General features: G+C 39.2%; 6 protein-coding genes, 1 long non-coding RNA gene and 4 pseudogenes across 40 annotated transcripts; 7 read left to right on the top strand and 4 right to left on the bottom strand.

Moving 5' to 3' along the window:
- Positions 1 to 12822: 12822 nt before the first annotated feature.
- Positions 12823 to 366907, bottom strand: LIMCH1 (LIM and calponin homology domains 1). Of its 19 annotated transcripts, XM_037829692.1 has the most exons (34): positions 366725 to 366907; positions 223520 to 223590; positions 193100 to 193169; positions 114722 to 114828; positions 109823 to 109853; positions 107695 to 107805; positions 100178 to 100373; positions 94066 to 94318; positions 92737 to 93003; positions 85669 to 85971; positions 80378 to 80620; positions 79494 to 79823; positions 78094 to 78212; positions 77875 to 77986; positions 77149 to 77406; positions 72255 to 72290; positions 67340 to 67466; positions 65658 to 65815; positions 65047 to 65455; positions 60932 to 61150; positions 47751 to 47841; positions 46354 to 46517; positions 42995 to 43100; positions 38740 to 38780; positions 34201 to 34281; positions 31434 to 31526; positions 30438 to 30542; positions 29355 to 29482; positions 27700 to 27821; positions 25613 to 25736; positions 23507 to 23584; positions 21523 to 21631; positions 20418 to 20520; positions 12823 to 15719 (listed from the first exon to the last, which is right to left on the bottom strand). In XM_037829692.1, the coding sequence occupies exons 1-34, from the start codon at positions 366818 to 366820 to the stop codon at positions 15694 to 15696; spliced, it is 4887 nt and encodes a 1628-aa protein (XP_037685620.1). In that variant the 5' UTR covers positions 366821 to 366907; the 3' UTR covers positions 12823 to 15693. The 19 variants fall into 19 exon arrangements, with proteins under 19 accessions (XP_037685620.1, XP_037685602.1, XP_037685603.1 ...); XM_037829674.1 differs by lacking the exons at positions 77149 to 77406; positions 77875 to 77986; positions 78094 to 78212; positions 79494 to 79823; positions 80378 to 80620 and adding an exon at positions 39446 to 39520; XM_037829675.1 differs by lacking the exons at positions 77149 to 77406; positions 77875 to 77986; positions 78094 to 78212; positions 79494 to 79823; positions 80378 to 80620 and adding an exon at positions 39446 to 39520 and having other exon boundaries at positions 38740 to 38777.
- LOC119529353 (40S ribosomal protein S24-like) lies at positions 206595 to 207061 on the top strand. The gene has a single exon (XM_037829693.1). It carries the CDS (start codon positions 206595 to 206597, stop codon positions 206988 to 206990), a length of 396 nt encoding a protein of 131 aa, XP_037685621.1. The 3' UTR covers positions 206991 to 207061.
- Positions 366908 to 433308: 66401 nt separating the features above from the next.
- Positions 433309 to 433669, top strand: LOC119530247 (annotated as a pseudogene).
- Positions 433670 to 435792: 2123 nt separating this feature from the next.
- UCHL1 (ubiquitin C-terminal hydrolase L1) lies at positions 435793 to 446327 on the bottom strand. The gene is made up of 9 exons (XM_037829672.1): positions 446180 to 446327; positions 446057 to 446068; positions 445472 to 445600; positions 442483 to 442633; positions 440279 to 440364; positions 440149 to 440196; positions 439304 to 439370; positions 438341 to 438399; positions 435793 to 436247 (listed from the first exon to the last, which is right to left on the bottom strand). The coding sequence occupies exons 1-9, from the start codon at positions 446210 to 446212 to the stop codon at positions 436161 to 436163; spliced, it is 672 nt and encodes a 223-aa protein (XP_037685600.1). The 5' UTR covers positions 446213 to 446327; the 3' UTR covers positions 435793 to 436160.
- On the top strand, positions 446320 to 528039 carry LOC119529350. The gene is made up of 3 exons (XR_005215847.1): positions 446320 to 446610; positions 527350 to 527440; positions 527720 to 528039. It is a non-coding gene; the product is annotated as an uncharacterized LOC119529350 (long non-coding RNA).
- An 8752-nt stretch (positions 528040 to 536791) lies between these two features.
- On the top strand, positions 536792 to 983865 carry APBB2 (amyloid beta precursor protein binding family B member 2). 14 transcript variants are annotated; one of them, XM_037829654.1, is made up of 21 exons: positions 536792 to 536937; positions 623788 to 623942; positions 660730 to 660836; positions 698845 to 698954; positions 703126 to 703254; positions 735230 to 735297; positions 764558 to 765373; positions 843631 to 843839; positions 852433 to 852495; positions 852907 to 852992; positions 853087 to 853147; positions 886180 to 886326; positions 890906 to 891033; positions 931499 to 931504; positions 959767 to 959881; positions 962509 to 962596; positions 963270 to 963353; positions 964421 to 964536; positions 965057 to 965236; positions 966075 to 966229; positions 979112 to 979281. In XM_037829654.1, the coding sequence occupies exons 6-21, from the start codon at positions 735279 to 735281 to the stop codon at positions 979134 to 979136; spliced, it is 2298 nt and encodes a 765-aa protein (XP_037685582.1). In that variant the 5' UTR covers positions 536792 to 536937; positions 623788 to 623942; positions 660730 to 660836; positions 698845 to 698954; positions 703126 to 703254; positions 735230 to 735278; the 3' UTR covers positions 979137 to 979281. The 14 variants fall into 14 exon arrangements, with proteins under 14 accessions (XP_037685582.1, XP_037685584.1, XP_037685585.1 ...); XM_037829656.1 differs by lacking the exon at positions 703126 to 703254 and having other exon boundaries at positions 843634 to 843839; XM_037829657.1 differs by lacking the exon at positions 703126 to 703254 and having other exon boundaries at positions 963273 to 963353.
- Positions 723850 to 727150, top strand: LOC119529345 (52 kDa repressor of the inhibitor of the protein kinase-like). Its single transcript, XM_037829668.1, has one exon. The coding sequence runs from the start codon at positions 723978 to 723980 to the stop codon at positions 726264 to 726266; it is 2289 nt and encodes a 762-aa protein (XP_037685596.1). The 5' UTR covers positions 723850 to 723977; the 3' UTR covers positions 726267 to 727150.
- Positions 759102 to 759603, top strand: LOC119529034 (annotated as a pseudogene).
- Positions 894152 to 912894, bottom strand: LOC119529033 (annotated as a pseudogene).
- Positions 948556 to 951595, top strand: LOC119529348 (annotated as a pseudogene).
- Positions 983037 to 1134735, bottom strand: NSUN7 (NOP2/Sun RNA methyltransferase family member 7). 3 transcript variants are annotated; one of them, XM_037829669.1, is made up of 12 exons: positions 1134379 to 1134735; positions 1133631 to 1134026; positions 1109563 to 1109621; positions 1109057 to 1109187; positions 1040165 to 1040317; positions 1039629 to 1039812; positions 1038312 to 1038522; positions 1025374 to 1025517; positions 1015906 to 1016007; positions 1007733 to 1007850; positions 986844 to 986967; positions 983037 to 986357 (listed from the first exon to the last, which is right to left on the bottom strand). In XM_037829669.1, exons 2-12 carry the CDS (start codon positions 1133932 to 1133934, stop codon positions 985716 to 985718), a joined length of 2172 nt encoding a protein of 723 aa, XP_037685597.1. In that variant the 5' UTR covers positions 1133935 to 1134026; positions 1134379 to 1134735; the 3' UTR covers positions 983037 to 985715. The 3 variants fall into 3 exon arrangements, with proteins under 3 accessions (XP_037685597.1, XP_037685598.1, XP_037685599.1); XM_037829670.1 differs by lacking the exon at positions 1025374 to 1025517; XM_037829671.1 differs by lacking the exons at positions 1133631 to 1134026; positions 1134379 to 1134735 and adding an exon at positions 1120731 to 1120765.
- Positions 1134736 to 1153433: the final 18698 nt, after the last annotated feature.

Genomic DNA, 1153433 nt, shown 5'->3' with positions numbered 1-1153433 from the left:
AAGATATGCAAATGGTCAATGAGCACATGAAAAGATGCTCAACATCACTAGCCACTAGGGAAATGCAAATCAAAATCCCAAAGCAGTACCACCTCATTCCAATTAGAATGTCTATTTTTAACAAAAAGCAGAAAAATAACAAGCGCTGACAAAGATGTGTATAAATAGGCATCCTGGTACATTGTTAGTGGGAATGTAAAATGGTGTAGTTGTGGAAAACAGTTTGGTGGTTCCTCAAAAAGTTAAACATTGAGCTACATATGACCCAGCAACTCCACTTCTAGGATCTATCCAATAGAATTGAAAGCAGAGACTCAGATATTTATGTTTATGGCCGCATTATTCACAATAGCCAAAGGGTGATGGCAGCCTAACTGTCCATTAACAGATGAATGGATAAAGAAAATGTGGTATATAGTCACATGGAATATTATTCATCAATAAAAAGGAAAGAAGTTCTGATACATGCAACAACATGGATACACCTTGAAGACATCATGTTGAGTGAAATAAGTCAGACACTAAGTTACAGATATTGTATGATTCCACTTATATGACTTATATGAAATAAGTGAGAATATACAAATCCATAGAGACAAAGCAGAGTACAGGTTACCTGGGGTATGGGGAGGGTAATGGGGAGTTAATGCATAAGAGGTGCTGAGTTTCTGTTTGGGGTGATGGAAAAGTTCTGGTAATGGATGGTGATGATGGTAGCACAACATTGTGAATGTGATTAATCCCATTGGATTGTAAGCTTGGGAGTGGTTGAGGTGGGAGGTTTTATATTGTACATATGTTTCTGCAATCAAAAAACGAAATGTTAAGATGGCAGAATGTTATTATAAGGATGTACAATAACTTTTTTAATGGTTTCCCTATTGTTGGACATTTAAGATGGTTTCCAATTTTTTGCCTGTATGAACAACAATGTACAACAAGTGTATCATTATTACCATTTACTGGATGTCTTGAACAATACAACAAGATATTTTTAAAATGAGAACTTACTTGGAAAGAAAGAGACAAAACCTTTTTTTTAATAAATAATGATTGACTATATAGAAAATCCAAGAGAAAGTATAAACAATGTATCAGCACTAATAAGAATAAGTTAAGCAACGTTGCTGGATCCAAGAAAAACATTTTAAAAATCAGTGGTACTCTTCTACATTAGCAATAATCAATTAGAAAATTATAGTCTATAAATTCAATTCAATTTTGATCCAAATTCTAAGAGATGCTTTAGAGAAACTTTACAAGGTTATCCTAAAATTCATATGGAAGAATACAGGGCCAAGAATAACCAGGACTATTTTGATAAAGGAAGGAAATTTGCCCTTCCAGATATCAAGGTTTGATATAAAGATATAGTAATTAAAATGATGTGATATTGGTGCAGGGATAGAAAAACAGACAAATATAATGGAATAAATGCCCAGAACCAGAGTCTCAGATACATGCAAATTGGTCTCTCACAGAAGTGATATTACAAATCAGCAGGGAAAGGATGACTTATTTAATGAGCTATTCTAGGAAAATTGACTATGTAAATGGGAAAAAATTAGATCCTTACTTCACTTGATGAAGGCCAAATGTGAGTCACAAAACTTAAACCCTTGCATGGAAGTATATAGCAGACTACGTTTAAGGCATTGGAGTAGGGAAGGATTTCTTTAGTGAGATACAAGAGGCAGAAAGCATATAAAAACTCATATATTTATTATGTTAAAATTTAAAAATCGATGATGAAAGACATAATAAAATTTAAGAGACTAGCCATAGATTGGGAGAAGACATTTACAATGCATGTATTTATCAATCCCCCACGAAACAATAAGAAAATGAAAAGCAATTCAATAGTAAAATTGGCAAAGGAAATGAACAGGCTATTCACAGAAGAGGAAACTGGATTATCAAATAAAGATATGAAAATATGTGCAGTTCAGCCTCACTATTAGTCAGGGGGCAAATTAAAACAGGGAAATACCACTTCTCTTCCACCAAACAGGCCAAGACTAAGAAACCTGACAAAGTTTGGGACGTGTTGTGGGGAAACAGGAACTTCCATATCTTGTTGATGGACTGCTTGGTACAACCACTTTAGAAAGCAGTTTGGCACTATTTAGTCAGGCTGTAGGTACTCATGACAAACAGAACTTATGAATAAGTGTTAAAAAATCAAAAAGCAGTAATGTTGACATGTCTTGCCTCTCAGATAGCATTCCCCTCCAGCCCAGAGGCAACCACATCCTAAATTTTGTTTGTATTATTTCTTTGCTTTGTTTTACTGTTTTTTTTTTCTCTTCTAAAAGTTCCTTTATTTATGATTGTAGCTATTTGCCAGAGAGGGATGAGTTAATATTAGTAAAATTATAGTACTCTGTCTTAGCTGTAGGATGGTCCTCTGTAAGTGAGGAAAAAGAGAAGGAAGAATTTGTTCAGAATCATTTGCACACCCTACTTGACCTTTTCTCATAGTCAAAGGGTTTGCAAGATAGCTGATGAGTTGGGAGTGTGAGACTTTGGAAAAAAACAGAACAAATGACATACATTGAAATGGAATTAATACATTTTGTTTCCTTAGCATATTACTTTAATCAGCTGTAAATATTCCTTTTCAAAGAGAGCTGCCCAATATTCAGATTAATTAACTTCCACCCCCAAAAATACCTTGGTAGCCAATCTTATAAAATCAACACATCTTGGAATTGGAAGTTACTAAGAGAAATATTTCTAAAACTTGGTTTTACATCAGAATCCCTTAAGGTACAGATTTCCAAGAACTTCTTAGCCTCTTGAATCAGAACTCCAGGTGTAGAGTACAGGCAGCTTTACTGTTTTACCAAAGATTATGTAACCCCAAAGAGTATAATGCTTAGTTTCGATTGTCTTTTTTTTTCTTTAAATGCAATTTTAATGAGATATATTCACGTACCATACAATCATCCAAAGTGTACAATCAGTTGTTCACAGTATCATCATATAGTTGTGCATTCATCACAATTTCTTGAACATTTTCATTACCCCCAAAAATCAGAATAAAAATAAAAATAAAAGTAAGAGAACACCCCAAACATTGCATACTCCTTCTCCCCCATTATTCATTTATTATTTGTCCCCATTTTTTCCTACTCATCTGTCCACACACTGGATTAAGGGAGCGTGAGCCACAAAGTTTTCACAATCACATAGTCACACTGTACAAGCTATGTAGTTCTATGATCGTCTTCAAGAATCAAGGATACCAGATTGCAGTTCAACAGTTTCAGGTATTTCCTTCTAGCTATTCTAGTAGACTAAAAACTAAAAAGGGAAATCTATATAATGCATAAGAGTAACCTCCAGAATGAACTCTCAACTCCATTTGAAATCTCTCAGCCACTGAAATTTTATTTTGTTGCATTTCTCTTCCCCTTTTTGGTCAGGAAAGCTTTCTCAATCCCATGATACCAGATCTAGCCTCATCACTGGGAGTCATGTCCTAATTTGCCAGGTAGATTTACACCCCTGGGAGTCATGTCCCATGTAGGGGGGAGGGCAGTGAGTTTACCTGCCAAGTGGGCTTAGAGAGAGACAGGCCACATCTGAGCCACAAAATAAGTTCCCTGGGGGTGACTCTGAGGCACAATTATAAGTAGGCTTAGCTTCTCCTTTGCAGTAACAAGCTTCATAAGACCAAGTCCCAAGATCGAAGGCATGGCCTACTACAATGGTAGTCCCCAAATGCTTGCGAGAATATCAGGAATTCCCCAGGTGGGGAAGTTTAGTATTTCCACATTTTTCCCCAGGCCCTCAAGGGGGCTTTGCAAATACTTTTTATTCTCTGCCCAAATTAATCTGGGATGTGTCAGGGTTTCATGCCAACCTGTATAAACCAACCAAATCTCACCCCCTATTCAAGGTTCCATGTAATTATGGTGTTTGAATAAACTGACCATCCAAGTTGAATTATATAGCATGCTACAGAAAATATAGATTTTTCACCAAAAAACCATTTTTTCCTTTGGTCTCACACAGAAGTTGAGGTTTTAAAACACTGACAATATCATCCTTTTCCCTTTAGTCTGGTTCACCTTAGTTCTAATCAAGTCCATTAAGTTCGTATCTCTAGTTGAAGTCTGATTTCTTTTTCAGACTCTTTAACATTTGCTGTATGGGGTAATGCTGACATTTATAGCTGCCAGACTCTTGCTCTGAGTCTCAGGTATTACATAGATACCCAAAGTTCCAGGGACTGACCAGACTATACACAAAGAACTCAGCATCTCAGAATTAAGAAACAGCCATTACAAATCAGGAATAGATGTGACTGCTGTAAGAGTTTACAATCTAGGAAACTTTAACATAAGCCTTTCCCTGATAACCTATGCTCTCAGTTCAACTCTCAGTGTTTGCACATTAGTTAGTCCATATTAGTGAGGCGTTATAATGTTTGTCTTTTTGATTCTGGCTTATTTCACCCAACATACTGTCTTCAAGGTCCATTCACATAGTTGCATACCTCACAACTTCATTTCTTCTTGCCACCACTCCATATTCCATTGTATGTTGTTCCGGTTTGCTAATGCTGCCCTTTTGCAAAATACCAGAAATGGATTGGCTTTTATAAAGGCGGTATATTTGGTTACAAAGTTATAGTTTTAAGGCCATAAAGTATCCAAGGTAAGGGGGTACCTTCACTGAAGGATAGCCATTGGTGTCTGGAAAACCTCTGTTAGCTCAGAAGGCACATGGCTGGTGTCTGCTTGCTCCCAGGTTGCGACTCAAAATGGCATTCTCCAAAGTGTTGTTCTTGGGGCGTTCTGTCCTCTCTTAGCTGCAGCTGCTCTTTAAAATGTCACTCTCAGTTGCTCTCTCTTGGCTGAAGCTCTGAGCTCTTTCTGTCTGAGCACTTATATAGGGCTCTAGTAAACTAATCAAGGCCCATGCTGAATGGGTGGGGCCACACTTCCATGGAAATTATCTAATCAGAGTTATCACCCACAGTTGGGTGGGTTACATCTCCATGGAAACAACCTAATCCAAAGGCTCCAACTTAATTAACACTAATATGTCTGCCCCCACAAGATTGCATCAGAGAATATATAGCTTTTTCTGGGGGACATAATATATACAAACTGGCATATATGTATACACCACAGTTCACTATTCCATTTATCAGTGGACGCACCCTTAGACCACCTCCATCCTTTGTATACTGCTGCCATAACTACCACTGTACAATGTCCATTCATATCCCTGCTCTCAGTTCTTCCAAGTATATACCCAATAACAGGGTTGCAGGACCATATGGCAACCCCAGCATTAGCTTTCTGTGGAACCACCACACTACCCTCCAGCTGGGCTGCACCATTCTAGCTCCTTACCAACAGGGAATAGGTGCATACCTCCCTCCTCCTTTTCTCCAGAACCTGTATCCCTCTATTCATTTTATAAACAGTTTTATTCACCCTTCATACAATCCATCCTAAGTCAACAATCAATGATTCCTGAAATAATCACATAATCATACATTCACCAACACAATCTATATGAGGACATTTCCGTTTCTTCTGCAAAGAAAGGGGAAAAGGAGGGAAAAAATAAAGAATAAAAAGATAAAAGATAGAAGAAAAATAAAAATAAAATAAAATGAAAAGGTCAGACAACAACACCGTCAAGAATCCTATATTACTCCCTTATATCCCCTTCTTAAAGACATTTAACTTTGCTATATCGCCTTTGTTAAAATTAATGGAAGCATCTTACAAATGTTACCATTAACTATAATTCTAGTTTGTATTGATTGCATTTTTTCCCTATACCATCCAATTTTCAACACCTTGCAGTATTGACATTCATTTGTTCTCCCTCATTTAGAAACATTCTTATATTTGTACATTTAATCAGCATCATTAATCACTCTAGGTTTTGCTAAGATATACATTCCCAGTATTTATCTTCCATCTGTCCTTCTGGTGTCATACATGCCCCTAGCCTTCCTCATTCAACTGTAGTCACACTCATCTTTGTTCAGAGTACTTACAATATTGTGCTATATTTACAAACTATTATGATAGCCATTCCATTTCTGGATCTATACAATCAATCCTGTTGAACCTTCTGTACTCCTTTAGCATCAAATGCCTAATCTCTAACCTCTTTCTGTCTCCTGATAACCTGTGTTCTCAACTCTCAAATTTCACTCATCCTTGTTAGTTCAAATTAGTGAGACCATACAGTATCCATCCTTTTGTTTCTGGCTAATTTCACTCAATGTAATGTCTACTGTCTACCATTTTGTCTTTTGGATTTTATAGTCATATCTTATTTTATTTTTATTTTGTTTACCTCTCTCTTTTTCTACCCTTACTAATAGTCTTCATTTCTACACTCTTCTCCAAACCTTTCTCTCCTGTCTTTTCCTAACTGCCTGTAGTGCTCCCTTTAGTATTTCTTGTAGAGCAGGTATCTGGTTCACAAAATCTCTCAGTGTCTATTTGTCTGAAAATATTTTAAACTCTCCTCCATTTTTGAAGGACAGTTTTGCCAGATACAGAATTCTTGGTTTGCAGTTTTTTTCTTTCAATATCTTAAATATATCATACCACTGCCTTCTCACCTCCATGGTTTCTACTGAGAAATCTGCATATAATCGAGTTTCCCTTGTATGTGGTGGATCGCTTTTCTCTTGCTGCTTTCAGAATTCTCTCTTTGTCTTTGACATTTGATAATCTGATTATTAAATGTCTTGGAGTTGGTCTACTGAGATCTATTCTATTTGGGGTATGCTGTGCTTCTTGGATCTGTAATTTCATGTCTTTCATAAGAGATGGGAAATTTTCGGTGATTATTTCCTCCATTCCTCATTCTGTCCCCTTTCCCTTTTCTTCTCCTTCTGGGACACTCATGACATATATTCATGTGCTTCATGTTGTCAATCAATTCCCTGAGCTCCTGCTCATATTTTTCCATTCTTTACCTTGTCTGTTCTTTTGTGTGTAGGATTTCAGATGTCTTGTCCTCAAGTTCATGAATCCTTTCTTCTGCCTCTTCAAATCTGCTGTTGTATGTTGCCATTGTGTTTTTCATCTCTTCCATTGTGGTTTTCATTTCCATAAGTTCTGCCAATTGTTTTTTCAAACATTTGAGTTCTTCTTTATGTTCACCCAATGTCTCCTTTATATCCTTTATCTCTTTTGTCATATCTTCCTTTGACTTGTCAATTTGATTTTTGAATTGATTTAGCATATTTGTTTGAAAATTTTTAATTAGTTGTTTCAATGCCTACATCTCACTTGAAGTGTAAGTTTGTTCCTTTGACTGGGCCATATCTTTGTTTTTCCAAGTATGATTTGTAATTTTTTGTGGTCTGAGTATCTGGTTTTCTTGATTACCCCAATCAGATTTTCCCAGACCAGATGGGCCCTGATCTCAGGAGGGTGTAATCAATATCAGGTTTCCCTGAAGATGAGACCCAAAAGGCTGTCAGACTTTCTTGTGAGGCCTCTAGACTCTGTGCTTTTTCTATCCTGCCCAGCAAGTGGTACTTGTCAACCCGCAGCTCCCCACCAGCATAAAGATATGGGGTGCCTTTAATTCTTGGTGGACCCCGTCCCACCCAGGCACCAAGGATGTCAGAAGCCAAGCTTAAGCTGTTTGTCCCTGCCCACACCTCCCCCTCCCCAGGTCCTGGGGTATGAGTTCTCTGAGGGAGGGCAGCTGCTTGAGCAGGTCCCCACCCCCTTTTTCTTAGGGAAGATAAGCCCTTTAGGGAATTATCTCCTACACTTGAGTTTTTCTTTTGACTCTACCTTAACTCCACCCTTGCCTGGGTCAGTGCTGGTAATTGAAAATACCTGAGACTTTCTCTAATGAGCTTCTTAGAATGAGAGGGAAAAAAAAGGAAAAAAAAAAGAAGTCCCCTTTTCAAAGCCAGTCTCCAGGCCCATAGTTTTGCCAGACAAGAGCTTGAGTTGGTAACCAGTTCTATTTGCCCCTTTTCTTGGGACACAGCCATTTCCAGTATTCTGAGCTCAGCCAACTCCAAAAGCCACTGTTTTTATTTATTTATGTATTTTTTCCCATCAGCCTCACCCTCTCTCTGCTGGGAGAAACCTCCAGGTTCCTTTCCTGCTTGCACCAGGTTTATCTGTGCTTGTAGCTTGTATTCAGTAATCCAAATTTGTTAATTAAAATTGCATTTGGAGCTTGGTTGAGCTACATTCCCTTGCTCCCAGCATGGACTGCTTCTTTTTCCCACAAGTAGGGTTCTGATTCACCTGTCATACTGGTGGGGGAGGGGTGCCATCTCCACAGTCTGGGGATCTTTACTTATGGTTCTATGCTGCGATCTCAGCCATTCTGCCCATTCCAGACTGGTGTATGATGTTGTCTGCTCACAGATGTCCCTCTAGCATTTGTTCCAGATTATTTACCAGTTGTTACTGTCTATTTGCTAGTTGTTCTAGGGGACTAACTAAATTCCACACCTCCCTTGCTACCATCTTGCCCCGTATCTGATTCTTTGAACTTCATATAAATGATATCATACTATATGTAATCTTTAGTGTCTTGCTGCTTTAACCTAAAGTTATTTTTTTCATCTAAATATACCCTATAGTTCATGCATTTTTTCACTCAAAAATTGTATGTTAGGATTTATATCCAACAGTGCCCTATGAAAGACATTTGTGGACTTGTCTCTAGAAGCACATGTGAGAGTTTCTCAAGTGTCTCCAGAGTTTATGCTAAGGTATTTATGTTCTAAAAGTTAAATTGATATGTCAAGGGATTTGAGCTTCATGAACTTTATTTGAAAATGCAAAACTCTTAACTAATATACATTCATATCAGCATTGTATGTGTTCACATTGCTCCATATCCTAAGACTAGCTGTCTTCAGTGCTTTAAATTTTTACCAGTGTGGGTGGGGATGTAAAATGCTACCTTATAATAGTTTTAATGTGCATTCACTTCCTAATGAAGTTGAATACATTTTCATGTGGTGTGTTAAGGTTCTCCAGGGAAACAGAATCAATGAGCGATATCTATGAATATGAGATTTATAAAAGTGTCTCACGCAACTGTGCGTATGCATGAGTCCAAATTCCGTAGGGCAGGCAGCAAACTGGCAACTCCAATGAAGATGTTAGATGAACTCCTCAGGAAACAAACCGGCAACTTTGATGAACGTGTTTGATGAACTCCTCAGGAAACGAACTGGCAACTTCAATGAACTCCTCAGGAAATGCTTCGCTGATCAGCTAAAGAAGTGAAGGTCCTTTAACTGTCTCACTTAAAAGTCTTCAACTGATTGACTGGATTAAATCCAGCTAACTGCATTCTCTCATTGTGGAACAATGCCCTTCGTGAACGTTGTCAGTCACAGCTGCAGCCAATTGACTGATGATTTAATAAACCAGCCTGTTGGTTTATTAACCAGCCACAAACATCCTTGCAGCAATGGTTAGGACAGTGCTTGCTTGACCAGACAGCTGGGTACCATCACCTGGCCAAGTTGACACATGAACCTAATCATCACATATGGATTTATTTATTTATTTATTTATTTAATTTATTTCTGTTCTGTGAAATGCCTGTTCATATCTTTTGTTCATTTTTCTATTTAGCTATTTGTATTTTTAAGGATAATTACACTTTGCCATCTTTACTAGAAATATTTTCTCCAGTTTTTTTGTTAGCTTTAAATGTTTATAATTGTCTTTATTGAACATATATTTAAAACATGTTGAACATAGATTTATTGAACATAGATTTAAACATATCATTCTTTTCCTAGATTTTTATTTTTTAAATAAAATGGATTAAAGTGTTAAACACTTAACACTTTAATCCATCTGGAATTAATTTTATTGTGAAGCAGTGACTTTGTCTCTCCTTTATCCACTGATTTGTGATATCATCATTATTATACACTATTATTTTCACGTTTACTTGGGTCTGTTTGTAGGGCATAAGCTTTCTTCTGTTAATAACAATTAATTTATGAGCTAATTATACACTGTGCTCTTTATTATCTTTACAGTACATTTTACTGTTTGGTAAGGCAAATTCCTTTGATTATTCCTTCTTTTCAAACTTTCTTGGATCATCTCAGAGTGGGCGTTTCTCATTTGTCTAATCAAATATTCCACTCTTTCCCAGAGTGTTGTAATTACAAATTTTCATGGATTCAGGAGCAAATGTTGAGTGCTTCAGGATCTGAGTTTGGGATAGTAATTAATATTGTACCATAGAGGTATTAGAGTGTAGGACTTGATAAAATCTTTGATAGGAACTTTCTATAGTCATAATTCAGTCACTTTTAGCCAAGGTGTTTTTAAACTTGTAGAGCCCGTTGAAATTCTCTATCTCCCTGGCAGACAATAAAGAAAGCAGTCTTTCATGGACTATGTCATTATGCCAGCTGAAAAAGTAAACCACCTTGACTACTATATCAGTGGATCTGTTTGAGGCAAAATAATACTGTGATGTATGAATCAATAATGGGTGTCCTCAGTGTCTTCTTCACAGCAGGGCAATTAGAAAAAGGCCATTCTTTTGCTTGGGCCTTGGTTTTCGAGCTTGAAAAAGGTCAAGTATAGTTGTGAAACAAAAGTTGGGCTGGATGAATGTGTTATCCATCAGTCAGGGCTAGTTTTTTCTAACTCTGTCGACCAGACTTGGGTAGGGAGAGAGGGGTTTTGGAGGTGGTTGTGATGGGGGAAAGGTTAGTGAGGCTGTGGAATAACCACCCCGCAGCCTCCATCCCAGCAAATGCCAAAGGCCATGCCACAAGGGAGAGCTCTATTCTTTCTTCCCAGAGTTAAGGAAATCAAATCCCAAAGGGAAAAAATGGAACACTATGTCCATCTGAGTATTTATTTATAATCAAAAATTTACTACGAAACAGAGTGTTCTGGCCTCCATCTGAGTGGATCCAGCTCTGCAAAGGGGTCCTACCAGTTGGCCTACTCTTGGTCCTCTTATCCCCACATAAAACCAGGAGCATCTGAGAAGGAAGTTGTCCTGATCACCCCCAATCAGACACCTTTGGTGAAATACACAATTACGTAAAATTGTAAGCATACTCATCCAGAACAAGTCACTCATACTTCTTATACCTCCATTTCTCATATATAAAATGAGGAGGAATACATCCATCTTCTCACATGCCAGAAATGCTATTTGATAAACAAACAATGCTTGCAAAAGTGCATTTGATAAAATGATGCTAAACGAATTTAAGAAAATCCTACTTTGTATATCTACACTTTTTTTTTTTTGCGTGTCCTTTTAAATCACTGGGAAGCAAGACTGAACAATAAAGGGGAAGGGTAGGGCTCAGCACAACACTGAACATGGGTGACTGTAAAATAGCACTCTGATGATATCACACAAATAATGCTATGCAAAGGGTTGAGTCATAAAATACCATCCACTGACTAATGACCATTAACTTCTTTCTCCACATGACCCAGGACACTCTAGAAAGCAGTTTGCATGGCCATTTCTTGATATATTTGTCAAATGAAATGACCCACAGTAGAGAAACTGTTAGCAGCTGAAAGAAAACAAAGAGGAAACTTAGCTACAGGTTGCAAACTAGTGGCCTCATAACAAAATTGGACTTGCAGACGTATTTTGTTGAACTCTCAAATTCTGGTCTGTACTGTACTGAAAGAAGATTAGAATCGTATCCACTATTTAAAAAACTGTAGATTTCACATGAAAACAAATTGACTGGAGCTAAGTAGCTGTTTCCCCCTTTAGTCAGAAATGTTCATTTTTTCACTTTGCCATAGTCCACAACACTCTCTATTGCCCTCTTCTGTTTCTCATTTAATTGTTTGCATGGTCATTTGCGTTTACAACGCTTGACTTAGATATTGCCAAGGATGGAGGAGCCACTGGTTTCCTGTGTGGCCTAGATTACAAATCCTAAAAGGAATCCTTAGGTCTTGAAGAAAGTCAGTGGTTAAGAAAGCTGGTTCTGAGATAAAATGGTTTTCTTTTAATAAAGACAGTCTCCAGAGTCTTCATGTTAGAACAACAGTCTTTTCTTTGTTTTGAAATGTATTTGAGTTGAATGAACTTTCACAGAAATAACAATTATTTATAAAATTATAATTATTAATTATAAAATTATTAAGTTACTAAAACTCTCTATGGAAAGAAAGAATCCACTTTTTTATGGAAACAGCAGCAATTCCTAACTGCCTAGTGAACTCTGCAAAAGCAGCAGAATACAACTTGTGGTGGCAATTAGAATATCACATCTTAGAATGATGGAAAATTTCAAGGGATTTACTTGATATTACTACCACCTACAAATTTGGGATAGAGTGCAAGGCAAAAATACATGTGCATTTTAAAAAGAGTTAATGGTATCTGCAGGATGCTAGTCTTAAAGCATATTTCCTGGCCCTAAGTAAAACAGACTACACAGTGAATAGGGGACACTGGGTCAAGGCAGGGTAATGTGTCAGGAGACAGGACTTAAAAGTGTTTGCCTTGTTTTTCTCTAGCCACTGCTGGCAGTTAGCCATCGTTTAGGGGCTTCAGACGATTTCCACTGGCATTTGCCTGGTCCTTCCTGATATCGTTGAGTTTTGAATTCTTCAGTAGAAGTCACTTCCTTAGCCCTACAGCCAGCTGGTAAGCTTGATTCATCTTAACTAGTTGACTGCTAATAAGCATCAATCCATTAACATCCTCTGACTTTGTAACCCTGGCCCAAATGCTACAGGACACAAATGTAAATGCTACAATTGTCTCTTCCCCAAGTGCAAAAGCCGACACCTACCCCCTAAAAAAAAAATTCCATGGAAGATCAAGTTGATTTAAGTATTTTATTTATAAATGTACATTGGCTATAAAAGCTGTTGCATTTTAGACAACTTTTTATTTTTGTTTTACTATTTCTCAGAGGCATTTTAGAATAAATATTGTAAATGAAGGTTAGTGTAATTATAGAGAACATTGGCCCACCCAGAACAGTAACATCTTTTGGATGGACTCACATATGAGGTGGATCCTTTCAGTTTGTTAAACCTTAAGCTGCATATAGATAACTATAATATATATTGCATTTAATAACACTACATAGAAAGAATGAGGCAATGGCATGAACGTTTGCTAGTGAAAAACAAGTCACCCATGTTTTCTTAAGAAGGGACTAGGATTTGGAGTATGAGAAAAAAAATCAGATATACTTCCTCAGGAACAATAAATCACTCACTTGCCTCATCTTTTTTTTAAACAAACACATTTACATTATAGCTCAACAGAGCAGAGCATTTTTTTTCCTGGGATCTCAAAGATTATTTGAAAAGAAATAGATCATACTCATTATGCTGCACGGGAAAAAACAAGATGTAGTCTGCCTAAGCTGCCATGTAATAGACTCCAAATGAAATAGAAATCAAATATAAATAGAAACAGTTGGCAATTAGAATTTAGAAAATGTTGGAGATTATTCTGTGCTGGTGACTAGTGTTCATTATGGGAAAGCACATTTTGCAGTTGGAGAATGGGGCTTTATTTTTCTTGACTCAATTCTAGCTTCAATACATGTACAATGAGTCTCACTAAGAAATATGTATAAATGGGTTTGTGAAACTAGAAGAGAATGTGCAATTTTCATATGTTCCTTACATAACGGATGGAGTTCCACATGTAAAAAGTATTCTATAAAAACCAGTTATGAATGATCATATCGTACATGTTTTGTGCATTATTTGTGGTAAAGTACTCTGTTAATATCATGCAAAGTGTAAACATCCACATTATCAAAATGTTTAATAAAACATGCAGATGGCTAATCAAAATATTGGACTTAATCTGTACATTTGCAAAACTTTTTTTTCCTTTTTAAAAATTTTCTTCTTTTTTTCATTTTCTTTTTTGCTTTTTTTTTCCCCTGTAAAACAGCAAACACCTCCACAAGAAGTGTAGGGGATTTGGAAATAACTTCATCTCTCTTCAATGTACTGCATCCATAATTCATCACAGATTATGTGCAACGCATTTTTCTAAGGCACAATTTTTAATGAAATGATGTGTAAATTTCAATCTAACAACAGCTCGCCCAAATGACAATATGGAAAAAAATACCTCCAGTGGCTGAGGAAATGTCTGCTCACATATGGAACCCACATGCAAAGAACTCACTAGCATGTAAATAAATAATTGCTAGCCATACTCAATAAGACACAGAAAAAAAAAATTACTGCTTCCATATTAGAAAACCATCAACTTGACCTCCTTTAATGACTACATTAACCTATTAGGAGTGTCTCCAAAAGCTACATTCACAAAATGTAATTGTCACTTGTTTGCCATCATTTTAAGGCAGAATAAATAGTTCCTCTTTTTCCAGTCTTAAAGAAAACTGCCTGAATCTAGAACATGGTGCTTTTTTAGTAAGGTGACTCCTTACTTGGCCAGCTGCAACTCATCACACACGGCAGAAAACAAATGAGCTCTCGACAAGAGTTCCTCTCTAAACTTCTCTGCGGGCAAGGTCCAGAATTCCTGCTAGTGAAGAGAGGTCGGTGTTGTGGAAGAAGGAAGCAGAGAGTGTATCTACCAGAGCAGGCACAATCTGAGCTGTCGGTTTCTTGCTGATCACACACCAGTGGCTTATGACATCATGATGTCATTTGGGAATCTAAGTGGATGGACTTAAAGCTTTTCCTTAGACACCTGTACTTCAGGCCCTCAAGGAGAACTTGCAGGCAAGGGTGAGGAGTTGTCACTCCTGATGATGGACTTATTTCGATGACATCTTCCTTCTGCCTCATATTAAATCTCTTATTGAGGACTCCTACCCTAGATCCTGAAAAGAAGTAAGAGATGCAGACCTCACGGTGATCCCTGACCCACTATTCTTTTGAAGATTAAACTTCCTCACAGATTTTGGTAATAACTTTGGAAGTGATAATTGAAATATTTCCCTCTGTTTTTTTCCTCCCCTCAGGCGATGTCCTAGAGTGTAAGTCTAGCAGATATTACAAGGGTTCCCTTTATTTGATGAAACAGCCTATGTTAATGACATTACTTCCAAGGTACACAAAATCTACTACTAACGGTGCAATAATTTATTGGTATAACTTCTACCCTCAAAAGGTAAGTAACACAAAAGTTTTGGGATTACAATATATATTATCAGACTAGTGTCTTTGCATTAAAAACAAGTTATAGCTCAGAGACAGAGCTCGGTGGGGGGTTTAGTTTCTGAAATGCATTAATCTTATGCTATCTTAGAAGACCACACGTCTCAAATTGGCATGTCTTGCACTTTCTGCAGCTCAATTCTGTAAACATAAAGTGTTTAATTCCTAAAATATTAAAACAAAACAGGTTTATTGCATCATTCATCGCATTAATTCTCAAAGAAGAGAATAACACATTTTAAACCATAAGCCAGTTTGACCATGCTAAGAAACCTTTTGAACTATCTGGGATCTTAATTCAATTTTCTCCTTTATATACTGTGCAAATGAAAAAAAGAAAGAAAGAAGAAAGAAAAAAAAAAAAAAGAAAGAAAAACACACAGTGCTACAAAAGAACAAATACCACCTTTTAGAACAGCCTTTCTGAAGTTAGATGAATGCTAGAAGCCCCCAACTTGACTTTTGTTAAGTGATTGCTAGGGGACACCCTCAATAAAGAAACGGTGAGTAATCTGGAAGCTTGAAAACCACATCACAATGTTGTAGGCTGGCCAGCACCTGTGATACAAAAAATAGAGCAACATTTGTTTAAACTAGTCAACATGTCTTCCTTCAGATTTTTAAAAACTTAAACCAAACGCTCTTCCCCCCAGGGGGGGAAAACTTGTCCTGCTACTCAAAGTGTGGCCGAAGGACAAGCTGTATTGGCATCACTTGGGAGCTTGGTTGACATGCAGACTCTTAAGCCCCATCCCAGAGTTCCCTGATGTTTTCCATCACAAGGTGATTCCATGCCCCGTACATTGATTAGAAATGCTCTGGGTTTTACCCGAAACCAAATGAACTCCATCAAGTTTTCTACCTTTTCTTCTTGGGCAAATAAGCAAGAAAATAATCTCTTTTTCTCCCAGGTTCTTCAGGCTTTGGTTTCTCTAAGCATAAATGCATTGTTAACTGGAGGAATGTGTCACATGATCTAGAGATAGGGCTGCTAGAGTTAGCAAATAAAAATACAGGACACCCAGTAAAATTTGAATTTCAGTTCAATGAATAATTTTTTAGTGTACGGTATGTTCCATGCAATATTAGGGGCATCCTTGCTTTACTCCGGAGCATGAAATATTGAGAGATACTTATGCTACAATATTACTGATTGCTTACCTGAGATTCAAATTTAATTGGGAAAAAAAATTAACTGGGAGTTCTATATTTTTTTCTGGCAACGCTAGAAAGGATCGTTTGGGTTCCATATTTCCTGCTGAAACCTTCACAGTGTTTGTCTTTCACTTTAGGCATTAGAGTTGTGATGAGGCAATCGCAACATTGGAAAAGACCCCAGGGAGTTTGTGTTAAATGCATTTCATGAGAGTGAGTGATGGAACAGAACACCATGTACAAAGGAAGTCATCCAACACCCAAGCACAAATGGCAGAAGTTAAACATGTGACGGCTTGATTTGTGACAGGTAATTTGTTTTGCACATCCATTCCCATTTACATATGAACTTAAAAACTGTTTACATTGCTTTTAGGAATTGGATTTTAATATGCTGTTATGCTATTTTTCCCTCCCAGAGAAAAATTTCATTTAAATGTGACCAGTTACTTGGAGAACAGGGGATTATATATTCAGGTTTTATTATTCCACAAAATGAAATTTTTTTTTTCACTTAGAAAGGCTATGATGTAAACCGCCCCTTATATTCATCCATTTCCCCTTTTCTCAACTCAAATCAAAATAAATTGGAAAAAAAAAGAAAAAGGAATGAACAATTTTTAGTCATTTTTCCCATTGTGACTCTTATTACATCCAGGGTATATTCAGCCAATTCAAATGTATTTATATTTGTCTAGCCAAATTATAAATTATAACCCCCCTCTACCTATTTACTCCCAAGGTATATTTATCTGTTACAACACTGAGAAAGAAATGACTGGTATTCTCACTCTTCCTCTCATTATATTTAACCTAAAATGATACTAACATTTTTCTGGAAAAATAAACACAGGAGAAGAATTAGAAAAAATTTGGAAAAAATAATTGAAAAAGGGGGAGGGGGCATTATTGCCTAGTATTAAAATATGTTATGAAGCTACAATAATTAAAACAGTTTGATACTGGCAAATAAATAGGTTAATAAAACATAATGAAATATCCATACTAGGCCTAAATTTATATGGGAACTCGTTTATGATAAAGTGGCATTTCAAGATAGTGAGGAAAAGAGGGCTTATTCATTACGTGATATACCATTGGCTAACTGGAAAATAAAATAAAGCTGAATATTTACCTAATTTCTTACCCCAAAATACATTCCTAATGATCCCATATTTACAGGTGAAAAAGAAAACAAAAAAGAATTCTAGAAGAAATCTCAGCTAAATTTATTTGTCTTTGAGTGGCAAAAGTTTTTCTAAATAGGATATAAGACCCAGAATCAAAAAAGGAAAAAAAAAAAATGATGTATCTAACTAACTAAAATGAAAATCTTTTATATGAAATAAAATCACAAAGTGGAAAGAATATGCAGCAAATATGTCAAAAGGTGAATTTCTTTAATTTACAAAGAACTCACACACATCAGGTGCCAATAGAAAAATGGGCAAAGGATAGAGAAGCTCTCTATAGAAAAAAGAAATGCAAATGGTGAACAGACATATGAAAAGATGTTCAAACTCACTTATAATTAAAGAAATACAGATCAAAGCAATGAGATTTTTTCCACCCAGAAGTTTGGAAATTTTTAAAGATCAGTGATATCCAGAGCTGACATAGTTGTGGAGGAAGAAAGCCTTCTCCTATACTTTGGGAGGAGGTATAACTTTTCTGATAGATAAGTAGGCAAGATGTCTGAAAATTTAAAAACCAGATGCCCTTTAACTCAGTGGTCTTACTCCTCAGAATCTACCCTATGGAGATGCTTTCAGATGTTCATCAGGATACATATGCCATGATGTTTGTTGGAGCATTTTCTTATAATATTAAAAAACTGGAAACAGCCAAAGCATTGAACCATAAAGAATTAGTTAAAGTATGGTAAGTACACTCAATAGCATTGTGTGCAGCCATTAAAAAGCCATTGAAAAGAACTGAGAGAAAGAATGGGCTACATGGAAAAATTGCCAAGATATTAAGTTAAAAATAACAACCAAAACTAAGGACGGAACACCATGAATTTAAGATCATCCCTGTGAAATAAAAGCCAACACATATGTATTTAGATGTACCACATACAAATATATGTGTGTATGTGTCTGTGCATTTCTGTGAATACACAAATACATTCTGTCCCTCTCCCCCAAGAAATTATTAGAAAATGATTACAATGATTAACTTTGGAGAGTGTCACTTTTCATTTGGTATCTTTCCAAACTAATTAAATTTTTGTCACCTTATGCCATTTGTAACTTTTATTTACTTATTCTTTTGAATTTCTGTAGAAGTTATCTAGACAGAAATAGTGCGCCTTTTTGCTTTCTTTTTTGTATTTCTTAGTATTCTAAAAAATTCCTAGTAAAATATCACATTAAAAACCTAAAATAAACTAAGAAAAAAATATAAACAGAGTCTATCCCCAAATTAGTTTTAAATTTTTCATCTTATGAGACTGTTAGGAATACCATGGCTCTATTTTAGATTTTGAATTAAAAACTATTAACAGAGATGCCCTTTATATTTGTTGACTTAAAAGAAAAATTCCTGGCCTACATCAGAAAAGCTAATTTCCAGAAGAAATCACAATGAATCATCCAACTTCTCACTTAGAAAAAAATCTGGATGAGAGCAGGTCACTGTCACCCAGAGGCGGGTTGAGTTTTGCACTCTGTTGGCATCCTTGGAGCAAGTACGGAAGACATTCAGATCTACAGCATTTTTTCAATCTGGCTCAATGTCCTGCAACCTAATAGTGCCCTCTTCTGGTTCCACAATTCACATTCAGCTGATTCACTGAAGCTGAAAAAAAGCTTCACTTGGACAAAATGATAGGAAAAAAATCACTTTGAAATCTGAGAGAAAAGGGTTTTAAGTGTTCTTCTCAGTGTATAAAATCAAAACCAACCAAACAAATAAAAGAAACAAACAAACCCCAGTTGTGGTTTAAATAGTCTAGATTTCTGGCAGCAGAAAGTTGGAACTGTTTTGACCTCAAGTCAAATGTTTATCATAAATCAAAACCACCTGAGTCTCATTTAATTTTTAATTCTCCTCATCTTATTAAAATAGGCACACATCTTTCCGAATTTTTAAAAACAATAGCTATAAAATAACAATTTTAACTTTTACTCTTAAAGTCTTCAGTCTTGTAGTATAGAGTCATGTAAAAAGACTGAAAAATGTTATTTCCCTTACTTTGAGAAGTAATAAAATATTTTTAAATTTCAGCTTCCATTTCTTCATTTTATTTTTAAAATATATTTTAAGAAAGGGTTCTGACTGAAGACTTCATATAAAAAGGTCTGCTGTTGTTTCTATGTTATCCACCAGAAGTATTAAAATTATGATGGAGGCAGAAGGTTTTGGAGGCAAGCCACTGGCTATTTTCAGATTTTCTAAAAAGCAGCTGGGCAGCAGCACCCCCTGGTGTACCCAAAACTAAAATGAACCTTCTTTGTTAGGAGAACCAGACATAAGGTGGCAATGCAGGCTGCTCAAGAGACCTCAAAGGCAGACAATATTTGTTTAGCTCTTATTGTGTACTAAGGCATTGGAGTGGTCATAGAGAAGGAGACTTCACCATTTTGTCTCTCAAGGTATTTTCAGTTTAGTTGAGAACAAAACCATATATTATGTAATTAGACCCCCAAAAGTAGGGCTTGTGGATATTGAAGAGTTGGTGCTTGATTTGACAAACAGTGTAGACCACTCTTTACACTTAAAGCATCCCCAAATAACACTTGTCTTCTTCAGATATGCCTCAACAAATGAATAGTGTTATATCTTCCTTCCCCCTCACCAAATCACTGTGGTGAGCTCTGGCAGTGTCTCAAACTTGGTCTACAGCCTTTACCTGCTGGTGTGTTAATGCACTTACAGATGAAAAGAACTTGTGCACACCGTAGCAGTAACTTCCAGTAAAAAAACATGTGCTAAATAAGGGGTCATTGCATTATCATTTCTTTACCTAGATGCTGATAAACATTTCCCACTGGATAGGACTGCCAACTGATGGAGAGAAATATCTGAATTCTCAAGTCGGGTCCTATGAAAGGCATATGATTACATGTACTCATCTCAAGATTTACTCCCCATACTTACTTCTGGATCGCAAATAGCAATCATTACAGTTTAGAAGACCATTTCGAATCCTAACATCCGTCCCACTCACTGAATCACCAAGCTGTCCTTTACAAATGCCACACTAGAGGGGAAAAAGGATGGAAGTTATAAGATGCATGAGGAACTATTTCATTATAATGCTTAGTTAGTGTTTACACGAATATAAAAATAATCACTTCTACCATCTCCACATTTGTTGAGTATCTACTATATGCTAGATGCTGCACCAAGAGTTGACTTACAACAACAATATACTTTCAGCATTGTATCTTAAATCCTTGCATTTTACAGAAGAGGACACTGGTTCAGGGGGGTTAGCTGACTTCTGCAAGATCATGAAGCTGGTAAGTGGTGTGAGGTTGGGCTGACTCTATACTCTTAATTCCTATAATATACTGTTTCTCAATCAAGATGGAAGAATATTTTTAAACAGACTAAACATTTGTGGTTTTAAATAAACACATGGCCGACAGATTATCAATGAAAACTTGTCTATGAATAACCTTTTAGATGCTTTCCAGCATTGTTAAGTTCTATCAGATCAGATATTCCATTTTATATAGGCAGTGATACTCAGAGTAACAAGTCTACTGGAAATGGAACTCCTTTCCACCAAGGCAGCCCAAGTATCGAAAGGCCATGGGTTATACTGTGCCAGTTGTATCAAAGAAGAAGGCAGTGGAGGTTGGTTCTGATGCCAGGCTCTTGCCAGGAGGTCAGGTGCTCAGGAAAAGAGGGTCAGCCCCTAGATTCTTGTCCTGAGGTCACCTGGGGCACGAATAGGCTTCATCCAAATTATAAGTTGCATCTACATCACAAGGATCGGTAATAAATCTAAGATGTGAAGCATTTTAAAGCATCAGGCCAGCACCAACTGTTTTGGTTCTTCTAAATCGACATCTCAGGACAATGCATAATAGGAGAACTTCATCCTTAAAGCTGTCGGCCACCCACACTTCTATATAACCTACAGGGAGCTGTCTAAGAAGCAAAGGCTTTCAGGATATCCAGGCAGTATTTCTAAGCATAGAATACTTATGATATGACAAAATTGTACTTGGTGAGTGAAGTGATGAGTACGTACCCGAAAGCACTGGATATGAAAATAGAGATTAAGGGTCTCGATGATCATAGCGGCTCCTTTACCCAAAGGAAGTCCACAAGAAGAGCAAAGCTTTTTCCCACTTATAGACCTAGATTTAAAATATATATATAAAAAACAATAAAATTTTCAGTTTAGAATAGTTGATCAAACACACAAACAAGTAACCTCATGCAAAACATTGAAAACATGGATGTTTAAAAGACTTACTGCTAGATATTTTCCCTTCCATAGGTCACATTTCAATCATAAGTGAGATGACATTTACTGAACTGACAATAAGCAGGAAATTAAGCATTAGATGAAAATTGTAAACAATCACTAAACTAAATACAATATGGCTCCACTGGGTTTTGGATCTGGTGAGGGTGTGTGGACATGTGTGCTTAAATTACTTGTTCCAGGAAGTTTGTGTTGTAGTCTATTCAACCACAATGATCAGATGCCTTGAAAATGATTCAGTGTAATTTTCATATGATTTCATAGGTCTGAAAAGGTACTCAAGCTTAGCTTTACTAAGGTTTCAATGCTATTTAAAATTTCCAATGATTGGGTATTCCTTTTTTTTTAAATTAAAGAATTTGTAAATTTACAGGAAAATCATGCATAAAATACAAAGTTCCCATACACCACATTAACACCTTGCATTAGTGTTGTACATCTGTTACAATTCATGAAAGAACATTTTAATAATTACACTATTAAATTTAGTCCATCATTTATAATAGGGCTCACTGTTTGTGTTATACAGTTCTATGGTTACTTTTACAAATTTTTATTCTAGGAACAGATCTTACTAAGAAAAAAAAATTTTTGTTTAGAAATAGAGAGTTGATTGTGATACAGGTGAACAGGTATTAGGCAGAGAGAGCCCTGAATGAAGGGGCTTGCTCTGTCACCAAGGTCTATGATCTGGTATAAAGAAGTTGCTTTGAGAGTATCTTTCACCTTTGAAATGAGGGGATTGGACTAGATTAATTCTATGGCCTACCTCTTCCAGTGCAAATACTCTGTGATTCTATGAATTGGCACCTGCCATTTTAAATTATAAGCCCTTTGAGGGCATGGACTGCTTCCACCTCCTCTCTGTACCCCTGCAGCACCTGGTACGGTATCCTGCCAGTGAACTGAACCAAACCCAGCAGATCACTACCAGGTGAGACGATATGGTCAACTGCTTCTATGAAATTAGATGGCTGTCCTCTTAGGGCAGCTTTCACATAGCAAAAATCAGATTGCAATGGTGCCAATCATATGGAAATTTCTTTGAATTACACAGAAAACTTAAAAAATATGCAACATCATTTGAAAGTCCAGGGGGTACAGAGGGACAGAAGAAACTGAAAGGATGACAATAGGAAAGAGGAAAGAAGAGTGGCTCCAAGCAAACCCTATCTATTAGGATTTTCCTCTTAGGCAGTAGTTAAATGAAATTTCTAAATCAAAGAAAACCTGTGAGTACTCAGTAATTTGTCTCTCCAGTAAATGGAAATCCAGTCAGCTTTTAAGAATATCATGGGGCCCAATTAAGTCCAGAAGCAATCATTAGAGAGCTGGAGTAGGTTAAAAGAGAAGGATGAAGTTTCTTTCCTCAGCCCCTGCCTGGTTCTCTGTGAGAGCCACAGGCAAATCCTGCCTAGGAGGACCGAGACGTCTTGGAGGGAAAGGCGTCAGCTCAGGAGCCAAGCAATCGTCTGGTAGATTTTATTATTAGATTGCAGGTTCCACACAAGGTAATTAAAACCCTGTGGCCATGGCCATGTCAACGTCACACACGTCACTTCTTTTGTGGAGGCAGATGGGGAATGTTTTCTTTCCTCTTGTCTATGTGTGTGTGTAGGAAGAGATGCGGATGGACCGACTCTACAAAATCATCTGGCACATACTAACTGGGTTGAAATTAAGCTCAACAGGCTCTAGTCAAATGAAACAAAGCAGCCTCAGAAAAGCCTGCTGACTCTTGTACCTGCTTGGTGACTGGCCAGGAGGGGTGGAGGGACAAGGGGACAAATGCCCAGCCTGGAAGTTTTCTTGAGGGCTTGTCCTGTAATGTTGGAAAGGAACCAAAAATTATGGCAAGTCAAGAGAAGCCCAATTCCACACTCAAAAAATGACATTTTAGATCAGGAAAAAAAAAAAAATTCCTTGGCAACCTAATTAAAGATCACAGAGTCTCCCAATGATAATTTTTTAAAAGGACAAAAACAGTAATCATCTAGCAAGGATTTTATATGTATTGGTTATATAAGATCAAAACCTCAGGCTGGCATTGTTGAACAGCAAGACAGAATATTTTTCTAATTTTTATTTTGCCAGATTCTTTGCTGAGTTAAAATTGTGGAGAAGTTTTATGAGTTGTTTATTAAACTGCTTTTGCATGCTGAGTTAGATATAAGAATGAGAAGGAAAAAATAAGGCAAACATGAATGTTTTAATCTTATATAATAGGTTATCATCATCATCACCACCACTCCCACCACCACCATTGTCATCATCACCATCTTCATCTACACCATATAGCACTTACTATTTGCCAGGCACGACACCCTATGAGATAGGTGCTATTATCATCCCTATTTTATAGATGAGGAAACTGAGGGAGAGAAAGATTAAGTGGGCAAATGGCAGAGTCAAAATTTGGATCTAGGCAATATAACTCCAGGTAGGGAATAATTGGCTAAATTATAATAAATGCTACATTTTAAAAAATGTGATGACAAGGAACTCTTGGCTTAAATATGATCTTACTGTGTAGCCTGTGGGTCAGATAAAACTCATCTTAAATTCTCCTACCATTCAGCTAGCCATACCTTAGGTAAGTGATTTTATTTCCCCAAGCCTCAATTTCCTAATTGTAAAATGGGAACAATACCAGTAACAGAGGGTGGTGAGGGTACTACAATATTGTGAATGCGATTAATCCCATTGAATTGTATGCCTGGAAGTGGTTGAGATGGGGAATTTTATGTTGAACATATGTTGCCACAATCCAAAAAAAAAAAAAAAAAAAGAAACTAAAGAGACAGCAACAATTAAATGCAACATATTATCCTGGACTGGATCTAATAACAGAATAGAATAGGCCCAAAAGGACATTATTGGGATATAAGAAAAAATTGGGATATAGACTGTAAGCTTTAAATCAATGATAAAGTTCTTGAACTTGATTACTGTACTTACAGTGGTTACAGAAGTGAATATCCTCGTTCTTAAGAAATGTACATGGAAGCATTATGTGTTTGAGAAGCATGATGCATACAACCTATTATTAAACGTTTAGAAAATTGATAGACAGATGGATTAATGATAATTGGATGGATAGACTTATGAAAACAAATGTGACAAAAATGTTAAAATTAGTGGATCTGAGTATTTGGGAATGGGGTATGCTGGTGTTCCCTGTATGGGTTTTGTATTATTTTTGCAAATGTCCTGTAAATTTGAAATTATTTCAAAATAAAAAGCTTAAGGAAAAAAATGGAAACAATAACAAAACTGACCTCATTGGCAGAATTCAGTGGGTTAATGTATAAAAGTAAGAGAAGACAAACATGTAACACAGGTAAAAAGTCCATATTTGTAACACATGGAAACTCTTCAACACAGTGCCTGTTACATTGTAAATGCTTAAAAATGATCAAAACTATTATTGTTAAAAGAAATAGCATTTCTACAAAATTAGCAAATAGCCTAAGGTGGGTAGAAGAGCATGATACTATGAGAATAACATTTTTCCTTGTACTAACACTTGTTGATAGGCTTTCAGACAATTTAACTCACTTAAATAAATCACTATTACAAAATATTACCAATGTTTACAGTTGTGGATTAAAAAAATTACTTTTCCTCTTACAAATTGATAAATTCAAATGAATATTTACTTGCCAGGAAGGTTGTTCCAGCATTTCATAAATATTTATTACCTTGTCAATGAGACTGAATACAGAGAATGCATAAAAATGCTGCTGACATTTTGCTATCTCATGCTTTTTCAAAAAATAAAAGTAAATAAAATAGAAGGAATTTTTTTTTTTAAAAAGAAACCCCACATCTATTTTATCTGGTTACTCACTTCCGCCTTTGACTCGGAGACTCAATCTGATGGTTAATGCTTTTATCCAGCAGGAGGGTTTTTGGCTTCACATCTTCCGAAATGTGCGTTGGTGGATTTGATACCTGCTGATTCCAGGATGGATCTGAGACCAAGTAGAGAGCATAAACTTAGTCTGGAAACAAAGGAGGTTTGGAACCAGAACCTTTTGCCCCACTAATTTCTGATGTAATAATAACAACCCTTAAACATACTGACTTCTTATTCAGTAGAGACAGAAATTTTGGGTGGATGCACTTGTAGCTTAGAATGCAGTTTCTAAAACAAGTGGAGAGCAATTGTTTTTCCATGACCCATAGGTTATGTCAGCTATGATGTGGTTTGAATCCATAGGGGATCTGGGTGACATTCAGCCCAAAGGGTAACTCTATATACGCACACACACATCTGGTTACATATTATAATCAACTTACGTAAACACAGAAACAGGCAATAAGCCAAAAAAACCACATGGCCAAATTCATTAACTGCACCATTAAAAAATGTGTATTTGCTCAACCAAAGCTGCATAGCTATAAACACATATATCACTGTCACCCTTTCATCCTCTTAGCTCTACCCTCCTCTTTATATAATCTCTGTCTCTAGACTAAGCCAACAAGTATCTGTCACCAGTAAATGCCCTCAAAGGTTCCTTAATGGTAAAACAACAAACAAAACACCATATAAATATAAAATTAAACAATCAAAGGGTCAGAATACAGAAGCCTCTTGGTATTTGTGAATTTAGACATTTGACATTTCAATTATCCGGGAATGATCCTGAAGATCATGTAGAATTTAATCATTTTGGTGAGGACTGAATTTGGGTTTTGTTGTGCTGAACCTGGAGTGTGGGAAACGGGTAGGAGTGAGGGTGGAATGGGAAGGGGAGCTGAAGGGAACCTCATAACCTCCCAGCAGCCACAATCAACCCAGCTTTGTGGATTTCTACTCCTCCATAAGCATTTATTTAAGGGGGTGGGGGATAGCTTGTGCCCTATGGTGGAATTTGAAAGCTTAAGAAGGTTTCAAAATGTACTGCTTACGGTCAATGTTTTCTGTTAACTCATCTTTTTTTTTTAAATTCAGTTTTATTGAGATATATTCACATATCATACAGTCATCCATGGTGTACAATCGACTGTTCATAGTACCATCATATAGTTGTGCATTCATCACCCCAATCTATTTTTTTGAACATTTTCCTTATACCAGAAAAAGTAAAAATAAGAATAAAAAATAAAAGTAAAAAAGAACACACAAATCATACTCTCCCCACCCCATTTTTCATTTAGTTTGTCCCCATTTTTCTACTCGTCCATCCATACACTGGATAAAGGGAGTGTGATCCACAAGGCTTTCACAATCACACTGTCATCCCTTGTAAGCTACATTGTTATACATTGTCTTTAAGAGTCAAGGTTACTGGTTTGCAGTTTGATAGTTTCAGGTATTTACTTCTAGCTATTTCAGTACATCAAAACCTAAAAAGGGTTATCTGTATAGTGCATAAGAATGTCCGCCAGAGTGACCTCTCGACTCCATCTGGAATCTCTCAGCCAATTAAACTTCATTTTGTTTCATTTTGCATCCCCCTTTTGGTCAAGAAGATGGTCTCAATCCCATGATGTTGGGCCCAGATTCATCCTTGGGAGTCATATCCTGCATTGCCAGGGAGATTTACACCCCTGGGAGTCAGATCCCACATAGGGAGGAGGGCAGTGAGTTCACGTGCTGAGTTGGGTTAGCTAGAGAGAGAGGGCCACATCTGAGCAACAAAGAGATACTCAGGGGGAGATGCTTAGGCACAATTATAAGCAGGTTTAGCCTCTCCTTAACAGAACTCATCTTTTTTTAAATTTTAAGTTCTAATGACTGCTGAAGCCACTTTGAGTCCCCCACAATTTTAGGTAGGCTCTGGGCAATGGTGGTCTGAAACCCTTTATTCACTGCACTGTTTACCACAAGTTACAAATCCAGGATCCTTAGAAAGAAGCTTGCAGCCAGCAGAGGTCATGTTTAACTGGACTAATTTAAACACTGCAATTGGGTTTTTCCATTCTCACCCTGAGATAGCTGTGGGTTCACCCCACAGTGCGGAGCCCCAGCTTCTGTATCCAGCGGATGGTCCTGATGGGTTTCTTTTGGTACAGCGTTCTCTGAATGGGCAAAGGCCTCCTGAGTTAGGCTGTGAAAGGAAATGTATTTCAGAAGAGACAAAGACAACTGTACTGAACCTATTGGCCCTTTCACTTAGGGTATGGAAGTGCCAATTATAAAATGAAAAAGAAATGGGACTAACTGAAAGTGTTACTTATTCTTTATATTTTAAACTAAATTTGAAATGGTTTGTAAATACTGTAAAATGCTACATATTTTCATTATCTATCAATTTAACAAGCTCAAGAAACCATCATTTCTGGTGTCCTCCCCACCTCCCTGTCCACAAAACTCTTCATTTTCATAATTTCAAGGGATGCCAGAACTAACTGGAGTCTCCCAGATTTTCAAGAGAGACTTAGGATTAATTGTAGAGATCATTAGCGCCACACAAGATCTTTGTAGTCCATGTTAATTTACTGGGCTGCAGCAGCTTCTGGGTGTGAGGAAAGGATACGTGGAAGAGATCAAAGGAAAGCCTTCAATGACAACAAGCAAAATTCACATAAAATACTTATCAACATCATTCAAATCTTCCTGCCCAGTGTCTTTCATTTAAAAAAACTGGAAGTGTCTTTACGCAGCGTTCATGGGAGTAGATGGGCTAACTTCAGGGCTCTGAGTTCCTATAGCCTACAAGTCACCCAGCTGCTGTGCATAGAATTCTTCCCACCAGAAGAGCTCAGCTCCCAGCCAACCTTGCAAATTGGCCAGTCTTTGAAAATGACATTGATAGCCTTTTGTGTCTTCAGCTACCTCTGGGGATGCTGTGTGTGTGTGTGTGTGTGTGTGTGTGTGTGCATTCATGTGTGCATGCTCACTTGCCAACACCTCTATGGTATCTCAGAGATCCCAAGTCAGACACCTGTCTCACAAAGAACATGCTGGTAGCAGAGGTCTCCCAGCCTCCAGGACTTTCTGTCGGTCCCTTCTAGGTTAGGCCTGAGGTGGCCAAAAAATCAGTACAACCCATAGCCATGACCAAAGTCTACTTCAGTCTGAGCTAGCTCTGAATGCTCCAGGGGTTTTAGGTATTCTGTTCTGATCTCCCATGGGATATACTGGAACCCATGGTGAGGACGATTACCCACAACCAAATGATTTGTTGGATATCCTTTGTATTATCACTCAGATTAAATGTAGCTTCTTGCAGCTCAGTGGATACTAATCACTGCACTAAAAGTTCAGGTCCACAGTAAAACCACAGTGAGGGCTCAGGGCCTCATTACAGTCTCTCTCCCCTCCAGACACATTCACCATTTCAGGTGGGTGATATTTTGGTTTGGGGTTTTGAAATGACCACGTGCTCCTTTGATAATCTAGACTAGCTCTCCTTATTTTAAAAAGGTTTCTTCTTTTTAAAATAAGCCTAATTATAGTCAATATCAGAGCTACAACTTCAGAGCTATGAGATTGTGTCTAAGAAATATGCACTGTATTACTGGAATGATAATTTCAAAGCTGAATATGATTTGCATTAGCAACAGGTCTCCTTCCTGGGAGTGAACGGCAAAGCCTGGCTGTGCCATGTCTTGACAGACAACCTGATCCGTGTTCATACCTCCTCTTTTCTCCCAATAGATCACTTTCCATATTCTTAAGCAATAAGTCATTGTCATCTCCCTGGAATGATTTCTTCTCTCTTCTCTCTTGCCCTTCTTCTTGATGGTTTTCCAGGTTCATCTTATTCTAAGGAGGAAAAGAAGGATAATCTTGAATATAATTTCTAAACCCACTGGGCAACCCTTATTTCTGGTCATGGGGTACTGGAAGTATTTTTCAGTCATGTTGCCTACAATTTAGAAAGCATTTATTTTAATGTGAATTATATGCCAGTAAAGATGTTTTGAAAAAGAACAGCAAGATTGTCATTTGTCGTTCAAATTTACTGAACAGTAACTGATTTCGAACTATTGGGAACAAATGTATAATCTGATTTCTCTCTCAAACATTATAAAATTGAATTTGTTAGAAAGCCCCTTTCAAAAAAACAAACAAACAAAAGAGAACTACTTATTTCCTGACAAATGGCTTTCTAGTACCCACAGTATTTTTAAAATTCAGATGATGGTTTATCCAGATCTTGGTACGGCTTCTGTCCAGTCCCCCTGTGACCCCATTTGGGGGACGTGGAGGCACACCAGCCTGTCTAGGCTCTCTCTGGCTGTCTAAGACATTTAAATTGCTTGTGGGGCTAAAGCAACTTGCATGGAGGCCGGTGGGGAGCATATTGCTACCATGCCCGCTGTTACCATCCAATGCCCAGCAACACATTGCAGAGGAGTAAACGTCTGCTGAATGAACAAATGTGTTCGTAACCCAGCAGTGAGATGGACACTCCAGCATGTGGCTTTGTTCATTGGGATTTTGCCAGTCAGGTGTGGAGAGACCTTGGTTGCTAGCCTGTCAGGACAGATCCTGCCTGGGTAACAATGTTACTGCTCTTCCAAAAATGACTCTAGGGTTTGGTCAGAGCAGTGACAGTACAATGGGGTGCCATGGCACTAGGAGCCAGTAGCGGTCTAGGGGAATAGCGAGTCTTGGATTTAAACTATTGAGTCTGGTAGGAGAAGTTGGCCTGTGGTTTGGTACTTTTATTTAGGTTTATTTATTTAAGAAACTGCTTTTTAATCTATGGTCTCACCACTGTCCCACTGCCTTCAGTTATGGAGGAGGATGTAGACAGCTGGTCTGCAGAACTTGAAGAAACAGTAAATGGAACCACAGTGTCTTCAATAATCTTGCGCTCCTAAGGGGCAGGACAGGAATTAATGAAAGGGAAAAAAAAAACGTAAACTCACATTTGTCCAGAGAAAAATTTCATTAGGAAACTTGAGAAAATACTTCAGGATATGTATATACAAGGAGGGCATTTAAAAGCAATCTCGTTTTCCTAAAGCATGCAAATCAGAGAACACTCTCTATAGGCGATGATTTAGAAAACAAAGTCTCTGCACATACATTAATTACTTAGTGTGTTGCAAAAAGCCTAATTAGAAATGCAATTAGGGGTCTGATTACCCGCAAAAATTCTTCAACATAAAATTCACAACGTTACTTAAAAAACAAATTTTAGATAATACACATGAAGTGCAGCCCCTTTCAGATTCTCTAATGTGGCCTGGTTTGTTCATCTAAAAAAAGAAAGGAAACAAAACAAAATCCACCCCTTCTTAATCACTTTAGTATTACATGGAGAATGCAGAGGTAAGAAGACTTTCATTTAGCCTTGATATCAAAATGATCCTCATAAAATTCATTCACTACCATCAAACAAGCTTGCCACAAGCAAACACATAAACAAGCAAATAAACAGATTATTTTATGTCATCTCTCAAAGTCATCAAGATTCTGACTCTGTAACTACAGAACGGGTACACCGGGCTATAGTCGGAAGAGCAGTTTTATCGTCTCTCTCAACTGCGGCTCAACACACCCTGATCACAAACCAAATTTGGGGGAACTGTGGTCTGTTAGCTCTTATATGATACGACTTTAAACAAAAAGGTTAATGGGGATCTGCTGTGAATGGGAAGTGAGACATAGTCCCATGCATACACAAGCCACAGACACAGAAAGGGTTGGTAGACTTGGAGAACGTGGGACTACGAGGTCAAATGTCTTCTTGGGAGTTTCCTACCTCCTCATAGTATCTGCGCTCTTCCTCTTCCACCTCCTTTTGGGCCTTTTCCCACTCTTCTTTCAGTTTGTCCTGCTCCTTCTGGTATCTCTCCTGTTATGGAATTTCCATAGATGTTCTCAGCTGACCAATGCATAAATCGTTAGGAACTCCCCCCTCTAACCCAGCGCGTACAATATGTGGTAAGAGCATCTTCTTGTTGCAACATTCTGAATCCAAGAGATGCATTCAGTAAAACAGGGATACTATTTTGTGTCACTCTAGCATTTTAGGAATGTAAGAATCCAACAAGGAGCAATATTTTCTGCTGTTGGTATTTTGTGGAATTGTTCTGCAGATATGTAAGCAGAAATTTGCTTGGATCACAACCTATGAAAGAGAAAGCTGGAAAGATTGAAAGACTCTAAAATCTTCCTTAATCTGAGTTGTGTCTGAGGTGGTAAGCTAAACTAATCATTTGTTTTCACTGGGTCCTTCAGAGATGAGTTTTGGCATTCTGCTAATAGAAATAAATTGCTGTCAAAAGAATTTAATATTAAAGATGGAACATCGTGTAGTTTTATAAAATAGATATTGCAGAAAGATCCAAAGTAGACAAGATGATAATTAGCTGAGTAGCTGAATTATTCTTTGCTTTTAGCCATTCTACCAACATGGAAACTTTTTAGCTCTGAAATAGAAACTTCCGAATTAAGAGCAGCTTTTAAACAGCCCATTAGAATGCTTCAATAGTAAACGGCCATTCTTGTTTCCAGAAACAGTGCAACACTAGTCACCACTTCTGGGGAAAAAATAAAATACTCTGAACAAAATGTGAGTGGAGTCCCTCACAGCTCCCTAAAAGAGACGATTAAATGATGATTAAAATTACTACTTAAAATAGTAAGAACTGACACTCCTGGAAGACTCAGGAATGACAGACAGAAAGGAATCACTGAAATGTGTCACACACAGTCAAATATGTTAGATTGATTATTGTCAATCCTCTCTCTGAGGCTAAAACAAGTCTGTGCTTCTATCTTCATTAGAAAGGCCTGGAGATTTCCTCCAGTTACAACCTATGATGTCATTATCTCAGGAGCAAAAGGACTTCATTGGATTTGTCTGAGGCCCGGCCTTCTTATTAATGCTCTGGCAAAACTGTTGCTGGTCAACAACCCATGGCAGGCTCTTTAACTCCAGGTAAAAATTTGTTATCAAGGCTGGATATTGTAGAGTAAGGTCTGAGAGAGGGATGTGAGGGACATTTCACAATAGCGGAAACAGACCGTGAACTGTGACAAGAGCAGGCAAAACAAGCAAGGCTTCTTAGGCTTATTGGTTCAAGGAGCTCACAAGGATGAACTGATGATACAGGGACGGAAAGATGAAGTGTGTCTGGGATACACACACACACACACACACACACACACACACAACCCCTTCCTTCTTCCACAAACATCATGGACCCAAAGCCCACAGTCCACGATGCTACACCAGGTAACAATTCAGTGGGACAAGAACAATACACAAGCCTAGTGCCAACATCTGTAACATGGTCACCCTTCAGAGAGTAATAGACAGAGCACATGACGGGAAGCACACTTGCCTGTCTTCTTTGTTCTGTGGAATTTCAGACTCTTGACTGTGATTTCCAGGAGAATATCAAATGGCCAGGGCTGGTCTGAGGTCTCCCAGTGGACCCAAAAGTCCTAGCAGCTCTGGGGCTTTGCTGAATCTAGTTCTTACAAACATTTTGGTATTGAAGGCCTAATCTTCTGAATATTCAAAAATATCAAACTCAACTGGCAGAGCTAAAGCCATGCTACAATTGGTTATCTAAACATCTCCTTGCCCCCAGGAAATTAAACCAGAGAGATTAGAACCAAAAAATAAGACAAAAAAGTGAAAAATAAATCTGTCCTAAGCATTGCTTTCTACACAGCAGCAGCAAGTCATCAAAATTAGTGAGATTTAGTGAGCTAGCTGCTGGTAAAATCATTACTATTGGGAGTATAGTAGACTGAGTATGAGTTTTAAAGTCATCCAGACTTGGATTGGAATCTGGGCTTAATACCTGTTAGCTGTGTGATCTTGGACAATTAATTAAACTTCTGTGAGACTTAGTTTCTTTAATTGTGCTCTGGGACAAACAAGACATGCTTTGAAGGGTTGTGTGAGCACCAACCACAGTTCTGGCACATTCTAAGTACTCAATGTAGACTAGTTTCTAAGTTACTGGGTTACTTAGAGAAGCTGTTAATCTGCAAAACTGCCATGAAACAAGTAGGAGCATGATAAATTTACCCCAGAATTTTTCTAGAATTTCATCAGAAAATTAGCAGCTTTTACTGAAAAATGGAGCAGACATTCTACTTGAGAATTAGACCCAGGTCATACTTTATCTCATGTGTATGTCTCCAGCAGCATTTTGATAATCCATCTTCACTGCTACTTAAACTGGAATTTGATTGGTGACTAAGGAGGGAAGGAATGGGTGGACTGGCCTTTAATCCACACTTGGAGTTTTTAAAAAAGTGTTAATATGAATGTTTCCTCCTCACATTCATTAATGTAACCTCTGGCAGCAGGAATCAGACCCAGGACATTCTGTGTCATGGACACAAAATGAACTAACTTTGACTCATCAGCTTCTGAGAAGAATCTGATTCCATCCACTTCCTGTGCTATAAATGTATTTAATGCAACAGAAATTAAGAAAGCATAATCTTAAAAAAAAAAGAAAAGAAAAAAAGGAAAGAAAAAAGAGCAGCAAACCCAGTCCCACCTGGAGCAAACGCTCCTGCTCCTGCTGCCATTTCTCCTGTCGCTTGCGTTCCTCCTCAGGGTCCCATGCCCAGAATTTAAACTGCAAGAAAAACAAAACCATGATCAGAATTGAGCCACGGAATCCAAGGTCAGGCCAGCATAAGTGAACATGGTTAGCCTATGGCCTAGCACCCAGATGGAAATGCTGAAGCACGTGCTTTCGCATATCTAAAGGCCCTCTTTCCCTCTTTGGTTGGCTGAAATCATTTTTTAGTTTTAGGCCCTCTTTGTTGCTTTTCCAAGATGCTTGTATGATTCATGCTTGTATGATTCATGCTTGTATGATTCAGTGAACCTGTTTGGAGCAAATGCCAAATTGCCTTGAGAAGGTTTTTTTTTTTTTAAAGAATCACATAATTTTAATCTATGGTCCATTCAAAATTAATATGTATCTACAAATATACATATTACTTCCATGCATATAAACATACAGCACTGATACTCTACAAAGTTTGGAGTCACATCTAACCAGAACAAAGATAATATTCATGCAGAGCCCCAGTGAATACTTTATAAAGTACTTCCACCCTCCCTTGACCATCATCAATCTTCCATTTTCAGTGCCATGAAAATTCTGTTGTCCTCCTTCAGCCACTATTCCTGGCAGTCACATTTATTAGAAGGAAATTATGACCTTATAGAAACAATGGGAAGTGTCTCCATATAATGATGGTGTAGTGATGAGAGGGTGAGGAAAATCAAGATTATTGAGAAAGTCAAGGATGATGTCGCACTTTGGGTCAGGTATCTTTATGTGCCAGAGGAAAGATAAGAAGAAGTAGAATATGGATTTTCAAAGCTTAACTTTAATGTCATTAATGGAACTTGACCCAGAGGAATCATATCGAATATTTCATAAAAGGAAATACCAAACCTAGTTAATATGAAAGAATTCATTATTCATCATGATATATTATTGCCTGTTTACAGCACTATATAGTATTTTATGTGTTTCAAAGTAGAATTAAAGATTTAAATTATGTCTTTTGTAAGTGTCACTATGCTTTCTTTTCTATGGTGGATTGCAGAGCTACAGGAGAGAAATGGAGCACAGCATGAGAAGGTTTTCGCTTCTTTCTCTTAGAGGTGATTTCTTAAATGCATTCATACTTCTGAGCTTAAGATGCTCATTCTGCATATTTATCCTGGGTCCCATATGCCAAACAAATGGGACTGATTATTTCAGCAGAACTTCAAAGATAACACAGCATTCTGTATGACGTGATGTGGACAGTACCATAAGTGAATCTTTTATATGGATATTGCTTTCCTACACCGGGTTTCCCTAAAGTGTGTTGTTAAACTCACCAACACCCACCAGCTCTGCCTTAGACTCAGGTCCTGCCTATCCCAAACAGTCAAATATAAGGATTTTTTTGAGTCTTTTTTTCAAAGATAAAGGCTTTTGTGAGTTTGGTAACCAATGTAGTGACAAGGAGTAATGGGAGAGGCCTGCCTGCACCAAAGCAGGTACAATGGGGAAACCAGGGACTGCGGTGCTTAAACCTGGCTGCCCTAACCGCCCATGTGGGTGTCTAGGCAGACCAGCTTCCCCAGCAACTGTGCTCCCTCCGTCCCCTCTGTTCTGATGGGGTAGTTTGGGGAGGCACTTAGGACTTCCTGGGAATCCTGAGTGGGATGAAGTGAGTCAGGCAGGGGTGGGCAGGATCTTCCTACCTCAGCTCCCTGGGAAACTGGACAGGGTCAGTTCTCAGCCCAGGTTTAGATGAGTCTAGTTACCACCTAGGAGTCCTGGGCCAGGCCCACCTTCCGCCCTGCCCGCCTCAGTGGATCCCATGGCACACGGCACCTGGACTGGTCCAGAGAAGAGGCTCTGGGCTGAATGGGGGCCCTGGGTGAGAATGTGTGTCAGGCCATGGGCATCGCTTGACTTTAAACTTTAAAATATTTAGACATATAGAACGTGGGCCTCAATTTGTACTACTGCTCTGGTTCTTGCAGATGGTGGGGATGGCCATGATGCCCACAAAATAGTCACTGAAGAAAAATGAGCAAATAAGTTAGGGAGATGCACTTCCTATATGACACTCTTGGGATTCAGGCTGCATATTAAAGGAGTGAACAAGTGGGGGCGGGGGGCTGCTGTGAAATCTTAAATAATCCAAAGTTCTTCAAATTTCTTTCTGATGGCCTAGATATTACTTCTATGGAGCCAAGATGGGAAATTCTATTAGAATTTAATGGCATTGGAAGTTGGCTCCACCAAGCATTTTCCTAGGACTTTGAAGAAGTTTTAAAATCCAGGACCTCTTTCTTATCTCAGGGGCATGGACATTCTCTATCTTTTGAGAGAAAAGAGTGCATATAAATAAAGCGATTCACATAGGGAAATAAGCGGGGAAAGTTCAATAGTAGAAAACTAAGAGAAACAATTAGGAATTATTTAATTTCCAGATTTCACTAGGTAGGAATCCTAAGAATACGTCAAGTAAGGAGTAGGCAGATAGGAGGAGGCATTGTGGTGGGGGGCTGAAAACAGAGAAAAAATACAGAATATTGGTTAAAAAGCAAGAGAGAAAAATAATGGACATTTAAAGAGGAAGATAAAGAGAGATATAGGAGTGATAAACGAGGGAAAAAACAGTAACCTTGCTCCTTCCTTCATGGGATATTTGCTGAACAGTTACTATGGGTCAGGCAGGGAAACCCACAGCTGGCCAAGCTCTGAGAGGGGAAGATCAATAAATAAATTAAGTAAACACCAGAAAGCAGTGTGGTAACTATCACAAAAGGGATTTGATCTAAAAGGTTCTGGAGAAAGTCAGAATGGAGAGCATTTATATCACTTCGTTCTACAGTTTATCTGTTCACAGGTTTGTATCTTACTCTGGCCTGGTGGTTCCTCATGGGAGAGTCCCTTACCTCCTAAATATTCCAAGCACCTGACACATTTAGGCCCCAATAAGTATTTGTTGCTTAAATAATGGAATCACTCCATGCTGGGGTAGTGCATCTCTTGCCTCTCTCCACTTAACAGTCCCTGTAGCCTCAGGCCAGTCCAAGTCTGACCAAAAATGGCAAAGGTCTGTTGAGATCAGCATAATCAAATGATTGTTTCCTCTTCAAGCTTCTATTATATAGAATTTCTATTACTTTTCTATTCCATGAAGAGCCATTTACCATAGGAAGGACATCAAATTTGGGTGGGTATTTTAAGAGAATTCACTTATTAAGCCAGTAATTTATTTCCTGTTCTCTCTTCCACAAAACAGAAATAAGAATATATCTCTTTGGAGCATCCTTCCTCTCCATCTCTGTCCAGGGGGGTACAAGAATAATTTGATGTTGTTGTTCCAAAGCAATTTAAAATGGAAACCAATGGGTTATATGATATTCTTCAAATTGCCATGCATGCCAAGTTTGGGATCCTTCTAGGGGTTTCCATCCACTGCAACCAGACTCAGCTTCCCAGGAAATTCAGGATTCCTAATGTTGGCTTAGGAATGAGCCCCCACAAGTGACCCTTGGAGACATCAAAGGTTACGTGACAAGAGATGTGTCCCTTCTTCATTCTGCAAAGGAACTAAGGAATTCTTGAAGTGAGAAAATTTACCTACAAGTATTAACCAAGGTGAGCCTCTTGGATTAGCCATTGCAGAAGATTAGTTCATATGTCAGGCTTCCAAATAACTATTTCTATTAAGGCTCACAACAACCACAAAAAGAAGGTATTATTATCTCATTGTACAATTAAGGATGATGTGGTTCAGAGAAGTTATATGACGTCTACAGGATCATACAGTCAGTGAACCTGGAATCCTGAATCAAGACCGAATCAGAGATGCGATAGTGATTATGTAGTTGCACCCAGATGGCTTGGGGGGAATGCTGCAGTTGGAAATCTCCAAATCTGAAGGGGATTTCAGAGTGTGAAAAAGGATGACAGGCCCAGCATTGGAGATATTCAGTTCAGACAAGTGACAGATCTATAGAAAGGGGTCAGATATAATCCAGCAGCAAAGAATTTCTGCAGCTCATGTATCTTGACACTTTAGCAAATGCTTTCTTATTTCTTTGAAAGAAAAGATTGAAAACTAAATGTTTCAATTGCTCTAATAGTATTCAAGATATTGATTGTGGAAAGGGGAACCACAAAGAGAGCTTGGGTCTCAAGAGTGTCCAGACTGGTTCATTCTGCCAGCAATATAATCTGTTGAAGTTTTGCCCTTATTTGAAAAAATGATTTTGAATGTCTATGGAAGTTCTATATTTTAATACCAGCATATTAATTTTTAATTAATTCTTTTAGCTTTTTATTTTACTGAATTGCTTATCGTTTCATTTTTGGACACAATAACAGCTCCATTAAATGATAATCTGTGTCTCCTGATAACATTATACATGAGCTTTAGTTATTCTTTTAAAATCAATTGTATGGAGCCCATTTTTGGTTGAATCCTCTTAAAGCAAATCAAATACCTTGTAAATTAAAATCACATTATGCTCATGATCTTATTCCACAAAATGAAGCACTTACAGGTGTAGTTACAGGGGACTTTTCACTGCTTGGAGAATCTACTGCACAGAAAGAAGAAAGAAAGAAATAAACATCACAATACAAGTAGCTTCTAATTGACTTTCTTTCTGATCCTCTCAATGGAGTGTGGGTTCTTATCTCAGTTTCAAACCAATTTTCTTTTTAAGCCAAGACCAGTAGAAAATCATGATAAAGCAGACCCCGAAGCAGTTTGTACCCACCACCAAAAGAAGTTATGACTGCTATAACATGATTGATCCCATTAATTAGCACCAGGTTCTAGACTATAGGAAGCAAAAACTATTCCTATTAGTGCTGTTTTTAATGCACCTTGTATTCTGGCATGGTTGATCACCAGTTCCCTCACTGCCTGACGTAAAGAAGTATCATAAAGAGAAAGGCCAGATGTCATTTAGGGAGTAAAGAGAGTGACACAGTTAACAAAAGAACCCATTATCAGTTCCTGGTAAATGATCTGATCTTTGTTTTTGGTGGTTTTTTTTTTTTTTTTCTGAATGTCCTTCTCCCTGCCCCAACTTTAATATAGTTGGTACAGATATCAAAGAACCAGCTCTTTGCCAACTGTGTGTCGGAAACAAGCATTTTTCTCTGAAAGCAGAAAAGGAAACATATACCAGACATCATTGGTTGCCTCCAACATGGATTTTTGCACAAAAGAAATACAGCCACCCAGTATGCTGTTTACCTGACCAGGAGAGAAACTGGGATCGTCGCCAAGAGTTCTGAACTCTAAGCGGAATGCTGGCAGTGCCAGGCGACTCTGGATCAGATGGCAGAACAGAACAAACAGAAAACCATGAAAATGGGGGTGAGGCTTGAATAAAACCACGCTCCCAAGTACTAAAGGCAGTTTGGGTGCGGTCAATGCAAGAATTGACAGTGACAGAATCTAAAGGACAAATATCTCAATAAAACACATATGAAACCTGAAAACATGGACAAATGTCTATAAAAATGTGACAGTTTATGCTACTGTGTGTCTTCTTTGGGGTTAAGTGAAATTTTACAGGCTCATATTTCATTGCACTATTGTTAAAATATTAAACTTCAAAATGATAGAAATTATATGCTGTGCAAGAACAAAATGCACAGTTTATACTGTTTCTGGAAACTACTAGAAAAGTGTAAAAGACAGCAGAGATAAGTGGTTCAATTACTCATTTATACACATTATACTTTATAGAGGTCAAATATGGAAATCCATGGCAGAAGTTACTTTTAAAAAAAGGATGTGTTCCTCTGTAACTAGTGGCATCAAACGTACTACAGAAGCTCATGGCAAACATTTACATCCTTAAACTATGTTCTGTGATACTCTGTTTTCATTCTCAATGCAAATAAAGGCATTCGTTGTTAAAGTGGGCATTTTACTGAAAACCAATTTGAGATATCTTTCTACTGTTGGAAGACAGTTGAGAAAAGGAAATTTGTCACTTTTTGAATGTATTTTTATGAATATGTTCAGAGTATTTACAAACTATATTTATGCATGTTTTTTATGTATTTACAAATTGTAAATACATATGTATTTTTTATGTATTTACAAACTATTTATGCATGTTTGTGTGTTTAAGAGAAATTGGTAGAACATTACTGACAACCAGTAGTGGCCTGTTTGATCAGTTCATAAACAGATGACTATAGAGATGGGAAGAGGTAACACTTTCTTGGAGAGGGAGCATTAGGTGTGGCTCCAGAATTCCTGATACTAACCATAGCAGTTTTTTTGAACTTGATATGTGACCTCAGACTAGTCATTTACATGTGCATTGATGTTTTATAGCTGAGCAGAGCCCTCTGCTTCCCCCTCTCCCCCAATTAGAGAAAAATCATGCCTTTTAAAGTTACGTTTATTAGAGGCCTTTTGCTTCTTGAAAGACGGCAGCTTTGGAAACCACAGGCAAGTATGACTGCTATTTTTCCATCAGCCGTGTCTTTGGTGCACAATTTAAATAAATATTCCAAGTCTGTGGTTTTCAGAGTGTGGTCCCCAGTTTGCCAGCATCAGCATCACCTGGGAATTGTCAGTAATGCAAATACTGGGACTCAGCCCCGACCTACTGAATCAGACCCTGTGGGGGTCTGTGTTTTAACAAGCCCTGCAGGGGACTCTGGTGCACACTCACGTTTGAGAATTATGACTTTAAGCAGCTTATTCTTGAGCAGTTTAGACTCCTAGAGATACTTCCACCAGTATCTCCACAAGTATAAACACTCTTATTATGAGGAAAGCATTCAAAATAGTTTATCTCTGCCTGGCCTCTTGCTCCACAAGTTGTAATGTACTTTCACTCTGACTGTTACTATTCTGCAACCTCCAGATCACATTTATGAAGGCTTATCTGGGCCAGATATTGAGCTAAACACTTGTTATGGCTAATCTCATTTCATTCTTCCAATCCCCCTTTGAGATTGGAACTATAATTATTTCCAATTTGCAGGTGAAGATTAGAAATTAGGGAGAACTTCGTGACTAAGGCCACACAGCTGAAAACGAGAAGAGCAAGAATTTGAACCCAGGCATTCTGTTTCCAGAGCCTACAGTTGTAATGACAGCTTCCAAGTACACACAGCAAGAACACACCAAATACATTTCTATCTTGAACAATAATTTCCGAAATGCTCCAGTGCTACTAAATTTTATTTTTTAATCATCCAACGTGGGCAAAGCATGAAGTAAGTTCCCTTAATTCAACAGCCTATTAAAAAATTAAAATGCCTTACAACAGGTAAGGAGATATATAACTAAGACAATAAAACTATTTAACAAGGCTTAAAAATATCCATTGTCCTCTCTATATTACTTATGTATGCAGTTACCAAGTTCAAGGAATAGAGCAGAACTAAAATCTGCCTAAATATGCCCAGTTGCTGACCCAGTTGTGAGACTTTTTTTTTTTTTTTTTTTTTTTTTGCCTATTCCTTTTAGGGCAGTGGAATTGACCTATTTGAGACAAATCCTTTAAGACAAGATTAAACTTGTTTCCACATTAAGGAAGTAGCATCCACTAGTAACAGTTAGTTTCCTCCCAAGTGCTCCCTGCTATTTAGATAGAGCCCAGCTTAGCTCCTAACCACCAACAAAGGCTAACGGAAGCCAGCTCAGATTCTGCCAATGGTGGCTTGGTACAGTGTGCATCCTTGCAAAGAGAAGTAAAAATAACTCTCCAGCCACAATGAATCTATGCCATCCTCTCTTTGCCTAGGCTGTTAAATCTACAAAATGTATAAGGGAAGGAATATAAAAACCAAACCAAAACAAAATAAAACCAGAAACCTTATAGTTCTTGTCTCCTGAACTCTGGCTGCTCCTGCATCTACACAGAGGGAACTCACATCAGTAAAGCCCAGGGGTCTATCTGTTTTGCACAACAATCCCATGGACCATGGAATTCTCAGGACCCAACCCTCCCACTACCTGCATCTCTAAGGCCTTCGTGGGGATTGCACCTGGGTTTCCTATCAGGATAAAGGGACGCAAGTTGGAATACTAAAGAGTAAAGGGGTGAAATCATAATCAATATGTGATCCACAATGTACTGCCATTTGAAGACCCTACACACCCATATTTTAATAGACAACCCCTCCTACTTCATATTAAACATATTAAAATATATCATATGAAACATTAAAATGTATCTTCAGCCCATATAAATATACATATGTTATGTTTTTTTATTGCTGTGAAGAATTTGTTGAAAGAGTAAAAATTTTTGGCTCTGAATAAAATGTTTAATCTATGACAGTTTCTGATTTCTGAGTAATCATCATGCTCACCCAGGAATTATTATGGACAAAGAAAACCTGACTTTTTCACAAAATTATTTTCAAATTAAATGGAAATTTTAGGTAACTAAAATGGACAATTAATGAAGTTGATACATAGATTATAACCTTCTTAGTAAAGTTAATGATTTTGATTTTGTAATTGTTGTTTTATATTTTGGTACCAATAAAAATTTGTTTACAGTTGCAAACATTTGTATAGGCCCTATTGTGCCTGTAGTGCCTGACTGATAAATGGCCTGGGCAGCTGGCTTGGCCAAATAGAGAATGCAGCCTCGGCCTTCCATTCTGAACTTACTAATTCAGCATCATGGACTCTGGAAAACACCATGGCTAAAGGAACATCAACATAGAGGAACTAATCTTCTTTTAAAATAAAGACTGGTTCATTATAGATGGGCCCAGACAGGACATGTGGAATTGAAAGAAAACATTTCCTTTTCTTTACCTTGAGAATTGAGATTTGGCAAATGTAGTTGGTTGGTTTCAGGCATTTTGTCCAGAAATGGAAATGTCAGGGTTGCTTCCGGTTCTGGAGATTTTGGCTTTCCCACCTGGAACATGGGTAACAGACATAAACATTGCAAGGATTGTCCATTAAATGCACAGGTGAAATAAAATTTAAGGACCATGGCTATTACAGAAGTCCAAACATTTAACTTTTAAATGGAAAATTCTTACCCCTTCCTCAAACCCCTTCATGTTTTCCTGCATTAATATAGAGGTCAATTTTTCAGAGAAATCAAACAATAGTATAAACATTTGATTACTTTTCTCTAAACCTAGCCAACAGTATTTCATCTCTGGAATAGCACATCATTTTCTTTCATTTTCTTATTGATCAACCACATGTTCTCTTCTTGGTACTACCAAATACTTCATTTGTAAGGGCAGGAAGTAAGATATTTCACATAAGATAATTTAAAACCAAACCTTACTCTGTAAGTGCTAAAGATTAAAGCAATATGATCTTTTAATGGATATTATTCTCAAAATACTATACAACCCCCCACAAATTTAATCAAAGCACATTGAAGACAATATCCTTTGCTTGTTGACATAGAAGCATATTATAAACAATCCTTTGCTTGTTGACATAGAAGCACATTATAAATAATCACTGCTATAGCAATGAAGCCTTCAGGGGTTTGGCAGGTGTTAGACTCTTGTCCTTATGGTAAATAGTTTCAAAATTACAGGCTTTTAAAATTCTTATGTTAGTGTTGTTAAAATAGATTTTATTATTGCTATTTTATTTTATTTTTTTTCTCCCCAAACTGAATGGCCTTTAGTAGAAGCAACCTTCTGCTTTGCTGCTTCTAATTCACCAACTGCTGAAAAACCAGATTACCAAACTTGTTAAAACAATGTCTAAAATAAGAGTCAGTAGCAAAGGTCTGAATGAAAAGCATGGGCTGTATCAGTTCATGTCCTTTCAGCTTCCTGCATGACTTTCTCTGATTCACTCTCAGGCTGGCGGCTGTGTTCCCAATGGATTCATTTGATAGCCAAGGGACTATCAAACGGGGCTGTACAACATCTGTCTCATCACAAGCTTATCTATGATTTGGTCATCAGGATAATTTAATGTCTAGAATTTCTTCTTGATAGGATTTTGTTTTTCTTTAGGAATATGTTTGACCTTAAGTGGATCCTGAAGAAAATGCAGTTAATCTCTGCGTTTTGCATTATAGAGGTCAACCAGATGTCCAAATGAACTTCGGAGTTAAATATACAGCAAAAGCTAAGGCTTAGCAAAGTTGAGAGCCTGAAATCTTAACCTTATACTATTTCCTCAGTAGTGGAGATGGATGAAAACATGTCTCAAATAATGCATGGTTGTAAATGGAACAGTTGAAGGTCTGCAGAAATACTCAAAATGACCACTATGCAAAAGGATCAGCTTGCGTGCATTGATGCTTTGCTTTATAAAGGGAACAATCTCAGGTGAAATAAAAAAATAAAAGCTGTTGCAACCACTGTGATCAACATTCTCTCTTGAAAAGATGGGGCTCTTTTTAAGCTAACCATACAGTAGGGAAGGGAAAAAGGGGGGAAATTTATATTGGGTAAGTGAGTTCAAAGACACACCGAGATCACAGACAATTATCCCATTTGCTAATTAACTATCAGGGGCTCTTAACCTGGAGTCCCTAGAACAAAATCCAGGGGAGTCTCTAAACATGGTACTACTTAAAACCAAGGGTATCTTGGTAATCTGGTATATTTTATTTTTTGCATTTAAAAATGTAACAAAGAGGTCATGGCCCAAAAAGATTAAGAACACCTGAAAATAATTCTTTTCAAAGTAAGGTATATGTGCTCTAAAGATGAATCACACAGATGAGGTTATACAAATGAGGTATGTAGATGAATACTTTGTGGTTGTATTCATTTTGTTTGATTTTTTTAAAAAAATCTAGCATTGACATTAAATTTTCTTTTCAGTTTAAACTTATATGGGAAAAAAGTGAGTTTGGGAGAATAATAAATAAATAATGGTTACAAATGGAGTGTGGATATGGCAAAAACTATAAAGGCAGGAAACCCTGATTGCCCTCAATGTCTGACCTACGGTTCAGGCCCCCCTAGAGTTTTCTGTGTATATATATATAAAAAAGGGATAGCCAGGCACTGAAATACTCTATTAAAGGCAAATCTGAGGCCCTACTAAGGACACGGCACTCTGAGCTCCTTAAATCTAGGGGCCATGTCTTGTTCGCTGTTGAATATCCAGTGCCTAGTGCAGTGACCATCACATAGTAGGTACACAGGCAATGTTGGCTTAGTAAACGAATGGATGGACTGGAACTAGAAGTGGTAAAATTTTCACTTTAAAGTCACACCCCCAATTTAGGGTTCATTTTTAAAGGTGAAGTACCACCACATATAGTATGCCAGTTGTGTTAAATCAGTGGTTTTCCATTGTGGTTGTCCACTAGAATCAGCAAGGGAACTTTTAAAAATACAGATGCCCAGGCCATGCCCACAGAGACTCTGATTTCTCTGATCTGGAGTAGGCTTAGTATTTAAAAAATTTTAAAGGGTAGCCAAGGTTGAGAACAACTGATATATACATAAATGAAGACTTTTAGACTCTGTACTTAAAAACAAATCAATCTACTATGAAGAGGAAGACTCTGAACAAAGAATAAATTTAATTGAAACAAGTCATTAAAAGTCATTATATCAGAACAATAATTTTCTAAATTTCTGGTTATTCAAATCCAGAGGCATCAGAAATACCATTGCTGTAAAACAGGTAATTGTTGGAAAAAGAATATTTAGGAAGCTGACAGGTTAAACAGCAGATAAGCACTAAAACCTAACTGCAAAGCTTTATAACTTATATCCATATTATATTTTTCTTTTAAATGTATCACACTCTTCATAATTAAAAATTAATTACCTAAAATAATTTTTAAAAGCTGTTGAAAGAACGTATACCAACTGTTAACAACAGAGGGGTAGATTTCAGTGACTTCTGCTCTCTTTCTATACATGTTTACTTATATATTATTATATATATTTATATATTACTTGATATATCTGTTACATATTTATATATACCACTTTATGATTTTAATTTACATATATTACTCTTTACATATTTATATATGTTAAACTTTTTACAATGAAAACAAAGTATATTTGTATTTAGAAAAAATACAAATTAATGTCAGGAAAAAAGATTGGGAGAGAAAATAAAGCTTCATTACTAACAAACAGCCCTAACAGCAGCCAGCAGCAATGTGAAGCCACGTTAACTTCTGAATTTTAAGCACTTTTACCCACTATGTACTTCACCTTTTGTGACAGCACCAACTCCACCTTTCCACTCATTTCATTTTCTGGTTTCTTCTGGGCTTTTTCTTCTGGCACAGTGTCCTTCAGCTGGGGGCTGGAGGAAAGCTCCACAAAGGCCACGGTTGGGCTGGACCGAGTCATGGTTGCTGTAAAATGCTGTGGCTCTGAAATGAAGTTTCATTCAGAAAAATAAAGAAGAAAGTGAAAACCATATAAAGGACCATTTATCCTGCAATATCACCAACTGCATTTAGACCTTGCCCTGGCAATAAGTATTACAGTATGATGATGGCTATAAAAGACTCTAAAATGTCTGAATTCTCAAGGCTCTTTCATGGTATTAGAAAACAACATGTCACAAAAACACATCAAATAACCCCAATATGACACTTTCACATCAAAAATTTTATTTCCCAGTAAGAGTCACAGTTTATATCTGAATAACAATGCATGAAACAAAATGCTGGCATGAAATATATAATGATTACGACAGTTAGGGATGGAAGAAAGAATATCTACAAATATTATCTAGCCAAAATGACCGAGAGGCCGCCTGACTCTTTCCTTTTGTATTTTAATGCTCCTTTTAAAATCACATTTTCATAATTGGAATGTGTTAAGGATTTCATGAAATATATCGTACAATGAAAATAAAGTGTCCTCTAATATATGAAGAAGAATTAGTTACACTTAAGAGTGAATAGAAAGTTACCACCTGAGGGGGCATATCAAAACAGGGAGGTCAATCTAGTTTGAAAAAGCTAAATTTTAAGTAATGACATTGAATTTATTTTAAAATGGCATTTGAAAATAATTTGGCATTGGAAGAGGGTGGGAGGTTTCTGTGTTTATGAATGGGAGAAATGGTTTTAAAGTATTGAGAAATGCCACTTTAGGAAAACCAAGGTCCTTTTATCTAAGCAATGGATACCGTACATTCTTGATCACTGTTTGGGCTTGTGACATCACTTTAATCTTTCAAACTATTAATGAGCCTCTCAATGCAGGGTCAATTTTTATTATTTAAAAACTCCATGTCCTATCTATTGCTGCTACTGTGAGTTCGAGTATGACCCTCAATTTTTAGCATTATTTGTAGGGGAAAATACAGTCTGATTTATGATGATAGAGATATATTTTCAAAACACAGAACAACATAGGGCAGTAAAAACACATGGGTTCCTATGTTTATAGCAAGATTAATCATATGATCAGAATTTCCCTAGGAAGTCTCTAGGTGGCAGTACAACCACACCAATTGAAGAGCTACCTTTCAGTGGCTCAGTAGGAAAAATTTTTGACTCTATTTTCATTATATCTTAAATGTTATCATGACGTCCATTATATCTTAAAAGTTATCATAATTTACCCTAAAACTAGTCTATCATGAGACAAACCTGAGGAGGCAAGTTCTGTGTTTCCTTTTTCTGGTTTCCCACCATCATTCTCATCATCTGGACAATACAATTCAGCATCCTCCATGTTTGCCTGAAAAAGAGATTTATTCCTCCTTAAATAGATTGTCCCTTTTAAGGTTCTAAAACAGTTAAGGATGCTTTTGTTTGGTATTAATTTTTAGGCCAATACAAGGGGTTGCTCATGTGAATTCATTCTTTTCTTTTTCTTAGGCAGCTTCATGGTGAGAGTCTGGCTTTGGCGGAAGGAGACACTGACTGAGATAAGAGAGGTGTGGGAGCAGCACCGCTTCAAGAAGGTACACAAGCATCCACTACCTGCCCCCCAACCCATCTAGGATGGCCTCAGATGCACATTTCCACGCTTTCCTTCCTTTCACCCTAAATTTTCAAAATCACATCCATCATCCACTTGTTCCCAAGTGCCTTTCAAGCTGGCTTCTGGTCTCATCACCCACTGAAGTGGCCTTTTCTGAAAGATTACAATTAAACTCTCAATAGACTGTCCCAGGCATGGCTGGCCCTGGCTTCTATCATTTGGACATTTTAAGCTTCTTGAAGCTGTCTCCCTCCTGCATTCCCAGTGACCCTGTCTACTCCATTACTGGGGTTCTGATTGTCTCTCTCAGGCTATTCTTCTCTCACTGGCTCTTATTCCTTTTCTTCTCATCAAAATATGAGTCATTCCTAAAGTTTCAGCTGTGATTCTACTTTCCTCCACCTTACTGAATTGCCCTCAACTATATCAATTACCCTCATCAGTTCACCACTAAGTCCACTCTATTCATTTATGAGCTGTACTTCCATCTCCAGTCCTGAGAGTCCATCAAAGCTTCATTTCTGCTGAACTGACTTTCTGTTTTATAGTAAATGGCTCATGCTCGACATGCCAAAAGTTACCTCCAAACAAGTCCCTCCTTCAAATTTGACTATTTCCATTTATGGCATCAGTTCTTTTCATTAGCAAATTAAACTCTGAGTGGTTCTGTACTCATCCCTCGTGAGCATCCATCATTTGCCAAGTCCTCCAGCCAGGACTCGAGCTTAGCCTTTTCTCCCTCGTTCTTCCACTAAGGAGTCCCTCTGATTAGATCTCACTGTCTAATCCTCTCACCAAGTACTACCTCAAAAGTATCACTTGTATGCTTGATGGAATTTATAATTGTAAAATAAATTAGAACAACCTAATTGTCCAATAATAGGGGAATAGCTGAATGAATTACTTCCTTTATGTCCATAAGGGGAAATATTATGCAGTCATGAAAAAATCAAGGTGTCAAACAATATTTAATAAATATGTGAAAATACTTATCTAATATTAACTAAAAAATGTACACTGAATATGCAGTGTGATGATTACATGTATAAGATTATATATATACACTAATAAATACACATCAATGCATCTGCCTAAAGGTACATAAAACATGTATATAAAAAGACAATAAGGAATAAGGTGGTATATGGGGAAAAATACACCCTAATGTAAATTATGGACTATAGTTAATAGTACAATTCTAATAATTTTTCATCAGTTGTAACAAAGGTACTACACTAATGCAAAGTGTCAATAATGGGGGGACAGTAATATGGGAACACTGTGTTTTTGACATGGTGTTTCTGTAAACCTACAACTTCTCCAATTTAAAAAAAATTAAGAAAACAGTAAGGCAATATACAAAAAACATTAACAGGATTATCTTTGATGTGCTTAAATTTTGGAGGAATTTTTCCCTTCTTTTGTATTATTTTTTCCATATTCCAAAAGTTCTACAATGAGTATGTATTGCTTCTGTAATCTGAAACCAAAATCAATGTAATTTTACATAGGATTTAATTGGGAACAAATTGACTCCAGAATGAAATTTGAAATTCTCCTGCTGATATTATAGTAGTTGCTTGATAAAAGTGAATGATAGGTTGTATTAAATACTGGCTAGATAGTATACCTTGACAACCAAGGAGAACTAATTAATGACTTGTCGTTTTTTACAGAACTTTTTTGTAATGAAAGGGCTAAAGTTGAAAATGTTTTAGTGTGTATAAGATATTTCATAAATTTAAAAAGGTTTTAAGACAAAGGCCAGAACTAGTTTTGAAGCAAAGGCATTATTAAATACTTTGTAAAATATCTTGTGGATTTATTGGTCTTTCATAAGTATGTACTTTTTACCCATAAATCAAAATATGTCTCCCAAACCAGAATGAAAGGCTTTTGAAGTTAATACATTGGTGGAAATTGTCAATGAATTTTTTAAAAACAAAGAGAATTTAAGCAACAAAACTTTCAAGCTTCTGAAAGATTTCACAATAGTATTGTGAAGCAAAAATATGATTTTTCTTTTGGAGGACAGAGTAGTTTTGAGACCGTAATGATTAGATGGGCATTTTCTAATGACATATAACCATGTATCAATTCTGGAAGAACTTAATATTAAATTAAAATGCACTTTTACAACCCTAGGCAGGAAATTTAATGGATTTTTTAAACTTCTTAATATATCAACAAGCCTGGGTTGAATCTTATTAGGAGACTTAACGAGGGAAATAGTTAAATAAACCAAAGTGTCTTTTATTGTATTTAAAGTTTTATATACATTTATACTATTTTAAGAACAACTGCCAAGGTTAGTAGCATTTGTAGATCAACCAGTTTAGCATTACAAAATAATAAATTGTGTTTTATAATTTAAAGTGCTTCCCCTGTTCTCACCTAGAAATGTTATTACATGACAATATTTTGGTTTGCTAACCTCATATGTAAAATACAAGCAGAAATACTGATTTTTAGCTTTTTTTCCCCCAAAATGGATTAGATTATAGAAAACCAAGAAAGCTGAGACTGGGAAGCAAATTTTTAGTTCAATATTGATGACGAAATGCTCTTGAAAACACTAGTGTTTCTATGACTAGAAATAAAATAACTACAAAAACAGAGTGAAAGATCCTCCCCAGCTCTAAACTTAACAAAGAAATGAGCAGATTTTATTGTATCTAAATGCTGTTAATTTTACATTGTATTATTTTAGGTATTGCTAAGAAAGAATAAACACTGTCTGTTAAATACAAAACACCATTGATTGTAAGATGGAGATGTTAAAATGCGAAAAAAAAAATGTGCCGCTGGGAATTATATATTATTCCTTTAGAAATAATATATATGCAAAGGAGACAAAATTCTCAAGCATTCTTGTAGCTACAAGTTCATTAAGGAATATTTTAGGAACTCACCACATTTGGTAGTCTGTTATCCATTCATGACTAATGGAGAACTTCCACTCTAAAGAATTCCCACATTTCTGAATACATTTCTACATGGCTCAACATTCAAATACTGAACACTATGATTTGAGATGGTCAAATGATAATAACGACAGCAACAATAGTAACCACAACTCTATTTATTGCAATTACTATGTGTCAGTGCCTTTGGGGCACGTGACATGGATTACCTCACTTGATTCTTAGAGCAGACTTACAGGTGGGTACCGGTATTATTCCCTTTATTCAGTTGAGGGCTCTGAGGTCCAGGAGGTAAGTGACGTGCCAAGGATCACACAGCTAGTAGGTAGAGGAGGTGGGAACCCTGCCCTGGGTTGGTAACCTCAGTGCTCCATCACCTGGGCTCCACTCACTCTATTTTCAAGCTATCCCCAGGCATTCAAAGGTTTCCATTGGTAAGAATTAGTCTAGGACCTGAGAGGCTCAAGTTTACTTCTGAAATTATTCAGACTGCCTTTTCTATTTTCTTTCCCTCCACTAGCTCTCATCTACTTATTTCTGCAAAAGATTAGAACTCCCTGGAATCTCTCTTTACAGGAGGCTGCCTAGCTAAGACTACATCCCAGGGCTGGCTTGAGAGCAGATGGCTCCCCTCCATCAACCCTTCTTGGGGCTTCAGATCCAGCCCAGGTTCTGAGGAAGGCTCGTGTCTCAGGAGCCCCAGCACAGATCCTGGCGTACAGCAGACATGTAATCCATGCTAGGTGAGCAAATGTCTTATGCATTATTTATGGAATTTATACTCCCAGGCTTAATTTAAATGCATGCTAGTCATCAAAATCAGGCTGAGACTGGAAAAATATTCAGGATAAATTAAGAGAAAAAGCAAATTGCAATACAATATGAATAACATGAGCCCACTTAAAAAAATTTACATGCACTGAGAAAACGAGAGGGATACACACTAAAAAAATCTTAACTATATTAACTTCTGTGTGGCTGGAAGAATAGGTAGTTTATGTTGTTTTTATAATTTTCTGTATTCTGCAATGTATATAGACTACATGTAATCAGAGACAATTCTCAAAGCTAGTTTAATTAACTTAAGTCTGTATACTCCATCCTGGAGGTCTGTTCCTTTTGTACTTGCACCATTATTTCAGAGGAAACGAGTTAAAAGTTGGCAGTTTTAAGACCAGTCCTGATAGAGCTTTGCCTCAAACAAACTCGCCTTACTGGAAAAGGCACTTTCTGACCCATACTTTCCTTTGGCTACAGCTAAACAGAGAAGAGGCCCTCCTTTCTCCAATCAGTAACTCTCTCTTAAGAATGAAAACAAACAAATAAAAACAGATCCCTGGACCTGAATGAATGAGAGTATAGAAAAGATGCACAGGACTCAGCCAGGAGTTGGCAACCCCTTTAGGGGACTGAGGACGCAATCCAAACTGGCGCGGGTGCCCAGCTCAGCCCTCAGACAGAGGAGGTGGCAATTTCCTGGCTCAAAAGGGACATAGGCAGTCACAAAACCTACCTGGCATCTGGCTGCTGGTTTTAATGAGAATCTTGTTGGTGGGCTGGCCCTGAAAGTGACATTGGAAGGTGGATCTGGAATAGGAGGCAGGAGGGCGAGTCCAGGGCCCTAGGGCTTGGGTGGTAGTCCCATTCCTACCACAGAGGAGCTGTGGGGGTTCAGACCCATCATTAAACCTCCAGAGAGGGGAAGAATTGATGTCCAAGGCCCCTCCCCAAAGTACCATGCTGTGACTCTGAGTGATTTCCTGGCTGCAGTCTTGAATAACCTCTGTGGAGAGGAGCCTGGAAAAATCAGTCTATTTATGCCTTGTCCCTATGACCAGTGCCACAGAGGCCAGATGTGTGTTTCTCCTTTCACGTTTATACTTCCAAATATCTGCTGTCACTGGAGGGAAGAGGATGTGCACAGAGGATCAGGTCTCCATGGCTTAAACTTTTCAAACCAACAATAGGAGGCTCTGATCTAGGTAAGATGGGGTAAGTTTGATCTTTTTTTATTTTGCCTGATGTATGCTTTCTTGAGGTCTGTACATTGTTCTGTACCTAAATAACTTTAATGATTTTAAAAGAGCATTATATCTAATGATCTTACAACTACTTCTAGAAAGGGAAAACAAAAAGGGTTTCTAAAGAAATGTTTGTTGACATTTGACATCTAAAAGGAATTTGCAGTTGGTCTCAGTCATAAGGAAAACAGCACCTACTCAAATGCCTTCACCCTGCTCTCACTGCAAAATGAAATGCTTTAAGAAAGATGTGATTTTCCATCTTTCTGGGTCAGAAAACATTAGTAAAATACTGAATTTTCAAGAGGAATGCCCATAGTTTTATCAAGGTAGAAAAACAGACCCACCTCATTAATTACTTTGAGCAAAGCAGATGAAGTCGTTTAGGTACCGAATAACTGAGCTGGCCCAGGCTTGATGAGGGAGAATTGCTACAATCCTGGGGAAGGTGCTGGCCGGCAGGGGGACGAGGGCGGCCTCATTTGGCATGAGCTGACAGTAGGAGTGGGGTGGATGCCAGGGAGGTCAGGGATGGGAGTCTTGGGAGCCAAGGTGGCGGGAAGAAGCGAGAAATGGGAAGAGTGAACAGAAGGAAAAGCAAAAAGAACTGCAGGAAAAATTGTGCAAGTCTGTGGAGTCGTGTGAGTATCATCTTCTGGAAAAAGCCGTTCAAATTTGCAGATTTTTTAGAGAATTACAACTGGAATGCCTGACAAGCTGAGTTGGAAGACTATAAGGAATTCATCTCATTTGTATGAAATAAACATCTGTTCAAGATGGGAATTTTGATGATCTTACTTTAATCTAAAAACCTTTGCTTTTTTTAGTTTCTGAAAAATGTATTATAACTGTCTTATTCCCATTTGTTCTATGACAAAATTAAAAACACGCTAAGTGGTCCATCTACACAAATTCATACAGTAACCAGCCAATGCATAGATATTCCTATACCTCATTTTATTGTGCTTTGCTTTATTGCACTTTGCAGATTTTTTTTTTTTTTTACAATGAGGTGGCATCCCTGCATCAAGCAAGCCTATCAGCACCATTTTTTCCAACAGCATGTGCTCACTTCATGTCTTCGTTACATGTAGGTACTTGCAATATTTCCAACCATAATTATTGCTATGGTTATCTGTGATCTTTGATGTGACTATTGCAATTGTTTTGGGGCACCACGAACCACGCCCATGTAAGGTGGTGAACTTAATCGATAAATGTGTATGTTCTGACTGTTCCACTGACTGGCCATTTCCCCACCTCTTCCCCTCTCCCCAGGCCTCCTTATTCCCCGGGACATAACAATATTGAAATCAAACCAATTTATAAGCCTATAACGTCCTCTAAGTGTTCAAGAGGAAGAGTCGGACATGTCTCACTTTAAATCAAAAGTTAAAAATGATTAATCTTAATGAGGAAGATACGCTGAAAGCTGAGATAGGTCAAAAGTAGGTTTCTTTGGCCAGTTAGCCAAGTTGTGAATATAAAGGAAACATTCTTGAAGGAAATTAAAAGTGCTATTCCAAGGAACAAACAAATGACAAGAAAGTGAAACAGCCTTATTGTTGATATGGAGAAAGTTTTAGTGGTCTGGATAGAAGATCACACCAGTCAAACATTCCCTTAAGCCAAAGCCTAACCCAGAGCAAGGTTCTAATTCTATTCAACCCTATGAAGCCTGAGAGAGGTGAGAAAGCTGCAGAAGAAAAGGCTGAAGCTAGTAGAGGTTGGTTCATGAAGTGTAAGGAAAGAAGCTGTCTCTATTAGATAAAAGTGCAAGGTGAAGCAGCAAGTGGTGATATAGAAGCTGCAGCAAGTTAACCAGAAGATCTAGCTATACAAAATAACAGACTTTCATTGTAGATGAAATAGCCTTCTATTGAAAGAAGATGCCATCTAGGACTTTCATAGTTAGAGAGGAGAAGTCAATGCCTGGCTTCAAATTTTCAAAGGACAGGTTGACTCTCTTATTAGGGGCTAATGCAGCTGGTGACTTTAAGTTGAAGGCAATGCACATTTACCACTCTGAAAATCCTAGAGCCCTTAAGAATTATGCTAGATCTACTTTTTTTTCCCTTCTAACATGAGAGTATTTTCTTATTTTTTATATTTAAAAAGGGATCTGTCTTCCTGAGACAGAACGTCAAAGGAAGCATTCCAGGCCACACTTCCTTTTGGTAAATGTTAACCAGTGTAAATGTTTACTTATGTGTTATAAATCCAGGGATATTGGGGGAGGAGGGATGATTTCAGAAGCAGGTGTCCTGCCAGCAAAAGTTAAAACTTAATCTGCTGTTTTGGGCATCTGGGGGAGGATTGTTTATAATTAATGAGCCATGCTAATGAACCTGGAATCAGTAGACAGAGACTTTTTGCCCCGTTCTGCAAATTCCTGCACCTTGTGCCCACTGCTCACTGGAAGGGTGCAGAGGTTAGGATAGCCTATTCAGGAGGTCAGTGGATGAAATGGATAGGGGCAAAACAACATGTAAAAGAGCAGAAAGATAAAGGGAGGAGTGAAATGACATTGGCGATAAGTTCTAATGATCACAAAAAGTAAAGTCTCCCTTCACCACACCCAAGGATGTGATGCATTGAAAAGGAAGAGCTCGGGGATTGGCCTGGGACACGCACTACTGTGTGCTCTGCCTCTGCTCTCTAAATGGAACAAGGCCTAGATGACAACACATCTGTTTACAACATGATTTACTGAATATTTTAAGCCCACTGTTGAGAACTACTGCTTAGAAAAAAGGATTCCTTTCAAAATATTACTGCTTATTGATAATGTACCTGGTCACTTAACAGCTCTGCTGGAGAAGTACAAAGAGATAAACGTTGTTTTCATACCTGCTATCACAATATCCATTCTACAGCCCATGGATCAAGGAGTCATTTCAACTTTCAAATCTTGTGATTTAAGAAATACATTTCATAAGGCAATAGCTCCCAGAGATAGCGATTCTTCCAATGGATCTGGGCAAAGTCCATTGAAAACTTTTTGGAAAGGATTCGCCATTCTAGATGCCATGAAGAGTACTCATGATTCACGGGAGGAGGTCAAAATATCAACATTAACAGGAGTTTGGAAGAAGTGGATTTGAACAGTCATGGATGACTTCGAGGGGTTCAAGACTTTAGTGGAGGAAGTAACTGCAGATGTGGCAGAAAAAGCAAGAGAATTAGAGTTAGAAGTGGAGCCTGAAGACGTGACTGAATTGCTGTAATCTCATGATAAAACTTCAATGGATAAGGAGTTGCTCCTTATGGATGAGCAAAGAAAGTAGTTTCTTGAGATGGAATCTACTTCTGGTGAAGATGCTGTAAACATGGTTTGATACGACAAGAAAAAAGGAATTAGAGTATTACCTAATCTTGAAAAAGCAGCAGCAGGGTTTGAGAGGATTGACTTCAATTTTGAAAGAAATTCTACTGTGGGTAAAATGCTATCAAACAGCATCATATATGCTACAGAGGAATCTTTCATGAAAGGAAAAGTCAATTGATGAGGCCAACTTCATTGTTGTCTTGTTTTAAGAAATTGTCACAGCCATCCCAAACTTCAGCAGCCACCACCCTGATCAGTCAGCAGCCACCAACATCTAGGCAAGACCCTCCACCAGCAAAAAGATTATAACTTGCTCAATGCTCAGATGATGGTTAGCATTTTTTAGCAATAAAGCAGTTTTTAATTAAGGTATATAAATTTTTTTAAGACATAACATTGCACACTTAATAGGCTACAGTACAGTATAAACGTAACTTTTATATGTACTTATGTTAAATACAAACTGAGGCTGAGGTAGTGTAACTTGCCTGTGGGGCAGGGTGTGGGGGGGGGGTGGGGGGCGAGTGCAATACAGTGCTAGTATTTTAGGAAAGGCTCATTTTTTTGGTAATATTGAGGAAAAAATAAATTCAAATAGAAATAGAACTGATAGTGTGGCAGGAAAACACTGGAATAACTCTGAAGGAGACATAGAAAATCTATCTGTAAGTCACTAAACCCTGATAAATTAGTACTCTGATTAGATAACATTTTAAATCCTTTTCCAATCCTGGATTCTTGGAGTCTGCATTTACACTATGATGTGATTTTCTTAACAGAAGCTGATATTTTAAAATGCAAAAGAAAATATGTTTTCACTGGCCCTTTAACAAAGATACTGGTTATACTGAAAGCAAAAGCTCTAAAATATCTTAGAGATAACAAAAAAGAACAGAAATGGCCAGGTCCGCCTCTGCAGAGGGGGCCCAGAGGGGGCCCAACACTTCTGCCTGGGGTGTACGGCATCTAGTCGTTCTGATCGTCTCTTCCCCCAATAATCTCCACTTGTGGGCTCCTCACCACTGTCCATGCCTTTGCCTCTGCTATTCCCAAAATGTGAAATAGCTTCCTTTCCTCCTCCATTCCAATGCAAATCCCACACTTAAGTCGAGTTTCAAAATCCTTATCCCCTACAAATCCTTCCCCGACTAATCCCAACCTACAACGATCCTATCTTTCTTTGCCATCTTATATCCCTCTAGTCTTCTTATCAAGTAATTTAGCACTTCATTATATATTGCTCTATATAATTTTCTAGCTGCTGTATGAAAATTGCTTTCCCAGCAAGTTTATAAGTTTCTTCTTCTATTTCAAAAATGGGGCACAGAGTAGGTCCCTCATTCATGCCTAGCAGCTAACCGTCAACCATCTACAGGATATTTGCTATATCAATCTCATTACCTTAGAGGTGATTCAACTGGGGATGATCTGGAGTTTGGTAATATCAGCAGATACAGCTGGACTATTAAAAAAACAGAAAACCTTAACTTAATTCAGGACCTATTTCTAAAGTAAGTGAGCCATGGTCCCAAGTGTTTCAACTGAGAAAGACAAGGTAGAAAGAAACCAAGGAGATGGCATGATTCTATGTAAAAGTGCTCGTGCCATCCCAAGAGGTTGGAGCTCCAATCTCGCCGCTTTCTCCCACTGGATTGCACAGCCTTCCTTCCTGGCGGCTCTGCCTCTTGTTCTGAATTAATGTTCCTGCCTACTTCTGCTGCTGTGCCCTTTGAACAGTTCCAGCTCGCCCTAAAGGAATTGTGACATTTCAGTGGTGGGTGAGGCTACTCCTCTGTAGAGAGTGTATCTGTTGGAAATGTGTTTTTTGGGAAGAAAGACACTATTTAAAAAGAAGAACAGTATTCCTTTGACAGCCCCACAGACTTGGGCAAATGATTTAGAAAAAAGGAAAAAAAAAAAAAGTTCAAGCTGGTATCACTCCCTTGGAGGATCTGAAAAACGACTTCCCGTTTTAAGCTGCTCCCTATATTTTGCCATAACCAATTCATTCAGCTTTTCCAATGGCAATACACTGCCTGTAAGAGAGTCATGGAGTGCTTTCCTTGGAACAGTGAAGAAGAAAAGAAAATGAGCTGAAAGTTTACTGGAGAAAGGATTCTGTTTAAACGACTCTTGGGAGGACACATTTTGAGTGGAAACCTTTTGGTATCACAGGTTGCAAGTATGAAGAGTGTTTTAGTAATGAGCCAAAGTTCTGTGTAGTATGGCTAAAAACTTTGCTTATAGTCTAATAAAAATATATACAGGTAGAAACCAACTCAGAAAATAATGTCAGTCCCTGCCATAGTTAATTCAAGAGATGAAAGTACCAGAGACAAGGTAAAGAAATGCTACCACATCTTCAGAATCACTAGGGTTTATTTAGCTAGAAATTATTCCAAACTAAGCAATTTCTCTACATACTGAGACTACTCAGGATCGCCTGTTTTCTGGGAAGAAAATTGACAAAGGCCACCTATTTTTCAGAATTCTCATTATATTAGATAAACTGAAACAAAATGATTTCTTTCAGATCATCTTATTTTGCTTCTCTTAAAATAAGATACTTGTGAGGGTGTGTAATCAATGTGAAATCACAACTGTCTCTGTACTTTCAGGGAGCTTAACAGTTTAACCATTATATGCCTAGCCTTAAAAGAGAATAGGTTATTTTTAAAAATTTTTTTCATCATAAAAATAAGATAAATGTTAATTATTGAGAATGAATGTATTTTTAAGGGAAGTTTTACTTTCCTAAAACAAAACAAAACAAAACAAAACTACTTTTCTTCTGTTCCTACACATAGCATATGTGCTTAATGCTATATGTCTCCATATAGGATGGGTAAAGCTTTTTTTCCAAAGGATTAAAAACTTAGAACAAGAGAGATTAAATAGTTGGTTTAGGAAGTCTAGGTTTCTTCACTTGTTTCTTTAACTTTTGTAAGAGGTGATATCTATTCAGTCAAGGGCAGGATTTTCCCTCAATTCAAACAATACATGGCCAGTGCGTAGAACTGATGGGAGGAAGAGACGTAACTGACAGACTGATAGTGGAACCCTGAAGATTTGTTCTTATAATTAATACGCTGGGCCTGACTACGCCCTGGGTTCCTGTTTTATGTGGTAGGTGTTGTGGGCACTTGCACTGTAACTTTTCCAAAGTACAGTGAGAAAGAGCTATACTTGATAGTATGTGCAAAGGGCCTGTGACGTGATAAATGGATCAACCAAACTGAAGAATGGAAAGTGTTTATGAAGGGAATTTAGAGACTGCTCATCACAAAGTATAGCAAGAGAGAAATAAGAACAGAATTCCTAACCTGTTCCAGAAAATTCCATTACTACAAAGTCTAATCAATTTGGGGGGCTTCCAATTTAAATTTAAGAGCATTAGTTAATGTTTACTCCACCAGTAAAGTTCTCACCATGCTAGCAGAACTCCACATTCTGTTTGATGATGATTTTCTAAGAACTCTTCAGAGGTGCTAACACTTATGCAAATGAAAAGCAAAATTAAATTCCAGGTTGAGAGCCTTAGCATTTACCTGGATCATAACTCTGCTCCCAGAGATTAGAAAACACGTTGCCAGGGTGAGGAAATTATTTTGGTCTATTCCAACCTGAACCTCTTTCACAGAGTTTGAGCACTGCATGGAAGAATTGCATCCTCTCAACTGCTCTGAGAAAACATAATTTTATTCTTCAAAAGACAAATCAAGAGATAAGAAAATTAACACCCAGTCCCACTGGGTGGGTTTTAGCTAGCTGGGTCACTGACTCTTAGTCCTGGAATTGGAAGATGTTTCCTTCTGAACCAAACCCTTCTAGGTGCTGGGGGAAATATCCAGAGAGTTTCCCACATCATCTAATTATATTTCCTACCCAAACTCTTTAAATTAAAACTGCAGAAGCTTAGCCTCTGGTGAGGACAAATTAGACTGAACAGAATCCAGCTTTCACCCTGAAAGCTGGCTGCAACTTTGGAAGTGACGGCTTTGGTCTGATCAGCAAAGCCAGCATGAATTTCTAGTGAGACATCTAAGAAATCAGAATCTTCATGATGACTTTTTATACTCCAAAGCAACAAATATGATGTTAATGTGAGTTCTCTTCTCTGTTGTTCTTCAATGACCTTACATTTTTATCTTGGCCATTCAGTAGTGCTTCTAATTACTCTGTGCTTGAGGGGCTAAGCCAACAAAAATTAATTTTATTTTTATCGAGATTTTGTTTTTCTAACTAATAAGAAAGTGACCCTTTTATACACATCCTGTGGGATGGAAAGCCAGGTTCTGATGGCACAATTATTTTCAAATTCATTTAACTACTCTAGGTAAATCCAGAACAAATAGGAAACAGTAATTAAAGAGTTTTTAAAGACTCTCTTATTTTTCTGTAATGTTGGGCACCGACAATGTAACGATAAGAATACCTCATTTCTTGTTCATAAATTATATTACACCTTCTATTATACCCCATATAAAAAGAAATGACCATTTTTCAAGACCTATTTTTTTTTTTTAAAACAACAGAATTATCCCAAAGAGGAAAAAAAGTTTGTATCTTACTGTCACTTCTTGGGGAACAGAAATTGGCTTCTTTATGTTGATCTCAATGCTACTGTTGTCTTGTTTCAGCTCCACCGGGGACCCATCCACTCTGGCCACCCCTTCAAACATCTGGGATTTGGTTAATGAAGGGGCAAATGGCACTGTGGGACATTTTCTTTCCTTCTCCTCCTCGTCTCCATGAGCCATTTCTCCATTCATGCTGACTTCCCCATCTACCTATAAAAACCAGAATGAACAAAAAACATGCTATTCCCCAACCAAAGACTATAACAAAATAACACGAGACTCATCCTAAGAGATTATCATTTAATAATCATAGTCCAACAACAATAAGATCTCTCATAGGTTTGGATTCACTCTAGAAATTAGGACTTCTTTAAGTATCACCTATTAAGGGCTTATGCAAATAGCAGCCTTCTTTTTGAGCCACTTCACTTCGGAACACATTTCATGTTCACCTTATTTATAGTTGTTCTTTATTTCAAAGTATAGAAAAACCAGAGTCTTAAATTCAAGTACATGCCACCTATTTTGGTTCCAGTAATTTTTAATTTAAGTTCTTTATGCTATCAAAACATTTTCTGAGATTTTTTTTTTCTGGTTAGCATGTAAAGTAGGTGGACTGACATCAGTTTAAGAATACTTTATAGGTCATCCTGTGGTGATAAAGGGGGCAATGGGTAAGTTTGTTTTGAAGCTATGATGCAGAATGGGGAATCTATGCTATATTTATAATAAATACCTATTTCTAGTCAATTTTAAAATCCCATTTTTTTCGAGAAGAAGACCATACATATTAAAATATGGTTGTTTTGCACCCATGTCCGGGGGAAGCAGTAAGAACAAGAAAAGAGGAGCAGAGAGGTGGTTAGCCTGGCTTATTGGAAGGCATCAAGAAATCTCTATCCTGAAGTTTGAGGCAGTATGGAGTGGTTAAGAGAAGGAACTCTGGAGTCTAAGACTGAAATCTGCCTCTCCACTTAGAGACCTTTAATAAGATTCTTAACCTCCATGCTCAGTTTCCTCTTCTGCAAAATGGATAATAGCAATATCTACCTCAATGCTGCAATGAGGATTTTACGGATTAATAAGTGTGCAGAGTTTAGAAGAGAACCTGACACATTTTAAGTAGTTAAATATTAGCTATTATTATTACTAAGCATTGTAAACATTTTTTTCAAAAGAAATAACGGAAGTCAGATATTTGTTTATTTACCTTAAGCCAGTATTTTTTACACTTTATTGTCAGTGACCCATAAAAATAAATTTAAATCATTACTCAGCACACATACCTAAATATATCGCAAACAATATTTACCTTTATTGTGTGTGATGAACTTTTTTTTTATTGTATTCTATTCTACTTTAAAAAAATGTTGATTCCAAACCACTAAAGGGATTTAATGACCTACCAATAAGTGGCAGCTCTTGGTTTGAAAAATACTGCCTAAATCCATTTCCTTCCTTTACTCTTAATCCTGTTTTACTGGGAAATTGACTGTATTCTCTGCTGCATGACTCCTGGCACCACACATGAACACATATATATACACACACACTCTCATACTTCTTAGCTTCTTTCCCGGCTTCATCTGGTAACAACTGCTGTATTCACATATTACCTTTGACCACAACTGCCCATCCACCCACTCAGTTGCGGGATGGAGAATGGGGTTGAGAGCCATCGGCTGTGAGGTCCACCACACGGCAAGAGCGGTCTTGAGCTCTAGGAGGGCCTCTACTCAAGTTCCCCAACACACACCTCCGTGAACACTCTTCCTCAGGTCTCGATACCATCCCGCCACAGTATTAAAGGACAGGGTATTCTCAAAGCCAAATTTGTGCCCTAGACTCTTCTATCCTAATTGTCCTGTTTAAATGATCATCTTGCACTCTTTACATAAAGGAGGAGAAATGAACATCTAGATGATCCGATCAGATGCACTGGGTACAGTTAAATAAACATATTATCTAGGTAGGCTAGGGCCCCAGGGGGAACTGATAGAGAAATTCTGACCACGTGGCCAGTACCTAATGGCAGGTTTCTCTGAGGATCCGGGCTCTAGAGGCTTCCCAAAGCCAGCAAACCAATAGCCCTTGCTGGAGTAGTGCACGTCATCTTGTCCACGTTGTTTGATGAATGTTTATGATTGTAAATAAGGGGAATTGGAGGGCAATGCACACACCAAATGACACGTGTATCAGGAGAGGCTTAAGTTAAACTAACTACAACATGGGCAGCTGGCTTTTAGAGCTTAGGAGGTTGGCCTCAAATGTAGCAGGCAGGTAACACAGATGACATATTAGAAGTGTATGGAAGGAACACTGGGGACGAAGTAAAGACTCATGGCCCAGAAAAAACAAAGCCTAAGGCCCAGACCTCTCACACACACATTCTAATTCTAAATTAAGCCAACTGACTTTTGATTAAGAGCTTTTCCTGCTTGTCCTGCAGTTTGAACACTTCTATGCCTTTCAGAATAGGTGGTTCCTAGGCTGGGATGAATCAAACCCTATTGGTGCTAGGTTAGCCTGAAAAATAAAGATCAAACCACAACAACACTCTCCCAACAGTATTCCACCCCAAAAACGTCCCTGGGAGAAAAGAAAGCAAACTCTTGCCACAAAGTCATCTTTCCTAATTCTTCTGTTTGAATGATCACATTGTACAATTTACACAAAGGAGAGGAAAGTGGAAATACAGATGATCTGATCAGATGCTTTGGGTACAATGGTACATAAACATGTTCCTTACCCCTGTTCGCTTCAACATAAAACCTTCATTAACTATCACAGACATTCATCATAGTAAGCCCTAGGGGAAGGAAAGCTACTTAGAAGGATGCTGAGCATGTGTGGGCATGTGCATATCTGTGTATGAGTGTCTGTCTGCATGCTTGGTAGCTCATCTTCTCAGGGCAAATTCTTTAATTTACTCAATCCACACCTACCAAGTTTCTATTATGTTCTGGACACCTATGCCAAGCTCTGGGGAGGAAGCTGTGAACAACAAAGACAAAGCCCCTGCCCTTTAAAGGGGTGAACATCTCAATTCAATCCAGATGAGAGAGACAGGATATTTTTCTTTTGCTCTATCAAAACATAAAGCTCAGATTTTAAAGATACATTTGAAGTTATTTAAGCACAAGTCAGAAAGTATGGTTTGGTGCCTTCTGAAATTCAATAAAGAAAATAAACAGCATCACATTGCTCAATTAGTTTAGTTCAGCAAACTGTTTTTACAGTCACAATGTGTATGTCTCCTAGTGGTAAATTCCACCTCTGTCTTCTATTATGAACCCATGTGGTGTGCAGGGACAGTGAGAACTGATTTTTCTTTATAGTCAAAAGAGCTTTAGACAAAGGATGACTGCTCCCGGATATGAGGCACAAATCCTGGAGTGTGAGGAAATGGAAAGATGATTGGTTGTGTCATAGGTTCTTTGATTTTGGAACATTATTTTATACATTTGTTGGTTAAAAACAAACAAAACAAAAACAAAAACATAAAAAACAAAAAACAAAACCTAGTTCCCCATCTTTCCCTATAATTAAAAAAAATAATAAAAGAAATCTTGTATTATCTGAGGACCAAGTACATTCCATGTTCCCATGTGTCCCTCGTATTATTATTTTTTTGCAATTGTTGCATCTTTTTGGATATGACATCAACTCCTTCTTAAATGAGAGGTAGTGGAATATACTTCCATTGAAACCAAAGGCAATTAAAATTTTGTATTGAGGACTTGTAATACCTTCATATAGCTGGAGATACCTGAGGTGCTACTAAATTAGGGTTGGTTACCACTAACTATAGAAAGACTATTTCATTATATCAAACTAGAAAACAGACTGTGCTGATGGAGGTGACTCAACTATCCATTTTACTGGCCTCTATTATGCCTAACAAGAGTAACTGAAGGAAACAACCCTTGGGGATGTGTAAACCTAAATCTCCTGAGACACATAAACTTCACAGTTGTAAATGTTAACGCATTTTGCTTCTGTTTGGTAAAAATAATTGCATTTTTTTTTTCTTTAGGTCAGAATGCTTCTTTTCATTCAATAGCTGGAGTTCAATTTTGTTTCTACTCTCAAGGAACTTGCCCTACCTTAAAGGTCTTCAGAACCTCTTGAGAGTTTTTGGGCTGGGCATAAGGCTTGGGTGTCAGCATAGGCACTGCTTTGGGAGTGACAGTTTTGCTTGGAGCCCCACTGCCTGCTGACGTGCTGGCATCCAGAGCACTCGTACGAGCAATGGTGGTTTCAACAGTGGCAGTGAATTTGGGCGGAGGCAGTGACTGTTGCCGCAGGTACTTCATGGGGTTGGGTTCGTTTGCTGAGGAGGATAAGTTTGGCTCTGTTGAATGGCTTCTCTCCAGGATTTTTGGCATCTCCAAGCGTTCAAGAACAGCCTCACTGATGGTGAACCTCTCAATGTATTGCTGAAGGATCCCCTCTGCCTCCTCTTGGGACCGTGCATTCTTATATGCTTCATGCAACTCTCTCTCTCTCCGCTCTCTAAAGGAAGCAATAATAGAGTCAGCAGTCACACAAATTGCAAAGAAGACCTTGGTAAAAACTAAGGCAGAGCTAAAGGGATATAGCCCAGGGGATGTAAAATACTGGTTTAGAGCCTTGGTGAAAGCCAACAGTTTTTAGAAAAAGATAGCATATCTAGATAATATTGTGCATTCAGTAACAAACAACAGGAAGAACCCACTTTTCTTGAACAATTTCTCTGTAGGTTTTGATGCTTTTCCTTCGCTCACTAGTCCCATCCTCTCCAGCCAGTAACTTCTCCATTTTTTTCCTTTCTTCCTCTTTCTTGATTAAGTCCTGAGAAGCACTTCTTCTGCGACTTTTCCAACGAGCCAGGTCCTGAGGGGAGAGAGGTATATAATATTATTTTCCAGGCTTGCACATAATTCCATTTCTACTCTTTGGAGTTTAATGAGCCCTGACTATGGGCACTATGCTAGGGCTTTCCCATAAAACCAAAGTGAGTCTGGTTGAAACCAGAACATCTCAAAGGCAGAAAACATCCATATGGCATCTATGACCCATAGCAGGGCAGAATGTTTATTTAAACATGGCAATGTGAAACATGCAAACATATTCCACATGAGTTGTCAAATTTTAGAGAAGCCCATCACAGTGTAGTTATATGAAACTTCATTTCTTCCTGTTTATACATGACTTCCGCATTGTGAATGGAGATTACTCTGACTTTGCTGACAATAGAATGGTGGGGATTAATCACACATCAATTCAGTTTCCTCAGGGAGGGAAGAAAAAGTGGAAGAAATTGGCTTTTGGGGTTTTACAGATCACCACAAGTCCTATGGGCAGTTACGGCAAAGTGATAAAGAGTTAGGCTTCTGGGTCAGATGGATGGGACTTTGCAGTTCTGGGAAATAATCTCAGCTCTATCTCTTCCATGCTTTGGAATCTCAGGCACGTTTCTTAGCCTCTGTACCTCAGTGTACTCATCTCTAAAATGGGCATGATAAGAGCACCTACCCTCAGTGGCTTGCTGGAGGGTCAAATAAGATGGCACATGTAAAGCGCCAGGCACCAGTAAGTGCCCAATATATTGCAGACAGAATTATTACTAAATTTTATCAACTTTCTTTTTTTTTTGACTAACAGCAGAATGAAGATCGCAATAGCTACCTCAGAGTGCTCTGTGAAGATTAATGAAATAATCAGTTCTCCCTCCTCTTATCTCTGTCTTCAAGCTCTGCCACTGTCCTGGATCTTTGCTCTCAGCACACGAACAATCTCAAGGCCCTCACGGGGCTCTGGAGCCTTCCTTCCCTGGTTCTAGTCCTGGTTCCCCCACTCACTAGCTGTGTGACTGTGGGCAAATTACTTAGCTGTTCTGGGTTTCCTCTGTGAAACCGGAGGTCATAACAGTTCCTAGCTCATTGGGTTACTGGGAATAGTAAATGAATTTTTACACGTAAAGCACTTAGAACAGTGCCTAGCATATGGCATGCTTTCATGGTTGGCAATCATCATCATCATCATCATCATCATCATCATCACTTTTGAATACATAATCTCAACAGACAGTGTTTTCTCAAGGCTATATCCCATCCCAGTTGCCTCCTTCCCGCTCTCCTCTCCTTTAGGCCAAGCTTCCAGCAAAGCTACTTGCGGACTGCATGTCTGTGCTATTCACTCCTCACCCCTCGTCTTGCTAATAACCTTCTTTTAATTCCCACATTTTCTGTTACTGTTTAAATCCTCTAGGGGCTCCCTCTCACCAACCATCCCCAATCTAAGTTCCCCACAGGGCCTTCAAGTCGACCCACCCAGCCTGATTTTCGGCTCCAAGGGGCCTCTAACCCATCAGCTTGAGCAGCTCCCCCGCTGCCCATGGGCTTGGCCTCTACTCACATCTTGCCATTTGTCGTCCTCTTCCCTCAGTTGGTTATTTATCAGCTGCAGCTGCTCCTGGCGGGCCCTGCTGTGCGGCTGGACCGCGGCCTCCTCATCACACCGCATGTCAAACATACTTGTGCTTCTGATGAGGAGAGAGCAAAAACAAAAATTGAATGGGCTCAGCACCCAGCATCTTTCCACAGGTTCTGGGCGTTCTGCCACGTGGGGGCACTACCGTGTTTGGAAAACTGCCCTTTCCCTCAGCACCATCAACAGCAGCACTGTTTGCCCTCTGTTTAGACCTACTCTTTCTGCTGCAAAAGCCAAAATGACACGACTTTTGTCTTCAGTGACGACCCGGAATCAGGTCAACATAATTTTATGTGTAGGTGCCAAAGTATATTTAAAGAAGAACTAGAGAAAGATATCTGAAGTTCTGGACTCCTCTCATTTGAAAATGTATTAAATATAAAATGAAGAGAATTAAAAAGTATGACATGGGGGAGTTTGTAGGCAGTGTGATGTTCCATGCAGTGAAACCTTAACAGTAAACGCTTCTTTGTGTAAAGAGCTGGCTTAAGTGTTCAAGGAGGTAATTTCTCCATTTTCAAAAATATCACATGGCCTCAAAGCTAAGACATCTACTTTTTTCATATTGTATTTTCTGAATTTTGGATGTGTTTAACATCTATCAGTTGATGATTTAAGTGTTTGATTTATTTATTTGTCCCTGTAAAACTGACCATAAATTGACAGTGCAGTTGATGGCATTTTGGAATGAAGAGAACAAGGAATAAAATATTTAAATCAATATATACTTTACATCCCAATATTCTCACAATGCCTCAAATGTCAGGATGGCCCTGAATTTTCTGTTTTTAAAAAAGGATAGGAAAAAAACTGCATTTTTAAAGAAAATGTTAGTCTGTATACATACTTGATATATTCTACAGAGCTTTTTAAATGGTGGGCAATAACACAGGGCCTTTTCCATGGTCTACTTAATAACCCTTTGTTACAGCAAATGTTAAAGTAGCCAGACGAAAATGGGTAAAAACTAAAGCAAAATCCTCCATTTTTCTGCCTCAAAGAAATGACTTGCTCTGTGGCCAAGTAGACTAAATCATTCAAGAATCATCAACACGGAGGGTCTTTTAAAATTCACTGTCAACCTCTAGGAACAGAAGACTGTGATAGTTCATTTTTGAAGCCAGCTTAACACAAAGAAAAAGAAAAGCCATGCACTTGGACACCAACTAATTCCAGGCATCATCAGTGGTGCCTAAAATAGTTATCCCAGGGCCAGTCAATGAGCAGTGCCAGCATCTTTGGATGCAAGGGTTCCTTGGCAGGCTGTGTTCTGAAAGGAGATGGCCACCCCAAAGCAATGGCCGCCCACCACCTTCATTTCAGTCCACTCACAGTGAATCTGCATAAACACATGGGTGCCTCTTCTCTCTTGCTAGGTATGGGGCAATTTAAGTCTGACCTAACAGAACTAAACTGAAGATTATACCTATAATCTGTCTTCCACAAGAGTAGTCTAATAATCCAATTGCATGGAAGGATTTTTATCTGAAGCTTCTACTAGCAGAGAGATGACAAACCATGGTGAAGCTGCCTGCCCGCACTCAAGGGACAGTGGCGATTTCTATACAGAGCTCTGCCTTCCAGAAAGATCAACTGTAGTCCTCAAAGGGTGTGTAACATTCTCTGTGTTGTGTGTGATTTTTCACCTATTTTAAACTCTTTATAAACGTTTAAGATATAGGAATTTGCAGGGTTAGGTAGGGAAGTCTAATCCATGTTTTTTAAACTTCATGGAACAAAACTCACTTAAACAAGCTTTTAAGAAAGAGGCCAAAATTCATCCTCTCCTTCCCCTCTCAGTTAAAAATATATATATATATATACATATACATATATATATATATATATGTATATGTATATATATATATATCTCCAGTCAAGTCAGTTCATCATTTAAGGCAATTTACAATCTTTACTAAGATCCTAGAAGAAATCAACCTCTCTGGGCTAGGACCCTCTTGTAACCCACTAAACAGGTGGCAGATTGTGGGAGAGAGAGGAGGTCCTTTCCCTCTGCTGCACCATCTATAATTTCTAAAGTGCAGAATTTTGGTTTAGGCCACAATCTGTGGTCATAGAGTGAGATCTTCATGGGGAAGCCTTCTCTACGATTTGGGGTTTTGTCATCCCACTTGAAGGACATGGAGAGAATGGAAGCAATGTTTTTTCAGAACCATATTCTTCTGTCCTGGATTCCCATCTCTGCTTCCACTGTGCAGCTCTAACTACCTCAGTCCAAATGTGGCCAAAAGCTGGCTAGTTAAATAAAAATGAAACCTCTTGTTTGTGCTTACATATACTAGGAAGTACTATTAACTTCCCAGAGTTTGTTTTTTTTTTTTTTTTTTTAAAGAAATAACAGCAAACTGGGCACAAGAAAAAAATGACAAAAATATGAGCAATATCTGTATGCCACTTTGAAAAAAGGAAGCGAGAAAGTTGAGGTTTTATAATAGTTGGCAGAAAATGGGCTGAGTCATTTTAGAAATTGTTCCTATTTAGAAAATGTTCCCTAGTTCAGAGCTGAGATTAAGCTTCCAGAATGAAGAGGTACGTGTCTGGGGAGAAGGGTTGTGGAATGGCCCAGGTTCTAGATATTGATGTGACTTGGATAAACCTGTGCCTTTTTGGGGCTGCTGGGATAAGGGCACCTGGTTGCAGAGCCTAGGAGTCTCACTTGGTGATGGGTGCCATTTTTGAGGGCCAGGATTAAATAACCTTCAAGGAAAGCCTGGAAATTGCTTCTCGGTCAGGCCTAAGGTAAGGGAATTAAAAAACAAATGGCCTGTTGCTCTCACAATGTACAGGCCTCGTTGGTGTGGAAAGTGGAGGGAGAGGGGGTGTATAGAAATGAGGAAAAGGGCAAGAAGGTGAAACTAAACCTATGGAAACATTCTTGGCTTGCCAGGAGGTGGAAATTTCTCTGTTTGCCTGTTGTAGGTCTGCTCCTGTCCTGCATTTTCCTTTCAGGGCATATCTGTTTTTGATTGGGCTATATTTTAAGAATGTGTCAATTATTGAAATTTAGCCTGTGCCAATAATTGCCTTTAAAGCTTTTGAAAAAGGGAAACAGTAGAATAGAGAAACTAAAAATAGTATAATTTTCTATTTAAAAAATGAATTCCTGATACCATGTTTTGATTTTGCTCTCACAAGATTACAAGTGAATTGTATCTACTTCAGGTGGGAGTTTTAGCACTTGGGATATTCCTAGATAAGACCTCTGGAAAAGAAATTCCTTTTACTTTCCTCAGTCCATGGGGCTGCTTTTTGTAAATTTCGAGAAGGAGAGAAGGGAGTCCCCATCCTCAGCCCCTTTAAAAAAATCATTAACTTTGCCTCTGGGTAAGGTTTCATACTCAGGTGCAGGTAAATTCAAAAGGTCTTTAGCCGTAGCTTCCTTTCTTTCACTTTTTAGGGTTTTCCAGAGGTCTATTTTAGGCAAATTGCAGCTTTGCATTAACAAAGAATAAATGCATTCTAACAAAGTGTTTTGGCTGACTAAATCAAAGTAGCGTTTTGTCTGTCAATCTTTTATAATCCTCCTTTCAGTGAATGTCAAATATTTCCACAGCAAGTTTTAAAAGAAATAACAGACTCCTTAACTCTATGCAGCCAGTGAAGCTAAGCCTGAACTTGGATTTGAGACATGAATGTTTTGTGTGTCGGGCCACAAACCAATAATAGATACACCCCTGGCAAATGAGAAGATCTCTGAGAGCTAAGAGTGCAAATTATGCTGACATCTTGAACTCAAACATGGAAAATGCATAATTGGAAGACACAATACTTTGCCTAATCTCATTGTCTTCTATGGAAGTAATATTTGTGTCTCCTATACCCTTATTTAGGCCCCTCACCCTGTGACTTGAAACTATGGCTGGTCAATTAAGACAGGCAGAAAAAGTGAAGGGTTTATCCTTCCCAAGGCACAGACAGCAACGAGGCCACAAAATGCCTCTCACCAGGAAGGACAGACGAGAGGCAGCTGCTCAGCCGACTACTGACGTTGGAATCAGATATTCACCACGTTTCTTCAAACACAAATTCCTCAAATCTGAGAAGGCTAGTATTCTGCAAAGAAACCTTTTGCCTTGTAGAGTAGAGTCAGTAGGATTTGCATATGGGAAATCCATTTTTGAAACTGAGTTAATAGGATCACAAATGGGAGGGTGTGGATTCTTCTTAAATTTGGTATGTGAGGTGGGGAATGGGGAATGAATCTCTGAGAGGAGTGAAAATCAAGTAGCAGAGAGAGGAAGTCCAAGTTGTGTTTCACCTCCTTGACTCCTGGCTATGCCACAGACCTCGTGTATGAAACCCCAGCGTTTTGGTCTCAAGCATCCCACATTTTGCATCACTTCAACCTGGGAGGAATTGGGCTTCTGAATCTATAATTAGAGGTTTGGAATTTATTTTCTTAGTTTACAAAAATGTAGCTATAGGAATGACTGTTCCATTGTTAACTCTAAGCTCCAACATATCAAAAACTAAATGCAAAATTCAGAATACTTTTTTAATACTTCCGTGGTTCAGGAAAGATGCCAATGCCCAAAACGTAACTAGAACAACATCTTTAGCATGCTCAGTCTATGAAAAGCAAATGTTAAGTTTTAAGCAGCAGCTGCATATTAGAATCATGCTTAAGTTGCTTTTTCATTCATCTCTCCTGCACATAACATATGTTCTGCATTCCAACATCAAGAGTTCTTCTGAGGCTGCAGTCAGTTAGTTATTCAGTTCACTGTTACATCAATTGCATTTCAATTAGTGGTAAGTACTGGAAGCATGCACTTTAGGCTAGTAATTAACATAATCCTACAAATACAAGACAACTTACTCTGCGTCATCAGACACAGGAGTTCGCGGACCGTATCTATAAGACCAAATACAAAATTAGAGGGCTGGCAAGACAGAACGTTAAAGCTGAAACAAGCTGGAAATAAAAACTGCCGGTGAAATATATGACTGCCAAACCTTTTTGCTGATCCTACAGGAAGAGTAGTGTCATTATGCAATTTGTGATATTCATTACCTGCTTAAAATGAAGGAAAGGCCTTGACATTTTTTAAAGAATGCAAAATTTGTATTAAAACCCAGAGGAGAAATGAAAATAATCCCCATGCTTCCCACAAAGAAAGAATCTGTTCAATATAAACACAAAAAGGCTTAGGTACAACCCACAATGTTTAGAGAAGGGAGCTTTAAAAAAAACCTATGTTATGCTCATTCACAAACAGTTAAATTGTTCATGCCTTTATGTTCGGCAGTAATGGGCTGTAATGGATACCCAACATACAAGCACACACTTACTGACCCTTTCCCTGATGTGTTAATGCATTTGCACAAATGACATCAAAGAGCATTTCTGCAGTTTTCTGAAAGCAAACCAGAACTCCAACCAGAACCCCAATCAGTGCCTTCCTCTTGCATTTGACAAAAACCACAATTCCTAGAAAACTGGCAGCCTTAATAGAAACCAGGCTTGGATGATCTCCTATAACTCGAAAAACCAAAGTTTTTTTTCCGACAATTTATATTCTTCTGATATTTAGATCTATCTGTAAAATAGTACCACTGCAATATAATCAACTTAAGTTACAATGTGTTTGCTAAAACAAAGAAAAATATCAAGCTAGAAAAAAATTAGAACATGACAAGGGCACATTTCAAGCACATTAAAAAAAATAAAAAACAAAAAAACAGCTCCCACAAATGACTGCCTTCTCAGGAAACCAATTTTAAGGAAAGACTCTTACCTATACACTGACAAGCTGCTCGTTTCTGCACTTTGATGGTGGACAAAGAATTATTTGAGCAAAGAAAAAATGTCTTGCTTTCAGTTTCCAAAACAGTAAATTTTGAGGGGTGTCAGCAAAAAGTATGTGGTTCCATGCTCAGTTTCATAACAGTTTATAGGGAAAAGTGATTTCTGAAAACATCTGCCTGTCACCATAGAGAAAACAGCCCAGAACACATGGGTGCACACACATAGACACCCTTCGTGCTTGGGCTTTTATCTTTCTAGAACAGTTTACATTCATCAGTAGTTATTTTCATTTGCACTGAAGACAATGATAGCAATGTAAAAACTTAAAATCTGTTGAAATGGCTAAAAACAAGCTAAGGGAAGGGTTTGTGGATGTTTATCTTCTGGCAGTGAGACTCCTTTTCTCCTTCTCTGGGGGATGATTTCAGAAGGTGCTAAAGTTTAACCTAACAGACTCAATTTTCCCAAATACTATCACACTGAAGCAGATAAAGAGTGGATTCCAGCACATCTAAAGGGATTGTGTGAGTGCTGTTAATTCTGATGATTGGCTTGATGTTACCCAGTTAATAAATAGACTTGCTGGAACAGATGTACTCAAATATAGTGATTTCTAAATTATGTATGGAAGACAAAGAGGGAAGTTATTCCTAACAGATGGTCAGTCTAGAAATAATCTATTAATATTTGGTTTGAGTTTTTGGTCTCTACTTGAACATTTTTCTTAACATCTTTTTGAAGTACAGCATACATGCAGAAAAGTGCACATACCATTCAGATACAGCTCAATGAATTTTCACAAGCTCAACACACCCACAGATATATTTTGCATGTTTTGCATTTTATATAAATGGACCCATACAATATGTACTCTTTTGAGTTTGGCTTCTTTTGCGCAATATTGCATTTGTGAGATTTATCTCTTTTGCTGTTATGTAGAGTGTTTTTGAATTTAAATTATTTCTTATTTCTAATTATTTCTACTGCATTTCATAGGCATCTCTGGCTGTCAACAAATGTAGCTTTCCACTGAAGGGTAAACTTCATCAGGGTGGGGAATTTTCTGTTTAGGTTCCCTATACAGTGAACAGAGCAGACCCTCAAAAAGTATTTCTTGTAATAATGAATATGTTTTTTGGATACTCTGGGGATGGAGAAGCAAAAATAATGCAGTCTCTGAAGATCACCTTCCTGTTTACACTTATGGAGTGAAGGAAGTTTCTCTCAGACTAATTTATTCATTTCAAAAGGGCACCAACTTAAGCAGAACTATCCTTGTTGGTAAGGGGAAGATAATAAAGTCTTGGGTTTCAGTGGCTTTCCCAGTCATCCTATAGGAGACTGAAAAGTAAAGGCAAGTTAAAAAAAATCACTAATAGAGAAATTCTTTAATGCAAAGTAGTTAATAGGCTATGGGGTTTAAGATTGGCCAGAGAGGTTTCAGTGGTTATAAGCATCCCATGCAAAAAAGTCAATTAATGAATTTTAAGTTTGAGGGCAGGGGTATTTAGAAAGAAAAAGGGAATCCATGCATCTATTGAATGCATTTATGTAAACTTCAGCACTCATAAACACTTCAGAATTAATAATTAGCTGGTTATATATTTCCATATTAGCTTCCTTCGATGTGGGAAGGGTAAATGAGTTTACTGCTCATTTAAGATTATCTCCCAGCACCCAGGAGAGTATTTTAGACATAGTAGTTATTCAGTAAATATTTGTTGAAAGGAAACATGAATTCCCAAGGTGCACGCTTGCTCAATCACACAATTATGTCACATTATTAATCTGACAGCACTGACAGTACCTCCTTGTGCTCAAACTATTCATTGCTATTTGAATATAGAGAGGTCTCTTTCTGAATCACAAATAAGAGGGACAGATAAAAGTGACTTAGTGGTATCTCCTAGCTTGTACAGGCAATTCGCTGCAGGAGGAAAGTGGCTTTTCACTCAGGTGAAGCTGGGTTGGAATCTTGGTTCCGTAATTACCAGCTGGGTGGACTCGGGCCTCATTTCCCTTATTGCAAAATGCAGATGCAAATACTTTCTCTCAAAGTTTGTGCGAGGAACGAAAATGTTCTAAAATTGATTGTGGTGATGAATTCACAACTATGTGTTGATACTGCGAACCACTGATTGTACACTTTGGATGGATTGTATGGTATGGGAATATATCTCAATAAAACTGCATTAAAAAAGGTAACCACTAGAATAAAGATGCAAACATTATTAAATATAAAAATAATTCTTAAAAATAAATTAATTTTCAAAAAAGAGAAACTCTTATCACATAATGAACATCACATGGTAAGGATAACATAGTGCATAATAAATATAACCAAAAATAATATGACAGAACTGAGACCAAAGATGTATCACAACAAAAACATGTAAATGGGCTTAACTCAACTATTTAAAAAAATGTTCTCTACACTGGCTAACAAAGCAAGCATCAAGTAGCCAAATGAAAACAAAAAGGAATGTTACATTTGGATTGGAAATATCAATACACATATTAGGTGGTAATATTGTATCAATATTCATTTCCTGATTTTATGGTTGTGTGGTAGTTTCTTAGGCAAATGGCCTTATTAGAAGTGTTAAGGGATAATGGAGCATCATATAAAACTTATTCTCAAATGGTTCAGAAAAATATGTATTAATATATATAGGAAGAATTAGGAAGAAAAAAGTTGTACGAGGAGTAAACAAACAGGAAAGCACCTAGAATGTATCCCGTGGGCAGCCTGCCGACTCTCTCTCTTCTTTCCTTTCATTCTAACTTGCTTTACAGCAACCCACTGATCCGGCCAAGCACCCTTTCGGGGCACCTAGATATCAAGTGATGGCGATGGACCGGGCAGCAGGTCCAATGCTAACCAACCCAGGATCCACATGTGAGACCCTGGCTTAACTGCTTTTAGGCCTGACGACCTGGTTGTGAAATGGAGCTAACATCAATTCAACTGACCTATGCATTTCCAGGAGAAGATGCACTAGAGGAAGCAGGTACACTTTGGAAAGGTTGCAAAGCACTCTAAAGCTATGAAATTCGGTTAAATTAAATCACAAATTCATTGTAAAGCAAGAATATTAACCCTACTCCCTGATACCAGTGTTATAATGAGACGCTACTGTGTGATTATTATTCAGAAGACAAAATAAAGATGGTGAGGATACTAATTTTAAATTTGTGGAATTAACTTAGGGTTCTCTGTGCTCCCTACTTATCCTCCATTCCAGCACTGTCAAGGTCACATCCAGTATTATAGTGGGGCTTATAATGAAGCAAAGCACTCCTCACTCATTTTTCCGTACTTTTTGATCAAGCAGACCACACTTTCAACAAAAATATCACATTCCTATTAAATAGCATTGGGGACTTAAAACATGTGGGACCTTAAATCAAAACATGAAGCCCAGACGAGGAATGTTTCCCTGATTTTCATTTTTTTCTTTCCTCTGCATTTCATTTTAAATCAAGTCAGAGCATGGGGCAGAAGCCCTGCCTCTAGAAGGCACTGTTTGCTAACGTTGAAATTAAATTAAACTGAATCACAAATTTTGTAAGTGATATGCTTCTTCTTTGGACCTGAAAACCCTCCTGAAATCAGAGTGAAATTAGTTAAGTTAGAAGTTAAGTTCAGCCCCTCTATCCAAAGGTTCCTAGGTGAGCTAGGAAGAAATGAGTTTTCCTGCCCACAAGATGAGAGTCAGAAAGAGTACTTTAATGGGTAAATTCGCCACTGAGCTGCTCCTTCCACACCTGCTTACATGCGGAAAAAAAAAAAAGGAAAATTTATTCTTGGCAAACCAGACCAATTTTAGTCATTCTATTACTGCAAGCAGCAGCAGGAAAGAGGCACAGATGCCCTACAACGCATTAATAAACACGTTTGAAGCATGGATCAAGGCTCAGACCGGAGAAACAAAGTCACAAAAGCACAGAACAACCTTCTGACCTCTTATCTTTCATTGGTATACCCTTGGCAGCTTCCTCCATATCCTGTTGTTTTGCAAATGGAACTGGAAGGAACCGATTTGGGTTGGATCTGGTGTGTCGAAGAGACACCCCAGTTCTCCTGGCCATCATGTCATCCTTTCGCGAGTCGAACAACTTTGCTTGGCCTTTCAGTCCACTGCCATTCCAGGCAGGTGCTGTCATCTTCTCGGAGTTCTCTTCTGCCCCGGAAGCCTCCCATTCAGCCCGAGGGCACGGACTAGGGCAACATTCAGTCCAGCCAGTCAAAGGCCATTTATTGCTAAGGATATGTTCAGTAGCGTCACTCACTGGCATTAACTCAAGACAGAAGAAGCCAATATCCATGGAGGCAGCAGCACACACAGCAGCTGAGTGGGAACCCCCTCTTTTTAATACCGTGGAGCATGCAACTGGTACTTAGACAGGAATGGGCTTCCCTTTATGATTTTCATGATTCCTGAGAGAAAAGCCTTTCAAAAATGAGACGTGACCAGCACCCAACCACATGCGAAGGCTAAAATACTCTACCCAGAGGTGGCACAGAAAGCGGAACTCGGGTCCTAGGTTGGGCACATTCTTTTAAGTGATATAACACCACATCACAAAAGTCATCAATTGAAGAGTGGGTCTCTAAGCTGTTTTCTGGGAACACAGCAGCCACACACAGCAGAGGCAGCACAACATGGAATGCAGGCAAGGCGCTCACAGTGGCTGGCTCCTCTCTTCTGATCTTTCTGCCCTTGGGGGCATCTCAGAATTTCTTTGAGCAACTCCTTCACTCTCTTCTTTGCCATCTGGTGGCAGCTGTTTGGATGTAACTAAAGCCAGAGGACAGCTTTACCAGTAGGAAACAACTCACCCCAGAGTCCCCGATCCCACCTGTTATCCTTCACCTCCTGGGGAGGAAGGAAACAATGCTCCTCACCTTTATCTGGGCTCCTTGAGCACTCCCCCAACCTGCAGACGTTCTCCTCCTGCACATGCAACACAGGAGCCAGCCAGGAGACTCTTTTGCAATAGTCATCTACTGCTGAATTCACTATTCTGCTGATAGCCAAGTAGCATTGGTGGCAAGAGACAAGAGGGAGAAGGGTCATGAAAGGAGGCATTGAAAGTATTTGTGACTGAAAAATTAAGAGATGGGTATAAAAGAGGATGGTCCAGTTGCTCTCATTCCAAATGCCGGTCAGTAAGGATGACATAATCCAATTGAAATAATGGAATGTGAACTCTGCCAAGAGCCTGGGAAAGCCAAAAGCCTGGCATGACTCTGTCATCTTGCGACTGAGTGGTGGGCTCCTTAGAATTCAAGGACTCAAGGATGCATTTCTTATTAACCTCTTACCTCTCTCCTCCTCCAGGCTCCCCACCAGCTACCGAAATCCTAACTGTGTGTCTTCTTGTGTACTAAGGTTATTTATGTCTACAGCCCTGCTCTCCTCTAAGGTGTCATCCACAGTTGGAGACCAGCAAAACTCCTCTGTACATCAGGGACCATCAACTGTTTCCTTTGGATTTCAAGGACAAAGCATGGAGGAGAATGTCTTGAGTGGTTTCTCCTGCCAAGGAGAGCCTTCCTTTGCTCCCACCATGCAGGCAGAGTGGAGGTTCTCTGAATAATCCAGAGTCTTATTAATAGCCTATAGCTGCTTAATGGAAGACCAGCCCACACAACTGAATCCCCCCAAAAGCCCTTGGGGATTCCTAGCTGGATGGCCTTAAATGAGGATGAGAACTGGTGATGAGCCTACAAGGTTACATCTAGGTGTTCACTCAAATTTGGATGGTAGAAACCTCTGACTTACAGGAACCCCCAAAAGAGGAATCTTTTTTTCCACTCAAGATTTATTGTATAATTCGGAAAAATAGAAAAGAAGGGAAGAGATCTATACTTTCTTTGTGTGTCTAATTAGATGTCCAAAACTATTTTCGTCCCTCTGTGGGACAGGAAATAGGGAAGTTGTAGATAAAACTGATTTTTATCAATGTATCTTTAGAAGCGACATCATGACAGCATTCCATATAATACATTCACTATTTTCAAATAAATGAATGCTTAATGCAGCCAAGGGAAAAAAGGTCATTTGCTGAGATTATTGGCATTCCCAGGCAGTGATTCTGGCGACAACAGAATCAAACTGGAATCCAGCCATGTAAATTCACATACACAGGCTTCCCCTCAGTGTGACCCACTAACATTACCTCTTTCTACAGAGCAAAAAAGCTTGTTAAAACTCTGTCATCTCCAGAGGGTTATTCCACATGCTTCAAGCAAACTCTTTAAAGAAGCAGGGATTCCCATGCACATGTAGGGTGAAAAAATACCTGCAGTCTTTCTGTGGTTTAAGCATTTGTTCTTCCTCTAAGTTGGAAGTGGCCACTGAGGCAGGGGACCCAGAGTAAGTTTGACTCTTGCTGCCACAACTGATGATCTTGTCTACATCCTCCCTCAAGCCAGCCTTGCCAATGCTGAGCCGCTTCCATTTCTGCTGATCTATCTCTGTCACTGGTCCAAAGTGCACAAACTTCTGCCTAGGGCTGGAAGCTTTCTTATAGGCCCTTGCTTTACGGCTGGCAAAGTCATCATGGAGAGCAGTTTCTGCTTTGATTTCTGGTGAAGGCTCGGGGGCACAGATGTGCTGAACATCTCCATCCCTAGTCAGAATCAGAAATAAGTTCCAAAGATTTCTAAGACCAAGTATCAATTGCTAAGAGGTTTTTTTGGTTTTGTTTTTTTTAATGTTAGGTATTTGAAAAATATTTCTCTGGTTAGAGTGGAATTATTTTTCCATTAATCAGTCAAATGAAGAAATCATCATTGTCTATTAAATAGTGTTTTGTTTCTATAGCTTTCAAAATATCACTAACACAATAAGTGACGGTATGAGAAAGTCTCAGCCATGATGAAATAAAGCTATTTAAAAATCAAGTTTAAATTCCTTAAGGTAAATAAGCCTATAAAAGTAAATAACACTTCATGGCAAGTCAGTTGGATTAAAGAGGATGTTTTCCGTCCACGTGGCCTGTACCTTCTACTGTTAATAATTTCAACCCATGCAGAATATGGTCTTCTCTAGAAGCTCTCGTATTTTGAAAGGCATTTTTTTCAAGCCATCAGAATAAAACTGACACAAGGATAAGCAATTCATTTTTTCAAAAGTAAATAATACCACTGCCAGGAAGCAAGACCACAGGAAAACATGACACACCTTGTCTTTTCTGACACTTTGAGTCTCTCCCAGGTCTCCAAGTCGGCTTCTGTTATCTTGGAGACTGAGACAAAGCTCGGAGCCTCACGGTGAGGAGTAAGTCTTCCCTGAATTCTCCGCTGTGCCAGGTCATCCTTGTAAAGATCAGGCTTCTTCCTAGATCCTTCTTCTGCAGGTTCACACCCGCGACCCCGCGTAACACAGGTCACTGCTGACTTGATTTCTTCTGTTTGGCCCTGGTTTCTGTCCATTGGATCCAGCCCCCACATCATTAGGAAAATCGGGTTCAAGGAAGGGGGAGCAGACAGACAGAATATCAAGCATGGAAATTCAGAACCCGAGGACAGAATGAAATGATGGGAGCATCTTTCCCTTTCTCAAAAATATGGAATCAATCGGAACTGTGATTACTTTCATCTATGCTACCCTTTTAACACTGTAATGAGATGGAGTTTTTCCACCAGATGACAGTCTCTAGTTTAGTTTAGGATAAGAAGCCAGGGCTTACTGAAAGACTATCAAGAACAGTAATGAGATTTTGGTTTGATAGTAGTGATGCCCAAGTCCCACACAATTCAAGTTACTATAATAAATTCAAGTTTTTTGATTGAATCCCTTTAGCCCTCTTGGAATGTCTTACTGCACAGTAAAATGTTTGTAACGAGTGCTGATCCAAATTCCAAGATTTTCTTGGAGATAACTGGAACATTGTTCACATGTTAAACAGCTCAACCATAAACACACAGTTGCCAGAAAGTGTATTTAAATCAGTTCTGAACAGAAACTTTCAACGTTCAAACTCAATCTCTGGTACATGATAATGTCAGTCAGGTTTGGCTAATGTAAATGCGAAGAACAAATAGAGGGGATATCTCCTTTAACTGGATTCACAGAGCTAATACCCATTAGTTTCTTCTGTTAATAACTGTTCACCATTATTGATAATAAAAATGATATTTTCAATTGTTCTCCTAAAAAGTGAACATTAGCCAGTGAATGTTGCCAAAGTCATAATTTAAACAGAAGCTGCAGCATCCATATGTATCAACAGTCTATCACATTAAAAGTCAATTTCTAGGTAAGAATACTTCTTGAAATAGAAAATCTCAACAATATGCATAAATAGGGACTACTTATTTTTTCAAAATGTATAACTTGGCAAAAACTGGAGTGGCCAATGACTGTTACTAATTACACAAATATAAAAATGGTTTTGCATGTGGGAAAGCAAATGAATGTCATGTAGAGAGTTGAAAAAGGGATGGTATTCAGGAAAAAACATAAAGCAAACTGGAGTCTATGGTCAACAGTAACATTGTAATATACCTCCATTAAATGTAACAAAGGCAATATGCCAATGCTAAATGTATATAAGAGGGGGATATAGGGGAGGAATATGGGATTCTTGGTAGTGGTGTTATTTGCTGTCCTTACTATTATATTGTATTGTAAGACATGTTATTTTTCTTTTTATCATTTTTTTATTATTGCTAAAAAAAAAACAATTTTTCTTGTAGTAATCAATATGTTCAAGTGCTGATTGTGGTGATAAATGTACAACTTTATGATGATACCATGAACAACTGATTGTACACTGTGGATAAATGTATGGTATGTGAATATAACTCTATAAAATTGCAGGAAAATATATATATAGGAGTAAAAGTGTTGGAGAAAACATGGTGAGAGGAATGTACCTATCTACTGTTGATGAGCAGGTAGAATGGTGTAGCCTTTCTGAAGGTAAGTGTGGTGGTTCCACAAAAAGTTAAATATATGGGGACCATAAGGTCCTGCATTCTCATTATAGGGTATGTCATTTGAAGATCTGAGAACAGAGACATGAATGAGCATTTGCAAACTGGTCATGGAGGCAGTAATCATGATTTGCAAAGGGTTGAGATGACCTAAGGGTACACTGACTGAAGAACGGAATGGTGTATTCATACAGTGGAACACTGAGCAACTATGAGAAGGAGTGAAGCTGTGAGACACACAATGAGGTGAATGGATCCTGTACACAGTATTTGAGTGAAGTACACCAGAAATAAAGGCAAACACTTTAATGCCTCACCAATATAGACTAACTACAATGTGTAAACTCAGAATTAAATCTTAGAACATAGCCTAATGTGGACATAATTATTGTAATAGTCCCTAGATTGTAAGTTCCTACAGCAGTTAACTCTATTCCTGAATTGTAATGCCTATCTCTAAACTTTGAGATGCTGATCCCTTAGTGTATAACCTGATTGGTCTCTGGAACAATGCGTATCTCTGAGACACCTGAAACTCAGAGCTGGAGCTTGGCAGATATGAATGTCAGTATTAGTACATACAGCCACTGTCAAAAAAAAAATGCTGAAAAAGAGCCCAGACTTCAATTAGTGATATGAATGAAGCAGGTCTGGTTAAGACCTGGGCAAACGGGGCCAAAGGGTAAAGGTCAAAACTGACTGTGTTTTAAAACTTCAACTTCCATATGAGACCAAGGGAAGAGATGTCTATTTGGTACAGGATCTATATTTTCTAAACAGTACAATTCTACAGTCGGTTTATTCAAACACAATTACATGGAACTTTGAATAGGAAGTGAGATACGGTAGGTTAGTATAGGCTAGAGTGAAATAGTGACACATCCCAAAGTAATTTGGGCAGATAATAAAGAATATATTTACAGCCTCCCTCCCCAGCCCCGAGGAGCTGGGGGAAGGTGCATAAGTGTTGGACTTCCTCACCTGGACTGGTGTTGATGTTGTCCCAAACATTGGGACTGGCAGTTTGAAGTGCTGAGCCCTTGATCATGGGACTTGCCCTTATGAAGCTCGTCACTGCAAAGGAGAGGCTAAACTTGCATATAATTGTGCCTAAGAGTCTCCCCGAGTACCTCTTTGTTGCTCAGATGTGGCCCTCTCTCTCTCTAACTGAGCCACCTCGACAGGTGAACTCATTGCCCTCCCCCCTACGTGGGACCCGACTCCTAAGGGTGTAAATCTCCCTGGCAATGCAGGATATGACTCCCGGGGATGAATGTGGACCCGGCATCGTGGGACTAAGAGTATCTTCTTGACCAAAAGGGGGATGAAAAATGAGACGAAATAGTTTCAGTGGCTGAGAGATTTCAAATGGAATCGAGAGGTCACTTTGGTGGACATTCTTATGCACTATATAGATAACACCTCTTAGAGTTTTAATGTATTGGAATAGCTAGAAGTAAATACCTGAAACTACCAAACTCCAACCCAGCAGTCTGGACTCCTGAAGACGATTATATAATAATGTAGATTACAAGTGTTGACAGTGTGATTGTGAAAACCTTGTGGATCACACCCGCTTTATCTAGTGTATGGATGGATGAGTAGAAAAATGGGGATAAAAACTAAATGACAAATAGGTGGGATGGGGGGATGGTTTGGGTGTTCTTTTTTCACTTTTATTTTTTATTCTTGTTCTAATTCTTTCTGATGTAAGAAAAATGTTCAGAAATAGATTGTGGTGATGAACACATAACTATATGATCATACTGTGACCAGTTGATTGTAGACCATGGATGACTGTATGGTATGTGAATATATTTCAATAAAACTGAACTTAAAAAATAAAATAAATAAAATAAAAAACAAGTCAATTTCTAGGTAAGAATACTTCTTGAAATAGAAAATCTCAACAATATGCATAAATAGGGACTACTTATTTTTTCAAAATGTATCAGCCAAGCCAAAAAACCAAGAGGTATTCTTTTGTTACTTGGGTGATTTGGTGTATTTTCACAGCCTATGCAAATAGAAAGTCTACAGACTTTTCCATTTTCTTTCACTTTGGGGAGGGGGATGACTGAAGGGCATAGCAGAGAACCACCAGGGACTCTTCTTTTTTCATGAGTTCTTTGATGCTTTCTAGAGAGGTCACGGGCTGCCCCAGACCCAGAACTATGTCCCCAAACAGAGTCGAGTGATAGCAGATGACAAATGCAGCTGGAAATATCAGGAATTAAAATTGCATGGAGGATAAAGGGAAAAAGGGAGATACAAAAGCTACTCTTTTTCCTAACTCAAATTGCTGATCCCCATCAACATCCCTTGATGCTAGTCGGTTATCCAAAAGTCTTTGTTTCTTTTGCAACAAATGATCTCTCCCACAAGGCCTTCCAAGAATGGCTTGTTAAAAGGCAGGCCAACAAGAATGGTAAAGACTAAGAGCCTCCTGAAGCTATAATGTGTCCTGTAAAAAAAATGATGCCAGGTCTTCTGTGCTCTAATCCCTGTTCTGTATCTGGGGAGCTTTCATATATTTTGTATCTAGCATTTTCTTAAAAACACTAATTACTCCACTGAGCTCAATGATTCTGCCCAAAGAACCATTTTAATTGCGTAAAACACAGATGAGATATTTATATTCATAGTTCAATAGTCTTACAAATCTCTAAAGTGATGGGCAAATAGATGACAATCAAATAATGAAGATGGTAACTCTGATTTTGTATAACGAAATAAGGAACAACACAAGAATGATAAATTCTGCAGAATGAAATTTAGCAAGCTGACACCCAAAATGAAATTGTAACCCTATTTTAGAAAAAAAAATCACCAGCCTAATCCCTTCTCACTACAATTTTCCTTTCCCAAATTCACCCCAATGTATATTAAGAGGATGTGAGAAAGGCCGGGAGAAAGGAAACTCACTTGAAAACAATTTCCATGATAGAACAAATAGAAATGTATTATGTTGTATGCTTGAAAAGTTTCTTTTTTTGGATGGGAAATACACATCATCAAATGTCCAGGTGATCTAGCTGGTGTGTGGGGGGGAAAGAAAGAGAAACTCTCAGATGCTTTCCTTCCAATATCTAAAAGGAGCTAATAAAAAGAGGGATAACTGTTTTCTGTCCCTTATGAACAGGATGGAGCAGTGTTGAGAGGTGGCTGTTCTCTGACAGGCAATGGTACAAGCCTATTTATGCCACTATTGACAATCAATGACGCTAGCTCCCACATGTGACAATGTATCCTGATATACCACATCTATACACTGGAATTCAGTGTTTACTTGGCAAATTCAGCCCCACTTTGGACATGACCACTCTATTGTCTGCTATCTGCCTTTAAAGGGAATTGGATATCTGCAATTCTACTTCAGAATAAACCACCTTTACAAATCATAAGAAAATGGATCGGGTAAGAAAGGAATAGGCAGTTGTAATAGAAATCACCTTGGCTTAATTATGTTCTCTCTCTCTCCACATGCATGCATGTGCACACACACACCTGTAAACACACACACAAGATGCACACCTTTTATTTTCTAGACTCTTCTTTTCTGAGATTCCCTTTGAGAGTTGTTTGTTGCCATCTGATTTCTCTGCCTCTTTTTTTCGATAAGGCCCATAGAGGAGCTGATTCAATGGCACCACTGGCTTGGTCTGATTCATCCTTGCTCTCCTTGCAGCAAAGTCATCTTTCTCAAGATCAGGCAGTCGACCTGCAACTTCATCTTCCGACTCTGAATCTTTGCTAGGCTGGTGGGTCAGGAAAGGGTTTTCTTTGCGAAGGATAATATCACAAACAGCTTCCTTCTCATCACTTAATTGCTTTTGACTGGTAGAGCAAAATGAAATGAAACTCCACATATTATGAGGCCAATAAAAAATAAAAATAAAAAATCCCCATCTCCAGACACACAACAGTGCTGTTAGTGAAAGGTCTTCTCAATATCGTTAGTGCATTGACATCTGCTAATTGTTTCAGTCCTAGTAGGCGCATAGTTAGGGTAGGTTTTAAAGCTTTGAATTTAGACAGGTACTAGCAATACTAAAAAGTCATTTACTTTACAAGGCCTTATCAGCGTCTGAGAGGCAGGACCCTAAATGGCTCTGAAAGGGACAAGCCAAATTTTCTTCATGAAATTGGAAAAAGGAAGAAGTTTTTTGTTACTGTTCTTTTATCTTTAGCACCAAGTAGGTACTCAATTTGTTTTTGACCAACAGGGCAAAAAGCTGAGCCACCAAGAAACTACTCTGGTGGAAAGCGAATGAATGCAGCCATGTGACAGCACACACAGAATGTGCACCAGATTGCAAACAGTCAGGAAGTTCTTCCTGCAGCACTGTGCTAACCTGAAACATCTGGAATAGTTCATGTCCATGTGTGCGATAGACCCAAGGCATAAAAGCTTATCTTGCCCTGCACCCTCCTATCAGCAGCCCTTCCCTCCCTCTTACACCCCTGCAACTCTCCATCTCGCAGTTTCTCTTCTTTGTTATATTCTAGATTTCAAGTAAATTGTGGTAAGACATTTTGCCAAATGGCTCAAAAGTGATTACTATGGGCTATTTCTATTTTCAAAGGGGGATCTTGAAGGCCCCCAATTTTAAATTCCTAGAGGAAAGCCGTTTATTGGTAGAATATCAGTCAGTAAGCATTGGCATTTTTTGTTCTGGTTTTTGTTCTGGATGGGGAGGATGCAATTGATTGTGCCTATCTAGCATTCAAACAAATCCCCCCACCTACTCAGAAGACCAGCCTTGCTTCTAAATAATAGTAAAATGTTAATATCTGCCCCCCCCCATTGCTTATCTTTTCAGTGCATAAGAATGAGAAGTAAATAAAATTCCTTGACTTCCAAAGAAACTTCACCTACTTTGTATCTGCTTTTTGAGACAGCATTAAGAGTAAATTCTTCAGCTTTAAAGGACAACTCATCTCAGAAATGAAGACAGGAGGAAGGAGCCTGACTTAAGACCAAAATGAGCAATGAAGTGCTGCATGCTCTGGTTGACCAGGTGGCCCAAGTGTCTGTTGCCATTCTCATGCTGCTCCCAACAGACCCTTACACCACTTGACCTTTGGAAAACAGAATCATCATTAGCTTTGCCCATAAAACCCCTTCTCACTGCTGACCATTTGTTCCTAATACAATTTTAAAACAGAATTTAGAAGGGAGAGTGCTTTGTTACCTCAATAAATTTATTTCTTAAAATATGGCATTCTGCCCTGCCCTTTGAGTTGCACACCTGACTCAGTCTCCTACCTGGCCACCTCCAGAACTCTACTCACCCTCCTCTATGCTGCTCCTCTGCCTCCCTAGTCAACAGTTTGGCAAAGACCAGCTGGTGCTGGTTGACTGTGGGCATAATATACGGTCTGTGGGAAATGACAGGCCATTGAATTAATCTCTTCAAGGGTGTCATTTAAAAAGCACATTGATGATGGCAATGAAGGTGGTTAATGGCTACTGTGCACTTTCTAATTTCTAGGAGTTCTTCCAAGTGTTAACTGAATTAACTCTAACACTAACCCTGAAACGTTAGTTTTATTATCATCCCTGATTTATAGGGTAGAAACTGAGATTAGGTTAAGAAACTTGCCCAAGTCCAGGTTCAAACCCAGGCATTATGGCTCCAGTGCTCCTGTTCTTAACCATACCTGTCAGGAATAGTTTTGAAAGTAGAGCATCATAAAATAATAATAATAATAATAATAATAATAATAATAATAAAGTATTATCATTACTTTGGATGTTGGAAAAAGAGAAACATTAGGGTCACTAAATAAAGGGAACCTATGAGCTGTCTTAGAAGGAGCTGTGACTTGTGTTGGTGGTTATAGATACCAACATTTGTCTAGGATTGATGACAGCAGAATGCTTATTAATCATTCCTTAACAATACTTGCACAGCACTTCCCAGTTTACAAAGCCCTTTCAAATTCATCTCAGCTCAGCTGATCCTTACAGCCACTCCGTGAGGTAGTGTGGGTACTGTTACAGTGTTCTGTAGCTGAGAAAATTAAGTTCAGAGAAGCAGCCACCCTACCTCTGTCCCAGTGTGGGAGCAGACCCCTATTCAAATATCTTAAATCCAAGAGCAGTGCTCTTTCCTTTTTTTGACCAGGGGTCCTGAGCTTCACCCTTCCCCAATTCAGGTAGAATCCTCTGGAATAAAACATACACATTCATGCAATGGCCATGCCAATTGGCAACGCCAACTTGAGCAGGGAGAATCTGGTGCCTTGTGAAAGCCCAGCCAGGCTACAAATTCCCCTGGGTGTTTCTTTTTAGGCTAAATGGCCAGTGTGGCAGGACTTGCTTCAAGTGATCTCAATTTAGATATGCGGACTTGAAAAGGGGGTGGGGATGAAGAAAGTTTTCTGTATCACTGGCCACTTAAAGATACTTTCCTGCCCACTTGAAAAACTGTCACAATGACTGATTTTCCACTAACTCCATGAATCCTGTAAATTTAGAGTTTCAAGGCAGACTCACAGAGAGAAAAAAAATGGCACAAAATCTGGACTGGCATTGTCGACCATGGAGTAACAAATTATATGTATAAGGTAGAGATGTCAGGATTGCATTCACAGGTGTCTAGTTAGCAAAATACTTCAGTGAATTTTATAATGTGCTTTTATTTTTCCTTTGAAGGACCTTAAGAGTAGCCTATTGTGAAGCTTTGGTATATTTTATTTTTCAATAGCTACAACTCTCTGAGCAGCTACACTGATTTTCACGAGAACCCTAACAATAGGAACTACAATGTCCACGTTGAGGAGGAGACTATTGAGGTTTCTAGTTCACGTCATCTGAACCTAGGTAAATTAATTTAAGTAAACTTAAGTAAGGGGTTTTGGCTTCATATTCATGGGGAGGTCTGGTACTGCTTTTCAAGTCATTCATAGTTGAGTCGCTTTGGGAAGCAGGATTTGCACAGTAGACACAGCTCCAATTTTCACTTAGGAAGAGCACCGTCCAACATGAAACGGAAAATGCCAAGCCCTGCTTCCAACCTGGTGACCCTGTTCAGCCTCATCTAAAACAAGTAAGGCTATCTCTGTAGGAGAGATTATGGGCCTGAAGGAGGAGAGGCCAGGGTAAAACCCTCTTGTCTCAAAGTTTCTAGGGCTTATATATTTCAAAGTGAGTGAGATAAGGATTTAAACTAAGGAAGAACTGGCATTTTCTTTCACCCCTTTTACTTGGCAACATGTACGCAGCCAGCTCAGACTGGCAGTCAGTTGGTTCTACTGAAGGAAACTGGGCTCTCCAGAAAAGCCTGTTGTGCCTCCTTGTAACATCATGGGCCACACCAGAAACCTCCCTGTTCATGCAGACTCCAAACAGGGCAGCTAAATCCAGAGTTGCAAAGGTTCGTGCAAATGATGTGTCAGATTGGTTCCAAATATCCAAGGAGCTGTTCAGTCACAATCAGTGAAACAGGCATCTGGCAAGGAGGGACTTAAAGGAATACATGTCTGGCACTTAGCTGCATCTGCTCTTCCTCTGAAGACTTCTAAAATGTCTATTGTTCCTTGGAGATTCTTTTCCCTCTGTAATTAATTACCATGTGGTTGAGAAGATTCACAGACTAGCAGAAAATACTGAGTGCTGAAACATATGAAAACAATTAGAAAAGAAGCACAATCACGTGAAACCTATAATTCAGTTAAAAAAAAAAAGGAAGTTGACTTCTCCAATGGGAAACACCAAGTAAGAGAGCTCAACTATCCATGGCATTTTAATTCAGGGGAAGTAAATCTTGGTTCTTATTTTATTCTCTTAAAAACAGAAATCTTGGCTTCTTTGGTAGTGTCTTATATTTGGGATAATTAAACTTAGCTCAATCATAAAACAAAAGAGAAGAAAAAGTAGTTTCTATTTATTTTTTACTTCAATGGAAACTAATAAATACTAACCTCCCTAGATTTATTAAGCACATCTACTTTCCCTCCCTTGGTGCTAAAGTATCTACTAATATATTGTTTAACAGGAAGTTTGGTCCTTCTAGACTTCTAAACTCATGTGAAAACATAGTAACATGCATCTTTGCTCCTTTTTGTATATCGTCTGGGAAATAAAAAAAGAAGGTGTGTGACAGTACCTGGGAAACAATCAAAAACACTCTAAAAAAGTAAAGCTTTTGTTCCTTATCTTTTGGCATTCTTCCCTTCTACATGCCTCTATTCTCTGATCTTTGGAAGCACAGACTTTCCCAGCTAAGAAATGGGCACAGGAAGTAATAGGGCCTCGTATTGGGTTCAAAGATGTGGTGGCCAGAATTCATCAGGATATCAAGTGACAGGAGACTGAGCTTAAAATGCTTTGAGACATCAGCACCTTTAACTGCATGATATTTTTATTTTCCAGAAACCAAGAACCCTTTTCTTCTTCATGATATGCCTTGCATTCCAGTTAAGTGATCTGCTGCCACATTGAAAGCAGAATCTCAAATGTGGATAAACTCAGAATGACTCTCGAGTCTATTGTGACCTGCAAAAAGTAAGTGACAAAGAAAGAGACACACAAGGCTGGCGGTGGCAGGTTATGTATAAAACCATGGTGGGAGAGCTAGCAGCTGAAAATCTGTCTAACAAATGTATTCTGGGTGTTTGGAGCAGCAGTGTTACGTTGCTTTAAGGAACATTCTCTGGTAGTGCATCATTGTCCTGAATCCAAATTTAAATGTTAAGTCAGAAGAACTGAGGTGTGATGACTTTAACAAACCTGCAAACTTTAGCCAAACAGAGCTAACAGAGACAAAATAGCTAAAAAATAAGCCTAATAACAGGCAGCATGGACGGGAGCAAAAATTACCAATAAACATAATGTACACCAATCAGAATTATATTTTTAAGCCAACCATGATTCTTTGTAGGCACGAAGAATTGGGAGTTGTAGCAAAAAAGGTTTTTTTTGTAATTGAAAGTTTATTTATTACAAAATAAACCCCTCAGTTACTGAAGTGGCACAGTACGCTCATTGAATTCCCAGTCTTTGCCCAACCTTTCCTCTACATCACCTTTATTCCTGGGTGCAATGAATTAGCTTAATGTAGCTCCCCAGTCCTCTTCTCTTACTTAATTAACTGTTTAAAATACTCATAAAGTTGATGGCAAGCATGCTTGATAAATTTTAGCTTAAAGACTTCACAAATGTGTTAAAGAAGATACATGAATTAAGAATATTCAGCTTAAAACATTTTTTGTAAATTTGCACTCTTATCCATATTGCCCATTACCTACTCCCACTGTGCCCCAGCGTTAGAGATAGAAGCAAAAGTCTGAAAAATGGTACACGGTGAGGAGATATTACTCATTTTTTAATTGTCAGCATTTAGCCCTGTCTCACACGCCAGTAGATGCTCAAGTGATGTTGAAGAAGTATGTATCTGACAAGGTCTCTGAATCAAAATTTAAATACCATCTGGATTTGTTTTTGTTTTTCAGATTCTATGACTTAACTTCCTTTGTTATTTCAGCATCTCACAATTTTAAGTCAGAGTTTTCTAGATGCACATACATATTTAGAATAGGTGTGATTATCAGTGGGATACCACAGACAGGAAAGAAGTATATGCTTGGTTTTTCATAATACAAAAGCTACTCTAGGATAAAATCCATATAAGTCAATTCTGGATCTTGCATTTAAGACCTACATGACAGAAATAACCACATATGGAAAGTATACAGAGGAATGAAAATGTTCTGTTGAATTTGTGGGAGGCAGATGTGGTGCTGTGGTCAGAATATCTGAATCTGGCCCTCAGGCTGGCTGGTGCCTGGCTCTGAGAGCTGCAAGCCACTTACCACCACTAGCCCTCAGTTTCCTCTTCTGGAAAACGGGCTTGTCATTTATTTCTTAGAATTAAATGGAATAGCAAATGGCAAATGGTTTTGTAAATTGCAATTTGTCAAATAAATTTTGGTTGCCCTATTATTTCACTGGGATCTGTGTGGTTATTATACAAGAAAATTTAGCCCCTTACTCAAAACACTACACAAAACTGTTACATCTGTGACTTTGCTGAAGAGTGTCATTTCACATGTAACGTAATCACACTAGTGCCTTTGTTATAATAAGAGACGTAATCAACTATTCCATTCTTTGTTTTTAAATCAACATCTTTAGAAAATAAAGAGTCAAATAAACCAATGTTACTTGTTACTCTCTGGATTTTTGTAAGCCCAACACTTTTTCTATGGGGAGTGCTCCCCATTCCAAAGGAACTGACTATTTTCTAGTTTTATGGAAAGTAAGACAAGAGCCATTTAGGAGTACTGTGACAATTAAGCCAAGCTGCTAGGTAAATACCCCAGCCCAGAAATGACTGACCACAAATACATGACTAGGAAGCCATCTAATCAAGGCAGCAAGAAGCTCATTCTTCACCTCCATTTAAAATAACCAAGAATCAGCAGAGACATGCCCTAAGGCAGACTAAATATCTCTATTTGCTCAGACAGAACAGTGATGCAATGGGAAAAGCAGGAAGTGGGGGTAAAAATGGAAACTCCAACAGGCTAGACAGATTCCAAACCCTCAGGCATGCACAAAGCCAGCCAGGCCAGTCACTGGCTCACAGAGCTAACCTGGCAAAGCGCTGTGCTGCTGGCATGACCTTGATTCCAGCTTGTTCGAGCCTTTTGCGCTTTTGGATTTCAGCAGAATCCCTGTCTCCAGGCTTGGGAGCTGGTGCCACCACGGCCCCGTCTGGAGGAAGCTGCTCCTTACCACCACCACTGGGCACCTCTAAGCCACCATCAGAAGGCTTCCCACCAAGGTCCATTTGGTCAATCGGCTCCTCTTCCCAAGGAGACCCCAATTCACTTCCCTCTTCCTCTATCGTTTCAGGATAGCTAGTGAGTTGGACAATACGGTTTACCAAACTAACAGGTCTGGGGACCAGACCACATGTCATCTCCCAGCCATTCATATATTACTTTTCACTTAAAAAAGGAAAAAGTTATAGCATGCAGTGTGATCCTGGTGAAGTGAAGAAATTAAATGCAGCCATTTGTTAATTAATATAGTGCATCACAATCTCAACATTAAGAGCTCTTCCAAACTTGATTTTGAAAGGCAAAAACTTTCTGCTAGAAAGGTGAAAGTCATTAGTTTCAATAGTTAAATTAAATAATTAGTTTCAATAATTAAAACTTCCAATAAAATGTTTATTCAATGGAAAATTATAGATAATAAAAATGGACTATTAGAAATAAATGCAACAGATTAACTAGAATTAGACTAGTCTGTAAATTTCTTTTATTGGATTAGGGTTCTTGAAGGCTGGGGCTGTGTCTTATTTCCTTTGTGTCCCCAATACCTAAAAAATAGCACTGAGTGCATAGTAGATGCTCAATAAGTACTTGCTGAATAAATGAATGAATAAATCAAAAACATAATTAGAAAGAAGGAAAACACTAGTTGTTTCTGGTTGCTTCTCTAGAGAGGTGAGAAATCAAATTTATCTTCCATTTACTATGACTGTTGCTACTCATGATTTGGAAGCATGTTCAATGTGTCTCTCACATACATACGTTTGCATCTAGATAAGAGCCTTTTTGTGTAAAGGTAAGAGTCTTTCTGTACAATTTAACAGGATTGGGAGTCTGCAGTTTCCCAGCAGGCATGGATGACAGACTTTCAGCTGTGTTCTCCATGTCCTGTCAATATAATTGAGTCTCAAAAGTCTGCTCATTAGGTAAGGATCTGTTGTATATTGCTATGTGCCAGGCATTGTTCTAGATGCCCTCACGAAGCTTATATTCTAGCATGACAAGCCATCTCCAACCTGCCTGACTCCACTTGTAATATTACATCAGAGTTCTAAAATGGTTATTTAACCTCACATGCAGGAGCTGTGCTTCCTATACCACATCCGCTCAAGCCAGAAAGGAAGCAGCAGAGCTCAGGCTCACCTGAAGGGCCTCTCCCCACCCAGGGGGGACGTGGCGGTGCTCCAGCTCTTCCGGTATTCCTCTCGCTCTGCTTTCTTCTTTCTCAGAGAAGCCGGGACATAGGCCGTCTGATTGCTTTTGTTGGGGAGGTATTGGTTAAAAGGCACTGCTGATTTCGGCTCACCATGGGAAGTCCGCCGGGCAGACATGTCATCCTTCTTCACGTCTGGCAGCTTCCGGTGTGGCAAGTCGGATTCAGAGTCACTTCCTCTCCCTAGGGAAGAGAGGAAGGGCACTGAAAAAGCGTGTGGGCCATCAGAGAAGTCCCCAATGGCAAGTGGGCATTAACAGGGACGTGGTTAAATCTGTGGGTTCCGAGGATTCTTTCCTTAAATTATTCACTTAACAAATCTAAAAAATTGGTCTAAATTAGTACACTCTGGGAAAAGCTCTCAATTCTAATCAGGAAAAAAAAATGCAAAATTAAAAAAATAAAATAGAGGTAAATTAACTGTATCTGGGAATTGCAATTAATACACTTGCCATAGAACTATACGTCTGCTAAGCTTCTCCAACTCTCAAAATAAAATACATATATAAACCAATGGAGTTTTTACAGAGCATGTGCCATGTGTCTTGCTTTGTGATAGATATTCTGACAAATAAGAATTATAAAAGATTTTGTTTTGATGTACCTTTAACCAACCCATGAAACATCTGGGGAATGTAAGTTATAATGAAGGAGAACAGACATATAAGAACAATAGGAATTCAGAAAAGTGATCAATAAGGGTTATACCAAGGGTTTGCTTTCCAGGAAGTAGTCTGAGTTACAATAAAGCATACTCCTCTACATGAGCATCTGTCCTTCTTCCCACAGCTGGAGGCAATCTTTCTTTCCTTCAAACCTTCTGATCTATTCTTTTTTTGTAGCACATTAGACTTTATGCCTTGTATTTTGAGAACAAGCGTTTTCTATTATTCACAGTACCAATCTTGGTGCTTTTGCACGTGGTGGGCAACCTCATGAATAAATGACTTGGTTTGGTTTAAAGAGGTCCTTAGGCAATGCAAAGAAATTCAATGCTATCAACATCAGCCTTTTGTGAGCAATTGCCCCAATAATCATATTGAATCCTTGTTTGCTGTGTCGCATCTCCCTAGAGCTCTAAGATCTATTAGAATGGAGCTATCACCCAAAACAAACACTGCTGCTATTGGTAGCTGCCATTTTAATGCTGGTTGAAAACTTTTAATCAATGCAAGAATTACAAGATTATTCAATTTATAGCAAATAGAAACACTTATTTATACTTGTGGAAAGAGTCTAAAACTAGGAGTCAAGAGAGACAGCAGCCTAACAAGGTGGGTAGTGAACAGGGTGATAAGTTTGACACACTTCATTTTGAGTTCTGGCACTCACAATGTGACTTCGCATATGTCACTTTACCACTTAAAGTCTCAGTTTCCCAATTGTAAAATGAGGATAAAGATACCACCTACTTCCTAGGGCTACTGGAAGGATTGAATATAATACATGTAAAACAATTAGTACAGTACTTGGCATAGAAAAAGTGCCCAATCAATGCTAGCTACTCTTCATGTCACAATTGTTCTGGAACTGTCAATAATGAGCTGTGGACTCCTAGGCCTGCCTCTAACAAATTGGACTGTGCTTTTCTGTAAAATAGGAATAAAATGATTTGTCCTCCTTTGAAGGAGAGCTAGAGATTAAATGATATAATGACTTTTTTTTAAATTAAATTCAGTTTTATTGAAATACATTCACACACCATACAATCATCCATGGTATACAATCCACTGTCTACAATATGATAACATAGTTATGCGTTCATCACCACAATCTATCTCTGAACATTTTCCTTACATCAGAAAGAACCAGAACAAGAATAAAAAATAAAAGTGAAAAAAGAACACCCAAATCATCCCCCCATTCCACCCCATTTGTCCTTTAGTTTTTATCCCCATTTTTCTACTCATCCATACACTAGATAAAGGGGGTGTGATCCACAAGGTCTTCACAATCACACTGTTACCCCTTGTAATCTACATTATTATATAATTGTCTTCAGGAGTCCAGACTGCTGGGTTGGAGTTTGGTAGTTTCAGGTATTTACTTCTAGCTATTCCAATACATTAAAACCTAAGAGGTGTTATCTACATAGTGCATAAGAATGTCCACCAGAGTTATAATGACTTTTAAAAGACTGTAAAAGTTAAAAAAAATTGACCATAAACAAGTTGTTCATTGTTGCAGATTAAATATTCAGTTTATGAAATATTCATGCCATTCACTTACAGCCTTCTTTCTGAAGTTTTGACCATTTCATTACTTGTTCATATTTGATCTGTAATGTAACCCAAGTTTTTTAGCACATATATCTATCTCAGTGTTAAGGTAAAATGTTTAGAACCCCTGTGAATTGCTTTTATAAGCAAATATTAAAACTACCTTACCTTTCCATTTGGCAAAGTTCTTAGCCTAGGTTTCCCCATTTGATATTATCCCCATTTTATGAAGGTGGAATCCAAGGCACAGAGAGTTCCAAGGAGCCCTTGCTCCATGGCTGGTGAGTGACAGCTCTGGGACTCCAATTTCTATTCTCCAGACTCCCAGCCCAAGGCTCTTTTCTCCGTGATGCACTTCTCTTGGAAAAAGGATGCTTAAAGCATCCTGACTCACAGAAAGCACTGCACTTTGTAGAATAAATGAATGAACTAAAAAAACAAAGATTCTTCAATCGACTGTGAAGGTTCAGTAATGGATTAGAGTTTTCTTAGGGCTCTCAATTCTAAAGTCCTAAAATCTATGAACCTTATTTCTGTACAATTTCTGAAATACATTATCTATAATTCACTGTGTGAAAGTTTCAAAACATATTGTTTAACACATAAACAGATCACCTTTTTTTTTTCATATTCCTCTTTGATAAAAATGTAACAGACACTTCAAGAAATTTTAATGAACAAATGCCCCAAGGCAGAGTGACTCAGTTGCAAGAACTGTAGCTTTATGATCTTATAGGCCAGGGTGTAATTTCAGCTGCTCCACCACCTACTAGCTGTGTGGTGCTGGGAAACTCAATTAAACCCCTCTGTTCATTAGGCTCCTTAGGAAAAATGGCAATGCTAACACTACTTTTGTAGGTTGTCATGAGGATTCAGTGAGATGGCATAGAGCACTTAGGAAGTGGCTGGCATGGTATACCCTCAGTAAATGTTAGATCCTCCCTCTAAGGTCAGGGACTTCAAAAGCTTTTGACTTGATTTCCTCCTGCAAATGTAGAAAGATGCTAGGGTGGCTTCTCTATTAATGCCCAAAGTTTGGAAAATGCTACACAGCACATGATGATGGTGTTATTTTAAAGCCTGACCCTTCTTTTCCATGGGGCTACATTTTTCTCCCTTCCAGCAACTAGGGATTTTCCTTTTTTAAATGTATTTTTGCCACACATATCCCCAACCCCTTTGTGTCTTTAATCTTCCCCTAACTTTAATTTCTCTCATTCATTTCTCTCCCTTAACTTGTCTTTTATACAAAAGAGAAAAATATTCATCTAATGCAATGCATCATTTTTATAAAATATATTCTTAATTTTAAAAGCATCTGAAAGGAAAATTTTTGTATTGCCTCTGAAAAGAAGCCCATTAAGTCATCTTTAAGAGGCCTCACAAAGGATGCTTGTGAATGTGGGAGAAGAACTGGGCACCTGTCTAGCAAGACGGAATGGCTCAGTCAACCCAGGGAATCCACAGCATCGCAAATGTCCCTGCCAGGTAGCTTTCATGTCTGAGCCATGTAATCAGGGCACCTCTGATGTGTGTGGCCCTTGATTTTCTTTATTACATGGGCCAGTGGACCTCAATAATAATCAAATGAAAGCTCTCCATTTTAACCCAATATGGAGTCTGGAGCATGTCATGGTAAGACTTTCTCTAACTGATTGTGAGTCCCAGGAAATAAATTTCCAAGACATAACAAAATACTCTTCCAATTTGCAAATATTTATTAGGACTAGTGATCTCTTTGATTATCATCACTTTAAAAAAACCTACTGTAGACTCTTGTGAAAGTCAATATCTATCTGGCTAAAATTATGCTACTTTTTTTTCTTTTAGACAGATTAAAAAAGATATTGTTTTTCTTTAAAAACCTCATTAGTTCTTGATTAATGTACAACCACATGAGCCTTAACTTATCAGTTGATTGGTGAAATCTGTGTGTAAGATGCCCTTTCATGGATGCTGTTTTGTGGAACTCAATTTAATGTTATTCTCTAGATGGAGACAGCATTTATAAAAAGACACTATCATATCAATCTTAACTGCTGCAAACTAAGTTGTTCTTCAATATATATTATATATCTATACAATATTAGTAATCACCAATTCAGACCCCTTCAAGATGTGGCTCAGTATGAACTCTGACCCTTCAAAGCTGGTGACACAATAAATTAAGGATCCACATCACCAGTGATAAAAACGTGCGAACAAAATCTAATAATTTTTTTACAAAAGCAATCCAAAATAAGATGGACTAAATACTTCAGCCAAGATATGTTTCATATATGTAAATCTATTTTTTGGTTATGCTAAAACCTAACTAGATCATGGACTGGTATTGTAACTTCCAATACCGTGGTTGGTATTTAAGACGTCATATGAAATTTTAGAAATGTTTTACAAATGGTTCACAATGGGCCGTGGAATTCTTTAGAAGTCAAGTACTATGTGGTTTCCTATGTCGGAAAGTTTAAGTACTAAAGAAAAGCATCAGTTCAGTCATTCTAGAATAAAAATATCTTAGGCATAGAGAGAGAAGTATGGGTAAGTTAAGCTTAAGAGCACAAGTTTTGGTCTCATACTTTTTGATTCTAATGCTATTTTGCTATATAGTGACGGTGACTTTTTGCCACTTAAAAATGTTGGGACGATTACTTACCCCTCTAACGCTCATCTGCAAAATAAGGATAAGAAAGAGTGTTTCATAGCCCTGTGGTAGGACTAAATGAGGTACTGTATGTATGAGCAGCTCTAGGCTCTGGGTGAGGACTAAATGTGATACTCTGTGTAAAGTGATTAATTCAGTAACCAGACACATTAAATACTCAATCCACAGACAAAACTTTATAGCTGAAAGGGATCTTTTTGCTATAAAAGATAATTTGGGTCTCAGGAAGTAGATTTCGATCTCTAGAAATATTAGCATCCATCAGCAATACAAAAATAATAGAAACAAAAAAATTCCCCACCAGCCTTAGTATCTTTCTGCAAGTTTATACATGCAGAGTCAAGCCATCTTTCCTTCATAAAAGCCCAAAAGATTCAAGGTATGTATGGCAAATAGCTTCAGAAAAACATGCAGTAAATTTATATCAGGTTACATGATCATACATTTTTGTAAGGAAAAAAATGATCATTCCTTACAGGTGATATAAAATCAAGTGTTTGCATGGATTGTACAGTATGCAAATATATCTCAATAAAATTGCATTTAAAAAAATCAACTGGATTTAAATCAAGCTCAGCCTCAGAACAAACACAAACTGCCGGGGTGTGTTCTACACCTTAAAGGCCACCTGTGTGGCTCCAGTCAACCTGTCAGGTTATCATAAATATCAGAGACTGCTAAAAACTGAGCCAATTAAAGTTCCACCATCCTAGGCCTCGGATCTTTCCCAATCGTGTGGAGCAAGTTTCTAGTTCGCTGGACGTCCATCTATTTTCACTAATACAGTGTGGTACTCAAGCGTTTCCCCTCCTCATACCTGGAGGATATAAACCTTCAGCACAGTTTATGAGTTAATGGTCTGTACAGCATCTTGCTTCACTGAGCGCAAGGGAGGGATGAGGTAACACATTTTCCAATTAAATATATGCTCGCAGAGTCCATGCTTAACAAGACTGCTGGCAGAGACAACCAGCATGTTTAAGGACCATGAAAAGCAACATTAAGAAACTTCTCTTCTACCAGTTTCTAGAGTTACCAGGTCCCGGGAAGGTGGATACGGAGCCCGACTTCCTAGAGCCCAACCATCCCTCCGCCGGTGACAGGGCAGCCCGTGTCAACGTTTAATTCCAAGAAGTGCAGTTTACGAAGCCCCCAACCTACCATCGCTGCTTCCCCTGAGGACTACATCGGGGGAAGGCGTCTGCCGGGAACGGGAGCCAAAGGAATCCAGGCTGTCGAAGGAATCATCCCTGCCGTGCCGGGGAGGGGAGAGGGAGTCGCTGCGCTCGGAATCCCAGCAGTCGATGTAGCCGCTGTCGCGGATATTTCGCTTAGGACTCTCAATGTCATCAGCCTCCTGCCCAAAAGCAAAACAAAAAGGATTACAGACATTATTGCAACAAAGCGCCAGCCACGTCTAGCAAGGGTTGTGGTCTACAGAAAAATTCCCGCATAATGCATGAGTTTGGAAAGTTTATAGCAATCAGTTATAAGATCAATAATTATATCCAAGTCATCCTTCCATTCTCCCACTCTTCCCTGTAGCAACATTCCCAATATCACATACAACATTAAAAAAAAAAATCCTCAAGTCATTACTGCTGCACAGTGTGTGTGTGTGTGTGTGTGTGTGTGTGTTTTAAAAAAGCAATCAAAAGAATTAAGAATAAGGGATCATAAAGTTTGGATTCACAAAAAGACAATGACAGATAAAAACAAAAATGAAATCCTTAACCTTGACCCTTCTTTCAGAATCCATAACTGCATGTCTATTCTGCGAATGAGCCCCTAGTTTAGCTGTGCAACTGCTCCTGTCTGTGCTCTCTGGCAAATGCACACAGCATTTGTTTTTGCAGCAGAATCAGTTCCCGTAAAATCCTGGAGCAGCATGCTTCCATCTCCTTCTACCTTGAAGGGAAATTCCTGCTCTGAAAGGGAGCTAGCTGTCTTTCTGAGGCAAAAAGTTAAAAAAAAAAAAAAAAAAAAAAAAAAAAAGGCAATGAAAAATATGCAAAATGCTTTTCCTGCTGTCTCAGAAGAATCCAGGCATGCTCTCTGCTCTCGGCCAGCTCTTGGCGCTAAGGGAGCTGGAAGCACTTGTGGCTGACCCACATGTTCAGAGCAGTGAGAACAATGGCTGTCTTTGACAGCCTGTGATTATACATTCTTTCCAGCACAAGCAGCACATACTAAAACACTGAAACTCCAGCAGAAGAAAGGTCAGTCAAAGCCATCCTCACCCTCATATTATAATAAAAGCCTTGTTCCCACCAGAGTCTTAGCATTAATTATAATAACTCCAGGTTGAGGAAAACAAAAATAACTCTGGTCACTCAAAGATAAACCTCAATTTAATCTCTCCCAGACTGTGGCTTAAAAGCAGGGTTGTGGATGACATGGGCAGAGGGGCATGTTCTCGTCTGAATAAACTGGAACATCAAACCGTGTATTTCCTGGCATGTTCAGGAAGGTCTGTTCCCTCCATATTCCCAATAGAAAGGAAAAAGAAATAGATATTGTCCAGGTTAGAAATTTTGAAAATGGATTTAAACTGCTTAATGTGCCCAACTGGAGTCAATGCCTTTGTACAAAGTACCTATGCTGGTTGCTTTTATCAGTTATATTCCGATCCTCTGATTTACTCCCCAGCAGGAGGCATTTTGGGGGAATGAGTGAGTGGCTGTAATTCGGAAGGCACTCACAAGTTTGCATGAAGAGAAAGGAGTGGATGAGAAGAGAAGGGGTAGGCTGAAATCAAGCACCCTGAGGCAGGCACCACACAGAGGATATGATCAGCACCCTTGAAGAATAAATTGTCATATTGCCTGGGTGAGTGCAGCTAACCTGATGCTCCAGAAGAAGGCTGAAATTCCAGTTATGGAAATTAAGGTAGTTTACTTGTAGGTCAAAAGTTAAACAGGACTTGAACATAAAAAGGGAGAACCCATGACTCAACAAAAAGTATACATGTAAGTTGAATATGATTTCTTATTTAGTTTCTTTGGAAATTCAACAAAGTATCTTGGATTATTTATCTAATGAGAATAGGCAAAATGGCTTAAAAATGCAAGTCACTTTAACTGAGCACTTACTATGTGTCTGGGGCTGTTTTTGATGCTGTTTGTACATTATATTACTTAATCCTCACAACTATCTAGTGATGTGGTTATCATTATTCCTATTTTATAGATAAGAAAAATGAGGCTCAGAGAGGTTAAGTGACTTGACTGAGATGACACAGTAAATGGCACAGCTGGGATTCCAACGCAGGACTCTGTCTCCAAATCCCAAATGGTAAAACATGAAAATGTCCAATCATGGTTGGTACAGTTACAGCTGCCACCATCAGCATCACCTCCTCCACTGCTGGACAATTACTGCCTTCTTACTCTGTGGATGATGCTATCCTGGGTACTGTCCCTTAGTGAAATGCTGATTGTGCCTAAGTCACCAAACTAACTGTAAATAATGCAACAGGGTTCATGATACTGTTTAAGAGCCTGGTCTCCAAAGCCAACTGACTGGGGTTAAATCCTGACCACCCCACTTACCACATGTACAGAAATAACCTTAGATGAGTTATTTCACCCTTCCAAACCTCAGTTTTCTCATCTGTAAACAGCGCTAATAATAGTAACTACCTCACAGGGTTGCTGGGAGGATTAAATGTATTAATAGATGGAAAGCATTCAGAAATATGCCTGATGTGAAATAAGTGCTCTGAAAGCATTAGCTATGGTTATAATTACTATTATGTATTCACTCAGGTATGCAAATGTCAATATATAAATCTTACAAAATTTATCAATGCAACTAGAGACATGGAGTTATATACACACTGATGCTCTTCTATCTCCTCCTCCATTTATATCACATATCTAGATGCCTTGAGCCTAATCTGGGAGGGCAGACCCCCAGGGAGCTGGGCCACTGGTCACATCTAGAATGATCACAGTTACAAGCTGCTTGGCACAACATTACAAAACTGGATTTTTAAGGAAATAACATCAGAAAGGCCAAGAGTTTTCCCCACTCCCACCCTACAAACCATAGGAGAATAGAAAGAAGAAAGAGAAAGTCAACGCTTTTCTTGGAGCTTCAGCTGCTTTCTCACAGTTAGTTATAAGGAAGAAAAACAGAAAGTTTGTTATGTTCATGACTGCATAGAAAGCCAAGAACAAATCTGTGGGTCAAGGGCAAGAGCTGGAACCTGAATGGCAGGGCCAGTTTGAAAAGTGAAAGCCAGGCCACCCGCAGCCAAGCTGACTGATCCCCCAGGAACCTTAGGGTGAGAAGAGAGGCTGGTTCTTCAGTCAAAAATAAAAGTGTGGACATCAGCTGCGTGGACAATCTTACTGGCTTCTATAAAATCAACTTACTGTGTTTTTCGGTCATATACCAACACGAAGGCTAGCACAGAATCATTTCCTTTCTTGGGGTCTAATTATCTTGTCTGTGCCTTTTTTTGTTTTCTTCCTAGGAACCCAGTGGCTTTCTGTCTTCAACAGAGAACTCCAGAGAAGGGAAAGAAGGTTTCACCCAGTTCACTGTGCTGTTAGTTGTACTAGTAAATGTGTGTTAATGAAGGGGTGAGAACTACCAGCTTCCAGGAAAGTGCTGGCTTATTTCACTTGCCTGTCCCCTTCCTGTCCCGCTTTGTCAGAGACAATGAGAACTAGCTAGGGTTAGTGGATGACTCGTAGTATCTGAGAAACTCCAGATGCCTCGGTTTTACCACGCCACGTTTTGTTTCCTTTGTGATCTACAGGGTGTCTTAGGGTTGAACACCCATTCTCCACACACTGCACTCTTTTTATGGAAGCTATTCCTTCCATAAATATTTACTGAGCACCTTCTATGTGGCAGGCACTGCTCCAGTGCTGGGGACACATTATACATAACTGAAAAATACCCTGTCCTCACGGACCTCCTGTTCCAGTAGAGGAGATGAAAAACAAACAGGAAAACATATAAATGCATTACAAAGCTGGATAAGTATAAGTATGATGAAAAGATAAGGGAGATGAAGTGAACAGGAGTTGATGAAGGTTGCTACTTTAGGCAGAGATCTTGGGTTTGTTTGCCCATCAGGCTCCAGCTCTTTATCCCTTCTGGTAACACCCCTCACCTCCTGAAACAGGAGTGGGTTGGGCCAATCATGGTACCCCTTGTCCCTGGTCATAGTGATTGGTTAAGGATGAGAAATGTAACCCACACAGGGCTACAGTAAAACTCCAGGATTTGTTTTACAGCTGGGGCCAGGGCCTTTCTGGGCAAGGAACTAGAAGCAGATAAAGCTGGGGATGCTGTTGACGACTTTCCCTGCTATGACTGAATGTTTGTCTGCAGGAAGAGAGAATGAATTCAAGGAAAAATAAGGATAAATGAGAGAAAGAAAGAGGGGGAGAGACTTAAACTGTTGAATTTCCAGTTCTAGACCTTACAGTCCCCAAGGTCACTCTAGTACTCCCTTGAATCTTATTATCCTCTTAATAAATCTCTTTTGTGCTACCTGTATCCTCTTTTTTGGAAGACCTTCCCTGACACATCCAGGCCCAGTGAAATGCCATTGCTACTATGCTTTCTGACTGGGGGTGGGGTTTAAATTTTGCAACAGCAACAATTTACAAGTAGCTACTAGGTACCAAACATGATGCTAAGTGTCATCTGGATTAATAGCACTAAAGTTGCACTATAGTTAATAGTTTCTATGCACATTTCTCCTACTAGAAAAATGAATACAAAAATGTCTGCTATCATCCATCATGGAAGAAATCATTTTAATTTCAAATTTATTTCGGCCTGTATATGTACAGAAGAGATTCTAATTAGCCCTCATTTTCTATTCTTCACTTTTCCTTCAAAAAACCACCCACAAGGTTTCGCTGGGATAAAAATCTACTTTTCCCAAGTCCATCCTTGCAAGCAGGTGTGAATATATGAACAAGTTCAGGTTGATGAGATGTAAGAGGAGGTGTAGAGTAGGACTTCCCAGAAGTATGTTTAAAGGGAGGGCACAGGTCCTTCTTCACCCCATTCTTTCTTTCTCATGGCTCAAATATGGATGTGATACCTAAAGCCTGAGCAGCCATCTTGGACCATAAGATTAGAGCAATGGGTTAAGGATGCTGGAGTGAAAAACAGAAGGATCTTGGGCCTCTGAGGATTATGGAACTCCCAAACCAGCCTGGACTTTTTACCTCCAGATCTCATTTATGTGCATGAGAAATAAAATTCTATCTCATTTAAGCCACTGTTATTTTGAGTTTTCTGTATTTCCCAGCTGAACCCAATCCTAACTGATAAAATGGAGTATCATATACTACAGATAAAACTACTATCTACAGGTGCTTGGACAGACCAGTGAAGTTCGGGTTGTTTACTTTCTACTTTACATAGAGATATGGAAAAACCATCGCTGGCCATTTTAGTTTAAAATCATGCTTTGTCCAGTAATGCTAGCTACTCCATTGTGTATGATGTTGCCTACTTCATCAAAAAGGGTAATGGCAGTTGACAAAAACAAGTCATGGCAGTTGAGGGTAACTCACTGTCTCAGTAGAAAATGAGGCTAAGCAAGTTGAAGGAACCAATAACCTGCTCAGAGTATAGGGGAGCTGGATGAGTAAGTAAGAAATGTCCACAATGAGAGCAGTCAGATTCCAACAGGATCCAATGGGATAACTGTGAGGCGGAACTTTTAAATAGTCCCAAAAGATGGCCCACCAACATCTGCCATTATTCAAGTCCAGATTAAATATAAAAACAATAAACATTTAGACTTCAAAAATTCAGATTGGAAATTTCCTTTGTACATTCTCTAAGAAGAGAGTCAGATGAAAAATTAAATGGCAAATAAGAGTTCAGACTAAGAAACAATGTGTTGTCTTTGAGTGTGTGTATTTATTTTTTAAGGAATTTAGCTTAAAGGACTTTGTTTATATATGTTACAACCAATTTGAAAGCCTTGTCCGTTTATAAATATTTGAGCCCAATAGGCTCTAGGCAATTGTGGAGAACTGGTAGGATTATTAGCTTTAACTCAAGGAAAGAAGAACAAATTATTAGAAAGTTGGAGCAAATTCTTACTTTCAGTATTAAAAGAAGAAAAATGTAAAACATTGACTGTCTCTCAATGAGGTCTCATTAGTTCACTTATTTTGCATAATAGAGAAATGAGAAAGAGAAAGACCTTAAATATTTGAGCTACAATTTGGACCCTATCCAAAACACATGGATGCTACTGCTTACAAATGAGCCTTATCTATTCATTAAACTTAGTCGGTGGGGCTTCTCCCAGGTAATACTATACACCAGTACTCACAGGAGTTTTGGTATATTTTTGAATCATAAAAAGAAATAAACAGAGACACAAAGAATTCCACTGTTTCTTTTACAAATTCCAACCTTAGGTAAGTCTCTCCCAAATAAATATAAACAAACAAAGTCTTTAATATTGCAAAACAAAATGTTTTCCGAATTTCCAGGTCATCCAAATACAATAGCCCTAAAGTACACAGTCTCAGAAGAGAATGCTTCTAATGTATCAGAGCTTGTCCAGGATGGATGCTTAGGAAAGAGCTTGGCTGGCATAACCTCACCCACAGCAAGGCTCTAACGGGTGAGCAAAATGACCTTTAGGATGAAAGTGCAGAGCAAGTCTTCACTTTTGTAGAATACTGCATTGTTTCATTCAAGCATTATTCCCCCAAGAAAACAAGCACTGTGTTCTTTGGCATTCAAAGCCATATACTTATAGAATGAGGCTAAAGAATGGGGAGCAGTTGCTTAATATGTGCAGAATGGTTAATGAGGTTGAACTTAAACATTTGGAAATGGATAGAGGGGATGGTAGCACATTATTGTAAGAATAATTAACAGTGCTGAATGGTGTGTGAATGTGGTAGAAAGGGGGAGTTTAGAGTCACGTATGTCACTAGAAGGAAAGTTGAAGGTTAAAACATGGGAATGTATAACATGATGAATCTTGTGGTAGATAATGTCTGTAATTAACTGTAAAAATATAAAAAAGTTCTTTCGTGAACTAGAGCAGATGTACAACACTATTATAAGAAGTTAATAATAGAGGGGCATATGGGAAAAATAAACCTGTTGCAAACTATGGACTATAGGTAACAGTAATATTTTAATATTCTTTCAACAATAGTAACAAATGCGCCACACCAATACTATGGGTCAATATGGGGAGGGCGGGGGATAGGGGGTATGGAAGAGTCGGGTTTTCTTTCTTATTTTAATTTTTTTTCTGGAGTAATGAAAATGTTCTAAAATTGGTCACGGGGATTTATGCACAACTATGTGATGATACTGTGAGCCAGTGATTGTATACTTGGGATGGTTTGTATGGTGTGTGAATATATCTCAATAAAATTGCATTAAAAAAGCCATACGCTGACAAATTGAATTTGCCCTTTTAGAATTAAAATTGGGTAGAGCTCAGATCTCCCATTCTTCAAAGGGTATAAAAGTTCAGGTAGTAGTGGGATGCATGAGATAAAGAAGTCATTGGTAAGGCAAGTGGTAGTGTCCCTGAGTGCACGGTATCTATGGCTTATGCAATCCCACCAAGGGGAACCAGAGTGATCTTAAAAGTGAACAAATGTGTTGCTTTCCTCCCTTCTCTAAACCTCATGGGATAAAGAAGAAATCCAGGTTACCTTTCTCATCTGAGCCAATAATCCCTCGAACTCCTTCAAGTTCAGCGTAGTTCCACTATAGGACGCACAGCTATTTGCTGCTTTTCCCAGCCAGTAAATGGTAACTAATACCTGTGGAACAAAACAATGCACAAGAGCAGGAGATTTTGCCCTCAAGAATTACTCTTAAACTAAGGAATCAATAATGCTCCACTAACAGGAAAGCAGGAAGGAGAGAATGTCCAATACTGATTTACAAAAACCACCATCCATGAGGTATCCATTAAGTATAAAATCATTTTAATAAGAACCCAATGCTGTATCAGTCAACACAAGCATGATTCAGTAGTTAAAATGACTCCAGTTTTAGGAAAAGTTAGATTGTGAGGAAGTGATCTATAAGACAGTAAGAAGGAAAAACAAATCCTCTAATACTAGTTTCATGTAACAGTTTCACAGTTAAGCAGCACAAATTTCAGAAACTCTTTGGAGGCTTTACTCAGAGAAGCAACGAAAACAGACAGTCAATTCCTTTTGAGAGAGGTGCTTTTGAAAGTCTATAATTTCTACTTGCGGGCACATAGAATTATGCTAAGATCAATGGCAAAAATCCCAAAGGAGTGATAAAGGTTAGTTAGGGATTCCAAGCATAGAATCAACATGATGACATCTAACTAAATCAGTAGAAAGCAATGCACTGAAGAATACCATTCAGAGGAACCTAGCTTTGGGTGATGGACTCTCATTAATCTGAGATGGGAAATTTTTAGCCTTGGCAGGGTTGCACCCACTGAAACAACCTTGGATGTTTAAAAATATCTGTGAGTACTTATGGTCTGAAGCTATAGTCCTCAGTTAATTTTGTTCTGCAAAATTTTGTTCTGCAAAAGCAAACTGTCCACAAAAGCAAATGCTCTTTATTTTGACTTTTCCTTATAACCCAGCAGGGGTCAGCCAACTGACTAAATTATAGGGGTCTGAAGCCTATGTAAAAGTCAAGGCTATTATTTCACTTTCACATTCTTACTGTTTCAGCCAGGCTGGGGAGCACTTACTGTGCCTCCCTCCACTTACTAAGCCAGAAAATGCTGTGGACAACACAATATGTACACATGGTTCCAGATGGCAGTAGGCCCAATATATGTGTATCAAGGCCATGAAGAGATTTGGTTTTTTACCTCTGTGGGAAAACTTCATGAATCCTTCAAAACTATAAGACTTTTTTTTTTAACTGATTGCTTACAAATAAATTTCCAGAGAACAGACTATTCCAAATACCAGAACTTAACTATGACCATAAAATAACAAATGTGTGTTAAGAGACTAAGGCTAACTTGAAAGGTATAATGGGAGAATGAAAGATGGAATTGTGTCATTTTCTTAGATTATGGGTTTTCTGATTTGTTTAAAATTGTATGAAAAATATGGTGTATATCTCTAGTTTTATAGAGGAGGTAAAAGAAAATAAGAAAGAGAATGTGAATCAAATATAATAGCACCCTGGAAATTAAAACAAAATAAAACAAAGAAAAAATAAAAAGAAATCACAGCCAAATTTTCTATTTTATATATGGTCATTTTATACAATGTCATTTCTTATATTCTTCAATTTAAATTTAAAATAAAAGAGCACTAAAATACTTACATTTTGAAAATAGGATCTAACTACAAAATGTTAATTTTGGATAATATTATAAAAACTCAAAGATTAAAAGGAAAACAAAATACAAAAATGACAGGGCCATAACAATTAACACTGTTCATATAATGCCAGTCTTTCACCTAAAACAATTTGCCCAACTGCCTAATTTAATAATCCCATCTGTGCCTACCCACGGAAAGGGACTAATGTTTGTGTTGAGACAGATCATTTTGTGTTTAAGAAACCAAATCTCAAACACAGCACAAGCTTTCATTTGTTTATTTCTGAATTAAGTACTTACCTAATTAAAAAGACCCCCCCATCTACTATTTTTAGTTCCAACACACCATTAGTTATTCCATCAGAGACACAAATACTTGTTTTCTAAGGACTCTCCAGCAAGGCATATGAAACCACACAAGGCATTGAACTTAGGATCTAAAATTTAAACTTGAGCCATCAAAGTCAGAAAGATAAAAGTTTGGAAAGTAAATGTAAAACACTTACATTTTTCAGCTTCCTACTATAATCAAGGCTCCTAGTTACAGGAAAAGGAAAAGAAAACATATCAGAATAGCAGGTTCTTCACTATAGATCTTACCTTAAACCTCTCTAAGATGTACTTGAAGCTAACAAATACAATGAAATCAGGAGAACATATTATTTTTTAAGGTCTGTGGTTGATGATTTCAGGTACTGAATAAAATTATTTAGGAAACAAAATGTACAAGGACAATGTGGGATTGAAGTCCCACACTGCACCATGGAAAGACGAATGCTTTGTAATGTCTGGAAAATGAAGAATTCTGTTTAAAACTGAGACTGTTTATATTTGTACTCTCAAAACTTAACTGTTAAAATGAGATTCTGCCTTGATTATAGACCACTGTCAAACTGAAATCTGACTGCATCTTCTTAATGCAACTACTTTAAACAAAGATTTGAAATCTTACTTAATTAAATGGACCTGAAAATACATGTGCAAGAAGCACTACTATCCAAATATTTGTTCTTTCCTGCTATGGACCTAAGCTAGTACTGGGAATTTCAAGCAGGCAAATATGCATGCATGTCTGTTTGAATATACACATGTGCATTCTCAAATATACAGAAATGTGTATTCCCAAACTATACACCAAAAAAAGCTGTTTTGTGGTACCTTCTAAATAGTCATACACTGAAATATAAGAAATTCTCCAAAAATTTTCCAAGGTTTCCTAGACATGTCAACAGACAACTATGAGGTAAAACAACCGTTGTGTTTCTTTTTCTATAGTAACTTCATTAGGAGAGTTGGGGAAATATAAATCTATTATGTGAACCAGTCAAAAATTCCTTCAAGTATTTAGACCATGATTACTTTGTTGCAACATATCCTGACCCAAAGTACCTGTTTATAAACAGAAGAACAATTTTAAGTCAATTGAGTTTTGAGGGAATAGATAACAACAGTACAATAAGGAAATGGACCAATAAGCAGAGACTTGAACTGCAAGAAGCATTGGCCCAATTTGGATTTGAGTTAGAGAATCTCTTGATGTTTCTCCTTTTTAATGGGAAAAAAGTATGCCATTATCTAATTAGCTATCTGCTAGAATATTTTAATTCAATAAAAAAAGATAAAAACAAAATATCAGATTTTGAAATTTTTATGAAAAACAAGAATAGAGGACATAACATTCTTCTGTATTGATAATAATGTTCCATTGACTAAAATTGTGGCCCAGTTCTACAAATAATACTTGGCACATAGTAGGAGCTCACAAAATCTTTGTCAAGTGATTTCCATGTAACAACCACATTACATGAAGACATTTCCAAATTTTTACAGAGATGTATTCAGGAGCAATCCAAAGCCTTTCCACTTTTTCATCCAATTCCTTTGATTTTCCTGGAATGATATTTTCTGTGTGCCCTTCTGGATTACACTTTCATATCCCATTGAGGTTGTCTGGAATCCATTACAGGTAGAGTTCATTAAATTACACATGCAGTAATTATTTGCACGTTTTCGCCTCTTTGGGGTGGGGGGTTCTCAAGTTACTTCTCAAAAATTAAAAAAAAAAAATACACACACACAAAAAAAACCGTAGGAAAAATTACCTACAATGAAAGTGCTGAACTAAAGAGTATTTTCAAAAGACAATTTCAGAAAAGCACCAACATTTCTCCTGTGAGATCTACCCCTGCACTTTATTGCTTGCACTATGGATTGGTGTCAGTGGAATATTCTCCATCTTTGCTGACATTCTGCTCAACTCTCAGAGGGGAACATGGAAAAATATAGCAGTTTTACTTTAATCTACCAGTGCTTTAAAATCTCCGTGTCACCAATGTCCCCTGTACAGTGCTAGACTATGCTAGCATCACTTACAAAAAAGTTGTGAAGCAGATAGCTTATTCCATGCCCAACTCCTCACTAAAACTAGAAACAACTTTTTAAACACTGAATGAAGATATGGCATAATTTTTATATTAAAGTATAACAGCCTATAATGCTGTGGACCACCCCCCCTTCTCGCATTCCTCCTTGCTCATTATCTTCAACCACTCTGGCTGCTTTTCTTTTTCTTTTAAACATCAAGCTGGTTCCACTCCTCCAGCTGTTCTTGCTCAGCCTGGAACACCCTACAGACCTTTGCATGGCTGGTTCCTGCTTTCTATTCACATCTCAGGCCTCAGATCAAGGGCCACCTTTCCAGAGAAGTCTTCTCTGACCACGCCTGGCCTGGTCAGCATCTTTCACATCACTCTATTTTCTTTTCTTTTCAGTACTTATTATGCCCTGCAATTATCTTCTTTATATATTTTCTTCTCATTTCTTCACAGTGGAGCATACATTCCATGTGAGCAGGGAACCTTGGTTATCTTGTTCATTCTGCTTCTCTAATGACTGGAATGTGTCTAACACATCGTGGTGGTTTGGAGCTGTATGTACCCCAATAAACATGTTCTTAAATCTAATCCATTCCTGGAGTGTGAACCCATTTTGATGAGGTTACTTCAGAAAAGGTATGGACTAGCCCAATAACGATAAGTTTTAATCCTGTTACTGGAGTCCTTTATAAGGGGAATGAAATTCAGACAGAAAAAGAGAAAGCCATGAGAAGCAAGAAGCTGAAAATCACAGAACCTGGAAGAGAATGGAGAGGTCAGGAGAGGCAGCCATGTGCCCTGCCATGTGACAGAGGAGCCAAGGATCACCAGCAGCCAGCCCAGGATGCCAGTCTTCAGGAAGAAAGCATCATCTTAACAACATCTTGATTTGGACTTTCTTTCAGCCTCAAAACCATGAGCAAATAAATTCCCATAGTCTAACTTGAGCCATTTTGTGATGTTAGCTTCAGCAGTACCCCCAAATTAAAACACATACAGTAACTGCTCAGTAAATATTTGTTGAATGAATGAGTGAAAAATGGCAGGGACATGGGGGAAGGTGATGGAAAAGTATTGCCCAAAGAAAATAATAATGCTCAAGTAAAGGAAGAAAGTAAAAGGGAAGAAAATAGGAAAAAGAAAAACAAAAGGGAAGATTGATAGAAAGACAGGATAAAGAGGGGAAAGAAAGCACAGGGAAGTAAAGGGGACAGAGAAAAGAAGAAGAGACAAAAATAGAGAGAAAGGACCAAGAAAAGAAGGACAAAAGGAAGATGCTTCCATAATTAGAAGAAACTATGTCCCTGTTTGACTTTTCCCCTGATGGGTTGCTTTCTTTACCTTTGCACTGAAGTCACCTTCTTAGATGCTCATTGTCACATCTCAGGTATGCATTTAGCAAGCTTTAATGAGAGTAATACCTAAGAGAACATTCTGTCTAATTGCATTTTATAGATGAAGACACAGGAGCCTACTGAGGCAAAGGAATTTGCCTAAGATGACAGATCCTGAAAAGCAGCAGATCCAGGGCTAGAACTCAGATTTCCTGAGAGCCAGTTTGTTGTAGATAAGCAATAAAGTGACATGACTTCTGAATTTCTAAAATTTACTGGTCTCAAAATTCTCCTGGTTTAGTAACATGCTGATTTTAAGGGACTCTTAAAAAAAACAAACAAACAAAAAAAAAAACAGCTGCTGACACCATCAATGTAAACTTTCCTTCACTCTCCAAGAATAATTACCTATGATGTTTCACAATTACTATTGTTTCTGGTTACTTGCCACCCAAGTGAAACTTTGAATGTGAGATGAGGCAGAACCCAAAACAGTTTCCTAAAATGAACAATGATTTATAGAGGCTGGATTTAGGTACAGTAATAAATGGAGCATGTGATGACTAAGATGAGCTTTATGGTGGTTTTCATGTTCAAATACCCTAGTTTTTATTCTGTTATTTTTGCTCTTCACTTAAATTTTTCCATAAGAAATATTAAAAGAATGATACATTGACAGCAGAGAAGTAATTTTAGATAATCAATCTTGACTGACTCTATTATTCCCAGTCATGAAACATAAAGTCCAGTTTAAACCCCAAACTTTATTTCATTCAGTAGTTTCAATTTTTCTCCCAATTATTTCTCCCCATCATTTTTTTAAAACCAAGATTGGCAGATAGCTCTGAATCTTGGCTTCTCTCTCTTTTCTGTTATTCCACATGATAAAACAACCTCAAAAGTAATCAAAAGGAGAAGAGTAGCCAATCCACAGACCCTATCATTATAATTAAGCTCATTATTTAGGCAAATTCATGTCAAATATTGTTTGACTAAAATGGAAAATGTTTTATATAAATTGGTAGGGTCTGAAGAACTTTTCAACTATAGTAAATTTATCTTTGCCATCTTGTAAGGTCATTGCATCTCATTACTCTGGTCATGAGCTATTTCTTCATAGAGAAGTACACTGCCTTTTCTTTCACTATAACATTCTGCCCCAAGAATTCTTTGGCCCCAAACAAATGGCCAAAGATCCATCTTTGAAGAACTTGATCACTGACACATATGAGAAAACAGTTACAAATGTAAATGAAGAAGAGATTTCTCCATAATCTATTGCATTCCTTACATAAGAAACAGAATTTAGATGTGTTTACCTACTTTGCAGTCTTCCAAGAGCCTATTCAAAAGCCCAATTGGAGCCAATAAAAAGTCTTTGTCTATCACACACAGATTCCGTGCATATTTCTCTCGTCTCCCTATTGGGCGTCACTTAACATTTTCCTCCTTCTATTTAAAATCCTAATTCTAATAAACATGATTTTTGCATTTCCAAAAAGTATGTTTGAAGAATGAAAACAACGCATGGAGGGAAGGCCCATGTGTCTTGTTTTGAGAGCTTGATTTCTACCCTCACGTTTTTATTTTATTAGGTATGCCCAATTCTCTGCCTGTTAGACCTTATAAATCATCAGGAAACTGCAAATCAAACCAAAAAGGGGTTTCCCCTAAACATAAATCATACATTACTTACTTGACTGTTACTCTGTTTGATGTATCCTGGAGGTCACTCGGGTCAAAAAGTTGAGATTCTTTAAGGCCAAGCTCTTTACAACCTCTCAAGAATAGGATGATATTGTCCTGGAATGAAGAAATCAATTCCAAGTCTACGTTATCTTAGATTATCTCTATGAACCAGCCCCTCCCCTTTAACAGTCCAAATTGCTGGCGAGATGGCAGTGATGCAAGCAGCTGGACTTAGGTATAAATGATGGCATGGTGTAGAGTAAACGTAGACTTTGTTAGGAAATGTCAGAGTAAACAGATGCTCCAGACTTCTAAATTCACAATCATACCAAATTCATTTGTTTCCCTTTACACTGATACATTTGTATAAAACTGCACATGTAGTGCAACTGAAAAAGTTAATTAAGCATCCTTTGTGGGAACAATGCTTAAAAACCAGGCATTCCTAATTGTTTCTTTGTCCATATATTATTGCCCAGTTTCTGGTTCAAAATTGCTCCCCAGGTCTCATCTTCAACAAGTTTTTCTTTTTACCTGATCTTCTAAAGTACGTCCTTTAGCAGTGGGTTTTGATGAATAACATTAAATGCATTAAATAAAAAAAATCTAGACTAAATTGTGAGGGGCAAGAAGAGTGACATGGAAAGCTTTTGAAAATTATACAAAAGATCTTCCTTAAAGTGAAAATTTCTTTAGTAGGTACAAATTGATTTTGAATTGGCAGAGCGGCAGATACAATTGATAGCTAAGGAGGGTTCTGGTCTTCATCTTGTTTATTCATGAAGAGTAAACAAATGACTCTGGGAGGGATTGCAAATTGTGGGGTCCTCCTTTTGGAGCTCCAGGGTATCAGCCAGCAGGTTTGTTGGTTATATGCCTCTAATTGTCCTGCTAGTTGAAAGACTTCTGTTGGTGTCAGCTGACACCACTAGTCAGTGAAAACCACAGGGCAAGAATGACAAAGGTCAGCTCTAGAACCCAGATCTATCTGAATGCTTTAAGAAAGATGCCACAAAGATCTGAAGTGATGATGATGATGGTAATCGAGTCATATATTCAACAAAGTGAACAGGAAAGATAATACAGTTGATTGTCATCATCTGTGGATTCCGTATTTTTGAATTCACCTACTCGCTAAAATTTATTTGTAACCCCCAAGTCAATTCTTGCACTGCTTTCCTGGTCATTCACAGACACATGCAGAGTGGCAAAAAATTTGTGTTGCCCAACATGCATGTTCCCAGTTGACTTTGAACAAGGCCTTCTTGTTTCAGCTCTCATACTGCAAACAAGTGCCCTTTTGGGGATCTAGTTAATGCCAAGTTTTTCACAATTTTGGACTTTTTGTTGGTGAGTTTGCTGTTTAAAATGGCCCTCAACCATAGTGCTGAAGTGCTGTCTAGTGTTTGTAAATGCAAGAAGGTTCTGCTGTGCCTTATGGAGAAAATACGTGTGTCAGGCATGAGTTACAGTGCTGTGAGCCATGAATTCAGTGTTAATGACTCAACAACATATGTTAAATAAGGTGCTGTTAAACAGAAACACACATAAAACAAGGTTATAGATTGATCAGTAGATAATGTGACCAGAGGCTCGCAGGAAACTCACCCTGTATTTACCCTGGGAGCAATGAATCAATGTTTCCTAATTCAATGTTGGTGGTGACTCTATGGAGCATACCTACCACGAATAACAATAATCAACTGTGCTTCCCAATGACCCAGGAGGATAGGCAGAATTCTAAGATGATCCCCAAGATTCCCACCACCCGGCGTACATACCCAAACAATCCTCTCCCCTTCAGTGAGAGTGGAACCTATGAATATGATGGTATATAACCTGGTGATCATGTTACTAACCAGCTGACTCTGAGTTAATCAGAAGGAGATTATCCAGTTGGGCCTGACCTAATCAGGGGAGCTTTTAAAAGATGAGGAAATCAGAGAGATGCACTACCACTATAGCTTGCGATGAGTTCTAAGGAAATGAATTCTGTCAACAACAATGTGATCTTGGAAGAGACTTAGAAGAGGCTCAGAGGAGACGTCCTCCCAAGCCATCACCTTGATCTCAGTCTTGCAAGACCTGAGCAGAGAAACCAACTATGTCATGCTTGGACTTCTGACCTACAGAAACTGTGAGATCATAAATGGGTGTTGTTTTAACATACCAAGTTTATGGTAAATTGTTATGAAGCAATTGAAAATGAATACACCCAGGCTCAAAACAACAAGAATAGCAAGAATTGCCAACCTTATATATAGCCCTTATTATACGCCAGTATTCTTCTAAGACTTTATACATATTAACTTATTTAATCCCCATAGTACCTTATGAATTAGGTACTAATATTTTCCTCATTTCACAGATGAGGCAGCTGAGGAACAGAACAATTAACAACCTTGTCCAAGGTCACATGGCTAAAAACAGTCCCTGTTCTTAATCACTGTGCAATCCTGCTGTCATCTATGACTCTACCTTCCCTTATTAGATCCAATTGATTGTTCCCTCAATATTCAATAAAAATTTAGCATTTACTATGCACAGGTCCTACTCAAAAATGCATGATTACTCTCACAATTGCCCCTTTTTTCTAGATCCACTGCTGTCACTCAGGTTTTCCCTGGAAACTCCACAGCCAACCTGCTCTTTATGCCCTCCAACTTGCCTTCATAAATATATGTTTCTTCAGTTCTAGTCAAACTAGACACTAATGTGAACCCAGGTATATATATATATATATTTTCCCTATCTCTTTTCATTTCTGAAGGCCCAATTCATGTATGAAATACTCAATTTTCTTCTTTTTTCAAGACTGTCAGTTTGTCCTCATTTAGAAACTTGTCTCATATAGTCCTATTCCATCTATTTTTGTCATTGTATGATTGTTTAATATTTCACATGTGTATGCTTTATATTCTTAAGGCATTATAATGTTCATTAAAGGCAGGAGTTGTGGCTTATACCTTTTTATAGCCCCCAGAAAAATCCAGTAGTTACATAATAAAGGTTTTGTGGCTCAAGTAGTGAGAAGAGATAGAGAGATGTGAATGTCGTTACTATGGTTTTTTCTTGTGTCCCTAGATAGCTGACTAAACCAGGAAAATAACCACCAATGCCAATTACTTATACCTGTATCTTTCAAGATGTTTCATGCCCAACACATTTGCAAAGGTCTGTCCACTGGGCAATATTTCTGCCTGTAACTGGAGTGGCTATTCTACATTGTGTTGGGCTGGGGAGAGTGTTAGGAAGGAAATTTGGCCACAGAGCTTAGCCATGTCTTCCCACCAGCTTTATCCATTATTTAGGTGGTTTTCTGATAGCCATTTCCCTTACTCATGAATCTTATTTCTCAACTGGTTTCAGATTCAAAATGGTAGGAGCCATCTATTATGTATTGGTTCTCTCAGAGCCTAGTATATGTGATTTATTTCCATATAGATGAATCAGGCAAATAGTAGACATTCATTGTTTTGCCAGTCAGCATCAACTGCTTTTCTGATGGCAAGAATACTCCTAGTCCAAGAGTTTTGGGAGATTGTGGACTCCACCTGGCTCAAGGAGATGGAGCATCTGACCAAGGCTAAACCAGTGATTGGTTCATAGATGGACTCATATTCTATTTTAGAAGAGCAAGAGGGAACATATCCCAGGATTTGTATAAGAGCTATCAGAAGCAATACTGCCCCAACTGCCAGACTAGAGTTGGATACGGTGAGACTGAAGTTGCAGCCAGGCTTGAGAAAAGAGCCAATCCCAAACAGCAAAGTCAAGTGATGGACCCTGAGGAAGTCATTAAGTCAAGTCACATCCAAGACCAACCTGTTTGTGGAATTTTCTGTAACATGAGACAATATAGTCAATATTTTGCTTAAGCCAAAAAAATTTTTGTCACTTGTAACTGAAAGATTCCTAATGAATTAAAAAATTAATATCCTTTCCCTCAAATTTGCACTCTACACAATTACCCCCAACAATTCCAACTCAGAACTGGCCTCTAATTTGCACACATGTTAAATCTCAGTCCACACTCAATTGTAATTTGAACACTGACGCACCATGCAGCATCCTTGGTGTATAGCAATAATGAGAAACAGTCCTTACCCATGAAGGTGGTTCAAATCCCTAAGAAAACACAGAGGATCAAGAAAGCTTTCTTTGATAATATCACCACACCTAAGTCTTAACGATGAGATAAGAATCGACCTAAGTGATGTGGAAAAGAGCAGAAGAATCCAGCCAAGCAAAGGATGAAGATGTGAAGCAGCATGGTGCATATGAGGAACTCAAGCAGAAAATCTGAGGCAGGTGCCAATGGAAGATGAGGCTGTGGAGGCAGAGGCTGGTCTCAGAGGGTCTTAATGGCCATGAAGGCAGGTCATGGGAGCCACCGAGGGACTGCCATCTGAGAAGTGACTGTCCAGGTTTGCAGTAGAAGTAGATTGTTAGGGGAGAGGGGAAGGTGGACAAAGTAGAAGAAGGATTTAAGAGGAACAAGACAGGTGACAAGGACACCAATAAAGAGATACTATATCTCTTCCTGTCCCCTGATGGAGAGTGCCTTCAACCCAGAATGTTTCTTCTTCTGTGTAAGGCCCTGGACCTCTTCAGCAGGCAAGATACACCATCATTCACAAGACCTCTGCTGGATGACAGCAAGCTGGTCAGGACCGAGTCTGAAACCCTTGCCAGTCTCTCCTTCGATCACTTTTCCATGTTGCTTTAATTATCAAATTTCTCCTTGGAGTCTTTATATCTTCCCTCCCATTCCCATAGATTTACAGTTTTCTGCTTTCTCAGCCATACATTTTTTTCAATGATTAACTTTTTCCTAAGGAGAAAAGAAAATGAAAGGAAGGAAAATGATGGGTGAAAAATATATGTAATTTTAAAGACTACCCAGCTTTTCTATGTGTTGACTGATTACTATGTTATTAAATGTAAATGTAACATATTTCCTTGTAAAATATATTATTTTGTCCCACTATTTCAGTTGTTGGAAATAAATTGTTTTAGATTCATTTTCAGTTCTTTTAAAAACTAATTTTGTGATCACGTGAACATATCCATTTATCTCTGAACATAACTACACTGATCATTCCAGTGCTACCTTCTTCCGGATCCACCCCAGTCTTACAGAACATGGCTTCTTCCTGGTACCCAGGCCTCAGAAATGGGTCAGAAGTGGGCCTCCCCACTTTCCAGAGACAGCAAAACCAGGAGCTCCTTCTCCCTGGAATTTTGCTTTTCTGTGAGTGAAGAAGCAATACTAATATGAGGAGCACATAGGGATGTTTCTTTGATACATTTACATATAAAACGGTTGGTTAAAAAAGGAGGGCTAAAATCAGTACCTAATCTATCATTACCAGAGTATTTAGAAGCACATGTTGATAAGAAGAATTGCTACACTAAGATCTGACTGAAAAACTGGGAAAATATTTTGCCAATATGAGAATCAACTTAAAGTTCACTACTGATCTTTTTAAAATGGCTTTTCTTTTTACTTTACTATTCTTAAGTAAAAAAAAAAGCAGGTTATAAATCAGGCTTTAGATTTCTGTAGACCATTTGGTGAGTTATGTCAGGCATTTAAAAAAATACACTAAATATTTGTAGCTTACATTTTATTGAGAATTTACCATGTGTCTGGTCTGCTCTAGGAATGTATGTGGATCATCTCTTTTAGTTTCAAAACAGCCATGCAAAGTGACTGCTGTTGTCTCTATTTTACAAATAAGCAGTTAGGGCACAAAGTACCATATGTGGTCACACAGTTACTAAGTCTGCCTCCCAATTAACACATTGAAAGGAAATGAGGTTTCTCCTGACATGAAAAATCTAAGTCTGAAAAGGTATAATTCCTTTTCCCCATCACTCCAAATTTTCAGGTGCCTTATACATTATTCTGCTTTCCTGAAATTTTAATTCTTTTTTTTCCTTGCCTTTTCTTTCTCTATGATTTTCTAACCAGCACCCTCCCCCGCCAACACCTCCCCCCCCACCCCCCGCCCAAAACACACACCTTTGGCTATTTGGCTCTGAGGTTCTAAAAGACACCACTGGCTCTAGCCTTTGAGCAGTCTTTCAGGGCAATACTTTCAAAAATGAGTGCACTCTAGCCTCTTTGTTGCTCAGATGTGGCCCTCTCTCTCTAGCTAAGCCACCTCAGCAGGTTATCTCACTGCCCTCCCCACTAAGTAGGACCTGACTCCCAGGGGTATAAATCTCCCTGGCAACGTGGGATATGATTCCTGGGGATGAATCTGGACCTGGCATCAAGGGATTGAGAACATCTTCTTGACCAAAAAGGGGGTGTGTGAAATGAAACGAAATAAAGCTTCAGTGGCTGAGAGATTTCAGACGTAGTCGAGAGGTCACTCTGGTGGGCATTTTACTGTATTGGAATAGCTAGAAGTAAATACCTGAAATTATCAAACTCCAACCCAGTAGCCTTGACTCTTGAAGACGATTGTTTAACAGTATAGCTTACAAGGGGTGACAGTGTGATTGTGAAAACCCTTGGGTAGAAGAATGGGGACAAAGACTGAATGAAAAATAGGGTGGGATGGGAGGGGTGGGGATGATTTGGGTGTTCTTTTTTACTTTTATTGCTTATTCTTATTCTGTTTCTTTCTGGTGTAAGGAAAGTGGTCAAAAATAGATTGGGGTGATGAAGGTATAACTACAAGATGGTACTAAGAACAGTTGATTGTATACAATAGATGATTGTATGGTATGTGAATATATCTCAATAAAACTGAATGTAATAAAAAAAAATGAATGTACTCTTAACTTCCAATTCCACATTTCAGGGACAATAAGTAAAGCCTCCAAGAATTAATAAGTCACCCCTAAACAAAAGACAGTGACTAGTAGAGATGTTCACATGTATGTTTTCTAGAGAATGTGAGTATTTTTCTGATACTTGGAGAAGACTCTGAGAGGTTTTTGACCAGAGGAAAGTAGAAGATGGGTCAAAGTGCTTTCTAGGAATCATTTTGGACCACAATCAAGGAGCAGATCTGTGACCACCACACAGTCCCATAAGAGGTGCCTGACTGTAGTGCCCCAGATTTCTCAAGAAAGGCAAGGGGGTGCTCTCCCTCTATGTGTTCCTGATGGACACAACCACCATTGAATGCCACACTTTCATTCAGCACATGAACCACAAACACAAAAGCACCATGCTGCCAGGCAGCCTGAACCATTTGGGCTAGAAGATTTAAATGACTGCAAATCTCCTTCCAGCTCCAGGCTGCAACCTAATGATGCTGGAGTGGGGCCAGGCCCCTGTCAGGAGAAAAGCCAGAAGGAAGAGCCACCCAGCCAAGAGCTAACGAGGGCAGCAACCAGAGCAAGCAGGAAGGACTGTGCCTTTAATTACGTAAAACGCATCCTGTAAATTCCCACCAGCCTTGTTCTTCACACTGAGATTTTTCCACGGTTATAATTCCAAGCAAAGCCCACATTTTAGTGATTTATATTTGGAAGCCAAGCAATATAACAGTATCTCAATCTCAAGGGAGAAATAGGGGATGCTGGTGTACGACAATGCCTATTATATTTGGCCCTTACTACCATGGTATTACAAACCCATTAAGACGTGGTAATACTTTTAAAAATGTTTTTAAAGTACTCTTTAAAAGAGTCAATGTCATGAAATAACAAAAAAAGGAGATTAAAGAGACATGACAACCAAATGCAATACATGAACTCTGATTGGATCCTAGCTCTGAAAAGAAAAGAAAAAGGCTATACAAGTCACATTCAAATATGGACTGCATATTGGATGATACTATTGAATGAATGTCAGTTTTTTTAGGTATGATGATAGTATTGAGGTTATGTAAGAGAATGCCTTTATTTTTACAGGGTACATATGAATTATTCAGGAGTCAGTTATCATAAAGTCTGCAGTTTACTTTCAAATGGTTCAGGAGAAAAAAATCTGTGTGTGTGCGTGCGCATGCATGCATGTATGCACGTGTATGCATGTCTGTCAGTGGAGAGAGAAACAGCAATATGACAAAACACTTGTAACTGGTGAATCTAGATTAGGGTTAACAAACTTTTCCTGCAAAGGGCTAGATAGTAAATCTTTTAGGTTTTGTGGGCCATATGTTGGTCTCTCTCGAAATGACTCAACTCTGCTGTTGCAGCCAGTCAATACATAAATGAATGGGAATGCCTGTATTCCAAGAAACTTTATTTACAAAAGTAGGCATTGGGCTGAAATTTGGCCTATACCAACCCTGCTCTAGGTGAAGGATTTTCAGGCATTCATCATGCCATTCTTTTAGCTTTTCTGCACATTTGAAAATTTTCCAAATAAAAAAAAAATGTTGGGGAAAGTATTTAAAATTTATAAAATTGTATTCAATTATGTAGGGTTGTGATTTCACTGGCAAAACCGATTTCACAACCACTGCAAAAAGTCACTAAGATAAATGCTCGAGTGCTATTGATGGAAAGTTACCATTTCTGGCTCACTGGAAAGGACTGTAACATGATTCTCAATTTAACACAGAGCATAACACAAAGTTCCTCAAAGAGTCTATTCTGTGGTAGACTAATATTAATATATGGATTTGTACAGCTGTTTATATAACAATCGTGAATTAAATTCTCCTTGCTCACGGCCCAGTGGTTTCCCATTTTGTAAATCTGTGGGCCTGCCTTGTATATGAACATTCCCCAGGGGTGTAGACTGAAGCTTGATCTGGGCCTCTTACTCTGAAGAAATCCTTGTACCTCCTTCCCTTCCCTTCTCACTCCAAAGGCAAGACAAGGACAAAACCCGGGACAGTCTCTACCCCCGAATGTATCAGAGTCCTGACACATAGTAGGTGTCCCCTAAATATCAAATTAAATTCAATCAAATACTATGTGCTAGGTACTGCTCTTGGAACTTACAGCAATGAAGAAAACAACAAAATTCCTTACCCTCATGGGACTGACATTCTAGAAGGTAAAATAACAAGGCTTTATTACAAAAATCTTATCATCCATCATTAGTCTTCATGATCTGTCAGCTAGCTAGAGTTGTTCAAGATACACATAAACAGAGATCTGACCTCAATTTAAATGATGCAAATGAGAGAAGAACAAACATATCAAGTAGCGTAACATCATAGATTTTGTGTCCAAAGAACTTGAATTAGAATCCCAGCTTTGTCCACTATTAGATACACGGCACTGTGCATAGTTTCTAACCTTTCTCTTCCTGGAATCTCTAGTTTGTAAGGTAAGAGATATGAACAACATTGCAGGGATGTCAAGATTAGAGAAAAATACATTAAGATTATGACCCAGAGTCTGGCACCTTCCGGGCACTCATTATATGGACGTTATTATCATGACATCCTTGTCTACTCAAGTCAAGAACAATGGAGAGGTGAGATGAACCACAGTTTATTCATCCAGGAAAAACAGACACAATGTGTACTTACAGCACCTGCCAGTTACCTGGGAGTAGCTGATGCTTTTATTATTGTGGGTGTCGTTATTCACCACCAACTGGGCAGCCTCAAACTTAGGAGCAGGCTGTGTGCCAAAGTCCTTTTGCAAGCTGGTTGCTTTTAAGTCATTATTTGTAATTATCCCACAGAAATAGTCCTTGCATGGTGGTTCCCAGTTCAGGTCAGAAAAGCCTACTTAATCCAAAATATACCTGAAGGGAAGTACTAACTGCATAATGGAAACTAACCACTATGTAGATTAACATTTCAGTGGGAAAATGTATTGAGGAGTGCCAGGAGCACATCTCCTTTTTGCTCCTGGGGATCGAGGTTTCCAAGGGCTTCAAGCCACAGAAGAGACTGCCTTAGCAGTGCCTAGGAGGGAGGGGGACGGGGGTGGAAGGGTGATGGGTGGGATTAGCAATCAGGCCAAGTTCCTTACTTGATCAGGCCTCTCTCCTTCAGAAAGCAAGCAAGAACCTGTTTGCTATCTTTCCCTCTCTCCAGCTATCATTTCCAATTGGAAAGGAGTCTCTCCTTTTCCCTGATCCATTGCAGAATGGCATGCAGCTTTCTGCAGTTAGTGGTTCTATATAAACCTGGACGGAACGAGAAGTTCACTTCTGTACCCAATCTCCTGGCCTTTATTTTCTTTACTGCCAGTAGGGAAAGATCAACATGATGGTGGATATGAAGTTCACAGAAATGGAAGGTAATGCTCATTTGGGTTTCAAATAAAACCAGGCATCTATGCTGCTAGGTATTTAAAATGCACTGTATATAGAACACCCATATAATTTGCAGTTTCCATATACAAAAAGACTAGGTAGAAATACATGACAATGTTAGCTGGGATTATCTCTGTCGATTTTATTATTTTAATATCCTTTTATAATAAATATTTGCTTTAAAAATCTTAACAAGGATTAAGATATCTCAAAAAGATTTGCAGCTAGTCAGAGAAGACCCAGATCAACTAACACTAACTTCACTTTTCTATTCTACCTAAAAGGCTTTTTATAAGCATGGTTTTTGTTTGGCTTTCTAAATTTGAAGCAAACACACTTTCACAGAAATGCAATTATGAAATTCAGAACTTAAGGACTACATTACCAAAATATCTATAGGAACTTACCCCCAAATTAATAGCATTTGGGGATTTCCTGTACCTGCCGTGTGTTCACAGTTGCTGCTCTAGCCTGTGAGTGTTCCGGCCAAACCCCAGTCATTGGCTAATTTCCAACAACAATCAGTCCTTGCCAGGCCTGCAAAGCATTTTTATTTGCCAGCAGCACTTAATGAGGATCCCAGCCCTTCCATTCAGAGGAAAGAGCGACTCATTCTGCCTGGGGGAGTTCTAAGGAGATTTCACCCAGAAGGTAGCAGTTGGGTGGCTCTTGGAAGATAAGAAAAAAGTTTTATGGATGAGAAAGGAGCAAAAGCATAACTGTTTACCAAAGAGAGAACAGGGAGGGGCTATGGGGAAGGTCGGAAGGGAAGAAATTTAGGAAAGGTAAGATTGGAGAGGATTGTGTATGTCCTGCTAAGGATTGCACTTTGTTCGCAGGCAGTGGGAATCAAGACCAGTTTGTGAGAATGGAGGGAGGACTGGGATGGTTCTTTATTTTAGGAGAGTATGTCCAGTGGCAGCAGGAGAGATCCACTGGTTAGAGGAGAAGGTACATTTAAGAGGCTATTACAAGAGTTCAGGAGAGCCATGCAATGTTGAAAGCCTGAGCTAACCCAGAAATGGTAGAACCGACAGGAGGGGAAGACGTGAGCAACTGAGTGGAGGTGTGGGAGGAGAGGATAAAGGGGAGGAGGGGGTGATGCTGAGGTTCTTAGACATTGAGACAATCTTAGGGGACAGGAGGAAGAGCAGATTTGTAAGAAAGGGAAATTAATTCAGTTTGGAATACTATATTCTAAGAGACACTGCTTATTGGGAACTTACAACTGGGTTTGAAGCTCAGAGGCGAGGCCTTGGCTAAACTTGCAAGTCTGCGGGTCTCAAGCGTGTGCACATAGCACTACAGGGGGAGAACATGATGTTGCCCAGAGGAGTTCAGAGAGAGAACGAGAGGCTATGACAGAACTATCCAGAATGCCAACACTGAAAATACAGTTAGAGGACATGGAGCTCCTTATGCCTGAGGAGAAGCAAATGAGAGCAGGAGAACAAAGGAAGACAGTACTCGAGAAGTTAAATTTAGAGCACTGTTTCAGGAAGCATGGTGCATCCACTGTCAAATGCTGCAACATCATATCTAGGATCCCAGCTCTGCCACTGATTGGCCGAATAACCTTGGGTAAGCTGCTTCATCCTTTTCTGCTTTACTTTCCTCATCTAGAAGTCCTTCCAATGGCCTACAAGGCCCTACAGGGTGTGCTGCCTTTAATCACTTCCCCACTGGTCTCTCCCTCCCTCATGCTGTTCCAGCTATACACAACTCCTCACTGGTCCTCAAATGTGCCAGCCAGGTCCCTCCCCTAGAACAATATCAGGTATATAATAAGTAAACACTCAATAAATATGTGTGCAAAGAAAGAATGAATGAGTATAAAAATGGAGACACAATATCATAGGGGCACTATGTGGAGTTAAGAAAATATATGTTAAGTGCTTAGAATAGAACAGTGTTTGGCACATAGCAATAATTCAATATTCTCTATTGATATTTTATATGAGTAACTATAAATAGTAATAGCAATAAATAAATAGTAACAGTTATTAAACATATAAACAGTAAATATTATATTAATATATAATTAAATAATAAATTATACAATAATATTGATACAGCATCCTCAATGGTATTTTCCATTATTATTCTTATTTCTATTACTAGGATGAACATGGTTATGCCATCAATGAATTGATTTTCTGATTAGAAGGACATTACTGACTTTTGGGAGAATTTCAGTGGAATGAGTGGATAAAAACTAGATTGCAGGAAGTTAAGAAGTCAGTGTAGAATAAAAACAATCGAGAAAACACATAGAGAAACTTTGGGGAAGTTTAGCTGAGAGGAGAATATGAGGTAAGCTATGTTGGATCAAACAAAGGTTGGCTGATTGTTTCTTTTAGGAAGGAGAGCCTGAAGGAAAGGAGAAACATGGCACTCTTCCTTTCCTAGAGCTCCTTGCACCTCCCAGACCACTGATGTTATTGCCCTGGGCACTGTCCCCATTCCCTCTGAGGTTAGAGGCATCATTCACCACAATGACCTTCCAACCAACCCATTATTTCTGCCACCTTCTGGCATCAGGCTCACCACTCACTACAGGCAGCATTATAGGTGACTTCAAGTTCTCCATAGACAACCTGTTCCACAGCTGGCTTTCCAGTTCTTTGGCTTCCTCATTTCTAATAATTTTTGCTTACACAGTCCAATTCAGGATCATGGCTATTACCCAGAACTACCTGCCCTGTGGAATCTTGAACTCCAACATCCTACTCTTGGACCTTGGCCTCCTTTTCTTCCAGCTTTCATTCCTTCTCTTCCACAACACCTGCTCTTTCATCCCCAGGCTCTGCCCTTTTCTCTGCCCATTTCCCTTGCCCCTTGTTGCTTTATTTCCTTCGTGATCCAGTCCAGATCAGTGACTATTCAACTACTCCACAGCCAACATCTTCAACATCCTCATCTATTTGTTTTTACATTAGGTGACAAGGACCAGGAAAAAGAAGTAGCACAGGTTAGTCTTGGAAATGAGACTTGGGAGCAACTCCAGCCACCTCTCATCTCTACTTCATGAGGGAACAGTTATGTCCAATCCTTGCATTTTGGCATGGAGGGACATTAGCTAAGCTAATTGTCCTGGACTCCATTCTTCTTCCTCCGAGTTGGTTTGGGAGAAGGAACTGGGCATGCTCAGCTCAGCTAGTTCTGGATTTCCTCTACTTGGAAGACAACCTGTCTGTAGGACATATGTGTCCTGTCTGGCCTTGTCATGTGGAAGGGGCCTCTTTCCATGCAGGATGCCTGTGGTTGTCCAGCTGTGTCAGGAATGGGTGGATAAATCTGTTTAATTCAGGAGTGAAGATTAGCAAACCTGCTTGGCTGCAACTCCGAACCCATGTTCTCCAAATTGTTTCACCCAAAGTAAAGCTGATAGTTTGATTTCTGTCTGACTCCTGTGATTATATCTCAGCTGAGAGGGGAAGAGAGGAGTGTTATTTATTGACCACCCCAAACCCCCAACACTCTGCTCCCAGGGCTACTGGAAATATCTGTGCTGTCACTGGAGCTGGAATTGCTACAAAATTATGAAGTCCAGCTTCGGTGGGCCCTCTAGGCATCCCCCATCAGTGCCCTCTCCTAATCCTTGCAGAATTTTTTTTTTTTAAAACCTCTACTTTCTTCCATCTCTGTCTTGACTTTATCTTCCTCTCTTTCAGTAGACGTCTTTAGTCCCCAAGGGTTAAATCCCTTTCCTTCATTCATCCAAAAACTGTTTTTTAAAAAGAATATAATGTTGGATGCTTGTAAGGCAGCTTGAACCAATCTAACATCTTTTCAACAAGAGGAGTAAAATTTGAGTCTGGGTCAGAGCAAAGATCAAATAGCCAGAGATTATGCTACTGTATGCTATATTAACTTTAGCTTAATAGTTGTTATTTATTCAAAAACATCCATTTCAAACTTATTTTATGAAAGGCAATGTGCTAAGTATTTGGGCAAGAAGCGGTCATGGTTTGTTTGCAAGTGAGAGAAACCCAGCTGGAAATAGGCACACATTGGATTACAGAATCCAGTACAACCCAGCCACAGGGAGGGTGAGGATGCAGCTGACCCTTTAAAACAACTGGAAACCAGGATCTCACATGTTTGGAACCTGGATTTGCTCCATTTTTTTTCTGCCCTCTCTGCATGCTGGCTTCTTCACTCTCATTCCACACATGGAGTGGAGGTTTTCTCCACACGGATCTCCTAGCTCCCAAGTTTCATACACGAAGGCTGCTCCTCACCCCCGACCCAAGAGTACTGACTCTCTTTCAAACTCATAGTTTGAAAAACCCTAAGACACTTATTGGCCTGCTAAGGCCAGGTTCCCTTCCATGGTGCTAATGGGAGCATAAAAGGGACCATGAATCACTGCAATGAAAGGAGGCAGTGGGATAGGGTGAGAAATAGTTTTTAAAAGAAGGAGGCACTGAGCAGACAAAACTATCCATGCTGACTCTGCTCAAAAAAGTGAATCAGATGGGGATTTTTCTCTCAAAGTTCTGATAGAGTAGAATACAAAATTAGTACTGACATTTTTAGCACACTAAACATAACTGATCAAATTTAGTTTTTCTTTAAAGCTGTTCTATTGAAAGGGCCTTTGCAGTATACTGTGATGCTGCCTCAATTTCCCAAAGCTAACAGCCCTGAGGCCAAAGAGGACAAACCACCCAATGATGCAAGCATGAGTTAGTCAACTGACTGTCCAAGCACAATTCCTCACCAGTACAGCAGTCAAAGCTGAGCTCATCTTCCTTCTAAATGTCTTAGGGAACTCGAGTGGCCAACCCCAAAGACTCTGTGGGCTCTGACTCTTGAATTTTATCTCCCTGAATTCCAGATTGAAGACCATCCCTAGAGCAGCCATGTTTCCTCTCAAGGACTTGACAGTCAAAGCCCGCTTGAGGGTCAGTACCACAGTGCTCTTTCAGGACAACTGGGATTCCATCCTTTCAGGAAAAACTGCCTACAGGCCAAGGCCACAGCCCCTCCAAAAAATTCCCCAAACTATTACCTAAACTATTCAAAGAAACCCTAAAACTCCACATAAGCATTGTTATGGTATATTGCCAGACTGCTTTCCAACATAATTCACTAATTGTGTTTTGGGAATTAAATGAAAAATAGCCTTCACTAACTTTTTAGAATAAAACTGCTTAAACCATCTATTATATCCCATTAAGCAATATCCATACATTTGACATGTAAAATATGACCTTAGTATTTCCCAGAACAATGATACTCAAACTGTGGTCCATGGACTTCTGTGGGTTTCGTACTGGTCCATGCTGTGATAAATGAAGAATTTAAAATAAGCATTTAGAAACTTTTAGAATGATTTAGCACTCTAATAACATCCAGGGGTGTGAACAATAGACTCATCTCTGAACAGGATATATAGCAGTTCAGATGTTGTCCAACTTGCATGAGTCACATATGGTGTGAATTGTGTATTAATGGCAGTAGGATTGGAAATTTTAAAACAATACTCAACAAAATTGGTTCTTCACTGTAATAGCCTGAGAAGCACTGTTTTCCCATATTGGGTTCTAGGTCAAATAAAGTTTGGAAAATGCTGCATAACACACCCCTACTTGGAAATTCATCCAGTTCTGAGAAATTTTTAGACTAATCATGCCACAAAAGTCTCTACTAAGAAACTCTTCTAATTTTAACTCAGCATTTCCTAAGCTTATTGGACTTCAGAATTCTTTTACCATGCACCTTTTAATATTTCACAGAAGACAATTTAAGAAATGCTGAACCAGGTGAACTACTGAAATATGGCTTATATTTTCTTGTTGTACACAGAGTGAAACAGTCATCACACTTTGATTGTGTCCCATAACTTAAAACCATCAGCCTTTGGTTACAGCCTTCCATCAGTTCATACACTGGCAATGCCAACCCACAAGGCATGCCAGGCTGACAGGAGTCAAACAGTAAGGGTGTGGCCATCTTCACATCCTTCAAACTTCACAATAAGGATTCAGTTCACACTTGTCTTTATTGGGCTGCAAGTCAAGACAACAATTTAGGGGTGACCCCAGGAACAAAGTATTTCATGGTCTAGGTCAGGCATGTGGATGACATTAGAAAAAGAAATAGGCTTTTAGAAGCCAACTGTGTGCAAGGCAGGAGTCATATTAATGGCTCTAAATGCCATTACCCCTATCACATTGAGAGGTCACAACCTCTCTCCTAGAAATGCTAAAAAAGCCAGCAAGAAAGGAAATACCAGAAAGTGAAAAAACCAAAATCAACCTTTGTACTCACTGACATGAACCATGGCCTTTATTAACTTTAGTATTTAAAATTTAAGGCTGGAGGAAAAACCACAGAAAGCGTTTCTGATATTAACATGTATATGAAAAGGAAAAAAGAGGTATACAGAATTGGAATTCAAAGCCAGAAAGAAAAACCTGGTGAAAACATTACTGCCTCTTCCCTTATTCTTTCAAGTTGATCGGGTTCTTAATCCAAGTTGGGACCGCCTTTACCACTCCAATTTTTTTCTATGTAATTCAAAAAAGGTGTGGAGAAAAGACTGTCTTCAAATAACTCTAGATTCTTGACTCTGTAACCATGTACAAGTGGAAACCACATTTTATTTCAAGGAACAAAAAAAAAAGAAAGTATATTCAAAATAATAAATTTTCCAGGGATACTGGCTTCCTCTTTCCAAGTTAGTATTTGGTCTAATATACACCATAAATCTAATGGCCAAGTTACCTCTCCCAAATAGCACCTAGCACATTCTTGGCATGAAAAAGGAGTTAACACATTGCATATACTGTTTGAGTTCACAAAACAAGATATCTGGGAGAAAAAACCACTGGGGAGGGGAGGGGATCGAAGATGAGCTTGGGAATGTGGAAGGCCATCAATATGGTGGCAAAGGACTCTCTCCTAACTACTCAGGTTTTTTTAAAGGAAGTACATGGTGCAAGAACCTAAGGACAAAAAGTACTAAGACCCTATAAGTTGTCCGGGGTTTTACAATTGCTACCACATTTAATTCTAGCAGTCTAGCTCTAAGTATGCCTTCCTTACAGATATGGAGAAAGATGATGTTTAAAATAAATTCAGTAACTTCCCAAAGTCACATAGTGTGTCCATGGCAAAGCTAAGAGTCTAACTCAAAGGCTATAATCTTTCCCTTGCATCTATCAAAAATAATGATAAAGAAGATGCTGATACTTATAAATGACATCATCATCACTCCTTTAGTGCTTACCATGTGACAGACACTATTCTAAACAACTGATGTGTATCTACATACTTAATCCTCCCTACAACCTTAAGAGAGAAATACTATTATCATACCCATTATCTGGATGAGAAAGAGAAGCACAGAGAAATAATGTAATTTGCTCAAGGGCAGAAAGTGAATAAATGATCCAACCAGGAATCAAAGCCAGGCAGTCTGATTCCAAAATCCCTGTTCTTTACCATTGGCCTGTATTCCCTTCTGGTATATAAATTTATGGGCACAGCACATAAAGACATAAAGCCTGAAGATGATGCCCAAGCCAAAAACAACACGAGGTGCTAAATAATCTTTAGACAGGTTAATAAATGTTAGGTCATGCTTAGTCATGGAGGAAGATATTCTAAGGACTCTCTTGAAGACCGTCTTCCATAAAGTCTTCCATGGAACTCTGGGCCATGCTCCTTCAGCACTGTCTGAACCACAATGGTAGTTACATACATGCACAATGAGCTTTGTATTATGCTTAAAGTCTCCATTAAGACCATAAGTTCTCATGCCTGAGCTCATATTTATGCACTAAGAAAACATGCATACCACATGTTTTCAGTAAATTATTCTTAATTCCCTTGGAATAATTCGAATGATATTGTTACTATCTGTTCTTTAAAGGTTGGTTCCATATCCATTTGTTTCTGGAGCTCTTTTCGATGGTAACCTTGTAATTGCCTTTCCAGTCTTTTCTAAATTAGTTGGTATAGTCAGGGTTTCCACTTTCCCTGGGGTCAATTTTGATCATTTATATTTTTCTAAGAAATCATCCTTTTACTCTGGTTTTCAAATCTCTTACTAGAGGTTTGTTTATACAAGTCTTAAAATTATTTTCATTTCTCTTGTATTCATTGCTTTGACATTTATTTTCTTTTTCCTTGTTTTGTATTCTTTTACTATCTCATTTTTTTGCTTAGATTTGCAAGGAGTTTTCTATTTTATTGGTCTTTCCAAAGAACCAGCTTTTGGATTTATTTATCCATTCTACTATCCCTTTAATTTCAGCATTTATCTTCATTAATTCTCCCTTCTTGGATTTTTACATTCATTTTATTGCTCTTTATTTCCTAAGATAAGTAATAAGTTGTCCTATATTTTTCTCTATTCTTGAATACAGAATAAAAATTTTCTTCAGAGTACAGTTTTCATTGTGCTTAGAAATTTTGATTATGAAAATTTTTACATCATTTCTTTCCCCTTTTTGATCCCAGGGTTATTGTGGTAGGTTGAATTATGTACCCCAGAAAAAAAAAAAAAAACATGTTCTTAATCCAATTCTGTGGGTGGGAACCCGCTGTTACAAGACCTTTTGAGGACGTTATTTTAGTCAAAGTGTGGCCCAACTGAATGAGGGTGTGCCTTATCTTACTACTGGGGGTTTCATGAAGCAAAAGCCACATGTAGGAGCAAAAACTGGAACTCAAAGGAACACGGAAGAAAGGAGAAGATGCTACCATGTACATTGCCATATAAGGGAAAAGCCAAGGACCCAAGGATCAACTGCAGACAGCCCAGAATACCACTGTCTTTGGAGAGAAAGCTTCATCTTGCAGAAGACTCGATTTTGGACTTCTGGCATCAAAATGATGAGCCAATAAATTCTAGTTACTCAGGCCAACCCATTTTGTGGTATTTGTGATTATACCTGGGAAATTCAGTTATCAAGGAGTTTGTTTTATAAATCGTAAGTGGGTAAGGTTTTATAAATTGCCTTCTTGATTTTTATTTCTAATTTCATTGTATCATGACCAGAGAATGTATGTGACCTGTTAAATCTTTTCCCTTTTTTGAGCTTCTTAAGGGCTTTTTTTATTGTCAAGTACCCGATTTGCATGCGGGAGGATAGAGGATAAAGAGTATTTTATCCTCTATACTTTTAATTACTGACTATGATTTTTGAAAATCAACGTGAAATTCATTCACTTAACAGTTTTTATAGGACACTTTGTATGATATGATGAGAAAAATCCTGAGATTTGAATTTAAAAAAATCCTGTCTCCTCCATTCACAGGTTATGTGATTTCAGACTACCATTTGTTCTTCTGTAAAATGCCCACCTGCCTCACAAGGTTACTAGTGATAACTAAATGAGCCTGGTGTGCTCTCTGTGCCTATGCAATGCCTCCCTGAGAGGCTCAATTAGCTCTTGAAATATTGCCCTCAGGAAGCAGCTTCTCTGCCACCCTCGTAGGCTGCAAAAAAGCCAGCAAATGGAGACTGCATCTTGTCAGACGCCAAGGACCACACAATGTGGGGAAACAGACACACCACTGCCTGCGAGCTCCACACCCAGACACAGTCCCAGCAAAAGGCAGCCAGGCCAGCCCAAGTGTCTTTCAAAGCAGTTAAGTGCTTTGATTTCCTTAAAACACCGTGCGAGTGTGTTTGGAGGAGGCGGGGAGGGAGGATTTAAAGCAATTTTGCTGTTAAGACTCAGCACTGTACAGAATATTTTTGAAACTAAAGACTGATTGAGAAGGACATCAAAAGAGTTGGATTTGTTTGATGTTTGGGCATATATACACGAGGAACTTCATTGTTGGATTAATGATGACCGTCTGTTGGCCAGATGGACTGCACAACTAAGTCAAGAGACATCTGACTCAGTGCATTTGAAAAGCAGATTAAGATAAAACCATCCTACATATGATCCCCCCACTCCATGTTTAAGGGTACAACACCCTATTGTTAGCTAAAACTGAAGTCTTCTTCAAAATTATTGTTTGTTTGTTTAATTCGGCAAACTACAATGAATTTTAAATCCTCTCCTGCCTCAGTCAGTACCACTGTGTAACAAACGGAAGTGGTGATACAATCATGCCTATTCAATTTTTGTGAATTGGGCAAGACTCTCTTTAATTCTCCAGAGCTCTGGACAAGAAACAGCCTAATCTCAGAGGTAGAGGGTAGAGTATGAGATAGTAGCTGGTTTATACACTTGTAGATTCAGCTACTGTTCTTTTTACTTTTTTAACGTAAACTTGTTAAACTGGCACATCTGTTTTATTTTCTTATTGCTTAATTTTCTATTTTTAATTACAAAAGGATTAATCATTTTAAATTTGATGTTTCTAAAAGCAGCTCTTAATCTCATTATCTTGAAAGCAAATAGAAGAAAACCAAAAATAAACACAATCCATCCTCCCAGACCATTCTTTTTAAGGCTTTGGGTCCCACTAAAAAATTGTTTGTTTTTCTTTTTTTTTTTTAGCTCTCATTCATAAGAAATACAAATTGCCTATAAATACATAGGAGGAAATTTAACCTGCTAAATTTTTTTAGCAAAATTAAAACAATGCTGTAAAAACAGTTTTACCCCTCAGATTGGCCAAAATGAACAGGAATGGTAAGACGCAGTGTTGGGGAACATATGAAGACATTGGCAGTTTTGTATTCTGAGAGCGAAAGTGTAAATAGGTCCTATGCTTTCTTTAACAAGGTCAAATCGGAAGTAAGTGCCTTAGGATTTTGCATTTCTTGGACTCAGCAATTTAAAGAATTTATACTAAAAATATAAATGTGGATCATTTACAAAGATTTTTGCAGAAGACCATCCATTGCAATGTTGTTTAAAATGAAAAACTGGAAACACCACAGATGTTCAACAAGGAATTGGTTAAATAGAATTATGGCATATACTTATTTTGGAAAACCATGTAGGCATTAAAATGATTTCAAGAATGTACATAGACAGTTTAATCCTGGCTAAATTATGCCAATATTTAACAAGGTAACTATAAAAAAATCACTTGCAGTTGAACTATACAGGAATAGCATTGTTAGCGTTCGGATGTGTAGTTTTTAAGTTATTTTTCTATGTAGATACATAATTTTTTCTTCCTTTCTAAAATTTTTGAGTGTTTTGAATAGGCAGCTTATTCTCATAGCTAAAAAAAATATGGAATAGTATATACAGTAAAATTTCCCTCTTACTTCTGTCCTCCAGCCACCCAGATTCCCATCCCCAAGGCAACTAATATTTCCAGTTTCTTGTGCATCCCTCCAGAAGTATTTTCTGTGCATACAAATTTATATACATATATTCTGTGCCCTCCACATTTGAAACACAGATGGTAGGATATTATAAACACTGTGCTATTCCTTGCTTTTAAAAAAAAAAAGAAATTAACAGATAAAGAGCATCATCATTTGTATTTTTAAGACCACATGGTATTTCATGGTGTGATTGGACCAAAACTCAAGTAACCATATAATTTATTGTCCAAATTGAGATATTTTTGAAAGGAAAAGGGTGCTATTACTCATTATGCTGGAACAACCGCATAAACCAAGACTGTTCCAAACAAATTTGGATGTGTGGTCAATGAGAGCTGACTACAACTCGTTCAAACAGTCCCCTACTGATGGACAATTAGTTTCTAATCATTTTCCACCAGACCAAAAAAAAAAAAAAATGCTGTGATAAAACTTAATATATGTGTCATTTCACATGAGTGGAGTACATTTGTAGGATAGAATATTTAGAAGTGAAATTGCTTAGTCAAAGGAAATATCTATTGTTTTAATTTGTTAGAAATTTCCAGACTGTCTTCTGAAAAGGTTTACTTATTTTTATTTTCTGGAAATAAGGCAAGCTTTGCTTTTGTAAGGAAGGTAAAACAATAGAAGTTACTTTTTAAATTAAAAACACTTCGAAAAACGTAGGTTGAGCAAGTTTAAAGAATTCTGAATCGTAAACCTATTCAGAAACATGAGACTGGAAATAATTAAAGTTGAGTGTATTTAGACTATATGGAAATTTCAAAAATAAACCTAAATCCCAGAATCAATGTATGCAAATGAAAAGATTAAGCAGTCAGAGGGTGAACTAGCAAGCTCTTATGGATGACACGGTGTGTCTCTCACCACTATATTGTATCTAACTCATTCTTCTTTTGTCCAACTAGGACAAGTTAGTTTTCATTTGAGGTCAGTAAATAACAACAACCAACTGACAGAAGCCTGTCTTTTTTCTTCTCAGAGAACCAACAGTTTGAAAAAGGCTATTTTACTACTAGGAGCAGCTGTTCATAGTACCAACAGCATCAGCTACTCTGCTGGACCTGAAGCCTGAAAATGGTAGGAAAATTGCATGTGAGGGCCAACAGGCTGGGAGTAGTGCAACTGTAAATATCTACTACCTCCTAGACAGACCCTTTCCTGCTTCATGCATATCAGCTCTGGGAGAAAAGTCACAGACTCTTTCACTTATAAAATGAACTCACACTGGCCAAAATATGTTTTAATAATCTCGTATATTCAGGCCTTCACCTTAAACATTCTCCTAATACTCATAAGAGATTTCCAATATAAGCCTTTTATTTATCAGACAAATTTGAATGCCAAGAAGTTATAAGACCAAGTACAGCGTGTTCTCAAAGGCACAAGGGAAGATTTCTATGACTGCTTTTGTAAGAACTCCATATCCATATTATGAAACAGCATTTGAAAATTGTTTCCAAAAGACTACATGCCAAAGTAAAGACAATTTTTAAGTTTTGAACTTGTAATGAGTATGTGAAACTCTAGTACAATGCTGGCACGTTGTAAACATTTCTGAATGATTGAATTTGGGGCCAGACAGACATTTACTATTAAAACCACACCTGATGACATAATACAGAGTTAACAGGCAAAACTGCACTTTCTCCATCACAATACCTTTAAAAATCAGAGATGTCAGAGAAATGCTACCTTGTCAGTGTCTTCATGCTTAGGGCAGTACAATAGCTACTACTTGCAGAACAATCATATCAGTCTCCTATAGATTGACATTTGGGCTGTTTTCAATCTTTTGCTACTTCAGAATTTGCTGCATTACGTAGTTTTGTGCGTGTGTGTGTGATTTTACACAAGAGGGAGTGCATCTATAGGATAAAAGTATTTAGAAGTAAAATTGTGCAATAAGTATCTCACAGACATTATTCTTTTCATTCTGACAACAGCCCTCAGAGGTGAGCTTGGTTGCTCCTAATTTATAGATGAAGAAATTAAAACTAAGTCTCAGAGCAGTGAAATGATTTCCCCAGGGTCATAGGGCCAGCAAGTGGTAGAACTGGGGCTCACATCTAATTTCAAATGCTTTGGCCATTCCACTACCTTGCACAGTCATATAGATGCTTTCCCATGGATCCCAAGTATAGCAGAATATCCAAGGCACACTTTCAGTCTTGATAGCTTAAATTCGACAAATTAAAACAAAGACAGGAATGATGGTTAAGCAGATAGGTTTGTGATCTGTATTGTTTCCCAATGATGGGTCTAGATCCTGTAATATAAAGAGTGGACATCAGTGAAATCCTGGATGGTCCTTTCATACACCCTAAACACATTTTTTTTTTAACTTATAGTTAGAAAAAAAATTTTTTTTAAATTCAGTTTTACTGCAATATATTCACATATCATACAATCATCTGTGGTGTACAATCAACTGTTCATAATACCATCATATAGTTGTGCATTCATCACCTCAATCTATTTTTTGAACATTTTCCTCATACTAGAAAAAGCAAAAATAAGAATAAAAAATAAAAGTGAAAAAGAACACCCAAATTGTCCCCTCCTCCCACCCTATTTTTCATTTAGGTTTTGTCCCCACTTTCTACTCATCCATCCATACACTGAGATAAAGGGGATGTGAACCACAAGTTCTTCACAATCACACTGTCACCCCTTGTAAGCTACATTGTTATACAATCATCTTCAAGAGTCAAGGCTATTGGGTTGCTGTTTGATAATGTGCCAGTTTGAATGTATTATGTCCCCCAAAATGCCATTATCATTGGTGCAATCTTGTGTGGGCAGACATATTAGTGTTTATTAGATTGTAATTCTTTGATTGAGTGTTTCCATGGAGATGCGACACACCCAACTGTAGGTGATAACTCTGATTGGATAATTTCCATGGAGGTGTGGCCCTGCCCATCAAGCGTGGGCCTTGATTAGTTTACTAGAGCACTATTTAAGCTCAGACAGAAGGAGCGAGCTTGCTATAGTCAAGAGGGACACTTTGAAGCTGAGGGACAGAGGAGGGACACAGGAGCTGAGAGAGTAGCTGCTGCTGAGAGACACATTTTGAAGACAGCCATTGGAAGCTGATGCAGACATTTTGGAGAATGCCATTTTGAAATGCAACCTGGGAACAAGCAGACACCAGCCATGTGTCTTCCCAGCTAACAGAGGTTTTCCAGATGCCATTGGCCATCCTCCAGTGAACATACTCGATTGTCGATGTGTTATCTTGGACACTTTATGGCCTTAAAGATTGTAACTGGGTAACCAAATAAACCCCCTTTTACAAAAGCCAAACCATTTCTGGTGTTTTGAATTCTGGCAGCATTAGCAAACCGAAACAGATAGTTTCAGGTACTTCTAGCTATTTCAATACATTAAAACCTAAAAAGTGTTATCAATATAGTACGTAAGAATGCCCATCAGAGTGACCACTCGACTCCATTTGGAATCTCTCAGCCACTGAACTTTATTTTGTTTCATTTTGCATACCCCTTTTGGTTAAGAAGATGTTCTCAATTCCACGATTCTGGGTCCAGATCCATCCTTGGGAATCATATCCTGCATTGCCAGGGAGATTTACACCCCTGCTGGGAGTCAGGTCCCACGTAGGGGGGAGGGCAGTGAGTTCAACTGTTGAGTTGACACCCTAAACACATTTTGCTTTTTTGAAAACTTTACTGGATGACCCCTGCCAGATGTCACTTGATTCTGCACTTATGATCTCCCTGCTATGAAGGTTATTTGATAGGACTCATAGTAATATCTGCCTCCAGGGTTTGCTTTATTTAAAAAGTTCATGGAAGAGAGACTTGTCTTCTTAATCATATTCTAGATACAAACTTACAGTAAAGGTCCAGGTCTAAGAACTTTAAAAATATTCCTTAGAGCTAATGACCTAATAACCATTAGCCTTATAATCAAGTATCCTGCTGTGGATCCCTATTACATTTTACATATGTAAAATATGTATTACAACCTTTTGAGGGAAATTTGACAATATGTTTGAAGAACTTTAAAAATATAGGTTTCCTTTGTTCTAGTGATTTTACTACTAGAATTTGTTCTAAAGAAATATTCAGGAAAAAAAGAGAGTTATGTAACCAATAGCTTAAAAAATGGAAACAACTCAAATGCTTAACAAAAAGAGTTCAGTTGAATGATTTATTGCAGGTCTATATGGGAAAAGAATATACAACTATCAAAACTGTGTTATAAAAGAATACTTCATATCATTAAGTATTAATGGGGGAAATCCTCATGATACAAGGTCAAGGGAAAAGAAGGAAAGAAATCTTATGTACAGAATAACCTCAACTATATCTTGTCTATACATATAGACATAGTGAAAAAACTAGAATTCTATTCACCAGAATGTGAACAGGCCTCTGAGAGGCCTGTTCTGCATGATTTTTATTTCCCCTCCATATATTTTTTGATTTTTAAATTTGTAAAATGATTTCATATTACAGTTATCTCCAGAAAAAAAGATGACAGTATTTTTTTTTTTTTAAAGCTTCCAGTCACTTGTTGATGTTGATGAGTTTCTGAGCCACAGGCCTGCTCCAGTTCCTGTCAAGCCAATTAGATAAAGATTATTTCTCTCTTGCCTTCTGCAGTCAGATTGTTTCACTTCTTAATGGTGTTACCACTAGGTGCAGAAAGACGGAAAGTGACAGTAAAACTCAAAGCTGTCTTTTTTGGTAGGGGAGACTGATTGCTATAGATTTGTTTGGAGAAGATTTGAAAGTGCTATAGTGGCTAAAATTACTTAGAAGATTCCTTCGTTTATATGACCCCTGATATAGAGATGGTTCCGTTGCTGTGGAAAGCCATGTTTTGGTTTGAAGGAATAAGAAGACCCTTTAAATGTCCATGATGTCCCTTTTAAAGTGTTTGCCTCCTACTTGGTGAACACTCTCGTCTGCCTCTTTCATCATTTGATGGCCTATGTCTGGAATGTCCTTAACCAACCTAAGATTCCCTAACTAGGTCCCTTCCCCAATTGTAAGCCAAAGAGTTATCCTAATCATCAAGATACTGAAATCAAAACCTGAAAATTCAAGGTGGCAATATTCTGGTTACATACTTTCACAAGCCCTAATTCCTGTTCATTTCAGCCAGACTTTGAATTATTCCTCTCTGTGTGTTCTCTTCCTTGCTTATGAAAGAATCTGTTTCCCATTATTTTCCTTAACCATACTCATTTAAATTTTGCTACTAAAAGCCCTGTTTTCTTCTGCCAGAAAGTCTTATCTCATAGACCCTTTTTTTATTTTACCTCCTTGTCAAATTCCATATCCAAACTCCATTCAATTTTCCTCTGGGAATTAAGATGTCTCATATTTTCTTTCCTAAGTAAAAAACTAGCATTGTAAAAAGTTGTGAAATGAGCAATCTTGGGTGTTGATATGTAGCATAAAATCAAATCCCACGGAAACCCACTGAAATCCAATATATTGCTAATTGTCATTATATTACTAATCATCAAGTATTTGTTGCTCTGTGATTCTAAACCCCAAAACTGCATATCCCTTCATAATTTATAATAGTTTGGGTGGAATGCTTGCAAGATTAGTATTTACATCTGTAAAGATGTTGCTGATTGTGTTACATTTGCATATGGAGCTGGTGTTTGAGAAAGTTTGACAAACCTAAATGCAGTTCAGCAGCTGAAATCAACATTACTGGGTTTGTCTGTTCATTTGGATCCTGTTTCAAAATACCACCCACATCTCTGATAGTCTTCATGTCCACTTGCTCTTACCCCTATCAATAAACCAACCAAAAAATACTTCTGAGAACTCTCCTTCTCATCTTTCATTCAGGCTTAGGGAGAAATCATTAGAGATAAAAATATTACCAGTTTCAGGTCTATTTCTGGTTTCTATAAATTAAATTCAGGCATAAAGCACTCCTAAAAGAATTTCAGGCTCCTGTAAATATACCTGGTAGGGTAGAAGTAGGAGTGAATTTTTGAGGTGACACATTTTTTTCAACATCCTTGACATCAGACCACACAGGACCATCTACTTCACCCTCCTCTAAGGCCAGCCTCCACTTCAGGCACCCACCCTGAACCTTGTCATTACCTATAATGACACTTTGAAAAATACCAGAACCCTGTTCCCTGTTTAAGCACTTCATCATCCTGCTCTTTCTCACCCTTATGATGCACTGGTTCTTGAACCTTATGACAAAATTCTCATCCTGGATCACTCAATGCAAGGTAGGCTTCATTATAAATTCATGGTCTCCAACCTCAGCTGGTTCCTCACTGAGACCACAGTCTTCTCCCAGTCCCCTTAGCAATCCAAGCTGCTACTTCTCTTTTTATGCTCCCTATGCAAACCCCTCCCACGTATTCTCAGAAGGTATCCCTACTTGTGGCTGCACTGAGCAAGTCAAGGACCCCAGCAATGAGGCTCAACTTTCCACTCCTCATTTACACACTAGTCTACATCTACCCCCTCCTTCCACTGCACTTCCCCAGGGTTCACCTCCTTTCCTTTGGTCTCAGAATATAAGTCTCTCCTTCCTTGTCAAGGTCAGCTCTTCCTAATTTTCAAGACCTCGTTCCACTTATTTTATCCTTTCTCTCCTATCTTCATCTTCTTTTTCTTGCCTGTCTTCTTATCTTATAAAAAGATCAAAACATTCCTACCCTAAAGAAAAGTCCTCCAAGGAATTGTGTGGCTTCTCCATAACACCCATTCTTCCCCCTTCTGTCTCATCTCTCATGCCCAAAAGAGTTGTCCCCAATCATAGTCTTTATTTCTTTTTCTGTTTGATCCCCTTCACAAGCTGTCTTCCACTCTCACCAACTGCTACAAATGCTCTTCTCTTAAAAAAAAAAACAAAAACAAAACAGTTTTATTCACACACCATACAATCCATCCTATGTGTAAAATCAATGGTTCTTGCTATAATCACATAGTTATGTATTCACCACCACAATCAATATAACAATATTCTCACTTCTTCAAAAATAAAACCCATACCCTTATTTCCTCCATTAGACATTTAGCTTTTCTATAGTGCCTTTGTTACAATTAATTAAAGAATATTACAATGTTACTGTTAACTATAGACCTTAGTTTGTATTAATTATATTTTTCCCACACACTACCCTATTATTAACACCTTGTGATAGTGACATACATTTGTTCTAGTTCATGGAAGAACTTTCTGATACTGTACAATTAACCACCATTATCATCCATTCTAGGTTTCGCTCAGTTATACAATTCCAGTTTTTCTCCTCTAGCTTTCCTTCTGGTGATAGTCACGGTCCTAGTCTTCCCTTTCAATCATACTCACACACAGCTTTGTTAATTACACTTACAATATTGTGCTACCATCACACAGTAGTGTGCTATCCATTTCCAAACATTTACAATCAACCTTATTAAACATTCTATACTCCTTAAGCATCAATTGTGCAATCTGTACCTTCTTTCTATCTCCTGATAACTTACGCTCTTGAATTTAACTCTCAGAGTTTGCTTATTATAGATAGTTCACATTAGTGAGACTATACAGTATTTGTCCTTTTGTTTCTGGCTTATTTCACTCAGTATAATGTCCTCAAGGTTCACCCAAGTTGTAGCATGTGTCATGACTTCTTTCCTTCTTACAGCTGCACAATATTCCATCACATGTATATACTGCAGTTTGTTTATCCACAAATCAGTTGATGGACATTTGGGCTGTTTCCATGTATTGGCAATTGTGACTAATGCCACTATAAACATAGGTGTGCAAATGTCTATTCATGTCCCTGCTTTCCATTCTTCTTAGTATATACATAGTAATGGAATTGCCAGATCATGTGGCAATTCTATACTTGGCATCCTGAGGAACTGCCAAACTGCCTTACAGTGGCTGCACCATTCTACATTCTCACCAACAGTGAATAAGTGTACCTATTTCTCCACAACCTCTCCAGCACTTGTAGTTTTCTGTGTTTTTTTGGTTTTGTTTTGTTTTGTTTTGTTTTTTATAATGGCCGTCTAGTAGGTATGAAATGTTATCTCATTGTGGTTTTGATTTGCATTTCTCTAAAAGCTAATGAAGTTAAGCATCTTTTCACATGCTTTTAGTCATTTGTAGTTCCCATCTATGTCTTTTGCCCATTTTTTAATTGGGTTGTTGGTCTTTTTGTTGTTGAGTTGTAGGATTTCTTTACATATTCTCGATATTAAACCCTTATCGCATACATGGTTTCTGAATATTTTCTCCCATTGAGTAGGCTCCTTTCTACTTTCTTGATGAAGTCCTTTGATGCACAAAGGTATTGGCAAGATCCTGTTATTCTATTTCTTCTTTCACTGCTTGAGCTTTGGGTGTAAGGTCTAGGAAACCACCTTCTACCACAAGATCTTTAAAATATTTAGCTACATTTTCTTCCAAAAGTTAAATGTTTTAGCTCTAATGTTTAGATCTTTGATACATTTTGAGTTAATTTTGTATATGGATATCCAGTTCTCCCTGCACCATTTGTTGAAGAGGCTGTTCTGTCTCAGTTGATTGGTCTTGGCTGCCTTGTCAAAAATCAGTTGCTTCTAGATGAAGGGGTCTATTTCTGAACTCTCAATTTGATTCCATTGGTCAGTTATCTTTCCTTATGCCAGTATCATGCTGTTTTGACCACTGTAGTTTTGTACTATGGTTTAAAGTCAGGAAGTGAGAGACCTCCAACTTCATTTTTCTTTATCAAGATGTTTTTAGCTATTCAGGGCACTACAAATTCTCTAAAGTTCAATGATGATCCCCTAATTTTCAATCCAAGGGACACTTTCCAATTCTTATAGTGTGCTAACTCTCTACTTGCAGTTGTCACAGCCAATGATTGTTCTTTTCTTGAGAAATTCTCTCTCCAGTTGATGCTGTAATGCTCCACTTTCCACTGTTTCTCTGCCCCCTTCCTCAGTCTTCTTTCCAAGTCCCTCATTCTCTCCATCCCTTAAGTGACAGTTTTCCAAGTCATACTCCATGTCCAATTACTCTTCTCAGTCTATTCTTCTTGGGAAGTGCCATTCATTCTTGTGGTTTTAACCTTTGCCTAAACATTTATGATTCTCAAATCCTTATTGCATGTCCAGAACTACCTACAGGACATCTTTATACTGAAAAATGTCCACAGGATAACAATTTCCTCCTTTTATTGGTACTTAGGTTCAAAACCATGGTTTATTCTGTCTCCAAAATTAAGGCTTCTGTTAATCATAACCATGCAAACCATAATAACTATGGATTTATATCTGCTCCGCCACAACACTAACACAAAATCTATTGCCTAAGAAAAAGAGGACTGAATGGAACAAAAGCAAGGCTTCAACTTCATATTCAAGGGCAACTGTTGAAACCATGTTGTCCCTAAAGCAATTATGCAGAAGTGAGGCCACAAATTTTAAGTTCATCTACTTAAACCCCTTTGGGAGACCATACTAAGTTAAAGCTATAACCTGAGTAGTTCAGGTAGGAGCTTTGCTTTAGGACTGTTGGTCTAAGTACTAAATGGCTCTAGAATTGTGAGTGCCCGGTAGGCTTACCATCTTCCATGGTTTGAACTGATGGACCAGCTTTAATGTTTCTGGGAGGTTAAGGAGTACGTTGTCAAGGGTACTGCTGCATGTTACCAAGCACACAGCAACCTAATATACCTAACATCCCACCAGGGACCTGATGCCATGCGACCATTTTGCAAAGCTCATCTTGTCCTCATCAATGATGCTATGAAAAATGCCTTCCATGCTTCTCTTTTCCTTCCTGAAGAGAAATTCAGTCAAAAGGGTGAGAGAAATGCTAAATAGATTAAAGAGTGCAGAAACTTTTCCTATGTAAATCTTTCCTTGAAAATGTTGAGGAATAAGACTGCTCTAATCAGCAGGTTCCTTTTCAGTTGTGAAGAAGTTGATGCACAAGCAGAATTTGGGATCTGCTTTTTAGTGGCATTTTTGGAGTCCTTATTATGTACCATTATCTCTGAAATGCTTCCCAGTATTGCATAATTGGGGAGGCATCTCATACTACCTTTACTTGCTGTTTCTAGTGATCTTAGTATATACTATATATTGATTATAGCACTGGGTGAATGCAAGGCACTGGAGCTAATAACTGTAGAGCATAATGTGTCCTGCCAGGGAGAAAAAAAGATGTCCCAGATAACAACTGCATCTTCCTCATTCATTGATTTAAATATTTATTATTGGGGGCAGACCCTTCCCCTTTTTTGCTTTGTCTTTCCAGATACACGGAGCTCTATTCAAGTTGTGCTCCTGGGATATTTTCTGTCACCTTAATTTATGAGTTACCCGAGCAAGGAGTCCAGGGGAAGGGACTGAGCCTGCTCAGTCAAGCTCCTTCCTCCAGCTGCTGAAAAGAAACATGTTTTCTCTTCTAAGCCACATATGTTTCAAAGGTGTAGGCTTTTACAAGGCAACATCTTACCAGGGTAGGATGGGTGTTTCAGTTTGCTAAAGCTGCCAGAATGCAATATACCAGAAAAAGATTGGCTTGTTCAATGGGGATTTATTAGGTTACAAATTTACAGTTGTAAGACCATGAAAATGTCCAAATTAAGGTATTAAGAGGATGATACCTTCTCTGAAGAAAGGCTGCTGGCATCTAGGGTTCCTCTGTCACATGGGAAAGCACATGATGACATCTGTTGGTCCTTCTCTCCTGGGTTCTGATTTCAAAATGGCTCTCACTTGCCAAAATGTCTCCGGGTTTTTCTCTCTTAGCTACTCTGAGCTCTTTCCAAAATGTCTCTGCCTTTTATCCTCTCATAAAGGACTCCAGCAAGGGGATTATGATCCACCTTGAATGGGCAGGGTCACATCTCCATGGAAACAACCTGATCAAAAGGTCCCAACCATTATAGGTCTGCCCCCACAAGATTGGATTAAAAGAACATAGGCTCTTCTGGGGTACATAACAGATTCAAACCAGTACAATGGGAGAACTAGGTTGTATGGTGTTCCCCCAAAATTCATGTCTACCTAGAATCTGTAAAAGTGATCTTATATGGAAATAGGTCTTTGCAGATATAAACAAGTTAAGATGATATCCTACTGCACAAGGGTGGCCCCTAAATCCAACATGACTGGTGTCCTTATGAGAAGAGAAAAATTTGGACACAAAGATACAGACACACAGGGAAGAAGGCCATGTGAAGACAGAGGCAAGACTGGAGTGATGCATCTATAAGCCAAGGAATGCCAATGATTGCTGGCAGCCAATGGAAGCTAGAAGAGGCAAGAAAGGATTTCTCGCCTAGAGCCTTTGGAGGGAGTGTCGTCCTGTCAAAACCAAAACCTTGATTTCAGACTTCTAGCCTCCAGAACTGTCAGAGAATAAATTTTGGTTGTTTCAAGCCACCCAGGTGGTGGTACCTTGTTATAGCAGCCCCAGGAAACTAATCAAGTGGTCAAGCCTAGCAAGTCCACTTGCCACACACCCAACTCACAATCTTCAACCTAGCTTTCATTAGAAAGGAAGTAAGCATGTTGCTCCATCTGCCTAACGCTTGCATCTCTCAAGTGGAGGAAAGGGCATTATTTATCCTGAGAAACAAAACCTATTATTAAACAATATCTCTACACTGATTTGGGTTCAGACATTTAGATAGTCAATTCTATTTTTCCTGGTTGATCATTCTTTTTAAGTAAAATATTAAGCACGGAGTTATTTTTCTAATTACATAGAACATTTCTCCATTACATTCAGTGTTTGTTTTCAATGCAATCATATCCAGTAGGTCAACAGGATGAAAAATTGGAAATATAAGTGTAAATAGAAAAAAATTTAATGAGAATACTAATGAGCAAATACAGGCAGTGTAACCTGAATAGGGAGGTAAACAACATGTCTCATGGACCTAGAATTTGAGAAAATACTTTTAAATGTTTATCCTCACGATCAATCTTAAAGTCAGTCAAGCTCTTTTAACAGTTTCCTGCTATTCATAGTCAATGCAAATACCTAGACTTGTGGCTGGCTTTATGATAAAGACAATTTACATCTGACCATATCCTAGAACATCCTTAGACTTTTCATCAACCATTTAGCCCATTTTTAGCAACATCATATTTTTCTTACTCAGTCTTTCAGAAGGAAAGCCAGAATAAATAATTCATTTTAGAGGCAGTTTTTTTTTTTTTTTTTCATTAGTGTTTAAAAGAAATTTAAGTCTCCAAATAAGTAGAACATTATGTCACCACAGTTTTGAACACACACTCATTGTCTGTCTGGGTCAAATTCCCATTCCAAGGGACTGATATAATTCTTCTTGTACTGTAGTTTTTGTATATCAATAATGTACAACATTAGAAGGCTCAAGGTTGGATCTTTATAAGCTTTTTGCTTTAAAATTATTTTCAGATTATATGACTATAAAGTGATAGGAAAGCTTCCTTTGTGGTGAATCTGGAATTTCACTATTACTTTTGGTAATAATACTGGTTTCCGTTTATTCTAAAATAACATTTTCCTGCCTATGTCAAGTAAATGTCAGATATGTAAATATTAAGGACATTAACTATGAAGTGAAGCAAACCTGTAACCATTTGGGATGCCACTTAATGACAAGATTTTATAAAAGGGCTACTGCTCAGATGCAGAACTACATTCAAAGATAAACACAGAAAGACCTGGGTTTAAATCATGCCTTTCCTACTTACTGGTGTGTGATGGTTAGGTTCATGTGTCAACTTGGCCAGGTGATAGCGCCCAGTTGTCTGGTCAAGCAAGCACTGGCCTAACCATCACTGCAAGGATATTTCATGGCCGGTTAATAAACCAGAAAGCTGGTTTATTAAATCATCAATTGATTGCAAATGTGGCTGATTATATCTACGATCAACAAAGGGAGTGTCTTCCACAATGAGAGAATCCAATCAGTCGAATTTAATCCAATCAGTTGAAGACTTTTAAGGGAGAAGAGAGAACTTTCACCTCTTCTTCAACCAGCCAGCCTCTCCTGGGGAGTTCATTGAAAACCTTCATTGGAGTTGCCGGCTCGTGGCCTGCCCTATGGAATTTGGACCCATGCATCCCCACAGTTGCATGAGATACTTTTATAAAATCTCATATTCACAGATATCTCCTGTTGGTTCTGTTTCTGTAGAGAATCCTGACTAATACACTTAGATACTGGGCAAGCTACACAACCTTTCTCAGCCCCTGGTTCCTCATTTGTAAAATGCAGTAATACTTTCCTACCAGGTTTTCCTGAGGGGTAAATGATATAATGCAGATATAGCACTTAGCCCAATATCCACACTGAGTAGGTAGTTACGAGTGTGGGCTCCAGAATTTAATTCTGGCTCAGCCACTTATTGTTGCAGCTACTACAGAGCTTGTCATGATTGGTACTTTTGATTAAACTTTTTACTTATTTGGCTGAGACCAAGTTAAAAGCACCATCATGTTTACACAGCCAACACTTCCTGAGCACCTGCAATGTGCCAGGCACTGTTATTAGTGCTTTAAATATATTAGCTCATGAATCCTGAAAGCACCTCCATTTTAATATTATACCATTTTCAGCATAATATAGGAGGTTCAGAGAGGTTAAGTAACTGGATATGCACACACAGCAAGGGTCCAAACCAGGGAGGCCCTACTCTTAACCTTGTGTTGTCTAGTCTGCCTCCCTGTACATACTCATCAACTTTGTATTATACCATGAAGGTTTGTTCATTTTGCAGAGCCCTCAGTAATTTCCTGTACTTGGTGAAAAAGAAGAAAAGGTTTGCGAGGGACAGAACATGGCCGCCAGGGCTGATGCAAGGTTTAAGATTAGAGGAGGCTGAGTAGGTAGAAAGTTTTGCAACTATTCTCATGGTCACTTTGGGGTACTTGTAAGAGCAAATTGGTTGGAATCAAAGAATTGTAGGGTTGGCAATGGTTGAGGCCTCACCAGGGAGCTGTCCATCTTGAACTTGAAATGCATCAGTGATGAGAAGAGGGACTGATTTCTGAGGCACTTCAGCCCATCTTTGGATAATTCTGAATGTGACTTAAAAAACAAAAACAAAAACAACTCTCTTTCTTATATTGCACCAACATGGTCCTCCCAATGATTTATCTACATTGGTTCTAATTCTATTTCCATGAAACTGCCTACAACATGCTGAGGCTCTCTTCCACTCAACCTTCAGTATTTGGCAATTTCCACGTCTACTTCTGTCTTCTCTTCCCCACACTCAAAGCCTCATATTGTTTCCAGTCATATGGTAAGACTCTTACTCCTCACAAGTAGGGACCCCCTACTTGGTGGTTAAGAGTTCAGGGATGGTGTGAGACCCTGGCTCTATCTTGTCTACCTTGGACAAGTTTCCTTATCTGTGAAGCAGGAACAAGATTATCTATTTTAAAAGATAACCATGAGGATTAAATAAGAAATTCCCAAGAACTTAGTGGCATGCTTGGAACACAGTTAGGTTTTCCCTAAATCCCCAAGTGTTAGTTGTTGGTAGTTGTCATTATCATCTTATACGTTGACAGAGAGCAGGGTGCTGACTGGAATGCAATAACCTGCTCTGACATGAGGAAAGTGGTCCATAGTTATGGTAGCACAAGTAAAGCCTTAGTAAAAATACTCTCCTTCTTAAGTTCCGAGCACACACTTCCTGACTCCAGTACCAAAAATGAGAGCCAAAATGCCTCCGTCTCCCTTTCTCAGCGTTATTGATCTGGGACTTGGAGATCTAATGGTTTACCATTCTATGTATACTAGTGGTGACAGATACAGGGACCTCAGGAAACATCTTGGAATTCTTCTTAAAGATATAAAAGCTAAGTGAAATTTTTATGATGAGACAGGAAATTCTGAAAACCACAGGACTCTGTTTGAAACAAGGAAAACACCAGATGAACACCAGTTTGAAAAAAAATAACAGCGGTAGCTACATCACTTCTGAAAATTAAATTATTTCTAACCTTCTTCCCTAAGATGCCAACCCATAATCAAGAACAATCAAACCACCAGGCATAAGTCAAAGAAATCTTGACTCACACAGCTGGTCCTTAATTAAAAGTGAATCATGACAGGGGGTGATGTCATCAACATGGAAACGTAAACAGCTACTGAAAAATCCTCTCCAGAGAGTCACTGAAAAAAAAAAAAGACAGTTATGAACTGTTTGAAACTCTGGAGGAGGATATAGACTGGAGAAGGACCATGCAGATGCCGAATTGAAGAAAGAGAAGAAATATCAGGTAGGAATCTTCCATCCCAGACCAGCCGGTTCTCTCCCCTCCCTCTCACTTGGACTCAGTGTGGGAAAGACAGAATCAACAGACAGAAACCCCCCACCCCACCAAGGACACAGATTTTAAAATCTTTCACAGCAGTGAGACATACCCCTGCTGTTTGAAGACCCAGGAGACAGGGGAGGACATTTCAAGGCCCAGGTCAGGGAGGGACAAAGAGACTGAGAAAACATGGACAGTGACTGTTTCCAGCCCTGGGTCTGCAAGCCCTTCCCCCACCCTTGAAGGAAGCAGCAGCCAGCAGCTGTTTCCTTGCATGGGGACTGGCTAGAGTACTGGGTCAGCTGAGGGAGTATGCTGCCACAGGTGGAGCCCCACATAGAGCCAGATTTTAGCCAGCAAAGTGAGGGCATAGGAATCCCACAGTTTCAGCACACCTGTGTAGGGGCAGCCTGGGCTCGGAGGCATAGCAGCCTCTGAAGACAATTAAGTTATCAAACAGCACCATCTGCTGGACAGTCTGGAAAGCGCAAGGGAATAGAAACCCTTTTAAAAAGATGCTTCAGACCCTTTATTAGGATGACAGGAGCTCATCTACATGCCCTGCACAGAAACCCGGCCTGGTTTTGGCTGAGAATTATGGACAATCCAACTGTCAAAGCAGGGCTCTAAAACAAATCCAGGTCTTGCTGACTGGTGGAAAACAGAGCACCACTGGAAGCCATCAGTTGTGTATTATCACACATAGTGAACTTGCTGGGGTGACCAGTGCCTACCTCCCAACCCTGTGGCAGGCCACAGGGGTGCCTGATTTGGGAGGAAGACTGGGAGGCAGAGCCAATCTGACAACTGGCCAGTGACAGAAACAAAGAACTATAGGGACCAAAGAAAACCAAGAAGAAAACCCAAGGCAAAAGAGAGGAAATAACCTCCAGAATAAGCTAATCAAGAAAATCAGATCCCCAGACAGCAAAAAATCATGAGCCACACCAGGAATCACGAAGATATGGCCCAGTCAAAGGAACAAACTAGCATGTCAACTGAAATTCAAGAGTTGAAACAACTAATTAAAGATGTTCAAATAAATCTTCTAAATGAAATCAACAAGTTGAAGGAAAATGTGACAAAAGAGATGAAAGATGTAAAGAAGACACTGGGTGACCATAAGGAAGAATTCATAAGCTTGAAAAAATCAAATGGCAGAACTTACGAGAATGAAAGGTGCAACAGAAGAGATGAAAAACACAGTGGAGACATATAATAGCAGACTTGGAGAGGGAGAAGAAAGGATTACTGAACTAGAGGACAGAACAATTGAAATCCCACACACTAAAGAGCAGATAGGGAAAAGAATGGAAAAATATGAACAGGGGCTCAGGGAATTGAATGACAACATGAAGTGCATGAATATATATGTTATAGGTGTCCAGAAGGAGAAGAGAAGGGAAAAGGGGCAGACAGTATAATAGAGGAAATAATCAATGAAAATTTCCCAACTCTTATGAAAGACATAAGATTACAGATCTAAGAAGCACAGCATACCCCAAACAGAAATGATCCAAATATACCTACTCCAAGACACTTACTACTCAGATTGTCAAATGTCAAAAACAAAGAGAGAATTCTGAAAGTAGCAGAGAAAAGCAATTCAGCACATACAAGAGAAGATCAATAAGACTAAGTGCGGATTTCTCAGTAGAAACCATGAAGGCGAGAAGGCAGTGGTATGATATATTCAAGATAATGAAAGAGGAAAACTGCCAACCAAGAATCCTATATCTGGCAAAACTGTCCTTCAAAAATGAGGGAGAGCTTAAAATATTTACAGATAGACACTGAGAGAGTTCGTGAACAGGAGACCTCCTCTAAAAGAAATACTAAAGGGAGCACTACAGACAGATAGGAAGAGACAGGAGAGAGACATTTGGAGAAGAGTGTAGAAAGGAAGACACCAGGAGACAGAAAGAGGGTAACGATCAGGCATTTGATGCTGAAGGAGTACAGAATGTTCAACAGGATTGATTGTATAGATCCAGAAATGGATAGCACAATATTGGGTGATGGTCACATAATATTGTAAATACACTGAACAAAGATAACTGTAAGTATAGTTGAAAGAGTAAGGTTAGGGACATGTAAGACACCAGAAGGAAAGATAGAAGATAAAGACTGGGACAGTATAACTTAGAGAAACCTAGAGTGTGTCAATGACTGTGATTAAATGTATGAATATAAGAATGTTTTTGCATGAGGGAGAACAAATGAATGTCAACTTTGAAAGGCATTAATAATGGGATGGTATTGGGGAAAAATACAATCAAACTAGAGCCTATAGTTAACAGTAACATTGTAACATGTTTCCATTAATTGTAATATGCTTCCATTAATTGTAACAAAGGCAACATACCAAAGCTAATATACCTCTTTCTTTGTGGAAGAAATGTAAATGGCCTCATATAGACAGCAGTGGTGAATGGCTAACTATGTGATTATACAAGGAACCACTGATTGTTTACTTAGGATGGAATGCATTGTGTGTGAAAAAACTGTCTAAAAAAATAAACAGAGGGATACAGGTGCTGGAGAAAATGTGGAGAAAGGGATGTACTTAATCACCATTGGTGGGGAAATAGGATGGTGCAGCCCGTCTGGAGGGCAGTGTGGTGGTTCCACAGGAAGCTAGGCATGGGGTTACCATATAGTCCTGCAACCCTGTTATTGGGTATATACTTGGATGAACTTAAAAGAAGGACATGAATGGACATTTGCACAGTGGGGTTCATGGTGGTGGCAGTATTCACAATTCACAGTGGATGGTGGTAGCCTAAGGTTACACTGACTGATGAGTGAAATGGTGAACTGTGGTATACACACAAAATGGAATATTGAGCTGCTACAAGAAGGAATGAAGTTGTGAGGTGAATGGACATTGAGGACAGTATGTTGAGTTAAATAAACCAGAAATGAAAAGAAAAACATTATAACGCCTCACTAATATGGACTAACTATAATGTGCAAACTCTGAGAGTTGAATCTGAAAGCATAGGTTATCAGGGGAAGGCTTATTGTAAAGGCTCCTAGATTGTAAACTCTTACAGCAGTCACATCTATTCCTGAGCTGTAATGGTTATTTCTAAATTCTGAGATTCTGAGCTCTTTGTGTATAACCTGGTTGGTCCCTGGAACTTTGGGTACCTGTGTGACACATGAGACTCAGAGCCAGAGTCTGGCAGCTATGAATGTCAGCATTACCCCATACAGCAAATCTTAAAGAGCCTGACAAAAGAGATTAAACTTCAATCAGAGATATGGACTCGGTTAGGACTAAGGGAAATCAGACTAAAGGGTAAAGGACGATATTGATGGTGTTTTAAAACTTCAACTTTTGTTTGAGACCAAATGAAGAGATGTTTATTAGGTACAAAATGTATATATTTTTGTAACACACTATATAAGTTAACTTGTATGGTCAGTTCATTCAAACACCATAATTACATGGAACGCTGAATAGGGAGTGAAATCTGGTTGGCTGGTACAGGTTAGTGTGAAGCCCCGACACATCCCAGAGTAATGTAGACAGAGAATAAAAATGTATTTGCAAAGCCCCCTTGAGGGGCTGGGGGAAAATGTTGAAATATTAACCTTCCCTATCTGGAAAATTAATGATATTCTCACAAGCATTGGAGACTACCAATTTAGAAGGTCGAGCCCTTGTTCTTGGGGCTTGCCCTTACGAAGTTTGTTACTGCAAAGGAGAGACTAAGCCTACTTAAAATTGTGCCTAAGACTCACTCTCAGAGAACGTCTTGTTGCTCAGATGTGGCTTTTCTCTCGAAGCCAACCCTGCAGGTAAACTCACTGCCCTCCCCTCTACGTGGAATCTGACTCCCAGGGGTGTAAATCTCCTCGGCAATGTGGGACAATGACTTGCGGGGATGAGCATGGCCCTGGCATCATGGGATTGAGAAAGCCTTCTTGGACCAAAAAGGGAAAGAGAAATGAAACAAAATAAAGTTTCAGCTGCAGAGAGATTTCAAATAGAATCCAGAGGTCATTCTGGAGGTTATTCTTATGCATTATATAGATATCCCTTTATAATTTTTAGTGTATTGGGATAGCTAGAAGGAAATACCTGAAACTGTTGAACTACAACCCAGTAGCCTTTATTCTTGAAGATGATTGTACAACTATATAGCTTACACTGTGTGACCAGGTGATTATGAAAATATTGTGGCTCCCATTCCCTTTACCCAGTGTATGCACGGATGAGTAGAAAAATGAGGACAAAAAATAAATGAATAATAGGGAGGGACAGGGGGTATGGGATTTTTTGGGTGTTCTTTTTTACTTTAATTTTTATTCTTATTCTTTTTTGTGTGTGGTAATGAAAATGTTCAAAAATTGATTGTGGTGGTGAATGTACAACTACATAATGGTACACTGTGGATGACTGTATGGTTTGTGAACATATCTCAATAAAATTGAATTTTAAAAAAAAAGAACAAAAATTAAAAAGGGAATCATGACAGCTAGAAACACTATCACTGAAAAATCACACAAGCTTTTGGGCGCTGGCAACACAGCACATGAAGTCAATTTTACAAGTTACCAAAGACCTACTTTGGGGAAATACTTCATTCACATTTTTACTTCTTTTTCGTATGTTTTTAAGAAGGAGACTTTACTCTTCAAATAATTCAGGTTTCCAAAAGACTCAATAATGTATAGTGAAGCTAGCTGTGGTCAACTGAAACAAGTCTCTACAAAGCCATCATATTCACATCTTAATCCCTGGTCTTGTGGGTATGAACTCATTTGTAAATGGGATCTTCGAAGATGCTGTTAAGATGAGGACACACTAAAACAGGGTGGGCCTTAATCCAATCTTATTGGAGTCCTTATAAGCAAAGGAAATTTGGACATGAATGTAGAAGCCACAGGAAGAGACCCTAGGAGACAGATCACCACATGACAGGGGCTGAGATTGAGTTCCAGAAGCCACCACCAGAATGCTACAAGACTTCGGAGAAGGCATGGCCTGCCAAGACCTTGACTTTGGACTTCCAGCCTCCAAAACTGCAAATTCCCATTAAGTCAATTAGTCTGTGGTATTTGTCATAGCAGTCCCAGCAAACTAAGATTATAGCTGAAGCTGAACTCAGTCTTGCTAACTCTATTGAAGTCACTGTGAAGTTTTAGAAACAGAGTATGTTAATGTCATTGAGGATATAGCAGGAGACATCTCTCTCTTTGTATTTCCCCATGGAACTTAGAACAGACCCTTAACCATATCATGTACTCAAAACAAATATTTACTGAGTAAATATGCCCAAATTATAGAAAAGCATACTTTATGCTTTTGGTTTTCATTATTATGATCTTCAGCAAGAAGAACAGGAGTCCTCTCTACTGAAAGCTGGAAATAGCCCCAATCTGAGTTCTGTTCCCAGTTCTGCTATCAAAGCCAAATGGGTGAGAGAAGCCACTGGAACCAGCCACCTGACTTCTAATTCCATGTCTAACACCTTGGGAAGTTACCTCACTCTTTTGTGCCTTCTTTCCTTATCTGTAAAACAGGGATGAAAACATCTACACCTCCGGCATGTCGTGAGAACTGAAATAATACATGAAATGCTTGGGGAGAGCATCTGGCATCTAATGAGTATTCAGCAAATGTTGGCCACTGTGTGATTATTTGCTAATGAATGAACCTGGGGTAAGTCTCTAATCACTCTGCTGCACAATTTCCTCTTGTAAAACAAAGAAGAGCTCAGCCCCAAGGTCTTCCTGCTGTAGGATGGAATGAAGGGGACTGCTAGGGTATCCAGCATTCCTGACTAAGAGAGAGTCAACAGGAGGGCTCCGTTGGAAAATTTTCTGATGGTTGGTATAAACAGTGTTAGCACATTTTTGCAAGCTGGGGGACAGGGAGGTGCCATTCTCCATGCTATTCTCCAAAGCATAATTGCTTTTCAAGCCATTGGCATATTGGATTTCTCAGAATTTCTCTAGAATTTTTCAGCAAACTAAACTGATTCAGGACAATGGGGGAAAGAAATTAGCTATCCTTTTGGTATCTATCACTATGAGCAATTTAATTTTGCCCTTTTGTATAGGGAAAAATATTAAAATCCATCTGCAAATATCTGGGTGGGTTACTTGAGTCTGGGAGGTATTTGCTTCACTTTACAATCTATTTGGGGTGATATGCTCATCTCTGCTTTGTGGAAGAGAATAACTTACAAGGAGTGTGGACATCAGGATAATGATGATGATAACAGGTACCATTTACTGAGGACTTACTGTGGGCCCATGCATGCTGGCCACTTCATGTACGTCATCTTTTATCCATACAGTAGTCCGTCAAAGAACGTATTACCATTCAGTTTCACGGATCAAGGAAACTGAGTGTTGGAGAGGTCTGCACACTGTCAGAGAGCTGGTAGATGATGGTACTGAGCTTTGATCCAAGGTCTATGTGGCCCATGGCTCATACTGTGAACCTTCCACTCCCAATGGTAGGTAAAGATGGTAGGAGATGAAACTTCACAACTTAGGGGCATTGTTTAAAGTTTACAAGACAATCCTCCTCCACTGTTCCATTTGGAGGGAAGTAAGATCCATCTTCATTGGTATTGACATTGCTCAACTTAATCAAATTTAGAATGCCATCATCAGAGAATTGAACCTTTTCATAATACTCTGCCCAGAGTAATATCACTGCCCATGTCATTCCCAAAATCTTTTCCGTCAAGTATTTATCAGTTCTGGTAAACGGGAAAGCCAGGAAATTTTCCAATGGCCCATAGACAGCCATGTTTTCCCTGTAGTACAGATTATCAAATGTCTATCTTATGAGAAGGTAAACTGGTTAGATACAGGGATTGACACTTTCTCCCAGTTTTTAGTCTGAACTTCCCCTTTTTAAACATTGCCATACCAATGATTACAGCCAAAGTGAATTTGCAGTAGTCTGAGTACATGGGGTAACAATTTTTAATTTTGCCACAGACTTTGCTATCTGATCAGTATCATTTAAAGTCTAAATTAATTTATTTTTAGGACAGGATGACTGGACTCATGTTAATTTTCATGACTGGTCAAAAAGTATTTCCTTCTTATTTAAGTATTTCACCAAAATTGTTATCCTACTACCATAAGTACTGACATTTTCCTTTTTCTTTTCACTTCTGCATAGAAACTTGACTAATTTCTCTCAGATTTCTTTAAATGCTATGGGAGACCAAGGAAAGTAAAATACAACTCAGAAAGCCTGACACACCCTCACCACATTGAAAAGGGGAAATGAAAGAAAATTTCTCATATAACCCGATCATTCAACTCATAGTCAGAGAAGGGAAATTTTTAGAGGGAAGCAAAAGGGTTTACAGAAAGTTCTCACTGGAAAGTGAAGAAGTGAGATAGTTTACTAACATGCAATGTGGAGGGGAAGCTTTAGGGCCTGTTTTTCAAAAGAGGTAGAACGTCCCAAACCTGACCCCAAATCTAGCCTGGTGCTAGTAACGTCCGGAAAAGGGCACTGTAGAGACTTCTGAATGCTGTAAATTACTCCAAATCTGAGCTCGAGGACTTACAACAGATGCAAAAGCAAAATAAAATCCCAAACCCACACACAATAATGATACTGCCTATAAAAGAGGGATGAGACATGCAAAAAATGTTTGACAATCAGAATTCTCTCCAGACAGAAGGCTTTTCATAGGCCTTTGGGGAGATTTCTGAGGATACTTAAATACCGTTTCCAGAGAATGTTTATTGACATGCATACTCTTGTGACATCCTTCAATTTCTTCACTGTATAATTGGAAGGCATAAAGAATAGAATTGTTGGCTACTCATCCCATTCCAGTATTTCCCCCTGGTCTCTTGTTGATTGAATTCCTGGTAGGATTTTAGTTATTCATGGTAGGATTTCAGTTATTCAAAGTCAGTAGAACTTTCATAGAATATCCATTTCTTTATATTTTTTCATGATACTTTTTCATATTTTAATGCTCAAGAATGCAAACTTCAGATAAAGAGAGACTGAAATAAATTTTATAAACTAGTTTTTCATACAGGATATAACACATAAACTTCCTCTTAAAACTATAAACAAGAATTAAAAGTCCCTTATTTATTTACAGCCTTCTTCTCAAAACCACACATACAAGTACGGTGACTGTACATTCTAATTAGTTTATCTGTATTCTGGTCATGCATTGCCATGCTCAAAGAACTTTAAATTTTTCATCACCATTTACGAACAGGCCCTGACTCACCAAGATTTACAGAGCAATCAGTGGCAATGTTAATTGGAAACTAGATTTTCTAACACCTACAGAAAACCATGCAGTTCTGAAAAAAAAAACAAAAACCAGCCAAGGAAGCAAAAATAAATTTAAGCATGGCATTTCTAAACTGGAGAGATAGACAGGAAAGGAGAATAATTTACAAGGGACTTGAATATGTGCTAACAAGTATTGTTTCTTTTCCTTTGACGTTTAGATTTGCTGAATTTAGCAATGCAGGGTCAAACGGAACCTGGTAATTTCCACAGATCCAAGATACCACTTGGCTTTTCTCAAGGGTTTGAAACATATTAGGATGAAAAAAGAGAATAGTTTTGTACCCAAACCCAGGAAAGAGCAAAGAGAGGGCAGAACATGAGGATGGGTTTAAGGGAGAAGCAACTGAATTTGAGGGAGGGAAGGACCAAGTTTTAGTTCAGGTCTACCTGCCTCGGAAGCCTGGACTTTTACCATTAATTGGCTGTTGCCTTCCACCAAGCCCCTGTAGTTATATAAAGTACGCTACAGACAGATGAGTGTGGCTTTGAAAGCCTTATAAAGGAACTTGAAGTCTTGCAATGTTGTACTGAAGGGGCAGAAGAGTAACATAAGCTCCACTGTGCAGAAACAGCTTTGACCAGGGTCCATAAGAATGGAAAGGAAGAGATAGACGTGAGCGAGAGGCCTTACGGAGAATTCCCAGGACGATGGAATATAAGGGGTGGGGATAGGGGTGGAGAATGATGCAAGCCTGTTTCAAGCACCATGGCTGAAAGGATGTGTTGCCATTAAGAGAAATAAGGTATGCTGATGGAGTAACAGGTTGTGAGATCTGTTCAGTTTGGGACAGAATGACATTGTGGCAATGGGAGGAACACAGGAAAAGAAGCCCAGTTGGCTCTTGGAAATAAGGGACCAAAGCCCTGGAGAAAGGTTGGGGCTGGCAACATAGAGTGGAAGTTCTTGACATATGGTCCTTGGAGGCCTCAGTAGGTAGACAGCATTGTTGAAGTGAAGGGAATCACCAGGATTGCCAAGGGAAAGGAGGAAGAGAGGGTGTAAAATGAACCAAGGATAGAACGCGGAGAAATGCTTGCATTGGGTGGCCAGGGGAGGACAGGAAGGGAGCATATAACAGAAATAAAGGAGAACTAGGGGCTGTAACGTTTCAACAGTCAAGAGGAGAGATCACTTCAGGTAGGGATTGCTCATTAGTTTCAAGAGTGAGGAAGGTAGTTAACTTCTAGTGACCCAGAATTTAACCCATTGGTAGAGGTGGAAGTCAGACTAGAAGGGTTAAGAGGTGAGAAGATGATGAGTTAATAGACGACGTAAATGCAGAATACTTTTGCAACAAATGTACCCCTGAAGGAAAGGATAGAGAAGATGGGAGTGGAGGATGCTGCCAAACTCACAAAAGGAGGAGTTAACAGTGAGAAGGGGCTGAGCATGTTTCAGGCTGAAGGGAAGGAGCTGATGCTGTGGTGAGAAATGGAAAATGTGAGAGAGATTGGATACAAGACAGGGTCCATGTTCGGGAGATTGTGGAAGAGAGTAGCTTGGAGACGGGGAGGAGGGGACGTTTCTCCTCCAGGATTGGGGGGAAGAAGACAGGAAGTGAGTTCCAAGGGATGTACTGAGGTAAAGAGGAAGGAAATTGAAGATGCTTGTGTACGGCAAATTGTAGTTGCACTTTTAATTTTTTTTTTATGATGTTTTAGTGGCAATGACAGTAAGGGCATTTTGTTTAAGAATTTACCATTCTTAGAATACTATATTTTAAAAACAGCAACAACCAAAAATACCTTCCAGCACATACTATTACATCTGTCCCCCAACCAGCAAAACTAAGCTGCCAACTTAGGTACAGGGTAATACAAACAAACAAAAAATCTATTGACAAAGATAAATTTCTTGTTTGTTGAAATGAGCGTTGAAATTCAGAATCCAGTAATTTTAACAAAGCAAGAAGTGCTTCTTGCACTGAAATTATATACAGGAAGCCTCCACTTTAGAACATTAATTTAACCATTCATAGCTAGATACCATGTACACACATGCAAGAGACTGAATGAAAATGGTCCCTAAATTTGATAAAATCCATCCTTTCAAGGAGGACACACACGAACACATCCTTCATAAATACAATATAGTCAATGACATCAGAGAGCTTACAGGGGCCTGGAAACCCACTTAGAAGTGCATAATAGAGAGCTTCACGGAGAGGTGATGTGAGCTGGGTCTTCAAGGATCACTTGAGATTTGCTCCTTCTTTGAAAAGGAAGTGGCAGGAAGTGGCAATGAAGGGGCCAGAAATGAGCCTGGGCAACCTGAGGAAAAGGATATGGATTGTATCCTGACAGGAATGGAACCAATAAAAGATTTCGAACTGGGAAGGAGCATAATCAGATATCACTGCATAATTCATTCAAGACATTTACTTAACCAGTGGCTCAACAGATACCTTCTATTCCCCTTACTCCCCACCCCCCTCCTTTTGTTCAGGGAATTCTCACTAGATCTTAGGAAGGACAATGCTGTCGTGTTCCTGCCTTTACAATTCCGAGAAACAATCTTAAAAGGTTTTTTGTTTTTTTTTTAATGTCGGTATCAATTTTTTATGACTCTTTAGAAAAGAATGAAGTGGTCTAAGAATTGTCACCAAAGTGTCAAAGAGTCACATAAAAACACATACTGTTTACAGTTGACTTTTTTTTTTGGTCTGATGTGTATGTAGCAGCTATACTTAAAGCTTTAAATAAAACCGATGGCCAGGCACCATAAGGAATCCTTACGGAACTCTATTTGGCACTAGGATCAAAGCTAAGAATCTGCAACCCTTAAAACCTATCGGTTTTGCCAAACATTAAACAAAGAATTACCATATGACCCCACAATTCCTATCCCAGGCTTATACCCCAAATAATTGAAAACAGATACTCAAGTACACGCACAGGAATGTTTGTAACAGCACTATTCACAATAGCCAAAAGGTGGAAACAGCCCAAACGTTCATCAGCAGATGCATGGATCAACAAATTGTGCTATTTACATATAATGGAATATAGTTCAGCCATAAAAAGGAACAAAGTATTGATATAGGCTGCCAGGTGGGTGACTCTCCAAAAGTGAAAGAAGCCAGACACCAAATGTAAAATATTGTATGATTCCACTTATACGAGATATCCAGAACAGATAAATCCATAGAGGTAGAACATAGACTGATGGTTGCCACTGGCTAGGAGGAAGGAGTAATGCAGAGGAACTGCTTCAGAGGTAAGGGGTTTTACTTTGGAGCAATGGAAATGTTTTGGAAGTAGATAGAGGTGTAAGTTGCACGTTATAAATGAACTAAATGCCACTGAATTGACCACTTTAAAGTGGCTGATTTTATGCTACATGAATTTCATTGCAACACATTATGTTTTAGAAATACCTATTTTCCTATTTAGCTCTTAACCTCATAATCGAACTCCCCCCAAAAGCCCCACACTGACTGGACTCACTTTTGCCAGAATGTAACTTAGAACCTCCCTTAGGGGTTTCACTTGGCACTCCAGTTTCCCCCAAGTTGGGCAATCTAGGGATCTCTCCATCCATGTGAACTTGCAATGCATTCTGGTAAATCAAGTTTACCTCATCCCTTTAAATTTCTCATGACTTTTTTAGCAGCTCAGTGACTAACATTTTAATGCTTCTGCCCAGCAAGTCACACATTTTAAGGATTCTGACCACTATTTCATCATGCACACACATGGCGGCTACAATTAAAATTTTTTTTTGTTAATGCCTTTGCTTGCTTTAGGGTATTTATTGAAAGAAAAAGCATCAGTTTAAATTTTCTTGGATACCTTTAGAAAAAGAGACTTGGGTTTTCTAAATCATCTCCCCCAAACTCGTTAAAATTCTAAATGTATCAGAGAGTGGAGCTGTATTTTTAAAATGTTTTATAAGGATACTAAATACTACATTGGGCTTCCTTGCTTAAACTTTTCTGCCTATTTCATATGGATTGGAATATAATTTTCATTTATCTTTGCTTTTATGACATTGCTGGTCAGAATGATTTACTTGATGCCCAGTTCTTATAAATGTGGCCCTCTCCTCCTTCCTCATGTTGTTGCTATGGAAAATGGGAACCACTTTACAACAACCCGCTTGATGATACAGTATTCAACATTAGGGCACAAGGAAGGCCTGTTTATTATGTGACAAGATGGTCAAGCAATCACTAATCAGTGGGGTTCAGAACAGAGAACTGATTCTGTATCCCAAAGGAATTAAAGGAACATTCCAAGAATAGTCACTAGTGGGAGTTAAACAAAATTACAAGCAGGAAGGGTGCCTTTAGAGTAGACAGGCTATACAAGGAGCCCTAGTAATCTAGCTGGATGCTCAACTCCAAACACTCCAAACACTTTGCCTTCTTCAGGGGAGATTTCCTGGAAAAAGTAGATCCCAAGGAGGATTCTGAAAAAAGTAAGCAATAACATTTGATCTCTTAGGTACAATGGCACTTCCCCAAATTGCTTGATTCAAAGGGTAATTCTGCAGGTAGTTCCCACCAAGTTCATATATACAAAGGAAATGGCACGGCAAAGGAGAAAATGCTTGGACTTCAGCAGTTAAAGAGTTCAAAGTCAGATGGGTTCAAATCCCATCTCATGTGTTGTTTAAGATATGGAACTTCACTAAATTTATCTGAGTCTCAGTTCTCTCACTTGTAAATGGGATGAATAATTTAAACTGCTGTTGTGGATTGAATTGGGTCCCCCAAAAAGATACGTTGAAATCCCAACCCCCAGTACCTGTGAGTGTGACTTTATTTGGAAATAGAGTCATTGCAAATGGAATCAAGCTAAGAAGAGGCAATACTGGATTAGGGTGGCCCCTAAATCCAATCAGTCTCCTTATAAGAAGAGACACAGAGACACAGGAAGAATATCATGGGAAGAGGGCAGCAGAGATTCGTGTTACACTGCTGCTACCAGAAGCTAGGAAGAGGCAAGGAAAGAGTCTTTCCTAGGGCCATCAGAGAGAGTGTGGCCCTGTCAACACTTTGATACAGGACTTCTAGCCTCCAGAACTATGAGAGAAGAAAGTTCTGTTGGTTTAAGCCACCTTGCTTTTGATCATTTGTTATAGCAGCCCCGGGAAATGAATGCACCTACCTCCTATGTAAGATTACAAACCATATGTGCAAAGTGCTCCGGCATATCATGGGCATTAAAGAAAAAATGATAGCTGATGCTATTGGCTGGCTGATAGCAGAGTTAGTGAAAAAAAAAAAAAAGTGGACCCAGGGAACTTTACACTGGCTGCTGTTTCTGTGTGTTGTGATATTTTCCCAATCGCTGCATGGTTAACTTTCTCAAATATTACTTTCCCAATGATGTATTTGCCAACTACCCTATTTAAAATTGCAATCTATAGTCCCTCATCCTCACATTTCATGCTCTCTCTAAAACAGCACTTATTACCTAACATACTATAGGATTTCCTTACTTACAAGTTTTTAAATTATCTGTTTTCCCATCAGACCATGAGCTCCTTAAGGGCAGGATTTTTTTTTTTTTTTTTTTTTGGTCTGTTTTGCCTATTGATGCATCCCCAGCACCTGGTTGGGGGGGTGGGGGGTTGGTTCTTGATATTTGTTGAATGAATGAAAGAAGTTCACTTAGGTTTGATTTGCAATTTGAACACTGGGTCAGTTGAAGAGGGGGCAATGTTTCCTCACAAGTTCTCACTTAGCCTTAGAGTCATGGAAATCCTAGGTACACTGCTAACTGGGCACCCAGAACCACAGGAGGACATGTGAGTGGAAAGAACATAGCTCTAACCAGTATACCAGGGAGTGTGAGTGGCAGAAAGCTTTTCTGGGATAGGCTTAAGTCTTCAAAACCTACTCCCTTGCCTAAAAACCTTCACACATTATATGCATCAAGAGAGTACAAAGAAAAGATGCTTGAGCTTTCCATGAAAACAGTAGGGAATTCTTGCGAAGTCAACATCACCATGAGTGTGATGTCAATCAAGTCCATAGGCTCAACAGAAACCCACTTCTTGAAATTTGTGAACAGTATCCATATCCGCTAACTATTCATGCCTCGTTCATGCAGATGTGTCAACATCTCCCCCAAACCCCAAATATCAATCAAATGGCAATGACTGGAATTTTAATTGACTGCAGAAGGTCCCAAAGAGAACAGAGGAAGGGGCCTCCACAGCAAAAAAGATGCTACAACATTAATATTGTCTGCTAAATCATTAGCATCTTGCCTACTAGACTGCAATTAGAGCATAAATTCCACAAGGACCAGGACAATGTCCATATCCTGTTCACCGCACAGTGCCTATAGCCTGATAGGCACGCAAAAAATATTTACTGAGAGAATGAATGAACTTGGTTAATTCAATGCATATTTCAAAGACCTTTTACAAAACCCAACTGTTGCAGTTCAAGGCCTAAATTTTGTTCAATAATGTGGATGAGACTTGGCTGCAGTATATATGGAAAATGATCCAGGAGGTTTTGTTTTATCAGGCTTGATTTGAGATGAGGGCCAAATGTGCAATTCATTTGGTGATTAAGTTAATGCTATCTTAACTGAATTAACAATTAACAGAAGATAATAAATAATAAGATAAATAATGATAAATAAGAACAAATAATAATAAATAAGATAAATAATGATAAAGATAAGAAGATAAGAAATATTGGTTCCAGGGAAATTTTAGGTAGTATATATGTTACCAGAATAAAAATTTTACCAAAAAACCTAACAGCATAGGACTGTACAACACAAACAGTGAGCTGTAATATAAACTATGGGCTATAGTTAATAGTACAATTATAATAATATTCTTTCATCAATTTTAATAAAGTTACCACACTAATGCATGGTGTTAATAATTGGAGGAAGGTATACGGAAACTCTATATTTTCTGCATGATTTTTCTGTAACCTACAACTTCTCGTTGGCCATCCCAGGTGCATGAGCAATAAATGCTTGTTTTGCACTTCAGAGGTTTTGTGTTTGTCTATAACACAGCTCAATTGCAACAATAAATAAATTATGTAAAGAGAAATAGTGGAAGGTCTTTCATATATAAGAGGAAGCACATAGTTCTATTCCCTTAGAAGGTGGTATTAGAAAAATTGATTCAAATCCTTAGTAGCTTAAAGGAAGAAAACTTTCATTCTCAGAAAAATTGGAGCTTCTTAAGGACTGGAATCATCCTTCAAATGAATAGCCTTTACAGAATTAGATCTTGGAAACCAATGACTACCCCATTACTGTTGAACTTGTGACTTCACTTAGGTCGGGGACCTTATCTGTTTTGTTTTTTCATTCCAGCGTATTTAGATAATAGCATGTCATCTACCACATAGTAGGTATTCAATAAATATCTGTTAAATCAGAACATGGAGAATGACAAAACTGGCCCCAGTCACTGGATTTAAGAGGTAAAATTGAGGGAATTGGGTCTAGAATCTTCAACAACAGGTCACCAAGAGGTCCGGTACACTGACATCAGCATCCCCTTTGGAACCTTAAGGTCAACATACTCTTTCATTCCTCCATCCCTCTCATCCATGGTTATGGATTCTTTTCTTTTAATTACCATCAGAAGGAATCCCAAGCTCTTTAACAGAGTCATGGGTACTTCAAGACTTGGTCCATATCTATCCACCTACTTCACCCTTGTGTTCTGGTGGTCACGTGCACACATTTTGCATCACGGTTCTGTGCCTTTGCTCGTGCTATTTCATCTGCCTGGAGCACATAAACTAATTATCCTTGAAGAGTCAGCTCATGTGTTATCTTCTCTAGAAAGCTTTCCCCAAATTCTCAAGTGGAATATGACTGTGTCTCACTGGAAGCTAAAATCTTCATAATTAATCATGTTTTACTTTTTCCTCTGGCAGCCAGGAAACTTGGAGTCAAGTTTGTGCCCGATTATAGAAATTATAAGATATTTATTTTTTGGTTCTATTGATATTTCCCATGGTCAAAGCTTTTTGTTCCAACTGTAACTCTGTATTTTTATAAGGTGACTCAAGTCTTTTGTAGCATAAAAAGGCTGACAATTAATTAATTAATTCGCTAATCTTAGTAAGCTTGCATTTTTACCCGGGAACACAATAAACCATGTTAGCAATACACTCATATTAAGATAAGCCAAATGCAAAGCATTCAAAGACTCTCTTTTTCAAGGTCGTCTTCCACTTCTCCATATGGTTTTGTTCTTCATCTGGCTGTTACTTTTTCTGTTGCCATGGCAGTTAATATTTATACAAACAATAAAAAAGCAAAGGAGAAATTCTTGCCCACTTCCTGTCAACATTACTTAGAATTTCAGGCCAAGGAGTGTGTGATTGATTCCATCTCGATGCACCCAGAGAAGGTGAAATGAAATGGACTTGAGCCATTGACTCCAGATAATTTAGAAAGTGGAAGGCTCATTTTTCTTTTAATGCCTAGGAGTAAAATGAGCTAAGGAGATCAGATTATTTTTCCTCATGTCTTAAGTCAGCAAATGTTTATTGAGCATTTACTATGTGCCAGAAATACAAAGTCTAGATGGAATTTGGGGACTCATTTTTCTATAAATAGGAAATAGATTTTTAAGCAGTAGACTGAAGGATAGAGGACATAAGTAAAGAGAGCCACATTGAAGATGGTGGGGAAGCTTGTCGTCTCTTGAAATTTGGGTATATGATGAAGTTTTACTAATTCAGGCAGAATTATTTGGAATCTGACAAAACATAAAGCAACTAGATTTAACTGTAATATCTTACTAAATAAAACGGGCCCCACAAATTATTACAAAATAATCTATTTGCATATAAATAATATGTTAATTACAAAATGATTTGTGCCTGATTCTTCAAGTAAGTGAGAACACCTCTACCTAGCAATTCTTTAGGTGCTTACAATTTTTCTTTTATAGCAAGAACAAATCAGAGACTTGTCTTTCTTTTAAAATGTATCATAACTTAGCATTTCAGTACCTCATAAAGGTATCTCTGAGAGTAGTAAGAAATTCACTCAGGCTATGGGCAAAGTGATAAAGAGCCAGGCTTGGGTTTAATGTCCCTGCACTTAGTTTCTTCATTTATAAAATGAGGGTAAGGAAAGGAGAGGAAAAGGGAAAAAAAGAATTAAAGGGCTTGGAAATGTTGTATGATAAAATGATAAAATGGCAAAGAGCCACAGTATGGCATCAGACTCTGGATTTAAATTCCAGCTCTACCCTCATTCAGTGCATCACCTTGGACACCTCCCTAACATCCCTGGGCTTCAGTTTCCTCATCTATAAAAGAAGGATACTCATTGCATCCACCTTGTTGGGTTGTGAGGATTAAATAATAGATGTAAAGTGCTTAGAATAGTGCTTACCATATCATAAGCACTCAAGAAACATTAATTATTATTATAATATAAAAGGCTTATTGTAGGTGCTCAGCAAATGGCAGTTAATAGAATGGGGCAAAATGGGACGGAATAGGGACCACACATTTTTAGGGGTAAAAAAGTCTTAGGAATAATTCAGTCCTATCTTTCATTTGACAGAATGTAAAGCTGGGGACTGTAGTGACAGGAATGTCCTGCCCAAAGCCTCTGGGCTCCAGGGAAAGAGCCCAGACTGCAGTCCAGGTCTTTAAGCTTCCAGTCCAATGTTCTGTGTCTACAGGTGATGGGATTGTAACAAAGACAGTTTTTCATGACTATTTTCCAAAGAGGAAACACAACATGGGGATTTGGAGGGGGACAGGGCAAGGGGGAAACAGCGATTGGCAAAGAGAAAAATTGAGGGCTGTCCCTCGATATGGGTTGTATCTGGGAGGCATCAGGACTTAATTTTTGGTGAAAGCGGCCAAAGATTTGTAGATTACAAAAATAATCATGGGAAATAAGAATGACTGGGGAATTATAGATCCATCAGTTTTACTTTCGGATAAGGCCAGCTGACAGAGTCATTAATCACATAAACAAAAATAGCCCATTATTTTTTAAATAAGGAGAAATTTACTAAGAGACTAAAGAGACTAATTTACTAAGATTTTGGGGGGTGGGGTGGGGTGGGGAGGAGAAGCAAAGAAGTTCTCTAAGATGAGTTTCTCACTATCAGCTATTTTTTTAAAAATGAGTTGAGTGATGTAGTGATCATTGCCAACTATTCAGAGTACTTAATTCAACACTCTCTATTTCCAAACGAAGAATAGACACAGAGAGAGTGAGTGGCTTGTCCAAGGAGACTTGGCTAGTTTAATTTCACTGCCACTTGGATAGGTTTATGGCTTAAAGTTTAAGCCTTCAATCAAAGGTAGAGATAAACAGAAGTATGATGAAAACTACATCATTGCAGAAATCTCCTCCGCCATTCACTGAGAGCATACCATGTGCCAGATAACACAGGTTGCTTCCTGTACTTTTATTCGGCACAAACCCAGGAGTGAGGAACTATTCTTATGCCATTTTATAGATGAGGAGATAGAGTCTTAGGAAGGCAAGCGAGTGACATTACACCTGCACCAGCAGCATCATTATCAGCACCTTTTTCTTAGCAGGTACCATGTACCAGGTAAATGTACCAGTTGCTTTCCATTCCTCATCTCATTTTACCCTCACAACAATCTTACCAAGGTTGGTACTATAATTAATGCTCATTTTACAGAAGCTTAGAATAAGGTTAACTGGCCCACAGTTACCTAGTTGGGAAGTGGCTAAGCCAGGAGATGAACCCAGGCTTCTGTAGGTAACATATTTAAGAATAATAGGAAGGAGAAAGTGCAAAGAAAAATCTCCATTTGCAAATCATTGACTCTTCCAGTAGTAAAGACCCAAGCTGACTGGGATATAGACTGTGAGTACTTAACGGAATTTGTGTAGACGGGGACAAGAGGGTCTTGGCATTTCTGTTGCCAACAGAACATGGAGCTGAGCTAGTGGAACAAAGGGACTGACCCAGGAGAGCAACTTTTGCTCCACTTGTACCAAAGCTCACTTCTATTTTAGTGCCATAATCTATAACAGGGGAAGCAATATGCTCGTTGCCTGGAATGCCATGCCTGGAATGCCATGCTAAAAGGCGTGGTAAATCAGGCAAGAAAAGAGTGTGTAAAAGCTCCTGAAAGACTCAGGAGCAAAGAAACGGAATTAAGAGGGATAAAGAGGAGTAAGAAAGAAGAAAGTTGGGGGTGGGGGGGACGACAATCAACACATTTCATTCCACAGACAGCACAACATAAACACTGTTTCCCAGGGATTATTTTTATTAAAAAATATATAGATGGGTGAGGGCTTCTTTCTACTTCACAGAGAAGGCAGTGTTCTATACGTTGATAACAATTTATCGCCAAACATCTGCTTAGAAATCTGTTGACAGAGTCTGAGACATCTTGATGAATGGGAAAAAAAACCAGGCAGGGTGGGCAGGAATCATTTCTTATTTTTGTAAAGGATTCAGTACATTGTTTATACTTTGTGTTGGCAAATTTGAACAATATAACAGTTAAGCAATCTAAACTATGGCCAAAAAATTAAAAAAGCCAAACAAGTATGAAATGAAATGGATATTCTTGACTGACTGCATTATTTTGTCTTCTAACTGCTTAAGTACATAAGTTCTGTGTTTATCTGACTCTTTGAAAAGTCAAATCCATGACTTCTTTTAATGAATACTGCTTGATCAACTTTAAGGGACTATGACCCACTAACTCACTGATTAAATAACCATTTATTTAATGTAGCTCCAACACTCTAAAACTCACCTTACAACTCAACTCAGGAATACACATGAGTAAAGGAGCATTTTAAATAAATTGGCAGAGAGAGCCAAAGCCATCAGTCAAGGTCAGCATAAAGTTTAGAGCCAGATGACATGATAGCTGCCCAATCACTATTGCTGTGATTTTCTAGCAAAGCTTTTGGTTTGTCAATCCTGCTGATGACTGTCCTTAACTTTCCACAGTAATTCTCCCCTCATACTGACAAACAGGAAGAAACCACTCAAGTTCTTTCTTACATAATGTTTTTTTGTGGTAGATCCCCAACTCAAAGAACCTTAATGCTCTTTATCATTTCCACTAGATGTCAAGCGCAGGAAATAAAAATATTTTTCTCTTCCAACTCAAATACAATACCCCTTTGTGAAGCTAAGAAGCTAGAAATAGCTAATCTGGGAAATTTTTCAGGTGGAAGATATGCATCAAAATATTTAATTTTGCTAAAAATACCTCTAAGTTGTTCTTAGTATTCCAACTCGTATCACACCAGCATTTGGTATGATGAACAAAATTTGTTTTACCGCTCTAGCTGCAGTTACTCTGAGGTTATACAAGGGAGTCAAAATAACTTCTTCTGTAACACTAAAGTCCCCAAAGGCATTTGCCACTTTAGAGCAATTGTTTTCAGTATAGAACAAGAAAGAAGAGGGAAGAGAGACCAATTCAAATTACTGCATCTTCATCACCTGGCAATAGGAGTGTAGCTACAGGACCCAAGAGGTAACTTAGGCAAGTTGGAGAGTCCCTCAAGACTAAATCCATGACAGGAAAGTTTGTGCAGTCCTAATCAGCTGCCCCTAGCACAGATAAATGAGGCTCCCTAGGAATTATCACCATCTTACTAGCAGTGGGGCTGATCTGGTGTCCAGAGATGAATCTGGCAGTAACAGGAGATGTGTGTGATCCAGTGATCCAGGGATCCAGTGTTCCAGCCCCACCGCAGTGGAGACACATGAGGAAAGATAAAGAAAGAGAAAACAGAAAATAAAAACTCAGCCTTGGGAGCGAGGTGAATGCAGTGGTGGAGCTAGGCAAGCCATGGGTTCTTCTATGTGAGCTTCTCTCTGCCACATCAGAGCCCACCACCCCCCACCCCAGTCTCAGTGGCTCCCCTCTGTGGGGGTACAAACCAGATGACAGCTAAGTTTTCTTCAAATCTTGCCAAGGACAACATTGCAGGGTTAAGAACACAAAAGGCCTCAAATATCTTGCTACCGAGATTCTTTTTTATAAGAATTCTTTTTTATACGTTTCAGTATATATATATGTATCAGTCTTTCAAGGATCACTATGTTCTTAAATTCTTTCAGCAGCTCTATTTGTTCTCAAAAGGGTCATAGATTTATTTAATAGCAGTTTAGCTTTCAGTTGACCCATTATAAGTCAAAGTGTAACACATAAAGCATCCAGCATAATTAGGTTGGGGCAAGTGTAGGGAGTCTGAAATACAAAACTGAGAGTTCCTCATGTTATTTGCTGCTGGCAAGTGCACCCACAGGTGAAAGGGTAGAATTTCAGACAAAAATTTGGAATTAAACATCTGTAAAAGGAATATTTCCATGGCTGTCTTGTTCACATTGCTCCCCAAACCTGTCACCAATGCAGGGAAAACAACACCACCACCACAAAACAACAAAACTTAGCATCCGTGAAAATGATTCGGTGAGTTATTTGCACTTCAAGTACAGTAAGATCTTTCTACCAACTGATATAACTTATCACAAAATAAATACCCACTACATGCCCTCTATAAAAGTATAACCCAGAGACACCTTTGTTTCTTATCAGGAGGGAGCACTGCTGTGGGGCTCCAAGGTTTGACAGGGGAGCTGAGATAAAGAAAGGAGAGCAAAGATGGTGAAAATGTCCTTTCACAGGTCATCCAATTAATCACAATCATAACACAGACAAAGTGATCCCGAGGATACATTTTAGTCTACTGAACAGGATGCTATCCTTAATCGCTGTGCCCGAGAAAAAGACGAAAGCTTCAATTTGGAGAAAAATGTACCTAAAGTTGAGTTGTCGTGTATAGTAAACCTGGTCTGCAGTCTTGCCTAAGTAAATGCCATGAAAAAAATCCAACTTTCTTCAATGCAAATTATGTTGGAGACAAAGCACTAATTATTCAGTAACTCAAAGATGTCCCTAACACCACACTTGAACATATTTACTATAATTTGTTTTTATATTTAAATCTATAAACAAAGGTTACTAACTTTCTATTAAAAATACATGAAATATACGTATACTTTATAGTGAAAACTGTATACTTTTAGTTGAGTTAAACATTCTTGTCTTAAAGGAAACCAGGGAAGGAAATACTGGACCTACATAGAATTAACACTGGCATCTCTTAGACACAGTCCATGTGTAAGTCCTTCCTCTACAAATCACAAATTTTATGCAATTATCTTTCCTTGAGCCAACATGTTTTCCATCAAGAAAACATGGCAGATATAATGACCAAGCTCTCTTGACCATTATATATGGCAATCAGTTTTTCCAACCACCAAAATAGAGAATTCTTTAGAAATAATGTAAGGAACATTTTATAATTTGTTTAGTTCTCATTTTCAAATATACTGGAGTTAATTCATGTAGGCACTATAATGTAAGTTTTTCTCTCTTACTATTATTACTTGTTTTGATGTAATATTGTCCTCTGACTTAAGAAAATACCTAGATTAGATTTACTCATAATATAAGAGAATGTAAGCTACCGTGATGGGGTGTATTTCTGGACCCAACTGAAATATCAACACGGCAATCAACCTTACAAATATTTGTTTTAAGGGAATGCAGGAAATAAAAACAGGGAAAATAAGTCAACTTCAGGGAATAGATAGCATGGGCTATTTTAAAGGCAAAAAAAAAAAAAAAAAAAAAAAAACACCAGAAGTCAAGGAACAGAGATGTTCAGTTACTACTCAATCAGATTTCCCTTTTACAAGTCTACTTCAACTTTTCTCTTGATATTCTTTCTTTCTACAAACTTTTACCATTAAATTCATATGTTTAACATTTTTAGTCCTCAATTACCTTGGCTGAATAGTTGAAGAGCAAAAACCTCCTGCCCTTAGTGCTTTCTCAGAAGAAAGGCTACATGTATCACCAAGAATTTCCTCAGCTTTGCCATATTCCTAAAAGCAAATGTAGCAGTAGTAGCTGTCTGGATACAGTCAACAATTGGTAACTTCTAAGGCTGGTTAGCTATTCTGGGAGTGAAAATTGAAACAGAAATGAGGAAGATGAAAATGAGTGTCTTAATTGCTCTTTTTCACTTTAATTATTATTCTTGTTACTTTTGTGTGTGTGGTAATGAAGCTGTCAGGGATTGATTTTGGTGATGAATGCACAACTATGTAACGGCACTGTGAACAATCGAATGTATGCTCTGTTTTGTATGACTGCAAGGTATGTGAATGTATCTCAATAAAATGAATAAAAAAAAAAAAAGAAAATGAGTGTCTATCAGAAAAGACTCTGGCAGATTCAGGGACAGGCAGAAAAGCCCAGGATGTGTAATAAGGTGAGGAGAGTAAACTCAATGCTGCCAGAACAGCACCCGGCACAGAGCAGTCAAGGAGCAGCCCCAAGTGCAGACCAATTCCCGACTGCGGCTCATGCCCCAAGTACGGCTGAGCTCAGGCTTTCAGATCTCAGCACTGGGGTCAGCTCTAGGAGGGGCTAGGAAAGCACAGTGACCATACTTTATGGTATTTGCAGAGACACGGCCAACAACAGCCAGGGGACTGTTTACCAAAGTTGTTCTCCAGCACCACCCACAGAAACGCTTGTGGGAATCACTGCCAAAGCGTACATGGGAATCAAACAGAAGGAACTGAATTCAGCCATGTAAAACATGCCCCAGTCATTTCGTAAGCCCCATATCTTCACAGACAGATTTTGTGGAAGAAATGACTGCTTACAGAAAACAGAGACCCCAGGAATTAATCCAGCCACCAGGATGAAAGCAGACCGAAAAAAATATTAATTATTCCATTGTATAATTCACACTGGTGACTTACTCAGTCTAGGCTATAAGACATCTAGGGATAAAATTGCTGCTCAAAACTAGATATGGTTAAGGGAATGAAAAGAAAAGCCACAAACTGTGAGGAAATATTTTCAATCTAATAAATACTTACATATCTAATAAAGGAGTTGTATCCAATATATACAAAGAACTTTTAAAATCCAACAATAAGAAAACAAACAACCCAATTTAAAAATGGACAAAAAAAATCTCAAGAAACACCTAATCAAAAAAGTTATACAAATGGCAGATAAGCAAATGACAAGTTGCTCAATAGCTCGTATCCTTAGAGAATTGCAAATTAAAACAACAATGAGATTCCACTGTGTACCTATTAGAATGGCTAAAATCCAAAACACTGACAATACCAAATGTTGACAAGGAAGTGGGGCAACAGGAACTCCCATTCATTGCTGGTGGCAATGCAAAATGGTACAGATACTTTGGAGGACAGTTTGGCAGTTGGTACAAAACTAAACCTAGACTTACCCATGTGATCCAGCAATGACACTCCTAAGTATTTACCAAAATCAGTTGAAAACTTATGTCCACACAAAAACCTGCACACAAACATTTACAGCAGCTTTATTCATAATTGCCCAAAACTGGAAACAAATTGTCTTTCAGTAGGTGGACAGATAAACAAACTGTTCTGCACATCCATACTATGAAATATTATTTGGCCTTACAAAGAAATTAGCTCTCCAGCCACAAAAAGACATGGGGGAACCTTAATTGCATATTGCTAAGTGAAAGAAGTCAATCTGCAAAGGCTATCTACTGTATGGCTCCAACTATATGACATTCTAGAAAAGGAAAAACTATAGAGACAGTAAAAATAAGAGTTTGCAGGGATTCAGGAGAGGTGGGGGAGGATGAATAGGTGGACATAGGACTTTTAGGATAGTGAAACTATTCCAAGTGATGCTATCATGGTGGATACATGACATTGTGCATTTGTTAAAACCCATAGAACTGTGTAACAGAATGAACCCTAAGGTAAACTGCAAAAGTTAGTTGTTAATAATGTCTCAATATTGGTTCATCAATTGTAACACAAGTACCACAATAATGCAAGATGCTAACAATAGGGGAAACTCTGTACTGGGGAGGGAGGATATATGGGAACTCTTTGTACTTTCTATTCACTTTTTCTGTAAACCTAAAACTGCTCTAAAAAATAAAATCTATTAATGCAATTTAAAAACAAACAAACAAAACCACCAGATCTGGTTAAAGCCTGGGTGACTGAAGGCTGTGAAGAGGAAATATGGATCACCATAGAAGAGATCTAGAGTGTAAAAAAGGATTTACCAAATAAAAATATCAGAATGTTCTATACACCTGCACACCCAGACAGAGTTAAATGGTTAACATATGCTTTTGTATTTGCAAGAGATGTGAGACCCCAGGCTCTGCAGGGACTGCACAGAAACCTATACACCAAGGTAGTACCAGAAGCTGAAAACAGAGGAGCTCCAAAGGAGTCCAGTCTTCTTTAATCCACACTCTCAATGTGGAGCTTTGGGACTCAGGGTCTACTCAGCTGTGGCTCTTAATTCATGTCATTATAACAACTGCTTTGGTTTTCTCATCCTTTTACTACTTAACCTGTGATCCTTTACATTTCAGAGATCAATTATACACATCGCTGCTTTAGATTTCCCTCCAATTTCAGGGTTTAATCTGATGACTATGCTTACACATCTTTCACTGCCTTTATATTGCTGTAGAGTTGGGTTTTTCTTGTCACTCCATATAAACACACTCTCTTTCCCTAATTCCTCACTCTTCACCACCTGCTGGGAGCTAAGTTTGAAAACATCATACTCCACATTCTTTTTTAAGGTAGAGAAAGAGGAACACAGCAGCCGTGTTCACTGAACCAATGAGTTCACAGTGCCCAGCGACCATCTAAAATATAGACTGTAGCATCCATGAGGGTAAGGACTGTGATTGCTTTATAAACATTGGATATCCACTGGGTTAGTATCTGGCATGGAGTAGCAGGTCAATAACAATTTGCTGACAGATAGGAAGTAATATTTTTTTCTGAATTCCATTTTATTATCAAATTATTCTCTCTATTGGACAAGAGAAGGTTTGTAAATCATTAGAATCATGGTTTAAGGGGAACACAAAAGACAGGGTCCAAATCTCAAAAGGTCCCAAATTCATCCCAATAAACAATAATCCTCTCCTCTTCCACCACCTCCTCCTTCATTTCTTGAACTACTTGACAGGAATAATTCTAGGCTCTTTACCTACACTAACTAATTTATTCTTCATGTAAACCATATGAGGTAGCTATTATATTATTCTCATTTTACAGATAAGGGAGCAGCAGTTTCAATGACTGATAACCTGCCAATGGCTACAAAATTGCAAACCTAGGACTTGTACCTAGGCTATCTGACTGTAGAGATCAGCTCCTAGCCACCATGCTGCACTATCATCTGAAGCATAGCTGTTAAGAAGTCTAAGCGAAGGCTACGATGAATTCTATCCTGGCTATTCATTCAATAAATACTCATCAAATGTCTACAATATACCAGGTGCTGGAAATTTCCCATTAATAGCCACGAACACCATTCCATATACAGTCAACATCTCTGTTGCTTTCCTAGTGGCCCAAAGAGTAAGCATACTGAAACTGTTAGACAAGGAAACTCAGTGAGGGTGGGTTCTTTTTCCATATCATTATCTTTCAAACTTCCTTACAGAAAACAATCACCACTCCTCTGAGCATTACCTGGGACACTACCAAGAACCATTAAGGACTCTGCAGCTGCCTGGAATGGCACAGGTAGAGATCTGAATGGAAACAGGGAAATGAACAAAATGGTATCTGGAAGTTTCTTTCTGCTCTATTATTATTAGATTTAGGAGATGTATTGGCAAGTTTCCCATGCCCTACTTAACAGTCAAAAACGTGAACCATGCAGAGAGTGGAATATTCTTGGCCCTTCTCCCCCCCCCCCCCTTCCTTTGAGAAGGAAGGTCTTCAAGGGTGGAGAAGGTACGGTCACCCAGTTGTCCTCCACACGCCTTACACAGAGGGCAGGAGTGCAGGGTGGCATGGACCTCCAGGCAGAATTCCTGGTAAAAGGCAAGCTACTGAAGCATGCAGCCTTTGTGTCTTCTTTGACCTTCACCTTGCACAGGACCCACCCGTGCAGCCCAGGACAATCCCCTTCTCCCTGTGCTGCTGAATCAGCCACACTGGGATGGATCTGAAGGGAAATTTCAGCCTCCCCAGACATTTGGCCTATTCAGCAGCACGAAGGAAAAAGCAGTCCATTCAGTGGGGGAATAAAAATGAAGAGTTGGCTGAATAAAGGTGATAAAAATAGATTTTCCGACTCTAGGAAGATGAGGCATTTTGCTGGGGGGAATTCGTTTGGCTCTGTTTCAGCTTGGTTTTCAACCAGCCTCCTGAATTTGACTAAGGAAAATTTCCTTCCCTGAGATAACCAGTGCCATGAAGTGTTTAGCGTTCAGACAGGTCCGACAGGATTTTATTAGAGAATTTCTCAGAAATAACCTCCATTCCATCCCTGGTCAGCTGTAAAGACTGACTCAGAAGGACAAGGGCTAAGTGGTCTCGTCTTGGATAAGGAGCCCTTGAACCCAGACTCTGCCTTCCCTTTTTAAGAAATGGGGATTTTTTTTTTTTTTAGAAAGCAAAGGTAACTGTAGACACAAGAGCAGAATATGAGAGTGGTCTCAGGAAAAACAGCACCTTATATGCATGCAGTCACATTTCCCCTTTACATCATGTGCTGTTTAGTAACAGTGCACTGAGGGAATGAATCTTTAAAACACAGCAGAGTTACTTCAAATTCACAAACTTCTTCAACGCCCTCTTTATTTTGGCTGAACTAATGTGTCTATGTGTCCTCCGCCACACACCCCAAAAGAAAAAAAAATGCTTTCCTTAGAGAAAAAAAAAAAGGGCATAATTAAAAGCAACATGTGGTAAAAATTTCAGGGGATAAGGTAAATTCCACAGGAAAGCAATCTTGATATTATTTTAGCCATCCCATAAGTGCATAGAAAGCAACATTTTTTTTTCCAAGTGTTTCAATCAAAGTAGCTTCCTTCCTTTCCCACAGATACCCATAAACATGTATTTTTTTTTTTAAATTTACTCACCCCCACATGTCCTCATATCCACTTGAAACCATCATATCCACGCTGGAGAAGGGCAGGGCATCTTTCCGCGTGTGCTCCAAGAGGGAGCCCCAACAGAGCAGCCAAAACGCTCTACATTCCCTTTCCCCAAACAGTCCTCAGCACAGCAATCGTGCTGCTCTGACCAAGAGCAGGCTGCAGCAGCCTGAAATGCTGATGCTGGGAAAGAGAACTGACTTGAAGAGAGTGGGATTGCCACACCTATCGGGGAAGGAGGCGGAGAATTTTGTTCCCTTTGAGGAATAGACTCCCGAGAGGTACAACTGGCTGATTTAATGAGTCCAGAAAGCTTTGTGACAGCCCTGGCATGTAGTAGGAGGGTAATCCTATCAGTAAATCTGAATCTGGAACAGCCACCCAAGTGGGACATGAGAGACCAGAGTTCAAGTCCCAACTCTGGAACAAAGCAGCTGCAAGGCTCCAACCTTCCGAGTCTCCATTTCCCCATTTGTAAAATTAAAAAAATGGTGTTTAAAAATAAATTTCTAAACAGTTTCTAGTTCTCAAATTCTAAGGCCACCATAATAATTGTGGCCATAATAAATAATAAACACAATAATAAATAAGTTACAATTTATTGGAAACCTACTATGTACCACATTAAGCATTTTACATACACCATCTCATTTAATTCCACAATACTGAGACGAGATTTATCAACTCCATTTTACAGATGAGGCAACTGGTGGACCCACTCCATGAGTCCCCATGAAAATAAAAGATCATCATATCCCTTCAATGTTTTGAATTTAAATGGAGGCATTTCATCTTTGTGCCTGAAATTGAGATGACATCTGAGAATGGGATTTCTGCACTGTTAGGTGATTGATGTGTTTACAGTCCTGTTGGTATAATTCTGAGTCCTAGTATTTATGGTTATGGCTGTTCATGCTACTGCAAAATCTATTCCCCACCTGTTGTTTTTTATTAAACCTCCCTAAAGGACATGAAATATTTCTTTGTACGGATTCTAAAAACAGGATGCTGAAATATGCTAGCAGAAACGTGTAGATTTACCGTTTGGAATTTTCAAGTGCTATAAAACAGTGTTTACAACCAATTCATCATTTATAAAAGTTATTAAATGATATGCCAACTGTCTTCTTGGTATCCTGCCATTTATTGATACCAATACCTCAAATGGTAGGTGGACATTTAATGATCGTTAATAACTTCTGGTTTCCTTGCCTATTATATAGTTTTCTTGCATTATACTATATTTTATCTTTATCTTCTATCATCCTATATTTAAGTAAACTTTTAACTTCAGAACAGTGTTAGATTTACAGAAAATTGTAGAGTGCAGAGTTCCCATATAACTCACACCCCACGTTTTACTTTACTATGGTACATTTATCACAACTGACGAACAAACGTTGGAAAACTACTATCAATGAACTCCATGCTTTATTCAGATGTCATTAGTTTTTCTCTAATGTCCCTTTTCTGTTCCAGGATCCCATCCAGGTTGCCATATTACATTTAGTCTAAATGTCTACTTTTAGATGTACATTCACGTCTCTTCAGCTTTCTCTGGACTGTAACTGATCCTCAGACTATCCTTGTTTTTGATGACCCTGATAGTTTTGAGAAGTCCTGGTCAGGTGTTTTTGTAGAATGTCCCATAACTTGGATCTGTCTGTTTTTCTCATGGTTAGGCTGGGGTTATGGGTTTTTGAGGGGAAGGAAGACCACAGAAGTGAAGTAAGACTCTCATCATATCATATCAGTCTTCCTGTTTCTTTTTAATTGTAAGGAAAATGTTTAAAATAAGTCATCAATTAAAAGTTTAGGCTCAATAAATTTAAGTTTTAAAAGATAAATTAAATATCAAATTACTCACCCAGGAAGATAGCACTTTATATTGTGGAGAGAATGACAGAGAGGGAAACTAATTTTTGCATCCATTTTGAGATAAGAGTAGACCTAAGATTCTAGAAGAAAGCCAGCTAATTAGAACAAGAGGTGTCTAGCAAGTTCTTTTGAAATGCTTGCCAAGACAAACTTCCTACAAAAACAACCTCAGATGAAGGCACTTTTAGCACTACTGTTTTGCCCTAGCATGGTCTCACTCTTTCATATGATACTTTCCAATAATATTTGGTGGATTTTTTTCCTGCTGTCAAACATTAGGATCCCTACAAATCTGGGTTTGGGGTACATGCTAAAAACTAGTTCCACAAGAATTTCTTCTTTAGGTAAACCATGACTGTGAAAACAAGTAGTAAGCCTTAGGCTGAAATATGTAGTTCCTGCTATTATATATATATTTTCCCCACAGTTCCTAATTGAAGGTCAGTTCCTAAGTGAAAAAAAGTGAGGAACTGATGTAATGTCACAAACACTGCTAAATGCTGTTCAATGAAAGATAAAGAACAAGTGGTTGCTTTCATCCAAGAATGGCATTTTGTTTTTCAGGGACAGGAAGGAGAAGAATCTAGGAGAAAAAAAGTTTTGCAATGCTGCTACCTCCACACAGATGTGAAATAATTATGGAAAGAGGCTTGGAAAAATAATTTGTGGTGCATGAAGAGGATATTAGACTTCAGCTAGCAAGTCTAAGCATTCATAACACATGTGAATGAGAATTCACGTGCCTGGCTGGCTTACCACCCAGTACTGAGAGTAAAGTATCAAGGGGTTGAAGAGAGTAAAGAGGGCACAAGATTGGCTGGATACTGAATCTCCATGATCGTCAATTATATGAAGCTCTTTCTAATTCATGGTTTTCATATCTAAGTGCAACTGCTAATGACTTCTCCTGTGGTCTCAAACTTTTTTTCATCTTTCCCTCTCTCTTTCTCCCTCCCTGCCAATATAGACTAAACAATTCAAAGATGAGACTGCAATTTGAGAAGGAAAAACTTCAAAGATTGTAGTTACAGAAAAAGAAAGTATTTTTTTCATATATAGTTAATCATAAGGATTTAAATTCAAAATTATCCATTCATTAACGTAGTCCAATTCTTTATAACTTTTTTCCTGAGTTCCAAACCATGATTTCTACTTGTCTGCCAGACATCTGCACATCTCTTAGAGATGGGCCAACTCAGTATGTCCAAAAGAGAATTCATCTTTTCTCTTGGAATCTATTTCTCATTCCCCTGTTCCCAGGACTCCCATCAATGGCATCAAAATCCTCCAAGTTGCTCAAGTCCAAAATGTGGATGTCATCTCCTTAAGATTATTTTTCGTATTTCTCCAGTTCTAAGAGGCACACTCTTTTTCACCTCTGAAATAAAGAAGCATCTTTCCATCGCTAGTGTCTTAGCATTGTGTCATAATTTAATTCGCTTTTTTTTTCTGTCTTACTGATACTTAAAAAAAATGGTGTTTCTTATAATTGATGGCATACTGCGTTCAGTGAAAATTAAAAATCCTGTTTCCTCATCTCTACCTTCACTGCCTCCGCCAAGGTTTAGGTGGCCGTCCTCTCTTCCTTGGACTCCTTGCCACCTAACTGACTCCTGCTGCTGGTCTCTTCCCCAAATCTGCTTCTCACACGGCCACCAGAGTTATCTGGAACACAAGTGTCCCTTGTTTTCAGTGGTTCTTACAGCATACAAAGTGAGTATAAACACCTGCAACTATAATTTCTGGTCCCAACTTCTTACTCCTGGTCCATTTGCCACATTATTGATTTCTCTCAGGGATGCAAGGACCCTGGGCTCTAGCTGTTCTGTATGTAAATAATAGCCACTCCCAGCCTACACTCATGTTCTGGCTCACAATCTTTCTCATTCCACTTTCTTGAGGCTAGAATGCTCTTCCCCAAGTGCTAATAGTCTTTGCTATTTGTAGACACACTAATCAAATCCCATCTCTTCCAAAGTCCTTAATCTCAAATAAAAATTTCTTCCTTATTCTTCCTTGCATATTATACTTCCTTCACATTTCATAGTCTAGCTTATATTAGACTTTACTTTTATATTTGTCTTTTAGAAGATGAGTTCCTGAAAGGAAGGAATTATATTTTGAATCATAAGTTGATTCTCACTTGGAAGGCAAGAGAGAACATGCATCTCCTTTTGGTATATATCTGCAGAAGAAAATGGGAAACAAACCATGGATGATATGCAAGAAAGGGGGTCCAAGGAATACAATGCTATCTTTAAAATCTTATAACCATAAAGGACAATATTTTCAGCAGAAGAAGAAATATATATATGCCCTGATTTCTCATAGATTAATATGACAAATCCACTCACTGTGGTAGGTCATTCTGAATCATTCCCAATGATCCCTGCCTCCTGGTGTTCAAGCTCTTGTGTAATCCCCTCCCCTTGATTATAAGTTGGATCTAGTGACTTGCTTTTAATGAATAGACTATGGTCAGAAGTGATGAAGTGTCACTTCTGAGATTAGATTATACAGGACTGTGACTTCCAGTCACTTGTTCATACTTTCTCTCTCTCTCTGGTTCTTCTTGCTTGCTTGCTCTGATGAAACAAGTGGCCACATTGTGGGCTGCTCTGTGGAAAGGCCCACATGGCAGGGAAGTGAGGGAGACTTTGGCCAATAGCCTGCAAGGAACTGAATCCTACCAACATCCACATGTGTGAACTTGGAAGTGTATCTTTCCCCAACAACTCTTAAAATGACACCAGTTGATATCTTGATTGCAACCTTGTAAGAGATTCTGAAACAGAGGAACCAGATTCCTGACCAACAAACAATGAATAAAGTAATGTTTTTAGCCACTAGGTTTTGGGGTAATTTGTTACACAGCAATAGCTAACTAATACATTCACTAAACAAGAAAATCAGACAAGAGATAATAATCACAATCACAAGGTGGATAGGTGGGGGCAAGAGCTCTTATTCAGTTTAACTTGTTGGTCTGCTACAAGCATATGAGTGATGAACACCAAAAGCCAGCCTGCTGCGTGGGCACCAGCATTCCCTTCCACCCTGACCAACTCACTGTGGAGAATGGCTGTCACTGACTAATTTTTTTTAAATTCATTTTTATTGAGATATATTCATATACCATGCAGTCATACAAAACAAAGAGTACATTCAATTGTTTACAGTACCATTATATAGTTGTGCATTCATCACCAAAACTAATTTTTGACATTTTCATTACCATGCACACAAAAATAATAAGAATGAAAATTAAAGTGAAAAAGAACAATTAAAGTAAAAAAGAACACTGGGTGCCTTTTTTTTTCTTCCCCCATTTTTCCACTCATCCATCCATAAACTAGACAGAGGGGAGTGTGGTCCATATGGCTTTCCCAATCACATTGTCACTCCTCATAAGCTACATTTTTATACAATCATCTTCAAGATTCATGGGTTCTGGGTTGTAGTTTGATAGTTTCAGGTATTTACTGGTAGCTATTCCAATTCATTAGAACCTAAAAACCTATATTGTGTGTAAGAGTGCCCACCAGAGTGACCTCTCGGCTCCTTTTGGATTCTCTCTGCCACTGAAGCTTATTTCATTTCCTTTCACATCCCCCTTCTGGTCAAGAAGATGTTCTCCCTCCCATGATGCCGGGTCTACATTCCTCCCCGGGAGTCACATTCCATGTTGCCAGGGAGATTCACTCCCCTGGGTGACTGACTAACTTTTATCTTTGTCCTCATTGTGTGGCCAAGTCTTTTAGTCTAGGTTATTAATAAACTGTATTCTCAGTTCCCAAGAGTGATAGGTTTAGTGGGAAATAAACCTAGATAGTTACCTTAGATCAGGAAGAGTCTTAGATGCCTTTTTGAGGTTCTTGGATTTTATTTCATGTTGGGGATTAAATCATGTACCCCACAAAAAATAGGTTCAAATCTTCATCTGCATTTCTGTGGGTGTAAACCCATTTGTAAACAGGACCTTTGAAGATGCAATTAATTAAGGTGTGGCCAAATTGAATCAGGATGTGTCTTAATCTGTATGACTAGAGACCTTAAAAACGGGAAAGTCAGATGCAGTCAAACAGAAGTCAGAAGAAGCCAGAAGCCAGAATAAGTCAGAGAGGAGAGGGGAATTGCCATATCATGGAGGACGGCCATCGCCAGAACATTACTGACCCCAGGAGAAAGCACGGCCTTGCCAACATTTTTATACTGGACTTCTAGCCTTCAAAACCATGAGACAGTGAATGCTTGTGGTGTAAGCCAACCCATTGCGTAATATTTGTCACAGTCACTCTGGCAAACTAAGATTTCCATACTCAGTGGGAGCCCTGTAAAGTTATTTGGGAAAGTGAGGGACAAGTGACGATCTGTACCTTTAGATGCTGACTCTGGAGGCTGTTACAACTAGCAGCATACAGGCCATATTGACTTGGGCAGCATTAAATAACACTAAGAACCTCTTAAGCTCATATTCCACCATTCAGCTGAATGCAGGGTTGAGTGTTCCAAAGATCCTTGTGTCGTGTTTTTCCCTACAGTCTATGCTCTTTTATGTTTAAACCTACTAATGCTGACCATCATCCCCTACTTTGGCTTGGCTTTGGCACCAAATCTGCGACTGGCAAATTGAGCATTCCTTCTGTGTATGGTGTGGGAACATAACTGAGGCTTCTTTTACTGAGCCATTGATGAAGATAAAGGAAAGTGTGTCATTAAATTCAATTTTGGCTGCTAGACTTCACAAGGTCTATTCATTTCCTTCAGTGTAATCTGCCTCCTTAACACAGAACATCACTTAGCTACCAGTTTTCAGCTGTTTCCCAAAGAAGAGCACGACCACCTCCTGAGATCCCTGGTCATACCAGAAAGCCACCACAAAGAGCAGAGTGTGGCAGGAAAAATATCCTAGGGCAGGAGTATTCAAAGTCTCTCCTCCTCCCCTGCCAGGAAGGAGAATTCTGTCTGCCTGTTCCTTAGTCTTTGTTTTTCACAATCAGGATCGTGGGTAAAAGAAGAATTGGAAGAAGCTACGTCTAGCTGGGTTGATTTGTACTGGAAAAGGCTGAGGGTTAGTAAGAGCAGAGAAAGGGATAAGAGCCAAGAAAGACAAGCACTAGCACACTCTGAGTCTGGAAGGTTTTAGGTAGCTGGGGGGAGCTGGCTAGAGTGTTATGAGTGTATGATTGTGTGTAAATACAGAGAGAGAGAGAAAAGAGAGGATTTTAGGAAGTTTTAGTGCATAGTATAAATGGAATCCCTCTATGAAATTTTTTAAAGGCTTCATTAAAGATTTCAAATGCCTATTATCATGCGTTGACGGACAGGTGTTGCATTGACTGATGAGATGGCAGTTTGATTTTCAGGGGTTATAGTAGAAATATTACATTGAGCAATCCCTTTTAAAACAGATCCCTGTCTCAATTTGCTTAAATTAATATACCTTAAATGAGGGGTGAGAGGTTATCTTCTACAAACATACGACACTTCCTTGATTCAAGGAGAACTAAATTGTATGGTATGAGGCCTAGTGGAGATAGTGTGATACAGTGGGAAAGTCATGGACTCAGGAGTTGGCCAAACCCAGATTCAAACCCCAATTCTGCTTCTTATTAATGGGAAAGGTGGTAACTTACTTCTCTGTGCCTTGTTTTCCCAAAATATAGTGAGCATAGAGCAATACTACATCACAGGCCTATTGTAAAGATCGAGAAGGGTAATCTGGCATTGTGCCTGGTACACGGTAGGTATTTTAAAAAGTGGTGGTGATCGTCTTTGTGCCTCATTCCTCTGACTGCCCTCTTTGCCGGTTCTGCCTCTCTCCCAGCCTAAAATACCAGCTTTAACTTGAAGAGAGACAGGGGCACAAAACAGAACTTTGTTCGGTTTTTCTGAGGTAACGATAAGAAAACCTGTTGAAGGGCAGGTAAATGTTCTAGAAATTCTAAAGGAAGTATAAACCTAAAACATAAGACACTGATACAGATGAGCTGAGGCACAATAGCTAATCTCCACTTAGGATTTGCAGAACACCTCCTCTTGGCAGGCAGATACCCGAAACACCTGGGACCCAAATTTATTGCACTGTCATCTTCTTAAAATATGAAGTTTACATAAGGGCTTTTCACTCCTGCTACTCAGCTTTCAACAGTTTCATATGTCTATCCTTTTGTCCAAAACATTAATAATTTTAATCTTCTCATAATATGGAAATCTCGACAACCCTTTCATCATTTCTCCTACTCCGACCTCCCTCAGATAATGAAATGTCAACTGTTCTGGTATTGGTTACAAAAGACAAAGCAGAAACCTTTTGAAAGCTTCCTAAAGTCCACAGAGTTTATGGAAACTTACATTTTTATCCATTTCAGGAAGCTCAGCTCTAAGCATATTTGAAACCCTATCTTTTGATTATAGAAAAATGCTTCCCTTTTCCAAAGAATAAGTTTTTGAGTGAGTTAGGGTTACTAGGTGGTAGAATAAATCTACCAGTTACATTCCTGCTATATCCCAGCACACTTCAGCTAGAGTCAAATTTCCACCATTCATCAGGCTAAGAGAAGTTCCGTGAAACTCACGGATAGAGCTACAGAAGATATTTTGAAGGCACTGGCCAAAAGGAAGAAAAAAGAGGTGAACTTAAAGTGAGTCTTTGCCTTTTCCTCCTTCTCACGAGAGGTAAAATAATCTGTCATTAACATGTGATCCATCTTCAACTGGGAACACGTTTGATATGTAGCACAGCCAAGGAGAAACATGGCCTGGGCTTGGGATCCACCTTGGGCAAATAAGTTTCCCTTAATGGACCCACATGTCCTCATCTATAAAACAAATATTTCTATAATGTCCTTCCATCTATAAAATGCTCTTTTTTGTAGGATCATTTTCATCCTCATGGATTCCTATGCAAGATCAAGCAAATCTTCCACAGTAGGTCTAGGAAGGTTCAGCATTCAAGGGCAGGATCCCCAGATATCATCCATTTTCAGTTTTCCTTCACATGTGTGCACAAACACACATACACACTCATAGACAGCAGCTGTCCCACTCTAAGTCTGGACAAGAAAAAGCTTAATTCCAAAACTCCTAACATAAGCAAGGATTTTATACATTTACGTCTTTTGCAACAAAGTCTAATGTTCTTGTGATGAAACCAAATGATCTCTAATGACCGCTGACTTGAGTTTCAGGATGTGGCTTGATTGTGCAATACTGACGAACTGGCAGCCTGGAGGGCAGAATTTTAAAAAGTCTTTGGAATGCCAAGACCTAAATTTGAGGTCTTTCTCTCTGGAAACAGCTAACAGTATCACTAACACCTAAAAAAGAATGCAAGCATCTGCAGGCAGTCACCACACTGCTTCATATGTCAGCGATTGTTCCAGAAGAAACACAGACCTTGATCCAGGGTCTTTGCTTTCTTGCCAGGAAATGGTTTTCAACTACTTTGTTTTAACACCTTCACCCCTGAATTCTTTGTAACCACAGCTCAAGACTCAGGGGCTAAATGCACCTATTCATTCCTTTGTAAATCTACATGTGTTTATAATTGGGGACTGCTATGCGAAAACACACTTTTCTGTTTATCTTCAAGTCAAGCAGCTGGGCCATCTTAATGGAGTGGTTTCTCAACACCAGGCCATTTGGACATTACAGGCATGGACTGCAGTCATGGAAAACCCTCTGGCCACGTTTCTCCCATCCCTGTGGCCCCTGCTACTGCTGGCTCCCTGCTCAATAGATAGCCAGGGCCTGTGAACCCCTGCACAAAGTAAAAGTTGGCCTAGAAACCTGTAGCTGACTTGACAGATTTACCATTTGTCCTTTCCTGAGTGTCAGGAACATCAGGAGGAAGAAGTTACCATGGGAAAAATATGCTCACACAAAAAGCCTGCATTATACTGCCCAAAGCCTCGGCCTTCTCCAAATCTCTACTTATTTGATGTGAAAAGAAAAGAAAAGAAAAAGATAAGATAATTAATTTTTTATCCTAAACTTCTTATTTTGAAAAATTTCAAACCTACCAAAAGTTGCAATGTACAATGACACCTACATACTCTTTCCCTAGATCCAACACTATGCCACATTTTCTTTCTCTCTCTCACCATCTGTGTGCATGTAAAATTATACATAATATACAGATAGTTTTTGCTGAACAATTAGAGAATTTGTTGTACCCATCAAGACATGTCTAAATACTCCAGCATGTATCTTCTCCTAAAACAAAGGTATTCTCCTAGATACACAGGACAGTTATTATGCTCAGGAAATTAAATTCTGCAAGTATACTATTATCCAATATTCAGTCTATATTCAAATTTCTCCAATTGTCCCAAAAATATCTACTATAGTTATTTTTTTCTCAATGAAGGATCAAAGCAAGAATCACACATTGAATTTGGCTGCTATATCTCCTTAGTCACCTTTAATCTAAAACAGTTTTTCAGCATTTTGCAGATGGAGAATGTTTAATGCCCTTGACAATATTAAAGAGTGCAGGCCAGTTATTTTGCAGTATGTCCCTCAATTTGGAGTTGTCTGATTGTTTTCTCAGAATTGGGTTTAGGCTAAATATGTTGGCGGGCATTCTATCACACTAATGTGACTTCTCAGTGCACTGTGAAGACACCTGATCTCATTTGGTAAGTCTGACCATGGCCTATTAACTGCTTAAAGCCAGGGTCTCAACCATCTACACTCCTTTAATTTCAAACTAACAACAGTTATTCAAAATTTTACTCCTCAGAGCAAATTTCAACACAGTTGAATTTTATTTCTCTGTTTCTCTTATTTTCTCCTATACCAGGAGATGCTCTGTGTTCTGTAATAAAATATTATAGGCCATCAACACTAAAGGCCTCACAACAGAGGTGGTTTTTGTGTTGGGTCTTGATAAATGAATCAGTTTTGTCAGGAAGAGCAGGATGAGGTTATATATAAATAAGAAGTATCCTGAGAAAAGGCATCAAACCATGAGTGTGAATCGTGTCGGGGAACTGCAAGCTGCTTGCAACAGTCCAGCCAAGGCTGGCCTCCTCCAGGGCAATGGCCAAGGAAATGCAGACAAGTGGAGAGACTGGGAAAAGTTGCCAAAGCTAAACTAGGGCAACTGCATGTCCATGATGCCTTTACTGACATTGGGAAATAGGTGGAGGGGATGTGGTCATTTAAGTCTGACTCGAGACGCAGGTAGGACATCCAGATGGAGAGGTCCAATAGGCAGAGCTATAGGCCTGGAGTTCAGGAGAGAGGAATTGGCTAGAAATGATGATTTGGGGGTTATGAAGAGTTCAAGTCATGAAGGCAGACAGGAAGATGAGTGAAGTAAGGGAACGGACAATAGGCTTGAGGAGCAAAAACTGGCAGAACACCAACACAACTGGGGGCGGGTGGGGGTTTCTGTTTTCTGCCAGGACCCCAACTAGTGCACTGGTTTTTGGAAATGTTGATTTACAGGGAACTGGGGGACAGGAAGATGGTTTGACCAGATTTGTAGATTCAGGAATTGTTAGTGAATAGGCAGTAATCGACTATTTATGAAAGCATTTTTGTGGACTAAAGATAATGAATTGGTAAAGATGATATAAGTGACATAGGATGATGGTAAGTGGAGAAGTGTTAGTTGGAAAGGATCAAGAAAAAGATAAAGAAGAAAAGGATAAAGTGTCATTTGTCATGTACGTTGTTATTTAACGTGAAAAGAAAGGAAATTCAAATGAAAAAGGGAAACAGAGGCATAGATGTCAAGCATGTAAATAGGGGGAGAACAACTGAGTCCTCCTGGCTTTCTTGCATCAAATGACCTGCCCACTCCAAAGTAGAGGCAATATGTAAAGAATATTCGACTTGCAGCAATAAATAATATGAAGATAAATCAAGTGTCCCAAACTCTTAATTTTACTAAGATTATTTATGATTCACATTTTCAAAAAATTATTTATGATTCATATTTTCAAAAAAGAGTTTCAAAACTCTTTTTTCTTCAGCTGCTGGACTTGGAGCCCCTTTCTAAGGCTCACATGAATTTCACCGGGGTCTTCCTTGACTTTCACTGGGGTCTTCCTTGACTTTATCCAGGAAGTCATTAAATCCTGGAGCTCCAAAGTCAAGGGATGCCACAGGTTGGGGAACCGAACAAGTATTTGTCAGGATCATTAAGATCATGGCTTTAACATTTGGAAGAAATGGATATGATTAAGGTTTTAAACAAAGAATCAATTGATATATGCACATATCAACATATAATATATAATGTACATATATTAATTATTTACTTATTTAAACATTATTCAAATCTCTTCCTTCCATCCTTCATTCCTGCATTGTTTGTTTCTTTCTTTGTTTATTTAACTTATATTTTTATATGATTCTGACAAATGAAATCAGAAGGATTTTTAATGACTAATCACTACCTCATAATTAACCAGTATGGGAAATAAAATGCATCCACAGAAATAACAATTAAAATAAAGAAAACACCCATTTCATTTCAACTTACTGAAACCATGCAGCTTGTCACCATGACCCACACAGTTCTCAAACACAAACGATTGTCTGTCACATCTAATTTCATTTAGTCATTGTGATGCAGCTAAGAAACTTTTTAACCACAATCAAGAGCTACGTAGGATCTTGCCTAAATTCTTGACATATTTCTTATTGTTTTCTTCAAGGCCACATGCACAAAAGGCAGTCACAATGGAAGCAGTCAGTGACTCGTTGCCAGGCCACATGCATTCTCAGCTTTGTGTGTGTGTGTGTGTGTGTGTACATATGTGTACATATGTAGGTGTGCCCAGTTCTTTCAAGAACAAAGAGTAGTTAGTTGTCTTCTTGATCTTCAACCTTCTTCCTTCTGTTCCACAAGACGCAACCTCATTTAAAGCAATTAAAATTAGTTGCCAAGAATAACGAAACCTATCAATGCATGGGAAAAAAAAAAAGCAACCCTGCTTCTCATCACATGTGAACAAATGAGTTTTATTTGTTTTACCTGGGTAGGTTCAGCTCCAGAAAGCATTAGGATCACCTTAGAACCTCACGTGTCTTTAAAATAGTTAGTCTACAAAGTAACGTTTAAATACAAAGTAGATTTTTAAGACGGACATCAGCTGCCTGTTAATGTGCTGCCTGTTAATCATGAAATTCTCTTTCTTTCTAACTCCCGTCTTCTCCATTCTAGAGGAATGCAGTGAAGAACTAAAATGAGAAAACTATAATTACAGTCACATTCCTCCCCTGGGGTCAACCTAATTATCAGCCTCTCACCCCAAAACAAATTTGCTTTTTTAAGAAGGAAAGTCCTTATCACTTATGGGAAAAATAAAAACAAAGATTAAGATGCCATTTAGGCATCACTGCAATCTTTCATTTTTAAGTGACCTCTTAGTTTAATGGATTCAATGCATTCTCATTCAAGTGGAATATATATTGAAGGAAAGAACTGTAATAAATGATACTGTCGTGACCCTTAGGTTAGAGCAAAGGAATGTTGGAAAATAAATCTCTATTCTGGATACTCACCAATCCTGCGATGGGGGTAGGCAATCTATTGATCTTTTTAACAAGTCCTGGCTTTATAGCATTCAGCAACCTGTCATGGAAAAGGCAGAATGTCATGTGAGACATAAAGCAAGATGGATCACACAAATCACCTTTATCTAGGGCTTCGGCTAAATTGCTGAAAAGGAAAAGCAGTGAATTTAAAGCATCTAGTAAATCTCAATAATCTATGAGCCTTCATGCAAACAATTGAAAAGTTTTGCCAACATCAAGTTTGTGCAAGGTAGGTGAAGCTTTAGAGTTTGCGAATGTTGGAAGAAGAAACGATGGAGCCTGGGAGATCTTCCAGATAAAGGACAAGGTTGTAAGCTGGAGAGGGACTGGGAGGGAGCTGTCTAGGATTGGGGACAGGTATTATTGTGCAGGTAAGGTGTGTTCACAGTTTTCCTGGCTAAGGTAGGGCTCTCTCTAAGGATTCACTAAGTCCAGAGATCATCTATCCTTCCAAGGGTTTTGCCAAAATTAATTCTACTTCCGCTCTTTGAGGTGAGTGGCTTGTTAAATGTGGTTGACTTTCACTTAAGAAAGGGAAGAATATGTTTAGCAAAAGGTTAACCAGTCATGTCAAGAAGATTTTAAACAAGGTTGACCACAATTCCCTAGGTACAGGAGATATTTGAGGAAACGATTTTCCAGGGTAAAGGTTGAAATCATGTAAAAATGGTAATAGAAGTAAGGGAATGCAAGAGAAACAACTCTAACCATTTGCCTTTAGGAAATAGCACTTCAGAGTAAATTCAGAGGAACAGGGAAGACAACCTGTAAAACTAAAATATGGTTAGCAGCAGGCTAATGCGGTGGAATGGAGAATCTGCAAAACAGATTATTATAAAGGAATGATTGAAGGTAAGGGGGTGTAGACCAGAAGAATTTGCCCCTCTATTTAGGAATCACAGGAGAGGCAATTAGGTAAATTATCTCACGGTATGCAGTGTAAGAAGAAACAAGGCAGGAGTTTATTATAATTTAAGGGTCAACAAACTGCAACCTGTGGGCCAAATCTGATCCAACACCTGATTTGGTAAATAAAGTTTTACTGGAACACAGCCATGCCCATTCATTTATACATTGTTTATGGCTGCTTTGTGATGCAATAGCCGAGCTGAATGGTACAACAGAAACTACATGGCCCACAAAGCATGGAAATTTCACAACCTGGCCCTTTACAGAAAAAGTTTGCCAAACCCTGTTATAATTTATCCAATCCAGGAACATAGTAAATTCTGGAGAAACCTAACCTATGCTTGATAGAGTTCTATAGCTCGGTAACAAAAACCTGATTAAAATAGTTTTAATATGTAATCTTGAATTTAGCCTGTAGTTGACTTTCACACCTCTGTGTATTAACATATTGAGAAATATCCCTGCAGTGGTTACGGCTGTCACTTCAGGGCATGCCATTTTGCACCAAGGCTTCCTTGCCTGTTTTCAGTCACTTTCAGTGCTGTTCCAACATGCTGCCACCAATTGGTGCCACTCTATTGGGCATGTACCTTTTCCCCACTGAGGTGCAAGATAGCTGCTCTTTTCATGAACCCACTTAGCTTCAACCATGAATTTAATAATTTTTAAAAATGCTTCTCTGACCTTATTTTGGAATTATTGGTTTTCCAAGCTGGAAAGCCACATGTTCACTATACCCATCTTACAGCTGAGAAAACTGACTCCTGATAGTGTTGAGTAATTTCCCCAGAGCTGATGAGGGGCCCAGTCAGGCCCAGAATCCGAGTTTCTGGATCAGTGGTCTTTCTCAGGTAGTACTAATATCCTATAACTTGTGGTTTAAAATAAACAGATAGACATGATGCATCCCAAGCAAAGTTTTTAAATTTGCAAACCTCTTAAGATGCATTCCTTTTTTCCCTAGTATTAAATGAGTCATTTTAAACTGAAATTTTTAAAAATAGTATTCATGTACAGTGTTGAAAATTCAAAAGGAACCAAGAGGATACACCATAAAATGTAGTCTCACTCTCACCCCTCTTCCATAGGGCCTCAGGAAAAACTAAGAGTTTTCAGAGCCAATTTATGAAAATATGTATACTAATCATAATTTTTTTAAAGATGAGGCAGCATATTATACACACTCTGCCACACATTGTTTTTTCACTTAACAATATATCTTGGAGGCTGAACATTTTACCCAGGAAATTGTGCATTATCAATTTTTTTTAATAGCTGTGGACTACCATAGCCTGATATGGAGCTGGCAGAAAGAGATGAGACCATTGACTCCAGAGGCCACCTGGATTCAAAATCCAGTTCTGCCATTTACTAAGGTTATAAACTTGGGCAAATCCATTAACCTCAGGATCGCCGACTGTAAAACAGAAATAAATGGTACCAATTGCATAGGCATCATTGAAACAAATGCAGTAAAATATGCAAGAAGTTTAGCACAGAGCATGACATATAATAAGTTCCCTCTAGAAATGTTTCTCTATAGTTGTGGGTAAGTATTTATTTATTTAAAGTTATTTGATTCAAAGCATAATAGATCAACTATTTTGTCTAGTAATTTTGTGATTTTTCTAAGGAAATAAAAGTACTACTAGATCCCCTAGGTTTGTTGCTAATCCAACAAGTGAATTACCAGATGTTCACTTGTTGATATCAAGTGTTCCCAGATTAGAAAAAAATAGCACCTTACCAAAGACTCATAGTTTAAAAATCCTTTTAAAGCGTCACGCTTTTTTCCTCCTATCTCTAAGAAGTGTGCTCATAACATCCTCAACAAGCGTGGCACCACCAACTCCTCTCTTATTCACTCTTAGGTTTTTAAAAACAGTCTTAAATACTGAATTGTATTCATCCTTTGTAGAATTACATTTATATAGCAGAAATTTTTCCTGGCACACAAAGTTGTCCAAAACAAAATAAATAACTATGATGCTAAACTTAATAAGAAGAGTAACAAATTACTATGATCTCTCTCATGTGGTTTTATCATAAATTAAAAATTAACAAGCCAACGTGCTCTTAAGTATTTGGGAATATTTTCAAGAACCAGGCAGCTGTATTTTTCCCTGTAAACTTGGCCTGAATTCTGTACACAGTTTACAGAACACAATGATAAATGATAACATTGAACTCACATTGTAGAAACACACAAAACATGCTTACCTGGTAGTCTGTAATAACCTGAGTATAATTTTTAACATGCATTAGAAAGCAGGTGACAAATTCAACAATACAGCTATGGATAAGGGTCAAGGATATTCACTTGAGGTTTTATTAAAAAGCACTACAGCCCTCCTATGTAAATTAAAATACAAATGTTTTCAATAAATATTATTGGTGATATGCTTTGAAGCAATGAAGATGATGATGATCTATTTCTGAACCTTTTGGGAAGATTATCCCTGAAAAGTCCTGTCCAGTAGAGATAGGTCCTGGATTCTTTCCATCATTTTTGCAGAAAAAAAAATTAAGCCTCAGATAGTTTGCAGCAATGCCAGGAGAGGGAGCCACCTATGGCCAGACTTGGTCCTTTAGAAAGTCCAGCTTCAGTATGTCCTCATCAAAGCACTACTCAAAAAAGCATACAGGAAACAAAAAAAAAAAAAAACCAAATCCCAGATAAACACTATCTTAAAACAATGGGAAAATAACACCAGGTGGGAATAAAAGACAAATGGCAGAGGGTATCTGTTGGGAGATGGTAAGACATGCCAGATCCGAGTTTTGTCTGTGGATGACATACAACATTGGCAGGAATTCCAGAGGAAAGACGCAGTTATTCACTTGCCAGCAATCCCCACTCAGCAGAACACAACACCAATTTCCCGCCAGTGGTCTCTGCTCCTCAAAACCTACAGCCAAAAGTCCGCCCTCTCCATCTGATGGCAGATCAGCCTTGTTCTCTTCTAAAGACATTCCTGGGAAATTGGCATAATTCCACACAACCAAAAAAGTAGGCACTTGTACTATTCCATGTCTTTGGTGCTAAATATAGCACAACTACAAACAAAAATTAAAAAAAAAAAAGCAATATAGAATATCTAAGAGCTAATTAGGATGACCTATCTTCAGATATTTATTTATCCAACAGTTTGCATCGAGTGCCTATTCTGTCCCTGCTCTAGGCACAGGGAAGGGAGCAATGAACAATGAACAATGAACAATGAATAAGTTTCTTGCAGCTTATAATCTTGATACAGACAAGAGGGTGATGCAGTTGGATCACAGAAAATGAACCATAAATAGATTTCAAGAAAAGTTCAGAAAGCATAAGCACCAGGAAGACAAGCATAGTAAAAGGCTATGTGGGTGGTTCTTTAATTTGGTGGTCAGAAGATGGGTGCGAAGGAATTTGAATGATACAAAGGTATAGATCACAGACAGATTTGAGGACAAGAGTTCTGAACACTTAGTGTAAAGGCCATGGGGCAAGAACAGGCTTGGTAGATTCAAGGGACAGCAACAAGGCCAGTGTAGTCAAGAAGAGTGAGTGGAAGGAGGCATAATACATGAGGTCAAGAGGTAAGCAGGAGACAGGCATAGGCAGGGTGCTTGCATTTTATCCTAAGAACAATGTGAAGCATCAGAGGGTTTTAAAATGGAGAATGAGATGAGCTGATCTACATTTTTAAAAGACCACCATATGCAAACAGTTTTAGAAATAAATTTACACCTGTACGAATAAAGAAAAATTTTGCTTGTTAAAGTCATGGGTATCAGAAAGGAGAGATAAAAAATGCTAAATCACAAAACACTTCAAACATTCAACTTGATAAAGTAGAAGGAGCAAGGAATTTGAAGTCAGGAGACTAGGTTTCAAAAGCTTACTCCAACATGCATTAGTTGTGAGCCACTGGAAGTCACTTGATTAGGGTTTCAGTTTTCTCCTCAAAAAAATCAGAATTTTCAAAACTCACCTTCCTATATACCAGCAATGAACAATATGAAAAGGAAACCAAGAAAACAATTCCATTTCCAATAGGAACTAAAAGAATAAAACATCTAGGAATAAATTTAAGGATGTAAAGGACTTGTACAAAGAAAATTACAAATCATTGCTGAAAGAAATTAAGGAAGACCTAAATAAATGGAAAGCTAGCCAATACTCATAGACTGAAATACTTAATATCACTAAGATGTCAATATTACCCAAACAAAATTCCAAAAGCCTTCTTTGCAGAAATGGAAAAGGCAATCATCAAATTCATATGGGAGAGCAAAGGATCCCAAATGGCCAAAAGCATCTTGAAAAAGAAGAACAAAGTTGAAGGAGTCACACGTCCTGATTTCAAAACTTACGACAAAGCCAAAGTAATCAAAACAGTGTGGTACTGGCACAATGATAGACATATAGACCAATGAAAAAGAATTGAGAGTCCAGGAAAAAAACCCCACATCTGTGGCTAACTAATTTCTGGCAAGGGTGTCAAGTCCACTCAATTGGGAAAGAATAGTCTCTTCAAGAAATGGTGCTGGGAAAACTGGATATCCACATGCAAAGTATGAAAATAGACCCCTACCTCACACTGTATGTTAGAGTCAACACAAACTGAATCAATGACCTACATATAAGAGCTGAAACTACAAAACTCTAAGAAGAAAACATGGAGAAACATCTTCAGAACATTGCATTAGGCAACAGATTCTTACACTTTACACCAAAAGCACAGAGAACACAAGAAAAAAAAAATCGGTAAATTGGACTTCATCCAAAAAAAAAAAGATTTTGTGCGTCAAAAGATATTATCAAGAAAGTAAAGAGACAACCTTCAGAATGGATGAAAAATATATGGAAACCTTATACCTGCTAGGGTTTAATATCCAGAATATATAAAGAAATCCTACAACTCAACAGGAAAAAGAAAAACAACCCAATTAAAAAATGGACCAAGGACTTGAATAGACATTTCTCCAAAGAATATATACAAATGGCCAATAAACACATGAAAAGATACTCAATGTCATTAGCCATTAGGGAAATGCAAATCAAAATCACACCTTACGCCACTAGAGTGGCTACTATTTAAAAAAAAAAATGGAATATAACAACTATTGGTGAGGATGCAGAGAAATAGGAACCCTTGCATCTTATTGGTGGGGATGTAATATGATGCAGCTGCTGTGGAAAACAGTTTGGCAGTTCCTCAAAAAGTTAACAGAATTATCATAGGACTCAGCAATCCCACTTCTAGGTATATATGAAAAAGAATTGAAAGCAGGAACTCAAACAGATATTTGTATATCAGTTTTTATAGCAGCATTATTCACAATAGCCAAAAGGTGGAAGCAACCAAATGTCCAACAACAGATGAATGGATAAACAAAATGTACTATAAATATGCAATGGAATATTATTCAGATGTAAAAAAGAACGAAGTTCTGATACATGCCACAACATGGATGAACCTTGAAGACATCACGCTAAGTGAAATAAGACAGACACAAAAAAGACAAATATAATAAGGTTTCACTTATGTGAAATAACTCAAACATGCAAATTTACAGAGAAAGAAAGTAGGTTATAGAATATGGTGGAGGGGAGGAGGATGGAGAGTCAATGCTTTATTTGGTGTAGAGTTTCTTTTTGGGGTGATGGATAAGTTTTGGTAATGGATGGTGGTGATGGTAGCACAACATTGTGAATATAATTAACACTACTGAACTGCATGCTTGAAAGTGGTTAAAATGGGAAATTATATGCTGTACATAAGTTACTGCAATAATAATAATAATAATAATAATAATAATAATAATAAAACATCTTCCTCCCAGGAGTGTGGTGAGGATCCAATGAAACAATTTTCATTTTGTTTGCTAGCATTTTGTAAATGGAAACTTAGACATACTCAAATTCATTTAGTTTACTGAACATGCAACCATCCCCTTTTGCTAGGTTAGTTACAAGTAATTTTAGTTTCGACTTTTCCATTAGCCAGCTGTCAAAGACCAAAAGTTTTGCTTATTTTTTTTCTGGACACCTTTGGATAAAAATCTCACATAAATGAATCAAGTCAATGCATACAGCTTGGCTAATAAATATCTTATGAGAAACAACTAGAAACAGGAAGAAAAGTTATGATCTTGGATGATCCTCAACTATGAAAACAGTTAATGACGTGGAAGGTCAGCAAAATACATGTGTTTCTTATATGATGCAAATTAAATGGTGTCTACTAAACTCTTACATTCTAAATCCAAAACACACTGTGAACTATTTCAAGTAAGGCTATTCCATATGTTCCTTCCTTCTTGTATTCAACAAATATTTATCGAGCTTGTGTGATGTTCTGGCCCTAATATGAGTGCTAAGGATATAAAGGAAGACAAGACAGACCCCAGGTTTCTCCCTCATATGGCAGGCTCACCGGTAGATTAAAAACCCACAGGAAGGCCAGAAGAACTGTGCACATATGTGGCTCATTGTCATACCATCTAGTGCACAGTCATCTTGAGTTTCTAAGAAGGAGAATTAAAGACAGGCTCTGCGCATATTCTTTGGAATACAATTCTTAGAAGATTAAAGATTACATTCCTCAAAGGTATGATTGGTGAGACAATCTGGAATGAGATTGTCATTCAACCACAGATTGCATTTTAAAAGTCTTTTTACCACACTATCCAGCACATGGTAGCTTCTCAACAATTTGTTTAATGGTTATAAAATATCAAGCAAAGACTTTTTCTTCTATCTGCAATTAAAAAAACAAAAAACAAAAAACTCAAATCCCCACTCTTGGACAGAGAGGTTCTGTTTCATACAGATTCTTCCATCATTCCATATAATAGCTCTTCAATGGGCACAGCACTAAAAATACTTCTACAAATTCTTATTACTAGATTATGCAGAAATTAGGAATTATACCAATGGGCAGCTTATTTGTTACTGGACTACACTATGAACATTAAAGGTAAAATTTTTAAAGGATTGCAAAATTCAGTTTACTCTAAGAGTCATTCAATTCAGAAATTCAATTCTAGTACTTATCCTAGAGTTTGGGGGAGAGCAGAGATGCTATCTAGATCTTGAACACAGGGTTGGCAAGTTCATGCTTAATCTCGTGGGGAATCACTTTATTCTTTGCAGCAAGAGATTACATCATCCTCATTAGCTTGCACAGCTGCAATAGGCACTATGATCACAAAATTACCCACTCGTGTCCCTTTTAATTTGGTTTAGTGGTGTTTTCCTATGTGGTTTCCTTGATCACTTTCTGGATTTGACTCCGTTCTCTGGACAAAGGTGTCTACACTTCCATTTAATCTAACATGGCAACTGTTTTTCAACCTAAGCATGAGATCAATTTAACCTTGATCACAAACCTGTTACAGATGTCATTTTTAAGGTTTCCTTTTAGAGTTGCCTTGGTAGAGCCAGGAAGAGTAACAAACCCTCTGAGTTAAAAAAAAAGAAAAAAGAAAAAAAAAATTTCAGGGGAAAGTGAAACCTGAACCAAAGAGGAATTTCATATGAAAAGAAAAGTAACGGAATGCTAATTGCCATTATTAATATCTACCAAGTTTGTGGGGTGCTATGGATTGTCCAGAATTTGTGAAGTGGGGGTTTTATTTAAGCCACTTGCCTTAAACATACCTAAAGGAGAGGTCACATGAGCTTTAGAAGGCCTTTATAGACTTGGGATTCCATGAAGTTGGGCCTGATCCTGTGAATTCTGGATTCAATAATGCAGTTATTATTCCAGTACTACTCGCCAAACACAACTCCTTTCCCTCCTGGGCACACAGAAGGCTACATATCCCAGCCTTCTTTGCAATTTGGTATAGCTACGTGACAGAGCTCTGGCCAGTGGAGTATGGGGAGAAGTAATGAAAATCACACCGAGACCTGCCCCTAACAACCATCCCAAGCAATCTCCAGTCTCTTTCTCCTCCCCACATTTACTAGTTAGATGTTGGCATCCAGGAAGACCTTGGGAGTTCTGTGTTAGGAATGTAGTCTCCAGTAGCTGTGTCCCTGGATAACTGCCTGAAGCAGAGCTGTCCCCCACTCTCCCTGCATTACAAGGGTGAGAACTAAATGTCTATTGAATTAAACCACTGAAACTTAGGGGTTTATTAGTCATCACAGCCAGCATTACCTTAACTATTACAGTTCTCCAGGAGGCCTTTTTCCAGTAAAGAGGTCCTACCTTGCCAAACTGTATTCAAGAAAAATCCTGCCCTAAAATGCAAAATTAACCATCTGGGCACATCCTTTTCCCTGGTTCTCTCTGGGAAGACAGCAGGAAGTAAAAGAGCTTAAATTTGGCTTTGTCAACTAATGGACCTATTACTATTTTCTCACATTTGCTAAAGGGAAAAATTCTTATATGTCACTTCTATTCTTAATACTAAAAAACAAACATTCGTGAAATAATCTATAAGCATGGAAGAGAACCTACAGCAATTATCCGAATATCTTACAGCCCTTTAGATTCATGTTCAAGTTCTCTCCCTCTGTTTCGGTTTGCTAATGCTGCTTTTTGGCAAAATACCAGAAATGGATCAGCTTTTATAAAGGGGGTTTATTTGGTTACAAAATTACAGTCTTAAGGCCATAACATGTCCAAGGTAAGGGGGTACCTTCACTGAAGGATGGCCATTGGTGTCCAGAAAACCTCTGTTAGCTAGGAAGGCTCATGGCTGGTGTCTGCTTGCTCCCAGGTTACGTTTCAAAATGGCATTCTCCAAAATGTTGTTCCTGGGGCATTTTGTTCTTTCTTAGCTGCAGCTCCTCTTCAAAATATCACTCTCAGTTGCTCTCAGCTCTCTGTGTTCTTACAAGTGTCCTTTGTGGCTATAGCAAGCTTGCTCCTTCTGTCTGAGCTTACGCAGTGCTCTAGTAAACTGAACAAGGTCCACGCTGAATGGGCGGGGCCACGCCTCCATGGAAATTATCTAATCAGAGTTATCACCTACAGTTGGGTGGGTCACATCTCCATGGAAACACTCAAAGAATTACAGTCTAATCAACACTAATACATACGTCTGCCCACACAAGATTGCATCAAAGATAATGGTGTTTTGGGGGACATAATACATTCAAACTGGCACACTGTCCATCCTTTATTCTGCATAACCATTCTTCCTGTTAAGAAATTATGGAAGTTGGGGTCTATAAGAGGTCTAGAGATGAAACAAAGTAATTTAAATAAGGAAACTGTCACCCAGAAAGATTAAGGTATATACTTGAGGTCAGAGCTCCTAAGTAGTAGAGTTGGAATTACAACTTGGGTTACTAAATTTGTGTGGTATGATTTCCTATGATGCTCCATTTTTTGCATTTTAATAAACAATTTCGAACCACCAGTCTTTACCACCTAAAATCAACCTGCCCACTGAACCCAAAGTAACCCTTCTCAGACCTGGGTTTGTCCCACTGCTTCCCTCCTCCAATGATTTCCATGCTACTACTGCGCACAGGATACCCCCTTCCCCAAATGCTTAACCTGGTCATCAAACCCCTTCACCCCCAAACTGTCTTTCCCACCCCACCTCCCATTCAAGGTACTCCCTGTTTTTATAAGCTACAAGTTCGAGATGACACATGTGATCAATGACCCATGAAAGCTGGCAACACGTGAATAGACTTTAGTATAACCAAATCAAATGGAGACAAAAGTTACTCTTACTCAGGCAATGAAACATGTAATCATCACTGTGCTATATAGCAATTAAGTGTAAATGATTGTAATTAGTATTTCTTTTATGCAGCCAAAACCCAGTATTGCTGGGTCTACTGTCAGGAAGGTGGAGAGAAAGAACTTGGAGACAGAAACTGCAGTGGTGCAACTCTAAAAGCTTCCATAACCAGACTTGGGAGAGAGAAGCAGTCTGCTCCTCACCCTCAACACCTCTCAGCAAGAAGTACTCAGGACAAAGGGTTCCGGAATTGGGATCCATAAAATTCCAGCAGTAGTAAGAGCTTCCAGAGGCATAAAGATCTCGGTTCAAATCCCAGCTCTGCAAATCACAAGTTGTGGCTAGGGCAAGTTAATTAAGTACTTAGTATCTATGAGCCTTAGTTTCCTCCTCTGTAAATTGGGCATAATATATATACCTAGTGGTCATAGGGTGCGAATGTGGAGTAAAAGTGAAATAATGCCTGTAATGCATGGGGCCTGGGCAGAGTATGGATTTTATCATCCCTTTCCCGGCAAAGCAGGTTTTAACCCCTTCTATGCCTACATGTAAAAATCTGATATGTCAACTATTGGTTCCCTTCTCCTCTGGAGCATCCTTCTGGGGTTAAAACTGGGCTGGAAGTTGGGAAAGATAAAAGAACAAAAAGGAGAGAATGAGATAATGTTGGCACTTTTGGAGGATAGGCCTACATGGGAATAGTTTCTAGATAACCAGAAGGTACCAGAAAAACAAGGGTTGGAGAGGAAGGAAGGGAGGAAGTAGTCACAGGAAAGGCAGTAAGAAACTGCAAAGACAAATTCTTGCTACATTACAGCTGTGCCCACAGTTGGCTCTGATCCTGCTTTCCTCCAAAGTTTTTCTATCTTTTAACTCTAGCCAAAGCTTCTGTCTCCTCCCCCCACCCTCAATCTTCCATCCCAACAGTGATGGAGACAAGCCAAGAGCTGTCCCAGAAAAGGAGAGACCTGCTCCTAATGTGGTCAGAATTCAGAATCTATTTCCCATTCATCCAACATACGGTTATCAAACATTCATCCCATGCCAGGTGTCCGGCTAAGCCCAGATAGCCTCACGGGACTGGGTTTTACAGTGAGTGTCACCATATAGGCTACAAAAGACTTTGTGAGAACAGAGTGACTTGGAAGAGAACTTTGGAAACATGGCCACTGTAAACTGAGGATGGACATAGCAAGATGGGCATAGAAAGGATTTCCACTTTTCCTTGGAGGGGCATTGAATTTTATACAAATATTTGTGTTCAGTGCACAGCAGAAAGTAATCAAAAGTCTCCACTACCACCAATGGTCATTTTGTAAAAAACAAACCTGTTCCTGTTACTTTGCTATGTAAGGACCATGCTGGATGCTATTGAACAAGGTCTTGGGCAAACTGACCTGATCCCTCCCTCTCATCTCCAGCCATTCATCTTTGGCTCTGGCCACAGTTCCTCTCCTGAGCACACAAAGCCCCTTATATTGCTGAGACATCCACATGCTTGCTGCTCCCCAGGTATGACCTTCTCTTCCCAAAGGCCCCACTCCCCCTTTTTGGTCTAGAAAACTCTCCTCATCCTTCAATAGCCAGCTTAAATGTTATCTCCTCTCTGAATAATTTCCCAGGTAGAAATAGAAACTCCCTCCTCTGTGTCCTAACACTCATTGGCTTCCCTATTTCTCACACATCCCATAGGGCAAGGGATTATTCCTCTCTCTGCAAACCTAGCTTTAATGAGTATCTGTACCTCGTGCCCCAAATTTTGTTTGCTGAGTGAATTGACAATTGAATGAGGCAACAATTACAAAAAATAAGGAGAGCCCAAAATATCCGTTTTGAAACTTCAATGGAATTTAAATCCATTAACAATGTTGTCACTGTTGCTGTGGTTGTGGTTATTATTGTTGTTAATCATATATATAATTAGTCTCAGCACCAAGACTAAAGTTGTGTTCAAGCAGCCACATCATACAAGGATCTTCTGACAGGTTTCTAGCTCATTCCCAGCTGTTATTGTTATTTCATTAAGTTCCCATTGGTCTATTGCCGTGGGACCACCCAGCACAATGACACCAGGGAGGGGATTAAGGAGGGGGAGACTTGGGAGCTGGATGACCTGAAAGGAAGCAGTAAAGTCTCTGGGTTCTTCTTCCTTCCTGATGGACCACTGGACACACAAAAGGGGCAGGGGTACAGGCTACTTCTGGAGCAGCATACATCATTCTATTTTACTGGATGCACAGCAGAAACACAAAATAAAGTTTTATACAGAGTAATGCAGAATGTATTCTTGAGGCCTGAGGCTCTGCCAGGGAAGGAACCAAACTACAAGCAAAGTCTTCTTATCTATAGTGGTAATGAGAAAGCCATGCAGTATTTAAGCCATAGGGTCTCCTCACTCCCCCATTCCACAGGACTTTCTTTGTCTTACATCATTATTTATCTTAATGAATGTGCCTTTTATTTTTAGTTTTATTTTTGTAGTTTGCTTCTTTTTGGAGGTAGACAAAATATGAATATGATCAACTTATAGCACATTGTCTTCAATGAAGTTGTACAAATCGAGCAGCACATTACAACAGATACTGGTACATCTAGAAATGCACTCAATAACATTTGGAATGCGTCTTCTAGATGACATTTTAAACATTCTAAAGCAAAAATTTTAAATTCCATATCGTGTTTAATGGCTTTATTGAGATATAATTCACATGCCATACAAATTACACCTTTAGAATGTAGAATTAAGTTTGTTTGGTATATTCACAGGATTATGCAACCATCACTGTAATTTAATTTTAGAACATTTTTGTTTCCCCCAAAAGACACCCATCAGGCTGCTTGAGGATCACCTGCCATCATGAATGACACAGTAACCATCTGTTACTCATGGAAACTCATGACCAACCAACTACTTCAGCGGAAACAAATGGTCATCGATGTTTTTCACCCTGGAAAGGCAACAGTACCTAAGACAGAAATTCGGGAAAAACAAGCCAAAATGTGCAAGACCACACCAGATGTCATCTTTGTATTTGGATTCCGAACCCATTTTGGTGGTGGCAAGACAACTGGCTTTGGCATGATTTATGACTCCTTGGATTATGCAAAGAAAAATGAACCCAAACACAGACTTGCAAGACATGGTCTGCATGAGAAGAAAAAGACCTCCAGAAAACAGCAAAAGGAACACAAGAACAGAATGAAGAAAGTCAGGGGGACTGCAAAGGCCAATGCTGGTGCTGGCAAAAAGTGAGCTGGAGATTGGATAACAGAAGGAGTAAAGATTCTTCAATGACTTGATCTGTGATTGTGCAGATTTTACCAGAGGACTAATTAAAACTATAAAAACTTTGATATGTTTAGTTGTTTGAAATATATTTGAAGTGTACTGGAAGTGTTATAAAATCAGTCTGCTGTTATGGCAGATTTAGACTGATGCTCAGGGTTCACATTGTCCCATTAAACAGTCCATGAAAACTCAAAAAAAAAAAAAAAAAGAAACCCATCATTTCACATAAATGGAATAATAAGATATGTGGTCCTTTGTGACTGGCTTCTTTTGCTTAGCATGATGTTTTCAAAATTCATTCATGCTGTAGCATGTATCAATATTTCATTTCTTTTTATTGAGGAATAATGGTCCATTATGTGAGCATACCACATTTTGTTGATCTGTTTGTCAGTTGATGCACACTTGGGTTGTTTCCACTTTGAGCCATTATGAATAATGCTGCTATGAACATTCGTATACAAGTTTTTATGTGGATCTGTTTTCATCTCTCTTGGGTATATACCCAGGAATGGAATTGTTGTATCATATTGTAACTCTGTGTTTAACTTTTTGAGGAACTGCCAGGCTATTTGCAACAATGGCTGCACCATCTTAGAATACTACCGGAAATTTAAGAAGGCATTGCTGTCTTTTCTATTATAGCTGCCTAATGTGTGAGAAGTGGCAGCTAGCTGTACTTCTGATTTGCATTTCTCTAAAAACTAATGAAATGGGACAACTTTTCATGCGCCTACTGGCCATTGCATATCTTTTTCAGAGAAATGTCTATTTAAGTCCTTGCCCATTAAAAAAATTTTTATTACTGAATTATGAGTTCTTTATGTATTCCAGACAAAAGTTCCTTATCAGATCTATGACTTGCAAATATTTTCTCCCATTCTGTGGATTCTCTTTTCACTTCCTGATGATATCACTTGCAGGACAAAAGTTTTTAATTTTGATGTTGTTCAAGTTGTCTTTTTTTCTTTTTACTTTTTCATTTGCTTGTTGATTTTGGTGTCATACCTAAGAAGTCATCACCCAATCCAAGATCACAAAGACTTACTCCTACGTTTTCTTCTAAGAATTTTATATTTTTAGCTTGGTCATTTAGATCTATGATCCATTTCGAGTTGACATAGTGTGGTTTTAATACAAATATATCAATTCATATTAAACATGTCAATACTTCAAAAATGTTAATTTTGGAATAATCTTCTTTCTTCCCATTCTCCTCTAAAAACCTAGCACTATTAGGCGTACAAAGATAGTAGTGTCACTACTTTAAGGAATTTATAACCTAATAGAAAATTTAAACACACAACTTTATGAACAGTACCACAAGTAGGACAAATTACTTGCTCCAGGCACATGACAATCTTGTTCAAACCAGAAACAAAAGGGCGTGCACTTGAAGTAGGGGCTGCCACTTCCACCCCGGGATGCATGCTTGTCACAGCCATGGCGCTCAGAGGAGGATGGGGACACTGAATTCAGGAGGCAGTGATGGGGAGTGTGGAGGAAAAGGTGCCCAATGTGTGGGTTTGGGATATAGAGATATGGAAATGGACAGAGAAGAGAGTACCCCAGGTGGATGAAATGACACGCAGCAATGGCACAGAGTTGGAGAAGTACAAAGGGAATCCTGGGAGCAATCCATCAGTCCGTGTGGCTAGTGCAAAGGGATGGAACGGATGCACGAGCCAAATGGATTCGCTGTGCCAGACAGTGAGGGATGCCAATTCCAGGCTAAGGAACTTGAGTCATTCATGTCCCATCTTCTGGGAAGGGGGCACCAGACATGATGAAATGGTGTTCGGGGAACACTAGCATTGCAACAGTCTACGGTGGCATAAGGAAAGGCAAGCATTAGAGATAATCACTCAGCCACAAAGTCTTAACTTTTTAGTTTTCTTTTCAGTCACTCTTTCTTCTGCCCCTTAATATAATGAGGGAAGTCTATTTCTGCATAGTTTACTTTAAAAAGAAGTCATTTATAAACGGGATCATTGGTGGGCTATTTAAGAAAAGGTCCTTTCCTATGGGTAACCAAAAGAAACATTTAAAACCGCACGCTCAAGGCAGGAATTTTACACAATTCATTGTGGGAAGCCAGCCCACCCAGACTGACAGGCTAGTAGAGACAATAAAAAAAAATGGATTATTAATGAGATAAAACTAGAGGGCTACTAAATCCTCACAAATCCAAATAAAGCTTAATCTAGCATTTAACCCCAAAAGTAGGCAAAGAGATAGCCCAGTTCCTCCTGTACTGCACAAGCAGCCCACATTTAAACTTTTTTGTCATATATGTAAAGTCAATTGATCATTCTGATAAATGTGCAATAGATTATACCTGTGATTTAAGTGAGCAGATATTTAATATTTATTAAGGTACAGATTGATAGGGTGGAGGAAATCACCACATTTTGCAGGAAGTAGTACCTGAATAATTATGTTAAAAGAATTTTCAAAGACATTTTTGGGAAGCAGCAGAACAAATTCTACAAATGCCCTACTGGATCTGGGTCATGTAAAACTATGTATTAAAAGAAAAAAGTTGTGACAAGAATTGTATAATTTTAAATGGGCAAAATATTTACAAAGATGAGAATTTTTCAAATGCATGATGCTCGTTAACAAGTGCACGCAGGAGCAGCCCCCACCCCCACCCCAAGTAGGCTTTTGTAATTGATGCCTAAAGAACAGTTTGAATGGGAACAGTGTCCCCCACTGTGCTAAGAGTCTCCCTTTAGAGTAGGACTATGGGCTGTTTATTTGATGAGGATTCAAAAGGAAAGAAAAAGGCAACACTGGAGATCCATTCTGTTCATCATGAGTTCTGCAAATTTGCCTTCCATGTTCTCCATCTGTTTCGTCTTTCCTAACACAAGGCTGATGGAAATACTCAGTCCCTACCTCAGCCAGGCCAGTCATCTAACAAAAAGTAGCTTTTCACTGGCGATCTTTTTTAAAAAGAGTGGAATAAAATGTCCTCATTTGAACTTAAGGGCTTAATGAGTCTTGGTGCCAAAAAGCTGGAGACAGGCCAAGTCAATGAGGACAACTGTGATTTGGCCCAAAGACAAGGAAGAACCCTACACAGAAGGCCTATCAAATTCTCTCCAGCCTGCTAAGGCCAAAATCAGTAAGACAAGATGACTCGAATTTGCCAAGATTCGAGTGAGCAATTGGATTAGAGAAAGAGCTCTAGACAGGAGTTCAAAGACGCTGTGCTCTACCACCTGAGCCTCCATCTAACCATCCACAGAAGGGGGGCTGAAGGATCTAGGCTGTTTCTCTGGCAGGGCTGCTGTGAGGATTAAATAGGGATGGGTTTGTGAATACTAAACAAAGCAATGGTAATCAGAAGCACCAGTCTGAAGTCATCAACAACTGAGGTAACCATATATCCCTGTTCGCCAAGGACATTCTTGGATTTCACCTGTTGTTCCAGCATCTCACCTGGCTAACATCCTTTTCAATCTCAACAGTGTCCTGCATTGGATGATGATAAACTACATGGCTATTCAGCTAATAAACCACTGGGTCAGACTAATCTCATTTCTTTTTCAATAGTTCAGGAAAATATTACATGTGTAGTCTATTTTAGATCAGGTCTCTAACAATAGCCTGTTGAAACGACGCAAAAGCATGAGCTAGACCTAGATCAATTAAGTGGAATCATGATCAGTTAACTGACAGTTCCCAGAAGCAGCTGCTAATTGACAAAGGTCTGCAGTGCCTTCCTGTACCAGCGAGGAGGGCCTCTGCTAAGGTCTTGCTCAGCCTGATCTCTGCAGAAGCCATGCAATACACTTTCCTCTTGGCTCCCTTTGTTTCCTTGACATCACTGTCTCCTGAGTTTCCACTCAATTCTCTGATAGCTCTTTTTCTTCCTCCCCTGTCCCATGGTGAAGACTTCCTCTAACTGAGACCTTATTCTGTTGCTCTTTCTTGATGTGGTCTTTCCCTAGAGAGACCAATAATGGCTCTCAAATGCAATTCCAATAAGTTAAATCCAGCGTTTCATCCCTAAGCTCCGGGCCTTCATCCCAACAGCCTACAGGACTCACTCTCTCTAGGTGAGCTGTCTAAATTCCAAATGCAACCTGGCCAAACTGAAGTCATGACCTGCCCCAATAGAATACCCTTTCCAGCTGGCATCAAAGGTCCCACCCTTCTTGTCATTAAAGATTGAAACCTTGAAATTGTTGTTCAGTCTTTTCTTTTATTCCTTGCTGTACCCTACCAAGACCTGTTGACCTCTTCAAAATTCTTCTCATTCCCATGAGTATGGGTATCAAACCCAAAAATCTTTATATGGCTTATAAAGCCCTGCACAATCTAGCCCCTACTTCTCCTCTCTGTCTACCCTCATCTCACACCACCATCTCCCTTGATGTCTACATTTTGACCAAACAAGCCTTCCTGCAATTCCTCCACTACACAGAGCTTCTTCTTGTCTTAGGGATTTCAAACATGTAATCTTTCAGTCTAGAACACATTTCCTCCCTATTTTTATCTCCTTTCCTTCTTTCCTGGATAATTTCTACTCATCATTCACGTCTCTACTTGAATGTCACTTGCTCGAGGAAACCTAAGGTTTTTACCCACAAAGAATCAGGATTTAGATTTCAGAACTGGTCAGGGTTCCCCAGATACATGATTTTACTGCACAGTGAACTAGAAACTCACTATGATTGTAAATAGGTTCTTAAAAAGGTTAGTTGCTGCATAAGCCAAAAAGAGCATACTCGCTTCAGAGTCCAAACCTTTCCTCCTGCTGTTTCCCCTTTGTAGGACACCCTTCTCTTTCACTCAGCTAATTCTTATCAGAAGTAAAATTCACTTGAGGTAACATGCCCCCCAGTAACTGTCTCCTAAATCACAACAATCTTTCCTTGTTTAACCTCTTAGGGGATTAAAGCCTGGTCACTTTTGCATTTACTCATGCACTGCTTTACACTGTAACTCTATTACTTTGTGTATGTTGAATCCCCAAGCATATTACAAAACTCTTGAAGATCAAGCATCATGTCTTATATTAGTGCCTAATTTGGTGCTGTATAATGCATGGTAGATACCCAACAAGTTCTCTGTGTGACAAACTGTCTCCCTGCAAAGCTACCACAACTTGTCCTAGAAGTCTAGTACATATCTGTGGCACAGCACATCTCATGCTGAAATCATGACAAGAATCCAAGACAAGCCCTCCTTCTTAGAATGAACAGCTCATTCATCAGCAATGATATAAACAAGTGTTTGCCAATAGATTTCTTATCATCAGAAAATTATTTTCAGCAACCTAAGAACTGAGACAAAAATCTACTAAGACATTCTTTCCTGGTCACTTATCTGCAGACTAACACACTTAGACTTTGCATTCCATGAAATTAGGTCTTCAAAACAAAATCCATACGTACAGTTCCATGATTCCTAGGAAGAAAGAAGCTTTAATGGAATCTTACACTTAAAGAAAGCAACTACGTCCATCCTTTGGTCTCCTAGTCCACAGTTCTTTACATGGAATTGTGTGTGTGTGTGTGTGTGTGTGTGTGTGTGTGTGTATAATATTGACTATAATAGTCAAGATGGGGAGGAAGTTAAAGGTAATCACTGATGATCAGTAACTTAGGCAAAAATCTTACTACTGGTTCTCAATTTATACAACAAACTTTTATAATGAACCTATTGTGTGCCAGACTAGCGTCCAGTGCAGGAAATACTGTGATAAATGAAAAGTGTCTTCAAGAAGTTTCCAATCTGGTACAGGAAACAGATGTGGGGACAAAGAGTTAGAGCCATGGCAAGTGCTAGAGCAGGGGTGAGCACAAGAATTGAGAAGCAGAGAGGGGGTACCCACTAACTGCCTAGAGGGCTCCGGAACAGCTTCCCAGAGAAAGAAACCACAGCAGACTGGATTTGGATCATGAGGGAGCTGGAGGAAATGACATCACCGCAGAGGTCAAGGTTACTGTTTTCAAAACAATCATTCTAGGCCCCAAGCCCTGCCAGCCAAAGTTCATTATTCACAGATGATCAAGTTTGTGAGGGGCCCAAACTCTTTGTTTCTTTCTTGCCCAGTTGATTATTGGCTAAGCAGGAGAAGTTAGAAAGTAAAATCTAAACTCGTCCACCCTGGGGAAAGAGTTGACGGGTGCTGGTGACAGAGTTGCATTGACTATGTCATATTCATAACCAATTCTTGGCCTATCTCCAACAATAATAATGAGAACAGTAGTGGTGCAGAGTGCCAAGCAAATGCCAGACACCGTGCTGGGCGCTTTACCATATCCTCCCACTGGAATCTCCCAGTAGTAATTTTCCCATGCTTAATCAATGAGGGGAGAAAAATTAACATTTAAGGGCCTGCTATGTTCTAAGCACTGAACAAAGAGTTTTACACTTTTTATCACTTAATTTAATCCTCAGAACAACCCTAGAAATTAGGTACAATTATCTGTTTTTATAGATGTGTAAACTGGGGCTCAGAGAGGTTAGATAACTTGCCTAAGGACTCATAGGAAACAAAACTAGGATCTGATCTGATCTATCTACTAGGTTCAGTCACCCTATTTGACTATTTAGGGTCTACTAATTCAGCAATTTCATAGGATTAAATTCCAAGTCTATGTACTTTCCACTACACTCTCTCATAAAATGATCTGAACTGGCTTTTATATATATATATATATATATATATATACATATATATATATATATATGTGTATATATATATATATATATATATATATGTGTATATATATATATATATGGTAAAAAAGAGAAAAGATGGAGGGAGATTGTGAGAAAAAAAATCAAACCACAGAGAAGAAAGGAGGGCATGTCTGCAAGAACCAGGATAAAATAATAAACATAATCATGCACTGAAATTTGGATTTGCATTTCTGGATGGGCAAGATAGAAAGGGCCACAGAGGTTATCTGTGTTCTGCCTTTGCAGAATGTGAAAGTAAGTGTGGGGTTGTTCCCATGACTGTGAGGCACTCTTAGCTTGCAGTAAGCAGGGGCCAAGGATGTATAACATCTTGCAATGGGCGGGACTATTCAAAAGCATCAAGGAATTGTTCTTAAGAGGCCAATAGCATTCTGAGGAGACACATGAGCCCATTAAATTCAAAACCCACCTGGGGGATGCTAGGAGGCTGGAGCAGCACCATGGGATCTCATTAGTGGGATCCCCTAGACCTCCCGGAAGAAATAGTGAAAGGAACACTAGAAACCCCAGGACAGAGAGATGCCAGGATTGTAGCCAGAGAAATAAACATTGGCCCCAAGCCCTGGAAGGAAACAGTCTCAGGAATGGAGGAGCAGACCCTGAGGTAGGACAGAGTGGGAAGGCAAGGGCTTCAGTCTGGGTGGTGGTAAATGGTCATGAGGAGAATGCCAGCAGGATCAGCCCCAAGTCCCCCAGCCCACTTCCAGGGAATCACACACTAAGTGATTCAGTGTCTGCATGTGGGGTGGGAGGGGACACAGGAGAACTGTCGAAAGGAGGGAGGGGAGACTGCTCAGAGGAATGTCTGTCAAAGGTACACTGGAAGACATATAATTAGGAAAGAGGTCTCTTCCCCAACTTCAAGTGCTCAAAAGTGATTGTGAATGTCCCAGTAATAGCTGAGGTATCAGAAGAAACATGGCAGCTCTGGGGAGCATTGGCCCAAATCCCGGGTGAAGCTGGAGAAGAAAGGTACCGAGTCTGGGAGGGGGCTCAGAGCAAAGGACAGTTATCACCTAAGGGCTGAGGGAACAGGCCTACAAAGGACAAAACCTGTTCCTTATGAGACAGGTTTTTCTCTAGTAGCACCCCAAGGAAGGGGTGATTTTTGACTTCAGTGAATCTCTGATTTACCTCGACCCACCTTGGGAGGTTAATTCACACAGTGGCTTAAAAGAAGAGAGGGCTAAAGGAGTCCATTCCTGGCAGGAAAGGTCTGGAAGCACAAGTCCCTCTAAGGCATCCTTCTTTGAGTGCACCTTATAGAAGTCTAATGCATTCCAGAGACCTAATAAACATGCAGTATACTCTCCTTAAGCTCACTTTTTATTTACTAGAAGTTCTGAAAATCAGATGTTCTGGTGGGATGTGAAGTCCCTCAGTGGCCTCTTTTTGTTTGGTGTTTCAGCAACCATCCCCTCTTCCTTGAAATTGCTTTCTCATTTACAGTTGAGGAATGTCCCCTCCCTGACTCTTAAGACATATAAGGCAGTTATGGGGGGGGGGGCATGGAGAGTGTTGACCCTACTTCCTGGATCCAAGAGAGGACAGACCCAGGCCTAGTCATTCAGGTTGGTTCCAAGATGGACACAAGACCCAATCTGGGTCAGTGAAGAGCAGGCACCAGGACTTTTCCTAAAATTACTCAGAAAGAGTATATATTTTCACTGCTGGGATTGTAAAGCTGGTATATTATAACCTGAGAGTTAATGGCAGCTAACTTTGTCACTATATGGGAAGAACTTACCAAAGGACCAAAGCCAATAGAGAAGAAAGCAGGACCAAGAGATGACAGATAGATAGATAGACAGATAGATAGATAGATAGATAGATAGGGACAGTGCTCAGATGACACAGTTCAAGCATGGGAGCACAGTAATGCCTGCTGCTTGTATGTATGTATATGATTTATCTCTGTGCTTATTTACATCAAGTCCCGGTAGTTTTCACTAGCAAAACTCCCACCCCCAAAGAAAGAAAAAACAACCCAGTCTTTAAATGTAGAAGATCTAATATTATTTTGTCAGGTCTCTGCATATAAGAAAAAGAGGGAAATTAAAAAAGGAACCATATTCTGACTGGGGGGAACAAAAGTGTAAATGAATTCAGACTCTCTCTCTCTCCCTCTAAAATAAGATACTCACCAATGATTTCCCAAAGTGGACAGAGGAACTAACTTGCTTTTTATTGTTTTCTATAATTCAGTCATTGTGACCCATCCCCATAAAAAAGAGACTTTTCCAGTCACTAGAGACAGAAATGAAGGGAAGCCCTTTCTCTTCTCTAGAATGACACCACCAAAAATTCAAAAATATTTTAGAGACTAACCCCCAAAGGGACAACAGGAGAGCAGAAGAAATAAAGATTTTCTCCTTACAATGCATATGGTGTATGTGGTAACTAAATGAATTATCTCTGTGAAGGTTGTCAACTCTTGGTTTTACACCTCAAGAAATACCTAAGAGTGAAGACACCTCTTCAGACTTCTAAACCAATAATGCAACCTTAATTTTATGAGTAGAAATATGATTTTTATACAGCATCATGAAAGACATGAAATTGCAAAGTACTTAGGAGGTCATTTTCTTGAAGTTCTTGCAGTGAATGTTTGAGGCAAGAAGAAAAATGCTAAACCACTAGCATGCTCTTTCTAATTTCTAACTTCCCAAAGGAAAAAAATCTTTAATACAGCTAATTCAAAAATATTGAAAGGTTAGGGTAAACCTAACCCCATTTGTGGTCTGTTCCTTTCTCAGGGATTAAGGAAAAATCACAGTGGGCAGCTAACGGCTCTCTATGTGCAGGGTTCCTATGCCAACTCCCGAGTACATCACCCAGAATCCTCCACTCCCTGAAGGTGTCCTGCCTCTCCACATCTTCCCTTAGAAGCCCTTCCCTCCTTAGAGGCTTGTCAAAAATAGCAAGATAGGTGAATCCATCAGAACTTTGGCTAGGGTAAGGCATCTGTTCTTGCCAGAAGTGAACACTGAGATAAAGCCAGAATTGAAGGATAATATGAAAGCATATTCAAACATGAACCAACTACCTATACAAACACAAAAAAGTTCGAAAATCTAATCTCTGCTTTATTAACTTTAAAATCCATGAAATTCTACATTCTGGTTATATTTATAAAATAGTTCTGCTGTTATTACTTACCTCATTCATTCTTTACAGAGAATTTTAAAATAATTAAGGGGAGCATGAAAAGTAAGGATGTTAATGGATCATTACACATTAATACAAAGGATTCCATGGCTCCACAGTGACACAAAAAAGGAGGACTTGAGGGAGGGAATGCTCTCATGTAGAGAAGACACAAGAGTGCCAACTAATTAAAAAAAAAAAAAAAAAAAGGATAGAATAGAAAAGAATTAGAAAGAACAAAATAGAATAACAGACAAGAAAATCACCATTTTCCAGACACTAAGGTAATGTTTGATTCAGGAAAGTATTATTGATGGATACTAAACCTATTGGGTGAAAAAGTTTTTTGGGGTATCAAGTTATTCCCACAGTCTTAGAGTATATCCCACAGATTATGAAGGGATGTTGCACTAATAATACTTGAATCTTGGGGACACCATGTTTACAAATTGATCAAACACAACATCAGCAATAATGGAGCAAACTACCTTCTGTGGTACACTGAGAAAGTCACACCATCACTCATGTAGTATCCTTGCCAAAACCATCCAACCTGAATCTGATCAGGAGGAAACATTTAGGCAATTCCAAATTGTGGCACATTCTACAACACAACTGGCCTGGATTGTTCAAAAAGGTTAATGTTATGAAAGACACAAAAGTCTGGATTAAAGGTTCTAGCATTAAGGAGATGAAAGAGACATGGTAATCAAATGCAATTTGTGATCTTTGACTGGATTCTAGATTTTTAAAAACCAGCAATAAAGGACATTATTGAGGATGCTGGGAAAATTTCAATACAGACTATACATTAGACATTACTGTATCACTGTTAAATTTCTTGAGGGGTTATACAAGAAAATATCCCTGTTCTTAGGCGATACACTAAAGCATTTAAGAGCTGACGTCATGTCTCTGCTTATTTTCAAATGGTTCAAGAAAAAAGCAGTGTGTGTGTATATACACACAAACACACACACACACACACATATACACAAAAAGATAAAATAAATATGACAACATGATAACTAGCACATCCAGGTGCAGGGTTTATGGGTATGCATTGTATTATCCTTGCAACGTTTCTATACATTTAATTTTTAAAATTTAATTTTTAAATTTAATTTTTTTTAAAAAAATTAAAAAAGATAAAAAGTTAAAGGAAAATCTTGTAAAGAAACTTCTGAGAAAACCTTTTGCAAAAAAGTATTTAACTATCCAAGTACATCAACCAGTTTCATTACTCTACCCTATAATGCTGACACCCATTTTCAGCATGAAGAAGATAGAATGGTCTTTGCCCCAGATATCCCTGAAGATTGAGAGAAGGATAAAATGAGAGGGGGGAGTTTTAATGGAGAAGTTGAGATTTAACAGATTACGGCTACTGACTCATTTTATAGATATTTCTTTTTAGTTTCTAGTGTATTAGAGTAGTCAGAAGGAAATACCTAAAAATGCTGAACTGTAATCCAGTGGCCTTGATTGTTGATGATGATTATATAATTATACAGCTTTTATCTCGTAACCATGTGATTATAAAAACCTTGGGACTGATATTCCCTTTATCCAGTGTATGGGTAGATGAGTAATAAAATAAAGACATGCATGAAAAAAAATAGGTAGGGAATATGGGGAAAAAATATCCCTATGCAGACTCTGGACAATAGTTAATAGTACTGCTTTAATAATCTTCCATCAATTCTAAGAAATGTACTATGGTTAAAAAATGGTAGAATTGCAAAAAAGTGCTATCATAAATTGCAACAAGTTTTCCACACCAATACAACTGTTGGCAGTGGGGTGGTGTCTGGAAATCCTGTATTTTATGCATGATTGTTCTGTAAACCCACAACTTCTCTAATAAAAAAAGTTTTTTAAAAAGGTATTTGATTTACCCAAATAGCTTTTTGCATGACCCAATTACTTAATTTTGCAAGAGTAAACTCAATTACTTAATTTTATAATAGTGAACAATTTTCAACTAAAATTAATTCTATAGTTCCTATGATACAAGAGTTTGGCAAACTTTTTCTATAAAGGGCCAGACGGTAAATATTTTAGGCTTTGTGGGCCACCTATGGACTCTCTCACATATTCTCGTATGCGTGTTTATGTGTGCGTGCATGTGTATGTGTGTTTATAACCTTTAAAAATGTAAAAAATATTCTTAGCTCGTGGACCAGTAAGAAAGCAGTTCGAGGGCCGTAGTTTGTCGAGCCCTGATATAGATAAAATTCCATAGCGGTCTATCTAAAGAACAAAATCAGTCAGGAAAACAAGGCAGAAAATTTCCTTTCTGGAACTATGTCAAAAGGGTTTGGTTGGGGCGAAGTGAACTAGTTGACTAGCATCAGCAGTTCCCTACTGGTACCAGCTTCTTTAGGGAATGGTTCATTGCAGTTTTCCTCTTTTACCTTTAATTCCTCAAAGACAGTGCAGTGTTCAATGAATTGTTCTAACAGTTGGACGCTTGTCACACTTTTGCAGCCATGTCATATTTTAACCCCAGACATTTCCTTTTAAGTCACTCAGCAGAAAGTCCACATCATTTGAACATTTAACCTCAAAAACTTTACCTACACACACTTTGCCAGAACAGCTGAGGAAGAGAGAGACAATTACAGCAAAAACACACGTGCTATAATTCTATTTGGCATATACGCTCTATTTTATACTTGCTATGACTGTAAGTTATGCATTAATGCATAAGTATTACTGTACAGGGTTGCATATGCAAAGCCATGTCTCCTTGTACTTCATGAGTGATTTTCAGGGTGATTTTGATGCCACTCAATTTCCATCTTTTATGCTGGCTTTAGATGCCAGTTGTTTTCTTAATTTTTTTAATCTATCCTGACTTAGTAATCTTTAGTACAGTTTCACCACTCTCATTTGTCTCCATCTGGTTTTGATGGCTCTATCTGAGAAAACTTAAACCCCTATATTCCTTGCTGACACAACCTCCTATCCTTCCAGCTCTCTCAGGCCTCTGCTCTTACCATAACAGCCTTTTGAAGCCAGGAAGGACTGCCAGACCCCTGAAACTTACATTTTTGCAAGACTAGCAGCTCCACGCAGTTCTGTCTTCATCCTCTGCCCAGCTGAGACCCAGTGGTTCGTCCTGTGCACTGCCCTTCTCCCCACATCCTAGACTGTCTAGTGCTCCTTCTCTACCCACCTCCTGCTTTTCCTTCCCATTAAAATTCCAACTCTAGACACAGGCCAGTGGTTAAGAACAAAAGGGAAGAATCAGATGGATTGAATTTAAATCTTTCTTAGCTGTGTGACCCTCGCCAAGTTATTTAATCCTTTGACCCTCGGTTTCCTCCTCTGTAAAATGGGGATAATAATGGTACCTTATAGACCACAGGCAGGTTTGGGACCCAGCTGGTAACAGGAAAACCAGGCCCCATGCTCAGAAGATGCCCTACTCTTTAACAAGAACTATGAGATGTTTTTTCAGAATCTTATAAACAAGCCAGGAAAGTTTTTGTGTATGTGTCTATCCATAGCTGCAGCTAACATTTAGAACCAGAACACTTCAGACAAAAAGATGAGAGTTTGTTGAACAAAAGAAAGAGAACTCACCAATGTTTCTGTATTTATCCACTGGGACCGTAACACTGTTACAAGACAACAACTGGACTTCTACTTTGACTACTACAAAGTTGGAAAGCCCCAAATGATTTTTTAAAAGAGAACTACATATCATGAAATTCCCATTCTAAGCACAGCTGAGCTGCTAGTTTTCAAAATTCAAAGTTGTAGAGAGTTCCTATATTTTTAAATGTTGCTACATGGGGGATAGCAATGAGCTAGAACTCCTTCATCACCAGTACCTACAAAATGGTTCTAGAGAGTGGTACAGTCTTAAGCTTTCTCATCTACATTTCAAAGACAGGTGTTTAAAATCTGTGTGGATCCACTGTTCCTGAGACCTCCAAACTGAGTTTCCTATCCATTGGCCACTGCCATCCATTAACCCCACACCTGAAATGGTGCATGTCCCCCTCCTTGCCAGCATGGCCTTTGAACCCGAGTCTCAGAATATACACCTGCTGCTCCCAGTCTGTGGCAACTCAATATGTTCAGCTCAGGTAAAACTTGGCCATGCCCCTACCCCTCCCCATAAAGATAAGGAAGGGAAGGAGCCCTCTTTCTCCATTGGCGCAGACCTCCATTGCATTCAACCCTTGGGTGACAGTTTTGTTTTTCATGCTCTGCAGGGCCTGTACTTTCAAATTTGTTTGCACTTTGTTTCTCTGGCTGCTGACCCACCTTTCCCTCAAAGGCTCTGGCTGGGACTCATGCTACTGGCTTTCCTTGCCTCAGACTACCTAAGTGGTATATTTTAACTTTAGCAGACTCTTGCCCAGTGTTGCCCATTGGAGTCCCACCAGGGAAGCCAGGGCTTGAATCCCTGCTCCTGAGACTCCAAAACTCATGCTCTTTCAACTATGTCAGTAGGACTGATACTCCATAGATCCTCCATAAAGGACTCAGACAATAACCTATTTGTCTTGGGTTTTGTTCAACCTACCTGCACAGCAACATTTGTCCATGTCCTCTGTGTTGGCCAGTTCCCTCAGCTTTCCCCTTCTGCTATCAGCAGTTTAAGCCCTTTATTTACACAAAGAAGCCCTGCTATGATCTGTGCCTCCATGTTCTAACTATACTATTTTCTGGCCTGGACCTTAAAACCACCTCTTCACCCTTAAACAACCTTAATCTTCTTTAACATGGTTGTAAAAGATCAATGCCCCATTGCACACACAGGGAGACTCCATAATTTAACAAATTCTGTGTGTGTAAATGCCCCAAGATTCAGAGGCTTGTCTTCAGGCAAGCGCAATTTGAATCCAAAGTCATGAATGTGATATTACTCCCTGACAGATTCATTCTTGGGAGTATAATGGAAAGGTGGATGCCTGCAAGAATCTTTGGAGCAAATGTCAGGTAAACAAAAATTGATATCAAAGACTCACTTCAATTAAGCCAAAAGAGCATGACCCACATAAATTAGTTCCTATTCTGGCTAGTGTTAACATCTGTGTAAAACACAGAATCATTGGGAAAGCAAGTGCTAGAACAGAAGGGAAGTTTTTGGAGACTTTCAGATTTGTCTCCAGTGAGATGCTAAACTAACTGGGGTTTGCTTAAGGGATGTGCCCTAATTTCAATTTAACAAAGGGAAAAGAGGTGGTCAGGGAAGAAACGTATGAGAAGAAGGGAGAAACGACACAGGAAGGAGAGCATGGAAACAGCAACTGGTGGATATAAATTTTTCTTTGATGAAAGAAGGGGATGGGGAGGCAGGAAAAAATGTTGACATGGACTATGTTGAAAGGTCCTGTATAATAACCTATATTTTTAAAGGACTGTATAGTTTTGAAAAGCACTTTATCCACATTATCCTTTTTAAATTCACAAAAAGCCTATGAAATAGGCAGGGGTTGTAAAGTTTTTATTACCACTTTGGAGGGGATAAATAAAGAGACCCAAGGAGGTAAAATAAATTCATTAAGGTCATGGCACCAATAAGCAGTGGGGGGTTGAGGGGGGCCCAAGACTTAAATCCCTCACTCTTCAGCTCTAAAACCCATGCTCTTTCAACTACATCAGTGAGTTCCAAACAAGAGAAAGTAGCCAAACATATGAGTCCCTTCTATGTGACTCCATTTACATAAAGCTCAAGAACAGGAAAAAAGACTATGGTGATAGAAATCGGAATAGTGGTTGTTTATAGGGGAGGGAGTTGACTGGATGGGGCATGAGGGAACTTTCTGTCCTGTCTTAATTGGGATGTAGGTTAGATATGTGGACACATTTGTCAAAACCCATTAGACTGTACGATTAGGAGCTGTACATTTCATTATACGTAAATTTCACTTCAATAAAACAAAAATCAGTATCCAATTATAGAATATATTAAATAAATCCAAAATTCAAAATCTTGAGTTGAAGTTTATGTCCAATCATCTCTAAGTATCAAAGCTGTAGCTTATTTTATGATTGCAACAGCTTCACAGAAAGTTCTGAAGCCCATCATCACAGCAGCACTCTATGACAGAACCCAGTTGCAAAACATAAAAATTAAACACTGCAGTTACTGTTCAGATTTGAATTTTGCCAAAAGCACAAATTAAATATATTCAAAATAACTCAGTGAAGTGGGCCCATCAAGACTATTACCTGGCATGCTTTTAGATGTTGTAAGTAAATACAAGCATTGTTCTCATGTGGAACAAGCTGCTTTTGTCTGGATTGAGAACAGGCAGGGGGAGCGGGTGGTAAGCTGCTACTTACATCAAATCATTTCACATCCTGACAATTACCTGGGCCCAAATTCCCACATGGTAAAAGTTGGCTGGAGCTCAGTAACAGCTACCAGAACCTCCTTCTTTATCTAATTTGCGTTTGCCCCAGTCCCTACCACTCCCTACTATTACCCCAACAATCCTTCACCTACTTGTTTCCTACCAAGCCCAGTAATTTTTGTGTGTGGTTTAGATTCAAACTGTGGATAAATCTAAAAGAGAACACTGGAAGTTTTATATACAAACTGAATGGTATTGATGGTTTTCTTGAATAGAAACAACTGAATGTAAGGCTATACTTACTCGCAGAGAAGGATTCCATTTTCTAACCCTGTCCGAAAATCTTTATCACCAAAACTTCTGCCAGTTACTTGCTGGAAAAGAAAAAAGAAAAAGAGAGCATAAATTTTTTTTCTTTTACTCAGGAAGTTCAGTTATTTTTTAAATATTCAAGAGCCTTGAAATGACTAGTGGCAATCCAAGAATAGGAAAAATCTGTTAGGTTTGAATTTCCTTTCCATCATGTAGCTTTGCCTAGATCAGCTAAACTTAAAATTTAGACAATTGCTTTGAAGCTTTTTTTTCCCCTCCTATCTTAAAAAACATCTGTTCTTCCTGATAAGGATTTGCTACTTTTTGGGTTTGGCCATGTTGAGTCAGGCCACAGCTTCTTTTATTCTGACCACAGAGGCTCCAACACAGTCCTGCTTATAGAAAAGCCTGTGGAAAGCACCTCCTGAGGACACTGTTTCTATTTAATAAGGCATGAAGGGGGTGAGGGAAGGGAGAACACAGATTCCTGCTCTCAAGAGACAGATATCAAGACAGGAAGATTAAAACCAATATCCATAAGTAATATGATGAGAAAGAAAAATAAAGTCTGGGAAGGAATGAACCATCCTACAGCACAAGACTGGTGGCCATTTCTGGTGTCTCTGCCTCTCCAAAGCACTTTGGCCTCAGCTAGGCACCAGGGGGACATTCATTCAATAAGCATTTATTGAGCACCTACAAATGCCATGTATGTTAGACACTGGGGGACAGCAGTGAATGCAACAGACAAGAATCTATGCCCAAGGAAATTACATTCTAGAGGACATCAGAGAGATAAGGGACAGAATAAGGAATTGTTAAAAGCTGATAAATGACAAGATGGAGTGAAAAGGGACCAGAATTACCTAATACTCAAACAGATATTTGCACACTGATGTTCATAGCGGCATTATTCACAATTGCCAAAAGGTGGAAGCAACCCAAGTGTCCATCAACTGAAGAATGGATAAACAAAATGTGGTATACACAACAACAGAAAATTACTCAGCCACAAAAAGGAATGAAGTTCTGATACATGGATGAATCTTGACATCATGTTGAGTGAAATAAGCCAGACACAAAAAGACAAATATTGCATGATCTCACTGATATGAAATAATTAGAATAAGCAAATTTGTAGGGTCAGAAACTAGAATACAGGTTACTGGGGTCAGGGTGAGGGTAGGGAATGAGGAGTTAGTGCTTAATTGGTAGAGAGTTTCTATTTGGGATGATGGAAAACTTTAGGTAATAGATGGTGGTGATGGCAGCACAACATTGTGAATGTAATTAACACCAATGAATTACATATTTGAATGTAAATTAGAAGGGGGAAATTTTAGGCTGTCTAAATGTTACTAGAAAAAAAATTTTTTTTTAAACCATAGGACTGTGCAACACAGTGTACCCTAATGTAAACTATGGACTATGGTTAATAGTATAATTATAAAAATATTATTTCATCAGCTGTAACAAAGCTACCCCAAAGCTAATGCAAAGTCTTAATAAGAGGGAACACTATGTGTGTGACAGGCGAGATACGGAAATCTATTTTCTGCACGATTTTTCTGTAAACCTACAACTCTTTAATAAAAAAGGAGGACTCTAATAAAGCAAACCATTTCTCAGTTTTAAAAAAAAAAGCATTATTATATCCTAGTTAGAACCCAAAACTGTCTAGCTACATTTAATACAGAATTTCTAGCTAAGTTTACCCAGGCCCCTCTCCACATTGAGCGATGATGATGAGCAAGGTCTAAAGCTAGAAACACAGATGAGACGTGGCCACTGCTCTCTACAGACTGATGAGGAAAGCAGACATATAAACTTGTGCTATAAGTAGAAGGTAACATAACTATTAAGACGAAAAGAAAATACTGGTGGTTCATGTACCACCTAAAATGTTCATGTTATCATTTGAAATTATCTGGCACATAATGCATAGCCACTGAAGGATGTCAAGCAGAAGTTGATGTAATAGTCCCAAGTCAGCCTTTCAATCAAAGCCCTCCCAGATGTAGTCTGACAAAATTCAGTTTCCTAGAATGGGAATAGGCATCACGTATCTGGAGGAAGGTGCTCATTTCACCTCTGTTCCCCCTCTGCCTGCTTCCCTTTCTCCTGTGGTTGTTAGGTCCAGCATGGCCTTTCCACTGACTCAAATGCCATCCATTCCTCAAAGCCCAGGTCATCTAGGATAGAGGCACACATATCTTGGTTAGGGGGATCAGCCACTGGTATACCCTAAAATTTCCTCTAGGCCCTCACCACTCAGAAGTTTGGTCCTTGATGACTACAATGTGTAAAGTCAGAATTGACTCTTAAAGCACAGCCTAACAAGGAAATGCTTGTAATTGGACCCAGGAGTCTCCCCCTGAGTGCCTCTTTGTTGCTCAGATGTGGCCCTCTCTCTCTAGGTAAGCCACCTCGGTGGGTGAACTCACCGCCCTCCCCCTATGTGGGATCTGACTCCCAGGGGTGTAAATTTCCATGGTAATGCGGGATATGACTCCCGGGGATGAATGTGGACCTGGCATTGTGGGATTGGGACCATCTTCTTGACCAAAAGGGGGATGTGAAATGAAACGAAATAAGGCTTCGGTGGCTGGGGGATTTCAAATGGAGTCTAGAGGTCACTCTGGTGGGCATTCTTACACACCATATTGATAACACTTTTTAGCTTTTAATGGACTGGAATAGCTAGAAGTAAATACCTGAAATTATCAAACTCCAACCCAGTAGCCTTGACTCTTGAAGACGATTGTATAACGGTGTAGCTTACAAGGGGTGACAGTGTGATTGTGAAAACCTTGTGGATCACGCTCCCTTTATCCAGTGTATGGACAGATGAGTAGAAGAATGGGGACAAACACTGAATGAAAAAATAGGATGGGATGGGGGGGATGGTTTAGGTGTTCTTTTTCAGTTTTATTTCTTATTCTTATTCTGATTCTTTCTGGAGTAAGGAAAGTGGTCAAAAATAGATTGGGGTGATGAAGGTATAACTGTGATGGTACTGAGAACAGTTGATTGTACACCATAGATGATTGTATGGTATGTGAATATATCTCATTAAAACTGAATTTAATTTAAAAAAAGTAAATCAACAATGGCGGAGGATGGAAATGGAATGTTTTGGATGTTCTTTTTTATCTTAATTTTTATTTTATCTTTGGAGTAATGAAAATGTTCAAAGATTGATTGTGGTGATGAATGCAAAACTATATGATGATGCTGTGAACAACTGATTGTACACTTTGAAGAATTGTATGTTATGTGAATATATCTCAATTAAATTGCATTTAAAAAAAAAGTTGGGTCCTTGGACAAGAAGCAGCAGCATCTTCATCTGGAATTAATTTAGAAATACAGACTGTCAGTCCTCCCCTTTGCCTCCAAGACTTACTAAATCAGAGCTGTAGTTTACAAAGACCCCCATGTTATTCATAGGGCACTGATTTTTATAAAGCCCTGACCTAGGAAACTAAAACTAAACTAGGAGTTCATAATCATAACGGGAGGACCTTCCATTGGAAACAGGATTTTGGGTCACCTGTCCCAACAATCCCTCTTGGTAACATCTTTATGATGTGTTTACAATGTCACATGTTGTCTCTTCTAACCGTAAAGGCTGCTAATTACTGTTACCTCCACTATAGCATAAGCCACTGCTATAAACAATAAAATAGCTGCCAAGAGTCAGCTGCCAATACCAACCATCCCTTTGCAGGAGAAATGAAAAGTGACCTTCTAATCTCTTTCCAGAACTGTCAACTAGATCCCAACTGACTGAAGACTCGGCAAATTTCCAGAGGCTCTGGGCAAGCATCAGCTCACGATCAGTCTAAAGACAAGATGGGAAGCTTAGGAGAAGCTCTTAAAAAGAAGCTGATGTGGGGGTCTGGGCCATGGGGTGGTTGGGGAGAGAGCCTAGGTTCAGAAGTGTTCAGGAGCCAACAGCATGAAATGTCAACAGCATTCTACCCTGCTCCATTCACCCCACAATGTGATCAAATTCATCCTTGCAACTCCATCCCTTTAGTTTTTCAGCCCCCAAAACTTAGAGTCATGCTTGATCCCTATTTTTCTCTCACACCTCATCTGGCCCATTGACAAATCTGGTTAATCCTGCTTTCAAGCCTTAACTAGAATTCAACCACTCTCACAGCCTCAACTCCACTACCTTAAGCCAAGCAACTGTCATCTTTCACCTAGATATTTCAATAGTCTCCTAACTGGCCTCCCCCTGCCACTCTTGCCTCCTTCCATCTATTCTCAGCATGGCAGCTGGAGTAATCCTGCAAAGTTAAATGATGCCATCACTCCACTCAAAACACCCCAGTAGCAACCCATTTCACTTGTAGTGGAAGCCAAAATTCTTACAGTTCTCTAATGGTTCTCAAAAGAAAGCAAAAACAATCAAACAAAGCTGATAAGAGTTCATGGACAGAAACCATTGGACACCATTATCTCAATGATGGGTATAATGAACTTGCACATATCTCCCCATTCAAGAGGCTCCATTAGATGTACTAATAATGGTGGTGATTATGTGACTAACCATGCTCTGTAGGCCTGTCAGAAAAACCCAACATCAGATTTAGGATTAATTCACCAACTACTAACCAAAATATTTGATGGAAGGAGGGTTCGGAAGGACATGCTTTGTCAGATGAAAGTAGCCAATGAAAGGATAATTTACCAAAACCTTGATGGGGTTTTAAAGGAAAAGAAAAGCTTTGGCCTGCCTTAGCAATTAAACCAAAAGCAGAACCAAGAGGACATCATAGTGTGTCATTCGCACTCTTTTATTGCAAGCAATTGTTGAGGAAGCTCAATTGTATCCAGTTTCCTTCCCATAGAACTAAAAGGTAATTACTTTTCTGAGTTTGTCCATGTCATGGCACTGCTCTAAATGATCCAAATAACTGAAATGTGGAGGCCTAAAAAAATCAGTCTAATAAACAAAACCACAACTTTATGGCAACATTTTTACAATGTGTTTATAATATTACACATTGCATAGCACAATGCTACATGCTGCTAATTACTTTGTTACTGTGATTGCTACATAATTGCCATAAACAGTCAAAAGGCTGCCAAGAATCACTCTTCCAGTCTGAACCTCACCATTTACACAAATTGTACTTCAAAAGAATTTCAATTGAGCTTCAGTTGGTTCTTTAAAGAAATCTGGTGGACAAACTAGTCTACTAAGAAAGTACAGGTCTGAAAAAGATTTAAAATAAATGTTGGCAAGCACTATCAAAATGATATTAAGAGGAGATTCTATCATCTGACAAAATAATGGCCCCTGTATTCAAACAACTGGAAAAAAACATCATTTAACAGAATTTGACAACTTTTGAAAGACATGGCTATTTTCTCTAAACTGTATTAAAACAGGTACACTTTTCAGAAGGGTGTGATTTCTTCCTAGACACTGGAAATAAAAATCACACTCTTTAATTCACTGAAGATTATTCACGGCTCATTAGATTCACTTCTTTTCTGATTATATTTGACGCATTTAACAAGAAGAGCATTTCTGCATATTTTTATACCTAAATTATAAAATAAAGCAAAACAGAATTGCTCTTATTTTTTATATTTTCTGAGAAATAAATCTATTCTGCATCCTTTGTGGGATTGCTAGAAAAATCAAATCAGAATTCTATGGAAGGTTTTTTTTGTAAGCACTGCTAAATCACACTTATCCAAGCCAGTATTACTACCAACCAAGCAATTTATTCCTGGAATAAAAAGGGACACCTTCCAGATGGGGGAGAGAGATCTTTGACAATCCTTCTCCCCACAGACCACTAATTCCCCCCTCCCAAAGTGACTGTTCCAGAATGACATTTTGCTTGTCACTCCCAATTAGTTCCTCATAGATTCTCCCACTCCCATGTAGAGCCAATGGCCCCACTGTTGGAATCGCAGTGAGATCTAGACCATCTGGTCAGATTTTCTTCAGGATGACACCCAGCCACATGCACATCCCTCAAAATACCCTTACGTCTATATTTCACCCTTTTCAGCCAGCTGGAAAGGAAGAAATGTACTTCCTCTTTCATAAATAAAGCTCATTTATCACGGTTCTATCTCTTCACATCCCTAAGCTGCCTTTGTCTCAACCTTACCTCTCTGTCCACAATGTCTTCCACCTGTGCCTCTCCGCTGGTAACATAATGAATTCTCTCTTTTCCTCAAAACACTAGTTCAATCCAGCCCCTTCAACAATCATCCTATTTTCCTCCTTCTTTCAAAAACCTTAACTCCCGATATGAATATCCTGTACCCATTACCCTATCATCATAGCTTAGCTGCCTGCAAGTTGTCCTCATTTAATCCACTGAAAAATCTTAAAGGGTTAAGAGTTAGACCTGGGTTTGAGTCACAGCTCCACCACTTATAAGCGAAACCACCTTGGATAAGTTAATAAACCTGTACCAGCCCTCAGCTTCCCTATTTAAGAAATGATAACAGAATCTACTCCAAAGGTTTACACAAAGAGTAAATGAATTAATGTATGTAAAACCTTTACCCTAATATAAGGGCTCAATAAATTTCATTACTATTATTAGCAACAATAATAATATTGCCATAGATCTTATTCTTGGTTTCTCTTTCTCCATTTTGTCCTCCCTGATCTTAAATGATATCATGCTTTACAGGTTCTCCTTTTCCATTCTAATATCACCACGCTGCCTGATCCAAAAAACACTTTCCTCAGCTGATCTTATCCAAGTCTCAGCAGCACAATGGTCAACCACTCCCTCACTTTTGGAACAAACGCCTCTCCTGGGCTTCCCCACTGCAAGACACTCCCAGTTTTCCTTCTACCTCATTAAATAAACATTCCTTTCTCCATTGCCTTAGCTACTCTATCTCGTTCACTTCCTAACTGTAAAATATGGGCTGTTATCTCCTTTCTCCACTTTTCTTTTCTTCTCTCTCTATGCCCGCACCCCCTTCCCTGGGTAGTCAAATCTCATGGCTTTAAATATCTGACACATGGTGAAAACTCATACATTTTTTACACGTGGCAGTTACCCTTCTGCCCTGAGGTCCAGAATTGAATATCCAATTTCTTACTCAACATCTCCACATGGATACCTAATAAATAATTCACCCTTACCACTATCAAAACAAAAGCTGTGATGTCTGCCCCCTGGATCCAACCTGTTCATCTCCAGATCAATGAAAGGCACTACCATGCTCCTTCCCGCAAAACACAGAAACATGTTCAAACCATCAAGAAGACCAATGCTCCTACCTCCAAAATATATTTTAGGTCTGTCTTTTCTCTCTTCCTCTACACCAGCACTCTGGTCCAAGCCTCCATCATCTTAAAAGAACCAAGAAAATCATAGTAGCCCCCCTCCCTGGGCTCTCTGCTTCTAGTTTTGCCCTTCCACAACCCATCTCCCACCCAGCAGCTGGGGCCTCTCTAAAGATCCATCCCTTGTCCCTTCCCATAACACCAGAATAAAGCCCAGGTTATATACACAACCCTTTCATTGTAAGGAGAAAAATAATATCATATAAATTAAGTGACTTGTCCAGGGTCATACAGCTAATTAGTGGCAAGGGTGAGCCAAGAACCAGGCTTCCTTGTACATAGGCCAGGGTCTCACTGCCCCACCACACTGTCTTCTCAAGTCCAACTCTCCTTGAGGCACTTAAATTACTATACTCTGTTTAATAACAATAGCTACATATACCTATTGCATTTGGGTTGGCAACAGAACAGCACAGAAGTTCAGGCCTGAGGTTATTTAATCAACATTATCAGACCACAATCCTCTCCAGCACCAGGGCTGAGTGCTTAATGTTGAGGATAATAAAATGCAATCTGCAGAATCCATTTATATTTTCATCATGTTATCAGAAAACCAGAAGGTACTGTTTACAGCCACAGATTGACAGACTACAAAAAAAAAAAAAAAAAAAAAAATCTAATTAAGGAGACAGCCGATGCTCAAACATACCCTGGGAATATTAAATCCTCTGATCTAGCCATTGTATGATCTAGACACAGAAAATGGGTCAATCCAGGGAAATGCCTGGATTTAGCAGGAGCTGTTTGTACATCTGAAATCTGTCCTTGCCTTAAAAGGAGACAGAACAGAAGCTGCAAAGACAGACAACACTCAAACTGAGCTTTAACATAGCATAGAGCTTTATTGACTGATTTGAGAGAAAAGAGAAAGAAGAGTCCAGAAAGAAAATGGGCTAGAGAATGCTTCGGGGCTAAGTGTGTTGTCTCCATTTCAAGGAGCAAATATATGCTTCAGCCACAGTGCTATTTTTACCTTGGAATCATGTGGCTCCTTAAATAGTTTACTTCCAGAGTAATTTTGGCAAACCAGTCTTTGTAACTGTCATCTAGTCCTCAGCACAGTGAAGAATGAAACCAGGAAGATCTGGGTTCAAGTTTGGGGTCTGGAACTCAGTAGCTGTGTGACAGTGGACAATGGCTTCATTTTCCTGGGCCTGCTTCCTCATCTTTGAAAAAACTATTAAAGGAATCTGCTTTACACAGTGGTTAAAAGGCGAGAAATCATGGGTGGAAGCCATCTAGGAGGACACTTAATTCTTAGTTCTTGAGTGTACAAAAAATGGTAGTTCTATTACTTTTTCCCCCCAAGCTCCATATCTAAGGAAAAGGTCTTGAAGGAAAAAATCGACAACGGGAATGTCTAAATCATGTGATTGCAATTTTTGTTCAAAAATACTGGTCAGGGCAGAGAGAGCATAGTTGAGGCAAATCTGTTCCTTCAAAGATGGATGTGCCCTCAGGAGAATTGGGTGCAAAATCACACGGGGAAGCTCATGCGATAATCCCTAAACAAGTTGTCTGGGTTAAATGAGACCATGAGGAAAGAATCATGCAAATTCTGAATATGATATATTTTATAAGAACACTGGCCTTCAGAAAGTCAATGTCATGGAAAAAATGAGGGTTATTGCTACTTTAAAATAAGAGCGTTAAGAGAGATAAAACCAGTTGCAATGCACCTTCCTTAATTATATCCTAGTTTAAAAGAAATATTACAAGTGACATATAGGGAACAATTAGGGAAATCTGAATATATACTGCTCATTTAATAATATTAAGGCATCACTGTTTTCTTTTATTAAAAGTGATAATGGCATGGTAGTTACAGAGGAAAATGTCATTTTTTGGAGATGCTTGCTAAAGTATTTAGAGGGAAAGAGGTCTGATGTCTGTAATTTATACTGAAATAGTTTTTTTTTTAAATATTAGGGGTATTTGTGAGTGAGTGAGTATATGAGTATATTTGCATATGCATTTGAAGAAAACAGAAAATGTTAATTGTTGAAACTAGGTGGGGGTATATGGGTTTCTTTATCTTTTTGAACATTTCAAAATATTCATAATAAAATGTTGTTTGGGGGCTAGGTCTGAAAATACTCAGGTCAACAAATCGTCCATTGCCTCCTCATTTATTTCCAGAGTATTTTTTCATATTTGTTTTCACTGATGACCATTATTTACCAACCTTCTATTAGTCACTTCATTTATGTTCAATCCACTCTTTCACCTGCTCACCAGCCATCAAATTGACATGACATTTAGCACTGAGTATGGGAAGGAAGGAGGGGCTGAGCCCCTTGTCTTCCTGATTTGAGGCAAAGAACTAGAAGTAGGGGCTCTGCCAAGTACCCACAGTCCTACAATAGTTGTAGATCTGTCTGAAACAGTGATTAATTTCACAATTTGATATTCTAATAAATGAATAATCTTTAGCTAAGAATCCAAAATAACCACAAAACTGTGTACATTACCATTATTTTAGAATTCAGCATTTAAAAAGGCATCAAACTCAAATTAGAAAACTACTAGAATTCACTCAAACAAGTTATTAGATTACCAAAACAAAATTAAACATGGTTAAATGTTCATTATAAAGAGAGAATGATCAAATTTTTAACAGCCCATCCTTTAAAAAGGACATGTGGCTTGGATGACACACTATGAGACAAGCACGGAAGTAATCAACATAAAAACGAGGAGAGTAGCATTTAGGAAGAAGGGAAGGAACTATAATTGGAAGGGAGCACAGGAAGGGCTTCAGGGTAGCAAAATTCTTCTTCTTGACTTGGGTAGTAATTACAAGAGTGTTTGCCTGAAATAATTCACTGTCATATATTGGTTTTATGTAATTTTCTGTAATTAAATTATATTTTAGAATTTTTTAAAAGGTTTTAAAAGGGGGAGGTAGGAATATATAGGCTACCATCCATATCAGCTCAATCTCATCTTTTTCCTATCTCATCAGTGACTAAATGAATTTTCCATTTGGTTTTACTCAGAAAAAGACTTTGTAGTGGGAAAATACCACATTTAAATATTTTTAGTTCACATATAACAGGACTATACCTCCATTTAATAATATTCTTCAGGTCCACTACTAAAATGGTAGTTGTGATTAATACATGCCTTCTGCACAGTATATTTTTAAACAAACATTTGAATGTTGCACAAAGGAGCCAATGTACTATTTGGCTTCAGAAAATAAAAAACCTATAGTCTTTAGAGAGTTTGTCATCTGAATGGTGTGATGGTATGGAACTATATGCACCGCAAAAATACATGTTCTTAAACTGAATAAATTCCTGTGGGTGTGAACCCATTGAAAGTAGGACCATTTGATGAGGATACTTCAGTTAGGGTATAGTCCACCTCAATCAGGATGGGTCTTAATTCTATTACTGGAGATCTTTTTAAGTGGAATGAAATTCAAAGTGAGAAAAAGCCACAATAAGAGCAGCCAGAAGCTGAAATCAATGGAACCTGGAAGAGAAGGGAGAGACCAGGAGACAGTTCCATGTGCCTTCCCATGTGACAAGCTAAGGACCAAGGATCTCCAGCAGCCAGCCCCAGAATGCCACAGTCTTTGGGGAGAAAGCATCACCATGATGACACCTTCATTTGGACTTTATTCCTATCCTCAAAACTGTGAGCAAATAAATTCCCACTATTTAACCCAATTCATTTCCTGGTATTTGCTTGAGCAGCCAAGGAAGCGAAAACAGATGCCTCTGGTGGGTGCCTGGGTCCGGGAATGGCCATGGTGCTTCCCACCCCCATCTTCTCTCAACGGCTGTTTTGATCAATCACACAGTTTCCTAGAGACACCAAGTCAGAGGTGGTGTGAGACCAAAAGTCAAGACAACTGGATACTACCATCACTCTGCTAATAATGAAGGATTTCCAGCAAATTGCTTTATTTCTATAAGTGTAAGATTACCCTTCACAAATCTACAGGCCTCTTTCATCCTAGATTATTCTCCATGTTCAATGAAAAATAAGTGTCGGCAAGGATATGGAGAATTTGGAACTCTCAGGTATTGCTGGTAGGAAAGTGAAATGGTGCAGACTCTGGAAAGCAGTTTGGTGATTCCTCACAAAGTTAAACATGGAATTGCCTTAAGACCTGGCAATTCCATTTCTAGGTATAGACCCAAAAGAGTTGAAAGCAGGGACTCAACAAATACTTGTACATCAATATTCACAGCAGCATTATTCATAATAGCTAAAAAGTGGAAGCAACCCAAGTATCCACTGAACAGATGAATGGAAAAACAAAATGTGGTATATACAAGGTACATACATACAATGTAAAAAAAGAATGAAATTCTTAAATATGCTACAACATTGATGAACTTTGAAAACATTATGCTTAGTGAAATAATGCAGATGGAAAAGGGCAAATATGGCATGATTCCACTTGTATGAAATTTCTAGAATAAGCAAATTCATAGAAACAGAAAGGAGAGTTGAGGTTACCTAGGGCTGGAGGAAAGGGGAATGAGGAGTTACCATTTAATAGGTACCGAGTGTCTGTTTTGGGCAATGGAATATTTGGTAATGGATGGTGGTGATGATAGCACAACATTGTAAATGTAATTTATGCCACTGACTGTAGTCTTAAAATGGTTAAAATGCAAATACATATGTGGTAACACATATATTACCACATTAAAAAAAAAAAGTCATGTTCATGTCCTGATCCCTGGTCCTGAGAACATGACCTTGTTTGGAAATAGGGTCTTTGAAGAAGTTATTAGTTAAGATGAGGCCAAACCAGACTAGGGCGGGCCCTAATCCAATATGACCGGTGTCCTTGTAAGAAGGGGAGAATTGGACAGACAGACTCAAGGGAGAATGCCATGTGAGGACTAGGCAGCAATCGGGGCCCAAGGATTGCTTCTTTGTAACTGCCAGAAGCTACAAAGAGGCAAGGAAGGATTCTCCCCTACAAAATTTGGACTAGCATCCAGAAATGTGGGACAATAAATTTCTGTTGTATGAAGCTATCCAGTCTGTGGCACTTTATAACAGTAGCCCTAGGAAACAAACACCTCTCCATCTGAAATTATGGTGATAACAGTATCTTTTATTGAACCTTACGGGACCATTTACTCCTCAACCCCATGTTTGGATATGCAGGTTGGGTCCTGGGCAACGGTGCCCAGCGAGGAAACCAGCGGGACCTAACCCCAAGCCCGAGCTCCCTTTGCCAAATCGGGCCTGCAGAAGTGGGTTGTTTGCCTGAAGGAAGTGTCCCATTCTCCTAATTCAAGTACAGTGCTGTCTCTACGCAAGCCCTTGGGCCACCCTCAAAAGATGTTTTCTCCAAATTTACACATAGGGCTCTGTTTGCCTGATAAGGAAACTGAAGCACAGAGTATTCAGTAATTTTCCTGATTTCACCCAGCTAGCAGGCAGCAGAGGCAGGATTCTAACCTGAAACTCTGACTCCTGACCCACCCCACTAACAGTATCCTGTATTGTCCACACAGCTATGTGTCCTTGGTGAGTTTCCAAATTATCAGTTAGGTTGTAAATAAAGACCTGACTTTCCACTACCTAAGCCAACCTCTCTCTTCAATGTGTCTTTTCCTCCTAATTCAGAACAAGAAATAAATCCCCAAATCCTAAAAAGCGGCAAAAGGTCTGTGTATATATTACCAACCTACTCAAGACCATGGAGGTGAAATAATAACCACCTTTGTGTAATCACTGGATTTGTATCCGTTTTTTATAAAAAATATCACACACAAAGAATCCATCTTGAAATAATCCTAGGTACAACTTGATTCCCAATGGATTGAAAAATAAATATCCATTAATGGGGGTGAAATGGGAAGGGAAGGAAGGAAGACAAGATGTCTCATTGAAGACCGTTAGGCATTTCTGCAACAAAATATTTCCCTACTTATCTTCCTCTGGTTCTTTAAACTTACAAATAATTATTATGGCAGGAAATCTGTTCTGTTGGCTGGTTTGTAATGAAGACAGCAGGTGGTAATCCCAGCCCACTACAATGCCATTTATTACTGGGTCTCACTGACACAACAATATGGTGACAAGTTCCAACTGCTGAAGCAGCAGCCATCTTGGCTTTGACAGGAGGGAACATTCTCAGGCTCTGTGTTCAGCTCTCCTCACCTTTGCCTCCTCAAACAAAGCCCCCATCAACAAGGAAGGAGTCCTGTCTCCAGGGTGTTGCAAACAGCTGTAAGAAAACAGTGTAACACTGGACTACACCAGTGTAAATAAAGACAAAACAATAAGGCTCTTCTTTATCAACGTAATAGGTGAGCACCATGTTTGATCAAAGTAACAAACAAACAACAGGACTTCTTGACTGCACATCATCTTAAATATCATTAACCAAAAGACTTGGGATAGTTACACAGAAAAAAAAAAATATTTAAGAGGTAACTGTGTTACTATTATAACACTTGCTATGTTCTAGGAAGTCCTTGATTCTGATTTTGAATATAATCAAGTCATCCTGAGAGATCGCCTGGGACCAATGGTGTTCTTGTAAATGCTTAACAACCAGTTCTTACGAGGTGGAGGGTGGGGGAGGGGTACCTGATATGCAGTATTTGCCAGTCTTCGTGGTGTAATATTCCCACCATGGCCGATTTCAGGCTATCCACCTGATGTCACTGCAGGGTGGGGTAAAAGAGGCTCACGATCTTCTCTCCTGAGCCATAGGAGCTGCTGTGAACCCCCTAACTGTATTTTATTTATATATATATATATATATATATATATATATATATATATATATATGTATGTATATTGGGGTTAACAGTTCATCTAAATGCAGTGTCCCAACTGTGTTACAGTCTCTAAATTTCCCTGATATTGGTGAATTTTATTAAATAATAATTGGACACAGCCTATAAAAACATAAACATATAAATGCTTTTGAACCTGCATATCTTGTTATTCATAAAAAGAAAACATCTTCTAGAAAGGCACAAATACTATGATGTAAACCTATCATCCTTTAAGATAATGGTTTCCAATTTCTGGGCTATAGCTAGAAAGCAGAAGAATAGATACACATTTGCTTTCTGCAGATAGAAAGCAAAAGGTCTCCACTAGATTCCTGAAAATTAGAGCAGTGACAATAATGCAAAGAATAGGACTTTCCCCAAGCGTTTAAAATCAAGTATAAATGCAGTTTCCTTTTGTCCTCCTGCAGCAAATGTTCCTAGCTTTGGAATATGCTCATTTTCTGGGAAGCTTGTACATTTTCCAGTTTTAAATAAACAACATATTTCTTACTCCTCCTTTATAGGAGAGCCTAGAATTATAGCAAAGCTTGTAATTGTCCCCAATCCATTCTAGTGTAGAGTGGTGTGATTTTCACTAAATAAATTAATAGGCAGTTAACCAGATTGCAATAAACTTTTAGAGGACAGTGGGAAAACCATACCCCTCTTCCAACATAGTGATGCATATTATTCAAATGAGATTGTGGACTTCTCTCCTAGGGAGGTAATAAGTAGAACAAGCAAAGCAGTCCAGTTGCTATTTTAAAAGCTGATTGACACAGGGTGCTGTTGTTTGTAAAAGGGAGAAAGGGAGAACTAATGCTGTTTGAAACAATCAACGGCTCTGTTCTCTATTTTTTTTTTTAATTGCTGGAACACCTGCTGCCTCAGTCTCTTCTGCCTCATCCATTATGCAACATGTTGGCAGTGATGGGACCGGGATATGCCACTGAACACAGTGATAAACCTGAGGAAAAACAAAGAAACAGATCCCACATCTCAAAAAACATAGTCAATAGTACACACTTCCTCTTTCCACTCCCAGTGACGGCAGGTCCTTAAGAGATACACACACACATCTAAATGCATTGAGTTGTCACTGCATAGCAATGAGAAGAGTTAAAAATGCAAAGACAGTATTTGCTCTTCACATCCTGTCTTTAGGAGAACTGAATTATTTTTTCATGGGAATTGGCCTTCCCATTTACTCTCTGGCCTACTCGAAGGAGGAAATGCTTACAGTAGCATTTCCCAAAGCGTGATCCACAGATTCTTAGTTCCACAGCCTGTTAAGAGATGTGATGTTGAAAAAGACTCAATGGTCAAATAAGTTGGGGGAATTTTGTATTTAAAAAAATTTGCTTTTAAACTTGGAGCTTCTCAGATCCAACAGTATGCTCGTATGAACTGAGATCATCTAGTGGGGGATAAAATACAGTTCTCCCAGTCTGTTTAACTAAGACCCCTTTTTGAGAGAAGTCTCTGGTGGGTAGGACCAGCGATCTGTAGAACTTGAAATAGGAAACACTGGCTTTCCACAGGGCTACTAATTCATGATCTGGGGAACTAAAAAGACCCACCACACCCAACACACACACACACACGCACACACAGACACATGCACGCATGCATACACACATTTGGTCTTTACTGCATTAGCCCACAGGATGCTTTAAAAATTTTTAATAAGTCACTAAAATTTAACAATCAGGAACTCTAACATTTAAAAGACAATAACAACTAAACAAAATTGTTGTTTTTTTATTTATCTTGGGGGGGGGGATGAACTAATGGGCAACAGTGTGCCCTCAGACTTGCCTACTTGTGCAGAATACTTTAAGCCATAAAAGAAAAAATAAGCCAACCAAATAAGACACCCACTTTACAATCAAGTTAAGGAAAGAAAAATTGCAAGCACACTTGTATACCTGATCAGAGAAGGGAAACAAGGCAAGTGAGTGCGAAGGATTAAAAAGGGAAGTCTTCCTAAAAGCAGGGATGAGCTCAGATTGGCAGGAAGAAAGGAGGAATGTGTGCAGAACTAAAGGAAGCTTCAGGAACAAAAGCACACGGCTGGAATTAATAAATCATAAAAATAGATTGCAGTCTGCTTGAAGACATAGACACAAAGCACATGTTTGCCTGTTTATTTTAAAAATTAACTAAGGAACACAGCAGTCAGGAATATCAATAATTAAGTAGGTTGGAAGAGACAGATAGGGTCAAATCAAGCCATTTGGCCATTAAATCCTATCTCTAAGAGAATAAACTCTAAATACTTCTTAGATATATGACTAACCAATTCCTGAAACAAATCCCATCAAATGCCAGGTGCAAAAGCAATTATAGCAAAATTTCTCATCAGTTCCACAGATCTGGGGAAGCAGGGCTTCCAAAGGCCAGTTAACCAGTTTGAAAATAATTCTGGAGCCTCGGAGATCCTATTACTGAGAAACAGAAATAGATTTTCAAGGGCTCACTTTGAAATATTAAGCATTGTTCCACCAGATCTTTCCACTATCCTAGAATGTTTGTGAAAAACAAGATCTCACTCCAAAATTGGGGGAGCGTAGAGTATCTTCCCTAACCTTACCACCTCCTTTTCTGCCTCTAAAGAACAACTGCCTCTCTTTCTTTCCACACAAGTCCTTCCAGCCCAGGCCCCCGTTCTGGCCCGCTCTCCCTCTGACTGTCCCTCTCTCTTATTAGCACAGCTGACCAAGCTGGGGGATCTTCATGAATCCTCTTTGCAAGGTCAGTCTTGAGTCAAATATTTTCAAATGTTTCCTACTGCCAAGAGCTCAAGTCCTAACTCCCTAAACTGCTGATGAAGGAACCTGCTATATAAGTCTAATCCTTGTGTGAATTCACCATATATATTCATGCCTTTTTGCATTTATGTACACCATTTAACATGTCTGGAAACCTTGGCTCTTTGCTTATTTAAATCTAACCCTGTGTTCAAATTTAAAGATGCAAACACTTTAAGTCTTCCCTGAAGTTCCTCTAGTCCATATATCCCTTGGTAAACCAAATTTCTCCTTGATTCCTGAAGCATTTACTATCTTTTGTAGTTGAAATAAGGTAAGATGGATAATCAGAAAATCTAGACTCAATCCTACCCCCACCACTAACCAGCTATGTGATTTGGAACAGATACATCCATTCTGTAACCCTTTCCTTACCTGTAAAATAGGGGAAATGACAGCAGTGATCCGACTGGTAAGGGGTAAGTGAAATTATGTATATGAAAACACACTGGAAACTGTAAAAGATCAAGCAAATGTAATTTGTGAAATGTAATTGACAATGAATTGTCATTAATATTTGCATGTTTTCTCCCTGTGTTCCTGAGTAGATTCATTCATTCAACTCTTTACTAAGCACCTATTCTGTGCCTGACGTTGGTGTAAGCACTGGGGTTGTGGTCCCTGAACTTGTGGCACCTACTTTCTAGTAGGCAAGACAGACAGCAAACAATATAACATTTACTGCAATGTCAGACAGTGAAATTACCTATAAAGAAAATAGAGCAGGATAAGGGATGGAAAGTGGCAGAGAGGGAACTGCCACTTAAGACATTTTAGATTGAAAAGGCTTTTCTGAGGAAGTGGCATGCAGAGACCTGAAAAAAGAAGGGAGTGAGCAATGTTACAATCTGTGAAAAAAGCATTCCGGGCAGAGGAAATGCAAGTTCAAGTCACAAAGATGGGTGTGAGCACAGAGTTCCTGGGAAAGGAAGAAGCCAGTGTGGCTGGAATGGTGCCCATGAGGGTGGCAGGACAACAAGAGGAGGCAAACAGGCAGCCAATGGCCTTGTGGGTCACTATAAGGACTTGGGGATTTATTCTCAGTGCTGTTCAAAGCCCCTGAAGAGGGCTTCAAGCAGGGAGTGATGTAATTTGGTTAACATTTTTAAATACTACTCTGGTTATCATATGGAGAATTGGCATGGGAGGAGATAGCAGGCAAGAGTAGATGCTGAAAGACCAGTGAGAACACAGCTGATAGGCTAGGTGAGAAAGGTGATAACTTGCACTAGGGTGGTAACTGAGGAAGTGTTGAAAAAATGGTAAGATCCTAAAAAGACAGAGGCTAAAGGACCAACCAAATATGAGATGCAGGAAATAAAAAGAGTCAAGGATGTCTCTAACCTGTGGCCTTAGATGCAAAGTGGTACACTAATAAAATAGGGAGGACTGGGAGAGGAGCAGGTTTGGAAAGAAAAATCAAGAGTTGTATTTTGATCCTATTAAGGTTGAGATGGCCATGTGATATCCAAGTGAAAACACTGAGGAAGCAACAAGATATTCTAGAACTCAAGAGAAAAAGGTCAGGCCTGGAGATATATATTTGGGTGTGGTCCACTGGATGAAATCACCAATGGTGTGCCCAAGAAAAGAGAGCCAAGGACTGAACCTTGGAGCTGGCCAACAATTAAACATCAGGAAATAAAGGAGGGTCCAGCAAAGGAAATCAAGAAGGAATGACTAATGAGAGAGATGGCAAAACATGAATGATGATGTCCTGGAAGCCAAGTGAGAAAAAAAAAAAATGTTTGAAGAGGGAAGAGGTGGTTAATGATGTAGCGAGGTTGTATAAGATGAGAACTGAGAATTGTCTTTTGGATTTGGGCAATAAAGGGCACAGGTAAGCTTGACAGAAGTAATTTCTATCAAATGGTGGGGATGGAGCACACTGAAGTGGATGAAGGAGGGAAAGTATAGTCAACTCTTTGAATGACTAGATGGAGAGAAGATGGAGATGGATGTGTAGTTTAGAGAGGGCACGTGCTAAAAGAATGATCCAGTAGAGAAATAGAAGGTGATGATGTAGGAAAGAGAGAGATGACAATTGCAGGAGCAAATCTGTAAAGAGTTGTGAGGACATAGATCACAAATGCAGGGTCTGCCTTAGACAGACAGAGGGAGAGATCACTCACTGTAAAGGAAGGAAGGAAGGAAGACATATAGGGGGTGATAGTTTGATGGTGGGAAGACAAAGTTCTCTTCAGATTTTTTCTCAATAAAATAAGAAATCTTCAGTTGAGAGTGAAAGAGGCAGAGAGGCAGCCAATGGCCTTGTGGGTCACAATAAGGACTTTGGGATTTATTCTCAGTGCTGTTCAAAGCCACTGAAAAGAGGGCTTCAAGCGGAGAGTGATGTAAGGTTTAGATTGCCATGTGATATCCAAGTAGAAACACTGAGGAAGCAATAAGATATTCTAGAACTCAATGGAAAAAGGTCAGGGCTGGAGGTATATATTTGGATGTTTGAAGGGGAAAAAATATGAAGAGTGAAGACGGGGATAGTGAATTGGTATATGATAGTGGATAGTGTGAGCTGCCCAGTCAGGGTTCCATTCCTTTCTCTCATCCTTGGGCTCTCTTTCAAGGACCCTGACAACCTTGTGGTTGTATCAATGAGCACAAAACCCTAGGACTTGTGCTTCCAGTAGAGCCTATTTGCTTTGAGGAACTCAAAATTGAATGCCAGAATATTTTTGCAAGTGTTGCAAAACCAACAATAGCATTACTCTGTAAAGGATATTAAAACTAAATAGGGGGAGGTGCAAAATGGTGGCATAGAGAGGTGTGGAATTTAGTTAGTCCCCTCGAGCAGCTAAAAAAACAACCAGGAACATCTAGTAAATAATCTGGAACAACTGCTGGGGGACAACCATGACTGTCCACACATCATACATCAACCTGGATTGGGTGGAATGGCTGAGATCATAGCATAAAAACTGTAGGTAAAAACTGTGGAACCGTGCCGGGAGCCCCTTCCCCCCATGGCAGGCTGAGCTGCAAGACCTCGCTGTAGGAAAAAGCAGCATTTCCAGAGCAAGCAAATATAGCTCAGCCTAGCTCCAACTGGGGTTTTAATTAACAAATGTGGACTGCTGAAAACAAGCTACAAGCATAGACAAACCCCTAATAAGCAGCAAAGTACCCTAAGATTGCTTCCAGTGGAGAGGAAGTGGAGCTGAAGGGAAAAAAAAGGTTTAATTTAAAAAGGAAGAAGTATAGAGGCTTTTGGAGATGACAGACCTTAGAAAGACAGAAAATGTCTTTGCCTTGGGAAAGGGAGCCCATAAGACCCAGTTCTCTCTCTAACCAAGGAGCAAAACTGTGTGTCCATGGACTGGCTCTGAAAGGGGGCTTTCTTTACCTTTTTCTCTCTCTCAAGCTGAGTGCTCAGCGGAGAAAGCCTCAGCCATTTTCAGTTTGCAGCACTCTGACCAAGACAGGGGTGGAGTTAACAGAGTCAGAGAGACAAAGGAATAATTCAAATGCAGAAGATAACTCCTTAGAGAGTGTATCTTCCCTAAGAGGAAGGAGGTAGGGCCCAGCTCCAGTGCCAGTGCTCCCTTCAGAACTCAGACCCCAGGGCCTGGGGGAAAACAGTCAAAACAGAAACAACCCAAGCTGAGAACTAAAGGGATCACATCTCTTCACACCAGTCAGGAGTGACAGGCTAACAGGTGCCACCCGCTGGGCAGGTTAGGAAAAGCACAGCAGATAGAGGCCCCACAGGAAAGTCTGTCAATCTTCTAAGACACACCCTAAGGGAAACTTGACACTGAATATAGCCCCATTCTGAGACCTGAACCTGTTTTGGTCTGGGAAAATCTGATTGGGGTAACCAAGGAAACCAGATGCATAGACAACAGAAAACTAAAAATTACATGCAGAAAAATGAAGACATGGCCCAGGCAAAGGAACAAACTTACACCTCAATTGAGATACAGCTGAGATATTGTTTCACTTTAATGAAACAATCAGTTAAAGATTTTCAAATAAATATGATAAATCAATTCAAAAACCTAGTCAATGAGTTTGGGGAAGATATGGCAAAAGAGATGAAGGATATAGAGAAAACACTGGGCAAACATAAGGTAGAAATCAAAAGCTTGAAAAAACAACTGGCAGAATCTATGGAAATGAAAGGCACAACACAAGAGATGAAAAACACAACAGAGACATACAACAGCAGATTTCAAGAGGCAGAAGAAAATATTCAGGAACTGGAGAACAAGACACCCGAAATCCTACACACAAAAGAACAGATAGGGAAAAGAATGGAAAAATATGAACAATGTCTCAGGGAATTGAATGACAACAGGAAGCACATGAATGTACATGTCATGGGTGTCCCAGAAGGAGAGGAGAAGGGAAAAGCGGCAGAAGCAATAATAGAGGAAATAATCAATGAAAATTTCCCATCTCTTATGAAAGACATAAAATTGTGGATCTAAGAAGCGCAATGTACCCCAAACAGAATAGATCTGACAACACCTACGCCAAGACACTTAATAATCAGATTATCAAACATCAGGGACAAAGAGAGAGTCCTGAAAGCAGCAAGAGAAAAGCGAACCATCACATACAAATGAAGCTTGATAAGACTATGTGTGGATTTCTCAGTAGAAACCATGGAGGCAAGAAAGAAGTGGTATGATATATTTAACATAGTGAAAGAGAAAAACCACCAACCAAAAATCCAGCAAAACTGTCCTTCAAATTTGAGGGAGAGTTTAAAATATTCTCTGACAGACAATGAAAGAGATTGTGAACAAGATATCTGCTCTACAGGAGATAGTAAAGGGAGCACTACAGACAGAAAGGAAAAGACAGGAGTGATAGGTTTGGATCACAATTTTGGGTGATGGTGGCACAAAAATGTAAGTACACTGAACAAAGTTGGCTGTCAGTATGGTTGAAAGAGGAAGGTTAGTAGCATGTGGGACACCAGAAGGAAAGAGGAAAGATAAAGACTGGGACTGTATAACTCAGTGAAACCTAGGGTACCCAAAATTGTGATAAAATGTACAAATATGTTTTTACATGAGGGAGAACAAATGAATGTCAACCTTGCAAGGTGTTAAAAATGGGGTGGTGTTGGGGAAAAAAATACAATCAATGCAAACTAGAGACTATAGTTAACAGAAACATTGCATTATGCTTCCTTTAATGTAACAAAGGCAATATACCAAAGCTAAATGCCTGTAAGAGGGGGCTATAAGGGAGGGGTATGGGAGTCTTGGCATTGGTGAAGTTGTTGACTCTTTTATTGTACTTTAGTTTAATTCTATCTTTTCTTTTGTTGCTTTTTAGCTGTCTTTTCTTCTTTCTTTTTCTGTTTCTTTTGTCTACCTTCTTTTACTCTTCCTCCTTCTTTGTGGAAGAAATGGAGATGTCCTTATATAGATAGTGGTGATGGTGGTGAATGTATAAATACATGATTATACAGGGAATCATCAATTGTTTACTTAGAAAGGAATGTATGGTGTGTGACCAAAACAGTCTTAAAAAATAAAAATGAGCTGATGGAGAAATCTTGAAGGCACAATATTGAGTGAAATATGTCAGATACAAAAAAACAAATATTGTATGGTCTCACTGATAGGAACTAATTATGATATGTAAACTCATAGACATGAAATATAGGATACCAGGATATAGAATGAGGCTAAAGAATGGGGAGCAGTTGCTTATTATGAGCAGAATGCTTAACTAGGTTGAACTTAAGTGCCTGGAAATGGACAGAGGTGAGAATAACTAACAATGCTGAATGCTGTGTGAATGTGGTAGAAAAGGGAAGCTCAGAGTCACATATGTCACCAGAAAGAAAGTTGGAGGTTAAAATATGGGAATGTATAAAACAATGAATCTTGTTGTGGACAATGTCAGTGATTAACTGTTGTGATGGTTGGGTTCATGTGTCAACTTGGCTAGGTGGCCTAGCTGTCTGGTCAAGCGGGCACTGGCCTGACAATTGCTGTGAGGCTATTTGAGGCTGGTTAATAAACCAACCGGCTGGTTTGTCGGATCATCAGTCAATTGACTGCAGCTGACTGATGACTCATCAAGGGGCGTGCTTCCACAGTGAGAGAATGCAATTGGCTGGATTTGGTTCGGGTGATCAGTTGGAGGCTTATAAGCCGGACGGTTAGAGAACCTTCACTTCTTCTTCAGCTGCTCAGTGAAGCTTTTCCTGGGGAGCTCGTCGAAGTTGCCAGTTCGTTTCCTGAGGAGTTCGTCAAAGTTGTCGGTTCGTTTCCCGAGGAGTTCGTCGGACATCTTCCTCGGAGTTGACAGCTTGTTGACGGCTCTGCAGAATTTGGACTCGTGCGCTCCCGCAGTTGCGTGAGTCACTTTTACAATTTGATAATAAGAGACATCTCTCATTGATTCTGTTTCCAAGGAGAACCCTAACTAATTCAACTGTACAAATATTAGAAATCTTCTTCATGAACCAGAACAAATGTATGACACTATAACTAGAAGTTAATAATAGAGGGGTATATAAGGAAAATATACCATATCTATTTCAAACTATATATTACAGTTAGTAGTATATTTTAACATTCTTTCATCAACAGTAACAAATGTACTATACCAATACTATGAGTCAATAATGTGGGGGGGGGTGGTGGTTAAGGGTATGGGAGGATTTGAGCTTTTTTGTTTTTATTTCTTTTCTGGAGTAATGAAAATGTTCTAAAAACTGAAAAAAAATTAATTGTGATAATGGATGCATAGCTGTGTGGCAATTCATTGTGCACTTTGGATGATTGTATGATATGTGAACAATCCCAATGAAATTGAATTTAAAAAAAAGAAAAAAAAACTAAATGGAATGCTTTTCTGGAATGTGTGTCGCCGGCCATGCCTTGGATGCTATGAAAAATGTTGATGGCTATAAGCATGGCAGGCAGCCCACATATAGAACCACCATCTCTCACTTGGACAAGTCCATGGGACTCACCAAGGAGTGGGACATTCCATGAAAGAACACTTCAAAGGCTTGGGAAACCTACTACTGACTTAAAGAGGGAGGCAGGAAATAGACCAGCATAGTATGATTTTTGAGTTGCAACCCATGTCTACATTCTGGAGTAATGTAAAGGATCCTGCTTTCCCAGATGAAGGGGCAAAGATCAACAGAGGTGGAGGAGTGGCTGTCACCCAAATGTGCTTGGCTTTATTTCAACTGGTGTGTGGATGGTGGTTAACAAATGTCCATGTCTAGCTATCAAGAGGTACACCTTACCAGCTTTCTACCTCCCAAGAGCATCATGATTTTTAGCCCCAATGGATAACAGGATGACCTGCAGTCATCCTTACTGATATCATGGTGAAAGGGACTATTTGACTATTTTTAAGTGCAGCCATGATGGCAAATTCTCTGCTGAGTCCTTTAGAAAGAAAGGTTTGAAAATCACTAAGATAAACACCTTGACTGTGTTTCCTAGGGTAAGGTGACAGCTTTTCAGCTTCTTAAAAATAAGAGTCTATCCACAAGTGAATTTAATGCATTTTCCCAAAAGACAAAAGTCTCAAGTTAGCTCTATTCCAAGCTGCTGCCACAGCAACACTGACCAAATTAATAGATAGTAGGAGTTTATAAACGTAAACAGGACCCCCAAAACTAGTAAGGGCATGGTCACCAACTTTGATCTTCTATGCATGAAAGAAAATCAGATCTCTGGTAATGCTACCGACTTACCCAAAACTCTTGGAGCTAATTTATGATGTCTTGGATTTTAGAACCATAAAATGATATATATGCTGTTTATTACGTACAACTCCAAGGGGTCTGGAAAAGCACCCTGTAATCAAACATGATAGCAAAATGTTTGAATGATCTTACTAAGTAGGATAAGTAAAGACAATGCATAGCCTCAAGTCATTTCAGATCAAGTCAGGGCTTTGCTACTGTGCTGGTTTGAAACTGTTATGGACCCCAGAAGAGCCATGAACTTTAAATACAATCTTGCTAAGTGGAAACTTTTGATTGAATGCTTCCATGGAGATGTGACTCACTCAACTGTAGGCGAGACCTTTGATTAAATTATTTCCATGGAGATGTGACCCCATCCATTCCAGGTAGACCTTAATTGGATCATTGGAGAGCCCATGTAAACAAGGAGCTCAGAAAATCTGAGAGAGACATTTTGGAGAGAAGCTAAGATACGTAATCCAGAGTTTCCCCCCATGAGAAGCTATGAGCCAATACAGATCAGACGCTTGGAGATGTTGGGACACGCAGACAGCAAGATGTCTGGTGATGCTAAGCTAACAGATGAAGCCCAGAGTTTGCCCCAGAGAAGCCAAGAGAGGACCCCCAGATGCTTAGATGCACAGGAGCTGAGAGAGAGAAGCTAAGAGAGACAAGCCCAAAGACATTTTGGAAAAAGCCTTTTTGAAACCAGGACATGGGAGCAAAGATGTGCCTTCCCAGCTGACAAGAGTTTTTCCAGACACCACTGGCTTCTCTTCAGTGACAGTATTCCCATGTTGATGACTTAGTTTGGACACTTTTACAGCCTGAGAACCGTAAATCTGTAATCTGATAACTCCTCTTTTACAAAAGCCAATTCATTTTTTGGTATTTTGCATAATAGTAGCTTTAGCAAACCAGAACAGCTACTAAATGAATTACCAAAAAAAAGGGAGGAAAAGGAGAAAAAAAATTAAAACTCTAACACTAAAATGGAAAGAAAACTTCTACTTTTCAAAGATTTGGGGGTTTTGTAATTGTGCGCTGATGTTTGTGGACCTGTAAAATGAAATCAAGCTTGCCAGCTTTGCTTATAAATTTGCTATATTGAACTGTCAGGCTCCCAAAGAGTTAACCCTTTTCCCAGGTGAAAAATAAATGGGAAAGAAATGAAGATGGTCAAAACGTTGACAAGCATCAGGCAAGCTCCATCTTTGGGAGTATGATTTGTGGCACTGTATGAATGGGGCCCGCATGTGTCAAGGCTTCTGAATGTACCATGATGAATGTTGCTGAATATCATCTGGCCTCTGAGCTTAGTGGTACAACCAAGCATGGAGTTTAGTTTTCTGTTTTCTGATAGAGCTGTGTTATGGGTTGAATTTTATCCCCCAAATGAGTATGTTCAAGTCTCACCCTCTGGTCCCATGAATATGATCTTATCTGGAAATAGAATCATTGAAGACGTGATTTGTTAAGACAAGGCCAAACTGGATTAGGGTGAATTTTGATCCAACATAACCGGTGTTCTTCTAAGAAGAGGGACATTTGTACACAGGGACAGATGCTGGGGAAAATGCCATGGGAATACAGAGGTAGAGACTGGATTTATGCAGCTATAAGCCATGGAATGCCATGGAAAGTCATGGAAAGCCATGGGCTGCAGGTAAACCACTAGAAGCTAGGAAGAGGCAAGAAAGGATTTTCCCCTACAACTTTCAGAGGAAGTATGGACCTGCCAAACCTTGATTTCATACTTCTAGCCTCCAGAACTGTGAGGTAGTAAATCTCTGTTTTTTAAGATGAGTTTATGGCACTTCTAGGAAACTAAGACAAGCTCTAAGACATGCAATGCTTATAGGCCATTGATCTTCCAAGAATATCATCTCTCGTGTGAGAATAATAAGGACAATGCTCCAGGTCCAAACTCCCCTGAGACAAGATTGGAGATAGATTAAAAATGAACTGAAGAGTAAAAGAAGGCATACCCTGATTAAAAAAATATATACTGAACAACCCTGATAGATGACACAGGAAAACAATAAGGAATAGCCAAAAGAGCCCAAAATACAAGGAAAAGAGTGTAATGATGACCCAGAAAGCTCTATAGATGACTAAAAGGAAAAGAAGACTGAACTATTCACCTCTGAATAAATTATTTCCTTGGCAATCACTAGTGAGCTTCAGTGCATAGGTTGGTGACTTTAAAGTTGGGGTACAGCATGGATCTCTTAGCTGAGGTCAAGGAACTGAATTGTTTCTAAGCCTTGATAATAATCTTAAATTTGGGGTGCTAATTGGCAGAGTTTGTCAAGTAATCAATAAAGAAGGAAGGGAAATCTATTAGCAGGGTTTTTTTCAAGCCAGACTGCACATTACCATCACCTGGAAATATGGCCCCTTCCTGAGATTCTGATTTAATTATTCTAGGATGGGGGTCTGAGCACGGATATGTTTTACAAGCTCCCCAAGTAAATCTAATATGCAGCCAGGGTGGATAACCACTTATCTAAAGCAGAAGTCAACAAACTTTTTCTGTAGCAGACCAAACAGTAAAAATTTTAGATTTTGTGAGCCGTACTGACTCTGTCATAACCACTCAAACCTGCTGTTGTAGTGCAAGGGCAGCCATAGGCAATACATAAATGAATGGGTGTGGCTGTTCCAATAAAGCTTTATTTATAAAGACAGGCAGTGTGGGCTGCACTGGCCCATGGGCCATAGTTTCTAGATCTCTGCTCTATAAGGAAAGAAGGCTTTAGATTTTCTAAGCATACGGAAAACTATTTGTTATTTGGGTTTTGGAAGGAGAATCTCAAAGAGATTAGGCCCAATAGAAAATACTAGTTTGGGTTTTAGATTTTGGAGTTAAAAACAAAAACCTTAGGGAAGAAAATTAAAAGGGAATAAAACAAAACATGCTGATCCAGTTCTGCATGTGACAGAGATGGAAACAGAGAAATCTAAGAAATGGGTTGTAACTTTATGTCCCATATGAACTTCTATAAAGCGGAGAGGGAATCGACGGAGAGAAACAGACAAGAAACACCTGAAGAAATGGAATTATGATCCAAGCTACCAGAGAAGAGGTAGTAGAGAGGTGAGGGCTGCTGCCACTGGGGAGGTGATTCTAACTCAAGGCCTGGTGTCCAACGGCTGATGGAAGGTGACCTTTGAGAGGAGCATTTGGCCAAGGACGTTTTGGTCCTCACTGGGATATGGGCAGGAGAGGCTTCAAACGCACTACCAAAGTCACTACCAGTTCCTGCTGAGTGGATTTCTCAAATGGGAACAAATGTGAGAGCAGGTGGGAGACATCCCCCAGGTGCCTGGCTTACAGACTTCAGCATTTTAGAGAGGAAGCAATGGATGGCAGCAAAGGGCTGAGAAAGTATGAGGACTCTGCCAAGAATGAAAAAATAGGGACAAGTAGGAGACAGACTGTGAGAAATGCAATTTGGAGAATTCCACCTTTTAAATTTGGAGTAGACTGCTCAATTTAGTTCTGGCCTGCCAGGAATGTAGTAGTCCCAAAGAAATGTCTAGGGTTTTGAAAACGCAGAATGTGGACCCAACGTTAGGCAGGCATCCCGGGAAAGACAATGAGATGAGGTAATTCTGTTGAGAATATTCAAATTCTGGGAGCAGATGGGAATGCTTCTGATCCTCCAGAATATTCACCCATTCAACAGATACGTTTGTGGACCTACTAGGGGAAAGACACTGTGATGGACACAAGAAATACAATGGTGTGGCATGTAGAGGGGAGGAGACAGTCATTAAACAATCACACACAAATGGAAATTTGCAAGTGCAGAATATGCCAGAAAGGAAAAGCATATGGTGCTAGGAGAGTTTAGAATGAGAGAGACTTGATCTACCAAAGAAAGTGACTCCTAAGCTGAGAACTGAAACATAAATAGGAGGTGAGGAGGTAAAGAGAGCAAAATATTCCAAGAAGAGGAAACAGTACGCACAAAGTCCAGCAGGGGGAGGGTACATGGCAAATTTAAGGGGTGAAAAGAAGGACACTGTAGTTCAGAGAGCAAAGGTGAGCAGAGTCCAACAGATGGCTAGTGATGTGGTAGGACAGGGACCAATGCAAAGTTTTGCAGGCCTCTTGAAGAAATGTCAACATAACCCCAGGAACAATGGGAACCCATGAAATGATTTTAAGCAGGGTTGGTGAAAGGGGTAAAGGAATCAGATTTGTCTTTCAAGAAGATCCCACTGTGAAGACACGCATTGGGGAAAGCGGCACACAGGGGAGATGCTGAGAAACTCTTGGGTGCTGTTGTGGTAGACCCCTAATTGGAAATGATGCCATAATTAACCATTAAAAGTAGATTTCTATCCATTTAATTTTAAATTTAAATCTCAGATTCTAGACATTTGTCACACAGTTACTGGCAAAAGTAAAACCATGAAACCTCGCCCATTTTCTCCTGCTCTGTCTCATCTAAACACAGCTTTACTGTTTCTGCTTTAGGCTCTGTCTGATAACATAAATACAGGTTTACCAGAGAAAGAACAAAAAGTGTCTTCTAGGAAGCCAATCATTGCTAGATCTTAAACTGTTGACTTCTGGGTCACCCTGCCCAAGAACTCGAATTGGCCTTTGGAGCCCTTCCAAGGAATAAATGGCTGTCGCAGCCCAGAAGACAATGCATTCAATATTCGGGTGGCCCAAGATATCCTGTATCCTATCCAAGAAGCCTCACCTCTAGATAATTAAGAGCTATGCCTTGTTGGCACTTGAAATTGCTCTGGCCTTTCGCATAATACAAACAGCACATGAAAGACCAGTGTGTGCTATTAAACCTATGTTAGATGGGTGCATGTAAAGATGGAATTTCAATATAAACTCAGAAAAAGTAAAAGGTCTTTTCAAAATTTCTGGGCAATTACAAGTGAGGCAAAATGCTGTCTTTTGCCAGCTGGATTAGGTTTTTGGGGATTGTGTGTGTGTGTGTGTGTGTGTGTGTGTGTGTGTGTGTGTGTTGAGGGCGGAGGGAGCCAAATAGACTTTTCCTCTTTTAAGTTTCATATCTCAGCCACAAGCCAGCAAACACTGGTATTTACTCCAGTGTTAATAAAAGTAAATTACTTTGTGGTTTTGGGTCATTGGTGTAAAACTTGTGCTTTTTAGTTTATGTTATGTACAAAAGTTCAAAATTTCAAGATGCATCCAACACCAACTGATGACTTACACGTATACTATTTTATGTGATTCAAAGCATTTTTTCTCAGTTTATGTTTGAATTGCTTCTGCTTTTCTAGGCCAAATGTTCTCATGATTACTGTGGGTTCTTTCTCTGTCTTCCTCTTCTATCTTTTGACTTTCATGATGTTAGAACCTTTTCCTTTGTAGCCATCTCCTAGAATATACTCTACTCAAGGAAGAAGTAAAACCCATGAGAAGTTAGTTATATTACCAATGAAAACACTCATCTCAAACTCTACGTTACAAAAAAGACTTTTTCCAGAAAGACAGAATCTAATTAATCCTTTTTGCAGTTGCTTTTCATTTCCTAAAGGATACAAGTCAATTGGGACCAGCACAAACAACTCAAAAGGACATTCTAGGGCTTAACACACAGATGCCAAATATACTACACTCCCCCCCCCCCCCCCCCCCCCCCCCCCCCGCTTCCCAAATCCATCAAGTCCCCATACCAGATGTTGAGGCTGCAGATACTCAAAGTTCAGCAAGCTTTCAAGTCAGTCTTTCCGTCAGCGAGATGCTCGGGTTGACAGTTCCTTTATAATTATTTATCAGGCAGAAAGAGCTTTGCAGACCTAAAGCAGCAGCCCTTTGGCAATGCTGGCCAAAATGCTAAATAGGTTGGTCTTCTACAAGATGTCCAAAAACACGCTACTGATTTAGACAGTCCTACGGGACAATCCATCATGACCTGGGCCCCGATGAAGGGCCGTGGTCTGCACATGTTCAAACCATTAGCGTCTTACTTAGGTCTGAGGACTTTTCTCCATTACGTTTTTAGCTAAGGTAATCATTTCCATGCAAAGTAAAGGGTCAATATGTGAGGGGGAAATGCCACTTGGGCTAATGTTTTAGAATTCTCAGTCCTCAAAAAAAATCCAGATTATGTTGAGGGCCTCCCAGCCCTTACGAAATTGCCAAGCTTCCAGAACCAAACAGAAAACAGGCACCAGCCATAAAAACCAACCACAGTAAGCTCTGTTTTCAGAGCTCTACTTTCTGTTATTCTTGTGGCAAGTTTGTCGTAGATGTTCTAAGGGAGTAGCAGTAAGATAAGACTGTCCTCTCTTGCTCTTGTGATTTGGGGCAGAAATTAGGTATCAATACATCCAACTGAGACCGTCAACCTTCAGCATCCCCCCAAAAAATCTTTAATTTTCTTTTTTGCTTTTTATTTTTTCCTCTTTTAAGTAAAAGTCATAACAAAAGTTGTGCAACTCACAAAAAATCTATACACCGAATGAGGCAAAATATCCCTGGTCATTTCAAGCAATTGAACAAATATGTCCAAACAAACCACATCCAGCACTGATAGCACTCATGTGAGAAAACAAAATGGACAAAAGCATGGTTTGAAACTCTGTTCATCCTCTTTCTAGATGTGGGCAAGTTATACTTAAACTTCTTTGCCTCGGTGTACTCATTTGTAAGTTGGAGATAACGATAGTGCCTACCTCACAATGTTTTTGCAAAGATTGGACAAATTATCAGGTGCTTAGAATACACCGGTGGTTAAAAGACTTGCCTTGCATATGGGAGCCACAATATAAATATTCCCTATTGCTATTTCCACAAAACTATATACAAAACCAGATTATTGCCCCTTGATCATTAAACAAATGGAAGGAAGTTAGGAACAAGAGAGACACTCAGAGATGATTTATTAAAAAAAATAAAAAATAAAAATAAAGCACTAATTTCCAAATGGCCAATGTGCCATGCCTGCCACACTCAGGTCCTGGGGGAACTGAGGACAGCAGGAAGTTCATCTTAGTAGGCATTTGCTTGCCACCATGCATTTCACTTTGGCACTGAACATCAGTCAACTACACAAACCACTGAAATAAAAAGCTTATCTACAAAAGGAAAAGCCAAAAAGACACATCTCAGGATCTCATAACTGCACACCGATGACCAAAGAGGGCTGATTAGTAGCAAAGGTACTTGTGACCAAAGCAGGTCATTCTTTCCAAAGACTGAGGTTGAACTGTAACATAAGGCGGGGGAGTCTCTGAACAAATCTGGGCTCACATACCATCAAAACTAGCTGCCACTGCACAAGTTACACTGGAGCTTGCTAGCAAGAGTTATGGCTTCACTATAAATCTGAAGTGATAACCATCTTATTTTTTGAATGCCATGATCAAAATTACCTTAATTCTACTCTGTAGATTGAAATATTTAACTTTATTAAATATTAGCTTAAAGGCATGGGTAGAAAAATTATTTCCATAATTTTAGGGCTGGCTAGTTCTGCAAACTCCAGAGAAAAAACCTGCCTCTTCAGCATTCCTTCCGCCTTAACGTAACTCTAGAATCTGCTTCCCTGTCTATTCCTATCTCCTTCCTGAACGCCCTTATGACCTAGGCACAGTCTGTGATAATCCTACCCTCATGACCAGAATCACCTCTGCTCTCTCAATTCCATTGTTTCAGCCTGCCCTCCCCACCCACCCCAATTTCCTATGTCCTCCAACCACCAAATCACTTAGAGTCTGTAGGAGTGGGCCCAGTACCCACATTTTAAAAAGTCACCCAGGAGATTCTTACTCAAGTTTGGCCTATGCATTCCTTGGAGGGGCAGGGCTGTATCTCTAATGTGGAATTTCCATGCCTGTTACAGAGCCTGGCACACAGAAATGCTCAAAAATATTTATTTAACGGACAAATTACTACCAACTTCAGCTTTCAAAGAGACTTAGTTCTTCGAATCTCTTTTTCTTAAGTGAGTCACAATTCTGTTTCAGCCTCACCTTAAAACCTCAGGGGCACCCCGCAGTGTGCAGCCTCTCTTCAAAGATCTTGAATCAGAAGGTTTCCTAATAGCAGCATCCCATTTTCCCATTTCCCTGCCAACCTTTTGCTCTAGATACCATTTCAGATCTACTGGAACTGCCTTTGATCCCCATTAAGACCTCCAATGGCCCTCTTTTACTATAATTTCTCTTTTGTTTTCAGTGACCTACATGTGAAGCTAGATGCATGATTGACAATTTCAGATGGAATCACCATCCCCCAATTTGCCAAGACCTTGGCCACATGGTCTACTTTGTCTGCATCTATACCCTACCCTTAAATAAAGTCACAAATCTTCATTAGGTACTCTCTTCCCCCAACTTCAACCATCACTTCTTTGAAGGCAACATTCACATTTATATTTCTAGCTCAATCTCTAACCAGATCCAAATCTGCAACTGCCTGGATAGCTTCACATATATAGCTGCTTGGATCCTCAAGCCCACCATGGCCCCTCCTAAACCAGACATTTCTCCTGGTTTCTCTATTGCTTCTAAAAAGTACTACCAGTGCATTTGCCAGAGTCCAAATTCTCTCGATTTCCCCCATCATCCCATAATTTTAGAAGGCCTGTTCATTTTACCTCTTCGCTGCCTCTCAACTCTGAATCTGTCTTTCCATTTGCACTACCCTAATATATCATTTGTGACAGCTTATAGACCAGACTTGTCCAATAGAACTTTCTGCAATGATAGAAATGTTCTGTATCTGTACTCTCCAACATGGTAGCCACTAGCCACACACGAACTACTGAGAACTTACAAGGCAGATAGAGCAACTGAGAAACTAAATTTTTAATTTTATTCAATTTAAATTTAAATAGACACATATGGCTAGTAGTTACCATATTGGATAACACAGATATAGACTATTATTCTATCTGTACCAGTAATTTGAGTGTTTGCTTTCAGATCCATTGCCTACTCCTACTCCAGCTGCCCCCACTCCCCAGGTACATGAAGTCAGTGAGAGGCTTTGGTAAAGTCTAGAGCAGGAGAAGTAGAAAAGCGAGGGAACCTATTTCACCCTGGCTTTGCTCCAGGTGACATCCCCAGCAGTTGGCTGCCTCTCCTCCATGGCTCCAGCTCTCATAGCAACTTCCTCCACATTTCTAATCCCACTGGCAGCCTTCACCATGGTTCAACCTATCACTGAGCAGCCCCAGCCTCTGAGCTCAGGTAAAACTATTCAGTATTAGGAGTGGTGGTTGCTTCTGGCTGTTGGTAATCACTGGGTTGCCTCACTGTCCCCTATTTGTCTTCTTAGCCCTACATGTAGCCAATTCCTTCTATTAAATTCCCTCCATTGAAATACCTAATACGGTTTTGTTTTCCTTACTGAACATTAGTTGACACATTATCCTAACCGGTTTTTCCTCTCTAACCTCACTCCAATTCATCTTAATAATTGCTGCCAGAATAAAATTTAATGAAGCACAGTCATAATCATCATCCTCATAATTGTAATAGTATATGATATAAAAGTGCATCATAAATCATTTATCCATTGCTTGCATGCCAAGCATTATATTGGAGGTTTTGCATATGACGGTTCACTGTTCCATATAATAACCTTATGAGGCCAGTATTATCATTCCCATTATATAACTGAAAATACTGAAGCTTAGAGAGCAATTTATGCAGGTAAAACAACAACTAAATGACTCAGGTTCCCCCAAAAATTCAGGTTCCTTGCACTCTAGCAGACTATTCAAACACTGCCAATTACACTGCATTGTCTCAGGAAAAAGTTCAACTTCTTTAGCCTGATATTCAGAAAAGACTCTCAACAATCCAGCTTTCCCAACTTGAGAATAATTCACCTTTCTAATAACTCCCAATTCCCTTTTCCATTCTTGGCTCCTACTTTTTCCTTATCCATATCCGACTGAAACAATGTGCTGTTTCTTTCACATGTGATTTATATTTTCCCAACCATATTCTATCACTCAAGTGCCTCTCAACAGCTGTTCAAACTTCAATTGATTTTCAACACAATACATATTTATTAATTGCCTACTGTTTCCAAAGCAATTAAATTAAAGCCCATTAATTTTCCACTGTTTGCTTTATATTCTAGTTATGTTCTTATTTTAAAATCTTTACTGAATTATAGGGCCCTTGAGGGCAAAGATGGTGCTTTACAGGGTTTTAAAATCTCCCATCATCAACTAAGAGTGACTTTTACAAATAACTCTTAGATGATTTGTAAATATTTGTTGAATTCATGTATATAACTCTTTACAGATGCAGCATAATTGTAGTTTTTTGGAATAAATAGAGGTAAAATACTCTAAACTTTGTCCAATTTCTCTCCCTTCACCATGTTTAGGGGCATGAATTCTAGAGCCACCTGCCTAGATTTTTAAATTAGCTGCAAGACTTAGTAGCTTCATGATTTGGGGCAATTACTTAATTACAGAAAATTGGGCCATAACTTTCTCACCTGTAAAATGAAAACAAGAAAAGTACCTGGCTCAGAGTGCTATTGTGGGAATTAAATGGGGGTATTTATGTAAAATGCTTAAAACTCTGCCTGGAACATACCAAGTGCTCAATAAATGTTAGTTACAAAATGTGAATCAAGAACTGGTACAGATTTCTGAAATCTATAAGAACACAGAATTCAATTGAATCACTCATTTTATTGGTTAATAAAGCCGTATGTTATGAGCGCTAACACAAAACAAATAAGCTGTGTGAAAAACACAAACCTAGCAATGTTTTTTTAAAAAAAAAATCACTGTTAAAGTGCATGCTGCTACTGAGTAATACATTTTGATAAAATCAATGTAATAACTGATACTGATCTATCTGGCTGTTCCACTGCTATTATAAGAACCCATGCAGGCAAACAAACAAACAAAAATATGTGCACCCCAGATCCAGAAGGCAAATAAAATTAGACATAAAGGAATGTTAAAATGCAAACCCACTAACTGGATAAGAAATTATACTACTTTTTTTTCTAAAGGAACAAGGAATTTCTTGTGTTAGCATCAGCTGGAAGGTACTACCTACTATTGGATATCTTATCTGAAGCCAGAGTCCTTGCTAAGCAACAGTTTATTGTAACCAATACAATTAACAAAATCCTGACATTCTAGATTAACCACAACAGTAAATTAATTAACCGCAGGGCATTAAATTAATCGTTGTGCTGAGTCAAGGCAACCAAAATGGCCCTTGTCAGTGTCTTCAGTACAGCTGTTTTTTGGTCATTTGGGAAGGGCATGAAATAAGTCTAGATGAAGGCTAACTGGATGAAGCCAACCACCTGGAAAAGTCGAGAGTTTAAATCACATTCTTAGAAACTGATTTGAAGAAACAAGTCAAGATAGTGTGATCTTGTACACAGCAGGACTAAAGCAGTGTCCTCCCCAAATACTCATTTGCACTTGTAAATACCAATCTAAGCAGTGTTTTCACTCCATTTGAATCCAGTCCCACCCTCTCTGTCTCCTGAGCTGGTTCCAACTTCATCACGCCTGGCTCACCCCTCTCACTTTAGGGTCAAAGGGAACACACCCAGATGTGGTCAGCTAGAATTTGCTCACAATATTGCTTGATACATTAAATAACAAATCATCCTTTTATCTAAAGCCATAGTTTTAAACACTATAATTGACAGCAGCTTCCCTTTCTTCATCCTGCAGAATAGTCAACTATTGTTTTCCTTCTTATCTGAGAAAATTCTAGAGAATAAACTGCACATAAATATTTACAACAGTCAAACCCACAGAGAAACAGTTCATGTAATGGCCATGCCTAAAGTATTCATGGCCATAGCCCAATCTGACCAGTCAAAGAAGCACGTTTTCATTAAATTTGACCACACACACATGCACACACACCCAGACACACACAGACACACACATGCACACAGCTGTGAAACCCTCAGGAATATATTTTCTATGCTCTCAAAGCATCTGATGCAGAATCAGAGAAGGTCAGGATTTCGATCTTCCATCTTTTCACCTTAAACATGGGATTGGCCTTAAAACATACCTACTGTGCGTTGAAAATAGCCTAATAATCAGATCAAATTCACAGTGTTTTCTAGAAAATAGCTTGCTGTGAATGTTGACATGCCTTGCATAGCTTGCATCTCTGCTTTATCTTTTAGAAATAGCTATTGAGTGTGTACTGCCACTAGATACGCTGCCTCGTGACGCATATTCAGATGACTGTTTGAGTGCTCCAGATCTCTCCTGGAGCCTACATGGGGAAACACACCAGGAGGGGTGTGGTGTCCCGCTGCACAGATAGAACAGCTAGCCACACCTACTCCCAAATATGAAGCTGTTTTACTCCCAGATGCACATTTTCTCTCTCTCTCGATTATCCGCCCACTTAAAAAAGCTCCACCTTTATTAATGTCCATTTAGCAAAAACATTAAAACTTTGTTCAGAATGCAAGTGGAAGTCTTTAAATGATTCCTTTACCAAGTGAAGAAATAAAAAGCAAATGTTTAATAAAATAGAAACCAAAGGGAATCGCTTGGCTATTTAATTTACTCACTCTTCTATTTACCAAACATATTCTACCCATACACTTGAGGGTTTACAACATAGTGGTGGATGAAAACATTAAATATGCACTTTAATAGCAGCTGGCGGCGAGGGTCATGGAGGGAGCATGAGGGAGTTAGAGAAGAGTAATGGGGATGGGGGTTGGATAGGACTTTCCAAGGCTGTGATATTTAACCTTAGATATGAAGAATGAGTAGGAGCTGGATAGCTTAAGAGTTTTGGAGGGGCTGAGGCAATAAGAGAAGGGTGGAAAGCAGGGAGAGGGAGGGAAGGGGGCAAGACAGACGGAAAACAGAAGAAGGCACCTTCCAGAGAGACAATGCAAGTGGAGGCCCTCAGGCAGGAAACTGATTCTAAGAAACAAACAAATAAATTGTCAACATGGAGGAGAATGAACATCCTTAATATAGAAAGAGGTCATACAAATAAATAAGAAAAAACATGCCAAAAAGAGAAAACAACAAAGGATATGAACAGAAATTTAACAAAAGGAAATTATTCATAAAATGTCTACCTTCACTAATAGTTAAAAGTAAAGCAAAGAAGTACCCTTTTCTCCCTATCCTCCTGACAAAGATGGAGAAAAAGGGCAAGTGTGGGATGAAAACTCTTGTTTGCTGCAGTGTTTCAAGAGCATCATTTGGCCGCAAATCAACAGCCTTTAATAAGTGCATACCCTTTGTATTGGCAACCTCATTGAGCATCATCAAGCAACACTGATACGAACGATTTCCCAGAACTTACCGGGCACTGAAGTATTTGCACAAATATTTATCAAGCACCTAAAACATATGAAGCACAGGTACTGTGGGTGTTTCAAAGATGGTAAGAACTTCTCTTCCCTCAAGAGCTAGATAATCTACTTGGGACAACAAGGAAAGTACACATGGTATGCATGGCATAGCAGACTGGGGTAAGAAGCATGAAAGGGGCACAAGCAAGGGCTGTTGCAGGAGAAGTTCTCAAAGAAGGAAGAACTAAGAGCTCCCATCTGGAGGGATCCAGAAAGGCTTTGTAGAAGACGTGGCATGTAAAATAGGTTTGCAGTAGAGGAGAATGATGAAGAAGTTGGGTTTATATACTTTCTGGAGATGGAATAATAAATAAACAGTCACTAGCCCTGCCTCTTAGAGTCTATGTTAAACAAGTGAGATGAGAAGACAAAAATTGAGGGAACTATGAGACTATCATAAAGGCAAGTATCAAAAAATATGACAAAACCCAGTACTAGTGACAATGAAGCCAATGGAACGTCAAACATAGCAGTGATAGGAGAGTAAATTGGCACAATCATTTTAAAGAAAAGCTAATACAGATCCTAGGACTCAACAATTAGACAAATATGTCTAGAGAAGTTCTGGCACAAGGACACATGCAAAATTATTCAATCCAGGAAAGTTTGTAACAGCAAAAAATTGAACCACTTTTCAAGCTTATTAACAGGAGATGATGTGAATAAATTACGGTAATTTCATATATTAAAATTCAGCAGCAAAAATTATGAACTAGAACTACACGGATAAATCTCAAAAGCAAAGAAAGTTGTGAACTGATATGTTCAATATGCTACTATTTCTATAAAGTTTAAAAACACACAAAATAACACTGAACATACTTTATGGATATAGACATATATAGTAAAAAATAAAAACATGTATGGGAATGTTAAACACCAAAGTAAGGCTAAAGGTTGCTTCTAAAAATGAAAGGAGAATAGAACTGAGATACAATATAGAGTGGGTTTCAAATGTGTTTCATCATGTCCATTGTGCCAGTTTGTATATATTATGTCCCCCAAAATGCCATGTTCTTTAATGCAATCTTGTGGGGGCAGAGGTATTAGTGTTGATTAGGTTGGACTATTTGGATTAGGTTGTTACCATGGAGATGTGACCCACCCAACTGTGGGTAATACCTTTGATTAGATTATTTCCATGTAGCTGTGGCCCTACCCATTCAGTGTGGGTCTTGATTTAATCACTGGAGTCCTATAAAAGAGCTCACAAACAGAAGGACCTCAGAGCAGCTGAGAGAGACATTTTGGAGATGGCCGCTGAAAGCAGACTTGCTGACACTTTGGAGATGCTAGCCCAGAGTTTGCTCTGGAGAAACTAAGAGAGGACAAATGCCCCAAAAGTAACATTTTGAAAAATGCACAGGAGCTGAGAGAGGAACTGAACACAACCTGGGATCAGCAGACACCAACCACGTGCCTTCCCAGAGAAAAGAGGCCTTACACCATTGGCCTTCCTTCGATGAAGGTATATTTGTGTTGATGCCTTAATTTGGACATTTTCATGGCCTTCAGACTGTAAATTTGTAACTCAATAAACCCACTTTATAAAAGCCAATCCGTTTCTGGTATTTTGCGTAATAGTAGCATTAGCAAACCACAACAGCCATGGTATATTATATTGGTATAATACACTTGCCACACTAGTCACCAATCTTCCCTGGACAGACTGGTAACTCTTGAAGCCAGGACAACACCTATTACCTCTAATTCCCAAACATCCAGAACTGTACCCCACAAGTTGTCAATCCTCAAATGCTTGTTGAGTGAGTCAATGAATCAACATCTTATCTGAGCATTATCTGACACCTGCCATCATGGCTTTACTGGGGCCCATCATTCCTTTCCATTGTCTCTTCTAGCTGCCCAATAGCAGATGTAAATACTGGCTTGTTGCCCAGGGAATTTAAACTGTTGGAAACCCAAGACATAAGCTAACACAATGACAGACCCTAGGAAGAGGTCTTAAGTAGGAGATGGCCAAGGATGGAAAGGGATCCTCCCTAAAAAAGGGTGGTTTCCCAGACCCTGAAGGAATTCAAAGCAATTATGAAAAGTCTACTTGGTGCAAAAGTCATAAAAGGGATGTAGACATCAAACGACTTCAAGGACTTTAGGATTCTTACGTCAATGGCCATCCAAAAGAAGTAGCCACAAAAGCCCTAATCCCATCCTTTGATGCATGTGTGCTCTCCTCCATTCCCTGCACACATTTCTGTGCTTTCCCACAAACTTCTGCACATGCTAATGGTAAGAATCTAAGCAGTCCCTGAAAGCTGTTTGTAGGTCAACTATTGTTAGGAAGAGTAGAAAATTTTCACTTTCAGAACACCCAAAGTGAGTTGTCACATGTTGTTAAGTGCACAATTTTGAAGATACCATCCTATTTTAGATTTATAGCCAATAGATCATCCACCAATCTGCCAAAAGATATTCTCAGACTGAGAGTGCATAACAAGCTGATGTACCAACTCACAAAGAGGAACTTCTACATCTAGTGACAATAAAATACTCTAGATGTTGTTGGCAGGAGAAGTGTTCTAGGTATCTGCAGTGGAGAAATCCATGCATCAAACAGCCATAAGAAAGATTATGGAAGAAAACAAGGCAAAGCCTTCAAATGAGGGTTGGAAGCAGTGCAGAGCTTTTAGCCCAATTACAGGATAACTTTATGCAAATCAGCTTTCACAACCAGGAAGTAACTACAAAAGGAAGCTAAGACATGGCAGGCAGTGGTTGCCACTAGCAAAAGCATGCTTTTGCCTTTTTTCAGTTCTTGGGGTGGTGGGAGGGGATGTGTGCAGCTGTGTGGAAAAGAGTTTGAGCCAAGAGGAAGAGTAGAGCAGGGCCTGGGTTGTTTGCTCCTGAGATGAAAAGAAGAAGGGGTTCATCCAGAAAGCTTGTCCTGGGGCTTACTAGGAGGCAAAGCAGCAAGTGAAGTCTCCCTTGAGAAACATAAGCCTGAGCTGGCAGCACTAAGAAGTCTGGAAAAGGCAAGAGGATGGGTCAGGTGGTAGCTTAGCTAAAGAGATGAATTTTCATTCAGAATTTTAAAAAAGGGGAGTTGGGGGGTGACAATGCACTAATTCATGTGCAGTGCTACCCTGAAGGTAAAAGTTTTAACTGAGAACTGTAATAAGATTGCAAGCATCATGGCAAACATTTGAAGCCAGGAACAGCAGATCTGTGGCTTACAAAGACTTCCCATGCTTTCAGACTTGAAAACATTTCTGCTTTCATGTGTATGATTTGAAATGCATTACGAAATGCTGGGCACTGCCATTATAGGCAAGTCCTCAAATATTCCTGAATGAACACTCAATTGGTGGGGCACACAGGAGAACCCAGGAGAGGGGAAAACTAGTTGGAAATGCAATGCAGGATGGGGACATCTGTGAGTTTTCTTTTTATTTTATTTTTATTGTGGAATATAACATATTGCATAGAAGTGATAACTTTCCAAGTGCAATTTAACAAGTAGTCAGAGAGCAAATTTCAAAGAATGTTATGGGTACAGTCCCACCATTTCAGTAACTTCCTTATTGTGAAATATAGCATATATGCAACAGGGTGATAATTTGCAAATTACAAATTTGCAAATTTCAAAGAATGTTATGGGATACAATCCCACCATTTCAGTTCTTTCCTTCTAGCTATTCTAATACCTTAGCAACTAAGAAAAAGAAAATTGTATAGAGATTTAGTACTCATAATCCTTTGTTAAATTTTATCTTGTCTGTTGCTACCCCTTCCTCTAGTTTAATCATTTTCTGATCTTCAGGGATGTCTAACTTGTTCATGTTGAAAAGGGGTGTCAACATATGGGAAAGGGAACTCAACTGGTTGATGTTCTTGAAGAGGCTATTGCCTCTAGGTTTGGGGATTTAGCTGGCATAGGAGCTCTCTGGAAGATTTAAGTTTCTGAAGAATAAACTTAGTAAGTAAAACTTTTATAGAGTCTCAGATAGGGACCCGGGCATTCTTTAGGGTTTTGGGGACCACTGTTGACAGGCTTATCATACTGTGGCCATTTGGCATATCTAGCTGAAGTTTACATAGAAGTAACCTCCAGGACAGCCTCTCGACTCTATTTGAAATCTCTTAGCCCCTGAAACCTTATTTTGTTGCCTTTCTTTTCCCCCTTTTGGTCAAAAAGGTATTCTCAACCCCTCAATGCCAGGGTCAGGCTCATTTCCAGAATCTGTGTCCCATATCACCAGGGAGACTCACTCACCCAGGGGAGTCCTATCGCACATCAGGGGGAGGGTGATGAATTTACTTGCAGAGTTGGGCTTAGAGACAGAGAGTCCAATTTGAGCAACAAAAGAGGTTCTCTAGAGGTGATTCCTAGGCATAATTATAGGTGGACTTAGGCTACCCTTTATAACCATAAGTTTGTGAATTTTCATTTGACCATAAAAATAAATGTTTCAAAATAATTACCCTTTTTGGGGTGTTTCTTAGTTTTTCCAAATCATGTAAGTGATTTTCACTCATCTGTTATTTCTGAAGAGTAGGTAGGAAGGAAAAGGAGACCTTAGTAATAATAAGTTTATTTGACATGATCTCTTTTCTCATAAACGGAATTTCAGCTCCTATACTTCCTCTATAATATGCTATACATACAAAGTGAATTACCAAGTTTAGAATTCAGTCTATCCTGATAGAGAACTATTTTAGACTAATGTATAAGTATCCCAAGTTGTACAGCAACATCCCCTAACAACTTTTATATGGCAAAGTTAAATTTTCTACTTCACTATTTAACTCACTACATTCATTCAGCAAATTGACTCCACAGATATTTATGAAATGCCAAGGCACCCTACTCCATTCTCTTATTTTCCTAATTTTGCTAACATAGTTTAGCCTATATTCTTATTCTAAACATTCCAAATATCTTTATTTTCTAAGTATCCCAGTTCCAATTTATAAAATTCTATTGATAAAATAAGTATAAATTGTATAGATCAAAAGAGAAACACATCTTGCTCCTGATTAGGAAGATTCAACATTATAAATATATCAAATCCCCTTAAATGAAATATAAATTAAATTTTTATCAATCAATACCCCCCCAAACTGAGGGTATTGTGTGGAATTGCTCCAAACTGAGATTCAAGTCACTCCACCAGCTTGTCCTAACCTATTTTTTCTGGATATTTTTTTAACTTTGACCAAAAAAAATGGCATCGACATTTGTGCTGGTTTGGATCTGTTATGTACCCAGAAAAGACTGTTCTTTTAATTCAATCTTGTGGGAGGCAGACCTATTGTGGTTGGGACCTTTTGATTAGATTGTTTCCATGGAGGTGTGACCCTGCCCATTCAAGGTGGGTCTTACTCCTGTACTGGAGCTCTTTAAGAGAGCTCAGAGAGAGAGAGAGAGCTCAGAGAAGCTAAGCGATGTAATCCAGAGTTTTCCCCCGGGGAGACGCAAGGACCCACAGGAACTGAGGCAGAAGCCCAGAGACATTTTGGAGAAAGTCACTGAAACCAGGAGCTAAACCTGGGAGAGAAGGTTCAGCAGAGCCAGCCAAGTGCCTTCCCATGTGACAGAGGAACCCTGGATGCCATCAGCCTTTCCTCAGAGAAGGTATCTACCTCTTGTTGCCTTAATTTGGACATTTTCATGGCCTTAGAACTGTAAATTTGTGAACTAATAAACCCCCATTGTAAAAGCTAATCCATTTTTGCATTCCAGCAGCTTTAGCAAACCAGAACTACATTCTGGGACTGTATCCTAAGAAGATAAATAGCAAAATGCAAAGATTCATATGCAAAAAAGGGATATTTTCCACAGCACTGTTTGTAATAGTAAACAAAACAAAACAAAAAAAGGGTTGCAAGCAATCTGTAAGGTCAATCCCTATCTAGTATGAGTTACAAATAAATACATTCAGTATTATAATAAATAGGTATGGGCTGTTAAGGGAAAGGAAAGGAAGGAACACCTAACTGACTGGAAGAAAACCTGAGCATATTCTTAATGAATTAGAAAAATTCACCAGAAGGAGACAGAGAGTACTCCAGGCAGAGGGCACAGCCAAGATTCAGTGTCAGCACTGTAAGAGAAAACTCGGGCGTATGGGAAGGCTGCCTGGAGTTCCACAAGGCTAGAGTATGAGAAATAGTGATAGAGGTGCTAGAGGGAAGAAAAAAGAGGGTGAGAGGGTAAAAGGTCAGCTGAGCCCTGACCTAAATGCATATGCTAAACCAGAGTTCTCCAAAACGGGGTGGGGGCACAACAGATGATCAGTAGGGATTTGTTTACCTCATTGGTGTATGTTTGATAATGTAATAATATATTAGTATAGTGGCCTATGTAATTTAAAATGTATTTACATACACATAAATGGTACATGCTTAAAAACTTTTTTATTGAAAAAGTAAGAGATGAAAAATAGCAGAGGCCACTGAGTCTGTCTATAGATAGCTGTGGAAGTTAATGTTTCCCCTCAAGGCTTCTGCTGGGGAGCACCACCAATCCAAGAAAAGTTACCCACAAACTTCCATGGGATCAAATTTTCTTTCTAAATACCCTGTAATTATGTCTGCTTGTTTGCTTTTTACTATACTTGACTAAACTGACCTAAAAATCTGAGTTAATGGTATTTTATTATTATGACCTATTAGTAGTCAGTTGGATGTGGTGATAATAGAGAAGAGATTATTGGATCCATGCAAAGTCCAAATTGGAGAATAAGATGAATATTGTCTTTATTCTGTTCAACTAATAATTGAAATTATTTAAATAAAAAATGTTATAAGTAAAGGTCAGTCCCACTCCAGAGGTAAGTAGTTGGTGCCAGCGACAAGGGAAACTGTGAATAAATAAAATACCTGCGAGATAAGCAGACCCTTGGTTCCAGAGTAAAACTGCCAATGAAAAGACCCCTCCCCTGCACTGTATCATCTACATACCTGCATTACGGCAAAGGTCTAGTTGTCTTTAATCAGTCTTTGAGTTCCATCTGGACAGAGATCAGAGAAAACAGTCCGAGCAGTGTGAAAAAAGGGCTAAGAACACAGACTTGGGCCCAGGGCAGACCTTGATTATGCAACCTACTAGTTGTGTGGTATTGGGCAAGTTACATAAACTGTGTCTTGGTATCCTGAACCATCAGAGGGGGATAGCTGTTGTGTTCACCTCAAAAGACTGCTGTCAGGATTGAGTTAGATAATGCAGTAAAGCACTTAGAAGTACAGCAAGAGGCAATACGGCCGAGTGTGGTACTATGCACAGCTGTTTTAGCAACAACTCCAATCCTGGCCTCATCACCTTCCAGTTGTGAATTTACTTAACTTCTCCATGCATGGGTTGCTCATCTTTAAACGGGGATAATGATAGGACCTAACTCATGGGGTTGCTGTGAAGATTGAATAAGTGTTAATCAAGGTGAACTTCTTAGACTGGTACCTAGTACATATCAAAGGCTCAGTAGATATTAGCTTTTATTAATATTGGCACCATTCCTTAAACATAGGAAGGAAGTTTACTAAACTATTAGCATCAACAGTGCAGTCCCTGGCACATGGCAGGCAATCAAGTGTTTGTTGAGTGAATGAGTGAATGAATGGATAATGAATTAATACTCTGAAGTGCAAACAGTCATTACCACCCTCTCTGACTCCAGAGATAAGTCCAGTTTGAATTTGACCTTCAGGATATGGGTCCTGGTAAAGTTCAAACTATTGATGAGTCATGCTCAGCCTGAAAATCCCTGGAAGGATCCAGACAAACCTGCTTTAGTCCGGAGTCTTAAGCCACACCCAGGGGGAGGGCCATGGTGAGCCAAAGGGATATCCTCAGAGCACTATTGGGCACTGCATCTTAGTGCTTACTCCTAAGTTAGCTTCTGAAGTCAGCACTTAAGACTGAACACTATACCTGAAACTATCAAACTACAACCCAGAACCCATGAATCTTGAAGACGATTGTATAAAAATATAACTTATAAGGGGTGACAGTGTGATTGGGAAAGCCATATGGACCACACTCCCCTTCGTCTAGTTTATGCATGGATGAGTAGAAAAATGGGGGAAGGAAAAAAAAAAGGCACCCAGTGTTCTTTTTTAACTTTAATTGCTCTTTTTCACTTTAATTTTTATTTTTATTATTTTCGTGTGCATGGTAACGAAAATGTCAAAAATTAATTTTGGTGATGAATGCACAACTATATAATGGTACTGTAAACAACTGAATGTACACTTTGTTTTGTATGACTGCATGGTATGTGAATATATCTCAATAAAATGAATAAAAAAAAGTTACTATTAAAAAAAAAGTATATGCAAGACCCCCTTGAGGAACTGGGGGAAAATGAGGAAATATTAAACTTCCCCACATGGGGAATTCCTGATATTCTCACAGCAAGCATTGAGGACCACCAGTTTAGTAGGCTGAGCCCTTCGTCTTGGGGCTTGCCCTTATGAAGCTTGTTACTGAAAAGGAGAGGCTAAGCCTACTTATAATTGTACCTAAGAGTCACCCACAGAGAACCTCTTTTGTTACTCAGATGTGGCCTCTTTCTCTAAGCCAACTTGGCAGGTAAACTCATTGCCCTCCCCACTACATGGGACATGACTCCCAGGGGTATAACTTTCCCTGGAAATGTGGCACATGTCTCCCAGGGATGAGCCTGGACCTGGCATGGTGGGATTGAGAAAGCCTTCTGGACCAAAAGGGGGAAGAAAAATGAAACAAAATGTTTCAGTGGCTGAGAGATTTCAAAAGGGGTCAAGAGGTCACTCTGGAAGTAACTCTTATGCATTATATAGATATCCCTTCTTAGTTTTTACTTTATTAGAATATTTAGAAGGAAATATCTGAAACTCTTGAACAGCAATCCAGTATCCTTGATTCTTGAAGATGATCGTATAACTATATAGCTTATATGGTGTAGCAATATGATTGTGAAAACCTTGAAGCTCACACTCCCTTTACCCAGTGAATAATGAATGGGGGGGGGGGTATGGGATGTTGGGATGTTTTCAGTGTTCTTTTTTATTTTTACGCTTACGTTTATTTTTATTTTTTGGAGTAATGAAGATGTTCAAAAATTGATTGTGGTGATGAATGTACAACTATATGATGATACTGTGAACAACTGTACACTTTGGATGACTGTATGGTATGTGAATATATTTCAATAAAATTGCATTAAAAATGCAAAAAAAAAACAAAAAGACTGAACATTATGTAGAGTCAAAATCGCCCTAGAAAAATCTCTCAAAATAGAAGACCCAGATCTAGGAACGCAGAAATTTTCAAAAGTCAAGAATAAGAATTAATGAGAAAGAAAATGAAATAAAAGGCATCCAGAATGGAAAAGAGGAAGTAAAATTATCTCTATTCACAAATCACATAATCTTGTATACAGAAAATCCTAAGTAATCCAGTAAAAATTATTAGATCTAAAAAACAAGTTCAATATGGTTGCAAGATAGAAAATCTATGTAAGTTGTATTCCTATACACTACCAATGAACAATGCGAAAATGAAATGAAGAAAATTTCATTTACAATAGCATCAAAAAGAATGTAATACTTAAAAATATTATTTAACAAAAGTAGCCCAAAACTTATACTCTAAAAACTACAAAACACTGTTGAAAGAAATTAAAATTCTGTATTAATAGAAAGACATCCCATGTTCATGGATCACAAGCTTTAATATTGTTAAGATGGCAATACTCCTCAAATTGATCCACAGATTCAATGCAATCCCCATAAAAATTCCAGTTGACTACTTTCCAGAAATTGACAAGCTGATCCTAAAATTTGTATGGAAACTCAAGGGACCCTGAATAACCAACACAATCTTGAAAAAGAACAAAATTAGATGACTCACAATTCCCAATTTCAAAACTACAAAGCAACAGTAATCAAGACAGTATGGTATTGGTGTAAGGACAGACATACAAGTCAACGGAATAAAATTGAGAGTCCATAAATAAGCCCACGTATCTATAATCAATTGATTTTTGACCAGAGTGCCAAGATTCGATGGGGAAAGAAAACTCTTTCCAACAAATTGTGCTGGGACAACTAGATATTCACATGCAAAAGAATGAAGTTAGACCCTTAGACCACACATAAGGATTAAATCAAAATTGATAAAAGACCAAAATGTAATACCCAAAACTATAAAGCTCTTATATGGAAACATATACATCACCCTGGATTTGGCAATGGATCTTTAAATATAACACCAAAAGCATAAACAACAAAAGAAAAATTAGGTGAATTGGAGTTTATCAAAATTGAAAACACTTGTGTTACAAAGGACACCATCAAGAAAGTGATAAGACAACCCACAGAATGGGAGAAAATATTAACAAATCATATATCTGATAAGGGATTATATTAAGACTATATAGGGAACACTTACAACTCAAAAATAAAAAGAAAAATAATCCAATTTTTAAAATAGGGAAAGGAAATGAATATACATTTCTCCAAAGAAAATACAGAATGGGCAGATAAGCACAAGAAAAGATGTTCAATGTCATTAGTCATCAGGAATGCAAAGTAAAACCACACTGAGATACCACTTCATACCCACCAGGATGACTATAATAAAAAGACAGACATTAACAACTGTTGCTGAGACTGTGGGACAGTTGGAACCCACCTGCAACTGCTGGTGGGAATATAAAATGGTACAGCCACTTTAGAAAATAGTCTGGCAGTTCCACAAAAGGTTAGGCATAGTGTTACCATTTGATCCAGCAATTCTACTCTTAGATAATCAAGAAATGGAAACATACGCCCACACAAAAACTTGTACACAAATTGTTCATAGCAGCATTATTCATAATAACCAAAAGGTGGGGAAAATTCAAACGTCCATCAACTGATGAATGGATGAATAAAATATGAGATATCCATACAATGGAATATTATTAGGCCATAAAAAGGGGTGAAGTACTGATACATGCTACAACATGAATGAACCTTGAAAATGTTATGCTAAGTGAAAGAATCCAATCACAAAAGACCACATATCATACAATTCCATTTACACGAAATGTGCAGTGTATCAGAGAGAGAGAGAGAGAGAGATATGAAAAGTAGATTAGTGATCACTTAGGAGGAGGGGAGGAGAGCTAAGGGATGATAGCTAAAGAGTACAGCATTTCTTTTTGAGTTGATGAAATTGTTCTAAAATTGATTGTTGCACAATTCTGTGAATATACCAAAAACCATTGAATTTCATACTTTAGATTGGCGAATTGTACGGCATGTGAACTATATCTCAATACAGCTGTAACCAAAAATATCTAAAGAAGAAGAGGAGGAGGAAAAAGAAGAAAGAGAGAGAGGAAAAGAAAGCGGAGGAGGAGGAAAGAAAGAAAAAGGATTAATGAATTGTGTTTCCTTACACATTCCAAATGTTGCTTCTTGTTCCCTGGGTCAGTACAGGACAAGATAGAGTGGGCAACAGCTAGGAGCACTTCACTAAATGAAAGATTTTCTTTATATGGGGGGAAAGGGACAAGCACAGGAAGCCTAAAAGCCTAAAGCAGCCTCTAAAGCTGAGGCTTTAGAAGAAATACTGGAAAAGTACACTTTACATGGTGACCAAGTACATATATATGCACACACACATAGATCACTGAAACCAAAGTTTCGCAAAGCAATACTTACCTTTTATTATATTTAATGTACTCTGATATGTTCTATTCTGTTTCATTTGTTTAAATACTAGTCACAACCCATTAGCTTGAATTCATGACCCTCTTATGGGTTGACAATAAGCAGTTTGAAAAACACTGCTCTATGGGTAAGAAGGTGAGGCATTTGTGTCAATATGTTCTTCTTCATCATTTCACACTTTGAGGATCCAGAATTAATCCACTTGATAAAAATTTTCCCTGAGTTTAATAAAAGATGTAGGGATTAATGTATGTCCCATATTATGAAAAACAGATTTTGAAGAGCAGATGTGCAATTCCCAACTCCATTACTTTATTAAAAAAGAATATTTGGTTTTCCTTGAAGAATCCATGAATCATAGTCATCTAGTTTGGATTTGCATCACTGCAATAATAAAAACAGCATTTTCCTGCCCAAGAATTGTCTTACTCATTTCCAGACATAGACAACAATTGTGATCATGTTAAATAAGCAGAAATCAGTATTTAGCCCCCATTTATCCAAAGTACCTAGAGCTTTCTCTCACTTGCTTCTCTTGAAAGGCAATGGATTAACTTACCCTTCAAATTTGTCTCTGATGTTTCCACTATACTGATCCAGATCAGAATCAAAATCACAATTACATACAGACACACACACACACACACACACACACAAACACACCAAACCACACACCCACACCCTAAAGTCATTCCTTTTCTTCTGTCACTAATTCAATTCCTGAAGCCATTTTCCATTTTTAAGGAACTTTAAAGGATCAAGAAAAAATATTGTGGATTTTATCACTGCCATGATATAAAGTGTTTCCAATTGGATTTATATAGAGGCTTCTTCTAGATTAATCATAACTGCATGGCTTATTCCTTTAAATTTCTGCTAATTGCCTAGGGGGTCATATTGTTGTCTTCCAATACTTACTCAGCACATCTCTACGTTTGTCCACCATTCCAGAAAGGTTAGAGAAACTAAACTCATCAGCCAGTAGGAAACTAAAACAAACAGTATTCAAAACTCACTTCATTCCAGCTATTGCCACGCTTTTCTCTGAATGCTGACTTCTAAAGGTTATGGTTCCATTAATTATTCTTATTTTGTGAATCTTTTAGAATGATCTTCCCTTCCCTGCTGCTCAGATCTAATCTTTCATATATTTTAACACACTGGTATGGGCATCAATAAAGACAGAGGGATTTCAAAAGTGCAGCAGGAACAGGAGAGCAGGTTTAAAGTCTGTGTACCCTGATGCCCTCCTCTCACCATGCCAAGCAAATCCACAGGTCACAGCTGTACTTCACACAAGTACTGAGTGACAGAATGGAGACTTCCACCTCCACTATATCCCAATCAAACCTGTAGTTTAGAATTGTTCCCCTCACCTTCAGTTTTGAAAATGAATTAGAGAAAACTAAGATGGCGGCTAGGTGAGACAGGGCAAAAAAAAACACCTCTGTGAAAAACACTAGATAAAAACCAGAAAGTGACCCAGAATACCGGTTACAGCAATGCACCAGCTGGACAAGGTCTGCTAATTCCACAGGGGCCGTATACTTGGTGAAACTGGGAGTCTGCATTCTGAAACGAGTGAGTAAGCTGGCTGGAAGACCCGCAGCTCTGCGGCGGTCTGGGGAAGACAGGGTTCAGTGTTTTGAGACCGACTGGCTCTTTAAAAAAAAAAAAAAAAAAAAGGGAAAAACCTAGGAGCTGCTGCGGCTGCAATAGTGGGAACCATGCAGTAAAACACAGCAAGAGGGGGCTGGGCCGGCCTCTCGGTGTCTGGCCTGGAAGATAGTCCACTGCAGATACCCTTGGGACTGGGGGAACAGAGGGGAGAGCCGGAAGCAGAAAGAAACCCCGCGGCTAGCAGCTGGCGCCCCGGAGGGCTGGATAAACTCCTGCCTGGGGCCGTGCCCACAGCCCAGAGCTCCACCAGTTGTCCCGGAGCTGGGAAGGGGGAACTGTGCAAGGAGGGGGTTGTTGAGATGCCCCGTTTGGCCATCTTTGTATCAGGCTGAAAGCGCCCTGGCACGGCACAGCAGCCCGGGGCTTCCCTTGAGGGATAGCGCACACTGGTGACGTAGCATGGCATTCCCTCGGCAGAGGTCCTGGAGGATCGCGGCTGGGCGGGGGACCCGCTCAGAGAACCCAGGGACACTACGCCAAGTCCGGTGGTTTGTGGGACAGCGAGAGAGAGGGTCTGGAGCTGAAATGAAATGAAGGCTTAGACTCTTGCAGCGGCCTTGAATCTCCAGGAACCTGGGGGATTTGAATATTAAAGCTGTCCTTCCTCCCTGGCCACCCATACACACACCCCACATTCAGGGCAGACGGCTCCAGCAACACACCCAAACTGAGTTCTCCAACTGAACCCCACAAGAATCATTTCCCCACACACTGCGGGGACAAGGTGGAGAACTGACTTGAGGGGTACAGGTGACTCACAGACGCCATCTGCTGGGTAGTTAGAGAAAGTGTACGTCACCAAACTGTATTTCTGAAAAATTTGATAGGTATTTTTTTTTACAACTTGAAAGAACCCTATCAAGCAAAGCAAATGCCAAGAGGCCAAAAAACAACAGAAAATCTTAATGCATATGATAAAACCAGATGATATGGAGAATCCAACTCCAAACACACAAATCAAGATATCAGAAGAGACACAGTACCTCACACAATTAATCAAAGAACTACAATCGAGGAACAAAAACATGGCAAAGGATTTAAAGGACATCAAGAAGACCATGGCCCAGGATATAAGTGACAGAAAGAAGACCCTAGAAGAGCATAAAGAAGACATTGCAAGAGTAAATAAAAAAATAGAAGATCTTACGGAAATAAAAGAAACTGTTGGCCAAATTAAAAAGACTCTGGATATTCACAATACAAGACTAGAGGAAGCCGAACAACATCTCAGTGTCCTAGAAGTCCACAGAACAGAAAATGAAAGAACAAAAGAAAGAATGGAGAAAAACATCGAAAAAACCGAAATGGATCTCAGGGATATGATAGATAAAATAAAATGTCCAAACTTAAGACTCATTGGTGTCACAGAAGGGGAAGAGAAGGGTAAAGGTCTAGAAAGAGTATTCAAAGAAATTGTTGGGGAAAACTTCCCCAACCTTCTACACAATATAAATACACAAAGCATAAATGCCCAGCGAACTCCAAATAGAATAAATCAAAATAAACCTACTCTGAGACATATTCTGATCAGACTCTCAAATACTGAAGAGAAGGAGCAAGTTCTGAAAGCAGCAAGAGAAAAGCAATTCACCACATACAAAGGAAACAACATAAGACTAAGTTGTGACTACTCAGCGGCGAGAAGGCAGTGGCATGACATATTTAAAATTCTGAGAGAGAAAAATTTCCAACCAAGAATACTTTATCCAGCAAAACTCTCCTTCAAATTTGAGGGAGAGCTTAAATTTTTCACAGACAAACAAATGCTGAGAGACTTTGCCAATAAAAGACCTGCCCTACTCCAAATTCTAAAGGGAGCCCTATCAACAGAGAAGCAAAGAAAGGAGAAAGAGATAGAGAATTTTAACAGACATATATAGTACCTTACATCCCAAATCACCAGGACACCCATTTTTCTCTAGTGATCATGGATCTTTCTCCAGAAGGGACCATAAGCTGGGACATAAAACAAGCCTCAAGAAATTAAAAAAAAAAAAATTGAATATACTCAAAGCACATTCTCCAACCACAATGGAATACAAATAGAGCTCAATAATTTTTGAACTGTAGCTCCACTATTTACTTCCTACATGATATAAAATACGCAAACTCTAATGACAAATCAGTGGTTTTGAACTCAATGTAAAATATGTAATTTTAGACAACTATATAAAGGTGGGGGAATGAAGGAGTATAGGAACATAGTTTATGTGCCCTATTGAAGTGAAGGTGGTATCAAAGAAAAAGAAGATTGATATGGATTTAAGAGGTTAATTTTAAGCCCCACAGTAAACACAAAGAAATTATCAGAGAATATAACCATAGAGATGAAAAGTAGAGTTTGGGTTAAGAGAAATGGGGGAAGGGGCAATGGGGAGTTAAGAAATGAGTGTAGGGTTGCTGTCTGAGGTGAGGGAAATTTCTAGTAATGGATGGTGGGAAAGAGCATTACAACATTCTAAAGGTAATTAATCCTAGTAATGGAAGGCTAGGGAGGGGATGGAATGGGAAGATTTAGGCTGTATATATGTTTCCACAACTGAATAAAAAAAAAGAAAAAAGACAGTCTAAATAGATGACAATTGAATGCCAAGGATGAACTTGGATGGGATTGGAGGATAGGGGACAGGTGGCTCAAAGCGACACAGCTGAGACATAAGGAAAAGGAAATATAGAATGTAAGCTTTGTATCATTGCTGAATCTCTTGTACTTCTTAGCTACGCTTAATGGGATTGCATAAAAGAATGTTCCTGCTCATGAGAAGTGTATACATGAATTATAGAGTATTGTTCAAGGATCTGTGCACCTAGCTCTCATATGTTCAGAAGACAGAGCAATAGATGATGGATGATAGATAGGGAGGGAAAGAAATAGCGATGTGACAGCATGTTAAAGTTGGTGGATTGAGCTATCGGGGGAGGGGGGTCAGGGTATGATGGAATTCTGTGTATGGGGTCAGTATTGTTTTTGCAACTATTCCTATAACTTTGAATTTATTTCAAAATAAAAAAAGAAAAAGAAAATGAATTAGCAGCAATTCTCAAATCCTTTGACAAAAAGGACCTTATTTTAAAACAGTTACTCAAAGTCCTGAGGCTATGAACCATAATCATTTAGGGACATTTTTTTTCTGTTATATGTGAACATTTGAGTCTTTCCACAATTGCAATTCTCTAGAAATTCATTCATAGAGGACAATAAAACCCACTCTTAGTTGATATATATTTATCTCAACCACAGAGAGCCAAATTCCTCCAAAGAGACCATTTGTTTCACCGAACCATTCCGGGAATACGTCCTAGAAGAGAAAGGTATTGCCAAGACCAACAGATAATAAATAAGGCAAGATACAAAGGTCAGTAGCTACCCCCCATCTCCAGAATGCACAGAAACACTAATCTCAGGCCATCGGTACAACATTAATTTCCATTTTTAGGCTAAATAAATTCCATTTGAAAGAATCATGGAAAGAAACTGGTCAGTGGACAAAAAGATAAGAAAACCCACACATACTTTTATGCTTTACTTGAATACCTAATTAGAGGAACTAATTTTAACAACCCACTTTTACTGTTTTATTTGAAAATACTGAGTGCTTCAGTCATGATTATTATTGCCAAAATATTTGAGAGACAAAAATTCCACAGGTGCTTCTGATCCTTCCTGCTTTGTGATCACCTTAAAGGGGATTTCTTTTCAGGAGACTGCCCCCACTTCTACCTAACCAGTGCTTGGAACACAAAATGGTATGAATCCACCTCTCACAGGCAATCCATCAATCATTAATCAGAGGCTTGAGACCAAAATAAGTTTGCTATGACTTAATAAAGAAAAGAAAAATGTTGTAGGAACAGATATTCCTAATCTGTACCTAAAAATGCACATATACGGTTCTTGAGCAAAATATTGTGCCAGAAAAAGTAGCCATACCATCAGGAAATCACGTAGCTCTGTAACCTCAGTCTGGTGGTCATCACATCAGAGAATATGGATGGTCAGATTTGGCAAAACATGGTCCCCAAGAAGATTTCTTTTATGAGAACTATATTCCTAACCACTAGGGAAGGAAAGATTATCCTAAGAGATACCCAAATCCTCAGTGTTGAGCAAGATTGGAAATCCTATTGCTGTGAAGGCCAACCCAGGGGACCCTGAGGTTTCTAGGGGCGCCCCTCCTTAGGGCTGATGGAACCTGGGGTTGTTGTACTTGGCAAGAGGTTGTGACTGTGTTAGCTCCTTCGTTCCCAGGGTTATTTGGGGAGGGAAAGGCTGTTATGATACACTAACTGCCCTAATGAGAGGTGGAGACTGCCAGGCAAAATCACCACTGTGCAGTCAAGAGTAACCATAGGCACAAAGCATGAACCAGCCTGATGACACCAAATATTTCCAGGCCCCTTAAAGTCAAGCTCATGTATTAATATTGATGTTCCCCCAAAACTCTACAGTTGTATGTCATGCTCACCACTTCTCAATGACACTACAATAACAAACTAATGCTATGCAATGCACTGCACAATAAACAGGATAGATATGTCTCTGAAAAGTTGCCAGATGTGCGTAGAAATATCAAAAATAGAGTTTTGTACAAAGATCTGCCAGAAGTTAAACCCAAATCAAACAAGTATCTAAGGTTTCCAAACCATCCCAACTCACATACACTGGAAGAGCTTCAGCTCTTGAGCCATCTCCCGCACATATTTCAACTCACTTCAGTAGCTAACCAGATAGAAATATCTGCATTGTCTATGATTACAGACTTTACTCTGGCAGATATAGGTTTTTCTATCAACCACTGTTTTAGTTAAGTCTAGTCAACTTGCATTTCCTCGAGTCTGTAAGTTTTACGTGGGCACATCCTTCAAGATGCAGCAAGCAATGTAGAAGGAAATTGCTGAGTTGGTTATATTAATAGCTATCTAATAGTTGAGGCCATATTCCCTCACATCCTTCGCAAGCTGGAATGAGAGTCTCACCAGAACCTGCTCCATGCAAGCTGCTCCCTTGGTTAATTGAAAACATTCCACTTTATCTGGCAGGCGATCTTTCCTTCACCAGGTGTATTTCTGATGTTTACAGAAGAGTTTAGCCATTGCTTACAAATACTGTATACCAGCAGATCTTCATTTCTCCTAGGAAATCACAGTTTTGGATCACATGCAAAGGTTAAAAAAAATGCAGCTGCCCTAGCTTCCTGAAATCTGGAAAGCTTTACAACATGAAAGAATGATTTCATTGGATAATAATCCATTTGCAATAAGAGCAAAGTCCATACTTATTAAATGTGTTTATCCACCGAATCATCTGAATATTTCTTGATTTGCTTTAAGTACTATAATCAAATATTGTTATTTAATTCAACAAAGATTCAGGAAAAGCAATTTGGAGTCTCGCAGGTGGTCCAAACCCACCATGTTGGCCATGTTAGATGCATTCCCGAGAGCAGAAAGAAAAAGACATCTGATATGATTTTTTCTCTTTACATTGGAGCATAAGACACAAAACTCTGATGAGGGAATTCATTCCTCAAAAGTGAGACGTCGCTTGCTAGCTTCTAATATTTCCATTTAAACAAATCTCTTAACTAAATACAGATGAAAAATGATATGACCCGTCCTCTGATACAGATCTAACATCAAACATTGGCAGGCATAATTTAAATCACTTCCTGAATTGCTAAACCAACAGTTACACAGAAAGAAACACCAAACACAATATATTTGTATTTTTCCCTTACCATTACTTAGCAATTCCTTCTTCAAATTAAAAGTCTTAGTTTCTCGGCCATTATTGTTCATCCACGTTAAACTACTGATGGATAATAATGCAATTACATATAATAAAATGGAGGGAGGAGAGGAAGGAGATGTGTGCCACTACAATGATTAAATTTGATCTGTTATCATTTCCATTTGGCATCACCATGACACGTGTGCTTGTATTAGAAGGTATATTCGGATTTCTGGATGTTAGAGAGTCTTTTCCTTCATCAGCACACTCAATCAAAATGAGCAGAGAGAACATTTGTTTGGAAAATATCGCTAATTTCCACCCCAATGATGTTCCACACAATGAAGTTCTCAGCCATTGTTGAAATCAGTCACTTCACTATGCGTAATACTGAGGGCCACGTGTGTGCAAGGGAGGATGCTAAGCGTGTGTACAATGGTGAGCAAAAATTAGACACTGACCCTAAATGGGCAAACTCATGTCTTTCCTAAAATGCTATTTTGGGTTTGTTTGTTTGTGTTTTTTAACTGATCCATTTGTCCTCTTTTATTTTAAAATTAATGTCTGAGAGAAAAATCACATTGCCTGTTTCATGTATAGTAACAAATAGATGTTTCCATGTTCCCATTAACCCAAGAATTTAAGACAGACAGAGACAAAGGAACAAAACTATGTCTGATTCCTAAATGCTATTTCCTTAGAGGTGTCCAACAACAAAAATACGTCTGTAAAATTACTATATTATTAGCTTATATTATTAGCTTGTACTAGCAAACTAGCTTATATTAGCAAACATTTGCTAATAGATATTTAATATTGATTGCTATTTTTTTTAAAAAAAAAAGGTCTTTCATTATTTAAGAAGTAAAAATAAAACCCAAGGAAAAGAAAAAAGAAAGATTATTAGATACAACTTTGCAACCTATGCTGCTAAATGAAATAGCACTATTCAGAAATCAGAGCTCTCAACCATTTAGAAAGGCAGTTTTAAAATATCTGTGAAAGATCCTGTTTCTAATTTGTTTTCCAAATCCCCTGCATATTTTAGATGTTGGGGGTGGGGAAGAAGAAAAATTCCAAATATTCAGCACAAATTCCACTCCCACCTTCATTTTCCCTCACGTTAAAACCAAGACACAATGATGCTTTTACCAACTGGGGGAAAATCTCAGATTTGAGAAGGAGAGCACGCACTAAATTTTTTAAGCATTTCTCTACAGGAACTCAAAAACTCAGCGAGCGAGAGAGAGAACAAGGCAGGGAATCGAAAACAAATACCAGCATTTTTTTTTAAATACATTAGCAGTTTTTTACTTTTTACTTAAGAGATGGCTAATGGATTTTAATTATGAAGAAGTTGTTCAGTTTTACAAACAGAAACAAAATTTAATTTTGTATTGATTTCTGTAATAATTGAGAGATGCATTTCTGCATCTTCTCCTAGTAAATTAATTTCAGTTCACGAAATCAGATGAATGAAGAGTCCCTGGCAAACCATGTCCTTCTCGACTTTCTAAAGTAAAGAAGTGGTGGGTATAAGGATCGAAGTCATTCATTACCTGTACATGCAGCATGGAGTGAAACAGACCTCAAACTAGGAGACAGAAATAAAATCTAATAAAAAGGAAAATAATCTGTGGACGATCAGAATCAAAGACTTAAGACCAAATTTATTATTCTACCACTTCATTAAGCTGGTAATTTTTATACTTTTATTAATTTTTTATACTTTATTTTCTACTTAGTCACCACAGAATTACCATACTTAGTCACCATACTAACAAAGACAGACGTGCAACTTTTTTCTTTATTTTGCAGACCCTAAAATTCCAGAAGGTGTTTTATGACATCTTGAGCCAAAGAAACCAAATGGTACCATTTTGCACAATTTAACCAATACTACCTTACATAACAAATTGTTCTAAGTACAGGCAGTTTTCACACTTCTGCCTAACAGGTTTTATTCTTGAGAAAAGTGTTGAAGTAAAAAATATTTCAACAGAATGTGATTTTCCCATAGAAACATCATTCTAATTAGATGCTAGTTTCCTGATTAATGCTCTCAGAAAATTAAATTACTACAGATACCATATTTAATCACCCATAAAGGATCTATCTAAGCATTTTAAAAAGTTTCTTAAGATTGCTATTTATAGAGAACAAACTATTAAATAAATTAACTTGAAAGTTCATTTAATGACATTTTTTAAACATTGTTTTCATACTTCTTCCCCACCTCTAGCAGCAGTAAACTATAAATATAGGAACACTGTCAGCATCTAGCAGGGTACCTAGAATACAATAAATGTATTGAACAAATAAACAAATGAATTAAGAAGGACTTATAGAGATAACTGACGCCAAGGATGAGTGTTTTAATGCCCTCCCCCTTTTTGGCTCCCTTCCCAATGTAAATTCTGTTGTAGGTGTTGGAAATCATTTGCTATTTCTTCTACATTCAAGATTGGAAAGTGTTCCTGTCTGACTTGAGTGCAATCAAAACCTGAATATATCAGACAAGAGCATGACCAGCTGGAATTCAGGCTTGTGCTGAACAGAATAAGGAAAACCACACCATCTGCCAGCTGAAGGGTAGATCTTCCATACATTCAATTCCTGACCTCCCAGCTTCACTCCTGATGCTCCTCTTCAGTCTATAGAGATCTGGCGTTTCCCTGGGATATGCTCTCCTTACCCTTACACTTGAAACAGGGCTACTTAAAGTATGGTCTGTGGATTGTTTGTTACCAGTCCATGACAAAATAAATTACAGGAACTGAGAATACACGTTTAGAAATTTTTACAGCAATTGGCATTGCTGTCACATCCAAGCGCCAGAACTGTGGACTCATCTTTTTGAGCATCTAAATCTGTTTAGGTGCTGGCCAACTTGCCCGGATGAGTTACAGGTGATGTGAGCTACATACTCATCATGTACAGTAGGACTAAAATTACAACAAATTGGAAATTTAAACCAACTAACAAATAAACAAACAAACAAACAAAAATAGTCCTTCACCAGGGAAGTCTGGGAAGCTTCTATATATTTGCAATAAAGAGCATGGTCATTGGAGTCAGGCAGACCCAGGTATCAGTCTGGGCTCTGCCACTCACCTGCTTATGTGATCTGAGCAAGTTACACAGCCTCTCTGAACCCACATCCTCTTACGTGAACAGATCTGGGGGTAGGAGGCTATATCTCTGTTAAATAAGCAGCTTCCTCCTCGTGTCGGGAAATGGGGCAACAATTTCAATATTTTGTCAATACCAGGTCCATCACACAACTTGAAAATGCTTCCAATGCGGTTTGTTCCCCAGTTGTGTGAACAAACCGATAGCTGTTTTCAGCCACAGTTATCCTGCAATCAAGTAGTGAGTGGCACAGCACCTTCTCATATCCCAGGTAGCAAATATCTTGGTGACAAATTCAGCACACAGTGGTCTAGATGTGGATATAATAATCCTTTGGTCACTGCAGGGTCCAGACTTAACCACATGTGACAATTTGCTTTGGGCCATTGTGAAAGTAAAAATTCCTCAACTCCATCCAACAGCAGCTGAAGATCTAAAAACAGCTTTAATGACTTACAGTCATAAACATGGAAGAAGACGCTCAAGAGAACAAGAGGCAATTTTTAAATTTATGTGGAAAACAGAGGCAGACACACAGATGACTTGTATCTAGCCTGCAAGGGCCATTCCAGTCACTCTATAAATGAAAAAAAACAAAACAAAACCAAAGAACCTTTCTTATTATTGTAAAACCCACCTCGAGCACAGTATCAGACAAAAGCAGCTGGTAAATAAAAATTCCCTTTTGATCCTTCCTAAGCATTTTTTTTTTTTGCCTGTAAAATTGTGCTTTTATTTTCTTTTCTCCGTTATTTAAGTTAATTGCATCCCAATGTATGATAAACGTCACTGGGGCAATATGTCAGTGACACAATTCACACCCATTCTGAAATTCTTTCACCCCTCAATCTGTAGAACAATCAGCAACAGTCTTGAGGAGGCAACTGGCTAAAAACAGGAAAGGCCCATAATGGCAAAACTGATTTATAACATCAGTTGACAAGGTCGAGTTCCTCACACTCTTCAAGCTCCAGTTACACTGCTTGAGTGAGAGGTCACTTGGGTCGCATAGGACTTTACAAGGTGTATATGGAGAATAATAGTTTTTCTGTACTTCTTCCTCAGGAAAGGCAACTGAGCAGCCCTACTGTCTAGACATGCAAAAGATATTTTAGTGGATACAAACTAGGTTGTTTGGTTTGTGTGTGTGTGTGTGTGTGTGTGTGTGTGTTTTAAGTGAGAAAGGGAATCACTCTCTTTTAAAGCATACACACACACAGCTCCAGTAGCCCTTCCGGAAATCCTTCTTAAAGTAGATTTTTGTGTCAAGCTCACTTTCAGAAATAACAAATAGCATAACTAAAGGGATTTGGGCTCCGTAACGGAATTTGACCTATTACCTGGGACACTCCGGAGATGTCATTGGTTTTTAGATGAAAGAATTCACCTTACAAAGAAGGAAGTGCAGAAGAACAGCCAGAAACCATGCATTTTGACCCAAATTTTCCACTTTAAAATATATCTCCTTAATGGATTTTTTTCCTACCAGTTCCACACTTTCAACCTAGCACCAAACCCTCACCAATTCCTAGTTTACCACCCCACACGATGTAAGTATTGAAACACATATTAAAGTTCCTTGGGTGTGACCAATGCTTGTGTACAAGGATTAAGAAATTCTTGAATTCCATTTCCAGTTCTGACAGCATCTCTCACACAGATTGCCCTGGCCCCATTATTTTAACTACTTCACATGTTGCCTCTACAATCCCGATGATAAAATGGAAAAGCTGTTTTGTTGGAACCTGTGTTTCAAATAGCACAATGACAATATTAAGAAAACATCTCTCACAGTATTAACTGGCTCACTAAGATCATTCTTAACACAAGCTGTCCCCAACATATGGACATCATTTCTGAATGCCTCAGATCCATGAACAAGCCCTGAGTTGCAATCCCAACCCTCCAATTGGGGTCAACTGTCCATCTTTCTTAAGTCAGAAAAGCAAGAAAAGGAGTGAACCAGATGTGTGCCCACTTCTAAGCAGATATTCAGAGGTGCCCTCTCTACATACATGGAGAAGTGTAAATAATCAAATTCCTGGTGCCCAGGTATCTAAATGTAAAGGAAGAGGCTCAGATCATCACCAAGAATATCATTGGAGATGATATGGTGGGAGTGATATTCTGGAACTTCCAAGCCCAGCCTTAAAAGGATCGGCAGCTTCTGCTATCTCTGTCTTGGAAACCAGCTATCAAGTGAGAAGTTCAAGTACCCTGAGACTACCATACTATTAGGGATTCAGCCAAGCCAGGTAAAGAAGAAGCACTGAGATACCAGGCATACGAGTGAAGACTTAGGCTTTCCAGCACCACATGGAGCAGAATGCTCAGCTGAGCTAGTCAACTCACTGAATGGTGAAAAACAATAAATAGTTGTTATTTTAAGACACTAAGTTTAGATTGGTTTCTTATGCAACAATAGGTAACTAAAGCAATCAGAAAGTTTTTTTTAAATGAGCAAAATATATATACTAATGTGTTTCCCAAAAAATATGATCACAATGACACATACATATAAAAATAAGACATACACAAAATGACAAAAATGTAGTAGGCTGCCATTTCATAAAAATGCCCACTCATTTGTAAGGGTTTTGTTGTGCTTTGTTTTAGTTCATCTATAGGGAAAGAAACTACTTACACTACTTTTTTTCTTCCCCAATTAGCATGCAGGGATTTCCCTCATGATTAAGAGAATGCAATATATGTAAAGTCACTGGACCACTGCCTTACATAACAAACCAAAGTCTTTTGACAACAGTGAGAAAATTCCTCAAGAACACAAAGGACATAATGCCAATTGTTCTGTGTGAAATTCCAGGGTATTAACTCTTTGAGAGATGCTGTCTTGTTCAGTTTTATTGTGGGTTGATCAAAAGGATCATAGAACTAGATTGGAACATTATGCACTAGACTCTGCTGTCTATTTAAAAAAAAAATTTATAATAGGAACTTGATCCTTTTAAGATCTCCCAGATGTCCTGTATTTTAGCAATCAAGTTTTAAGACATAAAAGATCACCTATCACTTAATGGTGTCCAGCCAAGTAAGCTTCATAATCCAAAGTAAAAACCCCAACCTATAGCAATCACCCAGGTCTAACCATTTACCTTAGGAAATGTTTTTAAGTAGAAAACTACAGTGACAAAGCCATGCCTAAATGATACTATTCCAAACAATGACTGAGGGACCCTGGATTTCTTACTAGGCCAATTTGTTTAGAAGGTTGTCAGGAGTGAGAAAAATGAGAGTAATTTAGACAGGATGGTACGGCCTATTTGTTTTTCTAGTTTCCATCTTTACCTTGCTTCTCCCTATTATTAATCCCCCAACTATGGATACAGATGAGTGGGCACAGGTACACGAGATTTGGAAGTTACACATGGAGGGCTACATAGGGTACAGGCTCCTGGGTCTATAAAAATCCCTGCAGGAATCAAAAGCAACAACACAGTTATATTTTAAAGTCACCTAGACAAGCAAGTTTAGACTATACAAAAAGCCAACAATAGATCCTGTTATTTTTAGTTGCCACAATTACTCCACATAGCAACAGTATTCACACAGCACTCATCAGCAAGAAATATAACCTCTCTATCGTGAATTCAACCATGTCTTTACGATATAGCTCGAGGGCGTGGGTTTGGGGGGATTGGGGAGGGCAGGCTATCTTGAAGTTAAACTTTCTGGATTCAAATTCCAGTTCTATTACTTATTAGGTATGTGACTTTGTGCAAATTATTTCATTTCTTAGCCTAAATGTCTTCACTGATAATATACAAATACTAATCACAGCTGCCTCACAGGGTTGAGGGAAGATTAACTATGATTTAGTGCAAAAAATGAAAGAGCCAATTAGCCTGGTACAGATGAATTAGTGTTAGCTATTATTATTAAAGTTATTAAAATTTTCATTTTCTACTCCTGTAGAATTGACACCATTTCCCTCAGCCCTCAATCACTGCTTCCTAAAGCAATCACTCAAAACTCATAATAGCATGAGTAAAAATTTATACATTAAGAAAAGTAGTTAGAGGACTCAGTCTTTTGGAATCTAACAAGATGATGAGTGAGGCGAAATGCAAATGCAGGAGAAAACAGTCAGACGTCATAATTAGATAAGATCTTTGCTAAGTCAACTGTGACTATGACTCCAGAGAATTCAGTCTGTGTTTTTTTTTGTTTTGCTTTTTTTTTTTTTTTTGGCACGTTAATGGAAAACCAATTCAGCTAGATGCTTTTCACCCCCTTGATTTATTCTCAAGAGATAACATGAGCTGAAGTCCTTTGAAAACAAGTAAGCACTGTGGCAAAAGGGAATATTTATTGGGTGCTTATTACATGTCAGACATTGCTGGTATTTTACATAAACCGTAGACTTAACTCTCATAACAACTCTTTGAAATAGTTATTACATTGCTCATTTTACTGAAAAGGAAACTGAGACTTAAAGAGATGGAGCAACTTGCCCAAGGTTCGACAGGTAGTAAAGAGCCTGCCAAGATTCCAACCTACAGTTACAGAGCCCAAACCCCTGTTCTTTCTACCAAATAGGGGGAGATGGTATGCCTCAAAGCATTAAGACCTTCCTCTGAATTTTGCTGTGAAGAACAGGAAATGGATTAAATGAGCATTTTTCATTTCATGTCTAGACTAGGTTGTTCCTAAAACAACCTATAACCCACTAGGAAGCAGACAAGAAGCACAGGGCTATGAACACAACACTGGAAATGCATCTGGGGAGGAAGGAGCAATAACAATCTGAGCATTCAGTTGCAATTTAGAAGGTCAGCACCAACTTCAGACAGATGTCTGATATTTTAAATGACAAACTTGCTTGTGTATTATGTACAATTGCTACACTTTGAGTTATGAAGTCATAATGCTGGTTTATTTCCAATTTCAGCATGGAAGGACATAGGGGAAAAAAAAAAGAAAACCAATTGGCTTTCAATAGAATTTTGTCTGAGTTTTAAGCCAGCATATAATAAAGAAGTTATTCTCTTTAGGCACATTCAATTTTTAGACTGCTAAAGTATGGCAAAAACACAAAAACAGTGTGTTTCATACATAAAGGCTCAAAAAGGGACCCAAAAAAAATGTAAAATTGAGTAAAGCCAATTTTTCTTAACCAGATTTAAGTTCTAGAGATCATTTTGCAGCTATTTGCAACTTTTTAGAGAATAATTATTAAAAACTGGAGAAATAAGATTGATAAAGGAGACATTCTCAATCTCTTTAATACAGGGGTGATTTTAAAACCATCTTAGCTTCATCATTATACTTTTGAAAATATAAAAGCTGCTCCAAAAAAATTCCATTTCTCTATGGACTCTCTCTGTTCAACATGTTGCTCCTGGCATCCACTATGGTGTCTTGCTTAAGTAAAGTCTATGGCAGGCATTCAGTGCTGTTCACCAAATCTTTCCAATTCTCCTCCCTCCAAGATCGTGATACAATTGCATTTCCCTGCCACCTTGGCCAACAAAATGTGAGTGGAAGTAATATTCCTTCGAGGCCACAGCCCAAAAGATGCAACACATGATTCACCATGTTTCCTTCCTTTCAGCATGGTGACTGGCAACGTTCCAGATGTTGAAGACTTCATTGCCCTACATCCTGAGTGAGGGCTACATAGAACAGAGCCCACAGGCCAGCTCTTGCTGGATACATAGCAGAAGTTGCTTTAAGCAACTGAGATTTGGGTGTTGTTTGTTACTGCAGCCTAACCTAGCACATCCTGACTGATAAAAACTCTGAATGAAACTTCCTTGAAGAAAATCAAGGAAAGAAAACTTGAAGGATAAAAGTGGGATGAACTTTTCAGCTAAAACTCGTGGTCCTTTTTTCATAATTTTTTTATAGGTTCAAGTCCAAGAGCACTTGGCTTACCACAGCCTGACAGGAACACTAATAAACCAAGTAAAATATTTGTTTGAATAGAGTATCATACTGCCAAATGCCACTGTTGTCAGCATCACCTCGCCAGCATACCAAACTCTGTAAAGAACAGTCTGTTCTCATCTTTACCCCAGAATAATAGGTTTGTTCCTCCAAAATGAGTACTCTTCACTCAATGACCAGACCCAAGTAAATTTACATTCAAGTTACCCAACTAGCCAGGGCACTAGAAGAAAAAAAAAGAAAAAGAAAAAAGAATGCAGCTTGTAGAAAAGAAATTTAAAAAGCCCAAGGGGAAAATGAGAACAATAAAACAAACCAAAAACCAAAAACATACACACAAGAAAATGGTACACAGATGGACAGTAATATCAGAAGTATGCTATCCTGTTAGACAGGAAGAATTCAGCACAGCCACTTACAAACTCTCCCTTCAGTGGAACTCATCTGGAGTGTTTGTGCCTGCTATTTATGTTGCCGCTAGCAGGCCTTCAGCACATACACAACTTCCTTCCCAAGTAGAAAGATTTCAAACGAGGCCCTTTCATGTGCAGCAAAGAAAGGGAAAATGTCAGGGGAAAAAATGTGGAAATACAACCTAACGCTTCAGAGGAGAAAGGAAAAACACATGTAGCAACTCAACTCCATGCCTCCCAACCTCAGCCTTGCCGTCAAAGATGCCCTCTTTCTCACTCACTTGGAGGGAATGACTTAGACTCCAGGTATAAACTCTGCCTTCTTCCCTCAACCATACCTAAAACCAAGACTGGCTTCTGCTTCTAACATTCCACTTAAAAGGGAAGTCAGATCCATGGAACACATTTAAAAAATATCTAGCCAACCAGGCTTTTAGAGATGGGGAAGTCTTGCTTAAAGTCATGCATCTGAATAGTTAGAAGCCACATAAGATCCCAAATGGCCAAATTCATTGTCTATCTTTTGATGTTCACCCAATTTGCTTTCTTTCAATTGTCTATTATCTCCTTTCCTTACAAATTGACCTCCACCCTTGGGGTTCTTGACACTAATCTCTCCTGACACTTTCCCATCTCCGTTTTTAAAAATTTATTTCACAAACACATATAGAGCACTTAACTATGTGCCAGCAACTATTCTAAGCGCTTAGAAATATTAACTCATTTAATCCCTTAACATGGGGTAGATAACTATTAATATTCTCTTTATACAGATGAGGCAAAGTGAGGTTAAGTGACAAACCCAAGGTCCACAGCTAGTAAGAGCAGAACTGGGATTCAAACCCAAGCAGACTGGCTTCAAAATTTGTGAACTTAACCTTTATCTCATGCTGCCTCTCTCCATTGCTGCTTCCTCCTCTCTCCCCAAAATTAGGTCAACACTCTCTCCCCTCAAGAGGTCACCTTTGAGGATCTCAATTCCAGAGCAATCTAGCCTTTGAGCTGTTAGGACCACCCAAGGAAAACTGCTTATTATTTCCCAGCACACATTTTGGAGATTTTTTTTTTCCTAATTGCTGGATACATGGAGAGGAAAAGAAACCAGTAAACTATTCTTTTTTCTTTTCCAATGGACTCACCATTTGGTGGGTAAATAAGATGAGGAAACAGAACTAAGCCCCAAGGACTAGTCAATGTGGTATGAGTTAAAAAATAAAACAAAACTCGCAATGAATTTATCGGGAATGATTGATTGAAACTTAACTGGGGAGCTCATTTGTTCATACGAACTACAGGAGGAAGGAGCACTGTTGTCATAAGATAACCTTAAGTCTGGCTTCTGTTTTATTTTTGTTATGTATTTTTGTAACTTGGATTTCGCATGAGCAGGAGTGCAAAGGTCTCTGGCAAGAGCTCCTTTGTTAAAATCCAGAAAAACAAATAATCAAAATGGATGTTTTGGAACAGCCCACAGCTGCCCGGCTTTCAAACATTTTACCTTCCACTTCTTCAAGGAAATGAGCACACACGGCTTCCAGAATTGTGTCTGACCCAGCGGAGATCACAGCAGCCGTCCAACCAATTTCTTACATAAGACAGGGAGAAGGCAGTGGGGTAAGTGGGACGAAAGGGCCATGCAGACTGATAAATACAAAACTACCCACTCTTTTGACCCTTAGGCACAAAGAAAACAAAATCCATCATTTACTAGCTTGCCAAAGGAAGATTTACTTTGAAGACAAACCATGTGGTACTTACACCATACAGCATTCCTTTTAGTGGGAAGAAATAAATAGTTCATATAGGTAGACCCTAGACAGTTTGTGATAGAAAATGAGAAGGGGAAGGAAGAGCAATGGAAAAGCTCAAAATTCCAATTTTCTCCAGCCATCAGTTTCAAAGTATCTTCCTCTCCAAACTTTCCAAGAAACGCTAAGATGTGACTGAAGTCTGGTCACTTTCTTTGATCATCAGATGCATCATTCATTCAGTGATCCACCCACGATGGAGTGGATGCCTCTTTCTGTGCCCAGGAATTGAGCAAGGCTCTGGGGATAGAGACAGATAAGCCATATCTTCATCCATAGCCTCAAAGAGTGGAGAGTTAACTGGACTTTTATTGAAAACATCAAGCAGTTATGCTATCTGTATACCCAAAGAGTGTAAATGAATGTTTTTTTCTCTTTATCTAGTATTTTACCTATAATGGTTGTTTAAGATGAAAGATGCTCAATAACTGAAAACTGCAAATGTGAGGGCCTAGATTTTTCCACTAATTTTAATAAGGCTGAAAAACTTTGTTTACAAAGACCTGTCAAACCAACTCAGGAATGAGGTGGCTCTTTTAAGCAATAACGTTTCCGGGCCAGCCCAAAGTAGAAAGGGGCATGTCCTTGGTTGGAAATAACACTGCACTGTAGAAACAACTGCAGAACATATTGGATTCTTTAACTACAATCCAGAGAACAATCTTCTCTAAATCTATCCTCAAATACAAAATGCAGTAATAGTCTTCAACAGATTGTGGTATCTGAATTATTCTAAGCATATAATATTTCTAAAGTAAAATTGCCAGGAAAGAGTTATGATTCATAAATCTAATTAAAGTCTCCTATGAAACATCTATACAGGATAAATATTTCATGATTATAAAGAATGTAGAAAAACTCTTCTTATATGCATATCATGAAAAGAACTAAGAATGACCTGGAATCTTACAGGAATCTTTTCAGCCTCTGAAACTGTGTAGTTAGCAGCCTCGATTTCAGATCAAAACTGTTTACGTGCATATAAATGTTCATAAAAACAGCAGCACCTCAGACATCCAGCTCTCAACTGTCCAGCAAACCACAGTTCTCCAAAACTGCCATGAAACCAGAAGTTTAAGTGTCTGCACATGTGAGCAGAATCCCAAATAGAAAAGCCTCCAGCATAAAGAGTGAGTAAGAGGCAACGTGCTTGTCAGGCATCTGTTTTCAGAGATTGGCACTGACTGTCCAAGTCGGTGCTGACAGACATCCCATCTAAAAAACATGGGGAATCCAAAAGGAACACATAGAGGAAAGGTAGGAAAAAATAACTAGGGAGTGGGTGGAACTTGTGACCATGGGAAGAGGATCAAGGAAGAAGCAGACAAGAAGAGCAGTTCATGGAAATACAATCCTTCGAAGACATGAAACCATTAGTACTCATTATCTTTCTGCCTCAAAACAAGTAAATTACTCTTTAAAGTGTATTTTATGTTCAGACTCTTTTAAACGTTCAGAAGAAAAACAGATATACTTTTTTCAATTAAATAATTTAATTTGGACCAGGCCAGACCCCGGTTGCTAAAAGCAATGAACAATGTCATATTCTTTGACCACTGATAGAGGAGGAGTGGGATCAGGGGATTCCCTAAGAAAACTGGTGACCAAGAGGAATATTTTTATAACAGAGAAACAGAGCTACTCAGGATCTAACACAGACACCCTGAGGAAAGACTGAAGATAAATTTTCCTCTCTTTTTCTCCTTGACTGTGGAAGATAAAAGAAGTACAGATTTCCTGCAGGATGCAGAAGACAAATGATACTGAGACCCATTTGGTCTTATCCAGAGGAATCCAATTCTTTAAAGGCAGCCTGGGTAACAGCTAGCAGCAACATAAGCAAGAAAGGACTTGCAAAGAGCTACCAGGGTCCACAATCCCCCATCCATAATTCCAAACTCCAAAAAAGCTCTGCAAACCAAAATTATGTATTTTGGCAAAAACGCAGTTAGTGACAAAACCTGACCTTAACTGAATTGAAGCTATGTATAGTCTTTATTTTATCCAATGTGAATATTATTAAGTTTTGTTATAAAACTTTTCAGTGTATTTGAATATGGGGTGCTGTTTGGTGTGACAAAATATATGATATATGCACGGTATTGACTTTTTAAAATCTGGGCGAGGGTCCATGGATCTGTACATGGTAAGCAGGATTACTTTAAGGAGCCTATAAGATTTATGAAACATAATTTTTAAATTTTACCTAAGTTTCTTCATTCAACCAAAAATTTTTAAAGCATCCATTGGTGTGTTTATTTCCAAAAGGTCTATTTTGATTTTTTTCATATACTTTTTTTATAGTAGTAACATATATAACAGAAAACTTCCTATTTTAAACATTTTTAAGTGTACAATGAATTTGGTGGTATTAATTACTTTTACAGTGCTGTACTGCCATCAGCACCATCCATTATTAAAAGTTTTTCATCACCCAAAACAGAAACTCTTTACCCCCTGACATTAACTCCCTATTCTCCCTTTCCCCAGTATCTAGTAACCTCCAATCTACTTTCCGTCTCCATGAATTTGCTTATTCTAGATATTTCATATAAGTGGAATAACACAATATTTGTACTTTTGTGTTTGACTTATTTTCCTTAACATAATTTTTTTAAGGTTCATTCATGTTGTAGCATGTATCAGAACATCATCCCTTTTTATAGCTGAATAATATTGCATTGTATGGATATACCACATTTTGTTTATCCATTAATCAGTTGATAAACACTTGGCTTGTTTCCATCTTTTGGCTATTGTAAATAATGCTGCTATGAACATTGGTATACAATTATCTGTTTGAGTCTCTGCTTTCAATTTTGGGGGGTATATACCTAAGAGTAGAAATTGGCAGGTCACATGGTCATTCTATGTTTAACTCTGTGAGGAATCATCAAACTGTTTTCACAGTAGCTACACCATTTTACATTCCCACCAGCAATGCACAAGAGTTCCAATCTTCCCATATCCTCACCAACACTTGTGGTTTTCAATTTTTTAAATAATAGTGGACATGAAGTGGTATCTCATTGTGGCTTTGATTTGCATTTCTCTAATGGCTACAGATGTCAAGCATATTTTCATGTATGTATTGGGCATCTGTATATCTTCTTTGGAGAAATGTATATTTAGATCCTTTGCCCATTTTTAAATTGGGTTTTGTTGTTGTTGTTCTCGTTGTTGCTGTGTTATAGGACTTCTTTATATTTTTTGGATATTAAACCCTTACTAAATATATTATTTCCAAATATTTTCTCCTATTCTGTAGGTTTTTTTCACTTTTTTCATAATGTCCTTTGATGCTCAAAAGTTTTTAAATTTGAGGAAGTCCAATTTCACTCTTTTCTTTTTGTCTTCCATACTTTGGGTGTCATGTCTAAGAATCCCCTACCCATTATAAAGTCTTAAGGATTTTTATCTGTGCTTTCTTCTAAGAGTTTTATGGTTTTACTTCCTTGATTTTTGCCTTGTATATAAAACAAGGTCAGGAATAAGCATTATTATAACTTTAAATTATTAACCATATTCCATGATCACAGGTACGGAAGGAGGGAGAGAAGGAGAGAGGGAGGAAGGGTGGAAGGGAAAAGGAGAAAGGAAAGGAGCAGGAAGAGAAAGATGAAGGAAGGGGAATGCACTGTTGGAGAACTCATACACTAATACTGGGAGGCTCAGAACATCTTTCATGGAGAAAGAGTAACCCAATGACTGGCTGCATCAACCTGAAACACCATGGAGATGCCCTGCGCTACTCTGTAATTTTTCCCCAAACCACCCCCACCTTCTTTCCACCAAGCCACTCCCTACTTCGCTCATATTAAACTCTCATCTTTCCCCAAACACCTTGCCTTAATTGCTCTTATTTCAGCTTAAAAACTACACTTCTCAATTCTCAGCCCTCACACAAGAGTCCTTCCAGTTCAGGATGATCACAGCAATGACCAGGATATATTGAACTGCATCTGTTAAAAGGACTTTCACCCCCCAAGCTGTAAGCTTTTAGAAGGCAGGAACTTTGAACCTGTTCACCTACCACAGTGTCTGGTACATAGTGGTTGAATAAATTTAAGAACCCAAGTAAAAGTGAGATACAATGTTTCAGTGAACTTACCTATTCGTTGCTCAACCTACAATTGTTTTTATTTTATACTTAATTTAACAATTGTGTCAAGAAAAAAATACATACCCTGCGCTCTGATTCAAAGATTCTTACTGGCTATTTAAAGTAATCATACGATATACAGGTTCACAGACTCTTATCTGAAATCCTTGGGGCCAGATATGTTTCACATTTCAGAATTTTCCAGATTTTAAAAAGTTAATATATTACATAAGTGAATCTGTCTGTTCTTTACAAACACTCACTTTGCAATTTTGTTGGCTGATGGCAGAAAAAGGGCTAGACCCACTATCTCACCAAAGCAGAAATCAAATGGAGCACTGGAAGCTGATAATTAAAACTGAGTCTATGCACAAACATTAAACCAATAGTGACTACAGAACTAAGAGTTAATATTGATTATAAACAGCATTTATTGAGTATATACTACGTCCCAGGTCTTGAGCTAAGCATTTTACATGTTCCAACTCATTTAATCGTCACCCAAGCCATCTTAAGAGTAAGACACCAGTCTTACTCCCATTTTACAGATGAGGGATCTGAGGCACAGAAAGGTGAAACAACTTGCCTAATTTTACTCAGCTAGGATACAGTGGAACCAAAGCAAGATATTCAGTTAAAACTAATGGAAATAATGGATTAATTAGTTAAGTAACATTTACTCAGTTATACAGCATAGGCTAGTAATCAGAAAAAGCAAGTCCAGTGGGAAGAATATGAACTTCTGTACTCATATCAAATCCCAGCTCCACCGTTACCAAATATGTGGCCATGAGGACATGACTTGAACTCTGACTCTTCACCTCCCCAAAGTAAAAGAGGGTGATCACACCCACTCACATGGCTGTGAGAGCAAAACTTAATATAGTGTCAGATAAACAGTTGACACTTCTTTCTTCTAAACATTGACTGTATACTTATATGCCAGGTGCTGTGTGTGTTTCATTTAATCTTCAAAAATATCAAATAATATGGATATTATTATAAACCTTATTTTAGATCAGAGGAAACAGAGAGACAGAGTGAGTACCTACTCAAGGTCACAGAGCAGTTCTTTTTCCTTTTCCTTTCGCAACTTAGGCTACAGTCGAAGAGAGAAAGAATGATGCTCATGTTTCTTTGCCTTGATGTAAGAATTCTCTTCCCCAAATAGAACAGGTATGTGGAAGGGTCTTTTTAATTTAGATGTTTGTATAACATTTTCCTGGCTTGTATTCTCCATGATGATGTCAACCTTCAAACAGCAGCTTAATCTCATCTCAAAACAAGCTAAAATTGTCTCCTGAGGCTTAAATTTCCAGAAAGCAGGCACACATTCACATAGTTGAAGTGTGCAAAAGTTCCTGCCTTAGACTCAATTTAAAATATGGGCAAAATAAGTTATGAGGGTTACCAGCCAGTGGCACAATTACAATTGGAAATCCCAAATTAAATCAGCTGTAAAGCAAACAGCCGACTTTTATATGTCTAATGCAAATTTTAGAAGAAAACACCAAAGTCACATTCCAAGATGTTTGGTACATCCACAGACAGTGTGCTGCCTCAGGGGGATTAAATGATCGCTTTCATTCCTCCATAGCTGATGGAAATCTGTGGCTTTGGCTTTGTATAGGTTTTATTGATGCGGGAAAGTGTGTGACCTTAATATTCCCCAATCTATTCTATAACCCAAGCAGACACCTCTTGTCTTTATGTGTGCCCACCGCATGCCAGTGGCCAGTTGGGGAATTACTTCAAGTTGGTCTTGGACACTCTCAATACAGCCCATCAGCAAATTCTCCTTCCCCCCCTTTCCTCCCTCCTTCGGGAAATTTCTAGAAGCCCACCACTAACCCATCCCTCTGCCACTCACAACAGAACACCACCATAACTTTCACTTCACTTCCCACCTCTACTCCCAAATCGATATGTTAGCACTCTCTTCAGAGATTATCAGGCTTCATTTCTTACCCCCAAGAAAACACACTTGTATTTAATGCAAATCATTTTCTGCTCATTTTCTGCCTTCAACTTGAAACCCAAAACCCTCTTTCCTAGATATCATGAAATTCAAATCTTTCCATTTGTTGATGGCTATAGTCATTTTCTTTGGAAAGAAAAGTTACAATGTTAAGTCAGTTCATAAGTTTGCTGTCTCTTGTTCTTCATATCACACAGAGGATTTCTGATGCTGGCATTTATCAAGCACACCATGAATACTAGGCTTCAGAGAAGACTCCTTGAGAGGGAATTCACTTCTTTGTGGAAGCTGCCATTGGGTAACAGAGAACTCCATCTGCTGCTGGCGCCACACAGGAAAACTGCAAAAGCCTGTAGCTTTTTAATCCCGAGTTGTTTGTTCTCCAACCATTTTCTTGTTTTGTTTTTTTAAGACTCTACTTTGGGAAACAAAAAGAAGTATCAAGTGATTTTCCCCATTTTTAAACTAGATTTGTCCTCAAATAATTTTTTTACTTTTAGAAAATTAAAATAAACCTTAAAAGTTTATTTAAAACAAGGTGATGCAAATTGTTCAGGTAAATTCCAAAGAGAAGTTTCAGGAATATTTGAGGAATGGATGCATCATTGAGACAAGTCTCTAGCCTTATTAAGTGATTAGTTTAGAGGGGAAAATGCTCATTATGGTCCATAAGCTTTTAGTTTATCTTTTTAATTAATTTTTCATAGTTTTGCCTCCCAGGAAAGTTCATTTAATTGTAATATTGGAAATGTCCTAATTCTTATGCTTTCCACACTCATAGTATGTTCTTATAAAATTATGAAGCAGAAATATAAAAAAATCAATGTCATATTAAAAACATCAAAAAAGTAACATTGAGTCATTTCAAATTAACTGCCATGTACCTCAGTTTCCCCATATGTAACAGAGAGATAATAAAACTACTATTACTAATAGTATGTTATTATAGTACCATAATCTTAAGCAGTATTATACTACCTTCTGGATTTATGTTTTAAATCAAAACAAGTAATTATTCAACACGAGAAAAAGTAGAAAGACCACACTAGACTTGGAATCAAGCGATCCAACTTTGGGTTGCAATTTTGCAAATCTGCTTGCTCAAACAGGAGATAGGACCACTTGAGTCTCAGTCTCCCACTAACCCCCGGCCATATAAAGTCTCAGTTCATACCCAGGCACTACTCTAAGGGGTCTACATATATTAACCTACTTATTCTCACAGCACTTCTAAGAGGTGGGTACTATGATCCCCACTTTATATTGAAGAGCCAAGTCACAAAGCAATTAAATAAGTTAACCAGGATCTCACAGCTAGTGGCAGAGCCAGGATTCCAGCCTGGGCAGTTCAGCACCAGAGTAGTAATATCCCTAGTCACTATGCCACACTATTGGGATACCATTCCTAGACTAGCCCCAATACCCTCCAGGGTTGTGAGGCCCAAAGACCAAGGACAAAGGGCAAATGCTACAAAAATGTGAACACTATTCTTGTGTTAATTCAGTAAATCTTGAGTACAGCTTTTGAAATAAAGACTAAAACACGGATGAATCAGTAGGAAGAGATTAAAATTGGCCTAGGTACAATAAAATGTGCTTATCCAGCATCCTTGCAATGAGCAATCTCTATCATCTAGCACTTGGCAGCCACTAGGTAACACCTGCTGTCAAACCTTCCCAGGCCAAAGCCATCTCTTCCATGCCCTACAGTGCAGAACTCAGGGTTTTCCACGGAGGATCTGCCAAGCATTTGAGCATATCTCAAGAGCCTTCAGAGGTTAGCATTGGCCCTGCCTTCAGGACTTCCTGCAATCTACCTCCTTGGGGAGGAGGAATGGAGTTAAGCAAATCTAAGGCATGGTTCATACTGTGAGGTCCTATGTCCAACTCATCCATCAAATAAATAAGTTCTAGCCAAGTTCTGAAATAAAGTTGGCAAATAATGGAACATAATTAACCCCTCTGGTAATGTCAAGAGGCAAAGCTAGATTCTGGTGTCATCTTGTTTGGTCCTACACTCTGAATCCAAAGCATGGCTCTAGTAAATCTTTTATTCTGGTCTCTTCAGCCGACAGATTTTTATACAGATGATATGATGAGCAATGGTTTTCTGCTTCAACTAACAGACATGCGAAATTATGGGGAGGGGGTATTTTTAAAGCCCTCCTATTATTATTTAACACTACCAAGTGCCAAAGCACTCTGCTGGGCATTCTTGCATGTTACCTCAATTAATTCCAACCAACCCTTGAGGTAGATATAGTTACCTGGCCCCATTCACCCCATCACCATTTACACATGGAAAAATGAAGTCTCCAATTCTGGCTGACAATCTCTCCCACATTTTCTCATTCAGGTCTCACCTGAAAAATCACCTCCAAAGATAAGCTTTCCCAGACTACCCAATCAAAAACAGCAACACCCCCCCCCCCACACACACACACACAACTTCTCAGTCGCCTCTCATTATCACATTTCTTCTTTCATTTTATTCACAGCACTTTTTTACTATCTGGAATTCTTGTTTATTTGTTGTCTATCTGTCCCCATTAGACAGTCAGTTTTTTGAGAGCATGGGAACTTGTCTGTCTGGTTCAAAGTTGTGTCCTCAATGCCAAGAACAATACCTGACAAAGAAAAGGCACTTAAGTATTCCAGAAGGAAGAAAGAGAGGGAGGAAGGGAGTGAGGGAGGGAGGAAAAAAGGGATGGAGGAAATGCACATTCCTCCATAAGTATCCGAAGGAGAAGGGCTTATTTTAGGCATTAGAAAGAATTTTCTGACTTACAAATGAAGTCAGATTCTGAAACACATAGTTCAAGAAGGTTCTGAAGTAAGTAGAAATTAAGAGACAAAACAATTCTTGTATGGTTCTGAAAGAATTTTAATAAAACCCCTGTGGAACATGGATGAGCTAAAATTCCAGGACCATTCCACTTTTCAGATACCGTTGTTTTGTTAATGCCAGCACTCAAAAGCTCTAGAAATAAAAATATGTTTGCTCTCAGACTGAAATTGTTGTTGCTGGATCTTATCACTGTCCCCTCCCCAACACATACGCAGACTCACCCTGTCAGCCCTTTAAAAGCCTGACTTAACAGAGTTTCATGGTCACAAGCAGCTTTCTAAAATTGGAATTTGGCTGCCTGATCACACACACTAGCCCTGGAATTCAGTAAACATCTGGGCCAGTGAGTGTGAGAAAGTTCTGTGGTAACAAAAGTTTCTGAGGCAACAATGAGTTGGAATCCCACAGGTCACGATGTGCAGGTACCCAGGAGGCTCACCAGCCAGAGTGCAGGAGTTGTAGCCTTGTTCCCTCAGTACGATTTTCTGCTGTGCATGTTGAAAGCCTGGTAACTTCCCTGGCACATAAACAGTTAGTGATCATGAGTGTTGCAAGCCTGAACTTGTTTACAGTTCTTCATATGTATGTGGTTGACCAGAAGATTCCTAGGACAGCTACTTAATAGCTGCTCACCCAGTTTGAGTATCTTCCCATAGCAGGTGAGAGGAAAAGATGGCAGATTTAAGTAATTTGACAACTTTCATATAACCTAAGATAGAGGTCATTTGATATGTTAAATTTTTGAAAGTTCAACGGTTTGTTCCTTCATGGAAAGAGGTATTTGCTAACTAGAAAGTTGTAGTCTTTTTGATAGTTACTGAGAATTGATACTATATGATTTACTGGCTAAAACTTCACTTGCCCTCCCATATATGGCAAATAAAAGTCAAATGCAAGTAAATTTCTGAGATTCAGAAATCATATGAAAAATGCCAGGTAAGGGGATGAAAAAGAAAGAAATATTGAGCATCTTTTTATCTGAATGCACTGTTTTAACTCAGGAGTTGAACAACTTCACTGCCAGAAACACAAAGAAGTAAAGTAATATTTTCAAAGGCATTAACATTTAGTTTCTCAGTGAGTTCTTTATTTACAATACTTCTTTTTCCAAATGGAACTATCATTTATTGCTTTATTAGTTATAAAATAATTCATGCTCATTTAAAAAAAAAAAACATTTTCAAACCAAATATATATATTACACTCCATATACTGCTCTTCAGTTTGCTTTTTATCAATGTCCAAAATGTTGCATACCTCATTTTATGCCAGTTACATAGTTCTATCTCATCTTTAAAATGAGGATAACGGTATACAGATTTAATAAGGATTTAAATGAGATACTTGTTAAATGTTTAGTATAGAGCTTGGCACATAATAAAAAGTTTAATACATATAATTATTAGCTGCTCAGGACTATAATGTATGGATGTAGCATCAGTTATTTAACAACTCACATGGTGTTGTTTCCAGTTCTCACAATCATACCACACCGTGATAAATACAGCTTAGGTTTCAACAGTATTGATATTAAGACTCATTTTCTCCTCTTCCACTGCCTGGCATTTAGAAGTTTACAGAACATAGTCACATTTGTTTGAGCTCACATCAATTATCTATGGGAGAAAAAAATCAGGCATTACACTTATTTTAGAGACAAGGAAATTGTGGGTTTTAAAGATTGAATAAATGGCCCAAGACCACCCAGCAAGCAAATCTAAAGTCATGCCTTGACTCTGGCCATGCAATCATTTGGCAAATCTTTACTAAGCCAGTACTCAGTGCCAAGCTCTATGCTGTATGCTGGGGATATGAAGACACACAAAATTCCCGCAAGGAATGCACAGTCTCTAGTGGCCAACTAGTATTTTTTTTAATGACCATATAGTGTTCCAAGAGAGTAGGGGACATGTACATAAATAGCAATACCAGCCGTGTATACAAAAGAAGCAATGACTGACTGGAGTCATGGAGGCATCACACAGCTGATGATGTTTCCAAAATCTGTCCCCCAAAACCAAAGATAAATGGATTTACAAGTGTGGGTTGCTGACTTCTGACTCCTAGTCCTGTTCTTTTTCTCCTGCCACATGTTATTTTATAAACTCAGTAGATTTAGATCATTTATACCAGCAAAGAAAACTTATGCACATTATTGCCACCAAATTTCTCTTCAAGGGAGAAAGGGGGCAAGAATGGAGATGTAAAGTATAAAGAACATTTCATTATAAATGCAAGTCTGAAAAAATTCAACATCAGGTCACCGCCCAGTAATATAACCTCAACACATGCCATTGGCATTTTCCACATTTCTTTAAAGAGCAAAACAAAAAACAAAGATGTTGTACATCAACATCAACAACACAAGCATCAATCCCTCTGCATTTTCAGGAAGGTGCTACAAATTCAAGATGTTAAGGGGGGTAACTTTGTTATTTATTCCTATTATTAATAATAGCAGTTAGCATTCACTTATTGAGCACTCACTAAATGCCAGGATAAAGCCTTTCCATCATCATCTTAATTAATTTTCACAACATCCTAGGCAATAGGTATTGTATTCTTCTAGCCCCATTGTAAGCATAGGGAAAAAGAAGTTGAGAGAGATTAAACAAGTTAAGTGGCAGGGCCAAGATTCAAACTGAGGTCTGATTCCAAAGCCCATGTTCCTAACCACTCTATCATGCTGCTTTGCATTTTATCAATAAAAGTTTCTTTTTACAATATTGTGAATGCATGTATGCAAACCACTCTTTAAAAGCATTGAACAATTTTATCCTTTATATATTGGGAACTGTTTGTAAGATTTAAATTGCATTAAAGCACATTCATAAAACTTTATTATCATGGCTAACATCTAAATTTGAAACTGGTGCCCTTCACTGCATTTCAGACTCCTGAAATTAGACAATCAGGACCAACATCAAACAAAGGCTCCCGTGATGATTAGTTGTCACAGCAACATAACACGCAATTGTACATGAGGCTCTGGGTCCAACATAATTGATGTTCATAACAAAAATGGCAACCACCCAGTATCTGCAGTATCTGTCATATGGATTTATGGTCTAGGTTGGGGCCAAGTCAAAGCACATTAGCCTAGTGTGTCTAAACATCTGCCTCTAATCACTACAGTGAGGATCAAGTCGCGCATTAGAGGCTTACAAGTGTATTTCACTGAGTGTGGGAAGTTGAGAAGAAAATAGCTTTTAAGGGGGTGGAGTGGGGTAATGGATCTTTTTTTTTTTTCCTGGATCCTTTTTTTTTTAAGGTACATAATCAACTTTCATTAGTACGTGAGTCATCTTTTCCTCCCCACCCCCTCCCCTCAGGCTGAGTACTCAGCTGTGTCCAGCATTATCAAGCCAAAAAGGTCAGGCAGAAGACTGAGGAAGGATTCTGTCAGTGATCAGTAATTTTTATATTATTCATTTTTCTGTAGCTTCCACACACACTATCTTCCTGCCCCTTCCTCCATCCTGTTAATAAGAATAATATAGAATTATTTAGTTTTTTTATTCACTCCCAGATATTTTGGAGAACGAGTTATAATAAATCTGTAATCTAATCCTGCCTCATATAAACATAAGGAACTGAGGTTTAGACTAATATATTTATTACCCTGTAATGATATTTCCCATTCTACAGAAAGGAGGAGGGCATGCCCCCCGATCCCTTACCATCAAGGTCTGCCCTCAAAACCCTGCACCAGCTATCCTCAGTCACCAATCTCCTCCCTCCTCAACCACTTCCTTTTTATAAACCATAAAACCTCCACTAAACTTTTTTTTTTTTTTTTTTTTGGTTTGTTTAACCCATTTATCCTCCTCTTCGAGGTCAGCTTTTCATTACATAGAACTGATCTGGACATTTCCCATTCCACAACAAAAACTAAAACCATGCTAAGTAAAAATCCGCAGCCACAAGGTATAAGTATAAAATATTTATGTCTCATCATTTCTCTTGGTCTTTATGTTACATCTTTGCTGTTTTCTTAAACAAGTTGTAAAGGGCATCTTCAGTCCTCCACAGAACTTCACATTATTCAGCCAGATGATATCATCCTGGAAGCTACCCTACAACATGCAAAACCTCAGCTATTTTCTACTTATTAAGTCTATATACATGCTGCATACAATGAAACGGTTTCCTATAAAGTTTTATAACAGAAAGAGAACTCAGAAGAAAACAAATAGTATCATCAAAAAAATTTTGAACAACTTATAGATCTTTACACAACGGGAAGAAAGGGAATTTCACATCTGTTGAACACAAGATACTTTTATGTACATGAACTCAATTAATCCTCAGAGGTGGTAGGTAAGTTCACCCTCAAAAAACCTTTCAGGTTAAGTATGAAGCTTTCCAAACTTGAGGCCCTAGATTTAGTAGTTCACCCAGGTTATACAGCTAGTAAACCCCAGAATTTTGCTAAACCACTGTTATGAGTCCAAAGTCCAACCTCTACCACACTGGCCCCAAGATAAACATTCCTTTTCTCTCTCTCTTTATTGGATCCTCTAGCCGTCCCTTTGGCCCAAAGGCAAAGGTCAAGTGTACTTGAAATCAGAAGGATGTGTTTCAATCCTAGCTCTGTCCTAGCTCCTCCCATAGCCTCTTGGTCAATTAATCAACCTCTAAGGCTCATTTCCCTATCTTTAGAGCACTACTGTAAAGTGTAATACAGATATTTTGAATTATTTTGCTTCTCTTTTCTAATGCACATGTCTTTCTCATACACATTCATACATGTATATAAACTGACCATAACTCTTCCTTTAAATACTGCCCTATATATTAATGTTTTAGTTCAATTTTACCTCCATTTCCGGCCTATGACCAGCAAACGTCATGTCATTTAGTATCCTTAAGTAACCCATGTAGATACTAGGATTATCTAAGTCTTCAAACCATCAAAAGTGGAGGAAAAAGTATGGGTTAAGATGTGCAATTTGGTGCCCAGAGCAACAGCTGTTGGATATTTTCAGTAGATAATTATATATTATTTAATAATATCCTCTGTTTTTCAAGTGGACCCTTTCTTAGACACAATAAAAATATTTGGCTCCAGGAGGCATTAAGAAAACCAAGTTCCATATGGAATCTTCCATTCATACTTAATAAATAGCTGTTCAACTATACACCAACTCCATTGTATAACTGTGAGGACAGAGCAATGGGTACAGCCTCAACCAGGAGGAAGAAATCTTTTTTTTTTCCTAAAGAACTTAATTTAAATTGGATATAGCTAATACCTTTGTTAATGAAATTGATTTTTTTTAATATACGTGCTTTGCAATTTATTTTAAAAAGTGATTCTCAATCTTAAGTCAGGGCAATCCTTCCCTTCTCTAGGAGTTGAGCTCATTGGCAGGTGGTGGAGTGCAGGGATGGCAGAGGAGCTGTTAATAGGTAATGAATCCCAGCTACCCAGGCAGAGAGGGGAAAAGGGGAGGTTTAAGGTCTCTTAAACCTGCAAGGGAATTCACTGATAAAATACAAAAATAGCAACATAGCAATTAGGGTTTTGTGTAAGTTCTTATCACTCTATTATCCCAAATATAAAGCGTAGTAATTAAGAATGCAGGATCCAGAGTCAGACTGCCTGGGTTTAAACCCCAGCTAGACTATGTTCTAGATATGTTCAGTATCTTTATACTTCAGGAATATTATCTATCTCAGAGGGATAATCTGAGGATTAAACTAAATCATATATGCAAAATATATAGAAGCATATCTAATACACAGAAAAAGTCTCAATAAATGTTGACTAATACTATCTCATATTACTATCATGATTATCATTACTATATAATATTGTCTTTCCTGGGTGCCAATCAACTTCACAGTATTAGAGCTTGCACCAGAGTTGAAACACACACACATGTACAAGTTTCCTCAATGAATATCCAGTTGAAAGGGGGAGATAAGAAACAGACACAGCAAATTGGTTAATTCAGCATGTAGCTATGAATTGAAATAGTCAATAGCAGCAGAAAACTGTGGAGGATAATGTCGTTTCTGGGATGGCACAGGGTAAAAAGACAAGGAATCCAAAGTTCATGGTATGTAGTCTTAGCAAGCCACTGAACTTTAAGGACCAGTTTCCTTCCTTATCTGTAGAAAAAAGCCTGCTGTTTTCTCTACTAAAACATTCTTCCTGTTACCTCAAAACACCCTCCACAGCCCTTTCTCCAGATCGTATAGATATTAGCTTAAATCTCTGCCTCTGGCCTTCCCTGACTATGTGGGATTAGACTAGGTCTCCCTGCTGTGCAATCACACAGCATTTCTCCACTTGTTCCCAAGTGCCTAGATATGTACCTGGTGCGTGCTTGGCCTAAATACATGTTGGATGGAAGGACAGATGGGATAGAATGTCCACCTTTCTTCTACAGATCAAATGAGACATTCTAGGCAAACATATACACTGTAAAAATGCTGTACAAATGTAGACTATTAATGACTGAGTTTGAGAAGACTGAGAGTCTTAAATGGAATTTAACAGAAGGGAAAAGAAATACCCTGATGGTTAGGAAGAATTTCTTGGGCTATGTGAACATCTACAAACAGAATGGGGTTAGTATGTCTGAGTGGGTTAGAAGGTGTGAGTCTGGGGCATGGGTAAGGGCAATGTGGGGCCAATAAGGAGAGTGAGATGGAAAGACAACTGGGTACCACTGTCCCAAGCAGGTAGGGCCAATGGTGCAGGGAGGTCAACTCAAGCCAACAGGTCCAGAAGGAACTATATATAGGCAGGAGGGGTCTGTGGACCACACTGAGGGTTTCTGTGAACTTGGAAGGGGAAAAATTACATATCAGCATCACTAAATCAAACTGATATTTACAATTTCCTTCAATTAAAAAACCAGAGTAGTATTACCAGAATCTGTGACTTTGTCACCAAAAGAAATCATAGATATTTTTGGTCACATTGCAGTGTCTGCAGGTATCTCAAAACATCATTTACTGCCATGGATACTTTATTTTTTTTGTTTGTTTGTTTGTTCTTTTTTTGTTTGTTTGTTTGTTTGTTTTTTAATCTTCATTTTATTGAGATATATTCACATACCACGCAGTCATACAAAACAAATTGTACTTTCGATTGCTTACAGTACCATTACATAGTGGTACATTCATCACCCAAATCAATCCCTGGCACCTTCATTAGCACACACACAAAAATAACAAGAATAATAATTAGAGTGAAAAAGAGCAACTGAAGTAAAAAAGAATACTGGGTACCTTTGTCTGTTTGTTTCCTTCCCCTATTTTTCTACTCATCCATCCATAAACTAGACAAAGGAGTGTGGTCCTTATGGCTTTCCCAATCCCATTGTCACCCCTCATAAGCTACATTTTTATACAACTGTCTTTGAGATTCATGGGTTCTGGGTTGTAGTTTGATAGTTTCAGGTATCCACCACCAGCTACCCCAATTCTTTAGAACCTAAAAAGGGTTGTCTAAAGTGTGCATAAGAGTGCCCACCAGAGTGACCTCTCGGCTCCTTTTGGAATCTCTCTGCCACTGAAGCTTATTTCATTTCCTTTCACATCCCCCTTTTGGTCAAGAAGATGTTCTCCGTCCCACGATGCCAGGTCTACAAAATTATGGTAGTTTGTGGAACCACCACTGCATTTTGTCATTTCAATAGTTAAAAAAGAAGCACATAAATCAATATATCCTAAATTTGTTTTTTTAATATTTTCATAACTTGTTCCAATATAACTGTTTTCCTTTGTAACACTGCATATATTATTTTATGAATTTAAAACATTTTTTTCTGAAAGAGTGTACAGAGGATTCACCAGTGTGGTAGATTGGATTATGTGCCCAAATGAAAGGCATGTTCTTAATTTTAATCCAAGCCCCTATGAATGTGAACCCATGGTAAATAGGACCTTTGGAAGACAATATTTTTAGTTAAGGTGTCATCCAACTGAATCAGGTGGGCCTTATCTGTATTATTGGAGGCCTTATAAAGATGAGTCAGAGACAGCCACACAGGAGCCAGAAACCAGAAGTCAGCAGAAACCAGAAGAGCAGACAGGAGGAGAGAAGGACACAGCCATGTGACAGGAGGCCAGGATACAAGCCAAGGAACCCCAAGGATTGTGGCAAACCAGCACCAGAACTCAACAGATTCCCAGGAGAAAGCACAGCCTGGCTGATGCCTTAATTTTGGACTTCCAGCCTCCAAAACCAGGAGTTGTCTCAAACTCATTCATTAAAAGTCTACATTTGAACAGCATTTTTACAGTGTATATGTTGTTAAAGCCCACCCATTGTGTGTTATTTGTCGTAGCAGCCTGGCAAACTACGACAACCATACAACTTAACGAGTCCGTAGCACAAAAGGTGAAGAGCCCCTCATCATAAGAAGGTTCCTACAGAGCAGAAAGAAATCAATGGTGGTTAAAAAAAAAAGTGCCCATTATCCAACAAAAAGTTGTCAGTAATTCTGTTGAGTTTTGCAAAAAGTATGGAGAAAAATCAGAGAAACTGTTTGCCTAATAGGGACAAGTTGATTAAAGCCACAGCACGGGCTAACCAATTATACAGCAGAAACAGAAGCACATAACTTTACCCCAAAATGCCTGGGGCCCAAATAATTCTCACTAAATCCCAAGGATGATGGAGGGGACTGCTGGCAGTGATTGACAATGCAGGGGAAGGGGAGGCTATTAGGCAGGGAACACAAGAAGTTCTATTTTTCACCACATTTCATTTAGGTGCATCCGAGCAGAGCTATCGCATCTAAGAGGAGATGGAAAGTGGTTTGAGGGCAGATCTTTCAGGGGAAGACAAAGAATGACCATTGATAAAAACAACAATAATGGGAACAGGAAGAAATCATTCTCCCCTCCAGAACCAGTGTCAGAGGCCTTAATGCAGGAGTCAGGTAAGCTGAGATGAGTACAAATCTTAATTGAACAGAAGGAAGCTCTACTGAAGGACTGAAGATTGAATTAACCAAGACGAGAGAGTAGAATGAAATATTGTGTAACATGCAATCTATAGACCCTGGAAATCATGAGCAGTCGCCTGAAAAAGTATACAGGTATCAACCGGACCTTGAGTCATCACCTCCTTTGTTTCTGGAAGGCCAATACAATGAGAATGCATTCATCCTCTGGGAATATCCGGCCGAATACAGCCCTGACTTTTTTTTCCTACACTTTCATTCAAAATCCTATGGCTTTCTTCAGATTTACATAAAAGGATTTTGGTAGCATAAGATATAAAGGTTTTCCATGACCTTGTTTTCAGGAATTCCTAACACAAAAGACATTCTTAGCTACTCTGACATGGATAAATGATAAAGTGTAATTTTTAGGATTCTTTCTCTCTTGTTTTTAAAGACTTTAAATCAAAATGATAGCATAAAGACCAGAGAAGAATGAATGAAGTTGGCTATTACTCAACTCAATCAACGTGTGACATGAAAATTAATTTAGCATTAACCCTTTTACTTGGAGTGAGTAAATAGGGCAATTGTCACACTGTTTTGAATTACACTGCAGCTGTAAAGTCTGGCAACATTATTGAAGTAAAGGAGCCAAGAGTGGACTTCTAAAAGATTAATACAGTGTTACTATATCATGACATCACTTATAGGAATTACCCATAAGTTAATTTCAACACAATTTCTGAATAAAGACCCAACCAGCTTGTAGCTATCAAATCTACTCCCCCCCCAATATAAATGACAGCTTGTATTTAGGTATAAATGGCAAGGTATTTGCATTTAGGTATTATAGCAAGGATACCCAGATTAAAAAAAAAAAAAAAAATTCATCATATTAGTCAATATTTACCTAACATCAAGGTACTAGATAAATTTTCTGACTCCCCAAAATGTCAGAACATTCAAATTTGAAATATCGTAACAGAAATAAGATGTCTCTACTACTGGCTGCTCTAATCCTCTTGATATTCTGGACCCAGAATACAAAGTCCTCAAAATGAAGCAAGCATTACACTACCCTTCTGGACCCAGAGGAGCCCCAGTGAATGCTTTTTGGATGAATATTTTTCCTAATGAACTGATTCAAAAATCAGGCCACGGACTTCAGCTGCTCGTGAGTAATAATGAGTCAAACAGTCAGGCAGCCTGCCTGTGGTCAAACACAATTGCTTTAAAATAATATTTTTTTAAATTTGAGTATGAAATAAGCCAAGTTCTGGCATCACTTCAAGAATAAAAAGTCATCAGCAAAGAATTAAAAATGAAGTTCCCAAGCTTATTTAATATAAAGTCCTCAAAATGAAGCAAGCATTACACTACCCTTCTCTAACAATGACCTATACACAACCCAGGCTCTGACCAAGTCAGGGATAGTAAATTTTTGAAAATGCTTTTAATCAGGATACAGACACAGACAAATTATTCTGGGTCACTGATTTCTACATATAAAGTAAAAGCCTTATTTCCAAGGCCAAATTGCTGATCATCCCCAGAATTGATCAGAAACATCAGGACCAATTCAAGTGCTAGAAGATTCCATGGCAATAGTTGTAGAAGCCAATAATTATCCCATCTTGGAAGTTTAGCTTCAGTAATCTCCAGCTGGACTCCCAAACATCATATTTGTTTAAGAAAGAGCTAAACAAAATGAAAACATTACTGTACACCAAAGCAACAATTTTCTTATTCAACTTCTCTTTTTGATTCCATAGAATCATACAAAAAAAACAACCTTCCTTAATTAGTTCTTATTCCCTCCATATTTTTGCCCAGGTCAAATAGCCACTGTATAGTTGCTACAGGAAAGAAGACTGGGAAACTCTATATGTTTAACATGGAAATATTCATATTTTGTGAATCAGTCAAGAGGCTCTAGCAACGAGACTTTGAACAAGTTTCTAGTCTCTTCTAAGTCTCAGATTCTTTGTCTTTAAAATGGGTAATTATACGTGTGTAGCTTGTTGTAGGAGAAATCAAAAACATACAGAGTGGAGTCATATCGTATTTGCATAAAGTTAGAAAAATTCAATTATAAGGACTCCACAAAGGGAATTCCATAAGCATTTCTTAAGGTGAACTTTTTACTGTACTGAATGGGATGTTAAAATTAAAAGGTGCCATCTGTTCTTACTACTGGACCTTCAATTCAGATCAACTATCAACTCATTCAAAAAAAATATGTATTGATTACTCCTCTATGTTCTGGGGATAGAGAAGTGAAAAAAAAAAGCAAAACTACCCTGAAGTTAAACATTCCAATACTCAACTAAAGAATGATGGAAATTATGGTATTTTAAGGATAATTTTTAGCATAAGCATTTTTCTCTTCAAAGTTTAAAACCTAACCCCTGTGTAAGATAGGACTCAAAATTAAATCTAAAGCATTATAGGTGCTTGAGGATATCAAAGATGCTGAAAAAATATTAGCAAATATAATTATTCTTTAGAAGTTGTTGTCGAGGAAATCAAGATGCATTTAATCAAGACCAACACATTAAATAGGCAATTATGCTACTGGTTAGTGCCTGAGTTTCCTCTGGAAAAAAAAAAAAAGAGGGAAAATAATAGCAGCCTAATTGGTTGTTGTGAGTATTAACTGAGTTAATACTTGGAAAGGGCTTAGAACACTGCCTTGCACAGAGCAGCACTCAATAAATCACAAGACTGTATATACACACACAGGCATATCCACATATACAAATACACACATACACACACACTATTGTTAATGACTTTCACATACAATTTATTCTCAAGATAATCCTGCAAAATGTACACTGTTATTCCAATTATTAAACTTGAACCAAAGACCCAGAGAGACTATACAACCACCTACCGAAATCATGTCCAACAGGCGACAGAACCCAGACAAGAGCCCAATTCTTACTGCAAAATCCTATTCTTTCTGTAAGTATTTCTGTGCTCCAAGGAACATTTCACAAACTGATAGCATCAAGAAAATCAGGTATTCTTCTTTCTGAGAGAGAATCATGGTGTACCCTAGAAGCTGTTCTAAACAAAACAAAACAGAACAAAACAAACAAAAAACTCACTTGTCTTAGTTTCCCAGCTGCTAAAACAAATACCATATAATGAGTTGGCTTAACAACTGGAATTTATTGGCTCATGGTTTCGAGGCCAGGAGAAGTTCAAATCTGAGGCATCAGTCCTTGAAGACTGTGGTGTTCTGGGTCTGGCTCCTAGCAATCTTTTGGTCCTTGGCTTGCATATGACAATGCATATGGTGGCACCCAGGTGCCATTGATTTCCAGCTTCTTGCACTTCCCATGGCTTTCTCTCTATGTCTAAATTTCATTCTGCTTATACAAAATTCCAGTAATTGAGATTAAAGCCCAAACTGATTCAGTTGACCACACCTTAATTAAAAATAACATCTTCAAAAGATTTTATTTACAATGGGTTCGCACCACAGGAATGGATTAAGATTAAGAACATGTTTTTCTGGGCTGCATAATTCAATCCTCAACACCACTTTAGGTGAGTCCTGCTCCAATCCATCTATCTCTGTTCAGCCCGGAGAACCTTGTGTCTTCCTTAAAGCACTCCCAAGATAGTTCTCCTATCCCCTCCCACTTGACCCTTCTTCACTTCACTGTCTACCATCAATACATCTGCCCAGCACTCATTCTTCAACCTGATATTTTGAATCTCAACTGCATGCAAGGCACTGAGCAAGGTGAGGTATGAAATGTGACGAGTTTCATAGTCTACGTGGAACTACACTGGAAAAAAGCCAATAACTTTACAAATACTTCCTGTCTATATTGTTCCCAGAAACTTCTTTTTTTTAATATCACCCACAAAACAAAGTCCAGTAATATGCACTTAGTCAATCCTTTGAGGGACTAATTTTAAATATCCAGAGCACTAGTAGCTCAGAGTTTGAATTTCAGGAATCTGGGAAAGGAGCAGCAGTTAACTAATGGCTTCAATATTCAAATATTCAAATCTAGACCTTCCATGCCCCAGCAAGGGATACCAAGATGAAAACCAGGCAGAAAGGAGCAGGCAGGGGTCATGGGAATAGGTGAACTTTGTTGTTGTTTGATTTTGTCTTGTTTAGTTTTTGTGTTGTCTTAGTTTCTGGAACCTTCTCCAGAGGAAACGCATAGGCTAAATGGAAACTGGCACTGCTCACCTCCAAGACTTCTCACATGGATGATGAAGGCGGCAGGGAAGCACAGGGTGTAGAATCTGAGCTCACAAAGGATTTTCTTTCTTTTACTTGCATCCCAAGAATTAAGGCTTGAGGACGAACACAAAGTCCCTTTATCAGAAAGCCAGAGGGAACATATTATCATGAAAGTGGGGATGGGCTCAACTCCCTGAGCCCAAAGCCACCAGGCACATGGACCTGAACTGACACATGAGAACCTCAGATCACCCAGCAAAGATGGTCACATATGCCTGGAAGCACAAAGAGCTCACCCACCCACGTTCTCTAATTCACAAGAATGTCTGTGGCTTTCAAACAAGTGTCACCAACCCTTCATCATATTTCCTGAAGCATGGTAACTGGAAGAATCTTATTATCCTATCCTCTTTGGAATCTTTTATAGTGTATAAATGTTGTGTCTCAGTTCACTGGAATAAGAATTATTACCATACACACAAAAGGAAGGTATGATTATCCCGACATTTTTTTATAATACTTTTTATTTTAATGACAAAATTCTTGTACATTGTCTTTAGAATGTGATGCTGTAATCCATTGATGGACTCTTTTTAGGGCAAGACGTCAAAGAATGAAAGCCACAAAACAACCTCTTTGACATTTCAATAATTTTTTTCCCATTGATACCAAAACTCTTGGCTTCCATAGAAAAAGGAAAATCAATAATGATAGCTATCATCCCCTCCCTGGAGAGGGAAGTGGGGAGAGCAGCTGCTTGAACCCCCTCATGCACAGAAACTTCTAACCTTCCCATTCACTGTGGAATATTCTCCTGTCTGCTTCAGTCAGCCTTCCGAGTACACTGAGGTAAAAGTTACACTTCTGATGATATCACTACAGCTGTTCTGGATAACTTAGTGAATAAAAATGAAAGCAATCAAGTAAAAGAGCTACCATAAAGCACACCCAAATTCTGAAAGTAGACTTTTCATAAACTGTAAATCAAGTAGCGTTCTTTGCCCAGAGACAGAACAGGCCTATAAGAGTAGCTTTTAAAATGTCAGTTAATTATGTTTCTTCCAGGCAGAGGCACTGGATTTGGTCCCAAAGAATTTACTTCAAGTGTCCTCCTGAAAGGAAGGATTCAACTTACAAGAATCAAGTAAAAGTGATTGATGGAAACTTCATTACTTCAGAAAGCTCTTTTTATTTTTCTCAGGAACAGTAATTTTATATATTAATTACTCCCTTGAAACAAGTCAAGAGAATTTAAATAGGCTAGAATATTCCATGCAGAGAAGCTTCAATGCAGTACCTTGTCCCGTCTTTCCTCAGACTTAGTCCCTTGACCACTTTCTGTATTAAATAATTTTTTGTTCTTAGCATCGCATCTTCTCAAAAGTTTAACTGCTACAGCCAATAAAAATCAAATCCACTTAGCAAGCTTTTATTGAACAGCTGTTATGTACAAGATAGTGTGAGATCTGAGAGGATAAAGATATTTCTTGTTTTCACCCAGTTCTGTGGAAGACAAAATTACAGAACCGTAATACAAGTCAGACCATGCAATGAAAGTATAGAAAACACAGCAAAGAGCCAAGGGGACAGTGATTAGTGGGGGAAAAAAAAGCATCTTGCACTCAAGAACCATGGTAGGCTTTATTGTCTGAAATGAGATCCCTTCCCTAGAATAATTTTATTCATTATTCAGAGGTCTTTTGAACTATCTAAATGACATGTATTAGAGTCACTTGACACTACAAGTAAAACAGCAAGGGAGAACTTATGTCAATGTATTGTAGATAAAACTTGAAGATATTAATTAAATTGTTAATAAACTAGATGGTTGTTTTCTCTTAAACTAAAACTGCTTCATAGAAATGCTAAGAAAAATATACAACCAATACATTTTACTTAAATGATGGTTATCAAATATTTAGTAAAAACACATCTGGAAGGTATGGCCAAGAAAACATAGCAAGTCCATGCCCCAAAGGAAGTTATAAAATAATAGTTTCACAAAAAACACATACAAGAGATTGACAAGGCAGTAAAAATGTGTTAAATCAACAAACACCAAAGATTAGATAAGCAAAATCAAAGTCAAGCAAATAAATAAATCAATGCTCACATTTTGTAGTTGATATATGATAGTTCAATAAATATTTATTGAAAGGATGAAGGAAGCAAGGAATGAAGAAAAGAATGAAGAGACAAAACATGCCCTGGGATCACTTATTTTTCCAGTGCCTTGGTATGCAATAATGGTTTATCAGATTCTGCTAACAGACTTTTTAAAATAATACCCTCTTAAGGAGGACAGCACAAGACGGAAGTGATTGACACTGCACCCATCTTAATCCTTTATTGATACTGCCCTTTCTCAAGGAAAGTCAGTGAATGGTACTAGCTGTCGTTGGTCTCTGACTTTCTTCATTCCAGGCACATGGTAGGATGGCCCTTCCTGCCCCCTCTGAGTTAGGCATCATTGTATGATTTGCTTTGGTCAGTGAACCACTTCCCAGTAGAGAGCTCCTTTCCATTCCCACCGTAAAGGTGATCCTCGGAGCCAGAATCAAGATATTGTGTACAAGATATTGTTGGAGGTCTGAGAGGATAAAGAAGATATTTCTTGTTTTCACCCAGCTCTGTGGAAGACAAAATTACACAACCATATTACAGGTCAGACCATGTCTTTTCGGGTACTGTTGAAGATTGAATCGTGTCCTCCAGAAAGACATGTTCAAGTCCTAACCCCTGCTCCTGTGAGTGTGAACTCATTTGCAAATGGAGTCTTCAAAGATCCTATGAGCATGAGGTCAAACTGAAACAGGGTGGGCCCTAATGCAAAATGACTGGGGTCCTGATAAGTCAAAGAAATGTGAACACAGTAGGAGAAGCCAGAGAGGGAGATGAAGGAGACAGACTGCCATAGGAGATGAAGGAGACAGACTGCCCGGTGATGGAGGCAGAGATTGATTGCCAGCAAGACACCACTGGAATGCTACAGATTTTGGAGAAAGCAGGGTCTGCTGATACCTTGATTTTGGACTTCTAGCCTCCAAAACTGAGAAGTTAATCCCTGCTGTTTAAGCCAACCAGTTTGTGTTATCTGTCATAGCAGCCTTGGCAAACTAAAGCAGTTGCCAGCCAAGGTTGGAGATACCGCATAAGCAAGAAAACACTTTCCTTGTGTAAAGCACCAAGATTTCGGGGGGTTGTTGGTTACTGAAGCATGATCTAGTCTATCCTCACTCAGACACACACTATTAAGCATGTAAAAATGATCTTCATTTCCCTTGTACACCTATTCCTTGTAAGAAACACTCCTCAGTTGCCTGAACACTGCAAATATCAAATATGCTGTCCTTAAATATTTGATACCAATTTGTGTTTATAATACTCTTTCAAAGCAGCATTTGGACAAGAGGAGAAGGAGAAAATAGAAGAGAGAAAAAGTGAAGCAAAGGAAAATGGTGACAATTCCATCTAATCAAACATTTCAGCCGATGATGAATGCGATGAATGTCCAAACTTTCCATCTCAGCAGTCGACTAGCACAGGGCATTAACGAGACTTGCCCTGGCCAACTGAAATTTATTAACTGAAAATATATAGGATCAGTGCAAGAGCTAGGTGGGGGTTACAGGGTTATTACTGGAGAATTTAAAAACTCTGGCGGTTCCTTAAAATAGAAAGTGCAAACACTATTCTTTGCATCTTACATTTCATGCTATAAATCAAGTAGGAAATTCTACCTCCAGTCCTCACCCCAGAAGAATTTAGTAATAAAATGTCTAACAGTTGAGACATTTTTACAGCATTCAGGCTGCTTTCCTGGATTTGATTCACCAGCTTTTCTTTCTTTCTTTCTTTCTTTTTTTTTTTGGCACTAGGAAAAATATTTAGTTCATGATAACTACATAAAATCCTCAACATGAAATACTTTATCCCGATGTATTTCTTACTTATTTCATTTTTGGTATTTGGATAAGTCTTTTTTAAAAGTATGAATGGATGAAGTTATTTCAGGATATTTGTTTTTCCCTTTGCTTTGCTTTATTTTGTTTGGAAATGGTTTTTTTATTCGATAAAAATAAAAAATTTTTTAAATTTTAAAAATTAAAAAAAAAAGTAAAACAGAAAGTGGGCTAAAAGAACACAAAGATATTTAGCTTTGAAGTTTCTGTTGCAAATTTCAAGGTGCAAATTTAATTTGTGGCAATTTTCTCATATTCTCACCAAAACATGTCCTAGGATTGACATTTTAGGATTAATATTCTGTAAACCTCACCTTTTTAATATTCATACCTATTTTAAAATTTATCTAGAAAGCACCAAGTAACGTCTAAACTATATTCTAGAGCCCTTACTTAGCATTACAACACTATTATAACTTTAATTACTGTTGGTATACTACACTTCCTAAATAAATTGCTCTAAGGCTTCATCCCTTTTTCACTACATGCAATGAGAGAGACCGTACAAGATAGAAAATGTTCCCACACCCCAGCTTTGCATGCAGTACTAATTGCCAAGTACATGTAAGTCTTCAAGCATTACTCATGATACAGTCCAATTTAAAATAGATATTCATAATGAACAACAAAGTAGAAAAAAATTGACAGGGTATATAATATGTATTTTATCCTTTTTGGAAAGTTGAAGCATGAGGGTGGAAATTTTCTGAGGTGCTACATGACCCAGTTTAACAGTTCAGAGCCTAAGAATTTTAAGACACTATCCCTGGACTTGAGATTTCTCTTCTATAAACTGACCTCCAAGGACCTTTTAACCTTTAAAATGCTATGCTTCTACTGAGACTGTTGAAAAAAGAAGAAAAAGCAACACAAAGCAGTTTCAATGGGGCATAGCCTTGGCTTCAACATTGGTTTTAATACTTACCAGCTGAGTGACTTTAGGAAGGTTAATCTCCGTAACCCTCAATTCCCTCCTCCAAAAAAAAATGGGAAATAAAAGTAGTACCCACCTCATAGGACTGTTAAGAATAAAATTAGTTGAATGACATACATAAAGGCTTGCTTCACGACCAGTTTTAACACACACATGGTGTGCCAGTTTGGTTGTATTATGTCCCCCAAAATGCCATGTTCTTTGATGCAATCTTGTGGGAGCAGATGAATTTAGTCTTGAGTAGATTAGAACCTTTGGACTGGGTTGTTTCCATGGAGATGTGACCCACCCAACTATAGGTGATAACTCTGACTGGGTTATTTCCATGGAGGTGTGGCCCCACCCATTCAGCATGGGTCTTAATTAAATCACTGGAGCCCTATAAGAGTTCAGACAGAAGGAGCTCAGTGCTGCAACTTAGAGAAACATTTTGAAGACAGCCATTGAAAGCTGACGCTGATATTTTGGAGAACACCATTTTGAAATGCAACCTGGGAGCAAGCAGATGCCAGCCACGTGCCTTCCAGGCTAACAGAGGTCTTCCAGACACCAATGACCTTTCTCCATTGAAGGTACCCTATTGTTGATGCCTTAGTTTGGACACTTTATGGGCTTAAGAAGAAATTTTGTAACCAAATAAACCCCTTTATAAAAGCCAATCCATTTCTGGTGTTTTGCAAAATGGCAGCATTAGCAAACCAGAACACATGGTGTAATGATTAATTTCATATGTTAACTTGGATAGATTATGGTGTCCAGTTGTTTGGTCAAGCACCAGCCTGCTTGTTACTGTGAGGGTGTTCTGTAGATGGGATTTACATCTATAATCAATTGATCATATCTACAATCAACAAAGAATACTGCCTTCAGCAACGTGAGGAGTCTCCTCATCTGATTATTCGGAGGTCTTAAAATCCAGAACTTAGATTTCAGAATTTGGAACAGGAATTCAGTATTGTCCTTTACCAAAATTTCCAACCAGAAAGTTTCCCCTGGGGAGTTCGGACTAAGGACTTCAGAATAATATATTCTGTTGAATATATATTCTGTTGTTTCTGTTTCTCTAGAGAACTGTAATACACATTGTAAGCACTCATTAACTTTAGACAATATTCTTATTATAATTATCTCTTCTCTTGAAATATATGTCTAGAATCTATCATATCTGACCAGCTACATGCAAGATCTTGTAATTAAAGAGTGTTACTTCTCTCAACCAATGACTGCCTTCATTTATTTTAATTTAATGGATCCCTCAACTCCTTCCATCTCCTCAGGCAAACCACGATATTTCTTTCCCTTCTAATTTCCTGCCTCCCCAAACTCCTCATCCCCAAACACTATATCTTCTCTATTTTCATAGGTTTTTTTTTCCTTATTGTCCCACTGAGCAATCTTAATATAAGAAACAAGCAAATAAAGGAGTCTCTATTTTATAAAACACAAGTTTTTCAGAATAAACAATGAGACAAAGTGTGGGACTGATTTCCACTAAGCCTTAAATGAAAATCAACCTCCTTACTTTATAGTAACACCTCATGTTTCTGCTTTCTCCTTTAAGCAGGCAAGAGGACAAAGGCAAATTTTAATTTATTTCTGCAAAGTTTAAATAACACATCACATGGCAGCACAGCAACAGGCACCTTGTAAATGTTAAATAGCTGAAACCTTTTCAAAGAATTCTGTTTTTATGTTTCCGGACACCAAAATACAGGAGCTCCTTGATTTTGCCAAAATAAAAAAGGAAATATCTTCCTACTAGGCATTCAAGTTGTTTGCCACTTAGAGGAGGGAGAGGCAAGAAAGCCGGGTATTTTCAAGTCTTTGTTGGTATCCCATTGCAATGTGATGCTTAGGATGGGGGACTTGGGAAGAGAAAATTTATTTCACACTTTATGTCCAACTTTCCCTACAAGATTTTGAAAAAGAACAGTATATCCTTTGGAACTGATTATCACAGGCCTGTCAGGCAGCTCACTCCAGTCCCAGCAATCAGAGAAACATGCACAAAGCTACCTTGTGCAGAACCTCCAAACCGCTCAGATTTCAGTTCAGATGCAGAAAAGACACTCACTGTTAGCATTTTCCCAAGGTCTCAGCCAAATTTTTATTTTACCTGCTCACACCCCATTTGAGATGTAAGGTTCATTTCAAGCCTTGATAAAAACTAAAAGAGATATGCAAGTTAGGGCAAAGCACCAAAAATATTGTTTTAAAATAAATAAAGTGGTAGTGTTCTTAACCCATTAAACTCAGGTGGGTAAAGGAAAAGTGCACAAATCAATGAGAACACTGTTCAGGCCAACTTAAAATCCTCATATATCCATGCCTCAATTTGCCAGGATTACCTGTGCTTATGAATACTTAATAGTCTAGTGGTATAAAGGAATCCCCAAAGTTCTTGGAGAGGATTGAGGGAAGATGGCAAAGTAGAAAACTCCAGGAATCAGTCCCTCTACCAGAACAAATACTGAACTGTCAGTAACTGTCTGAATCAACTATTTTGAAATGTCATGGTCTAGTAGAACACTGCGCCACATCCAGGGAGGAGTGGGAGGAAGAGGCTGGTAAATTGCAGTAAAAAAAACAGTGAATTTTACCTTCCATGAAGCAGCTACCATCTCTCATCCCCCACCCTCATGGTAAGCAGCATGGTAAGTCACTCAACCCCAGCCCCTAGTACAGCATGCTGGTGACAGGGTTGGATATAAAGATCTAACTCCCCAAGACCCAGGGGTGTGTGGTCCATTCACTGATCACTGCTTTTGGTCAGCTACTTCAGATCCCTGGGAACCCAGCTCTGAGGGTGGCCATTGTTCCAACCCCCCCCACTCCAGGCAAAAGTGGCAAAGAAGTCTTAAAGAGAGCACACTTCCTTAAAGCTACAGAAAAGAGTTACAGGGCTGCATTAACTAAGCATGTGCCAAATTAAGAAAATGTAGCTTCAAAACCCATGGAACAAGCTCCTGGCACCCTTGCTGTCTCCTTCTCCATCCCATCCTCAGCATGGTGTGGATTCAGTCTCCACAGGGACTCCCAGTGTGGGTCCCTGGCCTTGTTTGGGCTGGGAAAGACTGACTTAGGAAATTTCTCTCAGGCTTATCCTACCTCCTCCCCAGAATTTGCCCTCCAGGCAAAAGAAGCTTGGGATAGTAAAGCGTATAAGAAACAATTAAGTCAAACAATCTGGGGCAAAAGCTTACCTAGTTTTGGTCCTATAGTAAAGCATCCAGGATAGGAAGAAAGTCTATTTCATAAGTCATAAAGGGGCATTTGAATTCCTATAAACAGGGGAATTCCTAAGGCTACCAGCAAGCACAGCCTGCTCAAGATATTGCATTCAGTGTGGGCTGATCTTGATAGGAGGGCTAACCTCTGAAGGAAACCACCAGCCAAAGCAGAGCTAATTTTCAAAGACTGTGAAAGATGCTTTTTGCATTGGTTTAGTTGGTGTGCCAGTTTGAATGTATTATGTCACCCAGAAAAAGTCATATCCTTTGATGCAATTTTGTGGGGCAGACATTTTAGTGCTGATTGGATTGGAATCCTTTGGGTATTTCTGTGGAAATGCACCCCACCCAACTGTAGGTGATAACTCTGATGAGATAATTTCCATGGAGGCATGGCCCCACCCATTTAGGGTGGGCCTTGATCAGTGGAGCCATATAAATGAGCCAACAAGCAGAAGGAATTTAGTGCAGATGAGAGTGACATTCTGAAGAGAAGCTACAGCCAAGAGGGACACTTTGAAGAAAGCACAGGAGCTGCAGATGAGTGACAGTTTGAAGACAGCTGTTGAAAGCAGACTCTTGATCCAGAGAAGCTAAGAGAGGACAAATACCCCAAGCTCAGCTAAGAGTGACATTTTTGAGGAATGGCAGCCTAGAGAGGAACGTCCTGGGAGAAAGCCATTTTGAAACCAGAATTTGAGCAGACACCAGCCATGTGCCTTCCCAGCTAACAGAGGTTTTCTGGACACCATTGGCCATCCTCCAGTGAAGGTACCTGATTGCTTATGTGTTACCTTGGATACTTTATGGCCTTAAGACTGTAACTGTGTAACCAAATAAACCCCCTTTTATAAAAGCCAGTACATCTCTGGTGTTTTGCATTCCAGCAACATTAGCAAACTAGAACAGTTGGCTTTGTTAGCTCCTGGCTCTCAAAGAAATCTCTGTCATAACACAAGCTGGATACAAACTCAAGAAACAAGAAACAGACTGCTCAGGGACTAAATCTCAGGATTGACACTTTAAAACATTAAAATGTGCAGTATGCAACAAAAGATTACAAGACAAACAAACAAACAAACAGAACAACAGGATACAATGGCCTATCCAAAGGAGGAGGATAAAAACCCAGAAAACATCAATGAAGAAGATAAGACTGTGGACATACTGGACAAAGACTTTAAAAACATGATCCTCAATGTGTTCAAGGAGATGAAACAAAACAAAGACAAATAACTAAAGGATACCAGGAAAACAATGAATGAACAATATGAAAATCTCAATAAAGAGACAGAAATTTTTAAAAGGAACCAAACAGAACTACTGGAGTTCAAGACCACAATAACTGAAATAAAAATTCCCTAGGTTTCAATGGCAGATTGGTGCTGGCAGAAGAAATAACTAGAACACAAGACAATTGAAATGAGTCAGGCTGCAGAGAAGAAAGAAAAGAGAATTAGAAAAAGAGACCTGTGGAGCACCATCAAGTGTTTCAATGGGAGTCCCAGAAGGAGAAGAAAGAGAGAAAGAGACAGAAGAAATATTCAAAGAAATCATGGCAGAAAACTTCTCACACATGACAAAAGGAATGAAGATGCACATCCAAGAATTCCAATGAATCCCAAATGGGGTAAACTTGAAGAGAAACATGCCCAGACACATAGTATTCAAACTATCAAATTCAAAGGACAAGCAGACAGTTCTGAAAGCTGCAAGAGAAAAGCAGCAGTTATGTACAAGAGTCTTAATAAGATTAAGTTCCAATTTCTCAGCAGAAATCAAGGAGGCAAGAAGGCAGTAAAATGAAATATTTAAAGTGCTGAAAGACAGTAACACTGTCTTTCAAAAATGAGAGAGAAGTGAAGACATTCCCAAATAAACAAAATCTGTAAGAATGTGTCACCACTATATTTGCCCTATAGGCAACACTAAATGGAGTTATTCAGACTGGAAAGGAAGGACATAAGACAGTGGATCGAAGTGACAGAAAGAAATAAAGACCTCCGGTATAGGTAATTGTTCTGGTTTGCTAGAGCTGCTGTTATGCAAAATACCAGAAATGGATTGGCTTTTTTTTAAATTCAGTTTTACTGAAATATATTCACATATCATACTGTCATCCATGGTGTACAATCAACTGTTCACAGTACCATCATATAGTTGTTCATTCATCACCCCAATCTATTTTTTGAACATTTTCCTTATCCCAGAAAAAGTAAAAATAAGAATAAAAAATAAACATAAAAAAGAACACCCAAATCATCCCCCCCACCCTATTTTTCATTTAGTTTTTGTCCCCATTTTTCTACTCATCCATCCATACACTGGATAAAGGGAGTATGATCCACAAGGCTTTCACAATCACACTGTCACCCCTTGTAAGCTACACTGTTATACAATCATCTTCAAGAGTCAAGGCTACTGGGTTGCAGTTAGATAGTTTCAGGTATTTACTTCTAGCTATTTCAATACATTAAAACCTAAAAAGGGCTATTTATATGGTGCGTAAGAGTGCCCACCAGAGTGACCTCCTGACTACATTTGGAATCTCTCATGGATTGGCTTTTACAAAGGGGATATATTAGGTTACAAATTTACAGTTCTAAGGCCATAAAAGTGTCCAAACTAAGGCATCAACTAGAGGATGACTTTAACAAAGAAAGGCCAATGGTGTCTGCAATATCTCTGTCAGCTGGGAAGGCAAATGGCTGGAGTCTGCTGGTCCTTTGCTCCCAGGTTCTGGTTTCAAAATGGCTTTCTCCAAAATGTCTCTGGGCTTCTTTCTCTCTTAGTTTCTCTCTCTTAGCTCCTGTGCATCCCTGCTTGTTCTCCCAGGGTGTTTTTCTCTAAGCGCCTGGGGATCCTCTCTTAGCTTCTCTGGCTTCATCTCTTAGCTTAGCATCTCCAAACATCTTTCTGTCTGCATCTCCAAGCATCTGCGTCTGTGTCAGCCCCTGAGCTCTCTTAAGGACTCCAGTAAACCAATCAAGACCCACCTTGAATGGGCAGGGTCACACCTCCATAGAAATGATCCAATCAAAAGGTCTCACACAAAGTTCGGTGGGGTGGGCCACATCTCCATTGAAACAACCTAATCAAAAGATCCCACCCATAATAAGTCTGCACTCACAAAATCTGACTGAAAGAACATAGCTTTTGTGGGGGACATAATAGATTCAAACCAGCACAGTAACCATATGCATAACTATAAATGCCAGCTCTATTATATTGTATTTTTCTGGTATGTAATTCCACTTTTCACTTCTTAAAGGTTCAAAAATGCAAATGCATAAATTGTAACAATAAATCTATGGTTCAGGAAATACAATGTACAAAGATACAATCTGCAACAAGCACAGCAAAAAAGGGGAAGGATAGAGGGACATAGGAACAGGGTAGGTATATGCTATTGAAGTTAAATTGCTGTCAAATCAAATGTGATTGTTACAGATTTAGGATGTTAAATTTTAGCCTCTTGGCAAAGAAAACATATGAAAAACATATACAAAAAGAAATGAGAAGGGATGCAGAATGGTACAATACAAAAAATCAAATAATTATTAAGTAGACATTAATGGAAGACTTGAGGGACAAAAAGGGTATAAGACTTACAAAGACATGTAGCAAAATGGCAGAAAAAAGTCTTGCATTATCAGTATTTACTTTAAATGTAAATGGATTAAACTCTTCAGTCAAAAGGCAGAGATTGGCAGAATGGATTTAAAACCTTGATTCAACTGTATTTTGCTTACAAGAGATTCACCTTAAATTCAAAGACATGGGTAGGCTGAAAAGCAAAGGATGGAAAAATATATATGCCATGCAAATAGTAAACAAAAGAGAGTTGGGGTCGTTATACTAATATCAGATAAAACAGACTTCAAGTCAAAGTTCTTGGACATTTTTTTCCCTGAGTTCTTAAAGTATTTGGGTTCATACAAGAATAGCCTCAAGAATCTGTCATGTAGGAGGGTTTGTATCTAAAAGTTTACCTTTTCTTTTCTACATTGTCAGTTCAGATGATGTTAACTTAAAGAAAGGGTATGAGTATTAGCATAAATTAATATTGTCTAAAGAGCACTTCTCAGCTCTTTAAACACATAAATTATAACAGTCCCTTCCCATATACAAAACTCCAGATACTATAGAAGGCCAATGTCACCCCATTTCTATTTTAGCCTTCTAAATTATTCCAGTAACTTGAGATTACATGGAATTAAATATTGCTGCCGAGCACTAAGTGTCAATCCACATACTGTATTCTGAGAAAGGGTGCAGGAAGGGAATTAAAGAATCTCCATTGTTTAGGATGCTTTCAGCAGTAAATGACAAAAAAGAAAGAAAGGAAAAGGAACCTGACTCAACAATAAGGAAATGTATTATCTAATACCACAGAAAGCCCAAAGTGGGTTGGCTCCAGAGCTGGGTGATTCTGTAGCTTGGAGAATACAGCCTTCATTTTCTGACTGATAGCAAGATGGTTGCAGCAGTCCCAGGCACCACATACAGACACAGCAAAGTCAAGAGAAAAAAAATCAACCTTCCCTTCATGACTTTCTTAGAAGCAATAAACTTCACTGAAACTCCCAAACATGGGCCATGAATGAGTTACCAGCCCATTCCTTAACCAATCAAACCCTGGCAAGGAGCACAGAAATGCCACAATTGGCTTAGTAGGATGAACAGGACGTAAGGGAGTCAACCAAGAAGGCCATGTTGGGCAGACTGGATGCTAAGGTGTCAACTCTGATAACCAATATACCAAAAACATAACTGTCTTCCCAGAGCTTGCTTTCTAAAAGTGCCCTGACACAGGTATACAAAAAAGTCAAACATACAACGAAAAGGCAATAATCATGAAACAAATCTCTGGCCAAGCAGAGGGTTGGAGACATTCTGTTGGATTGGGAAGGCCACTGAGCTCAGCATAGTTAAACAGGTTGGTAGCAAATGTTGCTTTTCCCCAGCAAATGATACATATAAACTAGATAGTTTAAATAGACTTAGACACCTAGATTCCAATCATTTGCATTTAACACATTGTTCTTTGACATTTTTGTTGTCGTTTTGTTGACAATGATGATGGTGATGATGATGATGGTGATGATGATGGTGATGGTGATACCTTAACATGTTAGATGGTGAAACAACTCTGAAAAAATCCAAAATCCTTCCCTTGGCCTATGAAGTGCTACAAATCTGGCCCCATGACCTCTCGGACTTCATCTCCTATCTCTGCCCCTCCCCTCACTGCACTCCACCTCTCTGGTCTCTTTGGTGGTCCCACTACCAGAAGGCTCTTCTCCCAGGTGTTCCTGTGGTGTTCACACTCCTTTCAGGTCATTGCTCAGAAATCATCTCAATGAGACCTTCCTCGGCCACATTAGAAAACATCATGTTCCCTTCTCCAACAGGCCTGACACATATTCTGTGTGTCTGCATCTTTACCCTCTAGAATATAAGTTCCTTAAAGGCAGGGATTCCCAAGAATCATAAAAGTGCCTGAAATATAACAGATGTTCAATAAATATTTTCTGAATACCTGAATGGGGATACAGTGGAACCATAATAGGAAAAAATACACTCAAGCATTTTATAAATATACCAGGCCTAGACACAGGGAAATTGAGACTTACCCACCAAGAAGTATTAATAAAGTAGTATTGTTCATTTCTTCCTTGAAGTCAAAATATAAAGAATTATTCCACCACTAAGTATATTCACTTACACTAACTCAGCTGATAAAACCCATTTTAAAAGCAAAAAATAGTATATCAAATTCTTCTCCAAGGTAAGATAAAAGAAGTCAATCAAATAATTTTGCTAAAATTAGCATTTGATGCTCAACAATGATATAAAGTAGGGCAAACTTTTTCTCCCCTCCACTCCCCCACATTTGAAAGAGAAACTGGTTTAGAGAGGCAAAGGTGCTAGAAATGTAACAGGTACACTCCTGATACTCCTTGACAGCTCCCTAAAGATATCTTTAAATACATGTGCAGTCCAGTTTCTCAGACATCAAGCACTATGCCTTGCCCTCATGTCTGGAGAAGGAAGGAACCCAAGGCTGTTAACTTGGGTTTAATGACTCAGTATATACAGGCTTCAAGGAGAACCTATCCTAGCTCCTTAGGTTATTTTCTGATAGGACCCAGTCAGTCCCCTTGCTCTGATCATCACATGGAAATGCCAGTACCAGCCCCAAGGTCTACAAACACTCAGATTCCCCTCACCACAAAAGATGTTCTATGAATCATCTGCCCTGCCCTGAATACTTCCCAATTACAGAATGCAGAGAAAGCTATTTAGGTGCTCCCCAACACATGTGATTTCTAGGGAAACATGAAGGCGACTCATAATAAAGACTCTTAAATTAAAGGTCACCAAAGCACCTACAACCCCAGATCAAGAATAGCAGTAATTTACTTGGCCTTTTCACTGCTACCCTCCCTTCCAATCTCAGGAAATCCAAAGGTTTTAAATACCAAGACCGAGAGTACAGCTGCAGAGCTTTTACAGCTTGCAGAGAAGTATGATAGAGATTTTCAGATTAGGTTTAGTCAACAATAGCTCTTTATTCTGTTACTCCTATATGAAATTTAAGAATTTAACAAGTTCCAAGCAAATGAATATTTCATTCTCACTTCATAGTATAATAAAAAGTCCTTTTCATTGGGAGGGTTTAAATGTAACCCAAGAATCCAATTTCTGATTCTATCAAGATGCCACAACCAGGGTCCTATTGAAAGGGTTCATTCCTTAAAGTACCACAGCAACCAACTCAACAATCGTCTTCTGGCTGTGGCGGGAGAGCTCAATAGTAGACTATCAATAATACATAAAACAGACACAATTTTGGCATGGTACACTACGGAAATGGAGGGAAAATTCTTTATGCACTTACTTTAAAACTACATGAATTAAGTTTACATAGACAAAGAATTCAACCCCCAGAGCAAGAATAAAAAGCTTTCCTCAGCTATAAACTTCCCTCATCTATTTAAGTTTCTACTTAAATCCATATTTCAGACTCAAGGACATTTTATGTTATTCTAAAAGTGTTGTTGTTTTTCCTAACAATATAGTAAAAATAGTTCCTGAGATAATTCAGTTGAAAGAGTTCCATATTATACATCTCTTAAAAGCAAAAAAGACCAAGCCAGATGATAAAAATACATTTTGAATAAAGGGAAGTTTATTTCTTTTTGTAGAAGTATCTTTAGGTCTTTCCAACTCTAAAATTTATATTTATACATAAAATCTTAGATGATTAAGAAAGGAATCCATTTTTACAGGTTTAAGAGGTCAAGATAAAAGTGATTTTCCTTTTGTATATACAGTTTGAAAGCCGTGGTATTTGTTATAAGGCATGGTATTTTTTTAAAACTCCAAACAAGACTATGGTTCTCTATTCCATGGGAGAAACTCATTTTCTTGTATTTCCAGCTAAGCTTTGAGCCATTCAGCCTCCATCATGGCACTTATTAACTCTACATGAGTAAATAGAATATACATATATATGTATATATAATTGGCCCTGTCCTCTCTTGGCATGTTTAAAGAAGCTGCCCTTTAGACTCTATAATAAAGGAATCATTTATAAAAGGACACACCATAATCAGGTGCAACAATCCCACAGACTACGAACACATACTGTTCTAGTTTGCTAATGCTGCCGTTATGCAAAATACCAGAAATGGATTGGCTTTTATAAAGGGGGTTTATTTGGCTACAAAGTTACAGTCTTAAGGCCATAAAGTGTCCAAGGTAAGGCATCTACAGTAGGATACCTTCACTGGAGAAAGGCCGTTGGCATCCAGAAGACCTGTTGGCTGGGAAGGCACTTGGCTGGTGTCTGCTGATCCCAGGTCATGTTTCAAAATAGTGTTCTCCAAAATGTCAGCATCAGCTCTCAACTGCTGTCTACAAAATGTGTCTCTCAGCTGCAGCACTGAGTTCCTTCTGTTTGTCAGCTCTTTTATATGGCTCCAGTGATTTAATTCAGACCCACCCTGAATGGGTGGGGTAACACCTCCATGGAAATTATCCAATCAAATGTCTTGCCCACAGTTGACTGAGTCACATCTCCATGGAAACACTCAATCACTAGGTTCAAACCTAATGAACACTAATACGTCTGCCCCCACAAGACTGTGTTAAAGAACATGGCGTTTTGGGGAACATAATACATCCAAACCAGCACACATACCTTATTACTAGTGATGTGATATTCATGGAAGGGCAGAACAGAAGCATCGCAATTCCCTGCCATCAGCAGTGGGTACATTCTCACCCTCTACCAGAGGGAATAAGACAGAGCACACTCCTCCTGGCCACTTTCCTCACAAGCAGATAAAAGGTGAACATTAAATGAGGAAAACCAGAGAAGACTGGGAGGCACCATGGAAAAAGTCATCCTTTTCCAGCCATACTCAATATCTTAATTATGAATGTACCATGTAGTCACATCCTACTTGCCTATAAAAAATTCAATATAAGCCATATGGGCTTGACCAAAAAAGAAAAAACAAAAATAACATTTTGAATAGTGCAGTTTAGCCCTCCATTTCACTGTACATGCATACAGCCATGATGGAAAAAACTGCCCTTTCATCTAGGCTCAGTTCCACATGCCTCCCATAATGTGAATATCTCACCAAGCCAAGTATGACTTCAGAAGTTAAAGATACATATCTTTCATACAACATTGTCGCAAATGAAAACTAACTACTCTATCTGAGGCTCCAACAAGCAAACAGCATCCTGTGCTATTCTTCAAATATACTGGGTGTGTGCTGCCTCGGGGCCTTTCCATGAGCTACTCCCTCTGACTGTTTTTTCCCAAAATATCTATATGGTCTTTGTGCTGATTTGGATGTATTATGTCCCCCCAAACTCCATGTTCTTTGATGCAGTCTTGTGGGGTCAGATGTATTAGTGTTGATTAAGTTGTTTCCATGGAGATGTGACTAAATCAACTATGGGTGAGACCTTTGATTGGATAATTTCCATGGAGGTGTTACCCCACCCACTCAGGGTGGGTCTTAATTGAATCACTGGCGTCCTATAAAAGTGTTCACAGACAGAAGGAGATGCTGCAGCCAAGAGTGACACTTTGAAGGATGCACAGGAGCTGAGAGTGGAGCTGGAACACAACCTGGGATCAGCAGATGCCAGCCATGTGCCTTCCCAGCTAACAGAAGTTTTCCAGATGCCATTGGCCTTCCTTCAGTGAAGGTATACTTGTGTTCATGCCCTCATTTGGACATTTTCATGGCCTTCAGACTGTAACTTTGTAACAAAATAAACCCCCTTTATAAAAGCCAGTCCATTTCTGGTATTTTGCATAACGGCAGCATTAGCAAACCGGAACAATCTACATAGCTCATTTCCTCACTTGCTTTATGTCTTTACCTAACAAGATATTTTCAGTGAGGATCTCTTTAGCCCCCAATCTAAACTTTCATCAACCCTCCAACATTTAATTTCTTCCTTCTCTGTTTTATTTTGCTCCATAGCACTTAACAATAACATACTATACAGCTTGCTTATTTCTCCTACTTATTTGTCATCTTTCCCTACTAGAATGTAAACTCTATGAAGGCAGAGATTTGTGATTCTTTTTTTTTCACTACTTTATCCCCAGCACCAGAAAAACCCATGTTAAGTATCTCTTCATAAAACAGCAATCTAATCTCAAAGGCTGAAAGAAAAATTGACATGCTAATCTTCCTTAAAGATGGCACACAGTTCTCATTCACAACATGGGACCTCTCAAGAAAATTTCAGGAGTACTTTAAAACAAAACTTTTTATTTTGAAATGTTTTAAATTTAAGAAGAGTTGCAAAAAGCATTCCTATATGCTGTTTGCCCAGTTTCCTCTAATGTTAGCATCTTATATAACCATGGCGCATTTATCAAAACTAACAAGTTAACATTAGTACAATATTCTTAATTCAACTACAGAGTTTATTCACATTTCATCAATTTTTCCACTAATACCCACAATGGATTTAATTATCATGACATCTTAGTCTCCTCCGATCTGTGCCCGTTGCTCAGTCTTCACTTGTTTTTTATAATCTTGACACTTTTGAAGAGTACATAGTCAGATTTTGCAGAATGTCCCTCAATTTGAGTTTCTCTCAAGTTGTCTCAAAACTAAAACTGGGGCTATGGACTTTGTGGAAGAATAACACTAAGGTGAAGTGCCTTCTCATTGCATCTTTTTGGGGGTACATGATGCCCGTGTGAGTTATTACTGGTGTGGCTGACCTTGAACACTTGGTAAAAAGGTGTTGTCTGCCAAGTTTCTCCACTGTAAAGTTACTGTTTCTCCCCTTCCTTACTCTATTTGTTAGAAGTGAGTCACCACGTCAGCCCACACTCAGGAGTACTTTTAAGTAAACAGATGTTTGCTTTATATGCTGACTTTCGAAACTAAATCCTGCCAAAATGCACCTCCACTTTTACTCAGTTACCAAAAGAAGAGGTGGCATGTTTTGAACTTGCTAAACACAGGATCAATAGTCAGCCAAATAATAAAATTATTCCTGTGCCCCCAACCAACATAGAACTTTTTCCTGTGCGAGTGAGATCATACAAATGAAGAAAGTAGAGCACTTAAGGGTTAAAATATTTTCCCAGTATGACAGGACAAATCAGCAAGTGAGCTGAATCCAAGCATAATCCCCGTTCGGTACCCATGGCAGTGGCAATGATCCAAACAATCTCTTTACTGTCGCAACTGAGTAGTAGGCTTTGTTATATTAATTGTGTTTAATCAATAGCATTTATTTGACAGTAGTGAAGACAGAATATAACATGTGTGGTCAAGAAAGTTCATTGTTCTTTGAGTTCTTCCCAAATGACCAAATCCTCAATTTGTAGATAAGTACGTGGCCACCCAGAACAAGGACCATATCCAAGCCACCCTTGGAGCTAGGTGTGGTCATTCGATTAAGTTCCAGACAATAAAATGCACTTCTGTTTAAACAGAAGTTCTAAATTCAGCACATAAGTCTACCCACTGCTCCCCATGACCTTAGAGTCCACTGAGGAAGGGAGCCCATATTTATAGGTAATATTTACCCTAATTTTCAGATAAAAAACCAAGGTTCACAGAGGTTAAGCAACTTGCTGAATTTCTAACTAGCTAAGTGGAGAAGACATAAGCAAAGCCAAGTCCGGTGGAAATTTGTAGGTTGACCAATAAAGTACAAGTTTCCCAGATAGATTTGAATTTCAGATAAAGGAACATATTTATACTAAAAAAAAAAATTGCTATTTACATGAAATTCAAATTTAACTGGGTGTCTTGTATTTTCATTTGCTAAATCTTTGTAACCCTAGTTGGATTCCAAAGCTGAGGTGTGTTTATGCCATATGGTGACCCACAGGGTAACATCACACACCATGGCAAAGCAGATTCTCTTACATATCATGTTCACTCAGGAACTATTTGATGGGTTCATCTGAACAAAGCAGGACATGTATATAGATAACAGGGAACAAAAAACAACTAGACAACAAAACGGAGAAAACTGCATTCACCAGAATTCTAGGGAAGCGGGGCAGCTGCCCCACCCCGGAGAATTCTAAAACACTGGACAACACGGAGTTACCCAAACCTACAGAAGGAGGATGTTCAGGACTTTGTGGAGAACAGAATGCCTTTTGCTCTACAGTTAACATTTCTCTTCTGTCTTTCCTGACAAAACCTATGTTGTGTGCTGATGCTTCTAAGGTAAGCCAATTCCTTATGGTGAATGTAAAGAAGCACTGGGTCTAGCTTTAATATGAGAGGCTGCAAGGCTAACCATGAGGAGTTGTGGTCAGGGTTTGACACCTATTAATATAGACCAGAAGGGAAAAAGCATTTCATTGTTATCATGGATAACAACTTATGTCTTGAAAGCAAAATATTGTTTCATCCTTTTTGTGCTTTCTGACAGTCACCTCTTCATCGCTCTGCAGAATTTTAAGAAAAAGAAAGCCCAAATAATCCAAAAGTCTTCTATGGACCAAAAACTGCAGTGCCTCACCACAGCACACAGCTAGAAAGGCTGCTTTACAACAAACAAAAAAATAATATATGATTTCTTTTCCTATATTTGGTACACAACAGAAACCTCATCCCTGAATTGACAGTTATTCAGGCTGTCCCTTCTGTTAACTTTTGCTAAACAGCCACATTTTTCCTAAATGCTAAAGGCCAGAACACTCTATGGTCAATTATCTCCCAGTATCCCACATGATGCCACACGATTGAACACTGGGTTTCAATATATCCCCTCTGCCACTCATCACCCCCAGATATATGCATGCCATTTTAACTCACAAAAAGTGATTGCTAAAGTACAAAAACAACAAACAGTAATTGCTTTGGTGGCTGTTTTTCAAACCTACCCAATTCAGAAAAAGTCAAAGCCAAAAAATCATCACTCATAGATTCCTGTGTCATCACAGCTAATAATTATTGGTGTGTACTATGTTTCAGACATTTTTTAATGCTTTGCTTTTATTAATTCATCTATTCTTTAAAACAACTCTATGAGATAAGTGCTATCATCATGACCCCTTTACATATAAGGAAACTGGCATTTTGGAGAGGTTAAATAACTTTCCCCAGCTCTCTCAGCTACTAATGGTGCAGCTGAGATTCCAACCTGGTCAGCCAGGCTCCACAACTGTAGCCTTTATCCATCTTCCATACAGAATACATGCACGGATGCTCCCATGAGTCTGGTGCTACTTCTCCAAGAGAAGTCATAGAAAGCCCAGGCATAGAAGCTTTGTAGAAGATCTGACATTAAGTTCTAGAAGACCAATCTGGTAATGAAACTGGGTGCCACATTGACAGGTGATTTGCCTACTGGTCCCTCTACCCAAACGGTTCTGAGCTTGAGTCTACATTTTAGTTCTTGTGGATCAGTGCATCATCCATTGACCATGTATTATTTTTTTTGTTTGACGTTTATCTCCTATCTATCAAAATCACTGCAATCAAACTCACCCAGGTTAGCACCATTTCAATGCTCAAGATGGCAAAAGCCACTTAATGATATTAAGGTCCATTCCCAGCCAACCCCCTTATCTGCAGCTCTCCATTCATCCCTGGCCCTGATACTTGCAGGTGGCTCGAAAAAGCTTGCATTACAAAGACAACTTCATCAGGCTGTTTGGCCAATCTGTTTTGGAAGTGCCAATACATAAGCCACCTTTTTATAGCTTTTCCCTACGATAAAACGGAAATGAGATCCTAAATAACACAGACCCACCCAGGGCCACAAATCCATTCTTTTTTGAACTCACTTCCTGAAAGCCAGATACACAATCTGCCTTGCTGTTTTCTATCTCATTACTCAGTTTTAGATTTTCCTTTCAGAAGGAAAAAAAACAAAAAATGAAAAACAAAATAAAGGCATCCTACTGAGTTTCCATGGTGATTTTTTGCTTTCCTCTTCAGAATATTTTTTATATGTTGGAATAAAATGTGTCATACCTTTTGGACATATTTGAAAACTCATAGAATAAACTTGGTAACCCTCCAACAGTCATCCACAAAATGACATTTTTTTAAAAAATACTGTCATAATTGGTATTCAAGGAGATCTGTGACAATCATTTCTGGCATCAGAAAAAATTCTAAATTATCAATTTAATCCATATAAGGTCCTCAGATAACAAATACTCTCCATCCAAAATGGCTGTACATAAGAGTAGACTTACTTGTTAACATTAATTTCTTAGCAAAGAAGCCTAAACTGAAACACAGTGGAAACAGAAACAGATGTTCAATCCACATACGTGCAGATAAGAACTCTTCACTTGCCTGCTTATCATTAACAGATGAAGGAAATGCATTCATTAAGGAAACAGAAACTTGCCCAAGTGGAACACAGCCAGGTCACCACTGGTTTAAATTATGAGTGAATTTTCACAATTTCAAAAAACAAAGAGAAGTTAAACACATTGAAAAATCAAATATACAATTTGAAAATACCATAACAGGTAGAGCTACTCCAATTTACTCACCTAAAGACAATGCATTCCCTCTCCCCTCAGTTCTAGTAGTTCACTTACATTCACAAATGAATTTTTTCATTCCTTCTTAAATTGCTATATTTCTTATTCTTTTTTCCTAAAGTCCTGTCACATCCCTAAGTTTCTAAAGATGAGGAGAAACCCTAGTTTTGATCGACCTCAAGTTTTTCCTGGTTGTATTTAAGGAAGAATCAAGTTAGGATGGATTTTGAGGACAGTGCTGTACTTACAGAATGTCAGGAAAAGAACATCAAACTCAACACCTCTAAACCCCAGTGAGCATTTTCTCCCTTGCAAATCTAAAACACAAAACCAAATTCCACCTTCTCCTTATGTTTTATCACAAGCCTCGTAAATGCCATTAGCATGTGCCGGTCAACCAAGCTAGAAATGTTGCATCACTATCTCCTTAGCCCACACTTCCACTTATTTAAAATTTGACTGCTGAGGATTCCATGATGAGCAAGAAAGCAGAACCTAACATGAAGGACCCCTCACTACTTACATACTCAACTCCCACTCTGCAGTCTGGCTTCTACCTCACCACTCCACTGGAATGGCTCCAGCCAAGAGCTCCAACAATCTACTGTAGCCAAATCCAGCAGTCACTTTTCAATTCATTTGCCTTCTTGGCAGCATTTGACAATTGTGTGCAGTCCTTTCTTCTTGAAAACTTCTCTTAGCTTCTGAGACTCCAACCTCTTAATTTTCCACCTGTATCTCTGATGGCTGATAAGCAAGTTAGTAGTTTGACATAGTGGAAGAGATAGACTTACAACTGATTATTTAAAATACAAGACAGAAGACAGTAAGTGCTATGGTAAAAAATATGAACACAGTACTATGAGAAAAAACAGTGGGAAGAATCATACGTTCTATCTTTGTGAGACATGAAAGACTTCACCAAAAAGACTTTTCTAAGTATTAAGCGAGTGTTGAAAGCTGGGTAAAGGATTGCTAGAGGAGAGCACACATTTCAGGCAAAAAGAACCAAATACACAACAACAGCAAGGTACAGGTAACCAAGGTGTATCAAGTTTACACCCAAATGTCTTTGGCAGCTTTCTTCTCCCTTTCCAACTGACAGTCATTCCCCTAACTCAGTCCTTCTCCATCAATCAACTGAACTACCACAAAACTCTTCCTCCTACCTCCAGTTCCCCTTCCCTTCTGCTGCCCAAAGTAGACTGACCACCCCATCCCCTCTACTCTAAATAAATAATAAATACAGAAATAAAACCTCTGATGGCTCTCCTCTGCCCAGGAATATTATTGTCCACATTCATACCAATGCACCTAATCTAGCTTCCCAGACCCTAACCCCACTCTACCTACAGACCTACTCTTCATGCTCCCATCACACTGGACTATTCACTATTGCCCAGTTCCACCTCCCACTTTCATGCGTCTACGTTTTTACTCATTGTATTAGTTACCAATTCCACAATAAAACTGTGTAACAAACCACTACAAACCACAATGGCAAACAACAAGTGTTCGTTGCTCACATATCTGGGGTCAGCAACTAGGCACCTCTGCTGATCCTGGGGAGACAAACTCATTTCCATGGCAGTGCTTCTCAACAGGGGGTGATTTTGCTTCCCACAGGACATTTGACAATGTCTGGAGACATTTTTGGTTGTCACCAGTCTCCCAGCTGGTGGGGGAGGGGAGGGGTGCAACTGGCATCTAGTAGGTAGAGGTCAGGGATGCTACTAAACATCCTGCAATGGACAGCGCCCCCACCCCCACAACAAAGAATTATCCACAGCCCCAAATGTCAATAGTGCTGCTGTTGAGAAACCCCGTTCCAAGTGTTGACCTACTGTTAGCAAATCAAGGTTGGCCTCATCTGGGACAAATGGGGCAACTTGACTCTGTCCATGGTCTCTCATTCTCCGGCAGGCTAGCCTGGGAATCTTGGCATAGTGATGGCAGAGGAGTAAGTAAAAGCAGAATTATGCAAGACATTTTACGGCCTAGGCTTGGGGCTGTCACATCATCACCACCACTGTGACATTAAATTGGCCAGGGAAAGTCACAAGGCCAACCCAGATCCAAGAGGTAGGGAAACAGACTCCACCTCTTTGGTGCAGTCACTTGGCAAAGAGTGTGGATACAGGGCAGGATAGAGAATTGGTGCAATCAACCATAATAATTCTGTTTCCTCTGCAAGGAAAAGCCATACCCGCCAGATGCATTTGGAATTATAAAACTGTTTCCTTCTCTCTGTCCCCTCTTGTTTACATTTCTCTTTCAGTATATAAAATATTATATTTTGTATTATCTACACTCAGGGCTGATAAACAGCCAGTATGTACTGAATCAACTGTCTGTGGCTGGTGCCCGCAGGATTAAGTCTGTTCTGAGGAGTTGATGCCTGTGCTGTACAGTTATTAAAATTTCATCACCTTTTCCTCCACCTGTGTGCCTGCTTGTCTCCTCCACTGGGATGGAGGGTCACCCACTTGAAACAAGAATGTCTTCTTCTTCTTTGAGCATTCAGTGTCTGGCACAGAACATGGCACCCTCATAGGTGTTCAAAAACTATTTATTTAATAAATGGAATAAATGAATTCACTCAGGGAAAGGACAGTGACTTTGATGTGAGCTTAACCCTGGGACAGCTGTGATTCAATGCAGAAATTAGGAAGGGCCTCCTAAGGATTTCCTAGGAAACTGCTGGCAAATTTGCTCAGGTACCGGAGAATCTGGAATTTCATACTGCTTTTTGTGGTCCACCATGAAATACTGATATTCTATCTCATCCTGTGATCTAAGACTGATGTTATTGGCAGGAAATAAAACCATATTCCTTGGATATACATCCCTTCACACACAGCAAAAATAATGCTCAAAATAAATTTTAAATCTTATACCACCACCACCACCACCCTATATTGTTCATATGCAACAAATTCACGTTTTGTCATCTCCTGGGTTTTCTACCCTGAAGGCACATTGGAATCATTTGGGGGGAACTTTTATAAAATAACAGTGCTCAGGCTCTGATCTAGATCATTTTAAATGAAAAGCTCCCAAGGGATTTCAATATGCAGCCAGGGTTGAAAACTGCTGAACTAGAGCTCTCCAGTAGCAGAAAGGCAGTAGCTGTCACTGAAGTATAAACAAGTGCATCTTACCAGTGATTACCTATAACAGGTGGGATTCGGGGATGGCAGCTCTTTTATTCCTATACTGTTTGTTGTTGCTGTTGCTTCCAATTTTATAAATTGTAAAACTAGATCAATCTTGGAAAATATATCTAGAGAAACCGTCTTAAAACTTACCATTTGTCCAAATAGACTGATTTGGACAAATGATTATGTATCACAAGATCTAACCTTGAATCCCTTTTATATGAAACTTGATAAATTAGTAAAAGGAATCAAATGTTGCAGATATGGAGGCATGTGGCATCTGAGACTGAGTTATAATAGGATTGTGGCTTCCTCTTTGCTTCTTTCTGGAATCACTCAGGGGGAAGCCAACTGACATGTTATAATGACACACAGCAGCCCTATGCATAGGTCTAGATGGCAAGGAACTGAGACTCTTGCCAACATCCAGCAAAGAACTTGGTACAAACACATGAATGAGCCATCTTTAAAGTGGCTCCTCCAGCATGAGTTGAGTCTTCAAATGACTACCAGTCCAGCCAACATCCTATTTGCATCCTCAAGAAAGACCCTGAGCCAGAACCAACCCAAATTTCTGACTCGTAGAAACTGAGATGACAAATGTTTTTGTTTTAAACTGCTATGTATTGGGGTAATTTGTTACACAGCAATAGCTAACTAACACATCATCACAAAACTTTTAACAATTTTCTTGGCAAATTTCTAGAAGTGTTCCTTCTGCTACTTTATATACCCCCAAACCCTTCCCTTGTATGCCTCAGGAAACTTTTTTATCAATTAGCCCTCTCACTGTTACATAATCAGCATCTCCCTCTCTACTACTTTCTCAAAGCGTTCTACTATGGCCAAGTCTCTCACCGCCTTAAATACAGAACAGGACAAATCCTACTGTGACGTTATGTTCCCACCTCCCAACTCTTTACCATTATCTCCCCTTCTTCACTCTCAAGCACCTTAAAATAATCTACACTCCCTCTCTCAGCTTTTGCACCTCCCTCACAGTCTTAAACCACTACAATCACTCAAATAACTCAAAGCACTTCACACTGTCTGTCAGTGCCAAAGGACCTTACTTCTTGAACCCTCTTGAATACCTTACAGGCTCTTCAAATAACACACCCAACCCTGAACTCAGGCTCTTTATCCTCACGTCATTCCCTTTCCTATGTTCCCTATCTATCTCAGGAAATCATACCCAACTGAGTCAACCAAGCCAGAAATTTGGGAGCCATCCTCTACGCCTCCATTTCTGTCACCTCCCACATCCAATCAGTCACTAAGTCTCAACAATTTTACATCCTTAACATCCCACACATTCATTCCCACCACTGCTGTCATCATCACCTCTTATCTATATTACTGCAATAACCCTTGGGCCTTTCTGCTTCTGTCTTGGCCACCATAATCATTCCCTACACTGACACCAAGGCCACCTTTACAAAATAGAATATAATCATGTCCCTTCCCTGCTTTTCAGCTATTTCCCATTGCTTATGGATAAAATCCAAACTCCATTTAAAAAATACTATTGGCAGGTAACACTTACTGAGCACTTGGCTGTAATGTCAAGCACTTTTGTAGGGGCTTTACACATATTAACCTATTTAATCCTTAACACAACTCAAAAGGAAGGTGCTGAAAATACCCTCACAATTTACAGATGATGAAACTAAGGCACAGAGAGGCTAAGGAACTTGCCCATGGTCACAGAGTTAGCTAATGGCAGGGCCAAGTTTGGAACTTTTCAGAGCCTGGCCCTTTTTCATCCCAGCATCACATCCTAAGGCCTGGCATACAATGCCCTCACTGATAGAACCCAGCATCTTCTCTCCCAGAAGCCTCCTAAAGATGCTATGCTCTAGCTCAGCTGCTTACCAAAGACACCTTTCTCGCACAAACTTCTGTGCTTCTGCTCAAGCCACTCTCACAGTCTTGAAGTCCCTTCTCCAGTCCTTGCTCTCACCTCTCCTACTCCTTACTTTCCCCATCCAACTGACATTCCTGACTCATTTTTCAAGATTTGACCCAATGCCTATCTCTCCGATGATGCTGATCCTACCAAAGGAGAAATGTTTCCTCCTTCCATCCTTTGCAACCCCACAGAAACCTGCTAGGACTTATTTCCTAACACTCTTACTGCAAGCAGAATATATTTCTCTGCCCCATTGACTTTGGACTTGGCCACATCACTTGCTTTGGCAGCAGAATGTGAGTAGATGTGACGCAAGTGGAGACTTTAAATGCCATTGCATGGTTTGGCTGGGCTCTGGCGCATCTGACATTCATTTGCCACAAAGAGAACAGGCCCCAGGTAGCCCCTGGTTCAAGAAGAACAAAGAGACACACAAGGCAGACCTAAACCCAGTCTGCAGCCTTGAGCTAAATGTAGCCAACCCAGAGAGCGAAGCAGAACCACCCAACTGATCCTTGGACCTGTGAGCAGAAACAAAAATGCCTACTGCTATCTGCCACAGAGTTTTGAGGTGGTTTCTTACATTGCATTATTGTATCAATAGCTGAGTAATGCAGACCTGGAAGTCTTAGCTAAATGTGTTTGTTTACATGTCTTGAAGGCTTAGAATGGTGCGTAGAACATTAAGAGTTTTTAACAGATATTTTAAATTGAGATATAATTCACATGTCATACAATTCTCCCTTTTAAAGTATATAATGCAGTTTTTTAGTAAATTCACTAAGTCGTGCAAAACTCACCACTGTCTAATTCCAGCACATTTTTATCACCCCAAAAAGAAATCCTGTACCCATTAGCAGTCTCTTAACAGATTTTTGTAAATAAATAACTTAATGAATGAAGATGTAAGAAAATTCTTAGAACTCTTATTTCAAACTGGTGTGATGATAAAAACATTTTGGAAAAAAAATAAATTTTGTTTTGCAGAAATGTGTCTCCACTAGAGTACCTTATGGTCAATTATTTAAAAAATAAGTTATGCCCACATTTCCCATATATTTTAAATATAACTATTTAATTTTCTTGTTAATTGCTATTGCCAGGCAAAGGCCATTTGGGGATTTAATTTTCAGTCTGCAGATCACAGAGAGATACTACATTAAAAACCACGAAGCATTCAGCAGGAAAAAAAGTCTCATATAGTTCAAAGTTATCAGTAACTGAGGAAAATGTGACATAGAATCTGGTTTTGCACTTAAAAAAAAATGTCTTGGCCAAATGCCAATTTATAAAAAAAAAGAAAAAGAAAAAAAAACTCAAAAGGTCCAAGAATAAGGACCAGAGCTTCAAAACTTGGAAAATCCACCTTAAAATACAAAATGTCAAAATCCCAAAGAATGGTAGAAACGAAAATCTATTCCCTTTGGAGAATTTGACACCATACCTAAATACTGTTACTCATTTTCTTTAGATAACAAAGAAAAGTATTAAAAAAAAAAAAAAAAAAAAAAAAAAACTAGAATGACAAGTCTCATTTCATTCTATTACGGGAAAAAAAGAAGAAATGTCTTATTTCTGACAGTAATTCCATAAAAGAGATGCCTTTGGAAAAACATTTATCGAAGACTCGAATGTTGCATAATAGGATAAATAAGATATTCTTGTCAAGGGCAAAGTGTTGGAATCTCAAAAAAACATTTTCAACGTATTAAAAAAGGCAGCCTCAACTTTATTTTGCCATGCCACGTGAAATTATTTGCCCAATCTAAAAAAAATCTGGAAAACCATCATTCCAACCACTACTATCCCCTCCAAAGAAAAAAGAAAAAACCCTGACCAAGGAACTAAGAAAGCCAACCAACAAAGTAACCAGTGCGTTTTCATGCATTCTGACTCCACATAAGCTGTCCAACCAGTTTTTATTTTTATCCTCCTCTTTCCCGTACTTGCTCTGTGTAGGAACCAGCTGTGCCGTGCCAGTCTGGGTCACTCAACACAGAGGATCAGTGGGCGACAGCCGCCATGTCCACTTTTAGAAGGGCCCCACCTGCCTGGGGAATACCCACCCAGCACTGCACCTTCTCCAGACCCGGGTATCCAGCAAACAGCGACTGCCTTGCTTTGGCTATTTCTAGGCTTCAGGCTCCAAAAACTACATCCTAACCTGAAGAATATGAAATTAAATGGGGAAAACAAATCAGATACTGGTACTGGATATTTTCGTTTCGAACCTTTTTTAAAGCTGCTCTTTAATAACTCAGTATAAAGATCCACATGCACTGAGAAGAAAGGAGGTTCTTAAAATCAACACTTAAGGTCAATCTGATTCATACAACAGCATTTTTATCCTTAGAAGAACTAAGTAGATGCTGGGTTGAGCACTGACATTTAATGAGTACTTATAAAGATGATACTTGTTTCGTCTTATAAAAACAGGCATAAAACAATATATTATTGCCTTTTTAAAACAACTCCCAGATTGCAATCTTATACTCACCTCCAAGGAGTAGCCACGCTTCTGAGTTTTATATTTTAATGACTATTTCCTTGCTTTTCTCTGTAGTTTTATCACTCATATAAGCATCCCTAAAGAAAATCACCTTTTAATTAAAGTGTTGGTAACTTTTCTTAGTGGCCTTCTCAACATCCACTTTCCCTCTTCTTCTATTGAAGATACCCACATTTTCCTATAGGGAACTCAACTCACTGCTTCTCTGTTGAGTAGCAGCCAGGATGCTGGGAAGCCAGGAAGCCAGGATGTTAGATAGGGTGGACCCTGATTGGCTTAAGCTAAGCAACTCCTCTATTCCCCTTGCCATAAGGCGTGAGTTAGGGATGTGTCCTCTTTCTCTGCTCAGAGAGTGTAAAGAGTTTGTGAGGACTGGAACACCTCTTGTCAAGGGAAAAGCCTGCACCTTCTGGGATGGGGTAGGGCAGGTGTGGAGGTACTGTGTAAACCCTGAGCATAAAGCCACACAATGCATAGCACAATGGAAGGTCTGAGAGCATTCAGGTCCTCACTGAGCTGCTGAGCCAGCCTCGTCTGAAGTAGGGATCTATCTCCCGACTGTCAGTGAGCCAATAAACTACTTTTTATCTCAAGCCACTTTGGGTTGGATTTCTGTTGCTTGCAACTATAAGAGTCCTAACTGATAAAACACACAAACTGGAGGCGGGGCAAGATGGCAGACTGGTGAGCTGTATGTTTTAGTTACTCCTCCAGGAAAGTAGGTAGAAAGCCAGGAACTGCGTGGACTGGACACCACAGAGCAATCTGACTTTGAGCATACTTCATACAACACTCATGAAAACGTGGAACTGCTGAGATCAGCGAAATCTGTAAGATTTTGCGGCCAGGGGACCCGCGCCCCTCCCTGCCAGGCTCAGTCCCGTGGGAGGAGGGGCTGTCAGCTCCGGGAAGGAAAAAGGAGAACTGCAGTGGCAGCCCTTATCGGAAACTCATTCTGCTGATCCAAACTCCAACCATAGATAGACGGAGACCAGACACCAGAGAATCTGAGAGCAGCCAGCCCAGCAGAGAGGAGACAGGCATAGAAAAAAAACAACACGAAAAACTCCAAAATAAAAGCGGAAGATTTTTGGAGTTCTGGTGAACATAGAAGGGGAAGGGCAGAGCTCAGGCCCGAGCTCAGGCCCTGAGGCGCATATGCAAATCCCGAAGAAAAGCTGATCTCCCTGCCCTGTGGACCTTTCCTTAATGGCCCTGGTTGCTTTGTCTCTTAGCATTTCAATAATCCATTAGATCTCCGAGGAGGGCACTTTTTTTTTTTTTTTTTTTTAATCCTTTTTTCTTTTTCTAAAACAATTACTCTAAGAAGCCCAATACAGAAAGCTTCAAAGACCTGCAATTTGGGCAGGTCAAGTCAAGAGCAGAACTAGGAGAGCTCTGAGACAAAACGCAATAATCCAGTGGCTGAGAAAATTCACTAAACACCACAACTTCCCAAGAAAAGGGGGGTGTCCGCTCACAGCCATCATCCTGGTGGACAGGAAACACTCCTGCCCATCGCCAGCCCCATAGCCCAGAACTGCCCCAGACAACCCAGTGTGACGGAAGTGCTTCAAATAACAGGCACACACCACAAAACTGGGCGTGGACATTAGCCTTCCCTGCAACCTCAGCTGATTGTCCCAGAGTTGGGAAGGTGGAGCAGTGTGAATTAACAAAGCCCCATTCAGCCATCATTTCAGCAGACTGGGAGCCTCCCTACACAGCCCAGCAGCCAAGAACTGCCCTGGGGGGACGGCACTCACCTGTGACATAGCACAGTCATCCCTCAACAGAGGACCAGGGGGTGCACGGCCTGGAAGAGGGGCCCACTTGCAAGTCTCAGGAGCCATACGCCAAAACCAAGGACTTGTGGGTCAGTGGCAGAGACAAACTGTGGCAGGACTGAACTGAAGGATTAGACTATTGCAGCAGCCTTAAAACTCTAGGATCACCAGGGAGATTTGATTGTTAGAGCCACCCCCCCTCCCTGACTGCCCAGAAACACGCCCCATATACAGGGCAGGCAACACCAACTACACACGCAAGCTTGGTACACCAATTGGAGCCCACAAGACTCACTCCCCCACTCACCAAAAAGGCTAAGCAGGGGAGAACTGGCTTGTGGAGAACAGGTGGCTCGTGGACGCCACCTGCTGGTTAGTTAGAGAAAGTGTACTCCACGAAGCTGTAGATCTGATAAATTAGAGATAAGGACTTCAATTGGTCTGCAGATCCTAAAAGAACACTATCAAGTTCAGCAAATGCCACGAGGCCAAAAACAACAGAAAATTATAAAGCATATGAAAAAACCAGACGATATGGATAACCCAAGCACAAGCACCCAAATCAAAAGGTCAGAAGAGACACAGCACCTAGAGCAGCTACTCAAAGAACTAAAGATGAACAATGAGACCATAGTATGGGATACAAAGGAAATCAAGAAGACCCTAGAAGAGCATAAAGAAGACATTGCAAGACTAAATAAAAAAATGGATGATCTTATGGAAATTAAAGAAACTGTTGACCAAATTAAAAAGATTCTGGACACTCATAGTACAAGACTAGAGGAAGCTGAACAACGAATCAGTGACCTGGAAGATGACAGAATGGAAAATGAAAGCATAAAAGAAAGAATGGGAAAAAAAATTGAAAAAATTGAAATGGACCTCAGGGATATGATAGATAATATGAAACGTCCAAATATAAGACTCATTGGTGTCCCAGAAGGGAAAGAAAAGGGTAAAGAAAGATCTAGGAAGAGTATTCAAAGAAATTGTTGGGGAAAACTTCCCAAATCTGCTAAACAACATAAATACACAAATCATAAATGCTCAGCGAACTCCAAATAGAATAAATCCAAATAAACCCACTCCGAGACATATACTGATCACACTGTCAAACACAGAAGAGAAGGAGCAAGTTCTGAAAGCAGCAAGAGAAAAGCAATTCACCACATACAAAGGAAACAGCATAAGACTAAGTAGTGACTACTCAGCAGCCACCATGGAGGCAAGAAGGCAGTGGCACGATATATTTAAAATTCTGAGTGAGAAAAATTTCCAGCCAAGAATACTTTATCCAGCAAAGCTCTCCTTCAAATTTGAGGGAGAGCTTAAATTTTTCACAGACAAACAAATGCTGAGAGAATTTGCTAACAAGAGACCTGCCCTAATGGAGATACTAAAGGGAGCCCTACAGACAGAGAAACAAAGACAGGACAGAGAGACTTGGAGAAAGGTTCAGTACTAAAGAGATTCGGTATGGGTACAATAAAGTATATTAATAGACAGAGGGGAAAAATATGACAAACATAAACCAAAGGATAAGATGGCCGATTCAAGAAATGCCTTCACGGTTATAACGTTGAATGTAAATGGATTAAACTCCCTAATTAAAAGATATAGATTCGCAGAATGGATCAAAAAAAATGAACCATCAATATGTTGCATACAAGAGATTCATCTTAGACACAGGGACACAAAGAAACTGAAAGTGAAAGGATGGAAAAAAATATTTCATGCAAGCTACAGCCAAAAGAAAGCAGGTGTAGCAATATTAATCTCAGATAAAATAGACTTCAAATGCAGGGATGTTTTGAGAGACAAAGAAGGCCACTACATACTAATCAAAGGGGCAATTCAACAAGAAGAAATAACAATCGTAAATGTCTATGCACCCAGTCAAGGTGCCACAAAATACATGAGAGAAACACTGGCAAAACTAAAGGAAGCAATTGATGTTTCCACAATAATTGTGGGAGACTTCAACACAGCACTCTCTCCTATAGATAGATCAACCAGACAGAAGACCAATAAGGAAATTGAAAACCTAAACAATCTGATAAATGAATTAGATTTAACAGACATATACAGGACATTACATCCCAAATCACCAGGATACACATACTTTTCTAGTGCTCATGGAACTTTCTCCAGAATAGATCATATGCTGGGACATAAAACAAGCCTCAATAAATTTAAAAAGATTGAAATTATTCAAAGCACATTCTCTGACCACAATGGAATACAATTAGAAGTCAATAACCATCAGAGACTTAGAAAATTCACAAATACCTGGAGGTTAAACAACACACTCCTAAACAATCAGTGGGTTAAAGAAGAAATAGCAAGAGAAATTGCTAAATATATAGAGACGAATGAAAATGAGAACACAACATACCAAAACCTATGGGATGCAGCAAAAGCAGTGCTAAGGGGGAAATTTACAGCACTAAACGCATATATTAAAAAGGAAGAAAGAGCCAAAATCAAAGAACTAATGGATCAACTGAAGAAGCTAGAAAATGAACAGCAAACCAATCCTAAACCAAGTACAAGAAAAGAAATAACAAGGATTAAAGCAGAAATAAATGACATAGAGAACAAAAAAACAATAGAGAGGATAAATATCACCAAAAGTTGGTTCTTTGAGAAGATCAACAAGATTGACAAGCCCCTAGCTAGACTGACAAAATCAAAAACAGAGAAGACCCATATAAACGAAATAATGAATGAAAAAGGTGACATAAATGCAGATCCTGAAGAAATTAAAAAAATTATAAGAGGATACTATGAACAACTGTATGGCAACAAACTGGATAATGTAGAGGAAATGGACAATTTCCTGGAAACATATGAACAACCTAGACTGACCAGAGAAGAAATAGAAGACCTCAACCAACCCATCACAAGCAAAGAGATCCAATCAGTCATCAAAAATCTTCCCACAAATAAATGCCCAGGGCCAGATGACTTCACAGGGGAATTCTACCAAACTTTCCAGAAAGAACTGACACCAATCTTACTCAAACTCTTTCAAAACATTGAAGAAAATGGAACACTACCTAACTCATTCTATGAAGCTAACATCAATCTAATACCAAAACCAGGCAAAGATGCTACAAAAAAGGAAAACTACCGCCCAATCTCCCTAATGAATATAAATGCAAAAATCCTCAACAAAATACTTGCAAATCGAATCCAAAGACACATTAAAAAAATCATACACCATGACCAAGTGGGGTTTATTCCAGGCATGCAAGGATGGTTCAACATAAGAAAATCAATCAATGTATTACAACACATTAACAAGTCAAAAGGGAAAAATCAATTGATCATCTCAATAGATCCTGAAAAAGCATTTGACAAAATCCAACATCCCTTTTTGATAAAAACACTTCAAAAGGTAGGAATTGAAGGAAACTTCCTCAACATGATAAAGAGCATATATGAAAAACCCACAGCCAGCATAGTACTCAATGGTGAGAGACTGAAAGCCTTCCCTCTAAGATCAGGAACAAGACAAGGATGCCCGCTGTCACCACTGTTATTCAACATTGTGCTGGAAGTGCTAGCCAGGGCAATCCGGCAAGACAAAGAAATAAAAGGCACCCAAATTGGAAAAGAAGAAGTAAAACTGTCATTGTTTGCAGATGATATGATCTTATATCTAGAAAACCCTGAGAAATCGACGATACAGCTACCAGAGCTAATAAACAAATTTAGCAAAGTAGCGGGATACAAGATTAATGCACATAAGTCAGTAATGTTTCTATATGCTAGAAATGAACAAACTGAAGAGACACTCAAGAAAAAGATACCATTTTCAATAGCAACTAAAAAAATCAAGTACCTAGGAATAAACTTAACCAAAGATGTAAAAGACCTATACAAAGAAAACTACATAACTCTACTAAAAGAAATAGAAGGGGACCTTAAAAGATGGAAAAATATTCCATGTTCATGGATAGGAAGACTAAATGTCATTAAGATGTCAATTCTACCCAAACTCATCTACAGATTCAATGCAATCCCAATCAAAATTCCAACAACCTACTTTGCAGACTTGGAAAAGCTAGCTATCAAATTTATTTGGAAAGGGAAGATGCCTCGAATTGCTAAAGACACTCTAAAAAAGAAAAACGAAGTGGGAGGACTTACACTCCCTGACTTTGAAGCTTATTATAAAGCCACAGTTGCCAAAACAGCATGGTACTGGCACAAAGATATACATATAGATCAATGGAATCGAATTGAGAATTCGGAGATAGACCCTCAGATCTATGGCCGACTGATCTTTGATAAGGCCCCCAAAGTCACGGAACTGAGTCATAATGGTCTTTTCAACAAATGGGGCTGGGAGAGTTGGATATCCATATCCAAAAGAATGAAAGAGGACCTCTACCTCACCCCCTACACAAAAATTAACTCAAAATGGACCAAAGATCTCAATATAAAAGAAAGTAACATAAAACTCCTAGAAGATAATGTAGGAAAACATCTTCAAGACCTTGTATTAGGCGGCCACTCCCTAGACTTTACAGCCAAAGCACAAGCAACAAAAGAGAAAATAGATAAATGGGAACTCCTCAAGCTTAGAAGTTTCTGCACCTCAAAGGAATTTCTCAAAAAGGTAAAGAGGCAGCCAACTCAATGGGAAAAAATTTTTGGAAACCATGTATCTGACAAAAGACTGATATCTTGCATATATAAAGAAATCCTACAACTCAATGACAATAGTACAGTCGGTCCAATTATAAAATGGGCAAAAGATATGAAAAGACAGTACTCTGAAGAGGAAATACAAATGGCCAAGAAACACATGAAAAAATGTTCAGCTTCACTAGCTATTAGAGAGATGCAAATTAAGACCACAATGAGATACCATCTAACACCGGTTAGAATGGCTGCCATTAAACAAACAGGAAACTACAAATGCTGGAGGGGATGTGGAGAAATTGGAACTCTTATTCACTGTTGGTGGGACTGTATAATGGTTCAGCCACTCTGGAAGTCAGTCTGGCAGTTCCTTAGAAAACTAGATATAGAGTTACCATTCGATCCAGCGATTGCACTTCTCGGTATATACCCGGAAGATCGGAAAGCAGTGACACGAACAGATATCTGCACGCCAATGTTCATAGCAGCATTATTCACAATTGCCAAGAGATGGAAACAACCCAAATGTCCTTCAACAGATGAGTGGATAAATAAAATGTGGTATATACACACGATGGAATACTACGCATCAGTAAGAAGGAACGATCCCGTGAAACATATGACAACATGGATGAACCTTGAAGACATAATGCTGAGCGAAATAAGCCAGGCACAAAAAGAGAAATATTATATGCTACCACTAATGTGAACTTTGAAAAATGTAAAACAAATGGTTTATAATGTAGAATGTAGGGGAACTAGCAATAGAGAGCAATTAAGGAAGGGGGAACAATAATCCAAGAAGAACAGATAAGCTATTTAACGTTCTGGGGATGCCCAGGAATGACTATGGTCTGTCAATTTCTGATGGATATAGTAGGAGCAAGTTCACAGAAATGTTGCTATATTAGGTAACTTTCTTGGGGTAAAGTAGGAACATGTTGGAAGTTAAGCAGTTATCTTAGGTTAGTTGTCTTTTTCTTACTCCCTTGTTATGGTCTCTTTGAAATGTTCTTTTATTGTATGTTTGTTTTCTTTTTAACTTTTTTTTTCATACAGTTGATTTAAAAAAGAAGGGAAAGTTAAAAAAAAAAAAAAAAGAAAGAAAAACAAGGAAAAAAAAAGATGTAGTGCCCCCTTGAGGAGCCTGTGGAGAATGCAGGGGTATTCGCCTACCCCACCTCCATGGTTGCTAACATGACCACAGACATAGGGGACTGGTGGTTTGATGGGTTGAGCCCTCTACCACAGGTTTTACCCTTGGGAAGACGGTTGCTGCAAAGGAGAGGCTAGGCCTCCCTATGGTTGTGCCTAAGAGCCTCCTCCTGAATGCCTCTTTGTTGCTCAGATGTGGCCCTGTCTCTCTAGCTAAGCCAACTTGAAAGGTGAAATCACTGCCCTCCCTCCTACGTGGGATCAGACACCCAGGGGAGTGAATCTCCCTGGCAACGTGGAATACGACTCCCGAGGAGGAATGTAGACCTGGCATCGTGGGACGGAGAACATCTTCTTGATCAAAAGGGGGATGTGAAAGGAAATGAAATAAGCTTCAGTGGCAGAGAGATTCCAAAAGGAGCCGAGAGGTCACTCTGGTGGGCACTCTTATGCACACTTTAGACAACCCTTTTTAGGTTCTAAAGAATTGGGGTAGCTGGTGGTGGATACCTGAAACTATCAAACTACAACCCAGAACCCATGAATCTCGAAGACAGTTGTATAAAAATGTAGCTTATGAGGGGTGACAATGGGATTGGGAAAGCCATAAGGACCACACTCCACTTTGTCTAGTTTATGGATGGATGAGTAGAAAAATAGGGGAAGGAAACAAACAGACAAAGGTACCCAGTGTTCTTTTTTACTTCAATTGCTCTTTTTCACTCTAATTATTATTCTTGTTATTTTTGTGTGTGTGCTAATGAAGGTGCCAGGGATTGATTTGGGTGATGAATGTACCACTATGTAATGGTACTGTAAACAATCGAAAGTACGATTTGTTTTGTATGACTGCGTGGTATGTGAATATATCTCAATAAAATGAAGATTAAAAAAAAAAACACACAAACTAATATAAAATCAAATTAATTTTTAAAAATTTTAAGTACATGGTACAACTCACAGCTCTTGATGGAAGTTAAAAGTCAGTGGCCTACACGGCATCATGGGAGTGAGAACATTTTCTTGACTGAAAGGGTGATGCAAAATGAAACAAAATAAAGCATCACTGGCTGAGAGATTTCAAATGGAGTAGAGAGGTCACTTTGGTGGACATTCTTATGCACTATATAGATAACCCTTGTTAGGGTTTAATGTACTGGAATAGCTAGAAGTAAATACCTGAAACTACCAAACTCCAACCCAGTAGCCTTGACTCTTGAAGACAATTGTAGAACAATGGAGCTTACAAGGGGTTACAGTGTGATTGTGAAAACCTTGTGGATCACACTCCCTTTATCCAGTGTATGGATGAATGAGTAGAAAAATGGGGACAAAAACTAAATGAAAAACAGGGTGGGATGGGGGGAAGATTTGGGTGTTCTTTTTTATTTTTATTTTTTATTCTTATTCTGATTCTTTCTGGTATAAGGAAAATGTTCAAAAATAGATTGGAGTGATGAATGCACAACTATGGGATGGTACTGTGAACAGTTGATTATACACTATGGATGATTGTATGGTATGTGAATATATCTCAATAAAACGGCATTTTAAAAAATGAACATTAAAAAAAAAAGTCAGTGGCCTAAAAAAGATGGAAGCAACCCAAGTGTTCATCAACTGATGAATGGATAAACAAAATTGGTATATAAATACAATGGAATATTATTCAGTCATAAAAAGGAAAGAAGTCCTGATATATGCAACAACATGGTAGAAATTCAAAGACATCATGTTGAGTGAAATAAGTCAGACACAAAAGGACAAATATTATATGAACTCACTGATAGAAAATAATTAGGATAAGCAAACTCATAGCATCAGAATCTAGAATATAGGTTACCAGGGGATGGGGTGGGGATAAGAAATGGGAAGTTAAGGCTTAAAATGTACAGCTTTCTTATTTGGAATGATGGAAATGTTTTTGGTGTGGATGGTGATCACGGTAGCACAACATTGTGAATGTAACAGCAATGAAATATATATTTATATGAATGTGGTTAAAGAGGAAAATGTTAGGTTGTACACATGGTAACAGAATAAAAATAAAATTTTAAAAAATACATGGACCTTTACTACACAAACATGGACCATAGTTAATAGTAAAATTATAAAAGTGTGGTTTCATCAATTGTAACAAATGTTCCACACCAATGCAAGGCGTGAATAATAGGGTAGTATATGGGAATCCTGTGTTTCATGCATGATTGTTCTGTAAATCCACAACTTCTTTAATAAAGAAAAAAAAATTCAGCAGCCTATTACGTCAGGGCAGCACCAGGGTACATCAAACCATTTGGGAACGAGGGTCCCCATATGCACGAGAATGTGGAGTAGGGAAGATACCTGGAGCATCCTTTGGATAAGATTTCTCTCCTTCCCAAGTGGCAGCAACAGTAGAGCATATTGGATGAAAGTCTCATTACTGAAGTTTCTTTAAATATAACAAAAACATTTCTAAGGCCAACACCGGTCTCCAGTATCCTTAGGCAACACCCAACCTCTCTCCCCTCCAGATCTCTTTACCATTGTTCCCCATCAACAATTTCCCTCAAGAGAGCCCTTGATGACTATTATGCCCCATAGCCTTGGGGTTACCAGCACAGGTTCAGCAGCCAGAATGTACTGGTTCAAAAATCTGCTCCTCAACCATGTGATAATACTGTGACCCAATGATTGTATACTTCGGATGGTTTGTATGGTGTGTGAATACATCTTAATAAAATTGCTTTTTAAAAATAAATACAGCACAACTAAAAAAAAAAAATCTGTTCCATGATCTAATGATTTCATGACCTTTGGCCATTTACTTAACTTCTCTGTAAAATGTGAGTAATAAGAATCTGTACCTTGCTCAGAGGATGATAGAAAAATTAACAAGTAATTCCCACAAAATGCTTAGAACAATGCCTGCCAGGCAATAAGCCTTCTTCAAGGTTAGCTATTTTTGTCATGAACTACAGTCACATTTTAGCTTGCTAGGGCTGCCGTAACAAAGTACCACAAGCTGGGTGGCTTAAAACAACGAAAATTTATTCCCTTGCAGTTCTGGAAGCTGAAAGTCTGAACTTAAGGTGTTGGCAGGGCCACGCTTCCATCGAAGGAAAGGAAGTCTTAGGGAAGGATCTGTCCCATGCCTCCTCTAGCTTCTGGTGATTTTCTGGCGATCCACCGTGTTCTCCCCCCTGTCTCTGTTTGTGCACAATTCACCCCTCCTTATAAGGTCACCAGCCATACTGGATTAAGGGCCCACCCTAATTCAGTTTGGCTTTATCTTAACGAAAAACATTTTCAAGTATCCCATTTCCAAATAGTATCAAGTTCACAGGACCAGGGGTTAGGACTTGAGCATATCTTTTAGGGGGACACAATTGAATCCATAACAGGTAATCTGAGGGATTTAGAGAAAACCTAACCCCTGTCCTCCAAGAAGAAGCCAGCCATGGCCCCGGCCTGCGGCCAAGCAGCACTGCAGATTCCTTCTTTCAGCATCAGGGCTGTGCAGCCTTCCTCCTAACCACTCCAGCTCCATCAGCACCTCCCTCACCCTGACTCCCCAGCTCCAGCCTTATGAGTCTCCTTTCAGTTCCTTAAACACCCATGACTCATCCACTGGCGTCTTCACACATCCAGAAGCCTCCACCTAGACAAGGATTTCCCTCTCCTTTTGCCTGGCCAGCCCCTGCTCATTCTTTGGGTCTCAGATTCAACATCACTTCCTTCTGCCCCGAGTCCCCTTTAGACCAAAGCAGGTCCCACCTCTCCGTGCCCCATGCAACTTGCTCTTCCCTAGCTTAACATGTGTCGTAGGTAATTCCATGCTCAGGGTCAGTTCATCCTGGTGCAACGGAAACCCCACGAGGGGGTGGTGCCTTAGATTGCCAGGGCTGCTGTGGCAAAGTAGCACAGACTAATTGGCTCAAACAATGAGAATTGATTGTCTTACGGTTTTGGAGGCTGAAGTCCAAAATCAAGGTTTCAGCAGGATCATGCTTTCTCCAAAGTCTGCAACACGTGGTAGGGGTTTGCCGGCGATCCACAGCTCAGTCTCTGCCTCTGTCACCTGGCTGCCTCCCTCTCCGTCTGTCTCCTCCTGACTCCTACACCCTGTGTCCAAATTCCCACTGCGTATAAGGACTCCAGCCACGTTGGATCAAGGCCCACCCTGATTCAGTCGGGCCTCAGCTTAGCTAGATCCTATTTACAGGTGAGTTCACAGCCACAGGGCTGGGGTTAGGACCTGAATTAGTCTTTGGGGGTGGAGGAGCATGACGCAATACCTAATAGGTAAGGACCACATTGTTTCATATACTCCTGAATCCCTACGAAATGCTCAATAAATATATGATGAAGGAAGGAATAATGTCCCAAATTGAGACAAATTGCTCATACACAGATACTGGTGCAGGAAGGCCAAGATGTAACAGCAGCCTGAAAGTCAACAACCCTCAGACAAACTACTTACCCTCTAGTCTCAGTTTCCTCTTTTCCGATTCACCTTCCAAGAGCTCCTCGCTCACAATAAATAACTTTTGTAGGTTCCCTTGGGGAGAAGAGTGCTGCTTTAGGAATCAGCTCGGCACAAAATCCCAAAGAAAAATGCCTCAGGAAAGAAAAAAAAAGCAATATCCCATCACCTCTTCCAAAGGAGACAGAAGTTTCTCCTGAGAATGTTGTTCAGAGTCTTCTGATGGGAAATGTGAAGTTCCTTTAAAAGGCTCCTTATGAATGTCTACCCAGCCATAAAAAGGAATGAAGTTCTGATACATGCTACAAGGTGGATGAACCTTGAAAACATACTAAGTGAAATAAGCCAGACACAAAAGGACAACTATTGTACAATTCCACTTATATGAAATATCTAGAATAGGCAAATTCATGTTATCAGGGGTTGAGGGGAAGGGAAAATGGGGAGTTACTGCTTAATAAGTACAGAGTTTCTGTATTGGGTGATGAAACATTTTGGTAATGGATGGTGGCAATAGTAGCAAAACATTGTAAATGTAATTAATGCCACTGAATGCTATACTTAAAAATGGATGAAATGGCAAACTTTATGTTTTATACACATTATCACAATTTTAAAATAATAATAACATAAAAAGTCCTCTTAAGATTCAAGGCTCCAGTCTCCAGCATCAGGGGTCTTTAAGCTATTGTCTTATACATCTGTATTTGTGTGTGTGAGCATATGAGTGTGACAACATTAAGTCTACTGCAAAACCTTAAAATCTAAGTATGCCTACTACAAAACATCATGCACATTCCTGAAAATGAATGAATAATGTCCCAAAGGATAACCAAAGACCTCATATTCTGCAAAATCATGCACCAAAAATAACAGAGCTTATGGAAAATATATGTTTATAGTTTTGGAGCAGAAGCCTCAAACCTCATCCAACTTTGCAACCAGAGCACTAACAAAGAAACAATAACACTTAAAATTACTAGCACAAATAAAAAGATGTGTTCAATTTCCTATTACAGTATAAATGTGGGACTTAACCAAAAAAGGGGGAAGCAGAACAAAGATCACATAAAGGAAAGGATGTGAGGAAAGGCAGAGGCTGCTGCATTATGGAGATAAGTGGAAAGAGCAGAAAGAGCTGGGAAAATCAGACCTTTTATAAGCACAAAGCCAGATGGAGCTCAGAGCAAGACCAAGGGACGTTCTACTGCCTGGCTAGCTATGCTCAGCTCTGCAGTGGTTTGGAGCTGTATGTGCTGCAGAAAAACATTGTCTTAAACTTAACCATTGTAAGAAGGACCTTTTGATGAGGTTACTTCAGTTAAGACATGGCCCACCTCAATCAGGATGGGTCTTAATCCTATTACTGGAGTCCTTTATAAGCAGACTAAAATTCAGACAGAGAGAAAGCCAGAAGGAGCAGCCAGAAGCTGAAAGTCAACAGACCCCAGAAGAGAAGGGACGGGCCAGAAGAGGCTGCCATGTGCATTGCCAAGCGACAGAGGAGACCAGGACGAAGGATCACCAGCAGCCAGCCCCAGAAGGCCACAGTCTCTGTGGAGAAAGCATCACCTTGATGATGCCTTGATTTGGACTTTTTCCTAACCTCAAAACGGTGAGCCATTAAATTCCCATTGTTTAAGCCATTCCTTTGCATGGTATTTAACTTTTTAAAAACATCGAAAGGACTCCAGTTTCAGAAAATGTGCTGAAGAACTCTGGAGATGGAATTGTTTCTTGCATCTAACAGTGCCGTAGACATAGAAGATGCTCAGTAAACAGGAGGAAGGAGAGGGAAGGGCAGGCCAGTCATTGGGTTAAGATAGTTGGAATCATGATCATTTTAGAAGTCTTGTTTCTACTTCTAAAGGGCTCTGTTTTAGTTCTGCTAAAACAAATACCTTACCATGGGGTTGGCTTAATTAGCAACAGGAATGTTTTGGCTATGTCAGATGCTAGAAGGTTTGCTTTCTATTAAGGTCAGTATCTTCTGACTGGTAGCAATCTTCAGAGTTCCTTGGCTTTTCCATCACATGGCAATGCACATGGTGTCTTCTCCTTTCTTTTCTGGTTTCCACTGACTTCTAGCTTCTGGCTGCTCCCTATGACTTCTCTCTATATGGCCTTCTCTATAAGGCATCCAGTAATAGGATTAAAACCCAGCCTGATTCAGTTAATCCACACCTTAACTGAAGTAACTTTATCAAAAAGTCCTATTTACAATGGATTCACATTTAATATAAAACATATATTATAAATATAAATATATATAAATATAAATATAAATATATATAATAACACATACTGATCATCTATGAGAATAAGGCAGCAGAATATAGCAGTCAGCAGGACAAGCTGTAGAACCAGGGAGGTCTTAAAGCCAGAACTGAGGATTTTAGAAGTCAGAAAGAAGAATTTCTGTCTCTTCTTTAGCCAGTCAGCTTCTACTGGGGAATTCAACTTCACCTTCATCAGTTTTCAACTTGCAGCCTAACCTACAGAATTAGGACTTGCCAATCCCCACAGTTGTGTGAGTCAATTTCTATAATAAATCTCTTAATATTTACATATATACATATATCCCGCCGTTCTGTTTCTCTAGAGAACACTGACTAATACAATATGTCATCTCATTAACTCAAGCACCTAAACGAGCAGCACTGGAACATGGTAAGTGCACTAGAAGTGTGTTAGCTATTATTATTTCATTTGTCACTGAACTTGCCACTTTATCACTTTATGTTTTCTGTCGACTCTTGCAACTTGATGAATCAGGGTCCCACCTGTCACCCACCCCTCCTATTAAGGTCCCTGCGGAAACAGACGCAACCGCATCTGTTGGCTGATCACAACATTCAGCTCCACAAGTTCCTTTTTATGATTTTCCATAGGAAAGGCGGAGAAGATGCTATTTTTCAGTGTTTCCATTAAGTCATGACAATTAGTGCTCATTTATTAATACCAGCTACTGGTCATTAGTTTTTATGTTTTCCTTTCAAACATACTTATCTAATAAGGTGCCATAATCCTGTAACTGGAAGTACTCTAATCTTGCTCTCATACTGAGAGGTGGGAATTATCTGGACCCATACAATAGGTGACTGGTTGCTTTGAGGTAGGGAGAGAAAGAAGGCAGAGTCCCAGGGCAGAATGCTGGGATGTGTTTATTTAAAGAAAAGAGATGTTTGCTCTCCACCCCTGAAGATAGTTTTGGAAATAGAGAGTGGAGATGGTTGCATAACATTGTGAATGAAATTAATGCCACTGACTTATACACTTAAAAATGGTAACAATTTATGCAAATTTTGTTACATATATATATGTGTGTGTATATATATAACCTCAATAATTTTTAAATGGTTTAAATGACCAATTTTATATCTATTTCATCACAATTTTTTTCATCAACTAGTATTAACTGATTTAGTTCTCAACTATGATAATCAAGGCCAAAATGATTAGGGTTAGACTGGAATGTCAGTGATAGGGATGCCAACTAATAGCCAGGATTCTCAGAAGTCCCAGGGCTGTTTTGTTGAGGCTCTTTAGCTCCTCAGGATAGGACCTGAATAGCTGAAGGAGAGGCTGCCCACCTCCACTCTTGGAAGAATCTGTTCCTTGACTGATGTGTCGGTTTGGATGTATTATGTCCCCCAAAACGCCATGTTCTTTGATGCAATCTTGTGGGGGCAGATGTATTAGTGTTGACTAGATTGGAATTCTTTGTGTGTTTCCATGGAGATGTGACTCAATCAACTGTGAGTGAAACGTTTGATTGGATAATTTCCACAGAGGTGTTACCCCGCCCATTCAGGGTGGGTGTTAATTGGATCACTAGAGTTGTATAAAGGAGTTCACAGACAGAGGGAACTCAGAGCAACTGAGAGTGACATTTTGGAGGAGCTGCAGCTTACAGAGACATTTTGGAGAATGCAACTCAGGAGTAAGCAGACGCCTAGAGAAGAACATCCTGGGAGAAAGCCATTTTGAAACCAGAACTCCGGAGCAAATGCCAGCCACGTGCCTTCCCAGCTAACAGAGGTACTCCGGACGCCATTGGCCATCCTTCAGTGTAGGTACCCTATTGATGCCTTACATTGGACGCTTTATGGCCTTAAGACTGTAACTTTGTAACCAAATAACCCCCCTTTATAAAAGCCAGTCCATTTCTGGTGTTTTGCATAATGGCAGTGTTAAGAAACTGGAACAGCTGAACTCAACAACAAAACTGTTCCCCAGTGAAATCTTGTCCAGAGGGGAGAGCTCTCAGGTAAGGTGAAGGAGCTGTGGTAAAGGCCTTTGATAGGTGTGCCCAGCACTGGGAAGAGATAACTCTTCACACATTTGGAGAACAACCCCAAACAGACCACAGAAGCGTCCAGTCTTTGCCCACACTCTCTGGGGAACGTAAAGGCATAGGAAGCACACCTTTTCCTTAAGCAAACAGCAAAAGCACCTACAGACGGTTTTCTTCATTCATGTCCACCATGGACCCAGCAATGGAGATAAAGCTATGACAACAAAGCCAGGGTCCCTAATATGTCCCTAATAAACATAAAACATTCTAGAATACCTGTCCCCATAAAATAATCATAAGCTAAAGAATAAGCAAGCTTTTAAAAAAATTTAAACTAAAGTATTACTCACCTGCCATCTGCCCTTAAAAACTTCTGTGGAGTGGTTGGGGGCTGCAGCAGTAATAACTGGAGACAATAACCCCAATGTTCAGTCCCACCTTAGAAACCTTAGGCCTAATGGCAAGAAGCAATGGTGACAGCCTGGTCCTTGTCTGAGGGCCTCAGTGGCACCTCCTGCCTGGCTCCCCCCTTGAGTCCTCCTCCTCCCACTTGGAAGTACCACCAAGGAAGTCTGTCCAAACGAGAACCCTCCTCCTGCAACTGAAGCAGACTATGGAGAATGGACAGGTCGAGGGAGCCAAATCCACGTTCTAAAATCCATGTCCTGCTCCACATAAGGGAAGTGGGGGAGTAAAGGGAGCTCTCTGCAGAGTCACAAGGACAGAAGTCAGTCAGTCCTTACAGGAATTTTTATACAGACCCTAAATGAGGGAAGCAATATAAGAAATCAGTATATTTGGTTCCCAGGGCTGCTATAACAAATTGCCATAAACTGAGTGGCTTGAAACAAAAGAAATGTGTCTCCTCCCAGTTCTGGCAGCTTGAAGTGTGAAATCAAGGTGTCAGCAGGGCCATGCACCCTGGGAGGCCACTAGGGCAAGTCCTTCCTTGCCTCTTCCACATTCCATGGCTTGAGACAGCAAAACTCCAATCTCTGCTTCCTCTTCACGAAGTCTTCTTCCCTGTGTGTCTCCGTCTGTGTCTCTCCTTCTCTTGTAAGGACACCATCATATTGGTTTAAGGGCCTGCCCTAATCCAGTATGACCTCATCTTAACTAACTTAACTAGTTACATCTGCAATGACCCAGTTTCCAAATAAAGTCACATTCTGAGGCACTGGGGTTAGATCTTCAGCCTATCTTTTGGGGGGACATAATTCAACCAATAACAATCAGTTAATATAAGGGCTGTGGAGTCAGAGAGAATGTGGTGTGTGTGTGTGTGTGTGTGTGTGTGTGTGTGTGTGCGTGTGTGTAAAAATTAAGATAGGACACTTTGGGTTAAAATCCTCAATCTACCACTTAGTAACATGTAATCTTGAGCAAAATATGTAATCTCTCAAAGTCTCAATTTCCTCATCTGTTAAGGGTGATAATAACAGTATTTACTTATAAGTGATTAATACATACATAGACTTTGGCCCAGTGCACCAGCACATAGTAAGCATCCAATAAGTAACAGCTGTTATCATCACCTTCCTCATTATTATCACATTACTCCCTAACAATGATATATTAAGCTTCAGAAAGGTCCAAGAAGAGAAGATGCCTGGGCAATTTCTGGACTCCTAGAGCTGACTTGTCCCACTTAGCACTGACTTCCACTCACGGAATCAAGGCCAGATGTCTGCATCATGGCTCCATTGTCATCCATCAGAGGAAAGCAGGGGCCAAGAAAGCCAGTTGCTGGGAACATATGCCCCAGCCTTCCCCTACTTGGTGGCCTGTTCTCAGTCCGTCCATTTGGAGCTCACTTGATGTTAACTCGGTTTCCAAGGAGATGCTGGGGGCAAGAAGTGCCAGCTCCGTCGCCCACCCTGCTTCCCCATTCCCCAAATCTGTGGGACCTCACTGTTCTCCTACCATGTGACAACATTGTGTCATAGCAGCCCTTGTATACAAACAAGTCAGGCTATTTAAATGACAATGTGAGAAAGATGCTGCCTGCTCTAATTTACACATCTATTCAGACCACTACTCCTTTCTTCATCTAGCCAGAAAGGTTTTTCTTCTTTTTCCTCAGCTCTCCATGCAGAGCTGGAGGTCCACTGCAAAGTAAAATCTTTGTTGTAATAAAAAGGATGTAACAGTCATCAAGTCCCTACAGATGTGGAGAATTAGAATGACCAGAAAACTTATGGCATATGTTCACATTCATCATAACATCACAAATGTCACTTGTTTCCGGCCACTAAATGCTAGGTTATCCAAAATTTTCCCTACTGTCAAACAATACAATGTCTTGGAGAGCTAAGGTACCCTCCTTTGGTTTAATCTTCAGAATCAGATCTCAGAAACAATTCTATGTGGCAGGGAAAAATGACCCAAAATGACAAACTAATCCCTTCCAGCACTAGTTCCCACTCATGTGAAATACGAATTAGGTCACAAATAAGATTTTATTCAGAACCAAGCCCTACAGGGATGCTGATAGAAGAGGGAGTTCAGCAACTTCTCAAGTTGAGAAGTAAGGCTGAATTCAGATGAAATTTCCAACCTCTCCCTAAAGGCCCAGCAATCTGCTCCAAATCACAACCGAAAACAAGTTGGAGGTCCATCTGCTTCTCCAGAAAGTGTTTGGCATTGAAGAAAAGAACTACAGATTAGAACAGATAAATATTGTTGTGGGTGGAGAGACTGGGGGTAGAAGAGGGGTGTGGGCCAAGACAATGAGAATCACCCACCTGCTAACAAACTCTTATAACTCAAATACCATCAGAAAGAAAGAAGAAAGGAGGAAAGGGAGGGAGGGAGGGAGGGAAGACAGAGGGAAGAAAGAAGGAAAATAAATGGGGGAATTATTCTTTTTCCTAGAAGGAGCTGACACAATTTTAGGGAACAAAACACTGCAGCATTTGAGATGAATATTCTGAATGCCACTATTTGTATAAGGACTTATTATTGGAGTATGGACAAGAAGAGCAGCATTCAGCGTTCTGCTTGGAGTTTAGTAATAATGACTATACATTAAACTTAAATATTCAACACAATATTGAAGAATAATTTTCTAAACGCTGATGGACTTCTAGGATCATTCTGAGTAAATATTCCTCTAATCTTGAAATCAGTCCTAATGCAAGTCAGAGTAATACATAGTAAAACATCTACTTAATTCCTAGCCCAGGCATCCTGAGTTAGTAAACTGAGATAACAGGATGAGACCAGTGAGGAACTGAATTATATTTTTACACTAGAAACTAAGGGTTCTGAAGGTTTTATTTCTAGCTGCTATAAACAGCAGAAACAACAACCACAGCAATAACTACTATTAATAATGATAGTAGTTGTGATGAGGATAATACTAGTAGCAATGGTGGCAGTAAGAGTATTATTAGCAATAGCAATATTAATGCTAATAATAATACTGACCATCAATTACATAGTACTTCCTAAGTACCAGGCACTATTCTAAATATTTAAATATATTGTCTTATTTAATCCTCACAGCACTTCTATGAGGTAGGTGAGCTATTATTACCACCCATTTCACAGATGTTTTTAACAGTACCTCTTGTTATTTCTGTTGCTGCTAAGAACAACCAGAGCTATCTTTGAAGAAAATATTTGAAGACTAGGAGAGAAACAGCATAGTGCCCAAGATTACACAGCCAGAAAGCAATACACCCAAGATTCAAACCCAGGGGGACCAGCTCCAAGTCTGACCTCTCAACCACCGTCCTCTATATACTCAATGCTCCTTGTTCAGGAAGGTCTTCTAGAAAAGGAATGTGGAAGGAAGTTAGTGACACCACTGCCTGCTGGTACCAGAGTTAATTTCTAGAGTTTGCTGTTACCCTTAGGAGTCTCCCCAAACAATCAATAAGACAAGCACCGCTGACCTACTGCTATAAAAAGTGGATGGACCTGTTACCTAGCAACACGACCTGTTCCCACATCATCGGTGACTATGCGGAGCCTACAGGGCTTTCCCCTTTGCCAGCTAGGGCAGAAGGGACGGAAGGGGGGAGGCGGGGCAGAGGTGGGAGGCTTTCCCAGGCCATGTTTCCTGCCTAGTTACACAGCCCTCAAATAGCCAAGGCTGCAGGCCGAGAAATTCCTCACTAACAAGTTATCTCCGGGAGTTTGTTCTTTGAGCTTTTATTAAGAATGAAGATTTTCTCGCCAGCCCATGACTCAAGGAAGCCCAAGGACTGAAGAGGAGAAACAAAAAGTAAAGTTTATTTATTAACCTTATACATCCACGGGAACAGTTTTCTGAAAGGGTGAAATTCCTGACTACTTAAAAAAAAGCCTGTGGGAAATTTAATGACCAGCTGAACAAAAGTGAAAAACAAAGCCCTACCAATGAGGACGTTGCTGAAAGACAATGGAGCCCTAAAAGAGATGCAATTGTCTCGAGATAGCAAACCCCCCGGGAATTCAACTCGCACTAAGTACAGCATTATTGCTATATTAGCCAAGGAATCTTTGTTCACAGGGTAACTGCGCGCAAAACCATCTGTTATAGCTCCTGGGTTCCCTTGGTTTGCAGACGCGGAATTTACATTTCAAGAGGAACCTCCCGGAAGCAAAGGGGGGCGGTGTCTGCTTTTCCCTAGAGCAAGTACCTTTTTATATATAATCCGGGAGGGGAAGCTCCCCTTTCGGTGAAACCCAACTCTGCGATTGATACTCGATAGGCCGCTTTAATAATGCACGAGCGGCGCGCCACGGCTGCCTAGTCCTAAAGCCACGCAAGCTCAGTTCCGGTTTTCGCATTTTAAAAATTAGTATAAATGGTAGTGTTTATCAAGAATAATCCCAAACTGTCTACAGAGCCTAATGGGGCTCTACCTTCTTCAGGAACTTCTTTCTCTTCCCCCTTTTTAAACCTGTGGAACCAGAACAAGAGCTGATGTTCTCTATTGCCTAATGTATAGCCTGAAACATACCACTACTTCCAAGCTGACTGTAATCTTCTGGACAGAAAATGTTTTATATCTTGATCTTGCAGAGGGTATATACATATAAATTCATGGAGGTATACATTTAAGATTTGTGCTTTCCATTATGTAACTTATACCGCAATATTTTTTTAAGCAGACTGTGCCAGGGTTACTTACAACTAAGGAAACCGGTAATAAACTACTTGCCATCAAGAATTCTGATTGCTTTGCGCTTATATTCACCCCTCCTTCTTCTACCTCCAAAATCTCTCCTGAGAACTTTAAAGTTCAAGAACCTGCAAAGTAAAGCTATCCAACTCTCCACTAAGCCAATGCCTGCAAATGTCTCCCGTGTCCACAGTGAGTCCAAGTATGCAGCACTGAGCACCTGTCACCCCAAACTGCTCCAACCATATAACAAAAATAAAAAGCCAAGGTCTTTTCCTCATTTGGTTGTGAGCTATCAAATTATGAGAGCCATGCCTGGAGCTTTTAGCACCAGAGCTTCCAGTTAATTCTTCTGTTTCTTCAACCCTATTTTTAAATAGATGCTTCTAAACCTGTAACAACTCTCACCCTTGCATGAAGCATGATAACCCTGCAAGGCGTAGGGCCCTGACCTGAGGATGGTTTCCCCAGGCGATTCGGGAGGTTTCAATCTGTAGCATCGTCGCTCTGCAGATCTTGAGATCCGCGGTGCCACAGGGAGGTGTCACTAAGTGACAGCCTGAGTACTAAGAGGCATCATCATTGCTCAGTCATGACTTAGCGGTACATTTGCTCCTTTGGACTACCAGGCCAGGAGGGCTGCCTGGCACTGAGGGAAAGCTGAGGCAAATTCACACACACACACACACACACACACACACACACACACAAGACTAAAGAAAGGCCTCCTGGCGAAGCTGAGGCTCCTCCACGGGATCACAGTGGGTCACCTTTCCCTCTCGCGCCCTCCAAGCGTCCTGACCACCGCAGACACGTCATTTCGAGAGCGCAAAGCTACGAAGCTGCATCTACAGATAGGCATCGTGAATCAGGATCACCCAGCGGGCGCTTCCTGAACTGAGCCGGGAGCTCCAGTGATTTCCGTGGCCTGCCACCGAGTCATTTAAGAAGTGAAATATGCCAATAGGGCCAGGCATCCGGCACCATGGAGCCCACCCCGCCGCCTCCGGGATGGAAGGGGAACTGCCAAAGGCTGGGCAGCGTCTATGCGGATGGCGCGTTCATAGGTGGGTGTTGCAGACACCCCCGGCCCTGTGCGCTGGGCCAGCTTCACACCCGACTTGGCGCCAGGAATAGGGCAAGAGGCTGCAATGGGTATGCGCCTCCCCGGAGACAATACCAACCCCGCTCCGGAGGGGCGGTAGTTGGGGTCACCAAGAGACTGAATGTGGGACGGGGAGAATAACCCGAAATGCGGCGCTCGCAAGGACTCTGGTGGCTCGCGCTTGCAGCGCCTCTGCAACGCTTGTAATCGCACTGCGCTTCCCTTGGCAGCGCGTAGAAGCCGCGGGAGCCGAGATTTGCGCGGCTGGCGAGCAGGAGGGATGGAGACGCGGAGGACCGCTTCCTACCCCCCAAGCGCACAGTCAGACTACAGTGCCCGCCACAGGCGCCCACCCGCGCCCGGGAGTCCAATGCCAAACCTCCAGGGGATCGCAGTTAGCCTGAGGCCCTGGCGAGTAACCCGAAGCAGCTGGTAAAGGAGACCGGAGGGAGGCGAGGTTGAACCTGCGGTCCGTGCGTGCGCTGGTCTGTGGGTCCGCGCGCCCCAGCAAGGCCGCCCGCCAGCCGCGGGCACCTACCTCGATCCATTTCTGCGCCTCGGAGAAGGCGGGCTCGGGGGGCGGCTCCGGCTGCAGGGGCTGAAGAGCTTCCAGGCCGAGGGCAGGACAAGCCATTTGCGAAGCCCCGTGTCCACTCAAGTGCTGGGCGGCCTGGATGAGGACGGCCGCCGCCGCCGCCGCCGCAGGAGCGCGCTCCCCGCCCCTTCCCGCCCGCCCGCTCTCCCCTCCCCTGCCCTCCCCTCCCCCGCCCGGAGCAGGTCCTGGAGGAGAGTCGCGCGCACTGCTGGAGGACGCCGCGGCAGCTGTTCCCAGCGCCGCCTGGGCTGGGCCGCGCCGTGAGTCCCCGGCGGGAGCGAGCGCGAAGGCGCGGGGAGCTCCCTCTCCTCCCCACTTTCTCTGGCTGCTCCGCCCCTGAGGGGGGAGCTCAGCTACCCACTAAAAATAACCAGGAGTGAGCGCTGGGTGTCTCCCTCCCGGCCCACACCCGGCCCAGGGCAGGGATTCGGCCGCCGGCCGCCCCGCGGGTCCTCCCGCAGGGCGGGCTGTGGAGGGCCGGGCGGGTCAGGCCACACCTGGGCGACGCGCGGCGAGCCGGACGCACACGTCCCCGGGAGAGCCGGCGCTGCGGCAGCGCAGCCGGAGAACGCGCGGGCAGCGGCCGAGCCGCACCTGTCGCCCCTCCCGGCTGCAGAGGTAGGGGCAAGAGGGGCAGCTCCTAACCCGGCGCCAGGAAGTGTCTGATATTTTTATAAGAAAAACGGAGAAACGACCGTTGTGAGCGTTTATTGCCTCCAGGCAAGCTATTTGTGTTCCAGTCCGTTGATTCATTTAACCGGAATTTTTGCGCACCTACTATGTGCCAGTCACTGAGCTAGGCTCTGGGTCCCCAGCGATGAGAAGAGAGAAAAGGTAAAGAAGATAACTAGAGGTCCTTACCCTCAAGATATTTACATTCATGAGGAAGTAGGGGGAGGGCCAGACAATAAACATGTAAAACAAAAAAAAGTGAAGAGTGATAAATGTTAAGAAGATAAAAGAGGAAAAAATAAACAATGACTTGACAAAAGGAAGAGACAGAGAGTTGGCTAATTTCCTATTGCCCCTCCACCCTTCTCTATCTCGGAGGCTGACCTGTGTGTGAAGGTTCCTTCAATGGGAGACAGAGGTCAGAGGTCAGGGGATGCTAGGGGAGAAAAGTGGGGTAATTATTCTGCCCCTCCCTGGCAGAGTCTGGGGGTTAGCTGTAGTCTCCCCTGAAGACCGCAGCTCTGTCTGGGGTCTTCTCCAGCGATTCTCCTTGGGTTCCCTGAGGTAATGCCCTGGCCTCCTCTTGCCATGCCCCCCAACTCCTCCTCCCCCTCCTCAGGACTCACCCACCCTACCCCCAGCAGGTCTAGAGATGGTGATCATTCCCCATTCCTTGCAGGTTTCCTGGACCCTGCCCACTTCCACATAATAGTCCCTTAATAAACTCTCCTCAGTTGCCCTCATTTGAAAGAATCTTCTGTTTTACCAAGAGGACTCAACTTTGGACAGAATCATCAGGAAGGTTTTGCTGACCGGATGATAAGCTAACCTTCAACAGTCTGGGGGAACACCTTGCAGAGGCTTGAAGTGGGAAGAGCTTGGTGGGGTGACTGTGATGAAGGGATGGGAATGATGACATGGGAGAGGCAGGCTACTTCCCCAGGGTCATAGGAGACTACAACGTGGGCATCCACTGGGTGCATAGTGGCCTCAGTTCTTTTGTCTGACTTAGAGCAAATGGATTCACCTCTTCAGAGCAGCTGCTGGTAAGAGGGATCAGAGGGTGCAGGAGGTCTGTGGGTACCACAGCAACTGAGTCTCTATTCCCTGTTCAGAGTACAAGTTTAGCCTTTGTTCAATTCTGCTGCTACGGTAGGGGAATGGAACAAAAAGCAGGCCTTGAAATTCCACCATAACCAGCTTTGGAGTCAGACAGGCTTTAGTTTATTGACTTTTTAAACATTTATATGTCACTTGCACAGTGCCAGGCACTGTTCTAAATGCATTGCAAATAGTAGACCAACTGGATCCTTATAGCAGCCCTGTAAGATAGGACTATTTTCATCCCTATGAGGAGGCCGGGCACTGGAGAGGGGAGTCACCCAGCTAGTAAGCCCTGAAGCCAGGATTCACGCACAGATAGTTTGGTGCCAGATCCTTGCTCTCAAGCACACACCAACCTACCTTACCAGTCCCAGTCCAGACTCTGCTACCTACACTTGTACCTCGGTTTTCCTCATCTAAAATGGGCCGAAACAGCCACCCAGCAGCAATGTTGGGAGAAGCCAACATGATGATGGAATGGGAAAGCTCCTAATGCTGGGCCTGTTAAATACAGCTCCATATAGGCCACTAACCGTCCCTTTCAAAAAAAGAGAGAAGGGAGGAGAAGTGTGCAAAGAAGAGAGAAAGAAGGCAAAAGGAGGGAAAGGGAGGGCTAATAGAATATAGTCAGAAGATGAACTCATCTCCACAAAAAAACATGGTGAAATAAATAATTCCCTAAATTACTCCAGTATACTGTATTGGAAATGCCACTGTATTCCACTGCATGGAGTAACCTTGCTGAGGGGAAGCCAGTTAACCTCTATGGCGAATCCATTTGAAAATAAGTATTCAGGTTAAGTCTACCATAGATTAGAGGTTGCCAGGGGCTGGGGGGAAGGGAATGGGGAGTTATTGCTTCATGGGTGCAGAGTTTCTCTTTGGGGTGATGAAAAATTTTGGATGATGAATGGTGGTGATGATAGCACAACATGGTGAATGTAATTACTGCCTCTGAATTATACACTTAAAAATTGTTAAAATGGCAAATTTTATGATATCACAATTTTAAAAAGTATAAAATAAATTAAATATATTTTTTAAAAAGATTAAGTCTACCATATCTCTAAGACATCTCGTATTGAAGTTGGCATTCAAACTAAAGCATATTCTTTTTTCTTTTAGAGAAAATACATTTTCTTTGAGAGATTTCTTATGTCTTTTAAAGTTTGTTGCCACCAAGTAACATCTGCTTTTCCTGAACTCTTACCAATAACAGATTCACAAGGCTACCAAAGACCCAAAGACTTACAATCATTATAGAGTTCAAACATAGTGTCATTGTTAATAATAATATCTACAAATCATGTTAAGCACCTACCATATGTGAGATACTGTACTAGCATCAGAAGGACCCACAAAGGGACATAGACTTTGCCCATAAGGAGCTAATAATTTTGTCAGAGAAATGACCCTTTCGTCTTCTAAATAATTTACTTTCTTCAAATATAATGGCAATATATATATGTTCATTGGAGAAAAATTGAAAAATAAAGTGAAGAAAACAAACCCTGAAAACACTCCACAATTCAGAGATCATCAGTATTTGGGAGTATGAAGTAATATTTTGAATGGAAAAACAACCATAAGGCAAGACACTGCAGAATAAATATCAAATGAGGGATAAGATGTATTCTAAGAGCATGGTTGGTGGTTGTTTCTGCTAACAGTTTTATTGAGATACAATTCACATACCATACAATTCACCCATTTAAAGCATACAATTCAATGTTTTTAGTATATTCACACAGTTGTGCAACTATGTGACCACAATCACAATCAATTTTAGAATAATTTCATCACCTGAAAAAAACACCCCATACCCTTTAGCAGGCACTTCCTCCATTCTCCCATGCCCCCGAACCCTAGGCAACCACTAATCTACTTTCTATGTCTCTATATTTGCATATTCAGGACATTTCATATAAATGAAATCATAGAATATATGATCTTTTGTGACTGTTTTCCTTCATTTAGCATAATTTTTCAAGGTTCATTTGTGTTGTAGCATGCATGTGTACTTCATTTTCTATTCCAAATAATATTCCTTTGTATGGATATACCACATTTATTTATCCATTCATCAGTTGCTGCACATTTGGGTTGTTTCTACCTTTTCACTTTAACGAATAACGATGCTATTAAATGCATGTAAATTTTTTTATGTGTATGGATATGCCACATTTTATTTATCATTCATCAGTTGCTGCACATTTGAGTTGTTTCCACTTTTTCACTGTAATGAATACCAATACTATTACATTCATGTAAAATTTTTTATGTAGTTATATGTTTTCATTTCTCTCAAGTATATACCTAGGAATAGAATTGCTGGGTCATATGATAACTCTAAGTATAACATTTTGAGGAAATGTCAAACTGTTTACCAAAGTAACTGCACCATTTTACATTCCTGCCAATAGTGTATGAGGGTGCCAATTGCTCCATATCCTCACCAAGACTTATTTTCTGTCTTTTTGATCATATAGCCATCCATGTGGGTGTGAAGTAGAATCTGATTGTGGTTTTGATTTGCATTACACTGATGACTAAGGATGTTGAGCATGTTTTCCTGTGCTTATGGGCCATTTGTGTGTCTTAGGAGAAAGGTCTATTCAAGTCAGTTTAATTTATCTATTTTTCTTTTTGTTGCTTGTGCTTTTTGTATCTAAGTAACCATTGCCTAATCCAAGGTCATGAAGATTTACTCCTATGTTTTCTTCTAAGAGCTTTATAGTTGTAGCTCTTACATTTATGTCTTTGATCCATTTTTAGTTAATTTTTATAAAAGCGTGGGTTTTAAGGTCAAATGCACTCAGACTTCTCAGGAGCAAACACCAAATGGCAGTAAACATACGTGGATTTTATTAGGAAATGGCTGTTAGAGAAAATGGGGAAGGAGCAGGAAAATTCTGGGAAAGCAGTCCGACTATAATGCAAGTCTAGTCTGGAGTAAGAAGAGAGGGAAGAAAAGTTGGGCAGAAGCCTTCTAGGCTGCTGTTCAGTCCAAGGAAGTTTCAGCAAGGCTGTCAAGAAATCCTTGAGCCAAAGTTGACCACCGAAGGATCCCAGGTCTCCCAGGACCAGGCCTGCCTTAGTATCCTGTTGTACTCACTGGCTGGCTGAGAACAGCCCGTGGAAATTATGACCTCAGTAAAAATGTGATAATGGGCTTCAGAGCTGGGGGTCCCTGGACAGTTAAGCTCCCTGAGCTTGGAAGTCTGAAAGGCGCTGTCTCATAGTTGCCACACATATTTGAATCCAGTCCTGTCATTCATTATGTGACCTCAGTGAAAACATTATTTATCCTCTCTGAGTCTCAGTTTCTTTGCCTGTAAAAATGATGTAATAACCCCACCTTATGAGATAATATTGATAAAACACCTATTCCTTGCCCAGTACTTAGAAAATCAGTGGCTTCTAAATAATTTTAGTGACATATATGTACATATGTGGTATATATGTGTAAATGCATGTATGTATGTGTATGTCATATATATACATATATATATATATATATATATATATATATATATGTATATAGGACAAGGCTTAACTCTAAATTTAATCTTGTATAATACTTTAAAGACTGATGCAAGTGTTCACTAAAGTTCTTATCCTCCAAGCTCTGGTTTAAACATCACTTTCCTTGTGAAGTCTTCCTTAGCCACCAAGTCAAAATAGTTACTCCGTCTTTTGTGTTCCCATAACACAGTGATTCTCAGTATAATGAAGTAGTTATAAGAATCTTCAAGAGGAATATAGTTTTGAAAAATATTCTGAATTCATCTTTGCTTTGATTTTTAAAGCCATTAAAAAATAGCATTAATAGCATAATCTGGCTAGACTATGACCGACAGAATCACTCTCCTACTTCAAAACTCATATAAATGCCACATAAAAAAATATCCTTTACATGCATAGCTGAGCTCAAAAGAAATTAACAGAAATCCCTAGGAGGCAAAATGCAGAGGAAACATAAAACCAGAGCAGTAAGCCCATGGATTGACCTGTGTTGGCCTTGTGGAGAAGCATCATTAGAGATGGTTGCTACACTCAGAAACCTGGGGGACCAGTATTTTAATGCTAGAAATTGATGCCTTTGGTGTCTGTGCCACGTAGGGAATTGGAACTGAGCAGGATCATGCATCCATAAACACACACACACACACACACACACACACACACACACACAGCCATACAGACAGGATCTTTGAAGGATCACTCCACAAAGAAAGAATGGACCTGAAAATATTCTACAACCACCACAAAGGAGGACAATAAGGAAGCTTCCTTGTCTTGAGCTCTGCTCAGGTGTAGGAAAATAGGGGGAAATATTAAAGATTGGCTAAGAGAATGTAAAGGACCTCCAAAATAATTACTAGGAATTCTGGAAGGAGAGAATGGTGGAAATAGGGAGAAGCAATATCTTCCAAAAGATCATGGCTATCACAGGCAAGAAGATAAAAAATAGATGTTCTAGTTTGCTAATGCTGCCAGAATGCAGAACACCAGGAATGGATTGGCTTTTATAAAAGGGGGTTTGTTTGGTTACACACAGTCATAAGGCCATAAGGTGTCTAAAATAATACATCAGCAATCAGGTACCTTCACTGGAGGATGGTCAATGGTGTCCGGAAAACCTCTGTTAGCTGGGAAAGCACGTGGCTGGTGTCTGCTCCAAAGTTCTGGTTTCAAAATGGCTTTCTCCCAGGATGTTCCTCGGTAGGCTGCAGTTCCTCAAAAATGTCACTCTTAGTTGCGCTTGGGATATTTGTCCTCTCTCAGCTTCTTTGGAGCAAGAGTCTGCTTTCAACAGCTGTCTTCAAACTTTCTCTCATCTGCAGCTCCTGTGCTTTCTTCAAAGTGTCCCTCTTGGCTGTAGCAAGCTTGCTCCTTCTGTCTGATCTTATATAGTGTGCCAGTAATTTAATTCAGACCCACCCAATGGGCAGGCCAACACCTCCATGGAAATGATCCAGTCAGAGTCATCACCCACAGTTGGGTGGGGTGCATCTCCATGGAAACACTCAAAGAATTACAATCTAATCAACACTGATAATGTCTGCCCACACAAGATTACATCAAAGATAATGCTGTTTGGGGGACACAATATATTCAAACTGGCACAATAGATAAATAGAACTTCAGTAAAATTGAAAACTTCTATGCATCAAAGGACACTATCATAAGAGTAAAAACACAGAATGGGAGAAAATATTTGCAAATCTTTTATCTGATAAGGGTTTAATATTCAGAATATATAAAGAACTCCAACAATTAAAAAAAAAAAGACAACCCAATTTAAAACTGGGCAAAGGACATTTCTCCAAAGAAGATATTTAATGGCAAGTAAGCATATGAAAATATGCTCAACATCATTAGTCATTAGGAAAATGCAAATCAAAACCACAACAAGATACCACTTCATACATACATGGATGGGTATTATAGTTGAAAAAAACAAAGCAGAAAATAACAAGTGTTGGTGAGGATGTGGAGAAATTAGCACTCTCCTAAACTGCTGGAGGGAATGTAAAATTGTGCACCCACTGTGGAAAAGTTTGGCAGTTCCTCAAAAAGTTGAACACAGAACTACCATGTGACCCAGCAATTCCACTTCTAAGTATATACCCAGAAGAATTAAACGCAGGAATTCAAACAGATACTGGTACATGGATGTTCACAAGAGCATTATTTACAATAGCTAAAATGTGGAAACAACCCAAGTGTCCGTTAATGGATGGATGAACAAAACATGACACACACACACACACACACACACACAAACACAAACACACATATTGGAATATTATTCAGCCACTAAAAGGAATGATATCCCAATACATGCTCAGCATGAATGAACCTTGAAAACATGCTGAGTGAAATAGCTCTACACAAAGGACAAGTACTGTATGATTCCACTTATATGAAATATTTCTTGTTGGCAAAATCAGAGAGAAAATAGACTTGAAATTGCCAGGTACTGGGGGTGAGGGGAATGGGGAGTTATTGCTTAATGGGTACAAGAGTTTCTGTTGGAGGTGATGAAAATTTTTGGAAATAGATTATGGTGATAGTTGTACAACATTGTGAATATAATTAATGCATTGAATTGTATATTTTTAAATGGCTGAAATGGCAAATTTTATGTATATATATTTTACCACACATACAAACATTATGACTAGAATTTTTCAGAATTAATGAAATACAAGAATCATCAGATTCAGAAAATTGAGTCCAAGATAAAATATAATATTTATAAAAAAAGAGACATGGGTTAAAGTTGATAAGAAACATTGACATAGCTGCTTCTTTATACCCCTGCCATGGCACATACAATACTGTACTGTGGTTAGATATTTAGTCAGAATCAATTCTACCCTGTGTGACGGGTGTACATTTACAGCATATTCATTTTTAATTTTTTTTTAAATTTTCAATTGTATTTGTTTCACAAAATTTTAAGGAGATTTCAAAACAAGAAAAAAACAAGTGAAAATTTACTAAGATAACACTTCTGAACTATCAGTTTTCTGGGCACTGAACAAGCCCCTAAAACTTCACAATTCTCATTTCTTTTAAAATTTCCTCCCTCCCATTTTCTTTCTTTCTATGACTAATTTGTTGAGGGTCTTCCTTTTGGTTTTTCTTTCTTTCATATTTTCCATCTCTTTATCTTTCTACTTGATATTCTGGGAGACTTCTTTAACCTTACTTTCTCGTCTTTCTATTGAGTTTTTAATTTTAGTAACTATAATTTTATCTCTGAGTTATCTTGTGTTCTTTGATAATTGCTTTTTCTTAGCAAACTCTTCTTGTTTTGAGGATATATTATCTTTTCAAATATGCTTCTCAATGTATTATAAGTTTTAAAATTTGTTCTTCTGGGGTGATGGAAATGTTCTGTATCTTCATGGGAGGTGGTTACATGGTCTTGAAAAGAGATAGAAATTCACTGAAGATTTCTGCACTTAACTCTTTGCAAATTCCATCCTAAAAAATGAAAACAAAACCTGACTTTGCTGTTACAGGAGAAATACGAGCAAAAGTAGATCTAGATTTTACTGGGCCTGAAGCTTTTACAAATTACAAATTCAAACTTAGGTTTGAAAGTGAATATTTGTTTAGAATGATAAAAGAGATAAAACAAATGATGAATTTTAAGAAGCTGTTAAATACCACAATCATTACAAAATCCCCAAAAAATAACTTAATTATGTTTATTATTTAATGACCTGACACAGCTCTATAATGCCTTTTTCCTAACTTTTTTTTTTTTTTTTTGGCTGCATCCTCTTTGGCAAATTCTTCATATGTCAACATTTTATATAATTATTTTCTATAGAAAGGAGAGAGATTGTTCAGTCTTGTCTCTGGCATAGTAAATTGAATTTTTTCACTGAAAACTTTATTTATTAAACTTCATATACATACTTATGCCAGGAAAAAATATATTAAGATAAAATAATAAAACCTAAAATATATGCTATAGTACAAAAAGGAAAAAAGCAATGAATTAATATTTTAATAACATTAATATATTTTTTAAAGGGGGAAAAATATATGAAAAATTGCTTCCTATAAAACAAACTCTGCAAAGGTCAGAAATTGATTTTCACTAAGTATGACAGCACTGAAGTAATTAGAGTTCAGTTTCTTTTTTTTGCAGTCATTAGCATTGTGCCATTCATTGTTTATTTAGAAGCTACTGTTTAAATTCAGTATGCGTTATCATAGGATTAGAAACACAACCTGAATTTGAAGCGAACTTGAATGATTCTGAACCATTATGAGCTTCCTCTTGAAACAAATATCTGTAGCTGAGTCTGCATGTGTCTGGAGTTAATCATATAACTGGAACTTCATCAAACTTAACTCCCATATAGAATAAAATGTTTATTAAAGGATAAATATTTTTTAAAATAGGCTAATTTAAACCTTGCTTATATATTGTAATGTAAAAACCCAACAGTAACAATAGCAATTGTTTTGAACTTGCACCAACAAAAGATTTTGTAGGGGAGGGGTATTTTATCAGTAACAATTTTTAAAATTGCTGGCAGGTGGTAATATTAAAGTTTTGTTTTTTGTTATTGATAGTACAGAAAGATTTTTTTTTCAGCTTCACAATTCATTGTTGATAATGTTATGTCAATTTGAAAGATTGTTGGGAAAACCTCTATCAAGTTTTTATATGAACTACAAGATTTCAGGACTTTCTATCTTTCTGTAGTTGAGTCCTTGTAGTGATAATGAGCCATCGTAATATGCTATGAATGTACAATTTACATTAGCCAGTTTGTCATCCATGCTCTTGTGGTAATAGTGTACAGAGTTTTATGTTATATTGCTCTAAGTATTTTGTGTTAAATCAGCTGGAAATTTAATCATAAGAATTGTGAAAATGTCTGCATCACACAATTCCCACCAAAACAAATGTGTGTTGTGTTTATAATTGTATGCATTGCAATAGCAAGACTATTTCTGAAGGGCAAGAACTTCTGTTTTGAAAAGGACTCAATGAGAAACGAATCTTCCATTTACAATTTTACATTTCTGGACTTTCCACAGGCTAGCTTTTGGCTCCTAATCTTGTGTCTCCTCCACACCCACACCCCAGATGCCAGGTACCCAAGGACAATTCGATACCTCAGTCCAGTCTCACCCCAGCACCTCTGTGTCATGGCACTGATTCAGTCAGCAATGGACTGTAAGAATGTTTCTAGAAGTCACTGCTACACCAGGACAGCAGACAATAACATACCCATACACAAAACTGTGAGCCACATAAATTTATCCCACTAAATCCATACTTAATGTCTCCCCAAATCAACTTCCCCTTACCCAGAGCCCCAAAATGCCATCAGCCATTTTTTTAATCACCACTTAATAGAAGGAGTAGTGTGATGGGGGAAGTCTGAGAGGAAAGAGACAGCAGTCTTAATAAATTGCAATTAATGTGTCTTTGAAAAATTTTGCAATGATCTATGGCTAGCAAACATTTTGAGAGCTTCCCCCAGGACCCGTGAAGGGACACGAAGCTTCAACTTCATTACCTTGGTGGTTACTGTGCCCTGGATGAGAGGCAGACATGGGCTAAATCAATTCTCCTCTGCCTTCATTAATTCAGAAGAGCATGGTGTTCTCAGAGTCCATTATTTTGTGCATATCCGTTGAGTGCCTAGAAGTTCAGGTACAATTCTTATTAATGATATTTTTTATTTCCAAAAGAAAACACATTGACCAAAAAAAAAAAAAAATCAAATTTATTTGAATGTCTGTTCTTTATAGGAAATGGAGATTGAAGCAATAATTTTCTCTGTATCATGGGCTCACTAGAAAAGAATAGTTTTGTGACAGAGACCCCTGAAGCTTATTAATGATTTTCAGATTTCACCAATTAGATGGACTTATGCTTATTTTCTCTTTCGTATCTGGTACTCACAGACATTTAAACCTATTTAAGCATGTAACTAAGTATTGTTTATTATCTGTTATTAGCTAAAGTTAAAGTGCTTTCGGAAGGCAAGCTAAATGTATATGGAGAGAGTGGTAGAACAGTGCAGCCCTTATAAAAACTATGCTGTTGGGGAGCCTGTTTCCTATTCAGTTCAAATGCTAGGCAGCATGGCTGCTTCTTCCGTTCCCATGGAAACCTCAGCCTTGCTGAAGTTCAAGTTAATTTCTTACTGCCTTCTGCCTGCTGAGCTACAGGGCTTTCTCTCAGCTAATACCATGCAGAGGCCTGTTAGGAGACTGAAGTTTACTTAGGGACTCGCAGGGCTGCTTCCACAAGAGGTCAAGATTGAAAACAGATCCAGCTAAACCTCAATGCTGAATTAGTTGTAGGAAGAAAGGAGAAAGGAGTTAAAATATACCGCGTTTTGTTTTGTTTTGTTTTGTTAACTAAGCTATGTTAATGCAAATTGGCGGTATATTAGAAGTAATTCACATCACAGTGGACATAAAGTTTGTGTCATGTTTTATCATCCTTTTAAACTCTAAAATTGACCAAATTTCTATGTGCTTCTTGAAAATATTAATGATAGATAGAATCAGAAATTACAAGCTGTTGACCCATCAGTCAGCTCTGGCCTGCATACATGGTTTTTGGGGGCCTGTGCAGTGTTTTAAACAATGTTTGAATTAGTTGCCAACTTTTTTAAATTGGGAAACTTCTTGGGGAAAAAAAACACAAGATCTCTAGATTTCCAACTTCTCTTGAAATTTGGAGGATGTGGCTGGGTCTGCGTTCCTGCATTGTCAAAGCTGAACTCAGGTAGCAGCTGCTGCCTTGGGAAGGGGTGAGGACTTCCCAGCCTCGTCCCTCTTTAACATTTCACATTTGCATTTGTACTTTCATTGCATTTGCAATTTCATTCATTGGTGCTAGCTGCTTGGCACTGGCAGCATTTGCATTCACAATTCCTGCCTTAAATTTATGTTCTAGCTACCTCCTAAAGAGTAATATATAAACGTGAAAACTCAAATATACTTCACCAAACAGAATACAACATTGTTACCAGACTAACACACAGAGTGGAAAAATAAATATCAATCCCTTTTATTTGCTTCTGTAGCGTTAATTCTCTAGCATAAAGAACTTGATTTAAGTAATTTGCAGTGCTGTTAAATCAAGGATCAGCAAAGAAAACTGTAGGTATGTCAGCCTTCCTGTTCTCCACCTAAGAATACTTAATAATAATCACTTGTATTTTGTTGTTTGCTTTCTCTGTGGCAGTCACTGTATATTTATAGCATCTCCCTATCAATTGTCATTATAATGGTCTCCATTTTATTGATGAGAAAACCAAGGCTTAAGAGGATCGATAACTTGTCTAAAGCCATATGGTTTGTATATAAAAGATCCCAGCCTCATTCAATTCTGTCTTATTCTAGAGCTTGCGCATTAACTCACCACTGCTTATTTAACGGTCCTCATTTATTTAATTGTATTCCTCAAGAGTTAAAACTGTATATTTGTGATATTTCTAAATCTGTGTTAGGATATCTATAGAATGCAAAATTAAAAAAAAAAAGAAAGAAAGAAAGAAAAGGTCTATGACAGAGTCCTTATTGCAAGTATAGAATTTCAATGAGAAGGACAATTGTTTCATAGGTTTTATTACCTGCACTGTTCACAGACAAATAAATATGCAATCACATGCAGAGGGAAGTAGAAGGAACTAACAGAATACATAGAACTGAGGCGGAAGTTAATCAGAAGCAATAGTATGCCAAAGCCATTTGGAAGTATGAGAGAGTATGGTGCTTTGGGATGAAAAAAAGTTGTTGGCATGAGAAAAGAACACAAAAGAATTAATACAGTTGGTCAGTAAATACGTGTGTAGGATAATATTCTGAAATACTAGCAGATGTTTTTTAACCGGTATTTACTTTCTCCCTTTGCCCTTCCCTGCATTTGAACAGCTTGGGGTTCCATACTCATTGCTTTAGGGAACTGGTGATGTGTTTGGACAAATGGAGCCTCTGACAGCTTCACAACACCTCCCAAATGCCAACCTGTCCTTGAACAGCAGAGTGATGCCTCTGCCTCAGAAGTGGCGAAGTGAGCTGTCAGAACTGAAAGTTTCTCGTGGACAGGAATGAAGGACATCTACTTGTCCCTTATCCTGCATGGATAAATGGCCATCTCATTTCAGTACAGACCAGTATGGAAGAGGTGACATCACCAGTCAAATGGTTCCCACCCTACCGCAATACACATACCCAATGCCTTAGCACTTAGCGAGTCCCTGGGATTTGGCTGTGATCCCACGGAAAAGTTGGGGGGAGGGGGGAAGGACATTGTTTCCATCTCCCTAGTGGAATGAAGACTCAAAGGCTGAGAAAATAGCCTGAGTATAGAAAAATACTTTTTGTACACCTGAGTTGTGAAATGAGCATCATATCCTTTAAAAATCACTAATAATTGCAGAAATACAAATAACGACACAAACTCCATTTGTTTGCCTAACAGGTTAACAAACATTTGAAAGGTTGATAATTCAGTTTGCAAGGCTGTGGGGGAAGAGGCATTCACAAATGCTGTTGGTGGGAGAGTAAGCCCACATAAACTCTCTTGAGGCATTTTGGCACCAGGTATCAATTCTAAGGAAATTGTTGGACATGCACTCAAAATTAATATATAAAGTATGTTCATTTCAGTGTTGCTTACAATAGTGAATAATTACAGCCAAATGTGTGATCAACAAGACAGGATATATTAGATAAATTACAGTAAGCTATTAAAATGGAACAATATGCAGCCACTAAAAATGATTGACCTAGTTCTTTGCTTACTAATATATCCAATACTTGTAATACATATTATAGGGGAGAAAAGAAAGTTTCCAAGTGGTGAGTATATTATGAGAAATTCCATAACTACATAGATAGTTTGCATAGAAAAGTTCTGGGAGGCTATGCACCAATGTGTGAACAGTGACAATCTTTGGTTGACAAGATTATAAATCATTTGAATTTGGTTTTCATTTGACCTCGCTGTATTTTCTAATTATTTACAATGGACATGGATTATTTGTGTTTCTATCTTACTAATTTTATTTAAAGAATAGAAAGTGATTGGAAAGAGCTGAAACATACTGTTATCGTGGATGAGTGACAAGGATGGGGAATGGATTCAGATTTAGGATTCTGATCATAAATTCATAGATTGACATTTGTTCTCACACATGAATTTTCTCAACATTCCAGGGAACAAGCAAGATAACTGTAAAAATGATTGAGATATTTTTTCCAACAGCAGGCACTGAGACCTTGAGAATTAATACTAGAGCCAATATCATAACATTTTTCTCTCCATGAAGATGGCTTAAATAGATATAATACATTTTCCTTTGCCTATGTTGCCTAGGCAACAAATATAGAGTAACATCTCTTTAAGGTGAGAATTATCTACTGTCCATCTGATATACCACAGTTAGTGTCTGTACCACTGGTTCTCATACTTTTGTTCAGAGCCAGCCCAGTTGAAGGCACCACAAACACCCAACAACAATGGTAGTGGTTTTCAAAACAGAATATGCCCCCCACCTCCAACCTGCCACATCTGGTGGCCCCCTTCCTGGCAAAGGAGGCACTTGAGGTTTGAAACCTCCTCCAGATGATTTTACTATGTCTCCCCGAGACTCGTCCAGTCTGAGCTGTACCATGTAGTTGTAACAAACCTCATACTACCTTGTCAAATCCTTTTCTTGGTTTAACATTACACCTTTATGTGACTTTTTTAGGTAATATACTAATTATAATCATAACTAGCATTTATTGAAAACCTATTCAGGCAACATGCTAAGCATTTTCTAAGCATCATCTCAATTAACAGGTTACAAAGTATCTTGCCCTCCCACCCCACCTCCACCCCCATCAACTATCCAAATGTCCAGTTTCCATTACTTTGCTTTCTGATAAGGAGAGTAGCATTTAAAAATTCCTGCCAGTGAATAAAGCAACAGCTTTCACAAGTGGAGCAGAATTGCTGCTCATAGACAATCACCAGAATGACCTGTTTGGCCACTTTTTGAAGCTGTGCAGCTAGAGTTACACTTGGTTGTAATACTAATGTGATCTGCAAAACTGAATACCCAGTACCAGGCTCTTTGTAATGGATACAATCCCTGACTGTCTGCTTCCCAACTTGTATCAAATGCCTATGTCAAGCTAGACCATCACAATGCATGCTGTTTCTTCCCAACATTTCATCATGAATATTTTTCAACATACAGCAAAGTTAAAAGAATTTTACCATTAACTCCCATAAAGCCACTACTTAAATCTACCATTAACATTTCACTATTGTTTATATATTCTGTAATTAAGCATCAATCTATCTTTCTCTCTATCCAGGAATCATCTCATTTTTTCTTCCCCTGTATACTTCAGCATACGTATTATTAAACCAGACCAGAACACAAGCTTATGGGAGGCAGGCAGTTCCCCAAAGAGAATAAAAAGAGAGGAGATGACTTGAACATGCCCCGTTTCTTCTTTCAAACTCAGCAATTAAACCAGGCAGTCTTCTTGCAATGTGGAGGAATAAAAAGTGCCAAGAGAGGCTATGAGTGTGACAATAGGGAACTCTACACACACACACACACACCCTGGAGTAGAAAATGTATTCCTTACAAAGGATGCACTGAATGATGTGATGGATGAACTTCTTCAGTAACATCCCAACAATAAACACGATTTCCTGCCACATCTAAAACTATCACCAAACAACAATTTGGACTTCAAGACTCTGGTCTTCCATTTTTTTTTCAATTTTCTTATGACTGTATCTATCTCTGTTTCTCTTTGCTTTTATTTGAGTGTTGCCTTCATTCTCTCCTACTCCAAAAGGACATTCTCCATGGAAAGAGGAATGTGATGGCCTTTGGTGATGGACTCACATTCTAATAACTTCCTGATCAGAGAAGAAAAATAACTATTTACTTCTAGCTCCAGGCTCAAAAATTCCAGGAAAGGACTAAAATCGGTCCAGCTTGGATCACATCTTTATCCCGGACCAATCACTGGGGCCAGGGGATAGGGCACTGTATTTGGCCCAACTGTGTCATGTGTCAATCCCTGTGGTAAAGGGGATAGGTGGGATCTATTATATAAGGAAGGTCAGGGTTCTGGTCTCACTAGGAACACAAAGGAATTCCAATATTCTAAGTCATTTACTTATATCCCTTTTACCCCAATATCTACTCCACCCCTAAACTTTATTAAAAGTTGAAATTCCTGCTCATATTGTAGGAAGAAAATGTCCCTAGCAAGCAGTTTTTTTATTATGACATTTGGGTGCAGTCATTTTTATTTTTAGGGTTTTGCTTACATTGAGTGAATTAATATACCTCTTAACATGCTTTTGTGTCAAGGAAAATTAATAGTTTTTACTAAGATTGATCATGCAATTTTTGTTCTTGAAATTTTTGTTGAGCAAATTTAAAACTTTAAGGGTGAATTCAAATGCTTAAGGAACTTGGTATGAGGGGAGAATAAACTGTTTAACCTCTGTTTAACCTCCTCTAGCATGTTTATTTAAACATTCTGCCAATGTTGATATGATTCATCCAAGAATGTAACCCAGGTTATGTACGGTTAGATATAATTTATTTACAAAGCTGCACAACTTTGGTTGCTTCTACAAGAAACTTTAAGAAAATAAATGAAATGTGCAACTGCTTTAATCAAGCAGTGTCAACATATAAAAGTAAAAACAAAATTGATAGACAATCCCAACTGTTAATACCAACTAGGTTTTTCCAAATTAGGGATTTGACCAATAGCCAAAGAAAGAGATATTTGAATAGATAACGTAAGCCCGGGATACCTTGTCTCAAAATCTCACCCATCTCTCCAACTTTTAAATCAATAATCAACCCATGCTATCAAAATCAAAATAAAACCAACCAAAAACCCATTTTCCTTTGCAAAAACTACGATCTTCTCTTGTGACAGTGTTAGCAGAACTAAAATTCTGGGACTCCTTATCTTTGCCAGCATATGGGTAGAAAATCTCTAATATCCTGATTTTTTCAAAGTATCAGAGTGAAATCGGATAAGCAACTGGTACGTTAAAATGAGACTTTTTCAGATACTCAGTTTAGGGTTATTTCAGAGATGCTGAGTATATTCTTGCTTGATTGTTTAAAAGTGCCCTTGGGGCTGCCCAATCAAAAGCCAGGGTCCTACATGGCATTGTGATTTGACCTTCTCTTGGACCTTTCCAATATATGCTCTGCTCCTGCTTTCCAGAAAGCCTTTCTGCCGTGGGAAATCCTGCCGGCCGGTCCTAAAGCCTGGGTGGGGTTTCCCCACAACTTAATTAGCCTGCTCCTCTGGATCCCTGGGGGAGAAGATATTAGGGCTGGACAGTCAAAACATAACAGGAAAGCCTTTCCTCTAGGTTCCTGTGCCAGGAAATAGCTCTTAGTGCCAAGACTACAACTCCCGTGCCAAGACCCCAGTCATAAGGAGTTTGACATTCCGTGGTTATATCACTGCTACTGAAGGAATAATGCTTTGCACAAAACCATGATGTCTAAAGTGCATCCTGTTCAGTGTAGAGCCTTGAGCAAACACAGAAACTTCTGTCCCTACTTGTATCAAATGGTGGACAAAGACTTCCAGTCATAGTTCTCTTTCTTTGACACACAAATGTATATGAAAGGGAGAGAGGGAGAGAAGGAGAGGGAGAGGGGGAGGGGGAGGGGAGGAAGGGGGGAGAGAGGGGGAGGGGGAGAGAGTGAGAAAGGGAAGGGAAGGGACCGGAAGGGAGGGGACAGGAAGGAAAGGGAAGGGAAGGAAAATAAATTAAGAACATTCGAGTATTGAAATCACTGAGGCATACCAGAAGTCAATCCATTCAGCCCAATATTTTGATTTTGAAAATGAAAATTAATGAATGTTTTAAGGGATTACATAGTTGTCCTTCATGATGTAAAGCCTAAAAGGTTGGAATGGATTCCAAATATTCCTAATTGCCTTAATTTCGGCCTTTAAGTCCTCATAAGCTCAGTTCAGCAATACAACATTTCCACCTTGAACACAGCCTAATAGACTAGGCCATGACTAAAGAGGTATCACTCAGCATTCAAGGAGTTAACTCCTGAGCTCCCCGCTTCTCTTTCTTCTCCCTCTTTAACCTCCCTTGGGTATTCAATTCAGCTTTTTCGGCCTAGTCTCTCCAGGTAAATAGCACTGTTTGCTGCCTCTTCTGGATTCTGATCCGAGGTTCCATTTCTTGGTTTGTAAATTCATGTATTCCTCTAATAGCTCTTTATCACAAACAGGATGTTGGTAACCACCTTTTGTATTTGCAGGGCCACCCCAAGAAGGTCACACTAGGTGTGGCCTAACCTTCCAGACATGCTCTCTGACAGGTAAAGCACTCCTTAGGTTTACTGCTCCCCCCTTTATAAAGCAACACCTTTCCTTACTTGCCACAAACCTACTTAGTTCAAGCATCTCAGCTAATGCCTGCACCTCACCACTTGAGTCTCTTTAATGTGTCTCGGGTGTAGCAGGGATTCTTCAAAGTTTCCAAGGCTGAAAATTTCTAGATTTGGAGTATACATTTCAGTTCAAGCCAACTTAGCCCCACGCCACATCTGTCTTCACTGGCTAAAAGTATAAATCTTTTTAGCAGGACTTTTTACAAAATACTTCTATTCTCTTGATTATTTTAACTGCTACTCTCAACTCACTAAAATTTGGTGATGTTAATTTGGGCAGGTAAAAAAAAATCATTGATATGACCTGCTGCCAGAGCTGCTAAAAGTCAAATATATGGAAACAATCATATTGTAAGCTTCTCAAAGGAAAGGCATGCCTTATTCATCTTTGTATTTCTACAGTATATATCATGATTCTTTGATCAAAGTAGACACCTAATAACATTTAGGGGGGGAAAGTAGGATAAAACCTGTATATAGAGTCTGATTCCAATTTTTAAAATATCTATAATATATATTATGAGCCTGTAGTTTGAAAATAGTTTTGGGGAGACTGACCAATCTTTTTTCATTTGGTTCACTTTTTTAACAGCTTTATTGAGATATAATTCACATACCATACATTTCACCTATATAAAGAATGCAATACAGTGGTTTTTAGTATAGTCACAGAGTTGTGCAACCATCACCCCAAAAGCAGTCACTCCCCATTTCTCCCCAACTTTCTCCCATCTCCAGCCCTAGGCAACCACTAATCTACTCTCTGTCTCTATGGAATGCCTGCCTATTCTGGATATTTCATGTAAATGTAGTCATACAATATGAAGTCTTTTGGTTCCAGTTTCTTTCACTTAGCATAATACTTGCAGGGTTCATCGTTGTTGTAGTATATTTCGGGACTTCATTCATTCTCTGCTGAATATTTATTTCATTATATGGGTTAACATTTATTTATTCGTTCATCAGATGATGGATATTCGGATTGTTTCTCTGCTTTTTAGCTATTATGACAATGCTACAATGAATTTTGTATATCTGTTTTTGCATGAACATACAGTTTCATTTTTCTCCAGTATATGTAGGTATAGAAATTGCTGAGTCACATGGTAACTCTATTTTTAACCTTTGAGGAACTGACAGACTGTTTTCCAAACTGCCTGCACCATTTTACGTTCTCACAAGCATAATATGAGGCTTCACTTTTTTCCCTTCTTCCGTTCCCTTCATTCAGGCATTCAGGCCTTTCTTTTCTTATTGCCTCAGAGGAAGGATGTAAATGGGCTGGGAAAAGGAACAAAGCAGTGTTCCTAACTTTCCTTTCCAAAACCCTTAGGGGACCAGTGAAGACTCACAAATAGGCAAAAGGGAAGAGAGAGAGGACTTCCTTCACCCCACTCCACCCCATCCTCCTTGGAGAGGGAACATGCTTTTCTTATTGAATAGAGCCAAGACTCAAGGAGAGAATCGCTACAAGGAGAATCAAGGCAGCTGAATCTTTAGAGAGTTTTGCAGACATTTCCTTGCCCCAGTGGGTCAAGAAGAGCAGATAGATCAGCTCTGATCAGAGTTGGCACGGAAGGGCCAGGTTGACAGGGATGAGGAACATCTCCGTGCAAACGTACAGAGATGAAAGACCCAGTCCTGCCTCCTATCACCTTGGAACTACATAAACCTCCTGGAACTCAGAGAAATGAAGTGGTGAGGGAACTCATGCTGATTAAGATTAATGTTTGGTCAGTCAAGCAAAATACAGGTTCAAATTAAAATTATATTTTTGAGTTTTGGATTGCGATTAGTATTGAGGTTAAAGAAATCAAAAGTCCAATAAGTATATAAAAGGACACACTTATTGCCTGACACTATTATATGTGACAAGGCCACGGAACAAAAGACATTTTTCTAAATTGCTGGTAGAGATGTCTGTTAGAAGCACCACTTTGGAGAGCAAGTAGGCAGTATGTAGTAAAATTGAACAGTTTCAGGCCCTGTAACCTAGCAATTGCCCTTCTAAGGTTCTTTATATCCTAGGCAACTCTTGCACAGGCAAGTCACATATGCAAAAGAATGTTGATTGTAACACTCTTTGTAATGGGGTAGGGGCAAAAAAGAGGAGCAAAAGCCCGTCCTCTGAGAATAGGTAAATAAATTGTACCATATGCATTCAAAGGAGTGCTAAGTAGCCTGGCTACCTGTTACAGTTTGCTAAAGCCGCCAGAATGCAATACACCAGATATGGGTTGGTTTTTACAATGGGGATTTATTAGCTTACAAATTTACAGTTCTAAGGCTGGGAAATGCCCCAATTAAGGTATCAACAGGATGATGCCTTCTTTGAAGATAGGCTGCTGGCATCTGAGGTTGCTCTTTCAGCAAGGCACGTGGCCGGTGTCAGCTGGTCCTTTGTTTCTGGGTTTTTGGCTTTCAGCTTCTGGTTCCAGTGGCCTTCCTCTCCGAGTTTCTATGGGTCCTCTCTTAGCTTCTCCAGGGCTTTTCCTCTCTAAACTCTCTCAGCTTTTTCTGTCCTTTATCCTCTCATGAAGGACTCCAGCAAAAGGACTAAGACCCACCTTGAATGGGGTAGGTCCCATCTCAATCAAAATAACCGAACTGAAAGTTCCAACTTACAACAGGTCTACAACCACAGGAATAGATTAAAAGAACATGGACTTTTCTGGGGTACATAATGGCTTCAAACTAACAAACTACCCAAAATGTGATTCCCAACGAGCTGCACTGGCTTTACCTGGAAACTTGGTGAAATTTAGAACTTAGGGCTCCACCTCAAACCTACTGAATCAGAATCTGTATTTTAATAAGATCCCCTGGTGATGTGTGAGACAATTAAAGTTTGAGAGGCACTGTTCTAAGCAATTAAGTGAATGAACTAGGGCTCCTTTGAATAACTCTTTATAACAAAATATTCAGATGAAAAAGTTGACAAAGTCGGTATAGCATGATGTTGTTTATATAAAATTTGAAAATATGCACAATAATGCTATGTCTTAATGAATGTATTTATATGTACTTGAGACATAAGGACATGCAGGGAATTTTATAAATACCAATGGTAGTTAACTGGGGGGAAGGGGGAAAAGATTAGGAAGGAGATACACAGGGGGATTCCGCTGTACTTACATACTTTTTTTTTAAGCTACATGGTGTGTACACTTGTGTTTCTTTTTTTTTTTTTCCCATGTATTTTTACCTGCCTAAAATTTTCATTTGAACAAGAGGCTTAATATTTATATCTGGTTGGGTGTTTTTTATTTTCTTCTGAATAGTTCTGTATTTTCCAAATTCTTTATAATAAACATTTATTACTTACATAATCCAAACATAAATTTCAAAGTAATGCTGAATTCTAATTTTGCTTTTGATGAAGTAGGCATCTTTTCACTTAAAGCATCAAATTAATTGCCATCCTTACTGCTTTCTAGCTGCTTACTCCAATCAGGAGTCAGTGGTGATGCCTGAAAAACACCCAGGATGGTAACTGGCACATAGTGTCTTCCCCCACCCCCACCCCCCAAGAGGTGGGCAATGATTCCAATAAGAACCTTGGTGCTTGTCCTGACTTTGCTGTTTGGGGAAGCGTGGAATATAATAAAACACATCATTTCTCTGAGACTCTCTTTTCTTTAAAATGGGTATAATAACTCATGCATGGTTTATCTCACAACATTCTTGTAAAGATAAAAACTGAAAAGTTTGAAAATGTGTTTGAACACTAAACTGCTTTGGGAAGGTCAAGTTCTTCCTTAAACTTGCAACCTCACTCTGTGGCATCAGTCTGCCTAAAGCTTCCAGGTATGATGAGCCAACCACCCCCTGCCACCCAACCCAAAATGGAGATGTAGCATTGAGAGAAAAAATAAGCCTCTATTCTTTTAAGTCACTGAGATTGTGGGGTTGTTTGTTACAGAGAATAACCTAGCCTCTCCTACTGATATAGAGGGAAATCCTAAGACACTTGCTGCTTCCTTTGAAGTTGTCACAACAGTAACCTTCAACAGAAGTTACACCATTCCTTTCCATAACCTGGCTAACTTGGAAAAAAAAACGAAAAACAAAATGAAGAAAATGCTGAGTCCCCAGAGGCTTTATTAATGGAGATATTCTTCTCTGATGAAGAAGTCTACATGCTCCTCCTGCAGGCATTGAGTCTGGTTCCTGTGGAATCTCAGGGGCATCTCTGAAGCTGGGGACACAGTACTCAAGAAAGGATGTTGATTTTCCTCTTTTCCCCTGTTCAAAGATTGAGCTGCCAGAGGTAAGTTAACAAATTAATTTTTAAGGTCTATTAGTGCTCATACTTTTTTTCTAATCTTTTTCACAGCGTTTACCGCTGACTCATAATTCCACACCTGTATATATCCTTTCCAATTTATTTGTTCTTCTGAGAAATGAAAAAAAGAAACAGCCTCCTATAGTCAGGTGACCTCTAAAAGGTGTTATAGTTTTGACCTTCTAATCCCCACAGATATTTTCTATAGTTACCTTGTACAAAGTTCTTTATTTGAAGTGCTTGGAAGAATATCTAGATAATTACTCATCGCATCTCGAAGGCTTTCAACTCAGCATGAAGCACTTTTACCTCAGCCTTTATGTGGTTTTGTTTTGGAGACAATGTCTCTGAAACTCTTGATTCATTGCTGAGAATATTTAAGCTTTACTTACTCTGTTCTATGTGGTTTGAGATTTTATTTTTTCATATTTGTTTTCAACTCCTTAAGGAGAAGTTCAGAAGATAAAGAATGCCATTCACCAAAAGATATCCATTTTTGGCAAGAGAAATTTTCTAAAGTTGATGTTCAGTTGTTGACACTGAGGAAGTGTGAAAGGTTTACAAATTTTTAAAGACTTAATTTTTTTTTTTTAGTAAAAAATTGTAATCTTTTTTTTAATTCATTTTATTGAGATATATTGACATACCATGCAGTCATACAAAACAAATCGTACATTCGATTGTTCACAGTACCATTACATAGTTGTGCATTCACCTAAATCAATCCCTGACACCTTCATTACCACATACACAAAAATAACAAGAATAATAATTAAAGTGAAAAAGAGCAATTAAAGCAAAAAAGCATACTGGGTGCCTTTGTTTGTTTGCTTTTTTCCTTCCCCCATATTTCTACTCATCCATCCATAAACTAGACAAAGGGGAGTGTGGTCCACATGGTTTTCCCAATCCCACTGTCACCCCTCATAAGCTACATTTTTATACAATCGTCTTCAAGATTCATGGGTTCTGGGCTGTAGTTTGATAGTTTCAGATATCTACCGCCAGCTACCCCAACTCATTAGAACCTAAAAAGGGTTGTCTAAATCGTGCGTAAGAGTGCCCACCAGAGTGACTTCTCAGCTCCTTTTGGAATCTCTCTGCCACTGAAGCTTATTTCATTTCCTTTCACATCCCCCTTTTGGTCAAGATGATGTTCTCCATCCCACGATGCCGGGTCTACATTCCTCCCGGGGAGTCATATTTCACATTGCCAGAGAGATTCATTCTGCTGGGTGTCTGATCCCATGTAGGAGGGAGGGCAGTGATTTCACCTGCCAAGTTGGCTTAGCTAGAGAGAGAGGGCCACATTTGAGCAACAAAGAGACAGTCGGGAGGAGGCTCTTAGGCACAATTATAGGGAGGCCTAGCCTCTCGTTTGCAGCGACAGTCTTCCCAAGGGCAAGTCCTGTGGTAGAGGGCTCAACCCATCAAACCACCAGTCCCCTATGTCTATGGGCACATTAGCAACCACTGAGGTGGGGCAGGCCAATACCCCTGCATTATCCACAAGCTCCTCAAGGGGGCTCTGCATATTTTTTCCTTTTTTTTTTTTATTTTTAATTAACTCTTTTTTTTTTAAATCAACTGTATAAAAATTTAAAAAATTTAAAAAAACATACAATAAAAGAACATTTCAAAGAGACCACAACAAGGAAGTAAGAGAGAGACAACTAACCTAAGATAACTACTTCACTTCCAACATGTTCCTACTCTACCCCAAGTAAGTAACCTAATATAGCAACATTTCTGTGAACTTGTTCCTACTATATCCATCAGAAATTAACAGGCCATAGTCATTCCTGGTCATTCCCCGAACATTAAATTTACCCACAATAGCTTATCTGTTCTGATTATTGTTCCCCCTTCCTTAATTGCTCTCTATCACTAGTTCCCCTACATTCTACATTATAAACCATTTGTTTTACATTTTTCAATGTTCACATTAGTGGTAGCATATAATATTTCTCTTTTTGTACTTGGCTTATTTTGCTCAGCATGATGTCTTCAACGTTCATCCATGTTGTCATACGTTTCACATCGTTCCTTCTTACTGCCGTGTAGTATTCCATCGTGTGTATATACCACATTTTATTTATCTACTCATCTGTTGAAGGACATTTGGGTTGTTTCCATCTCTTGGCAATTGTGAATAATGCTGCTATAAACATTAGCATGCAGATACCTGTTCGTGTCATGGCTTTCAGATCTTCTGGATAAATACCAAGAAATGCAATAGCTGGATTGAAGGGTAACTCTGTATCTAGTTTTCTAAGGAACTGCCAGACTGTCTTCCAGAGTGGCTGAACCATTATACAGTCCCACCAACAATAAATAAGAGTTCCAATTTCTCCACATCCCCTCCAGCATTTGTAGTTTCCTGTTTGTTTAATGGCAGCCATTCTAATTGGTGTGAGATGGTATCTCATTGTGGTCTTAATTCGCATCTCTCTAATAGCTAGTGAAGCTGAACATTTTTTCATGTGTTTCTTGGCCATTTGTATTTCCTCTTCAGAGAACTGTCTTTTCATATCTTTTGCCCAGTTGTAGGATTTCTTTATATATGCAGATTCAGTTAAAGACATAATTTTGAATAGCTCCTTAGAGAGAGGGAGGGAAAAAAAAGCATATCTACATGAGGCTATAGGCATACTGAATTGTTATAAGAAGTTAGACTACTAAAAACTACTTGAAAATCTAGGAGGTTCTTTTGCTTACCTCCCTCCTTCCTTCAGCTGTGCTACTTCTTCCTGGTCTTGTGCTAAATGTTGTTTCTTCAGCAAATCTTCCCTGATCCCCAGCTAGGTTGGGCCCTCATGCACTCTCTCATAGAACACCATATATTTCCCTCTTAGCTATCACTGTTATCATTAACTAAGCATTAGTATAATTGTTTATTGACAATCTTCAATAAATTGTTAGCTCTGTGACAGCAGTAATCATGTATGTATTGTTTGCCACTATATCAGCACCCGATTTATCAATTCAACACCTATTTATTAAGTACTATATGCCAGGCAATGCAGTAAGTATTGGGGATGCATGGTGAACAAAACAGACAAAGTTTCTTGCCCTGATGAAAATTATTCAAGGGCAGGGACCCAAACAATAAATGATAATCATAATAATTTTGTAATATATTAAAAGGTAAAAAAGCGTATGGAAAAAAGGCAAGGTAAATGAGTGTAAGGGTTATCAGAAATGTGGAGGGAAGGTAGCTGGTTGCAGTGTTAAATAGGGTGGTCATTGAGAACGCGAGCTTTGAGCAAACACCTGAAGGACTTGAGGAATTTAGCCAAGTGGATACCAGGGCAAGAGTGTTCCGGGCTGAGACAGCAGCTAGAGGAGATTCCTTATGGCAGGAGGATGTCTGGTTTGTGCTAGGCACAGCAAAGGGGTCAATGTGGCCAGAGTGCACTGAGCAAGAAAGAAAATAGTAGAAGATAAAGTCAGAGATGCTCAATAAACATTTATTGAGTGAATGAATGAATAAATAGATACTTGTTTTAAAGAATTTTTGCATGCCTTGCTTATCATCCCATAGGTGGTAAAACAGCCTCTAGATTCATCCATACCACAAACTATAATCTTTTGTATGTTAAGTGGCAACTCTACAAGGCATTATGTCCTTCTAATGCCAAAGAGGAACCATCTCCTGGCTGTGTGAAAAGATGGCCATATGTCCTCTTAGCCATAAGTTACCCATTCCCTCCTGGCCTGGATTCACACACATAGTCTGATAAAATTGATTGTGTGGCTCCCGTCACAAGTCCATGGTGCTGACGGCCCACTCCACCTTCAAAACTGAGATGATGGGTACCCAAGTGTGGGCAGAGGGACCGGAAATTGTTCAAAGAGGCTGAAAAGCTCTATCTCACTCAGCACAATGAGCAAATGGAGGCGGAAAAGTAACAGGCTTTTTGTGAACAAATGGCTCCTTACTCAGGCTTGCATCAGAGCCTCTGGAAAGCCTCTGAAATCCACACACATTAGGGGTATAAATCATTGATTCCCCCAATACCACTGGGGGATCAATTGTGAGATGCTAGGCCATGTAGACACCCAGCCAAGTTCTCAGAACATCCTAGGAAGTCTTCTCAAAATGTGGATTCTGGGCACTCACTTCTGGAGGGTCTGATTCAGTGAATCTAGGTGGACTCAAGAATAAGTCTTTTTAACAGCTCCTCAGGAAAGTTTAAGAAGCAGTCAGGTTTGGGGACCACTGCTTGATTGGTCTCATAGTGTGCCTGCATTTGACCAGAAAACAACATCTTTTACTAACGGTTTTGGGTTTTCTGGTGTATTTCATGCATCTGTGTTCAAGGGAAAAAAGTTATGTTGGGGAAGGAGCAGAAGGGAGGCCTGCTAGCCTTACCAAGATAACAGGCATTTGAGATAGCTCAAATGCCCAGAGGGACAGTACAGGAAAATTTTGTCCCTCATCCCAGATTTTGCCTCACCTATCAGTAAAATCTTCCAATGGGTTCAGTACAGGAGAGTTTTTGCATATTGATGGCATTGTAACAAGAAAGATAGGAAGTTTGGGAACCTGAGAATTTCTACAAATATCTAGTAAGGGGTGGTGAGAAAGATGGGGTGTGGAGCCAGTCATCACATTGGGTTCCAATGACCCCCACATCTGATATTCACAACGCTGCATAAGCCCCTTCCATGCTGTACCAGGGTGGGTCTGCGTGGCCAATAGCATATAAGAGAAGTGATGTGATGTCACTTCCATAATTAGGTTTTTTTAAAAAGACAGTATCTTCCATCTGGGGCCCTCTCTCCCTCTTGGGTCACTCACTGAGAGAAGCTAGCTGCCATGTCTTGAGGCTACCCAGGCAGCCCACAGAGAGAGCCACACATTGAGGAACTGAGAACTCTGGCCAACAGCTAGCGAGGATTAGAGGCCAGCCAACGACCTGAGTAAGCTTGGAGTGGATTGAGCTTTCAAAAGGCTGTAGCCCCCAGTCAACAGTTTGACTGCAACCAGAACCAGAACTACCCCCGCCTAAGTTCTTGACCCTCAAAAACTGCATGAGATATAAAGTTTGTTGTTTTAAGCTGCTAAGCTTTGTAACAATTTATTATGCAGCAGTAGGGTAATTAATAGTGATTTCAACAGCTCATCATATACTCCCAACCTAGAGTTTTCTCTTTTCTAGACTCTTCTCAGTTAAAAAAAATTTTTTATTGAAGTATACATATTGTTTAAAGTGTACAAATCATAAGTGAATATACCCATAGAAACTACAACCCAGATCAGGAAATAAAATATTATTAGGACCCAGAAGCCCCTTCATGCCCCTTTCCAGTTACTGACTACCCTCTCCCTAAAGATAACCACTGTGGCCATAAAATAGTTTTGTCTGCTTTTGAGCTTTATGTATATGGAACCATTTTCTTTCCCACAACATTATGTTAGTGAAAACTTACCAGTATTTTGTTGTGTATCAAAAGTATCAGTTGGATTATGTTATTGGTTTTGTAGGAGTTAGTTATATATTCTGGATAGCAGTGGCTTGTGTCAGATATATGTATACAAAAATATCTGCTCTACTTTATGGCTCTTCCATTCTCTTATTGGGATCTTTAAATGAAAGAATTTCCTAATTTTAATGTAGTCCAGTTTATCACTAATTTTGTTTATGGTTAGTGTTTTTTTTGTGTGTACAGTTTAAGAAATAATTACCTAAACCAAGAACACAAAGATATTCTCTTTGTTTTTTCCTACAAGCTTTATTTCAGTTCCTACAATACATATGAACTGATTTGTATATATGGTGTGGGATAGAGGTCGTAATTCATTTAAATCCTATATAGATAGACTCTGAACCATGCATTAAAGATCTTTTTCCTTGCACTTTATGTCTCTTTTGTTATAAATCTAGAGTCCTGTATATGGTCTGTTTCTGGACTGTTTATCCTGTTGCATGATCTAGTCTAGTTGTCTGTTCTTTCATCATCACTGTCGTAATTACAGTAGCATTTTGGTAAATCGTGATATCTAGCATGTTTTTCTTCTTCAAGATTTCCTTGGCTATCTTGCTCTTTTATATTTCCATATAAATTAGAATCATATATTTCCACACGTGCAAAACATGCTGGGATTTTTATTGGGATTACACTGAATCTATAAATCAATGTAATGTAGTGGGAATTGACATCTTTATAACATCAAGTTCATCCATCTATGAATATGGCATATTCCTCTATTTATTTAGGTCTCAATTTATTTCAGTAGCATTTTGTAGTTTCCAGTTTAAAGTGACTAGCTTTTTTTTTTTTTTTTTTTTACTTTTTATTTTAAAATAATTTTGGAAAGATAGCACATGGAGTTCCCCCATGCCCTCCACTTGGCTTTGCCTAATGTAAATGTGTTTTTAACCATGGTACATTTATCAAAACTAAGAAAATTAACAATGGCACAATATTAACTTAAACTACAGACATTACTCAGATTTCACCCATTATTCCGTTAATATCTTTTCTCTGTTTCAGGGTGCAATCCAGATTATCACATGGTTTTCGGGCGGCTAACATCAATACAGAGCAAATTCTTATCTATCATCAACATCTTGTCTCCTTTCATTTCCAGTTGCCCCCATTGTCACTGGGAGTTTTGCTCGTCATCTGCAGAGCTTCCCCACATTCAGTGGAGGGATGACAGAGCAGATAAGAAATTACAGCTGACAATACTCCATGGTGGGGAAAAGGTTTTTGCATGGAACACACGCTCCTTTGCCAGAAACCTGCACAACTCACTTTTTCAATCCATTTAGGCTCTGTTAAAATGTCCTTTCATCAAAGAGGTCTTCTTTGACTACCCCACTAAAAATAGCAGCCCCATTGCTTTCAAATGCCCTTTCCCTGCTTAGCTCTTCTACTTATTACCACCTGACATCACACATATCCTCTGTTTGCATACGTATTATCTGTTTCTCTCACTGGAATGTAAGTTCTCTCTGAGGGCCAGGAAATTTCTCCATCTTGTTCACTGCTGTATTCGCAATATTGAGAACAGTACTTGGCACCTGGTAGGTGCTCAGTAATATTTTTCTTAATTACTGAATTAATGAATGTGCAGCTTTAAAAACTTCAGAGAGGTATCAAGGCTGGAGCAGGGGTATACACAAGTACCTGTCTTCTCCCTGACACAGTGGTAGAAAGATGTAATTCTCCTTGAGAAATGGCTTAGGTTGAATTATGTCCCAACAAAAAGCATGGTTTTTAACCTTACTCTGCCTTCCTGTGGTGTGAATTCATTTGTAAATAGGACCTTTTGAAGATAATATTTTTAATTAAAGTGTGGCCAACTGAATCAGGGTGGGGCTTAATCCATATTACTGGAGGCCTTATGAAGAGATTAAACCAGACGCCAGAAGTCAGAGAAAGCCACAGGGAGGAGCAAGAGTTGGAAGTCAGCGGAAACTTGAAGAGCATTCTCAAAGAGAGAGAGATCACCACGTGATGGAAGTAGAGATGCAAGCCAGCACCAGAACACTACAGACTCTGGGGAGAAAGCATCACTTGCTGACACTTAGATTTTGGTCTTCTAGCTTTCCAAACCATGGGCCAATAAATTCCTGTTGTGGTATTTGTCCAGTGTGTGGTATTTGTCATAGCTCCTGGGCAAACTTAGGCAAGAGGAATGGAAAGAACATGGCATATGGGATCAGAATTCTCTTTGAATCTGGGCAAATTATTTACTCTGAATTTAAATATTCTCACCTATAAGATGGATATGGGAATAATTACCTCATAGGGTTCTTGTGAGAATGGAAGTCATTAATATACATGAATTGATGGTCACTTGGGCAAGCATTCAAAAATTATTATTGGCAAAATATTCTATATATATGGCTGTCTCATGGTGGGGGTGGGTAGTAATCTGAGGTTAAAAAGCTGGAACAGGGACATGAAAGTTAGAGATATTTTATGTGCAAAGGGCTTTGATTTATTGCAGGAATGCCTCAAATATGTAGCTAAAAATGGAAGGCAGGAAAGGGAGATATCCAAAGACTCAATGGAAACAAGCTAGCAGGTAGAGCAAAGGCATAGAGGTGCTTTGGAATAGAGAAGCCATGTGACAGGATGAAACAGATACTGGACTAGGAGTTTTAGGGTAATTTCATGGCAGGCTTGGGGTAAAATTCCATGTGTTTTTCTCCCCTCCCAACCAATCTTCCTTCATTTCAGCTAACACTTGTCTCATTTTTATTTATAGGTCTTTCTAATTAAGAAGCTTTAATCCTGCTTAAATGTCCATATAAACTTTCATATTCACTGCATGTGTTTGATAAACGGAAAGAGGATATGTGGATACAATAAAGAAAGTGCTTTGTTTTTTAAAAAAAGAATCTGTGTGTTTTAGTTGGGTTTCTTTAGGTTGCAAGTGACAGAACCCAACTCTAACAGGCTTAACCAAAAAATGACATTTACTGGCTCATGTAACAACAGAGTCCAAGAGTAATGGGCACAGCTTGATACTGGAGCTCATAAGATGAAATCAGGATCCAATTTGTCTATTTCTTAGCTTTATTTCCTCTGTGTTGACATCCTTCTTCTCAGGGTCTCCACTCATGGACAAACAATAGCTGCCAGCAGCTCCTGTGGCTATATATTTACTGATTGATACTCAAAGGAAAAAAATAAGGATCTCCTTCTCTGAGAACTCAATCAAAAGTCATGAATTGTCTCTGACTGTTTTGACTTGAGATATATACCTATCCAGGAACTAGTCAGCAACTCCAGGGTAATAACATGCTGTGATTGGTTTACAACTGGGTTATATGCTCTCCTCCCACAGCAGAAGAACACGGGCTAAGAGGGGGAGAGAGTAGGTCCCCAGAGGGGAAGTCAGAGTAAAGGGATGTTGGGGAAAAACAGGATCAAATGTCTGCTATGCCAGGTCTTCAAACTCATAGTCCATGTTCTTCTGCCATAGGATGACTACTATTTATAAGACTGAGGTCATTATTTGGGGGGCTTAAGCCTATCTTGAAGGCTTTACTTCTATGAAGGCCATTTTTTTTTGCATATAAATCCATTCAGAACCACAGAAAAAAAAATCATTTAAGCATTCCCAATAAATCTGCCCAATTGTGCAGGAAAGTCTGTAATTAAGAAGTAAGCTGATTTATAGGGGAGAAGACAGAGGAGGGAGAGAAACATAAATTGAAAATAGATGGAGAAAAGCGCATAACTAAGAAAGCATAGATGGAGCAGAATCCACCAGAAATTCTAGCACCTCCTTGAATATTTCTTCTCCCAACTACCTTGGGTTGGGTTACCTATAGGCAGAACAGGAGGCAGGGAATGCTCTTGGAAGAAGGGGCATGAGGCAAGCAGCACAGAGCAGGAGGAGCTAAGCAAGGAGACAGGCCCACCTAGAGCCTGGACCACACACTGGACCACTGAGTCATTCCCACCTGGAGGCAAGGGGTCTGCCTTTTGTACCCAGAAAGTCAGGCATGGAGCAGGTATGTCACCTCTCTAGCAGACAAGTCCTGTTTGGCCAAGGGCAATTTTCCCAAGAAAAGAACAGTTGTTATCAGCCAACACTCACAGCGCCTGGGGGATGGTGCCTGAGCAGATAAAGAGGATTGGGGAGGAGCATCCAGTACACCTGCAAACTGCTCTTCAATAGCACTTTGCCTAAACTCTCATCTGAGCTTAAATATTTTGTATGGCTAGTTCCTACATTTCCTAAATACCTGCTCTGCTCCTCCTACAGAACTACTAACTTAACTCAACCCCTCATTGTCTCTTGCGTGGACTCTGAAAATAACTTCCTAATTGTGTGGCCCCATGAATCATGCTTCCCTGAATCAAGTGATGAGAAATAGGAAAGTTACAAAATAAGAAAACAAAAGGATAGAAAAGAACAAATTAGAAAGTTCTGTGAGGCCTCTAGGTATATACCCAAAATAATTGAAAACAGAGACTCAAACAGATGTTTGTACACCCATGTTCATAGCAGCATTACTCACAATAGCCAAAAAAGTGGAAGCAACCAAAGTGTCCATCAGTGGATAAATGGATAAGCAAAATATAGTATAACCATACAATGGAATTTTATTCAGCCATAAAAGGAATAAAGTTCTGGTACATGCTACAGCATGGATGAAACTTGAAGACATCATATTGAGTGAAATAAGCCAGACACAAATAGACAAATATTGTGTATTCTCACTAATATGAAATAACCAGAAAATGCAATTTCATAGAGGCAGAAAGAAGATTACAGAGTACCAGGGGCAGGGCTGGGGTGGGGAGTGGGGAGTTAATGCTTAACGGGTACAGAGTTTCTGTTTGGGGCAATGGAAAATTCCATGAGGGAAGGCAGCTAGGAGAGAGAGTCCTCAGAGATACAATGCCAATTAGGATGGAGGCATTTTTACATTCCCTAAACACTTTGATTTTAGTTAGTTTTCAGATTATCCCTCTATCTCCCTTTTCACACCAAGTGGTAAGTTTTGATAGTGGAAGAAGCAGGCAAGAGCCCTCAGATGTGGTTGAGGGCTGATATGGCGGGTTTTTCTCAGAGCCCTCGCCAGAGAGGCCCTGCCTATAGATTGGGTTTGAGTGAGGTGGTGCCAAGAAGGAGTCCAGGCCTGCAGGGACTAAGCCTTCCCAGTTATTTCCACATGTTGTCTAATCTGTCATGATAAACTGGAACTGCTTCAGACAGGCCTGGAACACACCTTCTTTACTTGTTGGCCCTGGGGCAAGAGGGTGAAGGATTTTCCCAGGATTCTATGTTTAGTCTTGCTGTTCAGAAAGCACAGAATGATTTCCATTTTCCACTCATTATATTTGGAGGGGATGGGGACACTACAGTTCAAGCGGGTCACAAATTGTGCCATTAGTGGAAGGGCGATTGGGTGAGCAGGTGTCTACAAATAAGTCCCCAGACCAATTCTCAGACTTTAGCTGCATCAGAATCACCTGGAGGGCTTGTTAAAACACAGATTGCTGGGTCTCACCCCAGAGTTTATAAATCCTTTGAATTTCTAACAAGTTCCCAGTTAATGCTAACGCTGACAGTGTAAAGATCACACTTAGAGAACCCCTGCGGTAGACCATGAGCTTGTGGTGAAGAAAAAACTGGGCCTTTTACCTCTTTTATCTCTGCCTAGCATACAGTTGGTGTTCAATGCATATTTTAAAATTCTAATTGTCTTAAAATTAATCACCATTGTTATAAAAGCTTTTCAAAAAGCATTCCGCTATGTGTTAGTAATAATGTCTTCTTGTATTAGGAGAAAACAAAGCTTTATTGAGTTTAGTTTTCTCATTTTATCTCCTCCAGCAAATTCTAATGACGAGAGCAACTAAGATAACATGGTTTCTGGCAATTGAATAAAGTACAGAGATATAAATCATTCAAATAAGTTCCAGAAAAAGAAATTTCCCTGAGGTGACCATAAACTGTTCTTGATGCTGTATTTGTGTGGCTTCAAGTGATAGAAACACCTCTCTGAACAACTGGGAAGCAGAATTTATTGGTTTGCAGAACCAAAGAAGAGTTAGAATAACCAAATCTTGAGAAGAACAGGGAAGCCACTGAGCCCAAGTGTGACAGTCGGTTTCATGTGTCAACTTTGCCAGGTGATGGTGCCCAGCTGTCTGGTCAAGCAAACACTGGCCTAACCATTACTGCAAGAACAATTCATGGCTGGTTTATTAAGTCATCAGTTAATTGATTGCCTCTGTGGCTGATTACATCTACGTCAACAAAGAGAGTTTCTTCTGCAATGAGAGAATCCAATCAGTTGGATTTAATCAAACCAGTTGAAGACTTTTAAGGGAGAAGAGAGAACTGTCACTTCTTCTTCAGCCAGCCAGCCTCTCCTGAGTTCATTGAAGACCATCGGAGTTGCCAGCCTGCAACCTGCCCTATGGAATTTGGACTCATGCATCCTGCCCTACAAAATTTGTTTTCATATGTCTCCACAGTTGCATGAGACACTTTTATAAATCTCATATTTAGAGATATTTCTTGCTGGTTCTGTTTCCCTTGAGAACCCTGACTAATACACCAAGGAACAGTTGGAACCAGGGTCCTAAAAACAGCAGGGTTTCTCTTTTGGATGCTCTTCTCAGCCTCTCTCTGCATTTTGGTTCTGTTCTGTCTCACTGTAGCCTGGCTCTCCCCATGTTACTGTCAATTCAAAGAAGGGAGTCATGAGGCCACCTTGGATTAGGGAGTGGGGTCATATGAGAAAATGGCGACTCTAGGAGCAGCCATATGGGTAATAAGGGCACAGTTCCAAAATGGAGTGAGTATTAGACATAGATATCTGCCACTGATGCTTTTGGCCAATAAAAACCTGTGTAAGTGTTGGTGAATTCTAGCGCTCTTATAAACATTCTTCTAATTCCTCTATGCTAAATGGGTTTAACAACAGTTGAAAGACAAAAACCAAAAGTCAGCACTGAAACCCACAACCAACAGCTAAAAACAGGTTGAATTTGGGATGTATTGGTGTGGTCCAGCTTAGTGTGTCTCTAAATCATACCCATGAATGAGGAGTCTATGAAGTGCAAAGCAGAAGTTGTCTGAATATACATCAGACCCTACTCACCAACAAATGATGTTTGCAAGGATGCTATCATGGCTTTCCTAGGTCTTTGGAAGAGAAGGTTTTTCTTTTCCATTTTCACATTGATCCAGAGTCAGGAACAAAATATTTTCTCTGCCTTTAGCTAACATGAACCTGAGTTTTTCATATTGAAAAATCCTGCCACATGAGTTATAGTGCCAAATAAAATGAGAGTCAAGGCTGTTCATTGTCTTTTATACAAACATGAAATCAGCCCATTCTTTTCATTCCCTTTTGTTTCTGAATATGTTTTGGACTGTAAGTACCACAATGTCAGTTTTAGTTTGGATGAAGACCCAGGGACATAGATTGTTCAAAAAAAAAAAAAAAAAAAATTAAATTGCAGCAAACACTCTACTGTCCTGTGATTAAACAAACTCACAAAGCACAAGTTGCCCAAGTTCAAACCTACTTTGAAAAATGAGTATTTTTGCAAAACGCGGACTCAGGTGCTCTTTTAGGGGGATGCAGTAAAACAATGGTTTGCCTCTGCCCAAACCAGGTCACTGATGGTGACTCTAACGAACACAAACATTTTCAGCTGGTGATTGTTGTGATGGTTTTTCCTTTGTATGTGGCATTTATTCAGGCAAAAATGTGTGGGCTTTGCTTTTGTGTTTTTAGGCTGAGATTAATGCCTACTTTTCTATGTGATCCACCTCCATGATCTATTATTATTGATGGTGGAGAATCCAGCAGGTAAAGGGGTTCAAAATGTGCTGCATTTGGTAAAAAATCATACTACTGTATGAATAACTAGAATTTGACAAACGAAAGATGTCAGTTGACAAAATAAAGCACATTATGAAATCACAAACACATTTCCTTTAAATCACACAACTGATTGTAGAACACAAAATTAAAGGTTAGTTAATCTTTAAGAAGTAAATGTTAATGACTAACAACAGAAGTAGATATAGACTGTATTTATTCAGGGGATATTGGCCACTAGAACATAATTTGCAGAGTGTAGATATATACGCATCAAAGTGCATGGTCTATTATCTATGCGACCATTTATATTTTTCCTATAAATTTAGACTCACCAGTTTTGTTATTACTAGACACAGAACCTCTATCTTATTCATTCACTTAATCAACAATTACAACTCTCCATTCTGTGCCAGAACCTGAGAAAATTGCTGGAGATATAATAATAAACAAAGTAAGTCTCCTGTTCTCAAGAATTTCTCCATCTAGCTAAGAGATAGACATGTAAATAAGTCATTTAGAGAGAGATTGCTAACATGTGTAACAATTGTTTCCTTCACATCTGGAATAAACATGGATTTTTGAATTCTGCCTGACCACCAAGGTGCTAGTGGCCAGAATGGTCAAAGCCAGGTGTTCTAGTTTGCTAATGCTGCCAGAATGCAAAACACCAGAGATGGATTGGCTTTTATGAAAGGGGGTTTATTTGGTTACACAGTCACAGTCTTAAGGCCATAAAGTGTCCAAAGTAACACATCAGCAATCGGGTACCTTCAGTGGAGGATGGCCAATGGTGTCCGGAAAACCTCTGTTAGCTGGGAAGGCACGTGGCTGGCGTCTGCTCCAAAGTTCTGGTTTCAAAATGACTTTCTGCCAGGATGTTCCTCGGTAGGCTGCAGTTCCTCAAAAATGTCACTCTTAGTTGCACTTGGGATATTTGTCCTCTCTCAGCTTCTCCAGAGCTAGAGTCTGCTTTTAACAGCCGTCTTCAAACTTTCTCTCATCTGCAGCTCCTGTGCTTTCTTCAAAGTGTCCCTCTTGGCTGTAGCAAGCTTGCTCCTTCTGTCTGATCTTATACAGTGCACCAGTAATTTAATTCAGATCCGCCCAATGGGTGGGCCAACACCTCCATGGAAATTATCCAATCAGAGTCATCACCCACAGTTGGGTGGGGCGCATCTCCATGGAAACACTCAAAGAATTACAATCTAATTAACACTGATAGGTCTGCCCACACAAGATTACATCAAAGATAATGGCATTTGGGGAACATAATACATTCAAACTGGCACACCAGATAAGCAGTGCCTTTATGGGTCACTGCTCTGGCTGGAATTCTCTCTGGATTTGTAATGTATTTATTCCTCATGTCAGACTGTTCAAGGTGTGTTCCGGTTTGCTAATGCTTCTGTTATGCAAAATACCAGAAATGGATTGGCTTTTATAAAGGGGGTTTATTTGGTTGCAAAGTTATAGTCCTAAGGCCATAAAGGTGTCCAAACAAAGGCACTAATAATTGGCTACCTACACTGAAGAACACTGATGGCTCCGGAAAACCTTTGTCAGCTGGGAGGCACAGGCACATGGCTGGCATCTGCTCCAGGGTTCTGGTTTCAAGATAGCTTTCTCCCAGAATGTTTCTCTCTAGGTGTCTGGGGGTGTTCTGTTAGTTTCTTCCAGGCAAACTCCAGACTAGCAGAAGTCTACTTTCAATGGCCATCTCCAAAATGACTCTCTCAACTGCAGCAGCACTGAGTTCTTTCTGTTTGCCAGCTCTTTTACATGGCTTCAGTGATTTAATTAAGACCCACCCTGAATGGGTGGGGTAACATCTCCATGGAAATTATCCAATCAAACATTTCACTCACAGTTGATTGAGTCACATCTCCGTGGAAACACTCAATCAAAGGTCTCCAACCTAATTAACACTAATACATCTGCCCCCACAAGACTGCATCAAAGAACGTGGCATTTTGGGGGACATAATACATCCAAACCAGCACAAGGTGCCATAGGACAACAGGCCATGTCTGTGTCTATTTCTACCATACAGTCAACATAAAAATAATATATGAATGCTGCCAAAGCAGACAGAAAAATTTATAACAACTGTGGAAGACCATTGGACAGGTAGAGTGAAATGGAGTAATGCCTTATGTAGATACATAATGATAGACTATCAGATTTATTTGTTTTTCCTATCAAGTCCAAGAAGATCCCAGAAAAGTACTCATCTTGTGGGTTTTCTGCTCATGACAGGAACTACATATGGTCAGAAGCAAACATTGATCTCCTTCGCTGGGAAGAAGATTGAAGGAGCCTTCTGTAATTAGGGTTATGCCAGGCCCTGGGACCAGTCTGGATGATGGTGAGTGCCTACCAAGACTGTCCCCCAAGTGCCCTTTGGTCACTGTGCCAATCATGCCCCTTGGTGGAGATGTCCAAGCTCACCAGGATTTCCATTTCCCCTTCTCTCACATGACAGCAAGTTGTCACTAGGAGTCTTTATTTTTGTACATCCTAATTCCTCTCTTTCTTCTGTGACTCAACCACTTGAGAAGGCAGTTCTCAACCCCTTTTAAAATCAGATTTTGGATATGGTGCCATGCAGAACTCTGCATGCCTGTGATTTGGTATACAGCCATGAAATATTAGGGCAATTTGTTCTTTTGAAGAGTGATTACAACAATGATTCACCCCAGTCATTCCACCAACTCATAGATGGTACCTTGAAAAGATAAGTACCAATGCTTGAATCCCATCCCAGAAACATCATCTCAGGGATAACTAATTTGACTTTTTTTTTAAAAAAAAAAAAGCTCACAGAAGTTTTCATAGAAGAGTCAACATTGACCACAGGTCTAGATGATATTTCTCAAACTTACCTGGTCCAGAGAAGCACCTGGATTGCTTGCTTATTAAACTCAGAGTCTTCTCTCTCCCCTGGAAATCCTGATTTATTTATTTATTATTATTATTATTTTTTTTTTTTAGAAAGCAAGAGGTAAAACTTATATTTGAAGATACAGGATCCAATATATAGAAATCCCTGAAAAGATAAAAAACTGAGATACCATATGATACTAGGTAACTTATACTGATGCATTGCCAACATGAGTCTGAGAGAGGGTACCTTTACCAGTGACTACTTAGTATATCCTCCTTGGATGGTTTTGACCACAGAACACCAGAGACAGAATTCACCTACAGTAGTTTGCAAAATGATATTTCGCAAAAAATCAATACCCAATATGTATTCTGGAATAAGAGATATGTACACTGTGTTCATTTGAGGTGGTAACTGGCCAATCTGATTGGTATTTATGTTGCTTTAATTCTTTGTCCCCTACATCCAGCAACAGTTAGCATAGGGCCCCCAATTTGTGGCCATTTTCCATATATTAAGGTGCATTATGCTCAGGTGTCTATTAAGGCAAAGACCCTATGTTCATTAGAGAGGGACAAAATGGAGCTCTTTTTGTGGCCTCTGATCCCCAGTGTCCCTGTATACTTTTCTAATTTGGGGAATTTGACCTATCCCCTATGCTAGTGGGAAGGGGACCACCCAGACATACTTGGGTGGGGGTGGTGGAGGGTGGGAGTGTGATAGAAATCCTGATTTAATACGTCTGGGGAGGGACCCTGAAATCTGGAAACTCAACAGAGTCCCAGGTATTTCTTTTGACTGAGCAAGCTTAGGAAGCACTGAGCTAGGCCAGGTAGCCCAAACTTCCTTTGTGGTAAGAATCTCCTGGGGCTCTAGTTGAAAACTTACACTCATAGAACACCAATTATGTGTCAGGCATTGTGCTAGCATAGTCCCTACTCTGACAGTGGGAATCAACAGAGAACACAGATATACAAAGAAGATAGTCAACACTGACATGTTCTATCGCAGTGGAAAGGGAACAAGAATACGTAGAGGGACAGCTAATCCAGAATCCACAAATTTTTTCTGTACAGGGCCAGATACTAGATAGTTTAGCCTTTGTAGACCACACAGTCTGTGTCATGTCTACCCAACTCTGCCATTGCCATTGTAGTACAGAAGCAGCCACAGACAATACATAAATGGATGGGCAAGGCTATGTTCCAATAAAACATTTCTTACAAAAACCAGAGTGGTGGACTGAATTTGTCCCGAGAGCTGATGTTTGCCATCACCCGATCTAATGCAACTGGAAAGGGTGGAGGATGTTTCAGGAAAAGAACCCCCAAAGAGTTGAAGCACTATTTGAAGTTTACCAGCAAAGAAGGAAGAACATTCAAGCAAAGAATCTTGTGCAAGATGTTCAGTTCAGTAGGGTTAGAACCTGGGGGTCTTGTGAAGAAGTGGAGAGGGATGAGGCTGGAGGAGGCAGGGATCATTAAGGTCATGTGTAGATTTTACGCTGAAGGCAATAAACAGGGTTTTAAGCATTTTCAAAAGCTCACTAGCCAGTGAGGAGGATGAACTGGGTGATTCACAGTTTGAGGCAAGCCCATCAGTAAAAGGTTACTGCAATAAAAAATGCTAAGAATATGAACTGAAACTGTGTCAGTGGAGATGGAGAGTAGGAGACAAATTCCTAATACATTTGGGGGGGAAAATCAATGAGACGGGGATGAGGGGTGGCAGGAGGCACCAAGGACTGCAGGTTTCAGTCTTGGGAGGTGAGTGGTGCCATTCCCCAAAAAGGGGAACACAGAAAGGGGAGAACTCCCGCTTCCAGTATATTTTTACATCTGTAATCAGGTATAACAGATCTTTAATCTGTGAGGGAGAAAGGGCAAATAGTTTTATCTTATCTATACTCTACAGGTAATAAAACTAAAGCCCAAAGAGATCGTCACAGATCTTCAGATATGTGGCCTGAAATTCTTTACTCTAGAATTTGCTGACTGCTGTGATGTGAGATCAGAAAACTGATTAGGATTTTTTCATTTCCACTGATTCTGAAATGAAGAGAAGGTGGTAGAATACATAAGGTTGAATAAAAGACAGAAGAACAAGGGGACATGTCACTGAAAGAGGCTTAGAAAAAGAAAATCTGATGAAAGCAAATGTTTGTTCTTTAATTGTTCTTTTTCACTTTAATTTTTACTCTTATTACTTTTGTGTGTGTGGTAATGAAAATGTTCAAAAATTAATTTTGGTGATGGACGCACAATTATGTGGTGGTACTGTGAACAATTGGTTGCACACTTTGTATGACTGAATGGTATTTGAATATATCTCAATAAAAGTGAATTAAAAAAAAAGAAAATGTTTATTGAACCCTATCATCTGTCAAGTGCTGTTCAAAGCATTGGAGTAAACTGGTGTAAAGACAGATGGACAAAGTCCCTAACCTCCAAGAAGATTTTTGTTGGGGAAGGATAGGCAACTTCCTTGGTAATATCAGAGAGTACTGTGGAAAATGAAAGAGGGTGGTGAATAACATGATGGTGATGGAGGTATTTCTTTATATATGGCTGTCTGGTGATAACTGAGTTGCAGTCTGAATAATGAGATGCAGCCTTTCTTTTTCTGAAATCTGGAGGAAGAGTATTATCAGTCAGCAGCAATTTCTATTGCAAAGGCCCTGAGGCAGAATGAGCTCAGTATATTTCATGAATAGAAAAGAAGGCCAAGGCAGCTGCAATATTTTAGACTCATTATGTTTGAGATCTTGAGTAGCATCTCTATTGGATTCATTCTCCAAGTATGTCAGATAGTCAGTTAGAGGCATCAGCCGAGTGCAATACAAACATTCTCCCCTTTAATCCTCACTATGGACCCATTAGGTAAGTATTTTTCCCCCCTGTTTTGGTGATGATCCTGAGAGATTAAGCTTCTTGCCCAAGGAAATACATATAATTAGTGACAGAAGCAAGACTCAAGTCCAGGTCTTCTGAGTCAAAAGTTCTTACTAACTTATACTGCCTCTCATTGTAAACTCAAAGTAGCAACTGAGAACATTTAAAAATATTTGCAAACCAGGTCTTGACATGAAACCTAGGAAACCATGGTTCCTTAAGAATCCATGAGGGAATTCAGCTTTAGGGGGTCTCGCACCTGAGCAGGGCCATTACCACACAGGGGGGCTCTGCCACTAACCAGTGATATGACATTTAGTTGTCACCTCCACTTCCTTCTCTAATGACACCCCACAAAACAATGGCGGACGGTGAGGCTCATCCACTCACAAGGCTACCTTTTCTAACTAGACATCACGGGACCAAAACCAGACTTTGTTATACATATTCAAAGGCCTTTAATGAAGAGTCAGGTAGATGGTCCCTGCAATGTCAGCCAAGTGAGAGGGAAAATAAAACAGAATTTTAACTTAGTCTTTTCCTTTTCCTGCCTCTTTTCCAAGAAAGGGTCTCCCAGGAATACTTTCTCCTCCCCCAAACCTACTTTCCTCTCTCCAAGCACATTTCAAGTCCCTCAGCCTAGTGGCCCCACTCATAAAACTCTACCCCTCCCCTCCCCAAATGAAGGCTCAAGCTCTTGGTTTCCTGCATTTCACAAACATGAGCAGTTCTTTGGATTTAACCAGATGCTCATTAACGCTCTCCTGGGCTCAGTCAATAAATACTAATTGAGCACCTACTGTAGGCTAGGTGCTAAGGATGCAGCAGTCTCAGTAGTACTTATAGACATTCAACGTTGGGTTGGGGCTTCAGGGTGCTTACGTTCACAACAGTGAATGTAGGTAGTATTGCATTCAGTCTTTCCACCAGAGCAAGCTGTACCAGTTTGTATATTTATGTCCCCCAGAAAAAGCCATATTCTTTAATGCATTCTTGTGGGGGCACATGTATTAGTGTGAATTGGGTTGGAACCTATTAGTTCAGTATCCATGGAGATGTGACCCACCCAACTGTAGGTGACAACTCTGGATAATTTCCATGGAGGTGTGGCCCCTCCTGTTCAGTGTGGGCCTTGTTTAGTTTACTGGAGCTGGAGCTGAGACAGACATTTTGAAGGCGGCTGTTGGAAGCTGATGCAGACATCTTGGAGAACGCTATTTTGAAACGCAACCTGGGAGCAAGCAGACTCCAGCCACATGACTTCCCAGCTAACAGAGGTTTTCCGGATGCCAATGGCCTTTCTCCAGCGAAAGTACCCTTTGTTGATGGACATTTTATGGCCTTAAGACTGTAACTGTGTAACCAAATAACCCCCCTTTTATAAAAGCCAATCCATTTCTGGTGTTTTGCATTCCAGCAGCATTAGCAAACTAGAACAGGAGCTATAGTTGTTTCCTTGGGGTCACCTAAGTTGTAAGCACATCTCATATTAACATGTCTTTGGCCCTTCCACCCCTGTAAAAAACAAAACTTTAAAAACCATATGTCAAATGCCTAGTAAGCTCCAGGAATGATGCCTGGTGCTTGGAATGTTGAGATAAATACAGAACACTGCGTTCTGTGTCCTATAGTTCCACAGTCTTGTGGACAGAAGGCAAAGGAGTGTTGGCCCTGCCCTTTTGGGAATGATATAGTCTCTGCCATTATTGGGTTAAGGAGATTTACCTCTTTCGTGCCCTGCCTGAGCCTGGCTTGCATTACTGGAGAAACCGCCCCAGCTGTAAATGGCAAGATTTAAGGACCAATGGTGCCAGCTCCCATTAATTAGATGGCTTTGATCCCAAATCACCCCCTGAGAGAAAACACGCAGGGGGGCTGCCACCTCTGCTATGATCACAGGGGTTACATGGAAAATAATTTGGGCTCATGCCTCTCTTTGAAACTCACCCACGACTCCCTTCTGCCTAAGAGGCAGAATCAATATTCCCCAGCACAGCCCCCAAGCCCTCATAATCTGACCCGGCTTGTTTTTCCAGCCTCCCCCCACCCCACCTTTTACCCACCTCTGTACCCATCTCATAGTCAATTGTGTACAGTTTTCAAAGCAGAAAGGCACACTTTCTTAACCCCCAGTGCCTTCGCACAGGGACTTCCCTCGCCAGCTCAACATGCCCTCTCTCCTCTAACCATGTTTGCCTAAAACCTCCTTCTCCTCAAGTCTTAACTCAGCGCTTGTAAAGCTTCACCTGCCCCCACTGCTCCCCTACCCTGACAGTGTTAGAGACCGACCTCTTCCCTCCCAAAGCCTTGCCGAGGCCTTGTGAGCAGTTGGGGCCTGTCATCATTGTGCTTTTACTAGTCTGTCTCCAGCTTCAGGGTGAGGATTGAGCACTGCTATTTTTATGACTCCAGGGACCAACACCCAGTCACTCAGGATTTTGCTGGAGATGAGAAATTGGGAGCCAAAAGGGTGGGCTTCTGATCACAACCCTAATTACACCAGCACTCCCATCTGATGACGTGGGTGTATAGGGGTGTGTGTGTGTGTGTGTGTGTGTGTGTGTGTGTGTGTGTTGGAAGAAGGATGGGGGTGGGAAGGGGGAAGAAGCAGATGTGAGAAGAGAAATGGACGAGTGCAGTGCTGTGAGGCTACCCATTTTCATATCGTTCATACCTGGAGATCATTAACCTCCTAACTGGTTTCTGTTTCTGCCCTCACCTCCCTACAGTTTATTCCCCACCCAGCAACCACAGGATCATTTTAAAACAAACATTATTTCACAGTACACCTTTGCTCAAAACTCAGCAATGGCTTCCCACCAACTCACACAGAATAAAAGCCCAAGTCCTTACAATGGCCTATGGGGCCCTACAGGTCTGCCCCAGCCCACTACCTCTCTGCTCTCACCTCTTGCTACTCTCCCCTCATTTGCTCCTACTCTGCCTGCCCTCTGACACCAGCTCTTCCCTCTGCTGGAAATCTTCTTCCCCAGCTGCATCCATTGTGCTCAAATGTCATTTTCTCCATAAGGCCTGCCTTGACCACTCCATTAGGCTCTACCCTGTGCCCTTCCCCATGCCTTTCCTTGTGCTGCTGTCTTCTTTATTTCTTTTTCCATAGGTTTCATCACCTTCTAGCATACTAGGTATTTACCAATGTGTTGTGTTTATTGTTTACTGTCTCCTGCCCTAAGCTCCTCAAGGGCAGTGATCTTTGTCTATTTCGTGGTTTGGTAGCTATTTGTTAAACCCATTCGCCTATTACTGGTCAGTTGGATAGTTTCCTTTTTTTTAAAAAAAAAAAATCATATCTATTACATAAAATTTGTGATTTTTAAGTGTAGGATTCAGTGGCATTAATTACTTTTATAATCCTGTGTTACCATCACCACCTTCCATTACTAAACATTTCCATCACCCCAAACATAAGCTCTGCACCCATTGACCAATAACTCCTCATTCTCTCTCCCCCAGCCCCTAGTAACCTCTAATACACTTTTTGTCTCTGTGAATTTGCTTATTCTAGATATCTCATATAAGTGGATCCATTTGGTTATTTGTCCTTTTCTGTCTGTTTTTTTAAAATTAACATAAAGTTTTCGAGGCTTAACCATGTTATAGCAAGATTGTTTTATGTTTCCACTATGATAATATTGTTAAGAACAACATCTTAGATAATAAATCTTCAAATAGATCTTTGTTTTTAAAGATTGGAGTTACTTGATCAGATGGCACATATTTATAAGGCTCTTGATACATATTTTAAAATTGATTTCCTGTCATGCAGTAATACGTACTTATTGAAAAGGAATGTTTTCCTATATTGGAGGGAGCTTATAAAAATATGTGCCATAATGAGATACCACTAAAAACTTACTAAAATGGCTATAATTGAAAAGGTAGACAATACCAAGTGTTGCCAAGGATGCAGAGAAACTGGAACTCTCATACAATGTGGATATATAAAATGGGACTATAATACGGGGATATAAAATGTTACTGCCACTCTGGAAAAGTTTGGTATTTTCTTTAAAAGTTAAACTTCAATGTATTACATGGCCCAGCAATGCCACTCCTAAGAATCTACTGTGAGGACTAACTTCATGTGTCAACTTGGGTACACAGCATCCAGTTGTTTGGTCAAACACAGACCTGCTTGTTGCAGTGAAGGTATTTTGTAGATGGGATGTGCATCTATAATCAGTTGGTTGTACCTACAATCAACAAAGGAGACTGCCCTCAGCAATGTGGGTAACCTCCTTGTTCCGGTTTGTATATATTATGTCCCCCACAAAATGCCATGTTCTCTGGTGCAATCTTGTGGGGCAGAGGTATTAGTGTTGATTAGATTGAAATTCTTTGATTGGGTGTTTCCATGGAGATGTGACTCAATCAACTGTGAGTGAAACATTTGATTGGATAATTTCCATGGAGGTGTTACCCCGCCCATTCAGAGTGGGTGTTAATTGGAGTCGTATACAGGAGTTCACAGGCAGAAGGACCAGAGAGAGCAACTAAGAGTGACATTTTGGAGGAGCTGCAAATTACAGAGACATTTTGAAGATGGCCACTGAAAGCTGACACTTTGGAGAACGCCATTTTGAAACACAACCTGAGAGCAAGCAGATGCCAGTCACATGCCTTCCCAGCTAACAGACGTTTTGCAGATGCCAATGGACTTTCTCCAGTGAAGGTTCCTGATTGTTAATGCCTTACCTCAGACATTTTATGGCCTTAAGACTGTATCTGTGTAACCAAATAAACCCCCTTTATAAAATCCAATCCATTTCTGGTATTTTGCAAAATGGCAGTATTAGCAAACTGGAACACTCCTCATCCAATCAGTTGGAGGTCTTAAATGCAGAATTGAGGGTTTTGGAGGTCAGAAGAATTTCTGCCTCAACTTCAGTATTGGCTCTTTTTGGAATTTCCAGACAGCCAACTTCCTCCAGAAATTGGGACTAAGGACTTCAACATCACCTTTATCAGAGTTTTCAGGCTGCAGCGTGCCCTACGGAGTTCAGACTTCCAGCCAGCCCCACAATAGCATGAGCTAAATTCCTTAGAATAAATCTCATAAACACACACACTCACACATGCACACAAACACACATATCCTGTTGGTTCTTTTCCTCTGGAGAATCCTAATACATCTACATAAGAGAAATATAAACATATGCACAAACACACAGATGTGAATGCTCAGATGACATTATTCAGAATGACCTCAAACTGGAGACAGCCCAGATGTTAATTAACTGATGAATGGATTTTTAAAATGTATATTTTTGTACAATGAAATACTATTCAGCCATAAAAAGGACAGAACCACTGAAGCATGCTACAGTGTAGATGAACTTATACCAAGTAAAAGAAGCCAGATGCAAAAGACTATATTTGTATGATTCCATTTATTTTAAATGTCCAGAAAAGGTAAATCTATAGACAGAAAGCAGATTAGTGGTTGTCTGGGCCCAGGGGTGGGAACAGGGATTAATTAGAAATTAATGAGGGAACTTTGGGGGATGATGGAAATGTTCTAAAACTGGATTGTGGTAAGGTTTTACAACACAATTTACTAAAATTGAATTATATACCTATAATGGGTGAATTTTATGGCATATTAATTATACTTCAATAAAGCAGTTAAAATGGGGGAGGTATGTAATCAGAGGGAAAGATTAGGAAAAAAATGAATACCAAATGCATGTTGTGATTTTAAAAGTTTAAGAAATAGAATAGAATAAGGCAAAAAAAAAAAAAAAAGAAAGAAAGAAAAGAAAGGAAAGGAAAGGAAAAAAAATATATTAGAAGGCCCATTTTTTAATGGCTCAAGAACATCAGAAGAAAGTTCAATGGTAAATTCTTGAAATGAGTCAGCTTTACACAAATAATTTTGCATGTGAACTTATGGCCTCCATAATAGACATGGGCCCATAGTATTCCACAGAAGCAAATAAAGCACATGAGGCAGAGAAAGCAAGCCTGGTCTCTGGGCCAGCTGTTATTCTTTATTTCAAAGAAGATTTTATGAGCTTTAAACATTAAAATAGTAATTATCATAAAGTTCTCAAATGTGGCTTCCATGTTTTTAAAGGGAATAAAAAGGGAACTTTCCAGAGTAAAGTGGCTCTGTCAGTGGCATTTCTGAGAAGGGGAAAAAAGTAGTCCCAGAGAGAAGCAGGCAGCAGGCCATCCCTGAGGCCTGGAATTCTTCACCGTACACAAAATGTGACATATTTCAACTCCATGCATGTTAGGAATGTTATTTTTTTAAATTGTGTTCCTCCAGATTGGATTTATGCAACCTTCTGCAGCGATGAGCAAATGCATAGGTCAGATTTCAGTAAATGGTGAAGGTTACACATCACCTTTCCTGTCTGTGTTTTGCCAAGCTGGTGGCTCGTGGTTTGTGAGGAAAAGGATCAGCAGAGGTTATGAATGTGCTCCTGAGGCAAACACAAGCTGCAGGCTGGACCAGAGACTCTGAGCAACCTTAAACATCCCTAAGAAGGGCATCCAGAATAAGGGAGTGTTGTTAATTCCTGGAATTCTCAGTATAATCTTCACACCCTCGTATTCAGGGAGACAGGGAGGGTGAGGGACTGAGAAGCAGCAGTATGGCTTGTTTCTGGTGCAGCCGCAGGTATCAGTGGTAAGGACTGTGAATGGGTGGTTTATAGAGAATTAGAAAGGGAATACCAAGTACCTCCATGAACAGGTTGCCTTGCCTTATGAGATGATGCATTCATTTTCTATTGCTGCATAACAAATTACTACAAAACTTAGAGGCTTAGATCAACACCCATTTATTAGCACCGGGATCTGTAGGTCAGAAATCCAGCAAGACTCTGTTCAAGGTCTTGGCTGGGCTGTGGTCCTTTCTGGAGGCTCTGGAGAAGAATCTACTTCCCAGCTCTTTCTGGTTGCTGGGCAAATTCAGTTCCTTGCAGTTGTAGAACTGGAGTCCCTATTTCCTTGCTGGGTGTCAGCTCCTAGAGACTGCCCACAGTCTTTGTCACGTGATCCTCTCCATCTTCAAAGCCAGTCATGAAGATTGTCCCTCGTGTCAAATTCCTCTGCTTTGCCAGGAAGAGCCCAGAACCTTTTAAAGGCTCTCCCAGCATGGTCAGGCTGGCTGAGGATAATCTTCCTACCTTGATATTAACTGATCTAGGCCCATAATTACATCTGCAAAATCTTTTCAAAGCAGTATCTAGATTAGTGTTTGGAAGAGGGTGCATGTTGACCAGGGACCAGGAATCTTGGAGGTCATCTTGGAATTCTGCCTGCAACAAATTGCTTATAAAAGAGTCCCCAGTAGAACTAAGGGATTCTCAGAGGTGGTGTGGTACCAACCCCCTAAGGGATGTTTTGGAAATTTGTAGAGGAATGTTTTTGTGGTTGTAATGATGAGAGTTGGTGGGTTCCACTAGCATTTAGTGTACAAGGCCAGGGTTGGGAGACACACAATGGGGGATTGTGCTGCATTCTACCACAGTTTTCAAATATCCCCCTAGGCATTCATAGCTATGAAAAATCTGTTTATAATTTTCTGAGCCTAGTAACCTATTCCACTTTTATTACAGTACTTTTTGGCATGGCTTCTGCATCGAAATGTCCGTAAGTGCAATTACTAGGTAAATCAAGGGAAGAATAATTATTTTATTTGGAACTTTACCAAGATTGTTCAACAGCTTGGAAGAAATCACATGACCAGTAATAAGCCTGCTCAAGGTAGCTGAGTTGTCAATATACCACACCTGATTTAGTCTTTGGTTGTAGCTGTCCCTGTCTCAGTGATTTTATGTTAATTACTAGCCTCTCCCTACTTTATGTATTATAGTGTAGTACTACCTGAGCAATTGCATGTTGAAATATGTATTGTATTTCTTCAACTCGATTTTTAAAAACTATGTGTGTAGGTAGGTTTTGTTAGCTATGAATTGCATCTCATTGTAGCAAAGGGGGCTACAAAGTATTCATTAGATTAAGAGATATATCTAATAGATTTGAGAGCCCAAGTTCTACACAGTGTGCATTTGCTGAAGCTGGGACTGGATGAGAGCATGAGTTGGGGACCCTCACCACTCAGAAGAAAGTTGAGGAGAGGACATGAAAATAAAACCAGTTGAGGAGAAAAGAAACTGTGATAGTCTGTGGCAGCTGGGGAGTCCCTTGAGCTCAGATGAAGGAACATCAAATACTTTTTGCCATGCCAATCACACAACCCAGGTTGTTCACTTGAGACCTTGGTAAATGACTTTATGGGCTGCCCTTTCTCTGGAGGAGGGAAGGGCCTCTGGTAGGGACAGTGGTCCCAGACAGCAGGTTTAGAAATCATCCCTAACTGGCAACCCCCTAACCACATATCCTGGGAAGAAACTGTGATATGATTGATGACTATTCCAGACTTTAACAATTCAAAAAAGTATTATTTTCATAGCAGCATTATTCACAAAAGCCAAAAGCTGGAAGCAACCCAAGTGTCCATCAACAGATGAATGGATAAACAAAATGTGGTATATACACACAGAGGAATATGATTCAGCCATAAAAAGGAATGAGTTCTGATACATGCTACAACAAGCATGACCCTTGAAGACATCATGTTGAGTGAAAAAAGGCAGACACAAATGATAGATATTGTATGATGTTACCCACATAAAATAACTAGGATGTGCAAATTCATGGAGACAGAAGTACATTACAGGTTACTAGAGGTGGTGGGGATGGAGATGGGGAATGGGGAGTTAATGCTTAATGGGCAGAATTTCTGTTTGGGGTGATGGAGTTTTGGTAATGGATGATGGTGATGGTAGCAAAACATAGTGAATGTAGTTAATACCACTGAATTGTATACTTGAAAGTGGTTAACATGGGACAATTTATGTTGTACGTATATTACCACATTAAAAAATATGTAGGTATTATTTTAACATAAAACATATTCAGTTATGTGCATGTTAACATGTGTAATCCTCTTAAAATACAGAACAAATTCTGTCATACCTCTGCTCAAAAATATTTAGCGATCCCTATTACTTCCAAAATAAAATCCAAGCTCCTTAGCACATCAGGGCACTTTGCTCTGGACTCATTCATCTTTGTGTTCCAGGTGTGCTGAACTGACTGCTCACCATTCTCTAAACATTTCATCTACTTTGAGGTCTCGGTGTCTCTGCTCATACAGTACCCTGTGCCTGGAATGCCCTTCCCCTCTTCTCCAATTAGTAAAGCCCTACTCTTTCTCCAGGGACCAGAGCCTTGAGATGATGTGCTTTGAGGGTTCACCGGAAGCTGTCAACATATTGGCAGAACTGCCAAGCACATTTGTCAATTCCTCCGTACCTAAGCAGAGGCAGGACATTGGATAGGAGTATTAGGAGACAAAAGCATCTGACAGGGACCTTTAAGGTCCTTCCCAAATGAGGATCAATGATGATTCTATGCAAAGACAGAAATAGAAGCCAGAAAAGCACAGAAAGCAACTAAGCCTACACTTCATCTAATTCCTATTTTCTAGAAGCTGGTTTTGCTCAGATACACCCAGAACTTTTACTGAAGAAACCATCCTTGTGTGCATTATGAATAATCAAGAACAAGGAAATTTTTAGATTGTAAGGGAAATATTGGCACTCATGCATTGAGGGTAACATACATTAAAACAAATTTGGGGGATGGAATTTGGCAATTCATTTAGAAAACTGTAAAAATGTTTGAATCTTTTGACATGGTAATACCATAGTGAGAATTTATCTCAAAGGCATATTTCAAAAGAAGAAAAATTTGAACAAGGACATTTTATAGTCACATATTCCATAATAATAAAAATGTAATGCCATTATAAAAGAAATGATTAAGTTAAATTACAGTGTTGCATTATCAGTGTCATGGACTATGTCATAGTCATTACAAATGATAAAAGTAATGATTATGGAGGCACATGGAAACTTGCTTATGAAAGGAGAAAAATATTGTTCATACAGTGGATTATAATTATATAAAACTAGAGGAAGCAAAATAAACAATGACAAGAAGCATGAAGGGGTACATATCTAACTCACTACTTGACCTCATTCCAATACAGCAGTTCTCAAACATTTGGTCTCAGGAAACCCTTTACACTCTTAAAAAATACTGAGGACCTCGAATAACTTTTCTTTATGTGGGTTATGTCTATTGATGTTTACCATATTAGAAAATTAAAACTGAGAAAAATTTTAAAGGTTGATCAATTTTCAAATAACAATAATAAATATGTTACCATAAATAACATTTTTTAGAAAAAACATTTTTCTAAAATTAAAAAAAGTGAGAGGTGGTATTGTTTTACATTTTTGCAAATCTCTTTAATGTATGGCTTAAAAGAGACATCTGGATTCACACATCTGCTTCTACAGTCCATCTGTTGCAGTATCACTTGTCATGTGCACTCAAGAGAATAAGAGTGAAAAAGGTAAATATATTAATATTAGTACGAAATTAGTTTTGATACCACAGAACCCCTGAAAGGGTCTTGGGGAGACCCAGGAGTCCTCAGACCACACTTGAAGAACAGCTGGCTTAATAAGTGATACCATCTTCTTTCAAAATATAGAGTAGAAGAATCTCAAGTAGAGACAGAATCAGGAAGCTGAATAACTTGCCAACTCTTTGGAATCTTTTTTAAATGGCCTCTTTCCTGTAGAATACTCAGAATCTCAGACATACAAATATTCAAATGTTAAAGCTACTTTAAAGCATTTTAATGTATCCATGTAATACTTCCCTTCCCTAGCACAGATAATTAAGCTGTCTATGGGAAGTTTACATTTATGTTATTAATTTTCTCATGAAACCTGTTCTGTAGTCAGGCTGGTGGTCCCTAAATAATTCTCTCCTCTAGAGGGAACATATCCTAATTTATCCTATGAGGTTAGCATCACCCTAATACCAAAGCCAGATAAAAATATCATGAGAATAGAAAATTATAGACCAATAATCCCTTATGAATATAAGTGGAAAAAATACTCAACAAAAAAAAGCAAACTGAATCCAACAGCATATTAAACAGATTATACACCATGACCAAGTGGGATTTATCCAAGGAATGCAAGGGTGATTCAACAAAACACAATCAATTAATGCAATAAACCAAGTTAATAGAATGAAGGAAAAAAACACACATGATCATCTCAATTGATGCAGAATAGGCATTGGACAAAATCTGGTACTCTTTCTTGATTAAAAATCTCAGAAAATTATTAGTTATAAATAATGTAAAATAGATTTTACATGAATTTATATAAAATATAAACTCAAGATGTTATTAGAATAGAAGGGGACTTCCTCAACATGATAAAGGGCTTATATTAAAAACCCACAGCTAATGTCATACTCAATGCTGAAAGACCAAAAGCTTTCCTCCTAAGGTCAGGAAGAAGACAAGGACGCCCACTATCACCACTGCAATTCAACATTATACTGGAAGTTCTAGCTAGAGCAGTCAGGCAAGAAAAAAAAAAAGGCATCCAAATTAGAAAAGAAGAAGTAAAATTTCCCAATTTTCAGATGACATAATCTTATATAGAGAAAATCCCAAAGAATCTACCAGAAAGCTATGAGTTGATAAATGCATTCAGCAAAATGACAGAGTATAATACCAACATATAAAAATCAGTGGTGGGAGGCGGGGCAAGATGGCAGACTGGTGAGCTGTATGTTTTAGTTACTCCTCCAGGAAAGTAGGTAAAAAGCCAGGAACTGCGTGGACTGGACACCACAGAGCAATCTGTCTTTGGGCATACTTCATACAACACTCATGAAAACGTGGAACTGCTGAGATCAGCGAAATCTGTAAGTTTTTGCGGCCAGGGGACCCGCGCCCCTCCCTGCCAGGCTCAGTCCCGGGGGAGGAGGGGCTGTCAGCTCCAGGAAGGAGAAGGGAGAATTGCAGTGGCTGCTCTCATCGGAAACTCATTCTACTGATTCAAACTCCAACCATAGATAGACTGAGGCCAGACACCAGAGACTCTGAGAGCAGCCAGCCCAGCAGAGAGGAGACGGGCATAGAAGGAAAACAACACGAGAAGCTCCAAAGTAAAAGCAGAGGATTTTTGGAGTTCTGGTGAACACAGAAAGGGGAAGGGCGGAGATCAGGCCTTGAGGCGCATATGCAAATCCCGAAGCAAGGCTGATCTCTCTGCCCAGGGCACCTTTCCTTAATGGCCCTGGTTGCTTTGTCTATTAGCATTTCAATAACCCATTAGATCTCTGAGGAGGGCCGTTTTTTTTTTTTTTTTTTTTTTTTTTTTTTTAAATCCTTTTTGCTTTTTCTAAAACAATTACTCTAAGAAGCTCAATACAGAAAGCTTCAAAGAATTGAAATTTGGGCACGTCAAGTCAAGAGCAAAAATAAGAGAGCTCTGAGACAAAAGGCAATAATCCAGTGGCTGAGAAAATTCACTAAACAACACAACTTCCCAAGAAAAGGGGGGTGTCCGCTCACAGCCACCATCCTGGTGGACAGGAAACACTCCTGCCCATCGCCAGCCCCATAGCCCAGAGCTGCCCCAGACAACCCAGTGTGACGGAAGTGCTTCAAATAACAGGCACACACCACAAAACTGGGCGTGGACATTAGCCTTCCCTGCAACCTCAGCTGAATGTCCCAGAGCTGGGAAGGGGGAGCAGTGTGAATTAACAGAGCCCCATTCAGCCATCATTTGAGCAGACTGGGAGCCTCCCAACACAGCCCAGCAGCCCAGAACTGCCCTGGGGGGACGGCACTCACCTGTGACATAGCACAGTCATCCCTCAACAGAGGACCCGGGGTGCACAGCCTGGAAGAGGGGCCCACTTGCAAGTCTCAGGAGCCATACGCCAATACCAAAGACTTGTGGGTCAGTGGCAGAGACAAACTGTGGCAGGACTGAACTGAAGGATTAGACTATTGCAGTAGCTTTAAAACTCTAGGATCATCAGGGAGATTTGATTGTTAGGGCCACCCCCCCTCCCCGACTGCCCAGAAACACGCCCCACATACAGGGCAGGCAACACCAACTACACACGCAAGCTTGGGACACCAATTGGGCCCCACAAGACTCACTCCCCCACTCACCAAAAAGGCTAAGCAGGGGAGATCTGGCTTGTGGAGAACAGGTGGCTCGTGGACGCCACCTGCTGGTTAGTTAGAGAAAGTGTACTCCACGAAGCTGTAGATCTGATAAATTAGAGATAAGGACTTCAACTGGTCTACAAACCCTAAAAGAACCCTATCAAGGACAGCAAATGCCACGAGGCCAAAAACAACAGAAAATTATAAAGCATATGAAAAAACCAGACGATATGGATAACCCAAGCCCAAGCACCCAAATCAAAAGACCAGAAGAGACACACCTAGAGCAGCTACTCAAAGAACTAAAGATGAACAATGAGACCCTAGTACGGGATATGAAGGAAATCAAGAAGACCCTAGAAGAGCATAAAGAAGACATTGCAAGACTAAATAAAAAAATGGATGATCTTATGGAAATTAAAGAAACTGTTGACCAAATTAAAAAGATTCTGGACACTCATAGTACAAGACTAGAGGAAGTTGAACAACGAATCAGTGACCTGGAAGATGACAGAATGGAAAATGAAAGCATAAAAGAAAGAATGGGGAAAAAAATTGAAAAACTCGAAATGGACCTCAGGGATATGATAGATAATATGAAGCGTCCGAATATAAGACTCATTGGTGTCCCAGAAGGGGAAGAAAAGGGTAAAGGTCTAGGAAGAGTATTCAAAGAAATTGTTGGGGAAAACTTCCCAAATCTTCTAAACAACATAAATACACAAATCATAAATGCTCAGCGAACTCCAAATAGAATAAATCCAAAAAAACCCACTCCGAGACATATACTGATCACACTGTCAAACATAGAAGAGAAGGAGCAAGTTCTGAAAGCAGCAAGAGAAAAGCAATTCACCACATACAAAGGAAACAGCATAAGACTAAGTAGTGACTACTCAGCAGCCACCATGGAGGCGAGAAGGCAATGGCACGATATATTTAAAATTCTGAGAGAGAGGAATTTCCAGCCAAGAATACTTTATCCAGCAAAGCTCTCCTTCAAATTTGAGGGAGAGCTTAAATTTTTCACAGACAAACAAATGCTGAGAGAATTTGCTAACAAGAGACCTGCCCTACTGGAGATACTAAAGGGAGCCCTACAGACAGAGAAACAAAGACAGGACAGAGAGACTTGGAGAAAGGTTCAGTACTAAAGAGATTCGGTATGGGTACAATAAAGGATATTAATAGAGAGAGGGAAAAATATGGCAAACATAATCCAAAGGATAAGATGGCCGATTCAAGAAATGCCTTCACGGTTTTAACGTTGAATGTAAATGGATTAAACTCCCCAATTAAAAGATATAGATTCGCAGAATGGATCAAAAAAAATGAACCATCAATATGTTGCATACAAGAGACTCATCTTAGACACAGGGACACAAAGAAATTGAAAGTGAAAGGATGGAAAAAAATATTTCATGCAAGCTACAGCCAAAAGAAAGCAGGTGTAGCAATATTAATCTCAGATAAAATAGACTTCAAATGCAGGGATGTTTTGAGAGACAAAGAAGGCCACTACATACTAATAAAAGGGGCAATTCAGCAAGAAGAAATAACAATCGTAAATGTCTATGCACCCAATCAAGGTGCCACAAAATACATGAGAGAAACATTGGCAAAACTAAAGGAAGCAATTGATGTTTCCACAATAATTGTGGGAGACTTCAACACATCACTCTCTCCTATAGATAGATCAACCAGACAGAAGACCAATAAGGAAATTGAAAACCTAAACAATCTGATAAATGAATTAGATTTAACAGACATCTACAGGACATTACATCCCAAATCACCAGGATACACATACTTTTCTAGTGCTCACGGAACTTTCTCCAGAATAGATCATATGCTGGGACATAAAACAAGCCTCAATAAATTTAAAAAGATTGAAATCATTCAAAGCACATTCTCTGACCACAATGGAATACAATTAGAAGTCAATAACCATCAGAGACTTAGAAAATTCACAAATACCTGGAGGTTAAACAACACACTCCTAAACAATCAGTGGGTTAAAGAAGAAATAGCAAGAGAAATTGCTAAATATATAGAGATGAATGAAAATGAGAACACAACATACCAAAACCTATGGGATGCAGCAAAAGCAGTGCTAAGGGGGAAATTTATAGCACTAAACGCATATATTAAAAAGGAAGAAAGAGCCAAAATCAAAGAACTAATGGATCAACTGAAGAAGCTAGAAAATGAACAGCAAACCAATCCTAAACCAAGTAGAAGAAAAGAAATAACAAGGATTAAAGCAGAAATAAATGACATAGAGAACAAAAAAACAATAGAAAGGATAAATATCACCAAAAGTTGGTTCTTTGAGAAGATCAACAAGATTGACAAGCCCCTAGCTAGACTGACAAAATCAAAAAGAGAGAAGACCCATATAAACAAAATAATGAATGAAAAAGGTGACATAACTGCAGATCCTGAAGAAATTAAAAAAATTATAAGAGGATATTATGAACAACTGTATGGCAACAAACTGGATAATGTAGAAGAAATGGACAATTTCCTGGAAACATATGAACAACCTAGACTGACCAGAGAAGAAATAGAAGACCTCAACCAACCCATCACAAGCAAAGAGATCCGATCAGTCATCAAAAATCTTCCCACAAATAAATGCCCAGGGCCAGATGGCTTCACAGGGGAATTCTACCAAACTTTCCAGAAAGAACTGACACCAATCTTACTCAAACTCTTTCAAAACATTGAAAAAAATGGAACACTACCTAACTCATTTTATGAAGCTAACATCAATCTAATACCAAAACCAGGCAAAGATGCTACAAAAAAGGAAAACTACCGGCCAATCTCCCTAATGAATATAGATGCAAAAATCCTCAACAAAATACTTGCAAATCGAATCCAAAGACACATTAAAAAAATCGTACACCATGACCAAGTGGGGTTCATTCCAGGCATGCAAGGATGGTTCAACATCAGAAAAACAATCAATGTATTACAACACATTAAAAACTCGAAAGGGAAAAATCAATTGATCATCTCAATAGATGCTGAAAAAGCATTTGACAAAATCCAACATCCCTTTTTGATAAAAACACTTCAAAAGGTAGGAATTGAAGGAAACTTCCTCAACATGATAAAGAGCATATATGAAAAACCCACAGCCAGCATAGTACTCAATGGTGAGAGACTGAAAGCCTTCCCTCTAAGATCAGGAACAAGACAAGGATGCCCGCTGTCACCACTGTTATTCAACATTGTGCTGGAAGTGCTAGCCAGGGCAATCCGGCAAGACAAAGAAATAAAAGGCATCCAAATTGGAAAAGAAGAAGTAAAACTGTCATTGTTTGCAGATGATATGATCTTATATCTAGAAAACCCTGAGAAATCAACGATACACCTACTAGAGCTAATAAACAAATTTAGCAAAGTAGCGGGATACAAGATTAATGCACATAAGTCAGTAATGTTTCTATATGCTAGAAATGAACAAACTGAAGAGACACTCAAGAAAAAGATACCATTTTCAATAGCAACTAAAAAAATCAAGTACCTAGGAATCAACTTAACCAAAGATGTAAAAGACCTATACAAAGAAAACTACATAACTCTACTAAAAGAAATAGAAGGGGACCTTAAAAGATGGAAAAATATTCCATGTTCATGGATAGGAAGGCTAAATGTCATTAAGATGTCAATTCTACCCAAACTCATCTACAGATTCAATGCAATCCCAATCAAAATTCCAACAACCTACTTTGCAGACTTGGAAAAGCTAGTTATCAAATTTATTTGGAAAGGGAAGATGCCTCGAATTGCTAAAGACACTCTAAAAAAGAAAAACGAAGTGGGAGGACTTACACTCCCTGACTTTGAAGCTTATTATAAAGCCACAGTTGCCAAGACAGCATGGTACTGGCACAAAGATAGACATATAGATCAATGGAATCGAATTGAGAATTCAGAGATAGACCCTCAGATCTATGGCCGACTGATCTTTGATAAGGCCCCCAAAGTCACCGAACTGAGCCATAATGGTCTTTTCAACAAATGGGGCTGGGAGAGTTGGATATCCATATCCAAAAGAATGAAAGAGGACCCCTACCTCACCCCCTACACAAAAATTAACTCAAAATGGACCAAAGATCTCAATATAAAAGAAAGTACCATAAAACTCCTAGAAGATAATGTAGGAAAACATCTTCAAGACCTTGTATTAGGAGGCCACTTCCTAGACTTTACACCCAAAGCACAAGCAACAAAAGAGAAAATAGATAAATGGGAACTCCTCAAGCTTAGAAGTTTCTGCACCTCAAAGGAATTTCTCAAAAAGGTAAAGAGGCAGCCAACTCAATGGGAAAAAATTTTTGGAAACCATGTATCTGACAAAAGACTGATATCTTGCATATACAAAGAAATCCTACAACTCAATGACAATAGTACAGACAGCCCAATTATAAAATGGGCAAAAGATATGAAAAGACAGTTCTCTGAAGAGGAAATACAAATGACCAAGAAACACATGAAAAAATGTTCAGCTTCACTAGCTATTAGAGAGATGCAAATTAAGACCACAATGAGATACCATCTAACACCGGTTAGAATGGCTGCCATTAAACAAACAGGAAACTACAAATGCTGGAGGGGATGTGGAGAAATTGGAACTCTTATTCATTGTTGGTGGGACTGTATAATGGTTCAGCCACTCTGGAAGTCAGTCTGGCAGTTCCTTAGAAAACTAGATATAGAGCTACCATTCGATCCAGCGATTGCACTCCTCGGTATATACCCGGAAGATCGGAAAGCAGTGACACGAACAGATATCTGCACGCCAATGTTCATAGCAGCATTATTCACAATTGCCAAGAGATGGAAACAACCCAAATGTCCTTCAACAGATGAGTGGATAAATAAAATGTGGTATATACACACGATGGAATACTACGCGGCAGTAAGAAGGAACGATCTGGTGAAACATATGACAACATGGATGAACCTTGAAGACATAATGCTGAGCGAAATAAGCCAGGCACAAAAAGAGAAATATTATATGCTACCACTAATGTGAACTTTGAAAAATGTAAAACAAATGGTTTATAATGTAGAATGTAGGGGAACTAGCAGTAGAGAGCAATTAAGGAAGGGGGAACAATAATCCAGGAAGAACAGATAAGCTATTTAACGTTCTGGGGATGCCCAGAAATGACTATGGTCTGTTAATTTCTGATGGTTGTAGTAGGAACAAGTTCACTGAAATGTTGCTATATTATGTAACTTTCTTGGGGTAAAGTAGGAACATGTTGGAAGTTAAGCAGTTATCTTAGGTTAGTTGTCTTTTTCTTACTCCCTTGCTATGGTCTCTTTGAAATGCTCTTTTATTGTATGTTTGTTTTCTTTTTAACTTTTTTTTTCATACAGGTGATTTGAAAAAAGAAGGGAAAGTTAAAAAAAAAAAAAAAAAAAAAAAAAAGAAAAAAGACAAACAAGGGGAAAAAAAAAAAAAAAAGATGTAGTGCCCCCTTGAGGAGCCTGTGGAGAATGCAGGGGTATTCGCCTACCCCACCTCCATGGTTGCTAACATGACCACAGACATAGGGGACTGGTGGTTTGATGGGTTGAGCCCTCTACCATAAGTTTTACCCTTGGGAAGACGGTTGCTGCAAAGGAGAGGCTAGGCCTCCCTGTATTTGTGCCTAAGAGTCTCCTCCTGAATGCCTCTTTGTTGCTCAGATGTGGCCCTCTCTCTCTGGCTAAGCCAACTTGAAAGGTGAAATCACTGCCCTCCCCCCTACGTGGGATCAGACACCCAGGGAAGTGAATCTCCCTGGCAACGTGGAATATGACTCCCAGGGAGGAATGTAGACCTGGCACCGTGGGACGGAGAACATCTTCTTGACCAAAAGGGGGATGTGAAAGGAAATGAAATAAGCTTCAGTGGCAGAGAGATTCCAAAAGGAGCCGAGAGGTCACTCTGGTGGGCACTCTTATGCACACTTTAGACAACCCTTTTTAGGTTCTAAAGAATTGGGGTAGCTGGTGGTGGATACCTGAAACTATCAAACTACAACCCAGAACCCATGAATCTCGAAGACAGTTGTATAAAAATGTAGCTTATGAGGGGTGACAATGGGATTGGGAAAGCCATAAGGACCAAACACCACTTTGTCTAGTTTATGGATGGATGTGTAGAAAAGTAGGGGAAGGAAACAAACAGACAAAGGTACCCAGTGTTCTTTTTTACTTCAATTGCTCTTTTTCACTCTAATTATTATTCTTGTTATTTTTGTGTGTGTGCTAATGAAGGTGTCAGGGATTGATTTAGGTGATGAATGTACAACTATGTAATGGTACTGTAAACAATCGAAAGTACAATTTGTTTTGTATGACTGCGTGGTATGTGAATATATCTCAATAAAATGATGATTTAAAAAAAAAAAAAAAAAAATGTAGCTTATGAGGGGTGACAATGGGATTGGGAAAGCCATAAGGACCAAACACCACTTTGTCTAGTTTATGGATGGATGTGTAGAAAAGTAGGGGAGGGAAACAGACAGACAAAGGTACCCAGTGTTCTTTTTTACTTCAATTGCTCTTTTTCACTCTAATTATTATTCTTGTTATTTTTGTGTGTATGCTAATGAAGGTGTCAGGGATTGATTTAGGTGATGAATGTACAACTATGTAATGGTACTGTAAACAATCGAAAGTACAATTTGTTTTGTATGACTGCGTGGTATGTGAATATATATCAATAAAATTATTTAAAAAAAAAAAAAAAAAAAAAAAAAAAAAAAAATCAGTGGTGTTCCTATACAGCAGCAATGAAAAATCCAAAAAAGAAATTTAAAAAATTGTATTTACAACAGCAACTAAAATAGAAAAATATCTAGGAATAAATTTAACCAACGATGTAAAAGATGCATACACAGGAAACTACAACCATTGCTTAAAGAAATTAAAGATCTAAATAAATGGAAAAACATTACTTGTTTTTTTACATTGGAAGACTAAATATTAAGATGTCAATACTACCCAAAGTGATTTACAGATTCAAATAAATTCCCAATCACAATTCAACAGCCTTCTTCACAGAAATGGAAAAGTCAATCATCAAATTGAGACAGAATGACAAGGGTTCCCAAAGCAACAAAGCCAACTTGAAGAAGAACAAAATTGGAGGACTCACACTTCCTGACATCAAAACTCATTCCAAAGCTACAGTAATCAAAACAGTGTGGTATAGGCACAAGGAAAGGCACAGAGATCAATGGAATGGACTAGAGTGTTTGGAAATAAGCCTATTGTATATATAATTCAATCTATGGCCAATTATTTTTGACAAGGGTGCCAATTCAAATCAATGGGGAAAGAATAATCTCTTCAAAAAATGGTGCTGCCCCTTTCCAGCACAAAGAAGTTAAAATGGTCATTGCTCAGATATCTGTGAAGATCGAGAGAAAGATCAAATGAGAGGGAGGAGGTATAACTGAGAAATTAAGATTTAGCAAATGATTATGACTAGTGAATCATAATATGGATGTAGCTCTTTAGTTTCTAGTGTATTAGAATAGCCAGAAGGAAACACCTGAAACTGCTGAACACCAATCCAGTAGCCTTGATCTTTGATAATGATGGTATAACTATACAGCTTTTATCGTGCGACCATGTGATTGTAAAACCTTGTGATGGACACTCCCTTTATCCAGTGTATGGGTAGATGAGTAATACAATAAGGACACGCATTAAAAAAATAATAATAGGTCAGGAATATGGGGGAAAATATCCCTACATAAACTATGGACAATAGTTACAGTACTATTTTAATAATCTTTCATCAATTGTAATGAATGTAACTACCATTTAAAAAAATGGAAAAATCAAAGTGTTATCATCAACTATAACAAATTTCCCTCTCCAATATAAGTGTTGGTGGTGGGGTGGTGTATAGGAATCCTGTATTTTATGCATGATTGTCCTGTAAACCTACAACCTCTCTAAAAAAAAATTTTTTTTTAATGGTGCTGGGAAAACAGAATATCCACATGCAAGACAAAAAAAAAAAGATAGTGTACCCTTGCCTCACACCATATACAAAAATTAACTCAAAATGGATCAATGACCTAAATATGGGATATAAAACCATAAAACTATTTCAAGAAAACATAGGGAAATATATTCAGGACCTTGTTTTAGGCAATAAATTCATAGACTTGACATCAAAAGCATGAGCGAAAAAGAAAACATAGAATAAAAACTTTGTGCATAAAAGGACATTATCAAAAAAGTGTAAAGGCAACCTAAACAAATGGGAGAAAATATCTGGAAACTATGTACCTGATAAGGGTTTTATATCCAAAATACACAAACAACTTCTACAACTCAAAAGCAAAAAGACAGACAACACAATTTAAAAATGGACCTAGGATCAGAATAGATATTTCTCCAAAGAAGATATATAAATAGTCAAGAAACACATGAAAAGATGCTCAATATCATTAGACATCAGAAATGTAAATCAAAATCACAGTGAGATACCACCTCACACCCACAAGAATGGCAATTATTTAAAAAAAAAAAAAACAGAAAATACATGATGAAGAAGTGAAAAAATAGGAACCCTTATACATTGTTGGTGGAAATGTAAAAACAGTGCAGCTGTTGTGGAAAATAGTTTGGCAGTTGCTCAGAAAGTTAGATATAAAATTACCACATGATCCAGCAATCCCACTTCTAGCTATACATCCCAAAGAATTGAAAGCAGGGACTCAAACAAATATTTGTACACTAATGTTCACAGCAGCAATATTCACAATAAGCAAAATATGGCAGCAACTCAAGTGTCTATCAGTAGAAGAATGGATAAACAAAAGATAGTATATACATACAATGGAATAGTATTCAGCCATAAAAAGGAATGAAGTTTTGATATCTGCTACATTATTAATAAAGCTTGAAGACATCATGTTGAGTGAAATAAATGACATACAAAAAAAGACAATACTTTATGATTTCCCATATATGAAATACCTAGAATATGTGAATTCATAAAGACAAGGAAGTAGAGTATAGGGTGCCAGGGTTGGAGAATAGGCTGTTAATGCTTAATGGATATAGAATTTCTATTCCTTTTCTAGCTCAACTGTGTTCAATTCTGCCCACCTATAAAATTAGCTATAAGCTTTCCTATGCTACCACCTAGTGGAGATAATGAGTATAGCTTTCAATAAAGATTTGTCTTCTTCAGTGAGCTTGGATGTGAAATGCAGAATTCAGGTATCACCCACACAATTTGAATTTAAACATCCAAACACTGGACATTTAAAGGTTGTTTCTTTTAATGATTGGAAATACAAAAAGCAAACAAAACCTATAAATCTTCCTTCTGTCCTTAGAAAGTTATCGTTAAAGTTTAACTCATATGATTCCTTCCTTAAAAATCAGTATCCTACAAGCAAGATTACACACTTATATTCTTCATTTCTTAATATGAAACAGAATGTATCCCTCTTACAGCAAAGAACTAAGCAAGCACCAATGCACTGGGCCTCTGGTTTAGGATAATAACTTCCTGGAAAAATTGTTTTGGAAATGTGGTATTATCCCAGGAAATAAGGGCTGGGTTGGCAATGAGTGAAATTGGAGGCTTTGTTCCTTGGCATTGACGCTGAAGAAAAAGGAAAGAGGGATGCAAAAAAGATAGATGGTGAAAAAAACAAAGAATAAAAAAATAAAAACAAAATAAAACTAAAAAAAAAAACCACAAAAATAAAAATAGCATTTACTGTGTTCCAGGCACAGCCCCAAGGACTTCACAGGTGTTCTTGTTTGATTCTCCCAACAACTGTATGAGGCAGTACTGTTCTCATTTCATAATGAGAAAAATCAAAGTTTAAAGGGATGAAGTTGTCAAAGGCCCCCAGCTAAGCTTTGCTTGCCTCAGCAGGTACAGCCTCAGGAAACCAAGGAAAAGCCAAATTGTCAGGAAACAGAGCTAAAGCAACACCCTGGGACCACATATTCAGTTTGAGTTGAACAAATCAAGCCCACGCATTGCCCTGCAGGCCCAGTTGAGGCGAATCTTAATTCACCAGAACTATTCCTAAAGCATCACCTTCCAGGGGCTTGGGCTTGATTACTTTAGGTGGGGAAACCTGGATTTTTTTTTAGGGCTGTGAGGTCATAATTGTCACCATTATTTACTAGTAAGTTTTCAGGGGATTAAAAAACTGCCTTTTAGTCTAAGAAGCTGTCACAGCTACGAGGCACCTAAGGACTCATGATAACTAAATGTAATCAGGTCTCCTGGATGGGATCCTGGAATGGAAAATAGATACTAGGTGAAAACTAAGGAAATCGGAGTAAAGTGTGGCTTTTAGTTACTTATAATGAATGTACCAATCTTGGGTTTTTTTTGTTTTGGGGGGTTTGTTTGTTTTGTTTTTTGCAATTCAAAAAACTGCCTTTTAGATGATGGTTAACATTTTGAAAAATGTCTGATTACTACGAGAGATGGGAGACACATTAGTATATAATCTTTTTGAATCAGCTTAAGGATATCAATTGCAAACATGACCAGGAAAAGGAAACCATCAAGTGATTTAAATCATTCAAATCCAGATATTTTGCAGGAGGAGGAAACATTATCCTTACTGTTCCTTCTGTAGGGGCTTTTCTCACTCTCCCCCTTTGTGTGTATTCAAATACACACACTCCACAATTCTATCAATAGTTTACGTTAGAATAATTACTCAAGGCGTGCTTACGAGGTACTAAGCATTCAGTGCGTTAACTTAGCTCAATCCACTTCATCCTTTGGGAAGGGGCCTATCATTCCCATTCTACAATGGAAAGTCGAAACCAAGTTTTACACCAGGCAGTCTGACGACAGAGGCAGTACATAGCGATCCTCTCTTCACTGCTATGCCAAACTGCACCTTGTTCCTTAGGAAATGCCAAGCCCAGTCAAGCAATCAAACAGGTGAACAACTTAATGCTATTGTACAAATGAATCAATAAGATCATTCTACTCAAAGGATGAAGAAAGTAAAGCTGCCAAATTAGCAATTTGAAGTCATTTAGTGTGGTAGGGTACAGGCCATGTTCTAAAGAAGCTGAGGTTTAGACCATGAAGATGATTACTTTCAGTTCTAGAAGAGCCTAATACTGGAGACTGCTGAAGGCTTTTTAGAAGACAGACAACTAAATAAGTTGCACTGTCTTTTATGAAGACCCTTTTATAGAAAAATACTGAATAAACTTGCCTCTGATGGGCCTGGTGTTCCCAAGATGGAAGGAGAAAAATCCGAGGAAGATGGAACATGACTAACGTCACTACCTTGGCAGTCCCGAGTAGCATATATCAGACTAGCAAGGGGCAATACACCACCACTGGTGACACGCCAACCTACCAGATCCTAGCTCCTACGATGGCTCTGACACAGGGAGTAGGGAGAGCTGCCTCACCACAAAGTTTGCACAGTCCACAGCAACTAGCAGAAGCAACATGCAAATGAGAGTTGAGGCTAATGAAAAATAGGGAAGCTGGCAGGACTGTCACAGGAAGAAGAAAGAATATGTCAAATGCCTTGAAAATCAGGCGGCTGTGCTTGAAAACCAAAACAAGACTCCCATTGAGGAACCCAAGGCCTCAAAGATCTTCACTACCATAAAGCAGAGTAACTGTCTTTGGCTTGGACCTTGTTTATATGAAGACTAATAGAGGCAGGAGTTGCAGCAAATCTAATTGCCATGCGGGCTTCTAGGACACTTGTGACCCTGAAGAATCCAGTTTGGCTCTAGAGTTTGCAATTGAATTGGGACTGTTGTTCCAAGATTTGGAATGCAACCATGATCACATTTACCAGCTTACTGCAGTCTGTCAGTAGCATGCAAAAAGTGTTGTTTGTCCTTTTGCTTCTAGTCTTTTTGGGGGAAGCTGTTTAAGAATGTCGATGTCAAAGGAAAGAGTATGTAAAATGTTTGGCCAGTCGAGTTGTAGTGCTGGAAGTTCAGAACAAGAAGCATAAAGAGGAACTTGAAACCTTGAAAGACATTTGATCTCCCAAAGCAGATTAGTAGAAATATTTAACTGTGAACTGATTACAACATGTACAGTTGCCTTTGAAGGCAATAGAATATATAGCTGGCAAGAATTATGGCTTTTTTCCTTTGTATCATTCATCTTATTCTCCAATTGCTAACATTCCTAAATGGCTTCACTGTACTTTGTTGATTCTTAGCTAAAAATTCAATTTTTTTAAAAGAAACAGACTGTAAAAAATGTATGTAACAAATTCTTAAAATGCAGTATTTGTAAGATTTATTCTAATGCCACATAATTGCAGTTTCTAATCTCTGTGTCATAGTGTCCTATGCAATAAAATTTTTTGCAGGTCTTTAAAAAAGTATTATCTGCATAGACTAACCAGAGCTGAAAACTGATTAAGGCAGATGAGACCCAAGTTACCAGATTCCTTGTAACAGACAGGGCCACACTCTTATGTGAAAATCACAATAAGCGCAGGGAACACGGGGTTTCTTCCTGACTGCCTTTCTTTTGTGTAACTAGAAAAGAATTGTTAAACATGGCAATTTCTCATTAACCTTTAATGCAAACCTATATATATTAATGTATCCTTATCTATAAAATCGGGTTTAATAACAAGTGCCAGACATTTGTTAAAAAAAATCTAGATTCTAGAAAGTAAGAAAGTGCTCCAAAAAACAAAACAAAAGCTACATTGACGTGGGTATGTCAAAGGGACACAGCAGCAAACTGAAAGAACTCCCAATGGCCAAAGCTGGTAGGATTTGAACAATAAAATATAGTACTAGATTACAACCCAAAGTGTAAAATAAATATTCATGGGTCCATACTGATAGAAAGAAAATGATTAAATAAAAATGTAAATGGGGAGAAGAGACAAATCTCCCTTGCAGAAGAATTCCAAATAATTTAGGTAGATACTCCACCCTCAGGAAGGGGAAGCATAACTCCCCACAAGTGTGGGCTGTGCATAGCCACTTAAGTACAATATGGAAAAGGGGGGAGGGAGGGAGAAAATAGCTTTAGAGCAGAGAAACCTGACAAATGTTACTTCACCTAGGTGATCAAATTCAGTATCAACAGTGATATATCATGTTGATAGTTAAGTACCCTTGATATAACGTGATGACAATGGCACTTTACCTCCATGGTATTCCTCCCAAAAAACCGAAACCCATCTTATCAACAGAAAAACAGATTCCAATAGAGGGGCTTTCCCACACAATACATGAGCAGTATACCCTATAACTATCAAGGTCATCAAAAACAAGGTAAGTCTAAAAAACTGTCACAGCCAAGAGGAGCCTAAGAAGACATGAAGACTAAACATAGTGTGCTCCTGGATAGGATCCCAGAATAAAAAGAGACACTAAGTAAAAACTAAAAAAATCGGAATCAGCTTTGGACTTGAATTAATAATTTATGAATATTGTAAAAGTGGACCCTAATAATGTAAGATATTAATAGATGAAGCTGGGTGAGGAAATACATGGGAACTCTCTGTACTTGCTCAATTTTTCTATAAATCTAAAACCATTCTAAAAAAACTAAGTGTGTTTCAAGTTTTAAAAAAATAGTTCCTGTAGAAACGATATAGGAGTATAAATGCATCTAAAAAGTCTAGAGATGCTAAACCAAAGCACAGGAGAAATTTGTGCTGTTATGTGAATGTCTGATATAAGCAATTGATACAGATTACTATATCAAAGTAATTTGAGATACACTGGGGGGACATAAAAGAGAAAGTGAAAACCAGTTTAGGCTTATCTCTTATCAGCAGAAAAGTTTTATTCCTTTTAATGACAAACAATTAAACCACATCCAAGGCCTAACCTTACAGACACAAACCAAAGTAGCCATTTAAAGCATTAGATAATAAGGTATGAGACATACAATAGTAACTCTGGGGGAAGATGCTACGCCAACTGAAGCTTACACCAAACTTTGCTCAGTTGGCAGTTGAGCTGCTAGTGCTTGGGTGGGGCTCAGGGTACGAGCATTTCTGCAGAACCAAAGGAGAACAGCTGTGTTTTGCAAGTACTGAAGCATTTTAGACTGCACTATAAGTGTGCGTTTTCACGTTTAAGAGAAGAGGGGAAAAAAGGTAAGTTCCTCCATGGGGCATCAGGCTGCCTTGCAGAGGGCCACAGCGGAAAAGCGGACTTCTCCTTGCTCACGTTCAGTGAATTCTCTGCAGACCTTGGCAGCGTCCTGAAAACCAAAGTTTCAAAGAGAAATTATCTAAGGCCCAATAATGCTTAAAGTTTATCCTCATCAATTTTAAATCTTCCACTAAATCTGAAAACCAGGGCTTAAGGTTAAGAGAAAAAAAATGAAGTGTTGGAAAAGGCAGGAACCAACACTGCAGACCTGGCTTCTCAGAAGCATTGATTCCTTTATTACTTCCACCAAATGGCTCTGTGCTTCTTCCTGCCTTGTGCACCTGGTTTTGACAGAAGAACCAAATGTTCTTTTCCTCAAATCTAAACCAGACAGAAAACTGATTTCCCTTCTGTAACGGGGACTAAGAGAAAAGTTTTAACTCAGAAATTTCCAGGGTAGAGACAAATTTCTTCTAAATAAACATTTTAGAAAATGGCCTTAGTGTTAAGAGTGACTACCTGGCATTCCAGTCATGGAAAAGTAATGGTTTCGTAGACATTGCAATGGGAATGGCATGTGTTAATAATTCTAACCTAGATTACAACGATTGTTAAGTTAGAAAACTGACACCATAGCTAGTTATTTACCAAATTCTAGAGTTTAAGTGTCTTGGGATCATAAATATCAACAGCCCTGTTCAATTTCTAAAAAACCCGAGGGACACAGGAGAAAGGTAATTTCACAAACCATAGCAGGTTTAGAATCTTTAAGAGGAAAGGGAAGACTCTGTGACATGGAATAGTGATGGAATATCAGCTCCTAAAGTCTAGAAATCATAAACTAGATCAAATTTGGCCTATGCTGGAGACTCTTCAATGTTCCTGCTTTCAGACCACTTTTACAAACTAAAGGGTTTGCAAATGTAGGTGTAGACTGACACCTACATTTCATTATCAGAATTTTTGATAAACTGATATCCCAGACCTCCTTTCCCTAAATTAGAATTTTCCTATACAACCTAGAGTGTTGACAAAGTACATGTCTTTAAAGAAAATAGCCATGTCCCAGACACAAAACTTTCTTACTGAGCAGTGAACGAATTCATTCAATTTTGTAATACTTGGGTTAAGCTTATATATTTTCTTACTTGTTCAAAAATAATTTAGTTTAAACAAACTAAAACACCTTTAACTATACAGAACCATCCTTACTTAGGATAAGAATTTTAACTTATTAAGATGCTTGTTTATATTCATATAATTTCAAATGAGATTCTAATTAGAGAATAGAAGTTTTTACCTTCCTACATCTCAAATTCTACTCATGTAACAGTTTTGGGTATCCTATGTAAGGCACATTTTATAGCACTACACAGGATTAGATAAGTTAGTATGTACTTTATAAGCTGTATTAGGAAGACCAGGGTCTTTCCCTCAAAAGGGTCAAATCCAGAAATTCTGCCTGTTCTTTATTCCCTTCCAAAGAAATTCTGGCTTTCTCTTGCAAATACCCCACATCTACACTGTCTCTTCTCTAGATCTCTTTCTCACTTTCTACTATTCCCATATACTTCTTGATACTCAAGAATTAGTTTCTCTTTATAATAGCAAATCAATTCTAGTGACTCAATTCTAGTCCAGAACTAAGAGGTTTTGGGGGTCACTTGTATTAGGATGGTTACACAGTCATTCTAGACCATAAAGTTTCTGTTGGGCATGTTTTGAATCTGGTACTCTAGAGCCATAGTAGTGAGGCATGGGGAAAGAAAAAAAATCCTGAATTTAATTGCCTAGCCAGGACACATAGCACACTAAATAAAAGAATGACCCAGATCCAGCTGTCTTAGAGGGATTACAAAAGGCTCAGGTTGCTGTTAATGTGAATTGTTACCTGTGATGTAATCTGACAATCTGACTATGGTCACTTTAATCCCACAAGGAAGCAAAGCAATGGCTTTCAGGTTAATTCTGACTGTGGGTAAAGACAGCACACGATACAGATTAGTCAGGGCTGTTCTGAAGGATCCTGTTTAAAACCACTCACTATAACCTAAGGTAAATAGAATCACGATCACCTAAGCCCTAAAGACTATTACCCAGACCTCCGGTGCTGGCTTTATGGAAAAAGCATTAACACTTTAAAATAGACAATTTGATTAAAGAAAGGTGGTCTCTGGTGGAGAGAGAGATTCCAAAGATCACCTGCAATAGTGAGTCCTCTGAACTGGTGCCATGGTTCACTGGGAAAGGCATCCGTCCATCTGCAACAAAGAAGCCAGCCATGTCAATATCCTTTACACATCTTCTGGCTACTGTGCTTACCCAGCCCAGAGAAAGTTCAAGACTCTTCCGAATACCATCACCACTCCCACAAAGGGAAGCCTGATTATGAAGCAATAAGTTGGAAATGAGGGTCATGTGTTTTTCAATATCCATTCCAGGTGATTCTAATCCAGAAGCAATGAGACCCAACAAGCCCAATCCAGACACCCTGATAGAGGGGCTTGTGTCCCCATCTCACAGGAAGGACCACAGAGCCAAAGTCAGGAGGCCCCGGGGTACAGGAAAGGTGAAGGGCTCCTTGAGATTTCATTTGCTCCTAAATGACTGCTGATTGTCCCCAAACTCCTTTGCCCCTGTCTGACCATAGGTTTAGTCTTCTGTTGACCTGACAGAGCAGTCTTCTATTAATAAGGGGATGAATTTCAAATATGGATAAAATTTCTTATTGCCATAAGCCAGTTAATAGAAATCACCCCCACATGTCCAAATTCTTTTTATAGAAACAGGGTCACATTCAGGCATAGATCCTTTCCCAAATGTGTTCTTTGCCTGAAAAAGATAATGCTGGAGACCCGCTGCTGGTAACGTTACAGCATGGGAGGTGAAAAGAGAAAGTCTGAACACGTAATGTGTTGAACTGTGTTGATATATTCTCTTTACTGTTTGTGACTAAAGCCATTCATTTGACAAGTCAGCTGCCTGAGGGAGGCGTTCTGCATATGATAAAGGATTAAGTGCCCCCACGAGAATACCTTGTTGTTCTGACTTCATTAATAATGATGTATCAAGGGCTATAAAGCCACACACCAATAGTGTAAGAGAAATAAACCTGAAGAATGCATGAAACTATATTGGATTCCAGAAATGGAATGAGAAACATACCAAGTTCATAGAGGTGGCCATCCACGATGTTAAACAGAATAAAATGAAAGTTCACTTTGTCATCTACCTGAAGAGTCAAAAAACATTTGTAATGAGTTCTTTGAACTTAATTTGTTAAAAATAATTTCTCTCGCCATTCAAATGGAATATGCTTGAAGTGACGTGCTTATATTTTAACTATAGCTAGTGTTTCATATATTTATAAATTTATAGTATTTATATTTCATATAGCTAGTAATTTCCTACATACCAGGTCCTATTCTAAGCCCATTAAGGGAGATATGCTGTAATTATCAGAACAACCCCGAGATAGTTACTGTCATACATATTTTACTGAAAAAGAAATCAAGGCTTAGGGAGGATAAGTATCTCACCCAAGGTCAAGACTAAAAAGTGGCAACTTTAGCCAACTACAGTTAATCTACTGAAATCTACTTTAGCAACTGACTGGGAAGTTCTGTTCAGATTACCGTATGTTTAAGTCTTCTAGAAATCATTAAGTCTTTGTTGTTATGCCTTTACTCTCCCCAAAACAGACTGAGAAGAGTACTTGAAATGCTTAATTACTAGGAGAGGTAACCGACATCTTTAAGACTCATCTGGATCTAAACAAAACACTTTGGCTTTGAATTTACTGAAGACTAAGTCAATTGCCAACCGGATTTCTTAAGAGCCACTGTTATGAACAAGTCTGGCCAAAGCATCATTTGGGTAGAATTTTCTGGTATTAATTGGCCTGCAGGAGGATAACACCATTTGCTGTGTTCCAGTAAGAGGTGCATGAATTTCAGTGGAAACACAAGTTACACCTGGACTGCCTGACTGTGATTTGCATTTGCATTTACCCGACATTGGCCTTCCTGTGCCACCGCATCATGGGCTGCCTGAATGGCCTGCAAAAGAAAAAAAATAATGAGCATGAGGATTTCCAGTGTTATTTTAAAGAACGCAATAGGCTGAAAGTTCTCATCCTACCTCATTCTTCTCAAAACATTTTGCTCTGTCCTCAGGTGACATCTTCTCCGTTTCAGAAAGAAACTGTTTCAGGACTGACCCATCCTCTTTTAAAAGCAAATGCATGTATTAATAGAGAAAAAACAATGCAAATGGGCTCACATTTATTGCTGACTTAAGCTGCTACATAGCTGGTCATGCTTAATGACTGAATACTTAAGGATGTGAATGAGCTGCCCATTCCTCCCCCAACCCTTTCCCAACCTCTCCCCTAACTCACTACATCCCAGCCAGAGGGACTTCTCCCCTCCTCCAGTGCAGAGCTCTTTCCTGCCTCTGCTTCCTGCCTCTCCCAACCACTTTCACCCGGCCACCTCCCACTTATCTTTAAATCTCAGCTAATCACTTTCTTATAGCACTTACCCATATGTAACACGTATTTGTGAATTTTTTAGTGCCATGTTTACAGACTGTAGTGTCTATCGCTGAATCTAGAGCACTACCAGAAAGTACACTTTCTTGTGTACATGACTCCACAGTAACACCCTAACCCAGTAAAGTTCTCAGTGAAGATTTTTATTTCAGAGTAGAAAATTCAATCCTGGTTAATTCGGTTATCCAGATAGACATAAGCTTAAAGATCTTCAAAAGAAATGTAAAGAGCCACATAGTCCAGCCTAGAGACAACCAGCTGACTCTTGGTAAAGGGTTTATTTTTTCTCCGTGTGGATAAAGGAGTCACTGATTACACAGCTATAATGAGACACTTCCATTTTAAAAGACCTCAACTTGAACTTCCATCTCTAAACTTACATTTTTTAAAAAATCTTGTTAAATGCAGACTATTCAAAATTTGGAAGAAAAAGGAATCCTCTTAACTTTGAAGAAGTCAATGACTCAGATTTAAGTGACACCGTCGTTATCACGGTTACAGAAGTTACAGTATCTCTGCTGAACCCAGGCTTACAGTAAATGAAATGAGAGTTACTACAGAAGAAATAGGAAGAATCAAGCTACAATTTTTTATACGGCTCAGACAAGCCAATATTTGAAAAAACAAGTTCTATAAGATCTGGATATTTATGGCCAGACAGGTCATTTTTTAATTTCAAAAGTATACCAGGAATAGAGACTTGGCCACAATTCACTTGTTTAAACAAAAAAACGTATTTGTATATGTTTGTATACATACATTTAAACACACAATGTGCCAAAAACAACAGTGTGGACTATTAGTTGAAATTGCTCAATTCTTAGCCACCCTCACCCATTGTCTAAATTAGGAGTTGGTAAACTACTGCCCCACTTTCATAAATAAAGGTTTATTGGAATACACCCACAACCCCTTGTTTACATCTTGTCAATGTTTGCTTTTGCACTACAACAGCAGAGACCATGTAGCCCTCAAACCCTAAAGCATCTACTCTCTGGCCCTTTACAAATGAGTTTTTGACCTCTTGTCTAAATCATATACAATGGCCATGTATTTTAATATAGCTCAGTGCTATTAATATGCCTTTGACAAGATTAAGGGCTGAGTCTCCTTTCTTCTTGCATATTGTCCACAGCATCCATCGGGGGTAGGGACATGAGGGGCTGAAGTCCTTGACCTGACTGTTCACAGCTGGATCTTTTGGATTTTGGGCCTGCTGCTATGCCCTCCCTACAGGAACCTTTACTCTTCACCTGAATCCATCTGTTATAAGCTGTGTTGGTTTCTCCTGTTGCTTATGCGACAGAACCATTAAAGGTGGGCCATAACGTTGACATGTTATAGCTTATATCTCTTAATTCTTTGCAATTGTTGAGAATTGAATGGGGGCACGTGAGAATCATTACAACAATGGGCCCTCAAGTGTTCTTTATCCTTTGCCTCCGACCCATTTAGGATGTCTGCAAACTGGGAGAGCCTATGCAGAGGGGCAGTACAAAGGCTAGCTATCACCCACTCTTCCACTTTTGATGGACAATGACCAACCATGCTTCTTGGTAAATGAGTTTCCTTCTCTCTAAAGAGAGAAACAATAAGAATTCATCAACTGATTGTATCTGAATAAGAAGTAACTATGACTAAACACGTTTCAAATAATGTTAAGGCAATGACTTTGCTAAAAAGAACCTGGGGGTTTTGGAATGAAGAATTATGAGTTAAGGTTAACTCGACATTCTGACCTCCACATTCCAAGTTTAATTAGAGGAGAGCAGGCCTGAAAACCCATCCTTACCAAAGTCCAGTTTGTCCTGATTATTGGCCACCGCATGTATGAGTCCGATTGTACCACAGGAGTTCCCAATGGTCTGTTTCATGAAGTATACTTTAGGACTAACTTCTTGTCCCTTCAGCTCCTCAATCTGTTTTTTCCTGAAGTTCTCATGCTGTGAATGTAAAAGATTTTTATATTTCTAATTGAAAATGCAAAGAAATAACAGATGGCAGCACAGCGAATTCTCCCTCCTAAATGGAATCACAAGTGGGATGTGCAAGCAGGAGCCTTGGTTCTAGATGCTGGCCAATGCCCAGAGAATGGCCTGTCTGCCTCCCAGACTCACACCAGCCTGTGGGGTTCTGAGAGCTTCTGAGACTCCACCCTGATGCTGCAGTGCAGTAACTGCCTTGGATATTGCCCAAGGCTTTGTCTAGACACCACTGCAATCTTTTAGCTTGAAATGGATGGTGTCATTAAATCAGAAAATAAAAAGACACATCAGTTCATTATTTTCTCTTTCACACTAACAAAAGCAGTACTTCACGTGGACATCCCAATCAAACTTTGATCAAAATGCATAACAAGAACACCAACTAGTTTCATACTTCACTATTCTTTAAAGTTCTGTCTATTCTATCCAAGTATACTGCTCTTCAAACAAACAAACAAGCCTTAACCGTTAAAAGGAAAAAGCAATTCAAAGAAATTATTTCACTGCCCCCCCCCCTTTTTTTTCCTAAAGAAAAGACATCTGGTCTTTTCAGCTGTGCTTTTTCAAAACCTTCTCACCCTAAAAGAGGGAATGTGACACTTGTTTGGCCTTGCCAGCTATACACTTCATTTGAGGACAGATTAGCAACTGGGGGTGGACTGGTAAATGATACCCCAAAACAGCTGTTAGCACTTTTGTATAGTAATTTAGTGGGCTTGCTACTAATAATAACCTTTCAATAATCAGTTTTAAAAATCTTAAAGGTATGACTTCTCAGTTAAAAGTCAGGGTGCTAATGCTAAAGAAACAATAATTTCCCATAACCCGCTAAATTCCAAGAGAATACCAGAAGCATATTTCCAATTCTAGTAGCCTTGCATCACCAACACATGGAAGAGATATTTAAGCAAGCTCTGTGGTATTATCAGACGAACAGACCTCTTCCATTAATTTGAGATTCATCTCATCTCACAAATACTGTAACCAGAGATCAACTTAAGCTTCAACTAGTAAGAAACTACCAAATCCTTGAATTGTTACTCATTGACTATTAAAGGTTTTCACTTTCCTTGCTTAATTAAATAAAAAGAAACAAAAGGAGATACTACTGTCCTTTAGGGTCATTTTTGCTCTATCATGGAGACACGTCTGTAAATATTTCACAGGAACTTAAGGTCTTAGAAGCAATCTATTTAAGATTTCATAATATTCCAAGTCCAAACTAGATCCTCTCTAAATTCACATTAGCTATTTGGAAGTCAGCCTACACACCTCAATTTTTCTTTGAATTTGCTTCAGTGTTTAGCCAGTGGGTGGCTTTTTGTTTTGTTTTCTTTTTTTTAGCACAATCAGTGCACGATAAATCTGATGGCTTGAACTGGAAATAAGCTATTCAAACCAGAATGTTCTCTAGGAGAGCTGCCAGACCCAGCAACAAGACCAGTGGGCCTTTGAAAGGCAAATGCCCTGCACCACTGCTTCCCTGAAGCCATGCCTCTGAGAGCTGCTCAAAACCTCAGAGTCATCATGGTTTGTTCCTCTAATCAGAAAGATCTGCCAAGACACTCAAGTGGAAGAAAGGAGACTGCATTGGATTCGGTCAATGGGAAAGCTAATTGACTTGCTATTATTTGGCAGTTCCCTTTTTGTCTAAGTAAAGGCTTTGGGCAATAAAAACCTATCAGTGGGATTATCTAAAAGCTTTCGTAAGTGATTTCATTCTCAACTCTTACCCATTTCCCCAGAGAAAGGCCCAGCACTTCCCAAGGGGCTTAATTTATGCTTAGCATGCTTCTAGCACATCCAGCCCTGTGAGGGTGCTTCAGTTAAGCTTACTCTATGTTTGAAGTGTTGCCCCAAGTTTTTTTAAACACAAATTTTAATCACTCCCATGTTAGAGGTTAAGTGACAGCAGTAGGAGATGGACAACGCCATGCTAATTAGTGGTATTCCGAAAACAGTAAGACGATTATCTCAGCTACCTTTTTACATCTGATGCTCAGCCTTTGAGGTACATATATCCATGCACACTTGTAGGAAGTAGACCATCCTAAGGGAAATGAAAAGGTATTTCCAAGACTACTCTAATACCAACCTAATTCATATTTTCTGCAAGGTCAGAAAGGAAGGAGGATAACAGAGGGGGAAGGAGGTAAACAAAGAGCCAAGCAAAAACCACACACAAATTATTAAGCTTAAACACACACACACAAATATTCAAGAGCCTAAAAACCAAACCCAGGCCTCAGCAAGCAGTGAAGGTGGAGAATTGCAGAACCTACCGTTTTCTCTGATTCAGAGAAGCCTGCCCCCTCCTAACATTTTATAGCAAGTGGGGACTCAGAAAACCAAACAAAAAGCTGACAGGTCACAGCCCCTTAAAGGGAAACAATCAGCGATTCCTTGTAGCAGAAAACTCAGAAAAGGCTCTACGTATTAAAGGCTAAACATCAACGTTTGAGCAAACTCGTAAAATGAGTTATTTCCCTGGAAAAATTGGGATGATAGACGTAAGATACGGTTTCTCTTCCAAATTTAAAGCAACTCAGGCTGGATGAGTGAGAAAGCAATACATCCTATTGCAACAGGAGCTCCGATGAGTAGGTACCAAGAAGGGGCCGTCTCCTCTGTCCTTGGGAGGCACGCCCTTTATTCCCCAAGAAAAGGGGGCAGTTTTGCCAGGTCTGAACTCCCAGGGCAGCCCGGGAGGGAAGAGTCTACCCTGCCCTCTACGCCTCACGCAGGGGGGCAGCCCGCACTGTCTGGAGCCCGCCCACCCCTGGCCCCACACCCTACCTGGGCCGTGAGGGGGAACAGGAGCAGCAGCGCGCAGGCAGGCGCTGGCACCGATCCCAGAGCCTCGTCCTCCAGTCCCAACACATCCGCGAAGCGCCAATGCCCGGCGACCCCCAGCCGGGCCAGCACCTGCGGAGAGGAAACAAGGCGGCCAGGCGCAAGGGAACAGGCTAGTCACCGGCACCTGCCAGCGCGGGGGGTGGAGGGGCCTGCTCGCGAGACCTCCGCGCCCCGACTCCACCCTGGGAGTAGCCCCGGGCCCACCCCTCCCCCACCACCTTCGGCGCAATGACACAGCACAAAGCGCGGCCCACACGTGGCTGCAGCGAAGCACGGGCACCCGACTCCGCGCGGCTGCGCCACGCCCTCAGGAGCTCGCCCGGCGTTCTCATCTGGCCGCGGCCTCCTCCATCTCCCCCTGCCGGGTTTCGCAGAGTCATCACCCAAAGGCAGGGGCACAAAGAGGATCCCTAAGCCGGCCGCCTCTGGAGAATGCAGGGCGCGGCTCGATTCCAAGCCGGTGGGCGCCTCTGCCTCGGCACTCCGGGGAGAGAGGGCACAGAGGCAGCACGAGATGCCACTCACTTTGTTCAGCATCTGAAAGGCAAACGCAGAGAACAAATAAAACAAAACCAATCAACTTGGCTACCTGGCGAGGTATCGCCCTCGGCGCTGCCCTCCCCAAGCAACCGCGCACCTGGCACTCACCTCGGGATTAATCTCCAACGGTTTGAGCTGCATCTTCGCAAACAGCAAGAGACGTCACCAACGAGAGATGAAGAAAAACAGCAAGCGGAGCCGCCCAACCTGCCGCTATAAAGAGCCGGCCTGACGCACTGTAGGTGCCTGCGCGGGGGGAACAGGGACAAAACCAAGGGAGGGGGAAACGGCCAGTTACAGCGAAATGGCACGAACCCCCCACGCACAGCGCGAAGTGGTACGGTCTGGCCCCCAACCCTTGCGGTGGGTGAGATAATCTGGGTTTTGTTGGTGGGCGTTCCTTGAGTGTATTGATAACTCTTCTTTTGATGGAGTCTCTAATTTTTTGCGAAGTTTCTGGAATCCCACCATTTCTACCGTATCAATCACCTGAAAGCTCGGGTTCTCGGAAGCACCGAGAAAAAGCTCAAATTCAACAGGTATATATTTAATGTATTATATGTCCCCCAAATTTCGCAGTTTGCATTTGACCTTAGACAATTCATCCTCCATGTTTAGTCACATCAGTACCAAGGATCGTTTTTAATTGACTGCCTAGAATTAAAAATAATCTGGTATATAACATCTATTGTATTAGCAATGCTGATGTAATGTGACTCCCCAGGAATAATTGGTAGGTCACGGGAAAGCGGAAGAAGCCTGGGTTGTGTGACTGTAATAGAAGACCCAGAGAAGGGAGGCCGTCAGAGACTTAGGAAACAGATCCAGGGAAAAGATAGATACGATTTTCATGACGAGAGGCTGTAAAAGGAAAAGCATTTTTAAAAGAATAAGAGGCTTTAAAAAATAAAATGCTGTGTACAGAATAGAATAATCCCAGAGAAGAAAAGGAATGGCAACTGAAAAAACCGCTGTTCTCTAATGATCTCAGGTGGGCTTTTTTTTTCTACCAGCATATTCAAAGATGGAGAAAAAGCATATGCCGAAGCACGAATAAAAAGAGTGGCAAAGATCTGTAAAAATAGTGCCAGGAAAGGTAAATCTCAGAAGGAAATGGGGCTTGCAGAAACAGTAAGGAAGCAAGAAGGTTGGGTATTTTTAAAAATAAGCTCAGGACAAAATATTGGTGATGATGATGGAAGAATAGACCTACTGGTTAGAGCTTAACTGATGACAGAGGGAAGGGAGAGAATCTACATTTTTAAGTTAATGCCTCTTGAGTGGCTCAGAGGCCTCGTATGTCATCTCATTTAACCCCCAGAGGATCCAGTGGAGAAACTCTTGTTAGTGCCATTTTACAGATGAGAATCTGAGTCTTAGGTTAATTTGCTTATGGTCACAATTAGAAAAGTAAAACTGGGAAGTGAATCCTGGTAAAACATACTCTAAGAACCTGCCCTCTGTCTAAGATTCCACTACATTACACCTCTATTTTCTTTCAATTTTACCATTTAAAAAAATGACCTTGAAACACAAAAATGAGAGAGAAGAAACACAGTAAGAAGGTTTTCCATGGGTGAATTTTATGGTCTATAAATTATACCTCAATAAAGTTGTTAAAGGGAAAAAAAAGCACATTGTGAGAAAAAGATTTAAATATTTTAGCTGTTCGTAATTTGAATATAAAATTGGTGCCACTTTATAACACAAGAAATTCAGTTTAATTTTAATAGTAGTGGATTCTTGGAGTACTGTCTGAAAAGATTCATGAGCCCAGTGAAGAAAAAGTACTGTGATTGATTAGTGATATCTGTCATGAGTATGAAAAAGGTAAATAGCAAGGATGTTGTTCTAGTTTGCCAAAGCTGCTGTTATGCAAAATACCAGAAATGGATTGGCTTTTTTAAAGGGGATTTATTGGGTTACAAATTTACAGTTCTAAAGCCATAAAAAGTGTCCAAACTAAGGCATCGACAAGAGGAAACCTTTGCTGAAGAATGGCCAATGGCATTCGGAACACCTCTGTCAGCTGGGAAGGTACAAGGCTGGCGTCTGCTGGCCCTTTGCTCCCAGTTGCAGTTCAAAATGGCTTTCTCCAAAATGTCTCAGGGCTTTTGTCTTAGCTACTCTCTCTCAGCTCATGCATCATTGCTTCTTTCTCTCTGGGCTTCACCTCTTAGCTTAGCATCTCCAAACTTCTTTCTATCTGCATCTCCAAGGGTTTCCAAGTGTTAGCAAGCATCTGTGTTGGCTCTTGAGTTAAGTCATCCAGTGATCAATCAAGACCCATCTTTCTACTCGGCTGTCTTCATGGTATTGAAGGTGTCATCAATCATGATTGTAAAATGGCTGCAGAAGCTCTAAGCATGGTAAACCTCACACAATGTCCAAAGGCAAGAAGGAAAATGACATTTTCCCTCTCTTTCTATTTTAAGGATGAAGGACAAGTTTTTCCAGAAGCCCCACCCTCCTGAAAATTCCTTAATGTACCATTGGCTTAAATTTAATTACAGGAGCATGCACTGACCAAAAAGAGGCTAGGAAATCAAATATGTAATATTTTCAGATTCCATGAAGGTAAGCTGGGCTCTAGCACCAAAGAATAGGGGTAAGAGCAAGTGTATTTGATAGGCAAATACCAGTGTCTTCTGTCACACCATGCCCAGAATTTTTCAGAGACTTAATGAACATCTATTAGGGATATGATGGAGAAACTTCTGCTGAGGGCAAAGAGGAAGGAGCTTGAAATACATAATCTCCAAGATCCCTTTGCCATTAGTATTCTGTGATCTTCCATAGTAGTTCATTTTCACTGATATTGAGATACTCAATAGTACTGAGTAGGCTATGGTTCAGTATGACTTCAAGGAAAAAAAAAGTAAGATTGCCATTGGTGTAATGGTGAACACTGTGGACTATTATTTAGAGGAACTTGAGTCCAGTCCTGACTCTGCCTCAGGAGAACAGTGTGACTTTTGGGTCCTGATTTTCTGTTAGGAAATCTAAGCATTTTAGGTTCCATCTGACATGTTTATGGTGGAGAAACAAGTTTAATGAATGAAGGAGTTGTCCTTCCTTAAATAAAGATAACATTTCTGGTTTACTAGCAGTAGGACTTTTTTTTTTATCATAAGTATTATTTTTCTAGCAATAATGAAGATTTGGAATGAATGCATTAAAAATTATCATCTTAGGATTCTGATATCTCATTGTTAAGCACATAAAGATGCTTAAGGCTGTAGTTTGAGGCTAAGAAATAGTACCTTAATTTTCTGGTCTAACATTTGATGGATTTCTTTTCAAAAATATTGTCTTCTCAGATAATTGCAACATTTTTAACAGCTTCCTTTTGCTTGCAAGTTCTAGTGCCCTGAAACAAGGCATGCTCCTTAATATCGTCTGTGGTAGATACAGCAGACTGTTTCACTTAAGCTCTTTCATGTGTGCCTTGTTGTATGTCAGAGCCTGGAGAGCTAAAAACCACATTTTCCAAACTCCTTTGCAGGTAGGTTTCCTCATAAGAATTTGTTTCCACCATTTGTATGTAATTTTTTATTTTTTTTGCATTTTTTTTTTGCATTTTATTGAGATATATTCACATACCACGCAGTCATACAAAACAAATCGTACATTCGATTGTTCACAGTACCATTACATACTTGTACATTCATTACCTAAATCAATCCCTGACACCTTGATTAGCACACACACAAAAATAACAAGAATAATAATTAAAGTGAAAAAGAGCAATTAAAGTAAAAAAGAACACTGGGTGCCTTTGTCTGTATGTAATTTTATGAGATTTGAAAGGTGGACATGGGACAGAGGCCGTCTTTCCATACAAATGTCTTTTTTGGCTATGTGCAAGGGCCTTTCTGGTGCCAAGCAAAGTCATGGGGCTACACAGTTTTTCTAAAGCAGCATTCAGTGTTTGCTTTTCGGCTTTCTGGATGTTGAGAAGGAGATGCTGCATACTTGGAGGCTGGGATCCGTGAACAGTGTCCATTCACAAGCTTTGTGAACTTTGGGAGGCATTTATGGTTGTAGCACCAGCAATGGCAGATTCTAGATCCCGAGATAGCAGCTCTGATAGACTGTTCCTGAAATCAATAGTTCCAATGGCAATCTCAGTTATAGCTTCCTTGGCTGGTCATTTCTACAGTGTTATCAGAATCTATCCTGTAGGCCCAGCTCACAGTTTAGTCCTTTGGCATATCCAGTGGTTTTTTTTAAAGGGTTTGTTAAATCTCTTTCTGCGTTAAATACCTAGAGTAGTTTTGGACTCCTGTATTGATATGCTGCATGCATACTAGTAGTGGTACATGAGATGATTTTTAGGTGAATCACATGTTTTCATGCATATCAGAAAACTGTGAGTTTGTGTATGTATGTATAATTAGGATATCAAATTCATGATTTACAGATTTTAGATCTTTGAGCTGATCTAAAATATACTAAGTAAATAATGGGATTATGGCAAAAATCACGAGCCATTCACAAATCCCAAAGGTAAAGTAACTCTGCGGTGACAAAGGAGTCTTATTCTTAGTTGTTGAGGGGGTAAAGTTTACAGTGTATTTATGAAAGCAGGATACTCAAGCACTGAGGCAGTGCTCCCTGAATAATTCAGAGAGTGGATATTTCTGTCTAAAGTCAGAAGCAGTTCAAGGAGGGAGTGGAGGAAGGAAAGAGTACTAGCTTTTATTGGTATGCAAAGAATGTTGTATATGTTATCCTTATTGAATCTCATGCCAACCCTCTGATATCCATATTTTACCTTAATTTTGCAGATAAGTAACCTGTGGCCTCAAAAAGACTGTTTAACTTGCTGAAGGCCATACAGCTGCTAAGTGTCTTGGTCAGGATTTGAACCCAGCTCCATTTGATTTCAAAGCCTGTGTATGTTCACATCTCCTGCCTGACCTCCATCTGAGGTGCAGCCCTACAGCCTTAGTCATTACCACTAGAAATACAGAGTAAGCTGCTGAAAATAAGGGAACATAAATTATTTGTGCAATGTCCAGGGTCAGAGCAGATCATCCAAATCCTATATACATGCCTACCTTGAGGGTTAAGAATCTAATTTGATTTTATAATTAGTATGACATCAATTATTGACAGAGTCCTTCCTCAGTGTTTTGAAACTTATTTGGCAATTCCTCTGTTGATAATGTTTCCCCGGAAATAACGTTCTGACATCCAGGTATTTTAAAGTTAAAAAATAGCACAATGAAAATGATGCATAATGCAAAAAAATCACAGCACTTAGTTACCATGGTAAAGTCAGTTTTCCTCCCATTTTCTAAAAGCAGTTCATTAGCTGGGTGGTCACAAGTATATCTAGGGGAAGAAAAAGATAAATGTTAGGCAGAGAGTGCATGTTCTTGTTGAATCATACTTAACTTCATATATTCATTCAACAGCTATTTTTGTGCCAGACACTAGGCTAGATATACCTGGCAGATAACAGACAAAAGACAAAAACTGACACAAAATAAATATATACCACGTTTCCTAGATTTTAAAAATGACATCAGTTTGGAGATCAACCAACAATTTAAGAATTGCTTCTCAGGGGGTGAAAAAAGACAAAGGACATTAAATAGATTCATCAATTATAAGATGTTTCTCCTTTTGGAAATGTGTAAACATGAAAAATATGAATCTTGGAAAGAAGGAAACTGGATCTTTTTTATTAAGCTCTTCACAGTCAATTTGTGTTCAGGATGGCTAGCAGTAGGCTTTGTCCACAGTTGCCTTAGTTTGTCAGGGCTGTTATGATAAATACTACGCACTTGTTGGCTTAAACAACTGGGGTTTATTGCCTTGCAGATTTGGAGGCTAGAAGCCCAAAATCAAGGTGTTGATAGGGCTGTGCTTTCTCCCAGAGTCTGTAGCGCTCTGGTGCTGGCATGCTGCAATCCTTGGGGTTCCTTGGTTTGCATCTCTTCTTCCTTCATATGGTAATCTGCCTCCTAGGTTTCCTTCTATAATTCTCTGACTAACTGCATCTGAATTTTCTCTGCCTTACAAGGACTTCAATTATGTGGATTAAGGCCCACCCTGATTCAATTTGGCCTCATCTAAATAGGATCTTCAAAGATCCTATTCACAGATGAGTCCACACCTTAACTGATAATAACATCATCAAAGGTCCTCTTTACAAATGGGTTCACACCAGCAGGAAGTGGATTAAGACTTGAACGTAGCTTTTGAGGGGGACATGATTCTATCCCCCACCAAAATGAAAGAAAAATGTTTTATGTTCATAAGGAGTGTGGGAGTAGCTACACTTAGTACAAGTGAAATATAGATCCTGGCTTATTGTCCTTCAGTTATTTTTCCTGTGGAACTGTAAAATTGGAAATAAGAGGGCATTGATGGGCCTAGGTCAGCCACGTATGGTGTGAACATACGTAGATTGATTAACTTCTTTTCATTTCAGTTTCCTGAACAATAAGTGAGAATCAGATAATCTCTAAGATTTCTTTCAAATCTGGAATACTAAGAACTTTGAGAAGCAGAAAATAAAAAATACGTGGATTCAGACGCATACAAATTTAGCTCACATCTACTTTCATCTCTAATTCCTTCATTTAGGCCAGTAAGCCTTTGTTTGTTTGTTTGTCTGTCATTGGAATATAATAAACAAGATTTATCACTTAAAATCTGTTTTGTTTCTGAAGTATGCTTCAGAGCTGTTACATATTTCCTTTTACCAAGAGAATAATATGTGAGGAATATGACAAGCAGAAAATTTTAAAAATCTGTAAGTATACCATGAAGAAATGTTTTCCTGAGAACACTGCTGGGTTCTGAGACCTGATAAATACTTTTCAGAATCCACAGAGAAAATAAATCAATATTTAGATGTCTAGTGTCTTGGTGTTATCTAGACAGTTAGCTTCAATGACCGAAGAATATGAAGCAATTTACAAAAAAGATTATCTGAGCAAGTTACACACAAACCCGTAAATCCACCACCCTAAGAAATTTACAGTTTCATTTTCCTCTTTATTACCTCCAGCGTTTGGCTATTATGTGTAAGTCTGTTGGGTTTCCAATCAAAATGTATTCCCTTCTCCATTCCTAACCTGGCTGCCCCTGCTGCCTAGGCCCTAGCTCTAGCAGCTTGTGCCACCCTCTGCCAGCTGAAATCTTTCTTTTTTGTTGTATGGGGGGTGGGGGAGAATGATTCTTCAAGACCTCTTCTGCCTCTCATGAGAACAGCAATATTTCAAACAGTCTGTTTAATGCAGTATTTAGTAGATATTCACTGGAAGAATCCCCTAGAACACTAGTCCCTTGCTTCTGTTTATCAGCTACCACACTTTCACCAGCAGTCCTTTATCTTTTATGTCTTACTGGCCAGAACCAAGCTCCATGCCTATCTCAGTAAGGGGAATACAGTCATTGTAAGGAGAACAGGAAACACACTGTATCTCAAAAAGGGAAAAGTAAAAATAAATTCATGTTTAGACACAGGTAATGGAACTGCAGAAAACCGAGAACAAAGAGAAGATTTTTGTATCGGCCATAAAGAAAGCATAAATGAAAATGACGTCAGTCTCCTCAACAGCAACTAGGAAGGCCTGAAGACCATGGAATATCTCCAGAATATTGCAAGAAAATAATTTGGTATCCAACAAAATTATCTTTCAAGAACAAGGGTGCAATAAAACGTTTACAGATAAACAGAAATTGAGTTTGCTACTTGCACAAAAGAAATTTCTAAAGAACTAATTAAAGAAGAAAGAAAATGATTCAGTGAAATGGTCTGAGAAAGAACAAACAATATTTAATTAAAGCATTCATGTAATTCTAAATAAATATTGTCTTTGTGTAACCATAATGTCTAATTTGTGGAATTAATGAAAGAATACTACACAATAATAGCATGTAGGAAGTACAAGGACAATAAAAGTATTCTAGTCCTTTTATTCTGGGAGTGGTTAAGAACTTATTTAACTTTAGGCTTTGTTAAGTTAAATAACCATGGTAAAATTTCAAGGGAATTAATAAAGAAAGGAAAAAAGAAGTCCAAAAACAATCATACTAAATGTAAATAGGCTAAATTTAGGTGTTTTAGCAAATTAGATTTTAAAACTCCAGATATATGCTAGTTTTAGGAGATATACCTAAAACATAATATTAGAGCAAGACCACAAGTAAAAGGGGGTAAAAAGCCTTTATAGGAAAAATGTTAATGCAAAAAAAAATCTGGTATAGCTATAGTAATATCATACTAGATTGTTAGACAAAAATCATTTTTAGAGATAGCATGATCATGATTAAATATTTAATTCACCAGGAAGATATAACAGTTATAAAAGTGTATTCCCTTCTGTTTTTGTGGGGAGATTCACAGAGATTAAAAAACCATGCTGCCATCCTCCCAGGATCTCCCTCATAATAGTTGTATGTGCAAGTGAAACGTCCCTATTTTTAGAGGCAGCTGAACATAGTGATTAAGGAAATGGATTTTGGAGTCCTGTTGTTTGGATTGAATTTTCAAATCCCATCTCTGCCATCTCCTTGATGGGTGGCATCGGGGAAGTTACTCAACCTCTCTGGGCCTCTGTTTCCTATCCGTGAAAGTTCATTCTTACTTGCATCATCATGTTTATTCCCTTTCTCCTGAATCGTTCCTTCCAGCATTCTAATAAGCAGCAATTTCTCCAAACTCAAAAAATACTCTTAATCCTTCATTCCCTTCCAGCTACAGCCCTATTTCTTATTCTCCATTGCAACAAAAGTGTTCATACTCACTGTCCCCAGTTCCTTTCTTCTTTTTCTCTTTGTTTGTAACAGCTTAATTGAGATGTAATTCAAATAACACACAATTCACCCATTTAAAGTATACAATTCAATGGTTTTAAGTATATTAACCACAATCAATTTCAGAATATTTCATCACCCCAAAAAGAAACCCTGTACCCATTAGCAGTCATTTTCTCCTCAATCCTCCCCCCGACCCCAGCCCTGGACAACCACTAATGTACTTTGTCTATATATAGAATTCCCTATTCTGGATATTTCATATAGTTGGATTCATACAATATGTGGTGCTTTGTGACTGTCTTCTTTCACTTAGCCTGTTGTTTTTAAGATTCATCTATGATTCAGCATGTATTGGTACTTCATTTCCTTTTTATTGCCAAATAATATTCCATGTGCTTATACCGCATTTCATTATCCATTTATCAGTTGCTGGACATTTGGGTTGTTACTAGGATTTAGCCATTGTGGATAAGGTTGCTATGAATAATCATGTACAGGTTTTGGGGTAGACATTTCTCTTGAGTATATACCCAGGAATGGAATTGGTATGTCATGTGTTGACTCTATTTTTAACCTTTTGAGGGGCTGGCCAGACAGTTTTCCAAAACGTCTACACCATTTTACATTCCTGCAACAATATAAGAGGACTCTAATTTATTTATGCTTTTGTCAACACTTGTTATTGTCTGTTTTTTTAATTATAGCCATTCTAGTAGATGTGGAATGGCATCTCATTGTGTGTTTGATTTGCATTTCCCTGGTAGCTAATGATGTTAAGCATCTTTTTGTGGACTTATTGACCATTTGTGTGTCTTCTTTGGACAAATATTTATTCACTGTAAACTTTTTTTTAAATGCAAGTTTATTGAAATACATACCATACAGTCATCCAAAGTGTACAATCAGTTGTTCAGAGTGTCATCATATAGTTGTGCATTCATCACCACAATCACTATAACCTTTTGAACCCACTCTCTAATCATAGGTTTGCTCCTAGTAATCCACAAAAAAGGGCTCTAATTTATTTACACTTTTGTCAACACTTGTTATTGTCTGTGTTTTTTATTACAGCCATTCTAGTAGACGTGGAATGGCATTTCATTGTGGATTTGATTTGCATTTCCCTGGTGGCTAATGATGTTAAGCATCTTTTTGTGGGCTTATTAACCATTTGTGTATCTTCTTTGGACAAATATTTATTCAATTTTTTGTCCTCTTTTTACTTTAATGATCAGCAGCATTCTCTCCTAAAAACACTTTCTCCACTTGGCTTTCAGGACAGGATATGCCTGGATTTTCTCCCTCCTTGTTGACACTCCTTTCAGTCACCTTCGCAGATCCCTTCTCATCTCCAGGAACATTAGAAATTAGAGTGCTGCCATGACTCAGTCAATGAATCTCTTCTATTCTGTATGTTCATGCCTTTGGTGACATCTGGTTCATGGCTTTAAATGCTACCTTTATGCTGGTAATTCCCAAATTTCTATCTCCAGCCAAACCTCTTCTCTGATCTGGTGTCCATCTACCTGCTCCGTATCTTCATTTTGATGTTTAAAATCTAACTTGTCCAAAATTGAATTTCTCACTTCTGTTCCCAAATCTGCCTGTTACGCACTCTGCCCCATCTCTGAAAGTGTCAGTTTCATTGAGCTTCTAGTGGCTCAGGCCAAAAAATTTCAGCATTATCCTTGGGTCCTCTTTCTCATGTCCCAAATCCAATCTGTTGGCAAATCCTGGCAGCTCTGCCTTCAAAATGTATCCCAAATTCTTACTCCTCCAATGAGGAAATTATGGGGCAGTCATTAAAAACAGCATGCAGACACTTTATGATAAACCTTGGAGTAGAAAACTAACACACAAATCCAATGTACAATGTGATTCCAACAATGTAACATATGGTTCATAAAGATTTGAAAGAAACACACAGAAATAATGTCCTAAATAAGTAGCAGAGATATTTTCATAATGTCCTGTTTCTCTTCGAAAATATTTATCCAACTACGAAACTGTTGAGCAGATTTCAGTCTTTGTAGTGTTCATGTATGTTTATGGAACACAATACCATTTTAAACAACCCTGTGATATACATGGGTAGGGGAAGTAAACAAATACTTCTTGAGGCCTAGTTGTGTATATACTATGCTACTCCTTGCATATATCATCTTATTAAATTCTCTGAACCTTTTAAAAATAGCTTTATTGAGGTATAATTGACATACAGTAAATTGTAAATGTTTAAAAGGTACAGTTTGACATGTTGTGACACTTGTGATGCCATCACCATAATCAAGATAATATTCACCCCCAAAATAAGTGTCCTCGGGGCTCTTGTTAACCCCTCCCTTCTGCCACGGCCTCTCTTTGCCTCTCTCCGAAGCAACCATTGACCTGCTTTCTGTCACTATGGATTAGTTCACATTTTCTAGAGTTTTATATAAATGGAATTATACAGTATGTCCTCTTTTTGCTCTTCAGAACAAGCTTTGATGTCTTATTCACATATTAGGGTTGAAAAATAGGTTCATAGAAGTTACATAACTTTCCTGAAGTCCTACAGTAATAAGAAATGGGTCTGGAATTCCAACCCAGTTCTGTCACCTCAGCTGTTAAATTGAAACTCAAATGGGTAAATGATTTGTCAAAAGTTATAATGCCAGTGAATGGCCAAAGTAGAATAGAAACCCACTACGCTACATGCCTATTGGTTATTTATGTGGCTATTGGAAAGAACATTATGACTCCTTTTAGATTTCACTAAGACTGCATCCTTCAGAAGCCCCAGCCATTAACTCGATCTTGATGGTGGCTTCAAACAGAAGTGCCAATGTGGAATATTTTAGTAAAAGCTTCCTTCAGCACAGTTCCTTTCAACTTGTCAGGATAGAAAAATCTGCCTCTTTAGAAACTGCTTTTGATTTCCCTTGGATTATTGTCCTCTTTATAAAGACATCTAAACAGAGATTAAAGGGAACTGCAGGTTGTTTAGGTTTCTCCCTGCCTCCCTTCTTTCTCACTTTCTTTTCCCTCCTTCCTCCCTCCATACCTCCCTCCCTCCTTCATTCCTTCCCTCCTTTCTTTGCAGTTTTCCCTTTGCAATATTCATTTGTAGTGTGAGTCCTCGTCATCACCTTCCTTACCATTGCTTTTTACTCTGGATTACCTAGACTGTCAGGGATTTGGAGCAAAAATGCTTGATTTGTGATTCACTAGAACTGCTACATTGTTACAACCTGCTTTCTAATAAATGCATTTTTTAAGCTTATGGGATGCCTTTATATCTAAGAGATTATGTAAGTTTTACCTTGAAAACTTTTTAAGTATCTGCTAAGTTTCATTAGCAGCTTGGGAGATGTTTACATATTGAAAAGCAGAAAAACAAAAACACAATTTACATCATATGCAATAAAATTATACCCTGAAAAAGTCATTGAAATTATTGGATGATTGTCAGAAAGGTAGGGAAAAGACTTTCACAGTATTTTAAATCATCTATTTAAAAAGATTATTGTAATTGTATGCAACTATTGTACTCTATACATGTAAAGTTAAATGTCAGAAGCAATATTTCTACAAAGATTCTGAGGATCTTGGCTAACCTATAAAAAATATTCTTCTATAGCCACTGGGGCAAAGTATTTAAAGAGATACAAGAAACCGTAACATCAGTTCTCATCACAAATACAAGCTAGAATAATCTGGGGAAATATGCCAAAATGTACATTAATTGATACATGAGACAGACTTATAAAAGCTGCAAGCCAGGAAGGAATAGAAATCATGTTTAGAGTCTGGCTATATATGCCTCATATTCCTAGATTTATGTCCAGCAACTTAGCAGAGTAGAAAAAGTAGTAAACAATTTTTAAAACTACAGTATTGCTGGGGTGGGGGGCAAGTCAGCCTCAGTCATTTCTCCTGAAAAGTTCCAGGTGATAGAATTGACCTAGTGTTTATGAGATCCTGGAATAGCACTGAAATCTTAAATTTAAATTTAGAGTCAGATGAACCATATAATTGATCTTAGCAAATTTTCCACTAGGAAGTAAACAATACAAACTTTACAACGAGATTCTTTATGACAGCTATACTTGTGAAACCTGTTTGTCCTGGTCTCTGATATTTTCAAACTTATCTTTTATTTTTACTTAGTTATATGTTTGTTTTGCATAGCATACCAGGCCTAAGAGGTTATACATAGGGAGAAATATATATGGGTGAGAAAATACAAATGTATTCTAACATGTTAAAAGAAAGAAGTCAAAGTTTCATTTAAGATATCTAATTGAAAAACATGAAATTAAGGGAATAAAATGAACGTTAGGGTAAGAGATTGGAAATGGAATGTTTTAATTCAGACAGGATTTGAAAAAGACTTTGGTGACTCTTTATTCTGGAAATACAAAGTTCCTTGTTCTCCATTTTCATATGCTCCACATATCTAAAAGCAAGGGAGTAAAGAAGACACAGAATGTGGAAATGGATAAGGATACCTACCTATTCACCTTGATTTCAGTTCACTGGTTGCCTTGGAAAAATTGATTCACCTCTCTAAACTTTACTTTTGTCGTATGTAAAATGAGGATACCCGTAATACTTAAGAGCTACTAAAGTACTAAGCACATACAAAGCCCTCAAAAATTTTAACCGTTATCAGGAAAAGGACTAGAAACCTATTATTGTTGGTTCCATGAGTCCATGAAGGCCCAGGCTTGCTTCAGATTCTCTTTTCCTTGCTTTGGTCTGCAGACTGAACCTGTTTCCTTCTCTTGTTCAAAGCAGCCATAACCAGCTCTGCCTGGTGACGCTCATCAGACTTTCCCACACAAGTACCCCTTGCAGCAGAAGAACCTACCTCAAGTGAAGTCTGACTTTTGAGATTTTGTGTTCATCTCAAAATTTTTTTGCCCATTTTGTACTCTTTTTCTTAGTAGATGTGCATTTGATCTAAAAGAAAAATTCTCCCTGAGTTTTCTAGTACATTTGTCACTCCAGGAGGATGTGGGTTTAATCTATGGTTTTCGATAACTCCTGGAATGTGGCTGCATATTCCAAGCATATAAAATACTCAGTTTGAGAAACAGAGACTGACCTTCAGCTCTTAAGGTCTGTTTAGTTGGGAAGAATCAGTGAAGGTAGTTCCTTCATTTCAACCAAGAATTTGACGTTCCCAAGAACCTGTACCAGTATGATGCGCCTTTCTCCAGATGCTGCCTCTGTTTTTGTTGGGGCATTTCTTGGTTGTCTTAGACCAGATGCCACACAAGCAGAGCCAGAGAGAGGAATTCAGTGCACTATGATTTATTCAGGGAATGCTCTCTAAGGAAAGCCTTTAAGGGAGGGAGGGAAGCAAAATGAGGAATGGGAAAGAGCCAAGCAGGATGTGGTCTCAGATAAAGTCTAACCTTGGCCTGATCCACAGGGGAAGGACTCAGGAGAATGAACCACACTGCAGAATTGTCCTTTCTTTGAGAAAAGGGGGATGGCCTTTTGTACCCCAAAGTCAGTCAGTCTTCGTTTTGGGCAGCCCCAGAGGTTTCATAATTTCCTGGTTCAGTCATTCCAGTCCCTGGAAACGGGCCAGTTATGAGCCCTTAGCAGCCAACACTAATAGTTAGGAGTGAGCACACTAGCCCAGTGAAGGGTGTCTGGCCTTCACAGCCTCTGCTACACTGATCGTACAGTAAGGCAAATATTATAGTTTTTATTTGCCACTCAGGTTCACAGAACAACTTCATATTCTCTTTCATTTCGAAATTAAATACTTTTTTATTGTAGTAACATAAATATAAAATAAAATTGTTATTTTAACTCCTTCTAAGTATATAATTCTGTGGCATTAATTATATACACAATGTTATGCTATGATCACCACCATCTATTACCAAGACTTTTTCATCACCCCAAACAGAAACTCTGTACCCATTAAGCAATAACTCTTCTTTTCCCCACCCCTTGTCCCTGACTCCAGTCTACTTTCTGTCTCTATGAATTTGATTATTCTACATATTTTATATAAGTGGAATCATAAAATATTTGCCCTTTTACATCTGGCTTTATTTCAGTTGACATTTTCAAGGTTCATCCATGTTATAGCATGTATCAACATTTTATTTCTTTTAAGGGCTAAAAAATATTGCATTGTATGTACATACCACTTTTTGTCTATCCATTCATCCTTTGGTGGACATTTAGGTTGTTTCTATCTTTTGGCTATTTTGAATAATAGCATTAGGAATATAGATGGACAAGTATCTGTTTGAATCCCTGCTTTCAGTTCTTTTGTGTGTATACCTAGGAGTGGAATTACTGGGTCATATGGTAATTAATGTTTAACTTTTTGAGAAACTGCCAAAATGTTTTCTACAGTGATTGTACCATTGGACAATCCCACCAGCAATGCATGAGGATTCCGATTACTCCATGATTTTTGCTAACGCTTGTTATTTTCCGTTTTTTAAAAAGAACAGCCACCCTAGTAGGCATGAAGTGGTATCTCGTGATTTTGATTTGCATTTCCCTATTGGCTAATGTGGTAGGTTGAATTATGTACTTCCAAAAAACATGTTCATATCTTAATCCATTCGTTTGGGTGTGATTCCATTATAAGGTGTGGCCAACTGAATCATGATGGGTCTTAATCCTATACTGGAAGCCTTATAGAGAAGGCCACAGACAGAAAGCCATGTGAAGCAAGAAACTGAAAGTCAGTGGAACCAGAAGAGAAAGAAGAGGATATTGCCTTGTGCATTGCCATGGGACAGAAAAGCCAAGGATTCAAGGATTTAACAGCAACCAGTCCCAGACCACCACAGTCTTCAGGGAGAAAGCTTACCTTGCTGACACCTTGAATTTGGACTTCTCCTAGCCTCAAAACCATGAGCTAATAAATTCCTGTAATTTAGCCAACTAATGGATTATATGGTATTTGTCTTAGCAGTTGGGAAACTAAGAGCATCCTTTCATGTGCTTATTGAACATATGTGTATCTTCTTTAGAGAAATGTCTATTCAAGTCATTTGCCTATTTGGGAGGTTGTTTGTCATTTTCGTTCTGAGTTGTTAGAGTTCTTCATATATTATGGACATTAAATCTTTATATGATTTTAAAACATTTTCTCCCCTTCTGTAGGTTGTCTTTTCACTTTCTTGATAATATTCTTTGGTGAACAAAAGTTTTAATTATGAGGAAGTCCATTTATCGGTTTTTTTCTTTTGTTGCTCATGTTTTTGGTGTAAAGTCTAAGAATCTGTTTCCTAATACAAGGTCCTGAAGATTTTCCCCTGTATTTTTAACATTTGCTGTATAGGGTAATGCTGACATTCATAGCTGCTGAACGCTGGCTCTGAGTCTCAGATGTCACACTGATACCTGAAGTTACAGGGACAGATCAGCTCAGCATCTCAGAATTTAGAGATAACCATTACAACTCATGAATAGATGTAACTGCTGTAAGAGCTTACAATCTAGGAACCTTTACCATAAGCCTTCCCCTAATAACCTATGCTCTTAGATTCAATTTTCAGTGTTTGCAATTATAGTTAGTCCATATTCATAAGGTATTATAATGTTTGTCTTTTCGATTCTAGTTTATTTCAGTCAACATACTATCCTCAAGGTCTTTTCTCCTAGGTGCATAGCTCACAGCTTTGTTTCTTCTTGCAGCCACTTGGTATTCCATTGTATGTATACACCACAGTTCACCATTCCCTTTATCAGTTGATGTACCCTTAGGCCACCTCCACCCATTGCAAATCATGAATATGGCTGCCATAAACACCAGTGTGCAATGTCCACTCATGTCCCTGCTCTCAGTTCTTAAAAGTATATACCCAATAATGTGGTTTCAAGACCATATGGCAACCCCATAGTTAGCTGCCTGTGGAACCACCACACTGCCCTCCAGCTGGGCTGCGCCATTTTACTTCCCTACCAACAGGGGATAGGTACATCCCTCTCTCCACATTTTCTCCAGCACTTGTATCCTTCTGTTTATTTTTTAGCAGTTTTATTGACACACTATACAATCCACCCTAAGTAAATAATCAATGATTTCCAATATAATCACATAATTATGCATTCACCACCACAATCTCTATGAGGATATTTCCATCTCTTCCCCCAAGAAAGAGAAAAAGGAGGGAAAAAATGAAGAATAAAAATACAAAAGATAGAAGAAAAATAAAAATAAAATACAATGAAAAGGTCAGACAATATCACCACCACCAAGAATCCCATATCACTTCTTTGTATCCCCCTCTTATAGACATTTAGCTTTGGTATATTGCCTTTGTTACAATTAATAGATGCATCTTAAAATGTTACCATTAACTATAGACTCTAGTTTGTATTGTGGTATTTTTTCCCCTATACCATCCAATTTTCAGCACCTTGCAATGTTGACATTCATTTGTTCTCCCTCATTTAAAAACATTCTTGTATTTTTACATTTGATCACCATCAGTAACCACTCTAGGTTTCATTAAGTTATACAATCCAAGTCTTATCTTCTGTCTTTCCATCTGATGTCATATGTGCCCTTAGTCATCTTCTTTCAGCTGTACTCATCTTTGTTCAGAGAACTTACAGTATTGTGCTACCATCACACAGTATTATGCTATCCGTTCCATTTCTGGATCTATATAATCAATCCTGTTGAAGCTTCTGTTCTCCTTCAGCATCAAATGCCCAATCTCTAACCTCTTTCTATCTCCTGATAACCTGTGTTCTGAACTCTCAAATTTTGCTCATCAATGTTAGTTCACATTAGTTAGACCATTAGTTAGACCATTGTTTCTGGCTAATTTCACTCAATGTAATGTCTACTATCTACCATTTTGTCTTTTGAATTTTATATGTCATATGTCATATTTTATTTTATTTTTATTTTTTCCTCTTGTTCTCCTTCCCTTACTGATAGTCTTCATTTCTACACTCTTCTCCAAACCTCTCTCTCCTGTCTTTTCCTATCTGCCTGCAGTGCTCCCTTTAGTATTTCTTGTAGAGCAGGTATCTTGTTCACAAACTCAGTGTCTGTTTGTCTGAAAATATTTTCAGCTCTCCCTCATTTTTGAAGAAAAGTTTTTCTAGACATAAGAATTCTTGATTGGCAGTTTTTCTGTTTCAGTATCTTTAATGTATCATAACATTGCCTTCTCACCTCCCTGATTTCTACTGAGAAATCTGCACACAGTCTTATTGAGCTTCCTTTGTATGTGATGGATTACTTTTCTCTTGCTGCTTTCAGAATTCTCTCTTTGTCTTTGACATTTGGTAATCTGATTATTAAGTGTCTTGGAGTAGGTCTACTCAGATCTATTCTGTTTAAAAAGGGGTATGCTGTGCTTCTTGGATCTGTAATTTTATGTCTTTCATAAGAGATGGGAAATGTTCAGTGATTATTTCCTCCATTATTCTTTCTGCCCCCTATCCCTTCTGTTCTCCTTCTGGGACACCATGGACATGTATATTCATGTACTTCATGTTGTCATTCACTTCCCTGAGATGCTGCTTATATTTTTCCATTCTTTTCCCTATCTTCTTCTTTTGTATGTGGGATTTCAGATATCCTGTTCTCCAGTTCATGAATCCTTTCTTCTGCCTATTCAAATCTGCTGTTGTAAGTCTCCATTGTGTTTTTTTAATATTCATTTTATTGAGATATATTCACATACCACACAGTCATACAAAACAAATTGTACATTCGATTGTTCACAGTACCATTACATAGTTGTACATTCATCACCTAAATCAATCCCTGACACCTTCATTACCACACACACAAAAATAACAAGAATAATAATTAAAGTGAAAAAGAGAAATTAAAGTAAGAAAGAACACTGGGTGCCTTTGTATGTCTGTTTCTTTGTTTCCTTCCCCTATTTTACTACTCATCCATTCATAAACTAGACAAAGCGGAGTGTGGTCCATATGGCTTTCCCAATCCCATTGTCACCACTCATAAGCTACATTATTATACAATTGTCTTCAAGATTCTTGGGTTCTGGGTTGTAGTTTGATAGTTTCAGGTATCTACCACCAGCTACCCCAATTCATTAGAACCTAAAAAGGGTTATCTAAATTGGGCATAAGAGTGCCCACCAGAGTGACCTCTCGGCTCCTTTTGGAATCTCTCTGCCACAGAAGTTTATTTCATTTCCATTCACATCCCCCTTTTGGTCAAGAAGATATTCTCCATCCCACGATGCCAGGTCTACATTCCTCCTTGGGAGTCATATTCTACATTGCCAGGGAGATTCACTCCCCTGGGTGTCTTATCCCACGTAGCGGGGAGGGCAGTGATTTCACCTTTCAAGTTGGCTTAGGTAGAAAGAGAGGGCCACATCTGAGCAACAAAGAGGCACTCGGGAGGAGGCTCTTAGGCACAATTATAGGGAGGCCTAGCCTCTCCTTTGCAGCAACAGTCTTCCCAAGGGCAAATCCTGTGGTAGAGGGCTCAGCCCATCAAACCACCAGTCCCCTATGTCTGTGGGCACATTAGCAACCATCGCGGTGGGGCAGGCCAATACCCCTGCATTCTCCACCAGCTCCTCAAGGGGGCTCTGCATATTTTTTCCTTGTTTTTTTTTTTTTTTTACCTTTTATTTTTTTAAATCAACTGTATGAAGAAAAAAAAAATTTAAAAAAACATACAATAAAAGAACATTTCAAAGACACCATAACAAGGAAGTAAGAAAAAGACAACTAACCTAAGATAACTACTTTACTTCCAACATGTTCCTACTCTACCCCAAGAAAGTAACCTAATATAGCAACATTTCTGTGAACTTGTTCTTCTATACCCATCAGAAATTAACAGACCATAGTCATTCCTGGGCATTCCCAGAATGTTAAATTTACCCACGATAGCTTATCTGTTCTTATTGGATTATTGTCCCCCCTTCCTTAATTGCTCTCTATCGCTAGTTCCCCTACATTCTACATTATAAACCATTTGCTTTACATTTTTCAAAGTTCACATTAGTGGTAGCATATAATATTTGTCTTTTTGTGCCTGGCTTATTTCACTCAGCATTATGTGTTCAAGGTTCATCCATGTTGTCATATGTTTCACGACATCGTTCCTTCTTACTGCCGTGTAGTATTCCATCGTGTGTATATACCACATTTTATTTATCCACTCGTCTGTTGAAGGACATTTGGGTTGTTTCCATCTCTTGGCAATTGTGAATAATGCTGCTATGAACATTGGCATGTAGATATCTGTTCCTGTCACTGCTTTCCGATCTTCCGGTTATATACTGAGAAGTGCAATTGCTGAATCGAACGGTAACTCTATATCTAGTTTTCTAAGGAACTGCCGGACTGACTTCTAGAGTGGCTGAACCTTTATACAGTCCCACCAACAATGAATAAGAGTTCCAATTTCTCCACATCCCCTCCAGCATTTGTAGTTTCCTGTTTGTTTAATGGCAGCCATTCTAATCAGTGTGAGATGGTATCTCATGGTGGTCTTAATTTGCATCTCTCTAAAAGCTAGTGAAGCTGAACATTTTTTCATGTGTTTCTTGGCCATTTGTATTTCCTCTTAAGAGAACTGTCTGTTCATATCTTTTGCCCATTTTATAATTGGGCGGGCTGTCTGAACTATCATCATTGAGTTGTAGGATTTCTTTATATATGTAAGATAACAGTCTTTTGTCAGACATGGTTTCCAAAAATTTTTTCCCATTGAGTTGGCTGCCTCTTTACCTTTTTGAGAAATTCCTTTGCGGTACACAAACTTCTAAGCTTGAGGAGTTCCCATTTATCTATTTTTTCTTTTGTTGCTTGTGCTTTGGGTGTAAAGTCTAGGAAGTGTCCGCCTAATACAAGGTCTTGAAGATGTTATCCTACATTATCTTCTAGGAGTTTTATGGTATTTTCTTTTATATTGATATCTTTGGTCAATTTTGAGTTAATTTTTGTGTAGGGTGTAAGGTAGGGGTCCTCTTTCTTTCTTTTTGGATATGGATATCCAACTCTCCCAGCCCCATTTGTTGAAAAGACCATTATGACCCAGTTCAGTGACTTTGGGGGCCTTATCAAAGATCAGTCGGCCATAGATCTGGGGGTCTATCTCTGAATTCTCAATTCAATTCCATTGATCTATATGTCTATCTTTGTGCCAGTACCATGCTGTTTTGACAACTGTGGCTTTATAATAAGCTTCAAAGTCAGGGAGTGTAAGTCCTCCCACTTTGTTTTTCTTTTTTAGAGTGTCTTTAGCTATTCAAGGCATCTTTCCTTTCCAAATAAGTTTGATAACTAGCTTTTGCAAGTCTGCAAAGTACGTTGTTGGAATTTTGATTGGGATTGCATTGAATCTGTAGATGAGTTTGGGTAGAATTGACATCTTAATGACATTAAGACTTCCTATCCATGAACATGGAATATTTTTCTATCTTTTAAGGTCTCCTTCTGTTTCTTTTAGTAGAGTTATGTAGTTTTCTTTGTATAGGTCTTTTACATCTTTGGTTAAGTTTATTCCTAGGTATTTGATTTTTTTAGTTGGTATTGAAAATGGTATCTTTTTCTTGAGTGTCTCTTCAGTTTGTTCATTTCTAGCATATAGAAACACTACTGACTTATGTGCATTAATCTTGTATCCCACTACTTTGCTAAATTTGTTTATTAGCTCTAATAGCTGTATCATCAATTTCTCGGGGTTTTCCAGATATAAGATCATATCATCTGCAAACAATGACAATTTTACTTCTTCCTTTCCAATTTGGATGCCTTTTATTTCTTTGTCTTGCTGGATTGCCCTGGCTAGCACTTCCAGCACAATGTTGAATAACAGTGGTGATAGCGGGCATCCTTGTCTTGTTCTGGATCTTAGAGGGAAGGCTTTCAGTCTCTCACCATTGAGTACTATGCTGGCTGTGGGTTTTTCATATATGCTCTTTATCATATCGAGGAAGTTTCCTTCAATTCCTACCTTTTGAAGTGTTTTTATCAAAAACGGATGTTGGATTTTGTCGAATGCTTTTTTCAGCATGTATTGAAGTGATCATTTGATTTTTCCCTTTTGATTTCTTAATGTGTTGTAATACATTGATTGATTTTCTTATGTTGAACCATCCTTGCATGCCTGGAATGAACCCCACTTGGTCATGGTGTATGATTTTTTTAATGTGTCTTTGGATTCGATTTGCAAGTATTTTGTTGAGGAATTTGCATCTATATTCATTAGGGAGATTGGCCGGTAGTTTTCCTTTTTTGTAGCATCTTTGCCTGCTCTTGGTATTAGATTGATGTTAGCTTCATAAGATGAGTTAGGTAGTGTTCCATTTTCTTCAGTGTTTTTAAAGAGTTTAAGTAAGATTGGTGTCAGTTCTTTCTGGAAAGTTTGGTAGAATTCCCCTGTGAAGCCATCTGGCCCTGGACATTTATTTGTGGGAAGATTTTTGATGACTGATTGGATCTCTTAGCTGGTGATTGGTTGGTTGAGGTGTTCTGTTTCTTCTCTGGTCAGTCTAGGTTGTTCATATGTTTCCAGGAAATTGTCCATTTCCTCTACATTATCCAGTTTGTTGCCATACAGTTGTTCATAGTATCCTCTTATAATTTTTTTAATTTCTTTGGGATCTGCGGTAATGTCACCTTTCTCATTCATTATTTTGTTTATATGGGTCTTCTCTCTTTTTGATTTTGTCAGTCTAGCTAGGGGCTTGTCAATCTTGTTGATCTTCTCAAAGAACCAACTTTTGGTGTTATTTATCCTCTCTATTGTTTTTTTGTTCTCTATGTCATTTATTTCTGCTTTAATCCTTGTTATTTCTTTTCTTCTACTTGGTTTAGGATTGGTTTGCTGTTCATTTTCTAGCTTCTTCAGTTGATCCATTAGTTCTTTGATTTTGGCTCTTTCTTCCTTTTTAATATATGCGTTCAGTGCTATAAATTTCCCCCTCAGTACCGCTTTTGCTGCATCCCATAGGTTTTGGTATGTTGTGTTCTCATTTTCATTCGTCTCTATATATTTAGCAATTTCTCTTGCTATTTCTTCTTTAACCCACTGATTGTTTAGGAGTGTGTTGTTTAACCTCCAGGTATTTGTGAATTTTCTAAGTCTCTGATGGTTATTGACTTCTGATTGTATTCCATTGTGGTCAGAGAATGTGCTTTGAATAATTTCAGTCTTTTTAAATTTATTGAGGCTTGTTTTATGTCCCAGCATATGATCTATTCTGGAGAAACTTCCATGGGCACTAGAGAAGAATGTGTATCCTGATTATTTGGGATGTAATGTTGTATATATGTATGTTAAATCCAATTCATTTATCAGATTGTTTAGGTTTTCAATTTCCTTATTGGTCTTCTGTCTGGTTGATTTATCTATAGGAGAGAGTGATGTGTTGAAGTCTCCCACAATTATTGTGGAAACATCAATTGCTTCCTTTAGTTTTTCCAGTGTTTCTCTCATGTATTTTGTGGCACCTTGACTGGGTGCATAAACATTTATGATTGTTATTTCTTCTTGTTGAATTGCCCCTTTTATTAGTATGCAGTGGCCTTCTTTGTCTCTCATAACATCCCTGCATTTGAAGTCTATTTTATCTGATATTAATATTGCTACACCTACTTTCTTTTGGCTGTAGCTTGCATGAAATATTTTTTCCATCCTTTCACTTTCAGTTTCTTTGTGTCCCTGTGTCTAAGATGAGTCTCTTGTATGCAACATATTGATGGTTCATTTTTTTTGATCCATTCTGCGAATCTATATCTTTTAATTGGGGAGTTTAATCCATTTACATTCAACGTTATAACCGTGAAGGCATTTCTTGAATCAGCCATCTTATCCTTTGGTTTATGTTTGTCATATTTTCCCCTCTGTCTATTAATATCCTTTATTGTACCCATACCGAATCTCTTTCGTACTGAACCTTTCTCCAAGTCTCTCTGTCCTTGCTTTGTTTCTCTGTCTGTAGGGCTGCCTTGAGTATCTGCAGTAGGGCAGGTCTCTTGTTAGCAAATTCTCTCAGCATTTGTTTGTCTGTGAAAAATTTAAGCTCTCCCTCAAATTTGAAGGAGAGCTTTGCTGGATAAAGTATTCTTGGCTGGAAATTTTTCTCACTCAGAATTTTAAATATATCGTGCCACTGCCTTCTTGCCTCCATGGTGGCTGCTGAGTAGTCACTACTTAGTCTTATGCTGTTTCCTTTGTATGTGGTGAATTGCTTTTCTCTTGCTGCTTTCAGAACTTGCTCCTTCTCTTCTGTGTTTGACAGTGTGATCAGTATATGTCTCGGAGTGGGTTTATTTGGATTTATTCTATTTGGAGTTCGCTGAGCATTTATGATTTGCGTATTTATGTTGTTTTGAAGATTTGGGAAGTTTTCCCCAACAATTTCTTTGAATACTCTTCCTAGACCTTTACCCTTTTCTTCCCCTTCTGGGACACCAATGAGTCTTATATTTGGACGTTTCATATTATCTATCATATCCCTGAGGTCCATTTCGATTTTTTCCATTTTTTTCCCCATTCTTTCTTTTGTGCTTTCATTTTCCTTTTTGTCATCTTCCAGGTCACTGATTCGTTGTTCAGCTTCCTCTAGTCTTGTACTATGAGTGTCCAGAATCTTTTTAATTTGGTCAACAGTTTCTTTAATTTCCATAAGATCATCTACTTTTTTATTTAGTCCTGCGATGTCTTCTTTATGCTCTTCTAAGGTCTTCTTGATATCCTTTATATGCTGTGCCATGCTCTTCTTCATGTCCTTTATATCCCGTGCCATGGTCTCGTCGTTCATCTTTAGTTCTTTGATTAGTTGCTCTAGGTACTGTGTCTCCTCTGATCTTTTGATTTGGGTGCTCGGGCTTGGGTTATCTGTATCATCTGTTTTTCTCATATGTTTTAAAATTTTCTGTTTTTTTTTTTGGCCTCTTGGCATCTGCTTAACTTCATAGGGTTCTTTTAGGATTTGTAGACCAATTGAAATCCTTATCTCTGATTTGTCTGATCTATAGCTTCGTGGAGTACACTTTACCTAACTAGCAGGTAACGTCCACGAGCCACCTGTTCCCCTCAAGGCAGTTCTCCCCCGCTTTGTCTTTGTGGTGAGTGGGGGAGTGAGTCTTGTGGGGTCTAATTGGTGTACCAAGCTTCCATGTGTAGTTGGTATTGCCTGCCTTGTATATGGGGCATGTATCTGGGTGGTCAGGGATGGGGGGAGGCTCTAACAATCACATCTCCCTGGTATTCCTGGAGTTTTAAAGCTGCTGCAATAGTCTAATCTTTCAGTTCAGTCCTGGCACAGTTTGTCTCTGCCACTGACCCACAAGTCCTTGGAATGGCCCCTGAGAGTTGCGAGTGGGTCCCTCTTCCAGGCCGTGCACCCCCTGGTCGTCTGTTGAGGGATGACTGTGCTATGTCACAGGTGAGGGCCATACCCCCAGGGCAGTTCTGGGCTGCAGGGCTGTGTAGGGAGGCTCCCAGTCTGCTGAGAAGGCGCCCCCCTTTTCTTGGGTAGTTGTGGTGTTTAGTGAATTTTCTCAGCCACTGGATTATTGCCTTTTGTCTCAGAGCTCTCTTAGTTCTGCTCTTGTCTTGACCTGTCCAAATTGCAAGTCTTTGAGGCTTTCTGTATTGGGCTTGTTAGAGTAATTGTTTTAGAAAAAGAAAAAAAAGATTAAAAAAAAAAAAAAAGGTCCTTCCTCACAGATCTAATGTGTTATTGAAATGCTAAGAGGCAAAGCAATTAGGGCCATTAAGGAAATGTCCAGGGGGCAGAGAGATCAGTTTTTCTTCGGGATTTGCATATGGGCCTCAGGGCCTGAGCTCTGCCCTTCCCCTTTCTATGTTCACCAGAACTCCAAAAATCCTCCGCTTTTCTTTTTGGGCTTTTCTTGCTGTTTGTTGCTATCCCTATCTCCTCTCTGCTGGGCTGGCTGCTCTCAGATTCTCTGGTGTCTCGTCTCAGTCTATCTATGATTGGAGTTTGGATCAGTAGAATGAGTTTCTGATAAGAACCACCACTGCAGTTCTCCCTTCTCGTTCCCAGCACTGACAGCCCCTCCTGCCACGGGACTGAGCCTGGCAGGGAGGGGCGTGGGTCCCCTGGCCACAAAAACTTACAGATTTCACTGATCTCAGCAGTTCCACATGTTCATGAGTGTTGTATGAAGTATGCCCAAAGTCAAATTGCTCTGCGGTGTACTGTCCACGCAGTTCCTGGCTTTCTACCTTCCATTGTGTTTTTCATCTCTTCTATTGTGCCTTTCATTCCCATAAATTCTGATGATTGTTTTTTCAAACTTTCGAGTTCTTCCTTATGTTTGCCCAGTGTCATCTTTATATCCTTCCTCTTTTTTGCCATATCTTCCCTCAACTTGTTGATTTGATTTTTGAATTGAATTAGGAGACTTGTTTGAATAATAATTCATTGTTTCAATTCATATACCTCAGTTGAAGCATAAGTTTGTTCGTTTGAGTGGGCTGTATCCTCATTTTTCCTAGTGTGAGTTGTAATTTTTGTTGTCTAGGCATCTGGTTTCCTGGATTACCCAAAACAGATTTTCATAGACCAGAGGGGCCCAGGTTTCAGGAGCTGTATTCAGTGTCAGATTTCCCTGAGGGTGAGATCTAGCAGATTATCAGACTTTCCTTTGAGGCCTCTAGACTTTGTGCTTTTCATGTCTTTCCCAGCAAGGTGGTGCTTGTCAGCCTGCAGCTCCCCAGAAACATATAGAGGTGTGGTGTATTTAATTCTCAGTGGGCCCTGTCCTGGTCAGGGAGCAAGGGTGTCGGAACCAAGCTTAGCCTCTTTTTGTTTTTTTTCCCCTCCAGGCCCTGGGGCATGAGTTCTTTGAGGGAGGGCTGGCACTTGGGCTGGGCCCTGCCCCCCCTTTTCTTAGGGAAGATAGGCCCTTTAGGGAATTGTCTCTTACACTTGAGATTTTCCTTTGACTCTTAGACTACCTTAACTCCACCCTTGCCGGGGTCAGTGCTGACAATTGAAACTGCCTGAGGCTTTCTCTAATGAGCTACTTAGAATGAGAGGAATAAAAAGGAAAAAAGCAAGAAGTCCCCTCTTCAGAGCCAGTCCCCAGCCCTCCAGATCACCAGGCAAGATCCAGAGTTGATACCTGGTTCTGCATGCCCCTTTTGTTGGGACACAGCCCTTTTCCAGTATTCTGAGCTCAGTGGATTCCAAATGCCTCTATTTTTATTTATTTATATATATTTTTTCCATCAACCCTGGCTCCTTTCTGCCAGTATAAACCTCCAGGTTCCTTTACTCCTTGCTCTGGATATATCTGTGCCCATAACATGTATTCAGTCATCCAGATTTGCTAATTAAAACCACAGTTTGAGCTTGGTTGAGCTACTTTCCCTTGCACCTGGCAAGGATTGCTTATTTTCCCATAGGGAAGTTTTGCAACTCAGCCAGCCATGCCAGTGGGGGAGGGGCACCAGTGCCACAGTTTGGGGAGCTTTACTTACAGTTCTATGCTATGATCTCAGCTGTTCCACCCATTCCTGACTGGTGTACAATGTTGTTTGGTCACAGATGTTCCCTCATCAGTTGCTCCTGACTGTTTGCTAATTGTTCCTGCCTATTTACTAGTTACTCTAAGGGACTAAATAAATTCCACACCTCCCTATGCCACTATCTTGCCCTGTCTCCCCCGTAATCAACCTTTACTTGTATTTTTATTCTTATTATAATTTTTTTGTAATGAAAATGTTCAAAAATGATCTTGGTGATGAATGCACAACTATATGATGGTACTGTGAACATTTGATTATACACTATGGAGGATTGTAGGGTATGTGAATATATCTCGATAAAACTGAATTGGAAAAAGAAACTAAAAAGAAAAGCAGTGCTGGATTCTGTCACATGCCTTTTCTGAGTCAATTGAGATGATCATGTGGATTTTTTTCCTTTGTTCTATTAATGTCGTGATTACATTAATTGATTTTCTTATGTTGAACCACACCTTGAATATCTGGGATAAATCCCACTTGATCATAGTGTATAATTCTTTTAATATGCTGTAGGATTCGGTTTGCTAGTATTTTGTTGAAGATTTCTGCATCTATATTCATAAGGGATATTGGTCTGTAATTTTTTCTTGTAATATGTTTGTCTGGCTTTTGTATTAAGGTAATGTTAGCCTCTTCAACTTTTCAGAAGGGTTTGAGAAGGACTGGCATTATTCCATCTTTGAATGTTTGTTAGAATTCACTAGTGAAACCATATGATACTGAACTTTTATTTATTTGGATGTTTATTTATTACTGATTCTGTCTTTTTACCTCTAATTGGTCTGTTGAGATTTTCTGTTTCTTCTTGAGTCAGTTTACAAAATGGTGTATTTCTGGGAATTTGCTCATTTCTTCTGGGTTATATAATCTATTGGTGTACAGTTGTTCATAGTAGTCTTTTGTAATCCTTTTTATTCAGGTAAGGTCAGTAGTAATGTCCCCACTTTCATTTTTTCTTTTAGGTGTGTTTTCTCTTATTTTTTATCAGTCTAGCTGAAAGTTTTTCAGTTTTGTTGATCTATTGATCTGTTGATCTTTTGAAGCAACTTTTGATTTGATTGTTCTCTCAATTGCTTTGCTATTCCCTATTTCACTCATCTCTACCTTAATCTTTATTATTTCCTTCCTTCTGCTCACTTTGGGTTTAGTTTGTTCTTCTTTTTCTAGTTCTTCCAGGTTTGAAGTTAGGTAACTGATTTGAGATATTCTTTTTTAATGTAGGCATTTACAGCTGTAACTTTCTCTCTGAGCACTGCCTTGGCTGCATCCTGTAAGTTTTAGTATGTTGTGTTTTCATTTTTATTTTATTTTATCTCTAAGAACTTTTCCTTTGTGATTTCTTCGTTGACCCATTAGTTGTTTAAGGGTGTATAAACTTCCACATATTTGTGAATTTTTCCATTTTCCTTCTCTTGCTGTTACGTATCTCCATTCCTTTGTGGTTGGTGAAGATGCATTGTATGATTTCAATCTTTTTAAATTTATTGAAACTAGTTTTGTGATTTACCATCAGCCCTGGCCCAAGAGGAAAGCCACCACTGAATGTTTTAGTATGCTGGTGCCCCACTCACTAGTACATTCTTTATGGCCTTGGTAAGTGATGTGTCCTCTAGTCTTGTGGAACAAAATCATCTAGTGAGTCTTCTGACCATATATAGTCTATACATTTCATCTTGCTCACTTCCTTGATTAAATCTGATATGTCAATATAACTCAGCATGAACCATCATTTTTTTTCATGCTTCTAAAAGTCATCCTAGTAACAAATTCACAACTTCTCTCCTGGGTCCTTGCCAGGATATTAAATGCTGTCATTTAGGAGAGCATTTTCAAGCTTTCAGAATCCATTCCCAAGTAGAGTATTCTAGCTAGTTCTTGCATCTCCTTTGAGGTATAGACTTCTTATCAGATTCAGCACTGCCTCAGCTGGGCTGTGTTCTGATGCAACTCTAAGTATAGTGTATAGACCTTCTGGTCAGAATGAGATGGGGGGGATGGGTTCTGGGGGGAATACATATTGCCTTGCAGGAAAGAAGCTTTTGTATGTATTCTGTCAAGACAGAAGGCAGATAATTAAAAAGTTTTATTAGGGAGAGGTAGCCATGTCTGCAGGTTCAAAAGTTTGAGGGAGTCTGGGGAGTCAAAATCTTTGGTAGCAGCCACCCAGGTGTCTCCAGCCTATTTGTCAGGTATTCCCAGCTAGTTTCTGACCTAGATATAAAGTCTTGAACTGTTTGGGTATTAAACGATCTTTGAAATTCAGTCACTTGCCCTTGCACTTGAACTTTCAGGAGATGAGAGTATCTTTACATGCAACCAGAGAAACCCTCTGGCTTTCACAGCTGGTTTTCAATCACCTGTTACTTGTTTTCAGCTATTCATTAACATTCCATAGAATGGGAGTCAGCAAACCATATCCACTGGGCCAGCAGGCCAAATTCAAATCAACCTGTACCCAATTTTTTTTTAAAATTCAGTTTTATTGAGATATGTTCACATACCATACAGTCATCCATGGTGTATGATCAACTGTTCACAGCACATCTTATAGTTGTGCATTCATCACCCCAATCTATTTTTGAACATTTTCCTTACACCAGAAAGAATCAGAATCAGAATAAAAAATAAAAATAAAAAAAGAACACCCAAATCACCCACCCCATCCCACCCTATTTTTCATTTAGGTTTTGTCCCCGATTTTTCTACTCATCCATCCGTACATTGGATAAAGGGAGTGTGACCCACGGGGTTTTCACAATCACACTGTCATCCCTTGTAAGCTACATTGTTATACAATTATCTTCAAGAGGCAAGGCTACTGGATTGGAGTTTGGTAGTTTCAGGTATTTACTTCTAGCTATTCCAATATATTAAAACCTAAAAAGTATTATCTATATAGTGTGTAAGAAGGTCCACCAGAGTGACCTCTCAGCTCCATTTGAAATTTCTCAGCCACTGAAGCTTTATTTCATTTCATTTAACATCTCCCTTTTGGTCAAGAAGATGTTCTCAATCCTACCTGTACCCTATTTTTGTATAGCCTGTTGGCTAAAAATGTTTTTTATATTTTTAAAGGGCAATTAAAGAAATGCAAAGTAAAGCAAAACCAAAAATATTTACTATCTAGCCCTTTATATAAAAAGTTTGTCAAACATTGCATAGAGCATCAATGGTCTTTAGAAATAGCAATCCAATCCTATTAACCTTATACCTACCGTTTCCTCTGTATATTTCAAATGCCTTATGTATCCCATTAACTTGTGTATTTTATTCCACCAGTACACCTTCCCAATTCACAGCTGGTAAAAGTTTTAACAATTGGACCACCCTTATGCCAGGGTCTGTCTGTGCTCTCCTTACCCCCAGTGATGGGTTCTGCATTGCCAACCAAGCAGTAAGTGGTCCAGCTCCAAAACCCCATCTTAACACCTGCCTTTTCAAACCATTCATGCACCAGCTTTCACAAGTTGTTTTCTCTGGAAGCAGACACTGGGGTGGATATTTGTTAGGGATCAGCCGAGCCAATAAAGCCTTGGTCAACCTAGCAGGGAGCTCTGGAGTGAGTTTTGTCTGCCTGAGTCTTCCTGCATTGTCCTAAATATCAGGTCTTTCTATCCCTGCATTGCACCAGGTCCCAGATGCAGGCTGCCCCAGGAAGGATGTGACATTGGGGGAGGCAGCTCTCCGCAGCTAGGCAGATCCTTAAGTAGCTGACAGCTGGGCAGTAAGTCCTTCCTTGAAGGGAAATCTGGGCCTCCTCACCTGGTTTATGAGCTCCAAGAAAACAGGATTTCTGTTCTGTTCTATCTCTCCCCAGTGGCTTGCTCAGTAAGCAGCTCATTATAGATGCTTAATAAATATTAAGTGAAAGAATGAATGCCAAAGTTCCTTTTAGTGCTTTTTCCCCATGCAAAGCAAATATAAATGGGAAAAACATGAATACTCCCACTTGCTTGGGTGTTCTTATCTTCTTCTGTGGTTCCAACTTCTACTTGGTTGCTGAGGACCCCAAATCTATATGACTCTTCTGAGCTCCAGACTAATGATGGTTGTTTTTTTGTTTTGTTTTTGGTAACAGCTTTATTGGGATAAATTCACATACCATACAATTTACCTATTTAAAGTGTACAGTTCACTGGTTTGGGGTATATTCACAGAGTTGTGCAACCATCACCACAATCAAGTTTAGAACATTTTTATCACCTCAAAAAGAAACACTGTACCCCTTTAGCTATCACCCCCAGGTCCCTATCCCAAACCTAAGCAACCACTAATATGTGTTCTGTTATCTATAGAGTTACCTATTCTGGACATTTTATATAAATAGTATCATGTCATATGGAGTCTTTTGTGACTGGCTTCAACATTTGAGTTGTTTACTCTTTTTGGCTATTGTTAATAATGCTGCAATGAACAGTCATGTACAAGTTTTTGTGTGGAGTATGTTTTCATTTCTCTCAGGTGTTTTCCTAGGAGTGAATTGCTGAATCATGTGTTAACTCTACGCTTAACTTTTTGTGGAACTACCAGACTGTTTTCCAAAGTGCTGAAAAACGTCCCACCAACAGCATATGAGGCTTCTGATTTCTCTGTATCCTCACCAACGCTTCTTATTGGTATCTTTCTTATTATAGCCACCCTACTGGATATGAAGGTGTAGCTCATTGTGGTTTTGATTTGTTTTTTCCTGATGGCTCAGGATGCTGAGAATTTTTTCACTTGCTTATTGGCCATTTGAATATTTTCTTTGGATAGATGTCTATTCAGATCCTTTGTCCATTTTCAAATTGGGTTATTTGTCCTTACTATTGAATCATAAGAGTTCTTTTTATAATCTAGATACAAGTCCTAATTGGACATATGATTTGCAAATATTTTCTCCCATTCTGTGGGTTGTCTTTCCATCTGGTCATTACTTCAACTTCTGTTTACTGGGCACTTGTTAAATGACTGACACCAAGCCAGTTGTCAGGACTATGCAGTTTGCTAAGGCATGCTCCTCCATGCCTGCAGGGAAGGTGGAGTAACACAGAATTGGGGCAGCTCTTGGTTTTGCTCAATCTTGTCTGGCTACTCCTTATCTCTCCAACCTCTCTGACTGCCTTAGGGCTCAGTTCTTAGAGACTTCTCTTTTCTAACTGTAATCTTTCTTTTACTGATCTTATCCATCTATAAAACTTATTCCAAAACTTGTATCTCCATCTGTTCCAGTTTTCTAATGCTGCTGTTATGCAAAATACCAGAAATGGATTGGCTTTTATAAAGGGGTTTATTTGGCTACAAATTTATAGTCTGAAGGCCATAAAGTGTCCACATTAAGTCACCAACACTAGTATACCTTCACCAAAGTATAGCATCTGGAAAACCTCTGTTAGCTGGGAAGGCTTAAGGCTGGCATCTGCTGATCCTGATTTGTGTTCCAGCTCCTCTGTCTTTAGAGCATTTTGTCCTGTCTTAGCTTCTTTGGAGCGAACACTGGGCTAGCATCTCCAAAGTGTCAGCAAAAGTCTGCTTTCAACAGCAGTCTCCAAATTGTCTCTTTTAGCTGCCCTCCAAAATGTCACTCTCATCTGCTCTGAGCTTCTTCTCTCTGTTAACTCTTTTATAGTACTCCAGGGATTTAATTGAGACCCAAGATGAATGGGCGGAGTCACACCTCCATGGAAATAATTTAATCAAAGGTATTACCCACAGTTGGGTGGGTCACATCTCCATGGAAACAGCCTAATCCAAAGATTCCAACCTAATCAACACTAATATGTCTGCTCCCACAAGGTTGCATTAAAGAACATGGCATTTTGGGGGACATAGTATATCCAAACTGGCACACCATGTCAGACCATCCTTCTTTATACCAGACCCATCTATACAGTTGCCTACTTGACATATTCCCTTATATATCTAATAGGTATCTAAATTTAAATTACTAAATATGAACTTCCAATATTATCCCCCAAATTGGTTCTACTCCTTGTCTTCTCTTTCTCGTTAAACGAAAATTCCATTCTTAATTGTTCAAGCCAAAAACCTTGGAGTCATCCCTAACTCTTTTTCTCACACCCCACATCCAATTTGACAGCAAATCCTAATATCTGTGTATTCAAAATATAACCAAATTCTAACAAGTTGTCATCACGTTCAGTGCTATCAGCTAGGTTTGAGTCACTAACGTCTCTCATCTGGGTTATTGCGTTAGCCTTATAATTCATCTTCCTACTTCTGCCCTTATATGACCCCCCCCCCCAGTCTATTCTCAACACAGTGGCAAGAATGAGCCCACTAAAAATAAATCTGATTCTGTCACTCCTCTGCTTACAGCCCTCACATAGCTTTCCATCTCATGCAGACAAACGCTGAAGCCCTTCTAGTTATCTACAAGGCCCTCTGTAATCTTGCCTCTCTCCACTCTTACCTCTCTGATCTCACCTCCACCTACTCTTGCCTCTCACTAACTACACTCCAGCCACACTGGCTTCCTCCGTCATGCTCCTGCCTTGGGGCCTTTGCACTCGGTAGTCCCTTTACCTGGGATACTCTTCTTGACAGAGCCTTGTGACCACTCCCTTACCACCTTCTTCAGGTCTTGGCTCAGACATCCCTGTGTCGGCCAGGTTCAGGCAGGGAAGTAGAGCCACTATAAGTGTGTTGGTATAAGATATTTATTATAGGCATTAGATCTTGCACAATTGTGGGAGCTGCTGGGGTAGTGAAAGTCTGGAATGGTGGATTTGAAGGATCAGATAGTCACTCACCAGTCCCCCTGAAGGACTGGTGTGAGTGGATAAAGACAGAGCTTTCAGGGAAATCTGAGAAGCCAAGCACATTCAGCCTCTGAAGTGGACCGTGAAGGGGAGTTCATGGAGAGGTCTTTGGAACCTGTTTCTTGTCAGTAGCTACAGCCTCTACAAATCTGCAATCAAGTGTCTGGTGGTAAGTCTAGTGTCACTCTTACCTGCTCTTTTAACCACATTTAGCTTCTGAATAAAGACAGGACCAAAATCATGCTTCCATTTAACAGAATGCAACTATGTCTAAAATAACCAAAACCACAAAATTCTACTTTATCCATATTAGAGCAATGTTCATTCCTCTTCTGAGTGAAGCCTTTTTTTGGTATCCTGTAACTTAAAATACTGAAATTTAGTTTAAGGTTAACCACTTTTAACACATATGTTAGACAGTAGGGAAATGGGAGAGAGAAAAAAATAATTGGTTACTATATACACAAATATTTTTATATCAAAGAAAGAAAAAATATTCATAACTCCTGTAGTCCTTATTTATGCAACAAGGTCCTGTGGTCATAGCTGGATCCTATAATTTTCTGCTTCCATTTCCATAGGCCATAGGTGTGGGGTGAGAGAGAGGAGGCAGTGTAGCAAGAGTAGAAGCCATGGGGATATGAGTCACTTGCTCACACAGCTTACTTGTGGCTTTGGGCCCTGCTTGAGCCCAGTCTTGATATACCCTTCCTCTTGGTGATGAAGTGCTGCTGTGCTCATCCAACCCTCTGGCCTGATGGGTCAGCCAAAACGCAGAATGTAGTTCAGTCTTTACAAGGACCCAGTAGCAAGCCAGAAGCTATTTCTCAAAAGGAGAATCATTATCTGCAAGGAATGGCATAGCTTTGCTCCAAACTCCTACAAGTCTGAACTGAGATTTAACTATAAGGGCCAGGCAAATGTTCCATGTTACATCCTTATCTTTCATAGATAGTTTGATCCTCATGGGATCTACTGTGCCACACAGCCCAAGTGGCAGAATATCTATCATAGCAGCCTGGACCTGTTGCAGAGTATATCTTTCTCTCTCCTCCAATCAAAACTGGGAAGCCTTTTGGGTTGTTAGATAAATGGGCCAAAGTATTGAACCCAAATAAGTATGTTGCCTACAAAATCCACTAACAATATTAGACACTGTTCTTTTTTGTTATTAGTAAATATAGTGAACCAGTTTAGTATCCTGGGAAAAGGAATGGTGATCAAGGTACCTACAAACTAGACCATGACAGATAGCTGGAAGCTGATACAGCCCTGCTGTAGCGTAGTGAATTATATTGCTGATTCTGTCACCTGAGAGCAAACTGTTTCTGGTAGTCTTTGTAGTAGGTATAAAGGGAAAAAAGCTTTTGCCAAATCAATAGCTGATCTGCTGCCCCCCCCAAAAATTATATTTATATATATAGCGAGAGAGAGAGCGAGAGAGAGAAAAGAACCAGCAGTTGTAAGTGCAATCACCCTCATTAATGTAATGAAAACCCACTGTCATTTTCCAGGATCCACTGTCTTATGCATAAGCCAGATAGGTGAGTTGAATGGGGATGAGATAGGAATCACCACCCCTGCATCCTTCAAGTCCTTGTTGGTAACACTGATTTTATTAATCCTCCAGGAATGCAGTATTACTTTTGGCTTATTATTTTAATTGGTAGAGGTGGTTTTAGTGACTTCCTTGACCTTTCCTACTGTAATACCCTTCACCCCACAAGTCAGGGTACACTTGTGGGGGCTCTGCCAGTTGCTGAGTATGTTTATTCCAACTGTGTATTCCAGCACTTGGGAAACAACCACAGGATGGGCTGGGGCACCCATTGAGTCCATTGTGAAATGGACCCTATATTCATTTTCTATTGCTGCATAATAAATTAATACAAACTTAGCAGCTTAAAACACAAAAATTTATTATTTCAGTTTCTGTGGTTAAGAGTCTGGCACATTTTAGCAAGGCTCAGGTTCTCAACAGGTTGATATCAAGGTGTTGGCCAGCTGCATCCCCATCTCAAGAATCAACTAGGTAAGGTTCTCCTTCAAAGCTCCCTCAGGTTGTTGGCAGAATTTATTTCCTTGAGGCTGTAGCACTGAAGGTCCCCATTTTCTTGCTGGCTGTTGACTGTGGACCACTCTTACAACTAAAGGCTACTCTTAGGTCCTTATCCCATGGCTACCTCCATCTCAGTATTGGAGAACGTGCCTCACAGAGTCCTCCTTACACTTCAAATCTCTCTGACTTCCTCTTTTGTTACCAGCTGGAGAAAACTCTGTGCTTTTAAAGGACTCGTAATTATCCACCTGGATAATCTATCTTAAGGTCAATTAACTTGGAACTTCAATTACGTCTGCAAAATCCCTTCACAGCAATATCTAGATTACTGTCTGATTGAATATCCAAGGTTGTGGAATCTTGGATGGGGGGCACATCTTAAAATTCTGCCTACCATAGACCCTGACATCCGTAAGATCCTGCTCTGATTTGTGGGACACAGTGGCATTTTGGTTCTCTTATAACTGGAATCAGTGTCATGGGCTCCCTGAAAATCTGGCTATTTCCCTTTTTCCAGGGCAGTCACCATGGTAAATGGCCACATGGCCTTTTGGGGAAGGCTAGGATAAAATCTAGAGTATACATTTTTGGCAGTGTAGCAGGATTCTTCATAAAGAGGACCCAATTTCCCTTTCATTCAAGGGGCCCTGGGCCATCAACTGCATGGAATTGTTTGAGGAGTCATACTCTTCTGTAGTGATTTAAGTCAGATGTCCAGTCACCGCAGCTAGAGAATTCCTACTTATACAAATCAAGTGACACTGTGGTGGGCTGCCCATCTATTTCGGTCCTGGAGACATTATCAGTAAGCCAGTGCAATAGTATCTGCAGATCAAACCATTCTGATTACAGCCCAGGCCCTGGAGACCATTTGGCAACGACATCCACCTAAATTTAGGTGGTTAAGTGTTGTACTTGAGCCCCACCACCTCAGGATCCAACAGCCCCTTTAGATTCAGAGACCCCATTTCAAAGGCAGTATTCCTATCTTCATTTCAGTCCACTGAAAACAGCTGCTAAGCTCTGCACCCCTCTGAAGAACACAGTTCCTGGGATTTTGATCTCCCTAAACCTTTGCAGAACTACCTCTACAGTACACTAAAGATGTTCTGGCGTCTCCGTTTCATTCAGTGTAGCTACCAGGTTTCAGCCCAACATTGAGCAAATTTTCAGGGCCACTCCAAGCTATTTGAGCTGACACATTAAATCCAGAATCTCTGTTTAGTGCACCCAAATTGATACATTGGTCCAATCCAGCACTATAGTCCTTCTGCTCTGATACGACACTCTTAGGATCCATTCCATACATATCTCCTGGGTTTCTTTTTATATAAATTAGCAAACTTTAGCAATTATTTTGGGGTTCTGCCACCTCCTCATGGATCACATATTGTACTGATCTCCTGGGGCATGCTGGGACTTCAATCTGGTTAAAAGTCTAGAAATAATGAGAGATTTTAAGGTGTAGGCCTGTCTTGAGGAGGATCAGAAAGTCACTGTCGAGTTCTCCTGAAGCTTGGCACGGGTAGACAAGTGAGGACTTGCAGGGAAACATTACAAACCAGTCTCAACCAGACACTGCAGTGGGACCTTAAAGGGAGAGCTCAGAGAGCTGTCTGTGGGTGGGTGTCTGTTACCCTGAGTGGCTGCTGCCTCTGTAGACTGACAGCTGGGGGCCACTGTTGGTTAGCACAGGGTTTTGAAACCTCAACACTACTGACATTTTGGGCCAGATAATTCTTTGATGTAGGAAACTGCCCTGTGCATTGCCAGATGTCTTAGTAGCATCCCTGCCTGCTACCCGCAAGATTCCAGTAGTGGAATCTCCCCTCCCCAAAATGTCTCCAGACATGGAGACTGGCCAAATTGTGCCCAGTTGAGAACCACTTGGTTGGCAGGATCAGTAATTGGAAAGGTGGGTTGTACATGGAGAGGATGACAGATGAGCTTGTTGGGCCACTCGGGCTGTGCCTTATCGTATCTGTGAAGACTTTCTGCATAATGGCCACTGCTTCACTTCCATATTCCAGTTCTCACTCAATTTCCCCTTTTCATCAAATATAACTTGGAACCATCTAGGGAAGGAAACTCTATGAAACATAGTTCCCAAATAACCAAGTTGACAGTAGCATTAGCACAATCACATTCTCGGTAAAGTCTTCCCTGGAACACTAAGATTGTAAGTACCCCAATACTCTCTATCCCCTTTCCTGCCTTATTTTCCTCCTTAGTGCATATCCCATCTGATGTACCTTGTATTTTACTTACCGTGTTCGTCATCTCTATCTCCCACTAGAATCTAAGCTCCATGAAGGCACAGACTTTTTCTGCTTTGTAGTATTGCCAAGTGCCTAGAATAGTGCCTCAGATATAATAGGCACTTGATAAACATTTGTTGAATGAAGAAATTTCCCAAAGGAGATGATGCCTGATGTGAGTCTAAAAAGTAGGAAAAGTGAGACTGGCATTCCAGGTAGTATGAAACTTATGATAAAAGGCTTTCAAGATCTGAAAGCAGCGACACAAACAGATACCTGGACACCGATGTTCATAGCAGCATTATTCACAATTGCCAAGAGATGGAAACAACCCAAATGTTCTTCCACAGATGAGTGGATAAACAAAATGTGGTATAAGCACATGATGGAATACTATGAAGCAGTAAGAAGGAACGAGGTTGTGAAACACATGACAACATGGATGAACCTTGAAGACATAATGCTGATGAAATAAGCCAGGCACAAAAAAAGAGATATTGTATGTTACCACTGATGTGAACTCTTTGAAAAATGTAAAATAAATGTTTTATATTGTAGAATATAGGGGACCTGGCGATAGACAGCTGCTAGTGAAGGGGAAATGATAACCTAATAAGAAAAAATAAGATATTGAGAGTAATCGTAATGATATGAGAATGCTCAGGAATGACTTTGGTTTTTTAATTTTCTTGGGAACATGTTGGAAGCAATGTAGTTATTTTAGGTTATTTGTTTTTCTTATTCCTTTCTTGAGTTTTGTTTGAATTGTTTTTGTGTCTTTTTTAAAATTTTTTGATAAAGTATTTTTTAAAAAAAGGCTTTGAGATTTAAAAAAGCAGTTTGGTGTCTGTATCATTCAGGGTCCAGTTGGAGCAGAGAAGCCACTCCTTTACACAGGCGATGGAAAGTCTGAGAAGCCAAACGGGGGACAGTGATGCAACCCAGATGTCAGCAACAGCAAGAAATTGTTTCTATTCCTTGGCTGGCAGAGGGAGGAAGCAGAGTTATCAGAGCTCAGGTTTTGGATCTACTGCCGCAGACTTGTCCTGCAGGAGCTGAAACCAGGCAACTGCTGCCAGAAATTCTGCCCAAGGCAGAGAAGCAGGGAGGGAGGGTGAGAAATGCTCTAGCTCTCTCTTCCCTTCTTTTTCAGTCCCTGGCCATGGTCTCCCATGGGCCAAACCTATCCTGGGAAAGGCAGCCATTAGCAGGCCTTTTGGAACACAGAGAAGAGCAGGGGAATATCAAGAATGGGTCTGATAGGAAACAAGCCAAGGACCAACACAGTACCTGGAACACCTAAATGTATGTCTCCAAGTGATTTCAGTATCTTCCCCTAAAAACCATGCCCCTTAATCAAACAGCATAACGGCATGACTGTTCCTCCAGAAATCATGGAATCCTTTTGGACACATTATTCCCTTGCATTTCACATTGTTATCAAGTCTGGTGGATTCATTGCTAAATGTCTCACGTGGTGCTCATTCTCATAATGCCCATATTCATTGGCACTGCTTTAGCTCATACCCTAAAAACCAAATGGGACCATGCAGTCCCCCTGCTTAAGAAACTTTGCTGACATCCCATTACTGATTTGTAAAATCCAAACTTCCCTCGCTTTCCACATACCCCTTGCCCCAAACTCTATTCTCCAGGAACACTCTAAAGGTGCGATGCCTTTGCATGTCTTCCTATGTTGATCGTACCCTCCCTCAATATTGAACGGCTGTTTGCTTTCTCCTCCTAGTAAATTTCTTCTCTTCCAGCTAAAGCTAAAATGTCTCCTTCTTTGTGAAACCTGTCTCTCATTCCCCTCCACTGCACTCTTATACCCCCTTTTATTCCTTGATTGTGCATTTATCACAATGTATTGTAATTACCTGCTTATGTGTGAGACCTCAAAGCAGCATCTGTCTTCTTTTCCCATCCTGATCTTGGCATGGTTCAATACATTAGCTAGTGCTTGATAAATGTGGGTGGAATCACTTTAGCTTCCTTCTTAGCCAACTGCCTTCAAAGTGGCTGTGGTCAGTGCAGAGCTGTGTACCTGATCTTAACTAGCCCTTATTTTGAGTAATTAATATGCACAATTTTCTTCTTTTTGTATGTTAATTTTCTGATTGCATTTTTATTATATATTTTATAGATGATACAAGGGAGTGAGGTCCCCACCATTCCTACTCCCACAAAGATTAGGAAGTGAAATTTTACCTGATAATTAAACAAGAAAAATCCACATATAATGGATATAATTCATCTTCTATTGAAGTAAGACCAAGATATTATCTGTAAATGTGACTGAGAAATAGGGATGCCCAACACTTAGTTTAGATGACCTTCATGTAAACTGAAGAAGGCAGGTGTTCCAGTTTGTATATTTTATGTCCCCCAGAAAAAGCCATATTCTTTAATGCAATTTTTTTAATATTCATTTTATTGAGATATATTCACATACCACGCAGTCATACAAAACAAATCATACATTCAATTGTTCACAGTACCATTACATAGTTGTACATTCATCACCAGAATCAATCCCTGACACCCTCATTACCACACACACAAAAATAACAAGAATAATAATTAAAGTGAAAAAGAGCAATTAAAGTAAAAAAGAACACTGGGTGTTGTCTGTCTGTCTGTTTGTTTCCTTCCATTTTTCTACTCATCCATCCATAAACTAGACAAAGGGGAGTGTGGTCCTTATGGCTTTCCCAATCCCATTGTCACCCCTCATAAGCTACATTTTTATACCATTGTCTTCGAGATTCATGGGTTCTGGGTTGATGATAGTTTCAGGTATCTACCACCAGCTACCCCAATTCATTAGAACCTAAAAAGGGTTGTCTATACTGTGCATAAGAGTGCCCACCAGAGTGACCTCTCGGCTCCTTTTGGAATCTCTCTGCCACTGAAGCTTATTTCATTTCCTTTCACATCCCCCTTTTGGTTAAGAAGATGTTCTCCGTCCCACGATGCCAGGTCTACATTCCTCCCCGGGAGTCATATTCCACGTTGCCAGGGAGATTCACTCCCCTGGGTGTCTGATCGCACATAGCGGGGAGGGCAGTGATTTCACCTTTCAAGTTGGCTTAGGTAGAGAGGGCCACATCTGAGCAACAAAGAGGCATTTAATGCAATTTTGTAGGGACAGAGGTATTAGTGTTGATTAGGTTGGAAACTTCTGATTGAGTGTTTCCGTGGAGATGTGACCCACCCAACTGTGAGTGACACCTTTGATTAGGGTGCGACCTGTTGATGAATGTTTGCATGGAAGTGTGGCCCTGCCCATTAAGGATGGGTCTTGATTAGTTCACTGGAGTCCTATAAAAAGAGCTCACAAACAGAGGGACCTCAGAGCAGCTGAGTGACATTTTGGAGAGAAGCTGCAGATGAGACAAACATTTTGAAGATGGCCGTTGAAGCTGACCCAGACATTTTGGAGAATGCTATTTTGAAACGCAACCTGGGAGCAAGCAGACGCCATCCCCATGTACCTTCGCAGCTAAAAGGTTTTCCGGACACCACTGGCCATCCTCCAGTGAAGGTACCCGATTGTTAATTCCTTACCTTGGACACTTTATGGCCTTAAGACTGTAACTGTGTGACCAAATAAACCCCCTTTATAAAAGCCAATCCATTTCTGGTGTTTTACAAAACAGCAGCATTAGCAAACTGGAACAGCAGGACTGGAGTTTGATTATGATTAAAATGCACCTTTTGATTTTGACTTAGTCAATAGAGAACCATGGCCTACAATAGACAAGGAAACCCCAAGAGCCAGAAGCTGAAAGAGTCCTGCCCAGCCCTCTCCATGAGCACCTCCTGACCCTTATACAGTCCTCCAGCGCCTGAGGCAGAGATCCCCCTGCCCCCTGGGATAGGTACAGCAAACTGCTGCGGTTTCAGCCCATTATGCTCTTGCATCACACCTTTCTCATCTCTTACTCCGATTCCACTAGCTCTAGCAAAGGAGCTTCTGTTTAAAATTTAGCTTCCAACATCAGAGTTGATATGATAGTTGCAGTTCTTACTATAAATTAATAAATAAGTTTTCTGGGTGAGACACCTGTCTCTAAGAGAGTGCTTAATATGTTTCTCCTGAAGTGTCCCACCAAATCAAGTTTCTGTGACTAAAAGCAGAGACTCTGACCCAGCCTTGGCAGTCAGCCCAACTCTACCCCTGGGTCTGCTTTACCTCCTTTTGTACCCTCTCTCAAACGACAATATGTATGACTACCTCCTCAACTTCTGTACCTGCTTGTCTATGGCTCAATAATACTCATATATTGCCTTATTGTTACTTCCTTTTTGAAGCATTCATCTTGACTCTTCCTTTAAATCAGTGCTCTTCAAACATTTTGGCTAGCAGGCACCATGATATAATTTTTTTAAAACTATGTACTGCCTCACATTTTTAATTTGACATCTAAAAAATTTTTTATTGTGTTTAAATCATTGCAAAGAATATAATTTCTGATGCATTAGAAATATTGATATTTAGAAATAAATGTCACTCTTTTAAATGCATCTGATGGAGTTAAAGACCATAGCAGTTTGATAGCCACCACCATGTATTTTTAGAATCCTTAAAATAGCTGTTCAGTAACAGCTGGAAATTTTACATCCTTTTTGTCCTTTAACTCATATTTTCTTTCCATGTCACCCAGAAAACTTTATTGTAATGTAATACATTTTTATGCCTTAGAAGTTTTTATCATTCCTTGGAACAAATATGCAGATACATACATATATAATTTGAAATAAAATTTTATGTCTATTTCCTGTGACCTAACGCCTTAAATATTTAAAATATCTTCTAGTTTGAGTTATTTTCACCAGTGAATAATCCAAATACTGTAAGTACATTAAACATTTTATGGATAATGATTAAACATAAAAAGTAAATTTGATTGGAAATGCATATCAATGAAATGAATGAAGTTCCTTTTGTAAAAATTAGTTTATGCATTTGTGGCTGAATAAAGGTATTACTATTGCTAGAATGAGACAGTGCTTAGCATCAATACTGTTTCTGTTTTTCCATGTTGCAGCTATAGGCTCCAAGAAACCATGTTCACTTAAAAAAATTAGATGTGAATGGAAGGAATTTCTTATAGCAACATCACTACATTTTCTGCACTCCTCCAAGTTATATGCCAGAAATCACATAAAAATTATTTTGAGTGATCTATCAGCTCATTTCATTCCTTCTGCCTTCATCTTTGTTGAAAGCAAAGAATTGGAAATCACCAGACTTACAAAAGGATTTGTTATCCAGTCTTTTTAATCTTTAGCTGTTTCAGTACTTTTGGCAGTGTTTTGAACTGTTTACACCCAAGACCTTGCACCAGATTTAGATTCAGGTGGGGAGAGAATGTGCCTTTCTTCCATAAAGAGAATGAAAGGTTAGTGTGAAAGGGAATTTGGGGAAGGAGGACCAGCCTGACAACAGACTCATTCCCAGGCAGACATTTTTTTAAAAAATTCAGTTTTATTGAGATATATTCACATACCATACAATCATCCATGGTCTACAGCCAACTGTTTACAGTACCATCACATAGTCATGCATTCATCACTCCAATCCATCTTTGAACATTTTCCTTACACCAGAAAGAATAAAAATAGGAATAAAAAATAAAAGTAAAAAAGAACACCCAAATCACCCCTCCCCCAATCCCACCCTATTTTTTCATTTAGTTTCTGTCCCCATTTTTCTACTCATCCATCCATACACTGGATAAAGGGAGTGTGATCCATAAGGTTTTCACAATCACACTGTCACCCCATTTAAGCTACATAGTTATACAATCTGAGCTGCAGTTTGATAGTTTCAGGTATTTACTTCTAGCTATTCCAATACACTAAAACCTAAAAAGGGATATTTATGTAGTGCATAAGAATGTCCACCAGAGTGACCTCTCAACTCCATTTGAAGTCTCTCAGCCACCAAAACTTCACTTGGTTTCATTTCCCTTCCCCCTTTTGGTCAAGAAGATGATCTCAATCCCACGATGCCAGTTCCAGGCTCATCCCAGGGAGTCATATCCTGCGTTGCCCAGGCAGACTTTTAGGAGAGTACATATGAATGTTGAGAGTCTGGAAACTAATTTTCCTTAAGTTATCCATGCCACTGCATCTTTTCAAATGTTTTTTATCCACTTGTCTGTGAGCTCAGGAGTCCATGTACCCCAGTGTGAAGAACTCTGTTTTTAGACTGCATGTTTTTTCGAGGACAGAAATTTGCTTTTCACCACCATAAAATCTACCATTTCTGGTTGATAAGTTTATTTGCTTATTTGCTTAACACGATCATTTTCAGGTTGCCAAATGGGCTAAAATCACCAGTCCATCCCTCAGTGAAACAGTTGTGAGGATTTGGCAGTGGAAGTTAACTGTGCTCACTCTAGAGTTCCTTAGCTATTTTGACCTAGGGATCCTGGTTTAAAAAGCTTACTGACTTTCATTTTTTTTCTTTTTTCTTTTCTTTTCTTTCTTTTTACCTTTTGGGTTAATTTCTCCTCATTTCTATCTGTGTTTTCTTCAGTCTAAATGAGTTGGACATATTTGTAGACAATTATTACTGGCTAGTGAGACACTGAGTAGCTTTCAGGTATAGAGGCTGTTTTCTACGCATTTAACCAACGAAATTATTCCACATAAACTTGAGAGAACATCTGCTTGATCCCTGTAGTGGATGTCTGTTGTTTTTGCCTACTCACACGTCATTCCATTTTTATTAACAACACATCATGTTCTGGGGAGCCACCCTCACCAGTCCTCAGCCATTTTGTTTGGTGGGGCCGGACCCCCTCATTCCCCTGCTTTCTGGCTCTAGGGTGGGCACGAGACCCAGGCCAAGGCTCTCAGTTCCAGGACTTTGAGCAGAGCTGATAGTATTCTGGCAGGAGGGTGCAGGTCTGGAGCTGCCAGGGGCCACCAAGGTGAGGGAGGGGACTTTCCAAAGGGAGATGCCACCCAGAGGAAAGTAGAGAGGCAGGCGTGGAGTTGGAGAAAGCCCCAGTTCTGATGATATGATATGAATCCCCTGGTCCCAGTCATCCCCATCCAACCCCTGGACTCTAGTTATGTGAGCCAGTGCTTTCCCTCTTTTGCTTCAGCCCTCTTGAGTTTAGTTTTCTTGCCCCACAAATCAAAGTGCCCCGACTAATAGGGTGGGTCATCTTTAATAAGATTCTTTCTCCTCTCCAACCTCAATGATAAAAGTATGAATTACTTTGTAAACATAGATTATTGTATGACATATCAGTGTTTTCAAATGCAGGAGGAAAGCATTTATTACATTTTAAAATAGAAGACTGTGTGACACAAATACCTGTGGGAGATTGCACGCTAAAACTTGAGGCATTCATTGGGCCTCTCTTGTTATTGCAAACCGCATTTGGGAGATCCATTTATCAGATATATTGTTCATTCTATCTGTTGTTACAAAATCAATACTGAAATAAAATGGAGGTAAAATAACTCTTTGTATTTAGAGAGGTTTTCTTTTTTCTTTTCTTTTTTTAGTATTATCAATGTGTCACCATAGAAAAGGAAGATAACATTTTGCAAGAGCTTTTCAGACTTCATTTTGTCTTTGATACCTCTGGCAATCTCTGAAGTTTAGAAATTAGTTGATGTTAATAAAATTACTTCCGTACAATGTTCATCTATTTAAAGTATTTATTTGGAGTGACTGGGCCAGGGGTGAGTCTGATAATAGCTTGTGCCTTTTATCATACTCTGGTACTTTAACTTCTGTGGAATGGTATGTTAAATAGCACAATGCCCAACTTATTGCCTAGTACATAACAGGCACTGAAAAATATTTGTTGAATGAAGGTTGCCACCAAGGACCTCAGGACTAAAAATCAAAGACTCTCAACCACAGCCTGGTGAATGGGCCATACCATGATTGCTTGCCACACAGAAATTGGGCTTGCGTATGCCTATGACATCCATTCATTTTTCACGTGCAATTACTTTCTGGTTTGTTTTTGTTTTTGTTTTTAAACCCTGAAAAATGGAAGTCAATGTGTTTGTTTTCTGATGGCTCTAATCTAACAGGATCTTTACTATTCTAATATATTTAATTTTAAGTGTTGGTTTTCTTTATGGTAAACTCAAGCCAACCTTTGGTGGTTTACATTTCAGGTTAAATGACTCAGTGCAGTATAGTCTCAAAGGATAAGGAATGGAACTATTTCTTTCTTTACAGTTTTACAGAATTCACCAGTAGGCTTGAAGTTTTCAATTTCTTTAATGTTTATATGCTATTCAAGTTTTCTCTTTCTTCTTGAGTCAGTTTTGGTAATTTTTGTTGGTCAAGGAAGTTGTTCATTTCACTCAGGTTGTTAAGTTAATTAGTGCAAAGTTGGTAATAATATTCATTTATAATCTGATACTGGCAATTTGTAAATTCCCTCTTTTTATTTTTCCTTGATCAGTTTAGCTAGAGGTTTGTCAGTTTTATTGATTTATTTCAAAGAAACAGCATTCATTGATTTTCTTTGTTGATTTTTCAATTTCTAGTTCATTGATTTCTGCTCTTTATGATTTCCTTTCTTCTACTTACTTTGGGTTTAATTTGCTCTTCTTATTTTAGTTTGTTAAGGTAGATGCTTAGATTATTGGTTTGAGTCCTTTTCTCTTTTTAAATATAAGTATTTTATGCTATAAATATTCATCTAAACACTTAACTGCATCCCACAAATTTTGGTATTTTGTATTTTCATTTAAATTCCATTCAAACTATTATCTAATTTTTCTTGAAATTTCCCCTTTGACCCATGGGTTAATTATAACTGTGTTTAATTTCCAAATATTTGGAAACTTTCTGGATACTATTCTGTTATTGATTTTTTTTCCACGTTGATGTTTTTTTATTAGAACACCTGTGGGTGGAAGTCAACATTGTGCAACATAGAAATACAAAATCAAAGACTGACTTGTAAGAAACCAGAATTTAAATGAAGAAATAAGTGTTGTCCCTTCAAAATAATTGCTTTGAAAGGCATTACACTCATGCAGTGTTGCTGATGCTCTAAGAATTTTTATTAACACTTCTCTGAAAATTGATTCTCAACCCTGTGTGGCACATTATTTTTAATACCCTAAATGAAAGAGAATCATTATTCTTGAAGGGTGGATTTAACTTTGGAATCATTGACAGTTTGGAGGTAAGTAAAGCATGTGGAGTGATGGGAGGAGTCCAGTACTGGGAATGGGCTAACTTGAGTTAGAGTCTCAGCACCACCATCAACTAGTAGTGAGGCCATGGGCAAATCATGCAATTAATCCTAGCCCTATCTGTAAAAACTAGGAAGCAGAATCATTCATTCCATAGGCTTATTAAGTGTTCATTATGGAGGGGGATGAATAATAGGAGTTGAGGGATGAGGTAATTGTCCTGTTCTTTATTTGTTTGTTTATACCATTTTAAGTGGACAATTCTTTGGCATTAAGTAAATTGACAATACTATATAACTTTCACCACTGTCTATTTCCAGACTGTTTTCATCATCTCAAACAGAAACTCAAACTCATTTAATTATAGCTCCCCATTCCACCCTTCCCCAACTCCGGGTAAACACTCTTCTGCATTCTGTCTGTATGCATTTGCTTATTTTACATATTTAAGAGAAATTATACGCTATTTTTCCTTTTGTGTCTGGCTTATTTCATTTAACATGTGGTCTTCAAGGTTCATCCATGTTGTAGCATGTACCACCACTTCATTTCTTTTTAAGGTTGAATAATATTTCATTGTATGGATGTACCACATTTTGTTATCCATTCATCTGTTGATGGACAACCTGGTGGCTTTCACCTTTTCCTTTTTGTGAATAATGCTGTGACTAACATTGGTGTACAAATATCTGTCTGAGACCCTGTTCTTTGGGCTATATTCCTAGAGAGGAATTGCTGGGTAATATGATAATTCTATGTTAAACTTTCTGAGAAACCAACAAACTTTTCCACAGAGGCTGCACCATTTTACATTCCCACCAACAATGTATGAGGGTTCTTGTTTATCCACATCCTTGCCAACATTTATTTTCCATTTTTTAAATAATAGCCATCCTAATGTGTATGAAGTGATATCATATTGTAGTTCTAATTTGCATTTGCTAGTGATGTTGAGCATCTTTTCATAAACTTATTGGCCATTTGAATATCTTCTTTGAAGAAATATCTATCCAAATCCTTAGGTCATTTTTTAATTGGGTTGTTTGTCTTTTTGTTGTTGAGTTGTAGGTGTTATTCATATATTCTGAATATTCAAGTCCTTTTTTACTTATTGATCTTCTGTTTATTTGTTCTACCAGTTATTGAAAGTGTTGTATTGCAGTCTCCAATTATTTTTGTAGAACTATTTCTCCCTGCAATTCTGTCAATTTTTGCTTCATATATTTTGAGGGCCATATGCTGTGAAGTGCATATATGTTTATAACTATTATTGTCATCTTGCTGGATTGAAACTTTTATCAGTATATAATATCCTTCTTTCTCTCTAGTGATCTTTTTTGACCTAAAGTCTATTTTGTCTGACAATAATACAGCCACTCCAGATATCTTTTGATTACTGTTTGCATGGTATATCTTTTTTCACCCTTTTACTTTCAACCTCTTTTTGTTTTTGTAGCTTAAGTAAGTCTCTTGTGACAGTATATAGATGGATCATGCTTTTTCATCCAATTTGCCAGTCTCTGCCTTGTAATAGGGAAATTTAATCCATTGACATTTCGGATAATAACTGAGAAAGAAGTTGTTTTCTGTATGTAGTGTATGTTTTTGGTTCTTCAATTATCCCATTACTGTTTTTTTTTTTTGTTTTTTTTTTTTGTAGTGTACCATTTTGAGTCCCTTCTTCTTTCCCTTTCTCTGTAGTTTTTAGTTATTTTCTTGGTGGTTACCTTTGTAATTGCCATTAATATCTTAAACTAATAACAATCTAGTGTGACTAGTACAAACCTAGTTTCAGTAGTATACAAACTCTATTCCTATGTATCTCTGTCCTTCCCCTTTTATATTGCTATTGTCTCATCTTTTTACATTATATGCCCATTAACATAGATTTTAAATATTTTTTATCCATTTTCTGTTAAGTCACATGGTGGGGAGGGGGAGCAGTTCCAAACCAAAAGTACAATAATACATGGTTTTGTATTTACCTATGTAGTTACTTTACCAGTGGTCTTTGTTTCTTCTTATGGCTTTGAGTCACTGTTTAGTGTCTTTGTTTCAGACTGAAGGACTCTCTTTTGTGTTTCTTCTTGGGCAGGTCTTCTGGTAATGAACTGTTCTGGTTTGCTAATGCTGCTGTTATGCAAAATAGGAGAAATGGTATTCCTACCTTTTGAAGTGTTTATCAAAAACGGATACTGAATTTTGTTGAATGCTTTTTCAGCATCTATTAGGATGATTATTTGATTTTTCCATTTTGATTTGTTAATGTGTTATATTACAATTGAGATGATCATGTGGATTTTTTCCTTTGTTCTGTTAATGTGGTGATTACATTAAGTGATTTTCTTATGTTGGACCATCCTTGCATGCCTGGGATGAGCCCCACTTGGTCATTGTGTATGGTTTTCTTAAATGTGTCTTTGGATTTGATTTGCAAGTATTTTTTTGAGAATTTTTACATCTATATTCATTAGGGAGATTGGCCTGTAATTTTCCTTTCTTGTAGCATCTTTATCTGGTTTTGGTGTTAGAGTGGTATTGGCTTCATAAGATGAATTAGGTAGTGTTCCATTTCCTTCAATTTTTTGAAAGAATTTAAGCAGGATTGATGTCAATTCTTTTTGGAAAGTTTGGTAGAATTTGCCTGTGAAGCCATCTGGCCTTGGACTTTTATTTATAGGAAGCTTTTGGATGACTGATTGGATCTCTTTGCTTGTGATTGGTTTGTTGAGGTCTTCTATTTCTTCTCTGGTCAGTCTAGGTTATTCATGTGTTTCCAGGAAATTATCCATTTCCTCTAAATTATCTAGTTTGTTGGCGTACAGTTGTTCATAGTATCTTCTTATGATTTTTAAAATTTCTTCAGGATCCTCAGTAATGTCCCCCCTCTCATATATTATTTTGTTTATTTGGGTCTTCTTTTTTACTTTGTCAGTCTAGCTAAGGGTTTTTCAATCTTGTTGATGTTCTCAAAGAACCAACTTTTGGTTTTATGTATTCCCTTTGTTGTTTTTTTTGTTCTCCGTATCATTTATTTCTGCTTTAATCCTTTTATTTCTTTTCTTCTATTTGCTTTAGGTTTAGTTTTCTGATCATTTTCTAGCTTCTTCAGTAGTTCCATTAGTTCTTTGATTTTAGCTCTTTATTCCTTTTTAATGTATATATTTACAGCTATGAATTTCCCTCTCAGTACCACTTTTGCTGCATCCCATAAGTTTTGATATGTTGTGTTCTCTTTTTCATTTGTCTCTGGATAGTTAACACTTTCTCTTGCAATTCTTCTTTGACCCACTGATTGTTTAGGAGTATATGGTTTAACCTCCAGATATTTGTCAATGTTCTGTATCTTTGATGGTTATTGACTTCTAGTTGCACTCCATTGTAGTCAGACAATGTACTTTGAATAATTTCAATCTTTTTAAATATATTGAGGCTTGTTTTATGCCCCAGCATATGATCTATCCTGGAGAAAGTTCCATGAGCACTAGAGAAGAATGTATATCCTGGTAAATTGGGATGTAATGCTCTATATATGTCTGTTAAGTCTAATTCATTTATCACATTATTTAGGTTCTCAGTTTCCCTATTGGTCCTCTGTCAGGTTGATCTATCAATAGGAGAGAGTGATGTATTGAAGTCTCCTACAATTATTGTGGAAACATCTATTGCTTCTTACATTTTGCCTAAGTTTGTCTCATGTACTTTGGAGCACCTTGATTGGGTGCATAAACATTTATGATTGTTATTTATTCGTGGTGAATTGTCCCTTTTATTAGTATATATTGTCCCTTTTATTAGTATATATTAGTATATATTGTCCTTCTTTGTCTCTTGCATTTAAAGTCTATTTTATCTGAAACTAGTATTGCTACCCCTGCTTTCTTTTGGCTGTAGCTTGCATGGAATATTTTTTCACTTTCAATTTCTTTGTCACTGGGTCTAAGATGAGTCTCTTGTAAGCAACATATTGATGGTTAATATTTTTTAATCCATTCTGCCAATCTATATTGTTTAATTGGGGAGTTTAATCCATTCATATTCAATGTTATTACTATGAAGGCAGTTCTTGAATCAGCCATCTTATCTTTTGGTGTTTATTTGTCAGATGTATTTTTTCTCCTTTATTTATTTACTTTAAGGTACCCTTACTAAGGCTCTTCAGCTCTGTGCCCTTCTCCAGAACTGTCTCTCCTTTCTTTTTCTCTGCCGATGGAGCTCCCTTTAATATTTCTTGTAGGGCAGGCCTCTTGTTAACAAATTCTCTCAGCATTTGTTTGTGAAAATTTTAAGCTGTCCCTCAATTTTGAAGGAGAGCTTTGCTGGATAAAGAATTCTTGGTTGGCAATTTTTCTCTTTCAGAATTTGAAATGTGTCATACCATTGCCTTCTTGCCTCCATGTGCCCACTGAGTAGTCAGTACTTAGTCTTATGTTGTTTCCCTTGTATATGGTGAATCACTTCCCTCTAGCTGCTTTCAGATCTTTCTCCTTCTCATCAGCATTTGATAATCTGATCAGAATATGTCTCGGAGTGGGTTTATTTGGATTTATTCTATTTGGAGCTCATTGCGCATCTTTAGTTTGCATATTTACGTCATTTAGAAGGCTTGAGATGTTTTCCCCTACAATGTCTTTGAATACTCTTCCTAGCCCTTTAACCTCTTCCTCTTCTGGAACACCAGTGATTCTTGTATTTGTGTGCTTCATGTTGTCCATCATTTCCCTGAGATCCTTTTCAGATTTTTCAGTTTTTTTCACTATTCATCCTTTTGTGCTTTCACTTCCATAACTCTATCCTTGAGTTTACTAATTCATTCATCTACCTCTTCCAATCTGGTATTATTCGTCTCAAGAATATTTTTAATTTGATCAACAATATCTTTTATTTCCATAAAATCCACTATTTCTTAATTTGCTCTTGCAAATTCTTCTTTATGTTCTTCTAGGGATTTCATCATATCCTTTATATTCTGAGTCATGATATTGATGTTTATGTGTATTTCTTTTTTTTTTTTTTAATTCAGTTTTATTGAAATATATTCACAAACCATACAGTCATCCATGGTATACAATCAACTGTTCACAGTATGATCATATAGTTATGCGTTCATCACCACAATCTATTTCTGAACATTTTCCTTACATCAGAAAGAATCAGAATAAGAATAAAAAATAAAAGTGAAAAGAGAATACCCAAACCATCCCCCCATCCCACCCTATTTGTCATTTAGTTTTTACTCCCATTTTTCTACTGATTTTTTTTCAATTTTTTAACTTTGTTTATCAAAAAATTAAAAACAAACAGGCAAACAACAACCAAAAAAACCCCACAACATTTCAAACAAAGCAATGGATTAAGGAAAACAAATAACCTAAAATAACTACTTTGCTTCCAATATGTTCCTAGCATACCCCATGAAAATTAATAAACCCTGTCCAAACAGAGGAGTAAGAAAAACAAATAATCTAAAATAACTACATTGCTTCCAACATGTTCCTACCATACCCCAAGAAAATTAACAACCCCTAAGAAAACAAAGGAATAAGAGAAAAAAAAAACCTAAAATAACTCTATTGCTTCCAACATGATCTTACCATATCCAAGAAAGTTTACAAACTATAATCATTCCTGAGCATTCCCATAACATTGACATTACCCTCCATAGTTTATCTGTTCTTATTAGATTATCATTCCCCCTCCCCTAATTGGTATCTGTGCCAGTTTGAGTGTATTGTGTCCCCCAAATGCCATTATCTTTGTAGTCTTGTGTGGGGCAGAAGTTTTGGTGTTGGTTAGATTTGCTTGGAGTGTGCCCCACCCAGCTGTGGGAGATAATTTTGATGAGATGTTCCCATGGAGGCGTGGCCCCACCCATTCGGGGTGGGCCTTGATCGGTGGAGCTATATAAATGAGCTGACTCAAAGAGGGAAAACTGAGTGCAGCTGGGAGTGATGTTTTGAAGAGAAGCAAGCTTGCTAGAGAGGAACGTCCTGGGAGAAAGCCGTTTTGAGGCCGGAGCTTTGGAGCAGATGCCAGCTGCCTTCATAGCTAACAGAGGTTTTCCGGAGGCCATTGGCCATCCTCCGGTGAGGGTACACGATTGCTGATGTGTTGCCTTGGACGCTTTGTGGCCTTAAGACTGTAACTGTGTAGCGAAATAAATCCCCGTTTTATAAAAGCCAATCCATCTCTGGTGTTTTGCATTCTCCAGCATTAGCAAACTAAGACAGTATCTCTAGGTCCCCTACATTCTACAGTATAAAACATTGTACATTTTTCACAGAATTCACATTAGTGGTAACATACAATATCTCTCTTTTTGTGCCTGGCTTATTTTGCTCAGCATTATGTCTTTTTTTTTTTTTTTTTTAATCTTCATTTTATTGAGATATATTCACATACCACGCAGTCATACAAAACAAATCGTACTTTCGATTGTTCACAGTACCATTACATAGTTGTACATTCATCACCCAAATCAATCCCTGACACCTTCATTAGCACACACACAAGAATAACAAGAATAATAATTAGAGTGAAAAAGAGCAATTGAAGTAAAAAAGAACACTGGGTACCTTTGTCTGTTTGTTTCCTTCCCCTATTTTTCTACTCATCCATCCATAAACTAGACAAAGTGGAGTGTGGTCCTTATGGCTTTCCCAATCCCATTGTCACCCCTCATAAGCTACATTTTTATACAACTGTCTTTGAGATTCATGGGTTCTGGGTTGTAGTTTGATAGTTTCAGGTATCCACCACCAGCTACCCCAATTCTTTAGAACCTAAAAAGGGTTGTCTAAAGTGTGCGTAAGAGTGCCCACCAGAGTGACCTCTCGGCTCCTTTTGGATTCTCTCTGCCACTGAAGCTTATTTCATTTCCTTTCACATCCCCCTTTTGGTCAAGAAGATGTTCTCCGTCCCACGATGCCGGGTCTACATTCCTCCCCGGGAGTCATATTCCACGTTGCCAGGGAGATTCACTCCCCTGGGTGTCTGATCCCACGTAGGGGGGAGGGCAGTGATTTCACCTTTCAAGTTGGCTTAGCTAGAGAGACAGGGCCACATCTGAGCAACAAAGAGGCATTCGGGAGGAGGCTCTTAGGCACAACCATAGGGAGGCCTAGACTCTCCTTTGCAGCAACCGTCTTCCCAAGGGTAAAACCTGTGGTAGAGGGCTCAACCCATCAAACCACCAGTCCCCTATGTCTGTGGTCATGTTAGCAACCATGGAGGTGGGGTAGGCGAATACCCCTGCATTCTCCACAGGCTCCTCAAGGGAGCACTACATCTTTTTTTTTTTCCTTGTTTTTCTTTTTTTTTTTTTTTTTTTAACTTTCCCTTCTTTTTTAAATCAACTGTATGAAAAAAAAGTTAAAAAGAAAACAAACATACAATAAAAGAACATTTCAAAGAGACCATAACAAGGGAGTAAGAAAAAGACAACTAACCTAAGATAACTGCTTAACTTCCAACATGTTCCTACTTTACCCCAAGAAAGTTACCTAATAGAGCAACATTTCTGTGAACTTGCTCCTACTATATCCATCAGAAATTAACAGACCATAGTCATTCCTGGGCATCCCCAGAACGTTAAATAGCTTATCTGTTCTTCTTGGATCATTGTTCCCCCTTCCTTAATTGCTCTCTATTGCTAGTTCCCCTACATTCTACATTATAAACCATTTGTTTTACATTTTTCAAAGTTCACATTAGTGGTAGCATATAATATTTCTCTTTTTGTGCCTGGCTTATTTCGCTCAGCATTATGTCTTCAAGTTTCATCCATGTTGTCATATGTTTCACGAGATCGTTCCTTCTTACTGCCGTGTAGTATTCCATCGTGTGTATATACCACATTTTATTTATCCACTCATCTGTTGAAGGACATTTGGGTTGTTTCCATCTCTTGGCAATTGTGAATAATGCTGCTATGAACATTGGCGTGCAGATATCTGTTCGTGTCACTGCTTTCCGACCTTCCGGGTATATACCGAGAAGTGCAATCGCTGGATCGAATGGTAACTCTATATCTAGTTTTCTAAGGAACTGCCAGACTGACTTCCAGAGTGGCTGAACCATTATACAGTCCCACCAACAATGAATAAGAGTTCCAATTTCTCCACATCCCCTCTAGCATTTGTAGTTTCCTGTTTGTTTAATGGCAGCCATTCTAACCGGTGTTAGATGGTATCTCATTGTGGTCTTAATTTGCATCTCTCTAATAGCTAGTGAAGCTGAACATTTTTTCATGTGTTTCTTGGCCATTTGTATTTCCTCTTCAGAGAACTGTCTTTTCATATCTTTTGCCCATTTTATAATTGGGCCGACTGTACTATTGTCACTGAGTTGTAGGATTTCTTTATATATGCAAGATATCAGTCTTTTGTCAGATACATGGTTTCCAAAAATTTTTTCCCATTGAGTTGGCTGCCTCTTTACCTTTTTGAGAAATTCCTTTGAGGTGCAGAAACTTCTAAGCTTGAGGAGTTCCCATTTATCTATTTTCTCTTTTGTTGCTTGTGCTTTGGGTGTAAAGTCTAGGAAGTGGCCGCCTAATACAAGGTCTTGAAGATGTTTTCCTACATTATCTTCTAGGAGTTTTATGGTACTTTCTTTTATATTGAGATCTTTGGTCCATTTTGAGTTAATTTTTGTGTAGGGGGTGAGGTAGGGGTCCTCTTTCATTCTTTTGGATATGGATATCCAACTCTCCCAGCCACATTTGTTGAAAAGACCATTATGACTCAGTTCAGTAACTTTGGGGGCCTTATCAAAGATCAGTCGGCCATAGATCTGAGGGTCTATCTCCGAATTCTCAATTTGATTCCATTGATCTATATGTCTATCTTTGTGCCAGTACCATGCTGTTTTGGCAACTGTGGCTTTATAATAAGCTTCAAAGTCAGGGAGTGTAAGTCCTCCCACTTCGTTTTTCTTTTTTAGAGTGTCTTTAGCAATTCGAGGCACCTTCCCTTTCCAAATAAATTTGATAACTAGCTTTTCCAAGTCTGCAAAGTAGGTTGTTGGAATTTTGATTGGGATTGCATTGAATCTGTAGATGAGTTTGGGTAGAATTGACATCTTAATGACATTTAGCCTTCCTATCCATGAACATGGAATATTTTTCCATCTTTTAAGGTCCCCTTCTATTTCTTTTAGTAGAGTTATGTAGTTTTCTTTGTATAGGTCTTTTACATCTTTGGTTAAGTTGATTCCTAGGTACTTGATTTTTTTAGTTGCTATTGAAAATGGTATCTTTTTCTTGAGTGTCTCTTCAGTTTGTTCATTTCTAGCATATAGAAACATTACTGACTTATGTGCATTAACCTTGTATCCCGCTACTTTGCTAAATTTGTTTATTAGCTCTAGTAGCTGTATCGTCGATTTCTCAGGGTTTTCTAGATATAAGATCATATCATCTGCAAACAATGACAGTTTTACTTCTTCTTTTCCAATTTGGATGCCTTTTATTTCTTTGTCTTGCCGGATTGCCCTGGCTAGCACTTCCAGCACAATGTTGAATAACAGTGGTGATAGCGGGCATCCTTATCTTGTTCCTGATCTTAGAGGGAAGGCTTTCAGTCTCTCACCATTGAGTACTATGCTGGCTGTGGGTTTTTCATATATGCTCTTTATCATGTTGAGGAAGTTTCCTTCAATTCCTACCTTTTGAAGTGTTTTTTATCAAAAAGGGATGTTGGATTTTGTCAAATGCTTTTTCAGCATCTATTGAGATGATCAATTGATTTTTCCCTTTTGACTTGTTAATGTGTTGTAATACATTGATTGATTTTCTTATGTTGAACCATCCTTGCATGCCTGGAATAAACCCCACTTGGTCATGGTGTATGATTTTTTTAATGTGTCTTTGGATTTGATTTGCAAGTATTTTGTTGAGGATTTTTGCATCTATGTTCATTAGGGAGATTGGCCGGTAGTTTTCCTTTTTTGTAACATCTTTGCCTGGTTTTGGTATTAGATTGATGTTAGCTTCATAAAATGAGTTAGGTAGTGTTCCCTTTTCTTCAATGTTTTGAAAGAGTTTGAGTAAGATTGGTGTCAGTTCTTTCTGGAAAGTTTGGTAGAATTCCCCTGTGAAGCCATCTGGCCCTGGGCATTTATTTGTGGGAAGATTTTTGTTGACTGATTGGATCTCTTTGCTTGTGATGGGTTGGTTGAGGTCTTCTATTTCTTCTCTCTTCAGTCTAGGTTGTTCATATGTTTCCAGGAAATTGTCCATTTCCTCTACATTATCCAGTTTGTTGCCATACAGTTGTTCATAGTATTCTCTTATAATTTTTTTAATTTCTTCAGGATCTGCAGTTATGTCACCTTTTTCATTCATTATTTTGTTTATATGGGTCTTCTCTCTTTTTGATTTTGTCAGTCTAGCTAGGGGCTTGTCAATCTTGTTGATCTTCTCAAAGAACCAACTTTTGGTGATATTTATCCTCTCTATTGTTTTTTTGTTCTCTATGTCATTTATTTCTGCTTTAATCCTTGGTATTTGTTTTCTTGTATTTGGTTTAGGATTGGTGTGCTATTCATTTTCTAGCTTCTTCAGTTGATCCATTAGTTCTTTGATTTTGGCTCTTTCTTCCTTTTTAATATATGCGTTTAGTGCTATAAATTTCCCCCTTAGCACTGCTTTTGCTGCATCCCATAGGTTTTGGTATGTTGTGTTCTCATTTTCATTTGTCTCTATATATTTAGCAATTTCTCTTGCTATTTCTTCTTTAACCCACTGATTGTTTAGGAGTGTGTTGTTTAACCTCCAGGTATTTGTGAATTTTCTAAGTCTCTGATGGTTATTGACTTCTAATTGTATTCCATTGTGGTCAGAGAATGTGCTTTGAATAATTTCAATCTTTTTAAATTTATTGAGGCTTGTTTTATGTCCCAGCATATGATCTATTCTGGAGAAAGTTCCGTGAGCACTAGAAAAGTATGTGTATCCTGGTGATTTGGGATGTAATGTCCTGTATATGTCTGTTAAATCTAATTCATTTATCAGATTGTTTAGGTTTTCAGTTTCCTTATTGGTCTTCTGTCTGGTTGATCTATCTATAGGAGAGAGTGATGTGTTGAAGTCTCCCACAATTATTGTGGAAACATCAATTGCTTCCTTTAGTTTTGCCAGTGTTTCTCTCATGTATTTTGTGGCACCTTGGTTGGGTGCATAGACATTTACGATTGTTATTTCTTCTTGCTGAATTGCCCCTTTTATTAGTAAGTAGTGGCCTTCTTTGTCTCTCAAAACATCCCTGCATTTGAAGTCTATTTTATCTGAGATTAATATTGCTACACCTGCTTTCTTTTGGCTGTAGCTTGCATGGAATATTTTTTTCCATCCTTTCACTTTCAGTTTCTTTGTGTCCCTGTGTCTAAGATGAGTCTCTTGTATGCAACATATTGATGGTTCATTTTTTTTGATCCATTCTGCGAATCTATATCTTTTAATTGGGGAGTTTAATCCATTTACATTCAACGTTATAACCGTGAAGGCATTTCTTGAATCAGCCATCTTATCCTTTGGTTTATGTTTGTCATATTTTTCCCCTCTGTCTGTTAATATCCTTTATTGTACCCATACCGAATCTCTTTAGTACTGAACCTTTCTCCAAGTCTCTCTGTCCTTTCTTTGTTTCTCTGTCTGTAGGGCTCCCTTGAGTATCTGCAGTAGGGCAGGTCTCTTGTTAGCAAATTCTCTCAGCATTTGTTTGTCTGTGAAAAATTTAAGCTCTCCCTCAAATTTGAAGGAGAGCTTTGCTGGATAAAGTATTCTTGGCTGGAAATTTTTCTCACTCAGAATTTTAAATATATCGTGCCACTGCCTTCTTGCCTCCATGGTGGCTGCTGAGTAGTCACTACTTAGTCTTATGCTGTTTCCTTTGTATGTGGTGAATTGCTTTTCTCTTGCTGCTTTCAGAACTTGCTCCTTCTCTTCTGTGTTTGATAGTGTGATCAGTATATGTCTCGGAGTGGGTTTATTTGGATTTATTTTATTTGGAGTTTGCTGAGCATTTATGATTTGTGTATTTATGTTGTTTAGAAGATTTGGGAAGTTTTCCCCAACAATTTCTTTGAATACTCTTCCTAGACCTTTACCCTTTTCTTCCCCTTCTGGGACACCAATGAGTCTTATATTTGGACGTTTCATATCATCTATCATATCTCTGAGGTCCATTTCGATTTTTTCAATTTTTTTCCCCATTCTTTCTTTTATGCTTTCATTTTCCATTGTGTCATCTTCGAGGTCACTGATTCGTTGTTCAGCTTCCTCTAGTCTTGTACTATGAGTGTCCAGAATCTTTTTAATTTGGTCAACAGTTTCTTTAATTTCCATAAGATCATCCATTTTTTTATTTAGTCTTGCAATGTCTTCTTTATGCTCTTCTGGGGTCTTCTTGATTTCCTTTATATCCCATACTATGGTCTCATTGTTCATCTTTAGTTCTTTGAGTAGCTGCTCTAGGTGCTGTGTCTCTTCTGGTCTTTTGATTTGGGTGCTTGGGCTTGGGTTATCCATATCGTCTGGTTTTTTCATATGCTTTATAATTTTCTGTTGTTTTTGGCCTCGTGGCATTTGCTGAACTTGATAGGGTTCTTTTTGGATTTGTAGACCAATTGAAGTCCTTATCTCTCATTTATCAGATCTACAGCTTTGTGGAGTACACTTTCTCTAACTAACCAGCAGGTGGCGTCCACGAGCCACCTGTTCTCCACAAGCCAGTTCTCCCCTGCTTAGCCTTTTTGGTGAGTGGGGGAGTGAGTCTTGTGGGATCCAACTGGTGTACCAAGCTTGCATGTGTAGTTGGTGTTGCCTGCCCTGTATATGGGGCGTGTTTCTGGGCAGTCAGGGAGGGGGGGGTGGCTCTAACAATCAAATCTCCCTGGTGATCCTAGAGTTTTAAAGCTGCTGCAATAGTCTAATCCTTCAGTTCAGTCCTGCCACAGTTTGTCTCTACCGCTGACCCACAAGTCCTTGGTATTGGCGTGTGGCTCCTGAGACTTGCAAGTGGGCCCCTCTTCCAGGCCGTGCACCCCGGGTCCTCTGTTGAGGGATGACTGTGCTATGTCACAGGTGAGTGCCGTCCCCCCAGGGCAGTTCTGGACTGCTGGGCTGTGTAGGGAGGCTCCCAGTCTGCTGAAATGATGGCTGAATGGGGCTTTGTTAATTCACACTGCTCTAACTTCCCAACTCTGGGACAATCAGCTGAAGTTACAGGGAAGGCTAATGTCCACGCCCAGTTTTGTGGTGTGTGCCTGTTATTTGAAGCACTTCCGTCACACTGGGTTGTCTGGGGCAGTTCTGGGCTATGGGGCTGGCGATGGGCAGGAGTGTTTCCTGTCCACCAGGATGATGGCTGTGAGCGGACACCCCCCTTTTCTTGGGAAGTTGTGGTGTTTAGTGAATTTTCTCAGCCACTGGATTATTGCGTTTTGTCTCAGAGCTCTCCTAGTTCTGCTCTTGACTTGACCTGCCCAAATAGTAAGTCTTTGAAGCTTTCTGTATTGGGAGATTTCGCTGATCTCAGCAGTTCCACGTTTTCATGAGTGTTGTATTAAGTATGCCCAAAGTCAGGTTGCTCTGTGGTGTCCAGTCCACGCAGTTCCTGGCTTTCTACCTACTTTCCTGGAGGAGTAACTAAAACATACCTATTTCTTTGATTAATTGCTTAAGTATGTGTCTCCTCTGGCTTTTTAATTTGGACGTTTGGGTTATCCATATCTTCTGGTTTCTTCATATGCTTTATAATTTTCTGTTGTTTTTGGCCTCTTGGCATTTGCTTATCTTGATAGGGTTCTTTTAGCATATGCAGGATTATTTGAACATTTATCCATAATTTTTTGGTGTAACTTTTTTATCATATTTTTTATTGTAGAATATAACATGTATACATAGAAATGATAACTTTCCAAGTGCAATTTAACAAGTAGTTAGCAAATTTCAAAAAATAATGTAGGTTACAGTTCCATAGTTTCAGTTATTTCCTTAATATGAAATATAACTTATATACAAAAAGGTAATATCTTTCAAAGTATGATTTAACAACTAGATACATAGGAAATTTCCAAAGTTGTTATGAGTTGTAGTACCATAGTTTGTTATTTCATTGTTGAGAAATATAACATATATAAAAAGGTGGTAACTTTCAAATTACAATTTAACAAGTAGCTGTAGAGAAACTTTCAAAGAATGCTATGTGTTATAGTTCCACCATTTCAGTTTTTTCCTTCTAGCTATTCTAATACTCTAACAAGTAATAAAAAGAAAATTATATAGTTCAGTATTCATAATCTTTTGTTAATTCCATCTTGTCTGTTGCTACCCCTTCCTCTCATTTAATCACTTTCCTGATCTCCAAGGATGTCTAGGCAGTGACCACTTGGACCTGTTCATGTTGAAAATGGGTGTCAACTTTATGAGCAAAGGGGACACATCTAGTTGATGTTCTTGAAGAGGCTGTTGCCTCTGGGTTTGGGGACTTAGCTGGCATAGAAGTTCTCTGAAGGATTTAAGTTTCTGAAGAATAAACTTAGTGAAACTTTCATAGAGTCTCAAATAGGGATCTGGGTTTTCTTTAAGGTGTTTGGGTTGACTTGGGTATATCATATTGTGGTTATTTGGCATATTCAGGTGAAACTTTCATAGGTGTAACCTTCAGGACAGCCTCTTGACTGTATTTGAATTCTCTTAGCCTCTAAAACCTTATTTTGTTGCCTTTCTTTCCCCCTTTTTGGTCAAAAAGGCATTCTTAATCCTTTGATGCCAGGGTCATGCTCATTCTGAGAATCCATGTCCCACATCACCAGGAAAGCTCATTCATCTTGGGGGTCCTGTCCCACATGAGGGGAAGAGTAATGAATTTATCTGCATTTAGACTTTGAGAAAGTCTGCATTTGAGCAACAACAGAGTTTCTCTGGAATTGACTCCTAGGCAAAATTATATGTGGGCTTACCCTCCCCTTTACAACCGTAAGTCTCACCTGAACAAGCCTCAATATTGAGGGCTTGACTTATAAAGTAGGGCATTCCTAAGTTCACATAGCATATGTTATATCCACGACAATCCATCCTTATTCAGAGGACTTACTCAGCTCTTAAATGAAACTTGTGTCCTTGTCCTTCTGCCATACCATGAAGCTTTCCTAAATTCAGCATTTGGGGAAAAGGTGAAAATTTCACATTTGAAAATGGACATTAACCTGAATCTGCATACTCAGTGGAGAAGCTGTTTTCTCCATATTATGCCCCCCTCCCCACTGTGCATTTCTTTTGTTTGAACAGAAATTGAGTAGTACGAAAATCCAAATGTAATTTCTAAATATGTCTGAAACCAAGGGTTGCTTAATGGATCTCTCCAGGTGCATGTCAGTTTAGCATTTCTACTGTACTACTTAGTAATCTGATGAGCAGTCACATTGCTAGTCATGAGGCATTGTTGGAATGGCAGATGTTTCTGATGATACAAGCAGGAGAGGTGAGGATTTCCATGTATCTGCAGCAGCTCTGTGGCTGACTTGAGACCTCTGGGCTGCAGGAGTTGTGGGTGTGGAGAGAGGACCCTGCATGCTGGAGGATGGTACCCCCCCCCCCCCCCCCCAGCATACTGCTTGCTCCTTGGTGTTCCCTCTCTTCATTAAGTAGCTTCAGATCTGTATGTGGTCTCCTAAGTAAACTTTAAAAAAAATTGTGGTTAAAAGGTATATAACATAAAATGTGCTGTTTTAACCAGTTTCGTATGTACAATTCAGTGGCATTAATTACTTTCACAATCTTGTACAGCCATCACCACTATTTCCAAAAGTTTTCATCATTCCAAACAGGAATCTTTGTGCCCATTAAGCAATAACTCCCCATTTCCCCTTTCCCCCAGTCACTGGTAACCCCTAATCTACTTTCTGTCTCTGAATTTGCTTATTCTAGACATTTTGTATAAGTGGAATCATATAATATTTGACTTTTCATGTCTAGGTTCTTTCACTTAGCATAATATTTTCAGAGGTTCATCTGTGTTGTGGCATGCATCAGAATTTCGTTCTTCTTTATGGTTGGGTAATATTCTATGTATTACATATATCTATTAAATGTATTATATGTAATACATTTTGTTTATTTGTTTATCTGTTGATGGAACTTGGGTTGATTTCATCTTTTGCTATTGTGAATAATGGTGCTATCAACATCTATGTACAAGTACCTGAAGAATCTCTGTGTTCATTTCTTTGGGGTATAAATGTAGGAGTGGAATTGCTGGGTCATATGGTAATTCATGTTTAATTTTTTAAGGAACTGCTAAACTGTTTTCCATAGCAGCTGCACTATTTGACGTTCCTATCAGTAGTGTATGATGGTTTCAGTTCCCAATTAGACTTTTGTCCTGGGAAAGGGAACAATTCGACCTGCTACACTGAGTATCCCAATTTGTTTGGCAATACTGTTTTTCTGTGTAAATGAATCAGTTTAAGTTTTTTTACCATGAGTTAAGTTTCTTGACTTTATTCATTCATGGGTGAACTAATACAATTAAATTCCCAAACATAGAAAGCTGACACATGGTCTGGATTCATAGCAAACTCAGTGAGGTATAGATACACTGGGAAATGTTGATTCAGTCTCAGATTCTTCTAATTATCTGATCAAAACTACTTATCCTCCCTAAGAACCAAGCTTTATTTATTTATTCCTTTTTTAGATCACTAGTAAAGAGGGACATGCAGTCATTTGGAGACACCCAGAAACTTCAGCTTCATTTTCTCATTCCTTTGTTTAGCAAATGTTTATTGAGCATATACTTTGTGCCAGGTACTGTGTTACATTGAGAAAGACAGAGAGGAATGTATCAAGGCGTCAGTTATGAGGTGCTGCAGGTGGAGGCGCTTGTGTGAGGTTCTGAGGAGCAAGGAGGAAGGGGGCTGTTCTCCGCAGGAGAAATGGGGAGCTCTCATGGAATATTAGCCAAGGCAAGTGGCCCCTACTTTACAATTCCCATTAAAGAAAACCCTTCAACTGTCTTCTTTCCCATCTTTCCTTGACTCAGTGGAACTTGTGTAGCCTGTTTCTCTACCCAGCATTTAGGATTCACCACTCCTTCTATATTGTAGCGTGTAGGGATTTGGCCTCTCAAACCTAACGGAGCATTAGTTTGCCTTCCGGGGAACATTTGGTGAGGTCTTGAGACATTTTGATTGTCGTGGCTGTGTGTGGGATACTACTGGCATCTAGTAGGTAGAAGCCAAGGATGCTGCTAAACCTCCTTTATACATACACAGGACAGTCCTTTAGGGAGATAGTAGGGTGTGGTGGTGAAGAGCCAGTCTTCTAGGGTTCCAATACTATTTTGCAACTTATAGCCGTGTTACCTCTGACAACAGAATTACACTCTCAGTACCTCAGTCTCCTCATCTGTAAATAGGGATATTAGTGGTGCCTGTATAATTTGGTTATGAGGTTTTCATGAATTAATATGTGATAAAGGCTTAGAACAGTAGTTGTATGAAGTAAGACCTTAACAGTTGATATTATTTTTAGTTTTAAACAGAAACCTTAACTTTTGACTCTAAAGAGCTTGAAAATGTAGTATTTCACTGGTTTGGAGAATCCAGGCCAGTTGAGCCTGCGGCATCGTATCAGTATGCCTTGGCGTTAGAATTGGCCATTGTTTTTGTGTTTCTGTGGTTCCTTTCTGACCATGGGTTTTATTTTTCCAGTTTCCACCTCTTGATTCTAGGGCTCTAGATAATGTTGCTCTTCATCCTTTTTTTCCCCAGGGACCCAAATTTATGCCCTTAATGAGCTTTCCCTAGAGGGCTGAGAATTATATTTATGATTTTCCTTAGCCCTCTCTATTTTGGGAATGGTGAGAAAATGGGAAGCAGGTCAGGGAGACTGTGGCATTACTTCCTGATTGTCACAATTCCCTTCCCTATAAAATTCTGTGAAGGTTTGAGAGGCAGGTGGTGCTGCCTGCTTAGTACTAAACTTTTTCCTCTACGCCCACCAGCGCCACCTCCCAAGTTAGGTGCCTGCTACTTCCAAAATATCCCATAATTGGGTCACAACATTATCTGCCTACTTGGAATGATTTCTAAAAATCAAAGCAAAGACGCAGACTATGCCTGTGGGATTTGAAATGTCTCATCCTACGCTTTAAGGCTCTGCAGAACTGTTCTGAAAAAGAAAAAAAAAAACCAACAAAAATAATCTCAATTAGGTGACAGTCTCTCTGCAACCTAGAACTGCCTCATTTTCATTTGCAAAGGGGCTGAGGCTGTGGTTCTTTCTGACTTCACAGGGAGATGAGCATGTAGACTTGACTCAACAGATCAAATTCACTGTTGAATTTTTATAAACCAATGGGCTTGTAGAAATTTCCATTCAGTGGTTTGAAATGGTATCAGCAGATTAGAAAAAAATTAAGTTGTTCGGTTGTTATATCTTTCTGATTCCTTCCCCACAGACATGGCTGTCTTTCCCCTGAGTTTCAGCAGTGGCCTCTCTGGTCTCCTGCTTGTTCAGCTCCATCCATTCAGCTTGGCTTCCCAAGTGCTGGCTGCTGTTCCAGATGCTGTGTGTGGAAACTGATCAGGGTGGCCACAGCATCTGCCTTAGAGCTTCCAGTTAATAGAAAAAGGCTGACAGTGAAATAACTACTTATGATAAAGCGTGGTGTGCTTCCCAGACTGAGCACTTGCCCTTGGTTGGGTGTGGAGGGCAAGATACAGGCAAGGCTTCCCAGGGGAAGGGATGCTTAATCTCTCCCACGGCACAGTCTGGTGCACTCTGGGCACCTCCTTCTCTGCAGTTTCTTGAGGCACCCTTGAGTTGGCAGCTGGCTTCTCTGTGGCCTCTGTCTGGTGTCTACACTGCATCCAAGATGACCTTCTGAAGTGCAGGTCTGGGCATATCTGTCCCATGCTTTAAAAAGCCTCCAGGAGCTCCTCGCTGCTCTCCAGATGCAGGGCCAGCTCCTTAGCACTGCATTCAGGGCCCTCTGTGATCTGCTGTGCTTGCCTCTTCTGGCTGTCTAGTGATTCTGCATTTCATATTCAGGGCTTTAGCCACACTGTTCCTATAATCTGCCAGGTTTCCTCTGGCCTTTGGGCTTTTATCCAGTTTCCGCTGTGGGCAGCGGTCTCTGCCTCCTGTCTGGTCTTTATCCGCCCGTGTTTTCTTCCTCCTCCTGTAAGTAGCTGAATCATCATCCCCTCCAACGTGCTTCAGTATCTCCTGGGGGCTTGTTAAAGTGCACTGCGCTGGGCCCCAACCCTAGAGTGGGTGGTTCTGTAGGTCTGTGGTGGGACCCATGAAAGTGAGCATTTCTAGCAATTTCCCAGGTGTTGCTGATACTGCTGGACTGGGGACCACACTTGGAAAATGGGCTGGGGTGCATCATCACCCAGATGAGGCTGTTGGTTCTTTTCCTTGCTCCCACCTTAGCCCCTCACCCCCCAATTCCATCTCACCCTCGTCATCACACCCCATTGTTACTGCTTCCTTCTCCCTCCTAGTCCCTAAACCCCTGGAGGCGTGGTACTCTCGTTTCTTCACCTTTGAATCCCCAGAGCTGAAAAATCCTTGGTGCTCAATAAACATTTGTTGATGTATTAATATATGAATGAAGGACAGTTTTAACATTGGAAGCTTTAATAAAATGCCCCAGAATATTTCCAGCATCTTGATTTTTGGAGAGATCACCGCCATTTCGGATGGCATGGGCTTACAGTGTGATGTTAATGATTCAGCACTGAGTTTGATTAACATAAGGAACAATTGATTTTGTGGTGTTGTGTCCAAATTCTAGAAAGGTGTGATGGAAGAGCCCACTTTAAATCCATGTTTGTTTCTGGAGTGACTCAAAAATGTTCATTTTCTTGTGATGATTCAAGTATGACAAGGTCTGTGTGTGAAATAAAATGTATCCAAAGGAAATGCAGATGCTATTTAATCTGCAACCATAGAATGGTCTCTGTTTGAAATAATAAATCATGTTGAACTGAAATTAAATGTATCCAGATAGTTAAGTAATCTTTCTCCAGGCCAGAGAGAAGAATAACCAGGGTGCTTCTTTTACCTTTAAATTCTGTGAATGTTTATTGAGCAACTACTCTGTGCTAGTAGGCCCCAGGAGTATGGCAACCAGTAAAATCGAGCCTCATTTTAAAACATCCATTCAAGGAGCCCTCATGTCCTGTAGTCCCGAAGACTGGAGCACACATTACCTTTTATTGTGCCAACCATGCCCCGACTGTAATGTTACTTTCACGACTTGTAAAGCAGTGCTTCCCAAAGTGTGTTCAGTGAAACCTGAGTTATTGGAAATGCTCTTGGAATAAAGGTTTCTGCCATTATGTAAGTTTTATTTTATTTTTCATTGTGGTAACATATATGTACTGTAAAATTGCCATTTAACTATTTTTTAAGTAAACTGTTTTTAAAGTATATAATTCAGTGATGTTAATTACGTTACAATGTTGTACTGCCATCACCACCAGCCGTTACCAAAATGTTTTCATCACCCAAAACAGAAACTAAGTACCCATCAAGCAATAAGTAATCCTTATTTATGTCCCCTCCCCACAGTGAGTCTTTTTGGAAAGAATATTTGTCTAGGTAGAATAATTACGAGAGTAAAGAGCCTTCGGCTCAGTTGTCGGGGACTCAGGAGACCTTTATCCTATGCTGCTCCTGATGGCCTTTGAAAGTAGACTTTTGCTCCAGAGAAGCTAAGAAAGGAAAAATGCCCCAAGAACAATTAAGAGTGTCTTTTTGAGGAGCTGAAGCCTAGGGAGGAACATCCTGGGAGAAAGCCATTTTGAAAACAGAACTCCAGAGCAGATGCCAGCCATGTGCCTTCCCAGCTAACAGAGGTTTTCCGGACGCCATTGGCCATCTTCCAGTGAAGGTACCCGATTGTTGATGACTTACCTTGGACACTTGATGGCCTTAAGACTGTACCTTTGTAACCAAATAAACCCCCTTTATAAAAGCTGGTCCATTTCTGGCATTTTGCAAAAAGGCAGCATTAGCAAACTGGAACACATGGTTTCCAAATATTTTCTCCCATTGCGTCTGCTGCCTCTTTACAGTTTTGACAAATTCCTTTGAGGTACAGAAGCTTTTGACTTTGAGGAGTTCCCATTTATATTTTTTATTTTGTTGTTTGTGCTTTGGGTATAAGGTCTAAGAAGTGGCCTCTTAATACTAGGCTTTGGAGATGTTTCCCTACATTATATTCTCTGAGATTTATGGTACTGTCTCTTATATTCAAGTCTTTGATCCATTTTGAGTTAATTTTTGAATAGGGTGTGTGGTAGGGGTCCTCCTTCATTCTTTTTGTTATGGCTATCCTGTTCTTCCAGCCCCATTTGTTGAAGAGACAGTTTTGTACCAGTTCAGTGGATTTGGGGGCCTTATCAAAAATCAGTCAACTGTATATCTGGGGGTATATTTCCAAACTCTCAATTCAATTCCATTGATCACTATGTCTATCTTTATGCCAATACCGTGCTATTTTGACCACTTTAACTTTATAGTAGGCTCCAGAGTCAGGAACTGTAAGTCCTCCCACTTTGTTCTTCTTTTTTAGGATGTTCTGGCAATTCAAGGCCCCTTTCCCTTCCAAATAAATTTGATTACTAGCTTTTCCAGGTCTGCAAATAGGTTGTTAGAATTTTGATTGGAATTGCATTGAATCTGTAGATCAGTTTGGGTAGAATTGATGTCTTAGCAATGTTTGGTCTTCCTATCCATGAGCATGGAATATTTTCCCACCTATTTAGGTCCTTTTTAAATTTCTTCTATTAAAATTTTGTAGTTTTCTGTGTAGAGGTCTTTTGTGTCCTTGGTTAAGTTTATTCCCAGGTACTCAATTTTTTAGTTGCTACTGTGAATGGAATTTTTTTTTGATTGCCTCTTATGTTTGGTCATTACTAGTGTATAGGAATATTACTGACTCATGTGCATTAATATAATATCCTGCCACTCTGCTGAATTTGTTTATTAGCTCAAGTAGCTTTGTGATTGAATTCTCAGGATTTTTCAAATATAAGGTCATATCATCTGCAAATAATGACAGTTTTATTTTTTCCTTTCCAATTTGGATGCCTTTAATTTCTTTGTCTTGGTGAATTGCTCTGGATGGAACTTCTAGCACAATGTTGAATAAGAGAGGTGACAGTGGGCATCCTTGTCTCTTTCCCAGTCTTAGGGGAGAAGCTTTCAGCCTCTTACCATTGAGTACTATGCTGGTTGTGGGTTTTTCATACATGCCCTTTATCATATTGAGGAAGGTTCCTTCAATTCCTACTTTTGAACTGTTCTTATCAAAAAGGGATGTTGAATTTTGTCAAATGCTTTTTCAGCATCTCTCAAGATGATCATTTGATTTTTCCCTTTTGATTTGTTAATGTGTTGCATTACATTAATTGATTTTCTTATGTTGAACCATCCTTCATGCCAGAAATGAACCCTACTTAGTCATGGTGTATAATTCTTTTAATGTGTCTTTGTATTTGATTTGCAAGTATTTTGTTTAGAATTTGCATCTATATTCTTTAGGGAGTTTGGCCTATAGTTTTTCTTTTATGTAGTGTCTTCATCTGGTTTTGCTATCAGAGTGATAGTAACTTCATAAATGAGTTAGGTAGTGTTCCTTTTTCTTCAGTTTTTTAAAGGAATTTGAGCATGAATGGTGTCACTTCTTTTTTGGAAAGTTTGGTACAATTTGCCTGTGAAGCCATCTGGCCCTGGGCTTTTATTTGTAGGTAGATTTTGGATGACTGATTGGATCTCTTTGCTTGTGATTGGTTTGTTGAGGTTTTCTGTTTCTTCTTGGGTCAGTGTAGTTTGTTCATGTGTTTCTAGGGAATTGTCCATTTCCTCTAAATTGTCTAGCTTGTTGACATGCAGTTGTTCATAGTATCCTCTTATGATTTTTATTTCTGTAGTAAGTATCCCCTTCTCACTTCTGATTCTGTTTATTTGGATCTTCTCTCTCTTTGATTTTGTCACTCTACCTAAGGGACTGTCAATCTTGTTGACCTTCTCAAAGAACTAACTTTTGGTTTTATTTATTCTATTGTTGTTTTTTGTTTTGTTTTGTTTTTGTTTTTTGTTCTCCAACTCATTTATTTCTGCTTTAATCTTTGTTATTTTTTTTGTGTGTGTACTTGCTTTAGGGTTAGTTTGCTGATCATTCTCCAGCCTCTTCAGTTGTTCAGTTAGGTCTTCAGTTTTAGCTCTTTCTTGCTTTTTGATATATGCATTTAGAGCCTTAAATTTCCCTCACAGCACCACCTTTGGTGCATCCCCCAGGTTTTGATAAGTTACATTCTTGTTTTCATTCATCTTTAGATATTTACCAGTTTCTCTTGCAATTTCTTCTTTGACAAACTTATTGTTTAGGAATGTGTTGTTTAACTTGCATATATTTGTGAAAGATCTGGTTCTTTGGTGGTTATTGATTTCTAGTTGCATTTGCATTGCATTATTGTCAGAGAATGTGCTTTGAATAATTTCAGTCCTTTTAAATTTAAGACTTATTTTGTGCCCCAGAATATGATCTATCCTGGAAAACATTCCATGGGCGCTACAGAAAAATGTACTTTGGGATATAATGGTCTACATGTATCTGGTATATCTAATTCATTTGTCATATTGTTTAGGTTCTCAATTTCCTTACTGGTCCTCTGTCTAGTTGTTCTATCTACAGAAGAGAGTGGTATATTAAATTTTCCTACTATTGTTGACATGTCTATTGCTCTCTTCAGTTTAGCCAATGTTTGTCTCATGTATTTTCGAGCTCCTTGATTGGGTGCATAAACATTTATAATTGTTATTTTTTATTGGTGAATTAGCCCTTTTATTAATAAATAGTGTCCTTTGTCTCTTACAACATCTTTGCATTTGAAGTCTATTTTGTCTAATAGTAGTTTAGCAACCCCAGCTTTCTTTTGATTGCAGTTTGTGTAGAATACTTTTTTCCATCCTTTCACTTTCAGTCTGTTTGTGTCTCTGGGTCTAAAATGAGTCTCTTGTAAACAGCATATTGATGGGTCATATTTTTTAATCCATTCTACCAGTCTGTATCTTTTAATTGGAGAGTTTAATCCATTCACTTTCCAAGTTATTACTGTTAAGGGAGTTCTTAAACCAGCCGTCTTATACTTTGGTTTTTATTTGTTAGATCTATTTTTTTCCCTCTCTTTTTTCCCTTTAAGTTTTTCTTCCTAATAACTCTTCTCCAGATCTCTCTCTCCTTTCTTCATCTCATCTTGTAGAACTCCCTTTAGTATTTCTTGCAGGGCAGGTCTCTTCTCGGCTTTTGTTTATCTATGACAATTTTAAGCTCTCCCTCAATTTTAAAGGAGAGCTTTGCTGGATAAAGAATTCTTGGTTGGCAATTTTTCTCTTTCAGAATTTTAAATGTGTTATACCACTGCCTTCTCACCTCCATGGTGCCCACTGAGTAGTCAGTACTTAGTCATATGTTCTTTGCCTTGTATATGGTGAATTGTTTCTCTCTTGCTGCCTTCAGTAGTTTCTCCTACTTTTCAACATTTGACAATCTGATCAGAATATGTCTCAGAGTGGGTTTATTTGGATTTATTCTATTTGGAGTTCTTTGGGATCTTTAATTTGCATATTTATGTCATTTAGAAGATTTCAGAAGTTTTCCTCAACTACGTCTTGAAACAGTCTTCTTAGTCCTTTAACCTTCTCTTCTCCTTCTGAGACACCAGTGATTCTTATATTTATTCTCTTCATGTCCATCATTTCTCTGAGATCCATTTCAAATTTTTAAATTTTTTTCCCATATGTTTTTTTGTGTGCTCGCATTCATTTACTCTTTCCTCAAGTTCACTTATCCTTTCTCCTGCCACTTCAAATCTGTTATTGTGTGTCTCTAGTATATTTTTCATTTGAGCCACATAGGTCTGCTATTTTTATTTCCATATGGTCTGCTATTTTTTTATTTACTCTTTCAAATTCTTCTTTATGCTCTTGTAGAGTTTTCTTGATTTCCTTTATGTCTTTAGCCATCTTGTTGAAGTTATTTTGGAGACTTGTTTGAACTTCTTATTTAATTGCTCTAAGTTTTGTGTGTCTCATGGCTTTTTCATTTGTTCCTTTGGCTTGTCCATATCTTCAGATCCTTCAAGTGCTTTGTAATTTTTTGTTGACTTTGGAGCATTTGCTTTTGTTGATAGGGTTATTTTAGAAAGTGCAGAATTATTTGAGCATTTATATATATTTTGGTTTGTTGGCATGCAGTTTTCCAATCCTGCCAGCAGGTGGTGCTCTTGAGGCACAGGTTGCTGGAGAGCAGTTTCCCTATCCTACCTGCTGGTGATGCTCTTGTGGTACAGCTTGCTGGAGTGTAGTTTCCCTAACTACCAGTAGGTGGTGCTCTCAAGTAGGTTTTCCCTGAACTTCTGTGTGGTGGACAGAGTTGAAACCAGGTGGGGAACCAGTCAGTGCACTGGGTCTCCATGTGCATTGGGGAATGCCTGTCCTGGGGCTGCGATATGGGCCCTGAGCAGGTATGCAGGGAGTCGGATCAAGGGCACCCCACAGATGGAATGCTGGCTCCGCCTTCTGGTTCTCTGCCTGCCTTGCGACTGTGAGTCTCTGGTGTGGGAGGGGCTCCAGAACTTTCCCTTCCACACTTCTTGCTGTTACACATCCCCCACCCCTTCTGTGGGGAAAGAGCAAACACTGCCCACCAGTTTCCCACACAGGATCTCTCCACTGTCTGACTGTTGAGGATCCCCCCAGCAAACTGTCAGTATAGGTGCACCGGAGTGGAAAACTGCTGCTCACTCCCTTGCCTAGGGGCGGTTTTACTGCTGCCAGTCAGGAGGCAGTCCAATGGGAATATACTCACCACATCCCTCAACCACCATCTCCCTTCCATTTTTGTTGCTGTCCCCTCCATGTACTGTGGAGGACCCTCTATGGCCTGTTGCACCCTGAAACCACAGTCCCTGGTGTCCTCTGGTCCCTTTCTACTTACTTTCATGGAGGAGAAGCCCATTCTGCCTCACCTCCTCTGCCGTCTTCCCAGAATTCCTGAACATTTATCTATAATTTGACAGAGCTACAGGTTGGTGGAGTGCAGTTTCCAACCTATCATCGGATGGCACTCCTGAGCCACCTCTTACCCTCAAGCCAGTTCTCCCCAACTTCATCTGTGTACTGAGTTGGGGTCGAAACCATGTGGATGTAGAATCAGAGCACCAATTTTCTGTGTGCATTGGGTACTGCCAGCCCTGTGGGTGGGGGGCATGCCCTGTGCAGTTTGGCAGGGATTCTGCTCCAGGACACAGTGGTCCCAGCCCTTCCAAGGGCTGTGGGTGTAGTACTCTGGGGCTGCAGAACTGTGTGTTTCATCTTCCAGCTCAGATGCCCCACAATCCCTCTTTGCTGTGTGCCTATGAGTCCCTGGGATTGGGGGAGGGCTCCTGGCACTTCTGTTTGGCACCCCTGACTCTAGGCTATGTGTACCATGGGCTTCCATGGAGGAAGAGTGGATGCCATCACAAGCCTGCCAAATCCTGAATTCCCTCAAGGCAGCTCTCGACCATGGGGCTGTGAAGGGTTGTCTCCTAGCCAGCTGCAAATATGGCTGCATGGGGCATGGAAAGCTACCCCCTTCCATGACTGTCTGCCTGCTCCAATGGCCAGTCCCTGGTATGGGGGCTCTTGGCTGCGGGTCTGTGAAGAGTAATCACCCACACCAAGTACTGAGGAAGGTGCCTGGGGAGTGGAAGGCTAATCCCCTCAATGCCATCAGCTGGCTCCAGCCACCCATTCCCCAGTGGTGTTCTGGGCCGAACCCTCACCTGTCTTAAATGCAGCCTCTTGGTTTCTCCAAGTACACACTCACTATGATTGTAGAAGTCCCTGCCCAGCTGGTGGAACCCTGGAACTGCTGTTTTGGGGCACTTTCTGTAGTTTATCTAGTGTTTTTCATGGAGAAGAATTTTGTTCTCTCTCTCGTAATCCATCATCTTGGATCCCCCTCTCCTTCTTTTTTGAGATAATTTTGCTAGATATAAAATTCTTGGTTTATTTTGTTTTTTTAAGGACTTTCAAAATATCATTTTCTGACCTCCATGGCTTCTGATGAGAAATCTGCTGTTATTCTTTTTTGGGGATCCTTTGTACATAAGAAGTTGCCTCTCTTGCTGCTTTCAAAATCCCCTTTATCTCTGGATTTTGACAATTTTGCTATAATGTGTCTTGGTGCAGATATCTTAGAGTCTGTCCTGCTTGAAGTTTTTGAGCTTTCTGGATGTGTAATCATGTCTTTTATTGAATTTGGGAAGCTTTTAGACATTATTTCTTCAAATACTTTTTCTCTGTTATCCTTTTGGAACTCCAATGATGCATACGCTGGTGTGCTTGATGGTGTCCCACAAGTCTCTCAGGGAGTGTTCAGTTTTCTTCATTACTTTTTCTTTCTGCTCCTCACACTGAATAATGTCATCTTTCTTGTCTTCAAGTTTGCTGATTCTTTCTTCTGCCTGTTTAAATTTGCTGTTGAATCTGTGTAGTGAATTTTTCGTTTCAATTACTATACTTTGAAACTCCAAAATTTGTTTGGTTCTTTTTAATAATTTCTATCTCTTTATTTTGTTCAGTGTTTCCCTAATTTCCTTTGGTTCTTTGTATATGGATTCCTTTAGCTTGTTAAACATTTTTAGGACAAATGATTTAAAGTCTTTGACTAATAGTTCCAATTATGAGCTTCCTCAGGGATGGTTTCTCACCGATTCTTTTCTTTCCATGAATGGGCCATACTTTCCAGTTTCTTTGTGTGTTTTGTAATTTTTTTGTTGAGAACTGGGCATTCTGAGTATTACTTTGTTATTACTCTGGAAATCCAGTTTTCCCACTCCTCTGGGACTGGTAGGGTATTTTTTGTTGTTGGTAGTGCGGGCTGGAGCCATCAATTTGTGACTTTTCCAAACTAATTTTGCCCCCAAATGGTGAATGGAAAGAGACAAGAGAAAAAAAATAGGTATTGCCTGTTTTGACTCCTTTGCTGCTTTTGCCTGGGGGATATTGGAACAATGGCCATGCTCAGTGCTGGGCCCCTGAGATCTGAAGTAGCTGATCAAAGGCCGTGATAAGCAATCAGACCAGACTGTCTGGGATTTTGCGGGATGAGGTCCTTATAGCTCACCCTGGCACTAGCGTGCTGTACCAGGAGCCCAGACTATAGTCGCCACTGCTGCCTGCCTTGTGGTTCAGGTATAGGGGATGGGAGTCACTACACAGAGGATGAAATTCACCAATCTTACCACAACTTACAAGACTCTTCCTCCAGCTCTTCTCTAGATGCTGCACAGTGTTCCACTGGACTCTAGAGTTTCACAATAATTGATGGAGATAGTTTCTGCCAGTTCAGTAGTTGTTTTGGTGGAGGGATTGGTTCCTGATCCCTGCTCCACCGTCTTCCCAAATCCTCTCCGTCTAATTTTGTTCTGTTATGATCAGAGAACAAACTTTGTATGATTTCAGATTTTCCACATGCACTTGAAAAGAATATGCATTCTGCTGTTGTCTCGAGTTCTATAAATGTCAATTCAATCAGGTTGGTTGATAGAGTTATTCAGATCTTCTATGTCCTGGCTGATTTTCTGTTTACTATCCCATTGATTACTGAGAGGGGAGTATTAGTCTCCATGTATAATTTTGAATTTATCTGTTTCTCCTTTTGCTTCTATCAATTTGTCTTGGTAAAAATTTGGGCCTTGATTGTTAGACACATACACATCAAGATTCTCATGTATTCTTGGTGAATGGACCAATTTATCATTATATAATGTCTCTTTATCCTTGGCAGTTTTCCTTGTTCTGAGGTCTACTTTGTTTGATGTTAATATTGCCTATCCAGTTTTCTTTTGATTAGTGTTTTCATGGTATGTCTTTTTCCATGCTTTTGCTTTTAATCTATCTATATCAAACTGCATTTCTTAAAGATATCATATAGTTGGATCTTCTTCCTCTTTTTAAACAGCCAATCTGAGAATCTGTCTTTTAATTAGTGTGTTTAAACCACTTATATTGAATGTACTTTTTAATAGTCGGATTTAAGTCCACAATTTTGTTATTTTTCTGTTTGTCAAATGTTTTTTGTTCTTCTCTTCTCTCTTTCCTGTTTTCTTTTGAACTACTTAAATACTTTATAATATTTCATTTTTGTGTATTGTATTTTTATCTATTTCTCTTTCTCCTTGTCTCTCTGTTTCTTTTCCCTTTTAGTGTTCACTCTGGGGACTATTAAATGTGAGTGATCTGAACACATCAATTAAAAGACAAAGTTTTTTCCTTTCTTCTTTGTGACTTCCCTTGCAAACCTGAGCTGATTAATTTATTTGAGGCACTGGGGTTGAGGCTGATACCTGAGATGACACTAGATTCACATAAAAGCCAGTCACTTTGACAAAGACATTGTGCTTGGCTAACTCCCATCATTTCACTGACTTTTTCCGAGGTCAAATCTAGTATATATAGAAAAAAAGAGGGCCATAGGCTTCTGTCTAGGAGTTTTATCTCGGCCAAAGTAGCAATAGATTTAAGAAAATATAAGGAGTCTTTTTACTGATATCCAGGTCAAGTCCTTTTACTGATATCCAGGTCAAGTCATTGTCAAACTTGAACAGTTATATGGGTTTTCATGGGCTTTAGAGTAGAAGTAAAGAATTTTTGTTAAAATAAAGTCTGAATAAATGAAAATATATAGCATATTTATCAATGGCTTAACTTAATACAGTAAAAATGCCATTTCTCCTCAGATTAAATATATATTAAATATAATACCAATAAAAATTCTAAAGGCTTTTCATTAAAATTTGTTCAAATTTTACATAGAAGGGTTATTATGAAAGAAGAGCTAAGGCAGTCGTAATAAAGCAGCACAAGGAGAGAAACCCACTCTACCAGATATCAACGTATATTACAAAATTACAGAAATTAAAATAGTGCAGTGTTAGCTCAGTGTGCCAGCTTGAATGTATTATGTCCCCCCAAACACCGTTATCTTTGATGTAATCTTGTGTGGGCAGACCTATCAATGTTGATTAGATTGTAATTCTTTTGAGTGTTTCTGTGGAGATGTGCCCCACCCAACTGTGGGTGATGACTCTGATTGGATAATTTCCATGGAGGTGTTGCCCCACCCATTCAGGGTGGCTGTAAATTAAATCACTGGAGCCATATAAATGAGCTGACAAACAGAAGGAACTCAGTGCTGCTGTGAGTGACATTTTGAAGAGGAGCTATAGCCAAGTGGGACACTTTGAAGAAAGCACAGGAGCTGCAAATGAGAGACAGTTTGAAGATGGCCATTGAAAGCAGACTCTTGCTCCAGAGAAGCTGAGAGAGGACAAATATCCCAAGTGCAACTAAGAGTGACATTTTTGAGGAACTGCAGCCTAGAGAGGAACGTCCTGGGAGAAAGCCATTTTGAAACTGGAACTTTGGAGCAGACGCCAGCCTTGTGCCTTCCCAGCTAACAGAGGTTTTCCGGACACTGTTGGCCATCCTCCAGTGAAGGTACCGGATTGCTGATGTGTTACCTTGGACACTTTATGGCCTTAAGACTGTAACTGTGTAACCAAATAAACCCCCTTTTAGAAAAGGCAACCCATCTCTGGTGTTTTGCATTCCAGCAGCATTAGCAAACTAGAACACTCAGTAATAGAAAAATTGATCAATTGAAGGGAATAAAGAGCCTAGAAACAGACCAGTGAGAACCTGATATATGAGAAAGGTGGCATTATAGATATTTAGGAAATGGAAGGATTATTCAATACATTGTATTTACAACGGTTAGCTTTCTATTTGTAAAATTCATACCATCTTAAAAAAACAAACTGAAGACCTAAATGTAAAAACAAAACAAAATAGGACACACAAAACTTGAAACCTATCAATATATAATAGAAGAAAATATCTTGATGGTGTAGGAGTATAAAAGACTTTCTTAATCAGGAATATTTAAGTAGAACACAGGTTACCAGGGGTGGGAGGTGGTGGGGTTGGGGAATTATTGCTTACCAGGTACAGAGCTTCTGGTTTGGGTGATAGAAAAGTTTTGGTAATGATGGTGATGGTAGTACAATATTGTGAATATAATTAATATCCTGAATTGTACACATGAAAGTGGTTAAAATGAGAAATGGTGTTGTATATATGTTACAATAAAATATTTTTTAAAAAAGAATATTTTGTTCCAATCATATTTTATTCATTGGAAAACCATAACACTAATCAAAGCATCTGGGAACTGCTTTGAAAATCATAACGTATGTAAAGTGAAAGAGATCTACCCCTCTTTTCATGTAGTGTTTCTTCTTCTTTTTCTAAGCAAATGTTCTCTAAGAAAATTCAAACATTCCAGGCAATTTTTTAGCCTTTTTTAAATGCAATTTTATTGAGATATATTCACATAACATACAGTCCTCCAAAGTATACAATCAGTTGTTCATAGTATCATCATATAGTTGTGCATTCTTCACTACAATCTTTGAACATTTTCACTACTCCAAAAAATTAAACTAAAGTTAAAATAAAAAAGAACATCCAAAACATTCCATTCCCCTCCTCCCCCATTGTTCATTTACTTATTTACTTTTTTTTAACACTCATTCATTGTTTTTTAACTTTATGAAAAAATTAAAAAACAAACAATAAAAAAACAACATTTCAAACCAAACCAAAACAAAGGAATAAGAAAAAACAACCTAAAATAACTACGTTGCTGCCATGTTCCTACCTACCCCAAGAAAATAAACAACTTTAACCAAACAAAGGACTAAGAAAAACAAATAACCTAAAATAACTACATTGCTGCCAACTTGTTCTTACTATACCCCCCCCAAATTAACAAACCATAGTTGTTCCTGAGCATTCCCATAATGTTAAGTTTACCCTCCTTAACTTATCTGTTCTTATTAGATTATTGTTCCCCCTTCACTATTTGCTGTCTATCGCTAGGTCCCCCACATTCCACAATATAAACCATTTATTTTACATTTTTCACAGAGTTCACATTAGTGGTAACATACACTATCTCTCTTTTGTGACCAGGCACATTTTTAAACCTTTTTCTCACAATAAATAACATGTATATGATATTGTCTCATCTTCTCAAAAGTGACATTTGAGTCAATAATACAAACTTTGACATGATTTAGATGGAACAAAATGTTTTCTTTTTAGTGATAAGTTTCTAGGCAGGGTATGAACCTAGAATCAAAAAGTAAAAACTGGTCCTGCTCCATTTGTCCTGTTTTTGGACTGTATCCTCATTCCTTCACTTCTTTGAAACTTTATTCTAAGACTAATGCCAGTGCATGATCAAAGAAATTATATTGTGATTGTAGCTTTGATGTTTAATATTTGTAGTCTAAATAACAGTGAGAATTATTACTTGCAAAGTCATTGATTTGGAAACTGCTTCCAGGAGAAATCATATCTCATTTGATTAAAATAAAGAAAGAAAATTCATCCTCAAAGAAAACTCATTTGTCTTCTAAGAATAGCATTTCAGAGATTCAAAGAAATTAGAGGTGGAAAAAATCAATTAGAGCTAATCTACTAGCTTGTCAGGAAGTATTGCTTTCTACAGAATATATTCTAGTTCTTTGTCCAGATTAATTTTAAATGTCTGGAGGGATGGAGCATATGTTATATCCCTTTGAAGTCTTTCCTTTTATCTAGTTGACCTTACCAAGAATTTTTTTTTTCTAACATCTAACTTCCATGTTAAGTACTAGTTCTGTACTATTAGTTTTAGTCACACTTCTTTTTCCTATACTAATTCTCTTTTTCTCCCAAATTCAGTTTTTACACCTTCAGATAACTATAAGGAGCTAGCTTTCATTGAACATGATGACAGATGTTTAGTTATTATAATGATCTCTTAAATCAAAGAGGTTTTTAGGTATTTTTGCCATCTTCCTTCCTTCCCCCCTTTTTTTTTTAAATGCAAATCATGTAATGGAGGAAGATTCTTGTCAGGAACAAGTAGGTAAAGGAGACTGTCGGTTTCTTGGTTGAGCTAATTGACTATGGATTCCTTTACAAATTAGCAATTTATTTCTTGTCTGTTTTTGGTTTGAGCAAAGCATTTTTCTCTTGTAAATGATTTCCAGTTATTTTTTTAGCCTCTTCTCCCTTTCAGCATTTTTAATCTCAGATTTCCTCCTTACTATTATCTATGTTTATAAAAATTTTAAGTTGAATATTTTTCCAGGTTGGGTGGTGTTATTTATGTTGTACCCTTTGAACACAGAAGTGATGGTTTCCTTCTATTCACAATCTAAATTCTTGTCCTTAGCTTACCCATGCACATTGGTACTCTAGAGTCAGATTTCTCCTGTCTGTTGATAAGGAAAACAAGGATTCTGGGAGGGTTGAGAGGATATCATATGGGAGAAGGAGATTGCCCTCAGCATAAGAATATAAATTCTTTGGAGCCCAAGCCAGTTCAATAAAATGCCAGTGTCTGCAGTAACAACTCCTGATAACCTGGGGGAAGGGCAAAGACAAAGATTATGATGACTCTTATTGTTGTGTGCGTCCATAAATTCTTGTATAGAGCCCATTCATTATTGCTCAAGAACCACAGCATAAGTTTTTATGAAATTTACTAAATATATTTTGCAATTATGAAAACTTACAGAAAAATTAATTAGCTTTCTCTTCTTACTAGGAGGTTGTCAGGGCTTAAAAAAACAATGTGGTGGCAGACCCCCCAAAAAGGACCATGCACTGTCTTTCACCAAAGTATAACATCTCATTAGGTAAGAGCCTACACTTGGAGCCAGACTGCCTTGTTCAATTTCTGTTTCTGTCCTTTAATAGCTATGTGGCCTTGGGAAAGTAACTTAAGTCTTCCATGCCTCAGTTCCCTCTTCTGTAAAATAGTGATGTATCCTATCTCAGGAAACACTGGAGTTACAAACTGAGAATAAATGAGTTAATGTTTGTAAAGTGTAATGCAAAATATAATGTAAAGTGTAATGTTTGTCAAAGCTGATTTGTCTTTTTGTCTTTCTTTCCTTTCTTCATTCATTATCAAGTGTCATCTAAGTTATAAGGCTGGAAACAAGATCTCACAGTATAGTAGAGAAGAATGATGTAACCATCTAACCATATGGATGCTATGAAAGCATCTGAGGAGCTCTGGAAGCAAGAAGTGAGCAATCGATCCATCTGGTAGATTCGAGGAAGACTTCACAGTTGGCCTATGAAGGCTGAGTATGATTTTGAAAAGTGGACAAGATGATGGAGGTAGGAGTGGGGCAATGTGTAAAGCAGGCAGATATTCCAGCAGAGGAAACAGCATAATCAAAGGCATAAAAGCATGGAAGTACTTAATGTGTTTGCAAAGGTGTGATCAACTATGGTTAAAGCATTGTTGACTGAGGTGTGTGTGAGATGAGTCCTTCTTCCTAGTTTCATTGAATTCCCCACTGTGTAAGTCTAGGTGGGAGGGGGGCTCCACAGTCCAATAAGGAAGCTAAAGGGAGGCAAGCATTCGTTTCTCTCTGCATTCTGGCTGCTAGGGCATGGGCACAATTCCTTGGCTCAGCCAATTTGATGCTCCCTGTGACTTTGAATAGGGAAGCGGCGATGCCAAGTTGCAAAGATTCAGGAACAGTAGCTGCAGCAAGTGGCAAGGGGAGTGCTGCTTTTGGTGACATATCATGCTATAGCCTTGTCAGTGTTCTCTGCTGCCAGCCTTTCATAGATCCTGACTCTTTTCTAAATCTGAATCTCCATATTTGCATTGATGCAGGGAGCTACCAGATAACCCCAAAATACATGTTTTTATCTGGATACGTTAACTAGAGTGGATTCCTTTTGCTTGCAACCAAGAACTGTCTTAAACAATAGGGGATTTGATTTTTTTGTTTGCTCATTTGTATTACCTAGTTTTTGTTAAATGAATATGAATTACATCTGTAATAAGACACACTTTACTTATTTAACATAGAATCAAATGTAACTGTGACTATAAATAAGTGTTTTTTTAAAAGTAAAAAAGTATTTAAAATGGAAAAAAAAAAAAAAAAAAAAAAAGGAAATCCACACAGAGGCCAAAGGATAAGATGGATAAATTACTAGTTATACTACTAATAATTTTAAGATAAGATTTGTTGAGTGCTTATCTATGAGCTGGGCACATTATTGTGAGCTATATTTGCATAATCTAGTCATATAGACCCTACAACACTAAGACACACAAACTATGATTATCACTGTTTTCAGATGAGAAAACTGAGGTCAGGAGAGTTTAAGTCACTTGCCTAAAACCACTCAGTGGGAGAGTAGTACAGCCAGGATTTTAAGAGAGCAACCTGAATACAGCATCTACACTCTTAAATCTATGGAATTTCAGATGAGCTGAGGACCATCTCTCCTTAGTGGAGATGAAGGAGCCTTTATAGAAGAGGTAATATTTGAAGTAAACCTTAAAGGGTTAAGTTGGATTTAATAGGTAAAAAACATGTAAAAGGGTCAGCTGATCTGAGAAAGTTTTGTGCAAGGGCTGAAACATGAAAGACCATTCTGTGTTATGGGAATGCACCATGGTTCAGAGTTAGAACATAGGTTGCTGGGGGAGAGGCGTGCAGGGAGAGTGATGAGATGGGGGAAGGGTGGCTGAAAGGAGAGTTGGTAATTGTTCCAGTTTGCTAAAGTTGCCGTTATGCAAAAATACCAGAAATGGATTGGCTTCTATAAAAGGGATTTATTAGGTTACAAATTTGCAGTTCTAAGGTCATAAAAGTATCCAAACTAAGGTAGCAAAAAGAGGATACCTTCACTGAAGAAAGGCTGATGGTGTCTGGAACGCCTCTGTCAGCCTGTAAGGCATGTGGCTAGTGTCTGCTGGTCCTTTGCTCCTGGGTTCTGGTTTCAAAATGGCATTCTCCCAAATGTCTCTGGGCTTCTGTCTCTCTTAACTTCTCTGTCTCAGCTCCTGTGCATCCTTGCTTGTTCTCCCAGGGCGTTTCTCTCTGAGCATCTGGGTGTCCTCTCTTAGCTTCTCTGGGGCAAACTCTGGGCTTCATCTCTTAGCTTAGCATCTCCAAACTTCTTTCTGTCTGCATCTCCAAGTGTCTCTGCGTGTTTTCTCTCTAAGCATCTCTCTTCAAAATGTCTGTGCCTTTTATCCTTTCATAGAGGACACCAGAAAACCCCAACCTTGAATGGGTGGGGTCATGCCTCCATAGAAATAATCTAGTCAAAAGGTCTTACCCACAGTTGGGTGGGTCACATCTCCATGGAAACAATCTGATCAAAAGATCCCACCCACGATAGGTCTGCCCCTACAAGACTGCATAAAAGAACATAGTCTTTCCTGGACTACATAACAGTTTCAAAATGGAACAGGAGTAGAGGAATCCAAAGGTAGGTTTGAAATGGAGTGAGCATTGGGTCATGTGAGTCCTTAGGTTTAATAGTTATGTTTATTTTTAAATAACTGGAAGTCATCAGAGATTTTAAGGGAGGGGAATGGCAACTTTAGCATCTTATTTTAAAAGCATCATTCCAGCAGCAGTGTGGAGGAAGGGCTTAGATTAGGAGTAATGGGTGTCACCAAGGTTAGTTAGGAGGATGCTAAAATAGTGCATGCAAAGCCAGTGAGGACAGTGGGAGTGGGGGCAGAGAGGAGGGCCCAGATTATAGAGACATCCCTGAGTGGGAGCAACAGGGCTTGGTAAGTCATTTGATGTGGGTAGTTGAGGAGTGTAGTGGCTTGGAGTTTTGTGCCCCAGAAAAACATGTTCTTAAACTTAATCCACTCCTGTGAGTATTAACCCATTGTAAATAGGACCTTTTTTTTTTTAATTATTAAATTTAGTTTTATTGAAATACATTCACACACCATACAATCATCCATGGTATACAATCCACTGTCCACAGTATGATAACATAGTTATGTGTTCATCACCACAATCTATCTCTGAACATTTTCCTTACATCAGAAAGGACCAGAACAAGAATAAAAAGTAAAAGTGAAAAAAGAACACCCAAATCATCCCCCCATCCCACCCCATTTGTCCTTTAGTTTTTATCCCCATTTTTCTACTCATCCATACACTAGATAAAGGGGGTGTGATCCACAAGGTCTTCACAATCACACTGTCACCCCTTGTAATCTACATTATTATATAATTGTCTTCAGGAGTCCAGACTGCTGGGTTGGAGTTTGGTAGTTTCAGGTATTTACTTCTAGCTATTCCAATACATTAAAGCCTAAGAGGTGTTATCTATATAGTGCATAAGAATGTCCACCAGAGTGACCTCTCGACTCCATTTGAAATCTCTCAGCCACTGAAACTATTTTGTCTCATTTTGCATCCCCCTTTTGGTCAAGAAGATACTCTCAGTCCCATGATGCTGGGTCCACATTCATCCCCGGGAGTCATATTCTGCATTGCCAGGGAGATTTACACCCCTGGGAGTCGGGTCCCATGTGGGGGGTGGGGTGGTAAATAGGACCTTTTGATGAGGTGACCTCGGTTAAGGTGAATCAGGATGGGTCTTAATCCTTTTACTGGAGGCCTTATAGAAAAGACCACAGTGATAGCAGCCACAGGGAGCAGCCAGAAGCTGGAAGTCAGTGAAACCCAGAAGAGAAAGGAGAAGATGCCGCCATGTGCATTGTCATGTGGTGGAAAAGCCAAGGAACCTCAGCGTTTGCTGGCCAGCTAGAAGATATAGACCCTGAGAGGAAGCAAGCCTCTGAAACCATAAACCAATAAATTCCTGTTGTTAAGACAACCCATTGTATGGTATTTATTTCGACATCTAGGAAATTAAAACAAAGAGGAAGGAAGAATTGAAGATGACTGAGATTTCTAGTTTGGAAATCTGAGTAATTGGTTATGTCATTAATTGAAATAAGAATGGAAAGAAAGAAATCATCTTATGTGAGGCATACTAGAAGCTTTACATGTTTTATTTCATTCGATATTAAATGAACACAAGATGAAAAAGGTAAAGATCTTCATTTTACAGATAAGAAAAGCAAGGTTCAATGAGGGTAAGTAACAGTCCAAGGTCACATAGCTAGTAAATAAAAGACCTTAGATTGCAAAACAAGGTTTTATTCCAAAGCCTACATTCTTTTCATGATGGTATTCTACCCTCTGTTAATTTTACTTTGGAAAAGTAGCTCTGAAACTCAGGGAAGAAGGTAGAGCTGGAAACATGATCCTCCCAGGATTAGTGCTGTGTGAGCAAAGATTGAAGCCTTATGCTATTGTGAAAAGGACTTTTTAATTGAACAGCACTGTACAATAAAATTTTCTGCAGTGATAGAAATATTTTATAACTGCACTGTCCAACACAGTAACTACAAGCTACATATGGATGGCTGTTGGGTGCTTGAAATATGGCTAGTGTAACAGAGAAACTGAATTCTAGTAAATTTTAATTAATTTAAATTTAAATAGTTCTATGTGGCTAGTGACTACCATATTGGACAGTTCAGAACAGATGAACCCAGCCAGCCACTGTGAGTTTATCAGAAGGAAATACCTTGCTGAAAAAATCAAGGTATTTGATCATCTGCCTTATATCTATGGGTAAGTGTAATAGTTTAAAGCACTATGTACCCCAGAAAGACATGTTCTTAAAGTCCTGTGGGTGTGGACCCTTTTGGTGAGGCTAATACAGTTAAGGTGATGGGTCTTAAGGTGATGGGTCAGAATGGGTCTTAATCCTGTTACTAAAGCCCTTTATAAATGGAATGAATATTCAGAGGGAGGGAAAGAGAAGAGAGAGAAGAGAAGAGAAGAGAGGAGAGGAGAGGAGAGGAGAGGAGAATGCTACGGATGCAAGAAGCTGAAATCCATGACACCCAGAAAAGAAGGGGAGACACCAGGAGATCAAGTGCCTTGCCAGGTGGCAAAAGAGCCAAAGATTGGCAGCAGTGGGTCTTTGGGAAGAAAGTATCACCTTGATGATGCCTTGATTTATACATTTCTTGGCCCAAAACTGTAAGCTAATAAATTCCCATTGTTCACGCGAACAATTTCATGGTACTTGCTTTAAGCAGCCTGGGAAACTAAAACAGTAAGGCTGGTCCCTAATCCATTAATTACGAAGATAGTATTCCTACTGTGGACAACAAACTTATTTTACCAACTTGTCTTTGGAAGATGAGTAAGTGCAACCTTATTTACATTTCCTTTCTCAAATGAGACTAAAATCTTAACCATTTTCTCTGTGTTTACATTTTTCTGTGCAGAGTATTTTTTGAGCTCAAGGTCCAGGCAAATTGCTTGGGTTCAATCCTAGGTCTGCCACTGAATGTGTTAAGCCTTGAGTTAACTACTCAATGTAGTTACTTCACATTCCCAGGCCTCAGTTTCCCTGTTTGTAGAACAGGATAACAACAGTACCGCCCTTGTAGAGAGGTTGTGAGGATTAAATTAAATGACCCATGTAAAATGCTTAGCCAATATCTGGCACATTGCTAAGCACTCAATAAAAGCTAGCTATTCTTTAACTGTACCTTATGATCTGTTTGAATGTTGCTTCTCTCTATTTTGACATTTACTTGATTCTATTTGTGCTTAAGCAAAAGATATTCTCCCAGATCACTAAATGTTAGAACACTCCAGAAAGAAATAGATAATCATCAAGATAAAAAGATATAGTTCTCAAAAGTTATTTGGTTATTATCTTATTGCAGGCATGAATTTTGTAGTTATTTTTGTATTTCACTTTGATTTCCATTTTGTACATGTATTTTAATTCAGTACAGAGGCGAACCATAACTCCAATTTATACTGTGATCATTAAAATTCTTAGTTTAACTTCAAACATTTCAAGCACATGATCATACAAAAATACTGGAGGCTCTAGTGACACAAGAAATTATTTCTCCTTGTCTGCGGTTCTGCAGAATTTCACAACACTTTAATTGAAATGTTTAATATGTAGCCTTTGGTTATCTTAGAAGTGGTTGGATAGGTTGTTATCAAGCACTATTTAGACTACTAACTTCAGAAACAAGAACAAGTAATTGTTGCCATAGATTTTGTACTTTGTAACATTTGGACTGAAAAACAGTATTGTAATATAATCTTGCACTCCTATAGTTTGTAGGAAAAGTTTTGTAGATTGGGGTGTCAAGAAACCTGAGTTCAATATAAGTTCTGCCACTTATTTACCCTTTAAGTAGGGAAAACTCATTCACCTCTCTAAGCCAGAGAGGTACATCGTTGTCTGTAAACACAAGGGTTATTCTAGACTTGATTCTAGATGATCTGTAAGTATTCTTCCACGAAAATTCCTTTATCTGTCGTGATTTTTTTTTCTGATTAGCAGGACTTCTGGCCTTGAAGGATTTAATAGAGCTAATTTCATCTACTGTTCACAGCATTTACTTCCATGCTTTTGAAAGCATTCTCTTAGAATATCTCATTTCTTAGGAAAGCAATTCATGGATGAGTCAGCACGAAGGGAAAAACCCCACTCACAATATATATCAAATTTGCATGAGGTAGTGAAATGAGAAATGATTTTTCTTTATAAATTTAAATGATGAGGTATAGAGTAACCAATTATTTATAGAATGCGTGCGCGGGGAAGGATTTATGCAGCAGAGCTAACGTGCTTTCCACGTTTTCACGTATTTACCAGCAGGGCGAGGGAACCAGACAGCCTCTTTAAAATTGCTATTACTATAAACATCCCTTTCAGTGGAAGAGAAAGAAAATGTGTGTCGGGAGGCGGACGAAGGAGGAAGCAAAGGAAGGTTAAATAGCCCCCTCCCCTCGTTCTCTCTGGAAATATATAATTAAGGGAATTTCCTCCTGCCAGCAAGGAACGCTCAGTGGCCGTTTCCAAGTCACTATTAGGGAATCCAGGGATTGTTTCCCCAGGCGGAGACTTCCCGACTCCTCCGGCAGATTCTCCCCACCCCCCCCGGGGGCGCTGCCGTCGCCCACCGCCTGGGGAGAAGTCGGGCGGCGAGGAAGCTCAGAACTCGGGCGGAGGGCGCGGAAGCGTTTCCCGGGTGAGCGCAGTGGCCCGACCGTTTCCGGAAGGCTGATTGCATCAGGTGTGGAAGCCGGCGCCTCCTCGGCCCAACCTGGCAGCTACTGCGCCTGCGCATCGCCCCGCCCTGCCACCGCCGACTCCACCGCGGGTTTTCGTCGCGGTCGCGAAGAGATGGAGCGAGGAGGGGCAGGCGCCACTGTAGGTCCGAGATCCCCGAGACTCAGGGGGTGCAGGGCGGGGCTCCTTCCTGGCTACGTGGAGCTATGGGGTTCGAAGGAGCAGAGTGGCGTGGAAAGAGGACAAACTTGAAAGGCTGGAGACCGAGGACCGGTCCCGTCTTCGCTACTGACGCGAGGGGTGGACCTGGTCTATTACCCTCGCCTCTCTGGTCAGAAGGACGTAGATAAGAAATCAAAAGGTTTTCTTGCTTACAGAGCCCACCTTTACCCAAAGTGGGCTAAATTGGGGCGCCCCCCTCTCCGTCCATGGTGCAATTGTCTTGATAGGCGAATCTTGGGGTGCAGAGGCAGCCCCAAGCAGAGCGCTTATGGATTTGTAGGGATTTCTCAGTGGCATTTTTTTTTTTTTTTTTTTTTTTTTTTGGTCTCTGGTTTAGCAGGAAGGAGAGACATGCTTATGCTTGTTGGCCTCCATCAGGGTCGAAGAAAAATAATTACTAAAAGGGAAAGGTTATAGGGGTGCAAAAGCCGGAAACCCCCCATTCTTAAGGCTGCTTGTCCCCACCCCTCATTCCTTTTAACCCTATTCCGAGACTCCATCAGAGTCCCCATTATACACTCTCTTAGGACCTTGTACTTTTCTATTCTAGCCCTCTCCTTATTTGAAGGTTCTTCCCGGGGTTTTCTATTCACCTCTATCCGCAGGCATAGCCCAAAGCCAGGCACCTTGTGGATCATCATTTCATGATGTGTGAAGGAATAAAGTAATGCTCACCACCACTACATAGAGTCCTTACAGGAAAAATAAGGGTGGGATGTGAGTTGAGTATTTGAGGTTCTGTATGTTTGCATAAGGGAATAAGTGAGGATGAGCCATTACTTTGTAATTACTATTAATTTACTTTTAGGATAATCTTCCCCCAGGAGATTCTAATAGGGCTGTGTGTGTGCATGTGTAGAGTAGTGGTTCTCAAAGTGTGGTCCATCAGCATGGCCTGGGAACTTGTTAGATAGACAGATTCCTACAGACCTACCTACTCAGAAACTCCAAAAGCTGGCTCCAGCAATGTCTCAGCAAGCTCTCCAAAGTGATTCCGATTCAGGCTCAAGGTTGAGAACCACTGCACTGGTGAAGAGCAACCCCTAAGGATGGATGCTTTGGGGATGTCATTCACTGTCCCGGTTGTCTGGAGCAAAACACCAATTATCACTTACTAAGTATCCATTCTTATGAGAGTCCTGCTTGCCATCCTTCAGTTCGAGTTATAGACAGTTTTCCTGGGGTACAGGGGAAATTATGCTTTCCCATTCCTGCAGGTGAATTTCTTCTTTTGAAGTGATCTTTCTGTGATTTTCGGATTGACAAATGGTGTGTGTGTGTGTGGCATATGAATTTGGTTGGGGAGGAGGAGGAGGCAGAAGGAAAGAGAAGGTCTCGCCTATAAATAGCAGTTAGCCTGGGTGGGTGTGGGCAGCCCTTTTCTGGGGACATTTTCCCATTGTAAAGGAATGCAGAGATGTGGGAGAAGAGACTCTAGCCAGGGATAAGGTTACTCAACTGTCTTTGGTCCAGACAGACGCCAGGCTACATGGAGAGGAAACCCTGGCTGCACCCCCACGCCTCTCCCCCCGCCTCGTCTCTCCTCCCTTACCCCCCACCCCTTGTCTTTGGGGCTCCGCACCCTGGCGCCCACTGCCTCCCGGCGGCCTTCGGAAGCGATTGGTGGACCGCGCGTCCAGGAGGCGCTCCAGCCTCCACCTCCAGGGGTCGCACTAGGAGCGCAGCCCGCCCCGATTTCTCCCGGCCCCCGCCCCCGGCCCCGCCTTTCTCGCATTCGGCCGCCGCCCGGCCGGCCCCTCCGGCCTCGCCTTGCGCAGCCGCTGCCAAAGCCTGGAGAAGTGGAATCTTGCTGGCACCGCTCCCACTTGGGACTCGTGGAGCGGCACTGGGCATGCTCAGTCGCCGGAGCCCGTTCAGGTCTCAAGTAGGAAGCTCGTGCGCTGCACCCGCAGCTGATTCTGGGGCTCCGGGAAGGGCGAGACTAGAAGAGAGCCGCCGGGCGCCGGAGCCGAGGCGAGCGTTGCGCGCACCGCTGGTGAGCCCTGCTTTCTTCCTTCCTTCTGCCCTGGGCCCTGGGAGCGGCCCTGAAGTGCCGGGTTGAGACCCGGGTAGCGGCAACAGTGTGAGGGCGAGTGGCTGCGCGTATCCCCGGTGGGGGTTTCTCTCCTCCCGGCCCGAGGGCTGCGCGGCCACAGCTGCAGCAGCTGCCATCGCATCTGCAGCTTGCCGTCCGCTGCGGAGTCCCCGTGCGCCCTGCGCCCGCGTCGCACGGCTGGGTGGTACAGCGACTGCGGGGTTCACTCTTTGACTTGCATCCTTCGTGCTCCCCGGCGCTTTCTCTTCCTCAGCATCCCGGCTTGGCAGGGCCTGGGGGTGTGGGAGACGGGAGGGGGTAGGGCCCGGGTGGGGACTGCGGAGGGGAAAAGTGAGGTTAGGCGCCGGCGGGCGAGAGCGCACACCCCCTTTCCTTGGCACCCGGCCTCCGCCGTGCGCCGGGGCTCCCTTCCGGGGCTGCAGCGCTCTCCTGCCGGGGAGTTGGAGACGATGGCTGGCTTCCCGGGGGTTAGAAGACAAGACGCTGCTAGGTGAAAGGGGAAAAGTTCATTTTTCCTTTCAGAGGCACAGAGAGAGCTTGAATTAGAAAATGGCTGTGCTAAGGGGTCCGAATCAGGGAAGCTGGCTACTAGGTCTGGAATGACTCTCAGCTGCCCGCCGGGGAGGAGTGGAGGGTTAAAACGCTAGCAATGACATTTGTGCCATGAAAAACGGCTGGACGAAGGGAGGGTTGCGGACTCCCATAGAAACAGTGAAAGGTGGTCTCGACGTCGGTGAAGAGAATCTAGAACCAGGGGGGTGAGTGGCAAAGGGAGGGGTGATACTTGAATTAAAAAAAAAATTCTCGAGAAATCAGATTTAGAGTTTTGACTTTTAGTAGGCAAGTTCCTGCACAGCTTTCGAGCAACGACTGCCACAAACCTTTTTGGATTGATGGTGTGGTTGGAGAGGACCAAAATTGGCAGGAGAATAAGGTCAGTTTTGGAAACCTCCACAAACTGGGCCCTCGGAAGGGACAGTTTTGTCTAAGAAAGTCCCTCAGTCAGTGGCTTTTTCATTGTGGTCCTGATGACTTAGGTGAAATACCTGAAGGGATTATCATAATGATGCTAGCAGTGGTGTTTGAATTCCAAGAATTGAGGAAACTTTGTGAGGTTGACGTTGGTTTGTTAATTCATTTTAATATTTCACTGTTTAAAAAACACAGCAGCAAACATTGGCATCTCCACCATGTTGTTTTCTGGATTTTAGTCTTTTAAATTCTTTTTCTTTTATTTTTTTCCCCCCATGCCATTGGGATTTATATTTTAAATCTTGTCCTTACATGGCCGTGATGATTGGATGTCTGAATTCATGTAGCTGGCCTTTCAGGAATAGAATATTTGAAGCAAGATTTCTTCATGAATTTAGGTAGCAGCCTTGTTGTGGTTTCAGTTTGTAGCCGGAAAGCATTATTTATTCAATAGTTGTTTATCATAACTTGCAAAATCCTAGAAATGATACTGTTTTGAAAGGATGACATTTGTTCATAGAGCATGGGGAACCTCCAAGCTGGGGGAAATGCTGAGAGAACACAGGTGGCAGTCGAGTACAGCAGGCTCTTGGAATAGCAGGAAGGAAAAGCAAGATTTCTTTTGCTAGCCATTTTTCATCAGCTTATACTGTATGACCTCGAAAATCACTCGGGGTCTTCATATACTGGGGGCTACAGTATATATGTATATATATGTATCTGCTCAGGGTCTTTGCAGAAGAACTAAAGTTGAGATCCTTTTCCAGGGAAGGTGTTTATGTTGTGTACTTTTATTCTCTCTTCCAGTGGATATTTTTTACTGAGTAACTCACTGTAAGGAAAGAGCATGAGCCTGCTTTCTGAAACTTTGATAAACTGGTAATTGAAAAGCCTGAGCTTATGCTAACTGGAATGATATGAATCCACAATATTTAAAGATAAGATATTTTTAAACAATTACTCTTTTTATGACATCTTTCAATTTTTTGATGACTTATTTTCCTGCCATCAAGACACAACAACAACATGGAATTGTTTCTTTTCTGTTACAATAGGAATTAATACTGAAAGTCTTGCCATAATATTAGAATATTAGAATAATCTAATACTAGAATATTAGAATAATTAGAAGTATTATGAGAAGGTATTATCTACCTTACTAGTTTATATGAGAGACACTTACTTTTCCAGTCTTGGGGTAAGGAAACTAGCATTTACTCAATGCTGTCTGATATTCAGCTGGTTACATAGACTATCTTATACTGTCAGCATCTTTGTAATAATTGTCAGCTTCCCAAAGAAACCACGGGGTGGACGCTCCTTTGATTGCACAACAATAGAACTTTAAAGTTTTATCTCATATGAGAATATCTTCAGCTGGTTCCATTATATTCAGTAAGCATTTTCTTGTAAATTTTGATTGCTATTTAGAATTAGATTTGATTGAAAACAGCATGTCTTCACAATGGTTTGAATGTTTTTAAAAAGATTCCATCCAGATTTAAAACTGTATTGTGTTCATTTATTTTTCACAGTGTTGTACTACCAACAAATAAAATTAAATGTAAGGAAGATAATCCAGACCCTCTATTTTTATTTTAATATGTTATTTGTGTACATTCCGCATGTTGAAATTTGTTGATGGCACTTGTCTCTGTTGACATGGTTTGTCAAGAGGTGGAATACAGACTTTGGCTTTGGGTCTGGTGGGATATGGTGGAAAGACTACCAAACAAGGACTCTGAAGATTTGCCTTCTGGGCTGGGTCAGGGCCCAGCTCCTCTGCTACTTTAATCCTACTCTGTACCTTGGGAACATCAGTTCATGTCTCTGGGCCTCAGTTTTCCCACCTGTAAAATGAGGGGGTTGTGGTCGAATGCACCCCTTGGGTCTTTCTTGTCCTGGTTGGGAGGTCTGTGATGTAGCCATCAGAGGAGGGGGACCCATTTAGAGCTGAAGAAGCAGGCTTTTTTCATGCTTCACTAAGTCTGGACTCATACTGCTTTGTCTACTGCCCTTCTGTTTTTGGTCTTTTAGTTTTTGTTTGTTGATAGCATGGTTGTCGTGAAATTAACTGTCTGTGTCTCTGCTGGTCTGGGTAAGAGGTAAGGTAACGATTAGATATGGATGTAGAACATTGGATGTTTGAAACCATTTTATAGCATCTTCCGAAGGGAGATTTTCTGCTTTTGGGTGTGCAGACAATCTGAGAATGAAGCCTCTACGGGGATTGTGGAGAAGGTTGGCTATAGTGGTTTGGAGCTATGAACCCCAGAAAAACATGTTCTTAAACTTAATCCATTTCCATGAGTGTGAACCCATTGTAAGTAGGACTTTTTGATGAGGCTACTTCCAGTTAAGGTGTGGGCTAAACCCGTCGGGATGGGTCTTTATCCTACCACTGGAGTCCTTTATAAGCAGAATGAAACTCAGACACAGAGAGAGAAAACCACAGTGGGAGGAGCCAGAAACTAAAATCAAGGGAACCTGAAAGGAGAAGAGAGAAGAGAGAAGCCAAGAAAAGCCATGTGTACTGCCATGTGACAGAGGAAACAAGGACCAAGGATCGCTGGCAGCCAGTCCCGTAATGCCAGTCTTTGGGAAGAAAGCATCACCTTGATGATGCCTTGATTTGGACTTTATCCCAGCCTTAAAACCGTGAGCCAATAAATTCGCATTATTTAAGCCAACCCACTGCATGGTATTTGTTTGAGCAACCAAGGAAACTGAAACAGTATCTGTACCTTGGCTGCTGGGACACAGGTGAAATTATGGCAAGCCTTTCCCATGTCCCTGTCTCCTCTCTCCCACCCTTGATTAGAAATGCAGCACTTGAGCTCTGGAATAAAATTATCATTAAATGTTAAGCACTGTCACTGTATTGGACAGATGCCAATAGTTAGCTACTGCAGTGGAGGGAAGGATGGCTTTTGGAATGCGCCTACTCATCATTGGCAGTATCAAGAACTTTTTTTTTTTTGGCAAGCTATGATGTTGTTTTTAGTGCACTTTACTTTCAAGATGCTCACAAAACCTCATTAACCTTTAAGTGAGGCAGATAGGTTGTAGCCAGAGTTGTTATCCTCATTTAAGTAATTGACAATACATGCACACTGACTCTAGTGCCTCTGATCATAAGAAGGTTGCAGGTTCCTAGACCCCTGTTAGGAGTCGGGTGGTAACCCCAAAGACTCTATGAGAGCTGTAAGAGAGGAAGGGAGAGTAGAAAAGTCACATCATCACAAGTTGGCAGGAAGTAAGATGCCTGGATCAGTTTAAAAGTGTTAGAGGTTTTTGGGTGTAATGTTAAAGAAGATAGTCCTTTTCTGTATAATCTGTTTCCATAATGTTTGAGTCTTTTTAAATCTTGTGTAATGAGCATGCATTACTTTAATAATTCAAGTGTATAATTATTGTCATATAAAATGTACAGATTCACATGGACAAAGATGGAAAGAGAACATGGAAAAAAATGAATGGTATGAAATTATGGAGTAAAGTTTTCTTTATTAATTGTTAATGAATTGATGTGTTTATAAATAAAGCTTAAAGAAGAGTGCTGTCCTTTTCCTCCTGTGGGAATCTTGAAGAATCTCATCTGTTAGGTGGTAACTGAGGTTTTTGAAGTTTAATTCTACTGGCAAGTATTTTTCAGGAATGCTTGGAGTGGGAGGAAGGGTAAGTTTTGTTTTTTCTTTTAAGTTGACTAAAGGAATGCAGAGTTTTGGAACTGAGTTGAGAGAAGTGTGCCCTTAGGTGGATGAGGTCAGAGAGAACTTGAAGAGCTCCAGAGAGTGAAAGGAAATGCTGTTTCTTAAGAAGGAAGGTGACATTAAATGGTGTTCGAGACTTGATGTACCTAAAACCACTGCCTTGTAAATCAGAGCTCAGTTTCCATATAACTTAAAAGTAACTGAGCGTCTGCTAAATGCAAAGCAAGTTGCTAGGCCCATGGGCCATTGTCTGTTTAAGTTTTTACTTCCCTTATGAAAATGATGATGATGTAGTGAATTTTTCATAAGTTCAAATTAAAGAATGTTTCCTTTTCACTAAGATTATATCCTTCTGACTTTTTGGTAAGATTTCCTTTCTTTTATGAATCAATAGGAGTGTTTTTATGGGGCATGTTAATTGTCCACGAAATTGACAAGTCTGGGAGTCTGGGCCTGGGCTCAGGAATAGAGTAGTAGTGTGGGGGCCCAGGCCAACTCCTGTGGGATCTGTGGGTGGGCTCATGTGGCCCCCGAGTCTTCCAGGAATGTGTAGTCACTGTACAGACCCAAGATCCTAGGAACTGAGTAGGAGCTAATTGTGAAAGTGCTCTGGGAACCAGTGAGCATTTTTGAATTATAGCACTCCTGGAATGACAAGGAAAGCACCAAGGTGAAAGATGAGGGCCAGAGAGTCCAGAAGGGGCAAGTGATTGAAATGTGAATTTCAGCAGGCAGGGCTGTGAAATGATGTATCTTAACATTTGTTACTTTGCATGCAGACCTCTTTCTGCCAAGACCACACACTTTAACCTTTCAGGGTTGGCAGTTCTAGGAAATGCTGATGGAGTCGAAGCCATAGAACCAAGAATTGGGTATCATCCATTTTGTGTTTGGACTGTTGCAGTATCATTCTCTCCACGGTGAGCCTTGATGAATTGCTAGAGGAAGCTTAAGAAAAATTTGTCAATGGAATTGCTGTTATTCACCTTTAGCTTCAGGTGCTGTTTGGTGGTGAGGGGAGTAAAAAATAATCTAATTATTTCTGAATTTTTAAATAGTAGCTTAAGAAAACAAATAGTGTTTTTCAGATAATATTTTAAAAGTCTGTACTTATTCATATCTGGATTACACTAGTCATAATAATAATATATTATTAATATTACTGTGGAGCTCTTACTTTGTGCTGAGAGCTTTATAGCTGTTAGCCAATTTAATCCTCACAAAACCACTGTCGTGTGGATCCCATTTCAGAGCTAAGATTGCTGAGGTCCTTTTTACTAAAGGCTACGCAGTGAATAATGGTGCTAGCCCTGGAACTGGAGTTTGTATAGGGGAGTCCGTGGGTTGCCAAAAAACTAGCAGAATGAAGAACTAACATTATGAATTAAGGGCCAGCTATGTGCTTGGTGTGCTATATGGGTGTGGTGCTTTGGAACTATGTATTCTAGAAAAATATGTTCTTAATTTATTCCAGTCGGGTGTAAGCCCTTGTAAATAGGACCTTTTAAGTTATGGCCCAACTGAATCAGATGGGTCTTAATCTGATTACTGGAGTCCTTTATAAGCAGAATAAAATTCAGACACACAGAGAGAAGGGCACACAGGGAGCGGCCAGAAACTGGAAGTCAGTGGAACTGAGAAGCAGGAGAGGCTGCCGTGTGCATTGCCATATGACAGAAAAGCCAAGGACCAAGGATCGCCATTAGCCAGTGCTACTCAGAAGGCCACAGTTGCCTGGGAGAAAGCATTGCCATGATGATGCCTTAATTTGAACTTCTCCTAGCTGCAAAGCCATGAGCCAATAAATTCTCATTGTTTAAGCTAGCCCTTTGCAAGGTATTTGCTTTAGCAATGAGGAAACTAAAAGCATTTAGTCCTTTAAACCATCCTGTGTAGTACCTCTTCTTATTTCCCCTTTTATAGATGAGAAAATTGTGGCTCAGAGGACTTACTCAGCTCTTAAATGAAACTTGTGTCCTTGTCCTTCTGCCATACCATGAAGCTTTCCTAAATTCAGCATTTGGGGAAAAGGTGAAAATTTCACATTTGAAAATGGACATTAACCTGAATCTGCATACTCAGTGGAGAAGCTGTTTTCTCCATATTATGCCCCCCTCCCCACTGTGCATTTCTTTTGTTTGAACAGAAATTGAGTAGTACGAAAATCCAAATGTAATTTCTAAATATGTCTGAAACCAAGGGTTGCTTAACGGATCTCTCCAGGTGCATGTCAGTTTAGCATTTCTACTGTACTACTTAGTAATCTGATGAGCAGTCACATTGCTAGTCATGAGGCATTGTTGGAATGGCAGATGTTTCTGATGATACAAGCAGGAGAGGTGAGGATTTCCATGTATCTGCAGCAGCTCTGTGGCTGACTTGAGACCTCTGGGCTGCAGGAGTTGTGGGTGTGGAGAGAGGACCCTGCATGCTGGAGGATGGTACCCGCCCCCCCCCCCCCAGCATACTGCTTGCTCCTTGGTGTTCCCTCTCTTCATTAAGTAGCTTCAGATCTGTATGTGGTCTCCTAAGTAAACTTTAAAAAAAATTGTGGTTAAAAGGTATATAACATAAAATGTGCTGTTTTAACCAGTTTCGTATGTACAATTCAGTGGCATTAATTACTTTCACAATCTTGTACAGCCATCACCACTATTTCCAAAAGTTTTCATCATTCCAAACAGGAATCTTTGTGCCCATTAAGCAATAACTCCCCATTTCCCCTTTCCCCCAGTCACTGGTAACCCCTAATCTACTTTCTGTCTCTGAATTTGCTTATTCTAGACATTTTGTATAAGTGGAATCATATAATATTTGACTTTTCATGTCTAGGTTCTTTCACTTAGCATAATATTTTCAGAGGTTCATCTGTGTTGTGGCATGCATCAGAATTTCGTTCTTCTTTATGGTTGGGTAATATTCTATGTATTACATATATCTATTAAATGTATTATATGTAATACATTTTGTTTATTTGTTTATCTGTTGATGGAACTTGGGTTGATTTCATCTTTTGGCTATTGTGAATAATGGTGCTATCAACATCTATGTACAAGTACCTGAAGAATCTCTGTGTTCATTTCTTTGGGGTATAAATGTAGGAGTGGAATTGCTGGGTCATATGGTAATTCATGTTTAATTTTTTAAGGAACTGCTAAACTGTTTTCCATAGCAGCTGCACTATTTGACGTTCCTATCAGTAGTGTATGATGGTTTCAGTTCCCAATTAGACTTTTGTCCTGGGAAAGGGAACAATTCGACCTGCTACACTGAGTATCCCAATTTGTTTGGCAATACTGTTTTTCTGTGTAAATGAATCAGTTTAAGTTTTTTTACCATGAGTTAAGTTTCTTGACTTTATTCATCCATGGGTGAACTAATACAATTAAATTCCCAAACATAGAAAGCTGACACATGGTCTGGATTCATAGCAAACTCAGTGAGGTATAGATACACTGGGAAATGTTGATTCAGTCTCAGATTCTTCTAATTATCTGATCAAAACTACTTATCCTCCCTAAGAACCAAGCTTTATTTATTTATTCCTTTTTTAGATCACTAGTAAAGAGGGACATGCAGTCATTTGGAGACACCCAGAAACTTCAGCTTCATTTTCTCATTCCTTTGTTTAGCAAATGTTTATTGAGCATATACTTTGTGCCAGGTACTGTGTTACATTGAGAAAGACAGAGAGGAATGTATCAAGGCGTCAGTTATGAGGTGCTGCAGGTGGAGGCGCTTGTGTGAGGTTCTGAGGAGCAAGGAGGAAGGGGGCTGTTCTCCGCAGGAGAAATGGGGAGCTCTCATGGAATATTAGCCAAGGCAAGTGGCCCCTACTTTACAATTCCCATTAAAGAAAACCCTTCAACTGTCTTCTTTCCCATCTTTCCTTGACTCAGTGGAACTTGTGTAGCCTGTTTCTCCTACCCAGCATTTAGGATTCACCACTCCTTCTATATTGTAGCGTGAAGGGATTTGGCCTCTCAAACCTAACGGAGCATTAGTTTGCCTTCCGGGGAACATTTGGTGAGGTCTTGAGACATTTTTGATTGTCGTGGCTGTGTGTGGGATACTACTGGCATCTAGTAGGTAGAAGCCAAGGATGCTGCTAAACCTCCTTTATACATACACAGGACAGTCCTTTAGGGAGATAGTAGGGTGTGGTGGTGAAGAGCCAGTCTTCTAGGGTTCCAATACTATTTTGCAACTTAATAGCCGTGTTACCTCTGACAACAGAATTACACTCTCAGTACCTCAGTCTCCTCATCTGTAAATAGGGATATTAGTGGTGCCTGTATAATTTGGTTATGAGGTTTTCATGAATTAATATGTGATAAAGGCTTAGAACAGTAGTTGTATGAAGTAAGACCTTAACAGTTGATATTATTTTTAGTTTTAAACAGAAACCTTAACTTTTGACTCTAAAGAGCTTGAAAATGTAGTATTTCACTGGTTTGGAGAATCCAGGCCAGTTGAGCCTGCGGCATCGTATCAGTATGCCTTGGCGTTAGAATTGGCCATTGTTTTTGTGTTTCTGTGGTTCCTTTCTGACCATGGGTTTTATTTTTCCAGTTTCCACCTCTTGATTCTAGGGCTCTAGATAATGTTGCTCTTCATCCTTTTTTTCCCCAGGGACCCAAATTTATGCCCTTAATGAGCTTTCCCCTAGAGGGCTGAGAATTATATTTATGATTTTCCTTAGCCCTCTCTATTTTGGGAATGGTGAGAAAATGGGAAGCAGGTCAGGGAGACTGTGGCATTACTTCCTGATTGTCACAATTCCCTTCCCTATAAAATTCTGTGAAGGTTTGAGAGGCAGGTGGTGCTGCCTGCTTAGTACTAAACTTTTTCCTCTACGCCCACCAGCGCCACCTCCCAAGTTAGGTGCCTGCTACTTCCAAAATATCCCATAATTGGGTCACAACATTATCTGCCTACTTGGAATGGTTTCTAAAAATCAAAGCAAAGACGCAGACTATGCCAGTGGGATTTGAAATGTCTCATCCTACGCTTTAAGGCTCTGCAGAACTGTTCTGAAAAAGAAAAAAAAAAACCAACAAAAATAATCTCAATTAGGTGACAGTCTCTCTGCAACCTAGAACTGCCTCATTTTCATTTGCAAAGGGGCTGAGGCTGTGGTTCTTTCTGACTTCACAGGGAGATGAGCATGTAGACTTGACTCAACAGATCAAATTCACTGTTGAATTTTTATAAACCAATGGGCTTGTAGAAATTTCCATTCAGTGGTTTGAAATGGTATCAGCAGATTAGAAAAAAATTAAGTTGTTCGGTTGTTATATCTTTCTGATTCCTTCCCCACAGACATGGCTGTCTTTCCCCTGAGTTTCAGCAGTGGCCTCTCTGGTCTCCTGCTTGTTCAGCTCCATCCATTCAGCTTGGCTTCCCAAGTGCTGGCTGCTGTTCCAGATGCTGTGTGTGGAAACTGATCAGGGTGGCCACAGCATCTGCCTGCTTAGAGCTTCCAGTTAATAGAAAAAGGCTGACAGTGAAATAACTACTTATGATAAAGCGTGGTGTGCTTCCCAGACTGAGCACTTGCCCTTGGTTGGGTGTGGAGGGCGGGTTGGGCAAGGCTTCCCAGGGGAAGGGATGCTTAATCTCTCCCACGGCACAGTCTGGTGCACTCTGGGCACCTCCTTCTCTGCAGTTTCTTGAGGCACCCTTGAGTTGGCAGCTGGCTTCTCTGTGGCCTCTGTCTGGTGTCTACACTGCATCCAAGATGACCTTCTGAAGTGCAGGTCTGGGCATATCTGTCCCATGCTTTAAAAAGCCTCCAGGAGCTCCTCGCTGCTCTCCAGATGCAGGGCCAGCTCCTTAGCACTGCATTCAGGGCCCTCTGTGATCTGCTGTGCTTGCCTCTTCTGGCTGTCTAGTGATTCTGCATTTCATATTCAGGGCTTTAGCCACACTGTTCCTATAATCTGCCAGGTTTCCTCTGGCCTTTGGGCTTTTATCCAGTTTCCGCTGTGGGCAGCGGTCTCTGCCTCCTGTCTGGTCTTTATCCGCCCGTGTTTTCTTCCTCCTCCTGTAAGTAGCTGAATCATCATCCCCTCCAACGTGCTTCAGTATCTCCTGGGGGCTTGTTAAAGTGCACTGCGCTGGGCCCCAACCCTAGAGTGGGTGGTTCTGTAGGTCTGTGGTGGGACCCATGAAAGTGAGCATTTCTAGCAATTTCCCAGGTGTTGCTGATACTGCTGGACTGGGGACCACACTTGGAAAATGGGCTGGGGTGCATCATCACCCAGATGAGGCTGTTGGTTCTTTTCCTTGCTCCCACCTTAGCCCCTCACCCCCCAATTCCATCTCACCCTCGTCATCACACCCCATTGTTACTGCTTCCTTCTCCCTCCTAGTCCCTAAACCCCTGGAGGCGTGGTACTCTCGTTTCTTCACCTTTGAATCCCCAGAGCTGAAAAATCCTTGGTGCTCAATAAACATTTGTTGATGTATTAATATATGAATGAAGGACAGTTTTATCATTGGAAGCTTTAATAAAAATGCCCCAGAATATTTCCAGCATCTTGATTTTTGGAGAGATCACCGCCATTTCGGATGGCATGGGCTTACAGTGTGATGTTAATGATTCAGCACTGAGTTTGATTAACATAAGGAACAATTGATTTTGTGGTGTTGTGTCCAAATTCTAGAAAGGTGTGATGGAAGAGCCCACTTTAAATCCATGTTTGTTTCTGGAGTGACTCAAAAATGTTCATTTTCTTGTGATGATTCAAGTATGACAAGGTCTGTGTGTGAAATAAAATGTATCCAAAGGAAATGCAGATGCTATTTAATCTGCAACCATAGAATGGTCTCTGTTTGAAATAATAAATCATGTTGAACTGAAATTAAATGTATCCAGATAGTTAAGTAATCTTTCTCCAGGCCAGAGAGAAGAATAACCAGGGTACTTCTTTTACCTTTAAATTCTGTGAATGTTTATTGAGCAACTACTCTGTGCTAGTAGGCCCCAGGAGTATGGCAACCAGTAAAATCGAGCCTCATTTTAAAACATCCATTCAAGGAGCCCTCATGTCCTGTAGTCCCGAAGACTGGAGCAACATTACCTTATTATTGTGCCAACCATGCCCCGACTGTAATGTTACTTTCACGACTTGTAAAGCAGTGCTTCCCAAAGTGTGTTCAGTGAAACCTGAGTTATTGGAAATGCTCTTGGAATAAAGGTTTCTGCCATTATGTAAGTTTTATTTTATTTTTCATTGTGGTAACATATATGTACTGTAAAATTGCCATTTAACTATTTTTTAAGTAAACTGTTTTTAAAGTATATAATTCAGTGATGTTAATTACGTTACAATGTTGTACTGCCATCACCACCAGCCGTTACCAAAATGTTTTCATCACCCAAAACAGAAACTAAGTACCCATCAAGCAATAAGTAATCCTTATTTATGTCCCCTCCCCACAGTGAGTCTTTTTGGAAAGAATATTTGTCTAGGTAGAATAATTACGAGAGTAAAAGAGCCTTCGGCTCAGTTGTCGGGGACGTCAGGAGACCTTTATCCTATGCTGCTCCTTTCTTATGCTTGAGGTAGTTTCCAGAATGATGCAGAGGAGCTTGATGGAGAAGAGGTTAAAAGGAGCTGGATACCTGGAAGAGACTGCCCCAGGAAAGTCAACATAGGGAGGGAACCAGGTCTGGAGCACTGGGAAAAATAGAGCTTGGAGACCCCGGGAGTTCCTGCTGGTTCTGGGAACTGAGACTTTCAATAAAGAATACTGGTGCTTGTGCTCTCACTAAAGGAGAGAGGAAATTTGGTAGGAACGGTGAGCATTGGCTAGCCATTACCATAGACAGGGTCTCCGCATCGTCAAGTATCTAGTGCCCCAAATTCAGGGAGAAAACTCCTGTGTTCAACTTAAATGTATTCTAATGATGTGAGCAGAAAATAATACGAGCAGTGGTGCAACAAAATTAACACTTAACTGCTCTTATTCATGAGACTTAACAGTTGGATCAGTGCTGTTTTCTAAAAATGCCTTTTTTTCCCAGGACTTGGTGTTATTTCTACTAAAATAAATGAAGGACATCTTGCATTCCATCAACTTATGTATAATTGTCTCATGATCAAAATAATCTCCTGCTGACTTGATTTTTTTTTCCAGCTTAAATCATTTTCTTTTTTTTCTTTTCTTCTTTTTTCTTTTTCTCTTTTTATTTTTTATTTTAAATCTTCATTTTATTGAGATATATTCACATACCACGCAGTGATACAAAACAAATCGTACATTCGATTGTTCACAGTACCATTACATAGTTGTACATTTATCACCTAAACCAATCCCTGACACCTTCATTAGCACACATACAAGAATAACAAGAATAATAATTAGAGCGAAAAAGAGCAATTAAAGTAAAAAAGAACACTGGGTGCCTTTGTCTGTTTGTTTGTTTGTTTCCTTCCCCCACCTTTCCACTCATCCATCCACAAACTAGACAAAGGGGAGTGTGATCCCCATGGCCCCTCCCAATTCCACTGTCACCCCTCATAAGCCACATTTTTATACAATCGTCTTCAAGATTCATGGGTTCTGGGTTGTAGTTTGATAGTTTCAGGTATCTACTACCAGCTACCCCAATTCATTAGAACCTAAAAAGGGTTGTCTAAATTGTACATAAGAGTGCCCACCAGAGTGACCTCTTGGCTCCTTTTGGAATCTCTCTGCCACTGAAGCTTATTTCATTTCCTTTCACATCCCCCTTTTGGTCAAGAAGATGTTCTCCATCCCACGGTGCCGGGTCTACATTCCTCCTCGGGAGTCATATTCCATGTTGCCAGGGAGATTCACTCCCCTGGGTATCTGATCCCACGTAGGGGGGAGGGCAGTGATTTCACCTTTCAAGTTGGCTTAGGTAGAGAGAGAGGGCCACATCTGAGCAACAAAGAGGCATTCAGGAGGAGGCTCTTAGGCACAATTATAGGGAGGCCTAGCCTCTCCTTTGCAGCAACAGTCTTCCCAAGGGTAAATCCTGTGGTAGAGGGCTCAACCCATCAAACCACCAGTCCCCTATGTCTGTGGTCATGTTAGCAACCATTGAGGTGGAGTAGGCAAATACCCCTGCATTCTCCACAGGCTCCTCAAGGGGGATCTACATATTTTTTTCCTTGTTTTTTTTTTAACTTTTTTTTTTTAAATCAACTGCATGAAAAAAAAAAAAAATTTAAAAAGAAACATAAAATAAAAGAACATTTCAAAGAGACCATAACAAGGGAGTAAGAAAAAGACAACTAACCTAAGATAACTACTTTACTTCCAACATGTTCCTACTTTACCCCAAGAAAGTTACCTAATATAGCAACATTTCTGTGAACTTGTTCCTACTATACCCATCAGAAATTAACAGACCATAGTCATTCCTGGTCATTCCCCGAATGTTAAATTTACCCACAATAGCTTATCTGTTCTTCTTGGATTATTGTTCCCCTTTCCTTAATTGCTCTCTATTGATAGGTCCCCTACATTCTACATTATAAACTATTTGTTTTACATTTTTCAAAGTTCACATTAGTGGTAGCATATAATATTTCTCTTTTTGTGCCTGGCTTATTTCGCTCAGCATTATGTCTTCAAGGTTCATCCATGTTGTCATATGTTTCACGACATTGTTCCTTCTTACTGCTGTTTAGTATTCCATTGTGTGTATATACCACATTTTATTTATCCACTCATCTGTTGAAGGACATTTGGGTTGTTTCCATCTCTTGGCAATTGTGAATAATGCTGCTATGAACATTGGCGTGCAGATATCTGTTCGTGTCACTGCTTTCCAATCTTCCGGGTATATACCGAGAAGTGCAATCGCTGGATTGAACGGTAACTCTATATCTAGTTTTCTAAGGAACTGCCAGACTGACTTCCAGAGTGGCTGAACCATTATACAGTCCCACCAACAATGAATAAGAGTTCCAGTTTCTCCACATCCCCTCCAGCATTTGTAGTTTCCTGTGTGTTTAATGGCAGCCATTCTAATCAGTGTGAGATGGTATCTCATTGTGGTCTTAATTTGCATCTCTCTAATAGCTAGTGAAGCTGAACATTCTTTCATGTGTTTCTTGGCCATTTGTATTTCCTCCTCAGAGAACTGTCTTTTCATATCTTTTGCCCATTTTATAATTGGGCTGTCTGTACTATTGTCATTGAGTTGTAGGATTTCTTTATATATGCAAGATATCAGTCTTTTGTCACATACATGGTTTACAAAAATTTTTTCCCATTGAGTTGGCTGCCTCTTGACCTTTTTGACAAATTCCTTTGAGGTTCAGAAACTTCTAAGCTTGAGGAGTTCCCATTCATCTATTTTTTCTTTTGTTGCTTGTGCTTTGGGTGTAAAGTCTAGGAAGTGTCTGCCTCATACAAGGTCTTGAAGATGTTTTCCTACATTATCTTCTAGGAGTTTTATGGTACTTTCTTTTATATTGAGATCTTTGGTCCATTTTGAGTTAATTTTTGTGTAGGGTGTGAGGTAGGGGTCCTCTTTCATTCTTTTTGGATATGGATATCCAACTTTCCTACCCCATTTGTTCAAAAGACCATTATGACCCAGTTCAGTGACTTTGGGGGCCTTATCAAAGATCACTCGGCCATAGATCTGAGGGTCTATCTCCGAATTCTCAATTCAATTCCATTGATCTATATGTCTATCTTTGTGCCAGTACCATGCTGTTTTGGCAATTGTGGCTTTATAATAAGCTTCAAAGTCAGGGAGTGTAAGTCCTCCCACTTCGTTTTTCTTTTTTAGAGTGTCTTTAGCAATTCGAGGCATCTTCCCTTTCCAAATAAATTTGATAACTAGCTTTTCCAAGTCTGCAAAGTAGGTTGTTGGAATTTTGATTGGGATTGCATTGAATCTGTAGATGAGTTTGGGTAGAATTGACATCTTAATGACATTTAGCCTTCCTATCCATGAACATGGAATATTTTTCCATCTTTTAAGGTCCCCTTCTGTTTCTTTTAGTAGAGTTATGTAGTTTTCTTTGTATAGGTCTTTTACATCGTTGGTTAAGTTTATTCCTAGGTACTTGATTTTTTTAGCTGGTATTGAAAATGGTATCTTTTTCTTGAGTGTCTCTTCAGTTTGTTCATTTCTAGCATATAGAAACATTACTGATTTATGTGCATTAATCTTGTATCCCACTACTTTGCTAAATTTGTTTATTAGCTCTAGTAGCTGTATCGTCGATTTCTCAGGGTTTTCCAGATATAAGATCATATCATCTGCAAACAATGACAGTTTTACTTCTTCCTTTCCAATTTGGATGCCTTTTATTTCTTTGTCTTGCCGGATTGCCCTGGCTAGCACTTCCAGCACAATGTTGAATAACAGTGGTGACAGTGGGCATCCTTGTCTTGTTCCTGATCTTAGAGGGAAGGCTTTCAGTCTCTCACCATTCAGTACTATGCTGGCTGTGGGATTTTCATACATGCTCTTTATCATGTTGAGGAAGTTTCCTTCAATTCCTACCTTTTGAAGTGTTTTTATAAAAAATGGATGTTGAATTTTGTCGAATGCTTTTTCAGCATCTATTGAGATGATCATTTGATTTTTCCCTTTTGAATTGTTAATGTGTTGCAATACATTGATTTTCTTATGTTGAACCATCCTTGCATGCCTGGAATGAACCCAACTTGGTCATGGTGTATGATTTTTTTAATGTGTCTTTGGATTCGATTTGCAAATATTTTGTTGAGGATTTTTGCATCTATATTCATTAGGGAGATTGGCCAGTAGTTTTCCTATCTTGTAGCATCTTTGCCTGGTTTTGGTATTAGATTGATGTTAGCTTCATAAAATGAGTTAGGTAGTGTTCCATTTTCTTCAATGTTTTTAAAGAGTTTAAGTAAGATTGGTGTCAGTTCTTTTTGGAAAGTTTGGTAGAATTCCCCTATGAAGCCATCTGGCCCTGGGCATTTATTTGTGGGAAGCTTTTTGATGACTGATTGGATCTCTTAGCTGGTGATTGGTTGGTTGAGGTGTTCTGTTTCTTCTCTGGTCAGTCTAGGTTGTTCATATGTTTCCAGGAAATTGTCCATTTCCTCTACATTATCCAGTTTGTTGCCATACAGTTGTTCATAGTATTCTCTTATAATTTTTTTAATTTCTTCAGGGTCTGCAGTTATGTCACCTTTTTCATTCATTATTTTGTTTATATGGGTCTTCTCTCTTTTTGATTTTGTCAGTCTAGCTAGGGGCTTGTCAATCTTGTTGATCTTCTCAAAGAACCAACTTTTGGTGATATTTATCCTCTCTATTGTTTTTTTGTTCTCTATGTCATTTATTTCTGCTTTAATCCTTGTTATTTCTTTTCTTCTGCTTGGTTTAGGATTGGTTTGCTGTTCATTTTCTAGCTTCTTCAGTTGACCCATTAGTTCTTTGATTTTGGCTCTTTCTTCCTTTTTAATATATGCATTTAGTGCTATAAATTTCCCCCTCAGTACCGCTTTTGCTGCATCCCATAGGTTTTGGTATGTTGTGTTCTCATTTTCATTTGTCTCTATATATTTAGCAATTTCTCTTGCTATTTCTTCTTTAACCCACTGATTGTTTAGGAGTGTGTTGTTTAACCTCCAGGTATTTGTGAATTTTCTAAGTCTCTGATGGTTATTGACTTCTAATTGTATTCCATTGTGGTCAGAGAATGTGCTTTGAATAATTTCAGTCTTTTTAAATTTATTGAGGCTTGTTTTATGTCCCAGCATATGATCTGTTCTGGAGAAAGTTCCATGAGCACTAGAGAAGTATGTGTATCCTGGTGATTTGGGATGTAATGTTCTATATATGTCTGTTAAGTCTAATTCATTTATCAGATTGTTTAGGTTTTCAATTTCCTTATTGGTCTTTAGTCTGGTTGATCTATCTATAGGAGAGAGTGATGTGTTGAAGTCTCCCACAATTATTGTGGAAACATCAATTGCTTCCTTTAGTTTTGCCAGTGTTTCTCTCATGTATTTTGTGGCACCTTGATTGGGTACATAGACATTTATGATTGTTATTTCTTCTTGTTGAATTGCTCCTTTTATTTGTATGTAGTGGCCTTCTTTGTCTCTCAAAACATCCCTGCATTTAAAGTCCATTTTATCTGAGATTAATATTGCTACACTTGCTTTCTTTTGGCTATAGCTTGCATGAAATATTTTTTTCCATCCTTTCAGTTTCAATTTCTTTGTGTCCCTGTGTCTAAGATGAGTCTCTTGTATGGAACATATTGATGGTTCATTTTTTTTTGTTTCATTCTGTGAATCTATATCTTTTAATTGGGGAGTTTAATCCATTTACATTCAACGTTATAACCGTGAAGGCATTTCTTGAATCATCCATCTTATCCTTTCGTTTATGTTTGTCATATATATTTTTCTCCTCTCTCTATTAATATCCTTTAATGTACCCATACCGAATCTCTTTAGTACTGAACCTTTCTCCAAGTTTCTCTCTCCTTTCTTTGTTTCTCTGTCTGTAGGGCTCCCTTTAGTATCTCCAGTAGGGCAGGTCTCTTGTTGGCAAATTCTGTCAGCATTTGTTTGTCTGTGAAAAATTTAAGCTCTTCCTCAGATTTGAGGGTGAGCTTTGTTAGATAAAGAATTCTTGGTTGGAAATTTTTCTCCCTCAGAATTTTAAATATATTGTGCCACTGCCTTCTCCCCTCCGTGGTGGCAGCTGATTAGTCACTACTTAGTCTTATGCTGTTTCCTTTGTATGTGGTGAATTGCTTTTCTCTTGCTGCTTTCAGAACTTGCTCCTTCTCTTCCGTGTTTGACAGTGTGATCAGAATATGTCTCGGAGTGGGTTTATTTGGATTTATTCTATTTGGAGTTCGCTGGGCATTTATGGTTTGTGTATTTATGGTGTTTAGAAGATTTGGTAAGTTTTCCCCAACAATTTCTTTGAATACTCTTCCTAAACCTTTACCCTTTTCTTCCCCTTCTGGAACACCAATGAGTCTTATGTTTGAACGTTTTGTATTATATATCATATCCCTGAAGTCCATTTCGATTTTTTCGATTTTTTCCCTGTTCTTTCTTTTGTGCTTTCATTTTCCATTCTGTCATCTTCCAGGTCACTGATTCATTGTTCAGCTTCCTCTAGTCTTGTAGTATGAGTTTCCAGAATCTTTTTAATTTAGTCAACAGTTTCTTTAATTTCCATTAGATCATCTGTTTTTTTATTTAGTCTTGCCATGTCTTCTTTATGCTCTTCTAGGGTCTTCTTGATATCCTTTGTTTCCCGTACTGTGGTCTCATTTTTCTTCTTTAGTTCTTTGATTAGTTGCTCTAGGGACTGTGTCTCTTCTGATCTTTTGATTTGGGTGTTTGGGCTTGGGTTTTCCATATCGTTTGGTTTTTTCATATGCTATAGAATTTTCTGTTGTTTTTGGCCTCTTGGCATTTGCTTAACTTGATAGGGTTCTTTTAGGATTTGTAGACCAATTGAAGTCCTTATCTCTAATTTATCAGATCTACAGCTTCATGGTGTACACTTTCTCTAACTAACCAGCAGGCGGCATCCATGAGCTACCTGTTCTCCACAAGTCAGTTCTCCCCTGCTTTCCCTTTGTGGTGAGTGGGGGAGTGAGTCTTGTGGGGTGCAATTGGTGTACCAAGCTTGCATGTGTAGTTGGTGTTGCCCGCCGTGTATATGGGGCGTGTGTCTGGGCAGTCAGGAAGGGGGGCGGTGGCTCTAACAATCAAATCTCCCTGGTGTTCCTGGAGTTTTAAAGCTGCTGCAATAGTCTTAACCTTCAGTTCAGTCCTGGCACAGTTTGTCTCTGCCACTGACCCACAAGTCCTTGGTATTGGCTTATGGCCCCTGAGACTTGCGAGGGGGTCCCTCTTCCAGGCCATGCACCCCCTGGTCCTCTGTTGAGGGATGACTGTGCTATGTCACAGGTGAGTGCCGTCCCCCCAGGGCGGTTCTGGGCTGCTGGGCTGTGTAGGGAGGCAGCCAGTCTGCTGAAATGATGGCTTAATGGGGCTTTGTTAATTCACACTGCTCCACCTTCCCAACTCTGGGACAACCAGCTGAGGGTGCAGGGAAGGCTAATGTCCACGCCCAGTTTTGTGGTGTGTGCGTGTTATTTGAAGCATTTTTGTCACACATGGTTGTCTGGGGCAGCTCTGAGCTATGGGGCTGGCGACGGGCAGGAGTGTTTCCTGTCCACCAGGATGATGGCTGTGAGTGGACACCCCCCTTTTCTTGGGAAGTTGTGGTGTTTAGTGAATTTTCTCAGCCACTGGATTATTGCCTTTTGTCTCAGAGCTCTCTTAGTTCTGCTCTTGTCTTGACCTGCCCAAATTGCAAGTCTTTGAGGCTTTCTGTATTGGGCTTCTTAGAGTAATTGTTTTAGAAACAGAAAAATAGAGATTAAAAAAAAAAAAAAGTCCTCCTTGCAGATCTAATGGGTTATTGAAATGCTAAGAGAGAAAGCAATTAGGGCCATCAAGGAAAGATCCAGGGGGCAGAGAGATCAGCTTTTCTTCAGGATTTGCATATGCGCCTCAGGGCCTGAGCTCTGCCCTTCCCCTTTCTATGTTCACCAGAACTCCAAAAATCCTCCGCTTTTATTTTGGAGTTTTTCTTTGCTGTTTTTTGCTATGCCTGTCTCCTCTCTGCTGGGCTGGCTGCTATCAGATTCTCTGGTGTCTGGTCTCAGTCTATCTATGGTTGGAGTTTGGATCAGTAGAATGAGTTTCTGATAAGAGCCGCCACTGCAGTTCTCCCTTCTCCTTCCCAGTGCTGACGGCCCCTCCTGCCACGGGACTGAGCCTGGCAGGGAGGGGCGCGGGTCCCCTGGCCGCAGAAACTTACAGATTTCTCTGATCTCAGCAGTTCGACGTGTTCATGAGTGTTGTATGAAGTATGCCCAAAGTCAAATTGCTCTGCTGTGTCCAGTCCACGCAGTTCCTGGCTTTCTACCTACTTTCCTGGAGGAGTATCTAAAACATATAGCTCACCAATCCGCCATCTTGCTCCACCCTCCTACCTGTTTTCTTTTATGAGTACTAGATACTAGATCCTGTTGTTACTTTTTTTTTTTTTTTTACAAGCTGCAAATAGAAATACAAAGCACAAGGGAGACATGGAATTTCATTGAATTTTTATCTTTTTTTCTGCCCTTAAGTCTTAGAACATGTGGATTGCAGGAAAATCAATTAAAAAACAAAAACAAAAAAACTCAAAACAACTGAGGAGATGTTAATTTGTGGTGTTATTGTTTTCTTTAGTTTCCTGTGAAGAAAACAGGATTTTCATTAAATGCTGTTTTGTTGCTTTCCATTGAGAGAGAGAATAGGATGGATTAGCAGCATTTGGAGTTTATATAAGTTTTTGCTTAACATTTAAATGATTTTTGTATGAATGTCTTTGAACATGTTGCCTTCTTTCTGCAGCAACAACTATTAAACAATACAATGCTGTCTTGCCAAGAACAATTTCTTTATATCAGAACGAAACTGTGGAATTTTAACTTATTTTTACTTAGGGTTGGCTTTGAAAGAGAGTTAATTTTTGAATGCTTCGAGATACATGATTTTGATAGAAGGTTAAAATGAAGAAGGGGTTACCAAACATGATATAATCGTACAAAATTTATTTGCATAAAGCTAAAAGATTTTGAGAGAATGAGTAGAAATGAAGATAATGTGGTTCTGTAGTGGGATGATGGATGATTTGTCAGTTTGATTCTTTCCCTGCTTTCTTCCTCCCCAAATTTCCTTAGTGTTTTTTGTATCCTTTTAGCAATGAGTAAACAAGGACAAATAACTCTTGAGTGTTCATTTTTGTTTCATCAAAGGATGTGCTTTTCCAGGGGTGTTTTTTGAGGCCACTAACTGGGAAGAAAAGAGAATTGATCCTGTGGAACCAGCATCCCAGGTACTGTGACCTGAGTCTTAAACTTATTGTCAAGTTAGAACCTGAAGGAGAAATTAACTTGCATTGGACTGAAGCTTCTTGGGGCAGGTTCAATCTCAGTGCAACCTGCCTCTGGGTCTAAAGTTCTGAGGGTTGGCCAGGCTCAGACCTCAGGAGGAGAGAGTGGATGCCACTCATGAACCTGATACCCAACTTCCTTGCTCTGATTTCACAAAAGCTCTCTTTTGTATGAAACTAATACTCATCTAGGCATCTTTGAAATTGTGACTTGAGTATGACCGTTGTGGCCGTGTTATTACTGACTTCTGCTTTGGGGATAAATTAATTTGGTACAGATTAATCCACTTTGGAATGGTCCTCAAAAACTGTGCATCTTTCCTATTTATTCTATTGAATATTCTGTCAAAGTTAGGTGACTGGATGGCCTGACCTTTCTTTTGCTGTGTCCATATTGTTCTAAAATGGGCGTTGACTTTAGATCTGGACAGATTTGGGTTTAAATTCTGGCCCTACCACTTAGTAGTGGGTGCTCTGAGATAAATTGCTCTTTCCTGGGCCTTGGCTTCCGCACCTATAAAATGTTTATAATGATGCTTCATGGTCATGCTGTTGGGAGGGTGTGCTGGTTTGAATCTGTTATGTCCCTCACAAAAGCTATGTTCTTTTATAAGTGGGTGCAGACTTATTATGGGTGGGATCTTTTGATTAGGTTGTTTCCATGGAGATGTGACTCACCTAGCTGTGAGTGAAATCTTTTGATTAGATTATTTCCATAGAAGAGTGGCCTTGCCCATTCAAGGTAGGTCTTGATTCATTTACTGGAGTCCTTAAGAGAGCTCAGGGTCTGACACAGACCCACATGCTTGGAGATGCAGACAGAAAGACGTTTGGAGATGCCAAGCTAAGAGATGAAGACCAGAGTTTGCCCTGGAGAAGCTAAGAAAGCGCTCCAGATATTTAGAGAGAAACATCCTGGGAGAACAAGCAAGGATGCAAAGGAACTGAGAAAAAGAAGCTAAGAGAGACAGAAGCCCAGAGACATTTTGGAGAAAGCCATTTTGAAATGCAACCTGAGAGCAAAGGACCAGCAGATGCCAGCGATGTGCCTTCCCAGCTGACGGAGGTGTTCCGGACGCCATCGACCTTTCTTCAGTGACGGTATCCTCTTGTTGATACCTTAGTTTGGACACTTTTATGGCCTTAGAACTGTAAGTTTGTAACCTAATAAATCCCCCTTTATAGAAGCCAGTCCATTTCTGGTATTTTACATAGTGACAGCTTTAGCAAACTGGAACAGAGGGTTTACTGTGATAACATGTGAAAATGGTTGCTATAGAGTAAATGATCCAGATGTTTAGTTACTTTCTTGATTTCTTGTTGTTGAAATGGTCAATAGGTGACCATTGATAGTCTACTACAGAAATAAATCAGGCATTTTGAATTAACTCCATATTTGATATTATGCTACAAAAGAAGGTCCTTTATCAAAAACTGAAATGTTATTTAGGATTGAAAATTTTTTAAAGAGTTCTTAAAAAAAAGCTGATGGGGAGAGATTTGTAATTGGTGGTAAGCTTTAAATGCTTTACAAATATTCAACTACATGGTCTTGGTTTTTTTTGTTACCTACTCCCACCCCCACCACAGCTTAGTATCTTCAGAGAATGTGGATGACAGTCTCTTGGTGTGTTTGATAACTCAGTACTTCATATTACAGTTTGCTATGCTCATTCATGCAGTTTAATGTGACATAGATTTGGGAGACTTATGGGATTGGGATTTGCGCTTGGCCAGTGATTACCAGCATTGTGATCTGGAACCTGTTGCTTCCTTTCTCACCTGTAAGAGGATCCTCTAGCAATTATAAAGGTTAATATATACTGAGCACTTACTGTGAAACAACAGCAACTGTGGCAAATACGCCATGTGCATTATCCCACTTGACTCCACACATCTATGGGTTGATACAGTCGTTATGCTCGTTTACAAGTCGGGGAACTGAGGCTCACCAAGGTTGCACAAGAGCATGCAGCTAGAGCAGGTGATAGAGCCGGGCTGAATGTTGACTATGAGGACAGAACCTGGCCTGGGGAAGACACTCAGTAAGTGTGAGTGTATACACATCCCCTCCTGTCTTTATCTTAAATTAGTATTTCCCTAAAATACAAGAGCTGCTAGGTTGCAAAATCGAGAATTTCCCCGGAGGGTAGAGTGTCCAGTGACCTACCAGTGTGAGAAAACTCATTCCAACCAAACTGTATTTGGTTGGAATGGTAGCTGCTTTGTGTTTCTTTCTAATGGCTTTTTTAAACCAAGAAAATTTCTGTCCCCTCTGTAGGGGGGATATGTGCCTTTAAAGGATGTAACTGGTATTGTGATGTTTTCTTTAGGAAAAAAATCAGTTATTTCTGTAATCACTGAGCATTCTGTCCTAAGAACACGTTCAGTATAATTACAGAGGATAAGCTGCAGCCAGCAGAGGAGAGCAACTGGCGGTCTCAAAATGTTCTGTAAATATATTAGTTTGAAAATTAAAGTGATGTACTAGTAAAATAGAATTTTTCTTGCCAAATCATTCCTTGTTAATAATGGTCTTTTTCTAGAGGAAGGCTGCTACTTTATTATTTTTTAAAATATAGGTCACATGTTTCTTACAAAATAATCAAAATGTCTTTTAGTACCTGTTAATACTTCCTCTTCTATTTGAGTCAAAATAATTGATGGATTACAAGAAAGCAGATTGAATTTCAAATTAAGAATCTGATTTTAGAAGATACCATTTTTTTCTGCAATTGTAGCTTTGATCCACCTTATTTATTGCTATATTTTGACGTTTAAAATGAGTTAAGGCAACTTACGTGGGTCTTTTCTCCATCTAGGTGATGCTAGCAAAATATAATCATTCAGTTAGTTATAAATAATATCATTGGGCAAAATTATTTCAAAGAATAATTCTTGAGTGGTTGGTTGGGTGACAGTTATTCTTGCCAGAAAATTTCCCAAAGTCTGAATTAGCCTGTTGTGGAAATTTTGGGCTGCTTCCGTAGCATCCAGGGAAAATCAGGCTGTCAGTGTATAGTGAATATATGTCTCATGATTAACAGATGAACAAAGTGCAATTGATTTAAAAGGAAAGCACCACAAGTTTAACACTTGACTCTGGAAAAACAGTGGAGCTATCTATCAATGGGAGAAATTTAAAACACGCCCATTTACTTGAATAATTATGTAATTTCTTTACATTTTTCCTTGAAAGCTAATATTTGTCATGTTAATCAAAATTTTGATGGTTGCATGTAATCTTGAGCTGTTAGCTGTAGACTCCAAGTCATCATTAGCTTTCAAAAGAAATGGGTACTTCTGTTAAGAGTTCTAAAAATAAAATATCAGACGATTATAGGTCATTAGAGAATATTGTTTAATTATTGTTCATTGGTCACTATTCAATGATGTTACTTTAATGGAAGAAATGGAGGTATACAATAAAGTAAGAGTGGGAAGGTAAACAGATTACATTATTTTGAATTTTTCTGGTATAGTCACTGGCTTCCATGCTAAGGAACTATTTGCCCTTTTTTTTTTAATCTTCAAAAGAGTTTCTCGTTTACTTAAACTATGTTTTTTTCATTTTGGTTTTGTTCTGTCTTCTTGTATGTAAAGAAACCCTTGAGTCTCAAACCTTTAGCCACTCTCTTATTCAGAGGAAGATTTGAGAACTTGGCAAATCTTGCATCAATCAAGGGTTAGAAAGAGAGTGATTGGTTAGAGAAACCATTTCATTTCCCTGCATCTCTGGAGTCAGTTCTATACAGTGTATCTATGTAATTTTTTTCAAAAAAAGATAATCAGAGACACATATTCACATACAATACAGAAGAAAGGGAGTAGTGGGTTGAATGGTGGCCACCCCTTCCCTTCAAAAAGATATGTCTGTGTCTTAGTCTCTGGTACTGTCAATGTTACGTTATATGGCAAAAGATGTGCTTAACTTAAGGATTTTGAGAGGAGAGGCTTATCCTGGTTCATCCAGTGACAAGCGTTTTTATAAGAGTGAGGCAGAAGGAGAGATCAGACAGAAGGGATGGAGGCAGTGTGACCACAGAGGCACAAACTGGAGTGAGGCAGCCACAAGCCAAGTAATGCTGGAGCCACCGGAAGCTAGAAGCGGCAAAGAACAGATTCTCCTGCAGACCCTCCAGGAGGCGTGTGGCCCTGCCAACACCGTGATTTCAGACCCCTGGCCTCCAGAGCTGAAGAAATAAATTTCTGTTGTTTTGAGCCACCTAGTTTGGAGTAATTTGTTAAGTAGTCACAGGTAAAGAATACCCAGAGCTTTGGAGTAGACTGCCTGGGTTTGAATTCCGGCTTCACATACTAATGCTGTGACCTTGGGCAAGTTATTGAACCTCACTGTCTGTGCCTCTGTTTTCTCATCTGTAAAGTAGGGGCAACAAGAATGCCTTTCTCATATAGTTGTTTTGAACAGTGCCTGGCAGAATCATATCAAGGCTAAATAGAAATGATTTTTGGTCATTCAGCAAATATTTGTTGAGGTTCTTAGAGCCAGGCCCTGTGCTAGGCAATGATCAACAGATATGATCCCTACCTGCATGGATCCTTCAGGTGGCTATTCTTTCCGTTAATGTGAAGAAGAAACAAAGGTGAGTTCCACGAGTCATCTTTATGGGCAAGAAGTGGGAGTCTCGTATGAACATGTGCTGGGGAGGCAGTGACCATGGAGCCAGACTGTCTGGGTTTAAATTCTGGTTCTGATTGTCTCTGATCTTGGACAATAATGAAATATTTACCTTTCTTTGCCTCCACATCTGCAAAATGGGGACAATAATAGTCCCTTCCTCAATAGCATTGTTATATGGATTATATGAGTTAAAACATTTAAAGTGCCTGGAATACTAAGCACTTAAATGAATAATGTATTATTAAATGAACCCAGAGGGGTTTCATATTTGTAAGTTAATTCCTTCTTTTGATATTTATTAAGTATGTAGAATTCAGGAATGAATAAGATGCCGCTCCTTTCCAAAAGAACTCATAGTTAAGTAGGGAGAGGTTGATTTATTTACATGTTAGTGAAATAGCATATGAATGAAGAAAATAGTAGTAGAAAGTAGAGCATGATTAATTCTGCTTGGGAGTATCAGGGAAGGTTTCCCAGAGAAGGTGCGTTTAGTTTGCCAGGGCTTCCATGATAAATACCATGGGCTGGTTCACTTAAGCAACAGTCTACCACAAATTTTGAAGGTTGAGAAGGAGTTTGCCAGTTAGTAAAGTAGGCAAAGGGCTTTCGGTGAAGTGGGAGCAATATATCCAAAGGCTTGGATTCTTAACACCATGTCACATACAGGAAACAGCCAGTAGTCACTCATATTTGTTAAGAGAACTGGTTCTGGAGCCAGACTGTTAGGATTCGTATCCTGCCATTTACTGCTTTGTGACCTTGGGCTAATTTCTTGACCTCTCTGTGCCTCTGTAGCTTTGTCTTTTAAATAGGAATGACAGGCTTTCGAGAAGTTTTAAATGGGTAGATGAATTTTAAGTGCTTAGACCAGTGCTTGGCCAAAGTAAATGCTCAAGACATATTAGCTGTGATTAATATTATTACTCTTGTCTTTGCTATTAGAGAAGAGGGTTAAGAAGTCTCACCTGGTATTCTTAGTTGATTCCATGATATCCATTGGCCTGGATATATGCTGCATCCTCAGATTCATTTATGTTGTTGGAAACAGCTTTCACCACTTGAACATTAGTATTAGGAGGTGAAAAATAAAAACATACAGGGCTTACTGTTTAAATAGGGGAAAAATGATTAAAATAAGCCAGACATTGGCACAAAGCTATGTGCAGATTGCTGATTAGGCAAAATAATTGAAAAAAAACCCCAGCATGTTGAACCAACATGGTTTTGTTTTTAAATCTGGTGAACCACCTGTATCTTGAAGCAGTCAATTCAAAGACAGTTTTGGTTTGTTGTTAATTGTCTCCAAATTACCTGTAACATCATAATGTTCTGAACCACTTGTAATTTAAATTAAAATACCTGAACATAATCCTCTGGTGGTGCCTCAGTTGGCATGTGTTCAGAGGTGAAGAAGGAGGTATGTGGGCCTCGAGATTATAGCAAATGCATGATTTCAACCATGGTCTCACTTATTATTATTTCTTTTTGAAGGAGGGTGCCATTTCCAAATGGAAATAACTTGGTGGTTTTCTTTGATCATGACAGGAAAATGTGCTCATTATGACAAGACTGAGGTAAAAAAGAAAAAAGAAAGTAAACATTCTAGAAAGTTCAACATTTGTAGATAGTAATTGTTAACATATGGGCTAAAGCCTTCTAAGCCTCCTCCCATCCACAAAACAATTAGGCCTTTCTCAACTGCAGGGGCAGCTAAAGCCAGCATTGGACATGGGGCAGGCTGGGTGCTTAATTAGAAATTGTTCTGGAAAATTCAGAACAGAAATAATGTAATGATGATAATGGGATTGTTTTATATTAAATTAGTTCAAAATGTTAATGATGATAAGTGGCTGGACAAAGGTTATCTATTTATTCACTCAACATGTATTGACTCAGTGCCAGTTACATGTTAGGAGTATAGCAGTGAACACAACAGACAAAAATCTGAGTTTTTGTGGAACTTGCCCCTAATGGAGGAATTATAGGCAATAACTAAATAAAATAGGTAATTGACTTTACAAGATGTAAGTGCTGTAGAGAAAAAACCAAACCAGATTAGGGGGATGGGGAAGAAGGGGTGGGGCTATGAGGAGAGGATGTGATTTTAAATAGGGTAGTCAGAGAAGACCTTACAGAGAAGGATATGGGGAAGTAACATTCTGGGCAGAGATGTTGGAAAAGCAGCAAGGATATCAGCATAGCTGGAATGAAGTGAATGAGGGCAGGAGGAGTAGATGGGGTCAGAAAGGAAATGGAACTGGGGGTAGAGGTGGTACAACATTCAAATGACTTAGGCCATTGAAAGGGTCTTGACTTTGACTTCAATTGATATGTGAAGCCATTGGAGGGTTCCCAGCCAAAGACAACATGATCTGACTTACGTTTTTATAAGGATAATCTGTGGTGAGAAGAGATTTTAGGGATTCTGGAGTAGGAGCAGGGAGACCAGTTATGAGACTATTGTGGTCGTCTGGTTTGAGACATGATGGAGACTTGGATAAGGATGGTAGCAGTGGAAGTGCTGAGAAGTGACTGGATTCCAAACATTTTCAAAGTGGAGCCAACAGGATTTTTTGTTGGGTCAAATGTGGAATGTGATAGAAAGGAGCCAAGGGTGATTCTGAGGATTTTAGTCTGAGCAGCTGGTAAAGGTGAGGCTGCTTTGAATTGAGATGGAGAAGACTGTGATCCAGTGGAGCAGGCTTTGCGAGGAATTCAGCTTTGGACATGAGAATTTGAGATGGTTAATAGACATCCAGGTGGAGATAAGGACTAGACAGTTGGGTCTGTGGGTTTGGAGCTTAGGGGAGAGGCTGAGCTGGAGCTATAGGTTTGGGATGACAAAGAAGGCACTTAATGCCTTGTCACTTGATGAGATCACCTAAGGAGGGAGTGAAAATAGAGAAGACTTCCAAAAACTGAGTTCTAGCACTGGCAACTTAAGAGGCTGGGGAGATGAGGAAGAATAAACAAAGGAGACTTGAGAAAAAGTGGCCACTGTGGTGGGAGTGTAGGAGCCAAGTGAAGATGTGCTTCAGGGGAGAGGTGTGATCACCTGGGTCAAATCTAAAAATAAATCACATCATTGAAAAATTTATGAGTGTTTTCAAGACATACAGAATTGTATTAAATAAAAAGTATAAATGTCCTGTCCTCTCTTCCCACTCCCTAGAGGGAGTATTGTTAATAGATAATAGTCTGGGTAACTGTCCAGATGTGAGAATTTATATATCTATAATTACAGATATCTATATATATAGTCTTATCTATAAATTTCTTTCTAGCAAAATATTTCAAATGTAAAAATATTCCAAAAATAGAGACTAATTTGCTAAATATTTGGGTTCCTTCTGCATAGTAAACAAATATTACCATTTTTCTGTATGTTTTGAAATTTGTCTTTACTTCCTTTATTATTGCAGTTAGTTCTCCTGTTTTTACTTGTATCTTTAAACATGCACACGTATACCAGTCTTGCTAGTGTGCATGCATGCATGTTGCACTCTCTCTCTCCCTGCTCAGATTCTTCTGCTCAACCCAAGGCTGTGCTCTGTTTTACAGACAGCTGATGTAACAGCAGCTATGGAGGTCCTGTATCCAGCTGGATCCTGGGAGATCCACCCAAGTAATGATGCAGAAAACAGCAGCTTCCACAGGGGAAGTGTTAAGCTTGCTAATGGAAGTAGCTTTGGGGAGTCCTAGGTTTGCATTTGGAGAGCCCAGGAATGCCAGTGCTAGGCCTGTGGTCTGGGAGAAGGACTGAGGCCTTGTGCCCTTTAATCTTTACTTTAATTCCTAGCTTTGTTCACTAACTGTGACCATGGGCAAGTCACCTAACTTTCACACACCTCAGTTTCCTTTATCCATAGACTGGAGACAGTAATTCCCACCTTAATAGGTTCTGTGAGGATTGCATGAGAGAACATAAGTAAACTGTCTAAGAGTGCTGTTTTAGTTTCCTAACTGCTAAAGAAAAACACCATACAATGGGTTGGCTTAAACAATGGAAATTTATTGACTCAGTTTTGAGGCTAGGAGAAGTCCAAAATCAGGGTGTCAGCAAAGCGATGCTTTCTCCCTGTGGCGTTCTAGAGCTGGCTGCTGGTGATCCTTGGTCCTTGGCTTTTCTGGGTTCTGTTGACTTCTGGCTGCTCTCTCTGTGGCTTTTTCTATGTCTGACTTTCACTCTGCTTATGAAAGACTCTAGTAATCTTGATTAAAACCCAACCTGGTTCATTTGGGCCACACTTTACTTGAAGTAACATCTTGAGGACATCTTATTTACAATGGGTCCATACCCACAGGAATGGATGTAGTTTAAGAATGCGTCTTTCTGGGGTACATAGCTGCAAGCCACCGTAAGGGCTTGCCATATAGTAACTACCAACCCATTTGTTCTCTTTTCCTTAAGTCTTTCTCACTATTTTCTATTTTATTGTTAAGTCATTGGTGGGTGAAAAAGGTATGTAGGTAAATTATTTAAGTAAATATACCCTCCCAGTTGTCTAGAAAGAAATACTGAAGTTAAAGAAACCTAGTGCATAAAATGGTTGAGCTGAGACTAGAGTTCTGCCATTTTTTTTAAAAAAAGCCAGTCTCTTAGTTAGTAAACCTTTAAGTTTCACTGTGGACAGGTTCACTGTCAAGTCCCACTACCAGATGTTTGGTAGTTTTTTGGAAAAGAGTAGCTAATGATCTGGGCTCTCTTACAGCCACTGTGCTCTACCTGTCCTGTTCTCCTGCCTCGGGAGAGACTAGCACCTGCTTAGAGCCATCTGAACATCAGTTGGGGTGGTCTCAGTGGTCACACATGTGGTTTGACCGGATGCCATCAGCTGGCTATGGTTTTATGAAGACAGGTCCTTAACTGTGGTGGCGAAATGAAGGAGTTGAAATGAGTAAGAGAGAAGAATGACTTCATTTTTTTTTGTCATTGATGACACATAATGAGTCTTATAGATGTGGCCACTGCAGTTGGGGAATGGGACTGAGGCAGGGCTGCTCACCACAACAGCAGTGTGATCCAGTGGCGCTCCTCCCCAGTGGTTCTGAGACTGGCTCCTCTACTTGGGAGGTGACTCACATTCCTTAAGAATCTTCTCCCTTCTTTCCTCCCTTCGTTCCTTCCTCCCTTCCTCCCTTCTTCCCTTCTCTCTTCCTCCCTTCCTTTCATAGAACTCCAGTACATCTCCCACCCAGATATTCAGATTCACAACTTTTAACAGTTTTTAACTTTTGCCATATTGATGTGTCTATCCATCCACCCATCTGTTTGTCTATCTGTTCATCTATTTCTAAACATTAGAGTGTACATTGTTATTTGTCACACTCCTTGAACACTTAACACTTCCATGTACTTTTCCTAAGAACAAGGATGTTCACATACATAACCACTTCAAGTACAGTTATCAAGTTTAACATAAATAGAAAGCTTACAGTTTGCATTCCAATTTTTTTTCATATGTCCCAACAATATCCTTTTGGGCATTTTCTCCATTATTAGAGCCAGTGCAGGGTCTTGTACTACATATAATTGTTACTGTTTCTTTAAGCCTCTCTCTCTCTTTTTTAAATTAAATACAGTTTTATTGAGATATATTCATATACCGTACAGTCATCCATGGTGTGCAATCAACTGTTCACAGTATGATCATATAGTTATGCATTCATCACCCCAATCTACTTTTGAACATTTTCCTTACACCAGAAAGAATCAGAATCAGAATTAAAAATAAAAGTAAAAAAGAACACCCAAACCATCCCCCCCATCCCACCCTATTTTTCATTTAGTTTTTGTCCCCATTTTTCTCTCTTTCTTTAATTGTGGAAACATATATATAAGAATCTTTTTTTTTTTTTTTTTTGTACACTTCGGTTTCCTAAGAAGGATTGGGAGAAAACTATAAATAAATAAATGCATAGAAATAAACTTTTGAAAGAACTTAATAGCTACTGACATTGTCAATGGACCCCTAGTTGGGCAGAGGAATTAAGTAGGCTCTTGCAAATTATTCATAAGCTGGCCATATGATTAGATCATGTTAAGCACACAGACATTAATGAGGGCAAAAGGTATGCTGTTTATTGGCTCAAGTAGACAAAGAAGGAAAATACATGTGATAGAAGTTTTCCACTCCCCTTCCAGTGTCCCATCCCTGCTTCCACCTGTGGCATGTTTTCATAGAGCATTTCCTTCTGGGGCAGGCAAGGTTGCTCTCAGTACTTTCTTGGCTTCGTGGCTGTGACCTGAGTCCATTGACTCCCCATTGAGCTCTTCCCTAGGAAGAGTTACATTGATGCAGTTAGGTCTTATAGCATCATTCACATGGGAATGGTGGACAGACTTCAGCAATATCATAGCTGGTCTGGGTTCCCCCTTCCTCCAGGCATTTTGCTGCTCTGGGCCATCAGGAAGAGACCGTTTTAGTTTCTCATCTGCTGAAACAAAGATCATAAAATGGGTTGGCTTAAAAATAGGAATTTATTGGTTCATGGTTTCAGAGGGTAGAAGGCATGCTTCCTTTTAGAGTCTGTATCCTCTGTCTGGGCGGCAGTGTTTGGGGTTCCTTGGCTTTTCTGTCACATGGGAATGCACATGGCAGTGCCTTCTCCTTTCTCTTCCATGTTCCGCTGATTTCTAGCTTCTGACTGTACACAATGGCTTCTCTCTTTCTCTGCCCAATTTCCCTTGCTTATGAGGATTTCAGGCCATGTTGGATTTGCTCCCTCGTTCAGTTTGAGCACACCTTAACTAATAACCTCTTCAAAGGTCCTGTTTACAAATGTGTCACACCCACAGGACCAGGGGTTGGACCTGGACATGCCTTCTGTGGGGGACATGATTCAATCCCCAACAGAGACCATGGTCCATTTCTCTAAAACTCTTTCATCAGAAATGGGAATTAGCTTTCCTTGGCTTTCTTCTCAGATCTTCTCAGAAAATAATATTAAAAAAAAAATTTTATAGACTTTATTTTTTAGAGCAGCTTTAGGTTATAGAAAAATTGAACAGATAGTTACCATATACCCCCTCCATCCTACCACTACCCCACTATTTCCCCTATTTTGAATATCTGCATTGCATTAGTATGGTACATTTATTACAATTGATGAACCAAACAGATACATTGTTGTTTTCTAAAGTTAGTGGTTTACATTAAGATTTGTTCTTTGTGTTGTGTAGTTCTATGGGTACATAGTAATGTCTCTGATCCACCATTACAGTATCATATAGAATAGTTCCACTGTCCTAAGAATTGGCTGTGCTCCACATCCCCCATTTGCCCTCAAACCCGTGACAACCATCAGTCTTTTTACTGTCTGTTATTTTGGCTTTTCCAGAATGTCATATAAGTGGAATCATATAGTATGTGGTTTTTCCAGATTGGGTTCTTTCATGTAGCAATATGCATTTAAGGTTCTGCCATGTCTTTTCATGGCTTGCTGGCTCATTTCTTTTTATCACTGAAAAGAGTTATACTTTTTATTGGCTCACCTGCTTTATGGTACTTAGGAGATAAAGATTAGCTAATTTGAGGAATCAATGTATGTTTATGGCCTAGTGTATGTGACTAGTATGAAGTTACCTCTGATGCATTTCTGTAGAACAGAATGTTGTAAACCAAAACATGCCCGACACCAAACATAGTGCTATAAATGGGGACTCATAGCCCTTTTTCTGTGGCTGATGCTTGCCCTTCTTTTCTTACCTTCTTTTGTGACATGGGCACATCAGAACTTTAAGAAATAGCATATGTAGGAAATTCTTTTGATAAGGTCAATTTTAGCAAATAATTATACTAAGCTGTATATGAAAATGTGGGGCATTTTTATTTCTTAAATGAATGTAGTATTAGGGATTAAGTCAACTTTTAATGAAAACATAATGGCATATGTAAAATTGGACCTACTTGGATGAAGGTATGACACTTGATCTTAGGCCAGAAAGTGTTTTTTTTTTTTCTCCAAAGGAAATGAGCCTTCTCTTTATTTGGCATTTTCAATATCTATAATCTGCATCTCCTTGAAGAAACAAGGGAGGTTAAAATATTGAAAACCAGTTCATCTTGCCCCACACAAGATTTGATTTACTATCACTACAATAAAGATTATAACCATGTAGAGATGATTTATGAACTAGTAATTAATTCCTACATGAAAATGGAGACCACATTTTATAAAAAAATAAACTAAATCACATCAAATTACTGAAGAGTTATAAGCTTAAGATAGGATTTTAGATGGGTTACTTAATTCTGTTTGCAGTACACTGAAATTTCCTACCCAAGCCTCAGTCCTGAATCTTTAGCCTTCTATAAACCTTTAGGTGGATGATTTTGAACTATATATTTGCAGTTGTGACCTTTTCCTTGAACTTTAGTCTTGACCTTTAAATTTCTAGTCATGAAATTTTAAGGGAATTTTATTGAGGGCATGTTGAATTGTTCAAACAAAATCCAGTAAACATTTATTTAGTGCCAACCCTGTGCTAGGCAGTATACAAGGTGCTTAGGGAACAAAAGCAAATGGGTGCTGGAGTGGTCTTCTAGGGGTTCACAGATCAGTGTTTATTTAGAGACCTGTTCTGATAACACCAAAGAGAGATTGGTAAGTTTTGTCCTGGGGTTTTAGGGAAAGTAGAAGGAAATGAGGCACTATGGCGGGGTCTGGCCCTGCCTCTGAAGAATTTCAGCCATGTTCAAGCCATTTAGCTAATGACTTCCTCATAAAAGTGAAATATATCTGTGTTCACTTGTACAGAGGACTTTAATTTGTTGAAATCTTTTTACTGCTTGATTTCCTAGGCAAGGCTGTTTTGTTATCAAGTAACAGTTGTCAGTGACCTGTTTTGGGTGAGAGAATTCGTCATCACCGTGATGCTGCAGGTGTAGAATGTTTTTATTTATTAAGTATTTTATTTTTATTAAGATATAGCTTATATACAGTGGCACATACAAATACAAGTTTTAAGTGTATAGCTTGGTGCATTTTTCCATATAGATGCACCTGTGTAGCCATTACTCAAATCCAGATAAAGAACATTTTCTTCCCTCCGTAGCTTTACTCATGCCCCACTACAGGCAGCTCCCCTCCCAACGTACCTTCATCAGTGTGGATTAGTTTTGCCTGTTTTAAACTTCCTGTAAATGGAATCAGAATATGTGCTCTTTCATGTCAGGTGTCTTGTGTTCAACCATCCATGTTGTGGGTAGCAGTAGTTTATCCTTTTTCACTGTGTATATAGTATTCCATTATATGAATGTGCTTCAACTTGTCCATATTATTGTTGGATATTTGATTTCCCAATTTTGGGCTGTTAGGAATAATGCTGCTATGAACATTCTTGTATATGATTTAGTGGTATATTTTCTTTAAGGTATATTTTTATTTTTTTATTTTTTTATTTTATTTATTTTTTAATTCAGTTTTATTGAAATATATTCACAAACCATACAGTCATCCATGGTATACAATCATCTGTTCACAGTATGATCATATAGTTATGCGTTCATCACCACAATCTATTTCTGAACATTTTCCTTACATCAGAAAGAATCAGAATAAGAATAAAAAATAAAAGTGAAAAGAGAATACCCAAACCATCCCCCCATCCCACCCTATTTGTCATTTAGTTTTTACTCCCATTTTTCTACTGATTTTTTTTTCAATTTTTTAACTTTGTTTATCAAAAAATTAAAAACAAACAGGCAAACAACAACCAAAAAAACCCCACAACATTTCAAACAAAGCAATGGATTAAGGAAAACAAATAACCTAAAATAACTACTTTGCTTCCAATATGTTCCTACCATACCCCAAGAAAATTAATAAACCATGTCCAAACAGAGGAGTAAGAAAAACAAATAATCTAAAATAACTACATTGCTTCCAACATGTTCCTACCATACCCCAAGAAAATTAACAACCCCTAAGAAAACAAAGGAATAAGAGAAAAAAAAACCTAAAATAACTCTATTGCTTCCAACATGATCTTACTATATCCAAGAAAGTTTACAAACCATAATCATTCCTGAGCATTCCCATAACATTGAGATTACCCTCCATAGTTTATCTGTTTTTATTAGATTATCATTCCCCCTCCACTAATTGGTATCTCTAGGTCCCCTACATTCTACAGTATAAAACATTGTACATTTTTCACAGAATTCACATTAGTGGTAACATACAATATCTCTCTTTTTGTGCCTGGCTTATTTTGCTCAGCATTATGTCTTTTTTTTTTTTTTTTTTTTAATCTTCATTTTATTGAGATATATTCATATACCACGCAGTCATACAAAACAAATCGTACTTTCGATTGTTCACAGTACCATTACATAGTTGTACATTCATCACCCAAATCAATCCCTGACACCTTCATTAGCACACACACAAGAATAACAAGAATAATAATTAGAGTGAAAAAGAGCAATTGAAGTAAAAAAGAACACTGGGTACCTTTGTCTGTTTGTTTCCTTCCCCTATTTTTCTACTCATCCATCCATAAACTAGACAAAGTGGAGTGTGGTCCTTATGGCTTTCCCAATCCCGTTGTCACCCCTCATAAGCTACATTTTTATACAACTGTCTTCGAGATTCATGGGTTCTGGGTTGTAGTTTGATAGTTTCAGGTATCCACCACCAGCTACCCCAATTCTTTAGAACCTAAAAAGGGTTGTCTAAAGTGTGCGTAAGAGTGCCCACCAGAGTGACCTCTCGGCTCCTTTTGGATTCTCTCTGCCACTGAAGCTTATTTCATTTCCTTTCACATCCCCCTTTTGGTCAAGAAGATGTTCTCCGTCCCACGATGCCAGGTCTACATTCCTCCCCGGGAGTCATATTCCACGTTGCCAGGGAGATTCACTCCCCTGGGTGTCCGATCCCACGTAGGGGGGAGGGCAGTGATTTCACCTTTCAGGTTGGCTTAGCTAGAGAGACAGGGCCACATCTGAGCAACAAAGAGGCATTCGGGAGGAGGCTCTTAGGCACAACCATAGGGAGGCCTAGCCTCTCCTTTGCAGCAACCGTCTTCCCGAGGGTAAAACCTGTGGTAGAGGGCTCAACCCATCAAACCACCAGTCCCCTATGTCTGTGGTCATGTTAGCAACCATGGAGGTGGGGTAGGCGAATACCCCTGCATTCTCCACAGGCTCCTCAAGGGAGCACTACATCTTTTTTTTTTCCTTTTCTTTTTCTTTTTTTTTTTTAACTTTCCCTTCTTTTTTAAATCAACTGTATGAAAAAAAAGTTAAAAAGAAAACAAGCATACAATAAAAGAACATTTCAAAGAGACCATAACAAGGGAGTAAGAAAAAGACAACTAACCTAAGATAACTGCTTAACTTCCAACATGTTCCTACTTTACCCCAAGAAAGTTACCTAATATAGCAACATTTCTGTGAACTTGCTCCTACTATATCCATCAGAAATTAACAGACCATAGTCATTCCTGGGCATCCCCAGAATGTTAAATAGCTTATCTGTTCTTCTTGGATTATTGTTCCCCCTTCCTTAATTGCTCTTTATTGCTAGTTCCCCTACATTCTACATTATAAACCATTTGTTTTACATTTTTCAAAGTTCACATTAGTGGTAGCATATAATATTTCTCTTTTTGTGCCTGGCTTATTTCGCTCAGCATTATGTCTTCAAGGTTCATCCATGTTGTCATATGTTTCACGAGATAGTTCCTTCTTACTGCCGTGTAGTATTCCATCGTGTGTATATACCACATTTTATTTATCCACTCATCTGTTGAAGGACATTTGGTTTGTTTCCATCTGTTGGCAATTGTGAATAATGCTGCTATGAACATTGGCGTGCAGATATCTGTTCGTGTCACTGCTTTCCGATCTTCCGGGTATATACCGAGAAGTGCAATCGCTGGATCGAATGGTAACTCTATATCTAGTTTTCTAAGTAACTGCCAGACTGACTTCCAGAGTGGCTGAACCATTATACAGTCCCACCAACAGTGAATAAGAGTTCCAATTTCTCCACATCCCCTCCAGCATTTGTAGTTTCCTGTTTGTTTAATGGCATCCATTCTAATCGGTGTTAGATGGTATCTCATTGTGGTCTTAATTTGCATCTCTCTAATAGCTAGTGAAGCTGAACATTTTTTCATGTGTTTCTCGGCCATTTGTATTTCCTCTTCAGAGAACTGTCTTTTCATATCTTTTGCCCATTTTATAATTGGGCCGACTGTACTATTGTCATTGAGTTGTAGGATTTCTTTATATATGCAAGATATCAGTCTTTTGTCAGATACATGGTTTCCAAAAATTTTTTCCCATTGAGTTGGCTGCCTCTTTACCTTTTTGAGAAATTCCTTTGAGGTGCAGAAACTTCTAAGCTTGAGGAGTTCCCATTTATCTATTTTCTCTTTTGTTGCTTGTGCTTTGGGTGTAAAGTCTAGGAAGTGGCCGCCTAATACAAGGTCTTGAAGATGTTTTCCTACATTATCTTCTAGGAGTTTTATGGTACTTTCTTTTATATTGAGATCTTTGGTCCATTTTGAGTTAATTTTTGTGTAGGGGGTGAGGTAGGGGTCCTCTTTCATTCTTTTGGATATGGATATCCAACTCTCCCAGCCCCATTTGTTGAAAAGACCATTATGACTCAGTTCAGTGACTTTGGGGGCCTTATCAAAGATCAGTCGGCCATAGATCTGAGGGTCTATCTCCGAATTCTCAATTCGATTCCATTGATCTAAGGTATATTTTTAGAGGTTTGATTGCTGGGTTATAAGGAATACATATGTTTAACTTAAATAGACTCTGCCGAAGTCTTCCAAAGTGTTTGCTCTAATTTACGTTCCCACCAGGCATTAGGGTACCACCACTTTTTGAACCTTATAGGACTTCTTGTGTTCCTAATCGTAGTTAATAGCACCACCATCGCACAGGCACCAAAGCCAGAAACCTTCCTGCTTCATTTCTCTTGCCTTATCCAGGTCAACAGAAATGTCCAGTCTTCTGAAATGTCCCTGAAATCTGTTCCCTGTTTTCAGTCTCCAATTGTCTTCATTTTTTTCCCTCTTCATCTTGACCAAAGTCTGCTAATTGGTTGTTCTATCTCTAGACTTTCTTTCCTACAAGCCAACTTTAGATGTTCTCCTAGAATATGAAGATGGTAACTAAAAGCATTCATCACAATTCATAGACACTTTAATGTAAATTGAATGGGAATCTAATTTAAAACTGGCTGTAATGTAAAGTCTAAACTCCTTTGGATAAATCTATATTGGAATGTTAAAGAGTAATGATCTCTCAGTTTATTGGAAAGATCATTTAAAAATATATGTACATGCATGTGCAACTATATCAAGAGAGTAAGGGATATAACTTTTGCTTCTGCAGTAAGATTTGGATTATGGAATCATCTAAAATAGGAAAAGATAAGTTCATGTCACAGAAATGAATGTGAGTATTGTCTATTGAAGGATCTTTTTGGTTGGATTTTGAAACTCTTGATTGTTAATAATCAGTAACTTTTGGATGACACTTCACAGTTTAAGAATTTGTGTGTGTGTACATAAATGCATGTATCTTCATTTAATTCTTACCATGACCATGTTAAATAGGTAGCTTTATAGCTTCCTCTTTTTGTAGGTAAAGAATGGGGTCTCTGAGGAGCTGAAAGACTCACCCAGTATAACATGGACTTTGGTGCATACTGCCAAGCCTTCTGCCTTTGTAGCATGTAGTCCTTAAATTAAATTACACCCAACCTGTATACATGGCTTCTGTAGACAGAATCTGAATTTAAAAATCAGTAGTTTGATATAGATTACATAAAAACTTATTAGCTCATTGGCACAAATATATGCTCTTATTACTGTTTCTTTAGTTTTCTCAAATTAAAATGCTTTTATCTTTTCTCATGTTAGATAAATGATGTAGGTTTTAATAGAAAAATACAGTAATGTATAACAAAGTATAAAAGAGAAATAAATAATCACTGAAATCCCACCACCTAGATAGGTGTTACTTTTTAATATTGTGAAAGTGAAGGAGTGTTGCCCCCTATTACCTGAGATCCTGTTTTGTGTCATCAGGTCTTCAGTTTATTATGATACAAACTCTAGCTGAAACTCATCTCTGACCTGATTTTGTTTCTGTGCTGTGGTTATTTGGATGCCAATAATCTTCAACGAAAAGGCATAATATAAAATAGCCTTCTCACATTATTGATAGCTACACATGTGCAGAGGCCATGAATTTTGGTGATGAAATTAGGATCCTCATTTCTATGTTCCCTAAATATTCATTTATATTTTCATAGGAACATATAGTCCAGTTAAATGCATGGGATTTGGAGTCTGCCAGGCCTGGCTTCTTTGCTTTCTAGTTATATGACCTTGAGCATGTTACTCAACTACTTGGAGCCTCAGTTTTGTCTCTCAATAATTGGAATAGTGCCTACCTGATAGAGTAGTTGTGAAGATCCAGGTCAGATCATGTAAGTGCTAAGGAAGTTGTGGTTATTATTAATAATGGTAATGATGGGACTTTAGGTTAGTTGTACTTTGTTTCCAAAATGAAGTGGAGATCTGAACTTTCACAACGATAATAATGAGCTGTCTCATTAGGATTGCACAGAAGCTTCATTTTCCGAATGGTAAAACTGTTGGCATGGTGGTAAAGGATGGCACGTTATACTTGGGAGCTTCTTGAATGTTGCTTAGTGGCAAACATAGCAGAGAACCAAAGGTCACAGCATGTATGCACAATCCTGCAAAGTTAGGTGCATACCAGACGAATGAATAACCTACTAATTATTATCCTAACTTAGAGAAAGTCTGGTAGAATTGTAGCTTCAGGCACTATGTAAGACTTAGCTTTTAAGCTGGCAAAATGCTGATTACTATTTTTAGTTCAGTTTCTGCTCTTTAAAAAGACTTTAAAAAGTAGCATACTTCTTGCTACTCCTGGATGGTTTTATGTATTTTAATTAATGTTATCTTATTGCATTTGTGCCCCAAGGCTGCCTTAGTGAAAGATGTAATTTCAGAAGCTTGATGAAATTAGATAGGTCTGACTGGGAAGACTGTTATTCATATTTATGGTTGTAAAATATTTCAGGTATATCTGTGTGAACATTCCTGTGTATTTAAAATACACAGACAATTTTCTGAATGCATTGTTTTAAAGCATTCTAACTAGCTGCTCTTGTAGGGTGATTACAGACCAGTAAAGCAAGACTAGCTCCAGCTTGAGGGTGAATTTATTGTTGTTTTTGGTGTTAAACATGGTTTTACATTTTTTTGCTTTGAATCTCATCATGCAATGATATGTGAAGAGATGAAAATAATTCCAGAAACCCAATATACACAAAACCCCAGCTTTATTATTTTATAGTCAGAGATCACACATTCTTGATTGAATTGGTATGAGGTATGTGACCAGGTAGAAATCAGCTTTATTTGGGCCTGAATGAGTAGCTAACTATAGAGCATGGAAAATGTGTTTTAAATCACTTGTCAGAGCTGAATGCAATTAAAGCATTGCAATAAAGTGAAAGACAATCCTCTGAGAAAGAAAAAATAATAGTTTGAGTGAGGCTTGAAATAAGACATAACCATTAAAGAGAAAGGCTATAATAAACTTTATAATGGTAAAATACAGAGCAGAGTTTCTTTTAAGTGGGGATTAAGAATTAACATATAAGATGTCACAAAGCAATTGAAAATTAATTACACAGTAGCTTCCCTTCCTTAAAGGTATAGGGTTCTGAAATACAACTGATAGAACTTGACATTGTGAAACTTGAAATGTTAGGAGGGAAAGAGGTTAAATGTATCAAGATAGTAAGTGCACCTCACTGTTTTTAAAGTTCTTTAAAATTGAAGCAGAAAACACACTAAATATAAACAATGCCAGTAACGTTTTTATACATTAAAAAATAGTAATAATGGGTACTATACAATTTCTATTTTAATTCCGTGTTCATTAGGTACCTTACTCATAGTTTCATTGTAATATTCCTTTTGCTTTGTGACAGATAATGACTATATTAAGAGGCTTTTTTCCCCTCCAGTTCAATCTTTTATCGAAATAGTCAATGCCTTTTCATTCATTCATTCATTCATTCAATCATTTTAACTTTGTACCAGACACTATTTGAGGCATTGGGGATACAACCATGAGTGAATACAATTACATTCTAGTTGGGGGAGGTAGATGATAAGTATTACAGATTGGGTTCTCCAGAAGCAGACCATGAGATGGAGTTTGTGGAATGTTTATTAGGGAGATGTGAATGGAATAGGGGCAGAAGCAGGCTTGGGCAGGGCAATAAGTCGAACTGAGATGCAGATCTGACAAAGCCTCTGCCAGTTTCCGGAGAGCTCTGGAGTGTATATTGCTGTCAAAGAGCCTGGCCCTGTGTGGTAACCTCACTGTTACCAGGTGCAGGTTGCCCCAGGAGGTTGTGACCTCAGTGTGGATGGGGCTGCTCTGCTGCTGAGGCCGATCCCGAAGGAGCTGGGAACTGGAAGCTGTCTACCTGCAGCTGCTCAGCAGTCCTTCTTTGAAGGGCAAACTAGGTAGTGTGTCTCCTGGTGCATCACAATAAGGATTTAAAATATCTGGTAGGACACATGATGGAGAAAAATCAAGTTGAGGGGGATAGAAAGTGTTGGAGGGAGGGGAAAGGCTCCCTAAGAAGGAGATATTTGAACTGAGATCTAAGGGAATTGGGGGTGCTGACAGTAGAGCTCTTCAAAGAACTAGAGCCAAAGGCCTTAGGGAAGAGTGTGCCTGGTTTGTCAGAGGAACAACAAAGAGGCTTTGGGGGTCGAGCAAGAGCTTGAACGTGTAGGGTCTTATGGCCATTGTAAGAAGTTTGCCTTTATTCTGTGTTAAGTGGGAAGCCATTGGAAGGTTTTGAGCAGAGGAATAGTATGATCTGAGTTAGGTTTTATAGGAATCACTGTTTTATGGAGAGGAGGATGCAGTTCGGGAGGGAGTAGTGCCATTGCAATAATCCAGGCGAGAAATGATGGTGGGTTCGGCCAGGATGCTAGAGGTGGAGGGGTAAGTGGACAAGTTCTGGATCTGGTTTTTAAGGTAGAGTTGATAGGATTCCCTGGTATATTATACATGGAGTGTAACAGAGACAGTCAAGGCAAGGATGGTGTTCTGGTTTGCTAATGCTGCCATTTTGCAAAATGCCAGAATGGATTGGCTTTTATAAAGTGGGTTTATTTGCTTACAAAGTTCCAGTCTTAAGGCCATAAAGTGTCCAAGGTAAGCCATCAATAGAGTACCTTCACTGAAGGTTGGCCATTGGTGTCTGGAAAACCTCTGTTAGCTTGGAAGACATGTGACTGATGTCTGCTTGCTCTTTGGTTGCATTTCAAAATGGCATTCTCCAAAATGTTGCTCTTGGGCTGATTTGTCCTCTTTTAGCTGCAGCTCCTCTTCACAATGTCACTTTCAGTTGCTCTGATGTCCTTCTGTTTGTGAACTCCTTTATACAACTCCAGTGATCCAATTAATACCCACCCTGAGTGGGTGGGGTAACACCTCCATGGAAATTATCCAAACATTTCACTCACAGTTGATTGAGTCACATCTCCATGGAAACACTCAAAGGATTCCAATCTAATCAACACTAATACATCTGCCCCCGCAAGACTGCATCAAAGAATATGGCTTTTGGTGGGACATAAGATATCCAAACTAGCACAGATGGCTTCTGAGCAACTTGAAGAACAGAGTTGCCATTTGCTGAGATGGGCAAGGTTGTGGGAGGAACTAGCTTGGGGTTAACATTAGGAATTTGATTTAGGACTTAAGTTTGTAATACCTTTTAGACATTCATGAGAGATACTGAGTAGGCAGTTGGATATATGAAGAGATTCTGGCATCTGGAATTCAAAGTAGTAGTTTTGGCTGGAGATATAATTTGGGGAATAATGTGTATTTGAAGCCACAAGACTGGATGAGATCATCAAGAGTGAGCATGTCGGTGGATAAGAGGCCTAAGAATTGAGCCTAGGGTCACTGCCGAATCTAGAGGCTGGGAAGATGAGAAGGCACCACCAAAACACTGATGGGAGATTGGGGGAGTAAATGAGATTGGAAGAGAACCCCAAAAAAGCAGGTGTGTGAAGAATGTATTTCAAGACACAGTACTCATCTGGCAGGATGAGGTTTGTGATTGACCATTGACGTTGGCAACATGGATGTCATTAGTGATCTTGACGAGCAGTTTTGATAGAATGGTAGGGATGAAAGCCTGATTGGGAGTGAGCTAAAGAGAGAACGGGAGGAGAGAATGGATGTATTATAACACCTCTTAATTTTATGACTAGCTATTTTTCTCTGCTTCTTGGGAGTGGGTCCCATCTTCAACCTAAGATGCAAGGATGCTAGAGATGGAAAAACATTTGGGAAACTTTTATAAAAGCTTCTTAGAATGGAGGTTGGGTATTTCTCAGAGTCCCTTCCCTCTTCTGTTAGGGAGTCATTTAACTTTATCTTTGTCCAGTCATGATAACTTCATGCCAAAGTATGTTTTAGCTCCTTTCTTCCTAATAGTTTACTATAGTAATACTGAGTTGTTGAGGGGTAAGGGATATATTGGGATATATAGGGTTAGTCATGAAGTCCTAAGGAAAGAAATATTTGATCTAAAAGAAAATTTATCTGGGATTCACTTGCATGAATAAAGAAAATGAAGAAATTATACATAATTAACACTCATGAAAATTTACATCCCAAAACAATTTTAGCTGCATTTCTGCTTCCTCCTTCATATGTCTTAAAATCAAGAGTTATGAGCAAAGTGTAATTAACAGACTTGAGTTTCATCTCCTCTCATTTTCTCAGCCTACCAAGGTAAGAAAACAAAAAACCCAAAAGGGCAAGTGAAGAGTAGAGTGAAACAAAGAACCCTGTAGTTGTATGTAGCCCTCATTTCCCCACCATGCCCCACTGAAACCATTTAGAAGAAGCTCTCTAAATCTGCTGGAACTGAAAATAGGTGAAAGTGTGAACTTAAACTCTCAGGGAGACCTGTACAATTTCAGAATCAAGGGAGATAATAAATGCTTATTTCTGATAGCTCTGAGATATTTTCTAAATGCAAATAACAGAATTAAATTTGGTCATTGTTGCCCTTCCTCTTTTTGAAGACCCGTCTTTTAAAGAGCTCACCTATTCTATTAATTCACAGAACTCATCTGACCAGATATGACTATTCCTGTGAGATGAAAGGACTTCTTCTTTCAGGGATCCATTCCCCTCCACTGAGTTCACGGAGGGGAAAAGGAAGTGGAATTAAACTGTACAATGAGAAGAGCTTAAGATTTAATAAAAGGGAAACTTTTCCTAATGAGGCTCTGTGCTAGTTTGTATGTATTATGTCCCCCAAATGCCATGTTCTTTAATGCAGTCTTGTGGGAGCAGATGTATTAGTGTTGATTAGGTTGGAATCCTTTGATTGAGTGTTTCCATGGAGATTTGACTCAATCAACTGTGAGTGAAATGTTTGATTGCATGATTTCCATGGAGATATGGACCCTGCCCATTCAGGGTAGGTCTTGATTTAATCACTGGAGTCCTATAAAAGAACTCAAAAACAGAAGGACCTCGGAGCAGCTGAGAGTAACATTTTGGAGAGCAGCTGAGGTAGACATTTTGTGAGACAACAGTTGAAACCAGACTTTGCTAGCCCAGAGTTTGCCTGGAGAAAATAACAGAACACCTCCAGCTGCCTAGAGAGAAATGTCCTGGGAGAAAGCCATTTTGAAACAAGAACCCTGGAGCAGACACCAGCCACATGCCTTCCCAGATAACAGAGGTTTTCCGGATGCTATCGGTGTTCTTCAGTGAAGATGCCTTTGTTTGGACACTTTTATGGCCTTAGCACTTCAACTTTGTAACCAAATAAACCCCCTTTATAAAAGCCGATCCATTTCTGATATTTTGTATAATGGCAGCGTTAGCAAACTGGAACAGGCTCATTGAGGGCAGATATTATTTCTCTGCAAAATTTAGAAATTATTCCCTTGTAGATGATTTAGGTGTGGGAAAGGTGGACTGACTGATAAAGAGGATTAAGCAGAGTCCATCTGGTCCATTGGAAGATACAAGAAAACACTTGGCCAAATTTAACTCTACTTTTCTAAAATTAAAAAAAAAGTTATTATTGTGATTTTGTATATATATGTAATATATATAAAAAACAAAGCATGACATTAAATCATTTTTAAGTGTACAAGTTCAGTGGCATTAATTACATTTACATTGTGGTACTACAATCACTACCATCCATTACCAAAACTTTTTCATCCCCCTAAATAGAAACTCTGTACCCACCTAGCAATCACCCCGCTCTCGCCTGTCTCTTGTAACCTCTAATCTACTTTCTGTCTCTGAATTTTCTTACTCTAGATATTTCATGTAATTAATTCTACTTTTGAAGACCCTCAAACAAAAAACACGTGCAAAAAAGCCCCCATAGTCACATGGATTTACTTTGGCTTCTTCATTATCCATGGGATCACTGTGTTTGGAAGCAGTTGTATCCTTGGAGGAGTTAGTGAGGTGGGAGACAGACACGATGGAAGTTTTTCACACACCCAAACCTTTGCCCACAGTGGCAAATGATAGCTCAGCTTTCTGTTGATTCCAAGAGTTGTTCTTGCAACTTCCTTTCTGTCTTATCTGAGATTAGACTCTCAAATTCAGCATTGAAATTTCAGTGTGAAAGAAAGGAGGTTTGGTTGGGTATTGTTTCTATTAAATCCTGTTATGAATTAACACATGGAATACTGTGCTGTATGCTTTCCCTGAGGTTTTAAAATATTGTCATTTTTGAGAAAAGGAATGTTCTCAGTCAGCCATCTCCCTTACTTTTGAATTCACTTATAATCTAGCATTATTAACCCTGTGTAGCTCTTTTTCATGACAGTATATGTCTGCTATGGGAAATTTAAAATAAAGCCAGCTGTGTTAAATATTCATAGAATTGATTTTCATTTGTTTAAAGTCTTTGGTGATCTATCTTCAGGGAGTGTTAATAGGGCAGTAATTCTGCATTACATTTCTTGAATCAACATTTAATTGATACTGTATTTCATGAGGATTATTGCAGGTTTATTGCTGTTGTATTTAGAGTTGTGGTTCTGTGCTAGTAATTCAGAGGCATAAGATCCCCAAATCTGTTGTTTCCATTTTAATAGTGTGTGCTTTTAAGCTGACAAGTTGGAGGACTGTTAACTGTTTAACAGACCTAATGGACAAAGACTATTTTGGTGGAAGGAGACTTGGGGATCCTTTGTAGATGTTTTATGTGAATCCATTTTTTATGATGGCCTAGAAATTTGATCTGTAGTCTTCTATTTTGGTAGCATGTATACATAACATGAAAATGTCCATTTTGGCCATTTTTAAGTGTACAATCCAGTGGCATCAATTACATTTATGATACTGTGCTACCATCAACACCATCCATTACCAAAACTTTTTCATCACCCAAAATAGAAACTGTACCCATTAAGGAATAACTCCTCATTGCCCCTGCCCCTAGCCCCTGATAACCTCTAATCTGCTTTCTGTCTCTATGAATTTTCTTATTCTAGATACTTTATCTAGTGAGAGCTTCCCATGTACTGGGCATTGCAGTGTGCACTTTTAATAAAGTTTCCTATTTTAACAGCTTTCAAGTATACAGTTCATTGGTGTTAGTTTCATTCACAATGTTGTGCTACCATCACCATCACTCATTACCAAACCTTTTCTGTCACCCCCAGCAGAAGCTGTGTACCCATTAAGTATTAATTCCCCATTCCCCAACCCTACCCCTGCTACTGTTATCCTATAATCTTCTTTTTGTCCCTATTAATTTACATATTCTAGTTATTTCATATAATAGTTATTTTATATAAGTGAGATCTTGCAGTATTGTTCTTTTGTGTCTGGTTTATTTCACTCAACATGATGTCTTCATAGTTCATCCAACTTGTAGAATGTATCAGCACTTCATTCCTCATTATGGCTGGGTAATATTCATTATGTTTATTCACCACATTTTGTTATCCATTCATTAGTCAATAAACACTAGGGTTGTTTTCTGCTTTCTTTTTTTTTTTTTAAAATTTTTTAAAAAATTTTATTGAGATTGTTCACATATCATACAATTATCCAAAGATCTGAAGTGCACAATCAGTTGCCCACAGTACCATCGTACAGCCATGCATCCATCACCACAATTTTTTTCTCAATTTTTAGAACACTTTCATTACTCCAGAAAAGAAATGGAGACAAATAAAGAAAACTCACTTCCTCCCCCACCCCTAACCACCCCCCCTCCATTATTGACTCATAGTATTGGTATAGTACATTTGTTACTGTTGATGAAAGAATGTTAAAATTCTGTTAACTGTAGTACATAGTTTGCAATAGGTGTATTTTTTTCCCTATATACCCCTCTATTATTAGCTTCTAGTTATAGTATCATACATTTGTTCTAGTTCATGGAAGAGATTTCTAATATTTGTACAGTTAATCATGGACATTGTCTACCACAAGATTCACTGTTTTATACATTCCCATCTTTTAAACTCCATCTTTCCTTCTGGTGACATACGTGACTCTGAGCTTCCTCTTTCCACCACATTGACACACCATTCAGCACTGTTACTTATTCTCACAATAACGTGCTACCTCTGTTCATTTCCAAACACTTAGGTTCACCCTAGTTGAACATTCTGCTCTTAATTAGCAACTGTTCCCCATTCATTAGCCTCATTCTATATCCTGTTAACTTATATTTCATGTCTATGTGTTTACATATCATAATTAGTTCATATCAGTGAGACCATGCAATATTTGTCCTTATGTGTCTGACTTACTTCACTCAGTGTAGTGCCCTCAACGTTTCTTCATCAATCCATTTTTTTTTAAGACGGTTTTGTTTACCCACCATACTTTCTGTCCTAAGTAAACAATTGATGGTTCTCTGTATAGTTGCATATTTATGTATTCACCACCGTCACCACTATCTATATAAAAACATCTGCATTTCTTCCACAAAAAAGGAGGAAGAGTTGAAAAAGGTAGAGAGGCAAAAGAAAAAGAAAACAAACAATGACAGCTAAAAAGCAACAAAAGGAAAGATATAAACTAGAATAAAAGAGTCAGACAACATCACCAAAGCCAAGTTCCATACCCCTCCCTAATGTCCCCCTCTTATAGGCATTTAGCTTTAGTATATTGCCTTTGCTACATTAAAGTAAGCATAATACAAAGTTTCTGTTAACTATAGTCTCTAGTTTGCATTGATTGTATTTTTTTTCCCAATACCACCCTATTTTTAACACCTTGCAAGGTTGACATTCATTTGTTCTCCCTCATGTAAAAACATATTTGTACATTTTATCACAATTGTTGAGCACTCTAGGTTTCGCTGAGTTATACAGTCCCAGTCTTTATCTTTCCTCTTTCCATCTGGTCTCCAACATGCTCCTAACATTCCTCTATCAACCATACTCACAGTCATCTTTGTTCAGTGTACTTACATTGCTGTGCTACCATCACTCAAAATTGTGTTCCAAACCTCTCATCCTGTCTTTTCCTGTCTGTCTGTAGTGCTCCCTTTAGTTTTTCCCATAGAGCAGGTATCTTGTTCACAAATTCTCTCATTGTCTGTTTGTCAAAGAATATTTTAAATTCTCCCTCATATTTGAAGGACAGTTTTGCTGGATATAGGATTCTCCGTTGGTGGTTTTTCTCTTTCAGTATGTTAAATATATCACTCCCCTTCTTTCTTGTCTCCATGGTTTCTTCTGAGAAATCCACACATAGTCTTATCAAGCTTCCTTTGTATGTGATGGCTCGCTTTTCTCTTGCTGCTTTCAGGATTCTCTTTTTATCTTTGACGTTTGATAATCTGATTATTAAGTGTCTTGGTGTAGGCCTATCAGATCTATTCTATTTGGGGTACGTTGCGCTTCTTGGATCTGTAGTTTTATGTCTTTCATAAGAGATGGGAAATTTTCATTCTGTTATTGCTTCTGCCCCTTTTCCCTTCTCTTCTCCTCTGGGAGACCCATGACACATATATTCATGCGTTTCATGTTGTCATTCAGTTCCCTGAGATGTTGCTCATATTTTTCCATTCTTTTCCATATCTGTTCTTTTGTGTGTAGGATTTCAGGTGTCTTGTGCTCCAGTTCCTGAGTGTTTTCTTCTTCCTCTTAAGATCTGCTGTTGTATGTCTCCACTGTGGTTTTCATCTCTTGTGTTGTGCCTTTCATTTCCATAGATTCTGCCAGTTGTTTTTTCAGACTTTCTATTCCTACCCATGTTCGCCCCGTTTTTTCTATATAGCTGTCTTCTCTTTTGTTATATCTTCCCTGAACTTGTTGACTTGGTTTTTCATTTGATTTAGCATATCTTTGCAAATCTTTAATAGATTGTTTCGTTAAAGTGAAGCAATATCTCAACTGTATCTTGATACAGAGGTATAAGTTTGTTCCTTTTACTGGGCCATATCTTCATTTTTCCTGGTTTAGATTGTATTTTTCTGTTGTCTAGGCATCTGGTTTCCTTGGTTACCTCAGTCAGATTTTCCCAGACCAGAACAGGTTCAGGTCTCAGAATGGGTTATATAGTCAGGGTGTATCTTAGAGGAATGACAGATTTTCCTATGAGGTTTCTAGTCGCTGTACTTTTCCTAACCTGCCCAGCAGGTGGCAGCTGTCAGCCTGTCACTCCTAACTGGTGTAAGGAGGTGTGGCCTCCTTAGTTTTTGTTTTGGCTGTTTTCCCCCAGGGTCTGGTTCTGAAGGGAAAGCTGGGCACCACCTCCTTACTCTCAGGGAAGATATACCCCCTAGGGACTTATCTGCATTTGCATAGTCTCTCTGACTCTGTTATCTCCACCCCTGTCTGGGTCAGAGCACTGCAAACTGAAAATGGCTGTGGCTCTCTCTTCTGAGCACCTCAAGGTTGAAAGAGAGAAAAAAGGAAAGAAAGCCCCCTTTTGGAGCCAGCACACAGCTCCACAGTTTCACTTGTCAGCCAGAGGTAACACCTGGTCTTCTGGGCTCCCCCTCCCAGTACAGATGAGTCTTCTGGTTCTTTAAGGTCAGTCATCACTAAAAGCCTCTGTCTGCTTGTTGGGAGTTTGTAGCTTGTATTCATCAGTCCATGTTTGTTAATTAAAACCCCAGCTGGACCTCAGCTGAGCTATATTGGCTCGCTGGGAGATTGCTGTGCTGCTGTCTACCACAGCGAGGTTTTTAGCAAAGCCTGCTGTGGGGGGTGAGGGGAGGGGAGCTCCCAGCTTGGATCCGCAGTTTTTACTTACTGATTTTATGCTGTGATCCCAGGCATTCCTCCCAATTCAGGCTGGTGTATGATGTGTGGACAGTCACGTTTGTCCCCCAGCAGTTGTTCCAGGTTATTTACTAGTTGTTCCTTGTTGTTAGTTAGTTGTTCCAGGGGGACTAACTAGCTTCCACTCCTCTCTATGCCTCCATCTTAGATCTCTAAGATAAATTGTTAAAATAAAAATATCAGCAAACATTTATTTATATGGGTTCTTTTACGTGCCAGATGGTGTTCTAAGTACTTTATATATATTAATGCATATAGACTCCTAGTTACCATATGAGATGTTTAGTCTACATTATCCAACCTTAATTTCCTTTCACAGATTAGGAAACAAAGTTGCCGTGGTTATACAGCTAATAAGTGAAACTTGAACCCAGGCCAGCTAGTTCCAGCCTGTGTTCTTAGTCCCTGCATTATCACCTTTTCATTTAAATTACCAAGAATTAATTTAACACTCTCTAGGAGAAGATAATCTCTTTGTATTTCCTTCTTCCTGTTTTAAAAAAGAAATTTTTATTAATTAGAAAATTTGGAAAAAAAATTTATTTTAAAGCAAAATAGTTTTAAAAGTGGTTTTATGCATTTTGCAATGAAACATTATAGAAGGTTGGTAATCACTGACATTGCTTTCTGGGCTACATATCTCCCCATTTTTTCCTTTGTGTCATAACCAGAATGACTCTCAGTTGTCAGTGAGTGTCCAAATCTGTTCACGTTGGTAGATCTTATGTTTGCCTGCCTGTGTTTCATTGCCCATAAAAGCTTCAATTCCAGTATCCAATGTGTTTTTAGATCTAGGGCTGTAGCATTTTAGCTTGGGTGGTAGGCCTATACTCAAGCTGACCACAGATAGGAATCCGGGATTAAAGCCAGCCACTTCCACAGGGCAGCGATGCTTAGTTTAATTATTGGTAGAGCCAGAGAGCAGAACCAGGAACAGCAGCCCAGTGTCCCCACCACATCCTTGTACATTTCCATGCCTTTTTTCCCCCCATATTATTTCCATTCTATTGTAAAATAATTGACAGTGAAATTTGTATTAATTTAGCTAAGTTCCTATGCTGTGAAGTGGGAGTAGGACACGCTCTGACTGTTAGTTCAGTATGAGTTTCTGTTCAGATTATTTCAATTTAGATATTAATGAGAAAATTTTCCCCATAATTTTAGTTTTTGTCAACCCAGAATACTTTATTAAATTGAACCTTCCTGTGTTAATTTCCCTCATCACAATATTATGCTTTTCATTTGTTTCACTTATTTTTCTTGACACTTGTTGGGGAAATATAATTAAAAACAAAATCTTCCAACCCAGAAAACCTCTCCACAAAGGTAGAAGAGAAAGAAAAACCATTTTATCATTGAATAAGCATTAAACCAGAATGTGATGCATCATAGGCAATCCACTAAAGAGATTGCAAAGACAAAGCTCACCCTTTTATGTAGTTAATTGGATACAACCCATTGCATACATAGCCTCAAGATATTCCTCGTATCTTTAGGTTTACAATTTGGAGGCAGGATTCCCCTTCAAGTTCTGCTCATCTCTTCCCTGGAAACTTCGATATTGGGGGGAAACCTTCCTTGATTACATTTCAAAGAAATGGCTGCCGTCCTTGAGGAGACATTCTTGAGTGGTGAAATTTGTAAGAGGCTTATGTAACCTTTTACATACATTTCACATTTACATTTATTTTAAAAGGACTAAGAGAGAGAATTTACAACCACAGGTTTTCTAAAGTCTTTTCTCATATTTTCTACAGGGAGAATTAAGCCTTTCTTATTTTTAAATTTGTAGTTGAAATTACACACTAAATTAAACTTTAATCCTGAGCTATGGGCCAATGTGGATAAGTTATAAAAAGTCTGAATTCAGAATTAAACTAAATCTGTGGCTTTGGATTAGTTGGGTTTAAGGCTCAGAATCACTGACATTTTTTGTAGTGATAGTAAGTATCTTATAAAGGATCTTTTATATATTACTTTTTGATTCTGTTTTGTTTCCTGACCTTTGGGCTCTGCTAGAAAATGCTGTTTTCTATCTAGTTGTAGCCCAGTTTGTCCCAAAGGACTCTGCTTTAATTTGGTCAATGCTGTTAACTGTTAAAAGGTACATCCTCTGCATGTATTGGGTGTGGATATAATGTTATGATAAAGAGACATATGCCTTGCATTTTCACAAATGGTTTCATTTTCTTTGGTTGGTTAGAATCTCATTTTGGACTCCTTATGCTTTCTGTCACTAGTGTGAGTTCTTTGTATACATATGTTTTGTTCCTATTTTATTGTCTACCTGTATGTCTCTTAATAGAGCAGGCATTTTAAATTTAGGGTTGGGCTCCTTGAGTGAATTTAGAGGGCCAGAATCTCTTGGAACTGTGTGTAGAATGTTTTTACAGTGTAAGTTCTCTTATCTGGGACTTTCATGACCAACAGCTGGTTGGTTGATCGAAAACATTATTTAAAGTAGAGAAATGTAAAAAATGTTAAGATCATATCTTAAATGTTTTATTTAAAATTCAGACAAATATATATTCATTTATTAATTTTGTTAATTTCTGAATTGTTAATTTTTTGACTTGATAAGTGGTATGCATGTTGTCCTTTGTAGGTAATTGTAACTATGGTTTTCAGTTTGGGTTGTTTTCGGGTGTTACAAAAACTTTCATACACTTGTGAATTATCTGAGTGCAGAATCCTTCCATGTTTTGGTGATTTACTTCCCAATCCTTTACCATTTCTTCCTCACACCTGATGTAATAGTGATTTCTTTAGTGTCTCACTTTTATCAAGTTATTCCAAAATATTCAAATATTCAAGTTCACTTTCATAGAAACATTAATTTTTCTGAACTCATTTAGATGTTTATATACAATTTAACTAATTTGTACTTATATACAGTTAAGCTAAATTGAGTAACAAAAACAACTGATCCTAGGGAAGGATATAGCTTGATTGTTGGAGCAGATCACTGTTTCTCAACCTATATGTGGTGAAGATCAGTCTTTTTTACTTCCAATCTGTCATGGATCTGTTCTTTCATAAAGTACAATAAAAATTGAATTGCTGTAGTAGAAAAATGAAATGAAGGAAAAAAGTAATTAAAAAAACACAAAACACAAACCCTAATTTTTTTATTAGAATCAATAGAAGTAAAATTACATTTCAGTAAATATTATCAGAATAAACATAATATAGGAAAAACAGGGAAAAATTACAAAAACCACATGTTCATTGAAAGCATATATCCAAGCAATCACATAAGGAATTGCTACTCTTGTCACTGTCATATTCCATATATTACTTGTGAAATGGTGATTCCATATATTAAACAATTATATGCATACCTTGAAGAAACTCCATATATATCAATATTTAAAGTTTTTGATGTCACAAATGAACTTGCTTCTTTATTGTTAACCTGTCTGCTCTAGACTGGGTTGGTATCAGCTTGTCTCAGGGATAATGTATGTTGTATATCTAAACTGCGTCTAGTTTTGTTTCAATAACACTCATAGTATAGGAAATGGTCTTACAGAGGGATGTTGATGAGAGTGAGAGATTTTAAAGCAATTCCAGCAAGCTCAGGATATTAATTTTTAACTTATCCAGAATGAAGCTAGTGAGGCTATATTTTCAAAATTCATCTTTACTCCTTCCTCTGTAGTGCAGTCCAACAATTTATCCTTTCACCTTATGGTGAAATTTAAATTATCTTTCAGTGGAAGAAGTGGATTCCAATGTTAATACTTTTGGATTAAGTTGGCAAACTGACCTTAAAATATCACTTGTGGTAATGTGGTGTTATGGCATTTGACTAGTGAGCAGGTGGTGCCATATGCAACTCACATTGCAAGGTAAACAGCACTAGAACTGGTCAATAAGAGGAGCCCTCTATTCATGGACTTGGACGTTGCAGTGTTTCTAATGGCTATACATGTTTCCAAATGCTCACTCTCCATTTTTGTACCTTCCTTACTGGCAAATGCTAACAAGTAGTTTGCAGACTCGCAGCAGTCTGTAGACCACTCTTTGAGCAGCCCTGCATTCAAGTGGAATCTCCATTTGGTGATTTCCTATTGCTCTGCAAGCATGAGTCTTTATGTTCTATAGAGGGAGTGAAACGTGCTGGTTAATTTGGCAAGGTGCTTCTTTGAAGTTACTGATATGTAGCAGGAATGGTTCTAGTAGAGATAACTATCCTGCTTAAAAGTATGCATGTGCTCTTTAAGATGCATTTACAGGTTTTTTTTTTTGTCCCCTTATCTAGGAATTTATGGCTTCTGTGGTTTATGGTCTCATACAGATGTATATGTATGTATGTATGTGTGTTTGCATGCGTTATGTTTATCCCATGAACATGAGGATAGGATCATGCTTTTGTCTATCTTTGAATTACTCACAGGACTAGCACCAGGTTTTGCAAATAGCTGCTAGGTATTGCTATGTATATTATATAAGTTCCAGAGCCAGGTTCTCTATAGTGTAGTTTTCTTCTAAGACACCAAGGCATTCTTGAACCCGCAAGCTTCTCCCTGGTCAAAAGGAATCGTCCAACTATCCTTTTTCAGTAGACGGCTCCTTCTTCCTTTTGCCTGAGTATATTGCCTGGGCTGGGAGAATTTAGCTGCTGTTACAGTGAAAGTTACCCTGAAAAAGGTAGGTAATTTGGGGGTTTCAGCCCTCCATTTTTTATCTTTTAACTAAATTAAAATTTTAGATGATAATTCTTCTACAAAGAAGGACTCCTTGGTATAGCTGAGACTTATCCTGCTTTTATTATTTTGTAATTGAGATAGAAGCCAGCTTTTCATGTTGGTAAAGCAAATGAAATTTTAACCGTAGTTGAAATTCATTTTCATGAAGGTTATTAGTAGTCTTTGGAAAAAAAGGACCAAATGTCCTTGTAGTGGTAATAACCAGGATTTTGAAAGGGAAAGCAACAGTGAAGGCTGTAGGAGGAAACGATATATACTGATGATGAGCATAGATTTGTCTGAGAGTAAAACATGTAGTGTGTTAATTTTAGAAGCATTTCCTTTCTCGATGTTATACCTTGCAATTTGAAGTTTTTCAGTATCCTGAAATGAGCTGACTTGACAGTCAAAAATTATCATTGAAAAAATGACAACTTGGCATCTTTTTGCCAGGCTTTTTTTCCCCCCTTCCAGGTGAAAGAAAAAGCACTGGCAAATTTCGAGTGTATTTAGAGCAAAGTCTTTTTTATGTAATTCTAATAGCTATCACCTATTGAGTGTTTTTCCATATCCACACATTTGACATACTTTATTTAGTCCTTGGAATAAGCTGAGGTAGGATCATCCACCTCTATTGTACTAAGTACAAAGTATACTAAGCACTGGTAGTTTGCAAACCAGACTTAGTCCCTGCACTCTGGAGGCTCCTAATCTAAAGGGTGAGACAAAGAGCCTTACATATGTAATTAGAAATGGTGTTAGATACTATGAAGATGAATGACAGGGTACCATGAAAATGTAAAATAGAGGGTGCTGTTCTACTCCTCAAGGTTGGTCAGGGAGGCTTTTCTTGATTAAGTGATACTTAAGATGAATCCGAAATAAATACTGATATGTGGAAGTCAGCTAGGCTGAAGGAGGAGGATGGATGGGAAGACACTCTGTGGAGGACAGTTTGCAGGAAGGCTCCCATCAGGGCTGATTCAGGGACTGTCGTGAGCAAGGGGCAGGGATCCTGGATGAGGGGCCAGGGTCAGGCTGTGGGGTCACAACCAGGATTTTGGTCTTTATTTTAACAGTAATAGGAAACGATTGAAGGGTTTTAAGTAGGGTAGAGGCATGGATAAATTTATGTTTTGTAAGGATCAATTTTGGGTCACTGGGGATACAGGTCTTCATGGTGCCTTACGAAAGGGTTACTCAACTCAGACCATCCACTAAGCCTTTGCTGAGTTGCGTATGAGTTGGACCCTTGGCTATTTTATTCCCCATAATCCTGTTTATTCAACAAGATTCAAAGTTTGCTTCTGAGATCTTGCCCTGCTTTACAAGCTGACTTGACCTTAAGTGCATTCTTTTTGTTGGAGCTGTCTGTGCTCTTTGCAAAAAGCTGTGGGACAGTGACAGTCTACGGGGGTTACAGGCTTGCAGAATGGCTACTGGTCAGGGCCTTCTGGGCCAGTAGCTCTTTATCACTGTAGTTCAGGACCTGGCTCTCAGTTTTGATAGCTTAGAAAATGAATTCTTTTCTTAGCACACCTAAAAAGTGATTGGATTCTGGGGAATCACAAGAGAATCATGTAAACGAAGATGCCCAATAGCTAACATTAGAATAAAGAGAAGACTCAAGCTGGAAAGAGGTGCAGGCAGATGTTCTGGAGGCAAACCTATCAGGGAAGCCAGGTAAGAATCTGACATGATGTGTTTTTTAGATCTTCATAGTGGCCATCTCTGCACACCTGCCAGGGAATCTGATATTTTAGACAACTGGACATTATTAGATATTGTACAGGCTAACATATTCTTGCTGTTTGGGCTCCCTACTTGTTGGTCCACATCCTTCCTTGTACACTTTTAATTTTTTACTGTTTTTAACTTTTCATTTTGAAATAATTTCAAGCTTTCAAAAAAGTTACAAAAATAGTACAGGACTCGGGCAAGATGGCGGCATAGAGAGGAGTGGAAGCTAAGTAGTCCCCCTGGAACAACTACAAAAAACCAGAAACAACTAGTAAATAATCCAGAATAACTGCGGGGGGACAAACGAGACCATCCATTCATCATACACCAACCTGAATTGGGAGGAATGCCCGAGAACACAGCATAAAATCTGTAAGTAAAACCTGCGGAACCAGGTCGGGAGACCCCCTCCCCCGTAGCCCGAGCTGCAGAGCCGCGTGGTGCCACAGAGAAGCTCTCTCCCAGCAAGCGAATACAGCTCAGCTGAGCTCCAACTGGGGTTTTAAGTAGCGTGTGTGAACTGCTCACTACAGGTACGCAGCCCCAAAAAACAGACAGAGGCTTTGGGTGACGACTGACCTGGGAGAGCCGGAGGGTTGCCTTGGACTGGGTCTGAAGGGGACTATCTGTTTCTTTTTTGGCTCAGTGGAGAAAGCCCCAGTCATTTTCAGTTTCCAGGGCTGTAACTCTGGGAAGGGTGGAGACAGCACAAGCAGAGAGTGAGACCATTGAAATGCTAATGACCTCCACCTGAGGGGTCTGTCTTCTCTAGGAGGAAAGGGGTGGGGCCCTTTCCATTCAGAACCAGACCCCAGAGCCTGGGGGAACACGGCCATACCTCCTCACACCAGTCAAGAATTATAGGCTAACAGGCGTCACCTGCTGGGCAGAAAAGCACAGTGACCCGAGGCATCAAAGGGTGGAGCAATTTTCTAAGACACACCCTCAGGGAAACCAGATACTGAATATTTCTTCCCTCTGGGACCTGAGCCTGTTCTGGTCTGGGAAAACCTGATTTGGATAACCAAGGAAACCATGCCTAGACAACAGAAAATTACACCCTACACTAAGAAAAACAAAGTTATGGCCCAGTCAAAGGAACAAACGTACACTTCAACTGAGATACAGGAATTTAAACAACTAATGCTAAATCAATTAAAAAAGTTTAGAGAGGATATTGCAAAAGAGATAGAGGCTGTAAAGGAAGCACTGGACATGTATACGGCAGAAATCAAAAGTTCAAAAAACCTACTAGTAGAATCTATGGAAATGAAAGGCACAACACAAGAGATGAAAGACACAATGGAAACACACAACAGCAGATCTCAAGAGGCAGAAGAAAACACTCAGGAACTAGAGAACAAAACACCTGAAAGCCTACACGCAAAGGAGCAGATGGAGAAAAGAATGAAAAAATATGAGCAACGTCTCCGGGAACTCAAGGATGAAACAAAGTACAATAATGTACGTATCATTGGTGTCCCAGAAGGAGAAGAGAAGGGAAAGGGGGCAGAAGCAATAATAGAGGAAATAATTAATGAAAATTTCCCATCTCTTATGAAAGACATAAAATTACGGATCCAAGAAGCGCAGCCTACTCCAAACAGAAGAGATATGAATAGGCCTACGCCAAGACACTTAATAATCAGATTATCAAATGTCAAAGACAAAGAGAGAATCCTGAAAGCAGCAAGAGAAAAGCAATCCATTACATACAAAGGAAGCTTAATAAGACTATGTGCGGATCTCTCAGCAGAAACCATGGAGGCAAGAAGGAAGTGGTGTGATATATTTAAGATACTGAAAGAGAAAAACCACCAACCAAGAATCCTGTATCCAGCAAAGCTGTCCTTCAAATATGAGGGAGAGCTCCAAATATTTTCTGACAAACAGACAATGAGAGACTTTGTGAACAAGACACCTGCCCTACAGGAAATACTAAAGGGAGCACTACAGGGTGACAGAAGACAGGAGTGTGTGGTTTGGAACACAATTTTGGGAGATGGTAGCACAACAATGTAAGTACACTGAACAAAGGTAACTATGAATATGGTTGAGAGAGGAAGATGGGGAGCATGTGAGACACCACAAGAAAGGAGGAAAGATAACGACTGGGACTGTGTAACTTGATGAAATCTAGAGTATTCAACAATTGTGATAAAATGTACAAATATGTTCTTTTACGAGGGAGAACAAGCAAATGTCAACCTTGCAAGGTGTTAAAAATGGGGAGGCATTGGGGGAGGGATGCAATCAGCATAAACTAGAGACTGTAACTAATAGAATCATTGTATTATGCTTCCTTTAATGTAACAAAGGTGATATACCAAGGTGAATGCAGATAAGAGGGGGGGATAGGGGAGGCATGTTAGACACTTGACATTGGTGGTATTGTCTGATTCTTTATTCTACTTTGATTTAAGGTTATTTTTCCTTTTGCTGCTTCCTAGCTGTCATTTTTTTTGTTTCCTCTTTCTTTTGCCTCTTTACCTTCTTTGACTCTCCCTCCTGCCTTGTGGAAGAAATGTAGATGCTCTTGCTTAGTATGAGCAGAATGGTCAATTAGGATGAACTTAAATGTTTGGAAATGAACAGGGGTGTTGGTAGCAAGATGTGAGAATAACTAACAGCGCTGAATGGGATGTGAATGAGGTGGAAAGGGGAAGCTCAGAGTCATATATGTCACCAGAAGGAAAGTTGGAGGTCAAAAGATGGAAATGTATAAAACTGAATCCTATGGTGGGTAATGTCCATGATCAACTGTACAAATACTAGAAATCACTTCATGAACCAGAACAAATGTATGACAATACAATTAGAAGTTAATAATAGAGGGGCATATAGGGAAGAACTATATACCTATTACAAACTATATACTACAGTTAGTAGTATTTCAACATTTTTTCATAAACAGTAACAAACGTACTATATCAATACTAGGAGTCAACAATTGAGGGGGATTGGTTTAGGGATAGGGGAGGTTTAGAGTTTCCTTTTCTTTTTTTCTTTTTTCATCTTTCACTTTATTTCTTGTCTGGAGTAATGAAAAGTTTCTAAAAATTGAACAAAAATTAAGTGTGATGGATGCACAGCTGTATGAGGGTACCCAGGGGCAAGTGATTGTACACTTTGGATCTTTGGATAATTGTATGGTATCTGAACAATCTCAATAAAAATGAAAAAAAAAAAAATCCTAAAAAAAAAAAAATAGTACAAAGAATTCCTTTATACACTTCACCCAGATTTTTAAAATGTTAACATCTTACATAAGCACTGTCCAATTACCCAGATCAGGAAATTAACACTGATACGATACTGTCATCTAGAGACCTTATGCAAATTTCACCAGTTAATGTCCCATTAATGTTCTTTTTCTTGTTTAGTATCCAATCCAGGATTGGATGTTGCATTTAGTTATCAGCTTTTCTTAGTCTTCCTTAATATAGACCAATGCTTCATTCTTTCTTTGTCTTTCATAGCCTTGACACTTCTAAAAGTACTGGCCACTTATTTTGTAGACAGACTGCTTCTAACTTTGGGTTTGCTGTTTGTTTTCTCTGATTATTATGAAATTGATGTTGTGTCCTTCTTAGGGCGTCGTGTCACCCGTCTCTGTTTTTAACTGTAATTTACTGATTCTTTTTTCTAAATATCTGTGATATAGTTGACTAGGTTCAAGTTCTCAAGCTCGAGATAATGTTGACGTCTGAGACTATGTCTGGGAACATCATAGCTTGAGAAATATGAAATTAAGAGTTAAATGCCATTTTAAGGGAACTTGCTGCCAGTGTGCTTATAAATGCAGATGTAAGATTTGGGATTACATGGCTATAATAAGTTTGGCATCTGGGTGGCCTAGGATATGTTTGTATTATATATTAATTTTTAAAATCATAAAAAAATAAGAACAAGAAATAGAAAGTTTCAGAATCTCAGACCCCTGGGGAAAATGGCCCTGAACCCTAGTTAGGAAAATCTCAGAGGAGGCTGTGGTGGTCATCTTGGCTAGGTTATGGTGTCTGGTTGTTTGGTCAAGCAAGCATTGGCCTGATGCATGTTAGTGAGGCTATCTTGTGGATTTAAATCATTAGTCAGTTGATTGCTTCTATGGCTGGTGACATCTATAATCAGCAAAGATTGATTTTAGCAATGACTGGAATCTCCTCATCCAATCAGCTTAAGCCTTAAAGGGAAAACGGGATTGCAGCGTTTAGAAAAAATTTGTCATTACTTTAGCCAGCCTGATTTTCCTGGGGAATGCATTGTCACCTTTATCAGAGTTCCCAACCTGTAGCTTCTCCTGGGGAATTCATCACCATTGAGCTCCCAGCTTGCAGCCTGCCTCACGGAATTCAGACTTGCCTGTCCCCATGGTCTGTGAGCCAATTCCTATAATAAATCTCATAATGTTTTCACACACACACACACACACACACACACACACACACACACACACACCCCTCCTCTCAGTTGTTTCTCTAGAGAACCCTGACTAATACAGAGTACGACTTTACACATGCTAATTACCTTTCTTCCAGAGACTGCACCATCTTGACCAGGGATTTGGGAGACCCCAGCCTTCAACTTATGGTTTAAGATGAATACTTAGCCCATAACCTACGCACCTCACTCGTTCTACATTGACTTTCTATTAGAGTAACCTCACTCTGTTTTAGAATTGTCTACCTGCGACAATCCAAGTAGCAGATTAAAAAAACAGTAATGAAACTAGTCCGTGTTTTTCTTATCAAAGTTCGTTCTTTCCCAACTCCTTCCATTTCTAGATTTTATCTTTACTTTTTAAACCCACAATAATACTTTCTTTCCCTTTTTTTCCTATTCATTTTTGGCACTTCTGCCTGGTAAAATACTATAAAAATAAATCAGCTAAATTTTAGCATAAATACAATGAAAGCCAGTAGTTGAAATGATTGCAATTTGGAAAATGTTAAATGGAGGCACTTTGGAAGAAAGATCTCACCGTATCACAAACTGCTGCTTGAAATAACTCATGTTTTTTTCTCACTTCTAAGTTGTAATTTTTTCAATTCTCCTTTTGGAAGTTTCAGTATGCAAAGCTTTGACAACAGTGAATCACTACCCACTGTGTGACATTTGCTTAAAAGATAATTCATTTGGCTCAAAATTGGTGGTTACTGAAATGGGTGAAACAATGAAATGTTTGCATGCCTTCCTTATTTAAAGGAAGGAAACCCTTCAAGGTGGCCCTTTACTTGCAGGACTGTGAAAAACTTTTATCTGATTATACATCATTGAATGGATTTTTTTTTTCCTCTCTTGAATTTCATGTAGAGGTTTATGTAATGTTTGGAATTCTCACCTTAGAGAATGCTGCCTGTACAGTGTTTTACCTCCATCTTTGTCCTCTCCTTCACCTTACTTTCTTTGGGCTGGTAGTTAGTTCATTTCCTGTATCGGCTAGAATAGTTTTAATTGTAAATGGCAGACAATTCAACTCAATGAGGCTTAAGCAACAATGGGAATTTACTGGTTCACCTAACTGAAAGTAGAGATTACCAGTCAGGCTTTGGGTACAGTTCAATCAGGGCCGTGGTTTAGATGTTTAAACTAGTGCTTTTCAAGATTTCTGGGGGCGGGAGATATTTAAAAGAAAAAATATTCTAAACCAACGTAGACCAATATTTTTGTAACATATAATACAAACAAATTACTGGAAAAATGTAATAAAAAAACACAAATATAAGCCCTGGTGTTTTAATGACTATATTCAACAGATTTAAAATTGTTCTGTCAAATTGCTATAAATGCTTGTAAACATGCTTATTCTGAATTTCTGTCTTGATCTTGTTATAGACTGTTAATAGTTTGAGGAAACACTGTTTTAGATGCTGTCCTCTTGTGCCAGTGTCTTTTTTTCGTTTGGTTTTCCTCAGAGTGGCAAAAGGGCTGCCAGTAGCTTCCAGAATATTGTGTCTTTGTTCATATGTAGGTGGAGAATTTTTCCAAGTATTGAGCGTAAGTATTGAGCCTCATACTGTTTGGAGCAGCTCAAGGCCCTTCAGTCTGATCAGAGGAAAGCCATTGGCTCCTTGCTCAGAGTTTGTGTCCATTCATTCTCCATTAACTCTTGGAAGGAATAGGGTCCTGGGGGTGGAGGAGCAGCGGGTGTCAGCCTTAGCTAAGCCTTATGGCCAATATACAATGCTGAGGAGGCTGCTGCAGTACTAAATGAACATACTAATAACCACCACCTGTATGGTGCTTTATACTTAGAGCCACTTGTATGATGCTTTACACTTTATGTTTAGTCCTGATAGCATCCTCCAGCTATGAGTTCTGTTGTGACCCTATGGTGTGGTGACGAAACAGTTCAGATAAGTGACTTACCTAATGTTAAAGAGCTAAAAGGTGACTGACCTGGGTTTCTTTGGGTTCCACATTGCAAGTTGTCTGCTAGGTGCATGTCTCATAGACAGCTCAAATGGTCAAATGAAATAAAAACAAATCCAGATTTTTATGAGAGAAGTGATATAGAATCAATGGGTTAGGGAAGTGGTTTCCTACACTGATGGTGAAACTTTCTGCATATGGCTAAAGGGAAAATATACCTCTTATAAAATAAAACAAGTAAAAATCCAGAATTACTCCAAAAAGTTGGACATTTATGTTAACCTTGATGTGTACTTTAATGCTTGGAGTCAATATAGTTCTCTAAAAAATAGCCATGTTTTAAGGGATCACTTAGGAATATTGTTTTTTTTTTTTTTAATTCATTTTTATTGAGATATATTCACATACCATGCAGTCATACAAAGCGTACATTCAGTTGTTCACAGTACCATTATATAGTTTTGTGTTCATCACCAAAATTAATTTTTTAATATTTTCATTACCACACACATAAAAATAATAAGAATAAAAATTAAAGTGAGAAAGAACAATTAAAGTAAAAAAGAACACTAGGTGCCTTTTTTTTTTTTGCCCCCATTTTTTGATTCATCCATCCATACACTGGACAAAGGAGAGTGTGGTCCATATGGCTTTCCCAATCACATTGTCACCCCTCATAAGCTACATTTTTATACAATCGTCTTCAAGATTCATGGGTTCTGGATTGTAGTTTGATAGTTTCAGGTATTTATTACTAGCTATTCCAATTCATTAGAACCTGAAAAGGGTTGTCTATATTATGCATAAGAGTGCCCACCAGAGTGACCTCTCGGCTCCTTTTGGAATCTCTCTGCCACTGAAGCTTATTTCCTTTCACATCCCCGTTTTGGTCAAGAAGATGTTCTCCATCCCACAATGCCAGGTCTAAATTCCTACCCAGAACTCATATTCCACGTTGCCAGGGAGATTCACTCCCCTAGGTCTCAGATCCCACGTAGCGGGGAGGGCAGTGAATTTCACCTGCCAAGTTGCATAGCTAGAGAGAGAGGGCCACATCTGAGCAACAAAGAGCCATTCGGGAGGAGGCTCTTAGGCACAATTATAAGGAATATTCTTAAATTAAAAGAATCAACTTCTAAGTCTTAAGTTTCTGCTGGTTCTGAAAACAACTGGAATATTCTCTCTCGAGTATGTTAAAGCTAGTGAGATAGCGGATTTGAAATCCAGAGAATAAAGTATCTTTTAGTTATTTAAAGGTTATCATGTAAGAAGAAATTATATTGTTTTACTTGTTTCAGGCATTCTATAAATTTTTTTTTTTAAATTGACAGTCATTTTTTTGTTAAAGAGACTTATCACAAAAAGTTTCTGTTAAGCACTTAATTGGATTTACACTGTCTGGTACAAAGAGACACCTCTTAATTAGAAAAATGAGAAATAGTGTGTCTTGGGATCTTCTCTAAATCAGAGGAGCCTTCTCTTGTGCCCTGTGTCAGTCTCTTGGAAATTTGTAGTCCTAAAACTACTGATCAGAATTTGTGTTTACATTCAAATTGGTCATAAATCAGATTGAGAATGTGACATAAACACTGCTGACATTTTATCACAATACAGCCTTTTAAGACTTATCTTTTCTTTACAGTTCATTTCCTTTGTGTTTCACTTCTTGTTTCTGAAACATGAGAGCATGTTTACATTCAATGGTGATTTTATTATAAAGCTTTGAAAGTATATTTGAAGTTTTGGAGTGTAGGTGGTGGTCTCAAATTTTTCAGGTTTAATTTCTTTTTTTTTTCCCATAGAATTAAAATGGAAAACACACTTGTTTAGACTCACATATCCATAGAATGGAGGGCCTCAGGAAAATCAGTACAAGATTTATGATCATATTTAAGGCAGCAAATTGGGCCAGTATTCTCTAGGATCTGGTATATTTAGCTTAAAGTGAAGATATTCAGGATGTCATCACCAATTGTTGACAAGAAGTTTGGGTTGCTACATGCTTATCATCTGAATTGTGTATATATTTTGTTGAAACACTTTAGAAATAATTTCTCAATTCCTCAAGAAAATTGTTGCCTTTCTCAAAGCTACAAATCAGCTTTTAATGTCTTCTCCTCCTCTGCCTTCTGACCATAGGCATTCAGTTGACAAACTGTGTTGCTTCCTCTTTTCCTTGATTATTCCTGTTGGCCCAGTTCAGGACCCCCTCAGATGGATTACTGAAATCCAGAGTGGATTCCCCACCTCTGGTGAATACATTCTCTGTGTTGCTGCTAATTCTTTTTGTGTAATATAGATCTGCTGCTACTCCACTAGTCAAACATGGTTGATGATTCTCAGTTGCTTACAGATTAGGAACACATCCCTTAGCAGGTATTCAGAGACTTGCACAATGTGATCCCTTCCTGATTTACCAGATGCTTCTCCCACAAAATCTTTTGCCCACCAGCTCTGCTGTTATTTTAAAATATGTCAGGAACATTCCCACCTTGTTAACATTTCCCAAGCTGTTTGCTAGGTCACACTGCCTTTTATTCCATATCAGCCTAAGTCTAGCTTAGATCCCACCTCATCCTTGAAACTCTTCTAGAATCTTCCCAGATAGTTCTTATCAGTCTTACTCAAATGAGCATCATGGAGCTTAGCACCCTCATTGGATTGTCTTCCCAGAGATACTTACCTTGGTCTGCCATGGTTCTTGCTCTTATTGACACTCAGTAGATAGTTTGTTGAATTGAATCAGCAATTAAATGGATTTATTCTTTTAAAACAGAGAGAGGGAGAGAGAAAGCAATAAAGCCTAGCACACTTGTGAGCCTAAGCGCACTTCCTTATGCAAGGAAAAATGTAGAACATGCTGCGGAGATAAAATAAAGCTCAGCAAAATCCAGCTGTGGTTTGTTTCAACAAGTAAATTGTTAGAGAAAAGAGAAAGATGAACAGGGGACCTAGAGATTAAAAGAAAATTAAGAATTGGAGTGTATCATCCAGTTACAATGTATGGACTTTATATAGATTCTGATTCAAACAAACTGCAAAAAACATAAGACAATTGGGGAGATTTGAACACTGATCAGATAATTGATGTTTAAGAAATTATTATTAATTTTTTAGGTGTGATAATGCTAATATGATATGCTTTAAAGTAGCCTTTTCTAAAAAATCATGGCAACATATATGTAACAAAATTTGTCACTTTAGCCATTTTTAAGTGTATAATTCAGTGGTGTTAATTACGTCTTCAGTGTTGTGCTCCCATCACCACCATCTGTTACCAAAACTTTTTCATCACCCCGAACAGAAACTCTGTACCGATTAAGGAATATCTCCCCATTCCTTCTCCCCCTTAGCCCCTGGTAATCCCTACTTTGTCTTTATGAATTTGCTTATTCTAGATATTTTCTTTAAGTGGAATCATAATATTTGTCCTTTTGTGTCTATTTTTAAAGTGTCCTTACTTTATCAAGAGAACTTGAAATATTTGCAGATGAAAGAATGTGATATCTGGGATTTACTTCAAAACAAACCAGAGAGGGTAGGAGTGGGTGTAGATGGACATAAAATAAGATGGGTGTGAGTTGAAGCTATTAAGCTATTCTTTCTTCTTTTGTATGTGTTTATAAGTTTCTATAATAAACCGTTAAAAATAGAATAAAATAAACGATCAGACTTGGGTCTTATTTTTAAAGAATTGAGAGAACATTAGAGTGGGATTTGGGAGAGCTGGATTCCAGCCCTGGGCCTCCCTCTGCCTGTATGACTTTGAGCCACTTGATTCTACATTTCTGGGCCCCACAGTCTCTCCCGGGTAAACACGGCATTGGCTGGGTAGGGTCTTGGCTGTCAGTGGTTGCCTGGAGTACTGCACTATTATTGAGAGAGACTTTGAGCCGGGCTCAGGGAGAAAGACTCCAGAATCAAGGAGCAGAGTCTTGGAGGGTCACGGTTTCGTTCAGGCTGTGTATTTGCCATATTATGTCGCCTTGTTTTCCCCAAGGAACCCCACAGCCTTCTGTAATACATGTTGTCAGTTTGAGTTGATATGTTTCAGCCAAAAGTAAAGATGCCTCAGATCATAATTAGTGAGTTGTCTTATCCCCCAAATTCATGCCGCATGTGTGTTGATTAAGAGCTGGGGGCTGGGTTCAGATCCCAGCCCCACCAGAAGCTGCTTCACCTACACAGGTTACTTAACCCACCTTCCTTAGAGGGCGATTAGAGGACTAAATGAGCTACTGCACGCACAGCGCTTTGGACAGTACTTGGTGGTTCAAAGCAGCAGTAAGGGCTCATCAGTGGTGGGGATAACTTTTCATCAGGGTTAAGCTCATTTGTCGTCCTCAGTTTTTTCCTTCCTCCCTCCCTTCAGGCTGGAAGCAACTGGGGGACTCACCGCAGTCTGGGGAGGTGAGAGGGAGACCTGGGGCATCAGGGAAGGGATCAGTGACCAGAATCCCAGCCTTTTGGAGGTCATCCTGCCCCACCCTGCCCTCCCCTTGGATACTTGAGTTGCTGAGGGATTTGCCTGAGGCATCAGAGCCAGGTGTTGTTGGCGGAGCCACGTCTCCAACACTGGCCTCCCGGCTGCTGGTTATGTCTTCTGCAGTATTCAGCTTCCCTGGGCATCCTAACTACTGACTACAGTGCAGTATGGAGAGAAAAATCCTGTCTGTCTGCTTTATCTAATAAAAAAAAAAATCCCTGCTGTGGAGAAAGAATGTCTGGTCAATCTCAGGCATTTGCAGGGCGGGGAGGTGGGAATAAGTGTGGTGTTCTCAGGGCTCTGACTAATCGCATAAGCAGCAGGGCCTCGTCATTTCCTCCCTGATGCCTGGTGATCTCAGGCCCTTGTCCTCCCTGTCCAGGCCGGCAGCACCTGTGAGGCCCGCCACATGATTGCTGTTGTCGGAATCACCTCCCTGTCCCTGCTTTTCATCCTTCAAGTTTCCTAGCGGCATTGTTTCTTTTCCAGCACCCACGAAGGTGCATCCTGTGGGTTATTTATTTATTTAGCCCTTAAGCCTATTGCCTTCCTCCTTAATGTTATTTCTTGATTGCCTTCATTTTCTTTAGAAGCTTCTGTTTATTTTCTATTCATTAAGCTGAGAATAGGTTTATAAGCATCTCTTATTTGTTGCAGGGATGAGACTCCAGTTTATAGATTATCCACATCCCTTTGCTTTTCCTGCAGCTTTGAGGCCACGTCACAGCTCACTAGCATTATATAATAAGGAAAAAAATATCTCCAGGAGACTTGACACATTACATAGTGATTTTAAAGACAAGAGAGCATATAGGCCTTAAAAGTTGAAAGCTATGTTTAATCCTGGTTTTGAGTTTCTGTTCACAAGCTGTGGGTCTTTGGGCAAGTTATTTTTGCCTCTTTCTAACTCAGTTTTTTCACCTGAAAGATAGGAATGATAAAACCCTTTGCCTCTTTCTACTTCAGTTTTCTCATCTGAAAAATGGGGATGATAATACCCATCTCTGTGGGGTTGCTGTGAGATGTATTCCTGGCACCGATTGTGTTTAGTAAATCTTAGCTAATATTCTTGTGGATATTGTGATCTTATTTGAGCCTCATTGTAAGCAGAATTGTTTTGAGGTAGATTGGGTCATTTTCTCCATTTTTTATCTGTCTGATTATTTCTGTTCATTCATCTAATCCCTTCCTCTTCTTCCTTTTGTCTTGTTTAAAAAAAAAAACTGCTTAAGGCTAAGACGTTTCTGTTGTACTGATGTAGCATTGAGTCTTGGTGAGTTTGAGACTTGTCCTAAATCTCTTATCTCAAGGCGGAGCTGCGGGGTACATGGAGGACTCCTTCCTGCATCTTTTAATTTCAACTCTATTCCTAGCTCAGTACAATCCGAGGGAGGGACATGGGGGTGTAGGTGGAGGACATAAAGCTCCTCCTTCAGTCCATTTTCATTGTCCTGCATTTAGAACCATGCCTAGGATTCCTGAGGACTGGTGATAGACCAGCAGGCAGTGTGGTGCAGGGGCAGGCACACCTGTGTCGGAATCTCGGCTTTGCACTGGGACCTCTGAGCGCCTCAGTTTCCTCATCTGAACAGTAACTGTGCCATGAGATAGTCCTGAGGAAAAGGAAATATAACACAGTATAAAGGGCCTGGCATGTTGTAGATGCTTAAGTCGATACTAGCTTCTTTTCCAGTTTAAGATGTTATTTTATTTATTTATTTATTTTTAATTAAATCTTCATTTTATTGAGATATATTCACATACCACACAGTCATACAAAACAAATCGTACATTCGATTGTTCACAGTACCATTACATAGTTGCATCATTATTCATTACCTAAATCAATCCCTGACACCTTCATTAGCACACACACAAAAATAACAAGAATAATAATTAAAGTGAAAAAGAGCAATTGAAGTAAAAAAGAACACTGGGTACCTTTGTTTGTTTGTTTGTTTCCTTCCCCTATTTTTCTACTCATCCATCCATAAACTAGACAAAGGGGAGTGTAGTCCTTATGGCTTTCCCAATCCCATTGTCACCCCTCATAAGCTACATTTTTATACAATTGTCTTCAAGAGTCATGGGTTCTGGGTTGTAGTTTGATAGTTTCAGGTATCCACCACCAGCTACCCCAATTCATTAGAACCTAAAAAGGGTTGTCTAAATTGTGCATAAGAGTGCCCACCAGAGTGACCTCTCGGCTCCTTTTGGAATCTCTCTGCCATTGAAGCTTATTTCATTTCCTTTCACATCCCTCTTTTGGTCAAGAAGATGTTCTCCATCCCACGATGCCGGGTCTGCATTTCTCCCCGGAGTCATATTCCACGTTGCCAGGGAGATTCATTCCCCTGGGTGTCTGATCCCACGTAGCGGGGAGGGCAGTGATTTCACCTTTCAAGTTGGCTTAGGTAGAGAGAGAGGGCCACATCTGAGCAACAAAGAGGCATTCGGGAGGAGGCTCTTAGGCACAATTATAGGGAGGCCTAGCCTCTCCTTTGCAGCAACAGTCTTCCCAAGGGTAAATCCTTGTGGTAGAGGGCTCAGCCCATTAAACCACCAGTCCCCTATGTCTGTGGTCATGTTAACAACCATAAGATGTTATTTTGATGTGTGAAATGAAAGGTGCCTGCTTAAGGAATTTCAGGCAGCAGCAAACAGGTGCAGAGGAATTTTTGTGGGCTCTGGTTTCTTTTAAGCACCCTTGAGCTACCTTCCCAGGAAAGGCTGGCCTGTGCAGTCTTGGGACTTGCTTGTAGCCAGTGTTTCTCACCTCCAGGTGGGTGCTGGAGTGAGATTGCTTTGTCAAAATATACATTCTGGGTTCCAAACTAGACCAACTGCCCAGGCATGTACCTTTCAGAAAAGCTTCCCAAGTACACCCTGATGCCATCCTGGCTTAGAGCCTCTGCTTAAACAAACCACTTCCTAGTGTATTTAAAATGCATTTCAATTTATAGAACTTTAGTTTGGCCATAGCCTCTTACGGATCCAGCAGTGCTTTTCTGAGTAAAGAGTATATATAATCTTGTCGCCTCTGTCACAATGAGAATTGAGGGTAATGATTTCATAATACTACTATTTCTTACTCAAGAGCTTTTATATGTATTAACTCCTTCAGTCCACACAGTTTGCTGCCTTTATTATCCCTCTTCTGCATGATGTGTCCGAGGTCACACAGATAGGATGGGACGTTGCCGGTTTTGAACCTGTGTGGTCTGGCTCTGGAGTCGGTGAATGCCCTGTCCTCTGTGCTCTCTTCTCTCTTCGTTACAGATAGGATTTCCTTTGGGGTCTGTGGTGCATATGTACGGCTGTGGAAATTTGGTAAGAACCAGTATCTTTCTTTTCCACTAACCCTGTAGTTCTACTCTTTGTTTCTTGACATATCCTGCCCAGGTCCAGATTTCCAGAAGATCCGTACATCTGAGCAGTTGTGTGTGCTGATAGGTGGGTTGGGAGTGGTGGTGGAGCAAATTTATGATCTTGGCCTCTCAAATTTGCTCCTTCCAGTCTTCCACCTATTACTTGGAATTAGCTTGTTCCAAGGATGAAAAATTGGAGGTCATTTCTTTGGCTCCATTCAGTATAGCTAAAATAATATAGTAAGCGCTCTTTGAGGGTGGATTGTCCTTTGAGAAAGCCTGAGGCAAATGGCTTTCATTTTATCAGTACTTGTACTAAGGAATGAACAGAGAACAGGGCTCCCAAGGGCGTGTCTCCACGCTGCTTTAACAGGCCTGGTGTTAGAAGGTCTTTTGAGAAGGGCTTTCATGCTGAAGTTCTTTGCAACGTGGATAGCGAGTGGAAAATAGTCTGGGGAATACTTGCTTTAGACCTTTCTGAAAGTTGTAGAGCTCTCAGGCAAATGCAGCAGGTGTGAAACGATAATAAAAATGGCCATTTCTATTGGCCACATGCTCTGCGTTGGGCACTGTTCTGGGTCCTTGAGGACAGCAGCGCTAATCCCCACTCCACCCAGAGGTAGATGTTATTATGGTCCCTGTTTGATAGACTAGGAAACTAACTCAGAAGGGTAAAATGACACGTCCCAAGGTCACCCAGGTTATAAGTGATGCAGCCAAGAGTAGAACCCGTTTCTCACAGTCTCCAGACCCATGTATTTTCCATAATACTTTGTCCTCTCTTCTGTGAAAGAAGACTGTGTACTCAGCTTCACAGTAGACACTGATTTGCAAATAAAAGTTTTATTTCCTAACATGAGGATTTTCTTTAAAATAAAATAAATTCAAATAAAATCTAAGACTGCACTGCTAAATGTACTGAAGTAAAAGAAGTATAAAGAAATGAATGAATGAGTGAATGAATGAATGAAGCTGGAGTGTGATACATAAGACATAGGCTACTCCTCTTTTATACTTTGGAGATTTGATCATTTCTTTTTGAACAAATCCACTGGGGATTTTTTTTTCCTCCTTTGTTAAAAAATGCTACATTATGATACATTACAGTATCTGGACCATAAAGTGGCAATTTGTATTTTTAACTGCATTTAATTTCTGACTTCTTGAATCATGATTTTTTTCCTGAATTAATTCATTTTCTTCCACTGTTACCCACTGTGCCAGTTTGAATGTATTATGTCCCCCCAAAAGCCATTATCTTTGATGTAATCTTGTGTGGGCAGACTTATCAGTGTTAATTAGATTGTAATTCTCTGAATGTTTCCATGGAGATGTGTCCCACCCAACTGTGGGTGATGACTCTGATTGGATAATTTCCATGGAGGTGTTGGCCCGCCCATTCAGAGTGGGTCTGAATTAAGTCAAGGGAGCCATATAAATGAGCTGACAAACAGAAGGAACTCAGCACAGCTGAGAGCGACGTTTTGAAGAGGAGCTACAGCCAAGAGGGACACTTTGAAGAAAGCACAGGACCTGCAGATGAGAGACAGTTTGAAGACGGCTGTTGAAAGCAGACTCTTGCTCCAGAGAAGCTGAGAGAAGACAAATATCCCAAGTGCAACTAAGAGTGACATTTTTGAGGAGCTGCAGCCCAGAGAGGAACATCATGGGAGAAAGCCATTTTAAAGCCAGAACTTTGGAGCAGATGCCAGCCACGTGCCCTCCCAGCTAACAGACGTTTTCTGGACACCATTGGCCATCCTCCAGTGAAGGTACCCAATTGCTGATGTGTTACCTTGGACACTTTATTGCCTCAAGACTGTAACTGTGGAACCAAATAAACCCCCTTTTATAAAAGCCAATCCATCTCTGGTGTTTTGCATTCCAGCAGCATTAGCAAACTAGAACACCTACCCTTGCCTTCTAGATTTTGTTTGCCAATACATTTGGTTTAAGATGGATAATGTATATAATTTTAAAAGTTAAGGTTTCTTTGAAAAAGTCTGAAAAGAATTAATAAAGCCATATCCATCAATTTATGAGCTACTAAAATACAGGGTAAACTTCCCAACAAATGTGGTTGTTATAATACTTACGGTTCCATTTCCAGTTCAGCCATTATAGATGCCCTGAGGAAACAAACACAGGAGGGAAAATAAAACGTGATCATATTAATTATGATTTCACATCTGTTAAATAGGTTTCTAGCTAGAGCTGAAGTTGTTTCTTAATTAAACAAATGTTTCTTGAGGGACTGACATCTGCCAAACCCTGTTCTAACCTGTGACTTGATTTCATCTGTTCTTTGGGTCAAAACTCCATTTCTGCTTTGAGTTGGTTTTAAAATTTCTTAGCAGCAGCTTTTAGTATAATTTATTTGTCCAGAGTTTAGGAATGTGATTCCATAAAAGCCCACCTTTCCACATGCTTGAAGGGTAACACTGTGTCTGACTGTCTAGTCTGTCTGTCTCTCTAGTGTGACTTTGGGTACTTTCGGATTCACTCTTACTCTTCTTCTTTTCCCCTCCTTCTTTTCTTTTTCATACTTGACTGGGTAGAAATAGTACCACAATTTGTGTAAATTTTTTTTAACTAAATAGATCAGTGTTTCTCATCAAGTGGTCCTTAGATCAGCTCTATAATCGCTTGGGGCACTTGTTAAAAATGCATATTCTTGTGCCCCACCCCAGAATCTGAATTTGAGAATTGCTGAAATAGAGTTGCGTGTGTGGTGATTGTGTTATTTTAAACTATAAATAGAATGTTATGTTTCTCTCTTTGCAGATAAAAAGGTAATTTCATTTTTTTTCCCTCAGTTGATGTACTCTGATTTATAAACCAAAAATAATAAACTTCCAAGTAAGAATCCTGTAATTGGATTTCAGTATTTGAGAGACTTTGATTAGATTGTGGATATACTCAAATTATTAACAAATGCTAAATTACTTGATTTCTTTTTTTTTAAATAAAGTTTAATGATAACCAAATTTATTAATTTTATATCCTAATTCAAGCTATTTGTGATTTGAAATGATTCAGATGAGCGAGAGAGTTGGATTGGTCCAAAACTGGGTAGGACTCGGGGTGTGGTCTCTGCAAATTAGCCGTGTGACTACAGGCAGGGCTTTGAAATGCACTGGGCCCTGTGTGCTCTCTGCCCAGTTACAGATTGCTTGGATGTTCAATGACCTCCCCTCCAGTTCTGATTGAGTTGGACACCATGGAAAGAGAACTATGTGGGCAAGTATGTTGGAGAGACAAAGTTTTATATTGCCAGTGGAGCTTTTAAAATGAAATATCTGGAGCTTGAAGGAAATGCAGTTCATAAAAATAATAATATAGAATTAAAAGAAAAATGGGAGTTTCTTGTGCTCATTGAGAAAAACAATGCTGCATTAAAAAAAAAATCCCGGTTATTGAAACGTATCCAGGAAATGTACTTCCTTAAGGCAAAGACTATTCTTTGTTTGACACATTTTCTTTGTTGTACTGTTGTTGTCTGGTACAGAGTGGGTAATGGTAGGAGCTGGGCAGAGCAGGTTTCTGGTTGTCCTGCGTATTGGAAAATACCTCTGTTGGGGAAAAGAAACAAAGCATCCTGCCTTAAAAGATTCATCATTTTTCATAAATTCAAATAACAGGAGAACTAGGGAGAAATTGGCATTTAGCAAATGATTTCTTGCTTATGCTGTTGTGTTCCATTTCTCTGTATCCATTTATGGAGAGAATGATGTACATATCAAAGGTGGCAAAGTATATAAAAGAACCGGTGTTCCTAAAACTTAAGTGATTTATGGACCTCTTTATTTAAAGGAAAAAATTTCTCATAAATCCCCAGTACTGATTTCAATATTTTTATTATGAAGTAGCTTAAATATGCCTGAACATAAAACTAGGTATAAACTCCTTATGCTTCAAGCTTTTATATAACTATAAAACAATGACAAATTTATAGAGCAAATTCAGACAAAACTATAAAACCAATAAAATTCAAATTAATGTTAATTAAATGTGACAGATAATTTTTTACTATAATTAAATCTCTCTTTGAAAATGTGATTATTATTCTGACAGCTAAAGTGCCAGTTATTTTCAGATCTGTGTCAACTCAATTCTCCCTCCACTTCCCTATATTTGAATCTTCCTTCATATTAAGTACCTTTATTTGGCAGGAATGCATGGTTTAGTTTTTAATTCTGCCTTATTTATTTTTCTTATTTGGCCTTGATGATTAAAATCGTACCATTTGGTGCCCAAGTGGATCAGAAACATAAATGCAAATCCATTTTGGATGAAGTAAGAAGTGTACTTAGTGCCTAGTTGCGTATGGGGCATGTTTCCGTTTGCTAATGCTGCCGTTATGCAAAATACCAGAAATGGACTGGCCTTTATTAAGGGGATTTATTAGGTTACAAGTTTATAGTTCTCAAATTATTAAAGTGTCCCAACGAAGGTATCAACAAGAGGATACCTTCACTAAATAAAGGCCAGTGGCGTCTAGAACACTTCTGTTAACTCTTCCCTGCTAGCATGTGGCTGGCATCTGCTGGTCCTTTGCTCTCAGGTTCTGGTTTCAAAATGGCTTTCTCCAAAACGTCTCTGGGCTTCTGTCTCTCTTAGCTTCTCTCTCTCAGCTCCTGTGCATCTTTGTTTGTTTTCCCAGGAACTTTCTTTCTAAGCGTCTGGGGGTCCTCTCTTAGCTTCTCCGGGGCAAACTCTAGGCTAACATCTCCAAACATCTTCCTGTCTGCATCTCTGAGCATCACCAAGTGTCAGCGTCTGTGTCAGCTCCTGAGCTCTCTTAAGTTCTCCAGTGAGCTAATCAAGACCCACCCTGAATGGGCGGGGTCCACACCTCCATGGAAATAATTTAATGAAAGGTCTCGGCCACACTTGGGTGAGTCAATCTCCATGGAAACACTCAATCAAAAGGTTCCACCCTAATCAAAAGACTAATAAGTCTGCCCCCACAAGACTGCATTAAAGAACATGGCTTTTGTGGGGAACATAATCGATTCAAACCAGCACAGGGCAGTGGGGGAAAGACAGCAGCTAGAGGAACCTGCAGTATTGGGTTTCACATTTGGGGTGAGAATGAATGGTGCCACTCAACAAAATATGGAACAAAGTAGGTTGTAGGGGCTGATGATTAGTTTGAGACTTAGGTTTCTAGCATGGTATACCAGATACTTTAATACACCTCCCCACTGAAAAAGAACTGTATTTTGGGTAAAACATTTTTAATGTACTTCTGGGTTTATGGGAATTTAAGATAGCTTCAGTCTCCCCTTTTGGTTAGACAAACCAACCATCAAAAGGTAAGGCGGGAGCTTTGCCTGGAAGCAGACAAAATATATAAGTTGCCTCAAAGGCAAATGCTGATAACAGCAGTGTCCTTGAAGACTTAAGCCTTGAGTTAAGTGGCAAGGTAAAGGAGCCTTCATTATACAAAGACCTGTAAAAGGAGAATAAAGTGACACCAAACACCTGGTGCCCCATAGTTTCTGGCTCAAGCAGACGTGAATCCTGGACAGGATTCCAGGTTTAGGACCTAGGATTCTGTTACGATCAAAGAGCTCCAAAGCAAAGAAAGACCATCAGAAGTTAGAGTCAGCAGAAAGAAATAAAAGGCAAAAATAGATTTAGAACCCTGAGGACCTTAGGTTTGGGATTGACTGATACAAAATATAAAATAGCTATATTTGAAATGTTTTAACAAGTAAAATACGTAATCACAAGTAAGTGCAAATAACTAGATAATAAAAATTGGACAGGCAGATTTTAAAACAAAATCTAAGGAAGAATGTAACTGTTAACATAAAAACTCAGTAGATCAGATTGAACAACACTGAAGAGGGAATTTATGAACTCAAAAAAAGTTTGAAGAATTAACTAGAAAGCAGCCTAGATGAAAAAAAATGTGAAAGTGCAGTTGAAGGATAAAAAGGCTAAATGAGATCTATTCAGAGTCCCAGAAGGTAAAGATAAAGTTTTGAAGAAAGAGTATGTATTTCCTGATATTAGAACCATACCTTTTACTGATCTTAAGTTGTAAGATAATTAAAATAACTCTGCAGACCTGACCAAATACTTCTTCAGTGCTCTAAATAGACTAGAATTAATATATGATTTTCACAAACACCTCAACTTTCAGAATTCATTACTGAGCTTTGGGAATTGAGAACTGCATTAAAAACCTTAAAGCCTGTGATACATTATTGAGTAGTCATGACTTCTTAAAATAGAGAGCAAAAAGGAGACTGTTAGCTTACTAAAGCTCACCAGATCAGAACCCTAATGTAAACTATGGACTATAGATAATAGTATAATTATAATAATATTGTTTCATCATTTATAACAAAAGTATCACACTAATGCAAAATAGTAGGGAGAACTGTGGGTGAGGTGTCATACATGGGAACAGTATATTTTCTGCATGATTTTTCTGTAAACCTACAACTTCTCTAATTAAAAAAACAAAGGCATTTAAAAAGGGCATAATAGTTCTTACCTCAGAATCAATGCGAGGATTAATGGAAAGCATTTGGCAAAACAGTTACCTATTATTACTATAAAAATATTCCAATACTTTTTTTCAATAAGGAAATACAGTAAATCAGTGGTTCACAACCAGGGCTGTGCATGACCATCATTTGGGGACAGTTAAAAACTATAGATTTCCAGGCACTACCCCAGACCTACTATGTCAGAGTATCTGGGCTTTGGATATTGTGTTTTTCATAGGAACCCCAGTTTCGGAACCTTTGCTTTGAATAGCATTAATTAGCATTTTGGTAAGTTTTACCTGGATATTGACTTTCTTCCTCGCTAAACAATATTTTGAACATCTACTCTTTGTATTTGTTAATTACCTTATGTGAAATTTTCAGGTTATTGATCCCAGAGAGTTGTCTTCTATATCTCCCTTTAGGTTTGTCTTTCCCCCCTGTCCTCATTCCTCTCCCCAGTCCTGTATTGAATTTTTGAACAGCAGAGTTGACTGTATCCTCGACAGCCTACTTCTCAGAACTTCTTCTTTTAAATAAAACATTGTTTTTTAGAAGCTTTGCTAAAGCAGGCATTTGGCATGTTAAAATTGAACTTGTGTTTCGTTTCTAAAATAAATCAACTTTTTTTTACCCCTTTAAAAATGAGTGTGGGAAATGCTTCTAAAATAACTGATATTCCCCTTGTTAAAACTGGGGTTGTTATTGGATGGATTCCAACATATGTGCTTTTTCCTTGGAGGGAAAAAGATGCAGGGGGAGTGTTCCTACTTCATTCCAAAACACACACACAAATTATAATCCCTCAAACCAAAGTCAGGAGAGCCTTTCATATAGTGGCAGTTGTTTGGTATATTGTAAATTGTGTCCTAGACAGTAAAATAAGCAACAAAATGTTTATTGTATTTAGATCAATTAAAATATTCCTATTAACTTTTGCATTTGGTTATTTTCGTTAAAAAAATCATTGTATTTTAGCAAAAGCAGCAGTGCAGTTTAGTATATATTTCACATGAATAAGGAATGACTGGAATGTCAGCTCCATTGGGGCAGAAACTTTGTTCATGGCTAAATCCCCAGCTCCTAGAATAGTGCTTTGCACACAGTGAGTGTTCAGTAAATATGTACTAACTGAATGAGCTAACAATTAAGCAACTGAAACTATACGACACATCTACCACTTCTCACTGATGAGTGTCCTCAGGGGCTTGTTATAGAGGTAATTTTACCTGAAATTTGTCTGGTGTTCGATTAGGGGCCACCTCCACAAAAATCACTTTAAGCAGTTACCTATAAAATAGGTCCTTGCAGGTAGGGACTACTTCTCATTCATGGCTGTGTCCACATTGCAGTACCTGGCACATAGCAGTTTCTTAGTAAATATTTGTTGAATTAATACATAGTGCTTTCACGTTTGATTTAATTGTCTTGAAAAACCAATTAAGATCCACAATATTGATAAATTTACATCTTGAGGTTGGTTGATAGTATATCATCCCAGTTTTACAGACAATGGAACAAAGATTAAAGGGGCTAAAGGTGGTTTTCCTTGAAAGCTTGGATCCTAAGGAGCAGAGCTGGGACCACAACCTTATTTGTTGATTTCTTCATCCCTTGTTCTTTTTAGAACAGTCTTTAAAACAGTAGTAAACTTAAGTTATCCCTCCTCTCCCACTTGAAACCCTCTTTACTTGTAGAGGTAACAGAAGTTACTGTGTAAAGTCTTTTCCAAATTGCCATAGTGTCTTCATTCTCAGACACGAACTGTTGTGTGCTGGTTTGGGTTTTTCATAATAATAGTTCTTTTTCAGTGGCCTGTGATGGATAACTATGATAGGTTCTTTTGGGAAAATTTTTTTTTTAAAAATTAGCCATCATTATTTCAAACAATTTATATTCTCATCTCTTAAACATTTTAAGAAAGTTTTTAAAGTCAAATTCCAAAGCTGTGAGAAGGATGTTCTACAACAAATTCTTACCTTGTCTGCCTGGTCATTTTGAGATAGAAATTTCAGCAGTGCTGAATTGACTCAGATGATATTAACAGAATTAGGCTCAGGGAGGAGAAACCTTCCTTGTGACATTAGAAAAAGGAGGGGAAAAATGCTAGCCGAGCATTAAGATTCTTAAACAGGAGCAACTTCTGACTGCACATTTTGTCAAAGCTGTTTACTGAAGTCAGAGACCAAATAACACATTGCCAAGCTCCAAGTAAGAAAGAAGGATTTCAGAATCTTTTAATCTGATTTCTGTTTAGTCTTCTATTTATAATTTGGTGACTACAGCAAGATTTTATCCAGTTTGTGATTAGCAAGTAGGTCAGAGTTCATTCTACCAGACTGCTAAATTTAGACTTAGCTATCATTATTTTACAAATGATTTTTAAAGCATTCCTTGAAAAATTCCCACCACAGAATTTTGATTTCATTGTGAAATATCAACAAGAATTTAATTTCTTTTGCCCTCTGTGGACAATAACTTTTAGTATCAGAACTGAGGATAAAAGAATAAACTGCCGATATCACGTTTCCTCCAGCATCCAGCAATGAAAATATATGGTGGGGATTTCAGGAGCAGTTTTGGGTAGAAGAAATGCATTTTCACTATAGTCTGGCTTCTCAGATGAGGCAGGACAGAGCCATTGTTTTCTTTCGGGCTGTTACAAAGTGGGATCACATCATCCCACAATGCGGCTTTTTCTATTTGCAGTTTCACAGTTCATGCCTTTGTTGTCCTGCCCCACAGTGGGGAAGGGGTGACAAAGAAGCAAGCTCAATAAGGGCCTTTCAGAGCTTTTCTGGGTTTGTCCTTACCATCTGTCCTCTTCTCTCCCCTTGCTTTTCAGGCTATTCACATTATTTTGTTAGAATCTTAGGTTTCTGATAGGGGTGACATGGACACTATAGAGAAATGAAGAAGTAGTGGAGGGAAGCACATATTTAATTGTGACGAAAAGAGAAAAATCCTGCTTACTCTCTTAAGCTTGTGTTGAACATATGATATGAAGGTTTTTTTTTGTTTTTTTTTTTTTTTTTTAATTTTAGCAGTGGGTGATGGTTGTTTTCTTAATTTTCTTTTAATTGTATATATGCCATTTTTAAAAACATTTTATTTTGAAACACTTTCAATTGTATAGGATCGTGACAAAAATAATAGAAATCCCATACAGAGAATTCCAACATATCCCTATTCCCCCTGATACCCAGATCCACCAGTTTTAACATTTTGCCATATTTGCTTTCTTTCTTTCTCTTTCTTCCTATCTGTCTGCCTGCCTGCCTGTCTGTCTGTCTGTCTTCTGAACACTTGAGTGTAGTTTGCATACATCATGCTCCTTGAACACTTAATACTGCCATGTTTGTTTCCTGAGAACTTATGTGCAGTTATCAAGTTCAAGAAATTTAGCAATGAAATAAAGCTCACAGTCTAGATTCCAATTTTTAAATATGTCCCAACAGTGTCCCTTAAAGCTCTTTCTCTTCCCTTGCTAGATCCCATTCAGGATCATGTATTGCATTTGATTGTTATTGTCTCTTTAGTTGTTCCTCTTTCTTCTTTTTTTAAGTTGTGGGAACATATATGTAACATAAAATTGCCCTGGAGATCTTTATTTCTTCATGCAGCTTTGATCTATTGTCTATTGTCCTTTCCTTTCATTTTTGCAGAAATCTTTTTAGCATCTCTTGTAGGACCAGCCTAGTGGTGATCAAACCCCTCAGCTTTTGTTTATCTGGAAATGTCTTAATCCCTCCTTCAGTTTTGAAAGACAGTTTTGCAAGATATAGAATTCTTGTTTGGCAATTTTTTTGCTGTCGGCACTTTAAATATGTCCTTCTTGTGTCCTTGGTTTCAATGAGAAATTGGCATTTAGTCTTATTGAGGTTTCCTTGTGTGTGACATATTGCTTCTCTCTTGTGACTTTCAGATTTCTCTATCTTTGGCTTTTGACAGTTTTATTATAATATATTGCATCATGGGTCTGTTTGGGTTTATAGGAGTTCATTCAGTGTCTTAGATGAATATTCAGGTCTTTGTTAAATTTGGGAAGTTTTCAGCCATTATTTCTTTGAATAGTCTCTCTGCCCCTTTATCTCTTTCTCCTCCTTATGGGTCTACTATAATGCTTATATTGGTACACTTGATGGTATCCCACAGATTTCTCAGGCTCTGATTTTTCGTTTTTTCTTCTTTCTGTTCCTAAGACTGAATGATTTCAATTTTCTTATCTTGAGGTTTTCTGATTGTCTCTTTTGGCAGCTCCAGTCTGTTTTTGAACCCCTCTAGGGAATTTTGAATTTCTGCAGCTATGGTCTTCAGCTTTGTTTGGTTCCTTTTCGTAATTTCCATTTCTGTATTGATATTCTCTTTGTGTTCATCTGTTGCTTTCCTGATTTCCTTTAGTTCTTTGCTCATGTTTTTCTTTAGCTCTTTGAGCATATTCAGGACATTTTTAAAAAGTCTTTGTCTGGGATATCACAGGTCTGATCCTCCTCATTGAAGGTTTTTAATGCTTTAATTTTCTCCTTTGCCTGGGCCATTGTTTCCTGTTTTTTGTATGTTTTGTAATCTTTTGTTAAAATCTGGACATTTTGATATTTTAGTGTCTTATTGTTGGAATTTAGACTTTGAGGCATCTGTTCCTTAAGCTTGTATCCAGCTAGTGTTATGACAGAGTTTTCCTTGAATGCCAAGAGTTAACAGACACAACAACAAAAAAACACAAAAGAAATTAAAACAAACAAACAAACAAAAAAACACCACCTTTCCCAGTACTTTCAGATTGCCCTGTGCTAGTGCTCTCCTTCAGGGCTTAACCATATATGAGTTTGGAGAATAGCTCCAGGTTAGAACATGGGGCCACTCTGGTACTTTCTCTACATGACTCTTGTTTTGGGCATGAACTTGTGACTCTAGGAATTGCACCATCTCCACAGATATGAATGTCCCCTCTTCACAAGGAAACAGTTTCCTCACTGTCCTGAACACTGTACTGCGTGTCCTACAGATAGCAATCCATTGCCCGAGGCAACAAGAGCTGACTGCTGTCTCACAGCATCCTATAGGATTGCTTGGTGAGCTGCCTTCTGCATGTAGGGCAGGCTGGTGTTGTGATTCTCTCAGGCCACCACCAGAGCGACTGGACCAGATATATGTGCTTCTAGTATATGTTTGTGAGTGTTACTCTGCTCTATCCAGAACCAAGACAAGGGATCTGCACTGGGAGCTCAGGCCTGGTGAAAGGTAGGGGAGGTGCCAACCAGGGTGCCAGGAAATCCCACTGCTTTTAAGTAGATGACTTTTTTTTTTTTTTTTTTTAACTTGGCTCTTACCCTGTTATTGTACTCCTTTAACTGTTTTCTGAAACTTTAAGAAAGATGTTACTTCCAGTTCTTGCTGGTTGTTCAGAGCTTTCATAGTGATAGAACCCTAAAGCATCTCACTCTGCCCTATTTTCTAAAATTTTGAAACCACTGGGTTTTCTCCCCTAAGACTTGCATCATTTAGGAAGGAAGAGGCCAAGACTCAATGCCATAAATCACTTATTCCCAGCACAGGGCTGGTCAGACATCCCTCTTGTCTCTTATAGGTGGCTAATGTAGGTGTTGTTTTATCTTGTTGAAAACCTTTTCTCTTGTTTTGACCATTGGGACTGTGGTGTTAGCAATGGGACAAGTACTAGGACCAGAAAGCTTCTGGAGTGATGGGCAGTTTTTGTTTAGGATACTTACTGCTTGAGTGCACAGTATAAGCAATGCTTCTTCAACTTAACGTGTTCTGGGCAGAACCACATCCCTTTTATTTAGGCTGGTGTTGAGTCTTTACTTTTTTTCCTGTATGAATTTCATTTTTGTGGAACAAATGTCTGTCTCATTCTTCTGGTTGTGTTAGTATGAATTTAACATGTGCATGTACTTCATGCAAACCTTTATTTTGACGATTGCATGTTGATAAGTCATGGTGGTGAAAAGCGTGCTTGTTCAAGGTGGCGGCACGTGATCTGGACTTGAACTCCCATCCCTACTCTGCTGGCTGTGCAACCTTGGAAAAGACAATTTACCTCTTTGGGCATTAATGACCTCATCTATAAACAGACAGTGTTGGGGGCTTCTTGGAGTGGTGGATTGCCAAGTCCCCCATTGTTAAAATCTACCTGTGTGTTTTGTGTTTTTTGGGGTCTAAGGGTATTAGAAATGGAATGTTCATTAGGGACCATGCTTCTGAGAAACCATTAAGTAACACAAGGAGGAAGGCTTTCAATTAAGTGATAATTCTGTGGCATGGCTAGTGATTGTTAGTGAGTTTAGAAAAGGTTGTGATCCTAAAGGATACAGTATTAAAAGAGGGAAATAACTATGGGGTATTCTCCTTCCCTTTTTTTGTGGCAAGTTTGCAGAATAAGAAATCACTATTTCTTACTTCTAGGGAAATGTTATTCAACCCTGGAGGTGTTATTGGACACTTGGGTTTTGAACTTTTAAGTTAAGATTGAATAAGTTCAGATAAACAAACACTTCTTAATCTATTAGCTCTTGTTCAGATAAGAGATAACCAAAACATCAGGCTAATATAGTATGGGTGCCCCATTTCTGATTTGGTTTCCTATACTCTTAAAAAACTTAATTTTGAAAAGTTCTAATCCTACAAGCAATATGTATTAATTGTAGACAATTTGGAAAATATTAAGAAGGATAATTTCATGACTCAGAAATGGCTGTTCACATTTCAGTGCCTTTGTGTTATAGGCACAAATTTTGTAGAACAATATTGGGATCATACCGCTCATATATGTAAGCTGACATCTTGCTGTTTTCTTGTCATGTTCCTTTTGAGATTATTTTTGAGACTGAGGTTTCAAATGAAGGTAGAGTTAATGTAATATTATGCTTGGCACACTTTGATGGGTTCTGTATAGACTTAGAAATAGAATTGTGGACCTAGTTTCTGAAAATAACATTTGTCCTGTTGTCTCTTGAATAGACTTTCAACGTTCAGCATATATAAATACATATAGATGATGTATGGCTATTACTTCAGTTAACAAATGGAGACTTCTTAGTTTATTAGTCCTTGTTGTTCACTGATTGCTTTTATAAGATTCTCTCATTTGAGTTTCCTGTGGCAGAATTGCTTGCTGCAACATCTGTAAGCATAAGATATTTTAACACCATATTTTTCTGGAAGCTTTGATTCATCAAGCTCGAGTGTGGTAGCCAGTGTGGGCCAGGCCACACATTTGGCAAGTAACAGAATACTTCAGAGACTCCTTTTGCCTGGATATATTATACATTTGGTAATATTAATGGTTCACTTGTTGAATATTGATTTTGTTTATCGTTTCCTCTATTAGGAAATGAAAGATTATTAGTTTCCCCTTTGGATTATTTAGTCTATCAATTTTTCTGGTACCCCATTTACACTGTGTTGTAGATAGATTCTAAACCCTGAACCACATTAGAATTTTGTTGTGGCCCTCCTTCTGTGTTTTTTGGTGGCGTCCTTTGAAGTCCTGAAATATTTTAAAATTTGATTGAGATTAAATCTGGGTTTCATTTTACTTTTTTAAAACATATTGAGCAAGTTAATTTTCTGTTCAAGTTCCTAAGGGTAATTCTTCCAGCCCTTTATGTCCCAAGAATTCAGACTGAGCCTTGCCAGAACATTCCTGTGGTTTTTCCACAGGGCAGATCAGTGTGTTCATGAAATTTTAGTTGTAGCTTGTGTTTTATGCGGTTAATAAAAACATCTGCCTTTAATTTTCCACAAACAGAGCAAAATCATTTGGTCAAACCTTTTCAATAATGATTCAATATTTCAATCCTCCCCTAAGAATAGCCCAAACTTGTCTTTAGGACTCCCTATAAACTGCTGATTTTAAACATTTGGAAGATGTTTGGGGTTATTTTGCCAAATATAAACTCTTGAGAAAGAGGGAAAATTTGTGAATGTGAATCCTTATAATGGCTTCTGGCCTTTGCCCCCCAGGTTGGAGCGGCTGTGGGTGAGCTGCTGAGGTCGGGAGACAAGCATGCTGTGGTCGGATCTGCCCTGCTGGGGAACAGAGACATTTGCTGGATGGAAATCCACAAAAGAAAGCTCCTGTGAAAACCTGAGACGGACGATAATCTAAGCAAAATCAGGTCTGTGTACTTTAAGAACGGCTGGATAAAGTGTATTGGGCTGGATCAGAAAAAGTGGTTGTATTCATTCTATGAAGTGTTTTGGGGACAACCCAAACTAATTATTCCCAGTTGTTTGAGCGATTCCTAATCTCCTATCAATGGCAGACACAACCTTCTGTGTCTAGTGTATTGTATTCTTTTCCTTCTCTTCCTTCTCCCCTTCCTCCCTCTCTCTTCCCCTCCTCTCAGAGAATAGAGAAAGATCTTCAGCACAAGTGTGTCAAAAGCCCCAACCAGAGGCCCTGTAACAACCTCAAAGAACTTGGCTTCATTTTGGAGAGAAAACAGTATCCCTCTCATGAACTTGTACTGGTGTTGAGTTGCATTCAAATATTTGCCCTTCTTTCTGTCTTCAGTTATGAAGGGTGGGTCATGGAGACCTGCTGTTTTTCGTGGGGTACTTCTGACTATGTCCCCCTGGTTTGCTTGGCAAGATTTTGTTTACTCTTGTCTCTTCCAAAACAAAAGCTAACAACACTTGCCGTTTTTGGTCATATGTAATTTGCATTAAGAATTATTTATATAGAACAGGGGAAGAGAAATTTCCCGAAAATAATAGGACTATAAATAAACGCAAGTTTGCCTTACTGTGGACCAGAAGAATAGCATGCACAACCCCACATGTGGCAGTAAGGTAGGAAATAACATACGTTGAGACAGTATATTGTATAGGGACAGGCACTGTAAACCATTTCTGTTGGATAGTCAAAGGGTAACTCAGCATTTATATACCTGACACATAATAAGCAGTTAATCAATGTTTGTTAGAAGAGAGTCAACAGTCTTGAGAACTTATGAAGTAGCGAACATCTGTTATCTTTGCCAGCCCAGTATCATTTCCCCTTATTAATAAAGTAGCCAGATTTTCTCTGGACAGCCACTCCTGCCTCACTTTCAGCCTTTGTCGTTATAGGAGGTGACTCTGCTGATTAATTATGGGCATGCGCTTTAAGCTTGTTGAGTCAGGGTCACAATCAGTTTAGAGATGGACCCCACTGCTTGTGGAAACCATTGGAAGCAAGTTTTTCCTTGTTGTAGGTTTGTTAAGCTGGAGCTGCTAGTTGCTGTTTTGTTAACACTTGGAGAAAGCCTATCTGAGAATGGGGCCAACACTAAGGAAATCAGAGCTGGGGGCTGGAGGAAAGGAGCTGGGAGGAGGGACACACGCACACACATTCGCTCACAAACAACTTATGGTCCTGGATGCAGCAGTGTCTAAAGCTAGAATCTCCCTTTAAACCTCCCTATTCGGTTAGCTACTTAATTTGAGTTAGGGGTCTCAACCAAAACCATCGTGATTGGTAATGCCTTCTGTGTGTGAGGTCTGAGTATAATAATGACTGTGGCCATGATTGGTAATTTCCTCTGGGGTCTGAGTAGAAAATGCCTGTGACATCCTCAGGGAGCTCACAGTATACAGGATAGGCCAGGCAGGTATTAAACCAGCCAACACTGTAAAAAATACTTCACTAGAAGTAGGAAAAAGTTGTGTGGGGTGGAGAAGGAGTTATGAATTCTGCTGGGTGATGGAGAGATTAGCAGGGATGGCTATTGGGGAAGGTTGGGGAAGGTTTTAAAAAGGTGGAAACTTTTAGTTTGACAGATTAAAAGACAGATCTACTATTTTAGCACTTACCTGGGAGCAATCAAATTAGACTGTACCATTAGCACTATCTTGGGGGAAAGGTAGCCAAAGGTGAATCAGAGAAAGTGAGAAGATAAGAAGTACTTTTGTGTACAGAGAGGAAGAGAATTGCCTGTATCTTGGAAAAATGTGATGTGAATTTTCTCTGTCTGAGGCCATCTGATTGCCTCCTCCAAAACATAGTTGAAATGATACTTTCTGCATCTATGGAATGAGCTTAACAATTTGTTTAGCCTTTTTCTAGAGCAAATAATTTATGCATAACCTAAGATTTATGTTCTCTGAAATTAATTATCTGTTAAAATGCTCTAATTCTTAAAGTTTTTTGTTGCCCATTTCCCCAGTTTATTTTCTTATGAGAAACCCCATGGTTTGCATTTTCATTTTAAATACTCAGAATATTCTTCTTGCCAACCAAAAGCTTCTGAGAGTATTGCTTTCTGTTTTCCTTGGTAAAAATTCTGAAGCTTTTTTCCCTCGGAATTTTTATTTTATTCTTAAGTTTGTAAGGAGAAAAGAAAAATCCCTCTTCAATTTAAAACACTATTTATATTATTTGATATTTCTGGTTCTTATCAATATTCATGTATCTACAAAGTTGTAATCAGTAGGTATATAACTCTCCTTTTTAGTTTATCTCCTTTATTTACTTAACATTTTTTTGCAACTACCCAATCCACATACTTATCAAAAACCGATTATATTCTAAAAGCAGTTTTGGAGATCATTTTTATCATTTATTAAGATAGAATTTCCATTTTTAGATTCATCTCATTGCTGGTAGATTTTTTTCTTTAGAAATGATTGTTGCCTCATTATACGCTGAGTCTATTATATGAATGTAGTAGACATAATAGTCTAACATTTAGAAGTAAAAAAAAATGAGTATTTTAGGGCTTCTGCAAGACTTTTGGTCTGTTGGGAAATCAAAAGAAGAATCTGAAATAATAAGTTCTAAAAATTCATAAATAATGACCCCTTGATCATTAATTGCTTTTTTCTTTTTAGTTATACTTATGCACACAAATTCAATAATCACCTTCCAGAATACTGTATCACTTTCCAGTTCAGCTGATACATTGTATAAATATGTACACACATATAAGAGCCCCAATATGTGTGTTCATATATATCCCCAATCCCAAATTTAAAGACGGACTTTTGTCCTCTTAAAAATTTAAAGATTGTTACATGATTCATATAGTTATTAAATTTCATTACTACTCACTATCTTTAAATGTGTTTGAACAACACGTTTTTTAATGAAGGAAAAATAGGGTTTAGACTTTGGGACCATTTTTAAAGAAATGTGCTTAATTCAATTTCTTTCTTTTTGGGTCTGGAAGGAAAGAAAACTTTCCAGAACCTTTAGTTAAAGCAAATTGCAGATAAGGAAGGTAATTTCAGAGCTTGGCTAGTAGTAGAGTCTTGGTATTTACTGTAAATTCAATTGTTTGAGGAACAGCCAAATGAGAGGTTATCAGAAAACTGTCCAGAGTTTATTTTAACACCACAGCTGCTGTTCTCATCAAAACTTCAGTTGGTTTTCTAAGCAGAATTCTGAGTGTCAATTAATTTGAAACATTTCTGTCTTTTATGTTATACTTTATCATCAGTATTTTTTATAAAATGGCTTTATTGAGATATTATACACATACCATAAAATTCACCCTTTTAAAATATACATTTCAGTGGTTTTCAGAGTTGTACAACCATTATCACTAAATTCCAGAACATTTTCATTATTCTAAAAAGAAACCCCCCATCCTTTTGCAGTCACTCTCTATTCCTTCCTCCCTGCAGCCCCTGTTAACTGCTACTTGCTGTCTCTGTGGATTTGCCTTTTCTAGGCATTTCATATAAATGGAATCATACAATATGTGGCTGTTTGGGTCTGGCTTCTTTCACTTAGTATAATGTTTTCAAGGTTCATCCATGTTGTAGCATGTAGCAGTACTTCAGTCCTTTTTATGGCTGTGAATATGTGATATACCACATTTTTAATCATTCATTGGTTCATGGACATTTGGATTATTTCCGTCTTTGGCTATTATGGGTAATGCCGCTGTAAACATTCATGTACAAGTTTTTATGTGAACTTTATGTGTTTTCATTCTCTCAGGTATATACCTAGGATTTGCTGGATCATTTGGTAATTCTTTTTAACTTTTTGTGGAACTGTCAAGCTGTTTTCCATAGTGGCTGCAATATTTTACAATGTATGTGGGCTCCATTATTATTATTGTTATTATTATTATTATTAATTATTGTTATTGCTATCTGTTCCAGTTTGCTAAAGCTGCTGAAAATGCCAGATACCAGAAATGGATTAGCTTTTAAAAAGGGGGTTTATTAGTTCACAGATTTACAGTTCTGAGGCCATAAAAGTGTCCAAATTAAGGCATCAAGAGATAGATACCTTCTCTGAGGAAAAGGTCCATGGTATCCAGAACACCTCTATCAGCTGGGAAGGCACGTGATTGGTGTCTGCTGTTCTTCTGCTCCCGGGCTGCATTGCTTTCAGCTTCTGATTCCAGTGGCTTTCTCCTTAAGTGTCCCGGCCCGCGGGACGATCAACGGAGGCTCCAAATCCTGTGAGGGAGGAATGGTATGGGACAAGAGACATGAGGAATGACAGCAAGACAGGTTTCTGATCAAGCTGCAAAACTTTATTGAAGAGGCAGAGCATATATACTCTAGGAGAAGGGGAAGTGGCTAGCAAGGGCTCGTGGCGGTCTAGGATTGGTGGCTGCTGTTGCTAGGGCGGATGGCAGATGTAGGGTTAGCATTTTTGGCGCGAACTAGCGCTTTTGGTGCGAACTACTTCCATAAAGAAGGCTGAGGGTAACTTAAGCTATTGTTGTATCAGCCCTGGCGGCCATGTTGCACATCTCCGGCATAGCTGAAGGTGGACTTCATGCATGCTACCTTAATCGCCCTCTACACTTAAGTGTCTGTGGGTTCTCACTTAGCTTCTCCTGGGCAAACTCTGGGCTTCATCTCTTAGCTTAGCATCTTCAAACTTCTTTCTGTCTGCATCTCCAAGTGTCTAAGTCTCTGTTGGCTCTGGGGATTTTCTAAGTGTCTCTTCAAAATGTTTCTGCCTTTTATCCTCTTACAGAGGATACCAGTAAACTAATTAAGGCCCACCTTGAATGGGCAGGGCCACACCTCCTTGGAAATAATCTAATCAAAAGGTCCCACCCACAGTTGGGTGAATCGCATCTCCATGGAACCACTCAATCAAAAGATCCCACCCACAATAAGTTGGCATCTACCAGAGTGAGTCAAAAGAACACAGGGTACACAACAGTCTCAAAACAGCACACCTTTCTAGTGGTTGTGAAGTGGTATCTCACTGTGGTTTTACTTTGCTTTTCTCTGTTGACTAATGGCAGTACTCGTCTTTTCATATGTTGATTAGTAATTCCTATGTATTCTTTGGAGAAATGTCTGTTCAGATCTTTTGTCCATTTTTAAATTTTTTTTTTTTGTCTTATTATTGCATTGTAAGGGTTCTTTATAATTTCTGGATATGAGGCCCTTATTGGATATATGATTAGCAAATACTTTCCCCAGTCTCTGCATTCTTTCACTTTTTAATGGTGTCTTTTGAAGTATATAAGTTTTTAATTTTAATAAAGTTCAGTTAATCAATTTTTTATTTCAATATTCATTATTTTGATGTGTTTCTAAAAACTCTTTGACTCACCCAAGATCTAGAACTTTTGTTGCTTATCTCTTACATTTAGATCTGGAATCCATTTTGAGTTAATTTCTGTATATAATGTGAGATAAGGGTTTAGGTTCATTTTTTTTTTTTTTTTTTAATCATTATTTTATTGAGATATATTCACATACCACGCAGTCATACAAAACAAATCTTACTTTCGATTGTTTACAGTACCATTATATAGTTGTACATTCATCACCTAAATCAATCCCTGACACCTTCATTAGCACATACACAAAAATAACAAGAATAATAATTAGAGTGAAAAAGAGCAATTGAAGTAAAAAAGAACACTGGGTACCTTTGTCTGTTTGTTTCCTTCCCCTATTTTTCTACTCATCCATCCATAAACTAGACAAAGTGGAATGTGGTCCTTATAGCTTTCCCAATCCCATTGTCACCCCTCATAAGCTACATTTTTATACAACTGTCTTCGAGATTCATGGGTTCTGGGTTGTAGTTTGATAGTTTCAGGTATCCACCAACAGCTACCCCAATTCTTTAGAACCTAAAAAGGGTTGTTTAAAGTGTGCATAAGAGTGCCCTCCAGAGTGACCTCTCGGCTCGTTTTGGAATCTCTCTGCCACTGAAGCTTATTTCATTTCCTTTCACATCCCCCTTTTGGTCAAGAAGATGTTCTCCGTCCCACGATGCCGGGTCTACATTCCTCCCCGGGAGTCATATTCTACGTTGCCAGGGAGATTCACTCCCCTGGGTGTCTGATCCCACGTAGCGGGGAGGGCAGTGATTTCACCTTTCAAGTTGGCTTAGTCAGAGAGAGAGGGCCACATCTGAGCAACAAAGAGGCATTCAGGAGGAGACTCTTAGGCACAAATATAGGGAGGCCTAGCCTCTCCTTTGCAGAACCATCTTCCCAAGGGTAAAACTTATGGTAGAGGGCTCAACCCATCAAACCACCAGTCCCCTATGTCTGTGGTCATGTTAGCAACCATGGAGGTGGGGTAGGCAAATACCCCTGCACTCTCCACAGGCTCCTCAAGGGAGCACTACATCTTTTTTTTTTTCCTTGTTTTTCTTTCTTTCTTTTTTTTTTTTAACTTTCCCTTCTTTTTTAAATCAACTGTATGAAAAAAAAAGTTAAAAAGAAAACAAACATACAATAAAACAACATTTCAAAGAGACCATAACAAGGGAGTAAGAAAAAGACAATTAACCTAAGATAACTGCTTAACTTCCAACATGTTCCTACTTTACCCCAAGAAAGTTACATAATATAGCAACATTTCTGTGAACTTGTTCCTACTATATCCATCAGAAATTAACAGACCATAGTCATTCCTGGGCATCCCCAGAACATTAAATAGCTTATCTGTTCTTCTTGGATTATTGTTCCCCCTTCCTTAATTGCTCTCTATTGCTAGTTCCCCTACATTCTACATTATAAACCATTTGTTTTACATTTTTCAAAGTTCACATTAGTGGTAGCATATAATATTTCTCGTTTTGTGCCTGGCTTATTTCGCTCAGCATTATGTCTTCAAGGTTCATCCATGTTGTCATATGTTTCACGAGATCGTTCCTTCTTACTGCCGCGTAGTATTCCATCGTGTGTATATACCACATTTTATTTATCCACTCATCTGTTGAAGGACATTTGGGTTGTTTCCATCTCTTGGCAATTGTGAATAATGCTGCTATGAACATTGGCGTGCAGATATCTGTTCGTGTCACTGCTTTCCGATCTTCCGGGTATATACCGAGAAGTGCAATCGCTGGATCGAATGGTAGCTCTATATCTAGTTTTCTAAGGAACTGCCAGACTGACTTCCAGAGTGGCTGAACCATTATACAGTCCCACCAACAATGAATAAGAGTTCCAATTTCTCCACATCCCCTCCAGCATTTGTAGTTTCCTGTTTGTTTAATGGCAGCCATTCTAACCGGTGTTAGATGGTATCTCATTGTGGTCTTAATTTGCATCTCTCTAATAGCTAGTGAAGCTGAACATTTTTTCATGTGTTTCTTGGCCATTTGTATTTCCTCTTCAGAGAACTGTCTTTTCATATCTTTTGCCTATTTTATAATTGGGCCGTCTGTACTATTGTCATTGAGTTGTAGGATTTCTTTCTATATGCAAGATATCAGTCTTTTGTCAGATACATGGTTTCCAAAAATTTTTTCCCATTGAGTTGGCTGCCTCTTTACCTTTTTGAGAAATTCCTTTGAGGTGCAGAAACTTCTAAGCTTGAGGAGTTCCCATTTATCTATTTTCTCTTTTGTTGCTTGTGCTTTGGGTGTAAAGTCTAGGAAGTGTCTGCCTCATACAAGGTCTTGAAGATGTTTTCCTACATTATCTTCTAGGAGTTTTATGGTACTTTCTTTTATATTGAGATCTTTGGTCCATTTTGAGTTAATTTTTGTGTAGGGGGTGAGGTAGGGGTCTTCTTTCATTCTTTTGGATATGGATATCCAACTCTCCCAGCCCCATTTGTTGAAAAGACCATTATGGCTCAGTTCAGTGACTTTGGGGGCCTTATCAAAGATCAGTCGGCCATAGATCTGAGGGTCTATCTCTGAATTCTCAATTCGATTCCATTGATCTATATGTCTATCTTTGTGCCAGTACCATGCTGTTTTGGCAACCGTGGCTTTATAATAAGCTTCAAAGTCAGGGAGTGTAAGTCCTCCCACTTCGTTTTTCTTTTTTAGAGTGTCTTTAGCAATTCGAGGCATCTTCCCTTTCCAAATAAATTTGATAACTAGCTTTTCCAAGTCTGCAAAGTAGGTTGTTGGAATTTTGATTGGGATTGCATTGAATCTGTAGATGAGTTTGGGTAGAATTGACATCTTAATGACATTTAGCCTTCCTATCCATGAACATGGAATATTTTTCCATCTTTTAAGGTCCCCTTCTATTTCTTTTAGTAGAGTTATGTAGTTTTCTTTGTATAGGTCTTTTACATCTTTGGTTAAGTTTATTCCTAGGTACTTGATTTTTTTAGTTGCTATTGATTAGGTTCATTTTTGTTAAGCATTTATTTCTGGGCTCGCATTTCTGTTCCTTTAATCTATCTGTCTATACCAGGACCACGCTTAACTAGTACCACACTTAACTTAGGTTTTTGTAATGCAGTTTTTCCATGAAAAGTGTTTTTTCCCCCAAGAAATGGACTTAAGCTGTGCTAAATCTCCATCTGTTTATTGCTGTGTTTCTTTGCCACTTTCCCTCACCATTCTTTTTTTTAATTAGAACAGTTGAAAGTTTACAGAAAAATCAAGCAGAAAGTACCAAGTTCCCGTATACCTCCCTGTCACTTGCAGTTTTTGCTGTTAATGATTTTCTGCATGTGTGGAATCTTTGTTACAATTGATGAAACAATATTATTATGTTATTAACTTTAGACCACTGTTTACATTAATGTTCATTCTTTGTGCTGTACAGTTCTATGGGTTTTTTGTTTGTTTGTTTTTTGGTAACATATATAACCTAAAATTTCCCTTTTCATCCCTTTTCAAATATATAGTTCCATGTTGTTAATTACAGTCTCAAAGTTATACCACCATCACCGTCATACATTCCCCCAATTTTTTCATCACTCCAAACAGAGACTCTGTAACAATTACACATTAGGTTACCATTCTCCCCACCTCAGCCCTGGCAATCTGTATTCTAGTTTATGACTTTACAAATTTGCATATTGTTTATTTCACATAATTGAGACCTTACAGTGTTTGTCCTTTTGTATCTGGCTCATTTCACTCAGCATGGTGTCCTCAAGGTTCATCTGTGTTTGTTGCATGCATCAGAACTTCATTCCTTTTAAGGGCTGAATAATATTCCATTATATGTATATACCACATTTTGTTTATCCATTCTTCAACTGATGGACGCTTGGGTTGCTCCCATCTTTTGGCAATTGTGAATAATGCCACTGTGAACATCAGAATACAAATATCTGTTCAAGTCCCTGCTTTAAATTCATTTGGGTATTTACTGGCTTGTGTGGTAATTCTCTGCTTAACTTTTTGGGGAATTGCCACACTGTTTTCTACAGTGGCTGTACCATTTTACGTTCTCACCAATGATGTATGAGTGTTCCTGTTTCTCCACATCCTGTCCAACAGTTGATACTTTCCGTTTTTTAATAGTGGCCATTCTAGTGGGTGAGTGATGGTGTTTTTTTAGTTTCCTAGCTGATAAATAATATGCAGTGGGTTGGCTTAAACAACGGGAATTTATTTGCTCTTAGTTTGGCTGGGAGAAATGCAAAATTGAGGTGTCATCAAGGCGATACTTTCTCCCAGAAGACTGTGGCATTCTGGGGCTGGCTGCTGGTGATCCTAGGTTCTTGGCTTTTCTGTCATACAACAATGCACATGGCAGCCTCTCCTGGCTTCTCCTTAGTCTTCCACATTCCACTGACTTCCAGCTTCTGGCTGCTCCCTGTGGCTTTATCTCTGTGTGTCTGAATTTCTTCTCCTTTTTATAAGTCCTTTATGGAGTTCATTAATAGGATTAAGACCCATCCTATTTCAGTTGGGCCAAACCTTAATGGAAATAACCTCATCAAAAGATCTATCAAATCAATGGATTCACATCTATATGAATGGATTAGGATTAAGAACATATTTTTCTGGGGCTTACAGCTCCAAGTTTACCACAAATGGTATCTCATTATAGTTTTTATTTGCATTTCCCTAATGGGTAATGATGTTGAGCATCTTTTCATGTATTTATTGGTATTTTGTATAATTTCTTTGGAGAAATGTCTTTTCAAGCCTTTTGCCCATTTTCTATTGAGTTTTCTTTTTATTTTTGAGTTGTAGGAGTTCTTTATATATTCTGGATATTAACCCTTATCGAATATCTGGTTTCCAAATATTTTCTCCCATTCTATAGGTTGTTGTTTTACTTTGTTGATAAAGTGCTTTGATGCACACAAGTTTTTAATTTTGATGAGGTCCTGTTTATCTTATTTTTTCTTTTGTTGTTCATGCTTTTGGTATAAACCCTTAAGAAACCACTACCTAACACAAGGTCCTGAAGATGTTACTTTGTGTTTTCTTCTAGGAGTTTATAGTTTTACTCCTTATATTTAGGTCTTTGATCCATTTTGAGTTAATTTTTATGTATAGTGTGAGATAGGAGTCCACCTTAATTCTTTTGCATATGGAGATCCAGTTCTCCCAGCACCATTTGTTGAAGAGACTGTTCTTTCCCCAGAGTGGACTTGGCACCCTTATCAAAGATCAGTTGGTCACAGGTGTGAGGGTTTATTTCCACACTTCCAGTTCAATTCCATTGGTCTGTTCTGGTGTCATTATCATGCTGCTTTGATTACTGTAGCTTTGTAATAAGTTTTTAAATCTCAAAACCTGAGTCCTCCAACTTTGTTCCTTTTTTTTTTTTTCCCCAAGATCATTTTGGCTATTCAGGGTCCCTTACTCTTCCATATGAATTTGATGATTGGTTTTTCTCTCCATTCTTTTTTGAGTTACTCTGGTGATTTTTCTTTGGGATAATTTTGCCTCTTGAAAATGGTAGTGAGGATGCAGAATTTATTTAGATGCATTTTCCAGGTTACTATTTATGTTACTTCAAATTTAAGCAATGCTTCATATTTTATAAAGGTTGTAAGCATTTTGTGCCCATAAGCCATTTAAATATAAAAGATTTGATTTTTCATTAGCTCTATCTTAATCATTGTCAATAATCACTGAAGGAATTACAGGTCTAGTAGATTATTTGAAGAATTTTCATTAGTAGTTATATGAATTGAGTCTCTAATACAGAAAAAGATAAATTTCATAAAACTATTATTTTACTAAATAGAAGTTCTCTTAAAATGTCTTGGGTTTTGGAAACATAGGGTGCTTATATATGTTTTATGAAAAAGTGACAGTTTTCATAGTGTAATGAAAATACTTGCATATTTTTGTACTTATTTATGCTATATTTGTCTTTTTATTAGTGTGGTTTTCAATGGACTAGTGTGCAGACATTGAAATGATTATAGTAGAAACGTCAGGACTGCAAATTTTATATCCCTTCTTTTGTTATAACTCTGCAAATGTTAAGGATGCCTAAAGATTGAAAGGGAAAATAAAAAATGCCAGTAAGTTATTTATTGTGATGTTTGGATTCTAATTGACTATTTTCTCTGTTTTCTAGGAAAGTTATAATTATGTTTGGGGCATGTGTTTTATTTTTGATCTGAAAAAAAAAAAGTAAATTTGGTGTTGGTATAATTCAGAGACATTTCTCTTCTCTGGCATATAGCTAACAGCTGACTTCTGCTCCTGGCCTTTAATCTAGTATAAAGACCACAGTATTAGATTTAGAGCATGTTTTCTGCAGTTCCATTAGTGGGTCAAGCCGTGCCTCCCAGTTCCGGAGGCTCTAGGAGGGCTTATCTGCCTCCTGCTCTTTCTTTTTAATCTTCTCATTTCAACCTGGTTAGACGAGGCTGGTGGGAACGGACATTTGTTACCTGCCCCCTTTGCTCTCCCTGGCAGCCTTTTGCTAATAATGTAACTTCACAAAAATGTGTCTTTAGGGCAACATGGATATATTCTTTTTATTGTTCATTTAAAAGAAAAAGCCACAGGTAAGCCTTCATTTATGTCTTTCGGACCCTGGAAGTGGGTATCAGGAATATTTCAATCAAATCACTCCTGTATCCCTTTCTGTTTGGTGCCCTTTGAAAATCTTTGTGACCTATTCATTCACGGAATAACCCTATGAGGAGTGTAGTATAATGTTCTGAGAGGATACGATCCTTGGTGGTCTTGTTTTTCTTTGGGAACTGAAACAAAATAGGACTTGGTGAGGGTGACCTTCTAATTACCCTTTACTTTGAACAGAACCTTTTACTGGTGAAGTTAGGGGCCCAAGAATGATTGAATTATTGAAGTTTGAGTCGTGGTACAGTTATATATGCGAAGGCTCTCGCCCATTTATAATTGTATGGTTGCAGATGAGCAAAATCAAACAACTTAGTAACATTCATTGAGCCAATACAAGAATAAAAAGAGTGTCTGGAACTTGATATCATGAGCAGAAAACACATTTTTATGGTTATTGAAATGATGTTTATGATAAATTCATTAACAATGCTTGGAATATTACATATTTTGATTGTAATATTACATATTTGGTTTTTTCTCATCTTTATATTTTTTATGTTAAATAATTTGTGGCATATTATATTTCCTTGAAAAACCTTCAAAGATACCATACTTGAGTGACATATTGTCAATTGGTATTTACTTTAATGCAATTACTGATATATGAGCAGGCAGAGTAGTTTCTCAGTCCCATAATGACCTGTAATGAATAAAACATTTACTTTGATCATACTGTCCAAATAAGATCTATATTCACAGCACAGTAACTCTTCAGAGCTTTTGAAATTTCCAGATCGATTTTTATTATCTGCCCAAATAAGTACTATCATCAGCTTCATTCATAATCAGAAATAATAGGATCTTTTTACATCCACAGTATCCAAAACAATAATTTGTATAAAAAACATCAATCTCAGTTTAGCATGCATTAGAAAATTGCATTTGCTAGTCTATCCTTTTATTAATACAGTTTTATTGAGATATATTCACATACCATAAAGTCATCCAAAGTGGACAGTGTTATTCACAGTATCATCATATACCTGTGCATTCATCACCACAATCATTTTTTTGAAGATTTTCATTACTACAAGAAATAAAAATAAGAACAAAAATAAAAGTAAAAAAGAACACCCAAAACATCTCATACTCCTTCCCCCCACCCCTCATTATTCATTTACTCCCCCCCCCCCCTTTTTTCTACTCATCTGTCCATACACTGGATAAAGGGAGTGTGGCTGCAAGGTTTTCACAATCACACAGTCACACCACATAAGCTATATAGTTAGATGATCAAGAATCAGAGATATTGGATTGCTATGCAACAGTTTCAAGTATTTTCTTCTAGCTATTCTAATACAGAAAAACTAAAAAGGAATATCTATATAATGCATAAGAATAACCTCCAGAATGACCTCTCAACTCCATTTGAAATCTCTCAGCCACTGAAAATTTATTTTATTTCATTTCTCTTCCCCATTTTGGTCAGAAAGGCTTTCTCAATTCCATGATGTCAGGTCCAGAGTCATCTTTGGGAGTCATGTCCCATGTAAGGGGGAGGGCAGTGAGTTTACTTACAATGTTAGCTTAGAGAGAAAGGCCGCATTTCAGCAACAAAAGAGGTTCTCTTGGGGTGTTGCTGGTTAGGCATAATTATAAATGGGCTTAGCTTCTCCTTTGCAGGAATACATTTCATAAGGGCAAGCTCCAAGAACAAGGGATTGGCCTACTATAATGGTAGTCCTTAATTTTTGTGAGAATATCAGGAATTCTTAAGGTTGCAAATAATTTGTTTCTGCTGTGGCTCTGTTCTGGTGACTGGTTCAAGTGTGAGAGTGCCTAAGAAAGTAAAAGGTAATTAACATCTTTACCAGAGACTTATCTCAGAGATAAAAAAGCCTGGAGGTCTAATCACTTTAGGCCCTTGGTGATTCTAATATATGATTGAAAATGACCACTGACCTTGAGCAGGCATTAATTTAGGAGTGATAAGAGATGCTGAATTAATTTTCCTTAGGTCGGTGCAATTCAGTTAAATTCAAACTGAACCTGTGAACCCTATGCTGGAGGGAAGGCTGCTTTGGTAGTTGCTGCAGGGAATAGACTGAAATATTCCTTGAGGAGACAGGCAGAATGCAAGCCCTTCTGGGAGAGCCGCCATTCTGTTGAGCATGTCCAGTTATACTAATTAAGCACTTAAGCACTTTTTGGGCTTTTGATGCGGGTAACTACGTTTGATAGAACCATCCTGTGAGACCCAGTGTTATCAGTGTTGACAGATAAAGAAGCTGGGGATCAGAGAGGTCAAATGATTCTGTCCAAGTTCCACAGCTACTAATTTAAATTTGAATCCAGATTTTTTTCTCTAACTCCATTATATGCCTAAATAAATGAAAGCACTGCCTATAAATTGCTTGACCTATAGTAAACTCATTCTCCCCCCCATCTCTCTCTCGCTCGCTCTCTCTCTCTTTACTTATTTTAACTGATAAGGTAGTAAAGGCTAAAAGTAACTTATGAATAGCATACTTTGAAGGAGAGTGTGGTTAATCTGAATGTATTAAATGGAGAAGTGGCAATTTGTTATTTTTGGTAATTGAATAGGATATTGTGAATTAACGGGAGTTTTCAAGCATTTTAACCTGAGTAAAATACCTACCTGATCAGACCCTCCGAGGTGGGAAAATGCATGCTTGAGTTGTCCTAGGTTTTACAGCCAAGGATGTGGCCCAGCCATGCTCTCTACTCTTGGTAGCCCCGGGAATCAAACGCTCCCAAGGATCTACTAATTGAAGAAAGGAAGAAAGAAGCTACGTCTTGGACATTCCTGACCACCCCACCCCCACCCTGTGCTTGTTGTTTGGAGGCTTCAAGCTTCCTTTTTTAAAGGTGGACTTTGCACTGCTATGGGTGGGCACTGGAGATTGACAATAAGGAGGGACCAAGGTCCATCTAAAGCTCTTAGTATTTTCAGCTTGTAGTATTCTTAGCTAAGTAACTAGTAGATGTTAATACCCCACCCCCTTTATTTTTCCTGTAGCTGTCTGCCTCTTAGAGAAATAGACCCTAACAAGGTAAGAGGTATCCCACACAGAACCCTTTACAAAGCTGTGATTGCCACCTCCCAGCTTTGCCTCAAGGCATTTCTTGGTTAGATTCATAGAACTTGTGTTGCCTAAAGAGCTTGACTTGGTGGGTGGTGGGTTGGTTGCTTGGCAGTTCAGTGATGCAGTTTGAGACAAAGCTGGTCAGTTGTGATACTTGAGATTAAATTATCTTTTAAAGTAGGCACAGTTGGAGAGCAATTTGGGCAATATATTTCAAAACAAAATCACATCCAGCAATTTCATAAATATGTTCATTTAAACTATGCAAAGATATTTGTATAAGTTACACTGTAGTGTGTAAAGAATAGAATAGATTTGTATGTGTTGGTTTGGAAAGATCTCTAAGATATATACTAAATGAAAAAAACATTTTGCAGAATCATGTGAATAATATTCCCTTGTGTGTAAATTTTTAAAAAGATATGTATGCTGATATATATATTTTTTCATGAAAATATATACAACTGTTAATGTACTAGAAAAGTTTTCTTTCTCTTTTCTGTATTATTTGAATTTTCTAACCATGTTCATTTATTGACTTTCTGTTTTTTAAAAAAATATCATCAAGGGCTCGCTGGGCGGTTTGATCATGGACCATTTTGCTATTATGTTTTAATGCTTTTTTACAGAATCCTAGTAAATGTTTTTAAAAATATTGCAATTTTTTCCCCCTAAACTTCACTGCTTGGCCTGTCTTATCTTGTGTGCATGCAGAGGAAGAAGGTAATTTTTTTGAGAGGAGTGATAAAGTATGTGCTAAGCCACCAAATGTTCCCTTGATAGCTTATTGGTTAAAACATTGAGTTGAAAAATAGAAAAAGACAGATGTTCACCAAATATGATTCGAAGGACAAAGAATCCTGTCTTGCTGAAGTGTCTGAAGGTGTGCCTTTACACTTTGTTTGTTTGCTTTAAATATGAGCTTGGTCTGAATTGTATTTACTTTTCAGACATGGCTGGAGGTGGTGGATGACTCCAAAATCTGATTGCTCATCAGGAAAGCTGTTTGCTAAGAAAGGCTTACCTGTTTGGACTTGAAGCAATGACTGATGCACAGATAAAGGCAGTGTGACTTTTAAATATATTTTGACTTCTGTATCCAGATTTTACTTTTCCCTTTATTAAAAACCCTTCATAGGTCAAAGGAGATGCCACCCCCTAAACTATTTTGGTAACAATAATTGCTTAATTCTTCAATTCTTGATAGGCTTGTCTGGAAATTTTGTAATCATTTTCTCTATGGTGTCACTTACCTTCTTTGGTCTTAGCTTCAGTGCTGAAATTTAATAATAGATATGAAGATGATAATTTTTCTTTAGAATGTAGGAAACGGTGACATCCCTAATCTATCCATTTTAAAATATATGATACTTGATAATTTCATTTAAAAAATTAACAAATCATACAATTTTTCTAATTTGAAAAGGATTTGGGAACTTCTTTTTTTCTGAAATGGCTTGTTAAATAGCTTATCAGGATCAGTAATAGTTTTTTGCCTTGTCTCTATCTCCATTTCTTTTTTTTTTTTTTTTTTTGTAGTTTTCTTTGTTTTTAATAGATTTGAATTATTAGAGCAGTTTTAGGTTACAGAAAAATTGAGCAAAAGTATAGAGTTCCTATACACTCTCCCCTCCCCCTATAACACACAGGCACACACAGTTTCCCCTTCTATTTCTTTCTTCATGGCCTCTGTTCTGGTTTCTGGCCCTCTTAAACTTAGTCATACTAGGAATCAAGCCCCCATATTTCAAGGTATTTGAGCCAGACCATAGGAATTATAATCTATTAGGAAGATTAAGGAGACAGTTTCCAAAATGCATATGGGTGTGTCCATATATGTAGATGTATGTTTGTAGGTATGTAATTGATTATTTATGTTTATAATATAGAAGAGTCCAAAACAATACCATTGTCACTTGATATCATGAGAAAAACTGATATTACCTTCAGTATATTTTTCAGTGTATTTCAGAATACGTATTATTCAATATATATTCAGTATATTACTCGGTTCTCAGAAGAAACTGGTAATTTAAAATGCAAGGTAACCAAAATCTAACATGGAGATTGCGAACTCACGTGCCTACCATGGCCAGGCAGAAAACTAAACCAGTGAACTAGAGGAAAGGGGAAAAAAAAGAAGAGTATAGCTACTACTCAGCTTCTCCACTTCTGCTATTCAGGAATGAGGGCCCATTGTGGCTTGATCTCCCAATATTTCAAGAGAGGTTAGAAACTTGGATTTTCATGTGACTGCATCCAATTTTTTTTTTAAAAAACACTGTACTTTTGCATTCTTTGTTATGTTATTTGTTAGCAAGTGTTTTTTTTTCTTCCCTTTATTGTGGTAACATACATGTAACATAAAGCTTGCCGTTATAACCATTTTTAAGTTTACAATTAAGTGGCATTAATTACTTTTACAATATTGTGCTACCATCAACACCAGCCATTACCAAAACTTTTTCATCACCCAAAACGGAAACTCGGTACCCATAAAGCAATAACTCTATCCCCACTCCCTGCCAGTCCATAGTAACTTCTAATCTACTTTGTCTCTATGATTTTGCTTATTCTAGATATTTTTTACAATTGGGATCGTTTAATATTTGTCCTTTTATATCTGGCTTATTTCACTTTGTGTAATGATTTCAAGGTTCATCCATGTGGTGTAGGGCTTTTAAAGATACTACATTTTACTGATGATATTTGTCATCAGTTAAAGCTTATAGTGTGAATAGAAGTCTTGATCGCTAATAGTATTGTCATTTATTAAACCCATTTGATATATATTGTCATTTATTAAACCCATTTGATATTGGAAGCAGGCAGTACAAATTAAAACATAACAGGTAATGCTTCATGCAAAGGAATGAACAGTGCACAAATGCAATGAGTGAAAAATGTATTTGTATATACTTGCCTTCCGTTATGATGAATGCCAGTTGCATGTCCTGATTCTTCCTTGTGCTGAATCTTTGTTGCAAAGCAAATTACTTGTAAAATGTAGGCTGGCAACTGGTACTGTGAAATCTTTTGGGTCTCCCCCCACTTCCAAAGACTTTCATTATGATTAAATTTGATATGTAATGAATAGTATTTCATGAAGGCAGTGAAAAAGAATTGTTGCTTTCATTTTGAATCAAAATCAGGGAGGTATTGGGACATCATTGAATATTAATATCCTTTCATTATAAAAGAAAAGGTAGTTTACTTTTCAGAGAAGTGAGAACTGAATTATGGGCATGAATATAGATTGTAGACACTGGTGAGAATAAATGGAAATAGAGCCTTGTTTTGGCAGTAAGTCGAGCAGGAATTCAAGGTTGTTTAGAGAAACTTCCTCCCAGTGACTTGCTCTGTCACCCCATTTCACTGTCAATCACAGTCTCCTGGAAGTCTGGAAGAGAGTGATTCAGGGATGACCTGGTTATTCCCAAGAAAGATACATGCATGTGAATGCTCACAGAATTGCCAGCCAGCTACAGTGGTGATTCCTTGGTATATTTGTTCATTTCTGATCATTTTTGTTTGCAACTACGTGCCTTGTCAGCATTTTCATTTCCCTCAGAAACTCAATTAAGAGTGTGAGATGAAGCTGAGGTGCTTCTTTCATAACTTTCTATGATTTGATGTCTCAGCTTTGATTTATATGGACAGTCCCAGGCCCAGCAGAATGTAGATTTCTGATAGGCTGGGACTGCTTTGTGGATGGCTGTTTGTGGTGTGAATTGGAGCATGTGTGTGAGATGCCAGGGTTTAGAGCCAAGTCTGCCTTCTCAGGAGACAGTCCCTGGCAGCTTGGAATTTAAGTGAAGGGTATGTTTCTCACAGTAGTAGTTGAAAAGCCATTGGCTTCCTCTGGCATGTTTATTTGAATTTGATTTATGTGGAAGTTCTTGAAGGAACAGAGCACTTACAGTTCTTTCAAAGAACTTAAAAAAACATTTCATTTCACATTCCAATCAATCTGCTTTCAAAATGGGTAGAGCAAGGAAAGTTGGCAATAAGTTAGGTTATAATAAATTTTGGTTTTGTTCCATATCTCCTAGGATTGGGGAAAACAAGGAGGGTAATTGTTGAGAATTTTCCTCTTGATTTTTTTTCTTGGTTGGGTTGCTGAGACACCAAAGATCAGAATATTTAAAACATCTGGAGACAGAAAGTGAAGTTCTCGTTCTCTACTGTGTATCTAGGGTCAAGTAGACATGGTTGATGTTAATTATACTTCCTTCTCATGTTTGGTTAACTCCTGAGTGATAAAAGTGCTTCTTCAAACTTCATATTTTCATATATTGCTGTTACGTAAGAGAAATGAGATTATCAGTATAATTAAGTGAAATTTAAAATCTTCTGCTTCAAGTTATGAAATAGCATGTTTTCGTTGCCATCTCCCAGCCTGGCCTTCTCAGCAAATTTCATGCCTCGTGGGGACAGATGACCCTGAATTCCAACAGCACCTGCAGTCAAAATAGCTCTCATTCCAGGCCCCACGCAACAGGGTGTGTTGGAAAGTACTTGAAAGCAAAGTGTAAGCAGTACTTTTTATACTTAAAAATGAAAGATTATCCTGGAATCTTCCAAGCCCTAAAGACTGGGAAGGTACCCTCTTTTCTCTATCATCAAGTTTTGTTGCAGTTCCTATTACCAACAAGGAAGATGGGGTAGGATGGAATTTCTTAACTAGGAAGAAGATGAGGATGCTTGGAAGGGGAGAAAGTGGCTGGTGGAGCTTGTGGGAGGAAAAGACCAAAATAAAGGTGAAAAGACAGTCCTGGGAGGCTAAGTTAGTGGCATATAGTCACGCAAATAAACTGTTTATCCTGTTTATTATTCTTTAAGTAATACAATTATTCCATGTTCAGTTCATTGTTAAGATATCCAACAGATTCATAGACTGACCAGAGTGTATTTTATCTATAGAAAAAAAAAAAAAAAAACAGCATTAGAAATGATTTTACAAATGGTTTAGCAAATTACAGCTCACAGGTTAAATCCAGCCAGCCACCTGTTTTTATACTCCCTATGCACTAACAATGGTTTCCACATTTTTGATGTTTGAAAAAACAAACAAAAAACAAAAGAATAATATATTGTGATACCTGAAAATTGCATGAAATTCATATTTTAGTGTCCATAAGTAAAGTTCTGTTGGAACACAGCTGTGCTCATTTGTTTATGTATTGTCTGTGTCTGTTTTCGTGGCACAACAGCAGAGTTGATTAGTTGCAACAGAGACAGAATGGCCTTCAAAGTGTATGACATTTAACTCTGAATCTTTACAGAAAATATTTGCTGACCCTGGCTTAAAGAATTGTTTAGATTTAAATTTGTTCATATTTTTGATTGCTTACTGTATACTGTGCTGGCTCTGATGTACAATTTGGAAAATCCTCATGGCAGCTGGCAGTATCCCATAGCCTCATGTTTTAATTTAAACAGGAATCTGTCTGTAGCACCTCCCAAAGATGATCATCTTCTTGGGCACTGGAAATTTAGCTGCTGTTGTTAAAAAAATTAGAACAGTGGTTCTTTTTGTTTTTCTCTAACAGAATCATTCAATTATTCAGCAAATATTTAGTGAGTGCCAAATGTATGCTCCACACTGTTCTGGGGAGTGGGAATGAAAGGTAATCCTAACAGACAGGGGCCCTGTGCTCTGGGGCCGTACATCCTCGTGGAGGAGATGGATCATAAACAGATAAATGTAAAGTATATTGGGGTAATAAGTATGATGAAGAAAAATCAAGGGGAGGGAGAGAGATGGGAGCAAGAGAGGGCTGCTGAAAGTGTGGTGATGGGTCTTCTAGTTTGCTAATGCTGCTGGAATGCAAAACACCAGAGATGGATTAGCTTTTATAAAAGGGGGTTTATTTGGTTACACAGTTACAGTCTTAAGACCATAAAGTGTCCAAGGTAACACAGCAGCAATCGGGTACCTTCACTGGAGGATGGCCAATGGTGTCCGGAAAACCTCTGTTAGCTGGGAAGGCACATGGCTGGCATCTGCTCCAAAGCTCTGGTTTCAAAATGGCTTTCTCCCAGGATGTTCCTCTCTAGGCGGTAGTTCCTCAGAAATGTCACTCTTAGTTGCACTTGGGATATTTGTCCTCTCTCAGCTTCTCTGGAGCAAGAGTCTGCTTCCAACGGCCATCTTCAAACTGTCTCTCATCTGCAGGTCCTGTGCTTTCTTCAAAGTGTCCCTCTTGTCTGTAGCTCCTCTTCCAGATGTCACTCTCAGCTGCACTGAGTTCCTTCTGTTTGTCAGCTCATTTACATGGCTCCAGTAATTTAATTTAGACCTATTCTGAATGGGTGGGATAACACCTCCATGGAAATTATCCTGTCAGAGTCATCACCCACAGTTGGGTGGGGCACATCTCCAGGGAAACACTCAAAGAATTACAATCTAATCAACACGGATACCTCTGCCCATGCAAGATTACATCAAAGATAATCGCATTTTGGGGAACATAATACATTCAAACCAGCACAATGGGCAAAGGCCTCTTGGGACAGTTACAGTTGAGCAGGAATTTGTGAAGATCGAGAAGGTGGCATTTCAGGCAGTGGAGAACCTGGGGCAGGTCCTGAGGTGGGAGCCAGCTTGGCGTGTTTGAGAACCAGCAAAAGTGCCCTTGAGGCTAAAGCAGAGTGAGCCACAGGAAGAGTGATGCAGAGCTGAAGTCAGAGGGGAAGGATGTGGGGTGTGGGATGGGTTATGAAGGGTACTGCAGGGCAGAATAGAGACTTAATCTTTTTTTATTTTTATTTTTTATTATGGTTGAGATGAGAGGGATTTGAGCCAGGAGCTGACTTGATCTGATTTACTCTTTGAAAGGGATCATTTAAGCTGCAAGTATATTTTCTCTACCTTGAGGTTTATTGAAGATGATGACATTTTATGGATTAAAACAAAAAACATGTCTGTATACCAGCCAAAACCAAAAACAGTGTAAAACGATCCTGACACATTTTGGAGTGGCCCTTCTTTTTTTTTTTTTTTTTTTTTAAAAATTTTTTAATGTAATTTTATTGAAATAAATTCACATACCATATAGTCATCCAAAGTGTACAACAGTTGTTCAGTTTTATCATATAGTTGTACATGCAACACCACAATCAATTCTTGAACATTTTCATTACTCCAAAAAAATAAAAATGAAAATAAGGATAAAAATAAAAGTAAAAGAGAACACTCAAAACATCCCATACCTCTCCTCCCCCCATTTAATGTTTTTTAATTTTTAATTTGAAATATATTCACATACCATTTCAATAAATTGACCATACAAGTTAATTTATATAATGTGCTACAGAAAATATAGATTTTGCACCATATAACCATCTCTTCCTTTGATAGAGTGACCCTTCTTTGACATAATTCACAGGCTGCCATAAAAGTGGGAGCATAACAATAGTAATTACAGGACAGGGTCTAGTAGGTAAGTGTTCAAAGGCTTTTAGTTCTGGCAGCCAAGAGTCCCATCAGGAATCAGATGGCACATTCAAATTGGGCACTTGGAGGTAGGGATAGTGCACAAAGGATAGTGCAGTAGGTTGGGGCCAGTAGCCACTGAGCTATTCCTGCTTGGACTGAAGGGGAGAGGGGGCAAGTGATTCGGTGGGGACAGAGCCTTGTGTTGAGGGCCACCGGACAGCAGCGTGATTGGAAGAGACAAAGTAGGGAGGGAGCCTTTCTCCCTCTTCTTCTTGGGTCCTTTGGGGACCCCCAAGGGCTAAACTCAACCTGGAGCCAGAGGGTAAGGGGTCTGTTGTTAAATGGGTCAGCTTCTGGAAACACAGAGTTGGGGGCGGGGAGGGAGTGGCAGATGTCCATTTCAGGGGGCATCTTGAGATTTTCTTCTGAATTCCAACACCCTGCTGCTTGCCCTCACCACCCCAACTCCCACCCCAGACACACCACAAACACACACATACTCTCTTACTCTTGAGTTCCTTCTGGGATTCTCTGATCAATCTTCTGACTAGGGCACAATCATTAACTTGAAATTTGAGGATGTTTCTAACTATTTCTGTGGTGTTTGATTCTATGATAACTAGGAAGGATTTGGATAGCTTGATACATCCCAGCTTTCATTATGATTAAAAAGATCCAAAGCACATGTGTTAGTGATGGTAGAATTAAACTTTTTATTTTAAAAATATGTTTTATAGTTGGATACAGAAGGAAAAATACAGCAGGGGGGATTTAAAACCTTGGTGAAATATATTTAGTTTTGATTTTAAAACAAGACGAGCATTGAATTTTAGCCAACCTATCTGAAAGGTTTTGGTTTTCCACTGTTGGACATATTAAAACTTTGAAGACACAGAAGTACCATTCAGTAAAGTGCTTCTTTCAGCAACTCCTGTGATGCCCTGGTGCACTGGAAGCCCATGTTTTCCTTTCAGACATGAGCAGGAAAATCCCAGAATTAATCACTCTCTGTGTGACATCCAGAAGGCTAAGCTGAATTTTTAAAATGATTTGATCTTTTAAAAATATTTGACTTTTCATTTGATTTAGATTCTGAGAATCAAAGGTTCTAATAACTATGTGGTGAATTTGGCTCACAGGTCTGTAGAAAAAGAAATATGCAGAAGCTGATTTTATGTGTTATTTTGTAGAGGCTAGTGCCGGTAAGAGGAGCCCAAGCTGTATAGATGGTAAACTCATTTTCCTCTCCCATTTTTCTTGAGTCTGGCTGAAAACCAAGAACTGGGCACATTCCCCAAATGTTCTTGGTCCCAAATTGAAGGGTGGCTGAAGACCCGTGGGGAAAGAAACCTCTTTCCCTTGTCTATTTATGGTTATCAGCCATGTTGTAAAATTTAAACAATATTTATTTTGCTTTAAGGTCAAGGAAAGAAGTCACCTTGAACTTCCCATAAGTTTTCCAGAACTGGAACAGGATAAAGTTCTTGCTTCGTTGCTTCTGCCCATGCGTCAGCTTTGGGCACAGGCTCACTCATAAAGTCATGGGCCATTGGGCTGGGTGAGCGCTCACTGCGTGTGACCCGCTGTGTTAACCCAGCAGGGGCTATAGGCATGAAGGAGGCAGTGCCCGAGTCCTGCACTGGTTGACATAATTCTGCTCAGGAGATGAGATGCATAAACTGATCCGTGGTCTGGGTGGAGAACGTGAGAGATGAGAGGGGTACTGTGGAAAATTACAAGGAGAGAAGGGTCCTATCTTCCTGGTCGAAGAGAACCAAGATGCTGCTGGCCTTACAGGATCAAAGTGGCACAATGTCAGCGGTTGTGAATTTGAGTGAGTTCTGTATCTGACCTGAATTCTTAGGCCTCAGTTTCCTCGTCTATAAAATGGTGCTATCGTTGTCATCCATATCATAGTAGTTTTTGAGACTGAATTACAGAATGCATCTCAACAATAAAATACTCTAAAACTATTACTTGTAATTGTTATCAAATGATGTTTGTTACATATTTATATACTTGTGCCGCTCACTGTCCTGGCTTATCTGTAAGCTTTGATTTCTAGAAGTTTGATTATTCATGCTGATTTATTAGACTGACGTGATACAATAAGATTTTTATATGTGGAAGTCTTGCAGATCTCCCAAATGCAATGGAGAGAGTCATTTAATACAGTGGAGAGAAGTTGCCTCTGGATAGGATATCTGAAAGGTGAAGTTCCCTTCTTTAGGGAGGAACCAGGCACAATATTGGTGGAGTATGTTAATGTGTAAATGTCGAAAGGTGTGGTTTGAGATGAATTACAGACCTTGGGAATTGGGACTCTGATTTTTAAGCAAAAAGAAAAAAAATGCCAACATTAAAAAATATTTTTTTGAATATCTTAGAGCCTTTCTGAGATTTACTCTACTTGGCCTAAAGAAGTAGGAAATCTGTAAATTCCTTCCTGGGCATGTTGATGAAGACGTAGTAAACTAAGCTGGAGAACTTGGAGGCTGAAACACAGTTATCAGTGTTGTATGAGGGAAGGGCTATAAAATTTGAAATTAGGTTTAAAAAACACATGAAACATTTTGATTCAGAGATCCTAGTTTGAATTCATTCCCAAATAGGCTGCATCCGTGTGTTTCAGCACTACTACCTCTGCTGAAACACAGTTGAATTGCTCTTTGGAATTGATTTAAGAGATAGTTTATGAGCCAGTCAAGAAAACTGACCTTATAGTCATATTCTCTCTCTCTCCCTTTTTAAAAATAGACTTTGGTTTTTAGAACAGTTTTAGATTCACAGAAAAATTGAAAAGATAGTACAGAGAGTTCCTATATACTCTCTCGCCCTGTTTCCACCATTATTAACATCTTACATTAATATGGTACATCTGTTATAATCAATAAACCAATATTGATACATTATTATTAGCTCAAGTCCATAGTTTATTTAGGTTTACTTTACCTGGGACAAAAACTGTCCCTTTGTCACTCACCACTTTATGCCATCATGTTCAACAATTGTTGCGTGACACATAGTGGCTATTCAACAAGTAATTTGTTAAATAACTGAATAAGTAAGTGCTCTGCTTGCCCTTAAATTGTTTTAATGTAGTAGGGAAGGATGAGATCTATGTGCAAATAACATGTACACTAGAGCTTAAGAGTTAGGGAGCAGATGGGGCTGAGTTTGAATGAACCCTGGCACTGCCATTTACTAACCCTGTAACTTGGGCAAGTCAACCAACCTCTCCAAGCCTGTTTGCTCACCTGTGAGAAGATAATAATTAGTTTGTAACTCATTGAGTTAGGAATAAAATGATGGTTAAACGAAAGAATGCGTATGAGAATATCTAGACCGGCACCTCTACATGGGAAGTTCTTAAGAAATGCCAGCTTAAATTTTTTTTTTTCATTTTTTCATTTAACTGTATCAAAAAATTAAAAAAAAAAAAGACAAAAGAAAACATTTCAAACAAAACCAAAATAAAGGAATAAGAAAAAATAAACCAAAGTAACTACGTTACTTCCAAGATGTTCCTACTCTACCCCAAGAAAATATACAGACTATAACCCAGCAAAGGAATAAGAAAAACAGATAACCTAAGATAACTACATTTCTGTGAACTAGTTTCTACCATACCCACCAGAAATTAACAAACTTAATCATTCCTGAGCATTCCCAGAACGTTAAATTTACCCACGATAACTTATCTGTTCTTATTAGGTTATCGTTTCCTCTTCACTATTTGCTATCTATCGCTAGGTCCCCTACATTCTACATTTATTTTACTTTTATTTTACATTTTTCAGTGTTCACATTAGAGGTAACATATAGTATTTCTCTTTTTATGCCGGGCTCATTTTACTCAGCATTAGCCAGCTTAAATTTTTGCAATCAGGATGGAATATGATTAAATGTGACGAGAGATACAAAGTGTCATGGGGGTCAGATGGGGAAGGAAAGTTTTCCTGGTGGAGGAGGCATTTGAGATGAACCTTAATGGATGGATTGGTTCTACCAGAGGGACAACAGTGGGAGAGAAAACGCCAGTTGAGAGCACATAATACACAAAGATACAGAGGTGGGAAGGTGTGGCAGTGTCTTCTGGGGGAAAGACAATCATCAAACATAGGTGGACTATAGCCTAATATGGCAAGAGAGGAAGACATGGGAGATAATAAGGCTATAAGGCCATAAATGGTTTTCACTTGTATTTTAAACTCTTTATTCTAAAAGTTTCAACCAGAAGAAAGTAGAAAGAATAATCGATATACAGCCATACAACCCCCATCTAATTTCAGTAATTATTAACATTCTCCCCTATTTGTTTCATATATATGTTTACAAATATTCTTTTGCTGAACCATTTAATATAGATGGTAATGGATGGTGGTGTTGGTAGCTCAATGTTGTGAATGTAATTAATATTATGGAATTGTACACATGAAAGTAGCTAAAATGGGAAATTTTATGTTGTATGTTTGTAACCACAATAAAATAAAAAATACATTATATAAGCTTATAGTTAAATAAATTATGCTAAAATGCAAAGGCAATAGATGAAATAAATAAGTTATAAATATGACACTTTACCCCTAAATACTTTAGCTTACATCTCCAAAAAATAAGAAAGCTGTCTTATCAAAACATAATACCATTATCACATCCAACAAAATTAACATTTAATATCAGTCAATATTCAAATCTCCAAAATTTGTCCCCCCAGTTTTTAGCCTTTTTTGTTTTTGTTTTTTAAAAAACAACAGAATCCAAGCGAGAGACCATGTATTGCATTGCTTTTAGGCTCTGGAGTGTTGAGATGATTATGGTGTTCTTGCTCACCCTGCTCCCATCTGCCACTGATGTAATTAAAAATAAAACAATTCTGAATTATAAGATAAATGTAAAGAAGTCCAATTAAATTCATATTTTCCCCCCACCAGGATGACTTTGATGCCAGTTTTGAAATCAAAGGTGACCACATTTTTAAATAATTCAACATACGCTTACTTGCCTTGAATAATCCAGCGTTAGACTCACAGAATTTGATAGAGGTACAACGAGACATTGTTTTCAATTGGGTCAAATGCCTGGTGTATCTAAACTTCACAGATGCGAAACCACATTCCTAATACTACTGTGTGGACACTGCAGAAGTGATTTTTGCCTTTATAGTATATATATATATAAGTCTTCCAGACACTAAGTTCCAACCTTTGAATGGAATTTCACAGTATTTCCATAAGGCAAAAGTCAGTTTGAACTGTGGGTTGGAATCATGGTGTGAGTACTTAAAGCTTGCGTGTTAGTTTGCCAGGGCTGCCATGACAAGTACTACACAGTGGGTTGGCTTGAACTACGGGACTTCATTGTCTCACGGTTTGAGGGTCTAGCAATCCCAAATCAGGGTCTCAGTAGACCATGCAGTCTATAGCGTTCTGGGACTGGCTTGCTGCCGTCCTCGGGGTTCCTGCCTCTGTCACAGGGTGATCTGTCTCCTTGGTCTCCTCGGTCTCCTCCTGCACCCAGATTTCCTCTGCCTTATAAGGAACTCCGATCATATGGATTAAGGTGCATCCTAATTCAGTATGGCCTCACCGAAATGGAAATGTCAAAGATCTTATTCATAAATGAGTCCACATCTTAATTAATAATGACATCTTCAAAGGTCCTGTTTACGAATGGGTTCACAGCTATAGGAATGTGGATTAAGATTTGAACATGTCTTTTGTGGGGGACTCGTTTTAGTTCCCAACAGCCTGTGACAGGAAACCCTTACTTGCAAAGTGGGAAGGGCTTTGGAAAGCAGAGGGTGCAGGGCCCCTCTTAGTCCTACTTTAAACCAGGATTGCCTTGCTCATGCCATGGCATAGTTGGGCTCTTTCTTTGTGTTGGCTTTCCTTGTGCCACAGATGCACTGGAATGCTGGAATTGTTGTGAGCATTGGAGTGGGTGCAAAATGACTACCTGCTGGGGCCGCACCTCCAAAATCAAGAAATATAACCTGACATTTCTTGCAAAAACAGGGAAGGGAAAGAGTCAGGTATTTGGGGAATGTTTTTTGCCACTGTGCACCTTTTAATTGCCTTTTCCTAATGCTCTCTCATTATGTTTTGGAAATGGGGCTCCTCAGAGGATCGTTTCTTTGCACTTCACTTGCAGGAACACAAGTACTGCTTTCAATGATTCCATTTCACTTTGCTGCAGAAGCCAGCCCATTCTGCCTCTGCTGTGAAAAAAGCATTTCCAGCACGTTTCAATTCCATGTGGTTCTATTGACACACTTGGAAGAGACTCAGTGTAGAGCCTTGTTTTTTCTTCTGTCCTTAATTTGGTTTGCCTTTTATTGTATTCCAACTGAATGGATTCTTTCTTTTAAGGGAAAGGAAACTAAAACAAACAATGCTTGTGATGGTGACTGCTTGTTAAGGGTAATTGCTGTTTTATGTAAATTTATGTGTTAAAATGAGTAGATAGGGAATTACTAAATTCACCAACTTGTTACCTCTCAAGTCTAGTCCTTTAAGTATATTTATTGCTTAAAGATGTGGCTTTGCAGGGTGGAAATGTCCAAATTGGATGTTTATGGGTACAGTTTTGTGTGTGTGTGTGTGTGCATATAGTATTTAAAATTTTTATTTTCATCAGAAAGGACTATTATAGAATACTTGGGAATTGTAGAAAAACAAAAAGAAGAAACCCAGAGGTAACTAGCATTAACATTCTGTAAATTCATATCTGTCATTTTGGTCTACATGTTACATGTCTTTAAATGAGCATAATTTCACCATAACCATCTAGAACTTAGCTCTTCACAAGTGTGGTCCATGGAACAGCAGCGTTGGCATCTCTTGGCAACTTAATGTTAGAAATGCAGAATCCTGGGTTCCACCCCAGACATACTCAACTGTAATCAATATTTAACGAGATTACATGTATATTAAAATTTGAGAAGTGCTGCTCCAACACACAGTATACCCAGAGCAGCAGGTAAAGTGGCTAGGGCCGAAAGGGGCCAAGTCTTGTACTCTCCATTCTTTTTTCTCCACTTCCCGCTTGTCACTCTTTCCTAAAATAATTTTCCTCAAGATGTGACAAAAAAAGTGGGGTCAAATATTTTAAGAAAGCACAGCAGCTTTTTTGAGAAATCTGTCTGTCTCATGCATAAACATTTCATTCAGTAGACATTCATTAAGTGCCACTGGTGTACCAGCACATATTTGGCAGTCATGGGCCCTACATAAGGCTTGCATATACTGCAGGAGAAGAATAGAGAAGGCAAGGAGGAGGGAGTGGTTAGTTTTATAGGGTGTGGGCAGGAAGTCAGAAAGAAAAATGAGTCTTGAAATATGAATCAGTCAGTATGAGTTATGAAGTATTGCTAGGTGTCAGAGAGAGCAAAAAGATGGATAAAATGGATCCCCTCTGTTTTGGTTTGCTGATGCTGCCTTTTCCCCAAACACCAGAAATGGACTGGCTTTTATAAAGGGGTTTTATTTGGTTACACGGTTACAGTCTTAAGGCTATAAAATGTCCAAGGTAACACATCAACAATCGGGTACCTTCACTGGAGGATGGCCAATGGCGTCCGGAAAACCTCTGTTAGCTGGAAAGGCAAATGGCTGGTGCCTGTTCCAGAGTTCTGGTTTCAAAATGGCTTTCTTCTAGGATGTTGCTCTCTCAGCTCCTGTGCATTCTTCAAAGTGTCCCTCTTGGCTGTAGCAAGCTTGTTCCTTCTGTCTGAGCTTTTATAGGGCTCCAGTGAACCAATCAAGGTCCATGCTGAATGGGTGGGGCCACTCCTCCATAGAAATTATCCAATCAGAGTTATCACCTACAGTTGGGTGGGTCACCTCTCCATGGAAACACTTAATCAAAGAATAGCAATGTAATCATCACCAATACCTCTGCCCAACAAGATTGCATCAAAGATAATGGCATTTTGGGGGAAACAATAACAATTCAAACTGGCACACCTTCCTTCAAGGATCTTATGTTGGGTTTAAGGACAGGAAACAGTGCTTAACACTGTACATGATATTAGGAGGCATAATATTAGGTATCACAGGAGAACCACAACATCGGGGTCTGGATATCAGTTTTACAGCTCTCTGACCTTGGGTAAGTTATTTCATCTATCTGCACATCCATTTCTTCTGTAAAATGAAGCAGAAATGGTATAAACGACTTCACAGAGTTGCAGTGAATTTTAAATGGGATGACATAGCAAATTACCTGGCCCATAATGGGTACAGAATCCTGGCTGGGCAGGGTATTTAAAATATGCCAGGGGAGCATAATAGACAGAACTGTTGAGGAAGAGCAGAGAAAAGAGAGGTCGGTTCCACTTGGAATGGCCGTGGGAGATGTGGCAGATGTGGCCTTGAGGATGCGGATGAGGAAGAGAAGGTGGAAAAATGGGCCATTTGGAAGAGAGAAGTGAAACATGAAGCCAAAAGTTTGAGCCTGGAGAGACTAAGAGAAGAGGCATTAGAAAGAAGAGACCATGCTTGGTGGGGTGAATTCTGTTTGAGAGACTTCATGTTTGAGGTGGCCCTGGAGCCGTAGATCTGGGGATGTGTGTTTGCTTGCACAGTGTTAGAAACATGCCCCATTTCTCAGCACTTGGCCGGGGCTGGGCTTCAGATTGCCTTAAACTTCCTTTTTTGAATTGAATTGAAGTGCTTAGCCTGTCCTGATTAGGGTGTTTGGTCAGTTTAAATGTTGAAAAAGTGTCTCTTGGCTCATTGGAGATGTCCACATACACCTGCATAGGGTTTCTCACCAGAATGGGAAATGAGGGCAGAAGTTTTTAAACTCTGACACCTCCTCTTTTTTCAAAATGGGTAGAGAACTGTACTTTTCTGTTGCTAGTTTTCACCCATTGTCATCCTCTTCCTTGGGTTTCTTTTTCTTTCTTTTTCTTTTTCTGTATTCTTCTGCCCAGCTTAGGACCATTAATTGCTTCAGAAGAGAAACAAAACTGGGAAATGTTTGTAGAAACATGGACTAAATGCTCTAACATTTATGTTATGTACATAATTATGTAGAATTATGTTCTCTCTTTATACTGGGTGGGCATAGCCTATAAGCAACCAGGGTTACTGATTTTATAGGTTATAACTAGCCCACCATATTAAATGTTAACTTTTTGCAAAATTTGCTTTCTCTCCCTCCTGCCCTCCCTCCTTCCCTCCCCCTCCCCCCATCTTTCTTTCTCTGTGTCTCTCTTTGTGCCCCCCACTCTTCTTCTCTTACCCGCTCTCTCCCTCTCTCTCACATTTTGAAATTTTGTGGAACCCTTTGAGTTAGTTAGTTGCAGAGATCATGGCTCGAAATACTTTAACGTGTCTCCCAAAAACAAGGGTGTTCTCTTACATAACCATAATATCCTTATCACCAGGAAATAATAGCCCATACTCATATTTCCCCAATTATCCCATAATCAGTTATGCTAAGTTTGTTTAAGGGGTCCTCCAGAATTCTCCATTGGAAAGATACTGTTCCCCTAGATAAATAAGTAGTAATCTGTGAGGTGATACTCTGAGACTATGTGAATATCCCTCCCCCCAAACCCTTTCCTTAATAGCTTTTGCTTTCATTGATGATCTTTGACTCAATCATTGCACTGGCCATTGCAAAGTGGAGTTTTGTATTTCTTCTATTCATTTGACTTTTATTAGCTGTCTTTCTTTTGAAACGAAGAGCTTCTTCCAATCCCCTTTTTCATGATTGTCAGTCACTATGGATTCATAGTTTGTGTTTTTATTCAGTGTGTTGTAATTCATCAGTATCATTCTCTCAGTTCAACTGTCCTACATTTGGCCAGTGGGAGCCCTTTCCAGGAACCTCATATGCATTAATACTTGAGTACTTCTTTGCTTTCTCACATAGTAAGATATTCTAGGCTTATTTTGTACTCTCCTTATCCCAGACCTAGAACCAGCCGTTTCTCTAATGAGCAAAGAAAGATATTTAGAAATCAGCTTCTGGGTACTCAGGCTCTTATTCCAAAATGCACATAATCCAGAGAAAGTTAAAAGTCATGAATCATTTGTTTAGGCTCATTTTTTTCCCCCTGACAATCTGCTAAGATTATTCCCATTGTTGTATTGGGAGTTTAGATAATGGAATGGAGGGGCTGATGAGGTGGCTCTCCAAAGTGAAGGTTTTGGGATTTGGACTAGAGGTGACACAAGGATCCAAAAAGGAAAGTGAAGTGGTACCAAGGACCAATTTAGCTTACATTGAAACTTGGTCCAGGGAGTGACTAGAGAGCCTGAGAAAATAAAATCTGCTTGTTTTCCAGGTAGCCTCTGAAAATTGGTTGCCCTTGTTTATATCCAGTAATGGTAAGAGAATGTATTCCCCCAAGCAATACATATGCTAATTCTTAAAGCTATTTAAGAAATATAGTTTCCATACTAGGAGTTTCTTAGTACTCTGTATTTTCAGAGTCAGTGCAAGGTATGTATAGATTGGCGTATATTTCAATATCTACCTTTAAAACTTAAAAAATTCATATTTTTTCTTGAATAATGATAATTAAAATAGTATCTGAATTTACTTGCTGATTATATTATTTATTTGCTAGTTATTAAAGGTGAATAAGTGCAACATTTTGGGCAGCAACTTGTGAGACACAGAAGGAAAAAATTTCAAGATTATTTTCCAGAATAATCAGTGTATGTTTGATATTATAATGAGAATCTCTGAGGGTGATCTTGAACTTGAATTGACTGATTTTTCTGGAACCCAATTTAATAGCATAATTAACATGTCCATTGTGCCTTTACTACTCTTTAAAATAAAACAAAATGCAAAGCCAGTGCCTTTTGTATTCTCATTTGATAGACAACCTGTGAAAATGCTTGAAAATACAAAAGCAAATTTGAAACATAAGTGTATTATTTTGTTTATTCATCTAAGTTAGCATCTTTGGAAGTAAAACAAAACAAAAACCAAGACCTCTATACTTAAACTTGCTACAACAGAGATATGGATATTCAGATCTGTACTCTGAATGTTACAGATGTTTTCCTAATTTTGTGAAACAAAACCACACAGACATGCTCACAACCAGTGGTTTGTATTCCTACACACATTCTTGAGAATGAAGAGTTGTATTAAAGTAACAGCCCTACACCCAGTAGTTACTGAGTAGACTGTACACCAGGAAGGTTAAATTGAAAATGGAAAGTAACACATAATTTAAATGTGTTCTGCCAGTCAGGCACGGGTGAATGAACTCAGGTGTTTGATGGTTGAGTTATCCCAAATTGGCCCTTGACTCCTGAGTACCTTCAGCATTCACTTGTTATGTAGTGTCAAAGTGTGGGATTAAAAGCTAAGCACAATCATGGCTAAGGATTCGTTTTTTGCCAAATAGATTATTTTCAAACTCTTTTTTTTGTTGTACTTGGGAAAATTGTATTATAACTAACTTCTTTCAGAAATAAAAAAGATGAATCCCACTTTTAAAAAATTTTCTTTTTAAAACTTCCAAGTAAGAAGAGCTCATCCCCATGCCCAAATCCCTCTCTCCTATTATTTGTTTAATCTTGATCTTATTTGGAAGGAGCTTTATCCAGAGCACAACTTCTTTATTCATAATGAAAGTTCTTTCAGACATTAAGAAAACTAGGATACAATTATGTAATTAAAAAATCTTCTTTCAGCTGGGATTTTACTAATCCATAACTGGATTTCATGACTGTTTTAGCCCGTAAAAGTGAATTATATTTTAGCCTCTGTAATGGGTTTATGTACTTTTAAACAGCCCTGTTGGACTGTATTTGCCCTTGAAGGGTGAGGTTGAAAATTCTATCCAGGATTTGCCCATGTTACTGGACCTCTTAATACTTACGATTGATGAGAAAGCTGATATTCCTTGTTCCTCGGCTTGCCTTCATTCTGCTGGCTGGATAAACCTGTGGAATGATTCAAGTGGAGGCAAAAAGAGGATTCCTTACTAAATGCTTTAGTGCTATTTTTATATAGCATATTATTTTAAATTATGGTAGTGTATGTGATTATTGTAGAAAATTGAATGTCACAGGAAAATACAAAGAAAGTAAAAAATACTTGTAATTCTTCTATATGTATTTGGCAGCTCTCCATGATTTTCCTTCCTGTCTTTTTTTCAGGGTATAGATACTTTCAAACAAAATTTGGGCCATATTATATATATTTTATAGCCTACTTTACCGATTAACGCTGCTTAAGAACATTTTCCTGTTTTGTTAATTATTCTACAGATTTTAAAAACTATCCATTGCTATATATTTAAATTTTAAAAGTCGTTTAAAATGATGTTATTTATAATAGAAAACTTCTTTATAAATGTCTTTATGCATATTTTAGGCTGTAGGTTAAGGATGAAGTCAGTCTTGTTTCAGTTTATTGGTTCCAAGGAATGAAAAAGTAATTCACTCCACTTTGTCCTTTCTAGAATTGTGCTTAAACTTTCTCCTGTCTGTAAGAATTTATCTTTATAATACCATCATCTTGGTCTGTATAAAATGGTGAATTGACTTCATTTATCTAATACTATTAGGCAACTTTGCAAATACATTTTTCATGTAACTGAAAAGCTGACCCTTAAGTGTTCATACTTAATGTATGCTTAATTGTAAACAATGTTAATGAAAATCTTTCTAAAATGTATTGTATTGTGATATCTTCTTAAACCTAATGAAAAATGAGAAAATCACAATTTAACAACTTCTGGATAAATCACATTATGAACACTAGTTATTGTACAGTCAGTACTGTTGTAATACTATATATGTGTACCTAAAAATCACTATGCTGTGCAAAATTATGCAATAAGAACCACAGCACTTATGGGGAAAATGGGATCAGGGATATAAGGCTCAAAACACTACATGAGCAACACATTAAAAAGAAAAAAAAGATAGGAACTGAATAATAAACTGTAGCAAAATTTTACACATTTTTAAATACTTAAGAAATACATAAGTAGTACAATAAACATGGTACTTTACCTTGAAAAAGACCTGAAATTTGCTTGTGTACTGAGGCCTTGAAGAGTTGCAGCTTGTGCCATGTGAAGAGGTGAAAGGAGAGTTAACTGAAAGTTAAAGTGTTTCTTGAGATGACAATCACACCTAAATGCATAAGCAGACATATGCTTAAATTTTTCCTTGATGTATCCATCTTGGAACAAAGGCCAGCATTATAGCAGAACCTTGTATACTGTGTGGTAATGCAGTGATGTTCTGGGGTAACTGTAGTGTGATATTCTGCTTGTCCCTAACCTAAGTACAGTTAATATATGTAAAACACTTAGAGGAGAATTTGACTATGTAAGTGTTCCCAATAATAATATCAATAATAATAAAATATGCTTATTGGTATTTGTGGGGTCCTGCCTGCTTTTTAGTCATGACTTGTAGTGATGCTTCCTGCCTCCTTCTAAGTGATTGATTTCTCAATTTCTTGTGGCTTGTAAATGAGTTTTTCATGCTTAGAATTACATCAAAAGTAAGGCCCAGAGTGAGAGCCTCAGGAGTGCACAGGTATGAATTACCCGTGGCATCTGTTTTACCTATTCAAAGTATTTTATCTTATTAATGAGTTATTACCTGTATATCCATTTGTAGGATTTTTGGTCAAGTAACTTATCTTTTAAGTGAAGGACTACCATGCCAAATTTTCAGATTTTCTGTTTTATTATTAAAAAAAAAAAAGAACACGTCTTTCTCTTGCCATTCCACATGCAAAAGTGAAGTATGCCTAAATTTATTTCTGAAGAGTGTTTGAAAGTTGTTGATCCTTTAAGTTGTTATTCACTTCTGTTTACAACCACTTACTTCTGTGCTTGGGAGATGAACTCATCTTTGGAAGGTGGACTGATAAGTGATTTCGGAAGATCTTCTTTCCCAAGTCACAGTATAATTACAAGTCCAGATCATCCCTCAGTTCATTTTTATGACTCCCTGAGAAAGACATTTTAAACACAAATGTTGCCAAGAAGTCTTGCAAGTTCCTGCTTCAGGAACTTTAATAAGACAACAGATCAAAATACCATCTAGATTTAGAAAGCCTTGTTGGTATTTTATGAAAGAAAAATAGCTTGCATATCTCATCATTTAGGTATTCCAATGAAATCTTTATTTTAATTATGCAGAGGTACTTTGAATAGCCATGGGGTGTTTTGATTTTTAATTTCTAATCTGACTGTGAATTTTAAATTTTTGTCTCCATATAATTTCTAGATATCTTTGGACTGCCTGACCTTCTTGCTTGGTTGCTGTTAGTTAACAAACTTTGTGGGGGAAAACGGAACTTACCTTCTGAGCTTTGTACCAAAGACCTGGGAAAAGTAAGTACATTTCTAACTTGATTTAAAAAATATTATTATTCTTCTCACAAAAAGTTAACAGGTTTGTGGCTTTTCTACTTTCTTTCATTCCTGGCTTAGTAAGTTTTATATGCTCTTATGGATTTGGAATTTGGAAGGGGGTCTCAGTAGACCTCTTTTAAAAAGGTTTTCCAGGAAATTAGGATGACCTTCTGCATTCTGCCATTTCTTTGGGGTTTTATAAACTAAGTCCTCAAGGTTGTATAAAACCTTTATCAGATTTGCAAGGGATGAACTAAAATTGAAAGGCATAAAAATATAATGTAATGTGGTATAACAGAAAAGTGATCCCAGTTTTCTGAGTTTCTGGTATTTTGTTCTTCTAGATACTTTGGATAGGTCATTTGGTTTAGAACTTTTAAAGTAAGAATGGAATTCACTTGGTTCTTTTCTTGTCTGGAAAGGAAAACAAGATGTGGAATTGCTTGTTTAATAAATCCCTCATATAGTTTGGTCTTAGAAGCATAAAACCTCTTGGTTTTATTTTTTTTACACCTTTTTGATGTCCTCCAAGGTTTTCTAATTGGAACAACTGTACGAATTAAAAAAAAAAAAATGCTTGGTGCCAAAATAGTTCAGTTTTAGTCCTTGATTTTTTAAAAGTAAAATGGACCTTAAAGATAATAAAGTCAGTCTCCTTTTTTGTAAATACTATTTGGAAGTGAGTGACCAAATGCCTGCAAGGATATAAACAAAATCTCCTTTCTGCCAAGTTCCCAAAAAAGTATTATTGAATATAGGAAATGTTCTCCCATTAAATGTCTAGATGGCTTTTTGAACCTTCTATGCCTTGTGTCTTACAGTTTCTCTCCATTTCTGACAGTACAAAACAGCTAGTTGAATCATGTTTAAAGCAAATTAAGGCCAAAAAACTTGTGCTGTAGAAATTCCATAAAGCGTTACATAGTAAGATAAGATTTTATAGATTGCATTATTTTATGTGCACTATAAATTTAATTATAATTACATTGTATGTTATTTTGTGACAATTATGATGAAGTAAGGGTCTTTAATTGGAAAACCTATTTGCAGTTGAAAAAAATATTTGTATCTACTGAAAGGATACATATATGTGTATGTATATGTACATGTGAGTGTATGTATGTATATGAATATGAAAGAATATTATTTCTGAGGCTTCTGCTAAAATATAACCCCATTCATTAAAAGCAAGGACTTTAAAACTTTTCTCTAAAAACAATTTTTTTTATTATAGCAAATAATTGGAGTAGTGAAATACTACTGTTGTCAGTGGGATTACAAAAAAGAAAAAAAAATCTTATAGGAATTTATGTAGTTGAATTTTGTAATCTTATAATCACATATTTAATCTTTAAATAAAGGAAAACCCTAAGTAGTGTAGTTGTTATTCAACCTTGGAAGGATATTTTAAAGAGGATTGTGTTGTATGTCACCAATCTCCTGTGGAAGTAGAATGAAAAAGGCAAAAGATTAATTTGGGTTCAGAGTCCAGATATTTGCAGTGCTGTTTAAACAGGAAATATAACTCAGCCCTAGGAAGTAGCTTTACATAAATTGCCTTTCAAATAATTTGGCATTTCTTTAAAATTTAATGTAGTCTCTGGTGAAATATTTTCTTTCCGTTATACCAAAATATTCCCTTTTGGGATTTTGTGTATTGTTGTAAAAGTTGTTTTTCCTTTTTATAGAGGCAGGGCATCTGCAGGACTTTTGTTCATAACAATAAGCCAAAGACAGCCCCTGTGTTTACCAGGGGTACTGTGGCAAAAAGATCTCTGCTTACTAAAACTGATATCGTCACTGAATACTTACAGGCATGGAAAGATGTTCCCAGTTCACCCTTAAGTTAAAAGAAAAAAAGAAGGTTTTAATGTAGAAGTATGTTCCACATTAATCTAGTTCTGAACAACTGTTACATACAAGTTATGAAAGGATTTGAGGGTGTGGTTAATGTTCCTGACAGTACTTTGAAAACTGCAAAAGTATTAGTGGTTTCTTTTGGGGAAGACAAGAACACAGTTTTGGGGAAAGTTCAGAATTCCTAGCAACCTTTACACTTCTTTTTGTCTTCCCTTTGTTCTCTGCTTTTATTTTTTTCTTAATCACAAGAGTGTTTCCAGGGTCTTGCTCCTTTCAAGCATTTCATTTAATTAGTTGAGGTAGATTTCTGGAAACGAATCTGTAATATTGAAAAAATATAGATGCACTGTTGGATAATTAGCCATGGATTGTTTTAAAAGAAGTGAAAAACAGCTTCTGTTTAAAAAATCCTATTTAGTACATTTATATGTTCACTTTTATGTTAACACTAAGATTAGTATATGCTACAGATTGCTTGGTAACTTGCCTTTTCCACTTAATAAAAGTGATGGATAGCCATGCCAATAATATTTACCTGCAGCGTCAGTTTTAAGTGAAAGGGGAAACAGTTGGATCTCAGCTTTTTGTTTTATTTGAGGCCATCCTAGCTTTCAGTTAGAAAGGGGTATAAATATATTGTGTAGGTTTTTCATCTGAGAGCAGAGAATAGAATAGGATTTGCCTTCTGTAAACTGTACGGTGTTTACTGTAACCAGACATATTCTGAATAGGAGGTTTGTGGGCCTGCATATCCGTTCCAAGTTCTAAATGTCACTGTATGACAGGTGCTGTGTATAAAGCTTTGTGTCTTCTTTGGTACGTTACCAGAGTGTAGGTGACATATTCCTCCTGCCTACCTGTCTTCTTCATCAATATTTATGTGCCTAAGGGATGGTTCCACCTACACATTTCTCCCACCCAAAAAACTCTAAATATCTCAGATGAACTGGTGGAAACAGAAGGAACATTTGATAGACATTGGAGTACAATTTATTGATGAAAAAAATTGCAATCCCAATTAATTGGAGATGCAAAATGTTTTATAGACCTTTGCATCCTTTCTCATTTCTAAGTTCATTTGTTAAACCAACATTTGTTGAGCACCTACTATGTGCCAGGTACTGTATTAGGAGCTCATTATTCAAAAAGGAATGAGACTGTCCTTACTTTCAAGGAACTTAATTTGAATTTCAAATTTTTATCCAACAGTATTTATTCAGCCTGTATCATGTGACCAGCAGTGGGCTGGATGTTCTTAGATGAGGCATTGGATCACTAAAATCTAGTACTGATGTTTACAGTGCTTTCTACCCCCAAAATAAGTTATAAATAGAATTTTATTATCTTTTAAGCTTCTCCCACCATATTTTCTTTAATGTTTGGTACCTTCTGTTACTTATTGTGATGGTTAGGTTTATGTGTCAACTTGGCCAGGTGATGGTGTCCAGGTATCTGGTCAAGCAAGCACTGGCCTAACTGTTACTGCAAGGACATTTGTGGCTAGTTTATTAAATCATCAGTCAATTGAGTGCACTTGTGACTGATTGTATCAGTGAAGGGTGTGTCTTCTTCAGTGAGAGAATTCAATCAGCTGGATTTAATCCAATCAGTTGACAACTTTTAAGGGAGAGAGAGAGAGAGAGAGAGGACATTCACTTCTTCTTCAGCTAGCCAGCAAAGCGTTTCCTGAGGAGTTTGTCCTGCCCTATGGAGTTTGGATTCATGTATCCCCATGGTTGTGTGAGGCACCTTTATAAAATCTTATATTTATAGATATCTCTTGTTGATTCTGTTTCACCAGAGAACCCTAACTAATACAGCTTGGTGCCAGGAGTGGTTCTTGAGAAATAGAATCTTAAAATGGGCTTTTACAATTGGTTTTCTACTCTGATGAGAATCAAAGGCACTGATAACTCCGTGTCCAGTAATCAAGATGGCACTGACAGTCATGGCATGAGTTGGCAATGGGGATATGCAATATATCACCATTTGATTCTCCTAATCATACTCTTGTATGAAGTAAGGCTCTGTGTGACCATGTTTTTGACATCTTAACAGTTTTGCAGAGTTAAGGGGTATAGTGATGTTGGCTGGTAGCTCTTAGATATGCTGGGTAAAGTTATAAGAGAAAGGGATGAGCTAAAGGCTTCCAATTTGAAACTTAAGCACCGTATGACAGATGTAAAGGTTTCTATGTGTGCCCTGAAAGAAAATCTTATTTCCTGTGGCTGCAGACTTGAGATTTCTGAAAACCAGACCCAGAGTCTTATTGTGTGAGCAGCAGATTTACAATATAAACTAAAATCTCAACCTCGCAGGGTGTCTGCTGGAAAAGAATGGGATCCTGAAACTTGGGATTGGGACACATGATTGATAATAATGGCAGTGAGGACATTGGAATCCTGGATTCTGGTGAGTCTTTGCTAGATATTCCTGTAATGGTCTGCCCTGAGGAAATAGCCCTCCCACCTCCAGTCTGCTCTGAGGAAACAGTACCCATCATCTAGCCTGCTTTGAGGAAACAGCTTCCTGACCTCCAGTCTGCCCTGGGGAACCTGCCATCCAACCTCCACCTAAAGAGATTAACCCTTCAGTGCCTGCTAAACCTGTAATCACCTCCCCCGAGGAAGCAGCTCTCACTCCTCTGTCCTGTGAGATTAATCCTGTTTCACAAGATAAAACTCCCAAGGAATGTCCTGAGGTAAATGGCTTGAGGAATACTTCTAATTCTTTTCATGACCCACTCCCACCACCAGTTTTTGCATCAAGACCTATAACTAGACTCAAGTTCCAACAGGCCCGAAGGGGTGAGGTACAAACAACTGCTCTGGTATAAAATAGGAGAGGGCTTGCAAAGGCTTAAAGAGATTGGAATGTTTGAGTACATTTATCATGGAAGTCCTGCTCACTCACCACTGGAATGTCCAGAGGACACACCTTTTACCAGGACTGTGAGGAATAAATTTGTGAGACTAGCTCCATCATCCCTGAAGAGCTCTGTAGTAGCCCTTCTGTCAGATATTACTGTGAGAACTACTGTCACTGGCTAGCATCCTTAAACACAATGGGCATAATCAGATCCGGAGTTATTCTAGTTTGCTAATGCTGCGGAATGCAAAACACCAGAGATGGACTGGCTTTTATAAAAAGGGGGTTTATTTGGCTATACAGTTACAGTCTTAAAGCCATAAAGTGTCCAAAGTAACACATCAGTAATCAGGTACCTTCACTGGAGGATGGCAAATGGCGTCCAGAAAACCTCTGTTAGCTGGGAAGGCACGTGGCTGGCATCTGCTCCAAAGTTCTGGTTTCAAAATGGCTTTCACCCAGGACATTCCTCTCTAGCAAGCTTGCTCTTCTTCAAAATGTCACTCACAGCTACACTCAGTCTCATCTCTTTGAGTCAGCACGTTTATGTGGCTCCACTGATCAAGGCCTACCCTGAATGGGTGGGGCCGCGCCTCCATGGAAATATCCCATCAGTTATCATCTACAGTTGGGTGGGGTGCATCTCGATGCAAACAACCTAATCCAAACATTCCAACTTAATCCCCACTGTTCTGTCTGCCCCACAAGATTGCATCAAAGACTATGGCTTTTTCTGGGGGACATAATACATTCAAACTGGCACAGGAGTCATCAGAAGCTATATGGCAGCAGTTAATCGCCAAAGACAAGGTGGGCATGGCTACCATAATGGAAAACAGGCTCAAAGCAGCAGTCAGAATAATCTGACTTGCAGAGACTTACGGCATTGGCTAGTAGATCATGGAGTACCTAGAAGTAAAATAGATGGGTGATCTACTAAATTCTTGTTTGATCTGTATAAGCAGAAGAATTCTAAGTCAAGTGAACAAAAGTCTACCTTGAATTACAAAAACGTAGAGTTACAGCCCCTTTACCAATTCCCCGACTTGAGATAGTTTACAGACCCAGAGCCCCTTGAATGAGGGGAAGGCCGGATACCCTTGGGGAAGGACCCTGTTAACACTGCCAAAAGTTTGTACTGTTAATCTTCCTCCCAGCCTTCCCCAGGGAGGACCTACAGCCTTTTACCAGGGTAACTGTGCATTAGGGAAAAGGAAATAATCAGCTGTTTCATGGATTATTAGGTACTGATTCAGAAGTGACTTTAATTCCAGGAGACCCAGAAGGTCACTCTGGTCCACCAGTCAGAGTTGGGGCTTATGGAGGTCAGGTGATCGATGGAGTTTTAGCTCAGGTCCATCTCACAGTGGGTCCAGTGGATTCCTGGACCCATTCTGTGGTTATTTCCCCAGTTCTGGAATGCATAACTGGAATAGACATACTCAGCAACTGGCAGAATCCTCACATTGGTTCCCTGACTCGTGGAGTGAGGGCTATTATGGTGGGAAAGGCCAAGTGGAAGCCACTAGAACTGCCCCTGCCTAACAAAATAGTAAACCAGAAGCAATACCAGATTCCTGGAGGGATTGCAGAGATTACTGCCACTCTTAAGGACTTGAAGGATGCAGGGGTGGTGATTCCCACACAGAATTTGGACTCATGCATCCTGTCCTACAGAATTAGAACTCTTGCATCCCCACAGTTGTGTGAAATACTTTTATGAAATCTTATATTTACAGATATCTTTTGTTGATTCTGTTTCCCTATAAAACCCTAACTAATACACTTATTAAGTTAGATTGACAGGTGGAAAAAAGCCAGTAAACAGTTATCAAACATTTATTTGATAAACTTAGAGCATGATTTTTATAAACATATATATATACCCTTTTTTTTTTTATATTTGGAAACCTGTGTACATATAATATAGTCATAATTTCTCCCAGTAAAATAACTCTTTGTTCACATGAATGAATGTTAAATATATCAGAATTTTATGGTGTTCTGCCCTTAGAGTAGCTCTACTCTCTGAACATGTTTGGAAGCCATAGCATTAAGTTACTTGATCTTCACAGTAGTTCTTCTGGTTGGGATTATTGAAACTCAGGGATAATGCAACTTGCCCACATTGATACAGCTAAACATTGTTTGAATCAGAATTCCAATTCCAAACCATCTAATTTTAAAGCCCATGCACTCTCCTCTTGATTTCCGTGAGCTAGTGGGGAAGGCAGCCTCATAAATGCTATGGGTGTGCCGAGGAAGGGGCAGTCATTTCCGCTGAGGAATCAGGAAATGTGTCTGCTGCATGGAAGAGCTGGCACTGAAATAAGTCTTGAGGACTGAGTTGGAAGTTAGAGAGGAATGGAGAGCATAGTCGGGGCTATGGGAAAAGCATGTGCCAAGGCATGGAGAGATGGAAGCCCGTGGTATGCTCAGGGAGTGGCAAGAACTCCATTTGGCTCGGGTATGGGGCATGTTGGAGCACACAGTAGTTGCTGAGATTGAAAGGCTGGCTGGTGCCAGAGTGAGAAGGCATGTGTGTGCCGTGCTAGAGAGTTGGGGTTTCTAAGCAGTCAGTAGCCATTAAGAGTTTAGATCAGATGGGAGTTTTATAAAAATCGGTTGGGAAAGAGAAGGGAGGCAGGAGATGCTGGGCCACTGGGTGAGGTTGTGCAGATTATGCAGTGCATAAGGAGAGGGGGACTGATAAGCATCCAGGATATTGCTCACCAGGCTGTCTACTTTTGGAGGCAAGGCTGCCCAGGGCAGGCACCTCTTAAAATTTGTGCCGTGAGATGCTCTACTTTCCTTTTAATTGCCTATGAAATAATAAGAGGGGTTAGAAAACTAAAGAAATAACAGTGTACCCGAGAATCTAAGGGTCTGCAGGTAGATGTGGTGGTCTATTTATTAACTGTGTGACCTTGGCATGTTCCCCATCCTCTCAAACCTATTTCCTTATCTTTAAAGGAGAGTCAGTGATTAAGATCTAGCAGGGCCCTGGACAGACCAGTTGAGGTGCTCTGGAAAGAGAAGGAACTTGTGTGTCGGAGAAATGATGGATCCAGGGCTGGAAGCTCTGCTAGCGGTTGTTTCACACTGTATGTGTGCTAGGCACTGTACTATGAGCTTTGCAGGTTTTATTTTATTTAATCCTTATACCAGCCTTGAGAGGTAGATAATGGTACCCCATTTCAAAAGATTTTGAAACTGAGGCCCAGGGAGGTTAAATAATTTGTCTAATGTTACACAGCTAGGGAGTGGCAGAGTCAAGACTTGAACCCAGGTCTGTATGGCACTGAAGTTTGTGCTCTTAACCACTGTGCTATGCTTACAAGTTATCTTTTCTATGTGTTGAATTTGAATCTCTCTGCTAACACATCCTGATTTTATCTTTTATTATTTCTAACTTGAACTGGGTCATAGTTATGTTTTCTTAACTTACTAGACTGTATAATCCTGAAGGCTGGGTTTGGTTCTCACTAATTTTTTTTTTCTTCCTTAGTTCCTTGCTCAATAAAATATATGTTGGTAGGATGAATAATCTCTTAAGATCCCTTCTATCTCCTAAAATTCAGTGATTCTTGATGATATATACCAACTTTAGCTGCAGTTATAGTCAAGTAGATCTTGGGTCATTGAGATTTTAGTTTGGTATCCAGACTGGTCACTAAAGTTCCAGGAAATTCCTCATTGCCGTTTTATCTGAAAAGTAATTTGTGACTTGCAAGCCCTTTTTGAGGTAGTAAAGCTGAGCTTGCTACTTCATTGCTATGAGAGGTGTAAAACACCAATGTGTTAAATGATATTGTGCATCCATAAAAAATGTTACACTGTCGTTCATGCAGGTAAGGACTTTAGTTTGTAAACTCAAATGGAGACCTTGTGGTGGTGGCCACTCTTGTTTGGTCTCTACTAAACTGAGGTTCAGGGCACACAATGCCCTGGGGTCGGACTGCGTGTCTGCCCCTCCACTTCCTAACTCTATGGCCCTCAGCAAAAAATGAGGATGGGTAATAAAAAATAAAAATTAAAAAAAAGTAGGTTGTGGTAATAGGTTTCAGTAGAGATGTGTGCTTGTTTCACTGGGCATTTAGGGGAAAAAAAACTCTGATCTAGATGGTAGCCACTTTTCTTGGATGTTCTTTAAAGAAGGCTGAAATTGTGAGCTTGTCAGATAGAGTGTGATGCTTCAATGTTATTGCAATGTTTATCCCAGGATGGCCTTTTGTTGTTTTTAAGCCAGAGTTCACTTTCTCTTGTAACTACCAGGTCTGCTTTTGTGAACTGTAAGGAGATAGTTTAGGCTTTACTTCATTCTCTGTATCTCTAGTAGGGTAGGAAATGATGGCTTTTAAGAAAGTGGAAAATGTTACTCAAAATCAACATTACCCCTGGGTTTTGAGAAACTCTGGGGTTTCTTTCATCTTCCAGAAGAGTAGCACAAGTGAGCTATGAGAAAGTAAATGCAACCCCAGGGAAGTTCATAGCTTGTCTCTGCCGCTGTTACTGGAAAAGAGCAAGGTGAGGATCTCTAAATAGCTTGCGTAGCCTCCGTAGACAGTAAGATTCAGGTATGCTGGAAATATAACACAAGGGAGTTTCTTATTCCCATTGCCCGGTGCCTGCCCTGACGGGGAAGTGAAATAGCATTAGAATGGGTCTCTTAAAGCATTGCTGTTCAGCAAAGACACAAACTTTTGCCTGCCACAGAGTTCATTTTATTTCTCAAGTTTTAAGTTACAGAAAGATCCATGATGTTTTTCCCTTTTGAGGTTTTATATCTTACGTTGCTGAAAGAGCAAGCCCATTGGATGAAAACACTGTTCAGACCAAATCTTATTCCTGTGGTCTGTGGCTGCTTAGTTTTACACTTAAAAGTGAAGGCTTTCTTTAAGCAAACTGGACCTGTACATTCTTGACAGTGTAAAGCAGGAACTATCATTAAATGCTGAGCTTAAAAACCATTTCCAGGGCTGCCTTCCCCATTATGTGACCCCTGCAGAAACGCTTCGGTCTGCTGTGCTGGTAATCTCTTAATACGCTGATACTTTTTAGGGAAAATAAAGTGGGATTGTATGCTTTTCCCTTTTACTTGTGAACTAATTGTTTTCCTGCATTTAAAAGCAGCTGTTAAACTCTTCCTTTGATGTTCAGCAGCAAATGGTCTCCAGTTGTGTGAATGTAGCCCTCTGTGCATATCTGTTGTCTGAATAAAGATCAGCTTTGGCAAATTAGATTTTCATGGTTACATTTTGATCTGGAGCCACAGCACAGAATGCCAATTTATTCTTTCATTCAATAAACATTCTTTGGGTTTCTGCCTGGTCCTATACATACATTGTTTTCAAATCTCACAAATTATCACAAAAACCTTGCAAAGTAGATAGTACTATCTCTATGTTATAGATAAGTCAAATAAGGCTAAAGTGATTAGAACTACTTTATAGGTAAGAAAAATAAGCTATATAGCATGATTAGAAAACTTATTCAGGGTCACATTGCTATTAAGTGGCTGGGGATTTGACCTGGGGTTTTTGGCTGACCCCAAAGCTATTATTACAATGGGGCTATTTTTTAGAGGAGATAATCAAGGGAGCAAAGATCCTGAGGAAGTTGGGATAAGAAACAGTGAGTTAATCTTGAACCTCTCATTCATTCATTTATGTAACATATTTATCGAGCATCTATTTTTTGCTAGACTCTGCAGGGTTTTAGAGATTCAGCCACAATCAGTCCCTCATCAGCTTCAAGGAGGAAATAGGGATGCTAGACAGAGTATATGATACGTTGCTTCCCCAAAAGGCTGCAGTGTCTTGATTGGGAGAGCTTTAGAAAGTTTTTAAGATACAGAAATTTTGACACCATAACAGAAGTTGTTCAGTTTATTTTTCTTTTAAATCAGTATATACACTAAATCATATACAAAGAAACAGAAGGGTGGCTTCCCCATAATGCTTTGCAGTTGAACTCCTTGCTTGAGCTGCTTAGGACATGCAGAAATGGCGATTAGAGTAAAACTGTACTGAGTTTTAAACAATGTCTTGCAAACAGAATATGCGTATGATCATCTGTCAAGGAGTATATGTAATTCCGCTTTGGATTCCCCACTTAGCACAATGCCTAGTACATAGCAAGTACCCAGTAACCCTGGTTGATTGGCTCAGTGATGGGAAATGAAATATGGAAGAGAGGGGAAGAGAAATACATAGGGAGGGGGTTAAGTTCCAGTAGTATCAAGGAGCAGTGTGAGGTGGCAATCAAATAAAATGATGAATGAGCAAGGAGAGTACATGGCATATGATGGATTTTATTCAAATGTATAAACTCTCAGTAACCAGTGGAGGGAGGAACCATGATTAGCTAATCTGGAAATGCCATTGGGTTTTGGTGTTGAGACAGACTGCAGCTTTCTTTTGATCTTCATCATGGCTCTTCCCGACTTTCTGCCCACATATGATCCCCCGAGACCTCCCTTCCCCATCACGGTCTTTATTTTATTTTCTGAGTCTTTCAGCTTTTATGTGCACTGTTTGATTCTTTAAAAAGTTGGGTAACCATACATACATGCTGGTTTGCCAGGACAATCTTGGTTAAGCCTGTCGTTCAGGATAACTGGATAGTTGTTGATAGTGCCCCCTTCAGGATCAAAGGTGTCCTGGTTTGTATGATACCTTAAATAGCCACCCAACGAGTAAAAGAAATTTGGTAGCATGCTGTTTCTTTAAAAAAAAAATTTTTCATAACATTTAGACTACTTTGATGGATTAACTTAATTTGGATATGTTACCAGAAAATTACATTTTAGGCCAGGATCTGATGTCTTTTAATAAGTTGAAAGAAGAGAAAATGCACAGTAGCTGAAAAGAGTCAGATGTAGAGAAAGATAAATTGGTTTCAGCAAAATGAACTTTAACAACAACTAATTGCTGGCATAACTATATGAGAAAGGGCATTTAAAGGTTATTTTGATGATGGGTAGTATTTATAGAATGTAGCATTCTTGGAGAAAATCTTGTCATCATCACTAGTTTTGATTTAGAGTTTCAGTATTTCCACAGAAATGGTAATTTAATTCAGATGCATTTTCATTTATTCTCTAAGAAGAGAGTAAAAGAAATAATTTCTTAGAGCAACGGTTTTGTCAGAGGTTTCAAGAAATGACTGAAGGGAAAATTGTTAAAATTCAGATTTTTTTCCTTAAATCTTTTGTTAAATTGAGTCTTCTGCTGAAAATTGTGATAATATTTTAATCAAATGAGATATTCACAGAGGACTCTGAAGGCATTAATAGAACGTATAGTGGAGTTTTTCCTCTGATTAAATCGTTGAAATTAGCTTTTTAGTTCATATATATGGACTTGAAGAAACAAGCTAGTATTTTGTCATACAAATATATGTAAAAGCTTTCAGTATTCAGGTAATGCTTGATAATAATTGCAGTATAAGGATTTGATGTAGGATTAAAAAATGTTTATGATGGTCTATTCCATATTAGTATTTTATGATTTAGTGAAGTATTTACCTTCAAGTCCCTTACTTACTTGTTCCCTGAAATATTATCTTTCATAGGAGGGTAGGTTTCTCTATGTATGTAATCCTAAAATTCTATTCATCTTAGATTTAAATTCTGGCTATCTAAGTGTGAGTTCTTTCTCTGAGCCTTATTTTCATAGCAAGGGGAATAATAATAATATCTATTGCTTAGAGTTTATTAAAAGGGTATTTAATAATTTATGAATCTAGGATAAACACTAAAGGTATAAAACAGAGTTTAGTGTTCTCCCATCCTCAAGAATTAATTGCAGATATAGAGGTTGGAGAGGCATGTGTGATTGTTGGAAGGGTGATTGTCAAAATGGTTAACAACCAGTTGCTGGCCTATCAGAATGGATGCTGATGAAAAACTGTGGGTGGTCACCATGGTACTTACCCACGGAATGTGAGCCTGATTTGTTGGCATCCGGAAATCTGTGTTTAACCTGTGATGCTTGCAAGGAAACCTGCTGAGTCTCCTAGTTAAATCAGTGCTCCCTTCTCTGAGATGATGAGGAAAGGAAACCTTCTTCATATGATGAGGTGAGCTGGTCTTTGTGCTGGGATTCCTGTCCCGAAGTTTCCCCTTTTCTTTGAGGATCTTGCTAATTATTTCTGTCAGCACTGTGATAACTCCTTGGGCACTCTGCATTCCTGTTTTCCACTCCAGCCCTAGACTGGAAACATGTCCTCAATTCCCTGGAGCAGATGGAAGTTGAGTTTATGACTTTCACCCAAACCCTGAGAGTACCATAAAATTAGCTGCTAGACATGTCAGCTCACAGGGTTTGAAGGCCTTGGCCCATCCTCACCAGGCCCTCCACAAGGCTGCTTCTCTGGCCAAGGCCATTCTGTCACCATCCCCAGAAGGGACCATCAGCATGTCTAGATGTAGAGTCCATGGATTAAAGAGACTGAGGGGCCCTGGGTGAGGGAGGATTTCCCTCTTCCTTCTACACAAGTGTCTCCCTGCTAGATCCTATTTCTTATCTTAGGACCTTCCTTTTCCCAGGATAATTACATTGGAAAAGCCCACCTCCCACAGAGTAGATTCTAAACCCTTTCTGCAGGGATGAGACTTTGTGCCCGTTTTAAACTGTTACGGACCCCAGAAGAACCATTATCTTTAATCCAGTCTCATTGGGTGGAAACTTTTGATTGTTTCCATGAAGATGTGACTCACCCAACTGTGGATAAGACCTTTGATTAAATTATTTCCATGGAGATATGGACCCCGCTCATTCAAGGTGGATCTTGGTTAGTTCATTGGAGTACTTAAGAGAGCTCAGGAGCCAACACCCACTGCTGATGCTTGGAGATGCAGACAGAAGGACGCTTAGAGATGCTAAGCTAAGAAGTGAAGCCCAGAGTTTGCCTGGGAGAAGCTAAGAAAGGACCCCCAGATGCTTAGAGAGAAACACTCTAGGACAACCAAGCAGAGAGCTGAGAGAATCTAAGAGAGACAGGGGGGTCAGAGATATTTTGGAGAAAGCCATTTTGAAATGCAACCCGGGAGAAAAGGACCAGCAGACGCCAGCCACGTGCCTCCCCAGCTGAAAGAGGTGTTCCAACACCAGTGATCATTCTTCAGTGAGGGTATCCTCTTGTTGATTCCTTAGCCTGGACACTTCTATGGGCTTAGAACTGTAACCTAATAAATCCCCTTCTATGGTCTTAGAACTTTGTAACCTAATAAATCCCTTTTATAAAAGCCAATCCATTTTTTGTATTTTGCAAAACGGCAGCATTAGCAAACTGGAACAGAGTACAATAGCCATAGCTATTGCTAAAGCCCGGTATTAGTACAAAAGCTTCCCATTTAATCCTAAGTGGTTCCTTTCCTTGGGTTAGGAGTGAGTTGCTTTAACCCTAATGAGTGTACACTGCTGTGGATAAGAAGCTTCTGTCTTAAGTTGCTAGTTTTGTGACCTTGAACAGACCTACCTCTTCCGGGGGTTCTCAATTTCTTTACCATAAAATGATTTTCACATGTAGCATGATATTTAAGGTCCTTGTCAGTCAAAAGTCCTGTGATTCTTGTCCTTGCTAGCAGGCCAGTAACGCTTAGACATTTGGACATTACTTGTCCATTGGAAAAGTAAAAAAAATAATTTAATGTGTATGGTGTTCCAGTTTGCTAATGCTGCCGTTAAGCAAAATACTAGAAATGGATTGGCTTTTATAAAGGGAGTTTATTTGGTTACATGTTATAGTTTTAAGGCCATAAAGTGTCCAAGGTAAGGGCGTATCTTCACTGAAGAATGGCCAATGGCGTCTGGAAAACCTCTGTTAGCTGGGAAGGCACGTGGCTGGTGTCTGCTCCAGAGTTCTGGTTTCAAAATGGCTTTCTCCCAGGACATTCCTCTCTAGGCTGTAGCGTCTCTCCAAAATGTCACTCTCACTTGCTCTTGGGGCGTTTGTCCTCTCTTAGCTTCTCAGGAGCAAAAGTCTGCTTTCAAAGGCTGTCTTCAAAATGTTTCTGTAAACTGCAGCTCCTCTCTCAGCTCCTGTGCATCCTTCAAAGTGTCCCTCTTGGCTGTAGCAAGCTCACTCCTTCTGTCTGAGCTTATATAGTGCCCTAGTGAACTAATCAGGGCCCATGCTGAAGGGGCAGGGCCACTCCTCCATGGAAATTACCTAATCAGAGTTATCACCCACAGTTGGGTGGGTTGCATCTCCATGGAAACACTCAAAGAATTACAGTCTAATTCAACACTAATTCGTCTGCCCACATAAGAGTGCACCAAAGATAATGGCGTTTGGGGGGACATAATACGTTCAAACTGGCACATGTGGGAAAAATCCTTGTATGATTCTATAATATCTCCTAAAAGTCCGTAGTACAATTTCATTAACAGGTTCAACTTCTCTGTATCATATGATGATGGTTATCATTCTTAACACAATCTTCATTTGTGGACTGCAGCTATTTTGTGGAGACTCAGCCATCTATTCTTGGGAAATGACTTGTTATTTGTAAGAGGGTCTGTTTCTGGAATAGGCTCTATAAATGGCAATATAACAATTTTACAGAATATTTAGAGTGGAAAAATTACCTATAAGCCCCAAACCTATATACTTGAACAAGTGAATTTTTTTTTCTTGTATTCCATTCCAGTCTTTTTTCATATGTGAACATATTTTTACTTGGCTGTAATTATGGTAAAAATCCTATTTTTATTCTCTTATTTTTTTATTACTGTTATATTTTAAGTTTTCTCTGCTGCAGGCCTTCCGATATTTATCATTTTTAGTAGCTCTGTAATCTATCCAGTGGATGACCATGATATAACTACATGCTGTCCAATTTTTGAAAATTTAGATATTTGCCATTTTTCCTATTATGAATAATGTTTCAATGAACATCTTTTTGCATAATTTTGATTATTAACTTTGACCCTTTTCTTTATGAAATACAATTTTATAGAACTCTGTTTTGTAGTCAACAATCTTATCCTTGTGTTCAAATAAATCACCAAATAAATAGCCATATTGTACTACTATTCATTCATTCATCCATCAGCAACATATAGAATTATTTTGTCTCTGGTAGTGCCAAGTGCTAAGGATTCAAAGTTAAATAGGGCATACCTTCTGACCTCTAATATTTCACAGTCTAGTGGGAGACTCAGACTTGTTAGAAATAAATACTGCAGCATAATGAGGGATATAGGAAAGTTATAGATAAAGTTCCTTAGTTGAATGAAATTGACTTTGACAATGTTGTTGATTGGTGTCCTTTAAGATCTAAAAGGTGTGGATAGATTCGTGTCACTTAAATAGAGTTTGGACATTCCCTCCCCACCCCTTTTTTTTTTTTTTTTTAATTTTTTTTTTTAATTTTAATTTTAATTTTTTATTTTTTTAGCTTTTTTTAATCATCATTTTATTGAGATATATTCACATACCACGCAGTCATACAAAACAAATCGTACTTTCGATTGTTTACAGTACCATTACATAGTTGTACATTCATCACCTAAATCAATCCCTGACACCTTCATTAGCACACACACAAAAATAACACGAATAATAATTAGAGTGAAAAAGAGCAATTGAAGTAAAAAAGAACACTGGGTACCTTTGTCTGTTTGTTTCCTTCCCCTATTTTTCTACTCATCCATCCATAAACTAGACAAAGTGGAGTGTGGTCCTTATGGCTTTCCCAATCCCTTTGTCACCCCTCATAAGCTACATTTTTATACAACTGTCTTCGAGATTCATGGGTTCTGGGTTGTAGTTTGATAGTTTCAGGTATCCACCACCAGCTACCCCAATTCTTTAGAACCTAAAAAGGGTTGTCTAAAGTGTGCGTAAGAGTGCCCACCAGAGTGATCTCTCGGCTCGTTTAGGAATCTCTCTGCCACTGAAGCTTATTTCATTTCCTTTCACATCCCCCTTTTGGTCAAGAAGATGTTCTCCGTCCCACGATGCCGGGTCTACATTCCTCCCCGGGAGTCATATTCCACGTTGCCAGGGAGATTCACTCCCCTGGGTGTCTGATTCCACGTAGGGGGGAGGGCAGTGATTTCACCTTTCAAGTTGGCTTAGCCAGAGAGAGAGGGCCACATCTGAGCAACAAAGAGGCATTCAGGAGGAGACTCTTAGGCACAAATATAGGGAGGCCTAGCCTCTCCTTTGCAGCAACCGTCTTCCCAAGGGTAAAACTTATGGTAGAGGGCTCAACCCATCAAACCACCAGTCCCCTATGTCTGTGGTCATGTTAGCAACCATGGAGGTGGGGTAGGCGAATACCCCTGCATTCTCCACAGGCTCCTCAAGGGGGCACTACATCTTTTTTTTTTTCCATGTTTTTCTTTCTTTTTTTTTTTTTTTTAACTTTCCCTTCTTTTTTAAATCAACTGTATGAAAAAAAAGTTAAAAAGAAAACAAACATACAATAAAAGAACATTTCAAAGAGACCATAACAAGGGAGTAAGAAAAAGACAACTAACCTAAGATAACTGCTTAACTTCCAACATGTTCCTACTTTACCCCAAGAAAGTTAACATAATATAGCAACATTTCTGTGAACTTGTTCCTACTATATCCAACAGAAATTAACAGACCATAGTCATTTCTGGGCATCCCCAGAACGTTAAATAGCTTATCTGTTCTTCTTGGATTATTGTTCCCCCTTCCTTAATTGCTCTCTACTGCTAGTTCCCCTACATTCTACATTATAAACCATTTGTTTTACATTTTTCAAAGTTCACATTAGTGGTAGCATATAATATTTCTCTTTTTGTGCCTGGCTTATTTCGCTCAGCATTATGTCTTCAAGATTCATCCATGTTGTCATATGTTTCACGAGATCGTTCCTTCTTACTGCCGCGTAGTATTCCATCGTGTGTATATACCACATTTTATTTATCCACTCATCTGTTGAAGGACATTTGGGTTGTTTCCATCTCTTGGCAATTGTGAATAATGCTGCTATGAACATTGGTGTGCAGATATCTGTTCGTGTCACTGCTTTCCGATCTTCCGGGTATATACCAAGAAGTGCAATCGCTGGATCGAATGGTAGCTCTATATCTAGTTTTCTAAGGAACTGCCAGACTGACTTCCAGAGTGGCTGAACCATTATACAGTCCCACCAACAATGAATAAGAGTTCCAATTTCTCCACATCCCCTCCAGCATTTGTAGTTTCCTGTTTGTTTAATGGCAGCCATTCTAACCGGTGTTAGATGGTATCTCATTGTGGTCTTAATTTGCATCTCTCTAATAGCTAGTGAAGCTGAACATTTTTTCATGTGTTTCTTGGCCATTTGTATTTCCTCTTCAGAGAACTGTCTTTTCATATCTTTTGCCCATTTTATAATTGGGCTGTCTGTACTATTGTCATTGAGTTGTAGGATTTCTTTGTATATGCAAGATATCAGTCTTTTGTCAGATACATGGTTTCCAAAAATTTTTTCCCATTGAGTTGGCTGCCTCTTTACCTTTTTGAGAAATTCCTTTGAGGTGCAGAAACTTCTAAGCTTGAGGAGTTCCCATTGATCTATTTTCTCTTTTGTTGCTTGTGCTTTGGGTGTAAAGTCTAGAAAGTGGCCGCCTAATACAAGGTCTTGAAGATGTTTTCCTACATTATCTTCTAGGAGTTTTATGGTACTTTCTTTTATATTGAGATCTTTGGTCCATTTTGAGTTAATTTTTGTGTAGGGGGTGAGTTAGGGGTCCTCTTTCATTCTTTTGGATATGGATATCCAACTCTCCCAGCCCCATTTGTTGAAAAGACCATTATGGCTCAGTTCAGTGACTTTGGGGGCCTTATCAAAGATCAGTCGGCCATAGATCTGGGGGTCTATCTCTGAATTCTCAATTCGATTCCATTGATCTATATGTCTATCTTTGTGCCAGTACCATGCTGTTTTGGCAACTGTGGCTTTATAATAAGCTTCAAAGTCAGGGAGTGTAAGTCCTCTCACTTCGTTTTTCTTTTTTAGAGTGTCTTTAGCAATTCGAGGCATCTTCCCTTTCCAAATAAATTTGATAACTAGCTTTTCCAAGTCTGCAAAGTAGGTTGTTGGAATTTTGATTGGGATTGCATTGAATCTGTAGATGAGTTTGGGTAGAATTGACATCTTAATGACATTTAGCCTTCCTATCCATGAACATGGAATATTTTTCCATCTTTTAAGGTCCCCTTCTATTTCTTTTAGTAGAGTTATGTAGTTTTCTTTGTATAGGTCTTTTACATCTTTGGTTAAGTTTATTCCTAGGTACTTGATTTTTTTAGTTGCTATTGAAAATGGTATCTTTTTCTTGAGTGTCTCTTCAGTTTGTTCATTTCTAGCATATAGAAACATTACTGACTTATGTGCATTAATCTTGTATCCCGCTACTTTGCTAAATTTATTTATTAGCTCTAGTAGCTGTATCGTCGATTTCTCAGGGTTTTCTAGATATAAGATCATATCATCTGCAAACAATGACAGTTTTACTTCTTCTTTTCCAATTTGGATGCCTTTTATTTCTTTGTCTTGCAGGATTGCCCTGGCTAGCACTTCCAGCACAATGTTGAATAACAGTGGTGACAGTGGGCATCCTTGTCTTGTTCCTGATCTTAGAGGGAAGGCTTTCAGTCTCTCACCATTGAGTACTATGCTGGCTGTGGGTTTTTCATATATGCTCTTTATGATGTTGAGGAAGTTTCCTTCAATTCCTGCCTTTTGAAGTGTTTTTATCAAAAAGGGATGTTGGATTTTGTCAAATGCTTTTTCAGCAGCTATTGAGATGATCAATTGATTTTTCCCTTTTGACTTGTTAATGTGTTGTAATACATTGATTGATTTTCTTATGTTGAACCATCCTTGCATGCCTCGAATGAACCCCACTTGGTCATGGTGTATGATTTTTTTAATGTGTCTTTGGATTCGATTTGCAAGTATTTTGTTGAGGATTTTTGCATCTATATTCATTAGGGAGATTGGCCGGTAGTTTTCCTTTTTTGTAGCATCTTTGCCTGGTTTTGGTATTAGATTGATGTTAGCTTCATAAAATGAGTTAGGTAGTGTTCCATGTTCTTCAATGTTTTGAAAGAGTTTGAGTAAGATTGGTGTCAGTTCTTTCTGGAAAGTTTGGTAGAATTCCCCTGTGAAGCCATCTGGCCTTGGGCATTTATTTGTGGGAAGATTTTTGATGACTGATTGGATCTCTTTGCTTGTGATGGGTTGGTTGAGGTCTTCTATTTCTTCTCTGGTCAGTCTAGGTTGTTCATATGTTTCCAGGAAATTGTCCATTTCTTCTACATTGTCCAGTTTGTTGCCATACAGTTGTTCATAATATCCTCTTATAATTTTTTTAATTTCTTCAGGATCTGCAGTTATGTCACCTTTTCCATTCATTATTTTGTTTATATGGGTCTTCTCTCTTTTTGATTTTGGCAGTCTAGCTAGGGGCTTGTCAATCTTGTTGATCTTCTCAAAGAACCAACTTTTGGTGATATTTATCCTCTCTATTGTTTTTTTGTTGTCTATGTCATTTATTTCTGCTTTAATCCTTCTTATTTCTTTTCTTGTATTTGGTTTAGGATTGGTTTGCTGTTCATTTTCTAGCTTCTTCAGTTGATCCATTAGTTCTTTGATTTTGGCTCTTTCTTCCTTTTTAATATATGCGTTTAGTGCTATAAATTTCCCCCTTAGCACTGCTTTTGCTGCATCCCATAGGTTTTGGTATGTTGTGTTCTCATTTTCATTCGTCTCTATATATTTAGCAATTTCTCTTGCTATTTCTTCTTTAACCCACTGATTGTTTAGGAGTGTGTTGTTTAACCTCCAGGTATTTGTGAATTTTCTAAGTCTCTGATGGTTATTGACTTCTAATTGTATTCCATTGTGGTCAGAGAATGTGCTTTGAATAATTTCAATCTTTTTAAATTTATTGAGGCTTGTTTTATGTCCCAGCATATGATCTATTCTGGAGAGAGTTCCATGAGCACTAGAAAAGTATGTGTATCCTGGTGATTTGGGATGTAATGTCCTGTATATGTCTGTAAAATCTAATTCATTTATCAGATTGTTTAGGTTTTCAATTTCCTTATTGGTCTTCTGTCTGTTTGATCTATCTATAGGAGAGAGTGATGTGTTGAAGTCTCCCACAATTATTGTGGAAACATCAATTGCTTCCTTTAGTTTTGCCAGTGTTTCTCTCATGTATTTTGTGGCACCTTGATTGGGTGCATAGACATTTACGATTGTTATTTCTTCTTGCTGAATTGCCCCTTTTATTAGTATGTAGTGGCCTTCTTTGTCTCTCAAAACATCCCTGCATTTGAAGTCTATTTTATCTGAGATTAATATTGCTACACCTGCTTTCTTTTGGCTGTAGCTTGCATGAAATATTTTTTTCCATCCTTTCACTTTCAGTTTCTTTGTGTCCCTGTGTCTAAGATGAGTCTCTTGTATGCAACATATTGATGGTTCATTTTTTTTGATCCATTCTGCGAATCTATATCTTTTAATTGGGGAGTTTAATCCATTTACATTCAACGTTATAACCGTGAAGGCATTTCTTGAATCGGCCATCTTATCCTTTGGTTTATGTTTGCCATATTTTTCCCTCTGTCTATTAATATCCTTTATTGTACCCATACCGAATCTCTTTAGTACTGAACCTTTCTCCAAGTCTCTCTGTCCTGTCTTTGTTTCTCTGTCTGTAGGGCTCCCTTTAGTATCTCCAGTAGGGCAGGTCTCTTGTTAGCAAATTCTCTCAGCATTTGTTTGTCTGTGAAAAATTTAAGCTCTCCCTCAAATTTGAAGGAGAGCTTTGCTGGATAAAGTATTCTTGGCTGGAAATTTTTCTCACTCAGAATTTTAAATATATCGTGCCACTGCCTTCTTGCCTCCATGGTGGCTGCTGAGTAGTCACTACTTAGTCTTATGCTGTTTCCTTTGTATGTGGTGAATTGCTTTTCTCTTGCTGCTTTCAGAACTTGCTCCTTCTCTTTTGTGTTTGACAGTGTGATCAGTATATGTCTCGGAGTGGGTTTATTTGGATTTATTCTATTTGGAGTTCGCTGAGCATTTATGATTTGCGTATTTATGTTGTTTTGAAGATTTGGGAAGTTTTCCCCAACAATTTCTTTGAATACTCTTCCTAGACCTTTACCCTTTTCTTCCCCTTCTGGGACACCAATGAGTCTTATATTTGGATGTTTCATATTATCTATCATATCCCTGAGGTCCATTTCGATTTTTTCAATTTTTTTCCCCATTCTTTCTTTTATGCTTTCATTTTCCATTCTGTCATCTTCCAGGTCACTGATTCGTTGTTCAACTTCCTCTAGTCTTGTACTATGAGTGTCCAGAATCTTTTTAATTTGGTCAACAGTTTCTTTAATTTCCATAAGATCATCCATTTTTTTATTTAGTCTTGCAATGTCTTCTTTATGCTCTTCTAGAGTCTTCTTGATTTCCTTTATATCCCGTAGTATGGTCTCATTGTTCATCTTTAGTTCTTTGAGTAGCTGCTCTAGGTGCTGTGTCTCTTCTGGTCTTTTGATTTGGGTGCTTGGGCTTGGGTTATCCATATAGTTTGGTTTTTTCATATGCTTTATAATTTTCTGTTGTTTTTGGCCTCGTGGCATTTGCTGAACTTGATAGGGTTCTTTTAGGGTTTGTAGACCTATTGAAGTCCTTATCTCTAATTTATCAGATCTACAGCTTCGTGGAGTACACTTTCTCTAACTAACCAGCAGGTGGCATCCACGAGCCACCTGTTCTCCACAAGCCAGTTCTTCCCTGCTTAGCCTTTGTGGTGAGTGGGGGAGTGAGTCTTGTGGGGCCCAATTGGTGTACCAAGCTTGCGTGCGTAGTTGGTGTTGCCTGCCCTGTATGTGGGGTGTGTTTCTGGGCAGTCGGGGAGGGGGGGTGGCCCTAACAATCAAATCTCTCTGGTGATCCTGGAGTTTTAAAGCTGCTGCAATAGTCTAATCCTTCAGTTCAGTCCTGCCACAGTTTCTCTCTGCCACTGACCCAGAAGTCCTTGGTATTGGCGTATGGCTCCTGAGACTTGCAAGTGGGCCCCTCTTCCAGGCTGTGCACCCCGGGTCCTCTGTTGAGGGATGACTGTGCTATGTCACAGGTGAGTGCCGTCCCCCCAGGGCAGTTCTGGGCTGCTGGGCTGTGTAGGGAGGCTCCCAGTCTGCTCAAATGATGGCTGAATGGGGCTTTGTTAATTCACACTGCTCCACCTTCCCAACTCTGGGACAATCAGCTGAGGTTGCAGGGAAGGCTAATGTCCATGCCCAGTTTTGTGGTGTGTGCCTGTTATCTGAAGCACTTCTGTCACACTGGGTTGTCTGGGGCAGCTCTGGGCTATGGGGCTGGCGATGGGCAGGAGTGTTTCCTGTCCACCAGGATGATGGCTGTGAGCGGACACCCCCCTTTTCTTGGGAAGTTGTGGTGTTTAGTGAATTTTCTCAGCCACTGGATTATTGCCTTTTGTCTCAGAGCTCTCTTAGTTCTGCTCTTGACTTGACGTGCCCAAATTGAAAGTCTTTGAAGCTTTCTGCATTGGGCTTCTTAGAGTAATTGTTTTAGAAAAAGAAAAAAGGATTAAAAAAAAAAAAAAAAAAGGGGCCCTCCTCAGAGATCTAATGGGTTATTGAAATGCTAATAGACAAAGCAACCAGAGCCATTAAGGAAAGGTCCACAGGGCAGAGAGATCAGCTTTTCTTCGGGATTTGCATATGCGCCCCAAGGCCTGAGCTCCACCCTTCCCCTGTCTGTGTTCTCCAGAACTCCAAAAATCCTCTGCTTTTATTTTGGAGTTTTTCGTGTTGTTTTTTTTTTTCTATGCCTGTCTCCTCTCTGCTGGGCTGGCTGTTCTCAGATTCTCTGGTGTCTGGTCTCAGTCTATCTATGGTTGGAGTTTGGATCAGTAGAATGAGTTTCCGATAAGGGCTGCCACTGCAGTTCTCCCTTCTCCTTCCCGGAGCTGACAGCCCCTCCTCCCACGGGACTGAGCCTGGCAGGGAGGGGCACGGGTCCCCTGGCCGCAAAAACTTACAGATTTCGCTGATCTCAGCAGTTCGACATTTTCATGAGTGTTGTATGAAGTATGCCCAAAGACAGATTGCTCTGTGGTGTCCAGTCCACGCAGTTCCTGGCTTTCTACCTACTTTCCTGGAGGAGTAACTAAAACATACAGCTCACCAGTCTGCCATCTTGCCCCGCCTCCCTCCCCACCCTTTTAGTTTGAGCACATTCCCCTGGGATCCTGGACTTAGCCTTCTCTCTGGAGGATTGTAAGGTCCTGGAAGGCAAAATCTTCACTGTATCCCAAGGACCTGGCACTCTTCCTACACAAGGCAGCAGCCCAGGAAAAACTTGATGAATAAGTGAAGTTTTGGAATTGGCCAGTCTGGGATATTATGAAAGATCATCCTTTAGGCTCTTCCCTGGCCAAGAATTTAACCTATAACCAAGATGGCTCACGCAGCACAAGGAAAGGCCCAAGGTGGGGAAGAACTGAGGTTTCCAGGCTGCAGCTGGCACCAACTCACCAACCACACAGCTGAGCTCGTGCCACCACTTTGCAGCATCATGGGACCAGGAGTTAGAATTATCCAGATAAGACATGCTTGAAGAACCAGTGAGGACAATAAAGCTTCATCATTTTGAGCCACTTAAGATTTGTTATGGAACCAAAGATAACATAGGTATTCTTGCTTAAAATCCTAGCCACCACACCCCACCCATTGTGCTGGAAAACTTTTTTTTTTAATATTCTGTTTTTTATTAGAGAGGATGTAAGTTTACAGAAAAATCATGCAGAAGGTACACATTCCCATATACTCCCCTCACATGCAGTTTTTCTGATTATTAACACTTTGCATTGGTCTGGTACCTCTGTTACAACTGATGAAACAATTTTGTAGTTGTACAATTGACTGTTGTTCATGGTTTACACTGGGGTTGACTGTGTTTTGCAGTCCTGTTTTTTTTTTTTTTAATTTTTGTTCTAGTAATGTATATAAAACCTTAAGTGTCCCATTTTAACCACATTGAAATATGTAGTTCACTGGTGCTAATTGCATTCACAATGTTGTGCTACCATCCTACCATAGGGGGAAAAATAAAAATAAATAAAGTTTGAATGTGTATAATAGGCTCATCTGACAGAAAATAGCCCAACCTGACTTATCCACACCCCTTTCCCACTGTCTCCGAGTCATGCTTTCCATGATCCAGCATTAGTCCAGAATTCCATGTCATGACTCTCCAGCCTGCCAGCCTCCGTGCTGCCGGTGACTATGTCAAATACTTCATTCCTGTTTCACGTCTGCTACTGCCGTGCTTGCAGTAGGTGTCAAAGTATCAAGGGCTCATTTGATATGCTTTCCATTAATTGTTTTTCAAACAAATGATATTTGATTACTTTATACTTTCCTTGGAACTTCAATGACTTTCATTTTACAGTCTGTCATTTGGTGAAATCAATGCCATTTGAATTAAATCTTTTCATTATTTGTTTTGTTAAAACATAATTTCAGATTTAGAAGCTGTTTTACGGATTATATAATGCTACAGAGATTCTTAAAATACCAAAAGTTTAAAATCCTGCTACTTGGTATGGTTGGTAGCAGAACCATCACAGGACCAAATAAAGCCCCTTTGTGTACATTTCTGGAGGATCTCTAAATCCTTTGTAAAAGGGGAAAACAAAAAAATATATTCCTATATAGTGAAGTTTTAATTTGGCCTTTGGATACAATTAATCTGTCTTGGAAATAACCATTTATTGTCCCACCATTGTGAGGTTCATTAGTTAGCTATGAATTTGCTCCCTTTATACTTTAAACTCATCTTTATTTTAAAATTTCCCTAAAAGGTAATCTTGGAAACCACTTTTTAGAATAATTTCTTGGAAATTTTTTTTTTCTTTTTATCTTTTCATGTTTGAAACCTACATAGCAGAATTGTGCCTTTTTCTGTACAGTGCTGTGGTAATTAGAGTGCATATGTACTTTGATAAACACGTATTCCTGCATGGGATCACTGTCCCATTGTGATTTCCAAATGGAACAAGGGTGTGTGTCTGTGTGTGTGTGAGATAATCTTGGACTGACTGAGATAAATTTATTTCAGCTTTTCAAAACATTGTGTGAGCACAATATAGTTCATTTGGACAACTGTGGAATGAAACTGTTGTTTAGTGGTCTTTAGATATTTCATGGGGACTGGCTGGGCAGAAGAAGAATATTTGGTAAAGATGGTCTGGCAGTTGATAGAATCTGAAGTAGCATTTACATCACCAGCTGAAATAAAATTAATTTTATCCAAGATGATTTATAGCCTGACTTCTGTGACTAAGGGGCTGATCTCTTGGCAAGTCTTTATGAAAGAACACCACAGGAAAGGAAATTATATGCATGCATCAGGCTTTGCACTTACATTGTAAGCCTCCTTTACAGGGTGTATATAATCTTGTTCCTTACAACTAACAAAAGGTAGCTGTACTTTGTCATGAAAGACTTCCTCAGTTTCCAGATACGATAGGGCATCACAGAGAGAGGCTTAGTTTATCTGCATTCACATTTCTATTGATGTCATTACTGCATTTGACACTCATATGAAGCCCTTTTGGTCACATTAACAACTTCATTTTTTTTTTTCCTAAAAATTTTTCTTAAAAATTCAATTTTATTGAGACATATTCACATACCATACGATCATCCAAAGTGTACAGTTGTTCACAGTACCATCATATAGTTGTGCATTCATCATCCCAATCTATTTTTTGAACATTTTCCTTGTACCAGAAAAGTGAAAATAAGAATAAAAAATAAAAGTAAAGAAGAACACCCAAAACACTCCCTCCTCCCCCCCATTTTTCATTTAGTTTTTTGTCCCCATTTTTCTACTCATCCATCCATACACTGGATAAAGGGAGTGTGATCCATAAGGCTTTTACAATCACACTGTCACCTCTTGTTTTTGTTTCATTTCACATTCCCCTTTTGGTCAAGAAGATGTTCTCAATCCCACGATGTTGGGTCCAGATTCATCCCTGGGAGTCATATCCCTCATCGCCAGGGAGATCCTACGTAAGGGGGAGGGCAGTGAGTTCATCCACCGAGTTGGCTTAGCTAGAGAGAGAGGGCCACATCTGAGCAACAAAGAGGTACTCGGGGAGACTGGTTAGGCACAATTATAAGCAGATTTAGCCTCTCCTTTGCAGTGACGAGCTTCGTAAGGGCAAGTCTGGTGATAGAGGGCTCGGCATGTCAAACTGCAAGCCCTCAATGTTTGTGAGAACATCAGTAACAATCCAGGTGAGGAAGCCCAACACCTCTGCATTTTCCCCCAGCTCCTCAGGGGGACTCGGCACATATATTTTTATTCTCTGTCCAAATTCCTTTGGGATGTGTTGCTATTTCACACTAACCTGTGCAAACCTACCAGGTCTCACTTCCTATTAAAAGTTCCATGTAATTATGGTATTTGAATGAACTGGGTGAGTTAAATTGTTTAGGAAATATAGATCTTGCACGAACTAAACATCCCTTCCCTTGGTCTCACATGGAATTTGAAGTTTTAAAATGCATTTAGTATTGTCTTTTACCTTTCGCTCAATTTGCCCTAGTCCTAACGACATCTGCTTCATTCATATCTGTAGTTGAAGTCTGAACTGTTTTTCAGCTTTTTTTAACAGTTGCTATTTGTGCTAATAATGACATTCATATCTGCCGAGTTCTAGCTCTGAGTTTCAGGTGTCACACAGATACCCACCAGTGTGAGGAGCTGTGGAGCCTTTAGTTCTCCTGGTGACCCTGACCTTCTCGGGGGTGTGACTGACTGAAGCTGGTTTCTGAATTCCAGCCCCTGGGGTCTGTGTTCCCTAAAGGAGGGCTGCCACTGGAGCTGGGCCACGCCCCCCTTTTCTTGGGAAAGTTATGGTCTTCAGAGAATTTTCTCCCCCACTAGACTTATTGCTTTGTTTCTCAGAGCTGTCTTAGTTCTGCTCTTGCCTGGGCCCAAATTGCAAGTCTTTGAGGCTTTCTGTAATGGGCTACTTAGAATAGTTATTTTAAAAAAAAAAAAAAGAAAAACAAGGGCCCAGTATGGACTGTTTAAAGAAAAGCCCTTTAATTCAGTCCTTGCAGTTCTGATGGGCTATTGAAGTGCAAAAAGATGAGGAGTTGGAGAGCAACTGAGGAACAATCAAGAAACCAGAAAAACTGGCTTTTCAGGAAAGCGTCCTGGCGCCCTGGGTTTGCATATGTGCCTGATTCTGTTTGAGCCCAGCCCTTCTCCATATTATGTTCACCCCCAACTTCAAAAGTCTCTGTTTTTATTTTTGTTTTTGTTTTTGTTTTTGCTGTTTTTGCTAGCCCTATCTCCTCTCTGCCAGGCTGACTGCTCCCAGATTCTCTGGTGTCTGGTCTCAGTTTATCTATGGTTGGAGTTTTTGTTCAGCAGTCTGAGTTTGGTAATCAGTGCTGCAACTGCAGTTCTCCCTCCTGGTTTCCAGCACCAATGGTCCCTCCTCCCTCGGGATTGTGCCTGACAGGGAGGGGCATCGGACCCCTGGCTGTGAGAACTTACAGATTTTGCTGATCTCAGCTGCTCCACGTGCTTGTAAGTGTTGTATGATGTCTAAACTCAGATTCCTCTGCAGTGTCCATTCCACACAGTTCCTGGCTATCTACCAGCTGCCCCAGAGGAGTAACTAAAACCCACACCTCACCACTCCACCTTCTTGCCCCTCAACAGTTCATTTTAAGCTATCTATCTTAACTCCTCTGCTTCATCTGCAAAATTTGTGTGGTTACCTTGAGACATTTGCGGATAAATTGCCTAGGGTTCAGCTTTCTCAGTCTTGAAACTAAATATGCTGCAGTACACTGAACTGATGGATGGAACTTTTCAGCAATATTTATGTTTCTTCAGTTGAATATAAATCTTGGATGCCTTAGTTTGCATTTTCATATTCATGTATAGTTCTTGACCACTGATTTTCAAACTGCCTTATCTCTCAGAAAACTCTCTTTAAGTGGAAAGGCAAAGACATTTATCCTTTCTCACCTAGTGATCTTCTGCTCACTTGCAACAGTAAGAATTGTGAGTGTGAGTCTTAATGCAGATGTAAACAGTAGCAGCTCCTGGTTCACAGACATTACATTCCCTTTACTTGCTTAGTTTAGAACCTGAAATATGTTTTCCAATGGAGAAAAATGATACAAAGAATACATGGGCGTACCAAAACTTCTTTAATCCATAATATTCCAGAACCAATTTCCTTGGTTCTGCATGGGTATCTTAAAGTACATATACATTTTCTTTCTTAACATCAGTAGAAAGCCTACTGATCTCTACCAGTACACTCCTTGGGCAGCATTTCATTGGGGATTCTTAGTTGGAAGTAATGAAAACTAGCTGAGTGATTTAAGCAGAAAAGTAATTTATTGAGAGGATGTTGGGTAAGTTTCTCCCACTGTCTTAATTTTTGGGGGGGGGGGGGTCAGCAGAAACAAATAGAGACCATACAGCTTTATTCACAGCCAGGGTCACACAGTATGATTAGTTGTATGCAAGATGGATCCTGTCACTGAACATTGGGAATAGTCTTTTGAGATTTGGTCATTCAGTGGATACATGGTTGCCTGGTCCTTCAAAGAAGAGTGTTTATGCTGGGATGAATCCTATTTACTATACTTTTCAGTTTCATTCAGAGATTGTTAACTCTCAATGTCAAATGAACTAGATTTCTTGATTTGAATACATAATAGGAAAAAGGGTCACTTATCTCTAAAGCCTAAATTCCAAGTCTTCCTCAAACCCAATTCCAAGTATAACATAAAATGTCCAACATGACAAAAAAATGGTCTCCATTCCTTGGAGTTTTCCACAGACATAATTCCAGGTGGGTTAGTTTCTCTCAGATTTGACTTGTGTCCAAGCTAGAAAAACTTTCTTTGCTTAAGAGCCACCTTACTTGATGGTTCCAGTTTGTTCTGCAGGGAACTGAGCTTCTTTGAATTGTCTATGTAGATTTTATAGAAGAATGTTGGACCATGTTCCTACTATAAAATCACTCAGATTCTCTCTTGCAAAATGCAGAAGGTTTTGTAATGTATCAGAGGCTTGCATTACTGAACATGTAAATGCCACAATAGAATCAAGACCAATTATGGTCTCTTGACTTTTCTCCTTAAATTTAATTAGTAGTCCACCTTTCAGAGTAACAACCAATTTTTTTTTTTTTTTTTTTTACAATGTTTAAAATAGTATTAAAGTAAATCCAGAATTTCTTACGGTTAACTTAGGGTCTTTTCAACCATTGTAAAGCAAAGGCACAGCCAATTAAAATTTCAAAATGTATCCTACAGAGTTTGAATGGATGGAGGGGAATCTGATTCTCACTGTAGAGTTTACAGTATTTTTTTCTTAATATTTATCTTCACATGGTAGAATTTATATTTTCATGCTTCAAACACTTCATGTTCTTTGTTGAGAAATCAAGATTGAGACTGTAGAGGTTCTGAGAAGAAATATTTCTATTGAAGGTTCCTGTTTTCATCACTATAGGTAAAGAGTTCTGGAGTATCTGTTTTGTGCTAAAGCTTATTAGAAGTGTCGCTGTCTCTGAGCAACAAACAGGAAGTACTTTTGTCCTTAAACCCCAAAAGAGATGCTCTTTCTCATTATTATTGCCTAAAAGATCATCTTTTTTAATGAGATGGGCACATCCCTTGTGGTTTTCACAGATTTAATGATTAGATTATTTAATACAGAGTGTGAGGAACAATGACTGGTGAGATAGATAAAGAAATCTTACTGAAAGTTAAAACAACAACAGCTTTATTCCTTTTCTTTTTCTTTCCAGAAATCATTTCACCTCTCTTCCCTTTAATATTCATTTATCATGTTTGACTTATTTTAATATATTGGTACATTTACACATTTCTCATTGTATTTTAATCTCAAAAGATCATCACCAGCAGAGAAAAAATTATTTACAAAGAGAGTTAGATGTGCCAGGATTTAGCTATACTGTGTGTAGTCTAAACTTGCTTAAAACAACTGCAAAATATTAATGTGAATTAATGTTTGGGCAGTTGGGGAAGAAAAATTACTTCTTTGCTGAATTTAGAAAGTTCTGTCTGTTTCTGAAAGTGGGGCAAGAGATAATAAAAAGAAGAAAATACATGTAATTTAAAGGAAATAAGATAATGCATATGAAAGTGCCTTGTAAGCTGCTACAACTCAGAAGTTAAGGAAGAAGATGCAAATTAGGAAGACCATAATACAGGCAATCTGTATATTCTAGTTTTTTATCTGAAAATGCAGTAGTACTTCTACTTACTATTGAAGCAGTTAAGTTAAAAACATTTCTTGTTTATTAACCAAGAGGAATGTTCTGTCAAAAATAATTTGAAAAAAGAATCTTATCATATGGAGTGGTAAGAATTGGATGGAAACCAACAGCCATATGACCTTCCCAGCTCTAAATAAATATCAGTGCATTATAGGAGGTTATGTACTGTGTCCTTCCCTCCATTTAATTAAGGTTTACTTTACTTTTATTTTTTTCTTCTGAGCCTTTAATTTTGTTCTTATACATACCTTTGCAAGGTAGGTGGTGTTAACACATTTTACTGATGAGGCGTAGAAAGGCTAATTGACTTGCCCACAGACACCTACCTACTAAGTGGGAAAGCCCTCCCTTCTCCAAATTTTGAGATTTTCCTCTCATTTCCACAGATACTTCACATCAAAGCAGTTGGTTCTGTTGTGTTTCTGGAGATTCTGCTTATTGAATTTCTCTAAAGGAAATTCTTGTTAGATAACACTGGCCACTTGGCCTCTTCAGCCAGGGTTGGTTATTTACCTTAAGATACAAATACAAATAAATCCCCTGGGGCATATTTTAGACTTGGTTGTATTTTTGCTAAATGATTCCAAGTGATTGATTTCTGCTTAAGGAACACTATTTGAATTCTGTAAGAACCAAGAAATAAACAAAAAAGGCATGTCAACAGCCGAATTATGTGTTCAGAATCTACGCACTGATATCTGTGCATTGTTCCCTTCAGAGCTTCACCTGCAGCTTGGCATTTTAGCTTAGTTCCCTTATGCTTCACTATTTTATTTGGTTTCCAAAATCATAGCTGTCTTGAAGAAGGGACTCTGGGAGTAATGAGACAAGATGTAACTCTTGAGATAGCCAAGCTATAAAAGGCAGGCAAAAGATCCCCCAAAGCATAGCAGCCAGCTTCAGTGTAGGAGCAAACAACCCTCTGTGTCTTGGAAGGTTCTGAGAACATCTGGCTTGCTAGTGACCTTTGTAGGCTGGTTTAGCCTGGTTACCAACTGCACAGACCTAAAGCCGATGTGTGAGGTTTGAGTTCACGGCCCAGGGCACACCCTGTCCTTCTGTTCCTCATAGATTGATCTCCCACTCAGATCCAGCTCTACTTGGCTACAGATTTTGGCTCTAGACTTGGATCTGTAACTTGGATTTCCCCTTTGGCTCTCCAAAGTGTGTGTACATTCATGCTTTCCTGATTTCGAACTTCAGCAAGCTCTTCCTTTTGTTGCTCAGTTTTCCCTGTTGCTTTGATAGGAAGGAACTTTTCACTCAGCCCTTTTCATAGTGGTAGAAACCCAGTCCCTGCCTGTTATTCTCTGGGCCAACTTCTTTTCCTTGAAGTTATTATTCTCATGTTCCAACAGAACAAAATAATTGATAGTCATATTGATGAGTCTGTGCCACTAAACAATGATTAATCATATTCCATATTCTAGTCTGTGCCACTACACAATGATTAATCATATTCCAAATTTTCCTAAAAGGCATAATCATTTGGGAAAAAATCCAATATGGTTGAAATTAAACCTATCTTATTTCTTGGATGGGTAGTCCTTCACCTATTATGAAAATCTTGATCATTCTCAATGTCTTATTCCTTGGATTTTCTAAAAAGCAGAAATTGTGTTGTAACTGCAGAATGATGCACAGAATTATAATTTAATGGGTTATAGAATATATTATTTTTGAAGAGTATAAGCAGCCTCTTTGGTGGCTTGTACCAGTTTTCATACAAAAAATGTTTCATTAAAGAAAGCTATTTTTTTCCTTTTGTTTACAAGTTCGCCTTTTTAGGTCAATAGCAACAAATACTTCAGCAGATATATTATGGGATCTTAAAAATAGTGAAAGGAAAATAGTAGAACTAGTGTTGTTGATATGAAATGCTTATTTTAGAGAGAATTCTTGGCATTTTTGCCCCGTATCAGCATAATAAGAACTTGTAGGAGAGGAAGGAAGCATTAATTTATTTGTTGAGGATTAATGTGTTTGTAGAGCATTTGTGGTAGTGAATGTAGTATGGATAGTGTCATAAATATAGTAATTAAAAAGTTGCACACTAAACACTTTGTGGACTAGCAGATAAGTGAGAAGTGTTTTATACTTCTTGGTCTCTGTTCTAGTTTGCTAATACTGCCAGAATTCAAAACACTAGAAATGGATTGGCTTTTATAAAAGGGAGTTTATTTGGTTACAAAGTTACAGTCTTAAGGCCATAAAGTGTCCAAGGTAGGTCATCAACAATCGGGTACTTTCACTGGAGGATGGCCAATGGTGTCCAGAAAACCTCTTAGCTGGGAAGGCACATGGCTGGCGTCTGCTCCAGAGTTCTGTTTTCAAAATGGCTTTCTCCCAGGAGATTCCTCTCTATGATTCAGCTTCTCTCCAAAACATCACTCTCAGTTGCTCTTAGGGCGTTTGTCTTCTCTTAGCTTCTCTGGAGCAAAAGTCTGCTTTTCAAAGGCCGTCTCCAAAATGTCTCTATAAACTGCAGTTCCTCTCTAAGCTCCTGTGCATTCTTCAAAGTGTCCTTCTTGGCTGTAGCAAGCTCACTCCTGTCTGAGCTTATGTACTGCTCCAGTAAACTAATGAAGGCCCATGCTGAATGGATGGGGCCACACCTCCATGGAAACTATCCAGTCAGTCATCACCCACAGTTGGGTGGGTCACATCTCCATGGAAACACTCAAAGAATTACAATCTAATTAACACTGATTTGTCTGCCCACACAAGATTACATCAGCGATAATGGCGCTTTGGGTGACATAATACATTCAAACTGGCATAGTCTCTTAGCATTTTTAATCAAGAATAGGAAGAGGAAAGGGTATTATCAAAGATTTGTTTCTTTCTTGAGATATTGTTGATCAAATGGGCAGAAACAGATTTGATGTTTTTAGGACTGTTTTTAAACAGTTAAAAACACTTTCACATAATGCCTACTCAAAAAAAAAAAAAAAGTCCACCCCCCACTTCTGGAAACTTTATCATTAATTTGCCGATAATGCTTATAGCATACAGTGTGCCTGCTGTGTAATGTATAAACCATGTTAGATATGATCATTGAAACCTCAGAGCTTGTATGTTAAAAGAAGTGACATAGTAATATACATATATATGAGGACATAAACATAGTCCTATAAACGAGCTGAATTTTCAGAATTCTCAAGGAAGTGAGACTTCTGTTTATTTTTTTGTCCCAGTGGCTTAAACCTTAGCAGTTGTTACACCTGGGAGGAGTGTAACTATGTCTTGTCCTAAACACAGGATAACAAGGAAGGTAGACAGTTGTAAATTCTGCAATTCATATTTCTTTGCATGCTAACTATTTTCCTATTTTGGAGGCTTTCTTTTCTGATTCCTCTTACTTAACACACAGTATTTATTTATAAGTTCATAAGATTTTCTTCTGTGAAGGGAAAAGTAAATGCAGTTGAATACAATTTTTTTTTTTTTTTTTTTTTTTTTTTTAGCTTTGATTTGAGTCAATTAGGGTGAGAAAGGAAGGAATAGGAAGACTATTTCTGTTCTCACCATTTAATTGGCCCCCTTACCTCTTAGGTGTGAGAACTCTTCTCCCAGGTGTTGTTTTATTCATTTATTTCACATTTATTGACTGCTTACTATTTATTGTATGCCCCAGGAATACAAAGATGAATAGCCCAGTCAGTAGTCATCTGATGACTTTGGAACCATCTTTATCCTGGCTGTCTGCGGTGAAGATAACTTAGTTCTAAAATTCTGTCTTGTTCCAAATATGGCCTGGATCTTGTCCATGCTAACAAAATAAACCAACTGTATGGTAGCCCTCCTTTTTGAGATCACAAAGGCTGCCTGGAGTAAAGAAAAACTACTTTTCAAAGTGTATTCCATTGCATTAGGTTTTCTAATGAACCTTGCTACCTTTGGCATTACTGGAGTACTTTCCAAGAATTATTGCGTACCACCCCACTTCTGGATTTGCCAAAACTCTAGTGGGGTGAGTGGGCAGGAGATTGAAGTAGAATAGCATAGCTGCTCTCTTAAGAGGCACTGACTAGGAAGTCTCAGGGGCAAGTGCCACTGCCAATTCCTCTCTTTCCTCCTTCCTTTCCATCTTCCAATTGTCTGCCTCTTTTTCATTTTCATTAGGTTAGTCATGCTAGGAAGGATCTTGAATTGCAGCATCTTAAGAAGTCTATATAAGATGGTGGTTGGTACTTTTGTGTAGTGAAACTATGTGTGTTCTCCTGAACACTGACTAGTAAACCTTTTGGAAAGGTTGACACCTAAAACCTTAAATCATTTTAAGAAGAGCCTTCTGAATCTTTTGTTTCTGAAATATTTTTTGATAGTCTGAAGTTCTACTATGGGTATGCTTACCTCGCACATGCCCTTTTCCACCCTCTTGTGTGCTGGTATGGTTTACTCCCCTTCCTTTTCAAGGTCAGCTCCTTCTTCTGTACTCCTGACCCTTCTTCCTCCTCCTTTAGGAGCATATTCTATCTTTATTGCGTCCCTCCTGTGCCTTCAGCCTTTCCCTGTCTACTGAATCCTATAGCCTTTCGATATGTTCTTCTGTTAGCACTTGTCCTTTCCAATGACAGCCCATCTCCTTCCTCTTTTCTTCCTGGATTCTTGCTTACATTTGCTCTCCCTCCACCACTTCACTGAAACTTCCCTCAATCAAGGTAGCCAATGACTTCTTAAATGTCTAAACTGTAGGTATATTTTTCATTTCTTGTCTTTGTTGCTATCCCATAGTACCTCATTGCCATTCTTTCTTGGTCTTCAAAAGCTCTTTTTCCCCTGCCTAGTGTGACTATCATTTTTCATGTTCTGTGGGGTTCTGCTTTTGGCACTCATCTCATCTTGTCTCTCTGCTCATGTTCCGTCAGTAATATCACCCACTGGCATGATTTCCACTGCTTTCTGTGTAATAATCACCCAATGCAGTCAATTACCATGTTGTTCTGTTTTTTGCTTCTGGATGTTTCCCAAGTACCAATTCTCACTCCTTCCCTACTGTGCCAGTTTGGATGTACTGTGTCCACCCAAATGCCATAATCTTTTGATGCAGTTTTGTGGGGGCAGGCTTATTAGTGTTGATTAGGTTGAAACCTATTGGTTCAGTGTTTCCTTGGAGATATGACTCGATCAGCTGTGGGTGAAGACCTTTCACTGGATTATTTCCATGGAGGTGTTGCCCCACCCATTCAGGTTAAGTCTTTATTGGATCACTGGAGTACTTTAAAAAGAGCCACACAGGTCCAGACACAGAGCAGCTGTGAGTGACATCTTGGAGAGCAAACAAGAGAGACATTTTGGAGACGGCCATTGAAAGCAGACTTACGCAAGCCCAGAGTTTGCTCCAGAGAAGCTAAGAGAGGACAGAATGCCCCAAGAGCAACATTTTGAAGAATGCACAGGCTCTGAGATAGGAGCTGGAACACAACCTGGAATTCACAGATGCCAACCACTTGTCTGCCCAGCTAAGAGAGGTTTTCCGGATACCATTGGCCATTCTTCAGCGAAGGTACTGTATTGTTGATGCCTTACCTTGGATAATTTATAGCCTTAAGACTAACTTTGTAACCAAATAAGCTCACTTTATAAAAGCCAATCCATTTCTGGTGTTTTGCATTCTGGCAGCATTAGCAAACCGGAACACCTACCTAATCCCACTGCCCTCATCCCCACCATTATCATCTCCTGTCTGGATTACGGAAACAACCAAACTGGCCTAACTAGTCTTCTTGCCTCCACTCTGAATCCCCCTTTTGAATCCATCCAGAGAGAGTAGTACATGGGAAACCTGGATCTGACCTGTCAGTGGCTGCCTGTAACCAGGACAAAGTCGGGGTTCTTTGTGTATACAAAGCTCCTGTCTGGCTCTGGGCTTTTCCCCCTGCCTCCCCTCAAGAATCCTGCAGCGCTGAACTTATACCAAGCAGTTTCTCTGCCTTTTCTCATCGTCTTGTCTCCCATCCCCAATTTGACTAACACCTAGCCAACCCTTGGGACATGCCAGGTACCCCTCTTTCGTGGAAGCCTTCCGTGACCTTCCTGTCTCTGGTTAGGTGCCCCTCTTTGACAAGAATCTCAATCATTGACTTCCAGGTGTCAGTTTGTGTGTTTGTTTCTTGGCCCCACTAGACTTTGCTCTCTTTAGGGACAGAGATGGTGACATATTCATCTTTGTAGCTCCAGTGCCTAGCACAATGCTTGGCATCAAGTAAGTGCTCAACATATGTTTCTTAAATGAAAAATCAGTATTTATAGTAAAATTAATTTGACATCTACAAAAAGGGGCAAAAGCAATGTGAGTATAGTAGGTATCCTTGAGAGATGGCATGAAGGGGGCTTCTGGGTGCTGGGAATGTTCTAGGTTTTCATCTGGTGTGTTCAGTTTGGGAAAATTCACTGAGCATTTTTTCTGTATTTGTATTATACTTCAAAAAAAGTTTCTTTTAAATAAATCAGTTTGGCATCTAATCTACCCAAAACAGAAAACTTCTTTTTTTTCCTTTTAAGCTCTTAGAGTTTTTACAGGATGTTAGTTCAAATATCACAGCAAAGAACCATGATACTGCTATTCCTTGATGTTAAGGAAGAGTGAGATGAAAAAGCACCAGCAAAATATAGTTAGAATTGCCTGGTCTTCTAAAGAAGGCAAGTGAGGGCCCGGCCTGGTGGATAGACTTGCAGTGACCTGTGCTTCCATCACACTTATTACAGAAGCCACGTTCTAATGACAAGCCAGCTCTGTGCCTGACAGGGAGACTTCATCTGGACGTGACTATGAATAATTCATAAGCATAGTTAGCTGGAAATTTGTGGTCATCATTAGCATCTTAACGGGAAAATGCAATCATTATCCTAAATCTTTGTTTTGTTTTTCTCTACCCTTCTCCCAGCTAAACCTCTTTCCTGAGTACTTGGAAACTGCCCATGTCTCCGCCAGTGTGCTGACTGGTCACTATGGGCAGATGGTACCCGGAGGCTCCCTGTCATCCAGGCTACTCATGTACGTATAAGATTGGTCACACACTCTCTCTCTCTCTCTCTCTTTTCCATTTAATTTTTCCTGCAAGGATCTTGCAGATTTCTGAACTGATGAAGGTTTGTAAGTTTTAAACCAGAATGTTTATAAATGCAGGACAATGGATAGGGTATGTTTTTAATACTGAATCATGAGAAATGTTATCTACATTAGGATTTTTATAATCAAGTGACCTTATAAGACCAGAAGTGTGTATCAGCAATCTCGTTTTTTGGTTTAAATGCATTCATTTATATACAGGCTTTTAAAAAAATTTTTATTTTTTGAAGCTTTTCTTTTTCTTCATAGTATATATAACAACATTAGGAACAGTAGTAATAACATAAATTAAAAACATTTCCCAGTAAGTGTCTTAATTCTTTCCAAATGAAAAGCTTCGTGGACCCAGAATAGAGGTCCTTGGCATATATTTGTGTTTAATATATATATATTAGGGAGAGAGTCCACTGCTCTCATTACTTAAAATCCTCCAAAGGAGGAAACTCTTTGGATTTTCTCAGGAATGACTTTCAGTGTCTAACCACACTTAAGTTTTTCCAGAAGTCTTGGGAACTGCTATAATTGCAGCCTTTTCCTTTTCCTTTTAACCCATGATTAATGTGGGAGAAAAATGATGACTATTTATTTAATGATCTCTTAATTAACATAAAGGATAGTTTGTATCAGGTTTATTTTATACTCCCGTTAGCTATTCAGTCTTGGGCCAGCTGTTCAGATATTTATTTGCTTTCCTTGCTTCCCTTTGGAACCTCTGTAATTTTGGCACAAAGTCAGGGTCCATCACCTTTTCTGTGTCTGTGGTGACTCCCTAGAGTGTAGTTGTGTTTTTTTTCATATTCTGACTCTGCCCCCATGTTTAAGTCCCATTTCTTTCAAGAGTTCAGTTCCTTTTTTTTCCCTATAGAAAAGATAGAACCACCCTTAAGCCCTCACCCAGACAGACAGTTGGTTGTAAAATAAGCCAGAGAGTTAAAAGCTGTGGCTATTAGCAGTGCTGGGAAGGGAGAGCTGACAAACAAGTGGGGATTCAGATCAACTCCTTCCAGCATTCAAGCTGATAGTAGTGGGTAAACAGCTCTTACACACATACTTGAGTACCCACCAAGGGCATCACTATATGGCTATAAAGTTAGCAATTCTTATAGTGATCATCATTAAAAAAGAACTAGATTTGTATGTATATCGTAGAGTAGAGATTGGCCACGAAGGTAGCGTGTGCCTGTTTTTGTAGAAGCTAAGAATTGTTTTTATACTTTTAAATGGTAACATTTACATGGTAATATAAATATCAGCATAATATCCTGTTTTGCCTATGTTGGCCCTAAAATATCTACCATCTGGCCTGTTAAGAAGAAATTTGCCTGCCCTTGCTTGTAGAACAAAGTTGGAAGGCCCATACTATGGTTAACCACATGAAATTGTTACTATTTGACCTACAAAAATGATAATTTCATAAGTTTTTATCTAATATATTTTGAAGAAGTTTTTCTTTCAAACAATTAAAATTCGGAAGTTTGAGTTCTTTGAGTGGAAAACAGTAATTTATCTGAATGATTCACAGATGTGAACCTGCTCATTTTTTACCATCTTGGTAAATGATACACTACTTATCAACCATGTGCCTCTCCTGAGCCCACCAACGGGCTTACCAAAGTCATACAAGTATATACCTTTAATACAGAAAATTAAGAAAATAAGGAAAACAGAAAATAAGTTCTCATAATCCTACACACTGAGAAATAGCCACTTTCAACGTTTTGTTGAATACTTTTCAATACCTCAAATATTCTCTCTTTATGTATTTATTCTCAGTTTATTTTTTTAATGAGATAATGTAGCATATAGTGTTTATTCAACAAAGCATCATCAATATCATTCTATGGCAGTACATTTACTTTGATAACAAAGTGGTGGACTTACTTATGTGATGTTCTGGTGAAAGCAACTGTGTTCAGGGAGACTGATTTACCTTGCTATGAGGAGGAGCTTTTATCATGGTTAAAAAATGCTGGTCAGGACCCATTACCTTGATTTTTACCATCTGTTAGTGGGTCTCAAGCACAGTTTGGTAGCACTGGCCTAGAGATCACAAGGCCCTGGAGGGTATGCTTGGGCAAACCAGAAGTTTCAGGCATGGGAAGAATTCAGAACTTTGGAACTCAGCTGGAGTTTGAGGAAACATTTAGAATTTGAGTGAAGACTAGCAAGCTGGGAACAGGGTTCAAGATCATTGACAGCATGTGGGCCTCACCACACAGAACAAGCAGGATATGGCATGCTGTCCTAAGAGAGGGGCTTTCTGCTCTGGTTTTAATTGGCTTTCCTGGTGTGGGAGGAAGTTGTGCAGGATTGTCCAGATGTGGGCGATGACCACAGAGGAGACTCTGGGGAGTCCTACAGTTCTAGTAATAAGATTCCATGAATGAAATGTTTATGTGGGAGTTGGGAAAGGTTCAAGGCAGCAAGATTTTTAAAAATGACATTGATTAGATTTTTCTTCTCAGCAAGGGGGTGGGGAGGGTCAGGTGCATTTATTTTAGAAATATGTAAATACCAAAAAAGCATAAAGGAAAAACACATCTTTAATATTTTGCATGAGTCTTTATAGTCTTTCTTTTATGTGCATGCATTTATACCTTCATATTAAGCTTTATTGTGATCAGACTGTACATATTATTTTACAACTTGTTTTTTCACTTAATTCATCATGGATCTTTTTGATAATATTAAATGTTCTTCTAGTATGTGATATGTCATGATTTTATACCTTATCCCATTGTGTGGTGATAACATAATTAATAGTCACCCATTGTTGAACCTTTTGGTTATTGTCAACCTTTTGCTTTTCTTCTAGATTAATCATTGTTCATAACTTTTTTTTTTTTTTCTCCTTAAACAAATGTTTGGAGGTGAAATTGTTAAGTTAAACGGTTGGGTTGAACATTTAAAAGACATTGGTATGCATGTCCTGACTGCCCTCTGGAGAAGTTTTATCTGTTTCCATTGCTTCCCCCTTGTGTGAGGAGTGTGCACTTCTTCTTTGGAAAAACGCTTTTCCAGTATGATAGATGAAACATGCTGTCTTCATTGTCATTTTATTTTGCATTTCCTGAACATTTTTTATCTGTTCAATGCCCAAAAGTTAGCCAGGTTACACATATGTGAAGCAAATGTGAAAAAAGTAAATTTGAACAGTGTAGATAATGTCTTATTTTCATTGTATCTAATTTATATTCATTTTAAGCTGGAAGTTTGATTCTTTAAAGAGACAAGTCGACAGGGTTTTCATATGGCAGTAGCTTGGGGAGTTTAATTAAAATGTGAGACAGAATCCTTGGGCCTAAAACTTTGGGTTATGGTTCAGGCAGCCTGTGATGTGGGGATAATCCCTGGACTGGGAGTTGGGAAGTCTGGGTTCTCTCCCTGACCCTTTCATTCCTGGGCTCAGGCCTGTGGAAAAGTCATTAGAGCCGACTGAGTCTCACTTCCAACATCTGTAAATTGAGGTGTTGGACTAGCGATATTTAAGGATCTTTTAGTTCAAAAATTCTATTGTATTTGCTTTCCAGACAGAGAACTGCAAGTGAGGCTTGGTTCTAGGGAGAGCTAAGCTAGAGGCAGAGCAAATATATTGAAGACTTGGAACGCAGGAAAGTTAATGGATAGCTACTTTGTGTTTAACCTTGAGATTCTATCTGCTTAAAATGTAACCATTTAAAACATTTGCAGATAGGCTGAGACAAAGAGCATTTAAACTAGAGTGATCATAGCCACATAAGTGCAGGTAATATGCTTTAGAACTTAACAGCAGTGACAAAAATAAAACTTCTATGTCCTTCTATGTGATAATGCTTTGATTTATCCAAATAGCTTAAGCAGGTGTGTTAGTATCCATTTCCTGGTGTAATTGTGTAAATGCTTCAGATAGAAGTTCAGAATAACCATTATGAATGTAATTAAAATGTAATTAAAATTAACTACAGGGTCTAGCATACGTAAGTGTTCAAGGAATATATATTGCATGTATGAATGAGTAAGTACTTGCTTAAAAACTTAACTCAGCATTGGTAAGGAGGAAAATTCCTTACACAGTAAAAGTTTCTCCATATCCTTCTTTCCTCATACGTGGTTCTAGAGCTTTAGTTCTGCTCAGGATAATTCCTCTCTGAACATGATGCACCTATATTTGCACCCACCTGACCTCACCACCCGCATCATCGCCTACAAACTGAGAAGAAATTCCGGTGCCCTGGTGTGTTCCAAGGTCAGTTTCTTTTATTTCTGCTAAAGCTGAATTACAGAATCTTTCTGTTCTTCTATGTACTTAGCTCCTGTATTAGTTTCTGATTGCTGCTGTAACAAGTCGCCACAAACTTAGTGGTTTAAAACAACACAAATTTATCCTTGTTAATACTGGAGGCCAGAAGTCCAAAATGCGTCTTACTTGGCTAAGGTCAAGGTGTTGGCAGGGTCAGTTCCTTCTAGAGGCCATGAGGCCTCTCAGCTTCTGGTGGCCAACTGTATTCCTTGTTTTGTGGCCCCCTCATCCAACGCCAAAGGAAATCACTCTCATCTCTGTTCACACCTCTTTCTCTTCTCGCTTGGCCTCCCTCTTAAAATGCCACTTGTAATTGCATTTAGGGCCCAACCAGATAATCCAGGCTGTGTCCCGCCACTCAAGATCTTTAACTTCGTTACATCTTCAGAGTCCCTTTTACTATACAAAAGCAGGTTCCCAGGTTTAGGAAGTGGATATCTTTGGGGGCTATTATTAAGCCTACTCTACCTTCTTTCTTCTGCTTAACAACAAATTATCACAATCTTAGCAACTTAAAATGGCATCGCTTAGCTCACACTTCTGTAGGTCAGAAGCCTGACAGGGCCTGGCTGGATTCTCTCCTCAGGGTACTGAGGCTGAAAATCACGGTGTTGGCTAGACCAAGTTCTCATCTGGAGGCTCTGGGGAAAAACCCTCTTCCAAGTGTTGCAAGAACTCCTTATAGTTGTAGGACTGAAGACCCCATTTCCATGCTGTTACAGGCCACCCACATTCCTTGCCTTGCGGCCTTCCATCTTCAAGCCACCCACCGCTCATTGAATCCTGAGGCTTCAGATCTCCAACTTCTTCTTCTTTAGCTTTGTTCTATATCCTGATAACTTGGCATTTCATGCCTATGAGTTTACATATTATAATTAGTTCATATCAGTGAGACCCTGCAATATTTATCCTTATGTGTCTGTCTTATTTCACTCAATATAGTGCCCTCAGTTTTCCTCATCAACCCATTTTTTAAAGACGGTTTTGTTCACACACCATACATTCTGTCCTATGTAAACAATCGATGATTGCCTGTATAGTCACGTATTTATGTCTTCACCACCATCGCCACTGTCTGTATTAGGACATCTCCATTTCTTCCATGAAGGAGGAGCAAGAGTCAAAGAAAGTAGAGAGACAGGAGAAAAAGAAAAAAAGAAAGAGAGGAAAAAAAGAAAAAACAAAGCAAATCATGACAACTAGGAAGCAACAAAAGGAAAGGTAGCATTAAACTAAGGTAGAATAAAGAGTCAGACAACATCACCAATGCCAAGAGTCCCATACCCTTCCCCTATGTCCCCCCCCATATGCATTTAGCTTTGATATATTGTCTATATTATATTAAAGGAAGCATAATACAGTGTTTCTGTTAACTGTAGTCTCTAGTTTCCATTGATTGTATTTTTCCCCCAATCCCACCCCATTTTTAACATCTTCCAGTGCTGACAGTCATTTGTTCTACCTCATGTAAAAACATATTTGTACCTTTTATCACAATCATTGAGCGCCCTAGGTTTCATTGAGTTATACAGTCCCAGTCTTTATCTTTCATCTTTTGCTCTGGTGTCCCACATGTTCCTAACCTTCCTCGTTCAACCATACTCAGAGTCATCTTTGTTCAGTGTACTTACATTGCTGTGCTACTATCTCCCAAAATTGTGTTCCAAACCTCCTACTCTTGTCTTTTCCTTTCTGTCTGTAGTGCTCCCTTTAGTGTTTCCTGTAGAGCAGGTATCTTGTTCACAAACCGTGTCATTGTCTGTCAGAGACTATTTTAAGCTCTCCCTCATATTTGAAGGACAGTTTTGCCAGATATAGGATTCTTGGTTGATGGTTTTTTTCTTTCAGTATCTTAAACATATCACCCCACTTCCTTCTTGCCTCCATGGTTTCTATTGAGAAATCCACACACAGTCTTATCAGACTTCCTTTGTATGTGATGGATAGCTTTTCTCTTGCTGCTTTCAGGATTCTCTTTTTATCCTCGACGTTTGATAATCTGATTATTAAGTGTCTTGGCGTAGGCCTATTTGGATGTGTTCTGTTTGGGGTACGCTGTGCTTCTTGGATCTGTAATTTTATGTCTTTCATAAGAGATGGGAAATTTTCATTATTTCCTCTATTATTGCTTCTGTCCCTTTTCCCTTCTCTTATCTTTCTGGGATACCAATTACACGTACATTCCTGCATTTCATTTTGTCTTATGTTCCTGGAGACGTTGCTCATATTTTTCCATTCTTTTATCTTTCTGTTCTTTTGTGTATAGGCTTTCAGGTGCCTTGTTCTCCAGTTTCTGAGTGTTTTCCTCTGCTGCTTGAGATCTGCTGTTGTATGTCTCCATTGTGTCCTTCATCTCTTTTGTTGTGCCTTTCATTTCCGTAGATTCTGTCAGTTGTTTTTTTGATCTTTTGATTTCTACCTTATGTACACCCAGTGTTTTCATTACACGCTTCATCTCTTTTGCCATATCTTCCCTAAACTTTATGAATTGATCCAGCTCTAGTTGTTTCAATTCCTATATCTCAGTTGAAGTGTAAGTTTGTTCCTTTGACTGGGCCATAACTTTGCCCCTCCTAATGTAGATTGTAGTTTTCTGTTGTCTAGGTGTTTGGCCTCCTTGGTTACCCCAATCAGGTTTTCCCAGACCAGGACGGATTCAGGTGCTGGAAGGAGCAATAGTTTCAGGTCTCCTGAGGGTGTCTTAGAAGATTGATGCACCTTGTGAGGCCTCAATTCACTGTGCTTTTCTGCCCAGAAGGTGGCTCCTGTCAGCCTGTAGCTCCAGATTTGTGTAAGGAGGTGTAGCCTGTGGCTGTTTTCCCCTAGGCTCTGGGGTCTGGTTCTGAAGGGAAGGAGAGTAGTAGAGCTTGGCACTGCCTCTTTCCTCTTAGGGAAGATATAACCCCTGGGGAGAGACCATTTGCATTTGAATGGTCTCCAACTCTGCTATCTCCACCCTTGTCTGGGTCTGAGCACTGGGAATTGAAAATGGCTGAAGCTTTCTCCACTGAGCCAAAAAAGGGACAGAAAGACCCCCTTTAGGGTCAGTCTGCGGCCCACCTCAGTTTCACCCATCAGCCAGAGACAGCACCCGGTCCTCTGGGCTCCACCTCCCTCCCAGAAACTTCCTCCAGCTCTCCAAGGTCAGTTGTCAAAAGCCTCTGTCTGCTTGTTGGGGATTCGTAGCTTGTATTGAGTGTGTGCTAATTTAAACCCTAGTTGGAGCTCAGCTGAGGTATATTCACTTGCTCGGAGAGTGCTGCTCTTTAGCACAGGGAGGCTTTGCATTTGGGGCTGTAGGAGCTGGGGGCTCTCAGCTCAGGTCCACAGTTTTGCTTCCAGATTTTATGCTGTGGTCTTGGGCATTCCTCCCAATTCAGGTTGGTGTATGATGAGTGGACTGTCACGTTTTTCCCCCCCGCGGTTATTCCAGATTATTTTCTAGTTGTTCCTGTCTGTTTATTAGTTGTTCCAGGGGGACTAACTAACTTGCATTCCTCTCTATATCGCCATCTTCTTTCTCCTCAAGAAATTAGATTTTGACAGTTCGAATTAAAACCGCTTTTTTGTAACTTTGCTTTTTTTTTAAAAAAAAAAAACCTCCTTTGTAACCTACCTCTTCTGAGGTGGAGATAAGAAATTTTACTTTGTTGTAATGAAAAAGCCTCTTCTTCACTTGGATGCTCCAGATCTCAGCATTTTACCTTATAGTAATGAATATAGAGAGGAGTGTGAGAAGCCCTATGTCAAGTCTTCAGTAACAGGAATTGGCAAGCTGGAAAGAAGCCTGGTTGGTGTCTGCTCCTGTTGCAGAATGAGGCTCTGGAAAATGGGGTAGAGTAATCCTTGGAGGGACTTATTTGTGGCTTCCTTCTTCCCATTCCATAGGCTAGCTTTCTTGTTCCAAGGGAACCTGTTGGTAAGGTGGATGTGTACCTGCAGACCTCATGCTGAGGTATTTTGGGAATACAACTACAGAGGATTTTTGAGCAGCCTTTTTCCCATATTCTTTATGAAGCGGATTTGGATGGTGACATTAGATTAGAAATCTACCTTCTGTATAGGAAGGATGGGCTTTGGCTCAGAAAGAGAGAAGTAGAATTTATTATTCTCAGGGAAGCAGCCATATCATCCCCTGCTAAAGGAGTGGCATGGGAAAAAACCCCCCGCCAAGGGTTGGGAATTCAAGACCCATGGAGGACAGTGCCTGGAAGGGAAGTGAGAGAAGTATGTAGCTTCATGGGGTAACTTGCAACCAAAGCAAATAGACTTATTTTTCCAGGTTTTCCTGGACCCTTTGCTTGTTATAAAAACTGAAAATTGTTCTCAGGGGGGCACAAACTCGGATGACCTGAATGAAGGCCACAAAAATTCTTGCAAAGTGAAACCATTAGAATTCTGAAAGGAATGATGTAACATATTTCAGAGTCACGAGATAGGTCAGTTTGTTGTCAGCCTCTCTACCTTCTAAGAGCTCTGTAAATACACACACACACACACACACACATGCACACACAAGGAAATACAAAATAGCAGGCCTGTGCTATCAAATATTCTATAGCACATGCTTTGTTAAAAGTTTAGTCAGCTTCTTTCCATTTTATGGTAAATACTTATGGGCTTGTACTTTTTTTCTCTGTTGAATTTCTTTCTTTGCAGTATTAGATTATGGGCAAAGATGATGCCAGTCTCACAGGGTACAATAAAATTCTCCAAGAGCTTAAGTTATGTATTGCTTTTTGGAACTTGATACCAATAAATTCAACATGGCTTGGCTAAGTCTGAAAATCATACATATCTCCTACCATCTTTCCATGTAACTGGAGGTTGGTTAGGGGTAAAGAAGATTTTCCTGTTTTTTTTATATGTGTAGCTCAAGGAGAAAAAGCAAATTTTGATAGCTTCTTCCTCCAATCAGACACAACAGTGTGATTCAGATCATGTAGTGGGCAGCTCAGGCATGGAAATGCAGGTGCCATGGGTGGTATTTGAAAGGGAAATGAAATAGGAGGCTATAGAGGAGGGACTATGAGCTGGGATGGAACAGGAATGGTCCCAGGAGAGTGCAGATCTGGGAAGAACAGAGAGCATATTCATGATGATAAATTATTATCATGATTAAGTAGCACTTACATAACCAGACAGTGATTTAAGTACTTTATTTGGGTTCTTTTAATCCTCACAACAACTCTGACACATAGGTGCTTCTATTATCCCTAAATTACAGATGAGGAAACTGAGGCACAGAGGAGACTAGTTACTAGTTTAAGGCAACACAGGCTGTAAGTGACAGAAGTGGGGTTTGCCCCCAGGGTGTCTTGTTCCAGGGAATGTGCTATTGTTCTGGTTTGCTAATGCGGCCATTTTGCAAAACACCATAAATGGATTGGCTTTTATAAAGGGGGTTTATTTGATTACAAAGTTACAGTCTTCAGGCCGTAAAGTATCCAGGGTAAGGCATCAATAGGGTACCTTCATTGGAGAAAGGCCATTGGTATCTGGAAAACCTCTGTTAGATGGAAAGGCACGTGGCTGGTGTCTGCTTGCTCTCAGGTTGTGTTTCAAAATGGCATTCTCCAAAATGTCAGCTTTCAATGGCCGTCTCCAAAATGTCTGTCTCAGTTGCAGCAGCAAGCTCCTTCTGTCTGAGCTCTTATATAAGGCTCTGGTAAACTAATCAAGGCACATGCTGAATGGGTTGGGCCACACCTCCATGGAAATTAATCAGAGTTATCACCTACAGTTGGGTGGGTCACATCTCCATGGAAACATCCAATGAAGAGGTCACACCCTAATCAAAAAGATTAATCAATCTGCCTCCACAAGATTACATCAAGGAACATGGTTCTTTCTGAGGGACATAATGTATACAAACCAGCACAGCTATTAACCACTACGCTACCTGCTCCAGTAGATGTGAGAGGAGGTGTGCAGTAGAGCAGGTCTCAGGGGCATAGTGTCCATTTGTTGTCCACACCAAGGAATTAGTGATGTAGAGGGGAGTTAGAGGTCAACTGCATCGAGCCAGTCCTGGAACCAGGGATGGCAAAACTAGCAATCTTGAACCTTTATTGTATGCCAGGCACTGGGATAGAGTAGGGAATAAGGTCAGTAAGGTTTCTGCTCCCATTAAGCTTCTGTTCATTCTAGCGATTTAGTTAGACAATAAGAAAGTCATCCAGTAAATAGAGAAGACAATTCCAGATTGTGGTCCCTGCTGTGAAGGAGCAGATAGGGTGATGGGAGAGAGAGTTACTGGGCTGGGCCCACCTGTTTGAACCGAACCCTGAAGCATAGGAAAGGCCCAGCCATGTGAAGCGCTAGGGAAAGCTCACTCCAGGCAGAGGAAATAAGGAATGTGTAAGAAAGAGAAAGGAGGACAGTGTCGCCAGGGCGTGGTGAGCATGGTGGGACTTAGTGGGAAATGAGGTTGAAAAGGGAGGCTGGACCAAATCAGACTTGAGGACCATTAAGATCCAGGGATTTTAAATGGATCTGTCTGTTTCAATTACTTCTTTTTTGTTGAATCCACTTAGTTCAGTTTTCTGATACTTACAGCTGAATGCAGTTCTAACTGAAGCAAATACAAAGATACCAGATGTTACTAGCTTTTTCCTAAATTTTTTGATAGCCTCATAAGTGTTCCTTGATATTTGGTATGGCCTTTAGTCTATGTGAAAATAGTCTCTGAAAAGAAAGTTCTAACTTGTATTAAAAGTTTTTCACAGTTGAAAGCAATGAGTTTTGCACTTAGAAATGTAATTTTCAAAGTAAATGAACTTGTCTGCATGAACTTACTGTAGCAAGTACCATGGAGCAATACTTCATGGGCAGTATCTTCCTGATGGCTTTTTTTATGATAGTTTAGTCAGTTCTCTGGTGAACTACATTGTGTATATTTATGGTTTTATAGGCAACTATAGCAGTATTGGTGGTAATAGCATAAACAGTCTGATTTCTGGAAAATGTGAAGCTCTAAGAGGCTTTATTGGATTTCAGTGTAATAGTATTATTAAATTTTCTGCTTCTTTTCAAACTTCTTGTGGCTAAGTTCCAAGCTGGTAGTTTTAAGAAATTTGAGGGCCTGTTCTACCTATTATGGAAAATAATTTACCCTGGAATCTCCAATTGCTCCATTGGGGATCCATAAATAATTTGGATTTCTCTTTTACTGTCTTGGACTTTGGGTGTAATAGTGCATTGTTTTCCACATTGAAAGTAGGAATTGCTCCATGATGTGTATCACAGAGATAATATAAGGAATAAAACGAAAATAGCCTTCACAGCTATTAGGAAAAAGGAACACTAAGTCATAGTGTTATCAAATTGTAAAGGGAAAGGGATTTTAGAGATCATTGAGTAAAAGTTGACTCTTGTCACAGCCCCAGGACTTGATACCTACAACAGTTCCAGTCATTCATTTAATAAAAATATGAGTGGGTTACCCTATGTGCCCTCTTCTTTTTTTATTGAAAGGTTGTTGCAAAGGAAAACAGGAAACATTGTGCAATCCCAAGGACTTTCAAAAGAGGGCTTTAGAGGTCATCTGTTCTGACTCCCTCATTTTATTTTATTTTATTTTATTTTATTTATTTATTTTTTAATCTTCATTTTATTGAGATATATTCACATACCACGCAGTCATACAAAACAAATCATACTTTCGATTGTTTACAGTACCATTACATAGTGGTACATTCATCACCCAAATCAATCCCTGACACCTTCATTAGCACACACACAAAAATAACAAGAATAATAATTAGAGTGAAAAAGAGCAATTGAAGTAAAAAAGAACACTGGGTACCTTTGTCTGTTTGTTTCCTTCCCCTATTTTTCTACTCATCCATCCATAAACTAGACAAAGTGGAGTGTGGTCCTTATGGCTTTCCCAATCCCATTGTCACCTCTCATAAGCTACATTTTTATACAACTGTCTTCGAGATTCATGGGTTCTGGGTTGTAGTTTGATAGTTTCAGGTATCCACCACCAGCTACCCCAATTCTTTAGAACCTAAAAAGGGTTGTCTAAAGTGTGCATAAGAGTGCCCACCAGAGTGACCTCTTGGCTCCTTTTGGAATCTCTCTGCCACTGAAGCTTATTTCATTTCCTTTCACATCCCCCTTTTGATCAAGAAGATGTTCTCCGTCCCACGATGCCAGGTCTACATTCCTCCCCGGGAGTCGTATTCCACGTTGCCAGGGAGATTCACTCCCCTGGGTGTCTGATCCCACGTAGGGGGGAGGGCAGTGATTTCACCTTTCAAGTTGGCTTAGCTAGAGAGACAGGGCCACATCTGAGCAACAAAGAGGCATTCGCTGACTCCCTCATTTTAAAGACAGAATGACTTCCAGAGAGGAGAAGGGTTATTTCTTTGAGGTAGTATGGAATGTGGCCCTTGGGCAGGTAGGTACAATACCACAAAACCTGCTAGGTGCATTAACATCTTGGTTGCTGTCTGGGGAGACTGGCAGGGGTTTTGACGCACTCCTAGGAGGCAGAACGTCCCAAGCAGAGCAAATGGTAGAAGTGTGCAAGTGGGTTCAGAACAGAGTGAGAAGTTCAGTCTGGTGCCCCATTGAAATAAGGCTGTGGAATAACAGTTTCTGTCTACAGATGAGGGTGAGTTGGAGTCTGTTCATAGGGGGTATTAAGAGAGCCTATCAGTGGAATGGAGATTTGTTAGTGGGGAGCTCTTAAAGTAAACAATGATGTTGAGGAGGATGATAGCTAACACTTACATGGCACTTACTGTATATTTGCACCAACCTCAGATGCACAAATCCATTTAATTCCTACTACAAATCTTTAATGCAGGTACTTTCACCTTCATTTTGTTGTTGACGAAACTCAAGCACAGGGCGGTAGGTGACTTGCCCAAAGTGACTCACCTAGGAAGTAGCAGAGATAGAATTCAAATCTAGGTGGTCTGGCACTGGAGTCCTGGCTTTTAGCAGTCTGAAGCATGGCTATGGTGGTGCTGGTGGTGGGTTCTTTCAGGAAGATGAACCTGCAGGTACAGATGGATTGGACTGAGAGCAGATGGTCAATTAGGAGATGGATTGCATGCCTCCAGGAGTGTTAATAAAAGCCTGGCCTTGGTGGTGACAGTGGAAGTGAAAGGGAGGAGAATTCAGATCTGAGCACCTTTGGAAGGTGGATTGACGCTGCCACGTCCCCAGAGATGCCTGGGAAGTCACTTGGATGTGCTACTGACTGAATTAGGGAAGTTCAGTAGGAAATACGGTGGGAGGGTGATGATTTATTTTCATAGAGCTCTGTTTTCTCACTTCGTAATCAACCAGTGCAGTGGCTTTGGGAATCCAGTGCAAAGAAATGCACCTAAGGATGCAGTGTATACTATATAGTTTATACACTTTCCAGAGTTTATCAGTCTTAGTGTGGTGTTGGGTCCATAGTAGTTACTCAAAACATTTTTTTAAAGACAATTTGTGCCTGAAGAATTTAAAATTCTGAGGCTTGTCCTCTTCCCAGCATTAAGAGTTGGTGGGTGTGAGAGGAGGAGCAGAGGTGATGGGTATGGTTTTTCATTTTAGGGACCACCTCTGTTTCAGCTTCCCTAGCTGTGATTCCTGAGTTCTACTCTCCTACCTGCCCTGAGGCTCCATGGGGACGCTGATTGTGGTTAGAGAGAGGAGGCGTTTGGTGTTTTTTTTGTGAATGTGCATCCTGTTCCTAGGGTGGAGGCCTTCCAGTCGGGGATCAGGGTTGAGTGAGGTTTTCTTCCTATCTGCCACCTTTCTGAGAAATGTGAGGGGCCAGGCACGTCTTCTCTTGTGTCTTTAAATGTGGGCCCCAGCTGAAGGACAGTGAAGGGACAGCAGGTTGTTCTAAGACTGGTGGGAAAAACATCCTGAAGTAGATAAGAGAACACAGAGATTGCAGTTTGGGTCTATGTTTTGTCATCATTTCTGAAGCCTGAGACATTTTCTTCTCCCTCTCCTCTCTCTCCCCTAGCTCTTAACTCTCTTCCACTCTCCTCCCTTGACTCCCCCCAACTGTTTTTTTTCTTTCCCCTTCTGAAAGTTGTCGCTAGTTAAGCAGAGTCTAAATGTGGCTGCACCTATTTATTTTGGCTTCAGTTATGGTTTTCAGTCTTGATTTCTGAGGGAAAGGTGACACTGGCCTGCCTTGGCAAATCACCTGAGTATGACTGGTTGTGGAGTCGGGAGAGAGCACTGTTCTTGGCATGGCGATGTGAGGAAGATGAAGAGAAGACGACGTGGGTATCCCTTTCCTCAACCTGCTTAAAAAAATCTCACTGGAAAGACAGTGTGCATATGTGGGTTCGAATCCTGGTTCATTCACCAGCAGAATGTGCATGAGTTCCTGAATCTCTGATCTATAAAATGGGGATAATAGTTACTTCGAAGTTTACATACTCTTTTTTTTTTACGAAAATGAAACAGTATGTCTAGAAGAATAATAGTAAGCACTTCTCTTACCTCCGCATTCTCATCCAATTAAAATTTTCTGGATTGTACCTTAGAATGAGTCCAGAAATACTACGGGGGAGAATCTGTTAAACTGCCTCATGTATATTTATTTCATTTCTGGGCAGTAACCATGTGAGGTAATTTTTTTTTTTCCCCCGAGATGAGAGAACTGAAATTCAAGAGGTTTAAAATAAAATAGCTTTACCACCTGCCAATATATGTCCTCTGCAAATTATTTAATGTCTCCCTGCTTCCATCACCACATCTGTAAAGTGGGGAAAATAATAGTTCCCTCTTCACAGGGTGGTTGTAAGAATTTAAATGGTTAATATGTATAAGGCTTAAAATAGTGCCTGGTAAATAGGCAATATGATATAAGCATAAGAGATTATTATCATTAAGCAAATTCTAAATGTCTCCTAAGCCACTAAATGGTGAAATCAGTACTGATTCATATGGATAATGTTTTGAGATGTGATATAACTATTTTTGAAAACCTGCAATGGATTTGCTTTTCATGGAAAGGTATTGGGGAAGCAATATTGGACATGTCAGTAAAAGTCAAAGGGAGGAAAAAGATTTGGAGAATGAAGGGAGAATAGGAGAGATCTGGAGACAGTTAGGAGGCAGGTCAGAAGGAAAGCTCTATGGTGGTGCTATTCAGATGTGGCTGAAGAGAAGCCATTCCTTAATTCCTTGGTCATCACACTCACCTTCTCATAGATCTGGCTTGTGAGGGATAAACAAACTCTGCACATGGGGTCTTGGGTCTCTCCATTTCACCATACTCCATTCTTCATTCCACTTCCTTGAAGAGGCAGTTGGAGTGGAATTTTTGAAGTGTGGGTTCTGAGTCAGTAGATAAGGATTTGAGCCCAGGCTCTGCTGCTTTTTAGCTGCCTGATGGTAAGCATGCAAGTTTCTCAACCTTCTGTATAAAACGAGGAGAAAGGTGCCTGCCTCCCAGGGCTTGTGTGAGAACTGAAAGAGATAGTGCATGGTGTTTGTGTTTAGCTCAGAGAAACCCCTCAGCAAATGTTAGCTGCTTATATTACCCAGGGCCCTATCTCCAGGGCTTTGCTTGGAAGCGCAGGCCTAATGGACAATCCAAAAGAAGTGACATTTTGGAGCAAGTTCCATTCTGGGTGAATTCTGGTCAGGATCATAAAAGATCCCTGGCTCATGTCATGGCTTCTGTCAAGAATCTGGCATGGAATATGAGTTGCCTTTTAGGTATGCTTTCTTCTGCCTTGATTTCCCTGAAAAAAGAAAATGGTTTAGAGCTTGGAGGAGAACAGAAATGGACATTGGGTTCAAATGGATGCTGCACGTCTCGTACCCAATTTTTAATTCACAGCAATACTGCACAATGGGACTTCTGCGTCTAGCAATGAAGCTATTTTAGCGAAGTTCCCTTATAAACCAACAGTTTTGCATTTCTGGTCTGTGTCATACAGTGACTTTCTTATTACTTCATTTGTTCTCAATACTACGGTAGGGTGGGGGAATGAATAATGGGTTTCTCTAAGGAAAAAATTGTCATTGATAAAAGTGAACTACGTTCCTCAGAATCACAAATCAAAAAGTCATATCCAAAGCATCCTGGCTCCGCAATCCACTGGCCTCTCAACAAGACCATGTTACCCCTCAGCCTTTTTTCCTGCCTCTATTGATAGAGGCTGTCAGGGTGTACCATGCTGTGTGGGAGGCAATTGCCCTCGGAACAGCTTCCCTTTCTGATATAGTCATCATCAGATGACCTGTGTAGCTTTATGGGGAAACTAGAAATCCTTTCTTCAGAAACTCATGCATTCTAGTTCAGATGAAATCATTTTCCTTGGCCAATTTAGCAAGATCCTTGCTCTTTAGTTTCCTTTAATTGTCTTGTTTAAAAAAGAAAGAGTAAGAACTGGAGAAGACCATCTGCTTTATGACGCCGTTCATCTCCTGTGCTTTCTCTAATAGACATATGAAGGCCCAGTTAAGCAAATTCAGGCTTTATTTCATTCTTGTTGAGATCATTCTGTTTGGTGCTTTTGAGTCACTGCCGTCAGTATTTCTTGGTTGTATCTTTAAGATATCTTGGAGTATAGACTTTAGGAACAGAGGATATGAATTGCAGGCTCTGTGAGCCATTTCCTATATAGTGTTAAAGTATCACAACAGGGTTCTTTGATTTTTTAATGCCTTCCTCTCACTGTGAGAAGTCCTATTAACATGTTTTCTCAGCTACAGAGTAAAATCTGTCAAATATAGCATGGGAAGCAGATGGGTGATAGCTGTCTTCCTTTTCATAAACTCTAAACCTAGTCTTCTTTAGTAAATCTCAGCCTTATCACCTCCTTTTACCCCAAACCTTTGTTTGTGGATAGAAGACATGTGATGGAGGTGGGGAAAGCTACTTTTCTCTTTTATTTTTTTAAAGCTATATGGTATGTACTTATCTAGCTACATGCACAAACTTTATTTTTTAAGTTGAAAATAGCTATTTTGTTCTGCATATAAAAATACTTAATGCTTATTATAAAAAATATTTAGATGAATCAGTGATGTATAAAACATAAGACACTTTTCTTAATCTTGCCACCCACAGATTACTGCTGTTAACATTCTGATGAACTTTTCTATTTAGTGCTTTGCTGACTCTTTATTGAATATTTGCCATGTGCTATGCATGAGGAATGTATTGATGAATAAAACTAGCATAGATTCTGCCTTCATGGAGCCTAACAGTGGGGAGAGAGAGACATTAAATTGGTTGTATAAATTAATCATTCACATATATATGTACATATGAAATTTTGTGAAAGTACAGAACACTAACAAGGTTAAATCCCACACCAACTTATTATTTTAAAAAAAAAAAAAGGATCAGAGTAATAGCCTGCAAATATGAAAGCATCCCAGAAAGGCATGCTCAAAAAACAAATTAAAATTATAATATACTATTTCAAAGCAAGGTAAAAGAAATTATTACAAAGTTATATAAGAAAAGAAAGAAAAATGTAAATCAGAATTGGAAAAGCTCAGACAAGATGACAGAATCCAAGAAAGAATTAGAAAATTTTTAAAAGATCTTTTTAGAAATAAATTCTTAATTTAGAATGAATAGAAAATCAAATAACACCACAGATCTTGCCCTAAGAGAAATAGAGGGTAAAAAGAAGGAAAAAATTAAAAATCAAAAGGAAAAAATTTGGGAAAAGGTGGCAAATATGGAAGATAGGCAAAGCAGATCCAACATACAGATAATAAAAGAAGAAAACTGTATTAGTCAGGGTTCTCTAGGGAAAGAGAACCAACAGGAGATATCTGAAAACAGTATGAGATTTTATAAAGGTGTCTCATGCAACTGTGGGGATGCACAAGTCCAAATTCTGTAGGGCAGGCTGCGAGCTGGCAACTCCGATGAAGGTCTTTGATGAATTTCCCAGGAAAGGCTGGCTGGCTTGCCGAAGTAGAGACAAAAGTCCTCTCATCTGTCCACTGAAGCTATCACCTCCCTCTTAAAAGCCTTCCAATGATTAGCTTAAATGTCTCTCACTGCAGAAGGCAATCCCCTTGGCCCACTGTAGATGCAATCAACATACAGATAATTTAAGTCCACGAAATGTCCTCACAGTAACAGATAGGCCAGTGACTGCTAGCTTGACCAGACAGCTGGGCACCATCACCTGGCCAAGTTGATACATGAACCTAACCACCACAAAAGCCAAAGCAAGGAACAATACAAATGCTAGATTTCAAGAAAATTTTCCTTGGGGGGAAAAAGATGTGATACTACATTTTGAAAGAGCAATTCATATTTTTGAATATCAACTAGAGCAACCAATGCCAAGACATATTCTACAATTACTGGATTTTGAAGATTTTAAAGAAAAAATAAATCCTTGGGCAACAAGGGAATTAGATTGTTCCCAGACTCTTTGGCAAAATTCTTTATGTCAAAAAGAATGGAATAATATATTTAAGGTACTCAAAAGAAAGAAAATATGAGCCAAGACTTTTTTTTTTTTTTTTTTTTTTAATCTAGCAGAATTGGCCTTTAGGTATAAAAGGCACAAATTTATCAACATGTGAGAAGTCAGGGAAGGAAGTATTCTTCCTATGAGCTCTTTCTAAGGAATGTACCTTAGGAAAATAACTAGAGATACGTAAGATGAGTCCGGAACATCTCAAGATACCAGGTAGCAAGGAAACAATCAGAGGTTTTAGGGTCATGTCAAGAGGGCTTGGGAGCCAACTTGGAGAGGTTCCAGCTGGCCAAAAGTGGGACAATATGAGGTTCAAAAAGATGAATTGCAAATATATTTAAATCCAAATAGTAAATTAGGGAAGGCATCTTCCTAATATTTTTCCACCCAGTAGATGAAAATGAAATGAGAGAATTAGAATTTCACCATTTTACAACTCCCTTTGATGTACTGGATATAGGCATTGTGCAACAATAGGAGCTAACATAAAAAAATGAGTGCTTGCTGATGAAGCATCATATCACCACGTATCACCACCAAAAGGACTGAACCATAATCTGTTGTAGCATCTGAATCCAACTGCCAATTTGCAGAAACTCAAAGGACAGATTCTAAACAGTCTAATTCATGTTGCTGAGTTTGTGCCCTTTATACTTAAAGGTCAATTTTGCTAGATAAGAAAGTAGATCACAGTTTCTTTTCTTTGAGGACCTTAAATATGTTATTCCATTTTATTTGTTTTCCTCATTCTTTGTACTTTATTCAAAATGGCTAAACAACATAAAAACATTTAAAAAATATCTGCAATTCTTGACTATTCAGTTATTTTTGGGTGATAACATTTGATTACTTAGTTCTTATTTCTACTGTAATTATATCTTTAAAAGTTTGCAGCAGGCTTTCAATCTGTTTGTTTAGATCTTAATCAAAAACCATGGTTCAGTTATTAGTTTTGATTCTAAACATTTTTCTCTCACACAGAAGCTTATTCAGACTAACAACTATAAATAGATTAGCTATTAATTGGTTTTCCATGAAATGCCCAAATATAGCACACACATACAGGTAGCTTATATGTTTTTATTCTTTACTACTCAAAATATGAATGTCTGTACAGTGGAGTTATATCATAATCACATTTAACTTACATGCATTCAGTATACGAGGTCTGTGAAAAGGAAACGTTATAACATTAAATAACATTAAGTGCTGCTGCAGCACCACCGATTCATTTTTCTTTTCATTTATATCTCCATTTATTCATTCAGCATACATTCACTGCACATAAATATTTATCTGTAAAATGAGTACAGTAAAAATCACTGAGTCCTCACACATGGATTATCTAATCGTGTTATCCCACAACCCTGTGACAAAAGAAGCACCACCTATTCGATGAAATGTGTGCCTTGGAGTAAACCAGGATGACTGTTAGCAGTCTGGTATCTGCCAGTCATTGTCATTTCACATCTACTTCTCAAGGGGCTCAGTGTGATTCTAGTGTTTAGAGGTATTTACTTTTTAAATTAAATGGCTCCTAAACTAACACCAACAACTTCATTTGGTCTTCAACCAAAGAAATAGTCATTTGTTTTAACACTGGAAGAAAAACTGGTGTGTTAGATATACAAGTTTCCAATATGGTGCATTTCTAGAGGACTTTCAAGGGAAATCTTGATAATAGTCTATCTTAAATACTAATATTAGATGCTAACCCCTAGCTGTGATGCTTCTCCACATAATGTAGATGAAAATGCCATGATTTTTTAAAAATGCCATGATATTGTCAGTATAATTAAGTCCCAGTTTAGTTTCTTCCTCATGTTTAGCACACCTTGTTTCTGGGGTACTTTCCTGGGACCAGAACTTAAAAGTGTACTTCTCACCAACAGGAGGAAATCACAGAGTGAAAAGATAAAATTGGAACAGAAAAGCTACCACAGTTGATCAGTCTTAGTATGATTCAGAATATGATTTCGGTGAGCAAATTGTGCTACTGAAGCAGAGATTAACTTTGTTTTGTTAAATTCAGTGCTCCCAGGGGCCTTCTGTAGCCTCACTGCTACATTCTATTTCTGACATACTTGGCCTTAACCTGACCACCACCCTGGTTCAGTTTCTATTTTTAAAAGCACTATTCTCATGGAAACATCCTTGCCCTGTATTAAGCTGGAACTATGAATATAAACTCAAAGAGTTTAGGTTAATTTAGTAGATACTGATTTCCTTAATTATGACTTTGAAAATTGCTTCAGCTCCTGTTAGCCTTGTAGGATTTGTACCTGGGCCACAGGGGAGGGGAAAATATCTCATGGAGAACTTCAGTAATCACATTTGGAAAATTGTTAGCTATAGTGAAGACATATGGGTACCCAAGGAACAGCAGCACTGGCTGATGGGACTGTTTGACTCTTCAGATTCTGTCTCATTAAAAGATCCACAACTCTCTGCCTTTTGGTAGAGAAGGCAATTGTCATGTGTTTGGGAAATCAAGAAATAGTTTGGGGAGTTCTTTGTTTTCTAAAATGAAAACCTTTAAATATGGTTCCAAACCTTGTCATCATTCCAGGACTTTCAGAACCCAGATTCTCACATGTTTAGAGAGGATTTCTGGATTTTTTTTTTTTTTTTTTTTTTTTACACATTTCTTAAGCCTTTTGTGCAAGGCATGAAACGCGCTATAATTTTTTTCAACAAAATGTTTTCTTCCCTTCGTTAGCACTTCTGTCTTAAACACCATGTATCTCTATTCCAGGTCACTCTCCTTGTAGTGAAAGGAAGGAATGTAGATCTCTGTAGTGAAAGGAAGGGATATAGATCTCAGTAGCCGCACCAGCCAGCTGGTGGAGGGCCTGTTCATTTTCTTTTGGCAGTGAAGAGTTTCTGTCAAAGAGTCTGAGAACAATCTAATTCACAGTTCATTGTGTTGAGCTGTGCCATGTGTATGCAGTAACAATCCAAACCAGAAACTCCATAGCTCAAATGGCCCAGATTCTTCAATGAATAAACTGTAAAGAAAAGGAGGGTGGGGGAAATAGAATCAAAGAAACTTAAAAGACATATAAAGTTTAAAACAATGTGCAAGACTAAACTATACTGTCTAGGAATGCACATTTAGATAATAAAATGATTTTAAAAATGCAAGGATGATTACTTTAAATTCAAGATTGATTGTTTGCTTTTAAAGAAAAGGAAGAAGCACATGGAGGGCCTTCTCAGGGGGCTGGCAAAGTCTTTGTTGATCTGGGTGGTAGTTACAGTTTTAAGGGTGTTTTCTTTTTAATAATTAATAAGCTAATAGTTTTGTGTGAATTTCTAAATCTGTTTTATTTTGCAATATAAATGTTAACAAGTTTTATGAAGTACAGTGACACCAAACATAGTGCCCTTCTCCTAACTTGTTATGATAATTTTCAAGCACTCAGAAAAATTGTGCAGGGAATGCCTATATAACTATCATGCAATTTTATAGCTAGTTTTTCCACTATATATTGAGATTATTATCATATTAAATTCTTTATTTACTATATAATTAAATATAGAAACATCCTCGCTTTTGAATGATACCTAATATTTGATTGTATGGGTATCGATTATTTAATCAGCCTCCTAATGATGGGCATTTAACTTGTTTCTGATTTTTTTCCTAAGAGAAATAATGTTCCTTATGTATCCTTATGATAAATTCCTAATATTTGCTGGATTACAGGGTATTCTGACAAGTAAAACATAGATTGTTGTGCGCTGTGAAGGCACAGTTACCAGTAGAGGCTACAAATGCGGCCTATTTTGATCAAAACAGCCCTGTGTAACCTATAGAGGGCATAGATCTCAAAGGAAAAGCTTGATTCCCCACAGTGGGATCCTCTGATAGCATCAGAGCTGCCCTGGAACAATTCATGTTTAATCCCACTGCCCTTCTACAATCTCCTCTTGGTTGTTGTGGGGATGATTGGAGTATCATTTATCCCTTGCCACAAGCGTACTGCGTAATGAACCACTCTGAAATTCGGTGGCTTAAACCCATAGTCATTAGTATCTGCAGGATGCCTGTGTGATTCTTCCAGGCTCTGATGGTTCACTCACGTGTCTGCAGCCAGCTGCAGTGTAGTGTGTAGCTCTGCTGATCTTGGAAGGGCTCTCATATGTTTGGTGGTTGGCTGGCTTAGGCTAGTTTAAGATGGCCTTGGCCAAGTGGATTCAGATCTCTCATCCAGATCTCCGACATTCTTCCAGCAGGCCAGCCTGGATATATCTCATGGCAGTTGGCAGGAGGACTGGAAATGGGCACAGTCTTCTCAAGCTTCTGTGTCATCCCCTTTGCTAACTTCCCATCAGCCAAAGCAAGTCACATGGCTGAGCCTGGAGTCATGGGCAGTGACTACAAAGTTACAGAACAGAGTGAGGATACTGAGAAGGCAATGATTGGGAACATTCGTGCAGTCAGTCCTCCAGAGCTATCCAGCAGCATATTTTAAATGGACATTTCTTAGAAGTTTTAAACACTCTGGTATTTCTAAATTGCAGAGGTAATGCCTTTGAAATAGGAAAAATGGGGACTAAGTCTGTTGGTGGGAGAAGCAAAAAGCTTTTGCTTCACTGAAAAAATTTCTTAAGATTTATAAAGGTGACGCACATGGAAAAATCTATATTTTAATGTTCTGTGGTAAAAATATTTCTTTTCTAGTCATCGGTGTTTTCGCCTGGGATATGTTTCAGGAAACAGGTTTTTCCCAGTCCGTGCCTATTTTCCCTTGATCATATTCTTGGAATTGGTTTTGAAATCAGGCTTTGAGAACACTGGCTGGAGTAAGATAAAGAGCTACAATCCCCCATCAAAGAACTTAAGTGTTTTTGCTTTAGACATAAGAATCAGAGATAAGATTAGCCCTATACCTTTATTTCTGTATCTGTTTTCTCTGTGTTTTAATTATATAAATGATGACCTTAGGCTCTCCCAGAACAATGATTCAAAAGCAGGTATGCAGAACCCAAGTATGTGGGTGGCCAAGAAATTTATTACTGATAATGGTTAATGTCCCAAAGATAAAAACGAAAATCAAGTTTATCCCCCATAGGGTGTAATTCTTTGTGCACATTTGGTATGTATGCCTTCACAGTCTTTTCTTCAGAAATGAAAATACTGGAAAAAATATTTCACATATATAGTTCTCATTAAATATTTTTCATTAGATATATAGTATAAAATTATACACACTTGTGTAATTGAAATTGTATGCATTGTATTAAATAGGCAATTTAAGGGTTGTTGAATTTTGCTTCATTTTCTGGCTTTAGAACCATTCCCTGAGTGAGTTAAAATTCCACACACTAGTACTCACTTGAACCCTATTTTTCTCTCTCAAGCTCTAAGGAAAGAGAGAATGTGGGTTTTACTTGCTGGCAGTTGGGCGCCCCCTTTGATTTTAGTTTGCCTGAATATCAGGATGATGGACACAAACTTTTTAAGAATTTCGCTATATGATAAGAATCATATTGCAGAGTTAATTAATTCAGACAATTTTAGTGAACTTCAAGAAGGAGATTCAAGGGAAACATGGTGTAGTCATGAGCGTCGTCTTTGGAGTTAAACAGATGTGGTTCCTAATCCCAGCTGTCACTCGCTGCTGTGTAACCTTGGGCAGGTCACATAACCCTCTGTGCCTCAGAATCTGTAAGTGACGTAATTATAGTGCCTCTTACATAGGGTTGTTGGAAATGATAAATGTGATAATGCTTATAAAGTACCCACTTAGCATAATACCTGGCTCCTAGTAAGTGCTCAATAAATGTCATGTACTGTTGGTACTGAAAGGAATCCTGGGCATCTGATGCAACTGCTTCATTTTATGGGTCTGTAAATAGAGGTTCAGTTCCTCAGGGAAAATATGTTTAAAATCTAAAAGTAATATTGAATCAGTATGTATTTGTAGATGTGTCTAATCCCGAAATATAATGTCTACTTTAAAAGCATTTATTAATTAATATAACACTGGAAATTTTCAAGAGCAAGTGTAAAGTGTAAGCTGACATAGTCTTTTTAAAAAATTTTTTGGCTTTTTATTTTGAAATAATTTCCAACTTATAGGACAGTTGCAAAAGTAATACAAATTCCATACAAAAGGCCTTGCCGAGCCGGCCGGCCGGCCTGGCTCCCCTCCCCGGCCCCGACGGGCTGGCGGGCTGCCCTGAGGAGGCGGGGAGGGGAGGACTGGGCCGGCCGGCGGGTGGGCGACGATGCCGAACTTCTGCGCTGCCCCCAACTGCACGCGGAAGAGCACGCAGTCCGACCTGGCCTTCTTCAGGTTTCCGCGGGACCCGGCCAGATGCCAGAAGTGGGTGGAGAATTGTAGGAGAGCAGACTTAGAAGATAAAACACCTGATCAGCTAAATAAACATTATCGGTTATGTGCCAAACACTTTGAGACCTCTATGATCTGTAGAACTAGTCCTTATAGGACAGTTCTTCGAGATAATGCTATACCAACAATATTTGATCTTACCAGTCATTTGAACAATCCACATAGTAGACACAGAAAACGAATAAAAGAATTGAGTGAAGATGAAATCAGGACATTGAAACAGAAAAAAATTGATGAAACTTCTGAACAGGAACAAAAACATAAAGAAACAAACAACAGCAGTGCTCAGAACCCAAATATAGAAGAAGGGGGTGAAGAACAGGATGAAGATATTTTACCTTTAACCCTTGAAGAAAAGGAAAACAAAGAATACCTAAAATCTTTATTTGAAATTTTGATTCTTATGGGAAAACAAAACATACCTTTGGATGGGCATGAGGCTGATGAACTCCCAGAAGGTCTCTTTACGCCTGATAACTTTCAAGCATTGCTGGAGTGCCGAATAAATTCTGGTGAAGAGGTTCTGAGAAAGCGCTTTGAGACAACAGCAGTTAACACGTTGTTCTGTTCGAAAACACAGCAGAAACAGATGCTAGAGATATGTGAGAGCTGCATTCGGGAGGAAACTCTCAGGGAAGTGAGAGACTCACACTTCTTTTCCATTATCACTGATGATGTGGTGGACATAGCAGGGGAAGAGCACCTGCCAGTGTTGGTGAGGTTTGTGGATGAATCACATAACCTGAGAGAGGAATTTGTGGGCTTCCTGCCTTATGAAGCTGATGCAGAAATTTTGGCTGTGAAATTTCACACTACAATAACTGAGAAGTGGGGGCTGAACATGGAGTACTGTCGTGGACAGGCTTACATTGTGTCCAGTGGATTTTCTTCCAAGATGAAAGTTGTTGCTTCGAGACTTCTAGAGAAATATCCCCAAGCTATCTATACACTCTGCTCTTCCTGTGCCTTAAATATGTGGTTAGCAAAATCGGTGCCTGTTACGGGAGTATCTGTTGCATTGGGAACGATTGAGGAAGTTTCTGCTTTTTTCCATCGATCACCACAACTACTTTTAGAACTTGACCGTGTAATTTCAGTCCTTTTTCAGAGTAATGAAGAAAGGGGTAATGAACTGAAGGAAATTTGCCATTCTCAATGGACAGGAAGGCATGATGCTTTTGAAATTTTAGTGGAACTCCTGCAAGCACTTGTTTTATGTTTAGATGGTATAAATAGTGACACAAATATTAGATGGAATAACTGCATAGCTGGCCGAGCATTTGTACTCTGTAGTGCAGTAACAGATTTTGATTTCATTGTTACCATTGTTGTTCTTAAGAATGTCCTATCTTTTACAAGAGCCTTTGGGAAAAATCTCCAGGGGCAAACCTCTGATGTCTTCTTTGCAGCCAGCAGCTTGACTGCAGTGCTACATTCACTAAATGAAGTGATGGAAAACATTGAAGTTTATCATGAATTTTGGTTTGAGGAAGCCACAAATTTGGCAACCAAACTTGATATTCACATGAAACTCCCTGGCAAATTCCGCAGAGCTCAGCAAGGTAACCTGGAGTCTCAGTTAACCTCTGAGAGTTACTATAAAGAAACCCTAAGTGTTCCAACAGTGGAGCACATTATTCAGGAACTTAAAGATATATTCTCAGAACAGCACCTCAAAGCTCTTAAATGCTTATCTCTGGTACCCTCTGTCATGGGACAGCTCAAATTCAATACGTCGGAGGAACACCATGCTGACATGTACAGAAGTGACTTACCCAATCCTGACACACTCTCAGCTGAGCTTCATTGTTGGAGAATCAAGTGGAAACACAGAGGGAAAGATATAGAGCTTCCATCCACCATTTATGAAGCCCTCCATCTGCCTGACATCAAGTTTTTTCCTAATGTTTATGCTTTGTTGAAGGTCTTATGCATTCTTCCTGTGATGAAGGTTGAGAATGAACGCTATGAAAATGGACGAAAGCGTCTCAAAGCATACCTGAGGAACACTTTGACAGACCAAAGGTCGAGTAACTTGGCTTTGCTTAACATAAATTTTGATATAAAACATGATCTGGATTTGATGGTGGACACATATATCAAACTCTATACAACTAAGTCAGAGCTTCCCACAGGTAATTCAGAAACCATTGAAAATACTTGAGACTTTTAAAATAGGTTTTCTCTTATATTTGGAGGAAGAGCTGTGAGGTGTATGTAGGCTGCTTAATCACTGACTATCTTTGCCTATAGGTCTCCCATTGAATACATTTGTTATTAATAATCTACCTATTTAAAGGGCCCCCATTTGAACTCTCATGCTTTGAAGACCTGTCTGTTCTTGCAGAAGGTAGCATTGAAAGTGCCACGTTTCATTTCTGTGTGCTCTCCATTAGTGGCACTCTGGAATTATTTTAGTTAAGTCATTTTAGACACGACATTAATCATCACTGTGGCTCCAATTATCAAGTTACCAGTCCAGTTATCAGTACTTTGAAGAAATAAATTTTGACGAGGTATGGAAGGAAGGAATGCATTTTGTAAAGTGTTACAATGAGGTTCACTATTGACCTTTAACTAGAAAGACTTTAAAGTATGTTGTTAAAATTTATGTTGGACAGTTAAGGGAATTACCAGAGAGTGAGAGAAACTGAGCTCGCCAAGCAAGGATTTCAGCGTAGATTTTGTCTTTATCAAATGAACCTAAAGGAACAAGTTACAGTTCGAATGCCTTTTTCTACATCTGGTTATTGCTGTTTACATTCCTTTATTGAGCCCATGCTTTCATAAGCTGTTTAGCAGGTATGTGTTGAACATTTCTGTTTCATGGTCAAGATAGAATCAGAGGCCATGGATACTGACCACTGATTTGTCTGATTTCTTCTATCTATTTCCATGACTATGTCTACTGCCTCATCTTGATTATCAGCAGAACCTGGAAAGCCTACAAAAATAAGTGTTTTGTGGTTTATCTAGGAATAATACAGAAAATATTGCTATTATTTTTGGTGAAGAAAATCAATTTTGTACAGTTTATTTCAATCTAAATAAAATGTGAATTTTGTTTAAAAATTAAAAAAAAAAAAAAAAAAAAAAAAATTCCATACAAAAAACTTCATTATACTCTCAACTCCCCAGAAACCCAGATTCACCAATTTTAACATTTTGCCTCCTTTGTCATGTCATTCTATTTGTCTGTCAGTCTATTTTTTAACATTCGAGAACCGATTGCACACATACCCCTTGAATATTTAATACTTCTGTATGCATTTCCTATGAACAAGGATATTCACTTATGTAATCAATCTAAATGCACTTATCAAGTCAAGAAATTTTATTGCTATAAAGCTTACTTTGTATATTCTAATGTTTTATGTCAAAATAATGTCTTTTGAGCCCTTTCTCTTTCATTCTTAGATCCCATCAGTTTCATGTATTATGTTTAATTGTCATTATGTCTTTAGTTTATCTCTTTTTTTAAATTGTGGAAACATGTATACAACATAAATCTTTCCATCCCAGCTTCTCCTAAACATACCACTGAGTGGGATTAATCACCTTCACAACATTACAGTACCCTCACCACCATCCATTACTAGAACTTTCCCTTTACCCCAAACAAATGCTACACTCATTTTGCGTTAACTTCTCATTGCCCCTTACCCCTCCACCTCTAGTAACCTGTGCTTTACTTTCTGTCTTCATAAACTTGCATGTTTTCTGATATTTTCTTTATGGTTACCAGAGAAGATGTGACATTAAATTTGACATCCTAAATCTTTAACAATCTCATTTGCCTGGATACCAACTTAACTTCAATAGCATATATATTTTCCTATATCCCTCCATTCCCCCACATTTATGTAGTTCTTGTCACAAATTATGTATTTATACATTATGAGTCTAAAACCATTAATTTATCATTACATTGTATGCATTTGCCTTCTAGATCCTGTAGTAAGTAGAAAGTAGAGTTACAAACCAAAAATACAATAGTACTGGTATTTATATTTACCCATTTCATTATCTTTATCAGAGATCTTTATTTCTTTGTATGGCTTCAGTCAGTTGTCTAGTGTCCTTTCCTTCAACCTGCAGAATTCCTTTTAGCATTTTTTGTAGGGCTGGTCTAGTGATTATGAAGGCCATCGGCTTTTGTTTATATGTTCTTAATTCCCCCCTCATTTTTATTTTAAAAATGTTTTTATTAGAACCTTTGTAGGTTTACAGAAATATCATGCAGGTACTACAGAGTTCCTATATACCACCCCACCCCCCCATATACCCTCCCTCATTTTTGAAAGACAATTTTGCCAGATTTAGAATTCTTGGTTGGTAAATTTTTGCTTTCAACACTTTAAATATGTCATCCTATTGCCTTCTTGTCTCCATGGTTTCCAGTGAGAAATCAGCATTAAATCTTCTTGAGGTTCCCTTGTATGTGACCTATTGCTTCTCTCTGTGGCTTTCAGAATTCTTTATCTTTGGCATTTGACAGTTTTGATTAGAACGTGGCTCCATATGGGTCTGTTTGGATTTATCCTCTTTGGAGATCGTTGAGCATCTTGGATGTGTATATTCATGACTTTCATTAAATTTGGAAAGTTTTCAGCCATTATTTCTTTGAATATTCTTTCTGCCCTTTTCTCTCTTTGTTTTCCTTCTGGGACTCCCACATTGTGTTTATTGGTGTGCTTGATGGTGTCCCACAGGTTCCTCAGTTCTGTTCACTTTTCTTCATTCTTTCTTCTTTCTTCTCTTCAGACTGGATTATTTCAATTGTTTTATCTTCAAGTTCACTGATTATTTATTTCTTCTGCTAGCTCCACTCTGCTGTTGAACTCCTCAAGGGTATTTTAAATTTTTGTTACTATGGCCTTTGGCTCTGTTTGGTTCTTTTTTATAATTTCCATCTCTTTATTGATAGTCTGTTTGTTTCCATGTGTTGTTTTCCTGATTTCCTTTAGTTCTTTGACTATGTTTTCCTTTAGCTCTTTGAGCATAGTTAGGACCATTTTGTTGATACTTGGAAATTTTGGTATTTTAATGTGTTATCACTGGAATTATACTCTGAGGCATCTGTTCCTTAAGCTTGTATCCAATTAGTATTATGGCAGCACTTTCCTTGAATGCCAGGATCTTAAAAACAAGAAAAAGAAAAAAGAAAACACCTTTTCTAGTCTTTGCAGATTGACCTTCTCCTTCAGAGCCTGTCTGTACAATGAGTTTAAGAGAATAGTTCAAGGCCAAAGTAAAGGGGATTTCCTTTTCCTTTCTGTGCTTGTGTTTTGTCTTAGGCATGCCCAATTGGCCTTAGGAATACCCCTGTTTACACTGATATGAATGCCCCCTCTTCCCTAGGAAGCAGTTTCCTCACAGTCCTGGGCACTGCACTGTATGTCCTATAGCCAGCAATCCCTTGCCCCAGGCTGCCACATGACTGCTCTCCCATAGTGTTCTGTAAAAGAGCTCTATGAGCTGCCTTCTACATGCAGGGCAACTTCTGGGACAGAGAGTCCCTCAGGCCATAACCAGAGAGATTGGGCCAGATATACATGCTCTCAGTATGTCCATGAGGGTTACTCTGCTCCCTCCTGGGACTGGGAACCCACACTGGGAGCATGGACTGGCTTTGCACTGAATCAATGAGGGGTAGAGGAGAGGCCACCCGGGGCCCCAGGAGATTCAGCAACTTTTAAGTAGTCTATTCTTGATTCATTGCACTACCTGTTTTACTGCAGTCCTTTGGCAATTTTCTAGATCTTTGAGAAGGATTTTTCTGCCAATTCTTGCTGGTTTTTCAAAGCTTCCATGGGTGGATGGAGCCCTGCCTGAAGCTTCTGACTCCACCATCTTGATTGGGGCCAGTTGACACAGTTTTTTTGACAGCCCTTCCTGTGCTTGTTAATAAGCAAGTTACAATGATGACTTCAGGAATGGCAGAAGGAAAATTCCCATTATAATTGAAGTTCTTAGCTCCATTCTTACTGGATTCCTATCTGATTACCTTTGATTTCAACCTATTTGTGAACATTTTCACAAGAGAGTGGACAGGGCAGAGAGATGAGACAGAGATATGAACAGCTGATGTTTATTGTGTGTATTGAGTGTGGTGTACAAAGATCACCAACACACTGCTTTTCTTCAGAAGGCTTCCAGCCTATTTGAGAAAACAGGGCATTTGTATAAGAAGACATATACATATAACATAGACGTTAGCAGTTATTGAATATTTAGTATGTGTCAGGCGCTAAGCAAAGCAAGCGAGTGACTTATGATATCTCTTGATTCTCATAGTAACTGTCAGATAGATGGTAACCACAGTTTAAAGTTGAACAAGGCAAGCTTAGAGACATTATGTATTGGCTCAAGATCAGAGAGGACAGAGTGTCAGATGAGTTAAGAAGAGGAAGAGATAATGCTGGGCTGAGGTCATAATTATCAAAGTAATTGGGAGTTTAGGGGCCTAGAGGATCCCCTACGGATTGTGGAAGGGAGTCCACTACTTGGATTTTGTGGTGGAGACCAGGGATGCTGAAAGTCTTGTAGTTCCTGGGGTAATACTGTACAACAAAGAATTTTCTTACTCTGCAAAGCTTTCAGATGCCCTACCAATAATTCATGTAGGTGAACCTGTTTACAATGATCTGAACCTAGAACTTTTAAACATAAATTATTTTTTCATGGTTTCAACATATACTGTATATTCTAGAAGTGGAAACTCCTTTTAAATTGAGATATCATTGTATTTAATATTTTTTTGAATTATCTAGGAGCTGTTTAGCATTTTAAAAAAGGATAGTATCGACAGCACTGAAAATCCGGTATCTGGGTCAGCAGTAAAACACAGGCCTCTGTCAGTCTGCATTTAAAGCTAATACATTTACAGTCATTCTACAGATGCAAGCATATCATGACTATTCCTTATGACTGCTAGTGTGGAATTTGCAAGTGTAAATGTATCACTCCTTTTCTGGAATTTATGTGTGTAGATAGGTTATATTTTCTGTAAATTTCACTCCAAGATTGTAAAGGTGTTGCTATAAAATGTTTGTTATAAATAAAGGGGGTGTTGGGTCTGATAGCGTTGCAAACCTCTGGTTTAGTTTCCAGGAAAATAGCCACTTTAAGCAGTGAAGGATTTGGGTAAATGAGAGGTTCTAGTATCCAGTGGCTATTAAGTTGTCAGCAGCTGAAAGAACTTAATCCTTTCGGTTTTTGGATAGGGAGATGATTGTGAATGAAGCCATATTTTTCTGGCATCGTAGATCTGTGATGGATCTGGGAGGAGGGATCATTTAAAATAACTGTGAATGGCACTGGTTTTTTTCCTAAGTTTAGTGTTCTTACTCCTCCCAAAAGTGTGTAGCTTCTTCTAACCAAACCAAAATGAAAGTGGATATTTTATTTACTTATGTCGTGGTTTATTTATTTATTTCTTTGCTTATTTCTGTGTTTAATAGTGCTTTTGCAATTTCTGCTTGAGGGGCACTCCTCTGTGATCCTTTTGGACGTTTATTGAGCCCTAATAGCATTATCAAAAGGCATTTCAGCATTGTGGATTTTCATTAGTGGGACACTTGAAAATGCTGCTGAAAGGAAACTATTGTTGCTAGACTGTTTCACTTAGGTAATTTTATGCTTAACTTTGAAATCACAAGTATATTTTTAATGCAGAGCTTGTACTGGCCTACCATTAATCTCAGGTGTCTTTGAACTCATTATATGATTTTTATGGAAACAAGGGCACTTGCTTTGAATGCTGGCAGACCTTCTCCAGGCCTTCAGTTATAGCTGAAGTATAAATTCATATAAATATGAAGTAATATTTCAGTCTGTCTTTGCTTTTGTGGGAAAGGTAGATGATAGTTTGATTAGAGGCTAAGTTTAGGAATCTAAGCATTACATCATCACTTCTCCTCTAGAAATGTAATGTGAGCCATGTATATAATTTTAAATTTTCTAGAATTTTCTAACCACCTTAAAAAATTAAACATTTGAAATTAATTTCAATATTTTATTTAACCCAATATAGCCAAAATATTATCACTTAAACATTTAATCAATATAAAAATTATTAATGAGATATTTTACAGGTTTCTTTTTCATACTAAGTCTCCCAAATCTGCTTTGTATTTTACACTGGTAACACATCTTCTTTTAGATGCAAAATTTTCATTGGAAGCACTTGATGTGTATTTAGATTTCATGAAATGTATACTTGAAAAAGCAGATTCACCTACCCAAGTTGTTCCAAACTTAATGAAAATGTTTTCTAATGAGTCAAGTATCAGTTTATAAATTTAGATTTAAATGAACTGAATTCAGTTTTTCAGTTACACTAGTCACCTTTTAGTGTTCAGTAGCTACATGTGGTTACTAGTGGCTACTGTGTTGAACAGCCCAGTTCTAAATTAGTCTTAAAACCATACATATATATAGTGCTTTCCAAGTTCCTAAGTGCTTTCATATTTTCTCGGGTTATTGTTTATGTTGAATTAGTCTGTGCCACTAAGACCCTAGGTTAGAATCATTCATCAAGGGTCTATGTGCCTAGTGGAGAAATAGCTCTGCCTGTTTGTGCTTCTTCCCAAGGGCTAGCCACTGCCTTGTACATGGTAGGTGTTTAATAAATGCTTACCTAGCTGAATCCTGCTTATTTCTCAAATTGCAGTTTAAATTTTACTTTCTCAGAGAAGTGTTTCCTGTCTACCTGGTCTGACACATGTTCCTTTATTACATTTTCACACAAAGTTCTTTTCCTCTAAAACAAATACACAATTTGAGAAAGTTTGTGATTATTGTCTATTTCCCCAACGAGGCTACATGTTCCACGAGAATGGGAGTGTATTTTTGTTTGTTAAAGCGTCCCTTCCTCCTATCATAATGCATGACACATGCAGATATGGGATAAGTATTAGTCACATAATAGCACAGGGTCATTATAATACGAGGTGATAAGCAAAATCTTAACTTTATAGAAATTGGAGTTTGTTTCAGGCAGGGGGAAATGAGAATTTTATTTTGAAAATTATATACACTAAAAAGTATGTAGAATCTTAGCTTTTGTTCAAGCCTTTTCAGAATACCCATTTAAGCATGTCTTCTTTTAACTTTTCTCTCTACTTGGTATTTATTTTCTTGGAATGTCTGTCACCTCATGTCTGTTTCTGCATATAATTTAAGGTGCACTGACAACAAAACCACTAAAAAAGGGAAAACTGTTCTAATTGCAAAATGCTTCAAAGGAGCTGAAAAAGGTTTAGGGCAAAGACAAGCATACATGTAGAGGAAGCATCTCCTGCTGTTTCAAAACAATTTAAAATAAACCCACCCTTTTAATTATGCCAGAGTAATGAGCCTTATCTGCAATATGTGGAAATATAATTAAAAATGTATTGTGGGCCAGTGGACCAGGTTGTCAGGTCATTATTTGAATCATAAAGTTGGAAATAATGCCCATTAAAGGTTACCAGTTTAGAAGGGTTAGATTAGGATTTAGAGTCTTTGCAAATATAAAGTTTCTCAGTTTGATCATGCTTAAGAAAACCTCCAGCATTTGTCTTTTTCTTTTAACTTTTTATGGAAATGTAATATCCTTGCAGAGTTGTGCACATAAGAGAACAGGCTGATGAATTTTCACATCTAAATCAAGAAACACTTTATTACCATTACCAATATACCAGAAACTCCCCTCTTGTTCCCCTACCGAGTATAAACCACTATCCTGATTAGATAAGTTTTTTCTGTTTTGGGACTTTATGAAAACAGAATCATGCCTTATCTGCATTTGAGTGTAATAGAATAGATTATTGTATGAAATAACATTCCTGATAATAACCCATTGAAAACAAGGTCTGCTTCTAGTTTTCCTTATATAGATCTAATTTGGTATACTTAACGGTTTGCCGCTGTTTATAATTTTTTATTATTATTTAAAAAAATTGTCTATGTAAATGCATATGTATGGGGTATATATATGTGTGTGTATGTATGCAAATGTATGTATATGATATGCTTTTAAAAATTTTACTCAAACTAGGTCATACTATGCATATTATTCTGTATTTTGCTTTTTTTAAACTCTCAGTGGTATGTCTTAAAGCCTTTTTCATATCAACTCATGTAGATCTGCTTCATTTTCCCTAATGCAGCACAGTACTACACTGTATGAATGTGTTATACTTTAATGAAAAATAGGTTGTTACTGGTCTTTTGCTTTTGGAACAATAGTGTCCATGTGAAGTTATCTGTAAAATAAATTCTTAAAGGTATAATTGTTGAGCCAGTGGTGTCCACCATGCATTTTAAATTTGCCTAGATACTGCTAAATAGCCTTCCAAAAAGGTTTGTCAGTTCTTTTTCCAACAGCAGGGTTTGAAAATTTCCATTTCTATTGTATTCATCTTAGACTATGTGTTGTCAATTATGTTAATCTTTGCAGTCTGACATGGCAAAACCAGTAAGTCATTGCTATTTAAATTTTCATTTTCTTTGGTTTTGAGTGAGGCTAATTCTTTATATATTTACAGGACATTTGTGTTTCTTTTGGGACTTGTTCCTGTCCTTTGCTTATTTTCCTACAGGCTTGTTCATATTTTCTTAATGATTTTTAAGAGCTCTTTCTACATAAAGGAAATTAGTCCTTTTTATATCACTCACTCATGATGTTAACTTTTTTCATTTTTTACTGTGTATATAGTAATTTTTTTCTAAACAGATGGCTTTAATTTATATGTTGTGATGTACCAGTTTTGTCCTTAATGACTTCTGAATTGTGTATGTTTTTAATGAAGAAGTGTGAAAACTTGAGATACTTGGTAGGTGGTTAGATGGGTGGAAGGATGGATGGATATGGACAGTGAGAGAGAAAGAGGAAGAGACATTTCGAGATATTAAGCCTGGCATGGAAACAGTTCTCAATGAGTGTTTGTGGGAAATGTGCTTAAATAAGAATTCAGTTAAAAAGTAGAAAAACCAACCATAAATAAACAAAAATTTAGGTATTAACTGTGAACATTTGTTTAGCATTTTAAACAACTTTTGGAAGGATTTTCAGTGCTGTGTTTTTTTCTTTCATGTTTTGTTATTTGGGGTTTTAATTTATCAAATGATCCCTCTTTTCAGATTTCAAATTATAACCTATTTCCTGCACCATTGTGACGCCCAGTGATCCATGTCAGAAGTACCTCCAGGTAAGATACTCTTTCACATGTTTCAGTGCAGAGAAGTAGTTGAATATTAAAACGTTTTAAAAGATATGTTTGATGTTTATTTGAAGGTGAAACTTGTGATTTGCTAAAATGACTTGTTTTACTTTTAATTATATTTCACTAATGTAATAGAAAAATGAATCTTTAAGATAAGAATCGATTGGACTTAACTTTATTCATGTATTAATTGCATGGCTCTGCTTATATACTAATGTAAAAATATTTTAGTTGACTATAACAGGACATTAAAACTATGTGAAATTTACCACCTAGTAATGTGCATTATAGCACGTGAACTGTTGAAATATGAACAAAGGACTACGTGTTCGAGTTGTGTCTCGGTCAACAGCAGCTTAGCCATTGTGGATTTGTCTACAATAGAGTTCCAATTAAGTATTCTCTCGATTTAATGCTCATTAATTTCAGGCCACTTTAATTTTATTGCATGTCCCTTTCTTTCTGTCATGATGGATGCCATTCGACATACAACGTGGTGTGGGATTTAATTCTTAGCCTCGCAGGGATATGATAATAAGGAAAATCCAGTTGTAGTAACATTAAATAAAACATAGGCCTGAAAATAGCAGATAGATCTGGGTAGATTCCATATTTGTTAGGACACATACCACTCAAAAAGTTTCAAATTTTTAAACAAGTACAACTAAACCATGGACTAATAAATATTAGTGTTCTTAAATTCGGAAATTAAACTTATTCTTAAATATGTTCAAGCTCTTTTCTCTTTTATAATATTTTGCATGTTACATTTCAATAGAGAACTCAAATAATACGTGATAAAATAAGCTCAGCAGAGGTATATGAGTGGCAAGAAATATCATTTTTGTCGGAAACAGCCAAGAATAATAAAACAAACTTCAGTTCACATGGGAATATTACAAACTTAGAGCTTATTCTTAGAGATCATCTAATTATACTATGATAATTTGGCAGGGAGGTAGATTTTGTCTAAATATATTTTGAATGGGTACATTAATTTTGGAAAATCAAAGGCAATATATATGTCCTTTTAAAATATGTTTTAAACGCTGAATTTAAATTCCTTTTAGGAAACTTTAACATTAATATGTTACATTGCAAGGTAAGTTCAGTGTGCAGATATTTAAAGAATAGAACTGGCAAATATATAAAATGATGTGTTTTCTTCTGAATGGCGTGAATGAATAAAATTAGTATTAGAAATTTCTTATTGTCCCTATATTTTGTTATGCTAATATATTCATTCTTCCTATTGGTACTCAAATTGCTTTATTCCTTGGTTGTTACTTAAAAGATAATGCAACTGTTATCTAGCATGGTTTTTAAGTTGCACTATTACTACCATACTCTGGTATAGCATGTAACACACTTTACAAAGAAAAGAGTGTTCTAATTTCAGTGGAATACCATATGCCTACCATTTTTCATTGGACAATTCAAGTGGCATCAGTAACTGAATTAGATATGCCTTCAGTCCAGTTTTCTAACTCTCAGAAGCTGTGACTATATGGAAGCTTTTTAAAAGCAAACATATTAGAATTTATACCCTTATCTGCTTGGAAAACTCCTGTTCTGCCTTCAAGATTCAGCTTGGGAGTCCCTTCCAACTGGGTTTTCACCCATAATGTAGTTATGTACTCACCCTGTTACAGGGATTCTGCCATTGTTTACTTTTTTTTTGTCTTTGAAGTGACTTGAGTCAGTTACTCAAGAAAACCTGTCTTTCCTTTATAGCTTACCTACTTTTTTGAACTAAAACAGTATTCCTATGCTTTATCATTGTCCATATTCATCAGACTTGGCCATGAAGGTCTAGTGCTATATTAAATAAATTAATCCACTTTCAGAAGATATTGAGGCTTGTCTAAAGAATGAAAAGGCTTAGACATTGAGCAGAGAAAATATCCTTGGAATAAGCATTTGATTTCCCAAAGTGACTATATGAAGTTCATAATTCTTATTTGGATACACAAATTCTGATATGTGTCTCATAAACAATCATCACATCTGCCAGGTGTGATGTTGGAATGCCCAGCTTTCCCCACTCTGAAATTCTTCTTTGTGCACTGTTGGACTCCTACCACCCTTAAAACTCAGCTCGCCTGCTCCTTTTGTGGGAAGCCTTCCCTGAACCTCTCTCTTCATTCCTAGTATTATGCGCTCTTAAGATCCTTTGCCTACTGCAACCATTGTGAGTTGGTTTAAAAACTTCTCCTTTCCTGCTGCTCAATCTAAGTTTCTTAAAGAAAAGTATTTTGGTATGGCCATCTAGAATCTCCTCAGTCCCACTTACAACAGTTGTTGGAACAGAGTGAGCCCTCAGGAAATGAAGTTGAATGTGGCATTGGAAACCTTCAGGGATGTCAAATTCTTCCCTTTATCTTACAGCCTGGGGAAGTTGCCCTGTGAATCAGCCATGTGAAGTTGCTCTCCCAGTTTTAGAAACTTCCATGTTTTTAATCCTGTGATCTCCCTGGCTCAGTGACCCAAACTGCCTTCTAATAACCTTTGCCTCTTTTGTTCACAGAGCAGTTCTTATCAATTTTGTCACATTGAGAATTTGCTTTCATGAATAATTTCAGGAAACCAGCTTTATTTGCCTCTCTGTCCAAAAAGGAAAAGAAAATTCCGAGTTTATTTCATTTCCTTAATACTTTAAGATCTAGTTCAAAAGACAACATTCCTCACAGTAGAAGTTTTTCTGTTAACCCCTCAGTGGAAATAAGATTCTGTAGCGATAAAATAAAAATGAAGAAAATGTGAAATCTCATTCAAGAATGGAGCAGACATGGGGCTTCCCTGGGCTCATTTGTTGATTTCCAATTTTGTAAGCATGCCATGGGAGTAGAGAGAGAGAAAAGCAGGTTATTTAAGAGTGAGGAGTTTCTTGCCATTACTGATGAACTTTTTCTTTGAGAGAAGGCTGGGGTTAGGAAAGAGAAAGGGAGGAAAGTGAGGCTCTGGGTTTAAGTACAGGATCCAGCATGGATTTGTATTAGGATGTAATCTGAGTTATGGGGAGAGTCTGCCTGGTTCCATCTCTGTGTTGGGTCTTTGTGAGTTCTGGTTTTGAGAAAAACTGTTTAGTCATGAAATTTAATTGATCCTAGCTTACCTAATTTTGCTTAGGCTTCATGAGGGTACTGTGTATATTAGCTAGGGCTTTTTTACTGGCAAGAAAGAGAAAACCCAACTCAAAGCAGCTTAAGTCAAAACAAACAAAAAAAGAATGTATTGGCTTGGGTACCTGAAAAGTCCAAGGGTATCAGATTTTGGGGATTCAAACAATGTCATTGGGACTTTGTTTGCTCTGCTTTCTTCTTTGTCAAGTTTATGCCTAGGCAGTTTGTCTCTTCGTAGTGTCCCTTTTTAGATCTAGGCTTGGATCTTCTAGATTAAGAAAAAGAGAAAAGAGAGCATCTCTCTTCTGATTATTCCAGCAGAAGCCTCAGGGGTGGGTGTAAATGGGTTGCATGCTTTTTCTGGAACCAGTCACTGTAGGCTTGCAGACTTCCTGCTCTGGGTCATGTTCCCCAGGAAGTAAAGACTGGTGTCATCTTGTCTGAAACAAATGGGCTGAACCCCTGGAATATAAGCTCCATAAATGTAGGTATTTTCATTTTGTCAGTTTTGTTCACTACTGTATCCTCAGCATTTATAACAGTATCTGGCACGTAGTAGGTATTCACAAAATATGTGTTGAATGCACAAGAGTGGGGGTAGGTTGATTTCCCGAGGAGAACTGAGAGAATATTACCAGAAAAGGAGGAAATGCAGGCCAGGAATAATGGGTGTTTCTGTGTTGTGCATGCAGAATGACAACAGTGGTGATGTTAACTCGTGACACTCTTAAATCTGAACTCACAACTAGCTCTGGAATAGGAATCGATCCTCTTGAATTAATGTTGGGTCTTTGTAAGTTACACTACAAACAGTATGATGAATCGATATGGAGATGATAGCAAAATTAGTGGGTTCCAGCCCTATCCCCACTCTCCATCAGAAAATCCTGGAGCAGAGCTACCAGTGTACTAAAGACTGACTTTCAGGGTTATTGGCATTTTGTTTATTTATTTCTCAGTCATTTTGCTTATTTTGTGCATTGTTGTTTTCCTAGCATTGTGAAAATTAGCACATAGGAGGTGCTCAAGAAATATTTGTGTAATGAGTGAGTGAAACATTCAAGTGCCTCTTATGTGCCAAGCTTTGTAAAAGAAGCTAGAATTCTGGGAACATGAAAATGAATGGTAGGGAAAGTGACATTACCAAATGGCAGAGTGAGTTGCTCCAAGGTTCTGTCTTCTGACAGAATTTTTAAACAATAAGCAAAAACTGGTGGAAACATCTTTCTCAGATCTCCAGGAGAAACATTTGTAGGCTTTCAGTAACAGGGAGAGTGCCGAATCAAGAAAATGGTAACTTAAAATTGTTAGGAAAACAATGTAGTGCCTTTGTTACCCTTTCCCCACCCTCTCCCCAGCTCAGTGAGGAACCAGCCCACACATTCAATGTGGGTCCCTGGTCCCGGTTCCATAGCAAACAAAGTGGTCCATGTGTGCTTACGTGAGTGCCTGTATGTTTATACCAGTCTGACGGTGGCAGCCTGAACGATGCAAACAGTCTCTGGCTGGCTGCCCCAGAACATGCTATGCATGCAAAAGCAGCTCACTGGGCAGCTAAATCAGTGTAAGCAACAATTAAATCTCAGCTGCCAGGGGCAAGGTATTATCAGCTTTTACAACAGAGTACCTGAGACTGGAAAGGAACACTGTTTCCTTGGGGAAGAGAAAGCATTTGGATCAGTATAAATGGGAAAATTCCTGAGAAATTCCTGGGGCCATGAGCACATAACCCAGGACATGACAAACACTAAGAAAAGATCAGAGGGGATCCTTTGCTTCCATCTTGGGCTTTCTTCAGGCTCATTGTTAAGCTGCCTAAACTCTGAACAAGAGGACTAGCCAGCACAGCGCTAATCTGCCAGGACTGTGAAAGGTGTTCTTTTCTTTTCTCCTTTTCTTTTCTTTTCTTTTCTTTTTTCTTTTCTTTTCTCTTCTCTTCTCTTCTCTTTTCTTCCCCTCCCTTCCCTTCTCTTCCCTTCCGTTCTCTTTTCCCTTCTGTTTTCTTCCTTTTCCTTTTCCTTTGCCTGTTCTTTTTTCTCTTTCTTTATCTTTGCCTTTGGTTAGCTCATGGGATTCAAGGAAATCTCTGTCAACACTAGTTAGATGCAAGCTTAAGTAATAGACAGACACCTCAGGGACTAAATTCCAGCATTTACCCATTAAAGTGTCAAAGTGTCTGTATGCAGCAAAAGAATACAAGCATATGAAGAACAGAAAATAGTGGCATAGCCAAAGTAAAAAGCATCAGAAACTATCAAAGAAGAAGCCCAGACTTTGAGCGTTCTAGACAAAGACTTTAAAAAACTGTCTTAAATATGCTCAGAGAGCTAAAGGATACAGGAGAACAATATATAAACAAAGTGACAATTTCAGTAAACAGATAGAAATCAAAAAAAGGAACTAAACAGAGCTGAAGAATACAATAACTGAAATTTAAAAAAAATTAAAAAAAAAAAAAAATCCCTAAAGAGGTTCAACAGCAATTGGAGCTGGTAAAAGAAAGAAACACTGTACTTGAAGATAAAAAATTGAAATTATTCAGTCTAAGGAACATAATAAAGAAAAGTGAACAGAGCCTGAGAAGCCTACATACCAAGACATCAAGCATACCAAGACATACATTAAGAAAATCACAGAGGCACAAAAAAGAGACGAAGGGGCAGAAAGAATATTTGAATAATAATGTTTAAAAACTTCCCACATTTAATGAAGGGCATGAATATTCATATCCAAGAAGCTCAAAAACTCCAAACAGGATAAACTCAAATAGATCCAAACCAAGATACATTATAGTCAAATTGTTGAATGCAAAGACACCCAGAATCTTGAAAGCCACAAGAAACAGTGTGTCATGTACAAAGGAGACTCAATAAGATTGAGTGGTGATTTCTCACCAGATACCCTGGAGGCAAGAAGGCAGTGGATAACACATTTAAAGTGCTGAAAGAAAAATATTGCCAACCAAGATTCCTATATTCAACAAATCTGTCTTTCAAAAAAGAGGGAGAGATTAAGAAATTCCCAAATAAATACAAGCCGTGGGAGTTTGTCACCATTAGATCGGCCCTACCAGTATTGCTAAAGGGAGTGCTTCGGATTGAAAGGAAGAAACACTAGATTGAAGCTGCGTGAAGAACTAAAGATCTCTGGAATGGTGACCACGTGGCAAATAAAAATGCCAGTACAATTGTATTTTTGGTTTGTTACTCCATTTAAAAATTTGTATAGTATCTACAATGCAAATGGATAGAAAGGAATGATTAATCTATGGTATTGGCCTGCAGTATATGAAGATGTTATTTGTGGCAAGAACAATATAAAGGTGGAGGGAGTGTGGTATAGGAACATAGCTTGGGTATGCTATTGAATTTGAGTTGGGATGAAATGAAACTAGATTGTTGTATATTTAGTGTGTTAAATTTAAGCCCTATGGTAACCATAAATAAAATATTAGAAAAATATTAGGAAAATATGCACAGAAGGTTTTGAGAAGGGATTCTAAATGGTTCACTGCAGCAGATCATCTAAAACAAAAAGTAAGCCAAAGTAGAAGAAATGAGGGACAAAAAGGCAATAGCAAAATGGCAGAAATAAGCCCTGTATTATCAGTAGCTACTTTAAATGAAAGTGGATTAAAATCTCCAGTTAAAAGGCAAAGACTGACAGAATGGATTAAAAAAAAAGCATGGGTTGAGTATATTCTGTTTACAAGAGACTCACTTTAAATCCATATACAAGTAGGTTGAAAGTGAAAGGATTTTGAAATTGTTCCATTCAAATTGTAACCTAATAGAGTGGGAATAGCTATACTAATATTAGTCAAAATAAACTTTACTGAAAAAGAGTCCAGACTTCAATTAGTGATATGAATGAAGCAGATCTGGTTAGGACTAGGGCAAATCGGGCAAAAGGGTACAGGTTGAAACTGACTGTGTTTTAAAATTTCAAATTCCATGTGAGACCAAGGGAAGAGATGTTTATTTGGTGCAGAATCTGTATTTTCTAAACAATATAATTGCTTATATTCCCAAATAAATTCCCAAATAAATACATCATACTCCCTTCATCCAGTGTATGGATGGATGAGTAAAAAAATGGGGACAAAAACTAAATGAAAAATAGAGTGAGATGGGCGGGATGATTTGGATGTTCTTTTTTACTTTTTTATTCTTATTCTGATTCCTTCTGGTGTAAGGAAAATGTTCAAAAATTGATTGTGGTGATGAATGCACAACTATATGATGGTACTGTGAACAGTTGATTGTACACCATGGATGTTTTTATGGTATGTGAATATATCTCAATAAAACTGAATTTTAAAAAATAGACTTTAAGTAAAAAATGGTTAAGAACTACAAAGAACAACACTATCATTTGATGAAAGGTCAATTTATCAAGAAGATACAACAATTATAGACATATATGTGCTTAATAACAGCCCCAAAATATATGAAGCAAATGCTGCCATATTTGAAGGAAGAGATATATAGTTTTACATGTATCTATCTTTAGTAAGAGACTTCAATACATCACTTTCAATAAATGATAGAACATCTAGACAGAAGATCATTAGGGAATAGAACACTTGAACAATACTATAAACCACCTAGACCAACAGATATGTATAGATTGGTTCATCCAACAACAGGCAAATGCATAGTCTTCTTAAGTGCATACAGATCATTCTCTAGAATAGACCCATATATTAGGTCACAAAACAAGTGTCAGTAAATGTAAAAGGATTGAAATCATACAAAATATCTTTTCTGACCACAGTGTAATAAAGCTAGAAATCAGTATCAGAAGGAGCACTGGAAATTCACAAGTATGTGGAAATTAAACAGTATACTCTTAACTAATGGGTCAAAGAAGAAATCATAAGGGAAATTAGGAAATGTTTGAAAAGAATGAAACCAAACACACAGCATGCCAAAACTTACTGAATGCAGCCAAGGCAGTGCTGAGAGGGAAATCTGTAGCTGTAAATACATTTAAAAAGAAGAAAGATCTCAAATCAGTGGTCTAATCTCATATTCTTGAGGAAATAATAACAAAAGATTTAGCTAAATGCAAAAGGAACATAAGGAAGAGCAGAGACAGGTTAAATAGGGAATGGAAAAACAGTAGAATCAATGAAACCAGAAATTGGTTCTTTGAAAATATCTGTAAAGTCAACAAACTTACCTAGACTGACAAAGAAGAAAAGAAAAAAGATGCAAATAACTAAAATCTGAAATGAAAGGGGACATTACTACCAACCTTACAGAAATTAAAAGGAATATGAGAAGATGCTATGAACAGTTGGTATCCAATAAATTAGATAACCTAGGTTAAATTGGAAAATTCCCTGAAATACACAGGTTACTTAAATTTAGTAAAAAAGAAATAGAAAATCTTAACAGACTCATAACATGCAAAGAGATTGAATCAGTAATTAACAAAGAAAAGTCCAGGACCACATGGCATCACTAGTGAATTTTACCGAACATTCCAAGAATAATTAACACCAAATCTTCTCAGACTCTTCCAAAAACTGAAGAGGTGGGAATACTTTCTAACTCATTCTGAGGCCAGCACCACCCTAATACCACCCTAATACCAAAGCCAGATAAAGATATCGGAAGAAAATTAACGCATGAATATCCCTAGAAATATAGATGTAAATGTCCTCAACAAAATACTAGGAAACCTAATCCAACAGCACATTAAAGAATTATAGATCAAGATCAAGTGAGATTTCTCCCAGGAACGCAAGGGTGATTCAGCATAACAAAACTAATTAATATAATACACCACATTAATAGAATGAAGGAAAAATACCACATGATCATCTCAATTGATGCAAAAAATCCAGTACACTTTCTTGATAAAAACACTCAGAAACTAGGAATAGAAGAGAACTTCATGAGCATGGTGAAGGGCATCTATGAAAAACCCACAGCTAACATCATACTCAACAGTGAAAGGCTGAAAGCTTTCCCCTTCATATCAGGAACAAGACAAAGTTGATTGCTCTCACCACTGCTGTTCACTGTTCTCAAAGTTCTAGGCAGAGCAGTTAGGCAAGAAAAAGAAAAAAAAATAGCTGTGCAAATTGGGAAGAAGAATTAAAGCATTCCCTATTCACAGATGACATGACCCTGTATGTAGAAAATCCCAAGGAATCTACAAGAAAGCCGTTAGAACTAATAAATGAATTCAGCAAAGTTGCAGGGTACACAATGAGCACTTAAAAATAAGTAGTGTTGGGAGAGGATCTAAGATGATGGCATGGAGAGGAGTGGAAGCTAGTTAGTCCCCCTGGAACAACTAATAAACAACCAGGAACAACTAGTAAATAATCTGGAAAAATTGTGGGGGGACAAACTTATCATACGCCAACCTGAATTGGGAGGAATGCCCAAGATTGCAGCATAAAATCTGTAAGTAAAAACTGCTGATCCAAGCTGGGAGCCCCCTCCCCCCACAGCCTGAGCTGCAAAGCCTTGTGGTGCTAGAGAGAAGCTCTCTCACAGCAAGCAAATATAGCTCAGGTGAGCTCCAACTGGGGTTTTAATTAACAAGCATGGACTGCTTGCTACGAGCTACGAATTCCCAACAAGCAGACGACTGACCTTGGAGAGCCGGAAGGTGGCCACGGATGGCCCCTTGATGGGGGCTTTCTCTCCCTGTTTTGGCTCAGTGGAAAAAGCCTCAGCCATTTTCATTTCCCAGCTTTCTGACCCAGACAAGGGTGGAGATAGCACAGGCAGAGTCTATTCTTATGCTAATGATCTCTCCCTAGGGGCTTATCTTCCCTGAGAGGAAAGGGGTGGGGCCCAGCTCTACTACCCTCTGCCTTCCATTCAAAACGAGACCCCAGAGCCTGAAGGAAAACAGCCACAGGCCATACCTCCTTACACCAGTTTGGAGTTAAAGACTGACAGGCACCACCTGCTGGGCAGAAGAGCACAGTGACCTGAGGCATCACAGGGTATACCAATTTTCTAAGACATACTTTCAGGGAAACTGGATACAGAATATTTCTTCCTTCTGGGACCTGAATCTGTTCTGGTCTGGGAAAGCCTGATTGGGGTAACCAAGGAAACCATACCTAGACAACAGAAAACTATAACCTACATTAAGAAAAATGAAGTTATGGCCCAGTCAAAGGAACAAACTTACACTTCAACTGAGAGACAGGGATTTAAGCAACTAATAATAAGTCAATTCAAAAAGTTTAGGGAATATATGGTGAAAGAGCGGAACCATATAATGAATGCACTGGGTGTACATGAGGCAGAAATTGAAAGTTTGAAAAACCAACTGGCAGAATCTATGGAAATGAAAGCCACAACACAAGAGATGAAAGACACAATGGAAACATACAACAGCAGATCTCAAGAGGCAGAAGAAAACACTCAGGAACTGGAGAACAAGGCACCTGAAAGCCTACACACAAAAGAACAGATAGAGAAAAGAATGGAAAAATATGAGCAACATCTCTGGGAACTTAAGGACAAAAGGAAAAGCAGGAATGTATGTGTCATTGGTGTCCCAGAAGGAGAAGAGAAGGGAAAAGGGGCAGAAGCAATAATAGAGGAAATAATCAGTGAAAATTTCCCATCTCTTATGAAAGACATAAAATTACGGATCCAAGAAGCACAGCATATCCCAAACAGAATAGATCTGAAAAGGCCTACGCCAAGACACTTAATAATCAGATTATCAAACGTCAAAGATAAAAAGAGAATCCTGAAAGCATCAAGAGAAAAGTGATCCGTCACATACAAAGGAGGCTTGGTAAGACTATGTGCAGATTTCTCAGTAGAAACCATGGAGGCAAGAAGTAAGTGGGGTGATATATTTAAGATACTGAAAAAATAAAACCACCAACCAAGAATCCTATATCCAGCAAAGCTGTCCATATGAGGGAGAGCTTAAAATATTGTCTGACAGACAGACAGTGACAGAGTTTGTGAATAAGATACCTGCTCTACAGGAAACACTAAAGGAAGCACTGCAGACAGAAAGGAAAAGACTGAGAGGTTTGGAAAACGATTTTGGGAGATAGCAGCACAACAATGTAAGTACACTGAACAAAGATGACTGTGAGTATGGTTGAAAGAGGAAGGTTGGGACCATGTGAGATACCAGAACAAAAGACGAAGATAGAGAAAAGAGTGGAAAAATACGAGCAACATCTCTGGGAACTTAAGGACAAAACAAAAAGCAAGAATGTATGTGTCATTGGTGTCCCAGAAGGATAAGAGAAGGAAAACCTAGGATGCTCAAAGATTTTAATAAAAGATACAAATATGTTTTTACATAAGGTAGAACAAATGAATGTCAACATTACAAGGTGTTAAAAATAGGGTAGGATTGGGGGGAAAATACAATCAACGCAAACTAGAGACTATAATTTACAGAAGCATTGTATTATGCTTCCTTTGATATAACAAAGGCAATATACCAAAGCTAAACGCGTATGGGAGGGTGGGGAATAGGGGAGGCGTGTGGGACTCCTGGCATTGGTGATGTTGTCTGACTCTTTATTCTACTTTAGGTTGGTGGTGTTTTTCCTTTTGTTGCTTCCTAGCTGTCAAGTTTTGTTTTTGTTTTGTTTTGTTTTTTCTCTCTCTGTTTCTCTTTTCTTTTCCTTTTGTCTCTCTACCTTCTTTGACTCTTCCTCCTCCTTTGTGGAAGAAATGGAAATGTCCTTACATAGATAGTGGCGATGGTGCTGAATGCATAAATACGTGACTATACAGGGAACCAATGATTGTTTACTTAGGACAGAGTGTGTGGTGTGTGAACAAAACCATCTTAAAAGAAAAGGGTTGATGAAGAAACCTTGAGGGCACTATATTGAGTGAAATAAGACAGACATGTAAAGGCAAGTGTTGCAGGGTCTCACTGATATGAACTAATTATAATATGTAAGCTCATAGACATGAAATATAAGTTACCAGGATATGGAATGAGGCTAAAGAATGGGGAGTGTTTGCTTATTATGAGGAGAATGTTCAACTAGGGTGAACTTACATGTTTGGAAATGGACAGGGGTGATGGTAGCATGTTGTGAGAATAACTAACAGTGCTGAAAGGTGTGTGAAAGTGGTGGAAAGGATAGGCTCAGAGTCATGTATGTCACCAGAGGGAAGATTGGAGGTTGAAAGATGGGAATGTATAAAGCAGTGAATCTTGTGGTAGGCAGTGTCTGTGATTAGCTATACAAATATTGGAAATCTCTCTCACGAACTAGAGCAAATGTATGACACCATAACTAGAAGTTAATAATAGAGAAGCATATAGGAAAAAAATATATACCTATTGCAGACTGTATACTACAGTTAGTGGTATTTTGATATTCTTTCATCAACAGTAAGAAGTGCACTGTACCAAAACTGTGAGTCAACAATAGAGGGGAGCATGGTTGGCAGTATGGGAGGATTTGAGTTCCCTTTTTTTATCTTTTTTTTTTTTTTCTGGAGTAATGAAAGTGTTCTAAAAATCAAAAAAAAAAATTGTGTTGATGGTTGCACAGCTGTGTGATGGTGCCATGGGCAATTGATTGTACACTTTGGATCTTTGGGTAGTTGTATAGTATGTGAACAATCTCAATAAAATATATATGTATTAAAAAAAATAAGTAGTGTTTCTGTAGATTGGCAATGAACAATCCGAAAAAAATATCAAGAAAACTATTCCATTTACAATAGCAACCAAAAGAATAAAATATCAAGGAATAAATACAACTAAGGATGTAAAGAACATATACACAAAAAACTGGAAATCATTGTTGAAAGTACTTAAAGAAGACCTAAATAAATGGAAAGATGTCTTGTGTTCCTGTGTTGACAGACTTAATATCATTAAGATGTCAGTACAGGCATACATAGTCTTACTGTGCTTTGTTTTATTGTGCTTAGCAGCTACTGCATTTTTACAAATTGAAGGTTTGTGGCAATGCTGTGTCAAGCAAGTTAATTGGTACCATTTTTCCATCATCATGTCTCACCTCATGTCTGTGTGGCACATTTGGTAATTCTCACGATACTTCAAACTTTTTCATTATTATTATATCTCTTATGGGGGCTGTGATCTTTGATGTTACTATTGTAATTGTTTTGGGGTACCATGAACCGTGCCCACTAAGACAGCAAACTTGATCCATAAATGTTGTGTGTGTTCTGACAGCTCCACTAAATGGTTGTTCTCCTGTCTCTCTGATTCTCCTTGGGCTGCCCTGTTCCCCAAGACACAACAATATTGAAATTAGGCCAATTACTAATGCTACAATGGCCTCTTACATGTTCAAATGAAAGGAAGAGTTGCACATCTTTCACTTTAAATCAGAAGCTAGCAGTGATTAAGCTTAGTGAGGAAAACACGTCAAAATTTGATACAGACCAAAGCTAGGCCTCTTGTGCCAAACAGTTAGTGAAGTTTTGATTGCAAAGGACGAGTTCTTGAAGGACATTGAAAGTGCTACTCCAGTGAACTCTCAAATGATGAGAAAGTGAAACAGCCTTGTTGCTGAGACAGAGAAAGTTTCAGTGATCTGGGTAGAAGATTAAATCAGTCACAACATTCCCTTAAGCCATAGCCTAATCCAGAGCAAGGCTCTAACTGTCTTCAATTTTTTGAAGGCTGAGTGAGATGAATAAGTTGCAGAAGGAAAGTTTGAAGCTATCTGAGGTTGATTCATGAGATTTAAGGAAAGAAGCCATTTCCATAACATAAAAGTGCAAGGCGATGCAGTAAGTGCTGATGTAGAAGCTGCAGTAAGTTATCCAGAAGATCTAGCTAAGATAATTGGTGAAGGTGGCTACACTCAACAACAGATTTTCGAGGTAGATGAAACAGCCTTCTATTGGAAGAAGATGCCATCTAGGACTTACATAGCTGGAGAGGAGAAGACAATGCCTGGCTTCAAAGCTTCAAAAGACAGGCTGATGCTCTCTCTCTAACTAAGCCACCTCGGCGGGTGATCTTGCTGCCCTCCCCCCATGTGGGACCTGACTCCAGGGGTGTAAATCTCCCTGGCAACACAGGATATGACTCCCGGCAATGAATCTGGACCCGGCATCATGGGATTGAGAACATCTTTTTGACCAAAAGGGGGATGCGAAATGAAACAAAATAAAGTTTCAGTGGCTGAGAGATTCTAAATGGAGTCAAGAAGTCACTCTGGTGGGCACTCTTACACACTATATAGATAACACTTTTTTTGTTTTAATATATTGGAATAGCTAGAAGTAAATACGTGAAACTACCACACTCCAACCCAGTAGCCTTGACTCTTGAAGATGATTGTATAACAGTGTAGCTTACAAGGGATGACAGTGTGATTGTGAAAACCTGTGGGTCGTACACCCTTTATCCAGTGTATGGATGGATCAGTAGAAAAATGGGGACAAAACCTAAATGAAAAATAGGGTGAGATGGGGCAGGTGGTGGTGATTTGGGTATTCTGTTTTTATTTTTATTTTTTATTCTTATTCTGATTCTTTCTAGGGTAAGGAAAATGTTCAAAAATAGATTGGGGTGATGAATGCACAACTATAAGATGGTACTGTGAACAGTTGATTGTACACCATGGATGATTGTATGGTATGTGAATATATCTCAATGAAGCTGAATTAAAAAAAAAAAAAAGGCTGATGGACCTGGCATCGTTAGATTGAAAAAGACTTCTAGACCAAAAGGGGGAAGACAAATGAAACAAAATAAAGTTTCAGTGGCTGAGAGATTTAAGATGGAGTCGAGAGGTCATTCTGGAGGTTATACTTATGTGTTATATTGATATCCCTTTTCAGTTTTTAGTGTATTGGAATAGCTAGAAGGAAATACCTGAAACTGTTGAAGTGCAATCCAGCATTCTTGATACCTAAAGATAATTTTATAATTATACAGCTTACACAGTGTGACTGTGTGATTCTGAAAAACTTGTTGCACATACTCCCTTTATCCAGTGTATGGACAAATGAGGAGAAAAATGGGGACAAAAATTAAATGAATAATAGGGGTATATGGGGGAATGGGATGTTATGGGTGTTCTTTTTTACTTTTCTTTTTCTTATTTTTATTTTTTGGAGTCATGAAAATGTTCAAAAATTAACTATGGTGATGAATGTACAACTATATTGTACTGTGAACAACTGATTATACACTGTGGGTGATTGTATGGTATGTGAATATATCTCAATAAAACTGAATTAGAAAAAGAGAACACAGGCTGACTCTTGTTAGGGGCTAATGCAGCTGGTGACTTTAAGTTGAAGCCAAGCTCATTTGCTATTCCAAAAATCCTAGGGCCCTTAAGAATTATTCTAAATCTATTCTTCCTGTGCTCTATAAATGGATCAACAAAACCTGGATACATTGAAAACCTTCTGGAAAGGGTTCACTATTCTAGATGCCATGAAAAAATTCATGATTTATGGGAGGAGATCAAAATATCAACATTAATAGGAGACAGAAAAAGTTGATTCCAACCCTCCTGGATGACTCTGAAGTTTCAGGACTTCAGTGGAGGAAATAACTGCAGATGTTGTGGAAATAGTAAGAGAACTAGAATTAGAAGTGGAGCCTGAAGTTGTGACTGAATTGCTTCAGTCTCATGATAAAATTTCAATGGAGAAGGAGTTGCTTCTTACACATGAGCAAAGAAAGTAGTTTCTTGAGATGGGATCTATTCCTGGTGAATATGTTGTGCACTTTGTTGAAATGATGACAAAGGATTTAGAATATTACATAAACTTAGGTGATAAAGCAGCAGCAGACTTTGAGAAGATTGACTCCAATTTTGAAAGAAGTTCTACTGTGGGTAAAATGCTATCAAACAGCATCATATGCTACAGAGAAATCTTTCATGAAAGGAAGAATCAATCAATGTGGCCAACTTCACTGTTGTCTTATTTTAAGAAATTGCCACAGCCACCCCAGCCTTCAGCAACCACCACCCTGATCAACATCAAGGCAAGACCATCCACCAGCAAAAAGACCATGACTTGCTGAAGGCTCAAATGATAGTTACCATTCTGGGGCCATCAAGTATTTTTAATTAAGGCATGTGCATTGTTTTTAGCTATAATGCTTTCATGCACTTAATAGTCTACAGTGTAGTGTAATGCAACTTTTTTAAACATTGGGAAACCAAACATTCATGTTCACTTTATTGTGGTGGTCTAGAACCAAACCCACAATATCTTCAAGGTATGCCTGTATTACTCAAGATGATTTATAGATTCACTGCAATCCCAATCAAATTCCAACAGCTTTCTTTGAAGAAGAAATTCCCATGGAAGGGCAAAGTTCCTTGAGTAGCAAAAACCACCTTGAACAAGGAATAGCACAGTTGGAGAAATCACATGTCCCAATTTCAAAACTTGTTACAAAGCTCCAGCTTTCAAAAATTGTGTGTTCCTGGAATAAGAACAGACCTATAAAGCTATGGAATCAAATTCAGAGCTCAGAAATAAACCTGCACATCTCTGCCCAATTGATGTTTCAGAAAGGATACCAGGTTCACTCAGTGAAGAGAATAGTCTCTTTAGCAAATTGTGCTTAGAAAACTGGATATCCATGTGCAAAAGAATGAAAGTAGATCCCTACCTCACACCATATACAAAATTAACTCAAAATCGACCAGTGACCTACATATAAGATCTATAATTATAAAACTCTTAAGAGATAATTTAGGGAAATATCCTCAGGATTTTGTATTAGGAATGGATTCTTAGACTGTACACCAAAAGCTAGAGCACAAAACAAAAAATAGTTAAACTGGACCTCATCAAATTTGAAACCTTTTGTTCATTAAAGAACATTATCAGAAAATGAAAAGACAGCCTACAGAATTGGGAGAAAATATTTGGAAACCTCTGATAAGGTTTAATATCCAGAATATGTAAAGAACTCCTACAATTCAACAGCAAAACAACAACCCAATTAAAAAATGGTCAAAGGACTTGAATAGGTATTTCTCCAAAGATGATGTACAAATGGCCAATACACACTGGAAATTTGCTCAACATCATTAGCCATTAGGGAAATGCAAATCAAAAGCTCAGTGAGATACATCATCACACCCAGTAGGATGTCTAACATTAAATAAATGTAAGGTACCAAGTGTTGGTAAGGATGTGGAGAGATAGGAATCATATTCCGTTTTGTGGTGTAGCTGGTGTGAAAACAGTTTTTCGGTTCCCCCAAAAGCTAAACATAGAATTACCACATGACCCAGCAATCCCATTTCTAGGTTTACACCCATAAGAATGGAAAGCAGGGACTGAAACAGATATTATTACACCAGTTTTCATAGTAGCTTTGTTTACAATAGCCAGAAACTGGAAGCAACCCAAATGTCCATTGACAGATGAATGGATAAACTAAATGTAATTTATATGTATAATGGCAAAGTATTCATCTGTAAAAAGAATGAAGTTCTGATACATGCTACAACTTGGACTTACCTTGAAGACATCATTTTGAATTAAATAAGTCAGACACAAAAGGAGAGGTAATATATCTTGTTCACTTACATGAAATAACTAGAGTATGCAAATTCATAGAGACAAAGTAGACTTCAGGTTAACAGGGGAGGGAGTGGGAGGGAATCAGAAGTCATTGCTTACTGGGTACAGAGTTTCTTTTCCGGGTGATGGAAAAGTTGTAATAATGTACGGTGGTGATGTAGCCCAACATTGTAAATGTAATCAATACCACTGAATTGTATGCTTGAAGGTGGTTAAAATGGAAAATGTTAGGTATTATGTATGTTTCCAAAAGAGGAATAAAAGAAAAAGAATGATTGGGAAATGCAAATAGAAACCATGAGATAGATATTAACTGCCATCACACTAGTATGAGTTTACTTAAAATAACAGACAACGGTAATGAAGAGGTGATGAAGAAACTGGAGTCCACATACATTGCTGGTTGGAATGTCAAAGATTCCGACTGTTTTGTACAATGGTCTGGTAGTTCCTCAAAGGGTAATGTATTATACATGTATCATATGATTTATCAATTACACTTCTAGGTATATACTCAAGAAAAGTGAAAACATGTCTACATAAAAACTGGTACACAAATGTTCATAGCTTCATTTTTCATTTTAACTAAAACTTGAAAAACCAAAATGGCCATCAACTGATGAATGAATTAATAAAATGCAGCAAATCTATATAACACAACATTGGTCAGGCATAAAAAGGAATGAATTACTTAAAAATACTGCAGTATAGGTGAACCTAGAAAGCATTATGCTAAGTGAAAATAGCCAGTCAGAATGGACCATGTATTTTATTATTCCATTTATGTGACATGTCCAGAATAAACAAATCCATACAGAGTGAAAGCAGATTTGTGGCTGCTGGAAGCTTGGGGAATGGGGAGGAATTGGGAGTGAATGGTAATGGGTACAGGAATTCTTTTTAGCCTGATGAAAATGTTCTAGAATTAGATAAATAGTAATGTATACAGAATTCTGCAAATATACTAAAAACTGCTGAATTGTACACTTCAAAGGAGTTTATATGAATTATATCTTACTAAATCTCTTACTAAAGCATGAATGAAGCATCTCTGTTCTCAAAGAGCTAACAGTGTAGAAGTGGAGAAAGAAATCTCAACTGATATTTATAGTACAATACAGAAATGCTGATATAAATAGCATGTTACATACCTGGCACAGCGGACAGGGCAGCCAAAATTGCGTATCAGATCCAGAAAGGCCTGAAGCAGGATGTGATGTTTGAGCTATGTTTTAAAGATTTATAGAAATTTGCATGTATGAATTAGGGTGGGTGGTGTAGATGAGGGAAAAGGGCATTTCTGGGTGGGGGTAACGTACTCCATGTGCTGAGGCAAGTAGTGAAGGGGTGTGCATCCTCAGGGAGGTTCCCTGTGGCTGGGTGTAGAGAACATGGGGGTGAGGTGAGAGAGGGCTGTATCAGAAATGTGACTATAGGGTAGATGGAGGCTGGCAGAGGAGAATTTCAGGTGCCTTATGTATGAGCTGAAGAATTTGGACAATAGGGAACCAGTCGATTTTTTTAAATGAGAGAGCTACATGATGCGTTTGTTTCTAGAAAGGTATAGAGCAATAATGTATTGGGTGGGGATGTTTTGGGTGTTCTTTTTTTCTTTAATTTTTATTCTTTTTTTGTGGTAATGAAAATGTTCAGAAATTGTGATTATGAATGCACAACCATATAATGGTACGGTGAACATTGTACACTTTGGATGATTGTATGGTATCTGAATATATCTCACTAAAATTAAATTTTGAAAAATGTATCAAGGTAGACTGTAGTTTGTGAGAGGTGCTGTGCCTGGGAGACCTGTGAGAAAACTTAAAATAAGTGACTGAGGTCCTAATAGCCAGCGCTTAGAAGAGGTGGGAAGGGGGAAATTGTTATATTGGAGAAACATTTTAAAGTAAAATCAATAGAATTTGGTGGGATAAGTAACTTGTTGAAGGGGTATCCCAAGGTTTCTAGCTTGGCGAAGTGGGAGAAGGGTGATGGCATGAATTCTCAGTTAGGGTCCAGCAAGTGTGGCGTGAATTCAGTCCCTCCCCTCAAGGTGAAGGGAGCATTGGACCAAGTTTTCTTGATACAGAATCCACAGAAGTATCATGTGAAGCAAAGGAAAAGAAAAAGTGTCTTCAATGCACCATCTCTTCAATAGAGTCTCAGTACAGCTTCAGTATTGGGAAAGCGGGCTTAAATATCCCACAGGTAGACTAGAGAAAGGAATACCAGATAGGGCTTTTGGGGTGGGACAGTGTGCCAGTTTGAATGTATTATGTCCCCCAAACACCATTATCTTTGATGTAATCTTGTGTGGGCAGACCTATCTGTTAATTAGATTGTAATTCTTTGAGTGTTTCCATGGAGATGTGCCCCACCCAACTGTGGGTGATGACTCTGATTGTATAATTTCCATGGAGATGTTGGCTTGCCCATTCAGGGTGGGTCTGAATTAAATTACTGGAGCACTATATAAGATCAGACAGAAGGAGCAAGCTGCTAGAGCCAAGAGGGACACTTTGAAGAAAGCACAGGACCTGCAGATGAGAGACAGTTTGAAGACAGCCATTGAAAGCAGACTCTTGCTCCGGAGAAGCTAAGAGAGGACGAATACCACAAGTGCAACTGAGAGTTACATTTTTAAGGAACTGCAGCCTAGAGAGGAACGTCCTGGGAGAAAGCCATTTTGAAACCAGAACTTTGGAGCAGACACCAGCCACGTGCCTTCCCAGCTAACAGAGGTTTTCCGGACACCATTGGCCATCCTCCAGTGAAGGTACCTAATTGCTGATGTGTTACCTTGGACACTTTATGGCCTTAGGACTGTAACTGTGTAATCAAATAAACCCCCTTTTATAAAAGCCAATCCTTCTCTGGTGTTTTGCATTCTGGCAGCATTAGGAAACTAGAACAGAGAGCATTCCTTTCATTTTTATGTCCATAGCATTTTCCTGTAATTTGTTACATTTATATTGTTATCACTGTTGCTGCTTTCCAGTGCTCTTCCTTTCATTATAAATGATGAGTATGCTGTATTTGAGGGCATGAGAAGTAGAGGGAGCTCATGTCAACCAGACTGCATGCTTATATGCATGCGTGCTCATTCACCGATGCCTCTTCTGAGCCTCAGTGCTCTTTAGAGCAAAGCATGGAGAACTTTGAGCTGATATAATTCTAGCTGCTGAGAAATTTGTGTTCAGCAGAAAAGTACACCACCCTGCACTGGATCACAAAAAGATACACCTTTAGTCTTTTCTTCTTTAGGGAGATAATACAAAACTATCAAGAATTTCCTTGAGCTGAGACTGAGAAACAAAATAAGCTGACCTGTACTTTATATTAAAGGATTTTATTTTAAATCTTGCTCAGATATTTTGTAGCGTAAAAGCTGAGATAAGTGGTCACCCTTTCTCCTTCTGAAATAATTTATTTTGCAAGGAATGGAGAAATGAATTTATTTTAGACTTAATTGTGTAGGCAATAATGGTAGTTTCCTCTCATTCTTTAGTAAGAAACTGCAAAAAAAATTCTACCTACACATTTAATGTAAACATTTTATGAGATAGTAAGGATACACTTGTCTTTTTTCATCTTATTCAATTATTTATTCTGCAAATATTTATTGAGCTTCTACTATGTGCTAGGCTGCTGTGCTGGTTGCTGGAGGTCACAATCTAGTGAAAAAATCAAGCAAATTTTGTAAAATTGGTAAAAACTAAAAGTAAAACCCTGTGAGTGAGGGTGTAATAGGAGTATGTTTATGAAGGTTTTGGAATGTCAAAGAAGAGAAGATTTCACAAAGAGGTAAAATCTACCAGACACCCTGAATGTTAGAGGAGGTGTATAAATTTGCCAGGTGGGTGGGTGGGAAGGATGCCCAGAATGTGTGCAAAGACAAGGAAGATGGCAAGTGTGATCAGAGTATTCAAAGTGCCTCGGAAATCATTAACTCAGATATATATATATCATCTTATTCTTCCAAATCTCTTAATTCCTTATTCCAGTGGTTCTCAATATTGGCCACATGCTAGAATCACCAGAGAACTTTTTGATACCTTTGACGAGGACCAATCATAATTGCATGAGTCTTTGGGAGTATCATTGGGGATCTGTAATTTTTAAAAGTTCCCCCAAGTCATTCTAATGTGAACCATGATTGAGAATAATTTCTTATTCCTTTCAGACCTGTTCTTTGACCGTTCTGAGATCGCTAATCCCTTGCCTTTTTCCTTTCCCCAGCTGTTCACCATCCTCATGACTTCATTCCCTTCCCTCTTCAGGCCAGTCTCAGAGTCCATTAACCACCTGTTCTGTCAGTGGGCTTGATGCTTTGATCATGTTTCCCTTTGTGACTGCTTCTAACCTTTGTGCCTTTCCTCAGGTTCTCTCCTAGACTCCCCTCCTCTGCCCTCTTAGGGGAAGGCTTTATCTCCATCTTCCTAGAGAAAGCAGAGGACATGAGTTTTGCTTTCCCTCAGCTTTGTGTCACCTGATGACATAGGTGTCTGTCCCCATCCTTACAGTCCTCCTTTCTCATGAGAAGTATCCTTATCCTGGGCAAGGCCAGCCCTTTCACATTTGTAGTAGGACCTCCTGTTCTCTCATCACCTGGGTTCTACCTTATTGGTCTATCTTTTACATTTCCATCTTATTCCTCTCTACTGACTTCTGTTTTACAGCCTATAAAATAAAAAACATGGCCAGGACTCTCATCTTTAACAAACAAAAATTCCTTCCCAAAATCCTGGATCATCTTTCAGTACTGTTATCTCTTCCCTTCTTTGCTCATAGTCTAGCTTCTTAAAGTCAGTCTCTGCCCACCTCTGCCATTTTCCTGTAGCCGATATGATAGAAGTTCACTTGACTGTTTTCAGTCCTTATCTCTAAATCCAGGTGGCCAACGGGAATCTCCTCTTCATGTCCTGGCAAAAGGTGAATGACCAGAGCTGGTGCTATGGCAATGGGTAGGGAGGCTCCTTCTTCCATACCTAAGTCTCTCATGCCCACTCTGTCCTCTCCCTCCTGTCTTGACTGGACTATTGCAGAAGCCTCCCAACTGTTCTACATGTTCTGGGTCTTCCTTCCCTTTCTTAAGAAGCAGAGTTGGGCTTTAATGCCAGATAGAGGGAGCACAAAGATGAGGCCAGCTGCCTTTTGGGTTAGTGAAGGAAATACCCTAATTCTACTGTTTCTCTAATGATTAACTGGTTTTTAATGACATACTTCACATTGCTTTCTAATGCCTTTTCATCGTAAGCATCTTGTTCTTGGAGAATGTGCCCCCCCCCCACACACACATACACACACACACAGAAACTCACGCACTTTAGCCTCTGATTCATCCTTCTTCCTGCTGCTGAAGTGCTTGATCTCTGCCTCAGGGTCGAGTCTGGTTCCTTGGAGCACACCATATTGGACATTCTGCCCAGCAGCTTCCCCCATCTCTTCTGCGACCTCTCCATTCCTGTCTTGATTTGCGTGGGCTTCCCTGTTGGTAACCCACCCTCTCTTACCTTCAGATCCTCCTCACTGTGGGGTGAGACCCCCTTGCTCCTTTGTCCCCTTACAAAAACCCTTCCACGCTGATTCCTGTTACTGCACCATCAGCATTTGTGTTCACTGTCAAGTTGACGTGTTTGGGGGTGAGGGCCTTGCCTTGTGTGTCTTGGTTTCCCCATTCCCAGCACAGTGCCTGGCCAGAAGAAGGTGCTCCATAGATGGCGGCCTGAGAGGTGGTGGTCAGAGAAAAGAGTGTGTTTTGGGGGTAGGGAGGAACTATAAGATAATAACTATAGCTAATGTGTATCCTGTATCAAGCTCTTACAATGGGGTAGACATTAGGCTAAATGTTGACAGTTACCTCTCTTAGTCCTCAACAAAAGCTCAGTGAATTATAGACACTATTGTTATCTTCATTTTACAAAGAGATGGGGGTTTTTTGTAACTTGTATGTCATAGTAAGGATTTTAGACTTATTCTTAGGCCTTTTGATTACAAAGAAAACAGCTAAATTCTAGAAGGTTTAAGGAGACATTATAAGATTTTCTTTCCTTCAAAAAAACACAGCCTCACTGGTCTGGGTTGGGGCAGGCAGGATGACAGTTAGATAGGGTGTGCTATGCAGCCTTGGACACCTTGGCTGCCAACAGGGCAGCCTGGCGCAGCACTGTGACTGCAGCTCTGTGTCAGCTTGTTAGGATGTCATCTCTTACCAACCTGGCTACTAGAATTCCCAGTAGAAAAGTGAAATATTCGAGGCTCTCCAGCACAGATGATGGCTACATTGGCCGTCAGTTTAAGAAAAGCCCTCCTAAGATTCCTTATTAGGCCACTGCACTTGCCATTGTGCTGTTTTTGATTGGCACCTTTATCATTTATTAGAGATGCTGTCCTGCTGGAGGGCTACATCAGCAAAGGGGTGTGGGGCAGACTGGACCGTGCCCGCCCTGATCTTTGGCATCCTGGTGTTCCTGCTGGATTTTTACCACCTGTGCATCACCTGCCATGCATCCAAAGGCCATTGGGGTTACTCCTATGATAGCATTCCAGACTTTGATGACTGGAACCTATCTTGGCCCAGAGAAGAGCCACAGACGGAACTGAGCCCAGCTTTCAGATGTTGGGCAGAAACTATGGCTAAGGGCTAAGGAATTCTGCAGCGTGCAGATGTATAACAAAACTCTGGCCAGATTTTATGGGTCTATCCCAAAGATGTTAACTGAGCTTACAATTAGCTGACCAAGGCATGCTTTATTTTTCATCTCCTGGCCCTGGCCAAAGCTCCTGATGAGTTTTTCCACTTGAATTGTGCAATGGAAGAAGAGCAATATTAATTGTATAGGGAAGAGGGAAGTTATTCTGCAGTGGAAAGTGTTGCCACCACCACTCTTTTTTTTTTTTTTTAGCTATAATACAGTTTATTTCAACACATTAAACCAAACTATAACAATACAACTCCTTTCTTTGAAAACCTGAATTCTATATATGCAGAGGTGTTTTGATTGGCCATATTGTATTTTAGCAAAAAGTATTTAGGTATACCATATTAATAAAGCTTTCTGTTTACACAGTAGATACTAAATAACTTTGCTAAATGACGAGACATTTGGAAAAACCAAAACAGAATTGTAAGACAGAGTCAAATGTATAAGTTAAGAACACTGGGAGCTTAATGAGGAAAAGACTTTGAATTGCTAACAATATTTGCATCTGAATAAAAAAGATCACTCATCAGCCTTCCATTTTCACCTAGATTTTCTTAAACAGAATTAAGCCAAAAACTTGAAGGATTAAATACTTTCTTCCTAAATCCCCAGGATTATCAGATTCTCCTAAAAACATGTAGCTGTCTAAGGAGGAGTAGAACATTTAAAGGCTGGAGAAAACAAAAGCATACATTTTTCACTTCCGTGACACTCATCCAGATTCTACTGTGAGCAGTTTCCTAAGTCCGCTACCAATTCACTCAACTTAGTTCAAAAACATAATACCTGATTATAGTATTAATTTGGCTTTCAGGCAGCCCATCAGCAGTTTTTTTTTTTTTTTTTTTTTTTTAAATCATTAAAAGTTAGCTATATTTACCCTTTGGCTTACTATATACAACCGAAATTTTGGAATTCTGTGACAGACCACCACTCTTTTCAGAGTTAATTGTTTCTTTTAAATAGTCCTTGTTGTCAAATTGTTCTTGTGACAAATGGAAAAATGTGGTATGTATAATTTCTTATTACTAAGTAATTTGAAAATATCTAAGTATCTTATTAGCTGTACTTATCTCTGTCTTTGTATTCTAGGGAAGACCTTGGTCTAATCAAATATTAATGTGGGTGCATCTGTAATATATTTACTTGCTTTCTTATTGACAGCAACCAGGAAATTTTAAAACCTCAGAGCAGGTTTTCAAAAGTCAACACTTTTTCCCTCCGCCAGTCTTTGGCCAGTTTTGATATGGTTCACTGATAGGGTGGCCAGCGTGTGATTTGGGTTATTCTGTCCTTTTGTAGATCAAGATTTCTTTATATCGTGCCATTAAAGACTGGATTTTTGGTAGTTTGTAATGAAAAATGTAGACAAGTAGTTACTTCGAGTTTCATAACCCTGTTGTTGGCCCTTTGTATTCTTATGGCCTTCTGCTGCAGACTGAAAGATTGGGCCTAGATCACTAGAGGACTAGACTGGCTTAGCATGATTCTGTTTCCTAGCTTGCAAAAAAGGAATTAAAATGGAAAAAGAAAAAAAAAAAAAGAAAAGAAAAGAAAGACAAATCTCCTTCCTCTTAAAACTGAGAAATATGTATTTTTTTCATAGTTGAACACTCACAGACCCAACTCCTGCATCCTTTCTCTTCAGTCTGTTTACTCTGCATGTGTCTCTACAACAAGACCATTTATATCACTTAGACCAATAAGGTGGTGTTTAATTCGGGGGCCATGGCATGCAGCCCTGTGCTCTGTTGTTGAGGTAAAAAGGGGTGAAGGAGCCCACATTTATTATTAGGTATGATGCTAAACACTCTACAGGCATTTCTCATTTTAACCCCCACTCCAGCTACTTACTTGCTATAGCCATTTCAGAGAAGGAAACCAAAGCCAAGTGTCCAGATCACTAGGAAGTACTGTGCACAGGGCTTGAGCCCTGGTCTCTCTGACTGAGAGTTCTGTGCTCCTAAACCTCATGGGCACCGCCTCCCTCCTGCAGCCTCGATCCTTCTAGGACTTTGCTAACCTCTAGCAACTTGATGACCCACTGAGCCCGCATGATTTCTCAGCTGATGTTATATTTGGTCCTGGAGGCAGCTGTGTACTTCATGGAATTAACTGAGCTGTCTTGGTTCCAGGACTAAACCTTTTATTTTGTGTATAGACCTTTTGCCATTATTTAATATCTAAGACATACTCACACTGTGTTCAGGCTTTGATATATAAAATATATATATATATACACAAAGCTGTTTGTATTGGATCCTACTATTCTAATTACACCTCCCTTTCTTCCACACCCTAGGATTTCTAGCAAGCACTGAAGAGTTAAAGAGGGCACAGGGAAGGAGATGGGATCAAAAGGCTGGTGGGAACATGGTTAAAAGTTTTCATCTGTCACATTCAGGATATAAAAGCTACTTAAATATTAACTGTTCTGGTTTGCTAATGCTGCCATTATGCAAAATACCAGAAATGGATTGGCTTTTTTAAAGGCGGTTTATTTGGTTACAACTTTACAGTCTGAAGGCCATGAAAATGTCCAAATTAAGGCATCAACACAAGTATACCTTCACCAAAGATCACCGAAGGCATCCGGAAAACGTCTGTCGTCAGGGAAGGCACAGGCCCGTGGCTGGCATCTGTTCTGGGGTTCTGGTTTCAAAATAGCTTTCTCCCAGGATGTTTCTCTTTAGGTGTCCAGGGGTGTTCTCTTAGTTTCTCCCAGGCAAACTCTGGGCTAGCAAAAGTCTACTTTCAATGGCCATCTTCAAAATGTCTCTCTTGGCTGCAACAGCTCTCCAAAATGTCACCCTCAGCTGCTCTGAGGTCCTTCTGTTTGTGAGCATTTTTATAGGACTCCAGTGATTAAATCAAGACCCACCCTGAATGGGTGGGGCCACACCTCCATAGAAATAATCTAATCAAAGGTATTACCTACCCACTGTTGAGTGGGTAACACCTCCATGGAAACAACCTAATCCAAAAGATTCCAACCTAATCAATACTAATACCTTTGCCCGCACAGGAACATGGCATTTTGGGGATATAATACATCTAAACGAGCACATTAACTCACTAGAAATTTCAGTGGCATTCTTTCTGCATACATTTATGGTTATAAAAACAAAGTAAATAGAAATTTCTCTTTAATAACATTTCCGGAATAGTACCTAACAACATAAAACTGCCTCAGGGAAATTTTTTGCCGTGACTTTTAAGAAACCGACAGATTTCCAACTTTCTCTTAATAATGCCATTCTAAGTACTCAAGAATTTAAATAGAATTTTCTTTTGTGTGTGTGCTATAGATTTGTATCTCAGAGAAGACTTCATTTTGGTTCAATGTGGGCCTTCTCATATTAAATCCTACTGTTAAGTGAGTTGAATTATAAATTGAAACATTTTTTTTTCCGTAAGATAGTAGCAGCAGCCAAAACAGTAGAGAAAACAGTTTAAAAATTCAATTGTTAGAGTCTTGTTTAAAAGGGATAAACACACAAGATTCTGTATTCCTATAAAATGAGGTCCAAGAGCTGGGGTGGGGTGGTGACGGGTAGGTAGGGATTTTTATGAATAACTTTAAAGAATGGGGACCAGGGTCTAATCACTTTGCCTCAAAGCTCATAGATACTATCTCTGGGCCACGCAGTCACTTCATTACAAATATGGGTGTTACCTAGAAAGTGTAGACATTGCCTAGCTCCTTGGAAGCACATGAACTCCAGAATGAGTGAGTGACTTTTTTCAAAAATCTTCCAACCTGAGTATTTGATGATAGAAACTTCCAAACGGGAAATTCTTGCCCTCATCTCCTCTGGAGCTCTCTGTTTTGCCTGGGGGAGGAAGTGGGAGCTGTCAGAATACAATCTGTAGAACCTTAGGAGCTCTCCTTTAATTCTTCTGCTGATGGTGTAGAACTCAAAGGGCTTAGTGTAGGGCAAAGGATCAGATAAGAAAGAAGTCACCCCTCACCACTGAGAAATCTGAAACCCAAGGAATTCTTACTGATGGGTTTTATTCCCTTCTAGTCTGAGAAGCCTCCCTTTCTTCCTAGCAAGAGGCATAAATCACTGATGGTGTGAATAATATTTGAGATAAATGCAACTGTCAGATAGTTTCCTAGGAGTTCTGCGAGGGCACATGATGACTGCAAGCAGCTGAGTCTGTATTTTAATTCAGTGGAATATCTTCAGTCTCCTTTGGAGACTCTAACATGTTTGTCGCCAAGGGCTCAATGCTGCATTTTCAGTAACAGTTCTTGTATGCATGTTCCTGAAAAATTAAGTCATTCCTTCCAAATTTCTATCTAGTACAAATACTGAGGCCAGGTCAAAAATGTTCACAAAGACATCAGCAAGCTCTAATGGAGGTTTGATTTTCCAGGCATTCAGAATACAATTTCTAAACCTGGTTGGGAACAGTTATCTTGGACATATGGCGCATCATTGAACAGTGCCCTCTCAGGTTAATTAAGAAGGCTGAGCCCAGAGGAATTTTTAGCATTTTTTTTGTTGTTGTGGCCTGAAGGAACCACAGAAAAGAAATGTGGTATAAATGTTTAGAAGAGAGATGATTTTCAATGTTGTAAAAAATGAGGACTAGCTACCAGAAGAAAATTCTTTTATATGAATTCAAAAGAAGAGATGCTTTTCGATTCTTGGTAAAATTTGGACCCTCAGACCTCTTAGCTTTTCTATAAATTGACTTTTGTGCATTCACATTAAGCCCTTTATTTGCTTCTATTTAACATGGGAGCAAACAGTGACATGAAGAGGAAAATGGGTCAGTTTTACAAGAGTATATCATGCAATCAAAACAGTTAATTCAGTTTTCTATATAGAGATGTTTGCTCGCTCTGTACTCAGGCATCTAATAACCATTTTTTCTTTTTTTCTAGCTGACTCAAGTGCAGACACCTTGGCAGTGTTTATGGCCAGCAGTGGAACTACAGACGCTGCTAATCGAAACAGCCCAGCCACACCACCCAATACCCTTAATCTCCGTTCTTCCCACAATGAGCTATTGAATGCTGAAATAAAACACACAGAAGCCAAGAATAGCACACCCCCCAAATGTAGGAAAAAATATGCACTAACTAATATCCAGGCGGCAATGGGCCTCTCAGATCCAGCTGCACAGCCCCTGCTGGGACACAGCTCTGCCAACATCAAACTAGTGAAAAATGGGGAGAACCAGCTCCGGAAGGCTGCAGAACAAGGGCAGCAGGACCTCAACAAAAACGTCAGCCCCACTGCAGTCAGAAACATAACTTCTGAGAAGTTGGAGGGTAAAGAGCCCCATCCGCCGGATTCTTCAGGCTGTGAAATTGTACCCTCCCAGCCCAGGAGAACCAAGAGCTTTCTGAATTACTATGCAGACCTAGAAACCTCAGCCAGAGAACTAGAGCAGAACCTAGACCACCACCATGGGGTTGTGGAGGAGAAGCCCCAGCCAGGCCCGGGCCAGGCCTCCACCATCATTGGGAACGGGGATTTGCTGCTGCAGAAACCAAACAAGGCCCAGTCTAGCCCTGAAGATGGCCAAGTAGCCACAGTGTCATCCAGCCCAGAGACCAAGAAGGATCACCCTAAAACGGGGGCCAAAACCGATTGTGCCCTACACCGAATCCAGAACCTGGCGCCAAGCGATGAGGAGTCCAGCTGGACGACGTTGTCCCATGACAGCGCCTCCCCCAGTTCCCCGGATGAAACAGGTAACCTTGGGAAAGGTGTAGCCTATGATGGAACCCGCCCCTGTTGTTTTCAGTTATCGATGGGCTGACGGAAAAAGCCCATTTCCAGGCAGGGAAGAGTATGAGCCTCTAGGGGTAAAATGGGGGTAAAACTTACGTGAAAAATGTTGTTCGATTCCCGTCTACTGTGTTTTCGATGGAATTCATTTTGGATCATGCTTGTTCTGCTAAGCATTTTTGTAATAGGAATAGGTCTTTTGTGTTAAATATAGTTAAATATCATCTATTTAGAATTTTTTCTGCCAGTGCTTAAGTGAACAGTTTCTCTAAACTATCTAGAAATACTGGGTTTGGTTAAGCAAACTAATAAAAGGAAATACAATTGCTAGGGGCTGGATATAACCTGATTAAGAGAACCAACTATTTTAAAGTTCTCAGAAGAACTTACTATGCTCAAATTAACGAAATAATAACTTCAAATCTTTTAAAAAGTCTTTTCATTAAAGTTGTTTCCCCATTGACCTTTACTGGGGAACATTTTATTAGTCTTGTTGAAGTGATATTTGAAAATGAGAAAATAGTGTTGCTTCAGGATTTTGAGTAGTCTAATTGAGACTAGTCTTCCTTTACTTTTTTCTGTATTCGTGAGATCTTTGTATTTTTCAAAGGTGTTGAAATTGTGGCAAACATACAACAGTGTCCTAAGAGTCATCTACTTTTAATCTTATCTTCTCATAATCCCTCACTAGACTGCTTACAAGATTAAAAAATTTGGAGAGCTTTGTTGTGTCTAAATTCAATGTAAACAAGCACTCACAAAAGAAGCTACTCTAGTGGGTGCCAGTGCTTTGCAAATGCTATACACATATAACAAATAGAACCAATAGAACCACCAGAGAAGGAAATAATATTTTTCCCCATTCTGTATGATGTAGAAATTACAAATAATGCCAATAAAGAAAAGAGAAGAAGAAAGTTAAAACATTAACTTTTTAAAAACAATGTTTTTGAGATGCCCTTTAAAATCCTGGTGCTTTTGATGATACATTTCATCAGCTTTCTGTAATAGCTGGACATGGAAATAGGGAAGTTGAGATGAGTCCATTTCATCTCATCAGTGCCTGAACCTGCACATTACTGGAATCATAATTATGTTTAGTAATGTCACTGAGATCATAACGATATCCATTTTACCCATTTATACAATTCAGATCCTGTGGCTAATGGACTCTGTCACCTTCTAGTGTTTGAATCTACATAAAAGACTCCTTGAGCATCTCACAGCTAAACTTCACCTCCTGGTTTCAACATATCCGCTAACACCTCACTGTCTTTCTCCGGTCATGGTGGCCTTTCTGCCTCTCTTCCAGGCATGATATGTTCTATTGTAGTTAATTTTTAAATTTCACTGGAAATTATCAAATGAGTCATAAAGCCTGCCTTATTCCACACACTAGCCCCTTCCCCAAAGACGACCACTACTCCCCCCTTTTTTTTGTGTTTCCTTCCAGAAAATATTTTAGGCATATACCCACATTTATAATAAAAAATACACTTAATACCAGTTTACCCAAATTATGAGATAATGATTTTTTGAAGAGTCCTTATCTTTTAGAGATATATACTTAAATAATATTGTGTGTGGGATTTTCTTCAGAATAATGGGAGGGGGGAGATAAAAAAAGAAACAAAATTGTCCATAAGCTAATAATTGTTAAAGCCGGGTTATGGGTATCTGAGGGTTCATTATTCTATTCTCTCTAATTTTATGTTTGAAATTTTCCATAGTAAAAAGGTAAAACAAAAAATTTACTCAAATTAGATTGTTTTACAAATGCTTTGCCTTTTCCACCTAAGAATGCATTTTGTAGATCAGTCTAAATCAGCCCAAACTGTTTTTCTACCTCAGTCTTTTAAGTTTTATGTGTACTATTCCACTCTATTCACGTTCCACGATTTATTTAGCCACCCCTTCATTAATGAGTATTTTAGATTATTGCTAGCCATAGTCTCTTTAATTTCTGACCTAGTGCTGGTGTCTGTAAGGGCCTGTGGAAAGCACAAAGCTTGAGCAGACAGTGCATGGCATTCCATCTACTGGCACTCCTGAAACAGGGCTTTAACTCCCTCTCTCCAGGAAGCCTTTTGGGATCAGCTATGTGGTGACCTTACCCCACATTTGCTCGGTGTCCTGGTGCTACTTTCTGTTGCTTTTTCCCACACAATCCATGAAAGTTCTTGGCATGCGATGTGAACTGAACTAGAGTTTCCTGACAATGTTGGGAAGATATGTTCGGTTGTCTCTCTCGGAGTCTGTTTTGGAGACCTTTGAATTTTAAAGTAAGGATGGCAATTTATGATGGCCCTTGATGATTGCTAAGGACAGATAATTTGAACCAAATATACTAGTAAAAATCTATTAGCTGGGACTCTAAAGCAATGAGATAGTGTTTTTAAAAAGCATTAGAAGCCAAACCTGTGCTGGCCTACAAAATGGTCACTTTGGGATCCCTGCACCTATTTTAGCTTGCTGCATTGTCTCAAAATACTAATATTAATAATTTTAGAACCCCTACTGAAAAGAAACCTCTATGTCATAATCACACTTTAGAGTTTCATGTAGTAACCACTATGTAAGTTAGTGAGTACAATAAAATAGGCACTTATCCAGCATTTGTATTTTTTTTATTTCATCTTTTCAGTGAAACATACTGAGAGTGTTTAAAATGAACATGAAAATTTAAACATTGTATGTTTCACTTGTAATGGTAAAAATCAGTGTTCATTGTATGTTTTGTATAGTGTGTGTGTATGTGTGTGTGTATACACTCAAATTCAAACTGTTGAAAGGAGAAAAAAACTAAGAGCAAATATTTTGTAAGATACTGGTGTGCATGCCTTAGCACAAACATATAAAGTATATTTGCTTGTTTATTTGCTGTATGTTAAGTGAATACTCATCACAATGGTGTGCATTTTATGACTAAATCATGACACAGTTATCTTTGGATTATAGACTGCGCTTTGGAGAGCCTAGAAAAATAAGAGTAGATCATTTCTACCTTAGGGGCATCCTTTCCAATTTAGAATGCTATTTATAAAATAAAACGCACTGCCTAACTCAGAGATTGACTACTTTCTATTTCCCTTTCTTTCTGAATTGCCCCCTCCAGCTTTTTAGTAACTTTTCATGTACAATCAATCATGTATATAATATATTGCTGTTCTTTTCCTCCTGTGTAGTCTGTCCTTTGAGACAAGGAGGCTACTAGAAGAAAGAAAAGCATCTGTGAATTTACTGAGTTTTCACAGGAGTTTCGAAAAGTTAAAAAGAGTGACTTGATCCCAATTCTAGAAGAAGGTAAACTTGCAAGTGAGAACTTTTAATCTAGTTGTGGTTTTGTCAGAGATATAGTTCCTTCAGTGGCCTCAGATGAACACGATAGCGCAGATAAATGTATGATGGCCAGAATGTCTGTAGTCTCTTGTGTTAATCACTTGGCGTTTTATGTTTGCTTCATGAAAACTTTTGAAAGATACAACATTTGGAGCTCCTCGGGTACAGTTGTCAGTGGTACCAACATGTAACTTAGATTTAATTTCAGGTTTAACAAGATGAAGTCACATCAAGTAGGAACTTGATACCTCTTGTGTAATAACTGTTTCAATGAAATAGGTTCGTTGGTAAAGGGCACAGGGCAGGATTATTCATAGAGAAAGCCAAATCTAGGTGGTGTGACAGTGGGCTAAATGATGTGTTAAGTAAGCCATTTGGTGTTATATCTTAATCAATGTCTGAGTTTGGTATTGGGTACATGTTTTATAACTTTATTGATGATGTCCCTCACAATGGATGGGGCTGTATGACCAGAGTCTCTGGGGAAAGCACAGTGAAATTCTTTTGGCCTGCTGAGTTCATGGTACTTTCTCACATACATGTGGCCATGCTGGGACTTGAACCCAGGTCTTCTGACCCAGCATCCAGTGTTTTTTCCACTGTGCCCTGGTCTCAAAAGTTAGTATATGGCCCCCAAGGCCAAATAAATCAAATACCATCCAGTTCAACTCAGCAGTTATCTTGAGAATCTGGAAAATGGAAAATTATATTTTAGAGGATCTTTTCATTCATATAAGCAATTGAGATTTTGCTCAAATGTCAGTTTCTGTCTTTTTAGAACTACTGAGCTGTAGAAAGTCCTTTATCTGTACCCTTAAACAAATGATTTCAAGTCTCAATTAATGTTTTCCTCTTAGTGGTTTGCAGCCTTACTCCATATTAAGTTTCCATTTAGATTTAGAGTTCCATGAAAGAAGCAGCCAAGTCTTCATTATGTATATATGTGACTCTCTTCACCTTCTGCATTGCACATAGTAAAAGGCTCCATAAATGTTAACTGTTTGGATGAATGGAGCTGGATTACTGTCATTACCTAATTCTCTGAAGTTTGCTGTATTAGTACAGTATAGAAATAGAAAAAGTAAGCACTACTTGTATAAAATAATTGTTTAGAGCATCTGGATAAAGTGATTTTTACTTATATTCTAGGCTACAGGGAGAGATGAAAAATTGGGGCCAGTGATTCAGTCCACCACAAACATTCTTTGTATTTGCATCTGTAGGTCTGCAAGTCAGGAGGGCCAGTGCCAAGGACAAAGGCCATCTTGATTTCAGTTGCCGTCACACTTTGCCTTGCATTGCAAATTTATACATTTTGCTTTAGTTTAAATCCTTTGATATCTGAAATTTAATTGGTTTCCAGTTTTGAGGCAAAGTGAAGCTCTTTTACAAGCTGGATAGTTGGTGAGGGCAAAAAACAAGGTACAAACCCAATTATGTCAATACACCTGGTAACGCTTTTTATTTCTGGCCTTACTGAGTTTAAGAGTGTTTGAGCTTTGAATTCATTTGTGTTCAAACACTTTTAGAAACTTCTTCTAAGTATATGAGCTATTCATTTTTATCCCAAATGGATTTTAGCCATTTCAACCCTAAATAATTTTTAAATTGATTTAATAAAATTCCTACCCCTCTTTTCTTAAAATTTTCAGCTGGTTTGCGCTGCTGAATTAATTTTAATCTTTCAAACACCTTTTAGTGATTCACTAGCTTTCCTGTCTTGTCTTCTCAGTGGAGAGTTCCACAATGTGACAGGAGGAGTTTAAGAAGACAGATATGAGACATTTCCAAAACAGCTTGGGCACACTATGTTATGGGGTAGATGGGTGTTATCCACATTAGATTTTAATATCTTGGGTTTAAGATATATTAAAATATTTGTTATCTTACCGCATGAACTTGAGGAAGAAAATGATTTTGCTTAATTAAGCATTTTTAGAAAATTCTAAACAAAAATATATAATCAATTAAATGCTCAAGAGAGTTTTGGGTTGCTTTCTATCTGTAAACTATTACAGTAGGTACTTCAGGGAACAAAAAGATGATTGGGGTGTGGATGTTGGGGCACTTGAAATTATCTTTGTTGGAGATTTGGGAGATTATTGTCCCTCGAAATTGTTGAAAAGTAAGGAATCCTTTTCTTTTTTTAAAATCACTCTTTAAAAAAAAAAATCACTTAAGAAGTTTAATTCTTCCCCCCACCGCCCCACCCCAATGTCTGCTGTACTGGCATTTTGAAAAATTAAAATTCGGTTTCCAGTTTGACAAGTTGTGTAACTTCTGGGGAGAAGGGTAGTGAGGACAGAGGCTTCTTAGGAAGCAGGCAGGGTGGAGTCCTCTGGTCAGTCTGTCACCAGGGCCAGGTGACGTCATTATGCCCTTGGAAGTGTGCATGGAGCTACTATGAGAAGTCCCTAAGATTGGGAGGGGGTGACTCAGTGGGTTCGTAGTAAAAGTACTACTAGCCACTTTCAGAAAAATTTCTGGTCAAATTTCATTTAACTATTTGCCCAAACTCATTATCCTCACAAAAGAATCTTAAATTAATAAAATATATAGAGAGATTTATTGTCTTAAAAGCCAAAGGGCTTCAGGAATATGCAGATAGTCACCAACCTTAAACTTATCTATGTAATGGATCTGTAACATTACTGTGATTCTCACTGAGAAATATTACCCATCCACTTCTGTGTAAGTTAACAAAAATTTCAGAGTTGTCAAATTCATCATTCCTTTGTGTGTTAGTTTCTGCATTCATTCTTTCATTTGTTAATTCATATATATCTATGTCAGTTTTTAAAAGTCTACTCTATGTACTGTGCTAGCCATCCAAGACAGAGAAATAAATTAGAACCCGCCTGCGATCTCAAATAGCTCACATACAGTTTCCTATCTCCATGGATAATCCGCACCCCATATGTACAGTACTTCTCAAAAGGTGTCTAAGTGTTTTTCTTCTCATTTTGCACATCACACTCCAGTTAGAATGAAGGAAAGATAAAGTTCCCATACTCTGTGTAGCCCAAGCTTCCAGGCAAAGAAGAGGAAGAGATGTTTAGACGTCTTCATAGACAGCTCCTTAATATATGCAACACCAAAAGATATACGAGGAAATTTGTAAAAACTGTATTCAGATTTTCCAAGAAAGAAAGCTCACAGTTGCAGGTATTGTGAGAATTGAAAGCAAATAGAAGCATGCTGCAATGGACCTCAGCATTTAGCCCAAATCCTTCATTGTGGAGATGAGGAAATTTGGGCTTGGACCTGTTACTGGTAAACATGAAACCACAACCCAACTGAGATTGGAAATAAGTTGAAAAGACAGAATAATATGATAAAGACACAGAAAAGTTTAACATTTAGCAGTATGGCTCAGCTGTGGAGAGTAGGATAGCTCAGGGAACATAAGAAGATGAGGTTATTCCTTTTGAGCAAAGCTAAACAGATGGACAGGAATTTCAATAATAATTTTTTCTTTCTTGTTTAAGAGAAATTTATTGCTTATTAAATATACAGGATTTTCTCAGGAGCTATATGGAATATATATAAAAAAGATAAGACCCTGACATTAGGGATCTTATAATTCAAAGGCCAGATGATGCCGTGGAAGCTTCAGAGATGAAGCTTTGTGTGTTACTTTGTGTGGACAGTACTGGGGAGCATGTGCCCCCAGACACACACATTATTTGGTAGGTAGAGTATTTTAGAAAACTTTGAATTAGATGTCAATGGTTAGAAATTGGGAGATTTTACATACAAATAGGGTCTCTCCTTTCTCTTGTAAATTCAGAAATCTCATAATGTGACAGCCCCCTTTAGATGGGTTCTGTCTTCCCCAGCTCAGGGCGCTGAGCTTGGGAACCCCTGCTGCAAGTGTCGATCGATTCAGCCACCATGCACACAAGAAACTATTATGGTAGAAAGAACTAGGCTAATCTTGTTCTTTGCCATTACAGCTACATACAAGTGTAATGCCACAGTAGGAACATCATTGAATGGGGAAATCTACAGACTTCCTTTAATCACAGGCGTCCTAGTTTCAGTCCCTTGCCTTCTGGTAGAATCATAAAGCGTGATAGGAACTGTTAAGCAAACATACTTGAAATTTCCGAAGACATCTTTAGATGACTTTTCAGAGTTTTCCGTCTGTTAATTTGGTTAGAGGAGGGAAAACATTAGCTTTTCAAAAGCTGGAATGTGGGTGGTTCATAAATTTTGTGCCTCTAAGTCTGACTCAGTTAATATACCCAGTTTGCTTTCATAAATGTGAGGCTGTTACAGATTACTCTTACTTTTAATTTATATATTGCTTTTCCCTATGAGAACCGTTGGATGCACAACAGTGAAATAAAAGCTTCATATTTAAAGAGATTTGACTGGAAAAATTGAATCATTTAACAATTAGATTTCTATGTGGAATGGTCAGAAAGAGTGAAATGAACTCAACTGCAAGCCATTGCCTTTGATATCTAGGATAGGGGCTGATATTTATTGTACGTGAACTTGCATTTCATAGTTATACTCTTGAGTAGGATTAAATTTGATCCTCACCAGAATTCTTCTGTAGTATCACATTAAGGACATTATTAGTTGGTGGTTTCTCCCTCATTGTTATTTGAAGAAATCTTCATATAGATAGCACTGAATTGGTACATCTGGGATATTATGAATACAGCCTCCACTCTATAAATGGCTTGTTTGGGAAGTTAATGTTTTGGTCTGTTGTTTGTTACCAGGACACCTATTCTCATACACCTGATGGCATGTGATGATTAGGCATGGAAGATGACTGGTCTGTGAAAGCCTGTTTAATCCCTGTTGGACGTTGTCTTAGTTTGCTAATGCTGCAGAATGCAAAACACCAGAGATGGATAGGCTTTTATAAAACGGGGGTTTATTTCACTACAGAGTTACAGTCTTAAGGCCACAAAGCATCCAGAGTAACACATCAGCAATCGGGTACCTTCACCGGAGGATAGCCAATGGCGTCCGGAAAACCTCTGCTAGCTAGGAAGGCAACTGGCGTCTGCTCCAAAGTTCTGGCCTCAAAACGGCTTTCTCCCAGGACGTTCCTCTCTAGCAAGCTTGCTTCTCTTCAAAACTTCACTCCCAGCTGCACTCCGTTCCCCCCCCCCACCCAGTCAGCTCATTTATATGGCTCCACTGATCAAGGCCCACCCTGAATGGGTGGGGCCATGCCTCCATGGGAACATCTCATCAGAATCATTACCCACAGCTGGGTGGGGCACACCCCAAGCAAATCCAACCATCACCAAAACGCCCGCCCCACAAGACTACAAAGACAATGGCATTTGGGGGACACAATACATTCAAACCGGCACAGACATGTACAGTGGTATTAAAAGGACTGTAGAACTTTTTCAAAGAATGTTCTAGAAGAAAATGTGGTCACAGTTCCATGTGGAGCTGTTAGAAAGTGAGAAAGCAGAGAAGACCCCAACTCTAAATCATTGAGGTGGGGCTGATGGGATGTGCAGCAAAGGAAGTTCAAGGGCTGGGGACTGGGGAGGCATCTGCTGATGGAAGCTTCTAGGGACACATCTCAGTAATGGGCTAACGCTTCAGTTCCTACCTTGCCCTTCTGCTTCTGCTCTAGGGCTTTGTCCCGTGGGGAGCCTTTAACCAACAATGCTATTCATCCCTTACTCACGTTAGACACGGGCTTTTGCCCTTCCTTCTTTCCCCAGAACAAATACCCAAATTCTTTCAGGGTTTCTGAGTATCTTTCATCTTTTAGTTGATGTCTTGTCCTTCTGACTCCTGCTTATATTTCTTTCATGCATTATGCATAAAGGCCCCTGGTCAGAGATTATGTCCCACATATAATACACCAGGGAGAAGCATTTTCACCTCTGGTTCATTATATATGTTTTGAATGGATTGAGGGGTTATTGGATAGGTAAAAATCTAGACTTGTTTATTTTTAGGATACTTTTAGTGAGGATGATAGAAGATTAACCTTTATCCTCTTACACATCCCTTCAGTCATTGAGTATCTCTTGAGGTCCTAATATGTACAAGGAACTGAACTCAGTGCTCTGGGCAGTTCCAAGATTAGGACACTATCTTCCCTTCACAGTCAGGCTCCTTCCTTAAGAAGATTTTAAATCTCTTTAACATCCTGTGGTGTTTACCACTTTCTGGGGTTTACAGTCTTACATCCCAAGTTCACATCCCAGCCTCATCACCTTCTTGACCTCTGAGCCCAACTTTCACATCTATAAAATGGGAATGATAATAGCACCTACCTTATAAGGTTGTTTTTGGCACAATACCTGGCACCCAGAAAATATTTTTTTAAGTGTTTGCAATCATTATAATTATTGTCTTATACTCTATTATAAGATGAAAAATTTCTTCAGGATATAGACCATTTATGCCTTTGTTCTTTTTTAAAAAATCTCCAGAAATGAATTCATTTATTGAGTGCCCATATTTGAATGATTAGTACAACAAGTAAATTTTATTATTTATACTAGCAGTACAACAATTTAAGATAATGGTTTAACTCCAAGAAGTTCACAGTAATGTGGGAGGTGCATAAATCCTTCTGAAACTGTAATGTACAGAAGAATCCCTTGGGGATCTTGTTGAATGCAGATTCTGATTCAGTGGGTTTGTGCCGAGTCCTGAGATTCTGAATTTTTAAAGGCTCTCATGATGCTGATACTTCTGGTGCTTGACTGTACTTCGAATGGCAAGGCTACGCTTGAGCTGCAAGAGGAAAGGGCCCTGGCTGTAACCCCAGCAGCTAGAATAAACAGTGCCTGGCACATGTTTGATGTTCAGATAATATTTTTTGAATGAATAAATTTATCTCAAAATATAAGTAGTGATACCAGGTAGGTTTTTGCCAAGTACTAAGTGTATAGAACAGATGATGCAGTTCCAGGTGAGCAAGCCATTACCTGTCCTGGAGGGGGCTCATGCCGACGCATGAGTGGGTAGAATTGAAAGATTGAAGGAATTTGGAGAAGGGAAGGAGTGGAGGACACACAGGAAAAAGAAACTGGAGGAAAGCAAAAGAATAGCTTGCAGTGTTCTCAAACTCTTTTGTCTTGATACCCGTTTATACTCTCAAAAACTGTTGAGAACCCCAAAGATTTAATGTTTATGTGGATTATATCTATCGCTATTTACTCTATTAATAGAAATGAAAACTGACATTTAAAAATATTCATTTAAGTATAAGAACCAATTGATATTTACAAAATAGCATTTTTAAATGAAAAATAACTTTTTTTTTCCAAAACCAATAATGGTTTAGTGAAAAGAGTGACATTGTTTTATATTTTGAAAATCTCTTTAACATATGACTCGAATGAAGACAGCTAGATTCTTGTATCTGCTTCTGCCTTCACTCTGTCTGAATATATTGTTTTGGTTAAATTAGCTGAAGAAAATCATGCTGATCTCCTACAGATATGTGGGTGGAAAAGAAAAGAATATTATAGCATTTACACATAATTGTGAATATTCTTTTTTGACATTACAGTAAAAGTTGATAAGTGGTAGTATCTTGAAGGTTAGTTACAATGTGGACTCTGAAACCAAAATAATGACTTTTTTTGGTACTCTGTTATATTAAAATCCATTGGTCTGTCATATACTTTAAATAGGTACTTTACCCATGCATAATTTTGTAACATCATGCATTGGTGATTTGGAAAACATTGGTTCAGTGAGTTATGAAGATTTTCCAAATGTTGACACATTTCATCATGTAATATCAAAACATTGCATTTGTTAATATCACCAGCTATCTCATCAGAAAAGTCTTTAATTATTGGGAAGCTGTCAAGCTCACAGTAATAGATACAGGTTTTTGAAAATTCTAATTTTTGCTTGAGAGCTCACATTTTATCATTGGCAACAGATACTCAAATACTGTCAGTTGTTTCCTTCAAGTGACAGGCTTACTTTGTTCATTTTTGAGAAGATGTCTTCCCATTACCCAAGTTTGAATAACCATAGTTTTTCAAGTAAAAAGTGTATTCCATTAGAAAAGCAGCTAGTTCAGCTTGTGACTCAGATGGTCATACAAGTGCTTTTTCTTGGGGGAAAAAAAAAAGCCGTACTTCAGGATACAGCCCACGTGTTTTATTTATACTTGCACTAAAAAGATATGTATTTGAGGATTGAGATTTAGTACAATTATTAGCTTTTACTGCTTCATCAAGGATATATTTAATTGAAACTGGCTTTGTTTTTACTGGGAGTGTATTATTGAGGAATACAGTAATTACTAGTACAGATTGTGTCTCTGCCTTGATTTGGGATCAGGTGATAGCTGTTTTACCCACCATTTTTTGCTCATTATCAGCCAATGCTATCATAGTGAAAAAAGTTATAAATAACAACATAGGGTTATGAAAATAGTTTTGAACTCAGAGACTCCATGGAATCACCTTTGGGAAATGAAGATCAGTGCTTCCAGCAGTTTGGTTGGAGAGAAGAGTCTATAGTGGATCATTGTGAGACTGAAGGTCAGATAGGTAAGTGGAGGCAATATTGGAGAGTGCTAATGTTCAATTGTAAACTCACTTTTGTTCATGAAAAACGATAGAAAAGAAAAGCAGAGTGCCTGCTATTTGTAAGGCAGTATTTGAAGAAGGTATATCTGACACTGGTGGCTAGTATATGTTGCAGAGGCAAAGAAAGGAGGCAGTCATTAGAATCTCACAGTAATCTGTTTGCAATGATGAGAACTGGACAAGACTAGTAGTTTAAGAATAGAACAGAAGTGGAGGAAAGGATGAATCCCTGGGATGTAGTGATTGACTACATGTGGGTGGTGAGGTGGAGGATAGAATAAAAGATATCAGACTTTCAATTTGTAGACTAAGAAAATGCTGATTTTTCAGAAATATTGAAACTTGGTGAAAGAACTAGTTTTTGGAGAAAGATTTTAAATGTGAGAGTTTGAGACCATGTGGGAATAGCCAGGGGGTGATGTTTTGAAGTTAGAGTTGTGAAGTTAGGAAGATGCAGACTTTTTCACCTGGACACCAAAGTCTTGTACCATGTCTGGGACTTTCGTATGTTCTTTTTGTGTGTGTGAGGTTATTTTAACCATACTTAGATGTAGAAGGGGGATAGGATAAGGACAGGGTGGGAATATGGGTTACTTAACCCTATTGGATAGTAGTAGAGGGCTGCTGAAAAAAACAAGATAATAGTTGTAATGGATTTAACCAGTCTGTTCTTTTCCCCATTTTAAATATTAAACTCAATTTAGCTGTATTTCTAGAATGCTGCCTAGATACCTCATTTACCAATGACTGAGCTGTTAACTGCAGTGATGACACATTCTATTTCTCTTATTTTTACTTCTCTAAGTAAAGGGGTCACATGTAGAAAAACAAGAGTGCTTTTCCAACTACAAGTTGATGTTGAGGGGTCTGTGCCAGGTAACACACCCAACAGACTTTCGGATAGCCTTCATGGCCTTGGTGAAATCACTGTGATCTAGGGTTTAACTGAGAGGTTCTAAAACCAGGCTCTGCAAGCAGAGCAATCTCTCAGGGATGGACTCATTAATCAAGTTCATGAGACTGATACACTAAAGCCAGCATATTAGTTTATTAATTTGTGATGAGAATTATCACTCTCCAACGTGCTGAAATTCTTGATGCTGTATGATCAGTGCATACTCTTAATGCCAGTATATTATTATATCACAATTAGAAATAATTATTGCAAGACCTGATTTCCTCAAAATTGCAAGACTAAGCATTCTTTTTTCTCTAGACACCTGCATGAGATCCCTAGGCACGAGCAGAGGTTGCTTGAGAAACATGGTCTCAGCCAAAGGGGAGTCAGAAGAATCAAACATTTAAATGACATCAGGCTGGTGTAAGGTAGTTTGGTTCGAAAGTCAGGCAACGAAGCCAAATGAGCAGGTATCAAAGAAAAGTTTTATTTGAGAGAAGCCTCAAGGTGGCCCCTGCCGGGAGAAAGGCTGCTTGGAGGGGAAAGCATGCAGTTGGGCGGTGGGATTTCTTTTTATAGGGCCTTTTGCCAATCCGGAGGTTACACGGTGTGAGGTATGTGAACTTTGGCCAATAGGGCATTACACATAGTTTATCTTGTAACTTGGGCAATGCCTGGTTTGTGCACTTGATCAGGAGAGGTGAGGGAGGGAATAAATTTGTGAGGGAAAGGAAGGGAGGCAGTGATGGGCGAGAACCAAGTAAGTGGAGGGAAAATGGGAAGAGGGAGGGGCAGCCACGTGAGGCATGGTCTGATCTGCAGCTGGTTTTGCAAAACAGGGAGATGGGGGAGGGGCCCAGGGCCCAGAGAGCCTGATTTGTCCTGTCTTTCTTTCCCTTGGGATTATGATACCAGGGGACCTAGAAGCCTTGAAGTACATTATGTAAGAGTCCTTCTTTTTTGGGATTATAATCTATGAAATGCTTTACTGAATTACCTAGGTTTCTGGTTGACACAATCTTTCTTGAGGTATAGTAATATTTTCTATTAAGTTCAGTGTAAGTGTTACCAGGTTTAGGAGCCATTCTATGTCATTCTTAGCACATTTCTTGTCTTTGATCCATTGACTTAGTCAACTGTTATACTGTAACTCCAAGAGCAATCTTATTTCCTTCGTTTACAAGTCTTGGAAGAAATCTCACTGCAGCCACTAGGTCACTGCTTCTTCCAAGTTTGGCCTGTGGTCTCCCTGCACTGGAATCTCCTGGGTGCTTCTTAAACTGTAGGTAGTTGGATCCCATCTAGGCCCTACAGAAAGCAGGCTCTGGAGATGGGTCTCTGGAACCTGCATTTTAGTAAGCCCCTCGGGGGATTTGCTACTCACCAAGTTTGAGAAGCACGGCTCTAATTCTGAACAGGATTTGCTTTAGTCAAGGCTTTCAATTATGTTTATACATAAATGCTGTTTCCTGTTAGAGAGGATACTGATCTGGCTAAAATTTAACTAGATTTACAATCTTAATAGAAAACATGTGTAAAACATGCATTTACTTTTAAAAAATAGTGTTTTATTTTGTTTTTGCTGGAGGCAAGGAGAAGAGTTCTCAATGATTATACGTTCCAGAAATTAAACTACTAGAAACTTCTTCTCTGGTCTTAGCCCTAAAATGGAGTCTATTACATGAGCGTTAGATACAGCATGAAGATTGCATACTGAAAATGCCAGCTGTATCATTACTAAATGGGTGAATGTGGCTGAGTCGCTTAAATTATGTATTTCCTCATCTGTAAAATGGAGCTACAGTAGTATCTGCTTCACAGGTGGCTGTGATGATTAGATGCAATAAGTCACGTGATGCATTTGGTATAGTGCAGTAAGGGATCAGCAGATATTTGACTTTATATTCTTGTATGAAAAATTAATGCTTCCACCAAAGGAAGAGCACAGCAAGAGAAGTAGAAGAGAGAATTGGATTGTGTATCCAGACAGAAAATAACTAAAGGTGAGCAGCAAAATAAACTAGTACATGAAGACAAGGTCTTGACAGAGTACAGACTGCAAATAAAAAACAAGTCTGATTTCCATCGAGTCCTGCAGAGTTTGGCTTGTACGACATTGCCCGGGGGGATCAGCTTCAACTGAGAGGATGGGGAAGAGGAGTGGGTCCTGAGGGGCATGCAGGACCCTGAGTCTGGGCATCAGAAAGCCTGGATTCTGTTCCTGGTACTCCTGCCCAGTAGCTTCATGCCAGGGTTCCTTGCAGAGAGGACCAGCCTTGCTCCACAGTCATCCCATACCTTCTCACTGAGTAGTTTTTTAAGTGTCAGTTTGATGTCTTCCTTACTACATCTTCATGAGCTATCCTAGAATACTGCCCAGGAGCTATCTAAAATACTGTTTATGTATATCAAAAGATAAATCTCTAGCTGCCAAAGTGAACTAAAAAGCTGCATTGATAACTAGTCGGGTAAGATGTCATTGTTTTCATTCTCAAAACGCTGTGCTCAGTATTATCTACAGAAACAATTGCAGAAAGTCAGCTCTTCTCTATGTGGTAATTTTAGCCTTAACCATAGTTTTCACTCTGTTACTTTCAGTATGAGTTTTGTGGTGTGTATGCATATAAATGTATGAGAGAGAGAGAAAAAGGGAGAAAGAAAATGATATTGAGGAGTGTGGTAGGATTTTAGTAACTATAATTTCAGACCATTCTGAGTATTCTTCAAGAAGATTTTTAAGAGGAACCACAACCCCCTTTCAGAAGGGGTAAAATCAGTAGCCTCCTCAGTTAAAATACTGGTGTTCTGCAGCTTCTAAGAGAAACCTAGAAAATAGGGATAAACTGAATTAGGGAAGGAGAACTCCCTGTATGATTTTCAGAGCTGTCAGTTCAAGTCTGAAGTCTAGAGATTGTCTGTATTTTGCTTCTTTTCTCTGCTCGTTTGCCAGATACAAACAGAATTACCTCACTTTAAACTTGGGGCTAAGAAGCTGGAGGAAATTGCTACACTTAGAATTCAGTATATATATTTTTCTATGTTCTTTGTATATATTTTAAAAATAACCAAGGCTTACTTAATATTTATTACTCTGGCTGACTTTAATTCATCTGAAGGTGTTTTGTAAGTTAACATTCTTATTCTTAAGGATAGATCAGTTAAATGTATCTGGAGAGTTTCAAAATGCATGGTATTCTCCAGAGGACTTTTTATTAATACTAGGATGCAAACTAAGAATCTTAAAATCAAAACCCAATAGTAAAAACTGCCCAGAAGTCTATATAGTCAGCAGACTAAATCCCCTGCCCTACTCACTATTCAGGTTTTTCCATGTTTCCCATTTCTTCCCATGTGCCTTTGCAGAGATATAAACCCAATTTATACCTTCATGAGCTAAATTCCAAAGCCTCCACTTTTCTTGACAGAAGAAGGAAAGAGGCCATTTACAGTTTGGAGTAACATAATGAAATGTGGTTTTAAAAATGGTGGATGCCATTTGGGATGAGATAAATCAACTGTTTAATCTGTGTTACTTTGCCCATATGGACTCACTTGGACCCGCCAGGCCTTGCCTGCATGACGGCATTTTTGATCTGAATTCCATTGGGATTGCACTTCCCCTATGAGCTTGCCATGGTTCTGTCAAGAACCTTCTGGAAGTCTGAGGGTTTGGAATGGCAGGTCTTAGAAATCTTGAACTGTTTTCTGAGATTTTTTTGTTTGTTTGTTTGGAGTAGTTATGGCATGAACACTTTTCATGAGGAAATGATTGGCTGTGGATGAATGTCACCTTTCTTTTTTTGGCATTTTAGTAAAAAGAACACCTTTTCTCAGGTTAGATACCTGATACATATGGAATGTTCCCACGATGCTGAGCATCAATTAGGCAGAGTCCATCTGTGTTAGGGAGTAACACGTGGTAGTTCCATTCCTCACTCTTTCTCTCCCCCTAGTCTTGGAGACACAGTTTAGTCACAACAAGCTTGGGACCTCGCCCAGCAAGCAACTCTTGTTTCAGTTGTTAAATAGTAGGCTTGAGCATATCTGTGTACCATGGGAAAGCGTTATCCCCTGGAAAAATGACGTGATGCATTTTATTAACCATTTTCTTATACCTTGTTCACACCATTCTTTCTGTGTATGCACATTAAATGTGCATTTAATAAACATCTACTCTTTACCTGGAATGTTCTTGGCACATCACCTGCAGAGCACATTGACTTGCTCTTCACCCTCTTAACACCCTGGAGAGCTCATCCTTCAACACCTTCTTTCAGCCTTCCCCTGACTGTTCTGTAGCATCCTCATCCTCGTACTCCCATCCCCACCCCCAAACCCAGGCATATTTCATCTGTCTCTATTCCCCAGTTTCAAAGCCCCTTTTAAAATTTGTAATAGTTTCTTGTTTTCATTATATTTGCTGGTTTATCTCCTTCAGTGGCGCCATCTCATTCATCTTAGATCAATGCCTGGTACTTTGTAGGTGCTCGGTCAATATTTGAGTTAAAGAAGTGTGGGGCAATTTTAGGGTTAGGGATAGAGTTCCAGGGTTCCCTGATCTGTCCTACCCCCTGAGAGTCAAAGACAGAGACCCTGAAACTTCACTCTTTTTTTCAGTCTGGTAACACTTACTAGGTATATGCCTTCCTTGCTGCCAAATTGCTGGATACTTTGGGAGAATGACAGTGATATGGTGTGCCTGGAAAGTATTGCTTTTAGGATGTGCTTCTTGGGTGGCATGGGTAGTAAGGTAAAATGCAGTGTTTTTTTACACTTTGGGTCAAGAGCCTTTACCTGGTGGTGAACTGAGTTTAGTGGGTCGTAACCGGCATTACAAAACGGGAGGGGGAAGAAGGTAGGGTATATCATAATGCCTTGTATATATAAGGTTAAGTAGTATTTTATGAAACATTTGTTACAGTTGGATAAATATGTGCCTGCTGACCAGATGATGATGACAAAAAGTGTATTTCTTACTCTGGCTGCATTCTACTGGTATTTAGAGTCAAATATTCCTAGGGTTCAAATCCCACATCTGCTGCTTAGTTGCTCTGTGTCATTTGACAAGTTGCTAAACCTCTCTGAACCTCAGTTTCCTCATTTATAAATGGTCTCATACTACCTTCCTCATTATATTCTTGTAATGATTGAATGAACTAATAATATATGGAAAGTATATGTGCTAAAATGTATGTTTAAGTATGTGTGTGTATAAGTGAAGCATTTTCCTGGCACATGGCAGGAATCAACAAATATTCTGTCCTTCCCCATTTTCATTTAAACTGGTTTATTCAAAAATTTAGTGATGCTGATTGGTGATTCCTTTTATTTGGTGTTGACATTGGTTTAAGTTATTATTTTAGAGCCAGCAGAATAGAACTTGCACTAAAGTAGGTTTTATGGCTCCAGATCCTGGTGTCTGCTCTGCTAAATGAACGTCTGATATTGGGCAGGTCACCTCGGTTCTGTAAGCTCTGCATTCCCTGCTCCCCTTCCCCCAGCCCAATCTGTATACTTTGCTCTGATTAATGATGCCTCCTAAGGTGACCTTAGATCCACATTTCTCTTTAGGAAATCAAGTATGTTCCAAGCTTTTTTCATTGTCCATCCTGATATTTGAGTATGCATCCTGCCCATAAGAATATTTATTGTCATACAGATTTGCCACCTACAATATATTATGGGCATACATACAACATATAAAAATAGAAATTTAAAATGGATAAGAAAAACTAAATATAAGTAAAAGATATAATACTTTCTTCTGGAACACAGTAAATCATCTTGTATCCCTCCACCTTTAGAGCCTGCTGGGATAGCAGGTGGCCAAAGACCTATAGTAGATAAGTAGATTATGTGTCGTTAAAAGAAATGCTTGACTTTAGCCCATTGGTCCTCAACTCTGACTTTCTGTTATAGTCTTCTGGAGAGCTTAACAAAAATTATTTATGCTGGGATTTTAGACTGGTTGGACTGGCTTATGGTAGGAGTAGTATTTTTTTTTTAAAAGCTCTGGTATCTTATTTTTTAAAGCTCTTGAGACATTTCCATTGTGCAACCAGAGTTGAAAATTATTGATTATTCTTTCAGAAATTTACTTTCTTCATTTGTAAAATACTGTTGACAATACTCACCTTATGGGAGTGATAATTGCCTCCATTTATTGAAAACCTACTGTGTGTCAGACTCGATCCAACCATAGGTTCTCATCTCCATCTTTTGCACCCTGTCTTTGAAGACATAGTTTTTTGGTTTTTTTTTTTTTTTTTTTTTTTTTATAATTTTAATGTGTTCTTTCATTATCTTCTTTTCTTTGACAGTTGAACAAACAGTCCACTGAGGATCTCTTTGAGGCTAGGATTTGCTCTTCCTGAATACCCAATGGTTTTTATCTTTGTTGCCTTTGGATTGTAAAGTCTGGTTGGGTGATATTTAATCTATGAATGTGGCATCTGTGACACCATCCCCTAGAGCAAACACACTTCTGTTCTGATGAAGCCATAGTGACACAGTCATCTCCTTGAAGCTCAGATAATAGAATAGACCAAGATTCAGTAGGAAGTTTTATAATAGTCTGTGCAATGCATTTGTCTATGTACATCCCTATAAATTATTTGAGTACAGTAGAGAATAATTAAACAAACAAATTAACAAAGTAACTAATTCAAAAAACCAGCAGTGCCAGATATTTGGGATAGCTTTGGTAAAAATAGGATTTCTGAACTACTCAAGGGAAATTAAAAACTCTTGTGTTTTATTGATTTCCACTGAACTCATCCATGCATTGTTTTTATAAAAGCTAGGTGGTGAGTGGCCATATTTTTTGGAAGCATAGATCTTAGTTGCAGAGATTTTGGTTTTGCTTGCTGGAGATGAACCCTTCCACCCCTGGATGGCATTTCTCATGACCATGGTGGTGCCTAGCAGCACACAGTCAATGAGAGAAACCATCCTCTCTCAGCTGTGCTGCCTCAGATCCCCGAAAAGTGTGGAGAGAACCAATGCTCATGGGCTGGCTGCCTTCTTTGAGACTGTAAGCTAATAATGGTCATCTGCCTGTTAATACTGTATGCATCAGTAAATGAGGTGGAAAAAGGCAGCACATTATCGACCTCTCTCTTGTCTACTCTGTTGAAAAATCCACTTGCCAGAAAGAGCCTTTGACAGCAGAAGAAAACTATTCATTCACTGTTCATTGCAACAGTATGGGAAGTATTAGCATTTAATTCATTCACATTTGAGTATGGTATGTATCAAAACAAGGGCTTTCAGCACAGCTACAATGGGAATAACATGTTTTGGGTTGAGTGTGGCTCTGCAGCTGTCGGGATTTATGTGTGATTTTAATATGGTTTTGAAATTCTTGTGTCAGAATTGGCTTTGAATCATCTTTGGTGCACACTTAGTCATGGTGACAATTTATTTCTCTCCCACTATATGAGCAGTCTGTTAACATCCAATATCTCATTCACTTCTCATGGTAATCTTGGATATAATTACTCCCATTTTTCAGACATAGAAACTGAGGTCTGGAGAGATTGATTTTATGTGGTGAAGTATCATGTTTGAATATAAAATCTCATTTTAATGCAATGGAAGTGTTTTATTTTCCTTGTTGTTAAAGCAAATACCAAGCAAGGATTGGCTCAAACAATGGGAATTTATTGCCTCATGATTTTGGGGTGAGGAGAAGTCCAAATCAGATCAACATCAAGGCAATGCTTTCTTCCTGAAGACTGGCATTCTGGGGCTGGCTGCCAGTGATCCTTGGTCCTTCGCTCCTCTGTCACATGGCAATGCATATGGTGGACACTCCTGGCCTCTCTGTCTCTTCCAAGGTCCACTAATCTTCAGCTTCTTACTTCTTGTGGCTTTCTCTCTGTCTGAATATCATTCTGTTTATAAAGGATTAGGATTAGGACCGATCCTGATTGAGGTGGGTCACACTTTAATTGAAGTAGCCTCATCAGAAGGTCCTGCTTAACAATGGGTTCTCACCCACAGGAATGTATTAAATTTAAGAACATGTTCTTCAGAGGTGCATAGCTCCAGACCACCAAAGGAAGACAGAATTGTAGACTTTGAAGGGAACTTAAATTTTATCTACTCTACTCTCCCTTCTGCTTCCCTTCTGTTCCATCCTAGACAAGGTATTCATTCAGCACAGGATTAGGATGAATCCACTAGGTTCTCAGAAACATGCTTGATGGCTCACAGAATCATGCACAGTTTAAAGAGTTCTAGAAACAGGGGCAATCATGAGCATGGTGCTACTTTTCTACTTGCCAAAGCTCTTCTTCGACTTTTTCCATTTTGTGGAACACTAACCAGAAGAATCATGGGAATTATCATGCCTTAGAAAGGAGAGTTGAACACACAGAAACTATGTTAAAAATCACTCATTTTGCAGGAGAGGTGGCTATCTAATTTCAAATACATTCCAAAGTCATTGGATTGCAATGTCATAGCTTAAAAAAAAAGTCCCATGAAATATTAAATTAGTCCTGTTATCCCTTAGGGCACATATCAATACCTAAGGATAACAAGGCACATTAAAATAAAGAACTGGTTCAGTAAAATTTATATATCAAACTTTCAAAGCTTCCAGCTGCTTATTTCATAACTTTAAGAAATTTGCTGAACTGAGAAAGAAAAGATTTTCAATTACATTGCCAAATTCTGAAGTATGTTTTATTCTTGTCAAGTTCTAAATTAATCTTTTAAACTTTGACAAGAAATCAAACAGCTGAGTAACAAAAAAAGTTTTTTATTATTATTTTGATACATATAATTGGTATTACATTATTTAACTTTGAGCTTTTTCTTGAACTTTTCATGTAGTGAAATGGAAAGGTGTGAAAAAGAGTTAAAAGTTTTTATCTAATAAGTCTCTTGAGAGTAATAATTTCTTAGCAGACACTGATTTTACTCTTCTAGAGTGCAGAAAAAAGTTTTCTCTGTCATTTTGGCTGACAGGACTTTTGGCTCTGATTTAAATTATTGATTACAGCTTAAAAGGGGAGGGGCTTTCTGATGAGAACAGCACTGTCTCTCTAATAGCCTTTCATGAAATCAATTTCTACCAATCCTGCCACATTCCTTCAGAGTATTGAAGGTTAAGAACCTTGGGAAGAATTTTTGTCTCCTAAATCTGTCTTTATAATTTTTCATTTTTTGCTTTTTTCCCCTCTTCGTGTTTACCCAGTTTAGAATAAAGACCTTTTTGAATGGTTTCTTTTGTGCTCGCAAGAGGGATGTGTCAGAGGTTTTTCTGTTCAGGCAGCTATTTGGGATCCATCACGACTGATAGACTGATACAATAGATTTGTGGTCCAAATATCCTGTTTCTAAATTTCATCTCCTGACTAGAGTAAGTCAGATCATGCATCATTAGCTTTCAGACTAGAGGCTGTTCAATGGAAAATGCACCTTTCCTTGCTTCCTTGTTTTCAGCTTATTAGGACAAGAGGACATTGATGTTATTTCCATGTGGAGCTTTAGCAATGTGGTGTCTGGGCAAATGTGTGTGGGAGAGATTGTTTTATTGTCCTGTGCAAGATCTGATTCTGCTTGGGTTAATTCTTGTTTAAACACAAAGCTGTTTGCCTTGCTTCAAATGGGGAACTGATTTGAAGGCATGTGAAGAAAGATAGGAAACTAACTGCTGAGAAATGTAGCTCAAAAACCAAAGGATGCTGGTAGCAGAACAACTGAGAGTGGGTTGTGTCCGGCGCTGCCCCGCTCGGTCCCCGGTTCCCGGCTGGCGAGGGGAAACAGGGAAGGAGAGAGAGAGATGCAGACTGCGCGAACTAACCTGGTCATGAATCACGACTCGAACCACACGGCAGTTGTGAAAGCAAGCCCTTTACTACAGCTAGATGAACATTCTGTGTTACTGGTTCCCACACGGGGCACGGCGCCTCGTGGGAGAGCAGCCTCGATGTGGCCGTCAGGCACGGCTCCTTGTGGGCTGTCTCACCCTACCCCGTCCGGGTAAGACCTTTTATACACAATTAACAACCAATAAGCTTCTAGGCTAGTATCGCGTATACAGGATTTCGATTGGTAGGAGCGGGTGGCGGATACATGCGTCACTATGCGGAAACAGGATGCAGGCGCCATCTTGGCTCACTCGATGGGCGGGGGGTAACTCTAGAGCAGGCTGCAGCGCATACGCTAGGCCCGATTCGGGAGGCGGCTTTCCACATCTCCCCCTTTCTTATTTATTTTTGACCCAGTGTCTCCAGTGATGAGCGTGCTCCCGTGAACCCAAATGGTTCACAACCTCTTTGGTGCTTTGGGGAGTCTGGACTAGGCCTCAGCCATCCAGCGGCGGAGCCTCTAGCACCAACCAGAATGCTCACGTCATATGGAGACCGGAGAGTCCGTAAGCTGGAAGCAACGTGACTCTCCCTGCAGTGCTTTGCCTGGCAACTGGGGAACAACGACGGGGGCAGGAACAGCAGTAACCAGAGTCGGGGGTGTCACTAGGTGTCTCTGTGCAATGGCTAGGGTCCAGTCTGGCCACAACTAGGACTCTGCCCTAGAGACCCACCTGAGACAAAATTATGACTACTGGTGTCGCCTTTTACACCCGAGAAACAGCCATGCGATTCGCTACAAATTTTGCTCCAAAGCGCCCCACCTGAGGCGACCAGGAAGGGGTATGGTTAATAAATCGGTCACTATCGGGGGTAACAGAGGTGGGAGTCATAGCCATCATAGTGGTAACACGCAATTGCTGCTGCGCTTGAAACAGGCGTTCTAGCAAACATTTAACAACGACTAATCCCACCAATAATCCCACTGCAATGAGGATCCAATTAGTTAAATTGGGCCAAGAGAACCAGGAAGAAACACTGTGCAATAGTTTCTGTAGAACCTCGCCTAACCCGGAGAGATCGACTTTAACGGGTTTTAACTTGATCCCCCCAATTGTGTCTAAACTAGATTCCACCTGTTGGGAGAGATTAACAAATTCAGGAAAATATGACCTTTTCAGCCAATCAGAGACTCTGGAAATGCTTCCGGTCACGTTGGCCCTGACAGGAGTGACACAGAGTTTAACCGTAAGCCACCGGGTGTCACATGTTTGCTGAAGCACTCTCCAGAGTCCATCTATTTCCAGTCCAAGTTCATCTATCTCCGCTTAGAGTTTCTGAATGGCCTGGAAATTTAAGTTCAGCATCTGATTGTGGCGGCGTAGCACGTCTCGGGTAAGGTTGACCAAGCCATTTACCGTTTCCATCGTTATGGCGAGCTGCCGATCTGTCCATGCTTGTAGCACAGCCTGCCCGATCGTTGGGACAAACAAAGAGGAAGCTACACTGGCAGCATTCGATAGCCATTCTTTTATGCCTCTTGGACGCCTAGACTTAGAGAAGGGGATATTGTTAAGTGAAACAACTTGAGAAACAGGGCCAACCCAGTCGGTTGCCTTGACGGGGAGCCAGACATAACTTGGGCGATACACTAGGATAGCGGGGCGGCGAGGCATCCGGGTCTTTGGAACGGTTGCAGACTGTAGGAGCAAGCCCTGGAAGGAAAAGGCACCTTTGAGTCTCCTTTTTACTCAAGATCCCTTCACAAGACTGGCGGCTCTTCCCTGTAACGTTAAGAAATTCAAGCAAGACTCCCTTACTTAACTCGCCATTACCAGTTTCACAAGTAGCATTCGCCGCAACTGTGGTGTTGACAACCTTGACAGAGAGGTTAGCAAAAGAGAGGATCAGTGTGTCATTGGTGAGGGGGAAGGACTCATTGAAGCTTGTGGAGGAAATATAGTTCCACTAAAAAGAAAAAGGCAGATTAGAAGGATTGCTATAGGAGAGCAAAGAACAGAGTTACCGATCCTCTTTTTGGGCAACCGCGGGGTGGTCAGTCCTACTATTATCGTCTTGTCGGTCGTCGCCATCATCAGCAGGGTCGGAGGCTTGGTCTAATGGTTCAGGTTGTATATTCGTTGGCGTTTCTGACAGCTGTTCCTTGGCTTCTTCAGGTGATGTCACGGTTCTCACCAGTCTTTCCGGAACCCACACTGGTTGACATCCTGGTTCCTGGGGAAAAACACAAACAGAGCCTCTGGCCCAGCTGAGCACCGGGTCAGGGCCTTTCCACTGCCCCGACAGGACATCCTTCCAACGGACTAGACCTCTATGCGGAGGACTCGGGGTGGTGTGTTGCAGGGCAGGTGTCATTCCTTGTGAATTTTCGTTTAAAAAATTATATGTGAGCAAGGCTACAGACAGTCGAGCTTTTGGGGACAGGCCGTGGCCTATACCCTCTTTCTGTTTTTTAAGCAAGTCTTTGAGAGATCTGTGCGCTCTTTCAATGATTCCTTGCCCCTGAGGGTTATAGAGGATGCCATGTTTTAATTGGACATCCATGTTGTCACAAAATTTTTGGAAGGATTTACTAGTGTAGGCAGGCCCGTTATCCGTCTTTAACGTCTTTGGCTTACCCCAAGCTGCCCATGCAGCAAGGCAGTGTGCAATGACGTGGGAGACTCTTTCTCCTGGTTCAGCAGAGGCAAATAAAACTTGGGAGCATGTGTCCACCGACACATGTAAGTACTTGATCTTACCATACTCTGAATGATGAGTGACATCCATCTGCCAAGTATCCCCTGGGGTGAGACCCCTAGGGTTGACCCCAACCGAGGGGACTGCTCTCTGCTCTGCACAATTGTTGCAGGCTCGGACAATATCTCGAGCAGCTGCACGTGGTATGCTGAACCGCTTAGCTAGGGTACCTGCATTGATGTGAAACTTGGCATGGAATTCTCGGGCTTGTTGATACGGTACCAGCGTCGGAAAGATGTGCAGCTGTCGAGTGGCTACATCTGCGCTATGGTTCCCCTGGGCCATAGGGCCAGGCAAACCTGTGTGGGCTCTAATATGGGTTATGTAAAAAGGGTGTTGCCTGGTCCATATAACCTCCTGTAGTTTGGCAAAGAACGTCCTTACTGTAGAGGAATGTTTAACAATGCCCACCGTTTCTAAAATTTGTACAGAGTTCACAACATAAGCAGAATCCGAGACGACATTTAAGGGCTCGGAAAGGCTTTCCAGGACTGCAATGATAACCTGCAGTTCTACCCATTGAGGCTTTTGTGGTTGGAAGAGCACTGTTTTAGGAGTGTCCCCCTCCACACAATACGCCCCTGTTCCAGAGCTGGAGCCGTCCGTGTATACGGTGGGGGCGCCTGCTAGTGGCCTAGGAGAGGTTACTTTGGGAAAAATCACTGGGTGCCGGGTGACAAACTGCAAGAGAGGAGCCTTAGGGAACTGATTGTTAATGGGACCAAGAAATGTACACCGGAGAATGGCCCATTGATCTATGCATCCGGTGAGTATCTCAAGCTGCTGGGAAGAATAAGGCACCCTGAGATTTTTGGGCTGCTGACCGAAATGCTGCACAGCCCTTTTAATGCATTCTAGGGCCAAGTCTGCAACCGCTGTAGGATAGTGCTCTAGGACTTTTTTGGGGGAAACTCCAGGGTGGACCCAGAGCAGCGGCCCCCGCTGCCACAGTACCGCAGTGGGCTGTAATTCTGTCGGCAGCACGCAGGCTTCAAAAGGCTCATCAGGGTCTATTCTCTTCAATGCAGCGCCACTGAGCGCCTGTTCCACCTGGCATAGTGCTCGCCTTGCCTCTGGAGTGAAGCTTCGAGGTGAGTTTATATTAGAATCCCCCTTCAACAGGTCGAACAAAGGTGTTAGTTTGACATTGGGTATTTTTAGGTATGGACGGATCCAATTGATATCCCCCATGAGTTTTTGTAGATCATTGAGAGTGTGTATATTGTCTAGCCTGAGAGACACCTTTTGGGGGGAAACATGAGTGGGTGCGACTTTCGCCCCCAGGAAAGTGGTAATGTCAGTCATTTGGATTTTTTCAGGGGCAATCTCTAGGTTAGCTTCTCTAAGACTAAGGACTAAATGTGACAAAACTGTTTTAAGAAGATCTGTGTCTCTATGGGCTAAGAGAATGTCATCCATATAATGGATGATTTTCACTTGAGGGAACTGCTGCCGAGTGCTAGCTAGCTTCGCAGCGACATACAGCTGGCACATGGTAGGACTATTAGCCATGCCTTGGGGCAGGACTGTCCATTCAAAGCGTTGACAGGGCTCCTCTTGATTACTAGAGGGCACAGTAAAGGCAAACTTAGGGGTGTCTTCAGGGTGGAGCGGAATAGAAAAGAAGCAATCTTTCAGATCTATGATGAAAATCGACCAGTGCTCCGGTAATGCCGAGAGGAGGGGCAGTCCCATCTGAACGGGCCCTAAAGGCTCCATGCAATCGTTAATAGCTCTTAGATCATGTAGCAGTCTCCATTTACCAGATTTCTTTTTTATTACGAATATAGGGGTGTTCCACGGTGACGTGGAAGGGGCGATATGGCCCTTTTCTAGTTGTTCTGATACTAGGGCGTGCAACGCTGCAAGTTTTTCCTGTGGCAAGGGCCACTGAGGCACCCACACCGGAGCCTCGGTTTTCCATTTTAGTTTTATAGGTGTGGGTGGGAATCTCTCCTCAGTGGCCCCTATGAAAAACCCAAGCCTCGTCTGTCAGACTTGGGGGCAGCTTGTATAGGCTCCGCACGTCCGTGCAGTGAAGCTCCTAAACCCTTGCCGGGGGTATACCCCATTTCTTTTAGCAGTCGCTTAGAGGTTGGGGAGTAGCCGCTAATTAAAGTAACGTCCATTTGGGTCAGAATGTCTCTTCCCCACAAAGACACAGGCAGGGCTAATACATAAGGCTGGAAACTGCCTTGGTGTCCTTCTTCATCGGCCCAATGAAGGGCAGCTGCACTGAGCATGGGCGCTGAAATTTGGCCTATTCCTCTAATGGGCTCTTCCGCCCTGCTCGTTGGCCAGGTGGGGGGCCATTCTTGTTGTCTTATGATAGACCGATCGGCCCCTGTATCGAGCAGGCCCAAGAAAGATCTGCCTTGCACCTTAATGGTTAGCATAGGTCGAGACTCCAGGGACATATGGAGTCCCTCAAAAATCGCTCCACTGGATCCGAACCCTTTTTCCCCTCTCTGTCTGATTCTGCTTGGAAAGACTGCATGTAAGCTGGGTAAGAGCAGGAGCTGCGCCAGCTTATCACCTTCTGCAATGACTAAGGTGCCCCGCTGAGATTGAACCATAACTTGGGCACGGCCTGTGAAATCTGAATCTACAAGTCCTGGTATAACTGTTAATCCTTTCAGGGCCGTGGATGCTCTTCCCAATATGAGCCCTACAGTACCAGCCGGTAAGGGCCCCTTGAAGGAGGTCCCTACTAACTGGACACCCATGGAGGGGGTTAGTACGAGTCTGGAGGTGGCACAGAGGTCCAGTCCTGCTGAGCCGGGGGACGCACGAATTTGATCGGATCCTGTGTTGTCGAATGGCATGCAAGGGGGTCCGTCGAAAGGGCGGACCCCCTCTTCCCGTTTTTTGGAATCTGCTCGGGGCGGCCAGAGAGGCGTCTACCCTGTGCATCGAAAACCGATTTACAGTCTTCTGCGCGGTGGGGGCCTTTGTGGCAACGGCCACACGGCCTGGTTGCTGCACCTGGTTCGCCAAACCGTTGAGTGGCAGGGGGTTGACGTCTATTGGGACAATCTCTCTTAAAGTGCCCTGATTGGCCACAGCCATAGCACCCGTTAGACTTTGCCCCTAAGGTTCTCGGGCTTTTTGTAGCCACCTGTAGGGAGCTGGCTAGCATGGCAGCTAGACCTGCATTAGTTAAAGGGCTGCCAGCATCTCTACAGAGCCTGACCCACTCTGTCAAATTTTTTGCTCTGTTTTGTGCCAGGATAACTTTGCACTCCTTGTTGCACTGCTCAAAAATCATTTGCTTAACCACAGTCTCTGCTACTCCTGAATCTGAGAAGATTCTCTCAGCTGCGGTTTGCATCCTGGCTACAAAATCCGCAAATGGTTCTGTGGGGCCTTGGTGTATATTGCTGAGTGAGGCCTGAGCCTCTCCCTCACCTGTTAGCTTTTTCCAGGCACCCACAAAACAGCGGAAGATCTGGGCATAGACCTCTTGTGGGAAACCCGTTTGGTTCTGGGCATGGGCGCCTCTCCCCAACAGCATGTCAGCATTCCACCCGCCACGTCTCCCCGCCGCATTCCTTGCGGCCTGCTCTTCAGCTAACTCCTCAAACCATGCTTTCCAATCTATGAATCGGCCTGACGGCAAGCAAGCACGGGCTAGCTGAAAAATATCTGCGGGTGTATGATTTAGAGCAGAGAGGTTCTCGATCATGTTCAAGGTATAAGGGGCATTGGGGCCATACTGATGGACGGCCTGCCTCAATTCCCTCAATAGTTTGTAATCATATGATTCGTGCCGATTGCCACCTTGGGGATTGATAATAACCGGGTACATTTCTGAGACTGGCTGCGGCTCAAGTGGCTGGTAGCCACCCAGCATGCCAAAAGGTCTAAATGTTGTGAAAGGGTTCCATCTCCAGAAATGTCTCCCACCACTACCTAATGGCAAAGGGTCCTGAGGGCCTGTATACTCGGGCGGGGGGTACGGCAAAGGTTGCCCCTCCCCTGACCGACCCATCGGGGTTTCCGGGTCTGGCAGCAAAGGATAATTACATTTACTGGGCATGGCCACTAGAGGGAGCTCTCGGCAAGGTCCTTTGGTGGGACCGCCCAAGGCGTCAGTTGGGAGCTGGGGTGTCCCTGGGGGTGCAGCGGTAGACATTGGCGGGGCGGAAGGCCGCACGGGTGTGGCGGGAGGCTCCTCCCACTCAATTAGCGGGGATGCTTCCGCCTTCTCGTCAGTATCGCTATCTGACTCTGAGTCAGAGTCACTGGACTCCGGCGGTTTGCCCTTACAGGAGCCGTCCGCTGACGAAACTGACTGGGTTTCTTGGAGCGCGCACCGTGCCTCCCGCAAGACAAAGGACGGGCTTAGGCCGGTAGCCGATTCTAGCTCAAGGACCGCACGGACGGTCTCCCACATGGGTACTAGAATCGGGTCCATACACACGCCCGTCTGGCGCGCTCGGTCTATGTCGCGACCGAGCTTCATCCAAGAGGGTAGGCTAAGGCTGCCGGTGCAGGCAAACCAAGGGGCAAAAGTATCAACATCATCAAGAAAACGCTGAAGGGAGCTTTTCCTGACCGAGATACCCCGTTGTTTCAAAAGGTTCTTTAAGGGAGCTAAGAGAGGTGAACTTCCGGACTGCCCCATGATTGCAGTCGGCACTATACTTCAGTCACTCGGAGAGCTCTTCCGAGTCCCCCGGGGTCACCTGAAAACCCACGGGCCCTAACTATCATGTAATAAGACGCACTCACCTTCTCGCGTTGATCAGGCGCGGGAAGTCCGCCGTAAGCTCGACGCGCAGCGCTGCTCTCCTCACAGAGGGACCGTCGAGAGCGAGGCAGGAGGAGGAGCTTCCCCGTACGGGCCACCACTTGTCCGGCGCTGCCCCGCTCGGTCCCCGGTTCCCGGCCGGCGAGGGGAAACAGGGAAGGAGAGAGAGAGATGCAGACTGCGCGAACTAACCTGGTCATGAATCACGACTCGAACCACACGGCAGTTGTGAAAGCAAGCCCTTTACTACAGCTAGATGAACATTCTGTGTTACTGGTTCCCACACGGGGCACGGCGCCTCGTGGGAGAGCAGCCTCGATGTGGCCGTCAGGCACGGCTCCTTGTGGGCTGTCTCACCCTACCCCGTCCGGGTAAGACCTTTTATACACAATTAACAACCAATAAGCTTCTAGGCTAGTATCGCGTATACAGGATTTCGATTGGTAGGAGCGGGTGGCGGATACATGCGTCACTATGCGGAAACAGGATGCAGGCGCCATCTTGGCTCACTCGATGGGCGGGGGTAACTCTAGAGCAGGCTGCAGCGCATACGCTAGGCCCGATTCGGGAGGCGGCTTTCCACAGGGTTGCACAGCCACAGCGAGAGATTGTAAGTAAATTCTTATTATGTACAGTATTTCATTGGTTGTGTCTTGCTTCTTGATTGCTCTGGAACTTGTTTACCTTATTGTTTTGTTAGGGTGTCAAGGAGGATCACAAATAGAGGAAATAAGCAATTTTGAATTGGTGTCGCTTGAAAAGAGTTGTCTCAAATTAAAGTTCCTGGCTTTCCTGTGATCCAAATGAAGAAAACTTCTGTTTTTTCCTTCATGTGTCACTAATTCCTTTTCTGGGATGACCTAGTAAGTTACTCAAGTAGAAAAAGTTTATACTCAAGATAGTATGAATCAGCAAGTTCATTCCAGCCAAATGCTGTAGTTGCAGGCAAAGTAACTTTTTACTATAAGGAAATACAAACTGGGTCTGAAGACTTAGAATTATCATCAGTGGTGCCTGTTCTCTCACAGTTTGACATATATCTAGAAATAGTACTTTGTTTAACATTCCAGAGTTTACTGATGTTCATCTTTTAATCCAGCTTCACTCTGATTCAAACGAATTCCTTTTGTGACATTATCTTTTTATTGTTTTAATATTAAGAAACAATGTGGTGAGACTGCAATAGAATGAAAAAAATATTACTTTAATTTCAGTATATCTGGTAAGAAATCTGCCTTTGATAGTGACTAAAATTGCCCTGGTTTTTTTGTCTTCTCCTTTATTATGGTTTGTGGATTAGTCAATATATTGATCATGAAATTCAATATAACTAAAGTGGGTTTTACAAGATAATGCAATCAATACTAACCTAAGAAAACCTGTCTTGTTGCTGACACCTCACAACTGACATGGGCTCCATGTACATGCTTAGGTCCTATAGTACTTTATGTAGCCTCCTGAAAAGTTCTGTTTTTCTCCTAAGAACAGTCCTGCTGAAATGGCCATTGTGTGTGTCTGGAGGAGGTGATTGAAGACTTGGACAATGATGAGGTTGCCCTGAGGTTGTCTTGTGTGAGCAGAGAAAAGACCCAGGGATCAGTCCTCAGTACTGAAAGCCCAGCAGAAGGGGATGATTTAGAGGAGAGAGGTAGCCCTGTAGCCAGGAGGGTGTGGTTTCCTGGAAGCCATTTTTAAAGGAGTTTTTAAGTTAGAGGGTGTTGTCTATGATGTTAAAAGATGCTAAGAGGTGAAATAAAATAAGGTTTGAAAATTTGTTTTGAATTTTCTATCATGAGGTCATTAATAACTTGAGGAGAGTAATTTTGGAGAAGTGTTGTGGGTAGAATCCAGTTAGGTATAGGATTAAGAGCAAGTGGGAGGTGAGGATTTGGAGAAAGCCAGTGGAGATGATTCCTGTTGTAAAATGATTCAAGCAGTTCTGATGGATAGGCTTAGAAGTTAGAATCCCCTTCTATACCCATCCCGTCTTCTCCCTTCCCCAGAAATAAAAAACATTTATATGTTAGCGAATATGTGATTGTGGCTTGTTGGTTTGATTTTATTTAAATGGGAAGATGGTACATACATATTTTTTAATCCAACACAAACACATACTTGACACATATTGTGGATAGTAATACTAATAACAAATGCTTCTATGGCTTTTACTCTGTGCCCAGCAATGTTCTAAGAACTTAACTTATAAACCTTACATTAACCCTTTAAGGAACATAATATTCGTCCACATTTTCTACTTGAGGAAGTTGGGTCTCAGAGAGGTAATAAATTTTTCCTCAGGTCATCTAGATAACATGGTGAAGCTGGGACTAGAATACAGGAAGTCTAGCTCTAGGTTCAATACAAAAGCCTCCATCATTCTGCTGCAGAATAATTTAGAATATAGGTATATTACATTTATTTTATTATTCCTTAATGATTGGACACTCAGGTTGTCTTTTGTTTTCCCCATAACAAACCAGTCTTCTGTGGACATTCTTACATATCTTCATGAATATGTGCAAGTATTTTTCTAGAATAGTTATACAAGTAAAGAATTTTTGACAGACACTTCTTCCAACAGGATTTACTATTGGGAGCAAGGCTGTGGCAAACAACTCTTCATGAATCACTGTTCCCTGTTACAAGGTCTCAACAAAAATGCTAAATACTGTATTAACCAAGAAGATGTAGTTAAAAAACAAAACAAAATTAGGGAAATGTATCTTACTATTAATTTTATATACTCCCCCTCCCAACAAACATTGCTGGGATCAGTCAACATCTTTACTGCAAACTATTGTTTACTAAAAGAAGGATAAGCAGATACACAGAATTCCCAGCTTCCTCTGGAGAGGTTTTCTCTGCCTTTGTTGCTTAATAGCTGTTGTTCTGCCTCATAAAATCCCAGGGGCCTGGATGACAGTAGAAGGTCACTTAGCACTCTGCAGTGAACCAAATAACCATTTCAGGCCTGGACTATTTTCACAGAGCAAAATGCTCTCGAGCAGAGCAATCAGGAAACTCTGCCTCCCTGACTGCACCCAGGGCTCAGCCTTCCCCTGGTCAGAGACCCTTCTTTCTTGATGGAGTCGTTGGTTTGGCCAGTGGCTCTGTACCTTCTATCAAAATCCCAGCACATACTGGTTTCCATGCTTACTTCACCTCTCCAACTTTTGACTTCTGTTGTCTCAGAAAGTAGGTCCTTTAAGATCCTGGAAAGGTGGAAAGAATGAACTGAACTCACTCAAAAAGACCCGATTGTAGTTATGTGAACTTCTGTAACACAACACAAATGCTAAGCAAGGATCCTGAGATGGGCCAGCTTCCCAGGAGGTTAGCATCCTGCAGGCTTCATGCATGAATGCTGCCCTATTACTGTGAAAGGCTTCGTGTGTCTGTGGTTCATGATTGCTTGGACAGACGAGCCATCGGTTCTTAGGTGCATCCAGGGGGGACGTGCACAGTGGATTGCACACTGCTGCTCTTTTGCCTGCAGGATGAAGACCGAGTGATAAATCTGTGGCATAGTCCACACCAGCACACTGACCATATGATTGCTGACCCAGGGTTTTCTTTGGATCATTTCATCAACCATTGAACTCACCAGCAGCATTGCAAGAAATAATGTATTTTTTTCTTGCCCCCCAAGAGATCTTGTGACTCAGGAATCAAAAATTCATAGTAAACAGGACTCTGGACTTAGGATTCAAATCTCTGAGACATTGTACAAAGTCTGTTTTGAAAGCTGTTTTGCCCATACCTGGGAGAAATAAGACTTGGTGTGATGATTAGGTTTATGTGTCAACTTGGCCAGGTGATGTGTCCAGGTGTCTGGTCAAGCAAGCACTGTCCTAACCATTACTGCAAGGACATTTGTGGCTGATTAATAAGTCACAAGACTGGTTTATTAAATCATCAGTCAACTGACTGAACCTGTGACTGATTACATCAGCGAAGGGCGTGTCTTCCACAGTAAGAGAATTCAGTCAGTTGAAATCAGTTGAAGACTTTTAAGGAAGAAAGAAAGAGGACCTTCACTTCTTCTTTGGGTAGCCAGTGAAGCGTTTCCTGAGTTCATTGAACCCCTTCATCGGAGTTGCCAATTTGCTGCCTGCCCTTCAGAATTTGGACTCATGCATCCTGCCCTACGGAATTTGGACTCGTACATCCTGCCCTACGGAATTTGGACTCATGCATTCTGCTCGACACAATTTGGATTCATGCATCCCCACAGTTGCTTGAGATACTTTAATAAAATCTTATATTTACAGATATCTCTTGTTGATTCTGTTTCCTAGAGATCCCTAACTAATACACTTAGCCACTGTGTTTGTTTTCTAAGGCTGCCATAAAAAATTACCACAAACTTGGTGACTTAAAACAATGACGATTTAGCCTCTCACAGTTCTGGCAGCCATGAGTATGAAATGAGGGTGTCAGCATGGCCGTGCTGCCTCTGAAGGTGCTCAGGAATAATCTTTCCTTGCCTCTTCTGCTTCTGGTGGCTCCCGCTTTCCTTGGCTTGCAGCTTCCTAACTCCAGTCTCTGCCTCCGTCTCCACCTGGCCTTCTCTTCTGAGTGTCTCTTATAAGGACACTTGTCAATGGGCTCAGGTCCTTCCTCAGTAATCAAAGATGATCTCATCTCAATATCTTTAACTTAATGACATCTGCAAAGACCCTTTTCCAAATAAGGTCACATTCAGAGGCTTCAGGGGACATATTTTTTTGGAGGGGTCGCCATTTAATCCACTACGCCTGCCTCCTAGAATGGTGAGGAAGAGAATTTCCGTGAAATATTTGCTAACTCCCTATATTTTGCATTTAAATTATAGAAATTTATGTTTCATCCTTTTCTCTAGAAAAGATTCTCTTCAGGACATGGGTGGGAGGGTAGATTACTGAAAGAATGTTTTAAGTCATCTGTGCTATAGTATCAGTTCTTAAGGAGAGTGAAGAGTGTAATGGTTAAGAGCACAAACTGTGGGGTTTTGAATTCTGGCACCACCACTTATTAGCTATATGACCTTAGGCAAGCCTCTTTCCCTCCCTGTTTCTCGGTTTCCTGGTCTGTGAAATGGGAAGTTAGAGAATTAAATGAGTAATATATATGAAGTGCTTGGAAGAGTGCCTGGCTCATGAAAAGTGCTCAGTAAATGTCAGCCACTATCATTATTTTTGCCACCCTGAGTATAAGTAATGTGTGTCCCTTGTCTGCTTCCATACTTATTCTCCCCCAGCTATACAGTGGGTCAGGCAAGAAGGGCATGACAGAGGGCCATTCCAGTTCCCTAGGGAAGACAAAGGGTGATACAAAGCCCCTAGGTACGTGCCAGGTGGATGTTACCTGTTAGTCCCAAACGGATGACAGTTTGCTATTTGAATACCTGATTCATTTGAACAACTAGAAGGAGTTTTGGGATTTTGATGCTTCATCTCTGGGGAAGAGAAGACGTCATCCTTGATGGCCTGTGTCCTGGTAGGAGGTAGGTAGAGAGGAAACTTGGCCACACCATTTTGCTCCAGTCTTTGTGTTTGTTTACTTGGGTTGGTAAAGTTCAATCCTAGGAGGAAGGGGATGGTCTTGGTTTGCTTGCCATTAAGTTGATCTCCTGTATATGTTTAGGTTTAACAGTTAAAAACTAAGATTTATTTTTAAGTGGTGAACACAAATGACCAACATGCATTGTTTTTGTTGGCTCCTTGTTGCCTTCTCTGTGACCAAAGAAATACCCACATTTGCAGGGAAAATTTGGGGTGTTTTTCACTCATTGAATAAATGGGTATTTTTTAATCCTGAAAAAACGTTGTTGCTATAATCTGCAAACTTATCAAAGTTGTCTAAAGAGAAGGATGCCTAGGATGCAATCTCAAACAGTTAATTTATCAACTCTGGTTATTATTCAAGTGATTTTATATGTGGTGAGGGTTGTTATTATAGATTGGGATTGTTGGAAATTGAGTGAAATTGTGGGGTATTTTAAATCAGATTATAATTTGCTACATGAACTTTGCACATGGTGTTATGCATAGCCCAAAACAAGAATGTTTCTACTGTAGTGGGAGAATTACTGGAGCTGCAACTGAAGCAGTAGGGGCAGCCTACACATTATCTCATAGACTCATTGCCTACAGGGAGCAGAGCCCATGTATACAGCCAGAATGGACATTCATTGTGTGGAACTGGTAAATGATTGGGGCAGGAGGACTACAGATTCGACCTTGAATTTTCCTAACAAGCCAGTCTGATAGTAATTTGGTGTCATGTGAAATTTTCCACTAACTATAAAATGCTAATAAACCACAGATCTTTGTGAAATTGAATTTTTTTTCTTAATGTGTTTACATATTGCTGTCACCACAAAATCATTTTATCATTAACGCTTAATTATCTGTACTAATGGAAGAGAATATTAGGGTGGAAAATGCAAAGTTACCAATTCATTTCCAGCCTGCTGATCTATTTCAGTAGGTTTTACATTTTGGAATCTAGAATTAGTCTTCTTCCTTGCTAACCTTGTCGCCATAAACAAGTTGCTTAGACTCACCTTCCTCATCTATAAAAGGATGGGATTGGCCCAGTTAGATTATTGGTTTGCAAATTTCGTGTGCAGAAGACTCAACATGTTAAAAGTACACATTCCTTCAGCTGCATCCCACAGAGAGTGTGATTCAGTAGGGTCTTTTATGGAGTCCAGGAATGTCCACTGTTAACAAGCACCCCTAGTGAACCTGATGTCCTTCCATCCACTTTGAGAAACTAATCCAAGAGTCCCTCTACTCACAAAAAGAGATTTGGAGCTGGAATTGATTTGAGAAAAAGTGTGAGTTTGGAAAACAGAAACCTTGGCCACTTCCCACTGCCTTTTTTGGTACTTATTTCCAAAGCTACGTATTTTGTGCCCATGTGCAGCAGTCATGTTATAGACCAAAAACAGTCTGCTAGATTAACAGGCATCTTTTGCACAAAACAGAGAAAGAATCTGGACTATAATTTGTACTCTTTTTGATGTTGCCCCAGACTTTCTCCTTCTAGTTATTACATGTCTTTGAGCTGAATGATTATACCCTAATTGGGTACTCAGTGGCTCCACTATATTCCCTCATGGATCATATGTGGACATTCCTACTTTTCTCTCATGCCCACAGTGGGTTGACTACTGCTTTGTCAGGCTAGGATTGTAGAAGGGTGTGCTAGTTTGAATGTGTTATGTCCCCCAGAAAAAGCCATGTTCTTTGATGCAATCTTGTGGGGCAGATGTTTTCGTGCTGATTACATTGGAATCCTTTGAGTGTTTCCATGGAGGTGTGGCCCCACCTATTCAGCACTATATAGGCTCAGGCAGAGGGAGCTTGCTACAGCCAAGAGGGACACTTTGAAGAAAGCACAGGAGCTGCAGATGAGAGGCATTTTGAAGACAGCCATTGAAAGCAGACTTGCTCCAGAGAAGCTAAGAGAGGACAAATACCCCAAGTGCAACTAAGAGTGTCACTTTTGAGGAACTGCAGCCTAGAGAGGAACATCCTGGGAGAAAGCTATTTTGAAACCAGAACTATGGACCAGATGCCAGCCACGTGCCTTCCCACCTAACAGAGGTTTTCTGGACACCATTGGCCATCCTCCAGTGAAGGTAACCCATTGCTGATGTGTTACTTTGGACACTTTCTGGCCTTAAGGCTGTAACTGTGTAACCAAATAAATCCCTTTTTATAAAATCCAATCCATCTCTGGTGTTTTGCATTCTGGCAGCATTAGCAAACTAGAACAAAGGGTAAATGAATCCAAAATGGGTGCAGAAGAAAAAATCATGAGGAGGTAGAAAGTGCTTTACAGGAAAATGTGGAGCAGAGAGACTGATGCTGAAATGGGGAAACAGCACCTGGTTTTGCTCCAGAAAATCTAGACATGTCCTGTGTTCATTTGCCATTGCTGCATAGCAAATTATCACAAACGTAGCAGCCTAAAACAACATCCATTTATTATTGCACAGTTTTTGTGGATCAGGAGACCAAGTAGGGGTTACTTGGTCCTCTGCTCAGAGCCTCACCAGGCTGCAGGGCTATGAGTCTCATCTGAAGCTTATGGCCCTCTTGCAAGTTCACTGGTTGTTGGAAGAGTTCATTTCTTTGGTATCGTATTACTGAGACCCCTGTTTTCTTGCTAGGTGTAAGCCAGGGACTACTTTCAGTTCCAAAAAGGCTACCCCCAGATCCTTGCCAAAGAGCTGCTTTTTATAATATGTAAGCTTGCTTCTTCTCGGCCAGGTGAAAGAGTGTCTGCTGCCACTGTTTCTCTTTTGAGGGCTTGCCTGATTAGGTCAGGCCCACCCGGAATGATTTCCCTTAATTACCTCAAAATCAACTGATTAGGAACCTTAATCATATCCAAAAACTCCCTTCACCTAATAATGTAACCTAATCACAGGAGTGATGTCTCATTGTCTTCATAGGTCCTGCCCACCCTCCAAGGGAGGGCATTATTCTAGGCATGTACACCATGGGCAGGACCTTGGGGCCATCTTTGGAATTCTGCCTGCCTCATGTCCAAAGATTCTTTATCTTTGGGCACCAAATCTTGACTTCAATTAATTAGAAGTGAGACAAAAATATTAATCTCCAGAGATTGCAGTAGTATGGATGCTAATACACAACTCTTTTGAGATTGTTATTAAGGAGATAAAGTATCTAGCCTTTCCTTCCAGAATTTAAAATCACAGAATGCTATAAAAACTCAGAGCTCATCTGGTAATCCAGACTCGTACAGATGAAAAAAACGAGTCTCAGCAGAAGAGACTTCCCAAGGTCACAGATCAGAGGAAAGCTGGGATTCTGCCTACTCCTATGCCAGGGCCTGTTCTATCGTTTCTTTTCTGTGTCTCTTCATTTTTAAAAAGATGAGCTCCAGACACCCTTATTAAACCAGAGCTCAATAACTTGAATGTACATTTTTCTTTGTTTCCCATTATCGTCTTGAATTAGAACATTCTTCTAATGTGTTTGTGAATTAGTTGCTAAGTGAAATGGAATCTTGGATAAAATGAGTTTTTAGTTGTTTATTTGTATCTGTATAATTTTATAATTTTCATGATGACTCATACAGTTAAGGAATTGTAGACGTAGGCATGCAGAGAAGGACCAGAGAACACTTACATGGTCCAACTGACACACACACACACACACACACACACACACACACACACACACACACTCTTACTTTTTAAAATAAAACTTTGACATTCAATAAATAATTTCCCATGCTTTTTTCCCAAGGAAAGTATGCAGTGATACTTGATAGTTTTTTAAATATACCAATATAAGTATTAAATGTGATTGAATATTTTCCAGTCCTTCTTCAGTAAGATCTTTTCTTTGACAAGATGCTGTTTTTCTGTAGTGGTTTGTATTCCAAGCTTCCTCTCCAGATTGCCAGCCACTAAATGACCTCAAAGGGTTCCAGTCCTTGAACCAAAGAATTTAGGGGTATACTTTTATTGATATTAATGTTAAAGCAAAATGTCTTCAACCTAGTGTCAAATTAAGAATTAGCATCTTCGCTAATTCTCATACACAGTGACACATATTAATTTTACTCTTTAATGGTTACAGAAAATTGTACATTTCACATTAAATTGAAATAAGCACCATTCAGAAATTGCTACTAACTTGCTACTGTTACTGTGAAACTGGGATTTTGAATTCGTAGTCAACAGTGTCGGTTTTTTTCCATATCCAAATAATAATTTGGAATTAAAGTAATTTTAGTAAATTTTCTACATACTGTACTGTTAACTCTGTAGTGCTGAATTTTGTAGACGAGAGAAATAACAACTGTTTTATGTGAAACAAAAATAGCCCTAAAAATGGTTAATATTTTATGAGTTTGTATAAATCTTACTACTGCTGATAGCTTTTGTAATAACTTTGGCCAGTAAGAGAAGGATAAAAATTCATTTTAAAAAAGTCTTTAAGTGAGAAATAACAGAGGAGGCGGGGCAAGATGGCGGATTGGTGAGCTGTATGTTTTAGTTACTCCTCCAGGAAAGTAGGTAGAAAGCCAGGAACTGCGTGGACTGGACACCACAGAGCAATCTGACTTTGGGCATACTTCATACAACACTCATGAACACGTAGAACTGCTGAGATCAGCGAAATCTGTAAGTTTTTGTGGCCAGGGGACCCGCACCCCTCCCTGCCAGGCTCAGTCCCATGGGAGGAGGGGCTGTCAGCTCCGGGAAGGAGAAAGGAGAACTGCAGTGGCAGCCCTTATCGGAAACTCATTCTACTGATCCAAACTCCAACCATAGACAGACTAAGACCAGACACCAGAGAATCTGAGAACAGCCAGCCCAGCAAAGAGGAGATAGGCATAGCAAAAAACAGCAAGAAAAACCCAAAAATAAAAGTGGAGGCTTTTGGAGTTCTGGTGAACATAGAAAGGGGAAGGGCAGAGCTCAGGCCCTGAGGCTCATATGCAAATTCCGAAGAAAAACTGATCTCTCTGCCCCCTGGACCTTTCCTAATTGCTTTGTCTCTTAGCATTTCAATAACCCATTAGATCTGTGAGGAGGGCCCTTTTTTTTTTTTTCTTTTTCCTATCTTTTTTTCTTTTTCTAAAACAATTACTCTAAGAAGTCCAATGTGACTTGCAATTTGGGAAGCTCAAGACAAGAGCAGAACCAAGAGAGCTCTGAGACAAAAGGCAATAATCCAGTGGCTGAGAAAATTCACTAAACACCACAACTTCCCAAGAAAAGGGGGGTGTCTGCTCACAGCCATCATCCTGGTGGACAGGAAACACTCCTGCCTGTCACCAGCCCCATAGCTCAGAGCTCAACCGAGTGTGACGGAAGTGCTTCCAATAACACGCACACACCACAAAATTGGGCGTGGACATTAGCCTTCCCTGCACCCTCAGCTGGTTGTCCCAGAGTTGGGAAGGTGGAGCAGTGTGAATTAATAAGCCCCATTCAGCCATCATTTCAGCAGACTGGAAGGCTCCCTACACAGCCCTGCAGCCCAGAACCGCCCTGGGGGGATGGCACTCACCTGAGACATAGCACAGTCATCCCTCAACAGAGGACCAGGGGGTGCACGGCCTGGAAGAGAGACCCACTTGGAAGTCTCAGGGGCCATACACCAATACCAAAGACTTGTGGGTCAGTGGCAGACACAAACTGTGCCAGGACTGAACTGAAGGATTAGACCATTGCAGCATGTTCTAGTTTGCTAATGCTGCAGAATGCAAAACACCAGAGATGGATAGGCTTTTATAAAACGCGGGTTTATTTCAATACACAATTACAGTCTTAAGGCCACAAAGCATCCAGAAAACCTCTGTTAGCTGGGAAGGCAGCTGGCATCTGCTCCAAAGCTCCGGCCTCAAAACGGCTTTCTCCCAGGACGTTCCTTTCTAGCAAGCTTGCTTCTCTTCAAAACATCACTCCCAGCTGCACTCTCTTTCCTCTTTGAGTCAGCTCATTCATATAGCTCCACCGATCAAGGGCCCACCCTGAATGGGCAGGGCCACGCCTCCATGAGAACATCTCATCAGAATCATTGCCCACAGCTGGGTGGGGCACATTCCAAGCAAATCCAACCATCACCAAAACGCCTGCCCCACACAAGACCACAAAGATAATGGCATTTGGGGGACACAATACACTCAAACCGGCACATTCCACCCCCTGGACCCCAAAATGACATTATCTTTCCAAATACAAAACACATTCATTTCATCACAGTATCACAAAAACTTAAATCATTTCAGTGACAAAAGTTAAGTACAAAATCCCATCAAAATCAATTTAGGCATGGTCAGTCCTAAGGCATAATTTCCCTCTAGCTGTGGATCTGTGAACCTAGAACAAGTTATGTGCTTCCGATATACAAAGGAGAGACATTCATAGGATAAACATGTCCATTGCCATAAGGAGAAACAGTAAGGAAAACAGGGTTAACAGGAGCAAAACAGTTCCTAAAACCCACAGGACAAAGTCCATTAGATTTCAAAGTCCGAGAGTAATTTACAGAACAATGTTGCATCCTTGGGGCTTGAGAGAGCCGGAGCCTAACCCTTCCTAAGGGCCTTTTCGGCAGCCCTTTCCTCTCCAAACACTTAGGTGAGTGCTCCAATATATCCACACATTGGGGAGACCACCTTCTCGGCCCCACCCTCCTCAAACATCGGGGCAGCTCCCGGATTCCCTTCCATCTCCGGGGCACACGCTCAACCCCTTCAGAACAGCGTGGTGGCAGCCAGGCTCTCCCCAATTCCCTGGGAATGTGCTCCACCCTCTTTGGGGCTTGGGGTGGCAGGACATTTCCTGAGCAACGAGGCGGAAGGCCCGCCCTCGACCTCCAGGGCAAACTCACCCTTTCCCTGCGTGTGGGCTGCTCCGCTCTCTCAGCCCTAGACCTCCTGACTCCAGACCTCAACCTCCATGGCTCTGTCTTTGAAGAGATTTTTCCTTTAATTTTTTCCTTGTCTGTCTCCTCCAGTCCAGACCGGCAATGGCGCTGTCTATAAAGATCTCGCAAAAATTCTGTTGGCTTTGCATGAAGCATGCAGGGGTCAAAGCCATCAGACAATAGGACTTTCCACAAATCCTTTCTGGATAATTCCATCTCCAATCCTGGCTTGTACTGAAATGGTGGCTGGGTTCCATGTTTGGTTACATCCTCACGTTGAGCTGTAGCTTCTGGGATTCCACCCCCTGGAAGCTCGTAATTTTCCAAGCCATCAGCTTCTGGTTTCTTGGAACCCAAGAGTTCAGTTCTAAGTTTATCTCTCTCTGCTCGCATTTTACTATAAGCTGCAAGGAGAAGCCAGGGTATATCTTCCACACGTAGTCTGGAGATCTCCTCAGCTAAGTATTCCAGGTTGTCACTTTTAAATTCTTCCTTCAATCTGACACCAGGACTCAATTTTGCCAAAGTCTCTGCCACTTTAAAACAAGGATCGCCTTTCTTCCAGTTTCCAACAACACATTCATCATTTCTGCTCAAGTCCTCATCAGAAGTATCTTTAGAGTCCATATTTCCATAAACAGTCTCTTTAAAGCAGTTTTGGCCTTTTCTATCAAGCTCCTCACAATTCTTCCAGAATCTTCCCCTTATCCATTTAAAAAGCTGTTCCAACATGTTTGGTATTTGCAAACTCAGCAGCAAAAGCACCCCACTTCCGGTACCAAAATCTGTTCTAGTTTGCTAATGCTGCAGAATGCAAAACACCAGAGATGGATAGGCTTTTATAAAACGGGGGTTTATTTCACTACACAATTACAGTCTTAAGGCCACAAAGCGTCCAGAAAACCTCTGTTAGCTGGGAAGGCAGCTGGCATCTGCTGCAAAGCTCCGGCCTCAAAACGGCTTTCTCCAAGGACGTTCCTTTCTAGCAAGCTTGCTTCTCTTCAAAACATCACTCCCAGCTGCACTCTCTTTCCTCTTTGAGTCAGCTCATTTATATAGCTCCACCGATCAAGGGCCCACCCTGAATGGGCAGGGCCACGCCTCCATGAGAACATCTCATCAGAATCATTGCCCACAGCTGGGTGGGACACATTCCAAGCAAATCCAACCATCACCAAAACGCCTGCCCCACACAAGACCACAAAGATAATGGCATTTGGGGGACACAATACACTCAAACCGGCACACAGCAGCTTTAAAACTCCAGGAATACCAGGGAGATTTGATTGTTAGAGCCACCCGCCCTCCCTGACCACCTAGACACATGCCCCATATACAGGGCAGGCAACACCAACTACACACGCAAGCTTGGTACACCAATTGGACCCCACAAGACTCACTGCCCCACTCACCACAAAGGCAAAGCAGGGGAGAACTGGCTTGAGGGGAGCAGGTGGCTCATGGATGCCACCTGCTTGTTAGTTAGAGAAAGTGTACTCCATGAAGCTGTAGATCTGACAAATTACAGGTAAGGATTTCAATTGGTCTACAAATCCTAAAAGAACCCTATCAAGTTAAGCAAATGCCAAGAGGCCAAAAACAACAGAAAATTTTAAAGCATATGAAAAAAGCAGACGATATGGATAATCCAAGCCCAAGCACCCAAATCAAAATATCAGAAGAGACACAGTACCTAGAGCAACTAATCAAAGAACTAAAGATGAACGACGAGACCATGGCACGGAATATAAAGGACATGAAGAAGAGCATGGCACAGGATATAAAAGACATCAAGAAGACCCTAGAAGAGCATAAAGCAGACATTGCAAGACTAAATAAAAAAGTAGATTATCTTATGGAAATTAAAGAAACTGTTGACTAAATAAAAAGATTCTGGATACTCATAGTACAAGACTAGAGGAAGTTGAACAATGAATCAGTGACCTGGAAGATGACAGAACAGAAAATGAAAGCACAAAAGAAAGAATGGGGAAAAAGATTGAACAAATCGAAATGGACCTCAGGGATATGATAGATGATATAAAACATCCAGATATAAGACTCATTGGTGTTCCAAAAGGGGAAGAAACGCGTAAAAGTCTAGGAAGAGTATTCAAAGAAATTGTTGGGGAAAACTTCCCAAATCTTCTAAACACCATAAATACACAAATCATAAATGCCCAGCGAACTCCAAATAGAATAAATCCAAATAAACCCACTCTGAGACAGATTCTGATCACACTGTCAAATACGGAAGAGAAGAAGCAAGTTCTGAAAGCAGCAAGAGAAAGGCAATTCAGCACATACAAAGGAAACAGCATAAGACTAACTAGTGACTACTCAGTAGCTACCATGGAGGTGAGAAGGCAGTGGCACGACATGTTTAAAATTCTGAGTGAGAAAAGTTTCCAACCAAGAACACTTTATCCAGCAAAGCTCTCCTTCAAATTGGAGGCAGAGCTTAAATTTTTCATGGACGAGCAAATGCTGAGAGAATTTGCTAACAAGAGACCTGCCCTACTGGAGATACTAAAGGGAGCCCTACAGACAGTGAAACAGAGAAAGGAGAGAGAGACATGGGGAAAGGTTCAGTACTAAAGAGATTCGGTATGGGTACAATAAAGGATATTAATAGACAGAGGGGAAAAATATGACAAACATAAACCAAAGGATAAGATGGCTGATTCAAGAAATGCCTTCACGGTTATAACGTTGAGTGTAAATGGATTAAACTCCCCAATTAAAAGATATAGATTCGAAGAATGGATCAAAAAAAATGAACCATCAATATGTTGCATACAAGAGACTCATCTTAGACACAGGGACACAAAGAAATTGAAAGTGAAAGGATGGAAAAAAATATTTCATGCCACCTACAGCCAAAAGAAAGCAGGTGTAGCAATATTAATCTCAGAAAAAATAGACTTTAAATGCAGGGATGTTTTGAGAGACAAAGAAGGCCACTACATACTAATAAAAGGGGCAATTCAACAAGAAATAACAATCATAAATGTTTATGCACCCAATCAAGGTGCCACAAAATACATGAGAGAAACACTGGCAAAACTAAAGGAAGCAATTGATGTTTCTACAATAATTGTGGGAGACTTCAACACATCACTCTCTCCTTTAGATAGATCAACCAGACAGAAGACCAATAAGGAAATTGAAAACTTAAACAATCTGATAAATGAGTTGGATTTAACAGACATATATAGAACATTACATCCCAAATCACCAGGATACACATTCTTCTCTAGTGCTCATGGAACTTTCTCTAGAATAGATCATATGCTGGGACATAAAACAAGCCTCAATAAATTTAAAAAGACTGAAATTATTCAAAGCACATTCTCTGACCACAGTGGAATACAATTAGAAGTCAATAACCATCAGAGATTTAGAAAATTCACAAATACCTGGAGGTTAAACAACACACTCCTAAACAATCAGTGGGTTAAAGAAGAAATAGCAAGAGAAATTGCTAAATATATAGAGACAAATGAAAATGAGAACACAACATATCAAAACCTATGGGATGCAGCAAAAGCGGTACTGAGGGGAAAATTTATAGCACTAAACACATATATTAAAAAAGAAGGAAGAGCCAAAATCAAAGAACTATTGGATCAACTGAAGAAGCTAGAAAATGAACAGCAAACCAATCCTAAACCAAGTAGAAGAAAAGAAATAACAAGGATTAAAGCAGAAATAAATGACATAGAAAACAAAAAAACAATAGAGAGGATAAATAACACCAAAAGTTGGTTCTTTGAGGAGATCAACAAGATTGATAAGCCCCTAGCTAGACTGACAAAATCAAAAAGAGAGAAGACCCATATAAACAAAATAATGAATGAGAAAGGTGACATTACCGCAGATACTGAAGAAATTAAAAAAAGTATAAGAGGATACTATGAACAACTGTATGGAAACAAACTGGATAATGTAGAGGAAATGGACAATCTCCTGGAAACATATGAACAACCTAGACTGACTAGAGAAGAAACAGAAGACCCCAACCAACCAATCACAAACAAAGAGATCCAATCAGTCATCAAAAAGCTTCCCACAAATAAATGACCAAGGCCAGATGGCTTCACAGGGGAATTCTTCCAAACTTTCCAAAAAGAATTGACACCAATCTTACTTAAACTCTTTCAAAACATCGAAGAAAATGGAACACTACCTAACTCATTTTATGAAGGTAACATTAATCTAATACCAAAACCAGGCAAAGATGCTACAAAAAAGGAAAACTACCAACCAATCTCCCTAATGAATATAGATGCAGAAATCCTCAACAAAATACTTGCAAATCGAATCCAAAGACACATTTAAAAAATCATACACCATGACCAAGTGGGGTTCATTCAAGGCATTCAAGGATGGTTCAACATAAGAAAATCAATCAACGTATTGCAACACATTAACAAATCAAAAGGGAAAATCAAATGATCATCTCAATAGATGCTGAAAAAGCATTCGACAAAATCCAACATCCGTTTTTGATAAAAACACTTCAAAAGGTCGGAATTGAAGGAAACTTCCTCAATATGATAAAGAGCATATATGAAAAACCCACAGCCAGCATAGTACTCAATGGTGAGAGACTGAAAGCCTTCCCTCTAAGATCAGGAACAAGACAAGGATGCCCGCTATCACTACTGTTATTCAACATTGTGCTGGAAGTGCTAGCCAGGGCAATCCGGCAAGACAAAGAAATAAAAGGCATCCAAATTGGAAAAGAAGAAGTAAAACTGTCATTGTTTGCAGATGATATGATCTTATATCTGGAATACCCCAAAAAATCGATGATACAGCTACTAGAGCTAATAAACAAATTTAGCAAAGTAGCGGGATACAAGATTAATGCACATAAGTCAGTAATGTTTCTATATGCTAGAAATGAATAAACTGAAGAGACACTCAAGAAAAAGATACCATTTTCAATAGCAACTAAAAAAATCAAGTACCTAGGAATAAACTTAACCAAAGATGTAAAAAACCCATACAAAGAAAACTACATAACTCTACTAAATGAAATAGAAGGGGACCTTAAAAGATGGAAAAATATTCCATGTTCATGGATAGGAAGGCTAAATGTCATTAAGATGTCAATTCTACCCAAACTCATCTACAGGTTCAATGCAGTCCCAATGAAAAGTCAAACAACCTGCTTTGTAGACTTGGAAAAGCTAGTTTTCAAATTTATTTGGAAAGGGAAGATGCCTCGAATTGTTAAAGACACTCTAAAAAAGAAAAACAGGGGAGGACTTACACTCCCTGACTTTGAAGCTTATTATAAAGCCACAGTTGTAAAAACAGCATGGTACTGGCACAAAGACAGACATATAGATCATCGGAATCGAATTGAGAATTCGGAGATAGACCCTCAGATCTATGGCCGACTGATCTTTGATAAGGCCCCCAAAGTCACTGAACTGGGTCATAATGGTCTTTTCAACAAATGGGGCTAGGAGAGTTGGATATCCATATCCAAAAGAATGAAAGAGGACCCCTACCTCACCCCCTACACAAAAATTAACTCAAAATGGACCAAAGATCTCAATATAAAAGAAAGTACCATAAAACTCCTAGAAGATAATGTAGGAAAACATCTTCAAGACCTTGTATTAGGCAGCCACTTCCTAGACTTTACACCCAAAGCACAAGCAACAAAAGGAAAAATAGATAAACGGAAACTCCTCAAGCTTAGAAGTTTCTGTACCTCAAAGGAATTTGTCAAAAAGGTAAAGAGGCAGCCAACTCAATGGGAAAAAATTTTTGGAAGCCATGTATCTGACAGAAGACTGATATCTTGCATATATAAAGGAATCCTACAACTCAGTGACAATAGTACAGACAGCCCGATTATAAAATGGGCAAAAGATATGGAAAGACAGTTCTCTGAGGAGGAAATACAAATGGCCAAGAAAGATATGAAAAAATGTTCAGCTTCACTAGCTATTAGAGAGATGCAAATTAAGACCACAATGAGATACCATCTCACACTGATTAGAATGGCTGCCATTAAACAAACAGGAAACTACAAATGCTGGAGGGGATGTGGAGAAATTGGAACTCTTATTCATTGTTGGTGGGACTGTATAATGGTTCAGCCACTCTGGAAGTCAGTCTGGCAGTTCCTTGGAAAACTAGATATAGTGTTACCCTTCAATCTAGCGATTGCACTTCTCGGTATATACCCGGAGGATCGGAAAGCAGTGACACGAACAGATATCTGACGCCAATGTTCATAGCAGCATTATTCACAATTGCCAAAAGATGGAAACAACCCAAATGTCCTTCAACAGATGAGTGGATTAATAAAATGTGGTATATATACACAATGGAATACTATACGGCAGTAAGAAGGAACGATCTCGTGAAACATATGACAACATGGATGAACCTTGAAGACGTAATGCTGAGCGAAATAAGCCAGGCACAAAAAGAGAAATATTATATGCTGCCACTAATGTGAACTTTGAAAAATGTAAAACAAATGGTTTATAATGTAGAATGTAGGGAAACTAGCAATAGAGAGCAATTAAGGAAGGGGGAACAGTAATCCAAGAAGAACAGATAGGCTACCGTGGATAGATTTAACGTTCTGCAAATGCCCAGGAATGTCTATGGTCTGTTAATTTCTGATGGGTATAGTAGGAACAAGTTCACAGAAATGTTGCTATATTAGGTAACTTTCTTGGGGTAGAGTAGGAACATGTTGGAAGTAAAGTCATTATCTTAGGTTAGTTGTCTTTTTCTTACTCCCTTGTTATGGTCTCTTTGAAATGTTCTTTTATTGTATGTTTTTTTTTAATTTTTTTTAAATTTTTTTATTTTTCATACAGTTGATTTAAAAAAAAAAGTAAAAAAAAGAAAAAAACAAGGAAAAAAGTATGCAGAGCCCCCTTGAGGAGCTGGTGGAGAATGCAGGGGTTTTGGCCTGCCCTAGCTTGATGGTTGCTAATGTGCTCACAGACATAGGGGACTGGTGGTTTGATGGGTTGAGCCCTCTACCACAGAATTTGCCCTTGGGAAGACTGTTGCTGCAAAGGAGAGGCTAGGCCTCCCTATAATTGTGCCTAAGAGCCTCCTCCCGAATGCCTCTTTGTTGCTCAGATGTGGCCCTCTCTCTCTGGCTAAGCCAACTTGAAAGGTGAAATCACTGCCCTCCCCCCTTCGTGGGATCAGACACCCAGGGGAGTGAATCTCCCTGGCAACGTAGAATATGACTCCCGAGGAGGAATGTAGACCCGTTATCGTGGAATGGAGAACATCTTCTTGACCAAAAGGGGGATGTGAAAGGGAATGAAATAAGCTTCAGTGGCAGAGAGATTCCAAAAGGAGCCGAGAGGTCACTCTGGTGGGCACTCTTACGCACAGTATAGACAACCGTTTTTAGGTTCTAATGAATTGGGGTAGCTGGTGGTGGATACCTGAAACTATCAAACTACAACCCAGAAGCCATGAATCTTGAAGACAATTGTATAAAAATTTCGCTTATGAGGGGTGACAATGGGATTGGGAAAGCCATAAGGACCACACTCCCCTTTGTCTAGTTTATGGATGGATGAGTAGAAAAATAGGGGAAGGAAACAAACGAACAGACAGACAAAGACACCCAGTGTTCTTTTTTACCTTAATTGCTCTTTTTCACTTTAATTATTATTCTTGTTATTTTTGTGTGTGGTAATGAAGGTGTCAGGGATTGATTTTGGTGATGAATGTACAACCATGTAATGGTACTGTCAACAATCAAATGTATGATTTGTTTTGTATGACTGCGTGGTATGTGAATATATCTCAATAAAATGAATATTAAAAAAAAAAAAAAGTCTTTAAGTAACTTAAATTTACTGCTTTGGATTAAATGAGAAATGCAGGTATTCTTGAGATTCCCTAGGGTTAGAGTCAGTCCACGTTCTTAATAGAGACATAAGAAATAGTGAAGTATTTACTCACTGTTTTTATAAAAAAAGAGAGCTTATGTAGGGGAAAGTAGTGTTTCTTTCTTTTACTATATTCAAATCCCTTAACTTGCTGAATGCTATTTATGTGCACACAGGAGCCCTTATGGCATAATATGTTTAATTCCGGGGCAACTGTAAGGTTCTCTGACAGAAAGTGTATAGAGTGCTTGCTTCATACACTGCCAAGTGTAGTAAGGACTCAAATGCTAGAAGATGAAAATATTTATTAACAGCGTGTAGCAGGGACCAGGTATTGTACAAGCTGTTAAAAATATGTCTTTGAGATTTATAGCCTCAGGGAGCTTAAATGCTAGTGCAGGAATCAGACAATAATTAAACATATAATTAGACAAAATCAGTTGTGGTTATTACTCAACGTAGAGAACCACGGGGATGTTTCAGTGGGGTGGGAGGGTAAGACTAAAACAGTGATTAGAAGCTCTGACAAGGGCAAAAAGCCTTTTGAGATGCCAAAAATAGATGTCTCATTGTCCCTGCGCTGAGCACTTTCAGTTGATTTTTTGGAAAGCCTCCAGGCCCTCACTCAGAGCCTCTTCACTCTCATTTAGACACGTTTCTAGCATGGTCCCCTGGTTGACTAGTGGTCAGATGTAGTGGTTTAGAAGGGCGGTGGATGGTGGAAGAAAGGACCAGGAGGAAAAGGAAGCTGACGGAGCTTGGCCCCAGGATGTCAGCAAAGTGGTAGCCTGGGCGTGGAGACACAGGGCCCAAAACCCAAACCAAATCTAAGAGCTCAGAGAACATGCTGATTTGACAGGAAGTAGCATAAAGGTAAAGAATTTAAGCACCTCTCATTGTAACTGTATTTGGAGTAATGGCCTTAAGTCACCAAAAAGATGTAAAATTATGTTTGGGGTATTTTGTTTAATAAAATAGAGAAATGAGTTATGAGTATTGGTGCACAAATCTATCAGCATTTACATATAAGGTTGTTTTGGCTTCATCAGAATGTTCTTTGAAGACAGCGACCATATCTTACTCATATCTGTATCCTCAGAACTTATCCCAAAGTCTGATCCAAAGCCGTGAGTTGTTCATTAGATATTCTCTGGCTCTGTTGGATAAAAGAGGGTTACTTCTTTGGATAGATCTTCATGGAGATATTAGAATTAGATATGCCTGAAATTAAGTATATAGACCAGCTCTACACTTGAAATCCTCCTTACAATACCGTCACAGGGAAGGAGTGGTTGATTAGGCAAAGTTCACAGAATTTTTTGTTTTCCTCTATTATTCTGTTCTTTCAGTCTCTATTTACTGGATAATTATACCTATAATAAAACCAAAAGCCTTTTTTTAATGAATATGCATATGCCATTCATTTACTGATTTACTGATATGTTGGGTCTCTGTTTCAGCACACATTTACTGTACTTTCCTCATGCTTGGCACTGGGTTATGTCCTGGCGCCCCAACGGTGAATACTTCACCCTGCCCTCAAACAATTCTGGATGTAGACAGAGGCTCTAAATACATTAACTATGGTGTATTTTTGCATGAATCAGGATCCTGGAGGAAATAGAAGCTCACTTCAGTGGCTAACTGAGGAGAGCTTAATGAAAGGGCTATTTACAATGGCCTTGGGCACAATCAAGAAGAACCTCTCATGGATAGTGAAGCCTTCTGAGGTTGGCAACAACAGGGATGCATTAGCCCATGAGGGCCTGAAGAGTAAGTGAAAGGAAGGTTCCTGGACCTGCCAAAGAAAAGTGCACCAGACAATGTTAGACAAGCAAGGATAACTTTATTTGTAGGTACCATGGTAAGGGAGAGAATCGAACTCAATTCTGAGGAAGGCAGGGGGTTGGATTGAGGTTTATAGTCAGGGTAAGGGCAATGGGAAAGTACTAGTAGGCCATCTGGTGAGAGGGGAGGAGGAGGATGTCAGATACAGGTTGATAGGTTGGAATAGCTAGTAACTGAGGTTGTCATCCTTCCCCTGCAGTCTGAGTTGTTCTTCTCTGTAGCCACACAGCTGTAAGATTAGTTTCAAAGTAGGGCAGTGGAGAGTGAGGGGAGGGTGTGCCAGTAAGAGGCCAGCAGCTTGTCAACACAAAAATAATCTTGGTCAGAACCAAGACAAGGCTAGATTTGCAGCTGGAAATGTAGGAGAGTGGTAGCCTGACTGCAGCCCCCGCTAACCTGTGCCCTAGTGGAGAGGGAGCTGGAGGATTGATGTTCTGGCCTCTTTGTCCTCCCACTGTACAAATCTGCCGAGGGAGTTCACTGATGTGGTTTAGCCTCTCAGAGCAAAGGGGAGGCTGGAAAGGGTGGAGAGTGGTTCTGGAAGGGGAACTGGAGAATGTCCCCCTACCAGGAATCAGCCAACTACCATGTTAAGGGCACAGTCCTCCAGACTGCCAAGTCTACCCAAGGTTGGGGGTTTCCCAAAACCACCCTCAGGTTTGATAATTTGCTAGAATGGCTGACAGAACTCAGGAAAGCACTATACTTACAGTTTTAGTATGGTAAAAGGATACAAATTAGAGCCAGCCAGAGGAAGAGATGCATAGGGCAAGGTGTGGGAAGGTCCAAGCAAAAGCTTCCGGTCATCCTTTCCCCATGGAGTCCTAGATGGCATTACTTCCTCCCGGCCATTATGTGTAACAACAGAGCTCACTCAAGCCCCTCTGCATAGTGTTTTTATTGGGGTTTCATTACATAGGCATAATTGATTGAATCATTGTCCACAGAACCACCATTACAACCTCATTTAACATAAACTATCAGGTGTGTTGATGGGGCACCATAAATAAGAAATACACTCCTATCACTTGGAAATTCTAAGTGTTTAGAGGATACCTCTCAGAGACCAGGAACAGAGGCTAGATCGCTCTTTGGGCTGAGGCCAAATTCTTCTTTACATATCCCATATTTGGAGTAAGGGGTATATGCCATTAAAGTGTTATCTGTTCTCTATGAAAAAGAAAGAATGTGATGTCTAAGACACAATTGTACATACCACTGGTTCTCAATATATTCTTTTGATTGCAGAATTAGTCTATATAGAAATGTTTACATTGGAGCCTAAGACTCAAGGCTGTGGAATTCATTCAACAAATTGTCATTAAGCACCTCCTGTGGTGCCAGATTCTGGATGGGTCCTGGGAATTAGCACTGAACAAAGCCTACTTTGTCCTTGCTCTCATGAAACTTACAGCCTAGTGGATATCAACTTTATATTAACAAGGGTTAAAACTCCTATGGGATTCTTTTCTTCTCTCACAACACAGGGATGTAACTGAAAATGACAAGATGCCATCCTGCCCTTGTGGACTACAAGTTTCACCAAGCCGGTCGTTGGGTCTCTTGTTCTCAGCCCTGTCCCAACATGGCAGTGCCTGAATGAATTGTTGAAGAGTGCCTTAGAATTACATTGTGGGAGTTTCTGAAAATTAATGGGTGGCTTATAATTTATAAAATAGGGTGAGTTAAATATATTAGATAATTTTGATATTTTGAAGAATTTGGATTATTCCTTTACAAGCGCATTCATGTTAAAACAAAATCTCTAATTTATCTTTTAAAGTCTGGAGTTTTACACTGGGGAATTTCATTGTTTTGTTTTTTGAGTGCACTGTACTTAATTTTAGAGATTAAAAGCAATAACTTTGTGTTTTCTTTAGTCACTGTTCTCATGAACTGGCCCACATGACTGTTCACTGAAGTTAAATTACAGCTGATGTCTGAATATGAAAGAGTTTATGTATTATAGTCTCTTCACAGCTAAGTCATTGGTTTGTATCTAGATGAAGAGTTTAGCAAATATCTTTACTAACTTAATGTTAAGGCAAAATATTTGCTGTGTAAAACTCAAAAGATGTCAGAACAAGCAGTTATCTGATAGGCTTTCTTTTCCTGCTCTCAAAATATTTTCTGGTGCTAAATAAATGAGTGGTATGAACTCCTTCAGGCCTCCAAGTACCATTACTAAACAGAAACCAATGCACCTTTGGTGACCATATAAGGAAAAAATTTCCAGGAAAAATATCACAGAATCCATGAGCAGTTGTGTTGTCTAATAGCCTCAGAATGGGGAAATTTAAAGAGAATGAAAAGCAGCTGACTTACCATTTTCCTACAGAAAGTTTCTACTATTCCTGCAAAAAGATGTATAGTATGATTTTTAGGTATTTTCACTCCAATTATTGTGTCCTTTATTGAGATAAGTAGAGAAACTAGTTTTTACACTTGTCAGTAGTATAAAATGCTTTCTTAGCTTGAAAGTAACTCAGGAAATTACTTGTTAAAAAATATTGAAGCAAACTAAAGAGAAGGCAGTTTAGTGAAATCACAGGTCTGTTTCTCAATTTGCAGTTTAAATTTTAGGATTAAAAATTTTCCTTCCTTCTAGAGTTTGAGTCTTATAAGGAAGAACTGTGCAAATAGCCCCCTATTGTTAGTTTGTGCTGGAGTTTATCAATTGGTTGAAATATGCTGAGCAACAAGAAGACATTTTATAGCCCTGATGCAGGAATTATTCTCACAAAAGCGAACCTGAAGGTTCACCTGTGCTAGGAACTTTCTAAGGTTACAAGTATGTATGATGAAAATTGCTTTTCTTCTGAGATGTAAATGGTAAATAAATGGCACAGTCAGAAGGGACTGGGGGTGGGGGGTTATGGAGCTGTAGAGAATGATAAGACATGGGTACAAACTTATATTTACAGTCTGTGAGAGAGGAAGCTCTCTAATGCTGGGCAAGGACAACCCTTCATTTGTGCTGGACTTAGGGTGATGGTTCACCTGCGACTGGGGTTTTCTGAAATGTAGGAGTTTCAGTTCTAAAACAGGGTAAGTCCCAAGCAAACTGGTGCAGCTGGTCACCCTGGCAATCCAGTGATTGGAGTGCCCCACTCATTGCAGGACATTTGACATCCCTGGCTCCCACCCACCAGTGGTGCCCCCTAGTCATTGTGAGACCCCCTGAACACTCCTATACGTTTCCAAATGCCCCAAGGGGTAGGAACTGTCACTCATGAAAACTGTGTTTAGCCCATAGTGTTTGGACATTCTGGCCCCATTGGGAAAACCATCCTAAAGTAAGTCTGTCTTCATCTTAAAACAAAACCCCAAATGCAGTTAGTCTAAATGCCTTTGACTAAAAAGGAGGGGTGGGGAGAGGTGACCATATCAACAGAAAATCTAATGCATAGAAAAAATTAGGTAATCATTTCTCTTTGTAAGCTTTTAGACAAATTCTCATCCATTTGTGGTTCTTTTTCATAGAGTAAGTACTGATTTTTACAGAATTTTCAAAATAATTTATGTAGTTAAGCCAAGGTGTCCAACATTTAGATAATTTGGGGGAACATGGGAGAGAGAATGAGCCTCCTTAGGATACAATGAATCTTCAGACCCTATCCCATCTCCTTGAATCAGGGAAGAAGTTCCTAATGAGAATATCCCTCAGAAGGGGGAAGCAGAACAGAGATGGGTGACCTCTGACTTAAGCAGGTTTATGGTAATACCAGTAAGAGTAAAGGAAGGGCATGTTTTGAAGAACCCCTGAGTAATTACAGGGCTGGCATATAGCGCTTAAGTATGTATTATTAGAGAGAATACAGGTGCTGAGCACATTTTTTATTGATTAAAAAAAAGCTCAGCCTGTTTCCCATACTGTAGGGGATTTTTAAAAGATGATATTGAGCAAAATTCAGTTGAAACACATTTCCCTTTACGTCCCAACTTCCGTCGAGGTATTCTTTATTTAACCTGACTTATTCTCATCCTCTCCCTTTAAACATCCGCTTGTTCACAGAGATATCGCAGGAAATCATGTTGTCATGATAACAGCTATTTGCTGGATGAAGGATTCTTTCAAATGACCAGTGACTGGCTTTTTAACACTGATTTATATTGATAGTAAAATTAAATAGGGATGGAGAATTTGTAGTTCTGTGTCATTTGGGGTCTATATTTTCACTACTATTACTAATATATAATTTTGAACGTACTTTATGATATATAATTTTTACACAAATATATGTAACTCCATCTCATCTATTCTTTATGTGGTCAATAGTAATATTTACAAAACACGTGGAATCTTCTGCTCAAAACTTGTGATAGAATTTTGTTGCCTGTACAATAAATTCTAAACTCCTGAATGTGGTATGTAGGGCCCTCTGAAAAATAGCTTCTACTACCTTTAAACCTCTCCTCTTGCCAACATCCATTATGGATCCCACACACATACTATCCTGGACTCCAGGCCTTAGGAACTGAGGGAAATGGGTGTCTCAGTCTTATACTAAGGAGAAAATTCCCATAAATAATTTGTCTATAAAGGAAGGTAGTAATACAGGGAGGTAGTGATTAATTTTAAAAAATGGATAATTAGGAAAAGTTTCATGGAGGAAGTGACCCTTGACCTGGACCTTGAAGTAAGACTAGGTTTAGGTTTGGGGGCAGGTAAATGAGGAGATCCCTTTCCAGGGGAACATGTAAGCGAAGGTCATAGGGTTGAGGAAATATATGGCAACCAATGAATATCCAGCTGGCCTGGATAAAGGAGAGTGATGGCAAAGGATGGGGAAGCCATATTGAAGAGGACATGGAATGCCATGCTAAGGAAAGCCCATTTATTTTGTACATGAAGAGGAGCAGGGAATGGTTGGAGTGGGTGTTCTCTGGGATTAGAGGGAATAGTATAGTCAGAGGAACCCATTATGGAGCCACTTTCAAATCCAGGTGTGACTTTTAAGAGTTTGGACTGGGGCAGTACTAAGGACTTTGGCTAAAGGGGGAACAATAGAAGAGCCCTGTATTGTTTGTGATTCAATTCCTGAAATAGACAATTTTGTATAGTCACTAACATGTACTTAGGAGCATGGGCTTTAGAGTAGGACTCCCTGGCTTGAATGCCAGCTCCATCGTTACTAGCTCTGGGACTGGGAGTCAGTTACTTACCCTCTGTGTGCATTACCTGTAAAGTGGGGACAAAATAGCACCAGTTGTAGAAGGGTTATTGTAAAGATTACAAGTGCATCGAGCAGTAGTGCCTGGCACATGGTAACCACTTCAGTAAGCCTTTGTGTGGATGCTGCTGCTGCTAATGATGCAAAGGGAGCACATTGCTTAGTGTTTGACACTATTTTCATAATTTTCTTAAGCAATCTCATGAAAGTATTCCTTTTCAAACATCCCAGTATGCCCCTCAAGAAACAATCAGCTCCAGTTAATTCAGAGAGTGTTTGGTGACCATCAATTAAGTACCAAGCATTGTGCCCAGTGCTAAGAATGCCAAAAATGAAAATGCTAAGGGTCTTGTCATAAAAGAGCATAAAGGTCTTGACTGGTTGGCTGTTAGTCCATACGAAAGAGTGTGGGAGCAGTAGTCTATTTGTAACAAAGGACTGCAATAATATTAATACATATGTATTTACAGAGAGACAAAGAGAGTGAATTATTAAATACATATTTTCATTATCTAGCTCATTTTTATTTAAAAATCACCTCAGAGGGCTAGATGCTTAGTCACATATTTGTGTATCTGTACTGATAAATTAGATCGGGTTTTTTTCAACCACAGCTTAATATTTTAAATCATACCTTCAGAATAAGTTATGGTAGAAATTCCTAACTTTATAAGAACTGGAATTCAATTTCCAAAGAACATTATTAATCCTAGGGAAGCTTTCAAATGAATACTGTAGAAGGTTTTAAGTGCTTCAAAATTGTTGACAATTCTTGACCTCAAGTCCCAATATTTAATCCTGAACCACTTTTATATCCTTTCAGTCAGGAGACCACATTATCAGTGGCTTCCAGTTTGAGTCACTAAAAGAACTTTTACAAAAAAGATCTTTCTTGAACCACTGGCTCACTAGAAGCCTTTAGAACATTGCTGTTGATTAGAAATTTGTGAGCATAACATATGTAATTTTAAATTGTCTAATAGCTACTTTTAAAAAAGTAAAACAAAACAGGTGGAATTAATTTTAATCATGTCTTTTATTTAACCTTATGTATCTAAAATATTAACATTTCAACATATAAATCAATATAAAAATATTTAAAAGATAGCTTATTAATTTTTTTTGTATCAAGTCTTCCAAATCCATTGTGTGTTTCCTTTAACAGCACATCTTATTTTGGACTATCCACATTTCATGTGCTCAGTAGCCACTGTGGCTAGCAGTTACCTGAACAATGTCTGCATCTTTGATAATTTTTCATTATTGTTTTTATTGTTAAGGAAAATATGTAAATGTGGAAAAGATAGTTTAATTTGGTCCTCAGTGCAGAGTTGAGTTAGTCATATGCCTCAATTCCTGACATATTTTCATCATTGGTTCATGGAGAGCATCCCTCCTGCACTGTGTACTTTATTTACTCCCTTTTATTTCCTCACCTCATTCCCATTTTCTCCATGCATTGGCAGCCATTCTAATGTGTTAATTGTGCAACTTTTAGTTTGAAGGCGTGCTTGCAATATGCATTGTTGTTGTGTGTGTGTGTGTTTAATTTACTTCAAGGGTTTTGAGCTACATATTTCTTACTTTTTTCACCATGTGCTGTGTTTTAAGATCTATCCATGATGCTATGTGCCTGTCTAATCCATTGCTTCTGTCAGCTGCATGGTGCCCCACGGTGTCAGTCTAGCACATTTTACCTCTTCTTTTGTAGAATGGTGACTCTCAGATCACCTCAATTTCCCCAGCTCCACAAATAATCCTGCAGGGAACACCCTCACACATATCCTCTAAGGAAGCTATGTGAGAAGGTTATTCAGGATTTATACTAAGTATTGCTAAGTCATAAGAGTATATAGTATTTACTTATTTGGGGGGGGGAATTGTTTCCTGATCTTTATTGAAGAATTTATGGATATACTTTTGTGTGGTTTTGTTCAGTGAAAATGCAGCATTGCAATTGTTTGTTGAATCAGATTCTTTTGAGGGGTACGATGAATCAAGTTATGGCTTATTTTTTAAGGGCAGCATAGCAGTTCAGTCATTGTAGATGTAGACTGTTTCTCAATAGCGTCGGTGGGCTCTGAAAGAGGTTAAGCTTTTCCCAGAGTGACCCGTTGGAAATCTCAGCAAAGTGCAAGTATAGCAGAGCATAATGTATTTTTTCAATGAATTAATCATCGAGGCAGAAAGTAAGAAAAAAAAATGTCATCACCCTTAGAGAAGAAATCCCCTGGACAATTTTACACTGAAATACCTTCTTGCTTTTAAAAGTAACCTAAACTGTTTGTTTTTCTATAGGGAATTAAAAAAAAAAAAAAATCATTGTTTTCTTTCACTTGGCTCCTTTCCGCTCTTGGCTCCATGGTTGGGTACTTCCCACTGTAATATTTTTAAAGGAGGGGTAAATGCTTTCAGTTCATTCATCAAAGCACATCTGTGACACAGGAAGATACACAAAGTTTGTTTCTATGAGGAAGGAAGCACAAACAACTCCCTGGGACAAAGTTCTCCACATAGTCGGTCCCCACTGATACTGCCCATTTTGTCTGCAACAAGGAAGACTTTGATACAACATCCTAATTCATTTGCTTCCAACAAATGTCCCTCTCTACCCACTTCTTAGATCTAAAGATGACTTGTGTGTGATGAACAGAGTCTTCTCCAAGCTTTAAATTATAGTGATTTCTTTCATAGAGGAAGTAATGGGGCAAATTGAGGAGGGAGGTATTTAGAACACGACAGAATTCAGGAACAGATTGACCCTCATTTACAAATGGACGCTCATTACCAACAGATCTAGGAAGAAGGAAATTGAGCTAACCCAGAGCAAAAACACTGTGAATCAAAGTTTTCACAAGTGAGAGGCTTATATTTTGAGATGAAGAAAAACAACTATTTCTGTAGTGTAATAAATTTGGAATCCTTCCCAGATACCCTGCAGATATGAAAACTAACGTTTCAAGAACACTTTTCTAGTAGGAAATTAATTTTAGCATGTTGGCTGGAATTTGAGGCCTAGTGGGTTAACCAGTACATTTGTGAGTGAATAAAAAATAGCAAATAGCAATTGTAGTCCCTTTTTGGATATCATAGCAAAGTAGGACTTCGATTCAACAGGCTGCTTAGTGCTGCATGCTCCCCACCCCCACCCCATTTTTCCTTCTTTTCTTCCTCCCTTCCCAACTGTGTCCTCTTTCCTGTGGTTCTCATTCTTATAAGTATTATTTAAGCAGCCTTTGCAGTTTCAGAGAATGAGATATGAAAAAAGGGGTCCACTCTCAACTACATTGACTTACATTCAGAACATCACATGACATCTACTATGTATAAGACATGTTTGTGACACCTTGGTTGATTAACACCTAGCCTTTGCTTTAAGGAACTTAGGTCTGTTTAATTTGAAATTAGTGGTATAAATGTGAATTTAAGCACCAAAGAGTTACATATCCTAATCTTTTCAGAAAGGAAGTCCTTCTAAACTTTGAGCACTGATTTATTGTTTGAGAGATTTGAGAATACTTATTTCATTTACTTGTCCTTTCTTAGAATTTTGGCTCAATTACCTAATATTGTCTTATGCTATATTCTATTTTGAGAAAAAATGACATTCTTCATGTGCATCCCTAGCAGATGGGATCCACAAATACCCCTGCCTCTTTTCTGTCAATAGCCCCAGCATTTTTGAAAAACTCAGAGCTATGCATATCAATCTTTCATTGCTGGAAAAGAAAACCAAATTCTGCAGCAGGCATGTAGCAGTTAATTGCTTCTGTCATTTTTTTCTCCCCTGGAGAAACTTTGCTTTACTTTCCTGATTTAGAATTGGAAGAGGTAGGATTATGCAGGTATGATATAGATAACAAAAATTCAAAGCTTTTAATAAAATAAATGCCAAGATGTTGCTTTTAGCTGTCTGGCTCTTGTAGGTACTTCTTGAGGTGTGTGGAAAATTAGGCCCAACTCACTAAATCCATTTGGTGTTTTTGAAAAGATTTGGAAATGAAGTTAAGATGTTTGGATTGGGGGGGCACTAGAAAAAGATTGAATCATGACTAGTGAAGTTACATTCTACCAATATGATGTTTTAGAAACAATACTAGACAAGTTGGGAGTCAAGAGACTAGATTTCTTATCCCAGCTGTGTAATTTAGATGCCTATAGATTTAGTTTTTTTTTTTTATTATTATTAAATTCAGTTTTATTGAAATACATTCACACACCGTACAATCATCCATGATATACAACCCACTGTCCACAGTATGATAACATACTTATACATTCATCACCACAATCTATTTCTGAACATTTTCCTTACATCAGAAGGAACCAGAACAAGAATAAAAAATAAAAGTGAAAAAAGAACACCCAGATTATCGCCCCATCCCACCCCATTTGTCCTTTGGTTTTTATCCCCATTCCTCCACTCATCCATACACTAGATAAAGGGGGTGTGATCCACAAGGTCTTCACAATCACACTGTCACCCCCTGTAATCTACATTATTATATAATTTGTCTTCAGGAGTCCAGACTGCTGGGTTGGAGTTCGGTAGTTTCAGGTATTTACTTCTAGCTATTCCAATACATTAAAGCCTAAGAGGTGTTATATAGATTTAGTTTTGAATATGGGTTCGCAAAACTAATCGCTTAGAAGCTGTCTCTTTCCTAGGTGCTAAGTCTGGGATTAAGTTTACTTCCATCATGTGAATTAGTTAGGATCAATTTCAACTTGCCAGTAACAGAAAACTCTAAATTAGTGGCAGCTTAATAACAACAGAAATTTGTTTCCCTTTCGCATAGAAAAAAGCATGGTGGTGAACAGTCCACTGATGTAGTGACTGTACTCTGTAAGGCCTCAGGTACCCAGATTCCTTCTGCCTTCTGCTCCTCCAACTCTAGCGTATAGCCTGTCTTTTATGATCCAAGGCAGCATTTCTGTTCCAGGCGCAGGAAAAAGTATGCCTGCCAGCTGTCTTTTAAGGAAGGCTTCCAGAAGCTGCTATACAATACTTTTGCTTACAGCCCAATGGTTAGAACTTAACTGCATGGGTACATCTAAGTGCAAGGGAGACTGGGAAACATATTCTTTATTCTGAGCAGCCATATGTCCAACCAAAAATTTTATTGCTGTGGAAGAAGAGAATGGATATTGATGAACACCTGGCAGTGTCTGCTACAGGTAGAGGGGCCATGTTTTTGAGACCCCAAACACTAGGCTTCTCATAGACAAACAGGAAATACAGAATGGGTTGCACAGGTAACTTTATTATTTAAAATAATTGTTTATACTTAATTACTTGTTGTATACAACATGCTACAATTTAGAAAATGATTTACGAAACAGAATCACCCAGGTGGGATGTGCAACCTTCATTTTATCAATCACTGCCTTTCTACCTCCAGTGCTGTTTCCCACATGCTAAGTTCCTCTTAGATTGGGTGCTTAGGAAAAAAGTTTCTTTTTTGAAGACCTTCTAAACATTCTGTTTTTAAATAACTAAAACTTTGTAAATTGTATTGAGCAAGAAATTAAAATTCTTCTTTCTCACCATGGCTTTTATTCTCCTATGTAATTTTAATGGTTCAAATATATTTGTATCTTCTTTATAAGCTGCTCCAAGTTCTTCTTTAATGTAGGTGGAGAATAAATTTATCAGGAGATTAATAGAAAACAGCTCTCATTTCACCTTAATCCCTTTAAATGTGTTTTTGAAAATTTATCTTAGAAAAATATTTTTGTGTGAACTCCTCCTCCTCACCTATAGTCTAAGATCATATTTTAGATCAAACATTAATGCTTATTCATTACTCCCTCTCACAGGCTGAACAATTCACTTCCATTCTGATTTTTTAAGGGCAAAAATTAAAATTTTTAAGGGATCAAAAATTCATAGTATGTGGTGTGATGGTAGCACAACATTGTGAATGTATTTACACCACTTGAAAGTGGCTAAAATGATTAATTTTAAATTGTATATTTGTTATCAGAATAGAACTGTGCAACACAAAGAGTGAACCCTAATGTAAACTATGGACTATAATTAATATTATAACAGTAATAATACTTTTTCATCAATCTAACAAAGGTACCACACTAAAGCAAAATGTTAGCAGTAGGGAAAACTGTGTGGAGGGGGTATATGGAAACTCTGTGCTTTCTGCATGATTTTTCTGTAAACCTACAACGACTCTAATAAAAAAAATTAAAGACACACACACACACACACACACACACACACACACACACAAGACATAATGGTTTCCAAAAAGAAATATACTGAGGTTTTCCCATAGCCAGTGATAACCAGTTTCCTAACCTTGATAAGTTAACACTATGGTAAATCTATTTCTTTACCTGTGAAATAAGGGTGCTGTCTCCTCTATCTGTGTTGCAAGATTTTTGTGAGGATCAAATGAGATTGGATTATTTATAGCACTTTGAAAGTCCTTTAGTGCAGGAGAAGTACATGCTAGTATATCAGAAACAAAATATATGCATTTAAATCTATGGGAGTGTAGTGCTATATATATGCTTCACATAGATTTCAATATTAGAAAAGGTGGCACTCACTTCAGTTTGTTCTTTAAATGTAATTTGTCCTTGAATACTGTGTCTGTTTCCTAGATTTTCAGTCAACAACTTGAGTTTTAATATTTAACATGAATGGGAAGTCAGTTCTTGGCATGCCAACATTTAGGATAATATTGAACTTGGGAGTTGGTCAGGGAAAACCCTGGAATAGCTTCCATCTTGGATCCCTGCTGTTTGATGCCAGCCTGAAGACCACAACTTAAAGAAAAAAGCATACTGAAATGCCAGAATAATGGAAAAGAAAATTGGCTCCATTTCATATACCTTCAAATCTGTCAACGTTGAGAGAGTATGGTGCCAGTAGTGATTCTACCTGTCTAATTCTAATTGTATGGAAGCTAAAGAAAGATTCATGCCCATGATTGTATTTTGTCTTCTCCTGCTATTCACTCTGAAATAATAAAATCAGGAAGCTGTAAAGTTGATGGATGATGTGGCATCTGCACAGTTAACCCTTTGCTTAATATCAAATAATCATAGACCGTCATAGAACACTGTGTTTAGGAGAATGCATTAAATGCCCATAACTAAAAGCAAAGATATAATGCCTAATTTGTTGATCTTCCTACCAAACCTAAATAATCTTGTCTGGTATAGAATAGGATACATTGCTGCCACTCATTAAGTAAGGGGTGTAGGTGGTGGACAACTGGAAGAAAAAGTAATAAAATCTGCCTGGAAATTTTATTTAAATATTTTGTGATCGTTATTTTTTACAATTATCTACTGGTGCATGTCCACCTTTTCCCATTTTTCATTCATTATGCTTAGACATTTGGATTTTGGAGATATGTTGGTTTCAAAGCAGTTTTTTCCCCTAACACTTCTCAGAAAAACAAAATAGAGTTTATCATTTTAATGAGCAAGAAAAAGATACAGAACTCTCTTGTCCCATATTTATTTACATGCACAATTGCTTTAAATTTTTACTTTTAAGATTATTGTTTATATAACAATGGATCCAGATGTTGTTGTTGATCCTTGTCTCCTACAGACATTATAGCAAAGACTGTCCAAGTTTTAAGACGACTCGCCTCAGTTCTTGGGAACTGTGACACTCCTCATATTGTTAAATAGGAAAGAAGATGAAAAATAGTCCTTTAGGCCAATCTTCTTGGGCTTATGGGCTGATTGGGGTGAACTTTGTATTATATTTTTATTCTTTGACTCATGCTTACATTGTAACATGGAATCTGAGCATATGAATTTTCCCTTTCAAATGTAATATGATTTCCACATCCAATAGGGTATTTGAAATTAGCCTGTTTATATTGGTTAGATTGTTTGGATGATTCCTAACAGTGGTGATTGTTGTGCTGTTTCCATATCTATTTCATAATGTAACCAGTGGTGATACCTGATACTCCAGAGTATAAAGAGAAAATAATGAGATCTGTTTATCGTCAGTATTTCACAAATTTCTGCATTGATATATAATAGCACAAATCAGGATATACACATAGAACTCCTCAATAAATAGATATTCATGTAAATTGAAATCTATTTATGGTTTACCACATGAAGATTTCTAAATGCATTTTGAAAGTAATTCTTCACACATGTTCATGGATGGCAGTACTTCCTAAATAAAATTCATATGAAACCCTAAGGGACCCAAAATAGCCAAAACAGTCTTGTAAAAGAAGAACAAAATTGGAGGACTCACATTTTCTGATTTGCAACATACCACACAGCTACAGTAGTAACCAATGTGGTATTGGCATAAAGGTAGACATAAAATTGAGAGTCCAGGAGTAAGCCCTTACATTTCTGGCCAATTGATTTCAACAGGTGGTGCAAGGACAACCAGATATCCACATGCAAAAGAATGAAAGTTGGGCTCCTACCTCATATCATATACAAAATTTAACTCAAAATGGGTCAAAGACCTAAATGTAAGAGCTAAAACTACAAAACTCTTAGAAGAAAATGTATGTATGTATCTTTGTGACCTTGAACTAGGCAATGGTTTCCTAGATACATACCTAAAGCACAAGCAACAAAAGAAAAAAATAAATAAATTAGACTTCGTCATCATTAAAATCTTCTGTGCTTTGAGAGACTCTGTTGAGGAAGTGAAAAGGCATCCCACAAAATGGGAAAAAATCCTTTCAAATCATAATCTGATGAGGGTCTGTTATACAGAATATACAAAGAACTCTTCACTTCAACAGTCAAAAGACAAATAACCCAACTTTAAAATGAGCAAAGGATTTGAAAAGACATTTCTTCAAAGAAAATATACAAATGCTAATAAGCCTGTCAAAAGATGCTCAACATCATTAGTCAACAGGGAAATGCAAACCAAAATCACAATGATATACCACTTTATACCCACTAGGATGGTTTTAATCAAAAAGACAAATAATAGTAAGTGTTGAAGAAGATGTGGAGAATTTGGAACCTCATACAATGCTAGTGGGATTTAAAATAGTATCGCTGTTTTGATAAACAGTGTGGCAATTAATCAAAATGTTAACCAGTTCTGTATGACCCAGCAATTTCACTCCTACGTATAATATACCCAAAAGAAATGAAAACATAGGTCTGGGCAGAAACTTGTACATAGCAGTATTCTTTACAATAGCCCGATGTAGCAACCTCCCAAATGTCCAACGATTGATGGGTGAATAAATTGTGATATACCTATACAATGGAATATTATTTGGCAATAAAAAGTAACAAAGTACTGATACATGCTACGACATGAATGAACCTCGAAAACATTATGCTAAGTGAAAGAAGCCAGCCACAAAGGACCACATTTGTATGATTTCATTTATATGAAATGACCAGAATAGACAAATCTATAGAGCTGAAAGTAGAGCTGGAGGGAAATAGAGGGGAATCGAGAGTGTGATGGTTAATTTTGTGTGTCAATTTGGCTAGGCTCTGTTATCCAGTTGTTTGATCAAACACTGGTCTCGATGTTGCTGTGAAGGCATTTTGTACATCTGAAGTCAGTTGACTTTAAGTAACAATTACCCTCAATAATGTGACTGGGCCTTATCCAATCCTTAAGAGCAAAACCTGAGATTTCCCAAAAAAGAGATTCTACTTCAAGACTACAGCATTCACTTTTGTCTGCATTTCCAGCCTGACGGCCTGCTCTACAGATTTTAGAGCTGCCATTCCCCACAACTGTAGTAACCAATTCATCAAAATAATCCCTTAGATATATACACAGATATCTTATTGGTTCTGTTTCTCTGCAGAACCCTGACTGATATAAGGAGTAATTGCTATTGGGTACAGGTTTTCTTTTGGGAGTGATGAAATTGTTCTAAAATTAACTGAACATAAAAAAGTCTTTGAATTGTATAAACTCTACATTATATGGATTATATCTCAATCAAACTGCTACATAAATACACAGTATGAAGAAACGTTTGAAACACCCTCATATTACTTATTTGTGAAATCTGTTAAACCTTTTTAAGACTTGAACCTTACTTCAAAATTGTCTGTAGCTCTCTTAAAGTAAAACATGAATTTTTACTCAAGTTTTGTTTTTATTTTTAAATCTTTGTTTGAAAGACCCTTAAGCCTGAGGCTTTTGGTAGTGGTTTTAAATTATGCTACATTGCACTTGGTGCTACTCTAAAAGGAAATATGTTCTTTGGTTACATTTCATATCATCTCATGGTTTTAATAACCCATTTTATAACTAGTAAGGAAACGATGTTTATTTTACGTTAAAGTATTTAGAATTAGTACTTTCTGCTGATACTATACTTAAAATATTCTGTAGCCAGGTTATATGATTAACTTCACTTTTATATATACATTTACAAATACAAATTCACCCTTTGGGTAATTTTTAGCTGGTTACATGTCATATCTTCTAATTTTTAAGTTTGTATTTGCAGAAGCCCCCTGGCTCTTTTGCTTGGTTTTGATTTTGATTAACAATCTGTGAACAGAGAGGCTTAATTTCCTTTTTATCTTCCACCAATATGAGATCAGTTCCTATCTGCATGCTTTCATGGGAACATTAGGTTAGAGCAGAAGTAGTCTCCAAAGAAGAATTTTAAAATGATGCAGCAGACTTGATAAACTATTTTGTTTCAACTTCATTTCCACTTCTTTAATGGTTCAGTCTCATGACATAAAACAGCCACGCTCTGATTAAAGAAGTGCTATATACTCAAACCAGTGTGTTGTCATATGGTATATCATTTCTAAATTGACATGCAAGTAGCTGGTGTTAGCATCTAGTTTTCTTGATCTAAATAAAAACTGGTTGTTGCAGATTCTGAGAAATTGTATTCTTTTATGAAGAAAATCACCATGGTTGATGCCATTTCAAAATATTTTCTCCAAAGCCACATTTTAACGAAGTAATTAATGGCAATAATAGTTACATATTTATTAAGTGCATATGATGTGCCCAACTCTGTACTAGGTGCTTTCCTACAAAATACTGTTTCACAACCTTGTGAGGTAAGTGCTGTCATTAGTGTGTAAAATGAGGAAGGAAGCAGACTATTAGAGAACTAGTCATTGTCCAAGGTCATCCTGCTAGCTAGTGTGGGAGCTGAGACTCAAACCCCTACTCCTAGTCTAACTCCGGAGCTCCCATTCATGGTAGTAATAATGCCTTAAGAAAAATTCAATAGCAAAAATCTGGCAAACACTGTCTCCAGTGAGTTTAAATTTGAGCTGATTTAATGCCAAAATACTTGTAAAAATATACGAAGTATGTAGTGTTAAAAGGCCCCGATTTAAGGACCACTGAAATAGTGAGTTCTTGGAATATTTGCTCACAAATCTTTAACAGAAAAATCCTCAGCTCCAAATATCTTCCTATTTCAAAGACATTCAAAAACCTTAATATTAACTTTTAAAGAAAAATGTGGAAAAAAGTGTTAAGAAATTAACACCCTCAAAACTGTTTAGAGTTGTATTACAACTGTTAAAATAATGCTGCCACAAGAAAACCCAATTGAGTACAATGTGTACTTTTTCTAAGGCTGTGATAGACATTTCAGGGTCTTAATTATACCTTGTAAATAATTATCAAGAAATATGAGAGGCCCTGAAACTTGTTTTTGTGAGCTTTCCTTCCCTCTCACTGGCAGGCCAGGGGGTCAGGGGTCTGGGAGCTCACAGAATTTGGACACTTTGGGGCTCATTCCCTTGTTCCACAGTCAGTGTTTTGGCCATTTCCACTAATTCCTTTTGTTGAGGACAATCTCATGCGAAATTCTAAGTACCCTCTCCTTCCTGCTTGGAACCCTTAGCAAAGCTATAATTAACCATCTTAGACCCACACCCCTGGTTCTGTGCTGCTGCTTTCGAAAGCTGGTGATGAACCTTCCGGAGGGAATGAAGAGCCCTATTTGCTGTATTCTGACAAAAAAAGTTCTGGATCCAGAAGAAATGAAGGGACTAAATCGTAAAGAGAGAAAAAGAGGAACAAAGGAAGCAGACCACTTGGTGATCTGGAAGAGAGTTTTAAAGCTAAATTCAGATAGTTTGGATTGAAGCATCTGGCTCCATCAGGAGTAACATTGTTCAAAAGATTAGCTGGCAGCAGCTGCAACTGAGATGTTGAAAGAGAAGAATTTTTTTTCTTCTCTAAGAACAGAAGCATTGTGCAAAATACTCTTCTGATCTTATGGGAGCATGGTGCAAATTATTCTTCTGATCTTTCAAAAACAGAAATCACACAATATCTTAGCATTTTCCTGTGCATAGAGGGTGAACCCTTAGCCTGTGGGGCCTTAAAATTGATCACAGGCTGCTCACCCCACGCTCCAGCTGCCTTTCTGTTTTAATATCTAGCAAGCTCCTTCCTGCCACATGTTTTTTGCACGTGCTCTTCCCTCTGTGAGGAATATTCTTGTCTGGAGTCTTCCCAAGGCTGGCTGCTCCTTCTTGTTTATAGAGCTGTGGCTTCCTCAGTGACCTCCCCAGACAATCCCACTCTACCCCACACCCCGTCTCATGCATGACCCAATTTAACTCTTTTGTTTATTCCTGTATTTACAGCTTCTTGGCCATAGTACTTTGCATTTGTAGGAAGCCCAAAGTATGAAAGAGTGAATAAGTGGATAAATGAATATAAATTTAACATTTTTTTTTTTTCTGTGGAGCCAGTAGTTAGATGGAGTCAGACGAAAAAGAATGACCTTCTTCTGTCTTCCTAGGCCAGTGGTTCTCAGTAGTCAGAAAACCCAGCTGCATCAACATCACCTAGGAACTGTGAGAAATAGCAATTCTCAGCCTCCTCCCCTCCCCATGAACTATTGTGCTAGAAACTCTGGGGATGGGCTCAGCCATCTATGATTCTGATGCTTGAGAACTACTGCCCTAGGCTCAGAGGCAGGGCCCTGATATAGCTAGATCACCTCTGTATCCCAGCCCTAAAGCAGTGCTGGCACAAAGAACTATTTGTTGACAATGAATCCATTTTTCCCTCCCCCCACTGCCTTGCACGTCTGCGCTGGGTACACAGATGTTGAGAAGGGAGCAACTGCCAGTCTGAGAATCTGAGGGAAATCTGTGCTCTTCACTGCAGCCCTGGTCAAATTTAGAATCCCAGCTCACCCATTCCTTCTTCACAGCAGGAGAGGAAATTTCCAATTGCTGGTAGATGCTCATTTGTTTTCATTTGACCCTTGAGTTCCTGCATGTGAGCCCAGGGGAGGGGATGCTTAGAGGCTGGCTGGCTTCACACGCCACGGACTGCATCCCAGTAAAGGCGAAGTAGAGCCAGGCGGTGGCCAGGCGCCCCGAGGTGGCTGGAAGAGGCAGGTCACTGCTGCTCACAGATGGACTCCGTGTGCCCCCGCCAAGCATTGCTTTTGGCTCAAGAGGCTCCAAGCATAAGAAAGGCTTTGTGGGGGCCCTCAGCCTTGCTATTTTTACACTCTTGACTTCCAGGCCCTGCTTCCTGTTTCCTCAGAAAGGAACAAAACACCAACAAGGAAGGACACCAGTGAAAGCTCGGTGGGCTGAACTGCCCCAGTCAGGACGTGACAGCGCCTTCAGCGAGATGCCGGGATGATAGAAGCCGGAAATGCGTGGGAAGCATCTTAGGGCATCTGGAAAGCATCTTAGGTGTAAGATATGGTTGAGAGGGAAGCAGGGAGAAATATATCAGATCTTAGGCTTTGCAACGTGCTTGAAAGTGTAATTTGATCCTTAAAGCTTCTAATAGGAGGGTTTTATAGATCTGTGGGCCAGGCACTCCTCAGCTATCCTGTTTTACCAGAAGTAGAATAAGGAAGAGAAGGCACGTAGAAAAGAACCCTCTGTAAAGACCGGCATTTATAAGTGTACCAGTGTTGAGGTCTCATCTAGATCGTGAGGGTGGTTCAGGGCCTAGAACCGTCCTGCCTACCCTCACTGCAGGACAGGGGAGGGGGCGAGAATCTTGGTGCCATCACCTACTGGCTCTTTGACCTTCCGCATGTCAGCCGGCTGGTCTTAGAGCCTCAGCCCTTAGCCATTGCTTTGTTTTTCCTCTATTAAATAATGTATGGGAAGATAAGCTTTGCTTTATGGGTGGGAGGCTAAAATCTCCTAAGGAAGGTAGGTGAAAAACTCAATCATATGCAAATAGAAAGCAACTTTATTCCTTTGGGATTGGTTTGTGTTTGAGGGAGACCCAGGAAAAGTTTAACTGATGAGCTTAAGGGAGGACCATGGATACAAATTTTTATTTTAAAAATTATGACCTATTTATTTTTTACTTCCACAATAATTGAGAGAGAGACACGCACTCACACACATCCAGAGAAAAAGAAGGTAATAGGATGGCAGAAGGGCAACAAGCCGGGGCTGGGGGAGGCAGGGATGGGAGTGGGGGGTTTGTTAGAAACTAGCATTGCCTGATCTCCTATTTTCAAGGTCTAGTCCTGATTGATCTTTCTTCTCCAGTGAATGATTATGTTTTATCCTTATTTGAACTATGGTAATCATTGAATCCCATGGATTCTGTAATGAGCATTTGCCTTTGGACATATCTTTTTTTATTATTGTGACTTTGGAGATTTTGATATATTATTATATTGTTGGCTTTGGAGACCTATACTATATAATAATAATTATAACAACAAAACTGACACCATAGTCAACATTTATGTAGCGAATATGACTATTATGTGCTGACCTTTATTCTGTTTTACACACCACCTCATGAGGTTAGGTCCATTTTACAGATAAGCATCTGAAGCCCAGAGAAGTTAAGTGAGTGGTTGAGCCAAGATAGGAAGGCAACCTCCAGAACTCCCATTCTGTTATCATTCTAGGCTGTATAATGCCATATCTAGGTTAGGGTCTTTGCTGACTGCTTTCATTTCTAGTTTTACTGAAGCCACAAGGTCTTGAGTGAATCCCTTCTTTTCCTTGGGTTAACTTTCTGATACTGAAAGATACTTTGATTTGGCCAGGTCCCTATTGTGGCATATCTCCTTTTTTTAGAATACCCGAAACTTTTGATCTCAGGATTCCATTAAAATCTATGTATTTTTTTCCCACTTTTTTAAAATACATTTTTTATTGTGAAATTTAAGGTATTGTGATGGTTAGATTCACATGCAGCTTGGCCAAGTGATGGTACCCCGGTGTCTGGTCAAGCAAACACTGGCCTAACTGTTACTGCAAGGACATTTGTGACTGGTTAATAAACCAGAAGGCTGGTTTATTAAATTATCAATCAAATTGGCTGCAGCTGTGACTGATTACATCGATGAAGGGTGTGTCTTCCACAATGAGAGAATACAATCAGCTGGATTTAATCCAATCAGTTGAAGACTTTTAAGTGAGTCAGATAGAGGACCTTCGGTTCGTTTTCGGCTGACCAGCGAAGCGTTTCCTGAGGAGTTCATCTAAGTTGCCAGTTCGTTGCCAGTTCATCGGAATTGCCAGTTTGCTGCCTGAGGAGTTCATTGAATGTCTTCACTGGAGTCACCAGTTTCCTGTTTGCCCTACGGAATTAGGACTAGTGCATACCCAGAGCTGCGTGAGATGCTTTTATAAATCTTATATTTGTAGATATCTCTTGTTGATTCTGTTTCCCTAGCTAATACATAGGTTTGTATATAACAATGATTACTTTTAAAGTACTATGTAACAAGTAGTTAGCAAATTTCAAAGAATAGGTCTATGTATTGTAAATTGCCAAACAAACAAAAGAAAACACACACATACAGAAACATTCATAAATGTAAGTGTACAGTTTAAAAAATAATAATAAAGTGAACATCTATGTCACCACCACCCATGTCAAGAAATAACTTATAGTATAGAAGCCTTGACATACCTCTTCCTAATCAGAACCTTCTTTACCCCCTTAATATAGTATTCATTACTCTGACTTTTGTAATAACTGCATCCTTGCATTTCTATATAGTTTTACCATATATATCTATGTCCTTAAACAATGTAATTTAATTCTTGAACTTTATATGAACGGAATCTTAGTATTTTCTTGTCTTCTTTCTTTTGATCAATGTTATGTTTGTGCAATCCATCCATATTGTTACATATAGCTCTACTTAGCTCATTTTCATTGCTGTATAGTATTTATTGTATCAGTATACCACAGTTTATCCACTCTGCTGTCAATGATTTTCTGGGTTGTTCTGAGGTATTGACTATTTCAGTGATGTTGCTATTAAGTATGTTACCTGGTGGATACATATGAGTTTCTCTAGGGCATATACTAGGTTTGGAATCGCTGGATCATTAAGTAGAGATATATTTAACTCTACTAGTTACTACTATTTTTTTTCCCAAAGTTACTGTCCCAGATTACCCTTCTACTTAGCAGTGTATACAAGTCCTCAGTGTTCTACATGCCTGGCAACATTTGGTATTGTCATACTTTTAAATTTTTGCCAGTCCAGTGGGTATGTAAGGAAATCTATTGTGTTGCAAACTTTGAGGTATTTTTCAGTACTCTGTAGGCTTTCTATACACTTCTTCATTTTAACTCTCCTATAAATTTTTCTTAAGTAATCTTTAAGAAATCTAGTTGGTTTGAATTCCAATTCTCAGTTGAGTAACTCCAAGATGGAATCCTTTGGTTTGCTTTATGCCATCCAAATACTGAATCTAATGTCCAAAGGTTGCTGCTGCAGAGCGATTCACCCAAAGAGAGAAAATGTTCTCTATTATGGAGAAGATATTAAGATATTGCAGCTGAAATCTAAGAACAACATGTTATGACTTCAGAACTCAGCAGATTTGTTAGTAAGAGGTATGTGATGGACACTTAGTTTGAGGAAACTATCTGAGAACAAAGGGCAATGAAACTGTCAGCCACTGTTTCCCTTCTGCAGCATCAGCTCCTTACTTTGTCTTCAGCAAAGCTCTACCAAGTAATTTTCTGAGAATCAAAAGAGTTGAAGCTTATTCCTAATCATCTCGTGTTTAGAGATTTTCCCATTTTTATTTGGTGTGCATCCCTCCCTCATGCTGTGTCCACTGTGGTAACCATCTGAGGGTGGCCATCTTAGACTATGTACTGGGTTGAGTAGTGTGTCCAAGAATTCATGCCCACCTCGAATCTCAGAATGTGACATTATTTTGAAATGGGGTCATTGCAGATCTAATAAATTCGGTTAAGATGTGGCCATACTGGATTACAGTGGTATTAGATTAGAACCAGTTATTAAGTCCAAAAACTGGAATCCCTGTAAGAAGAAGAGTGGACACACAGAGACACACATCCAGGGAAGATGGCCATGTGAGGATGGAGACAGTGACTGGAGTGATGCAACTATAAGCCCAGGAGCACCAAGGATTGTCAGGAGATGCCAGAAGCTAGGCATAAAGAAGAATTCTTCCCTAGAGCCTTCAGCAGAAGCATGACCAAACCATCTTATGATAAAAGCAGCTTCTTATTTAGACACCTTGGCCCCACTGCACCTTGCCTTAGCTATGGTTTCAAGGTTTATTTTAAGCAAAAAATTTTCAAAACAAATGATACCTGTTTTCAAGGAAAATCATACCCACAAGACCAACATGGAAAACCAGTAAAAATGGTGCTGCTGTGATTAAAGTGATTAAGGGGCCTGGAAGGGCCTGAAATTCTGCCTACCTGCCCCAGCATCTTCTACTCCCATTTGATAACAATTGGAAAACCACTTTGATAGCAATTGGAAAACCACTGACCTGTTGAATGAGGTCCAAAGTACTTATTTAAATGTATACGTAGTGTATATAGGAAAACAAAGCAAATTGGGGCAGTAATGATTCAACAAAGTGAATGTGGTAGGGGCTGGAAGGCTTCAGAGGCATGTTTCTTTCTCTTTTTTGTAAAAACTACCAGTGAATAAAGAAACAAAATATCAACTCAAAGTCTCTTGGCCTCCAGTACAGGGCTCTTTTCCAATTTATCATATTTTATTTCTTTTTATACAAGAAAACATTAATATATGCCATCAAGGGATGTAGATATTGGACCTAACTATAAATTATTCCAGAGGTTGTGAAGTTGCTCTATTTTTTGAAATTGCAGAGAACTAATTTCTTCAGAATTCCTCTTTTGCTAAGTTTGAAGTCCCAGTTCCCATCATTGGAGGGACCTAATCCATTCATTCATTTCTCCCTCCTTCTCTAATTATCCATCTTTTCTTTCTTCATTCCTTCCCATCCCATCCCATCCCATCCATCCATCTACCCAATTGTTATCAAATGCCTACTGTGCTAGGTTTGGGAATATGATATAAACAAGACAGGCTTGATGTCCACCATCCTTCACAGGGCTTACTTCCCACCAATGTGATATAAACTTTGAATGATTCTGGATCTGTTAATGGTTCTGTAGATGGGCCCACCTCACATCCATCATCATCATCATCATCATCACCATCATTTATTTTGGGCAGCAGAAAAGACTCCCCTTTTGTTTTCATTCCAACAAAATCTCAGCAGAAACACAGAATCTAAACCAAATTGATCCAGTTGAAGATAGAACAGCTCAAATCCTGCCATGCAGCAGCCCAAAGGCCCTCTCATGCTCCCCTCGAGGCACCTCAAGCAGCCAGCCTTGGAAAGCCGCTAACCTTGGTCTTTGTCCTTGGTCTAACATTATTTCATATTCTGAAATCTACCACTGTGTGTAGCTATTTTTCATACATACTAATGTCCCACCTCTAGAGACAACCAGGATAAATGTGTAAATTCAGGCCCTCAGAACTCATAAACCAGGGACATGGTACCTACCAGCATCTTTGTGTCCTTTCCATAGAATAAGACAAAGGAAGCCCCTTGATGGGGTAGAATTTTCCCCAGCTTTGTTCCAAAGCCTGTTTTACCTCTGCTGCCCCACTGGAAATGTTTTAAAAAAATAAAATAACAGCAGACAGCAACCCCTGAACCTCCCTTCAAAGGATAGAAGACAAGAGAGTATAAACACATGTTTGTTTCAAGTTGTTTCTACAAAATTTCAGTGACTTGAAATTATTTAATCATGTTTAATTTTCTTTAGGGGGAGGGGGGAATCTCTGTGATAATTTGAGTCAAGTGACAGTTTTGCCTCTGGCGGATTTAAATGAGTAAAGTGAATGTTGGGATGCCAGATAACTGCATGCATGCACATCTGTGCCCATGGTCTTAATCAACCTCTTTGTTTGGTTTCCTTTTTTCTCTTGGCGCTGCAACAACCTCACATGATGCAATGACATTTGCACAGAGCAAGGCTTGCACATGTTCTCATTTGAATTGCTGGAAAGCGCACCAGCCTCTTCTATATGGTCACATAGAAATGGTTTTAATCCGTAGAATAAAGGGATTCCTAGGTTTCGTGCTCAATTTTCTTAGATTTTTCTACGTTAATACAACTGCCCGTGATTCCCCCATTATGCCTCTTTCTCTAAATGTCGTATTCTGCTTCCTTCCCCCTCTGCTGCCTTCTCTTAGCACTTTAATCTATCTCATATTCAACTCAGGGAAGGCCAAGAATGGTATTTTAAAATAGTTATTAATAAAGTAATGAAATATTGATGTAGGCCAGGGGTGGCTGAAATTGTCTAGTAGGTGTATTATATTCAGCCCCCACAATCTTTAAAAATATCATTTTTTGTATTTGAATGCCTTGGACTATGACGATGCTTACCAGTTTGCCACAGTCCCTACCATTCTCTATTATCTCATACCCACCCTAGTTCACATGTTCACATTACTGGCCTATTTCCAGAGTCAGTCTGGTCTTTGGTGAATTCCAAGGCTTTTTCAATCCACTTTTGTTGGAAGCTTTCTGTGGGCAATCTAGGATTCTAGAATCTCAAAAAATACATTGTTACTTTGTAGGTGTTTGCAGTCAAACAGTAGACGAAAGGTGTGAATATAGTATTCATTTATAGAAAGCCGTTAAAGAAAGTTATAGTTGTTTTCATAGCCAGAAATGAAGTATGAGGCCAGGCAGCAAATCATACTAAATTATAGAGGAATTTATTAGATTCCCATATGAATTTTGTTTGGATAATTGACTCTGGTTAATGGAGCTTTAGCTTGTTCATAGGGTTTGTCTTAGTTTCCCAGGGCTGCCATAACAAAGAACCACAAGCTGGGAGGCTTAAAACAAAAGAAATTTATTGCTTCACAGTTCTGGAGGCCAGAAGTCCAAAATCAAGCTGTTAGCAGACCTGTGCTTCCACTGAGTCTGTAGGGAAGAATCTGTTCCATGCCTGTCTACTGGCTTCTGGCAGTGGCTTGCCAGCAATCCATGATGCTCTCTGCCTCATTTGCCATACGGCCTTTCCCCCTCCTCTAACTGTGCCTCCTGTTCTCTTCTTATAAGAACACCAGTTATATTGGATTAGGGGCCCACCCTACTCTGGTATCACCTCATTTTGTCCTAACTAATTCCATCTGAAATGACTTTTCACAAAAGGTCACACTTGGAGGTCCTGGAGTTAGGACTTCAGCATATGTTTGGGGGGTGGGGGAGTCACAGTTCAGGCTGTGACATTGTTCTCGGACCTGCAAGATGACTCGATGCTGAGGCCTTTAGGATCATATGCTCAAATGTCAACCTTCCCTTCCAGCTCTTTCCTTGTCACTTTTTACTCTGCTTTGTATACTCGGGGTGGCTTCATTTCTTCTCATTTGGACCATGAACACATTTGCCTATGAGATTCCCCTGAAAATTGGTTTCAAAACTGGAGGACTGTAATTTTTTCTTCTTTTAATAAAACCACCTCTTTTTTCCATTTCCCAGCAGATATATGGAGTGATCACTCATTTCAGACCGATCCAGATTTGCCACCTGGCTGGAAAAGAGTCAGCGACATCGCTGGGAACTATTACTGGCACATCCCAACAGGAACAACTCAGTGGGAACGCCCTGTCTCCATCCCAGCAGATCTCCAGGGTTCTAGAAAAGGGTCTCTTAGTTCTGTAACGCCATCTCCTACCCCAGAGAACGAGGTAAAATGGAGTGTCTTTTTAATGGCATAGCAGAGTGGATGTAACTTGTGATTTCTCTTTAGACTAGTTGCTTCTGCCCTAACAGGTCCTTGAGGTAAGCATTTTGATTATCATGCACGTTGCATTTGAAATCTCAGTAATGCTTCCTTTTAGGAAATAGTGTTAATTTCCCTCTTTCAGAGATGTTTTCATTTTAATGGCTTATGGTTCCTTGTAACACCATTCCAGGTACAGAAACCCAGAGGGACTGATTAATGAGAAGTGATTCAGATTCCTGGGGGTACACTGAGGCAGTACTTTGCTCTGAAGGTACCTTTGCATGGTACCGGCTCCGTAAAATATTTACACACAAAACATCTCTTGGCCTGATGTGTTATTATTACTGCATATCTTATTAGTCTTAGGTTCATTTGGTAGCATGGAGAGGATGTCTGCAAGAATAACCCTTGAGAATCCTTAAGTGCTTAATTTCTTTAAAAAAAAAAAGATTCATTTATTTAGCAGAAGTGACATTATTTTGGGAAAAAATTACCAGCATTAATTTCTGCTATCTTGAGGAAGAAATCTGGATGTTAAACAAAGAATTAAGTCATTGAAGAATTCCATTGTGCTATTTATTCATAGAATGATTTCTGCAGTGAACCTTTGTGAATCCTGATAACATGTTCAAGTGAATTACAGTTGTAAAAGATCACAATTAAGTAATAACTCTGTCTGAGAAAAGTGGTTTGATCCCCTAACACCAGGCCATCTCTTCCTTTTTCTGACCAGTCTTTTATTCTGTAAGCGAGCCCATTTTCTTGTTTACTTTGAGGACATGGGGGTCTTTTGAACTATATCTGTTGCCAGCAGACCTTCTCTATAGATTTGTGACTGCCATTACCCTGTCTGTCTTTAAAAGTAGACAGCATCTTGTTTCCTAAATCTTTGATTACTTCTCTTGCTCTGTATTGTTTCAGTAAGACCTGTATTCTAGTCATATTCCCACCTCCAAGCACACAGGGCTATGGCATCTCACTTACCTGGCCTGGACCTTGTGTTCTGCATCTTGAAAGTGATGAATTGGGGCGAGCTATATCCTCATTGGTAGATGAAGAACTCGGTTTCTTTCTGTCAGGCACATGCTGCAGTACCAGTGAACCACATGGGACTTTGTTGATTACTGCTGGGTGATTTTTATAACTTTCTATTGAAGCTTAATTTTCATACTCCATGGGAATTTTCAGTTTGGTCATTTATTCCTCGTGTTCGGTGTGCTGAGGATAATGGTGAACCAGCAGGGCCTGCCCCTGAAGGAGCTTAGGATGAAGTAAAGCCCTGTGATATCCCAGGCTAGTTCCATCCTTGTACTAGAGAGTGGCCTCCTAGGAGCTAAGCCAGCCCAGCATGTAGCCTCTGCTCTTACTGAGGCAGAAACATGCTCTTTCTTCCTTACCTGTATGTCTGTTCTCTTGGCATTTCTGTTAGGATCTTTTTCTCATTGCAGGGCTGCATTCCCCTATTGCAACCCTTCAACTATCTTCACCGATGGGGAGTGCCCTTTAGCCAGAGAATGTTGGAGTGGGGAGGGATCAACTGGTCCCAGCATCCATAGGTCACACGCAGGGAAACCGAGCTACAGAGAGGCCAGTCACCAGTGGCAGCACCAGATCTACAAGTTGGGGTTTCTGAATCCTTCTAAATCCTAGGCCAGGGTTTCCTGACTTAGCTCCCCTGGCTTTGGGATTTCAGCTTACTTTGCTTCTTCTAGTGTCCCCAAAAGGAGGCAATTGGGCCAACCTTGAGATACTATTTCTGTTTGATGAAGTTTCATGTCCTCTGTATGTGGAAGAATTGACATCTTTCCTAAAGCCTATCTGCTAAGTCCAAGGTGTGGATGTGCCAGAGTCCAGGGAGGGCATTCTGAGGCTCAGGTGGCTCAGTTTTTATTTCTTTGATTAATATGGTAAACTTCCATTTCCATGTTTTCTGCTAAAAGTCTCAGGAAGAAAGCAGCACAGGTGGGCAGCTGGCCCTGGTTAAAATTGTCAAGTAGCAGAGTTCATCTCTAATCCCTGAGCATCCTTCTGGTGCTCATCTTTACCTCTCTGGAGCCACTCCCTGTCTCCCACCACATCCCCATCCCATCCGCTGCTCAGGACCCCTGCCCAGCCTCAGGTCGTGTCTCACCACTCATCCTCCTGGCTGTTCTTCATGATTTGTTGTGGTTTTCAGGTTGTTTTCATAAGCATCATTTCATTTGACCCCTCAAGACTCTCAGGTGGCAGAGAAGACAGCTGCTATGTTCCTCATTTAAGAAGAGAGGTAACTAAGGCTCAGTGAGTTGAATAGCCACATAATTGGTGAATGTTAGACTCTAGATCCTGTGCTGTGTCCCCAGTGCTGTGACTTTCCACCTTGCCTTTGGTTCCAGTCCTCTTGTCTGCAGCTAATAATGCTGTCATGTTGACAAAGTCTTATTCCTCCAAGGAACTTTGTTAATGGATGTGTATTTTTAGGCATTTCAGAGGAAATGAAAGACTCCTATCCAACACTTTATTAGACCAGTGGGATAGATGGTCTTCAGATCAGCTTTTCAGTTGTTCGTGTCGCATCACATTTTCCCCGCAGTAGATAAGGTCATCTATAAGTCAAAGCACCAAACAGATTTGACAGGCAATAAATTAAAATTGTAGAGGCAGAGGGGTGAGCAGGTAGAGAGGAGAGTGGGAGAGTTAAGGAAAAGACCCAGCTCTCCACATACCCAGCTGAATATGGAAAAGAATGTGCCAACAGTGACATGGATAACATCAGAGACACTAATGATAATCAAGTGTTTATAGTACAGGCCTGTGCCTAATCCCATAAAACCTTATGTGTCTGGTACTATGGTTGGCGGTCTCATTTTACATTTGAAGACACTGAGGCACAGAGAGGTTAAGGAGCTTGCCCAAGACCACACAGCTAATACATGGTAGAGTCGAGCTTGAATCAGGTCTCCTGACCCCATCTCCACTCCAAGTTTCGCTGTATATTTAGGGGCTTGGAGAGTCTTGAATCTCTACATCTCACCCCAAGGAAAGACTGGACCACATACAGAACCTTCTAAAAAATGCCTTCTCTTTAATAACATTGTCTCAGGTGCTGACAGTTGAAGAGAGGTGATTATTTCTTTAAGACCATTTCTTTGAGATCTACATAGAATCTATTTCAACTCATCTGGAAGTATGAGAGCAAAATATTCAGAGAAATAAGAAATGTATGATATGTCATGTGGGAGATGCATATTTTATTCAGCTTTTTCCTGAGCTGGCTTTAAAAAAAAAAAAAAAAAATCAAATAAATGCCAAATCTGTTGACTAAGCTTCACGAAAGTTTAGGACTGAAGGCTTCCTTACAGTTTGAAAATGTTACATTTCACGTTCCAGAGTTCACTTGGGAAGTGTTAAGCTCAGTGGATAATGTTTCCACTGTGCATACCAGCGAGTTTATAAACTGGCCAGGAACCATTTACTGCTGCAGTTGGGCACGCGGTGCTCTTCCTCCCAGAGCATTTATATCTTCCAAATTACCTCCCAGGTTACTTGGTTGTCAACTTTTAGAGCAAAGAGGAGGCCACACAAGATATTTTTATGGAATAACTACTGGCCCATAGCCAAGTCTCACATATAATCTTTTCAACTGAAGGTGTTTCCCAGTTTCTTAAGTAGAGAATGTGCAGAAGGTTGGTCTGAGGCTAAGGAAGGCAAAATTGTTTCTCAGAACTGTGATCTCAGTAATAAATTACTGTATTTTTCCTGTGGCTTCCATGGATGCCCTGAGCAGCTAACTCCGCAGAAGGAACAAAATCCATGTATCTGTTAGGTTTTATGTATTTTCATACATTCTATTGCACTTAGAAATAAAATGACAATTTGAAAGGACCATTCTGTCATCATTTTACTGAACTTCTTCACCCATCAAATAGTTTTGACATTTTAGAGCTAGAAAGAACTTTGGAACAGTGCTCTAAGCAGTATTTCTCAGCCTCTGAACCAAGGACCACTGCCAGAAATGACTTCTGGGCATGCCCAATTCCTTGACTCCACCTCTCTGGAGGTGGGACTTGGGAATCTGCCTTTATAATAAGCTTTCCAGCTGATTTTATGCTGCATAAAGGGTGGGAGCTGGTGGTCTAATGAATCCAGTTCCCTGTTTTTATTTACACGTCACTTCCTCTTAAATTCTTTGGCCTTACCCTAGCTTCTCCTGGGAAGCCTTGCTCTCACCTTCTGCTTTGAAAGACCTTTAATGCATAGCATCCCTTTGTGTGTGATATTATGTCTTGTGGCATGTTTGTCTCCCTCCAGGAAGCCCCTTGGGACATGGACATGTCTCTCTCATCTTTGTGTCTCCAACACCTGGCACAGTGCCTGGGATGCGGTGAAGTTCATTAGCTGTTTGCCAAATGAAGGAGTAAGCCAGCCTCACAGGGAAGGAGCTGTTAGTTGACTTGCTATAGCTGCCAAACCGGGACTGGAGCCTCAGGGTCTCCTGAATCCCTCCTAGTTTACAGTTTCTACACGGTACTGCTGCTCACACAGGCAAATTGAATTACATGAGCTGTTGTCAGTCTGTTTACTAGTTTGCTTTTTTATTTTTTTAACTTTTCTGAATTGTTTGCATGATAAACTGTAATGCAGTACTCTTCTGATACTATTGCATTCAACAAAGCACAGAGAACATTTTAAAACGAAGGAAAAAAAAATATGTGGAAAGAAGGCTCATTAACATTGCCTGACTTGTCCCTTGGAATTGTAGAATTCCAGGTTCTCTGCCATCTACCGTCAAGGGCACACATTTTGAGGCTCAACTCTTGGCAAAACAGGATTAAAAAGCATAATTCATAAAACTTCATAGTCCAGAGGCTCTCAAATATTTATTCTTACAAAGGTCCTTTATTATTTCTGTTCCATGCTTAGGATATGTTGGCTATCAAACACACCACATACCTTAAAGGAAGAGAGAGTAGAAAATAAGGAAACTGCCATTTCCTAGGGGAGCCAGTCCCTGTGCCAAGGGCTAATATTCTTGATTTCTTTACTCTCTTGATGGTAGAGGTCTTCTTAGCCCTGTTTTATATACGAGGGAACTGAGGTCATGGAGCAAACAAGAGCAGAGGCAGGATTCGAACCCCAGCTTTCCAGCAGGATGTGTGAGCTTCAGAACTTCTGAAGTGCACACAGGGATGAGATGATCACAGCTTCAGTCAGAACAGCTGTGGAACATTCAAGTGCTTTCCCTCTCTCCCCAGCTGTCAGCAGGTTCAACCTTCCACTCTTGCTCTCCAGCCTGGGTTTATACCACTTCATAGAGACTTTCGTAGCACCCAAAAGAAGGTCCCCTTGGGGAGGCATTCTCAGCCCCTTTGCCCTCATCCTCAAGAATACCCTCTTGTCACTGTCAAAGAAGCAACTCCAGTATTAGCCTTTTTCCAGCAGAAAGACAAAGCATCATTTTTGTTTGACTTGTGAGATTGCTTTCCAAGACCCCACAAGAGAAATTTGGGAGAAGAAAGCTGTCAGCAGTCACAGGTTGTAAGATTGGATTCCCTTGCACAGCATCTGTTCAGTGATGGGGGGAGATGGGAGGCTCTGTACTTGGCACTGAGTCAGTCCTCACACCCAACTGTGTCTGAGCAGCTAAGGCTCCAGGGCCGCCCCAGAACCAGGTGTGATCGAGCTCATCAGGGTAGGGAGCCATGTAGCCTGGGCAAACTCAGGACAGGCACCAGGAGAATACATCCCAGCTACAATGACTCCAGCGGCAAAGCATCACTTCGCCTTGCAAAGCTTTTGCTGTGTTGTCTGAAAGGTTCTCAGTTGGGAAGTTGTTGCTCACAAAAGATGGTGTCTGCCCATCCCCTCTACCCTTTTTCCTGCTCAATCTTTGTCCTGCCCTAGACGTGTCACTCTACCTACCTTTCCTCTTTTATTGCCGTTCTCTTTGTCTCTTCTCTTCTTTCATCCCTCTCACCTGCACCCCCAGACCACGGACTGGGGTGGCCACAGACTTTCTGTAGACCCAAAGAATCTATATTGGGTTGTGTATGTATGTTTTTAAAAATCATTTAGTTGAAACTTTCTAGTCTTTCTTCTTAATTTTAAAAAACGTAGATGAATGGAATATATAGCTCATAAAATTTAAAACTAATTGATTTTGTCTTACATTACCCCTTCATTTTAACAAAGAAAGATTATGATAACAAAGAAAATAAAAGCAGAAAGTTTCTTATCCTTGATCTAGATGAATATTTTTAAATACAGGAGCTAAAAAAGGTCTTTGGCCTACTCATAACATACAGAATGCTAGTTTCCATTTTCCCTTACTTGAGTTTTGTGCTAAAAGGTCTCTTTAAACGTGCCCATGTTATTTTAAGTTTTTGGCAGAATCAGTGTATATGGCCTTTGTTTACTTAAATCTATAAAAATTGGTCATTGGAATTTTGCCACCTAACCTATGTTTACCTACCATGAGAGCTGGAGTCATATAATCTTAGAATTTAGTCAGCTTTTACTTTACATGGACTGCTACATTCAAAAATAAATATATAAAAATTAAAATCAAAATCATACATATGGAGAATTGTTTTAAATAAGTGCTAAAGGCTTTTCTGAATACACATTTTAAAAGTACTCTTCTTTTGCCTCCTCTAGTCCCAATAAATAGTGTTTCTTGGGATAATTTCTGACTTTAGATTCTTTTTATCAAATACCCACCTCTTTTTTTAAAAATTCCTCTACAAAAATGCAATTATCTTGAGTCTTCCTAACTCATCATCTGATGTCATTTTTCACAGTTCAACTTACAGTGAAATAAATATTGTCCATGTGTAAATGATGATTTGGGGCCACATAGGGTTGTTTTCTTTTTTAAAAAGAAATCCAACTTAAAATTTTATTTTTTACTTGATTTTTCAAGTACTTCTGATTGAGTGCTTTTTAATACCCCCTATGGAGGTGATTCTAAACATTTTTAGTTCACTGACACACACTCCTCTGAGACTATGAGGAAAGTTGGGGATCTTCTCCCCGGGAAAACTCACATGCACAGACGCTGTGCTCCCATATCAAAATGTTCATGGATCCCACCTGCTAACAGGTCTCTCTGTTTTGTTGCTCAGATGTTATAAGTCTCTCATGATATTGATTTTCTTCCCAGGAAAAACTGAACACTGCTTTTGGGGGTAGAGTAAGGAGAGAGGTAAGGGATAGGGCAGCATTCTTGCCCTTCTATTTAATAAGAGACCATTTTTGAAAAGTACATACAGTGGTCCAACATCTTTTTTATTTTTGAAAAACTGCAGTTGTGCCTAGTCCCAAAAACAAAGCAACAATGACATCAGTTGTGCAATAGTGAGAGCACATCTAAATTTGCAGTGCCTTTTCCTCATATGGAGTCCTACAGAATTAAATAAATGCATCTTTCAGTATGTGAGACATTTGGACTTAACTTCTGCTTTTAGTGGCTTTAAAAATCATATAAATATTGTGAACTAGAGTTACAGAAACGAAAAGGGAACAAGGTCAGTATTCCCTTTGCATTTTAAAAGAACTTTATTGAAGGGTGTACATTGTTGATTTATTACCCAAGAAAAGATATTTGCTGATAAGTCAGTGGAACAATTCAAAAGAATGTCCCTGGAATTTATTAGCGTCATTTATTTCCCCAAATCTTTGGTTGAAAAATATTTGAGTATTCATTCAACTTAGTAGAAAGAAAGACATTATCTTATTGTCTAGGGTGAAAGGAAGGAGTCCTCTATTGCAATAATCCTCCAACAAGGCAGGGCCCCATGTTTTGTTCCATAACTATTTTTAGAAAATCATTTCATGATCAAATATTAATTTGTGAAGAGACTTGCATGGCAAGGAAGCGGACATTTTATGAATTAGAGGAATTGGCATTGGGATGTTTAGAGCTATTTTTGGTTAGGTTCAGTTTCAGCAAGATGTAGATGTTAGTCTCTGCTCCTTACTAATCCCCTTTTCCCTTCATTATCCTTTTTTTTTTATTTTATTTGAAAATAATCTCACTCAGCTTTAAGTGCCGTTAGGCACAGGCATTCCAAGTTTCCAAACCAGCACATTGAGAAAGAAGTGGCATCCTTAATTCCACCACCACCTCTAGAAAACAATTCTTTTTGGTTAATAGGGGGAAAAAAAAGGCAGGGGTGGGGGGCTATTAATACAGAATTGGGTGGGGTAAACATTCAGTGCTGGGAAGCATTTTGTTTGCTATTGAGACCACATTTAGAAAATAATTTCACTGTCTGTTTCTAATACATGCGGGCTTTTCCTTGTTCAGTCATTTGTTTCGGTAAATAATAGTAGCACCATCTCTTTTCTCCTGCCTTACTCGTCAGATGACAATCTAGATTTGGATTAGAATAAGCTAGTGAGTTATTGTTAGAGTTAATTCGTTCCCTAACCCATCCTGTGAATATCGATGCTAACAACAGTGTCTTGTGTTTTGTTTTGTTCCTTTCCGTTCCTTTACTTTTTCTTTCTTTCTTTTTTTTTTTTTTTTTTTTAAATCAATGTGCTTTTCCCTATGTGAATAATTATATGTCTAGAAACAGCCATGGAGTGATTTTGCTGTTCTGAATGGGGGAAAGATTAATAGTGACATTTGGAAGGCAAGTATATTGTCAGATTTTAGCTAATTTAATATTTCTTCCTTTTTGCATGGCTGTGGCTGTATATTGTTTTTTTCTGTGGCTGTATATCGTTCTTTTCCGTGAACACGCATTCTGCAGCAATGGAGCGGTTGGGCTAGGGAAGTCCAGCTCACAAATGCAGTGCATTTTTTCCTGATGTCTCTCTCTGTGAATCACTTCAAGCTGATTGCCCCAGGGTCCCTGTTGTGCTGTGAGAACAAGGCGCTTGCACCAAGTCAGCATCTAGCAGCCCTTGCATGCTTTTTTTCTGCCTACACTCATGTGCACCCTCTGCCTCTTGCTGGAAGGACTTTTCTCCCTTTGATATTGAAGGGAATATAATGGAGCCCTCCCCCAATTCTACATTAACAGGGATCCATTTTCCTCTAGGATTTGCATGCAGCCACAGTTAACCCGGACCCCAGTTTAAAAGAGTTTGAAGGCGCAACACTACGCTATGCATCTTTGAAGCTCAGGTAGGGCTTTGGAAGGAACTGTTGTAATGTATGGCTTTGGGCAACTAGAGTTCGTGCTACAATTTTAAGTCAAATGTTCTGTTTTTCTTTACAGAAGTGCCCCACAAGCTGATGATGATGACTCCTGTAGTATCAACAGCGACCCAGAAGCCAAGGTTTGTAAGACACTTGCTTTCAGCAGCCAGGTTATATAATCCTGCATCAAAGCAGTCACCTTGTATAGTAGTCTGTCAGTCCAGAGCTTCTTAGTAGTTCATCATCCCTCAATTTTCTCTATTTCCAAATCTCCCCTACACTTTAAGGAAATCCGTAGGCCAGGTTAGGTTTGGGGGGATTTCTACAACCATTAAGACTCTGTCTGCATCTCACTACATCGGCTTTTTGCACAATGTGAGAAAGTTGAAATCATTGTTCCAGTGGGTGGGTGTCAGAAGCCTTTGAAGATAAGCCAGGTTCTGCCTTGCAGAGCAATGAGCGGGGCAGGTGAATAGACAGGTATGAGACCCCTCACACACACCTCCTCTAAAGCAGCCTGACACTTAGATCAGGTGAAACCTCTTTGCCATCCCTGTCATGAAACCAGGTTGGAGGCTTTTGTGTTATGATGCAAAGTGAGAGTAAACCTGCTTTCATTTTGCTTCTGGACTTCCGATGGGGTACCAACAAAGCCAGCTTTGTGGACACACACCAGTACAATTGGACAGGGTGCCCAAGCTGAGCTGTGCTTGGGGTTAATGCTGTGCAGTCGCTGTCTTTAAGATCTTAATAATTCTATCTTTCAATTTGTGTCTTGTAAGTGAAGTCAGATGGAACAATGAAGCATGCATCAGGGGTGTGGCGCCTTGGTTCACGCATAGTCCTGCTGTCCCCCCACCACTACCACCACCTCCCCAGGACAGGTTCTTAGCTGCCTGCTCCCCTGCCCCTGGCACCCCAGGTCCTGCCCAGCCTCTGCATCCCTGCCCCTATCCAGCAATTCCTGCTGCCCTCTGCCCCCGGTGGGGGCCCAGGTGTAGGCACAGAGAAGGTTGGAGTTGGGCACATATGCCCCATGGTGTGTTGGAACAGGGCTTGGTAGTGGTCATCCCAGCCCAGGCTAGCAGCACCAAAATGTGTGCAACAGGCAACCCAGTAGCGCCAAGCCTCTTGCCTACTCCCAAAGCAGGTACCTAGTATATCCTGGTATGGAGGTTGCAATATACTTGGGAGTCACCTATCTGCTGTGGGGTGGGGCACTGGGTCTGTGGGAAGGAGAGAGTCCTAGCTCATTTTCCCCAACCCTGGTGAGAGCATGGTGTATCAGTCTGACAGCTGGCAAGAGTGAAAACCGGAACCCAGTGGTCTGCATACATTGGTTTGCAGGGCCCTGGGTGCCTATCAGAGTCTACACCCACCCTGTAAGTATCCCTTTGCCCAACAGCACAAGACATTAAATAGCAATTTTAAAAGACCATGACAGGTCAAGAGAGAGACTGCAGAAGAAAGGAAAAATGCTTTATGTGTTACTAATTTTGACAGCACTTTTTCCCCCTACTTTTTGAAGAAAGTAGCCTGTGTTTCGACTTTGACCTGAAACCTGCAAATTATGTAGCTGGTCCTGGGCACTAGCTGCCATGGAATGCCATTAGGAAGTCCACCTCAGCCCCTTTCCCTCCCCTTCTCTTCACCAACTATGTCATGGGGAGGGAAGGAATCCTTTGAGATCCTCTTTTATTTTTCTGAAACTCAAGCAGATTGTTTCTGGGGAGGAAAAAAAAAAAAAAAAAAAGCAGCCCAGCAAATATGTGCCCTTAGTAGTGGTTAAATGGGCAACAGCATGCAAGTTCAAAAGCTTGACTCCTAGCCAAGGACTGCCATATTGCCATTTGGTTCTGTAAGGGGCTGGGAGCTCCCAATGAAATCTCCGCTGCTCCTAATGTGCTCAGCTTAATTCTAAGCACAGCCTGACAGGATGGCAGCTGCTCTCGGCTTGGGCTGCTGCTAAACATACTGTACCTTTAAAGATAAATTTTATGGCAAGGAATGGATACGATTAAACAGGAAGGCAGGTTGTGAATAATTTGCTTTGCTACCAGGTGTTTCATAAGGGCTATCAGCAAAGGCTGGAGGAGGCGGCGGGAGCAGCGGCAGTATCTGTCTCCACCACTGAGGGCCGTGGCGTGAAATTGACAACAAGGGGCAGGGAGGGTGATGCCTGGAATGGAGATAGAATTGGGAACAGGAATATGAGGCACAGTTGAAATATGACCTAAGTCAGTGGGTCGGGCGTTCTCTTTTTCTTTTTTCCTCCCCAGTTGTATTGCTTACTGAATTCTGCATCTGCCACCTGCCACGTTTCTATCACCAGTCTTTCAATTTCAGTACCTGTTGTGAATTGGTTCATTGTAATGAGGCTCAGCTTTATCATAATTTTCTGAAGCTGTTCTTAGTTCTAAACAAAATGTGCATATATATTATTTATGTCCTACTTTGTTCCATAAAAGATCTCAGAAGACTTAAAAGAACAGACACTTTTTTGAAAGGGAGCTGAAAATATAAAGTAATAATCAGTGCATCTGTCTGGGCTGTGACATCGAGTAAGAAAGAGCAGAGTGAGAAGAAGAAAAAATTCTGGCTTTTCAGACCATAGGAATCTACAGTTCCTAAAATCAATTGGCAAATGAGTCTTTGTACCTCCTGGTGATTATTTACATCAAGGATTCTCAGGATGGTTGGCACAAACCCCTAGAAGGGCAAATCAGAATACCGAAGGGATTTTTGCAAACTGCACATTCTCCCAACTATCCCCTCTGCCTCAGCCTAGAGTCTGAAAGTCCTCCCTGCTGAAGAAAGCCAGTCACAAGTGGGAGTGTGTTGCAAACCAAAGCATGTTGGGAGGGGAACTGTGTTTCAGAACACCACTGTTGTGGTTTGCTAAAGCTGTTGGAAAGCAATATACCAGAAATGGATTGGCTTTTACAATCAGCATTTATTAGTTCAGAAATTTACAGTTCTAAGGCCATGAAAATATCCCAATGAAGGCATCAACAGGACGATACCTTCTCTGAAGAAAGATCTATGGTATCCGGGGTTCCTCTGTCACATGGGAAGGCACATGGCAGTGTCTGCTGTTCCTTCTTTCCCTGGTTTAGCTTATGGTTTCAGTGGCTTTCTCCAAAATGTCTCTGGGCATTTCTCTCTTAGCTTCTCTGAGCTCTCTGAGTCTCATCTGTCTTTTATCCTCTCATAAAGGACTTCAGCAAGGTGAAGACCCGTCTTGAACTGGGTGGGTCACATCTCCATGGAAACAACCTAATCAAAAGGTCCCACCCATAGTAGATCTGTCCCCACAAAAATGGTGTAAAAGAACATGGCTTCTCTAGGGTACATAACAGCTCCAAACCAGCACAGTCGCTTTATATGAATCACACTGTCCATGAGGCAAAACCATTCCAGTTTCTCAGGGAATGTAGTTTTTTCTGGTGCTTCATTCTAAAATAATTGTAGTAATTAATATTTATTGGGTGATAACTTTTTGCTAGGCACTGTTCTAAGGGCTTTATTTTATTGACCTTCATCTTCACAAATATCCTGTGGGCTAAATATTGTTATCTCCAGATTGCAAGTGAGGAAACTGAGGCATAGTAAAGTTAAACAACTAGTAAGTTCTAGAGACAGGATTTGAATTCAGGCTGTTTAGCTCCAGAGCTCATACTCACTAGACAGTCTGCAAAAGAAAATTCTCCTTAGGAGCTTCATTGAGGGGCCACCTCCAAATGATGTGGTCAGTGTCCTCAACAATATTCCAAATATGTAGTTTTTTCACATGGACGTTATAGGTGTATGTGTATGTCTGTATCTATGTGTAAATATGTAAACTGGATTTGATATTCATAGCATTGCTCATTAGAAGCAAAGGCTAATACCCAAGCAAAGTTCATTGGAAGCAGATCGGTGGAAGATTATGAGAGTATGGTCCAGATTGCCAGTTTTCTGGTCTGGCTTGAAGCAGAGATACATTCAAGAACTGGAATGGATGGACTGCAAGTTTTCTCAGACCATAACTCATTAGTATAATTTCAAAGAGATTTGTGATAAAACTTGGGCCCAGGACAGGAGGAGACTGGGGGCTGGAGTGGAGGGAATCTGCATTCCTGGTGATTGGCAGATGCACACATTGAAGGTCGACCATTGCAGACGGTGGGTTGGCATCCTTTGAGGACCTTGAGGAGGCTCCCTGTGCTTCTCCTCTGGACGAATGGCCACCCCACTCCTACAGGAGGTGGGCAAGGGAAGTCCTGCAGGCCAGGGCAAGGTGTTCTTTCAGAATGACATCCTATTTCAACACCCAACAGCCCGGAATGAAATGAGATTTTACAAATTTTGAAGAAGACAGTGAATTTAGAACTGACTTTAATGAAGCTGCTTCCGAGCAGTCCTTCCCTGACCCACTCCCCTCGCCCATTTGCCCTCCTAACCACTCCTTGCCTGTTTAATGCTGCCCAGGGCCCAGAGCCAGCCCCTAAGAGGGAAAAGACCTAGATTTTCCGGATGTTCTGAGTAATTCACTTTAGATAACCCTTCATGCCCTTTCATTTTGCCAAGGACTAATGAACTGAGTGCCCTAAAAATAAGCAGAAAGTATTTTCTTTAAAAAATAATTAATTTCATGTCCTGGATTTCCTGAGGAATGATTACTAAAAAGGTTATTATGGAAAATGTCATCCTCACTCCCTAAATAAGACTTCTGTGCTGAGAGAATAAAGATCGCTTTTAGAAGATCAGGATGTGGACACTTCCAAAGCCTCTCAACTACTCTGAATCTGGGCATCTTGGAAATCAGTTATTCAGTGAAATCTCCAAATAGCAATAGCAATATAAAATAACCACACACAGAGACTGTCCTCCTTAAAGGGCAAAGTATTTCTATAACTTTGGGAGTGTTTTTCAAGCCTACCTAATCTTTTATACAGTACATCTTTCAATATAGTTGATAGCAATATGTATGTGTGTGCTTGTGTATAATTCTGAGCTCTTTAGCTTTCTATTTGGAAATAATTATAGATTTACAAAAGAATTATAAAGATTGAGTTCCCTTATACCTTTCACCCAGCCATTCCTAATATTTACATCTTCATAATGATAGTACAGTTATCAAAACTAAGAAATTAACATTGAACATTTGAAATTCTTCATTTTTGAACACTTGAAATTCTTCATTTTTCTTACTAATATCCTTTTTCTTTTCCAGGATCCAGTCAAGCATACTACATTGCATTTAGTGAACTCTTTATTTTAAAAATTACTTCATATATTCTTTTCCAAAATTCTCATATTCATCATTCCTAATGGCATATTCCATTGAATTAATAGCACCATAATCTGCCTGTGCACTGATGGCCGTAGGAACAGTATGCAGAATTACAGAGCAGAGCAGCAACTTCATACAAATCTGTGACTTTTTTTTCTTTTAAATTATTGCTTTGGTATAGGTTCCTAAAAGAGGTTTTACTAGGTCAAAGGCTATCAGTTTTATGACTTTTGTCACTTACTGCAAAATTGCTTTTCAGAAAGGCTAACATAGTCACTAGGAGTACACCTCTTTGTCTACATCACATTTTACCCCAGGCTTTGCCATTTTTATTTATTCTTCCTAGTTTATTGCACGAGAGTGGCTACCTCCTAGTTTTTAAATTCCCCCTTCTTAAATTATCATCAATACAGGTCATTTCTTTTGAAACTTGTTTTTCTTTCAATTATTTACTGGCTTTTTCCTCATTTCTCTATTCATTTTTAAATAAAATTTTATTTTGCAATAATTTTAGATTTACAGTTGCAAAGATATTATGGAAAATTCTCATGTACCCCTCACTCAGCTTCCCATAATGTTAACATCTTACAAAACCATCGTGTATTTGTCAAAACTTAGAAATTAACCTTGGCACAAAGGTTTCAAACTATTAACTAAGCTACAGACTTTATTCAGATTTTACCAGTTTTTCTTCTAATATCCTATTTCTGTTCCAGGTTCTAATCCAGGGTACCACATTGCATTTAGTCCTTATGCATTTCAAAATTCAAAACTATCCATTATTGTAATCTGAAAATTTTTTTCTCTAATCATTTATTTTTCTATTTTGTGTCACTTTCCCATGGGGAAAATGTTTTTAAAATTTCCAAATGTTCAAACCTATCTACCTTTTGTAGACAGTTGTCTCTCTTGCTTCATGTGTCAAGAAGGCAAGTCCTGGCCATATTTGGGAGATCAAGTAGCTTCCACTTCTAAATCCCCATTATTTTATGATCTCTCCTGTTGTCATACTACTTTAGTACCTATAAAGCTTTCTTTTTCCCATACTACTTGGCACAGTACTGGCCAAAGCTGGATGAAAATAGTCAACATTACAGTAAGAACAAGTTAACAGTCAAATTGTACAAACCTTAATGATTGGAAATTGTGTACCAGTTTCTTAGAGTTTTTTCCTCTCCTTTGTGTAACTGCTCAGATTTCTGTAAAGGACAGGTTCTGCCACCTTATGGACAGTATTGAAAATTACATCTTTAAAGAAATTCACCTGAGCTACATTTTATTTGGAAATCCAGACCTGCTTATATCTATAAGTGACATTAAAGATGATCTAACAGTAGGAAAGTTCATGTTGTATATATGCTTCCACATTTGAAAAAAGAAAGAGAGACTAAAGAGACAGAACAACTAAATGCAATATATGATCCTGGACTAGATCTAATAATGGAAGTAAAAATGCCTAAAATTTTGTTGAAACATATGGAAAAAATTGGAATATAGATTGTAAGCCTTACATCAATTTCTTGAACTTCATCATTGTACTTAAGGTAGTTACATGAGTAAATATCCTTGTTCTTAGGAAACTTCCATGGAATTATTAACTATATCAAGGAATATGATGACTATATTGTCACAACCTACATTGATATGTTTAGAAAATAGATAGAAGGATAGGGAGGGAGGGAGGGAGGGAGGAAGGAATGGCAAGTGTGGCAAAATGTTAAAAGTTGGTGGATCTGGATATCTGGGTGGGGGTATACTGGCATTCGCTGTGTGAGGTTTTTTGTTTTGTTTTGTTTTGTTTTTACAACTGTCCTGTAAGTTTGAAATTATTTCAAAGTAAAATGTTTATTTAAAAAAAAAAAAAAAACATGATCTAATAGGCCTCCATTACAGATGAAAAAAGTGAGTCCCAGAAAATTGAGTAAATAACTTTCCCAGGGTCACACAGATAGTTAGTGGCTAAGATGGCATTCAAAGGCGGGTCCCTTCAGCCTCCATCCACCCTACCCTGCTGGCTTTCCCTCAGTGTGTAACAAATCATTTCAGGATATTTGTACAGAGGGCTTTTTTAAAACTGCTTTTACAACTTCGTTCTTTGAATTACATAATAAAAGAACTGGGTAAGGAAGATTATTTTGTCACAAGCATTCAATTCTCTGGGTTTCAGCTTCCACATCTGCAAAATTAAAGTGTCATCATCTATCACTTCTGGTTCTGAGAAATGTTAAGATTCCAAATGAAATGTAACAGTCCTGATGTCCAGCAGCTGGAAATGAAATGATTCCATCTGATCCATATAAGTCTGAAAAAAGAAAGAAAGGGGACTTTGAACCAGGGCTGGGGGCAGGGAGCTGGCTCCTCTTTACTGATCACCCTCCACAGGTGCTCTGTGCTGCATCGGCCACTTCCATTCAGCTTTCCCAGAAACCCTGCAAGCACAAGGCATCATAGTTATTTTCCTCTTATTATCGATAACAAAACTGATGCTTTGAACAGGTTAAATAATTTATCTCACAGCTAGTAACCGGTAGAACTGGGGCTCAAACTCAGATGCATTTGGCTCCAAAGCCCAAGAAATATCATGCCCAACTGCTCCTAGAAATAGCCTACCTAAGCCTTAGGATAATTTTGGCCCACTGGGTATTTGGGGATGTTGGAGATGTTGGAGGTAGGAATGGGCGAAGAAACTGGAGATTCATTGCTTGGGGACAGACATCTCCCTCCCTTTTCACCAACATCTGCACTCACATGGTCCAACCCTTTGCAGTGCTTTTCAGACTTCACTATATATCCTGATTTATTGGTTCTGGGGCAGGGCCGAGGTACTGCATTTCCAGCAAGCTCTCAGGTGGCGCTGCCGTTGCTCCACACACCTGATAAATAAGGCATCATTTTTGTTGTGTGTCTTCCACGGGAAGTAGGTACAGTCTGTCTGCATAGTGCCTTCCAGTTCTGTTACAGCAGTTTGCAACCAGCTCTCAGCCACTTAGGGATTTTTGTTCAGGAACTGAATTTTGTGAAATCTTTGCTTGTCTCCTTACTCTTTTGTTATGACCTGCTCCAGATGGAGAGCAAGGAGAAGGAGATGATACAAATCAGTGAGTAGGCTTGATAGAGGAATTTTCTGAAATGAATGGTGAAAGAACCTAAGGTACCAATATACAACTGTGAGCTTGACTTCTCTGTTCCGTCCCTTGGCTCCTAATAGGATGGATTTTCATGAAGTAATTATATTAGAGGCTACTGACTTGATTAGCACTAATAGATAAACAGGAAGTGGTAGGGAGGATCTTTGATCATTCAGATTTATTTCTGGTCTGTGGAGCAAATTCATTATCATTACTTAGCTTTTATATGGAATTTTATATCTGATTTTATTCATGTGGTACAGTTTTTTTTTTTTTCTTTCAGAAATCATGATCTTTGAGAGAAAATTGGATTTGATTTGCATTGTTGATTCATTCTTTGAGTTAAAAACATTTATTGAATATGCAGTGGTTAAGAGCTTGGTCTTGAGCCAGATTCCCTGGGTTCAAAGTGGGCTTGGCTGCTTACTAGCTGGGGAAACTTGGGCAAATTACTTGGCCCCTCTGTGCCTCAGGTTCAACCTTTGTAGAGTGAGGATGATGTTAATACCTACCTCATGTGGCCTTTGTAAACAATAACTGAGTTGGTACATTGTATACATCAGAAGCATTTCAAGTGCTTGGAACAGGCCCTGGCATATAGTAAACACTCTCTGCATTAGCCATTGTTACTCCTGCTACAAAGAAGATCACAGTATGCCCCTGCTTTCAAAGGGCAGACAACAAATAGGCAGACTCAGTGCATTGAATTGTGCTGAGTGCTGAGCTGTAGTGTCCTGCATGGAAGCTGTGCCAGGCACATCAGCCCTGCCCGTGTGTAAGGGGCGGCTCATGCGTTTTCCCAGAAGATGATGCCTAAGCTAGTGAGTGGTTTATATTGCAACAATGTGATTTAGTGATTTGCTCCACCCCCCCACCCCCATTCCTTTAAATAAATATAAATGAAGAAGTTTTAAAAATGATTTTATATGCAAATTTGTGTTCATTTTCAAGAAATGCTTTTAGAAATATCTGTTAAGAGGAGATCCATCTGCATTTGTCCAGTACTACAGATAACGTTGTTTGTTCCTGCGTTACAACCTACACCAAAACTTGGTAGTTTAAAACAACCATGTATTTTGCTTACAATTTTGTAGGCTCAGGAATTTGGGAAGGATTCAAGTGGTGCAGTTCCTCTCTGATCCATGTGGGGACAGCTGGGGCTGGATGATCTGCCTCCGAGATGGCTTTTTCACCTCTGGAGCTGGTGCCTCCGTGCCCTTGACCTCTCTCTGTCCTTGTGTGGCATCTCATTCTCCAGGGCCACCTACAATGGTAGTCTCTGCATATTCATACATCTTACTTGGTGGCTGCTTCCAAAAAGCAAGACATCAGCTGAGAAAAGGGCTTTGTCTGGAAATGGTACCACATCACTTCTGCTGTATTCTATTGGCCAAAGCAGTCAGAGACCAGATTCAGGGTGGAGAAATAAGCCCCACCCCTTGATGAGAAAATGGCAAGGTCACACTGCAGGAGAGCGTGTGGATGGGAATCTTTATTGTGGCTATTCTTGGGAAATACAATCGACCACAGATGTCATCCCCATAGTTCAATCATTCAAAGAAAATGTCCTCAGTTAAGGGTAGGGATTATCAACACTGCTCAATCAAGAAACTAAGGCACAGAGCCAACAATTAAGTAACCTAGTCCTGGCAGAATGAGTTTCAGCCTCCCACACATGGCTTTTAGTTTAGCATTCACTGAAGAAATTAAGGATCATCTCATTCAAGCCTTAGCAGAAGCACAAGGAGCAGAGAGAGGCAATGGGATCTACCCAAGAGAACACAGCTGATCATGGAGGAACAGGACTGGAAGCCAGGCTTCCTGACCCCCAGTCCAGGGTGGTTTTCCTTTAAGCAGTGCTGACACTCACTGCCTCTTGGACATGTAGCCATCGTCCTTGGATGCTCACTTTGCTTGTAGCCCAGAGGATAGCTATTGTATTTCCTCCCTTAATTGGCCAACATGACCAAGTGTGATACAGTGTTCTGTCAGAATCACAGCTTCTTTTCCCTTATTAACTTCCGGTTGCCACACTTGCCCAAGTGAGCAGTTAGGGAATTGGCAGCCATATGTGAAGGATGCCCAGGTTGCGAAGGATGCTGTTGGAACGAGATGTGTTGTTATCCACCTGTTGGCATCTGTGCCTTGTGGTGGTCAGGTGCCTGGAAAGGCTATCAAGGAAAGGCGGACTTCCCTCCTCCCCTGCAGGAATGCCCAGGCGAGGTGATGGGCAGCAGTGGTGGGGGAGATGAGCAGCCTGAGGGTGCCGGCAGCAGGTGCACAGACATGGCCCAGCCGGATCCTGGCACAGAGTTCTGGGCCACCAGTATTTACAGACCTGAGCAGCCTCAGGCAGAAGCAGCAGGCGTGCATTCATCCGTCAGGGTTTGATCCTCCAGGAACGGCCACCCGGTCAAGATGGGGAATCCTGTAGCCCGGGTTTCAAGGCTACCCGGAAAAGAGCCAGCAGATACCAGACCTTATTTTCTTGGGTTTGTTGTCTGAGAACTTAGTTCCAGGTGCCTTTGTTATGGTAGTAATGAGAACATTCCTTCTGTATTTGCAATAAATTAATAAAAATGATATAGTAAGGATGCCCCTTGCCATAGAGTTGTTAGAGTAATTCAGACACCGAGCCATTTTTTTTTATCTTCATTTTATTGAGATATATTCACATACCACGCAGTCATACAAAACAAATCGTACATTCGATTGTTCACAGTACCATTACATAGTGGTACATTCATCACCCAAATCAATCCCTGACACCTTCATTAGCACACACACAAAAATAACAAGAATAATAATTAGAGTGAAAAAGAGCAATTGAAGTAAAAAAGAACACTGGGTACCTTTGTCTGTTTGTTTCCTTCCCATATTTTTCTACTCATCCATCCCTAAACTAGACAAAGTGGAGTGTGGTCCTTATGGCTTTCCCAATCCCATTGTCACCCCTCATAAGCTACATTTTTATACAACTGTCTTCGAGATTCATGGGTTCTGGGTTGTAGTTTGATAGTTTCAGGTGTCCACCACCAACTACCCCAATTCTGTAGAACCTAAAAAGGGTTGTCTAAAGTGTGCGTAAGAGTGCCCTCCAGAGTGACCTCTCGACTCGTTTTGGAATCTCTCTGCCACTGAAGCTTATTTCATTTCCTTTCACATCCCCCTTTTGGTCAAGAAGATGTCTCCATCCCACGATGCCGGGTCTACATTCCTCCCCGGGAGTCATATTCCACGTTGCCAGGGAGATTCACTCCCCTGGGTGTCTGATCCCACGTAGGGGGGAGGGCAGTGATTTCACCTTTCAAGTTGGCTTAGCCAGAGAGAGAGGGCCACATCTGAGCAACAAAGAGGCATTCAGGAGGAGACTCTTAGGCACAAATATAGGGAGGCCTAGCCTCTCCTTTGCAGCAACCGTCTTCCCAAGGGTAAAACTTATGGTAGAGGGCTCAACCCATCAAACCACCAGTCCCCTATGTCTGTGGTCATGTTAGCAACCATGGAGGTGGGTTAGGCGAATACCCCTGCACTCTCCACAGGACCGAGCCATTTTTAGCTGCGCCATACCACCCCTCACTCCTAGGGCTCCTATTTAAAATCAAAGCCTGGGGCCCCATAGCTAAGTGACAGAGCTCAGGGTCTCGATCCTTCCTCTGCTCCTGGCTCTGGTGCTTTTCAGGAAATTAAGTTAGTAGTCAGGTTTCCATATTCTGTCTCTAAACTAACACCTAAACTAAACAGTGACAGCTCTCAACAATTGTCTGAGACAGACTCATCTGTCCATTCAATCGGCATATATTTATTCAACAGTTATTACTTGCAAGAGTTCATTCAGCCTGGGGGGGTGCAGTATGAGAAAATGGTAATATAAGAGCAACAGTGTTAAAGGAATTCAAGAAGGAAGGGATCACTTGTGATTGTACATGCAATTTCAGTGACTTCATGTTGAAGGCAACATTTGAGATTAGTTCATGAAGCAGTAGGACATAAGTAATATCAATTGGTCTTAAGAGACCTCAAGCTAAAGGTAATCTCACTTCATTAAGACCATGTTTAGCTGTTGAACTAACACGCTTCTCAGCCAGATCTCTAGCCAGACGTTACTGAGTTCACTATCTGTTATTGGCACTGATCAGAAATGTGTCCCTTTGGATTCCATTATAGTGTCTGTTTCTCTCAGCACACTCACTGCCGAGGAAGGGGTGGGCAGGTCCCCAGCCAGGGCCCATTTTATCCATTCAAGTCACATCACCAGTGGTCAGTTTGGCCAGCAAGTGATCCTTGTCTCTAGCAAAGATGGAAAGTTGGTCCAGGTAAATGACATGTGGAACCTAGATACAAGAATATATAACTTCTCATAAAGCCCTACTCCTTAGAGAACATGATTTTTTTCGGTGTTGTGAATTCAAATAAGATCCATAGCAACCTAGAGCTTATTTGAACAAAGTGCCCATTTTTTTTTCCTTGCTTAATCAGTTAAATACCATATGAAGCTCTTCTCTCCTGCTTCTGATATTCTTATGCATCTGTGCATGTTTCAGTTGAAATCTCAAAACAATGGAATGAATGGGCACCCAGTGTTGACCTTCACAATTTGGCAGTGGAAGAGGGTGGGCGGAGAAGAAAACTAATGTTTATACAATTCCAGCTATGTGCGGGCCTGCTGCAAGGAGCTCGATATGCAATGGGTCATTTGATTCTCAGAACAGTGCTGCAAGGAAGCTGATGCTATTGTTCCCATTTTACAGATGAGGACATTGCAATTCAAAGAACCCAAGTAATTTTCCTAAAATCACAAAGCTATTACAAGGAAGAACTGAAATTTGAATCTGAGTGAGGCAGACTGCAAAGCCCAAGTTCTTTCTAATAGTAAAATAATGATGATGAAAGTTAGCATTCATTGAGCATTTAATATGTACTGGGCACAAATATACAAAACTGGTTTGGGGCTATTATAGACAAGCTCAATGTTCTGTCTTTTCAAGTTCATCCACCTCTGTAAATGATAATAGCAAACACTGTGTGCCTTACCCTGTTCTCTTCTCTCATTCAGTTCTCACCTAAACCCTCTTAGGTAGGTTCTAATATTTTTCCTATTTTTTTGTTCAGGAAACTGAGGCACAGAGAGCTAGGTGACTTGCTCAGGCTTCCACAATTGTGGGCAATGGCAGAGCTGAAATTTGACCCAGAGCTTGAGCTTTAAACCGCTGCACTGTCCTGCCTCTCACATAGGCCGGCCTTCCCTTGGCCTTTCAAGCATAAAGTTGGTTTGGTGCTCAGATTTTCTGTGGGATTGTTGTGGTGGGAGTTCTATACCATAAGCTCAAGTTTGCCTGAGGACACACAACTGTTCTAAAGATTGAGAGGAAAAATAAAATATGGTCTTTCATGTGTTTGGGGTTTTTTTTAGTTGAGTACCTAAGCAGTTGACTACCGCTGAATGAACAAAGAGGAAAACCCAGCCAGTCTGTTCCCTAATGCAGGGCCATGTTCCAAGTGGAAAGAGTATGACGGGGGAGTTAGAATATCTGGGTGCTAGCCCCATTTCTGTTGGGGATGAGCTGTGTGACCTCGAATAAATCACTTACCTTCTGTGCACTTTGCTTTTCTCATCTACATAACAGAGTGATGCTAATACCTAGTGTGGGAACCTCATGTGAGGACCAAATGAAGTGTGGGTACAAACGCTTTGATAACTCTGCAGCCCCATCTAATCCCCAAGTATGATTTTATCCTCCAAACGTTGCTTTAAAAGATTTTGATGTAATGGTTCCCAACAGTCCTGTCAGTTGTTGTGAGTTAGCAATTTTGGCCGCTGTGTGTATAAAGTAAGCTGGAGTCAGAGTGGGGCCTAGCCCAGTACCCAGCTATGCCATCTCTAAGGCCACCCTCCCTTCCCCCATCTCTATTCGCTGAGCTTGGGAATCATGTTTTAGTAGTTGGAGTTTTCAAATATGCCATAGCTTAAACTGAGCAGCATAAATTTCTTTTTCCCAGACCTTGGAAGAAATTTAAAGTGGGGAAAAATGCCTGATAATATACTGATTATTAACGAAAATGCAGATAGTACATGCCTATATGGGAAGTTTTAATTTCATTTCCAGAAAGGAGACGGTGATGATATGTATAAAGAATTTCCTATATGTCAAAGGGATTGAATGTTTGTTGCCTCACAAAACAAGCCTTGAAACTGTTTTTTTGACAAGTTGCATTTAAGGTGGTTTTGTGTGCGAGTGTGTGTGTGCGTGCGCGCTTTTTTCGTTTAAACAGGACAAATAGCTCTCCACTTTTCCTTTATGGTAGTGTGTATTTTCCATCAATTCAGAATTACTTGGTGGTTCAGCTGGAGTGGGAATGAGTCACCTGAGTTCAATAAGACAAGACTTCCTTGCCTAATGCCCCTGCTTAAAACCCATTGGTCTCAGCCTCCAGTCATGGTTGAAAAACTTGTGTTTTAGTCACCAGGGTAAGCCACATGCTAGTTGTGGGGGGAAAAAAAAACCACAAAACAAAAAGACAACCTCACTCCAACATTCCATATAAATATTAATTGAAATTATAGTTGCTCCCATCTTATAGGAAAATGTGGGAGGTTGTTTGCGTGTTCCTTACCTTGCTCCACCACTTCTCCCCCGCTTTTGCATTTATTTTCAGAGTGACAAGGACTGCCAAAAATGGCGGATGCAGCAGAATCTGGCCCACTGCCATTAACAGCATTAAAGCACTTCTACTGTGGAAGAGAGAGACTGTTGATAAATAATGTAACGCTTATAAAACAATCTTCAAAAAAATCTTTTTTTTTTTTTTTGTACTTATTAAAAAGTTAACATGGGGGAAAAAGGTGACACGGAGGCAGAGGAATTCCTCCAAGCATATTGTGACCCAGCATTACATGCAAGCTACCTTCACACTCCTCCAGTCTTCTTTTGGGGCCTCTCTCTTTGAAAAATGTAGTCTACAGAAGCAAACGAGCCAGTGCTCAACGACTGTGTTTTAATGGGGGTGGTAATATGCTATGCTAGATGGTGTGTTTCCCTTTCCCACCAGAATTAAGATGATGGGTGGAATTAAGACGATGAGGTTTGGCCAGCACTGGGGCACTTCACATTGTTAATCAGTAAAGATACGTACGTTGAAGGCATAAAAACAAATATTTGTGTCCTCTCTTGTATTCAAGAGTGAACTGCAGTACTCGCCTTCCAGATGTAGATTCTTCCAAAGGAATTTGGAAAATGGGATGGCTAAGCCTCTAATGCATTGTCATGAAATTTCAGATTTCACAGAGATTACATTTTACATACAGAATCACAGCCTATATACAAAATAAACCTAGTGAGCCTGCGGTCCAGTCATCTATGTTAAAACAGGAAGGCCATGGGACAGTTAACTGATCATCCTGTTTTTCAAGCTTGCTCAAGGGATATAGAGTCCATAATCCCCTTGGTACATGGTACCTTGTTTTAATATGTTTCCCTTAAGAATTTCACTGTTACAGCTCTCTAAATGCTACTTAATAACCTGTGTAGAAGAACAACCATCTAATTATGGGAAGGACGGTTATCTCAAGGCTTTGTGACGGGATCAAATCTACCGAGTTACTTCTCGTGAAATTCTGGAACTCCATCACCTTGCAACATTCTTCTCCCTGGTTATTTTGTGTGATCACCGGGGTTGGTTAGTCATGCCTGCTTTTAGAATAGTTTTTAGTTTCTGGAGCTGCTGTACTTCCTCAAAATTCCCTCCATTCAGCTTTGCTTGAGTCAACACACACGGGGCAAATGAAATTGCACTGGAGAACTGGAGATATTATCTATTTGGAAGAAAACCCAACCTTTTAAGTCTACATAGGTGTGCCAGTTTGTATATATTATGTCCCACAGAAAAAGCCTTATTCTTTAATGCAATCTTCTGGGGACAGATTGATTAATCTTTTTGATTATGCTGTGACCTCTTGATTGAATGTTTCCATGGAGATTTGACCCTGCCCATTCAGGGTAGGTCTTGATTAGTTTATTGGAGTCCTTTAAAGGGATCTCTTACAGAGAGCAGAGATGAAGATGCCCCAGGATATGCTAAATCAAGACCCAAATACTTGCTGATGCTCTGAGATGCTAGCCCAGAGTTTGCTCTTGAGAAGCTAGGAGAGGACAAAATGCCCCAAGAGCAGCTGACGCTTATAGAGGCTTAGAGATACTTGGAGTTGTGGCTAGAAGAACATTTGGAGAGGCTAAGCTAAAAGATGAAACCCAGAGATTGCCCTGGAGAAGTGTGGGTGCCAGCCACGTGCCTTCCCAGTTGACAGAGTTGTTCCGCATGTCATCAGCCGGTCTTAAGTGAAGGTATCATCTTGTTTAAGCCTCAGTTTGGGCACTTTTATGGCCTTAGGACTGTAAATTTGTAACTGAATAAACCCCCTTTATAAAAGCCAATCTATTTCTGATATTTTGCTTGACAGCAGCTCTAGCAAATCGCGAACAGTGGGCCAAAGCTGTCTCATTCAAATGGAGCCTCATGTTTTTGCACTTGGAAAACCGCATCTCAGCTGATACAGGCTGAGCTGCCCATCTCTGTGTGAAGAACAAAGTGAGAAGTCACTGTCTTAGGAATTTGACATGTATTTCTAAAACAGGCTTGCCCATGGCAGCATCTGCTTTGGGCCTTCTTATGAGGAGAAGCCAGAGGCTTCAGGCTGGTTTCTCTGTCTTCAGCTGTGTCTCTTCCTCAGATACCTTCTTGCCTGAGATTAGATGTTAAGCCTTCATTCTAGTCTTTTGCTGAAAATGTTTTCCCTTTTAATATCTCAGTTCTGCATACCCACACGCCTACCCTCAAAAAATCAGGATATCTAATTTAAAGCAATTTTTTCAAACAACTACTTAAAGTTCTTCTTTCTTCTTGCATTACCATAAATGTCTTACCAAGAGTTTTATTCTACTCATGTTTACATTACCTTTGCATTGCTTGGTAAATTCCAGCTGGGCAAGGACCACTTCAGTAAGTTTTTGGTAGTTACTGGGAGAACATTTTTTAAGGACAGCTTTTGCTCTCACGAGGCCCCGTTGTGCTGAAGCTGTCCCACTCAAGGCAGATACTCATTCTTGTTAGCGGCAACTCTGGATAATGCTCTCGGGACTTGGGTTTACTCATTTGTGAAATGAGGTGGTTGGGTTCAGGAGTCCCCAGAGCCCTTGTGTGCTAGGTGTCTGTGCTGTGATTAAATGACTTTCCCATGTGAGTACAGCGTGGAACTCTAGGAGTCAGCTTCTTGAACTAAAACACCATAAACACTCTTGTTAGGGTTGATAACAGTGGTGCTTTTAATTGAAGTCTTTCTAGGTCTTCACACTTTATAAGCTCATTGAGTTCATTTCAGATACTTTGTAGGAAGTTGTAGACTTCATTTTTTGGTGAGTAGTGCAATAAAACCATTCTGATAAATCAAGAATAAAAAATAAAATTGGTCCATCATTTTAACAATGATCATTATAACTAATTTTACCAATGCCAGTACTGTGCTAAGCCTGACTTTACAGGCATTAACTTACTTAATCCTTAGAACAATCACTAATGGATCAGAAGAGACCAAATCCCTGCTATTGTGTGATTTACTTTCCTGGGTGGAGAGAGAAAGAAAGAGCAAAACGCAGAGTAGAATATATATAGTGTGTTGGGTGAAAATACTTGCTATGGAGAAAAATAAAGACAGGAAGAAAGGTGGTGCTGGAAGGGGGTTGCAGTTTTAAATAGTTGGGAAAGACCTCCAGAGAAGATATTATTGACTAGGAGATACTAGCGGAAACCAGGTAGGTGATGGGGAAGGACAGGTGCAAATGCCTGAGGTGAGCACATGCCTGGTGGCTGAGAGACCAACCTGGAGGTCAGAGTGGCAGAAGCCGAGTAAGTGACCAGAGTACACAGGAGTAGGATGAAATGTCTGAAAGATTTTATAGTTGGAAACACCCAGAGAGAGCTCTTAGCCCAAACACCACTTCTTCTTCCTTCCTTACTTCCACTGTCCCATTTGTCAGTTAAAGAAAATGAGGGCTTGATAAATCAGATGACATCCTAAAGGTCACCTGTTAGTGGCAGCACCAGGACAAGAACCCAGGGTTTCATGGTTCCTAGTCCTGTCTGCAGCCTACTGCACCAAGTACGAGAAAGCTTAAGAGTAATGAGCCGTTGCCACCACCCCACTCCTGTTCAGAGATGAAGGGCGGATATTTGCACTTGAGATGTTCAGGAGAACTTTTATTCGAGACGCAGGTGGGATCAGTCTTAGTGGAGGCATCTGCTAGAGAATGTTATAAGGTATATTCGTTTCCTAAGTTGCTGTAACAAGGTACCACGAACTGCATGGTTTAAAACAACATTCTCACAGTTCTGGAGGCCAGAGGTCTGATATCAGGGTGTTGCAGGGCCACAGTCTCTATGGAACCTCGAGGCTAGGAGCAATCCGTCCTTGCCTCTTCCTAGCATCTGGCAGTTACCAGAAGTCCTTGGTGCATTCCTTGGCTTGTGGCAGCATGATTCAGTCTCTGCATCCGCCTTCAGGTGGCCGTCTGCCCTCTGTGCCTCTAACTCTGCCTTCTCCTTTTCTTATAAGGACACCAGTCATATGGATTTAGGATCCACCCTACTCCAGTATGACACCATCTTAACTAATTACATCTGCAATGATCCTGTTTTCAAATAAGGTCACATTCTAAAGTACTCAAAGTTAGGACTTCAACATATCTTTTGGGGGAATGCAATTCAACCCATAATGGAGGATCAAATAAGTTTTGAATTGCTTCTGATACTGCCTATACTGCATGCTTATGGAAAACTGTTGTTAAGAATAATATTCGTGTTTATTCCAATATTTCATTTTCCATTTAAGACTTTTTCTAATTGCAATTGGACCATGTAACTTCCCAGTCTGCCCACAGTGTCCCAGCTCTGTCCATTCTCTTCTCCCCCAAATCCTCAGCCTTCAATCCCAAAACCATAGTCTCTCTACTGACTTCAGGCCTTCTCTCCTCCTGTCTTTGGAGCAGTGTCTCCCCTAGAGCTCACGTGGCCTTCTTGTTTTTCCCAGCAAAACAAAATGTCTCACTTTACATTCAGAGCTTGGGTGTTCATTATGATTTTACTCTATGCTTACTCTGCAAATTACATTTCTCAGCTTTGCCGGAGCAGAAATATAATCTGTTGTATAAATCAGCCATGTGGACCTTAGTACTTGCCTCTCAATCTTTTCCAAGACTCCTGCAGGGGAAAACTAAAATACCACTCACATTTTCAGGGAGTAAGAATGGTTTCCCGGTAGTGAAGACATCTGCTGCTTATCTGCAGGAATAGAAGTGGGATTCTGCCAGCCTTGCTTCTTGGCTAGGACTTCCATGGGCTCTTGACTCAAATTCTGAGAGAGTGGGATGTGGATTCAATGCTTACTGCCACAAACTCGGCTTCAGTGGGCGTTCAGGTGTCTCTAGCAGCAGATTTAGTTAAGCTTCCTGGTGTGTAACCTGTTCACTGTCCCATCAGGACAGGTTCCTGTGATCACTGTCAACTCATGGTTCTCAGAGACACTTCATGGTGACTTTGGGCTGTCCCTCTGGCCCTGGGCAGTGGTAGGTTAGAGCTCCCTGGGAAGGATGATGAATGGAAGTCTGGGGACAGGGGATGGGTTGGTTAACTAAGTCAGAGATGTTAGGGGTCAGGTTGAAAGAATACCTTTCCCACCCTCCCACTTCACCCCTTCATAAGAGAGCCACCATTTTGCATTATATAAGAAATAAGTTTTTGGAGAAACTTTTGAATAATCTGAACAGTCATCAAAAATGTTGATGTCTTTACTTGTCCCTTATTGCTGGGGTGAACGCAAGAACAGTCCAAATCATACTCTCAAAAGGCTTAGCAGGTCTGCTCAGTGTCCATAGGACCCCCTCTGATGGGTGGGCTCTTGTAGCACAAGCATTTGGGTGGTGAGGAAGCAGAGTGAGGGTGAGTGCTGAGCATATAGGGTCCACAGAACAGGCTTGGTCTCAAGAGGCCCCTTGGATTGAGCCTTCCTGTTCGTAGAATAACCAATATGGAGCAAAGGCTGATGGAATCAAGCCCAGGATTAGGGTCCCTCTTTGTGTTCCACAGCTATGCCACTTGACTGAACTTTGCTGAGCTGGTTTCCTTTTCTGTAAAAGCAACATAATAATCCACGCTGAGAATTAAACCCATCCTCAGATCAAACTGTGGCTCTGCTACTTATTTTCCATGTGATTTTGGGCCAGTTAAGTTTGCTGAACCTCAGTTTCCCATTTATAAAATGAAAAATACAGCACCTACTTAGTAGAGTTCTCATGAGGATGATCAATTAACATATAAGACATGTGGCATTTGGAAAGTGATCTGTAAGTGTGGGTGAGTTTGAGGATTTGGGGGTCGATCAAGGAAAAGATAGGACCAGAAGATGGCAGGCAGTGGCACACAACAGGTTTTATTCAGGTGGCACTTGGACAAGGGTATATGAGAGAGGAAGTCCCTCCCAACAGGAGACTTTCCAGAGACAGTGGCAGAAGGCCACACCCAGAAGAGGAACAGGGCAAGGGAATTCCTGGGGGAGACAGGCATCAGAAAGGGGACTCGTGGGTCTAGGGGCTGTTGCTCAGCTGCAAGTTTGGAGTCTGGGTCAGAGAGCTCCAAAGGGCAGCAATGGTTTGGGGTTTCTAAAATAGCTATAGTATTTGTCTTATCTATGATTAACAGATGTTGGGTGCAAATTTGCAAGGGATGCAAAGTAGGCAGGCTCTTAATGGCTAAAATTATGCTTATCTAGGCTATACTTAAAGCAATTAGATGTGTAAAAATTTTGAATGTGGTACTGGTGGGCTTACAGGCCCACCCTGCTGTGAAGACACAAACAACATGGGATCCATAGGAGGCCAATACACAAGAACCATCCTTGACTCATTTATATAACAAAATGTCAGTGCCCTCCTTCTTGCCTTCCCTGCCAAGTCCAGACTCATTATTTTTCATATAAAATACTTAGCACATATTAAGCATCCACTGAATGGTCACTGCTAGTAGGATGGTGATGCTTGTTTGTGAAGATAGATGTCTAATGTGATAAGCCTGCAAGTTGATGTTTAAATGTGCACACACACATCATTTGTTGAGTGACGTTCTGGAAACACTGGGCTAAGTCTCTCAGTTGAACCCACCTCTGCTCAACTTTTTCCATTGATAAAAATAGGTCATGTAATACCAGCCTGGTTCCTGGGGAGGAAATGGCTAATACAATTAACTATTCATGAACTAAATCACAACCCATTGGCCCTGTCTCTGGCATGAGCACAGAATCTCCTGGAATAACTGGGCTTCTAGAGGACTTCTGCCATTAAGAAGTTGAAGCAGGTCCTCTGTTTCTATCTTTGCTCATTAGCCTGCAATGTGCTAGTGATTAAAAACTAGAGTGGATTCCCTGCAGAGAGCAAATCCTCTCATTAGCAAACCCAAGCGTCCGGTCAGGCTATTTGGTTTTCCATCTGTAAATTAATAAGTTGATGTTCTGGTTTTTATTTTTAAATTTATATAAATAGCTCATGATGCAATGATGATTCAACCTTCTCAGCAGATTAGCAAGAGTCACCGTGGACCAGGCATTGTGAATGATCCGTCATTTCCACGGAGCACCAGCTTTTCTTTCACAGCAGAAAGCCTTTTGTGCAAGGGAAATGGTAAATGGACCCCAGAATGTAAAAACCAACAGAGGAGGGCTGTCTGACTGAGGAGGCCCAGAGGTCCTCAGCTCCACACTGCCCCTTGGCTCCTTCTACAGCTTGTCCCTGAGCCTAACAATCCTAGGCCTCCCCAGAACACAGCATTAAAAGCAGTGCTATGGCCAGAAGGGAGGAAGGAAGAGGCAGTTGGTTGCAGTTGTATTTCCTTTGCCTGGTGAGAGGCTCCTTACGTCCAAGGATGTGATTCCAGATCTTGTAGAGAACCATGATGGCGCCCCCTGGTGGGCAGTGTGTGCAAGGGCAGCCAAGCCACCGCAGACTGAGGAAATGGTTCCTTAATGCTCAGAAGGGCAAGTTCTGTGGTGGAGGCTCCTCCAGCAGGTCTTGAAGTCTCAGGGCCAGCCTGAAGCCCCACATCTAGACTAGGGGCTTTGAAGTACTCATTCCCTATTCAGGGCACATTTTCTTTTCCTCCATGCACCCCTGGCCTTGAGTTCCTGGGGGCCTCTGTAGAATGGGGCCAGGACCTCCCTGGTGTCTGGCACCAGCCTGGTGTAGCTGTCGGGTACCTCAGAGTGTGTGGGTGGGTGTGCCGCGCCTGTGCGTGTCAGGGGAGTGGTGAATGGTCCTCTCTGAGTGGGGTGTGCCTGCCTCTCTCTTCAGGAAAACCAGCCTTGTTGCCCCTCATAGGGGGCAGCACGGCACATTGACAGGCATTTGTCTGTACCTAAACTACTTGGATTGGAATGCCTGCCAGCTCCACCATTTGCCAGCTGGTGACCCTGAGTTTACAATGCTACCCTGTGCTTCAGTTTCCTTATCTGTAAAATGAGAATAATGTTTACCTCATGCTGTCATATGGATTAGATAGGATATGTAAAGGAATGTACCTGGCTGAGTGCCTTGTATATGCATATAATATATTTATACACATACATATATATATACACACACACGTGCATATACATACACATGCTCTTGATAAATGCATGTGTATAGCCCTCCTGTCTGCCACCTCTCAGTCTTCCCCTTAACCCCGCCTCCCCCGCCTCATTACCACATTCACAAGCATTAAGTGTGACTATCACAGTGCCAAAGTTAGGTTGCTTTTGTTTTCTTTGAAATGTTTTTATGAAGCCTTAGGAAACTTGGCCAGTGTACCTTTAGGAGTCTGTTTCCTCTCCTCAAAATCAGGGAAGGGGGATATCTCTTTCACTTGGTTGTAAGCATTAAATTAAATAACTCATAACAAAGCACCTGTAACAAAGTAGGAGCTCACTAAGTGCAAATCCCCTCACTCAAGTACTAGTGAAAATGTTGCTTTTAAGATTAGTGAATATGTAGAAACTATTTAAGACATGTTGACGTTATGATTTCAGTGCCCCACAAAGGTGTGTGTCTTAAATTAAAAGCCACCAGCCAGGTCTCTCCAGTGCAGTGGCACTGGCCCATTCCCCAGCATCACCTCAAACCACAGTCCTTGAGTCCCATTCCTTCTACCCTCTTCAGCCGGTGCAGGGCAAGAAGGAGCCCAGGCTGCTGCTGCCGCCAAGTTGGACAGCTCTGTCTTTACTGATTGGATCCCTCAGTGAGGAGAAATGGAGTTTTTAATTCCCCTGAATATAAGTGAGGAAGCAAAGATTCCCCAGTAAGAGTTAAACATTTAAGGTAGACACAGACTCACGCCCCAGTCCACTCCATTGTGACTGCCCCAAGCGTTCTCGTCAGCACATCAATGTTTCAAACCTCGGTTTCTTAAATCCCAAAGTGATTGCTTTTCTCAACATCGTATGGTGGAGAGTCTGCCTGCACTTTTTATACAGCAGAGGGATGAGTTTAGGAAGCGTCATGGCAGGGCAGGAGCTCACTTGGGAATGGCCAGAGCAGGGAGAAATGACGGCACAACTGCTGGGAAAGAATCCCTACATTTTCATTTTGGGATTTAACATCAGCAAAGCTTTACATCTCAGAGACTTGCCCAGGGACTTGTGCACAAGGGAGAAAGGAAAGCCCTGCTTCTTAATGGCACTGGTCTTGCCCCTTCTTTGTATTAGCTCTGCTTGTCTATAATTGAGCAAGCCCGAGGCATTTTTCAAACACTGGGAAAGCAGTTGGTAGTCCTGCTCCCTGACCTTGCAGGTTTCCAGAGCAGTTACTAGGCACAGAGCCCAAGGCTCAGCTCTGTGGGGAGAGACAGTGGTGACCCAGGCCTGGAACCACCCTCCGTGACCAGACCAGCCAGTCACGGGGTAAGCAGGCAGGCAAGGAGATGGATATTGTGGGATATGTTTCCATTATAAATTAGTCTCTAGTGCCTGACACATTATAAGCACTATGTGAATGTTAGCTATTTTTTCATTTTTTGTCATTGTAAGTTTACAAAAAAAAAAAAATCATACAGAAATTACAGAGTTTCCATTTACTTCCCTATTATTAGCTGTTATTCTTCTGACTGGCCTCTTTGTAGAAGGTCCCATGGGATGTTAACATAGGGTGTACTTTTCCAGTAGGCTTGCCTTGCTCTAAAAATAAAAATAAATAGTAAGGGGGAAAGTTAAGTAAATGGCACTGGTGGGCCAGGGCCCCCAAGGGCCAGTTCCTTCAGGTCCCTGCAAAAAGGCTCTCTGCCCCCCATCCCCCACCCCGACTCCCAGCCACCGAGGTCGTTGCCGTGTTGAATAATTAATCAGGCTTGATTCCTTCCTTCCACCTGAGGGAGAACTCCGTCAAGTTCCACTCCAGAGAATCCCCAGATACCTGCCTGGCAGAACCCCCTGAGATGCTGGGGTTGGAAAGCATTTCAGCTTTTCAAAGAAAAGCATTAACAAATAAGGCCTAATCTCATTTAAAACTGGTTACATAATGACAGTGATCTATGTTCCTACCAGTAATGACAACAAACTGATTTACCAAAGACCTTCTCTGTTAGGAGGCCATGTCCCAGGAAGACATTCTGAACCTTGAAATGCTTGCTCATTTTCAGAACAGATTCTGTGAAAGTCATTTTAGGTCACAGCCCTTTGCTTACCGGCTGCCTTATTTCTCAGCAGAACCTGGACAGTCTAAAGACTCTTGCCTCTGGGCAGGTATCAGGCCTCTAATACTGCTAGTCACTGTCAGAAGTGAAAGGGCCAGGGGGCTGTTATTACTATTGATTATTTTCCTTTGGGAAGCATCACAGAACACAGGCTATCAAATGTAATGAATGCATCCTAAAATGCTACGTTATTCTGGCCACTGATATGAAATAAAAAAGGATAGTACCATTGTTCATATGTGGGCCATAACATGAGTGTTTTTCCACCTGATCCCATGGGCACAGATATAAAAGGTCTCTGTGGAACAGCTCTCCAGGTAACTTTTTGGGATTTGGGTAAGACAGCCATGAATCCCAGTCCCACATTCTAAGGAAGTCCATATGTCCTCTGACAAGCTCTGTCAGTTCTCTGAGGCTTATTCTTCTCTTGTGTTGAATTGTTCTCCTCACTGAGGCCTTTGCCTGTTCTTGCTTTTTTTCTGCCAAGCATCACCCCAGGGGAGGGGTACACTCTTTTCCTTCAATTTCTCCCGACAACACCAGCCATCTCTTTGTAACAGGCTTTTGCTGGGGCATCAAGAGTAATATCGAGGGGAATTACACTGCATCAAAAAACAGCGAGTTGTTTTTAAAACTAGGTGTCAGACTTCCCTCTTCTTTGCATGTCCTTCAGGCAGGCCTGCCAGCTCAAGCTCCGGCTCCGCCTCATGTTGTGCAGCCTTTCTCGCTCCCTCCCTTTTTCCCTTTCATACTCTCCTGTCCACCCCTAAATTCCTGATCATTTCTTATGTAGAGCCATTTAAACATTTTCCTCATTTCTTCTCAGAAAAGAACTACTAAACATTTTCCTCATTTCTACTCAGAAAAAGAACTACTAAGCTTTTTCTACCCCCAATTCATGCACCTGAATTGATACTTGGTAAGTGAATCCTCTAGTGTCCAACTTCCTCAGAATTTGTTGAACTACTTTATGTTCTCACACCTACCACCTCCTCAGGCCCCGTGACCATAAGTCCCACTCCCCAGCTCCCCCAGACCACACAAGATAACATCCTTAATGATGCTCAGCCATTAGTTGGAAAAACAAAACAGGATTGGCAAAGCTGCCGGTAGGCCTATTATCAGAAGTATTTCCCTATCCTGATGCATTCAGCAGGGATCAAACACCTCGAGAAAACAGCAGCTGTGTTTTGTTGGCCACCCCTTTGGGCCAGGCCCTGTGCGTGGTACTTATCATGTGCTATCTCATTTAATTATGCTTCACAAGGTCCATACTATTATCTGTACTCTTAATGGATGAGGAAACTGAGGCTCCCTGTGATTATGTAACTTGTCTCAGATCACAACACTCAAAATGGCTGAGCTGGGACTTGGAAACATGGACCCTAAACCATTCTGCTCTCTTGCCTCCCATTTGTTTATAGCTCACTTGTCTTGGTCCATGTTAATGGACTGCATATGTGTGACATCTGATGTTCTAGCCAAATGAATATGCCCTTCTGCTGTTTCAAAATACTGTCCAGGGCAGAACTTTTTGGTCTGTTTGGTTCAATGATGGGTCTCTAATTCCTAGAACAGTGCCTGGCACATAGTTGGTGTCAGTAAATATTTGTTGAATGAACCCATCCTCTAAGGCCTAGTTCAAGTACCACCTCCTTCAGGAAGCTGTCCAAAACTCCCTCTCTCTGAATTTTAAAAAACCCTCTTTCTTGAGCTCTGAACACATGCTTATGCCCCTGTGTACTCTTATTTCATCTTGCTGTGACATAGATTCCCACTACATGTCTGCTCCTTTACAAGCTTCTCAAGAGTAGGGACTGTGTCGGACTCATCTCCGTATGTCTCCAGGACCTAAAAAACATTCAATAAATGTTTATTGACTCGAATATACAGTTGTTACTGTGCTGCAGGGTAATTAGGCTTACATGACAAGTAGTTCTATAAATAAGTATTAATTAGGATTACATTTGTAGAGCTGGACCAGATTTAAGCTTTTCTCTACACACCTTTAGCTTTTTCAGATCTATAATTTTGTGTTGCTGTCAGTGCTGGTATCATTTTCCTTTTCATCAAAGTCCCTCAACATTTACAGAACACTAACTATGCTCTGGGCATTGAACATGCTGCTTTCTGGATGTTACCTCCTTTAACCACCATCTTCTTTGGTGCTTTACACTGAGGCTGGCACAGCTGGCTAGAGGCAAGAGCCTGTATTGTTACTGCTCGATAGCTCCAGTTCCCTAGATGAGGACCACCTTATATCTTGGGTTGGGAACATACATCCTGTTTGCAGTTTCTGTTTCTTCGTGTTTTCCCAGCTGGTGGTAGAGCTTCACTGAAGGCACACCTTGAGTGGTCTCCTCTGGTCTCTCCCCTTTTGCCATCCCCACCTCCTGGTCCAGAAAGAGGGTCCCCCAGTTTTCTGCCAGCACGATGTCTTCTTGCTGTCCCCCTGTTAAGGCTCAGGGGAAGGAAAAAGGTGGAGACCTAGAAATTCAGGTGGGGGAAGGAAAAATGAAAGGTTAGTGTGGGGATGAAGAGTTAAATGACAGCACCTTTAGGAGTCAGAGAGAAGAGAAATTGAACATTTGCTCAGGGCTTGTAATGTTCCAGTGGCTTTAGCGTCTTCATGTCCTAGCAACTCTGTGAGCCTAGTATTATTATCATTTTTCAAGTGAGTAAACTTAGACTCATGGAGGCCTAGCACCCACCGGGATTCATTGTGTGCCACATTCTGTCTCATGATACATGTTTTTGGAAGAGATTCTCTCCAAGGATCTGTCTCTTTTAATATAGGACATTTAATATAGAGATAGAAGTTGCACACAGGATGTGTGTCCCCGTCCACGATATGATGTCTTGATGCCAATGTGGAGGAAGAGAGGACAGATGGGAGAGAATGAAGCCTCAGGCCACAAACTGTGGCCCCTGACCCCCTTAGAGGCCCATAATAACTAACAGCAGGAGCAATAGCTAATTCTAACTTAGACCCCATCATCCTCACAACAATTGGCAGGTTGTTGTGTGATAGGTGTGTTTAATATCCACGTTTTACAGATAAAGGAACCGAGAGAGACATTACATAACTTGCCAAAATCACGAATAGTAAATGGCAGCCCTGGGATTTGAATTCAGATTTTCCTTTCAGGACCAGTCTTGGGAACAGCGTGACTTTGGGTAAGGAAAAGGGCCATTTGTCTGTAGCAGTTGTTCTCAAAGCGTGGTCCCCAGATGTGCAACATCAGCAACACCTGGGAACTTGTTAGAAAAGCAAATTCTTGGGCCCCTCCGAGACCTACTGAATCAGAAACTCTGGGGATGGGACCTGGCCATCTGCATTCCAACAAAGCCCTGCAGTTGGTGTGTTTGTCATGTACATCTCTCCCACGTGCTAGTTTTGGCTGAAATCTGTTAAACTAAAGAGAAACCTTTAAAATCCACAAATAGAAAAGAGCACAATGTATCTATCAATAATATAATAATAATAATATCTCAGTTCTTACTATGTGGCAGGCACTATGCTAAGCACGTTACATGCATTATCTCATTTAGCCCTCACAACATTACTTTGAAGTATAGGTATTATTATTATTCCCATTTTACATATGAGAAAACTGAGGCTTAGAGACCTAAAGTGACTTGCCCAAGGTCACCAGATGGTAAGTGGCAAATTCGCTACAGAATCCAGATCTGTCTGATGACTCCGTCTGTACTCTGAACCAATACTCTTTTTTTGACCCTTTAGTTAAGAATGATTGAAGACTGAGCATCAATCAGTGTAAATGTTGGATTTTTTTCCTTCAGATTTTGAAAGATGTATTTTACAAGGCAGTTGATTTGATTAAATATTTTGAACACTTTTCAACTATTTTATTTATTCCCAGAGCTGATTACACTAACCCTCATTATTTCCCAGAGTTTAAGGCAAAGGGGTGGTGGTTGAGGACCTTCCTGGCCACAGAGGGGCAGCAGCACACAGTGCAGGTTGCTGTTTGCCGTCAGGCCTCTGGGAGGAAGCCCGGCTGGCTCCCTGCTGGAGCTCCATGTTCCCCATACACTGATAATTCTTTATCTTTGGTCACATAGAATGGTGGTAAAGCTTCACAGATCAGAAACTAAATTAAAACAATAATGATATTGCTCAAGAAAATATATTTTAAAATAAATTCACTGCTGTAATATAGCCAGGGCTTTTCTTTTTTGTCAGCATGACAAAACAATGTACTTTAAGTACTGTGGTGTGTTGAATGACACACATTTCTTAGCCAGGACAGGTGCTTTTGATTTTTAGTGAGTATGTTGTTCTGATTGAAATGCATGTATTCTTAGACTTGGGTGGGGGGGACACAATATTCTTTCTTACCTTCTCTGTAGTTAATATGTTCTTGTGATTATTCGTAGGTTCTAGGATTTTGTGGTAGGCATCTGGAGACAGTGGGAAACATGTTCCTGCCTTCTAGTTCTAAGTGTATGTGACTGTCCCACAGCAGTGCTGGTGGCTGAGGATTCACCCCTCACCAGGATCACCAAGATGCTCTCCTGGTAGCTGCTTCCATTGATCTTGAAGACCATTTCCACCAGGGCATATCTCAGTACTCCATCTCAAGTCTCAGGTTCTGTGCTAGAGGCTGAATTCACATCAATTTTGACTAGGGTGACCATATAATTTATTGTCCAAACCAGGAGATTTTGAGTGTGAAAGGGGCTGCTCTTCATAAGTTCACCAGAAAAATAACCATAAACCAGAACTGTCTTAAGAAAATTGGGATGTATAGTCACCCTAATTATGAATCTTTTGCTCCTTTCATTCTTCCCATTTAAAGACTCTAGTTAATATGTATGCAGCACTGCATTCATTCGCTCATTCATTCAACAAACATTTATTGAGTGCTTTCTATATGCTAAGTGTTCTACCTGTCTTGTATTGTGTTCTCCTCAAGACAAACTTCTGAGGTAACTATTTGTTCTAGTTTACTAATACTGCTGGAATGCGAAATACCAGAATGGATTGGATTTTATAAAGGGGGTTTATTTGGTTACAAAGTTACAGTCTTAAGGCCATAAAGTGTCCAAGGTAACACATCAACAATCGGGTACCTTCGCTGGAGGATGGCCAATGGTGTCTAGAAAAACCTCTGTTAGCTGGGAAGGAACGTGGCTGGCATCTGCTCCAAGTTCTGGTTTCAAAATGGCTTTCTTCCAGGACGTTCCTTTCTAGGCCACGGCTCCTCTTCAAAATGTCACTCTCAGTTGCTCTTAGGGTGTTTGTCCTTTCTTAGCTTCTCTGGAAGCTTTCAGCAGCCATTTTCAAACTGTCTCTCATCTGCAGCTACTCTCTCAGCTCCTGTGCGGTCTTCAGAGTGTCCCACTTGGCTGTAGCAAGCTCGCTCCTTCTGTCTGAGCTTATACAGTGCTCCAGTAAACTAATCAAGGCTCATGCTGAATGGGTGGGACCACACCTCCATGGAAATCATCCAGTGAAAGATCTCGCCCACAGTTGAGTGATCACATCTCCATGAAAACACCCAATCAAAAGTCTCCAACCCAATCAACACAAGACTGCCCACACAAGACTGCATCAAAGATAATGGCATTTTGGGGGGCATAATACATCCAAACCAGCATACTATTATTCCCAGTTTTACAGATGAAAAAAAAATTGAGACTTCATAAATTACTTGACAGAGATCACAATACTAATAATTGAGAGCTAAGACTGACGTTCATACTATCCCTACTCTTCAGCCATATACACTCAAAACTATTGACATCGCCAACTGTCTCTTGAGCCTTCCTATGGGCCTTGCCCCACAGACACTGCCCCTCCAGTAAAATCTCATAGAAGTGGAGCAGAGTGGTTAAGAATGGGAGCCCAGGAGCCGGGCTGCCTGAGTTTGAAGCATACTAACTCTGTGCTTCACTTGGTTTCTTCATCTGTAAAATGGGTACAGTATGTAATTCTAATATCAATCTCAGGGGTTGATGTGAGGATTAAATAAAATAATACCTTTGAGTATTGGAGCAGTGCCTTATTCCTGTATCAGATGAAGCAACTATGCTGTGGGTTGGGAAAATATATATGTTCTCCAAAGGAAGAGAACTTTAGTTTCTTTTTTGATGTGAGGGCAGTCACTGGAGGTGGTAGGTAACAAGATTGAAATGGCAAGCAGGGGGGTGGTTGCAACATTGTGATTTTACTGCCTTGGGGCCAAACTGAGACCCAACAAGGGAAGGAGATAGTGATCTACACAGTGGCTCTGTGGAGAAAGAGCAGGAATGGATTCCTATGGACCAAAGCCCCTGAAGGCGCAGGTTTTAATAAAACAACGAAGATGCATGGTGGTGTGTAACTGTCGCATAGCTGACACCTCTACCTGGAGAATCACAGCTCGGCCTGTGGGCTAAGGAAGCAGAACTAGAGATGCATTGGCTTCTCTGTTAACGAGAGAAGCCAGCCCCAAACTAGTCACGGACCAGTTCTTCACCCCCAGGGTTGCTCAGCTTATGCACCTGTGCAGATGAACCATCTCCATGGACAGGACCCTGAATAGCTTTAGTAGTTGTCGCCAAGACTTCCTTCTCTTTTTTGATCTGTTTTTAAGAGGTGCCATGTGCACCATCAGCCTAAAGCTCTGCTCTCAGTGGGTGCTCAGCCTTCCACTCTAGCACATGAGGATCCCTGTACTTACTGTTTGCCTCATTGGGTTGTCTTTGCATTTTGGTAGCTTTTGCCCCTGAGAAAATGTGATTAGCAATTTTCATGGAGGAGGAGCCAGGTCTGGTCACCGCGACTGGAATAGGGAAGGTTGGAATAAACTGAATGTGGTCAGTTTAGGACAGCTTGCTGTATTTTTCCATTTTAATGCAAAATTCATTTTTTGAGCTTTCTGAGCTCTCTGTGGGAGCTGGTCTGGTGACTCCAGCACAAGTGGGGCTCCATGTTTGCCCCTCCTCCCAGCGCAGCAGCCCTGGCATTCTGCAGCAAAACAGGTGCTATAGCCAAATCACCCCCACATGTGCACAAATATTTTTCTTTATACATCTTTGGATTTTTTTACTTGTTATAATAAGCATATACTTTTTACATTAAAGAAAAAATTGTAGAACAACTCTAAAAAGGAAAACAAGCAGTATGATCTCAAATAAAACCGGTCTAAATAAGAAAAGGATACACAGTATTTACGCTTTAAGGTATCTTACCGGGCTGCTGTTCAGCAAGCATTTCAGATTTGGTGCTAATAACAAAGGCTAGAGGAACTGAGACCTATTTGTTACCACAAGATACATTTTTTTCCCACTTTCCTCCCTTTCTGGGTATTAGAGAATTTATTTGGCTTCATTGTTATTAGACACAAGTGTCTAGCATCTCTTTAATTTATTCTTCCTCCTCCTTTCTCATGTTAGGTGCTTGCAAGTAACAGATCTTATGGGTTGGGTTTCTTACCATTAAAAATTGTTTTATATATGTAACAGGAGGCTCAAAAAACTTTATACCCTTCAGCCCTGTAATTCTACTTTTGGTAATCTATTCTAAGGAAGTAATCTCAACACAAAAGAAAGGTTAGGCTCAAGAAGATATTTACTGCTGTAATTTTTAAATGATAAAAATTAGTCACACAGGTTGTTAAAGTTGGTGGATCTGGGGTATCGGTGGGGGGGGTATGCTGGAGTTCTGTGTATGGGGTTTGTACTGTTTTTGCAACTGTTCTTGTAAGTTTGAATTTATTTCAAAATAAAATTCAACAATAACAACAAAAAAATAAATTATATATATAATAGCCAGCACTGCCCAATAAAATTTCTGTAATGATGGGAAAAAAAAAAAGAAAAATTAGTCACAACCTAATTTTCCAAGATTAGAAGATTTGTTAAACTAAATTAGGTGATGGAACATTATGCAGCAATTAAAGACTCATTAAGAATACCTTGTAGGTGCCTGAGGATTTTAGTGTAAATTGGGATAGCTGTGAGAATGAGTCCTTTCGTGTTCTCTGCCGTTGTTTTCTAGTGTTTTGCTGTGCGCTCTCTGGGATGGGTGGAAATGGCAGAGGAGGACCTGGCCCCTGGGAAAAGCAGTGTTGCTGTTAACAACTGTATCAGGCAGCTGTCTTACTGCAAAAACGACATCCGTGATACGGTCGGCATTTGGGGAGAGGTGAGTAAGACGTGTAGATAAATGGCAGACTTCTTTACGTGCAGTTGTGTTTTATGGAACCCCAGCCCTCCTTGTGATGTGGTACTGAGAGGCTCTGAAGGTATTTATTGGGTACATTTTACCATAAAGGCAAGTAGTGTAGCCGTGTTGCACCTGTGTGATTTATTTGTCAGCATCGCCCGATCTGGGGCCCTGTCTAGAGGACAGCTTCTTAACCTGGTGTCCCTAAATCCCCAGAGGATCTATGGAGGGACTTTAAATGTCCAGAAACCCCCTAAACTTGCATGCCAAATTGGGCCTACCCAGTCATAAGGCAGTTTTTGGGGAAGAAGACCCATGCTTTATATTCTTAAAGGGGAATATGATCCCCTTCTGTCCCCCAGCACACATTGCAAAAAAAAAAATGTTTGATGCCACTATTCTAAATATAGACAGATTGTCCTCTTATGAAACTCTCTTCTTTATTCACAATCTGAAAATCAACATTATACAGGAGCTGTGATATTGATACCTAAATACTCTTTCTCATATTCAACAGAGGAATTCTGTTTCAAAACGTTAGCCGAGATAATTTCAGAAAGGAAAGTGATAAGTAAACTACCAAATTTATATAAAAATCATGTAGAACAGGAATATCAAGGAGAATCTTGGAGTATTGCTTATTGTATGAATATACTCTGTTCCATCTGTCCCTTGTTAACAGTGCTTTTTGATTACACTGTTTGGAACTCTGCTCACATCTTATCCTAGCAGCAGGGTCATGATGGGAGGTAGGTCCCCAAGGCTTCCCAGGGTGGGAATCTGTCTATGTTAGAGTCAGGCTGAACTACATTTCAGCCAGACTTTTGGATCCCAGGCATGGGGAAGAAAGGAGGAAGAATTTTCTCATTTTCAAGAAAAACCCTTTCTTTTTGGAGTTTGACTTCACCAACTCTCACTGCAGCACCCACCATCCTTTACCCAAATACCAAAGGCCTATCCTTTCTCTGCAGATTAAATTATCCACCTGTCTTTTCTCTCCTTCAGTCAACATGCTATTCCTTCAAAGGGACGAATCTCTGCTAGGATTTAGAAGGAAGATTTGTGTAATTTATACTAATGTCTGAGTGGCTGGTGAATACCACTAGGTTTTTGCCTTTTTAGAATAGCTTCACGTGAGACTTACACTCTTGTTAAGATCGTAAAGGAATCTCCAATTGGTGAGATTCTTACAGCAGAGGGAGATCCTGGGAAGGGGGGGCAGCCATGCCTGGAAATCTGCTATGCCTGCCGACCTGGTTAGGCCCCTAAACCAATTCTGTTTTTCTCTGCTGTTTCCTCTACTTCTCAAACCCAAAATTCTCCATACAATATTTCTAGTTTATAGTATATAAAGAATAGCTCGGTGCTTAAGGTTATGAACTGTGACTTTTTGGTATGCCTCACTATGCATAGCACGATTCCTTAAATGTTTGTTGAATGGCTGACTAAACATGAAGTTATGACTTAGAGGCTCTTCTTTGGTTGACATCTAATTGGCATTGGCTGTTGGAGAAACAAATGCCAATTAGCAAAGGTTCACAGTGGTCAACCTGGAGCCTCTGTGTGTTGATGAAAAAACTGCAAGAGTATATGTGGAAAGGCATGAGCTTGCTAAAATAAACTTAGCAGGAGCCACGATTTGTTGTCATTCTGGGGTACTCCACACTCAGTCAGACATTCTTATTTAAAGTTACAAGCTGACAGTTGTCATTGGCTCTGTCCAATAATGCTGAGATTGTCAGTAAAGGTAGCTGATGAAGAGGACATCTGTCACCTTCAGGAGGACCAATTATGGTTTCTAAGCTGTATCAGCCCAAAGGAAATGCATCACCCATCTCTGTGAGGGTGGGTTTTTCTCATTGTGGGTCATATCCTACCAAGCACACTGAACATGTTAGATGATGATGCCAGCCAGAATGAAGGCTTTCTGTTCAGTTTCCTAGCAGCTTACAAAGCTGAGGAACTGGTCAGTGGCTAAGCAGAGGTTGGCAGAGTCCAGCAAGGACTTTAATTGAGGGCTGCTTCTCAGCAGAACTCAGGGGTTGTACAATCCCTGAGTTTGCGAGGTGTTTGCCACAAAACCACACAGAATGCTGTTGGAGACCCCCAGGTGAAAATTGTACTGGGGACTACTCACTAGTGGGTCTGGCTGAAGATCTTTTAGGCTACAGTCAGTGGTCAATTAGAGGTGGGAAAGGGCAAAAGGGTGGTAGAAGGAGGAGGCACAAAAAATCCCCAAGCAGTGCTTAGTTATCCCAAAGCACATTGACTGGTTGACTCCAGTGGGACCTAGGACCTGCTCAGCTCTCAGATTCCCCAGCTCTCCAGGACTCAGTGATTGTACAAACCCTGAGTTCTGCTGAGTGGCAGCTTCAGTTCAAGGATGGAGAAAGGAGCCCAGCCTTTAGTTGAGGTTTGGGGTTGGGGATTGCAGCCCACCATCATAGCTTGGCCCTTGCTTGACTCTGCCAACCTTTGCTTAGCCACTGACCAGTTACTCAGCCTCGTAAACTGCTAGGAAACTGAGTCCTTCCCAGGAACTGTGCCTCAATCTTAGTTAATCTGGAAACTGGATAATTAAGAGTTGAGTCTTTGCCCAGGGACCAGACAAGCTATGTCTGGTCTGAAGTGTCCTCAGAGAGAGTTCCTGCCCTGCAGTAAGTAGAATGAGCTGCAGGTCCTCAGCAAAGACGTTTGGAGGCACTGTAGGTGTGAGGCAGCTGTGCAACCTGTGGCTTCGGGCTCTGTGAAGTCTGCTCAACTACAACAATCTGACCAAGTTGTGTTTTCTGCTGGTGCTTTCTTCTGTAAATGGCTTTCTGCTCTTTGGGAAGATCTCAAGTTATCCTGGAACTCAGCTGAAGACACTGGCCACAGCTTAAGCATTCCACAGCAGAGGCACTAATGTACCCATCTCAGCCATGCGTAAGCATCAGAGATTGCTTTCCCTTAAGAACCTTTGATAGGAACGTAAAACATCATGCTCAAAAACTACACCAAAGAGCAGTTTATCTGTCCCACTTTGGGATTTGAAGACCTCCCACTATTGTAATTTCCTAGAGCTGCCATAACAAAGTACTCAAGCTGGGTGGCTTAAAATAACAGAAATTCATTCTCTCACAGTTCTGGTGTCTCAAAAGTCCAAAATCATCATGTTGACAGGGTTGCTGGTTCCTTCTTGGGGCCTCAGCGGGAGAATCTGTTCCTGCCTCTCTCCTGGCTTCTGCTGGTTCCCAGCGATTGTTGTTGTTCCTTGGCTTGTGACAACAGAACTCCAGTTTCTGCCCAGTCTTCACATGGCCTTCTCTGTGTGTCTGTGTGCAGGTTTCCCTCTAAGTCTCATAAGGACACCAGTCATGTTGGATTAGGTCCCAGCCTAACCCAGTGTGACCTCCTGTTAGCTCCTTAGACCTGTAGAGACCCTATTTCCAAATACGATCACATTCATGGGGGCTATGACTTGAACATACATTTTGGGGAACACAGTTCAACTGACAACACCCACAAAGAAGCTTCACTGTTTCTTGCCAGGCTTCAACTCCACAGCATCTGGGCTGACAGTGATCTTCATGAGAGAGTCTTTCGGTTGTATGACAAATGGTTAATAATTTCATAAAACTGTGCCTGCGGAATTGCAAGGGAAATAAAGTGGGATTGTCTTAGTGTCCCTGCCTTCAGGGAGTCAACATGTTTGGGGTGATGGGCACCAAAGCCTGAGAACCTGAATAGCAATGCAAGAGAGACCCAGGCATTCCCCTGTACTGGCATTACAACAGCACCCATGTAGCAAAGGGCATCACAGGTTCTGTGTCAGATCTTGAGCAAGCTACTTAACCTTTGAGCCTCAGTTTCTCCATCTGCCATTTGGAGATAATGACAAACCAAGCTCTTATGTGGGGTGGTGGGGCTGTGTGAAGATTTCAAGAGTCAAAGCACCTTAAGCACAGAGCATAATCTTTGAGATGTAATAAACGGTCATATGAATGTTAGCTGTTGTTAGAATCAAGAAATGTCATGATGCTGTGCCCACTATTTGCCAGTCAAATCACACAGATGTGAAGTACTGTAAAAGCTGAGAAGAGACAACCATTGTGGTGGGTCTGTATAGGCCATTGCAGGGATGGTAGTTAGAGTCTGGCCAGAGGGAAGGAATGGAGAGAGAGGGTTTATACAAGTATGAGAGGCATGGAGATAGTAAGATCCCAGATGTCCAGGAAACTCACCATTAGCTTTTTCTTTCTTTCTTTCTTTCTTTCTTTTTTTTTTTTAACTTAGAGTAAAAATTCAAAAACTTAAATAATTAAAAATAAGAGCTGACTAGAAAGCAGGCTGGAGACACATTTCTGAGGGCTTGGAGAGGGAAATTGGGTATATAAGGGATAGATGAAAGATTTATAAATTTTAGTCAGGAGAAAGTATTCCTCTCTTAGGGAAACACATTATAGACTCAAAGCATGGCTTCTTTTGATCATTGAAATGACATGCCTCAATAACCGCGAGCACCTTAAGGATGTCTGGCCTCCATGCAGAAGACAGCGTGTTTTCTCTTTGAACCCAGGGGAAAGACATGTACCTGATCCTGGAGAATGACCTGCTCAGCCTGGTGGACCCCATGGACCGCACGGTGCTTCACTCCCAGCCCATCGTGAGCATCCGCGTGTGGGGCGTGGGCCGTGACAATGGCCGGTGAGTGCCCCATGGTGGGGTAGTTTTAGGACACCTTACCAAATGCCCCAGTTTTATCTTAACACAGAAGTGTGGTCTCTAGACATTATTACACTTCACCAAATATGAAGCTTGACAGAAGGCTCTGTTTAGAAATGTAAAAAGTAGAAATGCACATTTGTATTTTCCCTGCCTCATAAACCCTCCAAGCTTCTTCCCTTCGTGGTTTCTGTGCTTCAAACCTTTTGGCGCCTCTGGATCCTGCCTGCAATTCTGCATATTTCTTCTCCTGACCATCTTCATCATTCATCTCAGTTCCCAACTCACCAGACTCTCTGAAGCCCTTTTTGCCTCCTCTCTGAAGTCTGTTTTAATCCTCCGTTTCATTTAGTTGAGTGTTAGCTATTTCAGATGCCCCCAATTGGTATTTTCTTCACAGAGGATTTGCTTGATGGGTGAGGCTTTATGGTCTTTAATCACAAGCCTTAGATTATTAAATCATGATTATCAAGAACTTTGGGGCTTTCGGGCTGGCTAAGACATGAAATTTGTTTATGGTTTAATAATATATTTAACACTTAAATCTTCAACATTGTTTCAAAATTCCACTGAAAATTTGTTGTTTACGGGAAGTGATACTTAGATGTGTTATGAATACTTTATTCTCAAGGATGACTGGAAATAAGGAAGTTCTACTTTTCAAGCACATGTTCCAGCAAATAACATGGCAGTGATCACAGACATCACAGTTGGATACCGTGGTTAGGTAATTAGGCTACAGTCAATGTATTTAACTCTGAATTTATAGTCAATCTTTGGCAATTCTCAAGGTACCTGGGGATCTTCTAGCATTTAGGGATGAGCTGTAGGATGATCAGTTATTGCTTGGCTGAAAAAGGGACAAGAACATCACAGAAATGGGCAAAATTCCCAGAAGACAGACAGCTTTCCTGGGCTTGTGGTTTCTATTCTTGGACTTTCTGGTGCACTGGGCCGTGTGGTCCTTTCCTGTGACTTCTGCCTTAGTGTATCATAGCCTTTATCTACCAGTGTTGGACATTAGTGGATTTGATTGTCTTTTTTTTTTTTTTTTTTTTAATCTTTGTGTTCCTTTTTTTGGAGCAAGATTCCTGACCAATATACAGTGATGTATTTACTAAACACAGAGACCTGTTGCTCTGGTTTGCTAATGCTGCCAGAAAGCAAAACACCAGAAATGGATTAGCTTTTATAAAGTGGGTTTATTTGGTTACAAAGTTACAGTCTTAAGGCCATAAAGTGTCCAGCATAAGTCATCAACAATCAGGTACCTTCACTGGAGGATGGCCAATGGTGTCCAGAATACCTCTGTTAGCTGGGAAGGCATGTGGCTGGCGTCTGCTCCAGAGTTCTGATTTCACAATGGCTTTCTCCCAGGACATTCCTTTCTAGGCTGCAGCTTCTCTTCAAAATGTCACTCTCAGTTGCTCTTGGGGCATTTGTCCTCTCTTAGCTTCTCTGGAGCAAGAGTCTACTTTCAACAGCCATCTTCAAGTGTCTCTCATCTGCAGCTCCTCCCTCAGCTCATGTGTGTTCTTCAAAGTGTCCCTCTTGGCTGTCACAAGCTCACTCCTTCTGTCTGAGCTTTTATAGGGCTCCAGTGAACTAATCAAGGCCCACGCTGAATGGGTGGGGCCACACCTCCATGGAAACTATCCAATGAAAGATCTTGTCCACAGTTGAGTGATCACATCTCCATGGAAACATCCATTCAAAAGTCTTTAACCCAATCAGCATCAATACATTTCCTGCCCACACAAGACTGCATCAAAGATAATGGCATTTTGTGGGACATAATATATCCAAACCAGCACACCTGTGCATAAAAATTACATGCTATCAATCTAAGCAGGATTTATTACACTTTGCCTCTTGATGGAATAGTTCCATTTATACATCAAAAGCTTTGAATTTGACCAGGCTGGCCATTAATTCATCTCTGAAAACCTAAGTGGCATTGAATTTTAGCTACTATATTTTACAGCATTAAAAGCGTATGCATTAGGTAGCTCCTCAAAATGTTATATGCACAGTAGCATTTAGCAGACCATGCAGAGTCCATCATCTCACCCAGATTCACATAGATGAGTCTCATTTGAGATAGCTTTGTTAGATAGCTTGGTGCTTGAGACAAAAAATAATCCTTACCAACACAGCCTTCCTACTGTGATAGCCTGTTGTTCTAGTTTGCTAATGCTGCTGGAAAGCAAGACACCAGAGATGGATTGGCTTTTATAAAGGGGGGTTTATTTGGTTACACAGTTACAGTCTTAAGGCCATAAAGTGTCCCGGGTAATGCATCAACAATCGGGTATCTTCACTGGAGGATAGCCAGTGGTGTCCGGAAAACCTCTGTTAGCTGGGAAGGCATGTGGCTGGCATCTGCTCCAAAGTTCTGGTTTCAAAATGGCTTTCTCCCAGGATGTTCCTCTCTAGGCTGCAGTTCCTCAGAAATGTCACTCTTAGTTGCACTTGGGGTATTTGTCCTCTCTTAGCTTCTCCAGAGCAAGAGTCTGCTTTCAACGGCTGTCTTTACAATGTCTCTCATCTGCAGCTCCTGTGCTTTCTTCAGAGTGTCCCTCTTGGCTGTAGCAAGCTCCCTCCTTCTATCTGATTTTATATAGTGCACCAGTAATTTAATTCAGACCCACCCAATGGGCAGGCCAACATCTCCATGGAAATTATCCAATCAGAGTCATCACCCACAGTTGGGTGGGGCACATCTCCGTGGAAACACTCAAAGAATTTCAATCTAATTAACACTGATAGGTATGCCCACACAAGATTACATCAAAGATAATGGCATTTGGGGGGACATAATACACCTGTCTTCTTGGCCACATTTTAATGCCAGTGAATGAAGGCATGCCAGCAGCTGCCCCACATGTAACTTGGCATTAGAGCACCAGGTCTGGCTGGTGGTGGTGCTGGGCACTACTTTCATGATTATATCCAGGCCCCCATTTTTTTTCTTTAATGCCAATTGGAGATTCAAAAAACAGGGCAACTGAGCACAAGAGAGGGGAGAGAAAAGACTGCAACTTTCTCCCAGGGACTAGAGAAAATTAAAAAGGGAAAGTTGGAATCCATCAGTGTTCTATTAGTCATCTTCTCCTTCATCCTTCCTTCTTCTCCCTCATCATCTTCCTCTTCTTTTCCTTCATCGTTGTCCCCTTCTTCATCAATATCTTCCAATCCTTCTGTCATCATCTTCTTCTTATCCTTCCCTTTCTTCATCATCTGTATCAGGAACCAAATAGTACTGTAATGGACTTGGCCAAACATTATCTTTGACGACTTCTCCTAACCCATCTATACCTGCATCAGAATGGTCAGTACGCCAGGCAAAGAAGCACTCTGGTTCTTCCTGCTGCCTCTTCCTTTATTCTATTTGACTTGAACATTCCATCAAGTCCTATCCAGGTTTCCATTTGATTTCAGTTGACTTTGAGGATGGATCACCACTCTCAGTCAGATGACATTCTTTGGAGAGAACATTTTCGAAGTAAGGGTTTTCATCAAAATGACTATAAAAATCGATTCTGTAACCTGATTTGATATCTTCAAATTCTGTCACTTCAACTCTAGTCAAATAATGCAGCACCTCTTCATCCCCTCCCCAAGCAGTGCAGATACTTGGGGATGGTTGACAAATGTTGTTAGTCCAGAATTTGGGATTTTGGCCATCAATCCTGACCCTCTTCTGAAGGAATGGTTGGTGGAGTTTATTATATTTCTGTTCTACTTTCAAAATCTCCTCACTGGCTTGCTCATTAAGTCTGTCTGTTCCATTTTGTACCTCATCAGTATGTTCAGTTGCTTCCTGCTGTTCTTTTTCTGAGGTCTCTTCAACTCCATCATGGTTGGAGTTGAGCTCCTTTTTACTGACTTTGGCTGTAGGCACCAGTGCTGCCCGGAGGATGGGAGGGGGAAAGAAGGGAAGGTGAAGGGGCCAGCAGGCGGCTTCCCTCCAGCCACAGGCCTGCCTGCTGGAGCTCTCTCAGTCTGGCACCCGCCTCCTGTTGCTTGCTCTGCCTCCCCCTGGCCATCTCGGCCTGAGGACCTGGGAGGGGTTGTGGCAGGGTGGCTGCGGTGACCACGGAGGCGCGTGGCTTGACTCCTTCCCTCACTGCTCCGATTTGATTGTCTTTTGACTCGGTTCCAAGTCCTAATCCGTAAAGGAAGGATTATGGCTAAGTATTCATCAAAGAGCAAGTATTTCTACTGAGATCCAGACATGGGAAATGGTCAGTAAAAGAGAGCACTGCAGTGTCCTCTGGCTGCTGATTGGATGAAACTTCCAGGGAATACAGTGTGTCTTTGGGCTTTTTATAATGAAGTAAGGAGCTGCGACAGCTGGGCCAGGTGTCTTGCGGGGAATAAGTGGGTAGACGATGCTTATACACCTGTCACCTAGTTGGCAGAGCTATAACGTGGGAGTTATGCATCAACATGAATTGAATGATTTTATAAGGAAATATCTGATAATGTTTGGGCATCATTAGAAACATTTAGCATTGGTGGAATGCCCTGGATATAAAGATGATTGATCCTCTCCTGGTTCCTGGCCTCCGAGTTTGTTTTTAAGCCAGGAGCCAAGATGGAGATGGTTATGTACATGTATACCTAGACAGGGTTGTGTTTTGTTAAGATTGGGTTGGGAGTGGATTTTTTTATTGGGTTTTCAGCCCACCTAACCCTTTAAAGTGAGGTCAAATGCTACATGTCCAGGAAAAAAAATGATTCAAACAGTAGTTGGAAAAATTATTCAAGCTCCCTGGGCCTCAGTTTCTCTCATCTATAAAATGGGGATAATAATAGGAACTACAAAGTGTACACAAGTGTGTGTATAGAGTAGTAGCAATAGCAGCAATTGGCACAGAGATGGGAATATGGCAAATGCTGAATGAATGGTAGCTCTTAATTTTTTTAAAGCAGCATACGCTAGCAGGTACAGCTAATTACATGGCTTCTTTTCAAAAATAGTGAGGGTTTGGGAGAATCAGACCTCAGAGGTGCTTCAAAGATAAATTATCATTTGATGTAGGGTATGAGAGGCTGTTCTATACACTAACACATTCTATTGTCCTACAAAGCAGGAAAAGTCCCACCCCACCCCAACCCCAATGATAATTATTTGTAAATTAGGTTATATTGCCTTGATGTTATATTTTTGAAATATGGGCCAGGTTTCTTATGTTTTTTTAAGCCACTCTTATTCTTACTCAATACTAACAGATATGTGTAATTTAGAAATGCACAGAGTTTTCCACATAGGCCATCCGGATCTCAGCAAGATCATGTGGTGGTTGGGAGCACTTGAACTGGATTGCTTTGAAAATAAATTAAAAAGTACGTTTGCCAGTGAAAGGTTATATTTCTCCCATTGGTCTCCTAAGTTTTCATTCCCTAGAAGAAGGAGACTTTGTCTTTCTGCTTTTTAGTTTCCTTTACTTTTTTTTTTTCAACAGTAATTTATAAGAGCAAATTCAATTTGTAATGCTGGAAAGAAAAGGGGTTTTAAATGTGCATGAATAAAACATAAAAGTGTTTCATTTTGCTTGTGAAAACAAGCCCATTTCACATTCTCTTTTGCAACTTTCCTTGCTGAGAAAAATGGAATCTCATAGGGAATTTCTTGATGTGGTTAAAATGAACAAGAAAAGTATGTATATACTAGTGGTTTGAAAGGCACGGAATCTTTCTTGAAATTCGGAGTGCTTCACTGAGTCATCTACTTTGAGAATTTATAAAAGTATTTCTCCATGGTTCATTTGGAGAAACCTCTTTTTGAGAACAACATAAGGAGTTGCATTCATATCAGATGTTGGTGTTCTTTGGTGGTTTGGTTGTTGCACAACTGGGCTGAAGTTTTTGTCTTCCTCCTGAGGGACATTCTGATCTTTATTATGGCATTTCTCAAAGCACGTTTGCTTTAGTATCTGCTGCAGTGGGAGCTGCCTCCCCTTTCTTGGCAACACCATACTTTGTCTCCTTTTGATCATAGTAAGACAGAGCTCAAGGCTCCAAGTGAGTGATCGGTGAAAGGGGTTTCATAATTCTTATATTTCCAGTCCAATGCAGCACAGGGCACACTAAGACTTGGCCTGCGCTACTCCCTTCCTCTGTAAAAGTGGACAACCTCACATGTGCAGACGTTCCAGGTCTTAGAGCTGGTGTCTTACTCTCGTGACTGTGCAGATGTTCCGGAGCGCCCCTTCTCATCTTGTCTCTATGGGCCTGAAAAGCTACCATGCCAAGGATGGGGTGGGAGAGATGTCACAATCCTGTGTCAGGGGTCATTGCTGACTTCTAGCCACAGCTCTCTTACTCCTTAGGACCTTGGGAGGCAGCTTTCTCTGTATTCTTTATAGAAGTTTCAGAACCAAGCACACATGATTTCTGAACATAGGAAACTTTTGTCAGGGATTCTCCTCTTGCCTTGTGCCCTCTTTTGGAAAGGATCCTTGCTTAAGGACGGCAGGCAATACAGTCTGTTAATGCCATCTGTTTCCCACAAAAAGGAAACATGGGTAGAAGTTGTCATCAGAGGGTTTAAGACTTCTTGAAATTTTTCTGAGCAGCCTCCTTATCAGCATACCATGGAACGCTAATCAGGTAAGATTTTCATAGGCTCTGTGAGAGGGGGAAATGGTTCTAGGGTTAACTGGGAAGCAATGGTTTAGACAATGTGAAACAGGCCCTTTATTCTGGATGTTCTCAGAGGCTTTTCTATACTGATGTGCACTGTGACTCTCCAAGAAAACAGTCCCCTGACTGGACTGTGGAACCCTTTTTTTTCATGGAAATACAAAAAACACACTTTACAAGATACTGTTCTGGTCAGTAAACTTGCTAATCTAAATTAGTGTCAATGCTGGATGCTGTGTTTGGGGAGTTTTGTTTTGTTTAAGAAAAATTTTAATTATCGTAATAAAAAACTATTTTGGGTGGCAATCCCATTTGGGCCTGCTCTAATGAAGATAAGGTCCCTTCATAATTAATAGCAACCATCAAGGGCCACTGGGCTCAAGTGCCTTTTTAAAAGTAATTTTTTATGCAAGTTCATTGTTTACCTTGTAATATTGTGCTTATAGTGTGCATAAGAAAAGTTTTCTTTTTCTGATGAACAAATTTTAATAAAATCTACAGAATAGATTATTCATAAATTTCAAATAAGCTTATCTTTGATATGATAGTTTTATGTAGTTAAGATCTTAGAATCTTTTATTAAAGAATATTGTGAGTCTCAATTATACTGGTTTTGTTTTTCATATTCTCTTCTCCCAGGATAGTTCCAACAGGTTTTATGCACCAAGACTCTAGATTAAGTTGTTTAAAAAAGACTAGTGCTCGTTTTCCTGCTAGTGTTGTTTTGTTACTGTTGTTTTATTTTTTAAACACCCCTGTTTTGGGTCCTGAGTAATATTGGGGGTACTTGGTTAGAATATTCAAAACTTTTACTTACCGGCTTTTAAATTTAAATGGGGTGGTTATTAATATCTTTCAGCCTCTTTATTTTGGAGACTAGGAAACTAAGGGCAGAAGCATGTGACTTACCTTAGATGACCCAACTAGCTTTGGCAGAACAAAGAACAGAACCTGGGTATTTTCACTAATCCAAATAGGATGTTGCTCTGCTAATCCTGACAAGAGATGACTGGGGTTGCAAATAACCTGGGGCCTGCAGGGGTGGGGAGGGGTGCATCTAATGTGTACTAAATACTGTGCTAGGCAGTGGCAGGGTACAGGAGAAGTCTGTGGTCGGGGCCTGTCCTTAAGGCCCTCCTCATGGAGGAGATGAGGCCACACTTAGGAAATGAGAGCAGATGTCAGCAAACTATGGCTCCAAAGACTGTTTTTGTATGGTCCATGTGCTAAGAACGTTTTTACATTTTTAAAGGGTTGCTAAAAAAGAAGAAGAAGATTATGATATAACCCAGACTGTATGGCCCAGGAGTTTTACAGAAAGGACATTAAAGTAATAATGCATTCAGAGTAGAATTAGATCTTTGTGGCTCTTGTAGGAAGATGTCATGGAAAGGGCGGAGTCCTTTTCTATTGTCTCTGCTTTCCCACCTGAGTCTTAATTCTACCAGCACTCGGGGGACCTGTAAGCATTGCTCAGACCTACTACTATTTCTTAGAGCCAGAGCTTTGGGTGTTAAGTAGGGTGCAGGCCAGGTGCTGCCCCGAGTACTCTGAAGTTCACTGTTTTAAATAATAGAGATTAGTTCTCATGTAGCCATCTGCAGTGAGCAGTACAGTCTGGCAGGGTAGCGCTGTGCCACAGTCACTCAGGGACACAGGCTCCTTCTAGGTTGTTGCTCTGCCACCCTCTGAGTGTTATATGATGTAACCAGGGCAAGTGACTTGTCTTTCAGTTGAAGATGACCTGGAATTTGCATGTCTCACATTGTGTTCATATCCCGTTGGTCACACTTAGCTGCAAGGGACTCTGGGAAATGGAGTCTTTAGCTGGGTGGACAGCTGCCAAGTTAAAACTCTATTTCCAAGAAAGAACAAGCAAAGCCATTAGCTATCTGCTTGCTGACTGCAAACTAACAGCATCAAGTCTTTTAATCCATGCACCATTGCTTCCTGTCCCAGTTATTAAGCTGCTTCTCACAGTTTCAAACCCACCTTTCTCTGCACTGTTTTGTAATGCCGGGGCTGGGACACAGAAAAACATACTTCTGCTTCTCTGGTTGGCTATCTGTTTTACTCTGAAGAGCATGGGATGCTAGAAGGAGGCTGTGAGACTGGAGGAGGAAGAAAGGACCTGCTCCTTCCTGCCTGCTTCCTGTTTCTGTAAAACCCGGCAAGGCTTCTTCACCCCGAGGGCACAGATCTTTCTGATAGCAGCAGCTGGGCCCAGAACCAACTTCTTTGCATCCCTGGCTTGCATGCTTTCTGTAAGGGTCTGAGTCCCAGGCTCTCAGGGTCCCACCTTCAAGCCCAGAGACACCAGCATTGCTGCCTCAGTGGTCAGAGGTTTTGCTCCACAGAGATCCTTCTCCAAGCTTCAAAATTTTAATAATTCCATCCTCTGTACTTTGTTCTCTCAACCTGATGGATGGGTCACATCCTTCCTGCAATTGCCAGCTCCCTAATAACTTCAGGTTCTCCTTTTGCCCTTTTAGTTACCTCGTTAGAATTCTGTATATTCTGTTATCTGTTCAAATAAGTGGGTGGTTTCTGTCTCCTGATTGATCCTGCCCTATATGCTCCTCTGTTGACCCTTAAGATTGAATTAGCACTGACTAAAGGAGGCAGCCACCTAACAGCATGAAGAGTGTGTCTTCCACAAGGAGGTCATTTGAGAGAGGTGGTATATTTTTTTTTAGCAAATGGGCATGGCTATTCTTTCTGCTCAGTGTGGACCACATTGTGGGCAACACAGAAATGCTTGTGCTGCAGAGACTTTCTTTCTAAATTGGTAGAAGTCAGTGATAAAAGGGCATTTCTGTTTTAGGTGACAGGGATTTAAAAATACTGTCTCTTAGAGCAAATTTGAACGTTATCTCTATTTTTGCTTTGCCATTGTTTCTTTGCCTTGGAGTAATTTGGTGGGGTCTCTGTGTGGAGGATGGAGAAGTTCCTAATGACATCTGGTAAGCCAGACAGTAATGAAAGATTGATGAAATTCCAAGACCTGCTGATGAAAGTTTAATCTAGGGTATGTTCTGTCTTGCCTCAGGGAGAAAAGTCTTCAGGGAAAGCAATAATTCTCTCCCACACTACAGTATTATCTTGACCTCCAGAGTTAATTTCTTTTTAATACAGCACCATGATAAGCAGAAGCATCAGGATTTACTTAACCATTTTGCTGACTTATACTATGGTTATATTTTATATCTTTAAAAGTGACTTCCTTGCCTTCTATTAATCTTGCTAGGATGCTTGCTATAATACTTCCAGCTTAGAATAACCTTAAAGGAAAGACATTGTAAGTCATCATCCAAGAAGGAGGGTGTGAGGAGGGTGTGAGGGCATTTTCAAACAGATCTTTCATGATGATGTGGTCCCTGTCCATAAGTATATGAGGACAAGTTTCTTCTGTGGAACACATCAGCCATTTGGGTCTGGTTCCAGTGCATAATCCAGCATTTCTGATAAGCGTCTTTCAGCACCAGCCAGTAACGCATGGGGGCTTGCAGCTGTCATGTCAAGAGAGAACAGAAAATTCTGATGTTTATCCCTGAACACCTTCCCTTGCACTTCCCCTGCATCCCCCAGCAGAAAGAGAAACAGGCCTTTCTGAAAGCACTGTGTGGGTGATCTATCTTGATTAGCTGCAGTGATTCTCTGTCAGTTTTCAGAGTACAGTGATCTTCTTGGAAAACCTGGAGCATTCCAAGAAAAGAAGGCAGATTAGCTTTACTGGAGACATAGCCTAATGACCCACATAAATATAGATTAGTGTCCTTGAGAGCAGGGAAAGTTGTAACAATTATAACCCAAACCCTAGCTCCATTATTGGCATGTTGCAGATGCTCCATAACTGAGTGGGTATTTGATGAATTGCTAAAAGGCTCATGTTATTGCAAGTGAATGTGCAGCCACTGCTTTTCATACACAGATTGTTGCCCTGAACCTCTTTACTCAGACATATCATCCTGAGATGTTTGGCTTTGTGGCAGGTCCAGTGACTGAGAACATAATATGGCACAGTTGGTCACGTGGTGTTTTAGCTTGCTAAAGCTGATGAAATGCAATATACCAGAAATGGCTTGGCTTTTCCAAGGGGGTTTATCAACTTACAAGTATACAGTTCTGAGGCCACAAAAATGTCCAAATCAAGGCATCAACAGGATGATCCCTTCTTCCTGAAGAAAGGCTGCTGGCAATCCAAGACTCCTCTGTCAGATGGGAAGGCACAAGGTAGCATCTGCTCTTCCTTCTCAGGTTTCGTTGCTTTCAGCTTCTGATTGTTCCATCTCTCAGCTTCTCTGGCTTTTCTCTCTCTGCTTCTCTCAGGTTTGTTTTTCTGTATCTTCTCTCTGTCTTTTATCCTTTTATAAAGGACTCCAATGAGAGGATTAAGACACACCCTAAATGAGGTGGGTCATATCTCAATTTAAGATCATACTCACCCAAAAGATGCTACCTACAATGGGCCCACACCCAACAAATGGAATAGCTTTAAGAACATGATCTTTTTGGGGGTACATACAGCTTCAAACCATCACACTGGGGAAGAGGAATTTGAGAACATCAGGTTGAACTCAAGTAGTCTCACCGTGTACAATTATGGCAAGTTTTTGAGAACTAGAGGAGACTGTAAAGGTTAATTTCATGTGTCAGCTTGGGTAGGTTATGAGTCCAGTTGTTTGGTCAAGCAAGCACTGGCCTGATAGTTACTGTGGAGGTATTTTGTAGATGGATTTAAATCAAGAGTAAGTTGGTTGCATTGTACAATCAACAAAGGAAATTGCCTTTAGTAATGAGTGGAATCTCCTCTTCCAATCAGTTGGAGGCCTTAAAGCAAGAACTGAAGATTTCAGCAGTTAGGAGGAAGAATATCTCTACTTCAGCCATCCCATTTTTTCTGGGGAATTCAGTGTCACCTTCATCAGAGTTTTCAACTTGCAGCCTGCCCTGTGGAATTCAGACTTGTCAACCCCCATGGTTATGTGAGCCAATTCCTATCATAAACCTCTTTATATATATATATATATATATATATATATATATATATATATATATGGAAGTACTTTGGTAGAAGGGTCACACATTGTACCCAGGAATACCATTTTTATTAACATGGTAATATTTCCATGAAAGATCATCCTGGGTCAACCATACATGTTACAAAACATTTGTAGAAATTTTAAAAACATTGGTGGGTTAGTATTATTCTGTCTTTGACTTTAAATATCTAAAATTAGTCCACTGTTAATTTGTTCACTGTGTGTCTTGACTGCTGAGTTCGTGACTCTTCCCAGAGCTCATTCATAGTTGCCTCTTCAAAGGCTATAGGCAATATTCAGAGCCCTCCCAAATGCCTTTCTATTTTTCTGCCCCTCTTAATTAGCCAGATTTGGTGATTAAATATCACAGCTGTGAATTAAAGCTTTGGAATGACCTGTGTTTGGGGGGTATTATTTTTTAATAGGTAAAGGTGAGAATTTATGAAAATTAGCCTGTTATGAATTTTCAGTCCAGTCACTTGGGTTCTGCAACTTCCTGCTGCTGTCATGAATGAGATAGAATGCAAGCTCTTCAGGCCAGAGAGTCAGCATGAGGCTGCCCCAGCTTCCCATGGGGATCCACATTTCTGTTCTCTTCCTGCTTGCTGGCTGCCTTCCTTAGACGAGAAGGCGATGGGGTTGTATGCTCTGCTGGCCATCTCAACAGCACAAAGCCTTTGGGCAGCACAAGTTCTGTGTCCCATGTTTCTTTGTTATAACTCCAACTGGAAATTCATTTCCTTTAGACTCTTTTCCAAAGAGTGTCCCAAGGAAGTGCCATTTGGAAAAAGGAAGAAAAGATGAAGAATCAAAGCTAAAAATTAAGGAAAACTTGGGGTCTTCAAGCACAGACCTAATTTCTAAGGGCCAAAAATTCCCAGAAGCAGAATCAGGCAGGCATGGGCATGGCAGCTTGAGGGCAGAAATACTGAATCAGACTTTGGGCCTGTTAAAAATAAGGGAGCCAGTAAACTTGCATATAATTGTGCCTAAGAGTCTCCCCCTGAGTACCTCTTTGTTGCTCAGTTGTGGCCCTCTCTCTCTCTAACTGAGCCATCTCGACAGGTGAACTCGCTGCCCTCCCCCCTACGTGGGACCCGACTCCCAGGGTTGTAAATCTTCCCGGCAATGCAGAATATGACTCCCGGGGATGAATCTGGATCCGGCATCGTGGGACTGAGAGTATCTTCTTGACCAAAAGGGGGATGCAGAATGAGACGAAATAGTTTCAGTGGCTAAGAGATTACAAATGGAGTCGAGAGGTCACTCTGGTGGACATTCTTATGCACTATGTAGATAACACCTCTTAGGTTTTAATGTATTGGAATAGCTAGAAGTAAATACCTGAAACGACCAAACTCCAACCCAGCAGTCTGGACTCCTGAAGACAATTATATAATACTGTAGATTACAAGGGGTGACAGTGTGATTGTGAAGACCTTGTAGATCACACCCCCTTTATCTAGTGTATGGATGAGTAGAAAAATGGGGATAAAAACTAAAGGACAAATGGGGTGGGATGGGGGGATGGTTTGGGTGTTCTTTTTTCACTTTTATTTTTTATTCTTGTTCTAATTCTTTCTGATGTAAGGAAAATGTTCAGAGATAGATTGTGGTGATGAACACATAACTATGTGATCATACTGTGGACAGTTTATTGTATACCATGGATGATTGTATGGTGTGTGAATGTATTTCAATAAAACTGAATTAAAAAAATAAATAAATAAGGGAGCCAGTTAGTTTGTTTACTACAGAAAGGGTAATTCCTTTAACCCCAGAAACATTTCAACTATAAATAAAGGAACAGAGTGGGTGACAGACTAGCCCTAGCACCACTTGTGTATCTGGAGAAACCGGAGGGGAAAGTAAGAAAAATAAAATCCAGAAAATTCTCTAATTCAGTCAGATATTTTACACCAGCAATGTGCCAAAGGGGAAGAAATATTTGAAAGCACTGGAGTGGGGTGGGATGGAAGTGGCACAGTTATAGGCTCTAAAGGAAATGAGGATGAGCACAGGTTTGCTGACATGGCAAACAGACTGGTCAAGCAATGGGAGGGGGAGAGTTAGGCCGTGAGTTGGAGCTCGCCAGACAGGTGCTGCCTTTCCCTGAAGTACTCACAGTTGCTTCTCTAGGCCTAGCCACCTGCCCTGCCTAGTGGAGTCTGCCCCTTTAGACAAGTGGATCCAGCTGCATTTTCAAGGGTGCACTTTCCCCTGGGCAGAACAGTCTGCCCATTGGAAATCCAGCCTTCAGGCAGGGCTCACGGGCCCCATGTCTTGTACACTGAGCTACCCAGCCCAGGGCAGTGGCAGGTCATGGTAGAGTTGGGAGTCACTTGTTACTGCTAAATTGATCTTGACCCGTGGCTCCTGCCTCTCTGCTCTCTAAATCCTTCCTTGCTGCCTCCTTAAAGGAGAGCTCCTAGGTGTACATTTGTTGGAAACAAAACAAGAAAAACTTAAGTCTCCAGCTCAGTGAACCAGACTTCTCTAGGTGATCACTGAAACTAGCTCTGTGTCAAAAAGAAAAAGAAAAAGGCAAGGTCATATGGCAGCCTGCAGGATGAGTGTTGCAAAAATTTTACATTCATCAAGGGCACCAGTAACTTTTTTTTGTTTTGTTTTTTAAGAGTTATCCCTTCTTTGATTACCAAATCTGTGAAAAAGTTATTTCGTTCAATTGAAAGTATCCAATTACCCCTTGGCAGGACCTTGTCTTCCCCTGTCTGCCTTTTTGCATGCATAACAGGAATGGTGATCTAGAAAAGGATAAGAAGGTACAAGCCTCTCTAAGTCTATAAGCAACTGTCTGAGCTCCAGAGAATCCAGCAATCCATTTCAGCTGTCTTTTGAAAGCTTCTTTCCCTAATTGTATACCATGAGCTCATGAATAGTATGGCCCGTACTGGGCTACTCTAGGATTAGGTCCCCTTTGCTCTTTCAAATCTGTTAAACTCAATGTGGTCAAAACTGAGATGATCGTCTTTAAACATGCATACTCCTGACCCCATTTCCACAGCCATTCCTTCTCCCATATTCTGCATTCATACATTTATTCATTCATTCTTTCATTTACACATGTGTGCATGCATTCATGCATTCAGATCATGCGGGGCCACTGTGGTTAATTGCTCTGCCATCTAATCAGTGCATGAACTAGAAACTTAGGAGTCCTTTTACCCTCCTTCTGCTTGTTACTCCCCACATACAGTGAGTGTTCAAGTCCTAATGATTCTACCTCCTAAATTCTTAGGTCAAAATATGATTTTCAAAATTTTAAAACCAGACGTTCATCTATGCAGTGAGTAATAGAACTGTAAACAACTCAAATGCCCATCAGCAGATAAATGGATAAACAAATTGTGGTATATTCATACAATGGAATACAACACAGCAGTAAAAACGAATGAACTAGTGATATACAACAAAATGACTGAATCCTAAAACAGTTATGCTGAGTAAGAGAAGCAGAGTACATTCTGTATGGTTTCATTTATATAAAATTCTAGAAAATGAAAGCTAAGCTAATCTATAGTGACAGAAGGTAGATCAGTGGCTGCCTGGGGAGGGATGAGAGAAAGATTGTAAAGATGCAAGAAGAAATTTTGGAAGTTTGAGATATACTCACTATCCTGATTGTGGTGATTGTTTCACAGATAGATAAAAATGTTGAAAGTTACCAATTCTATTTTTTTAAATATGTGCATTATTATTTGCCAATTTTACCTCAATAAAGCTGTTTATAATATAATTTTAAAAGTATGCAGTGAGTATGTGTCAAAGATTTATTTAACTCATGGGGGAGGGAACCAGCAGGATAACAAACCCAGTTCAGAGGAATATAGGAAAGGCTGAGAATCTTCCAAAACTGACAGTCCAGCCATGAGGAAGCATTTGTGTTTTCAAAAAGCACAAGGAACCTCAAGCAGGATGAATTAAACAAGCACACACACACACACACCTTTACACACCTATATACTTACACACCTTCCTTGGCACATCCTAGTTGTTGGGGATTAAATTATAGATCCACAAACGACATGTTCTTAATCTGCTTTCCCATGGGTGTGAACCCATTTCTAATAGGACCTTTTGTGAAGATATTATTTGTTAAGATGTAGCCAAATTGAATCTTAATGGGTCTTAGTCCATATGACTAGAGGCCTTATAAAGAGAAGATATTCAGACACAGTGAGAGAAAGCCACAGGAATAAGCCAGAAACCAGTAGAAGCGAGAGAGGAGAGAGAGACGGCTATGTAATAGAGGACTGCCCTCACCAGATCACAACCAATTCTGGGAGAAAGCATGGCCTTGCTGACAGCTTGATTTTGGACTTCTAGCCTCCAAAACTGTGAGACAATAGATGCTTGTGTGGACCAACCCATTTTGTAGTATTTGTCACAGCAGCTCAGGTAAACTAAGACATTAGTAAAATGGCTGAAACCAAAGGCATAAAGAAAATCTTAGCAGCCAGAGGAAAAGAGAAGGAAGGAAGAATGCTAAAATAGGTCACTAAGTTAGATACAAAGCTGGTTAATGTTCTGCAGGCAATAAAACCTTCAACTTTGAGGTTATCTTTTCTACTGGACAAGAATCATTTTTAACTTTGAGTCTTCTACAATTTAACAGCTAACTTCACAGAATCTAGTAAATAGTAAATCAGACAAAGACACATTTCCCCTTGAGCTGTACTTTCAGTATGGTGGCTACTGAAACCTTAAAATGTGGCTAATCTGAATCGAGATGTAAATAAGTGCGAAATACACTGTGGAATTAGAAGACACTGTATAAAAAAAGAATGTCAAATATTTCATGACAATATTTTGTATTAGTACATGTTGAAGTTATACTATTTTAGACATATAGGTTAAGTAAACATTATTAAAATTAATTTCACTTGTTTCTTTTTCCTTTTGTTCCTGTGGCTACTAGAAATTTTTAAATTACATATGTGGCTCACATTAGATTTCTATTGGACAGTGCTGCACTAGGGAATTAAATAATCCTTAGGAGGGACTCATTAAATATTGCTCTACTATTACACTAAAAAGACACACAGTCATCCTTTTGCTTTATTTCCAAGTTTTGGCTAATTTTTCTTAACATTTCTTATACCTGTCTCTCCACTCCCAATACCTAAACCCCATCTCACTGTAACGACCTCCCCATTAGTCTCTCTACTTCCTTCTTGCTCCAAACAACCCACCACACTGCAGCCCTTTCTAATACGTAAAGGCATGTTGTTGCCTCCTGCTTATAGGTTGGAGTCCAAACTCTGCAGGTGATCCCTCTCTCAGGTCTTACCCCGCCTGCTACTCACTGCCTCTGCCCAGCTCCCCACCTCCCCTCTGGCCTGGCTGAGCTGAGTGCACCTACCAACTGCACCGGCAGGTGACTTTCCCCTGCAGTTCTCATCACCTGGGGTGCACTTTCCTGATTGCTAGTCTCTCAAGCTGCCTCTATGAAACCCTTACCTTTTCTTCGATTGAACCGGCCATTCCTTCCTCTGGGGCACAACAGTAGCCTATGGAAACTTACACGCCACTGTCTTTGAAGGATGCTCAATTTAACTTGCTGGTTGTGTATTTGTCTCTACTCACAGGGAAATAAATTTGGTAAGGGCAGTTATTAGATTTAATATTTAAAAAAAAATTGTTTGAACCTCCGCATTCTTCATAGTCATCTGTTTGTCTGCATTGTTGGCTTTCATACTTTTTTGTGTGATGCAGTTTATGGCATGACCCAATTCATTCTCTCTCTCTCTTACTCATCACTTATCATGAACATGCTGTCTGTCCTTTGATATTTTTCTTTCCTATTCTATTGTATTTAATTTTTTTAAATGTTGTTTGTGACTACTAATTCATAATAATTTGAATAACACTGCCATTGGTCAGCTTTTCCAAAAATTTTTTGAGCTGAATACTCTTCCAGCTCAATAGCTGGTGGTTTAAACATAAAGTTTCCATGGTAAATAATTTCAGGGAACACTGCATCTGAGAGCAATGGCCTGCTCTCAGAGAGAGCCCCTAATATGTGTCTAAAGGCTCTGAGTTTTCCTGCACTTAACACTTTGTGAGCATAAAACACATTATTTGCTTCACACCAATGAACCTCCAGAGCTTTCTGGAGTACACCATGTTAGGAAACACTGAAGAACACTGAACCAGGGATTCTGAATGATAGCTTTATATCGTGTTATATTATACCAAAGCTATGATTTTAAACTTTCAATTGCTTAGCATTCCTACTCCCCTTGCCTTCATGAAAAGTTTTGTATCCTAACAAGCATAGTTTTCATTGCAGTCAGCATAGTTTTAACTGGTAACCACATGAAGAAAATTTCTACTTTTTTGATAATATCATCACCGAAGACGTTGTCCTTTATGTTAAGTTGCCCTTGTATAAAAAATAGACTTGCAATTTTCTTTTACACTTTAGTACCTAGATGATGGTGTTTCTCTTAAACAATTTGATTGCATCTCATTAGTTAACAATGGTAATTTTTCCCTTAAATGACAGACTTCCCAGGAAGTTTTAAGTTAAATTGAATGCTCAATTGCAGTAATAATATTAGACTGAACCATAATGAAATTGCCATTTTTGTGGATCAGAAATGGTTGAATGCGATTCAAGCTTAACTTAATTGATATGTAGAGTTATGTCCCCCTTCCTTCTATTTAGCTTTAAATATTTTACTTTTCTAATTTAAGAGCCTGATAGAATGTGTGCCTTTTATTGTAAAAACCACATGTTTCTTTTTGGAAGCAAATGGGATGCAAATTTGAATGAATGAATGAGTGAATGAATGAATAATAAATGGAGTCCAGTTGTTATGCCCCATTAAACAACATGTTGTATGAAATACAGATTTTCTTGTACTTTCCTATTATTCAGTGATTGGGAGGTGCTATGTATTCTGCTCCAAAAGTATTGTGAAATATTTTTTCTTATAAATCCCTGAATAGCTAAAAGAACATCAGGGTTAAAAATGGATCTCTGCAGTCAATTAATATTTATTGACCAATCCAAGTGACATTTGTGGCTTTCTACATGAATTAGAGACTAATAATGTCACAGAAATCACCTTAGCCCTAAAGGTACTTGCTTGCCAAACTAGTTTTCTCCAGCACTTTGAATTCCATTAGAAAGATAAGCAATAATTACTAAAAGCATTATGTCTAATGGATGGGGTAGGATTTCTTAATATATTTTCCCCACAAGTTTGGTGGTCTAGAGTAATTGTCTGTGCCCTTTACTTGCCTAAAGTAAATGTTCTAATTTATGTCTATATAGCTTCTGGCTTAAGACTTGCTTTGTTTTTTTTATTGACATAAGAGAAGCTGTAGAAGATATTTATTAAAAAAGATAAAACCTAATACTATTCATTAAATTCACTAAGTCAGGGGTTGGAAATAAAAGATTTAAATATGTCTGTCCTGTACAAATTAGAGTGCTTCTTAAAAATAAAAAAAAAAATGAAAAAGAAGATGATATACAACTTAAGTCTTCAAATCTTGGGTGACCTTTAATCATATGTTGTTAATCATCACTTTATACCTTGAAACCATGGCACCAGAGTGGATTATCCCCTCAAAAATGACACCAAGCAGGGCAGGGGAAAAGAGAAATGGCTGTCATTATCCAGAAGGAGCATTATCTTTTTTTTTTTTTTTTTTTTTTTTTGCTTTATAACTTAATCATAATTGTACCTGTTTATTTCTAAGTGATCTGAAAAGTTGCTTTCTTCATGCCCAAGGCCACATCTTCCCCATTTCTACCTTGAGGCATCAGGCTGTGCTATCTACCTAGAATTTCTTTTCTCCCTTCTTCTTCTTCTATTTTATGTCAGCCTGGCCCCATCTACCTCTCTAGGGATTTATTAGACAGCACTTCTTAAGTCTCTGCTATGTGTCAGCCACAGTGCTTGGCACAAAGATATAGCCATAATAAAAACTGAATGGTCTGTAGCCTTGGAGGATATACTGTCTCAGTAGAATGTCCCATAAAGCACTTGGTAAATAACTCTCAAGCCCTATACAAATGTTAGATGACACTGCTGTCCTTGTGGCTCATCCCAGGTCCTACCTCTTCTGTTAGCCTCTCTATGATCATATGTATCAGTTAGCACAGGCTTGGTTATGCTGCAGTAACAACCCAAAAATCACATTGGCTTAAAACAACTCTCTGAGTTGACAGAAAGAGTCCAAATCCGAAAAACAGCCACTACCTAAACTAAAGCATTACTGGCTCTGGTAACAGAAGGAAATGGGTAGGTACATGGTGAAGCATGCACTGACTCTTCAAACTTCTGCCTGGAAATGATACTTGCCACTTTTGCTCATGCTTCATTGCCCACACCAAGTTACATGGCCAACCCTGACATTAAGGGGTGGGGATATTCAGGAAGGGCAGGGCCGGATATTCAGGAAGAATAAGATAGTATTTCACACCACTCCAGTGCCCTGTGATCTCTCATCTCAGTACTCACATAGATTTTATTGGTACTTAATCTTTTCAACCTTGGAGTGTTCATTTAATGTTGTAGATGTGTCTGTCCACCTAGATTGTCAATTTCCTTGACTGCCAGCATCATGTCTTATACTCCCTTGTATGTGACTCAATCTGATGCTATTAGATGCTTAAAATGCTTTTGATTGTACGAGGGAGAGAATAAAGGAAGAATAATCAGAATTCTTTGCATGTTTTAATATAATGCTTTATAGTTTACTAAGGGCCTGTGTACATTATCTTTATTATTATTACTATGCCCATTTTACAGATAAGTAAACTGAGACCCAAAACTTCTATATGACTTGATCAGTGCTGCACAAAAAAGTGTTGAGCTATGCCTGAACCCATGAATTCTGAATCTTGGACTAGTGCTTCTCCTATTCCTTTAAGCACTCCTATTCTGTGTGCTGAGGATCACACAGGGGAGTAGAGAATGGAGTTTCTTTAAATAAAAGAGTTGAGAGCCCCTGACCAGGATGGAGGTACATCTAGTATTTGTATAACTCAACAAAGCCAAGGGGGCGAATAGCCACAGCTCCCAGCTTGTACTCAGCAGGTCAGGGTGGTGGGATCCACTCTGCTACGTCAGTTGTTTTCTCCCCTGCACTGCTCCTCCATCTTCCTCACCAAGCTCGCTCTCTCCTCTCTTGGCAGTACAGATAATATGGTATTTTGGAAGGACTCTGGATCCAGACACATCCCCAGTAGATTCCTGATTCTGCCTCTCATTGTCTTTGTCACTCTGGGCAAGTTACTGACTCACTCTGACCTTCAGGCTCCTCTTGTGTAGAGATGGAAGCTTTAGAACCTACTGTGCAGTTTGGTTGTGAGATAATAAGTGGGAGAGGGCCTGGCCTGGCCACCTGGCCCCTAATGGATGCTGAGTAGAGAACTCTGTCCTTCCCACTACCCTGTCCTTCACTTGGCTCTCCCTCGTCTGTACACTTGGTGTTGGGCATAGTGGGCTGGAGACAAAGGATGCTGCCCATTGAGATTCCTAGAGCACCAACCCCCAGCTGTTTCTCCCAGTGACTTTAAAGACATCCAGTGTTTATTACATAATTAATCATACCTTTCTAGAAGGGTTGTTTCATTTCATGGGTGAGCAGTTTATTGCCAGAGAACTATGTCTTTCCCCAAAATGATGTATAACATGACTTGGTTGTCTATGTTTTTAGACACTTGAATGTTTTTCTTTCTGCCATTTAAACTTAAAGTAAGTGTAATGCATATTCATTTGCATTTGTTCATTTCAAGAGATATACATGTGCATGGTGGAGTGATTGGGGCACTCTTTGACCTCATATTTTACTACTTCTAAAATAGTATATAGAACCTTAAAAATGCAGAAAAATTTTCATATAATGGTAATAAGTCTATGAAGAAAAATAAACACATTTAATTATCAGAGAAACTAATGCAAAAGGTGTAAATCCAGAAGAATCACAGCCATTTTTTTTCCTCAAACTTTTATGGCTTCGTGTACATTCATTGTCTGCCTTCAGGAACTAGACATTTGCCTTACTTTTAAGAAATTTTTATTCTAATGCTAGGAAAGGTAACGGTTATCTTACTTGTCATCTCTGCTCCAGTGACAGTAGGGGCCTGGACTGCCGAGTTGACAACCATGAGCCCAGAACTAGGCGTGGTGACGAGTTCTGTGATCCACTAGTCATGTCTGCCATGGACATGGAGAAAGAGGACAGAGGAATGATGCAGCATGACTACTGGACAAGTAATCATTGGAATTATTGAAATGGACTTCGTTTAGGCCCTTAAACAGTTAGATTGCCCCAGTTAATTATTAATAGAGTCATCAGTTAATGACTTTTATACAGAAAACTTAAGAACTAAAAAAAATATTGTCAGATCTTGAACATTTGCAGTACCTACCTTCATCTCTGTGTTTGGGAGTTTCTGGATAAATGTCTGTTGCAGGCAAAAAGGGAGGGGAGAACTGTTTCCTAGGAAACTGCGATCAAGCTTGCAAAAGGAAATTTTGCTTTTGGGAACTGGTTGTGAACCAGGAGGCTCTGGGTTGTAGTGGTTCCCAGCAGAGAGGTGTAAGCAGCCTTCGGAACGATCAGGAACACCCTGTACATTCCTTTGTGGGGAAACAGAATAAATGCAGTGTTCCAATTAAATCTTTAAAACATTTGCATCATTTAACAATAGGCACATAGTGCTGACAACAATGTGGCCTTATATTTACCAGCCAGTTGCCTCCATCCAAGTGGAATTATTCATTTGTGTTCAGTCATCTTTGCCCTAAAACTGGGGTGTATATTTATGCTTAGAAACTCACAGAGTCCAATTCTGTTTTCACTGTGCCACTTTAGTAACTCAACTTTAAAATATTTTGAGTGGTTAATTAATAAATGTATATAAAACGAGAGCCTTGTGCTATATATGTCACTGTGTGCTGATGTAAATACTATGGGATACAGATTCATAAACATTTGTTGAATGGTGGCCTAATTTTGGAACTACTTTCACAATTTCTAATTCCTATGGGGAAGAAGATAAAATTTATCTTTTTAATAGTATCTGTGAAGAAGTTTCCTAAGTAAAGCAGAGAAAGGGAAAGGAAATATAAATAAGAGAATAAACTGTCATAAAGTTCCTTCATGTGCTATGGTAATGTGTATTTATATACAAACTCTAAGTACTTTTCTCATCCCCTGTGAGATATCACTTGGCCAAATAACCAAGTTCCATTTCTGTTCTTAAGATACTCATCTGCACGACATTGTGAATGTAGTTAACACCACTAAATTGTATACTTGAAAGTGGTTAAAATGGGAAATATTATGTGTTTTTTTGTGTGTATGTGTGTATAACCACAATAAACATTTTTTTAAAAACATCATCTAGATCATAGTAAACACCCAATAATTACTTGAATAAATGAAGTTGAAATAAGGGAAAATAAATAAAATGTTCATTTGATTATACACACACACAGAAAGTAAATTCTACAATTCTGACTTAATTTTTCCCCTGGAGAAATGTTTATAATGTAACTCAGTGGTATAACTTAAAATTTGGGGCTTGCACACACAAAGTTTGCTCCAAAAAAGGAAAGGAAAGGTAGTGGCAGTTGCTTCATTTAGGGGAGGTTGACAGGGCAGGGAGATTAAGTGTCTCCTATAAAGCTGTGGGCTTTGCAGTCGTTTCTTCATTGAATCCTCACTACAGACCATTGTGTCAGTGAGGGTGCTGACATTCAGAAAGGTTAAATAATTTACTACAGATCATACACCAAGCAAGTGACAAAAATGGAATCTGAACCCCAGACGCCTGTATGTGCAACGTTCTTGCTTTTGTTTTTGTTTGCCACACCACTAGAGGGAATGAAATGGATTTTTAAGATTTGAACCCCAGCTCTGCCACTTACTATGTTTGTGTTCTTGGGCAAGTTACTTAATCCTGTCTGTACCTCAGTTTCTCTGTCAGATAATGGCACTGACTACCTCCTAGGAGTAAGTGGGTTCCTCTTGTCAAGGGTTGAGAACAGCATCTGGTACGTACATAGGGCAGCACACCAGGCCTTTTACCTCTGTTCTATGCCCTGCCCCTCCTTGCTGGCCTCTGACTCTTGCAGGCTGTGCTTCCAGGCTCTGCCTGTGGCAACCAGTGGGAGGCACTGAAGGCTGGAGGAAAAGAGAAGCTGGGTTACCTACCCCACCCCCCTCTCTGCCTGGGTGACATTGCCTACAGCAGCTATACCTCCTTATGGCTCCAGCCACCTCTGCACAGCCCCACCATGGTTTTAGCTCCTCTGGATAACCCTGGCCTTTGGCCCCTGGCCCCTGGTCCTCCAGCCTGGAGGTGATTGGTGGCTTCCTGCTGCTCCTGCTGCTCTCCAAGTGCCACACTGTCCCGTTTGCTTTTCAACTCCACCAGCACTCCTGTCACCATATTAAAATGTGCCCTAGCTGATAAACACTATGTAAGTGTTTACTGTCATTATTGCTGTCATCATTGTCTCATAGACTTTAGAGGCTGCTCTAAAGGAAACTGGTCTACAGGAGGCGAAGTAAATTAACCAAGATCTCACAAAACCCTTTTCACTAAATCTCTGCTCCTACCAGCCTTTGAATGTGTCTGAATTTGCAATTTATTACCTATGAACCCCTTTCCTTTTTGGACCTTCCTTTTTGGAGGAACTGCTTGAACATGTGCTGGGTATACAGCTATCCTAATAGCCAGTGATTGCATGTGGGACAATTGATACACTTTTCCAGTTGGGACTGGCCTCAGCCCTCATACAGTTCCATCACAGTGGGGTTGGGAGATGTTAATGTCATTTATTATAAGTAACAGAAACCAACTTGAGCAATCTTTAGCAAAAGGTGATGTGGTTGTCACATGGCAATGCCTTCGCCTTTCTTGCCTGTCTTTGGAAGCCTGTGGCAGGGTCGAGGCCAAGCCTTGAGAACAGTCCAGGATTCTGAAGTAGTGTCAGGATGCACTTCCATCTTTCACTTCTTTCTTAGCTTTATTCTTTTCTCTGTTTCTTAGGCCATATGGTAGAAAATAACCATGTACATTCTTTTCCAGCCAATCTTACAAGTGCAGTGTTGTTAATTCCAAATTCATGAGGGAAAAGATTCTAACCCTGCTTAGGCCAGGTGCCTAACCTGGTCTAAATTAACTAGCCAGACTCATCTCCTACAGAATGTCAGCCAGGGGCCCACTTTTGCCATGTGGGTTGGGGTGAAATATTTCCCAGGAAGTGGGGCCAGGACAGACAGGCTAACACATGTCCATTCCAGAGCTCATTTCAAGATTTCAAACAGCCTAATTAATAATCTTAGGACTATCAGCCACCATGTTTGGGTGCCTACCATTTGTCAGGCATTAGGATGGTACATTATATCTGGCTTTGTTTGTTTGTTTTATTTTGTTAATTTTAGTCTTTCCAGCAACCCTAAGAGGTAGGTTTTATTATTATTTGCATTTTATAGATGAAGAGATGCTAAAGGAAAATTAGGCATTTGTACAATATCAGGCTGCACAGGCCAACTAAAATGTTGAGGGTCTTTGCTTCTGGTATGAACTAAAATACATCAAGTCAGTGGCAACCTTGGTTAGTTAATGCTGGTCAGAGGTTATGATTAGCGGTTAAGTATACCTTTGATTAACAGAAAGAAAAACAAGGTGAGGACAAATCAAGGTAGCTTATTACGTGTATAAGAAATACACTTTAAAATAAGAGGTCTTTAGTTGACTATCTTAGTTTGCCAGAGCTGCTGTCACAAATATCACAAACTGATTTTGGCTTAAACAACAGGAATTTATTGGCTTACAGTTTTAAGGCTAGAAGTCTAAAATCAAGATCAGCAAGGCTTGCTTTCTCCCAAAAATCTGTTGCTTTCTGGTGCTGGCTGCCGGCAATCCTTGTAGTTCCTTGGCTTGTATTTCTGCCTCCTGTCACATGGCAATGTCTTCGCCTTTCTTGCTTCTGTGACTCCCCGGTTCTCTTTATAAAGCCTCTAATAATCCAGATTAAGGCCCATCCCGCTGCAGTTGGCCACATGTTAACTAAAAATAAAATAACATCTTCAAGAGGCCCTATTACAATGAGTTTACACCATACCCACAGAAATTAAGGACATGTATTTATTAGGGTACATAATTCAACCTACCACATTGGCTGAAATAATGAAATGCCTCCTTGGTTGTTAAAAAGAACCAATTTGGTCTAACCTCCACTCTTTAAAAATAAGGTATTTTGCTTGAGATAAGTGATTTATTTCCTTTATGGGAAGTCCTGTCAGTTTCTAAGGTGATTCAAAGTTTGGAATTACTGATTGAGTCTTCTGAGCCATATCGAGAATCTTTAAATATATAATTTTCATTCAGTTAATTAGTCATGAATTCAATTAATTTATCAACAATGCACTCAGAACTCCTCAGAGCAGACTTGGAGCCATGAATGTTTGCTTCTCTCCTTTTGATTAATCCTGACACATCTCATATGTCATATTTTTCTAAAATTCTAAAATGGGACTGCTTATTATTAAAATTGGCCATTGGATTGTTGTGTCCTGAAGAGAAATTGTAAAACCTGCTTAAATGATAGAATTTCTCCTCTATTCCTCAAAAAAGCTTCCTACACAAATAGATAAAGTAGAAGCTGTGGCATAGTAGACCAGTGATTCCCAAACTTGAATGCACATCAGAATCAACTGTTGAATATTTTAAAACACAGATTGCTGGGCCCCATCCTCAATGTTCTGATTCAGTAGGTCCCAGGTAGGGCCTGAGGATTTGCATTTTGAGCAAGTTTCCAAGGGATGCTGATTCCGCCGGTCTGTGAACCACACTTTAAGAACCACTGCTCCAGGCTGAAGAGAAAATTTGCTGGCAATAGGCATGGATGCTTTTAGTCTTTGTAGCTTTGAGAGAAAGTGATGGGGGTAGCAGATTTATATAAACAATCTGTTCACCAAAAAGCCTCCACACTTTGCTAGGAGCTCAATTTGGAATATATGAGCTTCCTTTCTTTAGGGGGGAAAGATAATACACAGAGGATTTACTGTTACGATAATGAAGCTTAAACTTTAGGACCCCTTTCCCGGCCCTAAGAGGAGGTCTAAGAATGTGTTCATGTGGTTATTTGTTTTTGTAAAATTAACAAAAATAAGATGTTTGTATTTTTTTTCTTAAAGAGGGTCCCCAAAAATTGTCTATGTTTTAGGTCCCTCTAAATCTGGATCAGTCTCCTGGTAATTAATTAATATAATTAACTAATATATACAAAAGGAACACACTTTGTGAGGAAGAGAAGTTTTTTTGTAGGTTGAGCAATGCCTAAGTGCCCGCAGTATGTGTGCATGGGGGACATCATCTCAGAGGACATGCGTCTCATATGTGAACCTTTTGTGGAACTTGCTTTAACTGAATTGAGCTCAATGTAGCATTGAGGCAGATGAGAATTCAAGGTGATCTTTGCTTGCCTACTGTTTTAGTTTGCTTAGCTGCTGAAAGTAGATAACCATAAAATGGATTGGCTTTAACTATGGGAATTTATTAGTTTACAAGCTTACAGTTTCAAAGCTGAGAAAAAATGTCCAAATCAGGGCATAATCAGGCAACGCTCTCTCCCTGAAGACCAGCTGCCAGTGATCCTGGACTCCTCCATCACATGACAAGGCACATGGCAGTGTCTGCTGGTCTTTCCCTTCTCTTCCGGGTTTCATTGCTTTCACCTTCTTGCTTCTGTGGTTTTCTCTCCTTCATCTGAATTTCATTCTGTTATAAAGGACTCAGTAAGAGGATTAAGACCCACCTGGAATGAAGTGGGTCACATTTTAAGTGAAGAACCTACTGACCAAAAGATTCTACTTACAATGTGTCCACACCCACAGGAATGGATTAACTTTAAGAACATCCTTGGGTTTATACAGCTTCAAACCATCACACTTACTAAATGTTCAGCTTATTTAGTGTGATGTGTCAGTTTATTTGTGACACACAAAAAAAGATTTGGAGAATGAGAAAGTTTCAAATTGTAGCTTCACCTCTTACAGTTAAGTTCACTCATTCTCTCTGAGTCTGTTCCATCTTTAAAAAGGGGGTGGCAATTGTAAAAATGGCAGACTAGGGCTGATAGGGTGATGTAATGACACGATAGATATATAAAAAATACTCTGAAAATATAAAATACTACACAAATATTAGTAATTAGTAGTTACACGATGCTACACCAATAGTTTGCTAATATTTAATCTTAATAGAATGACTAAAAGGCTATTCTACTAGATCAGGAGTCAACAAAGTTTTTCTGTAGAAGACTATATAGTAACTATTTTAGACTTTGGAGGTTATTGGATCTCTGCTGTAGCTACTCAACTCTGCCATTGTTAGGCAAAAGCAGCAACAGAAAAGATATAAGTGAATGGTTGTGGCTGTGTTCTGATAAAACTTTATTTACAAAAACAGGCTCAACTATGCAGGTAATATACCAGACTTGATCCAAAAGGACGATATCATTTGCAACTAGGAACTTCCAGTTGAACATGAAGATAAAATTAATACAGGTGAATATAAATGATGGTTTTTTTTAATTCAATATTGAGGGATCAAAATGCTGGCAACTTACCTGCTTTCATTTTCGTAGTCTCCTGATGTAACTGATATCTCTTTGGGGAATGAGGGCAAATAGGTGGAACAGAGAATGCAAAGTGGGGGGAGAAAGAGGCTTCAAGGTTAAGAACAAATGGTCAAAGGTCAAAACACCAGCTTTTTATCGTTCCTGTCTCTGAAAGTGGCAATTAACAGGGCAAATTGCTGCTTATAGTCTCCTCTGAGATTCAGCCTCAGCTGCAGCTCTTGAGAATGGAGTTTTGTGACCCCACCCACCTACCCAAGAAATTCAAGTGGCTTTATTTTGTATCTCCTAATTATTTTTTAAAGATCACTGATGTGTTCTGGTCTATGAACATGAAAAGCAGATAAATCAAAGCAGTTTTAGCAAACCCATTAAGACAGTTGCCTCTACAGCTTAAAGGGGAAGTTAATCATGAACCATGAATAAAGCTGCTATAAATATTCATGTATAGGTTTTTATGAGAACATACATTTTCATTTATCTTGGGTAAATACCTACGACTGGGAATGCTGTATTATATACTGTAGAGTGAGTTTCTGTGTGGTGTGTTGTGGGAACACAGGTTCAGGCACAATAAAGACTTTCAGGAAATGACCACTTTATTACTTACATAGCACAAAGGGTCCAAAACAGCTGGGGAAGAGATCCCATCGTGACTGTTCTCCCAGGCAGCTCCACACCCCACTTCACATCAGAGAGGAGACACTGCTGTGCTGCCCAAGAGTGGGTGTTTATACCCCAGGAGGAGGGTGCCCGGCCACCAAGCAAAAACCATGTATCAAGCAACCTTTGTGCAGCGTTCCCCTCCTAAGAAGCAGCTAGAACTGCCTTTTCCTGGTTTGGGGTTCAAGATACAACCACAGCTTTCCACAAAACCAAATGTATCTCCCAGGCTGCAGAGTGGAAACATATCAAAACATCTGCAGGCAAAGAAAAGGAGGCGGTAGACAAGGGCTGGGAGATTGCCACTAAGCATGTCCTTGACTTCCCCAGCCTATGCTAAGGCTATGTTTAATATTTTAAAGAATTCCAAACTGCTTTTCAAAGTATCTATACCGCTTTGCATTCATATCAGCAATGTATGAGAATTCAGTTGCTCAGTATCCTCACCAGCACTTGATATAGCAAGGTCTTTCTTTGTTGTTATTTTAGCATTCTAAAATGTTTGAAGTAGTGTTTCATTGTGCTTTTAACGTGCCTTTTCATAAGGACTAATGATATTGAGCATCTTTTCATGAGCTTGTTTGCCAACAATATATCTTTTTTGGTGACGTGTCTGTTTAAATTTTTGCCCATTTAAAAAATCAGGCTGTTTGGTTTTTCTTGTTATGGGCTCTCTTCATAATTGCCCCGAACTAGAAACAATGCAAATATCTATCACCTGGTTAAGTGGATAAACAAACTACATGTATCCATATACTGGAATTCTACTCAGGAATATAGAAGAACAAACTACTCATAGACCCGAAAATTATGCAAAGCGAAAGAGAAGGGATTCAAAATGCTACATACCATATGATTCCATTTATATGACATTCTGGAAAAAACAAAATGATAGGGACAAAAGTCAGATCAGTGGTGTACTAGAGATAGGGGGAAATATGATTTTGTTCAAGAACTTCTCTTGGCTTCCTTTTCTTCACTCTACCAGCCCCCACCTTTTTCCCACTTCCCCTACCCCCACCTTCCCAGCCATGGATTTAGTATGAATTTAGGCTTGTGTTTCTAATGCAGAAAAACAGAATGAATTCTTTTATAGCTTTAATCTTAGAAGTTTCCAGACAGCAGACATTTCCTTGGCCCTTCATTTTCATTCCTGAATGGGCACAAAGACTACATGGCTCTGTCTTCATCCTCATGCTTTCCACTCTTCTGCCCCTCCCAGAAATTCTATCTTCCAGTGGGAGAGCAAGCCAGGGGATTGTAGTAGGGAGCTGGTTAAGGGGATGCATTTTAAGAATTGTCACAGCCCAAGAGAGCCATGCCAGTCCAAAGGCCAAAGAAGACAATGAGCATTTTCTGATACATGAACTTTTATTCAGGGCTTACTTACAGAGTGAGAAGTCGTGGAGAGATCATAACAGCTCTCTTAGGCTAGGCAGGCATCGCATTCACAGGGAAGAAGACCGAGCGATGCAAAGAGGACAGAAAGCCTTTTATCAGGGTTTAAGACAAAGGCCTTCCTAAGGGTGGGGGGAGCATAGATGCAGGAACAAGTTACTTTGACCTGAGGGGTGGTGCAGGAAGGACTAGAATAACACTTGAACAATTACATTTTGCTCTTTTTATGAGACTAAGAGCCTCTCACTTTCTGCTTGCTTCCCATAAAGTTACATTTTAAGGTCAATTTACCCTTTTTCCTCTTTACTGGTTTAGAAAGACAATAGGTTAAACATTTAGCTACCTAGGTCATGCAGACTGCTGTGCACCAAAGATCTGCAGGCCTGTTTTGCTCAGGCCACGGGTTGCCACACAAGAGCAACCATCAGATACACAGCAGCTTAACTAACTTGGGAAATATTCACACACTCACTGGCTTTCGTTGTCCCAGTTTTTTGTAGATCTGAGCTTGAATTTCCTTTTTGTTGTTGTTCGTCCTTATGGCCAAAGGACACAGACTTTGTATCTGGGTCCTTCCTACTCAAAGTGGAGTGTCTGGCCAAGAGTATCAGCATCCCCCAGGAGCTTGTTAGACATGCAGACCCCTCCCCAGAGCTACTGAACCAGAATCTGCATTCTAACCAATCCATGGATTTGCACATTGAAGTTTGAAAAGCACTGATCTAAAGTACCTGCCCAAACCTCCCTGCCTGCCCTGTTGATAAGTTTGTTAGGATCAGGAGTAACCCTCAGAAATGTATCACTGGTAAACGATTCTGATGTCCATGTAGAAATGAGTGTGAGTGCGTGGCACTTGGCTACAAATGAACTCATTTTATTAAGTGCTCAGTGCTGGGCTGGGCACTAAAGATGCAACAATGATACAACCCTGCAGGGTTGGGAGGAGCTCAGAATGTAGTGAGGGTGCACACAGAAAGCTAGAGCATCCATTGTCTTTATCTGTCATTTGACTTTCTTCACCCACACAGAGTAATAATCCCCTCCTCTGGAAGCAGGTTTCCCAATGTGCTGCCCACAGGCCACCTGCATCCAAATTCAATTTGTTGTGTTAGATGAGTATAAATATTAAACAAGAAAGTCACGGAGATTGTCATAACAGTGTTCATGCTGTTATCATTCAGAGCTTTCCTTATCTTAAGTTCAGGATTCAAGGTGGCCACCAGGTTAAAAGCTGCTATTATCTTGGCTGAGGTAATATAAGGAACTTTTGTTGCTGGTATTTAAGGATAGTTCAAATTCATACTTATATTTTTCTAGGCACATATTAAAATGCCTTGTTCCATAATGAGTTAACAGCGTGAACATTGTTTTATGACAATCTCCGTGACTTTCTTGTTTAATGTTTATACTCACCTAACGCAACAAATTGAAATTGGATTATGGCTGCTGCACATTATAGCAGTTATTACCCAGTTTAAATGCAGGTCTGAAGGAAGTAAAATTGATTTTTCTATGCTACTTGGGGACAACATCATAGGTTATTAATATGTTGGTTGAATTCTCAGTTAGGTTTGTGTAGGGGAGAGAAAGATTGGTGGGTCTTAAAATTTTTTTTAATGTATTATGTAAATAACTGTAATGTTTCATTCTAATCAGGAATTCAGATGACTTTTAAAAGTTTGGTGATCTGCTTCCATATTTTAATTTAAAACATGTCAGGTTTTTAAAGTGGGTAATAATTTTGAGGAATGTTTTTACTTTTAGAAGGAAAAAGAAATAATAGAGTAGAATCCTATTATAACACTGTTACTACAGTAACGACTACCTTATTTATCAGGGAAATGAGCTATAGTATGAACCAGAATTTCACAGATAACTGAATCTGTCTTTCTGTGAACCAATCCTTTTTAAAAAAAAAAAAGTCTTCATTCTGCGTACACCTTTTGTGTACCTGCTCTGTGCAGGCATCACGCTTGATGCAGGCGAATGGAGTTGATCTACATAGGTCACAAAAACAGCTGCATGGGCTATCACCACCCTTCTCTGGGTCAGAGCACTGGGAACTGGAAATGGCTGAGGCTTTCTCCACTGAGCTGAAAAAGGGACAGAAAGCTCCTTTCAGGGCCAGTCGCAGCCACCCTCCGGGTCTCCACGCACTTGTCCAATTACTGCAACTCTGAAGCTGTTTTCTGGAGTTCTGAAGAAGATGCCTCTATCCAGTTTTTGCAAGATCATAAATTCTGTGGGGGACCAGCATCCTGGAATGTCCTATGCTGCCATCTTGGCCCTCATCAATTCAGTACCCTGACCCTCCATTCTTGATGAAAACAGAAAATGGATTTTGATCATTTGGGCACTCACTAGCTGAAAGAAAAGGACTGGTTTTGATGATCTCTGAAGACTTTTTCCACCACCACCACAATAATAATAATAAATTGTTAACAATTACTGAGTACTCAGTAAAGATCAGGTACCGTTCTAAGCACTTTATTTATTAACTTAGTTTTCACCACAATCCTGTGAGGTAGGCATTGTAATTACTTCCATTTACAGGTGAGAAAATAAGTCACAGAGAGATTAAGTAACTTGCCCAAGGTCATGCTGTAAGTGGTAAAACCAGGATTTGAACCAAGGTAGTCTGGCCCAAGAGCCCCTGCTCCTAACAACTTAACGTTACACTATTTGTCTATTACAGGCGGCAACAAACTTTTTCTGTAAAGGGTCAGTTAGTAAATATTTTAGACCTTGCAAGCTATACGTGGTCTCTGTCATATTCTTCTCTGGTTTTGTTTTTTACAACCATTTAACAATGTAAAGAACTGGCCAGCCCCTGGTCTATGATTTCATTATTTCATATGAGCCAGACCACTACTTTTTGTTTAAACAGATTCAGAAAGAAGCAAAAGCCAAACATTCCAGATAAGTAGGCTCAAGATCCACAGCCCATGTGTGAATGCCCAGGAGCTATCAAGCTGTGGGTAGCCGCTGAACGGCAAAGGTAAAGGTAAATACCAAAATCAAAATCAAAGAATTGTAGATGGTTTCAAGGACATGCAGCTCACAGTTATGAATCAGGTGCAATTATTACTAATAAGAATTAATAAGAAAGCACAAATCTAAGTGAGCATCATCCATCTATTATTTCACAAGGAGTACATTCTGAATGTTCACCTTCCTTACCTTATAAGTTGGATAAAATGACACTGCTGTAATTTGCTTACAACAAATTTGTAATTTGTTATTACACAATAACAACATCTGAATATTAAAAAAACACCTTCTTCAAAGTTTCTTATATGTACTAGTTCACTCTTATGATATCAAAATATTCATTATCCTCAATGTCAGAAACTAAAGAAGAGAAGCTAATTAACTGCTAGCTCAAGACTTCTGAGGAATTTGGAAACCATAAAGATATGAATTTCTTCCACCTGCATTCTTCCTGGTCATCTGGCAAGGTCCTTAGTAACACATAAAATATTAACATGTCATCAGCACTTAATACCCTCTTAAGATTCCAGAAACTTTGAACTAAATTTTAGTAGGGTCCATATATTTTTACCACAATATTTGTTTTAAAAATCAAATAGCTCTATTATAAATGAATTCAGCAAAGTGACAGGTATAAGATCAACACTCAAAAATCTGTAGAGTTTCTATACACTAGTAATGAGCAACCTAAGGAGCGGATCAAGAAAAAATTCCGTTTACAATAATAACTGAAATTATCAAATATCTAGGAATAAATTTAACCAAGGACTTTTACATGGAACACTACAAAACTTTGCTAAAAGACATCAAAGAAGATCTAAATAAACAGAAGGACGTTCCGTGTTCACGGGTTGGAAGACTAAATATTGTTAAGATGTCAATTCTATCCAAAATGACTTACAGAGTCAACACAATCACAATCAAAATTCCAACAGCCTTCTTTGAGGACATGGAAAAGCCAATTATCAAATTTATTTGGAGGATAAAGGCCTCGAATAGCCAAAACCATCTTGGAAAGAAGAACAAAGTTGGAGAACTCACACTTTCCTGACTTTAAAGCTTATTGCAAAGCTATAGTGGTCAAAACAGCACGGTGCTGGCATAAGATGTACAGACCAATGTAATCAAATTAAGAGTTCATAAATAGACCTTCACATCTATGGCCAATTGATTTTTTAACAAGGCTGCCAAGTCTAATAAATTGGAAAGAATAGTTTCTTCAACAAATGGTCCTGGAAGAACTGGATATCCATATGCAAAAGAATGAAGGAAGACAGGATATATAAAAATTAACTCAAAATGCAATACAAGAACCAGAACTATAAAGCTCCTAGAATAAAATGTAGAGAAACATCTTCAGGATCTTGTGTTAGGCGATCATTTCTTAGACTTTACACCCAAGCACAAGCAACAAAAGAAATAAAACAGATAAATGGGACTTCATCAAAATTTAAAACTTTTGTGCATGAAAGGACTTTATCATGAAAGTGAAAAGACAACCTACTCTATGGGAGAAAATATTTGGAAACCACGTATCCAGTAAGAGTTTAATATCCAGAATATATAAAGAAATCCTACAACTCAACTAAAAAAAGACAAACAACCCAATTTTAAAATGGGCAACACTTAAATAGACATTTCTTCAAAGAGGAAATACAAATGGCTGAAAAACACATGAAAAGATACTCAACATCATTAGCTGTTAGGGAAATGCAAATCAAAACCACAATGAGATATCAATTCACATCCATGAGAATACCTCTGTGAAAAATACTAGATAAAAGCCAGAAAGTGACCCAGAACACCAGTTCCAGCTATGCACCAGCCGAACAAGGTCTGCTAAATCTACAGGGACTGTGCATTTGGTGAAACCGGGAGTCTGCATTCTGAAAAGAGTGAGTGAGCTGACTGAAAGTCCGGCAGCCACGCTGCGGTGTGGGGGAACAGTGGGTTGGCATTTGGAGATGGACTAGTTCTTTTAAAAAAAAAACAAAAAAAAAAAAATGGGAGCAGCTGTGCTTTCGACAGCGAGAACCGCACAGTGAAGCATGGCAGGAGCAGGCTGGGCCAACATCTCGGTGTCTGGCATGGAGGATAGCCTGCTGCTGATTGTCCCAGGGCCAGGGGGGCAGAGGGAAGCCAAAAGGAGAAAGAAACCACGTCCCTTGCAGCCATTTCCCCAGCGGGCTGGAGCTGCTCCTGCCCGGGGCCGGAGCTATAGCCCAGAGCCAGGCCAAGAGTCCCAGTGTGACAGGGAGTGTTTCCTGCAGCACCACACACACGCCACAATATCGGCCTTGGACAGTGGCCTTTAGTGCACCCACAGCTAATTGTCCCGGAGCTGTGCACAAAGGGGGAAATTAACACACCCCACTCAACCATCTTTAAAACAGGCTGGGAATGCCCCTGCACGGCCCAGCTGCCCAGGGCTTCCCTGGAGGGCCAGCGCACACTTGTGACGTGGCACAACCTTCCCTCAGCAGAGGTCCTGGAAGATCACAGCTGAGAAGGAGGGCCTGCTCGGAAATTCCAGGGACCCTACGCCAATACCAAGGACTTGTGGCTCAGCAGCAGAGACAATCTGTGGCAAGACTGAAATGAAAGCTTAGACTCTTGCAACAGCCTTAAATCTCTGGGACCACCTGGGAGGTTTGACTATTAAAGCTGCCCTGCCTCCCTAACCATCCAGACACCCACTCCACATTCAGGGCGGACAGCACCAACAACACACCCAAACTTAGTGCACCAATTGAACACCACAAGAATCAGATCCCCAAACACCAAAGACAAAGTTGGGGAGAACTGACTTGAGGGGAATAGGTGACTCATGGACGCCATCTGCTGGTTAGTTAGAGAAAGTGTACACCACCAAGCTGTAGATCTGACAAAATAGAGATCAGTATTTTTTATATCCCGAAAGAACCCTATCAAGTAAAGCAAATGCCAAGAGGCCAAAAACAACAGAAAATCTTAAAGCATATGATAAAACCAGACGATACGGAGAGCACAAACCCAAACACCCAAATCAAAAGATCAGAAGACACACAGTACTTGGTGCAATTAATCAAAGAACTGCAAACAAACAACGAGAGTATGGCACAGGATATAAAGAACATGAAGAAGAGCATGGCACAGGATATAAAGGACATAAAGAAGACCCTAGAAGAGCATAAGAAGAAATTGCAAGAGTAAATAAAAAAATAGAAGGTCTTAGAACTGTTGGCCAAATTATAAAGACTCTGCATACTCATAATACAAGATGAGAGGAAGTTGAACAACAACTCAGCATCCTTGAGGACCACAGAACAGAAAATGAAAGAACCAAAGAAAGAATGGGGAAAAAATAAAAAAATTGAAATGGATCTCAGGGACGTGATAGATAAAACATCCAAATTTAAGACTCACTGGTATCCCAGAAGGGGAAGAGAAGGGTAAAGGTCTAGAAAGAGTATTCAAAGAAATTGTTGGGGAAAACTTCCCAAATCTTCTACACAATATAAATACACAAAGCATAAATGCCCAGTGAACTCCAAATAGAATAAATCCAAATAAACCCACTCCGAGACATATTCTGATCAGACTGTCAAATACTGAAGAGAAGGAGCAAGTTCTGAAAGCAGCAAGAGAAAAGCAATTCACCACATACAAAGGAAACAGCAAAAAAAAAAAAAAAAAAAAAAAAAAAACAGAAAATCACAAGTGTTGATGTGGATGTGGAGAAATAGGAACACGTTCATTATTGGTGTGAATATAAAATGTGCAGCCACTGTGGAAGACAGTTCGGCAGTTCCTCAGGAAGCAAAGTACAGAATTACCATATGACCCGGCAACCCCTCTACTAGGCATATACCCGAAAGAATTGAAAGCAGGGGCTAGAATGGATATTTGGACACTGATGTTCACAGTGGCATATTCACAACTGCCAAAAGATGGCAGCAACCCAAGTGTCCATCAACCAATGAATGGATAAACAAAATGTGGTATATACATGCATTTGAATATTATCCAGCATTAAATAGGAATGCAGTTCTGGTTCATGCAACAACACAGACAAACCCTGAAGACATTATGTTGAATGAAATAACCCAGACACAAAAAAACAAATATTCTATGGTCTCACTGATACAAAATAATTAGAATAAGCAAACTCATACAGTTATCTAGAATATAGGTTACCAGGGGCTGGTTTGGGTGTAGGGAATGGGGAGTTAATGCTTAATTTGTACAGAATTTCTATTTGGGTTGATTATAAAGTTTTGGAAATGGATGGTGGGGATAGTAGCACAACATTGTGAGTATAATTAACAGCACTGAATTATATATGTGAATATGGTTAAAAGGAGAAATTTTAGGTAGTATATATGTTACTGGAATAAAAATTAAAAGATAAAACATAGGACTGTACAACACAGTGAATACTAATGTAAATGGAGTATAGTTAATAGTACATTTATAAAAATATTCTTTCAGGAATTATAACAAACGTACCATACTAATGCACAGTGTTAATAATAAAGTGGTATATGGGGAAAAATTACACCCTAATGTAAACTATGCACTATAGTTAATAATACAATCATATTATTTTTTCCTCAGTTGTAACAAAGTTACCAACTTAATGCAAAGTGTGAATAATAGGGGGCGTATATGGGAACACTTGTATTTTTACATGGTTTTTCTGTAAACCTATAACTTCCCTAATTTAAAAAATTAAATTAAAAAGTCTATTAAAATAAATAGTCTAAGCAATCCAAAAAAAAATCAATAGCTATATTTCAACAATGCAGAAATCATTTTTATAAAGGCAACCAGAATGCAAGAATTTAAACAATTTATATTGGCTTTTGACTCTACCAAGTCAGACAGTTCAACATACAAATGCTATCTCTTAGAAATAGTACTCCTAAAGTTGGAGGTCAAAAGATGGGAATGTATAAAACTGAATCCTATGGTGGGCAATGTCCATGATTAACTGTACAAATATTAGAAAACTCTTCCATGAACCAGAACAAATGTATGACAATACAACTAGAAGTTAATAATAGAGGGGCATATAGGGAAGAAATATATACCTTTTGCAAACTATATACTACAGTTAGTAGTATTTCAGCATTCTTTCATAAACAGTAACAAATGTACTATACCAACATTACAAGTCAACAGTTGAGGGGGGTTGGTTAGGGATATGGGAGGATTCGAATTTCCTTTTCTTTTCTTTTTTTTTTTTTGTTTGTTCATCTTTCACTTTATTTCTTGTCTGGAGTAATGAAAAGGTTCTAAAAATTGAACAAAAATTAAGTGCGGTGATGGATGCACAGCTGTATGAGGGTGCCAGGGGCAACTGATTGTACACTTTTGATCTTTGGATAATTGTATGGTATCTGAACAATCCCAATAAAAATTAAAAAGAAAAAAAAAAAAAAGAATGGAAAACTCCTCCAAGAAGAAAGTAGGAAAGTCAGTATAGTATTGAATCTTTCTCCAAATACCTCTAAATAAATCCCTTCACTAACGTCACAAAAAAAAAAAAAAAAAAGAAATAGTACTCCTTAGAACATTAACATTTAGATAAAATTTGGTTCAGAGTGTATACTATTAATTTAATTTTTGCCATTTTGGTGGGGTGAAAATAAAACTTGAGAAACATTTAAAAAAAAAAAGCTGCATTGCATAGCCCTACCAGTGACTGCTGCTAAAGTAGAGCAGTGAGCCAGAGAACCCAAAGGCAAGAATGACAAACTCTGGGAAAGTAGGGAAAGACTTCGTGGAAGAGGCAACATTTTATCTGGGTCTTGACTCATAAATAAGAGTTAGCAAAATGGAAATTGTGTTTTTAAATTGTAAAGCATTGTGTGCTGATTACATGCTCATTAAAAAATACCTACAGAAAAATAATTTATTAAATTTAATAATTATTAAATTTAGCATTTACTACATGCCAGGAAATGTGCTTGGTGCAGAAAGCACCAAATGAGGTGCTTTCTCAATGAGGAACTAAATCAGACTGTCCTGTAAGCTTATGAAGCTCTCCGTAAAGTGGAGACAACAAATATTAAATCGATGAGTATACAGGTATATAATGCCAAACTGTGATGAGGGCTTTGATGGGAAAGTCAGAGATGCTGTTACGGGGTGGTGCCAGTCAGAAGGATTTTTCCAAGGCAGTGACGGTCAGACTGAGATCTAAAGGATGAGAGGGATTCGCCAGGTGAGCAGTGCAGAAAGGAGCATTTCAGGAGGAGGGTACAGTTAGTGCAGAGGCTCTGAGGCTGGAAGTAGCTGGGCATGTTCCAGGAACTAGAAGAAAATCTATGCATCTGGAGCAAAGAGAAAGAGGAGGGAATGTGGTTGCACAGAAGGCTGGAGAAAGAAGAGGGGCCCAGATCCCAGGTGGCCTCAGAGACCCAGAAAACGATGATGGACTATATATCCAGGGTACTGAGAAGCCATTGTCAGGTTTTGTTTTTTCCCAACTTCTCTATTGGAAGGTAGGCCCCATTTCCCTCTCATAAGATTAAAAAAGTCTCCAAAAATAGGGAGAGGATTAGAACCTGGACAGCCAAAACTGAGGAATGTTCACTAGAACTCTCTCTCTTCAAACCTCCACGCATTTTTTTTTTAGCGATTAACATACGAACTGTGGTGGCTTGGAGTTATGTACCCCAGAAAAGCATGGTCTTAATCTTAACCCATTCCTGTGGGTGTGAACCCATTGTAAATAGGACCTTTTGATGAGGTTAATTCAGTTAAGGTGTGGCCCAACTGAAGGATGGGCTTTTTTTTTTTTTTTTTAAATAAAGATGGTTGAGTTTTAAAGCAGGAGTTCGGAGCCATGTGATCATATTTGTGGTTTGCTTTTACAGGGACACATTGTATGGCTTCTGTGAGAATAGTTGATTAGGGACAAGAGTGGAAGCAGGGAAACTGTTAGTGGATACTGCAGCCACCCCAGTGGGAGAAGATGGTGGCTGGGATTAGGGTGATGGCAGTGGAGTTAGAGCTTTGGGAGGTAGAGTTGGCAGGACTTGTGGAGGGATGGATGAGGAGGGAGATGGAGGGCAGAGAGAGGTGTCAAGCATGGGGTGCCTACCAGCAGACCCTCAGCTCTCACACTGTGCCGTTACCCTATGGACATCTGGCAGCCCCATCTCATTCATTGCTTCCACCCTGCTCTAGGAAGAGAATCAGATAACTGAACTCACTAGAGTTAGGTCCAAGGAAGGAGAGGTAACCTCTAGAGGGGTGATAGGTGTTATCCTATGAACTCAGTTCGTGTATCTGGACTTGGTAACATCTATTCTGGATGCAGAACCCCACCTCCCCCACTACCTCCATGCCACCCACACTACCACCATCCTACCACCATTTCCAGTTGGGCTGTGTTTCAGACAATTGTGGTTGCCAGAGCAGTTCATTTAAATAACTCTTCTAAATAACTGAGGAATTACTAGTCATAGATTAAGATACACAATTAATGAAAAGACAACCATTAACCAGAAAAGCCTAAAATAAAATTGTGAGCACAGAGCCTGGCACTTAGAGTGAATTGGTGTTTAATCCTCTTTAAAAAAAAAAAAAATTTAACCTATTTTGAAATACTTTCAAACCTACAGAACAGTTATGAAAATAATACACATCCCATAAAGAGAACTCCAACATAGCCCTATCCCCCCAAATACCCAGATCACCAAATTTAACATTTCGCCACCTTTGTCATATCATTCTATCCATCAATCTATTGATCCATCTATCTATCGATCCATCTGTCTGCCTAGTCTGTTTATCCGTCTATTTTATGAACACCCGAGTGTAGGTTGTATATGGTCATACACCTTGAACACAATACTTCCATGTATAGTGGTACCTTGGTATTCAACTGCTTTGAAACTCATCAAATTTGGTACTTGACACATTTGGATGCGGAAATTTTGTCCAGTACTCATCGTTTGTTTGGTACTCAACGCGCAAGCTAGAACTTGGCAGTGTTGGTTGCCTTGTGACTCGTACCCTTTCCAGCTGAAACAAAGGGTCACACATTAGTCACACAGTAGCTCTTGCCCAGTGCACATCCCCTTGCTGTCTTATCTTAGCTTCTGTGGTCATTTTGTGTATTTTTGTGTTCTCATCTGGGGTTCTAAGAAAATGAGCAGTGCTAGCACTAAGCAGAAAAGAAAATTACTTCGCACCACCATTGAGCAAAAAAAAAAAAAAAGAAAGAAATAATAGGCAAATATGAGAGCACTATTTGCATTACTGATCTTGCCAAGAAATACAGTATGCCTAGAACAATAGTCTCCACCATCAAGAATAAAGAAGTGATAAAAATAAAAAGCTGATGTTGCGAAAGGAGTTAAAGCAGGAACAAAGCAGCATTCCCAAACACTCAAGGAAGTTGAAAAGCTGTTATTAATTTGGGTAAACAAGAAACAGTTAGTGGGTGAGTAGCTATATGGGAAGCCATGATATGTGAAAAACTGAAAGTGTTGCAGGCCAATCTTTTGAAAAACAAACCAGGACCGAGTGATGAGAGTGTTGAAGTTTTTAAGGCCAGTCACGGCTGGTTTGATAATTTATAAAGAGAAACAGCATCCATAGTGTCGTGAGGTTGAGGGTTCTGTTCCCCACCAAGTTTTTAACTGTGATGAGACCAGACTTTTTTGGGAAAAAAGTGCCGAGAAGAACCTACATCACAAAAGAGGAGAAGGCATTACCAGGCCATAAACCAATGAAGGACAGGCTCACTCTATTGTTTTGTGTGAATGCTGGTGGGCACTTAAAACTGAAGCCTCTACTAGTCTATCATAGTGAAAACCTGTGAGTTTTCAAGAAGCATAATGTCATGAAAAGCCAACTCCATGTGATGTGAAGGGCAAACAGCAAAGCTTGGGTCGTGAGGCAATTTTTCACTGAGTGGATAAATGAAGTGTTTGGTCCCTCAGTGAAAAAATATTTGCTGGAGAAAGATTTGCCCCCAAAAGCTCTCCTACTTTTGGACAATGCACCTGCCTACCCTCCAGGCTTAGAGGATGACTTACTGGAGGAGTTCAGCTTCATCACTGTAAGGGTCCTGCCCCCCCAACACTACTACTGAAATCCAGCCCATGGACCAACAGGTCATTTCAAATTTCAAAAAGGTGTACACCAAGGCGCCTTTCCAGAGGTGCTTTGAGATCACCTCTGAAACCCAGTTGACCCTCACAGAATTCTGGAAGGAGCATTTCAGTATCCTGCATGGCCTTAACCTTATTGATAAGGCCTGGAACGCAGTCTCTTATAGGACAATGAATTCAGCATGGAAGAATTTGTGGTCAGAAGCTGTGACTCAGAGAAACTTCAAAGGGTTTGAGGCTGACCCTGAGCCTGCAGGTACAGAGGGTACAGTTGTGCAGGATGTTGTATCTTTGGGCCAATCCGTGTGTGTGGAGGCTGATGCTACTGATGTTGAGGAGTCAGTGGAGGAACATCGTGAAGAGCTCAGCACTGAGGAGCTGCAGGAACTACAGAAGCAGCAGCAACAAGAGGTGGCTGAAGAGATTTCTTCAGGTGAGGCGGAGATAAGGGAGGATGTCCCCAGTTCCTTGATAAAAGAAATGTGGGCCAAATGGGCAGAGGTTCAAAATTTGTGGAAAAGTACCATCCAGACAAAACTTTGACAAGCAGAAAATGTGAATTTATTGAATGACCAAACAATTGCATATTTTCAAGGAATTCTGAAAAAAAGACAGAAGCAGTCCTCACTGGATAAGTTTTTAGTGAAGGTGACAAAAGAGTGTGTCAGAGCCTGTGGTGCAAGTTGAAAAAAGGCAGAAAAGAGAAAGAACATCTGAAGTGCAAGTGCCCGATGTTCTATTGGAGGGGGACTCTCCTTCCAAGCATCACTCCAGGTAACCCCTCCTCCTCACCACTCTCCTCCCCCATCCCATTAGGCCGTGGACTCTTCTCAGTACAGGTAAAGTGAAGTTTTCATTTTATTTAATCTAAGTATTTATTAATTTTTAGGTTTATTTCTCACATAAAGTAATTATATGCAACCATATCTTTTTACCCATTGCCTTTAAAATGTGCCTTGTCTTTGGTTTGGGAACACATTAAATTTATTTACCTTATTCCTTATGAGAAAAATTCAGTACTCGTTTTTGGTACTCATCGCACCTCCTGGAACCAATTAATGATGAGTACTGAAGTACCACTGTACATTTATTAAGAACAAGGATATCATTTATGTATTTACCTTAAGTGCAGTTATCAAACAATTTAGCATTGATATGAAGCTTAGAGTCTATATTCCAATTTTGTTTCTTATGCCCTAATAATGTCCTATTGTTCTTCTCTCCTCCCTTGTTAGGTCCCATCCAGGGATCAAGTATTGCCTGTAATTGTCATTGTCTCTTGAATTACTTTTTTTTTTTTTCTTTAATTGTGAGAACATAAATACAACATAATCTTTCCCATCTCAACGACTCTCAATGGGATTAGTCACATTCATGATGTTGCAGTACACTTACCACCTTCCATTACTACAGTTTTCTCACCTCCCCAAACAGAAACCCTTTGCCCATTTTGCATTAACTCCTCATTTCCCCTGCCCGCTGCCCCTAGCAACCTGTACTCTAATTTCTTTCTCTATTGCATATTCTCTAATATTTTCTTTCTAGTTAACAGGTCTTAAATTTGACATCCTAAATCTGTAATGGTCTTGTTTGATAGCAGTTTAACTTCAGTAGTATAGAGAAACTATGATCCTATACTACTCCATCCCCCCACTTTTATGTAGTTCTTGTCACATCTTACATACTTATACATTATAAGTCCAAAACCACTGCTTTCTCTAACATTTTATACATTTCTCTTTTAGATCCCATAGGAAGTAAAAAGTGGAGTTACAAACCAAAAATACAATAGTACAGGTATATATGTTTACCTGTGCCATTATCTTTATAAAGGTCTTTGTTTCTTCACGTGGCTTTGGTCAATTGTCTAGTGTCCTTTCCTTTCAACCTATAGAATTCCCTTTAGCATTTCTTGTGGTGCCAGTCTAGTGGTGTGAAGTCCTTCAGCTTTTGTTTATCTGAGAATGTCTTAATCCCACCCTCATTTTGAAAGACGGGTTTGCAGGATATGGAATTCTTGGTTGGCAATTTTTTTCTTTCAACAGTATGTCTTCCTACTGCCTGCTTGCCTCCACAGTTTCCACTCAATGTAATTATAGATGCTCCTTTATATGTAACATGTTACTTTTCTCTTGCGGCTTTCAGAATTCTCTCTTTATCTTTGCCATTCGACTGCTTAGTTCCCTAACATGGTGTGGGCCTGTTTGAGTTCATCCTGTCTGGAGTTTGTCAAACATCTTGTGGGTGTCTTTCGTTATACTGGGGAAGTTTTTAGCCTTTATTTCTTTGAATATTCTCTCTGCTCCTTTCTTCTTCTGGGACTTCCACAGAAGTAAGCTTGATGATGTCCCACTGCTTCCTCAGGCTCTGTTCACTGTTCTTCATTCTTTCTTCTTTCCGTTCTTCAGACTGGATGATTTCAATTGTATTTTCAGGTTCACTGATTCTTTCTTCTGCCTGTCCAATCTGCTGTTGAACCTCTCTAGGGTATTTTTAGTTTCTGTTACTGTGGTCTTCAGCTCTACTTGGTTTCTTTTCATATTTTGACAGAGCTTTCTTGAATGCCGGGAGCTAACAACAACAAAAAGAATCAGGAAAAAAAGAAAACACCTCTCCCAGTCTTTGCTGATTGACCTGTGTAGTGCTCTCCTACAGGGCTTGTTCATACAAAGAATTTAGAGAATAGCTCCAGGCTAAAGCTGGGGGCTCCCTGATCCTTTCTCCTCATGCTTGTGTGACCCTTGGAATCCCTCACCCAACCCTCACTCCTTTACCTGGATAAAAATGCCCCCTCTTCCCTAGGAAACAGTTTCCTCATGGTCCAGGGGCTCTACTGGATGTCCTACAGCCAGCAATCCCTTACCTCTGGCAGCACGACTTCTACTGTCCCACAGCTTTCTGTAGGAGAGTTCTGTGACCTGCCTTCAATGTACAGGGCCAGTTCCAGGGCAGTGAGATCCTCCGGCCGCCACCAGATTGGGCCAGACATACATGCTTCCTCTAGAAGCAGCCAGGGATCTGCACTGAGAGTACAGGCATGGAGTCGGTGAGGCAGGTGGGGCGCCAAAAGATCCTACTGCCTTTAAGTAGCCTTTTTCTTGATTTGGCACTCCTCCTTTTACTCTGCAGTCCATTAACTGTTTTCTGGAGCTTTGAGAAGGCTGTTTCTGCCAGTTCTTGCTGGTTGTTCGTAGATCCTAAAGCTTCTTACTCTACCATCTTGATGGAGGGGAGGGGGATTGGCTATTTAATCCCTTTTTAAAAACACAAACATTAAAAAGTTTCCAGGACACTTATGATGTATTTTACTAAACTATATAACCTCCTAGTTACATACTACCTTGATTTTCCAAATATATTTCATATTTTCTTTTTTTTTCCCCCCTAAAAGGAGAGTACTGGGACTCTGAATATAGCAGAAAACCTGGCTGATGCTCCTGCCTATTTCACTTTGTTAATTGTTCAGATAACTTATTCTGTTGCCCCAAAATAGAAAGGAAGTACTGGGATAGATAGTAGATACTAATAGAAAGGCAGTGGACTTTAAAGAAAAGATGTCTTAAGAGAGGCCAGATCAGAAAGGGGCGTAGGGGTGGACTACTGTTAAGTGGTTTGTATAAACCAGCAGGTAATCCATGAAGTATACCTTTCGCCTCAGTTCAAAACTTGCTGCCTCTTGAAATACAGTTATTCTGATTTATCAAAGTACAATATGCTGTCTGCTCGGTCGTGGTACTGCAAAAGCTTTCTGGCTGTCGGTTGCAGTCCCCTACCCTCACCCCCACGCAAAATAGGCAGAATCTTATTTGAAGCCAGAAACAGCCCGAACGATCAACTTTCTCAAGAAGTCTGCAAGAAAATCGGACTAGAACGAACTTTCCAAGTTCTGGAAGTGCAAAAAGGGAACATTTATCACAAGACAGGAGGATGTAAGTGTGTGTTGGGGGGGGGCGGTCCTCGCAGCTGGAGCACCCGGCGCGAGCGCGGCGCTGGGCTAGGCCGCGGCCCACGCGCTTCCCCGGCAGCCAATGGGCGGCGGCGGCGGTGGGCGGGGAGCGCGGGCGGGCGGCGCGCGGAGAGCGCGGGCGGGAGCTACTCGCTTCAACTTGAGGCTGGAGGGACGCGCCGCTGCTCGTCCGAGCGACAGCCCCCGGCGGGCCGGAGCGGGTGCCCGCAGCCTGGTGCCGGCGCCGCGGGCCGCATTCCCGCCTCGCCCCGGCCGAGCGGGAGACTAAGGTGAGGAACTAGGGGCGGGAGCGGCGCGCCTTTGTCTGAGGTGCCTTCCGGGCTGACGGGCTGGGAGCCCGAGCTGGCTCGCGGGAAACCCGCGGGACAAAGGCTGCGTCCTCCCTTCCTCGGAGATACCAGGTCGTGAGCGGTGAGGAGGGGTCTTTCTGCCTCGCTGGGGGGAAGGGTGCGGACTGTCCAAGGCCGGGGAGTGGGGGGAGCTGGGGAGCTGGGGGGAGTCCTCTGATCCCAGTTAACCAGCGCGGCGGGAAGCCGTTCGGTGGCGGGCTACTGATGCTCGCTCTGCCTGGGACATTTGTTTGTGGCCCGTGGAATACAATTGAGTAAATGAGTGCATTCGTCTCACAGGCTCCCTTGCAAATCCACGTTTATGTCTTATTGTCTGTATTAGGAGTGAAAAATGTTGCAGGATCCTGGTAATCCAGTTTTTGGTTTAAAAACAGTATCATTTGGTGTAGAAAGACTTTTACATTTCCAAATAATTTTAGTTACATGATTTCATGTGGAAATATGTCTCAAATTACTCAAATGTAGAAAAATAGCCGATTTAGGTGCCTGCTATTGCTCTTGGCATTGAAAACGAAGTAGGTTTTTATTCTGTTTTATTCTGTTTTGTTTTGTTTTGGATAAATGTAATTTCTTTAAATATTGCTTAAACACTTGTCTTTTCTATTTGTTTTCCTGTACCAATATTGTAACCAGGCACGTCTATTGATTCCCTAATGAATGTGTAGCTGTGAATCTTTGTTACTGTCTTGGGTGGGAGAAGGTGGAGGAAGAGGCATTCCCATTAATCTTTTTCCTCCTTTTTATAACTGCAGCTGCAAGCCTGGCTTTGACTTGTATCATGAATGGGGATTCTGCTTTCCTACGATGTACGCTGTTTGGTTTTCTTAATACAAAAACATTGAGTAGTTGGTACCTCCTGTAACACAAACGCAGCTTGTAAGTTTTCTCCCTGAAGTTCAGATCTTTGCTGCACCTTTTTGTTGTTTTTTATTTTCTGTAAGAAATGATTGGATGTCTTGAGGCCTTTCTCAAGAAGAATGTATTGCAAGGAAAATTGCCCTAAATCTGTGTTTGTAAATTTTGTCTGTGAATCTGCCAAAATTATCAGTAGCTGTGTTGTCCAAAACGGGATGTGAATTAAGAGTTTGATGAGAAGAGAGGTTTTCCACAAAGCATCAAAGCATTTGTTACCAAGAAGTCACCGTTGTTCTTAGCTCAGAGGAGAGTGAGGCTCAGAGTACAGACCAGCACCATGTGCTGATAAGTTCTGTCATTCTAACAAGTCCTGGCTTTTGAGCAATCAGGATAGTTTATTTAACAAGTGTTTATTAAACAGCTGCCATTTGCTGGGCATTGGAGCTGGTGATTAAGTGGTAAACACGACAGGCACTTCCCGCCCTGTTGGAGCACACACGGTGCTGGTTGTAGACCCCGTTTCAGTTCCTCTGAACTGGAGCATGACTAGGAAGCTGTGTGAAAGTGCTTTGCTTTTGGCGGCTGCCCTGGAGGTCAGCCTAGCCCAGGGCTAAAGCAGCAAACAGGTAGAGCCCAGATGGCCTGACCCCAAAGGTGAGGGTGTTGATCAGACCAGTGGGTCTTTCTGCCCCAGATCCTAACATTGGCTTTGAGGGAAATGGCATAAAAGTATCCTGGAACTGCCAGCCCGAGAGGTGGTATCCCTGAAAGCCTCAACTTCTCTTTACTAATCACTTGGAAAGTTGGTCTTCTTGAACCTGCTTATCTTTATCACCATGCTTGGTTTATGACCTGCAAGTTGGCCTGTTCGTCTTGATCATGGACACCTGAGCAAGCAGCACTGCTGTCCATGGTGGACCAAGGAGGGCCAGAAGCTGAATTCAGAATACTGGCTTTGTTGATTTGGATTTGGTGAATCCAGTCTGTTTAAAAACTTATCAGTCTTGCAGTCTCACCTCATCCTGTACAACCCCTAGGGGATGGGGCCAAGAGGTAGCCCATCCTAAGAGGTGCCTCTGACCTGGCCTTGAAAGCTGAGAAGAAGCCCGCCATGTGGGGACCGAGTAGGAATCTCTGAGGAGGAGCATTCAGCATGTTCGGATATCCAGGAGGAGTCAGGCAGGCGTAGGGAGGACAGAGGAATGCGCTGGGGGTCAAAGAGATAGGTGGGAACAAGATCACATAGGACTTTTAGGCCAGGGTTGAAGGTTTGAGTTTTATTTTTAATGCCATGAGAAGTCTTTAAAAGGTAACCAGGGGAGTGCTATGATCTAACTTCATAAAAAAGGTCTCGTTGACAGCTGTAAGGGGAGTGGATGTCCCAAGCAGGAGTGGAAGTTGGGGACCAGTTGGCAAGTGAAGGTAGTGGCAGAAGAGATGGAGAGAAGTGGGGGGATTGAGGAAGAGTTTTAGAGGCTGAACGGGCAGGAATAACTGTAGAAAAGGAAGGAAGGAGAGTAATATAGGGCCACACCTAGATTTTTGGTTTCATTGTTTCTGTTGGAAATATATATTAATAGGAATAATTACTATGTAAGAACAAAGTTATTAAGCAGTGGAGCAACTTAGTGTAAATTTATGTTGCACTGAGTCCTTGACTTACTTTTCTTCTGCAATATGGATGAGCTGACATATCCAGTGGAAGGTTGTAAGGTTGTATATTTGGCTGTTTTTCCAAGAAATTTTCACCATTCAGTGCCCTGATTTTCTTTCTCAACTGCTTATCGGACATCTGAGCATTTTCTTTGCTCTGGCATAAAAATAAAGAAAAGATCCAAGTATGAAAAAATACAGATTTAAGGCTTAATCTGTATGGAATTATTTTACTTTTGCTCCCTAGTTTTGTAAGAAACTATTGATAATTGCATTTAAAGTTCTTTATTTCACATGCTGCATCTCCCCTAGTTCCAACAATTAATATTCTGCCACAAATAAAACTTGTTCCATATGTATTTCAAATAAAAAATAATAAACTTCATAATATTGCAGAAAATTCACTGTTTGTGATCTGGAGACACCATTTCCTCATATTTGTGAGGTGGAGAAATGAAACACTTAAATTTTTGAAGGAATTTTTTGCCCCTTCTTTCTAGCTTCAGAATTGTGACCCTAAAAGCTTTCAGTATCTTTGTTGGGGAACTTTGGTTTTGAAACCAACTTTGGTTTGGTTTTGCAAAAAAATATTCACGCATAAAATCTTCCTTCCACAGTTAGTATTTTGTGCAGATGGGAAGGGGCAGGAGCAACTGGGGTTGCCAGCCTCTCTGATCTGAAAGCCTGGACTGTTACTCTAGAACATGTGTGCCTGTCTGGGAATGAATGAATGATGACAGCTGAAATAACATAGAAAAAGCAGCTGTAGAGAGCACAGTTGACGATTGGGACTGATTTGGCCTGATTCTGTCATGTTGAAGCATGCGTCTGTTTGGCTTCTGGTATGTTTTGGATTTTTTTTTTCCTCTGGTCTTCTTCCCACCACCGCTTCCCCCGTTCCCAACAGTTGAGAAGAGTTGTAGCCTGGTAGTGGCCTCTTTGAAATAAAATGGCTAGGCTAGGAGCAGAGATCCACAGAAATGCTGTTTCACATGTTGGGCATCCATGTCAGTTTTCAGTTGAGCAAAAGATGTCTTGGTTCTAGAGAATTTGCAAATTGGAGAAGTTCTTATTCCTGCATCTGGGTGGAATTAACGTCTCACTGGTCCTGGCCTTTGAGTTTGTCCCCTGTAACAAGGCTCATTCCACCATCTCAGTCAGCTGCACAGGGCCACCCTTGGTTTAATGCTCTCCTGTCACCATCTTGAAACTAAATTTTTTAACAGGGGCCTTTCATTTTTACCTTGCACTGGACCCTTTGCAAATTGTTCAGCCTGGTCCTGATCTCAGTGTTTGTCCACGTATCATGTTGCACACCTGAATGAGATTGTCATCTAGAACAGGGATCGGAAACATTTTCTTTAAAGGCCAAATCGTAAGTTTTTTAGGCTTCATGGGCTACATGGTCTCAGTCTCAAATACTCATACTCAGTTCTGCCATTTCCTTGCAAAAGCAGCCAGACAGTATGTAAAGGAACGGGTGTGAAAGATGATACGTAAACAAGTGAGAATGGCTATGTTCCAGTGAAAGTTTATTTACAGGAAACAGGCAAAGGGGTGTTTTGGCCCATGGGCTGCTGTTTGCTGACCCTGATCCAGAGGACCTGATTGGCACCCATGTGACATTTGAAATAGAGAACTGTCCGTCCAAAGGAAGAAGGCTCCGTCACCTTCAGTCAGCTTTGTGGTGTATTGGAAACCAGTTCCTAAAGAGAATTCCTGGAGAAAGTTAAGCTACTGTGGGTGTTTCACCAGGCAAAGGTAGATTGTTTGAACAACTCTACACCTGACCTTCCTACTTTAGGATGGTTTTTTTATTTTATTTGTGAAATATGAACAAATATTGGCAACAAAATGAAGGCAAATTCAAACAATAAAAATAGGAGGCTACAGTGGTGAGATTGTGAATTTTTGAAAAAAAAAAAGTTTCTTAATATTTGATGGAAAAGAAAAAAGATGCTAGAACAAAGAGACTAGCTACCTATAAAAAGTAACCTCAGTGAATAGGAAGACTATATGTTATTTCAAACCGGATCAAGAAGTGAATCCCTGCTAAGATCCCATAATCACCTCTGGGAGCGGGAGGGTGAGGGGGCCTTGTGGATGCCTCACACTGCAGCCCTTCCGTACACCCTCTGCCGTACCATGCATGGGAACACGTCGTCGTGGGTCTTTTCCCTAAATGATAAGCAAAGGTGTGTTTCTCTTATTAGAGTACAAATATGAAGAAACTTATCTGAGGCATCAGTAAATCTTGGTAGAAATCAATGTACAAGAGAAATTTATATATTGATTTCTATGGAGCTTAGGAGCCGTTTTTCATTTAGACAAATGTCCTGAAGCAGGAATCTAGTTAGGGGCTCTGGAAACATTATCGTGGTGTCTGCTGGAAATGATCAGAGTATAGATTTGCTTTGCTTTCAAAATAGAGTCACAAGAGATGAATAATCTTCTCCAACTTGCCTCCTGCTCATTCCAATGAAATATGTTTTATTAACATTATTTCATCTGACATGAAAGCGGAATGTGAACTAAAGTCCTTTTTAAAGTGCCATCAGTGATAAGCACAGGACAACCCAGGTCCAGGCACAGGAAACAGCAAGTGCAAAGGTTCCAAGGCAGAAATAGGCTTATGTGTTTGAGAATGGTGCATCCCGGTGTGGCTGGAGCAGGGCCAGTGTGGGAAAGGGCTGCAGGAAGTGACATGAGAGAGAGAGTGGCAAGGAGTTGGGGGAGATCGTAAGCAGAGGAACAACAGGGTAACTGGCTGCTGTGTAGAGGATGAAATTCACCAGCCTTTGCCTGGTAATTTTATTTACACCAAAACACAGCACTTAATTATTGTTAACCAAATCCAATAGTGGTGGAACCAAAAGTCCAGTGGAGCCAGAGAGAGAAGGGGAGAGCTGAGGCCACCTCCCTCCACCATGAGGTGGAGTCCTGAGGAGAGCTGATTAAACTGGGAGGACAGAAAGGTCAAGTGCCAGGTGCCCCAAAACCGCGTGACAAGGAGGAAGAGGTGGCTCGGCAGACCTGAACCAGCATTCCATTTGCAGATCCGTAGCTTGCCAGCTGTCAGTCTTCCTAGGGTTGACGTCCACTTGTGTTTAGGTATTATTAAGTCTACAGAATATCAGGAATGCTTGTCTCTAGACAGACGCTTCCAAAATTCAAAGAAGGCCAAATGCTATGGCCTTTTATATTAGCTACACTAGTATCTTGCATCTACACAAAGAAAGAGAGATTGGTTATATAGGTAAAAGTGCTAATTCTTTTGAAAATTTACAATTTGATTTAAAAATATGCCTTACTCAGAAGAGGCTCCCCAGGTGGCTGGGTGCATGGAGTTTAAGAGACCTTACCCACAGGCTCTCGGTGGATTTAACTGGGTGTCTTGTTTAGACCTGCCAATGGTTCGTGCCCTAAGTGGCACTTCCTGTGTGGGAACCACTTTGCCACTATGGAGAGCTGTTGTCTTCCCTACTCTGGTACCAAATTCATTTGTTCCTTGTCAGATAAGAGCCTCCAGAGTGTCAAGTATTAGGTTCTCGGTTTTGTTTTACCATCTCTTCTTTCAGGAAGCAAGCTAGCCCATTGGTTCACAAATCAGGTCAAATTTATATAATTTCATCCTTTTTCCTTTGATTATACCCTAAACTTTATACCCTGAAACCTAACGTGTCATGAGTTATTTCTCACTTGAGAACTAAATAAAGGTATATATGTGTGTGTTCTCCTTTCTTGAATATTCAGAGAAACATTTTTTTAACTGTGCTACAGCACAAATGAAAGCTAAAGCTTGCTAATTCTTTCTCTCTTCAAAGATTGACTTTTAAAAAATACTCATTTCCTGGTTGCTTTTAAATATCCTTTCTTCCCCTCATTAGTAAGCTGAGGCATAACTATTGTGTCTTCTCTCCAGAGGCATGAGAAAGTCCTTTGTTTAGAAGAGTGTGCCTTGAATTTCAGTAACCTTAAGCCACTTGGAATCCTTGTCCTAACACTTCACTAGAGGGCTAGAACTCGAACTTTGCTTCTGAGTTCCCTCCTGGCCTGTGTGGCGCTGGTGAGCAGGAACAGTGAGGTGCCAAAGGGGAGTTAGTTTGGAAAGTAAAACACCTTTGGTAAGAGGCACACGTTTCTGTAGCCGATTGGTCTTGGGGAGGAGGGAATCTTTCCCTGAGCTGATGTCTCCAAAACTCACCAGAAGCCAGATGGTAAATTTGCATTCCGTTCAGAAGTCCTTTATCTGCAGTGTATAGGTTCTAAAAGGATCTGTGAATGGGTTTCAGGGATTACTGAGCCTTCCCTAGCTCCCTCCCAGAATTGTGTGTGAAATTGTAGATCTCTGAACATTCTTTTCTAGAGTTCTTTCATCAGATTCCAAAAGGTTCCATGATCTGAAGCAGGTTATTAACCTTCCTCTTGGCAGACCTCCCCATTCTCACTCCCACATAATTATCAAGTCCATACTGCACACTGTTGCTATTCTAAGAATTTTATATGGATTAACTAATCCTTACAACACTTTAGGAGGTAAATAAATGAGGTAAAATTCCTGTTTTACAGATGAGGAAACTGAAGAAGAGGTTAAGGGCAAACAGGTGATAAATGGCAGAGAAACCACCACCACCACCCCCAAAATGCAAAGCTTGGAAAAAAGATAAACATCAGGTTCAGAAATTGGTTTAAGAAGTTTCTTGATACAAGGTTTTTTAGTTTTTACTTTGTTGTCATGCACATGATGCTGATCTGGGCCAAGGCTTAAAAGACCCAAAAGAGCCCCTGCAGTAAAAGACAAACATCAAAAAGTAGCACACAGAAGAGACTTCTGCAGAAATGGGAGAGAAGGGTTCCCTGGAAAGTCTGCGTGCTCCGTTTGTGGAAAGCAGGCAGTTGTGAGTTGCATAAGAAATAATTGGCTGGGCCAAGGAACAGGAGATGGAGTCCTGTTTTCCAGAAAGCTGGAATAGACAGTCATTCAAGTGTGCTCTCTTTTTTGAGGAATTTCATGTTCATTTGGATGCCCACTTAAACCTGCCAAGTAGTTCTGTTATTTCAGGCTTATTTCAATGAAAGCATTGCCATTTGCCCCCACATTTTTTTCCCCCAAGAAACAGCCACTGACAGCATGGTGAATAGGCAGCCTTGGGGTATGCAGCTCATGTGGAATTAATCTTGGTGTTTAATCCTTCTCACTGGCATCTTTTATGGCAAAAAGGGAGTAAGCTTGTGCTTGGCTCTAAATTTAGCCTTCTCCATTCTCAGAATGGCTTGTCTTGTACAGAAGCCCAGCTTTGGGCTGATGATTCTTTTCCAGCAAATTTACAAGGTGCCAAATTGGTGGAGCAGCTGCCACTGTCTGTGATTTCTGGATTTTTGAATGATATTTCAAAGAGCACTCTGAAGTCTCTATTTTATGACTAGTTTTTACTTTGACACTTAAATCAAGCCGTGCCTGTTACACAACCAAAAAGAATTAACTTTGTTAAAAGTTTGCTATATCATTTTTCTGAGGTCTGCCTTCAGGGAAAAGCACCATGATTATATATCAATATTATTTCTTTTAAGTGAGTCGCTAGTAGTGGGTCTGATTTAAAATATCCAAAGCTACAATAATAATCATGAGCAAAAAAAAAAAGATTTTCTCAGGTCTCTAGATTTAAGGTTATCAGACAAAGTATTTTCCTTACACTGAACATAGGCTTTTTATTTAGAATAAAAAATTGAAAGCTTTTGACATAAATCAGAAGCTAGTAAAAAAAAAATAACATCTGCTCCTTCTTGTGTGTAATAAGAGTCAGAGCACTTAAATCTTCTATTGATAAAAACTGAGTATAGGAAGGCCCCCAGAGAACATCTTTGAGGAGAGGTTAAGTGACTTGCGTAACTAACTTTACAGGGCTATTTACTCAAACTGAAACCAGAATCCGGGTCTTTGGATCCTTCGCTGATCATCTAAAGGGCGTCCAAACACTGGCTTTCATTGGTGGGGTGGAGTGGTGCCAAGACATTTCATCACAACCCAGATGAAACTTTAAACCATCAGATTATTCAGCGGTAATAACTGTAATCATGCAGTTTATTGATCTTTTGTCACATTCCAGGGTCTCTTTTACACATACCATCTCATATAATTTAATTTTTATGATAACCCTGAGCCAGGTGTCCTACTCCCCTTTTACTGACAAGTAAACAGGTTCCCAAGGGCTCTCTGCGTAGCACAGTGTGCCTGGCATATAGAGGGAGACCAATAAATACATGTTGAATGAGCAAACCGAAGGTAAGTAGTTTAACCAAAGGAACCCAGCTACCATCAGGATTCGTATTCAGCTGTCTCTCTCTAATAAGCCTCAAGAGCCTTTCCTGGGAGTTTTCAGCCTTCTCCCTCCACAAAAGTTCATAGGCCAAGGAAAGGAAGGGGAGGAAGTTCCCCCCCATTTATCTGAAACCCAGGGCCTTTGTCAAATCCTTTGACCCTGACTTGAATAGGAGTTTCTGAGCCATTTGGGAGGCAACATTAGAAGGCTGTGCAAGACTGTGAAGAAGTGTGGGGTATCTATCGTAGGTGTGCTCTGAGAAGCCTAAAATTGGCGAGTACTATAGTCCAAGGTTCAAATCCTGTCTTTCCCATGTACTAGCTGTGTGATGTTGGCCAAGTTCCTCAGCCTCTCTGAACTTGTTTCCTCATCTCTCAATGAGAACAATAATACTTACCTTGCCAGTTGCTGTTAGGGCCAAGACAGGACCAGAGCTTAATCAGTAGTGGCTTGGGGGATAGGGGCATGTAATTGTGAAGTGTTGCTTCATATGCCTTGGTGCATGCTTATCACATGTTTTTCCTCAGACATTAAGGTAGATTTATACATGTTTTTTTAATTACAAAAGTCATATGTGCTTATTATATAGTAATCAAACAAAATTCAAATATTTTAATAAAATCCTCCCTAAGCCCCCCTCCAGATAATCAGAATGAACAGTTTGGATGTTATGTTCTTCCAGATGTTTTACTATGCATATATTAAAATACATGCTCAGACTCTTGTTTTTGATGTGAGACCATGGATCTGCGACTTGGGTTTGTCCTTTCCTGCTTAGGAATATGTTGTGGTCATTATTCTGTATCCTGGCATATAGCTTTGCTATCCACTTAACTTCGTGATTGACTGTCTGGGTGTACTTGGTGTTCTGCACCAGGATTTTAGCTCTCATCTTGGCGGAGTCCTGCTGGCTGCTCCAGGACCCTGGCTGCAGGGTGCCTGAAACAGCCAATTTCTATGAAAGTTGGGTTTCTTCCCTCCCTCCTCGTTTTCTGTGCTCCTGACTCTTCAGACTAGCTGTTTTATATATAATGCATGCAGGGGATTGACTTGGGGGCTCTGCCCTCAGGCCCTTTCATTAGTCGTCACTGGACTGGAAGGTAATGGTGAGCATTCTAGGGCAGGGGAATGACCGCGTCAGGGTCTGGGGACGGCACTCAGAGTCTGTGGGCCTAAGCCCAGAATTGCTCTCTTTGCTCCTTTCTGTCTCTATGTGCCACTTCTCTTCCCTGGCACATCTCTGGTTCCTCAGCTTTGCTTTTTCATTTCCCACCTCACCCCATTCTCCACTTCTCCCCTCCACCCCCAACCCTCTCTCATGATGCATTTCTCCACCCTTCGGTGAGGTGCTCTCTGCATGTTCAAGTGAAATCTGCCCTGAAGACAGTACATAGATTTCAGTGTTGTCGTTCTTTTAATAGAATGTCAGAATTGTTAGTAAAACAGGTAAGACGGTTTCCCTGTCATTGTTTCTGTCTGTTTTTTTACTGGGAGCAGGCAGAGGGGGAAATGAAGATAAGTTCTGTGACAGTGTTTACTGCAGTTTCCCATATTTGACCATGATTATTTTAAGCTTGATTACCTCCCCCGGTTGATATGTCGCCTCTGTAAATTCATCTGGTGTCTCCTGGCTTCATCGTAACGTGGCTCAAAATACACACTTCCGTAGGCTAGAGTTCAGCTAAAATAAAAAATGGGAAGGCTACAATTGCAGCAGAGTTGGGAAATGAGACGGGATGCCAGTGCTCAGAGTTGTTGCTAAACACACGGTGCTGTTTTATTTCCTGGATGCCATGTGAATGCTAACGTGTTGTTTCTGCTCTGTTCCCTCGTGCCTCCCCGGATTCAGAGAGAGGTAATCAACAGATTTTCACTTCTCCCCGTTTCTCGGTGTCTTACGTGTCTTGCAAAACTCACTTGCTTTCTTCATGCCCTAATGCCATCATCACAGCTGCCATTGTCTTTAAAAAGCAGAATTTTTGTTTGGTTTTATTTAAGCTTTTATCACCATCATTCTTGTGTGTCCTACATTTTAAAACAGGATGTGGCATGGCATCTGGGTTTCTGTTCTCTGCCATGGTTGGGCCCGTGTGGGGAAGGTGATGGGCAGTGCTGGAGGATGACAGGAACTCAGTGACTCACTGATGGCTGAGAAAAATCAAACAAGCATGCTGGGGAGTAAATGTGATCACAGTATTTAGGTTATGCATGCCATGGTGTATAAAGAGGCTTTTCTTGCTTCTTAAAGAATTAATATTAGCACTTGCTTATGTTATATATTCTCTAGTTTTGTAGTAAAGTTTGGCGAATAGCCGGAAGGCCTGACAATTTCAGTATCAATTATCAGCTAAATATTTGGGTTTCTTCCCTTCCTCCTCACCAGAAGGATGTAACTATGAAACGAAAGGTATTTATACCTCATATCTGGGTGTTACCAGGGCCCTGAATGTCAGCCTGTCCTTTTGGCTGACATGGGGTTTTAAGCTCCCGTTTCATAACTGTGACACTTAATTTCAAGCTCCTTATTTGACAAAAGAAAGAAGTTTGAAATTTTTCTCCTTGAAAGAATGATCTTGGTTGCTGTTTGGCATAGTGAAGAGAAAAAAAGGGCAGTCTCCTCTTTGCATTAGAGTCAGTCTCGGGTAAATTCCCTGCCTGTTGGGGCCGACCTGCCTGAATGTCAGCTGTCTCCGGCTGACAGTCCTTTGCCTCCCTGAGGCTTAGCTGCTGTCATTGGCCTGTGGTCTGGAGGGAAAGGAGGCAGCATGGAGTGGTGGGTAACACTCCCAGGGTGGGTCTTCCAGAAGGTACAGTTAGGAGAATTTGCAAGCTTGACTCAGTCTTTAATAACTTTTGAGGACGTCCTGGCCTGGGATGGTGATGAGGGCTATGTATTGGGATGCAAACTCCGTATGTTTTAAAGTAACAGCATGTCCTCTGAGCTAATTTCGAGGATATTTACAGGAGTTTGCTAGTTCCTTCCCTCTTTGTTTGTTCAGGTCTGGTCACGGGGAAACAGTTGCCCTGAATATTAGCAGCAAGATTCTGTTCTGGAGAAGGCCATAAATTCCAGTCTGCCCCACCTGTGCCACCATGGTTATTTGCAAGAGGTAGAATTTCAAATCTTCTGTTTACACAATGTGTGTATCTCACGAAAGGGCCTGGTGACAAATTCCCTGTGGACAATACGTATCTACCCAGGTGATGAATTGCTGGAATTCCCCTTTCAAAGTTCAAAAACTTAGCATTTTCCTAAGCTTGCATTGAAGGAAAGAAAAAATTGAGATTACCAAGCAAGAGTCTGAGCTTTAGAAAATCAGCGATGCCCACATACAGTACATGGGCCATTGCATAAAATTTTTTAAAATAAGTCTTACATGGCTATCTGGGGAAATGGAATTTCTCATCCCCTTTCTCCCTCTTCGTTGCTCCTCTTACTCCAACACAAAGCACAATCAGAAAAGCAGAGCCTACAGTCTTGGAAACATCCTCCCTCCGTGCCTTGTGCATGCCATCAGCCATCCACGCCCTGGCCTCACCTAGGAGCCCCGCAATTGCACTGGGTCTTCACATGGCCCCACCTTCCAATTTCCACTTCAGATCCTCTGCTGGGGCCAGAGCAGTTGAAACAAAGAGGAAAGAAAGCCCTTTGTCATAAAGGGCCATAAATGTAATATTTGGATCAAATCCCTTGGCTGCACTTTTTTTCTTCTTTGCAGGTGGGACCTGCCCTTTGAAATAGTAACATCTGCTGGCTAATAACTTCAGCAGAAATATAAGCTGGGAGGAAGGGGTCCTAGGTACATTTTAGTGAGTCTTAATATAATATAAATGCAAATACTTATTAAAACATCCTGCATGGATAAGGAGACAGTATTTTTTGGTATCTTTGACTTCTTTTTCCTCATTGGTAGGAAAAATAATACCATGTAACAAATGCCTACCATGTGTCCAAATCATGCCAATCTTCACAAATTCCTTGTGTAAAACATTACGTGGAGAGGCAGCCGATTGGAGCTGTGCACAGCCCACACCTCTGTGACCTCTGAGCCGCTCATGCCCCTCGGGCCACGCCGTGCCAAGCAGAGGCTGCATGCCGGTGCCAGGAGTGCACTGACACCCATTCCTGGATGCTGGACCCGGCACCCTGCTGTTTCCCTGGTCTAAGCCGGGGTCAGGGCATGCTGACACTACCATCTGCTGGGGCCTTGAAAATGGCGTCTGCTTAAGGCCCAGGTTCTCCCTGGCAAGGGGGCAGAGAGCCTACCCCATCCTCCATCTCTGAGGAGCAGGTAGCCCAGGACACAGAGGGGGTTTTCCACAAGCGCATCTTTCACCGCCATCAGCAGGAGCAGGAGGCCGAGGGGGCAGCTGCCCCCACCGACCCAGCAAAGGTTGCTTTATCCCTAGAGCCTAGCAGCACTGTGGGGCAGGTGGGGTGGCAGCTCACCATTATCAGGGACGGCATCAACCAGTGCTGCAACTCAGAGTTCCCGAACAGGTTGCAGCACCTGTGGCCAACAGCAGGGAATGCCTGTGAGCACTTTGCCAAGATCACCTCAAGTCTATTTGAGAGTGGCATCAGCTGGGACTGCATGGTGGCTCTCCTGGGCTTTGGTTACTGCCCTGCCCTTCACATCTACCAGCACAGCCTGACCAGCTTTCTGGACCAGGTGACCCCTTCAGTGGCTGGCTTCATTGCACCACTGCACTGCCAGATGGAGCACACAGGGATGGCAGGTGGTGGCCCAAGACTTAGGCAGTGGCCCCATCTGGAATGTGCTGATGATTCTGGCAGGCCAGTTTGTGGTTTGAGGTCCTCTGAGACCTCTTCCTGGACTTCAGCCTGATATTCCTACTTCCCTCCCCTCTGTTAGGTTCGGAGCCATTTAAGAATCCACATAACACAGTGAGTCAAAGTTTAAGTATAAAGTTTAAGATTTATTAGAGGAAGAAAGCAGGTGGGAGCCAGCAGAAAAGAAGAAAAAGATAATGGCTCCCGCTCTCTATCTGAGAGCAGCATTTTTTAATGAAAAAAGGGACCCATGTTGGGTAGGGTGTCTGCTGTGATGTTCTGTGCCTCGATTGGGTAAGTGCCTATCTAGTTTTGGGCTGATTGGTTGGTAGAATTCTGAGACGATATTCTTTTTAGGAAAGCAGCTGCGTTATCTAGCTAGGGAGAGTAGGCCTTTTTGGATGTTTATTTTATGGACATATCTGACCTTGCCTTACCCACCTTTGAGGGGCCACTGGGACGGCCTTGAACAGCTTTGAACAGCCTTCATTCTTTAGTTTATGGGACACCTGTTTTCTTGTGAGATAAGCTGTGGGGCCCCTGAGTTAGAAACTCCTTTTACATGTTTAGTTTCTTCTTCTGGGATCTAACACCCTCCTCTGCAGAGGTCACCCCTCAAGAGTACAGAAGCTTTAGCAAGTACACACTGCAGCTTTGGGGGTCCCTGCCCAGGGCCAGTCAGGCTGCATGAGCATCCCAACACTGCATGGTGCCAGCGGCCCCCTCGCTGGGCTCCATCCCGTCAGACGGGCTGCAGCCTCCTCCCTCAGCTCTCTGGTGCTCCCCTCAGCCCTGTCTGCTGGGCCTTGGGGAGGCAAGAGGCTTGGAGCCACTTCTCCCCAGAAAGTTTTTAATCGTTTTAGCTTTTCATAATACCCTTAGGAGACTCCCTTCCCCATTCCCACCACTCTGCTCTAGACAAGGGCATCTGGGGTGTGGGGATTAGTAGGCCTCCTCTGTATTCCTCAGGGCTCAACTTGTTCTGGAAGGTCAGAGCTTGAGTGGGCTTGATTTATTAAGTTCTTGATTAAGCCAAATGTGGGAACCGATGTAGCCTCGGCCACTTCCCACCATCTGAGTGTATTTGTGTGTTTGGAAATAAATTACACAATCCCTGGGGGAAAAAAGAAAAAGAGAAAAACCACTACATGTAGTTGACCCAAGCAAGTATATATTGTGTGAAAGACTATCAATTTGTGGAGACTTGGTGAGGAAGAAATTGTAACCGAGGGATTTGGTAGTAGACGGAATGGAAGTGAGTCTAACAGAGAAAGGGGGAAATGAGAGTTACTGCCAGATAAATCTGAGCCATCAGGTAGCTGACAAGATCAGCTTGCTCTGTGCTGCTCCAGAAAGCAACACTAGATCCAACAAGCAATAGTTACAGGGAAGCAAGGTTCATCTCATCACTTAAAATAGTATATTTTCATTTGCCTGGAGCATTCTAATGATGGAACAGGCTGATTCATTAAGGAAATAAGATGTCATAGCATTGGAAATAGTCTAGGTACCATCCGTCAGGGTCGCTGTAGAAGGGACTTTGAAAAGTGAGTCTAAGTAACTGCTAAGAAGTGTGTTGTTGTCTCTTAAATTCCTTTTGAAGGGGGGTAAAGACATAAGCAATTCCATTTACCCTACGAGAGTTGCAGGGGGAGAGATTTTGGAGAAAGGGAGTGGTACTGTCTTGGCTATTTTTTAATAGAATCCATTGAAAAAAGAGTTATTTTTTCATTCATTCTGTAAAAATGTATTAAGTCCCTACAGGGTGTTTAGAATGCTGTACAACTAAGAATAGTAAGAGCAATTTTTTGTCCTTTTTCTTTTCCGTTAAGAAATTTGAGGCTGTCAGGTAAGATGTCTTAGCGCTGACATTTTTCTCAGGCATACTTGAGACTGGTCCTCTGGGGGAATAATTACTGGGGAGAACAGCAAAAGGACAGGAACAAAAAGAGTTGGAAACACAAAGGGCTCCGTAGACAAATGGCAAGAGTTTATTGATTCCTGGTACTAGCTATTGTTAGTTTTAGGAAAAGACACAAGAAGCTACATCTATAAACATTCCTCTTCCTGGTTTACAAAAGAAAATGGAGTCATTTCAGTGCTGGCAGTAATTACGTGGGGTGAGACTCCACATGTGGGGATGGGGGAACGGGCCGGGAAATGGCTTCTAATCCAGCTGGAGTGGAGACAGCAAAGGTCTTTGCTGCTGGGTGGGTCAGAACATCTCAGAAAGCCAGACACCCAGAAGAATTTGTTGGAAAAAACAAAAGCCATGTTCTGACTGGATCCCAGAGATCATTTGGACCAACCCTGGTGGTACAGATGAGGCCCTGAGAATGTGTGACTGCCTGAGGCGCCCGCACGGCCACCCGCCTCGCTGAGGTAGCACATGCCAGGCTCCCTGTTGCCACTGGCACACCTGATGCAGAAGTGGAGCATGGCAGGGGAGCCACCAAGGGCTCTGTGTGTGAAGACATCTACCTCTTCTTGCAGAGGGCCAGCCACATGGGTCCCTCTTTCCTCCAAATTCACAGGGCCCTGCCTTTCCACGTGTGCGGCCCTGGGCTGATCGTGCCAGCTTGGGTCTGCATAGTCTATCAGGAATACTCTAGGTTCGGGGGTTTGTTTACCACAAAGCAATTTCTTACTCCCCTCAGGATACAGGAAAACCTCTAGAAAATACTTACTTTCTCTTAATTGTAAAAATAACATGTCTTTTAGCATCATGACACTGATTGGAAAAAACATCTATTGAAAAGGCTGATGACAGTTTGACAACATTTTGATAAAAGTGTCAAAGCTGAATGAGTGGACATGGGAGTTTGTTTACTAGTCTGCTTTACCTCTATGTTTGGAAAGTTCTAGAATGAGAAGTTAAAAAAGAAAAAGGACTCTGTTCCTTTAACTCCTGTATGCCCCCGATTGCTGGGGCTGGGGTCCCAAATCCCCTTCTCCAGGGAAAGCTGCTGTGAAGGCAAAGGTTACTACGAACCTCAAACCTCACTGTTGCTAAGTCCAAATGGTCTGTCTCCTGTTTGGGCTCTCTATAGCTCTGGAACCTTCTCCGCCCTTTCGTTGATGTCTTTGAAATCAGCTTCTCCTGGGATTCCTCCCCACTACCCACTTCCCAATGCTTTTTCTCATCACTTTCACTGGTCCCTCTGCCTCAGCTGGGCCTTTAAATGTCTGTCTTTCTCAGAGTCTGGGTCTTTGTTCTGTCTTATCTTACGCTTCACATACTCAGCTGCTCCCCTGATTTTAGCTGCCTCCCAGATCTGTGTCCCCAGCACAGACCACAGGCTCCAGTTCAGGACTAAGTGTGGACCTCACTGAGGCACCCGCACAGGCCTCCAAGCACCTCTCACCTAATTGTCCAACCTGGAGCTCATCACCTTCCTTCACCAGACCTGTTCTCCCTCCCCTCTCCCTGCCCCAGGGATGGCAGCACTCAATTATAATAGCAGGGACCCCAGAATTATTCTTGATTCTCCCCGCCGTCTACCACACCTGTTAGTCCTGCTGGCCCCACTTCCAACACCTCTCTTTTCCACCTGTGTCTTCTACCTTGTTCTCTCAGCTACTAACTAGCCTGAACCTCATTCATCCTCTCTCACCTGAACCATAGCAATAACTCCCAGTGGTTTCCTAACCCCACTTTGTTCAGGCAGAGAGAAATCTCTAAAACACATGCCTGAAGGGGTCATGTGCCATATTGCAAGGCTGAAATGGCTCACAGGAAGGGCCAGACTCCTAGCAGGACACAAGGCGCTCTGCAAACCAATTCTGGAACCCTGGACAGCATCCCTGCAACCAGACCATGGCGCGTCACCACGTTACCAAGGGTACAACACAGGATGACCAAGGTTCTTCTAAACACATCAGGGGCTTTCTTGCCTCTGTGCCTTTGCTTGTGCTCATTTGAATGTTACTTGAACCAGCCACTGCCCTTCTTGCCCTGACAAGGTCCTTAAAGACATAGCTCAAATGTCACGGCCCGTTTCTAACTTTAGACTCTGGGCTTCTCAGGCTGGAACCTTGCCTGTTTGTGTTTGCATCCTTGGTGCCTGGCACATAATAGAGGCTAGAAGATATTTGTGGAAGTGAATTGAGTATTTTAAAAAAATAAAAGTCTTTGGTACCATATCATAACTTAGAATATAAAGCCAAATAGCAACTGTATTCATTTCCTATTGTTGCTATAACAGATTACCACAAACCTAGTGGCTTAAAACAATACAGATTTATTCTCTTACTGTTCTGGGGGTCAGAAGACTGAAATGAGTCTTACAGGCTGAAATCAAGATATCAGCAGAGCTATGTTCCTTCTGGAGACTCCAGGGAAAAATCCATTTCCTTAGCTTGGATTCATGGCCCCTTCCTCCACCTTCAAAGCCAGCAGTGTAGCATCTTCAAATCTCTAACTCTGACTTCCTGCCTCCCCTTTTTGCTTACGAGGAGCCTTTTGATTACATGGTTCCACCCAGATAATCCAGCATAATCTCCCCATCTCAAAACCCTTAATTTAATCACATCTACGAAGTCCCTTTTGCTGTGTTGCTGTGTGTCGCTTAGGAACAGCGAGGTTTGAGGTTCATAGTAACTTTTGCTCTCAGGGCAGCTTTCCCTGGAGAAGGGGATTTGGGACCCCAGCCCCAGCAATCGGGGGGCGTACAGGAGTTAAAGGAACAGAGTTCTTTTTCTTTTTTTTTCTTTTTTAACTTCTCATTCTAGAACTTTCCAAACATAGAGGTAAAGCAGACTAGTAAACAAACTCCCATGTCCACTCATTCAGCTTTGACACTTTTATCAAAATGTTGTCAAACTCATCAACATTTTCAATAGATGTTTTTTCCAACATCTGGGAATTTTACAGATTCTGGGAATTAGAACATGAACATCCTGGGGGAAAGGAGGCATTCTTCTACCACAGCAGCCTTTTTCAGCAGTCAAGTGCAAAAAAATGCAAGTTTTTAAAACAACCAGTTAAGAGATGTTTGGATTTCATTCTGAATAATAGTGAGATTAGATCAGCCACGTATTTCATTGCAAACAGGAAGTCACTTGACTCACCATGCTGCAGGTCTGAAAGAAAGGCCTCCTGCCTCTCACAGATGCTCATGTTTGGGGCTTTATTTTAAGGCAACTTGGGATATGTTCCAGGGGAATAAAATAAGATTCGTGCAAATCTCTTGACTTCTACAGTGAGAAGAGGAGAAAACTTGTTTTTTTCTCTGGGAAGTAGGTGAAAGCCCCAGGAGGGTTAGTTACACAGATTCATCTAGTTGTGGACCAACAGATTTGTACCTCCTTGATCTATTAGCCTGGTACTTGGGAGGGACAGGAAAAGATAAGATTGTAAAAATATTGCCAGAACCCCCCACACAAAGCCTGAGGCTGCTGAGCTGCTCCTTCAGGAAGTTGTGGGTTGCACATGGTTGCCCTTCAGGCATTAATCACCTTCCCCTGAGCCAGAAGAAAATGAAGATTAATAATAAATTTTTTTAATTACTCCTGGGGAGTTCCATATGAAGGAACAGAGGACACAAAGCTGAAATTTGGTAGTAATGTTCCCTTGCTTCTTGACCAAGGCCTGTTTAATCCTCCCTGTTGATAACCTTGGGATTGTTACAACTGTAGGCTCGACAAGAGTCATGGAGAGGACGATGGACCTTGGAAGCTTACATCATAGAATGTCAGAGGCAGAAAGGGACTTTGGAAATTATGTTTTCAACCCCCTCACCTAGAGATGAACTTAAGCTCCATGCCCAAGGTTGTACAGCTAAGCAGAATCCATGGCTCTAAGAATTCTAGCAAGACTAAAATTTGGGTTGCCTGAAGATGCCCTTCTGGTTGCATCTTACAGTCTCTTAGAGAGGCTGGACACAGCTGAGACCTGTAGACTAATTACAGAAGACAGGGTATAAGGAGCTCTTATCCTTTGTGGTGCCACATTTAAACACAAGCAAGCATTTAGACACAAGCAAGGTCCTGGAAGCCAGAGTGGCCAGGCAGACCTTGAGCTGTGCAGGATAAATGGGTGAGCCCTGGACGCTGCAGGGAGGGCCTTTGCAGTGACTACCCAGTGAGGGAAGGAACTGCAGCGAGTGGGCGTAGAGCCCCAGTAAGTGGACATAGAGCCCCAGTGAATGGGCTTAGAGACCCAGTGAGTGGGCACTGAAACCTGACTCTCTGGAGCAGAAGGGAGAGATCCTCAGTAGGAGTGGTGCCAGAGGGTTTGATGGAACAAATTTTGGAACTCTTGAAATCCAGGCTAAGGTATCCTATATAGGTGGCCATAGGGAGCCCTGGAGAGATTTGGCCTCGGAAAACGGGCAGCTGAACTTGAAAGTTTGAAGGAGAAAAGTTGTGTGAGGTGAGACACTGTGTGTATTACTTAGTGATCCCTCTAGGAAAAAGAGGAGCCAGAGGTGACCAAAACAGGGCTTCCCTTGAGTATGGTTTCCAAAAGTGATGCCTTCTGTTCACTTCTTTTTTAATATATGTTACCTTGATGGTGGTTGAGACTAGGATGGAAAGGCCTCAGAGAACAGTGTGGAATAGAACTGTGCTCACTTCTTCAAGGGCTGGTGCAGCAACTCACCCAGAACCACCCCCCACCTGTTTTTCTGGCCTCAGCTCACTGTCATGGGTCCTGTTCTTGCCTCTGATTAAGGGCCAGCTTTCCCAAGGACATAGGGATGTTCTGTGAGCCCCATGCTTTAAGGGAGGAAGGAGCACTTCATCCACAAGCAGTAGTACCTATCATGGCCAGACCTGGCCTAGGTGTCGGGGATGAGTAAGGCCCAGACCATCCTCATGGAGCATCAAGGAGTTGGGAAGACAAGCTCATTAACAGACGTTTACAGTACCTGGTGGTGAGCGCAGTGTGCATGGAAATCAGGGAAGTACTGGGACACTGGGAAAGTGCACGCACCCATTTGGGAGTTCAAGGCAGCAGCGAGAGGGAGGAGCCAGCTCGGGCAAAGGCAGGGAAGCAAGAACCTACCTAGAAGGCCTACGTGATGGGAGGGCTGGAAAGGAGGGGGTGGATTCAGGAAATGTTCAGGAGGTAAAATAGACCAAACATGGATGTGGAGGAGGAGGTTGGGGTCAAAGAGCCTTCCTGGTTCCAGCATGGAGACAGGACTGAGACAGAACAGGATGAAGGAGATCAGGGAGAGCACATGATGAGGTCAGGTGTAGACAGGTTGAATTTAAAGTGCCCTGGGGCAGCCAGGTGAAGATACCTCTGACCTCAAGACTGGGCTTAGGGAACCCCCCATGGGGCTGCCTGGGGATGGCAAGGCGATGGGACATGGACTTTTCCAACCAGTCCCTCTCTCTTACCTCAGCCCACGTTTTTTTCTGGCCAGACCTTCATGATGGCTAGTTGTAAATTCGTCCGTGGTTATAGCTACAGTCAATCTTCTGACTTACCATGTGCAAAGAAATTGTGATTCGTTACCAGATGGGTAGATCTGGGCATTTATTTCTCATAAACACTTAGATCTTTAAGTCAGTGTTCTCCAATCATGGCAGTGAGAAACTTAGTTGAATTGCATGGTTCTTTTGAAGCCAAGCAATGTCACAGTCAATGTCCTTTTAATCAGTAAAACAGATGCTAAAATTCAGCATTAGCTGCCCACTCACCATGGTGTCTGGGTTAACAACAGAGGCTGTGATGTTGCTGCCGTCACCCGAGATCTGGACCTGAGAAGTGTTTATCAGGATCAGATGCCTTTCAGAGCATCCAGTCTGCGTGTGTCTGTGTCCCAGTGTGTCCTGTGGTTGCCCGTCAACATTCTCAAGCAGCCATGGGTCTCATCCATTCTTGTGCACGTGTTTACACATCAGAGTCTTTTGTTTTGCTTCTTCTGCACCATGGCATTTGTCATTATATCACTCGTGTAAATTCATGCTCTTCTCAAGCCTGTTTTTCTGTTTTATAATCACAATATTTATAATTACAATATTTGCTGTTATTGCTAGATAGAACATTCTTGTAAAATTCAGTGTTCATTAAAGGTTAAGAGATTCCTAGAGTTCAGCAGAGCAGATCTGGAGAACACTATAGTCATTTTAGTCAGAAATGAATTCCTAACATAATTTATAAAAGTGTTCCTCTGTTTCAGGTAGCTTTTGAAATTTTATTTATTTTTTTTAATCCAAGATATACTGTTTATCACTGACACACTAGCTGCTAGCTCAATTAACTTTGCTAACTAGAGTGCATTGGCAAAGGTTATCTTTTCTAATGTACTGATAAATTTTTTTGCACAGAGATTTTGCTTACGTAGCAAGAGACAAAGATACAAGAATTTTGAAATGTCATGTATTTCGATGTGACACACCAGCAAAAGCCATTGCCACAAGTCTCCACGAAATCTGTTCCCAGGTAAGGGGGTGAGAGTGCAATGGGACCCTCTGTCTTTTTTCTCATGGCTTGAGCAGATAAAGGGATGTGAAAAGGCAGGAGAGAAGGTGTAATGACCTACAAATGGCACTCGGGGAAGCAGGCGGACCACTGGTTTAGCCGGTATCGCTAATGACCTCGTGATGTGTCAGGAGCTGCTCTGGGTGTCACTCCCTCTACAGTCTGGGGCTGTCACAGGTGGGCAAAACAATGGCAGAGGCAGAGACTTCTCAGGGGATCGGCCACCTAAGCTGGGAGCAAAGGAACGTAGAGAGAGAGACTAGCAGAGGGAGGGCGGTAAGAAACCACATGTGGGTCTGTGGAAGTGCAGGCAGTGGGCACCACGTCAACACCAGCTGGACTTCATAAGGACCTTGTCAGCTCGTGGAACCTCTGACCAGCTGGGAGGCAGGGCTGTGGTCAGTGTTTGCTGGTAAAAGTCCCACCTCCTTAGAGTCACAAAGCCTCGGGAATGAGAACAGACAGCCAGGTATCGCCATCCGGCCTAGCTCTCTCCCTCTTGCAGTGTTTCCACACAAGCACCTGCCCTTGCCTGCACCCTCTACCCCCCTGCTTGGTGCTTCCATTGACAGGGTCTCTTATTTTTAGGAGACTCACCTATTATTGAGCATCTCTTCCCATTACAGAGTTCTTTTTTGCATTGACCTGCTGTCTTCCTCCCTAGAATTGCCATGTGTTTATTTGACATCTGCGATCCATAGCAACAGAGAAAGGTCACTCCGATTTGCCTCTCAACTGGACAGCCCTTCAGACGTTTGAAGCCAGGCACTGCGCCTGGCGTGTTTTAGAGGCACTGGACAAGTATCTGTTGTCACACTTTCTTGCTCCTGATTTTCTCCCTTCTCCGTGTCTACTACCCCAGTCTCTGCAGCCACTTTTTGCATCTGGTTACCAGGCTCCTAACCATCCTCTTCTGGTCACACCGTGGTTTATTCCCCCTGGAAGTGAGCCGGCCAAGGGTAGACCCTGGCGTATTCTGTCCTTTGACCTCCAAGGATACAATGGTGGGATTATCACCTGCTGGTTTGTGTTCAGATGGTGGTTGACAAGGCCTTCCAGGACACTGTCATGCAGACAGCCTTCAGCCAGCCCTTTCCACTCACCAAACTTGGTTACTGATTTATTGAATCTAAATGAAGGATTTTGACATCACCTCTGTTCAATGTCACCTTTCTGGTTTCAGGACCGAGTTCTCTTCATTTCCCTCATTGACCTCACTCCCACAGTTCCTCCTGAGCTAGAGAGGCCCAGGCCCAGGCCACAGCCCAGTCGGTGTCTGAGCAGCAGGAGAGGAGCAAGTACCAGCCACAGAGCCCACAGGAGGGGCAGGGGCAAACGGACTGGCCCCACAGGCTGAGGCTCTCACCCACATCCCAGGGGCATGCAGGATGGGTGCTGGCCTAGAGATCATCATGTTTATTCCAGCCCATGTTTACATTCTTGGTAGGAGGGGACCGGAAAGTGGCCACACCTCTCACTACCACTGGCAGTGTTGTACTGTGCTCCCCAGGTTCCATTTTTTCAGTCACTTACACAACGGATTTAACTGAGCACCATATATGTGCCAGGCACTGTTCTAAGCATTGGAGAGACAGCAGAGTCCAAAACAGGAAAACTCCTTGCCTCTGTGGAACTTATATTTTAATGTACAGCCCTTAGAAGACAGCCTGGTGCAGAGTAGGTGCTCACTGAATACTAGATTTTATTAGGTCAGTGGCTCTACGTCCTGCTGTCCCAGGGACAGATCTGGAGATGGGAAGAGTAATTGACCACTTTCTACCTAGAATGGAAAGCTTGGTTTGGAAATGAGCTGTGAATTACTTGTGGGGTCATTGAAGGCTGGACTTCTTACGGTCCCTAAACGCATAGCACTGTATAACTGGCTGGGAAACAGGAATGAAAAGCGATGGCTCTTAAGTAAAGGACACATCAGTGTTTGGAAGGCAGCCTGACAGATTTAAGCAATTTGAGAATAATAACATGAGAGCAGCTAATATTTACTGAGCTCTGACTCTGTCCAGGCCTGCTCTGAGTAACCGACATATTCACTCATTTAGTCTTCAGAACAGCTGTGTGACATTGATACTATTATTATCCCCATGTAGAGGTGAGGAAATGGGACACGAAGAGATCAGGTGACTTGCCCAAGGTCACACAGCTAGGATGTGGTAGAGGTGGGATTTGAACCCATGTGATCAGTCCCCAGAGCCCTGAAAGGCAACTAACTAAAAGTTCCAGGAAACAGACTATCTGGAACAACCCTCGCTCCATGTTCCAGTGACCACAGTGGGCCAACAGGTCAATGTATGACCAGGGATATTTGTTTGGGTTGTTTTCAGTAGAGAAGGGATGAATGGAGGAAGTAAATTCCAAACAAGTGGCAGACTGCTGTTACTCTGAGGCATCCCCAGAGAAAGCACAATTTTCTAACAAAATATGTAGCCCAGAGATGTGGGGGGTGCAGAGTCTGGCAGTAAACTAAAGCTTATTTGAATTGGTGGTGAAATCAACTCAGATACTTTACTGGCTGGACAGCTGAAGACGTGGGGCCTGTAGCCATGAACAAAAACTGGTTTTCTCTTTTGTAGATTATGGCCGAACGGAGGAATGCCAAAGCCCTGGCCTGCAGTTCCTTACAGGAAAGGACCAATGTGAATCTTGATGTTCCTTTGCAAGGTAGTTCACCAGCATCTCCTCTCTTTGTTGTGGCACACTCTGGGCCTACTCAAGAGCTGTAGGGGCGCAGACATTTTCCTGCTGTTTCGTTCTTTAAAAGCATGCTCAATTCAGCAAACATGTTGAACGTCCACTCTAGGTGGTGTAGTTTATTTTGTGTCAATGGGATTAGACACACAGGGTCAGGATGAGTTTTTGTTGGTGTCGAACAGGATTAAAAAATGTTGTCTTTGACTTTATAATTCATGTATAGCCTGGGGTAAAAATATGTGGGCTGATGCTTTTTCTGTCTTCTGGTTTTTTGTTTTCCCCTTTCTCTGATTGTGCCTTTTGTCATTAAATTTTGTCCATGCATCAGCCACACCTCTCCAGGCATCAAAAGCTGTTACTCAGCACACATCAAAGATTCGGCCACAGCTTTAACACATACACTATAGTTTCTGCTTTCATTTCTGGAAATGAGAGTTGACTGGGATTTTTATTGACAGCACCCCAACATTTGGAGTAAGAAATGTTATTCTTATGTAACAATTGCCACAGTTCCCTCCAGAATCATTAAGACATTGAGACACAGGTGATATTCTGGGTGTTTCTGATGGCACAGTTAGGGCTGCTTTTCACATGTCCTTTGGAACTACCAAGCAAGATGTGTTACTGTTTTTGTTCCCTGTAGTAGATTTTCCAACACCAAAGACTGAGCTGGTGCAGAAGTTCCATGTGCAGTACTTGGGCATGTTACCTGTAGATAAACCAGTCGGTATGTAAAACGTTTATTGTCTTTCCACTTTGCAAGTGTTTGGGAGTTCACGGGAAGTATTCACCCTCCTAAGTGAGTGTGGTCTACTCTTGTCCTCCCTTCCTTTGTCTTGAATCAAGCCCTTGCACTGTCACCAGCCAGAGCACATAACCAATCCCAATCAAAAGAGCAGTAGAGGATAAGCTCCTTTGACATGTGATCCCCAAAATACAGAGAACTTTAACAAGATACGTGTTTCTCATTCACCCAACAGTCCACGGATGCGCAATCCAGAGCTATAGAAGGGCTCTGCCATTCTTGACTTGGGGCTTCCATCTCGGAGGCCAGAGCACCACTTGCTTCAATTCTTGTCAACTGACAGGGAGGGAGAAAGTGCTAAGGATGCCCTCCTGCTTTTCTTTTAAGGACGTCACCCCGAAGGGGCACACACAACAATCCACTTACATCCCAGTGGCAGAAAGTAGTTGCTTGATCATATCAAGCTGCAAGGGAGGCTGGGAAGTGTAATCTTTAGCAGGGATAAAAAAGGTTGTAGAAGGATGTGGAAAAATTCAAACCCTCGTACACTGCAGTTGAGAATGTTAAGTGTTCTGGAATATTTGGAAAATAGTCCAGCATTTCTTGAAAAATTAAACGTGGAGTTATACAATGACCCAGCAATTCCACTTGTAGGCATATATCCAAGAGAAATGAAAATATCTGTCTACATTGTTCTGTCCAGTTTATTCATAATAGCTAAAGAAAAGCAGAAATAGCTCAAATTTCCATCAACAGATCAATGAATAAATAAAAGGTGATATATCTATACAAGGGAATATTACTTGGCAATTAAAAGGAATGAAGCACTCTCAACCCTTCTTTCTGTTAGAAAAGCTGACATTTCTTTTCTTTTGAGCAATCATGAGAATGGAAGCTTTAGGCCCATATCAGAAAAGCATCCTGAGGAACCGCTTTCTTAGGTGTGTCTTGTCTTCTGAGACTAGAAAAAAGGACCAGGCTAGTTGTTGCTGTTACTGGGTAATTTGGGCCCACATTTAACTTTTCCTAGTTCTCCCTTCCATCCACAGGAATGGACACCCTAAACAGTGCCATAGAAAGTCTCATGACCTCTTCCAACAAGGAGGACTGGCCATCAGTGAACATGAATGTGGCCGATGCTACCGTGACCGTCATCAGTGAAAACGTAAGAAGGAAACACGCATGCAGTCAGCCTGTCTGGGGTACAATGATGTTTTTGGATAGAGTAATTTCCATGAAACTTAGAAACATAGCAAAGCCTTGGCCTCTTGGGAGTTTATTTGTGATTAAAATGGCCTACATTTTTTTAAAAAATCATTTTACCTGTGTATGTGTCTGCATCTGTGTACATCTTTGCTTTCCTTTGGACTCAGAAGCTTCTCTTCCCCACCATGAACTGGCAGACTTGGAGTGGAGAGAGGACTAAATACACATTACATGCTGCAGTAGCAGAGTAGTTTCAAGCAACAGTGAATGCCAGAATGAGACAGTCACTCCAGCGCATTCAGAAACTTGCTTCTCTAGGAGCACACAAGTCCTTTTGAATGCATTCTGGCTTTATTTCCTTCACACTGGTTCCTATGTGCTGCCCCTCTAAGCTTGATTCTGTGATTTAAGACCTGAACATTTGGGGCTCCTCCTGGCCCCACAGAGAAGCAGAGGGTGCAAAGCAATCTCTCTTGCAGAGTGAAGAGGAAACCCTAGTGGAGTGTCGTGTGCGATTCCTGTCCTTCATGGGCGTCGGGAAGGATGTCCACACATTTGCCTTCATCATGGACACCGGGAACCAGCGCTTTGAGTGCCACGTTTTCTGGTGTGAACCAAATGCCGGCAACGTGTCTGAGGCAGTCCAGGCTGCCTGCATGGTGAGTAGCCTGGACCCTGCTTTCATTTTACATGCCATAAATTAGAGCAGAATTTCTAATTTAAAAGAAAAAAATCAAATCTCTAAAATAAAGCTTTATTTTCTAACACCTTTGTTCCTGCAGGCAGAATTAACTGTGATTGGCAGTTTGCCATCTCAAAGGGGCAGGGCACCTGAAAGAAGCAGGGCTGGGTGGAGCTAAAATTTTATAGAGCATTAAAAAGATTGCTGTTCAAAACCAGAAATTTGAGTGTTATCAGTTCTTGATCTCTAGTAAATTTCAGTCTGTGATCAGGAGATGTTGGTCATGCATGAATCAGTACTGTTTGAAATTAACTCAGTACTTAAAAAAAAAAACAACAGAATTCATTGAGTGATTTGGGTAAAAAGATTAAATGATGCTCTCATGTTCCTTTTTCATGAGCCAGAGAATGAATCATTGAAACCCACTGCAAACCCACATTTCATATCAGTAACTCTTATTCTATTCTCTCCACCCTGCTTTACCACACCCTTGCTTTCCAACCTAAACTGTTTCAAAACTTGAGTAACAAGGAGCAAAATTTAAGTGTTTTCTTTTTCTTTGTTTCCAGTTTAAACACACACACACACACACACACACACACTTAAAACTGGGTTTTGCTAATAAGCAGTAAAATAGCTTAGAGTCTGGGGCTGAAAGAAAGAGGGGTCCGAAAGGCCTGAATAATCAGTAGACCCGGAATTGTAAGAGTTTTGCTGTATGCCTTAGTCATGAATCCAACTGGTTTATTTTTATTCCATTCTAGAGGCCTTGTCATTCCCAATTCTCTTTCCGTTTTCTCTTGAACCCACTCCAGGCAGGCTCTTGCCCCACCTCTCCAGCAAATTGGCTCTTGTCAAGGCCATCACTCACCCCGCGCTGCAAGTCAGTGGTCAATTCTGAGTCCTCACCATCCTTGACTGTCTGCAGCAGCTCAGCCTTGCCTCTCCTCGGATCATTTTCTTCACTCTGGTACACCACGCTCTCCTGGTCCTCTTTTTCTTCCTGACCTCTGAATGTTGCAGTGACCCAGATGTCAGTTTTTGAGCTATGTAACTGTTTTTAAAATGCCATCTATGTGGTACATCTGTATCATATTTCCATACCAAACTTCTTCTCTGAACCCCAGTGTCAGATAGACAACTCCCTTCTCATCCTCTGCACTTGGAAGTTACTCTTAACATGACCAAAACAGAACTCCTGACTTTCCCTCCCAAGCCTGTTCTTGCCCTGGTCTTGCCCATCTCATTTTTTTTTTTTTTTTTTTTTAAATCATCATTTTATTGAGATATATTCACATACCACGCAGTCATACAAAACAAATTGTACTTTCGATTGTTTACAGTACCATTACATAGTTGTACATTCATCACCTAAATCAATCCCTGACACCTTCATTAGCACACACACAAAAATAACAAGAATAATAATTAGAGTGAAAAAGAGCAATTGAAGTAAAAAAGAACACTGGGTACCTTTGTCTGTCTGTTTCCCTCCCCTACTTTTCTACACATCCATCCATAAACTAGACAAAGTGGTGTTTGGTCCTTATGGCTTTCCCAATCCCATTGTCACCCCCTCATAAGCTACATTTTTATACAACTGTCTTCGAGATTCATGGGTTCTGGGTTGTAGTTTGATAGTTTCAGGTATCCACCACCAGCTACCCCAATTCTTTAGAACCTAAAAAGGGTTGTCTAAAGTGTGCATAAGAGTGCCCACCAGAGTGACCTCTCGGCTCCTTTTGGAATCTCTCTGCCACTGAAGCTTATTTCATTTCCTTTCACATCCCCCTTTTGGTCAAGAAGATGTTCTCCGTCCCACGGTGCCAGGTCTACATTCCTCCCTGGGAGTCATATTCCACGTTGCCAGGGAGATTCACTTCCCTGGGTGTCTGATCCCACGTAGGGGGGAGGGCAGTGATTTCACCTTTCAAGTTGGCTTAGCCAGAGAGAGAGGGCCACATCTGAGCAACAAAGAGGCATTCAGGAGGAGACTCTTAGGCACAAATACAGGGAGGCCTAGCCTCTCCTTTGCAGCAACCGTCTTCCCAAGGGTAAAACTTATGGTAGAGGGCTCAACCCATCAAACCACCAGTCCCCTATGTCTGTGGTCATGTTAGCAACCATGGAGGTGGGGTAGGCGAATACCCCTGCATTCTCCACAGGCTCCTCAAGGGGGCACTACATCTTTTTTTTTTTTTTTTTTTTTTTTTCCCTTGTTTGTCTTTTTTCTTTCTTTTTTTTTTTTTTTTTTTTTTTAACTTTCCCTTCTTTTTTCAAATCACCTGTATGAAAAAAAAGTTAAAAAGAAAACAAACATACAATAAAAGAGCATTTCAAAGAGACCATAGCAAGGGAGTAAGAAAAAGACAACTAACCTAAGATAACTGCTTAACTTCCAACATGTTCCTACTTTACCCCAAGAAAGTTACATAATATAGCAACATTTCAGTGAACTTGTTCCTACTACAACCATCAGAAATTAACAGACCATAGTCATTTCTGGGCATCCCCAGAACGTTAAATAGCTTATCTGTTCTTCCTGGATTATTGTTCCCCCTTCCTTAATTGCTCTCTACTGCTAGTTCCCCTACATTCTACATTATAAACCATTTGTTTTACATTTTTCAAAGTTCACATTAGTGGTAGCATATAATATTTCTCTTTTTGTGCCTGGCTTATTTCGCTCAGCATTATGTCTTCAAGGTTCATCCATGTTGTCATATGTTTCACCAGATCGTTCCTTCTTACTGCCGCGTAGTATTCCATCGTGTGTATATACCACATTTTATTTATCCACTCATCTGTTGAAGGACATTTGGGTTGTTTCCATCTCTTGGCAATTGTGAATAATGCTGCTATGAACATTGGCGTGCAGATATCTGTTCGTGTCACTGCTTTCCGATCTTCCGGGTATATACCGAGGAGTGCAATCGCTGGATCGAATGGTAGCTCTATATCTAGTTTTCTAAGGAACTGCCAGACTGACTTCCAGAGTGGCTGAACCATTATACAGTCCCACCAACAATGAATAAGAGTTCCAATTTCTCCACATCCCCTCCAGCATTTGTAGTTTCCTGTTTGTTTAATGGCAGCCATTCTAACCGGTGTTAGGTGGTATCTCATTGTGGTCTTAATTTGCATCTCTCTAATAGCTAGTGAAGCTGAACATTTTTTCATGTGTTTCTTGGTCATTTGTATTTCCTCTTCAGAGAACTGTCTTTTCATATCTTTTGCCCATTTTATAATTGGGCTGTCTGTACTATTGTCATTGAGTTGTAGGATTTCTTTGTATATGCAAGATATCAGTCTTTTGTCACATACATGGTTTCCAAAAATTTTTTCCCATTGAGTTGGCTGCCTCTTTACCTTTTTGAGAAATTCCTTTGAGGTGCAGAAACTTCTAAGCTTGAGGAGTTCCCATTTATCTATTTTCTCTTTTGTTGCTTGTGCTTTGGGTGTAAAGTCTAGGAAGTGGCCTCCTAATACAAGGTCTTGAAGATGTTTTCCTACATTATCTTCTAGGAGTTTTATGGTACTTTCTTTTATATTGAGATCTTTGGTCCATTTTGAGTTAATTTTTGTGTAGGGGGTGAGGTAGGGGTCCTCTTTCATTCTTTTGGATATGGATATCCAACTCTCCCAGCCCCATTTGTTGAAAAGACCATTATGGCTCAGTTCGGTGACTTTGGGGGCCTTATCAAAGATCATTCGGCCATAGATCTGAGGGTCTATCTCTGAATTCTCAATTCGATTCCATTGATCTATATGTCTATCTTTGTGCCAGTACCATGCTGTCTTGGCAACTGTGGCTTTATAATAAGCTTCAAAGTCAGGGAGTGTAAGTCCTCCCACTTCGTTTTTCTTTTTTAGAGTGTCTTTAGCAATTCGAGGCATCTTCCCTTTCCAAATAAATTTGATAACTAGCTTTTCCAAGTCTGCAAAGTAGGTTGTTGGAATTTTGATTGGGATTGCATTGAATCTGTAGATGAGTTTGGGTAGAATTGACATCTTAATGACATTTAGCCTTCCTATCCATGAACATGGAATATTTTTCCATCTTTTAAGGTCCCCTTCTATTTCTTTTAGTAGAGTTATGTAGTTTTCTTTGTATAGGTCTTTTACATCTTTGGTTAAGTTGATTCCTAGGTACTTGATTTTTTTAGTTGCTATTGAAAATGGTATCTTTTTCTTGAGTGTCTCTTCAGTTTGTTCATTTCTAGCATATAGAAACATTACTGACTTATGTGCATTAATCTTGTATCCCGCTACTTTGCTAAATTTGTTTATTAGCTCTAGTAGGTGTATCGTTGATTTCTCAGGGTTTTCTAGATATAAGATCATATCATCTGCAAACAATGACAGTTTTACTTCTTCTTTTCCAATTTGGATGCCTTTTATTTCTTTGTCTTGACGGATTGTCCTGGCTAGCACTTCCAGCACAATGTTGAATAACAGTGGTGACAGCGGGCATCCTTGTCTTGTTCCTGATCTTAGAGGGAGGGCTTTCAGTCTCTCACCATTGAGTACTATGCTGGCTGTGGGTTTTTCATATATGCTCTTTATCATGTTGAGGAAGTTTCCTTCAATTCCTACCTTTTGAAGTGTTTTTATCAAAAAGGGATGTTGGATTTTGTCAAATGCTTTTTCAGCATCTATTGAGATGATCAATTGATTTTTTCCTTTCGAGTTTTTAATGTGTTGTAATACATTGATTGTTTTTCTGATGTTGAACCATCCATGCATGCCTGGAATGAACCCCACTTGGTCATGGTGTATGATTTTTTTAATGTGTCTTTGGATTCGATTTGCAAGTATTTTGTTGAGGATTTTTGCATCTATATTCATTAGGGAGATTGGCCGGTAGTTTTCCTTTTTTGTAGCATCTTTGCCTGGTTTTGGTATTAGATTGATGTTAGCTTCATAAAATGAGTTAGGTAGTGTTCCATTTTTTTCAATGTTTTGAAAGAGTTTGAGTAAGATTGGTGTCAGTTCTTTCTGGAAAGTTTGGTAGAATTCCCCTGTGAAGCCATCTGGCCCTGGGCATTTATTTGTGGGAAGATTTTTGATGACTGATTGGATCTCTTTGCTTGTGATGGGTTGGTTGAGGTCTTCTATTTCTTCTCTGGTCAGTCTAGGTTGTTCATATGTTTCCAGGAAATTGTCCATTTCTTCTACATTATCCAGTTTGTTGCCATACAGTTGTTCATAATATCCTCTTATAATTTTTTTAATTTCTTCAGGATCTGCAGTTATGTCACCTTTTTCATTCATTATTTTGTTTATATGGGTCTTCTCTCTTTTTGATTTTGTCAGTGTAGCTAGGGGCTTGTCAATCTTGTTGATCTTCTCGATGAACCAACTCTTGGTGATATTTGTCCTCTCTATTGTTTTTTTGTTCTCTATGTCATTTATTTCTGCTTTAATCCTTGTTATTTCTTTTCTTCTACTTGGTTTAGGATTGGTTTGCTGTTCATTTTCTAGCTTCTTCAGTTGATCCATTAGTTCTTTGATTTTGGCTCTTTCTTCCTTTTTAATATATGCGTTTAGTGCTATAAATTTCCCCCTTAGCACTGCTTTTGCTGCATCCCATAGGTTTTGGTATGTTGTGTTCTCATTTTCATTCGTCTCTATATATTTAGCAATTTCTCTTGCTATTTCTTCTTTAACCCACTGATTGTTTAGGAGTGTGTTGTTTAACCTCCAGGTATTTGTGAATTTTCTAAGTCTCTGATGGTTATTGACTTCTAATTGTATTCCATTGTGGTCAGAGAATGTGCTTTGAATAATTTCAATCTTTTTAAATTTATTGAGGCTTGTTTTATGTCCCAGCATATGATCTATTCTGGAGAAAGTTCCGTGAGCACTAGAAAAGTATGTGTATCCTGGTGATTTGGGATGTAATGTCCTGTAGATGTCTGTTAAATCTAATTCATTTATCAGATTGTTTAGGTTTTCAATTTCCTTATTGGTCTTCTGTCTGGTTGATCTATCTATAGGAGAGAGTGATGTGTTGAAGTCTCCCACAATTATTGTGGAAACATCAATTGCTTCCTTTAGTTTTGCCAATGTTTCTCTCATGTATTTTGTGGCACCTTGATTGGGTGCATAGACATTTACGATTGTTATTTCTTCTTGCTGAATTGCCCCTTTTATTAGTATGTAGTGGCCTTCTTTGTCTCTCAAAACATCCCTGCATTTGAAGTCTATTTTATCTGAGATTAACATTGCTACACCTGCTTTCTTTTGGCTGTAGCTTGCATGAAATATTTTTTTCCATCCTTTCACTTTCAATTTCTTTGTGTCCCTGTGTCTAAGATGAGTCTCTTGTATGCAACATATTGATGGTTCATTTTTTTTGATCCATTCTGCGAATCTATATCTTTTAATTGGGGAGTTTAATCCATTTACATTCAACGTTAAAACCGTGAAGGCATTTCTTGAATCGGCCATCTTATCCTTTGGATTATGTTTGCCATATTTTTCCCTCTCTCTATTAATATCCTTTATTGTACCCATACCGAATCTCTTTAGTACTGAACCTTTCTCCAAGTCTCTCTGTCCTGTCTTTGTTTCTCTGTCTGTAGGGCTCCCTTTAGTATCTCCAGTAGGGCAGGTCTCTTGTTAGCAAATTCTCTCAGCATTTCTTTGTCTGTGAAAAATTTAAGCTCTCCCTCAAATTTGAAGGAGAGCTTTGCTGGATAAAGTATTCTTGGCTGGAAATTCCTCTCTCTCAGAATTTTAAATATATCGTGCCATTGCCTTCTCGCCTCCATGGTGGCTGCTGAGTAGTCACTACTTAGTCTTATGCTGTTTCCTTTGTATGTGGTGAATTGCTTTTCTCTTGCTGCTTTCAGAACTTGCTCCTTCTCTTCTATGTTTGACAGTGTGATCAGTATATGTCTCGGAGTGGGTTTTTTTGGATTTATTCTATTTGGAGTTCGCTGAGCATTTATGATTTGTGTATTTATGTTGTTTAGAAGATTTGGGAAGTTTTCCCCAACAATTTCTTTGAATACTCTTCCTAGACCTTTACCCTTTTCTTCCCCTTCTGGGACACCAATGAGTCTTATATTCGGACGCTTCATATTATCTATCATATCCCTGAGGTCCATTTCGAGTTTTTCAATTTTTTTCCCCATTCTTTCTTTTATGCTTTCATTTTCCATTCTGTCATCTTCCAGGTCACTGATTCGTTGTTCAACTTCCTCTAGTCTTGTACTATGAGTGTCCAGAATCTTTTTAATTTGGTCAACAGTTTCTTTAATTTCCATAAGATCATCCATTTTTTTATTTAGTCTTGCAATGTCTTCTTTATGCTCTTCTAGGGTCTTCTTGATTTCCTTCATATCCCGTACTAGGGTCTCATTGTTCATCTTTAGTTCTTTGAGTAGCTGCTCTAGGTGTGTCTCTTCTGGTCTTTTGATTTGGGTGCTTGGGCTTGGGTTATCCATATCGTCTGGTTTTTTCATATGCTTTATAATTTTCTGTTGTTTTTGGCCTCGTGGCATTTGCTGTCCTTGATAGGGTTCTTTTAGGGTTTGTAGACCAGTTGAAGTCCTTATCTCTAATTTATCAGATCTACAGCTTCGTGGAGTACACTTTCTCTAACTAACCAGCAGGTGGCGTCCACGAGCCACCTGTTCTCCACAAGCCAGATCTCCCCTGCTTAGCCTTTTTGGTGAGTGGGGGAGTGAGTCTTGTGGGGCCCAATTGGTGTCCCAAGCTTGCGTGTGTAGTTGGTGTTGCCTGCCCTGTATGTGGGGCGTGTTTCTGGGCAGTCGGGGAGGGGGGGTGGCCCTAACAATCAAATCTCCCTGATGATCCTAGAGTTTTAAAGCTACTGCAATAGTCTAATCCTTCAGTTCAGTCCTGCCACAGTTTGTCTCTGCCACTGACCCACAAGTCTTTGGTATTGGCGTATGGCTCCTGAGACTTGCAAGTGGGCCCCTCTTCCAGGCTGTGCACCCCGGGTCCTCTGTTGAGGGATGACTGTGCTATGTCACAGGTGAGTGCCGTCCCCCCAGGGCAGTTCTGGGCTGCTGGGCTTTGTAGGGAGGCTCCCAGTCTGCTCAAATGATGGCTGAATGGGGCTCTGTTAATTCACACTGCTCCCCCTTCCCAGCTCTGGGACATTCAGCTGAGGTTGCAGGGAAGGCTAATGTCCACGCCCAGTTTTGTGGTGTGTGCCTGTTATTTGAAGCACTTCCGTCACACTGGGTTGTCTGGGGCAGCTCTGGGCTATGGGGCTGGCGATGGGCAGGAGTGTTTCCTGTCCACCAGGATGGTGGCTGTGAGCGGACACCCCCCTTTTCTTGGGAAGTTGTGTTGTTTAGTGAATTTTCTCAGCCACTGGATTATTGCCTTTTGTCTCAGAGCTCTCTTATTTCTGCTCTTGACTTGATGTGCCCAAATTTCAATTCTTTGAAGCTTTCTGTATTGAGCTTCTTAGAGTAATTGTTTTAGAAAAAGCAAAAAGGATTTAAAAAAAAAAAAAAAAAAACAAAAAAACAAAAAAAAAAAAAAAAACGGCCCTCCTCAGAGATCTAATGGGTTATTGAAATGCTAATAGACAAAGCAACCAGGGCCATTAAGGAAAGGTGCCCTGGGCAGAGAGATCAGCCCTGCTTCGGGATTTGCATATGCGCCTCAAGGCCTGATCTCCGCCCTTCCCCTTTCTGTGTTCACCAGAACTCCAAAAATCCTCTGCTTTTACTTTGGAGCTTCTCGTGTTGTTTTCCTTCTATGCCCGTCTCCTCTCTGCTGGGCTGGCTGCTCTCAGAGTCTCTGGTGTCTGGCCTCAGTCTATCTATGGTTGGAGTTTGAATCAGTAGAATGAGTTTCCGATGAGAGCAGCCACTGCAATTCTCCCTTCTCCTTCCTGGAGCTGACAGCCCCTCCTCCCCCGGGACTGAGCCTGGCAGGGAGGGGCGCGGGTCCCCTGGCCGCAAAAACTTACAGATTTCGGTGATCTCAGCAGTTCCACGTTTTCATGAGTGTTGTATGAAGTATGCCCAAAGACAGATTGCTCTGTGGTGTCCAGTCCACGCAGTTCCTGGCTTTTTACCTACTTTCCTGGAGGAGTAACTAAAACATACAGCTCACCAGTCTGCCATCTTGCCCCGCCTCCGCCCATCTCATTTAATAGCAACTCACCTTCAGGTTGCTCAGACCAGAATCTTAACTCCTCCTTGCTCTCCTCCCATCCCCATTCCATCTGCAGGTTCTGCTCCCTTTATCATCAAGATGTATCCAGCATCTTATCACCACTCACCACTTCCATTGCTTCCCCCAAGGATTCATGTGGATTCATCTGGCTTACTGCAGTAACCTCCGCCCTTGCCCTCCCCTGCCACAGCACGTCCTCAACACAGTAGCCAAAGCAATCCCATTAAAATGTAAACAAGGAAAAGAGCGCATCACATCTTTAGGCATCTCCTCTATGTCTCCCTCAGCAGCATGGAAGTCAGAGTCCTTAGAATGGCCCCTCAGGTCCTGTAGCCGAGCCTTGTCTGTCCCTCTGACCTAATCTCCCCCTGGTCTTCCCTTGCCCACTGGACACCAGCTGTCCTGGCTGCTTGCTGATTAATCCCCCAGCCCCACCCCATCTGCATAGTTCACTCCCACACTTCCTTTCCACTTCTGCTCGAATGTCACATGATTGGTGAAACCTTTCCTAAGCGCCCCCACATGTGGCCCCATGGGCTTCTCCTGGCCATCCCCATTTTTGGCCAACCACCGTATCCGGCCTTCTCTTTCCTCTTTCCCTCGCTTTGTTGGTCTTCAAGAAACTTGACGCTATCTGCCATTTCTTTTTGATTTGTTTATATTTTCTCCTCCCACTTGGTTGGAAGTTCAGTCGGGGCATAGGATTTCTTTGATTGTCCAGTGCTATAACCACTAGGGTTTGAATAACATATGACTATATGAGACCCTCAGTAAATAATTGTTGAAGGAACAAATCAACCATTATTGTGAACATTTAATTGTAAATCCAATTATAATTGCTCTTTTAGTCTCTTTGTTTTGCTCAGATTTCTGTTTCAGATAGTTTTAGTGTACTATGTACTGCTTTTATATATTTTATTTTTATATCCATTAACTCATTTAATCCTTAACCTTGTCAGGTAATTGTTATTTACTTATGGGAAAAAAGAAGTCTCAGAGGAAGTAAATAACAGGCCCCATAGCACAGAGTTGGGAAGCAACAGAGCCCAGGTCCAACCCCAAATCTTCTGAGTAACAAAGCCATATGATTTGAAACAAAATTACCTCTGTGTATGTTGAGCAAACATCTTTTGAGCACCTATTATGCCAGGCACTGAAAAAGTTCTAGTAAAAAATGAGCAAACTGTATGGATATAGACACCAAAGCCTGAAGCTGAAGTGCAGGGTACATTCTGGCAGGAGCAGATTGGGTAGCTGGACCCAAGAGGGAGAGGTGATAAAGGACCTGTGAGGTCAGGGCAAGTTGTTTCTCTTCAGCAAAGATTGCTAAGCAGGGGAATGAATTGATCACATTTAGGCTTTACAAGAGTATTCCAGCAAAAACAACCAACAAAGTTGAGGTGTTTCAGTTTCCTGGCTTCTGAAACAAATACCATACAATGGGTTGACTTAAACTACAAGAATTTGTTGGTTCATGGTTTGGGGACTAGAAGAAGTCCAAAATCAAGGCGTCAGCAAGACAGTGCTTTCTCCCAGAAGACTGTGGTGATCTGGGGCTAGCTGCTGGTGATCCTTGGTGTTTGGTTTTTCAGTCACATGGCAATGCATATGGCAGCATCTCCTTTCTCTTCCAGGTTCGGTTAACTGACTTATAACTTCTTACTGCTCCCTGTGACCTCTCTCTGTGGCCTTCTCTATTAGATCTCCAGTAATAGGATTAAGACCCATCTGACTCAGCTGGGCCACACCTTAACTGAAGTAACCTCATCAAAAGGTCCTGTTTAACCACAGGAATGGATTAAGATAAAGAACATGTTTTTCTGGGGTAGGTAGCTCCAAGCCAGCGCAATAAGATACATTGAAAGGGCAAGCTTGAGGTGGGGAGATCAGTTATGAGGCCAGTTTATTAATCCAGGTGAGAAAAGGAGGAGAGTTTAAACTAGGAAAGTGGCAGATAATTTGAGAGACAGTATAGAGAATTGCCTGGCTTGGGGGTAAAGAATGCTGAATTTAAAGCACATGTATTTCATTTAATTCAATCCAGCATTTATGGGAGTTAAAACATGACTAAGATGTGATCCTTGCCATCTGGGGCTCAGGTCTGGTGGAGGAGATACATAAACCAAAATTCTGTTCTAATGTGGAAAGTGCTATAAATAAAAAGTATAAGATGATACTAGATTGAGAAGTGACTGGGAGGACAAAGAAGTGGAGGCCCTGAGGGTAGATAACTCATAAAATCTGACAGTGAAGGGCTAGCTTGAAGGGCGACACTGGGTGGTTTGTTCATTTGCTTGTTCCAGGGTGGGGGAGATTTACACCTTTTTTAGGCAGAGGGAAACAGGTCAGTAAAGCTCCATGGAAGTAAGGGGTCACATACATAGTTGCAGCAAGGTTTTACAGAAAATGGTGGTGGATTAATTGCCTAGGAAAGGTACTTAGCCTCCACATTGACTAGAAAGACCTTTTTCTTTCAGACAGGCCAGAAAGTGTCAAGGATACAGGCACAGGAAAGGGAAGTTGAGAGAGTTCTGTTTTTTTTACATACAGTACATGGCTGGGTTTAAGAATGAGGGAGAAGGATGAGGTGGGAAGGCAAATGCAAAGATGGGGAACAGGAAAAAAAGAAGAGCCAGTTAGGGGTGAGCCAAATTGAACAAACAATTTACTGGTATCGGGAGACCAGAGTTCTTTATTTTAAAAGACCATCTTTGAGGTACAGAAGGAAGAAGGGGAAAGGGAAGGAAAAATTATTCAGTAACTCCTGAAAGCCTGGTGTTATGTATTCAATACCTGGTTTCATTCTTAGCGCAGTCCTTTATTAGAGGTATCATTTCCCCTTGAATATTGTGTGTACTGTGGAGCCAGGATTCTAACTCAGAAATGCTTGACTATAAAGGAACAGGGGCCTGGGGTGGAGGGGCACAGGGGTGGTGGAGAAGTCAAGATGAATCTACTAACCAGGCATAAGGAATTAAGATGGAAAGAAGGAGCTGTGCGAAAACAACAGAAAAGGGGAGATTTCAGTCAAGAATAAATGGATGATGATTATTTAGGTATGTTATAAAAATTGCAGAGGATCATAACAGATGGTTTTAGTCCTAAAATGAATGGCTTACAGCTTTAATTATACCTTTTAAATGCTGATGACAATTAAATAATGCTCTTTATCACTGGTTACAGTTTTTCTGCTTCCCAGACTCGTTTTCTCTCTTAGAAACAATTTTTACTCATTTGCTTCCTGTTTTCATTGTTAGTGCAATAAGTTGAAGTGGTTGAGCCAATCCAGTGCAAGGCATACTGATAAATCAGGCCCTTTTTTATACTTTGAATCCAGCATTTTTACATGGCTTTTTTCTTGATGAAAAACTACTTGATTCTTTGAATTTATGCCATCTGAAATAGCCATGACATTAGTACTTTCGTTTGACTCTACTTAATTTTTAATCATATTTTGCAACTATATAGTGTTGGCCCAGCTAAAGATATTTTGCTGAAACTCGGAATAGGACAGAGAGGGACCCTTAATGAGATCCATCAGTTAGGTGCATTTTTTATTCATACTGGATGTGCATAACTAACAATTGAAATCCCAAGTCCCATGTTGCTATACCTGCCCACTTATAAATCCATGCTTTAGTTGTGTTTTGGTCATGATGCAGAGCTAGCAAGATGCCTTGCACAGGGGAGATGTGTATGAAATCATTTTTGGTATGATTTGAGATGAAAGAAGCTACCTTTGTGGCCTCTGGGATATGATAGAACATTGTGACAGCTGAACTTAAGTTTGCTGTAGATATGTTATGCTTCTTAGAGGGAAGCATCAACCTGTTTCACAGCTGCTCTAATGGGCTTACTAATATTTAAGTTGATTTTTTTTTAATTGGCCATGAATTTATTTTAAAGAGCTTGGGTTAGAAAAAGTTTTGATAAATTTTAAACTTTTTATCTGATTTTGAAGTTATTTATCTTGCCATTAATACAAAAGCAGGTATATTTCTGAAGGACAGAAAGTGACCATGGTGCCAATTTATTTAAATTTGTAAATAAAATGTATCCTGAAATGCTAGCTCATCATTCTTTTTTATTAAAAGTAGGAAATGGGAAAGGGAACAAACATTTATGAATGCCTTCTGCATGCAAGGTTTATTTTAGGCATTCTACAAGCATTTCTTATTTAATCATAACACTCTCTAAAAAGGTCCCCACTCTTAGGCCATTTTACAGTTTAAGAAACTGAGGCTCAGAGAGATTAATAACTTGCTTGGGGTCATACGGTTCACAGATGATAAAATCTAGATTCAAGCTATGTCCTTTCTACCATGTTGTCACTCAGTTAGCCATGAGAACTTGCCTAGACCGGTATGTCTGTGATGAAAAATTTAATACTCTTTCTCCAAACCCTTTTTGTTTTCATTGGTCCTTTGACTAAGAGGTACATTGTATGTAGCCTGTCAACAGAGAGAACAAGTAAGCAGAGGGGAGATGTGGATGGAAGAAAAAGGTTGCAAACACCTTTGTTGAGCCTATCTTTTAAGAGATTTAAAAAAAAATAAACTCTAGGTTTAGGAGCTAGTTCTCCTACCTTTAGAAGTAAATGTATTTGTGATGAATTAAAATCATGTTACACAAGAAGTGATGGTTCATTATTAACTACCATTGACCACTTTTTGTTTTATTTCAGTTACGGTATCAGAAGTGCTTGGTAGCCAGGCCACCTTCACAGAAAGTTCGACCACCTCCTCCGCCAGCAGACTCAATGACCAGAAGAGTCACAACCAATGTAAAACGGGGGGTCTTATCCCTCATTGACACTTTGAAACAGAAACGCCCTGTCACAGAAACGCCATAGCTGCATGTGTTGAAAGATTCCGTGATATTTGCCTGAAGATTGAATAGCTACACTAAAGAAAATGAACTATCTGACCTTCCATTCAGTTGCTGATGCTTTGTCTTCAGAGAATTTATCCTTAACAGTGTTAGACAAGCATGTTCTCTCATCTTGCCACCATCATGTGATATGAAAAGAAGCATGAATAATTTTTTTTTGCTTTCAGTAAGTTCCATCATGAGCAGTGGAAGGTCTTTTACTTACTGTAAATATTGTGAACATTACTTAACTTCACACACACAGAAGAATGTGGCCACACCCCTCCTAGTGAACTAATGCCAAGTCCTTGGAGTAAATGATGCCTAAGTTAGTTTCACTGTCTTCTTAAGCTGGATCTGTCACAAGCAACCTTTAAGTCCTACAGCACTTCGCTCTGTTTTCAACATTGGAATAGACACTGCATAGCAGATACCAGTGAATTGCTATAAAAATAGGATGACAAGTTTTCATTTTAGTTTTTCATAAAATTGAATCTGTTGGTTGACAAAATTGGCTGTTGGCATCAGTATAGAGACCAACTGGCAGCTTCCCTTGACAAGCGCTTTGACACATGGACATCATTTCATGTCTACAGCTGCTCATGAGATGTTGGAAAAAAGTGAAACTCCAAAATTGACAAAAACAAACTGAAATTGAGGAATTAAACAACAACAACAAAAAAATAGCCTTTCTTTTCAGATGGTTTTCAAACTGATTTTAAAAAAATTAACAAACATAATGCATTTCAGGTGGGAAATATTTCAAACTTCTGCCTTATATTGTACAATGCAGCTAGAGAATTATAGTTCACTATGGCCATTCTCTACAGAAACAACATTAAAATGAAAAATTCCTCATCAACCTTTCATCCTTAGTTTGAAAATTAGCCAATATGCAATTTGGAGTCGAGGAAATGTCATTTATGTTTCTGTCATACACAATTATTTTAGATGTCCACCCATCAATTTTGTTAGACCACCTCCTGTTCTGCTGGAATTCTGCATCTAGCTCAATCTTGCTACCATGCTTTTTGCCCAGAAAGCTGTCTGTCTATCATGTATTGTCCATGGCTACAAATTATATTAAGTTGAACCTTTCTTGAATTTATATATTTAATATTAGGATTTGTTGGACTCAGATATTTTAAGATTTATATTCTTTCCGTCTTATTTTAACAGGTTTAAAAATTTCATATCTGAGCAAAATATGCATAAGAACAATGGACTAACAAGTTTCCCAAAGTAGCACTTTCCTGCTACTTAACTGTAAAGATAAATTCAGACTCAATTTGTTGACAATGTTGTTTTACAAGGAAGTTGCTAAGGAAATTACTCTATTAGTCTGTTCACTCACTTTTTAATGACAAAATTAATGTTTTAAAACATCCAGTTATAAAAGTAATGCTTTACATTTATCCACTGCTATGTACTTGTCAAAATGATTTCCACATTATGCATTTGAGCCTTATAAGGTAGAGGAGGTACTAAGTGCATTTGAGAGATGAAAATATGAAGTACTTACAGGCCACATCAACTGGCCCAAGATCTCACCAAAGTTAGTGAGAAAACCAGGAGTAGAACCCAAGTCTCCCATCTCCTAATTTTTACTGTGTCATGCTGCTTCCTTTCGGTCAGGAAGAGCCCTTCCAAAATGACTTTGAGCAAATACAAAGGGTAGGTATGAAAATATTTATAGTCAGGCAATCTTAGAACCTCTATGTAAGTAGGGAAATGGGTTCAAATTGTCCGTGCAGTGGTGTTAATTGTAAGACCATTGCCCTCCCACAGTCCAGGACTATGTTCCTGCAGTGTGCCTCAAATGTGAATTAGAGGACAGGATTCTACATCAGTGCAACCTGTTAAACCTATGATTTTTTTCCAGAGATAATGTTACTTTGATAGAGATATTCCTAACTCATGGTACTTAGCTGCCAGAGAACATGATGGCATGCGTAGGTGTGTCCCTGCCTGCCGTTCCCTCTCAGTTCACTTGTGGGGTGAGGGGGTTGGAATTGTTTGCTAGTATCCTGGTGTTGGGGCAAAAATGATGCCACTTTAGAAATGAATTCCACTTCTTACCAACTTACCCACTATTCTTTCTGGTAAACAGTGCCATAATAGGACATTTTTGCATTAAGGAAATCCTTACTCTGCCCCTTGAAAAGCTGTTCAAAATTCAATCATGATCTTTCAGCTTGATTTTCACAGTGAAAAGTTTTAGTGTTACCAACTTCAGAATTCTAAATAAATAATCCACATTTGTATTGGAAATCTCTACCAGAACCCTCTGTGCATTTTTTAAGGCATATATTTGTTTTTAGGATCATGAAGACTGCGCTAGCTTTAGTAGCAAACTGATTTATATATGCAATTATAAGATGCATTAAGATGAATAAGCCTTTACATATTGAAAACTTTACTGCAGATAGTTTTGTTTTGAAAATAGCTTTGCATACTAAATGTAAATTAATTTTATAAAATTAATTATGTTAAACAGTATGCTCAGACACTTTCTGCCATGGCCAAAAAGTATGTATGAAAGTATGTGTGTATTCGTCTGAAAAGGATGCCAATGTTTTATCAGATATTGTAATGACACTTCAGTTACCTATGCATTCTTTATATCTGTGATTTGGTAAACAGGCAGCCGTGTTCACTATGCCTTGTATGTCTTATCATTTTTTTAATTAATCTGTTAAATACAGCTTAAAATATTTTTTATTTTATTTATTCTATTTTTACTGATATATACTGCATTATTGTGTTAATGTATTATCTTTACTGGATATTATCTCACAATATATCCAGGTCTAAGTAATCTCAGTGAACTATACATTGCCTAAAAGGTGGTTTTGTAATGATTTGTAGTCACATTTTTATTGGAATATGTAGAAGAAAAGGCAAAATGTTTAAAGTTCCTTTTGTTTTTTAAAAGCAGCTAGATAGACACAGACTTGCCACCTCATTTATGTGCTCCTTGGCAGCATCAAGGAGAACAGCCTACATGCCTATGGCTAAAAACTTTACTTTGCAGGCTAAAGCACTGCTTGGTGCTTCATTTTTATATCCTTCACAACCTGTATAATTTCATCTAAGTGATATATACATGTCCACATGCCCTTTGTTTCCACCTGGATATAACCACCCATAGCCAATTAGAGTCATTGTTTTTTGTCTGTCTATTTTAATGCATGAAGGGACACTAGACCCATTCCCATTAAAACAAGTTCTTGGTGATAAACTGTTGGCACTACTACTTTTTTAAAAATCCACTTCATGATTTTAAGATGAATAGTTGTAAGACTTTCTGCACAAGCTTATTTACCAGAAACCCTACATCTTTCCTTTTTCTGTATAACACACTCATTTCTCAAGCATAAAAACACAAATTCAAGATTTCAAAAGCAACATGAAAAACATTCCCCTAATGGATATTAGTACTATTTAATAAAACCATTAACTCTCTACTGTTTGCCAGGTTTAGCCTAATACCCAGCTAATGTTTGTTACCTTGCCAGTATATACAGCTTCAGAGAAAGACACCGCTCAGACTATCAATTAGAGCAGTCTGTCATCCAAAGCAGGCTCATCTTGAAAGAACCTTTTGTATTCCTTTTTCACCACTTTTGCTGTTGACCACTTCGACGCATTTAAATGTAATCTGCTGTGAAAATAAACTTAGCTGCATAAAATGTTTGGCTCATTTATCTGACATGTCATACACAGAAATAGAAATACAAATACATTTAGTGTCAGCATTAGCCATTTTATTTTTAAATTATTCTTCCCACAAAGTAGACTTCTTAGAAATCAGTGTAGTAATATAAGATTCTGCTTTGATTATTTATTGCTTATTTCCACCTGGTAAGAACTAGAAAGTAACTGTTTAAAATAGTTTTGAGTAATACGTAACACTCCTTATTTGGTGGTCTGGAAGGACAGCTGGCATTCTGGACACAGGCCTATTTAGTCACCCAACCGTCATTTTTCACAGTCTTTCTAGGATTAATATATTTCAGCATTAAGAAGCTGACACCAAAGAAAGAAAACATGAATCCAAAATAAAAGGTAACTAGAAAAATCAGGTTCATCTGGTTTAGTTTAACTGAAATACATAGAAGAAGAATTTATGTGTGTATGCATCTTTTATTCATCTTGCATTTCCCCCATTTGTTTACCTCTAACTCTATCAAGGCAGTAACTCAAGAAAATAATAGGTGAACAAAATTTCATTTTGGTTTCAGGTATTATAGTGGAAAATAGTTAATCTGAAGTTACTCGTGGATTTTCAGAATTATCAGTAATTCCATTATTTTAGATTTTTGCAGCACTCTTCTCTAAGCTCAAGAAAACTAAAATGCAAAGTTCTGTTTAAGCAATATTCTTCATTAGAAGTAAAAAGTATTTTTCTTTTTACTCCACCACAGAATTTGAGTAATTGATTGTCAAAAAAAAAACCAAAGAAAAAACCTGGAGGCTTAATTAGCAAATGGTTTAATTCAGAATCTAAAGAGAAAAATAATTTAGTGCCAAGGTGCATTTTATGAGATACTACAAATTGTCACATGACAGCAACCATATGCTGCTATAGGGATTAGAAAAATATCCTGAACTATTTTGTAACAATGAGAGTTTTCACTTTATAATGTATCACAGAAAATATACTTGCGAAAAAGTCAGACTTGCTTGTTTTGAGCAATGGAGTACTTCAACCTGGGGCAGGGGATGGGAGTGTGGGGGTGGGGAAAGAAAGGGATAAAATTTATCTGGGATAAAGTATCATCAGCTCTTTACTGAACAATGTTAAATTAAGCTGCACTGACCTAGAAGCATGGAACACCTTAAACCAGCTAGAGACCTGCTGGGGAGTAAGAGAATGAAACACATACTATAACTTTTAGGGCAAAGACATCTATAGTTTTGATTTCTGAAAATAGTAAAATAAGATAAGCATTTAAAATATTTCTGTAAAGTCATAATTAACATGAGAAGTTGTATTTGGGGATTTAAAATAATAAGCCTGGTTCAAGTACAAAAAGTTTCTTCACTAACACATTTTATCCATAAATGTAAATATTTAGCTATAATAAAATATTACTACTAAAATGAAACTCACCAAAAAAAATTTGCCATTCTTTATCTTCATTTCAAGGTGAGAAAATGAATAGACTGTTAGGGCTAAAACAGATCTACATGTTCAATTTGAAGACGATAATATTCTAAAATCATACCATCTGAATTTACCAGTTATGAATTTGCATAACACCAACACAACTGAATTCTGAAAATAGAACTTTAAATTTGTACTTTATGAATATGTTTATGAACATTTTTTAAACATTACAGTTTATAATTGTAACATATGAATTAGTGTCAAACAATTTCTGTTGCCATGATGATAAAATCAGTAGACCCAGAAATGATAATCATACCAAATTTGGTAGGCAATTGATAATACATTCAAGATGAATTGACTTTTAATAAAATTTAAAAAAACATAGTGCTACAGTATATTTTAATAGATTGTGCATCAGAAGTGATTACCAAAGTTTGATTACTGTTTGCAATGTGTAATGACTTGTAGATGTTTCAATAGAATCAGAAATTTCTTCTGGGTTTCTTCAACAATAGGTGTCACTTGTACTCAACACTTTTGCCTCTTCCTCGGAATTATTAATATTTTGATGAAATTTGCTTACAGACATCTTTTACAAGTATTTGATCAGAAGGGATTACCTTCCAACTCAAGATCATGGGAGCTCTTCCAGAGTGAGACGCAATTTTCACTCTAAATGGACATTTAGCTACATATACCTGGCATTTAAGAACTTCCTGTTCTTCCTATTAATACTCAACCTCAATCACATCACAAAAACGCACATCATGCCCTGTTTAAAGAATACTTTGATTTGTAAAAAAATCAACCTTGATAGTGATTGAAAATGTCTTGTTAAACTGCAATTGACTGGATGCTGAACAGCAATCTAAAGTTGGTGGGAGAGGGCCAGCATTTTCTCCATAGCTATACTTTATAATTGCCTCACAAGTTACATTTGAAAAGAAGCCTGTTATAAGGCAGGAAGTGTGTCTTCAGGAAAAGTTGTTGCATCTTTTTTTAAAAACTGGTATCCTAAATCTAGACTAGCTAACAAAAGTGAGACAAGTACTAACAGCTGATACTGAGACATCCTAAAGCAGATTAGCAGTGAGCTGTCAAAATCTCTAAGCACTGCTTTGCTTAATCTCTTACATTATTGTTTCTCACTTGTCTAAATTCTCTGAAGATAATATCCCATTTAGAAGACACTAAGTGGGCCGTCTTGAATATCTTGTATAGGAATGTTTAACCTTCAGGGAAATGTTGGACTTGGGAAAAAAAAAATCAACTGCTCTCGGCCCCTGTGAAAAACACAAGATGATCAAAGCCATGGTCGAGGACGCCTGAGTAGGGAGAAAGGTAAGTTTTCTTTAGGCTTTTCCCCTCTTCTGGATACTGATGGTGTGGGAAAGCAGCTGGGCACAACATTCTTGGGTGCAACCCAACGACAGTAAAAATATTGATTCGGTATCTGAGATCTGAGCCCTTGGGGGCTTGAAAATGGCAACATTACAGGAGGCAAAACAATTTCTACAGGTTTCAGTGCCACCATTTTGTCTTCTGGTCGATGTCTTATAAAGTTTGTCGGCCGTTCATATGGTCTGGAGGTAGATGTGTTCTTCATAAACGTAGGCACCAAAGGATTGGTGGCGGGCTTGCTGGGTTTTCTGATCTGTGAGGGAGCACCTGCTTGAGTTGTATTTTTCTGTGGAAGAGGAGTCTTTGCTAATGTCTCTGATCTATTAGCATTTGCTTTGGTTTCTCGATTCAGGAACTCAGCAATTTTTGTTTGGATGCCATTATTATCGTTATTGGAAGTTTTTGGCAACGTCGTTTTTGATTTCATCATCTTCTTCTTCTTCTCCCGTTTTGGTGATTTACCCAACTCGATGCCATCCAGCAGCCCCTTCGCAGCAGCACGGGCCAAAACATCTTTCACTGACACTGTCTCAGATGGGTCCCGCTACAATTAAAGAAGCAGTTACTAGTTACTATGTATATACAAATATTTATCAGTGCTTTAGTAAAAATAAAACTATCTTTATTATATTAAAAGAAATGAGTTTTAGGCTTTAGTCCCTAATATATCCCATAAGCTTCAACAAATGTCCTTTTGGGTTTGTTTGGGTTTCTTTTTGTAGTTAAATTTTCCCATCTGTGGACTTGATAGAAAAAAACTTTTGTAGCTTATTTCTTATGTATGAGGTAAAATGCACTACATGTTAGCAAAGTGATTGTAGAGGAGGGGATGGAGGGCAGGCAATAGAGAAACACCCAAGAAAAGTATAAAGAATAGAGATTATTTGCCACAGAGCAATAATCCCTTTTCCTGTCTCTTAGCACACCAGTTCAAGATAGTCACAAAATCCCTGGGCTCCTTTTATGAGGCTTTGTTGTTTTTTAATTCCAAAGTATAAGATGAAATGGAATTTTTTTTTTTCCTCCTTACCTCCCTTGTTAGAATAGAAAGAAAACAACCATTGGTGATTTCAGATGGTTCCATTCTGAAAACTTTGTCAGTACTCAAATGTATTTCCTTTAAGGAGCACAATGGAAGAACAGGAGGACTAAGCCTGCAGTAAACATGGAAAAACATTTAATTGTTAGAATAAATTACAACTAAATTTTCTTCTGTTTTACCAACTGTTTAAACAAGAATTTCAAATAAGAGTAAAATGCTGAAGCAGTCTTTTCCAAAATACTATATTATAAATTAAAAGCTTTATTTCATATTAATTCATCATTTATCAACTTCCCAAGTTCTCCATCTTTAAATATCTAAGCCAAACATAACAATCTTTAACAAATTAAAAGCTGCTTCTCCCCAAGTCACTAATATGTTAACAAAAGGCTGCCATTATCAAAATGGGTAAGTAGTAATCACAATGGTATAGTCCTAAAATTTCTATACTTCCACATGTTTTCAAAACACAAAAGATATTCCTTTCTTTTGGTTACTTTTTGCACAATTACAAGCTAAAAATATGGCCTAATCATTTTAATTAAATTATTTTTTCCAAACACTCTGAGTACTAATGGATAAGTTACATAACGTTCAAGAAAGTACATAACAAAGAAAAAAGTTTGTGTCAGAGAAATATAAAAAGCTTTAATCACTAATATGTTTAAAATAAAATTTTTGTTTTACAATTAATATTTAATTCACATTTAATAGTAAAGTAGTTCACTTATGAATAATAAATAGTTCTTATCTTTCCATACTTTTAGAATTAAATATACTCAATAAGTCCAAGCAATTATACTCTATTCTACCTGAATTAAAATGTTAAAAAGTCCTATATTAATAAATTTGTCTATTATATTCTGAAATTAGAAATCAATTTTAAATTTATTTTCCTACTAAGTGCAAGCAAAGCACATAAATAAAACATAGTTAATTTTCTTATAAATTATAGTTTATAATTTAGTTGGGGAAAGCTAATATGCTTATAATAATATAAAGAAGATCAAATAAGAATGCTGAACCAGGTAAAGACAAAATTATGTAGAACTACAGAGAAAGATGCAATTAATTCTGGCCATGAGAGGGAAAAAATTCTAAATTTTGGATTCCTGCCCCACCCATCCCACCCCACCTTAGGGAAAGGACAGGAAAGAGAGAAGGGGGTATTTGACATGAATTAATCTCCAACAGCCACACCAAACTAGAAGGCTCATCCTGAAGTGACAAACAATTGAACACATGGTGCCCAATAGGCTTCCAACCTGGTATTAAGACTCCAGGAACAGAACTTTTAGTAAAACTTGTTAAAAGAAGCATAACATACTTCAGAAAAGTGAACAAATACTACCTAGTTTGATTCATTTTCAAAGTGAGCATCTCTTGATGAGTACCCAGCTCAACATTGCTCCACATGCTTCAAAGATTCATCCATCCTGTTGTGTATGGGACCACATCCTCATTGCTATATAGTATTCCTTGTGTGTCTATAACACAATTTATTTATTCTATCTACTACTGATGGGCATTTGGATTGTTTCTAGTTTGGGACCATTAAATAATGCAGCTGTGAACATTTCTGTACATGTCTTTTGGTAAACATGTAGGCATTTCTGCTGGGTATATGTCTAGGAGTAGAATTGCTGGATCATAGGTTATGTATGTGTTCATCTTTAATAGATTCTACCTAATGATTTTCCAAAGTGGTTGTACCAGCAATGCATAAGAGTTCCAACTGCTCCATATCCATGCCAACCCTAGAATTATGTGTTTGGTTTGTTGCTGTTGTTTGTTTGTTTTAACCATTCTGGTGGATGGGTAGATGCATCACCTTTGGTTTTTACTTGCATTTCTCTGATACCAAGCAAATTAAACACCTTTTCTTATGTTTATTGGCTCTCTAGATATTCATGTTAAGTGCCTGTTCAAGTCTTTTGCCAATTTTTCTATTGGATTGTCCATCTTTTATATTAGCTTTTGGAGTTCTTTAATTATTCTGCATTCAAGTATGTTCCTGGATACATTTTATTACAAATCTCTTCTTTCTGTGGTTTGCCTTACTTTCTTGTGTCATTTGATAACAGTAACCCTATTTATTTTTTCCTTCACATTTTGGGGATTTGTGTAAGAAATGTTTGCCTACTTCAAGACCATGGAGATATCCAGTATTTTCCTCTGCAACCTTTATTGTTTCATCTTCCACATTTATATATCTAATCCATCTGAAATCAATTTTTGTGTATGGTGTGAGGCAGGGGTCAAGTTTTACTTTTTCCTCTATATGACTATCCAGTTAACTATTTACTGAAAATCTCATCCTTTCTAAACTATACAGCAGTGTCACCTTTGCCATAAATCAGGTAAGTATAGATACGTGAGTCTATTTCTGGGCTCTCTCTTCTGTTCTATTAGTATACATATGCTATAATACAGCATTATAATGTGTTGATATCACATAATAGAAGTCTTCCAGCTTTGTTCTTTTTTAAGATTGCCAGGGCTAGTTTTTGCATTTGTAGTTACATGTAAATTATAGAATCAGCCTGTGAATTTTTATGAAGAAAAAAAAAAACTGCCAGGATTTTAAATGGGATTTTTTGTTGGATGCAGTGATGTACTATCCAGGGAGCTGGAGTTAGGAATGAAGGCTTTAATCTCCCAGATGGTGGGAGTGCTAAAACTCTTAGCTGTTAATCTGCATTGGAGACTGCCTGAGCTGAAGAGAGGCATCTCACCCAGGATAGTCACTCCTCTATCCTGGACAGTCTACATTCAAAGCCTAATCAGTGTGGGAATATCAAGACTCAGCTCCCTTGTCCAAACTTGGAGCAACTTTGAAGCCTTATTACAGCTCAACTTCTCTCTCTGCCCAATTAATCCTGTTTTCTCCCCATCATTCCATAAATGTTGATTCTAGTAGAATTCCCCAATAAACTTCCTGTACATTAATCTCCATCTCCAAGTATGCTTCCTAGGGAATTTTATCTGTAACAGTTGGTGCCACAGTGGTCTGCAAAAGCAGAAGGAGGATGGGATTTTGGAGCTGGATTGTCCTGCCATTCAGCAATAAGGACACCATCCCTGACAATATGTGGCAAACAGATAGCCCCTGGCACAAGTAATAGCACAATACTTAAGACTTTCTCCCACTGGTAAACTGGGATGGTGAAATGAACTGGAATGCCAGGGGATTAGTTGGGATGATGGATCAGAGATATGGGGGGAATGGTAATTATAAGGACAATGAAATTGGGTGGTGTTACTAAGCTCAATTAATGCTTTGGAAAAACAAAACCAAAGCCAAGAATGATTGACAATTAAAAACTAAATATAAAAACCAGGGGAAGAAACTTCCAGGGAAGATGGCAGAGTAGGAATTTCAGGACTCAGTCCTTCTACCAAAACAACTATTAAACAGGCAGGAACTGTCTGGAACAAATATTTTGAAACTTGAGAGGCCAAAAGAACACTATACAATTTCCAAGGAAATGTAGGAGGAAAAGGCTGATAAACTACAGTTAATTGCTCCCTCTGTGTAGTGGCTACAGGGGCTTATCCTCCACTCTTATGGCAGGCCACTGTGGGGTCTAGTCCTTGGCTACTTGCTGCTGACAGGGAAATAAAAATCCTCTTTCTCCAAGAACAGGGGTGGGCACAGCCTATCACTGATCACAGCTATTGATTAGGATCACTGGGAGTGTTCCAGTTTGCTAATGCTGCCATAATGCAAAACACAAGAAATGGATTGGCTTTGATAAAGGGGGTTTATTTGGTTACAAAGTTACAGTCTGAAGGCCATAAAGTGTCCAAGGTAAGGCATCAACAATCGGGTACCTTCACTTTAAAAAGAGCCACACAGGCCCAGATGCAGAGGAGCTGCAGTTAAGGGAGGACAAAATGCCCCAAGAGCAATATTTTGAAGAATGCCATCTTGAAATGCAACCTGGGAGCAAGCAGATGCCAGCCACATGCCTTCCGAGCTAACAGAGGTTTTCCAGATGCCATTGGCCATCCTTCAGTGAAGTCCTTCAGTGAAGATACCCGATTGTTGATGCCTTACCTTGGACACTTTATGGCCTTCAGACTATAACTTTATAACCAAATAAATCCCCTTTATAAAAGCCAGTCCATTTCTGGTATTTTGCATAATGGCAGCATTAGCAAACTAGAACAGATTTTGGTACCAGAGAAGTGGGGTGCTGCTGAGTTTGCAAATACCAAACATGTTGGAACAGCTTTTTAAATGTATAAGGGGAAGATTCTGGAAGAATTGTGAGGAGCTTGACAGAAAAGGCCTAGACTGCTTTGAATAGAATGTTGGTAGAAATATGGACTCTAAATATACTTCTGATGAGGCCTTGAGCAGAAATGACGAATGTGTTGTTGCAACCTGGAAGGAAGGTGATCCTTGTTTTAAAGTGGCAGAGAATTTGGCAAAATTGTGTCCTCATATTGGATGGAAGGCAGAAATTGAAGGCAACAAGCTGGAATACTTAGCTCAAGAGATCTCCAAGCTAAATATAGCAAACGCAGGGTGGCTTCTCCTTGCAGCTTATAGTAAAATGTGATAGGACAGAGATAAGCTGAGAAATGAACTCTTGGGTACAAAGAAACCAGAAACTGATAGTTTGGAAAATTCTGGGCTTCCAGAAGGTGATAACCCAGAGGCTACAGCTCCATGTGAGGATTTAACCAAACATGGAACCCGAATGCCATTTCAGTACAAGCCAAGATTGGAGATGGAATTATCCAGAAAGAATTTGTGGAAAGTCCTATTGTCTGACGGTTTTGACCCCTGTGTACTTCAGGCCAAGCCAACAAGATTTCTGCCAGATCTATATAGACAGAGACACTGCCAGTCTGGACTGGAGAAGGGACAAATTGAAGGAAATATTTCTTCAAAGACAGAGCCATGGAGATTGAGGTCTGGAGTCAAGAGGTCTTGGGAAGCGAAAGCAGAGCAGCCTGTGCACGTGGAACAGGTGAGTTTGCCCCAGAGGCAGAGCACGGGCCTTCTGCCTCGATGCTCAGGAAGAGTGCTGCCACCCCAGGGCTCAGAGCGCGCGGAGCACATTCCCCGGGGATTGGGGAAAGCCTGGCTGCTAACCCAAAGTTTGGAGAGTGGAGAGTTTGCTCCAAAGAGGCAGAGTCCAGGTGGCACCCCGATGTTTGAGGAGGGTGGGGCTGAGAAGGTGGTCTCCCTAGTGTGTGGATATGTTGGAACAGTCACCCCAGCATTTGGAGAGAGAAGGACTGCCACACTGGCCCTTGGAAAGGGTTAAACTCCGGCTCTCTCAAGCCCCCAAGGATAAAACATTATATAAATGATTCTCAGACTTTGAAATCTAATGGAGTTTGCCCTGCAGGTTTTAGGAATTGTTTTGGTCCCTTAAACCATGTTTTCTTTTCAGTTTGTCCTTATAGCAATGGGAATGTTTATCCTATGACTGTCCCTCCTTTGTATATTGGAAGCAGATAACTTGTTCTAGTTTCACAGGTCCAGAGCCAGAATGGAATTTTGCATTTACAATAGACCATGCCTGTGATTGATTTCGATGGGATCTTGTACTTACCTATTGTTATTGAAATGATTTAAATTTTTGTGATATTGTGACAGGATGAATGTATTTTGTGTATTGAAAGATCATGTCATTTTGGGGTCCAGGGTGTGGAATGTGCCAGTTTGGATGTATTATGTCCCCCCAAAATCCATCATCTTTAATACAGTCTTGTGGGGGCAGATGTATTAGTGTTGATTAAATTGGAATTCTTTGATTGAGTGTTTCCATGAAGATGTGACTCAACCAACTGTGAGTGAAACATTTGATTGGCTAATTTCCATGGAGCTGTTACCCCACCCATTCAGGGTGGGTGTTAATTGGATCACTGGAGTCATATAAAAGATTTCACAGACAAGGACTTCAGAGCAGCTGTGAGTGACATTTGGAGAGCAACTGAGAGTGACATTTTGAAGAGGAGCTGCAGCTAAGACAGGACAAAACACTCCAAGAGCAATATTTTGGAGAACGCCATTTTGAAATGCAACCTGGGAGCAAGTGGATGCCAGCCATGTGCCTTCTGAACTAACAGAGGTTTTCCAGACACCAATGGCCATCCTTCAGTGAAGGTACCAGATTGTTGATGTCTTACCTTGGACACTTTATGGCTTTCAGACTGTAACTTTGTAACCAAATAAACCCGCATTAGAAAAACCAATCCATTTCTTGTACTTTGCATTCTGGAAGCATTCACAAACTGGAACAGGGCAGAAGGAATAGTCAAAGAAATAAGGACACAGAACTTCCCAATCTCAGCAAAAGACATGAATATGCATATCTAAGAAGCTCAGAAAATACCAAACAGGATAAATAAAGAAAAATAAACCCCATCATATACTGATCACACTATCAAATGAAAAGGACAAAGAGAGAGTTCTGAAAGATGCAAGAGAAAAGCAATGTGTTATGTACAAGGCAGTCCCAATACTGAGTGCCAATTTCTCATCAGAAACTAGGGATGCAAGAAGGCAGTGGGTTGCAATATTTAAAGTGTTGAATGAAACCAACTGCCAGCCAAGAATTTTATATCTAGCAAGACTCATAAAAATGAGGGAGAGATTAAGACATTCTCAGATAAACAAAAGCTGAAGGAATTCATCACCACTAGACCTGCCCTATAAACAATCGTAAAGGCAGTTCTTCAGACTGAAAGGAAAGAACACTAGACAGTGGTTCAAAGCAGCATAAAGAAATAAAGGCTTTCAGTAAAGGCATAATTTGGCTAACTATAAATGCCTGTATTATTTTATTATATTGTTTAGTATGTAAATACACTTCTTGCTTCCTTCAGGTGCTAATATGCAAATGCATAAAAAGTAATGATAAGATCTCCCACCAGTGACACGGACTATAAAATCTCTCACAGTCAGTGAAAAAGATCCCTACCAATATCCTGACTCAGAGCCCAAAGCCCACAGAGTCCCACAGCAGGAATTAAATGGGGGCAGAGTGGAATACAAAAGGTCAACAAGGAGGGATTTCCAACATGGAGGATTAGGGAGGCAATTGCAAAATCTTCCCTAAAAGCAAGTAGCTAGGCAGAAAATACCCAAATCAACTGTTTGGGAATCTGGAGGACAAGGGAGGACGTTTCAAGGCCAGGTCAGTGAGAACGAAGAGTCTGAGAAAATGTGGACAAGAGACTGTGTTTCCAGCCCTGGGTGCTGGTGCCCATACCCCACCCTTGAGGGAAACAGCAATGAGCAGACTTATCCTTGCCTGGGGGATGGCTACAGACTGGGGCAGCTGGGGGAGTCCTCTGCCACAAGTAAAGTGGGGGACAGAGCCTCGCATTGAGCTAGATTTTGGCCAGCAAGGGGAGTACACTGGATCCCCACAGTTTCATCCCCACCTGGTCAGACACAGCCTGGGCTCCAGAAGGTAAATAGTATCTGGGGATCACTAAGTCACTGAACAGTGCCATCTGCTGGGCAGGCTGGAAAGTGCAAGGGAATTGCAGGGCTTTTCAGAGCCTTTCCAGACCCTATCCTAGGCCCATTGGAGCTGGTCCATACCCCCTGCATGGGAACCCAGCCTTGTTTTGGCTGAGAAATATGGACAATGCAACTGTCAAAGCAGTGCCCTAAAACAAACCCAGATCTTGCTGGCCAGCAAAAAGCAGAGCATTCCTGGGCCACCTGCTGGCTTGGGAAGTTGAACCTCTCAGTCCCCAATGTGAGGTCTTTCTTGCAGGAGCCCACAGGTGGGGTCTCAGCCAAAGTGCACAATTCCCACCCCCTATCCCCAGAGTCAGCAGCTTCCAGCAGACATGGAAAACTTCAGCCTTGACTGAATTGTGGCCTGGTTGGGTCCCAGCCCAGCAGGCTGTCACAGTCAGGGAGAGGCCAGGCTGTAGAAGAGAGGTGGCCCAAGAGTGCCATCTTCTGGGAAGACAGGGAAAGTGCAGTCTGACAAACTGCTTTTCTGTCCAACCCCTAACAGACTTCTGAAAAGGGTTGCACCTCTGTGTGGGGCCCTAACCCTGGTTTGGTGAGGAATAACTTGAGAAACCAAATGCCAAAGGAGACATTAAAAGCAAATCCAAGCAACTACAAAAACTTAGATGAGCAAGGGAAATCAACTTGCAAAATAACCTTATCAACATAATCAAATGCCAAGAAACCAACAAAAAATCAGAAAGCACATGATGAAGAAAGAAGATATGGCCAAGCCAAATGACCAAATTAAAAAGACAGGGGAGAAACATAATTTGGAATAACTAATCAAAGATATTCATACAAACTCCTAAATAACTTCAGTTAGTTGGCTAAAGAGATAGAGTATATCAAGAAGACACTAGAAGAGCTTAAAGAAGAATTTAAAAGAATAAATAGAAAAATAGCAGATTTTATGGAAATGAAAGATACTTTAGATCAAATTTAAAATATACTAGAGACACACAACAGCAGATTTGAAGAGAAAGACGAAAGAATAAGTGAACTAGAAAACAGAGCAACTGAATTCAAATGCACAACAGATCAAATGGTAAAAAAAGATGGGGCAATTTGAATCAGAGCTCAGGGAAATGAATGACAACATGAAGCACAGAAATGTAAGAATCACTGTTGTCCCAGAAGGAGAAGAGAAAAGGCCTAGGAAGAGTGTTTGAAGACATAGTTGGGGAAAACTTCCCAACCGTTATAAATGACATAAATATGCAAATCAAAGATGCTCAATGAACTCCAAATAGAATAAATCCAAATAGACCCACTCCAAGACACATACTAATCAGACTTCCAAATGCTGAAGAGAATGAGAGAATTCTGAAAGCAGCAAGAGAAAAGCAAATCACCACATACAAGGGAAGCCACATAAAACTAAGCACTGACTTCTCATCAGGCACCATGGAGCAAGAAGGCAATGGTACAATATATTTAAGATTCTGAAAGAAAAAAATTGTCAGCAAAGAATTCTTTATTCAGCAAAGCTGAAAAAAGTGAGGGAGAGTTTAAATTTTTCACAGATAAACAAATGTTGAGAAAATTTGTTAACAAAAGACCTGCCCTAAAAGAAATACTAAAGGGAGCTCTGTTGGCTGAAAAAAAGGGAGGGGGAGAGGTCTGGAGGAGGGCACAGAAGTGAAGCGTATTAGTAAGGATAACTTAAAGGATAAAAAGAGAGAAGAAAAAAATAGAGTGAAAAAAACAAATGATAAGATGGTTGAAACAAGAACTGCCTTGGCAGTAATAACTTTGAATGTTAATGGATTAAACTACCCAATTAAAACACACAGTTTGGCAGAATGGATTTAAAAATATTACCCATCTATATGCTGTTTACAAGAGACTCATCTTAGAACCAAAGATACAAAAGGTTGAAAGTTAAAGGATAGAAAAAGATATTCTACACAAGTAGTAAACAAATGAAAGCTGGGGTAGCTCTACTAATATCAGACAAAATAGACCTTAAATGTAAAGATGTCATAAGAGATAAGGAAGGATACTATATCTTAATAAAAGGAGCAATTCACCAAGAAGAAATAACAATCATAAATATTTGTTCACCCAATCAAGGAGCCCCAAAGTACATAAGGCAAACACTGGCAAAACTGAAGGGAACAATAGACACTTCTAGTGAGAGACTTCAACACACCACTGCCTTCTATACACAGAACAGACAGACAGAGGATCAATAAGGAAATAGAGAACCTAAACAATATGATATATTAATTAGACCTTATATACATATGTATGTGTGTATATATATTTATATTGTTGCACCCCAAAACACCAGGATGTACATTCTTCTCTAGTGCTCATGGTACATGCTGGAGCTCAAAACAGGTCTTAATAATTTTAAAAAGCACTTTCTCTTATCATAATGGAATGAAGCTGGAAATCAATAACTACCAAAGAACTGGAAGTTCACAAATATATGGAGGTTAAACAACACACTCTTAAACAATCAGTGGGTCAAAGAAGAAATTGCAGGAAAAATAAGTAAATATCTGGAGATGAATGAAAATGAAAATACAACATATCAAAACCTATGGGATGCAGGGAAAGGTGGTACATAAAGGGAAATTTATAGCTCTAAATGCCTACATTAAAAAGGAAGAAAAAGCTAAAACCAAAGACCTAACTGAACAACTGAGGAAACTACGGAAAGCGCAGAAAACTAACCCTAAAGCCAGTAGAAGAAATAACAAAGATTAAACTGGAAATAAATGACTTGGAGAGCAAAAAAAACTATAGAGAGAATTAATAAAACCAAAAGTTGATTCTTTGAGAAGAGCAACAAGATTGACAAACCCTTAGCTACACTGACAAAATCAAAAAGAGAGACGATGCAAATAAATAATGTCAGAGATGAGCAGGCAGTCATTACCATGGGCCCCAAAGCAAAAACAAAACAAAACAAAACAAAAAAAACATGAGAGACTACTAGCCAACAAACTAGACAACTTAAAATGGACAATTTCCTAGAAACACACAAACAACATATACTGACTCAAGAAGAAATAGAAGACCTCAACAAACAAATCACAAGTAAAGTGATTCAATCAGTCATCAAAAACCTCCCTTCAAAGAAAAGCCCAGGGCCAGATGGCTTCACAGGGGAATTTTACCAAACATTCCAAGAAGAACTAATACTATGCCTGCATAAACTCTTCCAAAGAATAGAAAAGGGAACACTACCTAACTCATTCTATGAAGCAAACATAACTCTAATACTAAAACCTGATAAGGATACTACAAGAAAGGAAAACTACAGACCAATCTCTCTAATGAATATAGATGCAAACACTTTCAACAATATACTTGCAAATTGAATTCAATGGCACATTAAAAGAATTACACACCACAACCAAGTGGGGTTTATTCCAGGAATGCAAAGAGGTTCAACGCAAGAAAATCAATCAATATATTACAACACTTTAACAAATTGAAAGGGAAAAATCACATGATCATCTCGACTGACATGGAAAAGGCATTAGACAAAATTCAACATCTTTTCTTTTTTTATTAAAATTCAGTTTTATTGGGATATATTAACAAACCATACAGTCATCCACAGTGTACAATCAGTTGTTCAGAGTACCATTATATAGTTGTGCATTCATCACCACCATCAAGTTTTGAACATTTTCATTACCACAAAAAAAGAATAAGAATAAAAATTAAAGTAAAAAAGGACATCCAAAACATCCCATACCCCCATCCTGCCCTATTATTCATTTACTTTTTGTCCTCATTTTTCTACTCATCTGTCCAAATACTAGATAAAGGGAGTGGGAGCCACAAGGTTTTCACAATCACATGGTCACACAGGATCACATAATAAGCTATATAGGTATAAAATCATCTTCAAGATTCAAGGCTACTGGGCTGCAGTTCAACAGTTTCAGGTATTTCCTTCTAGTTATTCCAATACACTAAAAACTAAAAAGGGATATCTATACAATGCATAAGAATAACCTTCAGAATGACCTCTTGACTCTAATTGAAATTTCTCAGCCTCTGCAACTTTATTTTGTTTCATTTCTTTTCCCCCTTTTGGTGAAGGCTTTCTCAATCCCACAATCAGCATCCTTTCTTGATAAAAACACTTCAAAAAGTAGGGATTGAAGGGAACTTCCTCAACATGATAAAGGGCATACATGAAAAACCCACAGCCATCATCATACTCAATGGTGAGAGACTGACAGCTTTCCCTCTAAAATCAGGAATGAGACAAAGATGCCTGCTGTCACCACTATTAGTCAACATTGTACTAGAAGTTCTAGCCAGGGCAATTAGGCAAGAAAAAATAAAAAAGGCACCCAAATCAGAAAGGAAAAAGTAAAACTCAGTATTTGCAGATGACATGATCCTATATTTAGAAAATCCTGAGAAATCTACAAAGCTACTTGAACTAATAAACAAATTCAGCAAAGTGGCAGGATACAAGATTAATGTGCAAAAATCAGGAGTGTTTCTATACACTAGTAATTACTTAACTGAGGAGGCAGTTAAGAAAAAAAATCCCATTCATAATAGCAAATAAAAGAACCAAGTATCTAGGAATAAACTTAACCAGGAATGGAAACAAATCAAATAGGTGGAAAGACAATCCATGTTCATGGATAGGAAAGCTAAATGTCATTCAGATGTAATTTCTATCCAAAATGATTTACAGATTTAATGCAATACCAATTAAAATTCCAGCAACCTACTTTGTAGACTTGGAAAAGTTAGTTATTAAATTTATTTGGAAGGGAAAGGGGCCTCAAATATCCAAAAGCATCCTTAAAAAGAAGAACAAAGTGGGAGGACTTAAACTTCCTGACTTTAAAACTTATTATAAAGCCACAGTGGTCAAAACAGCAAGGTATTGGCACAGAGATAGACATACTGAACAATGGAATCAAACTGAGAGTTCAGAAATGGACCATTGTATCTGTGATCAATTGATTTTTGACAAGGCCCCCAAATTCAGTGAACTGGGACAAAATAGTTGCTTCAATAAATGGGAATGAAAGAGGACCCCTACCTCACACTTTATACAAAAATTAACTCAAAGTGGATAAAAGACCTAAATATGAGAGCCAATACCATAAAACTCCTAATGGAAATAAACAGAAATATCTTCAAGATCTAGTAATAGAAGGTAGCTTCTTAGACCTTACATCCAAAGCACAAGAAATGGAAGACAAAAATAGATAAATGGGAATTCCTGAATACTGAACACTTTTATGCTTCAAAGGACTCTGTCAAAAAGGTGAAGAGGCAGCCAACTCAATGGGAGAGAATATTTGGTAACCATAAATCTGGTAAGGGTTTGATATCCATTATATATAAAGAAAACCTACAACTCAACAATAAAAGGACAAACAACCCAATTACAAAATGGGCAAAAGATATGAGCAGATATTTTTCCAAAGAGGAAATACAAATAGCTAAAAAGCACATGAAAAGACATTCATCTTCATTAGCTATTAGGGAAATGCAAGTCAAAATCACAATGAGATATCATCTCACACCTTTAAGAATGGATGCTATTAAACAAATGTGAAATTACAAATGCTGGAGAGGATGTGGTGAAATAGGAACACTGATTCACTGCTGGTGGGAATGTAAAATGGTACAGCCACTGTGGAAGACTGTTTGGCAGTTCCTCATAAAACTAAATATTGAGTTGCCCTATGTTCTAGTTTGCTAATGCTGCCGGAATGCAAAACACCAGAAATGGATCAGCTTTTATAAAAGAAGTTTACTTGGTTACAAAGTTACAGTCTGAAGGCCGTAAAATGTCCAAGGTAAGTCATCAACAATCAGGTACCTTCACTGGAGGATAGTCAATGGCATCTGGAAAGCCTCTGTTAGCTGGGAAGGCATGTGGCTGGCTTCTGCTCCAAAGTTCTGTTTTCAAAACAGCTTTCTCCCAGGACATTCCTTTCTAGGATGCAGTTCCTCAGAAATGTCACTCTTAGTTGCTCTTGGCGTGTTTGTCCTCTCTTAGCTTCTCTGGATCAAGAGTCTGCTTTCAACAGCCATCTTCAAACTGTCTCTAATCTGCAGCTACTCTCAGCTTCTGTGCATTCTTCAAAGTGTCCCTCTTGGCTGTAGCAAGTTTCCTCCTTCTGTCTGAGCTTATATAGTGCTGCAGTAAACTCATCAAGGCCCATGCTGAATGGGTGGGGCCACACCTCCACAGAAACTATCCAGAGTCATGACCCACAGTTGGGTGGGGCGCATCTCCATGGAAACACTCAAAGAATTACAATCTAATCAACACTGATATGTCTGCCCACATAAGATTACATCAAAGATAATGGCATTTTGGGGGACATATGATGTTCAAACCAGCACACCTTACAACCCAGCAATTCCACTATTTGGTATATATCCAGAAGATTTGAAAGCAAGGACATGAACAGAAATTTGCACACCAATGTTCATAGTGGCATTATTCACAATTACCAAAATATGGAAATAACTTGAGTCCATCAACAGATGAGTGGATAAACAAAATGTAGTATATACATATGATGGAATATTATGCAGCAGTAATAAGGAATAAGGTTCTGAAGCATGTGACAACATCGATGAACCTTGAGGACATTATGCTGAGTAAAATAAGCCAGACACAAAAGGCAGATATTGTATGATTTCACTAAAAGAACTAGAACATGTAAACTCAATCTTAAAATGTAGAACACAGGGCATCTAGGGATAAACAGAAGATAGAGAAGGGGGAGTGGTTACTCTACATATACAGAATTGTTAACACGGTTGAACCTAAATGTTTGGGAATGGAAAGAGGTGATGGTAGCTTGTTATTGGGATTATAAGTAACTGAATTGTAGGTGAATTTGTTTGAAAGTGATTGTTTAAAGTCATGTATGTAAATAAGTTCTTGCACGACCTACTACAAATATAAAAAAATAGAAATAGAGGGGTACATGGGAAAAAACATAGATATTGCAAACTATGGACTATAGATAGCAGTAATATTTTAATATTCCTTAGTAACAAATTTATCACACCAATACTATGGGTCAACAATAGGGGTGAATAAGGGGTATGGGAGGATTGGGGTTTTACTTTTTATTCTTATTTCTGTTCTGGAGGAATGAAAATGTTCTAAAATTGATCATGGGGATGTATGCTCAACTATGTGATGATACTGTGAACCAGTGATTGTATATTTTAGAAGGTTTGCATGGTTTGTGAATATATCTCAATAAAATTGGGGGAAAAAAGTAATAATAAAACTATGGTTTCAGACATACAATGTGTGCTGGTTTGAATCTGTTATGTACCCCATAAAAGACTATGTTCTTCTAGTCCACTCTTGTGGGGGCAGACCTACTGTGGGTAGGATTTTTTGATTAGGTTGTTTCCATGGACATGTGACCCACCCAGTTGTGGTGGGACATTTTGACCAGATTATGTTCATGGTGATGTGACCCTGCCCATTCCAGGTGGGTCTTAATTAGTTTACTGGAGTCCTTTAGAGAGATCAGGGAGAGAGAGAACAAGCTCAGAGCCAACACAGACCCAGATGCGTGGAGATGCTAAGCTAAGAGATGAAGCCCAGAGTTTGCCATGGAGAAGCTAAGTGAGAACCCACAGATGCTTAAAGAGAAAGCCACTGGAAACAGAAGCTGAAAGCAATGTAACCCAGGAGCAAAGGACAAGCAGATGCCAGCCATGTGCCTTCCCAGATGACAGGGGTGTCCAGACACTACCAGCCTTTCTTCAGTGAGGATATACTCTTGTTGATGCCTTACACTGGACACTTTGAGGTCCTTAGAACTGTAAATTTGTAACCTAATAAATCCCCTTTATAAAAGCCAATCCATTTCTGGTATATTGCATTCCAGCAGCTTTAGCAAACTGGAACCCAATGTACAAAGATATAAGTGGTAACAAATACCAAAAGAAGTGCTGTGGGAACAGAGGGACATAGGAGAAGCCTATGTGTATGCCATTGAAGTTAAATTGATAACAAACCAAACATGATTTTTATATATTCAGAATGTTAAATTTTAACGTCATCATAACCACAAGGAAAATTGATGAAAAATATATCCAGATAGAAATTAGAAGACACTCAATATGGTACAATACAAAAGAACAAATATATATAAAAGTAGACATTAACAGAAGTGAGGGAGAAAAATGGGATAAGACTTCCAAAGGCTAAATAGCAAAATGGCAGAAGAAAATCCTGTGTTATCAGTAGTGACTTTAAATGTCAATGGGTTACACTCTCCTGTCAAAACACAGAGATTGGCAGAATGGATTACAAAAAAAAAAAAAGCATTTCCCAACTATATGCTCTCTTCAACAGACTCATCTTAAAGTCAAAGCTATAAGTACGTTGAGAGTAAAAGGATGGAAAATAATAATACCATGCAAGCAGTGACCAAAGAGAGCTGGGGTGGCTAAACTAATATCGGATAAAATAGACTTTAAGTAAAAACAGTTATGAGGGACAAAGATAGTCATTAAATACTGACAAAGGGGACAATTCAACAGGAAGATGTAGAATTATAAATATATATGCACCTAACAACAGGGCCACAAATATGTGAAGCAAATATTGACAGATTTAAAGGGAGAAATGGATGGTTCTACATGAATAGTAGGAGACTTTAACATTCTCAGTATGGATAGAACATCTAGTCAGAAGATCAATAAGGAAGCACAGAACTTGAATGATAGCCTAAACCAACTATACCTAATAGACATATATAGAACACTGCACCCAACAAAAACAGAATACACAATTCTTCTCAAGTGCACACGGATCATTCTCCAGGATAGACTATAGTTTTGTTGGGCCACAAAACAAGTCTCAGTAAATTAAAAAATACTGAAATCATGCAATGTATATTCTCCACCCACAAACAGAATGAAGCTAGAAATCAATGGCAGAGGGAGAAAGAAAAACTCACAAATATATGAAAATTAAACAACACGCTCTTAAACAACCATTGGCTTAAAGAGGGAATAAACAGTCAAATTAGGAAATATCTTAAGGCAAATAAAAATGAAAATACAATGCAACAAAACTTACAGGATGTAGCAAAGACAGTGCTAAAAGGGACATTTATAGCTCTAAATGTTTACATTAAAAAAAGAGAAAGACTTCAAGTCAGAGATCTAACATCAAAACTGGAAGAAGTAGAAAAAGAAGAGCAAACAATGCAAAGCAAGCAGAAGGAAGGAAATAACAACAACAACAAAAAAATAGAATGGAGATAAATTACATAGAAAACAAAACAATAACAACAAACAGAAAGAATCAACAAAACCAAAAGTTGGTTTTTTAAAAGATCAGTAAAATCTACAAATTTTTAGCAGGGCTGAGAAAGAAAAAAGCAAGAAGATACAAATAAAGAAAATCAGCAATGAAAAGGGTGACATTAGTAACAACTCTGCTAATATAAAAAGATGATAAGAGAATACTATGAACAACTGTATGCCAATAAATTAGATAACCTAGATGAAATGGTCAAATACTTAGAAACTCACAAACTACTTACATTGACTAAAGAAAAAATAGAAGATATCAACAAACCAATTACTAGTAAAGAGAGTGACAGTGATAAAAAAAAAAAAAAAACCCAAAGAGAAGCCCAGGACCAGATGACTTCACAGGGGAATTCTACCAAACATTCCAAGAAGACTTAACTCCAATTCTTTTCAAAATCTTCCAAAATACTGAAAAGGAAGAAACATTTCCTAACTCATTCTATGAGGCCAACATCACCCTCATACCAAAGCCAGATAACAGACCACAAGACAAGAAAAATACAGACCAATGTCTCTTATGAATATAGATGAAAAAATTATCAACAAAATACTAGCAAACAGAATCCTAAAGCATATTAAAAGAATTATACACCATTGTGCTGGTTGGAATGTATTATGTCCCCCAAAATGCCATTATCTTTGATGTACTCTTGTGTGGGCAGATGTATAGTGTTGATTAGATTGTAATTCTTTGAGTGTTTCCATGGAGATGCACCCCACCCAACTGTGGGTCATGACTCTGGATAGTTTCTGGGGAGGTGTGGCCCCGCCCATTCAGCATGGGCTTTGATTAGTTTACTAGAGCACTATATAAGCTCAGACAGAAGTAGCGAGCTTGACACAGCCAAGAGGGACACTTTGAAGAATGCACAGAAGCTGAGAAAGGAACTGAAGATGAGAGATAGTTTGAAGATGGCCGTTGAAAGCAGACTGTTGCTCCAGAGAAGCTAAGAGAGGACAAACATGCCAAGAGCAACTAAGAGTGACATTTTTGAGGAACTACATCCTAGAGAGGAACGTCCTGGGAGAAAGCTGTTTGAAACCAGAACTTTGGAGCAGAAGCCAGCCACGTGCCTTCGCAGCTAACAGAGGTTTTCCAGACGCCATTGGCCATCCTCCGGTGAAGGTACCCAATTATTGATGACTTACCTTGGACACTTTATGGCCTTCAGACAGTAACTTTGTAACCAAATAAACCCCCTTTATAAAAGCCAATCCATTTCTGGTGTTTTGCATTCTGGCAGCATTAGCAAACTAGAACAACCATGATCAAGTGCAAGTTATCCCTGGCATTCAAGGTTGGTTCAACATTAAAAAAATCAGTTAATATACACCACATTAACAGAATGAAAGTGAAAAACCACATGGTCACGTCAATCAATACAGAAAGGCATTTGACAAATACAGCACCCCCTCATGACAAAAATGCTTAGAACACTAGGAATAGAAGGAAACTTCCTTAACATGATAAAGGGCATATATAAAAAACACAAAGATAACATCCTACTTAATTGTGAAAGACTGAAAACCTTCCCTCTAAGATCGGAACAAGACAAGGATGTTCCCTGTCACCAATATTATTCAAAATTATACTGGACATTCTAGCTAGAGCAATTAGGCAAGAAAAAGAAATAAAAGGCAGCCAAATTAAAAAGAAAGAAGTAATAATTTCTCTGTTTGCAGATGACAAGATCCTATATATAAAAAAATCCTGAAAAATCCACAACAAATCTCCTAGAGCTAATAAATGAATTCAGTAAAGTGGCAAGGTACAAGGTCAACATCCAAAATGAGTAGTGTTTCTATACACAAGCAAGAACAATTGGAAGGAAAAAAGAGGGTTCTATTTGGAATGATAGAAATATTTTGGCAATGGATGGTGGCGATGGTAGCCATGTTACAAACGCAAATAACTGCACTAAAATATATATCTGAATATGATTAATAGGAGAAATGTTAAATTGTATATATGGTAACAGAAAAAAATTTTTAAAGAAATCCATGAACTACATTACACAAACAGTGAACCCTAAGTTAAAGCATGGACTTTAAGTTAATAGTACAATTATAAAAATGTGCTATCATCAATTGTAACATATATTCCATGCCAAAGCAAGATATTGGTGGTAGGGTGATGGATGGGAATCCTCTATTAAAATGCATGATTGTTCTGTAAACCCACAACTTCTCTAATAAAGAAAACAATGGACAAAAGACTTGACTAGACATCTCTCAAAAGGAGAGATGCAGATGGCCAAAAAGCACATGAAAAGATGTTCAACATCATTAGCCATCAGGGAAATGCAAATCAAAACCACAATGAGACACCATTTCACACACACTAGAATGGCTACTATAAAGCAAATGAAAAATGTGTTGTAGAAGATGTGAAGAAATAGGAACACTCGTTCATTCTTGGTGGGAATGTAAAATCGTGCCATCACTGTAGAAAACAATTTGGTGGTTACTGAGAACGTGAAGTATAGAATTACCATATGATCTAGCAATCCAACTTCTAGGTATTTACTTAAGTATTGAAAGCAAGGGCTCAAACAGATATCTGCACACCAGTGTTCATAGTAGCATTATTCACAATTGCCAAAAGATGGAAGCAACCCACTTGTCCATCAACCCATTCATGTTTTTAAAAATGTGGTGTGTGTATATATATATATGTACACACAGACATATATATACACACACATATATATACATGTATACACACACACACACACACACACACCATGGAATATCATTCATCCAAGAAAAGGAAAGAAGTTCTGATAAATGCAACAACATGGCATGAACCTTGAAGACATCATGTTGAGTAAAATAAGTCAGACACAAAAGGACAAACATTGTATGATCTCACTGATATGAAATAATTAGAATAAGTAAATTCATAGAGTCTGAAACTAGAATACACATTACCAGGGGCCAGAATGGGGAGTAAATTAGTATAGGATTTCTGTTTGGGCTGACAGTTTTGGTAATGGATGGTGATGACGATAGAACAACACTGTGAATGTGATTAATACCACTGAATTATATATGTGAATGTGATTAAATGGGAAAGTTTTAGGTTGTATATATGTTATTAGAATAAAAATTAAATTAAGAAAACTCTATAGGACTGTATACCACTAACAGTGAACCCTAACATAAACTGTGAAATATAGTTAATACAATTATAATAATATTTTCTCATCAACTTTAAATAAAGTAGCATAATAATGTGTAGTGTTAATAATAGAGTGGGGGTGGTGTAATACAGGGACTCTGTTTTCTGCAGGATTTTTCTGTAAATCTATGAACTTCTCTAATTAAAAAAACTATTAAAATAAAAAAATATTTTTAAAAAGAGGGAGCAAACTATATGCATATTAAGAACTTATTACAAGAATAGAGGAAAAGTTCAGAACATGAGGAAATAAGTAAAAAATATGAGATGTTAAAAAATACCTTATCAGTTGTCCCAGTCTTAAGTAATTGGTGTCATATATTCTTAGCTCTACTCACTACCTTGATGTCCATGGTTCAGACTGTGATATTAGTGATCTTCCTCTCTACCCCTAGTTTTTTGCAACAGTTTATTCAGAAGCTACCATAGTTATATAGGGTATTTTTTATCTCAGCCCTGGTGGGTACCAAGGGCAAAAAAACGGCTAAGAATATTCAGATAATAAACATCCAATTTACTTTCTAATTTCTAAGGATATTTTATAAACTTATTTCTCTTCTATTGAAACATACATATATCTAAAAATAGAAATATGAAATTTGGACCCAATTCATCTAGAAACTAATCAAGTCAAAGCCAAAATGCCTTTGGCTTTAACCATAATATCAAAAATAAAAGAATCTATTCTAATGCACAAAAGAATGCTCGTGTCAAGCTGTTATAAACGCTCTACAGAATCTGCTTTAAAGTTGTAATAAGTTAGGCTATTTGACCATATTAAAATCTAACAAAAAGAAAGTGGAATGTCTTTATATAACTTAGAAACTTATAATTTTCAGGTTCAAAAAGATTTGATTGTCGAGTTGTTTAGAAACATCCTTTTCTTTCTTACCTATAAGGTTGTACTTTAATCCCAAGGTCTTGAAATTCCAGTGCTTTTTTAACAACAATTTCATTTTCTTCTGGATAAACTGAACATGTACAGTAAACAATTGCTTGAGCTTTAGTAACTATAGTTAAAGAAAATATAATCAACATAATGACTCCATTAACCATCCTATACAAATTTGCTATATTTTTAAATATCTATTTGATACTAATACCACATGGTTTTGACAGGAATGATTTCTATAGACACTTGCATGGATTGCTTTCAAAGCAAAAGGTCATATTAGTAATGTAGTTGGTAGCCATTAAATCAAGTAAATCTAACAGGATTGCACGGAAGCTGAAAATTCAACCAATGTGCTCAACCTAGTTACAAACAAGAACAAATAAATACAGTAGTAAGTATAGTACATAAAAACATTTGATGAAATGTTTTAAAAGGTCTTTTGCAGATTACCATGAACTTGATACTTCCAACCATTCCTTTACCATGAATCTGATACTTCCAAGCCATTCCACCACAAGCAGTATTACATAACTAGTTGAAACCACACTCAAAATAGTCTTAGACATAAATCCCAATTCTGTCACTTACTGCTGTACAAACCTGGGAGAATTACTTAAAATGTCAGATTTTTTATCTGTAAAATGATATTATCTACAACTCACTCATTTATTCATTCTTTTCAAACACTGCATGTCAGGCACTGTTCTAGGCATTCAGGATACATCCATAAACAATACAGACAAAAATCCCTACCCCTGAGAGGCTTACTTTCTAGTAAGGAGAAAAAGACAGTAAGATATAAATAAATGGGAAAATCATATTGTATTCTTAAAATATGATGGAATATGACTCCCAGGGAGGAATGTAGACCTGGCATCATGGGATGGAGAACATCTTCCTGAACAAAAGGGGAAAATGAAAGGAAATGAAATAAGCTTCAGTGGCAGAGATTCCAAAACGAGCTGAGAGGTCACTCTGGTGGGCACTCTTACGCACAATATAAACAACTCTTTTTAGGTTCTAATGAATTGGGGTAGCTGGCAGTAGATACTTGAAGCTATCAAACTACAACCCAGAACCCATGAATCTTGAAGACGATTGTATAAAAATGTAGCTTATGAGGGATGACAATGGGATTGGGAAAGCCATAAGACCACACTCCCCTTTGTCTAGTATATGGATGGATGAGTAGAAAAAGGGGGAAGGAAAAAAACAAACAAACAAAGGCAGCCAGTGGTCTTTTTTACTTTAATTGCTCTTTTTCACTTTATTATTCTTGTTATTTTTGTGTGTATGGTAATGAAGGTGTCAGCAATTGATTTTGGTGATGAATGCACAACTATGTAATGGTACTGTGAACAATCGAATGTATGATTTGTTTTCTATGACTGCATGGTATGTGAATATATCTCAATAAAATGAATATTAATTTAAAAAAAGGTGATAAATGCTATGGAGAAAAGCAAAGGTGGGATGAGGAATATAAAGTTCCAGGGGGAGGATAGTCAGAAAAAGCATCACTGAGAAGGTGAATTGTGAGTAGACTTGAAGAAGATAAGGGGGCCAGTCAGAGGTCTCTAGGGAAGGGCATTCTCAACTAAGGGAACAGCAAGTACAAAGACCCAGAAGTGAAAGTGGGCCTGGCAGCAAGGAAAGCAAAGGAGCCAGTTTGATAAGAATAGAGGGAACAAGGAAAAAGTAATGAGAGATGAAATCAGAAGGTATGGTCTGAGGACCAGATATGGCCTTGTGGGCCACTGGAAGGACTTTGGTTTACTCTAGAATGGGAAACCACAAAAAGAAGGGGAGGGGGAAATTTGCCACTGGAGGGTTTTGAGCAGAGTAATATGATCTGACCTGTTTTTAACAAAACTACTCCAATGCTGTGTTGAGAATAAACTTTAGGGGGCAAGAGTGGAAGCCAGTAGACAGATTAGATAAGCAGGCTACTACAGGATTCCAGGTGAGAGGTGATGATGGCTTGGACAAGGTGGTAGCGGTGGAGGTAGTTGGATTCTGGATATATGCTGAATGTAGAACCAATCTCATTTGCTGACAACCTATCTCATTAGCTGTGGGTAGGAAAGAAGAGTTATGAGTGATACTAAGGTTTTCAACCTGAACAAGTGGAATGCTGAAACTGTCATTAACTGAAATGGCATTACTAAGAGTTGAACAGGTATGGTGAGAGAAGATCAGAATTTCCATTTTGGACACATTAACTTTGAGTTGCCTATTAATCACCAAGTGGAATACCATCAAGAAGGCAGTTGGAGATTCAAGCCTAGAGTACATAGGAGAGGTTTGGATTTGAAATATAAATTCGAGAGTCATACAAAGATATTTAAAGCCATGAGACTGGATGAGATCACCAAGCAAGGGAGTAAGTGTAGAAAAAAAAGATCCAAGGTCTGAACTGTAGCACACTCCAGTGTTAAAGAAGGTGGGGAGATAGAGAGGACCCAACAAAGGAGATTGAAAAGGCGGGGTGGGGTGGGGTGGGGGAGGGTGGATCAGGAAGGTTAGAAATAAAACCAGCAATGTGGTATCTTGGAAGACAAGGGAAATAAGTACGTTAAGGAAGAGAAGGCAATCAATTGTCGACTGTTAAAGAGAGACCAAGTTAGATGAGGACTGTGAATTGATGGGGGTTATTGGTGATCCTAACAAGAGTAGTTTCAGTTTAGTGGCAGGAGTGAAGGTGTGATGGTAACAGGCTTAAAAAAGAATGAAAGGAGAGATTTAAAACCTGTGCAAATGAAAACTGTGAGTATAAACCACTCCTTTAGGAATCTGGTTGTAAAAGAAAGCAGTGAAAAATAACAATAGCTAGAGGGAAAAGTGGAATTGAGAGATAGTTTTTAATGTTTTGTTCTGTTTTTCTTTTTTTAAGATGGGAGAAGAAACAGGTTCGGCAAATCTGTATACTTATGGGAATGTTCTAGGACAGGGTAAGAAGGAAAATGAGGACATAGAGGGGAAAAAGAAGGGACAGTGAAAATATGATAGGATTGGTGGATTGTTGGAACTGGAGTGCAAGAGGAAGTGTGCAGGAACAACGCGGGGAGAAGAATGAGAAGGCCAAGCCTCTTGTTATCATCATCAGTGTTGACAAGGTCCACGGTGTGAGCACGAGAGTGAGAGGCAGAGTGAATCAATCCACTGGGAGGAGAGAAAGCCAGGGGACTGAGAAGCCAAGGGATGGGAAAGCCTATCTTAACAGATACTGAACTCACCAAAAATGAAGGCAGTAGTGCAGGAAAAAGCAGTACTGAGCAAGAACCAAAATATTTAAGGAATGGGGGTGAGTGGCACAGAGAATAGCAGATAATTAGAAAAGGAGGTTTTCTGGGTGATATACTCTAATGACATGAGATGCAAATCTCAAAAGTTTAGAGAGGAGGAAAAGAGAATAGTCTGGAAGGGACATTGAGGACCAAGAATGACACCTATCCAGGCCATCTTGAGAGCAAAGAGGAAACACTGTTCTCAGGGGAAAGGCAAGTTAATGGGAGGTGGGTGGTGGGTGGTAGGTGGTGGGTGAGTGAGGGACATTCAAAGAGGTTAAAATCTGGGGGGTTTTGGTGATGGTGGACCGTAAGTTCTAGAGAGCACTGAGAGGGAGATGGGGACAGATGAGGGAATATGAAGGGAATTATGAGGCCTAGAGTGCAGGAAATGAGGAATGACCTGAAGTCAGGATCTTCTTGAGGTTACCTCTATAAATAGGCATAAAGGACACAGTGAGATAGGTTTCTTATGATTTTAAAGTTAAGAGTAGTGGTAAGGCTGTCTCTCTGTTCAAAGAAGGCATGGAATCTAAGGGAGAAGATTTGGTGAGAATTAAGTGAATAATGCATATAAAGTAAACAGCAAGGTGCCTGGCACATAACAAATGATCAAAAAAGCGTCTGACGGTTGCTGCAAAGGAGAGGCTAGGCCTCCCTATATTTGTGCCTAAGAGTCTCCTCCTGAATGCCTCTTTGTTGCTCAGATGTGGCCCTCTCTCTCTGGCTAAGCCAACTTGAAAGGTGAAATCACTGCCCTCCCCCCTACGTGGGATCAGACACCCAGGGGAGTGAATCTCCCTGGCAACGTGGAATATGACTCCCGGGGAGGAATGTAGACCCGGCATCGTGGGACGGAGAACATCTTCTTGACCAAAAGGGGGATGTGAAAGGAAATGAAATAAGCTTCAGTGGCAGAGAGATTCCAAAAGGAGCCGACAGGTCACTCTGGTGGGCACTCTTACGCACACTTTAGACAACCCTTTTTAGGTTCTAAAGAATTGGGGTAGCTGGTGGTGGATACCTGAAACTATCAAACTACAACCCAGAACCCATGAATCTCGAAGACAGTTGTATAAAAATGTAGCTTATGAGGGGTGTCAATGGGATTGGGAAAGCCATAAGGACCACACTCCACTTTGTCTAGTTTATGGATGGATGAGTAGAAAAATAGGGGAAGGAAACAAACAGACAAAGGTACCCAGTGTTCTTTTTTTACTTCAATTGCTCTTTTTCACTCTAATTATTATTCTTGTTATTTTTGTGTGTGTGCTAATGAAGGTGTCAGGGATTGATTTAGGTGATGAATGTACAACTATGTAATGGTACTGTAAACAATCAAAAGTACGATTTGTTTTGTAAGACTGCGTGGTATGTGAATATATCTCATTAAAATGATGATTAAAAAAATAAATAAATAAATAAATAAATAAAGCGTCTGAATATTAAAAAAAAAATCTTCACAACTAATAGGAGGACTGAGCATAGTTATCTTTTACATGGTTGACTTTAAATATGACTTTTTTTAATTTTGAAATAAATTCAAAGTTATAGGAACAGTTGCAAAAGCAATACAAACCCCATACATAGAACTCCAGCATACCCTGACGCCCCTCCCGATACCCCAATCCACCAACTTTAACATGCTGTCACACTGCTATTTCTCTCCCTCCCTATCTATCATCCATCATCTCTTGCTCTGTCTTCTGAACATATGAGACCTAGCTGCACACATCCTTAAACAAACACTATATTTCACATATACAATTCCCATGAACAAGAACATTCTTTTATGCAATCCCATTAAACGCAGCTAAAATGTACAAGAGATTCAACATTGACACAAAGCTTACATTGTATATCTCCTTTTTTTTCCCCCTTATGTCTCAACTGTGTCTCTTTGAGCCTCCTGTCCTCCATCCTCAGATCCCATCCAGGGTCATTCTTGGCATTCAATTGTCATCTATTTAGACTGTCTTTTTTTTTTTTTCCCTCAATTGTGGAACCATACATACAGCCTAAATCTTCCCATTCCACCCCTCCCTAGCATTCCATTAGTGGGATTAGTCACATTTAGAATGTTGTAATGCTATCTCTTTCCCACCATCCATTACTAGAAATTTCCCTTCACCTCAAACAGCAACCCTACACTCATTTCTTAATTCCCCATTGCCCCTTTCCCCATTTCTCGTAACCCATACCCTACTTTTCATCTCTGTGGTCATATTCTCTGGTAATTTCTTTGTGTTTACTGTAGGGCTTAAAATTAACCTCTTAAATCCATAACAATCTTGTTTTTCTTTGATACCAACTTAACTTCAATAGGACATGTAAACTATGTTCCTATACTCCTCCATTCCCCCACCTTTCTATAGTTCTTGTCAAAAATTACATATTTTACATTGAGTTCAAAACCACTGATTTGTCATTAGAGTTTGTGTATTTTATATCATGTAGGAAGTAAACAGTGGAGTTACAATTAAAAAATTATTGACTTCTATTTGTATTCCATTGTGGTCAGAGAATGTGCTTTGAATATATTCAATTTTTTTTTTTAATTTCTTGAGGCTTGTTTTATGTCCCGGCATATGGTCCATTCTAGAGAAAGATACATGATCCCTAGAGCAAAATGAGTGTCCTGGTGATTTGGGATGTAAGGTTCTATATATGTCTGTTAAAATTCTCTATATCTCTTTCTCCTTTCTTTGTTTCTCTGTAGGTAGGGCTCCCTTTAGTATCTGAAGTAGGGCAGGTCTTTTATTGGCAAAGTCTCAGCATTTGTTTGTCTGTGAAAAGTTAAAGCTCTCCCTCAAATTTGAAGGAGAGTTTTGCTGGATAAAGTATTCTTGGTTGGAAATTTTTCTCTCTCAGAATTTTAAATATGTCATGCCACTACTGCCTTCTCGCCTCCATGGTGGCCGCTGAGTAGTCACAACTTAGTCTTGTGTTGTTCCTTTGTATGTGGTGAATTGCTTTTCTCTTGCTGCTTTCAGAACTTGCTCCTTCTCTTCAGTATTTGACAGTCTGATCAGAATATGTCTTGGAGTGGGTTTATTTGGATTTCACTGGGCATTTATGCTTTGTGTATTTATATTGTGTAGAAGGTTTGGAAGTTTTCCCCAACAATTTCTTTGAATACGCTTTCTGGAACTTTACCTTTCTCTTCCCCTTCTGGGACACCAATGAGTCTTAAGTTTCGACGTTTTATTTTATCTATCGTATCCCTGAGATCCATTTCAATTTTTTCTATTTTTTTCTCCATTCTTTCTTTTGTTCTTTCATTTTCTATTCTGTGGACTTCTAGGGCACTGAGTCATTGTTCAAATTCCTCTAATCTTGTATTGTGAGTATCCAGAGTCTTTTTAATTTGGCCAACAGTTTCTTTTATTTCCATAAGATCTTCTATTTTTTAATTTATTCTTGCAATGTCTTCTTTATGGCTCTTCTAGGGTCTTATTTATGTCCCTTATATCCTGTGCCATGGTCTTCTTCATGTCCTTTAAATCCTTTGCCATGTTTTTGTTCCTCAATTGTAGTTCTTTGATTAATTGTGTGAGGTAATGTGTCTCTTCCAATAACTTGATTTGTGTGTTTGGAGTTGGATTCTCCATATTGTCTGGTTTATTATATGCATTGAGATTTTCTGTTGTTTTTGGCCTCTTGGCATTTGCTTTGCTTGATAGGGTTCTTTCAAGTTGTTAAAAAAATACCTATCTAATTTTTCAGAAACACAGTTTGGTGGCGTACACTTTCTCTAACTAACCAGCAGATGGCGTCTGTGGGTCACCTATACCCCTCAAGTCAGTTCTCCACCTTGTCCCTGCGGTGTGTGGGGAAATGATTCTTGTGGGGTTCAGTTGGTGAACTCAGTTTGGGTGTGTTGCTGGAGCTGTCCGCCCTGAATGTGGGGCGTGTATACGGGTGGCCAGGGAGGAAGGACAGCTTTAATATTCAAATCCCCCAGGTACCCAGATATTCAAGGTTGCTGCAAGAATCTAAGCCTTCATTTCATTTCAGCCCCAGACCCTCTCTGTTGCTGTCCCACAAACCACCGGACTTGACGTAGTGTCCCTGGGCTCTCTGAGCAGGTCCCCCTGCCCAGCTGCGATCCTCCAGGACCTCTGCCAAGGGAATGCCGTGGTATGTCACCAGTGCATGCCATCCCTCAAGGGAAGCCCAGGGCTGCCGGGCCGTGCAGGGGCGCTTTCAGCCTGATGCAAAAATGGCCGAATGGGGTGTCTCAACACCCCCTCCTCGCACAGTTCCACCTTCCCAGCTCTGGGACAACTGGCGGGGCTCTGGGCTGTGGGCACGGCCCCGGGCAGGAGTTTATCCAGCACTCCGGGGAGCCAGCTGCTAGCCGCGGGGTTTCTTTCTGCTTCCGGCTCTCCCCTCCATTCCCCCAGCCCCAAGGGTATCCGCAGGAGGCTATCTTCCAGGCCAGACACCAAGAGGCCGGCCCAGCCTCCTCTTCCTGTGTTTTACTGCGTGGTTCCCACTATCGCAGCTGCAGCTGCTCCTGGGTTTTTCCCTCTCTCTTTTTTTTTTTTAAAGAGCCCGTCGGTCTCCAAACGCCAAACCCTAGCTTCCCCAGACCGCCGCGCGGCTGTGGGTCTTCCAGCCAGCTTACTCACTCATTTCAGAATGCAGACTCCCGGTTTCACCAAGTGTACTGCCCCTGGGTTTCACCAAGTGTACTGCCCCTGGGAACTAGCAGACCTTGTCCAGCTGGCGCATCACTGTAACTGGTATTCTGGGTCTCTTTCTGGTTTTTATCTAGTGTTTTTCACGGAGGTGTTTTTTTGCCCTGTCTCACCTACCCGCCATCTTAGTTTCTCCCTCTACAGTGTATTTTAACAAGACTGCACTGATGACTAACTTACATTTCATTGCATGTGTTAGCTGTTCATACTGATGTTGAGCAAGATCATGAAGTTTATCTTCTGATGTGCCTCCTTGAGAGAGATCTTTAAGTAAATCTGTATCTAAATTTAAAGAGAAAATAAATGCTTTAAGATATATCATTAGGTATTTTTCTTATATTGCTATTATTACATTATTTAATTTTTCAATCATTTTGCCTATTAATGAACATTTTCATGGAAAATACCTTTAAAACTAAATGCATAGTATTAAAAGGGTTAAAAAGTTTTTTTAACTAAATAAAGGTATTTTGTTTAGTTTTAATCATTTTTTTCTTTTTTCTCCAAGTTTCTATGAGATAGTCATCCAGCAAGTCAAATAAGTCATTTAGAAAAGAAAAGGCAGTAATCTGAAGACTAATATAGGAAAAGGAAAGGTTTATTTTCCAAAGTAGAAACTGATGAACCATAGTCAGATCTGGGTAGGAAACAACACACAAGGATATAGTTAAAAACATTAAACTAACCCACCAGAAGAAATCTTGGAAGAAAAACTTCAGGGAATTTGTCCAGTGTATGGACAGATGAGTAGAAAAATGGGGACAAAAACTAAATGAAAAATAGAGTGGGCTAGGAGGTGATGGAATGCCTTGGTTGTTCTTTTCTTATTTTTATTTTTTAAATTTTTTTATGTTTTTGGAGTAAGAAAAATGTTCGAAAGTTGATTCTGGTGATGAATGCACAATTATTTGATGGTACTGTGAATGGCTGATTGTACCCTGGATGATTGTAGAGTATGTGAATATATTTCAATAAAACTGTATTAAAAAAAAGAACTTCAGGAAAGCAAACGTATGTCTTCACAATGGATTAAGAGACAATCACACATTTCTTCTAAGTCTCTGAAAATAATTTTATCATATTTCTTGGCAATGTTAATGAAGATCTATTGAATGCTACTTTGTATGGATTATTTCAGTTAACAGCCCTTTGGAGCATTGCTATCCCTTTTAATATTGATAAAATTGTTTAAACATATTAAACAACTTTTCTACAGTCAAATAGCTACTAAGTGTAGAGCCAGGATTCTAGCCCAGAAATCTGATCACAGAGCCCAAACTTCTAACCTCTTTATTCTACTGCCTCTCTAGAACTCCCTAGAATATCCAGCCAATTATCTATACCATGTAATCGGCTGTTCCTCATTCCAATATTTTCACTGGACCAATTTGGTCACACAATTCACATTTTTCTGCCTCTATTGTAAAACTATCCATCACTTTTAAAAGGACTGTTTACATATTATTATACTCTAAAACCATATCATCCACCTCTATAACACCATTTTTAAATAATTCTAAGTTATTAGCTAATGACCAACTCCACATACTCCTTAATGGTTCTAATATTTTTTCAATGTTAAAATATTTTTCAAAACTAATTCACTATTGCTCCCTTGTACCTAGTATCAAAGCCCAAAAATAATCATTTGGATTCATCCCCACTAAGCTTATGACTAATATTTCTATAACAGTCATGAGGCCAAGAGCTCTTATTTGCTCTGGCTAGTAGCACCTCAGAATAATTTCTTCAAAAGTCCTCTTCTTTTCCAGGTTTTGTCAAACTCACTGTCTTGACTTACCCTGTCACCTCTTCATAAAGGCTTTCAAAACATTACCAATACCTAGGAAACTTTTTCCTCTTTCTTTCTTTTTGTCATTTATACTTTTCCTCAGGATTTTCCCCAACTCCTCATTTATTTTTACCCATGGCTTATCTTTTTCTGGGTTCCCATTTCAAGATTGCCCCACGGTAAGTCCAGAGTTTCACGGTTCTAAGCTTTGCTTTTTCTGACTGTTAGGCTCAGAATGCCTGCTGCTATTTCTTACTCTTTTCTTTCAGTGGGTTTTTCTTCGATTTCCCAAAGTTATGGCAGGAATTTTCAGAGTCTACCACATTCTTCCAACTAAATTAGCTATTTTTCTGTTTAACTCTCATAGGAATGAAACTTTCTATAGAAAAGCAAAATTCCACATGGTAAATTCAATTAAAGACAATGTAGTTTAGTGGAAGGAAAAATATGTGACTGAACTGCATTTCAATTCCAGCTTCTCTACTTATCAGCTACATGACCACGAGCAACTTTCTTAATTCTCTGAGTCTTGGTTTTCTCCTCTGTAAAATGGGGATAATAATATAACACTACCCTCAAAAAAGTTATTGTGAATATTAAGTGATGGTGCATGTGCAATACCTAGAATAGTGCCTGGGACAGAGTTGTGTTCAATAAATATTAGTTCTTTTCCCTCCATTTTCTGTCCTCCATTTTCAATTCTGCCTGGCTACAACAGAAAAACAATTACTCAATATATTCTGTAGTCTGATGTAATGGCTTTTTTCCCTAATATTCTAGTTAACCTTATCGATGCCTTTCAATATAAACAGGAAATTAGAGAATCAGTTTTTCAGTTAATTAGGGCAATATAATGTCATGATTCAGAAGGTGATTAAAAATGCTCGCCTTGAAGTCAAAATGTTTGTGTTTGAATCCAAACTCTGACACTTCAAAGCCAGGTAAATATGGGAGATTTTATTAAACTGAGTCTGATTCTCTATTTGTAAAATGGAGAGAAGAGTACCTATATCACTGAGTTTCTATAAAGACTTAACGAAAGACTCCAAGTAAACTGCTTAGCTCAATGCCTTACATATAAGTGTTCAATAAATGATAATGTTATGTAATGATTATTTTTTAATTTGTTCAGGAATCAACTAAAATATTCCTAGCATTACTATTTAGACAGAAGTATTCATAACATAAAACATATATACTGTGGGTTAAAAACGTCTTGAGACTTCCAGAAAGATGGCTTTATTCAGGCTGTATTCAAGGACAGGCAGAACTCACCATAAAGCAATAAAGAGGGAGGCTGCCAGGAAGGAACCTGGGCCTCTGCTCCCCTATGCAAAGCGTAAATGCCCTCCCTGCCCAGAGGGAGCGAGGGGGAGGGTGGGGGGCCAGGAGTGACCATTAATTAAAAAGCCTAACAGGAAGGCAGTAACAGTGGGCAGGAGCGACTGGCAGTCAACCCCTTCCAAGAGCGACTTTCAAACTTGCGCCAGCGGCTTGGTGGCACCTGGGCAGCCCTGCGCTATGCGCATCCAGATCCCGCCGAGCAGCTACGGTTCGAGAGGGGCCAAAGGACGCTCGGAATTGCGGTTTCGGGGTATGAGGGTTGCAGAGACTGTGCCTCCAGGGAGAGACCGGTAAGTTTGTTCACCTGGGACCGCTTCCCAGAGACGGCAGCGGTGGGATGGCCAACGGGCAGGCAGTGAGCAGAGGCTCCCCACTCCCGTGCACCCACCATAACAATTAACGGGGGACATAATCCTCCACAGGCACATGGCCAGGAGCTCCAATGAGGGAACCTAGGAGGCAGCGGAAGAGTATTGACCGCATTTACTCTCCCCCCAAGGAAGTCAGGGGTGGGGGTGGGGGCCGTGGGGGTGGTGGGGGGAATGGGGTGCACAGGCCAGAAGCGGAGATAGGAGAGGGTGCCACATGAAAGCACCAGGAGCCCCTCCCGTACCCCAGAGGCTCCTGGACAAGCGGCAGGCAGGGAGCCGGCACGTTTAACCTGGAAGGTGCCCTTAAGCAGATTCTCTGCCAAACTGCACAGGGTGAACATCACACCCCCAGTGCAGGCAGTTCCCCCTGCACATGGAGAATTGGTGCACTCACTGGATCCCCACCTGGAACATGGAGAATTGGTGCACTCACTGGATCCCCACCTGGTTTGGACCCCACTCAGCACACAGGAGAAGTTCAAGGAAGGCTGATTTGAGACAATAGTACAAACAGCTCAATTGTAAAATGGGCAAAAGATATGAAAAGGCATTTTTCCAAAGAGGAAATACAAATGGCTAAAAAACACATGAAAAAAATGTTCACCTTCACTAGCTATTAGGGAAATGCAAACCAAAACCACAATGAGATACCACCTCACACCAATTAGAATGGTTGCCATTAAACAATCAGGAAACAACAAGTGCTGGAGAGGATGAGGAGAAATTGGAACTCGTGTTCATCGCTGGTGGGAATGTATAATGGTACAGCCACTGTGCAAGACAGTTCGGTGGTTTCTGAGAAAACTAGATATCAAATTACCCTATGATCCGGCAATTCCACTTCTCAGTATATACACAGAAGAACTGAAAGCAGTGACATGAACAGACATTTGCACACTGATGTTCAAAGTGGAATTGTTCACAATTGCCAAGAGATGGCAAGTGTTCTTCAACAGATGAGTGGATAAACAAAATGTGGTTTATACATACAATGGAATACTAGGCAGCAGTAATAAGGAACAAGGTCCTGAAACATATGGCAACCTTGAAGATATAATGCTGAGTGAAATAAGTCAGTCACAAAAGGAGAGATATTGTATGTTACCACTACTATGAACTCCCTGAACAATGTACAATGAGTGTCTTATAATGAGAATATTGGGGACCTAGAGATAGATAGAAGCTAGTGAAGGGGGAATGATAACCTAATATGTTTAGATACGTTAATGATGGTGAAATTAAAGGTACAGGAATGGATAGGGGTGATGATTGTTTGTTAAGGGGATTATAAGTATCAGAGCTGCATTGAAGACGAACAGGATTAAAAGGGGTTGTTTAAAGGCCATGTATCCCACAGATCAGCACTACAAATATAGATAAGTGCTTGCATGATATAATTCTAAGGTATGACACTGGTACAGAGTTGACAACAGAGTGGTATATGGGAAAATCTACCTATTGCATACTAGGGACTACAACTAATAGGAATACCTTATTAGTACCACACAAATAATTAAGGGCTGAAAAGAGCTATGGGGTGTTTTGAGTCATGAGAATTTTTTAAAATGGAGAGTGATAAGATTGTACAGCCAAGCGATGATAATGTGAGATACTGATTGATTATCACGGACAGAACATACGCTACGTGAAGTTAGGAAATGCCTACTATATAAGTCAAGCCCTTGATCTTGAGGCTTGCTCTTGTGAAACTTATGGTTGTAAAGGGAGGCTAGAACCACCTATAATTATGCCTGGGAGTCACCTTCAGAGAACCTCTTTTGTTTTTCAAATGTGGACTTTCTCTCTCGAAGCCCAACTCTGCAAATAAACTCATCAGCCTCCTCCCCCCAACGTGGGACAGGACCCCCAGGTAAGTGAGTCCCTCTGGTGATGTGGGACACAGATTCCAGAAATGAGCCTGACCCTGGCATCAAAGAGTGGAAAATGCCTTTTCGACCACAAGGGGGGAAAGAAAGGCAAGAAAATAAGGTTTCGTTTCAGTGGAGAGGCTGTCCTGGAGGTTACTCCCATACAAGCTTCAGCTAGGTATCCCAAATGGCCACAGTATGATAAGCCCAAGTCCACAGTAGTCCCAAAACCCTAAAGAATACCCAGGTCCCTGAGACTCTATAAAAGTTTCACTCACTGAGTTTATTCTTCAGAAACTTAAATCCTCCAGAGAGCTCCTATGCCAGTTAAGTCCCCAACCTTAGAGGCAATAGCCTCTTCAAGAACATCAACCAGTTGAGTCCCCTTTCCCATATGTTGACACCCCTTTTCAACATGAGCAAGTTAGGGTGGTCACTGCCTAGACATACCTAAGGATCAGGAAAGTGATTAAACTGGAGGATGGGGTAGCAACAGGCAAGATAGAATTTAACAAAGGATTACGAATACTGAATCTCTATATAATTTTCTTTTACTTAGTTGCTAGGGTATTAGAATAGCTAGAAGGAAAGAACTGAAATAGTGGAACTGTAACCCATAACATTCTTTGAAATTTACTAAATAGCTACTTGTTAAATTGTAATTTGAACGTTACCACCTTTTTAATATATGTTCTATTTCACAATAAGGAAATAACTGAAACTATGGGACTGTAACTACCATTCTTGGTAATTTCCTATATAACTACTTGTTAAATTGTACTTTGGACCATTAGGGAAACCAGATACTGAATATTTCCTCCTTCTGAGACCTGAGCCTGTTCTCATCTGGGAAAACCTGATTGGGGTGGCCAAGAAGATCAGATGCCTAGACAACAGAAAACTACAACCTACACTAAGGAAAATGAAGTATGGCCCAGTCAAAGGAACAAACTTACACTTCAACTGAGATACAGGAATTTAAACAACTAATGCTAAATCAAAAAGTTTAGAGAAGATATGGCAAAAGACATAAAGGCTATAAAGAAAACACTGGGTGTAAATAAGACAGAAATCAAAAGTTCAAAAAAACAACTGGCAGAATCTATGGAAATGAAAGGCACAACACAAGAGAAGAAAGACACAATGGAAGAGGTAGAAGAAAACACTCAGGAACTGGAGAACAAGGCACCTGAAAGCCTACACATGAGAGAACAGATAGAGAAAAGAATGGAAAAATACGAGCAAAATCTTCAGGAACTTAAGGACAAAACGAAATACAAGAATGTATGTACCATTGGCGTCCCAGAAGGAGAAGAGAAGGAAAAGGGGGCAGAAGCAATAATAGAGGAAATAATCAATGAAAATTTCCCATCTCTTATGAAAGACATAAAATTACTGATCCAAGAAGTGCAGCATACTCCAAACAGAATAGATCTGAATAGGCCTACACCAGGACACTTAATAATCAGATTATCAAACATCAAAGACAAACAGAGAATCCTGAAAATAGCAAGAGAAAAGGGATCCATCACATACAAAGGAAGCTTAATAAGACTGTGTGTGGATTTCTCAGCAGAAACCATGGAGGCAAGAAGGAAGTGGTGTGATATATTTGAGATACTGAAAGAGAAAAACCTCCAACCAAGAATCCTATATCCAGCAAAACTGTCCTTCAAATATGAGGAAGAATTCAAAATATTCTCTGACAAACAGACAATTAGAGAGTTTGTGAACAAGATACCTGCCCTACAGGAAATACTAAAGGGAGCACTACAGAAAAGACAGGAGTGAAAGGTTTGGAACACAGTTTTGGGTGATGGTAGCACAGCAATGTAAGTACACTGAACAAAGATAACTATGAATATGGTTGAAAGAGGAAGGTTAGGAGCATGTGGGACACCAGAAGAAAAGAGGAAAGATAAAGACTAGGACTGTATAACTTAGTGAAATCTAGTGTTCAACAATTGTGATAAAATGTACAAATATGTTTCATGAGGGAGAAAAAAAGAATGTCAACCTTGCAAGGTGTTAAAAATAGGGAGGTACTGGAGGAAAAACACAATCAACGTAAACTAGAGACTATAATTACTGGAATCATTGTATTATGCTTCCTTTAATGTAACAAAGGCAATATACCAAGGTAAATGCAGATAAGAGGAGAGCATAGAGGAGGGGTGTGAGACTCTTGGCATTGGTGGTGTTGTCTGACTCTTTATTCTACTTTGATCTAAGGTTATCTTTCCTTTCCTTTTGCTGCTTCCTAGCTGTCATGTTTTTTTCTCTCTCTTTTTTTTTTCTTTTGCCTCTCTACCTTCTTTGACTCCTGCTTTGTGGAAGAAATGTAGATGTCCTTACATACATAGTGGTGAGGGTGGTGAACACATAAACATGTGACTATACAGGGAACCACTGATTGTTTACTTAGGATGGAATGTATGGGGTGTGAACAAAACCATCTTAAAAAAAAGATGGGTTGATGATGAAATCTTGAGGGCAATATACTTAGTGAAATAAGCCAGACAAAGGACAAATATTGCAGGGTCTCACTGATAGGAACTAATTATAATGTGTAAACTCATAGACATGAAATATAAGTTACCAAGATAAAGAACAAGGCTAAAGATTGGGGAGCGGTTGCTTAGTATGAGCAGAATGTTCAACTAGGATGAACTTAAATGTTTGGAAATGAACACAGCATGTTGTGAGAATAACTAACAGTGCTGAATGGTATGTGAATGTGGTGGAAAGGGGAAGCTCAGAGTCATGTATGTCACCAGAAGAAAAGCTGGAGGTTAAAAGATGGGAATGTATAAAACAGTAAACCTTGCGGTGGGCAATGTCCAAGATTAGCTGTACAAATATTAGAAATCTCTTTCATGAACCAGCACAAATGTATGATACCACAACTAGAAATTAATAATAGAGGGGTATATAGGGAAAAAATATTACCTATTGCAAACCATATACTACAGTTAGTAGTATTTCAATGTTCTTTCATAAACAGTAACAAATGTAGTATATCAATACTACTAGTCAACAATGGAGGGGGGTGGTGGTTAGGGATATGGGGGGATTTGAGTTTCCTTTTTTTTTTTTCCTTCTTTGTCTTTATTTCTTTTCCAGAGTAATGAAAATGTTCTAAAAATTGAACAAAAATTAATTGTGATGATGGATGCACAGCTGTATGATGGTACCAGGGGCAACTGATTGTACACCTTGGATCTTTGGATAATTGTATGGTATGTGAATAATCATAATAAAAAAATTTTAAACAAAAACAAAAAAAAACAGAGGGTACAAAATACTGACCTTGGGCTCAAGAGATCTGTGTTTGAAACCCAGTTTTTGCTGTGTGGCCTTATTAAGTCACTTAACCTCTCTGGGCCTTGCTTAACCTATCTAGAGAACAAATATTCAAGTTCCATCTCTCAGAAACAGTCTCTGAGTTTCCCAGGCCCCATCCCATCCCTCGGCATTCAGCTGGAATCTTCCTAAGCCTGCAGCTGTTAGCCCAAGAAGAGAGCTGAGGGACAAAGAAGGGGGGGGCGGGAAGGGGGTGGGAGAGGGAAAAAAAAATTGTACTTTGAAAGTTATCACATTTTTGCATATATGTTGTATTTCACAATAAGAAAACAACTGAAACTGTGGAACTGTAACCCATAACATTCTTCGAACTTTGCTCTCTAACTACTTGTTAAATTGTATTTGGAAAGTTATCACTTCTATGTAAATGTTATATTCCACAGTATTTTTTTTAAAGGTATACAGAAAACAACAACAAAAAAGTCTTCAGTGCGAAAACCTCTAATTATAATTATTTAATTGGGATTGTATTTAGATCATAGCGTAGCATCAGGCAGATCTAAATTTGAGTTCTAGCTCTATCACAAACTACTTGTGTGAGTTTATGGATTAAACTTTTTGAGTCTCAGCTTTTCTGTGTATAAAATGCTGATAAATATTAATACATTAGCTATTAATGTATCTAGAGCCCTGCTATATTCCAGAATCATATACTGGTCAGGATCTGTTCTGATTAGTTGATCCACATCATTTCAATTAAATATTTTGAATATCACCCTTGCCCACATATCAGAGAATTGGTATAAGGATTAAATGAGGAAACAGATATAAATTTAGTAGCTAACTGGTAGCTAATATTCTTTGATCAAATGTTTTGCCATTGGTAATTTAATGAGTTTAAAACATTTTATTTTAATAATTATTATTAACAAATTTCAATAGTTAAGAAATTAAAAATTAAAAGAAGTACCTTCATGTTCATTTAAAATAAATTCTACTGGATTACTAACACCCAGTCCCGAACAACGTGGTAGCAGCAGAATCACTTTAACTTTCTGTAACCTATGATCCTTTGATTCTATGTTAATAAATGTTTCATGAAGTATTTCAATATCTGATAGGAAAATAAAATATAAAAATTAATTTTAAAATATTAATTAAAATTTTAATGTGGTAAGTAGTTATATCTATTTTATCATTGTTCATTTATAAATCCTCAACCCCACAAAAACTAATTTTAGTGTAGTTAGAAAAAAGAGCTGTTTTCTAATAACTTCCCAATGTTAACACTGGAATTCTGTTAATACAGGGCTGTCTTCTTCACTCAAGAGTCTGTTTTGCAATTTACATAAAATGTATTTAAATTTCCCATTCTGAACTTCAGGTCCAATTTAAAGCAGCATGATATCATATGGGAAATGGGCTTTGGAGTCACAATGTCTCCCAACTTCACTATTTACTAGCTATGTGGCTTAATCTCTCTAAGCCTCCATTTCTGTATTCACGAAATGGGCAAATAATGACTACTTCATGTAATTAGGAAGACTGAGATAAAGTAGTTAAACTTAGCATGGTACCTAGCAAACAGTAAATACTCAATATTTATAATTTCCATCTTCTCATTTTTAATCCCCTTTTATATTCTGTCTTCCCTTCAACTGGATTGACTTTTTATTGTTGAGCTATAAGAATTCTAGACTCTTAGATAGATGACTACTGAACATTTTCTTCCATTCTGTGTGTTGTCTTTTCACTTTCTTGACAGTGTTCTTGAAGCAAAGTGTTTTTAATTTTGATGAAGTCTATTTTCTTTTCATGCTTTTGCTTTTAGAGCCATATCTAAGAATCCATTGCTAAATCCAAGGTCAGAAAGATTTACCCCTATGTTTTCTTCTAAGAGATTTATAGTTTTAACTCTTACATTTATGTGTTGATCCACTTTGAGTTATTGTTTGTACATAGTTTGAGGTGGGGCTCTAACTTCATTCTTTTACATGCAGATATCCAATTATCCCAGCATCATTTGTTGAAACAAATATTCTTTCCCCATTGAATAGTCTTGGCACCCTTGTTTAAATCAACAGACTATAAACACATGTATTTATTTATGGACTTTATTCTATTTCATTGATCTAATGTCTATTGCTATGCCAGTATCATGCTGTCTTGATTACCATAGCTATGTAGTAAGTTTTGAATACAGGAAGTGTAAATTCTACAACATATTCATTTTCAAGGTTTCTTTGGCTATTCTGGGTCTCTGCAACTTCAGATGAATTTTAGAATCACTGTAAATTACTGCAAAAAGCCAGCTAGGTTTTTTATAGGGATTGCACTAAATCTGTAGATCAATTTGGGGAGTACTGCCATCATAAAAAAAATTATTTCTTCCAATCTATAAACATAGGATGTCTTTGCATTTATTTATGTCTTCTCTAATTTCTTTAAAAGATGTTTTGTAATTTTTAGTGTCCAAGTATTATACTACTTGGTTAAGTTTATTCCTAAGTATTTTATTCTTTTGATGTTATTATAATAGAATTGTTTTCTTAATTTCATTTTGGATTGCTCATTGGATTGGTAGTCTTTCAATCTTTAGTCTTCCAATTCATGAACACAGAATGTCCTCCCATTCATATAGGTCTTCTTTGATTTCTTTTAGCATTGTTTTATAGTTGTCTGTGTACAGGCCCTTTACATCCTTGGTTAAATTTACTCCTAGATATTTGATTCTTCTGGCTGCTATTGTAAATGGAATTTTTTTCTTGATTTCCTACTCAGATTGCCCATTACTAGCTTATAGAAACAGTACTGATTTTTGCATTTATGTATCCCGCCACTTTGCTAAAATCATTTATTAGCTCTAATAGCTTTGTTGTAGAATTTTGAGACTTTCTAAATATAGGATCATGTGATCTGCAAATAGTGAAAGTCTTACTTCTTCTTTTCCTATTTGGATACCTTTTTTTTATTTTGTTGCCTAATTGCTCTAGCTATAACTTCTAGCACAATGTGGAATAACAGTGGTGACAGTGTTCCAGATCTTAGAGGGAAAGTTTTTAGTCTTTTGTTACTGAGTAGGATGTTAGCTATGGGTTTTTCATACATCCCTTTATCATGGAGGAAGTTTCCTTCTATTCCTCTCTCTCGAAGTGTTATCAAGAAAGCATGCTGGATTTTGTTAAATGCTTTTTCTGCATCAAATGATATGATCATGTGATTTTTTCACTTCAATTTGTTAATGTGGCATATTACATTAATTGCTTTTCTTATGTTGAACCAGCCTTGCATAACTGGGACAAAGCCCACTTGATCATGGTGTAAAATTCTTTTAATATGCTGTTAGATTCAATTTGCTAGTGTTTTGTTGACAATTTTTGCATCTACATTCATTATAGAGATGGGCTGTAATTTTCTTTAATTGATTTTTATCTGGCATTGGTATTAGGGTAATGTTGGCTTCATAGAATGAGTTAAGTAGTGTTCCCTTTTCAGTTTTTTGGAAAAGTTTGAGCAGAGTTGGTATTAATGCTTCTTGGAATGATTGGTAGAATTCACCTGTGAAGCCATTTGGTCCTGGACTTTTCTTTGTCAGTAGGTTTTTGAGGACTGATTCAATCTCTATACTTGTGATTAGTTTGTTGATGTCTGTTATTTCTTCTAGAGTCAGTGTAGATTGTTCATGTGTTTCTAGGAAATTATTCATTCCATCTAAGTTGTCTAATTTGTGGGCATACAGTTAGTTGTTCACAGTATCCTCTTATGATCATTTTTATTTCTGGGGTCAGTAATAATGCCCCCTCCCCCTCTAATTTCTGATTTTATTTATTTGCATCTTCTCTCTTTTTTAATTTGTCAGTCTACCTAAGGGTTTCTCAATGTTATTGATTTTCTCAAAGAACCTCCTTTTGGTTTTGTTGATTCTCCCTATTGATATTTTATTCTCAATATCATTTATTTCTGCTCTAATCTTTGTTTTTTTATTTCCTTCTGTTTTCTTTGGCGTTAGTTGGCTGTTCTTTTTCTAGTTCCTCCAAGAGTGCTGTTAGGTCTTCAGTTGTAGCTCTTTCTTCTTTTTCAATGTAGGCATTTAGGGGTATAAATTTCTCTCTCAGTACTGCCTTCACTGCATCCCATAAGTTTGATATGTTGTATTCTCATTGTTCTGGTTTGCTAAAGCTGACTTTTTGCGAAACACCAGAAATTGATTGGCTTTTATAAAGGCAGCTTATTTGGCTACAAAGTTACAGTCCAAAGGTCATGAAAATGTCCAAATGAAGGCATCAGCACAAGTATACCTTCACCAAAGGAAGGCCAATGACATCCATAAAGCCTGTGTTAGCTGGAAAGGCATGTGGCTCATGTCTGCTGATCTGAGGTTGTGTTCCAGCTCCACTCTCAGCTCCTGTGCATTCTTCAAAGTGTCCACCTTGGCTGCAGCACCTCCTTCTATATGTGAACACTTTTATAGAACTCCAGTGATTCAATTAAGACCCACCCTGAATGGGTGGGGAAACACCTCCATGGAAATCATCCAATCAAAGGTCACACCCACAGTTGATTGAGTCACATCTCCATGGAAAAACTCAATCAAAGAATTCTGACCTAATCAACACTAATACATCTGCCCTAACAAGACTGAATTAAAGAACATGGCGTCTTGGGGGACATAATAACCCTAAGCGGCACACTCATTTTCATTCATCTTGAAATATTTACTCAATTCTCTTGCAATTTCTTCTCTGACGCACTGATTGTTTAAGAGTATGCTGTTTAACCTTTCCATATATTTATGAATTTTCCAGTCGTCTGCCTGTTATTTATCTCCAGCTTCATTCCATTATGAATAGAGAAAGTGTTTTGTATTGTTTCAGTCTTTTAAAATTTACTGAGACCTGTTGTGTTACCCAACATGTGGTCTATCCCAGAGAATGATTCATGAGCACTTGAGAAGAATGTATATCCTACTATTTGGTGTGCAATATTCTGTATATATCTATTAGGACTAGTTAGTTTATCATATCATTCAAGTTCTCTGTTTCCTTATTGATCCTCTGTCAAGATGTTCTATCTATTGATGAGGGTGGTATATTGAAATTTCCAACTATTATTTTATAGAGGTCTATTTCTTCTTTCAGTTTTGCCACTGTTTCCCTCATGTATTCTCGGGCACCCTAGTTAAGTAAATAAATATTTATAATTGTTGTGTATTCTTGGTAGATTGTTCCTTTTAATTAATATATAATGTCCTTCTTTGTCTCTTAACAGTTTTGTTTTTAAAGTCTATTTTGTACGATATTAGTATAGCTACCCTGTCTCTTTTCTGGTTACTGTTTGCAAGGAATATCTTTTTCCCAGCCTGTCACATTCAACCTATTTGTGTCCTCGATCTGTCAATCTGTGTGTTTTGATTGGAGAGTTTAATCATCAACATTCAATGTTACTACTGTAATGGCAGTACTTACTTCAAACATTTTATCCTTTGGCTTTTATATGTCCTATTTTATTTTTGTCATTCTAATTACCCTTTTAGTGACGCTTACTGATAATTTTCACTTCTACAGTCTCCTCTAAGCCTCTTTCCTGTCTTTTCCTTTTAGTCCTTAGAATTCCCTCTATTTCTTATAGGGCAGGTCTCTTGTTGAACTCTCTGTTTCTGTTTATCTGTGAATATTTTAAACTTTCCTTCAGTTTTGAAGGACAGTTTTTCTGGATAAAGAATTCTTGGCTGGTAGTTTATCTCTTTGGGAATTAGTTTTTTTAAGTGTCCCCTTTATGTAATGAATTGCTTTTCTCTTGCTGCTTTCAAAATTCTCTGTCTTTGGTATTTGACATTCTGGTTTTTATGTATCTTGGAGAAAATCAATTAGGATTTATTCTGTTTGGAGTATGTTGTGCTTCTTGGACATGTACATTTACATCTTTCATAAGAGTTGGGAAATATTCAGTCATTATATCCTCAAATATTCTCTCTGTCCCTGTTTCTGTTTGCTAAAACTGTCGTTATGCAAAATACCACAAATGAATTGGCTTATATAAAGAGGATTTATTAGGTTACAAATAAGACCATAAACACATCCAAACTAATGCATCAACAAGAGGATACCTTCACTGAAGAAAGGCTGATAGTGTCCAGACACCTGTGTCACATGGGAAGGCATGTGGCTATCATTTGCTTATCCTTTGCTCCTGGGTTGTATTTCAAAATGACTTTCTCCAAAATGTCTGTGGGCTTCTGTCTCTCTTACCTCCTCTCAGCTCTCTACTTGGTTCTCCTGGGGCATTTCTCTCTAAGTGTTTGGGAGTCCTCTCTTAGCTTCTCCAGAACAAACTCTGAGTTTCATTTCTTAGCTTAGCATCTCCAAATATCTTTCTGTCTGCATCTCCCAGCATCTCCAAGAATCCATGTCTGTGTTGGCTCTTAGCTTCTCCCAAGGGCAAACTCTGGATTATGTATCTTAGCTTCTCTCCAAAATGTCTCTCTCAGCTCCTCTGAGCTCCTTGTTTCTGTGAGCTCTCTTGAAGCATTCCAGTGATCTAAGACCCACCCAGAATGGGTGGGGTCACATCTCCATGGAAATAATTTAATCAAATGTCTCACCCACAGTTGGGTGAGTCATATCTCCATGAAAATACTCAATCAAAAGGTTCCACCCAACAAGACTGGATTAAAAGATCATGGCTCCTCTGGGGTCCATAACAGTTTCAAACTGGTACAGACCCTGTACCCTTCTCTTCTCCTTCCAGGCACCCATGACATGTATACTTGCATGCTTTATGCTATCATTCAATTCCATGAGACCTGCTCAGTTTTTTTTCAGTTCTTGTCTGTGTTCTTTTGTCTGTAAGATGTTGACTGTCCTATCCTCTAGTTCACTGATCCTTTCTTCTGCCTGTTCATATCTGCTGTTGTATGCCTCTAGTGTATTTCTAATCTTTTCTATTGTGCACTTCATTCCCATAAGCTGTTTTTTAAATTCAGTTTTATTGAGATATAGTCACATATCAATCATCCATGGTGTACAATCAACTGTTCACAATACCATCACATAGTTGTGCATTCATCACCACAATCAATTTTTGAACATTTTCCTTGTACCAGAAAAAGTAAAAATAAGAAAAAATAAAAGTAAAAAAGAACACCCAAATCACTCCCCCTACCCTATTTTTCATTTAGTTTTTGTCCCCATTTTTTCTACTCATCCATCCATACACTGGATAAAGGGAGTGTGATCCACAAGGCTTTCACAATCTACATTGCTATACAATTGTCTTCAAGAGTCAAGGCTACCAGGTTGCAGTTTGATAGTTTCAGGTATTCCCTTCTAGCTATTCCAGTGCATTAAAACCTAAAAAGGATTATCTATATAGTGCATAAATATGCCCACCAGAGTGACCTCTCAACTCTATTTGGAATCTCTTTATTTTGTTTCATTTTACAACCCCTTTTGGTCAGGAAGTTCTCAATCCCATGATGTTGGGTCCAGATTCATCCTCGGGAGTCATATCCCACATTGCCAGGGAGATTTATACCCCTGGGAGTCAGATCCCACATAGGGGGAGGGCAGTGAGTTCACCTGCCAAGTTGGCTTAGGTAGAGAGAGAGGGCTACATCTGAGCAACAAAGAGGTACTCAGCAGGGAGACTCCTAGGCACAATTAAAAGCAGGTTTAGCCTCTCCTTTGCAGTAATGAGCTTCATAAGGGCATGTCCTTTTTTTTTTTTTTTTTTTTTTTTTTTTGCATGCTTTCACAGTCTTCTTTCTGTATCTCTTTTGCCAGATTTCCCTTCATCTCCTTGAATTGATTTAGGAGATTTGTTTGAACATCATGGATTAGTTGTTTCAAATCTTGTGTCTCATCTGAAGTTTTCAATTTTTCCTTTGGACCATATCTTTTGCTGGTGTCTAGACATCTGATTTTCTTGAGTTTAGTCTGGAGGTCATTTTCTCTTTCTTGCCTAGGTTTTTCTCATTGATTGGCTTTGTGCTAAAGTGCTTCTTTGACAATTGGTTCAACTTATCCTAGAACTTCATAATAGCTTGTATTTAACTGATCAGATTTTTTCAGCTCTTATTCATCTGATTCTTGCCCTGGATATACAGTACAATTTTTGAGATTGCACTATTTGTGCAATTGTTTTACCCCCCAGGAGAAAGCTTCCTTTCCCGTTCCTCCTCTGGGAATGTTGATCTGTTCTCTTTGTTTCTTTATTTGACTCTCAATATTTTTAACACTCCTTTTATTATCTCTATCTGCTTTTACCCAGAGGGCTAGTTCTGAAAGTAGGGTACTCCCAGAGAGAACTTCCCCATTTCAGTTTTTCCAGTCCAAACAGGCCCAGGAACCCACAAAGTGGGTGTGGCTCAGTTCCAAAGTGCCCTGGGGAGGAAACCCAGAAGGATGCCAATCTTCTCTTTGATGGCTCCCCAAATCTGTATTTTCCTGGCTTGGCCAGAAGGCAGTCTTCAGGAATCTGTTTTCCACCCCTAAGGTAGTACTATGCCTTTAATTCTCAACCAACTCTGCCCCTGCCTGGGGTGTGGTTTAGACAGAGGCTGCCAGTCACTTTGGGCTGGGAGGGTTGAAACTGTTGCTCAGATCTTAGACCCTACAATCCAAACTCAATAGTCAAAAGCCATAGTCCATGCCTTCAATTTCTTGAGGAAGAGCCACCCTTCAGCAAACTGTTCCCTGTAGCCTGAAAAAGATATTGCATCTTTAAATCAGCCCCACTTCCTCCCCTGTCATGGGCAGGGATGAAACAGAGGCTGTCAGCTGCTTTCTTTCCTGGGCATGTTGAAACTGTACCTGTCCTCAGAGCTGGAACCCAGCAATCCAAATTCACTCATCAAAAGCCCCAATTGTTACCCAGTCATGTCCCTCCCCTCCCTGCCTCATTATCAGAAAGAAGACTTCTTTATCCAGCCAGGGAGTGGCTCCTGAGGTGGTCTGCCACACAGTGAGGGGTGAGGGATGGGCACCAGCCTCCACAGGGTAGAGAGATCTAATCACAGATCTTCACCACAGTTTATCAGTTTCTTCCTTCTGCTTTTTCCTGGAGGGTGTATGTTGTTCTGTTCTCCAGAGACCCCAAACAGCTGCTTCAGACAGCTCCTTGCTGTTTACTAGCAGCACTGGAGGACAAAGTGAATCACAGAGCTCCCTATTCCTCCATCTTGGCTTGCTCTCTCTCCAATTCACTTTGTATGATTTTAATGTTTATCAATTTATAAGTTGTTTGTGACCTAACATATGATGTATCCTGGAGAATGATCCATGTGCACTAGAGAAGAATATGTATTCTGCTGCTATTAGGTGAAATGTTCTGTACATGTCTGTTAGGTCTAGCTGGTTTATGGTATCATTTAGGTCTTCTATTTCCTCATTAATCTTCTGTTTTGGATGCTCTATCCATTACTGAAAATGATATATTGAAGTCTCCTACTATTAATGTAGAATTGTCTATTTCTCCCTTCATATCTGTCAATATTTGCTTAATGTATTTTGGGGCTCTGCCATTAGGTGCATTTATATTTATAATTTTTATGTCTTCTTGACAAATTGACTGCTTTTTCAGTACATAATGACTTTCTTTGTCCCTCATAACTGTTTTTGACTTAAAGTCTATTGTATCTGTTATTAGTAGAGCTACCTCAGCTCTCTTTTGTTTACTATTTGCCTGGTATATATTTTTTCTATCTTTTCACTTTCAGTCTACCTTTGTCTTTGAATTTGAGTCTCTTGTAAGCAGCATACAATTGGGTCATGCTGTTTTTCTCCATTTTGCCAATCTCTACTCTTTGATGAAGAGTTTCATCCATTTACATTTCAAGTAACAACTGATAAAGCAAGACTTTCTTCTACCATTTGGCCACCTGGTCTTCGTAAGATTTGTACTCTTTGTCAGTTTTATTTTTTTTTTTGTCCCTCAATTCTTCCAGTAATGCCTACTTTCAAATTTATTTGATTTTTTGTGTTGTATCATTTTGAGTCCCTTCTCATTTCTCTCTGTATATGGATTTCACATATTTTATTTGTGGCTACCATGGAGCTAAAATTTAATATCCTAAATCCATAACAATCATATTTGATTTGATACCAACTTAACTTCAATCGTATACACATACACCTTCTTATACTCCTCTGTCCCCCACTGTTTTGATACAGTTGTTACAATTTATACATTATATGCCTCATTATCATTACATATTTATCATTATTTTTATGCCTTTGCATTTTTGAACTGTAAGAAGTAACAAGTGTAGTTACATACCAAAAAATACAATACAATAGTACTAGCATTTATAGTTACTCATTAGTTACTTTTACTGGAGCTCTTTATTTCTTTCCATCATTTCAATCCACTGTTTAAGTGTCGTTTCCTTTCAGTCTAAAGAACTCCCTTTTGCATTGCCTGTAAAGCAGGTCTAGTGGTGACAAATTAACAGCTTTTGTTCATCTGGAAATGTCATAATCTCTCCTTCCATTTTGAAAGACAGTCTCACCAGATACTTAAAAAAAAATCTTAGTCTGAAGTTGTTTCCTTTCAGCACTTTAAATATTTCATTCCACTATCTTCTTGACTCCATGGTTTCTGAGGATAAATTGGAACTTAATCTTATTGGGACTCCATTGTACATAGCATGTTGCTTTTCTCTGGCTGTTTCAGAATTGTCCTTGTCTTTTGCGTTTGACAGTTTGGCTACTCTATGTCTGGGTTTATTTCTTTTCATGTTTATCCTTGGGCTTCTTGGATGTGCATATTCATGACTTTTGCTAAGTTTGGGAAGTTTTCTGCCATTATTTATTTGAATATTCCCTTTGCCCACCCTTTTTTTTCTCCTTCTGGGGCTCTCCTAATGCATATATTCATATACTTGAGGGTATCTCACATGTCCCTTAAGCCATTTTTTCTTTTTCTAATTCTTTTTCCTTTCTGCTTTCCAAACTGACTCATTTCAATTGTCTTGTCTTTGAGTTCACTGATTCTTTCTTCTGCTAGCTCCAATATGCTGCTGAAAATTTCTAGAAAATTCAGTTACTATAGCGTTCAACTCCAATAGTTCTGCTTTGTTCCTTTTAAAAATTTCTATCTCTTTACTGGGATTCTCATATTGTTCATTCATTGTTTTCCTGATACCTTTAGTTCTTTCTCAGTATTTTCCTTCATCTCCTTGAGCAGATTAAGGCTCTTTTTTTTAAAAAAAATGTCTTTGTCTAGTATGTCCAAAGTCGTCTTCATTGCTGTTTCCTGGATTACTGTTTCTTTGTCTTATAATCTTTTGTTGCATACTATACATTTTAATATTTTAAAGTGTTTATTCTGGGATTTAGTCCCTGAGATGTCTCTTTCTCGAGTATTTATCCTGCCTGTGTTATGACAGAGATTTCCTTGAATACCGGGAGCTAACAAAACCAAGCAAACCAATGCAAAACACTCTTCTCACAGTCTTTGCAATGGTTGGTGCTCCCCTTGGAGTCAGCTCTCCTATCAAGAAGATCAGCTAAAGGTGAATGCAGAGTATAGGTACCTCTTGTCCTGGGTTTAGGTTTGCTAGTGGCCTTAGGAGTTCCCCCTGTTTACAGGAATTTGATGCCCCCTCTACTTCCTATGAAATAGAATTTCTCCCTCTCCTGGATGTTCTATTGTAGGACTTAAAGCAGATAGTTCTTGCCCTAGGCAGTTTCTTACACTGCTTTAGCCGTTCCAAGCATCTTTTTGCTTGGAGGATGAATTGGGGGGTGGGGGAAGAGGGGAAGATGAACTGAAAGAAGTTTCCTAGATCAGTCTTTCCCAGACAGAACAAGGCTAGGGATTAACAATGGGAGTGCAGGCTGACCCCACACTGAGCTGGTGAGAGTGTAGAGGAGGGGCAGCAGTGGTGCCAGGAGCTTCTCCTGTGGCTTTTAAAGCTGAGTTTTCTTGATTTGGCATTTGCTCAGTTAATGCAGTCTTTTAACTGTTTTCTTTGGTTTGGAGGAAGTGTCTTTAAGACTTCTCTGCCACTTTTGTCTAAGGTGTGTTAGAACAATGACTGCCCTCAGAGCCAGAGGCTAGCAATCTGAAGTAGCTGATCAAAATCAGTGATCAGTAATCAGACCACACCCCCCCAGATTTTGGAGCTGCAGATCTGACCAATATCTCCTGCAAGAGTGATGGATGGGGAATGGTAGCTGCTGCACAGAGAGTGAAATTCACCAATATTTATTGCAATTTAGCAAGCTCTTCCTTTTTCTCTCATCCTTAGATGTGCCACGGTGTTCTACTAGACTCTGGAATTTCAAAATTGTTGATTCAGACAATTCCTGCCAGTTCAGTAGTTGTTTTGCTAGAGAGACTGCTTCTTGGAGCTCCCCACTCTGCCTTCTTCCCACAACCTGTCCCCCCTCCCCCTTTTTAACTTCTTTTAAAATATACTTTCCAGTTCTCTGCTGAAAGTCTAAAATTTGGCATTCAATCTCTTGAACATATTAATCATGGTTATTTTAAAGTCCACTTTTGATATCCCCAGTATCTGGGTTCTCTATGGGTCTGTTTCAATTTGAAACAGTGTTTTCTTTTGATTTTCAGTCATATCTTTTCTTGTTTGTCTGGTTATTTTTTAATTAGTGCCAGACATTGCATCTGAAACATTTTAGGACATAATGATTCCTAGGCTGATGTTATCTTCTTCTAGAAAGAATTTACTTTTGCTTCTGGCAGGTGGCTACGCCTGTGGTACTAGCAACCCAAAATCATCTTAATCCAATTGGGAATTGTCATGACTGGAATCATGGCTTCAATCTTTAGAGGTCTGATCTCTACCAAGGGTATACTTCTTCTAGGCCTCAAGTAAAATTATGGGTATTTACCAGGCTACTTCTGTTCCAGACTTGAATTCTACTTTTTGTCTCCCTATCTGTGCAAAATTGTCAAAAGTTCTGCTCAGTTTCTCAACTTCACTGAACCCATAATAAAATTTAGTCTTTAGTCAGAGCACGATCCATTGGAAATTTTTTAAAATAAGAAGGGTAAGGGACTTTGCTACTAGTCCTAAAAATAATCTTTATCCCTAAGCATTTCTGTGATTGTGTCCTTATGTATTAATAATGGTAATTTCTACTGTAAGAAAGGAATAAGTTTCGTTTTCACATAGAGACAGCATGGAATAAGGGAAATGGAGGCAAAACCAGTTTAAACAAGCCCCAGACAAAGAGAAGAGAGAATCTGCCTGATGTAAAGAGACATGAGGTAGTATCAGAGGCGGGAACTCACAGCAAAAAAAAATAAAAAATAAAAATTTGGGGGGGGGGGATTGGCTAATCAGTTCAAAATCTTAATAATGAGCTAGTTGGCTCTCTGGGATTGGCTGTACAAATTAAAATCTCAAAAGATGAATTAGTTAGTGTTCTCGGATAGGCTGTAACCTCTGTAGTACCCAGTCAATGGGGAAACAGGGGAGGGACTTGCGAATTAGGAGTAGGAGATTTAAACATCGCCATTCTCTTCCTCGGGCGCGCCAGCCTTCCTTCCATGTGTTTGGCTAGACGCCCCATCTTGCAAGATCGTAAATAAATTCTTTTCTCCTCCAGAACCGAGAGAGCGTTTATTCCCTTACAGGTACCACTTTATTTCCGACACTACCATCTACTTTAATTAATTATTGTTTGAGACTCAAATTATATATTAGGTGAATGTCAAGCACCATACCAATATATCAATATATTCATTAATTTAACCTGCAATTCTTTAACAAACATTAAGCAATTAGAAGGGCCTGATAAAAGATGGAAATAGTGAGGATTTTAAGAGGATATTTCACATAGGGAGTTTTTATTTTACAAAAGTAGAATAAATTCAAACATTAAACATTTCTAAAATGTTTAATGAACAATAATCACCAAACAAATAAATATCTGTACATACTTTTACATCCCATTTTTGTGAAAAGGTTCTTCAGGTCAGGATCCTTAGCTTTTGATTTTACTCCACACACAAATATTTTTGAAGTATTATTATTTGTTAAGATTGACATATGGGCAACTGTGTACCATGAACCTGTATTGACCATTAAGATATCATCATCCATATTCAATAAAGCCTTCACAGAATGGACAGCAAGACTTCGAGATTTGTCCTGCAAGATAATGAATGGTGTGATTAGAATTTCAAAGAGTATCAACTGTCTTCTTTATGGCTGAGATATAAGAAAATATTTGGTAGGAATCTTGGAGATAACTAATCCATTTTAGTTTAAACTACCTTGATATATATGTCTAAATTAAAATTTGATAAAGATAACTGATAAATATTTATAGCAAACACCTTAGCTTTGTTTAGCCTAAATTATAACTGTTATCATTTAGATCAATAATTTCCTATCTTAGCTGCCACTCTTAGCCCTCACAAAAACTCACTCATCTGCTACTGCCATTCTCTCTCCTCCATTTCATTGTCACCTAAATTGCTGCCAGCTCTCAGATATTAAAAGTAAGAAGTTTGAAAAGCTTATAAAAGGAGGCTTGACATGGGCTTCCACTGTTTATCTCAGTGTTTGCTAGGTGTCACTACAAAATAAGGCCAAGAGATTCTGTCCAAAAATATCAGTGTGTGGAAGGGACAAACATCAGAAGACCAAGGTGAATCTGAGACAAAATTGGAATCTAAGGACAGAAAAATAAACTTAACCTAATTTTTTAGAACTTTTCTTTTCAATTCTATTGAACCTGCATTAAACCTCACATTCTCTTCCTGCACTGGTAGCCATTATGCACCTCTTAAAAATTAAAGCTGTAAGACTATATTAAGTGGATTATGGGAAAGTATTACACATTGCTTTTTCATAAATAGGATAGCACTAGCAATGTGTCTTCCCCAGAAAAGGAAAGAAGACAAGACCTCATTGTACCTTTTCTTGAATCCTTCCTCTCTTAGGAGAGAAAAACACAGCCTTTCAGCTGCCACCCATACAAGTCTCCTGATCTATGGAGTCTAGGGAGTAGAGCATGTTTTTTACAACTTCCTATGGGATTCAGATATCAAGGTATAATAGGAGCACTGATGGCAGAGTTATTATTATTCGAGGTACAATTATACCTTATAAGCCTCCCTGATAATTAAAAAAAAAAAAATACATAAACAATGTTAGGTTTAATTTTTTTAGGTTGTGGAATTTTGGGCTAAATAGGATTCTTAGGTAAGAAACACAATTAAAGTAAGCATTTACCTGAAATACAAGTTTACCTGAAATATAAGTTTATAATCTTTGAAAAGATCTATTCTTAGAAGATCACTTTTAAGATGAGATGGAAAAATTAAGACATCATAGCAATGTTGGTCCACAGCAAAGACTTTATCATCAATATGCAATACAGATTTGACTTTACTATAGCCTTTTCTCTTCAAATTATTATAAACTTCTTCAGGGCTGCAAATATATGACATCAGGTTGTAATTATAAATATAATGCATTAAAAATGTATTCAACACTAGCAACTCTTTCCTACAATAAATAAAAGTATCAAATGGATATGTTGCATCTAATGGGACTTACAATTTTGCCAATAAGTTAAAAGATAGAGATAGAAAACTTAACATGTTTATGTAAACACCTTTGGAAATTTGGTGATTAGATCCTGAAACTAAAGTATAATTTGCTCACACACTCCCCAGCCACCACCCACCACCTCCCCCCGCAAAAAAAGATAATATTTTTATTGCATTATTTTGAAAGGCTGGAGACTTGAGATATGAATAAACAGTTTGATTATAATCCTTACCTGACTTTACAAGTATTTATCCAAGCATATAGTGGCAAAGTGGAGGCCCTTAGTTCCTGTTTTCTAACTGTTTCTGGTAGAATGTGGTAAATAGAGAGGGCATCATGTTTGATTCGATATCTTGCTAATGCTGCAGCCAATTTTGTCTTAAAACTAGAGATGGAAAATTCATTCTTGGTGACTATTGCAAGACCATCAATTTTCCACTACAAGGTTAACAAATTACATTGAGAATTTTAACAAATTCTTCTATAATTCCATATAAAATGTTTGAAGTGCAAAATAAAATTTTTCCATATTTAAAAATAGAAATCCCCAAATCCTGCTTCATTATAATCCTGTAGAGTTATGTATCTCCTCAGATATCCATATCAAATGCTGGTTGAAAGACAAACTTCATATAGTGAAAAGAATATAGAATTCAGTCAGACAAACTTGGAATTAAATTCAGGTTTTTAATTTTATTAGATGTGTAACCTCAAGTTTTTCTCATTTGTAAAATGAGATGAGCCTCAGTTTTCATCTGTAAAATGTGGACAACTTACCTTGTTATTAAAGTGATAATTACCAATCACATATAGGTAAAATACTTAGCAAAGGGCCTAACACATAGCAGGCACTCACCACAGGCTGCTGATTACATAGATGGCAACAGTATAGTAACAATAAGATGAAGAAACTTTCTTGAATCGATATTAAGTCCTTCCCAGTTCTGAACATCCCAAGCCTCAAAGTTCCCAATAACCAGGAAAAAAACTGGTTAGCATGGGGGTCCAGTAATTTTTCTTGATCTCATAGCCCAAGTTTTCAATAAGTGAGAACACAGGACTTAACTCTTGACTCCACATTCATAGCATTTTCACAGAAGAAATCTAATTGAAATAAACCTCAAGTGTAAACATGAATGAGAATTGGAGATGTCACAAAAAGGGTCAGGTACAGCTTGAGTGGTCTGTGTGACTGCAAAAAGAGGAGGACATTGTCAGACAGTCAGTTGTCAGGCATGCCCAAATTACCTCAAAGAATGTTGGGAAGCAGAGGCAAGGGTAGCATATGGGCATCTCAGTTATTTATTTTTTAGCACCATTATATACCACTTTCTTTTCCTTATGCCCACAATCTCCCTAGATTAAGCTTCTTCTCTACTTGGTAGAATAAGAACCCTCCAACACAAGTACAGGTTTATGTGTGAACATATGTGTGTTCATGAGAGAGAGAGACTGAGAGCGTATGCATATAAGGATGCTTAGGGAAGAGTGCAAAGAGTTATCAAACATCAAGCTTGCTGGGAGTACAATAAAATTAGATTTATCTAGTGCTATATCTAAATGTCGTAGAAATAGAGCAAAGAACACTAAAAAATAACAGCATATTACATCTTAATGCACAAGGAATAACTTAATATGAAGGAGAAAAGTAACTGTTTTATATTATATATTGTGAGATGATTCTGAGAATAGACTATTTTGATTAAACAGTCCTTCCAAATACGTACTTAGTTCAAATTTACCATATGAATAAATAAATGCTATTGAGTGAATTATTCAATCATTAAACATAATGATTAGACATATAAGGCCTAGAAAAATGTATGTGTTGTGCAGATAGGGAAAGTGCAGGGAGAAGTAATTTTCCAAATTTCCAGATAGTAAACATTTTAACCTGTGAATTTTAATATAATTTAATCCCACAAAAAGTAATTTAAAGTATGCATGCAGTTATAAAGATATATAATATCAGATTGAAGATAAGAACCAAATCCAAATGCTATTGGGATAATCATAAATATATGTATGTAAATGAAGTGTCCTGTGGTTGCTAAAAAACTTCACCCATAGCTATAATTAATTTAGGAAGACAGCAATGATGAAAATGGGAGCAAAAGTAGCATTTCTCAAAGTTCTTGATCCAGAAATCCTTTTCCTGCTACATGAATGTTCTCAAAGAGAGTCACCCAATTATTTCTTTTATAAGCAACCCTATTGTAAACACAGGCAGAGCATTCTTTCTAAAAGTTTAATTGAAACTTTATACTTCCTACGCTAAAACTTTAAATGAAACTCATTAATAACAGGACAGAATCTAAATTCCTTACATGATATACTAGGATATTAAGAATCTAATCTGAACAAACTCTTCCTGTCTCAATTCCAATTACTTCCATCCAAAAATCTAGTCACATGCTCAATTATTTGTCACACCTATTACATGCCATGTCCTTTCTTTCTCACTTTTTTTTTAAGACACAGTGTACCTGGGTTCAAATTCTGGTACCACAAATCCAGTACGAGCTATTTGACTTTAGACAATTTATTTAACGTCTCTAAGCTCTAGTAATCAGAAATTACTCTAGTAATTATTACCTATCTTATAGAGTTTCTGCAAAGATACTTTTGAAAATTTGTTTCAAGTCAAATTAGCTCTGCAAGAAATAGGAATAAATATATTTATTTTTTTTACTATTACACAAATACTGTGATCAGAACTGGGGCTATAAAGATTAAAAGATTGTTTTACCACCAAAGTATAAGTTACTTAAGGGTAGAAATGGATGATTGTAGCACAATATCATGAATGCTATAGGATACATGCATAAAGAAGATAGGAAATGGATAGTAAGAAAAAACAGAATCAGTCCAAAGGGACTTCTAACAAGAAAAGCTGGAGCTAACTATTGAAGAAGCAGCAAAAATTTTTCAAGCCACAAAGGAGAGAAGACACACAGACAGCATGAGATTTCCAGACCTCAAAGGGAAAGAAAACACAAAAGAGAACAGAGGACCATAAAGATGTAGAGGTGTTAAGCAGCACTCATGTTTACTTTGAGCATAGGAGAGGAAAGAACCAGTGCTCAAATCACAAAAATCCTGTATACCATGTGTTTTAGTTACTAAGCTGCCTAAAGCAGATACCATAAAATTGTGTAACTATGGGAATTTATTAGTTTACAGTTTTGAAGTCATGAAAATGTCCAAATTAAGGCATCAACAAGACCATGCTTTCTTCCTGAAGACCAGCTGCCTGAGATCATGGACTCCTCTGTCACACAGCAAGGCACATGGCAGCATCTGCTGGTCTGTCCCTTCTCTTCTGGGTTTCCTTACTTTCAACTTCTGCCTTCTGTTGCTTCCTCTCTCGCTGTATTCACCCCATTTATAAAGAACTCCAGTAGGAGGATTAAGATCCACCCTGGACCGCACCTTAACTGAAGTAACCTAATCAAATGTCCAACTTACAATAGGTTTGCACACACAGGAATGGATTAGTTTTAAGAACATGATTTTCTGGGGGTACGTACAGTTTCAAACCACCACACCATGCATACAAACATAGAACTTTTTCTGCAGGAAGTGGAAGGCGACTTAAAGGGTTTAAGCAGTAGGGAAATAAATTCATTCAACAATCTGCATTCTTACTATCTTCTGGGTACTTTTTGAAAGAAACAGGTGTGATCAAGAAAATGCTGTTCCTGACATCACAAAGTTTAGAGTCTTATAGAAGGAGATAAAGCAATTATTAACACATGTCTTAAATACTTGTGACAAGGGAATGCAGGGTGTTCTATTGGCACAAAGGAGGGTAATGTCTACAGGAGTTAAGGAAATTTTCCCAGAAGTTATCTTTAAGCTAAGATACAAGAGTAGAAGTAAGAGTTAGCTGGGAGTAAGGAAGAAGTGTGAGGAGAAGATCTCTCCAGTGTTTCAAGGGGAGGAAAAATCACAAATGAAAATATTTCCCAATTTTGAAAGATATGCCTGAGACTGAGTGTGCCAGTTTGAATGTATTATGTCCCCCTAAACACCATTATTTTTGATGCAGTCTGGTGTGGGCAGACCTATTGGTGTTGATTAGACTGTAATTATATTGATTGAGTGTTTCCATGGAGATGTGACTCAATCAACTGTGGACAAGACCTTGACTGGATAATTTCCACAGAGATGTGACCCCACCCATTCAGGGTGGGTCTGAATTAGTCACTGGAACACTATATAAGCTCAGACAGAAAAAGCGGGCTTGCTACAGCCAAGAGGGACACTTTGAAGAATGCACAGGAGCTGAGAGAAGAGCTGCAGATAAGAGACAATTTGAAGATGGCCATTGAAAGCAGATTTTGCTCCAGAGAAGCTAAAAGAGGAAAAACGTCCCAAGAGCAATTGAGAGTGACATTTTGAGCAGGAGCTGTAGCCTAGAGAGGAACATTCTGGGAGAAAGCCATTTTGAAACCAGAACTCTGGAGCAGACACCAGCCACATGACTTCCCAGCTAACAGAGGTTTTCCGGGAACCATTGGCCATCCTCCAGTGAAGGTACCCGATTGTTGATGCATTACCTTGGACACCTTATGGCCTTAAGACTGTAACTGTGTAACCAAATAAACCCCCTTTATAAAATCCAATCCATTTTTGGTGTTTTGCATCCTGGCAGCATTAGCAAACTAGAACACTGAGAGATTAGCAAACCTTAAAAATAAACTCACGGAATCAGGGGCAAGATGGCGGACTGGTGAGCTGTATGTTTTAGTTACTCCTCCAGGAAAGTAGGTAGAAAGCCAGGAACTGCGTGGACTGGACACCACAGAGCAATCTGACTTTGGGCATACTTCATACAACACTCATGAAAACGTGGAACTGCTGAGATCAGCGAAATCTGTAAGTTTTTGTGGCCAGGGGACCCGCAACCCTCCCTGCCAGGCTCAGTCCCGTGGGAGGAGGGGCTGTAAGCTTCGGGAAGGAGAAGGGAGAACTGCACTGGCAGCCCTTATCAGAAACTCATTCTACTGATCCAAACTCCAACCACAGATAGACTGAGACCAGACACCAGAGAATCTGAGAGCAGCCAGCCCAGCAGAGAAGAGACAGGCATAGAAAAAAACAGCATGAAAAACTCCAAAATAAAAGCGGAGGATTTTTGGAGTTCTGGTGAACATAGAAAGGGGAAGGGCAGAGCTCAGGCCGTGAGGCTCATATGCAACTCCCGAAGAAAAGCCAATCTCTCTGCCCTGTGGACCTTTCCATAATGGCCCTAATTACTTTGTCTCTTAGCATTTCAATAATCCATTAGATCTGTGAGGAGGGCCCTTTTTATTTTTTTTTAATCCTTTTTTTCTTTTTCTAAAACAATTACTCTAAGAAGCCCAATACAGAAAGCCTCAAAGACTTGCAATTTGGGCAGGTCAAGACAACAGCAGAACTAAGAGAGCTCTGAGACAAAAGGCAATAATCCAGTGGCTGAGAAAATTCACTAAACACCACAACTTCCCAAGAAAAGGGGGGTGTCCGCTCACAGCCATCACCCTGGTGGACAGGAAACACTCCTGCCCATCGCCAGCCCCATAGCCCAGAGCTGCCCCAGACAATTCAGTGTGACGGAACTGCTTCAAATAACAGGCACACACCACAAAACTGGGCGTGGACATTAGCCTTCCCTGCAACCTCAGCTGATTGTTCCAGAGTTGGGAAGGTGGAGCAGTATGAATTAACAAAGCCCCATTCAGCCATCATTTCAGCAGACTGGGAGCCTCCCTACACAGCCCAGCAGCCCAGAACTGCCCTGGGGGGATGGCACTCACCTGTGGCACAGTCATCCCTCAATAAAGGACCAGGGGGTGCACGGCCTGGAAGAGGGACCCACTTGCAACGCTCAGGAGCCATACGCCAATACCAAGGACTTGTGGGACAGTGGCAGAGACACACTGTGGCAGGACTGAACTGAAGGATTAAACTATTGTAGCAGCTTTAAAACTCCAGGATCACCAGGGAGATTTGATTGTTAGAGCCAACCCCCTCCCTGACCGCCCAGAAACATGCCCCATATACAGGACGGGCAACACCAAATACACACGCAAGCTTGGTACACCAATTGGACCCCACAAGACTCACTCCCCCACTCACCACAAAGGCAAAGCAGGGGAGAACTGGCTTGTGGAGAACAGGTGGCTCGTGGACACCACCTGCTGGTTAGTTAGAGAAAGTGTACTCCACGAAGCTGTAGATCTGATAAATTAGACATAAGGACTTCAATTGGTCTACAAATCCTAAAAGAACCCTATCAAGTTCAGCAAATGCCACGAGGCCAAAAACAACAGAAAATTATAAAGCATATGAAAAAACCAGATGATATGGATAACCCAAGCCCAAGCACCCAAATCAAAAGATCAGAAGAGACACAGCACCTAGAGCAGCTACTCAAAGAACTAAAGATGAACAATGAGACCATAGTACGGGATACAAAGGATATCAAGAAGACCCTAGAAGAGCATAAAGAAGACATTGCAAGACTAAATAAAAAAATGGATGATCTTATGGAAATTAAAGAAACTGTTGACCAAATTAAAAAGATTCTGGACACTGATAGTACAAGACTAGAGGAAGTTGAACAACGAATCAGTGATCTGGAAGATGACAGAATGGAAAACGAAAGCATAAAAGAAAGAATGGGGAAAAAATTTGAAAAAATCGAAATGGACCTCAGGGATATGATAGATAATATGAAACGTCCGAATATAAGACTCATTGGTGTTCCAGAAGGGGAAGAAAAGGGTAAAGGTCTAGGAAGAGTATTCAAAGAAATTGTTGGGGAAAACTTCCCAAATCTTCTAAACAACATAAATACACAAATCATAAATGCCCAGCAAACTCCAAATAGAATAAATCCAAATAAACCCACTCCGAGACATATTCTGATCACACTGTCAAACACGGAAGAGAAGGAGCAAGTTCTGAAAGCAGCAAGAGAAAAGCAATTCACCACTTACAAAGGAAGCAGCATAAGACTAAGTAGTGACTACTCAGCAGCCACCATGGAGGCGAGAAGGCAGTGGCACGATATATTTAAAATTCTGAGTGAGAAAAATTTCCAACCAAGAATACTTTATCCAGCAAAGCTCTCCTTCAAGTTTGAGGGAGAGGTTAAATTTTTCACAGAGAAACAAATGCTGAGAGAATTTGCTAACAAGAGACCTGCCCTACTGGAGATACTAAAGGGAGCCCTACAGACAGAGAAACAAAGAAAGGACAGAGAGACTTGGAGAAAGGTTCAGTACTAAAGAGATTCGGTATGGGTACAATAAAGGATATTAATAGAGAGAGGGGAAAAATATGACAAACATAAACCAAAGGATAAGATGGCTGATTCAGGAAATGCCTTCACGGTTATAACGTTGAATGTAAATGGATTAAACTCCCCAATTAAAAGATATAGATTCACAGAATGGATTAAAAAAAAATGAACCATCAATATGTTGCATACAAGAGACTCATCTTAGACATAGGGACACAAAGAAATTGAAAGTGAAAGGATGGAAAAAAATATTTCATGCAAGCTACAGCCAAAAGAAAGTAGGTGTAGTAATATTAATCTCAGATAAAATGGACTTTAAATGCAGGGATGTTTTGAGAGACAAAGAAGGCCACTACATACTAATAAAAGGGGCAATTCAACAAGAAGAAATAATCATAAATGTCTATGCACCCAATCAAGGTGCCACAAAATACATGAGACAAACACTGGCAAAACTAAAGGAAGCAATTGATGTTTCCACAATAATTGTGGGAGACTTCGACACATCACTGCCTCCTATAGATAGATCAACCAGACAGAAGACCAATAAGGAAATTGAAAACCTAAACAATCTGATAAATGAATTAGATTTAACAGACATATAAAGAAAATTACATCCCAAATCACCAGGATACACATACTTTTCTAGTGCTCAAGGAACTTTCTCCAGAACAGATCATATGCTGGGACATAAAACAAGCCTCAATAAATTTAAAAAGATTGAAATTATTCAAAGCACATTCTCTGACCACAATGGAATACAATTAGAAGTCAATAACCATCAGAGACTTAGAAAATTCACGAAATTAAACAACACACTCCTAAACAATCAGTGGGTTAAAGAAGAAATAGCAAGAGAAATTGCTAAATATAGAGAGACGAATGAAAATGAGAACACAACATACCAAAACCTATGGGATGCAGCAAAAGCAGTACTGAGGGGGAAATTTATAGCACTAAACACATATATTAAAAAGGAAGAGCCAAAATCAAAGAACTAATGGATCAACTGAAGAAGCTAGAAAATCAACAGCAAACCAATCCTCAACCAAGTAGAAGAAAAGAAATAACAAGGATTAAAGCAGAAATAAATGACATAGAGAACAAAAAAACAATAGAGAGGATAAATATCACCAAAAGTTGGTTCTTTGAGAAGATCAACAAGATTGACAAGACCCTAGCTAGACTGACAAAATCAAAAAGAGAGAAGACCCATATAAACAAAATAATGAATGAAAAAGGTGACATAACTGCGGATCCTGAAGAAATTAAAAAAAATTATAAGAGGATACTATGAACAACTGTATGGCAACAAACTGGATAATGTAGAGGAAATGGACAATTTCCTGGAAACATATGAACAACCTAGACTGACCAGAGAAGAAATAGAAGACCTCAACCAACCCATCACAAGCAAAGAGATCCAATCAGTCATCAAAAATCTTCCCACAAATAAATGCCCAGGGCCAGATGGCTTCACAGGGGAATTCTACCAAACTTTCCAGAAAGAACTGACACCAATCTTACTCAAACTCTTTCAAAACATTGAAGAAAATGGAACACTACCTAACTCATTTTATGAAGCTAACATCAATCTAATACCAAAACCAGGCAAAGATGCTACAAAAAAGGAAAACTACTGGCCAATCTCCCTAATGAATATAGATGCAAAAATCCTCAACAAAATACTTGCAAATCGAATCCAAAGACACATTAAAAAATCATACACCATGACCAAGTGGGGTTCATTCCAGGCATGCAAGGATAGTTCAACATAAGAAAATCAATTAATGTATTACAACACATTAAAAATTCAAAAGGGAAAAATCAAATGATCATCTCAATAGATGCTGAAAAAGCATTTGACAAAATCCAACATCCGTTTTTGATAAAAACACTTCAAAAGGTAGGAACTGAAGGAAACTCCCTCAATATGATAAAGAGCATATATGAAAAACCCACAGCCAGCATAGTACTCAATGGTGAGAGACTGAAAGCCTTCCCTCTAAGATCAGGAACAAGACAAGGATGCCCACTGCCACCACTGTTATTCAACATTGTGCTGGAAGTGCTAGCCAGGGCAATCCGGCAAGACAAAGAAATAAAAGGCATCCAAATTGGAAAAGAAGAATTAAACTGTCATTGTTTGCAGATGATATGATCTTATATCTGGAAAACCCTGAGAAATCGACAATACAGCTACTAGAGCTAATAAACAAATTTAGCAAAGTAGCAGGATACAAGATTAATGCACATAAGTCAGTGTGCCGGTTTGAATGTATTGTGTCCCCCAAATGCCATTATCTTTGTGGTCTTGTGTGGGGCAGACATTTTTGGTGCTGGTTAGATTTGCTTGGAATGTGCCCCACTCAGCTGTGGGTGATGATCATTTTGCTGAGATGTTCCCATGGAGGCATGGCCCCACCCATTCGGGGTGGGCCTTGATCAGTGGAGCTATATAAATGAGCTGACTCAGAGAGAGGAGACTAAGAGAGTGCAGCTGGGAGTGATGTTTTGAAGAGGAGCAAGCTTGCTAGAGAGGAACGTCCTGGGAGAAAGCCGTTTTGAGGCCGGAGCTTTGGAGCAGATGCCAGCTGCTTTCCTAGCTAACAGAGGTTTTCCGGAGGCCACTGGCCATCCTCCGGTGAGGGTACCGGATTGCTGATGTGTTACCTTGGATGCTTTGTGGCCTCAAGACTGTAATTGTGTTGTGATATAAACCCCCGTTTTATAAAAGCCTATCCATCTCTGGTGTTTTGCATTCTGCAGCATTAGCAAACTAGAACAGATTTTGGTACCAGAGAAGTGGGGTGCTTTTGCTGCTGAGTTTGCAAATACCAAACATGTTGGAACGGCTTTTTAAATGGATAAGGGGGAGTTTCTGGAAGAGTTGTGAGGAGCTTGATAGAAAAGGCCAAAACTGCTTTAAAGAGACTGTGGAAATATGGACTCTAAATATACTTCTGATGAGGACTTGAGCAGAAATGATGAATGTGTTGTTGCAAACTGGAAGAAAGGTGATCCTTGTTTTAAAGTGGCACAGAATTTGGCAAAATTGAGTCCTGGTGTCAGATGGAAGGAAGAATCTGGAAGCAACAACCTGGAATATCTAGCTGAGGAGATCTCCAGACTACGTGTGGAGGACATATCCTGGCTTCTCCTTGCAGCTTATAGTAAAATGCGAGCAGAGAGAGATAAACTTACTACTGAACTCTTGGGTTCAAAGAAACCAGAGGTTGATGGCTTGGAAAATTACAGGCTTCCAGGGGGTGGAATCCCAGAAGCTACAGCCCAACATGAGGATGTAACCAAACATGGAACCCAGGCGCCATTTCAGGACAAGCCAAGATTGGAAAAGGAGTTAAGCAGAAAGGATTTGTGGAAAATCCTATTGTCTGATGGCTTTGACCCCTGCATGCTTCATGCAAAGCCAACAGAATTTTTGCAAGATCTTTATAGACAGAGCCATTGCGAGTCTGGACTGGAGGAGACAGACAAGGAAAAAATTAAAGGAAAAATCTCTACAAAGACAGAGTCATGGAGGTTGAGGTCTGGAGTCAGGAGGTCTCGGGCTGGGAGAGCGGAGCAGCCCACATGCATGGAAAGGGTGAGTTTGCCCTGGAGGTCGAGGGCGGGCTTTCTGCCTCGATGCTCTGGAAGAGTTTTGCCACCTCAGGTCCCAAAGAGGGCGGAGCACATTTCCAGGGAATTGAGGAGAGCCTGGCTGCCACCACACTGTTCTGAAGGGGTAGAGCGTATGCCCCGGAGATGGAAGGGAATCCGGGAGCTGCCCCGAGGTTTGAGGAGGGTGGAGCCGAGAAGGTGGTCTCCCCAATGTGTGAAAATGTTGGAGCACTCACCCAAGCATTTGGAGAAGAAACAGCTGCCAAAAAGGCCCTTGGGAAGGGTTAGTCTCCCGCTCTCTCAAGCCCCAAGGATGCAACATTGTTTTGTTAGTGACTCTCAGACTTTGAAATCTAATGTAGTTTGTCCTGCGGGTTTTAGGAACTGTTTTGCTCCTGTTAACCCTGTTTTCCTTACTGTTTCTCCTTATGGCAATGGAAATGTTCATCCTGTGAATGTCTCTCCTTTGTATATTGGAAGCACATAACTTGTTCTAGGTTCACAGATCCACAGCTAGAGAGGAATTATGCCTTAGAACTGACCAAGCCTAAACTGATTTTGATGGGATTTTGTACTTAACTTTTGTTACTGAAATGATTTAAGTTTTTTGTGATACTGTGATGAAGTGAATGTACTTTGTGTATTTGGAAAGATAATGTCATTTTGAGTGCCAGGGGGTGCAATGTGCCGGTTTGAATGTACTGTGCCCCCCAAATGCCATTATCTTTGTGGTCTTGTGTGGGGCAGACATTTTTGGTGCTGGTTAGATTTGCTTGGAATGTGCCCCACTCAGCTGTGGGTAATGATCATTTTGCTGAGATGTTCCCATGGAGGCATGGCCCCACCCATTCGGGGTGGCCTTGATCAGTGGAGCTATATAAATGAGCTGACTCAGAGAGAGGAGACTAAGAGAGTGCAGCTGGGAGTGATGTTTTGAAGAGGAGCAAGCTTGCTAGAGAGGAACGTCCTGGGAGAAAGCCGTTTTGAGGCTGGAGCTTTGGAGCAGATGCCAGCTGCTTTCCTAGCTAACAGAGGTTTTCCGGAGGCCACTGGCCATCCTCCGGTGAAGGTACCCGATTGCTGATGTGTTACCTTGGATGCTTTGTGGCCTCAAGACTGTAATTGTGTAGTGAAATAAACCCCCGTTTTATAAAAGCCTATCCATCTCTGGTGTTTTGCATTCTGCAGCATTAGCAAACTAGCACATTCAGTAATGTTTCTATATGCTAGAAATGAACAAACTGAAGAAACACTCAAGAAAAAGATACCATTTTCAATAGCAACTAAAAAAATCAAGTACCTAGGAATAAACTTAACCAAAGATGTGAAAGACCTATACAAAGAAAACTATATAACTCTACTAAAAGAAATAGAAGGGGACCTTAAAAGATGGAAAAATATTCCATGTTCATGGATAGGAAGGCTAAATGTCATTAAGATGTCAATTCTACCCAAACTCATCTACAGATTCAATGCAATCCCAATCAAAATTCCAACAACCTACTTTGCAGACTTGGAAAAGCTAGTTATCAAATTTATTTGGAAAGGGAAGATGCCTCGAATTGCTAAAGACACTCTAAAAAAGAAAAACGAAGTGGGACGACTTACACTCCCTGACTTTGAAGCTTATTATAAAGCCACAGTAGTCAAAACAGCATGGTACTGGCACAAAGATAGACATATAGATCAATGGAATTGAATTGAGAATTCAGAGATAGACCCCCAGATCTATGGCCGATTGATCTTTGATAAGGCCCCCAAAGTCACGGAACTGAGTCATAATGGTCTTTTCAACAAATGGGGCTGGGAGAGTTGGATATCCATATCTAAAAGAATGAAAGAGGTCCCCTACCTCACACCCTACACAAAAATTAACTCAAAATGGACCAAAGATCTCAATATAAAAGAAAGTACCATAAAACTCCTAGAAGATAATGTAGGAAAACATCTTCAAGACCTTGTATTAGGCGGCCACTTCCTAGACTTTACACCCAAAGCACAAGCAACAAAAGAAAAAAATGGATAAATGGGAACTCCTCAAGCTTAGAAGTTTCTGCACCTCAAAGGAATTTCTCAAAAAGGTAAAGAGGCAGCCAACTCAATGGGAAAAAATTTTTGGAAACCATGTATCTGACAAAAGACTGATATCTTGCATATATAAAGAAATCCTACAACTCAATGACAACAGTACAGACAGCCCAATTATAAAGTGGGCAAAAGATATGAAAAGACAGTTCTCTGAAGAGGAAATACAAATGGCCAAGAAACACATGAAAAAATGTTCAGCTTCACTAGCTATTAGAGAGATACAAATTAAGACCACAATGAGATACCATCTAACACCGATTAGAATGCCTGCGATTAAACAAACAGGAAACTACAAATGCTGGAGGGGATGTGGAGAAATTGGGACTCTTATTCATTGTTGGTGGGACTGCATAATGGTTCAGCCACTCTGGAAGTCAGTCTGGCAGTTCCTTAGAAAACTAGATATAGAGTTACCATTCGATCCAGCGATTGCACTTCTTGGTATATACCCAGAAGATCGGAAAGCAGTGACACGAACAGATATCTGCAAGCCGATGTTCATAGTAGCATTATTCACAATTGCCGAGAGATGAAAACAACCCAAATGTCCTTCAACAGATGAGTGGATAAATAAAATGTGGTATATACACATGATGGAATACTACACGGCAGTAAGAAGGAACGATCTCGTGAAACATATGACAACATGGATGAACCTTGAAGACACAATGCTGAGCGAAATAAGCCAGGCACAAAAAGAGAAATATTATATGCTACCACTAATGTGAACTTTGAAAAATGTAAAACAAATGGTTTATAATGTAGAATGTAGGGGAACTAGCAATAGAGAGCAATTAAGGAAGGGGGAACAATAATCCAAGAAGAACAGATAAGCTATTTAACGTTCTGGGGATGCCCAGGAATGACTATGGTCTGTTAATTTCTGATGGATATAGTAGGAACAAGTTCACAGAAACGCTGCCATATTAGGTAACTTTCTTTGGGTAAAGTAGGAACATGTTGGAAGTAAAGCAGTTATCTTAGATTAGTTATCTTTTTCTTACTCCCCTGCTATGGTCTCTTTGAAATGTTCTTTTATTGTATGTGGTTTTTTTTAAATTTAAAAAAAAAATTTTTTTTCATACAGTTGATTTAAAAAAAAATTAGGAGAAAAAAAACAAGGAAAAAAAATATGTAGAGCCCCCTTGAGGAGCCTGTGGAGAATGCAGGGGTATTGGCCTACCCCACCTCGATGGTTGCTAACATGACCACAGACATAGGGGACTGGTGGTTTGATGGGTTGAGCCCTCTACCATAGGATTTACCCTTGGGAAGACGGCTGCTGCAAAGGAGAGGCTAGGCCTCCCTGTAATTGTGCCTAAGAGCCTCCTCCTGAATGCCTCTTTGTTGCTCAGATGTGGCCCTCTCTCTCTAGCTAAACCAACTTGAAAGGTGAAATCACTGCCCTCCCCGCTATGTGGGATCAGACACCAGGGGAGTGAATCTCCTTGGCAACGTGGAATATGACTCCCGGGGAGGAATGTAGACCTGGCATTGTGGGACGGAGAACATCTTCTTGACCAAAAGGGGGATGTGAAAGGAAATGAAATAAGCTTCAGTGGCAGAGAGATTCCAAAAGGAGCCGAGAGGTCACTCTGGTGGGCACTCTTACACACAATTTAGACAACCCTTTTTAGGTTCTAAAGAATTGGGGTAGCTGGTGGTGGATATCTGAAACTATTAAACTACAACCCAGAACCCATGAATCTCAAAGACAATTGTATAAAAATGTAGCTTATGAGGGGTGACAATGGGATTGGGAAAGCCATAAGGACCACACTCCACTTTGTCTAGTTTATGGATGGATGAGTAGAAAAATAGGGGAAGGAAACAAACAAACAAACAGACAAAGGTACCCAGTGTTCTTTTTTACTTCAATTGCTCTTTTTCACTTTAATTGTTATTCTTGTTATTTTTGGGTGTGTGCTAATGAAGGTGTCAGGGATTGATTTAGGTGATGAATGTACAACTATGTAATGGTAGTGTGAACAATCGAATGTACGATTTGTTTTGTATGACTGCGTGGTATGTGAATATATCTCAATAAAATGAAGATAAAAAAATAAAAATAAACTCGCAAAGGTAGGAGAACAAAAATGGGAATGTATGGCCTGCCAAGTTTATAGGCTCTGATAAAGTCCCTTAGATTTGTCCCCCAGAAAGTCATAACCTTAGGAATAAGATAAACAGGAGCCAGTGGACTTCACAAAGACTGAAGCCTAGCTTCTAATCATTTCAATCCCTGATTAGACTAGGTCATTTGAGCTTGACAGTGCTCCCGGTCTAGCTATCTGACAGAAACAAGTTTTTCTAATACAACATAACATCATGCTAGGTCTCAATTTCCTTAGCAAATTTTCACATCCAAAATCCAGCATTCACTGAAAAATAACCAGGCATAGGAGAAAAGACAATGTGATCAAAGAACAAGAGACATAAGAGATGATAAAAATAGACAAATAGACCCATAGGGGATCCCAAAAATGGAGTTATTAGTTACTTAAATTTAAAATACCTATACTTGCCCTTATGAAACTTATTCTTGCTTATAATTATGCCTATGCATCACCCCAGAGATCCTCTTTTGTTGCTCAGATGTGGCCTCTTTCTTTCAGCCAATTCTGCAAATAAACTCACTACCCTCCCTTCTACATGGGATATGATTACCAGGGGTATAAATCTTCATGACAACAAAGGACAGGACTCCCAGGAATGAGCCTGGCCCTGGCATCAGGGGATTGAGAATGCCACCTTGACCAAAAGGGAGAAAAGAAATGAAACAAAATTAAGTTTCAGTGGCTGAGAGATCTCAGATATAGACAAGATGTCAATCTGGCAGTTATTCTTATGCATTACATAGATATGCTCTTTTAGTTTCTAGTGTATTAGAGCAGGTGGAAGGAAATACCTGAATATGTTGAATGGTAATCCAGTAGACTTGATTCTTGATGATAATCCTATATAGCTTTTATCATGACCATGTGATAGTGAAAACCTGGTGACTGATACCTTTAACCAGTGTATGGGCAGATAAGTAATAAAATCACAAAGATATATATATAATAATAGGGTGATAAAGGGTATGGATGGTTTGGGTGTTCTTTTTTATTTCTTTTTAAATTTTAAAATATATTTAAAATATTTCTTTGTTTTGGAGTAATAAAATGCTTGAAAATTGATTGTGGTGATGAACACACAACTATATGATGATATTGTGTGCCACTGATTGTATACTTTGGATGGATTATAAAGTGTGGGAGTATAACTTAATAAAATTACATTTAAAAATACCTATACTCAATATGCTTCAGGAATTAAGAAATAAGATTGAAAATTTCATCAGAGAACCACCAAAAAAAAAAGAATCAAATGGAAATTTGACAACTGGAAAAATAAAATAACTGAAATTAAGGTCTCAAAGGATAGACTGAACAGCAGATTAGCACAGCTGCAGAAGGGTGATACAGAAAATGGCATTAAGAGACACATGGGATACATGAAACCCAGAAATTGGATTGAAATTGGAGACCAAGAGAAAGGAGACAGGAAGAATGGGGGTAAACCATATTTCAAAATATAATGGCTGAGGGAAGTTTATGGGGAAGATGGCAGATTAGCGAGCTAAAGGACACACTCCTCCTACAAAGAACAGTGAGTTGACAGACAAGAACTGGGGCTCTGGAGACCAGGGGAGCACTATATAGCATCTAGGAAAAAGTGGGACAGGAAGACTGAGAAGCTGCAGCAAAAATTCTGGGTAAATTTCTCCCATGGCAGTAGCCAGCACCCATCCCCCACCCTCAAGGATTGCCTAGGATACAGTTATTGGCTGGCTGCCCCAAATGGTGAGGGGTGTGAAGATCTTCCTCCCAGGGAATAGGACACAGTCAAGTGCTGAGCGTGGCTTCTGATTAGCAAGTTTGGACTGCTGGGTTCTGGCTCTGAATCACAGTTCTAGTCTGCCTGGAACAGGGATTCCCCCAGCCATTGTTTCAACACCTCTCAGTGGAGGTTGAAAGGAACACACTAACACATTAGGGCTGCAGGGAAAGGTTTGACAAAGAATGCCATCTGCTAAGCAGTCCAGGAAAGTACAGCTTAAGACTTTTGTCATGTCTCCTGAACCACTCTTCAGGGTCCTTTGGAATGGGTCTGTGACCCCTTCATGCATCCCCAGCCCTGCTTTGGTCAGTTAAACATGGGGAATTATAAATCTCTAGAATAAGTTGAACCAAGCATCAAAGAAGAGCCTTAACACAAAGTCAATCAACAACAAAACCCTAGGCAGGAGAGAGAAATGGACCATCAGAAAAAAACACATCAAGATAAATTGATGCTTAGACATTAGCAAAAAATTATAAGCCATATGAAGAAACAGGAAGATATGGTCCAAAGGATCAAATTTAAAAGTTGGAGGAGACAGAATTTCAAACAACTAATCAAAGTTGTCCAAACAAATCTCCTAAATCAATTGAAGGAGATGAAGGAAAATATGATGAAGGAAAGAGATAAAGGATATTAAGAAGACACTGGGTGAGCATAAAGAAGAATTTGAAAGCATGCAAAGAAAAATAGCAGAACTTATGGGAATGAAAAGCACAGATAGATGAGATTTAAAATATATGAAAGGCATATAACTAGATTTGAAAAGGCAGAAGAAAGTATCTGTGAATTAGAAGACAGGATATCTGAAATCTTGCAGTGAGAACAGACAGAAAAGAATGGAAAAAATTCAACAGGGTTGCAGGGAATTGAAAGACATCACAAAGTACGCAAACATGTGCCTCATGAGTGTCCCAGAAAAAGAGGAGAAAGGAAATGGGCAGAAAGAATATTTGAGGAAATAATGGCCGAAAATTTCCAAACTGTTATGAAAGACATAAATATACATATCCAAGAAGTGCAAAGTAATCCAAACATAATTCATCCTTACAGACCTACTCCAAGACAAATACTAATCAGAATGTCAGAAGTCAAAGATAAAGAGAGAGAATTCTGAAAGCAACAAGAGGCAAGCAATTTATCCCATGTATGGGACACTCAATAAGACTAAGGGCTGATTTCTCATCAGAAAACATGGAGGCAAAAAGGCAGAGATATGTTATATTTAAGATACTGAAAGAGAAAAAGTGCTGGTCTAAGATTCTTTATCCTGAAACACTATACTTCAACTGTAAGGGAGAGTTTAACATGTGCACAGATAAACAGAAACAGAGAGTTCATCAATGAGAGATCTACCATACAAGGAAACAATAAAGGGAGTTCTTAAAGATGAAAGGAAGACAGCAGAGATAGATGTGGAGGAGAGTGTAGAAATTAAGATTATCAGTAAAGGTAACAAAAAAGGTAAAAATACAGACAAAAATAAGATATGACATATAAAAGCCAAAGGGAAAAATGGTTGAAGTAGGCAATTCATTTATGGTAAAAAAACTGAATGATACTGGATTACACTCCCAAATCAAAACACAGAGGTGGCAGAATGGATTAAAAAAAACAAGCAAACATGATCCATCTATATAGTGTAGGACACAAATAGGTTGGAAGTGAAAGTCTGAAAAAAGATCCCACAAACAGTAACCAAAAATGAGCTGGGATGGCTACACTAATGTTGGACAAAATAGACTTTAAAAACAAATCTGTTGAAGACGGCAGACTGGTGAGCTGTAAGTTTTAGTTACTCCTCCAGGAAAGTAGGTAAAAAGCCAGGAACTGCGTGGACTGGACACCACACAGCAATCTGTCTTTGGGCATACTTCATACAACACTCATGAAAACGTGGAACTGCTGAGATCAGCGAAATCTGTAAGTTTTTGCGGCCAGGGGACCCGCGCCCCTCCCTGCCAGGCTCAGTCCCGGGGGAGGAGGGGCTGTCAGCTCTGGGAAGGAGAAGGGAGAACTGCAGTGGCTGCTCTTATCGAAAACTCATTCTACTGATTCAAACTCCAACCATAGATAGACTGAGACCAGACACCAGAGACTCTGAGAGCAGCCAGCCCAGCAGAGAGGAGACAGGCATAGAAAAAAAAACAACACGAAAAACTCCAAAATAAAAGCAGAGGATTTTTGGAGTTCTGGTGAACACAGAAAGGGGAAGGGCGGAGCTCAGGCCTTGAGGCGCATATGCAAATCCCGAAGCAAAGCTGATCTCTCTGCCCTATGCACCTTTCCTTAATGGCCCTGGTTGCTTTGTCTATTAGCATTTCAATAACCCATTAGATCTCTGAGGAGGGCCGTTTTTTTTTTGTTTTTTTTTTTTAAATCCTTTTTGCTTTTTCTAAAACAATTACTCTAAGAAGCTCAATACAGAAAGCTTCAAAGAAATGCAGTTTGGGCACGTCAAGTCAAGAGCAGAACTAAGAGAGCTCTGAGACAAAAGGCAATAATCCAGTGGCTGAGAAAATTCACTAAACAACACAACTTCCCAAGAAAAGGGGGGTGTCCGCTCACAGCCACCATCCTGGTGGACAGGAAACACTCCTGCCCATCGCCAGCCCCATAGCCCAGAGCTGCCCCAGACAACCCAGGGTGACGGAAGTGCTTCAAATAACAGGCACACACCACAAAACTGGGCGTGGACATTAGCCTTCCCTGCAACCTCAGCTGAATGTCCCAGAGCTGGGAAGGTGGAGCAGTGTGAATTAACAAAGCCCCATTCAGCCATCAGTTGAGCAGACTGGGAGCCTCCCTACACAGCCCAGCAGCCCAGAACTGCCCTGGGGGGACGGCACTCACCTGTGACAAAGCACAGTCATCCCTCAACAGAGGACCCGGGGTGCACAGCCTGGAAGAGGGGCCCACTTGCAAGTCTAAGGAGCCATACGCCAATACCAAAGACTTGTGGGTCAGTGGCAGAGACAAACTGTGGCAGGACTGAACTGAAGGATTAGACTATTGCAGCAGCTTTAAAACTCTAGGATCATCAGGGAGATTTGATTGTTAGGGCCACCCCCCCCTCCCCGACTGCCCAGAAACACGCCCCACATACAGGGCAGGCAACACCAACTACACACGCAAGCTTGGTACACCAATTGGGCCCCACAAGACTCACTCCCCCACTCACCAAAAAGGCTAAGCAGGGGAGATCTGGCTTGTGGAGAACAGGTGGCTCGTGGACGCCACCTGCTGGTTAGGTAGAGAAAGTGTACTCCACGAAGCTGTAGATCTGATAAATTAGAGATAAGGACTTCAATAGGTCTACAAACCCTAAAAGAACCCTATCAAGTTCAGCAAATGCCACGAGGCCAAAAACAACAGAAAATTATAAAGCATATGAAAAAACCAGACGATATGGATAACCCAAGCCCAAGCACCCAAATCAAAAGACCAGAAGAGACACAGCACCTAGAGCAGCTACTCAAAGAACTAAAGATGAACAATGAGACCATAGTACGGGATATGAAGGAAATCAAGAAGACCCTAGAAGAGCATAAAGAAGACATTGCAAGACTAAATAAAAAAATGGATGATCTTATGGAAATTAAAGAAACTGTTGACCAAATTACAAAGATTCTGGACACTCATAGTACAAGACTAGAGGAAGTTGAACAACGAATCAGTGACCTGGAAGATGACAGAATGGAAAATGAAAGCATAAAAGAAAGAATGGGGAAAAAAATTGAAAAACTCGAAATGGACCTCAGGGATATGATAGATAATATGAAACGTCCGAATATAAGACTCATTGGTGTCCCAGAAGGGGAAGAAAAGGGTAAAGGTCTAGGAAGAGTATTCAAAGAAATTGTTGGGGAAAACTTCCCAAATCTTCTAAACAACATAAATACACAAATCATAAATGCTCAGCGAACTCCAAATAGAATAAATCCAAAAAAACCCACTCCGAGACATATACTGATCACACTGTCAAACATAGAAGAGAAGGAGCAAGTTCTGAAAGCAGCAAGAGAAAAGCAATTCACCACATACAAAGGAAACAGCATAAGACTAAGTAGTGACTACTCAGCAGCCACCATGGAGGCGAGAAGGCAGTGGCACGATATATTTAAAATTCTGAGTGAGAGGAATTTCCAGCCAAGAATACTTTATCCAGCAAAGCTCTCCTTCAAATTTGAGGGAGAGCTTAAATTTTTCACAGACAAAGAAATGCTGAGAGAATTTGCTAACAAGAGACCTGCCCTACTGGAGATACTAAAGGGAGCCCTACAGACAGAGAAACAAAGACAGGACAGAGAGACTTGGAGAAAGGTTCAGTACTAAAGAGATTCGGTATGGGTACAATAAAGGATATTAATAGAGAGAGGGAAAAATATGGCAAACATAATCCAAAGGATAAGATGGCCGATTCAAGAAATGCCTTCACGGTTTTAACGTTGAATGTAAATGGATTAAACTCCCCAATTAAAAGATATAGATTCGCAGAATGGATCAAAAAAAATGAACCATCAATATGTTGCATACAAGAGACTCATCTTAGACACAGGGACACAAAGAAACTGAAAGTGAAAGGATGGAAAAAAATATATCATGCAAGCTGCAGCCAAAAGAAAGCAGGTGTAGCAATATTAATCTCAGATAAAATAGACTTCAAATGCAGGGATGTTTTGAGAGACAAAGAAGGCCACTACGTACTAATAAAAGGGGCAATTCAGCAAGAAGAAATAACAATCATAAATGTCTATGCACCCAATCAAGGTGCCACAAAATACATGAGAGAAACACTGGCAAAACTAAAGGAAGCAATTGATGTTTCCACAATAATTGTGGGAGACTTCAACACATCACTCTCTCCTACAGATAGATCAACCAGACAGAAGACCAATAAGGAAATTGAAAACCTAAACAATCTGATAAATGAATTAGATTTAACAGACATCTACAGGACATTACATCCCAAATCACCAGGATACACATACTTTTCTAGTGCTCACGGAACTTTCTCCAGAATAGATCATATGCTGGGACATAAAACAAGCCTCAATAAATTTAAAAAAGATTGAAATTATTCAAAGCACATTCTCTGACCACAATGGAATACAATTAGAAGTCAATAACCATCAGAGACTTAGAAAATTCACAAATACCTGGAGGTTAAACAACACACTCCTAAACAATCAGTGGGTTAAAGAAGAAATAGCAAGAGAAATTGCTAAATATATAGAGACGAATGAAAATGAGAACACAACATACCAAAACCTATGGGATGCAGCAAAAGCAGTGCTAAGGGGGAAATTTATAGCACTAAACGCATATATTAGAAAGGAAGAAAGAGCCAAAATCAAAGAACTAATGGATCAACTGAAGAAGCTAGAAAATGAACAGCAAACCAATCCTAAACCAAGCAGAAGAAAAGAAATAACAAGGATTAAAGCAGAAATAAATGACATAGAGAACAAAAAAACAATAGAGAGGATAAATATCACCAAAAGTTGGTTCTTTGAGAAGATCAACAAGATTGACAAGCCCCTAGCTAGACTGACAAAATCAAAAAGAGAGAAGACCCATATAAACAAAATAATGAATGAAAAAGGTGACATAACTGCAGATCCTGAAGAAATTAAAAAAATTATAAGAGGATATTATGAACAACTGTATGGCAACAAACTGGATAATGTAGAAGAAATGGACAATTTCCTGGAAACATATGAACAACCTAGACTGACCAGAGAAGAAATAGAAGACCTCAACCAACCCATCACAAGCAAAGAGATCCAATCAGTCATCAAAAATCTTCCCACAAATAAATGCCCAGGGCCAGATGGCTTCACAGGGGAATTCTACCAAACTTTCCAGAAAGAACTGACACCAATCTTACTCAAACTCTTTCAAAACATTGAAAAAAAATGGAACACTACCTAACTCATTTTATGAAGCTAACATCAATCTAATACCAAAACCAGGCAAAGATGCTACAAAAAAGGAAAACTACCGGCCAATCTCCCTAATGAATATAGATGCAAAAATCCTCAACAAAATACTTGCAAATCGAATCCAAAGACACATTAAAAAAATCATACACCATGACCAAGTGGGGTTCATTCCAGGCATGCAAGGATGGTTCAACATAAGAAAAACAATCAATGTATTACAACACATTAACAAGTCAAAAGGGAAAAACCAATTGATCATCTCAATAGATGCTGAAAAAGCATTTGACAAAATCCAACATCCCTTTTTGATAAAAAACACTTCAAAAGGTAGGAATTGAAGGAAACTTCCTCAACATGATAAAGAGCATATATGAAAAACCCACAGCCAGCATAGTACTCAATGGTGAGAGACTGAAAGCCTTCCCTCTAAGATCAGGAACAAGACAAGGATGCCCGCTGTCACCACTGTTATTCAACATTGTGCTGGAAGTGCTAGCCAGGGCAATCCGGCAAGACAAAGAAATAAAAGGCATCCAAATTGGAAAAGAAGAAGTAAAACTGTCATTGTTTGCAGATGATATGATCTTATATCTAGAAAACCCTGAGAAATCAACGATACACCTACTAGAGCTAATAAACAAATTTAGCAAAGTAGCGGGATACAAGATTAATGCACATAAGTCAGTAATGTTTCTATATGCTAGAAATGAACAAACTGAAGAGACACTCAAGAAAAAGATACCATTTTCAATAGCAACTAAAAAAATCAAGTACCTAGGAATAAACTTAACCAAAGATGTAAAAGACCTATACAAAGAAAACTACATAACTCTACTAAAAGAAATAGAAGGGGACCTTAAAAGATGGAAAAATATTCCATGTTCATGGATAGGAAGGCTAAATGTCATTAAGATGTCAATTCTACCCAAACTCATCTACAGATTCAATGCAATCCCAATCAAAATTCCAACAACCTACTTTGCAGACTTGGAAAAGCTAGTTATCAAATTTATCTGGAAAGGGAAGATGCCTCGAATTGCTAAAGACACTCTAAAAAAGAAAAACGAAGTGGGAGGACTTATACTCCCTGACTTTGAAGCTTCTTATAAAGCCACAGTTGCCAAAACAGCATGGTACTGGCACAAAGATAGACATATAGATCAATGGAATCGAATTGAGAATTCGGAGATAGACCCTCAGATCTATGGCCGACTGATCTTTGATAAGGCCCCCAAAGTCACTGAACTGAGTCATAATGGTCTTTTCAACAAATGGGGCTGGGAGAGTTGGATATCCATATCCAAAAGAATGAAAGAGTACCCCTACCTCACCCCCTACACAAAAATTAACTCAAAATGGACCAAAGATCTCAATATAAAAGAAAGTACCATAAAACTCCTAGAAGATAATGTAGGAAAACATCTTCAAGACCTTGTATTAGGCGGCCACTTCCTAGACTTTACACCCAAAGCACAAGCAACAAAAGAGAAAATAGATCAATGGGAACTCCTCAAGCTTAGAAGTTTCTGCACCTCAAAGGAATTTCTCAAAAAGGTAAAGAGGCAGCCAACTCAATGGGAAAAAATTTTTGGAAACCATGTATCTGACAAAAGACTGATATCTTGCATATACAAAGAAATCCTACAACTCAATGACAATAGTACAGACAGCCCAATTATAAAATGGGCAAAAGATATGAAAAGACAGTTCTCTGAAGAGGAAATACAAATGGCCAAGAAACACATGAAAAAATGTTCAGCTTCACTAGCTATTAGAGAGATGCAAATTAAGACCACAATGAGATACCATCTAACACCGGTTAGAATGGCTGCCATTAAACAAACAGGAAACTACAAATGCTGGAGGGGATGTGGAGAAACTGGAACTCTTATTCATTGTTGGTGGGACTGTATAATGGTTCAGCCACTCTGGAAGTCAGTCTGGCAGTTCCTTAGAAAACTAGATATAGAGCTAGCATTCGATCCAGCGATTGCACTTCTCGGTATATACCCGGCAGATCGGAAAGCAGTGACGCGAACAGATATCTGCACGCCAATGTTCATAGCAGCATTATTCACAATTGCCAAGAGATGGAAACAACCCGAATGTCCTTCAACAGATGAGTGGATAAATAAAATGTGGTATATACACACGATGGAATACTACGCGGCAGTAAGAAGGAACGATCTGGTGAAACATATGACAACATGGATGAACCTTGAAGACATAATGCTGAGCGAAATAAGCCAGGCACTAAAAGAGAAATATTATATGCTACCACTAATGTGAACTTTGAAAAATGTAAAACAAATGGTTTATAATGTAGAATGTAGGGGAACTAGCGATAGAGAGCAATTAAGGAAGGGGGAACAATAATCCAAGAAGAACAGATAAGCTATTTAATGTTCTGGGGATGCCCAGGAAGGACTATGGTCTGTTAATTTCTGATGGATATAGTAGGAACAAGTTCACAGAAATGTTGTTATATTAGGTAACTTTCTTGGGGTAAAGTAGGAACAGGTTGGAAGTAAAGCAGTTATCTTAGGTTAGTTGTCTTTTTCTTACTCCCTTGTTATGGTCTCTTTGAAATGTTCTTTTATTGTATGTTTGTTTTCTTTTTAACTTTTTTTTCATACAGTTGATTTAAAAAAGAAGGGAAAGTTAAAAAAAAAAAAGAAAAAAGACAAACAAGGAAAAAAAAAAAAAAAGATGTAGTACCCCCTTGAGGAGCCTGTGGAGAATGCAGGGGTATTCGCCTACCCCACCTCCATGGTTGCTAACATGACCACAGACATAGGGGACTGGTGGTTTGATGGGTTGAGCCCTCTACCATAAGTTTTACCCTTGGGAAGACGGTTGCTGCAAAGGAGAGGCTAGGCCTCCCTGTATTTGTGCCTAAGAGTCTCCTCCTGAATGCCTCTTTGTTGCTCAGATGTGGCCCTCTCTCTCTGGCTAAGCCAACTTGAAAGTTGAAATCACTGCCCTCCCCCCTACGTGGGATCAGACACCCAGGGAAGTGAATCTCCCTGGCAACGTGGAATATGACTCCCGGGGAGGAATGTAGACCCGGCATCGTGGGATGGAGAACATCTTCTTGACCAAAAGGGGGATGTGAAAGGAAATGAAATAAGCTTCAGTGGCAGAGAGATTCCAAAACGAGCCGAGAGATCACTCTGGTGGGCACTCTTACGCACACTTTAGACAACCTTTTTTAGGTTCTAAAGAATTGGGGTAGCTGGTGGTGGATACCTGAAACTATTAAACTACAACCCAGAACCCATGAATCTCGAAGACAGTTGTATAAAAATGTAGCTTATGAGGGGTGACAGTGGGATTGGGAATGCCATAAGGACCAAACTCCACTTTGTCTAGTTAATGGATGGATGTGTAGAAAAGTAGGGGAAGGAAACAAACAGACAAAGGTACCCAGTGTTCTTTTTTACTTCAATTGCTCTTTTTCACTCTAATTATTATTCTTGTTATTTTTGTGTGTGTGCTAATGAAGGTGTCAGGGATTGATTTAGGTGATGAATGTACAACTATGTAATGGTACTGTAAACAATCGAAAGTACAATTTGTTTTGTATGACTGCGTGGTATGTGAATATATCTCAATAAAATGATGATAAAAAAAAAAAAACAAATCTGTTAAAAAAGGCAAAGAAAGACATTAAATATTAATAAAAGGGACAAAAACCAAGAAGAAATAACAATGAAAAATATTTATGCACCTAACCAGGCTGCCCAAATATACATTATGCAAACACTGGGAAAACTGAAGGGAGAAATAGACATCTCTACATTAATAGTTGGAGACTTCAGTACACCACTCTCATCAATAGATAAAACATCTAGACAGGAGATCAGTAAGGAAACAGACAACTAGAATAATAGGATAAATGAACTAAACCTAACAGACATACACAGAACATTGCAGTACAAAACAGCAGGACAAACATTCTTTTTAAGTGCACATAGATAATTCTCCAGGATGATGGGTAACAAAACAGAACTCAGTAACTTTTAAAACACTGAAATTATACAAAGCTCTTACTCTGATCATCATGGAATGAATCTGGAAATCAATAACTGGCAGAAAACTGGAAAATTCACAAATATATGGAAGTTAACAACATATTCAAACAATCAGTGGGTCAAAGAAAAAATTGCAAGAAAAGTCAGTAAGTATCTCAAGATGAATGAAAATGAGAACACAATATATCAAAACTTATGTGATGTAGTGAAGGTAGTGCTGAGAGGGAAATTCATATGCCTACAATTAAAAAAAAAGAAGAAAGAACTAAAATCAAAGACTAACTGCACATCTGGAGGAGCTAGAAAAAAGGGAACAGCAAACTAATCTCAAAACAAGCAGAAGGAAAGAAATAACAAAGATTAGAGCAGAAATAAATGGAATAAATGAAATTGACAACTACAAAACAGAATCAACAAAACGAAAATCTGGTCTTTGAGAAGATCGATGTTCCAATTTGCTAAAGCTACCATTATGCAATATACCAGAAATGGATTGGCTTTTATAAAGGGGATTTATTAGGTTACAAATTTACAGTTCTATGGCCATAAAGGTGTCCAAATTAAGGCATCAAAAAGAGGATACCTTCACTGAACAAAGGCTGATGGCATCTGGAACACCTCTGTCAGCCGGAAAGGCACATGGGTGGTGTCTGCTGGTCCTTTGCTTCCAGGTTTTGGATTCAAAAATGGCTTTCTCCAAAATGTCTCTGGGCTTCTGTTTCTCTTTGTTTCTCTTGCTTAGATCCTGTGCATCCTTGCTTGTTCTCCAAGGGCATTTCTCTCTAAGCATCTGGGGGTCCTCTCTTAGCTTCTCCAGGGCAAACTCTGGGCTTCATCTCTTAGTTTAGCATCTCCAAATGTCTTTCTGTCTGCATCTCCAAGTGTCTAGTCTGTGTCAGCCTCTAAGCTCTCTAAGGACTCCAGTAAACTAATCAAGACCCACCTTGAATGGGTGGGTTACATCTCCATGGAAATAACCTAACCAAAAGGTCTCATGCACAGGTGGGTGGGTCTCATCTTCAAGGAAACAACCTAATCAAAAGATCCCACCCATAATAAGTCTGCCCCCACAAGATTACATTATAGAACATTATACATTATAGTCTTTCCTGGGGTATATACCAGTTTCAAACCAGCACATTCCACTCTCTGCACCCCAGAAAGACATGTTCTTTCCAAATGCAAAATACATTCATTTCACCACAATATCACAAAAGCCTTGAATCATTTCAGCAACAATATTAGGTACAAAGTCTTATCAATATCAGTTACAGGTGTGGTTTGTCCTAAGGCAAAATTCCCTTCTGGCAGTGAAACTTGGAACAAATTTTCTGATTCCAATATACAAAGGAGGTACAGTCATAGTATAAACACTCCCATTGCCATAGGGAGAAACTGAAAGGAAAACAGGGGCCACCGGACCTAAACAGTTCTGAAAACTCACAGGGTATACTTCATTAGATTTTAAAGTCTGAGAGTCATTTGTAGAAGGATGTTTTATCCTCAGGGTTTAAGGATTAAGAGCCCCAACTTTTCCAAGGGCTTATGCAGTGGCCCTGTTCTCTCCAAACACTGGGGTGACTGCTCCAACATATCCATGCACTGGGGAGAGCACCTTGTTCTCAGCCCCACCCTCCTCAAGCATCAGGGCAGCACCCAGACTCTATGCTATCTTTGGGGCCCAGGCTCTCCTCTCTCTGAACAGTGAGGTGGTGGCCAGGCTCTCCCCAATCACCAGGGAGTGTGCTCCACCCTCTCTGGGGCCTGGGGTACCAACACTCTTTCTGAACAATGGAGCAGCCAAAGTCCCTCAAATCCCCAGGCATCTGAGAACCCTTAGGTGGCAGCATTCTTAAACTCCAGGGCACTCTTAAACTCACCCTATCCACATGCATGGGTGGGTCTGCTCCCCTGGCCCAAGGTTTTTTTGATTCCAGACCTCAGTTTTCATGGTTCTGCCCTTGAAGTCATCCTTCCATCAACTTATCCCTTCTCCATCCCCTCCAGTCCAGACTGGCAGTGGTTCCATTTATATAGATCTCACAAAAAATTTGTTTGCTTGGCATGCAGCATTCAGGGGTCAAAACTGTCAGACAATAGGACTTTCCAAAAATCCTTCCTGGATAACTCCATCTCCAATTCTGGCTTGTACTGAAATGGCTGTCAGGTTCCATGTTTGATTAATTCCTCATGTGGGGGAGAATTTTCCAAACCATCAATTTCTGGTTTCTTTGTACCCAAGAATTTAGTTCTCAGCTTGTCTCTTTCCTCTCATATTTTACTATAAGTTGCAAGAAGTCAGGCTGCATTTTCCACATTTAGTTTGAAGATCTCTTCAGCTAAGTTTCCAAGCTCATTGCTTTCAAATTCTGCATTCCCCCCAACACCAGGACTCAATTTTGCCAAATTCTCCACCACGTTAAAACAAGGATCACCCTTCTTCCAGTTGGCAGTGACACAATCACCATTTCTGTTTCTGGCCTCATCTGAAGTATCTTTAGAGTCCATATTTCCACCGATGGTCTCTTCAAAGCAATCTAGGCCTTTTCAATCAACCTCCTCACAATTCTTCCAGAATCTTCCCCTCATCCATTTAAAAAGCCATCCCAATGTGTTTGGTATTTGTAAACTCAGCAGCACCCCACTTTTCTGGTACACAAATCTGTTCTGGTTTGCTAAAGCTGCCATTATGCAAAATACTAGCAATGGATTGGCTTTTATAAGGGGATTTATTAGGTTACAAATTTACAATTCTAAGGCCATTGAAGTGTCCAAACCAAGGCATCAACAAGAGGATACCTTCACTGAACAAAGGCTGATGGCATCTGGAACACCTCTGTCAGCTGGAAAGGCATGTGGCTGGTGTCTGCTTGTCCTTTGCTCCTGGGTTGTGGTTTCAAAATGGCTTTCTCCAAAATGTCTCTGAGCTTCTGTCTCTCTTAGTTTCTCTACCTTAGCTCCTGTGCATCCTTGCTTGTTTTCCCAGGGCATTTCTCTCTAAGCATCTGGGGGTCTTCTCTTAGCTTCTCCAGGGCAAACTCTGGTCTTCAGCTCTTAGTTTAGCATCTCCAAATGTCTTTCTGTCTGTATCTCCAAGCCCCTAGTCTGTATCAGCCCCTGAGTTCTCTTAGGGACTCCAGTAAACTAATCAAGACCCACCTTGAATGGGTGGGTCACACCTCCATGTATGTAATAATCTAATCAAAAGGTCTTAACCACAATTCGGTGGGCCACATCTCCATGGAAACAACCTAATCAAAAGATCCCACCCATAATAAGTCTGCCCCCACAAGATTGCATTAAAGAACATAGTCTTTCCTGGGATACATAACAGTTTCAAACCTGCAAAATCAATAAAATTGATGAACCCTTAGCTAGTCTAACAAAGAGAAAAAGAAAGAAGATGCAAATAAAAAAAATCAGAAAAGAGAGCAGGGACATTACACTGACCCCACATAAATAAAAAAGATAATAAGAGGATATTGTGGACAACTGTATGCCAACAAATAGGACAATTTAGATAAAATGGACAATTTCCTAAAATCACATGCACAACCCACACTGACTCTAGAAGAAATAGAAGACCTCAACAGAAACAGAAGACCTCAACAAACCAATCATATGGAAATAGATGGAATCAATCATCAAAATCCTACCAAATTGGTTTGATGGGTTGAGCCCTCTACCATAAGTTTTACCCTTGGGAAGACGGTTGCTGCAAAGGAGAGGCTAGGCCTCCCTATATTTGTGCCTAAGAGTCTCCTCCTGAATGCCTCTTTGTTGCTCAGATGTGGCCCTCTCTCTCTGGCTAAGCCAACTTGAAAGGTGAAATCACTGCCCTCCCCCCTACGTGGGATCAGACACCCAGGGAGTGAATCTCCCTGGCAACGTGGAATATGACTCCCGGGGAGGAATGTAGACCTGGCATCGTGGGACGGAGAACATCTTCTTGACCAAAAGGGGGATGTGAAAGGAAATGAAATCAGCTTCAGTGGCAGAGAGAATCCAAAAGGAGCCGAGAGGTCACTCTGGTGGGCACTCTTACGCACACTTTAGACAACCCTTTTTAGGTTCTAAAGAATTGGGGTAGCTGGTGGTGGATACCTGAAACTATCAAACTACAACCCAGAACCCATGAATCTCGAAGACAGTTGTATAAAAATGTAGCTTATGAGGGGTGACAAGGGGATTGGGAAAGCCATAAGGACCACACTCCACTTTGTCTAGTTTATGGATGGATGAGTAGAAAAATAGGGGAAGGAAACAAACAGACAAAGGTACCCAGTGTTCTTTTTTACTTCAATTGCTCTTTTTCACTCTAATTATTATTCTTGTTATTCTTGTGTGTGTGCTAATGAAGGTGTCAGGGATTGATTTGGGTGATGAATGTACAACTATGTAATGGTACTGTGAACAATCGAAAGTACGATTTGTTTTGTATGACTGCGTGGTATATGAATATATCTCAATAAAATGAAGATTAAAAAAAAAAAAAAAAAAAAAAAAAAAGACATAATGCTGAGCAAAATAAGCCAGGCACAAAAAGAGAGATATTGTATGTTACCACTAATGTGAATTCTGTGAAAAATGTACAATGTTTTATACTGTAGAATGTAGGGGACCTAGAGATACCAATTAGTGGAGGGGGAATGATAATCTAATAAGAACAGATAAACTATGGAGGGTAATCTCAATGTTATGGGAATGCTCAGGAATGATTATGGTTTGTAAACTTTCTTGGATATAGTAAGATCATGTTGGAAGCAATAGAGTTATTTCAGGTTTTTTTTTCTCTTATTCCTTTGTTTTCTTAGGGGTTGTTAATTTTCTTGGGGTATGGTAGGAACATGTTGGAAGCAATGTAGTTATTTTAGATTATTTGTTTTTCTTACTCCTCTGTTTGGACATGGTTTATTAATTTTCTTGGGGTATGGTAGGAACATATTGGAAACAAAGTAATTATTTTAGGTTATTTGTTTTCCTTAATCCATTGCTTTGTTTGAAATGTTGTGGGGGTTTTTTGGTTGTTGTTTGCCTGTTTGTTTTTAATTTTTTGATAAACAAAGTTAAAAAATTGAAAAAAAATCAGTAGAAAAATGGGAGTAAAAACTAAATGACAAATAGGGTGGGATGGGGGGATGGTTTGGGTATTCACTTTTCACTTTTATTTTTTATTCTCATTCTGATTCTTTCTGATGTAAGGAAAATGTTCAGAAATAGATTGTGGTGATGAACGCATAACTATATGATCATACTGTGAACAGTTGATTGTATACCATGGATGACTGTATGGTTTGTGAATATATTTCAATAAAACTGAATTAAAAACAAAAAAAAAACAAAAAAAAAAACCTTGTGGATCGCAATCCCTTTATCTAGTGTATGGATGGATAAGTAGAAAAATGGGAACAAAAACTAAATGAAAAATAGGGTGGGATGGGGGGGATGATTTGGGTGTTCTTTTTTACTTTTATTTTTTATTCTTATTCTGATTCTTTCTGATGTAAGGAAAATGTTCAAAAATAGATTGGGGTGATGTATGCATAACTATATGATGGTACTATGAACAGCTGGTTGTACATCATGGATGACTAACTGTATGGTATGTGAATATATTTCAATAGAACTGAATTTAATTTTAAAAAAACAGCATGGTACTGGCACAAAGATAGGCATATTGATCAATGGAATTGAGTTGAGAATATGGAGATAGACCCCCAGATCTACAGTCAACTGATCTTTGATAAGGCCCCCAAAACCAATGAACTGGGACATAACAGTCTATTCAACAAATGGGGCTTGGAGAGCTGGATATCCTTATCCAAAAGAATGAAAGAGGACCCCTACCTCACACCCTACACAAAAATTAATTCAAAATGGATTAAAGACCTCAGTATAAGAGACAGTACCATTAAACTCCTAGAAGATAATACAGGGAAATATCTTCAAAACCTTGTAGTAGGGGGCCATTTCTTAGACCTTACACCCAAAGCACAAGCAACAAAAGAAAAAATAGACAAATGGGAACTCCTCAAACTTAAAAGCTTCTGTACCTCAAAGGAATTTGTCAAAAAGGTGAAGAGGCAGCCAACTCAATGGGAAAAAATATTTGGAAACCATGTATCTGACAAAAGACTGATATCTTGCATACATAAAAAATCCTACAACTCAACAACAATAGTACAGACAGCCCAATTACAAATGGGCAAAAGATATAAAAAGACAGTTCTCTGAAGAGGAAATACAAATGGCAAAAAACATGAAAAAATGTTCAGCTGCACTAGCTATTAGGGAGATGCAAATTAGGACCACAGTGAGATATCATGTCACATTAGTTAGAATGGCTGCCATTAAACAAAAGGGAAACTATAAATGCTGGAGTGGATGTGGAGAAAATGGAACTTTTATTCGTTGTTGGTGGGACTGAAATAATGTTACAGCCACTCTGGAAGACAGTCTGGCAGTTCCTTTGAAATCTAAATACAGAGTTACCCTTTGATCCAGCAATTTCACTTCTCAGTGTGTACCCGGAAGATCTGAAAGCAGTGACATGAACAGATATCTGCTCATAGCAGCAATATTCACAATTGCCAAGACATAGAAACAACCCAAATGTCCTCCAACATATGAGTAGATAAACAAAATGTGGTATATACATGATGGAATACTATGCAGCAGTAAGAAGGGATGATATTGTGAAACATATGACAACATGGATGAACCTTGAAGAAATAATGCTGAGCGAAATAAGCCAGGCACAAAAAGAGGAATACTCTATGTTACCACTAATGTGAACTCTATGAAAAATGTAAAATAACTGGTTTATAGCAATAGACAGCAAATAGTGAAGGGGGAATGATAATCTAATAAGAACAGATAAGTTAAGGAGGGTAAACTTAATACTCTGGAAATGCTCAGGAATGACTATGGTTAATTTCTGGGGGGTATGGTAAGAACAAGTTTGCAGAAATGTATTTATTTTAGGTTATTGTTTTTCTTATTCCTTTGTTGGGTGATAGTCTATTTTCTTGGGGTAGAGTAGGAACATGTTGGAAGCAATGTAGTTATTTTAGGTTATCTGTTTTTTCTTATTCCTTCATTTTGGTTTTGTTTGATTTTTTTATTGTTTGTTTTTAATTTTTTGATAAAGTAAAAAAAACAATGAATGAATGTAAATAAACAATGGGAGGAGGAAGGGAATGGAAAGTTTGGGATATTCTTGTTTATTCTAACTTTTATTTTATTTTTTGGAGGAATGAAAATATTCAAAGATAGATTGTGGTGATCAATGCACAGCTATGAACAACTGCTTGTACACTTTGAAGGCTTGTATGTTATGTGACTACATCTCAATAAAATCGCATTGAAAAATAAAAACAATCTGAAGAGGACAACAAGAAAAAATCCATTTAAAATAGCAACTAATAGAATCAAGTATCTAGGGATAAATCTAACCAAGGAAGTAAAGGACTTGCACATAGAACACAATAAAACATTTCTAAAATAAATTAGAGAAGACCTAAACAAATGGAAGGTCATTCCATGTTCATGGATTAGAAACTAAATAGTGTTAAGATGTCGATCCTACCCAAGTGGCTTACAGTTTCAAGCAAAATTCTGACAGTCTTCTTTGCAGAAATGGAAAAGCCAATCACTAAATTTATATAGAAGGGAAAGGGACCCCAAATAGACAAAGCCATCTTGAAAAAGAAGAATGATATTGGAGGTCTCACACTTCCCAATTTTAAAATTTATTACAAAGCTACAGTAATCAAAACAGCATGGTACCGGCACAAGAACAGACATATAAGACCAATGGATTCAAATTGAGAGTTCAGAAATCAACCTTCACATTTATGGTCAACTGATTTTTGACAAGGTGGCAAAGACCACTCAATTGGTAAAGAAAAGTCTCTTCAACAAATGGTACTAGGAAATCTGGATCTCCATTTGCAAAAAAAAAACAAAAAAGGAGGACCCCTAACTCACACATTATACAAAAATCAACTCAAAATGTATCAAAGAACTTAATATAATAAGAACTAGAACAATCAAACCCCTAGAAGAAAATGTAGGGAAGCATCTTCAGGACCTTGTGTTAGGCAATGGTTTCTTAGAATTTACACCCAAAGCACAAGCAACAACAACAAAAATAGATAAATGGAACCTCATTAAAATAAAAAAACCTTTGTTCCTCACAGGACTTTGTCATGAAAGTAAAACAAAAATCTACACAATGGGAGAAAATATTTTGAAACCACATATCTGATAAAGGATTAATATCCATAATATAAAAAGAAATCCTCCAACTTAATAAAAATGCAATCAAATTAAAAAATGGGCAAAAGACTTGAATAGACATCTCTCCAAGAAGATATACATGTGGCCGGTAAGTACATGAGAAGATGCTACATCATTAGCCATCAGGAAAATGCAAATATAAACCACAATGAAATACCATTTTACACACATTAGAATCACTCCTATTTAAAAAATGTAACAGAAGTGTTGGAGAGGATGAGGAGAAATAGGAACACTCATTCATTGCTGGTGGCAATGTTAAATGATATAGCTACTGTGGGAGACAGTTTGGTGATTCCTCAGAAAGCTAAGTATAAAACTACCATATGACCTAGCAACCCCCTTACTAGGTATATACCCAAAAGAATCAAAAGCAGGGACTCAATCAGATATTTGCACACTGATGTTCATAGCACATTAGTCACAACTGCCAAAAGATGGAAGCAACCCAAGTGTTCATCAACTGATGAATGGATAAATAAAATATGGTATATATACACATTGAAATATTTCTCAACTGTAAAAAGGAATGGAATTCTGATGCATGTGACAACATGGATGAACCTTGAAGACCTGAAATAAGACAGACACTAAAGGACAAATATGTTATGATCTCACTGATTTGAAACAATTAGAGTAAGCAAACTCATAGAGTCAGAACCCAGAATATAGATTACTAGGGTTTGGGGATAGGAAATCGGAAGTTAAAGGTTAAAATGTACCATGCTCCTACTTGGAATGAGGGATATATTTTGGTAATGGTTGGTGGTAACGTTAGTACAAGTACAACATTGTGAACACAATTAATAGCACTTAAATGTAAATATGAGTATGATTAAAAGAGTAAATGTTAGATTGTATAAATGGTAACAATAAAAAAATTTTTAAAATCCATGGAACCTGTACTACCCAGTGAACCCCAAGTTAAGCCATGGACTTTAAATCAATAATACAGTTATAAAATAATGCTATCATCAGTTGTAACAAATGTCCCATACCAAGCAAGGTATTGGTCTTGAGGTGGTACATGGGAATCTTGTATTTTGTTCATGATTGTTCTGTAAACCAACAACTTTTCTAATAAAGAAAACTATTATATAATTTTTTAAAACTTCCCTGAAATTGAGATCTGATGTTGCAGATCAATATGCCCTTCTGTGCCTACAGAAAAAATTGATACAGAACAATCAACACCAGGAAATCATTAGTTCTCACCTTCAAAAATTAGAATAAATCCAATGGTATTCAGGCAGAAAAGCAACCTGTGACAAGGGAGAAAAAAGGGGCCAACTTCAAATTTCTCCACAATAAAATTCAATGCCAGAAGACAATGGAGCTATGTCTATAAATTCTGATGGAAAAGTAATGTGACTTATCAACTTTAAACCAAATAAGATTATTGTACAAATATAACAGCAACAGATACATTTTGTCAAATGTGCATGAAATCAAAGAGGGCACTTGGGAGCTTTCCATGACATATCTACTTGGCAATGCAGTCTAACAAACAAGGAGATAAATCAAAATTAAAAACTCCAGAATAGAGAACTTGTTTAAAAAAAAAAAAAAAAAGGAGAAAAAGAAGAAAATTTGGAAATAGTTACATCCATCAACATACTGCACAAATGCTTAAGGAGTTATGGTTATAGACGGGGGAAACACAGCTCAGACCTCTAAGGTTTTGTAATTCCATCCTTTTTGTGTGTGTGTGTGAAATAATGCCTGACTTGCTACTGGGCCCTGGCAGAGTTTGAAGGTCTAACCATGGGATAACAAGTGACCATTTGACCTGTTCTTCCCATCAGAAACTGGGTGATATCTTACCCACCAATCCTTTCAGTTGAGTATGCACAGATAGTAGCAGTTTGTCATCAAGTGAAAATGATATGCAAGAGAATGGGTTCAAGCAGGTTCCAAGTAAACTGCATAAGCAAGTAGCCAAGATTCCATAACAGTCCTGCTGCATGGCTTCCTCTGCCTCAGTCCATACCCATGGTTTCAAGGAAAGTACTTTATGGCTGACTTATTAAGGAAGAAAACCTTAGGCTTGGTTTAGAGGTTTCTGCACAATATGCTATTATCATCAAAAGTAGAAAGCTGCAACAGTATAGCCCCACTGAAGAACAATAGTAAAGGCAAATTCTTCAGGTGGGAAAAATGTTGAGTAGTACATTTGGTTGTCCAATTTCTCTGGACTGAGAGGTGGCCAGAAGACGATACACGCTGCTGGAGACTGAATCATGTACTCCACAAAAGACATGTTCAAATCTGAATCTGTATTCTGGTAGGTGTAAACACATTTATAAATAGGACTTTTCTGAAGACGTTATTATTAGTTAAGGTGCAGCTAATTGAATCAGGATGGGTCTTAATCCATATGACTGAAGGCCTTATAAAGAGAAGAAATTTGGATACAGTCAGTCAGCAGAAGCCAGAGAAAGAGAGGTGGAGAGCAAGGATATTGCCATGTGACAGAAGACTACTATGATCAAAATGCTGTCTGGAAGGAGGGGCAAGATGGTGGCATAGAGAGGTGTGGAATTTAGTTAGTCCCTAGAGCAACTAATAAACAACCAGGAACAACTAGTAAATAATCTGGAACAAATGCTGAGGGACAACCATGACTGTCCACACATTGTACACCAACCTAGAAGGGGAGGAATGGCTGAGATCACAGCATAAAAGCTGTAAGTAAAAACTGTAGAACCATGCTCAGCCACGGGAGGCTGAGCTGCAAGACCTTGCTGTGGGATAAAGCAGCATTCCCAAGCAAGCGAATATAACTCAACTTAGCTCCAACCGGGGTTTTAATTAACAAATGTGGACCACATAGACAAACCACTAACAAGCAGCAAAGTACCCTGAGGTCACTCCTAGTAGAGAGGAGGTGGGGCTGACAGAAAAAAAAAATAATTAAAAAAAAAGAAAAATAGAGGCTTTTAAAGATGACCGACCTTAGAAAGACAGAAAATGCCTGTGCCCCGGGAAAGGAAGTCCAGAAGACCAGGTACTATCTCTGACTGACGGGCAAAACTAGGGGGCTGTAGACTGGCTCTGAAAAGGGGCTTTCTTTCCCTTTTTCTCTCTCTCAACCTGAGTGGCTCAGTGGAGAGAGCCTTAGCCATTTTCAGTTCGCAGTGTTCTGACTCAGACAGGGGTGGAGTTGACAGAGTCAGAGAGAGAAAGGAGTAATTCAAATACAAAAGATAACTCCCTAGGGGTTGTATCTTCCCTAAAGAGGAAGGAGGTGGGGCCCAGCTCAGACCCCAGCACCTGGGGGAAAACAGTCAAAACAGAAACAACCTAAGGAGAGAATTAAAAGGGCCACACCTCCTTACACCAGTCAGGAGTGACAAACTGACAGGTGCCACTTGCTGGGAAGAAAACGAAAAGCACTGTGACTAGAGACCTCACAGGAAAGTCTGTCAATCTTCTAGGGGACACCCTCAGGGAAACTTGACACCGAATACAGCCCCATTCTGAGACCTGAATCTGTTCTGGCCTGGGAAAATCTGATTGGGGTAACCAAGGAAACCAGATGCCTAGACAACAGAAAACTACAAATTGCACTAGGAAAAATGAAGATATGGCCCAGTCAAAGGAACAAACTTACACCTATATTAAGATAAAGTTGAGGTACTGTTCCATTTTAATGAAACAATCAATTAAAGATTTTCAAAGAAATATGCTAAATCAATTCAAAAACCAAGTCAATGAAATCAGGGAAGATATGGCAAAAGAGATGAAAGATATAAAGAAAACACTGGGAAAACATAAGATAGAAATTGAAAGTTTAAAAACACAACTGGCAGAATCTATGGAAATGAAAAGCACAACACAACAGGTGAAAAACACAATGGAGAAATACAACAGCAGATTTCAAGAGGCAGAAGAAAACACTCAGGAACTGGAGAACAAGACACCTGAAATCCTATACACAAAAGAACAGATAGGGAAAAGAATGGAAAAATATGAGCAACATCTCAGGGAACTGAATGACAACATGAAGCACATGAATGTATGTGTCATGGAGGTTCCAGAAGGAGAAGACAAGGAAAAAGGGGCAGAAGCAATAACAGAGGAAATAATCAATGAAAATTTCCCATCTCTTATGAAAGACATAAAATTACAGATCCAAGAAGCACAGCATACCTCAAACAGAATAGATCTGAATAGACCTACACAAAAGACACTTAATAATCAGATCACCAAATGTCAAAGACAAAGAGAGAATCCTGAAAGCAGCAAGAGAAAAGGGATCCATCACATACAAAGGAAGCTTGATAAGACTATGTATGGATTTCTCAGCAGAAACAATGGAGGCAAGAAGGAAGTGGTGTGATATATTTAAGATACTGAAGAAGAAAATCCGCCAACCAAGATTCCTATATCCAGCAAAACTGTCCTCCAAATATTGGGGAGAGTTTAAAATATTCTCTGACAGACAATGAGAGAGTTTGTGTACAAGATACCTGCTCTACAGGAAATACTAAAGGGAGCACTACAGACAGAAAAAGACAGGAGTGAGAGGTTTGGAACACAATTTGGGGTGATGGTAGCACAACAATGTAAGTACACTGAACAAAGATGACTGTGAGCACGGTTGAAAGAGGAAGGTTAGGAGCATGTGAGACAACAGAAGGAAAGATAAAGACTGGGACTGTGTAATTCAGTGAAACCCAGAGTGCTCAACAATTGTGACAAAATGTACAAACATGTTTTCACATGAGGAAGAACAAATGAATGTCAACCTTGCAAGGTGTTAAAAATGGGGCGGTATTGGGGAAAAGAATAAAATCAATGCAAACTAGAGACTACAGTTAACAGAAACATTGTATTATTATGTTTCTTTTAATGTAACAAAGACAATATACCAAAGGAAAAAGCCTATAAGAGGGGGATAGAAGGGAGGAGTATGGGACCCTTGGCATTGGTGATGTTTTCTGACTCTTTTATTGTACTTTAGTTTAATTATATCTTTCCTTTTGTTGCTTTTTAGCTATTTTTTTTCCTTTATTTTTTTCTTTTGTTTCTCTACCTTCTTTGACTCTTCCTCCTTCTTTGTAGAAGAAATGGGGATATCCTTATACAGATAGTGTTGTTGGTGGTGAATGCATAAATATGTGATTATACAGGGAACCACTGATTGTTCACTTAGGATGGAATGTATGGTGGGTGAACAAAACAGTCTTAAGAAAAAGGTTGATGAAGAAATCTTGACGGCACTTTATTAAGTGAAATAAGTCAGACACAAAAGGACAAATATTGTATGATCTCACTGATAGGAACTTATTATAATATGTAAACTCATAGACATGAAATATAAGCTACCAGGACATAGAACAAGGCTAAAAAATGGGGAGCATTGCTTATTATGAGCAGGATGTTTAACTAGGTTGAACTTAAGTGTTTGGAAATAGTCAGAGGTGAAGGTAGCACATTATTGTGAGAATAACTAATAGTGCTGAATGATGTGTGAATATGGTAGAAACGGGAAGCTTAGAGTCATGTATGTCACTAGAAGGAAAATTGGAGGTTAAAAAATGGGAATGTATAAAACAGTGAATCCTGAGGTGGACAATGTCTGTGACTAACTGTACAAATATTAGCAATCTCTTTCATGAACTAGAACAAACATATGACACTATAACTAGAAGTTAACAATAGAGGGGCATACAGGGAAAAAATATACCCATTGCAAACTATGTACTACAGTTAGTAGTATTTTAACATTCTTTCACCAACAGTAACAAATACCAATACTATGAGTTAATAATGGAGTGGATGGTGGTTAGAGGTATGAGAGGATTTGAGTTTTCTTTTTTGTCTTCATTTCTTTTCTGGAGTAATGAAAATGTTCTAAAAATTGAAAAAAAATTAATTGTGGTGGTGGATGCACAGCTGTATGAAGGTACCATGGGCAATTGATTTTGCACTTTGGATGACTGTATGGTATGTGAACAATCTCAGTGAAATTGAATTTAAAAAAAAGTCAATACCAACTCACTAAACATATTGTCTCCTCTACTTTAGGGAATGTATCTCTGTGGTTTTAGTCTATCAGAAGATTAGGGTCAGCCTATGGTTTATGTTTTCCATCTCTGTATGTGTGTCAGCTGGTTTGTTGGATATGGAGACTACCCTTTAAAACATTGAATATGCCATTGTCATTTTACCTTCCTTATCAAATGGGTGTTTTTTAAACCCTGCTATCTTGTTCAAACATATTCAGAACTATAATAGAGAATAAGATAACCATGTGCAGCTGATCCTATCCGCTGATAAAATTAAGAAAAGAAATACTATTTTTAAATCCCTGGATTTCTAAGGACCCTGGAACACCCACTTCAGAAAGCAACTTCAATCTTTCACATCTCTACCACAGTTCTTTACCACATATTGTTTAAAGTTAACTAATTTAATAAAACTGTCTTGAACAAGAACAATAGATGAGCTGAAAGCTCAACGAGATTCTGCAGTATGTGCTAAGTGAAAAGGACAGGAACATATGCTGGAAATGTACATGAAAGGATCATATAAATCATGTATTGTAAGAAAAACAGCTAATAACATTGTTGAAAAGGAAAACTTTTGGTCATGTATGTTACTAGAATGAAAGAAGTTAAAGCATGGGCCTGAATAATACAGGGAACACTGTTGTAGATGATGCACTGGGGTTAATAATATAAGTATGTTCTTTCATGAATTATTAACAAATACATGACACTATTGCAAGGTGTTAATAATAGGATGGTATTTGGGAAAAAAATACACCTAATGTGAACTACGGACTATAATTAATAGTACTATTTTAATATTCTTTCATCAGTTGTAACAAAGGTACTACACTGTGCCAGTTTGAATGTATTATGCCCCCCAAAATGCCATTATCTTTGAGGTAATCTTGTGTGGGCAGACATATCAGTGTTGATTAGATTGTAATTCTTTGAGTGTTTCCATGGCGATGCAACCCACTCAACTGTGATGATGACTCTGATTGGATGGTTTCCATGGAGGTGCAGCCCCACCCATTCAGCATGGGCCTTGATTAGTTTACTAGAGCACTATATAAGCTCAGACAGAAGAAGTGAGCTTTCTACAGCCAAGAGGGACACTTTGAAGAATGCACAGGAGCTGAGAGAGGAGCTTCAGCTAACAGACATTTAGGAGATGGCCTTTGAAAGCAGACTTTTGCTCTGGAGAAGGTATAAGAGAGGACAAACACCCCAAGAGCAACTAAGAGTGACATTTTTGAGGAGCTGAAGCCTAGGGAGAAAGCCATTTTGAAACCAGAACTCTGAAGCAGACACCAGCCACGTGCCTTCCCAGCTAAAAGAGGTTTTCCAGGTGCCATTGGCCATCCTCCAGTGAAGGTATCCGATTGTTGATGTGTTACCTTGGACACTTTTTGGCCTTCAGACAGTAACTGTGTAACCAAATAAACCCCCTTTATAAAAGCCAATCCATTTCTGGTGTTTTGCATTCCAGCAGGATTAGCAAATCAGAACACACACTAATGCAACGTATCAACAATAAGGGATATATGGGAATGCTGTATTTTTTACATGACTTTTCTGCAAACCTACAACTTCTCTAATTAAAAAAAAATATTTTTTTAAAAAACATTATGCTAAGTGAAAGAAACCAAACACAAAGTACTACATATTATATGATTCCATTTATATAAAATGTAAGTAAAAATAAATATACAGAAAAAGAAATAGATTTGTGATTATGTAGGGCAGGAGAAGGTTGGAAGGATTGAGAGGTGACTGCTAAGGGTTATGGGGTGTTTCTTGTAGAGTAATGAAAATATTGTAAAATTGTGGTGATGAATCCACAATTCCATGAATATATTAAAAGCCATTGATTGTACACTTTATATGAATTGTATGGTATGTGAATATATGTCAATAATACCACTTCTTAAAAAGAAAAAAGGAAAGAAAACAGCTAATATTAAAGAATAAGTTAATACAAGTCAACAAATACACCTAACTCTGAATGAAAAATGGAAAACAAAGAAGAGACCATTGAGGATACCCAATAGAGGAAATGCTAAGTGGTAAGATATGTCTAAATCTAAATGTGTATAAATACACAACCAACTTTCAGCTTATGTATCTTCACCCTACCTATCAGGTACATATTCAATGAAGTGGCTGATGTAAAAACATTCCAAATACATTAGACTATAAGAGATAAAAGTTGTAAGATTATTGAACAACTCAGTGTTTAAAATTGGCCCTAAAAAAAAGGAAAGAGATAAGGGAAAGATGAAATGATACAGATGGGAATCAGACATTCCTTACCAAAGGGCCCACATAAAATGAAAGAAAATAAATGTTTTTCACTGACAATTATTGGAAGTGGTTAAAAAAACAAAAACAAAAACAAAACAAAACAAAACAAAAAAAACCTGTCCACATTCCTAACAAATTTATCAAGAAATCTATTCCATTTAAATTGCTTAGATTCAAGATCCAAAAGCACAAATGTAAGTGATGAGAGCAAAGCTAATTGCAACTGGACAGCAGAACTGTTGGTAAGGTTTGAAAGTATGGTGTGTTCCATTAGTACAAGGTGCTCTGGTTTCTATAGGAAGAAGACTCAGATGTCTTAGTCACTAATAAAGGATACCTCAAAATCTTCTAAAGAAAGTAGGAAGCATACCTAAACTGGTTCACACTGCCACAGCTTATGCTGGATCTTGGAGACAAGAAGAAGGGGAATAGAGCCTGGTGGCTGGGAGTCCCAAAAGAGTGAATGGCTGTTGAACACAGAAAGTTGGCAGCAAAAGGTCGGCTCTGAAGTATGTAGGTGCCCAACCATGCTAAAGAGCAGGTACTGAAAATTGGCGAATAGAAAATAGGTAAACACAGATGCAGGAAAATCCCTAAGAGAAGCAGGTTAAAAAGACAAAAAGTAGCAGAGACCCAGGGTAGAACACAAACTGCTGATGAGTGCTGCATACAAAAGAGCCCCTGGGGTGGGGAGAGAGGTGTGGAGAGGACTGTTATAAAAAGGCTTGTAAGAACTGTTGTGGCAAACCCAGTTTCAGTTGGTTGGACCACCTAAAAACAAAACGGACTTTTCTGAAGTGACCCACCTTTTGGGATGGACCCCATCAGGCTCCCCAGGATGGGATACACTAAAGGGGAAGAAACCAGAGGCAAGAAAGCCTCAGAAAGAAAAGAAAAAAGGGGGGAGGGTTTGGAACTGAACTGCTGTAAGGTTGGACAGGTCCAAGAACTGAAAAGTATAAGGAAATTACGGCACTGAGTAAGGGAGAAAATACGAATCATAGGAGCTGTGGGGAAAGGTTTGCAAAAAATACAGAACAGATCAAGATTCCTGGAGAAGGAACCAAAAACAAAAACAAAAACAAAAACAAAAACAAAAACAAAAAGAAGAAGAAGAAGCTGTCTCCTGGAGGTACAACAATTGCACAAAAACTGCAATCTTTAAAATTGCACCACATATCCAGGGCAAGATCAGATGGAGCAGAGATGAGAAAATCTGAACAAACATGGGCTATTCTAAAGGTCTAGCATAAATTAGACCAAGCACCAAAGAGACTTAACACAAAGCCAATTGATAAGAAAATCCTAGACAATATGGAGAAACAGACCTTCAGAGTTAACACATCCAGAGAATCAGATGCCTAGACAGCAAAAAGAAATCACAAGGCACACTATGATACAAGAAGATATGACTCAGTCAAGGGAACAAATTAAAACTTCAGTGGAAGCTCAGAAGTTGGAACAACTAATCAAAGATGTTCAAATAAATCTCCTAAATCAATTCAAGGAGATGAAAGAAAATACACATAAAGGGATAAAGAATATTAAGAATACAGTGTGTGAGCATAAAGAAGAATCTGAAAGTATAAAAAGAAACCTAACAGAAATTATGGGGATGAAAGACACAAAAACAGATTAAAAATATACTAGAAGCATATAACAGCAGATTTGAACAGGCAGAAGATAGTGAACGAGAAGGCAAAGTCAGAAGAACAGATAGAGAAAAGAATAGAAAAAATTGAGCAGTGTCTCAGCGGTTTGAATGACAACATGAAGTGCACAAACTTATGCATCATGGGTGCCTCAGAAGGAGATAAGAAGGTAAAGGGAGCAGAAAGAATATTTGAAGAAATAATGGCCAAAAACTTCCCAACTCTTAGGAAAGACAAAAATATACATGTCCAAGAAGTGTAATGTGCTTCAAACAGAATAAATCCTAATAGATTACTCCAAGACACATACTAATCAGAAGGTCAACTGCCAAAGACAAAGAGAATTCTGAAAGCAGCAGAAGAAAAGAGATTTGTCATATACAAAGGATTCTTAATAAGATTGAGTGTTGGTTTCTCATCAGAAACAATGGAGGCAAGAAGGCCGTGGTATGATATATTTAAGGTACTGAAAGAGAAAAACTGCCAGTTCCAAAATTCTTTATCCAGTGAACTATCCTTCAAAACTAATGAAGATTAAAGTATTCATGGATAAATAGAAACAGAGAGTTCATTAACAAGAGGTCTTCCCCAAAAGAATTACTAAAGGGAGTTCTGCAGGTTGAGAGGAAAAGCCAGGAGAGAGTGGCTTGAAGTAGTGTGAAGAAATGAAGATCATCAGTAAGGTAACTAAAAGGGTAAATGCAAACCCCAATAATACTGTATCTACAATATACAACTCTACTCTTTAATTCATATAAGAATCAGAATACCACTGAACAAGAAAAAGGCATATTTCCTGTAATGGATGTGCAAAATATGAAGTGGTAAAGTGTGACAAAACAATACAAAGACAGGAAACAAAGAGGGATATGGGAGCAGAGAACGTGAATGCTACTGAAGGCAAGTTGGTATCTTTCCAAATTGATAGATTAAAATGTAGGTTATATAATATAAACCCCAGGGTAAACACAAAGAAAGTATTTTTAAAATACACAAAAACAAAAATAAGAAAGGGATCAGTCAGCTACATCACAAAAGATCAACTATACAGAAAAGGAGGTTGCAATAAAGGAAAAGACATATAAAAACCAAAGGACAAAATGACTGAAATAAGTACCGCCTTTGCAGTAATAACATTGAATGTTAATTGATTAAAATCCCCAATCAAAAGCCACAGGTTGGCAGATTGGATTAAAAAAAAAAAAGGATATGATCCAACTATATGTTTTTTACAAGAGACTCAACTCAGACTCAAAGATAAAAACAGGCTGAAAGTGAAATGATGGAAGAAGACAATGCATGCAAATAGGAATCAAAAAGGAGCTGGGGTAGTTATACCATATCAGGCAAAACTGACTTTAAATCAAAAGCTGTTATAAGAGACAAAGAAGGACATTACATTTTACTAAAAAGGGAAATCTACCAAGAAGAAATAATCATAAATATTTATGCACCTAACCAGGTTGCCCTAAACACTGACAAAACTGAAGGGAGAAATAGAAACCTCTACAATAATAGTTGGTGACTTCAATATACCCCACTCATCAATAGACAGAACATCTAGATGGAAGATCAATAAGGAAAGAGAGAACTTGAAAATGATAAATGAACTAGACCTAACAGACATATACAGAACATTGCACCCCCAAACAGCAGAATATACATTCTTCTCAAGTGCACTGATCATTCTCCAGGATAGACCAAATGCTGTGTAACAAAACAAGTCTCAATAAATTCAGAAATATTGAAATCATATAAAGCATCTTCTCCAAACATGATGTAATGAAGCTGGAAATCAATAACAGGCAGAGAACTGGAAAATCCACAAGTAAATGAAAGTTAAATAACACTCTCTTAATCAGTGAGTCAAAGAAGAAATTGCAAGGGAAATCAGTAACTACACTGAGACAAATGAAAACAAGAACACAATATTTCAAAACTTATGGGATGCAGCAAAGGCCATCTGAGAGAGAAATTTATAGGCCTAAAAGCTTGCATTAAAAAAGAAGAAAGAGCTAAAATCAAAGCCCTAACTGCTACACCTGGAAGAACTAGAAAAAAGAACAGCCAACTAACCCCAAAGCAAGCAGAAGGAAAGAAATGACAAAAACTAGGACAGAAATAAATGAAATCAAGAATAAAACACACAACAGAGTATCAGCAAAACCAAAAGTTGATTCTTTGAGAAAAATCAGTACAATTGACAAACTCTTAGCTAGACTGACAAAGAAAAAAAGAAAGAAGATACAAATAAAGAAAATCAGAAACAAGAGGGGGGACATTACTGCTGATCCCACAGAAATAAAAAGGATCATAAAAGGATACTATGGGAACCTAAGATGGCGGTTAGGTGAAACAGGGCAAAAAAACACCTCCATGAAAAATACTAGATGAAAACCAGAAAGTGACCCAGAACACCAGTTTCAGCAATGCACCAGCTGGACAAGGTCTGCTAAAACCACAGGGACCATGCACTTGGTGAAACCGGGAGTCTGCACTCTGAAATGAGTGAGTAAGCCAGCTGAAAGCCCCGTGGCCATGCTGCAGTGTGGGGTAACTGGGGGTTGGCATTTGGAGATGGACTAGTTCTTTTTTTAAAAAACAAAAAACAAAAAACCCAGGAGTGGCTGCCGTTATGATGGTGAGAGCCGCACAGTGAAGCACAGCCGGAGCGGGCTGTGCCAACCTCTCGGTGTCTGGCGTGGAGGATAGACCGCTGCTGATTCTCTCAGGGCCGGGGGCAGAGGGGAGAGCCAAAAGGAGAAAGAAAGCACGCTGCTTGCAGCCGGCTCCCTGGAGGGCTAGAGACACCCCTGCCCAGGAAACCCAGTGTGACAGGGAGTGTATCCCACGGCACCGCACACACAGCACAAAATCGGCCATGGACAGTGGCCTTGGGTGCATACACAGCTAGTTGTCCCAGCGCTGGGAAGGCAGAGCTGTGTGAAAACGGGTGGCGTTGAGATGCCCCTTTCAGCCATCTTTGCATCAGGCTGGGAGTACCCCCGCATGACCTGGGGGCCCAGGGCTTCCCTTGAAGGATGGCACACACTTGTGATGTAGCACAGCCTTCCCTCAGCAGAGGTCCTGGAAGATCACAGCTGAGAAGGGGGGCCCGCTCGGAAAACCCAGGGATGCTACATCAATGCCAGCGACTTGTGGGTCAGTGGCAGAGAAAATCTGGGGCAAAACTGAAATGAAGGCTTAGACTCTTGCAACAGCCTTGAATCTCCAGGAACACCTGGGAGATTTGATTATTAAAGCTGCCCTGCCTCCCTAACCACCCAAACACACACCACACAAATTGTATTTTTTACAACTTGAAAGAACACTAACAAGCAAAGCAAATGCCAAGAGGCAAAAAAACAACAGAAAATCTTAAAGCATATGATAAAACCAGACGATATGGAGAACCCAATCCCAAATACCCAAATCAAAATATCAGAAGACACACAGTACTTGGTGCAATTAATCAAAGGACTACAATCAAAGAACGAGAGCATGGCACAGGATATAAAGGACATGAAGAATAACATGGCACAGGATATAAAGGACATAAAGAAGACCCTAGAAGAGCATAAAGAAGAAATTGCAAGAGTAAATAAAAAAATAGATGATCTTATGGAAATAAAAGAAACTGTTGGCCAAATTAAAAAGAGTCAGGATAAGCATAATACAAGATTAGAAGAAGTTGAACAACGACTCAGTGTCCTAGAGGACCACAGAACAGAAAATGAAAGAACAAAAGAAAGAATGGAGAAAAAAATTGAAAAAATCGAAATGGATCTCAGGGATACGATAGATAAAATAAAACATCCAAACTTAAGACTCACTGGTGTCCCAGAAGGGGAAGAGAAGGGTAAAGGTCTAGAAAGAGTATTCAAAGATATTGTCAGGGAAAATTTCCCCAACCTTCTACACAATATAAATACACAAAGCATAAATGCCCAGTGAACTCCAAATAGAATAAATCCAAATAAACCCACTCCGAGACATATTCTGATCAGACTGTCGAATACTGAAGAGAAGGAGCAAGTTCTGAAAGCAGCAAGAGAAAAGCAATTCACCACATACAAAGGAAACAACATAAGACTAAGTAGTGACTACTCAGCGGCCACCATGGAGGTGAGAAGGCAATGGCATGACATATTTAAAATACTGAGAGAGAAAAATATCCAACCAAGAATACTTTATCCAGCAAAACTCTCCTTCAAATTTGAGGGAGAGCTTAAATTTTTCACAGACAAACAAATGCTGAGGGATTTTGCCAATAAAAAACCTGCCCTACTTCAGATACTAAAGAGAGCCCTACCAACAGAGAAATAAAGAAAGGAGAGAGAGATACAGAGAATTTTAACAGACATATATAGAACCTTACATCCCAAATCACCAGGACACACATTTTTCTCTAGTGATCACAGATCTTTCTCCAGATAGATCATATGCTGGGACATAAAACAAGCCTCAATAAATTAAAACAAACAAACAAACAAACAAAAAACAATTAAATGTATTCAAAGCACATTTTCTGACCACAATGGAATACAAATAGAAGTCAATAATTTTTGATTTGTAACTCCACTATTTACTTCCTACATGATATAAAATACACAAACTCTAATGACAAATCAGTGGTTTTGGATGCAATGTAAAATATGTAATTTTTGACAAGAACTATATAAAGGTGGGGGAATGGAGGTGTATAGGAACAGTTTACGTGTCCTATTGAGGCTAAGTTGGTATCAAAGAAAACCAAGATTGCTATGGATTTAAGAGGTTAAATTTAAGCCCCACAGTAAACACAAAGAAATTATCAGAGAATATGACCATAGAGATGAAAAGTAGAGTATGGGGGTGGGGAGGGGCAATGGGGAGTTAAGAAATGAGTGTAGGGTTGCTGTTTGAGGTGAAGGGAAATTTCTAGTAATGGAAGGTGGGAAGGTGATAGCATTACAACATTCTAAATGTGATTAATCCCACTAATGGAATGCTAGGGAGGGGGTGAAATGGGAAGATTTAGGCTGTATATATGTTTCCACAATTGAGAAAAAAAAAAAAAGTCTAAATAGATGATAATTGTATGCCAAGGATGATTCTGGATGGGATCTGAGGAGGGAGGACAGGAGGCTCAAAGGGACACAGTTGAGACATAAGAAAAAAAAAAAGGAAATAAAGAATGTAAGCTTTGTATCAATGTTGAATTTCTTGAACTTCTTAGTTATGCTTAATGGGAGTGCATAAAAGAATGTTCTTGTTCATAGGAATTGTACATGTGAATTATAGTGTTTGTTCAAGGATGTGTGCAGCTTGCTCTCATATGTTCAGAAGACAGAGCAATAGATGATGGATGATAGATAGGGAGGGAAAGAAAGAAATGGTGGTGTGACAGGATGTTAAAGTTGGTGGATTGGGGTATCGGGGGGGGTGTCAGGGTATGCTGGAGTTCTGTGTATGGGGTTTGTATTGTTTTTGCAACTGTTCCTATAACTTTGAATTTATTTCAAAATAAAATTTTAAAAAAAAGGATACTATGATCAACTATATGCCAACAAATTAGGTATTTTAGATGAAACAGATAAATTTCTAGAAACACACGAAAAACGTATACCTACTCTACAAGAAATAGAAGACCTCAATAGACCAATTACAAGTAAAAAAACTGAATCAGTTGTCAGAAATCTACCAACAAAGAAAAGCCCAGGACCAGATGGCTTCACAGATGAATTCCACCAATCATTCTGTTTCAGTTTGCTAAAGCTGCCAGAATGCAGTACCAGAAATAGGTTGGCTTTTTCAATGTGGAATTATTAGGTTGCAAATTTACAGTTCTAAGGCCATGAAAATGCCCAAATTAAGGCATCAAGAGGTAGCTACGTTCTCTGATGAAAGGCCAGTGTCATCTGGGGTTTCTCTGTCACATGGGAGAGCACATGGCAACATCTACTAGTCCTTCTTCTGCCGGGTTCTGGTTTCAAAATGGCTTTCTCCCAGGACATTTTCTTTCTAAGCATCTCTGAGCTCTCTCAGCTTCATCTGTCTTTTATCCTCTCATAGAGGACTCCAGCAAGGGGATTAAGACCCACCTTGAATGGGCTGGGTTACATTTCCATGGAACAACCTAATCAAAAGGTGCCACCCAACAATAGACTTGCCCCCACAAGATTGGATTAAAAGGACATGGCTTTTATGGAATACATAACAGACCCAAACCAGTACACATTCCAAAGAGAACTAATACCAATCCTGTTCAAACTCTTCCAAAAAACTGAAAAGGAGGGAATACTATCTAACTCATTCTATGAAGCCAACATTACCCAAACTCCAAAGCAGAAGAATGAAAAGCAAGATACATGAAAATTACAGATCAATCATGCTAATGAATATAGATGCAAAAATCCTGAACAATATACTAGCAAATTGAATGTAACAGAACATAAAAGAATTATACAACTGTGATAAAGTAGGTTTTATCCCAGGTAAGCAAGAGAGAAATTTATAGCCCTACATAAGAAATAAATTAATGTAATACATCAACAAGATGAAAGGGAAAATCCCACATGATCATCTCAATTGACACAGAAAAGGCATTTGTCAAAATACAGCATCCTTTCTTGATAAAAATACTTCAAAAGATAGGAATAGAAGGAAACTTCCTCAACATGATAAAGGACATATATGAAAAACACACAGCTAACAGTATACTCAGTGCTGAAAGCTTTCCCTCTAAGATCTGGAACAAGACAAGAATGTCCACCATCACTTTTCTTTTGTTATTCAACATAGTACTGGAAGTTCTAGCCAAACTGGAAGGGAAGAAGTAAAACTTTCATTATCTGCAGATGGCACAATCCTATATGTAGAAAGACCCAAAAAACTGACAACACAGTTACTAGAGCTAATACACAAATTCAGCAAAGTGGTGGGGTACAAGATCACCATGCAAAAATCAGCAGTGGTTCTATATACTACTACTGAGCAAGCTGAGGAGGAAATCAAGAAAATAGTTTACCATAGCAACTAAAAGAATCAAATATCTAGAATAAATTTAACCAAGAATGTAAAGAACTTGTATACAGAAAACTACAAAACACTGCTAAAGGAAATCAAAGAAGACCTAAATAAATGGAAGGATATTCCATATTGTGGATTGGAAGACTGAAGATAGTAAGATAGTTAACATGTCAATTGTACCCAAATTGATTTACAGATTCAATGCAATCCTAATCAAAATTCTAGCAGCCTACTTTGCAGATATGGAAAAGCCAATTATTAAATTCATTTGGAAGGGTTAGAGGCCCTGAATAGCCAAAAGCATCTTGAAAAAAAAGTTGGAGGACTTAATGCTTCCTGACTTTAAAGCATATTTACAAAGCATATTTAAAGCATGTTACAAAGCTACAGTGGTCAAAACAGCATGGTAATGACATAAAGATAGACATATTGACCAATGGAATTGAATCAAGAGTTCAGAAATAGACCGTCACATCTATGGTCAATTGATTTTAACAAGTCTTCTACGTTCATACAAGTGGTAAAGAATAGCCATTTCAACAAATGGTGAAATGGATATCCATATCCAACATAATGAAAGGGACTACTATCTCACACCACATATAAAAATTAACTTGAAATGGATCAAGGACCTCAATATAAGAGCCAGGACAATAAAACTCCTAGAAGAAAATGTAGGGAAGCATCTTCAGGATCTTGTGTTAGGCAAAAATTTCTTGGACTTTACACCAAAGCACAAGCAATGAAAGAAAAAAATAGATAAATGGGACCCCCTCAAAATTAAAAAGTTTTATGCAAAGGACTTTCTCACAAAAGTGAAGAGATAACCTACTCAATGGGAGAAAATATTTGGAAAACACATATCTGATAAGAGTTTAACATCCAGAATATACAACTCAACAATAAAAAGACAAACAATTCAATTTTAAAAAACGGGCAAAGGACTTTTTTCTAGTTTACTAATGCTGACAGAATGCAAAACACCAGAGACGGATTGGCTTTTATAAAAGCGGGTTTATTTGGTTACACAGTTATGGTCTTAAGGCCATAAAGTGTCCAAGGTAACACATCAGCAATTAGGTACCTTCACTGGAGGATGACCAATGGTGTCTGGAAAACCTCTATTAGCTGGGAAGGTATGTGGCTGGCATCTGCTCCAAAGTTCTGGCTTCAAAATGGCTTTCTCACAGGATGTTCCTCTCTAGGCTGCAGTTCCTCAAAAATGTCACTCTTAGTTGCACTTGGGGTATCTGTCCTCTCTTAGCTTCTCCGGAGCAAGAGTCTGCTTTCAAAGGCCATCTTCAAAATGTCTCTCATCTGCAGCTCCTGTGCTTTCTTCAAAGTGTCCCTCTTGGCTGTAGCAAACTGCTCCTTCTGTCTGAGCTCTTATATAGTGCTCCAGTAATTTAATTCAGACCCACCCTGAATGGTTGGGCCAACACCTCCATGGAAATTATCCAATCAGAGTCATCACCCACAGTTTGGTGGGGCGTGAAGAATTACAATCTGATTAACACTGATAGGTCTGTCCACTCAAGATTCCATGAAAGATAATGGTGTTTGGGGGGACATAATAAATTCAAACTGGCACATTCCACCCCCTGGACCCCAAAATGACATTATCTTTCCATATACAAAATACATTCATCCCACAATATCACAGAAACTTAAATCATTTCAGTAACAATAGTTAAGTACAAAATTCCATCAAAATCAATTACAGGCATGGTCAGTCCTAAGGCATAATTTTCTTTTAGCTGTGGATCTGTGAACTTAGAACAAGTTATGTGTTTCCAATATACAAAGGAGGGACATTCATAGGATAAACATTCGCATTGCCATAAGGAGAAACAGTAACGAAAGCAGGGTTTAAGGGACCAAAACAGTTCCTAAAACCTGCAGGACAAACTCCATTACATTTCAAAGTCTGAGAGTCATTTACAGAAGGATGTTGCATCCTTGGGGCTTGAGAGAGCAGGAATCTAACCCTTCCTAAGGGCCTCTGTGGCAGCCCTTTCCTCTCCAAACGCTTGGGGTGAGTACTCCAACACATCCACACATTGGGGAGACCACCTTCTCGGCCCCACCCTCCTCAAATACTGGGGCAGCACCTGGATTCCCTTCCATCTCTGGGGCACATGCTCAACCCCTTTAGAACAGTGGGATGGCAGCCAGGCTCTCCCCAATTCCCAGGGAATGTGCTCCATCCTCTTTGGGGCCTGGGGTGGCAAAACTCTTTCGGAGCATCGAGGCGGAAGGCCTAGCCTCAATCTCTGGGGCAAACTCACCCTTTCCATTCATGTGGGCCACTCCGCTCTCCCAGCCCAAGGCCTCTTGACCCCAGACCTCAACCTCCATGGCACTGTCTTTGAAGAAATTTTTCCTTCAATTTGTTCCTTGTCTGTCTCCTCCAGTCCAGACTGGCAGCGGCTCTGTCTATAAAGATCTCACAAAAATTCTGTTGGCATCACATGAAGCACACAGGGGTCAAAGAAGTGAGACAATAGGACTTTCCACAAATCCTTTCTGCTTAACTCCTTTTCCAATCTTGGCTTGTACTGGAACGGCAGCTGGGTTCCATGTTTGGTTACATCCTCACATTGGGCTGTAGCTTCTGGGATTCCACCCCCTGGAAGCCTGTAATTTTCTAAGCCATCAGCTTCTGGTTTCTTTGAACCCCAGAGTTCAGTTCTAAGTTTATCTCTCTCTGCTCGTATTTTACTAGACGCTGCAAGGAGAAGCCAGGGTACATCCTCCACACGTAGTCTGGAGATCTCCTCAGCTAAGTATTCCAGGTTGTCGCTTTCAAATTCTTCCTTCCATCTGACACCAGGACTCAATTTTGCCAAATTTTCTGCCACTTTAAAACAAGGATCGCCTTTCTTCCAGTTTGCAACAACACATTCATTTCTGTTCAAGGCCTTATCAGAAGTATCTTTAGAGTCCGTATTTCCACAAACAGTCTCTTCAAAGCAGTTTAGGACTTTTCTATCAAGCTCCTCACAGTTCTCCCAGAATCTTCCCCTTATACATTTAAAAAGCTGTTCCAACATGTTTGGTGTTTGCAAACACAGCAGCACCCCACTTCTCTGGTACCAAAATCTGTTCTAGTTTGCTAATGCTGCCGGAATGCAAAACACCAGGGATGGATTGGCTTTTATAAAAGGGGGTTTATTTGGTTACACAGTTACAGTCTTAAGGCCATAAAGTGTCCAAGGTAACACATCAGCAATCGGGTACCTTCACTAGAGGATGGCCAATGGTGTCCGGCTCTGTTAGCTGGGAAGGCACATGGCTGGCGTCTGCTCCAAAGTTCTGGTTTCAAAATGGCTTTCTCCCAGGATGTTCCTTGCTAGGCTACAGTTCCTCAAAAATGTCACTCTTAGTTGCACTTGGGGTATTTGTCCTCTCTCAGCTTCTCCAGAGCAAGAGTCTGCTTTCAGTGGCCATCTTCAAACTCTGTCTCATCTGCAGTTCCTGTGCTTTCTTCAAAGCATCCCTCTTGGCTGTAGCTCCTCTTCCAAATGTCACTCACAGCTGCATTGAGTTCCCTCTGCCCGTCAGCTCATTTATATGGCTCCACTGATCAAGGCCCACCCTGAATGGGTGGGGCCACACCTCCATGGAAATATCTCATCAGAGTTATCACCTACAGTTGGGTGGGGCACATTTCCATGTAAACAACCTAATCCAAACATTCCAACTTAATCCCCACTAATATGTCTGCTCCACAAGATTGCATCAAAGAATATGGCTTTTTCTGGGGGACATAATACATTCAAACCAGCACAGACTTAAATAGACATTTCTCCAAAGAAGAAATATAAGGGCTAAAAAGCACATGAAAATATGTTCAACATCACTCGCCATTAGGGAAATGCAAATCAAAACCACATGAGATATCATTTCACACCCATTGGAGTGGCTATAATTCATAAAACAAAAAGTTACAAGTGTTGGAGAGGATGTGGAGAAATAGGAACACTCATACATTGCTGGTGGGATTGTAAAGTAGTGCAGCCCTGTGGTAGACAATCTGGCAGTTCCTCAGGAAGCTACGTATAGAATTTCCATATGACCTGGCAATCCTACTACTACGTATATACTCAGAAGAATGAAAGCAGGGACCTGAACAGATATTTTCATACCAATGTTCACAGCAGCATTATTCACAATTGCCAAAAGATGGAAACAACCCAAGTGTCCATGAACATATGAATGGATAAATAAAATGTGGTATCTATATACAATGGAATATCATTCAGCCATAAAAAGGAATGAAGTCCTGATGCATGTGACAACATGGATGAACCTTGAAGATGTTATGCTGAGTGAAAGAAGCCAGGTACAAAGGACAAATATTGTATGGCCTTGCTGATATGAATTACAGCACTGAACTATGTATGTGTATATGGTTGAAAGGTGAAATTTGGGGTCATGTATGTTACTAGAATGAAAATTAGAAGATAAAACATAGGACTGTGTAACAGTGAAACCTGTTGTGAACGATAGACTGGGGTTAATAGCAAAAACTATAAGAATGTTCTTTATGAATTATGATAAATGTACAACACTATTACAAAGTGTTAATGATAGGGTGGTATATGGGGGGAAATACACTTAATGTAAACTATGGACTAGAGTTAATAGTACTTCAATATTCTTTCATCAATTATAACAAAGGTACCACACTAAATCAAAAGACCAACAATAGAGAGATTGAGAACTCTTTACTTTTTACATGACTTTTCTGTAAACCTACAACTTCTCTAACTAAAATATATATATATATATATATATATATGATTAAAAGTAGAATTCTCTCAGGCACTAGGGACTCAAAATTGATTAAGCCAATCCCTGGATCTTGAGGCTTGCCTTTATGAAACTTATTTCTGCAATGACAAAGCATGTACTTATGCCTTATAGTCACCCCCAGAGAACTTTTGTTGCTCAGATATGCCCTCTCTCTTTAAGTCAACTCTGCAAATAAACTCACTACACTACCCTGCTGTGTGGGACATGACTCCCAGGGGTGTAAGTCTCCCTGGTAATGTGGGCCATGACTCCCAGGGTTGAGCCTGGCTCTGGCATTGTGGGATTGAAAATGCCTTCTGGACCAAAAGGGAGAAAAGAAATGGAACAAAATTAAGTTTCAGTGGCTAAGAGATTTCAAATGGAGTCAGGAAATCATTCCGGAGTTTACTCTTATGCAAGTTTTAGCCAGATATTACAAACTACCACAGTATGCCAAGCCTCAGCCAACAGTATTTCTGAAAACCCTAGGGAGTGCACTGGGCTCTAAGTCTCAACAAAATTTTTTCTTAAGAATAATATTTTTTTGGAAACTTAAGGCCTCCAGATTGATCCTTTGCCAGATAATCCCTGAAACCCAAAGGTACCAGTCTCTCCAAGAACATCAATCAGTTTCATGCCTCTACCCCATAAGGTTAACACTCCTTACCAGCACAAAGAAGTTAAAATGGTCATTTCTCAGATAGCCCTGAAGATTGAAAGAAAGATCAAACAAGAGGAAGTGTAACTGTCATTTAACAAATGACTGCCAATATTGACTCATTATATAGATATATCTTTTTAGTGTCTAGTGTTTAAGAATAGCAAGAAATACCTGAAGTTGTTGTATTGTAATCCAGTACCTTGATCTTTCATAATGATTTTTTAATTATATATATATTAAAAAAAAGTCAGTTGCCCATGTTTGTATGGATCTACTTCTGGATGTTTTGTTCTGTTCCACTGATCTATATATTTATCTCTGACATTACTACACTGTCTTAGCTAACCTATCTCTATTGTAAGTCTTAAAATTGGGTAGAGTGCAATACTAGTGATCAAAAAAGGGAGGGGTAGGGGAGGCGGGGCAAGATGGCAGACTGGTGAGCTGTATGTTTTAGTTACTCCTCCAGGAAAGGAGGTAGAAAGCCAGGAACTGCGTGGACTGGACACCACAGAGCAATCTGACTTTGGGCATACTTCATACAACACTCATGAAAACGTGGAACTGCTGAGATCAGCGAAATCTGTAAGTTTTTGTGGCCAGGGGACCCGCAACCCTCCCTGCCAGGCTCAGTCCCGTGGGAGGAGGGGCTGTAAGCTTCGGGAAGGAGAAGGGAGAACTGCACTGGCAGCCCTTATCAGAAACTCATTCTACTGATCCAAACTCCAACCATAGATAGACGGAGACCAGACACCAGAGAATCTGAGAGCAGCCAGCCCAGCAGAGAGGAGACAGGCATACAAAAAAAACAACACGAAAAACTCCAAAATAAAAGCGGAGGATTTTTGGAGTTCTGGTGAGCGTGGAAGGGGGAAGGGCAGAGCTCAGGCCTGAGCTCGGGCCCTGAGGCGCATATGCAAATCCCAAAGAAAAGCTGATCTCTCTGCCCTGTGGACCTTTCCTTAATGGCCCTGGTTGCTTTGTCTCTTAGCATTTCAATAACCCATTAGACCTCTGAGGAGGGCCATTTTTTTTTTTTTTTTAAATCCTTTTTTCTTTTTCTAAAACAATTACTCTAAGAAGCCCAATACAGAAATCTTCAAAGACCTGCAATTTGGGCAGGTCAAGTCAAGAGCAGAACTAGGAGAGCTCTGAGACAAAACGCAATAATCCAGTGGCTGAGAAAATTCACTAAACACCACAACTTCCCAAGAAAAGGGGGGTGTCCGCTCACAGCCATCACCCTGGTGGACAGGAAACACTCCTGCCCATTGCCAGCCCCATAGCCCAGAACTGCCCCAGACAACCCAGTGTGACGGAAGTGCTTCAGATAACAGGCACACACAACAAAACTGGGCGTGGACATTAGCCTTCCCTGCAACCTCAGCTGATTTTCCCAGAGTTGGGAAGGTAGAGCAGTGTGAATTAACAAAGCCCCATTCAGCCATCATTTCAGCAGACTGGGAGCCTCCCTACACAGCCCAGCAGCCCAGAACTGCCCTGGGGGGACGGCACTCACCTGTGACATATCACAGTAATCCCTCAACAGAGGACCAGGGGTGCGCGGCCTGGAAGAGGGGCCCACTTGCAAGTCTCAGGAGCCATACGCCAATACCAAGGACTTGTGGGTCAGTGGCAGAGACAAACTGTGGCAGGACTGAACTGAAGGATTAGACTATTGCAGCAGCCTTAAAACTCTAGGATCACCAGGGAGATTTGATTGTTAGAGCCACCCCCCCCTCCCTGACTGCCCAGAAACACACCCCATATACAGGGCAGGCAACACCAACTACACACGCAAGTTTGGTACACCAATTGGACCCCACAAGACTCACTCCCCCACTCACCAAAAAGGCTAAGCAGGGGAGAACTGGCTTGTGGAGAACAGGTGGCTCGTGGACGCCACCTGCTGGTTAGTTAGAGAAAGTGTACTCCACGAAGCTGTAGATCTGATAAATTAGAGATAAGGACTTCAATTGGTCTACAAATCCTAAAAGAACCCTATCAAGTTCAGCAAATGCCACGAGGCCAAAAACAACAGAAAATTATAAAGCATATGAAAAAACCAGACGATATGGATAACCCAAGCCCAAGCACCCAAATCAAAAGACCAGAAGAGACACAGCACCTAGAGCAGCTACTCAAAGAACTAAAGATGAACAATGAGACCATAGTACGGGAGATAAAGGAAATCAAGAAGACCCTAGAAGAGCATAAAGAAGACATTGCAAGACTAAATAAAAAAATGGATGATCTTATGGAAATTAAACAAACTGTTGACCAAATTAAAAAGATTCTGGACACTCATAGTACAAGACTAGAGGAAGTTGAACAACGAATCAGTGACCTCGAAGATGACAGAAGGGAAAATGAAAGCATAAAAGAAAGAATGGGGAAAAAAATTGAAAAAATCAAAATGGACCTCAGGGATATGATAGATAACATGATACATCCAAATATAAGACTCATTGGTGTCCCAGAAGGGGAAGAAAAGGGTAAAGGTCTAGGAAGAGTATTCAAAGAAACTGTTGGGGAAAACTTCCCAAATCTTCTAAACAACAGAAATACACAAATCATAAATGCTCAGCGAACCCCAAATAGAATAAATCCAAATAAACCCACTCCGAGACATATACTGATCACACTGTCAAACACAGAAGAGAAGGAGCAAGTTCTGAAAGCAGCAAGAGAAAAGCAATTCACCACATACAAAGGAAACAGCATAAGACTAAGTAGTGACTACTCAGCAGCCACCATGGAGGCAAGAAGGCAGTGGCACGATATATTTAAAATTCTGAGTGAGAAAAATTTCCAGCCAAGAATACTTTATCCAGCAAAGCTCTCCTTCAAATTTGAGGGAGAGCTTAAATTTTTCACAGATAAACAAATGCTGAGAGAATATGCTAACAAGAGACCTGCCCTACTGGAGATACTAAAGAGAGCCCTACAGACAGAGAAACAAAGAAAGAACAGAGAGACTTGGAGAAAGGTTCAGTACTAAAGAGATTCGGTATGGGTACAATAAAGGATATTAATAGACAGAGGGGAAAAATATGACAAACATAAACCAAAGGATACGATGGCTGATTCAAGAAATGCCTTCACGGTTATAACGTTGAATGTAAATGGATTAAACTCCCCAATTAAAAGATATAGATTCGCAGAATGGATCAAAAAAAATGAACCATCAATATGTTGCATACAAGAGACTCATCTTAGACATAGGGACACAAAGAAACTGAAAGTGAAAGGATGGAAAAAATATTTCATGCAAGCTCCAGCCAAAAGAAAGCAGGTGTAGCAATATTAATCTCAGATAAAATAGACTTCAAATGCAGGGATGTTTTGAGAGACAAAGAAGGCCACTACATACTAATAAAAGGGGCAATTCAGCAAGAAGAAATAACAATCATAAATGTCTATGCACCCAATCAAGGTGCCACAAAATACATGAGAGAAACACTGGAAAAACTAAAGGAAGCAATTGATGCTTCCACAATAATTGTGGGAGACTTCAACACATCACTCTCTCCTATAGATAGATCTACCAGACAGAAGACCAATAAGGAAATTGAAAACCTAAACAATCTGATAAATGAATTAGATTTAACAGACATATACAGGACATTACATCCCAAATCACCAGGATACACATACTTTTCTAGTGCTCATGGAACTTTCTCCAGAATAGATCATGTGCTGGGACATAAAACAAGCCTCAATAAATTTAAAAAGATTGAAATTATTCAAAGCACATTCTCTGACCACAATGGAATACAATTAGAAGTCAATAACCATCAGAGACTTAGAAAATTCACAAATACCTGGAGGTTAAACAACACACTCCTAAACAATCAGTGGGTTAAAGAAGAAATAGCAAGAGAAATTGCTAAATATATAGAGACGAATGAAAATGAGAACACAACATACCAAAACCTATGGGATGCAGCAAAAGCAGTGCTAAGGGGGAAATTTATAGCACTAAACGCATATATTAAAAAGGAAGAAAGAGCCAAAATCAAAGAACTAATGGATCAACTGAAGAAGCTAGAAAATGAACCGCAAACCAATCCTAAACCAAGTACAAGAAAAAAATAACAAGGATTAAAGCAGAAATAAATGACATAGAGAACAAAAACACAATAGAGAGGATAAATATCACCAAAAGTTGGTTCTTTGAGAAGATCAACAAGATTGACAAGCCCCTAGCTAGACTGACAAAATCAAAAAGAGAGAAGACCCATATAAACAAAATAATAAATGAAAAAGGTGACATAACTGCAGATCCTGAAGAAATTAAAAAAATTATAAGAGGATACTATGAACAACTGTATGGCAACAAACTGGATAATGTAGAGGAAATGGACAATTTCCTGGAAACATATGAACAACCTAGACTGACCAGAGAAGAAATAGAAGACCTCAACCAACCCATCACAAGCAAAGAGATCCAATCAGTCATCAAAAATCTTCCCACAAATAAATGCCTAGGGCCAGATGGCTTCACAGGGGAATTCTACCAAACTTTCCAGAAAGAACTGACACCAATCTTACTCAAACTCTTTCAAAACATTGAAGAAAATGGAACACTACCTAACTCATTTTATGAAGCTAACATCAATCTAATACCAAAACCAGGCAAAGATGCTACAAAAAAGGAAAACTACCGGCCAATCTCCCTAATGAATATAGATGCAAAAATCCTCAACAAAATACTTGCAAATCGAATCCAAAGACACATTAAAAAAATCATACACCATGACCAAGTGGGGTTTATTCCAGGCATGCAAGGATGGTTCAACATAAGAAAATCAATCAATGTATTACAACACATTAACAAGTCAAAAGGGAAAAATCAATTGATCATCTCAATAGATGCTGAAAAAGCATTTGACAAAATCCAACATCCGTTTTTGATAAAAACACTTCAAAAGGTAGGAATTGAAGGAAACTTCCTCAACATGATAAAGAGCATATATGAAAAACCCACAGCCAGCATAGTACTCAATGGTGAGAGACTGAAAGCCTTCCCTCTAAGATCAGGAACAAGACAAGGATGCCCACTGTCACCACTGTTATTCAACATTGTGCTGGAAGTGCTAGCCAGGGCAATCCGGCAAGACAAAGAAATAAAAGGCATCCAAATTGGAAAAGAAGAAGTAAAACTGTCATTGTTTGCAGATGATATGATCTTATATCTAGAAAACCCTGAGAAATCGACGATACAGCTACTAGAGCTAATAAACAAATTTAGCAAAGTAGAGGGATACAAGGTTAATGCACACAAGTCAGTAATGTTTCTATATGCTAGAAATGAACAAACTGAAGAGACACTCAAGAAAAAGATACCATTTTCAATAGCAACTAAAAAAATCAAGTACCTAGGAATAAACTTAACCAAAGATGTAAAAGACCTATACAAAGAAAACTACATAACTCTACTAAAGAAATATAAGGGGACCTTAAAAGATGGAAAAATATTCCATGTTCATGGATAGGAAGGCTAAATGTCATTAAGATGTCAATTCTACCCAAACTCATCTACAGATTCAATGCAATCCCAATCAAAATTCCAACAACCTACTTTGCAGACTTGGAAAAGCTAGTTATCAAATTTATCTGGAAAGGGAAGATGCCTCGAATTGCTAAAGACACTCTAAAAAAGAAAAACGAAGTGGGAGGACTTATACTCCCTGACTTTGAAGCTTCTTATAAAGCCACAGTTGCCAAAACAGCATGGTACTGGCACAAAGATAGACATATAGATCAATGGAATCGAATTGAGAATTCGGAGATAGACCCTCAGATCTATGGCCGACTGATCTTTGATAAGGCCCCCAAAGTCACTGAACTGAGTCATAATGGTCTTTTCAACAAATGGGGCTGGGAGAGTTGGATATCCATATCCAAAAGAATGAAAGAGGACCCCTACCTCACCCCCTACACAAAAATTAACTCAAAATGGACCAAAGATCTCAATATAAAAGAAAGTACCATAAAACTCCTAGAAGATAATGTAGGAAAACATCTTCAAGACCTTGTATTAGGCGGCCACTTCCTAGACTTTACACCCAAAGCACAAGCAACAAAAGAAAAAATAGATAAATGGGAACTCCTCAAGCTTAGAAGTTTCTGCACCTCAAAGGAATTTCTCAAAAAGGTAAAGAGGCAGCCAACTCAATGGGAAAAAATTTTTGGAAACCATGTATCTGACAAAAGACTGATATCTTGCATATATAAAGAAATGCTACAACTCAATGACAATAGTACAGTCAGCCCAATTATAAAATGGGCAAAAGATATGAAAAGACAGTTCTCTGAAGAGGAAATACAAATGGCCAAGAAACACATGAAAAAATGTTCAGCTTCACTAGCTATTAGAGAGATGCAAATTAAGACCACAATGAGATACCATCTAACACCGGTTAGAATGGCTGCCATTAAACAAACAGGAAACTACAAATGCTGGAGGGGATGTGGAGAAATTGGAACTCTTATTCATTGTTGGTGGGACTGTATAATGGTTCAGCCACTCTGGAAGTCAGTCTGGCAGTTCCTTAGAAAACTAGATACAGAGCTACCATTCGATCCAGCGATTGCACTTCTCAGTATATACCCGGAAGATCGGAAAGCAGTGACACAAACAGATATCTGCACGCCAATGTTCATAGCAGCATTATTCACAATTGCCAAGAGATGGAAACAACCCAAATGTCCTTCAACAGATGAGTGGATAAATAAAATGTGGTATATACACACGATGGAATACTACGCGGCAGTAAGAAGGAACGATCTCGTGAAACATATGACAACATGGATGAACCTTGAAGACATAATGCTGAGCGAAATAAGCCAGGCACAAAAGGAGAAATATTATATGCTACCACTAACGTGAACTTTGAAAAATGTAAAACAAATGGTTTATAATGTAGAATGTAGGGGAACTAGCAATAGAGAGCAATTAAGGAAGGGGGAACAATAATCCAAGAAGAACAGATAAGCTATTTAATGTTCTGGGGATGCCCAGGAATGACTATGGTCTGTTAATTTCTGATGGATATAGTAGGAGCAAGTTCACAGAAATGTTGATATATTAGGTAACTTTCTTGGGGTAAAGTAGGAACATGTTGGAATTTAAGCAGTTATCTTAGGTTAGTTGTCTTTTTCTTACTCCCTTGTTATGGTCTCTTTGAAATGTTCTTTTATTGTATGTTTGTTTTCTTTTTAACTTTCTTTTTCATACAGTTGATTTAAAAAAGAAGGGAAAGTTAAAAAAAAAAAAAAAGAAGAAGAAGAAAAACAAGGAAAAAAAAAAGATGCCCCCTTGAGGAGCCTGTGGAGAATGCAGGGGTATTCGCCTACCCCACCTCCATGGTTGCTAACATGACCACAGACATAGGGGACTGGTGGTTTGATGGGTTGAGCCCTCTACCACAGGTTTTACCCTTGGGAAGACGGTTGCTGCAAAGGAGAGGCTAGGCCTCCCTATGGTTGTGCCTAAGAGCCTCCTCCCGAATGCCTCTTTGTTGCTCAGATGTGGCCCTGTCTCTCTAGCTAAGCCAACTTGAAAGGTGAAATCACTGCCCTCCCCCCTACGTGGGATCAGACACCCAGGGGAGTGAATCTCCCTGGCAACGTGGAATACGACTCCCGGGGAGGAATGTAGACCTGGCATTGTGGGACGGAGAACATCTTCTTGACCAAAAGGGGGATGTGAAAGGAAATGAAATAAGCTTCAGTGGCAGAGAGATTCCAAAAGGAGCCGAGAGGTCACTCTGGTGGGCACTCTTATGCACACTTTAGACAACCCTTTTTAGGTTCTAAAGAATTGGGGTAGCTGGTGGTGGATACCTGAAACTATCAAACTACAACCCAGAACCCATGAATCTCGAAGACAGTTGTATAAAAATGTAGCTTATGAGGGGTGACAATGGGATTGGGAAAGCCATAAGGACCACACTCCACTTTGTCTAGTTTATGGATGGATGAGTAGAAAAATAGGGGAAGGAAACAAACAGACAAAGGTACCCAGTGTTCTTTTTTACTTCAATTGCTCTTTTTCACTCTAATTATTATTCTTGTTATTTTTGTGTGTGTGCTAATGAAGGTGTCAGGGATTAATCTGGGTGATGAATGTACCACTATGTAATGGTACTGTAAACAATCGAAAGTACAATTTGTTTTGTGTGACTGCGTGGTGTGTGAATATATCTCAATAAAATGAAGATTAAAAAAAAAAAAAGAAAAGGGAGGGGTAAGGGGCATGGGATGCTTGGGGTCTTCTTTTCTCTTTTTATTTCTTTTTCTATAGTAATGCAAACGGTTCTAAAAATGATCCTGGTGATGAATATACAAATATGTGATGATACTGTGAACCACAGATTGTATACTTTGGATGGACTGTATGGTGTGTGAATATATCGCAATAAAATTATGTTAAAAAAAGAGAAAAAAATAGAATGACACAAGTTCTTCATGCTGCAGGTACCTCCAATACAAGGATTACATTCAGGTAATAAAATAGGGAGTGTACTCAATAGTTAATGTTGGAAAGGTACTTTCTAATGTAGTGGAGTATAAAATATCTTGAAGTATTTAGGTCAGGAATGGAGGCTATGATACTATCAAAATTACCTGTTCTCAAAAGATCCCTTGCCCAAGTAAGACACACCCTTTGATTTATCACTTGATTTCTTTAGATGTCTTCATTTTTTACTACACAATAGAAATTAGCCTACTTTTAAAAGCAAGAAATAAACATGTGAAAGTTATAGCTGCCTGTGTTCATCTGTATTGCTAGAAGTCTGTAAAGATTAAGTTGACACATAACAAGTATGAGAAAATGGGTGAACGGTTTAAACAAGACTTTTTTAAACCAAGTTTCCAGGAAAGTTCTATTCAATTTTATTTTTCAGTCCCCCCCCCCCCCCAGTTTCTTTTCTGAAATGAGCTGCTGCTTTCCATATGTATTTAACTGCAGAGGCCACTAAGTCCTGAGAAAAAAGAAACTTATGTCTTACTTAATATACATTTAAACCACAGGGTGTAGTGGTCATAAGCATGGGCTGTTTGAATCCTGACACTGGCTGTGTTAGATCAATTTGGTCAATTACTTAACCTCATAATCCTCACTTTTGTCATCTGTGCATCTACAAGGAACTATAACTATAGAACTTTTATAAGGATTAAATAAAATAATCCATGTAAAGTGCTTAGCAGAGAATCCAGTATATAGAAGTTCTATAAATATTAATGATTATGATGACTTCAGTTTTCAAATCTTTTATACCATGTATCAAAAAGAAAACTGAAATTTAATTAAATTTAATTAATTTACTAATTAAACTGGTAAAAAGAAGTTAAAATATTTAAATGTATATTTGAATAGCAAATCATGTTTTCAAATGAAATAAACAAATATTGGATGTAATATCCAATTATACCTAATATATCCTGTTCTGAGAGACTTCACATCTATAAATAATGCCAAAGAGAATTATTCTTAATATTTTCATTTATAGTAGAAACCTACTAGTTTGTCTTCTAAACAGCCTCCCCTCTCTTCAGAACTCCCCTCTCTTCAGAAAAGTTCTCCCCCTGCTCCCTCCACCCATATAGCTCCTTTGGGAGGTGTCCCTAATGTTGGTTACAGTTGATTGGTCAAGTGGTGGGCACAAGTGAAGTTCTGGATGTGGCAACAAGTCAAGCCTCTCTCTCTAATGTTTGACACTGTAAGAGACAAGGCTCCTCATTTGTTTGCAGCCTAATTTCCCATTCTGAGAACAAAGAGATAAAGGACTGAAGCCAAAGCACAGAAAGAAATAGAGACTAGAGTTGAAGAGAGTCCTGATGATGGCTTCTAGGTGGTGGAAGCACAGCTGCATCACTGACCTGCCTGTAGTCTCAATGTTTATTCAATTCAACTTCCTGCATTCTCAATGTTCACTTCTTTCATAAGAAACCTTATAATAAATTTTCCTTTTTGGTTAATCTAGTTTGAGCTGGGGGTCTCTGTCAGTGCAAAAAGAATCTTGATATATCATTTTTCCCCAATTTATTTTTTAAAGAAACAGGTTTTATTTACTCCTCTATGGCTTCAAAATTTTCAGCAATTTGAACTAGCAGTGAACAAAATAACTCAAGTTTTTGAGTGCTATTACTAATGTCTAACACATCAGAAATATGGTTCTATTTAAATATAAATTGAAATTAATTGTACATTTTGGATGATTGTATGGTGTGTGAATAAATCTTAGTAAAAAAATCAAATATATATATATATAAATTGAAAATTTTCTTAAGGCCAAGAGATAATCTTCAGTGAACTGCTTGAATTTCCCATAAAAATATAAAACAGACAACATGTTGACAACACGGTTTCAGACTATTCATTAGGTAAAAATCTTCCCACAAGACTGTTGTTACATTGATGCTTTCTATTAGAGTTCAGCAACCTAATAACGAAAGCCATTACAGTAGCATTTCACATTTTTTGACCATTTACTATGTGACTGGCTCTAAGCTACATATTTTACATGCGTTAGTTTAATTAGACTTCCCCAAAATTCTTTGAGGTAGTTATTTTTATCCTCATGATAAGCTTCCCCTGGTATCTAAATTTTAGAACATTAGTTTCCTCTTAACCAAGCAGAAAAAAATTTGTTTTTCATTTGGTGAAATAGTGGGCTCTTATCTACTGTTGAGATATTCTCAGTTGATACATGCTAACATTTTTAAGAGCTGTCAGTGAAGCTAAGTAAATAAATAATAGCTGTTCCAATTAAAGTTTAATTTAGGTATATGCCAAAACTTATTAGGAATTTTTCATGATTTCCTACATGCTTACAAGTTGAATCTTAAAATACAAGCCTTCAAAAACAACTTGATTTTTTGTGTGTTTTTGAGAAGTTGTGGATTTACATTCGGTAAATGTTTCAATCATGCATAAAGGACAGAGTTCCTGTATACCACCCCATTATTAACACCTTACATTACTGTGGAATTTGTTACAATTTATGAAAGAAAATGTTTTGTACTATTGTACTACTAACTATAGTCCATGATTCACCTTAGGGTTCACTGTGGGTTTTTGTTTGTTTGCTTTTATTACAGAAGTTGTGGGTTTTACAGAACAGTCATGCATTAGATATAGGATTCCCATATACCATCCTATTATTAACACCTTGCATATGTGTGGAACATTTGCTACCATTGATGACAGCATATTTTAAAAATTGTACTACTAACTACAGTCCATCTTTTAACTTAGGGTCCACTATTTGTGTAGTGCAGTCCCATGATTGTTTTTTAAAATTTTATTCTATTACCCTATATACAACCTAAAACAACTTGACTTTAAACAGAACATTTAACCCATTCAAAATCGTTTGTAAAGGAACTCAAGAAATTTATGAACTTTAAAATTTTGCTGAGGAAAAAGGATAAATACTTATCTACACATAATACTGTGTACAATTTTACCAATGAAAATAGTATTGATTTCATATGAAACATTCTTTTCACCTTTACAATTACCTAGTAAGAAGGTTCTCTACTTCTTGAACTTCTGATATGGTGTCTTCATTATCAGAAAGGAGACGAGCTTCAAATTTTCTATCTTGGAAATCATACAGCATCACAATAATAAGACTGTTCAAATGATCTGGCTACCAAGGGGAAACACACACAAAGAAAAGTATACAAAACAACATCTAATAGTGAAGTTTTCTATTCCATTATTTTTCATAAGGGGGTAGGGTTGAGACTATTTTTCCATAATTTGGATAGATTTAGGCATAGGAAAGGTCTTCAAAATAAGAAAAAAAAAACAGTAAGAAATAAACCTTTCAAAAAAGGTTTTAGTATGTCCATCAAAATGAAAAGACAAGGGTATTAAAAATATTAGAAGTAGGAAAGAATTAAACATATATTTTGAAGAAGTTTCAGCATTAAGCAAACCATTATTTAATTCCAAACGCTTTTTAATACTTTCTAAATAACTATCATGAGACAAGCTAATTATATAAAAAATGTCTACTTACTATTGTGGTACTTGGAAAGATATAGCTGTCTATTAACATAGTTTCCAAAATATTTTGATCTGCAAGACAAGGGAAATGTCTATTACCAAAAATACCAAAGATGAAAATGAAAATTTTGGAATCAAAATATGCTTTAAACAATGCCACAAAACATATTCATTTTCATATTAAAATGAAAATTCTTTTAATATGAAAATAACTAAATCATTCCCAAGTCTTGAAAAAGACTTGAATTACAGTGATATGATGGAATATTTATAATCTTTATGAATCCTGTACCTTCATGACCCATACTCCACTTGGAATCATAACCAAGAAGCATCTTCTGAATAGTGAAAAGTAGTAATGAAGGAACTCCAGCCTGTAATTTATGTCCTTTGAAAAACATGAAAAAGGATCTAATTTATAATACTAAGTTATTCTGCTCTTATCCTTTTTCTTGTCCTCCCCATTTCTCTCATACCCCTGAATGCTCCAGAGTTTCCCATGTGCCAAAATACCTCCTAAACACTTGTTCATAGGTTTTTATCTCACATTCTGTCCACCCCTTCTCTGAAAGCTATCAGTCTATGTCACTAAATCTTTGCCTTCCTCCTCCCTTTCTAGTGTTTTGCCACCCATTCTCCAATTCTGCCTCACAGAAGTCCAACAAATTATTTTGCAAAAACAGATTCTTTTAGCTGGTTGGAGGGCATAGGAAGTGAGAAAGGAAGAGGCTGTAGACTTTTTCTTTTAACCTAGTCACATACTAGAGTAAAGACAGTTGCATTTTTATGTAAGGAATCAGTTCTTAAAGACTTTGGATATGTCAAAAATGGTGTGTCGGAGGCGGGGCAAGATGGCAGACTGGTGAGCTGTATGTTTTAGTTACTCCTCCAGGAAAGTAGGTAAAAAGCCAGGAACTGCGTGGACTGGACACCACAGAGCAATCTGTCTTTGGGCATACTTCATACAACACTCATGAAAACGTGGAACTGCTGAGATCAGCGAAATCTGTAAGTTTTTGCGGCCAGGGGACCCGCGCCCCTCCCTGCCAGGCTCAGTCCCGGGGGAGGAGGGACTGTCAGCTCCAGGAAGGAGAAGGGAGAATTGCAGTGGCTGCTCTTATCGGAAACTCATTCTACTGATTCAAACTCCAACCATAGATAGACTGAGGCCAGACACCAGAGACTCTGAGAGCAGCCAGCCCAGCAGAGAGGAGACGGGCATAGAAGGAAAACAACACGAGAAGCTCCAAAGTAAAAGCAGAGGATTTTTGGAGTTCTGGTGAACACAGAAAGGGGAAGGGCGGAGATCAGGCCTTGAGGCGCATATGCAAATCCCGAAGCAAGGCTGATCTCTCTGCCCTGTGCACCTTTCCTTAATGGCCCTGGTTGCTTTGTCTATTAGCATTTCAATAACCCATTAGATCTCTGAGGAGGGCCGGTTTTGTTTTTTTTTTTTTTTTTTTTTTAAATCCTTTTTGCTTTTTCTAAAACAATTACTCTAAGAAGCTCAATACAGAAAGCTTCAAAGAATTGAAATTTGGGCACGTCAAGTCAAGAGCAGAACTAAGAGAGCTCTGAGACAAAAGGCAATAATCCAGTGGCTGAGAAAATTCACTAAACAACACAACTTCCCAAGAAAAGGGGGGTGTCCGCTCACAGCCACCATCCTGGTGGACAGGAAACACTCCTGCCCATCGCCAGCCCCATAGCCCAGAGCTGCCCCAGACAACCCAGTGTGACGGAAGTGCTTCAAATAACAGGCACACACCACAAAACTGGGCGTGGACATTAGCCTTCCCTGCAACCTCAGCTGAATGTCCCAGAGCTGGGAAGGGGGAGCAGTGTGAATTAACAGAGCCCCATTCAGCCATCATTTGAGCAGACTGGGAGCCTCCCAACACAGCCCAGCAGCCCAGAACTGCCTGGGGGGACGGCACTCACCTGTGACATAGCACAGTCATCCCTCAACAGAGGACCCGGGGTGCACAGCCTGGAAGAGGGGCCCACTTGCAAGTCTCAGGAGCCATACGCCAATACCAAAGACTTGTGGGTCAGTGGCAGAGACAAACTGTGGCAGGACTGAACTGAAGGATTAGACTATTGCAGTAGCTTTAAAACTCTAGGATCATCAGGGAGATTTGATTGTTAGGGCCACCCCCCCTCCCCGACTGCCCAGAAACACGCCCCACATACAGGGCAGGCAACACCAACTACACACGCAAGCTTGGGACACCAATTGGGCCCCACAAGACTCACTCCCCCACTCACCAAAAAGGCTAAGCAGGGGAGATCTGGCTTGTGGAGAACAGGTGGCTCGTGGACGCCACCTGCTGGTTAGTTAGAGAAAGTGTACTCCACGAAGCTGTAGATCTGATAAATTAGAGATAAGGACTTCAACTGGTCTACAAACCCTAAAAGAACCCTATCAAGGTCAGCAAATGCCACGAGGCCAAAAACAACAGAAAATTATAAAGCATATGAAAAAACCAGACGATATGGATAACCCAAGCCCAAGCACCCAAATCAAAAGACCAGAAGAGACACACCTAGAGCAGCTACTCAAAGAACTAAAGATGAACAATGAGACCCTAGTACGGGATATGAAGGAAATCAAGAAGACCCTAGAAGAGCATAAAGAAGACATTGCAAGACTAAATAAAAAAATGGATGATCTTATGGAAATTAAAGAAACTGTTGACCAAATTAAAAAGATTCTGGACACTCATAGTACAAGACTAGAGGAAGTTGAACAACGAATCAGTGACCTGGAAGATGACAGAATGGAAAATGAAAGCATAAAAGAAAGAATGGGGAAAAAAATTGAAAAACTCGAAATGGACCTCAGGGATATGATAGATAATATGAAACGTCCGAATATAAGACTCATTGGTGTCCCAGAAGGGGAAGAAAAGGGTAAAGGTCTAGGAAGAGTATTCAAAGAAATTGTTGGGGAAAACTTCCCAAATCTTCTAAACAACATAAATACACAAATCATAAATGCTCAGCGAACTCCAAATAGAATAAATCCAAAAAAACCCACTCCGAGACATATACTGATCACACTGTCAAACATAGAAGAGAAGGAGCAAGTTCTGAAAGCAGCAAGAGAAAAGCAATTCACCACATACAAAGGAAACAGCATAAGACTAAGTAGTGACTACTCAGCAGCCACCATGGAGGCGAGAAGGCAGTGGCATGATATATTTAAAATTCTGAGTGAGAGGAATTTCCAGCCAAGAATACTTTATCCAGCAAAGCTCTCCTTCAAATTTGAGGGAGAGCTTAAATTTTTCACAGACAAAGAAATGCTGAGAGAATTTGCTAACAAGAGACCTGCCCTACTGGAGATACTAAAGGGAGCCCTACAGACAGAGAAACAAAGACAGGACAGAGAGACTTGGAGAAAGGTTCAGTACTAAAGAGATTCGGTATGGGTACAATAAAGGATATTAATAGAGAGAGGGAAAAATATGGCAAACATAATCCAAAGGATAAGATGGCCGATTCAAGAAATGCCTTCACGGTTTTAACGTTGAATGTAAATGGATTAAACTCCCCAATTAAAAGATATAGATTCGCAGAATGGATCAAAAAAAATGAACCATCAATATGTTGCATACAAGAGACTCATCTTAGACACAGGGACACAAAGAAACTGAAAGTGAAAGGATGGAAAAAAATATTTCATGCAAGCTACAGCCAAAAGAAAGCAGGTTGTAGCAATATTAATCTCAGATAAAATAGACTTCAAATGCAGGGATGTTTTGAGAGACAAAGAAGGCCACTACATACTAATAAAAGGGGCAATTCAGCAAGAAGAAATAACAATCGTAAATGTCTATGCACCCAATCAAGGTGCCACAAAATACATGAGAGAAACATTGGCAAAACTAAAGGAAGCAATTGATGTTTCCACAATAATTGTGGGAGACTTCAACACATCACTCTCTCCTATAGATAGATCAACCAGACAGAAGACCAATAAGGAAATTGAAAACCTAAACAATCTGATAAATGAATTAGATTTAACAGACATCTACAGGACATTACATCCCAAATCACCAGGATACACATACTTTTCTAGTGCTCACGGAACTTTCTCCAGAATAGATCATATGCTGGGACATAAAACAAGCCTCAATAAATTTAAAAAGATTGAAATTATTCAAAGCACATTCTCTGACCACAATGGAATACAATTAGAAGTCAATAACCATCAGAGACTTAGAAAATTCACAAATACCTGGAGGTTAAACAACACACTCCTAAACAATCAGTGGGTTAAAGAAGAAATAGCAAGAGAAATTGCTAAATATATAGAGACGAATGAAAATGAGAACACAACATACCAAAACCTATGGGATGCAGCAAAAGCAGTGCTAAGGGGGAAATTTATAGCACTAAACGCATATATTAAAAAGGAAGAAACAGCCAAAATCAAAGAACTAATGGATCAACTGAAGAAGCTAGAAAATGAACAGCAAACCAATCCTAAACCAAGTACAAGAAAAGAAATAACAAGGATTAAAGCAGAAATAAATGACATAGAGAACAAAAAAACAATAGAAAGGATAAATATCACCAAAAGTTGGTTCTTTGAGAAGATCAACAAGATTGACAAGCCCCTAGCTAGACTGACAAAATCAAAAAGAGAGAAGACCCATATAAACAAAATAATGAATGAAAAAGGTGACATAACTGCAGATCCTGAAGAAATTAAAAAAATTATAAGAGGATATTATGAACAACTGTATGGCAACAAACTGGATAATGTAGAAGAAATGGACAATTTCCTGGAAACATATGAACAACCTAGACTGACCAGAGAAGAAACAGAAGACCTCAACCAACCCATCACAAGCAAAGAGATCCAATCAGTCATCAAAAATCTTCCCACAAATAAATGCCCAGGGCCAGATGGCTTCACAGGGGAATTCTACCAAACTTTCCAGAAAGAACTGACACCAATCTTACTCAAACTCTTTCAAAACATTGAAAAAAATGGAACACTACCTAACTCATTTTATGAAGCTAACATCAATCTAATACCAAAACCAGGCAAAGATGCTACAAAAAAGGAAAACTACCGGCCAATCTCCCTAATGAATATAGATGCAAAAATCCTCAACAAAATACTTGCAAATCGAATCCAAAGACACATTAAAAAAATCATACACCATGACCAAGTGGGGTTCATTCCAGGCATGCAAGGCTGGTTCAACATAAGAAAAACAATCAATGTATTACAACACATTAAAAACTCGAAAGGGAAAAATCAATTGATCATCTCAATAGATGCTGAAAAAGCATTTGACAAAATCCAACATCCCTTTTTGATAAAAACACTTCAAAAGGTAGGAATTGAAGGAAACTTCCTCAACATGATAAAGAGCATATATGAAAAACCCACAGCCAGCATAGTACTCAATGGTGAGAGACTGAAAGCCTTCCCTCTAAGATCAGGAACAAGACAAGGATGCCCGCTGTCACCACTGTTATTCAACATTGTGCTGGAAGTGCTAGCCAGGGCAATCCGGCAAGACAAAGAAATAAAAGGCATCCAAATTGGAAAAGAAGAAGTAAAACTGTCATTGTTTGCAGATGATATGATCTTATATCTAGAAAACCCTGAGAAATCAACGATACACCTACTAGAGCTAATAAACAAATTTAGCAAAGTAGCGGGATACAAGATTAATGCACATAAGTCAGTAATGTTTCTATATGCTAGAAATGAACAAACTGAAGAGACACTCAAGAAAAAGATACCATTTTCAATAGCAACTAAAAAAATCAAGTACCTAGGAATAAACTTAACCAAAGATGTAAAAGACCTATACAAAGAAAACTACATAACTCTACTAAAAGAAATAGAAGGGGACCTTAAAAGATGGAAAAATATTCCATGTTCATGGATAGGAAGGCTAAATGTCATTAAGATGTCAATTCTACCCAAACTCATCTACAGATTCAATGCAATCCCAATCAAAATTCCAACAACCTACTTTGCAGACTTGGAAAAGCTAGTTATCAAATTTATTTGGAAAGGGAAGATGCCTCGAATTGCTAAAGACACTCTAAAAAAGAAAAACGAAGTGGGAGGACTTACACTCCCTGACTTTGAAGCTTATTATAAAGCCACAGTGGCCAAAACAGCATGGTACTGGCACAAAGATAGACATGCAGATCAATGGAATCGAATTGAGAATTCAGAGATAGACCCTCAGATCTATGGCCGACTGATCTTTGATAAGGCCCCCAAAGTCACCGAACTGAGCCATAATGGTCTTTTCAACAAATGGGGCTGGGAGAGTTGGATATCCATATCCAAAAGAATGAAAGAGGACCCCTACCTCACCCCCTACACAAAAATTAACTCAAAATGGACCAAAGATCTCAATATAAAAGAAAGTACCATAAAACTCCTAGAAGATAATGTAGGAAAACATCTTCAAGACCTTGTATTAGGAGGCCACTTCCTAGACTTTACACCCAAAGCACAAGCAACAAAAGAGAAAATAGATAAATGGGAACTCCTCAAGCTTAGAAGTTTCTGCACCTCAAGGAATTTCTCAAAAAGGTAAAGAGGCAGCCAACTCAATGGGAAAAAATTTTTGGAAACCATGTATCTGACAAAAGACTGATATCTTGCATATACAAAGAAATCCTACAACTCAATGACAATAGTACAGACAGCCCAATTATAAAATGGGCAAAAGATATGAAAAGACAGTTCTCTGAAGAGGAAATACAAATGGCCAAGAAACACATGAAAAAATGTTCAGCTTCACTAGCTATTAGAGAGATGCAAATTAAGACCACAATGAGATACCATCTAACACCGGTTAGAATGGCTGCCATTAAACAAACAGGAAACTACAAATGCTGGAGGGGATGTGGAGAAATTGGAACTCTTATTCATTGTTGGTGGGACTGTATAATGGTTCAGCCACTCTGGAAGTCAGTCTGGCAGTTCCTTAGAAAACTAGATATAGAGCTACCATTCGATCCAGCGATTGCACTCCTCGGTATATACCCGGAAGATCGGAAAGCAGTGACACGAACAGATATCTGCACGCCAATGTTCATAGCAGCATTATTCACAATTGCCAAGAGATGGAAACAACCCAAATGTCCTTCAACAGATGAGTGGATAAATAAAATGTGGTATATACACACGATGGAATACTACGCGGCAGTAAGAAGGAACGATCTCGTGAAACATATGACAACATGGATGAACCTTGAAGACATAATGCTGAGCGAAATAAGCCAGGCACAAAAAGAGAAATATTATATGCTACCACTAATGTGAACTTTGAAAAATGTAAAACAAATGGTTTATAATGTAGAATGTAGGGGAACTAGCAGTAGAGAGCAATTAAGGAAGGGGGAACAATAATCCAAGAAGAACAGATAAGCTATTTAACGTTCTGGGGATGCCCAGAAATGACTATGGTCTGTTAATTTCTGATGGATGTAGTAGGAACAAGTTCACTGAAATGTTGCTATATTATGTAACTTTCTTGGGGTAAAGTAGGAACATGTTGGAAGTTAAGCAGTTATCTTAGGTTAGTTGTCTTTTTCTTACTCCCTTGCTATGGTCTCTTTGAAATGTTCTTTTATTGTATGTTTGTTTTCTTTTTAACTTTTTTTTTCATACAGGTGATTTGAAAAAAGAAGGGAAAGTTAAAAAAAAAGAAAAAAGAAAAAAGAAAAAAAGACAAACAAGGGGAAAAAAAAAAAAAAAAGATGTAGTGCCCCCTTGAGGAGCCTGTGGAGAATGCAGGGGTATTCGCCTACCCCACCTCCATGGTTGCTAACATGACCACAGACATAGGGGACTGGTGGTTTGATGGGTTGAGCCCTCTACCATAAGTTTTACCCTTGGGAAGACGGTTGCTGCAAAGGAGAGGCTAGGCCTCCCTGTATTTGTGCCTAAGAGTCTCCTCCTGAATGCCTCTTTGTTGCTCAGATGTGGCCCTCTCTCTCTGGCTAAGCCAACTTGAAAGGTGAAATCACTGCCCTCCCCCCTACGTGGGATCAGACACCCAGGGAAGTGAATCTCCCTGGCAACGTGGAATATGACTCCCGGGGAGGAATGTAGACCCGGCATCGTGGGATGGAGAACATCTTCTTGACCAAAAGGGGGATGTGAAAGGAAATGAAATAAACTTCAGTGGCAGAGAGATTCCAAAACGAGCCGAGAGATCACTCTGGTGGGCACTCTTACGCACACTTTAGACAACCTTTTTTAGGTTCTAAAGAATTGGGGTAGCTGGTGGTGGATACCTGAAACTATTAAACTACAACCCAGAACCCATGAATCTCGAAGACAGTTGTATAAAAATGTAGCTTATGAGGGGTGACAGTGGGATTGGGAATGCCATAAGGACCAAACTCCACTTTGTCTAGTTTATGGATGGATGTGTAGAAACGTAGGGGAAGGAAACAAACAGACAAAGGTACCCAGTGTTCTTTTTTTACTTCAATTGCTCTTTTTCACTCTAATTATTATTCTTGTTATCTTTGTGTGTGTGCTAATGAAGGTGTCAGGGATTGATTTAGGTGATGAATGTACAACTATGTAATGGTACTGTAAACAATCGAAAGTACAATTTGTTTTGTATGACTGCGTGGTATGTGAATATATCTCAATAAAATGATGATTTAAAAAAAAAAAAAAATGGTGTGTCACCTTGGATGACAAATCTAAGGCTATGGATATATGACAGAAAAGACATAAACTGGCACACACAGGTATAAGAGTGATAAAACAAGGATGTCTGGTAGAGGCAACACCAAGAAAAGGTAAAAACAAAACAAAACAAAACAATTTTCAGAAGGAGGAAATCATTCTTAATTTTGCTAAATAATTACCTTATTTCTTCCTCTATCACCTCTTAAAATTAGTCTTTATCTCCTCAGTAAACACATGCTGAGATATATTTGAACTTACAACAATTCTACTTGTCTGGGAATGATAGTGCCCAGCACCAAGCCCCAGAAGATCTATAGGGATTGACCTCTGGCAGTTTGTTTACATTTTTGAATACTACCCCATTGGCTATGGGGGACTGGACCAAAGGAATGCACTTTATTCACACTGAGCCAATTTAGAATTGGGGTTTAGAAATAATAAATTAATTTTAGTGAAGAAACTAACATATAGCTGTAACACAATAAGCTCAGGAGCTGGGGTACAATAGTAGGACTTTTTCCACATAGACTAAAGAAGCAGATAAGGCAGATGTGCAGAGAAAAAGAGAATGAAGCAGAAGTGCAGAGAGAAGCAGAGATAAAGAGATAAGCAGAGAAAAAGAAAATCCTAACACCTTTCCAGTTGCTGATTTCATTCTGTTCCTGAGTCCTGGCTTAAGTTTCCTGAGATTTCTACTGTCTTTATTAGAAAAATTTCCCTTTTTGGTCAAGCTAACTGAAGATAGTTTCTATTACTTGCAAGCTAAAAAGCTTGATTAAAATATTCTGGCTTTAGTTTTATACATTTATTTTCTTAACAATGCTCTACTACTCTCTGCAATCCAGTCACTCAATACAGGAATTTATCCTAGAGCACATTACGATTTGGGTATAATATGAATTGGATATAGTGTGATGAATTTGGGAAAAACATTTGCATTATATGAACTTCTATTGATTTGGCTGGGGATACAAAAACTATCGCACTGACAACAACGCAACCAGATATGTGTCAAGGCAGGAGGTAGCATGGTGTGTATTATAGGGAGAGAGGATAATCTAGAGAATCAAGAATCCTTGCACAGTAATATCTTCTGGTTCCTTTGGCCCTGGTTTGTCTTATTTCTACTGACCTTGCTATCATTCTCAGCTGAAGTCTGCTGCTGCTGAAATCATATTCTGGTCTTTCTTACTTGATCAGTAGCTTTCCTTGGCTGACTCACCCTAGCCTCCACTCTCATTAGACCCTCTGATATTCAGTTAAGACTCCACGAAAGCCTCCTGAGTTCTGACTATGACAGACTGAAACTGAGAGAAACTTGAGAAAGCTAAAACTCAAAGTCTGTTCCATGGCGTATTGCTCTACCAAGTTTTCTGATGTATCTGCACCTATCCTGGATGTACAACCTGGAACACAGGTTACACGATACTGGTTTGGGGCAGTCAGTGAGGAAGTTCCCCAGAAATCCAGAGTAAATCAGGGCAAGATCCTAACTTATCTAAAGAGGCCACAAACACCTGATTGTTTTTGCTTTTCTCCATCCACAGTTTCACATGGCTAGGAAAGGATGGACTCTACTTTTATTTTCACCATGCCATAATCTTTGATCTACCATAGTCCTTTGGTCAAGTGGAAGGCATTGTGGAATATAAGTAGTTAAAGTTTGTACTCTAGAGTCAGACTACCTGAGTTTGAATTCTGGTTACTCCCCTTTCTAGCTCTATGGCATAAGGCAGGTCCTTAAAACTGTCTGTGCCTAAGTTTTCCCATCTGTAAAAATACAGGGTGCTAACAGTGCCCACCTCAAGGGTTGTTATGTAAAGTTCTTCTTAGAATAGTGATTGATACATATTAAGTGTTCAATAAATGTAACCTTTTATTTCTCAATTGTCTGAGTCCTCTAGGCTCAGCCATTGACAATTTAAATGAGAGCAAAAGGAATTCCACAAATCATCTCTTTTGTGGAAAGCCTGGCTTTCAAACCTATTGTATTACTGTAAGGTATTTTCAGCTCAGAAGTCTAGTTCTTTAAAATTGCTTTCCTCTATTATAAAATTCTAATCTCCCCCAAGCATATAGGTGTCTCAAACCAACTATGATAAAGTTCGAGTATTCAGCCATGCAAATTAATAATTTCCAAATTTGTGTAAATGGCTTCAGACTTTGCTTATCCAACAATGGCTGACAGTGGCAAGAATGTATAATGAGTGCTTATAGGAAAAAGTAGGCAAAGTGAGAACTAATCAAAAATTGGTTTTGTTCAGTGGCAGCTAAGTTTTAGAGCTACATGCTTATTGCTACTAAAAATTAAAGTATTAAGAATTGCTACAGGAAAAAAAATTCCCTCTTTTTTGACATTTACAAAATGTTACGGTAAATTTCCTCAAGTTCAAAAGTGAATGGTTTTCATGTGATCATTTCAGTCAATAAATGTGTGCCCTTTTCTCCTCAGGTTTCTGTGAGGTATATAATTTTTATACCTCAGTTTTCTTTGCTGGGACTACCTTCCTCTTCCATATCAACCATCCCTTCTTAGATTTCGTACTGATAAGCCAGTGTGGAGAGTCCCCATTGAACACCCAGGACTTCAATGAAACCTTACTAGGTTCCATGGCTTTAAATGTCACCTATATTGAGACAATTTCAAAATTATATCTTTAGTGCTGATCACTCTCCTGAAGTCAAGAATCCTATGTCAGACTACCTATTCAACTTTCTTTTAATTTTTATTATGGCAACATATGTACAACATAAAATTTCCCACTTTAATAACCACTTTCAAATACACAATTCAAAGGTATTAATCACATTCACAATGTTGTGCTACCATCACCACCATCCATTACCAAAGCTTTTCTATCACACCAAATAATCACTATCCATGAAGCAATAATTCCCCATTCTCCTTGTCTCACACTCACCCCTGGTAACCTGTAGTCTGTCTAACTTGTGTCTCTATGAATTTGGACATCTAATAGTCATCTCAAAATTAACATGGGCAAAACAGGAATTCTTGAGTTCATCTTCCCAAATCACTCCAAAACTATTCATCCCAAAGTCTTTACATTACAATTAAGATGCCGTCATCTACCTAGACATCATCTTTGATTCTTCTTTCCTCCCCTTCCCTGCACCCACATTGTATCTAATGCATCAAGTCCTATAACTCCAATTTGAAAACACAGGCTGAGTCTGACCAATTCCTTCCATTTCCATTACTACAGTATGAATCCAAGCCACTATCATCTGTCACCAGGTCTACTGTGATAGCCTCCTTATTAGTTTCTCTGCCTGTAACTCTTACCCTCCCACAATCCATTCCACATGGCAGGTAGAGTGATATTTTAAAAATGTAATTATACATCCTGATAGAGTATCTTATATCATGATAGAGTATCCTCCCACTATAAATAACTAGAAAACTGGACAAAATATATGAAGCAAAGGTTTTTGTACCTTGAACAAGAAGCAGCATAGAACCTTGATCCCTGAGAGAATGAAATAAATGAGATGAACCTTATGATAGCCCCTTTTAAAGTTATTTAAAAGTTATTTTAATATATATAATATTATATATAACATATATTATATAAGTTATTTAAACTTACAATAGTCCCATTTAAAGAACCTTTATGCCCAGAGGTACTTTCCAAAGTGCAGTGCAGGGAACGGGATTCTAAGCAGAAAAAAAGCAGACTTACTGAGTTAAGAAAACAAAGATCAGAGTTCTAGAAGGCTGAGAGGGCTGGAATTTATGAGGCAAGATACGGAAAATGAGGGAGCTAGGCTGAAAAAGAAAAAAATTCAAAAATCTGTACAGGGGATTCCTTGAGTCTATTACTGAATTCTAAGTTGCAGACACTTGAGGTAAAACTCCATGAGGGCTGGGCAAAGAAGCTAAACAGTTTCCAGGGCTTGCACAAGGCTAGATGATGATTTCATTCTGACAAGCCAGTGTGGAGAGTCCTCATTTAGGACTTAACTGAAACCCTACAGAGAGCATACATTAGCAGTGGGATTAAACTAGTCCTTGAGTAAAAGCTACTCTAGACTCACCCTAAAAAGCTTAAAATGCCCAAATGATCAGATTCCTGCTTACCACTTTATCATCACCTCCTATGACTCTCCCCTGGCTCACTAGATGCAGCCATATGACTGTCTCTCAGTTCTTTGAATGTGCCGAGCTCATTTCCACCTGGGCCACTTTGTCTGCTTTGTCATTACCATTCCCTCTGCCTTGAATGCGCTTCCCCCAGATCTTCACATAGCCAACTTCTTGTCATTTAGATCTTATATAAAATGCCATTTCATCAATGCCTTCCATAGTGAATTCTACCAAATATTTAAGTAAAAAAATAATAACAAGGTAACCATCACTCTTTAAGAGAACAGAGGAAGAAGGAACACTTCTCATTCATTTTATAAAGCCAGCATAACCCTGATACTAAAACCTGACAAGGACATTACAAGGAAAGAAAATTATAGACCAATACCCTGTGAACATAAACATAAAACAAAAATCCTAAGTAAACTATTAGAAAATCAAATTCAGCAATACATGAAAAAGATACTATATCTGACCAAATGTGGTTTATCCTAGGAATGCATGGTTGATTTAATATTCAGAAATCAATGTAATTTACCACAGTAATAGAATAAAGAAGAACAAAACACGAGATCATCAGATGCAAAAACAGCACTTGACAAAGTTAAACATCCATTCACAGTGGTTAAAAACAAAACAAAACAACCCTCTCAGCAAACCAGGAACAGGAGGGAATATCTTCAACCTGATAAAAAGCAAGAATGAAAAACCTATAGCCAATTTCATATTTAATATTGGGAATAAGGCAAGGATGTTCATTCTCACCACTTCTAGTCAACAAGAAAAGCTCATCAAATAACATCTCCAGGTGGGACAGAAAGGCTGCAAAAAATGTCCCAGATGGGATGTTCTCACTATTTCCACTTCCACTGATTATATTCTATGCCCCTTATTCTTTAGATTGACTGTGAACAAGGTAAAACTAGAAAATCTGTTTTACTTTCTCCCCTTAGCACAACACAGAAAGGGTAGAATTATTTTTTGCAAGATACTTCAGGCAAAAAAGAAAACATGGGTGAAAAAATAGACAAGTACACAACATCACACTATCTAATCTCATGGTAACTAGGTCTAGCCATAGACCAACTGGTATAATTTGAAAGTAAAGGCATTGATTTCTTCTCTCCCCAAACCATACTTGTCACAGCTATGTGTCCCCTCCTAGTACATTAGTTTTCTATTGCTGTCGTAACAGACCACCACAAACTTATTTGCTCAAAGCAACACAAATTTGTTATCTCACAACTCTGTAGGTCAGAAGTCTGGATGGGCTCAGCTGATTCCTCTGCTCCAGGTCTCATAAGGATGAAATCAAAGTGTCAGCCAGCCTGGGCTCCTATCTGGAATCCACTTCCAAGCTCATTCATGTTATTGGCAAAATTCAGTTCCTGGTAGCTCTAGGGCTGCAGTCTACTTTTCTGGCTGGCTGTTAACCAGGAGCTTCTCTCAGCTCCTTAAGGCAGCCTGCATTCCTCCTCACATCGCTTCTTCTACCTTCAAACGAGTAGGAGCACATCGATTCCTTTTCAGGCTTCAACTTTCTCTGACTTTCTACTATGTCTCTCCTACTTCCAACCAGAAAAAGCTGTCTGCTTATAAGGGCTCGTGTGATTAGATTGGGCCCACCTGCTTAATCTAGTATTTTATCTGATTTTAAGGTAGCTGATTAGTAATCTTAACTACATCTGCAAAATCCCTTTGCCATGTAATGTAATGTATTCACAAATCCCAGGGTTTAGGGTGTGGACATCCTTCCTATCACACCTGGCAATGACCAAATTGTTTTCTATACTAACTCTAATTGTTGAGAAAGGAACTGAAACAGTACAAATCAGGCCCAAATCCTTTGTCAACTATTGAGAGTTTCCAAAATCTGGAGATGATTTCTAGCTCATTTGCCAATCAAATGAACCTAGTGTGGGACTGAAACTGTGGCAGGTGTTGCATTATTTTGTTTAAACTTACAACAAGCCCATGAGGTGTGAATAGCTCTGTTTTACAATAGAAGAAACAGATAAGGGAATTACATAACTTGCCAAAATTCACACAACTAGTAGGTAGAAGAAAATGGCCCTGAACTCCTGTGCTTCTTTCTACCACACCATGGCTATGAATGACATGGACTGAACTCAGTAAATGCCCATTCCTTTTTTCTTCCTTTCAGGTTGTCTGTTTTCTTTCTGAGAGAAGAGATTAGCGAAAGCCTAACCAATATCATCCTCTAACATTACATTATCTTAAAGAAATACATGCTATTGAGGAGTCCTATTCTCTCAGAAAATTCCTCCAGGTTCTCTAAAAGCCTCAAATCAAATAATTAATAAAAATATTGAGGAATGCTATGCCAAAGACCCCATCTCACATTTTTCCATCATTAACTTCCTTAACGCAGTCTGATTGAAATTCTTGATTCTAAGCTGATTATTGTACATATATATTTATATGTAGAACAAGAGGGGTTTAAACATGTTTTCCAAAGGGGTACATAATGGGCTTCAAAGATAATGGCAATGTTCTGTTTCTTAAACTGAGTGGGTTACCTAATGCTGCATTAAAAATTAACCCAAGGCTTAGAAAAGCAAAACAAAAAGTTTATTATTTCAAGTTTCTGTGGATCAAGAATTTGGAAGCAGCTCAGATGGATGGTTGTGGCTCAGAGTCTCTCAAGAAGTTGTAGCTCTTTGCCAGGGATTTAGTCAACTGAAGACTTGACAGGGCTGGAGGATTAGATTCTAAGTTCACTGGTATGGCTGTTGGCAGGAGGCCTCAACTCCTTGCCACACAGGCCTCCCTGCGGGACTGCTCAGCATGGTGCCTCCCCCAGGGCAAGTGATCCAAGAGAGAGAGCAAGGCAGAAGCCACAATGGCTTTTACAACCTAGCCTTGGAAGTGACACAACATAATTTCTACCATGCTTATTGGTCACACAAAAAACCCTGGTATGATGTGTGAGGTGACTACCTAAAGGTGTGAATACCAGAAGGCAGGGATCATTGGGAGACAATTTAGAGGCTGGCTACTAAAGTTTGCTTTCTGGCCCCCAGTGATTCACATCCTTCTCACATTCAAAATACGTTCACACCTTTCCAAGACCCCCCCACACACACACAAGTCCATCCCATTTTAACATCAGATGTTATCCCATAATAACATCCAGATTCTCATCACTTAGATCAGATCCTCAAGTCTTAAGTACAGCTCCTCTCAATATAAAGACCTATGAACTAAAAGGACAAGTTATCTACCTTCCCTCCCTCACACCCAACATATGATAATGTGACAAGCATAGGATAATCACTATAGACATTCCCGTTCAAAAAGGGGGCTAATGAGAGGCATAAGGAGTCAGTCACTGGTTCCCAGCAATTCTGAAATCCAGATGGGCAAATGTTGGAAGTTTCTTGATTAGAATTCAGTCCTGCTTCTCCCTAAGAATAATTTTCCATGGCTCTTGGCCCCACTCTCTCATTCTTGGCTCCACCCTGAGTCATCCTTCCTCTTCTATGAAAGTTAGCACTTGTTTGCAGCTGTGTAGTTTTCTCCACCTCCATCCTGTCTACTAAAATTGGAGGCCCATAGGTCCCTTTTCACTTTGTTCTCTCTGTCCTTTTTAGTCCAAGGTGGCAATGTTTCTATAAATCCTCTTTTAAAACTTTATGGGTCTCCTGTGAACCACACCTGCAAATATTTGAGATAAGTCCTTCTCTTCCTTGGGCTTCTGCTGAGGGACAATGCCTGTAAGCGTCTTAAAAGCCCTATTTTTGATTGAGATCTATGAGGTGTGCCCTTAAAATCTTTTGTCTGATTGAATAGCATGTTGAGGCACCACCTTTTTATCTTTCTGAGGTCTTACCAAAGGATTTTAGAGTCACAATTTTGCCTTCATATTTAGACCATGTTTTCCTGCATTTAATCTTTGCTCAGAAGCCATTTCTTAATTTTAGCATCATCTGTCATTTGGAAAAGCCAAGTATCTCCAAAACCAGAAGTCCTGACACCTTTTGGTTTAACAGTCCTTCCTTTAATGTATATCTCTTCTCTCGCATTTTACTATAAGCAGCAAGAAGGAACCAAGCAGCACCTTTAACAGCCTGGCTGGAAATCTCCTTAGCTAGACCACCCAGTTATTTAGGTATATTTTTTACTTTCCACATTTCTGCAGGTAACTGTTTTGATAAACTTTCTGCCACTACATAACAAGAATCCCTTCCCTCAGTTTTCAATGATTTTCCTCATTTTTTTTAAGTCCTCACTTGCAGCCTTCTCAAAGATAATCATGTTTGTACAGTTTCTTCAAGGCACTTCACAGATAGCATTTGGTTTGCTAATGCTCCATTATGCAAAATACCAGAAATGGATTGGCTTTTATAAAGGAGATTTATTAAGATACAAATTAATAAATTAAGTTACAGTTCTAAGGCCATAAAACTGTCCAAACTAAGGCATCAACAAGAGGATACCTTCACCGAAAAATGGCTGATGGTGTCTGGAACACCTCTGTCAGCTGGGAAGGCACAGAGCTGGAGTCTGCTGGTCCTTTGCTCCCAGGTTGAATTTCCAAATGGCTTTCTTGAAAATGTTTGTGGGCTTCTGCTTTCTCTTCTCTCTCTCAGCTCCTGTGCATCCTTGCTTCTTTCTCCCAGGACATTTCTCTCTAAGTATCAGGCGGTCCTCTCTTAGCTTCTCCGAGGCAAACTCTGGGCTTCATCTCTTAGCATCTCCAAACGTCCTTCTGTCCTCATCTCCAAGCATCTTGAAGTGTCAGCATCTGTGTCGGCTCTTGAGCTTTCTTAAATTCTCCAGTGAACCAATAAAGACACACCTGGAATGGGCAGTGTCCACACCTCTATGGATGTGATCTAACCAAAGTATCGCCCACAGTTGGGTGAGTCACATCTCCATGGAAACAATCAAAAGCTTCACTCAACAGGATTGGGTTAAAAGATCATGGCTCTTATGGGGTCCATAACAGTTTCAAACCGGCACAAATAGTATGCTGAGGCACCACCTTTGGATCTTTCTGAGGTTTTAACAAAGGATTTTAGAGTCACTCTCCTCAAAGTCCTTCCGGCTTCTGCCCACTTTCTGGTTCTAAAGCCACTCCCACATTTTAGGATTTTGTTATCAGGCACAAAAATCTGTAGTTGTTATCTACCACTTGGTAACAAATTAATACCTTGAAAAAATAAACACTTATTATCTCACACAGTTTCTGAAGGTTAAGAATCCAGTAGCTTAGATGGGAGGCTCTGGCTCAAGATTTCTTATGAGGTTGCAGTTGTGCTTTCAGCCAGAACTGCAGTTATTTGAAGATGTTATTGACATCTGAAAGCTTGACTGAGGTCAGAGACTTCCCAGCCAATCTCATTCACATAGCTGTAGGTGGTAGGCCTCAGTTGCTCACTGCAAAGGCCTCTTCATATGGCAACTCATGACATGGCAGCTGGCTTCTCCCAGTCTCTAGTGATCCAAGAGACAGAAAGAAAGAACAAGTAGGAAGCCTTAGTCCTTTTATGACCTAGCCTCCAAAGCCTCCCATCACTACTTCTATTTGTTAGAAGCAAGTCACTAAATCCAGCTCACACTCAAGGGGTGGAGAATTAGGCTCCACCTTGTGAAAAGAATTTGTGGACATATTTTACAACTACCACATGATACATGGATGTTCTTGTCATTATATTTACTTAAATACATATACATCATATAGCAAATGCTTTAATCAGCTCAACAGAAAGTTATGCTAGTTTCAGTTCATTCAACAATTATGGAATACTTACTATATGCAAGGTACACAATAAATTTCCATTTTTAATTTGGAGGTGGGAAAACTAGAAGTAGCTTAATTTGGGAACACAGATACCAGTTTTCATAGAAAAATCCTTCGTGAATCATTAACTATATTTTGGCCATCAATTATGGCTATACTGTACAATAGTAACATTTTACTCATGGAAAATGAACTTTACAGTTTCATAAACTTAGTACTCACAAACCAATTCCCATCTATACCTTGTTTCTAAGCATGGTCTGACCATGAGTCAGAAAACATAGTCACTGTAAGAATGAAGAACTTCTGAAATGGCAGACCTGGCTAGGCTATAGAACTTTGAGCAATGGAGGCACTGGACTCTTAAGAAATAGAAGAAACAATGAATAGAAGGAGAACAGAAAAATGACTTTGCTAACATTGCATTTTTTCTAGGGCTCTTGTCAAAACTCACATAATCTTTGGGCTGTCTTTGATATTATGCAGAGATATACTTTTGTATATCTACAGTTAACATTCTCATTAATAACAACTGTAGTATACTTTATATAGTACTTTCTATGTGCTAAACATTTTTCTAAGTGTTTTTCATATATTAATTTATTTAACACAACACTCCTGAGTCAGGTACCATCATTATCTCCATTTAAAAGGTTAGGAAATGAGGCATAGAATGGTAACATAGTCACACAGCAAGCGACAGATGAGGAATTCAAACCCAGGCAGTCTGGCACCAGAGTACATGCTCTTAACAACATTATGTTGCCTTTCCTCATTTTATCTTTATAACAAGCCAGAATAGATAAATAAAATACACTGCCATGCCTAATTTGGGTAATTGGGACTTACTCAAAGGTTGCAAACCTTCCCTTATCCTAGTTCAGCCCAATATCTCCAATCCACACCCCACTTCCCCACTAATTAAGCCTCTTTTCTTTAGTCTATTGTGAGAAACTTAATTCTCACTCCTTTATGTTTCCCTGTGGAAGGCACTCTCTAGAGTAACCCTCCTGGACTGTCTCCCTACCCCTTATTCACTACTACCTATGGGAGGAAAATTGGGTTTATCTGATTGGGAAACTGGAGGAAGAAACTGGGCTATTTCCCACCCCCTACTCCATTCTCTCTCTCTTTCTCTCTCTCTCTCTCTCTCTCTCTCTCTCTCTCTCTCTCTCTCTCTCTCTCTCTCTCTCTCTCTCTCTCTCTCTCTCTCTCTCTCTCTCTCTCCCTCTCTCTCTCTCTCTCTCTCTCTCTCTGACAGCTTGTGTGCAGGGAGGCATGCATGCATTCCAGGCTTCTCTTTGCCATGTGCCTTGTGTGTGCTAGTGTGGAGGGGACTGTGAATATTCAGCTGTGCCATGGATTAGATGAAGTCTCAAATTCAGGGGTAAAATATTTGCAAGCCCACTTAACCAGAGATCTGAAGCTATATCCCCCCAAATCTCTTTTATCTCTCTCAGTTGGTTCCAAACTCAGATGGATAGATAGGAGTAGTATTACTGGACTTCTAAAATTCACACAATCCATCTAGTCTTCCCTTCCATTCTAGAGGAAAGATGGAGGAATATGTTTCTTCTCTTGACTCTCCCCTATGTTCTCCCTTTCTGTTTTTATTATGTTTTCATAGAGTTTCCTTCATATGAGGGACCCCTAGAACCTTCACTTCAAGAATGCCAGGGCCATCCTATAATTATAAATATAGTTAAAAGGGGGTTTTGTGTGTGGGAGGGGGGATGCTTGACAAAATTATTCTAAAGTCTTTTTGGCAAAACCAATATGAATAGCCCTGAAAATTTTTGAAAAAATATTTGAGATAAGTAGAAATGAAGGGGAGAGAAGCTGGCATCAGCAAATACAAAATTATTATACAGTTAAAACACAACAATGTGGAACCATAAAAAACTAGAATTAGGGATGGAGATTGTTATTCTACTACCCTTTCAACCAGATGAACTCCTCTTTTTTATCCTTCTTCCTGTATAGTTCTTTAGGTACATCATTTAATCTCTCCTTGGGGTTCCCCCAATTTTTTTCATCTGCAAAATGAGAATCTTCCATCTCTAAGGACTGACATATCAAATGATGTGAAGTGTTTTATGAATTTTAAAGAGCTACACAAATATGAGGTATTATTATTGTCACTCAAGAGAATTAAGAGGTTGTTGATTTAGATGATTTTCCTAATGAATTACTGTGCAGTAAAGAACTACATTGTCTAAACCCTGAACATTCCCAAGAAAAGTTTGGTCATAGATTGGCTCCTGGGAAATAACCTCTAATTCCTTGGAATAACCTGCCTGATAAGAGTATTTTGATTTACCCAGAGCCTTGGGCCTCACCTGATAGTCTATGCTAACAATGTGATTTATGGTAGGGGCCTTGGGCCATGTAGTATTAGCTTGATCTCTGGAGGAGCTAGAGATTGAGTAACTAAGGTCAGCCACATGAGTATTCCTTAAATACATGAGTGACCACCAATAAAAACTGGACACCGAGGCTTGGATGAACTTCTCTGGTTGGCAATACTTCATAGATATCATCACACATCATTGTTGGGAGAATTAAGTGCTGTTCATAAGACTCTACTGGGAGACAAGAGGAAAACTGGAAGCCTGTACTTTGTCTATCCTAGATTCTTCCCTGTGCACCTTTTTCATTGCTGATTCTAATCTGTGTCCTCTCACTGTAATAAACCCTAACTGTGAGTGTCTACTGAGTTCTATAAGTACTTCTGGTGAATCACTGAACCTGAGGGTGGTCTTAGGGACTCCTGATGACAATTATGAATTCCCAAAAGCCATAACCAAAGCATACATTGAGCATTTACTGTTTTTTGTGTGTTTTTGTTCTGTTTTGTTGTTGTTGTTGTTTTTACTGACAGTGAGATGATTCTGAAATGACCAGCTAATGCCACAGCCAATTCTAGGAGTAAAAGTTACCAACTACTATATACACCTAGAAAAGATGGAGAAAGAATCACCCAGGAATAAGATCACCAATTTCAGGGACATCTGTTTCTTTATGTTTTTCATTTGTTTTTGTTTGTTTGCTTTTTGTTATTCATTTACTTGTTTTTTCAGGAAACTGTTTTTCCAATTTTTGTTTTTAGCTGCTAATAGTACACTACTTTGTCAGATGTCAAATTTAAGAGGCTACCTTTTATTACTAATTCCTTTTCTTTAGCAGGAAAAAAATATTATATTAAGCCCTTTGATTAAGAGGTTAATCTGATAAATATACTGTCTGCCTTTAAAGAGCTTATATACAAAGAACATCAACAAAGGAGCAAACGATAAAACTGAAAAATACATAAGACAATCAAAGGAATATACTTAACATCTGTATAACTAAGAGATTTTCTGTAATTTCTTTCTTCTCCTCCTTCCTCAAAAAAAAAAAGCTCATGTTATCTTATTATCCTTGTACAGACTCATAAACAAAAAGTTCCATAGCCTAAGCTCTCTTTACATTAATCTTTTCAGCTTTACTGTTTCTATAAAATCTTAGGGAAGAAACTGAGTTTTCTTTTCTGAACCATGATTCTGTGAACCTCTATTGTATAAACCAGATGTGAGTTTACAAAATATTGCATGTAAAAGTATTGATGTGTAACATTGATAACAGAAGATACAAGTGAAATACACAAGAGTCTCCAATATTTTATAAGTAAAATATCAGGCTCTTAAGTATCTTGGAAAGCCCACTGAATTTAGGAATCCTGATTTTATTTCACTCAAACTTTCAGAAATTATTAAGAAAATAAATTAAAACATTAATTACTTAAGAGGAAATTAATATTTTTACCAAGTAAACAACCAAAGTTGCCTTTTATAATTTGAACTTATAAAAATGAAAATTTCAAGGAAAAACTGGTTTATAAAGATACTGTAACAATCATCTATCTGATTAGGATTTTCTAGGTCACTTAAAAATGTCAAGCAATCACAATACCCTTCATAAAATAGAAACAAGGATTTAAAGAAAAAGATACTACACTATATACACACTTCTAGTTAATGCATTAATTTTATATAGAATAATTTTAGGGTTTTGTTATCAATTTCTAAAAGTAAGTTACAATATCCTATTAAGAAAGCAAATGGTCTATAATAGAGTTTTTGTGTTAACATTAAATAGCAATTAATCAACATGTTTGCCCAGTCTGTATTTCATTGTTGTAAGCAGAAAATGCAAAACGTTCATTTGACCCACTATGTCAAGTTCAACACTTTGGTTGATTGTTAAAATCACACTAAAACTACATTTTAAAAAGGAGGGGGGCAGTGGGAGATGAGACAAAGTCTGAAAGATTGAACTGGAGGAGAAAACAGCTAAGACATAAGTAAAAATTTTTTAAAAATCATGAGCAGGAGAAAAAGAAAAGAAAACTAAAAAGAGGTTGCCTTTTGACAACATACAAATTTTCCTCTATAATGATAATTTCCTGGCTTCAGAGTTGAGCTACATCATCTCTGCAGACAACCAAAAGTATCTATTCATGCCTAATAAGTAACAGAACATTTTGATTCAACTAGATAATTTTTAATCGCCTCCTATGTGCAAGGATATACTAGGTCCAGGACTAGTATTAAGGAAATACATTTAAATGAGTGTTCTCTTGCAAAGTATCTCTTTAGAAAACATTATGCTCATCATTTCAACCATGTTGCTATTACTCCAGAAGTTTCTGGAATTTCTTTTTAGAACCACATTCAGTCAGTCTATAGATCTTTATAAACTTTATAGTCACATCTAGTACAAAAATTTCCAGGCCCTTTCACTTCTCTCCTCAGAGTAACAATTTTTGGTTATCTCCTAGAGTCAACTCCACACTCAGAAGTTCATAATTTGAAATTGGCCACCATTGAGAGAATCTGAAACACTGTACTCCAAACCCTGGAGGCCCAATCAGAAAAAGAAATTTTACCAAAGTCCAGAGGAAAAAGCTGACAACCTCATACAATTAAATCTACTGGTTATGAATGGGATAATCTCAATTTGGATTGATTTAATTTTGAAGTTTATTATTTTCTAAAATATGGTACCTTTTCTGTTTACTCCATCTCCCCCCTTTTACTATTTTGTTTTGAATGACAGTTCATAAACTAAAATTCAAGATGTAAACGGAGGGAATGGAAAAACAGACACGGTGGGAGGAAAAACTGTAATTAGACTTCAACGTGAATTCTGTCCCCCTACTAATCGAATTGTTTCCTTGTACGATTTAATGACTGTGCATTACACCCATCTGAGAATAAGGCACTGTGCTAGGTATAGGGAAACCCGCGGTGAAAAGCAATACTGGTCTGATTGAGTTAGTTTGACTGGACCTCTCCTATTCATATGAAAGAATATATGCATAAATGTAAAAAACAATCCCGTGATGGGGTGGGGGATCGGGGAGGGATGGGAGGTCGGAGGGGGTTGGGTGGGTCGAGGGAGCCGCACGCCACAAATTCCCTCATTATTTTCCTTTAGTGCAGAACTTGGAGGACTGGTGCTACTCACACTTCAGGGCACTGAAAGCCAGCTCATAGGACAAACGCTGAAAGGTTTCATCCTCAGACTCGGACAAGGATGGCAAGGGTTCATTCCCATATTTTATTAAGATCTCTGGTGACTTCTCGATTCGAATACCCTGGAAAATGTTAGCTGCCATTACGTAAACCGAGTCCGGATAGCCAGGTTTTTCAGCTACACATGCGCTTTTTGCTCTGGATGCTGCCACCTCTGACAGCTCCAGGGAAGCAAGTTGGGAGATTCCCTCCGTATTTTCGTCCGAAAACTCCAGTTCACTTGAGGAGTGCAGCATGCTTGCCCCCTTGATTGTCGTCAATAACTCAAGCTCGAATTACAAGTCAGATGTTCCAGGGGATGGTTTTCCTGATACCTTGAGCATCGTCTCTGTGAAAAGAAAAAGTTATCTCAGTAAATCACTATTTTTGACCCACCACAATTGGTTGGTCCATCTCCTTGTGGTTTTAAAAGACTAGCAAGAGGCATTTACTGGCCGATCCAAGCAGCCTGTACTTCGAACATGACAAGCCTCAACAAAACTTACACACACACACACACACACACACGGCGGAAGGGTGAAGAGAAGGCTCGTGGATCGCCTCATTAGAGGCGGGAGATTTTTACTGTGACCGGCCTGGGGACAGAAAGCTCCCCAATGAGCCAAGTCTGAGGCCCCGGAGCCGCCCGCCCGCATCTGAGCGGGCGTCCCTTTCAGCGGCTCACGCGAATCCTCCCTTACCTCACAGGATGGATGTTTCTCGGGGCTTTGGGGAAGGAGACGCGGCAGCCGCCTCCCTGCTGGCACCAGAGGATGGTGTCGGGAACAGTGCCCTCCGGAGCCCCGGGGCTGCGGCAGCGGCGGCCCGCGAAGGCCGTTTTGTTCAAATGCAGCCACTCGCACCGGCCGAGTTCGGGACAGGGGAGTCGCGACCTCCGGCGCTCGGTTCGCTCTGATTCCTGAAGGACTCGCTCGGGGCCTTGCCCGGTGCCTCGCGCGTTGGTTCCTCGCGGACGCAGTGCCTGAGGAGGCTGGAGGGCGGCGCCCCCAGGAGGACGGACGCAGGCCATAGAAGGGTAGGCCACCCCGGTCCCTCGGAGTCGGCGGAGCCAGGGCCCGGGTCTCCATGGTAACTGAAAGCGGGTCAGGCGCCGCGTGTGGGGGTGGGGTGGGGACCGGATGTTCCCGCGGGATTTGGCGAAAGGTCACCTTTCGCTTGGTGACGTGTTCTTTCTCCCAGATCCTGGAACGTCAGTTTCAACCCCTCCTGGAAGTCTAAGGCTCTTGCACTATTGGACCACACCGGGCCTGAGGATCCTCGACTTACCAGAACCACACATAGCCCCTTTTTTCTCCACACGTCCCTTGCTAGCTCCTTGAAAGCAAGAATTTTGTGTCTCTAGCAACATCAAGCTTAGCGGGCTTTAGTGGAGGCTCAAGAAATAAAACAGATGAATGTAGAAGTTCTGAAGAAAAAAAAACAACAACCTACTTAATTTCTATACTTTTAGAGAAACAGACATCACATTTGATGGACTCTTCCAGGGTATGTTTATCAAGAAGACCCCATCTCTATTCTCCAGGAGTTGCTTACAAAGAAAGATGTTGCTAAGATGCTAATAGGAACCATTAAATTCACTCCTCCTTTCAAAGTATAGAATGGAATTGGAAGCATATAAATCCCAAAAGGGTTTTTTTTATTAATTTATTTTAATTAGAGAAGTTGTGGGTTTACAGAACAATCATGTATAAAATACAGGCTTCCCATATCCCACCTTACCACCACCACCTTGCGTTCGTGTGTGGAACATTTGTTGCAATTGAAGAGGCACATTTTTATAAAGTACTATTAAGTAAAGTCCATGATTTAACTTAGGGTTCACTGTTTGTGTAGTGTATTTCCATGGATTTTTTTTTTTAATTTTTATTCTATTACTACATATATACAATATAAGTTTCCCTCTTTAATCATAGCCAAAAGAGTTGTAATAGGGGTCGTTTAATTTTTGTGAGCCCTAGAGCTAAGTCTGTATCCTAACACATCAAGGAAAATTGGCCAAGCTGATTTTCAAAAGTAGTTGAAAAATATTTTTTGAATAAAACCAAATGACTGAGATTTAAGTTTTCTATTAAGTAAATGTGCATTTGAAGCACTTTTAAAATAGCCTTTTAACCTATTTTATCTCCAAAGTGCATGTTCTAAAACTGAAAAGGAAAAGAAAGGATTAGTTTTTATTTAATATATCACCTGTATTGCTACTTTGAAACTTCTCTAGCAGATTTCAATAGGAGTCTGGTGATCTAATAATTTTAATACCCACTGGAGTATCTAAAGCCTAATTGTATACACTCCGATTTCTTTTAGGATAAAATTCTATGTAATAATGCAAAGAAAAGTACATACATAAAGGTCATGCAATGAAATACATGTATGTACTTCACATTTCTTGCCTGGTTTAGAAAGATCTGTTGTAAAATAGAGTTGGCATTGGATTATGGGAGGAACCGAACAAACGGTGTTTTAAACAATCATTATTTCATTGATGCCAGTATCCATTAAAAAGAGAAAAAAATAATTATGCTAGATGCTTGGTCTTCATCTTCTCCATAAGTCAAAAGAAACCAAAGCCCCAAAGCCTACAAGTTGAGTAAAGTTTTTCATTCTGGGCTGAAATCAAACAAAGTCATAGGAATAGTTTGCAGATTCAAGCCCAAACTCAGCAAAAAGCATGCTAAATATACCCAAGAGTTAAATAATCCTAGCAGCTCTACTCATTATTGGTTAGGATCCTCAGAAATCTGTCCAACTACTAAGTGGGCCAATCTGGAAAAGAAACATAATTTACAGGTACACTAACATCTGTTATGGTTGCTCAGGAATTCTGAGTTGTATCCTCCAGTCCTTCCCTCATTGTGTTAGGCAGTACAGGATAGACTTTGGCATTTGATGGACTTGTATCCATGTAACAGCTTTTGGACTCAGTTTCTCATCTGTAAGTTGGAAACAGTAATGCCTACAATAGAGAATGTTTATGAGGATTTAATGAGATGATGTGTGTCAGAACAGGATCTGAAAAGTAGTAGGTGTTCAATAATTGTTCATTCTTCCTCTATCCCTCTAGAAGTTTTATTTATAAAGCAATTTCTTTAACCTTTAGATTCTAGAAGGCATGAAAGTACAGTACAGAGAAAGCTAATCTACTGAATTGGCACCTGCAGGACTTTTTTCTTTTACTAGAGTCTAGGTATAAGGCACTGTTTATAAACACTTAGAGATATTTTGAAGTAATCTAGTATATAGCTTAGTGGTTTTCAACTTTCAAGCACTGAGTTTTTGTTAAAAATGCAAATTGATGGGACCCATCCTCAGAGATTTTGAGACAGCAGGTCTGGGATGGGACCCAGGAATTTGTATTTTAGTAGATAACCCAGGTTATTCTGATGTAGTCAGTCCAAGGACCAGATTTTGATAACCACTGGTACAATTGAAAAAATATTGGTTCTAATTCCACCTCTGCCTCTGACAGACTATGTGATCTTGCAAAAGTTGTTTAGCCTTTCTTGATTTCTCTTTCTTCTCCTGTAAAACAAATTATTATCCTGCTTATTTTACATGTGATTTGTGAGATTTCAGTCTTCCTTTTATCCTCCAGTATCTTCTCCTTTTCAAAACATTTAGCAAGGTAGACAGGGTTCTCTGTGATTTGGCCCTTGCCTGCCTTTCCAGCCTCATCACTTGGTATCCTTCAGCCATTCCTCAAATTCCATATCTTTTCACATACTGTTCCCTCAGTCTTGAAAGCCCTTCCTCCTTTGTCCATCTGGTGAACTTCTCCTCTATCTATGAAACTCAGTTCAAGCATCGTTTCTATAAAGCTTTTCCTGAGGCTTTTATCAGTTGGGTTATGAATTTAGGTACTTATGAAAGAGACCCAAAATAACCACTCATTTTAACAAAATAAATAGAAGTTTATTTCTCTCATAAAGCACAGTTTGTGTAGGAGCTCTCCCGACTAAGTCACTGGGGACTCAGACTCCTATTTTGGGCTGCATCTATATAAGGGCTTTGCCATTATCTGCTTAGTCCAAGATGACTGTTGCATGTCCATTTCCAACCAGTGGTTAGGAAGATAAAGAGCAAAGGGAGGGCACATCACTTTTACTTGCATTCAACTGGACAGAATTTAGTTACATGACATATCTAGCTACAAAGGAGGTTATTAAAAGCATATAGCTAAAAATTGAAGGGACTATTTCTACGGAAGAAAAAGGGATGAATGTTAAAACAATTAGTCTTTGCTGCAAACCCCTACCCCCTGACCCACTTCACCCATCAGTCTACCCATATCCATTATCCTCAGAATATCATATGTTCCCTCTTCTAAGTTCCTGTAGCATTTTATGCATGCATATGTACATTCATTCATTCATTTTATAAGTATGTATTAAGTCTTACTGTATGCCTGGCACTGTACTCAGCCCTAGAAGTAAAAAGAAAAAAAAATCAGCATTAAATGATCAGGGATATTGTCCTCAATGAATTAATGCATGGATATTCTTGTATTTTGGCACCCTTCAATTTTCATTATGAATATTTGTGTACATACCTGTATTGCCCCTCCTGCTAGCCCTCTACCTGCACAACACACACACTCGGAGACAGTTTCATTAATTTTTTAACATCTTTTAATTTTTATTGTATATCACATCTTTTTATTTTTATTAAATATTATACCTTTTTATTCCCAGATTCTAGCAAAATGTCACTCTATCACACACACCCACATGCACAAAAGATTACAAATATGGTCAATGTTTTAGGGGTCATAGTGCATTTTATCCTGTGTCACACAGTACACAGTATAATCAGCAGCAAATATAAGGAAATATCTAGTTGTAAACTTTAAAATACTGTTATTTATTAAAAGACAATTTCAGAAACTCCATGTTATTTTCTGATAGTTCAATGTAAGTGACTGTATTCATTATACTGAAAAGAAGATTTAACTAAAGTCACTAACCCCCAAAGTAGAACATAGGCAAACATTTGTAGGTTAGTGAATTCACTGTTACTATGTACTCTACCATGTGTATAATCCTTTCTCCTTACCTCTCTCTTCTGATTTATGGCCTCATTGTACACTTTAAGTGTTGGAGGAGAGGGCCAGAGGAAAGCGCATTAAATCTCAGTGAGCAGTGTAAAACGTAACCATAGAGAGGTATCTGAATTCAACTGTTGTGAAATCAGGGGAGCAAAACATTTAGTCTTTGTTTGAGTCACACGCTGTAATATGATCAAAACATTGAATCAGACAGGGTATAGAAAATTAAAAGTTGGTTTTCCAGAGCTTTCTGCCAAGGGACCTTAAAGGAATGATTTTCTTTCCCAGGGGAAAGAGAAGAACATTTGGAATACTTGTACATTAACATTCCTTGCTTTTGACTCAGAGTTCCTGGTATATGTTAGCCAAGTAGGTATTTGAAATATATTGTTCACTTACTTCAATTTGATCTGAACATATAAAGCTGTACTCAAATCAACTGAGGTCTGTTATAAATTAGTAAATACCAAATGAAAAGACCAATATACCCCTTTCAAAAATACATAGAACAGTATTTTAAAACTTCAACTTCAGTGTGAGACCAAAGGAAGAGATGTTTATTTTATCCAAAATGTTCTGTAGCACACTATCTAATTTAACCTGTTTGGTCAGTTTATTTAAACAAACTAGTTAAATGGAACCTAGAATAGGGAATGAGAGCTTGTTATTCTGTACAGATTATTTTAATACCCTGAAACATTACAGAATATTTGGGGCAGAAAATTAAAAAGTATTTGCAAAGTCCCTTGAGGGACTGGAGAAAAATGTGGGACTATTAAACGTCCCCATCTGGGGAATTCCTGATATTCTCTCAAGCATTAGAGACTCCCAATTTAATAGGCCAAGCCCTCAATCATGAGGCTTACCCTTAGGAAACTTATTTCTGTAATAGTGAAGCTAAGCCAATTTATAATTATGCCTACGAGTCACCTCCAGAGAACTCTTGTTGCTCAGATGTGGCCTCTCTCTCTAAGTCAAACTCTGCAAATAAACTGACTATCCTCCTCCTTATGTGGGACATGACTGCAAGGGGTCATGTCACCACTTGAATGCAAGGGGTCATGCATTCACCACCACTATCTATATAAGGACATTTCCATTTCTTCCCAAGAGAAAGAGGAAGAGGCAAAAAAAATAACATGGACCATGACTCCCAGGGATAAGCCTGGCCCTGGCATCATGGGATTGACAATGACTTCTTGACCAAAAGGTGGAAGAGAAATGAAACAAAATGAAGTTTCAGTGGCTAAGAGACTTCAAATAGAGTTGAGAGGTCATTCTGGAGGTTGCTCCTATGCAAGCTTCAGCTAGAAGATTATGATTAAATGTACAATCAGTGATTGTACAATGATTGTGATTAAATGTACAAATATGTTTTTACATGAGGGAGAACAAATGAATGTCAACTTTGCAAGGTGTTAAAAATGGGGTGGCATTGGGGAAAAAATACAATCAATGCAAACTAGAGTCTATAGTTAATAATAACATTGTAATGTACTTTCATTAATTGTAACAAAGGCAAAATACCAAAGCTAAATGTCTATAAGAGGGGAGTATAGGGAGGGGTATGGGATTCTTGATGTTGGCATTATTATCTGACTTTTTTACTATATTTTATTTTTATTTTATTTTTTCTTTTGTTGCTTTTTATTTGCCATTTTTTCTTTTTACTTTTTTTTTTTTTTGCCTCTTTTTCTTTCTTTTTGGAAGAAATGGAAATGTCCTTATATAGATAGTGGTGGTGAATGCATAACTGATTTTACAGGGTACTCTTGATTGTTTACTTATGTATGGTGTGTGCATAAAACCATGCAAAAAATGAATAGAGGGATACAAGTGCTGGAGAAAATGTGGAGAAAGGGATTGTTCCAGTTTGCTAATGCCGCCATTATGCAAAATACCAGAAATGGATTGGCTTTTATAAAGGGGGTTTATTTGGTTACAAATTTACAGTCTGAAGGCCATAAAAATGTCCAAGTTAAGGCATCAACACAAGTATACCTTCACGAAGGAAGGCCAACGGCATCTGGGAAACCTCTGTTGGCTGGGAAGGCACGTGGCTAGCATTGCTGATCCCAGGTTGTGTTCCAGCTCCTCTCTCAGCTCCTGTGCATTCTTCAAAATGTTGCTGTTGAGGCATTTGTCCTCTCTTAGCTCCTCCAGGGCAAATGTCAGCAAAAGTCTGCTTTCAAAAGCTGTCTCCAAAATGTCTCCCTTGGCTACAGCAGCACTGAGTTCCTTCTGTTTGTCAGCTCTTCTGTATGGCTCCAGTGATTTAATTAAGTTCCACCCTAAATGGGTTGGGTAACATCTCCATGGAAATTATCCAATAAAAGTCTTGTCCACCGTTGATTGAGCCACATCTCCATGGAAACACTCAATCAAAGGAATCCAACCCAATCAACACTAATACATCTGCCCCTACAAGATTGCATCAAAGAACATGACATTTTAGGGGACATAATACATCCAAACCAGCACAGGGATGTACCTAATCACCATTGGTGGGGAAGTAGAATGGTGCATCCCATCTGGAGGGTGGTGTGGTGGTTTCACGGGAAGCTAAGCATGGGGTTGCTATATGGTCCTGCAACTTGGTTATTGGGTATATACTTGAAAGAACTGAAAAGAGGGACATGAGTGGATATTTGCACAGTGGGGTTTATGGTGTCAGTAGTCATGATTTGCAGTGGACGGAGGTGGCCTAAGGGTACATCGGCTGATGAACAGAACAGCAAACTGTGATGTATACACACAATGGAAATGTTGACCTGCTGCAAGAAGGAGTGAAGTTGTGAGGTGAATGGACATTGAGAACAGTATGTTGAGTGAAGTAAACCAGAAATGAAAAGAAAAACATAATTCCTCACTAATATGGACTAACTATAATGTGCAAACTCTGAGAATTGAGTCTGAGGGCATAGGTTATCAGAGGAAGGCTTATTGTAAAGGTTCCTAGATTGTGAGCTGTTACAGCAGTTACATCTATTCCTGAGTTGTAATGGTTATTTGTAAATTCTGAGATACTGCACTGTTTGTGTATAACTTGGTTGGTCCCTGGAAATTTGGGTATCTATTTGACACCTGAGACTCAGTGCCAGAGTCCAGCAGCTGTGAATGTCAGCATTACCCCATACAGCAAATGTTAAGGAGTCTGAAAAAAGAGATCAGACTTCAGTTAGAGATATGAATGAAATGGACTTGGTTAGGACTAAGATAAATCAGACTAAAGGGTAAAGGATGATATTGGTGGTGTTTTTAAAACTTCAACTTCTATGTGAGACCAAAGGAAGAGATGTTTATTAGTTGCAAAATCTATATATTTTGTAACACACTATATAATTTAACTTGTGTGGTCAGTTTATTCAAACAACATAATTATGTTGAATAGGGAGTGAAATCTGTTGGTTTTTATGGGTTAGTGTGGAGCCCCAATACATCCTAGAGTAATTGAGCAGAGAATAAAGATGTATTTGCAATTCCCCTTGAGGGACTGGGGGAAAATGTGGGAATATTAAATTTCCCCACCTGGTAAATTCCTGATATTCTCACAAGCATTGGGGGGACTACCGGCTTAGTAGGCCAAGCCCTCAATCTTGGGGTTTGCCCTTATGAAGTTTGTTACTACAAAGGAGAGACTAAGCCTACTTAAAATGGTGCCTAAGAGTCATCCCCAGAGAACCTCTTTTGTTTCTCAGATATGGCCTCTCTCTTCTAAGCCAACTCTGCAGGTAAACTCACTGCCCTCCCTCCTATGTGGGAAATGACTCCCAGGGGTGTAAATATCCCTGACAATGTGGGACATGACTTGTGGGGATGAGCTTGGTTCTGGCATCATGAGATTGATAAAACCTTCTTGGACCAAAAGGTGGAAGAGAAATGAAACCAAATAAAATTTCAGTGGCTAAGAGTTGAGAGGTGATTCTGGAGGTTATTCTTATGCATTATATAGATATCCCCTTTTAGTTTTTAGTGTACTGGAATAGCTGGAAGGAAATACCTGAAACTGTTTAATTGCAACCCAGTAGCCTTTATTCTTGAAGATTATTGTATAACTATATAACTTACACTGTGCGACTATATGATTGTGAAAACTTTTTGCTTCCATTCCTTTTATGCAGTGTATAGACAGATAAATAGAAAAATGAGGACAAAAAGTAAATGAATAATAGGGAGGGATGGGGGTACAGGATATTTTGGGTGTTCTTTTGTACTTTAACTTTTATTCTTGTTCTTTTTTTTGTGGGTGGTAATGAAAATGTTCAAAAATTGATTGGGGTGATGAATGCACAACTATATAATTGTACTGTGAACAATTGTGCACCACGGATGATTGTACGGTATGTGAACATATATCAATAAAATTGAATTTTTTTAAAAAAAGAGTTGGAGGAAGAGTTCTTCCTCTGAAACAAAAGAGAAGGAGGAAAATATGGGAGAAAATACAAGAAATTCAGAGCTGGACGAAAGATATTAAAAGGATCTCATGTCACAGATAAGTTCTGTTCACTTGCATGCTACCCTGGTAGTGGGAATTTTTGAAACTAGATAGAGTCAAAGGACCTAGTTTCTTGTTCTAATTTTGTCATGAATTGGTTGCATAACCCCAGGCAAGTCTCTTTACCCTTTATATTTGCTTTCTGGTATGTTCAAGTGTATAACTAATACACTAGGGAAAAAATGGGTGGAGAAATATTTGAAGAGACTGAGAAAGGTTGGCAGTTGTTTTGGTTTGCTAAATCTGCCAGAATGCAATATACCAGAAATGGGTTGGCTTTTACAATGGGGATTTATTAATTTACCATTTACAGTTCTTAGGACATGCAATTGCCCAACTCAAGGCATCAACAGGGTGGTACCTGGATTCGGAGATAGGCTGTTGGCATCCAGGACACCTCTGTCACATGGGAAGGCACATGGTTGGCGTATGCTCATCCTTCTCTCCCAGGTTTTGTCACTTTCAGCTTCTGGTTTCAGTGGCTTCCTCTCTGTCTTCCGGGGTGTTTTCTTAGCTTCTCTGGGGCTTTTCTCTAAACTTCTCTGGGGGCCTTTTACTGTAAGCTTCTCTTAATCTCTTTTAGCTTCTGTCTCTCTTTCTGTCCTATATCCTCTTATAAAGAACTCCAGTCCTTTACGTGGATCACATCGCAATTGAAATAACCTAATCAATGCCCCACCCACAAGAGGTCTGCACCCACAGGAATGGATTAAAAGAACATGGCCTTTTCTGGGGTGCATAACAGCTTCAAATGACCACAGCAGTTCATAGGGGAAAGCGATAGAAAGCCAAGAAAACAAATGAATGTTTTAGGATGTTGAGCAACAATTAGGACCTAGGCAAAGGCATAGGCATATTGTGACTAAAATATTTTGGAGGCACACTTTATTTGGTGATTCTTCACAGAAATATCTCTTCATGTTTAAGCCTTAATTAAGGACACAGGAAGGAAAAAAAATAGAGTGAGAAAGCAGTTTACTAAACACTGTTAAAGGTATGTGAGTGCATGAATTAATAAATTCATGCTCATTGTAAGATTCAATACAATCTGGTAGAGATGGTGCCAATTAAAATGTCATTGTCAGGTAGGATATACAAGGTGCTTATGGTATGTTGTTATTCTAATTTTCTATTTTGATGAAAATTTTGTGATATTTACACTGCTATAGAAGAAATAAAACAGTGACTTGTATTTTATAATGTTTATAGCTAATTTCATATGCTTTGAGGAGTTTTTCTGAAATAATTTCCCCCTGGAAAGTTATGAGGGAGTGGATGGCTCACTCACACAGTGCACACTCCTACCCTACATGCTATGCCTATGCCACAAGTAATAGACTTAACCAGCATGGTTTATTATTATGTTTTTCTGGAAACTGGAGATGAAGTATTAAGAAAGTGGATGGTGATGATTAAATATAGATATTATTAAAGCAGGAATTGCAGAAGTTCCATGAGATGAGAGTTCCTGAATTATGGTTCTTGGTCTTGAATTCCCGTGAAATTTCTGTCCCCCTTATTGCCATGCTTAACTACATTCCAATTGCTTGAGCTGATTTTCCTTACACCAAAAAGAACTTAATGTAACAAAATGGGGTTGATGGACCACAGAAATAGGGAAATGATAAAGAGCTGAAGATTTCAGCAAAGGCTAATAATATTCAATGACTGTATGGCAATGGAAGAAATAGAAGGATGAGCACCTCTTATTAGGGAGGGACATTCCGGAACTAGCCTTCTTAGAGATAAAGCATTATTCTATGCTAACAGGTAGGGGAGGTAGAGTAGTGATGAAATTCAATGGACTAAAAAGTCAGAGTATTTTCTGGAAAGGTGGCTGTTAATGTTTTCTCAAAGATCTTCTTAAGCCATTCCTGGGGCCATTTTAATATTCTGGAAGAAGAGTTTCATAAAGGTATCACTCAATACAGAAGAAAGTATTTTCCTTTATTTGTTCCAAAAATGCCTCCTTTGAGCTTTATGACATATTCTTTATATATAAGGATCAACTTTGATGAGTTCCATTTCTATCACACTGAACTCTTTCTGTCAGTCTGAATCCAATTACTGAAAAGCTCAGCAAGATGAATGTTTTCTCCGTTTCATTCACTCATATCTGTAAAGTGTTCTAGTATGGTAGCAGTAGAGATAAATGAGGCAAGCAGCATTACAAATTCAAATTTGTGTAGATATATTACATATATTGTCAACTCGCCACTGGTGCTGTCTTTATGAGTCTTTTAGTCAAACTTATTTGAATATATGTTATTGTTTTCTATTCTTTATTTCCTCTATTTCCACTCTAATCTCTAGTTTTCTTCATTCTGCTTGCTTTGGGTTTAATTTGCTCTTCTATCTCTAGTTTCTTAAGGTGGAGGTTAACTGTAGATAGGTATTGATAATGTGGAAACATAGATTCTCTATCCTTCCCCAGATTTTGTTATTGTTGCTTTTTTTATTTTTTTGTAGTTGTTGCTGCTGCTGTGTAATTGTTTACTTTTCTGAACTACTTCTGTCAAGTCTGCATTCCCTGTAGTGTGTGGCCTCTGAAGTCTTTTAGTTAGCTTAGTGACCAACTAATGATTGTTCAGAGATTTCCTTAAATACTTTGAATGAATAAGGAAGTAACTCAAGTTACAATGCCACAAACCCTGCTGTTCTTATTGAGGTGCAGCAGTTTTTTTTTGTTTGTTTTGTTTTTTAATAAACACTCCTCAGATTTTTGCAAGCACTCAGTTAATTTCCAGAGTTCTGACAAACAATTTTTGTTGTTTTTGCTGTTTTTATGTATGGGTGGATTTACAGAGATCCTCACTGTGCCATTTCTGATGTTGCTCAACATTTAACTCAGATGTTTTGCCATTTTTTTTTAACTATTTCGTCATGTGAATGATTAAGAACCTCAAAAATAAAATATTTTATTTCAATTTATATTCCTCTGATGATTTTTTTCTACTTCTTCTGCATAAAATGCTTCATTATTAATGGGTGAGTAGTTTCTGTTTGAAGTTTCTGTTTTCTGATGAAAAGAATGGGTAATAGATATTGGTGATGGTAGCCCAATATTGTGAATATAATTAATACCTCCAAATTGTACAGTTGAATGTGGTTAAAATTGGAAAGTTTGTGCTGTGTATTTTTTACTATGAAAAAAGTTTAAGTAAAAATTGTCCAGCTCTTCAGAATATATTAGATATATTGTTTAAATAGGTTCTAAAATAATTATTTGTAGGGCATGTAGGATATTTTTCACTAGAGGGTGTTTGTTTTAGTTTTCTTGGGCTGCTCAGATAAATACCATTGCAATGATTTGGCTTAAACAATGGCAATTTATTTGCTCGTGGTTTTGAGGCTAAGAGAAAGTCCAAATCAAGGCATCATCAAGGCGATGCTTTCTCCCTAAAGACTATGGTACCCTGGGGCTGGCTGCAGGTAACCCTTGGTCCTTAGCTTGTCACATGGCAGAGCACATGGCAACATCTCCTTCCTGGTCTCTCCCTTCTCTTCCAGTTCTGTTGATGTTCAGCTTCTGGTTGCTCCCTCGGTGGCTCTTTTCTCTGTGTGTCTGAGTTTCATTCTGTTTATAAAGAACTCCAGGAAAAGGATTAAGACCCATCCTGATTGAGGTAGGCCACACTTACTGAAGTAACCTCATCAAAATGTCCTACTTACAATGGATTCACACCCACAGGAATGGATTAAGTTTAAGAACATTTTTTTTCTGGGGTAAAAAAAGCTCCGAACAACCACAGTTTCATAGTCTTATTTCTATCAAGAAATACCCTATATTGAAAAACCAGGAGATATATGTTATTAAAATATCACTGACCACATTTCTAGTCATATGTAAATGGATAGCTAATACATGGTGACTAAATCCCCCCTTTTCCTCTTTATTTGCCAACAATTTTTCTTCAACAAATTGATTGGCCTAACCCAGCTGGAGTGGGATCTTGTCAGAGAAACTCCAAGTTGGTAAAAACCCAAATATAAATTGAAATATTTACCTACATTTAAAAGGATAAATATATTGAATTTTCTAACACAGGAGAAGTGATTATTAAAAGGGAGATAACATTACTGCAAAGGAGAGGGTAAACTTGCATATAATTGTGCCTAAGAGTCTCCTCCCGAATGCCTCTTTGTTGCTTAGATGTGGCCCTCTCTCTCTAGCTAAGCCACCTAGGCGGGTGAACTCGCTGCTCTCCCCCCTACATGAGAGCTGACTCCCAGGGGTGTAAATCTTCCTGGCAATGCAGGATATGACTCCTGAGGATGAATCTGGACCTGGCATCGTTGGATTGAGAACATCTTGACCAAAAGGGGGATGCAAAATGAAACGAAATAAAGTTTCAGTGGCTGAGAAATTTCAAATGGAGTTGAGAGGTCACTCTGGTGGACATTCTTATGCACTATATAGATAACACTTTTTAGGTTTTAATGCATTAGAATAGCTAGAAGTAGATAACTGAAACTATCAAACTCCAACCCAGTAGCCTGGACTCTTGAAGATGATTGTATAACAATGTAACTTACAAAGGGTCACAGTGTGATTGTGAAAACCTTGTGGATCGCACTCCCTTTTTCTATTGTATGGATGGATGTGTAGAAAAATGAGGACAAAATCTAAATGAAAAATAGGGTGGGATGGGGGGGTGAGTTGGGTGTTCATTTTTACTTTTATTTTTTATTCTTATTCTGATTCTTTCTAATGTAAGGAAAATGTTCAGAAATGGATTGGGGTGATGAATGCACAACTATATGATGGTATTGTGAACAGTTGATTGTACACCATGGATGATTGTATGGTATGTGAATATATTTCAATAAAACTGAATTTAATTTTTAAAAAGGGAGATAAGAAGGAATGAAAGATTACGTGTTTGTATTTCATGCTGAAGTGAAATTGCTGTCAAAGTTCTCAGGAACCTGAAGTTTTAAATACTATAAAATTCTATGTGCCAGGGCTGTTCATTCATGATAAAGTGAACTTTTGTCATTTTTATAGTTAATTTGATCACTATCTATTTTTGGTTCAAATAATTTAAGGTCTAGAATGAATTTGTCATTGTCATTAGAACTATCTAGATCAACAATTCTGTGTTGATCAAAGTAACTAGCTAAATACCAAATCTGTAATTAACATTCTGCTAATAGATGCCACCTGTTCATGATATCACCAGTATTATGATTCTATTATAAATTATTTATGCTTTTGCCCAAATGAGGCAAAAAAAATATTATTTCCCAAGGGATCTGTAAGAATGGGTCTATACTTTTCTTTTACGTATGTTATCTCTATAGGTAACAGAATACCTGGTGAACATTGTTCCCATGGATTCAGGAGATATGATATGCTCTTTGAAAATATCCATTGGTCTCACATACAGGAAAATATGTTATGGAAGGTTATAATGTAATAAAATATGTATTAAATATGAAATGTTGCATTTTTTCTTCATCTACATTTTATAATCACTTTAAAATTTTGAATAATCTTTAAACAATTATTACTTTTTTATTAAGGGTGGAATATTAAACCAGTCTTTGGAATGACCCATTCAGGATTTCCTAATTTCTTTTTATTTTTCAGATCCAGCAACTATTGTGCCCCCTCTTAATGTAATTTTTTTGAAATATACTCACACACCAGCCCTTTTTTTTCAATGTGGTAGAGATTAGAAATACTCTTTTTATTATTAAAGCTTTTATTGAATTTAATAAAGATTTACTAAGTGTCCATTATGTACTAGGACAAAAATAAGACACAGTTCCTAATTTGGAGTGATGTACAGTTACAAGATGTGGGCAGAAAATGATAATACAGTGTAGTGATACAGCAATGCAAAGAATCCAAGCAAACAGGAAGCCATAACCCAGATTTGGGGGAAGATAGCCAGGGGGTCAAGAAAGGTTTTGTTTAGAAATGGACACCTAATTGAACCTGTGGCCTTCAGTAGAGATTTGCGGCCACCACATGGCAACTGTACAGTAGGGAGGGAGCTGAGGAAATGTGTTTCTGGTTTCAAAGTTTGTTCACTGTCCAGATTTGCTGTAGTACCTATCATTGGTTGAACCCACTCAATAGCTTGAGAGAAAGGGAGGCCCCCTCTCTTATTTTTACTAGAGAGGTTGTGGGTTTACAGAACAATTATGAATAAAATACAGGATTCCCATGTACCACCCCACCAACAAAAACTTGCATTGGTGTGGGACATTTTTTACAATTGCTAATAACAAATTTTTTATTATTGTACTATTAATTAAGTCCATGGTTTAACTTGAGGCTCACTGTTTGTGTAGTATAGTTCCATGATTTTTTAAAAAAAAAATTTATTCTATTACCATATATACAAGCTAACAATTCCATTTTAAATCATATTCAGAGATATATTTCAGTGCTGTTAATTGCATTCACAATGTTGTGCTACCATCACCACCATCTATTACCAAATAATTTTTGTCACTCCAAATAGGAACCCTATTTTAAGCCTTAACTTCCCATTTCCTATCCCCAACCTGTCCCCTGGTAACCTATATTCTAGATTCTGACTCTATGAATTTACTTATTCTAATTGCTTTAAATCAGTGAGACCATACAATATTTGTCCTTTTGTGTCTGACTTAGTTCACTCAACATGGTATCTTCAAGGTTTATCCATGCTGTCATATGTATCAGGACTTCCTTTCTTTTTAAATCTGAGTAATATTCCATTGTAGATATATGCTATATATTGTTTATCCATTCATCAGTTGATTGACACTTCGGTTGCTTCCATCTTTTGGCAATTGTGACTATTGTCACTATGAACATTGGTGTGCAAATATCTGCTTGAGTTCCTGCTTTAAATTCTTTTGGGTATATATCTAGTGGTGGGATAGCCAGGCCATATAGTAGTTCTATACTTAAGCTTTCTGAGGAATTACCAAATTGTCTTCCATGATGTCTGCAACATTTTACCTTGCCACCAGCAATGAATGAGTGTTCCTATTTCTTCACATCCTCTCCAACACTTTTTATTTTCCATTTTTAAAGTAGCAGCCATTCTAATGAGTGTGATATGGTATCTCACCATGGTTTCTATTTATATTTCCCTGATGACTAATATTGAGCACCTTTTACTGTGTTTTATAGCCAGTTGTAAGTCTTCTTTGGAGAGATGTCTAGTCAAGTCTTTTGCTCTGTTTTGGATTGGGTTGTTTGTTGTTTTTTTTTTTTTAATTAAATTCAGTTTTATTGAGATATTTTCACATACCATACAATCATCCATGATGTACAATCAATTGTTCACAGAACCATCATATAGTTGTGCATTCATCACCCCAATCTATTTTTGAACATTTTCCTAACATCAGAAAGAATCGGAATAAGAAGAAAAAATAAAGGTAAAAAAGAACACCCAAATCACCCCCCCATTGCACCCTATTTTTCATTTAGTTTTTGTCCCCATTTTTCTACTCATCCATCCATACACTGGATAAAGGGAGTGCCATCCACAGGGTTTTCACAATCACACTCTCACCACTTGTAAGCTACATTGTTATGCAATCGTCTTCAGAGTCCAGGCTACTGGGTTGGAGTTTGATAGTTTCAGGTATTTACTACTAGCTATTCCAATACATTAAAACCTAATGCATAAGAATGTCCACCAGAGTGAGCTCTCGACTCCATTTGAATTCTCTCAGCCACTGAAGCTTTATTTTGTTTCATTTTGCATCCCCCTTTTGGTCAAGAAGATGTTCTCAATCCCACGATGTCAGGTCCAGATTCATCTCTGGGAGTCATATCCTGTGTTGCCAGGGAGATTCACTCCCCTGGGTGTCACATCCCACGTAGTGGGGAGGGCAGTGAGTTCACCTGCCGAGTTGGTTTTGTTAGAGAGCAAGAGCCACATCTGAGCAACAAAGAGTCACTTGGGGAGACTCCTAGGCACAATTATGTGCAGGTTTAGCCTCTCCTTTTCATAAGGACAAGTCCCATGATGGAGGGCTCAGCACATCAAACTGCCAGTCCTAATGTTTATGAGAATGTCAGCAACAATCCAGGCAAGGAAGTCCAATGCTTCTGCATTTTCCCCCAGCACCTCAGGGGCCCCTGCATATATATATATATATATATTTTTTTTTTTTTTTCAAAATTTCATCATATAGTTTTGTATTCAACACCACAATTTTTGAACATTTTCATTACTCCAAAAAATAAAAATGAAAATAATAAAAATAAAAGTAAAAGAGAACACGCAAAGCATTCCATACCCCCTCTCCCCCCTCATTTACTTTTTTTTTTTTTAATCTTCATTTTATTGAGATATATTCACATACCACGCAGTCATACAAAACAAATCGTACTTTCGATTGTTTACAGTACCATTACATAGTGGTACATTCATCACCCAAATCAATCCCTGACACCTTCATTAGCACACACACAAAAATAACAAGAATAATAAGTAGAGTGAAAAAGAGCAATTGAAGTAAAAAAGAACACTGGGTACCTTTGTCTGTTTGTTTCCTTCCCCTATTTTTCTACTCATCCATCCATAAACTAGACGAAGTGGAGTGTGGTCCTTATGGCTTTCCCAATCCCATTGTCACCCCTCATAAGCTACATTTTTCTACAGCTGTCTTCGAGATTCATGGGTTCTGGGTTGTAGTTTGATAGTTTCAGGTATCCACCACCAGCTACCCCAATTCTTTAGAACCTAAAAAGGGTTGTCTAAAGTGTGCATAAGAGTGCCCAACAGAGTGACCTCTCGTCTCCTTTTGGAATCTCTCTGCCACTGAAGCTTATTTCATTTCCTTTCACATCCCCCTTTTGGTCAAGAAGATGTTCTCCATCCCACGATGTCAGGTCTACATTCCTCCCAGGGAGATTCACTCCCCTGGGTGTCTGATCCCACGTAGGGGGGAGGGCAGTGATTTCACCTTTCAAGTTGGCTTAGAGATTTCGCTGATCTCAGCAGTTCCACGTTTTCATGAGTGTTGTATGAAGTATGCCCAAAGTCAGATTGCTCTGTGGTGTCCAGTCCATGCAGTTCCTGGCTTTCTACCTCCTTTCCTGGAGGAGTAACTAAAACATACAGCTCACCAGTCTGCCATCTTGCCCCGCCTCCGGGTTGTTTGTGTTTTTAAGTTGAAGTATTTATATATTTTGGATAGTAATTCTTTATTGGGTATGTGGTTTCCATATATTTTCTCCCATTGTGTAGGTTGTCATTTTACTTTCATGATAAAGTCCTTAAAGGTACAAAAGTTTTTAACTTTGATAAGGTCCCTTTTATCTGTTTTTTCTTTCATTGCTTGTGCTTTGTGTGTAAAGTCAAAGAAACCATTGCCTAACACAACGTTCTGAAGATGCTTCCCTACATTTTCTTCTAGGAGTTTGATAGTTCTAGCTCTTATATTAAGGACTTTGATACATTTAGGGTTGATTTTTGTATATGGTGTCTGGTAGGGGCCCTTCTTTTTTTGCAAATGGAGATCCAGTTTTCCCTCATTATTTGTTGAAGAGACCTATATGCTGTCTGCAAGAGATTCACCTAAAGTCAAATGTTAGCTATACAACATTAGATAAAAATAGACATTAAGTTGAAAACAGTTACAAGGGACAAAGATGGTCCCTAATAAAAGGGACAATTCAACAGGAGGATATAACAATTATAAATATATATGCACCTAAAAGCAGAGTCCTAAAATATATGAAGGAAAAAGTGAAGATTTGAAGGGAGAAATGGATGGTTCTATATTAAAAGTAGGAGACTTTAACACACTACTCTCAATAATGGATATAAGCAGAAGATCAATCAGGGAGTGCAGAACTTGAATGATACACTAAACCAACTATACCTAACAGACCTGCATAGAACACTGCTGGCAATGAAAACAGAATACACATTCTTCTCAAGTTCACATGGATCATTCTCCAGGGTAGACCGTATATTGGGTCACAAAACAAGTCTCAAAAATTTCTAAATTATTGAAGCCATACAATATATATTCACCGACCACAATAGAATGAAGCTAGAAATCAATAACAGAGGAAGAAATGGAAAATTCACAAAAATGGAAATAAAACAACATACCCTTAACCAGTGGATTAAGGAGGAATTAAGAAGCAAAACTAGAAACTCTCTTGAGGTGCATGAAAATGAAAATACAACAATGGCAACTTATGGGATGCAATTGAAGGCAATGTT

The sequence above is a fragment of the Choloepus didactylus genome, chromosome 3, assembly GCF_015220235.1.
Source record: "Choloepus didactylus isolate mChoDid1 chromosome 3, mChoDid1.pri, whole genome shotgun sequence".
Taxonomy (NCBI): Eukaryota; Metazoa; Chordata; class Mammalia; order Pilosa; family Megalonychidae; genus Choloepus; species Choloepus didactylus.
The sequence above is the reverse complement of the archived record's forward strand: the minus strand, read 5'-3'. Positions and strand labels throughout refer to the sequence as shown.

Bases quoted from the DNA above. Each gene is read 5' to 3' on its own strand.
- LOC119529353 (XM_037829693.1), top strand. From the start codon at position 206,595: ATGAATGACACAGTAACCATCTGTTACTCATGGAAACTCATGACCAAC.
- LIMCH1 (XM_037829692.1), bottom strand. From the start codon at position 366,820: ATGGCTTGTCCTGCCCTCGGCCTGGAAGCTCTTCAGCCCCTGCAGCCG. The intron at 79,824-80,377 runs GTGTGTCATGTT...GATTCTGACTAG, and splicing joins AAAGTGTCAGAAAAGACAAG to GGATGGAGATGTTCAGCACA. The intron at 38,781-42,994 runs GTAAAGAAAAGG...CTTTCTGTGCAG, and splicing joins GCCAAATCTCAATTCTCAAG to TAGATTCTCCAAGCAGTGAA.
- UCHL1 (XM_037829672.1), bottom strand. From the start codon at position 446,212: ATGCAGCTCAAACCGTTGGAGATTAATCCCGAG. The intron at 440,365-442,482 runs GTAAGGATGGGT...TGCTTTTAAAAG, and splicing joins TCAGGACAAACTGGACTTTG to AGGATGGGTCAGTCCTGAAA. The intron at 436,248-438,340 runs GTGATCTTTGGA...TTTGGTTTTCAG, and splicing joins CAGAGGACTCACTATTGCAG to GACGCTGCCAAGGTCTGCAG.
- LOC119529345 (XM_037829668.1), top strand. From the start codon at position 723,978: ATGCCGAACTTCTGCGCTGCCCCCAACTGCACGCGGAAGAGCACGCAG.
- APBB2 (XM_037829653.1), top strand. The intron at 852,496-852,906 runs GCAAGTATATTG...ATTTTCCTCTAG, and splicing joins TTAATAGTGACATTTGGAAG to GATTTGCATGCAGCCACAGT. The intron at 853,148-886,179 runs GTTTGTAAGACA...GTTGTTTTCTAG, and splicing joins ACAGCGACCCAGAAGCCAAG to TGTTTTGCTGTGCGCTCTCT.
- NSUN7 (XM_037829669.1), bottom strand. From the start codon at position 1,133,934: ATGCTGCACTCCTCAAGTGAACTGGAGTTTTCGGACGAAAATACGGAG. The intron at 1,039,813-1,040,164 runs GTAAGGATTATA...ATATATTTGCAG, and splicing joins ATAAATACTTGTAAAGTCAG to CCCTGAAGAAGTTTATAATA. The intron at 1,016,008-1,025,373 runs GTACTTCTTTTA...CTTTAAATTTAG, and splicing joins TATTTTAAATGAACATGAAG to ATACAGATTTACTTAAAGAT.